Here is a 1,139,798-nt window from a genome sequence, read left to right on the forward strand (position 1 = left end):
AAAATTATTAAGCTATATTTTAGTTAGAAAAATCCATTTATAACAATATTAACTCAAAAAGCTGCTTCAACTTGACCTTTATTATGGTCTCAGCATATCTTCTCACTAGGTCCAGATCATCTTGAAATCAGAAAGTTCTTTCCTAATGCATTTATAATAACATACATTGAAACCAAGCAACATCTACTGTATGAAGTAGATGTCAGTGCAGACAAATAGCCCAAAACTTTGATTCTCTATAGAGATACTATGCTTATGTCACAGGATAAGTATAGTTTCATTTCCTTTTGATTTCACAGCTCTGGGAAATCGTAGCAGTCAAACTAGTAAGGTTTTGAACTGATATTGATCACCCTGAGCCCCTATCTTTTGTATTCTCCTGGAATGCAAGTTTCAGCCTTCAGTTTATACAAAGGGAGGATATATGTAAAGTAAACAACACACTCCTGAACAATTAAATCAGAAGGGAAATTTCTAAAATATATATCTTCAGGAAAAAAAAAAAATGGAAACGAGTATACCAAAACTTAATGGGACACAGCAAAAGCAGTTTTAAGAGGGAAGCCTATAGTGATAAGTATCTACATTTAACAAATAAATATCTCAAATTACACCTCAAGAAACTAGAAAAAGAAGAACAACCTAAGCTCAAAGTTAGCAGAAGAAAGGAAATAACAAAGATTGGAGCAGAAATATATGAAACAGAGAATATGAAAACAATAGAATAGATTAACAAAATTAAAAGTTGGTTCTTTGAAAAGATAAAATTGAAAATTCTCTAACTAGACTAGCCAAGAAAGGACAAAGGACTCAAGTAAATAAAATTATAAATGAAAGAGGAGATATTACAATAGATAAGACAGAAATACAATGAATCATAAGTGACTATTATGAACAATCATAAGCTTACAAATTGGACAACCTAGAAAAAAATGAATTCCCAGATACATACAACCTATCAAAACTAAATTCTGAAGAAACAGAAAATTAGAACAGACAACAAGTAAGGAGATTGAGTCAGTAGTTTAAAACCTCCCAACAAAGAAAAGCCAGGACCAGATGGTTTTACTGGTGAATTCTACCAAATATTCAAAAAAGAAATTTTTTTAAAAAATTAAAACCAGTCATTTTCAAACTCTTTCAAAAAATTAAAAAGGAGGGAGTACACTCAAGCTCATTTTATGAAGCCAGCATTATGAAAGCCAGATAACACTATAAAGAAAATTACATGTCAATATCCCCAGTGAATACAGATGCAAAAATTCTCAACAAAATACTAGGAAACCAAATTCAACAATTCACTAAAAGGATCATGCACCATCGAGTGGAAGTTTTCCTGGGATACAAGGATGGTTCTGTTAGGGGAAGCTCACTGACTGAACTGCCCACCCTGACAAGGCATCATAGTAACCATTTGTATGAGTTGTTTTACAACAGGAGGTCTTGGTAAGGAACACGGAACTAATAAGCCATCACCAACCTGAAGAGTTTGGGAAAGATCAAAAGGGGACACCATGTGTCTGATCACCTCCCAGAATCCTTCTTGCTGGCCAGGAAGGACCCTGAGTCAGAATGATTGGCCAAAGACAACCCAGAAACTAATCCTATCACCATAAAACCCGAGACTGAGAGCCACATGGCAGAGCAGTTCTCCTGGCTTCCCTTACCTTACTGCTTTCTGTTCAGGCACTCATTCCCAATAAAATGTCTTGCCTTGTCAACTCCTATGTCTCCTTGGACAATTCATTTCTGAGTGTTAGAAAAGACCCCTTTGGGGGCCCTGGAAGATGTCCCCTTTTTGCAACAGTTCAACATATGCTAATGGATGTTTGCGATAGAAAAAATTACACGATTATCTCAATAGATGCAGGAAAAGCATTTGACAAAAATCAACATCTATCCATGATAAAAAGGAAAACCTCTCAACACCACAGCATAATGTCATACATGACAAGTCCACAGCTAACATCATACTCAAGAGTGAAAGAGTAGAAGATTTCCCCCTAGAATTAGGAATAAGACAAAGGTGCCTACTCTCACCATTCCTATTCAACATAGAGTTCTAGCAGAGCAATCAGGCAAGAAAAAGAAATAAAAGCACCCAAATTGTCTATTTGCAAATGATATATTATCTACAGAAAGCTCTAAAGACTCCACCAAGGAACTGTTCAAACTAACAAACAAATCCAGGATGTTGAAGGATAAAAATCAACATCCCCAAATAAAGAAAATAATCCCATTCACAATAGTACTAAAAATAATAAAATTCTTAGAAATAAATTTAACCAAAGGGAAAGAGATATCCACTAAAAACTATTTGACACTGATTAAAAAAAAAAAAAAATGAAGTCACTACAAATGAAGGAAAAGCTATCCCATGATCATGTATCACAAAAATTAATAGTTAACATGTCTGTACTATTCAAAACCATCTACAGATTTGAAGCAATCCCCATCAGAATTTCAATTTCTATTTTTTACATAAATAGAAAAAAACAGTAATAAAATTGGTATAGAATTACAGAAGACTGCAAATAACCAAAGCAGCCTTGAGAAAGAACAAAAGGCATCACACTCCTTGGTTTAAAACTATACTACAAAGCTATAGTAATCAAAATAGTATAAATGGCAATTTTTAAAAGATACATAGAAAAATGGACCAGAATCAAGAGCCCTGAAATAAATGCACATGTATACATTTGATGCAGCTGTGTGGCACTGGATGTGTGGGGCTGCAGAGGCTGCAAAGAGATACCCCATGTCCAAGGGCAAAGGAGAAGCCCCAGCAAGACATTAGGTGCTGGAGCAGTGGCTGCATGGCACTGGAGTGATGGTCAGAGAAGCCCCAGCAAGATGGTAGGAAGGGCAAATTCGCATTTAGAATAAAACCCCATTCCCTCCAGAGATGCTCAGAGGGCTCAAAGAAACCTTCTGTGCACCAGGACCCAGAGACTCCACAGAGACTGAGACAGAACTGTGTTTGAGTGTCTCCTGTGGAGGTACGGGTCAGCAGTGGACTGCCACAGGGGCAGGGGCTCTGGGTGCAGCAGACTTGGGTATGGCATAGGCCCTCTTGGAGGAGGTTGCCATTAACCCCACCATAAAGCTGCCAGAACTTACACAGGACTGGGGAAACAGACTCTTGGAGGGCACAAAGAGAACCTTGTGCACCAGGACCCAGGAGAAAGGAGCAGTAACCCAACAAGAGGCTGACCCAGACTTTCCCAGGAGTATCCAGGAGTCTCCAGCAGAGGTGTGGGTCAGTGGTGGCCTGCTGCAGGATTGGGATCACTGAGTGTAATAGTACATGCATGGAAACTTTTGAAGGAGGTCGCCATTATCTTCATTACCTCCACCATAGTTTGGCCCCAGGTAAAAAACAGAGAGGGAACACAGCTCCACCCATCAACAGAAAATTGGATTGAAGATTTATTGAGCATGGCCCCACTCATCAGAACAAGACCCAGTTTCCCCCTCAGTCAGTCTATCCCATCAGGAAGCTTCCATAGCCTCTTATCCTTCTCCATCAGAGGGCAGACAGACTGAAAACCACAATCACAGAAAACTAACCAATCTGATCACATGAACCACAGCCTTGTCTAACTCAATCAAACTATGAGCCATGCCGTGTAGGAACACCCAAGATAGGCGGGTCATGGTGGAGAGTTCTGACAAAACGTGGTCCACTGGAGAAGGGAATGGCAAACCACTTCAGTATTCCTACCTTGAGAACCCCATGAACAGTATGAAAGGGCAAAAAGATAGGACACTGAAAGATGAACTCCCCAGGTCAGTAGGTGCCCACTATGCTACTGTAGATCAGTGGAGAAATAACTCCAAAAGAATGAAGAGATGGAGCCAAAGCAAAACCAATACCCAGTTGTGGATGTGTCTGGTGATAGAAGCAAGGTCCAATGCTGTAAAGAGCAGTGTTGCACAGGAACCTGGAATGTGAAGTTCATGAATCAGGGCAAATTGGAAGTGGTCAAACAGGAGATGGCAAGAGTGAACGTCGACATTTTAGTAATCAGTGAACTAAAATGGGCTAGAATGGGTGAATTTAATTCAGATGACCATTATATCGACTACTTGGGCAAGAATCCCTTAGAAGGAATGGAGTAGCCATCATAGTCAAGAAAAGAGTCCAAAATGCAGTACTTGGGTGCAATCTCAAAAACGACAGAATGATCTGTTTGTTTCCAAAGCAAATCATTCAATATCACAGCAATCTAAATCTATGTCCCAAACAGTAACACTGAAGAAGCTGAAGTTGAATGGTTCTGTGAAGACCTATAAGACCTTCTAGACCTAACAACCAAAAAAGATGTCCTTTTCCATATAGGGGACTGGAATGCAAAAGTAAGAAGTCAAGAAACACATGAAGTAACAGGCAAATTTGGCCTTGGACTACAGAATGAAGCAGGGCAAAGGCTAATAGAGTTTTGCCAAGAGAATGCACTGGTCATAGCAAATACCATCTTCCAACCACACAAGAGAAGACTCTACACATGGACATCACCAGATGGTCAACACTGAAATCAGATTGATTTTATTCTTTGCAGCCAAAGACGGAGAAATTCTATACAGTCAGCAAAAACAAGACCGGGAGCTGACTGTGGCTCAGATCATGAACTCCTTATTGCCAAATTCAGACTTAAATTGAAGAAAGTAGGGAAAACCACTAGACCATACAGGTATGACCTAAATCAAATTCCTTATGATTATACAGTGGAAGTGAGAAATAGATTCAAGAGATTAGCTCTGATAGACAGAGTGCCTGATGAACTATGCACGGAGGTTCATGACATTGTACAGGAGACAGGGAGCAAGACCATCCCCAAGAAAAAGAAATGCAAAAAAGCAAAATGGCTGTCTGAGGAGGCCTTACAAATAGCTATGAAATGAAGAAAAGTGAAAAGCAAAGGAGAAAAGGAAAGATATAAACATTTGAAAGCAGAGTTTCAAAGAATAGTAAGGAGAGATAAGAAAGCCTTCCTCAGTGATCAATGCAAAGAAATAGAGGAAAATAATAAAATGGGAAAGACTAGCTATCTCTTCAAGAAAATTAGAGATACCAAGGGAACATTTCATACAAAGATGGGCTCAATAAAGGACAGAAATGGTAGGGACCTAACAGAAGCAGACAATATTAAGAAGAGGTGGCAAGACTACACAGAAGAGCTATACAAAAAAGATCTTCATGACCCTGATAATCATAATGGTATGATCATTCACCTAGAGCCAGACATCCTGGAATGCGAAGTCAAGTGGGCCTTAGGAAGCATCACTACAAACAGAGCTAGTACAAGTGATGGAATTCCAGTTGAGCTATTTCAAATCCTAAAAGATAATGCTGTTAAAGTGCTGCACTCAATATGCCAGCAAATTTGGAAAACTCAGTAGTAGCCATAGGGCTGGAAAAGGTCAATTTTCATTCCAATCTTAAAGAAAGGCAATGCCAAAGAATGTGCAAACTACTGCACAATTGCACTCATCTCACATGCTAATAAAGTAATGCTCAAAATTCTCCAAGCCAGGCTTCAACAGTACACGAACTGTGAACTTCCAGATGTTGAAGCTGGATTTAGAAAATGCAGAGGAACCAGATATCAAATTGCCAACATCTGTTGGTTCATCAAAAAAGCAAGAGAGTTCCAGAAAAACATCTACTTCTGCTTTATTGACTACATCAAAGCCTTTGACCGTATGGATCATGACAAACTGTGGAAAATTCTGAAAGAGATGTGAATACCAGACCACCTGACCTGCCTCTTGAGAAATCTGTACGCAGGTCAGGAAGCAACAGTTAGAACTGGACATGGAACAACAGACTGGCTCCAAATTGGGAAAGGAGTACTGTATTTTGTATATCAAGGCTGTATATTGTTACCCTGCTTATTTAAACTTATATGCAGAGTACATCATGAGAAATGCTGGGCTGGATGAAGCACAAGCTGGAATCAATATTGTTGGGAGAAATACCAATAACCTCAGATATACAGATGACATCACCCTTATGGAAGAAACTCTACAATCACAGAAACATGCTTTTTTAATGGCCTGTTGTTTGAGATCTTGATTAAAAATAAAATGCAAAAAGGCCAGTAGCCCTGACAGAAGCAACAAATCAGCTGGGTTTCATTCATGGCTGCCTTATCTCTAAAGAATTAAACTAGGCAGACAACTGGAAGAGAACTATCAGGCTGGATTCAGTTCACATCAGTCCACACAAATGCTTGAGACTGTGTTTGCTGGTCACAGAGAGGGTAGGAATAGGCCAGCTAAAGTCGACAGACAGATCCAAGTGGAGTTACAGGCAGGAGGGAACAGGTTTAATGTGGTGGGGGGTGGGGGGGGCGGTGCGGGGCAGTCTTCCCAGAAAGTCACTTGAGCTTGCAAATCTTGGGATTTATTATTATTGTAGAAAGAAAATGTTTGTGAACTTCTGCATAAACTGTCACCCCACCCAGGATTCAGGTGGGGCTGGCTCTGATCAAGTATGGGTGGAGGGAAAGGGTATCTCAGAGACACTTCAGGCTTTGTGCTAAGCTGCCACCCTCCTGACAGAAACAGGATTCTTGTATAATTCACATCATGGGGAGCGTTTACAAGAAATCCTACAAGTGCTCTCGGGAATTGTGAGTCAATCAGGGCTCCCTTAGTCCTGGTTAACTTCCTCTCAGAAAACTGAGCACTAAGCTGGCTAATCTCCTGCAGCCCGCCTCCCCCACTTTCCCTTTCTTTTTAAAGACACCTTAAAGAACAATGAGCCCTTCAGGGCCCGAGGAGTGCTCTACTTTCAAATGCTTAACCAGCACACCAGGGTGATGAGGAAACAGAAGGCAGAAAACTGCTTGCCCAAGCAGAACTGCTCTGGGAATTCTCCTAGCTCCATGGCTCACTCCTTCACAGCTCTTAGCTAGTTTTTTAAAGATAAAGACTAAAAACAAATAGAAGATTCCTTAACATCTAATGCTCCAGAAAAACATCTAATTCTGCTTTCTTGACTATGCCAAAGCCTTTAACTGTGTGGATCACAATAAACTGTGGAAAATTCTGAAAGAGATGGGAATACCAGACCACCTGACCTGCCTTTTGAGAAACCTGTATGCAGGTCAGGAAGCAACAGTTAGAACTGGACATGGAACAACGGACTGGTTCCAAATAGGAAAAGGAGTACATCAAGGCTGTATATTGTCACCCTGCTTATTTAACTTAAATGCAGAGTATATCATGAGAAACGCTGGGCTGGAGGAAGCACAAGCTGGAATCAAGATTGCCGGGAGAAATCTCAATAACCTCAGATATGCAGATGACACCACCTTTATGGCAGAAAGTGAAGAAGAACTAAAGAGCCTCTTGATGAAAGTGAAAGAGGAGAGTGAAAAAATTGGCCTAAAGCTCAACATTCAGAAAACTAAGATCATGGCATCGGGTCCCATCACTTCATGGCAAATAGACGGGGAAACAGTGGAAACAGTGGCTGACTTTATTTTTGGGGCTCCAGAATCACTGCAGATGGTGATTGCAGCCATGAAATTAAAAGACGCTTACTCCTTGGAAGGAAAGTTATGACTAACCTAGACAGCATATTAAAAAGCAGAGACATTACTTTGCCAACAAAGTTCCGTCCAGTCAAGGCTATGGTTTTTCCAGTAGTCATGAATGGATGTGTGAGAGCTGGACTACAAAGAAAGCTGAGTGCAGAAGAATTGATCCTTTTGAACTGTGGTGTTGGAGAAGACTCTTGAGAGTTCCTTGGACTGCAAGGAGATCCAACCAGTCCTTCCTAAAGGAGATCAGTCTTGGGTGTTCTTTGGAAGGACTGATGTTGAAGCTGAAACTCCAATACTTTGGCCACCTGATACGAAGAGCTGACTCAATCTGAAGAGACCCTGATGCTGGGAAAGATTGAGGGCAGGAGGAAAAGGGGACGAGAGAGGATGACATGGTTGAATGGCATCACCAACTCAATGGACGTGGGTTTGGGTAGACTCCGGCAGTTGGTGATGGACAGGGAGGCCTGGCGTGCTGTGGTTCATGGGGTCACAAAGAGTCGGACACAACTGAGCGATTGAAGTGAACTAATGAATATGGGAATTTAGCATAGATAGTGAACTAAAGAGGCTTGAATTTGCAGTCTTTCATTGTTGTTTAGTTGCTCAGTCATGTCCAACTCTTTGTGACCCCATAGACTGTAGCCTGCCAGGCTCCTCTGTCCATGGGATTTTCCAGGCAAGAATACTGAAGTGGGTTGTATTTCATTTTCCAGGGGATCTTCCTGACCCAGGGACCAAACCCACATCTCCTTCATTGGTAGGTGATTTCTTTACCACTGAGCCACCAGGGAAGCCCAGTCATCTATTGAATAAATCGAATTTATGTTAAAAAACAGTGGGGATCACAAAAGAAAACGGGAGAGCTCCAAGACTCCAATAACATGTCTGTGCTCAAGATGTTCTAAAGAGAAATTTAAAATATGGGGTACTGACAAATTAGTAAAGATCCCTTAGCCTTTGTCTACAAAAGTTGCATCCACATTGCCACAGCCTCTCCCCAAAGGACCCATACACACCATGCATATCTTAGTGGAAGAAGGGATCACCCAAAGAAAGAGGTTAAAAAGATTTATGTGGAGATAAAAGATTATAAACAGTTTAGCAAGGATGACAGCTTCTCAACCACTAAGGCCCCTTCCCTCCCACTGTGTATCCTTCTATAAACTTGTTCTTGTCCTACTGTGTCCCTCCATCACTGAGGTTGTGGTCACCTGACAAAGAAAGCCCAAGCCCCTTTGTTTGATTTTCAAGTGCCTCCCTCCTTGAGCAGATCCTGCACTGACTTTTCTAGCCTTTTCTCACATGACTCCGGAACCATACTGCCTGGGGGTAAATCCTGCCTTCCAAGGCGATGACCTTGGAACGTTACCAGGGTTTCTCTGTGCCTCGGAATAATACAATATTTCACAAGTGCTAGCTTGACCCAGTTTTGAGATCATGGCTAAAAAGCTCTCAACTCTCTTTTGAAGACAGTTTGCTAAACCCACACTCCAATTGTTTCCTTTGTGGGGCTTTTAACATTCCTGGGCTACAACCTATTTACCCCAACTTGGATTTCTACAACTGAAGTCACCTGTCCCTCTATTTAACTCTCATAGCATCTAGTTCTTGGTTGCATAAAATTATGGAACTTGGAAGGTGAAGAAAGTCAAAGATGAGCACATTCCAATGGACGCTCTATTTACAACATCCCCAGCGTATGGCCTGCCAACCTCTGCTCAGGAACATCAGGCATTCAATTCAGTCTAGGAGCTCTGTTGGTGGAGGAAGGCTGACACTCCAGAACATCACCCAGTGGCTCTGAAACCTTAAAAGGTCTAATGCTTTTCTCATCTTACCCGCCGGGGACCAGCCCCGGTGGATCCAGGGAATTCAAAGGGGAGACAGTTTCAGTGATCAGGAAACAACAGCTTACTTAAATGTTAATTAAAGATATAAAGAGTGGTTAAATAAAGATAGCTCAGTGAGAAAATTTAGTGGAGAAAAGAGGCTGAATAATTCAGCCAGAAGGTGAGAGAAAGAAAGACATGGGGAGACCAAGCTTCGGTGAACAAGGCCCGCACTTTATTTTTCAAAGTAGTTTTTATACCTTAAGTTATGCATAGCGGATAATGGGGGAAGGGCTAGAGTCATGCAGTAAGCCAGGCTTTCTTCCTGCAAACTTATCATATGCAAAAGTTTAGGTGATTTGCATCATCTTCTGGCCCGGAAGCCTGTTAACATTTTAAGACCCTTTCTTCAGAAAACTTATTTTTCTCTAAAGGTGATTATTCTAAAGTCAGGCACCACCCTCCGAAAGCATTAGATAAAGTTGCATTCCTATAGGGCAAAGGTGTGGTGGGCTATAACAAGAAAAAGAACTAACTCAAGGGTCCAAGGTTACAAACATTAAAGCTACTACTTATATTCCTATACACCAATTATATCAATCAATACACTGCCAGGGACACAGCAGGTAAGGGATATGGAAACTTAGCAGCAAACATTGGCCCAACAAGTGAAAAACCCTTCACCAATACAATTTCTAATCAATCTTTTAACTGCTCAAAGGAATCTGTATTTAGACAGTTTAGAACATCTCATCCCTCTCACAGCTGGGAGGCTCTGAGCAATCACATGTGGCCAGAAAAACCTATTCAGGCAGGCTAGAGGACTTCCCAAAGGAGTTTGTAGGTTGAAACACTGTCACACCCAGGAACTTTATTAACTGGAGCTGTAAGTTAACTCTTTTTTTCAGAGAGAGGTAGTAGGGGACAGCCCCCCATAAAGTCAGAGGTGTAGGTGAGAGCACAAAGCAGAAAGTAGGCAGACTCTAGTTTTGGGGGTAGATGCTCAAGAATTTCCAGGGGGACTCCTGAGGCTCGATCCCGCCTTTGCATATGCCAAGCCTCCTTCCTCATGACCTTTGCCACGGGTGGAGCTCCTGCTCCCGGCACTTAACCACATCCTGGTTCTGCCTCCACAAAATAAAGTTCTAGAATAGAGATTTCAAAATGGCAGCTTACAGGGACAAGTCTGTGTTTCGTTTATCCCATCTAGTGATTTTTCTCTACATGGTAGCTTTCAATTGTAAAATTAATTACCAACATAAAAAACTGAGAAGTTTCATGTAAATTTTTGTATTTCTGATTCCTCTCTAAAAACTGAAAGATCTGGTTATGTTGACCCTGTAATTTCAAGAGACAATTATCACCTGGGCTGAGCAGGAACTGCCCCCAAGAAGGGCTGTGTGCTTCCATGGTCTCCATCCATCTCCAAAGTTTCCCTGACTCAGGGCACTTCTGATTGGCTGTCACCTAATTGTAATGAACACTTGAGTTTGAACCATTTGCCCTTGAGAGTCTGGCTGGTACACATCACATCTACTTGCACACTCAAATCCAAAACATAGCTCAGTGAATACATGTGAGGGGAGCACGTTTCTTCTTTCTCTGTTGCTAAAATAATTTCTATTCAAAAATGGAGAAAACCACAGAGACAAGTCTGTTGAAACTCCCAATTTCTAGGAACTGGGGAGAATATTTTGATGGCGCCATAACCAACAACCCAGGAATACCCACATCCTGCCCAGACAATCATCCTAACCCCTTCGTCCTGCCCTGCCCCTCCTGAGGGAGCTCTGCACAACCACACAGTGTTAAGCAGAAAACTAGGACAATGGGATTAGAGATGTAGGGTGGATGGGAATTGTAACAAAAATCTCATCCTCATGTTGTCTCCTATGTGGGTTACAATTAAACAAATATAATGAACTTTCTGCTTTAGCCAGAAACACTTGCAGATTTAGCTTTCTGGAACAGACACTAATTGCATTAGAAAGAAAGATGAGAATGTAATTTGGAGACGGAAAGAAAAAAGATTTGCATTCAAAGGGAAAAAAATGAACTATTCACAAACTTAAAGGGGGAATTGGGAGAAGCCAGTGACTTCACAGAGGCACCTGGAAGCTAATTCAACTGGCAAAGTGCCCCTCCCGAACCCGTGTATTTTTATGGAACTCCAGGTTTCTAGAAGAAATGTTTGTGAAATGCTGCACCCACAGTTAAAACAGCAATGGCAGCAGTTGTGCTGAGTGAGGCCAAAGCATCTGATAAGAATTAGAGACACCTAAGCAAAGCAGGTGAGAGCAGCGGAGAATAACTGCTCCTGGATCAGATGCAACGCTTCCAATATTCCATTGCTACAAATCCCACCTACAGATCTGAATGCAAATCCAGACACCTTGACTTACTCAATTGAGCAAATAACTTCTTTGAGCCTTGGTTTCTTCATTTATAATAGTATTACCTACCTGAGAGGGCAACTGTGATCATCAAATGTGGAAAGCATTTAAATGTTCTACCTAGCAACCAGCTGTCAATAAATCATGGCTAGTAATTATAATTATTATTGCTACGGTTGTCAGGAACTATAGCACTATTTGGGTCAAGGAGAGTAACTTTTTGCTTATCTTGCAGTTTAAAGACATATTTTCATCTGTTCTCTGCTTCAACAATGCACAATCATAACATCAGTGTCTCTCTTTTTGTCCACTGACATTTCCCTAAACCGGCCAACAATGTGGAAGTGTCTGCTCTTTAAGGTTCACGATTTCTGTGTCAGCTATGAGTCTGCTATCCAAGAGACAAGCCTCTGCTTTTAAATTTGAGGGGGTGGGGAATAAAAGGTAAGAGATGAAGCCCTTTATACTGTCTTATGTCTTTTGAAGTTTGCTGTCTGAAGTTGCTTTAGCTCTTTGCCTCTCTCTCTCCAAGGACACACAAGAAACACATGGGATATTCTAGTCTGGCTTAATAATAAAGACCTTTTGTGAGGCCAGATACAAAGCACTGCTACTCCTGAATGTGACGTTTGTGCTGCGTGTTCAATGCCTGTCCTGTTAAACATACCTTTTGAGCACCAGTCTTAAAAAGCATATCCTTGCTCCTCAGTGGGGTTCTGTTGGTATAATTCATTGAGAACAGAAACCCCTAGGATATTACAGAATCATGTTTTGGGAGCTGGAAATGATCTAGAAGACTGAAGATTGAATAATTTTTAAAAAGTAAGGCCCAGAGAGATCATGGAAAGTAAGATCACATATCTCCTCGGAGACAAAGCCAAGACTAGACCCGCATCTCCTTAGTTTGGGTTCAGGGATCTTTATATTACCCACGTTCAGAGAGAGGACGATCAGGAAATTTCCTATTATCCCCAAACACACATTTACTCCCAGTCTGCTCCTGAGTGCCTCAGAGGCAACCCTCAGCCAACACTCTCTGCCCCAGCTCTGTGCTGACAATAGCTGCCCAGGGACTTCTCCACTCAGCAACTCCTCTTTTCTCATAGCTACACTGGTGCTGACAGTTTTCAGAGAGCCACGGTTTTCCAACTTCACATTATTTGTCAAAATGGAAATGGAAATTTGTATTTTTGACCCCTATAAAAGAAGGTTAAAAGCCCTGTGGTTTATTTTCCCTGGTCTCTCTTTTGGGTGCTAATCAGCAGATAGATAGCCTTTGACCTGCAACGTTTGGATCCCTGCAGGCCTCTGTCACCACTTGTGGCCATAGACGTTTTGAAGTGAAAAAAAAAATTCCATTTTTGGAATTTCCAGATATGAGGAGTTTGTTTTGTGAGGACACTGTCCTCCTCGTTGCAGTCTGTGAGGAAATGAAGAGACTTTCTCACTGAGAGGAAGAAAAAGGACCAGAAAAGGGAGAGGAGCTAAAAAAAAAAAAAAACTGAGAAACTGATACTAAGACAAGAAAGGCATAGGAGAAAGGAGAGGATAAAAGCAGCCATATAAAAACAGGAGGAAATGAGACAGCTGAAAAGTAAAACTGGGAGCTGGTGAAGCTCACTTAGGAGGAGCATTAAGAACAAAGATGGCGGTTTTTCCATCGAGAAGACCATTCATAATATCATGAGTCTGAAGTAGAATGCTGTGTTATGCTGTCTTTAGTTGCTCACTTGTGTCAGACTCTGCAACCCCATGGACAGTGACTCGCCAGGCTCCTCTGGTCATGGGGATTCTCCAGGTAAGAATACTAGAGTGGGTTGCCAGCCCCTCCTCCAGGGAATCTTCCCAACCCAGGGATCAAACCCCAGTCTCCTACATTGCAGGTGGATTCTTTACCATCTGAGCCACCAGGGAAGCCAAAGAATACTGGAGTAGGAAGTCTATCCCTTCTCTAGGGGAACTTCCCAGCCCAGAAATCAAATGAAGGTCTCCTGCACTGCAGGTGGACTCTTTACCAGCTGAGCTACCAGGGAAGCCCCCGAAGAGAATACACAACCCATAAATATGTCACTTCAGCATAAGGATCATGTTGAGTGAAAGCAATTGAAAAGAAGCAGATACAAGAAAAGATTTTGGTCCTTCCACTATCTGTCTAAAAGCAGAACTTGAATCTGTAAAGGTGTCCTCTGACCCAGCAAAGAAGGACAAAAGTTAATTACCAGAGACAACTTTAGACCCTCATCAACACAGAGATGGCATCAAAGGAATCTACATGCAAACGATGCTAATGTCAGCCCTTATCATCAATTAGTTTCTCCTTATGTTTTGTTGTTGTTCAGTCACTTAGTCCTGTCCGACTCTTTATGACCCCATGGACTGCAGCATGCCAGGCTTCCCTGTCCTTTACCATCTCCTGGAGTTTGCTCAAACTCATGTCCACTGAGTCAGTGATGCCATCCAACCAACTTGTCCTCTGTCATCCCCTTCTTCTCCTGACTTCAATCTTTCCCAGCATCAGGGTCTTTCCCAATGAGTCGGCTCCTCACATCAGGTGACCAAAGTATTGAAACTTCAGCTTCAACATCAGTCCTTCAAATGAATATTCAGGGTTGATTTCCTTTAGGATTGACTGGTTGGATCTCCTGGCAGTCCAAGGGCCTCTCAAGAGTCTGCTCCAACACCACAGTTCAAAAGCATCAATTCTTTGGCACTCAGCCTTCTTTATGGTCCAACTCTCATATCCACAGATGACTACTAGAAAAATCATAGCTTCGATTAGACGGACCTCTGTTGGCAAAGTTACGTCTCTTCTTTTTGATATATTGTAGGTTTGTCATAGCTTTTCTTCCAAGGAGCAAGCATATTTTAATTTCACAGCTGCAGTCACCCAGTGATTTTGAAGCCCAAGAAAATAAAGTCTGTCAGTGTTTCCATTGTGGAAGGCAAATACTGTTTCCATGTATGCCTTCCCACAATTTGCCACCCTACAAACTCAGTCCTTTTCCTTTGCCTTGTCACTTGTTAAAAACTTACTGTTCTTTTGTTAAATGCTATATAAGCCCATGTCCTAACCGTATCTTTGAGTCACCCATTGCTAAGTGTCCCCTTGTATTCAATCAGTTCAGATGCTAGTAAATAATGTTTGTTTTCTCTTGTTAACCAGTCTTTTGTCAGCCTAATTTAACAAAGCCTCAGCCAATGAACCTAACATAGACTGAACATTTGTGGCCCCACAAAATTCATATGTTGAAACCTAGCCCCCAGTGTGATGGTATTAGGAGATGGGGCCATGGGGCGGTGATTAGAACATGAGAACAGAGTCCTCATGAATAGGATTAATGCCATGATAAAAAAGACCCTAGAAAGATCCCCTACCTCTTCTGCTAAATGAGGACAGGGCAAAAAGATGACCATCACCAGACCCTGAGTCAGTTAGTGCCATAATCTTGGACTTCCCAGCCTCCAGAACTATGAGAAATATATTTCTGTTGTTTACAATCCATCCAGTCTATGGTATTTTATTATAACAGCCTGAGTGAAATGAGACAGATGGGTAAAGAGAAAAAGAATTATTGTAGGTTACACCAGCCAGGGATGATGGTCCAGCCTTCAAGATAGAAGGGAATTGCACATCTAGATGTTCATGGTTTGACAATTCTTACTACTTCCCCAAGTGAAGTGGGATGGACAGTGTAAGATGTGGGGTTAGATATCCAGATAGCTAAATAATAACACTCAGTTAAATCATAGTTAATGTGTGTTCAGTCGCTCCGTCATGTCCAACTCTTTGAGACCCCATGGACTGTCGCCTGCCAAGCTCCTCTGTCCATGGGATTGTCCCAGCAAGAATACTGGAGTGGGTTGCCATTTCCTCCTCCAGGGGATCTTCCAGACCCAAGAATCGAACCCACAACTCCTGTGGCTTTTATACTGGCAGGTGGTTCTTCACCACTGTGCCACCGGGGAAGCCACAAATTCTAGTTAAAATCCCATCCAAACGTCAAATGTCATTTGAGACATTTTGGAGACATTTTGGAATGCAACCAAAACCAGTTCCCAAAGAGGATCTATCTGTACCCCTGATCCACTCATAGCAGGCAGAGGCAGGGTTACAGAATAGAGACGTGGGTGTAGACAGTGGTGGTGACACAAGTCAATGGGCGTGAGATCTTACATCCCCAAAGTGGAGGACAAAGTATCCCAGTGATAGATCAGGACGTCCAGAGCACTACCGATGCGCCTCACACATCCACGTCTGCCTCCTCGCAAAAAGAATGGAAAATCTAAGAGAAAAAGCACAGAAGAATAACCTTCTTGGATCAAACACAACACTTCAAATATTCCATGGCTACAAATGCCACCTACATCACAAAAGCCGCTAGCCGTCAGATTTTCAGATTCAATTTTCACTCCTAACAAAAATAAGAATGAAGGAAAAAAGTCAGGCTCAATTTCTTGGGCCTTTCTTTCTGAACATCGCTGCCTGCCTGAGGAATTTTTGGAACTTGGAGCTCTGGTTCATAAGCCTCCCAGGAGCGGGTTGAGGTTTTACATTTAAGCTCAGTGTTTTGTAGTCTTACCATTAGGTTTGTAATTAGCTGCATGTAACTAAGTAAATGTCTTTAAAGTTGTAAGTAAAAGTTTATGTATAGTAATAAGTAAAGAAACCCTTTTTAGGATCCCCATTTTAAACTATGAATAAGAGATTTGGTACAATACAGCAGATAGAGACTGGCTGCCCCCAAACCCACTGGGGGCCCCTTTCCCCTTGTTTTCTCAGGCTATAGGCTGCAAAAGTCAGAACACTTACCTCCACAGTCTCCCTTACAGCTAGGGGTAGCCATATGATCCCTGAGGAGGTCTCCCCTTTCCAAATATGCAGAGAAAGTCTCACAAGGAGAAGAATTAGAAGTCTTCTTTCTGCCTGAATTCAGAAAGTGCTGCCTGGAGGAATATCTGCCATCTTGAAACCACGGAGGTAAAACTAAGAATGAAAAGCAAGAGATAGGAGGAGACTGGTTCTAATGCCCTTAAAAACCACTGTACTAACCCAGGACTGCTTATCTCCAGGATTCTGCACACGTGAGACATACAAATGCCTCACTGATTTAAGCCACGGTCAGGTAAAGGCACAAATCTGAAACACTTTAAAATGGACCACTTGTCTTCTAAGTTAGGCATTGTCTAATGAATGTACTAAGAAGAGGTGGCAAGAATACACAGAAGAACTATACAAAAAAGATCTTAATGACACAGATAACCACGATGGTGTGATAACTCACCTAGAGCCAGACATCTCGGAGTGTGAAGTCAAGTGGGCCTTAGGAAGCATCACTACATATAAAGCTAGTGGAGCTGATACAATTTCAGCTGACCTGTTTCAAATTCTAAAAGATGATGCTGTTAAATTGCTGCACTCAATATGCCAGCAAATTTGTAAAACAGCAGTGGCCACAGGACTGGTAACGGTCAGTTTTCATTCCAGTCCCAAAGAAAGGCAGTGCCAAAGAATGTTCAAATTACCACACAATTGTACTCATCTCATATGCTAGCAAAATAATGCTCAAAATTCTCCAAGCTAGGCTTCAACAGTATGTGAACCGAGAACTTCCAGATGTTCAATCTGGATTTAGGAAAGGCAGAGAAACCAGAGATCAAACTGCCAACATCCCTTGGATCATAGAAAAAGCAAGAGAATTCCAGAAAAATATCTATTTCTGCTTCGTTGACTATGATAAAGCCCTTGACTGTGTGGATCACAACAAACTGTGGAAAATTCTTCAAGAGATATGAATACCAGACCACCTGACCTGCCTCCTGAGAAATCTGAATGCAGGTCAAGAAGCAACAGTTAGAACTGGACCTGGAACAATGGACTGGCTCCAAATCAGGAAAGGAGTACATCAAGGCTGTATATTGTTACCCTGTTTATTTAACTTATATGCAGAGTATATCATGTAAAATGCCTGGCTAGATGAAGCACAAGCTGGAATCAAGATTCCCAGGAGAAATATCAATAAACTCAGATATGTAGATGATACCACCCTTATGGCAGAAAGTGAAGAGGAACTAAAGAGCTTCTTGATGAAGGTGAAACAGGAGTGTGAAAAAGGTATCTTAAAACTCAGCATTCACAAAATGGTGATCATGGCATCTGGTCCCATCACTTCATGGCAAATAGATGTGGAAACAATAGAAACAGTGGCTGACTTTGTTTTTTTGGGCTCCAAAATCACTGTAGATGGTGACTGCAGCCATGAAATTAAAAGATGCTTGCTCCTTGGAAGAAAAGCTATGACAAACTTATTAAAAAAGTGGATATTACTTTGCCTACAAAGATCTGTATGTATAGTCAAAGCTATAGTTTTTCTAATAGTCATGTATGGATGTGAGAGTTGGATCATAAAGAAAGCTGAGCACTGAAGAATTGATGCTTTTGAACTGTGGTGTTGGAGAAGACTCTTGAGAGTCCCTTGGACTGCCAGGAGATCCAGCCAGTCCATCCTACATGAGATCAGTCCTGAATATTCATTGGATGCTGAAGCTGAAGCTCTGATACTTTGGCCACCTGATGCAAAGCACTGACTCATCTGAAAAGACCCTCATGCTGGGAAAGATTGAAGGCAGGAGGATAAGGGGATGACAGAGGATGAGATGGTTGGATGGCATCACTGATTCAGTGGACATGAGTTTGAGCAAACTCCAGGAAGTGGTGAAGGACAGGGAAGCCTGGCATGCTGCAGTCCATGGGGTCTCAAAAATCAGACACAACTGAACAACTGAACAACAAAAATATACTCTCCAGGTCGTCTGATTCTGTGGGGTCTCTGCATTTTTCAGTGTGGTTGAACTATTTTACAACTCTGTAAATTCGATGGAACTGTCAGCAAGGCACATGATTCTTGTCCATAAATATGCAAATTAATTTTGTCTGGCAGAGGAGCAACTGATCTCCCACATTTTTGCTCTACTAAGCAAATTCATTTTAGTATTCCAGATTACTTCTACCTGTTTCTGTTCTCTGAATTACTCTTTGAATTGGTTGTAATATCTTACTTGTGCCCTCTTTAATTAATGAGTTAAATAAAATCATTGGCATGTGTTCATTCTATATTTGTATGATCATAATTTTACCTTTTTAAAGAAGATATATTCTTTAACAAGGGTCCTCTATTCCTTGCAGTGAAGTACTCTTAACAGACACATATACCTGGCATAACTACATATTCAAGTAAACTGGTACCCAGGTGAGAGCTGAAGCCACCATCAATAGCACAGAAAAGCATAGCAGCCAAACAACTTATTCTAGCAGACTCAGATCAAATCAGTGCCATCGAGACTTACCACACATGGCCATCTTCCTCTTCATCAAAGAATGAGCAGGGACAATCGCTCAAAAAGAGCTGACTTCCCTTGCAAATTCCTGAAATAATTGGGCAGCAGAGGAAATTGGCTTTAAGAGTCTGGAAGAGCCTGAGTGGGTTTTACCCACCTTGTAAGTGTTGACAATTGAAGGTCTGATTTTGAGGTGAGTGTGTGCACACTAAGAGGAAGGAAGCATCACTCCTGCTCCGTCCTCTCTCTCTACCCATGGAAGGAGACTCTATAAAGGAGAAGAAAGGTCAATCAGGGTTCAGTCTTTTTCATCTCTGACATAGGGGGAAAAGCTCAAGCACCCTTCTCCTTCTCTGTTTCATTTCTCTGACCCTCTGTAGCCCAGAACATCTTTTCTTTCCTTGATGAAAATCCCTTGAGGGCTGGAGCAATTCTCCGTGATGGATCTTATAAAGCATACAGCATGCTGGTGACATTTTACTTGAATTAAAGAGCAGACTGGTAATTGAAATGAGAAATTAGCATGTTTTTCCTCCCAGGGATATCTCTGCAACTGTTCCTAGAGATAGACTAAGTTCTATCCTAGTAAACATGGGGACATTTTGCATGAGACTCTTAGACCTTGTCCTGTTCCATCTGCCCCCCTCCCCACTCTCATCTGTGAAAAACTGAATTCCATTGTCTGTGTTTGAAGATATATTGCCTTGTGTATTAACATGTTAAAGGTTGATGCCGGCCCAGAAGACACTTTCTGGAGACTTGGGTAAATGAGGGACCAAAGTTTGAAAGGGAATATCTTAACATTTGAAAGAGAATATTTTAACAATACTGCTATTTAAGCCATACTTGATCTAAAGGACAGCCAAAAAACTCCCTTGAGAGAAAGAATGCTTAAAAATTGTCTTTCCCCTAGAGATGTAGATTATAAGATAATCCTCTGCTGGCTGAACCTGAGGTATCTTTTTTTGGAAAGTAAATTAAGCTTTTAAGATACTAGTATCTGAGTGATGGTAAATGATCCAGGACAGGGCTGTGGACTCAGATAGACCCAAGTTATTACATTAAATTAGATACATAGGGAGTTTGACAGGATGCTTGGCATGTACCACCAGTAAATGGTCATTAATGATGAGGTCAGAAGTTTATCTGACTTATATGATTTTACCTTTGAGGGCTTGTGACCTAGAGTCAGCCAATGAGGTTATAGATGAAAGGCAATCTTTTAAAGAGAGGATAGTAAAACAAAAGTCACTGAAATCAATTTGAGAGAAATAAAATAAGACCAAGGACTTTGTCCTGTGAGCCCTATGTCTCTGGACAGGGCCTGGCACATAGAAAGCACTCAACAGATACTTGTTTGAGTCCATCAAAGTCCAAGCAACAGGAAGTCTAGCTCCCTCCTTAGTGCTTCTGAGCATCAAGGGGAGATGGGTGCTTCTGCTTACAAGAGGGTTGTTTTGTAAACTCCAAGGGTTTACAGAGGTGAGCTCCCTCTGACTTCCACTCCGGGCACATATGCTCCTTTATCCTGGGCCTTGGTCACCAGGTATGGACATATGAACACCAGTCCCTTTCTCTTTCCATCCGCCTAACATGAGTGGGGGAGCCTGGTGGGCTGCCGTCTATGGGGTCGCACAGAGTCAGACACGACTGAGGTGACTTAGCAGCAGTAGCAGCAGCAACATCTCTAACACAAGGCTGGTGTGTGAAGCTCACCTTTTCTCAACAGCTCATGAGGATCACAGCATGCCTAAGTCTAGAAAACATGCCCCCTGGAAGTCAGATGGATGGACATTACTGCTTCTCCAGCCTCTGGACCATTCCTGCCATAGGAGATCCATTTTAGACCAGCTTTCTCCCTCCCTCTCATTACAAGAGCTCACTGCCCCAGAGGCACAGAAGCCAATACTATGGTACCAGCTTTTGAGAAAAGAAAGACCTTTACCTTGAAGTCTACTGGCAAGGAGACAGGACTCAAATCGGTCTCTCCAATTTGGGGTTCTGTCAAACATTTATGGCTTTGGGAGGAGGGTAGGCATGCAAAAGAACTGGTGGGGCAGTTTTCTATCAGAGGGTTTTGGAACTTGGCCACTTATGGTAAAATGCGGTAATGCAGCCTTTAGCAAAAGATGCTCCTAGACTACGGGCCCTGTACTTCTGAAAGCGTTAGGCTTTCAGTTTCCGGTCTTGTCCCTGGCCTTTGATTCTGTGTGGAGGGTGGGGGACCTCCCAAGTGGCTCAGTGGTAAAAAATCCACCTGCAATGGAGGAGGCACAGTAGGAGATGCAAATTCGATCCCTAGATCATGAAGATTCCCTGGAGGAGGAAATGGCAACCCACTCCAATATTCTTGCCTGGGAAATCCCATGGGCAAAGGAACCTGGCAGGCTACAGTCCATGGGATCACAAAAAGTCCCACATGACTTAGACACTGAGCATGCACTCACAGAGAGGGGTGGGAAAGTTTGGCTCCGGTTGTTATTTGAAGTTCAAATTTTCTCCTCTGTACAACGCTTCGCCAGCATGACTGTTCTGTCTTGAAAAACAACTTGGCATCTTGTTCGAAATAGGATAGGGCCAGTTTGAACTGTTTCTACAGTTACACCCTGGTGGACCATCAGGTACTTGGAGCTGGTTCCCCCTCTCCTCTTTCCTGGAGAGACTGCTGTTCTTGGCTTTCACACTGACAGACTGAGAGTGGAAGAGTAGATGTGTGCTAAGTTGCTTAGTGGAGTCTGACTCTTCACAACCCCATGGGCTGTAGCCCTCCCGGCTCTCTATCCATGGGATTCTCCAGGCAAGAATACTAGAGCAGGTTGCCATCATCTTCTCCAGGGGATCTTCCTAACCTAGGGATTGAGCCCACATCTCTTATATCTCCTGCATTGGTAGACAGGTTCTTCACCACTATTAACACCTGGGAAGGGCCAGAAAAGTAGACGGAGAGGCTCAATAATCCTGCTTGTACAGAGTAGGTAAACCCCTTTTGTATAATCTCTGTCTTTCAAACTACAAAAAACCTTGTGTCTCAGAACCAGAGAGGTTATCCACCTGTTTCTAAAAATAGTCCTCCCCACTTCTTTGCCTGCCTGTTCAGTTGCTCAGTCATGTGGGACTCTTTAAGACATTTTGGACTGTAACCCGCCAGGCTCCTCTGTCCATGGGATTTTTTTTTTAGGCAAGAATACTGGAGTAGGTTGCCATTCTCTTCCTCCAAGGGATCTGTCCAGCCCAGGGATCAAAGCCACATTTCCAGTGTCTCCTGCATTGCAGGCAGATTCTTTATCCCACAGAGCCATCGGAGAAGCACTACCCCCCCCCCAACTTCTTTATCTCCCCTAAAATACTTCACTTACCCTTACCCACCCATGCCCAAGTGCACTGGTAAACATTTCAATTCTTTTGCTGATTTTTTGTTTTGACTTCCATATTTTTAACATGATGCTTACATTGCTATTTCTTGATTTATCAATTTTAGACATTATTAATTGACTTCTGCATCAGTCAGATTCCATGAACTTATGACAGATAACTTAATAAAGGGAAATTTAATACAGGATATTAGTTGGAAAGTGTTAGAATTGCTGAAAGAGCAAGCCGAGATCAGTAACTCCAGCTCCTGCCTCCCCTGGGGCTGGAGGGACCAGGAGAAGGGGGTGTTCTGGGCCACGTGACAGGAGGGGGAACCACTGGGGCCACCTCGCAGATTATGTAAATATTATTAACTGCTGAGTCAGTAATGTAATTACATTTTCTTCCTCAAACAATTTTTTTTTGTTTTTTTCCTGAAATAATTGCGTTTTTTGAGTGTGTGATATACTTATTGTATAACCAGTGCCAGTCTGTGAAAACTCAATCCTCTCCTCTGCCTGGTCCAACACACAGATGAAGCGATTCAGAACATGCCACCCCAGGATCTGCTGCTTTGGCATATTGATTATTTTGAGCTGAAAGTACTCGAGAAATAACAGATGTAGGAAAGTGTTCTTTCAGCTCTCCCTTTCTACGTAAAAGCAGGTCCTAGAAGTTCCCATGGGAAACGTGCTCTGCCTCAGCAGGAAGAGAACAATCTTACTACCAGGATGGACCCACGCAAACAAAATTACTAAGATAATCCTTAGCTTTCATCTGTTCCTCCCCCTCAGCCATATACCCCAGCCACTGTCCCATAGGTGACTGTCCCTTTGTCTCATCACATCCCCACAATTTATCTTGCTTTGTAAAGGTATATAAGCTTTAGGGCGCCTTGGCTTCTTTGGGTCTTCATTTTTCTTTTGAAGACTACCATGAACACATAAAAATATTAAATAAATTTGCATGCTTTTCTCCTGTTAAACTGCCTTATGTCAGTTTCATTCTTAGGCCAGCCACAGAACCTAGAGGGCAGAAGGAATTCTCTCCTCTGGCATAGACAAGCCATTGGTTCCCCGTACTTTGGAGACCCCTCCCCAGCCCGCGCCTTCTCACTCCTGCCTAGACTGGCTGCTGTTAGAGCCCTGGAACACGGCTGTCATGCTAGCATGTCCCCAAGGAAGGCCTCCATACTTTCCCCTTCCTTGGTTTACTCCCTTACTACGCTGAAGTATAAGCTCCACAGAAGACAAAAAATACAATTTTTGAGTCACGGCTGTCTGAAAACATCTTATCCTATCCTTATACTGGATTGAATTCCAGATTGGAATCTGTTTCTCCTGTAATATCTTGAAGTTATCACTCTGTCTTCTTGTAACCTTCACTGTAACTTTTGAGAAGTTCAATCCCATTCTGAGTTCTGATCCTTTGTCTGTGACCTTCTCTCTCTGGGGTCTTTTAGGATTGTCTCTTTATCTCTGATGTTCAGAAAATTCACAGTAACGTCCTTGATCTGGGTCTTTTTATGTTTGTTGTGTTGGCCAATGCAAGAATCTTTTCATCCAGAGCAGAAATTGGCCAACTCTTTCTGTAAGATAAGAGAGCAAATGAGATAGCAAATATTCTAGGCTTTGTTGGCCATTCAGGTTCTGTCACAGTTTCTCAACTCCATCATTTTAGCAAAGCAGCCATGGACAAATGTGTAAATATATGAATGTGGCTGTGTTTGAGTAAAATTCTATTTACAAAACAGGTAACAATGTGAACGTGACTGATGTGCTGTTTTTTGCCAAACCTGATCTGGACTCTAGATACGCATAACCCTCAGTTCAGGGACATTTTCTTGTGTTATTTATTTGATAATATCCTCCCCTCCATCTTCTCTAGTCTCCCTTTCTAAATCTTTTATTAGTCAGATGATGGCCTTCTTAGATTCTCTAATATTCTTATCTTTTCTTTCTGATTATGTGTCTTTCTGTTTTAGGGGAGATTTCTCCCACTATTGAATATTTCTACAACTCTATTTTTAAATTTCTTACATCTTTCTTGTTCTTGGATTCTTTTTAAAAACAGTAGCCTGCTTTTGTTTTGTAGGTAAAATATTTTTGTCTTTCTAAGAATATTATTGTGAAGAATTTATTTTTATGTTCTGTTTTTCTCTGGATGATATATCTGTTTCCTCTGAGCAACACCTTTCCAACCTTTCCTCTATTTCTGTGGTTTCATTTTGTTTCTCCATCTTTTATGCCAGATGCTTCCCTTAACCTCTCTTGATTCTTAGCTGTTAACTCATATTTAAAAGTGGGGCAGAGAAAAGTGATAGCAGAATAAAAATTAGCAAATATTAATAACCATCAAAAAGAACTTTCTGTGAGCTCTTATCAGAACAACCCTCCTCCAGAAAACCACTCATAAATCTTGAACAAAAGGCAACAGTTACCTGAAGACACTACAGGGTGACCAGAAGTAGCCAGATAGTAGAGAAGAGTTGACATTGGGAAGCACTGGGTCATTTCTCATTCTGTTACAACTTCTAAACTGAAAGCACATTCCAATCTGTACCTCACGGAGGGTCAAAATATTTAGAGAAATCCCTAGACTTGCTGACTTGAATAATCAAAGTCCTGCTGCTGCTAAGTCACTTCAGTCGTGTCCGACTCTGTGTGACCCCATAGATGGCAGCCCACCAGGCTTCCCCGTCCCTGGGATTCTCCAGGCAAGAACACTGGAGTGGGCTGCCATTTCCTTCTCCAATGCATGAAAACGAAAAGTGAAAGGGAAGTCGCTCAGTCATGTCCGACTCTTCGCAACCCCATGGACTGCAGCCCACCAGGCTCCTCCATCCATGGGATTTGCCAGGCAAGAGTACTAGAGTGGGGTGCCATCGCCTTCTCCGAATCAAAGTCCTGGGCAACAACAAAGTGTAGGACGATCCAAAGTGGAGAGAGTCAGAAAGAGAAAACCCTAAATTCTGTGTAGCAACTCCTACCTGTCTCTGGCTGCCCCCTGAGCCACGGTGTACCAAGTAGACTTCAAGCACAGCTAAGGCTAAAGTCTGGAACCACGGGGTCAGCTGCTGCCCACCACAGGGGAGATGGAGTTTACAGTTCAAGTTAAGACAAGTTAACTTCCTGGCTATTTGTTTAAATAAATAAAAATAATGAGAAGTCTGAATGCCTAGGACAGGCTTATCGACTTCTAAGGTTTAAGGGGGTCCTCAAACATCAGGATCTGTAAGCATTTCCTGTTCAGTTTCCCCAGAAAAGAAGCCACCTCTCCTGCAGGGGTTTCAGCCCTGATGCCAGCATCCGGAGGGCAGGGCAGGGGAAGGTAGCTAGAGAGAAGACGTGGAATCGATCCCCATAGTTCACTTAAGTGTTATCTCCACCATCTACAGTACATGCTCTCCTCATGGCCTGAGCCTCTCCAAATCCAATTTCTAAAGAGAGAAATTGAGAGTGTTAGAGGGGGAAAGTGTTGTACCCCCTCTCTGCAGGTGTATGGAGGGACCTGGGGCTGTAACTGAACCCAGAGAGATTTTTGACCCACAGCCTGGCTCAGCCCTTGCCCCCAGGCACCCTGCTGCACTCCTGGGGCCATCAGCCTGCTTGTCCTTGTACCATTCTCTGTGGGCACTGAGGCTGTAGCTTCCCCTTTCTGGTGAGCCTGTTGCAACTCTTTCAACTGCTTTCTATCCTCCAAGAATGTGTGGACATCTTTCCTGGTTTCCCTCATTTCCTCTATCCAGTGGCTTCATCACATTTACCCCCACTTTGGCAGTCACTTAAGTGAGGTTTCAGGAGGAAGAAGAGCTGATTTCTTGGGTTAAACTGCCATGTCTAACTGGAAGGAACGATGATTTGGGAATATGCCCAGCAACTAGCAGAAAATGGTCACGGCATTGGACAGTACAGGAGAGGCTGTGGCCAGAGTGTTGACAAGCTCAGCCAGTGGCTGTCCTGGGAAGGCAGGCACAGAGAGAGAGATTTAAAGAGCCACCGTTGGAGGTTCGTAACTGGCCTTTATTTCTGTTTGAAGGGGGTAGGAGCAGGGCCTGGGGTTTTCAGCTCAAAAGTGTCTGATTTGGAGGCAAAGGAAAAGGAAACACAACCCAGTTCCCTGGCAGGTCGTCAGTGGCTAAAAGCCAGGAGTTTCCTAATGTTCTGGTTAAACCTGCCCTCCTTTCCTGGCATCTGTGTGATTTACACCAGGGCTTCTCTCAGGCAACAGCTGCCCCTCTGTTCTCCTAGCAGAGCTTCTGGCTGCTCCCAGACTCCTTTTGAGGAAAGACAAAATAGTGCTTTTCACAGAACATGAGAGGCCGCCTTGGGTCCAAGTTTCTTTCCCAATTAAACTGCTCGCGAGGAAAGCCAGGCCGCCTGCCTCCCATCTGTACCTTTGGCAGGTCTCATACATCCAGAACCGAAACAGAGCCAAACCTGCTTCACAGGTATGGGAAGATGCAGAGATTTCCCAGGAACTGAGCCTGGTGTTCCCCGGGCAGCAACCCCAGACAGTGGGACTAGTGTTGGCTGGATTTTATAGCTAGGGGTGAGCTCTCAGGCTCACCACTCACCCCTGGGGCCCAGTGCAGTGTCTGGCGCATGTAGTAAGAACTCCAGCAACATTTTAGTGAATATAAAAACGAATGAGGAAACGTTAAGGACCCACCCAAGTCCACACAGCTAGTGCCTGAGGGAAGAGGGATTGGAAGCCAGGGCTATTGGCCTCCCTCACTGAAGTGGGAACCATGGAGTCGGGTGGACTCAGGAAGAAAGAGCCTTTTACTTGTGCTACTGAGGACCTGCAGGCTCCACCCATGTCTGACCGTATCCCAGCTTGAGGCCTGGCTGAGCCTCCTCTCTGCTCCCTCAGTTAGCCAATGGGGCAGAGTTTTTCTACAACTTGAGCAGATCGACTGCAGCAAATCGATACCTTGGATCAAGAGCTGCCACCTTCCATCTGCAGGAAGGCTGCCTTCCAGCAGTGAAAGAAATCAATCCTTCCTGTAGTTACTTTAGCCAGCCTTCAGGGACAGTAGCTAAGGCAGTGTTCCCTGACCAAACCCAGCAGGGCACAGCAAGGGCCTCTGACCAGGGCCCTTATGCCGGCTCTCGGGGGCACTTTCTGTAAGAAATAGACAATGAAACTGGAAGCTGCTGAAGGATAGACAACACCTCCAGTTACCAGCTGTGCCCACTGCAGCCTCTATGCCCACAGCTTGGGCAAGTCTTCTCATACTGACCAATGAAGCACTCCTCCACTGGTTCACACTTCCCTATCATGGATGTTTCTCATTCCATCCTCAAGCGCCAGAGAGAACCTTCCTTTCCTCAATAACACCATCTCTGTTTTCCCTGACAACAAGCAGAAAACCAACCAGTCCCAAATAGCCCAGCAGCTCTGGGAAGCTTCTGGAAATGAGGAGAAAAGCATTAATTAGGAGCATCCCTTTCAAAGGAAAATACTGGAAGTCAGCTTCTTTCCAGCATCGAGAAAGATTTGTCCACTTTTCTTATTTCTCTCCTTCCCAAACCTTTCTCCTGCTGACAGGCTACAGTCTGTCTGCTTCAGGGAAAAGATTTCTTTTTGTTATTCCTCATGAAGGAAGATTGTTCTTCTGCCATTGTTGAAGTCTGGAAAGCCTGAACCTCATTTTGAAAAAGACCCTAATTTCCAAGGAGCAAAAAGATCATGAGGGTCAGATAGAAAATAGGGTTTATAGGGGGAAAACATAAATAGAGAAGTGGCTGAGCACATGTAACCCCTGATGCTCTCACCATCCCCCAACTCAGGCCAAGTATGGACAGTCCACATGCTCTGTGGCAAGGTTCCCATCAAATGGGCCCATCCCTGGACCTTTGTGTCCATAAATGCACAATGTTATTTAATATAATCTAGCAGGTACCAAGCACTGCACTAAATGGATCAAAGCTCCTAGCATGACAGTATTTAAAAGTCACCCTGATATCTGCTACCTGTGAATTCGAAATTATCCAGCTTTTCTGGCTCATCCTTCCCTTCAAAAACAAAATGGATTGAGCATCACTCCTCCATTCCATTGAACTCCAAGATTTGTACATGTTTTCAAAAGGGCCCACGTCCTCATGTTTATCTCTCCACCTGGTTTCACCTCCCCCCTAAACACTCAGATAATCCTCTTTCAGCATTTCCTGCAGAAGCTCCTCCCTCAACTAGTGTTCCTTTACTGCTCCACTCCCTCAAGATTTTTGGCCATAGTTTTGCATTAGAATTAACTCCAAAAGACTGTCCACATTTTTATTTATGACAAAGTTTCCCCTCATTGAATGCTACTGATATAAACAGGCCATTGTGAATCACTGAGAAGTAGAGATTTTCATTGCAGGGATATTTGCTTTATGGGATTGTACTCATGTTTGAAACTTTCCATTGGTGTCGAATTGAATTCCCTTCTCTGACCTTCCAGAAAGTGAGATGCAATTGCACCAAAATGTCACTACGACGTTTAATGATATGCAGCCATCTCACTCCTCCACACAAAGAATCAACTTCCCTCAGTGCCCACGTGCTAAGTCGCTTCAGTCGTGTCTAACTCTTTGCAACGCTATGGACTGTGTCCATGGCATTCTCCAGGCAAGAATACTGGAGTGGGTTGCCATGTCCTTCTCCAGGGGCTCTTCCCAACCCAAGGATTGAACCCGTATCGCTTTTGTCTCTTGCATTGGCAGGAGGGTTCTTTACCACTAGCACCGCCTGAATCAAGTTCCCTTAGAGTTCCAGGAAAATCTGATGAAGATAGATATATAGTCATGCACAATGTTAGGAAAATTCACTGACCTCATATGCATATTAGCATCTCAGGAGTAGCCAATACAATGTCTCCAAGCCTATCTCAAAGTAGTAAAATTTGTCCCCATATATATACAGGTCAGCTTCTTCTCCATATTATATTTTTCGTAATGCCCACTCAGTTCAACATTCCTTGGCTTCCATAACATTATATTAAAAGCTTTGTAGCTTTGTTATTAAAAATAAAAAAGAAAGAAAGAGAAGTCTTCAGATGTAGTTTGTGTCTTGATTCAAAAGTGCTAGTTTCTAATGTTATTTGAGGAGTTCTTGGTCTCTTATTAGACTCTCTTGCTCACAGAAAAGGTCCTCAGACACTTACAAACATTCCCAACATGTTGGCTGTCAAGGCTATTGCTATATACTGTCCCAGCAGACACACACACACACACACACCTCCTCTCTAAAAACAATTGCCCAGCAAACACTAAGTTCACATAAATCCTAAGAATCATAGTTCAGACAACCTACTATACATATCCTAGACTCTAAAATGCTCTAAGTGCCTTGCAGGGCAATGCAGGAAGTCACTGGGGCAGGGAATTGCCTACCCCAAAAGCATTTTTGCAAAGGAAATAAAAGAAAAGTGGCGAAGAGGAAAATAAATAAAAGGAAATAAATAAGAGGAAAGTGGCAAAGAGGAAAGAGGACAGGCAAAGTACGTGTGAAATGTCTGCTCAACGCAGGACTTGCCTCTCAAGCTTGGTACTTTGTATTATTAACCTCAATTAAATATGAGCCTCTCACCTTTTAAGACTACAACCTATGTCACCTAGTTTTGAGACCACCAACCATCCCTGCGTTCAGCCATCATCAAGAACCTGCTCAGAAGAATCCTGCTGGTGCTGACAACGTGTGAACAGCTGCCAGTGCACAAGCCTGTGTACACGGGGAGCCTTCGAACCCATTTCAGTTGGGCAGCTGCTTATCAAGACTTTCCCCCAGAAACCGATTTAGCCTAATGATTGTGAGTAGCAATGACTTCTGCTTAATTAGTACAGTAATCAGTGCAAATTCCCCCTAAATACTAGAGACCCATTTGGCAGGTGCCAAGTGATGCTTAACCAGGTGCTAAATAGGTGTGAAAGCCTCACTTCTGGTCTTTCCTCGATAGTTGCCAAATACATAAAGATGGAATGGGGTTCTAAGGATGCCTGGATGGATGAGTTGTTTCAAATGTCCCTCTAATTGCTGTAACAGCCTCTCCCCACACTTCTTGTCGCAATGAGTCTTTGTGAAGGTAGAAACAGTACCAAGGACAGAAAAGAGCAAAAGTAAAATCGATAGCACTTTGAAGTTTCTGCTCCCGATTCCCAATTCCTACTCTTTCCCAGCCCACACTCCACATTCCTTTCCTGGTCACATGTCCTAATTTCTGCCTCCGCATAACCATGGAGCTGATTCTCATGTACCAAACAAGCCCAGGACTACCATCCCAGCACGTGTACTGCCTTGTCATCCATTCTGATGGGAAGAGAGATTGTGCCCCTGGGCCAAAGGAAGGGCTGAAGATAAACGTTAGAGAGGACATTTGACACACAGTCTGGTGTATAAGTGCAATTGACCCCAATAATACTCTCTTCATTATTAGGAAAAATAACTTTTACTGAGGGCTAGGTATGGGCTGGAAAGTGCCCAGAGGTTATACGATTAAATCCTTCCTGACACTGAGTCCACCACATGCTAGGCCAATCCATCATGGCATTTCACCCTGGCTTTTGGTTCATGGGTGGGCACATATTCTAAGAGGGTCCAAACAGATGGAAGGGAAGTGCATTCATTCAACTCTTGGGGCAGAGGTTTTGCTCTCTCCTTCATCAGACATGAAGGAGAAAGCATGTCACCCTGGTCGCTGCTGTTGACCCTCTTGCAAACACAAAGGGAGCCTGCCTGACCACAAAACTGAAATTCAGAAGAGGACAGTGACAACAGAAGGGGAGGAAACACTACTTGGGCCCCAGTTGCATTCTGCCTGGAGCTCTCTTTACCTCTGGACTTCTCCCTATATGAGCAAATACATTTCCACATTGTTTAAGTCCACGTGGGTTGACCTTTCTGTTATTTCCTGCTGAAAGCATCCTAATTAAAACTACAGCACTCTGGGGAAGGAATTGTAATATCCTGTTTCTAGCTTAAGGACCAGAGGTACAGTGGGCCTAAATTACTTGGCCAGGGAACTGGCTGAGGCCTGGTTGAAACTCAGGATTGCCGGGTGTCTGGGTTGTGTGAGCTGCCTCCCTAGGAGTATGAAGAGCCTGAGAATGTCCCTGAAAGTTGGCAGAACTTCTTCATCCCTGTAATGGCTGATTTTATGTCAACTTGACTGGTTCACGAAGTATCCAGATATATGGCTAAATTTTTTGGTGTGTTTATGAAGATGTTTCCAGCATTTGAACTGATAGATTCAGTGAAGCAGATTGCCCTCCCAGGATAGATGGGCATCATCCAATCCAACCTAGGACTAAATACAACAAAGGGCAGAAGAATAGAGAATCTATACAGTTCTGCCTGATATCCATCTGCTCCTGTCACTGAGCTGTGATTTTCACCATCACCTCTTCTGGTTCTCAGGCCTTCAGACTCAGGCTGAATAACACAATTGGTTTTCTTGGGATATATCCCTAGGCTATAAGATTTCCACTGATTCTGTTTCTCTGGAAAACCCTAATATAATCCATTACAGTTAATTTTTTTAATCAACTAAGTGATTTGGAACCAAGTTTGGAAAATCAGGTGGGTGCTCAAGCAGAGAAATGATACATTGGCTAAAGTTAGGAGATCTTCCTTTGTGGCTAAAAGCTGTCCTGAAGAAAGAGTTCCTAATAGTTTTTAGCAATGACAGAACTGTCAGAACAAGACCACAGCTCCCCAGTGTAACTGTGTTAAAGGATCTTGTTTTTCAGATGTACATCTTCTAGTATATTTAATAAGCCATGGAGTCTTGATTACCATCGTTCTATCTCACACACATTCTAATTCCAGGCTTGAATATCTGGACACATCTCTGAGTTCTCTCTCTCTTACTCAAACACTAAGTCCTAAACATTCTCGTTCCTTCATTGTGTCTCTGGAATTCATCTTTCCTCTTCCACGTTCACCTCAACTTTCATAATAAATCCCATTCTCATTTTTCTCCTCACACTGAGTCACCACTTCACTGTTTGGCCAGTTATAATGGTTCAGTTCAGTTCAGTTCAGTTCAGTCACTCAGTTGTGTCTGACTCTTTGTGACCCTATGGACTACAGCATGCTAGGCTTCCCTGTCAATAACCAACTCCTGGAGCTTACTCAAACTCATGTCTATTGAGTTGGTGATGCCATCTAACCATCTCATCCTCTGTCGTCCCCTTCTCCTCCTGCCTTCAATCTTTCCCAGCATCAGGGTCTTTTCAGATGAGTTAGTTCTTTGCATCAGGTGGCAAAGTATTGGAGTTTCATCTTCAACATCAGTCCTTCCAATGAATATTCAGGACTGATTTCCTTTAGGATGGACCAGTTGGATCTCCTTGCCGTCCAAGGGACTCTCAAGAGTCTTCTCCAGCACCACAGTTCAAAAGCATCATTTCTTCAGTGTTCAGCTTTCTTTATAGTCCAACTCTCACATCCACACATGACTACTGGAAAAACCATAGCTTTCACTAGACGGACCTTTGTTGGCAAAGTAATGTCTTTATGCTGTCTAGGTTGGTCATAACTTTGCTTCCAAGGAGCAAGCATCTTTTAATTTCATGGCTGTAGTCACCATCTGCAGTGATTTTGGAGCCCCCCAAAAATAAAGTCTGTCACTGTTTCCATTGTTTCCCCTTCTATTTGCCATGAAGAGATGGCATCAGATGCCATGATCTTAGATTTCTTAATGTTGAGTTTTAAGCCAACTTTTTCACTCTCCTCTTTCACTTTCATCAAGAGGCTCTTTAGTTCTTTTTTGCTTTCTTCCATAAGGGTGGTGTCATCTGCATTTCTGAGGTTATTTATATTTTCCCCAGCAATCTTGATTCCAGCTTGTGCTTCATTCAGTCCAGCATTTCTCATGATGTACTCTGCATATAAGTTAAATAAGCGGGGTGACAATATACAGCCTTGACATATTCCTTTCCTGATTTGGAACCAATCTGTTGTTCCATGTCCAATTCTAACTGTTGCTTCTTGACCTGCATACAGATTTCTCAAGAGGCAGGTCAGGTGGTCTGGTACTCCATTTCTTTAAGAATTTTTCACAGTTTGTTGTGATCATACAGGCAAAGACTTTGACATATAATGGTTACCCTACCTCAGACACTTCCTGCTCTGACCTCCTCACCTCCCCAAACAACTTCCGTTGTTCTCATCTCTAAAAAGACTGCAGTGTAGCACAGTACAAAAAAATAAAGGCTTTGGCAGGAGACATGGGGCCAAATCTTGGTCCTGTTGTTCATTAGCTGTGTGATTTTGCATAAGTTCCTGGGTCCTATTACACCTCAATTTTCTCATCTTTAAAATGGACATTATAATAAGTACTTTAATTATTGCAAGAATTATAGTGGACCATTATACTCCGTGATTTAAAGAGTGATTAAATGAGAAATCACATCAAATATCCTCTACAGGACCAGGTAAATATTAAACATTTAATGTTGGAACCAATCATCATTACTGTTGTATTTATGGCGTTGGTCAAAAAATTCATTTGGGATTTTCCATAACAGCTTACGGAGAAGGCAATGGCACCCCACTCCAGTACTTTTGCCTAGAAAATCCCATGGACAGAGGAGCCTGGTAGGCTGCAGTCCATGGGGTCGCTAGAGTAGGACACGACTGAGTGACTTCACTTTCACTTTTCACTTTCATGCATTGGAGAAGGAAATGGCAACCCACTCCAATGTTCTTGCCTGGAGAATCCCAGGGACAGGGGAGCGTGGTGGGCTGCTGTCTCTGGGGTCACACAGAGTCGGACATGACTGAAGTGACTTAGCAGTAGCAGCATAACAGCTTATGGAAAACCTCAAACGAAATTTTTGGCCAACCCAATACCATGTTTAATCACCATAAAGTATATGGAGGTTGTCAACAGTGATCTAACTTCTTGGTTTGGCCTTTAAGCTTTACCTGGATTCCTAGGCTTATATTTCTGCTGCTCTCTCTTTCAATAACATTTCACTCCAGTCATATTCTTCTGTTCATTGTCTTCTAAATAAAATTCCTACATCCCCAGGTCTAAACACCAGTTTATTCTACTATCCCTGCCTGCAACATTCTTCCTAAGCCCCTCCACTTATCTAAATATTATCCTTCACTTAAGATTTTTAAATCATCCTCTCTCCTAAGTCCTCTCTGACTGTACCAGTCCATCTACTAAGCTTTTTCTCCATACCAGGCATCTTCTACTCAGCCTAAGAGGGTCTTCCCAAACTGAGTATAAACTGCTTGAGGGCCTACACCTCTTAGACTCCATAGTACTTGGCAAACATGCTAGCTTAGCAAACATAGTAGGAACCCAATCAATCTTGACCATGATCATTATTATTCTTACAACTTAATTGCCCTCACTCACTTAGTTGTGTCCAACTCTTTGCAACCTCATGGACTATAGCCCACTAGGTTCCTCTGTCCATGGGATTCTCCAGGCAAGAGTACTGGAGTGGGTTGCCATTTCCTCCTCCAGAGGATCTTCCCAACCCAGGGATCAAACCCATGTCTTCTGTGTCTTCTGCATTTTCAGGCAGCTTCTTTACCACTGAGCTACCTGGGAAGCCCACAATTTAGTTAGGCCACAACAAATTTTTAAATTCATTATCTTACAGTATTGAGAGCAAAAGCCTTTCATCCTGATTTTTTGAGGTTCTGGGTATGAGTGTACGTTTCTGAAGCTGGAAATATTCTACTGTAAGATTATTCAAATAGACCTAAGAGAACTGATTCCCATAGAAGCTGTTTTAGGCTTTACTGACTCCAACCTCACATGTCTAAAGATAGATACAGATAGACTTTTTTTCATGTAATTTGAGGTTTGAGTCATTCACAGGTGACAGCACTGGAACCTTTGGCTAGATTAGTAGCAGAGCCAGCTTCTCTGTTTATTGATAATAAATCAGTATGGAGCAAAACAGCTGAGTTTCCACTCCAAAGAAAGGATTAAGGGATGAATGAGTTAATCCTCCGAGAAGGTAATTGGCACCCCACTCCAGTACTCTTGCCTGGAAAATCCCATGGATAGAGGAGCCTGGTAGACTGCAGTCCATGAGGTCGCTCAGAGTCAGACACGACTGAAGCGACTTAGCAGCAGCAGCAGCAGAGTTAATACTGGTGAAAATACTTTGTTGAGTATAAAACAGCGGTCCATGAATGAGTATTTCAATCATCACCACCATTATTCTCCCTGATAATTAAATCACAGAGATTCTTTTAAGGACAGGAGATGGGCTTTACTTCTTGGAATGACTCCTCTCATCCAAAGTGGGTTTATTCAAAAATAACTCAGACTCAAGCATCATCTCCCTCTTTATAGTGACCAAGTAGGAAAAAACTGTGAAGCTTTGCTTATTAATAACCCTTCCTCAGAGAAGGAATGTGAGAGCTTAGGTGTAAGTGAATGAATGTCTCTGTGTGTAATAAATGGCCTAGATTTCTCTAGAAATACCTGGAAGAGACCCCCCACTCCACCTTCTGACAGTGTAATTAACAGGCTGTGTCCATTTCTTGTCTCCATACTATATGCTCCCCACCATGAGCTGGAGTCTGTGATCTGGGACCAGCTGCTCCACCAAGCATAGATTCTAGTGAGGGACTCTGCAATGGGAAGCAATAAGCTGCCATCACTTTTTACACTACTAGTGGCTGGTGGCTGGCTCTAAGCAGGCATGCCAAGGTCTTGTATGTGGAAGGAGCAATAAGCTGTGTACAGATAGACTTTTTCCTTATTGTTGACAGCCAGTGAGAACAAGCTATACCAACACAGCTCTTGGCCACACGAAGCTTGCAAAATTAAACTTATCTGGATAGAAAAACAAAAATTCAAACTTAATTTCATTCAGCTGAATGCTACTGCATTTTAAGCAGAAAAAAGTTTGTTTTTTCCTGCAAACCTGTCTTCCCTCAAACCAAAATTCTTCTCAATAAAAACCATATCCAAGATTTGAAGTCAGAAGATCTGGATTTAATCCCAGCGCTGCACCTTATATTAGTTGTATGGACCTGGACTTAAACTCTAGGGATCTCGGTTTCTTCATCTATAAGTGAGAATCATGAAAGTAAATGTTTAAAAATTTAATTCTCACAGAACGGCTGTGAGAATTCAATGCAATTTTATTGTCCTGGGTCAGGTTTCCCAGAAGCAGAGACTGAGATGAGTGTTTGTGGGCAAGTGATTCAGTGTGAAATGCTCCCAGGAGAAGCAGGTAAGGCAATGAGAGAGCAGGATGGGAAGAGAAGGAAACTAAGACAGGCAGCAATTTCAGGCACAGGTCTGTGGAGAGGTACTCCAGTCTGATCCCACAAGAAACTCAGGAGCATAAATTATGCCTGAGTTTGTTTCAATCCAAGCAAAAAAGCTGGTTTTTCATACTCCACACCTGTCAATCACTGTCTGAGGGCTGCCCCAGGGACCTGAACTCCAGGCCCTGACACGTCTTTGTGGGGACAGAGGACTTTAGTGGCTGGGAGGGTCTCCAGAGAAGAATAGCAGGACTGGACTGATGGAAGCAAAAGTGCACCGAACCCAGAAAAGAAGCAGACGTTTATGATAAAAAGATGTCAACGGTAGACTGAGCCTGGCACCAGTAGGGGCTGAATCTGAATCTGTCAGTGGGCAAAAGAGTTGAGTCATCTACTTTAGGTCACAGGGTGGAAGATTCTATGCAACTAAATATCTAGATGCCTGCAAGATTTTCTGAACTATTAACCCTGGCCAAAAGCTGCATGTTCAATGCCCTGGAGACATTCTTAAAGCATCTTCTTGGGAAATGATCAATATTTTCTTCCTCATTGCTAGTCAGCCTGTGAGTGAGAAATCAAGATGAGGTTGACATTAAAATAATGAACAGGAAGGAATTCAAGGGAAATGAACTCAATTCTTCTTGAACCTTTGGAGATTTTTTGGCAAGAAGATGAAAAGGGGTCAGGAAATGGGTCCAGCCTTGTTAATAGACAGATCCCCAGAGTTGACCCTGGAGACAGATTTCACAAATCCTCAGTAAATATGTCTCTAACCACACCTCTGAAACTGAGCCAGCTTTAACCAACAATGCAAAGGGGTCATCAGGCAGCCCTCAGTGGACATCTCATTATACTGTCAGCAGCTTTGTGCAGGGCATTTAACCTTTAAGGGACAAGAGGAACCAAAACTCCAAACTAAGAGAAGTTTTAGACATAACTATTGATTTCATCAGTCTCTGAAATCAGGATGCCCAAATAACCCAGGATCTTTGCCCTTTATCTCTCATGAGATGTTCAATTGGGGGATTTAGTGGGCCAGTGAACATTTGACTCCTACTGTGTGAACAGATGACTCTCTAAGCACACTAGTTGTTTTCTTCTTCCAGGTAGAGAGATGACAATGCCAAAAATACTCAGTCTTTCCAGAGAAGAATAAAGAAAGAGAGCTGAAGAAACAGAACCCTGAAGTTCCACTACAGCCCCCACGTTTTCATCCCAATTAACAGATACTTATCATGCAGCCACTGTAGGCTGGACTCTGCTACACTGGGGGAGCACTGGCAAGCAGTGCATGACACGTACTTCTCAAGAAAGGAGACTGACTCTGGAGACAAAGACTAGAATCTCAAGAAGGAGGGGCAGTGATTGTCCCCTGATTGTCCAATGGTTAAGAATCCACCTTCCAATGCAGGGGACATGGGGAATATTCCTGGTTGGGGAACAAAGACCTCACACGCAGTGGAAAAACAAAGCCCATGCACAGCAACTACGGAGCCTGTGCGCCACAGCCAGAGTCCATGGGCAGCAACCAGAGATGCCACGTGACACGAGACCTGACGCAGCCAAATGAATTAACTCATGAATTACATTTAAGGGCTTCCCAGATGGCACAGTGGTAAAGAATCCACCTGCCAATGCAGGAGACACAGAGATGTGGGTTCGATCCCTGGGTCAGGAAGATCCCCTGGTGTAGGAAGTGGCAACCTGCTCCAGTATCCTTGCCTGGAAAATTCCATTGACAGAGAAGCTTGGTAGGCTTGCAAGGAGTCAGACACGATGGAACACAGCACACACACAATTAATTTAAAAAAAAAAAAAGAGGAGGAATGGCTGTGAGGGACAAGTTCCCAAGCAAAGAAGAGAGGGGATGAAGAAAGTCAGGGGGATTTTGAGCAAAGGTAGAAGCCAAGAAGCAAGAGTGAGTGGCTGGTGAAAGAGCAGCAAACATTGCTTATAGCAGAATGATTTCTCTCTCAACATTCTGACCTTGAACCTCCTTCACAGCTTTCCTACCAGAGAAATATCTGCCTTTGGGAAGCATCAGGGGAAAGAGTTCATGCCCTTCATTCCCTGCCCTCATCTCCTCTTTCCCAAGGCAGGAGGTAAATCTTCCTAAGGAGCAAAACCACAACCCAAGCCCTTAAAAATTATCGCAACAATGATTCACAGTGAAAGTGGACAAGGGATTTGATTTCTAAGCAGATGGAAAGAACAGATTGAAAAAGCGACTGAACAAGGGCTACTGAAAAATCAAAATTTGAAGGTGAGAAACAGGCAATAGAAATGGGGATAACCATTACGTATCTTGGCTTCATTATTAATAATGCTGCCTTTTACTTGCAATACTGTCCCAGTTTGGATTATAAGTTATATGGTGATAATAAAGGTAATGTTATCAAGCATAAGGAGGGAAGAGTAGTCAGTTGTGGTAGAAGAACATATACTCAGATGAAAGAATAAGGAAAAGATGAAAATTTAGAAGTCAGTTCAAGTAGCTTAAAGAGTAGATGATCATACCAAGCCGAAATGCTTGGTTAGGTAATTTCTAAGGCCCCTTCCAGCCCCTGAGATTCTATGTTCTTATGGTTTTTTCCAATAATAAGGGAAGAAAGTAATGTTGGGAGCTTCAACATGTTGGTAGCTTCAACATGTTGGTAGCTGAGCAAAGAGTTACCAAGGGATCATATTCTTCTGATTCTGTCTACCTCATGTCCCACCTGCAGGGCCTCTAAATCCCTACCCCCACCCTAAGAAAATCCTAACTGGAGGAGTTTTAATCTCTAAGAAACAACTTCAGTTCAGTTCAGTTCAGTCACTCAGTTGTGTCCGACTCTTTGCGACCCCATGAATCGCAGCACGCCAGGCCTCTTTGTCCATCACCAACTCCCGGAGTTCACTCAAACTCACATCCATCAAGTCAGTGATGCAATCCAGCCATCTCATCCTCTGTCGTCCCCTTTTCCTCCTGCCCCTAATCCCTCCCAGCATCAGAGTCTTTTCCAATGAGTCAACTCTTAGCATGAGGTGGCCAAAGTACTTGAGTTTCAGCTTTAGCATCATTCCTTCCAAAGAACACCCAGGGCTGATCTTTAGAATGGACTGGTTGGATCTCCTTGCAGTCCAAGGGACTCTCAAGAGTCTTCTCCAACACCACTGTTCAAAAGCATCAATTCTTTGACGCTCAGCTTTCTTCACAGTCCAACTCTCACATCCATACATGACCACTGGAAAAACCATAGCCTTGACTAAACGGACCTTTGTTGGCAAAGTAATGTCTCTGCTTTTGAATATGCTATCTAGGTGGGTCATAACTTTTCTTCCAAGGAGTAAGCGTCTTTTAATTTCATGGCTGCAGTCACCATCTGCAGTGATTTTGGAGCCCAAAAAGATAAAGTCTGACACTGTTTCCACTGTTTCCCATCTATTTCCCATGAAGTGATGGGACCAGATGCCATGATCTTTGTTTTCTGAATGTTGAGCTTTAAGCCAACTTTTTCACTCTCCTCTTTCACTTTCATCAAGAGGCTCTTTAGTTCCTCTTCACTTTCTGCCATAAGGGTGGTCTTAGAACCTAGTTAATTATACAGAAAGTTGGGTAAAAATAGAATGAGAGGAAATGGTTTTCAAAGAGTCTAGACAAATAGAGGCCAAACAATAATAATTTGCTGATAAATTTTCAGCACTGCCCAGAGGATGATGTGGCCTTTTGATGGGGCTGTACTTAACTTTTTAAATTATAACTTATGGATTTTCCTACAAAGAGAGAAGGCACAAATCAGCCAATTCAATATTTACACACATACACAAACACACACTCATCCCTGCTTTACTCCACAAAATTTTATATTCTCATTTTAAATAGATATCTGAGATTTTCTACTTACACATCAAGCTCACATGAGTTTGGTGAATGTGAGTCAATTCCTTGAGTTCAGTCTTATCAGAAAAGACAAATTCATATTTCTAAAACCACAAATCTGATCTTGAGCTGGGCAAGGTCCCATGAGGCCCTGACTGAGCTGCCAGCCCACTTCTCTTTCTGGTAACTCTGTGTATTCTTTCTTCAACATTCAAACCCAGGAACTCTAAGAAGCTCTGGAGCCTCTGGCATCCCTTTGTTGTGGGTAAAGATTGAGCAGCACAGGGAGGATCTGTGGTGGGACTGGAGCTCTGATTCCTCCTCTCTGCATCTTCTAAGCATCACTGGACCCATCTTTCCCAAGTGCCCAACTGAGTAATCTTCAGTCTCCACCTAATTTCTTTCTCCCTGGGACCAACTTCCCAGAGAGTATAGATTGGCAGTTCTTGCCCTCCCTGATGTTTTCTGATTTTGAGGAGCCTCTTCGGGCAAATAGAAGTTTTCCCTGAAACAGTGTGAATTTCTTTTCTTTGCCAACCCCACCTGACTTAGCAGATGTTATTTTCTGCTATCCTGCAAGTCAGGCAAACATGGTCGATGCCATGTTCCCACCATTACTTAAGTCCCTCCCCTGGAGTATGCTCTCCCTTCCTTCCAGGCACAGCAAGAGTGCCCCTGACTCCACGCAGCTTTCTCCATGAACCGGTTGCCTTTCTAACCTCCCAGAGTTCTCACTAATTGCTGAACCAAACATCTAGCACTTGCCCGCACCCCAGCAGCAAGAAAGAAGCTAGAATAAGAAAAATGAACTTGGTCAGGGAAGCCTGGAGCTCAGGGCATAATTTAGTAGGAGCTGTGTCACTGAATTAAGGTCACCTAGCCAGCCAACGACCATTTGACATTTTTAGACATCCTGAAAGCAATGCTTTATGAAGGAAAAGAACATTTTCAATAATACGCTGGCACAGGATGCTGTTCGTGCAGAAAGAGCGCAGGAAATGCCTACTCGTTTAGTATGCCTCTGAGTGGCTGCATCTTTCAAGCTTGATTAATACTTAATGTGATTGTCTTTAAAATCTGTCACTATTTGGCAGTGATCAAGACGAGTACCAGCGACAGAGCACAAATATTTGTATTAGGGCTATGCCTTCCGCTAGGGTTATATGATTAATTTTTGCCTGGTCACCCACAGAGATTTTGTTTTTTAATTTATCCAGCAGTAGTGTTAACCAAAATGCTGGAACCAGTGTGGGGAAAAAAAAAAAAGAGAGAGAGAGAGAGCGGAAGGGCAGGTTGTTAGTAGCTTTGGGGTTTTTTCCTTTAATTATTCAAAGGGTAGCCCTTTGCTTAAAGGGACTGGCTGACAAATTTAGAAGTTCTCAAAATCCTGCTGGAACCAGAGCATAGGATCTTAAAGCCTGAATTTCATCCAGACGGACACATTCTGAAGAGAGCAGAATATGCCAAAGAAATGTTTTAAAATTAAAAAGTGGGGAGGGGAGGTGGGCAGAGAGAGAGACAGAGATTTTGCTACAGGGAGAACAATAACACTTTGTTTTAACTTTCAGAGGAAATGCACACAAAATACCAGAAATGCACACAAAATGCCAGAAATGCACACAAAATGCCATAACTGCAACAATTCAAATAGAGGCACACTAAATATTTTTAAGCAAGAGAGAACATTCTGAGACAGAAAAAAAGGGGTGCCCAGGTGGCTGCTACTCCATGAACAGCTGTGAAGTGCTTACAGAAGGCTCTGTCTGCTCCGAGCAAATCCTTAAAGATCCAACTCTGCCTTCGGTGGTCACAAGGTGGTCACAGGGGGCACCGTGTTCCAGTTTTTCTCATTTCAGATGAGGAGAGAAGCCCATAGGTATCTTTCCAGGTCTTCCTGGCTATGTGTTCAAGGCAGCTACTCAGAATTGCTATGTTCTGGGGGTTTGGGAGTGGAATTGTGGGATCAGAGCACGAATTTCAGTCCCTCAAACCTAGGTTTGAACCCTACTTCTGTCACTTACTAAGTATGTGATCATGGACAAGTCACTTAACCTCTTTGAGCACCAGATATCTCATCTGTAAAATGAAGACAATACATGGGTTATTTTGAGGTTTAAATGACCTGGAAAATTAAAAAGTATTCATTACTCCAAGAGACTCATTCTTTGCAAGTTTCTCATTTGTATCTCTTCCCTTCCTCTCTCTCTGTCTCTCCCTCCCTCCTACTTGCTCATGCAGCATTAATTTCCAGCCATCCTACCAACACCAGCCCACCGGGTCTGCTGGCTTACCTGGATATTCATCTCCATGACACACACAGTAATCTTTCAAGTGCTAATCCAAAGACACTGATCCAAACAAAGGAAGACAGCAGTCCCTACAGGATGCATTACTAACAGAAAATGTCTAGTTCAATCATCACTATATTATTACCATCATCATCATTAATTAGGTGACTGCTGTGTGCTAGTTTTATAAAAGATGACTAACCACCTGTGTCCTAAAAGACCAATAAATTTCTAGCAAGGCCAAATTACTCTGTGCCAAAAGCCAAATATTGTACAGGGTGGTGAGGGTGGAGAACAAAGAAACCAGCAGAAAAGAGGGATTTGGGCTCAATGACCAACTCTGAAAGCTGACAATTGCTTGAAAGGAGGTTAACCAGTAATAAGGGGATAACTGCAAATTGTTTCCCCAGCTTCATTAAAATATAAATGACATATAACATTGTATAAATTTAAGGGGTACAAAATGATGATTTGATACATGTGTATATTGTGAAATGATTACCACAATAAGGTTAGTCAACTTCATCACCTCACATTTTTCTTTTCTTTTTTGTAGACGTTTTGAGAACTAACATCTGCTCTCTTAGAACATGCTAAGCATGCAATACAGTATTGTTAACCTTTATCACCTTGTTTTGCCTTATATCCCTTGGACTTAATTACCTTATAATTGGAAGTCTGTAGCATCTGACCATCTTCACTCATCCCCTACCTTCCTAAACCACAAATCTACTCTCTGAATCTATGAGTCAAGGGTTTTTAAGATTCCATGTATAAGTGGGATCATACACTAATTGTCTTTCTTTGTGTGACTTATTTTACTTGGCTTAATGCTCTTCAGTTTTGTCTGTTGTCAAAAATGGCAGAATTTTCTTTTTTATGACTGAATAATATCTCATTAAAAATATATATACCATATTTTCTTTATTTATTCTTCAATCGACAGACACTTAAGTTGTTTCCATGTCTTGACTCTTCCAGATAATGCTGAAATAGACATGAAAGTGCAGGTATGTGTCCAAGATGGTGACTTCATTTCCTTAGGATATATGACCGTAAGTGCAATTGCTGGATCATTCTGCAGCCTCGAAATAGTCCGTGACCGACACACAAAGGAATTGCACCCATAACCTAAACCTACATTCAAAACAAAAATTTTGTACAGGTAGTTTCAACATATATAAATGCAAATACAATTACACACACATAAATACATGGATATACATGTAATGTACCAATAATTGTATCTATGATAAAACATATTCAAAACAATCATTTAAGTGAAGGGGTAAAGAACAGTTATACCCTTTAATAGCAATTCTAATATTTCTTTGTTTCTCTGTGGAATCACCTTGAGCAACTTCTGAGATGTATGCACTCTTTGCAGATGGTTATTCTAGCCATCTGAGCCTTCAGCCCCTTCAGCAAGGAAAGTCTGTTTTCAATCTGTTCTGCTATGCTGAGCAAATCCTAAATATAAGCATCTATGAGATTCACTAATAGTGCTGCAGAGTCAAAGACGAACAAATATCAGAGTCAGTTCTAGCCCTCAAGGTGCTCACAGGTAATAATGGGAGAGAGCCACAGGAAACAGACTTTGACAGCAGAATGTTGAATGTTTGCTTATGGGCATCTAGCCCAACCTGGCTTCCTAGGTGGCTCAGTGGTAAAGAACCCACCTGCCAAAACAGGGGACTCAGGAGACACAGGTTCGATCCCTGGGCTGGAAAAATCTCTTGGAAGAGAAAAGGACAACCCACTCCAGTATTCTTACCTGGAATATCCCAGAGACAGAGGAGCCTGGTGGGTTGCAGTCCATAGGGTTGCCAAGAGTCAGACAAGACTGAGCAACTGAACACACACACACACACCCACCTAGCCCAACTTGGGGAGGAAGAATGAGTGATACTTCCAGGAGCACACCTGAGCCTGGTGGTGGAGCATGGGCGGAGTCAGGAACTGAAGCATGGTGATCACTTGATGAAGTGAAAATTTGTGTTTTCATGTAGCCTTTCAAAAAATACAACAGTGAAAAGGAGAGCATTGGCTAATTGAACCAGAGAATAAATTGAGAATTAAAACCCAGAAAAGAATATAAGAAGGCATATGTAACATGTTTTGACCTTTGAATAATTAATTTGGAACTACACAAAGTAACTTCTTAGCCTAATCCCTGAAAAATAGGAAGTAAACTCATTTTTAAACCTCTTGAACTCCATGACCCTATCTATAAAATGAGATGTCAACAAATCACTCATTAACTGTAGAAAATACTTGAATCACTAAACATACAGAAATCTCCTGTAAATGTATTTTGAAGCTTCTAAATCTAATCTAAGACCTTATCTAAGTATCAATCAATGGAGTTTTATCATCCCAATGAGACGGGACTAATTTTCAAAGGGGAAAACTGAGTCACAAGAATGGCAATAGCCTGTGTACACTGGCACTGCTGCAGCCCAGGCTTATTGTCAAGTTGTCTACCATCCATAGTCTATGGTCCCTATGGTTTCTCCCTTGGACGCTCTTCTCTTGCCTACCCTCTCACTGGTCCCCTCACCACTCCCATAAATGTGCCAAGAGCTCCCACATCTCTACCTGTAGCCTTGACCTTTTTTATGATCTCCATGCCCCTTTATCCAACTGCCTTCTGACCACTGCTCTATTGGATGTCCCAGTTGAAATGTCCAAACTGATACCATTGTTTTCCCTCAACAAACCTAACCATCTTCCTGCCTTCTTAGTTGGGAGAATGGTAGATTCCTCCAGCCAGAACTGAGGTGTTATCCTTCACTCCTCACATTTCTTACCCAGGGCAATGGGCTTCATTCTAACTAGCTCTCAACTCTCAAATCTCCCACACATCTCCATCCATGTGGCCACTACTAATATTTCACTGGTTTTGCCAAAATAGCCTTCTTTCATTCCAATTTCCCACTCCAGTACTCTTGCCTGGAAAATCCTGTGGATGGAGGAGTCTGGTAGGCTGCAGTCCATGGGGTCACTAAGAGTCAGACACGACTGAGCGAATTCACTTTCACTTTTCACTTTCATGTATTGGAGGAGGAATTGGCAACCCACTCCAGTGTTCTTGCCTGGAGAATCCCAGGGACAGCGGAGCCTGGTGGGCTGCTGTCTATGGGGTCGCACAGAGTCGGACATGACTGAAGCGACTTAGCAGCAGCAGCAGCATTCCAATTTAATTTATTTTACTGTATTTTTCCAATTTATTTTAAAACGTAAATTGTATCATGGCATTCTCTTGCCTAAAACCCTTCAAGGATTTCTATCACCCTTAGTACAAAGTCCAAATGCCTTAACACTGTTTATATGGACCTTTGGGACCTGGCCTCTCTGCATGTCCAGATTCATCTCTCATCTCTTCCCTCCTCAAACTCTAAGTCCTAGCCATGTTGAATTCTTTCTAATCCATGAATGCACTGTACTCTCACTACTAGGCTTTCATAGACATAGTTCCTCTACTAGAAATACTCCTCCTTCTTCACTTGATTAATTCCTACTTATTTTTCACATAATCTTCCTCGAGGAACTCTTCCCTCAACCACTAAACTAATTTATTAGCCGTGTAATGTATTCCCAAATGCATCCATACTAGTCAAGAAAGTATGAGCTGTTCTGTGGCAACAATAAACCCCAATTCCTTAGAGACTTAGTAACATTTTAATTTTGGAAATAATTTCAAACTTACAAAAAGTTACAAACCTAAAAATAGTACAAGGAACATCCATACAGGCTTTACCCAGATTTGCCTATAGTTAATATTTTACCTGCATTTGCTTCTTGTATTTGAGGGTGAGCTACATAGACCATGGCCCTTTGCTGCTGAATAATTCAGTGTGTATTTCCTAAGACTAGTAAGGTTCTTATATAACCATGGCACAACTGTCATCTTCACAGGTTGATAATACAATACAATACAATCTAATACAATACTTTAAAAAATCTAATCTAATATTCGCATCCAATTTTGTCTGCTGATCTAATTATGTCCTTTACAGCACTTTTCCCCTTTCAGTACATAATCTATTCTTAGGGCAGATATAGCATCTAGTTGGCTCCTTTAATCTGACATATTGTCACAGTATTTCTTTATCTTTTATGACATTGACAATAAAAGTTTGTTTCTCATTCACATCACAGTCTGAAGCAGCCTGGGCTACCCTGCTCCATTTGTAGTTATGCTCACTGGCATATGTGGCCTCCAAAGTCATCAAGGCTGGGTAAGAGTGAGCATGGAGAAAGTATGCCCCAGATGAATGTGACACATTGCTTCCACTCACATGCCTTTGGTGAAAATTAATCACACAACCCTACCAAATGCAAGGAGCTGAGAAATGTAGAAAAGCAGACAGATGAGTGAGTCTAACAATCTCTGCTATCCCTCCTACATTTCCTGTATCATGAAATATCATTGTTTATTGTAAATGCTCATGGAACTAGTTGTCACACATACAGATTTTTGACTGTGTCATAGCAGGGATTTCTTAGTCACTTAGTCAGCTCCTTAGAACCTAGTGTAACCCCTGGAACATATACAGGGCTCATTAAATACTTGTTGAATGAATGAATGAACAAGTTTGCGCAGTTTACATATTATTTCAAGTATGAAGCAACCTCAAGAACCTTAACGGGACTTCTCTGGTTAAGAATAGCCTTTTAATGCAGGAGATGCAGGTTCAATACTTGGTCAAGGAACAAAGATCCCACATGTCTCAGGGCAACTAAGCCCACATTCCACAACTACCGAAGCCCACGGGCTCTAGAGCCCATGCTCTGCAATAGGAGAGATCCACATACCACAACGAAAAACCCTCACACCACAGGGAGAAATAAACCCCTGCACCCCTCAGTGAAGACCCAGCACAGCCTAAATACAAGGCTCTTTGTGACCACCATGGACTATATAGTCCATGGAATTCTCCAGGCCAGAATACTGGAGTGGGTGGCCATGCCCTTCTCCCGGGGATCTTCCCAACCCAGGTCTCCCACATTGCAGGCAGATTCTTTACCAGCTGAGCCACCAGAGAAAGTGAAGTCACTCAGTCATGTCCGACTCTTTGTGACCCCATGGACTGTAGCCTACCAGGCTCCTCTGTCCATGGGATTGTCCAGGCAATAGTACTGGAGTGGATTGCCATTTCCTTCTCCAGGGCATCTTCCTCAACCCAGGGATCGAACCCGGGTCTCCTACATTGTAGACAGACGCTTAACTGTCTGAGCCACCAGGGAAGTCCCTGAGCCACCAGGAAGCCCTAAATAAATAACAAAGAGCCCTTAAAACAAGCAAACAAAAAGAACCCTAACAACATTATGGGCTCAGAATAGAGTCTACGCTTTGAGTTTGGTCAGAGAAGTTTCCTGAAATTCCCAAAGAGATGATCAGTTCTAGAAACAAGATGTAAGCCTTACTAATGACCATAAATAAAGCCAGGAAATAGTTAATAATCACCTAATTATGGCTTGAAAACTGTTTCTGGAATAGCCACAAGTTCTAAGATGCCCACTGACGTCTGGGTAAGATATGTGAAAAATTAGGGGGAAGCAAAGATTCCATTCAAGTCATATAAATATCACCAGCCAGTTTCTCTAGAGCCTTTAACAATTTGTTAGAGAAGATTCTCTATGTCTTCGTTAAAGTCCTTGGTTGGATTTTAACACTTATGTGGAGAGTACTAAGAATAATACGTATAAGACCTTAAAAACCTACAGTCCACAGCTATAGAGGCTCACAATATCATGAAACTGACAAAAGACGATGCCAACGTCAGAACTGAGACTTCTGCTTCCATTGTTCATGATATCCTCCCCTTTTACCTGGTAGCCTGGTCAAGTTCCAGTTCTGTTGAGCTGGTCGCTGCCTCTGTTTAACTGTTCCTATCTCACATCCAAATTCATTAATATGCTAGAGCTCTATCTTCAGGCGCAGGCTTAGAAATCTCTCATTGTGTTTGAGATCAGCTACTTCCATGTCTGTTTCTCACATGAATCTCTGGGAAATGGGTCCCTTTTTTCTTCACTTAAATTTACCCCCAGTGTGCATGCTAATTGACCAGAGTTGCTACAGATCTGATGGCCTAAGCTCCAAGGGTTTTGCACTGTTCTGTGGTTTCCTAGTCAGAAACCTCAGCTTTGAACTCACCCTGAAATTGCAGCTGGGGCATCTAAGCAGATGTGACATGGCAGGCAAAGGCTAAAGAAATATATATACATTATCCTGGCTCCGGTAATGGTGGCTTTCATCATATTTCTTCCCTTTAACACAGCACAGTTAGCTCTTTTGTAAAGACTTTACCTTGAACATCTCCTCCTAATTAAGCCCATTCCTTCCTGGCAGTCTCTTTGTACTGCAAATGGGATTCAGCACTGGCTGCTGGGTGATTTGCAGCCACAGGAGTTACAAAGAGCAGAGTGCCTAGAGAGCACTCTGGAAGGGATGGGAGAGGAGGAGGGGGTGAGAGGAGTGATAAATTGTTTATTTGTGCTAAGGAAAAATTACATATCCCACCCTGGACTTTCCCAATGGGCCCTGAATTGTTTTATTACCAAGTTCTAAAAAAGAGCCAGAAAATGAGTATTAGACATGTGGAAAACCTACTTTAAAGGAATAGTTCATCTGGCTAACAATTTGAAACTGCTTTTTTTCAAACTTGCTTTTTCTTAATAACCAACATACATATGGTGATCATTTTATGCCAGGCAGTTTTTAAGCTCTTAATGTATACTACTTATTTAAATCTTTATTTAAAACTTATGAAGTAGATGCTATTATTATGCCCGTTTTACAGATGGGAAAACTGAGGTACTAGGAGACTGAGTATAGTTAGCTCTTGTAATGTTAATAGGCAGAGATAGAATTTGACTTGGCAGTTTGAATTCCGTCAATATGCTTAACCACTATACCAAATTCTCTTAGGGAAAAAAATATATAACTGTGACTTAATTTCCTTACTTAGTACATGTTTTACTTTGAGCAAATTGTTTAATCTCACTTTCTGTCTCCTTGCCTGGATGAGGCTAATAGTTTCCACCTTGCAGTTTGGGTAGAAGAATTAGTGGCAAAGTCTATAAAGTACCTATTACTGGAACCCACACATTGACTCCATAATAGTAGCTATTAATCTTTGTCTTTCTTTATATATCAAGAGGGATCCCACAATAACTTCTATAAACAGACTCACCACACAAGATGTAATTGTTTAAATCCAAGCCCACAGGCACTGAATAAATATGAATATTTATAGATTCAGTATTGAAAACCTAACCTCAACTAGACAAATGTCATGGATCCAATCACCTGGGAGAAATTTCCTAAAATCTTCAAATGTCTCTTCCTGTAGCTCACTAGGTACCGGCCAGTTCCCAGCATCAGCCTCACCCTGGGGGACCCTTGGTCAAGTCCAGGCCCTCTGGGCCCATTCAAGACAGGCTTGAGTGTTGGCTCAAGGTCTCCCCAGAGTATGCCTCATTCCACACATACCACAGAATTCAGCCTAGAATCCTCCCCTAACCTCCCAAAAGCTCTTCAGATTGGATGTGGCCTCAGTTAACCACCTAGAGAAGATCAAGGTTTAAAAGAACTCCGCTGAGGAAGAGGAGGAAGAGGAGGGTAAGAAACAGAGCATCATTCCAAGGTCCTCAGTATTCTTGGGCCCAGGTGAAGCCTTGCACCAGGCAGGCTGTGCTGTGCTCAGTCGTTCAGTCGTGTCCAACTCTTTGCGACCCCATGGACTGTAGCCCGCCAGGCTTCTCTGTCCAGGGGATTCTCTAGGCAAGAATACTGGAGTGGGTTGCCATGCCTTTCTCCAGGGCATCTTTCCAATCCAGGGAGGCTCTAAAGTACCTTTCAGCCTTTATGCAAACTTCTTTCATGGAAGGAAAAAGCCATAAAACACACAGCTTCCAGCCAGGGCCTGCGACCACAACAGGCTTTTGTCTAGAGGATGAAAACTCAGAGGAAATGCAGGCAGAGGGAAGGGAGATTAATCGAAGTGGACGCCACTTTGCAAGCCCAGCCACATGAAGGATATCCCTGAAGAACACTGAGGAGGGTCAGATGGGGTGTCGGTCCTACCTGGGATCAGTTGGAGGCCTCAAAAGCTTCAGACAGCTCCTTCTTTCAACATGAGGCAGGCGATGAGCAACACTGGAGCTGATGCTTTGAGGGTGAAATTGAAAGGGGTAATCTTGATGTGTGGTTTTGTCAGAATAGAATAAAAACTGTCACTAGAAAAAGAAAATTGCTAATGAAAGGGCATGAGCCTTTCCCGTCTACTCAGAAGAGTGAAAGAAAGTGCATTTGCTCAGCTGCTGAACTTTGCTTGAAGAGCAAAGAAAGATCTATACACTGGGGGAACTCACTGTACCTCTGTGTAGGGTGAGGACTCGTGGTCAGATTACAACTTTAGCTTGAGGATATTGTTGTTAAAGTCCCTGGATATGAAATTAATATAATTAGGTAATAGCTCCTGAACTTAAATCTCTCATCCAACTGAGAGTAGGCAAAAGGTAGCTAGAGTGGACCTCATTAAAACTGAATTAATAAATGCCAGCTTCCAGAAGAATGTCAACAAGAAAAAAAAAAATACAGTACATTAAACTCAGAAAGGGGCAGAGGCAGAGCAATGGTGCCAGAGGAACTGGGCGCCAGGAAACCTGAGCTTGCGTCCTGCTGGCAGCTGTGTGAACACCATGTCCAGCACCTTGGACAAATAGCTCAAGCCAGTGTTTCTTAACATGAAAGCTTTAGTCACTCAGTTGTCTCCAACTCTTTGTGATCCCATGGACTGTAGCCCGCTAGGCTCCTCTGTCCATGGAATTCTCCAGGCAAGAATATTGGAGTAGGTAGCCATTCCCAACAACCCAGGGATCGAACCTGGGTCTCCCACATTGCAGGCATATTCTTTACTGTCTGAGCTGCCAGTGTTTCTTAAACCATAGCATTAATCAAATTCCCTGGAGGTCTGGTTAAAATGCTGGGCACTGCCCCAGAGTTAAAATGCAGATCGCTGGGCCCCATGCCAGAGTTTCAGGTTCCCCAGGTATGATATGGAGCATGAACATTTGCATTTCTAATAGGTTCCCAGGGGGAGGCTGATGCTACTGGTCCTAGGACCCCACCTTGGGATCCAGTAGGCCTTCCTGGGCCTCAGTTTCCATGTTAGTAAATGACGGTGCAAAGCAGGTCATCTCTTAGGTCCCCTCCTGTTCTAAAATTCTTTGAGATGAAAAACCTTGGGAAAATAAGAGTAGCAAAAGATTTTCTCTGAAATAATAGGCCAGAATCAGGCGCTTCCTCCCACCTGTGAGAAAAGGAAAATGTACAAGAGACATCAGAACTGTCGTCAGTCAAAAATGATGTTAATTTGGTTGGCGTCCCAGTCATCTGTGAGGAAGGGGCAGCCACAGGCAAGTGAGGAAGGATTGCCTCAGATCTGAAGATTCCAGGGACAAGGGAATCATTTGAAGAGATACATCTTATCCTGTTTTAACTGTAAATGCACAGTCAGTTGTTCATTTTGTCACTTTCGTATGCCTTTCTGTGAACGTGTTGGCTATGCTTGGCTTTTTGGTAAGAAAAATAAAACAATTACTGAAAAGGAAAAAAAACAAACTCCAGAGCCCACTCACAGTTTTGAGAACTGATTGCTAACCTTATACTTGTTAGTTTGTGTAAGTGAATAAGGTAATAAGATTTGAGTCTTTGATATTCCTTACCTCCTCAGTCTTTCCCCTCATATTTACTTATATATATATTAATTTTTTAATAAATATGTGTTTCTTATAATATATATGTAAAAGTATGTAAAATTGACATAGCTAAGGACTGGAGCAAATTTTACAGAAATATGAATTTTTATTCATATTTATAATTAGTTGAACTTATATATGCATAAATATATGCATTATATAATTAAACCTATATATTTCTTTTAAAAACTTATGTAACTTTTCATACAAACTCATATGAGATCTCTTCTACAATGTCTCCCCTGATCCTTCATGATGAGATTCATGTAGTAAAAACTTACTTTTAGATGAGAATACAAATATATATGCATATTCAATTATCTTATCTAATATAAATGTATATTCAATTACTCATAAGGTTAAAAAAATGACTTTAGAGTGAAGCCATGCAAAGTTCATATTTTGGCTCCACCATTTGGTTGCTAAGTGATGCTGGGCAAGTTACTCAATCCCTCTGAACCTCAGTTTCCCTCAGGGAAAATGGGGGTAAGGAGCACTTACCTCATAGGGTCATGGTGAGAATTAAATGGGGTAATATACAATAAAGCACCACATTTATAAAATGGTAGCTTTATTATAAAACAATGTGCTTTTCTCATTAAAATGCTTAATAAATTATGTATGGAGCTTTAATAAATATTAAATTAACATAATCATTTTCTGACTTAAAATATTAGGTCTCTATTTCCAAGGTTAACTTCAAAAATAATGTGGGACCTGTCAGATAGCTCCCAGGAGGGGAAATGTTGTAAACATGTTAACCTAACAAGCAATGACCATGACTGAGGGAAACAGGGTCATTTTATGAATTTGCTAGTTGGTCTTTCCTGTTGGATCTTTAGCCATGACTTGGAGCCAATGATTCATGTTTGAAATGGTCTTTTTAGGTACTTGCCTGGTGGTCCAGTGGTGACAAATCTGCCTTGCAATGTAGGGGCCCAGGTTTGATCCCTGGTTGGGGAACTAAGATCCCACATGCCAGGAAGTCACAAAGCCTGCACACCACACCTAGAGTCTGTGAGCAACAATGTAAGATCCCGCATGAGGCAACGAAGACCTGATGCAGCCAGTTAAAGAGAAAAAGAAAAAGAAATGGTCTTTCTGGACAATATCTCTGACCTCAACTACTTTGAAGTCTCTCACCACCACTTTATTTATGATGTTCAGCTGCCTATTTGCCATTTTCAAATACAGCCTTTTCCATATTATCACCTGGACAGAAATGCCTGCCATCATCCAGTCACATTTACAGACACTTCCAAGCTTTGGATTCACCTACTATGAGGAAAATATGCATAAAAACTCAGCCTTTGCCTTGAATTGCAATTTTTGTCTAAAGTCTTCAATTTTACATTTGGTTAAGAATTAACTACGTTGATTAAATTGTCAAGCATTTGGAAAACTTCTCCATGGACAAGGCTCTGGACTGAGCATTAAGGAGGACTACCTTTGGGGAAAAACATAATCTTAAAGTCTTAACAGGAGAAATAGTATCTAGACACATGTAAGTACCACAGATAAAGAGTAGAATGTAATGAGTATCACAAAAGATTGCTCCAAACTAAGATATGCCATTCAGAAAACAAAATCTTTCTCTAATAAGAGAGATCTAGGAAGGCAGGATATTGAACAGATTTAAAGTTCTGTATTTCTCTAAAACAGCATGGATTGAAAGAGGAAATTGCAGGATGAAGCAATATATTTACTAAGATATTGACATAAAAATGTGGGGTTTCTTTTAACCACAAGTAACATAGGAAATGTAAAGGAATGGACAATAGTTAATATTGACTCACATATGCTGAATGCCTGCCTTGTGCTTTATGTACTTTTGTCCATTATTTTATTTGATCTTCATAACAACCTTATGAAATAAATATTGACTGAAACCAACATACTTTCCCATCTCTGGAAACAATACTAGGAACAGGCAAAAATAGTTCAGCTGTTTGTTCCTGAAATACTCCTGGAAGATAAGACTGTGAAGTATATAAGATAGCTCACATCAAGGTCCTTGCCCTCTGGTGCCCACCAATCCAAAGCCACTGTCATAAACCACTCAATTCCAATCTCTCTTGCCTTTTCAGACCCACCTTAAAGTCATGCAGCCCTGGCCCTAAAGTCCTATAAAAATCCTCCCGTGACTTCCCCCTCTTGAGATACTATATTCTTTGCCAGTAGTAATCTTTCCCTAACTGCAGTAAGTCTATCAGCTTATGTTTGATCAACAGATTTTTTAGTTGTCTTCTGAGGACAACTACTAACATTACTACAAATATTGAGGACATATTACTATTTTATCTCCATTTCACAGATAAGGAAATGGAGGCACAGAAAGGTGAGCTAACTTGTCCAATGTTTTAACAGTCAGTGGCAGAGCTGGGACTGAAACCCTGATTTTCTGATCCTCAAGTCCAACCTCTTGACCAGACAGTGGAGGCTATAACTGGCAAGATGGAAGTCTGAATATTTTTGGTACTCAGAGAGATGTTCAAAGGTCCCTCCTCCTAAAGCCTTCTTGATTCCTGCTTTCTACCACAGGAGGAATTCCTCTACAATGACACTAGCAAGGGGCCACTGGAGCTTCTGTTTCAACATTTCAAGATATGGATCCATGCTGACTCAGAAGACAGCCCCTCGTATGATTCCACTGAACTAAGCATTCTTTAGCACTGGGAATTTACGAAAATAGAAGAAGACCACTTATTAGGAGCATGGATCCACCCCATATTCCTTCACCCTGGCCCAAGAGTAGAAGATGCTACAGTGTCTTCCTCCTTGGAATGGAGTCCGGCTTATGGTGTCATGATTCTAATCACTCCATCCAAACCATGGTTCAGTTTAACAGACCCCTTGAATTTCATTCTGGGGTATCCATGGAAATAGAGTTGGGTCTTCAGACACCACTTCATGCTTCCAATCACAGCACTTTCAGTTAATTCCTGGGGTCCAGATGTTTAGACTGAGTTTCCAAACTTCTGTTCATCAGGGCATAGCCAGCTTCTCACTGATTCTTTTCCCCAAAGCTATTACTTCAGAAGTAGGGAATACCAGGAAGGAGACATGGAGAAAGGTAACTCATTGACTTATTTTCTCTGAAACTCAGCCAGATGATTCAGGATCTAAGTTCTATTTGACCACTTCTCTTTTTTTTTAATTTAATAAGCAAGAACATCCTTCTGGCTGAATTGTGCTCACTGATACAAAGCTAACTTTGTGATCACTTCTGAGCCAAAATATAATTAGAAATGACTTCTATCATTTCTAAAAGGATAAACATACACAGGAGAATATTATCATATATGAGATAATATCTCATTTGTCTTTTTTCTTTCTAACCTCAAGTTTAGAATATTATCCAGAGAATTTCAAGAATTCATTACTTCAAAAATACTAGTTTAGCTCCCAAATTCACATCAACCATAAGCTTGAGAAGCAAGTCTTCCACCAAAATCATTCATTTTTATTAAAAGGAGGTGAGAGCAATGACAGCTTCCTGGAACACATCTCTCTCAGCCCCCTGAAATTAAATTCACCCAGGCCCAGAGAGTTGAGCTCAGTTTCAGAAATTACACTCTTATTACATCCTCCAGAGTTGTGTGCTTCACTTTCCTTAATAATTCTTAACTAGAATTGCTTTTCCTTTCTGAGAAATTGATATCTCCCTCCTCTATACACATATAGCAATTTATTGGCACCTCTATCCTAGCACTTACTCCTGTCCTGGGTCATCATTCATTTAAGCAGCTTAAATGCAGGGATCATTTTTTGTGTCCTTTCAGTACCTACCACTGTATGGATAGGAAGCCCAGTGCTGTTTGTTGAGTTTCTGGATGGAGCTAATGAAAATGGCATTTTGAAGGAGTAGCTCAGGATGATTAATCTGGCTGTGGTACATAGGAGACTTGGGAAAATGTGCAGAACAGAAGTAAGGGAATTACTTAAAGAGCAATCATGATATCTTAGTGGGAGATGAAAAGGGCCTGAAGTAGGGAGATGGCAACAGGAATAGAAATAGAGCACCAAAATGAGAGAAAATGCGGAGAGCATAGGCAGGGTTGATGAGTGCTTGAATCTGTGCGGAGAGTGAGCTTGCCCAAGATAACTAGCTGATGGCTAAACATTCATGCTTCTCTAGAGTATCACCAAGAAGGGACTGCCCTGCCAGGGACTACATTTCCCCACCACCCACCTTGTACCTAGGTTGAGCCACAGAACTAGCCTTTGCCATTGAAATGTAAAAGGAAGTGATAAGAGGTAATGTGAGTCACTTCCAGGTCAAAGTGGTTAAAAAGCAGATCAAATATCCACATGATTTTTTGTCTCATCTATCACTCAGAAGGAGAAAATGCCAAGGTCCTAGAGGAGGTTGAAGACACTTTGGGAAAAATGCCTGTGTCCTTGAGTGACCACATGGAAGGCTGCCTATGAACTGAGAACACCTATACTGTACTTTACATGAGTGAGGCATGAATGGCTATCTATCTAGTTTATCTATTACAGCAGCTAGTGTTATCTTAATTAAAATAGAAAGGGGCGGGAAAAGCCATGGATGTTTTTGGGTCCCTCGTGGCATCTTGGAGAAGGCAATGGCACTCCACTCCAGTACTCTTGTCTGGAAAATACCATGGACGGAGGAGCCTGGTGGGCTGCAGTCCATGGGGTCTCAAAGAGTCGGACACGACTGAGCAACTCCACTTTCACTTTTCACTTTCCTGCATTGGAGAAGGAAATGGCAACCCACTCCAGTGTTCTTGCCTGGAGAATCCCAGGGGCGGGGGCGCCTGGTGGGCTGCCATCTATGGGGTCGCACAGAATCAGACACAACTGAAGCGACTTAGCAGCAGCAGCAGCAGCAGTGGCATCTAGTACTTTGGAGAACAGTGGCACTATCTTAATATAATGAGGGGTATCAAGAGGAGGACCATTAAAGAGGGGAATGTCAATACGCAGCTGAATTGGATGATGACGTTAGGAAGATACCAGAAACTGGAAGTTCAAAGACTCAGCCCTAGACTCAGTTTCCCTGCTCAAAAGAGTATGTCCTTAAACAAATATCTTAACTTTTCAGCCTCAGTTTCTTCATCCAGAGTGTAATATATGAAGATAAGTCTTTCAAAAAATTTTTATTGGGGTGTCAACAATTAACAGTGTTGTGATAGTTTCACACAGACAGCAAAGGGGCTCAGCCATAGATAAACATGTATCCATTCTCTCCCAAACTCTCCTCCCATCCAGGCTGCCACGTAACATTGAGCAGAGTTGCCAGTGCTGTACAGTAGGTCCTCGTTGGTTATCCATTTAAAATATAGTAATGTGGACCCATTGATCCCAAACTCTCCAACTATCCCTTCCCCTCATCCTTCCCCTGTGGCAACCATAAGTTCCTTCTCTAAGTGAAGACAAGTCTTTTAAACAATAAACAGCTGTTCCAATGTAAAAATGGTATTATTTTAATTTTATCATCCCCTTTTGAAATGGCAGGGGTAATTACAGATCATCTGAGTGAGAAACTTGCTAAATCTCATATAGCAGTTACTATAAGTGGGTACTGTGTTAACTCATACCATTTTCATGACACAGATATTATCATTATAATCTCTAATTTATAGGTGAAACAATTGAAACAGATGGGTTAAGTAATTTTCTCAAGGTCACATCACTAGTAAGTGGAAAAGTAGGGATCAAATCCAGGCAGCTTGCTTCCCAAATCTGTGCTCTTTACCACCACAAAAAGATATCCTCTCTAGGTACAGCATCTTCATTTTAGATGTGGAAACACAGGTCATGTCACACAGGTGGTTATGCACTAAATATAGACTACAGTGACAGAGAAGGCAATTTTCTCCCCGGGAAAATTCTAGTTTCTCATAAAAGGCTGGTTCTGCAGAAAATCACGGAGCTAAGAATGCATAAATTACTAAAGAAACCAAACCAGATATTTGAGCAGAATTTACATTGATAGGAGAAAAAACAAAATGAGCCATACCCTTGCCATATCTTTCTAATATAAAACAGGAAGGCTAAGCAGATGGACTTATTTAAGTGTTTTTCCAGGAAAACTCTTCCTATGGTTCTAAGACATATTCTAAGACATACCAAGGTCCTGAAGGAAGTGAACGCCAGTCTCTTGAACCCTGTCCAGTCTGAAGCAGAAAAATGTCCCCAGGGTGACCATGAGGCCAAGTTCAACTCTCCTGAAAGCATTTAGCCAGGGTAAACCAAGTATGAGGAACTGCCTTTCCCTCCTTAAACTCCTAAGATACTCAACCCTAAGGAACCTGAATGTCCAAGCAGAATCCCTGACAGGTGAGTGATGCCAGCTGAAACTATATCTAGACAAAGCCCCCTGTGAACCAGACTCTGCCCTCCGGGTGCCATCTGAAGCTGCTGTGTGAAAGAGTGGCCTCTCTTCGTGTGAGACCCTTCACACTTGCTCACATTCAGGTCAGAGAAAATCTCATGTAAGCCCCAGGGCTAACATGGTTCTCCCCGGAACCAACTGATGGCAGGATCCACACGGCTTACTCATTTCTACTGTCCCTGTTTGTGGAACATCATCATTCTCTCGTGACATAGGTGGAACATCTTAGATGAATTTCCAGATAGCTAGTTTGCCCCTTTCTATTTCCCACCCTGAGGGAGACAGCTCCAGGGATGGGCACAGACCTGCACAGATGCTTTTGAATATATCTGTCACCCCATATGGACTACTTTATCTCTGACCATTTGTTGGCCTTGATTAACTCAAGAAAACTCAAAAATCAAAACACATTGACAAAGATCTTTGTTATAAAATGTGAAGAAATGGTAAGATAAAAATCAAGGAGGAAAAAATCATTCAAAATATAGAAGAGAGTTAAGTAGGGACATTGTGAATCTATGATGAAGAGAAAGAGACCAGTTACTGTATAGATTTTTTCCTTTTTGTCCCAATGCCAGGGGTTTAGAGATACAGATAATATCTGCCCCTGCCTCCCAGGCTATTGCAGAAAAGCAGGGAAAACAGTTGTTTTTTACCTTTGGACCACACCACTTACAAAGCTTCTCCAGTATCTTACCTAATTGGTTTGCCCAGCAGCCTATTTGGGGCTTCTCGTGTGGCTCAGTAAGTGAAGAATCCTCCTGCAGTGTAAGAGAGCAGGAGACTTGGGTTCAATCCCTGGGTCAGGAAGATCCCCTGAAGAAGGGAATGGCAACCCACTCCAGTATTCTTGTCTGGAGAATCCCATGGACAGAGGAGCCTGGCTGGCTACAGTCCATGGGGTCACAAAGAGTCAGACACGACTGAAGCAACTGAGCACAGCACACACAGCAGCCCTTTTTATAGGAAACTAGGGTCAAATTATTTAAGTGATTTGCTCTAAGTCAGAGTTCTAAATAGAACACATCTATGAATTCCAACCCCGGGCTCTTTGTCCTACACCACACTCCCTCTTGCATTACCAAGTAACTTTGTAGGAAAAAGCACAGTTCTGGCCATCAACCATCTGTGTGATCAAGGATGAATTACAGCTTCTTTAGGGCCTCAGTGTCTTCACTTGGAAAATGAGGTTACACTAGAAATGGATGATCTACAGTTCTGAAAGTCTATGACTCCAGAAGTCTGTCCTCCATGAAGTTTAACAACCAGTACTTTTTAAATTTCCAGTTATAATTTATTAGTGGATCATGAAATTAACTTAGTGGGTACCCACCATTGCCTTTTTTTTTTTTTTAAGTGACATAAAACAGAAAAGGTTTGAGTAGAATAAGGAAGGGTAAGATAGGAAAAAATGTTAGCATGCATCCCATGACATAAGGATGAACAATGTTTTATAAAACTGGGTATGTGCACTGAGTCATAATATGAAATTTATTTCTTACTATAGGACATGGTCAGAAATGATTGAAACTCAGGTTTAAATTATAGAGTCATATGGCACATTATAGCAGAGTTTTACTATATTCCAAAAATATACATACACTTGCTGGGAGGTGTCTTTGTCATCATTTTTTTGTTTTTTTGTGATTCACATGGCTCTGGCTTTACTTTCTCTTTCTAGTCATCTTTTCCCCCAACCAGGAGTTCTCATCCCCTTCTTCCCTTTCTCACTTGCTCATCATCTACCTTCTTTGGGGAGGCTTCTGGCTGCTGTCAGACAGAAGAGAAGGTATCAACGGTGTTAAATGACATTGCAGGTTCTGCTAAGCTCAGGACACCTGGTTTCCTGAAAGGGGAAACACACATGATATAGAAAGTCTAGTCTGAGCACTAGTACTGTGGTGTGGCAGGGAGGGGCTACAATCGACTACATCTCTTCCATCCTCTCCTTGTAGGAGGGCGATTAACATAACTGTGTCCCAACTCTTCAAACAAAGGTCTCTCAGAAGGGGTCTATGTTGAGGGAAGTGGGGGTTGTGTCTGCTTTCCCAAGGCTGGCAGCCTAAGAGAAATTGCTTAAATTTATGCAAGGAATGGAGGTTTGGGGAGGAAATTGAGGACTAGGACTTCCAATTTGTTGCTCAAAATCACTCTCTTTCTAAAAACGATTGCCCCTTCCAGTTCAAGTTTAAGCAGGTGAGGCAAGTAGTTCCATGGGACTGGATAGGAGTTCCATGACTTGGAGCCTCCCACAAAAGATTTCCAATTGTTACCCTTTCCTGGATCCTCTTAGGTACAAAAACCCTGACTTCCTGTGTGATTCAAGGTTTGAAGTCAAGGTCAGTGGCTAGAAAATGGAATCCATTCTGCCATCCGATTCTCAGCCATTCAATGTCTGAGATGAAGGTCAGTGAAAACATTTGACAGAGACCTTTCATTCTAAATCATCTAGCTGGAAACTTGAGACATGCATTCTCATTCTTCCTATCAGCTTGGTCTCAGGACAGCTTGGTTTGGAATAATGTCCAGGAAATTATTAGTAATGAGAATCTTCTGTTCCCAGCAGACCCAGTCTATTAATAGGGATGTGAAATGTAAGTGTGATCTCATGCGTTCTGCATAAATACTCTCTTTTGGCCCCTCAGTGGCAAAAATATCAGTGTTTCCTTTTAGGGGCTGCAGGTGGAGGTGAGACGGGCAGCCCCTGGCTCTAACTGGCTCCCTGAGCTGTGCATAAAATCATGGTGTCCACTTTGGATCTGCCTGGCAATGATGCCCTGTCAAGTGCTGCCGTGTTAAGCGGCTTCTATGGCTTTATAAAACAGCTGACCTGCTATTGACCTGTTCTGTGTCACTGCAGCTCAGGAGAAGTCTCTCTGGTTTAATTCTTATGGGCCCCATGATAGATTATAATGAAGATTACAAAGGCACAGCTAAACCTAATGTCTCCCAGTGGCCTCACAGTACAAGGAGCAGTTTCTATTAGAGGGGCACGGGTGAGCTCCTCCAGGGAGGTGAGGTCAGTAGCAGTGACTCCTTAACCACTCCGTAAAAACCCTCTCCCAACTCCTATTTCTCCAAGGAAAGTCAATGGTCCATCAGGGTCAGCCCCACATTTCTTCAGAACACAAATCTTTCCTTCATTTATTCCCAGATCCAAAGGTGGCTACACCAAATTTCCACAGGTAAAAACCTTATCTTGAGCATCAGAGGTGAGTTATCAGGAATTATCCTTCTATCAGGGATGTTTAGCATCATTCCTACCCTGGCCATAGTCAAATAAGATAAGCACTTGCAGATGAGAGAACCAAAGCATTAAAGAGGTACTTAGATTAGAGAAAATCAATGTTGACAATCAACTTCCTGTATCAGACAAGAAGTTCCTGTAGGTGCAGTAGTTGAACCTTGGTTTCCTGAGAATTGAGTTTCCTGAGTATCAACACAGAGAGGTCTTGATGAGTTTCCCCACTTTCTTTGTTCAAGAAGAAGGAAGTGTGTCAACTCCTGAGAGGTAGTAAAGTATGTCCTAAATTTTTCCCTAAGATAAATTTCTCCCATGAAGCTTCTTATTAGAGCCGGTGCATGAATAATGTCCTCAACAACAGGAAATGAAATCACTATTTCAATAGGTGAAAACTAGCAGAATAACAAAACACTGCTTAGTGAAAAGAGTCTGCCAGAGGCCAAGCAAGATGGCCTGACCAAATGTTTGCTATGGTCTGGATCGATCAAAGAATGAGGAATAGAATATCTGAAGAAGTGAACAGGCCTTTCAACAGTCCTCCATACACAGTACTTTCTTCTTGGAAAATAGAGTGGTCAGTCATGGTCTGCCCCACCTTCCAAGACTCCCTCCCCTAAGGAGTCAACTCCATGGCCAAGTCACCATGACCCCACCTGTACTGACACAGGTGTTTAGAGCAGGACAGGCATTTCATCAGATGGCCAGATTCCTGAGGCCTGATTTGAAAGATGAGCAGAGCTAATCAGATTATTCTCCAGCCATTTGAATCCAAAGCCCCACTTGGCATCAGGAATGATTCTAAAATCAGAGGTGGGGAAAGCTGTAATGGCCAAATACCAATGGTAAGGAAAATGGAAGAAGATGCCATATGATATTAGGTGGGGGAAATGGTGAAGAGTAAGAACAGAGAACGTCTACACAAGAGACAGAAACAATGCAAATCAGAAACCATGCAGCTCTTGAGAGCGATTGTGAGCACACACTCTGCCCAAAAGCTGCCATGGTTCCAAATCACCTCTCATTTCCAGACCTGGCTATGATGATCCCTGGGGGAGCTCTGCGTTTTTGTAATAAACTCTCACTTTCTCAGATTAGGTTGAGCGGGTCTTTATAATCTTTGCAAATAAAGAGCCTGGCCAAAACACAGGCTTTAATAAGAGACAAACCCATACAGTACACACGTCCTAGTCTCTACATGGCAGGCATCGTGTTGTTGAGTGAGGGCAGATCCAGTTCACAAAGGATCAACATCAGATGTATGACAACAACGTGGGCCAATCTCAAAGTCATTGTGTGGAGCGAAAGAAACCAGGCTTAAAATGTTTACACACTCTATGACTCCATTTATACGTCATTCTTGAAAAAGCACATAATAGTGATAGAGAACAGATCAGTGGCTCCCGAGGCAGGGGTGGGAGGAGCATGTGGCTGCAAGGGGGCAGCACAAACGGCTTTGGATGATGATGGTGCCAGTCCATATCTTAACTGTAGTGGTGGTTACACAGATCTATACTTGTCTTTAAAGACAGAACTGTAAAAAGAAATTTTAAAAAGAAAGGAAGGAAAGGAAGGAGGAGGTAGGGGTGATCACTCAGATAAGCAGCATTACTAAATGGATCATCAGCTGGACCAGAAGGAGAGCCAACTCTAGGCAAAACTCATCTTGGCATAGGCTCTTCTCAGTGCTCTTAGGCTTGTTTTTTTATCCCTCAATTCTTCATTCTCTTCTTTCTGCCTGACATTGCCTTCATGACAAAGTCACACCAAGGAAATGAGCAATAAGGTGGAATTTCAAGTATCAACCAAAGGATGAGGGAAGTTTTGAGTTGGGATCAGGTCTTGCCATCTCTCCTAAAATCACACTGTAAGTCAGAACTAGTCACATGATCAGCTCCAGCTATAAACTCTCCTGGGAAGTTATCTGGCTTTCATTTCTTGTGTGTGTGTGTGTGTGTGTGTGTGCGCGTGTGTGCACACGTGCCCAGTTGTCCTCTTTTCCTGCCATTGAAGTTAAGTGAAATGAAGTCACTCAGCTGTGTCTGACTCTTTGCTACCCTATGGACTGTAGCCTACCAGGCTCCTCTGTCCATGGGATTTTCCAGGCAAGAGTACTGGAGTGGGTTGCCATTTCCTTCTCCAGAGGATCTTTCTGACCCAGGGATTGAACCTGGGTCTCCCACATTGTAGGCAGATGCTTTACCATCTGAGCCACCAGGGAAGTCCTTCCTGCCATTATCAAATTCATTTTTCCCATTTTTTTATACCTAGGAATATCTCTTTTTCTATTCAGGAAGTCATTCTCTCAGCTTGCTAGAGAGATACTTCATGATTTTTTTCCCTGAACATGGAACCCAGAAGAAAGGCTTGGACTTGTAGTTCTCAGCTGTCTTTCAATTTTCTTTTTTTTTATTGGTAGATATTAGTATGTCCTGACCGACAGCAAAAGCTTGAGAAAAGTAATTGTGTGGGAAAAAAAGGGAGCCTCTGTTAACATATAAGGCAGCAGCAGTCACATCCTGGACGAACTTACTTGTAACTTGAACAGGATCCTCAGATAAGTAGCAACAAAAGATCATCACAATTTTTTAGAGAGGGTTGGAAGGTAACTCTGCAAGTTAGAAACAGTGGCAAAGGAGCATGAGAAGACCATATACACCAGGGCTGGCCACTCATTCGTCACCTGCCATCTTACATGGTCATTATCTTCTCAGTCACTGAAATGCATAGAAGGCAATGAGGCAGAAGAGCAGTGGCTCAGGAGTCACAGCCTAGCAACAGCATTTCCTAGAACCATGTTCTTTGGCAACTTCCTTGGGAAAATGTCCTCAGTTTCCTCATCTATAAACAGAAATAACAAGAGTACCTACCTCATAGAGCTGTGAATTTTAAATTAAATAAACATAAGATACCTCAACAATGTCTGGTGCAGTGTGCTGCTCCCCCTCCAACACACACACACACACACACACACTCACACACACTCACACACACTCACCATCACCACTACCACCACCACCACTGCAAAATTATGCAAGGGGATCTAGGTGGAGCACTGACATTGTCCACTACACAGACACTGTCAAAAATGTTACCTCTAGGGACTTCCCTGGTGGTCCAGTGATAAACAATCCACCCTGCAATGTGGAGGACACAGGTTCAATCCTTGGTTGGGGAACAAAGATCCCATATGAGGTGGGGCAGCTAAGCCTTAGTTGACATGCCACCACTAAGACCTGATGCAGCCAAATAAAATAGGTAAATAAATAAATCAATATTTTTTTAAATGTGACTTCTCATGATGAACCAGACAACAAGCCACCCCTGCTCCTCATGAGGAGACTCAAACTAAATGAACTAGTAGGCATTCGATGTGAGAAGATTTGCACCAGTAAGAGCAGTAAATAAAAGCAACAGATGAGAGCAATATTACTAAATCCCATCACTTAGGTTCCCACCTGGCATATTTAAGAAATGAGATCTATCTTTTCTTGGTGGATGCAGTGGCATAAGTACCATCTAAATCAGGTCTGCAGAGATTCAAGGGATCTGACAGATATCTATCTTTTAGTTCAATAGCAGTAATGCATGGAGGACTTGGAGGGATTTGTGCCAGGAATTAGAGAATGCAATGTTTGTCTTGAATTAACTAATTTTTATAATCAATGTACTGTGAGTGATATGCTCCTGCCAAAGTAGATTGGTGATCTGCCTGAAGTACCAATTATGTTCCCATTTATACAGTAAATCTATTTGGTAATATGAGGTGTTGCAGCAATTTTAATGCATCAGTAAAGATAGAAATCAATATTCTTTTCCTTTATTTACAAAGTAAGCTTTATAAATAAAAAGGAAAATATAGGGTTTCCAGGACCAAGTCAGCCTTTTGCTGCAGCTTTTCCTACTTCATGGCTGTGGGCTGAAGGTAGGGTCTGTCCCCCTACTAGAAATTTCACTCTGACACAAGACCAAGCTGGCACCCTGTGGGCAGTGAACCTCTTGAGTTTTGGGGAAGAATGAGTGTCTTGGAAGGAAAGTTATGACTAACCTAGACAGCATATTAAAAAGCAGAGACATTACTTTGCCAACAAAGGTCCGTCTAGTCAACGCCATGGTTTTCCCAGTGGTCATGTATGGATGTGAGAGTTGGACAATAAAGAAAGCTGAGCACAAAAGAATTGATGCCTTTGAACTGTGGTGTTGGAGATGAGTCCCTTGGACTGCAAGGAGATCCAACCAGTCCATCCTAAAGGAGATCAGTCCTGGGTGTTCATTGGAAGGGTTGATGTTGAAGCTGAAACGCCAATACTTTGGCCACCTGATCCAAAGAGCTGACACATTGGAAAAGACCCTGATGCTGGGAAAGATTGAGGGCAGGAGGAGAAAGGGACGACAGAGAATGAGATGGTTGGATGGCATCACCGACTCAATGGACATGGGTTTGGGTGGACTCCAGGAGTTGGTGATGGACAAGGAGGCCTGGTGTGCTGTGGTTCATGGGGTCGCAAAGAGTTGGACACGACTGAGTGACTGAACTCAACTGAACTGAGTGTCTTCTTCAGGACAGGCCTGATGCTGGGTTTATGGGCTGGAACTGAGTTTTAAATGGGTGTCAGACATTGTCACACATATTATCTCACCTGGCAAAGGAGGCTGGACAAATGCTATCATTCCTACTTTACAAAGAAGAAAACCAAGGTTCAAATTCAACAAAGGATTTCCTGAGGTTCAAGGTGAGACTCAAATGCTACATCATCAGATGGTAAAATCTAATTTTTGCCTGTGAATCCATGAAGTCATTTAATGGTCTCGTCTCTGTATATACACCCTTGTCTTCTGAGCAGACGAGAACAGGAGATCACTGAGACAAGTAGGAAGTTGCCAAGTGCAGCAAAGAGGAGGGAATCTCAGGCAGAACAAACAACATGTGCAAAAGCAGGAGGCTTACAAGCTCATGTGGGATGGAGAAAGTCAGGAAGAGCATCTGTCCTACACTTACAAAAAATTTTACAAAGATAAACAGCACATCCAAAACTATTCTTGAAACCACAAAAGAGTTGAGGTGACAGGACCACCAACTAACCCAAAATTTGAGGAAAGTCACCTGCAAGGGGAAATGAATTGTGAGCTCTTGCTTACTTGGGATGGATGCCATTGAGCATTGAAGAGTTTAGCTAAAATTGTCAGCGAATTGGTAAAGGACAAAGAGAATGTTTAGAATCCCTGGGGGAAGTGGATTTCCCTGAGGGGTAATTTATACCCACTTGTAGTTTCTTCTTCCTAGATCTCACTGGGAACTCACAGAAAAGTCTGGCAAAAGTTCTGAGAACATGTCCCTTGTCCCACAGGTTTGTGGGAAGGAAACAGATGGTCCTCCAGAAAGACAAGAAACCCCACCCAGACCCTGCTGTTCAATCTCCCCAACAGAAAAAAAGCTTTACACTGCTGGGGGGAGAATAACACACACTGTCACTCTTAAGGCACAGAAGGAAATCTACTGCACAGAGCGAAGGAAAGGGAAGAGAGCCATCTACTCCCGAGGGTGCGGCTGGAGTACCTGCTGGACCAGGACCACCTCTTGGAGGGGACAGAAGCACGGAGACCAGGGGCGTAGCCCTGTCAGAGACCTTCTAATGAGAACGACAGAGAATGCCTTGCCGCCGCCCAACCTTCCTATGATCAGTCTAACAAGCAGCAAGTGATAGCAGTCGAATATTGCTGAGAGACTTCAAAAAGTGTGGAAAGAGACTCTCCCAAAGGAAAACCCAAAGAGAAGATGGAAACCTGAGGGTGGAAAAGAAATTAAGAAAAGCCCTCTGACAAGCCGACCCCTACCCTCAACACACGGCAACGCCAGAGGAATTTTAAATCTGCAGGGTCTGTGGCTAACCACAGTGACGACAAACCCCAAACTGAGTTCACCAAAAGCCTAGCAGAAGGAAAGGTGTACTCATTTCCAGGTACAAAAACTATTTACGGTCTCTACTATTCTATATAAAATGTTCAGATTTTTTTTTTTAATTATAAGGAATATTAAGAAGAAAACAATACTGCCAAGAGATAAAGCCAAAAAACTAGGCATATCATATCAAACTGCTGAAAACAGAACAAAGTTTTAAAAAATATTTACTAGAGCTGGGGGAAAGATTCATTATGTACACAGGAACAAAGATGAGAATTATAGAAGACTTCCTGTCAGAAGCCAAGCAAGCTAGAAGCCCATGGAGTGACATACTTAAAGTACTAAAATAAAGACTATTAACCAGAGTTCTATAACTTGCAAAAATATGGAAGAAAAACTTCCTCAAAAACAAACAAACAAAAAATGGAGAGAATTCACTGCCAGCAGACCTGCACTATAAGAAATATTAAAGGAAAAATCTGAGGCAAAAGCAACATGATTCCAAGCAGAAAAGTAGATTCACACAAAGAAATGAAAAGCTCTAAAACTGGAAAAAATGAAAGGAAAAATAAAATTCTTTTTTTCCCCTTATTTTTAATGATTACAAAAAAATAAATGATTGCTTAAATTAAAATAGTAGCAATGTATTATATATTTATAGCATATGTAGAAGTGAACTATATAACAACTGCACAAAGGATAAAAGGAAAAAATTAGCAATATGTGTTGTAAAGTCCTGACATTATACACAAGGAAGCATAATAATATTTAAAGATAGACTCTAATTAATTACAGATGTGTAAAGTGGTTCATTGCAAACCAATTTGCGGTCACTAAAAAAAACAAAAAGAAAGGGTATAAATAATAAGCTAATGGTGGCAATAAAATGAAATCATAATATATGCTTAATTAATTCAACAAGGGAAATAAAGAGGAGAAAATTTTAAAACAGGCAGAAAAACAAAAAACAACTATCTAGACGGTTGATTTTAAGCAACCATATCAATAGCTATCGGAGAAGGCAATGGCACCCCACTCCAGTACTCTTGCCTGGAAAATCCATGGACAGAGGAGCCTGGTGGGCTGAGTCCATGGGGTCGATAAGAGTCGGACACGACTGAGCGACTTCACTTTCACTTTTCTCTTTCATGCATTGGAGAAGGAAATGGCAACCCACTCCAGTGTTCTTGCCTGGAGAATCCCAGGGACGACGGAGCCTGGTGGGCTGCCATCTATGGGGTCGCACAGAGTCGGGCACGACTGAAGCGACTTAGCATAGTGTAGCATATCAATAGCTATACTAATTATAAATCATCTAAACTCATCAATTAAAATGTAGAGATCATTCAATTGTACAAAAAATGCAAGACCAGCTACAACACAAATAGTCGAACTGAAAGGAGAAATAGACCAATTCACAATTATAATTAGAGGCATCAACACTCCTCCATTAGCAATGATAGAAGGACAGAAAATCAGTAAGGAATAGCTCTATCCACCAATTTGGGCTAATTGGCATTTACAGGATATTTCACCCAACAAAAGCAGAGAACACATTTTTTCAAATGAACATAGACTAGTCAGTATGACAGACTATTCTGGGCCAGGAAATAAACCTTAACAAATTTCATTAAATAGAAGTCATACAAAGCTCTCTAACCAGAGCAAAATTAAATTTTATAAAAGAAGGATAGAGTTTAATTAGAAACTTTACTTGCACTAGATTGGGAAGGGAACTCAGTGGACTTCTAGGACTATGCTAGTCTCAAAGCATGTGTTACACATGCAGATAAAGACAGGCAAAAGCTTTATAATTTACTGTGAAATTAACACACAAGTAGGAAAACTATTTTTGGTTATCACATTCCTCCCCATCTAGCAGCAAATATACCTATGCTTTGCTTTGACCTGAGAGATCTATGAGTCAGCCCTTTGTAATCGTAAATTCAACCAACTGTGGATCAAAATGTTTTTTTTTTAAATTCCAGAGAGTCCCAAAAAGCAAAATTGAACTTGTTGCATGCTGGCAAATATTTACATAGCATTTATATTGTATTTAAAACTATTTACATAGCATTTACACGGTATTAGGTATTAAAAGTAATCGAGAGATGATTTAAAGTATACAGGGGGATGTATGTAGGTTATATGTAAATCTATGCCATTTTATGTTTGAGCATCTAAGCATTTTGGTATCCACAGGGGTCCTGGTACCGATCCTCTACAGATACTAAGGAATAACTGTGCAGAGAAAGGCAATGAAAAATAGATTGATGTCTAGGGATCTAAATCCAAGGCCTCCTGCTGATCACACCCTGCTTTTTCCTTTCCTCTATCAGATCACACAGTGCAAGCAATACAGTATGATGATTCAGCCCTCAGGCCTCAAGGACTCAATCCTGGCTCCCTCTCTCCGGCTATGTGGTTGTGGGTATATTACTTAACCTCTCTAAACTTCATTTGCTCGTCTGTCAAGTGGAGATAGCAATTGGATCTATCTCAGAAGAGTTTTGTGAAAATTAAATGGAGATGATGTATGAAAGTATTTAGTACAGGGTATATAAACCAGAGTAAGCGCTCAGTAGAGATAGTTATCACCATTATCATCCATTATTATTATTCCTAGGGAAGAAATTCTTCTGGGAAGCTCTCCATAAGGCTAAAACACTTGCGCTGTTCAAAGACTTTTTTTTTTTCAATTTGGAACCTGAAAAGAGGCACACAGTCTAAAGGTAGGAAGAAATTAAATCTGCCATGGTTTCCCATCTCCTCTCTGGGAGGGTTTGGGGAATAAAATGGAGGCAAAAACATCAGGCTGCCCTATACAAACTCTCTCACAGGAAGACCCTGTCCCATCCCACATCCCCCACAAAGCTGTTTTCCCTATATGGTTGTCTGTGCTTTAATTCCTTTAACTGGAGCCAAACACGGTCATTCTTCAACAGAAATATGACTTCAAACCCATATAGTGCTGGGATGGATGACACAATGTGTTATAATCCTATTAAGATTTTTAAAATAAAACAGATTTCATATAAGGGGGAAGAGGCTTTGTTTATGTGAAGAGGATCCCTGGAGGAGGGCGTGGCAATCCACTCCAGTATTCTCGCCTGAGAATCCCATGGACAGAGGAGCCTCGAGGGCTGCAGTCCATAGGGTCACACGGAGTTGGACACGACTGAAGCAACTTAGCACACACACACTGAAACAGGACATAGTACATCCTAAAGACCACTTGAACCCAAAGAAAAAGGCAAACGAGTAAAACGAGAAGGATCCTGGAGGGCAGGTAGATCAGAGGTCTCCAAACACCGGCCCTCAGACCAATTTATATTCAGATTCCTAGGCTCCACTCTGGTGCTTAGTTGCGTCCAACTCTTTGTGACCTTATGGACTGTAGCCAGCAAGGCTCCTCTGTCCGTGGGATTCTCCAGGGAAGAATACTGGAGTGGGTAGCCATTCCCTTCTCCAGGTATCTTCCAGACCTGGCAACTGAACCTGGGTTTCCTGCATTGCAGGCAGATTCTTTACTGTCTGAGCCACCCGGGAGCCCACCCTAGGTTTATTGAATCTGAACAGGTTGGTGTGGGGTGATAAGATTTTAACAAGTGGGAGGAGCCAGATGTGGAATCCCATATTAATTCTAACTTTTCTCTTCATAGAGATCAAAACAGAGCCCAGGAGTGAAGTAAGGGTCATTGTCCAGGGTGATTTCAAAGCTGTCGTCAATACACTCGGCTCAGCTGTAGGAGTGAGAAAGTGGTGTGAGCAAACAACTCTAGTCACTTTCACATCCACCCCTAATGGTTCACTCAAGCATTTAACAAATGGACAGTGTCACCTTCCTGTGATCTCAGTCTCTCTGTGCTACCCATGGTGACAACGCTCTTAGGATGGCTGAGATAAGCCCACGCCGCTCTGTAAGTTCAATTCTTTGATTGCAACTCTTCTCCAAACAGAAAAACTGTCAGCACTGGAAATGTCACATTTGATCAGTAGCTGGCAGTTATGATTGGAACAGCATGCACTAACAAGAGGAAGTAGCAAGAGGCCAAAAATGAATCTAAAGGAAGCAAAGTGACCTCTAACCAACAAGAAAACACAAGCCAATCAACTGAGAAAATCGATGAGGTGAAAATGGGCTGCTCAGGAAAATCAATAGGGTGCAAATCGGCTGCACTCAGCCCCGTGGCCTTGCACCTGGTTCCAGCCCCAAAGTTGAAATGTATCATTCCCACTTTTCAAAGACAGCTCCTCACTCCCACCTCAATGCGTGCCCCCAGAATCTTCCTATTTACCCAATCTTCTCCCTGAAATATCCTAAACTTTATTGACACATGAAAACGTGTTTTCTGCATTCTCCCATTCTCTGGGCCACCAGTTTTGCCCAGAACCACATCATTTTATACACCGATTATTTCCAGAATCTGTTCCTTCTGCCTCCATCCTGTCCCTGGCATACCTGGCAAATTCAGAATAATCTGCCTCCTTTGTCTGCATGACTCCTTTATATGAACCCTCAGCCAACAAGGAAAATCTTTTCTTTGTCCTTACCTGAAGCTCAAAGTTTTTGTTCAGGACCTTCCCTGGTAGTCCAGTGGTTAAGAATCCACCTGCCAATGCAGGGGACATGGGTTCACTCTCTGGTCCAGGAAGACCCCACGTGCCACGAGGCAACTAAGCCCGTGCACCACAACTACCGAGCCCAAGCACCTAGAGCCTATTCTCCCCAACAAGAGAAGTCACTGCAATGAGAAGCCCATGTACCACAATGAAGGGTAGTCCCTGCTCACTGCAACTAGAGAAAGCCTGGGCAACTAGAAGACCCAGCACAGCCATAAATAAATAAATAAATATGTAAAAAGCTTTTGTTAGGACTGGTCCTGAGAATGCCTATTTTGCTTCTCTGAAAACAAGAAAACATAAGCCAATCAAATGAGAATATTCTCTCTGAATATTCAGTTCTTCCACCCACGTTGGGTTGAGCCAAAGCATCCCCTTCTCTACTAGGCCTTGCTGGAACACCAGCATCCCCCTAGGATCCCCTCCTCCTCTCTCCTTCACCTGCATCCCTCATGTCTACATTAAGTTCATCTCATGCCCAGTGTTACAGTGCTGGGGGTTGGGTGTGAGAGCTGGTGTCTCTATAGTGGTCTAAACTCCTGGAGGAAGGCAGAATAGGGTACAAAGTACACTGCGAAGAGACTCAGGAGTTCTCAATCTGGTCCTCCTTTGCCTTTAATTACTGTGGGTCCTTGAGCAAGTGATTGAATCTCTCAAGGCTCTTCTGTAAACTGGTATGGTCCTATGAGAGATCTCTAAGCTTCCTTCTCATTCAAACATTCTAGAATTCTAAGGCAAAAGTTGTCTTTTCTTCATATCCCCCATAACACTTACTAACTTTTTGCCCTTACTTTTTTTTAACCTCCTAAGAGTCTCCTTCCTTATTTATTAAATAGGATTGATAATAATACCTTTTCCATAGAATTTTGAGAGGTTCAAATAAGATATTGCTTGTGAGATACTCAGCACAGATCTGGCAAAGTAAGGGCTTTATGAATTTTTGTTATTGTTAGGAAAGAAATAGAGGAGTACATTAAACATCTGTTGAATAAATAAATAAAAACAACTATGCTTGAACCCCTCAAAAAATCTCAAGTAATTTAATTGCCATTTAAGCAGTAAGGTATGCTGCTGCTGCTAAGTCGATTCAGTAGTGTCCAACTCTGTGCGAACCCATAGATGGCAGCCCACCAGGCTCCCCCATCCCTGGGATTCTCCAGGCAAGAACACTGGAGTGGGTTGCCATTTCCTTCTCCAATGCATGAAAGTGAAAAGTGAAAGTGAAGTCACTCAGTCGTGTCCAACTCTTAGCAACCCCATGGACTGCAGCCTACCAGGCCTACCAGGCTCCTCTGTCCATGGGATTTTCCAGGCAAGAGTTCTGGAGTGGGTTGCTACATTTCCTTTAAAAACAAAATGTATTTTCCTTTCCTTTCTCTGAGCTAGAAATTCCCACTTATAACTGCTGTTATGTGTTCACATTGAAAGCATCAGCTCAGAGCTATTTCTGCAGGCCTCTGTGCTGGAGAGTGGATGCCAAGAAGGTTCAAGAAAGGTGTGCTCATCCCAGAAAGCACTCCTGAAGGTTAAAGCCACTGCACATCCCAAATAGGAAGACCAAACATTCCATTTAGAGAAGCCACAGTCGCTTTAACCTGAGACACAAAGATAATATTTATTTCCTGAGAATAGAAGCAGAAGGCTGCGGTTCAGAGGCCCCTCGTCTCTGGCTGGCAAGTTGTTAAATGTCAGTGAACTCACCAAGTGAGTCTTTTCCTTCTCAAAGCAGAGCCATTTGATGACGCTTCTCTCAGAAGACAGAGAAAACTCACCCACTTGGTGTTCATTTTCCCAGAACAACCATGTGCAAAGCAGAGGAAGTGTGTCTTGAGGCATGACCTCAGGGAACAGATCAGACCCTGAGCCAACCAGCCAGAAGGAAGAGTCTCAACTCAACAAATTAGAGAGCTCCAGGAGGAACCACGACAAGGCAGGCTGCCCTGTGACTAAAAGACACAATGGTCGTGCCAGAAAATAGAATTCACAGAAATGGAGTTAGGCTGCATGGAGTAGATTAGGAAACCAGAATCCATGGCCCTCCAGAATTCAAATAACTCAAACTCAACTTGGGGCAATGTCCTCCTCAGAAATATAACAGCTTAGTAAGTCCACAGGACAAAAAGCATCATACAATTAAAAAAAAAATTATTCACCACTGCTTATGATTCCCAACTTTTAAAGCATTGCTTCAAGTGCCAACAAAATAGATAAATAAATAAAAACCAAAATGTTTCCTGTCCTTTGATGGAATTCCACTGGGGTTGGGAGGCAGGTATGAGTATAAAATATACATGCCATACTAAGTTGCTTCAGTCGTGTCTGACTCTGTGTGACTGACCCCATGGACTGAAGCCCACCAGGCTCCTCTGTCCATGGGATTCTCCAGGCAAGAACACTGGAGTGCATTGCCATACCCTCCTCCAGGGGATCTTCCCGACCCAGGGAAACCTGCGCCTGTCTTTTCTCCTGCATTGGCAGTCAGATTCTTCACCACTAGGGCCACCAGCATGATGAAAAGAAATACTTTCAAAAATGTATTACTCAGTAACTAGGTTACAGATGAAAAACTGGTCAAAACCAATTTGAAAAGGAACTGCTACAGTATCTCTCTGATCTTACAAATGTTCCCTATGCATCCCTCTTACCATCGGACACACATCAATCCTGAAGTCTGATCCACCTCATGCGATGAGTTGACTCATTGGAAAACACTCTGATGCTGGGAGGGATTGGGGGCAGGAAGAGAAGGGGACAACAGAGGATGAGATGGCTGGATGGCATCACTGGCTCAATGGACATGAGTGTGAGTGAACTCTGGGAGTTGGTGATGGACAGGGAGGCCTGGCGTGCTGCGATTCATGGGGTCGCAAAGAGTCGGACACAACTGAGCGACTGAACTGAACTGAACTGAACTGAATCCATCCTGGACCCTTTGTGGGTTGATGGTTGAAATGACAGCCACAGTGCCTTCCTTCACGGCCTCAAGGTCACTGGGAGGTAGAACAAACACAGGTTCTTTGAAATCTCTCAACCAGAAGTTGGATGATGTGATGATATCGGGGATAAGGTTAACCACTGTTCAATTATTTTTAATTACCATGTGTTTACACAGGGTACACATATGATATCAAACATATAAAGTACATATGGAAACTTGACCAAAATTACTTGGTGATAAGGAAGGAAATGGTGAGTGTGTGTATAGTGTACCAAGGTGAAGTCTCAGGAGAACGCGTGGGGAAGAGAAGAAATTTGGGGGGGATGTCACTGAGCAAGTGTTAAAGTGAAAGAAAAAGTGAAGTTGCTTAGTTGTGTCCAATTCTTTGTGACCCCATGGGCTGTAGCCTGCCAGGCTCCTCCATCCATGGGATTTTCCAGGCAAGAACACTGGAGTGGGTTGCCATTTCCTTCTTCACAATGGAAACATGTCATTGCTCTGCCTCTGACAAATTTTAGGACCTTGAGTAAGTCCTTCACATTCTGTAAACCTCAGTATCATCTTTATAAAACAGAGAAAATAGTAACTGTCCTTTGTGAGATCAAAATATTACTTTTCTCATGCAGGATTTCAGAGAGCAAAGTATAAAGACAAATCAGTGATCGACCCAGATTTCTGATATTTACCAGATTTCTTGATCTGTTTGGAAGCTCTATTGCTCCTGGAGATAGTTTCTAGTCTCAGTGAGGCCTGCATGGTCCCAGCCATGAAATAAAGAGAAGCCCCTGAATCCCTAAGTCAAGAAGGCTCCACAATACAGTGAGAACTTGTGCTATGGAAGCGGGGACTGAACAAGGAATTACTCACATCTTTTCATCTCTTCTGGCTATTAAGATACAAAGATAAGAATTCATTTTTATTTTCATAAAGAAAGCCTTCTAGGGTGGACTTGTCTCCTGAATACTGATCACATCCCCAAAGGAGGAAGATTATTAGGTTAGTTCTGCTTTTGAAACAGAGTCACCCTCGACTCTACAATATTATGTTACTTCACGCTCTAAGGGCACACACACGAGAGAGAGTGTGTGTGCGTGTGTGCATGCATGTCAACCACAACAAAAGTGTCCTGGGTGTAGAAGACCACTGACTCTCTGAAAAATAGAAAGCCAAACTAGTAAGCTCAATCCTGGTGCCCGTGGGAATTCCATTCCTGACCAACAGTGACTGTCTCTGAGTCTGCCTCACAAGTGGTCTCAGCGAGCCTGGGAGCCCTGCCCTCCCTGCCGGAGTCCAGTCCCTCTGTTGTGCCAAGGCTGCCGGCAATTAGTACCAACGATGATGTCAATGTTGGCCTGGTGAGTCCTGCGTTCAGCACATCTTCCTAATGAATCTCTGAACCATTTAATTAGTAGCTGCTCTGACAATTCTGTCCTTGTAGCCTCAGCCATAGATTGGAACACAAGGGAGAAAATTTCCATTGAACCTATGCCATGGCATTTGCTCTTTACATTGAGATGAGGGAGATGCGCTCACCTTGCAAATGCATCAAAATAAGACGGAATACAGTTTCTCACCCTCTCAGCTGGGAAGGTACAGACAAACAGCCATGCATAAAACAAAGGACACTTGTTTTTCTCCCCATCTAAGCAGTTGTTTGCTCACCACCTCTCCTTTTTGAGACATATGTGCTCCGTCTTCTAGAACATTGTCCTTAGAGTCAGGGGGACTTGAGTTTTAATTCTGCTTGAATTGAGGCTAGATTCTTAATTTCTCTGAACCTCTGTATGCTCACCTTTTAAATGAGAATAATAATGCTTACCTCTAAGGTTGTTATGATTCAAACAATCAAACGAATATAGACCACTAAGCGTAAGTACTAAATATTCAAAAAGGAGCTTTTTATATTACTGTTACAGGACAGTTATTTATATTACATTATTTATGTAATATATTACATAAATTATATAAACAGTAATATATAAATTACTGTTATTTATATTACAGGACATCTCAATGTCCTGAGTTCTGAAATAAGAGATTAATTGCACTGTAGTGAGAGTATAGCATTGACTTTATTCATCTCTCTTCTGTTTTCCACTTCAGACCCTTTTTTTCCCAACCTAGTTACTTCACCACTCCTTATAGAAAATAGATTTCAGCCATCTTACTACCCCAACTGTCTTCCTGTATAAATTCCAGTTTGTAGGTAATTTTCAAAAAGTGTGACTCCCAAGTTTAACTCCAAGCTCACTTTCCCAAAGTACAATGGGACTTTTATTTCCCTTGAACTAGAAAACTTGATAACTGATTCAGTCTCAGATCCCATTAACTTTTCAGCAGCCATTCCGCTCAGGATGAGAAAGGGCCCTTCTAGCCCAAGGGCTAAGAAAAGGTAATTTATTTGGAAGAAACCACCAAACTCCACCCATTTAAGTTTTTATTAAACAGAGAGAAAATGAGATCTTGAGGGATACAATGCATTTGTGATTATCAGATTCTTTGAAAAGGTTATGGTGTTTACTATATGATGTAAAATAGTGATCTTCATCTTTGCCATTAAAATTTCAGAAAGGAGATTTAGAAACTTTGGAAGGCAACCATGCACTAGAGTCTCAGGAGACAAATTATTGGAATGGACTCTGACAATCAAGGAAAATGAAGATAAAGAATAAAATAGATCCATAATTCACTGGCTCCTCCCCTCCAGTTCAAAAAAAAAGAAGAAAACATAGGTTTTTTCCAAAGCTAAAATTATCAGTAAAAAACATAAGAAAGTAAAAGGGGTTTCTCTCTTTTTCTAAAGATGAACTTTTTAAACATTGCCCTTTTCTTTTGAAACCATCACTGAGAGAGGGTCAACCAGATCCTGTTGCCTGTCCATAAAGAAAGGGCAGTTGCAACCAAGAGAACTGCAAGGACCGTGTGATCATAGCCCAAGAGAAGATTTACTGGGAACAAAATCCATTTAGAATTCTTTATTCTTTACTCAGTTTGTACACAGGTTAATAACAGTATTTCTTTTAATCTGGCAGGGATTTCCACATGCCACGCCATTCTGATGTATGTGAAACATTTTGCATCTGGCATATCTGCGAAGCATTACATCCCTACAAAGCCAGGCAGAAAAAGAAGAAAGCGGCTTCACTAGGCTGAGTTTTGTGACAGCCACAACCTCTGGCAGAAACAGAAGCTGACAAGGGTGGGAAGTAGAACTCTTACCGGCTAACAAAAGGAGCACTTTCACTAATAGCAAAGAGGTGAGTAAGAGTTCCTGAGCTCTCCCATCCACAGGCAGAGCCAAGAGAGGAGGTAAAATCATTTGTCTTCTCAACCTGAACATGGAACCAGAACACAGAGGCCCAAGTGCTCTCAGCCAGGGACTCTCTTTGCAAAATGTAACAGGCAAGCAGAGAATGAATGACAGACAGAGAACCTGAGGGAGCCCAGACAGAGAAATGAGACAGAGAAGGTATGATTCAAAGAGATGAAGAGGAGGTGGTGGTGGTTTAGTCTCTAAGTTAGGTCCAACTCTTGCGACCCCATGGACTGTAGCCCACCAGGCTTCTCTGTCCATGGGATTTCCCAGGAGTGGGTTGCCATTTCCTTCTCCAGGGCATCTTCCTGACCCAGGAATCGTACCTGGGTCTCCTACACTGCAGGCGGATTCTTTACCGACTGAGCTACCAAGGAAGCAGGTGAGAAAGAGGTGGGGAGACAGAAACACATAACCCAAAGCAAGGGGAAAAAGAGCTGCAAAAAGGAAATCAGCATCAGAATGAAAGTTAGAGAAAAAGCATTTGATGGACAAGCCAAAGGAAACCAAAAAGCAAGGAAAAATAATAGGAGTCAAATGAAAGTGAAGGTGAGTAGGTTAAGGATTGCTGGGTGGGCTGAGAGCCACTGAGAAAATGATGAAGCACCCGATGTCTTCCACACATTTCTTCAGGGAGCCTAGCAATTGCAAAGCACACTCTAAGCAAAATGACAAACACTTGCTGTCCAAGAGCATGAACTTTGGGATCTCGCAGATCCAGATTCAGATCTTTGGACATGACACTTAACCTTTTCAGTTTTAGTTTAAGCAACTGCAAAATGGGGGCTAATAACTTGCTTCATAGGATTGTGGTGAAGATTAAATATGACCAAGTATGTAAAATGCCATCATGATATCTGATACCTAATGGATGCTCAGTGAGTGTTAGTTTCCCCTCTTTTTCTGTATTAGTCATTCTACACTGGCTTTATTATTATTATTATTATTATTATTATTATTACTTTCTCATCCTAACAAACCTTTGTGCTCAGTCATGTCTAACTCTTTGCAGCCCCATGAGCTGTAGCCCACCAGGATCCTCTGTCCATGGGATTTTCCAGGCAAGAATACTGGACTCAGTTGCCATTTCCTACTCCAGGGTATCTTCCTGACCCAGGGATCAAACCTGCGTCTCTTGCATCTACTGCATTGGCAGACAGATTCTTTATCATTAGTGCCACCTGGTCGGAGAAGGCAATGGCACCCCACTCCAGTACTCTTGCCTGGAAAATCCCATGGACAGAGGAGCCTGGTGGGCTGCAGTCCATGGGGTCACAAAGAGTCCGACACGACTGAGCGACTTCACTTTCACTTTTCACTTTCACGCATTGCAGAAGGAAATGGCAACCCACTCCAGTGTTCTTGCCTGGAGAATCCCAGGGACGGGGGAGACTGTTGGGCTGCTGTCTATGGGGTCGCACAGAGTCGGACACGACTGAAGAGACTTAGCAGCAGCAGTGCCACCTGGTAAGCCCTACACTGGCCTTTTTAATAACCAATAATTCTATGTACTGTCTCTCCACCCCACTGCAGACCCTGGAGTAAGTTCTTTAAGGCAAGAACTTGTGTCTTTCCCAGAGAATCCTCAGTGCCTTGCCTTGTCTGACACAAGCACAATAGTTAGTAACTGAATGGACAAGTATTATTGAATGAATGAATGAACAAACAAATGAACAAATGAGTTAATGAATAGCAATCTTCCTTTGGAGGGAGCTTAGTTACTATATAATCATGGTTGAGTGCAGAAAACTGGTCCAGATCATTCAAGCAAAGAGCTTAATATTGGGTAACAGGGACTTATAAAGATGTTGGCCAAACTGGAGGAGCATCAGTCAGTCAAAAAGCTTCCACTAGCTAGCGATTTCACGGTTATCCCCATGACAAGCCACAGATCAGGAAGCTGCTGCTTCAAACCTGGTCACAACTACCCTTCATACCCACAAATCTGCTGACTTCACAGGCATTCTGGGTCCATCACCACAACTCTCCCAACACTTGTGTGTCATGACCCAGCTTGCCAGCAACAACTGCTGCCTCCTTTCTTCCAAATCTCAGCCCAGGTACACCTAATTGGCAAAACAAAATTGGCATGCATGAGTCTGAGACATGTAGTTTTATTTTTCAATTGAAGTATAGCTGATATACAATGTTTTGTTAGCTTCTGGTGTACAGTAAAATGGTTCAGTTATATATATATATAATATATATAAAATATATCTGTACATATACACATATAGTTTTTCATAGTCTTTTCCTTTATGGTTTATCACAAGATATTGAATATTGTTCCCTGTGCTATACAGTAGGACTTTGTTGTCCATCCATTCTATATATAATAGTTTGCATCTTCTAGTCCCAAATGCCCAACCCAACCCTCCCCACCTCCCTGTTGGCAACTATAAGTCTGTTCTCTATGGGACATGAAGGTTTTTTATAACTTCCTAACATATTAAATGCTGAAGAATTGATGCTTTTGAACTTTGTTGTTGGAGAAGACTCTTCAGAGTCCCTTGGACTGCAAAGAAATCCAACCAGTCAATCCTAAAGGAAATCAGTCCAAATATTCATTGGAAGAACTGATGCTGAAGCTGAAACTCCAATACTTTGGCCACTTGATACGAAGAACTGACTCTTTAGAAAAGATCCTGATGCTGGGGAAAATTGAAGGCAGGAGGAGAAGGGGATGACAGAGGATGAGATGGTTGGATGGCATCACCGACTCAATGGACAGGAGTTTGAGTAAGCTTCAGGAGTTGGTGATAGACAGAGAAGCCTGACATGCTGCAGTCCATGGGGTCACAGAGTCAGGTATGACTGAGTGATTGAACTGAACTGAACATATCAAACCAAGAACAGAGTGGAGTGAAGGCCAAAAGAACCAATCCATGTTGGGAAGTTCTTTCAATCTAATGAGAAAACAAGTTTAGTCATGAGAGAGGACAAAGCAAAAGAAGAAACAGGAAGGGCTAAGAAATACACATAACTCCTCCATGGCCTTGATTTCTAGTATGTTCCAATTCATATGATTGAGTCTTTCATGAGACCTTGTATATATTTTGGAGTTTGTAAAATTTGCTCACATCAGATACAGAAGAACAAGATTCACCTCATTTCCTAAACATCATTACTTCTATGACTTCATCCATAGAGAAGACAGTATTCTGGAAAGAAATTACAGTAATTAAGACCAAGGTCTGTCCTGCCAAATGTCTCCTTGGAATCTTGAAAACCTTTCCATCTGTTGCCTAGAGGAGGCATGTTTTCCAAATCAACTCCTGAATGAGTCACGAGCTATCATGGCCATTAGAATAGACCTCATAAACTTCCAACTGCAGGGATGTAACTGCTCAAGGGCCCCAACCTGCTGCTGGGTCTGACACCCACTGAAATTCATCAGCACTGTGGCACCAAGGCTACTCTTCCCACAAGCTGCTCCCAGGCAATGACTAAGCACAGCAAGGAGTCTAAGACAGGCTCTTTCCTAGGAGAGATGGGGCTCCTTTAATGGGTGACTTTGGCTCAAGGACTCCCCCAGAGCCTTGCCAAACTTTCCTTGGAACTTCCCTTAGACTGCTCAGGATCTAGAGCACTCCCAGGCAACTTTTCTTTTCCTCTCTCTTTCACTCAAGGTCAGATTTCCTTTGATGGCTCTACCAGCCTCTTTCAGCTTCCTCCCATTTTCCCAGGCATTTCCCCTTGGCATCTGCTTTCTGAAGGATGAAAACTATTTCATGGGTCATGCTGGAGAAGCCTTATAGTTGATCTTTAGTATCCCAAGCCCAAGTATGTCCACAGGACAGGGGAAGAGATATGAAGGGGTTGGGGATAAGAGATCATTATGAGACCACCAAGGTACTCTTCTGTGTTTTTTTTGTTTTGTTTTTGACCACACTATGTGGCAGGCGGGATCTTAGTTGCCCGACCAGGGTTCAAACCTTCAAACTGAGCCCCTGTATTTGGAGTGCAGTCTTAACCCCTGGACCACCAGGGAAGTCGCCAAAGTAAGTCTCGTAAATAAGCAGTGGAACCATGGTTTATATGTACTTATATCTAATTATAGAACAGCTTTCAGTCATGACACAGGTGGAAATCAGAAAAGAAACAGGAAAAAGTAAGATATATATACATGGATACTCTATGACTGGGAGTTTCCAAGATTGTTCCAGTTCAAATACTCTGGCCCATCACTAGACCTCATGCACCTTTTTGAGCTTATAAAACATACTTATATAAGCTACGGAAGAACAAAATTTATCCCAGTCCCTGAATATCATGTATACATGATATATACACATCTATGTGTGTATGTATACATGGAGTAAATGAAGTGAAGTCACTCAGTCGTGTCTGACTCCTTGCGAACCCCTGGACTGTAGCCTACCAGGCTCCTCCATCCATGGAATTTTCCAGGCAAGAGTACTGGAGTGGGTTGCCATTTCCTTCTCCAGAGGATCTTTCCAACCCAGGAATCAAACCTGGCTCTCCTGCATTGCAGGCAGACACTTTACCATCTGAGCCACCAGGGAAGCATGTTTATATGGAAGCAACTATTAAAAGGAGGACATTTTATATTGTTAATCCTTGTCAAGAAAGATAATCTCCATTCTTGAATAGGTAAAATAATTTAAATGCTTTAAAGCTTTTTTCTCATGCCTATACTCTGGCAAAATTTTCTTTCCTTTTGATGACATTTTATTGTTAAATATTCAGTATTTTTGCTTAAACTGTCACTAAATCAGTTTCCCTTGATTGTTTTATTTCTGAGTACACTGACAGGTAAGCTGGTAGGTAGATAGATAAGCTAGATAGGCAGACAGACGGGTCTTTGTCACTATTTTAGAAATCCAGTCTACAAACTGCATGTCAGTCTACAGCAGCACTGCCACCTCAGCTTCTAGCACTACACTGGGCATAGAGTCAGCACTTGAAAAAAATTGTTACATCTCAGCCTTGATCCTTATGAAAGCTGACTTGACTCAAAACAACCCACAGAAGATTCTCTTTGTATTTATCTTCTATTATTTGCTAACCCCCTAAACAAGAACACATCCAGAAGGAACTAAATTTGGAGCTGACTGTCATGGCCCAGATCATGTAGAGAAAGGGATTGCCACAAGCCCGCATGGGAACTTCAGTGTTACCAACTAATTCTAAACACAGTCTGTCCAAAATAGAGTGATTCAAACCCCTGTTTAGCCAGTCTTGGAGGTCATTACAATGTGAAATGTTCAGGGATATCCCACATCCTCTGAGCAATTTAAGAGGGCCTGGAATTGCTTCTATACCATTGTTTTAGATCTGGAAGATAAGCCTGGAAGCAAAAACTGCTTATTGCCCAACTGAGATTCGGATTCACTGAGCCCACATACCCAAGGCTCCCTTGGTCAATAGAGTTTAAATGAAACAAGAACCAGAGCCTGGATAAGGTAATCCCATGACTTAATTATTATCATCTTTATAGGGTAGCTTTGATTATTAGGTCAGGAATCCCATTTTTTTAGTGGCCTAGACTTTGAAAAAGGAGAACAAAGATTTTTGAATGACAAAGTTAAGACTATTGATGTGATAAGTTTATGTCTATTGTTGTGATTTTTCTTTTCTTTATCCCTCCTACCATTTATTCTACCAGTCTGGGCCCTGCTCCTAATTAATCAAACACACTTACGAAGTAGGAAAATCCTGACTCTTAGAAACTCATTCAAAAATTATTTATTTCTGTCTTTGTGCCAGTACCATACTGTCTTGATAACTGTGGCTTTGTAGTAGAGACTGAAGTCAGGTAGGTTGATTCCTCCAGTTCCATTCTTCTTTCTCAAGATCGCTTTGGCTATTCGAGGTTTTTTGTATTTCCATACAAATTGTGAAATTATTTGTTCTAGCTCTGTGAAGAATACTGTTGGTAGCTTGATAGGGATTGCATTGAATCTATAAATTGCTTTGGGTAGTATAATCATTTTCACTATATTGATTCTTCCAATCCATGAACATGGTATATTTCTCCATCTATTAGTGTCCTCTTTGATTTCTTTCACCAGTGTTTTATAGTTTTCTATATACAGGTCTTTAGTTTCTTTAGGTAGATATATTCCTAAGTATTTTATTCTTTCCATTGCAATGGTGAATGGAATTGTTTCCTTAATTTCTCTTTCTGTTTTCTCATTATTAGTGTATAGGAATGCAAGGGATTTCTGTGTGTTGATTTTATATCCTGCAATTTTACTATAGTCATTGATTGGTTCTAGTAATTTTCTGGTGGAGTCTTTAGGGTTTTCTATGTAGAGAATCATGTCATCTGCAAATAGTGAGAGTTTTACTTCTTCTTTTCCAATTTGGATTCCTTTTATTTCTTTTTCTGCTCTGATTGCTGTGGCCAAAACTTCTAAAACTATGTTGAATAGTAATGGTGAAAGTGGGCACCCTTGTCTTGTTCCTGACTTTAGAGGAAATGCTTTCAATTTTTCACCATTGAGGATAATGTTTGCTGTGGGTTTGTCATATATAGCTTTTATTATGTTGAGGTATGTTCCTTCTATTCCTGCTTTCTGGAGAGTTTTTATCATAAATGGGTGTTGAATTTTGTCAAAGGCTTTCTCTGCATCTATTGAGATAATCATATGGTTTTTATTTTTCAATTTGTTAATGTGGTGTATTACATTGATTGATTTGCAGATATTGAAGGATCCTTGCATCCCTGGGATAAAGCCCACTTGGTCATGATGTATGGTCTTTTTAATGTGTTGTTGGATTCTGATTGCTAGAATTTTGTTAAGGATTTTTGCATCTATGTTCATCAGTGATATTGGCCTGTAGTTTTCTTTTTTTGTGGGATCTTTGTCAGGTTTTGGTATTAGGGTGATGGTGGCCTCATAGAATGAGTTTGGAAGTTTACCTTCCTCTGCAATTTTCTGGAAGAGTTTGATCAGGATAGGTGTTAGCTCTTCTCTAAATTTTTGGTAGAATTCAGCTGTGAAGCCGTCTGGACCTGGGCTTTTGTTTGCTGGAAGATTTTTGATTACAGTTTCAATTTCCATGCTTGTGATGGGTCTGTTAAGGTTTTCTATTTCTTCCTGGTCCAGTTTTGGAAAGTTGTACTTTTCTAAGAATTTGTCCATTTCTTCCACGTTGTCCATTTTATTGGCATATAATTGTTGATAGTAGTCTCTTATGATCCTTTGTATTTCTGTGTTGTCTGTTGTGATTTCTCCATTTTCGTTTCTAATTTTATTGATTTGATTTTTCTCCCTTTGTTTCTTGATGAGTCTGGCTAATGGTTTGTCAATTTTATTTATCCTTTCAAAGAACCAGCTTTTGGTTTTGTTGATTTTTGCTATGGTCTCTTTTGTTTCTTTTGCATTTATTTCTGCTCTAATTTTTAAGATCAATGGAACAAAATAGAAAGCCCAGAGATAAATCCACGCACATATGGACACCTTATCTTTGACAAAGGAAGCAAGAATATACAATGGATTAAAGACAATCTCTTTAACAAGTGGTGCTGGGAAATCTGGTCAACCACTTGTAAAAGAATGAAACTAGAACACTTTCTAACACCATACACAAAAATAAACTCAAAATGGATTAAAGACCTAAACGTAAGACCAGAAACTATAAAACTCCTAGAGGAGAACATAGGCAAAACACTCTCTGACATACATCACAGCAGGATCCTCTATGACTCACCTCCCAGAATATTGGAAATAAAAGCAAAAATAAATAAATGGGACCTAATTAACCTTAAAAGCTTCTGCACATCAAAGGAAACTATTAGCAAGGTGAAAAGACAGCCTTCAGAATGGGAGAAAATAATAGCAAATGTAGCAACTGACAAACAACTAATCTCAAAAATATACAAGCAACTCCTACAGCTCAATTCCAGAAAAATAAATGACTCAGTCAAAAAATGGGCCAAAGAACTAAATAGACATTTCTCCAAAGAAGACATACAGATGGCTAACAAACACATGAAAAGATGCTCAACATCACTCATTATCAGAGAAATGCAAATCAAAACCACTATGAGGTACCATTTCACACCAGTCAGAATGGCTGCGATCCAAAAGTCTACAAATAATAAATGCTGGAGAGGGTGTGGAGAAAAGGGAACCCTCTTACACTGTTGGTGGGAATGCAAACTAGTACAGCCACTATGGAGAACAGTGTGGAGATTCCTTAAAAAACTGGAAATAGAACTGCCTTATGATCCAGCAATCCCACTGCTGGGCATTCACACTGAGGAAACCAGAAGGGAAAGAGACACGTGTACCCCAATGTTCATCGCAACACTGTTTATAATAGCCAGGACATGGGAGCAACCTAGATGTGCATCAGCAGATGAATGGATAAGAAAGCAGTGGTACATATACACAATGGAGTATTACTCAGCCATTAAAAAGAATACATTGGAATCAGTTCTAATGAGGTGGATGAAACTGGAGCCTATTATACAGAGTGAAGTAAGCCAGAAAGAAAAACACCAATACAGTATACTAACGCATATATATGGAATTTAGAAAGATGGTAACAATAACCCTGTGTATGAGACAGCAAAAGAGACACTGATGTATAGATCAGTCTTATGGACTCTGTGGGAGAGGGTGAGGGTGGGAAGATTTGGGAGAATGGCATTGAAACATGTAAAATATCATGTATGAAATGAGATGCCAGTCCAGGTTCGATGCACGATACTGGATGCTTGGGGCTAGTGCACTGGGACGACCCAGAGGGATGGTATGGGGAGGGAGGAGGGAGGAGGGTTCAGGATGGGGAACACATGTATAACTGTGGTGGATTCATTTTGATATTTGGCAAAACTAATACAATTATGTAAAGTTTAAAAATAAAATAAAATTTAAAAAAAAATTATTTATTGACCACATACTACATTCCAAGCCTGAAGTTAGGTTCTGTGGAGACCTTGATGAGCCAAACTGATACACTTTCTACCATCATCAGAGCTCTAAGTCTGGGAGGGAGATTGCCAATAATAAAGTAGTCCCTCAAATCAATAGCCAATTATACACTAAGAAATGTGCTATGAAGAACAGGATGCTCTGAATCATCCCAGAGGAAGGACTAGATTGAACTAAAGTGTGACGCATGAGGAATAGTTAACTCAGAGGACTGGAGTAGATAAGAAAAGATGGGGTGAGGAAAGTGGCTCCAGGCAGGTGGATCAGCTTGTGACACAGCAGGAAGGTTTAAACACAATACCCAGGATGGTCCCTACAACAAAGAATTATTTAGCTGGAAATATTAATAATCTCAAGGTTGAAAAACCCTACAGTAAACTCCTCCACTTTGAAGTGACAATTCAAGGTTTATATCCCTCATCCCTGGTTAATATAATTATCATAATTCATATCATTTGTTGGCTAACCACTGTCCCAATGCATTCACCTAATCAATGCCTATATTTGTATGTATTTTTATTGATTACAGTTTTCCCCTTCTTGTGTCTCCAACTTGGACATTTAAGGTCTTCAAGGAGATGATGCTTCATCTACATTTAGTAACCCAGTAAGACCTGGTTGAGCAGTTGGCATCCAGCAGTCTTACCCAGTGTTGAGAGAGATTACTAGATTTCTGAGAAGTACTCAGTCTCCCTTCTGCTTTGCACATTCTCTTAAGACAGAGGATGGGACTGCTGCAGTGGACCCCAGAAGTGCCCTGTACAGAGGGAGACAGACATGTTTAATAGTCAAGATGACACTGAGCATGCTGTAGCAACAACCATCTCAACATCTCAGTGGTTTTAATACTTCAAGAGTTTATTCCTCACTCACCCTACATATCCATCACAGGACAGCCGGAGGTTCTGCTCACCTCAGCTGTTCAGGGGCCCAGACTTATGGACACTCTGCCATCTTAAGATGGGACTTCAGTGTTCATTTCAGAAGGAAAGAGATGCTAGAGAATCACACTTGAGCCCAGACTTGATACAATCACTTCTGCTCATGACTCAGAAATATTTCTGCTCAGACTAGAAATAACAGCAAGAGAACTAGGGAATGTGGGTGAAAAAAACAAATATTATCTGAGTTTGAATTCCAGCTCCATCACTTATAAGCTTGGGTAAATTATTTAATTTCTATAAGCCTCAGTTGCTTCACTTGTAAAGTGGCAATAATAATAAATACTTACTTCATAGTGTGGTTGTGAGAATTAGATGAGATGCTTTATATATAACCCATGGCATATTTCAGGCCTATAATATTGGCTCAATAAATGAAAACTACTATCTTTATTATGGCAATGACAATAATGATAAAGTTGTTTTTGTTCTTTGGGCCACGAGCTTGTATAGATCCAACAGATCATAATGTAAAGCAGACCTAAGAGGAGCCTGCTACCTGATTGGCTTTTTTGAATGGGATAACATGGTGATTTGTCAAATTTTCTTTTGTATTGCTGAGAATAAATAGTTTTATTCTTTGTTCATCCATCCAGGTATTCATTTTTGAATACCTACAAATATTCCAAACATTATGCAGATGCTGCAATTAGAAAGATAAATAAGACCTCAGTCCTGTCTTTAAGAGTTCACATCTGGAGAGAGGGAGCAGCCAAGGCTTTTGGAAGGTCTGTGACAGTACCCCACAGACTGGGAAGGCAAGAGTCAGATCACAAAAAGCAATTGGAAGTTATCAGGGAAGGGGGTGGTCTGGACAAGGGAGAACAACCCAGCTGAGGGAAGAATGTGGCAAAGGTATGGAGAGAGCTCAATGCGCCTGTCATTCAGCGAGTTCAGAGACCTGAGGAGGGGGTGGTGCAGGTCCACGGGGGTCTCTACACAAAGAAGAGTTCAAACAGGACAGCGATGTGATCAAATTTGTTTTTGAAAGAATCTATTCAAGCGGTTATATTGGTCTGCTCAGGCTACCATGACAGAGTGGTAGCCTGTCACAGTCTGGGTGGCTTAAACAACAGAAATTATTTTCTCACAGTCCTGCAGGCTGGAACCTGAGATGAAGGTCTGGGCAGGTTTGGTTTCTCCTGAGGCTTCTCTTCATTATGCAGATGGCCACCTACTTGCTGTGTCTTCACGTGGTATTTTGTTAGTGGTCTGTACATCCCTAATGTCTTTTCCTCTTCTTATGAGGACACTGGGTATATTAGATGAGGACCCCTCCCATTACGACCTTGTTTAGTCATAAATTAAATTAATCATAAATAAAATCATAAATCCTTAAAGTCCCTGTCTCCAAATACATTAACATGGCAGGGGTGTTAGGGCTTCAGCAGAGGTATTTGTTTGAGGGAGGGATATAATTCAGTCCATAATAGTGGGCAAGCTTTGTTGCAGGCAAGCTAGAGAAGTGAAGCTGCAGCAACAGTTCAAACAAAAAACTGCATTGAGTGAATGGATGTAGGGATGAAGAAAAAGAGAAGTATCTGAAAAATAAAAAGTTTGTAGGACTGATGAGACATGATGCTCATACGCTGTGGTATGACTTAGGAAACTGAGTATAGAATAATCATACCAGGTACTGAGATGGAGGGTGTGAAAATACATTAAGGAAACCTAACTCAAAACTGGATTGGGAAAGTCATGAAGTACAGGCTCTGACGCATGTGCTCCTGAGCAGCTTGCTTAGGACAGGAGGAAGAAGGAAGATTTCGTCTCTCAGCTGCAACAGTAAACTGTCCTCATCTGCAGCCAGTGAGAAGCTGCCACCACTTTGAACTCTCAAAGCTGCCACCAATTTTTTCCTCCAATGAACTTTTATTCAAAACAACCCCCCCAACTTCCTCCTTTCCTCCATGAAAGAATGCTCTCTTCATTTGTTGTCCAGGCTTGCCTATGGTTCACATAGTTTATTTGTTCAGTTCAGTTCAGTCACTCAGTCATGTCTGACTCTTTGTGACCCCATGGACTGCAGCACACCAGGCTTCCCTGTCCATCACCAACTCCTGGAGCCTACTCAAACTCATGTCTATCGAGTCAGTGATGCCATCCAACCATCTCATCCTCTGTCGTCCCCTTCTCCTCCTGCCTTCAATCTTTCCCACCATCAGGGTCTTTTCAAATGAGTCAGTTCTTTGCATCAGATGGCCAAAGTATTGGAGTTTCAGCTTCAGCATCAGTCTTTCCAATGAATGTTCAAGACTGATTTCCTTTATGATTGACTGGTTGGATCTCTTTACGGTCCAAGGGACTCTCAAGAGTCTTCTCCAACAACATAGTTCAAAAGCATCAATTCTTCGGCTCTCAGCTTTCTTTATGGTACACATTGTTTGCTTGTACCCAACTGCTGTAACTCCTCTGCTATTCCCAAGTAAACTCTTTTTTTTTTTTTTCCTTAAATAAATTGCTCTTCACCCTGTTTAAGTTTGGCAATGGAAACAGTATGTAGGGGAGAGACAAAGAGTTCATGTTTTAACTGTTGATTTTGAGGTGTTTTAGGGACACACCAGTGGAGAAATTAAATAGGTGGTATGTGGGCTGGCTCCAGAAAGAAATCTAGACTGGAAATACAGGTTTGGGGATTGTCAGCATAGATCAGGGCTGATTAAGGACCTAAGAGTGGATGAAATCACCCAAGGAAAGTAAATAGAGTGAAAAGAAGGGGTGGCCAATGGTCAAAAGCCAAACCTCAGGAAAAAAATTTTAAGAGTAGGTGGAATAAGAATTGCTTCTGAGGGGGCCTGAAAAGAAGAACTAGGAAGGTAATTGAGAAATCAAGAGCTTTTGAAGTCATGAAAGTCAGGTGAGGAGAGGGTTTCAGGAAAGGACTGGTCAGCAGAGTCAAATTGTCACTAAAACATTAACAATGTGGATTTAAAAGGGACTAAGCACACAGCACAAGTGACCCCCACTGGAACAGTTCTAGCACAGAAGCTACCCTGAGAGGGTCTGACCAAGAGAGATGAGGAAGGAGGGATCTGAGTAAACCAATCCTTTCAATTTGTTTGTGTGAAGGAAACGGCAAGCTAAGAATGGAAACTAAAGGGGATCATAAGAGCAAATTAAGGACTTGGTTTGCTCAGGTAAAAGACTTAAGCACATTTATATGCTAAGGGGATGTGCCTGTAAACAAGTAGATTGAAAATATAGCCAAGTGGAAAAAACTGATAGCATAAGACCCCAAGGAAGCAAAGGGAGGCAATCCAGGGTTCAAGTGAAAGGAACAGCATCAGGCATAAGACTGTTTTCCATGGGGAGCTCAAATCCTGTGCTCTGGGACAAACTACAGGGGTGAGATGGGGTGGGAGGTAGGAGGCAAGATCTAGAGGGAGGGGACATACATATACCTATGACTGACTCATGTTGATATATGGCAGAAACCAACACAATATTGTAAAGCAAATATCCTCCAATTAAAAATAATTTAAAAAAAAGAATCTTTTGCCTGGACTGATTGCATCCCTTGAAATCAAAAAAGAAAATCAGCAGTGCCCAGGCTCCAACCTCTCACTGTCCTGTCTACTCAGACCTCTCCTTCTCTCTCAACACAAACCCATTTTTCCAGGTTGGGCTATTGTTAGCTAGATATCTGGGACTTAACACAGTCCTCAGCACTACTGAACGTACTAGGTTCCATAAATATTTGCTGAATAAATGAATCTAGGAGCAGAATCTTAGCCTGTTTAGTGTGGACTTTGCACCTTCCCACGGAGAAGGCGATGGCACCCCACTCCAGTACTCTTGCCTGGAAAATCCCATGGACGAAGGAGCCTGGTAGGCTGCTGTCCATGGTGTTGCAAAGAGTCGGACATGACTGAGCGACTTCACTTTCATGCATTGGAGAAGGAAATGGCAACCCACTCCAGTGTTCTTGCCTGTTTAGTGTGGACTTTGCACCTTCCCACGGAGAAGGCGATGGCACCCCACTCCAGTACTCTTGCCTGGAAAATCCCATGGACGAAGGAGCCTGGTAGGCTGCTGTCCATGGTGTTGCAAAGAGTCGGACATGACTGAGCGACTTCACTTTCATGCATTGGAGAAGGAAATGGCAACCCACTCCAGTGTTCTTGCCTGGAGAATCCCAGGGACGGGGGAGCCTGGTGGGTTGCCATCTATGGGGTCACACAGAGTCGGACATGACTGAAGTGACTTAGCAGCAGCATGGTCACCAAAGAGTGGACCATATAGTGGTCAGGTGAAAAGAAACACTGGGCACACTGGCAGGGAAGGCCTCTAGGAAAGATTTATTATTCATTCCACAAACCTCTACTTAGTGCACGCCGCTGCCTTCAGCCACAGAACAGATGGCCCGAGGCAACGACTCATGAGGACTCTTCCAAACTGGAGGATTCCCTGCTCCCTGCAAATGACAAATCGGTGGCTTCTATACACACCCATCTGCCGTGATCTGGAGCCCAAATATTCCCTCTGAATCACCAGCTTGGGGAGCAAATCACTACCAATTTTTCTTTCTGTCAACAGGAGCTGCTGAATAATTATGCCCAATTGACACAGGCAGCTCCAATTGCCTTCAGAATTTGGCCTGAAGCCCAATTATATTTCTCTAACTTGTGCCACAGCACACGAACAGTACAATTTGTCTCACTTCTTTCTCTTCCTTTTTAGAATACTCAAAAAAATTTTTGGCTCAGTGAAACCAACCAAGCATGTTCTTCAAGAATAATTTTAAGCATGATCTGTAAGCCAAGTTAATATGATATATACTCTGGGAGAAATTCAGTTGAAAGCACCTAGATATATTATTTTTAAATTATATGCACATAAGTATAGTATACTGTACACAAATAATTTTAAAATGCTGTTGCTAGGTTGAGTACAAATCAGCCTTGTAAATATGCACACACACACACACACACACACACGGTCCCAAATTCACCAATGAGCTGTTTCATAAAAACTATTTCCTAAGCTGGTTGTTGGAAATTTAGACTGTATGTTTACAGAAATAATGTCAGAAATGGTGGGCAACTTCCCAGAGTTATCTCCAAAAACCTTTCTCCTAGAATTCAGATGAACTACGTAGGACTGATCAGGTTCCTGAGAAGCGTGGACAGACTATGTGTTCAGAAGGGAAGAAAAAGAGAATTAAGAGAGCAGATAATTAAAAAAAAAAAAAAAAACACAGAACAGTCAACTCCAACTAAAAATTGTTAGAGAGCAGTGGTCTGTGCACCCCTTCCTAAGATCCCTCGGTTGCCCAAATTCTCAGGTTCTATAAGCCTTTCTCCAAGCCAAAACCTCCACTGGATACCAGTCTTCATGTACCAACTGTGCTTATCAATGCTTATGATCAAAAACCACTTATGCCATCAGGCATAAGAATCTTTTGCTTGGGGAGCTCAAATCCTTCAGAAGCACAAACCTTGCCCTAAGAACAGAGCAGAACTGCCCACAGACTGGTCCTCAGGATAGGTCCCAGTCTGGAACTCCATGGTGAGACTCAGCTCAGGGTTTGTTTGGCTCATTCAGTGAAACCTTGTTCAGGAAATTCCCTGCATCCCAGTGGTTAGGACTCTGCACTTCCACAGCCAATCCTGGTCAGGGAACTAATATCCTACAAGTCATGCAACATGGCCAAAAAAAGAAGAAAAAAAAAATTAAACATCTTTCAGTCTCATTTTTCCTTTTTTTTCAAACTATAGTTGCTAACACTAAAATCAGGAGTAGAGAGTAGATTTTACTAAAATAATATCTATTCAGTTCAGTTCCGTCACTCAGTCGTGTCTGACTCTTTGCAACCCCGTGGACTGCAGCGTGTCAGGCTTCCCTGTCCATCACCAAGCCCTGGAGCTTGCTCAAACTCGTGTCCATCAAGTTGGTGATGCCATCCAACCATCTCATCCTCTGTCATCCCCTTCTCCTCCTGCCTTCAATCTTTCCCAGCATCCGGGTCTTTTCAAATGAGTCAGTTCTTCACATCAGGTGGCCAAAGGATTGGAGCTTTAGCTTCAGCATCAGTCCTTCCAATGAATATTCAACACTGATTTCCTTTAGGATTGACTGGTTTCATCTCCTGGCAGTCCAAGGGACTCTTGAGAGTCTTCTCCAACACCACAGTTCAAAAGCATCAATTCTTCAGCATTCAGCTTTCTTTATGGTCCAATTCTCATATCCATACACAACTACTGGGAAAACCATAGTTTTGACTAGACAGACCTTTCTTGGCAAAATAATGTCTGCTTTTTAATATGCTGTCTAGGTTTGTCATAGCTTTTCTTCCAAGGACCAAGCATCTTTTAATTTCGTGGCTGCAGTCACCATCCACAGTGATTTTGGAGCCCAAGAAAATAACACTAAAATCAGGAGTAGAAAGTAGATATTACTAACGTAATATCTATTACTAATGTAAATATCAAGATGTTGGCAGGACCATGCTCTCTCTGAAGGTGCAGAAGGATTTGTTCTAGACCACTCCCCTCTTTTCTGATAGTTCCTTGGCTTGTGGCAGCATAACTGCAAATATTCACTTGGCGTCCTCCCTGTATGCGTGTCTTGGTATCCAAAATTTCCCTATTTTAGAAATATACCAGTGATATTAATATAGGACCACCTACAGACCTCATTTTAGTGATTACCTCCAAGGACATGTCTGGTAGTCCAGTGGTTAAGAATCCACCTTCCAATGCAGAGGTGTGGGTTCTATCGCTGGTCAGAGAACTGAGATCCTACATGCCACACAGCACCTAATCCTGGGGGGCCACAGCTACTTGGGCCACTCAGGCTGAGAAGTCTGCATGCCACAACAAAGACCCAGCACAACCAATAAATAAATAAACACTAAAAATAAAGCGATGAACTCTGTAAAGACCTTATCTCTAGGTAAGGTCACCTTCTCAAGGTTCCAGGGATTAAACTTTCAACATATCTTTCTGGGGGGATGCAATTCAACCTGTAACACTTGGCCACTGGTTCCATAGAAACCTGATGTTGAGCTGGTGGAATCAGTTGATGGAAAAGAAGGTACTCTGGACACTTACGCAGATTCCCAGAGAACTTCACGTGAGGGAAGAAAAATGTTAAGCTGCTGGGACTTGGGAGCTGTTTATTATCACAGCATGGGCTAGCCTAATCAACTTTTAATACAAAATATTTCATGTAAAAATCCAGCTTTATTCCTTGGAAGATCTAGCCTGTTGGGCTTGCATCTCACACTGGCAACTGAAGATCAGCAGTTTCCCTTGCTGCTGCTGCTGCTAAGTCGCTTCAGTCGTGTCCAACTCTGTGTGACCCCATAGACGGTAGCCCACCAGGCTCCCCTGTCCAGGCAAGACAAGATTCTCCAGGCAAGAACACTGGAGTGGGTTGCCATTTCCTTCTCCAGTGCATGAAAGTGAGATGTGAAAGGGAAGTCGCTTAGTCCTGTCCGACTCTTCGAGACCCCATGGACTGCAGCCTACCAGGCTCCTCCATCCATGGGATTTTCCAGGCAAGAGTACTGGAGTGGGGTGCCATTGCCTTCTCTGCAGTTTCCCTTAGACTGCACCAAATACTGCTCCCTGGTTTCCAGTTCACTGTAGTCCCCACTGCTCCCATCATTGCCCTCAACCATTATTTCCATTACCATTTTTCATTACCTGTTACTGTTTTTCTTACTCCTGCCTTGCATTCTTTGTTTATATTTACCTGCCTGGCCTCTTTAAGCTTGTGAATCTGCCATCTCTGCTCTAAACTGGTCCTAGTATTCATAGCTGCCTCCTTACTGCCCTTTCTGAAACTTTAAATTATAATTCATGTGTGTGTTCTCAGTAGCTCTGTAGGTAGCTGCAGGCTAAAATGGAGGAGTAAATCCCTTCTAGCTCAGAGTTCATAACTATCTGTTTTTCCTGTTCTATTTTAATGGAGAGACATAAATACATTTCAAGGGCAAATTCAAATAAAGGTTGAAAAACCATCACAATATCACAAGAGAACTTTATACCTGTTTTCAAAGCATTGTTATAACATTTCTAACAAGTTAAAGGTAGAAGTATTATCATTTCATTATCAATGAAGGAACAAAAGAGTAAATAAATCAGGTGATGGAACCACAGTCTCAGACCTGGTGATTAGTGAAGATGGGATGAGGTCTGCCACCTTTAGGACTCAAAGGGAGTGTTCTTTTGATCTCTGGGTGTCCATGTCCTCAAAGAAAAATGAAGTTATTAGATAAGAAGTAGGTGTTTCCAATTACCTTTAGTTGTATAAGTTTATGGGCTTCCCTGGTGGCTCAATGGTAAAGAATCCGCCCGCCTATGCAGGAAACTCGGGTTCCATCTCTGGGTTGGGAAGATCGTCTGGAGAAGAAAAAGGCAGCCCACTCCAGTATTCTTGCCTGGAAAAACCCCATGGATAGAGCAGTCTGGTGGGCTACAGTCTATGGGGTCCCAAAGGGTTGGACATGACTTTGTGACTGAACAACAACTAATGTAAGTTTCATTCTAGTCAGAGTTCACATAGAACAGCCCAAAATACATTAAGTGGCTCTAGCTGAAGTCGAGGTGAACTCTAGCGTCAAAAAAGTGACATTTTGATACTGACAAATGTTTTGACCAAGGAACATTTTGACTCAGAAGAAAACACAACCTTTCAGCATTAAAAAAAATTACCAAATATAGGGGGTTACGTGCTGGCCCCACAAAGTTTTATCCACATCCTAATCCCCAGAACTAGTGAATATCACCTTATTTGAAAAAAAGAGTCTTTACAGATGTATCTAAGGACTTTGAGATGAGGAGATGATTCTGGAGTATCTGTGGGGGCTCTAAATCCAATGAAAGCGTATTTATAAGAGAAGAGGAGAAGACACAGGCACAGAGGAAAAGCTCACGTAGAAACAGAAGGAGAGACTGGGCTTGTGCAGCCACATGCCAAGGGACACCTGGATACACCAGAAGCTGGAAGACAGGGAAAGATGCTCCCCTAGAGCCTTCAGAAGCAGCACAGCCCACCGACACCTTGATTCTGGAATTACTGCTTCCAGAATTCTGAGAGAATGAATTTCTATTGTTTTAAGCCATCAAGAGTATGGTAATTTGTTATGGCAGCCACAGGAAATTAATACACCAAGTAGTGTGAAGCACTAGCAAACCCACCCTACACCTTAGCTTTACTACACTGCCAACACCATCCCAGGGTGAAGAAGTAGGGGCGAGGTAAAGAAGAAAGATGCGGTGAGGGTGGGTGAGGTTCAGAGATAGGGTGAGACCCAGGAATTCTTTAAGAGTTTACTTAGACCTTGACTGATCCATGTCTCAAATTCTATCATTCACCCATCAGAGTTGAAGACATGGTGCAATATTGATATTTAGCCCCTTATTCTCAGCTCCAGACTGCACAGGAAATTGCCAATTATATTTCTAGCCGTTCTCTCAGAACTTTGATAGTGTACATTTTCATTTCATAATATTCCTATGTAACTCTGGCTTGACGAGATAAGCCTGATGCTTCTAAGAACCTATCCCAGTTTAATCAGACTTCTAAGAAATATCTTTAATAATTTTTCTGAGTGAAAGCAATAAATATGCATACAAATTCAGACAAAAGATAAGTGAATAAAATAGAAAATGAAAATCCCCACAACAGGGGTAGGGTTTGGTGGAGTAAGGATCAAGGGTAGCCATGCATACTTTATTGATGGTAGGAACCTGGAGTTGTATGATTTTCCAGGATCATTTAGTGCAGCCATGCCATAACACAGTATCTGCTTCAAAAATGATTGAGCCAAGATGATTTTGCATCATGATAAGCAGGTCAGAATACCCTGCTTTGCCCATAGAGCTGTACACTGTCTGACCTTGAAACACCCAGAAAGTCCTTAAAGAGATTTCCAGAAACCTCTAAGAGATCTTCTGGCCACAGTTTGAAAAATGCTGGGTGAGACCTTCTTTAAATGCCTCTTAGCTATAACTTTCAATAAATGTGTGTAGATGTGAACGAGTTTAATAGACAGTCATAAAATAACACAATACAACAGAAAGCTATTGGAATGGATACCCATAAACCAGTTAATGCCTGTCAGCAATCAGAAAACTAGTAGCTTCAGCCTCTATTGATATTTATGATTACAACTTAATGATGTTTTTACTTAACTGATGGCAGCTGTCTCCAAGAGAAGCCATTAGCACATTAGGTCTTTATTAAGACTGGCAAAGTAATAAATAATGTTTGTGACTTCTCTTTTGTTCACAAGGTTAATTGTTGCTTAATAATATTCTTGTGATGTATTAAGAGCTCCTGAGAAATTATATATGCAGACCATTAGACTAAAAACAGAAGTCTCAACAATCTTCTAATTTACAGGTTATTGATGGACCCAAGACATACCTGGCAGTAAGATACTGGGTATTGTGATGATTACCCAGGATTTTGCATTCATTCTGATATTTTCATTTAAATTAACAGATACTTATTTAGCAAAATACTAAGTTAGAAACCCTGGGGGAATACGAAGATATATGCCACCAGAGCTCTCGAATACTGCTGAGGAGGAAAATATATATGTGTTAAGTGAATCATTAAGTGAGCTGTATTCAGAAGATGTAAAGAGATAACTGCTCTAGCATGGTTGTATATAAAATCTTACACATACCTGAGAATATGGTTTCCTTAAATTTACCTAGAATTTTTTTTTTTTAGTCTATGCCATTTGTCTAAGTCACTGCCAATTGGTTACTTAGTTACTTACTGCCAAATACACCCTAACTTACTTAAAGTGAAAGTGCTGGTCACTCAATCATGACTGACTCTTTGCGACCCCCAAGGACTGTAGCCCAGCAGGCTCCTCTGTCCATGAGATTTTCCAGGCGAGGATACTAGAGTGAGTTGCTAGTCCCTTCTCCACAGGATCTTCCCCACCCAGGGATTGAACTGGATCTCCTACATTGCAGGCAGATTCTTTACCGTGTGAGCCCCCAAGGAAGGCTTCCTGACCCAAGGGTTGAGCCCTCCTCTCCTATGTCTCCTTCATTGGCAGGCGGGTTCTTTACCACTAGCGATACCTGGGAAGCCCTAACTCCTTAACTGTGGTCCATTTAGATACTAGCCCCCCTTGGAGTGGAACTGAACCTAAGATATCATTAATTTCTATCTCTCCTGCCAAGGAGGAGGGTAAAGCCCAGAGAGATGAAGGGATTGGCTCAACTCATGTGACAGCAGCAAACCTGGACCAACCCAGGTCCAAGTCAATCAATTTCTTATCTCTTTGAGGTGATGGGTTCCGTTTTGCCCATACTGCCCTATATAGTTTGCATATAGGACCTCAAATTCCAACACACAGGTTAGGCATACAGGCAGAAAAGAAAAAAAAAAATGATGGTCATAGTGATGATGATGGTGGTGGTGGTGGTGATGAGGAAGGAGATGAGGAAAATGAGAAGAAGAAAATAGCTCTGTTTAGGGAGAGTTTATGATAAATCAGGTGCTTTACAAACACATCCATTATAAGCCTTATAGCATCTCTCTGAGGTCGGTACTAAAATTATTCTAACTTTACAGATAAGGATGCAGTGGCGTTAAATGCCTGAGGTTGCACAGTAAGTAGATGCTGCTGCTACTGCTGCTAAGTTGCTTCAGTCGTGTCCGACTCTGTGCGACCCCATAGATGGCAGCCCACCAGGCTCCCCCATCCCTGGGATTCTCCAGGCAAGAACACTGGACTGGGTTGCCATTTCCTTCCCCAATGCATGAAAGTGAAGTCGCTCAGTCATGTCCGACTCTTTGCAACACCATGGACTGCAGCCTACCAGGCTCCTCCGTCCATGGGATTTTCCAGGCAAGAGTATTGGAGTGGGGTGCCATTGCCTTCTCCAAAGTAGATGCTAGTAAATGTGAAATCCCAGACTGGTCTGACCTCAGAGCCTGGATTCTGAACTTCAACACATATGACACTATGGGCTCTGCAATTTCTGGAAAACCCTGCCCACTGAACAAATCTGAGAGAATGAGACAGAGACTTGGGCCAGTCCTTGCTGGTGGCTGAGAAGCCCCTAAGAAAGTCTCAGATTGTACCAGCAGCCCCAAATGGTATTTCTGATGTCCTCACTCTCTGTAGCGCTTTCAGTTACCAAGACAATCATCTCCAACAGGAATTCCAATGAAGCTCACAGCAAATTAATTAGCCGTGCTGCAGACACATTAAAACTCTGCAAGCAGTTACCATAGCAGGTAACCTTGCATGTTTTACAAAGTGTGGCGTTTTTATTTCATCTCATGTTGAATAATGAATAATTTTCCCTGCCCCCTGCTAAACAGTGAATGATGAGAAGCCCTTTGGTAATTCAGTGATGTTGAATTAATCTGATGGTAGAAAATCCACATAATTTCCCTAGGCCACCATCCCCTTATTCTATCCCTCTCCCTTTCCCTCCCTCACAAATTCCATCACAGACACTAAAAGGAGATGGCGCTCCATTCCTTGCTATGGAAGCAGCATCTGCTGGCAACACCTAGCTGGAAGCAGGCTTGTGTGGGAACTTGGAAACCACCAAGCACTCCAGGCACCCAAGATACAGTGGTACTGCCCAGTGACCTCACACCCACTTTGACTCAAATAACATCACCTCCGAGGTTGTCAATTCCAACATCTTCTGTTGCTTTCCAATCCCTGCCCTGCTTTAATTTGTCTTTGAGAAGTTATATATTTATTTTCTTTTAATTTTATTTTTCGCCCCTGGATGTGAACACCATGATAGCAGGGACTTCATTTTGTTCACTGCTGTGCTGGGGAGAAAGCACCGAAACCAGTGCCGAGGACGTGGAAGGAATGCAGATATATTTGCTGAACAGATGAATGACTGCCGAAAGCACTGGCGGGTGATGTCAATTTTACTGAGGATTTTCTAGGGGAGGAGAATGAAATCACATTCCATGTAGCAGGATTTCACCCAGTCCCCCACTAGACATCCGTCCTCTGATGTAACTTCTCTCCTTTTCTGACCCAACCTCCGCGAATGCCCTTCAATTGTCCCAACAATCTATGACTATCTACAAAGTATCAAAACAAAAGTTTAGAGCCCCTGCACATGTACCCCATCCCAACTCCCATCTCGGAAATCATCTCAACCAAAGATAAAACATCCCAAACATCAACAGGGAGTTGACTAGATAAATTATGATACATTCATAAGATGGACTACTATGCAGCCATTACAAGGAATTTGGCCAAGCATAGATAAGTAGGTAGGTAGGTAAGTAGGTAGGTAGGTAAAACAATGTCTAAGATACATTGTTTAATGAAAAAAGCAAGATGTAGTACCATATATATAGTAGGATTATATAGGTGAAAGACAGCAGTACACATATATTAATATTTACTTAGTAGATGTTTGGAAAGACACATAAGAAACTGCTAATGCTAGCTGTCTATAGGGAACAGAACTAGGGAACTGCATGTCAAGGGTGGAAAGAGACTGCTTTTCAGGGGTTTTATGGTACTGCTTGAAGTTTTAGGGTTTTGGGGGGTGGTTTAGAGTATTTGAATATTTTATACACACCAAATACAGGTAATTAGAAACCAAAGGATAGAAAGTGTGGGTGGCAGGCAGTTAGACAGTCAAGCAAACAGTAGATCAGTTTCACCATGCCCCTCAAAGACTTCATCCAACCAACCAGTTTATCAGCTCTTGTGGGTGTCTGCTAAAAAATTAGACTTGAATCTTCACCCTTCCATTCTCTGCCAAAGCAAAGCTTCAGAGCACGTCATGGCATCCATTGGATCCCAAGGCCAGAGAAACTCAGTAAGTCAACAACTTAAAAATGCATTTGCTCCAGAAAAGCTATTTAAGTGAAACTATGAGTTTCACTTAAAAACCAGAACTTTTAATTTGCCTAGTCATTCTTTTCATAGAAAATAATATTTAAAATCAAAGAAAATTAGCTTCTGTGATAACAGTAAAATCTAATGAGGTTTTGGAAAGTTCAATTTATCAAAGAAATATCCAATCATATCAGCTTGGTTTTCTGGAATGTACATCTCACCAAAGTACTGATTATCTGCTGGTCCTGTTGCCTGTATCTATCACTTGCTAATATGTCCTATAAAGTTGTCAACTCAGTGGATGAAATAAGAGAAAGAGCTCGAGCAGGGATTTTCTGGTTTAGTGTTAACCCCCTGGGAGGAATCCTGCCTGCCCCTCAGAAGGGTACTGTGAACTCTTCCGAGGGATGAGGGTGTTGACTGTCTGTCAGGGAGACCCCATGACACCTGATGACCACCTTCAGTGGCTGACCAAGCCATGGTCCAGGGCCACAGTCAGGGTACAAGAAACATCCAGTCCAGGCCATCCTCACCTCCCACAGGTTCTGCCAGGCCCTCATCTATGGCTATGGACTTCCTGGTGGCTCAGCAGGTAAAGAATCTGCCTGCAAAGCAGGACACAGGAGACCTGGGTTCGATCCCTGGGTCAGGAAGGTCCCTGGAGGAGGGCATGGCAACCCACTCCAGGATTCTTGCCTGGAGAATCCCCCAGACAGAGGAGCCTGGTGGGCTAGAGTCCATGGGGTCACAAAGAGTCAGACACACAGAGAGACTGATGGATGCACACGTGCATCTATGTCTACACCAATACCTACACCTACCAAAATGTCTAAACCCTTTCTCTTTGATTGAATTAGACAAAAAAAAAAAAAAAAACGAGGGTGAATGAGCAGAGACAAAGGAAACATAAGGCTGGTGATATTCATTCTTGAAAGAAGTAGGGGTAGCCCTTCTTTTAAAGTGATTCTGCACTATTTAGCACCATCAAGAAAACCATGACAGAAAGAACAGTACCTGTCTGATTGCCAAGAAAAAAAAATGACTGGATTTTATACTATAAGGCAGCTAAAAAGAGAGGAAGCTGTGATGAAACCAAAGAGCAAGTCCTGTGCTATCAAATTCCAAACAAATCAGGTGAGACTCAGCAAAATGTAGATGATTTAAGCAAGGCAAACATGTGTAGGTTCATATCTTTGTAATGTTCTATTTTGCATCTTCCTAGAATTTAAAAAAAAAATTGCTAATGTAATCAGCAAATTCCTAGATCACTGACAATTCTAAAGGATAAATGAACACTGGCATTTTAATTTAGGAGCTGATTAGCTAATAAAAGAGGTGCCATTTAGGACTGGATGATCCTATATTTCTAGACTTAGAGCTTCATTCCTCTAATCTAAGGCCTGGACAATCACTTCCAAATCGTTCAAGACAGAGCTCACTTTAAACTTTTATCAGTCAATTACATCTAAATGTGAATTAATATATTTTAAATATCCACTTAAGAACAGTTTGCTACAGAAGGAAGAGGGACAGAACATGGTTCTATGTGTTTTAGGAAGTTGGAAAGGAATTATCTCCATAGCTGGCTTCCCTGTTGGCTCAGACAGTAAAGAATATGCCTGCAATGCAGGAGACCTGGGTTTGATCCCGGGTTAGAAAGATCCCCTAGAGAAGGAAATGGCAATCCACTCTGGTATCTTTGCCTGAAGAATTCTATGGACAGAGGAGCCTGGCAGGCATGGGGTCTACAAAGGTAGGGTAACTGGGAAGAAAAGTGGGAAGCACAGAAAGAATACCAAACACAGAGGTCACTGCTTTTCTTGGGGAACAGGGCTCTCAGACAGCAGAGAGGCCCACCTCACATGCCTCTGTGTTCTGTTCAGTGGTTTCCAGGCAGCTCCTGGTTCATAGCTGTATCTTCAGATCTTTATGTATATAGGAACCTTGTCCACCGGTATCTGCCAGCTCCCTAAGCTGTGGTTGTCCTTGGTCTGTCCCTGTAACTAACAGCAGCATAGCATCACCTCACTCTGAAGTTTCATTCTCTGCTACATGCTATCAACTCCACCTTGCCACTCCCTCTCCTACTTAACCACAGTAACATGATCTTGAACATCTTCATGATACAATAAACATAGAATTCATAGAATTCATAATGGTTTATGAATTCATCTGCATGGTCTATTACTGACAACCTCTTGAAGAATCAACTCTATTGTTAAACGTGACTGCATTAAGAAAGCTTTTAGACTAAAATCAAGCTAGCTCCTATAGCCAGAGATCTGATACTTAGGGAAAACTGAAATTCACATTATCGGTTGAATTGTGTCCCTCAAACTCATAGGTTGAAGTCCTAACCCCTAGGAGAAGTTTTTGTAAATGATGAAGTTAAAATAAAGTTATTAGGATAGTCCCTAATCCAGTATATTGCATCCTTATAAAAGGGGGAATTTGCACACAGGGATAGCCACATGCACACAGAAAGAATGCCATGTGAACATGAAGGCAGAGATCAGGATGATGTGTCCACAAGCCAAGAAACAATGAAAATTGCCAGCAAACCACCAGAAGCTGCAGGTAGAGGGGGTAGGCGGGGGGCGGGGCGGGAAAGTATGGAACAGTTTCTCTCAAAGTCCTCAAAAGAAACCAACCTTGCTGACACCTTAAGCTCAGACTTCTAACCTCCAGAACTGTGAGACAATCAATTAAGCCGCACAGTCTGTGGTACTTCGTTACAGCTGCTCAAGCACACTAATACACTGAACTTCAAAGTTCAAATGGCTCAAGATACATTTACTTAAACCCTAAAGTCTAAAATTGTTCCTTTCTCTACTTTGCCCAACCATTCCAGGAATCAGTCTTCAGCTAAATAGCTCCAAACTGAGACAGGTCTTGAGTTTCCGACTAGGGAAAAATAAATTTAGATTTTAGATCTGGTCGACTCTTTGCATTAACTTAAACAAGTTATCTCATCAGTTTTCTGACTGTCAGATGAGAAGGTGAAGAAAACTCTGGTTGGCAAATAGATTGCATTTCTGGTGCCCATTCTAGCTGAGTTGTAGCTGCTACTTAGAGCACTATCTTGACCACTCTTTGAGGATCACATTCCTGCATCTCTGAGCCTGACCCACTGGCTCTGCTCGTCTCATTAGATGACATTCAGATAATTTAATGACTCATAGTACACTCACTATACATGGTCCCAAAGACTCTAGGTGAGGCCCTTCACCTTCCCACAGAGAAAGTAAATCACTCTGCCTTGCCACTCAGACGCCTTGACTGAATAGAGAGAGTACAGTGATTTATTAACAACATCTGCTGTGAATAAAAGATGGGAAATTTGCCCCACATGACTATGTACTTGCCATCCCTGGACTGAATCACAAAACTTTACAATTTCTTTCTGCACTGATCTGAGCTGCTTCTTATTGCCCTTTGTTATCACTTTCAACCATGGACTTTGGTGCTCGTGGTTCTTGGGCCTTTGGATTTCACCTAGGGCTTATACTATTGACTTCTTAGTTCTCAGGTTTTGGGATTCAAATTGAATTACACCACAAGCTTTCTTGGTTCTCCAGCTTACAGATGGCCTCTTGGCCTCCATAATCATGTAAACCAATTCCTATAGTAAGTAAATCTATCTATTAGAGTGAAGTGAAGTGAAGTGAAAGTCGCTCAGTCAATGTCTGACTCTTTGTGACCCCATGGACTATACAGTCCATGAAATTCTCCTGGCCAGAATACTGTAGTGGGTAGCCTTCTCCAGGGGATCTTCCCAACCCAGGGATCAAGCCCAGGTCTTCTGCATTGCAGGCGGATTCTCTACCAGCTGAGCTACCAGGAAAGCCCAAGAATACTGGAGTAGGTAGCCTATCCCTTCTCCAGTGGATCTTCCCAACCCAGGAGTCAAACTGGGGTCTCCTGCATTGCAGGTGGATTCTTTACCAGCTGAGCCACAAGAGAAGCCCCATTAGAACACACACATATATATTATTGGTTTTGTTTCTCTGAAGAACCCTTCTCCACTAGCCTTTTCCTACTCTCACCCTCCCTATGCTATATGGTGTTGGTGATGCCAGAATTGTCTATTTTAGCTATTACCAGCCAATGAAAATACACTTTTCCTTCTGGACTGGTAAAATGATCAATTACAGGACATTATCAATGACCTTTTCAGCTTAAGCTCTATTTTCCTCATTGTTTATATTATTCTTTTGTTGTTGTCATCGCTGTTAAGTCTCCTAAGAATCTGTGGTAGTCCTAGGGGGTTATGAGTGCTGGATGCTGATACACTGGGGCAGTGCAGTGATCCCACAAAAGAGCCTTCCCAACACAGTGATTGACAGGGGGCAAAGCCACATTTATGATTTCTGAAACAGAGGTGATTATATTTCAGCAAAGAGAGTTCTATCTTTATCTAAGCTTTCCATACATTATCCTGTTTGATCTTCACAACCTTGTGATATAGGCACAACAAATATTCTGTTATTCCCTCATTACATTTAGGGATCATAATCAGAAAAACTAAGTGACTCAATTACACAAAATTAAAAGATTTCACGTTGGGTCATCTTACCAATCACTCAGCAAAGCATTTGATTTCATTCACAAAGATAGTATCACACATGAGTAGATTTCTTTTACAGCCATCGAGACCCACTGAATGAGTAGTGGTAGTTTGAGCAGGATTGCATTGATTAAAGACCACATTTAATAGAGCTTTAAACTGTGTCCAAACAGCTTTTCCCCAAAGCAGCAGGATGGCTTCTCTCTGAAGTACTCTCACTTTGCCTGAACTAGTTTGCATATTTCATGCCTGATGCAGAGGCTCTGCTTGCCTCATCAGGTGTGAATCAGATAAATTAAAGAAATAACTAAATTCATTTTGCACATGGTTCCAAGTCAATAGGCTCAGAGTGAGGGCCTATATTTTACTCCATACTCATCCCACAAGGGTAATGGGCTTTGGGGTCAATGTTTTCCTTGCTAAACAAAGAAAACCATCTAGAAACCATCAGTGTGTCTAGTCATCAAACTCAGCATACATATACAAACACATTGCCAATGTTTAATGTTTCCTAGGAATATAAGGAGACCATAATGAGGTTTGTACTGTACGTAACTGTTACGATTCTGAAATACTGACAAATAGAAATAGGTTCTCCTTTAGCCTAAATTTTCTTCTGGACCAATAAAGTAAAGGCAGCTATCCTGAGAGTTCAAACAGTACAGGCTTGCTGTAAAAAAACACACATCTCTAGCATGAGAAATCGACATTTTCTCTGCCTCCTGATTCTGGAGAGACATCCAGTGTCAGAAGGAGTTCTGTGCGCTGAGCAAGGCAGGCTCGACTTAGGAGGTGCAGCTGTGCTCTGGTTGAGAACATGAACTACAGGTTTGCTCCCCCAAGAACTGATGAGTATTAGGAAGAAGCATAGGCACCACCATCCTTTCTTGCCCTTGACAGGTATTACCCAAGTTATTTGCCAAAAAGGACAGAGCTCAGGCTTCAAATAAGTCTTTCAGATTGAGATAGCACAGAGCTCATGATCAGATTAGAGATTGAAAGCCACCAGGGTGATGGCTGCCGGGCAGGCCTCCCACAGCCCTGCATCACTCTTTCTGAGGCTGTCCGCCCACTCTACTTCCCAAGTACCGCCATCCATCAAGTGTCTCCGGGATATTTGTGAGGCTCAAATGCCCAGGAACTTTTTAGGTCTTATATTGTCAGACTTTCCATTAAATAAATCATACTTGATCGTTCTCTACTTCTTTAAATTCTCTTTTTCCTCTGCGTCTCTGACACCATACTCTCTCATGGGCATTTGCCTACCCTTTCAACAACCTCTTCCCAGTATTTCACTCCTACCTCCTCCTCTAGCTAACTTCCAAACGCTACAGCTCCTAAAAGTGCATTCCCAGCCCCTCTTCTTTTCTCTATCTAGACTTTCTCCTGAGTGATCTCATTCATTTTGTCACTTGAAGTGTTATCTCTACACTACTGTGCCAAAAATATTTCTCCATGGAGATTCTTCTTCCTGAAGTCTAGATTTGTTTATCCAACCACTTTTCAATTATCTTACCGGAGAGATCTCCAAAGCTCCTCAAATTCGACAAAAGCAAACCTGAAGTCTTGACCCCAAAAAGATCTGAGACTTCCTGTGCTTCTGGTAATGTGGAACTAGGTGACTTCCCGCACAGATTTTGATCAAGGACAGTGAGCCAACTCTTCCAGGAGAATCACTTCTGGTAATGTGAATCATACCAACCTCTTTCACCGAGAACTGCTATGAAACCTGGGAAAAACAGTTCTACCTATGTTTGAGGGCTTCAGAGAAGGAACACAGCGGTGAATAAATATGAGGACAAGATCTAAGAAAAGAACCTCACAGAAATGAGCCTAGCTATTAGTGTCTTCACTTTCACTTTTCACTTTCATGCACTGGAGGAGGAAATGGCAACCCACTCCAGTGTTCTTGCCTGGAGAATCCCAGGGCGGGGGGAGCCTGGTGGGCTGCCATCTATGGGGTCACACAGAGTCGGACACGACTGAAGTGACTAAGCAGCAGCAGCAGCATGGGGACTACTTTTTCCCTGGGGAGATCTTCTGGTTCACAGAGAGGTGGATGAGAGGCAGAGAAACTGAGCCGAGTATTCAACAAAGTGATGGGGCAAGGGGACAAAAATGAGAGTTTGGGGCCTGCTGAGGAAGGATCCTCTTCAATTCCCCAAGCTTTGGGGTTTAATTTGGGACCCCAATTAGTCAGGGTTATCCAGAGAAACCAGCAGGATGAGGAGAGAAAGAGAAAGAGATTTTAAGGAACTGTTTCATGCAACTGTGGAGTTGGCAAGTATGAAACCTGCAGGGGAGGCTAGCGGGCAGGGGACTCAAAGAGGAGTTGATGCTGCAGCTCGAGTTGGAAGGCAGTCTGGAGACAGAACTCCCTCTTCCTCAGGGGACCTCAATCTTTTTCTCCTAAGGCCTTCAACTAATTGGACGAGGCCCACCCACATTGTGGAAGATAATTTGCTTTACTTAAGGTCTACTGACTGAACTGTAAATTTATCTTAAGAGTTCTTTTATAGTGGCATCTAGACTGGTGTTTCACCAAATATCTGGATGCAGAGTCCTCCCCAGTTTGGCACACAAAATCAACCATCACAGACCACAGGTCACTGCCAATTCAAGAACCATCCTCTGAGTAGCACTAGTCTAAGATTATTGCGTTACAGTTGACCCTTGGACAATGCGGGTTTGAACTGCAAGGGCCCACTTTAAAACAGCCTTTTTTCTATAACTATGTGCCACGATACTATACGGGTATGGAACTGCATATAAGGATGGCTGACTATATTATACTTGGATTGTTTGCTGCATAGAGGATTTATACCCCTAACCCCTATGTCTTTCAGGTGTCAATTGTATTTAGTATTAGGAAAAAGTATTAATTGGCATTAGGCTTTGATAAGTTAAGGATATATAATATACTCTCTAGAATAACCAATAAAAGAATAGTAAACTAATGTTTAACTTGGGATAATATAAAATAATCTAAAAACAAAAGAGAGATAAAAAAGATTTTAAAAAATATAAAATAGGTGAAACAAATAAAAAGCAAATACTAAGATGGTAAATTTAGCCTCACATATATCAGTAATTATCTTCAATGTAAATGAGCTAAATACTTCAATTAAAAGAAATTAGTAGGATGGATTCAAACATATATATACATATGTATATTGGCTTCCCTGGTGGCTCAATTGGTAAAGAAACTGCCTGCAATGCCGGAGACCTGGGTTCGATCCCTGGCTTGGGAAGATGGAGGCAACCCACTCCAGTATCCTTGTTTGGAGAATCTACATAGAGGAGTCTGGCGGGCTATAGTCCAAGGAGTCACAAAGAGTCAGACATGACCGAGTGACTAAGCACACACACATATGTATATATACACATGTATATGTATATACACACTACTTAAAGACACAAATATAATATAGATGGTCGAAAGTAAGAGGATAAGAAAGGTATACTATGAAAATACTAAACAAAAGAAAGTACAATAGCTATAGTACTATCAGAGAAGACTTCAGAACAAGAACCATTATTAGAGTTAAAGAAGGACATCGAATAATAATAAAGAGGCTAATACACTAGGAAGATACAACAATCTTACATTTGCTTATTCCTTGGATCATAGCTTCAAAACATATAAAGTAAAAAAGAGAAGTCTGCGAATCCACAATTACACTGAGAGAGATTAACACACCTGTCTCACAGCTAGAATAAGCAGTCAAAAAGTTCAGTAGGAACACAAAAGATGTAAACAATACAATCCAACTTTTCCCAGTGGACATACTTGTAGAACACTAAACCTAGTGACTGCAGAGTATACACTCTTTTCAAGGACACACAGAACACTTGTCAAAATTGCCTTAAAGTCATAAAGCAAATCTCAACGTATTTCAAAATCAAAATCATATCAGAATACTCTTTGGTTTCAGAGGAATTAAGCTGAAAAGTAGAAAAATCCCTCAATTTGGAAAATTAATTTTTTTTTATTTCAAATGATATTTTCTTTTTATTTATTTATTTATTTATTTTTAATTTTTTATTCCTTTATTTCTCATGTGTTCCCCATCCTGAACCCTCCTCCCTCCTCCCTCCCCATTAAAAAGTAAATTTCTAAATACTCATGGGCCAGAAAAAGAAGTCACAAAGGAAATTATATAACCAATACTAATCTGAGGATTTTTAATACATATTTAAATCATACTTAAATGAACATTTATAGCCCTATAGACAGATAACAGAAAAGGAGAAAGACTGAACATCAGTGCACTAAGTATCTACTTCAAAAAGTTAGGGGGAAAAAAAAAGAGATGAGGAAGATAAGAAAACTAATGAGAAAGGAGACAGAATAGTAGAGGGGATCAGCCAAGAAAACAGTCGGTTTGCTGAAAAACTTAATAATAAGGTGATAAACTCTTTCCCCAAAAAGGCACAACTAATTCACATCAGGAATGAAAAAGGGCATCACTATATATCCTACAAACAATGAAAGAACAATAATAAGATATTTTTAATTACATGCTGATACATTTGACAATTTAGATGAATTAGATGATATATTCCATAAAACACACACAATTCAGCAAAAATAAAAGTAATTTAAAATAAAATAATTCACTATTTAAAACTGTTTGCATAAAGAAACCTATAGACCTAGATGGCTTTGCTGTGAATTCTGCAAAATACGTCAAGAAGATCCAGTGCCAATTTTTCCACATATTTTTTCCAGAAAAGAGAAAAGGAAAGCTCACTCCTCAGTTCTTTTTTTTTGGAGAGGAATTTTTAAATCTCTCTCTCTTTTTTTCTATTGGAGTATACTTGCTTTACAATATTGTGTTAGCGTCTGCTATACAGCAAAGTGAATCAGCTATATGTTTGCATATATCTTCTCTCTCTTTTTTTGGATTTCTTCCCATTTAGTTTACCACTCAGTTCATTTTTTAAGGCCAGAATAATCCTGATACAAAATCTGGCAAGGATATTATTAAAAAAGAATATTAGAAGCCCGGCTTGCTTATGACCTTGATTTTTTTGAAAAAAAAAAAAAAATCTAAGCAAATTCTAGCAAATCAAATCTGGAAATGTGTGAGAAAGATTATACATCACAACCAAACTGGAAATGCAAAAACTGCAAAGTTGTTTCAACATTCAAGAAATCATTCCAGGCAATCTGCTCCGTTAATAAAAGAGAGAATCCTGTGACCATTTCAATAGATGCAGAAAAAAGTTCATAAAATTCAACACACATGATTAAAAATAAAACTGGTAGCAAACTAGAAAAAGAAATTAACATCCTTCATCTGATAAAGAGTATCTACAAAAACCTAAAATAAAACTTAAGTCCTTAATCATCTGCTCCAAAGTCAGTCTTGTTTGACTCTCCCCCATCTCAGTAAAAGGACATCTTCATTCATCCAACTGTTAAAGCCAAAGACTTGAAAGTTGTTATTTCGAGTTTCGTCTCTCTGTCTCCTCCCACCTCATACCCAATCCATTGTCAATCTATGGAATCTACTTCTAAATATTTGGAGTTCATGCTCGGTTTTTCATCTCTTTCTTTACCACTCTGAAATACTACCATCGCTCACCTGGATTACTACCATAGACTTACAGCTGCTCTCCCTGTTTTTATTCTTGCCCCATCTGAACCATTATCCAAATCTGCGTAGCAAATAGAATGATATTCCTATACCATTGAAATTACATCACTGCCTGTTTAACAACTCCCTAAGGTGGCTGAGTAAAAAAAAAAACAAGCAAACAAATTCTTACCAGAGTCTTCCTGCGTCCACGCCTCACCCTAGCATCACTTTCTCCTCACCTTTGCGTCGAGCTGGCCTCTTCGAGTTCCTTGCGTTGCTGAACTGGTCCCCTCTTCAGCTTTGCTTCCCTTGTGTTGTTTGTCTCCTCACTTCTCACTGTGCAACCTGACCACCCTATGGTTCCCTTTCTCAGAATTTTATACTTCCTTTCAGAATTCTCATCATAATTTGCAAGTCTATATTATTCTTTTAGTTTTTAAACGTCTATCTTCTTCACTATGCTGTAAATGTCTCAGAGGCAAGAATCAGAACTGTTTTGTTTTCTTCTGTTTCATCGCTAGTACCTACTACATTATAAGCATTCAATGAATCATTGTTGAAAAATGAGTGAATAAGTGAATGAATGAAATCTTCTTATATTCCAAGTGTATTAAAAATGGGTGCAGCTTTTTCAGCATGCATAGTGTGAGCCACCATTTTTAATAGCTTTGACTATAAGCAGTTTCAGGCATATAACCTTGAGCTTCCAGACAAATAGCAAATGAACACCATGTCTCACCTAGACCCCTGCAATTAATTCTAAGTCCTTAAAACCCTTATCTTCTGACACTAGGCTTGGCTATGCATGAATCTTAAGTGAAGTCATTGCAAACAGGCATAAAAGCAACCAAAGGCATCATATCAAGAGTTAAAAGGTTTTATTCAGCTACAAATACAGTTTACTGGCTGAGTAGACTTCAAAACCTTCATTTTCACGGTAAGCAAATAATGTTCCTAAAATTAAGTAAAACGTGCAGCCAGTGATATTTATTTACAAATGCCCTATGACTACCTTCTAAGAAATGTTAAATGATAGTAAAACTTCAAAAGACATCAGTGCAGCCAACACCATCTTTCTGTTAAATATATTTCTTCTGTACATGATAACCCCAGCAAAACAATCTTTATTAATCTCAAAACTAATCACTAATTCCAGAGTGATATGAAATTAATTTGGTTATGCCTTAGTACTTCATTTTTTCTATCTTTGTACCTTCAAAAGGTGGCTGCTAATGCTATGTGAAAATAGAATCTATTAATATAAAGGCCCCGTGTTCCTTTAATGATAGGGTCAACTCCCTCAGTATCCCAGAAAGAGAGGAAATAAATTTTTCATTTTTCTTCATAGATTGAAAGACATGGCCAGACTTTATACCATGACTGGAACCAGTTCTGTCTATTGTGTATTGTGTGTTAGTTGCTCAGTTGTGTCTTACTCTTTGTGATCCCATGGACCGTAGCCCACCAGGACGCCTCTGCCCATGCAATTCTCCAGGCAAGAATAATGGAGTGGGTTGCCATGCCCTTCTCCAGGGGGTTCTTTCTAGGATTAAGACCAAATCAAAATCACCAGGCTGATTATCTGATCCAAAAAGGTAATTAACTCAGTATTATAGACAGGGGGAAAGGAGAGGCATCTATCATTTATATACTTACTTGAAGGAAACAGAGAAGAGTCCAAATTATCAAGCTGTGGACTCAAGGACACTTACGGACTCTAGAAGCCCCAGTAACTGGTGAGGGTGATAAGGACTTTGTATTCTCATGGTGATGAGTTCAAATCCCAGCTCCTTTACTTGCAAGTTGCATGTCCCTAAGCAATTTACCAAACCTCACTCAGCTTCAACTTCATCTAATAACAATGCCCTTTCAAAAGTTTCCTTTGAGACATTAGAGATTATCTACGGAAAGTACAGGGAATCTCTGGTGGTTCAGTGGTAAAGAATCCACCTGCGATGCATGAGATGCACGTTCAATCCCTGAGTTGGGAAGATCCTCTGGAGAAGAAAATGGCAACCCATTCCAGTATTCTTGCTTGGGAAATCCCATGGACAGAGGAGACTGGTGGGCTATATGGTCCAGGTGGTAGCAAGAGTTGGACACGACTTAGGGACTAAACCACCACCACAAGCACAGAAAATACATGACACACAGTAGGAGTTCAAAAAATGGTAGTTATTCAGTGGGATAAATATTGACCTTTCTTTCTATATCTCCCTTGTTAAAAGTAAATGAAGACAAGGAGAATGGGAACTAGCAAAAGGTATTCTTAAATACTAACATTCCTCCTGGGGATGTTCGATACTGCCAGAAAACCTCAAACCTATCAAAAAAAGGAATGTGAATTAGATAGAAAACATAGCTGGCCCCCAGGACTTGGTTATCTCACACCCCAAATTAACATTATCTAAGAAACCGAATGATATCAAATCTGTCTTACATTGAGAATTACTTTCATGGGTAAGAGATAGAACCCCATGGGTAAGAGATAGAAAGGAAGCAAGGAGGTGGAGGAAATGGAAATTAAAAGTAGGGGAAGGGAAGACAGGAAAGAAAGAGAAAAAGCAACCAATTCCATCTGGATTAAAGTTTGCTCATAAACAGAACAATATGGGACTGCCATCTCCTTTCTGCTGCGTTCCCTGCGAAAGTAAAGACCGTAGCTGCTTTGTTCACTTCTATCTGCCCAGTAGCTAATACAGTGCCTGGAACACAACAGCTATTTAATAAATAATTGTGGAATGTACAAAAACATAAAGGAATGAGTGCCGTGTATGTCTCCAGAGTCATAAATATTCACTCTGCATCCAAAACTTGAAAACATAAAGGACTGATTCTATGCACTGACTGGGTACTTAGAACTGGAATCCCACATACAAGTGTCCCCAGGTTTGCACCTGTGGCTGTCACTTAACCATCTCTCTGGCCCTGCAAAATGGCCTTTTTCAAATAAAGATTTGAAGGTCCTGTGGGGTGACCTCAATTTCAGCTCTCACTCTGCCAGTGTTCTCAGTTGCCTTATAATACAGTTTCTGGTGCTAGATATTAAAATGCAGCAAGAACTGTTTAGAGACTCTGAGTTGTATACAAAAAAAAAATCAAAGATAGAGCTGAGCAGTTAGAAACCAGTCAATACAGTGTCTGCTCTCATTATTGAGAGATGCTTAAGCTCATTATTCAGTTTTGGGAGAGAACAGGAGGCATGTAGTGAAATTCAATAGAGGCTTAATATATAGTTTCAAGTTAGCAACAGATAGGGTAATATCAAAATGACCAATTTCAAAATAAACTTTAATGTCCTCAATTAAAACTATTTAATCAAAACACTGGAAGAATATTTTTTGGTATGCTGCATATTAACATTTTTCAATCTATTAAACACTGGTCAAATGCCTCAACAAATATAGAAAGGCAACAGAAATTTTACCTCATTGACATAAACCACTAGGTTTCCATTTGGGGACTTTTTCTAGAATAATTCATATAAACCCACAACTACCAAAACCCAGCTATGAGGATTAATTGTGTATATAAAAGCATTTTGCAACATTATGTCTTTTTTTCTCCTCAAAAAAGATATGAGGCATTTTTGTTTTTCTCAACCAGTTTGCATATAACACGCAATGAAATCACCTTCCATTTTTACCTGCCTTCCTATTAGAGGCAAGATTTTTCTCCTTTCCTTCTTAAACTAATGAGATTTTGACAAAGCAATCTCATTCCATCAGAAGCCACCATATTTCAGAAATGAAGTGATTTATGGGTGGTAATTACATTACAAAAAGTTTATACATCATTTGGGCATTATTCAGGGGAAAAGGTATGGCGTGTTGCTGCTGTTATTAAACCCCAAAGACCCATTGATCAAGAATATAAAGATCAACCACTTGTTTTGTTAAGTAATTAACTTAACTCTTTCCCATAGCTCCCATTCAGGCTTGGAACGATCCATTCCTCACTGGAATGAGAGTCCCCAGCAATGTATCGAAAGGGCTGCTTGCTAAAAGGTGATGCCAATTAATTGCCGAAAGTAACTGTCATTTTGTAATCACATTATTACTAGTTTGCTGCCACTAGATCATTAAAGTGCCAATTATGCATCTCTGCTTTAATGTATTAATAAAAAAGCAATCATGCATTTATTGCCTTTATAATTCCTGAGATAATTATACAGCAGGCTGAAGGTGTATCTCTTCTGTGATCCAGCAAATTTAGCAACCGCACTGGAGACTCCAATGATTAGGAAATTAATATATCAGAACTGACTATTTTTAGAGCTAAAACCAAATATTCTCAGCTTCTTCATTCAAAGGGCAGTAGGGATAGTCTATGGAATGTCTATGGATGGTCTATGGAAGTAAAAGTTTGCCTCTATAATATGGTCTAGACCCTCTTCATTCTTTGCCAGGGAGGAGTCAAATAGAAAGAAAACTCTTCAGGAACAAGAGAAAATGGTTTCCAGGGTGGTTTATAAGTTACGAGTTCTAAAACAGACTTGTGGTCCAGGGGAGGTTACCCTTCTCGGCTGTCCGATGAACCACCTTCATCTTGAGTCAGTACCATCCCCGCCTGAGGAGAAGTTAGGGGCTTCCCTGGTAGCTCAGCTGGTAAAGAATCTGCCTGCAATGCAGGAGACCCCGGTTCGATTCCTGTGTTGGGAAGATCCCCTAGGATAGGCTACCCACTCCAGTATTCTTGGGTTTCCCTGCTGGTTCAGATGGAAAAGAATCCGCCTGCAATGCGGGAGATCTGGGTTCTATCCCTGGGTTGGGAAGATCCCCTGGAGAAGGGCATGGCAACCCACTCCACTATTCCTGCTTGGAGAATCCCTATGGACAGGGGAACCTGGCGGGCTACAGTCCATAGGGTCGCACAGAATCGGACATGACTGAGCAACTAAGCACAGCACAGCAGGGAGAAGGAGTTGGAGGAGCTAAAGTGAAAGTCTGGAGACCTTTTCAAGTTTGGCTTCATTATTATTCTTGAAATTCTATGAATTCCCAGATCATATGTCTCCTCCTTAACATAGATATCAAATCCATTCTGCAGATAAAATGAAGTAAGTTAAGGAGTCTCTATTTTGGATTATCTGTTCTCTCTATCCTTAATATAAATGAGTTTCAATTCAGTTGAAGTGCCCTTTCTTATCAAAAGAAAATGTTATGGCATTGAATGTTTTCTGCCCACTCTTCTCTGTAATTGCCACATTTAAGACTTAAGTGGTCATATTAAGTGCTCCCTGTAGCTACATATAGGGCAGAAGTATTCCCCAGAATATCTCGGTGGCCATTCTCTTCTATCAGCAACAATTCTGTAAAGGTTGCCTCTCCAGCTGTCACAGTCCCACTGATAGTCCTTTATTCAATAATTCCTGACCTTGTTCTAGTGCAGAGGTCAACAGACTACAGCCCAGTGACCAGTCCAGTCCACCTTTTATTTTTGCAAATGAAGCTTTACTGGAATACAGCCCAGGCCCGTTGGTTTACATATTGTCTCTATCTGCTTCACTCTATAACAGCAGAGCTGAGCAGCGGCAACAGAGACTGCATGACCCTCAAAGCCTGAAATATTTGCTATCTGGCCCTTTACAGAAAAAGTTTGCCAATACCTATTCTAGTGAAACTTTTTTTCATCTGACTATTACAGAATCTCCTTCCCCTCAAATGAAGACATTTATTCTTACATTGCTTAATGTTTTTCTTTTTTCTCTGGATAAATCTTTCTAAATTACATCATCTTCTTTAACTTCTGAAATTTAAATCTCTGTGCCATTTCATCCACACACTCTCCCAAGTGAGAATATAGCCCACAAGAATGCTCACAAAGGTGCTTGATAACGTCTCCTTTTGATCAGTAGCCTATTAAGGGATTGCCCTCTGAGTGGATCTAAAATTTCATTGATTCCATCAAGTAACAGACATTTGATGAAGGACTTTGTCATGTGCCAGCCACTGATGCTAGATTCGAAATTCTGTAAGACACAGTCTCTTGTTGTTATTCAGTCGCTCAGTCATATCCAACTCTTTGCGACCCCATGGACTGCAGCACACCAGGCTTCCCTGTCCTTCACCATCTCCCAGACCTTGCTCAAACTCATGTCCATTGAGTCTGTGATGCCATCCAACCATCTCAACCTCTGTTGTCTCCTTCTCCCTTCTCCTCCTGCCCTCAATCTTTCCCAGCATCAGGGTCTTTCCCAATGAGCTGGCTCTTTGCATAAGGTAGCCTACCTAGACACAGTCTCTTCCTACCTTGAAACTCACAGTCTAGCAGAGAAGACCTCATACACATCACGGCATCATTGTTCTTGCAGCTGCTGTTTGTTTTAACACTTCCTTAGTTACAGGCCAAGAACGGTGTTAAGAACTTTAACATATATTAGCTCATTTAATTCTCATAACAATCCTGAGGAAGATGCTCCTATTATCCTCATTTTACAGATTAAAAAATTAAGTATGAATAAGAGAACTTAATATAAGATGGATTACAGCAAAGGTTTAGTAATTAGTAAGAGGCAGGGCTGGGATTTGAACCCAAGCAGTTAGGATCCAGAGTCCAAACTCCTAACTACTTTATTAGTATTAACTTTTACTTTCTCTGCCCAGGATCTGAGAGGAAAACCCCTGACATGGGACACTTCTGAATTCCCCATCTCATAACACTCAAAGGATGTGAGTTATGCTGTTGTTGACTGAAACCAAGTGCACGTGAAAGCTGTGACTTTCAGTTTTATTTGAGAACCTTACTGAGGACTCTAGCTCTCAGCTCTGAGGAACTGCTTCACAGAGCTAGGGGAGGAGCCAGGAAGTTTATATGAATTTGGCCGGGGGCGGGGGGTGGGGTGCAGGGGGTGCTGAGAATTACATGTAGTCAAGGATACATCTTGGTAAAAGATTACTGTTAATCACCAAAAATACAGATATTTCAAGTTAATGATTTTAGTGCTTATCTATATATGGGAAGATGCAAGAACCTGGCGTCATTGAAATTCTTCCTTAGATACACATTTTAATTGTCTAGGAGCTCACACATCCAAAACATGGAATGCTTCATCCTGTTTTTTTTTTTTTTCCCTTTCTGAATCCCTTTCAGGATGAACTGAATGTCAGTGATACAGTAGCCAATGAATTGATCCCTGTGGAACTGGGTGGTGGGTACACTCTTTGTTCTATAACCTTCAGACTCACACCACTCCCCCTCAGCCTGCTTCTTTGGAGATGGGCACCTTCAGATTCCCAGTGCAATCTAGGACTCCCTGGCAATCTAGGGATATTCTGATTTCCCAGACAATGATTCTGTTATCAAACTAGAGCCTCTCCAAACAGAAGAGCTGGAAATCATTCCTCTGGTAGTAAGAAGGGAAGGACTACTATCCATTAGCAAAACTGAGGGCAGCTACTTGTGACTTCTTGGGGAGAAACAAAATTTCCCATCCAGAGAGACAATCCTTTAGTTTAGGGAAAGCCTTCACTCAGATGCTCAGTCGTGTCCGACTCTTTCCAACCCCATGGACTATAGCCCACCAAGATCCTATGTTCATGGGATTGTCTTAGCAAGAATATTGGAGTGGGGTGCCATTTCCTCCTCCAGGAGATCTTCCCAACCCAGAGATCAAGCACGTGTCTTCTTCATTGGCAGGAGGATTCTTTACCACTGAGCCACTTGGGAAGCTCTATGCTTAGACATATTTTAATGGGGTGTTTTTATTTGGGGTTTGGTTTTAGTTGATTTTAAAATGTTTCTGCTGTTATTGTAGGCATCTGAGTAAGTGAATGGGAGTGTGTGAGATAATGAGAATTTAACTGTTCTGCATAATGAAGTGAAGATTTTAAGGGTATCTTAGAGAGAGAAGATAAGGGTCTTGAGATGATTAAAAATGGAAGAAATATGAGGGCAACCTAGAAAGAGAAGGAGGCTCAAGAAGATGCCTGGGTATTGGGGCCATTAGAAGAGAAAATTGGCCAGGGAGAAATCCCCATAGTGAGATGGTTAACAGTCTTTAGGACTATGATGCCTGATAGCAAATTTAAAGTTGTTTGCTTTGCTGAAAGTAAAAGTCGCTCAGTCATGTCCAACATTTTATGACCCCATGGACTATGCAGCCCACGGAATTCTCCAGGCCAGAATACTGGACTGTGGGTAGCCTTTCCCTTCTTCAGGGGATCTTCCCAACCCAGGGATCGAACCCAGGTCTCCGGCATTGCAGGCAGAATCTTTACCTGCTGAGCCACAAGAGAAGCCCAAGAAAACTGGAGTGGGTAGCCCATCCCTTCTCCAGCAGATATTCCTGACCCAGGAATCAAACCAGGGTCTCCTGCATTGCAGGCAGATTCTTTACCTGCTGAGCCACAAGGGAAGCCCAAGAAAACTGGAGTGGGTAGCCCATCCCTTCTCCAGCAGATATTCCTGACCCAGGAATCAAACAGGGTCTCCTGCATTGCAAATGGATTCTTTACCAACTGAGCTATCAGGGAATTTTGTTGTGCTAGGTGATCCTTAGAGAGGGCAACAGTTTCAGAGGAGACAGAGCAGTGATGGTGGAGGGCAGGATAGTGGGAGCAAGACTGGTTATAAAAATAGCCTCCTGGGACTTTCCTGGTGGTCCAGTGGCTGCTGCTGCTAAGTCACTTCAGTCGTGTCCAACTCTGTGTGACCCCAAAGACAGCAGCCCACCAGGCACCTCTGTTCCTGGGATTCTCCAGGCAAGAGTACTAGAGTGGGTTGCCATTTCCTTCTCCAGGTCCAGTGGCTAGGACTCCATGATCCCAATGCAGGGGGCTGGCGTTTGATTCCTGGTCTGGAAACTAGACCCCACATGCTGCAACTAAGACCCAATGCAGCCACATAAATACATAATTTAAAACATTTTTTAAAGCCTCCTAATAAAAGACATGATCAAGATTGAAAAGAAAGAAGTTAATCTATTTCTATTTACAGATGGCATGCTCTTAAACATAGAAAATCCTAAGGAATCCACAATAAAACTATCAGAACTAACAAAAAAAAATTCTACAAGGTTGCAAAATATAAGACCAATATAGAAAAAATCAATTGCATTTCTATGCAGTAGCAATGAACAGTCCAAAAATGAAATTAAAAAAATTATTCCATTTATAATAACATCAAAAGAAATAAAATACTTGAGAATAAATTTAACAAAAATATGCAAGATGTATAAACACATTACATTGTATGTAAACACATCATCACTGGAAAAAATTAAAGAAGATGTAAATGAAAAGACATTATATGTGCATAGATGGGAAGACACTATTATTAAGGTGACAATTTGCTCCAAATTAATCTACAGATTCAATGTAATACCTATAGAGCTTCATGCCTTGTTCACAGAAATTGACAAACTGATCCTAAAATTCATATAGAAATGCCAGGGACCCACAATAGACAAAACAATTTTTAGAAAACAACAAAGCAGATGGGACTTGAAATTCCTGACTTCTAAGCTTACTACAAAGCTTCAGTAATCAAGACAGTGTGCTGCTGACATAAGGATAGACATATAGAGCAAGAGAATAGAGTTAAGAGACCAGAAGTAATCTCATATGCCTACAGTCAATTGATTCTCAACAAGGGGAGAGAATTCAGTGGAGAAGAATAATCTTTTCAACAAATGGCACTACAACAAGCAACAGAATGAATTTGGAGCCTATTTCACACCATATACGAAAGTTAAGTCAAAATGGTGCAAAGGCCCAAATTTAATAGGCAAGACTATACAACTCTTTGAAGAAAACATAGACATAAAAATATTTGTGATTTGAGGTAAAGCAATGATTTCTTAAACATGACATCAAATGAACAAGCAACAAAAGGAAAAATAGATAAACTGGATTCCATGAAAATTTATAACTTCCACGTTTAAAATGATGGTATCAAGAAAGTAAAAGACAAGCCCACGGAATGGGAGAAAATGTTGACAAATCAGGTATCTAACATGGGACTTGTATAGAGAATAAAGAATTCATAACTTGGCGATAAAATCCAATCCAACTGAAAAATGGTCAAATCATTTTGCTATTAATGTTTCTCCAAAGAAGATAAACAAATGACCAAAATACATAGAAAAAATGCCCAATATCATGAATTATTAGGGGAATGAAAATCAAAAGCACAATGATACATTTTTTTCATCTGCTAGGGTAGTTATAATCAAAAAGCAAAACAAGTGCAAGGGAGGATGTGGAAAAGTTGAAACCCTCATATGTTGCTGGTGGAAATACAAAATTATGCAGCCACTTTGGAAAACAGTAAGACAGTTTCTCAAAAAGTTAAACATAAAGTATAATATGATCTTGCAATTTCACTCCTAGATAGATATCCAAGAGAACTGAAAACATACATCCACACCAAACATATACATTGAATGTTCATAGCATTATGAACATATTTGGCCAAAAAGTAGAAATAACTCAAATGTCCATCAGCTGATGAATGGATAAGAAAATGTGGTATATCCAAACAAGGCAATATTACTCATCAATGAGGAAGAATGAAGTACTGATGCACGCTACAGTATGGATGAACCTTAAATATATTAAAGAAGCCAGACACAAAAGGCCAAATACTGCATGATTCCATTTATGGGAAATGTCCAGAAGAGGCAAACCTATAGAAACAGAAAGTGGAATGGTGATTGCCAGGAGTTGAGGAAAGGTAATTAAAAAGAGGCTGCTGATGGATATCAAGTTTGTTTTTGGAATGATGAGATACTCTGGAATTAGATTGCAGTGGTGGATGAACAACTATGAAATATACTACAACCCACTAATGGTACAACTTCATGTGCATGCTGAGTTGCTTCAGTCGTGTCTGACTCTCTGTGACCTTATGAACTGTCACCCACCAGGCTCCTCTGTCCATGGGATTCTCCATAAAAGAGTACTGGAGTGGGTTACCATGCCCTTCTCCAGGGAATCTTCCTGACCCAGGGATCAAACTCATATCTCCTGCAGCTCCTACATTGGCAGGCAGGTTTCTTTACTATATATGATGTATGAATTATATATCCATTTAATAATATTCTTTAAAGCCTCCTTTTCACCAGATACAACCAAAAGACGGTGACCCTGCTGAAAAGAGAGGGAAACAGTTGGTAGGATAGGAAATCACCTCATTCCTAGAGAAAGACCCTAAAAAAGAGAGTTCTTTTCTCTAATTCAAAAGAATTAAAGGTGGCTTCTAAGGCATTCACACTTGAAGTACTGCACCAAATAGTGATTTCATCTAGAAAGTGGTTTTAGACAGTTTTGATAGAAAAGAAAGGGAAAAGAGACTTCCAAAATGATGTGTTGTGGGGATGTTTTTTACTTTTCAGAGTTGCAGGAGTTCAAAGGAGATGTGTGTAGAATTCTCTGGCTGCAGAAAAGCCTTTGATCTCATAAGACTAGGAATGTTCTCTTAAAGGAAGGCTGAGAGTGCATTTGGGACCTGAAAGCCAACCCCAGCCAGGAGTCACTCCAGCAAAGTGGGTGGGAACACAGCCCTGGGCAGACCCAAAGTCTGGGAAGAGGAATTCCTTGGGCAAGGCTGCCTCTCCCACCCTCAGCCCACTGCCCTCTGTGGACATGCGCTGGGGCTTGGGGCTGGTTCATGATCCTGCAAAAGACATGGTCCCTCAATGAAACTGGCAGAACCCATTTCTCTGACCTCTGAAGTGGTTCATCTGTAACTTGAGCAAATGAGGGAAAATGACTGCTCCTTCCAGTTCAGTCCCTCAGCTCCCCAGGTTACAGTTCTCTTTTCACTAGAACTAATTTTCCAGAATGCTTTGCTAAGGTTTACAATTCAGGGAACACCAAGTTAAGTAAAATGCATCTTCCCCGGTCTTTGTGTCAACACCAAGGACAGGCAACCTCACCCCTCCTGTGCTCACCCTTCCAATAAAGAAAATAAAACCCCACTGAGATGGTTTTTGCCCTCACAGGGAGGAACTGCATACAAGACGACTCCATGGCAGAGAAAAAGAATGAAGAACAAGCAAGTAGTCAGACTTGGCTGGAAGCAGGGCTCCCCCTGCTTAAGAATATTTCCCACATACTTTTGACCAGGCACAAATTCACTTTTCTACAGCTATTGAACGAGGGTCACGACTCCTGGCTACCCTCACCTCTGTGTCATTTGTTTTCATCTGATCACCCACTGACCGAACAGTCTCTAGGCTTGGGGCTGCAAAGGCAGAAAGTGAAGAAAAATAGACCCCTAGGAAGCAATAAGCACCTGCTCAGGTCAAAATTTGCTACTAACCTTATGCGGCCAGTTAGGGCTCAACAGGGCTTCATTCTTGTTCTTCCTGAGGTGAGTGTGGACTCGCAAGGAGGGAGGAGTTGAAGGGGGAGGGCAGTGGGATGGGAGTAAAAGATGCACAACATCCTCAGAAGACCTGGGAACATCTTGTGGGAACCCCCACCACTAACACACACACACACACACACACACACACACACACACACACACACACCGTATTCCTACACTCTGCCCAGGCTGGAGGCCTCTTTCTCACACAAGAAAAACTAAGAGTTAACTAGATCAAGGGCCCAGCACCAGAACACCAGCCTCTGAAAACTGAGCCATAGAAAAGAGGTTTTGTTGCCAGTGAATCTGAGGTTCTTTCTTCATAGCAAAAAAAATATTCAGAAATTAAGCAGAGAGGTTAAGAAAGTAAAGTGAAAGTTTATTTAAGCAAGGAGACACACTCAGAGGGCTTCCCTGGTAGCTCAGCTGGGAAAGAATAAGCAGAGCATAGCAGCACGCTCTCAGAGGGAGAGCAGGCAGACAGCTGAAGAGCTGCTGCCGCCCTGGGCTTCTTTTGCAAGCTGGTTATGTTCAGTCGCTCAGTCGTGTCCGACTCTTTGCAACCCCATGGACTGTAGCCTACCAGGCTCCTCCATCCATGTGGATTCTCCAGGCAAGAATACTGGAGTGGGTAGCCATGCCCTCCTCCAGGGGATTTTCCCAACCCAGGGATCGAACTCAGGTCTCCAGCACTGCAGGTAGATTCTTCACTGTCTGAGCCACCAAGGAAGTCCAAGAATACTGGAGTGGGTAGCCTATCCCTTCTCCAGGGGAACTTCCCCACCCAGGAATCGAACTGGCGTCTCCTGCATTATAGGTGGATTCTTTACCAGCTGAGCTACCAGGGAAGCCCTAAACTGGTTGGAGGCGGGGGGCATACAAATGAAGGGGTGGAATATTCACTGGGGGAGGAGGAGTTTGGGGAGGAGGAGAAGGGACCGACAGAGGATTAGATGGTTGGATGGTATCTCTGACTCAATGGATGTGGGTTTGAGCAAGCTCTGGGAGTTGGTGATGGACAGGGAGGCCTGGCGCGCTGCAGTCCATGGGGTTACAAAGAGTCAGACACGACTGAGCGACTAAACGGAACTCCCTGATTTTCATCCCAGATACATTTTCCCGAGAGGAGGAGGGATTTTTGTCCCTTTTTTATTTACATCAGAACTGTCAAGGCGTCGGTGCAGGAGGTGCAGGATGAGTACTTCTTACCTGTAAAGTTAATCTTATAATGAGAGCAGAGTGAGCAAAAGGTTACATTCGGATGCAGAGATTCCTGCCTTTGCTGCCCTTTGTCTGCTACTCTGACCCTTATTACCCAAAGTGTGTTCTTTCCTGTCAGTCTGACGGTTTCTTCTTTCCTTTGTCTGCCTGTGGAACCCTGCTGTGGACAAGACCTGTGATTTCCTGCCACCTGGCCCCTGCCCCCATTTCTCTCTTCCTACCTGGCTACCTGCCTGCTCTAACAGTATCACCTACTCCTGACTCTTCACCAGGGGGCAACAACACTCTCCAGAGATAGCGGGCAGCAGGGTCTCTCATCTGAAGTTCTGTCCTAGAAGTAGCAGCATCTGTGTCTCCAGCTTTCTTCTCCTCAGAGGACCCCACCCACCACTCCACTGTTAGGGAACTGTTGATTGAAACCACCTGCCTCCACCAGAATGTCCCAATCAGGAACATGGAATTGATGACAGTTCAGTTCAGTTCAGTCCCTCAGTTGTGTCCGACTCTTTGCGACCCCATGGACTACAGCACGTCAGGCCTCCCTGTCCATCACCAACTTCCGGAGTTTACCCACACTCATGTCCATTGAGTCAGTGATGCCATCCAACCATCTCATCCTCTGTCATCCCCAAGCTGCCACCAAAACCAACCAGAAGAATGCAGGAGGGGTCAAAAGGAAGGAGCCTCTGAGACATCCTTTCAACCTCCCAGAAAGGCTCGCATTAGAAACCATCTTAACTGAGAGATGCACACGCCACCAAGAAGGGCTCCTGGGTGGGATAAAATATGAGCACGAGCAAGATGATTGGCCAGAGACAAGGCAGAAGGCAAACCCCTCCACCATAAAACCTGAAACTGTGAGACAGGAAGCAGAGCAGTTCCCCTGGGTTCCCTTACCCCAAGTCTCTCCTCTCAAGAGTTGTTTCACAAAAGATCTTTTGCTTGGTTAGTATGTGAGTCTTGACAAGAGCCGACTCTTGGGCCCTGGAAGGGGGTCTCCCCAACCCAAACCACCACTACCATATGACAAAGACAGAAGGGCATCAACTGCCTAGGTTCCAGCTCCTTATATCAGGGCACTTACAAAACCACCTGCTGTTAATGTAGCAGGTTTCTAGCTCCAGTTCTGAAATATTAATAGAATAGCCCGAAGTCCTTCTAACAATAACTTTTTGGAAAAACTACTAGTTCAGTTCTTCTAACAAGCAAATAACCTTGGGAAATTACCTTCTCCAAAACATCCAAGAGGAGTCGTCAGGTAAGCACATGGATGTACGGGTTTGGAGCTGAGGGAACTAGAACAAAGATATGATCTCGAAAGTCGGCTGTTTCGTTGATGGAAGTAATTGAAGCTATGGGTTAGGTGAGATTGCCCAGAGAGAACAGAATGATTAGAGAGCTCAGGACTGTCAGGGAAAATTATCAAGACCTCATAAATGGGCCGCAGAGATCACTCACTCTGGACATTGTCCAGTGGACCTTCTGTGGATCATCTGATTCTATAGAGCTGTGCACCTTTGATGGTCTTCCCATTGGCCAGGCTGTTTTACAACTTTCTAGGAATACAGGGTTAATTTGTAAAAAAAAAAAAAAACAACAACAACACTTACAGTAATACAAATGATCATTGTCCATAGCATGGTGAAAATTTTGTCCCAATCGATACAATTAATTTTTACCCTGGAAAAAAATGCCCTCAAGAATTACATTTTACTGTTGTTCAGTTCAGTTCAGTCACTCAGGTGTGTCCAACACTGCGACCCCATAGACTACAGCGTGCCAAGCTTCCCTGTTCATCACCAACTCCCGGAGCCTACTCAAACTCATGTTCACACCATCAGTGATACCATCCAACCATCTCATCCTCTGTTGTCCCCTTCTCCTCCTACCTTCAATTCTTCCCAGCATCGGAATCTTTGCCAATGAGTCGGTTCTATGCATCAGGTGGCCAAAGGATTGGAGCTTCAGCTTCAGCATCAGTCCTTCCAATGAATATTCAGGACTGATTTCCTTTAGGATGAACTGGTTGGATCTCCTCACAGTCCAAGGGACTCTCAAGAGTCTTCTCCAACACCACAGTTCAAAAGCATCAATTCTTTGGCGCTCAGCTTTCTTTATGGTCCAACTCTCATGTTCACTGTTGTATATTAACCATTTTACATCTACTAGCAAAGTCATTTCAACATTCCTGAGAATGTTCGTGCGTCTGTGTGTGTCAGTCACTCGGTTGTGTCCGACTCTTTGCGACCCCAAGAACTGTAGCCCTCCAGTCTCCTCTGTCCATGGAATTCTCCAGGCAAGAACATTGGAGTGGGTTGCCATTTCTTTCTCCAGGGGATCTTCCCAATCCAGGGATTGAACACATGTCTCCTGCATTGCAGATGGGCTTTTCACTGTGTGAGCCACCAGGGAAGCCCATTCCTGAATATATATGTCTCTTTTTCAAATTCTCCCTGAATCTAACACCTTCTGGTTTCTTCATTAATCAATGGGTTACATAAAATCTTTGATGTGTTCCTTTTTGACTCTTGATTTTACTTTTTTGAAAATGCTTTTGCAGGACCAAACCCTTGATGAAGACCAGCAGATGATGGAGGAACATGATCTTATAAAGGAGGGAAGGAAAAAGCAGCCAGTGAAGAAGGGGAAAGAAACAAGAGGGTCTGGGCACAAAAGTCAAGGTAAGACAAGCATTTTGAAAACAGGGAGTGAGCAATTGAATCCAAAGGGCATTTAGTTAATTTTCATCTGACTTGACCACACTATTGCCTGCAGCTCACAGCCCTCCCGCTGCTCTTCTGTACCAACCTCCCACCAAATGTGAGGCAACCTTTTCTAAACCATTGAAAGCACAAGATGTCTTGTTACTCCCTTCTCCTGGGATGGGAGGCCTACTTGTCTGACATTTACATAACCAAGGGAACCTACTCAAGCATCCTTTGCAGAACAAGGAACGTGTACTTCAAGGTGATTTTCTGATTTCAACTTGACTGAATCAGGTGGAGCTATTAAAAAAGCAAAGGAAAAGCCATCATATTTAATCTGTCAGCACGTCTCTTTAAATAGAATATACATTTAACTGCTACTCTAACATCCTTAGAGGTTGTCCCACCACCTTAATATCATTGGAAGACAATCAGTAGGCAAATTTGCTCATTCCCTTCATTTCCAACTCACAGATGGAAAAACTGAAAAGAATTTTGCAGCTGCGTCTGAACACATGAAAATTACTCATCCCTTCAACCTTGTTCTTACTTCTTATGTGAATTTGGAATCTTAATAAGCCCAATTTTCCCCTTTTGTCCATGCTCTGACCTTTAGATAGACTGCATATATCATAGGAGCAATCTTCCCCTATCATTTTCCAACTCATACAACCTGTAGAAAGCAAGAGCAGGTTGTAATAAAAATCACTGAAATTCAACCAATAGATTTGGCTTTTTTTGTTTTTGTTTTAAGCAAACCCTTCCAGATGTTCTCTAACCTTTAAAAAGCAAGAAGCCACAGGGAACACTTAAAAAAGATGCTCTCATTTTTTTCATCCCCATTTGTCCAGGTTGAAGGGAAATCCCTCAGCCGCCAGCAGGCATCATTACTTTTCACGTGTCGAGCACCCAGTAGACAGATCAGCCTCCTGAACTGGGTGTTCTACCTCACCACCTGCTATCATCTTCCCAGGTGCACCCACAAACGGCACTTTAGCTAAAAAGCCTGAAGTTTGTCTGCTCGTCAGAAGGGCGCTTTAAGAAATCATCCATTTGTCTAGAACTGGAGGCGGCTGCAGTCACTGGCGTCCCAGATGGTCCCACTTTTCAGCATTATGGATTCTAGGGAAGGAATCTGACAGCACAGAACAGCTCCCTCTCCAGCACCCAGCTTCTCACCTGCTTCCTAACGGCAAAGATGCGCTGGTGGTCATTTCCAAGCTTTACCATTCTTGTTATCACAGAATAACCACAGCCCAAATTCAGATGGCGCTTGTGAGTTACGTGCTTGTAACCTCTGCTGCTAAGTCGCTTCAGTCGTGTCCGACTCTGTGCGACCCCATAGACGGCAGCCCACCAGGCCATGCCGTCCCCGGGATTCTCCAGGCAAGAACACTGGAGTGGGTTGCCATTTCCTTCTCCAATGCATGAAAGTGAAAAGTGAGAGTGAAGTCGCTCAGTCGTGTCCGACTCTTCGCGACCCCATGGACTGCAGCCTACCAGGCTCCTCCGTCCATGGGATTTCCCAGGCAAGAGTACTGGAATGGGGTGCCACTTCCTCTGGTAAACTCCAATTGTTGCCGTTCTTAAACTCAGTAACATGATGGGTAATTCTACAGAGTAGCCACTGGATGGCAGGCTTCAACCTTCAAAAGATCTCCAGTGCTTCAGGTCTGCTGCCTGCGAGGTTGGCGAGCAATGAAATGACAAGCTGTGGGCAGAGGCATCTCTTCCTTTTATGAATACTCCCAGGCACAGTTTGAGCAGCTTTCACTTCACATTAGGAAGCTGATCTGTTTGGGCATTTGGTTTAAGAAGAATAATTCCCTAATCTCTTGTCCGGTGACGTGCTTTTACATTTTAGCTTCTGCCTTTATAGGAAAAAAAGATGTCTACCCAGAAGATTCATGACAAGGGGATGTATATACAGGCAGGATAATCACCTGCATGTTAAGAGAAATGTTGTTTTCCAGGGGTTCCAGAGAGTATAGAGTTTACCCACTGGCAAAATAAATGTGGATATATATTACTGGAACACACACACTAACCAGAAAAAAAAAATCATGTTAACAATACTGTTTCAAATTTCAACCATAATTATAATGTTCACCATCAACCCTGCTTTTTCTTTCTGACTTCAAACAACTGTCGCCTACTCAAAAATGAGAAAATAAAGGTTCAAGAACATTTAGTTGAAGGTGTCCAAGTCACATCTTCAAAAAGCAGAAAATAAAAATCTCATCCAACTTGTTCGGAAAGAGAGTTGTGTACTTGTTCCCATGAGAAATCTACCAGCTGGGGAGGGGGCTGCCTCGGAGGGGAGGGGGCTGCTGCGGAGGGGAGGCAGGAACAAGTGAGGACAAGGATCTCCACTGGGGACAGTGGTTACACAAACAAATAATCTAGGTTCTCCTGAACAAAATGAGGAGGTAATTTAGTTGCAGCTGGATCAAGAAGATTTCAGAGCAATAAGAATCAGGTAAGGCAATGGAGAGAGTTAATAGAGGACAATTTAGACTCACAATAAAGATATAATTTCCTTAGGGCCTTCCAAATAACAATAACTTCCAGAAGGTCGTTAGCATACACTCTTGGAGATTGCTTCAGCTCATCCTGTTCATAAAGACACACAAATGGGTCCACGCACAAGAGCCAGTAATTAGATTCTGCCACTCCCTGTCCCGAGCAGTCCTGGACTGTGACCATTAACCCTCTGCTCCAGACGCAGGAGAAGTGATCTGGGAATGTCGTGTGCACAGGCCATGGTTATTCCCGACAGCAGCAATTACCCTCCCTCCCAGGATGTGTCTGCCTCAGGGGGACCCAGGGCACTTGGCACATTAAAGAGCATTTATAAACAGTAGGTTAGAAGAGCTCACAGGAAGATGAACCATGTAATGAGTGATGGTTATTAATGAACATTATTATCCTTGTCCTGACCCAAGAACTATTCCTCAGAGAATGTTTACTTAGCATGCAGAGCTGAGTCAAACACCAAGCGCTCTGAAACTCTGCTATTAATCCATGGGTTTTACAGAGAAAGGAAATTGCACCAGAAAGTGAAGTTCTCTTCTTAAAAATTAATATAGATATAAATGAAATTTTTTAGAGTTCCCATGTTCCACCAGAAGAGAAACAGATCGATTGTCTGTGGGGCGAATCACAGAATGGAGGGCGTTAGGGCAGGTTTAACATGAATAAGATATTGATTCCCCCTTGCTACTTGGTTCAACTCTATTCCTTTTGGATTGCCGAAGCCCTCTGTGACAGCACCGGCTGTGGTCTCCAGGGCAATTGGGATCTGTATTCCCTGTTCCTTTATTTATTCGTTCACGTTTTGTGCTGGCAATACCTGAGTGAAAGAGAAGTGCAGTTAAGCCAACAAGTATGCCTGAGCCTTTTCAGACTGAAAAAAGAGTGAAAGGGTTAATCATCGAGAAAAGGGACAGGTAGGCCAGTCGCAGAACAGTTCATGCTCTTTGGGAAGGGTTGGTTTGTTTATTTTTTACTTGTCAAAATGTTATTCTGTTAATATGTCATATCATACAAAAAGACATGGAGGAAAATGTAGCCTCCTCTCTCACATACCTGCTCTTCTCTCCCAATTCATGTCTCTTTTGGGCAACGCTCTTAACACTTTGTGTTAAGATTTGTGTCCATCCAGGGTTTTCTATGCTTTTGTATCCCTATACATGTATATAGTTTTTTGTTTTCACAAAAATGGAGCCATACCACACATGTTGTTCTAGAACACAGTATGTCTTGGAGTTCTTTTTGTTTCAGGGTAAAGAGAGATCCCTGGCACTTTTTAATGGCAGCATAGTATTCCATAATGCAAATAATCTTCACTTATTTAACCTTCATCCCACTGATAGTATTTCAGAATGTTTCCAGTTTTTACTGCAATGATACCACAAAGCTCAGACACCTTGGCCTCACAGAAGGTCCCCTGACACGTGGGTGGTCAAAGCAGTGGCAAAGTGGAAGTACGACAGGTCTGGGATGGCAGAGGTGTGTCCTGGGACCACCATCTCCTGCCCTGGTAGATTCCGGCCTCAGATATAGGTTCAGGACAACATCCAAAGTGTTCCCTTACCTTATCCCATCCTGCCCCTACATCACTCAAGACAGGTGCAGGTGAGGCTGACCCTAGCCAAGCCTCACATTTAAGATGAGGGTATTAAAGTTGAGTAAATGGGTTGGATCCAGTGACCCAATACAGGGAAAGCATGGGGAATAGACACTTCAGCAACAGACACAGAACATTTTACAGCCAATGTAACAAAGGGAAAAACAGACATAGCAGAATCCTGAGAGAACAGATGCCTCCATGTAGGGCCACGGCCTGGTGAGAAAGACAGGAGAGAAGAGAAGGAGAGGAAAATAGGAATTACTTGAGTATTTATTCAAAAAAGCCTAATTCACCTGAAGACTTCCAAGTTTGCTTTGAATCGGCAAGATCTAGTTTATCACCATCACTGAAAAAGATTTGAGTGTTGTATTGGTTTGCTAGGGCTGCCATAACAAAGCATCATAAACAGGGTAGCTTAAACAGCAGAAATATACTCACTCACAAATCTCTCAGGATCAAAATGATTCCTTCCTTCTGAGGTCCAAGAAAGAAATCGTTCTGTGCTGCTGCCCTGGCTTCTCTTGGCTTCTGGCAATGTTTAGCATCCCTTAGCTTTAGAAGCATCACTTTGATCTCTGCCTTCATTGTCACGTGGTATTTTTCCCTGGCTTCATGTCAGGAACCTCCCAAACTATTCCATTTGCATCAAGAAACAGGAAAACTAATGGAGATGTCTGTCCTTGAAGATGCTTGACCTGTAGCCTAGAATACATTTCACACTAGACTGCCTGTAAGTTTAGCATAATTCACAAACAGTCCCCTGAAAATCCACTGCCTCACCTCTACAGGGGTGTGACCCCCAAGGCTGCAAAAGGAAGCTCCTCAAGGAAAACCCCACTGGTCAGCAGGTCCACTACAGAATCAGCCCTAGGAGGCAACACAGTAAGTTACCATGTTTTGGATCTTGCCCTGAAAAGGGACCAGAGGAGATACCTCCGACCAGACAAGGGGGCCTCTCAAGTGGTCTGGGCAGAATAGAGATATCTGAGAGCAGGGAATAGGACCTAAGCCAGAAAGTTTGTGTGAAGGATCCATTTGACATGCAGCCTTCCTAGGGCTCTTCTTCCCTGTTCAGGTCCCTGTTCATCCCAGGAAAAGCCATAGAACGGCCTCAGGAGGTGGGTCCAGGCACCCACTCCAAGGGGCAGTCCCAGCCCATGCCAGCGTTTTGAACGGGCAAGTAGAAAGCAGGCAGGATCCATCCCAAACTCAGAGAAGAAGAAACTTGTCAAAAGCCAATTCACTTTCCAGTAGTCAATATCTGAAATGAAGTCAGCAGCTTGGCAGCAGCTGGCATTTCGTGGTGCTTCTAAAGGACTGTAGTACCTGCCAGTCTATCTTGACAATTTCTGTGTGACCTCGTCCAGTTAAGGAATTGGTTATGGAGCTTGGTGCAAAGCTGTCGTTTTCCTGTATGTCTCAGAGGTTGACAGTTCTTAGAGGGAGTGTTGTCAGCACAAGTGGTTGAGCTGTTGGAGGCTGCCGCAGTACATTCTACCCAAGAGTGGAGCTTAGACAGCCTCTTGTGAGAAAGGCAACAAAAAACACACAGACAAACCACCAGGGCTTGGTGAGAGGCTCACACCTGCCTGCTAGACAGGGCTTTCCTCAAAAAGCACAAATTACGTTTCACGTGCTGCACGCAGCCTGGGAGGGCTAGAGAAGCAGCCTCAAAGGATGGCCAATGGAGTGTGGTAAACAGACACCCAGCTCCCTCACTCCAACTGCGAGAACTCCAGAACTTTTGTACGCTGGCAGTAGAGTTCCTCAGGGGCGTAAACTCTAGTTGCCCAAGTGGGCGCTTGATAACACCTCTTTACTGACTGCCTCCCTTCCCTGTCTCACTTTCCTCTTCCTCCACTGGTGTTCCTGGATTCATTTCCCAAATAAACTTGTGGCCCCCGAATCCTTGTCTCAGGGAAGACCCAACCTAGGACAACCACCGGCAGAAGTGGATGGTTCCTGTTTCACCAAGATGTAACCCCAGATCTCAACATGGATTTGCTGAGAAACTTACCCTGTGTTTGGCACTGGGTGGGCTGGGGAAACAACCTGAGAGGAAGACAGCCCCCAGGACAACAGGTAAGAACCACAGTTGAAGGTACAGGGAGGTCATTTCACAAAGAAAGGAAAAAATGGATGTAGAGGAGCCATTTTCTCCTCCTCGTCCTGAACCAGATCTTAGAATAAGGATTTATGCCTTCTCTCTTCCCCATCTTCTCTGTTCCCTTTATGTCCCATCTGCCGATACAGGGAGGTGTCCTAGCATCTGAATAGCTGTCATTGGCTCCATTCAGATGGGGAAGACTATTCTCTTTGGATGGGAATAAGGCGGGTGCTCTGAGCCCTTTCGGACTCCTATGCCTAGGCCTCAACTGGTCCAGGATCCAGACTGCAGATGACATGAATAGTTGGCACCTTCAAGCACCACCAGGCACAGACACGCTACTTTTATGATTGAACAGTGGGAGGAAAACCCTTTCACTTACTCTGTTGGCAGAAGGAGTGTTTCACTGTCTCATTTCGTGGGCAGAAGGTCAGATGGTCGACCCAGGAACAAATTAGCAGCAGCAGGTGGCAGGAGTCACATAGCCAACTCCAGCTGCAAATATCTGGCTTCTCTCCTCTCATCTAATGAAGAGTAGTTCTCCTCACCCCCTCAAATCGGCTCTTCGAGAAAGCAGGTCTACCTGACGGGTGCACAGAAAAAAGAACTACCAATGTGTCCTTGGTCAAGCCACTTCATCTCTCAGGGCTACAGGGAACCCTCCCCATCTCTTCCTCTGCCTTCTCGCCCAGTTCCTAATTGAAAGGTCTCCACGAACACACGTGTTTTCCTCTGCCAAGTCTTTGCACGCTCACTGACCCTGTGCTGCAGCCAGATCCTGACGTTCTCACAGCAAAGCCATCTCCAGTGGCACAGGTCATCCTAATACCCTTCCAGCTTTAGGACTCCATGATTCTGCATGCCTAGAATCCCTCTTACATAGAACTTCTTAGCACTTCAGTTACTGGGAGTCACTGCCCAACCCCCACCTGGCATATAATTAACTATACATAACTCCCTGAAAATCTAACACAGGGCATGACCCTCAGGGCTCCAGGGAAGACTCCAGTAACCGCAAGTTCACAGAGAGGCCCGGGGAGCCAGCAGAATAAGTTTCTATGTGGTGCATTGTGCACTGCAGAGGACCAAGAGCCCTGTACTATGGTACCCAGGCCTGGAACAGAGAAGCAGAAGTAGAGACAGGGGCAAGCCATGACCTCAGGTAGACTCCACTCCCTCTGGACTATGAGTTTCTTATAGAAACTCATTTCTAGGGGACTTCCCTGGCAGTCCAGTGGTTAAGACTTCACCTTCCAAAGCAGACAGCGTGGGTTCAAACTCTGGTCAGGGTGCGAAGATCCCACATGCCTCCAGGGCAAAAAAACCAAAACATAAAACAGAAATGATATTGTAACAAATTCAATAAAGACTTTAAAAATGGTCCACATTAAAAAAATATCTTTAAAATTAAAAAAAAAAAAAGAAACTCATTTCTATGAAAAAGATCCAGAGAAGGAGGAATGTTCTATCTCAGTTAGGTCATGTAAAACAAGTATTTCTAAGCCCCAAGCATTGGCCTATGTAACTTAAGTGGAGCTGATTTGTATTAACACCAAGGGAGTTTGGCCAGGCATGGGGAGTTCAGTATCATGGGATGTGACCAGACATACGTTCTCCCTACTCCCAGGTACCCTTATTCTCCATAACCTGACACTCCAGAAAAGCCACCAAGCTTTCCACTAGAGCAGACCACGAGGACTTAAATCAGAGCAGAAAAGTCATAGTAACTGGAACATTCTGAGCTAGAAGAAAGGATGCCAACCAATTGTCTTTCCTCTGGGAAATAGGCACAGTTGGAATTCAACAGAACAGATGTTTGACCTCCAAGGTAGACATCTGAAGTGGCATCTATGACCTCCAACCAAAATGCAAAACGATGTCCCCTTGGCCTAGGGCCTTGGACTATTTGTCACCCTTACCATCAGTTTGGACTTTGAGGCCTAGTATTATGCTAGAATACCATTCTCTGACTCCATTGTAGTTATTCATGCTCGCATCTTATCTTTAGCCTAGCGGTGAGACCCTGAACTGGGAGTCAGGAACCCTGCATTTGACCTTGGCTCAGCACTGAAAAGCTAGAGATCAAGTGGAAATCTTTTACCTGTTCTAAATTCCACTTCCTTACTTCAAGAAATAAATGGATAAACCAGGAAACCTCTAAGATTTCTTCCATCTCCTAAAATATCTCTACTTTTATTCAATTTAAGGACACACAACGGTTTAATTGCTTGCACAGGCCGTAGTCAGGAGCAGGGGTAAGAGAGGCAGATGGTTGAGAATAACACCTTTTCAAGACACCATTAAAAAGTAATTTATATTTCAAGACTCCCATTCTGTCTTCTTGGAAAGCCTGAAAGAAATTTCTTCTTTTATCTGGTTGCCAGACAACCTTTCTATAGAGGTTTTCATTTCCCTTTTTTAAAAAGAAATATAAATCCGGCTTTGGAGATCTGGTTAGGAGTGAAAGCCGACTTCAAGTGTCCCTCAGCAAGAATGTGAATTATGGTTGCCAATCAGGGGTTTGACCAAAATTGAAAGAATTTAAGGAGAATGCTTTAAGGCAGCTGATGAAGCTAAAAATGGCTAGTAGATACTAGAGGCTAGAAAAAGCTATAGAAAGGATTGATAATCAAATGGTGCATTGTATTTAGTGACCCTCTATGTTGCAAAAATATCTTCCTAAATTGTATTTCATCCTCATATTAGCCTTTTGAATAAACAGAGCAGAGGGTCTCTTTTTAACTGATGAGCAAATGACACCCAAAAGGATAAATGGCTTGCCTTAATTTTCATTTCTAAATAATGGCAGAGCCCAGGCTTGCAGCCTCTCTAGTTTGGTGCTTCACATTTGGGTGAGCATCCACAGAAGACAAAGAAAGTTTATTTTCATCAATCAGCTTTCCTCGGACAAGCAGCCAAAGAAGGGTCAGGACAGAGAAAGAGGAGAAGCACCCATGCAGATTAGGCAATGTTCCTCTAGGCTGGAAAATCCAGGGCTACTTTTTCAGGGAACAAGACGAACCACATTTCCCTTGTTTCCAGTCCCTGCACAGCTTCTGGAAGAACTTTCCCTCCTTGGCAACCAGGGCACCTCCACTTGTCAGGACTCAGTGTGATGTTTTTAAGAGGAAACAGAAGTTCATCGGTTGGGACCCTAAAAGTAAGGCAAAGCCAAATTCAGCAAAGAAAATTATTTTCTTTCAGTTCTCTAGCACCACCCTGCCAGTCTATAGAAATAAGAACCATTTGCCAAGTACTTTCCCGGTAGTTCAGTGGTTAAAACTTGGTGCTTCCCCTGAAGAGGGTCTGGGTTCCATCCACGATTGGGAAACTAAGATCCCACACACTGCATGGTGGGGCCAAAAATAAATTAATTGAAAGTTACATAAAAAAAAAAAAAAACACTTGTCATATTGTGATGTATTTGTTCATATGTCTGTCTTCCTATTAGACTATAATTTCACTGAAAGCCAAAGACTGATGAAGCATACAGGGAGGTTTAAGTTTACAGAAACCACATTTACTTCATCTTCAAGGTTACATGCCTGATTTCTCTGGCCAAGAATGCCAGAGCAGTGGGGCAGCCACCCAGAGCAGAAGCAGATGAAGCTGTTTTTTAGCAGCTTCCCTTGGTGTCCCAAGCGCCTGAGGGGCTGAGGGGCATGATGTGGCCCAAGTCTAATCCTTTTATACCTGGGACTTGCATCACTATTCAAGAGCATATGCAAGTAATTCACGGCTTTGATAGGAAATTTTTCCAGATATCATCCATCCTTTTGGTTCTTGAGTCGAAACCAGCATCAGCAAGGCCATATCCAGAGGGAGAAGTAGGGTGAGACGAGAGGGAAGAAAACAAAGACAACTATCCAAGCTTCTCCTGGACAAGAAGATCCTTGCCTCCAGGTGCCCAGCAGTCTGGAAGGCCCATTTCCCTGCTATTTATTCTTCCTGCTCCTCAACGCCTATATAATGTCTGGCCCATGGCTGTACTTCACATGCATTTGTTATTTGACTACAGTAATTGTCTCTCAGCTGGATTTCCATCTAAATGCCTTTTTGCTCCCACCCTAACTACACAAACATGAGTTTTAGAGACATTAAGGGATCTGAATGATGACCCGGCTCAGTTCAGTTCAGTCGCTCAGTCATGTCTGACTCTTTGCCACCCCATGAATTGCAGCATGCCAAGCCTCCCTGTCCATCACCAACTCCCAGAGTTCACTCAAACTCACGTCCATCAAGTTGGTGATGCCATCCAGCCATCTCATCCTCTGTCGTCCCCTTCTCCTCCTGCCCCCAATCCCTCCTAGCATCAGAGTCTTTTCTAATGAGTCAACTCTTCGCATGAGGTGGCCAAAGTACTGGAGTTTCAGCTTTAGCATCATTCCTTCCAAAGAACACCCAGGACTGATCTCCTTTAGAATGGACTGGTTGGATCTCCTTACAGTCCAAGGGACTCTCAAGAGTCTTCTTCAACACCACAGCTCAAAAGCATCAGTTCTTCAGCACTCAGCTCTCTTCACAGTCCAACTCTCATATCCATACATGACCACAGGAAAAACCATAGCCTTGACTAGACGGACCTTTGTTGGCAAAGTAATGTCTCCGCTTTTGAATATGCTATCTAAGTTGGTCATAACTTTCCTTCCAAGGAGTAAGCATCTTTTAATTTCATGGCTGCAATCACCATCTGCAGTGATTTTGGAGCCCCAAAAAATAAAGTCTGACACTGTTTCCACTGTTTCCCCATTTATTTCCCATGAAGTGATGGGACCAGATGCCATGATCTTAGCTTTCTGAATGTTTAGTTTTAAGCCAACTTTTTCACTCTCCTCTAGTGGCAAAATCCAAATCTATAAGCATTAATTCCATCATTTTTTCTACTCTACCATACTCCTCTCCTCCTAAAAACCCACAGTAGTTCCCTGTGGGTTCTAAGGACCTAGAAGGGTACCCTGTGGTTACCACATCAAATTTAGGTGTTTCTGCTCTCTCTTCTCCCCCAAACGCTGCCTATCTCTCCACTTTTTTCTGCATTAAAAAAGACTCTCTAGGGACTTCTCTGGTTGTCCAGTGGTTAAGACTTGGCACTTCCAACGCAGGGGGTGTGTGTTTGATCCCTAGTCAGGGAACTAAGATCTCACATACTGCAAGGCACAGCAGGAAAAAAAAAAAAAAAAAAGACTCTCTTTGCTAGTCAAGCATACCTGATGGTCATCTCCTCATTCTTACATTCTTACAAGCCCCTTCACTGGGCAATAAAATGTTCCCCTGCCTCTTTCTATGAATTCATTTATCTTTTCCTTTTTGGGGAAGCTAGGTCAATGGCACCCCACTCCAGTACTCTTGCCTGGAAAATCCCATGGATGGAGGAGCCTGGTAGGCTGCAGTCTATGGGGTCGCTGAGTCGGACATGACTGAGCAACTTCACTTTCACCTTTCACTTTCATGCATTGGAGAAGGAAATGGCAACCCACTTCAGTGTTCTTGCCTGGAGAATCCCAGGGATGGTGGAGCCTGGCGGGCTGCCATCTATGGGGTCGCACAGGGTTGGACACGACTGAAGCGACTTGGCAGTAGCAGGTCAGACCACATTCTTTTAGGAAGTCCACTGTGATAGTACCACCTCTCTCTGCTCTACTCTGAACACTCCCCTGTCAGCATCAGCAGTGCTTATATTCTCTTCATGGTTCATACTGGCTGCCACATAGCACAGACTGAATACGTGTTGAGCGTATGAATAAGTAGATTCTGTTGATTCTGTCTCTGAGCCATCTCTCAAATATGTCCCCATCTCCCTGTTCCCCACTGTCATAGCCCCAGGTAAGGCTCTCATCACTGCTCCCATGGACCATCCAAATAATTCCCAAAAAGCTTCCCCTGCCTTCCATCTTCCCTCTACGCAGACTCCCCAGTGCCACTAAGTGAACTTTCTGAGAGAAATCTGATCATGTCTCCTATTTGTCATGGTTCTCCAGCACCTTTGGGATAAAGTCAAAAGTTCTTAGTGTGACTTTTAAAGCTCTTCACAATCAAGTTACAAACAATTATTCTTGTCTCTATTACTTTTCACTGCTGATATACGCGTATCTGAGTTAACCCTTCAAGCCCAGGACGTATGCCTTGTCAATACTACTCTGTTTGCCAGGGGCATCCTTCCTTCTTTTCTACCTGCTGAACTTCTGCTTATGTTTTGGGGTCTATCATACATACTACCACCAAAGCCTGCATGGTTCCCCCATGCAGTCCCAGAGATAAACCTGCCCTCCTGTGAACCCCCAGCAATTTAGGGGCTTGGGAACAGGGCACACTGAGCACAGGGCACTTTAATTACTAGCCGGTCAGTCTTGCTGCTGCTTTGTGACCCTCTTGAAAGCAGGCTGAAATGCCTCTTACATCCACAGCCCCAATAGAGCACTTAGCTCCAAGGATGCTCTCAGTGAATAAGTGAATGAAGCAGACTGTTCACACCATGTAACTTTTCATTCACTTGAAACCATACACTTTTAGAACTAAAAAAGATATTATAAAATGTTTTTTCTAACTTGCTCATTTTTCACATGAAGAAACTCTAGCCTACAGGGTTTTAAGGGACTTGCCCAAGATCATAAAGAGGCATCAGAGGCATTGGCCCTGGTCACCTGATTCATGCCACCTTCTACTTTATTGTATATATAAAGTTATGGTGCCAAAAGACAGAGTAAGCCCCACAAAGAAAAAGATTGAGTAGATTCTTTCGTTTGCATTTCTCTATACAGGGGACTCGGAGAAGGCAATGGCACCCCACTCCAGTACTTTTGCCTGGAAAATCCCATGGACAGAGGAGCCTGGTAGGCTGCAGTTCATGGGGTCGTGAAGAGTCGGACACGACTGAGCGACTTCACTTTCACTTTTCACTTTCATGCATTGGAGAAGGAAATGGCAACTCACTCCAGTGTTCCTGCCTAGAGAATCCCAGGGATGGGGGAGCCTGGTGGGCTGCCGTCTATGGGGTCGCACAGAGTTGGACACGACTAAAGCGACTTAGCAGCAGCAGCAGCATACGGGGAACTACAGACCTTCATTTGAATTCAACAAATGTGACTGAATTAAGGACATTTATAGACCTGCATCTCTGCTTTGCAACTGTGCAATTGCCCCTTGGTATCATTCTATATTTTAATGAGTCCATTAAGTTGACTTAAATATTTTTTAAAATTCTTCAAATATATTAAAATTCTGCAAAACTCCTCTTAGGATGTTGCATATTAAAACATTTAAGTTGAAGTGTTGGTGAGGATGTGGAGAAAAAGGAACCCCTGTGCACTGTGGAAATGTAAATTGGTACAGCCATTATGAAGAACATACACAGGTCCCTCAACAAACTAAAACTCTAACTACCATTTGATTCAGCATTTCCACTCATGGATACGTATCTGAAAAAAAAAGAAAGAAAGAGAATACTAACTGGAAAAGATATATGTGCCCTCATGTTTATTGCAACATTATTTAAAATAGCCAAGCTATGGAAACAACCTAAGTGTCCATAGATAGATGAATGGATAAAGAAGATGAGTGGGTGAAGAAGATATATATACACAGTGGAATATTACTCAGCCATAGAAAGAAGGAAACCTTGCCATTTACAACAACATGAATGGACCTTGAGAGTATTATGCTAAGTGAAATAAATCAGGCAGAGAAAGACGAATATCACGTGATCTTGTAGGTGAAATCTAAAAACAAAACAAACAAGAAATCAAGCTCATGGATACAGAGAATAGATTGGTGGTTACCAGAGGTAGGGGCGGGGGGTACAAAATAAGTGAAGGGGGTTTGAAAGTACAAACTTCCAGTTATAAAAAAAATGTCATAGGGATGTAAGGTACAGCATAGGGACCATAGTAAATAATACTGTGTTATGTTGCTAATTGAGTAAATCTCAAAAGTTTTCTGTATAGTCCATGGAGTCCCAAATAGTCGGACACAACTGAGCGACTTTCACAAAAGTTTTCATCACTAGAAAAAAATTTTGTAACTATGTATGCTGATGGATGTTAACTAGACTTATTGTGATGATCATTTCCCAGTATATACAAATACTGAATCATTAGGTTGTATAGCTGGAACTGTATAACATTATATGTCAACTTTATCCAATTTTTTTTTAAAGAAGAATGGTAAAGCAAGCAATATATGAACCTTAATTTTCCCATAAATTTCCTTTGGCCCTACTTTATACTTTCCTGTTTACAGCTTTAAAACTTTATATCTGCAGACAATTCCTTCAAATGTCCTGCTAATCCTTGAAAGGTATTTGCTTGCTACATAAACCGCGCCTGCAAGATACAGATGTCAAGTTTAATTTTAATTCTGTGTTGCTTAGATTTGATGCTCATCTTTAATTACTTGTTTTATGTAAAATTAAATAGAAATTAAATGGTCAAAGCACTGGCAAAAAAAAAAAGTTTACAGTAAACAATTATGGACACTGAATTATGCTATTCTTCAAATTTGTTGTTGTTTAATTAGTCGCTAAGTCATGTCCAACTCTTTGTTATCCCATGGACTGCAGTACGCCAGGCTTCCCTGTCCTTACTATTTCTCGGAGCATGTTCAAATTCATGTCCATTAAGTCAGTGATGCTATCTAACCATCTCATCCTCTGCTGACCTTTTTTCCTTTTGCCTTCAGTCTTTCCCAGCATCAGGGTCTTTTCCAATGAGATGGCCATCACATCAGGTGACCAAAGTATTGGAGCTTCAGCATCAGTCCTTCTAATGAATATTCAGGGTTGATTTCCTTTGGGACTGACTGATCTCCTTGCTGTCCAAGGGACTCTCAAGAGTCTTCTCCAGGACTGTAGTTTGAAAGCATCAATTCTTTGGCACTCAGCCTTCTTTATGGCCCAACTCTCACATCCATACATAACTATTGGAAAAGCCATAGCTTTGACTATATGGACCTTTGACAACAAATTTATGTTTTTTATTTTTAATATGCTGTCGAGGTTTGTCATAACTTTTCTTCCAAGGAGCGGCTTTTGATTTCATGGCTGCAGTCGCTGTCCACAGTGATTCTGGAGCCCAAGAATATAAAATCTGTCACAGATTCCACTATTTCCCTTTCTAATAATTAAATTATTAGATCAAATTAAATTTCCAATTTATGCCATTAATCTAGACAAACACTAATGTCTAGCTATTCCATTCTAACTTCCATCTCACAATACGATGCTGAAGATAATTTGCTCTTCTCAGATGGGAAAAGTCAAAGAAAGATGATCCTAATGATAATCATGTCTGATAATACCAGACATGGGGAGAAGCAAAGAAACTGACGCTGTTGGGCAATCAGATTCCTCAACCTTCTACAACACAAAGAGAAATGCTTCTTTTCAGGAAAAAAATATTAAATGAATTCCTACTTTACTCTTTTGAGCAATGCAAGGCAATGTGCCCTCCAATTCATCATGGCTTCTGGCCTGTTAACCCCGTCACTCTTGAGTTTGCATTCTTTTCACAACAGAGAGCAAGCATCTTAAAAGGCTCTAAGAATTTTGTTCAAGTAAATACACAACAAAGATTTTTCGATCATTTGCCATAGAAAGGGAAATGATCACTTTAGAGAGATTTCATAGCTTTTAACAGCATATCCGTGCACTAACATCTGCACAGCCTGTAAGCGAGGAGGTTATCTTTTACACTCCTGCTAATACACTTCATTTCCCCCTTTGTCCTGCTTACAGTTCAAACAGGCTTCAGTAGTCACATGGCTATCATTTGCTGCTATCGCAAACTTAAATCATAATGAGCTTTGAGGTTGTTCATTGTTTCTCTCTTGTTTCTGCAGAAATGCAGGCTCCTTTTCCATTTTGGAGGATCTGAGCCTCCAGGTTTCTATGATTGCCTCTCACGCCTTCTCTCTCCTATTATTCTCTCCTCTTCTTTGGCTGAAAAAGCAAACTCATTACCAAAGCAAATGTATAAGCCTCCCACACAGAATCTGGAGGAGAAAGTCATCCCATTTAGTTCAGATGAGCCATTTAAGAGGCTCTCCATGGTCCTCGGTCCTCGGCTTTGCGGGCTTGCAGGCCACCTCACATGTCACCCAACTAAATACAGGACTGTATCTTCAGAGCCTGTTCTGTTATCTTAACAAAGTCACTAATGTGGAAAAGTAACAACTTTTCTATAGAATCCCCTCACTCCCAAACAGTGTACAACCTAAAAATTAAAATTAGTGCAATAATAATTATAACAATAATAACAACAAATGTATAAGCATTTTGTGCCAGATTCTCATCAAAGCATTTCGCATTTATCGTCTCATTTAATCCTCACAACAACTCTATGAGGTAGATGCCCTCATCATCCTTATATTACAGATAAGGGAAGTGAGAGTCAGAAAGATTATTAACTTGCCCAAGATCACACAGCAGTGAATGGCAGATGCAGCCTAAATGTTCCCAGTCCATTATCGTTACCACTATACTGTGCTGCCTCAAAGGACAGATATATCGTTTTATAATAAAGATAATAATAAAAATAGTAAGAACAAATATTTATTGAGGGCTTACTATGTGCCAGATACATAACATAACAACCTTCTGGTGTTATTATTACCCTCATTTTCCAACTGAGAAGACTTAAGTAGCTAGCCAAAAATCACACACTACTAGCTGTCAACTGAATTCATGCACCCTGACTCCTAAGTCCTCTTGGTATACTTCTTCTCCACCTTACTGGGTAAACATGAGAAAAATGAGGCACACAAGGGCTTAGTATTTATATAATAACCTGATCCAATTATTTTCAAGGTAGTTTTTCAAAAACTCAGACCTAAACCGAGGTCTTCTGAGTCTCCATCATATGCTTTTTTCATTATAGCTGCCCTTCCATTGTCCCTTCTCAGAGGATGCTGCCCCAATCATCTAGGCGTCCATGTGAGATACCTGAAATCTCTCCTAGTTCCTCTGTAATGCTCAGCGCCCTATAACCAACTTATTTTTGTGTCTCATTGAATCTACCACCAAATACTTCTTGGATCTATACATTTTGCCTCTGGGATACAAAGTTCAAACTCCTTACTGTAGTCACTTAAGGTCTTTAACAATCTTATCTCAACTTTCCTTGCAAGTCTCATCACCACAGTGGGCTCCACCCCATACACACAAACATGCATTCACACACAATATACATTGCACAGTAGTCATGCAAAGCTACATGAAAGCCATGTTTCTTTATGTTCTTAAAACTCATGTTTTTGCAAACACTGTTTTGTTTGCAGGCAATATTCTTTCCCAACCTCTTCATTCTGTAAACGCCTACACAATCCTTAAAGACTTCTTTTGCTTACCCAGGCAGATCCAGTCTCTGGTCCTTGATAGTCCCGTGTCACTTTTATAGTATTTATCACGCTGTGTTGTCATTTCTTATCAGACTGTAAATTCTAGGAGGGCAATAATTTTGTTTTAAATTCATTTGCCTCTCTATCACCTAACACAATGCCTGCTTAAGGTTCAATAACTGAGAGTTCAGTTACGTTGAACTTCTCTTACACAACAGCTGCATTAACTGGTCTAGTTCCTTGCCACTCTAAGTGGGATCTAATAGTAAGGACCTATGGGACTAGTATTTGAATCTCCTTTGTATTTTACACATTCTGAAATGTATTTTCTTTTCTTACCTAACTGGTATGTAAGAGGAAGAGTATGGCAGGCTACTAGTATTTCTTTAGGCTTGGCCAACAATGGAGACATTATATTAAGATAACTTTCCCCTCTCAGTAAAAAAACAAAACCACTCATGAAAACTCAGAGTTATATTGAGGAGAATAAATTTTAAATATTGAAATTTCTCTTTCAACAACTACAATAGAAATATAAATACACCAAATTGAAAGTTTAAATTGGCCTTGGAATTCCAACTAAATTAATACATACATAAAAATATGCAGAGTAGATTTCCTTATCAGTTTTTAGATACAGAAGATGAACAGCAGAAGTTGATAGTGTTTCACAGTTAGAACAGCTAAGACCTAAAAACGTTTTTCTAATTAGTTTTTCTTTCCAATTCTGGGTGGCAAGACCATATGGCTACCCATTCATTTTAAAGATGAAGAGAATAAAGCATAGAGAGTTAAATGATTTGCTGAAATTACCCAAACTACCATCTTCTGGTAGTAAAATAGTAGTAGTAACTTATTAGGGCTTACTGTGTGACTGACAGGGCTTTCCAGGAGGTGCTGGTGGTAAAGAATTTGCCTGCCAATGCAGGAGATGTAAGAACCTTGGGTTCAATCCCTGGATCAGGAAGATCTCCTGGAGGAAGGCATGGCAAGCCACTCCAGTATTCTTGCCTGGAGAATCCCATGGACAGAGGAGCCTGGACGGGTTCAAAGAGGGCTTCATAGGGTTGCAAAGAGTCAGACACAATGGAAGTGACTTAGCAAGCAAGCATGCGTGATTGACAAAGTGCTAAGAATTTGTATGATCTTAGTCCTCACCTGAATACCATGAGGTAGGTGCTAGCTTACTTCCTCAGTTGTAATATTCTTTTATTTAAAAACCTTCTAACATCTCTAAAATGTTAGAGACACAATCAATGTTGTGTCATAGTCTGATTGGCAGTCACTTTTCTTTGTTAGTTGTATAAAAAAGTAATGTTAGCACACTAAATCTAAGAAAATAGAGTATCAGTTCAATTTTTACAGGCAAGGAAATGTAATTTTGGAGAAAAAAATTTAGCTTGTCCAAAGTCAAACAGCTTATAAGTGGTAGAGTCAGAATTTGAACCCAGGAATTTGACTCTAAGCCCACATGCCATGGTACCACCTTTGATAGGTAATTCACGTTCGTGGCATCTGAATGTTCATCATTACTACTACAGTGTAGTAAAGAATGCTCTATATTGGCCCTAGAAGACAGTCGTCTCTGGTTGCCAGGCTTATTGGGAAGAGTGATGATTGATGAATGAGTGAAAAATTGAGTTTCCCTTAGCAGATGGCCTTTGACTTCTTGTGGGTCCCCACAGTGAGTGATACAAAGCATCTGTTAGTAGGAAAGACCTGTGGAAAGTGCATGTTCTTCCCAGAGGTTAAAGTTGGGTTGCAGCACCTTCCAGTGGGTGCCCTAGGGTCACACCCCTGGCTTTCATTCCCCATCCCTGCTTCTCCCTCTTGCAAAGCTAGCCAGATAAGGACCCAGCTCTGATTAGATCACCATCCTCTATGAATTCTAGTCTACTTCCTAACATAAAACCTTACTTTTTTCTAAACTGTAAAAACCCTTCTAAGACCATAGTTAAGTTTCCAATATTGGTTGTATTTTAGAAAATAAAATTGGCAATAGCAAAATAGATTTGTATTTTTCATTAATGAGAGTTAGAATGCAGTTGTCTGCAGGAATTGGAATGTGTCAGCAGCTCAGAAAAAGAATACAGTTGATTTGGGCAGCAGGGTGATTAATTAGGTTTTCTTTTGTGAAGGAATTGTTTTGTATTGATTCATGTATGTCTGATATAACTCAGTCCTTCCCCTGCCATGGGAAGCCTGCCTGGACTGGTAAGTGATAAGAAGACTGGCTCACTGGGGCTATGTCTAACTCACTGCTAAATTCAGTTTTCAGGGCCATGGTGACCAGATCACCCTGCTTATACACAAGCCAGTCCTGTGAGCTATCCATGGTGACTGGATGTGGAAGCCCTAACACCAGGACCGCCTTGAAAAGTCATGGAGAGTGCTCAGACTCTAAGCTACAGAGCTTGAACTTTCCTACTTCAATAAACTAAATCAAAAGCGACTCATCCTATTTCCTATGTTGGGAAAAGCTCACACACTCTCTATATGCAGGTCTCTACCATCACTCCCATCACAGGTAGAAGAACTCTCCAGTGACAAAATTCAGCACTAGAATTAATATATCAAAAAACTATGCAGACAAAGCATTCATGGCAACTTTTAGCATCAATAGTGATTTTCAAAGAGAATTAGGAGGGGTGAATTTCAGATGTGGTTTCATAACTAATTAGCTGAACATCCTTGGTCAATTGACTGAACTTCCCTGGGTCTGTGTCTTCTTATTTGTAACATTTCATATGAAAGATGATGCCTGTAAATTTATCATCTCTAGAGCCTATGCAGGGTCATTTCTCCCAAGAGACTAGTGGGTTTACACTGAGTTATCCATACTCTTTTGCCCAGAGACTCTTGTCTTCAATAAACACCGGTAACAGTTCACAAAGAGCATTCCAAAGTTCTACAGCCATAAATAGCATTTATTTCAGTAAAAACAGGCTCCAAGAGATTAGATAAAGTCACCCCTAAGTAGTGAGAGTGAGGAGCTAATCCATGTCTGTCCTTATCCATGATGGCTAGTACATCACTGCCAGCGGGCCGTGGACCTAGGAGGAAGGAGTTCCTGAAGCGATGAATCTCCAGGAAAGGAGCATCCAAACCCTGCTTGGGCGTGCCATGGAGTTTATGGAGAAACTAGAAGCCTTTTAGAGAAACTACCAAAGACAGAAAGCATAAACTTTTTTAGTACCAAGTAGGTGGTAAAACACAGGCAGCTTCCTGGGAATGGAAATGTCCAAAGGCCAAGCTCAGGTCACAGCAACCAGCATGGCAGAGCACAGTAAATGCCACCAGGTCAGGTTCAAGTGAGGACAGAGAACAGTGTCACCCCCACACTCTGTAAGTAATCTTAGGACCCAAGCAGAGTTTGGTCCGCTTACTGATGACCACTCTGTGCTTGGTGGTTGGGATTTCAAATAAGTAATGATCTATATTGATTAAGGTTCTTTAGTTACAAACAACAGGAACTGCCTCTAGCTAATTTGAACAACAAATTACAAAGAAACCTTGGGAAGGACACGGAGCAGTTCACACATGTTAAAGAAAAGATAAACTTCAGATTTTAGAGCAGTCCAAAATAAGGGCAGCCTAGACGATCTCACTTCCCTGATGGCTCAGATGGGAAAAGCATTTGTCTACATTGCAGAAGACCCAGGTTCTATCCCTGGCTCGGGAAGGTCCCCTGGAAAAGGCAATGGCACCCCACTCCAGTACTCTTGTCTGGAAAATCCCATGGACGGAGGAGCCTGGTGGGCTACAGTCCATGGGGTCACAAAGAGTCAGACACAACTGAGTGATTTCACTTTGACAATCTCAATAGCAGGACTACTGAACAGTCACTTAAGGTTACTCTTCCAAACCCAACCTATCCTTGAGTCAATCTGTTTAAGATTTAAATTCCTATAGAAAGTATCTATCTGATTGGCCTGGCTTTTCATGTGTGTGTGTGTGTGTGTGTGTGTGTGTGTGTATGTGTGTGTGTGTGTGTTAGATTACAGTATCCCACTGTCTGGTGGCTCAGAAAGGAAAGAATCTGCCTGCAATGTGGGAGACCTGGGTTTGATCCCTGGGTTGGTTGGGAAAATGCCCTGGAGAAGGGAAAGGCTACCCATTCCAGTATCCCTACCTGGAGAATTCCAGAGACAGAGGAGCCTGGCGTGCCACAGTCCATGGTGTCTCAAAGAGTCAGACACAACTGAGAAACTGATCACAAGTACAACAGCAATAATTTATGTAAAATATTCCTCAGCTTCCAGGTTATATGAACGATTTTAACACAAACATTCAACAGGGCGTATTTCTCATTGCTTCCAAGATGTCATCTCTTTCTGTTGCTCTAGGCATAAATGGCTTCACTCCATTCTGTCTTCTCTGGACCATGACAGAATTTCAGGATTTCTCACATTTCTTGCACTTGGAAGAAAGTCATAGGTATTTTCTCAGTCATAGGTATTTTCATCCATACATCTGCAGAAGCATGAGCTTCTGATGAGCGCATGCACACACGCTAAGAAAGGACAGGCTTCAGATCGAAGTTTCACCCAGAGTGGCTTGCAGTGGTGGTGGTTGTGGTGCGGGGGGGAGCATAGGAGTTTTACCATAGGAGGGAAGGAATTAGAGAAGGCAGAAAGAATGTCCATTGACTGCAAGGTCCCTATCTGCAGTTCTACAACAGAACTAAGCGGACAGATGTGTGCCTTCCCAGGAGCTAGACCTAGAGAGTTCCAGGACTAGAGGCGATGCAGAGCTGGAAGGAAATCTGCACATGCAAGAAGTGCTGGGGTATAGGAGGGACTCAGAAGTCAGATATTCAGAGTAAAACTGGTGGACAACAGGCCTGGACAGTGTGACAAAATCTCACCTCAGCCAGCATCATCTTAAACATTTCTTGCCATGGTAGGTCCCATACAGAATCTGGGTGAGCAGAGAAAGAGAGACAGAGAGACAGAGAGACAGAAAGACAGAGAGAGAGGCTGGAAATGGAAAATAATCATAAGCCTTGCCAACGGCAAGATGGAGAAAGCTGAAACAATTTTCTACCCGTGGAGAGCAAGTGGACCCAAATCAAACAGAGCAGGAATCATATCTGAGAGTCGCTGGTTGTGCCCTGAGTGCTCACTAAGATACACAGACACACACATCACCACCGCCACCATCAGCAGCCTCTGGTAAAACCAGGAGATAGATGCTATTGTCTTCATTTTCTCCCTATCATTCTTCAAGAACTTAGAGTCCTTGACTTTCAAACTCTTCTCCTCCGTGTTTGCTGATATTAGCAAACTCATTCACAATATGTCATGCTTTTGCATTTTAAGACATTATCTTGTATTCCAACTATGGAATACAATATTTTATTGCTGAAACATAGTGGAAAGAGCATTTTATTTGGTGTCAGAGGACTTGGGTTGGTAAATCTAGGCTGGACACTCATCATTAGGCTCCATCACCACAGCGTAAAGAGCGAGCTGAGGAACCATGTTCACTCTTTTTGTCTCCTTGTCCCCTCCTCATGTTCTAAGCTTCATCATAAGCAGTTCTGCTGCTGCTGCTGCTAAGTCGTTTCAGTCGTGTCCGACTCTGTGCGACCCCATGGACTGCAGCCTACCAGGCTTCTCCATCCATGGGATTCTCCAGGCAAGAACACTGGAGTGGGTTGCCATTTCCTTCTCCAATGCATGAAAGTGGAAAGTGAAAGGGAAGTCACTCAGTCGTGTCTGACTCTTAGCGACCCCATGGACTGCAGCCTACCAGGCTCCTCCATCCATGGGATTTTCCGGGCAACAGTACTGGAGTGGGGTGCCATTGCCTTCTCCCATAAGCAGCTCTACTTATAACTAAATCTCGTTTTTCACACCCGGTCCAGGTGAAGACAGTGTGGTATATAGGAAAGTACCTATTTTCCTTGCTCAAGTCCTAGCTCCACCACTGATGAACTGGAAGGCTTTAGACAAACTACCTCACTAAGGTTCTGTGTCATAATCTGTGAAATCCTTTCTTTCAAGAAGTCCATGAAATAGTTTCTATAAAAAGAAATGCCTGCCATAGCACCCGATGGTGATTGTCATTGCTTCTCGCACAAAGCCTTCCCTGACTCACCTTTCTACCAGTCTTGCCACTCTCTCCACCTTTGAATGAATTCTCTGTATCATTTAGATAGTCATCAAGTGCTCTGGGTTCCTAAAATATTACCTTTCTTATAACACCTGTATCAAAAATTTCCCCAATGTATTGTTTTTAAAACCTATTTGACTATGTAGGATCTGGTATGTTCTTTTTCTAGGAAATGTCCTTTTAATTAAACTCTCCCATCAGCACGAAGTCTTTTGACTTAGCAGCATGAGTAAGATGTTCATAAAAGACCATTTTGAATTTAAATGGTTTAAAACTATATGCTGTGCTAAAATACCTAACTGTGTGTTCCTTTTCCTTTTTAATTTAACCCAGAAAGGTCCTTCATGAACCTTGGATAGCACGTATTTCCTTACTACCAGAGTCAGTCATTCTCTCCTCCTGCTGTTAATCCTATCCACAACATCCACAGCCGGGCAGTCCCATGTCCTACTTGTGTTTCCGTTGTGCTCAGCACTGGGATGTGTTAACCTAGGAAAAATGCAGAAGTGAGTGGAAATAAGAGCCAGGCTTTGTTCAAAACCCTGACTACTCCTTCCCTTTTACATCTCCCCAGGCACCCCAGCCCTCTAAAGAGTTATTGAATTTGAGTCTCATTTCATCAGCTTCATCAAAAGTCCAGAAACAGCTGCTTCATTTGAGTAAAAAGGTGACGAGTGAGGAAGTTGAGAGCCCTAATACAGATTCAGCAAATTCAAGTCTGAGACACAATCTGGCTTTTGGATTGTGCCTCAGACTTGAGATGAGATGAAAGGGCATGGTTGATGGCTTCCCTGGGTGGGAGGGAAATGAAGTCTGAAGGCTGTTTCTGCTGAGTGTGCTTATTGTCAGGGGTCTGGAAACAGATCCCTAAAAACTGAACAAGATCAAAGGACTCATCAAAGAACTAGTTATCAAAGCGGAATTCCACACAGTCTGTTAGAAACTATGTCCTTTCTCCAGGCCCAGGAAAATCTGTACAGGTGGAGGCAGTCTTCAATCCTGCTTATTGGTGTAAATCAATGATACCCGAAATGGGGAGAGAGGTGAAGAAAGACAAATGCCCAGGAAAATCATGGTCTCTTGAGACTTTTCTGGCCTTTTGAAACTCTTAAGAAAATCTCTACTTCCTTCCTTCCTGTCCTAGGAAGGCTCTCGCTTGCACCAAAAATAGGTTTATAATTCTTACTGTTTGCAAAAGGTAGCACTTTGAATGCCAGCACCCACATTGCACCGTGTACACTTAGGTTCGATCTCTATCCTGTGGGCTTGCATTCCCACTGAGATACAAATGAGAGAAAGGAACAAAGGCTCTCCAGAGCAAGAATGTGCATGCGTATTTTCTTCCTCCACCAAGGCAGGAGAGTGGTGAGTTCTGCATGCAAAAGAGTCCCTGGCCTCTAGGAGGTCCTCCAAGAATTGGAAGCAGAGAAGTTACCCTTTGTTTTAGCTACTTCTGAATGCTAGATGAAAATGGAGGGGGTCGCTCTGGTCACAGGCGATAGACAGAGAGGCAATGCCAGAGGCTACATCTGTCTATGATGAAGGACTAACTCATGTTCAGCAGACAAACGTCCCATCGAATTTTCTTGAGAAGCAGAATGTATGCTATGACAGATCAGGTTGGATATAGACTCATAACAGACTTAATATTGCAGTCAAAGTTCATGACTTTCTCCACACGATCTCTAAGCCCAAGATCAAGTGTTAAAGAACAGTGGGTGAACTGTTTTCCCCTAAAAGATCTTGGTGAGACAAAAATCGATGATTCAAGGTTATGAGGGCAGATGTGTTTTCCAGTAAGGACAGAAAAATAGGAGTTTGTGTTGTCCAATGTCTAATGTCTGGACATTGCCAAACACTGCAATGCCTTTGCCAGACAAATCTTGTCTTAACTTTAAAGGCATTTGAAATGGGATGTTTCCCTACAGTATGCCTTCGTGTTTTTCACAGAACAAAACCAAATGTTGCAGAATTTGAAGGAACCAGAAACCATATAGTTTAAGTTTTCAAGTGAAAACTGAGTTCCTTCAAACAAGATCTTTCCAAGAGGATTGGATCCTTATGTCCTTCAATATTTGGGGTATGGCTACAAGTTGCTCTCTCTTTCTTATGGTCTCTGACTCTCTTCCAGGAAGTAACAACTGAATGCAAAATTAGGATGAGATCTTACAGGGAGGGCAGTCACAACAGGAAGACTGTTCAAGGAGTAGTGCCTCCAGGAGATAAATCCACACACTTCAGTGACAACAATGGGAAATGCTCTCAACAGACCTGCTACCCAGCAGCCACTGGGGGTGGGAGGGGAATGTCACTGCCTGTCAGACACACAGCTTTTACTTTGGTTTCTTAGGAAAATAGTACATGCCCTTTCTGTTTCCCACTGAGAGTGAATTACTTTTGCCTGCGTTCAAGCAGAGAGCGGCTGATGGAGCTGGGAGCACTCAGCTACAGCCTATTAAACTGGGTTGCCTTTAAAGTTGGTTAATGATGAGAAAAAGTCTGTGTTTCCATCTATCTATGTATCCAAGCTCAGCTATAGAAGGAAAAATTTGGTGCACAAAAATGCCCTTCATTTGACAAATTTAAATATGTCACTGACTTGATATCTAAAGACTCTTCAAGTTGCTGAGATAAAAATTCAAGCTGAAAATGATAAAAATCTATATTTTCTGATGGTTCAAATGTATTGCACACTTGCTCATACACCCACAAAACAAAATGACTTTCTTGGAGGTCGAACTGTACACAGCTTCGTTTGGCAAAGGAAAACACACCTTCCCTCCCACACTGTATCATTCTCATTGGTGTTTAGCATTTACACAGTGCTGCACTTTTTAAACTGTTCCTTATAAGCATTCCTATCAGCTGGTCCTGAGCAGTAACCTTCTTTTAGGTGTCAGGTCAGAGAATACAATGAGACACATAGCAGCCAAGTTTTGAGTAGAATCTCAAATCAAGAAACAATATTTGAATTTATTTCTTTGAAACGAGAACTGAAAATAAGGTAGATAACCATCATACTCCCAAACCCACTGTTAATCAGTCAGGTCGTTTCTTTTAGAAAAATCTTCAAGCCAAATCCATAGCCATTTTATTACTCAATTCCTTACGTCTTTGTCTTTATTCACTATTACTATCAGCTGTAGGTACTTCTAAGATGAATTTCCTGTTATGAAATAACATTAATATAAAAAGCCTACATACTTGGAATTATCCTTCCATCAGTCTTACAAAGCCTGGTTTTATTTCTTTCACTATTCAAAGGCCATATTTGTATCTTAATTGTCCAAATCAACTGACCTAGTTATTGTTGACATATTTTTAACCAGTGCTTAATTAGATAAATAAGAGTTGGTAACTGCATATGTCCCTGTCACAATTTTAAAAGATCAGAGGCACAATTTCAATGTTCAATAATTTATAATTAGCCTTTAATGGAAGGTAGAAATGGTGAAGAAAAAGAGAAGCAAGCTCGAAATCATGTCGTGATTTGTCATCTGTAAAGCTCAGTACAAACGTTTGTTGTTGATGATAGTGAAGGGAGTGAGGAGGAGGAGAGAGAGGAAGACACAGTTGTCATTTCCACAGAAAAGTATTAGCAGCATTTCTGGTCCTTGGTTTCAATGACATAGACAATCAGCCTTGACTCATCTCAAACTGGTTTTGAAAATATTAGAGGTACAACTTGGTTGGTGGCCTGATCAGAGAGTCTAAGCTTCTGACTGGAGATAAGTTGACCACATAATGTAGGTATCTTGTTGGAGTGACAGAATCTCACTCATTTATCTAGTCTGTGATCTTGGAACTTCCCAAATGGCAGAAAGACTCAGAATGTCATAAAATCTAGCTGGAAATAGCCTGGGACTAACTTGTTCTTTTCTGAAGCAGAGAAGACTGAAAACAGCTGGTTTCTTTTCAGAATCAGAACATCCAATAACCCACAATGATTTTAGCCAGGTACAAAATGTGAACATTTTGAACTCAGATTGTAACCCATTAAAGAGTTCCTATCTGAAATTCTGCAGTAACCATGAAAACAAGCACTAACTCATGTACTTTGAGCCTATAGAAAATTAGAAAATCAGCTGCAAATAGCTAACACTGGTTACTTGCTTTGTGCTATTCCCATGACTATCTGTACAGACAACCTATAAACATCTTGTCAAAAGCACCTCCATTCCATTCAAATGCCCTCTCTTCTGAAACAACACCCATTCCCATCATTACCTCCAAGTATTTATTTTCTTAACTTATGTTACTGTCTCCCCACCTACACACCTCCCCCACTTTATCCTTAATCCTAGTAATCTATCTGAAGTCAGTGACCTGAATAACTAGACAACTGTCTTATCAACCAGCGACGGCTGAGACCTGAGTAGTAAGGCTGTGCCATGTGATGAAAGGGCCACAGACTGTGGAGTCAGACTGCCTGGGTCCAAAGCTCAGCTTTGCCGGTTTCTTGCTACTTGATGACCCTCTCTGTGTCTCAACTTCCTCCTCTGTAAAATGGGCATGAGAAAATTGCTGTCATGAAGATTGAATGAATCAATACATGTAAAGTGTGTGCAATAGTACCTAGAATATTGCAAGCATTATATATACAAGTCTAAGATACTTTTTTCCATTAAGGGCAAATGTGGGGACTTCCCTGGTGATACAGTGGTTAATAAACCACCTTCCAGTGCGGGGGACGTGGGTTTGATCCCTGGTCAGGGAATTAAGATCTCACATCCCTGAAGACAACTAAGCCCAAGCAAGTGCAGCAACTCCTGAGCCTGCATGCTACAACTAGAGAGAAGCCAGCATGCCACAACTAAGATGCCATGCAGTCAAATTAAAAAATACTTTTTAAAAAGGCTAATCTCACATAGTCTTTTTAAAAAAGTAGGGGCACATCAATATCCTGTTTCTGAAAAATACTCTGCCTCTCTCTGGACAATCAAGCAGCTCTCTGAACACCTTTTGGCCCCTGACACACCCTGGCCCTCCTTATACATGACAGATGGGACCACAGCTGCCAGCCTCTCTAGTGCAAGCATTCCCTGGACTTTCTTCATCTGGCTGTCATTCATACATCTCCTAACCAATCCCTCTAGCACCACTACTCACAAATGTCTCTAGAATGGGTAGAGATTCAAGTAAAGTTGTGTTGGGCAATGAAGGAGTAATATTTCTCGTATTAGTGAGAGAACTAAAGCAAGGCTACTTGTCTGTATTCTGTCTGAATTCTCCAGGGAGTAAAAACCCTAGAATTCCAACAAATCTTTGTGAAGATGCATGTTCCTTTCAGCATCATTCATCATATGGCTCTGCATAAACATTTTACTGTCTCCTCCTCCTTGGCAGAAATATCCATTCAGTTCTTCCCTGTCCAAACCCCTACTGCTTACTCAGAGGCTGGATCTCAACTCTGCCTCTTTAGGCTTTTTTACACTCTCTGAAAAGCCCTAAATAGGCCCACTTCTCCCCAACATTTCCTGCAGGTAGAAATTTAAAGGTATGCAGAAGGAAAGAGAAGCAGAGGCCAGTGGAGAAATGCTCTCAGGGGAGCTGGATTCTCATTTCACCTTACATTTTTGACCAGCCTGTTTCCAAGGATGCAAACATCATCACAGTTGCTCCTTGGGCCCTTTCCTTAGAAAGAGCCAGAAGGAAGAAAGTGACCAAGAATGGTAAACATGGCAAGTCCAATTTGAAAACTGACTTTAGAATCACTTTTTTTCCCAATAGCAAAGATTGTAGATACCAACATGCTGAATGCTAGCCACTCTCCACTTACAAAAAATTGAATGTGTGTGAGGGCTCAGTTGTTTCAGTAATGTCTGACTCTTTGTGACCCTAGGGACTGTAGCCCACTAGGCTCCTCTGTACATGGGATTCTCCAGGCAAAGATACTGGAGTGGGTTGCCATTCCCTTCTCCAGGGATCAAAACCATGTCTCCTGCTTGGCAGGTGGATTCCTTACCACTGAGCCTCTGGGGAAGCCCTAAAAACTTGATTAACAGGGTGTAAAGCTACCTATCCTAGAAGATATATTACATTCTGCCATGAGGAGGAAATAGTAAATAAGTATTTTTGAAAATAAGATCTTAGTGTCCTCCAGGATACACAAAGCACTTCAGTATAATTTTTTAATGTTGTGACTTTATGGCATTATGTCTTTAAAAAATAATGTAAGCATTGATAAAGACTAAATGTCTGTGCTGCCCCCCGCCTCTGAATTCATACACCGAAATCTAATCACCAGTGTGAACATGTCTGTAGTTGGGATCTTTGGGAGACGATGAAGCCATGAGTGTGAAACCCTCACAAATGGGACTGGTGCCCTTAAAAAGAGGCCCCGTAGTGTGTCTTTGCCCCTTCTGCCACATGAGGACATAGCACCGAGAAACCAGGCCCTCACCAGACATCTAATCTATCAGTGCTTTGATCTTGGACTCCCCAGTCTCCAGAAGTGTCAAAAATACATGTCTATTGTTTTTCAGCCAGTTAGTCTATTTTTGTTACAGCAGCCCAATCAGACTAAGACAAATATGTTCTGGATCTCAGGTTTCTAAAGTCTCAAAAGCCACTAAAGATTGAGAAATCCATTAAACAGCTCACTCTTGAAAGGAAAATGTGGAAAGAATGTGTAAAATAAACTCTAAGAGTTAATGCAGATAAGAACTGTGGCAACCAAAATAAAGGTATTTTTGAATTGGTTCTCTCAATCTTTTTATGACAATTCTGTTTTATTTCAGATAGTGTCGCTTCTGCACACTCACTCTATCCATAGTTTTTATGGGAAGGACGTTCTTCCTGACTCACAATCAACTCAGGTGATTCTAGTAACAGTTTCCAGGGCCCTATCTCTTGCCTAATTGGGCTGAAATGAAGCTGATAATCGGGTTCTAGGAGTATTTCCACCTCTGCTTTACCTTGTAACCTCTCTGAGATTGTTTCCACTTGTGAAATGGAGGTGGTGATTGGAAATGGAAGCTCTTTGTAAATTCTAAGTAATGTTTGTGTTCTAAGACAATGTATCATTGCAAGGGGCACAGTATACTTTCTGAAAAGGTTACAAGAGCAAATACTCAACTAACTTTTTGTACTTAATTTTGATTTGAGGTTTCTCAGTCCCTGCATGCGTGCCAATTCACATTAGTCATGTCCGACTCTGTGCAACCCTATCAACTGTAGCCTGCCAGGCTCTGTCCATGGGATTCTCCAAGCAAGAATACCGGAGTGGGTTGCTATGCCCTCCTCCAGGGGATCTTCTTAACTCAGGGATCGAACCTGTGTCTGTTATGTCTCCTGTACTGCCAGGTGGGTTCTTTTCCACTAGTGCCACCTGGGAAGTTCTCAGTCCTTGATCCTCTAAATTATTTTAGTGGAAGATGAACCCTTCTCTTCTTCTTGAATCCTTACGAATAATGAACGATTTTTACTGATCACTGGGGGAGGAGAACAGCTATTCCCACACAAAGATTTTACAGAACTGCAAAGTTAGGCCAACCAAAAGAGAGATTGCTAGGTTATTAACTGAATCAAGATACAGAACAGAAGGAAAGAAAGTAATTTCTTTCATCACAACCTCCATCATAAATCTCTTCTCTTCTAATCATTAATTGACTCACCCATTTGTTTAACGAATATTGATGGCAATCATGATGACAGTCACTTATTATTGGCCCCAGATATCCAGCAGTGACAAAACCAAAGCTCTGCTCTCATGAAGTTTACATTCTAGTTGTGGGAGCAGAAAGAAACAGACAAGAAATAAACATGCCAGGTGGTACTAAGTCCTAGGAAGAAAAATCAAGCAGGCTTAGGGAGCACAGTATGACGGAGGCAGGGGGTATTGTACAGGGTGGTTGTTATGCCTTTCTTGTTAGGTAAGACTGCAGCTGAGGCTTGAAGAAAGCAAGGCAGCAAGTCACCAGATATGTAGGGGCAGCATATCCCAAACAGAGGGAACAGTATGAAATCCTGAAAGCTAAAGAGTGGTTGGCATGTTCAAGGAAGAGTCAAGAGGTCAGTATGCCCAGAGCAGTAGGGGCAAGGGGACAGGGATGGTCCATGAGGTCAGGGAGATAGCAGAGGGACAGGTGGTATGGAATCTTACAATCCATGGTAAGGATTTTGCACTCTATTCAAAGTGATAAGAGCAGATTTATAGGTTTTAGTGCAGGGGAATGCCATGATCTGATTTGTAGTTGTGAAAGAGTCCTCTGGGGAATATAGACGGAGGAAGGGGAGAGGAGCACAGGTAGAAGCAGAGAAAACAGTCGGGAAGCTGCTGCAACAGTCTAAATGAGAAATGATCATGGCTGAGACGAGCATGTTAGCTGTGGAGGTGGAGGAAATGAGAATTCTGCTTTATTGTGAAGATTCCATCTCTGGGGGTTGCTAATAGGTATACAGCAAGTAAGAATGAGGAGTCAACTGGGAGAATGGTGACCTGGTTGCCCAAGCAGAGGGAAGCCTACAGGAGGAATAAATGTGGTAGGAGGAAAGAGAATCAAGATTTGTTCAGACATGGAAAGTTTGAGCTCCTGTTAGAAATCCAAGTGGAGGTGTTGAGGCTATGAAACATGCAGGGTTGTTTCCCCATCTGTAAAACGTTCAGGAGAGAGATTTAGGCTGGAGATAGGAATTTAGGAGTCATCAGGGCAAAGACTGGATGGGCAAGGTTGCCAGATTTAAAAAATAAAATTATAGGGCTAAAAAAAAAATAGTGGCTGTCTAAAATTCAAATTTAACTGGGAATCCTGTATTTTATGTCAGCTCTGTGGGTCAGGCTGGCTGAGATCATGTAGGAAGCTAGAATGGACAGAGGAGAGATAAGTGGCCCAAGGAGTAAGCCCTGAAGCACTGCAATGTAAAGAGATCAGAAAGGGGAGGGTGAGCCAGCAAAAGCTCTAGAAGGAAACCCAGTTAAAAAATAATAATAATAACAATGTTTTAGAAGCCAGACGTGGGTAGCCATTCCCTTCTCCAGGAGATCTTCCTGACCCAGGAATCAAACCCAGGTCTGCAGGATTGCAGGCAGATTCTTTACCATCTGAGCCACCACACAGCCACCAGGGAATCCCCAAAGAAAGACTTCTAAGAAGGAAAGAGTGATCAACTGTGTCAGTTGCAACTAACTGTACAAGGGGAAGAACGTCTAACTGGAGTGGATTCAAGAAAAAAATGGAGAAAAAGAACAAGAACATAGGCAATACTTTTCCCCCAGTGTAATGGGGAACATGTAAGTAGGCAGTAGTTAAATGGTGATTTGGGGTCAAAGGAAGTGTTTTTACAAGATGAAATTGTGGCCAGCAGCCAGGACAGGTGACTGAATTGGCATCCTGTCCCCGGAGAGGCCATGAACTTGACATAGAGAAGTTGATACTCTCCTGTACATGAATGCAGAGCTTTGGCAGCCAGGTTGGTGTGGAAGAACCACTCTGGGTCCCAGACCAGGAGTGTCCGAATGTGCACAGTGTAACACCAAATTTAATTTAAAGTACCATTGTCTCTGCGGCAGGAAGTACTTCTGCATATAAATCCCTTGTCCTGGGGGTTCTGGGTTTGGGTGGACGCTGTGTGGCTGAGCACCTACGGTGCTGCTACATCTGGCTACTGGAAAACCAGAGAGATCTGAAATGATAGTTTATCATCTTTTCAGCAACCAGAGGTCTTATTTCTGAATAGAAACAGGCATGATGGAGCTGAAATTACATAGATTTCTACTGCTCAGGTGCTTAGGGCTTCGAAGAGACAACACAAGATCTCAGGTTTGTTCCTGCAGTATCAAGTTCTGGAACAGAGGATGTGACCCAGAGGAAGGGGGAAGCTGGGAAAGACTCGAGGACCAGGAGAAGACAACGGCGGGGCTGGCAGCCGTTGCAGAGCAGCAGGGTGCTTCCATGACTCACAGGACAAGACATGAGAGGCACCAACAAGTCCAGTGACCTGGCTGACAGAGTGACCAGGCACCATACAGCTTCCCCCATATCCTCACAGGTGATGAATCTTATCAGTGCTGAGAAATACAATCCAAGGATTTCGAGAAACAAAGTTCTCACATTTCTTTGCCCTTAAGAATGTGCATTTTATCTTTATGGTACTTTCTTGGGAGTGGGAGAGTCTAAGCTATACCACTTCTAAACTTATTTTCACATTATGAAAGTCACTCAGTCATGTCCAGCTGTTTGCAACCCCATGGAAGTCCATGGGTTCCCCAGGCCAGAATACTGTAGTGGGTAGCCATTCCCTTCTCCAAGGGATGTTCCCAAGCCAAGTCTCCCGCATGCAGGCAGATTCTTTAACAGCTGAGACACCAGGGAAGACCATTTTCACATCACCTGCATCAAAGTTATATAATTTCCTAAATTTACTAGAAGTTTACGGTCTATCGTTGCTTTTAGTTTTTCCACAGAAATCTGGTAATAACACCCGTGTCTGCTTAATATTTGAGTCTATCCAGTTTTAGAAATAGCAACTAAGGTTTTCTTTAGCATATTTTACAGATTGTCTATTTATTGTATCACTAATTTTGAGCTTTGAAAAAATGTCTTGGGTTTCCCTAAGGGAAAGGAGCCAGCTTCATGTTTTATACTTTTTTGCATAATATTTTCCCTTATTAAAATGACTGTATAATTTTACAACAATAATCGTTTCTTCTCAAGGAGCAGTAGGTCAGCTGGGGCAGCTTTGCTTCCAGTCGCAGTGGCCAGGCTAGCTCTGTGTCATGAGTCCCTCCTATTTCTCCTGGGAGCACTGGGCCAAGCAGGGCACATTCTCCTCATGTGGCAGAGGGTCAGAGAGACAGCCCTGATGTGTCAGGTCTGTGACATCCCATTGGCCAGAGCAAGTCACATGGCTGAGCCAAGACAAAGAACTCCCGCCTTCCTGTGGGAGGGGCCCCTAGCTACGCATCAGCAGGAATGGGTCTAGGAGAGTGACATTAAGGCAATCTACCCCAGGCCCAATTTGGAATTCCTGCAAACATGGTGTTATTTATGTTCCTGGGAAGGTTCTGCAGATGAGGACTTTTTCAAAGAGGATGTGTTAACAGTTTGGTTGTTTTCAAGAAGTTAAACAGAATTACCATGCTGCTGCTAAGTCACTTCAGTTGTGTCGAACTCTATGCGACCCCATAGACGGCAGCCCACTAGGCTCCCCCGTCCCTGGGATTCTCCAGGCAAGAATACTGGAGTGGGTTGCCATTCCCTTCTCCAATGCATGCCTGCATGCTAAGTCGCTTCAGTCGTGTCCAACTCTGTGCAACCCTACAGACAGCAGCCCACCAGGCTCCTCTGTCCACAGGATTCTCTAGCCAAGAATACTGGAGTGGGTTGCCATTTCCTTATGATCCATTAATTTTACTACTAGGTAGACATCCAAAAGAATTGAAAGTAAACAGAAATAGACCCACAGATATAGAGAACAAATTTATGGTTACCAAAGGGGAGAGGGAAGGGAGGTATAAATTATGAGTTTGGGATTGACATATACACTTTATTATATATATTATATATATATAATGGGTAGCAAGTGACAACCTACTGTGTGACACAGGGGACTATACTCAATATTTTGTAATACTGAATAACCTATAAGGGAAAAGAATCTGAAAAAATATATATATGTGAATATATATATATGTAGTTCAATCACTCTGCTGTACATCTGAAACTAGCGCAATGTTGTAAGTCATCTATATTTTAATTTAAAAAAAGAATTAAAAGCAGAGACTTGAATAGGTACTTTGTACACCAACGTTCACAGCAGCCTCTTTCATAACACCCAAAGGTGGGAACAATACAGATGTCCATCAAGAAATAAATGGATAGACAAAATGTGCTATATATATATATACACTATGGAATGTTAGTCTTAAGAAAAAGGGATATTCTGGGGGGGAAAATGACTGTTCAGCAATTTGTTTATATAGCTTATAATGAGCACTGATACTGTGAATTTTTAAAAGATGGGTTACTACAACATGCATGTATGTTCATGGTAATGATCGAGTAAGGGGGAAGAAACTAATCTTAAGAGAAAGAATTTAAATGGCAGAAGTTTGTCCTTGAGTAACTGAGGGTGGGGAGTGTGCAGAATCCAGCCCACCAGTGCCAGGACTGCCCTTCAGAGGTGAAGGGACAGCTGACTCACTGCAGCAACAGCCAGAGCGGATGTGTGGATACACATGCAGCTAAGTGATGAGTTTGGGTGGTGAGCGCATGGGAAATTTCTCTTCAGAGTGCTTGTAACCCCTCAGGGAAATGAGAAATCAGGTCTTGAGCAGAGAGTGAGGAGTAGGGAGGGACACTGGAGGCTGGCAGGGAGAAGGTTTGAGATGATCTTCTGGCAGGGGTGGAGGGAATTGAGTAGGAAAATGTTGCAGGATTGGTTGGCTACACAATCCACTTGAGGTTGCAATAATAAGTTCAGAGTAGGATGATGGAGAAATAAGGGGGCAAGGGAACTGAAGATACATCCCAGGGAATTAAGAGGGAAGTAAAGACTTGAGGGCAGGTAACGATCAGTGCAAGGGTTTCCCAGTTGGCACTAGTGGTAAAGAATCCACTTGCCAGTGCTACAGACTGTAAGAGATGGGTTCAATCCCTGGGTTGGGAAGATCCCCTGAGGAAGAAATGGCACCCCATTCTAGTATTCTTGCCAGGAGAATCCCATTGACAGAGGAGCCTGGTGGGCTACAGTCCATGGGATCTCAAAGAGTCGGACATGACTGAGCGTCTGAGCACAGCAATGATCAATGCAAAGGGGATAAGGTCAAAGGATTGGAGGTGAGGTGGAAGAGCTATTGGAGTCCAAATACTGGAGGGAAGGAGCCTGACAAACAGGAGAGGGTGGTAGGATATAAAAATGCTTGAAGCTGAGATATGAAGGGAAAGCACTTCTATCAACATTCTCATTGCCTGACATCATTTCTAAGGTTCAGTAAAAGTCAGTTTGATATCGCCTAAGAAGACTACGCAAATGTCAAGGAACACCGTGCAGAAAAATACCCCCTTCCCATCCTCCTTCTTATCCCTTCTTCCCCTCTCTTTCCCCCCCTGCTTCCACCCACCCTCCTCATAAATCTGAAATGGAATAAAACTGCTCAAATTTAAATTTAACTGAAACAGACTAAAACCAATCCCAATGAAAGAGCATCTTTCCGTTGCTCTGAAGATGTAGAGAAAACATAAAAAGAGCATGTTGCTGATAGAAGCTGAGAGGATAAACACAAGAAATAGTTGTCTCTGGCATCTAAGCAAGCCGGATACTGCATGTTTTTAGATTTATGTGACTGATAAATAATACAAGATTCCCTGTAGAGGACAAATCCAAGTGAAAAACAACCAATTGAGAAGAGAGGTATGTGGTTAGTAATCTCAACAAGAAAGGATGAGCTGTTCTGAAATCCAAGATATCAAACGATGATTTTTCATTTGTAAAATTATACCCTTGGCAACTATCCAGCTGCCTTTTGCTTGCTCTATCTCTCTCTTTCTATCTCTCTCAAGCCCTAATGGATTTACATTTTTATTCAAGTAAACTGACCCACTCCAGTACTGCTGCCTGGAAAATTCCACGGGCGGGGAGCCTGGGAGGCTACAGTCCATGGGGTCGCAAAGAGTCGGACACAACTGAGCGATTTCACTTTCACTCCCTAAACTGAGATGCCGTCTATATTAGTAGCAATTAATCCTGGAATGTTCTTTTATTTAGAAAAGTCTTTATCTATTTTTTTAAACCTTTCTATTTTGCTTCTCATTCAAACATCTTAGCAAAATTCTTCTCTTTGTCTGGCATTTCCAAGCAGTGAGATAGCCGGGTGGGGCCGGCATTATTGTGCTTTTCCTTGGGAGTGATTTGATTTCAAAAATGAAAAAAAAAATCCATCCACTTTTTTACACTAAGAATTAAACAGTTGGACTTCATATTTAGCAGAAGAAATGCAAATGGTAAAATGAAAGTGTTATTTACTCAGTCGTATCCAACTCTTTGTGACCCCATGGACTGTGGCCCACCAGGCTCCTCTGTCCACAGAAGTCTCCAGGCAAGAATACAGGAATGCGTAACCATTGCCTTTTCCAGGGGATCTCCCAACCCAGAGATCAAACCTGGGTCTCCTGCACTGCAGGCAGATTCTTCACTATCCAAGCCACCAGGGAAGGCCAGATGATAAACCAATATATAAAAAGATGTTCAATATCCATTTATTTAACTCATATAGTATGTATTATGTGTCAGTCACTGCTCTAAGTACCAGACACCATTCAAAAACTTTACAAATATAATTAATCTTAATAATACTATTTTTCAGATACTATGATTTTTCCCATTTTTCATTGGGGACAATGAGACTGCGTCACAGAGAATCTCTGTAATTTGCTAAGGTCACACAGCTCATAAGCAGCACAGCCAAGCAGGTGGGTCCACAGCCCATGATTTTAGACACTATACTAAGCAGCCTTGCCAAGGAAATGTAAGTTCCAACAAGATACCATTTTCTATCCAACAGACTGGCAAAAAATTTTTAAATGTTGGTAACATCAAGTGCTATAAGGATAAGTCGCTTCAGTCATGTTCAACTCTTTGCAACCCCATGGACTGTAGCCCACCAAGCTTCTCTGTCCATGGGGTTCTCCAGGCAAGAATACTGGAGTGGGTTGCCATTTCCTTCTCCAGGGGGTCTTCCTGACCCAGGGATTGAACCCACGTCTCTTAGGTCTCCTGCACTGGCAGGCCGGTTCTTTACCACTAGCACCACTTGGGAAGGCTGCTGGAAGGACATAGGCAAATGAATAATCAAGTATTATTATGCCCTTTCAGAAGGCAACCTGGCCTTCTAAATTTGGTATTCTTGAAAATGTGCAGTACACAAAACCCTCTACATAGGATTCTACTTTGAGGATTGTGGCCTACAGAAATAGAAGCATCAGTTTGTTAACACTAGCAAGCGGGTACTCTTTCTGCCCCCTTCTGATGCCTATGTCAGAAGCTTTCTCTATCTCCTTTATACTTTAATAAAACTTTATTACACCAAAGCTCTGAGTGATCAAGCCTCGTCTCTGGCCCCGGATTGAATTCTTCTTATCCTCGGGCCAAGAATCCCGATGTCTTCGCGTGATTCAACAACAACCTTTCATCTTGGGGGCTCGTCCGGGATCCTTTAGGACAAGTGTCTCAGAAACCCAACCTGGAACCCACTGAAGGATTTAAGCAGAAGAATTTGTATGTTAGAGCAACCCACGCCCGAGGCCAGGGGCGGCGACGAGAGGAGTTACCTGGAGCCGTTGCTGCGCGGGCACAGGAGGGCCTAGAGGAGCTATCCCACATTGAAGGTCAGGAAGGGCGGCCGTGAGGAGATACCCCTCGTCCAAGATAAGGAGCAATGGCTGCGCTTTGCTGGAGCAGCCGTGAAGAGATAACCCACGCCCAAGGTAAGAGAAACCCAAGTAAGATGGTAGGGTTGCAAGAGGGCATCAGAGGGCAGACACACTGAAACCATACTCACAGAAAACTAGTCAATCGAATCACACTAGGACCACAGCCTTGTCTAACTCAATGAAACTAAGCCATGCCCGTGGGGCAACCCAAGATGGGCGGGTCATGGTGGAGAGATCTGACAGAATGTGGTCCACTGGAGAAGGGAATGGCAAACCACTTCAGTATTCTTGCCTTGAGAACCCCATAAACAGTATGAAAAGGCAAGATGATAGGATACTGAAAGAGGAACTCCCCAGGTCAGTAGGTGCCCAATATGCTACTGGGGATCAGTGGAGAAATAACTCCAGAAAGAATGAAGGGATGGAGCCAAAGCAAAAAGAATACCCAGCTGTGGATGTGACTGGTGATAGAAGCAAGGTCCGATGCTGTAAAGAGCAGTATTGCATAGGAACCTGGAATGTCAGGTCCATGAATCAAGGCAAATTGGAAGTGGTCAAACAAGAGATGGCAAGAGTGAATGTCAACATTCTAGGAATCAGCGAACTGAAATGGACTGGAATGGGTGAATTTAACTCAGATGACCATTATATCTACCACTGCAGGCAGGAGTCCCTCAGAAGAAATGGAGTGGCCATAATGGTCAACAAAAGAGTCCGAAATGCAGTATTTGGATGCAATCTCATAAACGACAGAATGATCTCTGTTCGTTTCCAAGGCAAACCATTCAATATCACAGTAATCCAAGTCTATGCCCCAACCAGTAATGCTGAAGAAGCTGAAGTTGAATGGTTCTATGAAGACCTACAAGACCTTTTAGAACTAACACCCCAAAAAGATGTCCTTTTCATTATAGGGGACTAGAATGCAAAAGTAGGAAGTCAAGAAACACCTGGAGTAACAGGCAAATTTGGCCTTGGAATACAGAATGAAGCAGGGCAAAGACTAATAGAGTTTTGCCAAGAAAATGCACTGGTCATAACAAACACCCTCTTCCAACAACACAAGAGAAGACTCTATACATGGACATCACCAGATGGTCAACACCGAAATCAGATTGATTATATTCTTTGCAGCCAAAGATGGAGAAGCTCTATACAGTCAGCAAAAAAAAGACCAGGAGCTGACTGTGGCTCAGACCATGAATTCTTTATTGCCAAATTCAGACTTAAATTGAAGAAAGTAGGGAAAACCACTAGACCATTCAGGTATGACTTAAATCAAATCCCTCATGATTATACAGTGGAAGTGAGAAATAGATTTAAGGGCCTAGATCTGATAGATAGAGTGCCTGATGAACTATGGAATGAGGTTCATGACTTTGTACAGGAGACAGGGATCAAGACAATTCCCATAGAAAAGAAATGCAAAAAAGCAAAATGGCTGTCTGCAGAGGCCTCACAAATAGCTGTGAAAAGAAGAGAAGCAAAAGCAAAGGAGAAAAGGAAAGATATAAACATCTGAATGCAGAGTTCCAAAGAATAGCAAGAAGAGATAAGAAAGGCTTCTTCAGCGATCAATGCAAAGAAATAGAGGAAAACAACAGAATGGGAAAGACTAGGGATCTCTTCAAGAAAATCAGAGATACCAAAGGAACATTTCATGCAAAGATGAGCTCGATAAAGGACAGAAATGGTATGGATCTAACAGAAGCAGAAGATATTGAGAAGAGATGGCAAGAATACACAGAAGAATAGTACAAAAGAGATCTTCACGACCCAGATAATCACGATGGTGTGATCACTGATCTAGAGCCAGACACCCTGGAATGTGAAGTCAAGTGGGCCTTAGAAAGCATCACTATGAACAAAGCTAGTGGAGGTGATGGAATTCCAGTTGAGCTATTCTAAATCCTGAAAGATGATGCTGTGAAAGTGCTGCACTCAATATGCCAGCAAATTTGGAAAACTCAGCAGTGGTCACAGGACTGGAAAAGGTCAGTTTCATTCCAATCCCAAAGAAAGGCAATGCCAAAGAATGCTCAAACTACTGCACAATTGCACTCATCTCACACGCTAGTAAAGTAATGCTCAAAAGTCTCCAAGCCAGGCTTCAGCAGTATGTGAACCGTGAACTTCCTAATGTTCAAGCTGGTTTTAGAAAAGGCAGAGGAACCAGAGATCAAATTGCCAACATCTGCTGGATCATGGAAAAAGCAAGAGAGTTCCAGAAAAACATCTATTTCTGCTTTATTGACTATGCCAAAGCCTTTGAGTGTGTGGATCACAACAAACTGTGGAAAATTCTTCAAGAGATGGGAATACCAGACCACCTGACCTGCCTCTTGAGAAATTTGTATGCAGGTTAGGAAGCAACAGTTAGAACTGGACATGGAACAACAGACTGGTTCCAAATAGGAAAAGGAGTTCGTCAAGGCTGTATATTGTCACCCTGCTTATTTAACTTCTATGCAGAGTACATCATGAGAAACACTGGACTGGAAGAAACACAAGCTGGAATCAAGATTGCTGGGAGAAATATCAATAACCTCAGATATGCAGATGACACCACCCTTATGGCAGAAAGTGAAGAGGAACTCAAAAGCCTTTGATGAAAGTGAAAGTGGAAAGTGAAAAAGTTGGCTTAAAGCTCAACATTCAGAAAACGAAAATCATGGCATCCGGTCCCATCACTTCATGGGAAATAGATGGGGTAACAGTGGAAACAGTGACAGACTTTATTTTTCTGGGCTCCAAAATCACTGCAGATGGTGATTGCAGCCATGAAATTAAAAGACGCTTACTCCTTGGAAGGAGGGTTATGACCAACCTAGATAGCATATTCAAAAGCAGAGACATTACTTTGCCAACAATGGTTCGTCTAGTCAAGGCTATGGTTTTTCCAGTGGTCATGTATGGATGTGAGAGTTGGACTGTGAAGAAGCCTGAGCGCCGAAGAATTGATGCTTTTGAACTGTGGTGTTGAAGAAGACTCTTGAGAGTCCCTTGGACTGCAAGGAGATCCAACCAGTCCATTCTGAAGGAGATCAGTCCTGGGATTTCTTTGGAAGGAATGATGCTAAAGCTGAAACTCCAGTACTTTGGCCACCTCATGCGAAGAGTTGACTCAATGGAAAAGACTCTGATGCTAGGAGGGATTGGGGGCAGGAGGAGAAGGGGATGACAGAGGATAAGATGGCTGGATGGAATCACTGACTCGATGGACGTGAGTCTGAGTGAACTCCGGGAGTTGTTGATGGACAGGGAGGCCTGGCGTGCTTCGATTCATGGGGTCGCAAAGAGTCGGACACGACTGAGCGACTGATCTGATCTGATCTGATACTCTGTACACAAAATTGCAGCATTATTTGTGGTGCTAACAAGACTGTAAAGAGCACAGATGTCCATCACAGGAGCTATGGTTGAATAAATTACGTTACATGCGTACCATGAAATATGCAGCTATTAAAGAATATGTCTATTATTTATATCTATTGATCCAGAGATAGTTCCATAATGTGTCCAGTAAAATCTCACTTTGGGGAGTATTTTTCAATCTATGTCTATTGATCCAGATAAAGTTTCAATAATGTGTACAGTACAATTCCACTTTGGGAGGTATTTTTCTCAGCATATTTAACAGTTACCTTAGGAAGTGGGATAGGACAGAGCAGACTGTTAATTTTCTCCATATTTATTTCTGAATTGGTTGACTTTTTATATAAGTTTGTATTGCCTCCACAATTTAAAAACCTAAGTTAAAAATAAGTATAAACTCAAATGTCATAATCAGCCTAGAAAATGCATTTTAGATCTTCAGCTCCATACAAAAAATTATATAAATAATACAGCTTTTCAGATCAAATGGGAAAGACTCAGATTTATATTTCTAGAGACCTCTTACATATACAGGCATTGTAATTTACAGTTTTCAGCAATTACAGGATAAACATTCATTTTCTTTATTGGGTGTTTCTGGCAATAGAGAACAGAAGGGATAGTTTGCTCATTCTTCGCTGAACGATATAACTTACTAGTGAAGCGTAATATTTTAAAATCAGGGTATGATCTACAATCTTCATTTCTAATCCTTCAGTTTCACCCTCAAGTAGAGAAAAAAGTCCACAACTCAGGAGGGAAATGGGGGGGCTGATGGTATTGACAAATTTAAAAATTCCTTTATTTTTTGATAGAGGATTAGGCAGACCTTCGTTGGGCTTCTCATCCCTCTTTCTATGCTCTAAGCTGTGTGGAGCTCAAAGAGGTAAAGCGGAAATCTGAAATAGTGGCTGGAAATGTTGGTGGGGGTGTGGGGGAAACAGTGAGGAGACTGCTGGCGTCATTTGATTTCTGGCTGTGGTAACCACAGGCCTTTCCTGGGTTGGTGAAATTTAAAGTGCTGCTGCCATCTTCAGGAGTTCGCCACAGTCATGTTCAAGTAAAGTTACAAGTAAGCTGGGTACGGCCTTGTAACCCTCTCCAGGAATCCTGAATTACAGCTACAAGAAATGGTAAGTTTCTCCCTCTGAGAGGCAATAGGGTTCAAATTAAAATTTAGGGTCTAAAAAAAATTATACAATGTGACTGAGAAGTAACCTAGGCTTGTGGCTCATGCTAAGTTGTATCTGACTGCAACCCTATTTACTGTAGCCTGCCAGGCTCCTCTGTCCATGGGATTTTCCAGGCAAGAATACCGGTTGTTGTTCAGTCACTAAGTCGTGTCCAACTCTTCGTGACCCCACGGACTGCAGCACACAAGGCTCCCCGTCCTTCACTGTCTCCCGGAGTGTGCTTAGATTCATGTGCGCTGAGTCAGTGTTCCTATCTAATCACCTCATCCTCAGCCCTTTGGGTTGCCGTTTCCTCTGTCAGGGGATCTTCCTGACCCAGGAATGGAACCTGTGTCTCCTTCATTGGAGGCAGATCGTGTACCGCTGAGCCACCTGGGAAACTCTGACTGAGAAGACAAGGCTTTAAAAATGGGAAGTGGGTCAAGTTTGGATGCACCTAGCAGCTCTGACGGAGAAGGCAATGGCACCCACTCCAGTACTCTTGCCTGGAAAATCCCACGGGCGGAAGAGCCTGGTGGGCTGCCATCCGTGGGGTCACACAGAGTCAGACACGACTGAAGTGACTTAGCAGCAGGAGCAGCTCTGAAGCCAGTCGAGTCAGTCTCTGGGAGGACCACCTGCTCAGTTTCCACAGCCAACATGAAGTTTAGGGAATATTTGATTAAAAAAGGAATCTGTGGCTTTCCATTTTTACCTGATTTCTTGAGTGGTTTATTCATTAATTCAAGCCTGTCTCTCTCCTCTGACTTCTTGAGTTATGGCTAATGGATAGGAAAGGCCAAATTGTCTAACAGTACTCTCAGGATGAATCTCCATTTCTTCCTTCCCAGAAATAATTTTATTTCACTGCATGGTAAAGAAAAATTAACTAAGCCCTAAAGTGAAAAAAAAAAAAATCCGTTACATTATCTTTCCCCGTGATGGTTAAAGGTGTCCACAATTGGTGCAGGAAGTCCGTGAGAACATGACTACTCCTAGTGACTCTCACTGGAGGCAGTGGTCCAATCTTCAGGTCATGATACCACAATATTCTCTGTAAATACTCTTTAGAGAAACCGAAGTTTTCATAGAACTCACTTTACACTGGTTTTTTGTTTGTTTATTCATCATTTTAACCAAACATAAGTTCTCACAGTAACTTGGAATGTACTGTATAGAGTACATTTTTTCTCCTGGTTTACATTATTAAAAGCAGAGAGTAGTTTCAATTCACCTTTAGAAAAATTTCACAATGTTTTGGATATCTAAGTTCCTTTCACCATAAATCTGGCAGTTTAAAAATGTATGCTGAAAGAAAGGATTACAGTTCATAGCTAGTACCACACTGGGTATGTCACCAGCATAACACTTCTGAAACTTTGCTGTGTTTAGAAGACTGTCCCTGTCTTCTGAAATTTTGTCTTGGAGCTATTCATTTATTTGGCAAATACTTTCTAAGGGCCTATTAATATGCTAGGTTATTCGGCTAGGTGTTTTTTATATGTTTTCTGTTCACTCTTGACAATGACTCTCTGAAGATCATACACTCCCATTTAGCAGATGAGCAAATGGGATACAGACAGTTTAAGTAACTTGCCTCTGGTGATTTAGGATTAAAATCTGAGTGTGCTTTACCCTTATGTCTACTCTGCTTGCACAACAGCATTGCCAAAGCCAGGAACATTCTGAGTTCTTTCCTGCCTACTATGATTACGATACAAGTCATTCAATGAACAGTTGACTCTTTGCTACATGCAAGACATTGTGAATTTGATTAATATAGCAGAGAGGGAAAGAATAATTTGGGCCTAAAATTAGACTCTAAAACAAGCAAAAGTGATAAAAATGGAAAGTATGACTCAAAGCCTATTGAGTTATTTGTGCTCACTGCCACTGGGGGCATTGCTGACTTACAAGTGGAAGGAGAGCAAGTGAACAGACTACACACCAGAGAAATCCCACACCCTTTAGATAATTTTGAACCTATCCACAATGCCACGCGGAAAGAAAATGTTTAGATAAAAACCTAAGACATACTGAAATGCATCTCACCACAAAGTGGCATCTGGACCAAAGTATAGATAACAATTTTTATTTCTGCTTTACTTCCTATCCCTATTTCATCTGACCACTCAAACCTTGAAATGGGAAAACAGATACTCCCTTGTAAAACATATCCCCATTTTGTTTTATGGGTGATCCTATTACTATTTCTAGATCTCAATCCTTACTTCCTGATTTCAATGTAAGGGCAAATTGGACCATGTGCAATTTCACCACACTCGCTGTTCTTCCTGCAGAGCTCTGGATGGGACAGATGCAGAAGTTAGACAGTGAAGCCACCATCCCAGCCCAGTGCCCTAAGAAGCCTCTAGTGCCGTACACAGCTGCTTACAGCTTAATGAATCACTACTCAGTGTGCTGCTAAATGAGGCTGCAAGAGCTAACCATTTCTAATGGCATCGGCCTTTCACTCGAGGAAAGGAGACCTTCTCATCACTTACTAGACTTCACCTGAAGGACAAGCCCTGCCTCTCCATCCTGCCACCCCCGTGCCAGACCTTCACATTTGGGCAAGCTAGAAACTCTGTAAGGAACAGATCTGACTCTGCCTGCTGATCTGACTTTCTGCTCTAGCAGCCAACATTAATATTAATGCTAAATTGGAAGGAGAGACATCGGGGTCCTCAGGCAGAAAGTCAGCACAAAAGGCTGAATATGAATTAGCCGGGATGGATTGGCCACACTTAATGCTAATAATGATGCAAACTTTATATTGCTCGAGTGCTTTTTGAGGAGCACAGACAAATGCTACCTTGATTCAGCCTAAAAACAGTGAAATCACTAGTCCTGTCTTGACATTACATATATAAAAATGAAGAGGTGAGGAAATCATTCAGATATCTGTCTAGAGATGTACTCCATGTTCAAGGGGACCCCTTACCCTAGAACTGCCAGGGACATTTATCTAAGCCCCTTAATGAAAACTGCTTCAGACATTAGGAGTGTTCATTCTTTCCTATCACCTCAACCTCAACATGTCTAGAATATCAGCTGCAACATCCCCAACCGGCTCCTAAGTTCCCTTGATACCTCTACTATTCCAGTGTCTCCAGCCTCAACAGTGGGCTCTTCCCCACCCTTGGCCTTGGCCCCGCATTCAACATCATCAAGTGTTCCTTAGTGAGGTTCATTTCAGCATCCTTCCATCTGCCTTTCCCCTTGTCCAGGTTCTCATCGTTGCAGTTCTGATTCTCAACTGAATCGACCCAGAGGGTAACAGAACATGCCGCCTCAAAACAGGCCACTTTGGTATAGAAATTATTTTGAGCTAAAGGCACCTGAAAAACAGCAAGTGCAGAGAGAGGCTTTCTCTGAACTCCCTGTTTATCTGCCAAAAGTCAGATCCTCCAAAAGGATCTCATTTGTCATAAATCCCTTCCCCAGGATATTCATCAACCAGGGAAGATGGACTCTTAGCACAGGAGAGGAGTGAAGAAATTGACACCACACCCGGACACATTTTGTCACAAACTATCACACCTCCCATCTGGTCTTCTCCCATTTGACCCATTCATTTTTTCCTGAAAACCATTTACTCTCTCCTTAAGAGGCCCATGTACCCCTCCTCTTTCTCTGTAAAGATGGCATCTAACCCTGAATTCTAAGCTACCTCGGAAAGTTACTTATTTCCCCCTGGGTATCTCCCATGTGTACATGAGGGCTGCAGGTTAACAACTTTCTGTTTGTTTTCTCTTGTTAATCTGTCTTTTAGTACAGAGGTCTCAGCTAAGAACTTAGCAGGGTGGGGGTAAAATTATTTTCCTCCCCTGTAACTCCTAACTAGCCTCTCAGAATCCTTCACCCTTCCATCACAGATTAAAAGTGCAAGACTAAGTTCTTTAATGTGCCATATTCCCCCATTCAAACCCCCTGTGTGGCTCCCACTTCAGAGTCAAGCTCTAACTGCTCAACCTGGTAGTCAAGGCCCCCCCGCCCCCACCATTCCAGCTACTTCTATGCTCACAAGGATCCAGGCAGACCAGCCTCTCTTCCCGCCCCCGTAACAGGCTCCATCATTTCCCTCCACTATTATTCAGGCCATTCTGCCTGCCTCTTTCCTCCTACAAATCCTACTTCTTTTCAAAGACTGAGCTTACATGAGAACCACCAGTAAGCCTCCCCAGTTCATCTTTCTGTGTTCTGTTCTTCTAACACAATTTCTTTATTTATAACACTGTTTCCCAAAAGGATTTACAGCTAACTCCTGCAGAGATTGCTGACTATGCCACTCATTTACCACTTTCCATAATAATAGTAGCTAACATAGAGTGCTTACTAATGCCTGCCTCAGAATAGCGCTTTACATATACTAACCTATTTAAAACTCACAATAAACCTAGGAGTCAGGTACTATTATTATCTCCCTTTTATAGATCAGACACTGAAAGCTCTCACAGCCTGCCCAAGGTCACCCAGCTAAACAACTATAGAGCCAAGATTTTGACCCTGGCAGTCAAACTCCAAAACTATGTTCTAATACTTAATCTTTTATTATCCATGAACTTTTTACTCCTGCTCCTATTTTTCCACATAGTAGTCACCATGTTTCATGCCTCATCTTATCCCTTCCCATAGCTAGTACAGAGTTTTGCATGTAATTAGTTCTTTACAGTTTGCAGATATTATCTGCCTTAAAGTAGCCTTAAATTCTTTCTGGGAAAAAAAAGATGGTTATAAGCAAGTGGTTATAAGTTATGAAATCTTCTTACACACCAGTTGCCCTGGAAATCTAGGATCAGACCTTATAAACACTTTTATCATCTTCTTTGAATCACAAATGAGAATCAGAGTCTGAAAAATCTGAATTTCCAAAATATATGAATTTTAGTAACAAGGGCTGTAAAGTGAAACCTTTCCTCACCTCCCATACACACCAATTTCCAATATGACATTAAAAAGTATTTCCACAGGGAAAACAGTTTCCAAGAAAATAATTCTCAAATGTATTAAATACAAAATTATTGTTGAAGAAGATTTAGGGAGGGTAGTCAGTCTTTTGCAATGTTATCCTAAAAGAAGTTTTTGCAGCATTTGGATCTTCAGAATTTATTATTCAAAATATATAATCACCTATGAGGTCAAGAACCTTGTCTGATATCATGTTTATACTGTCCAAGCACCTAGCTAGTGAAAGATACATATTCATTCCTTAAAAATCCTCTGAAATGATTTCTCCAACTTTGAAGTTTTCTTGCTATCACTGATTGTTTTTCCTGTCTTTCCCTGAAATATATTAATTTCTCCCTGGCCCATGGATTCCCCTCCTCAACCCCTCCAGCTCCTGGCAGCTTTATTCTCTTTGCTCATCTATTTCTGGGCCATTCCATTGCCTACTAGAGTTAGCCTGTAATACCATGCTTGCCAGCAGGGGCTGCCATTTGCCACAGGATTTGCTAATTTTCAACATTCCCTAAATCTGAGACTCCAGATTGTGTAAAATAGTACAGTGCCTAATTTATCAACTTGGCAGGTTTGAAATGCTATAAAATCAGTTACTTAAAATGAGTCAACTCGTAATGTGCTGCACAGTTTTAATGAGCAGAGTTCCACTGCTCCATTAAGACAACAGGAGACCACATTGAGAAAACAAGCAGCAAGATTGTGAGGTTAAGAGAATAGCAGGAAAACCTGCTTCTTGCCCACAAGATCCCAGTGGGGACAATATGTTCAACCAACAAATGACTTTCTCCTTGGCAAGTAAAAAAGACTCATCTTTCATATCTGTCCTTCCTCTCCATTTGCATACAAGATCAGCCCTTTATTACCTCCTATAAAAATTACTCCAGTTGTCTTAAGTCTTTGTTCCCTGCCCCTAGGCTCTGCCCACTCCAAACCATCCTGTGCATTTGTATAATAATTTTCCTAAAGTGATGCTTGCTTAAAAACCTTCAGTGATACCCACAACCAAGACAGCCCTCTTCAACAGGATACTCCAGGCCCTTATAATCCAGTATCAGGTTACGTTCCAACTTTACTTTCTATTATTCCCAGATTCTCCACTTTGACAAGGCAGGGGATTTTGTTCTTCACCACAGATTAAGCTCATTGTTGTCTTAGGAGCTTTGTGCTCATAATCTACACACCTGAAGTGCCTGCCTTCTTCTCTTAACTCCTTAGTCAATGCTATTGCTAGAGTAATTTCCCAGGAGTAATTAAATGCATGGAATATTGCTGGTTAACATAATTCCTTCTCCCAGCATCCCTGGAAACATCTGAAATGTAGGACAAGTACTGCCTGACAAAGCAATATTAATGAAATACAACACTGTGTTGCACTTACACAGAGCATCGAGTGAGCAGACAACACACACATAATCCCTGAGGGACCTCAGTCAGCACAAGCCCTTCTGCTTGTCTACTGTTGCATTCCCCCGTGAAATATGCTTTGGATGGAGCCTCCCCACATTCTCAGAACTTCCTTAGTTCTGCATTAGTAGAATCTTAAAGATAACAGTAAGAGCCCTCTGCTCCATTTAAGTTCCACCTTTCCTCTCTACCAGCCCAACCCACATTTTCTTACTCTTCTGACTTCCTGAGAGTCACAGGCCACACCATGTTACCTATCCCACTACTCTGCCTGAAGACACACAAATACCGGCATCCACCATGATCACCAGATAGAGGCTGGCTCCATCATGTTCCCCTTTTCAGTATATTCATAGGCTGACCACTGTCCCTTCCCAGCTCTAGCTAGCCCTCCAAGAGCCTCTCTGCCTACCAGCCTACCTAGTCAGCCAACTACTCTCTCTTCTATGATACATCCTTGATTTATTGTATCTGGATGAAATATAGTCTATTCAGAGTCAGAAATCAAAAGGCTTAGATTGAAGTTCTAGCTCTGCTACTTTCTAGCGATATATTTGAACCTCTGTTTCCTCAGAGGTAAAATCGAAATTATAATTTCCATAAATTCAAGAAATGAGCTCAAAGGGGATAATGCATATGAAGCTCACTGAAAACTGTAGAGCACCATAAAGAAGTACAATGTCAAGTATTTCTGCACCCACTTGGTAGCAGTCACAACCTTACAGTTCACCCCATGAAGACATGAACAAAGTTAAGACCCTGGCAGGAAAGAGGAACTCTCTAGGCATTTACTCTTAGCACTGTTATGCTGTAGAAACAAGAATTTGTCCACTGGCTCTATCTGAATGCCAACTAATGGGCACAAGGTTCTTGTGAGAACGAAAATACTACAAATATGAGTGATGGTTCCTAAGGCGTGAGCCTCTGTCAGTATTATGAGTATACAGCATAAGCTTCAACCTTGGCAGGAGACAAATTAGTGGCCACCTATGAGGTACAACATAAAAAATTCCAGATAAGTTCCTGTTTCTTAGTGATTCTCCCTCCATTCTCCAATACCCTCCACAGTTCATTATTAGAGCTTCATTTAGTCAAGCTTTGGAGGGTTTTTGGTCTTCAAATGCCCCTTATTTAAACCTGTGAGCCCTTAAATCGCTTCCATCTCATACCTTAGTGAGTTTAGCTGAAGGTGAAGAGGAGCAGAATCATACAGAATAGAAGTCAAGAGGGGAAGGGAAGAGTGGAGGGCCTTGGAGGTTCATGAGAGGGTCAAAGAGGGGACCAGGAGGACTGAAAACAAAGTCCACACTCAGCCTAGTTTTGCTTTAGCCAGACCTTGTTAATATATGTTGCTTGGCTGTCATTCTTTTTGTATCCAGCAGCTTACAATTAGCCTTGATGGCTGATGAAGCAAAAGTGAAAAGAACATGTGATTTTTTTTTTTTAACTTTTAAATGTTATCTCTGGACCTGTCTCAGCCCACACAGAGGTCAGAGAGGAAGGTGGGGGCTGCTGGCAAGAGGGGGACCTGCCTTGTGGTTTGAGCCCAAAGCCGATGGGGCTTCCCACCAGCAGCCCTAGCTTGGCAGCATGGCACTGGAGGCATGCCTCTTTGGAAACGTATCGGAGCCCTGCCTAACTGTGTCTGCTCCTCCTCAACATGCTTCCTTTTCCATCTACAGTATTTAGAAAGATGAGAGACAACGCTGCGAAGAACACAAAGGCTTTTGCAATTCCGTCTCTGGCTTCACATTCAAAGCTGTTGCTATCAGGGTTGGATTTAGCAACTTGGCATTCACTTCACAGGACCACCCCTGTTGGCGGCCATCTGGAGTCTTTTGGAGAATTTTTAAAGAGACAGTGCTTAGAGAGCATTTGGTAGTGGAGAAAGCTCTAGTATTCAATCCAGGAAGCCTGGTCTGCGCCCACGATGAGTAGCTAAGTGACCTTGGGCAATCCACTGCACTTCCTTGAACCTCTGTCTCTTCATCAGTTCAGTGATTTGTCAATTTCTTGCAAGATTTAATAGTCTAGGGCAAAGGTCCCCAAAGTGTGGTCTCTGGAGGTGCAGCAGTCAGTATCTAGCAGAGCCTAGTAGAAGGCACATTCTCAGCCCCCACCCAGGCCTCCTGAATCAAAAATCCTGGGAGGAGGGCCCAGCAATCTCTGTTTAAGAAACAGTCCAGGGGATTCTGACACACAGCCAAATTGGAGAACCACTGCTGTAGGGCTCCTTGTTCCCCTTCTGCTGTTGCCAGTGTGCCTGGGCAACACTGATTTGCTGTTGGTCAAAAGTTTCTGACTGGTGGCCCAAGGAAGCACTCACTTGCAAAAGATGGCTGAGCCCACAGCTGGAGAGGCCCAAATCAGAGAGGCAGGGAACCTGGAGGAAAGCCCTGCCTCACTTCCCCAGCCCCTCCCACTGCCAAAGTTTCAGAAAACTTGGAGGCTTGTCTATTGAACAGGTATCTTTTGGGTCATGTTCTGAACGCAGCACATTTTTACAACGTCAAAAGAAGCAAGAGCAAAAGGGGTTTTGTTAATGATGCCAACTTCTGTTCTGACTATTTTTGTCTCTAGTCCCCATAGATACATGTCATTTAGTGCTGGGCAAGGAAAATTACTTCTTCATTTCGGCTTTTTGTTTTTCCCCCTACTTTTTCTGACAGCTCTTGGCTTCCTCTAAGTTATCAGGAACAACTTGCAAGTGTTGTTCTGGGTTCCACCAGGGAACTGGGGTTTCCTAGCAACAGCCAGGGCCTGCTGGGCCATTCTCTGAGTCACCAGCTCCAGGCAGCTCCTGATAAGCAGTGCGAGGTGCAGAGGAACCCTCTGTGGACCCCACATGGGAGCCTGCCTCACAGGGTGATGGGATCTATAAAGAATAGACCATAGATAGGACCTAAAGAATGACATAAATAGAGGGCTCTTCATTCTAAACTAAATGGATCTTGCTTTCTGACTGTTCCATGCATATGGAAGAGGGAAAAGGAAGGAGGAAGGGAGGTAAGGGCAAACGGAGAAGGAAAGGAAGGGAGAAGGAAAGAAGAAATGTTTTCAACAAACGTCCCCTGAATGTCTGCATTCTCTACAATGTATACTGTATACTTTAGTTATATACTGGAGGTGCAAAATCAAATAAAATGTAGTCTTTGACCACAGGAAACATGTAGTCTAATAGGGAAGACAGTTCAGTAAACTTAATTTGCATTTCTTCCTAATGGATGTCGTATTCCAGTTTCCATGACAGAGTACAACTATAGGGCTTCATGAGACATAATAAGGCCTCTTTTAATTTTGTAATATTTTTATTTCCCTATAAAATCATCTTTACCATTGAGATTTTTAGATGTCTGAGGATTAAGTCATATACAATATTGCTCTTACAATGAATTTAACCTCTCTGTCTTTGGTTATATTCCCTTCCTTATTCTTAATGCTATGTATGTGGTCCTTTCTAACTTTTTTTTAAGGTTTTCCAAGAGTTTGTCTCTTCTACTGACCTTTTTGGAATAGGATCTTGGTAAATTTATCAACTTCACATTTATTTCAAATGTATTGATTTCTGTTTTTGTTTTTATTGATTCTTTTCTCTTCCTTTCCTAAAGTTATATTTGTTCTTTATGTCCTCTTGAGTTGAAGCCATAATTGAATCCATTTATCTTCATTTTCTTGTGTATTAATAAAAGCACTTAAATCCGTGACTATCTCTGATTTCAGGTTTGGCTGCTGCCATATGTCTTAATATGAGCTCTTGTTGAATGTTCTTATTTACTTTTGTCTGCTCGATCTATCACAGGGATTAAAGTCCCCCTCTATGATTATGGTTCTTGTGGATTTCTCATATTTCTAAGAAGTTTTGATATATATATTTGATGCATGCTACTTAGCACTTAAGGTTTCAATGATTCCTTCATCTTTGTTATGGATTGCACCTATTAGCAATAGAAAAAGACAGAAAAAGAAAAACCCTTTTTCATCTCATTTAATGGCCTAGGCCTGAATGCTACATCATCTGATATTAATTTTGTCGCTCATGATTTACTTTTATTGTCTGTACTATCCTTTACTTTAACATATTAATTTAGATGCATGGCTTGTATTTTGACCTAGTAGAGGTTGGTTCTGAACCTGTTGTCCCCCAATTTATTTTTTGTTTTTTTCTTACTCAGCTCTACATCATACCATGGTCCCTACAGATGGTCAGCTGACTTTCCACTGGGTTTGGCCAATAGAAGAAATCTGGTGAGAGAAAAGAGTAAGCAGAGGTCTTCCTCTCCCCCTAACTCTTATGTGATATTTCTTCAATAGCTGCAACTCCACTCTGGCTCTAGCTCCTTCTGAACAAGCCTGTTCTACCCTCTCCCTTGTCTTTCTAATATTGAGTGGATAATAGTTTTCTGAGGTTGCTAATCTCTGGGCTGCCTCGCGGTCCCCTGTTTAGCTTCCATACACTTCAATCCCCTGTGTAACTGACTTCCTATATTAAATTCCCTTAGTAGTAAATATTCAGAGTGGTTTTTGTTTTCCTGAGTTAACCTTGATATGTTCACCCATTTTATTTTACTTTATATGTGCCGGGAGCCAGCGTGAGGATCTCCGCCCATGGCAAAGGTCATGAGGAAGGAGGCTCGGCATATGCAAAGGCAGGATTGAGCCTCAGGAGTCCCCCTGGAATTTCTCGAGCATCTACCCCCAAAACCAGAGTCTGCCTACTTTACTGCTTTGTGCTCTCACCTACACCTCTGACTTTACGGGGGGCTGTCCCCCACCACCATCTCTCTCCTGAATAGGTTCTTCCGGCCACATGTGATTGTTCAGAGCCTCCCAAATGTGAAAGGCATAAGATGTTCTAAACTGTCTAAATACAGATTCCTTTGAGCAGTTAAAAGATTGATTAGAAATTGTATTAGTGAAGGGTTTTTCACTTGTTGGGCCAATGTTTGCTGCTAAGTTTCCATATCCCTTACCTGCTGTGTCCCTGGCAGTGTATTGATTAATATAATTGGTGTAAGTAGTAGCTTTAATGTTTGTAACCTTGGACCCTTGTGTTAATTCTTTTTCTTGTTATAGCCCACCACACCTTTGCCCTATAGGAATGCAACTTTATCTAATGCTTTTGGAGGGTGGCCCCTGACTAATCACCTTGAGAGAAAAGTAAGTTTTCTGAAGAAAGGGTCTTAAAATGTTAACAGGCCTCCGGGCCAGAAGATGATGCAAATCACCTAAACTTTTGCATATGATAAGTTTGCAGGAAGAAAGCCTGGCTTACTGCATGACTCTACCCCTTCCCCCATTATCCTCTATGCATAACTTAAGGTATAAAAACTCCTTTGGAAAATAAAGTGCAGGCCTTGTTCACCTAAACTTGGTCTCCCCATGTCGTTCTTTCTCTCACCTTCTGGCTGAATTATTCAGCCTCTTTTCTCCACTGAATTTTCTCACTGAGCTATCCTTATTTAACCACTCTTTATATCCTTAATTAATGTTTAATTAAGCAATTGTTTCCTGATCCTCGAGGACGCCATTCCCGCTTCGAATTCCCTGGATCCACCGAGGCTGGACCCCAGCTTATATGAATATTTAACCTATCCATTTTTGCAGCAAAGTCTGTGGGTTGATTGACTCAACATCCTTCTCAGACCCCCTTTTCCTTGCCTTCCTCTAGGATAAAAGCCACAAAACCAGAAACTAAACCCTTTCAGCAAGCAAAATCATGTGATACAATAAGACATATATAGAAGTCTATCAGGGATTTTTGCTTTACAAATAGGGATATTGACCTCTCTTTCCTTACCCTTTATTTTTCCTACCTGGACACTAGGTTTGATGGCTACAGCTTCAGCAGCCATTATGAGACTATGAGGAAAAGACAATTAGAAACACTGTGAACTGAGCCCTAAAACCCTTGAGCCACTCTTAAACCTATACCAGCTACCCCCTGACTTCCTGTTGCATAAGGAAAAGAAAATGATTATTTGCTTAACCTTCTAATAGGATTTTCTGTTAGCCTCAGCAGAATGCAATTTCTAACTCAGTATTTCCCAAAAGGACATAATTGGAACCAGGGCCTGGTCAATTAGTATCCTTGGCCTCAGCTACTAAATGCCAGTAACACCATTCAAGTATTGTGCCAGTCAAAATCTCTTCCCAAACATTTCCAAATGTCTTTGGAAGGGATAGAGTTGTGCCCTTCCAAAAAAAAAAAATAATAATGTGTATACACAGCAAACACAGTAAGTTTAATTTTTTTTAATATCATGTCAGAACTGCATAGACCCACTTTCTCCCTAGGAATTCATCAATCTTCTAACAAAATCATTGTTGTAAGGACATAAGGTGAGGTATTTGTTACACTTTTGGGGGAGTATGAAAGGTTTTAAAAATAAAGTACAAGAATAATATAACAACCATGTATCTACTGTTCAGAATTAACAAATGTTAACATTCTGTTTCTTTGCTTCAGATTTTTTTTTAATAAAAGGAGCAAAATATTATAAAGCTGAAGTTATTTATTTCAAACTATAATTTGAAAGCTCTCCTAGTCTTCTTCCTCCCCAGGGGTAATGACTATCATGAGTTTGGCACGTTTCCATTTAGTTCTTGTTTCTTACTGTTAACCACTGTCTTTGTAAACAATTCCTAGTAAAGTGGGTGTGATTTTGAGTACTTGTTAAATGTGTATGAATCCTAGCAGGCTATTCATACCATTCTGGAATTTGCTGTTTTTCAAATTAACTTTATGTTTTTTCATATTTAGTTAAAACACAAATGTAGTTCATTAATTTTAACTAATGTATATTATTCAATTGTGTGAATTAATCAAGTTCATTTCTCTGTTAATATTTCCCTTGTGATGGACATTTGGATTGTTTCCACTTTTTCACTATTACAAACAATGATGTCATTGGAGGAGTTCATGGGGAAGCACATTTAGAAGAGTTTCTTTAAGGTGTATACTTAGAAGTCAAATTGCTGAGTACTCACATTTTCAACTTTGCTTCATATTACAAAATTCTCCAAAGTATTAGAACTAATTTAAAGTTCACCAAAAGACTAAGAGAGTTTCTGTTTCCCTATATGCTCATCAACATGTGGTATCATCAGGTGATATTAATCTTTGGTAATCAGATTGATGGATAAGAATTAACAGGTCTTTGTTATTTTCTGTTTTCCTGAGTACTAGTTATATTGGGGGAGGGATGGGACGTTCGACTTTTATTTTCTTAAAATGGATGTAAATTGAAATTTTCCTTCATCTTTCTATCAGATAGTCTTTCTATTATTATTTTATGGGAGTTTTAAATTCTAATTGATTATAGAGATTTGGTAGACTTCATTCATTCATTAAGCACCTTCAATATGCCAGGCACTATTCTAAGCCTGGGTATAAAACAGCAAACAAAATAAACCAAACTTAAATGCTCACAGAGCCTCTATTTGTTCCCTCTTCCTTCACACTCTCAAGTGTTTATCTGAATAAGCTGCCTTTTTAGATCCAGGTTATTATCATTTTTAATATTTTTGCTAAATTCTATAACATTAACAGCAATCATTTATATACTAATATGAAATTTTATTGGTTTAATTTCTTGTAATAAGTTCTGTGATGCACTGGCTTCCTCCAGTTTGAATTATTTATTTTGATTTCTTCCTTGAATTGCTATAGGACTTTTTCAAGGAATTTTGCTCAGAAAAAGGAATATTTTATGAGTTCTTCAACATGTGAGAATAGATGTTTCTGTTGCCCTCTCACATAAACCATATAAGAAATTCTTAGGCAGTAACATTTCCTTCAAAGCTTTATATATGTTATTCCCTGACTGCCAGCAATTAGTATGGCTGATGCTCTTTTTTCCCTTTTCTAAATAGTGTGGGGGTTTTTTGTTGTTGTTGTTTTTCCCTGAGTGCAAGAAGGAAGTTGTATTGCATCTGTTTTAGTAGGAGTCTATACACTAAGTTTACCTGATTCCCAGTACTCTCGCCTGGAAAATCCCATGGACAGAGAAGCCTGGTAGGCTGCAGTCCATGGGGTCGCGAAAAATCGGACACGACTGAGTGACTTCACTTTCACTTTTCACTTTCATGCATCGGAGAAGGAAATGGCAACCCACTCCAGTGTTCTTGCCTGGAGAATCCCAGGGACGGGGGAGCCTGGTGGGCTGTGGTCTATGGGGTTGCACAGAGTCGGACACGACTGACGCGACTTAGCAGCAGCAGCAGCAGTAGGTCCTTTCAGTCTGAAGACTCAAATGTTTTTTGAGGTATGGATTTTTTTCCTATTATTTCTTTATTGTTACACTTCTGTAGCTGCTCTCTCTTTGGGGCATTTTCACCGTACCTAAATTGGATCTGTTGGATTTATTCCCTGCCCATGTTTCCTTTACATGCATTATGGTTCTTGGAGTAGGAAATGGCAACCCACTCCAGTAGTCTTGCCTGGAAAACACCAGGGACAGAGGAGCCTGGTGGACTATGGTCCTTGAGGTCACAAAGAGTTGGACATGATTCAGCATGTACCATTTCTGTAGTTGTTCTCTCTTTTTGGTGTTTTCATTACACCCAAGTTGGATCTGTTGGATTTATCCCCTGACCATGTTTCCTTTACATGCATTATGGTTAAGTTTATTTTCCTCTGCAATATAGGAGAATTTCTCAACATAATTGTCTAATTCACCAATTCAATTTACTGCGGGATTCAATTTTCTCTACATTGCCTTTATTTAGAATTTTAATTTAAGAATTATATTGCTGATATTATGGCAATATTTCCTGGCCTTAGATTGTTCTGTTTTCCTAAATACAGTGTCCTCTCTAATCCTGTATTGAAATATTAAAAGGAATTGGTGATTCAAAGATATCTACAAAGAAGTTTTTTCTTCTTCTGATTTCTTGGGATAAGTTCATTTCAGAGAGGTCATCTCCTTGGATTGCTCTGACTGGCCTCTCTTCTTTGAACAATTTAAATAGTATTGAATAATTTCTCAAGCCCAGCCCAGTGCTTTTTCCCTATTTACCCATCCTTGCAGCTCCTTAACTGCCCCATGTTTTCTTTTGGTTTGCCTTCAGATCTTTGCATAGGATGCAAAACCTCTGAATGAAACCCTCATTCTAGAATAATGCCTGGCACATAACAGTGCTCAACAAAAATTTGTTAACAAATAAATGTCTACATTTTTCCTGTTTGGGAATTTGAAAACTGGCTTATCAGAAACTGTACAGGTCTGTATTTAAACTGTTTCACTTCAGACAAAAGAGAAAGGGAAAACTTCATATTTTTATGGCTTTTTTTCCTAAGATTGACAGTCTAGTTTGTACTCAGAAGTTAGGAAAGAGTATATGCAAGAAAGTTTGCCTGCTTAGCCCATTGAACTTATGGGATGCCCTTCTGTGTTTGCCGTGGTCAGCCAAGCCAGCCTCTTCTCAGACTGGCACAGCTCTCCTTAGTACAAACCTGCTGGGATAATGCCTCCATTTGATTTGGCATGGCTGCTCATGGCAAGGATGGAGTCAAGGTCAACTTCCCAAGGTCATTGGTAGGGCTCACATGTGTCCCACATTTGTTTGAGCACCTATTGTCTGAGCTTGGAGATTACCTGAGGCTCTTCTAAGGGAATCTACCCACTTGTTTTTAAGTGAGTCTTTTCTTCATACGCACAGGAGTCAGTACTCCCCTAAATCCATTTTTTTAATCAAGTCTTCAATCAAGCTTGCGTTAGTTTCCTAAGGTTGTCATAGCAAACTGCCACAACCTGGATGACATAAAACAGTAGAAATTTATTCTCTTACAGTTCTGGAGGCTGGAAGTCCAAAATTAAGATTTTGGCAGGGCCATGCTCCCTCACAATGTTCTGGGGGAGAATCTCTCCTTGCTTCTCTCTAGCTTCTGGTGGTTGCCAGCAGTCCTTGGCACTCCTGCACCACTCCAATCTCTTCCTCTCTTGTTACATGGCCTTCATTTCGGTGTATCTCTTCCAAATATCCCTCTTCTTATAAGTATACCAACTGTTGGATTAGAGTCCACCCTAATCCAGTATGACCTCATCTTAGCTTGATTATATCTTCAAAGACCCTATTTTCAAATGCAATCACATCATAGGCACTGGGAGTTAGAACTTGAACATATTATTTGGGGGAGACACAACTCAAGTCACAACAAAGGTTTTAAAACAATTCATAAAATAACAATTTTGCATTACTAAATATTAAGACCTTAAATCTAGTTTCATTAGGGGAAACATTGCCCCAAACCACCTGCTCTGGCCAGACATGATAGTGACCACTTGCATGAGTTATCTTACAACAAGAAGTCCTGGTAAGAAATAAGGATCTAACAAGCTATCACCAACTGGAAGAATTCAGGAAAAGTCAAAAGGGGAGAAGAGACTCCAGTCCATATGCCCCACCAGCCTCCCAAGATCCTTCTCACTGGAATCCATCTTGGCTGGGCAACGTGTGCACCACCAGGAAGGACCCTGAGTTAGGGTGATTGGCCAGAGACACCCTATAAACTAAACCTAGCACCATAGAACCCAAGACTGCAAGCCACGTGGCAGAGCAGTCCTCCTGGTTTCCCTTACACTGCTGTTCTCCACCAGGGCACCCCTCCCAATAAAGTCTTTTTTTCCAGCACATGTGTCTCCTCAGACAATTCATTTCCAAGTATTAGACAGGAGCCCACTCTCCAGCCCTGGAAGGGATCTCCCTTCCTGCAACAGTTTTATGTGAAACTATATCTTACGGAAATGTCATTAAAATTTCTGGTTTCCAGTTGCACCATTTTTCTGTCTTCTAACTCTGCTGTACATGTTCTCCAACATTTATTGGACCATTTCAAATGGAATTGGGGTGAAAAGACAGAGAGTTAAATGTGTGGATCCAAATCTTAGAGAAATAATGTTTACAAACTTGATGAAGATTCACTTAATGACAGATATTAAAGTGGGATTAACAGTGGGCACTAGGAAAGAAAAATGGTGCCATCCAGTCATTAAGGAAACACAGATAAAATGATTGATGATGTCAAAAATCTCTGCCCGGAGATTTTCCTAAGCAACAGCTCAAGGCACACAGCTTCCCTCCACTGAAGAATAGTTTTCTTCAGACCTTGCTTGGGTGCCTAGCTTAGAAAGAATCTAAGGGTGTTTCTCAAAATTTTTCTAATGTCAATAAGAATGGAAAGATACTGTGCAGTGACATTTTCTCATTCTCCTGCCAAAGGGAGAGGGGAGGCCTCAAGCACAGGTTGAACTTTAGGAGCACCGTAGAGGGGACAGCATGGATGAAGTCAGCTGCCAGAGGTGAGGATAGACCAGGCGGCATCGTCTGTGTCCACACCTGACCGGCACTGTCCATGGACTAATACTTAGTCCTCATGAGCCTGCAAGACGAGTGGTATTAGTTCTGTTTTTTTTTTTTTTTTTTAACAGATAAGGGACCAGGTTCAAACAGATTAATTCCTCTCACATTTATATAACAGTTAAGTGGCAGAAGCAAGGGGGAAGGGGTGATTTGCTAAGACAGAAGGAAATGCTGGGCTGAAGAGTGGGACAGGGGTCCCATACCTTAGACACATATTTGAAATCAGACACATTTCCTCTGGTCTTGCTCTGCAAGTATCAACCAACGAACAACTCTGTAGTTACCTTCTCTGAGCCTTAGTCAAGTCATCTGCAAAATGGGAATAACACCCACATTGATGGGGATAAGTGAGATGAGATCAGTGATACCTGTTTCAGAATATTAGTTCTCTTCACCCACTTTTCCCAGCCTAGGAGGGAAAAAGTCCCCCAGGGAATCCTGACCTGCCAAGCCTTGTTGTATAATAATACTTTTTCCTTTCATCCTCAAAGTACTTTCGTATGCATTATCCTAGTTAGTTCTGGTTAGGAAAGTCTAACACCCACTCCACTGTTCTGGCAGATGAAGAAATAGTCTCAGAAGCATTGAGAAATCACCCCAAGGTCACAAGCTCTTGCTGGAACTGGGCTCCAGATCACCTGACGTCTGGTTACAGCTACACCCAACAGAGCAGTCCTGAAGCATCTCATTTGCTGAATTACAAAGTATTGTAGCTGTACATCAAAGCCAAAAGTTGTAACAAGCTGCTGTGACAGCAATTTCAGGTTGAGTTTCTATTGACCTGTTAGCTGTCCACCCTGACTGAGGCATCAGCTATCTCACCTATTCTGTGTACAATGTGAGACTTCAATAAAGAGCTGGGTGGGGACCATCCATCAGTGTCACCTGCTGGGTCTGGAGGCTCTCTAGGAGACAGGAGTGGCGGGGGAGCAACTCTGCCCACAAACTATGTGCTGGGAAGCAGGCTATTATAACATTTGAATTGCCACTCTACGGGGACTAGGCCACCTAACACCACCTCTCAGATAGAAGGAAATAGAAATGAAAACCCCTGTCCCCTTAATCCTGCAAGTAAAATGAAGAATTACCATAAATTAATATAACTAATGTGGAGTAAATCAATAATTATCTATCATTATTTACCTTCTACTGTCAGATTTCTTCATCAACTAAATCTCTCTCTCTCTCTCTCTCTCATACACACACACACACACACACACACACACACACAGTCTAACTCAGGTTCAAGTTTGCTGGTGTAAATTTATCTTGACTTTCACAGAAAACAAGGCAAATGTTAAATCCTTCTTTTCATTTGGATCCAAATCAATATTTTTTGAGAGCCTTAATACTTGGAGACAAGCTCCAGAGTAATGCTCAGTTAAAATGCTGCACAACCGGCCTCATTTCCATCGCAATATCTTAAGCTCCTGATTGTTAAACCTTCTGTGATGGGAATCCCTTCCTTACTATTCCCCACATGTGCAGGCTGCAAAATTAGCTACTCCAACATGAGCCACGCTTTATGCCAAGGTGATCTCAGGCTACTGCACACATTACACAGACTTTGCATATCGGGGGAATAAATCTCAATGACCCTAAAATCTTTCCCTCATAATCAGTTTTCTTTCCTATAACTGCATCTCTCTGAGGACTGTCTGGAGTTTTACTGCAACAAATAAGTTAATATAGGAGAGGAAACAGATGGGCTTGACTGCATTCTGGGATTTTTATAAAGCAACTCATTTTGGAAAGTGTAAGTAAGCTTTTGTCTACAAATCCCCCAAAGGCATGAATAAAGAATGGGAATTTGGGTCCCAAAATAACAAGAAGGGACAATACTTGTGGTACCAACCCACAAGTGGCCTGAGAATTCAGTCAGTAGCACTGAGGTTCCAAACACTAATCCCAGATGGGCACTATCTCACTTCATGGTCTTGAACACATCAGTGAAATCTCCACATTGGGTTGGAGTTTTCATTTGCGACACAGGTTTGATATTACAAACACCTATTCAAAGTGAACATGATACTTTTTACTAGCCACTAGAGAATTTTGTGCCATGTGTCAAAGAAAAGTTTGAGGCTCAGTTAATTTAAAAATAACAAATTGTCGTCAGTGGACTACTTCCATGACTCAGGATCATCATAAAGGTGGTACACTGGGGGTGAATTGTGGATTAGACAGGAGAGGAAAAATTCCAAAAATACCCAGACCACTCTGTGTTTTCTGAGAACTACTGAGCCCATGATGGGCCTCTACATGACCAGGTGACCATTCTACTGGTACCCCCCCATGTCACACAGACTTGGTATCTGACCAAAGGGAACCTACCCTGAGACTGAAATGGGGTAACTGCATTCTATCTCCTAGAAATTTGGAATTAAAAGTCAGTGGGCCCTGGGACTTACCTGGTGGTCCAGTGGTTAAGACTCTGAGCTTTCAATGCAGCAAGGCTGGGTTCAGTTACTGGTTGGGGAAATAAGATCCCACATGTGGCACAGGAAAAAAAAAAAAAGACAATTGGCCTCATCACACATTGCTAGTTGGGATGCAAAATGATGAAGCCACTGTGGAAAATAGTATGGCAGTCCTCAGAAAGTTAAACATAGAATTATCATAAGACCTAGCAATTCTGCTCCTTGGTGGAGAATTGAATATATGTACTTGCAAAAACTTGTACACTCATGTTCATAGCAGCATTATTGGTAATAGCTAAAAAGTGGTAACAACTCAAATGCCCATTGATTGATGGGTGGATAAACATGTGATATTTCCATATATTAGAACGCTATTTAGCCATAAAAGTAAGTGGCAGTACTCTTAAATGCTACAACAAGGATCAACATTAAAATCATTATGCTGAAATGAAAGTGAAAGAAGTCAGACACAAAAGTCATATGTTATATGATCGCATTTATATGAAATGTTCAGAATAGGCAAAGCCAAAGAGACAGAAAGTAAATTAGTGGTTACCAGAGAATAGGGGGAGGGGATATTTGGGACTAGGTGCTAAGAGAAACAGGGTCTCCTTTGGGTGAAGGAAATGTTCAGAAATTAGGTAGTGGTAATGACTGGACAACATAATGAATATACTGAAAACCACAGAAGTGAACACTTTAAATGATGACTCTTACATTATGTGATGTACATTTCAATTAAAAAATACTATATTAAAAATAAACATTGGGATTTAGTCAGGTAGGTATGGGCTGTGATCTGGAAACTTTCTATCACTCAGAAACTGAGGGTACCATTCATGGGGATTTATAGTGAGCCAAACATATTCAAAAGCAGAGACATTACTTTGCCAACAATGGTTCGTCTAGTCAAGGCTATAGTTTTTCCTGTGGTCATGTATGGATGTGAGAGTTGGACTGTGAAGAAAGCTGAGCACCGAAGAATTGATGCTTTTGAACTGTGCTGTTGGAGAAGACTCTTGAGAGTCCCTTGGACTTCAAGGAGATCCAACCAGTCCATTCTGAAGGCGATCAGCCCTGGGATTTCTTTGGAAGGAATGATGCTAAAGCTGAAACTCCAGTACTTTGGCCACCTCATGTGAAGAGTTGACTCATTGGAAAAGACTCTGATGCTGGGAGGGATTGGGGGCAGGAGGAGAAGGGGACAACAGAGGATGAGATGGCTGGATGGCATCACTGACTCGATGGACGTGAGTCTGAGTGAACTCCGGGAGTTGTTGATGGACAGGGAGGCCTGGCATGCTGCAATTCATGGGGTCGCAAAGAGTCGGACACCACTGAGCGACTGAGCTGAACTGAACTGAAACACAAGCTCAACAGAGAAAGCTAGTTTGCAAGGGAAACAGAGAAGGAGCAGATACTCCAACAGTGGTACAAATGAGGTGACTGGCAGCCGCTGGAGTGAGAGCTCTCCAAGTCCTAGTGTGGATCTGTGCAAGACCCAGATGAATAGCCTGACCTTGGGAGATACCCCTGTACCTATTTAATAGGCCCCCACTTTTTCTTCTTTAAATTGAAGAAAGTAGGGAAAACCACTAGGCCATTCAGGCATGACCTAAATCAAATCCCTTACAATTATACAGCGGAAGTGACAAAATAGATTCAAGGGATTAGATCTGATAGACACAGTGCCTGAAGAACTATGGACAGAGGTTCGTGACATTGTACAGGAGGCAGCGATCAAAACCATCCTCAAGAAAAATAATTGCAAAAAGACAAAACGGTTGTCTGAGAAGACCTTACAAATAGTTGAGAAAAGAAGAAAAGCGAAAGGCAAAGGAGTAAAGGGAAGATATGCCCATCCGAATGCAGAGTTCCAAAGAATAGCACAGAGAGGTAAGAAAGCCTTCCGAGGAGGTCAATGCAAAGAAATAGAGGAAAACAATAGAATGGGAAAGACTAGAGATCTCTTCAAGAAAATTAGAGATACCAAGGGAACATTTCATGCAAAGATGGGTTCAATAAAGGACAGAAATGGGATGGACCTAACAGAAGCAGAAGATATTAAGAAGAAGTGGCAAGTATACACAGAAGAACAGCACAAAAAAGATCTTCACGACCAAGATAATCACAATGGTGTGATCACTCACCTAGAGCCAGACATCCTGGAATGTGAAGTCAAGTGGGCCTTAGAAAGCATCACTACAAACAAAGCTAGTGGAGCTGATGCAATTCCAGCTGAGCTATTTTAAATCCTAAAAGATGATGCTGTGAAATTGCTGTACTCAATATGCCAGAAAATTTGGAAAACTAGCAGTGGCCACAGGACTGGAAAAGGTCAGTTTTCATTACAGTCCCAAGGAAGGACAATGCCAAAGAATGTTCAAACTACCGCACAATTGCACTCATTTCACAAGCTTGTAAAGTAATGCTCAACATTCTCCAAGCTAGGCTTCAACAGTATGTGAACTGAGAATTTCCAGACGTTCAAATTAGATTTAGAAAAGGCATAGGAACCAGAGATTAAATTGCCAACATCCACTGGATCATACAAAAAGCAAGAGAATTTCAGGAAAAACATCTACTTCTGCTTCGTTGACTATGCTAAAGCCTTTGACTGTGTAGACCACAATAAACTATTGAAAAGTCTTCAAGAGATGGGAATACCAGACCACCTGACCTGCCTCCTGAGAAATCTGTATGCAGGCAAGAAGCAACAGTTAAAACCAGACATGGAACAACAGACTGGTTCCACATTGGGAAAGGAGTATGTCAAGGCTGTGTATTGTCACCCTGCTTATTTAACTTATATGCAGAGTACATCATGCGAAACGCTGGGTTGGATGAAGCACAAGCTGGAATCAGGATTGTCAGGAGAAATATCAATAACCTCAGATATGGAGATGACATCAAACTTATGGCAGAAAGCAAAGAGGAACTAAAGGCCTACTGATGAAAGTGAAACAGGAGAGTGAAAAAGCTGGGTTAAAACTCAACATTCATAGATGTATGGATGCAAGAGTGGACCATAAAGAAGGCTGAGCACTAAAGAATTGATGCTTTTGAACTGTAGTGTTGGAGAAGATTCTTGGGAGTCCCTTGGACTGCAAGGAGATCAAACCAGTCCATTCTAAAGGAAATCAATCCTGAATATTCATTGGAAGAACTGATGCTGAAGCTAAAGCTCCAATATTTGCACCACCTGGTGCGAAGAGCTGACTCATTAGAAAAGACCCTGAAGCTGGGAAAGATTGAAGGCGGGAGGAGAAAGGGACAACAGAGGACAAGATGGTTGGATGGCATTACTGCCTCAATGGACATGAGTTTGAGCAAGGTCGGGGAGTTAGTGAAGGACAGGGAAGCCTGGAGTGCTGCAGTCCATGGAGTAGCAAAGAGCTGGATACGGCTGAATGACTGAACAACAGAACTTTACATCAAGCTTGTTTGAGAGGACTTCTGTTACTTGGAACCGAACAATCCTGTCCAAGACAAAGCAAACGGCATGCATGCTAAGTTGCTTAAGTTGTTCTGACTCTTTGCGACCCCATGGAGGGTAACATGCTAGACTCCTCTGTCCATGGGATTCTCCAGGCAAGAATACTGGAGTGGGTTGCCATTTCCTCCTCCAGGGGATCTTCTCCACCCAAGGATCGAACCCACATCTCTTATGTCTCCCGAATTGGCAGGCAGGTTCTTTACCACTAGCGCCACCTGGGAAGCCCAAGTAAATGGCAACACAGAACAGTATTCCCAAACTTTTTGGCACCAAGGCCCAACTTTGTGGAAGACAATTTTTCCACGCACCAGGGTGGGAAGATGTTGTTGAAATGATTAGAGTGCATTACATTTGCTGTGCACTTTATTTCTGTTACTATTATATCAGCTCTATCTCAGATCATCAGGCACTAGATTCTGGAGTTTGGGGGCCCCTGAGTGAAAGCATTCATCCCTCTCCCCACCCCACCAAGATGGTAAAAGCACTTCCGGTTTCTCAGACACCCACATGAAAACAGAAATACCGTGAAGTACAAAATACTCAATTCTACTTGAAGAAAGGAAAGCTCACTTTCACTTGGTCAGCTCACTTTCATTTAAAAAGCTCTGAGGCCCAAACATAGCAGGAGCTTAGAGGAACATACGTCTAACCCAAGGGGCAGGGGGTATGAAAGACACAGTGACTACTAGTCTCACCCGACTCCTCAGTCAGGGCTTGAAGGAAGTCTCACTTCAGGGCAACTACAAACTGCCCAGAGAACCCTTCTCAAGTTTTCTCCCTCTACCCCACTTTCCTGAGGGTATCCTTGTTTTCCACTGAAGGCCTAAGTGGTAAATGTTGGGAAGGACGTTGGTCAAATCTAGTAGAGAGGATTGCACCATTCCCATGTCTGTCTTTTTAAAAAATCTACCTATTTTAGCTTTTCTCCCAAAGTATAAAGTAATGTGATCTACAAGAGGAGGCAGGCTTGTTGAACACCCTTTCTAATAGCATCCATGAAAATTAACTTTCATTGATTTGCTATTAAAATTCTACATCCATAACTACTTTGTATAATGATTTACTCGGTAAGGCTGATTTTGAGTCATGAGCTGGCAGGTGCATATGTACCTTTATAACAGAGAATTCAATCTTTTTAAGGATGCCAGAGATGCCTAAACTCAACATTACTATTCACCTCAAGGCTCCTGAAGATTGGAATCTCAACATCTCCCAGAGATGCGGTTTACGGAAACTAGGCTTGCAAAATCAGAATGTTGCCTGTGAGGTCATTGGACCTTGGCCTAAATCTAATTTGAATAATTACATTTCGTTCCATCTTGAGTTAGTAGAGGCCCCTGATTAATAATCAGCATTTGCTACATGCCAGTGAAGTGTTTGCTGCTATATATAGACAGAGTTAACAATCTAATTAACTATAGGAACTGGCAAGATGAAAACTCCATTCAGGGAGAAAGATAGATGACAGTATTTTTAAGGTCTGTGAGCACTGAGCTGTCCCTGACCCTAATCCATTAGCAGTTATTGTCAAAGGTCACTCTGTTAGCCCTCATTTTTAAAACCTCCTTCCAAAAGCTGTCACCTTTTCTTCCTGAGGGCAGGCATTTCAGCAATAAATATTCCATAACGATCCTATAGAACCTTGAGGTGCCTAAGAATAAAACGTGACTGGAGAAGCATATGTCACTGTCCAACAGTTCTAGACACTGATAGTTCATAGCCCTTGGACTTGCTGTCCTCAGTATTGTTGTTCAGTCACTCAGTCATGTCCAGCTCTTTGCAGCCTCATGAACTACAGCACACTGGGCTTCCCTGGCCTTCTCTATCTTCCAGAGTTTGCTCAAACTCATGTCCATTAAGTCGGTGATGCCATCCAACATCTCATCCTCTGTCACCCCCTTCTCCTCCTGCCCTCAATCCTTCCTGGCATCAGGATCTTTTCCAATGAGTTGGCTCTTTGCATCAGGTGGCCAAAATATTGAAGCTTCAGGGCCCAACCTCTGGTGGCCAGGCAGAGACAATTCTGCCATTGCTTTTTTCATATCAGTGCTTGGCTCTCATGGATTTTCTTTCTTCTATCCAATTGTAATGAAGTAAAATCCAGCATAGGACAAACCTCCTGAAAAAAGTGCGTTCTGGGGCCTTTGCCTGGTGATCCAGTGGTTAAGACTCAGCCTTTCAATGCAGGGGACACAAATTGGTTCCCTGGTAGAGAAACTAAGATTCCCACATGCCTTGGGGCTACTGAGCCCATGAGCCAACTAGGGAGGCCGAGCAACACAAATAGAGAGAACCCCTATGCTGCAATTATAAAGCCCACGTGCTCCGGAGCCCTCTTACCACATGGAAGAGTCCCCAGAACACAATGAAAGATCCTGGGCGCTGCAACAAAGATATGACATAGCCACAAAAAAATAAATAACTTTTTAAAGAGTGTTTCTATTAAGTGATTTCTGATCTAAAGTTCACAATCCGATTTCCATCTGAGGGTATCTAAATTTGGCCTATTACATAATTAAAATGAGCATTTTGCCAAGAGTAGGATTCCCATCCTTTTTTTTTTTTTCTTTCATGTTTAATTTGCAATAATGTGCCTCCTTTTCCCCATCTTACTTCCCAACAAAGGATTCCTGAGCCCTGGGTACCAAGCCAATATGCTGTGGCTTCACAATTAAGCCAATCCCTGACCTTTATAGAATGTTTTAAAACTAGGGTCTTGGTTTTTCACAAAATAACTAAATGCATATATCACCCTAGTGGGCCCAGGGCCTGGGGTCCATCTTTACCTTTGACCTTAGACTATATTTCTCTCCTTTCTTATTATCAAACCTCTTTACTGAGAGGTACACGTGTGGTGCATTGCGCCCCTGCCTTCACTGCTGCGTCAAATGCCCCCAGTGGTGTCCTAATGACAAAATCTCATTTCCATGGCTTTATGGAGGCACCTGCTACCAGTGAGCACCTTTTGCAATCTTATAATTCTCTCCTCCCTTGGTTCAAGTAACATTCTTTTGATTTCCATTAACTTTGGTGATAGAGTTGCCAGATTTAGCAAATAAAACTACAGGATAGCCAGTTAACTTTGGTTTCAGATAAATATGCATGGGATGTATTTATACTGAACTGTTATTTGGTGGTTGACTGAAACTTGAACTTTACTGTGGGTCCTGTATTTTACCCGACAACACTACATGGTGATATTTCTTTGCTTTTTTCCATCCAGGCTTCAGTCTTTGTTCGTTTCATTTCTTTCATGTTTACTTGCCCCTCAGTGAAGGTACCTACTCTACCAGCCTCAACCATCATATCCCTTCTGGATTACCTCTCTCCTTCCTCTGAACTCCTTAAACATATTTAGCAATTTGCTATGCTTCCCTGTTACAGACATCTCTTCTGTTGTCTTAAACTATAATTTGAATCTTTCATGTGTTCATTATTTATTGCTTACATGATTTTAGATTCCTAGAGGTCAGAATTCTTCTTTGTATACCAAGGCCTGCAGCATAGCTTCCGTGGGTAGACTTATCAACAAATGTATAAAATTCCCAACCCTTGGCCTCTCCTCATCAAACTAACCCCTTCCTGGGGCCTCCCTAATGGTCCAGTGGTTAAGATGCCACACTTCCAATGCAAAGAGTGCAGCTTCAATCGCTGGTCAGGGAACTAAAATCCCACATGCTGATCAATGCAGCCAGGAAAATTAAAAAATAAAATAAATAACCCCTCTCCTTTCTATACAATGCTGCCCGGAAATCCTACCATTATGTTCCCTCAGGCCTTCTACTCCCCTGGGTGTTGCACCTCTTCATAATTCCAGCTCTTCCCCTACTTGCTCTGAGCTGACGGCCTTTCTTCCTACCTTGCTGGGATAATAGAAACATTCAGAGAATATTCACACAGGCTCTCACTTGTGTGACAAGCAACCTACCAGAGTCTGTCCCCACATATTCTGCCTTCCCCCTGTGACAATGACTCTGTTCTTTGCTCCTTTCAAAACAAACCTCTCCCTTTTTCAGTGGATCTCACCTCCCTCCTCCCCAACTCAAGGACATCACTGCAGCAATTCTCTCTTCTCTCCTTAATACAGCCAATGTTCTCCTTTCTGTATGACTGTTACCATTAACTTGCACTAGGATTTCACCTCTTCGTGTAATAAGTAAACAGACAAACCAACCTCCGCATCCCTTGACATCAAATTACTCTCCAGCTACCACACTAGTTTTTGCCTGCTGTACAGCAAAATTCCTCCAAAGGGCCTGTATTTTCTGTCTCCAGTTCCCCTCCTACTATTTTCCCCTAAAGCCACTGTAATCAGGATTTGGTCTCACCCACATCTAAACTGATTTTCTCAGGTGGCACTGTGCTATTCTTTGTCACTCAGTCATGTCCAACTCTTTATGACCCCATGGACTCTAGTCTGCCAGGCTCCTCTGTCCATGGGGATTCTCCAGGCAAGAATACTGGAGTGGGTTGCCATGCCCTCCTCTAGGGGACCTTCTCAACCCAGGGATCAAACCAAGATCTCCCGCATTGCAGGCAGATTCTTTACCATCTGAGCCACCAGGGAAGCCCAAGAATACTGGAGTGGGTAGCCTATCCCTTCTCCAGGGGAACTTCCTGACCCAGAAATCAAATTGGGGTCTCGTGCAATGGCAGGCAGATTCTTTACCAGCTGAGTTATCAGGGAAGCATGAGTGGTAAAGAATCTAACTGCCAGTGCAGGAGACGTAAGAGACATCATTTCTCCATCATTCAAATAGTAATGGCAGTCACTGTTCCCTTCTTGCCATCTCCCGCACACACAGTAGGGTGTTGCTCCAGGAACTTGCTTCAGGTATATGAGATTCCCTCCATCCAATGAACCAAAAGTGTCTCTGCCACTGACCCTGAGCTCTTTTCTCTGTCTCAAGGTTGGGCAACTGCAGTGCATACAGGCCTGTAGGGTGCAACACACAGGCTGCCATAAGTATTGCAAACTAGGTGTCTTCAAACAACAGAAGTGTGTTCTATAACAGTTCTGAAGACTAGAAGTTTGAAACCAAGGTGATAGCAGGGCCATGCTCCCTCTGAAGGCTCTAAGACTCTTTCCTTGCCTCCTACTAGCTTCTGGTGTTTTCCTGCAATCCTTAGCTTTCCTTGGCTTGTAGAAACATCACTCCAATCTCTGCCTCCATCAGCACATGGCGTTCTCCCTCCATGTCTGTGTGTTTGTGTTTAAATACTCTCTTCTAATAAGGACAGAAGTCACTGGGGTAGGGCTCACTCTATCTTTCAATGACTTCATCATAACTTGATTACCTCTGCAAAGACCCTATATCAAATTTAGACAATTTTTGCAGGTACCAAGGGTTAAGACTTGAACATCTTTTGCGGGATACAATTCAACCCACAGCAGTATTTAAAGGGCCTAGAAACATCTTTCAAAGAGCATGCCAGGGAGGTAGTTAACATCGTTGGAAAGTATGCATGCCCAAAGACAGTCCAGCTGCGCATGGATCAGACACCGGGCAGAGTGCCTCTTGCAACTGGCAAACAAAAAACCTAAAGGCATGAAATCGTCACCGCAGCAGAGAAGGCTTTGGCAAAATGCCCTCATTTCTCTGAGAGGCAGATTGATTCATAAAGTAATCTACCTTAATCAGCATTATATAATCCCGCAAAAGGACGTGCCATGAAAGCAATGATGCAAGCCGGGCGGCGCTCAAGGAGGACTCTTGCCCTACATTGTTATGCGGTGCCGCTGCGCAGCTGGCACACCTTTCAGCTCGCTCTGCCTCTAGCACCTCGCCCCGGCAACTAACCCAGTTTAGTCAGACCTTCCAATGTTAAGGAAGCTTCTATATTTAGACCGTGTTCCCTGCCTGAGGATGAACTGTACTGGCTGCAGTGTCACACCTTAACACAGCTCTGCTCCTGTCCTCTGTGCTCGCTGGGGGAATCAGCAGCCTGCCCTGGCATGTGGACTTAAGGTACTTTTAGAGTTAGAGAGACCCCCCAAAAAACTCATTTAATTCCACTCTTTATTTCAGCAGCATCCACATGCAGACTTTGGACCTGCTACCTGGGTTTGAATCAGAGTCCCAACAATCCCTAGCTGTGTGCCTTTGCCTCTATTCCTTAACCTCTCTGAGCCTTAATTTTTCTCATCTGTAAAAATGAAGACAGTAATAATAATATGCTAGATAGCATATTGAAAAGCAGAGACATTACTTTGCCAACAAAGGTCTGTCTAGTCAAGGCTATGGTTTTTCCAGTGGTCATGTATGGATGTGAAAGTTGGACTGTGAAGAAGGCTGAGCGCCGAAGAATTGATGCTTTTGAACTGTGGTGTTGGAGAGGACTCTTGAGAGTCCCTTGGACTGCAAGGAGATCCAACCAGTCCATTCTGAAGGAGATCAGCCCTGGGATTTCTTTGGAGGGAATGATGCTGAAGCTGAAACTCCAGTACTTTGGCCACCTCATGCAAAGACCTGACTCATTGGAAAGGACTCTGATGCTGGGAGGGATTGGGGGCAGGAGGAGAAGGGGACGCCAGAGGATGAGATGGCTGGATGGCATCACTGACTTGATGGACTTGAGTCTGAGTGAACTCCGGGAGTTTGTGATGGACAGGGAGGCCTGGTGTGCTGCGATTCATGGGGTCGTAGAGTCGGACACGACTGAGCGACTGAACTGAACTGAATAATAATATTTACCTGAAAACATTTTTAGAAGAGTGAATAGGTCCATGGCTACCCAGGTGGCTCAGTGGTAAAGAATCTGCTCACCAATGCAGGAGCCGTAGGAGACACGGGTTAGATCCCTGGGTCAGAAAGATCCCCCGGAGAAGGAAATGGCAACCCACTCCAGTATTCTTGCCTGGAGAATCCCATGGAGAGAGGACCCTGGAGGGCTGTAGTTCACTGGGTCACAAAAGAGCCGGACACAACTGAGCAACTAAACCACAAAGTACTTAAAGTAGTGCCTGGCACACAGTAAATACGAAAGAAAATGTAGCCATTACTATTTTCATCATGTCAGATGAGCACAATCAAGCCCAGAGACATGATGTGAGCTTCCCAGGTTACCCAGCCATCTAGTGCACAGTCACAGTCAGAGTTGGTCTGCTGGGGCAATACCCTCTCATTTGGTCCACAGTTAGCAGACTTAAATAGCCCTTTGAGATGGATAAGAAAGGTAGAAGCCATGCCTCACCAGCTCTACTGCTCTGTCTTTAATTTGTTTCCCAGGTTACTTGATTGTGAAAGTCAGGAGATGGGCCCTGGGGGGTGAAATAATAATAAAAACAGCAAGTTAGATTGGAGGGGTGTGAGATTAAAGGCTAGGGAACCACTTGGTGCCCATTACGGTAGGCCAGCTGGTAAATAATTAGATGGGAAGGGAAGAAAGAATGGGGAAATAGTTTATTTTAAAAAATCATAATAAACTAGGTGACTCATTACTACCAAAAGTATAAGGCGAGCAAGTGAAAGTGTAAACATCTTCCTGGACAAGACCATGATGAAGAACTCTAGGCAGATAAGATTGGTTTGGTAACAATGTGTGATTGCTTCAGCTTGTTAGAAGTTACATAGAGAAACTGAACTGCTGAGGTACCCAGGTAGAATCTTCTCAGATTTCAGCAACTATTTAAATCATATGAGGAATGAGCAGGAAGAGACTGTAGGAGGATTTATTCCTTCACTCTGCATCTAAACAAGCCCAAGAAAACACCCTGACCTTAGCACAGGAGAGCCTTATGGCACAAATGCATTTTTCTCAGGAAAAGAAAGAAGACTAATAATTTAAAATTTTCTCTGAGTTTCAGGCAAGTCAATTCATCTCATCACATTCTTGGGCCCTGCATGAGACCTCAAATGATAAAGGGGTTAAGGAAGTGTGTCCCCGCTTTACAGAGAGGAAGGAATGTTGACAGAACATTGTAAATTGTTGGATGTAGGGATAAAGGGAAATGAGGCCTTGAGGATGATGCCCAGATGGAGGACACCTCCCTGAGTTTGGAATAAATAAAGCACTTCCACATCTAGTTCTCATCTCCCCAAAGTACCTTTAAAGACATAATCACAATAACAAACGTTTGTTTCTCATACCTCCTTTCTTTAATCCTCAAAAGATCTCTACTTAAATAGACTAATTCTTTATTTTGCAAATGAAAGAATCAAGATCAAAGAGGTCACAGAATTGTTTATTTGATTTTTTTTTTTTTTTAATTTTTGGCCACATCACGTGGCATGTAGGATCCCAGTTCCCTGACCAGGGATCAAACCCACACCACTTGCAAAGGAAGCACGGGGCCTTAACCACTGAACCACCAGGGAAGTCCTAGGACCCTGGTTTTGTGATACCACATTTCCTGACTCTGGGTGATGCGATGCGTTTTGTGGGGAAGGAGAACCAAATGTGGCAGTAACTGAGGAAGCTACACTTGAAAACTTCAGCTTTGAAATGCCACACCTAGCTGTCAGGGCCAAGAGAACATTCTAGCTTTACACTCAGAAGGTGGGCGTCTGGAAAATCCTGACGCAAATTCATTCATTCATTTGTACATTCAGAGATACTTCTTGAGTGCCTGCTATTGCCGGGCTGGTCCTGCTCTAAATGCTAAAGATAATAGCCAAGGACAACACAGACAAGGCCCCAGTGCTTTGGTTCCTAGATGGAGAAACAAATAATAAACAAGTAAATAAGATCTTCAGACAGTGTTACAATGAAAGTAAATCTGAGGCAATTGTTACAGGGGCTTTAAGAGGGTGTTTAGGAATGTGACGGGAGTGGGCCAGTGAACACACCCTCCCTCATCTACATAGCACCAGAAAGTTTTGTGCAGGAAAGAAATCAGTCTGGCTGAGATCTGGGTAAAGCACTTGCCAGGCTAAGAGAAGGACAGATACAGAGACTGAGGCTCAGCCAAGTCAGAGCTGAGGAAGGACGGTAGCAGATGAGGCTGGAGAGGTGGGCAGGGGCCAGTCTACATAGGCAGACTACATCTGGTATGCTCAGAAGTTTAGATTTTATTCCAGATTAAAAAGAGAACCAGTGGAGAATTTCAAGTGAAAGAATGATGCTATCTGATTTGTTAAGAATGGATTCCTCTAGTTGCCATGTGGAGAATGGATTGTAGGGCAGCATAAATGACAGATGGGAGACCAGTTAGGGTTTTCTATAGCCTAAAATAAGACATGAAGTGGCTTGGATTAGGGTGAAAGCGGTGAAAATGGAAAGAAGTGGATGGATATGGCATATCCCTTTTTTGAGCAGAGTTAATGGACTAGATGTGGACAGTAGAAGAAAAAAGGGACTCGAGCAAAAATAATTCACAGAGCTAAGTCCTTGGTGTCTATTCTGGTAAAAGAGAACACCGTTAAGCCTAGGCAATGGATGTAGTAAATTGATGCAACCAAGGCAGTATAGAGGATTAGGAAGGATGCAGGCTTTGGAAATTTAAACTCAAGTTCTGGTTTCATCACAAATAATTAACTTTGGACAAATTTTCCTATGTCCCTGAGCATATACTTCCCTCATGTATAAAATGAAAACAATCATGCCTTGTCTTGTAGGATTGTTGCTAGATAATTGATGAAAATGGCACCCCACTCCAGTACTCTTGCCTGGAAAATCCCATGGATGGAGGAGCCTGGTGGGCTGCAGTCCATGGGGTTGCTGAAGGTAGGACACGACTGAGCGACTTCACTTTCACTTTTCACTTTCATGCATTGGAGAAGGAAATGGCAACCCACTCCAGTGTTCTTGCCTGGAGAATCCCAGGGATGGGGGAGCCTGGTGGGCTGCCGTCTATGGGGTCACACAGAGTCGGACACAACTGAAGTGACTTAGCATAGCATAGCATAGCAATTGATGAAAAATACTTAACATAGTTTTGTTTTAGTCTCTAAGGCATGTCCAACTCTTTGTGACCCCATAGAGAGCAGCCGTGGGATTTTCCAGACAAGACTACTGGAGTGCATTGCCATTTCCTCCTCCAGGGGATCTTCCCAGCCCAGGGATGGAACCTGCATCTCCTGCACTGGCAGGCAGATTCTTTACCACTGAGTGACCAGGGAAGCCCACTTAACACAGTAGTGACAAATAATGCTAGAGTACTATTATTCGTTTCATTAAGAATTACTGACAGGAAAGCAAACTGTCACCTTTTCTGCTTAGCTTCTTATTAAATACCTAATCACATCATCCTCTTAGATCTGAAAGCAGCGTCTCCTTGAGTTGGGTCCACAGAAGAAAGATCACCGCTCTCTGGGTATTCACCTTATGGCAATAGGCACAAGGTTTCTGGGTTTGCCCCAGGCATCCTTGCCAGGGGTATCTGGCAGGTAAGACATTTTCATAGGCCACCCCTGGCCAACACTGCTTAAGCCAACTAGGATTTCCTTGACTATACCTGACATACTCAGAAGCACTACTCAATGTTTATGCTATATAATACACAATAAAACTTGGTTATTCGTGGATGGAGTCATATTGTGATATAGTTGCACTAGTCATCTGCTGTATCAGCATCTTTGAAAAAAATTTTTAGCCATGACCTATAGTAAAAAATACATAATTCAGGAAACAGTGTGTAATGGGACAAACCAGCATGAAACAGCCTTTATTCTTACTACACGTGATGCACTCTGAATATTTCCTGTTCCCACCATGACTTTTGTTTCAACTTCTGGTCACAACACATTAAATTGATTTCATAACCTATTGATGGGTCATGACTCACAGTTTGAAAAGTTATGCCGGAGGGCTGCAGCAGATTGTTCTATAGCTGAGTATGTATTCATTTCTCTAAACCTCCTTTTCCAGAAAGTTTGTTTCTCTAGGCTGTGTGGTTTGCTATGATTTTCATGTATTTGAACTCTACATCTGTAAAAGGCATTTACTGCTTGTAATTTTTCAAAGAATGCATCTAACTGAAGAGTTAGGCCATCTGTTAAGACCTATCTATTGCTTTTTAAAAGAAAAAAAAGCAAATTAGGAATTCCAGGCTTACACTAACCAGGACTTTTTTTTTCCCTTTTGTAAAAACCTTCCATCTGTCTGCCCTCTTTTGGACATAACTCAAATAGGAGCATGCATCTCATCAAATCAAATGTGGGCACTGTCAAAAAGCTGTCAAAATATCACGCCAGTTGCTTTATTTTTTTTTAAGGCAAATTCAAATCGGATTTAACATAAAGAGTTGTTTGTTTTGTTGTTTTTCATTCCATCCATTATAGAACACGGACCTCAGTGTGTAGCTTGTAAGAATAAGCAGTAGCCTTCCAGGGGCAGTCCCAAGGTACACTAAGATAAATCAGGATGACACAGTTCTGCTGGGACGAAGATGAGTAGTGGAGAAACAAACCACTGGAGGAGATAGGGTAGACCAGAGCTCTAGCTCTGAGCCCCATTACACTGGGAATGCCAGAGAGGGGGAAATTATCCCATCTGACTTGCTTTACTCTCTCTCACAGAGCCTAGCTCAGAGGAATTCAATACCTCCAACTCCCATCCCCTGGCAAGTCGTTTAATCTTTGGCTAGTTCTCTTTCTTGATCTAACCTTAAAATTTAAATTAATAGCTGTCTATCCCCCAAAAGATCTTCTAAGAATAATCAGGAATTAAAGAGTGCAGTGTTAATAGATAGAGGGACCAAGAAGTTATGTCCAGTTATCAGATGACAGAGCCTGAAGCCCCTTGGAGCGATCTCCCTTTCTTCCTCCCCAAGATGGGTGTCTCAGGACTGTGTGCTCAGGACCGGCACCCTACCACCACCACAGATGCCACACCTGGATGGGAGGCTGGTGATCTGAAATAGTTAAGAGTGATGACACTGAAGTCAAGCAGACCCTTCTGTTCAAATTCTGACCTTACCATTAAGATCTGTATGACCTTGAAAATAATCACATAATCTCTCCTTGTTATAGGATTAAACGAGAATAAATTATATAGAGCAGGTAACACTCTAGCAAAAAGGAAACCCTCAAATAGCAGATGCTAATATTGTTTTTGTTATGGTTACAGTTATGAAAGGAAGAAACTTAAATATGAACAGATGACTCATTGGAAAAGACCCTGATGCTGGGAAAGATTGAAGGCAGAAAGAGAAGAAAGTGACAGAGGATGAGAGAGTCGGATGGCATCACCAATTCAATGGACATGAACTTGGGCAAACTCTGGGAGATGGTGAAGGACAAGGAAGCCTGTCGTGCTGCTATCCATGGGGTTGCAAAGAGTCAGACACGACTTGGTGACTGAACAACAACGACAATAGGTAAAGAGCAATCAAAATGTGGAGATATCTGTAAAAAGAAGAGAGAGAGCAAAGGCATGCTTATGATGAATATGATAAGACCAAATGCTTCAATTTGAAAAGCAATGACATAGTACAAGAGATTGAAGCTGAAAAAGTAAAGCTGGAAAATTATTTTGAATGGACTATTTAAGAAGAATTGCTTCCCTGAATCAGCCTAATTAATGTCTTGGGGGTTGGGCCTTATTTAATCGTGTATATATCTTGTTACCTGATCATAAGGGTTTATTAAAGCAGAAGTTTAGTTTTGAATTTCCCTTCACATCATTTTCATCTCTTTTTGCCACATTCTTTCTGAAGAGTCCTCCACTAGCAAGCTAATTTTCGTTTACTCAAAACACGCTTATGATGGACCCTAACACATCTTTCCCACTAATCCTTTATTATTCTGTGATGTTAACTCTTCTGTGGTTCTAATCAGTGTCCCTCTTCAGTAGAACTTGGGTGTCCTGTGTGTATATCTGAAATAAGAAGTAATTAAAGGGGGTTGGGGCAGGGGATCTTCAAGTTTGAAGACTTTGATAGAGTAAAAATAATTATGACAACATTTTGGTTGGGTTTTAACAGCATTTCTTTACTTTTAGCCTGTAGTATTACCTGTTTACTCGGTCTTCCACTTTCATAAATAAGAATCTTGTCTCCAGTTTTCAGTTCAGTTCAGTAACTCTACTAATGACATCTGACAGGGTTCTTTTCAATGAAGGGTTTCTAAAATATGTCTCTTAACTACCTAGGCAAGACTACCTTTCCATCCCAAATCAATCCACTTGTAGAATACATGTATTTATGGAAAATGAAATATATTCAGTTTACTTTTCCCGTGCTTTATTTTAGTATTCCAGAAATTCTTTATCCTCATTTCTCATTGGTCAGCATTTGGTCATGGTTCCCCAAACTATCCATCAAGTAACTAACTAATGACGAATAAGCAAAATGTGCCAAGGAAACTAATTTCAAGAAACCCTGCTATTTAAGATAATTTGTTTGTAAAATAAGTATTGCCTTGTAATGTAGATAAACTTCTAATTTATCTAGAACTTGTGTTTAGACTTCTGTAGAACACTGTTCTATCCCTGGGTTGGGAAGATCCCCTGGAGGAGGGCGTGGCAACCCACTCTAGTATTCTTGCCTGGAGAATCCCATGGACAGAGGAGCCTGGGGGGCTACAGTCCATGGGGTCACAAAGAGTCAGACATGACTAAAGCGACTGAGCATGAACACGAGAGCACTTTTCTTAAAGTGAAATCTCAAAGGTGCACCATAGAAGTAAAGCAAGCCCACATTAGAATTCCAGTTAAGGGGATTTCCTGGTGGTCCAGTGGCTAAGACTCTGAGTTTCCTATGGAGGGGGCATGGGCTTGATCCCTGGTCAGCGAACTAAAATCCCACATGCCATACAATATGGCCAAAAAAGGGAATATCAAAAAAAAAAAAAAAAACCAGTAGAAAAAATCCCAGTTAATGTCTCTTATGTGTAGTCTTGGGCAAGGTACTTAGCTTATCAAAACCTCAGTTTCCATATCTGTTAATGGCAGTGATAATGTGTACCTTGACTGTTGTAATGCAACATTGTAAACAAACTATGCTTCAATTTTTTAAAAATGTGATGATGTACCTGGCCCATAGTAGCCATTTAATAAAGGCTAGCTATTTTCTATTAGAAAGTCTGGTTATAATAATAAGAGACTGAGGAGCTGAAGAATTAGGCAAGCAGGAAAATGATTTTTAAATGGAATATTTAGGAAGAACTACTTCCATGAATCAGTCTCAGTGGTGCTAGGTCATCTTAGACTAAGCAACCAACCACTGGGTATCCACTGGTAGGGCGCTTTGGGGGAAAGCCTGAAAGCTTAGACTTCTGTCTCTTTGGAGAGCTTTGCCATCATGCTTATTTCCTTCTATGTCATTTAGTAACCTACCTTATTTGATTTATCTAAGTATTATCTGGGTCTGATTCCAGATTGCAAGCTAGTACTGACATTTGTTAATGTGATGGCTGTGTGTGTGTTGGTCACTCAGTCGTTGCCAACTCTTTGCAACCCTGTGGACTGTAGCCCACCAGGGTCGTCTGTCCATGGGATTCTCCAGACAACAATACTGGAGTGGGTTGCCATTCCCTTCTCCAGAGTATCTTCCTGACTCATGGATCGAACTCAGGTTTCCAGCATTGCAGGCAGATTCTTTACCATCTGAGCCACCAGGGTAGCAGATGGTTCCCTGATGGCTAAGCGGAATTAAATGAGATAATGCAAGGCTGGCATCTTAAATGCTTACTTAATATTGTTATTATTTCCTAGCGGGTAAAAATAGTTGGATAATATCATCCCTGAATTCTCTTCTATTTTTTTAATATTTCATGATTTCAACCCAAAAGACACTAGCATGACTTGCTGAAAACTACACAGTCTTTTATCTACAATTACAAAACACACCGTGCTCTTAAAACTGAAAGTTTTTCATAATTCATCTGTCTGCAAACTTGACCTGAATGACTAGGAAGCTATTTATAGTCCTTACATATTTTGCTGCAGAAATATTCATGTTTGCAGGATATTTACCCCAGACTCTGCTGGCTGTGTTATACAACACACACAGATTGCGTCATTCCTTTACAGTGGCCTGTAAACACGATAATCCAGGATCTGGAAATCCCGAGATTCACCTGTTACCAGCTCTTTTCCTGCAGAGCTCAGCACAGCGCCTTGCCTAAGGCAGTCTTCCCCATGTAACTGATCAGATTCTTGTGAAGTAGGTTCCTGCCTTGCAATTGTCCCGGCAACCCAGGTTTTAGCCACTTGACTCAACAAAGTAAAGATGGGGAAGAGAAAGAAACCAAAATTAAATCAGTAAGTTTGTATAATTATTAGAAAAAAAATTTTTAATATGAAATTTTTGATTAAAAATATGAGATTTAGGCAAAAGACTTCATACAAACACCCTTCTAAGACACTACCACTACTGTCACCAGATATTTTGCTAAGTTTTTTTCAAAGAACTTCTACACACTATTTTCCCCAAGCTGTAAACAGTATTTATTTGAGTAGGAAATGGCCACCTATTCAGTATTCTTACGTGGAAAATCCCATGGACAGAGGAGTCTGGTGGGCTATAGTCCATGGGGTTATAAAGAGTCACACATGACTGTGGGTCTTTTACATGTTTTACTGTCTCAGTTTGCCTGGCATGAGGAATTTCCCAAAATGGTGGGAATTTCAGTGCTTAAAGAGTAAAGGTGTGAGAAAACTGGGAGGAGTTATTCATGCTACTCTGAAGCTATTTTGGTCATGATTTTCTTCTACTCTTTTCCTGCTTGGAAAGATAGGCATATCACTTTTGAGCAAGTAGCTAACTTATGAATTATTCACAAGGAAGGGTCATCACAAAAACTGCTTTCAGATACCGCATGTCTGCAAATTTCATATTTAAACAGTATGCTCTGCCAAGTAAGAAGCACAGAAAAAGATTGGAGAAACAATTTTGCACTAATAGGCAGACTTTGCCCTTGTTGTCATTTTCTTCAAGCTTATCTCTATATGTTCATTCTTTTGTAACAGTGGTGCCTTAGTTATGCTTTCACAAAATCATTCTGTCACCGTATGATCCAGCAATTCCACTCCTAGGTATACACCCAAAGGAACTGAAAGTAGGGACTCAAACAGATATTTGAACACCAGTGCTCATTATAGCATTATTCACAATTAAGAGATAAATGAATCAACAAAACATAGTATAATGGAATATTTTTAAGCCTTAAAAAGGAATACAAGTTTTGATACATGCTATACCATAGATAAAGTCATTATGGTTTATGACTGAAATGAATGAAACGATAAATGAAATAAGCCAGAGATAAAAAGATAAATATTATATGATTCCACTTGTATAAAATACTTAGAAAAGGCAAATTCATAGAGACAGAAAGTAGACTGAAGTTACTAGTAGTTGCAGGGAGTGAGAATGGTTAGGGAGCTTCTGATGGGGTGATAAAGTTTTGAAAATAAATGGTGGTGACGGTTGCATAATATTGTGAGTGTAATTAATGCCACAGAATTGCACATTTTCAAATGGTAGGTTGGCCAAAAATTTCATTTGAGTTATTTTCCATAAGATGTTATGGAATGAATTCACTTTAAAAAGTGAATTAGGAAAATTTAGGCAAAGTATTACAATTTTAAGTCTATGGCTAATGCATTATTAGACCATTAAACAAGTTGGATGTCTAAACCCAGAATTATACCTGATAATATACTAAATATACCTTTCTCTGTGTCTTCAACACATCTCTCCTTTCTATGTACAGATCTCTAGCCAAAGGTTAAATATTTTTAAATACAGTCAGAGATTTCTTCTATATTTTTTATTAAAAATAAGTGCTTAAGCATTGCGGGTGAAGTTAACTGTTTAAACTACCAGAGGACAGGCAGCTTTTCAACTCAAACTAAGTAACACACTATGTACTTAAGAACAACAATCTTCAGAAATATGTCATCCCCAGAACTTGAGGGATCAAAAATGTACCTTAGAGATGTAATATGCCAGGAATACATCTTGTCCAGACATCATCCTCTGAAGCCCCAAACTCCCTGAATCTTGCTTCCAATTGTCCATTCACACAGTGAGTCTCTTCTAAATCACATCTGAAGGATTCTTTTTTGCATATAGATATTTTTTCCTAAGGCATCTGCTGTAAAGATTATATTTTCTGATTGAATTACTTTGGTACTTTGGTCAAGAATCAGTTGATAAAATACATTGAGATATATTTTAGATCCACTATTCTGTGTTTTTTAACTTTTTGCTTTGCATTGGAGTATAATCAATTAGCAATGTTCTGATAGTTCCAGGTGGACAGCAAAGGGACTCAGGCATACATATATATGTATCCATTCTCCCCTATTCTTTCTAATCCATCCATTCCTCCTAAAGGGAATCAGCCTTGAATAATCATTGAAAGGACTGGTGCTGAGGCTGATGCTCCAATGCTTTGGCCATCTGATGTGAAGAACCAACAGGAAAAGACCCTGATGCTGAGAAACATTGAGGGCAGGAGGAGAAGAGGATGACAGAGGGTGAAATGGTTGGTTGGAATCACTGACTCAATGGACATGAGTTTGAGCAAACTCCAGGAGATAGTGAAGGACAGAGAAGCCTGGCAGGCTGCAGTTTATGGAGTCGCCAAGAGTCAGACAAGGCTTAGCGACTGAACAACAACAGTTCTCCCCCAAACTCCCCTCCTATTCCAGCTGCCACATAACATTGAGCAGAATTCCCTGTGCTATACAGTAAGTCCTTGTTATCCATTTTAAATATAGCAGTGTGTACATGTCCCTCTCAAACTCGCTTACTATCCCATGCCCTACTTCTTCCCCACTGGCAACCATAAGTTCATTCTCTAGGGCTGTGAATCGGTATCTCTTTTGTAAATAAGTTCATTTGTATCATTTCTTTTTAGATTCTGCATCTAAGGGATGTCTTACGATATTTCTCCTTTTCTGTCTGCTTTACTTCACTCAGTATTACAATCTATAGGTCCATCTATGATACTGCAAATGACATTATTTCATTCTTTTTAATGGCTGAATAGCATTCCATTGTATTATATATATATATATATACCACATCTTTATCCGTTTATCTGGAAATGGACGTTTGTTTACACGCCTTTGCTACTGTAAATAGTGTTGCAGTGAGCATTGGGGTGCATGTATATTTATGTGCCCAGGAGCCAGGAGTGGGATTGCTGGATGATATGGTAGCTCTATTTTTAGTTTCTTAAAGAATCTCCATACTGTTCTCCATAGTGGCTGTACCAATTTACATTCTGAAGTAGATGGGGAAACAGTGGAAACAGTGTCAGATTTTATTTTTGGGGGCTCCAAAATCACTGCAGATGGTGATTGCAGCCATGAATATAAAGACGCTTACTCCTTGGAAGAAAAGTTATGACCAACCTAGATAGCATATTCAAAAGCAGAGACATCACTTTGCCAACAAAGGTCTGTCTAGTCAAGGCTATGGTGTGAGAGTTGGACTGTGAAGGAAGCTGATTGCTGAAGAATTGATGCTTTCAAACTGTGGTGTTGGAGAAGACTCTTGAGCATCCCTTGGACTGCAAGGAGATCCAACCAGTCTATTCTAAAGGAGATCAGTCCTGGGTGTTCTTTGGAAGGACTGATGCTAAAGCCAAAACTCCAGTACTTTGGCCACCTCATGCGGAAGAGTTGACTCATTAGAAAAGACTCTGATGCTGGGAGGGATTGGGGGCAGGAGGAGAAGGGGACGACAGAGGATGAGATGGCTGGATGGCATCACTGACTCGATGGACCTGAGTCTGAGTGAATTCCAGGAGTTGGTGATGGACAGGGAGGCCTGGAGTGCTGCAATTCATGGGGTCGCAAAGAGTCGGACATGACTGAGCAACTAAACTGAACTGAACTAAAACAGCAGTGTAGAAGGGTTCCCTTTTCTCAACACCCTCTCCAGCATTTATTGTTTGTAGATTTTTTGATGATGGCCATTCTGACCAGTGTGAGGTGATATCTGACTGTAATTTTGATACGAATTTCTCTAATAATTAATGATGTTGAGCACCTTTTCATGTGCTTTGGGGCCATCTGTATGTCTTCTTTGGAGAAATGCCTATTTAGATCTTCCATCCATTTTTTTTTTTCAGATTGATTTTATTCTTTTTTTTTATTGTAATCTTTTTTTTCTAAATTTTATTTTATTTTTAAACTTTACAATATTGTATTGGTTCTGCCATATATGGAAATGAATCCGCCACAGGCATACATGTGTTCCCCATCCTGAACCCTCCTCCCTCCTCCCTCCCCATACCATCCCTCTGGGTCGTCCCAGTGCACCAGCCCCAAGCATCCAGTATCGTGCATCGAATCTGGACTGGCGACTCGTTTCATATATGATATTATACATATTTCAATGCCATTCTCCCAAATCATCCCACCCTCTCCCTCTCCCACAGAGTCCAAAAGATTGTTCTATACATCTGTGTCTCTTTTGCTGTCTCTTATACAGGGTTATTGTTACCATCTTTCTAAATTCCATATATATGCATTAGTATACTGTATTGGTGTTTTTCTTTCTGGCTTACTTCACTCTGTATAATAGGCTCCAGTTTCATCCACCTCATTAGAACTGATTCAAATGTATTCTTTTTAATGGCTGAGTAATACTCCATTGTGTATATGTACCACTGCTTTCTTATCCATTCATCTGCTGATGGACATCTACGTTGCTTCCATGTCCTGGCTATTATAAACAGTGCTGCGATGAACATTGGGGTACACGTGTCTCTTTCAATTCTGGTTTCCTCAGTGTGTATGCCCAGCAGTGGGATTGCTGGATCATAAGGCAGTTCTATTTCCAGTTTTTTAAGGAATCTCCACACTGTTCTCCATAGTGGCTGTACTAGTTTGCATTCCCACCAACAGTGTAAGAGGGTTCCCTTTTCTCCACACCCTCTCCAGCATTTATTACTTGTAGACTTTTGGATCGCAGCCATTCTGACTGGCGTGAAATGGTACCTCATAGTGGTTTTGATTTGCATTTTCTGATAATGAGTGATGTTGAGCATCTTTTCATGTGTTTGTTAGTCATCTGTATGTCTTCTTTGGAGAAATGTCTATTTAGTTCTTTGGCCCATTTTTTGATTGGGTCATTTATTTTTCTGGAATTGAGCTGTAGGAGTTGCTTGTATATTTTTGAGATTAGTTGTTTGTCAGTTGCTTCATTTGCTATTATTTTCTCCCATTCTGAAGGCTGTCTTTTCACCTTGCTAATAGTTTCCTTTGATGTGCAGAAGCTTTTAAGGTTAATTAGGTCCCATTTGTTTATTTTTGCTTTTATTTCCAATATTCTGGGAGGTGGGTCATAGAGGATCCTGCTGTGATGTATGTCGGAGAGTGTTTTGCCTATGTTCTCCTCTAGTTTTATAGTTTCTGGTCCACCCATTTTTTGACTAGATTGTTTGTTTCTTGGTTATTGAGCTGCATGAGCTTTTGTATGTTTGGGAAATAAATCTATTGTTAGTTGCTTCACTTGCAAATAGTTTCTCCCATTCTGTGTGTTGCCTTTTCATTTCATTTATGCTTTCCTTTGCTGTGCAAAAAGAGGGTCAATGTATCGAGAAATGCAATTGGTTTTTCAAGCTGTATGCACAACAGATCTTTACCTTCAATCCTGTGACTTTACTACACTTATCTATAAGATCTAGCAGTTTTTCGGAGATTCCTTAGAGCTTTCCACATTGAGTATCAAGTAGTGTGCAAAGTCTCCATACCCTGATAATCTGCCATCTGCTGCTATCAACTCTGAGAGAGGACTATTGAAATCTCTGACTATGATTATTGGTTTCTATTTCTCTTATCATTTCTGTAAGTTTTGGTATCATGTATTTTGAATTTCTTATTATACATCGGCATGCTTAGGCTGTTACACTCTCTGGATGAATCAATCATTTGTCATTATCCATGATAATATTCCTTATTCTGAAAGTTACTTTATCTGATGTTAATAACAATCACTTCAGCTTTCTTTAAATTAGTATTTGCAAGATATGTTGTTATCTATCCTTTTATTTTTAATTTATCTGTATCTTTAGAGTTTAGACACTTTTAGATAGCACATCATTGGGACTTTATTTTTAATCCAATCTGATAACCTCTGCCTTTTAGTTGGATTGTATAGACTAGTATTTACATTAAGTACTATTAATGATTATTGACACTATTGTCTTTACATCTGTGTGTGTGTCTGTTAGTTGCTCAGTCTCTTTGAGACCCCATGGACTGTAGCCCATCAGTCTCCTCTGTCCATGGGATTTTCCAGGCCAGAATACTGGAGTGGGTTGCCATTTTCTTCTCCAAAATATTTTTTCTTCCAATTTTATTGAGATATCATTCACATGCTTTGCTTAGTGGCTCAGTCATATCTGACTCTTTGTGTCCCCATGGACTGTAGCCTGCCAAGTTTTTTTGTCCATGCGGATTCTCCAGGCAAGAATACTGGAGTGGGTTGCCATGTAGAAATCCAGGTCTCCTGCATTGAAGGTGGATTCTTTACCAGCTGAGTTACCAGGGAGACCTTTACATCTACTATCTTGCTGTATATTTTCTATTTGTCCCATCTCTTCTTTGTTTGTTTGTTTGTTTTTTTTCCTCTTTGCCTGTCTTCTTTTAGAATAATCAAATATATTCTATGATTCCATTTTATCTTCATTTTGTCTTATTAACTATACTTCTTTGCTTGGTGTGCTGCTCTAGATTTGTCAAGGGAAAATAAGACCACTATTCAATACCTGAAATAAAAGGATAATAGAAAGGAAGAGCTGTGTCAATCAGGCACAGTATGTCAATGCAAAACAGACTACTGATTTTATATTTGGTTTGGCGAAGTGTGGATTGGTGGACTTTGAGAGGTGGAAGTGGAAATGTGATTACTTAGGTGAAATTATTGTTGCTTGGTTGGCATTCAGTGTCATGTTTATGAAAGTGAGTTCATCCTGGATTAACCCACTTCAGTAATGAGGGGCTGACACTTATTGGTTGACTTGTGAAAGCATGATCACTGAGGTTGATCTCAGGTGGCCTTGGTCTGCAACAGCTTGGAGTGGGGTTTGGGTTCCCAGCCAGAGATTGGGCTGGGTCACCACAATGAAAGCACGGGATTCTAGCCACTGGACCGGGGGTCATTGACAAGGGCCCTGGCCCCTCAGCTTTGCAGAAAAGAATTTCCACAAAGACAAAAAGTAGTGAAGCAAGTAAAGTATTTATTAAGAGGAAAAGAGTACAGTATGTGAGGGTAGGGACACCGGGAAACTCAGAGGGAGAATCCCTGGTCACTCCCTCGTGGCAGTTTGAATTACTCTTATGGGGTATTTCTTTCAGGTTCCCTTTGGTTAGTCAATTTGATTTGCCTGGTTCACAGTCCATATTTGGTGTACCTCAGGACCCTTCCAAGTGTGTGGACACATCTCTTAGCCAAGATAGATTTCACCAGAAAGGAGTCTGGGTAGAACATCCCTTGACATTGCTCCCTCTTTGGCCTGCAAGGAGCCTTCTCTGCATATGTGTGGTTGGGGAGGTCTCCTGACTTTGAAAATAAGAAATATGTGGTCTGGACAGGGCCTTCTCCCTTAATTGTCCTGCTATTCTTATCTTGGAGTTTTAGTCAATAGAGGATGAATCTCCAATTGCTTTAGCCTGGGGGTGGGGACATCTGCCTTCTTTTTCGAAGTGAGTTGTTGATTGATTAAATAGGTTTAAAGCTAATTCTGATGACTGCTTTTCACCATGGCCAAAGCCTTTTCCTAAGTTGGTAGGAACTTTTTTTATTCTCACATTTAAACATGTATTTGTAACTTACAATACTGTACTTTCAAATAATATTATACCACTTCATATATAGTGTAAGAATCTTACCACATCATATTTCCATTTCTCCCCTATCTATTGTACTCAGTTCACTCCAGTTGCTAAGTCATGTCTAACTCTCTGGGACCCCATGGACTATAACAAACCAGACTTCCCTGTCCATCACCAACTCCCAGAGCTCACTCAAACTCATGTCCATTGAGTCAGTGATGCCATTCAACCATCTCATCCTCTGTTGTCTCATTCTCCTTCTGCCTTCAGTCTTTCCCAGCATCATGGTGTCTTCGAATGAGTCAGTTCTTTGTATCAGGTGGCCAAAGTATTGGAGCTTCAGCCTCAGCATCAGTCCTTTCAGCGAATATTCAGGACTGATTTCCTTTAGGATTGACTGGTTTGATCTTGCTGTCCAAAGGACTCTGAAGAGTCTTCTCCAGCACCACAGTTCAAAAGCATCAATTCTTCAGCACTCAGCTTTCTTTATGGTCCAACTCTCACATCCATACATGACTACTGGAAATGTGGTTCAATATCTTATTGCTTATGTGGTTCTATATTTTATTTCTACAAAATTATTAATCTCAAAATACATTGCTATTAATTTAAAATAATCATCATGTAGTATATTTAGTGAGAAAAAAGTTTTCTATATTTACTCATATATTTAGCTATTCCAGTTCTTTTCATTCCTTTGTGTATATCCAAATTTCCATTTTCCTTTTATTTGATGAAATTCCTTTTACATTTCTTGCAGTGTAATCTGCTGGTGATGAATTTGTTCTGTTTTTCTTTTTACGAATATGCCTTTTGGGGGCTTTATTTTTTGAAAACTATTTTTTGCAGGGTATAAAATCCTAGGTTAGTTTTTCTTCTTCCATACTATAAAGATATTCCATTGTTTTTTGGCTTGCATGGTTTTTAACAAGAAGTCTGTTATCATTTATTTTTCCCGTTTATATAATGATTTATTTATTTATCTCTAATTCATCTTTAATTTTTATCTCTAAGATTTTGTCTTCATCACCAGATTTCAGCAGTTTGATTGTGATATGTCTTGGGGGTTCTTCTGTTTCTATTACTTCAGGTACGTTGAACTTCTTGGATCTGTGGGACTTTAGTGTTTATTAAATTTGGAAATTTTGTAACTATTATTCAAATATTTTACTCCCATCCTTTCTTATTCCAATTACATGTACATTAGACCACTTGATAGAGTCCCTGAAATCACTGCCTTCTTGTTAGGTTTTTTTCCTCTGTATGCTTAAATTTGGATGGTTTATGCTTATGATAGCTTCACATTCATTGATCTTTTTTGCTGCAGAGTTCTAATTATCAATTCCTTTCGATCTTTTTTTAAAATTTCTGTTATTGTATTTTTCATTTCTAGAAGTTCAACTTGGATGTGTTTCATCTTTTTTCTCGTCATTTTCATGTTTTCCTCTCCCTTCTCAAATATACAGAGACAGGCATTTTAATGACTCTGTCAGATAAATCCACCATCTCTGTCATTTCTAGATATGCATCTATTGGTTTTTCTCCCAATTATGGATATTATTTACTGCTTCTTTGGATGTCTGGGAATTATTTTTGGATGTAGGCCCTTTGTATTAGGAATTCTTATCACACTGGCTAGTGAGAACACCAACTATTTCCCGTCCTAGGAAATCTACCTGCTCTCTTCCAGGGTTCTTTCTGTGATCTCATATAATTTTCTCAAAAGCAAGAGTAGGTAATTATTCAGCCAAAGACTCAAAGAATTCCTTCCACAGATATGTAAAGATCTCCTTCTATGAGGTTCTCACCTCGCCTGCATTTTCCGCTGAATATTCTGGCCACCTTCGTCTGCCTAAACTTCAAACTCTGTATTCTCATCTCAGCAGGACTGCTAGTTCCAGTTTGGGTTCCCCTTCCCTGTGCTGCAGTCTGGAAATGCTCTCCAGTAAAAAGCTGTCATAATAGTAGGACTCATCTCTTTTATTGCTCTGGTTTCAGGGATCACTGCCCAGTGCTACTTGTTGTCCAATGTCTAAAACCCATTGATTCATTTTGTCCAGTTTTATAGTTGTTTAAAGAAGGTGAGGGAATATGGTCTTCATTACTCGATCATGACCAGAAGTTTCCTGAATTATTTTTAATGTGCAACACTTTAGATATAAATAAAAATATTAATTGAAAATAATTGAACTGCCTTTTGAAGAGAGGTATTTGTTGTGTTGGTTTAATAAACAATTAGCTAGAATATAAGTTAATGTTTAATCATGCATAACAGTTCAGTGCATAGACTCTGGAATCAGATTGTCTCAGTGTCAGTGCTGCCATTTATAAACTGAATGAGACTGGTCCGTGTTCCCACTCCTTCATTGCCTCTGCTTCCCCACCTGTAAATGAGAGTGATAATGCTACCTACTTTATAGTGTTGTTGTGAAGCTTAAATGAGCCATATGTGCATAAGGTGCTATGTTATTATTGTTGTTCAGTCACCAAGTCATGTCTGACTCTTTGCAACCCCATGAACTGCAGCATGCCAGGCTTCCCTCTCCCTCAGCATCTCCTGGAGTTTGCCCAAGTTCATGTCCATTGCATTGGTAATGCCATCCAGCCATCTCATCCTCTGTTGCTCTCCTCTCCCTCTGCCCTCAGTTTTTTTCCAGAGGTGCAATAGTCATTATCTATTGATGCATAACAAACCTGGGTAACAGAATACTATAAAACTTAGTGGCCAAAAACACTATTTAGAACCTATTTAGCTCACAGATTGGAAGGTCACAGTTTTTAAAAATCTTATTGTATTGAAGTGTAATTGATTTACAATGTTGTGCTAATTTCTGCTGTACAGGAAAGTAATTTGGTTATCTATCTATCTATAGGGTTATATATATATATCCCTTTTCATATTTTTTTCCATTATGGTTTCTCACAGAATATTTACTTTATTTCCCTGTTCTATGCACTAGGACCTTGTTGTTTATCCATTCCACATATGATGACTTGCACCAGCTAATCCCAAACTCCCAGGCTAGCCCTCACCATCCGGTTCCCCCACAAGTCTGTTCTCTATGTCTGTAAGTCTGTTTCTGGTTTGTAAATAAGTTCATTTGTATCATTTTTTCAGTTCAGTTCAGTAGCTCCATCGTGTCCGACTCTTTGTGACCCCGTGAACCGCAGCACGCCAGGCCTCCCTGTCCATTACCAACTCCCGGAGTCTACCCAAACCCATGTCCATTGAGTCGGTGATGTTTCTGCATATAAGTGATATCACGTGGTATTTGTCTTTCTGTTTCTGACTTCTTGTTTCTTAGTATAATAATCTCTAAGTCCAACCACATTGCTGTAAATGGCATTGTTTCTTTTTTATGGCTGAATAGTTTTCCACATCTTCTTTATCCACTCACCTGTGGATGCACATTTAAGTTGTTTCCACATCTTGGCTATTGTGAATAGCTCTGCTATGAATGTAAGTGTGCCTGTATCCTTTTGTAATTATAGTTTTATCTAGATATATGCCCAGAAGTGGGATTACTGGATCATATGACGATTCTATTTTTGTTTTTTGAGGAACCTCCATGCTGTTTTCCATAGTGGCTATACCAATTTACATTCCCACCGACAGTGTAGAAGAGTTTCTTTTCTCTACATCCTTTCCAGCACTTGTTATTTGTAGACTTTTTTATGATGGCCATCTTGATGTGAACGGGTAACTCATTTTAGTTCTTACTTTCAATTCTGTAATAATTATGATGTTGAGCATCTTTTTATGTGTCTGTTGGTCATATGTATGTCTTCTTTGGAAAAATGTCTATTTAGGTGTTCTGCCTATTTTTCAATTGGGTTGTTTCATTGTTATTATTGAGTTGTAGGAAATATTTGTATATTTTGGAGATTAAGCCCTTTTTGGTCACATTATTTGCAAATATTTTTGCCCAGCCCATAGACTGCTTTTTCATTTTGTTTATGATTTCCTTTGCTATACAAAGAGGCTTCCCAGGTGGCACAGTGGTAAAGAATCTGTCTGTTAGTGAATGGAATGCAAGAGACACAGGTTCAATCCCCATATCATGAAGATTCCCTGGAGCAGGAAATGGCAACCCACTCCAGTATTCTTGCTTGGAAAGTTCCATGGACAGAGGAGCCTGGCAGGCTATAGTCCATAGGGTCACAAAGAGTCAGACATGACTGGGCAGACATGTATTCTTCTATTTTATTTGCTGTATTAAAACTTGTAAGTTTGATTAGGCCCCATTTGTTTGTTTTTGCTTTTGTTTGTATTGGATAGGTCACAATTTTAACTTCGCTTTTCTGAGTGATGCAGTCTCAGTGTGACTTACTCATGCATCTACAGTCAGTTGCCAATGAACTAGTTAACTCTGCATCTGGAGTTCAGTTCCTTCTTGGGTCTGATGATGGGGTAAATGAACCACATATCCCTTACCCTCCCACATGGTAGCCTGAGCTTGTTCATATGACTGTACGAGGTTCTAAGAGCAGCGACAGTGCCAGTTCCATTGCTCAAGTACTATTCAAGTCTCTGCCTCAGTCAGATTTTCGATTTTCCCCTTTACCAGTACAAGTTATATGGTGAGCTCAGAGTCAAAGAAGGAAGATACCATCAGAGGTGTGATTACAGAGAAGAAACAAATTTGTGGCCAATTTGCTATTGTATCCTCTTAGCAAAATTATAACTGTTTAACACATTTTTTAAAATTTTGTTGTAATCTATTTCAAATAAAACAAGCATGTAGTAGTTATTACTTATAAATGATTGACAATAATAAGAACCAGGTAGCTGTGATAGTGTTATCTCTATCTCATCAGTGTATGGTTAAAGCTAAAATAAATGGGCTTGTCTTGGCTCAGCTGATCTTTTCACTCTGCTTCTGTGCAATCATTACAACTTCAGGGGACATCTCTTGCCTCCAATACCACAATCATGTTCTGCTACAAAATTCCTTCTCTCTGCACTCTTCAGTGGGAACAGTTGTATAAATCACCAAGAATGTTTGCAAGAACAGGGAAACTTCTGAACTGAGTGCTTTTTTGGGGGAAAAAAAAAAAAAACTTCCCTGCTTACCCAGAAGTCATTTACATAGGTTAATTCCTAGGAGTTGAAATCCATAGCACCCTTTTGCTATAGCAAGTGTGGGAGAAACTTTTCTTTTGCCGTAACACATAAAATTCATCTTCTTAAGCACACATATGTGGGAACTCCTGGCAATAGAAATATTCAATATTATGTATTGTTCCTAAACATTTAGGATTGAACAGCTTTCCTTCCCTGGATACGTTACTCTTCTGATACCAAGTGCCACAGTTGCTGTCCCAGTAAAGCATTGCTTGAGTTTCCCAGGATTAAGCACTCATTTGCAGATTGTTGCTCAGTCATTCTCTGGTCCTACATTCCCAAACTTGATTCAGTCACTGTGTGTGTATCCCACAAGGCTTCACTAACCTCAGTCATATACAAGTCACCTTCATCTCTGTGGCAGGATGATTTACTGATCGAATTTTACCTTGTTCTTGCTCAACAGGAGAATACAAAGAATGAAAGGGAAATTTCCCTCTTCCTACCTCCCCTCCAAGCCTCCCTTCTTTGTGGGCATTCGTTTAGTCACTTCTTTGTGATTCAGAAGAGACCTTGAAAGCAACACTCCTCTCACACCCAGATCTCTGAGAAGAAGCTGTTGCTTGGAAAAGGGGAATTTATGTCCTGAATTCTGGAGAAAGAGAAGGATTCCTGTAGAGAGGGAGGCTTTTGGAGGGCAGAGAGAGTTGTTGTGTGTTTCAGGTGTAGACGGAAGACTTGGCCTTTACTCCTATGCAGTGGCCCGGCAATGGTCAGGCCTCTGATGTGGAAACACAGGGGTACCAGATATCATGGTTTTGCAGCTGTGATCAAGTTTGGTAAAAGGGAGTTTTCAGATTCAAATGGACCAGATAGGCTTGGGCAGTGAACATCTTAGCAGCAACTATGATAGAATAAAAACTGAAGGCCTTTTTCCAAGTTTCCCCAATGTATAAATCCTGGTAGGGGAAGAGCCCTGTCCCCCTTCCCTTGCCCTATGTGCCTGCAATTAGATTTTCTGCTGGCAGATCCCATGGAGGAGGACATGGCAACCCACTCCAGTGTTCTTGCCTGGAGAATCCCCATGGACAGAGGAGCCTGGTGGGCTACAGTCCATAGGGGTGCAAAGAGTCAGACATGACTGAGGCAATCTAGCATGCACACATGCTATCCCTAACATGACCAAGGCAGGAAACAAAGCGTGAATTACCTTTCTTACATCTTTGTCAAAATGTGAAATTACACTGACATATACTCATGAAAATAAAATCTTCATCAACAAGTTCCTAGGAGCTGGTGCTCTAAGGGGTTTCCCATTCTTGCACCTTTTGGTTTCCAGCTAGTCACCAGAAATCCCTGGGACAATATGATCCAGGAGTTGGTAGGAGTCAAGTGTGTCAGTGCTAACATTTCCTCTGGATCCAGTGACAGCTAACTGGCACCAATAGGCCTGTTAGCAGGTGTGAAATAAAAAAGATTCTGATGCTACCATGCCCACAAAAGAAATTACACAGAAATTTTGCTGCAGGACTTAACATTAAAAAGCTCCATCAGTTGTAGTTGGCTCTATCTACTAGTCCAAAAGCAATTTCTTTCCAAACCTTTAGCATTACAGATTCTCTTTTTCCCCTTGAACTTGAAAATCCAGCTGTGTTCTCTCGCCTCTGACATCAGCATTACTGGCTTTGATTCAGCCAACCATCTGGTTGATGAGGCATGAGGCAGAATGGGATCCAACTCACTGGTCCCTGCTGTTTCCACATGAACACTACCAAATCAACTGGCATCAACATGGATGGTGAGCTGTGACTCAGACTAACAAAGAATGAATGCATTAAATGACCCTAAGTCATAATTTCTGATGACCATCATTGACATTTTCAGGTTGAGAATAAGGCATCTCTTCTTGTCATATCATGGAACTTTTGGAGGATGTTTTTAGTTAGGTTGATTTCCCCAAGAAGTTCACCAGATGATGGGAAATCTTTAATGTAGATGATAGGATAAAGATCCAGAAAACTGAGAAAAAGAGTTAACATTTTTAGCTATTTCCAGTTAGACAGCATCACCAGTTCAATGGACATGAATTTGAGCAAACTCCAGGAGATAGTAAAAGACAGAGGAGCCTGGCATGCCACAGTCCATGGGGTTGCAAAGAGTCAGATACCACTTAACGACTGAACAACAACAATTTTTAAGTATGGAATGTAGCTGTTCACTTGTTGTTTGAATTCATATTCCTTCTAAAGCTGTTCTTTATTTTTCCCTACTATTTTTCAACGCCTTATCTGTAAGTAGGAAAGTTCTACCCATCAGCGTTAACCATTTTCTTCACCTCCCACCCACAATAACTCACTCCTCCAGCATTCCTGTCATTTATAATGTGGGGAATTGTAACGGGAAAAAAGAGACAACAACCACAAAAAAGGTGTAAGAGTGAGAAGAGGCAGCCTGCTGGTGGAGACAGATTTTGTAGTGGGAGAACCTGGATTTAGTCTTCATTCTGCTACTCACTAAATGGTGGTATCTTTTTGTAACATCATTTGAATTCTCTTCACCTCAGTTCCCTAATCTATAAATTAGGAAATAGTAAATGAGGTCACAGAGAAGGCAATGGCACCCCACTCCAGTACTCTTGCCTGGAAAATCCCATGGATGGAGGAGCCTGGTGGGCTACAGTCCATGGGGTCGTGAAGAGTCAGGCACGACTGAGCGACTTCACTTTCACTTTTCACTTTCATGCATTGGAGAAGGAAATGGCAACCTACTCCAGTGTTCTTGCCTGGAGAATCCCAGGGACCGGGGAGCCTGGTGGGCTGCCGTCTATGGGGTTGCACAGAGTCGGACGTGACTGAAGCGACTTAGCAGCAGCAGCAGCAGCAAATGAGGTCAGGTGTGGTCTGGGCAAGACTTTATTGACATTATTTATTAAAGAAAAATTGAGAAAAGAATTTTGAACTTCATATTAGATCATGAATAGAGGCAATAAAATGAAAGTTACCAAAGAAAACTAGTTTATCCTTCTTATTTTCCCCATGAGCACTGAAGTAGGGACTACACTTGTCCCTACTTTGCTTTCATTATGGAGATGAATTCCCTGAATAGATTTTTCCTGGTAGGGTGAGAACTTTGGTCTCTTCAGAGAATAGACACTTAGGATTCAGGAAAAAACACCAAGCTCTCTACTTATTTATCTGCCTGTGTCCCTGGACAGTCCTCTTGCCCTTCTCCAACTCTCCTTTGAAACTAAAATATTGAAGAGGAAAAAAAAAGGGCCATCCACAGCCTTGCTCTGTGTGACTGAGCAAACCTATTCCGTTCTTACTCTGTATTCAAGACATACACGCTCCTCCTCCTGTAGTATTTGCTGATGTACTTTGCACTCCAGCTGCTGCAATATTTAAATCAGTGATTCAGTACACAGACCACACGATGTGCCACTACACTCCAACAAGCAAGGTCTGTCTCTCGGTGGGGACAGAGGATCTAAGCATCTGTCATTCTCCTCCTGTCGCTTATAATTAACCACATACCCCTTTACACACACAAATATTTATATGCAAAAATAAAACTCTCTTGTGCTTTAAGCCAATCTCTCTTCTCCTCGGTGAGCTTTGAAAGTTGCCAAAATGGATGTTTTACTTAATTCAAGACTCTATAAGAAATTCTTTGGTGTGAAGAACTTACAGCACATAATTATATTTGCAGAAAATAATTTTAAAATCTTGGAGTTAGAAGTAGGATACATGAAAACTTCCAGAATGTAAGCTCCATGAGGGAGTGGTCTCTGTCTATCTCATTGACATACCCCGAGTGTTAGAAGAGTCCCTGGTATAAAGTGTGAGCTCAGTGAATATATTTTGAGTGTTGAATGAATGAATGTATAGAAACCCCAATTGTGAAACATGATCCTGCTATTTAGGATGAAGAATTTAAGACTAGAACTTCTAAGCAAACATTGTGGAACTTGAAAATACTTTGATATTAAGTGAGAGTAGGGCAGAGTGAAAAATAATCACCCACTTATTTATTAATTGACCCAATGAATTATTTAACTGTTGCCAAGCATGATAAAACTAAGTACTGAAACTTCTATAAAAAATAAAGAATGGTCCTTCCCCTCAGGGAACTCTTGGCTTGTGTGTGATTCTCAAAGGATGGCTCATGAATCTCCTATGTGTATGTGTTAAAAGTGCAGAGCCCCAGGTCCTACCCCAAACTATCTGAATCAGAATCAATGAGGATGATCCTAGGAATCTGTATTTTCAACTTGCTGGCCAGGCACTCACAAGCACTGTTTGAGACGCTGGTCTAGTGGAACTGGAGGCTTCCCAGGTGGCACGAGCGGTGAAGAACCCGCCTGTCAACTCAGGAGACATAAGAGACGCAGGTTTGATCCCTGGGTCAGGAAGGTCCCCTGGAGGTAGGCACAACAACCCACTGCAGGATTCTTGCCTGGAGAATCCCATGGACAGAGGAGCCTGGCGGGCTACAGTCCATAGGGTCACAAGGAGTCAGACACGATGGAAGTGACTTAGCTCACACACATGTGCACTAGTGGAACTTGTGCTATTTGCCTGTTTCTCAGCAATTACCATTTAGGTAATATAAATCATCACAGCCAAGCGTCTCTTAGTGAACCAATAGAATGTAATAATATTAAAATAAAATGACCACTTTAGATTAGTTGTTCAGTATCTTATTGATTGGGCTTCCCTGGTGGCTCAGGGGTAGGGAATCTGCCTGCCAAGCAAGAGATGTGAGTTCAGTCCCTGAGTTGGGAATATCCTCCAGAGAAGGAAATGGCAACCCATTCCAATATTCTTGCCTGGGAAATCCTATGGGCAGAGGAGCCTGGTGGGCTGCAGTCCTTGGGGTTGCAAAAGAGTCAGACACGACTGAGCGACTGAACAACAATCCTATTGATTGGAGCTTACAAAATTGTCCTCTGTAAAACTAATCTTTACTGGGACTGCAATTTGAGTTGTGCTAAAAAGGCAAGCAGGTAGCACTTATAGACTTTCAGAAACAGGCCTAAACTGAATTTCCTGCACATTCACTAAGTTTCTAAACTTCTGCAAATTGCGTTTGAAACTTGCCTCAGGCCTCATCAATTTCAAGTATTAGAGTGTCTCCATTAAACTGTCCTGCTCAGCACTGACTCCAGAATTGACTGACACCTGTACATCTTCTTGAAAAAACTAATTAGGTCCTCAGTGCCCAAGGTATAATCAGAATCAACTACCATTTGTCTAAGGGTGACAGAGCCTTAATATTCTGAATGTTTAGCTTTAATTATATGTTGTGTAATTTAGTGCAATTTTTATGACTACTGACATAGCACATCTTTAAACAACTTTGCTGACCTCGTGTGAGTTGTAAGATCTATTTCCCAGTTGTTCTTCCCCACTGGAACACTCTCTTCAACATGGCTTTAGCAGGCAGAGCCTGTCACATCTTTGATTGTCTAACGTCTTGTTCATGTCTACTCTTGCATATTTCTGCATTGTTCAATTCTGTGATTTCTCCTGGCTCATCAATTATTTCCTTTATAGATTCTGACATCTTTAATAACCACTTTCCCCATTTTAGGGCTTTCTAAGAGGCTTGGTGGTAAGGAATCTGCCTGCAAATGCAGGAGATGCAGGTTCAATCTTTGAGTCAGGAAGATCCCCTGGAGGAGGAAGTGGCAACCCATGCCAGTATTCTTGCTGGGAAAATCCCACGTGAGCTACAGTCTATGGGTCACAAAGAGTTGGACACAACTGAAAAGGGCATAGCAGCCCCACATTTTAACATTCATGCCAATCTTTCTCCAGTTCCTCACCAATTATTTTTTAAATGATTTGTATAAATTTAATATTAATTATTTTCCTAGTTCTGTGCCCCAGAACTGTGTTGTTTACCATTTCACTAAATAGAAAGTACAAACTAAGAGTTGATCACATAGTAATGTTGGTTATTATTTATATACTAGTATATTATACTCTTATCCTCTGTGGAAAAGGTATATATATTTATACTTAAGACCTTTATTGATTGAACTGTAGCAGCAACCTTTGGTGAGAATGTAATTTTTTTCCCTAATTTCCAAACTCTCACTGGTTTGGAAGGACAGTTAAGAAAACAAGAAACAAAAACCTGATTACAAAGCCACAGAGGATTGTCTTAGGACTGGATGGTGCCCTCTGCTCTTTGTCCACAATAGTGAAATGGACAGGAGGGGTTGGGGACAACCACATCAAGGGAGATGAAGGGTAAGACCAAGGAAAGTACTGGCAATCTATGCATTTTGTGGAAAAGGTATATTAAATTCAATCCCAGCCGAAGAAATGAAAGCGCTTTAGAAACTGCAAACATTGGTCACTGCGCTAGCTACAAACACCTCCTCAGCATTTTGAAAAAACAGATTAATGATAATTTGAGATAGAGTTTAATATATTAATGTAAAATTGTTCATATTTGCTGTTAATCAAAACAATTTTCTCAACTCAAAGGGATGGTACTTAATGTTCTGTTAATTATGCAAGGAGCTAATCAATTTGTCCCTTAAATGGATGTTCAACTGATTAAGAGAAGCTAATCATCAGTTATGAAATCCATACGACTCAAATGAGTCAGTGATAAAATGCTTTCTGCTAACTTGGGACCAGTAATTCTGTCTCCTTTAATTACCTCTTATTTCAATCGGAAGAAGTTATTCTTTTCTTAAATATGTAAGTGTTATATTATTACTTGTGGATAGGAAATTAAAGCCCAGGCTAGCCTATAGTTTAGGAATCAAACTAAGGATAATGAAATGATAGTTCAATTTCTTGTATAATCTCTAGATGACAATAACTAGGCACAGCAAATATAATTCAGTATTAAGAATTCAGTTCAGTTCAGTTGCTCAGTCGTGTCCGACTCTTTGCAACCCCATGAACTGCTATAAATAAGACTATAAGTTTAACTCTGCTCAATGCTATAAACAGGGACAAGGTAGGTTAATTGTTCAGTACTCTAAGAAGATCATTTTATTGATAATATCATCCATTTGACAAATTTTATTAAGCATCTATTAATGCTTATTAAATATCAGGTACTGTGCCAGACACCAAAAATGTAAGTAAGGGCATGTGAGGCACAGTTCCTGATCTTAAACGGCCAAAAAGAAACAAAAAGCAACTACCATGTAGACATTACGAGTCCTCATCATAAGAAAAAAATTCCATCTATGTATAGTGGCAAATGTTAACTAGATTTACTGTGGCGATCTTTTCATAATATATGCAAATATTGAGTCATTTTGTTGTACACCTGAAACTAATATAATGTTATATATCAATTATACCTTAATTAAAAAAATTTAAGCAACCAAAATGATAGATAATTAGGTACATTTTTACCTGTAAGAGTCACTCAAAAATAAACATAGCAAAAAAGAAAGAGAAGCAGAGTCACACTGCAATGTGCTAAAGCTTATACATCAGAGATTAACAGGTGGATAAAAGCTATTCAGGTCAGAAAAAAAGTATAGTTCAATGACTCCAAATTCAATTGACTGGCAGTCAGAATGCCTGGCTTCCAATCCTACCTCGTAGCTGTCACTGGTGTCCTTTTTGACTTTGGGAATATTTAAATTCTCTCTGTATTTCAACTTTCTCATCTGCAAAAAAAAAAAAAAAAACAGTGAACTTTCCACCATGCAGTAGAGGTCAATTTTAGATCTCTTGGAAGAAATCCAGCACATCCTCAAGGGCTTCTGTAGTGAGAATTCAAATGCAAAGTGCATTAGACGATCAATCATTCAGTCAGTCAGTATCTGTTGATTATCTAATGAGCGCTCTTCAAGATACCAGGCCCTGTGAGGGAAAAGGAAATAAAATGATCATTTTCTAAATTAGCTGCCAGCCTTGTTAGGAAGAAAACAATTAATATGCAACAATAGTGAAGAAGGAAATAAAGGAATATATATTGGGTGACTACTAAACAACAAGAAACCCAGGAGACATGGGTTCTATCCCTGGGTCTGAAAGATCCCCTGGAAAAGAAAATGGCAAACCCACTCCAATATACTTGCCTGGGAAATTTCATGGACAGAGCCTGGTGGGCTACAATCTGTGGGGTCACAAAGAGTCAGAATGCACACTGAATAGCAACAACTATATGCAGGCACTGTTATTTTAAACTGTAAGTCTCTTTCACATGTTACATTATTTAAGACTGAGCAAGTGAATAAAATCAAATACTAGACTGCAGTCTGTTAAGAGCTGTAGAAAGTTTGAGGAGAGAGAAATCAGTTTTCGTACATTCAAGGATGGCTGCATTGAAGTTAGAGGACTGAGCTGTGCCAAGATATTGAACAGTTTAGAGCAGGTGAAGTTGGATAGAAAGCAGCACATTTCAGAGGAAAGGGATAAAACCCACAGAGGCAAGGAACAGAAGCTGATTATGGTGGATTTGCGGGCATCTGCTTTTACTGAAGCCGGAGGTATTATAGACAGATGATGGGAAACCAGAGGTGGACTTTGAAAGCCTAATTTAAATTTTTGCAAGAATGTCAATCTAGGAGAAAGTGTGTAAAAAGAAAGAAAATACTTGAAATAGGGATAGGATGAAATTTCTAGAGTAAGGAACTCATGTGATAAAAGAGGTTTAAGGGAGATTGGTCTGGTCCTGGCATACTGACTAGATTCTAGGGCTCAGCAACTAGACCATCAGGAGATTGGCTTTTTCTGATCCCATATTTCCGATTTCTGCAACACCCAAATCACAGATTTTGTTCTTATCATTTGTAGAATAACATATCACAGAGAGATTTTTGATCTGCTATTTGATTTACTGAACCTGCCATGACAGATGGCTCATGCAATGTCAAGTGTTGATTCTGCTTTGTCCAATTTGAGATTTGTCATGCAAAGATTTTCTCAAAAAGAGAGCAGTTGTTTATATGTCCAATTTATATTTCTTCATGGTGTTTCTAACTATCTTTTGGTTTAGGGTTGAGCTAAAACAAAGTTAGCAAAATAATGCCATTAATCCTTTTCTTCCTTCAGTATCCAGGCACGGGTGAGTGCCTGGCCAAGGTGAAATGGGGTCATGACTCCCGAAGGGTCCTCAAATCTTTTCATGGGATGAAAAGTTGGAAGTCTAAGAATCAAAATGAAAGTGGCCACAGCAACTGCCCTCTCTTCAAGATGATTGAAGAGAGCTTGGAAAGAAGGGAGAAGCAGTGAAAAAGAAGAAAACAAGTAGAGATAAAATGCATGTTCTTTTCAAGTCTGGAAGAGGAGCTGTAGGGCCAATCCAAGACACAAGCTCAGTTCTGCAATTGCCTGGAGCATCTTAGGAAACTCCCGGGCAACACCCCTAGCAGAAGAATTTGCCTTCTGTCTTTCCTCTGCTGTTTCCCTCTCTCTATGTATTTCCAACCCACAAACCTCCTCCTCTGCCAGAAACCAGGTTTTTTTTTTTTTTTTATCCAGACCCACTGTTCAAAGGGGAAAGAAAAAGAGTTCTTCGGTTGCACATAGGCAAGGCTGGCATTCAGTTATTATGCAGAGTACCTTTTTTATAAGTTATGCTTCAACCTGTGTGGCTATCTATCTACCTATCTATCTAATACAGTTGTCTAAACGTATATTAACCCTATACCCTTTTATAAGAAGGACCATGAAGAATCAATTCCAGGCCTATCTGGAATCCTCAAAAATACTCCTTATTGCCCTACTTTGTCCCTTAATTTTTCCATCCTTTCCTTCCTGGCTTTTCTCTCCTCACTGTCTTCTCCTCTTCTCCATTCACGGCAGAAAACACACAAAGAAAAAGAAAATAAGGGGATTTCCAAGAATAAATATTGACTCTAATAGAGGAGGCTTGCTTTCTGGAAAAGGTGGACCGTGTAAAGGGACACCCAAACACCACACTCTAATTTTTTCATCGTTTTTGTCAATGGCCATAGGACTTCCCTCTTTCATGCATCAGTGGGTCTGAAATTGGGTCACTTTAACCACAGCGCTACTCATCAAGGTTTCAGGAATCATTGTGCTCCAACCCTCATGCTCCTTTGTTGCCTTTCACAGAACGCCAGTGGGAATAAGCTATTCTCACTTCTAACAGAAAAGCTCTATCACTAGGGCATGGGCTCATGGCCACTGAACACAACACAGAAATGCTGGGATGTCCCTCTGTGTTGGAGAGTTAAAACGGAAGATCATCTGGTCTAGAGTCTGGATGCAACTTTCTGAACCCTTTTAATATTCAGTTTTTTGATTTCTGAAATCAGCCATATTCCCATCAATTTTAATTTTTTTCTCCTCCCTCTCTTTCCCAACTGCCTCTTTTTTATACACACTTCTGTATTCTATTTTACAGCAAAGAACTCCTATCTAGTTCCCTGTATTCTCCTCCATTTCAGTTGCATGTAAAAACATCAGCAATGATTCTAAAACCATAAAGTTTATGTTTTGGAAATATTATATTCTAATTAGGTAATTGTGCATGGAGCATATGCATACTGCTTCAGACCAAGTTATGACTACATCATTTCCATAGTGCTGTTAGCCCACTCTGTGATCAATTTTATAATAGGAATGGGTCCGTTTTAATAAATATTCAAGTTTACCTGCTTTGAACTGGCCTTCAAGTTTCTTACTAGCCTCTAGCTTTTCAATCACATGTGTTCCTAAAGTAATAATTCTCCATTGGCTCAGTGGGTAAAGAATCTGCCTTCTGTGCACCAGATGCAGGAGATGTGGGTTGGATCCCTGTGTCAGAAAGATCCCCTAGAGGAGGAAATGGCAGCCCACTCTACTATTCTTGCCTGGGAAATCCCATGGACAGAGGAGCCTGGCAGGCTACAGTCCATGGGGTCACAAAAGAGTTGGATATGACTAAGTAACTGAATACACAATCAACAATAATTTTCCATTAGCTAATCAATGAGCTTCCTTCTAAGAATTTTGATAGACATCTGCATATTAAAATAGAGGAATGAGATGGAGTAGAAAAATCAATCTTGTTTTTTTTTAATTTTTAATTTTTTTATGATGTGACCAATGAGGGTTTAATCTCCAAAATATACAAACATCTCATGCAGCTCAATATCAAAAAAGCCAAGCAGCCGATTCAAAAATAAACATTTCTCCAAAGAAGACATACAGACGGCTAAAAAGCACATGAAAAGATTCTCTACCTCACTAATTGTTAGAGAAATGAAAATCAAAACTACAATGAGGTATCATCTCATACCAGTCAGAATGGCCATCGTCAGAAAGTTTACCATAAATAAATGCTGGCAAGGGTGTGGAGAAAAGGGAACCCTTCTGCATGGTTGGTGGGGCTACAAACTGGTACATCCACTATGAAGAACTACACAGAGTTTCCTTAAGAAATTAGAAATAAAACTACCATGAAAGTGAAAGTCACTCAGTCGTGTCTGACTCTTTGTGATCCCATGGACTATACAATCCATGAAATTCTCCAGGCCAGAATACTGGAGGGGGTAGCCGTTCCCTTCTCCCAGGAAATCTTCCCAGATTGAACCCAGGTTTCCCACATTGCAGGTGGATTCTTTACCAGTTGAGTCACCAGGGAAGCCCAAGAATACTGGAGTGGGTAGCCTATCCCTTCTCCAGTGGATTTTCCTGACTCAGGAATTGAACCAGGGTCTCCTGCATTGCAGGTGGATTCTTTACCAGCTGAGCTATGAGGGAAATACCCAAAACTACCATATGACCCAGTAATCCCACTACTGGACATATACCCCATGAAAACCATAATTCAAAGAGATACGTCTACTCTAATGTTCCTTGCAGCATTACTTACAATAGCTAAGACATGGAAGCAACCTAAATGTCCACTGACAAAGGAATGAATAAATGTAGTACATATGTACAATGGATTAGGCATAGTATCACGCGTGCATGCTCAGTTGCTTCAGTTGTAACTGACTCTTTGTGACCCTATGGACTATAGCCCACCAGACTCCTCTGTCCACAGGATTCTCCAGGCAAGAATCCTGGAGTGGGTTGCCATGCCCTCTTCCAGGGGATCTTCCCAACCCAGGGATGGAACCTGCTTCTGCTGTATCTGCTCATTGCAGGCAGATTCTTTACCACTGAAACACTGAAGAAACTTTTTCTTCTAATGCAGTAATCTAGTACCATCAGATCAGATCAGTCGCTCAGTCATGTCCGACTCTTTGCAACCCCATGAATCGCAGCATGCCAGGCCTCCCTGTCCATCACCAACTCCCGGAGTTCACTCAGACTCACGTACATCGAGTCGGTGATGCCATCCAGCCATCTCATCCTCTGGCGTCCCCTTCTCCTCCTACCCCCAATCCCCCCCAGCATCAGTCTTTTCCAATGAGTCAACTCTTCGCATGAGGTGGCCAAAGTACTGGAGTTTCAGCTTTAGTATCATTCCTTCCAAAGAAATCCCAGGGCTGATCTCCTTCAGAATGGACTGTTGGATCTCCTTGTGATCCAGGGGACTCTCGAGAGTCTTCTCCAACACCACAGTTCAAAAGCATCAATTCTTCGGCGCTCAGCCTTCTTCACAGTCCAACTCTCACATCCATACATGATCACAGGAAAAACCATAGCCTTGACTAGACGAACCTTTGTTGGCAAAGTAATTCTCTGCTTTTGAATATGCTATCTAGGTTGGTCATAACTTTCCTTCCAAGGAGTAAGCGTCTTTTAATTTCATGGCTGCAGTCACCATCTGTAGTGATTTTGGAGCCTAGGAAAATAAAGTCTGACACTGTTTCCACTGTTTCCCCATCTATTTCCCATGAAGTGATGGGACCGAATGCCATGATCTTTGTTTTCTGAATGTTGAGCTTTAAGCCAACTTTTTCGCTCTCCTCTTTCACCTTCATCAAGAGGCTTTTTAGTTCCTCTTCACTTTCTGCCACAAGGGTGGTATCATCTGCATATCTGAGGTTATTGATATTTCTCCCGGCAATCTTGATTCCAGCTTGTGTTTCTTCAAGCCCAGCGTTTCTCATGATGTACTCTGCATATAAGTTAAATAAGCAGGGTACAATATACAGCCTTGATGTACTCCTTTTCCTATTTAGAACCAGTCTGTTGTTCCATGTCCAGTTCTAACTGTTGCTTCCTGACCTGCATACAAATTTCTCAAGAGGCAGATCAGGTGGTCTGGTATTCCCATCTCTTTCAGAATTTTCCACAGTTTATTGTGATCCACACAGTCAAAGGCTTTGGCATAGTCAAGAAAGCAGAAATAGATGTTTTTCTGGAACTCTCTTGCTTTTTCCATGATCCAGCAGATGTTGGCAATTTGATCTCTGGTTCCTCTGCCTTTTCTAAAACCAGCTTGAACATCAGGAAGTTCATGGTTCACATATTGCTGAAGCCTGGCTTGGAGAATTTTGAGCATTACTTTACTAGCGTGTGAGATGAGTGCAATTGTGCAGTAGTTTGAGCATTCTTTGGCATTGCCTTTCTTTGGGATTGGAATGAAAACTGACCTTTTCCAGTCCTGTGGCCACTGCTAGTTTTCCAAATTTTCTGGCATATTGAGTGCAGCACTTTCACAGCATCATCTTTCAGGATTTGGAATAGCTCAACTGGAATTCCATCACCTCCACTAGCTTTGTTCGTAGTGATGCTTTCTAAGGCCCACTTGACTTCACATTCCAGGATATCTGGCTCTAGGTCAGTGATCACACCATCGTGATTATCTGGGTCGTGAAGATCTTTTTTGTACAGTTCTTCTGTGTATTCTTGCCATCTCTTCTTAATATCTTCTGCTTCTGTTAGGTCCATACCATTTCTGTCATTTATCGAGCTCATCTTTGCATGAAATGTTCCTTTGGTATCTCTGACTTTCTTGAAGAGATCCCTAGTTTTTCCCATTCTGTTGTTTTCCTCTATTTCTTTGCATTGATCACTGAAGAAGGCTTTCTTATCTCTTCTTGCTATTCTTTGGAACTCTGCATTCAGATGTTTATATCTTTCCTTTTCTCCTTTGCTTTTCACTTCTCTTCTTTTCACAGCTATTTGTAAGGCCTTCCTAGACAGCCATTTTGCCTTTTTGCATTTCTTTTCTATGGGAATGGTCTTGATCCCTGTCTCCTGTACAATGTCATGAACCTCATTCCATAGTTCATCAGGCACTCTATCTATCAGATCTAGGCCCTTAATCTATTTCTCACTTCCACTGTATAATCATAAGGGATTTGATTTAGGTCATACCTGAATGGTCTAGTGGGTTTCCCTACTTTCTTCAATTTAAGTCTGAATTTGGCAATAAGGAGTTCATAATCTGAGCCACAGTCAGCTCCTGGTCTTGTTTTTGCTGACTGTATAGAGCTTCTCCATCTTTGGCTGCAAAGAATATAATCAATCTCATTTCGGTGTTGACCATCTGGTGATGTCCATGTGTAGAGTCTTCTCTTGTGTTGTTGGAAGAGGTGTTTGTTATGACCAGTGCATTTTCTTGGCAAAACTCTACTAGTGTTTGCCCTGCTTCATTCCGTATTCCAAGGCCAAATTTGCCTGTTACTCCAGGTGTTTCTTGACTTCCTACTTTTGCATTCCAGTCCCCTATAATGAAAAGGACATTTTTTTTTGGGTGTTAGTTCTAAAAGGTCTTGTAGGTCTTCATAGAACCATTCAACTTCAGCTTCTTTAGCTGGTTACATTAAATAAAATTCCATCCTAACCTATTTAAAATTCATTTTCAAAATTAAAAATACTTTTTGACTCTTCTTATCTCAGAATGTTTCAGACACATGCTGTTACATTAGACATATTTCACACCCACATTAATCAAAGCTCAGAGACGTTATTACTAAAGATGTGAGATTGACAACACTGTTTTTTGAGACATCTCAAGTAGACACTCTACTGCATACAAGATAGTATTCAACCCAAACCTCCATCTGCCCTCCTTCCACTTCTCAACGAATCTCTACTAAAAGTTTTTATTTATAAGCCAAAGAGGCCACAACTCAAGATAAGAGAAATTGTTGAAATCTTTACAACCAGATTTATTTTTGACTTTATTAAGTAAACAAACAAACCAAAACTATAATCAATGGCAGATGTGGTTATAGAAATGCTGCATACCAATTGGAAAAGTCTAAGAGAAAGCAAGTTATTTTTCTCCAGAAAGCCATATTGCTCTCCAGTAGCAGTGATGCTGTCATTTACTTTCACAAAACTCATTGACAAAGGTCAGCCATATTTTTCTCGAAAGTAATTCACTCTTCATTCAAAAAATACTTGGCATTTATTATGCACACAAATTCAACATACTGGGGATACATCAAAGCAATCTTGAGAAGGAAGAACAGAGCTGAATGTATCACATTCTGATTTCAGGCTATACTACAAAGCTACATCAATCAAAACAATAGGGTACTGGAACAAAAATAGACACAAAGATCAATGGAACAGAAAAGAGCCCAGAAATAAACCTATGCACCTATAGTCAGTTAATTTACAACAGAAGAGGCAAGAATATACAGTGGGGAAAGACATACTTTTCAATAAGTGGTGCTGGGAAAACTGGACATCTACTTGTAAAAGAATGAAATCAGAACATTTTCTCACACCATATATAAAAATAAACTCAGAATGTGTTAAATACCCAAGTATAAGACATGGTACCACAAAACTACTAGAAGAAAACACAGGCAGCACGCTGTTTGACATAAACCACGCCAGGATGTTCTTTGGAACTGTCTCAGCCTAAGGAAAAACAAACAAAAGTAAAAAATAAACAAATGGGACTTAATTAAACTTAAAATCTTTCACACAGCAAAGGAAACCATCAACAAAATGAAAAGACAACCTGCTGAGTGGGAGAAAATATTTGCAGATGTTATGATGGTAAAGGATTAAAATCCAGAATATATAAACAACTCATACAACTCAATATAAAAAAGCCAAACAACTTGATTATAAAATGGGCAGAAAAAAGTAAATGGACAGAAGACCTGAATAGATATTTTTCCAGAGAAGATACACAGATGGCCAACAGACACATGAAAAGATGCTCAACACTGCTAATTATCAGAGAACTGTAACTTCAAACAACAATGAGATATCACCTCACACCTCAGAATGGCTATGCTATCATAAAAAAAAGGCCACAAAAAACAAGTATTGTCAAGGATGTGTGGAGAAGGCAATGGCAACCCACTCCAGTACTCTTGCCTGGGAAATCCCATGGACAGGGGAGCCTGGTGGGCTACAGTCCATGGGGTCGAAAAGAGTCAGACACGATTGAGCAACTTCACTTTCACTTTTCACTTTCATGCATTGGAGAAGGAAATGGCAACCCACTCCAGTGTTCTTGCCTAGAGAATCCCAGGGATGGGGGAGCCTGGTGGGCTGCTGTCTATGGGGTTGCACAGAGTCGGACACGACTGACGTGACTTAGCAGCAGCAGCAGCAATCAAGGATGTGACAAAAAAAGAACTCATATACTCTGTTGATGGGCATATAAATTGGTGCAGTCACTATGGAAAACAGTATGAAATTTCCTCAAAAAAAATAAAAATAGAATTACCATATGATCCAGCAATTCCATTCCTGGATATATCCAAAGAAAACAAAAACACTAATTCAAAAACCTATACACACACCAATGTTCACAGCAGCATTATTTACAATGTCAAAGATATGAAAGTAACCTAAGTGTCCATCAACAGATGAATGGATAAAGATGTGAGATACATACACATATACATACACACAATGGAATACTATGCAAACTATAAAAAGGATGAAATTTTGCCAGTTGCAACAACATGAATGGACCTGGAGGGTATTATTCTTAGTGAAATAATGGCGCAGAAAAAGACAAGTACTGCACGTTATCACTTATTTATGGAATCTAAAAAATAAAATGAACAAGACAGAAACAGACCTACAGACACAGAGAAAAAACTAGTGGTTACTGGGGGGAGAGGAAAGAAGGAAGAGGTAAGGTAGGGATAGGGGAGTAAGAAGCACAAAAATAAAATAATTTTTTTTATTTTTTTGTGATGTATAAAATAATAAAAGAACATATTGTACAATACAGGAAAACTAACCAATATTTTATAATAACTTAAAATATAATTTATATTTTAAGTTATAAATGTATATAACTTGAATATAATTTATAAAAATTAAGAATCATTGTGAAACTAATATATTGAAACTAATGAAACTAATATATTGATACTATATACTATACTATATATTAATTTTTAATTTATAAAAATTAAAACTTTTGTAATCTAAGAAAAAGGAAAACCTGTTTTTTTAAAAAAGGAGTAGGGATACAAGATTCCTCTTTTCCTGGAGTAGCATACCTTTCGGAAAAGGCAATGGCACCCCACTCCAGTACTCTTGCCTGGAAAATCCCATGGACAGAGGAGCCTGGTAGGCTGCAGTCCATGGGGTTGCTAAGAGTCGGACACAACTGAGCAACTTCACTTTCACTTTTCACTTTTCACTTTCATGCATTGGAGAAGGAAATGGCAACCCACTCCAGTGTTTTTGCCTGGAGAATCCCAGGGATGGGGGGCCTGGTGGGCTGCCGTCTCTGGGGTCTCACAGAGTCGGACACAACTGAAGCGACTTAGCAGCAGCAGCAGCAGTATAACTTTCTGCAATGGTAAAAATGTTCTATATTCCTACTATCCAATATGTTAGCCACTAGCTACATGTAGCTATTGAGAATTTGAAATATGACTAATGCAACTTGAAAACTGTATTTTTAAATTTAACTTTAAATGTATATTTAAGTAGCCATATGTGGCTAGTGGCTATATATTAGACAATGTGGTTTTGTGCACACATGGGTGTGGTGTGTGTGTGAGTGTGTGTATATTAAGAAGGTAGAAACAAATGCTATAAATATTTAACTGAATAAGAAACATCAAATTATACTAAGCACCAAGCAGACAATTAAAGTAGGGTAATGTGATAGTGCTTGGAAGGTTACTTTAGAATGAGTGGTTGAGGAAGGAATCTGACAGTGACATTTAAGCTGCCAACTAATGACAAGAATGTACATGCGTGCTAAGTTTCTTCAGTCATGTCCGACTCTTTGTGACCCCATGGACTGTAGGCCGCCAGGCTCCTCTCCAGGCAAGAATACTGGAGTGGGTTGCCATTTCCTTCTCCAGGGGATCTTCCTGACCCATGAATCGAACTCATGTCCTCTATGTCTCCTGCATTGGCAGGTGGGTTCTTTAACACTAGCACCACTTGGCAAGTATCAGAGCATCCCAAGGAGAAGTAACTAGTGACAAGCCCTGAGGTGGGAACCAGTTTGGTGTTCCAGCACCAAGGACAGCGGGGAGACCAGTGTGGCTGGATGGTAGAGGGCACAGGAAGGGCAACAGAGTTGAAGTTAGTGAGTTATAAATACACCTATATTTGTTTCCTAAGGCTGCTCTAACAAGATAATGAACTTGGTGACTTAAACAGCATAAATTATATTCTCTCACACTTCTGAAGGCCAGAAGTCTGAAATCAGGGTGTCAGCAGAACCTGCATCCACTAAAGGATCTAGGCTCTAGGGGAGAATCTTTCCTTGCCTCTTCCCAGCTTCCACTGGCTCTCAGCAATCATAGGTGCTCCTTGTCTTGTAACTGGATTGTTCCAATCTCTGCCCTTGTCTTTGCATGAACTTCTTCTCTGTTATCTCCAGTCTCTGTGTCCTCTCCTTTTCTTTTTAATAACCTAGAGCCTATTATACAGAGTGAAGAAAAGTCAGAAAGAGAAATATCATATACTAACGCATATAAATATGAAATCTAGAAAGATGGTACTGATGTAGTTTTCTGCAGGGCAACAATGGAGATACAGACAGAGAACAGACTTATGGACGCGGGGTGGGGGTGGGAAGGAGAGGGTGAGATGTGCGGAGAGAGTAACATGAAAACTTATATTACCATATGTAAAATAGATAGCCTCTGGAAATTTGCTGTATGATTCAGGGAACTCAAACAGGGGCTCTGTAACAACCTAGAGGGTGGGGTGGGGAGGGAGATGGGAGGGAGGTTCAAGAGGGAGGGGATATGTGTATACCTATGGCTGATTCATGTTGATGTTTGGCAGAAACCAACAAAATTCTGCACAGCGATTACCCTTCAACTCAAAAATAAATAAATTTTCTAAAAAGATTTTAAAAATTTATTTATTTATCTATTTTTGGCTGTGCTTGGTCTTCATTGCTGCACAGACTTTTCTGTAGTTGTGACGAGAAAAGGCTCCTCTCTAGTTGCAGTGCACGGGTTTCTCATTGTGGGGTCTCCTCTTGTTGCAGAGCACGGGCTGTGGAGCACATGGGCTTCAGTAGTTGTGTTCTCAGGTTCCAGAGCTCAGGCTCAATAGTTGTGGCACACAGACTTAGTTGCCCCACAGCATGTGGGATCTTCCTGGGGGATCAAACCCATGTCTCCTGCATTGGCAGGCAGATTCTGTACCACTGTCCACCAGGGAAGCCCCCTTGCCTCTTCTTATAGGGACACTAGTCATTGGATTTAGGGCCCATGCTACTTTAGTATGACTTATTTTAACTTAACTACATATTCAAAGCCCTATTTCCAAGTAAGATCACATTCTGAGGTTCCAAGTAGATATGAATTTGGGGTAGTATGCTATTTAACCCCCTATAGCATCAATTTTGGAGAAGGAAATGGCAACCCACTCCATTGTTCTTGCCTGGAGAATCCCAGGGATGGAGGAGCCTGGTGGGCTGCTATCTATGGGGTCACACAGGGTCGGATACGACTGAAGCAACTTAGCAGCAGCAGCAGCACCACCACCACCAATTCTGTAAGACTTTGAAAGTAAGATGAAGGAGTTCGACCTTTATCTTAAATGTGTAAGAAATTATTGGGAAATTCAGAGTAAGAGGTGAGTAATATGATTCACGCTTTAAAAAAATCATTTTGGTCATAGGTAGATTGGATGTTAGAGAAGTAAGAGTAGAAGAACGGACATGAATAAGGAAACTATTACAGGAGCCCAGACATGAGATGACAGTCGGGGCACGGATAAGGCAGTATTGGTGGGAATGGAAGAAGTAGGCAGATTTGAAGTACGTTTTAGAGGTAAAGAGGTTGGGATTCACTGATGGATTAGGTTTGAAAATGAGGGGGAAAGAAGAATCAAGGAGAATTCCAAGATTTGGACTTTGAGCAAAGAGCAAGTGGTGGTGCCACTTGGAGGTCAGGGCAGAGTAAGGACTAAGGCAGGTTCTATTGATGATGTTAAGTTTGAGATGCCTTTCAGATAGTCAAGTTGAGATACTGCTAGGCAATTTCAAATGCAAATCTATAATTCTGAGTAGTCAAATCTGGAAATGCAGATTTGAAGATTTAGAAGAAGAAACTAAGGCACAGAGAAGCTAGCAAAGTTTCCCTATTTCACACAGCTAGTAAATAAATGGCAGAGATGGAATTAGAACCTGAACATTTCAGCTCCAGCTTCCATTCATTTAACTGCTTTGCACTACTCATTAGCACAGAAAAGGAACTGAGCTATTTGGAACGTAAAGAATATATCCAGTGAGAATATATCCAATAAGAATTAAACAACGTCTTGATCAAGTATGGTCACACAAAAATAATTATTTAACCAACTATCAGAATTTAGTAATTAAACCATAGCAACAGGCGATGCCATACCTCGTAATTCAGTTCAGTTCAGTTCAGTCACTCAGTTGTGTCCGACTCTTTGCGACCCCATGGACTGCAGCATGCCAAGCCTCCCTGTCCATCACCAACTCCTGGAGTTTACCCAAACTCATGTCCATTGAGTCGGTGATGTCATCCAACCATCTCATCCTCTGTCATCCCCTTCTCCTCCTGACTTCAATCTTTCCCAGCATCAGGGTCTTTTCAAATGAGTCTTCTTTTCAAACTGAGTTCTTCAAATCAGGTGGCCAAAGTATTGGAGTTTCAGCTTCAACATCAGTCCTTCCAATGAACACTCAGGACTGATGTCCCTTAGGATGGACTGGTTGGATCTCTTTGCAGTCCAAGGGACTCTCAAGAGTCTTCTCCAACACCACAGTACAAAAGCATCAATTTTTCAGCCCTCAGCTTTCTTTATAGTCCAACTCTCACATCCATACATGACTACTGGAAAAACCATAGCTTTGACTAGATGGACTTTTGTTGGCAAAGTAATGTCTCTGCTTTTTCATATGCTGTCGAGGTAGGTCATAACTTTCCTTCCCAGGAGTAAGCATCTTTTAATTTCATGGCTGCAGTCACCATCTGCAGTGATTTTGGAGCCCCAAAAAATAAAGTCAGCCACTGTTTTCACTGTTTCCCCATCTATTTGCCATGAATTGATGGGACCAGATGCCATGATCTTCGTTTTCTGAATGTTGAGCTTTAAGCCAACTTTTTCACTCTCCCCTTTCACTTTCATCAAGGGGCTCTTTAGTTCTTCTTCACTTTCTGCCCTAAGGGTGGTGCCATCTGCATATCTGAGGTTACTGGAGTACAGGATGAAGCAGGACAAAGGCTGATAGAGTTCTGTCAAGAGAACACACTGATCATAGCAAACACCTTCTTCCAGCAACACAAGAGAAGACTCTACACATGGACATCACCAGATGGCCAACCACAAAATCAGATTGATTATATTCTTTGCAGCCAAAGATGGAGATGCTCTATACAGTCAGCAAAAACAAGACCGGGAGCTGACTGTGGCTCAGATTATGAACTCCTTATTGCCAAATTCAGACTTAAATTGAAGTAGGGAAAACCACTACACCATTCAAGTATGACTTAAATCAAATCCCTTACGATTATACAGTGGAAGTGAGAAATAGATTTAAGGGACTAGATCTGATGGACAGAATGCCTGATGAACTATGGATGGAGATTCATGACATTGTAGAGGAGATAGAGATCAAGACCATCCCCAAGAAAAAGAAATGTAAAAAAGCAAAATGGCTGTCTGAGGAGGCATTACAAATAGCTGCGAAAAGAAGAGAAGTGAAAAGCAAAGGAGAAAAGGAAAGATATACCCATTTGAATGCAGAGTTCCAAAGAATAGCAAGGACAGATAAGAAAGCCTTCCTCAGTGATCAGTGCAAAGAAATACAGAAAAACAATAAAATAGAAAAGACTAGAGATAGCTTCAAGAAAATTAGAGATACCAAGGGAACATTTCATGCAAAGATGGGCTCAATAAAGGGGACAGAAATGGTATGGACCTAACAGAAGCAGAAGATATTAAGAAGAGGTGGCAAGAATACACAGAACAAAAAAAGATCTTCACAACCCAGATAATCACAATGGTGTGATCACCTTGTAATTAACATAGATCAAATTTTTAAATGGCATCCATGCTTAGTGACAAATAGTAAAGTACTTAAGCTTAAAGTCACTTACTTACTGTCAAGAGAGAATGTGGCTTTGGAAAAAAATTCAAGCTTCCAAAAGTAGGAGATTTTAAAAAGATGTAATATGCACTTTGGGAAATGTCCTAGCGTGTCTACTTGAGCAGCCCAGTGTCTTGGACCGGAGGCAACAATGCACAGTGATTCAAAGCACAGACGGCTCCGTGTTCTGCCATGTCCTCAAAATGGGCACTGGGAAAGTTATTTAACCTCTCTTGCCTCCCTTCTTTATCTACCTCTTAAAATTATCATAAGAATAAAGTAACGTAATACACAAGAAATGCTTAGAGCACTACCCGACACATAATAAATACTCCAAAAGAGTGAACCACTTTCAGATTTCCTCACTCTGTCTTTCTGGCCTTAATCTAAAATAATTGCCTAAGTATGAGGGATAGGATGGGGTGAAAGGTGGAAGAGAGGTTCAAGACGGAAGGGACACATGTATACCTATGGCTGATTCATGTTGAGGTATGGCAGAAACCAACATAATATTATAAAGCAAGTATCCTCTAATTAAAAATAAACAAATTAAAAAGAAGAAGAAGAAGCTTCCCCAATGTGAAAGGGGCCACCTGATTATCTCATATCTCTTCCTTATTTCTGTTCTTGGGAGCTAAATGTTTTCTTCAGGAAATCATCCAAAATCTCCATTATCAACTATGAAATTCCACTTCTAGAATTTGCTAAATTTATCCCGAAAAAAATAATTAAGAATTTATGCTCAGATTTAGCTGTGATGTCAATAATAGTAAAGAAATAAATTCAGACAAAGTTAGTAACAACAACAGAGGATTGTTTGGATAAATTGTGGAGCACCACTCACGCAATAGAATCTTAATTCTAAAAAGAATGTTGTACAAGAACAATGAGTGATGGGGAGTGATGTTAATAATATATATTAATTTTTACAAAGCAAGCTACAGTGCACCATAGCATCCATGGTACTATTTTTTTTAGTGTATAAGAAAATATAAGCACTGAAGATGTCTTGAAGGTTTTCACCAAAATATAGCATATCAACCACTCACATTTCCCTAACATCACAAAGGTCTACTAGCTAGCCTAGAAAACCAGCTATTCTTGTGTAAACAGCCTAATCCTTTTCTTGCTAAGCAGAGAGTGGGAGACAAAAGGGGACACGCTGGTTACAACTAGAAGGAAGGAGCAGCAGTCTGTACCTTTATAATTCTTCCCTTTATACTTCTTTGCTTTGAAGGTTTTTCTGCTGGGGTTTCCTTGAATCAATGCCCACAAGTAGCTAAAGGAGTCAGGGATGACAACAGAAGCAAAAGTTATTATATTTCCTCCTTAGGACTTTGCCCATGATCTCTGTTGTGGTCCTAGGGCCATTGTCCTAGCCCAGACCTAAGCCTTTCAAATGATTTTATGAGTATTTGGAAATTTGAAATTGTTCAAATAGTGAAAGATCAAAATTAATCTCCTTGCCTTTTATCATTAATGACAGTATTTTTAAAAACAAACTATAGATTCAATTTGTTATTATGTTCTTAATTATGAAATACATGAAATCTTTTTTAATAATTGAGAGTGCTTGTTTCAATTTCAGAAAAGGAAGGGACTGCTACGTGTAAAGTAATCAATATTTAAGGACATTAAATCTTTTTACAATACATTCAGATGGTCATTCCACAGTCTCTAGTGGCAGATTTATGATTAGCCATAAAAGTTCATAGTAAAAATGTCAGCTTCACATATTTTAATGAAGATGCTATAATATTTGTTCTAATTTTTTAGATCACTTTCAGTCCCTGGCATTTGGAAGCAAAGAGCCCTCTTAATGAACATTAAAGTACATTTTCTTCAAGCTTCAGTGTCTTCATCACTTAGAACTATAGGCATAAATTAGCTGGTAATTTGTAAACTAAGATCACACCAAATGAAATTGCCATTTTTTTGACCTCTAAAAAATGACAATTACATATGGTTCACCCTAATATGGTAATCAAAGGTATATAAATGACTTCTAAAATAAAGCCTCCTAAAAAAATCTTAAACAATTGTTTTAACATTTGTTATATACAACAGAGTTTTTTGTTAACTTGTTTGTTTTTAATCTGAGATTTACCAGAAGTTTTATAATCACACTATGTTCAGGAACAGGGAGGGAAACAGAAACAGGAACAGGGAGACATTAAATATAAATTGTGTAACTTGCTCTAGGAAGTAAACAGGTTAAATGGGTATCCAAGGAAAGAGCCTCAAAGCTAAAACAACCTTTTTATCCATTCAACAAATATTTGTTGAATGTATACTATGTGTCAGACACTAAACCAAATGCTGAGAACATACCAATGAATAACTTCCTTATGGAAATTGTGTCCAACTTTTTACTTAATTTTATGAAAATATTCTCATGAGTTTATTTCTCATTTAGATTCTAAGGAACATTTTCATGTACCACTGTCATCCTTGATGCCTTTTTTTAAATGTAGTAAAATATGTATAGAATTTACTGTTCTAACCACTCAGGTAAAGTAATTTTGATAGGGACAGTGTAAAGGAACAAAGTAGGTGATTAAGTAATTAATCCCACTAGGGAATTGTAAGTAGAAAAAATATGGGGGACTCCTGTAAGTTGATGATTACTCAAGAAAGGTTTGCTTAACCACCAAACAAAGCAGGCTTGCTTAACCACGGAACAGAAGCACAAGACAAGACCCAAAACAATAAAACAATGGTAGAAAGAGACCCACACCTTGCCCAGTGAGCTCAGTAAGTTAGGGTACACTCTCTGCACACATAGAAAACAATAATCTGTGGACCTAACTTCACCGTGTAAAGACAACAAAACTCCCCTGGTCAACCTGGAGGAGGAACTGATGACAGAAGCATGATGTCTACTCAAGAAAGACAATGAAGGTCTTCTCCCCCTCCCCACTTTTCCTTTGATTATAAAATGGTAGACGAGTAAGTTCTCAGGGCATGGCACCCTCTCACCCACCCGCTTGTAAGTCTCACAAGTATACTATTCTAATAAGTCACTTCTTATCTATCACTCAGCCTCTTGCTGAATTCTTTCTGCGCTGAGACATAAGGGATTGCAGATCTTTGGAACCCCTGAAACAACGCCCAGCGGTTCCGGTTTTTGTCATCAAGTGTGTAAGGAAAGTGTTCAGACTATGTGCATTTAATACTATAGATCTATGTGCATTGGACCCTGTGGATCTGTCTGATAAAGTACCAAAAGTTCAAAAAGTTGGAAACTAAATCAAGACTAGAGTCTACCCTTTGGGAAACTGGCAATCAGGGTAAGGTAAGAACGTGGCAGCAAGTTCTAGATCAGTGTTTCCCATACATATTTGATCTCATATAATGTGGTGATGAAAAATCAACAGGACCTCATAAAATATAAGCATCTGGTCTAAAGTAGACAGTAAAAGATGGTCTCTAAGAAAATGTAACTGTTAGACATAATCAAAATTTTATCCATATCTCAAATATGCACAGTATAGGCTGAAAATCATGAGAAAATCAACATACACTACTGTTTATATTAAGCTGGTAAAATGGTCAAATCTGGCTCTGCATTAATTAACAAGTTGAGCACCAGTCAACTACTCTTTAGGTTACATATGCAACTCCCTTTGTTCTTAGAATTGCCCACCATTTCTTGCTAACAGACTTTTGCATAATAAGAGCAACAGAAATGTGCTTAGTATTTTTCTCACATATATTTTTGAAATGTACTTTTGAAGAAAATATTGCTAGCACCAGGTTTTGGGGTTTGTTTTTGGTTTTGCTGAACTTATTAATATCTTTGGACAGATTGGGAGCATTGTCTATATGCCACACAAAGCTATGAAGGTTTAATAAAAAAGGTTTTGGTCATGTGTGAAACCTCACCTTATTTTTTCAAAAGGTTTTATTAACACTGAGAGTATCTGCCAACTTACATGGCTATACATCATCTCCCCCACTTGTTTATCAGGTTGGGACATTATAAGACAATTGGTTAATCAATTCAAGGATTTCTTCTTAAGATTATGAACTCTGAGAGACAAGGAAAGAATCTGCTCCTGGTTTATATCCCTAATCATCTCCTTATTTAAAGCACCTAGCGTTGTACCTTTTATATAGTAGACACTTAATAAGTGTCCATGGAAAAAAGGCAGGGTGCCTAGTCAAACACCCTTGAATTCAAATTCTAACTCAGCTTCTTAATAGCTAAGTAGCCATGGGCAAATTTATTAATCTGAGGATTTGTTAATCCTATATTATATGATGGTGACAACTTGTTCCATAATTGCTATGAAAAGTAAGATAAATACAATGTGTCCAGTACAAAAGCTGGACACAATAGAGACTCAGTGAATGTTAAGATCTTTTCCCTTACTTAATATATCCTTCTTACCAGAATCAATCCTAGAAAAAATTATAAAGTGAAGCCCCCTTGCACTTTCCCGTTTGGTACCCAAAGATGTTTTCACTTGTGGTGGGTTGACTTGGGCTAAGGTACAGTTCCTGTATGTTCAAATTCCTTCTTTTGTTAGTACAGTTGATTTGTTGAAAAAGTTGATGACCTTTAAGTTTTCTTCCAGTGCAGGAATTCTTTCAGCTCATCATTCTTCTCCTCTCCTCCCTACCAAATTTCAACTTAACCTGATAAACTAGACATCAGGGAAAACCTACTGCATATTGCCCAAGGCTTCCAGAGGCAATTTTCTGGGCACAAGCAATTAGCTGCCCTAGGAAAAATTGCACAGTCGGCAGTTTGCCTCCTCCCTCTCCTGCTGTACCCACCCCCATTCCTGCAGGATTCCCCAGCTGCCTTCAGCCTGCCAGAGCACTCACACCCACCTATAAGTTTGACTTTCACCTGCGCCTCAAGCTCTAAACATTCCCCCTCTATTCCCTCTTATAATCTTTATTCTCTCTTTGGAGTTCATCTTAGCTAGGTTATACAAGGTAATCTGATTTAAACTTTTCTGATTGACACCTGCATTTTAAAGAAGAATGTGTTGGTATAAATAGTGAAATGTTTATGGGAAATGTTTCTGAACCCTTGAACCATTAATATGCTTTTTGTACATTCTGGGCTACTAGATGTTGCTCTATGACTTTTATCTCTTCAAAAGAACAGAGGACATGAAATACTTCCTATTATTATGGAAGTATTATGAAATACTTCCAATTATTTTGATATGATTTCTTTTGTGTTATGTGAAACTCACAGGATTTAAGCTATAGTAAGTAATTCAAGATGGAGTCACAGTGACCAAAGCAAACTTCTGTATTTGTTGCTTTCAAACATCTGGTTTAGGACTGCAAGTTTCTCAGTCTGATAAATGAAGAGTGTTACTTTAGATAAGGAATTTGTTTGGTAGCATCCAAGGAAAGATGTCGCTAGAACAGAAGGAGTAAATAGAGACAAGACTCCCCGGGGCATGACTGCCACATCCTATGGGCAGACTCCTTAAAAATGAGACCCCTGAGCCCAGTGACTCTTTGCTGCAGGACCTGACTCTTTGCTGCTGAGAAGTGATGCAAATGAAGGCTGTCAGAGGCTTTTCTTTGGAATGGGTCATTACCTCCTTTTCTGTTTTCACTACTTTGACTAACTTGTATTGTGTGCTAATTCTGTGCAATAGACCGAGTGATTCAGGAATTGAGTAATAGCTATTTCCTCCATCCTATCCTGTGATTCTTACCTGGCCTTACCACTGGGCCCTGCGTCAAAACACCAAATCCCTGTGATAAATTAACCAATGCCAGTAGAGTTCTTAGAGAATATACAAATCTCAGTGACTTCTTTTTCATATTACCCTTCAATCTGTAATACCTCACTATCCTTCCTCCATCTATATGAAACTATAAAATCAGGGATATTGAACTGGTGGCCTAGGATTTGTAGAGGCAACTTCACTTTTCACTGAATATGTTTTGTTTGACTATTATATTGGGCCTGCGACTTAGCAGCAGCAGCAGCAACAGGTAATGAATCACATATTATTCTAACCCAGCAACATAAACAGCTTAGCACCTATTGTATTGTATCTAGTCTACTTCATCTAATTACGCACAAGGCCTTTCAGTTTGTCAAACTTTACTCAACCTTCAAGATTTCTCATCCGAAAATCATCTATTCCATAAAGATTTGAGAATCAATCCTTTGTATATTTACAGCAAGTTAGGTGTTGCTGCTGCTGCTGCTAAGTCACTTCAGCCGTGTCTGACTCTGTGTGACCCTATAGATGGCAGCCCACCAGGCTCTTCCATCCCTGAGATTCTCCAGGCAAGAACACTGGAGTGGGTTGCCATTTCCTTCTCCAATGCATGACAGTGAAAAGTGAAAGGGAAGTCGCTCAGTCGTATCTGACTCTTAGCGACCCCATGGACTGTAGCCCACCAGGCTTCTCCATCCATGGGATTTTCCAGGCAAGAGTACTGGAGTGGGGTGCCATCGCCTTCTCCGTGCTAGTTTCATTAATTAAAAGTACCTAGCCTTACACAGACAATGGCACCCCACTCCAGTACTCTTGCCTGGAAAATCCCATGGATGGAGGAGCCTGGTAGGCTGCAGTCCATGGGGTCATGAAGAGTTAGACACGACTGAAAGATTTCACTTTCACTTTTCACTTTCATGTGTTGGAGAAGGAAATGGCAACCCACTCCAGTGTTCTTGCCTGGAGAATCCCAGAGACGGGCGAGCCTGGTGGGCTGCCGTCTATGGGGTCGCACAGAGTCGGACACGACTAAAGCGACTTAGCAGCAGCAGCAGCAGCCTTACACAGGGTCTCTAATAGAATGCATGGAAAAGGCAATGGCACCCCACTCCAGTACCCTTGCCTGGAAAATCCCAAGGAAGGAGGAGCCTGGAAGGCTGCAGTCCATGGGGTTGCTGAGGGTTGGACACGACTGAGCGACTTCACTTTCATTTTTCACTTTCATGCATTGGAGAAGGAAATGGCAACACACTCCAGTGTTCTTGCCTGGAGAATCCCAGGGATGGGGGAGCCTGGTGGGCTGCTGTCTATGGGGTTGCACAGAGTCAGACACGACTGAAGTGACTTAGCCGATTGCATGCTCAGTTGCTTCAGTCATGTCTGACTCTTTGCAACCCTATGAACTGTTGCCCGCCAGGCTCCTCTGTCCATGGGATTCTCCAGGCAAGGATACTGAAGTGGGTTGCCATTCCCTTCTCCAGGGGATCTCCCCAACCCAGGGATTGAACCTGGGTCTCTTATGTCTCCTGCATTAGCGGATGGGTTCTTTACAATTGCACCACCTGGGAAATCCAATGTGGGAGACCTAGGAGGTTGGGTCTAATGGAATAGTTCACTGCAAATGCAACCCAATGGAATAGGTATCATTGTGGAGATTTCAGGTATCCAGGGACCAAGAGGTATTTTGAGGCCTACTGAGCTTTTCTGTGCCCTTAAATTGCCCAATGTATGATGTTAGCTACTTTACATCTAGGAATGTCTAGTACAGCCTGTACCTTCCAGTGGCCCTGGAGGCAGTACTTACCCTTATATCTTATATGTTATTGGTGTTGTTCAGTCACTCAATCATGTCTGACTCTCTGCAACTGCATGGACTGCAGCACGCCAGGCCTCCCTGTCCGTCACCATCTCCCAGAATTTGCCCAAGCTGATGCTCATTGCATCAGTGATGCTGTCCAGCCATCTCATCCTCTGATGCCCTCTTCTCCTTCTGCCCTCAGTCTTTCCCAGCATCAGGGACTTTTCCAATGAGTCGTCTGTTCACATCAGATGACCAAAATCCTGGAGCTTCAGCTTCAGCATCAGTCCTTCAGCAGTAAGTATTCAGGGTTGATCTCCCTTAAGAGTGACTGGTTTGATCTTGCTGTCTGAGGGACTTTCGGGAGTCTTCTCCAGCACCACAGTTCAAAGGCATCAATTCTTTGGCACTCTGCCTTCTTTACTGTCCAACTCTCACAACCATACAGGACAGCTGGGAAGACCAAAGTCTTGACTATATGGACCTTTGTCGGAAGAGTGATGTCTCTGCTTTTCACCACACTGTCTAGGTTTGTCATCGCTTTCCTGCCAAGAAGCAATTGTCTTCTGATTTCATGGCTGCAGTCACCATCTGCAGTGATTTTGGAGCCCAAGAAGAGGAAATCTATCACTACTTCCGCCTTTCCCCTTCTATTTGCCATGCAGTAATGGGGCCAGATGCCATGATCTTAGTTTTTTTAATATTTAGTTTTAAGCTGGCTCTTTCACTCTCCTGCTTCACCCTCATCAAGAGGCTCTTTAGATCCTCTTTGCTTTCTGCCATTAGAGTGGTATCATCCCCATATCTGAGGTTTTTTATTTTTCCCCCACCTATCTTGATTCCAGCTTGTAACTCATCCAGCCCAGTATTTCTCATAATGTCCTCAGTGTATAGGTTAAACAAACAGGGTGACAGCAGATAGCCCTGTGATACTCCTTTCTTGATCTTGAACCAATCAATTGTTCCATACAGGGTTCTAACTGTTGCGTCTTGACCTGCATACAGGTTTCTCAGGAGACAGGTAAGATGGTCTGGCATTCCTATATACACTGTGTCAAAATTTATACAAATTTCACTTGCATTATGTAACATCATTTTCCCCCTCTCATGTGTGAGCTGAACTATTTGAACCATTTGGGCTGTAGCCAGGAGCCGCTCCTTTGTTACCTTCCCCCTCATCTAAGCAAAATAAGCAAGAACAGCACGCCTGTGCTCAGTTCCCTCCATTGCCATGACTCCCAAGAGAGTAAACAGAATAATAAAGCAGTCATCTTTTTTTTTTAAAGGCACAAATCTACTGTCTTGGAGATTTGCTATGGGCCTACCATATAAAAGGGCTTCCCTGGTAGCTGAGCTGGTAAAGAATCTGCCTGCAATGCAGAAGACACCAGTTCAATTCCTGGGTCAGGAAGATCCCCTGGAGAAGGGATAGGCTATCCACTTCAGTATTCTTGGGCTTCCCGGGTGGCTCAGACAGTAAAGGATTCGAAGAAGGCATGGCAACCCACTCCAGTAGTCTTGCCTGGAGAATCCCCATGGACAGAGGAGTCTGGCAGGTCCATGAGATCGAAAAGAGTTGGACACGACTGAGCAACTAAACACAGCACAACACAGCACCGCACCATACAGGAACCATTCTCCCGGTATTTTGGTAACTGAACCTCCTTGGACTGGAGATTGAAAGAACATAATATTATTCTAAACCTTATTCTTTTGCAAACAGAATAATGGCAAAATTCCAGCATAATAATACTGGACATTTACATAATGCCCTTTTTCACAGGCATTCATAGGGCTTTGCAAATTTTTTATGCATTTTTTTCAGTATTAAATAAGAAGACAGGCAAAGATGATTGATTTTAGATGGGGAAAGAGGGATAGGTAAAGCCTGGCGGTGGGGGGGAAAGTGTGAAACAGAAAGCTTAACAGTATATTCCTAACTCTAAACCTAGTGTTTGTTCTCTCCACTATCCTTCTAAAAGCAAAGGATTTTTTCTTTTCTTGAGTCTGCTATTCAATAGCACCATGTGAATACTGAAAAGCAAAGAACATTAAAATGGCCCTTAGTATTGGACACAGAAAATAGACATGTTTAAAAGGCAATGTTTATTAAAAATGGGTTCCAAAGAAGCCTGTTTTTATGAATTAAGAAGTCAATAGCAAGTCAAAATTAGGGGAAAATATTAAATACCAATGAAATGAACTGTACCTGTGTGTACCCTAATAATGGAAGGTACAGGAAACTTAGCTAAAAAACAGATGAGACTACCCTTAAATAACTTAGAGTAATAGATTATAATCCATCTGACAAATTTCTCAAAACAAAAATATATCCAGCTTGGACTCACTAGGGATTTTTCAGAATATTAGATTTAGAAGAGAAAAGAAAAGTACCTGAAATAGAAAAGTCAGGTGGAGAGGGGAGGCAAGGAATATATAGAGTGATTAAATTCTGAGCCTGACTTAAAAAAAAAAAAAAAAAAAAAAACAGTAAAAAGAACTAGTGACGTGATAATAGCCCCAAGGATTTAAAAAGAGTTTCCTCAAATATATCTGGAGGATAAGAAACACTGGAGAGAAAATAGACCCATTAATAAATGACAAATGAGATGAAATGAGATTTTGAAATAGTTGGGCTACTGAACTGCTTTCTTAAAAAATAGCTCTTTTAACAAGAAAAACAAAAAAGGGGGATAAAGACGGGGAAGGAACAAGGCTTGTCAGCAGAATGCTGATAAATAGCGAGCAAGGGAATTCAGTCCTTGCAAAAAAAAAGGATTTTCCAAATCAGCAAACTTGGGGGATATGCCTTCTACTGGGGATAAGAAAGAACTGAGTAATTTATATGCTGAAGCACATTTTCTCTTGCATCTTCTTCTAGCCAGGATGATCAAACCATATTATCAACCCCAGAAACTAACTTCATGCAAATCACCTGCATTGCGTTCTTACTTCTAATATCCTCAGATAATCTCACATGCTTTTAACAAACATTAATTATCTCCTAGTGCCAAGCACTGTATTAGGAACTGCAAATACAAAGGCTGAAACATTAACACATATTCTAATTCATCCAGCTTAGCTTGGGCCCCTCAGTTTTGTTCAGGACCTTGCTTTTTAACAGGCACACACACACACATACACGCAACCTCAACCTACAAGCATACAAGTTAATACCTTTTTTCCTTTATATGACATTTCCTTCTCTTCATTCCTAAACTGAAGATTCTGGAACTAAATACTCATGACCTTGAGCAAGCCAGTCATAGCCCTGAAGCTCTCAGAAAGCCAATCAACTTTCTTCTAAAGTGCAGCAGTTTTAACTGAAAAAGTGATTAATATATATGGTTTACATTTCAGACTCTCAAAAGGATCAATATACAATTAAAAGTAAGCATTCCTCTCAACCTAAATTACCGGACCTCCTTCCCCAGAAGTCATCACTATTGAATTATTTATATAATAATCGCTTATATACTTTTCATATACAAAAATAGGTATGTGAATACCTTTAAAAGAAAACTTAAACTAGCTGATTTTAAACCCTGTTCTTCATTTTTGCCCTTTCTTAATAAATTCCTCTATGTCTTGGATAGCTTTCTATAACAGCAACGTAGAGATTTTTTATAAGCTACATTAAAAAGTAGCTGCATAATATAGTATTTTATTGTACAGATTACTGTAATTTACTTAACATGTCTCCTATATTACATATATCGATTGCTTCCTCTCTTTACCATTACAGAGAACTATGTTATTTATGCATCTATAAAAAGGAGATAATAATGTACTTCTGTGCAGAGTTAATGTAAAAATTACATGAGATAATTTATGTGAAAGTATCTAGAATGCCTAGCACATGTTAGGCATTTTTGGTATGTGTTAGCTAAATGAATGAATTGAATGAGGGAGCAAATGAACCAACAATACTCCCTGTTTTATTCCTGTCCAGTGTCAGTCTCCATCCACTGCCGGGGTCCAGCCCCGGTGGATCCAGAGAAACTCGAAGTGGGGATGGCGTCAGCTTCTCTGCAAACAACTGCTTGATTAAATATTAACTAAAGACTTATAGAGTGGTTAAGTGAGGATAGCTCAGCAGGAAAATTCAGTGGAGAAAAGAGGCTGAATAACTTGGTTTATGTGGAAAGCCAATAAAATTTCAAGATAAGAAATTTACATCACCTACGTAGGCCGCAGATGTCCTTCCATTCTCCTGAAGGAGAGGAGACACTAAGGCCTCCCCGGTCAGATCTTAGAAGCCCAGGCAAAATTAGTAGGCTTGACAAGCCTCCACGCTCCAGATAGGAATTCAGCCAGAAGGTGAGAGAAAGAACAACATGGGGAGACCAGTCTTTCTAGGAACTGATCCCATTCTCTATTTTCCAGGGTTCGCTTTTATACACAGAGATGTAATACAAAAGTCACGTGGGGTCAGCAGTTCTGACTTTTATCAAAATCATGTGCTTCATACAAATGTATACAAAGGTCTTAGGGGTGTTACATCATCTTCTGGCCAGGGGGCCTGCTAACAATTTATGACCCTCTCCTTGTGACAGTGGTCAGTCACCCAGAACATTTATTTCTCCAGGTGTGATTATTCTTAAAACAGATGCCACCTTCCAAAGGCGCCAGATAAGGTTACATTCTTATAGGGTGAGGGTGCAGTAGGTTTTAATTAAGGAAAGAATTTGTTTAGCCTAAGGTTTAACGTGATTAATATCAAAGGTTAATACTTATTTCTTCTATATATTCATTAATGTGTATAAGGGCAGGGGATGTGGAGACTTAGCAGTAAACATCGGCTCAACAAACGAAAAACCCTTTACCAATACAATTTCTAATCAGCCCACTATACTACACTAATAATTTCCTAACTTTTCTAAAGAATCTGTTTTTAGAAGGTTTAAAGCTTCTCGTGCCTCTCACGGCTGGGAGGCTGTGAACAATCACATGTGGCCGAACAAACCTGTCAGGCAGGCTAGAGAACCTTCAGAGGAGTTTGTAGGTTGAAACATTCCTGTCACGCCCAGGAATTATTATTAACTGGAGCTGTAAGTTAACTCTTTCTCCGAAAAAGGTGGTAGGGGACAGCCCCCAGTAAAGTCAGAGGTGTAGGTGAGAGCACAAAGCAGTAAAGTAGTCAGACTCTGGTTTTGGGGGTAGATGCTCGAGAATTTCCAGGGGGACTCCTGAGGCTCGATCCCGCCTTTGCGTATGCCGAGCCTCCTTCCTCATGACCTTTGCCACGGGCAGAGTTCCTCATGCTGGCTCCCGGCAATCCACCAGAATAAAAACTATGAAAGTAGAAATCAACCTTGCTTGTCTTTGGTCACTGCTGAATCCTTACAGCTTAAAATAAGTGCCTTGTGTATAGTAAATGTTCAAATTGGTTAATGAATATCATTAGCCATCATTCTTACTTTCCTATGACTCAGTTTTAATTTCAAGATATAAAGGCCTATAGTGGTGGTGGTTTAATGACTAAGTCATGTCCAACTCTTGCAACCCCATGGACTATAGCCTGCCAGGCTCCTCTGTCCATGGGATTTCCCAAGCAAGAGTACTGGAGTGAGTTGCCATTTCCTTCTCCAATAAAAGAGCCTATTTAAGATGAAAAACAGAACTGCCTTCTTTCAAGTGAGATTATTTGTAATTTGATTCTGAGAAAAGTTAAAGATCAAGGCCACTCCCAGAGGAGTATAAGACCCTGGCAACTTAAACTATCCTGCCTGCCCACACTAATCTCTCACTCGGAAGCCAGTTACACCATCAGCAATTTTCATAAGCCTCTTGGGATATCATTATAGGCAGAAATTTTGAAAGTGACTTCAATTACATTAAAAAAAAAAAGAATAGGTGCAACACCTACACGGCCCTGCGTCCTCATCAGAGGCCCAGGGTGACAACTCTCGTTGCCCTACCCAAGGGATCAGCCTGTTAAAGACAGCCAGCATTTGTGAATTGATCACTGTTTTTGAATATAGATCAAAGTCCAGTCAAAGATTTCTTTATAAGAACATTATGCTCACTAGAATTGCTTTCTTAATTTGGAGAAATGTCTCAACTCTGGGTACACCATGCAAATATGTCTCCTATAGGAACAACGCTTGTCCCATGTGTTGCTAAAAGAAAGAAAAAGATAACCACTGGTCTAGAATAGGGCTTTTTAAGTCATGTGAGAAAAAGTTGGTCAGATTTCTGGGACTTCCCCGGTGGCTCAGAAGGTAAACAGTCTGCCCACAATGCAGGAGACCTGGGTTTGATCCCTGGGTTGGAAAGATCCCCTGGAGAAGAAAATGGAAACCCATTCCAGTATTCTTGTCTGGAAAACCCCATGGATGGAGAAGCCTTGTAATTGCATATCTGGGACAAGTTATCTGGGAATAATGTTAGAACTCAATAAATTGTGTCGAGCCTCACTTGGCTCATCCTCAACTTGTTTTCATGTTCAGACACAAACACCTGGAAAGTATTAGTATAATACTGTACGCTCTTCACTCTTTACTTCTAGTAGAGTGGAGAAACATGCATCCCAAAATGGAGAGTGCATTCTGAAGGCAGAGCAAGAATCTTTTAAGTCCTTTCTCCACGGCTGTCCCTTCCTATAACCTCCTACAGATAGCAGCTGCTGCCCCAAACATTCACTCACAATTCCCAGCGTCTCCAAGACTCTACCTTACACCTAGCCCATGAGTTTCTCTCTCTTCTTCCTCACCTCCCTACGGAAACCTGCCTCTCACATGGGGTAAGCTTTGGGTGTGTAGTTTTCCCTTCTTCAGTGCTGATTGAAACAGATACCCTTTATTGTCAGAATTATCTCCAAGTGACTTGAAAGGTTTTTGTTTGTTTCGGTTTTAAATCTTCTATTATTATTTCTAAATACAGATGTTTCCATGTTTTCTTCCTTCTTATTTTCCTAGATTTAAAATTAGAATATTTTGATTGTACAATAAGAAAAATGTTTTTAATTTTAAAAGTTTCCACGTGCTCATTAGAGAAATTTTGAAAGAGACACGTGTACCCCATTCATTGCAGCACTGTTTGTAATAGCCAGGACATGGAAACAACCTAGATGTCTATCAGCAGATGAATGGATAAGAAAGCTGTGGTACATATACACAATGGAATATTACTCAGCCATTAAAAAGAATACATTTGAATCAGTTCTAATGAGGTGGATGAAACTAGAGCCTATTATACAGAGTGAAGTAAGCCAGAAAGAAAAACACCAATACAGTATACTAATGCATATATATGGAATTTAGAAAGATGGTAATGATAACCCTGTATGCGAGACAGCAAAAGACACACAGATGTATAGAACAGTCTTTTGGACTCAGTGGGAGAGGGAGGAGGGGGATGATTTGGGAGAATGGCATTGAAACATGTATAATATCATATAAGAAGTGAATCGCCAGTTCAGGTTCAATGCAGGATACAGGAAGCTTGGGGCTGGTGCACTGGGATGACCCAGAGGGATAGTACGGGGAGGGAGGTGGGAGAGGGGTTCAGGATGGGGAACACGTGTACACCTGTGGCGGATTCATGTTGATGTATGGCAGAACCAATACAATATTGTAAAGTAATTAGCCTCTAATTAAAATAAATAAATTTAAATTATAAAATAAAATGTGCTAATATAAAAAAAAAACTTGGAAAGTCCAGAAAAACAGAGGAAAATATGATCACTGAGAGCACCTTGATTTTAGTGTATCTTCTTCAGTCTTCTAAGCAAACACACACATATACACACACACACATAGACTCTGCTGTTTTGTGTTTGTTTCTATTTCATATTGTGTTTTGAGTGTTTTCTCTTTTTAATAATAATCTTTCAGAGTAAGATTTGTATGGCTCAATGAATTCTATTGCATGGATATATCATAATTTATTCACCTATTCCCCTGTTGTTAGAAAGTTAGATTATTTTCAATTTTTCATGACTTTATAATGAATTTTCATTAATCTTTGAATCTATGATATTTCCTTAAAATAGATCACTAAAAATTAGAATTCCTAAACCAAAAAATGATAAACATTTCTTAAAAGTTTATGAAAATTTCAACTGTACCCCAAAGTAGAGAAACCAGTAAAATAAACTTCCCCATATATTAAGAATATCACTGCACAGTCAAACATTTATCAACAATTTTGCAACATCTTTATTTTTAAGGTTACGGATATGCAGTATATTGTCTAATCGCTTCCCTGAAGTGTGCCAATTGTCACTTTCACCAGAACTGTGAAGTTCCCACAAATACTCTAACCAGTATTGAGTATTTTCAATATCTAATCTCTGCTGGCTAGTTTGGTCAGTTATTTCAAATCTAACTTGTCAGAATATGGCATTATATTGTCCCAGAGTCCAGTTCAGATCCTTTGAGAATTCATTGCATCCCGCAGTGCAATTTCTGATTTTTAAGACTGCCTGCCTGTCTTCAGTTGAGCAGAGGAATTCAGACTTCATCTGACAGTCCCTCCACCTCTAGAGAGAATGGGCATAGCAGCAGCTCCTTCTCTATGAGACTGTCTTCGGTGTACTTGGGCAGTGCAATTGATCATCCTGTTACTCATCAGGAATCACTGTGAGTAATGATGATTGAAGGTTGTTGGCAGCTTTTAATCTCATACTAACAGTTTCCATGTGTCAGTCTTCTTCAAGTTCTGCATCTTTGCTGAATAGACTAAACTGTAGAATATATAATTAAACATGACATTATATGCATATCAGAACTAGGTTGGTCTATTTATAGAGAAATTGAATATCTCACAGGCTTAATACTTTTATTTGAGGCTAGATTTCATAGGCAAAGGATTATTATTGTTGCTATTATTATTATGCAAATAATATAATGGTTCTATGTTGTAGTAGAAAGATCACTAAGATGGGAATAGAGGCAAAGTGTAAACTTGACTTTGCTATTAATTAGTTATGTCATGTTAGGTTTGTTTTAAAATCACTTAAGATTTAATTTTTCTCTGCTTTACTAAAATCCTGTGCAGTTCTACCTACAGCCTGTCATACAGAGTGAAGTAAGTCAGAGAAAAACAAATGTTGTATATAAATGCATATATATGGACTCCAGGAAAATGGTACTGATGAACCCATTTGTAGGACAGTAATAGAGAGGCTAGCTCAAATAGTGAAGAATCTACCTACAACGTGGGAGACCTGGGTTCGATCCCTGGGTTGGGAAGATCTCCTGGAGAAGGGCATGGCAACCCACTCCAGTATTCTTGCCTGGAGAATCCCCATAGACAGAGGAGCCTGGCGGGCTACAGTCCATCGGGTCGCAAACAGCCAGACACAACTGAGCGGCTAACTTTCACTTTTTTTCAGTAGAGATGCAGACTTAGAGAAAAGACTTCTGGACACAGTGTGGGAAGGAGGGGGGAGAATGAATTGAGAGAGAAGCATTGTCATATATATATTGCCTTGTGTAAAATAGCTAGCTAGCAGGAAGCGACCATGTAGTACAGGGAGCTGAGCCCAGTGCTCTATATGACCTAGAGGGCTGGGATGTGGGGTGCAGGGTGGGAGGGAGGCTCAACAGGGAGAGCATATATGTATAGTCATAGCCAAGTCACACTGTACAGCAGAAACCAACATAACACAGTAAAGCAATTATCCTCCAATTAAAAAATATCTTTTACAGTTCTAAAATCCTACAACTTGAAAATGTCTTAGTATAATTCCTTATACATTTGCTGTTAAAAAATACAATTTAAAAGATGATAGGCAGTGGAACTTTCCTGGTGGTCCAGTGGTTAAGAATCTGACTGCCCGCTAATGCAGGGAACATGGGTTCCATCTCTGGTCCGTGAAAATTCCACGTCATGGGGCAACTAAGCCTGCCCCACAACTACTGAGTTCGTGCACCTAAGGCCTGAGCTCCACAAGAGAAGCCACCTCAATGAGAAGCTTGTGCAGCCCAACTCGAGAGTAGCCCCCACTCACCCCAATTAGAGAAAGCCTGCGCACAACAATGAGGACCAAGCACAGTCAAAATACAAACAAATAAATTTAAAAAAAAAATGTTTTTAAGATGATAGGTAGTATGTTGTATGCTGTGCTGAGTTGCTCAGTCGTGTCTGACTCTTTGCAACCCTATGGACTGCAGCCTGTCAGGCTCGTCTGTCCACTGGGATACTCCAGGCAAGAATACTGGAGTGGGTTGCCGTGCCCTCCTCCAGGAGATCTTCCCAGGTCTCCTGCACTGTGGGCAGATTCTTTACAAAGGTAGCATAGTAGGTATTATTATTTGTGAGGGTAATATAAATAACCCAGTAGTATGCTGCTGATAAATGCTTAACTATCTTTCTGGGAGGCATCGGGGGAGTCCTGATATGTATCATTGGCCTAGTCCCATAGTGTAAATAGTCCCATCATAGGTAATTTAAAACTACCAATTTGAAGTCACTGACGGCAGAATTGGAAAGAGATGGGCACAGTTGTCTCACCAGCCAGTGAATTGGCTCTGGAACACCACTGACCCTGCATATATAGTATTCCAATAGACTCCATTAAACAGTAAGCAACAGGGAATCTAGCTATCAGTGACTTAAAACAACAAAAGCTTTTTTTTTCAGGTCATAAGAAGTCTGGAGGTAAGTGGGTCAAAGGATGCTTTAGCACTTCCAGCTTGTTAGGGTGCTGACTTAGTTTCTTTATAATTCTCCTGGTCTTCTACCCTGTAAAATGGCTACAGTACCTTCAAGATTTCTCTCCTTTTAGGACAGTGTCCAAAGTAAGAAAGAGGTAGAGAGTAAATATGCATTTTTTTCTCTCTCTTCTTTTATTAAAAAGGACAAATTTTACCCAGAAACCCCAACAGTCTTCCCCTTGAGTTCTGTCAGCCAGGACTGAATCACATGTCTATACTTAAACCTGTCATCAGCAAAGAGGATCTGACCAGTTGTGATCCAACCCTGGAACTGGACACAAGGCCAGAAGAGGAAGTAGCCTTGACATAGGCAAACAACTGTGCCTGCTACACACAAAAAGGTTTCAAGCTGAAAAATGTTGATGATTTCAACTATCAATTTCAATTCAGTTTGATTATTATGGAATCTGTTCAATGAGCAAGATCAAAGACTACATCTGTCTCTCTTTTACCATGATCATAGGCTCATGAGTGGCTTTATAGAGACGACAGAGGGCTTCCCAGAAGAGCCATTAATATATTCACCCCTTTTAAACATTTTTATGTTCCTAGGGCAGTATTATTTTTAAACACTAAGCCATATCATAACTTCAGTTCCAAAAAACTTTTACTTAATGAATGTGAACCTCTTAAATTAAGCTTTGTGACCATTGTAAACAGTCTTTAATGAAAGAGAAAATTTAATGAATGAGAAAATTTCAGGACTTTTATTGTCATGATGCATTAATACATAATGCACTTCATTTTCTTTTTAGTAAATGCTGTTTGGCTTACAGATAAGTTTATAATACATGTACCCAAGTAATAATACTTTATTTAAAATGATTCTGTAGTTCAGAAATAATGTTTAATTTGATGCCTCATTTTGTAACATTCAGAAAGTTTGCTATAGTGCACCCAAACTGTAATTGGAAAAGGAGTCTGATTTAGTATAGTAAACAAGTCTCTGAATAAAATTTTCTGTGCATGGAAAATAGCAGCTTATAAAGTCAGAAGATTTTCAATTTTGTCACTTAGCACTATACAGCCTTTCAAAAATACAATCCCTGCTCAGACTTTGTTTTCTTATATTTTCTAATTATCATTTATAATCCTCTAATTACTTATTTGCAAGTACAAATAAAAAAAATGCTGCAATGCAGAAGAAATGCTTAATAACAGGATAAATCATCTTATTTTTAGTATTTGATTATTGAAGCAGTATAGGTTACAAGGGTACATAATTTTGTATTTATTTTTATTTTGTAGTGTCTAAAATTATACATGGTTATTACTAAATTTTTAAAACCTCAGTAGAGAGATACTTTACGCTGTTTGGTTTTTTCAGTTGATGTAGCATATAAACCTGTATAAATAGCTAAACCAGAATCAGAGAATTCTCTGCTCAGTCTAGACTACTGAGCCTACTTGTGATTCTGACTATACAGTATGACTATATTGCCTACTAATATTACATTTTATTTATATAATACTTTTTAATGTCCCCCATAAGGCCTAATAATAAATGTCAAAAATATCTGTGGTTTTGGGGGTTTGGTTTTCATTTTATTTTGGAGAGTGTTGCCTCTGTCATTCACTCTCTGATACACTCAATCTAAACCTGTCAAATTAGGAAATGAGATCAAATTGGCATTTCATATAATTTAAGCAAAACATTGTGTAAATTACCTGGATCTAAAAGGCTATTTGAAAGTGATCATTTCAATGCAAGAAAAAGAAAAACTCGGAAAGTACAGAAAAAATTGGTTTACCTTGAGTTTAGGTTTCAAAATGGCAGCCTGCAGGCCAAATGAATCCCATAAATATGTTGTTTGATTCATACAACACTTAAAAGTAAATAAGTGACATAAAAAGTCAACCATTTTCTTTTGAAAGTCACTAAGAACTGGCAGAGTTGGATCTGCATTTCAGCTGGAGCCAAGTGGTGACTCCCATCCCCATACATACATGCAGACAAAGCCTCTGCTGCCCTCTATCCCCACTCAGTCCCCACCATGTAATAAGCTAGTCCCCCAAGTCCATCTAGTTTATCCTACTCCCCATTTTTCCAGTTGTGCACCTGAAATCCCAGTATGACTTACCACTGAGTACACACAAAATGTAACAGTAAATTTCATTAATCCATTCTGTACTTCCGTAAGGAAAGCAAGCTTCCTTTACAGATGTATACACACACAGGTGAATAAAACTAGAAAATATTTTGGCTCCAATCTATTGTAACCATATATATTTAAATTAGATACAAAAGAATAATTTTTTCTATGGTTTACATATTTATACAATGGCACCCCACTCCAGTACTCTTGCCTGGAAAATCCCATGGATGGAGGAGCCTGGTAGGCTGCAGTCCATGGGATCGCTAAGAGTTGGGCACGACTGAGTGACTTCACTTTCACTTTTCACTTTCATGCATTGGAGAAGGAAATGGCAACCCACTCCAGTGTTCTTGCCTGGAGAATCCCAGGGACGGGGGAGCCTGGTGGGCTGCCATCTATGGGGTCGCACAGAGTCGGACACGACTGAAGCAACTTAGCAGTAGCAGAGAGGATCTGAGAGGATTTAGTAATAAAAAAGAGTAAGGTCATTTAAAAAATCAGGACCAAGAAAAATATTAATTGGAAGATCATAAACAAGAAAGAGCTAGGACCCAAATGTCCAAAGGCGCAAAATTATCTCTAAGATTCTCAGTAAACCAGAGGAAAAGAAAAACAAAACTAGTTTATTGATTTATCCCTAAGGCAAACTGCATACAAATAGTTTCCTGAAGAAGCAACACTTTCTTTAGTACCTAATTCTGAGTGAAATTTGTGAGATGTGATCACCTGTGGGCAGCACTGGTGGCCAGGAGAGTAGATAAGAGACTGATGTGTTGGATAATCTTCTTTACAAATTCAGGAAGGCTTCATAACAATTTCTCAAGGCACCCCAAGTGAACGGTGAAGGTGTGACACAAAATATGACTCAGAGGAGGCAGGAAGTTCTATAGATGACCCAGAAAAAAAATGATGCAAGTAAGCAGCCTTCTGCTGATGCATTGTGATCTGAGAAGAAACCTTGAAGTGGTATTTCTCAAAGGTCAGTCAGTCCACTGATCACGTATGAAAATCACCAGGGAGTGCTTGTTAAAACTGTACTTTCTCCAGATGTACAGAGTAGGATCTCTGGGGGATGAGCCTGGAAATCTGCAGCTTTTACTAGTTCCCCAGGGGATTCTTAAATACATCAGAGTCAAGAACCACTGCCCTGGAGCAATGGTCTTCAGCCTTGTTATTTTTTACTTTTCTATTCTAAAAGAATTTTGAAACACTAGGAAACTAGGTATCATTTCACATGTTTTTAGGTTGACATCTAATCTTTTTATTGTACATTTAAGAGGTTAAAAAATACAATTTCTGATGTAATACTGACATTCCAAATAAATCTTTTATATTACTTTAAAATGTATACAATTAATTTTAAAAACCCATATGCAATAAAATCTAAATAAAGCTCTTCTTTAACATTTTCTCCTTTTCCTCTTTGAACGCAAATTTCCATCCCATTTCCCCCACAGAATTTTATTCAAATGCAACATATTTTATGCTTGAAGTCTCTTTTTTATCACCCTATCATTCTTCTCTGCAAAATATGTATGTACATTGAAATTTTATTTTTTATTTCTTGTCACCTTATGTTGCTAAATGTTGAAATTTCTTCAGAATTGCATTGCTGCTGCTAAGTCACTTCAGTCGTGTCCAACTCTGTGCGACCCCAGAGACGGCAGCCCACCAGGCTCCCCCGTCCCTGGGATTCTCCAGGCAAGAACACTGGAGTGGGTTGCCATTTCCTTCTCCAATGCATGAAAGTGAAAAGTGAAAGGGAAGTCACTCAGTCGTGTCTGACTCTTAGCAACCCCATGGACTGCAGCCTACCAGGCTCCTCCGTCCATGGGATTTTCCAGGCAAGAGTACTGGAGTGGGGTGCATTAGCATTATAGTTATTAGTAGTACACACTGACAAAAAAGACATTTTCATATTAATTTTTAATTACAATGAATTATGTTGGAAATGCTTCTATTAATTTGGTTGGTAGACTGTTTCCCCCCTATTTAATTTTTGTATTCATAGGTGAATATTATTTATGGCTAGAATAAAACAGACCAGCACCAATTTTATTCACACTTTTTGCTTTACATACAATGTTCCCTGAGAGAACTTGTTTATACAAATAAGCAAATAAGAATGGAAGATGTTTTGTTATAGCAGGGTCACTCAGACCTTTGAACTCTCTCTGAATTAAAAGCCAAAACCCATATAGTAATTTATCATCAGAATTCATATTTAATAAAGTTAAGCTGACGATTTGATTATGTCATTCTTCAATTTTGTTGGAAGAATTGGAAACCACATGACCTGCAAAAGAATTTGTAATCTAGTCACTAATAATCATTCACTCTAACTCCAACACCAACACTGTGGTTAGTTTAAGGTCTTAGATGTTTATACACATCCACCAAAGCATACCACTGAAGTAGGATAAGTCATGGAAGATTTCAGATGGTTGAAAGGTTTTCATTTTAACAAGTGTAAAAGTGTAATTAGGAAAGAGGTGATAGGAGAAGTCATCAAGGGGCATTTTCAGGCAGATCCATTTTAATAAGTAAGTACTTATGGAAACCCAGAATCAAGAAAAATCACCTGAAAACAACCCTTGTTTTTGCGTTTCTTGAAAAATCTTTATGAACATTCACATACCTCGGTTTGAAGACCATTATACTAAGTATTTGGATATACTGAGAAAATACATTGCTTTCATAAAGACCTCAACAATAACACAGAGAATTCAAGAGTTCCAAAATTTAATCTTCCTCTTCTTAGCTACCTGGGTTCACTCCAAATGTAGGTGCACCCTAGCCTGGGACAGCTCTAGCACAGATTAAAGTGAAGCAGACCAAAAATGGTTATAACAAACAACACAGGGAGATGTGGGTGATCTTTAAGAGCCTACAAGCTTGTGCTATTATGATTTTGCCAGCACTTCTCTCCTTACTTTAGTTAATGGAATTCTTATCATCTCCTCAGGGGTTGAAGTGGCTCTGGGTCAGAAAGGACCAGAAGGTCCTCATGTTTCTTCCCTGAGGCATTCTGTAATTTTGTTGCTACAACCAAAGCTGAGGGAGAGAGGGTAGGGGAAAAAAAAAATTTTTTTTGCTTTAATATGAAAATAATTGCCTCTCCTCTTGGAGACGTGGCTTAATTAAACTAATCTGATTTTCTACTGGTAAAACTAACATGAAAATGCTACTGCTCTGAGTTCTCTAATTATAGAGCAATCACACTTTTTCTTAACAGATACTAAAATCAAATGCTATAATGTTGGATGAGGTCATTGTGAATAGCTTGTTATAAGGCCTATTTTGAGGTGTCACATGAATTTCAGTGAATATTGTGCAGTGACAGGAAGCAACAGAAAGCTTACTGCAGGAAAAAAAAATATGAATTTCTACTAGAATTTATCTAAAAAGTGATGAGGTTCTACAAATTATTTCCTAAGAAGTGTGTTCACTGACCATAATCTCCTGTTCTTCCATCCCCAACTCCTTAAATTCAACTCCTTGGTTTCCCCTCTTAGCTACCCCCTTTTTCATTTTTTTCCCTGCATCACCTGAATGATGATGGACCTTTTGCTGGTTACACTCAACAGCCCTCTCAGCCTCCCTACACCCTTGAACTTCTACATATCCCTTCTGCCAAGTCACAGCTCAGAATCAAACAACCATCTGCTCTCTCTACGACTGCTTCTAGTTTGCCAAGTACTGCTGGAGAAATTGTATTACTACCAATTCATGCCGTAACAGATCTGCAATTCCCAAACTGACCTTGACCCTTAGCACTACTTGGCAGTCCTTTCCCTCTTGCCTGGTTGACTTCCTTTTCCACTGCTCAGGTGCTATTTCATATCGCAAGTCATTACTCTTTCAAAGTTTCCTACCATGCTCCCTCAATCAACAGATGACCTAAATGTCTACTTTAGGAAAAACTAGCATTCACCTTCTTTTCTTTCCACTTCTAATGGTCCTCTATAGCTTCACCCTCCCTGCATCTGTCCCAGAGATAATTAATAAGTTGATTTTCTTCCATTCCATACTGTTGTTTGGGTTTGGGTTGATTTGTTTGTTTGTTTGCTTTAAGCTCTTAAAGTCTGTGTATGTTATTACAAGGAATTCTTCTTGGAAGTCATATTCCAAGTTGAAGAAAGGGCGTCAGAATGTTAGGAAATTAAAGGCGCTGATTGGCTATAGAAAAGAGCACATCAGAATAGCAAGTGTTCTACTTTCAATCATTCCTGACCAAGGACAGAAAGGAAGGTGAGTTGGGATGCTGTCTGTGCATTAAATGTTTTAAAATTCTAACATAATTCTGCCAACCAAATGTTACAACATGTAATTTAAAGAGGTCATGCTTTAGTGATCAATGCCATTTTTGTCCTCTATTTGTAATACCTGCCACATCTACAATCTAAAAAGCTACTACTAATAATTAGTCCACTTTGTTCCTTCTTTTAACTGTATGGAGTTTGCTCAGACTCATTCAACCCAAACTTTTCATGGGCACTCCTAGGGCAACCAATGTGAGTTACATTATGTTGCACCTGATACGGCATTTTAATTTGGTGTCACATTACACTAGCTATCATATAAAACTTACAAGTGACACATATATGTTTTATAAAAAATATTTGTAGAGACTGCCTAAAGAGAAGTTTTTGTATAGAAAATACTTTGTATACCCTTAAAGTGTATATAGTTTGGGGAGTTTTCTCCTTCCAAAAAAGAATACAAAATGAGATACAGAGTCTTTGGAAGAGGTCTATGAAAATGAAGGACTCTGAAGCTTAAGTTTCATTAGCATAATATAAATCATCTTTTTTGTATTTGACCTCTTAGGACATAAAACAATCCCTAAATCCAAACCATCCAAAAATTCACTAAAATGTAAATACCTGACATGAGCCAGAAGCTTCACATAACTACATCTCATTCTCACAACAAACCTTTTAGTTTACAACTTTCATTTTTATAAGAGTGGAAACTGAGACAGGGAATACAGTAACTCACTCACAGTCAGTGCACTGCTCACAGTGAAACTGAGATTCAAACCAAGATCTGACAAACTAAATCTTGTTTAATTTTCACTACATTTTCACTGCCTTTAAGGTTTCCCAAAAGACAGAAAGTCTAAGTTACTTTGGAGAATGCCCCTAGAACATCCTCGAAAAGGCTCACTTGAAATTAACAAGACAGTTCACACTTGAGAATGTCATTGAAAATATGGTCCTAAAACTGTGTTTAAAGAGCATAAAAGGGATTCCCCCAGTGGTCCAGTGGTTAGAACTCCATGCTTTCACTACATGGGCCCAAATTGAATCCCTGGTTAGGGTACTAAGATCCCACAAGCCAAGGCCACACACACACACACACACACAAGAACATAAAGAAACAAAACAAATGTATAACTCTTAAGAGTTATCCTCTGATCACTACGTGAATAGAAGAAAATGGAAGATCTTAAGGAAAAGGCAACCCACTCCAGTGTGCTTGCCTGGAGAATCCCAGGGACGGGGGAGCCTGGTGGGCTGCTGTCTATGGGGTCGCACAGAGTAGGACACGACTGAAGTGACTTAGCAGCAGCAGGGGCTAAGAGAAATGTGATTCTAGTAGGGCGAGGAAAGTGGAAGCAAATTCAGAATCTGAAAGGAAGTCTAGAATTACAGCCTCTCGGGAAGGAATTTGGCCATGGGGTGATCTTTTACTTGAGCTTGTACAAACTATATCCTCTTGTAACATGTCTAGTATAATTCTACCTTGCCATTGTGATATATCACATTTTAAAGATAAGAAAGTAATGACAATTGGCTCATGTATTACATTGCTCAATATTGTACCCATACTTTGCCTTTGCCAGTTTGGCCTCTATTTTTTTAGATGTATGCTAGAGATATGCCCTTCTCCTCTGAAGACTCCCGAAGGTAGATGCTCTGTCTTTATCTTTTCCTCACTCACAGAATCCAGTCAGTACTGTGCCCTACAGATAGCCGGCACTCTATTCCCTGGAGGTAAATTGCCATGGAAGATGGTGTTGATGTTATTTTTGACAAGCCATCATTCTCTAACACAGTAGGAATTCCATAATATAGATGTTTTATGATACTGTCCTATTCAGTCAAAGACTTCAGCATAAAACTGTTAGCATTGGCTAAAGCTAGGCAAGAACTGATCAGATGTCGTTAGTAGTATTTTCAGTCAACGATCTGTCACTGATGTTCAAGTTACTTAAAAGACCTGTTTAATCTGTGGTCTTAGCGCCATTGTGACCTCAACCTGTAGCTAAAATCAGTCCAGTGCAACAGGAGTTTCAAGAACAGCAGCACAAAAACGATGACTTAACTGAACAGAACAAGAAGGCACAAATTTTCAAGACGATCTTTTTTATTCTTGGAGAAGTTTTCCTTCAAGATGACAAGTGCTTCAAACTCTCCAGAATCTTACTTATCTTCCAAAACAAGGTAAGTCTATGATGGAAGATGCTGAGTGGTAACTATCCAGGAGAGAGAAGAGGGTCTCTGTGATTAGTCCAGGATAAGGGAAAATGTAGTGTTTTTTCCCACAGAAGTTCTAAATTAGATGACAACTACTTGAAGGAGTTAAATGAGGACTTAAAACTGAGGAAGCAGGAACTGCTAGAGATACTAAAACCTCTAGAAGACAAGAACAACCTGTTGTTCCAGAAGTTGATGTCTAACTTGGAGGAAAAACAAAGAAGGTATGTGTTCCCTTTTCAGGATTTCCTAGAAGGGGAAAGGCAGGAGAACTGGATTTAGTGATGATTATTTACATTTTTAAAAAGGTTTAGTAGCTATAGTAGATTAACAAGAAAGTAACCACAAAATCAGAGTGGCAAGGAATCCTTTTTTCTTTTAGTAGAATTAAATATGACTCAGCTCATCTCACAGGGCTACAGTTACAACATTTCTTCCCAAGGAAAAGATAAGAGGCTTCAGTATCCTCCGTGTATTAGGGTCACACAGACAGCTGCCCATTCATGTTTGTGGAATCACCTTAGGAGGCATGACTGTTCTTCAAATGCCAAGCAGGGGAATGGCAAATCGTTTCTGAGCATCAAACTCCTCTGGATTAGGGTCTGGCCTTACTCTTAATAAATGCACTAGGCAATCGAGGTCTTAACTCACTTACTGTTCTTGGAATCTACCAACTTTCTTTTTCCTTCCTAGTCCTAGGGAATCTCACTTTAATGTGTCTACCTTAGCAAAAACACCTCATGGAGCTTGGACTTTTGGAAAGCAAAAGTCAGGCAGAAAGCTGTGAGAACAACAGCCAGGCAGAAAATTGTGGTCAATCAACAGCTTCTTCCAACCCAGAAACTTAGCCCTCTCAGGGCAAGGGAACACAAAGGCTTGCTTCTCCACTTATAATTAGAGAGGGGAAAGTACAAAGAGGGAAAAGTACAAAGAATATAAGCACAAGTTAATTAATGCCTTTGAAGAATATCCTCTCTTATAGTCATAGACTTGATATTTATCAAAAACTTTTTGATGGCTTGATTCTCTAGAGGCTACCATAAGGATATAAGTGGGTTCCCCAGTTAATTCCAGTGTTTTTATATAGAGAAGCAAAGCAGGGGAGAAGACAGGGAATGATTCTGAGATTTCTCCTTAAGTTTCTCAACCTCCTTCTTCACAGAGGTGAAAAATGCCCCCTTTCTACTCCAAAAGTCATACAGCAAAACCTCATCTTAAAGGGTCAAGAGGAGTTTCACTAGCTCTTGGAGACCTAACTTTTGAGTGTTTTAGGGCACAGAATTCACTCCAGAGCACACACCTAAGGTAAATGTCAATTAGGAATGAAATTGGAGAACTTTTATGTCCAGAAAGACTTCCACAGCTCCTATGATTTCAGCCCCCATCTCCCTCTCATGGTAGAATAGTTTCTGGCTGGTCATGGAATATTAGTATTTCTCTTTAGGAAGTATTATGTTTATGCTATCTCTTTCTTCTTTCTAGTCTACAGATCATGAGGCAGATCATGGCAGGGAAGGGGAATGATGACTCCTCAGTCATTGAGCTCATTAAGGAAGCAGAAGAGATGAAGCAGAATCTGGTAAGAGGTTGGTGGGCACTCTAGGGGATGGCCTTCTGAACAGGGCTCTCAGTTCCACAGCTTCAGACAGAGTGCTCATCTGTAGCATTGGTGCTCCAACACTCATAGGTCCTTGATCTAGGAAGTCCTGGTTGAACCAAAGGGAGTCAGATGAAACATTGGAAAGAATAAGGACTGCTGCTGCTGCTAAGTCGTTTCAGTCGTATCCGACTCTGTGCGACCCCATAGATGACAGCCCACCAGGCTCCCCCATCCCTGGGATTCTCCAGGCAAGAACACTGGAGTGGGTTGCCATTTCCTTCTCCAATGCATGAAAGGAAAAGTGAAAGTGAAGTCGCTCAGTTGTGCCCTACTCTTAGCGACCCCATGGACTGCAGCCTACCAGGCTCCTCCGTCCGTGGGATTTTCCAGGCAAGAGTACTGGAGTGGGGTGCCATTGCCTTCTCCAAGAATAAGGACTAGCTAGTAAAAATTCTATTTCTTTGACTTTTAGAAAAACTTTCCATCTAAAGATTAATGAGTAGAAGCACTTTCAGTTCAGTTCAGTTCAGTTCAGTCACTCAGTCGTGTCGGACTCTTTGTGACCTCCATGAATCACAGCACAGCCAGCCTCCCTGTCCATCACCAACTCCCGGAGTTTACCCAAACTCATGTCCATCAAGTCGGTAATGCCATCCAGCCATCTCATCCTCTGTTGTCCCCTTTTCCTCCTGCCCCCAATCCTTCCCAGCATCAGGTCTTTTCCAATGAAAAGCACGTTGCTGCTGCTGCTGCTAAGTCGCTTCAGTCGTGTCCGACTCTGTGCAATCCCATAGACGTCAGCCTATGGGTGACGGGCAATGGGGTGCCATTGCCTTCTCCGGAGAAGCACATTAACCCCTCACATTTCAAAATAAATAGAACATACCAAAGTAAAAGGGAAGAGTGTGAGAGATTCTTTAAGATTTTTAAAAATCAACAATGAAGGATCTTAAAAATGAGAAATTAAGGGTCTGAGTCCCAGAGAAGCTGTCATATGATCAGGAAATGTGAAGTAGTGCAAGAGTGAGGAACTCATTACTATATTATTATACCACAATTACCATAATTAAAGTTATTATTCCAAATTGTTATTATTTTTTTATCATCATCATCAATCTCATCTCTCATGTTCCTGGGTTTGAGGCGAGGCTCATTTATTGCCTTCCTCTGTGGTTTATTATGCCGCTGCCCCCTGTTCACCCCATTAGTAATTTCTTCTAACTTTAATAAGACAAACAAATTTGTGTTTGTTTGGATTTTCCCCTCCAACAGGAAAGGAAAAACAAGATGCTTCGGAAGGAAATGGAGATGCTGTGGAACAAGGTATGTGTGTGTGCCTCTAAGGATCTCTTGGAAAAAGAGAAAATTCCCTTTTTTCTGGTTCACATCCTCACTTTTTCATGTCTCTGTTTCCACACATGCCTTATTCCAATTCATTCTTTAACCTTTATTTTTAAAACTATTACATCATGTCGCTCTTCTTATGAAAACCGTTTACAGTTATTCCTTATTATGGCATAGGCTGCCTCCTGCCATCTTTCTAGTCTCCTCTGAGAGAAGTGCCCCCCTCCCACACTGGCCTCCACATGTCAAGACCTTTCCCTGCTCAAAACTTTTGCCTTTGCTTTATCCCTGGGCTGTAATGCTGTTTTCTTATAGCTGATTCGTTCTCATCCTCCAGGTCTCTGCTTAACGTTACCTCCTCAGGGAAGCCCTCCTTATTTACTCCATCTGAAAAAGGGCATCACCCCACCCCTTACTTTCTATTATACAATTCTGTTCATGTCTTCCATAGCACTTTTTATAAGTCCATTATTATTTTTGTGTGTTATTATTATTTTATTTGCTTGTCTCCCTGCCTGCTCGGAAATACATGCTTCTCCACTATCTTGATTGCTTTGTTCTTCTTGGAATCCCTAGCATTGTAGCACAATGCTTGGCACGTAGTAGATGATCAACATATGGAAGTTGAATGAATAAATACCTAGTTCTAGTTCCCCTACAACTTTGCAACAATCAAGGCATGGTTTAATATAAAAATGTTATGGCCTTTTGATGGGAAACCAAGCAGGGATAGAAATCCCTTCATGCACTTAGCCTTTGGGATTCAAGAGCTTTTTCACATATTATGAGACGAAATAGCAGATTGTCTTGTGCTATACACAGGTGTGAGTGTGTCTCTGACAGCTTTTCCCATCTCACCTCTCCACAAATAACTGGAATACTATCAAGGCCTGTATCTTGTACTGAGATCTGCTCTTAGTGCTTAGTGGGAGCTACACATCAGTTCTATGAATTATGAGAAATTTTAGTTCCTGAGTTCTTGAATACTAGTAACAAGAAATATGCCAGCATTCTTCCTCTGTCAAAATCCAGTTTCTCCAGAGCTCCCGAAAGACTTTGTGTAAGGGATGTCCATATACCCAAGCTTACCCTACTGATATTTTTAGGCAATGAGAAATGGGGAGACAAGATCATCTGCCTAATGGTTAAGAACACAGATTTAAGGAGTCCAAGAGATCTGGTTCGAGTTCCAGCTCCGTACTTCCCTACTCGAGTGACCCTAAACAAATGTCTTAACCTCCCTAAGTCTTGGTTTTCTGATCTATAAAGTAGATCAGAGATAAAAACAGCCATGTTAGGATTAAATGAGAATGTTTGTAATGCGATAGTATAAATAAGTAAAGGAGTAATTAGCTTACTATAGTGATTGGCATATGATAAAGGTTCAGTTAATAGTTTTTATTATTATAAAGTACACTCAAGAGACCAGATAGAAAGGCTCACTTCATTCTGAACCTCCTTTGGTAGTACACTTTTCATGTCAGACCCTGAGAGGTTGCTTTGCTGGCTTTCCAGTTGACCCATACTGGCTTTCCACTTCCCTCACAAAGTCCCACTAATTTAAATGTTTGCCAAAATGCCTCTCTACAGACATTCAACACGGAAGAATTCAGTGATGAAGAAAAAGTACTGCAAATAAAGAACAAAACAGACTTACAGGATGGAAAGGCAAGTGGACAGCATAGTACTTAGAATTTCAGAGTTGTTGATGCTACACAGAGGGAAACAGCCTGTTGACAATCCAGGCTAATTTGGGTAGATAGACAGGTAGGAGCTGGGCCTTAAGGGTATATTGGATTTACTGTTGGCTGAGACATTATATTTTTTTCCTGGGACCTCCTAGTCCTTTAGCTCTCTTTTTTCCTCCCAGGCTCCCAAAACCCCCTCATCGTCTAGGAAGACCAAGAATGAACTGGAGACATTGTGTGCAGAGAAAGGGAAGGAAATAAGGAAGGTAGTATGATCTTTCTGGAAGTAGTGACTTTTAGAGCTGAGAGATTAGAAATCTTTAATGTAGCAATAGTCTGCCTAAACTATGGTGTGCTCCTGAACAGATACAAAATTTTATGGGAGATCTGGTTCCTTTGGGATGCTACATTTGAGTCAGAGTGGCATTGCAAGTTTCTTGTAAATTATAATAGCTAGGGCAAAGTAGGAAAAGCTATGCCAATAATGACAAATTTGAAATAGCTATGTGATGTCAAAATACTTGTTAATTTGTTTTGGAATGTATATTTAGAGATATCATGCTTCTTGCAACCATTCATTGATATAAAAGGATCCTATTCATTTAGCTTTCAGCTTTCAGAGAGTAGGTTTTACAGGTGGGGCCAATTAAGAGGACTAATGCAGTTGAAACCAATATATTAGTGAATCTACGACACCATAATTTTGCTATAAAGTCTTTGCAGCATACTGAGAGAACTGATTTCTGATCTCAATTTACTTTGTCACCAGAGGCTCTTTCTCCCACCAGGAAAAGAAACAGAGGAAAATGGAATGGGTCAGGTATCAGGAACAAGCCAACATCATTCAGGTACAAAGTCTTCCAAGGCTGGACATGGGGTACAGTTCCATCTATGCAATATAGAAGCTTTTAGTTACTTAATGTTAAACCTGATCCGCTCATCTGGATTACCAGCTGTCATGCTAAAAGAAATGTTTTGTGGGAAGATGGTTGGAGAGATCTATCTCCAGCTCCACCTTGGGTATAGCACTTTTCCCCTACGGTCTTGATTTTGTTCCATTTGAAATGGGAAAAGAATCACAAATACTTTCTCCCCATGTTTACAGACTGAGCGTGATAGGATCATTTTAAGACTTATGAGTAAAAAGGATTCAGGTAGTAGTGGGTTTAGAGAACAACTCTATATGAGTATTCTTGAAAAAATGTTCTCTTGTAGAATGACTTTAATGGCAAAGTGATTGAGCTGAGAATCGAAACCTTGAAGAACTACCAGAAGGCCAATGATCTGAAGTTATCTCTGTACATACAGCAGAATTTTGAGCCAAAGCAAGAATTTTTGAATCTTCCCAGATCCCAAGGTAAGTACAGTATCATAGGTGCATAATGTGAGGTTTGTGTTGTTTTCCACTGGAGAGTCCATTACTTATAAAGTGATAGCACAATGCCGGGCACACAGTAAGTCAGTCGGCAGTGTTTTAATAAAGATTATCACTATCATCATCATTATTATTACACTGAAGCTCTTATATCAACATAAAGATTCTGCTGGAGGAAATAAAATGTTCCTTTGTAAAGACTAAGTCATACATTGTGTACTTAGCATATGTAGAAGATACAGAATTGACACCTGAAAAAACATTAGTTTTCTCCTCCCCGCCTCTCCTTTCCTAGGAATTAGAGTAGTTTAATCTCACAAACCTTATTGGAATAGACTCTGCTACTTCAGAATGGAAGACCAAAGAGACATCGGACAATGGTTGTGAGTTTCACCAATGCAGATATTCCTCTGGGAGTTTCAGCATTTCCCCACCCCAAAGGATTTATGACATTGTTAGACGAAATCATATAGCTTACTATAAGAAAATGAAGAAGTGGGACTTCCCAGAAAGCCCACAGGTTTAGACTTCACTGTCCTGATGCAGGCTGTGCAGATTCAATCCCTGGTGGGGAAGCCAAGGATTTGGCCACAAGGATTTTGGTCCTTGTGACCAAAATCCCAAAACATAAAACAGAAGCAGTATTGTAACAAATTCAATAAAGACTTTTAAAATGGTCCACATTAAAAAAAAAATCTTTCCAAAAAAATGAAGGAATGGTCTCTGAGGTGCAGGAAGAAAGGATGCTTAAATTTTCATGGATCTATGAATCTGTGTAATTTTTTAAAAAGAGACATGCAATAAAAAAATCATGGCTAAGGGATGCCAATGTTTTAACAATATTAATGTGTATGTCTCTAATTTCTTCTCAATCTTATTCCCTAATGACTTGAATAGGTTATAAAATCATTTATAGCACAAAGATTAAATAAATGACTAAATCAAGGCAAACTAAAAATAAGTTGAAGCCAGGTAAATACATGAAAATGTGTAATGAAATACACAGTTGGTACAGGTAGGCTTCAAACTTGATTCTGAATTTCCCAGAAAAGGAAACATGGATTTATGGTGTCCATAAAATAAAAATAAACCAACCCCTCAGAAAAAATACAGCTTTTACTTTTACTGAAATGAGAGAAACTTCTCCTCCAATCCTCATCATGGGGAGAGGACACTCTAATATGTGTCACGTTAACGAACATCCTCAACAATATTTCTAAGGTAAATTCAGAATCTCAATTTCTAAGACTGGTTCTTATCTACTCCTTGGCACAGTGTGATAAGAGATTGTTGATTTGAATTTTTTTGTAAGTGATGGGTCAGTTCACAAGGATTTGGTCCATGCCCATAGCACTCTGTTGAACTGAACTGATCCATATTTAAAAGTTAGAAAATCTAGAGACTGGAGGAATCTACCTGTCTTTCAGCCCGTGTTCCATCCATATTTTTCTTTTAACTTTTGTTTTGATAAGAATTGGAAAGCAGAAAGCTTGAGGTTTTCCTCTCCAATAAGAATCTGGAATACAACCAGAAGCAGTATAAAGTCATTAAAATGTGAATTAAAAAGATAGAGGAGGGGGAGGGTGATGAGGGTGAGAGATCCATGTCTTATTTCATTTAAAATTAGCTGAAAGTCATCTCAAGTGATCCATAGAGTAAGGAGCCAAAAATCCTTTCATTCTGGATTCAAATCAAGTCAATAGTCAATAAATAGTGAAGGGTTCCATTCAACATGATCACCTCAGAAGATTTTTTCCCCCCTTGCTTTCAGAACCCTGAATCTTTGAACTCTGAACTAGAACAGCCTAGAGATCAACATCTCCTTTTCTCTTCTCTCCTCTTAAGCTTCTGGAGTACTAAGTGATAGGGCCCTAAACTGTTCAATTACCACAAGTGCATGTAGCCCCAGGTATGTGTAAATGTGTTACCCATTTCTTGTGTGTTATTGATTTATGGATTGCACATGCATGAGATACTGATTGCAGGCCAGTTTTATTTTCTAAAACACATGCATAGAAAAGCTTTGAGTTTGTTTGAGACCAAGTGGATCTGAAATCTAAGTCCTAAATTTTGGTTATATTGATCTATTTATAGCCTAGTGTTTAATTAATGAAAAGAAAACAAAAGAAATACTAATTTTCTTCAATGAGGGATTTTTAAAGTAATTATATTAAGATATGAGTACCAACCTGGAGAGGGAAATGGCAGCCCACTCAGGTATTCTTACCTGGGAAAGCCCATGGTAAGAGGAGCCTGGCAGATTAGAATCCATGGGGTCACAAAAGTCAGACACAACTTAGGAACTAAGCCACCATCACCATGATTACCAACAGTGATATGATAGGGAGGTGGTTTGGTGGGTGCTCAGTGTTTCCCAACTTCTGTCACTTGAACTATTTTTTATTGTTTATTCAGTATTTTTATTGTTTATTCAGTATTTTTCTGTTTACATTCACTTCAACTTCTTAAATACCTTCCTTGAAAATAAAATTGTATTGCTGTTTTACATGAAAAAAAAGCCTATAGTTTTCTATAATAAAAAGTAAACATCATAAGTGAAAGTGAAGTTGCTCAGTCGTGTCCGACTCTTTGCGACCCCATGGACTGTAGCCTACTAGGCTCCTCAGTCCGTGGAATTTTGCAGGCAAGAGTACTGGAGTGGGGTGCCATTTCCTTCTGCAGAGGATCTTCCCCACCCAGGGATGGAACCCGGGTCTCCTGCACTGCAGGCAGACGCCTTACCGTCTGAGTCACCAGGGAAGCCCAAACATCATAAGTATACAGAAAATAAAATTTTAGTATTCTAACAAGATACCGAAGCCTAAGGCCTCTTTTATCTTTATTAGGAAGTGAGATTGGAGAAGGCAATGGCACCCCACTCCAGTACTCTCGCCTGGAAAATCCCATGGATAGTGGAGCCTGGTAGGCTGCAGTCCATGGGATGGCTGAGTCGCACACGACTAAGCAACTTCACTTTCACTTTTCACTTTCATGCATTGGAGAAGGAAATGGCAACCCACTCCAGTGTTCTTGCCTGGAGAATCCTAGGGACGGGGGACCCTGGTGGGCTGCAGTCTATGGGGTCGCACAGAGTCGGACACGACTGAAGCGACTTAGCAGCTGCAGCAGCAGCAGCAGCAGGAAGTGAGATTCAGTTCAGTTCAGTCGCTCAGTCACGTCCAACTCTTTTCGACCTCCATGAATCACAGCACACCAGGCCTCCCTGTCCATCATCAACTCCGGGAGTTCACTCACACTCACTTCCATCGAGTCAGTGATGCCATCCAGCCATCTCATCCTCTGTTGTCCCCTTCTCCTCCTGCCCCCAATCCCTCCCAGCATCAGAGTCTTTTCCAATGAGTCAACTCTTCGCATCAGGTGGCCAAAGTACTGGAGCTTTAGCTTTAGCAAGATGAAAACAGTTTTAAAGAAAACCACCAGATTGAAACTTTTCTTCTTGATGCCATCAGGGTTTCAACTTTGAAAGAATCGTAAAGGGGGTAGTTATCTCACTATGATTTATAATATTTAATGCTGTGTTCCAGCACCTCCTAAATTTATTGCAGTTGCCTCATAAAATCATCTCATCATCAGATTTTGGGAAATAGTAATTTAATGGGTAAAAGCACTGGATTTGAATTCAGATACATGACTTACAGGCCTTACTCTTAGGCTCACCAGTGATATGACCTGGACCAGTCATTTTGTTTCAGTGTTTTTCTTTATCTAAAACAACCATAACACAGTATAGAGCAAGTTGAAAACATATAGTTTGTGTAATCCTCACGATGACTCTTTGAGGTAGGCATTATAGAACAAGAAGCTGGTTCAGAGAAGCCAGGTTTCTGACTCCATATCCAAAGCTCACCTCCTAAAATATTCTGTAATTGACAGTGTTCCAGTATATAATTTCTTATGACTCTTCCAGCTCTAAAGTCTGTGATTCGGATCCAGGCCAATCACCTGTTTGATATATAATCCTCCCAATAAAGAATCATACCCATAACATTCCTTTTTTCAGTAACAACAGAAATGCTAGTTTCAAGAGGTTGACAGATTTGTAATTCTACAATTATCCCAGTAGGTGGCACCAATCACATCCAGGCCTCTAGCCCATAAACAGTGGTAATTCAGGAAACTTTAGGGAGCCATTGGTCTTCTATGGCCCTTAGACAAAATGTACTACCCCTAAATATCAAATGAAAACATTTAAAAATCTGTTAGTGTTTCCCACCATGCTTCATGACACTGGGGTGTATTACTGGCAGCCTTGATTATACCATATTAAATTCAGTATTCTGCTACAACATCCGTAACTATCATTTCACTCTGTAAACTACAGGGGCCTCCATTCCAAAAACGGCCACTGTCCACTTCCTCCACAATCGCTGTCTAATTCTGTTTTTATTTTCTATCACAGATAAATCAGGTGATTAGAACAAGGAATTTAACAAGTCAGGCAATTGCACAAGGTGGTGCTTTTCTTGAAGTACTTAAAAGTGTTCCTGGATAATGTTCCTTTTCCTCTAGTTTCAAAAGAATTGAATGTCACAAACCTGTGGTAAAGAATGGATGGAATGTAATTTTGGACACACCTTCCAGCAAATCAGGGTACAGGCCCTTCTGTTACAAGCATTTCCAAGCAGAGGGAGGGTTTTATTTTCCCCCACTGCTCCTGGCCAAGAATTCCTCCTCCCACATCAATTGTCCTGTGTGCTGGTTGGCTGCGTCACAGTGGTGTGATCGACTTGGTTGGCAAAATACAATCCTCTGTTAATACTGACTTTGTTACACTTCAAGCAACCCCTCTTTGCAAATTCCCTTGAGGCCCAGGTTGCAGCATTAGCGTTGTCAGTCTCGTCTGCTTAGCATACTGCATCTCCTAGTCTTACAGAAGAGAAAAGCATTTTATAGCCTGGGTGAAGTTTTACCTTTTGGTCTCACCAGAGACGAGTCACATTTGAAGGGTTTTACTTCCAGACCAGTTGTAAAAAGACAGTTTGACCCAGAGTATACGGCAGCCCTGCCCGGGTTTCTGTAGAGTCAAGAGAGCAGGTCTTGGCCTTTGGCAGTCACCCATCTTAAGAGAGCTCAGGCATGTAGCCATCTTTAAATTCAGCTGAGTTTCCCATCACACCTGCTGGTGATCAAAAAAGAGGTTTAACAGAACTGGCGATAAACCACTTGATTCTGACACCCTTGCTTTTCTCTCCTCCCCTACCCCGTCCCCTAGCTCCCTCCCCAACTTTTCACATTTCCTTGAGGTATTTTAAGAAAGAAGTTTGCATGTGAATATTTTGCTCCACTTATAAATTCAGATGAAAGCCCAGTGCGGTGGGAAATGAATACTCTTGAGACTTTATTTATTCTATAACTCCCTCTGTTCTGAAAGCAAGTCTTTCTCCCCAGCTTTAACCTTTACTTCACTTTAGCATTACTCTTCCTGATGGCCAAAATACACTCCCGGAGGTGCTGCTGAAAGGAAAATAGTAGTGTTAAGCTAAAATTCTAAAAGGCAGAGGCGGAAACCCACAGCTAGCTCAAACCTGGGTCCTTGATAAATAGCATTGCTCTCAAATACAGGTTTTTTAAAGCTTTGCTGCAACTTGAGCCTTTTCAATGTCAGCGTTAGGTTCATGGTATTAGTAGGTCGTGAAGTTAATTTCTAAACTAGGTCATTCTTTCACTTCTTATAAAACCCCATAGAAGTCCAGGGGAGAATAGAAGTCATCTTTCCTAAACATAAATTTTGAAGGTTGAAAAAAATGTAAGCTGTACCTTTATTAATATTATTATTTCTTCAATGAATGACAATAGATTGTAAACTTTTTTTGCATCACACACTCAGGAGAACAACAGGTTGTCTAGAATAGGGTTGTCATATTTAGCTAATAGAAAGAAGATGCCCAGTTAAGTGTAAACTGCAGATAAACAATACCTGTTAATTTAAATATGTTCTGAGTGTTGCATGGGACATACTTATACTAAAAATTATTTGGTGTTTATCGAAATTTACATTTAACTGGGTATCCTGTATTTTAGTCTGGCAACCCTCACCTAGGACAGACTCACCACTGAGCCTGTTTAGCACCCCGCAATTCTCCCTTTTTCCCCTTTTCATTGTCTCCTGTGTCCGTTTCTTTCCGTCTGGGCCTGTCTTTTTTTCTGCCTCCTCTTTCTCATCCCCACCCCCACCTTTATCTTTTGTTTGTTCTCTGCTGTCCACCGTTGGCCATTTTTGAGGAATATGTATCTGGGTTATCAGAGGGTACACAGATATGTATGTGAGTTATCATCTCATTTCTTTATTTAAAGGGGGGTTTGGAGGAGATGGATACATGTATATGTAAGAGTGAGTCCCTTCACTGTTCGCCTGAAATTACCACAGCATTGTTAATCGACTATACCCCAATACAAAATAAAAAGTTAAAAAAAAAAAAAGTTGTATTGGAAGTATCCTTTTTAGGCTCTCAAAATAAAATTGTTTTTATTTGATGTAATCCTCAAATGATTTTTTTCCCTGTGGAACGTGAGCTTTCAAGAGAAAAAAAAAAAAGATTTGCCACTTCTACTTTAAAAATATTGCTTGATGAAGTTATTTTCTAAAACATCAATTAAAAAATCCGTATCAACGTTAATACCAGAGTCAGTCCTACAATGATATGATACTGGGCTGAATGCTAACAGACTTGCAACTAAAAATAAAACTAGGGTTTTTTTACTCAAAGAAAGCTCTCATTTTCCTAATTTTCCCCATCAGGTACCTTGGACACTACAACTATGAGCAGAGCAACTACCTGCAAAAATGAATCTAATGAGGTGAGAATTACTTTGGTTTTCGAGTCATTTTAAAGGCTTGAATAGACAGTAGGTATAGAATTTTGGAATGCATTTGTTAATGTACATTTTAATTTAATATTTGCATGGGATTTGCAAAGTGAGTGCCAGGAAACTTGGGGTTTTAGCTGTCTTTTTTTTTTCTTCTGTTTTTTCCTGTCTTAGAGAATTCTGGGATCAAAGACCTCCACAGAACAACAAAGAGCTAAAGGAAGTCAGTTTGATGATGCAAGAGGGAGGCTCTTTTTTCTGAGGTCAAGGCCAGATGAAGTGCTGAAGGATTAGAAGGCTTTCACTCCATTTGCTTTGGATAGATTTAAAGACTAGGCACAGCCATTTGTGTTAATTAAAATCTTTCCAACCTTTGTTTTAGTGCTGTTTTCACTCTCTTTCTCCTCCGAAATGGGTGGAAATGCTAGTTAGGTGCTTGGCCTTATGCATGTCAGAAATTTAGTCATTTAGAATAAGCAGCCTCTGATTATTTTGATAGCTTTTGATTTTTGAAATGACTAGATTCAAACCACATTGTATGTTGTTAAAAAGTCCATAAAAAGCTGCTGCTCTCCACCTCTCAGGGCTTCCTCTGGTGCCTCAGGGGCAAAGAATCTGCTTGCCAATGCAGAAGACACAGGTTTGATTCCTGGGTCGGCAAGATCCTCTGGAGAAGGAAATAAAGCCCAGTCCAGTATTCTTGCCTGAGAAATCTCATGGACAGAGGAGCCTGGTGGGCACAAAAGAATCGGACAAGATTTAGTAACTAAACAGGGACAACTCCGCCTCTGAAGTGTTTAATTTTGGGCAGATCCTCCACTGACAAATGAGCGAAAGTAGTTACAAACTGAAGAAATAATATTCCATAGACTCCTCTTACTCTCTCACCCATTACATCCATTTGCCCTGTTGATACTGCTTCCTAGCAACCTAGTCCTTGAATACCTTCTACCTTCCTGGTACCACTGTTTTTGTTCAGGTTCTTTTTCCTGCCTGGATTACCAGAGCCTCTTAATTGGTTTCCTTGCTTGGTTTCCAACCCTTCTAATTAACCTTCCACGGCACCACCAAAACTATCTTTTCTAAAAGAAACATGAGATCATGTCACTTTCCTACTGATTTCCCCTTGCTGCTGCTGCTGCTGCTGCTAAGTCACTTCAGTTGTGTCCGACTCTGTGCAACCTCATAGATGGCAGCCCACCAGGCTCCCCTGTCCCTGGGATTCTCCAGGCAAGAACACTGGAGTGGGTTGCCATTTCCTTCTCCAAAGCATGAGAGTGAAAAGTGAAAGTGAAGTCACTCAGTCGTGTCTGACTCTTAGCGACCCCATGGACTGCAGCCCACCAGGCTCCTCCATCCATGGGATTTTCCAGGCAAGAGTACTGGAGTGGGGTGCCATTGCCTTCTCCGGATTTCCCCTTGACATTAGTGTAAAGTTCAAAACTCCCTCACAAACCACACAATGATCTACCTTCTACCTACATCCCCAGCCTCGTCTTCTACTGTAACCCTCTGCCCTGATACATCTACACTGAGCAATACAGAACAGGTTGCAGTTCCCCTGCTGCTCCATGAGTTCTATTATCTCTATGCCTCTGCACAAAGTTGTTCCTCTGCCTGAAAGAGTCTTCTCTTCTTGTCCGCTTGACCATTGCCTACTGTTCCTAAGGGCCGAGTTTGGTACCCTTGTTCTATCCTAGTAATTCTCAGTCCTAGTTGTATTTCAGAAGATCCTTGGGAACTTTTAAAAACACCAATTCACCAAGCCCCTCTCCAGGTCACTTAAATTATGATCTCTGAGAGGGAGGGCAAAAAAGCACCTGCATTTTTTAAAAGCTCCCTAGGAAATTCTGAGGTGCAGTCAGGTTTGAGAATTATGGTTCAGGCTGTCTTACCTCTATAATAGCACTTACCAAACTATGTTGCAATTATTTGTTTACCTAGCCATTGATTTCCCTAACTAAATTGTGAGCTCTTTGAGGCCCTGGACTATGTCTTCTTCATCTTTTCATTTTGATCACATAACAGTACCTGGGATTTGATAGAGCCTCAGATATTGTAAAAGACCACAGAAAGTTAATTGTAAAGTCCCAGATCTCTTGACACTCTGTGTGTCAGTATAATACCAGTGGATCATACTGTAGTCCCTGAGATCTTCAGATCTTTTCTTTAATTAAATTGTCATTAATTTCTTTTCTCATGTCAGTACGAAGAAAGTTGACTTGTTACAAAACACTTCATGACCTGTAGGAATCCTCATAAGGTATAATGAGTAAAGTAAGCCAACCAACTAAAAATCTTCCCTCTCCCAAGGTCAATTTAAATTTTTAAAGGTCGCTTCAAAAGGTGGATTTTTAAAAAAATGTGTTTTCAGACTGGAAAACTTTTCACAAAATCATAGAATTTGGGCATTAGATGCAACCTAAAATAAGTATGGGCTTCCCTGATAACTCGGTTGGTAAAGAATCCACCTGCAACGCAGGAGACCCTGGTTCCATTCCTGGGTCAGGAAGATCTGCTGGAGAAGGGATAGGCTACTCACTCCGGTATTCTTGGTCTTCCCTGTGGCTCAGCTGGTAAAGAATCCACCTGCAATGCAGGAGACCTGGGTTGGGAAGATTCCCCAGAGAAGAGAAAGGCTACCCACTACAGTATTCTGGCCTGGAGAATTCCATGGACTGCATAGGAACTGCAGTGCTATGCAAATATGGACTGCATATTCACAACGAATAAAAGAAATATAAATCTCCATCACTTTTCAGAAGATACTGAAGTTCAGATATGTTGAAAGAGTGTCCAAGGCCCACGGTTAATTGAGGCTATTAACAGTTAAGCTAATTACCAGAGCCTGGTATTATTACTGCCAATTCACATTCCAACTTAACTCATATCTTTCCTGTCTTGACCACAAAATAAAAGGCTCTTCATTCTATCAACTGAAAGTGAAATTCGCTCAGTTCTGTCCGACTCTTTGCAACCCCATGGACTATATAGTCCATGGAATTCTCCAGGCCAGAATAATTGAGTGGGTTGCTTTTCCCTTCTCCAGGGGATCTTCCCGACCCAGGGATCAAACCTAGGTCTCCTGCATTGCAGGTGGATTCTTTACCAGCTGAGCCACAAAGGAAGCCCAGATAGCTCAATTGGTGAAGAATCCTCTTGCAATGCAGGAAACCCCGAGTCAACTCCTGGGTCTGGAAGATCCTCTGGAGAAAGGGATAGGCTACCCACTCCAGTACTCCTCATGGCTCAGCTAGTAAATTACCTTTACAGTCCATGGGGTCTATAGAGTCCATGGGGTTGCAAACGGTTGGACACGACTGAGCGACTTTCACTTTCACTTTTTCTGTCAACTGAGTTAGCTGAGTATATAATCTACATTCCGTTTCAAGAAAGCCACCTCTCTTCTCATTTGGACCCTCTGTACTTTAGCAGTCCTGAAAGATTTTCCAAGCCAATCGGGTTACACAGAGCAATAAGAACAAAAATCAGGAATATAAAATCTGACTGAACCACTGAGTACCTTTGATAAGTCATTTAATCTCAAGGTCTTAGATTCCCATTTTAAAAGTTGAATTAAAAGAACACAATTCAAATGTTTTAAAATCATGTTTTTGTCTGTTTGTTTTTACCGTGAAATGAGTTTGGATGAGTATATGACCTTTCCCCACCACCCACCTTTGTTTTCCTGTTAACCAAAGCATGAAATAAACAATTCACTTGCTAACAGAGATGTATAACTTCTTAACAAATGAACCATTTGCTATCTCTAAACTATTGAAATTGTATGTTCATTATTATTAGGCTTATCGCTTTCACCTCAAATGCTCCAAATCTTTCAGTTTCTTCAAAACTCAGAACTGAAATGTTATAGCCTTTTTTTCTACTGTCTTCAAGACTTCACATTGGATTTTGACTTTCACTTGTATGGCAATGCAGTGTTATCAATTAGATTAGCTGGCTATGCCTGGGTATTTGCATTTTGATAAGTTCAAAATATGGATCTCAGCTTTGTGGGTGCAAATTTATTTGGTCAACTTACCCAACAGATCAAAGACTCATTCAAGATACCCAACATCCCAAGAAAAACATTGATGAATCCAATATTGGACATTCATGGTGGCTCAGATGATAAAGAATCTGCTTGCAATGCAGGAGACCCAGGTTTGATCCCTGAGTTGGGAAGATCCACTGGAGAAGGGAATGGCTACCCACTCCAGTATTCTTGCCTGGAGAATTCCATGGACAGAAGAGCCTGGAGTACTATAGTGGGCTACAGTCCATGGGGTCACAAAGGGTCTGACAAAACTGAGCAACTTTCACTAGTTTAAATCACAAAGAGGGCTATACCTCCCAATATGGTTGAAATATGCCTGTATTTAGGGCGTTCCCATCTCCGAATCAAATTGTTTAGGGAAACTGAATTAGTAATCAGAAAATATTGATGGCACTGAAACATTAACACTTTTATTTATATTCATAATATTCCAGTTATGCTTCTCAGAGAATAAAACCCTTGATACTCTTGACTGTACTTAGGAGATATGTTTCCATTTTAAGTTCAACTGAGGAAAACTCTATCCCCATCAGCAAAATGTTTAATAACCATAATCTTGGGTAGTACTATTTTTGTGGCTTATCTCATTTCTTCTACCTTGACGATCTAGCTATTCAAAGAATATTTGCTAACATTTCACCCTCAAAAGTTGCCTTTTTGCAATGACCACAAAGTGATTAGTAATGTTTGTCACACTTCTTTCCTAAATGAAATAAGATCAACAACAGTCTGCAATTTTCATCTTTAGTCCAAAAGTGCAGTCACCAAAGAGGGTAAGTGACGGTATGCAACATTTCACCATACACTATTAGATCCAGGCAGAAAAATTCAGTTTTAGCATTGTTTGTGTGAACTCTGGCCACGTGGGTGTCATCTCCTTTTATAGACAGAGGCTTCTGCAAGCTGTCACAAGCCAAGGCAAATTTCTAACAGCCCCACTGGTACCTTGGGAGGAGCCTGCATTGCTAGCAATTCCAAGTCCCTACTGCTTCATGTGTTCTGTATTTAGTCATCAAATATTAGGAAATGGGAAGAAAACAAGATTCTGTGTTGAAAAGTGATACTTGCTCTGCACCCAATCAGTCCCACAGCAGGAGATACACAGGCAGATAAATATGAAATGTAATTATTACATGGTAAAATGAGATTTTTCAGGACAACTGAAAAATCCATCATTTCTGCTTCCTTCACCAATTCATTTATGCTTGCTAACATTTCAAATTCTACTTAAGGTTCATTTTAAGCTAAAATACTGTATAAACATTCCTATCAACCATATTTCCTCCAATTATTACTCAGCTTGGGAGAAAATGAGGCTTCTTAGGTTAACAAAATTATTTTTTGTTGCTTTATAGAGACAAAACTATTTTCCTAGGGCAGGTGGGCTCTGATTACATTGAAACAATTAATAATACTTTAAGAAATTCATGATAAATTTGATTTTCTTTTTAAAGCTCACTTAAACTCAATCCATGTTGGTGGTTACTTTGGGACTACTTTTTCTTTACTTATGTATTATTGTTGTTCAGTCACTAAGTCATGTCTGACTCTTTGCTACCCCATGGACTGCAGCATGCCAATCTTCCCTGTCCTTCATGGACAGCAAACTGTCTTTGAGTTTGCTCAAACTCATGTCCACTGAATGAGTGATGCCATCCAACCATCTTATTCTCCATCACCTCCTTCTCTTCCTGCCCTCAATCTTTTCCAGCATCAGGGTCTTTTCCAATGAGTCGACTCTTCACATCAGGTGACCAAAGAATTGGAGCTTCAGCTTCAGCACTAGTCCTTCTAATGAAAATTCAGGACTGATTTCCTTTAGGATTGATTGGTTTGATCTCCTTGCTTCCCAAGGGACTCTCAAGAGTCTTCTCCAGCACCACAGTTTGAAAGCATCAATTCTTCGGCATTCAGCCTTCTTTATGGTCCAACTCTCACATCCATACATGACTACTGGAAAAACCATAGCTTTGACTCTACAGATCTTTGTTGGCAAAGTTGTGTCTGCTTTTTAATATGCTGTCTAGGTTTGTTACAACTTTTCTTTCAGGGAGCAAGTGTCTTTTAATTTCATGGCTGCAGTCATCATCCACAGTGATTTTGAAGCCCAAGAAGAGAAAATCTGTCAGTGTTTCCACTTTTTTCCCACCTATTTGCCATGATTCACTTTTTGGAATGCTGAGTTTTAAGCCAGCTTTTTCACTCTCCTCTTTCATCTTCATTGAGAGGTTAATTCCTCTTCACTTTCTGCCATTACAGTGGTATCATCTGCATATCTGAGGTTGTTGATATTTTCCCTGGTAATCTTGATTCCAGCTTGTGCTTCATCCAGCCTGGCATTTTGCATGATGTACTCTGCATAAAAGTTAAGTAAGCAAGGTGACAATATACAGCCTTGACATACTCCCTTCCCAATTTTGAACCAGTCCGTTCTTACATGTCCAGTTCTAACTGTTGCTTCTTGACCTGCCTTCAGGTTTCTCAGGAGATAAGGTGGTTTGGTATTCCTATCTATTTAAGAATTTTCCATAGTTTGTTGTGATCCACACAGTCAAAGTCTTTAGCATAGTCAATGAAACTGAAGTAGATATTTTTCTGGGATTCCCTTGCTTTCTCGATGATCCAAGGGATGTTGGCAGTTTGATCTCTGGTTCCTCAGCTTTTTCTAAATCCACCTTGTACATCTGGGATTTCTTGGTTCATGTACTACTGAAGCCTCTATTAAAGGATTTTGAGCATTACCTTGCTAGCATGCGAAATGTGTACTTGTGTATACCAGATCCTAAAAACTGAAAGCCTTGTAGATAGAGCCCTTCTATGAAATCAAATAGTTTCTGGACACTTAATGTTACTTTTCCATTTAACAAATCCCATTCTCCGTTCCCTTATCTAATAATTCCTTCCTTTTCTAGCAAATACTGTCCTCCTTCCCTTTCATCTACACTTTCTTTGAATTGAGGCAGAAAAACCAGTGCTTTCTTTAGAAATAACGTGTTTCTGGTTTCCTCCTTTTATCAGGTAAGCAGCCATGTAAATAAGTAGTGACTTTGTACAGTTGTAAATTGGCAGGACACACAGGGAAGAGCTTCTCTATCTTCTGAATATTAACATGAAAAATTGTGGGTTGTATCAAAGGTATAAATTAGAGTCCTCATTAAAGATTAAAATCTATAGTAATGATAGAGAACAATAAGAGGTTTTGTGAGTGTGTGGTTATGCATTTACTTTCTTAACAGTTCTGCTAATTCAGATACTTAAATGGAAGTACAGAACTTTTCAAGTTTTTTACCAGAAATAATTTTAATTCTCAGCTGATATCTTAGTTTAAGTGCTTTCTGACTAACTAACCTATCAAGGCACTAACCCAACGTATGGTTTCCAGAGCCATCCTCCCTTGATCTTAGTCCTTCCGGTAGTGGTTCAACTGATGCTGACCCTCTGGGTGAGTACATCACTGAGGCCTAACTAATCAGAAAATGCTATTCCCTTTGCCTTAGTGTTTGGGGATGGAACCATGACCTAAACCTGTGGTTTCTAAGACTTTGACCTCAGGACCCCTTTACACTCTTAAAAATTATTGAGGACTCCAAAGAGCTTCTGTTTAAGTAGGTTATACCTACTGATATTTACTATATTAAAATTTTAACATATATGAATATACAGACATAGTTCATTATCTATCAGAGTGATGATGTCACTACACATCATGTAACCTCTGGAAAATTCTACTGCATCTAGTGAGAAAGAAAGAGGGGAAAGACACATAATGGCTTACTACTAGTATGAAAATACTTTTGACTTTGTAGACCCTCTGAAAAGGTCTTGGAATCTCCAGGTGTCCCCTGATATTGTCAATAACTGCTGATCTAGATTATAACCTACAGAACCAATGCATGTCTGAACTTGCTAAGCACATGAGCCAATGTTTTTTAGCTTAAACTATAGTCAGTCACTTGCAAGCAAAAACATTCTCCTACGTTTGAATTCCCAGTTAGGGACCTCAGAGGAAGAGAATAAGGTGGGGGAAAAGTACAAAGGACTGTGGCACAAAATTATTCATCTGGGCAGCAGAAATATACTATGAAGCCCAAGGAAGGGAAGGTTTCCAATTTATTTTAATAAACATGGCAGACTTTGGAAAACACTCTCCTAGTTGTTCCCAAATAAGTGTCATCAAACTCCATGAGAAATTGAGGTTTCTCAACTTCACTTCACTAAAAGATAACCAGGGCACCAGAACTGAAATCAAAATGTCAGTTTCATTAGTGTGTGTGTGCTCAGTCGAATCCAACTCTTTACAGCCCCATGGACTGTAGGCTACCAGGCTCCTCTGTCCATGGAATTTTCCAGGCAAGACTGTTGGAGCGGGTTGCCATTTCTTACTCCAGGGGATATTCCTGACCTATGGATCAAAACAGTGTCTTCTGCATTGGCAGGTGGATTCTTTACCACTGTGCCACATAGGACTGAATAAATTTTTCATTAGACTTTGGAAATTCCTAATTTAGAAAACTACTTCTGGGGAAAAAGCATTAAGCTATTTAGGTCAAATATTAAAAATTTCCCCTTTATTCTTTATTCTATAGAGCTGTATTTTCTCTAAAAATGTGTCTAATTTGTAAGTCTCAGCTTTGAAAGAAACTTTGGAATGTTCTTTTCTAATAGGCTGAATTTCTGATTTCTAGGATTACACAGTAATTTAATTTACCACTGCCTGTACTAGACTAAACAGTGTCCCCTCAAATTTCACATCTGCACAGAACCTTGGAATGTGACCTGTGTGGAAATAGGGTTTTTGGAGATGTGATTAGTTAAAATGAGGTCATACTGGATTTAATATGGGCCCTAAATCCAATGAGTAGTATCCTTATAAGAAGGGCAAATAAATACACATAGGGAAGAAGGCCATGCAAAGACAAAGGCAAAGACTGACTGATCCAACTATAAGCCAAGAAATGCCAAGGATTGTAGGTAACCACCGCAAAGTAGAAAGAGGCAAGGGAAGAATTCTCTAGAGCCTTTAGAGGGAGCATGGCTTGGCCAACACCCTGACTTTATATTTCTGGTCTCCAGAACCACACGAGAACAACTTTCTGTTGTTTTAAGGCACTGGGTTTGTGGTACTTAGTTATGGCAGCCCTAGGAACTAATACATTGCCTAATTCAGTCAGTCAAAAATTCATTTGAACTCCATCACACTTCCTTTGGGGAAAATACTATGTTAAAATGAACCAGAGTTTCACCTTACATTCATGCTTTTTTAAAAAATTGTGCTAAAAACACATAACAAAATTTACCGTTTTAATCATTTTAAAGTGTACAAAGCAGTGGAATTAAGTATATTCAAAATGTTGCTTGCACCCATTTGTAATCCACTCAGTTGTGGCTATTAGACAATCCGGAAAGAGGCAAGAGTAGAATAAGACTTAGCAGAAAAATAATCCATTACTAAATTTGTTCCATTAATCCATAATCCATTACTAAACAGTCCAGTACTAAATAATCCATTATTAAATTTCTTTGGAAGGAATGATGCTAAAGCTGAAACTCCAGTACTTTGGCCACCTCATGCGAAGAGTTGACTCATTGGAAAAGACTCTGAAGCTGGGAGGGATTGGGGGCAAGAGGAGAAGGGGACGACAGAGGATGAGATGGCTGGATGGCATCACTGACTCAATGGACGTGAGTCTGGGTGAACTCCGGGAGTTGGTGATGGACAGGGAGGCCTGGCCTGCTGCGATTCATGGGGTCTCAGAGTTGGACACAACTGAGCAACTGAACTGAACTGAACTGAAATTTGTTCCTGTTTACATCTAGTGCTAATGAGGAGAATCTAACCCCAGAAAAGCCAGGAAATTTTTGCCTTATTACATTGAAAGTGTGACTAACCAGAGGAAAACTAAAGTCCTAGGAGGGCTAAATGTAAATACACCATTACTAGAAAAACTCATCTTTTCTTCATTTAGTAATTCATTTCTACTGATAAACTTTCATAACTTTTATAATGAAAATCATTACGACAGCCAAATATTTACCCATCTTTTATGTTAATTCTCATTTTAAACTCTTAATTTTCATTATTAAAATATCAGGAATGGAGAGAATAAATCCCTGGGCATTTCTAATTCTTTAGGTACAAATCTTTAACTTTTTTACTTTCTCTCCTCTCCCACCCCCTGCCCCTGTATGTTCCTAAGACATTTATCAAGGTTTGGAAATACTACTCTATTTCTACTTTCCAGAAAGCCTTCTTTGTTGTAAACTTGATTCCAGGATGAATTCTAAAGAAATGTCACATGGAGTTAAGAAGCATGTGCATGCCCAATATTCATTCAGTGCTGCTGCTACTGCTACGTCGCTTCAGTCGTGTTGGACTCTGTGCGACCCCGTAGACGGAAGCCCACCAGGCTCCGCTGTCCCTGGGATTCTCCAGGCAAGAATATTGGAATGGGCCAGCAGTAAAAGAAAAAATCACATTAGACAGTAAAGTCCCTGGACTTTTCCTGTGTAAATTTTGTTGTGTGCATAAATTTTTTTTACAGATTCCTAAATTCAGCAGAGATGAATACACTTGAGGAAAATTGTTGAAAGACAAACATCTGTTATAACTGTCCATTTTATTCTAACATTACTTTTCAACAATTTTAGTAGTTTTAACAAACAAACCTCCATATACTTTAAAGGCTTAATTCATCTTCACCCTTCCCAATTAAATTTTAATGAATTTCACCATCACTGCTTTTATAGTCTCTTGTTTTCTGTTATTTGTGAAACAAAATTGCCAGCTTCTTTCCATGAATAATAACAGAATACTCTAAATTGAAAGGGTGCTTATCTACCAATTTATTTAAAGGATGTAGAAAAAGGCCCCAATTTATTTAAGGTTACAGAATCTATAGTGGGCAGAATTAGAATTTCTCTAAAAATACAAGACATTTTAAAATCATTTCAGACTATTGGCCCTTAGAGGGAATAAAGATAGAAAGGTAAAGTAACCAACATTTGCTTATCTTTGTTTGAAATAAAGTAAACATACTTCCCATATATACCTCTCATTTAAACTGGTTCAGAATCCACAAGCTCCCAGGCTCTATGGTGATAGATTATTATAGGAAGTGGGATCATGATCTGGCTTCATTTTTAAATCCTGTCAAAAATACTAGCAATACATACTCAAAAGTAATTTTGCTAGTTAATTTTATTCTACTTGAATTCCACCCATCATCTCCTATGTACTCCCATTATTTAAAATGAAATACGTAATATGAATCTTCAGTTAGAGATTAGCCCACGTTCTAGTTGGCATAATAAAACTCATATAACCATCAAATTGAGATGTTCATTGTGTACAAATGATAATTATACTTTTTGGGGACATATTTCATTTTTTTATGCTTCCCAGTTTTACTATTGTTGAGAAGAAAAATTATACATACACGGGTGTACATGTTTTATTCAGAAGTTGAAAGGGCTAGAAAGAACTAAGAAACCGATGTGAAATAGCCACAGGTGATTAATAACACTTCATGAAAGACACATGAAGATAAGTGTCAACAAAAGCTATTTTCATGGTAATTTCACATCCCACAAATACTGAAATGAAAATTGCCACCACCGGGGTTCTATTTCCAGCTTTGTGATTGTAGCTCAGGTGGGAAAAACATTCTCTAATCTCATTGTCTAAGATTGGTGTTTTTCAACTAAACGCAGAGCCTCTAGCGAAGAAGCCTGAAGCCACAAAACCCTGGGACAGCGCGAGGAGCAGAAGCCTGTTCTTTCTCAAGGGGCTCTGCCGCAGGCTCCTAAGCTTCGCTAGTGAGGATCCTTCTGTAGGTACAGCCTTGGAGTTGGGAAATCCTCCGGCAGGTCGAGTCGACTAAAAAAGCAAGCGGGAAGATGAGGCACGATAGGATACCTCCTCCCTCGCTCACCGCGGGCTGTCACAGTAATTGGCGGTTGTGCCACTCACGCAGCTTTCTAAGGCACCTCCAGGCTCCCTGGAGCCCTTTCTCTTTCTCCTTCGGGAAAGCGGGCTCGGTAGCCCCCAAAGCCTGCCGGAGTCGCTGACAAACGACCAGGAGCCGGGCTCGGCAGGGGATTGCTTCTGTCTGGGGCTCGGCGGAACCTGCGTTCGTGTCTCGCGCGCACTCGCTCCGCGTTCTCCTAGCCAATCCGGCGCTACTCGCGCGCCCAGGAGCGTTCCCCGGTCCAGTTTGGGCTGGGCCGGCTCCTTCCCGCTCCCAGCACTTCGCAACCGAGCGCTCACTCCTCCCCTCACTCTCCACGAGTTCCACGATTCGCGGTGTAGCTCCGCCCCTGGCCCGAGTCCACCCCCGCAATCTCGGGAGCTTGTGCTCTCCTTTCCCCTCAGTCTCCTGCCGGCTAGCCGCGCTGGGTCTGGCGCTCTGCAGAGCGGCACGAGTCTCTTCCGCCTCGCTCCTACGCCTCCGCGCGGTCTCCCTGGGCAGCCACCGCGTCCCCCACCCGCAGCTCTTCGCCTGCGACCCGAAGTCGGGGTCCCGCGCCCTGACTCCGCCCCCCATCCCCCAGCGGACTCGCGCGCTCGGGGCCCGGCCTCTCACTCTCGCAGGCCGCGGAGCACTCGGCCGCCTCCCCCTCCTTCCCTGCTCGGCTCGCGCTCCCCGGGCGCTCTCGCTCTCGAGCTCTCCAAAGCGAGCGCGCTCCCGGCCCGCGCGCTCCGGGCTCTGGTTTCTCCCGGCTCCTGTCAGTGCGGTGACTGCGCTGGGAAACATGGCGACCGAGGGAATGATCCTCACTAACCACGACCACCAAATCCGGGTTGGAGTCCTCACAGGTAACCGGGGGAGGAGGTCCAGGACCGCCGCGGCCGCTGTCCCCTGCTTGCCTCAGGCTTCTTGCCTGTGATGACCCTTCTCTGCGGCCTCGGGAGAAGGGAAGGCAGAAGAAGGGGACCGGGGGAGGGGGGCGGACGTTTTTACAACCGCCGAAAGGTGCTGGGAGGCTGGGGTGTTCCCGCGGGGTCCCCCGGGAGCTGGGCCGATCCCGTCGATGTCAGGCCCCAGTGCCTTCGCAGCCGAAGTCCTGGGCCCCTGGGGACCGAGGGGCCGGTGCGGCGGGCGCTGCGGGGCTCCTGGCAGGCGACGGGATCCCGGCTCCGCAGTCTGAAGCATGCCGCTCTCGGCTGGCCCGCGCGCTCCCTCGGCTACTGCTTGTCCCAGAGAGGGGGGAAATCCCTTTTCCACCCCCTCCCTCTTTTCCCTTCCCCCTACTTGGGCGGCCCCGCGCTGCCCTAGCAGTGCTTTCGCGGGGCACCAGCCACAGACGACATGGATGTTCTTTAGGCGAAACTCTGCTCGGTCTCAGGCTGCCCCTCGCGATCCGGGAATCCCCTTTGCCACCCATGGGACACTCTTCGTTCCCCACCCCGGGAGGTGGAGATCGGCTTCCACCCGGACCTCGGAAAGTGTTTGCATTCTGCCTTCCCAAGTGGAGGGCCCTCTGCCCACCTCTTCGTTTTCTTAGAGGGAAGGCTGTAGCCTGCGACTGGGGATCCAGCCTTTCTACTTGAGAGGGAAGGATTCCCCTACTCGGGCTCTTCTGTCCCCCTCCCTTCTGGGACCTCCCCCCACCCTCCCGAGGCTTGTGAGGAGCGCACTTTTCTCGGGTCGCGTTTCCCTCCCTCGCGGAAGCCGTGTGTGCTCTGCATGTCTGATTCCGTTGCGTTGTATTTGGGTAATATCCCTCCGTTCGGCTACAGGCAGTTGCTGCAGGGCATGACTTCTGAGATGAATAGCAAGCCGATTTGTAGGGGTTTCTGCTGTGGTTCTGTAGTTGGTAAGGTTTCTATGTAATTGAGTGGCGAGGTGGGGGTTAAAGAACTATATTTGGAACCTGAGAGCTTAGTTCGGAGGGAAGGAAATCCAAGACTTAACTGATTTTGGAAAAAGAAGCGATGTAGACGGGAATCCTCGTGTTCTCCCCCCTCTCCTTCCCTCCGCCCCACCACACACACACACACACACACACACACACGTCTTTTTTTTTTTTTTTTCCCCTTGTCAAATTCTGACAGGTTGAGACGGTGCTCGAGAAGGGACTAAATTGAATGAGACTTGCTTTATTATTATTATTAGGCAGAGAAAAATCTGTTGATAAGATAAAGAATGCAAAGCTTAATTGGCTGCTGAGTTTTATGAAGATATTCGTGGTACCCCTTGTTCTCTTTTAACTAACTGGGTCGTCTTTCTCTGGTATTGTTTCCAGATGTTAATGGTAATTTATTGAATTTTCCTAATTGAAAGCCCTTGCGATAGTAAGCGACTTCACTTTCACTTTTCACTTTCATGCATTGGAGAAGGAAATGGCAACCCACTCCAGTGTTCTTGCCTGGAGAATCCCAGGGACGGCGGAGCCTGGTGGGCTGCGGTGTATGGGGTCGCACAGAGTCGGACACGACTGAAGCGACTTAGCAGCAGCAGCGATAGTGAAACTAGTCTGAATCTGTTGCAGGGAAGGGAAACCACCCCCCACCCCCACTATTCGAAGATGCGCTGTTCGCTTCTTTTGGTGCTGAAGCTCTTGCTTTGTGTGAAGATTCAGTTGTAACTCAGAAATCTTGGCGTTGACATTGCTGATTTTTAGAGTCTTTTTGCGGGGTGTAAAATTGTATACCGTATATCAGCCCTCAACTCTCACTTTAGAATTTAAAATTAATAGAGTAGTGAGAGTAAAGCTTAATAGAAACCAAAGTGTGTCAGCTGTCCACGGAAATGAAAGGTCATAAATGCTTTCAAGTTAAACCATAGAGATTTTTTTAAAAACTTTTTTTTATTGTTTATTTAAGCTTTCTCTGATAGTTTTATTTAGTGAATCAGCTTACCTGAGTCAAGTGACATAGTAGATAGCTGTTGTACAGAATGCTTTGAAAGGTGCAGCCCTTATCTGTGTCTCTGCAGTCCAATAGGGATGACATTGATATACAAACAAATAAGCATTGTATGTAATTACTGTGCTGAAATTGTCTAAATAAATTACTTGTGTGATTGAAAACTAAATGTAAAAGGTATTCGTTACTCAGATGGATTAGGAGCAAATGTGATTACTTAAAGAGAGAATTTGTTACGTTTATCAGTGGTAAGAAGAAACTGACATTTTTAAGGGGAGTTGAAAGTCAGTTCAGTGGCAGCCTTATAAATGAATATGTTGCTGAGGTTGAGGCTCTTGAGCAGAATAAAAATGTAATGCAAAGGCCCTGGAATGCCTCGGTAGGATAGGTAGGTGGCACAAGCAGAATGTCAATGAGAGAAGATAACTTTGGCAGTGGAATTAAAGACAGTAGACTGTCAAACTATCTCATGAAAATGAAGTACAGTAGTTTAGGGGGAAAAGTGTAGGGTCAGGAATAAGGATATAGCTGAAGGAGTGAAAAGGAAGGTGCACATTTGGGAGAAATGGTAACAAGACAGTAGAATTTGGTGATAAAATGAGTATTTGAAGTCAGAAATAATTCGGAGAGATTTTTGCTTAAAATTATTGAAACAAATATTGTCTGCTATGTTAGAGCCTGGAAACATGGAGAAGAATCAGAGGAACAGCACCCGCTCTGTTTGTGAATAGTGGATTTTACTACAAATAGCTTAATATTTATGATCTTAACATGCCACACACAATGAAAACCTACAAAAATAAAACCATTTTGCACAATTTTGTCTTGTGTAACTTCCAAGTATTGGAATTTTACTATGTAAAATTATTCTTTACTGAACTTAAGCAGATACTATGATATCACACTTAAGAAAATTGAATTGAGGCCACACTTGAAACCATGTTTCTTGAGTTATAATTTGTGGCTCTCTTAAAGGTGGAGGGCTTGTTTTATAAAATGTCCTCTTCGTGTTTCATAATAGTGATTTTAAGTAATTTATCTAAGTCTGTTTTAGAGAGGTTTTACATATTTTAGAGGAAATACACACATTTTACAATATGTTAGTATTTTGGTGAATTGTGTTGTCATTTCTAAAACCTTTAATTGACTTCTTTGTGACATCTTTGATAATCTCTTGAAAGATAATTTTTGTACCATTTTGAAACTTTTCATTTTCTAGATGTTTTTGTAATCCTGTCCTGAGATTAAATTTGGGAAATATGGTACGCAGCTATTGAAACTATCAAATCGATTAACTGTTAGAATTTTGAAAGAATATAGTCGGAAAATATTTAGCAAAGGTATTTCTTTTTTGTATCACTATCTTGAATCATTCAGAACTTGGAAATCAGTATGATAATTAGTATAACATGGATACTTTAGTTACATTATTTTTTTGGTCAGGAAAAAGGGAACATTTACATAGGTTATCATGGAAACATTTTATGTTGAAGATTATTGTCCATCTGCGAAAACAGTATCTTTATTAGTAACTTTTTATGTTGATTTGTTAGAAATGAAAGTTATATGATCTTTAGTAATCTGAGATCTAGTATTTAATATATCAATTTCTGATGTTCTCTAAGACTAAAGGCAGTGTGATGATGAATAACATGAGGCAAGTAAACAAGTATCTGTTGCTTTGAGACCAGAAATGAGATGTAGGACAGATGTAAGAATTTTTCTTTTTTCTTTTTTTACAACTTCAGTAGTAATTATACTTTCAGTCTTAACAATTACACAGCAGGTTCACTATATCAAATGTGTCACTTTTCACCTTTCTCCCCCTATTTCTGAAGAAGCTGTTTATTAGGGAAGTAGACTACTTCTACCTCTATAAGCTCCATGGAAACGTCAGGAAAATAGAGTACATATATGTTTGTGATACAGGAATAGATTATGCTCCATTGGCTGTTTAATATCATATTAGCTAGCCACTGCTGATGTTTGGTATGCCAGAGCACTTAGCTAAAGATAATAATCCATTACTTAAATTTTCACTGATAGTGACATGGATGAGAAAAAGAGGCAAATACTTAGGAAAGGGGATTTTAAAATCATGGTTTTGCTCTAATAATATACATTTTATTGCACTAAGTTGTAGATTTGTAATCAGTAAGAGATATTAGACATATATAAGACTAGATAATAGAGATTAGATGAAAGACTAATTATAAACTAGAAACTAAAATATTAGTTACATTTAGGGAGTATTTCAGTCATTTATAACTAAAATCAACATATTAAGAAAACCAGTTCTAAGCCAAGGATTTAATAATCATATGACTCTGGAATTGTTCGTTCATTTATTTCATTCCTCATGCCTATCTTTGTATATTATGTATGTCATTATTATTTTCTGAAAAGCCCATTTATTGATAAAGATATATAAATATATCTTTTGAGAATAAATGCTGTCATTAAGTAAGGCAAATCACTAGCACAAACAAAATCTGTATCCTACAAAATGGAATTGTGTGTACTGTCAAGCATACCAATATTGATCTATATGACTTATTAAAAAGAAGCTTATTTCTCAAACTAGGTCATTCCTTCATGAATTTCTGATTGGAAGCAATGTATTAATGATTAAGAAATCATTACATTAGATACTGTTGAATACATTTAATACTATTACCTTTGATCAAAGACTTTATAAACTAGTAGTACACAAACTTAGTTAAGAGTTTTAACTGTATTAAAGATACTTATGATTATTTGACTTTAACTGGGGTATGTGGTGGAGAATCAGCAGCCTGTTATTGGGGAGAAAATGATGAATGAATCAGTTTTTCTCTTACTGGTGATAGATTCCTGGTTAAGGTGAATGGGGTGCTTTTTTGAAATAGTAAAATAGATAAAGTTTATACTTGGCAATTGTAAATAAGATTGAAAAACTAAGCTTATTTGGAATTTGAGATGTTAAAATAAGGAAATCCTGAGAAAGCAAATAATGAAACCACAAGGGATATCTTCCTTCACATCTAGGTAGAGAAGAAAAACAGATTATTTAACTTGTTTAAAAGTAATTGGATCTGTTGTTAATATGAATAGCATGCAACGTTACTTAATTTTTGAGTGACCTCTCAGAAGAGCAAATGTCTAATGAGTAATTGTGATGTAGAGATTCCATCCAGGTGGTTTAATGTGTTTATAAGTGAATTTGTACTTAATCAGTTTAAACTGAGTATGTAGAACTGCTTGAAGATGTTGTAATTAAACAACTGCAACAACTTTTACAACAGTTTTGCCAGTAAGTATACATTTTGAAAAAAATGGAGTTAAATTTACTATGCTTTAAAAAATGTCCTCATTTGAGAAATAAAGGAGCAAGGAAATGTGAAAGGAGCATTACACAATTTGTGGCCTGTTTCTCCAAGTTGGGACACATGACATTGAACACGGATACTCTAGTGATTCTAAGCCTTAGAATCTAAGCTATGGAAACAAACATAATTCCTGAAATATCGATTTCCTGAAATATAAATTTTTAGATCAAAATTCATCTAAAATATCAATTTTAGAATGTAATATTTAAACCATTTTAATACTACAGTAAGCATGAGTAAATCAGGCACGAATGTAGAATTTTGAAGGAGCTTTTAGATAAAATTAAACTTCAAAGAAATTTCAAGTGAACCTATTATATAATTCCAGACCTCATTGTTTTTCTGTTATTGGTGCCTTGGTGAGGAAAAATTAAGGAGCGTGGGGCCATAGCAAGAACTCTAGAAGACTCATTATCTAATGTTAGTCTGGCCAGTGAAGTTCTCTCAGCTTTTCTCACTATTAACATGAAAGAGGCTCTTATGGCAATATATGTTTCTATCCTTTAGTATCTTGACTAGCTGGAAAGAGAAATGTTGGATAGCAAGCTTAGTTTTTTTGTTTTTTGTCTTTTTAATTAGAATCATCATGGGGGAGGGGTAGATTATATATTGAAAATACAAGAGAATAAGAAATGGAAGAAAAGATGAAAAAAATTCAGTGATTGCATTGTCAGTATAAGCCTAAGGGAAAATATTTAGATTTTTTTTCTTTTAGAGGTTTTTGTGGTATCACTCACAAAATTAACAGTGGTTTCAGTTTTACATTTAATTTCAGACTCAGCTCACACTTCATTTCCTCAACAGAATCTTTCCTAGGAATTATTCTCTATGATGATGTCTTTGTTTTCTTGTAATGTTTATAAATGTTGCTATACCCTATAATCATGTACATGTGGGAGGCTGCAAGATGTAGTTTAAAGAAAAAAAAAAAAAAGACTTTGGAGTCAGACTTGTATTTCAAACTCTGATTTGCCCTTTATTTTGGGAAGCTCATTTTACCTCTCTGAATTTCAGTTTCCTTCTCCAGAATGAATGTAGTGATGCTTACTTCACAGGGTTGTTAAGAACTGAGATAATGTATGTGAAAATTCTACCATATATGTCTAACTTGGATTATACAGTCAACTCTTTAAAAATGTGGAAGGGGTGAGTAGGGATACCATCACTTGCCCCTACTTCCCCCACAGTCCACAACCGGTAAGCTTTGTAGTCTGTCTTCTCTGATTCTCCCCTATCCAAGGTTCTGTCGATTGAACCAACCTTGGATCTTGTAGTACTACAGTACTTACGCAAAAAAAAAAATCCTAGGTGTAAGTGGATTGGTGCAGTTCAAACTGTTATTTTTCAAGTGTTAATTGTATACTCAATAATCTTCTTTCCTCTTCATATGCTATTTTGGTGCAATTTGCTAATAGCTTCATGTATAAACATCTTATTTAAAGTAGATTTTACAGTTTTTGAAACAGGTGATTGTGTTCTTCACTTCTTTGCCCTTTTGTTATAGGATCTATTAATGAAGTATTTCATTAATATTAATGAAATATCAATGATATTAAAAAAAAAAAACTAGATGGTGTGACACTTAGTAGTTTAGGAAACAGTAGCTCAGCAACGTTTAGATAAACAAGAACTTCACTATGATTACTAAAAAGATAGTTCAGGGTAAGTGGAGTGGGGTTTAGTATTTTTCCATACATTTATTACTGTTGACAGGATGATATCAATGATGTGTATTTGAGATATTTCATACTATAAAATTTAATATATTATTTATATAGTTTTATTTTTTCTTATGTGTTAATACATTTTCTGATTTTTATATAATTAAGTTGATGGGCATAATCTGTGTAAGAGTTATTTTAGAGTGGTTTTTTAAACTGTTATTTTAAAAAATTAAAAATTGAAATTATAGATGAAAGATTCTGAAAATGCTGTTATTTTGAAAGTTAATTCTGATAGACAAAAAAGCATAAAATAGGAGTCAAAAGTTCTACATCTTTTACCACTTTCAAGACAACTGCATTTTACCTTAATTTCCTTAGCTTTGAATGGGAGAAATTATGCTTAGCTTATCCAGTTACTGTGAGGGAGACAGAAAACAATGTATCCAATACTCAGTACCTACTATGTGCTTGGCTCTGTGCTACAGTGAGGGATACCACAGTGAGTAAGACAGACATAGTCATCCTCTTGGAGATTATATTTTAGTACCAACAGGAACACACAATTTAGTCAAGTTAGATTCTGACAAATCATGTTGCATTTATGTTGCATTTCGAGGAATAAAGTGCTTCTGTATTTTATTTGATGTGGATAAGTATAAGCACCAAAACTGTTTCATGTTAAACCATTTTTGATACAAATTTTTAAACCATTACATATTTTCTGCTTTCTAAGGTCGAAAGTATTGAACATAATTTAATTATCTTATTTAATCAGGTTTAAGTAATTATAGCTAACACCTGTCGAGTTTATATATATATACACATACATAGTTATATGGCATAAATATGTCCTGTTTGTGCTTAGCACTTAGCACATGTTATTTACTCTTTATAGTCTTTATAAGGAAATACATTATTCCTTTTTATTCTGCCTGAGAAATAGAGGTGAGATAACGTGCTTAAGGTTGCACCTGTAGCCCTGCCAGAATTCAAGGACAGGCCCGACTATACTCTGAGCAACTATATTTCTGTATTCTATTCTGAATTCCTTTTATTGTGGTGTATGGTACTATAGTTCTCTATAGTGTTTTCTTTTCTGCTGTGACTTTACACACTTGCCCCCTTCCCTACTTCTAGCTTCTCATCTGCAGTCAGTGGTAGGCTATGGATCATAACTAACCAGTACAACGTTTCATTAGGCCGATACTGTGTCTTTACAAAAAATTATCTTGCTAATATTACAAAAGACATTTTATATTAACCTGTATTTTTAGTTTTTTAAGATCAGCAATGCTCTAATCTCTTCCCATAGGACAGTAGTAGAGTAGCTGTCCTCTTGAGATAGGGCATGTATTCTCCAGTTTCCCACAATTCCCACTTAACCTGTTTGTTACCTGCCTTGCCTGGTAAGTGTTTGAGTTTGTGATCTTTACTCGTATGTATTCTGTACCTTCCTCTTTTTTCATCATAGTTTGGACAACTTTTCATGTTACTGGAAACAATAATACAGGGTTAATTGAGAGTTACCAAGTATGAGATAATTTTCTAGAGCCTGCATAGAACCTATTAATTTATTTAATCCTCATCATAGTATCAATATCGCCGTTTTACATTAGAAGAAATTGTAGCAGAGAGAGATTAAGTAATTTGCTCAAATTACTGTAATAAGAGGCCACGTTGAGAAAAGGCCAAACTGAGTTGAACTGTTCCTAGGGCTTCCCTGGCAGCTCGGACAGTAAAGAATCTGTCTGCAGTGCAGGAGATCCGGGTTCGATCCCTGGATCAGGAAGATCTCTGGGGAAGCGAATGGCTACCCACTGCAGTATTCTTGCCTGGGAAACTCCGTGGACAGAGGAACCTGGTGGACTGTAGTCCATGGGGTCACAAAGAATCAGACGTGACTAAGTGACTAAGCACACACACACAGGCTGTTCCTAGAGTAAAGCTCTTAACCACTACAGTATATTCCTTGGCATTTAATAGTTCATAGAGATGCACATCTTTCTTTTTAATGTTTGTTATATATCATCATAGGTTTCACTATATTTAATCAGTCCTCAATTGATGGACATAGAGGTTTCTAATTTTTCATGTGTCAAATGCTGTAGATGGTAACATGGTACATTTATTATTGCATATTTGTGAGTTTTTTTTAATGTAAGATTCCTTACTGTAAATATGATTTTTGGGTAAACAGTATCTGCTTTTAAAAATTTTGATAAAAATTACACCCTTTTTGGAAGACAAATTTGTACTAATTGTAATGAATATTTTCACCTTCATGTGGTATTATCTTTTTAATCTTTATGAGTTCTTTTGAGATACAACTCTTTCTTGAATTATATACATGTATTAGGAGTCCCGAGTTGCTCAGCAGTAAAGAATCTGCCTGCAATGCAGGAGACACAGGAGATGAGGGTTTGATGTCTGGGTTGGGAAGATCTCCTGAGGGAGGAAATGTCAACCCACTCCAGTATTCTTGCCCAGAAAATCCCATGGACAAAGGAGCAAAGGGGCCATGAGGGCTACAGACAGTGGTGGATGGGGGGTTTGGGGGTGTTTGGGGGTGTCACAAAGAGTTAGGACTGAACGACTAAGCACAGCACATGCGTGTAATAGTAAGATCTTGCTAGTTTTTGCAACAGCTCTTTTATATTGCTTTATTTAAAGTTTTGTTCAGTTATGAGTCTTTAGTTTTCTTTTTCTTCAAATGATCCCTTCCAGTGTTTCCTAAGTTGTGTTCTAGTAGCACTTCTTTGGGAAATGTTATAATAGGTATGATATTAAGAGCTTTTATTGTGATTAAATAAATTTGAAAAGTGCTGTATAATATATCCCTCCTTATGGAGATTAACAGTATACTAGAGTGACTTCCCTTTCACTTTTCACTTTCATGCACTGGAGAAGGAAATGGCAACCCACTCCAGTGTTCTTGCCTGGAGAATCCCAGGGATGGCGGAGCCTGGTGGGCTGCTGTCTATGGGGTCGCACAGAGTTGGACACGACTGAAGCGACTTAGCAGCAGCAGCAGCAGAGCATATTAAAGATGTGAGGAATACTGCAGTTGTGGAGCCTGTTGAACATTATTTAGTTTAGTGTTGCCAAAACTTTTTGAAGATGGAATGCTGTTTCAAGACAAAGCAGAATTCTGTTTAACACTTCTTTGGGAAGTAATGGTCTTTGTCCTGAAAATGATCTTTTGGAAGTCTGTATAACACCTTTGTATTATTAATATTTTAGTTTTTTTGCTGTAGAAATAGTGGTTTCCAATAGTAATCGCTCCTATGAAAATTAATTCTTTTTTTCTGGATTTGCCTTAAAGTGTGTGTGTGTGTATTTCCCAGTTATCATCTCTTTTTTCTTCTTCTTTCAATATTAAAGGATTGGCTGAATGTATTATTTTATTCAGAAAATCTATGATAGCAGCAGCCAGTCTTGATTCTGTTACTACTGTATGGGGAAGGAACATTGGAATAAGTTCTATTTTGGATTTTTCCATTGAGTGTTTGGTATCATTATCTGTAAATATAAAGATGAAGAGATGCTTTCTAAAGTCTCCTTCAGCTCTAAAATCTTAATAATCTCAATCTCAGGAACATACCTCATGTTTACCATACTCTCACTGCTAGTGGTCACGTTATCTACAGTTTGTTACTGACAGCAAAATTATTTATTTGAAATGCCTTCCCTGCTTCAAACAGGAAAACTGCTGGAAAAAGACACTGACATTCATACCAACTGTAAATGGAAATAATGTCTGTTACTTCCATTGCAGAGTATATACAGTTTTATTTCATTCACTGTCGCATGCTACAGAGAGTTCATATTGCAAGACACTGAAGATTTAGAATACAAATTATATACATGTAAGTATAACAACTGATTCACACAGTCAAGCTTAGGCAGGTAATAGTGGTTAAGAGGTTTTGAAATAGTACCTTTTTCCTTTTAAATTTAAATTGTAGTGATATGCCAGAGACCTGGAAAGCAAAAATTAGCAAGCCCCACAAATACTATGATTATTTTGCTGTTAAATGTTTAAAATGAAGCTATATAAAAATAAGACATATAACTTCAATGAATAGTATTATGCTTTAGGTTCATGCCTGGGTTTATACCTGAGTTAAGTGAAGTTTTCAGAATTACTTCTGTAAGCTTCAATTTTCTCATCCCGTGAAATGAGGAATAATCCATTGCTTGCCTAAGAGGGTTGTTTTGGTAAGTGAAATAATAAGTGTAAATGTTGAGTGAGTGTGCCCACATAATAAATAATCATTACATGCTTGTTATATATTATAATAAATTTGAGTCTAATTACCATTACAAATATGATAATAGAAAGCAAACAGTGTAACATTTAGCTATATGATCCAATCATGATTAATTTTCATGCTGTTTTTCTGTTTTATCTTATTTAAGGAGCATCATTAAAGATCAATACTATACTGGGGATTTGCTTGATCTAGAGTCTTATTTTCTAGCTTAATTTTGGTGGTGTTAGAGTCAGAAGATGCTGTTTGTAGTGTGATAACTAAGGACAAATATTTGAGATTTTTGAGGCATAGGTTTAAAGTATATATGGGAATTTGCTTCTAATAGTCTCTAAGGCTTGTTAAGATCTGTAGAGAAAACTGCCTCTATATACAGATAGGTTCGTATTGTAGTTATGGGATACTATACTGTAGTTAAGAAGGTGGAAGAATTTTAAATGTTATACAGTGGTGTTAAATGTTAAGTGAGGCAGTAATATAGGATGATAAAGTGATAGCAAAATGAAACTATTTATATTAGATAATAGTTGATTTATAGAAGAGTTTTAATTGATATATAAGGAAAATAGTAAACCCCAGGGACAGTGAGCCAAACAAAGCCTAGACTTTGCTGTGTTTGGGTTGACTAGGGACATAAGACAAATGAATATTGTATATAAAAGGTGAAATATACTTTATAAAGTACTAGATACCAAAAGAAAATCTATAAAATTTAAAGCATTGTCAAAGATGATTTTAGGCAGGAAAGTTTGAGAATCATTATGTCGATACTGGACTTGGATTTTCCATTTTTTTTCCTACAGACACATCTATGAAGCATTATTAATTGAAAAATTGCCAATTATGCATCATAATGAAACATTCATTCCTTTCTGATTTTGAATGCAATTCAGAAGTGGGTCCTATCTAATACATGAGAAACTTGAAATAAGGACCCTCCTATCCCCATAAGTAGGAACTTTAGTTAAATAGTTACAGATTTGATTTTATTACTGTTGATTTCCTGGCCTGTCATTTCTTATTAATTAATCTGTTAGTTTGACCATAGCCTGACTTGTTAACAGGCAGTGCAGTCCAATTCAGTAACTGTCTTAAGTCTGCTTGGGTTGCCATAGCAAAGTGCTATAGACTGGGTAGCTTATAAACAACAGAAATTTATTTCTTACAGTTGTGGAGTCTGGGAAGTTTAAGATCAAGTTACCATCAGCTTCAGTGTCCAGCGAGGGCCTACTTCATGGTTCCTAGATAGCCATCTTCTCTCTGTTTCCTCACACTACAGAAATGGGGAGGGGACTCTCTGAGTCTCTCTTTAACGGTACTGATCTCAGTCATGAGGGCTAGGTCTTCATGACCTAATCACCTCCCAAAGGCCCCACATCCAGACACCACTAACTAGGGGAATTGTTTCAGCATGTGAATTTGGAAGGCTGGACACAAACATTCAGCCTTTGGCAAATACGTGCCATGTGTTTTGTTAAGCTAAAGCTACTGAATGTTTACAGTGTCATCTTTTAGGTATGAGGAGTGGGTTGTAAAGTAGGTTTACAGTTTTAGTCATTTATGTATTAAAACACTTACCAAGCAGTGCATGACAGGGTTTACTAAACTTTTTCTGTAAAGGGCCAGATAATAAATATTTTAGGCTCTGCCAGCTATATGATTTATGTCACAGCTACTTAGCTCTGCCCTCATAGTATAAAAGTAGCCATAGATAATATGTAAATAAATGAGCATGACCATGTTTCAGTAAAACTTTATTTACAAAAGCAGTCGGTTGTCCAGGGTTGGCCCAAAGGCGCTATAGCTTCCCAATCCATGCTGAAAGACATAGTCTCTGTTAGGAAAGTATAATTTTAAGTTACCTGCATGTGAGTCAAACTTTATTTGCCCTGTAAACCACCACAACTTTTGTGGTTTAAAACTACAATTTAATGTTTCTCACATTTCTGTGAATTAGCTCAGTAGTTCTGCTTTACGTGGCATTGGTCAGGGCTCTGGTCTGTCTGCAGTCATCTGGAGGCTTGATTGGGACTGTTGTCCAGGGTCTTGGTTCTCCTGCATGTGAATTTCTCCACATGTCTGATTCATTAGCCTCATGGTGTGACGGCTGAGTTCCAACAAGTATTCCAAGAGCAAGCGTTGTGAAAGGAAAGAAACAGAGCTGCCAGGACAATTAAGGGGTAGGCTTGAAATTGGCAGAGCCTCACTTCCAACCTTATTCTTTTGATCAGAATAGTCAGAGGCTCAGCCCGGAGTCACTGTAGAAAGAGACTAGGAAAACTAGGAAGCACGATAAATTTGGGATCATCAAAATAACAGTCTATTGCAGGATTGTTTTGGTTGCAAGTGACAATTCAAATGGACTAGCTTTAGTAAAGGGGAAATTTATTGTAAGAATAATGGAGTGTCTTATTTCACAGAGCCTAAACATGGGATGTGGTGCTAGAAATTTTGGACCCAGGGTTTGAAGGTCCTCACAACTGTTTTTTGTTTTTGCTTCACTCTGTAAAGTAAGCTCCATTTTGTCTTACCACAGCTCTACCTTTTTCATAATGGAAAAAAACACTACCATTGACTATTCTTGTGTTGTTTAGATCTTCCCATTTCAGTCATTCAGAGAAGGACTGACTTTATTTTCCTGGTTGTGTTTCTAAAATATTTCAGGAAGAACTTTGTTCTGGACCAATCATCTGTGATCAGAGCATAGAGGTTATGTTGTACCAAATATATGGACAGGAGTAGGGTCAATTAACAGAAAAGGGATATTAAATATTTAACCACTAAGTAGTTTGCTTGCTTTCTCCCTAATCAACTATTTCCTGACATAAGATAATTTGGGGATTATTTTAATAAATAATTTGTTTCCCCATTTCAGGCCTGATTTGCTATTTTATTCACCTATCCGCCTTTGTTTATTTCATTGTTCTATTGGAGAACAGGCTGAATTAGTTCAGTATTTGAATATTCATTGTAATTTCTTCTTGCACTGAGTAGGGGACAGCAGCATTTAGTATCTGTTGTTTCACTTTGCCACCATTAACATAGAATCAGATATGAAGGTGATCTTACTATACTGTTATTCATTGATTTCTGAGTTTGATTTGAATGATATAGTTAGCTGAGGAAGTATATACTTCTGGAAAGGGTGTAATTGTATACAAGAATGCAAGGAACAGAATGCAGTAATACAGAATGAAATAAGAGCTATAATAGAAGTTCAAGCAGCAAACTGGGTGCACAGAGGAAGGAACAATTACTTTTGACTGAGTGGCTGTAGGAGGGGATGGTATTTTAAAGGAGATAGTGTTTGAGTGAGGCCTGGAAGAATGAATAACCCATCCTTGGGAAAACAAGGAAAGGTAATCTGGCTGTCAGGTTTCTTGGGTGACACCAGAAGGGGTGGCTCCAGAACGTCTTGACTTAAGTAATGAGCTTAAATATAAGTATAGAGGATTCAGAATAAACAGCAGCATGTACTTCTTTTAACCTGCTTCAGTTAGAATTACAAGAGCTAATTAGGTTTTGCTACATTCGGGCTTTAGGTGACTCTGTAGTAGTTTGAAATTTGATTTTTAAATTAAACAATTTATCTTAAAGACTCAGATTTTTGGATTTAGAAAGAACTTTAAGGATTATCTGTACTAACCCACTGTAGTGTATAAAGAAACTAAGACGCAGTTAAATGACTTATTTAACGTTACACATCTGAATGATAGAGTTGGAGCTAAAATCCAGGCTACTTTACTCCTAGTCTTGGGTATTAAAATAAATTATATGGTGTATCCTTTGTAGTAAGATTTGTCCCAAATATTCTATTTGAATTATGTAGTGTAGAAGTTTTAGAATCTGAGATATATATACAGTAAAATGCACAAATGTTAATTACACAGTATCGTGAATTTTTCATATGTATAGATCCTTATAAGTATCACCCATGAACATTTCCAGCAGTCCAGAATTTTCCTTCATGCCTTTTATTATGCCCTTTCCAGGGGATCTTCCTGACCCAAGAATTGAACCGGGGTCTCCTGCATTACAGGTGAATTCTTTACCAGCTGAGCTATCAGTGAAGCCCAAAGAATACTGGAGTAGGTTGTCACTTCCTTCTCCAGGGCATCTTCCTGACCCAAGGATTGAACCCGAGTCTCCTGCATTGGCAGGTGGGTTCTTTACCACTGAGCCACCAGGGAAGCCCTATGCCTTTTACTAGTTAATATCTAATTCCTCTGCCACCCTCAAATAATCACTATTCTCATTTTTATTGTAAAGGATTAATTATGCCTGTTCTTGAACTTTATATAATGACTTCTGTCATTCATCATTATGTCTATGATACTATCCTCATTGTTGTGTGTAGCAGTTATTCATTCTTTTTATTAATATGTGGTATTCCACTGAATGAATTGGATTGTTATTTTTCTATTTATGGACATTTGAATTGTTTCTAGTTTTTTACTATTGTTAATAAAGCTGTCATGAATATTCTCATATAAATTTTTTGGATACATATATTGTCTCTATTCTCGGTGTAGAATTTCTGAGTTAACTGTTTTTCCAAAAGATGTACCATTTTTCTGTCCCTGCCAGTAATGGAGGAAAGTTTCATTGCTCTACATTCTTGTCAAAATTTCTTATTGTCAGTCTTTTCAGTTGTGACCATTCTGGGGTCAGTGTGTAGTGATTTCTAATTTATATTTCCCAAATAAAAAATGATGTTGAGCCCTTTTTAATATATTAATTTTAAAAATAAACATTTTTAATAGGGCTGTCTTTGTCTTACAGATTTGTAGGAATTCTTTGTAATTCTGAATATGGGAACTCTTGGTATATGTATAGTAATTATCTTCTCCCACTCTTTGGCTAGTCTTTTCACTGTCTTAATAGAGTCTTTTCGGAGAAGGCAATGGCACCCTACTCGAGTACCCTTGCCTGGAAAATCCCAAGGAAGGAGGAGCCTGGAAGGCTGCAGTCCATGGGGTCGCTGAGGGTTGGACACGACTGAGCGACTTCACTTTCACTTTTCACTTTCATGCCTTGGAGAAGGAAATGGCAACCCACTCCAGTGTTCTTGCCTGGAGAATCCCAGGGATGGGGGAGCCTGGTGGGCTGCCTTCTATGGGGTTGCACAGAGTTGGACACAACTGAAGCGACTTAGCAGCAGCAGCAGCAATAGAGTCTTTTAATAAATAAAAATTCTTATTATTAATGAAGTTTAATTTATTAAACTTTATCTTTAGTGGATTTTTGTGTCTTATTTAAAAAGTCTTTGCCTACTATAGGATCATCAAAATATTCTCCAAAATATTCTTGAGCTTTATTGCTTTCCCTTTCACTTGAAGTTCTGATACATTTCAAATTAATTTGTATGAATGACATGAGGCAGAGATCAAAATTTTCTTTTAAAACATATGATTATCCAGTTGATCTAGCACCATTTTTTGTAAAAAAAAAAAAAAAAAAATCCTTTTCCAACTAAATTATAGAGTACCTTTGATATAAATCAGACAGATTTGTTCCTAGAGTGTTTCTGTTCCATTGGTTTATTTGTGTGTCTTTGTACCAGTGTTACCATATCCTAATTACTATAGCTTTATACTAAGTCTTGATATCTAGTAGTATAAATTCTCTAAAGTTTTTCTTCAACTTTATTTTGGGGGGGAGGTTGTACTCCATTATTTGTATTATATGTATTTAGAAACATTACAATTCTAAAAATCTGTAGCTATTATGACTAGGATTGTATTGAAACTGTAGATCAGCTTTCAGAGAATTGGCATGTTACAATATAGAGTCTTTCATTCTTTTATTGCCTTTTTATACTCTTTTGTCAGAAAGTGGTCCACTGAAGAAGACAGTAGAAAACCACTCCAATCATCTTGCCTTGAGAACCCCATGAACACTATGAAAAGGCAAAAAAAGATATATGACACGGGAAGCACCGCAGTTAGTGTCCAATATGCTACTAGGGTAGAGTAGAGAAATAGCTCCAGAAAGAATGAAGAGGCTAAGCCAGAGTGGAAATTACAGTCAGTTGTGGCTGAGCCTGGTAGTGAAAGTAAAGTCTGATGCTGTAAAGAACAGTATCGCATAGAAATCTGGAATGTTAGGTCCAGGAATCAAGGTAAATAGGATGTGATCAAGCAGGAGATGGCAAGAGTGAACATTGACATTTTAGGAATCAGTGAACTAAAATGGATGGGAATGAGTGTATTTAATTCACATGACCATTGTATCTGCTATCTGTGGGCAAGAATCCCTTAGAAGAAATGGAGTAGCTCTCATAGTTAGCAGCAGAGTCTGAAATGCAGTACTTGAGTGCAGTCTCAAAAACAACAGAATGATTCTGTTTGTTTCCAAGGCAAATCATTCAGTACCACAGTAATCCAAGTCTATGTCTCAACCATTAATGCCAAAGAAGCTGAAGTTGAATGGTTCTGTGAAGACCTACAAGACCTTCTAGAACTAACACCAACAAAAGATATGCTTTTCATCACAGGGGATTGGAATGCAAAAGTAGGAGGTCAAGAGATACTTGGAGTAACAGGCGAATTTGGCCTTGAAATACAAAATGAAGCAGGACAAAGGCCAACAGGGGCTTTCCTGGTGGCTCAGATGGCAGAGCATCTGCCTACAATGCAGGAAACCTGGGTTTGATCCCTGGGTTGGAAAGATCCCCTGGAGAAGGGAAAGGCTACCCACTCCAGTATTACGGCCTGGAGAATTCCATGGACAGAGAAGCCTGGTGGGCTACAGTCCATGGGGTCGCAAAAGTCAGACATGACTGATGCAACTAACACTCACTCAGTCAAAGGCTAACAGAGTTTTGCCAAGAGAACACACTGGTCATAGCAAACACCCTGTTACAACAATGCAAGAGATGACGCTGCACATGGATGTCACCAGATGGTCGATACTGAAATCAGATTGATTATATTCTCTACAGCCGAAGATGGAGAAGCTCTATACAGTCAGCAAAAACAAGACCTGGAGCTGGCTGTGGCTCAGATCATGAACTCCTTATTGCCAAATTCAGACTTAAATTGAAGAAAGTAGGGGAAACCACTAGGCCATTCAGGTATGACCTGAATCAAATCCCTTATGGTTGTACGTTAGTGGTGACGAATCAATTCAAGGGGTTCGATCTGGTAGACTGAGTGTTTGAAGAACTGTAGGTGGAGGATTGTAATGCTGTACAGGAGGGGTGATTAAACCCATCCTAAAGAAAAAGAAATGCAAGAAGGCAAAGTGGTTGTCTGAGGAGGTCTTACAAATAGCTGAGGGAAAAAAAAGAGAAGCAGAAAGCAAAGGAGAAAGGGAAAAATATACCTGATAGAACGCGAAGTTCCAGAGAATATAAGTGAAGTGAGTGAAAATTGCTCAGTTGTGTCCGACTCTTTGCAACCCCAGGGACTATACAGTCCATGATTCTCCAGGCCAGATTACTGGAGTGGGTAGCCTTTTCCTTCTCCAGGGGATCTTTGCAACTCAGGGATTGAACCCAGGTCTTCTGCATTGTAGGTGGATTCTTGACCAGCTGAGCCACAAGGGAAGCCCAACAATACTGGAGTGGGTAGCCTATCCCTTCTCCAGCAGATCTTCCTGATCCAGGAATCAAACCAGGGTCTCCTGCATTGCAGGTGGGTTCTTTACCAACTGAGCTATCAGGGAAACCCAGAGACTATCAAGGAGAGAGAAGAAAGCCTTCTTAAGTGAACAATGCAAAGAAATAGAGGAAAACAATAGAATGGGAAAGACTAGAGATCTCTTTAAGAAAATTAGAGATACCAAGGGAACATTTCATGCAAAGATGGGCACAATAAAGGACAGAAACAGCAAGGACCTAACAAAAGCAGAAGAGATTAAGAAGAGGTGGCAAGAATATACAGAACTATACAAAAAAGGTCTTATTGACCCGGATAACCACGATGGTGTGGTCACTCACCTAAGCCAGACATCCTGTGATGTGAAGTCAACTGGGCCTTAGGAAGCATTACTACGAACAAAGTTAGTGGAAGTGATGGAATTCCAGCTGAGCCATTTCAAATCCTAAAAGATAATGCTGTGAAAGATGATGCATTCCATATGGCAACTAATTTGGAAAACTCATCAATGGCCACAGGACTGGAAAAGGTCAGTTTTTCATTCCAATCCCAAAGAAAGGCAGTGTTCCAACTACTGTACAATTGTGCTCATTTCACATGCTAGCAAAGTAATGCTGAAAATCCTTCAAGCTAGGCTTCAGTAGTACATGAACTGAGAACGTCCAGATGCACAAGATGGATATAGAAAAGGCAGAGAAACTAGAAATCAAATTGCCAGTATCTGTTGGATGATGGAGAAAGCAAGGGAATTCCAGGAAACATGTGCTTCACTGACTTCACTAAAACCTTTGTGTGGATCACAACAAACTGTGGAAAATTCTTAGAGATGGGAATTGCAGACCACCTTACCTGCCTCTTGCAAAACATGTATGCAGGTGAAGCAACAGTTAGTACTGGACATGGAACACTGACTGGTTCAAAATTGGGAAAGGAGTATGTCAAGACTGTATATTGTTATCCTGCTTTCTTAACTTATATGATGCATACATCATGTAAATATATGTACAGCTTGACCTGAGGAATCTCAAGCTGGAATCAAGGTTGCCAGAAGAAATATCAACAACCTCAGATATGCAGATGATACCATTGTAATGCCAAAAAGTGAGGAGGAACTAAAGAGTAATGTTTAAAAATATTGTTGTGGATAGTATTGTTTATTTAAATTTCATTTTCCAGTTGTTTTATATTCATAGAAGTACTATTGATTTTTGTATGTTGGTCTTTTAAACAGCAGCCTTGCTAAATTATTTATTTTGCTTTCTATTTTTTATTCATTAAATTTTTTTAAAATTTAATTTTTTAATTGAATGAAAGGTTCTTTAAATTCTGTAGCACTTTGTAGTTTTCAGAAGTTTTAGACACACATGTGATCACATAATAACCCTTTCTCTCCTGCTCACTTATGCCTCCGCCCACGACCCCGCCCAGGAACCACTAGTTGGTTCTCTATATCCGTGAGTCTGTTGTTTTTGTTTGTTTTATTTTATTCACTAGTTTTTTTATAATTAATTTTTATTGGAGTATAGTTGCTTTTTAATGTTGTGTTAGTTTCTGCTGTATGGCAAAGTGACTCAACAATACATAGACATCTGTTCAGTTCAGTCACTCAGTCATGTCTGACGCTTTGTGACCCCATGAATTGCAGCACGCCAGGCCTCCCTGTCCATCACCAACTCCGGGAGTTCATTCAAACTCATGTCCATTGAGTTGGTGATGACATCCAGCCATCTCATCCTCTGTCGTCCCCTTCTCCTCCTGCCCCCAATCCCTCCCAGCATCAGAGTCTTTTCCAATGAGTCAACTCTTCGCATGAGGTGGCCAAAGTATTGGAGTTTCAGCTTTAGCATCATTCCTTCCAAAGAACACCCAGGGCTGATCTCCTTTAGAATGGACTGGTTATATCTCCTTGCAGTCCAAGGGACTCTCAGGAGTCTTCTCCAACACCACAGTTCAAAAGCATCAATTTCTTCAGCCCTCAGCTTTCTTCACAGTCCAACTCTCACATCCATACATGACCACAGGAAAAACCATAGCCTTGACTAGACAGACCTTTGTTTGCAAAATAATGTCTCTGCTTTTGAATATGCTATCTAGGTTGGTCATAAGTTTCCTTCCAAAGAGTAAGCGTCTTTTAATTTCATGGCTGCAATCACCATCTGCAGTGATTTTGGAGCCCAAGAAAATAAAGTCAGCCAACTATTTCCACTGTTTCCCCATGTATTTCCCATGAAGTGGTGGGACCAGATGCCATGATCTTCGTTTTCTGAATGTTGAGCTTTAAGCCAACTTTTTCACTCTACTCTTTCACTTTCATCAAGAGGCTTTTTAGTTCCTCTTCATTTTCTGCCATAAGGGTGGTGTCATCTGCATATCTGAGGTTATTGAGATTTCTCCCGGCAATCTTGATTCCAGCTTGTGCTTCTTGCAGCCCAGCGTTTCTCATGATGTACTCTGCATAGAAGTTAAATAAGCAGGGTGACAATATTCAGCCTTGACGAACTCCTTTTTCTATTTGGAACCAGTCTGTTGTTCCATGTCCAGTTCTAACTGTTGTTTCCTGACCTGCATATAGGTTTCTCAAGAGGCAGGTCAGGTGGTCTGGTATTCCCATCTCTTTCAGAATTTTCCACAGTTTCTTGTGATCCACACAGTCAAAGGCTTTGGCATAGTCAATAAAGCAGAAATAGATGTTTTCCTGGAACTCTCTTGCTTTTTCGATGATCCAGCAGATGTTGGCAATTTGATCTCTGGTTCCTCTGCCTTTTCTAAAACCAGCTTGAACATCTGCAAGTTCATGGTTCACGTAGTGCTGAAGCCTGGCTTTGGAGAATTTTGAGCATTACTTTCCTAGTGTGTGAGATGAGTGCAATTGTGTGGTAGTTTGAGCATTCTTATATATCCTCTCTTTTTTGGCTTTCTTTCCCATTTAGGTCACCACAGAGCATTGGGATGGGTTCCCTTGCCAATCAGTAGATTCTCGTTAGTTATCTGTTTTATACATATTTCAGTTCAGTCGCTCAGTCGTGTCCGACTCTTTGCGACCCCATGAATTGCAGCACGCCAGGCCTCCCTGTCCATCACCAACTCCCAGAGTTCACTCAGACTCACATCCATAGAGTCGGTGATGCCATCCAGCCATCTCATCCTCTGTCGTCCCTTCTCCTCCTGCCCCCAGTCCCTCCCAGCATCAGAGTCTTTTCTAGTGAGTCAACTCTTTGCATGATGTGGCCAAAGTACTGCAGTTTCAGCTTTAGCATCACTCCTTCCAAAGAATACCCAGGATTCATCTCCTTTACAATGGACTGGTTGGATCACCTTGCAGTCCAAGGGACTCTCAAGAGTCTTCTCCAACACCACAGTTCAAAAGCATCAATTCTTCGGCCCTCAGCTTTCTTCACAGTCCAACTCTCACATCCATACATGACTACTGGAAAAACCATAGCCTTGACTAGACGGACTTTTGTTGGCAAAGTAATGTCTCTGCTTTTCAATGTGCTATCTGGGTGGGTCATAACTTTCCTTCCAAGGAGTAGGCATCTTTTAATTTCATGGCTGCAATCACCATCTGCAGGGATTTTGGAGCCCCCCAAAATAGTAGTGTATAAAATCTCTTAGTTTATCCCACTACACCTGCCCTTGCCACCCGGTATCAATCTGTTCTGTACATCTGTGTCTTTATTTCTGCTTTGCAGATAAGTTCATCTGTACCATTTTCCTGAGTCTACATATAAACAATATTATACACTGTTTTTCTGACTTACTTCACTCTAGGTCCATCCACGTTTCTACAAATGGAACAATTTCATTTTTCTTCATGGCTCAATAATATCCCATTGTATATATGTAACACATCTTCTATATCCATTCTTCTGTTGAGGGACATTTACGTTGTTTCCATGTCCTGACTATTGTAAATAGTGCTGCAGTGAACACTAGGGTTCATTTGTCTTTTTGAGTTATGTTTTTTTCCAGGTATATACCCAGGACTGGGATTGCTGGGTCATATAGTAGTCCTATTTTTAGTTTTTTAAAGAGTCTCCGTACTGTTCTCCACAGTGACTATATCAGTTTACCTTCCAATCAAATTTGTTGTGTTTTGAATTCCACATATAAGTGTTACTGAGTCCAAGCTCATACTACTTGCCACACAGCAGGCCAATAATTCAAGAGATGAGTTGTTGGGCAAGGAATAGAATTCATTTAGAAAGCCTGCAGACAAAGATGGTGGACTAGTCCCCCAAAGAACCATGTTGCCTGAGTGAGAATTCAGACTTCTTTTATAGTAAAAAGAGGAGAGGGTGTGGTTGGTTGTGCAAACTTCTTTGTGCTGGAATCCTTTGTTCTCGCAGGTGTCCACTAGGTCTGGTCACAGTGTTTGTGACCAGCAAGACAGATGTTATTCTCTGTTCTGCAACTTTTTGTATCTGTATGAATGGAAAAGTGCTGAAGGTCAGAGAGTTGAGAACTGACTGTCCTGTATATTTCAGGCTACAGGCAACAATCTTTAATTTATTGTAGCAAAAGCATTAGAATAAAAGGATAAAAGAAACAGATCCAGTATGGAGTCAGATGTGTTCTTTCCTGTTCCATAAGTAACATCAGACAGTGTTTGTCTTTCCGTGTCTGACTTATTTCACTTAACATAATGTCCTCCAAGTCCATCCATGTTGCTGCAAATGGCAAATACATTAGCTTATTTTTAATATTTAACAGTTTGCAGATTCTATTCTATTTCCTGTTTACAACTATATCATCTGAGGACAATAATACTATTACTTACTCCTTTCTTGTCTTTACACTTTTTTCCTTTTTCTTAATTGCAATAATCAAAACTTTCAAAAAAAAAAAAAAAAAAACTTTCAGAACAATGTTTAGTGGAAATAGTGATTGTTTTATTCCTGAACTTGGTGTGTGATGATGGATGTTCACTTTTTCATCATTATTATGTTAGTATAGGTTTTTGTAGGTACCCTTTATCAGATTAAAGAAGTTACTATCTATTCCTAGTTTTCTGAAGGTTTTCTAAATTAGTAATGGCTAACATTTATTTAGGCTTCCCTGGTGGCTCAGATGGTAAAGAATCTGCCTGCATGTGGGAGACCTGGGTTCGATCCCTGGGTTGGAAAAGTCCCCTGGAGAAGGGAATGACAACCCACTCCATTATTCTTGCCTGGAGAATTCCATGGACAGAGCCTGGTGAGCCACAGTCCGTGGGGGTCACTAAGGATTGGACACGACTGAGCGATTTTGCTTTCTTTTCAACTTTTATTTAAATATACTTATGTTTACTTTAAATATAATTAATTATTAATAGTTAAATTTTATGAAATGGTTTTCTGCTTTTACTGAGATAAATCATATGATTCATGTTCTTAATTCTGTAATATGGTGAATTACACTGATTTCGATGTTAAATTAACCCTGCACTCCTTGGATAAATCCCATTTGGTCACAGTGTATTGTATCACTGGATTCAATTTGTTAATATTTTGTTTAGGATTTTTATTTCTATTCATTAGCCTGTAATCTTTCTTTCTTGGGAAATTTTTGTTAGGTATTGTTATCAAGGTTTGCTGGCCTCGTAAAAAGTATTGGGAAGTCTCTGTCTGTCTAATTCTCTGAAGGAGTTAGTGTTAGATTGGTGCATTTCATCTGTGCTAGAAAAGAGTGTTTATATACAGTTTGTTGATCTTAGTCCTATGTGTCAACAGTATCAAGTGGTTAATCATGTTGATCAAATCTTTTAATGATTTTTAATGCTTTTCTTTCTTTTTTGTCAGGTATGACAGAAGAATCTTAAAATTACTACTGTGACTAGATATTTCCTTTCAGCTCTTTCAACTTTTCTTTTATGTTTTCCGGAGCTCTTGTTAGGTTATAAAAATTTAGGATTGTTATAATTTTCAGTTGAACCATTATATAATTATAAAATGTCCTCTTCTATCTCTATTAGTGTTTCTTGCCTTGAAGTCTGCTTTAGAATTTCTGTTAATATTGATTGCTCTTTCTTTTCATCTGTATTTCTATGGTTTATTTTTACTTTTATTTCAACCTATCTATATTCTTATGTTTAAGGTATTATCTTTTGGAAATAGCATATTATTGGGTCATGTTTATTTGATCTAGCTTGACAATCTTTGTGTTTTAATTAGAATGTTTATTTACATTTAATGTGAATACTAATGTAGTTGGGTAGAATTCTGTCATCTCACTAGCTCTTTCTTTCTGCCCCATCTGCTCCTTGTAATTTTTAAATTATTCCTTTCTTGCATTTTTGATTTGTCAACTTTTGTAAGTTTCATTTTTTTTCCTAATTAACTTTTGTTACGCATTCATCTATAATTATGTACTTTTTAGTTACCCTAGAGATTTTAATGGATATCATTGATTAGTGTATCTTAAATCAATACTCTTGCTACTTCCCAAACAGTGAAAAACTTAAGGCAGTTAAGTTTCATTTACTCCTGTCTGTCTTTTGTGGTGTTTTCATCAACATGTGTTATAAAACACATAGACATAATTTTTTCAAACAATATCTTTTTTATTTACCTATATACTCTGTCTAGTGCTCTTCATTCTTTTTTGCTGTTCTTTGCTATCATCCAGGATAATTTTCCTGTAGCTTGATGTCATTCCTTTAATATTTCTTATATTGCTCATCTGCTGGAGGTAGATTTTCTTAGCTGTAGTTTGTCTGCAGACATCTTCATTTCATGTTTTTAAAGGAAAATTTTTCTGTTAAGAGAATTCTAGGTTTGTGTCTTTTATTCTTTCTCCAGTACCAACATATCATTCCTTACCTGGCTGCCATAATTTCCTTTGAAAAGTCAGCTGTCAGACTTATTGTTGCTTGTTTAAAGGTAATGTGTGTTTCTTTGCTGCTTTTAGAATTTCTTTATGCTTTTAGTTTCTAATGGTTTGACTATGTGGTATCTAAGCATGATTTTATTTGCATTTATCCCGTTTGGGATTTGCTGGGTTTATTTTTGTTGTTCTTTTTGGGTTGATTTTTTAAAATAATTTTGGAAAAACTTGGCTTTTGTATCTTTGTTGCTGTGCTGTGCTCACTCGTGTCCTATTCTTCGTGACCCCATGGACTGTGGCCTGCCAGGCTCCCCTGTTCATGGAATTTTCCAAGCAAGTATACTGGAGTGGGTTGCCATTTCCTACTCCAGGGGATCTTCCTGACTCAGGGATTGAACTCGAGTCTCCTGTGGCTCCTGCATTTGGCAGTCAGATTCTTTCACCCCTGAGCCACCTGGGAAGCCCTTATATCTTTGTTACTTTTACTCTATTCTCTCTCCTCTCTCCTCAACCATGTTAGATGTTTTGGTTGTATACTATATATCTCTTGTGCTTCTCTTTACTCTTTTCTCTCTGTGGGTTAGTGGGTGTTTTCCATCGACTTGTTTCTTAAGTTTATTCTCTCTCGATGTGTCCAGCCTAATACTGAAATTACTTCAAATATCTTATTTTCTCAGTTCTAGGAATTAAAAAAAAGTAAAGTCCTGTTTTTAAAATAGTCTTTTAAAATAGATTCCCATTTTTATCAACTATCTCCATTCTTTCATAAACTTCTAAAGATTCTTTTCTTTCATGAAAATATTGACAATTGCTGTTTTAAAGTCTTTGTCTGCTTATTTCACTATCTGCATCTGTGACCTTGCTTCTATTTTCTTGTTTTTGTCTTGATTATAGGCCATATTTTCTTGTCTCCTCACATAAGTTGTTAAGGAAGGAAAAAAATAAACAATGAAAATAGAGATGAAAAGGATGGTTATTTTAATAGCAGTTCAAATTTTTTTTATTATACACTGAATATTATATTTTGATTCTATAAATTTGAAGAGAATATATACCTTTTTCCAACTGTTAGGCCAGTTGAGTGAGGTATTGACATTTCAATTTAATTAAGAATTGAGCTGGGTTTAATTAGGGTCAGTCTTGATTGTAGTTCTAGTAATATTTTAGTAAGATTTAATCATTTCTCATTTGTTATCATTGCGCTACTAGATTTTTGACTGAGAGACTGTCAGGCTTCTTCTCCACAGTCCTGAAAGACTACAGAAGTTTCAGTTCTGTTCTTTGGTGGTTTTGAGATTGGCCCTTTGATCTCTTGCTTCACACTGCTTCAGATTCAGGCAGTGTTGGAGACCTGCCACGTGTTTGCTTATGTGAGTCTCCTTTTTCTAGCAGGTTTTCTCCCAACTACCATGAAACTAAGGGAAATTTATCTCTGCAATTCAGTGTCCTTCACCCAGCCTCCTGGGAGAATTACTGTACAACTCGGCAGTTGTCCTTTTTTTGGCCTTATATTTGGAGCTTTCTGGTTAAGTCCATCTGCTTAAAAGGTCTGCTGCTTACTCTTTTCACCTGTCCTCTTGCCTGGGCCAATCTCAGTTCTCAGTCTATATCCAGAATCATTAAATGATCTTAGTAAAGAAATAGCATATGATTGTCACCTATCCTAAAGAGGGCTCTTCTCTTCCTGGAATTTCATTGTATGTAGTTCTTGTTACTTCTTAAGTTTTCTGATGTCTTAAAACTATCATCACACTTGCTTCATTTTTTTACCTCTAGTTGTTGTTGAATATTTATTACATACCTACTTTCCTTAAAGATTGAAGCAGTGGAATCTATTTTTTCAGATTTTAAAAATAATACCTGCTGTATTAACTTTTGCTGAATTATATTGTGTAACAAAAGACCCCAATATTTCACTGGCTTATAACAGCAAAGGTTTATTTTTCACTCTTGCTGCATGTTACCTGAAGCTTGGCAGTGGCTCTGCTCTTGCTCCATGTATCTTCTGAGATTTCTGAGATCCAGGCTGGGGAGCAACTCCTATTTGGGCCACTCTGTTCTTATAACAGGGGGAAAAAAAGAAAGAGATTTGGCAGAAGTATGTTCTGGCTCTTAAATCTGCTTGGATGTTTGTTTATATGCCATTGGCCAAAGCCAAAGTCAGTGGGGCAGAGATGTTTACTCCAGTAAAAGTACTGTGTTACATAGGAACAAGTAGAGATGATTATCCTTTTGACGAAAGGTAGACTGAATAATTGCAAATTTTAATAAAACTGATTAGCCGTGCTAACTGAACATAACTGCAGAGACATATAGCATTTGTAGTAGAATTCTGCCTTCTGCCTTCCAAGATCATCAGTGATGATATTTTGGTATATATCCAGGATTGAAGCCTTCTTGTTGTCCTGACTTTATGGTTTCTTTGAAAATAATAGTCCTGACTAAATTATAAATAAGATCTTTGTCTTTTTAGCCATTTACTCATAATAACAGAAGAGCCCTCGATCTGGCTACATTTAGTTCTTGCTTTGCCAGGTAGTTCTAGACTTACTATAATGTTCAATTTACATTTCTAAATATAAAATATCTTTAATACAAGTTTGGGTCTGATTTGTGGCTTATAATATTATCACTTTTTCACTCTGAGAGAAGGTAAAATTCTGTATTGTGGGATTTTATAAAGGATATAGTTAAGGGAGACAGTGCTAGAAATAATAAAAGTCAATAAAAAGTTCTTATGCAGCTGAATTATTTTACCTAATATGATTGACATTGGGGCGTAAAGAGGGTTAACCAGACTCCCTGTTAGAATGAGAATACCTGTGACGAGAGTTTATTTAGTCCTTTATAGATATTTTACATTCAGAGCGATTCTTAAGTGGTTCAGATTTTTATGAAGGGGATCTATTAGAAGGGAAAAATGGAGGCAATTTTGTATAAATTGAGGGAGGGCATGACTTATTTGTGAGTTTGGACACAGAAGGGTTCTTAGAAGAAGGAGGAGGTGAAAGAGGCCTGGGAAAAAATTGTGTAACTTGTAATATGCCTAGGTGCAACTTGGCAGAGGGTGGCATGCCAATGAAAATCAAATTTATAAGACAGCTTGGTGCTGTTGGTATCATGGAAGGAGTGACTGGAATGAAGCACATCTGAGTTCATTTTCTGTTCTTATTATGTAACTGAAATGATGCGTGCTTTGGACAACTTAAGTCTTTTTTACAAAATAGAGATAATTGATTTATTGCCTCTACCATGTTTTAATTTGTCCCTCTGTTCCTTGAGCTGTCACTTCCTCTTTTATCCAATGTAAATTTCATGGTCCTTCATTATCTGTAGCATGCATTCACAACTCCTTTCATAAACAGGTGACATAAACCTGTAACTTAATTATCTCACTTTAACGTGGTCATATTCACTTAAAAAACTATAACCCAGGTTAAATCCAGTCTTTCAAATTTAGTTTATATCTGTGGAGCTGTATGTGTCTAGAGGAAACTGCAAAATCATGCTGACTAGTTTTACTCTAAATTCATCACAGACATGAAATTAATCCTTAATATTACCATATTTTCCTAGATCATTTACTTTTCTCTTCTCTTAATGACTGATTTCATGTTTTCTCTCATCATACCTTCCAATAGTATCTCATCCCTGGTTTTGTCCTCCGCTGATGATTTTGCTTCTTGCCTCACTGAAAAAATTGTAGCAGTCAGAAGAGAACTTACATAGACTCCTTTTTACCACATTTACCTGCTACGAATATCTCCAATCCCTATGGTCTGTATTCTCACCTATTACTTTCTGCTGTTCTAAAGCCAAGTTCTCTCCATTGTGTTTTAGATTCTATCTCTTGATGCCTAATTAAGGACATCATTTCTCCACTCATTATGTCATAAAGTTTTCTCAGTACTGCATCACTGCCATAAGAAGACAAAATCGACTGCTCTTTTCTGTCTTCAAACCATATTTCTTTGCTGTTTTGTTTTTTGCTCTGCTTACTTACCAGGTAGCACTTAAACTCGCTCCCCATTTACAACAGACTCCTTGAAAGAGTTCTCTATGTTCACACTGTCCAATTCCCTTTTTCCTATTTCCCCTTAAATCTAGTACAATTAAACTTTTGCTGTTACAATTGCATTGAAACTACTTTTGCCAATATTTTAAATGACCTTCGTTTTGCTAAATCTTAAGTTAATTTCTTAATACTCATCTCCCTTGATTTAGCAGCAGTATTTGATACAACTATCTATTCCTTCTTACATATACCTTCTCCTTCTGCACTTGGCTTATAGGAAATTATAGTTTTTAAAAATCTTTCTTTCTTTGTCACTTGTTTTCCTCCTTTTCCCAGTCTCTTAAATATTGGAGCATTTGTTTTGGGTTCTCTTCTGTATCTGTACTTACTACCTTGAGGACAATGGCTCTAAATACCAACTGTATCCTGAAAATTCTTAAACTTATATACAGTTGGCCCTTGAAAAACATAGATTTGTGAACTGTGTGGGTCCACTTATACTCAGATTTTTTTTCAGTAGTAAATATTGTAAGTACTACACAAGCCATGGTTGGTTAAATCTGAAGATACAGAGCCTTGGATATAGAGGAACCTCAGATAAGGAGGGTAAATTATAAGTTATACTTGGATTTTCCACTGTATGGAGGGTTAGGTGGCCAAAAGCCTTGTGTTGTTTGAGAGTTAGCTGTGTATCCCCATTTAAGATCCCTCTCTTGAATTCCAGACTCATATATTCTGTATACATATCCTCTACTTAGCATCACTATTGGGATGTCTAATTAACATCTTATAATTAATATGTCTGAAACCAAATTACTCATTACCTGCTCAAAACTTGCTCTTTCTGCAGTATTTTTCAGTTCAATAAATGTTTACTGCGTTTTCCCAATTGCAGTCGCCCTTGATTCTTCTTTCTTACTCCCATGACCAATTGTAATCAAAATCTTGTCAAGCCCTACTTTCAAAATATGAAGGTTTATTCCAAATATGTCAGTTTCTCACTGCCTAAAGCTTCTTCCATCTTGGTCCAAACCACTGTTATTTCTCATCTGGGTTACTGCAGTAACTTTGTAATTTAACTCCGTTGCCCTCTTACATTCCCTCTAACAGTCTTCTCTTAACATAGCTGAGTGATCCCTTCAAAAAGTAAGTAAAATATTTCACTTCACTGTTTAGAACTCTTCAGTGGCTCCCAGGAACCACACAAACAACTTCTTTAAATGTCACCATCTCAAACCACTGTAATTAAAATCACATCCTTATCTCTTTTTACATACACTCCTCCGCTATATACCTCTAATCCCCCTTACCTGGTTTGTTTTTTCTATAGGGTTTTTTTTGCCATTTAACACATTTCTTAATTTACATATTGAATTCATTCTTTATTATCTACCTCTTTTGTTAAAATAAGCTTCACCAGGGCAGAGATCTTCACCTCTTAGTTTTGGTTACTGATGTATTCTGAGTATGCCAAACAGTGCCTAGCACATAGTACCCAGTAAATATTTGTTGAGTGAAAGAATTGCCTACCTCTCAAGACTGTGTACATAATAAATGTGATATTGAGTGTATATGAACCTCTCACAATAACTGACAAGTTGTACATGCTTATTAATTTTGTTCTCTTTCATCCCCTGTTTCTTAGTTACTGATGCTTTATGTAGGTTATCTGGAGGTATTAGGAGTGCTGTAGTCTTTTAGATACTGTATCTTACCCCTTTCTCCCTAGCCTTTGAAACTGAACCCAACTTTTTCTCATTTTTTTTTGCTCTCTTCCTTTATCCAACAGAGGAGAGAGGGAGTTAGAATTAGAGGAGAAAGAAAGAGGAGAAGGAGGTCTCTTCTCTTCTAGTAGATGAGTGAAAAATTCATCGGACTTCTTTTAATAATCTCTCATTTTAGCAGGTTTCTTTTTTTCTCTATATATGTTATTTTCTGGTTCATAGTTCCTAGCATGTACTTGATGCTCTACAATTTTTGAATGACCGTATTTCCTCTGTTCAATGGAATTGATCTTTCCAAACGTAGAAAATATCTTTTATGAATCAAAAGGGTCAGAAGATTCTGAGAACTACGGGCTTCAGAACAGTGAGTAAAAAGTTGATATAGTTCTATGCTACATAGGCCAAAGGGAGAAAATTTAGTTATGCAGTGAATTAGAGGTAGACAGGTTTTGGCATGAATAAGATGTTTGAAACAAGTGCAGCCTCTTAGGTTTTTTAAATCATTTTGTTGTTTCTTTATTCTTACAAAATATTTTGTTATCCCAGAATTATAAATGGGGAAACAGATTCAGAACTGTGATATATCCTATACAAGGTCATACAGTTAAGTATCAGAGTTGATTCTCAAAATTAGGTTCTCTTGATAGCTAATTTCATGTTCCTTCTAGTAAGACAAGGAAACAATGAGGAATAACAAAAAATAATATTCTAAGGCATTTATCCTAAGTTTATGTCCTGGTTCTGTAGATTATAGGTCAGATCACATTCTGTCTCTGAGCCTGATCACCTTTTTTACAGGGTGATGGTTTTGAGATTTAAATGGGAGAATGAATGTAAAAATACTATAAAAATGTTGTGTTGTTGGTGTTATTATTCTATCACAGGGTGGCAGACCATGGCTGTGTTGAGATTATAGGAAATGGTATGACTGAGTAGAGGCAAATAAAAAAACAGTTCTGTCAGTCTCCTAGGAAAATGTCACCAGAGGTGAGTAAGAAAAACAAGAGACTGGTGAATCTGAAGAAAAATTCAGTTCAGTTCAGTTCAGTTCAGTCGCTCAGTAGTGTCCGACTCTTTGCGACCCCATGAATTGCAGCACGCCATGCCTCCCTGTCCATCACCAACTCCCGGAGTTCACTCAAACTCATGTCCATCGAGTCGGTGATGCCATCCAGCCATCTCATCCTCTGTTGTCCCCTTCTCCTCCTGCCCCCAATCCCTCCCAGCATCAGAGTCTTTTCCAATGAGTCAACTCTTCGCATGAGGTGGCCAAAGTACTAGAAAAATTAGTAAGTATTAAAATGAATGAAAATAAGTGAGAAGTTAACAGGTCACAAAGAGTTGGACATGACTGAGTGACTGAGCACATATAGGAGAGAAAGAATTTCAGAATGAGCAGGTGAGAGAAATGATATGACCTCCTAATTTAATGAGAAGAGAGAATGTGAATTTTCTTAATGCGTTTTATCATAATGAGAAATTCTTAAACTGAAAGAGACCTTTTTGTTGTTCAGTTGCTCAGTCATGTCTGACTCTGCAACCCCATGGACTGCAGCATGCCAGGCTTCCCTGCCTTTCACAGTCTCCTGGAGTTTGTTCAAACTCATGTCCATTGAGTTAGTGATGCCATTTTATAGGTGAGGAAATGAATGAGTCACAGAGAAATCAAATTGCTCAAAGATGTAACAAGTGGTGAGATTAGGATTAAAGCTCCACTCCTGGGCTTTTTCTGTATAACAGGAGAAAAACTCTAATAATTATAGTTAACATTTGTATTGTTATGATTAGTATATATCAGGCTTTGTACTGAGCACTTTACATGTATTAACTAGGTTAAAAGTAATTGTAACCTAAAAAAATACAGCCTATTCCACTTTTTTGTTTGAGGAAAACTGCGGTACAGAGAAATGAAGTCATATGTCTTAAGCACATAGTTTACTGGTGGATAAACTGCTAACTTGGGTAGTTTGGGTTGTCTATATTCTTAACCCCACTGTATTATATTACAACTGTATTTCACTGAGATACATGAAATAAAGATAACATAATTAGCTCTTAGAATTAAATTAGTATTTTTGAAAGTGAGTAAGCGATAATCACAATAAACTGTGGAAAATTCTGAAAGAGATGGGAATACCAGACCACCTGCCTGTCTCTTGAGAAACCTATGTGCAAGTCAGGAAGCAACAGTTCGAACTGGACATGGAACAACAGACTGGTTCCACATAGGAAAAGGAGTTCGTCAAGGCTGTATATTGTCACCCTGCTTATTTAACTTATATGTAGAGTACATAATAAGAAATGCTGGGCTGGAAGAAGCACAAGCTGGAATGAAGATTGCCGGGAGAAATATCAATAACCTCAGATATGCAGATGATACCACCCTTATGGCAGAAAATGAAGAGGAACTAAAAAGCCTCTTGATGAAAGTGAAAGTGGACAGTGAAAAAGTTGGCTTAAAGCTCAACATTCAGAAAACGAAGATCATGGCATCTGGTCCCATCACTTCATGGGAAATAGATGGGGAAACAGTGGAAACAGTGTCAGACTTTATTTTTGGGGGCTCTAGAATCACTGCAGATGGTGATTGCAGCCATGAAATTAAAAGACGCTTACTCCTTGGAAGGAAAGTTATGACCAACTTGGATAGCATATTAAAAAGCAGAGACATTACTTTGCCAACAAAGGTCCGTCTGGTCAAGGTTGTGGTTTTTCCAGTGGTCATGTATGGATGAGAGTTGGACTGTGAAGAAAGCTGAGCGCCAAAGAATTGATGCTTTTGAACTGTGGTGTTGGAGAAGACTCTTGAGAGTCCCTTGGACTGCATGGAGATCCAACCTGTCCATCCTAAAGGAGACCAGTCCTGGGTGTTGGGAAAGACTGATGCTGAGGCTGAAACTCCAATACTTTGGCCACCTCATGTGAAGAGTTGACTCATTGGAAAAGACCCTGATGCTGGGAGGGATTGGGGGCAGAAGGAGAAGGGTATGACAGAGGATGAGATGGCTGTATGGCATCACTGACTTGATGCACACAAGTTTGGGTGAACTCCGGAAGTTGGTGATGGACAGGGAGGCCTGGCATGCTGCGATTCATGGGGTCGCAAAGAGTTGGACACGACTGAGCGACTGAACTGAACTGAAGCGGTAATCAATTTTAAATGTGTTGGTATAACTGAAATTAAACAGAAGATGACATTGAAATACATGCTTTTCCAGTGAACCTGGTAAACTTACTTGTACCTGTCTTTTCTAAAGTGCTACCAACTCAAATTAATAGAAATATCACTGAAATTTTATTCATACAAAATAATGCTAAGCTATTTCCAAGTAGGCTAATATTAATAAGTCATGCAGTCTACTTTGGTAGTATTTTGTGAAGTCCTTGAGTTATGTTAACATAGCTGAATGAAGACAGGTTTTATTTTTAAATGGCAATTTAAACAATCCCATTTAGGGTTTCTCATGATGATTGTTTCAGTAGTAAGGGCAGATGATATGCCATTTCCAAAGCCCTTGGTTTCCTCTAAAGAAATCCTCATCAGGTCTCAACTTCCAAGTTTCTCTGGTTGTTATTTGGTACCTAACTTATGGTTGTTCTTTGGGAATAAGAATGAGAATTCTTATAAGAATAAGAATGTTCTATCATTCTTATTTTATGTTCCAATGCGACTCTTTGCCTCCACTGTTAAGCTACCTCTTTTCTGTATCTTTTCTTTATTAAACATGCTGTAATAAATTGCAAAAATGGCCACAATTTTTTGCATCTCTTTCCATGGTGAGATGTAGGGCATTTTGTCTCACCCCTTGAATCTGGGCTTGTCTTATTACTTGCTTTGACCAGCTGAATATGGCTAAGAACTATTGTGCAAATCCTGAACCAAGACCTCCAGAGGTCTTGTAGATTCTACTTTTGCTGCTTTTCGGAGCCTCTTTTCTCCTTCTATGTATGAAAACCTGGATTACCTTTCAGCGTGATGAGATATATACATGACCCCTGTTACCCCAGGTTGCAGCCTCCCTGCTGACAGGTATGTCAGTGAGGCCATCATCCGTGTACCAACTGAGAATACCAATTGATATATGAGCAAGCCCAATAAGGATTTGCTGGTAACTTAAAAAAACAAACTTTCTTTATAGCTGATTAACAACATTGTGGTAGTTTCAGATGAACAGGGAAGGAACTCAGACATATGTATACATTGCTGGTAACTTTTTTTAATGTATAGTCTTATGGGTAACTTTTCTTATAATTTTGGCTTAAACTTTAATACTCAGTTGATGCACAGAGTTTTGAGCTAAAATTAAATGGCTATTTTTAATCTACTAAGCTTTAGAGTGGGCTTCACTAGTGGCTCAGTGGTAAAGAATCTGCTTGCCAATGCAGGAAATGTGGGTTCATTCCCTGGGTGGGGAAGATCCCCTAGAGAAGGAAATGGCAAGCCACTCTAGTGTTCTTGTCTGGGAAATCCCATGGACAGAGGTATCTGGTGGGCTACAGTCTATGGGATTGCAAAGAGTCGGGTACCACTTAGTAATACACTGGTATCAACAACTTTGATAAATAACAACAACAAAGCTTTAGAATGTTTTATTGTACATAAAGCAAAAGGTAAAAGATTCACATACTTTCCTCTCTTGTCCAAACTCTCCCTTGATTCCATACTCCATCTCTGTTTAATTTTAAGGTTGTCTCTTTCTTTACTCAAAGATGAGTCAGCACGTTTCCATGTCCTAGCCGAAGGCCAATGAGCAGTGTTTTCCAGTTCTTTTTCATCAAAGGACAGTTTCTTTCTGACTTTTAGCTTTGTGCAAGAATGTCAGTGCTAGCTATCATGTGATTTCCATTCTTTTAGGAGTAAGCATTAAAACTGTAGCCTTTAAAATGTATACATGGGATTTATACCTACTGTGGTTGCTGAATGTGAGTCCTGTTTACTGTTACGAGTTTGAGTTTCATTTTTACTTCTGGCACCTAGAGACTTTTCTTTTCATCTTTTCACATTCATCTACTTGTCTTGATTTAAAGTCTCCCAGTATTTGATCTGCTGATCAGTCAATTCTTTAAAACTCCTTTATCCCCTGTCAGTGAAGCTACTCTTTCCCTATTTCAGTTCAATTCAGTCGCTCAGTCATGTCCGACTCTTTGGACCCCATGGACTGCAGTACCCCTGGCCTCCCTGTCCATCACCAACTCCGGAGTTTACTCAAACTCATGTCCATTGAGTCAGTGACACCATCCAACCATCTCATCCTCTGTCCTCATCCCCTTCTCCTCCCACCCTCAATCTTTCCTAGCATCAAGGTCTTTTCAAAAGAGTCAGTTCTTCGCATCAGGAGGCCAAAGTATTGGAGCTTCAGCATCAGTCCTTCCAATAAATATTCAGGACTAATTTTGTTTAGAATGGACTGGTTTAATCTCCTTGCAGTCCAAGGGACTCTCAAGAGTCTTCTCCAACACTACAGTTGAAAAGCATCAATTCTTTGGTGCCCAGCTTTCTTTACAGTCCAACTCTCACATCCATACATGACCACTGGAAAAACCATAGCTTTGACTAGATGGACTTCTGTTGGCAGAGTAATGTCTCTGCTTTTTAATATGAAGTCTAGGTTGGTCATAACTTTTCTTCCAAGGAGCAAGTGTCTTTTAAAATTTCATGGCTGTAATCACCATCTGCAGTGATTTTAGAGCCCTCCAGAATTAAGTCTGTCACTGTTTCCACTGTTTCCCCACCTATTTGCCATGAGGTAATGGGACCAGATGCCATGATCTTAGTTTTCTGAATGTTGAGCTTTAAGCCAACTTTTTCACTCTCCTCTTTCAGTTTCATCAAGAGGCTCTTAAGTTTTTCACTTTCTACCATAAGGGTGGTGTCATCTGCATATCTGAGGTAATTAATATTTCTCCTGGCAATCTTGATTCCAGCTTGTGCTTCATCCATCCCAGTGTTTCTCATGATATACTCTGCTTATAAGTTAAATAAGCAGGGTGACAATATACAGCAGTAATGTACTCCTTTCCCTATTTGGAACCAGTCTGTTGTTCCATGTCTGGATCTAACTGTTGCTTCCTGACCTGCATACAGATTTCTCAAGAGACAGGTCAGGTGGTCTTGTATTCCCATCTCTTTCAGAATTTTCCAGAGTTTGTTGTGGTCCACACAGTCAAAGGCTTTGGCATAGTCAATAAATCAGAAGTAGATGTTTTTCTGGAACTCTTCTTGCTTTTTCAATGATCCAGTGGATGTTGGCAATTTGATCTCTGGTTCCTGTGCCTTTTCTAAATCTACCTTGAACATCTGAAAGTTCACAGTTCATGTACTGTTGAAGCTTGGCTTGGAAAATTTTGAGCATTACTTTCCTAGCGTGTGAGATGAGTGCAATTGTGTGGTAGTTTGAACATTCTTTGGCATTGCCTTACTTTGAGATGGGAATGAAAACTGACCTTTTCCAGTCCTGTGGCCACTGTGGACTGGCAAATTTGCTGGCATATTGAGTGCAGCGCTTTCACAGCATCATCTTTCAGGATTTGAAATAGCTCAACTGGAATTCCATCACCTCTACTAGCTTTGTTTGTAGTGATGCTTCCTAAAACCCACTTGACTTCGTATTCCAGGATGTCTGGCTCTAGGTTGGTGATCACCCCATCATGATTATCTGGGTCATGAAGATCTTTTTTTGTATAGTTCTTCTGTGTATTCTTGCCATTACTTCTTAACATCTTGTACTTCTTTTAGGTTCATACCATTTCTGTATGGGCAGAAATGTTTGCATGAAATGTTCCCTTAAAGTGAAGGTGCTCAGTTGTGTCCAACTCTGTGGGACCTCATGAACCGTAGCCTATCATGCTCCTCCATTCATGCGATTTTCTAGGCAAGAGTACTGGAGTGGGTTGCCATTTCCTCCTCCAGAGGATCTTCCTAACCCAGGGATCGAATCTGAGTCTCCCTCATTGTAGACAGATGCCTTACCGTCTGAGCCACCAGCGAAGCCACCAGTTAATGTTCCCTTGGTATCTCTAATTTTCTTGAAGAGATCTCTGCTGCTGTTAAGTCACTTCAGTTGTGTCCGACTCTGTGTGACCCCATAGACGGCAGCCCACCAGGCTCCCCCGTCCCTGGGATTCTCCAGGCAAGAACACTGGAGTGGGTTGCCATTTCCTTCTCCAATGCATGAAAGTGAAAAGTGAAAGTGAAGTCGCTCAGTCGTGTCCGACCCTCAGTGACCCCATGGATTGCAGCCTACCAGGCTCCTCCATCCATGGGATTTTCCAGGCAGGAGTACTGGAGTGGGGTGCCATTGCCTTCTCCATGAAGAGATCTCTAGACTTTCCCATTCTATTGTTTTCCTTTATTTCTTTGCATTGATCAGTGAGGAATGCTTTTTCATCTCTCCTTGCTGTTCTTTGGAACTCTGCATTCAAATGGATATATCTTTCCTTTTCTCTTTTGCCTTTTGCTTCTCTTCTTTTCTCAGCTATTTGTAAGGCCTCCTCAGACAACCATTTTGCCTTTTTGCATTTCTTTTTCTTGGGCATGGTCTTGATCGCTGCCTCTTGTACAATGTCATGAACCTCTGTCCATAGTTCTTCAGGCACTCTGTCTATCAGATCTAATCCCTTAAATCTATTTCTCACTTCCACTGTATAATTGAAAGGTGTTTGATTTAGGTCATATTTGAATGGTGTACTGGTTTTCCCTACTTTCTTCAGTTTACGTCTGAATTTGGCAATAAGGAGTTCATGGTCTGTGCCACCGTCAACTCCTGGTCTTGTTTTTTGCTGACTGTGTAGAGCTTCTCCATCTTTGGCTGCAAAGAATATAATCAATCTGATTTCAGTATTGAGCATCTGGTGATGTCTATGTGTAGAGTGTTCTCTTGTGTTGCCAGAAGAGGGTGTTTGCTATGACCAGTGCTTTCTCTTGACAGAACTCTATTAGCCATTGCCCTGCTTCATTCTGTACTTCAAGGCCAAATTTGCCTGTTACTCCGGGTATTTCTCGACTTCTTCTTTTGCATCCAGTCCCCTATAATGAAAAGGACATCTTTGTTGTGTGTTAGTCTAGAAGTTCTTTTAGGTCTTCAAAGAACTGTTCAGCTTCTTCAGCATTACTGATCAGGGCATAGACTTGGATTACTGTGGTATTGAATGGTTTGCCTTGGAAATGAGCAGATATTTTGTCGTTTTTGAGATTGCATCCAAGAACTGTATTTCGGACTCATTTGTTGACTATGATGGCTACTGTATTTCTTCTAAGGGATTCTTGCCCACAGCAGTGGATATAATGGTCATCTGAATTAAATTCACCCATTCCAGTCCATTTTAGTTCCCTGATTCCTAAAATATCGATGTTCGTTCTTGCCATTTCCTGTTTGACCACATCCAATTTGTCTTGATTCATGGACCTAACATTCCAGGTTCTTATGCAATATTGCTGTTTACAGCATCAGACTTTACTTCCATCACCAGTCACATCCACAGCTGGGTGTGGTTTCCCTTTTGGCTCAGCCTCTTCATTCCTTCTGGAGCTATTTTCCTGCTCTTCTCCAGTAGTATATTGGGCACCCACCGACCTAGGGAGTTTATCTTTAAGTGTCACATCTTTTTGCCTTTCTATACTGTTCATGGGGTTCTCAAGGCAAGAAAACTGAAGTGGTTTACCATTCCCGTCTCCCTTTTCCCTTCTTATCACCTATCTTCATGGCTACTTATCATTCTTTAAGGGGTTTTTCTTCCTTTGTATTGACTACTTGTGTTTACTGGAACTCTATCCCTGGTCCTTAGTCCATCTTGCTTTAGATACTACTTTTGGATAACATTTTCTATACTTAAGTATAACTACCAGTTTTATGTTCTTGCCTTGTATCTAAGCCTTGAGCTAGAAAGTTGTTCACCTCCACATTCTTGCATTCCATTTCCTATTATCTTTTCCACTCGATTGTCCTGTGAACAAGACTCACAGTATGCTTGAAAACTTCTTTAACCATATCCGCCAGTGTGGTTAAGGGAAACTGATAGCTTGTCATCCTAGATATCTCCCTTTCGTTCTTCTCGTTTATTTACTCATTAATGCCTGACTCACTAACATATCCGGACACTATTTGCTTTCCTAATTTCTTTCCATATAACTGCAAGCTAGATAAGAATACTTCCATCTTCTCAGAAGTTTCTCATATTTCATGTCTCACACTTCCTACACCACTGTCTCTTTCTCATTATCCACCTCACCCAGCCAGTTTCCTGTTTCCAGTTTTCCAGTGTAAGGCCTTACTACAAGATACAGTTATCTTTGGTATCCAAGGAAGGTTGGTTCCACGACCACCCCCATACTAACATATGTAATTGCTCAAGTTCCTTATGTAAAATGGTATAGGATTTGGGTATATCCTGGGAGCATCTTCCCAATACACACTTTAAGTCATTTCTAGATTACTTATAATAACCTATACAGTTTGAATGCTGTGTAAATAGTTGTAAAAATAATTTAAATCTTTGTAAATAATTACTGGCACATGGCAAACTTAAGCATTGATTTTTGGAACTCTCTGAACTTTTTCATTATACATTTTACTTCTATGTACTTTTTGAACCCCGCTTTACCCTATTCTGCTATATTTTACATTAAACAGTTATTTAACTTTTAAGTGCTAAGAAAGAAAACCTAGTCTTTGTTTTCCCACTTTTCTGGTACTCTGTGTTCCTTTCTTTAGATCCGAGTATCCACTTTGTATTCTTTCTTTTTGACCTGAGAGATATCCTTTGGCATTTGGTATAGTGCAGATCTAATGGCAAGTATTTATTTTCTCAGCTTTTGTTTAGTTGGAAATGTCTTTTTTCACCCTCATTTCTGAAGTATATTTTTTACTGAATATAAAATTTTAGGTTGTTACTACGTGCCCCCTCCAAGTACTTTAAAGATGTTATTCTGTTTCTTCTGACCTCCCTGAGAAGTTGGTAGCCACTCTTATCATTGTTTCTTTGTACATGATGTGTCTTCCCTCTCCTCTTTTTTTTTTTTTTTTTCTCCCTTCTCTGGTTGCATTCAAGATTTTTTCTTTATGTTTGGTTTTCATCAATTTGAGTATGACATGCCTCGATGTGATTCTATTTATGTTTATCCTGGTTTGGATTGGCTGTGAAAAAAGTGAAAGTGTTAATTGCTCAGTTGTGTCCGACTATTCGAAATCCTGTGGACTGTACCCTGCCAGGCTCCTCTGTCCGCAGAATTGTCAAGGCAAGAATACTGCAGTGGGTAAGCCATTCCCTTCTCCAGGGTATCTTCCTGACTCAGAGATCAAACCTAGATTTCCTACATTGCAGGCAGATTATGGTCTGAGCCATCAGGAATCAGCTATACTTGTTAAAATTGGTGTTTTCCCTCATATTTGGGAAGTTTTCAGCCATTTATTTTTCAAACATTTCTTTTCCCCCAGTCTCATTGTCTTCCCCAGTGAGACCACAATTATAAATATTTTAGATCATTTGATAATGTTCACAGTCCCTGAAGCTTAATAATTTTCTTCAATTTTTTTTCCTCTCTGCATGGGTAGTTTTAATAATTGGTCTTCAGCTTCTACCACCGCCAGTATATTGTTAAACCCCATCCAGTAGCATTGTAATTTCAATTACAGTACTTCTAAGTTCTAAAATTTCTATGTTTAATGTTTTCCATTTAGTTTCTCAATCTCAATTATTGAGTTTTATATGGATAATTCCTTTGCCCTCTTAAATCATTTCATCTTGATTACAAAATAGTGCTAGATATAACTTATTGCAAATTAAAATATTTGACTCCTTATCTGAAAGTTTATTATACATTTTGGGATATTTTTACTTTGCTGAATTTTCTGGGTTTTATTCTTTAAAAACCACATGGATTTACAATTTATGCCAGGATGGATGTGTGTAATCAAGGGCAAAGACAGGGACAGAAATGAGATTAAGGTTATGTTCTGTAGAATGGCCAGTGGGACAAATAGGGCTATCGCTTTAATGATGTTTTAAATTAGGTACACTTCCCAGTAATTTATTAGATTTCTCCTGTGTTTTGTTCTTATACTGTCAGTTGCACAGTTAGCAAATCATGGACTTTTAGTTCCTGAATAGACTTTAGAATTGATCCTAATAACTTCATTTTCATTCTTTGAAAGTAGGTATATAAGGATTTCATTCACACTGAGTTGAACAGATAGGTGAAAGATATTTCTAATGCAGATAGTTAAGCAAAAATACCTAGTAAAATACATACATGGTACAATACAAAGGTTTCAATAGTTTTCAGCCAATTCGTGGTAAATATTAATGTATAGATTTAAAATACTGGAAAAAAGGTAAATTCAGAATTTGAAGAATAAACAAGTCATTAGTTTAAAAACATGGGGCTTCCCTGGTGACTCAGACAGTAAAGAATCTGCCTGCAATTCAGGAGACCTGGGTTTGATACCTGGATCTGGAAGATCCCTAGGAGAAGGGAATGGCTACCCACTCCAGTATTCTTGCCTGGAGAATTCCATGGACACAGGAGCCTGGCGGGCAACAGTTCAAGGTTTACAAAGAGTCGGACACGACTGAGCGACCAACATTAAAACAAAACAAAACCAGAAGATAGTAGTAGCATAAGCACCTAATGTTTTTTTATTATGTCACAAAATAAAATCTCTGTAGCAGATTGTGAACATATGGTAGGCTACATAGAATAGTATATTACACTTTTAGTATATTGCATCAAATATATATATGTACATTTATCTATATACAAGCTGGAATCAAGATTGCTGGGAGAAATATCAATAACCTCAGATATGCAGATGACACCACCCTTATGGCAGAAAGTGAAGAGGAACTAAAAAGCCTCTTGATGAAAGTGAAAGTGGAGAGTGAAGAAGTTGGCTTAAAGCTCAACATTCAGAAAACAAAGATCATGGCATCCAGTCCCATCACTTCATGGGAAATAGATGGGGAAAGAACAGAAACAGTGTCAGACTTTATTTTTCTGGGCTCCAAAATCACTGCATATGGTGATTACAGCCGTGAAATTGAAAGACGCTTACTCCTTGGAAGGAAGGTTATGACCAACCTAGATAGCATATTCAAAAGCAGAGACATTACTTTGCCAACAAAGGTTCGTCTAGTCAAGGCTATGGTTTTTCCTGTGGTCATATATGGATATGAGAGTTGGACTGTGAAGAAGGCTGAGCACCAAAGAATTGATGCTTTTGAACTGTGGTATTGGAAAAGACTCTTGAGAGTCCCTTGGACTGCAAGGAGATCCAACCAGTCCATTCTGAAGGAGTTCAGCCCTGGGATTTCTTTGGAAGGAATGATGCTAAAGCTGAAACTCCAGTACTTTGGCCACCTCATGCGAAGAGTTGACTCATTGGAAAAGACTCTGATGCTGGGAGGGATTGGGGGCAGGAGGAGAAGGGGACAACAGAGGATGAGATGGCTGGATGGCATCACTGACTCGATGGACTTGAGTCTGAGTGAACTCCGGGAGTTGGTGATGGACAGGGAGGCCTGGTATGCTGCGATTCATGGGGTCACAAAGAGTCGGACACGACTGAGCGACTGATCTGATCTGATCTATATACACACATTTACTTAAATTGTATCAAGTTCTATAATATTACCAAATAGTTTTCATCTTCTTTCCTATATTGATATAAGATTCATAGGTGTTTAACAATAGGAAATGAAGTGACTTTCACAAATGTGTATGTTATCACTCTTATCTCCCTAGCATCTATTACAGTGTCTGGCATATGTTTAATAAATATTTATTGCGTGAATAAATGCATACAGTTTAAAAAGAATCATTCTTTGAAAAAGTGCTTAGAGAGATGGATTTATTTTTATACTGACTACTACCAAATAATTATCATTCTAATAGGCCCACATAACATACTCTGAAATAAAACTTTTATCCTCATTATTTGGGGTTTGTTGTAGTATTTGGGATTTCTCCTTAGTCTCCTTCATGAACATTAACTTTGTGTTAACCATCCTAAAGGAAATCAGTCCTGAATAGTCATTGGAAGGACTGATGTTGAAGCTGAAACTCCAATACTTTGGCCTCCTGATGTGAAGAACTGACTCATTTGAAAAGACCCTGATGCTGGGAAAGATGGAAGGCAGGAGGAGAAGGGGACGACAGAGGATAGGATGGTTGGATGGCATCACGGACTCAATGGACATGAGTTTGAGTAAACTCTGGGAGTTGGTGATGGACAGGGAGGCCTGGCTTGCTGCAGTCCATGAGGTTGCAGAGTCGGACACACTGAGTGACTGAACTGAATGGACAGGTAATAGCTAAAGCATTTTCATGTGATGTGTACCTAGAATTATTAGGTTGGTGCAAACGTAATTGCAGTTTTAGATTGTGAATTTTAAATCATAACTCGGCTCAAGCACATCTTTATTAATCAAAATAGGAACCATTACAATCAACACATTTTTGCCAATAAGAAATGTTTGTTTATTTCTGTAGCTTAAAAATCTGTGCTTCGGGATTCATCAAATGTTTGGAAACCTTTTTCTGCCTCCTGCTGATTGTGAAAGCATTTTCCCTGCAGAAAGTTGTCAAGAAGATTGTAGAAGTGAGGTTGGTGAGAGGTCAGATGAATATGGCACATGAGGCAAAACTTCATTGCCCAATTTGTTCAACATTTGAAGTGTTGGTTGTGCTACTTGCCACTGGGCATTTTTCATGGAGAATTGGGCCCATTCTGTTGACTAGCTGCAAGTGTTGCAGTATTCTGTGCATCTCACGGATTTGCTGAGTGTACTTCTCAGATGTGATGGTCTTGCCGGGATTCAGAAAACTGTTGTGGATTAGATGGGCAGCAGACTACCAAACAGTGACCATGACCTTTTTTTGGTCCAGGTTTGGCTTTGGGAAGTGCTTTGGAGTTTCTTGTGGCTCCACTAGTGACTCAGAAGGTCAAGAATCTGCCTGAAGTGCAGGAGACCTGGATTTGATCCTTGGGATGGGAAGATCCTCTGGAGAAGGGAATGGAAACCCACTCTAGTATTCTTGCCTGGAGAATTCCATAGACAGAGGAGCCTGGTGGGCTACAGTCCAGGGGGATGCAAAGAGTTGGACATGACTGAGGGACTAACACTTCACTTTAACTTTCGGAGCTTTTTCCTGTCCAACCGTGAGCTGGTCATCACTGGTTGTGGTTATACCACAACTTCTTGTCACATGTCACAATCCAATCGAGAAATGGTTCATTGTCATTATGTACAATAATAAAAGACAACACTTCAGAATGATGATTTTTGGTCAGCGCATGAGGCACCCAACTTAATCAAGCTTCTTTACCTTTGCAATTTGCTTCAAATGCCGAACCACCATAGAATGGTAGACGTTGAGCTCTTCAGCAGCTGCTCATGTAGTTTTAAGAGGATCAGCTTTGATCATCCTCTCAGTTGGTCCTTGTCCACTTCCAGTGGCTGGCCGCTTTGCTCGTCATCTTCAGGACTTTGGTCTCTTGCAAAACTTCTTGAACCACCACTGCACTGTACATTCTTTACCAGTTCCTATACCAATGGATTGTTGGTGCTGCAAGTTTTCTTGGCTGCTTTATGACCCATTTTGAACTCGAATAAGAAAATTGTTTGAATTTGGTTTTTGTCTAACATCATTTCTGTGGTCTAAAATAAATAGCAAGTAATAAGTCATTAGCAAAAAAACATTAAGTGAGAAATGTGCGTTAATATGATTTATAACATTACCACATTTGTTGAAGAATGTATTCCAATGTCAAATGGCAAAGTTCAACAGTGCAAAACTGTAGTTACTTTTGCACAAACCTAATACCATGTGACCTTTTTTACCCCCACTTTCAGTGGTTTCCATTCATCTTGGCATTTAATCAGCTTCTATCTTGTATTTATTATTTAAATGTTTTACATGTATAAATGTTGTTTAACCATGATGTTGTGTACTTCTTAAGTATGGAAACCCTCTTTTAAACAGTTATTTGCCATATAGCATAGTATTACTCATGTAGTTGATGGTCTTTGGAGCCAAAGATGGAGAAACTCTATATAGTCAGCAAAAACAAGATGGGGAGCTGACTGTGGCTCCGATCATGAACTCCTTATTGCCAAATTCAGACTTAAATTGAAGAAAGTAGGGAAACCACTACACCATTCAGGTGTGACCTAAATCAGACCCATTCTGATTATACAGTGGAAGTGAGAAATAGATTCAAGGGATTAGATCTGAAAGGCAAAATGCCTTATGAACTATGGATGGAGGTTCATGACATTGTACAGGAGACAGGGATCAAGACCATCCCGCAAAAAAAGCAAAATGGCTGTCTGAGGAGGCCTTACAAGCAGCTGTGAACAGAATCGAAGCAAAAAGCAAAGGAGAAAAGGAAAGATATACCCATTTGAATGGAGAGTTCCAAAGAATAGCAAGGCTAGATAAGAAAGCCTTCCTCAGTGATCAATGCAAAGAAATAGAGGAAAACAATAGAATGGGAAAGACTAGAGATCTCTTCAAGAAAATTAGAGATACCAAGGGAATATTTCATGCAAAGATGGGTTCAATGAAGGACAGAAATGGGATGGACCTAACAGAAGCAGAAGATATTAAGAAGAGGTGGCAAGAATACACAGAAGAACTATACAAAAAAGATCTTCACAACCCAGGTAATCATGATGGTGTGATCACCAACCTAGAGCCAGACATCCTGGAATACGAAGTCAAGTGGACCTTAGGAAGCATCACTACAACAAAGCTGGTGGAGGTGATGGAATTCCGTTGAGCTATTTCAAATGCTAAAAGATGCTGTGAAAGTGCCGCACTCAATATGCCAGCATATTTGGAAAGCTCTGCATTGGCCACAGGACTAGAAAAGGTCAGTTTTCATTCTAATCCCAAAACAAGGCAATGCCAAAGAATGCTCAAACTATCAGACAAAAGCATTCATCTCACACGCTAGTAAAGTAATGCTCAAAATTCTCCAAGCCAGGCTTCAACAGTATGTGAACTTTGAACTTCCAGATGTTCAAGCTGGATTTAGAAAAGGTAGAGGAACCAGAGATCAAATTGCCAATATCCACTGGATCATGGAAAAAGCAAGAGAGTTCCAGAAAAGCATCTATTTCTGCTTTCTTGACTAGGCCAAAGCCTTTGACTGTGTGGATCACGAAAAACTGGAAAATTCTTTAAGAGATGGGAATACCAGACCACCTGCCTGTCTCTTGAGAAATCTGTATGCAGGTCAGGAAGCAACAGTTAGAAATGGACATGGAACAACAGACTGGTTCCAGATAGGGAAAGGAGTACGTCAAGTCTGTATATTGTCACTCTGCTTCTTTAACTTCTATGCAGAGCACATTATGAGAAACTCTGGGCTGGATGAAGCACAAGTTGGAATCAAGATTGCTGGGAGAAATATCAGTAACTTCAGATATGCAGATGACACCACCCTTGTGGCAGAAAGTGAAGAAGAACTAAAGAGCCTCTTGATGAAATTGAAAGAGGAGAGTGAAAAAGTTAGCTTAAAACTTAACACTCAGAAAACTAAGATCATGGAGTCTGGTCCCATTACTTCATGGCAAATAGATGGGGAAACAGTGGAAACAGTGACAGACTTAATTTTGTGGGGGGCTCTAAAATCACTGCAAATGGTGACTGCAGCTATGAAATTAAGACACTTACTCCTCGCAAGAAAAGTTATGACCAACTTAGCATATTAAAAAGCAGAGACATTACTTTGGCAACAAAGGTCCATCTAGTCGAGGCTATGGTTTTTCCAGTAGTCATGTATGGATGTGAGAGTTGGACTGTAAAGAAGGCTGAGCCCCGAAGAATTGATGCTTTTGAACTGTGGTGTTGGAGAAGACTCTTGAGAGTCCCTTGGGCAGCAAGGGGATTAAACCAGTCCATCCTAAACAAAATCAGTCCTGAATAGTCATTGGAAAGACTGATGCTGAAACTGAAAACTCTAATACTTTGGCCATCTGATGCAAAGAACTGACTCAATGGAAAAGACCCTGATGCTGGGAAAGATTGAAGGCGGAGGAGAAGGGGACGACAGAGGATGAGATGGTTGGATGGCATCACCGACTCAATGGACATAAGTTGGAGTAAACTCCAGGAGTTGGTGTGCACAGGGAGACCTGGCGTGCTGCAGTCCATGGAGTCGCAAAGAGTTGGACACGACTGAACAACTGAACAGAGTTGGTGGTCAATACGTATTGAATAGTTTAGAGAGACGTCGTGAAGCACAAATATGTTTGAGTGTTGGGTGGTCATTAAACCTCGAGATGTTGTTAAGTGCCTTTCCCCCCATATCTTTCTAAAAGAAACAGCCTATGTACTGTTATATCCTCTGCCAAAATGGTATACTGAGGCAGGTGTGCATTTTCTATCTCTTAATACCAATCTTTCCAGCCATAGTCATTTGGACTTAAGAGAGGGTACCTGTTTCAAGAACGCTAAGTAAATAGACTGGCCTGTTATCTGTTTATCTTCTTGTGTCTGAGGTGATTTTATCTAATCTGATGGAAATTAGGAAAATGAATGGGTTAGCAAGGAAGCTAAACTAATGAAGTTTCATGAGGTTGACTTAATTTATGTTAAATTGAATCAAAGTTACCAGCTCATGTCATAGGAAGCAGAAAAGAGGATAGAAGGTAAAGTAGCTTGTTAGTAGAATGATCAGAGCAATAGCTATGTGAATACTTAGATATTATGACACATAAACTGGCTTAACTTGAATTACTGTTTTAAACTGTATACAGTAGGGTCTTAAGTATTTGAAGTTTTCTACTTAAGAAAACAGGAGTGACACTGCAATGTCAAATACTTTTATGCCTGTTCTGTGACTTATCTTTCATGATGTTTTTGAGGATTAGTTTTAGACTTTGTTAGGGCTAGTCTATTTCACTTTTGCTCTTGTTCCATGTAGTCCTAAATCCAGGCCATTTTGAGGTCTCAGCTTAAAGCCTGTGGGTTCTTATCAAGGTCTTTTAAAACTTAAATTGCAGTCTTACCAACATTATATGATTACTGAAACCTTTGCTCAGATCTTTAGTTTCCCACCTGCCATTTCTGCTGGCATTCTTGAAGTTAGTTTTGTTTTGTGTATGTGAAGTTCAGGAGTAAGTTAACAACTGGAGGAAATATCTTTACAGATTTTTAGGCTCCTACTCTGCAGTTTCTTTAAAGTCTTAGTTCCAGTGGTGGTTTAATAATAGTTTTATTTTTTCCTCCCAGCCTTCTTCTCAGAAGCTAGGGTTGTGGTGGCGTGGTAGTAGTTTGAGGCATAAGTTCAAGGCATACGTTCAAGCAGTGAGTCTAGGTGTGGTCTTTGCTAGAGCTAGAGAACTTTAGTTCCCATTACCCTATAGGAACTGACTGATTATCTGCCACTGCTTTCTTCTATACAAAGGAACTCAATAGGTCTGTAGCTTTAGCTCAGCTCACTTTACGTTTTTATTTTATTACAGATCCCAGGATAGGAGTGGGGGGAATATATAGAGATTAGGCCCTTGAACAGTACAGGTTTGAACAGTGTGAGTCCACTTAATATGCAGAGTTTTATTCAATAGTAAATAGTGTAGTACTACATGGTCTGAGGTTGGTTGAATTTGTGGATGTGGAATTGTGAATACAGAGGGCCAACCATGTGTTAAACATGGATTTCAACAGTGCAGAGGGTTGGCACCCCTAACTCTGTGTTGTTCAGGGGTCACCTATGTGTGTATACACACACATATGTATGTAAATGTAAATATAAAATACAAATATACAATATGTAAAGTAAAAGTCTTATGTAATTTTTATATAAATTATTTTTAAATGAATGTTGAGTAAAACTTTTTGGGCACTGTTCTATGAAATTTAATTCATATATAAATTCACATAGCCATGACCATAGTCAGCATACAGAACAATCTCATCATACCAAAAACCTCCCTTGTGTTGTCTCATTTTGGTCACACCTTCTTCCCACCTATAACTTTTGGCAACCTCTGATCTGTTCTTAGTCACTGTAGTTTTTATCTTTTCAGGAATGGTATTTCAAAGGAATTGCATGGTGTTTAATCTTTTCTAGACTAGTTTCATTCTGCAGAATGGCTTTTGAGATTCTTCTAAGTTGTTGCATTTATCAGTAGTTCATTCCTCTTTAATACCGAGTTGTATCTCATTGTACTGATGTGCCGTAGTTTGTTTATCCATTCACCAGTTGAAGAACATTTGGGTGTTTTGTTTTAACAGATCAACTCTAAAAATACATGTACAGGTTTTTTGTGAACATACGTTTTTGTTTCTCTAGGGTAAATACCTGGGAGTGGGATGATGGGACCTATGGTAAGTGTATGTTTAACTTTCTAAGAAACTGCCGAACTGTTTTCTATGTGGCTGTGCCATTTTTGTCCTCCCAGCAATGTATGAGAGTTCCAGTTTCTCTGCATCCTCATCAGTATTTGTTCTTGTCGATATTTTTCATCTTAGTCAGTCTTCTAGGTATGTAGTGGTATCTCATTGTGGTTTGCATTTCTCTGTTGACTAATGATGTTGAACATCTTTAAAAATGTGCTCATTTGCCATTCCTACACACTATTTGGTGAAATATCTTTTCAGGTCTTTTAAATCTTTTGTCTATTTTTCAAGTTTTTTTTTTTCTTTTAAGCCTAGCTGAATATCTGTTTTGTTTTTTCCCTTTCCAATTTTCTTTTCTCTTTTCTCTGTCACTACTGTGTGTTTGGAGCTGATGCAGTGAGTCTAAATTCACTAAACCTTTTTTTTTTTTTTTTGCCAGGGAGGCGGGGAGGGTCGTGCTGCGAGGCATGTGGAATCTTAGTTCCCCAACTAGAGATCAAACCCCTGCCCCTTGTATTGGAAGCACAGAGTCTTAATCACAGGTGTGCCAGGGGAGTCCCACTTACTATACCATTTTGATAGAAAGTTCAAGGCAGAATATTTTCAAAGGCAGAATTTTTCATATGAAGGGATTGCAAAAAAACTACAGGAATGGAAATGGAAGAACATAACCAGGAATATTTAGGTAATCCCACTAAATATGCCTTTGTAGGTATATCTAGTGATCTAGAAAACGAGATGCGCTTCCCAGGGTGGCACTAGTGGTACTGTCTGCCAATGCAGGAGATGCAAGTGACTTGGGTTCAATCCCTGGGTCAGGAAGACCCCTTGGAGAAGGAAATAGCAACCCACTCCAGTTTTGTTACCTGGAAAATCCCATGGATAGAGGAGCCTAGTGGGTTATAATCAAGGAGGTCACAGAGTTGGACATGACTGAGCTCTCGTGCATGCACACACACACATACACAGAGAATATGGAATGAAACGAGTTTTTATTCAAATCAATAGAAAATTTTGAGATATTAGTAAATGTCAAACTTTTGGTTCCAAAATTTTAGAAGCCTGCATTTAAAAACTAATTTTAAAAGTCTGTTTATATAGATTTATATTAAATATATTGAACATTTAACATTGACTTCATTGAAGAAAACAGAAGCACTGTTGTACTGTTAGATATGTCAGATTCCATTAACATATGTTTTCAGTTCAGTTCAGTCGCTCAGTCGTGTCCGACTCTTTGTGACCCCATGAATTGCAGCACGCCAGGCCTCCCTGTCCATCACCAACTCCCGGGGTTCACCCGCACTCATGTCCATCGAGTCAGTGATGCCATCCAGCCATCTCATCCTCTGTCGTCCCCTTCTCCTCCTGCCCCCAATCCCTCCCAGCATCAGAGTCTTTTCCAATGAGTCAGCTCTTCGCATGAGGTGGCCAAAGTATTGGAGTGTCAGCTTTAGCATCATTCCTTCCAAAGAAATCCCAGGGCTGGTGTCCTTTAGGATGGACTGGTTGGATCTCCTTGCAGTCCAAGGGACTCTCAAGAGTCTTCTCCAACACCACAGTTCAAAAGCATCAATTCTTTGGTGCTCAGCTTTCTTCACAGTCCAACTCTCACATCCATACATGACCACTGGAAAAACCATAGCCTTGACTAGACGGACCTTTGTTGGCAAAGTAATGTCTCTGCTTTGAAATATGCTATCTAGATTGGTCATAGCTTTCCTTCCAAGGAGTAAGCGTCCTTCAATTTCATGGCTGCATCACCATCTTCAGTGATTTTGGAGCCCCAAAAAATAAAGTCTGACACTGTTTCCACTGTTTCCCAATCCATTTCCCATGAAGTGATGGGACCAGATGCCATGATCTTCGTTTTCTGAATGTTGAGCTTTAAGCCAACTTTTTCACTGTCCACTTTCACTTTCATCAAGAGGCTTTTTAGTTCCTCTTCACTTTCTGCCATAAGGGTGGTGTCATCTGCATATCTGAGGTTATTGAGATTTTTCCCGGCAATCTTGATCCCAGCTTGTGCTTCTTCCAGCCCAGCGTTTCTCATAATGTACTCTGCATAGAAGTTAAATAAGCAGGATGACAACATACAGCCTTGACGTACTCCTTTTCCTATTTGGAACAGTCTGTTGTTCCATGTCCAGTTCGAACTGTTGCTTCCTGACCTGCATATAGGTTTCTCTCATTATAAATTGGGGTTCCTCATGGCACCTGTCATAGTATCATTGGGTGCCAGACTATACAAAGGCTTCTGTACACCTGCTTGTGTGTTTTTTTTGGCCATGCCAAAAGGCAAGTGGGATCTTAGTTCCCCAACCAGGGATGGATCTAACTCATGCCACCAGTGTTGGAAGCACGGAGTCTTAACCACTGGACTGCCGTGGAAGTTCCTACATATCTTAATTAAAAAAACAAACTGATAGTGTTTGATGAATACTGAGATAGTAAAATGTTTTCCCAAGCTTGAAAATATAATGGTAAAATGATGTTTTAATGCAAAGCTGTTGTCACAGTGAACAGAAACATGACCCAGTGTGTTTTCCTGGCTGATTTGAGGCTGCAGCTATCCAGCTTTCACAAGAGGAATATACTGATTTTGCCATAGTGCCTGGATTTCCAGCTTCAAGATAACACATTTCCCTGCACATTTAGAGCTGTGTAGAGACACTCCCTAGTGTACAGACACTACTGTTTGCTGAGCAAAGATATCAATGGAGAGTGCTCTGTGAATGTGGATGGCCAAGCCTGTTTTACCCTGATTAGGTGAAAGGTTTGTCGGATGATTAGATGGAAAGTACTGTCAGATGACCTTGCAGCAAGTAGTGGCAAGCTGCCTGATTCTTGAGAAGTGAAGTGGTTTAGTCGTGTGCGACTCTTTGTGATCCCATAGACAGTAGCCTACCAGGCTCCTCTGTCCGTGGAATTTTCCAGGCAAGATAACTGGAGTGGGTTGCCATTTCCTTCTCCAGGAGATCTTCCTGACCCAAGGATCGAACCGAGGTCTCTCACATTGCAGGCAGACACTTTACCCTCTGAGCCACCAGGGAAGCCCCCCAATTTTTTTTTTAATGCAAAAGCAACTTAAAATTACCATTTAAAATACAAGTCATCACTTGATTTAAGTGAACAATGATTGAGATATTTGACACCTGTAAATAAAATGACTGCTTACATAAAGTATGTCATATCTTTAGAAATTTGTTTTTAGGTGTATTGGCAGAATTATGATTTCTCAGGGAGAGAAGACACATTTTTTACATTAAATCATAAGATGGAACATACTGAAGGCATAGTTTTGAAGTTTTCAAAGCCTACATTTGTTTTTTTTAATTTATTTATTATGTGGCTGTGTTGGGTCTGTCTGAACTGTGGCATGTGGGATCTTCTTGTGTCATGGGGGATCTTTCATTATGGCACATGGATTCTCTACTTGCTGTGCAAGGGCTCAGTAGTTGTAGCACACAGGCTGAGTTGCTTTGTGACATGTGGGATCTTAGTTCCTTGACCAGGGATCAAATCCATGTCCTTTGCATCGCAAGGCAGATTCTTAACCATTGAACCATCAGGGAAGTCCCCATCTCACAAGTAAAACCAAAGTGTTAAATTGCAAGAAAAGTAAGGTTTCACGTTCTGATTATCTGTATGTTCCCATTTGAATCCACTAGATTCTGTGATTTAAGTGTGTTTAAACACGGCTATCATCAAAAGCCATCTTGACTTTTAAAAGTGTATTCTACCTAAGAATTATGTGTAAAATAATCTCTTAAAACTGAATTATTGGGACTTCTCTGGTGGTCCAGTGGTTAGGACTCTGTGCTTCTAATTCAGGGGGCATGAGTTGGATCCCTGGTTGGGGAACTAAAATCCCACATGCCATGCATTGCAACCAAAAAATAATAAAATAAATTTAAAAACCAAACAAAACTGAGGTTATTTTCCAGTTATGTGAGTTATTAATATATCTAATAGTTGTGAAATTGCAAATTGTGATAATCCTCTTGCCCTTCATTCTCATTTTGGTTTGAAAATAGTTCCTGAAAGTGTTAGTTGCTCAGTCACATCCAACTCTTTGCAACCACATGAACTGTAGCCCACTAGGCTCCTCTGTCCATGGAATTCTCCAGGCAAGAATAACAGAATAGGTAGCCATTCTCCAGGGAACCTTCCTGGCCCAGGCACTGAACCCCTGTCTCCCACATTGTAAGCAGATTCTTTATCGTCTGAGCCACCAGGGAAGCCCAGTTAGTATCCACTGGAGACATTTAACGGTCTTATCTAATCATTATTTTAGGAATAGTTTAATAATTTTTTTGAAAAATTACTAAAAAAACCCAAAAAACCTCACAATGAAGTGTTTCTCTTTAAAAACCTGAAAAAAATGGCTTTTCCCCCCTCTTAAAGGACATCTCACAAACTAATGTGGGGTAGGTTTCCAGTAGAAGAGTTTGGTAGTCTTTACAGCTGTGTGCTAGCAAGTGTCACTGTATAAAACTGAAGGTTTATAGATTCCTGAGGAGCTACAGCATCATAATAACATTTACTCCCACTCAGAATTTATTTTAAGAAATGACATAAATACTGTGTTATAATTGATCTGTTGTACCAAAAGTACTGAATAATACACAAACAAGACAACATCCAGTTTTGATGATCAAAAACAATTTTTTTCTGTGAAATTCTATACTTTGAATAATGAAAGAGAAGGTGTCAGGGTGAAAAAAATGATTCTACTGTCTGTGTCTTAGATAATGATATTCATCAGATCTATATATATTTTGTTATCATTTCCTTTCAAAACAATCTTTAAATGTTTGCTCAGCCCTGAAATTTGATTCTTCTGTTAAGGGCTTTGTTACATATTTTAAGTCATTCTTTTAATTTCTCATATCATTTAGTATAGAATTCATTGTTATATTAATTATGTAATGTTATTCTCATTAATATAATCTTAATAGCTATTTGTATATTCTGTTTAATATTCAGCTTTCTGGAGTTTAGGATAGTATTGACTATAATTGTGGTTTTATTTCATAACAAACAATTGCTCACGAGTTTCATGTTACTGATGAGGAAATAGTTGACCCAATGGTGAAGAAATAGTTTACCCAAGGTCACACAAATATTTAACTGTCAGACTGTGGCTAGAATTTAGGTTATCTTATTCTTAGTGTAGCATTTTGCTTTATATATGTTTGTGTGAGTATTATTTCTAAAAATAGGCTAAGTTGAAATATCTTAATTTATAAAGCTGAAGTTACTTATAGAATATATATTATGTTTCCAGTTGCTGCTGTAACAAATTATCACACACTGGCTTAAGAGTCCAAGATCGACCTCCCCACTAAAAGCTGTTGCTGCTGCTGCTGCTGCTAAGTGCCTTCAGTCGTGTCTGACTCTGTGCGACCCCGTAGATGGCAGCCCACCAGGCTCTGCCGTCCCTGGGATTCTCCAGGCAAGAACTCTGAAATGGGTTGCCATTTCCTTCTCCAATGCATGAAAGTGAAAAGTGAAAGTGAAGTCGCTCAGTCGTGTCCGACTCTTCGAGACCCCATGGACTACAGCCTTCTAGTAAGGCTCCTCCGTCCATGGGATTTTCCAGGCAAGAGTATTGGAGTGGGTTGCCATTGCCTTCTCATCACTAAAAGCTATAAACATCCTATCCCTAAAATCTAAGAATATTTTATCTCACATAGTAAAAGGGATTTTGCAAATGAAGATTACAGACCATAAGATGGGGAGATTATCCTGGATTATTGGGTTGATACAATCTAATTACTTGAGTCCTTGAAAGAGGGTACTCTTCTCAGTTGTTTTAAAAGGAAAGCAAACAGGTTGGATGGCAGTATGAGAAGGACACAATCCATTGTTGTTGGCTCTGAAAATGGAAGGAGGCCTGAGCTGGAAGCTGGAAAATGCAAGGAATCTCCCCTGTAGCCCCCGGGATAGAATGCTGCTGATACCTTGACTTTAGCCCAGTGAAAATTGTTATATTCTTATTTTACCTCCCAGTTCTAATATTTTTGTTTATGTCTTCTGACTAAACCTTTTTTTTTTAATACTTTGATTCCAGTAATAGGTATCATGTCTGATTCATCACAGGGCTTCCCACATAGCTCAGTGGTAATCTGCCTGCCAATGCAGGAGATGTGGATTCGATTCCTGGGTTGGGAAAATCCCCTGGTGGAGGAAATGGCAACCCACTTCAGTATTCTTGCCTGGAAAAACCCCATGGACAGAGGAGTCTGGCGGGCTGTAGTCCATAGGGTTGCAAAGAGTCAGACATGACTGAGCAACTGAGCTCACACACACTGGTTCATTACCACCTCTTTGGCCAGCTCATTTTGGTGATTCTGCTTGACTGCTTGCTTTTTTTTTTTTTTGACTGGACATTTGTATGTCTCTTTATAATCACAAATGCTAGTAATTTCCAGTCTGGTTTTTCTTATCCATTAACAGAACCTTGGTTCTGCTATTAGCAAGTTTTTTTTATTAATGTTCTATATTACTATCAACATAAGTGCATAGTAAGTATTTGATGAATAAAGTAAGTTCATGTTCCATTTGAAGCTTCCCTGGTGGCTCAGATGGTAAAGAATCAGCCTGCAATGCAGGAGACTCAGGTTCAGTTCCTGGGGTGAGAAGATTCCCCGGAGAAGGGAATGGCAACCCATTCCAGTATTCTTGCCCGGAGAATTCCATGGGCAGAGGAATCTGGAGGGCTTAACTCCTTGGGGTTGCAGAGTTGGACATAACTGAGCAACTAACATTTACCATTTGAAGCATTTAGAGGTTGTGAACATGTATTCTTAATAATTTCCTAGTGATTTCTCAAGTTCCTATTCCTTTTTGTACCTCTGGGGAAATAGGTAGCAATCACTGCATAATTGTAGTTCATTATTGAAATACAGGGAGATTTAAACCTTTCATTGGACTCAAAACATAAGTGTCCTTAGCATTTACTTTAGTGGTTTGTAAATTTCTGAATTTCATGTACTAGTAAAATATAGGAGAAGGCAATGGCACCCCACTCCAGTACTCTTGCCTGGAAAATCCCATGGATGGAGGAGCCTGGTAGGCTGCAGTCCATGGGGTCGCTAAGAGTCAGACACGACTGAGCAACTTCACTTTCACTTTTCACTTTCATGCACTGGAAAAGGAAATGGCAACCCACTCCAGTGTTCTTGCCTGGAGAATCCCAGGGATGGGGGAGCCTGGTAGGCTGCCGTCTCTGGGGTCGCACAGAGTCGGACATGACTGAAGTGACTTAGCAGCAGTAAAATGTATTGAAAAGTTCGGAGGATGAACAAAGAAGTGCTAACTTTTTATTTTGCTAAGAGCATGATAAAAAGCCATCACCAGCTATCACCATTGCATTGTAAAAGGATTTTTGAACGTCTAAAAAAGGAAAAAGTCACTGAATAAAAAACTTCTCTAAATTTAATAAAGTTAGCTTTATAGAAAAACTCAATACATCGTCATTTACTTTTCTAAGTTTACTGAGAATGACTAAAACTTGAAAGGAAAATTGGTCCTGAGCACCACTAGTGTAGTCATTCTCTTATTTAAGTGGAACTTCAGTTTCTGTGTATATGGCTTTCTTAAATCTTAAAGCAAGCCAATATTTGAAGGAAAAGGCAGAGAGGAATTAGAAGTACGTAGTAGTCTTTTTCTTAGAGTGACTTGCTTTGATCACACTTGCAACATTTTGATATAGTAAATAGTATTTTACCCTTTTTGCTTCCCCTACTCTCCATTTCCTACAAAAATATCCGTTCTCCCGCTTTGTATTCAATACTTGTAATCCTCTGTATTTTCCATATGCTTGAGCCTTAATCTTTTGTTTTGGTTGTCTAATGCTTCTTTTTTTCATGGTCTGCTTAATACTTTCTGATTATTTGTGTTTAATATACACACACATTCAGTATATCACAGAAATGTTGAAAATGAAAAAAAATTTGAATTTCAATCTCTTGTCCTTTCTTTAAAGGTAATCATTGTAAGTTTCTAGTATAACTTTTTAGAAAAAGCATTTTCTGCGTATACCAGTAGCTGGCTATACTAAAATATGTCTTCTAATATATACATCTATAAAAACGTACAGAAATGGGTTTTCACTTATGGTACATTCTTAGCTTTATTCCTGTCTCTACTTTGGCCGTACCCTTGTTTTTCTGTTTTCCAACCTGTCCAAATAATTTGGACTAAATTATTTTTTGACCTCTTAACTTGCTTTATTCTGTGGGCTAATGTTGAAATTTATTTGTTCTAGGGGTGACAGTTTTTAGGGTTGCTGGAAGTACATTTCTCTGGACTGGATATACTTTGATTCTTTTGATCACAGTGAGATTTAAATTTTAGTATACTAGGAAACAGAAACCTATGAAAAGGATTTCTCCAACCCTTTACTCTTATTGAGAGGAATGTAAACAATACCTCTACTTTTCTGTCTCCACCTGAAGGTGAGAATTGTCCAAAACTTCCTTGTACTGAGAACTAGTTTTGTTAGCTCAAAAATAGTAGGTTGACCCATATGGGAGTTTTGCATCTAATCTGTACCACTTTAGCAAGGGGAAGTGTTCTGACTTTTCTCTGTGACAGAAATTGCAGAAGTTTTTCATTTTCTCCTAGGGCAGGGACTTTATTTCGTATTTGGCAAGGGTTATGATTTGCTAGTCTTACTTGTTTCTACAGAGTTCAAAGTGTTGCATGATGGTACAAGGAATCACAGAACCCAAGTATTATTTCTTAATTAATATAAAGCTAGGGAGCTAAAATATTTTAAAAACAGAGAATATTTCTACCTAAATTATTGTGGTAATTAAGAGGTATTTAAGGTATTAAGAGGACCTAACAATTTGTTTCCCTTTTGTGCAGTTGGTAAAAAGAAAAAAAGTGTAGGAATGCGGAGTTGTTTCTCTCAAATTTTTAGCTAGAGTTATATAACTTCTGATTAACATAAGATTTTGTCCCAAACTGTGAAGGCACTTGAACACTGAGATGAGTTTTAAATAATCTTATGACTAATATGTTAAAACAAGAGTGTATGTCATGCTTCAAAGTATAAGGTGATATTTGCTTTACTACTGCAACACTGTCATATTCTTACCTATAATTCATTGGTGTTTAACTGTAGAGAATTAGACTTTGTTCCTTTGAAACATATGACCATTGAAGTAAGAGCCAAATATTTTGTTGGTTTGTGTTTGGTTTTGGTCCCCCCAGCCTCCTGTTTTTTGTTTTTGTTTTTCCTGTTTTGGTGATGAAAGTGAAAGAGGAGAGTTAAAAGTTTGCTTAAAGCTCAACATTTAGAAAACTAAGAGCATGGCATCACTTCCTGGCAAATAGATGGGGAAACAGTGGAAACAGTGGCTGACTTTATTTTTGGGGCCTCCAAAATCACTGCAGATGGTGATTGCAGCCATGAAATTAAAAGACATTTACTCCTTGGAAGGGAAGTTATGACCAACCCAGACAGCATATTAAAAAGCAGAGACATTACTTTGCCAACAAAAGTCCATCTAGTCAAAGCTATGGTTTTTCCAGTAGTCATGTATGGATATGAGAGTTGGACTATAAAGAAAGCTGAGTGCCAAAGAATTGATGTTTTTGAACTGTGGTGTTGGAGAAGACTCTTGAGATTGCCTTGGACAGCAAGGAGATCCAACCAGTCCATTCTAAGGGAGATCAGTCCTGGATGTTCATTGGAAGGATTGATGTTGAAGCTGAAACTCCAATATTTTGGCCACCTGATGCAAATAGCTGACTCATTTGAGAAGACCCTGATGCTGGGAAAGATTGAAGGTGGGAGGAGAAGGGGACGACAGGATGAGATGGTTGGATGGCATCCCTGACTCAATGGACATGAGTTTGAGTCAACTCCGGGAGTTGGTGATGGGCAGGGAGGCCTGGCATGCTGCAGTCCATGGGGTCACAAAGAGTCGGACATGACTGACTGACTGAACTGAACTGAACTGAACTGAACTGAACTTTTTGATCTGTTTTAATAGTTGCCAAATATTCACTCTAAGCACAAAATGAGCATTTCTAGTGTAAGAAAAATAGCATACCCTCTGACATACCATTTTTAGTACTGTCTGGCAAAAGCAAAGCAAGGGCTTGAGACACAGAGTATAGTTATAAAATATTAGGACTGAAAAGGGCTTTAGAGATTATTCACTCTAACTCCTTTCCTTTTAAAATTATCATTTTTAAATTGATGAATAACCTTTTTGAACCTTGGTTTACTTTTATATAATTTGACAAGAGACTTGGGGAGCCTTATGTGATTGTTAGAATTAAACTGATTAATAGGATGATTAAAACTGATTAAAAGGATGATGTTGTAAAATTCAATGATTATTGTTGTAAGCAAAGTTATTACTCTAATTTTTAAAAATTTAGAAAAAAATAGTAGCAAAAGATAGCATGTGTAAAACTGCAAAACACAAATAACACTTGAACTGAAAATTTTGACTTCAGACCCCTGATTTTGTGTGTGAACTAACCTATATTAACTTTTTTTTTTTCATCTTAGTTATTTTACTACCCTATTGTATGAATAATCTGAGACTTAAAGTAGGTAAGGAAATACCAAAAACTTAAAGCTAAAAGATAGTGTTAGATTTGAGAAATTCTTTCAAGACTTTCAGGAAAAAAAGGAGCAATATCAAAGAAGAATGAAACAAAAAACCAAAAAGCAGAAAACAAAAAGACTCGTCTTTCTACTTTCTATTTATTTTAGGATTTTCTGTTTTTTAATACCATCAGTTTATCAATCCTAAAGATTCTTCTTGTCTTCATTAGGAGTAATAAGGATTTTAACATCTGCTGAATTCATATCATCTTGTCATTTTTTTTTTTTTAAAGGCTACTGTCATTCCTCTACCTTTAAATTTTATATTACTGGGAATTTAGTTAATTCATCTTCTTGCCGTAAAGAACTTTAAAGTATTTTTGACATTTGTGTTAACTTTAGCATACTGGAGAAGGAAGTTCCACCATTTCACTGAAATCCATTCAAGTATTTAATAGCATGCATTCAAGATATATTTCCATTTAATCAAATAGGTGGGAATAAAACAGACATGAATCCTTGTATCTTTGGTATTTTCTTAATTCTACAACTGACTTTAGGAGACAGTTATGGAAATAGTGGGAGACTTTATTTTCTTGGGCTCCAAAATCACGGCAGATGGTGACTGCAGCCATGAAATTAAAAGACGCTTGTTCCTTGGAAGAAAACTATGACACAACTAGACAGTGTATTAAAAAGCAGAGACAGCATGTTGCTGACAAAGGTCCACATAGTTAAACCTATGGTTTTTCCTGTGGTCATGTATGGATGTGAGAGCTGGACCATGAAGAGGGCTGAGCATTGAAGAATTGATGCTTTTGAACTGTGGTGTTGGAGAAGACTCTCGAGAGTCCCCTGGACTGCAAGGAGATCCAACTAGTCCATTCTAAAGGAAATCAACCCTGAGTATTCATTGGAAGGACTGATGCTAAAGCTGAAACTCCAATACTTTGGCCACCTGATGGGAAGAACTGACTAATTGGAAAAGACCCCAATGCTAGAAAAGATTAAAGGCAGGAGGAGAAGGGGATGACAGAGGATGAGATGGTTGGATGGCATCACTGACTCAATGGACATGAGTTTGAGTAAACTCTGGGAGTTGGTGATAGGGAAGCCTGGCATGCTGCAGTCCATGGGGTTGCAATGAGTCAGACACTACTCAGCAACTGAGCTGAGGGTCTTTTATGAGGGAATAAAAATACTAAGGAACTGTAGCAACTATGTCTCTGATACATAGTAAGCAGATAGTATATTTTTTATTGTCCAGTTCTTTCCCAATCTATGTTTTATGGATTCCTGAACTATCCATACTGTTAACTTAATGGAAATCTTTTGACCCCACTGCTGGGCTTCTTGAAGAAAGGAAATTTCTTCTTCATCTATAAGATCTTTAATCAGGTCTAGCATTGGGGGGCGAGAATGCAATGGCAACCCACTCCAGTATTCTTGCCTGGAAAATCCCATGGGCAGAGGAGCCTGGTAGGCTGCAGTCCATGGGGTCGCTAAGAGTCGGACACGACTGAGCGACTTCACTTTCACTTTCACTTTCATGCATTGAAGAAGGAAATGGCAACCCACTCCAGTGTTCTTGCCTGGAGAATCCCAGGGACAGGGAAGCCTTGTGGGCTTCCGTCTATGGGGTCGCACAGAGTCGGACATGACTAAAGTGACTACCTGGCTGGCACTAGCTCCATTTGAAAATGCAGTGCCCGAAACATTGTTTTAAAGACAACCTAGCCTACCACACCTTTTGATTACTTTGATCTATTCAGTTTAATTGCTAAAGTTGGCATCTACAAGCAATCTATGCTATAAAGTTCCCAAGAGGCTAAGTCTCTGTTAAGACTCCTTAACTGTGAACAGCCCTGTGTTGCCAAGAGAAACCTTGTCATTGTCCCAAAATGTGATGTCCTCTACTTTATTCTGTGAACTATTTAGGAGTCTATAAACACTCTTGGGCTTCCCTGATATATCAGTTGGTAAAGAATCTGCCTGCAATGAAGGAGACCCTGGTTCGATTCCTGGGTTGGAAAGATCCTCTGGAGAAGGGAAAGGTTACCCACTCCAGTTTTCAGGCCTGGAGAATTCCATGGAGTGTATAGTTCATGGGGTCACAAAGAGTTGGACACAACTGAGTGACTTTCACTTTCATAAATACTTTTAACCCCCTAAAACTCAAAGTATCACCAGTTCAGAAAAAAAACTAATAAAAACTGACTGACTACCTTTCAATGCTGCTGCTGCTGCTGCTGCTAAGTCACTTTCCTCTTCCAGGAAATTCATAACAGGTAACAGTCATGAAGGGGTATAATTATCTTGGAGCCAGATTTTGCCAGTTAATAGAGTCCTGGATATGAATTCAGACCCTCAGATAAAGAACTGTAAGAAAACAGAAGCATGCATTAAAGCAAAATCCAGCTGAAATCTTGTACATACTGGGTTGAAGAAAGCTGAGACTCCAGAGCAGCATTGGAGCTTAGAGGTGGTATCTTTTTTTTTTTTTCTTTTTAGAGGTGGTATCTTATCTTTAGATTCGTTTAGCAGTCTAGGGGACACTTAGGATGGTGGTGCAGTTTTGCCAGCAGTGGCTCTTTATCATTACTTTGGTTTGGAAGGGTAACCGAGGCTAAATGCCAATGGATAAATAGCTAAGACTATTTAATGCTGAACTGCTTTCATCTGGAATCTTCCAGGGCCTTATTTTATCCAAATATAGAACAAGAAAATGAGAAAGTGGTGGGATGCAGAACTGATAAATCTAGGAGGACTGCCTTGAAGGCTTGTTTAAATCCATAGGATTTGTTTAGCTCTTGACTGTAAAGTTAGATCTTATTGATACGTTGTAGGTTCCCAGAAAATATTTTTTGAATGACTGAATCAAAATGGTCACTTTGGTGCCCTAAGGCCATTAATACAACCTAGTTTAAGTTATGTGGGTCATTTCCTTTATGTAACTATGGAAATAATCACATTGCCTCATAGCTCAGATATAAAAACTCCTAGTTAAATTCTTAATCTGGGTAATAGGTTTTTATTGGTATCACTTCTGTTGCATTTGTAAATTGATGTGTGTGTGTGTGTGTGTGTGTGTGTGTGTGTTCAGTCATGTCCGACTGTTTGTAACATCATGGGCCTTAGATCACTCAGTAAGGGCTTCCCTGATGGCTCAGAGGGTAAAGTGTCTGCCTGTAATGCGGGAGACCTGAGTTCAATCCCTGGGTCAGGAAGATCCCCTGGAGAAGGCAATGGCACCCCACTCCAGTACTCTTGCCTGGAAAATCCCATCGACGGAGAAGCCTGGTAGGCTCCAGTCCGTGGGATCGCAGAGTCGGACACGACTGAGCGCCTTCACTTTCACTTTCACCACTCAGTGAACATGGCCTGCATTTGTTGCTGAATAGTATGTTTAGGGATGTGTTTTGTGCCTTGGTTCAGTAGGCAGGGCCACTACGTGTATGCTCATGCACTAAGCACTGTGAAATCCATGTAAGGTGTAAGATGTGCTCTCTTGCAATAGGAAGCTTGAGTTTCAGTAGCTAACTCAGAGGAAGTTAGGTAAATTATGCCAGTCAGTAAACGAAGAGTGCAGTGAGTGATGTTTGAGAAGAAAATATTTGTAACTGTACATTCAAAACTTGATAAGGGCAGTCTAGTTGAAATTTTGAAAACATTGTTCTCTAATAATATTTTTAACTCACACTGTTAAAAGAAATAGAAAATACTATTATTTCACATTTTAATTATAAGAAAGACAGTCTGTTTTTCAGTAGAGGTGTTGTTAGATAACTCATTAACATTTACAAAGAAAATTTATAGAATTCTAGTTAAACTGCAGTAAAGAAAAAAGTGAAAGTGAAGTTGCTCAGTTAAGTCTGACCCTTTGTGACCCCATGGACTGTACCCTATCAGGCTCCTCTGTTGGAAATAAGTAAATGTTTTGTAAATAATCATTAACTATATTTAAGATTTGATAGGTTCAATGCATCAACTAATACAGACGTTCAGCATGCTGTTTTATATTTTTGGTTAAGGTACATTGGTGTTGGTTAAGTTTGTGTGCCCTGTTTTTTGTATTAGATCCATTTTGATTTAATGAGAACAGTACCATCTACGTGTCACTAGTATAACATAATATCTATTATTTACAAGGGAAAAGAGGAAAATATACATTTATTCAGTTGTTTTTCTTTCTTCTATTTTAAAATCTAATTGTTTAGTTTCAAAAGAAGTTTTAATGAAAGAATATGAGTAAGCAGGTGCTTTGATGCTAAAAAGTTCCTTGGTTGGAAATAGTAATTGAATTTGAACATTAAATGCATTACTTTCCTAGTACATTAAACAGATTGAATACTATCAAAAACCTCTAACTGCTTGTAAAATATATCACTTTATCCCTCATCATCCTTATGCCTTTCCTACGTTTATATTCCATATTCCACAAGCGTATTTTTTTGCTTCTCAAGTCAAACTGTTTTTAATAACAGATTGAATACTTACCTTTTCAATTCAGTGAGGTAATTCAGTGAATTGTGAAAATTATCCTGATATCCCATCATTACATAAATTCATGAATGTTTATATGTTAAATTCATAGCATGTTAGCAAGTTATTTGGCCTTGAAAAGATATTCTAGGAAATCTCTATTTCCAAGAAGAAAAAAGCATGTGGAAAAAGTACATTGTGCTGTATTGTTGTTCAGTCAGTCATGTCTGACTGCAACCCCATGGACTGCAGCACGCCAGGCTTCCCTGTCCTTCACCATCTCTGGAGCTTGCTCAAACTTATGTCCATTGAGTTGGTGATACCATCCAACTATCTCATCCTCTGTTGTCCCCTTCTCCTCCTGCCTTCAATCTTTCCCAGTGTCAGGTTCATTTCTGATGAGTTGGCTCTTCATATCAGGTGGCCAAAGTATTGGAGCTTCAGCTTCAGCATCAATCTTTCCAAAGAATATTCAGGATTGATTTCCTTTAGGATTGACTGGTTTCATCTCCTTGCAGTCTAAGGGACTCTCAAGAGTCTTCTATAGCACCACAGTTAAAAAGCATCAATTCTTCTGACCTCAATTTCAGCCCCACCCATTAGCAGGAAATTGGATTAAAGACTTACTGTGAGCATGGCCCTACCCACCAGAGCAAGACCCAGTTTTCCCCCTAGTGAGCCCCTCCCATCGGAAGCTTCCACAAGCCTCTTATCCTCATCCATTAGAGGTCAGACAGAATGAAAACCACAATCACAGAAAACTAACCAAACTGATCACATGGACCACAGCCTTGTCTAACTCAGTGAAACTATGAGCCATGCTGTGTAGGGCCACCCAAGACTGATGGGTCATGGTGGAAGTGAAGTGAAGTTGCTCAGTCATATCTGACTCTTTGCGACCCCATGTGACACCAGGCTCCTCCATCCGTGGAATTTTCCAGGCAAGAGTACTGGAGTGGGTTGCCATTTCCTTCTCCAGGAGATCTTCCTGACCCAGGAATCAAACCTTGTAGGCAGAGTCACCAGAGGAGAGTTCTGACAAAACATGGTCCACTGGGGAAGGGAATGGCAAATACTTCAACATTCTTGCCTTGAGAACCCCATGAACAGTATGAAAAGGCAAAAAGATGTGACACTGAAAGATAAACGCCCCAGGTCAGTAGGTGCCCAATATGCTACTGGAGAGGAGCGGAGAAATAGCTCCAGAAGGAAGGAAGAGGCTGAGCCAAAGTGGAAACAGCACCCTGTTGTGGATGTGTCTTGTGGTGCAAGTGAAATCCGATTCTGTAAAGAACAATATTGCATAGGAACCTGGAATGTTAGGTCCATGAATCAAGGCAAATTGAAAGTGGTCAAGCAGGAGATGGCAAGATTGACATTTTAGGAATCACTGAACTAAAATGGACTGGAATGGGTGAATTTAATTCAGATGACCATTATATCTACTACTGTGGGCAAGAATCCCTTAGTAGAAATGGAGCAGCCCTCATAGTCAACAAAGGAGTCCAAAATGCAGTACTTGGGTGTGATCCCAAAAACGACAGAATGATCTCTGTTCTTTTCCAAAACAAGCCATTCAATATCACAGTAATCCAAGTCTATGCCCCAACCACTAATGCCGAAGAAGCTTAAGTTGAATGGTTCTATGAAGACCTACAAGACCTTTTAGAACTAACACCAAAAAAAGATGTCCTTTTCATCATAGAGGACTGGAATGCAAAACTAGGAAGTCAAGAGATACCTGGAGTAACAGGCAAGTTTGGCCTTCGAGTACAAAATGAAGCAGGGCAAAGGCTAACAGAGTTTTGCCAAGAAAACTCACTGGTCATAGCCCACACCCTCTTCCAACAACACAAGACACGATTCTACACATAGAATTCAACAGATGGTCAGTACTGAAATTGGATTGATTCTAGTCTTTGCAGCAAAGGCGGAGCAGCTCTATACAGTCAGCAAAAACAAGACTGGGAGCTGACTATGGCTCAGATCATAAACTCCTTATTGCAAAAGTCAGACTTAAATTGAGCAAAGTGGGTATGCCACCCAGGTATGATCTAAATCAAGTCCCTTACAATTATACAGTGGAAGTGACATATAGATTAAAGGGATTAGATCTAATAGTTAAGAAAGCTTTCCTAAGTGATTAATGCAGAGAAATAGAGGAAAACAATAGGATAGGAAAGGCTAGAGATCTAGAAAATTAGAGATACTAAGGGAACATTTCATGCAAAAATGGGTGCAGTAAAGGACAGAAATGCTATGAACCTGACAGAAGCAGAAGATAGTAAGAAGCGATAGCAAGAATACACAGAAGAACCATTCAAAAGAGATCTTTATGACCCAGATAACCACGATGGTGTGATCAGTCACCTAGAGACAGACATCTTGGAATGTGAAGTCAAATGGGCCTTAGGAAGCATCACTACGAACAAAGCTAGTGGAGGTGATGGAATTCCAGCTGAGCTATTTCAAATCCTAGAAGATGCTGTGAAAGCGCTGCACTCAATGTCACAGCAAATGTGGAAAACGCAGCAGTGGCCACAGGACTGGAAAAGTTCAATTTTCATTCCCATCCCAAAGAAAGGCAATGCAAAGAATGTTCAAATTAAGGCACCATTGCACTCATTTCACATGCTGGCAAAGTAATGCTAAAAATTCTCCAAGTGAGGCTTCCACAGTATGTGAACCATGAACTTCCAGAACTTCCATGAACTTCAGGCTGGTTTTAGAAAAGGCAGAGGAACCAGAGATCAAATTGCCAACATCCATTGGAGCATAGAAAAAGCAAGAGAATTCCAGAAAAACATCTGCTTCATTGACTATGCCAAAGCCTTTGACTGTGTGGATCACCACAAATTGTGGAAAATTCTTAGGAATATCAGACCACCTGACCTGCCTCCTGAGAAATCTGTATGTAGGTCAAGAAGCAACAGTTAGAACAACTGTTGGAACAAGGGACTGGTTCAAAATTGGGGAAGGAGTGTGTCAAGGCTGTATGTTGTCATTCTGCTTATTTAATTTCTATACAGAGTACATCATTCGAAATGGCAGGCTGCATGAAACACAAACTGAAATCAAGATTTCCGGGAGAAATATCAATAACCTCAGATATACAGATAACATTACCGTTATGGCAGAAAGTGCAGAGGAACTAAGAGCCTCTTGATGAAATAAGCAGAGAATGAGAAAGCTGGCTTAAAACTCAACATTCAAAAAACTAAGATCATGGCATTGGGTCCCATCACTTCATGGCAAATAGATGGGGAAACAGTGGAAACAGTGACAGACTTAATATTCTTAGGCTCCAAAATCACTGCAGATGCTGACTGCAGCCGTGAAATTAAAAGATGCTTGCGTCTTGGAAGAAAAGTTATGACCAATCTAGACAGCATGTTAAAAAGCAGAAACATTACTTTGCCAACAAAGGTCCGTGTAGTCAAGGTATGGTTTTTCCCAGTAGTCATGTATGGTTGTGAGAGTTGGTCCGTAAAGATTGCTGAGCTCTGAAGAATTGATGCTTTTGAACTATGGTGTTGGAGAAGACTCTTGTGACTCTTTGGACAGCAAGGAGATCAAAAGAGTCAATTTCAGTCCTAAGGAAATCAGCCCTTAATAGTTATTGGAAGGACTGATGCTGAAGTCGAAACTCCAATGATTTGGCCACCTAAAGAACCAGCTCATTACAAAAGGCCATAATGCTGTGAAAAATTGAATGCAGGAGGAGAAGGGGATGACAGAGTTCGAGATTGTTGGATGGCATCACCGACTCAATGGACATGAGTTTGTACAAGCTCTGAGTGATGGTGAAGAACAGGGAGGTCTGTCATGCTGCAGTCCATGGGGTCTCAAAGAGTCAGAAACGACTGAGCGACAACAACAGCAGCTTTCTTTATGGTCCACATAACTACTGGAAGAACCGTAGCTTTGACTATGGTTGTGCTGTGTATTCGGAGAAGGCAATGGCACCCCACTCCAGTACTCTTGCCTGGAAAATCCCATGGATGGAGGAGCCTGGAAGGCTGCAGTCCATGGGGTCGCTAAGCGTTGGACACGATTGAGCGACTTCCCTTTCACTTTTCACTTTGATGCATTGGAGAAGGAAATGGCAACCCACTCCAGTGTTCTTGCCTGGAGAATCCCAGGGACGGGGGAGCCTGGTGGGCTGCCGTCTCTGGGGTTGCACAGAGTTGGACACGACTGAAGTGACTTAGCAGCAGCAGCAGTGCTGTGTATTATAGCTAAATTGAACTTATTCTAATAACTACAGGAAACTGTATAAAATATATATTTTTGATTGGTCATTCTTAAATTCGTGATACTGAATGATGGCTGTGTTTAAACACCTCTGTTGATAGTTATAAAACCATGACTGTTGAAAAAGGTGCTTTTCCTCAAGAACTGACCAAATCTGTTTTCCCCTGCTGAAGTAAGTGTATATGTCCTAAGGAACTGGTTATACACAGCTAGAAGAGAAAACTCACTATGATTGTGAAATTGAATTAAAATGCTATAGATATTATTTTTCTCTGTTCCAGATACTTCTCATTTCTGTTAACAGATTCCTTTCTCCCCAGCACACTCACCACTGTGCTTTTGTTGAGATTACCAAACATATTATTCTATTCTTGTTTATTGAGGTGGGGACTTAGTCCAGATGTAGTCAATTGTAATGCCCATCCTACTAGCCATGGTGGTATATCCCAGGATGAATAGGAGTTCTCAGCTGCCAAACGTCATGCTCACCCTTCCATCTCCCACACCATGTTGACAGACAGTCTAAGGTTTAGTTGGAGAGAATGAGATCCACTCACAGATGATTGAAGAGGCACAAATAATTCTGATTGCATGGTCAGTTCCCAGGTTCTACTTCTTCTTGTCCCTATAGTGGCCCTATATCTGGCCAATTTTTGATACTCTCTAGATATCCTGTAATAACACTACCCATGCAAAGATGGGCTCGATAAAGAACAGAAATGGTATGGACCTAACAGAAGCAGAAGATATTAAGAAGAGGTGGCAAGAATACACAGAAGAACTGTACAAAAGAGATCTTCATGACCAAGATAATCACAATGGTGTGATCACTCACCTAGAGCCAGACATCCTGGAATGTGAAGTCAAGTGGGCCTTAGAAAGCATCACTATGAACAAAGCTAGTGGAGGTGATGGAATTCCAGTTGAGCTATTTCAAATCCTGGAAGATGATGCTGTGAAAGTGCTGCACTCAATATGCCAGCAAATTTGGAAAACTCAGCAGTGGTCACACGACTGGAAAAGGTCAGTTTTCATTCCAATCCTAAAGAAAGGCAATGCCAAAGAATGCTCAAACTACCGCACAATTGCACTCATCTCACACGCTAGTAAAGTAATGCTCAAAATTCTCCAAGTGAGGCTTCCACAGTACATGAACCATGAACTTCCAGATGTTCAAGCTGGTTTTAGAAAAGGCAGAGGAACCAGAGATCAAATGGCCAACATCTGCTGGATCATCGAAAAAGCAAGAGAGTTCCAGAAAAACATCTATTTCTGCTTTCTTGACTATGCCAAAGCCTTTGACTGTGTGGATCACAATAAACTGTGGAAAATTCTGAAAGAGATGGGAATACCAGACCACCTGACCTGTTTCTTGAGAAACCTATATGCAGGTCAGGAAGCAAGAGTTAGAACTGGACATAGAACAACAGACTGGTTCCAAATAGGAAAAGGAGTATGTCAAGGCTGTATATTGTCACCCTGCTTATTTAACTTTTATGCATCTATGTTTCTATCATGAGAAACACTGGGCTCTGGAAGAAGCACAGGCTGGAATCAAGATTGCTGGGAGAAATCTCAGTAACCTCAGATATGCAGATGACAGAAAGTGAAGAGGAACTAAAAAGCCTGTTGATGAAATTGAAAGAAGAGAGTGAAAAAGTTGCTTAAAGCTCAACATGCCACTGCTGGGCATACACACCGAGGAAACCAGAATTGAAAGAGACACATGTACCCCAGTGTTCATCGCAGCACTGTTTATAATAGCCAGGACATGGAAGCAAGCTAGATGTCCATCAGCAGATGAATGGATAAGAAAGCTGTAGTACATATAAACAATGGAGTATTACTCAGCCATTAAAAAGAATACATTTGAATCAGTTCTAATGAGGTGGATGAAACTGGAACCTATTATACAGAGTGAAGTAAGCCAGAAAGAAAAATACCAATACAATATACTAACACATATATATGGAATTTAGAAAGATGGTAACGATAACCCTGTACGCGAGATAGCAAAAGAGACACAGATGTATAAAACAGTCTTTTGGACTCTTTGGGAGAGGAAGAGGTTGGGATGATTTGGGAGAATGGCACTGAAACATGTATAATATCATATAAGAAACAAATCACCAGTCCAGGTTCGATGCAGGATACAGGATGCTTGGGGCTGGTGCACTAGGATGACCCGAGAGGGATGGTACGGGGAGGGAGGTGCAAGGGAGGTTCAGGATGGGGAACACGTGTACACCCGTGGTGGTTTCATGTTGATGTATGGCAAAACCAATACAATATTGTAAAGTAATTAGCCTTCAATTAAAATAAATAAATTTAAATTAAAAAAATAAATAAAGTTCAACATTCAGAAAGCTAAGATCATGGCATCTGGTTCCATCACTTCATGGCAAATAGATGGGGAAGCAGTGGGAACAGCGTCAGACTTTATTTTTTGGGGCTCCAAAATCACTGCAGATGGTGATTGCAGCCATGAAATTGAAAGACACTTAATCCTTGGAAGGAAAGTTGTGACCAACCTATAGTACATATTAAAAGGCAGAGATTGCTTTGCCAACAAAGGTCCGCCTGGTCAAGGCTGTGGTTTTTCCAGTGGTCATGTATGGATGTGAGAGTTGGACTGTGAAGAAAGCTGAGTGCTGAAGAATTGATGCTTTTGAACTGTGCTGTTGGAGAAGACTCTTGAGAGTCCCTTGGACTGCACAGAGATCCAACCAGTCCATCTTAAAGGAGATCAGTCCTGGGTGTTCATTGGAAGGACTGATGCTAAAGCTGAAACTCCAATAGTTTAACCACCTCATGAAGAGTTGACTCATTGGAGAAAACCCTGATGCTGGGAGGGATTGGGGGCAGGAGGAGAGGGGGACAACAGAGGATGAGATGGCTGGATGGCATCACTGACTCGATGGACATGAGTTTGATTAAACTCCGGGAGTTGGTGATGTACAGGGAAGTCTGGCGTGCTGTGATTCACGGGGTCACAAAGAGTCAGACACGACTGAGGGACTGAACTGAACTGACCCCTCTCTTTAAAATGTAAGTTATATCATTTGCTATCAAAATAAATCTTTTTTTTCATACTTAATGTTGCCAGTTCATTTTTAAAGCACATTTGCTGAAAAAGCTGACTCTGCTTTAAACCTCAAATTTAATTCTTTTTCTGTAGACTAGAAAAGACCTCCATTTTATCATTAAGTCAAGAATTCAGAAATGAAATTTTTAGTTCAAGGTTATTTCTGTTTTATATTTTTATTGCCACTCTTCTTTCAGTCTCGGAACATGTAATTAGTTCAGGAATGAGGGTGGGGATTTGGAAGGAAACCAGGGGCTTCCCTGGTGACTCAGAGGTTAAAGAATCCACCTGCAATGCTGGAGACCTGGGTTCAATCCCTATGTTGGGAAGATCCCTTGGAGAAGGGAAAGGCTATCCACTCCAGTATCATGGCCTGGAGAATTCCATGGACAGAGGAGTCTGCAGTCGATGGGGTGATAAAGAGTCAGACACAACTTAGCGACTTTCACTTTCAGAGTAGTCAACAAATGTTTGTGAATTCAGGCTTGGGACAGTTTTTATAGTGATAAAAAGAAGTTTAGAAAATTCTCACTAACGAAGGTTCTGAACACAGCCACCTTCCTGAGAGGATTCTCTCCGTCTCTACACTTTAACCTGGGACATTCTTAGAAATATCAGTGAATTCTGGTTGGGTATCTTTGCCAGCCTAAGATTTCTCCTTCTACTTCTTGTGGAACATGTTTGAGCAAGGTATCTCCCTAAATGTGTATCACCCTTCCTTGTTCCCTCCCTACCAATACCAATCTCTTGTCCTTCTAACACTAAATAAAATGTCAAAAGGATTCCTTTGCCTTCAGCCATTCATTTGACATCTGCTTTCACAGATGTTAGATTGAGAACTAAGACATTGAGTCCCTAAAAACTTAAATTCTGAACATTAGACTAGTCACTTACTGTAACATTTACATCTTTAAATGAATAAGATAAACAAGTAGGTGAGTCTTTTCAGCTCTAAGAAGTGAACAATTCTAAAGAAATTGCTTGTTTTAATGACAACTTTTCAGTTTACTTAAACATTATCATTAAGTGCCTACTGTGTACCAGTTACTAGACTAGATACTCTGGGAAGTTAAATATAACATTCATTTCCTGCCAGTAGAATTTTAAGCTGTTTAGGGGATTAACACGGAGAGGGCAATGGCACCCCACTCCAGTACTCTTGCCTGGAAAATCCCATGGATGGAGGAGCCTGGAAGGCTGCAGTCCATGGGGTTGCTGAGGGTCGGACACGACTGAGCAACTTCCCTTTCACTTTTCACTTTGATGCATTGGAGAAGGAAATGGCAACCCACTCCAGTGTTCTTGCCTGGAGAATTCCAGGGATAGGGGAGCCTGGTGGGCTGCCGTCTGTGGGATCGCACAGAGTCGGACACGACTGAAATGACTTAGCAGGGGATTAACAAGAGAGAGGTATCCATTAAGAAACAATATGGTGTGGTGTGCTGCTGCTGCTAAGTCACTTCAGTCGTGTCCGACTTGTTTCTCAAAGTATGTTACATTCAGGTAATTGGGATGATGACAGGCATGTTCGGGACAGAGTATCAAAAATGTCAAATTGCATAAAAAGCTTTTCCCTTTTTCTCTCTCAGTCCTTTTCATTATATTTATAAACATAAGCCCTTAACACCTTTTGAACACTTAACCATTCTCCCTTTTTAACAAAGAGGGCTCAAAACATTGTGAGCAACTGTTCTCTAGTTGTATTTAAGATATATATAATATAATATATATTTGTATTATATTATATATAGTAATATTTAAGATATATACATAGTTATCTTTTAAAAAATTGTACTGAAGTATGGTATTTATCATGATGTGTTAGTTTCTGTACTACAGCTAAGTGAATCAGTTATGCATTTACATACTTCCACTCTTTTAAAAATTCTTTTACAAATTGGAAGATTGAGATTGACATATATACTACTATCTTTTGTTTATGTCAAGCCATACATTTTTTCATTTGTTGTAATGATATAAACTTTTACTTGGAAGTTTTTGTTTTAAAAAGTGAGATGCGATACTGGATGCTTGGGGCTAGTGCACTGGGACGACCCAGAGGGATGGTATGGGGAGGGAGGAGGGAGGAGGGTTCAAGATGGGGAACACATGTATACCTGTGGCGGATTCATTTTGATATTTGGCAAAACTAATACAATTATGTAAAGTTTAAAAATAAAATAAAATTAGAAAAAAAAAAAGTCAGGTGACAAAGTCTTGAGGAGATGGAACCACATGAAAAAAAAAAAAAGTGAGATGATTAAAGATGGCTAACATTGGGAAGCTGATATACTGTTTTAAGAACTGCCAAATTAGTATCTTTTTTGTTTTGCCTGGATTGTTTTAATTTTTTAAAAATTACAACAAAATAGAAATTTTAGAAGAGATATCTCAAAGATGCTCATTCTTTATTCCTTTTCAAATGTATGTCTCAATATTTATGTGCTCTACTTTCAGTCTTCTGTTTGAATGTAAAACTCTTCATTTGTCCAAAGGGTGTTGGTTCCAGATATGATATTTTTCCTTTAGTGATTAAGGGTAGAGCAGTACAGAAGGATTGTGCTTAACCTTTACTAGGATAGATACTGTGGGTCCTCTGGTGAAATTTAGTCATAAGTCTGTCCGTAGTGATAGCTCATTAGGCCTCTCCCCAGGCAAAATTCCTTTAGCTTTTTCTTTTGGTTTATTTGGTAATTAAATGGATAAATCTCTCTCTAAAATATCTTAGAAAGAGACTGGTTAAAACATCAGGGAGCAGAATTTCTTAATTTCAGAAGGAGAAGTTGCATGTGTTACTCGTTTTCCCTTAGTGTAGATGTGACTGATACCATTTAAACCTTGATTGCCAAATCTTGCCATAATTTAATAATACACTAGGTTACTTGAAGAGAGAACAATGGTAGCATGACACATTTGAAGGATTTCAGGTTTGCTGCATAGGTTTAATTGCCTTGTAATTGCGTATAAATAAATGAAGATTGAGAAGCACTGGTGTAGTGAAAAGTGGACAGAATTTGTTGTTAAGTTTGTTTTTCTATGGCTCTACTACTATTATAGTTACAGTGACCTTGTTCAGGATCCTTAAATTCTCCGTGTTTCTAGATGGATTTTAAATTTTGTAAAGACCTTTATAACTCTTAAAATTTTATAATAACCTACTGTATACCCTATTTTAAGTTCCTTGCTATTCTAGGTATAATCTGTGGACTAGTAACAATGTCATCTGGGAGTTAATTAGAAGCGCAAAATCTCAGGCCTCAATCCTAGACCTAATGAGTTAGAATCTGCATTTTTACAAGATTCCTGGGTGATTACATGGAAATGAAAATTTGAGAAGCACTGCTATAAATTGCTTATTTCTTTTAGTTGTTACTTGAATGTTCATTTGCTCATCAGAACAAAGGTAAAAGTAGAAGGCAAAGGGGTTTGGTTAGAGAAAAGGGAAATGTAGAGATTCATGTTCGTTGAGATATAGCATACCTGAAGCACAATAAACCTTAACAATACTGATTCAAAGTATGAATTAAATAGATATTTTAGAGGAAAAAAGATTTAAAAATAGTTCATCTCTTTAATACAGAAGAGAGAGCTGTATTTAGCATTTAATGCTAGCATTTATTAAGAATATACTAGTTTCAGGGATTCCCTGGTGGTCCTCTGGTTAGGACTCCTTGCTCTCACTGATGAGGGCCTAAGTTCAATTCCTGGTCAGGGAATTAAGATCCTATAAGCTGTGTGGCATGACTGGTAGGGGAGGGGAAAGAATATACTAGTTTTAATTACATAGATGTATTATTCTGTTGGTAACACCATGGGATTGACATGAGAGTATTTTAGCTCTTTTATTTTCACCAAAAATTGTCTCCCACCAAATCTCCCAAATAAATTTAGACTGCGTATAGAAAGTACGCTTGTTCTGAAAACTTAAGCCTTTCAGCCTTATACTCTCCCAGGAAGATTTCTGTCCTGGAATCCTTCTTCTATAGCTATCTCTGGCAACATTATACATATTTTTAAGATAAGGAGACAGGTTGCAGAAAGGTTTAGTAAATTGCCTGAGGTCTCTCAGCTAATAAATGGCTGAGCCAGGATTCATATCTTAGGCTGACTGAGTTCTGTCAGTTTTCCTACCATTATGCCATTCTGTTTCTCTTTTGGAAAAAAAAAATCAAATTTATTACAAAATAGCTAAAGACTGAACATTTACTTTGTAAAAGAATTATTGCTTCTTTTAAAAACCATCACAAGGCTTTCACAGTCCTTTGTAAAACAAAATGACTTGCTTGCAACTTTTTAATTTGTTTATAACTTTTAGAGATACAGGTAGTGGGATAAGTGAGGTAGGACTATATCAGTCAGAGTTCAGTCAGGGAAGCAGAACCCATCATGAGTGTTTTAGAATCAAGGACATACTACAGATATAAAACCTTGTATAATTGTGGGAGAAACTGGTAAGAATCCTACAAAGGGAATTGGAAGTGCAGAGGAAAGTCACTAATCAACTATTCTGAGACACTGATGTGGGTGTATTAATTGGAGCTTGCAAGGGAATATGGGAAACCAGGCATTTCAAACTATTAGAGTGGGATCACAAAGAATAGCTACTGGATAAGTCTTGTGGAAAGCTGTTGCTTGTGCTTCTGTCTTTCATCACATCTAACCATGATGATCTTTAGAAACTAATGGCTGCTGCTTCACTTCTGCCTTGTAGGTCTCATGCTCATTTCTATGGATTAGCCAAAAACTAATCAGAGAAGAGGATTCTGGGAAACATAGTTTTGGCTTATCCAAGTGGACACTATTAAATCACCACAATGTGTCTTATGTGTCTAAGATTGAAAAGAGATGCTAAGCTATTGGTTGATGTTATATACTATTAGTGAGAAATATATTTAAATATATTGATAAATTCATTTCATGAATAATTCAGTGTGAGATTTTGGATGAAGCAACAGTACTTTTGGTGACTTTGGATTTTAATCATATCTTAGATTTATGGCCAAATTGCTTAATTGTAGTCATGTTCTCTTCCATGCAAAGAAAGAGCCAGCTTCATTTGATAAATAATAGTTAAATAAATAAGTGGAAGCCTGTCTCCTCTCCTCTAACATTTTATTGTAAATGTTATTTTAGAATATTTATTTATTATAATATTTTATTTTAAATATTAAGTATCACCATAATATTTAAATATTGTTTAAATGCTTTGAATATTATTTAAAATATAATATTTTAAATATTATAAAATATTTATTTTATTGTATATTATTTTATGATATTGTATTATATGTTATGACATATAACAAAGGTAAAATAATTATACACCAAATATCTATATAGCACCACCTAGATTCTGCTATTCAGAGAAGGCAATGGCACCCCACTCCAGTACTCTTGCCTGGAAAATCCCATGGATGGAGGAGCCTGGAAGGCTGCAGTCCATGGGGTCGCGACTGAGCGACTTCACTGTCACTTTTCACTTTCATGCATTGAAGAAGGAAATGGCAACCCACTCCAGTGTTCTTGCCTGGAGAATCCCAGGGACGGCGGAGCCTGGTGGGCTGCCATCTATGGGGTCGCACAGAGTCAGACACAACTGAAGCGACTTAGCAGCAGCAGCAGCAGATTCTGCTATTAATATTTTATTTTTCTTTGTTTCATCAGGCATATCTAGCAATCTGTCTATCCCATGTTCCATCTGTTGGTGCATTTTATTTTTCGTGCATTCAAAGTAAATTTCAGATATCAGTATAGTTCTTCTTAAGTACTTCAGCATGTATATTTTAACCTAGATTCAGCATTAATATACAGGTTTCTTTTTTCTTGGTATGTAGAATTTACATGTAGTGAAATAAATCTCGTCTTATTTTCACTGAGTTTTGAGATGCATATATCTGTGTAATTGAAATCTGTATTACTATAGACTGAGTGTATCTCCCCTACCCCCAGATTCATAAATTGAAACCTTAATATTTCAGTGTGGGACCTTTGGGAAGTGGTTAGGTCATAGGATGGGACCCTCATGAATGAGATTCAGTTCAATTCAGTCACTCAGTCGTGTCCGACTCTTAGCGACCCCATGGACTGCAGCATACCAGGCTTCCCTGTCCACATCACCAACTCCCGGAGCTTGTTCAAACCCATGTCCATTGAGTTGGTGATGCCATCCAGCCATCTCATCCTCTGTAGTCCCCTTCTTCTCCTGCCTTCAATCTTTCCTGGCATCAGGGTCTTTTCCAGTGAGTCAGTTCTTCATATCAGGTGGCCAAAGTATTTGAGTTGCAGCTTCAGCATCAGTCCTTCTAGTGAATATTCAGGACTGATTTCCTTTAGGATTGATTGTGTATTAGTCACTCAGTCATGTCTGACTCTTTGCGACCCCATGGACTGTAACCCACCAGGCTCCTGTGTCCATGGGATTCTCCAGGCAAGAATACTGGAGCAGGTTGCCATTCCCTTCTCCAGGGGATCTTCCCGACCCAGGGATTGAACCCGGGTCTCCTGCATTGCAGGCAGATTCTTTACCACTAGGCCACCTGAGAAGCCCATAGGATTGATTAGTGCCCTTTTATTTATTTATTTATTTTTCTTTGTGAATTTTTTTAAATTAATTTTTTATTTTAGTTTTTAATATAAATTTATTTTAATTGGAGGCTAATTACAATATTGTATTGGTTTTGCCATACATCAACATGATCTGCCACGGGGGTACACGTGTTCCCCATCCTGAATCCTCCTCCCACCTCCCTCCCCATACCATCCCTCTGGGTCATCCCAGGGCACCAGCCCCGAGCATCCTGTATCATGCATGCCCTTTTAAAGGATTCCAGAGAGCTTCCTTATCTCTTCCACCATGTGAGGACATGGCAGTCTGTGAACTAAGAAGTCTTTGCCAGACACTGAATCTGACAATCCTTTGATCTTGGACTTCTCATCTGTGAGAAACATTTGCTCACAAGAAATAGTATATGTTTTACTCCACAAGCATTATAATTTTAGGCCTGTTTATCTCAAATTAATTTTTGTGTGTGATGTGAAGTAGAGGAAACCCCTATCCTTTCCTTGGACCAGTGAATGGAAATCACTATGGGTTATGTTTTACCCAAATACATTAGGTTTTATTTTGCCCCAAATATGATAAAACAGATGCTGTGGATTTTATTTGTTCAATGTGTTTTAGATTTAAAAAGTTCTGAGAGTGAAAATGATCACAAATTATATGATAGAGTCTTTATAGTTCTGTAAGTTGACATTAGAAAATCAAGACCACCCTGGGAACAGAAGCCTACATGTGGTAAATAATTGTGCTAGAGAAAGGAGCTGACTATGGTGGATGATCCAATGTAATTCTGGCATGAAAACCATTTTTTTTAAGGTTCTCAGTTGTGTCCAACTCTGTGACCCCATGGACTATACACAGTCCATGGAATTCTCTAGGCCAGAATACTGAGTGGATAGCCTTTCCCTTCTCCAGGGGATCTTCCCAACCCAGGGATCAAACCTCAGTATCCTGCATTGCAGGCAGATTCTTTACCAACTGAGCTATGAGGGAAGCCCATATGTGAACTTTATTCTAATTTAGTGTCAGAGATGAAATGATTGCTGTCACCAGTTATATATGTTTCGAGATATACTTTCTTATACAATGTTTTTACTTTTTTCAACAGGCAAAGCAAATGTAGACTAAAAAACTAAGAGTATTATCTGCTATTGTAATACCTACTAGGGCTTCCCTGGTGACTCAGTGGTAAAGAATTTACCTGTGAGGCAGGAGACGCAGGTTCTATCCCTGGGTCTAAAAGATTCTCTGGAGAAGGAAATGGCAACCCACTCCAGTATTCTTGCCTGGGAACTGCCATGGACAGAGGAGCTTGGCGGGCTAAAGTCCATGAAGTTGCAAAAGTGTCAGACACGACTTAGCGACTAAACAACAATACCTACTAGGTGATTCAATTTAGTTTACCTTTGGTGATGAATTTCTTAGCCAGCAAGCAGTGTCAATGTAGGGCTGTGTAAGGAAGTTGCTTTATTCTTGAAAAATTTATGTCAAGTTGTTTCTTAATCTGGCTCTGAAACCCATTTTATTTTCCTTATACCAGGGCCCAGAATATGAATTTTAGCTATTTTTAGGTCACAGTGTTATTTACAAGTGACAGGAAAGAAATATAAATGTAAGTGAATGAAAAACAGCATACCTATTTGCATACCTAGAATACATCCCATTTGGCCTTGGTGTGTAATTATTTTTATATGTTGTTACTAAGTTTGTAAATATTTTACTGAAGTTTTTTTGCATCTAAGTTCATGAGATATTGCTGTGTGATATTGCTATTTTTCATTCACTAAAATTACTCATTTAACTATAATATTTTTTTCAGTGTTTGGGTCATAGAAGTTATCAAATACCTATAATTGTAAAATCTTTTATATGTGTAAAAATTAAAGTTTATAGTACAAATTCTGGGGGACATAGTAAATGCTGTCATCACATTAGCAACATTGTCACTTTTCAGATGTCCCTAGAACACTGATACGACTTCTGTGACTTTTTTTTCTAGGTTAGTTGATACAATCATATCGATTTTCTTCCATTGATATGGCAAATTACATTGATTTTTTTTGAGTATTGGACAATTTTGCATAACTAAAATACATCCCATTTGGCCTTGGTGTATAATTATTCCTGTATGTTGTTATTCAGTTTTTCAGTATCTTACTGAAGATTTTTTTGAATCTAAGTTCATGAGATAATTGCTGTATGGTTTTCTTTGTATTATCTTTGTCTGTTTTTGGATTCAGAGTAATATCTGCTTCATAAAATGTGTTGGGAAGTGTTTGTTTCTCTGTGTCAGGAAGGATTTTGTAAAATGTTCTTTAAATATTTGGTAGAATCCTCCTGTGAAAACACCTGTGCCTGGAGTTTTTGTTTTTTTTTTTTAACTTTTATAGTTGTGAATTCAGTTTCTTTAATAAGAAACTAATCATGTGTGTGTGTGTGTGTGTGTGTGTGTGTATAGACCTACTAATCAGCTATTCAGGACTGTTTCATCTTGGTTGTATTTAATCGTTTGTGGTTTTGGAGGAATTGGTACGTTTTTTGTAGTTTGTTGAATTTGTGAGTGTAAAGTTATCTGTAGTATTCCTTTATTACCTTTTAATGTCTATGTGATCTTTACTGCTTTTCTGTTTTATTCCTTATTTTAATGACTTTTATCTTCCCGGTTCAGATTGGTATATCTTACCTTTTCTCCTTTGCCTTTTGCTTCTCTTCTTTTCTCAGCTGTTTGCAAGGCCTCCTCAGACAACCGTTTTGCTTTTTTGCATTTCTTTTTCTTGGGGATGGTCTTAATCACGGCCACCTGTACGGTGTCGTGAACCTCCATCCATAGTTCTTCAGGCACTGTGTCTATCAGATATAATCCCTTGAATCTGTTTGTCAAATCCACTGTATAATCATAAGGGATTTGATTTAGGTCATACCTGAATGGTCTAGTGGTTTTCCCTACTTTCTTCAATTTAAGTCTGAATTTAGCAATAAGGAGTTCATGATCTGAGCCACAGTCAGCTCCCAGTCTTGTTTTTGCTTACTGTATAGACCTTCTCCATCTTTGGCTGCAAAGAATATAATCAATCTGATTTTGGTATTGACCATCTGGTGATGTCCATGTGTAGAGTCTTCTCTTGTGTTGTTGGAAGAGAATGTTTGCCATTTCCAGTGTGTTCTCTTGGCAAAACTATTAAGCCTTTGCCCTGCTTTGTTTTGTACTCCAAGGCCAAATTTGCCTGTTACTCCAGGTAATATACTATGCTAACATTAATAAAAAAAAAAGCTGGAGTAGATATATTAATTTCAGATAGCACATACTTCTAAGCCAGGAATGTTATCATTACATAATGAAAAGGGGATCAATTCTCCAAGAAGTTATAGTGATCTTTAATGTGTGTGCACCCAACAACAGTGTCAAACTATGTAAGGCTAAACTCCAAAATTGCAAAGAGTAATATATGAGTCCACTATTTTAGTTGGACACCTCAAGCTCTGTCTGTCAGAAATAGACAGATACAACTAAGAGAAAATCAGTAAGGACGTGGTTGAACTCAACACCATCATCAATCAGTTGGGTATAACTGACACCTAAACAAACTTCATCCAACAACAGCAGAAGGCACATTCTTCTCAAACTCACATGGAGCATTTACCATGATAGATCACAATGTGGGCCATAAAATACATCTTAACAAATTTAAAGGAATAGATATTATACAGTGTCTACTTTCAGACAACAATGAAATTAAAGTAGAAATTAAACTTCTTCAATGACAAAAAAATAACTGAAAACCCCCAAATGTTTGCAGATTAAATAACACTCCTGTAACTAATAAGTGATTACAGCAAGACTAAAGGATAAAAAGTTAATATACAAAAAAACAAATTGCTTTCCTATATATTTGCCAGCAACAAACAACAGAAACTTGAAATTAAAAACAGAATACCATTTATATTAGCACCTCCCATAAAGAAATACTTAACTTAGGTATAAGTCTAACAAAATATGTATAAGTTTTATATGAGGAAAACTACAAAACCCTGAATGAAATAAAGAAGAAACAAATGACAGATATTCCATGTTCATGGACAGGAAATCCGAATATTGTCCATTCAGTGATTCAATGCAGATTCAATGCAATCCAAATAAAAACCCAGTAAGTCATTTTATGGATATCGATAAACTGATTCTGAAGTTTATATGGAGACACAAAAGTCTCTAAATAGCCAATACAATATTGAAGGAGAACAGAATTGGAGAGCTGATACTGTATTTTGACTTTGAGACTTACTGATACTATAAAGCCATGGTAATCAAGATGGTGTGGCATTGACAAAAGAACAAATAAATAGATTAATGGAATAGAATAGAAAAATGTAAATATAGTCAGTGAATCTTTGACAGAGGAGCAAAGGCAACACAATGGAGCCAAAAAAAAAAAAAGCTTTTCAGCAAATTGTACTAGACATCCATCCACATGCAAAAACTGAATTTAGACATAAGACACAGACTGTTCTTCCTTGTAAAAATTAGCTCAATATGGGTCACAGAACAAATTAGTAGCCACGAAACTATAAAACTAGAAGATGATATAGGAGAAAACATAGATGACTTGGGTGCGATGACGTTTTGGATATAACTTTTAGATACAAGGGCATAATCCATGGAAAAAATAATTGATAAGCTGGACTCATTAAAATTATTGCTTATCACAATGAGAAAGAATCAAATTTGTAATTTTAAGATGTAGAAACTCCACTTTAAAAAACTTTATTGAAGTAAAATTTACATACCATACCCAATTCATTTTTCTGTAATTCTAAATCTGTTTTTCTGTGGTATTTTACAGTGTTACTATGATATGAGTAGGTATAGATTACGTTTTATTCATCTTGCTAAAGATTTGTTTGGATTTCCACATGTGAAGATTGATGCCTTTCCAGAGTTTGAGATTATTATTTGTATTACATTTCAACCATTTATTTCCCTTCATTCTCTATTATCTTCTTCTGAACTCTAAGTATATTTTATATTTTCTTACTCTATCCTCCATTCAACCAGTCCATCCTAAAGGAGATCAGTCCTGGGTGTTCATTGGAAGGACTGATGTTGAAGCTGAAACTCCAATACTTTGGCCACCTGATGCCAAGAGCTAACTCATTTGAAAAGACCCTGATGCTGGGAAAGATTGAGGGCAGGAGGAGAAGGGGACGGCAGAGGATGAGATGGTTGGATGGCATCATGGACTAAATGGACATGGATTTGGGTGAACTCCGGGAGTTGGTGATGGACAGGGAGGCCTGGTGTGCTGCGGTTCATGGGGTCGCAAAGAGTCGGACATGACGTGCAACTGAACTGAACTTTATCCTCCATGTTTAACTTTTACTTCATTTTTATGTCTCTGTAAATATGAGCTGAATTATGGATAATTTCTTCAAATAGTTTTACCTGTTTCCCTAATTACCTCTTCAGCTGTATACAATCTGCAGTCTATTAAGTTTTAAAACTTTCATTATATTTTACATATTATTTATATTTATATTTGATATTTATAAATATATCTGATATTTATATCTGATATTTATATCTCCAATATTTCTGATGAGATATCTGCATATAATTTTATTGAGGATCCCTTGTATATGATGAGTATCTTTTCTCTTGATGCTTTCAAGATTCTCTGTTTTTGGCTTCTGACAGATTATTATATGGGTTTTTTTTTCCAGCTTTCGTAGTTGAAGTTTGCTGAGTATCTTGGATTTGCAGATTTGTATCTTGCCTCAAATTTGGAAAGTTTTCAGCTATTAATCTTCAAATATCCTTTGCCCTTTTCTCCCTTTTTTCTCCTTCTGAGACTCCCACAAAGCATGGTCTAGTGGTGTTAGACCAAGAACTTAATGGTGTTTCACAGGTCCCCTGGGCTCCATTCACTTTTCTTCAGTATTTTTTTCTTTTTTCTTTCTGTTCCTCAGACTTAACAATTTCCATTGCTCTATCTTGAAGTTCATTGACTCCTTTCTCTGGCTTCTGAAATCAGCTTCTGAATCCTTTTAATGAAATTTTTATGTCAGTTGTGTTTTTTCAATTCCAGAATATCTTTTTGCCTTCTTTTTTTTTAATCTCATTATTGATATTTACATTTGCTCATATCATTTTCTTTATTTTATTCACATCTTTATTTAGTAATTTGAGCATCTTTAAGACAATTGTTTTAAAAATCTCTGTCTAATAAGTTTACCATCTGGTTATCCTCATGAGTCTTTTCTGTCAATTTTTTTTCCTTTAAATGGGCCACATTTCTGATTTTTATTTTAAATACTTTGTGTTGTGTTATTGTTGCTGTTATTGTTGAAAACAACATCTGAATCTTATAATGTGGTAATTCTGGAAATCATATTCTCCTCCCCTCCCTTCAGATTTTGCTCTATTTTTGATTGTTGTAGAGTGTTTCTTTGTTGGGATCAGCCTGAGGTCTTTCTCTTTGGGCATGTGCAATGACTTCTTAAATTCCCTTATGTATGTGTTCCAGTCCCCTGTGATGGAAAGGACATCTTTTTTTGGTGTTAGTACTAGTCTTCATAGAACCATTCTACTTCAGCTGAAGAATTGATGCTTTTGAACTGTGGTGTTGGAGAAGACTCTTGAGAGTCACTTAGGCAGCAAGGAGATCCAACCAGTCTATCCTAAAGAAAATCAGTCCTGAATATTCATTGGAAGGACTGATGCTGAAGCTGAAACTCCAGTTCTTTGGCCACCTGATGTGAAGAACTGATTCATTTGAAAAGACCCTGATGCTGGGGAAGATTGAAGGCGAGAGCAGAAGGGGCTGACAGAGGATGTGATGGTTGGATGGCATCACCAACTCGATGGGCATGAGTTTGAGCAAGCTCTGGGAGTAGGTGATGGACAGGGAGGCCTGGCGTGCTGCAGTCCATGGGGTTGCAGAGTCAGACACGACTGAGCGACTGAACTGATGAACTGAACTGATCTTCCGTGTTTCTTTGTCAGTTTTGCTACAAGTGTTAAAATTTTTAAACCATTTCAAAGAACCAGCTCTTTACTTCATTGATTTTCTTTATTGTTTTCCAGATTTTAATTTTATTAATTTTTGCTTTTATAGTTTTCTTCCTTTTGCTTGCTTTGGGTACGCTTTATCTTTTTGGTTGTTTCTTTACATAGTACAGGCTTGCTTTACTGATTCAAGGTATGCTTTTTTATGATATAAGCATTTTAATGTTGTACACTTTCCTCTTGGTACTACTCTAACTGTACTGATTACTTGATAAGTTGTATCTTAATTTTTAGTTGTTCTATGTATTTTTTAATTCCTTTGAGAGTTCTTTCACTCCTGAGTTATTTAGGAGTATGTTCTTTAATTTTCAACAGTTTGGAGTTTTTATTGTTGTTATCATTGTTATGTTATCGATTTCTAGCTTGATTCAGTTATAGTCAGAAAACATACTGTGTATGATATCAGTCATTTTACTTTGTGAGATTTATAATCCAGAATATGGTTTATCTTGGTGATTATTCCCTGGGAACTTGAAAAATATGTTTATTCTGTTATTAGATTGAGTGGTCTATAAATATTATTTAGATACTATTTATTGGTCATGTAGTACAGTTCAGTTCCTTCATATTTTTGCTGATTTTTCTGTGTAGTAGTACTTTCATATGCTGCAAGTAAGATGTTGAAGTCCTCAACTAAAATGTGGCTGTGTCTGTCTGTCCTTTTAGTTCCCAGTTTTTGTTTTATGTACTTTGAAGCTCTGTCATTTGATTCGTGCACATTTAGGATTCCTGTGTCTTTTTGGTGGGTTGATCTGTTATCATAAGGTAAGATCCTGCTTTGTCTCTAGTAATTTTTATTGCTCTAAAGTTTATCTGATAATAATATATCCATCTTTGTTTTTTCTGTTTTTAATGTTTGCATGACATTTCCATCATTTTCTTTTAACCTTTTTATATTATGTTTGAAGTGAGTTTCTTGTATACAGTGTATAGTTTAGTTGTGTTTTTTAAATCCACTTTGCCAATTTCTGCCTTTGTATGTGTGTGTTTGAACTGTTTACATTTAAAGTAATTATTGATTTGTAAGGGCTCAAGTCTCCCATTTTATTATTTGTTTTCTGTTTGATCTTTTTTTCTCGTTGTCTTAGTTCTCTTTTCTTGACTTTCTTATGGATTACTTGAACACTTTTTATAATTTTATTTTAATTATAATATGTATATAGTTATACATATAGTCCCTCCAAAACCAAAACTATAGCTTTTGTATAGTTTTCATAGTGAGAAAGAAAGCTTAGTGAGCTGTTATAGTAGTAACATAAATGTACATAATTTATCATAGTCTAGTGGTAGGTATCACTATTTTACCATTTCAAGCAAAATGTGGGAAACTTTACTTCCATTTAGACCATGTTACCCTTTTATTTATATTTAAAATATAATTGTTATAACTATTTCCTTTACTTATATTAAGCACTTTAGATTGTGTCATAATTTTTGCCATCAAATATGATTTTATAAATATATCAGGAAGATAGTCTGTTAATATTTATTCCTGTCACTTTCCTTTCTAATCTTCTAAGACCTCTATTTAGAGAACTTAACTTTAATCATTCCTTAAAGGTATATATATATACTTAAAGGTATATATATATGCTAATGACAAGTTTGAAAATTTATTTCTCATTAATTTCTGAAGGATATTTTTGCTGAATACAGAATTTGTGGTTGATAGTTCTTTTCATTCCACATTTGAAAAATATTATGCCATTTCCTTTAGGTTTCCATGATGTCAGGTTAGAAATCCAGTGTCATTGGAATTGGTACTATTCTATATAACATTTTCAAGTGTGTAGAAAATTGATTCTGATATATATATATATTTCTTTCCTAGATTCTTTTCAATTTGGATTATTACAAGATATTGAATATAGTTCCTTGTGCTATACAGTAGGTCCTTTTTTGTCTGTGTTATATATAGTAGTATGTATATATTAACCCTGAACTCCTAATTTGTCTCTCATCCCCCTTTCCCCACTATCCCCGTTGATAACCATCAGTTTTATTTTTGTGTCTGTGAGTCTATTTCTGTTTTGTAAATAAGTTCATTTCTAACATTTTGTTTAGATTCCACATATAAGTAATATCATATGATTATATGTCTCTGTCTGCCTTACTTAGTATGATAATCTCTAGGTCCATCCATGATGCTGCAGATGGCATTATTTCATTATTTTTGTGTGGCTGAGTAATATTCCATTATGTGTATAATATTCCACCTTATATACACACACACATACCACACTGTCTTTATCCACTCATCTGTTGATGAACATTTACGTTGCTTCCATGTCTCAGTTATTGTACATAGTGCTGCTGTGAACATTGGGGTGCATGTTTCTTTTTGAGTTACAGTGTTTGTCTTTTCAAGATATATGCCCAGGGGTGGAATTGCTAGATCATATGGCAACTCTTATTTTTAGTTTTTTGAGGAACCTTTCTACTGTTCTCCTTAATGGCTGCATCCATACGCATTTCCACCAGCAGTGTAGGAGGGTTCCCCACATCCTCTCCAGTATTTAGTATTTGTCTTTCTGATTTTAAGACTTTGGCTTTTGTTTCTAGAAGTTTAATTATAACATGACTTGAAATGGATTTGGGGAAGTTATCCTGATGTGGCTTGACTTGGAATCTTTTGGGGGTTTGGCCGATAGGCTTATGTCTTTTGTCAAATGGAAAGTTTTCTCCCAGTATTTCTGTAAATTCTTCTCAGCCTTTTTCTTTTTTTTCCCCGAATGATATGAATTTAGGTCTTTTGATGTAGGTCCACAAGTTCTTCAGTCTCTGTGTATATGGTTTTTTAAATCTATTTTTGCTCTATTGGGAGAGCTTAATTTCTATTGTTTTAAGTTCACTGAGTCTTTCCACTCCCATGTTAATTTTATCAAATGTACCCAATGAGTTTTAAAATTTTGATCACTATATTTTTTGAGTTCTATAATTTACATTTGATTTTCCCCCCATATCTTATATTTGCTAAGATTTCAAAGAATGTTTGTGATTGTTGAAGAATTTTTATGATGGCTGATTTAAAATCCTTGTCTCATAATTCCAGCATCTGATTCCTGATGGTGTTTGTTGATTTTTATTCTCATGAATATTTTAATTTTCCCTTAATCTTGGTATCAGTTCAGTCGCTCAGTCGTGTCTGACTCTTTGTGACTGCTTGGACAGCAGCACGCCAGGCCTCCCTGTCCATCACCTACTCCCGGAGTTGACTCAAACTCATGTCCATTGAGTCGGTGATGCCATCCAACCATCTCATCCTCTGTCATCCCCTTCTCCTCCTGCCTGCAATCTTTCCCAGCATCAGGGTCTTTTCAAATGAGTCAATTCTTCGCATCAGGTGACCAAAGTATTGGAGCTTCAGCTTCAGTGTCAGTCCTTTCAACGAATATTCAGGACTGATTTCCTTTAGGATGGATTGGTTGGCTCTCCTTGCTGTCCAAAGGACTCTCAAGAGTCTTCTCCAACACCACAGTTCAAAAGCATCAGTCTTCGGTGCTCAGCTTTCTTCACAGTCCAAATTTCTTTCTTCTCACATCCATACATGACTACTGGAAAAACCATAGCTTTGACTAGACGGACCTTTGTTGGCAAAGTAATGTCTCTGCTTTTTAATAAGCTGTCTAGGTTGGTTATAACTTTTCTTCCAAGGAGCAGGCATCTTTTAATTTCATGGCTGCAGTCACCATTTGCAGTGATTTTGGAGCCCCCCAAAATAAAGTCTGCTACTGTTTCCCCATCTATTTGCCATGAAGTGATGGGACCAGATGCCATGATCTTAGTTTTCTGAATGTTGAGTTTTAAGCCAACTTTTTCACTCTCCTCTTTCACTTTCATCAAGAGGCTCTTTAGTTTTTCACTTTCTGCCATAAGGGTGGTGTCATCTGCATATCTGAGTTTATTGATATTTCTCCCGGAAATCTTGATTCCAGCTTGTGCTTCATTCAGTCCGGCATGTCTCATGATGTACTTTGCATGTAAGTTAAATAAGCAGGGTGACAATATACAGCCTTGACATACTCTTTTCCCAATTTGGAACCAGTCTGTCATTCCATGTCCAGTTCTAAGTGTTGCTTCTTGACCTGCATACAGATTTCTCAGGAGGCAGGTCAGGTGGTCTGGTGTTCTCATCTCTTGAAGAGTTTTCCACAGTTTGTTGTGATCCACACAGTCAAAGGCTTTGGTGTAGTCAATAAGCAGAAATAGAAATTTTTCTTGAACTCTTTGCTTTTTTGATGATCCGATGGATGTTGGCAATTTAATCTCTGGTTCCTCTCTGTTTTCTAAATCCAGCTTCAACATCTGGAAGTTCGTGGTTCATGTACTGTTGAAGTCTGGCCTGGAGGATTTTGATCATTACTTTGCTAGCGTGTGAGATGAGTGCATTTGTGTGGTAGTTTGAGCATTCCTTGGCATTGCCTTTTTTTGGAAGTGGAACAAAACTACAATATTGGTATGGGGAGTGTTTTTTGGTTATGTCCTACAAATGTTGGATGTTGATGTGGATTCTATTTAAATCTTCTAATTTAGTAAGCAGGCACACTGTGACAGTTTAATTGTGTAGGTCTTGGCCTACTTTTGGGAGCTGTGGTTTCAGTGACAATTTATGCTCAGAGTTTTTATAATGCTATTTTGATCTCTCCTTTTACCTGGTACTTCTGTGCATTCTGTTTGGTCCTTATTGGGGCCATCCTCAGGTGTGGAATGAATGTTCCTGGTCTGGATCTCCTAGGTCAGAGGTAGAGGTCAGGCCTATGGGGACAGAATACTCTTCCCCTGTCTGCCTGCTGCTGGCAAGACTCCCGCACCATCCCAGTTGGTGCTTTTGCTGGAGCTCAAGTCCCTTGGACAGCAGTCATAAAAGAAATCAACCCTGAATATTCATTTGAAAGACTGATGCTGAAGCTGAAGCTCCAGTACTTTGGCCACCTGATGCAAAGACCTGACTCACTGGAGAAGACCCTGATGCTGGGAAAGACTGAAGGCAAAAGGTGCAGAAGGTGGCAGAGGATGAGATGGTTAGATAGCATCACCGACTCAATGGACATGAGTTTCAGCAAACTCTGGGAGATGGTGAAGGACAGGGAAGCGTGGAGTGCTGTGGTCCATGAGGTCACAAAGAGTTGGCCAAGACTTAGAGACTGAACAATAACAAAGGTGTTTCTCAACCTACCTGGGCTGCTTTTTACCCCGAGTGTCGGTTTAGATAACATCAAGCCTTGGGTGCCTTTTTTAGTTAGGTGATAGATTGAGCAGTTCTTAACTGCTGGATTATTTCTTCAAGTTCTGGGATTCCTAGCCAGTTGCCTTTTTTTCCTCCCCACCATCTTTCAGACTTCTCTATGGCTGTCTCATATACTGTTTCCAGGTTTTTAAGTTGTTCTAAGCTTGGAGAAGCGTGGATAGATGAGTGCATGCAGTTGTGCCCAAACTGAAATCCTAAAGCTTAAAAAAGAATAATTTAAGAAGGTAGTAGTATTGTAAATGAAGATATGAGGTTTTTTTGTGATGGATTTATGTTTAGCAGTATTGGTCATTAGATTTATTTATTCTCCTTTGTTAAATTTGCTTCTATTTCTTTTTTTAAAATAGGAAGTACTAAAATTTTTTTTTAATAGCAAGAATATACAATAATTAAAAGCAAGCTTAATTTTCCTGTGACCATATTATTAAAACCATATTATTTTGGAGTGTGCCATTAGAGCAAACTATTCTGAAACCAGATAAATGTTTAGTTGTTAATTCATTTCTGTATCTTATAGCCTGAATCCCTTCAGGCATCTATGTATTTTTGTTGTATTTCATTATAGAGCTGAAGTGTGTGTGATACTCGATTAGCAAAAAAATTTCAGAGTGGACCTGATAAAACATATTGGTAATGTTTTAATTAAAGAACAAAACCTTTTGTTAGCATATTCCCTGGAAGTGAAATGCTGTTTCTTTCTGGGAAGCAAGAAAATTTGATAACTAGGGTAAAAGTAATTTGATGACATGGTAACCAGCTGCCTTTTTAGTATGCTTGTTAATTTTGTGGTTAGTGGATTCTGTCTTCTTTGAATAAGTATGTGGTATTTAGTATGTTGAGAGACTTGTATAGCTGCTGCCACTCTTCTTACTTCCAGAGCATTTTCATCACTCTATAAAGAAATCTTGTATTTCATTAGTAGTCACTCTGTTTTCTCCTCACGTCACTTCCTGGCCACCCATTAATCTGTTTTCTATATAGATTTGACTCTTCTAGACATTGCATGTAAATGGAATTGTATACAGTATGTGTTTTTCTGTCTGGCCTGTCCCCCTTAGCATATGCTTTTAGGGCTTATTCATGTTGTATCATATATGAATACTTTGTTTCAGTGCCAAATAACATCCCATTTTATGAATATACTACCTTTTGCTTATGCATTGATCCACTGATGGAGGGCTGTTTCCACTCTTAGAGTATTATAAATCATGTTGGTAAGAGGGTTGATATACAAGTTTTTCTATGGACTTGTTCTCATTTCTTGTGAGTAAATACTGATACCTAGTAGTAGAATTGCTATGTCATACTGTGAAAGTGAAGTCGCTCAGTCGTGTCCGACTCTTTGCTACCCCATGGACTGTAGCCTATAAGGCTCCTCCGTCCATGGGATTTTCCAGGCAAGAGTGCTGGAGTGGGTTGCTATTTCCTTCTCCAGGGGATCTTCCTGACCCAGGAATCAAACCCGGGTCTCCTGCATTGCAAGCAGATGCTTTACCGTCTGAGCCACCAGGGAAGCCCACTTTAAACTTTAATTTTTTAAGGAACTGCCAAACATTCTGAAGGGGCTGCATCATTTGACTGTCCCACTAGTAAATGTTTGAGGATTGCAGTTTCTCTACATCTTTGTCAAGACTTGCTTTATCTTTTTTACTTTAGTCATCCTCTGATATCTCATTGTTTTGATTTGTATTTCCCTAAGGACTAACAGTGTTGAGCGTCCTATCATGTACTTATTGGCCATTTTAATATCTTCTTTTGAGAACTGTATATTCAGGTCCTCTTGTGCACTTTTAACACTAGACTTTTTTAGAGCAGTTTTAAGTTTACAGCAAAATTGAGAAGAAGATGCAGAAATTCCTCATATGACTTCTATCCCTATATATATTTGTGTGTGTGTGTACACACACATATGGCCTTCCACGTTATCAAAACCCCATACCTGAGTAGTACATTGGTCAAAATTAATGAACCTATATTTACACATCATTATCACCTGAAGTCACAGTTGAGATTAGGCTTTATTATTCTTGGTGGTGTATGTTCTATGGATTTTGACAAATGTGTAATGCCGTGTTCACCGTTCTAAAATCACACAGAGTAGTATCACTGTGCCCCTCTGTGCTCTGCCTACTTGTTCCACTCTCCCCTAGTCTCTGGCAGCCACTTATCCTCTTACTGTCACTATCATTTTGCTTTTTCCAGAATGTCATAAAGTTGGAATCATATGTTGTCTGGCCATTTCAGATTGGCTCCTTTCACTTATTAATATGTATTTAAGTTTCCTCCATGTTTTTTTATGGCTTTGTGTCTCATTTATTTTTAGCACTAATATTCTAGTATCTGGATGTACCCGGTTTATTTATCTGTTCACTTACTGAAGGACATCTTGGTTGCATCACAGTTTTGGTAGTGATAAGTAAAGCTGCTTTAATCATTCATGTGCTGGTTTTTGTGTGGGTATAAGTTTTCAGCTTGGTTGGGTAAATACCAAGGAGTGCAGTTACTGGACTGTATGGTAAAAGTATGTTTAGCTAAGAAATCACTAAACTGCATTCCAAAGTGGCTGTACCATTTTGCATTCCCACCTGGAATGAATGAAAGTTCCTTTTGGTCCACATCCTTGCCAGTATTTGGAAGTATCACTGTTTTAGATTTTGGCCATTTTATTAGGTATATAGTGGTGTCTTTCTGTCATTTCATTTTTCAGATCCCTAAAGACATATGATGATGATATCTCTTCACATGATAATTTTGTACTTGTATATCTTCTTTGGTTAGGTGTGCATTAAGGTCTTCGTCTGTGCCATGTGCTCAGTCATGCACAACTCTGTGACCCCGTGGACTATAGCCCACCGGGCTCCTCTGTCCATGGAATTTTCCATGCAAGAATACTGGAGTGGGTTGCCATTTCTTCCTCCAAGGGATCTTCCTCACCAGGGGATTGAACCTTCATCTCCTATGTCTCCTGCATTGCAGGGAATTCTTTACCTGCTAAGCCATTGGGAAGCCCTATTTAATTGGGTTGTTTGTTTGTTTGTTTGTTTGTTTTTGAGTTGCAAGAGTTCCTCTCACGTAACTTCTAGGAGTTTTATATTTATACTTTTATGTTATTTAGATCTATGATGTACTTTTAGTTAGTCCTCTGACCATTTTTTGGCTTACTAGGTGGTGCTTTTTAGAACTAACACCCAAAAAAGATGTCCTTTTCATTACAGGGGACTGGATGCAAAAGTAGGAAGTCAAGAAACACCTGGGGTAACAGGCAAATTTGGCCTTAGAATACGGAATGAAGCAGGGCAAAGGCTAATGGAGTTTTGCCAAGAGAACACACTGCTCATAGCAAACACCCTCTTTCAACAACACAAGAGAAGACTCTACACATGGACATCACCAGATGGTCAATACCAAAATCAGATTGATTATATTCTTTGCAGCCAAAGATGGAGAAGCTCTATACAGTCAGCAAAAACAGGACCTGGAGCTGACTGTGGCTCAGATCATGAACTCCTTATTGCCAAATTCAGACTTAAATTGAAGAAAGTAGGGAAAACCACTAGACCATTCAAGTGTGACCTAAATCAAATCCCTTATGATTATACAGTGGAAGTGAGAAATAGATTTAAGGGCCTAGATCTGATAGATAGAGTGCCTGATGAACTATGGACTGAAGTTCGTGACATTGTCAGGAGACAGGGATCAAGACCATCCCCATGGAAAAGAAATGCAAAACTGCAAAATGGCTGTCTGGGGAGGCCTTACAAATAGCTGTGAAAAGAAGAGAAGCGAAAAGCAAAGGAGAAAAGGAAAGATATAAGCACCTGAATGCAGAGTTCCAAAGAATAGCAAGGAGAGATAAGAAAGCCTTCCTCAATGATCAATGCAAAGAAATAGAGGAAAACAACAGAATAGGAAAGACTAGAGATCTCTTCAAGAAAATTAGAGATACCAAGGGAACATTTCATGCAAAGATGGGTTCGATAAAGGACAGAAATGGTATGGACCTAACAGAAGCAGAAGATATTAAGAAGAAATGGCAAGACTACACAGAAGAACTGTACAAAAAAGATCTTCACGACCAAGATAATCACGATGGTGTGATCACTCACCTAGAGCCAGACATCCTAGAATTTGAAGTCAAGTGGGCCTTAGAAAGCATCACTATGAACAAAGCTAGTGGAGGTGATGAAATTCCAGTTGAGCTATTTCAAATCCTGGAAGATGATGCTGTGAAAGTGCTGCACTCAATATGCCATCAAATTTGGAAAACTCAGCAGTGGCCACAGGACAGGAAAAGGTCAGTTTTCATTCCAGTCTCAAAGAAAGGCAATGCCAAAGAATGCTCAAACTACCGCACAATTGCACTCATCTCACACGCTAGTAAAGTAATGCTCAAAATTCTCCAAGCCAGGCTTCAGCAATACGTGAACCATGAACTTCCGGATGTGCAAGCTGGTTTTAGAAAAGGCAGAGGAACCAGAGATCAAATGGCCAACATCTGCTGGATCATCGAAAAAGCAAGAGAGTTCCAGAAAAACATCTATTTCTGCATTATTAACTATGCCAAGGCCTTTGACTGTGTGGATCACAATAAACTGTGGAAAATTCTTTAAGAGATGGGAATACCAGACCACCTGACCTGTTTCTTGAGAAACCTGTATGCAAGTCAGGAAGCAACAGTTAGAACTGGACATAGAACAACAGACTGTTTCCAAATAGGAAAAGGAGTATGTCAAGGCTGTATATTGTCACTCTGCTTATTTAACTTCTATGCAGAGTACATCATGAGAAATGCTGGGCTCTAAGAAGCAGAAGCTGGAATCAAGATTGCTGGGAGAAATCTCAATAACCTCAGATATGCAGATGACACCACCCTTATGGCAGAAAATGAAGAGGAACTAAAAAGCCTCTTGATGAAAGTGAAAGAGGAGAGTGAAAAAATTGGCTTAATGCTCAACATTCAGAAAACTAAGATCATGGCATCTGGTCCCATCACTTCATGGGAAATAGATGGGGAAAGAGCAGAAACAGTGTCAGACTTTATTTTTCTGGGCTCCAAAATCACTGCATATGGTGATTACAGCCATGAAATTAAAAGATGCTTACTCCTTGGAAGGAAAGTTATGACCAACCTAGATAACATATTGAAAAGCAGAGACATTACTTTGCCAACAAAGGTCTGTCTAGTCAAGGCTATGGTTTTTCCAGTGGTCATGTATGGATGTGAGAGTTGGACTGTGAAGAAAGCTGAGTGCCGAAGAATTGATGCTTTTGAACTGTGGTGTTGGAGAAGACTCTTGAGAGTCCCTTGGACTGCAAGGAGATCCAGCCAGTCCATCCTAAAGGAGGTCCATCTTGGGTTTTCATTGGAAGGAATGATGCTAAAGCTGAAACTACAATACTTTGGCCACCTCATGTGAAGAGTTGACTAATTGAAGAAGACCCTGATGCTGGGATGGCTTGGGGGCAGGAGGAAAAGGGGACGACAGAGGATGAGATGGCTGGATTGCATCACTGACTCAATGGACATGAGTTTGAATGAACTCTGGGAGTTGTTGATGGACAGGGAGGGGGCCGTGCTGCAGTTCATGGGGTCACAAAGAGTCAGACACGACTGAGCAACTGAACTGAACTGAGGTGGTGCTAGTGGTACAGAACTTGCCTGCCAGTGTAGGAGACTTAAGTGATGCGGGTTCAGTCCCTGGGTTGGAAAGATTCCATGGAGGAGGACATGGCAGCCCACTCCAGTATTTTTGCCTGGAGAATCCCATGGACAGAGGAGCACGGAGGATTACAGTCCATAGGGTCACGAAGAGCAGGACTCCACTGAAGTGATTTAGCACGCATTGGGTTTTTTTTGTTGTTGCTGAATTTTAAGAGTTCATATTCCTCGTCATACATGTGATTTGTAATTTCTTTCTTTCATTCTATGGGTGGTCTTTTCATTTTCTTGATGTTATCCTTTGAAGTGTAACACATTAAAATTTTAATGATGTCCAATTTGTCTATTTTTTTCTTTTATAGCTTGTATTTGTGGTGTCCTATTTAAGTAACTGTTGCCTAATACAACTTCATGAAGATTTACTCCTGTGTTTCCTTCTAACAGTTTTAAAGGTTTATTTCTTAACAGTTTTGTCTATGATTCCTTTAGAGTTAATTTTTGAACATAAGATGAAGTAGGGATCCAACTTCATTATTTTAAATGTGAATATATAATTGTAATAGCACCATTTGTTGAAGACAGTATTCTTTCCCCATTGAATGGTTTGGCTTTGACCATAGATGTATATAGGCTTATTTCTGAACTCTCAATTCTGTTTCCTAGAAACTTATGTTTATCCTTATCCCAGTAACATATGATTTTGAGGTAGTGCTAGTGATAAAGAACCCACCAGCCAGTGCAGAAGACACGTAAGAGACACAGGTTCAGTCCCTGGGTCAGGAAGATCCTCTGGAGGAGGGCACAGCAACCCAGTCCAGTATTCTTGCCTGGAGAATCCCATGGACAGAGGAGCCGGGTGGGCTACAGTCCATAGGGTCACAACGAGCTGGACATGAATAAAGCGACTTAGCACCCACATAGCTTTCTAGTAAGCTTTGAAATCAGAAAATGTGAATCCTCCAAATTTGCTCATCTGTTTCAAGATTATTTTGATTATTCAGAGTTCCTTGCAGTTTCTGTGAATTTTAAGATAAGCTTTTACATTTTTGCAAAAACGGCCATTATGATTTTGATAAGGATTGTAGTGAATCTAGATTTGGATTATATTTCCCTGATGGTGCAAATGGTAACAATCTGCCTGCAGTGCAGGAGACACGTAAGCATGCCTCCTCTTTGGCATGCTTTATTGAGACCTGGGTTCGATCCCTGGGTTGGGAAGATCCCCTGGAGGAGGGCCTGGCAACCCACTCCAGTATTCTTGACTGGAGAATCCCCATGGCCAGAGGAGCCTGGAGGTTTACAGTCCATGGAGTCACAAAGAGTCGGACACAGCTGAGTGACACAGCTTAACACCTTCTTAAGAATAGTGAGTCTTTGAATTCATGATTGTGCAATGGCTTTTCATGTAGTTACATTTTAATTTCTTAAAAAAAATATTTTGTAGTTTTTAGTGTACAAGTCTTTACTTAAAAAACAACCTATTTTTTCTTTTTGATGACATTGTTAATAGAATTGTCTGCTAGATTCCACTTTTGGATTATTTATTGTTAGTATAGAAGTACAGTATATTTTGGTATATTGGTCTTTTATCTTTCTTAATTTATTAATTTCAGTAATTTTATTCTGGATTCCTATGTATTTTCTATGTGCACCATCATTTTTCCATAAATACAGATAGTATTTTAGTTCTTTCTGCTGAGATGCCTTTTATTTCTTTTTCTTGCCTAGTTGCTCTTGCTGAAACTTCTAGTACAGTGTTCAGTGTAAGTCATTAAAATAGACTTTCACGTTCCTGATCTGTAGGGAAAGTGTTTACTCTTTTACCATTGAGAAAGATATTAACTGTATTTCTTATAAATATGTTTTCCTGTTGTGTAAGTTCCTTTCCAATCCAGGTTTTTTGAGTGTGTTTGTCATGAAAAGGTGTTGGATTTTGTCAGATAGTTTTTTTGTATCAATTGTGATAATCATTCTTTTTTCCTTTATTAATGTAGCCTATTTATATTAAATCTGATTTTTATTACATTTCTTTATCCTTTTCAATTTCAGGTTTTTGTGGTATTTCATTCTTTAATTAAAATTTTTTGGAACATTTTTTAGCAGGCATTGTCTTAGGCATGTTCTTATTGTTTTTGAGCAGTTTTAAAATTCTTTTTTATATACTACTGTTTTGTGCTGTTTAGGTTTGCCTTTATATTAACCAAGTTTTTTTATCATCATTTTTATTCACTTATTATAGCTTTCTTTTAAAGACATATTTCCTCCTCTTTGGCATGCTTTATTGAGAAATTCTTTTTGAAAACTTGGAAACTCATTTATTATTTATCTGAAAATGTCTTTGTTCTGGCCTTGCTCTTAAGGAAAGATTTTCCTCTTTCATCAAAGTACACAATTAGCATTTTAGAATGGTGGTTATTTTCAAGTTATTATTACATTTATCTTCTAGCTTCATTTGAGCTATTAAGTCTTTTATAAATCTAATTGTCATTATTTCTAAGTGATCTGTCCTTTTACTTGGGCTGTTTAAAAGATTCTTGGTCTTTTTGTACTACAGTTTCTGTATAATGTATCTGGATTATGTTACATATAGTATGAATTTCTATTTGTTCATCATTTGTTCTTATTGTCTCTGTGGATTCAGTCCTTGATCTATTGTGGAAAACTCAGGCATATTCTTTTTGAGTATTATTGCTTTTTTTTTTTTATAGTGTCTTCTTACTGTGCCAAGTACTATGCCAAGTAATTTACTTGTATTGTCTCATTAAATCCTTTACAACTGCCCTTTTTTTTACATAAAATAATACTGAGACTCTGACAAAGGCATTAATTAACTCGCTCATGGTGGAGCTCAGATGGTAAAGAATCTGCCTGCAGTGCGGGAGACCCGGGTTCGATCCTGGGTTGGGAAGATCCCCTGGAGAAGGGAATGGCAACCCACTCTAGTATTCTTGCCTAGAGAATCCCATGGGCAGAGGAGCCTGGTGGGCTATGGAGCATGGGGTTGCAAAGAATTGATCACGCCTGAGACTGACACTTTCACTTTATGGTTCTATGTTATTGAACCCAACAGTCTTACTTTGGAAAATTTTCTCAGCCAGAAGATATGGTGCCCTTCTCCCAAACTTCCATTCCTAAAAGCCAAAAGCAAAAAAAAAGAAATGGGAAGAAACTCAGTGATCATTTTATCCAGCCCTATAGTTTATGTGGTCTTCAGCGAAACACTTTTAGTGGTTTGAGAGGGAAGGACATTAATATAGTTTTTTACATGTTGAGCTTAAGAAGCTTTTGAGGCATGAATCTTTGATGGTTGCATTACTTTTAAATATATTTCCTCAGCTCATTTTGTGCATTTTTCTTTCCTTAATTGAAGAAACTCCTTTAGTAGAAAGTAGTTTTAAGGAGTTTAATTTGTTAGGGACGTTCATTGCTTTTCTGTAACTGTTATTTTTAAGCCTTTCATTGGATGGAAGTCTTTTTTTTTTTAACTTTTTCTTCCTTGCTCTGAGTTCGCATATTTCTGTGCTGTATATATGCCTTTGTTTTTTATTTCATTGTTTTCATTGTAGGCAGAGTCTTCTCTTCATTTTTTATCTAAGTAGTTTTTTGGGAGAATATATATGAAATTATATACTTCCTATATGTTAATTTTACATTCTTCTTAGTTACTAGTTCTCTTGTGATTTGTTGCAGAGTTTTACTGATTATTTTTGCATTTTTATGATGTAATATACCACAAATATAGAATGCTGTAAATAGAGATTGCTTTACCTCTTTTTACTTTTTTTTGGGGGGGTCTCTGATATTTTTTCTTCTCTAATTCTGTTATTTAATACTACTAATAAATTAGTTGTATGTTTTTAATGCTAATACTAATTAAATACTATTAAATACTAATTAGTATTTAATGCTAAAGTGTTAATTAATAGAGTTGATAATAGACATCCTTGTCTTGTTCCTTTTTTGAATGAAAAAGTGTCTAGCATTTCACATGAAGTAAAATGTTGGCTCTTTATATCTACACACACACAATATATGCACATTGAGGTTAAGAACATATCTCTTAATTTCTATTTTAAACCTTTTTTTTATGAATCATGTTGAATTTTGTCACTAGAATTTTCAGCAATTACGAGGATGAATATATAAATTTTCTATTAATAATAATAATAATGATAATAATTTTCTATTATTTGTGTTAGTATGGATTTTGTGAATGGGTTTTTGAATATTGAAGTACATTTGAATCTGAACTATACCCCACGTTTTCATGATATTTTAAAGGGGTTTTGGATTTTTTTTACATAATATATTAAGATTTTTACATTGTTTTTCATATGTGTGATTGATCTATAATATTCTTTATATGGTTTTTGTTAAGTTTCAGCATCAGTGTTACAGTTGCTCTATAAAAATAATTTGGAAATTTTTTTCTATCTGGTGCTTATTTTAATTTTATTCAGGCAGTAATTCAACAAAGTTTTGAGTACCTACTGTGTGCTAAATTTACCTACTGTGTGCCAAATAGCAATAAAGATTTAATGGTAATACCTACTGAGCTCTCAATATGTAACTAACTTTCAGTAGTTCCTGACCTAACTTTCAGTAGTTTTGTGCTATAAAGAAGCTATATTTATTGACTTAGTAGGTACCATTGCTCCTAGAGGAATTACAGGGATAAGTTCCTGAGAGTCTCCAGTCACAACATTTTGGTCACCTGAGCAATACATAGTCTTCTTTTATATATGTTTCCATTTAAAGACACCTTGTTTAATATGTAATGGATTCATAAATGTTGAATTCACATCCAGCAGCATTATGGATCATACCTGAATGACGATTATCCAACACACACATTTTCTCCTTAAAGCATATCACAACCTTCTTGCTCTTGGACACTGTAAATAGCACTTCAGCACTGTGCAAGGGGTCTAGTCTAAATAACGAATCACCAACAGAAAGCGCAAAAATAGGCACTAAATAGACCATGTAAAGGATACTTGTTTACAGTGTGTGAACTGAAACAAGAATATCACCTTGTTTGACCTCAGCTGAGGTCATGTGAGTTGACTGACATTTTTCTCAATTCTGCATATTTCTGCAAAATCCCTAAGTACAAGTATTGATTTTAGGGTTACAAGAAATTCTAGTGAGTAGGCAAATTCACAAATACTGAGTCTATGAATAATGAGGAGTGACTATGCATCTATGCATTTAATATGTATATTCATTCATTTATTCATCACAGAAGTCCTATGAGGTAGATTCTGTTATTGTAGAGGATGTACTCTGCAATAAAGAAGATGTAGCTTTCTCGGTGTTACAGAATCAGTGAGTGATGGACTTAGTCCATCCACTGCTAAAATAAATAGGACTGATACCAAGACATGGGACCTGCCCTTAGGGTCCCTTTCTGTCAAAAGGGTTAATAAAGTGTTTTGCTAAAATAACTAAATTCAAGGTAATTTTTAAAGTAGTACAGGGGTAATGCCACCAAAATATAATTGATATCCAGCAGAAGAATTATTTCAGAGGTCTTGGACTGGTTTTATTTATTTATTTTTTTAATTTTTTTTTTTGATTTGGAATAGTTTTATACAAATAATAGTATCTAAACTTAGCCTTAAAAAATCAATAAAATATCACTAAGTGGGCTTGTGAGGATGGAAGAAATCACTTAAATTTAGAATGTTCTCACTTTCTACATGATGGCAGGTTCTAATATTGTCAAAATAGGGAATTGAGAGTAGAGGGTCTGCTCTGTATTTTTGGATTTGTATCATCACTTTGACCATTTTTCAATTACTGTCTCTCTTCCTTCTGTTCTTGTGATGTCAGAAAGTGAGACAGTAGCACCTTTAATTGTAAGAGGAACATGGCAGTGTTTTATTCTAAATGCATGAGTTTCTCATTATGGAAAAATGGAAAACATTAGCTAGATGGAGAAATACTAGCTGAAATTAATTGGGAATTTCTAAGTAGGACTGCATAGAGTGAGTGTTTTGTTGTAGAGTAAAATAAGCAAAAATTTTTTCAAATAATTATTAAAATTTGCTAAAATATAGAGATTTTCCCCCTCATATATTTTTAAATACTAGACTCATTGTCTCCTTTTAATTGCATCTTAAAACCCAGAAAATTAGAGAATTTTTAAGCTCTGTTTTAAACCAAAATATTTTAATAGGCAAAAGTGTGATGATCTTATAATTGGGTTCTTAAACTTGAGTTGCTTCATAGTTGGTGGTATATGTAGAAGTCTACTGGAGTATGAACAAGCTGATGCAAGAACTGTGGCTTTTCGTCTTCTACATTTCTAATTCCTAGCAAAGTTCTTATCTCATAGAAAGCCCTAAGGAAATGTTAACAATTAAATGAATACTTACAAACCCTTTGCGACTAATATAATTAGAAGTGACACGTATAATTAGAAATGTAAATGTTACTCTCGTTTGTATATTTTAAGGAATTCCATTTTACTTGTTACTTAAATCTTCATAAGATCTTTAGTGAAGGAACTTTAGAAGTTATTCCAATTTCATTTTAATGCCTATGGTAACAAACATTTATTTCTGACAAACTAGTTTAGTTAAGTAATAGGCGAGATTTAAGATTAGGAAGGCAAATTACTACTACCGAAATAAAGAAAAAAGGACATTTTAATATGATGTGCAAGCTTTTGGGGCTTATATTTTAGGAAGGAGAGGTGGAAGATGAAGTTTAAAGATCACAAAGACTTGAATCTAGGGCCAATAAAATTGACCATTTTCAACTAAGAGTTATAGATGACTTAATATTTGTTCCTGGTCAATTTTTTGTCCCCCAAGAAACTGTTTTTTGATCCGGTGTTCAGTTTGGTTCTGTTACTCCCAATGGATTATGAGGCTGAAATGAGGATCAGTGAGCATCTATATTGTATATTGTCACCCTGCTTATTTAACTTATATGCAGAGTACATCATGAGAAACGCTGGACTGGAAGAAACACAAGCTGGAATCAAGATTGCGGGGAGAAATATCAATAACCTCAGGGACGGGGAAGCCTGGTGGGCTGCCGTCTATGGGGTCGCACAGAGTCGGACACGACTGAAGTGACTTAGCAGCAGATATGCAGATGACACCATCCTTATGGCAGAAAGTGAAGAGGAACTAAAAAGCCTCTTGATGAAAGTCAAAGTGGAGAGTGAAAAAGTTGGCTTAAAGCTCAACATTCAGAAAACGAAGATCATGGCATCTGGTCCATCACTTCATGGGAAATAGATGGGGAAACAGTGTCAGACTTTATTTTTTTGGGCTCCAAAATCACTGCAGATGGTGATTGCAGCCATGAAATTAAAAGACGCTTACTCCTTGGAAGGAAAGTTATGACCAGCCTAGATAGCATATTCAAAAGCAGAGACATTACTTTGCCAACAAAGGTTCGTCTAGTCAAGGCTATGGTTTTTCCTGTGGTCATGTATGGATATGAGAGTTGGACTGTGAAGAAGGCTGAGCGCCGAAGAATTGATGCTTTTGAACTGTGGTGTTGGAGAAGACTCTTGAGAGTCCCTTGAACTGCAAGGAGATCCAACCAGTCCATTCTGAAGGAGATCAGCCCTGGGATTTCTTTGTAAGAAATGATGCTAAAGCTGAAACTCCAGTACTTTGGCCATCTCATGCAAAGAGTTGACTCATTGGAAAAGACTCTGATGCTGGGAAGGATTGGGGGCAGAAGGAGAAGGGGACGACAGAGGATGAGATGGCTGGATGGCATCACTGACTCGATGGACGTGAGTCTGAGTGAACTCCGGGAGTTGGTGATGGACAGGGAGGCCTGGCGTGCTGCGATTCATGGGGTCACAAAGAGTCGGACACTACTGAGCAACTGAACTGAACTGACCTGAACTGAGCATCTATCTCCCCCAAAATTGAAAACATTGTTTCTAAAGCATGGGATACCATTGTGAATCTCATAGACTATGAAATCTTTGTGGTAGGAAGTTTGTATACGGGTAGAAACTAAAAGAATAGGATTTCTAAAAATTCTAACTTTGAAGAAAATTTGAGGACCGTAAGATACAAAACAAAGAAAATTTAAAAAATCATAACATGATATTTTTCCTTCCAGTTCTCTTTTCTCTGTATATTATACTAACTTAGAATCAAACTGTAAGAACTCCTTTTTTTCTTGCTTTTTTAGCTTTATGAACATTTCCCATGCTATTAAAAATTTAGCACAAAATCATTTAACTGATTATATAGTTGTCTGTTGAATACCTATTTTATAGTATAAGCTAGTCTCCAACAATTGGACATTCAGTTCAATTCAGTCCCTCAGTCATGTCCGACTGTGGTCCCATGGACTGCAGAACACCAGGCCTCCCTGCCCATCACCCAACTCCCAGAGTTGACTCAAACTCATGTCCATCGAGTCGGTGATGCCATCCGACCATCTCATCCTCTGTCATCCCCTTCTCCTCCTGCCCTCAATCTTTCCCAGCATCAGGGTCTTTCCCAATGAGTCAGTTCTTTGCGTCAGGTGGCCAAAGTATTGGAGTTTCAGCTTCAGCATCAATCCTTCCAATGAATATTCAGGACTCATCTCCTTTAGGATGGACTGGTTGGATCTCCTTGCAGTCCAGGGGACTCTCAAAAGTCTTCTCCAACACAACAGTTGAAAAGCATCAATTCTTCAGGGCTCAGCTTTCTTTACAGTCCAACTCTCACATTCATACATGACTACTGGAAAAACCATAGCTTTGACTAGACAGACCTTTCTTGGCAAAGTAATGTCTCTGCTTTTTAATAAGCAGTCTAGTTTGGTCATAACTTTTCTTCCAAGGAGCAAGCATCTTTTAATTTCATGGCTGCAGTCACCATCATTCAGTGATTTTGGAGCCCAAGAAAATTAAGTCTGTCACTGTTTCCATTGTTTCCCCATCTGTGTGCCATGAAGTGATGGGACTGGATGCCATGATCTTAGTTTTCTGAATGTTGAGTTTTAAGCCAACTTTTTCACTCTCTTTCACTTTCATCAAGAGGCTCTTTACTTCTTGTTTGCTTTCTGCCATAAGGGTGGTGCCATCTACATATATGAGGTAATTGATAATTCTCTCAGCAATCTTGATTCCAGCTTGTGCTTCATCCAGCCTGGCATTTCTCAGGATGTACTCTGCATATAAGTTAAATAAGCAGGGTGATGATATACAGCCTTGACGTACTCCTTTCCCAATTTGGAACCAGTCTGTTGTTCCATGTCAGTTCTAACTGTTGTTTCTTGACCTGCATACAGATTTCTCAGGAGGCAGGTCAGGTGGTCTGATAGTCCCATCTCTTGAATAATTTTCCACAGTTCATTGTGATCCACATAGTCAAAGGCTTTGGCATAGTCAGTAAAGCAGAAGTAGATGTGTTTCTGGAACTCTCTTGCTTTTTTGATGGTCCGGTGGATGTTGGCCATTTGATCTCTGGTTCCTCTGCCTTTTCTAAATCTAGTTTGAACATTTGGAAGTTCACGTTTCACGAACTGTGGAAGCATCGCAGTTCCACAAACTGTGGGAGAATTTTGAGCATTACTTTGCTAGCATGTGAGATGAGGGCAGTTGTGCAGTAATTTGAATATTCTTTGGCATTGCCTTTCTTTGAGATTGGAATGAAAACTGACCTTTTCCAGTCCTGTGGCCACTGCTGAATTTCCAAATTTGCTGGCATATTGAGTGCAGCACTTTCATAGCATCCTCTTATAGGATATGAAACAGCTCAACTGGAATTCCATCACTTCCACTTGCTTTGTTTGTAGTGATGCTTCCTATGGCCCACTTGACTTCACATTCTAGGATGTCTGGCTTTAGGTGAGTGATCACACACCATCATGGTTATCTGGGTCATGAAGATCTCTTTTGCATAGTTCTTCTGAGTATTCTTGCCACCTCTTCTTAATATCTTCTGCTTCTATTAGGTCCACACCATTTCTGTCCTTTATTGAGCCCATCTTTGCATGAAATGTTCCCTTGGTATCTCTAATTTTCTTGAAGCTATCTCTAGTCTTTCCCTTTTTATTGTTTTCCTGTATTTGTTTGCACTGATCACTGAGGAAGGCTTTCTTATCTCTCCTTGCTAACCTTTGAACTCTGCATTCAAATGGGTGTATCTTTTCTTTTCTCCTTTGCCTTTCGCTTCTTTTCTTCCCCCTGATATTTGTAAGGCCTCCTCAGACAACCATTTTGCTTTTTTTCATATTTCTTTTTCTTGGGGATGGTCTTGATCCCTGTCTCTTGTACAATGTCATGAAGCTCCGTCCATAGTTCATCAGGTACTCTATCAGATCTAATCCTTTGACTCTATTTCTCACTTCCACTGTATAATCATGAGGGATTTGATTTAGGTCATACCTGAATGGTCTAGTGGTTTTTCCCTACTTTCTTCAATTTAAGTCTCAATTTAGCAATAGGGAGTTCATGATCTGAGCCACAGTCAGCTCCTGGTCTCGTTTTTGCTGACTGTATAGAGCGTCTCCATCGTTGGCTGCAGTGAATATAATCAATCTGATTTTGGTATTGACCATCTGGTGATGTCCATGTGTAGAGTTTTCTCCTGTGTTGTTGGAAGAGGGTGTTTGCTATGATCAGTGTGTTCTCTTGGCAAAACTCTATTGATCTTTGCCCTGCTTCATTATGTACTCCAAGGCCAAATTTGCCTGTTACTGCAGGTATTTCTTGACTTGCTACTTTTGCATTCCAGTCCCTTAATTTAAATGACATCTTTTTTGGGTGTTAGTTCTAAGGGTCTTGCAGCTATGCTTCTATTTTATCTTAAACATTTTCAAATTATAGCTTTAAGTATTGAACTTGGTGATATGTCGTCAGCTAATACTTGATAAATTAGATCACTTTTGTTAAAGGTAAAATACTTTTTATTTTCATTTTTCTACTTTTACCCAAGTCTGTTTTAGATATATGAAGGAATTTTATATTTTCTTAAATCTGTAACTTTTAAATATGAAAGATGAAGCTTGTATTTCTTCACATCTAACAATATGGTTATACATCTTAATGTTAATATTTCCTGAGAAGAATATTCCACTGTCCTTTATGTATAGTCAACTGCACAATGTCTACTTGTGATAAAATACGCCTCTGTGAAATCCTCTAAATTTATTAGTTGTCAAGGCCTTCGGGTATGAACTTTGTTTCAGTATTTGCCAGTATGTCAGACGAAGTACTTTAATTGGATTATCTCTTTTAATTCTTACAATATTACAGGAAGCTAAGGTAGTGTTTTATCCTATTTTATAGAAGATTTCTGATTCTTGGAGATTTTTGCTAAGTTTCTATAAGGTGTAAGTGGTAGAATCACTGTTAGATTATGGGAAGTCTGGCTCCAGCATCTGCATTTGCAAACATATATAACATGAATGTATGCCATTTACTACTTTTTTCTTCCTCTTACGAGTCTCATTTGGTTTTTTAATTCTCTCCATTACTGCAAATTAAAAATTTTTTTTGTATATGATATCTATACTTTTTATATAGTATGTATGTATTCAGGTGTAAATATATACCCACAAGCACAACTTAATATTAAAATAGTCACCTGAAACTATATCAATGTTCTTAATTAGCTATAAATGTAAAATAAAAAGTTTAAAAAATATTAAAATGGTTACTTTATAGACACTAGGTTATAGAGTAATATCTATTAAATGAAGTGTTTTTTCTAGCTGTCATTGGAATATAATTAAAATACAAATTAAAATGTCTCTCTTTAAAAATATATTTCAGAAAAAAAAGATTTTACTACTTTCTTCAGAAAATTATTCCAATTATGTAGCTATATTTTTACTCAGAAGTGTTTATGTCTAATTTAAAATTATTTAGTTGATTCTTTAGTTGTAAGGTAATATTTTTGTCATTAGGATGGACAATACTTATTTATCCTTATAAACCCCTTCAAATAATAAAATCAGTTTTAATGATTATGAATTTAACCTTGAATAGAAATTTTCCGGATTGGAAACTATATGGCTCAGGGATAGGTAGGGTGATTTTTTTATTTGCAATTTTGTTATGTGTTTCCCTTTTTTTTTTCCCTTAGAAGTTACATGAGAACAGTGTTTACTTCCGTTGACTAAGGTTTATCCCTTTGAATGTAAAGCATTATTTTCATGGCTAAATCCATAGGTGGTGGTAATAGGGGCTGTAAGAAAGAAATTTATTGTAAGATGCCTTTAATACTGATATAAAGTCTTCCTGTTTTAACATTATTTCCATAAAGACAGCACAGCATAGAAAGTATAATTATTGCTATTTGGAGTAATCTTTTGCAAATCTGAAATCCCTACTTGTGCTTTTATAGTAGTTCCATAACAGGGTTACTTTGGAAAACAATGTACAAAACAGAAATTCCAACATGAATTGGATTGACACTTTTAGTTGTAAAGTAACACTTCCAGTTGTAAATCTTGAGATAATTGGCATCAGACTTCAACATATTTAGTTTTCATTTGGTTAATATTCTCAGTATTGTATTGTGTTGAAGAGAAGACTCTCAATGCTTAAAGCTCTGTAAATATATCTAACTTGATATTTGTTCTTTAGAACATCTTAGCGATCAATCGCCAGTTCAGATGCCTGTGTCCTTGCTTCCCTATTCTCCTTGTCATTGCCCTTATCATTATCTCTCATAGGAGCATAGTAATGCTTCCACACTGTCCTTCAGTTTTGCAAGATTAAAGTTTCTAAAGTTTAGCTCTAATCTTGTCATTTCCAAACTTGAATGTGCAAAATGATTTCCTGTTGCCTGGTGTGTTTTCTGTGGCCTAGGATTTTATGCTGTTTTGATAATGTCATCTTCTACTTTTTCAAGTTTATTTCACATTATTGTTTTTTCTTGACCTTATATTTAAGCCAAACTATTTCCTAAATAGCCTAACTACAGTAATACTTCTGTGATTTTTGTTTACACAGTTTTCAGTGTCCACTTCATGGACTTTCCTTGCTTTTGCCTAAAATCTACCAAATATACCCAGTTCTAATGACTTTTCCATGAAAGCTTCAAATCAAATTATCACTTTAACTGTTTTATAAAGTTCGCTTTCTCTCCTGTAGTTTCTCAACATACTTGCATCTCCTCTTATTACTTTTTAAACTGTTCATTTAGGAAAACTTAGTGAATGTACAAAAAAATAGTGTGATATGCCCTGTGTACTACGCATCAGATATAGCAGTGTTTTGACATTCTTATTTCATTTATATATTCCTTTACTTTCACCTTCCACTCAATTATAGCTAATTATTTGAGATAATTTATATATTAAAATTCACAAATGTTAGCTGTATAATGTTGACAATTATGTTCATACATGAAACTCCTCGCCTTTCATAATACAGAATGTTTCCATCTTTCAGGAAGCTGCTCCTACCACTTTTCATTCAGTCCTCCCACACTGAAGCAGGCACTGTTTAATTTTTTTCACCATATATTTGTTATACCTTTCTTATACTTTCCATGTAAATGGAATTAACTCTTTGTGTAAGGCTTCTTTAGTTCAGCATAACTTTTCTGATCCTTTGTTATTCTGTTTTATTGCTGAGTAGTATACCTTTGTATGGCTGTTCCACAATTTATGTGTTTGGTTAATGGACATTTGGGTTAGTTTCAGTTTTTGGCTCTTGTGAGTACAACTGCTATGGATACTTGCATAAGTCTTTTTGTGGATATAGTTGATTCTTATTTGCAGTGGTTATGTTTTAAAATGTATGAACATTGAACTAGCTAATACTGAGCCATTTCTTCTAGGGGAAGCACAGAGCTAGGTTTCTGTGAGCTTCTGATGCAGTATTTTTGTTAACTGATTAACACAACTTTCTTTTATGTGTGTTTCTGTTTAAAAGACATTTGCCATTGGGAACTTTGAAGAAGAGGAGAGACTCAAATTTTTATGAGTTTTATGGTTCTGTTGAATAAAAGTGCTCAATTCACCATCCTTCCGGGTCCCATGTGAGGAGGAAAAGAGGCACAGGTTTTGCTAAAATTGCCAGACTGAAGGAAAGAGCTGCAGTAATATGATGGTTCCCTCAGCTGGGGTGTTTTCCAAATATTGGAAGTTACATGAGGGAGGAAGCAACCCTGGGGCTTGAACCCAACTGTGGAGGAAGCAGCTGTAGGAGAGAAAAAGTCTGCTGTTGCTTCCATGTCCCTGTCATCCCTTTTCTCAAGCTCTATTCTCTTCCCTGCAGTTACACCCGGGAGTGTCATCAGCATTTGTGGCTATTACTGTAGCCCCAGATGTGTGCTTATTAGAGAACTTGGTTGTGTTTTGGAAGGGGAAAAGATACTTGAATTCAACTGGTTGATGTGAACAAAGTTTATAGCTGGGAAATTAAATTGACCTTCTGGGTAAAGGCCTTGGACTGATTATGTATACAGAGATAACCTTAAATGTTTGTACCTGGTTCACTGATTATTCAGCTAAGTGAAAAGCTGATGGTATCCACTGGGTGGCAGCCATTCTCCAGCTCCAAGGACAGCTCTGGAAGACCGACTGTGGTAAGGACTGTTGAATAGGCTAATTTGAGTTATTTTCTTTGCCTTGGGCCAGGAGTTAGCAAACTTCAACCTGTGTGCCAAATCTGTCTTCAGCCTGTGTTTGTACTGCTCTTGAGCCTGGGAATGTTTTTTACATTTTTTAAATAAAGCATTAGGAATAAAATGAATATATACTAGAGATTGTGTGCAGCTTATAAAATCTAAAATATTTACTATATGTCCTTCTCAAAAATAGAAAAATTAGCCAACCCCTGCTTTAGAAAATACTCCCAGGGATCAATCAAGCATGTTCTATTTTTCCTGAGTGGTGGGCTGTTGACAATAATGGTCTCATTTGGGTAAGATTTCAGAATAGCAGACTAAAGGCACATTTCTCAATGAGACCACAAGCTATGGAAACAAATCACACTTGCATTTTTATGCTTAGACTAAGGACCTCTTTTTTCATGAGAGTGACTGGAATCAAACTGCTCATTAAGCCTGCACTGCCTGAGTCACCACTATAGCCACTTGGATCCATCATTGTTTTGGGTATGGCTCATGTATCCACCATCATAAACTGGGTCAAAAATGTAGCACTATATGCTTATGATATACAAGCCATCCCTGCCTGCCAAACTTGTCACCCCTAGCAGAGGCTGGCCTGTTTTTTTCATGGTAAAGGACCTTTGACTCCATCTTGGGTCAATTATTGGTGCTTCACATAACTTTTTTAGTAATGATTTTGTTGTCCAGTCAGGTCAACTGACTATTTCATTGTAACCCTTGAAATGAGTGTGTTACGTTTTTGGCCTTCTGAACTATTTACCTTCTGACATTGGTGTCCTTTTCATCACAAAGGCCAAATTTGGTGGGCCAATAGTCAAACTCTTTGATGGAAGTTCAGTGTTTCGTACCACCCAGAGACATCTGGTATTGCTGAGCACCGAGTTTGCTTTCTCCAACATCAGCTCAAAAAGATTTTTAAATGACTCTCTCTCAAATCTTTCTGGTGCAAATACCTTGGAAAACATGACCATCTTCAGAAAGTGATCATCTCTTGATTGTTTCCTTGCTAATAATGATCAAGGAGGGCTGAAGGGGTAGAGGATTATATAGAGCTATTTTGAAAATTCAGTGTTTTGCTTTAAGTATTTCTGAGCATAATGCTTCTCTGTTTCCTCTAATAGTTACTAGGTTACAATGGTTAGTACTCCCTCAGGTGTCAGCTTGCCAAAATGGGGAGAGTTGGCTGGCAGGTGCAAACTGTCTTTGTGGCTGGGGTTCTAGAGAGGCTAACCACCTTGTTGGCCCACACTTGTCCCTAAATATTTGTTAAGGTCTTTCTGGTTTCTTCTTGTCCCCATTTATAAGTAGCTCTTCTTAGTTTCTGTTTTCTGGATTTTAGTTCATTAGATTTCTTTGCCTCCTAAGCTCTATATACTGTTTTAATTATGGTTTTTTGGTTTAGTCAACATGTTCTTATTTTTAAAGTGAGAGTGATGTTCTCTTATAACTTATGCAGAAGTTTTATGGAATGGCTTTTAAATGATAGAAAACATAGAAACCACTCTATTTGATGTGACACAAATAGGAAACACTCAGTGCTAGTTTTTATTTGTGTCATTGCTTTGTTGTTACTGATGCTATCCTTATCTCAACGGAATGGATTATGCAGTCAAATTTCTTTTATTATAATCCCCTCTGTGATCCAAACTTTGTAGCTAGGCAGAATCAGGGAAATAGATATGGAACAATAAATATTTTTAATCAGAGAAAATGAGTATCATTTAAAAGTGAATATTTTTTGTGTGCTTTTATCTTTGGAATCAAGGAAATGCATTGATATTAAGTATTAAATGGAAATTTTTATCATGAAGATTCAAAAGCAAAAGAAGAAACACATTATGTTACTTAAAAAAATGCATTGTAGCTGTTGCTGGTAAGATGTGACAACTTTAATATAGTACCAGGTGACATGATAGGATGGAACTCAGCACACTTCCAAGTTGTTTCCCTTAAGAGAAAAGTCAGAGGCAGAAAAACGTGACTTTACATGGAATGCCAGCATATTAGAGTTAATTCCCTGGGCAGTATATCTAATCAGAACTTTGATAATTAATTGATATTCACATGGGTTCTTTCCTGAGGTATTTTCACAACTCATGCCAACCTATTTGGTTTTTATCCTTGTGGATATCAAATATTATACATACAGCCTTTTGGATCCAAAATTCATTAATCCCTTATGAAAAGCTAGTCTTTACATCACATCTCAAGGATTGTATTTTATCTAAAATCAGTGTTTGTCAGTTGAGGAGATTTTATGTTTAAAGTAAGCAGTGCTTATCCTATTTGTATTTAAAAGTATAGAGGTTCAGGATGGGGAACATGTGTATACCCGTGGCGGATTCATGTTGATGTATGGCAAAACCAATACAATACTGTAATTAGCCTCCAATTAAAATAAATAAATTTATATTAAAAAAAGTATAACTCTGAGTCTGTTGGTGGTTAAGTTTGTTGTTGTTGCTTAGTCGCTAAGTCATGTAAACTCTCTGTGACCCCCATGAACTGCAGCACTCTAGGCTCCCCTGTCCTCCACTATCTCCTGGGATTTGCTCAAATTCATGCCCTTTGAGTCGGTGATGGTATCTAACTTTCTCATCCTCTGTCTGATGGTGAAGTTATGGCCTCTTAGAAGAAAAGATTAAACGTTGGGGTTTACTAAGGAATTAGGGATGATATGGACTGAAAGAATGCGTTGGTTATAAGGACGTGGAAATGCATAGGTGGAATGGATCATATTATTTTCTTTATTCCTTAAGTGATGTGTGTGTGTATGTGTGTGTTTGATAATCTGTTTTTGGCACAAGTGGTTTTGAATGGTATCTACAATAGCTGTTTTCTTAGGTTACATTAAAAATTAAAAGTGGTATGACTTACTTTAAATAATTTTTATCCTTTGGAATTTTAAAAGTGTATTGCTACCATATTATTAAACTGTAAAATGTCAAAGGTGCTGCTAGAACTTGCTTATGGGGCAAAGATTATTCAGAGACTAAGTCTGACTTTGAACATCATTTTAGATTTAATATAGGCTTAAGTATTTGATGATGTGGAAAGCCGAGTTTTGAAACTGCTTTTGAGTGCAGTGGAGTTTTGTTGTTTGGGCTTCCCTGGTGGCTCAGCTGGTAAAAATTCTGCCTGCCCATACAGGAAACTTAAGAGATGCTGGTTCGATCCCTGGGTCAAGATCCCCTGGAGAAGAGCGTGGCAACCCACTCCACTATTCTTGCCTGGAGAATCCCGTGGACAGAGGAGCCAGGCAGGCTACAGTCCATGGGTTCATAAAAGAGTTGGAAAGTCCCTGTTGGTATTTGGTTTCTTGGTTTCCTGTAAAAACTAAAAGATCCTTAATACAAATGAAGGAGCATATATAACTGAAAGAAAGACATATACATTTATCGTACAGTTTTAAGTCTTTTCTTAAAAATTTAATTTTATTTAAAGTATACTGGGAGGTTTTGGAAGGCTGGCATGATCCAGTTTACATTTTTAAAAAATTTTATACAGTTCACTTTAAGATTTTTAATTGTGGTAAAGTACACAACCCCAAATAAACATCTTAACCATTTTTAAGTACATATTCATATTGCTGTGCAAACTATCTCAGGAACTTTTCATTTACAAAACTAAATCTCTGTACCCATTAAGCAACAATTCCCCATATTCTCCTACCCTTATCCTCTGGCAAACATGGTTCTACTTTCTGTTTCTATGTTTTTATACTATTTCTATACTCTAGGAATCTCATATAAGTGGAATCATACAGTATTTTCTTTTTGTGACTAACTTGTTTCATTTAGCCTAGTATCTTAAGGTTTATCTGTCTTGTAGCTTGCATTAGAATTTCATTTTTTTTCTAAGGCTGAATAATTTTCCATTCAATGCAGTACCACACTTTATTTATGCATTCAACTGCCAATGGACATTTGGGATGCGTCCACCTTTTGGCTAATGTTAATAATGCTGCTTTGAACACAGGTGTACAAATATTTCTTCAAGATCTTATTTTCAGTACTTGGATATATGCTCAGAAGTGGAGTTGCTATTATCATATAAGAGTTTGCATGGCAGATCTTTATCTATCCTTTTATTTCAACCTCCCTTGGTCTTTATATTTAAGATGTGATTTTTGTATGCAGGATATAATTGGGTTTTGTTCAGTTTTGTACAAACTGACAACTATAGTGTTTCAGTTGGAATTTTAGTCTATTTATATTTGATGTAACTGCCAGTATGATCAGGACAGAAGAGGTGGACTGAGACTTACCACAGATGAAACTGAGACTTAAAATATGCCCCCAACATAAATTCAGCTACTGATGATGGTGTGTATATTTTATCCTGTTTTTCTAGGTAGGCATGCTGATTGGCTGCCAGCTGTGCTGATGACTCAGCTGTAAAGAATCTGCCTGCCAATGCAGGAGACATGGGTGCAATGCCTGGGTCAGGAAGATCCCCTGGAGGAGATCTAACCTCCATTAGGTCTTTGATTTTCTTCACTCAGTTCAGTTCAGTCACTCACTCACGTCCGACTCTTTGTGACCCCATGAATTGCAGCACACCAGGCCTCCCTGTCCATCTCCAAATCCCAGAGTTCACTCAAACTCACGTCCATCGAGTCGGTGATGCCATCCAGCCATCTCATCCTCTGTCGTCCCCTTCTCCTCTTGCCCCCAATCCTTCCTACCATCAGAGTCTTTTCCAATGAGTCAACTCTTTGCATGAGGTGGCCAAAGTACTGAAGTTTCAGCTTTAGCATCAGTCCTTCCAAAGAAATCCCAGGGCTGATCTCCTTCAGAATGCACTGGTTGGATCTCCCTGCAGTCCAAGGGACTCTCAAGAGTCTTCTCCAATACCACAGTTCAAAAGCATCAAGTCTTTGGTGCTCAGCTTTCTTCACAGTCCAACTCTCACATCCATACATGACCACAGGAAAAACCATAGCCTTGACTAGACGGACCTTTGTTGGCAAAGTAATGTCTCTGCTTTTGAATATGCTATCTAGGTTTCTCATAACTTTCCTTCAATTTTCAGTATATAAGTCCTATACAAGATTGGTTAGATGTACTTATGAGTATTTCATTTTCTTTTGAACAGTTGTAAATGATATTATATTGTAACTTTAAGATAATGTTTTCACAGCTAGTATGTAGAAATACAGTTGATTTTTATATGTTGATCTTGATGAACTCACTTTTTAGTTTTAGGAGTTCTTGGTAGGTTTTCTGTGTTGATAATGTTATCTGTAATTAGGGATAGGATAGATTACTTCTATCTTTCTAATCTATATGGCTTTTGTTTCTTATTTGTGCCTCTTTCACTGGCCAAATCATCCACTACTTCATTAATTACGAGTGATGAAAGCAGACATCTTCATTTTGTTCCAGACCTTTAGAGAAAAGCATTCAGTCTTTTTGCCATTGAGAATGGTGTTAGCTGAAGATTTTTATAAATGCTGTTTATCAAGTTGATCAATTTCCCTTTTATTCCTATTTTTTTTCTTTAATCACGGAGGGATGCTAAATGTTGTAAAATGCTTTTTCAGCCTCAATTCAGTGATTGTGTGATTGTACTTTAACCTGTTACTCTATGGGATTACATTAATTGTTTTTCAAATTTTGAAACAGTCTTGCATCCTTGGAATAAATGCCATTTGATCATGGTATGTAATTTTTGTATATTGCTGAATGCTGTGTGCTAACATTTGGTTAGGGATCTTTTGAGTCTATATTCACATAGGAAACATTTGTAGAGTTTTTATTTATTTATTTTTTTGGTCTTTGGTTTCTACATCAGGTAATAATGTCTTTATAAAATCAGTTTGGAAGTTTTCCCTCTACTTGTTTTCTGGAAGAGATGATATAGAATTGGTATTAATTGTTCTATAGATATTTGGCAAATTTTCCACTGAAGTCTTCCCAGACTAGAGATTCTTGTTTGGGGAGATTTTAAATTGTAAGTTAAATTTTACTAATAGTTGTAGAATTATTCAAATTATATCATATTGAGTGAGTTGTAGTAGTCTGTGCTTTTTGAGAAATTGGTGTATTTTCTTTATGTTCTAAATTTAACGTCTTTAGAGTTGTTTGGAGGATTCCTTTATTATTATTTTGATTTCTATGAAGTCTGTAGTCATATATCTCCTGTTTTATTCGTGATATTGGTAATTTGTGTCTTCTATTTTTTTTTCTTTGTCATTCTTATAAGAGGTTTGTTAATTTATCTTTTCTTAGATCTAGCTCTTTAGGGTAAATGTGCTGCTCACAAATTTTCCTGATTTTACTTCATTTGAAAATGTTATGATTGCTTCTCCACCTCCTAAGGATATTTTCACTGGATATAGGATGCAAGTTCATAGTTCTTTTATTTGAGCATTTGAAAAAGTTCTTCCTTCTGGCCTCCCTTGTTGCTGATGCTGCCATTTGAATTTTTTTCTGCTGTTGGTAAGGTGTAGTTTCTCTCTCACTGTTTTTACAATGTTTTCCTTGTCTCTAGTTTTCAGAAGTTTGGCTATGCTTTCCTTTGTATACATTTTATTGTTTATCCTGTTTGAAGTTTGCTCAGCATGTTGCATCTGTATATTTCTGTCTTTTGCCAAGTTTGGAAAGTTTTCAAGCCATTATTATTTCTTCAAATACCTTTTCAGCCCTGCACATTTTCTCCTATCCTTTTAAGACTCAAATGATAGGAAGTTAGGTCTTTTGTTATTGTCCTATAGGGCCTTGAGGCTTTGTTTGTTTGTTTGTTTATTTGTTGGTCTGTTTTTCTCTGATTAAACATTTTTTCCATTTTGGTGTTGGCACCTATCAGTTGTCTTTCTTCATTTAGTTTTAGATCTTCTTGTTCTTTTTTGACAATTGACTTTTTGTCTGTTTTTGGTTTTTTTCTTAAAGTATAGTTGATGTACTGTGTTAGATTCTGGTGTACAGCAAAGTGATTCAGATGTATATATACTTCATATTCTTTTCCATTATGATTGATTACAGTGGATTAAATATGGCTCCCTGTACTATACAGGGGACCTTGCTGTTGTTTATATAGTTTATGTGCAGTAGTTTGTATCTGCTAATCCGAAGCTCCTAATTTATCCTTCCCCCACCCCTTTTAGTAACCATAAGTTTGTTTTCTATGAGTCTATTTCTGTTTTGTAAATAAGTTCATTTTTAGAGTCCACATATAAGTGATATATGCTATTTTTCTTTGATTTGCCTCACTTAATATGATACTCTCTAGGTCCATCTATGTTGCTGCAAATGGCATCATTTTCATTCTTTTTAGTGACTGATTAGCATTCCATTGCATGCACACGTGTGTGGTGTGTGTGTGTGTGTGTATGAATGACACCTTCTTTATGATTGATCTGTTGGTAGACATTTAGGTTGCTTCCATGTCTTGATTATTGTAAATAGTGCTGCTGTGAACACTGGGGTGCATGTATCTTTTCAGATTAGAGTTTTGTCCAAATATATGCCCAGATGTGGGATTCCTGGATCATACAGCAACTCTGGCAACTCTGTAGGAGGGCTTCCTCACGCCCTGTCCAGTATTTCTTACATGTAGCCTGTTTAACAATGGCCATTCTGACCAGAGTGAGATGATATATCATTGTAGTTTTGCATTTGCATCTCTCTAATAATTAGTAATATTGAACATCTTTTCATGTGCCTGTTGGCCATCTTATGTCTTTTCTAGAGAAATTTCTATTTAGGTCTTCTGCCCATTTTTTGGTTGGGTTGTTTGTTTTTTAAATATTGAGCTATATGAGCGTATTTAACTTATATGTAGAGTACATCATGAGAAACGCTGGGATGGAGGAAGCACAATCTGGAATCATGATTGCCGGGAGAAATATCAATAACCTCAGATATGCAGATGACACCACCCTTATGGCAGAAAGTGAAGAACTAAAGACCCTCTTGATGATAGTGAAAGAGAAGCATGCAAAAGTTGGCTTAAACTCAGCATTCAGAAAACTAAGATCATGGCATCCGGTCCCATCACTTCATGGGAAGTAGATGGGGAAACAGTGGAAACAGTGTCAGACTTTATTTTTGGGGGCTCCAAAATCACTGCAGATGGTGACTGCAGTCGTGCAATTAAAAGACACTTACTCCTTGGAAGGAAAGTTATGACCAACCTAGATAGCATATTCAAAAGCAGAGACATTACTTTGCCGACAAAGGTCCATCTAGTCAAGGCTATGGTTTTTCCAGTAGTCATGTATGGATGTGAGAGTTGGACTGTGAAGAAAGCTGAGCGCCGAAGAATTGATGCTTTTGAACTGTGGTGTTGGAGAAGACTCTTGAGAGTCCCATGGACTGCAAGGAGATCTAGCCAGTCCATTCTAAAGGAGACCAGCCCTGGGATTTCTTTGGAAGGAATGATGCTAAAGCTGAAACTCCAGTACTTTGGCCACCTCATGCGAAGAGTTGACTCATTGGAAAATACTCTGATGCTAGGAGGGATTGGGGGCAGGAGGAGAAGGGGACGACAGAGGATGAGATGGCTGGATAACATCACTGACTCAATGGACATGAGTTTGAGTGAACTCCGGGATTTAGTGATGGACAGGGAGGCCTGGCATGCTGTGATTCATGGAGTTGCAAAGAGTCAGACATGACTGAGTGACTGAACTGAACTGAACCCACTAATTTAAAAAGTCAGACAATAATGTCCGTGATTGTGGGCGAAAAGAATCCTTGTACCTTGTTGGTGGAATGTAAAATAGTGCAACTGCTATGGAAAACAATTTTGCAAAAAATTAAATATGAAATGTCCATATAATCCCACAATTCCATTTTTGGGGATATACTGTAAAGAATTGAAAACAGGCATTCAAAGAAATATTTGAACATGCATGCTCATTTAGCCTATTCACAATAACCAAAAGGTAGAAGCAGCTCAAATGGCCAACAAAGGATTAATGGATAAACAAAAGTGGTACATACATACAATGGAGTATTATTAAATGTAAAGAAGGATGATTTTTCTCTGTACATGGATGAACCTTGAAAACATTACGCTCAGTGAATGAATCCAGACACAAAAAGGCATGTATTTTGTGCTTCCATTTGTATGAAATATGTAGGATAATTAAATCCATAGGGACCAAAAAACGGATTGGTGGTTGTCAGGGGTTGGGGAAAGGGAAAGAAGAATGGGAACTTGCTGTTTAATGTGTAATAGGTTTTCTCTTGAGATAATGAAAATGTTTTGGAAATAGAGGTGGAGATGCACAACATTGTACATAAATAAATGTCCCAGAATTGTGCACTTCAAAATTGTTTTTATGTTCTATGACTTTCATCTAAATAACAAAAAATGTACATTAGAGATTTATTTTAAAATGAAACCAAGAATTATGGAGTTAATTTTTCTTATCAGTTATTAATTAAACTATATGATATATTTTCAAAATAAAATAAATTAAGTGTTCATATTTCTTGACATATTTTAAATTACAACATACTGACATTTTTCCACCAAACTTTCACACTGTGATTATAGAAAGTGACATTTTCTTGAAAAATATGTGTGTTCCCAAGACCCAGCTCTTAATTTTGTGGTGTTTATTAGTCATTGGTACAAAAAGCATAATTTTTTTGGTTGGCATATACTGGGGCAAAAAGCAACAGAAAAATGTGATGACCAAACTGATTGATTTGCGTGTAATGTATTTATGAAAGAAGCACATTCACTAGTTTCTGAAAGTGTACTATGTTCTTATTTATAATTCAGAACCAAAATTTGTTGCACTGTTGAAATATATCTTAAACTTAATACATGTATTAGGCGGGTAAAAGTTCAGAATATTTGTTGATAAAGTATTGATATTTAGATTCTTTATTCTGTTTTTAACTTAAAATTTGGATGTGATATGAACTTTAGAAAATATTTACCTCCTTTAGCAAAACTCTTTTCAATAGCTATCTAACAAGCCTTTGTAGGAGCGAAGGTTTATTCTATTTTAATTAAGTCTTCAAAACTTTCAGGTTCTTGAAGTTTGTAACTAAGCTCTCATATTTTCCAAATTGGGCAAGAACTTTATGAGAACAAATGTTTTGATAAAATATATTATTGCTTCAAGTTCAGCTCAACTGGAAACCAACTTTTCTTATCGTGTGGCAACATTTTATTTTTTTCCACTTGGCTCTAATTAGGAAATAATGTAATAATGAGTATTTGTGTTAAAATTAAGGAAAACAGAATTTGTCTCAAATCAACAGAAGTGTCTGTCAAATATGGAAAGAAAATTATATATTGATAATAATTACTTATCTCATTGTGAAAAAAAGGTGAGGATTATCTTTTTGCATTTAATAAAAAGAATACAAACTTGATTTCAACTTCAGATCCATCCTTTAAATGCATCATTTTCTGCATTTATCATTTGCATCAGAGGCAGATTTAGATTTAGAGATCTTATAACTTTGAGCTGTAAGAAAAGGGAATATAAAATCCAAGTAAAATAATAGGTAATGGATCTTTGAAAGGAGCAAGGCAAGTGTTATATTCTTCTTGCTCCTTAAGAAGATTTGAATTGGTTGAGATACATAATGAACCTGTTAAAATAGGAAATAGTTGCTTAATATTTATGCTAACATATGTTAGCATATGTTATATATGTAACATTTAACATATATATAACATATTTTAGCATAATATAGGAAATATTCACTTAATGTTTATCCTAAAATACGAGTAGAGTTTTAGTTCCTCTTTAATTTTAGGATGTATGTTTAATCAAGGTGTAGACTCACATTCTAGATTTTTCCCCCAGCATTTTAACTATATTGTTCTATTGTCTTCTCTATTCTATAGTTTATGTTTGATACTCAGCTGTAAGTTTTATTGTTTTTCCTTAGAAGGTGATGTGTTCTGCTGTTTTTAAGATTTTGTTGTTATCTTTGATTTTCAGCAGTTTGACTGCTAAGTGTGATTTTCTTTCACATTTTCCAGTACAGCCTTGGCTATATTTGCTGGGTCATTGAGTAATGTATTTATATCAGTTTTGGAATATTCTTAACTGTTTTTTCTGAAAATATTGCATCTTCCTCATTCTTCTCTTTTCAGCTATAGTCTCATTGGCTGTTGATTCCAGCATGTCTCATGTTTATTTTATTTTTTTTTCTTTTTGCTTCAGTTTGGATGTTTTCTGCTGATCTCTTCAAGTTCACTAATCCTGTGTTTTGCTGTGTTGAGTTGGCTATAAAATCCAGCCACAGATTTCTTAATTTCAGATAGTGTATTTCTCAGTTCTAAAATTACTGTTAGATTCTTTTGCGTAGATTTAATTTTCTTTGTTGAAATGTTCCTATTTCATCTACTGTGACTGTTTTTCTATTTTTTCAACTTATGGTTTTCTTTAGATTTTTCTTCAAGTCCTTGTCTTCGAATTCTGTATCATCTGTGGGTTAACATATACATTATTTTTTAAACTGGCTATTGGTCACATATTGTGCTCTTTACAGTATTTTGTATCAAATACTGTTTATTATATGATCATAGAAATTGATGTAAATATTACTTTCTGTCAATGTTATATTAGAAAGAAATGATTAAGTGTTAAACCATCTCAAGTCAACCACAAGTTGAACTGGGTGGTTTGAGTGACAGCTTTAAATATATTCAGTCTGCCTCTGGTTTTAAATGTCTTAAGGGCCAGACATATTGTGTTGCAGTCATTTCTCTCTGCTGTGGCTTTGTACTAATGTGCTGTGAGATTGTTGGAGATTTTACTCTGCCATGTGGTTCTTCACCCTTTTGCTCATCTTCCCTCTCAAGGTGGGATGCTTTTGATTGATAGCAAATATATTGAGGGGAGATCGATAGAAATTGTACACTGGGAATTGTACACTGGGCATGGTAGGCACAGTTTGTTGCAGAGTGACGTTAACTTTAACCACCACAGTACTACAGAGAACATTGTTTGCCCTATATCCTGTTCTCTTCTCCTTTCCCCAAATCCTCTTATGCAATCCTGCTGCTGCTAAGTCGCTTCAGTCGTGTCCGACTCTGTGCGACCCCAGAGACGGCAGCCCACCAGGCTCCCCTGTCCCTGGGATTCTCCAGGCAAGAACACTGGAGCGGGTTGCAATTTCCTTCTCCAGTGCATGAAAGTGAAAAGTGAAAGTTAAGTCACTCAGTCGTGTCCAACTCTTAGCGACCCCATGGACTGTAGTCTACCAGGCTCCTCCATCCATGGGATTTTCCAGGCAAGAGTACTGGAGTGGGGTGCCATTGCCTTCTCATTCTGGCCCTCAGCAAAACTCCCAGAAGAAAATTTTCATGTGTTTTGTGGGTCCCATGGGATTCCCATGAGCTATCAAAAACTATACTCGTTTCTCTTTTTCTTAGTAGTGTCCCTCTCTCTAATTCTTATGTTTAAATGGCAAATCCTTTCAGAAATGAAACAATCAGGGGGCTCAGCTTACCCAGAAACAGATTTCACTTTTCTCCTAGTTTACCTTTTTTTTTTTTAAATCCAAAGTTCTCTATTCCCTTTATTTTTTTTTAATTTTATTTTATTTTTAAACTTTACATAATTGTATTAGTTTTGCCAAATATCAAAATGAATCCATCACAGGTATACATGTGCTCCCCATCCTGAACCCTCCTCCCTCCTCCCTCCCCATACCATCCCTCTGGGTCGTCCCAGTGCACTAGCCCCAAGCATCCAGTATCGTGCATTGAACCTGGACTGGCATCTCGTTTCATACATGATATTTTACATGTTTCAATGCCATTCTCCCAAATCTTCCCACCCTCTCCCTCTCCCACAGAGTCCATAAGACTGTTCCATACATCAGTGTCTCTTTTGCTGTCTCGTACACAGGGTTATTGTTATCATCTTTCTAAATTCCATATATATGCGTTAGTATACTGTATTGGTGTTTTTCCTTCTGGCTTACTTCACTCTGTATAATAGGCTCCAGTTTCATCCACCTCATTAGAACTGATTCAAATGTATTCTTTTTAATGGCTGAGTCATACTCCATTGTGTATACGTACCACAGCTTTCTTATCCATTCATCTGCTGATGGACATCTAGGTTGCTTCCATGTCCTGGCTATTATAAACAGTGCTGCGATGAACATTGGGGTACACGTGTCTCTTTCCCTTCTGGTTTCCTCAGTGTGTAATATGATTATCTCAATAGATGCAGAGAAAGCCTTTGACAAAATTCAACATCCATTTATGATAAAAACTCTCCAGAAAGCAGGAATAGAAGGAACATACCTCAACATAATAAAAGCTATATATGACAAACCCACAGCAAACATTATCCTCAATGGTGAAAAATTGAAAGCATTTCCTCTACAGTCAGGAACAAGACAAGGGTGCCCACTTTCACCATTACTATTCAACATAGTTTTGGAAGTTTTGGCCACAGCAATCAGAGCAGAAAAAGAAATAAAAGGAATCCAAATTGGAAAAGAAGAAGTAAAACTCTCACTATTTGCAGATGACATGATCCTCTACATAGAAAACCCTAAAGACTCCACCAGAAAATTACTAGAACTAATCAATGACTATAGTAAAGTTGCAGGATATAAAATCAACACACAGAAATCCCTTGCATTCCTATACACTAATAATGAGAAAACAGAAAGAGAAATTAAGGAAACAATTCCATTCACCATTGCAACGGAAAGAATTAAATACTTAGGAATATATCTATCTATTCCCTTTAAAAATATGCTGTTGGGGCATAGTTTATCATTTTTTTTCTCTAGTTGTTGTGAAAGCAGTGACTTGCTACTAGAGTGGTAATTAATTTTGTAAAAGTAAGAATAAAATTTAGAACTATATATTCACTCTTTTATATATTGTATTTATATAAAGTCTGTGTGCTTAGATTATTGGCTTTTTTATTGAATATTAATAATTGCTACTTAATCTACCAGGCCCCCAAATTAATCATTCTTGATGTTTAGAAAAGAAAAGACCTATCCTGATAACCAATTTTAATTTCAAAATTCCTTTTGGATAGTAGTAAATTAACTGAAATGGAAACAAAAATTAATTTTCCTTTCTCCTTTTCCTGTTTAGTGAGTGATAGTTGCTTCAGAAATCTTGCAGAAGATCGCAGTGGGATAAATCTCAAAGATCTCGTACAAGATCCTTCTTTGTGAGTATTTGGTTTTCAGTCTTAAGTATAAATTAAAACTTGGTGTGACTTTTCTCAGAAGAGTTGTAACTCAGCACTAATTTCAGGTTGAGTAATTTCTTCTTTTCTAAAAATTTATGTTACATGTAATGAAGCACATAGAACAGTTTCAACAGAAGTGAAGTTATGGAACGCTTTCTGTGTAGAAATAGAAGAGATTTTAGAAGAAGAGATAATGAGAGTAATGATTGACTTTCAAAGAGTATCTACTAATGTTTGATGATATCTTACCAATGTGGCAGTAGATACTAGGCAGATGATTAGTAGTTTAGTTGCTTGGGAGGCAAGATTGAATTTGTTTACATTAGTTTTAAACATTGTTGAATAACTTGCAATAATAATTTGTAAGTATAATTTAAAATGTAAAATATTTATGATAACAATATACTTGAGTATATTGAATATATTTCTGATGTTTTAAATTTGAAAGTTGTATGTAGCACAAGATTTTTGAGGAGTTCAGTAGGTTTCAGTTTTTAATGTTCTTAATCATAAGTCAGTTCCTTTCTTTATCAGCACATATTTCATATCAGAGTATAATATCACTTTCTGTTTCTATTTCATGAATCAACTTTTTTGCACTTATATATTAAACTCCAAATCATACATGCATGCTGTCTTTTGTAGGAATATATCCTTCCAGTAAGATCATCTTTTATTAAAAAAAATAATCAATACTAGTTAAGCCGTAGGCAGCAGGGAAAGAAAATCAAGTGCTGGCAGATGCTTTCCTTAATGATATTTAATGTATTCAGTAAAATATATTACAACAAAAAATTGGTCTTCCACATTATGTGTAATCTATATTCATACAAGTTTTACTAGTAATTCATTTAAAATGTGAGGAATAAAATACAAGAGTGTGTTGAACCTGAAGGTTATTGATTCCTTAATAATGGTCCAAGTCATTTTAAAAAATGTAGTTACTAGACAGAATGGTGAAAATGATTGAATATTGAAGTTATTATAATGAACTCATTGTTATAATGAGTTCAGAAATGAGTTTTCAATCCCAACTTTCTAAATTTTTTTCTTTTTAAAACGTTCTCTTTTCTTCATTTAAAAGAATTGTCAGTACTCTTTCTACATGGTTTTTATTGAAATGAAGATTGACAAGTTGTCCTTTCAATTCTATAAGTATTTAATGAAGAATAGAATTATTCTATGTGGATATAAATATTCCTAGTGAATGAATATTAAATAACATGTTCATGAGTATATGGAAAGAAACTTTATAATATCACTGAAAGATTTCATCCACTTGAATGAATAAAATAAATTATTCCATTATTGTATTATTTATAAGGTATATTTTTGGTGCATTGGAATTATATATCTTTTTAATGCAGTCTTTGTGGGAAAAATGTGCTTATATGGATTTCAATGATATCAAAGCTGTGGAGAATTACATTTAAATAATGGATTATAGTAATGAGTTATAGTATTTTGAAATACCTTGGTACTTCTTCCTAGAATGTAGAATAGTATTCATCAGGTAATCTATCACTAAAATATGATTTTAATCTTAGTATTCTAAGAGAAATTTATCTCAGATCACTATTACATTGAGTGGACAAAATAATTCTGAGCCTATGTTTTAAAGTAGTCAGATATCTTAGCTTAACATCATTACCTTAAGTTGGCATTAGTCTCTTGGCATTAGTGTTGAATATAAGAATTCAGTGAGCAAGAATTTGTCTGCCCTTAACACCTGGATTGGGGAAGAACTTTTTTCTTAATAAGAATTGTCAAAATGTACTATTAGTGACTGATTCATTTTTTAGAAATAGATTTCTTGGTAAAAGTCTTTAGGGAAAGTAATGCCTGGTGTGGAAAAATAATTATTTGGGGGGTTGTTATAATGGGAAATATTTTATTCTGAGTTACTATTCTGTAGCAATATTTTATATCTCTTGGGTAAGGATTTTTTTTAAGCCAACTACCTTTTTTTGCCCCCCGGCCTAGACTCCCAAACTCTTGACATAATTCATTACTTTGTTCATTAATTACTTTGTTCATTAATTTGTGTGCACTACTATATGGTTCTATGTGAATTGCTTTGGTTGTAACATTAAGTAGGAAATATGTGAAAAATAACTTTTCTGAAAGAACTTTCTCAAAAAATCACTGGCATTTAATGAGTATTCTGCTAGGCTACAGTCCATGGGGTTGCAAAGAGTCAGACACTACTGAGAGACTTCACTTTCTTTCCTGACAAGTGTAAGGGTTGCTAAAATTGTATGTTATTTCAATACATGTTCTAAATAAAAAATATTAATAAAATAAGGTATGTATATTAAATGAATGCTCCATATGTAAATATGCCTGTCAGATTTGTATTATGCTTCACCTACTTGAGCGCCTGATGAAGAAAGGAGTTGATGTGTGAAGAAAACTGTACTTCAGTCACTAATGCTGTTAGAAAGAAGGAAAAAGTAGATCGAAGAGATCCCAGGCTACTTTGGTCAATGTGACACTCAGAGTGGTATTGTAGAGTGTTTTAATCAGATAAGTGAACAGGTATAAAATATCTGTAAAATCATTGTAGTAAAAGTAATTATTGGGCTTGAGTGAACTGAGTGAGCTATATTGTGTGAACATGATGAAGGAGGGATGGTATGGGAGGAGGAAAAAAATTGAGAAAGTTGTGAATCCTTAAGCAAGACTTTCTGGTCTTGCTACTAACTTTTTATCTGTTGTAATTGAGAGCAGAGTCTGACTTGTAGCAAGATTGCGATGACGGGAATACCTGAGAAGCTCTCTTCTTTGGGAAGTTACTCTAAGAATATTTGTTTCTAGTGTAGTCCTGTAGGTGTTACATATAAGACCAAGTAGAAGAACCTTTCACTTTTTTGCTAATAATGTGCAAAAATGTTTATTTGAATTATTAATTTATATGCATATTAAATTTTGAAATAATTAACTGTTTTAATATATCTTCTATTTATGATTTTAAATATTTTAAGAATGATTTCTTCTGTTGTATGCATAGTTTGTCAGTTAGAATTGTTTTATAAGACTTCTTGTTTTAGTTGTGGTCTTCAATGGCACACTGAAAAATGTCAAATTTAGCTTGATGTCATCACCCTATTAGAAAGATATCTGGGCTACAGTCTGTAAGATCACAAAGAGTTGGACATGACCAAAGCAACTTAGCATACCCACACATATCACCACATTAGAAACATATCTAATATGATATATAATTTTCATACATAAAAGGAATTATTCTTAGCATGATACAATTAATTTTTATTCTCTTTAAGTGGAGGGTTATATGCTATTTAAATCATACAAATTCATTTATACTTTTTCTTGTTATCTATGCAGGAGAGCTGACTACTATATGGAAAAGAGATACTTTATGTAACATACTTTTAAGTTATATCAGTTGTGTTCTCTATAGTTAAAATTCTCAAAAATGCTTTCAAGTTTCCATTGTTTGGTGAAGATGAAAGATAAAACATACTACCATATTTATGCTTTAAAGTTGTTTTTGCTTACTTATAAACCATTTAGCAGAGATAATTATTTGAACTCAGATTCATTTTATAGAAATTATTAAAAGCTGTTTAATAATCAAGAGAGGAAATATAAAAATGAAAAAGACCAATAGAAATTGAACACTTAATTTTACTATTCCTTGTGTTGATGCTAATTGTGTGTGTGTGTAGTTGGTTATGGATGGATATATCATGTTTAATTTGCAAAAACTCTTAAAAATTTACATCCGTTGTATATATGTGATATGTAAATCAGTTAGAGGAAGAACTGTTTAATTCATAGAAGAATTGGCCATCTCTGAATATTAGAAATATAATTCATAATGTAGGATATTAGTATTTTTTTTCATAGAGCAAATAGGGGAAGAATTTTGCAAAACATGACAATTATGCCAGTCTTTGTTATTTTTCTTTCTGTTGCTCAGAATATGTTTTCAGTTGTTCCAGTGATGTCAAGATTTTGAAAAGATTTTCCTGAGTTTACAGCCTCTTGTGATTTTTAAGAAAGGATGATTCAGTGAAATAGGAGAGATCTTAATTATAAATTCTGGATAAATTGTATTATGGATGAGGAATACTTCTTGTCAATATTCTTGGTATTTTTTTTAATTGTAAAATAAACATCACATGAAATTTACTGTCTTAACCAATTTTAAGTGTACAGTTCAGTCATGTTAAGGATATACATACCGTTGCAAGCTCTCCTAGAGTTTTTCATCTTGGAGAACTGTAACAAAAACTCATAAAACATTAACTCCCTATTTTCCTCTCTCCCCAGCCTCTGGCAACCACAGTTCTTTTTGTTTCAATGGTTTTGGAATACTGTAGGACTCTTATAAGTGGCATTATACAATATTTGTCTTTTTGTGACTTTTGTCTTTTAGTTAGCACAGTTGTCTCAAGTGAGTTCTATCATGTGTCAGAATCTCTTTCTTTTTTAAGGTTGAATAATATACCATTATGTGTGTGTGTGTGTATATGTATATATGTGTGTGTATATATATATATATATATATATATATATATATATATATATAAAACACAGTTTGTTTACTTATTCATACATTGAGGGGCACTGAGTTGCTTCTTCCTGTTAACTGTTGTGAATAATGCTGCTCTGAACATGAGTATGCAAATATCTCCTTGAGCCACTGATTTCAATTCTTTTGTATATATACCCAGAAGTGGAATTGCTATATCATACAGTAATTCTGTTTTTAGGGTTTTGAAGAACTGCTATAGTGTTTTCTGTAGTGACTGCAACAACTTACATTCCCTCCAGGAGTGCATATGTATTCCAGTTTCTCCAATTCCTCATCAATACATAATTTTCTGTTTTTTTTTGTGTGTTTTTTTTTTTTTTTCATTTTTTAACATAATAGCCGCCTTAATGGGTGTGAAAGAGATGTTCTTAGTATTTTTAATTGAACTTCACTTCTTTTGTCTTTAAATAATTTTGATGCAGATAATCTAGAGGGTAAAGAAAAATAAAAGGCACTCTCTATGATTATTACTATGATTAATATGATACTTGGTACCTTGTGAAGTAAACTGTGTTGCTTATTAGTGAAATAGAAATTCTTTTCACTGTCATTACAAAGATTATAAAGTACAAATACATCCAGGGTAATTTTGTAACAATAGCATTTTCCTCAATTAACCTTTCATGTAGTATATTGTATTACTTGTCTTGTATTACTACTGCTCTTGTTATACATAATCTGTAAAGGATTGCTTTTGCGTAAAATTTTTTTTCTTGTTTAATTAGAAGTTTCCAAATTGGAAGTGTCGCATACTAATTAAATAATAACAAAACCCTTCTGGCCGAAATGTATTTTGATAGTACAAATCATTAGCGTTTGATGACAGCATTTAATGTTTAAGAGCAAAGATAAAATTCTGCAAAATAGTATTGCATCTAGTTGTAAATTTTTTAGATGTAAAAATTTTATTTACATATATATGCTTCTTTAGAAATCATAGCACCTTTGTGCCGGGGACCAGCCCCGGCTGATCCAGGGTATTCGAAGGAGAGACGGCATAGGCGAGGATCAGGATACAATAGCTTCAATTAGATATTAATTAAAGATATAAAGAGTAATAGAATAAGGATAGCTCAGTAGGAAAATTCAGTGGAGAAAAGAGGCTGAGTAGCTTGGTTTACGCGGGGGACCAATAAAACTTCAAGACAAGAAGTTTGCACCACTTACGTAGGCCGCAGGCGTCCTTCCGTTCTCCCGAAGGAGAGGAGACACTGAGGCCTCCCCGGCCGGATCTTAGAAGCCCAGGCATAATTAGTAAGCGTGGTGGGTTCCGCGCTCCAGATGGAGACTCAGCCAGAGTGAGAGAGAGAGCGACATGGGGAGACCAGTATTTCGAGAAACTGATCCCAATTCTTTATTTTCCAGAGTCTGTTTTTATACACTGAGATGTTATACAAAAGTCACGTGGGGACAGCAGTCCTGACTTTTATTAAAGTCAGGTGCTTCACACAAATGTATACAGAGGTCTTAGGGGTATTACATCATCTTCTGGCCAGGGGGGCCTGCTGACAATTTACGACCCTCTCCTTGTGACAGCGGTCAGTCAATCAGGACACTTATTTCTCCAGGGCTGATTATTCTCAAAACAGACGCCACCCAAATAAAGTTACATTCCTACAGGGTGAGGGTGTAGTGGGTTTTAGTTAAGGAAAGAATTTACTTAGCCTAAGGTCTAACGTGATTAATATCAAAGGTTAATTCTATATATTCATTAATGTGTGTAAGGGCAGGGGATATGGAGACTTAGCAACAAACATTGGCTCAACAAATGAAAAACCCTTCACCAACACAATTTCTAGTTAGCCCATTATACTTATACTAATAGTTTTCTAACTTTTCTAAGGAACCTGTTTTTAGAAGGTTTAAAGCATCTTGTGCCTCTCACGGTTGGGAGGCTGTGAGCGATCACATGTGGCCGGACAAGCCTGTCAGGCAGGCCAGAGAACCTTCAGAGGAGTTTGTAGGTTAAAACACTCTTATCACTCCCAGGAATTATTATAAACTGGAGCTCTAAGTTAACTCCTTCTCCAAAAGAGGTGGTGGGGGACAGCCCCCCGTAAAGTCAGAGGTGTAGGTGAGCACAAAGTAGTAAAGTAGGCAGGCTCTGGTTATGGGGGTAGATGCTCGAGGAGTTCCAGGGGGACTCCTGAGGCTCGATCCCGCCTTTGCGTATGTCGAGCCTCCTTCCTCATGACCTTTGTCACGGGCGGAGTACCTCACTCTGGCTCCCAACACCTTTGGAAGCTGTTCTCGTCATAGTTCTGAAACACAGCCTCATCCCCTTGAGTATACTTGTCTTCACACTACAGTCTGATTGAATGATATTTTGGTCCCTTGGATCATAACATTAAATATGAAGGAAAGGCAGGATTGCCGTCTGGAAAGCAATCATATCTAAATATAGCCTGTACTTATCTGCTGGTGTTAAGACAGGTTGCTATGGTGAATTGAATTTCTTAAAAATGCCAGTCAGCAGAGGGTAAACAGTGGTTTTTGAACTGGTTATTTTCCATTGAGCTGTACATTCTTGTACTACAGGTAGATGATTTTAGTTAATTTTTTTTATGGCCTGTTTTTTAAATTTCAATTTTAGAGTATCTTGGAGACCTTTAATAATTATTAATCAAAACTGAAGAGTTTTTATATTGCTATCCTTTTTTTCTGAAGATAAATTTCCTTTGATATAGGAATGATTTTTCCAATGACAACATTTTAAGCATTATTGATTATTCATTTTGCTCTGCTGCCAGTAGTTCTGCTAAATCTGACAGACACCAAGCTGTCTTGTCTATAATAATATATCTAATTGAAAGTTTTTATCCTTTTTAACCAGGTTCCTTGTGGATTATATGATTATTGTACTATAAAGTGCATTTTTGGACAATATAGCTTAATCTAGGCTGGTGCTTGGTATTATGTACTCTATGTCAGAACTGCAAAGACTTTGGATTTTATCTACTTTTAGAAGATTTTCTCTCATTTCCATCGTTCCATACATTTCTAAGAATGTATGTGGCAGATTTTGTGGGCTCATTTCTAAAGAATTTATTTTAATCAAAGCGTTAGTATATGTTCATTTTACATTGTTCTTGAAATTAAGGAACATCTGATCGAAGATGGATAATATCTGTGTTTCTGCTTGAGGCATATAGATGACCTATCAGTGTTAGAATTTCTTAATGAAATAAATAACATTGTTTAATTACTTGATTCTTTGATTTTCAGAGTATATACATGTAAGTCAACTAGCTTAAAAAGTTAGTTTGTGGTTTATTGGCATATGTGCTGCTACTGCTAAGTCGCTTCAGTCGTGTCCGACTCTGTGCGACCCCATAGACGGCAGCTCACCAGGCTCCCCTGTCCCTGGGATTCTCCAGGCAAGAACACTGGAGTGGGTTGCCATTTCCTTCTCCAATATTGGCATATGTAATTAAAGAGTATTTCTCATGGAATCAAGAAAGAGCTTCAGAAACCAGGGCAAGAGTGGGAACCTCAATGAATAGATTTAGGGCATTTTTGCAACTGGGTTTGTTTCTCTCACCTTCTGTCATCAACTCTTGAGTTTTTTCTTGACTTTAGTCTCACTTATGACAATCAGGCTTTCTCCACGAAACTGATGACATTGTTGCTAACTTACTCTAATTCCATCCTTATAACTCGATGGTCTGTCTTCATTTCCACTCTAAAACATAAAATTTCATGGAATAATTCTGTGATTTTGTTAATCTGGTCATGTGCCCAAACCTCATCCAAGCACTGTGGCTAGAAGGAAATGGCAACCCACTCCAGTATTCTTGCCTGGAGAATCCCAGGGACAGAGGAGCCTGGTGGGCTGCCGTCTGTGGGGTCACAGAGTCAGACATGACTGATGCGACTTAGCAGCAGCAGAGAGGTAGACTATTTTGATTGACCTGTCATGGATAGATACCTATGGTCAGAATGGTGGGGTCCTCTGTGAGAGAGAAGATAGTCCCAGAAAAAGAGTGATCAAACTAAGAGATGACTACTGTATTGATTCTCAGCTGTTAATTTAAGGACAAATTTATACATCATCAAGAATTATTATTTTAAAATAGAACAGTTTGCTTGCCTACACATACCATCTCAATTAGATAGGTATTGGCAGTAATAGCTATAATAAGGACTGCCTAGTTTAATTAATTGACTTTAGTTGCTCCCTGCCTCCTGAGAAATCTGTATGCAGGTCAAGAAGCAACAGTTAGAACTGGACATGGAACAAAAGACTGTTTCCAAATTGGGAAAGGAATACGTGAAGGCTGTATATTGTCACCCTGCTTATTTAACTTATATGCAGAGTACATTGTGAGAAATGCTGGGCTGGATGAAGCACAAGCTGGAATCAAGACCGCCGGGAGGAATATCAATAACCTCAGATACACAGATGACACCACCATTATGGCAGAAAGTGAATAACTAAAGAACCTCTTGATGAAAGTGAAAGAGGAGAGTGAAAAAGATGGCTTAAAACTCAGCATTCAGAAAACTAAGATCTTGGCATTTGGTCCCATTACTTCATGGCAAATAGTTGGGGAAACAATGGAAACAGAGACAGACTTTATATTTTGGGCTCCAGAATCACTTCAGATGATGACTGCCATGAAATTAAAAGATGCTTGCTCCTTGGAAGAAAAGCTGTGACCAACCTAGACAACATATTAAAAAGCAGAGACATCACTTTGTCAACAAAGGTCCGTCTAGTCAAAGCTATGGTTCCTCCAGTAGTCATGTATGGATGTGAGAGTTGGACTATAAAGCTGAGTACTGAAGAATTGATGCTTTTGAACTGTGGTGTTGGAGAAGGTACTTGAGAGTCCCTTGGACAGCAAGGAGATCCAGTCAGTCAATCCTAAAGGAAATCAGTCCTGAATATTCACTGGAGGACTGATGTTGAAGCTAAAACTCCAATACTTTGGCCACCTGATGTGAAGAACTGACTCGTTGGAAAAGACCTTGATACTGAGAAAGATTGAAGGCAGAAAGAGAAGGGGCTGACAGAGGATGAGATGGTTGGATGGTATCACCGACTCCATGGACATGAGTTTGAGTAAGCTCTGGGAGTTGGTGTTGGACAGGGAAGCCTGGCGTGCTGCAGTCCATGGGGTCGCAAAGAGTCGGACATGACTGAGTGACTGAACTGACACATACCATCTCAATTAGATAGGTATTGGCGGTAATACCAATAATAAGGACTGCCTAGTTCAATTAATTGATGTTAGTTGCTTCCTACTTCTTAATATTATTGCCTGCTTATGTAGTACACACACAAAAATGTGAAATGACTCAGGTGAATTTATTGCTTTAATTACAGCTGATTAGACACCAGGTGGAATAACAGCACATTAATAACAGACATTATTTCTGTCTTTCCATGCTTCCTTCTTAAAAAGAGAGACTATTGCTGTCCGTTAAAAAGGGGAAAGAAAAAAAGGGGATGAGGAAGGGAAAAAGAGTCAAATATTCTCATTCCCCATTCCATTATGATACCTTAATAGAGGAATATTATTATAGAGGCATATGAAAGTTTAACGAAAGCACTGACAGAGATGATTTAAAAAGAGATGATCCTTGAAAAGAAGCTTTTATTAAGAAAAAAGAGAAGTAGAAGAAGTAAAGGAGGAAGGAAGTGAGGGAGGCGAGAAGGAATAACAGAGAGAGGAGAGACTGATTGATTATGAGAATGAATAGAAATTCGAGGGTGTGCTTTGCTTTTTAGAAACTCAGTTTGGCTGAAGATGAATCAGGGTCTAAGAGATTAAAACTAGTCATTAAAACAATGTTTTTATATCCATGTATTTTATTTATCAAGAACACAATGATACATGCGACACTGATGGTCAAAGTGAAAAAAACCCAAATGATTACATTGTCTACTTATAATAGCTTTATATTGCTGTGTAACAAATTACCACAGAGTTTTTTTAAAACAACACATATTTATTATTCACAGTTTGCATCAGTCAGGATTTTGGGTACAGTTTAACTGGATTTTCTTCTCAGGATCTCCCAAGAGTCTTATGTGTTAGCTGGTTGCATTTTGATCTAGAGGCTTGACTGGTGAGGGTGCACAAACCTAATTCAGGTTGTTGCCAGAGTTCATAACCTCATGTTTTACGACTGGATATCCTGATTTTTGCTCGTTGTTGGCTAGTTTGCGTCTACAGCTTCAATCATCTTAGCATCTATTACCTGCACTACTTTTGAAATTTTGTTTTCATATGACAGTCACACTTAATTAGTTTAGCTCTGTCAATTTAGGGATGTAAAAACTAGAGCTCAACTAAGTTGTAATTGATCTAAGGTCCTAAAATTACATAGATAGGGCTTCCTGACAACCAGGCATTGCATTCTTTCTACTTCTAGCCTTAGTTTTGACTTTCTTGGTTTTGTTATCACATTTTTAAAAATCTTTTCTCTAGTTTTATTGAGATATTATTGCCATTCAGCTCTCTGTAAGTTTAAGATCTACAGCATAATGGCTTCACTGAACTTGGCTTCAGTTTGTGTTCCTAAGTTTATTAAAAATATGATGGACTAACATCTTAGCACTGGTCTTCTAGGAACCGACATTAAAATGTTTGAAAATATTTTAAAATTTATGGCCTGTAGGTATTTGATTTTTGATCATTTAATTCTTCTCTCACCATGAGCTTTTATATATTTTTTTCTCAATGTTTGTTAGGAAGAGGAGGAAAAGAATTTTTCGGTTTGGTTTATGTTGATATCTGAAATATGAGACTGTGAAGACTCATGAGATTGAAAGTGAGATTTAACACCTGCAAAGGAAAAGCCTTAATGAAATAATGACAGTTTAGTCCTGTATATGAACTCCTCTCTGGGTTTTTCAGTGGAAGATTGTTGCCTATGGGTTGGGAAGACAAACCGGCAGGTAAAGAAGCTTCCTAATCAGAAATCTGCATAAGTATTCTTCCCTAATGAGTTTCCTAGGAAAAGCTTGCTTGTGACTCAGCCCAATTTAGGAAGAAAATAACAAGAGATAGGGGAGACCTATTTGTTTCTAGATGTTTTAAGAGTTCAAGCTTTTAAAATACTGTTTTTTGAGAGATTATGGGGAGTTATTATGGGGAATTAAATTACCTCTATCCACATGGGAAAATGTCCTTAATACTAGACTATTGGATAGCAGTTTTAAGGAGACCAGTCCTTGCTACTCCTTTCTAGTCCTCCCTGGTCATTGTGGTAAATAACTATCCTAGTCTTCTTTAACCCTCTGAGAAAAATTAAATGAAAATTTAGAAGGAAGCCTAAATTTTAAATTTAGGGTAATCTATTTAGGTGGGAAGGCTAATTGAGCTTGGGTTTTTTTCCTTCCTGGAGCCCTCTATGGTCTCCCATGTGCTCTTCCTATATGTTGCCTAAACTCCTGTCATAGATTTTTGTACTATATTATCATTGTCTGTGTATGTACTGTGTATTTCAGAATAGATTATAACTTTCTTAAGGCCAGAGTCTGTTCATGTTTAATTGCTGCCACCTACCATAGTAGACCCAGCCAGATATATTTCTTAAATAGATAAATGAATGTGTGATTTAGTGACTAAGCTGAAGAATGGGTGATAGAAAGAGTAAAAGAGTAACAGACTGAATGTGCAGTGAATACACATTGGCAAAACCTACTTTCCTCCCATTTTTCAGGCAGTTCTGATATCAACAGTCAGCCCTTTTTTGGTGTTCAATATGAAAGCTTATTTTCTGGTGACCTATTAATAGCTATGTTTAAACTTTGACCAATATTGGTTCCTTCTTCAGCTTCAGTATCTTTCTAAGTATGTGTTAGATAACGAGAAACCTAACTTCATGAGCAAAAGGATATGATGACCTTGCTAATCCCCATGGTTTTGATTTATAAGGTACTTGCTCTTCAGAATACTGAAAAGATACAGCCAAGAAAGGCTTCCATTCTTGATGAAATTGAGGAAGATCCCTGCAATCATTTTCAAAATTGAACCTATTTTCTGAAGTTCACTTTGAAGACAACTCTGATAGCATAATGTTGTAGAGGAAAAAAAATATTTTGAGTAATTCAGTCTAACTTTTAAATTGTTTATTTAAAAGACAATAATTTTAAAAGTAAGTTGTTCTTGTTTATGGTGTTAGAAAATATTCTACTTTCATTCTTTCACATGTAGCTTCTGGTTTTCTCAGCATCTCTTATTGAAGAGGCTATCTTTTCTCCATTTTATATTCTTGCCTCCTTTGTCAAAGATAAGGCGCCCATAGGTGCATGGGTTTATCTCTGGGCTTTTGTCTTGTTTTGTTGGTCTATATTACTGTTTTAGTGCCAATACCATACTGTTTTGATGACTATAGTTTTGTAGTATAGTCTGAAGTCAAGAAAGTTGATTCCTCCAGCTCCATTCTTCTTTTTCAAGATTGCTTTGGCTAGTTGGGGTCCTTTGTGTTTTCATACAAATTGTGAAAAAATTTTTCTAGTTCTATGAAAAATATCATTGGTAGTTTGATAGGGATCTCATTGAATCTGTAGATTGCTTTGTGTAGTATAGTCATTTTCACAATATTGATTCTTCCAATACAAAAACATGGTATAGCTTTCCATCTGTTTGTGTCCTCTTTAATTTCTTTCGTCAGTGTCTTATAGTTTTGAGCACAGAAGTCATTTGTCTCTTTAAGTAGGTTTATCCATAGGTGTTTTATTCTTTTTGTTGCAGTGGTGAATGGGATTGTTTCCTTCACTTCTCTTCCTGATTTTTCACTGTTATTGAATAGGAATGCAAGGAATAGTGAATAGAAATGCAAGGGATTTAAATGTAAGGACAGAAACTGTAACACTCTTAGAGGAAAACATAGGCAGTACACTCTGACATATTTTGCAGCAAGATCCTCTTTGACCCACCTCCTAGAGTAATGGAAATAAAAACAAAAGTAAACAAATGGGGCTTAATTAAACTTAAAAGCCTTTGTACAGCAAAGGAAGCAATAAATAAGCTTAAAAGACAACCCTTAGAATGGGAGAAATTAATTGCAAACAAAACAACTGACAAGGGATTAATCTCTAAAATATACAGGCAGCTCATGTAGCTCAATACCAAAAAACCAAACAACAGAATCAAAAAATGAGTGGAAGACCTAAACAGACATTTCTCTGAAGAAGACATACAGATGACCAACAAAGAGTTGAAAAGATGCTCAACATTACTCATTATTAGAGAAATGCAAGTCAAAACTACAATGAGGTATCACTGGTCAGAATAGCTATCATTAAAAAATCTACAAATAATAAATGCTGGAGAGGATATGGGAAAAGGGAACCCTCTTGCACTGTTGGCAGTAATGTAAATTGATACAGGCACTGTGGAGAACAGTATGGAGATTCCTTAAAAAACTAGGAATAAAACTACCATTTGACCCAACAATCTCACTACTGGGCAGATACCCTGAGCAAACCATAATGTGTTTGTCTCAGCACTTTTTACAATAGCAAGGACATGGAAGCAATTTACATGTCTATCAACAGATGAATGGTTACAGAAATTGTGGTATATATATACAGTGGAACATTACTCAACTATAAAAAATAATGCATTTGGGTCAATCTTGATGAGGTGGATGAACCTGGAGCCTATTGTATAGAGTGAAGTAAGTCAGAGAGAGAAAGACAAATATTGTATATTAATGCTTAGATCTGATAGAGTCCCTGAAGAACTATGGATGGAGGTTTGTGATATTGTACAGAAGGCAGTGATCAAGACCTGCCCCCAGGAAAAAGAAATGCAAAAAGGCAAAATGGTTGTCTGAGGAGGCCTTACAAATAGCTTAGAAAAGAAGAGAAGCAAAAGGCAAAGGAGAAAAGGAAAGATATACCCATCTGAATGCGAGTTCCAGAGAATAGCAAGGAGAGATAAGAAAGCCTTCCTCAGTAATCAGTGCAAAGAAATAGAGAAAAACAATAGAAAGGGAAAGACCAGAGATCTCTTCAAGAAAATTAGAGATACCAAGGGAATCTTGGGATAGCATCAAGCAAAGATGGGCACAATAAAGGACAGAAATGGTATGGACCTAACAGAAGAAGAAGATACTAAGAAAAGGTGGCAAGAATACACAGAAGAACTATACAAAAAAGATCTTCATGACTCAGATACAGTGGTATGATCACTCACCTAGAGCCAGACATCCTGGAAAGTGAAGTCAAGTGGGCCTTAGGAAACATCACTATGGACAAAGCTAGTGGAGTTGGTGGAATTCCAGTTGAGCTATTTCAAATCCTGGAAGATGATGCTGTGAAAGGGGTGCACTCAATATGCCAGCAAATTTGGAAAACTCAACAGTGGCCACAAGACCGGAAAAGGTCAGTTTTCATTCCAGTTCCAAAGAAAGGCAATGCCAAGAACGTTCAAACTACCGAACAATTGCACTCATCTCACACGCTAGCAAAGTAATGCTCATAATTCTCCAAGCCAGGTTTCAATAGTACATGAGCCATGTACTTCCAGATGTTCAAACTGGATTTAGAAAAGGCAGAGGAATTAGAGATCAAATTGTCAACATCCATTGTATCATCGAAAAAGCAAGAGAGTTCCAGAAAAAAACTTTATTGATTATGCCAAAACCTTTGACTGTTTGGATCACAATAAACCGTGGGAAATTATTCAAGAGATGGCAATACCAGACCACCTTACCTGTCTCCTGAGATATCATTATGCAGGTCAAGAAGCAACAGTTAGAAGTGGACATGGAACATCAGACTGGTTCCAAATCAGGAAAGGAGTACATTAAGGCTGTATATTGTCACCCTGCTTCTTTAACTTATATGCAGACTACATCATGCGAAACGCTGGGCTGGATGAAGCACAAGCTGGAATCAAGATTGCTGGGAGAAATATCAATAATCTCAGATATGCAGATGACACCACCCTTATGGCAGAAAGTGAAGAACTAAAGAGCCTCTTGATGAAAGTGAAAGAGGAGAGTGAAAAAGTTGGCTTAAAACTCAACATTCAGAAAACTAAGATCATGGCATCTGTTCCCATCACTTCATGGCAAATAGATGGAGAAACAAGGAAACAGTGAGAAACTATTTTCTTGGGCTCCAAAATCACTGCAGATGGTGATTGCAGCCATGAAATTAAGAGACACTTGATCCTTGGAAGGAAAAGCTATGACCAACCTAGACAGCATATTCAAAAGCAGAGACATTACTTTGCCAACAAAGGTCTGTTTTATCAAAGCTATGATTTTTCCAGTGGTCATGTATGGATGTGAGAGTTGGACTGTGAAGAAAGCTGAGCACCGAGGAATTGATGCTTTTGAACTGTGGTGCTGGAGAAGACTCTTGAGAGTCCCTTGGACTGCAGGAGATCCAATCCCTCCATCCTAAAGGAAATCAGTCCTGAATATTCATTGAAAGGACTGATGCTGAACCTGACACTCCCATACTTTGGCCCCCTGATGCAAAGAACTGACTCATTTGAAAAGACCCTGATGCTGGGAAAGATTGAAGGCGGGAGGAGAAGGGGATGACAGAGGATGAGATGGTTGGATGGCATCACCGACTCAATGGACATGAGTTTGAGCAAGCTCTGGGAGTTTTTGATGGACAGGGAGGTGTGGCATGCCGCAATTCATGGGGTAGGAAAGAATTGGACCTGACTGAGCAACTGAACTGAACTGAATGCCATGTATTTTACATATGTTCTTTTTGAACTGTAGGGGGTCTTTCCAGAAATATTCTTTTTTTATGTCAACCATTCTTGTAGTCTTTATTGACCTTGTTACAGTATTGCTTCTGTTTTATGTTTTGCTTTTTTGGCCATGAGGCATATGGGATCTTAGCCCCCTGTCCAGGGATGGAGCCCACATCCACTCCTTGCATTGTGAAGTAAAGTCTTAACCACTGGTCTGTCAGGGAAGTCCCTTGCAGAAGTAATTTTTAACTGAGAGAATATGTACTCAAAGTACATTTTGAAGTGTTAATATCATAATTGAATTCTTTATAAAATTTTCAGTTTTTCCTGTAGTCATCTTAGAAGGGTCATAAAGTCAATTCTTGGAATATAGTATTTCATTCAGTCTTATGCCAGTTTGGTTTGATATGATTACAGCAGTCAAGTTCTGGACTATCTGTCCAATTTGTTAGTGAATTGGGGTCAAATAGGTGTCAGTTTACCTGTAGGCTAAACACTGATTTATCATTCCTTGAGAGTCCCTTGGACTGCAAGGAGATCCAACCAGTCCATCCTAAAGGAAATCAGTCCTGGGTGTTCATTGGAAAGACTGATGCTGAAGCTGAAACTCCAGTATTTTGGCCACCTCATGCAAAGAGTTGACTCATTGGAAAAGACCCTGATGCTGGGAGGGATTGGGGCTAGGAGGAGAAGGGGACAACAGAGGATGAGATGGCTGGATGGCATCACCGACTCGATGGACATGAGTTTGGGTGACCTCCGGGAGTTGGTGCTGGACAGGGAGGCCTGGTGTCCTGCGATTCATGGGGTCGCAAGGAGTCGGACACGCCTGAGCGACTGAACTGAACTGAACTGAATAGTCTCATGTTTGAGAGAGATGAGAAACATTAAAACAAAGCAATATATGTTTTGAAATAATTATTGGCCAACAATTTGAACTTTATATTGGTGGATCCATACAAACTAATTCTACTGAAAAATTAGTTTCAGAAATAAACCACGTTTTAAAAAATAACAATGAGTCATGTACTTTAATGTGACAGTTCAAAATTTTATTTATTGTGATTATCATAACATAATAAAAAGTGACAGAATCAGAATATTTTATGTATATCCACATGCTTTTAGCATTTTTTAAAGCTATATCAATCTCTAATATTGTCACCAATATTTTATTTAAAAGTGTAATCTTCTTTGTTTAACTTTTTAAGTGGATTTCCTATAATCTTCCATGGGAAGTTTTGCAATGTTTATTTTAGCTCGAGTAATTATACAGGTGTTATGTTTTGTTACTTCATTCCAAATTCCTTCAGTTGACAAATATTTTTAGGACATTAAACTCCTTAAAATACCTTCTATCTGTGATTCTTTGTACAGTTTAACAATAGTAAGATGTTGCAAAATTGTAGACTTTCTCAGTTTTACTCAATTCTGTATAAAATGTGAATATATTAATTTCATTTGAAAATGAGAGCTCCATCAAAGACTCTTCTCACAACTATAAAATTTAAAATTAAATCTTTTATCCTCTCTAGGATTTCTTTCTTTGAGTTATCTAATTCCTCTTTTGCTTTTTAACTTCTTCTCTTTATAAACTTTGTTTTAAGTAATTTTGTTGTCTTTGTTGTTCAGTCGTGTACAACTCTTTGAGACCTCATGGACTGCTGCACACAGGCTTCCCTGTCCACGCCAGACTTTCCTGTCCTTTACCATCTCTCAGAATTTGCTCAAACCTGTGTCCATTGCGTCGGTGATGCCATCCACCACAGTTCAAAAGCATCAGTTCTTCGGCACTCAGCTTTCCTTATGGTCCAACTCTCACATCCATACATGACTACTGGAGAAACCATAGCTTTTACTAGACGGACCTTTGTCGGCAAAATAACGTCTCTGCTTTTTAATATGCTGTCTAGCCGTTTATAGCTTTTCTTCCAAGTAGCAAGCATCTCTCAATATCATGGCTGCAGTCACCGTCTACAGTGATTTTGGAGCCCAAGAAAATAAAGTCTCTCACTGTTTCCATTGTTTCCCCATCTATTTGCCATGAAGTGATGGGACTGGATGCCATGATCTTAGTTTTTAAATGTTGATTTTTAAGCCATCTTTTTCACGTTCCTCTTTCATCAAGAGGCTCTTTAGCTCTTCTCTTTCTGCCATAAGGTTGCTGTCATTTGCATATCTGAGATTATTGATGTTATTCCCGATAATCTTGTGTGTAGCTTGTGTTTCATCTGGGGCTTATATACTGTCTTAAAAAGGGAAGCGTAGGGGAAGAAGAGCACTTATGTGAAAAAATTTCTGTTAGAAGTGGAGGGGAAGAGTCACTAACAGGAAACAAATGACTTCCTTGAAGGACGTACATGCCCTTGGACAAATTGTTCCTTTCATAAGTCATGTCCAACTCTTTGAGACCCCGTGGACTGCTGGACACCAGGCTTCCCTGTCCTTTACTGTCTGCCGGAGTTTGCTTAAATTCATGTCTGTTGAGTTGGTGAGGCCATCCAACCAGCTCATCTTCTGCCACCCTCTTCTCCTTCTCTCAATCTTTTCCAGCAATCAAGGTCTTTTCCAGTGAGTCAGCTCTTCATATCAGGTGGCCAAAATACTGGAACTTCAGCTTCAGCATCAGTCCTTCCAATGAATATTCAGGGTTGATTTTCTTTAGGATTGACTGGTTTGATCACCTTGCAGTCCAGGGGACTCAAAAGAGTCTTCTCCAGCACTACAGTTCAAAACCATCAATTCTTTGGTGCTCATCCTTCTTTATGGTCCAACTCTTAGATCCATACATGACTACTGGAAAAACTATAGCTTTGACCATACTGACCTTTTTTGGAAAAGTGGTGTCTCTACTTTTTAATATGCTGTCTAGGTTTGTCTTAGGTTTCCTTCTAAGGAGGAAGCATCTTTAATTTCATGGCTGCAGTCACCATCTACAGTGATTTTGGGGCCCAAGAAAGTAAAATCTGTCACCGCTTCCACTGTTTCCCTATCTATTTGCTACTAAATGATGGGATCACATGCTGTGATCTTCATTTTTTGAAATGTTGAGTTTTAGCCAGCTTTTTCACTCTCTTTCACCTTCATCTAGAGGCTCTTTCAGTTCAGGTCAGTCACTCAGTCGTGTCCGAGACTGTTTAGTTCTTCTTTGTTTTCTACCATTAGTGTGGTATTAGAGGCACATCTGAGGTTTTTGATATTTCTTCCAGCAATCTCTATTCCACCTTGTGATTCAGTCAGCCTGGCGTTTAGCATGATGTATTCTGCATGTAGGTTAAATAAGCAGAGTGATAAAATACAGCCTTGACATACTCCTTTTCCAATTTTGAACCTGTCCATTGTTCCAGGTCCAGTTCTGTTGCTTCTTGACTTTTATACAGGTTTCTCAGGAGGTAGATAAGGTAGTCTGATACTGCCATCTCTTCAGAAATTTTCCACAGTTTGTTGTGATCCACACAGTCAAAGGCTTTTGTGTAATCAATGAAGCAAAGCTAGATATTTTTCTGGAATTTTGGAATTCCCTTGCTTTCTCTGTGATCCAGCAGATATTGGCAATTTGATCTCTGGTTCCACTGCTTTTTCTAAATCCAGCTTTTATATCTTAAGTTCTTGGTTCACATACCATTGAAGCCTAGGTTGAAGGATTTTTGAGCATATCCTTGTGGGATCTTAGTTCCTTGACCAGGGATCAAATCTGGGCCCCAGCAGTGTTAGTGCAAATTCCTGACCACTGGACTGCCAAGGAATTTCCTAGCAGGCTTTTCTTAACAGCCATATTATGAAATAGAATTAGAATTCCTTGCCAGGTTGAAAGCATTCTGAGGGGAGGAACCCCATCTTTCACACTCAGCCTGTTTCTTCATTGCTTGATAGTTTCTCACACTGTTCCTACTGTTCATACAAAATTCCTGGCTGGATAAATCACAAGCTTGAATCAAGATTGTCAGGAGAAATATCAACAACCTCAGGTATGTATATGACACCACCCTTATGGCAGAAAGTGAACAGCAGCTAAAGAGCCTCTTGCTGAAGGTGAAAGAGGAGATTGAAAAAGCTAGCTTAAAACTGAACATTCAAAATAGTATGATCTTGGCATCCGGTCCCATCATTTCATGGCAAATAGATGGTGAAACAATAGAAACAGCAACAGACTTTATTTTCTTGGGCTCCAAAATCACTGCAGATGATGACTGCAGCCATGACATTAAGAGACGCTTGCTCCTTGGAAGAAAAGCTATGACCAACCTAGACAGCGTATTAAAAAGCAGAGACACTACTTTGCCAACAAAGGTCCATCTAGTCAGAGCTGTGGTTTCTCAGTAACCATATACAGATGTGAGAGTTGGACCATAAAGAAGTCTGAGCACCAAAGAGTTGATGCTTTTGAACTGTGGTGTTGAGAAGATTCTTAAGAGTCCCTTGGACTGCAAGGAAAGCAAAGCAGACAGTCCTAAAGGAAATCAGTCCTGAATATTCAGTGGAAGGACTGATGCTGAAGCTGAAGCTCTAATACTTTGGGCACCTGATGCCAAGAGCCGACTCATTGGAAAAGACCCTGATGCTGAGAAAGATTCAAGGCAGGAAGAGAAGGGAACAACACAGGACGAGATGGTTGGATGGCATCACCAACTCAGTGGACATGAGTTTGAGCAAACTCCTGAAGATGGTGTGAAGGACAGAGAAGCCTAGCGTGCTGTAGTCCATGGGGTAGCAAAGAGTCTGACATGACTGAGCAACTGAACAACAACAGCCCTCATACTTAGTAAGAAATTTTCTTAATGAAGTAAGAATACCTAATTTTAAGTTTTAGCCCTCACTTAGAAGATATGTATCATAAAGAAGTATAGAGTGTTCCAAACGGAGAGTCTGTCTCCTTTTGGCTAGAAGCATCATTAAGGAAAAAGTGAAAAAACGTGAAAAGTGTTAGTTACTCAGTTATGACACAGTCTTTGCAACCTCATGGACATGAGAATTTGAATGATCAATTATCAAGAGAAGGTGGATTGCAGGAGCACAGTTGTGCCTATTAAAAAAAAAAAAAGAATAGAAATTGTTTGGGAAATAATGAATGCCCAGAGCATTAAGCGTGTGAACAACAGTAATGGGAAACTGCTAGAGGAAAGAACTTGAATGGCAAAGTAGGAAAGCTTTTGAGCAGGAAAGTCATGTTTGGAGTTGTCATAAAATGGATAATTAACTGGCAGTGACATGCATGAAATGGGCTCCCGAAAGGCATAGAGATTATTATTGCAATTGTACATACTTTACTATTCCCATAAATCACCCTGGGCTCTAAGTTATTCATGTTTCAAAAGTTAATAACTTTATATGTTAAGTTGTTAAAATATCAATATTAGAATTACTTTTACATACATTATATGGTTCTTAGATTGGACTCATTAGTCATATAATAATTTGGTCTTCCTTATTTATACATTCCAGGATATGTTCAGGATTTGGAATCTGAGAAGTCTCTTTTCCAAAATACTTTACGTATTATATGAGCTATGTTAAAGTGGATCTAAACTTAGTCTGTGCATCATCACGTTTCACAAGCTGCTAGTTAGCCAGGTCGTGATATGTCTTTTTCACATACACATGAATATAAAAATAGCGCTATATGTATATATTTTCTTTTTAAGGTGCTTTATAAATACTACTTTTCCCTCTAGTTTATACTCCCTATATTTTATGCTCCATATATTTTATTCACTCATCTTTTTTTATAATATTGCTCCCCCCACTCCCCACCATCTGTAACCACCTTAATCAGGTCTGCTTCCTTACTCTTAGGTAGAACATCTCTTTAAGTAGTACTTATGACAGAGTAGTATCTGGGAAAATGATTGACATGAGAGACAGTATAGCACAGAAGTTAAGAGCTAAGGTCCTGACTTTACAACCTGAATTGAAATAGTGTGTTTTCCACTCATGAATGCTTCTTAACCTGGGCCTCAGTTTCCATATCTGTAAAATTGGGATGATAATCTTACCTACCACATAGGATTGTTGTTAGGTTTAAATGAGGTAATACAAATAGAAGTTCTTAGAAAAGAGTCTGCTAAGTGGAAAGCACTCAACAGATGCTGTCAATCATTATTTTTATAATTTGAGTTATTTATATGATCTGCTTTTTAATATGCCATTTTGGTTTCTCATAGCTTACTTCTGAGGAGCAAAGGTCTTAATTTCATGGCTACAGTCACTATCTGCAGTGGTTTGGAGCCCAAGAAAATAGTCTCTCACTGTTTCCATTGATTCCCCATTTATTTACCATGAAGTGATGGGACCCAGTGCCACGATCTTAGTTTTTTTAATGTTGTTTTCAGCCAGCTTTTAAACTCTCCTCTTTCACCTTCATCAAAGGCTCTTTAGTTCCTCTTCACTTTCTGTCATAAAGGAGGTGTCATCTGCATATCTGAGGTTATTGATGTTTCTCCCGGCAATATTGATTCCAGCTTGTTCTTCCTCAAGTTCAGCGTTTCTCATGATGTACTCTGCATATAAGTTAAATAAGCAGGGTGACAATATACAGCTTTGATGTATTCCTTTCCTGATTTGGAACCAGTCTGTTGTTTCATGTCTGGTTCTAACTGTTTCCTCTTGACCTGCATACAGATATCTCAGGAGGCAGGTAAAGTGGTCTGGTATTTACATTTGTTGAATAATTTTCCATACTTTGTTGTGATCCACACAGTCAAAGACTTTGGCATATTCAATAAAACAGTAGTAGATGTTTTTCTTTAAGTCTCTTGCTTTTTTGTTTGTGTTAAACAGATAAAAGTAAAATTTTACTAGTTTCATTCTAGACACTTTTCTATAAATTCAGAGATTCTGTGTCCTCTCTAGGCTATTTGTTAGGTAGAGTCCTGCTGTCAGAGATCCTTCTTGACTCTCAAAGATGGAGAGAAGGTATTAATTATCAGCACAGTTCTCAAATGTTACAGTAAGGATTAATAATTGCTTTCCACTAATCTGCTGGCTTATCAAGGCAGCTGATGGGCATCATGGATATGATATTACAAACACACACACACACACACAGAAATTCCATAAATGCAAACATAGCCAGTTTGTATACATTTGGTGCTCACACCCCTGGCTGGTATCTTTAGGTTGATATATAATCAATTAGTTAAGTGACAGCTTTGATGGCAAGTGGCAAAGCAGAAAATAAAGTATGGCACGATACAAAAAAGGTTGTGTTTTAATCATGTAGGTTGTTTTTGTTTATTCTTGTGGGATAGTTTGAGTCTTAAGACTTTTCTGGATTATTATTCTAGGAAAAAGTTAATCTACTAAATTGTGTTTTTATCTATCATGAGACAACAGAAAATACAATTCAACTTGGTTTAAACAACAAAAGGAATATATTGGTTTATAAAATTCAACAAATGCATAGGTTTTAGGCTTCACGTATAGTTTAATCGAAGCTCGAGCTGTGTTTTTTGGTTCTGATTGATCAGTTGGTTGATTGACTTATTTTTTTGTACTTTTCTCAACTCTGCCCTCTCTTAGCCTGGCAAAGTAGACAGCAATTCTAGGTCATTGATATCGAGAGGAAAGCTTCTATGTCTCTGTATTCCCAGTGGAAGATCATAGACTTACTCTGATCGTACTGGCTGGCTTAGGGATTGTACTGAAGTACCACTTTGACAAGGGGTTGGAATGTGCTGACAGGTTTAACCTAGTTTACACTTCAGCGTTGAAGCTGGAAGTCTGAAATCAGGGTGCCCCTGTGTGAGGACAGCAAGAAGGTGGCCAGGCGAGCCTGGGAAGAGTGCTCTCACCAAACCTAACTATGCTGGAACCCTCATCTTGGAATTCCAGTTTCCTGAACTGTTAAAAAAATCAATTTCTGTTGTCTAAGCCATCTTACCACCTTATGTTAACTTGTTATGACAGCATGGTGACTAACATACCTGGCAAGCTTAAGTGTTTTGCATCTATCAAGCTTAAGGAATATATAGTTACAGTCGTGTATTTTGGTTTAGTTGAGCCTTTATTTAGTTCTAATGTTTTCCCCTCAGATTCTTTGTCTTTACTGGAAAATAACATGCTTCTTAGTATGGTAGTAGATCCTTGAAAATAATATTTTTAAGTGCAGAAAGGACAGATAGTTTTAATTGTCCCATTTCTACATTCTTCTGAAAATATAGAATATTTAATCTACTTTCTGTATATTAAACTACAATTTTCCTTTAGGTATTTTAAAAATAAAATATTTCAGTTTTTAAAGTTCAGCTTAGAAATACAGGATGGTCATACAGTTCATACATGGTACTAAATAGGTCAGTAAAGTCCTTCTGACAACTTACTGTTGAAATTCCTACTATGTCTTGACTTTTATAATATATATTTTGTATATAATATATATTATTGTATATAATATATAATATTTATAATATATAATAATTTATAATATTAAGATGATAAATCTGATCCTTAGCATCTTTGCTATTATTGTCATCATCTCTAAATCAGTTTCTTTTGGGTTCTTGGATCAAAAGAGATGAAATAGACTGATACTGTTTCAGCTGAAAGACATACAAATAACAGCTACTGCCAAAGATTTCTGCCAAAATTAGAAAACATGAAATTATCAAATAGTGCCACAAAGTAAACACTTCTTTGGAAGATAAGTTAAATACATCTTACTGTTCTCTGTTCAATCAGTACAAACACACTATTTTTAATCATGTACTTTCTTTGTAGCTTTGTTCCAGAAAAATATGGAATCATTGACACTCCAGACTCTCAGGATGGTGTCTGTCAGTAGAAGCATAACAGCAGAAGTAAAAGCATTTTGAAATTCATAAAATGCAGAACTTAATAAATTCACAATAAGTTCTAATTAGAAGATGGTGCTGTCATAGGATGAATTTTCATGAAGAGCTAGTAAATTTTTCCACCAGTCATGAACAGATCAACCCCAGTAATGAGTCCTTGCTTATATTTTTCTTTATTTACTTGTACTTGCTAGGTAATCTTCCTCTAGAGATATTTTGGAATTCCTCAATTATTATTGGCTCGAGAATGGATAGAGTGCAGGTTGATGAGATGATGACTTTATGTTATTACCAGTTTGCATGTATATAGCAGGTTTCTTTTGGGAGGTCAGGTATTTCATAGAAGTTGGTCATTAATATCAGAAAATCACTCTGAATTTGAGAGAAATATATATAGGTAAGAGAAAATCCCTACTTGCTCAGAACCTACCAGAAGTAATTTACTTGCCCATGTGTTAAAAATTATGAATGAATATCTGGTTTGTATGTAGTAAGTTGCAATCTTACCTCCAAAGCAAATTGAATAAATTATATACTACAATCTAAAGATAATATAACTTGTGATTATAGAAATCTGATATTAGAGGAGAGGAAGTTCACTGAAAAGAGTCATGTGGAAATATTCTGGGGTGATGAAAATATTCCTTTATCTTGTCTGAGTGGCAGTTTCACAAATCTATATTAATTGAACATAAATCATCAATCATAACACCTGATCTTTGCATTTTCTCATATGTTAACTTATGAGAATTTGAGTAGGGGTATAATATGATTAAGTTTGCATTTCAGATGGACAATATGGGAAAAATTATGTCTTTTATGGGCACTAATATTTTTTTGTATAAAACAGACTCTTGTAGAAAATGTGTATGTAGACTGTAATTCTGTTTTCTTACCGAGATTTTATAAAGCAGTGAAAAGTCTCTTTAGCTTTCTGCCAGTAATTTTATTTGTCAAAGTATGCCAGTTTTTGGTCACCAGGACTATCTTATCTTATATCCACTCCTGGTTAAGTTAATAAAAAAAAAAACACAAAACTTAAATTGATAAACATGTCAACATAATATTGACTGCTGCAGCATGGGAGGATGTATATCAGAATTTAATAGGGATTTACTGTAGGATTTAGGCTTATGCCTAGTATGGTTCCCTTAAATTCAGTCTCCTTAACCCAGTAAGTTTGCTGTGCTTCACATGGGTTCCAACTCCTGCACCAGCCACCTGGAAATTCTCTCAAAGCTTTAAAATGGGCATAAATTATAAGGCTCATCTATTTGTTTCCCATCCCTCTTAGATCACTGTCCTTCATGCTTAAGTTCCATTATTTGAATACTGTGGTTTTATGTATTTTGCCTGATTTTTTAATGCAGTGGGGATAATCCTGTCTCAGTTAGCCCTTCTTAGTCAGCAGTAGAAGTTCTGGTATTGTTTCTTTTAAAAAAGTATTGGAGGAGGAGGATGTGTGGGTAGACAAAAAAAACGTTAGTATGCCAGTGCTTGTTTCAAAGACATGAAAGGCCACAAAACGAATGACAATAGAAAATAATATAACAGTAACTGTAAGCAGTTTCTTAAAATTAATTTCAGGAATAGTTTTTGATCTGTGGAAAGAGATGCATTTAAGCTAAGTTGTACTAAATAATAAGCATGTATCAATTAATTAATTACAAGCACCTTGAAAAGAGTTATTTACTGATTTAAATTTGAATGTGTTCATGTATTGAATGCTCAATAAATAAATGTTGAATAAGTGTTTCCAGGATCAGAGAGCTAGCATTCATAGTATTTATCTTGTCCTTGAGCTTAATAAAGATCCATTTTTAGGTAAGATGAGAACTAATGCTTATTTGTACAAATCCAGTCAAATAGGTGATTTTATATTGCAAGTTTTAATGTTCAATTCAGTTTTTAAAATCTGTTGCTTATTCTAGTCTCTCTTCATGTGTTATTTTAAACTTACTGATTATCAACTTTTATTTTTCTCTAAATATTCACTCATGTACTCATTTTAGTAAATGAGTAAATTTTTACTTAAATTTTGAGCACTTTAGTGATCACACATTAATATGATTCTTGGTCTTCTGGAGCTTATAGGCTAATGGAGAAGGCACATGTTAGTCAAATAATCACTCTGGTTTCTGTATATGCAGACTGAGATTACTGTGTCAGAATTAACAAAAACCTTTGTTAAGACTCAGAGAATCTATTAATTCTCATATGTAGTAGAGAATGTATTTTGGATGGTATTACCAAACTTTATTTAGCATCATCCTTATAAAGAACAAAGAATATGTTTTAATAAACATAAAAGCATAGATTAGGTTGGTGCAAATGTAATTGCAGTTTCAAACTGTGAATTTTAAATCATTATAACTAGGCTCAAACATCTTTATCAATCAAAATAGGAACCGTTAACAATCAACACTTTTTGCCAAGGAGAAATAAGTTTGTTTATTCGTGTAGCATAAAAATCTGTGCTTTGGGATTTGACACTCTTGGAAGGCATTTTCTGCCTCCTCCTGGTTGTGGAAGCGTTTTCCCTGCAAAAAGTTGTCTTCGAGATGCTTGAAGAATTGGTAAGTCAATGGTAAGTCAAGGGTAGTCAGCTGGTGAGAGGTCAGGTGAATATGGCTGATGAGGCAAAACTTCATAGCCCAATTCATTCAACTTCTTAAGCATTGGTTGTGTGATCTGCCATCAGGCATTGCTGTAAACTGGGCCCATTCTGTTGACTAGTGCTGGCTTCAGGCGTTTTAGTTTTCCATGCATCTCATTGATTTGCTGAGCATACTTCTCAGGTGTATTGCTTCCACCAGGATTCAGAAGGCTGCAATGAATCAGATGGGTAGCAGACCACCAAACAGTGACCATGACCTCTTTTGGTGCAAGTTTGGCTTTGGGAAGTGCTTTGGAGCTTCTTCTTGGTCCAACCACTTTACTGAGCTGGTCGTCACTGGTTGTCATATAAAGCCCCCTTTTTTTTCCATGTCACAATCTGGTCAAGAAATGGTTCATCGTTGTTGAATAGAATTAGACAAGATGACACTTCAAAGGGCTATCCTGGTGGCTTAGGGGGACACTTCGAAATGACAATCTTTTTTTTTTTTGTTTGTAGTCAGCTCATGAGGCACCCACATATTGAGCTTTTTTACCTTTCTAATTTGCTTCAAATATCAAACAACCATAGAATGGTCAATGATGAGTTCTTCAGCAACTTCTCATGTAGTTGTGAGAGGATCAACTTCTTTGATCCCCTCAATTGGTCGTTGTCACTTCCAGTGCCCGACCACTATACTTCTCATCTTCAAGGCTCTTGTCTCCTTTGCAAAACTTCTTGAATCACCACTGCACTGTACATTCATTAATAGTTCCTGGGCCAGCTGTGTTGTCGATGCTGTGAGTTGTCTCCACTGCTTTAAATCCATTTTGAATTAGACTGAGAAAATCACTGGAATTTGCTGTTTGTCTAACATCACTTCCCTAGTCTAAAATAAATTAAAAATAAATAGCAACTAAGTCATTAGCAAAAAAACATAAAATGAGAAATCTGTATTAAATTGATGTATAACATAACCACATTTATTTAAGAATGTATCCAGTGTCAAGTGGCAGAGTTCAACAGTGGAAACCACGGTTACGTTTGCACCAATCTAATATTAAATAATTTTCAAGTAGACAGTTACAGTTTTGAATTGTTTTGATAGTAGGTTATTGAATGCCAGTTACATATTTAATCCTCCCTGGTTATTGTACAGATCTTTCCCCATCATTCTACTTAATTTCAGTAAATGGAACAACCATTTACATAGTTACTCAGTCCCCAAACCCAGGAAGCATTTTTGATTTTTGGTCCCTACGATTCTACTGCCATCACTACCACTCAGTCTAGTACATTGTCAAATCCTATCTGTTCTACCTCCAAAATAATATCAAATCTATTTATTTTATAAACATTTCTGCCACCATCCTGATTCAAGTGAATACTATCTCAAGCTTTATTGCACTATTTTCTAAATATCTGTTTTCATTCCTATCATCTTCTAATCCATTTTCCATACAGCAGCCAGAGAATCACTTGTAAATCAGATCATGACCAGCTTCTCTTCTTAAAATCTTTTAATGGATTTCTGTCAACATTCAGAATAAAATTCAGTCTGTTTAAGATTCACTACTATTACTTCTATGATCTGGTTCCTGACCTTTTCTCCATTCCTACCTCATAACCATTTTCTTTCACTGTCTTCACACAGGATATGCTGACTTCCTTTTTATTACAAGAACTTCCCTTTTCTTCTAAGCCCTTTTCTATCTTGGTGGCCTTCATTTAAATAGCTATCCATTGTTCTTTACATGGCTGCCTCATAGATGTTAACTGATGTCAGTTCCTCAGATAGACTTCCTCAAACTAACTACAGTGGTTTCTCACTGTAACTTTACATCATTGCCCTGAAGTTATCCTATTAATGTATTTGTTTTCTTATTTCGTTCTTATCTACATAAATCCCATAAGAACTGCAGTTTCATTCTGCTTATATTGGTTTCATCTAAAAGAATTTTGCACTTAATTTCTTAATAAATACATGTTTTGCAAGGATATTTCCCCTAACTTCTAAGTCTAAATTATAATGCAGGATCATAAGCACAGAAAACAGTAGCATAGCTTTCATATAAATTAATAGTGCTCGTGCTAGGTTGCTTCAGTCGTGTCTGACTCTTTGAGACCCTATGGACCATAGCCCGCCAGGCTCCTCTGTCCAAGGGATTCTCCAGGCAAGAATACTGGAGTGGGTTGCCATTTTCTTCTCAAGGGGATCTTGCTGACCCAGGGATTGAACCTGGGTCTCCTGTATTGCAGGCAGATTATTTACCATCTAAACCACCAGGGAAGCCCCATATAAACTAATAATATTGGTAACTGATAATTTCTGAAAATTATAATCCCTGTCAGCAGTTTAAGGTAGTAAGCATTTTGGATTATAGATGAAAGATCTTTAATTTTCAGAAGAATAAAGTGAAAGGTAAGAATTGATATACATTCACAAGTGTAATGTTATTTGCTAATTCAGTGCAACAGAGATTTTAATTCAATATTTATTGTGTTCACCATTGTGTTAGGCAGGCTGTCTAGTCTGATTGTTCTCAACATGTATTCTAAATGTGACAAGTAATTAATTTAGAATTTGGGCCAAACTCGTTATCTTCAAAATTCATGAACATCAACTATTTTTAGTTGTTATTTACTGTATGAAGCCATAAGATAGACCCATGTTTATCCAAGAAGCCATAAAATAGGCCCATGTTTATTAAGGTCTGCACCAGGATACCTCAGGTTCCTGCCATAGAAAATTCTTAGGGGCACTGTGTGGAATAGTTTAAAAATTTTAAGGGAAACTCAGCAACATTTGTCAGATATCATCCAAAGTACTGGCTCAAGGAAGTTCACGATTGCAGTGTTAGATTGCCCCTTTGATGATGTCACGTTTTTGTGATGATCCCTGCAGTTACTGTGATAAAAAGCAGATGCTGCAGGAAAATCAATTTGAAGCAAGTGTGGGCAATAGTTTCTAGTAAGATTCCAAAGATTTAGAATATGTGCAGGGCTCAACAGATGTATCCATCCCACTAGTAAGTAATTGTGGTTATATAGTAAGGAAATTAAAATGTTTTTCTTTTATTTTTTGTCTTTGTTTTTAGATAGCTACTAAATTGTTGCAACATAAAAATGTATTAAGTTGTTTGGACCTAACTATTTAATATACAAGACAATAGTAGTTCTTTTGACTTGGGAATGCCATGAAAAAATTATTAAGACTTGAAGGATACCTTGAACTGGGAAATTTTGAGACCATCTCTTGTTGACAAACTTAGATTTTTTTTTTTCCCCCCAAATATGGTTTTAGTCTTTTTTGATGGCATTTTTCTAGTAATCTTGTCTTTGGCATCCATTCTAGAAGACATTTCTGTTTATAATAACTAGTGTCTAGAGTATTATGGAAGCACAGAAAATGAGACATAACATTATCCACATGTTTATTACTCATGTTATAGACATCATTTTTAAATCTTGGTTAATACTCAGAGCAAACTTGAGACATGAATAAGCTTCCCATTTTATAGGCAAGGAACCAGAGATCAAAGAAATTAAATATTTTGCTCAAGATTATACAGCTAAATAGGTAAAACTAGTATTTAAGTCTAGTTCCAAAACTTGTTATATTTTCATGATAACAAGTAATTTACATGTTTATTTGAACCCTGTGATGATGACTTCTTGAAGTGATACTTCAGATGTTAATTTCAGATTAGGGAAGTGATTTGGGTGGGGGATCAAGGGAACAAGGATCTACTGTCTTAGGACTGGAAGTAAAGACTCAGTGTTAGATTTATATGTTAGTTCACCAATCAAAAATTGGGCAAGAGAACTAAACAAACACTTCTCTAAAGAAGACATGCAGATGGCTAATAAACACATGAAAAGATGCTCAATATCACTCATTATTAGAGAAGTGCAAATCAAAACCACAATGAGGTATCATCTCACGCTGGTCAGAATGGCCATCATCAAAAAGTCTACAAACAAAAATGCTGTAGAGGGTGTGGAGAAAACAGAACCCTCTTACACTGTTGGTGGGAATGCAAACTGGTAAAGCCCCTGTAGAGAACAGTGTGGAGATTCCTTAAAAAACTGGGAATAGAACTACCGTATGACCCAGCAATCCCACTTCTGGGCATACACACTGTGGAAACCAGAAGTGAGAGACACATGTACCCCAGTGTTCATTGCAGCACTGTTTACAATAGCTAGGGCATGGAAGCAAACTGGATGTCCATTGGCAGATGAATGGATAAGGAAGTTGTGATGCATATACACAGTGGAATATTTCTCAGCTATAAAAAGGAATGCATTTGAATCAGTTCTAATGAAGTGGATGAAACTGGATCCTATTAAACAGAGTGAAGTAAGTCATAAACAGAAACACAAATACTGTATATAGACACATATATGTGGAATTTAGAAAGACAGTAAAGAGGTAATGCAAGGCAGCAAAAGAGACACAGATGTAAAGAACAGACTTTTGGACTCTGTGGGAGAAGGCAAGGGTGGGATAATTTGAGAGAATAGCACTGAGACGTGTATATTAACATATGTAAAAAAAAGATGACCAGTGCAATTTCCATGCATGAAACAGGGCACTCAAAGCTAGTGTTCTGGGACAACCCAGAGGGATGGGGTGGGGAGGGAGGTGGAAGAGGGGTTAAGGATGGGGGGACACTTGTGTACCTGTGGCTGATTCATGCCAATGTATGGGAAAAACCATCATCTTATTGTAATTATTCTCCAATTGAAACAAATTAATTAAAAAACAAGATTCTTGTGTTACTTCTTAGTACTTTTTGCTTCATTTTCTGGATTATTAAACTTGTTAATGCATTTGGTAGTTTCATTTCTATGATAGACAATCAGTGAAGATTGTTTTAGTGTACACCTAGTTAAGTCTGGTCATCTACAATTTAATAGTCCATAAAAGTCAAGTACAGTGTTACCTTTTCATTGTGAATTTTATAGTTGAATGTATTCTTACCTTTGTGCTCCTAGAGTATAAAGACATTTCTGGAGCATATAAAATACATCTTTTATTTGTTGTCCATATCTCCTTCTGGAATTTCTATAGTATTTTAAATTAACTCAACCATTCTACATAGTCCTTAACCTTATTTTCCTCATATATTTTTGTCTCTTTCTGCTGCATTCTTTGTCATTTTTGAGACATGCCTTCCAGTATGTGAATTCTCTTTTTCATCTGTTTCTGATTTCTTGCAAATCTCTCTAGTTTCTTCCCCAGTCCTAAAATACTATTATATGTTTCATTCATGAATGGCCTGGTTGTTTTTTTTTTTTTAGATCTGCCTAGTCATTTTTATTACATTTTGTACTTTCTCTAGGCGTATTAAGTATATTAATGTTCTTTTATCTAATAATTCTAATACCGTATTTTCAAGTCAGATTCTATAGCTTTTTGTTTCTACATATACTTCCTGTAGTAATTTTTTGTTTACTTTTAATTTGTTTGATGAGTTTTGAATTGGTGTAGTTTGATTATTTTATGAGAAAGGTGATTCTCGCATGCAATTGGAATAGTACCAATCTGGAACCCCTTTAAATTTGGGAGCGATATGAATTCAGGCCATAAACTTGCATAATGGGAGTCCTTTTTTCCTTTTTATTCTGCTTGTTCCAAGGCAGACAGGCATGTATCTCTGGCAACTCACTGTTTGGGTTTTTGTTTGTTTTCATAGTCTATCATTTGTACTTTTGCCATAGTACAAAAGATTCTTGACTGTATGTTGATTTTTTATATGGCTCCCTATCCAAATTGAACTCTAAATTCCTAGCCTCAAAAATGGGGCTCTTTAATACCTACACTCCAGGTCACACATCAGCTGATGCCACAGAGTCCAGCAAATATTGGCTGAAGAACTCTGCCTAGCTTGATTCTTGCCTCCTTTTATCCTTATGTTCCTTTATAGATTCTTTAGGTTCCAATTGCTCAGCCATGTGTTTAAATAAGTATTTTTTTTAAATGTGTGTTTTATTCAACATTTTTAGATAGTGGTATCCCAGGAGGGCTGTTAACTTAATATCTTAGTCTGCCATAGTAAAAAAGACAACCCATTGGATTTTTTGGAGCCTTGACAATAATCAGTGCTCACTGGACTCAGAAGCAAGTTACAAACATGAGAACTCTTCATATATATGGATTTGCTATTATGTTACCCAGAGGTAGAATTAGAACTCTTTGACTGCCCTGGCCATAGATAACTAACTCCTACCACCAAAGGAAATTTAAAATAATGAAATTTGCCTCAAAAAATATATCTCACACTCAAAAGACTATATCAAATCTTGATAAAATGTAATAGGGTGGAAGTGGTGATAGGTAACCAGTTGTTAGATGTTCTATATTCATGCTTGATTCTTACACCAAAGCAGTAGAATAAAACTGAAGTTATAAATTGAAGCACAGTTAATTCAAAAATACCTTTTCTGTCTTATATTAAAGTGTTAGGCTAAGACAAATTTTCTTCCAACCCCAAAATAGTAACATGAGAGCAATCTGTTGTCACAGAAGTCATCCTATTATAAAGTTATTCTATTATAAAGGGTATAGTCTTTATTTAAAATGTTAAGCTACAAATATTTATCCTTTTGAGCCATCTGCTCTCCTAAATACCCAAGTATTTTAAACTAAAATCTGAAAAACAGAGATAGTTTAAAAGCTTTGCATTGTTGACTCGATTTTTTTTTATAGCATGTATCTTGCTTTGAGTAGAAATAGATTGATGCAGCAAGCTTACTTGCAAAACATTACATTACTCTTATGTAAAAAAAGAGTTTTAAATCCTCTCATAGAAAGGAACTCTATATCTGAGGGGAATTATTTTATCAAAAATACTTAATTTGTAATGTAAATAAAATAAAACTCTATTCAACATATTTATTCCCTCAAAATTTTTTTTGTCTATTCTTGTCATTTTGTATATATATTTAACTCTTAGTTTAAAAGTCAAAATTCTACTAGATGAATTTATGTCTAAAATCATTACATTAATTAACTAAGAAAGTTCCTGTTAGGATGTGTGGAGGAAAGTTTACTCCTCATTCTCTCCTGATGAAATAATTTTAATATTGTCTTTATAACTCCAGAAATACTATGCCTTTAGCTATTTTCATGAATACACGTTTTAGTGAATGTTTATTTCATAGTTCCTTTTTCGGTGTTGTTCCTCTAAACATTTGGATAGAGATGAGTCACTCTTGTACTACCTCTACTCATCCATCACTCACACATCTGTATGCATGTGTACACACATACACACAAACACACCATTCCCAGAGGACTGAAAACTGTAAAGAAATATGCATTAGAGCTGCACAAAATAGGGGTTTAAGAAACATCCTTGAGAAGTAGTAGCCATGATCTTAGAATGAATTTTCAATTCAAATTCATATCACCTGACTGTACAAAAAACCCAAATGTGTGAATTTAGTTCAGAGCAGTTTGTGACTGGTAATGCTTCTGAGGTCTTGACAGAAACGGGTGCAAATCCCTGGTGAACATAGTTTACCATAAAGTCCAGAGAGGTCTTCCCAGGTGGCACAGTAATGAAGAGTCTGCCTGCTAATGCAGGAGATGCAGGCTTGATCCGTGGATCAGGAAGATCCCCTGGAGAAGAATATGGCAACCCACTCCAGTATTCTTGCCTGGGAAATCTCATGAACAGAGGAGCCTGGAGGGCTACAGCCCATGGGGTTGCAAAAGCATCAGACACAATGTAGCGATTTACTATCAGCAACAGCAAATCCTCAACGAAATTAATTTGAGACTGGACTGAACATGTCCTAAGACTTTATCATTTTGACCCTTCTGATTTATTTTCCCATGTTACTATTACTTTTAACTGTGGTTAGTAGCTTTGGCTTAGATTCCAGTAAGCCAGGCAAACTGAAACAATTGTGCTGAAAATAAGGTTTTTGTTTGTTTTGCTGAGATATCATTTGACTGATTTTCTAATTTTTGTTTTGGATCAGAATTACTTATGTATTACTTTGATATCACTGGAAGATATGTATTTATAATATTTGTTTTTTCCATAGAAGTTGTAAAATTAAAAAGTAAATAAAAGAGCAGTAATTGATATTGAAAAATTTGTGGCACTCATATTTTGGTAATGATCTTCTTAAAGCTCCTTAAAGAAGCATATGCCAGCAAATTTGGAAAATGCAGCAGTGGCCACAGGACTGGAAACAGGTCAGTTTTCATCCCAGTCCCAAAGAAGGGAAATGTCAAAGAATGTTCAAACTGCCTCACGATTGCATTTATCTTACATGCTAGCAAAGTAATGCACAAATTTCTCCAAGCTAAGCTTCAACAGTACAAGAACCAAGAACTCCCAGATGTTCAAGCTGGATTTAGAAAAGGCAGAGAAACCAGAGATCAAATCACCAGTATCTGTTGGATCATAGAAAAAGCAAGAGAATTCCAGAAAAACATCTAATTTTGCCTTATTGATTATGCTAAAGACTTTGTGTAGATCACAACAAACTATGGAAAATTCTTGAAGAAATGGGAATACCAGACCATCTTACCTGCCTCCTGAAAAATCTGTGTGCAGATCAAGAATCATGAGTTAGAACCGGACATGAAACAATGGACTGGTTCAAAACTGGGAAAGAGTACGTCAAGGCTGTATATTGTCACCATGCTTATTTAACTTATATACAGAGTACATCTGGAGAGGAAAATGGCAACCCACTCTGTATTCTTGCCTGGAGAATCCCCATGGACAGAGGAGCCTGGTGGGTTACAGCCATAGGGTCACAAAGAGCCGGATGTGACTGAGCAACTAACACAACACACAGAGTATACCATGCAAGATGCCAGGCGTGATGAAGCACAAGCTGGAATCAAGATTGCTGGGAGAAATATCAATAACCTCAGATATGCAGGGACATCACCCTTATGGCAGAAAGTGAAGAGGAAATAAAGAGCCTTTGATGAAGATGAAGAGGAGATCAAAAAAGCTGGTTTAAAAGTCAACATTTAAAAAACAAAAATCATGGCATCTGGTCCCACCACTTCATGGCAAATAGATGGGGAAACAGTAGAGAAACAGTGGCAGGCTTTATTTTCTGGGGCTCCAAAATCACTGCAGATGGTGAGTGCAGCCATGAAATTAAGACCGTTGCTCCTTGGAAGAAAAGCTATGAGAAACCTAATTGGCATATAAAAAGCAGAGATATTACTTGGCTGACAAAGGTCTGCACAGTCAAAGCTATGGCTGTTCTAGTAGTCATGTACGTATGTGACAGTTGGACCGTAAAGAAGGCTGAGCCCCCCAGAATTGATGCTTTTGAACTGTGGTGTTGGAGAAGACTCTTGAGAGTCCCTTGGACTGCAAGGAGATCAAACCAGTCATACCTATAGAAATCAGTCCTGAATATTCATTGGAAGGACTGATGCTGAAGCTGAAGCTCCAATACTTTGGCCACCTGATGCAAAGAGCCAACTCATTGGAAAAAACCCTGGTATTTGGAAAGACTGAAGACAGGAGGAGAAGGAGATGACAGAGGATGAGATGGTTGGATGGTATCACCGATTCAGTGGACATGAGTTTGAGCAAGCTCCAGGACATGGTGAAGGACAGGGAAACCTGGCATGCTTCAGCCCATGTGGGTCCCAAAGAGTTGGACGTGACTGAACGACTGAAGAACAAAAAGAAGCATTGTTTTATAGTATATTGATCTTATAATACCTATGCTTGTTTTCTTTTTAAAATTTTTTCTCTAAATATTCATTTTTATTGAGTATAATTGTTGATTTACAGTGTTGTGCCAGTCTTTGTTGTATAACAAAGTGATTCAGTTGTACTGTGTGTGTGTGTATGTATCTCCTTGGTTTCTTTTTGTACTTTAAACTCTTGTTTGGAGGGGAGATTATGGCACCTTCCTCCTTTTGCAAGCTTGTAGGTGTTTATGAATTGCATAGTTACAGACAGAGATGCACAGCAATGTTTTTCCAACTCTGATCTTAGATCACTTACACTGGAATCACCTAGAGTGCTTGCTTAAAATGCTTATTTCTGGCCCTCAACCAAAGCCTGTTGAATCAGAATCTACAGGGATGATATTCAGGAATCTGGATTCTAACAAGCTCTCATGTGTTTCACAGGCCCGTTTGATCTAGAGTCATGTTCTCTGAAGTGGGTGAGACCATTGGGGTAATGACTGAAGCCTTTCCACCAATATCCATTCTCTCTTCCTTCCTTCCTAACCTTCTGTGCAGATAGGTACGGCCATGTGCTTACTGGGCAAGAATCCCTTAGAAGAAATGGAGTAGCATCATAGTCAACAGAAGAGTTCGAAATGCAGTATTTGGATGCAGTCTCAAAAATGGCAGAATGATATCTGTTCATTTCCAAGGCAAACCACTCAATATCATGGTGATCTAAGTCTCTGCCCTGACCAGTAAAGCTGAAGAAGCTGAAGTTGAACGATTCTATGAAGACCTACAAGATGTTCTAGAATTAACACCCCCAAAAGATATCCTTTTCATTACAGGGGACTGGAATGCAAAAGTAGGAAGTCAAGAAACACCTGGAGTAACAGGCAAATTTGGCCTTGGAGTACAGAATGAAGCAGGGCAAAGGCTAATAGAGTTCTGTCAAGAGAATGCACTGGTCATAGCAAACACCCTCTTCCAACAATGCAAGAGAAGACTCTAAACATGGATATCACCAGATGGTCAATACCGAAATCAGATTGATTATATTCTTTGCAGCCAAAGATGGAGAAGCTATATACAGTCAACAAAAACAAGACCGGGAGCGGACTGTGGCTCAGATCATGAACTTGTTATTGCCAAATTCAGACTGAAATTGAAGAAAGTAGGGGAAAACCACTAGACCATTCAGGTATGACCTAAATCAAATCCCTAACGATTATACAGTGGGGGTGAGAAATAGATTTAAGGGACTAGATCTGATAGACAGAATGCCTGAAGTCAGCTTGTACACCTGGAATTTCTTGGTTCACATGCTGCTGAAACCTAACCTGACGGATTTTGAGCATTACCTTGCTAGCATGTGAAATGAGTACAGTTGTAAGGTACTTTAAACATTCTTTGGCATTGCCGTTCTTTGGGATTGGAATGAAAACTGACCTTTTCCAGTCCTGTGGCCACTGCCGAGTTTTCCAAATTTGCTGGCATATTGAGTGCAGCACTTTCACAGCATCATCTTTTAGGATTTTAAATAGCTCAGCTGGAATTCCATCACCTCTACTATCTTTGTTTGTAGTAACGCTTCCTAAGGCCTGCTTGACCTCACACTCCAGGATGTCTGATTCTAGATGAGTGACCGTACCATCCTGGTTATCTTAATCATTAAGACCTTTTTTGTATAGTTCTTCTGTATATTCTTGCCACCTCTTCTTAATATCTTCTTCTGTTAGGTCCTTGCTGTTTCTGTCCTTTATTGTGCCCATCTTTGCATGAAGTCTTCTCTTGGTATCTCCAGTTTTCTTGAAGAGATCTCTAGTCTTTCCCATTCTTTTGTTTTCCTTTCATTCTTTGCGTTGTTCACTGAGGTGAACAGTCTCTGCTTACTCTTCTCTGGAACTTTGCATTCATTTGCATATATATTTCCCTTTCTCATTTGCCTCTCATTTCTCTTCTTTTCTCAGTTCTTTGTAAGGCTTCCTCAGACAACCACTTTGTCTTCTTGCCTTTCTTTTTGGGGGGATGGTTTTGGTCACTGCCTCCTGTACCGTGTTACAAACTTCAGTCCGTACTTCTTCAGGCATTGTGTGTACCATATCTAATCTCTTGAATCTGTTTGTCACCTGCACTGTGTAATCATAAGGGATTTAATTTTGGTCATACCTGAATGGGCTAGTGTTTTTCCCTAGTTTCTTCAATTTAAGCCTGAATTTTCCAGTAAGGAGCTTATGATCTGCATCAGAGTCACCTTCAGGTCTTGTTTTTGCTGACTATATAGAGCTTCTTCATCTTTTGGTCAAAGAAAATAATCAATCTGATTTTGGTGTTGACCATCCAGTGATGTCCATGTGTGGACTTGTGTGTTGTATTGTTGGAAGCAGGTATTTCCTATGACCAGTGTGTCTTGGGAAAACTCTATTAGCCTTTGCCCTGCTTCGTTTTGTATTCTAAGGCCAAACTTGCCTGTTATTCCAGATATCTGTTGATTTCCTACTTTTGTATTCCAGTCTCCTGTGATGAAAAGGACATCTTTTTTCATCATTAAAGTGTTAATTCTAGCAGGTCTTACAGGTCTTAATAGATCTGTTCAACTGCAGCTTTTTCAGCAATAGTCGTTGGGACTAGACTTGGATTACTCTGATATTGAATGGATTGCCTTGGAAACGAACCAAGACCATTCTGACATTTCCGAGATGGTACCCATGTACTGCATTTTGGACTGTTTTGTTGACAGAGGGATTCTTGCTGACAGTAACAGATACAAGGTCATCTGAGTTAAATTCACCCATTCCTATTAATTTTAGTTCACTGATTCTTAAGATGTCTGTGTTTACTCGTTCCATCTCCTGCTTGACCATGTCATATTTACCTCGATTCATGGACCTAATGTTCCAGATTCCTATGCAGCATTGTTCTTTACAGCATCGGACTTAACTTTCACCACCAGACACCTCCACACCTCAGTGTCATTTCTACTTATGCCGCTGGGCATAAGTAGCATCTTCATTCTTTCTGGGGCTATTTCTCTGCTCTTCCCCAGTAGCATATTGAATAAATTCTGACCGGAAGGGCTCATTTTCCAGTGTTATATCTTTTTGCCTTTTTATGCTGTTGATGGGGTTCTCCAGGCAAGAATACTAGAGTGGTTTGCTATTCCCTCCTCCAGTGGACCACACACATAGTGTACAATCCAGTGGTTTATGTCTTGGTCTCTTCTTTATCCCTAATCTCAGAAGATTGTCTAATACATGGTAAGTATTAATATTTGCTCAAAAATATTTGTTGAATATATTCATGAATTTGAATGTTTAACTTCTAAATTAACTTTAAAAGTACTTATGGGGAATTTGTAGGTTTAGTTGGAGTGTTCATTGCCTGTTTGCATGTCAGTATTTAACAGTTAACATTTAGTGCTTATTTAGAAATTATAAAAAAAAAGATGATGGTCTTTTTCTCTTTTACAAGCAAACTATGTGGAGTTTAGATAAAGCAAATGATTTGCTGCAAGGACATATAGATTTATACGTGACCAGATTCTGGATTGGAATCATTAGCTTTTAGTGTCTCTTGGATTCTTATATTAACTTTGTATCATATACCCATATGTTCATTAACTAAAGGATAGTTGCAAAATTAAAGTCTATATAATTATCATTAAGATACACAAATAAATAAATGAGTACTTTGGATTATTTCACATGTGCTGAAAATAATAGTCGTCTTTGATAATGAGCATGAATTTTCATAAATTTAGGTTATGTTCATTTAAATTTGAATTACTTAAAAGAAAACAGAGTGGACCTATTTCTAAATTAATTCTGAAAAGCAGAAATAGAATTACATGGCAGTTAATGAAGAAGGAGCACACAGTGGTCTTTGAATTACCTAAATTAGTTATTTTATTGCTTGTTCTACAAATACTTGAGTTCAGCTCATTAAATTTTCTAGTATTTCTTTACAACTAATGCAATCAGCAATAATACAAGGAGTGAAAGAAGATGAAAACCAAGTAGAGCAGGATGTTTTGTTGAGAGTGTGTGCATGTGAAATGAGGGTGAGAGATTTGGGAAAAGCCATGATAATATGAAAAGATAGAACTTACTGGTACTTTCTATTTGGACTGATAGAATCTCTGAGAACTGGAGAACTAGAGATATTCATTATAGAGGATCATCTTTTTTGAAAGAATATGTCAATCTTATCTTAATGAGTAAGACAGTATGCAAAACTATGTATGCAGGCTTATATAAAAAAGGGAATATTTATATTTATCTCTTCGTGTGCATTGCTTTAATATGCATATAGGGACATATAGGAAGCTGGTATATCAGGGTAGGGAGGAAGATTTTACTCTGTGCTTTTCTTTGATTTTTTAATGATTTGAATGTATTATTTATTCTAAATAAAATTTGAATGAAAAATAATTTTCTTAAAACAAATTTTTCTACACGATGAGAGAAAACTGTAATCAAATTAAATTTCTGATTTCATGATTTTCAGTTGAATCTTCTCTGAGAGTTCTGTTTTGAATTGGTTGTTAGCAGTTTTGATATCAGCCATTGTGGTCCTCTAAATCTACTGTACTGTACTTGATAATAATGAAAATGTTTAAAATTTGTTCTTTTTCTTTACCTTTTCTTAATAGCTGTTATTTTATTCAGTTCTGCCGGTGAACTAAATCCTTTATTCATCTTCATGTTAAGAATATGTTTAGTTCCTTTAATTGCATGAAGCCTATCATTTTATAGGTTTCATAATAAAATTATTCATTTTATTTCATATCAGAAATGAAGTTACTGGACTTTTTTAGCTTTATTGAGATATAATTGATATAATAAAAATTGCACACATTTAATATATGCATTTTGATTAGTTTGGGCAACCACCATAATCATGGTAGTAAATATATCCATTTCCCCAAACTTCTGTTTTCTGTTGTTGTTGTTGTTTGGTAAGAACACTTAATATGAAATCTGTCTTCTTAACACATTTTAATAAATGCCATATAGCTAACTGTCAGAGAAGGCAATGGCACCCCACTCCAGTACTCTTACCTGGAAAATCCCATGGATGGAGGAGCCTGGTGGGCTGCAGTCCATGGGGTCGCTAAGAGTCAGACACGACTGAGTGACTTTACTTTCACTTTTCACTTTCATGCATTGGAGAAGGAAATGGCAACCCACTCCAGTGTTCTTGCCTGGAGAATCCCAGGGACAGGGGAGCCTGGTGAGCTGCCGCCTATGGGGTCGCACAGAGTCGGACATGACTGAAGCGACTTAGCAGCAGCAGCAGCAGCTAACTGTAGATATATGATGTACAGTAGATCTCTAGAACTTATCCTGTATAAAGAGACTTTATATCCATTGGAAAATAGTTTCTCATTTCTTTTACTGCCAGCCCTTGGCAACCGCCATTCTATTTTCTGCTTCTGTAACATTGACTATGTCAGATACCTTATGTAAGTGGAATCATGTAGTATTTTCCTGGGATCATGTAGTATTTTCCTTTTGTGACTGCCTTATTTCATTTAGCATAATATCCTCTAGGCTTATTCATATTGTTTAAAATGTCAGGAATTCTTTGCTTGTTAAGGCTGAATAATATTTCCATGTATGTGTGTACCATGTTTTCCATTTATTAGTTGATTGATATTTGAATTGCTTCCATATCTTGGCTATTGTATGCAGCAGTGAACATGGTATAAATATATCTTCAAGATCCTGATTTCATTTCTTTAGGATATGTACCCAGAATTGTGATTGCTGGATCATATGGTAGTTTTGTTAATATTTTAAGGAACCTCCATACTGTTTTCCAGTGTGGGCACACTATTCTACATCCCCCCCCCCCAGCATAATATAAGGGTTATCTTTTCTCCAGACTCTGGCCAGCACTTGCTAGCTCTTGGTTTTTTAAAGTAGCCCTCCTAACAGGTATGAAATGGTATGTCATTGTGATTTTGATCTCCATTTCCCTGTTGGTTAGTGATGCTGAACATCATTAGTGATAATGAGTGATGTAAATGCCTAGTAGCCATGTGTATGTCTTGTTCTTTGGCAAGTCCTTTGCTTGCTTTTTAATTGGCTTATCATTATCATCATTACTATTATTTTGTTTTCTTGGGGGTTCTTAAATATCTTTTAATACTAACCTCTTATCAGATAGATGGTTTTCAGATAGAATACCTTTCACTCTACAGATTATTTCCTTTACTATGCAAAATATTTTTAGTAATATAGTCCCTCCCACTTGTCTATATTTTGTATTTGATGCCTGTGTTCCTGGTGTCAAATCCAAGAAATAGTGGCCAAGATACATGTCAGGAAGTATTCTCTTATGTTTTCTCCTTGGAGTTTCCAGTTTCAGATCTTACATTTAAGTTTAATTTTGAAGGTTTCTTTTTTGTATATGGTATAAGATAGAGATCCAGTTTCATTCCTTTGTATGTGGAAATCAAGTATTTCCAAAATCATTTATTGAAGATTCTATCCTTTGCCATTTAATGTTCTTAGCACTCTTGTAAAAGAATAGTTGAATGGATGTATGTTGATTTATTTCTGTAGTGTCTTTTCTGTTCCATAGATCTATGTGTCTGTTTTAATGCCAGTGTCATACTGCTTCAGTACTTTAGCCCTGTAATATATTTTGAAACCAGGAAGTGTGATATTAATACCTTTCTTTTTCTTTACTGAGATTGCTTTTGTTACTTGTGGGTTTTGATGAAAGTGAAAGTGGAGAGTGAAAAAGTTGGCTTAAAGCTCAACATTCAGAAAACGAAGATCATGGCATCCGGTCCCACCACTTCATGGGAAATAGATGGGGAAACAGTGGAAACAGTGTCAGACTTCATTTTTCTGGGCTCCAAAATTACTACAGATGGTGACTGCAGCCATGAAATTAAAAGACGCTTACTCCTTGGAAGGAAAGTTATGACCAACCTAGATAGCATATTCAAAAGCAGAGACATTACTTTGCCAACAAAGGTTCATCTAGTCAAGGCTATGGTTTTTCCTGTGGTCATGTATGGATGTGAGAGTTGGACTGTGAAGAAGGCTGAGCGCCGAAGAATTGATGCTTTTGAACTGTGGTGTTGGAGAAGACTCTCGAGAGTCCCTTGGACTGCAAGGAGATCCAACCAGTCCATTCTGAAGGAGATCAGCCCTGGGATCTCTTTGGAAGGAATGATGCTGAAGCTGAAACTCCAGTACTTTGGCCACCTAATGCGAAGAGTTGACTCATTGGAAAAGACTGATGCTGGGAAGGATTGGGGGCAGGAGGAGAAGGGGACGCCAGAGGATGAGATGGCTGGATGGCATTACTGACTCGATGGACATGAGTCTGAGTGAACTCTGGGAGTTGGTGATGGACAGGGAGGCCTGGCGTGCTGCGATTCATGGGGTCGCAAAGAGTCGGACGTGACTGAGCGACTGATCTGATCTGATCTGATTAATTTTAGCATTGTTTTTCTTTTCATGTAAAAAATGCCATTTGGATTTTTGTACAGTTCAGTTCAGTTGCTCAGTTGTGTCCGACTCTTTGTGACCCCATGATCTGCAGCATGCCAGGCTTCCCTGTCCATCACCAACAACCAGAGTCTACCCAAACCCATGTCTATTGAGTCAGTGATTCCATCCAACCATCTCATCCTCTGTCGTCCCCTTCTCCTCCTGCCCTCAGTCTTTCCCAACATCAGGGTCTTTTCAAATGAATCAGTTCTTCTCATCAGGTGGCCAAAGTATTGGAGTTTCAGCTTCAACATCAGTCCTTCCAATGAATATTCAGGACTGGTCTCCTTTAGGATGGACTGGTTGGATCTCCTTGCAGTCCCAGGGACTCTCACGAGTCTTCTCCAACACTACAGTTCAAAAGCATCAATTCTTTGGCACTCAGCTTTCTTCACAGTCCAACTCTCATATCCATACATGACTACTGGAAAAGCCATAGCCTTGACTAGACAGACCTTTGTTGACAAAGTAAAGTCTCTGCTTTTTAATATGCTGTCTAGGTTGGTCATAACTTTCCTTCCAAGGAGTAAGCATCTTTCAATTTCATGGCTGCAATCACCATCTGCAGTGATTTTGGAGCCCCCAAAAATAAAGTCAGGCACTGTTTCCCCATCTATTTGCCATGAAGTTGATGGGACTGGATGCCATGATAGGAATTGTATTTAATCTGTACATTGCTTTGGGTAGGATGGACATTTTAACAATGTTAAGTTTTCCCATCCATGATCACATAATTTCTTTTCATTTACTTGTGTCTTTTGAAATTTCTTTCAGCAAGATTTTGTATTTTTTACTGTATAAGTTAGTTACATTTTTGTAAGTTTATTTCTAGATATTTTGTGTTTTTTTAATACTATTGTAAGTGGAATTATTTTCTTAATTTCCTTTTCAGATAGTTCATTGTTAGTGGTTAGAAATGCAACTGAATTTTACTTGTTGATTTTGTTTGCTGCAACTTGACTGAACTCATTAATTGTTTCTAACAAGTGTGTGTGTGTGTATTTTTTAGAGTTTTTCATGTATAACTTTATGTTATGGACACACATAGTGTCATATTTCCTTTCCAGTTTGGATGTCTTTTATTTCTTTTTCTTGCCTAATTACTGCGGTTAGGATTTCCACTACTACATTTAATAGAAGTGGTGAGAGTAGATATCCTGTCTTGTTCCTGATCTTAGAGAAAAAGCTCTCAGTTTTTCACTACTGAGTATGACATTAGCTCTGGACTTTCACATATGGCTTTATTTTGTTTAGATATATTCCTTCTAAAAATAGTTTGTTAAATGTTTTATCATGAAAACATGATAAATTTTGTAAGTACTTTTTCTGTATCTATTGAGATGATCTGTGGTTTTTATCTTTTTATTCTGTTAAATGTAATGAATAATATTAATTGATTTGGATATGCTGAACCATGCTTGCATCCTAGGGGAACGTCTCACTAAATTATAACATGATCCTTTTATTGTGCGGGTGAATTCAGTTTGCTAGAATTTTATTGAAAATTTTTGCATTTCTGTTTTTAGATATCATTTTTTTTCTACTTATTTTGGCTTCCACTATCCTTGTACAGTCCCTTATCACATTTGGTTGGGAGTATTTTACTGTCTTACTTCTCTGTGTTTAATCTGTCACTAATTAGATCATTTTGCATGCTCCTCTTATAAAAGTTTTTTCCATACTAAAGACATTGCTGGAGAAGAAGGAATTTAGAGGGGAAAGAAACATTAGTTAGAGGTAAGTTTTGAGGAAATTCTAGGGAGAAAGAAGAGAGATTGCAGTTAAATGAGATATGACACTCTTCCTAAAAGACTGGCAAAAAGACCTTTTAAGAAATTTTGCTATGTGCAGGTAGTATTCTGTGTAACTCCTTCATTCACATATTTTAGATTTAAAGTAATTTTGCTCATATTTTGTCATATATGTGAATTTTTTCTCATATATGTAGGAAATATATAAAATATGTTAATATAAAGTAAAATATAGTAGCATTGTATGCATTATATAGTAAATATGCAAATATATCATATATACGTATATGATATCTAAGAATACATATATATCCATTATATATAATATACATAATTATACATGTTTGTGTCTCTATCAAGATTATAACGTTCATGGAATCAAAAACCATCACTTTGTATCTGACATATAACCCCGAATATTGCTAAAGTAAGTTTTTATTGTTTACTCTTCTAATCTTTGTGTTACAGAGTGCATCTTTCCATATGTTTGTGTCATCTTCCATTTATTTTATCAGTTTCTTAGAGTTTTCCAAGTGCAGGTCTTTTACCTCCTTAGGTGGGATTATTCCTAGGCATTTTATTCTTTTTGATGCAATTTTAAATAGGATGGTTTCCATAATTTCTGTTAGTTTATAGAAATGTAACTGATTTTTGTATGTTAATTTTATATCCTGCAACTTTACTAAATTCATTGATGACCTCTAGTGGTTTTTGGTGGCATCTTTTAAGATTTTCTTAGTAGAGTATCATGCCATCTGTAAACAGTGACAGTTTGACTTTTTTCTTTCCTGTTTGAATTTCTTTTCTTCCATTTGTCTGATTGTTGTGGCTAAGACTTCCATACTGTGTTGATTAAAAGTGGCAAGAGTGGTCATCCCTGTACCTCATCTTAGAGGAAATGCTTTCAGCTTTTCACCGTTGACTATGATGTTAGCTGTGGGCTTGTCATATATGGCCTTTATTACGTTGAGGTATGTCCCCTCTATGTCCACTTTCTCGAGTTTTTTATTATAAATGTATGTTGAATTTTATTGAATGCCTTTTTTTGCATCTATTGAGCTGATCATCTGGTATTTTTTCCCTTCAACTTGTTGATACCATGAGTCACATTGATTTGTGGGACTGAACCTTCTTTGCCTCTTTGGGGTAAATCCCACTTTATCATGATGTGCTCTTCTTCTTATGTGTTATTGGAGTTGGGTTTGCCTGTATTTGGTTAAGGATTTTTGCACCTGTATTCTTCAGTAATGTTGACCTATAATTTTTTTTCTGTGATATCTTTTTCTAGTTTTGGTATCAGGGTGCTGCTAGTCTTTACAGTTGGAAGCATTTCTTCTTTTGCAACTTTTTTGAAATACTTTGAGAAGTATAGGTATTAACTCTTCTCTAAATGTTTGGTGGAATTCACCTGTGAAACCATTGGGTCCTGCACTTTTGTTTGTTGAGAGTTTTAAATTACTGATTCAGTTTCATTAATGGTAAGTGCTCTGATCATATTTTTCATTTCTCCCTGGTTTAATCTATACAGTCCATTAAATTCTCCAAGCCAGAATACTGGAGTGGGTAACTATTCCCTTCTCCAGGAGATCTTCCCAACCCAGGGATCGAACCCAGGTCTCCTGCACTGCAGGCAGATTCTTGACTATCTGAGCCACCAGGAAACCTGGTTTAATCTTGGGAGATTATATATTTCTAGGAATTTGTCTATTTACTCTAGCTTGCCCATTTTATTGTCATATACTTGTTTATAGTCTTTTATGATCCTTTGTATTTCTAGGTGTTGGTTGTAACTTCTTTTTCATTTCTCATTTTATTGATTTGGTCTCCCCTTTTTTTATTGATGAGTCTGGCTAATGATTTATCAATTTTGTTTATCTTTTCAAAGATCTGGATCTTAGATTCATTCACCTTTTCTACTGTTTTTTAGTCTCTATTTCATTTATTTCTGTTCTGATCTTTTTGAAATCTTTTTTTCCACTAGCTTTGGATTTTGTTTGTTCTCCTTTTTCTAGTTCCTGGAGGTGTAAATTTAGGTTCTTTATTTGAGATTTTTCTTTTTTCCTGAGGTAAGCTTTGTAATTGCTATAAACGTTTCTCTTAAAACTACTTTTGCTGCATCATATAGATTTTGGATTTTTGTGTTTTCATTTTCATTTGTCTTTAGATATTTCTTTATTTTTCTTTTTGATTTCTTCAGTGATTCATTGATTGTTTAGTCACATATGTTTTAGTATCCATATATGTGTTTTGTAGGCTTGTTGTTGTTGTTAATTTGTAATCGCATAACATTGTTGGAACAGATAATTGATAGGATTGAAATTTTCTTAAATTTGCCTAGCTGTGATCTATCCTGGAGAAAGTTCCATGTGCACTTGAAAACCAGTATTCTCCTGCTTTTGAGTGAGATGTGTGTATATATATATATATGTATGTATGTATGTATGGTTGAACTCCATCTGGTCTAATGTGGCATTTAAGGCCAGTGTTTTGTTTTGTTTTCTTTTGTTCATTTATTGTCTGGGTGATCTTTCCATTGATCTCAGTGGGATGTCGAAGTTCCCTGCTATTATTGTATTACTTTCAGTTTTTCTTTTTATGTCTGTTAATATTTGCTTTATATATATAGGCGCTCCTATCTTGAGTGCATGTGTTACATCTGTTTCTTGGATTGGTCCCTTGATCATTAAATGTCTATCCCAGTGCAGAGTCTGACCTGCTGGTGTGTAGATTGCATCTTTAGGCTGCAGGGCTGTGCTTTTTTGTGGCTGGTGTCTACCCTTGGATGGGTCAGGCTGATACCAGTGCTAGAGCAGGCTTGCTGGAGGGTGGAGCCATCATATTCTGAGGCTAGTGCCTGCCCACTGGTAGACGAAACCAGGTCCTGGAGTTTTATTGGAGGGCCCTGTGCGTCCTGGTTCTAGTGTTTGTGCACTTGTTTGTGGGAATAGGCTCTGGGCTCTCTGGTGGGTAGGACTGTGTCCAGGGGAAACTGAAGGCTCAGAGGCCCTTAAGGCAGCCTGTCTGCTGGTGGACACGGCTGTGTCATTGCCTATTTAATTGCTTGGCCTGAAATGTCTTAGTGATGGCTCCTACAACTTATTGAGCCAGAGCACAGTCTAGATCCTGCTAGAGGGAGGATTTCAAAATGGTTCTTGCTAGCAGTAGTGTCTACGTGGTAGAATCAGCTACCAGTAATGGTTGCTGCCAGTGTCTGGGTCCCCGGGCTGGGCTATGGTTGCCTCCTACCTCTCAAGGAGACTCTTCAAGATAAATAAGTAGATCTGAACTGGGCTTCTTCCAAATTAGTGCTTCTGCCCTGGATCCGAGAGCTTATTAGATTTTGAGTGCTCCCTTAAGAGTGAAGTCTCTATTCACCCAGCCTTTTGGGACTTTTGAAAATAATCCCTACTGGCCTTCAGTGCCAAATGCTTTGGGGGCCTCTTCTTCCTGGTACAAGACCCATGGCCTGGAAAGCCCAACATGGGTCTTGGACCCTTCACTCCATTGGAAGAATGTTTGCATTTCTAATTGTTCTTCTGTTCGTAGGTCACTCACTGTGTTATTGGAATTGACTGTATTGTGACTCTGCCCCTCCTCCATGTCTCCTTGTCGTTCCTTCTTTATATCTTTGTTTTCAATCTTTTCTAGTAGGTTCTGGTCTTTTAAACCAATGGTTGTTGATTTTAGTTGTAATTTTGCTGTGCCTATTAGAGGAGGTGAGCTCAGTGTCTTTTTTACTCTGCCATATTTGCCAACATTAGAAATGAATTATATATGAGCATTTGAAATAGAAGTTTATTAGAATTCTTTACTTTAGCTGAGTTTTAGTTTTAACAAGGAAAATGTGTAACTAAATAAATCTGATCTAATAGATAAATTTTGAATTTTTATTTTTTAACCTACTATAAGGAAATGAAAAGATTTCTAATAACAAAAATAGTTTAGAGGAGAAACTTTATATTACTGGAATGCTCTCAGTTGACAACATCCATTTTTCCTTTCCAATTAGAATAGCTGGACATGGCAGAGCTGCTACAGGTTTATTTTTGAAATTGTAACAGATGGTTACCATTATTCTTCCTTAAAACAGTAAATGAAGAGACCAGACATTAGAAAGTAAATTTATTCAGTGATTTACTCACATGTTTTTGTTTCATGAATAGTGACAATATGAGACTTTAGCTTAATGGGGGAAATCAATTGCCATTATAAAAGTATATCTATTATCTTACATAAATGTTTTGGTCAGATACTTAAACACCATGCTTTTAAAATAGTTTTTGAAAGAATCTTCATAACTTCAGAGAAATCATATGGTTTAAACTGTAGAAATGTATTTTTCTTTGTTGTTTTCTTCATTAAACTTTCCTTTTTTTTCTCTCAGTGTGGTTTTCCCTTTTATTGCCTATTTCTTTCCCTTTATCACCTTGGATAAATTTAGCTTTGTGTCAGTTTTTCTAGCTTTTGAGTAGTTCATTGTATCAGTCAAAATTCAACCAGGAAAAAAGCAGGAAGTGATTTACTCGGATTAGCAGTTTACAGATGTGTTGAAAGGGTAGAATGAAAGGCAAGTAAGACCTTTGGAAGGAATGATGCTAAAGCTGAAACTCCAATACTTTGGCCACCTCATGCAAAGAGTTGACTCATTGGAAAAGACTCTGATGCTGGGAGGGATTGGGGGCAGGAGGAGAAGGGGACGACAGAGGATGAGATGGCTGGATGGCATCACTGACTCAATGGACCTGAGTCTGAGTGAACTTCGGGACTTGGTGATGGACAGGGAGGCCTGGCGTGCTGCAATTCATGGGGTCGCGAAGAGTTGGACACGACTGAGCGACTGAACTGAACTGAAGACCTTTGCTAGACCTTGGTTTCACTGCTAACATTTAAGGAGTCAGGAAAGTGAAGTAACTTCAGAAATTATATATAGATGGTTATGGTTGCCTCCATTTCCAAATGTGTGATTTGTACAAAAACACCTAGAAAGAAATGTTACTGAGTTAGCAAAAAATTTGACACTATAGTAAAATATAGAAGGGGGATATGCTTAATTTTTGAGAGGAAAGTTAGCTCTATAAATTCTGTTAATGGCCTGGGATGGCATTTTTTTTTTAATGCATCATATTCCATGTGGCTGTTTCTCACCTTTTTCTTAACGAGTCTATATATTGTATCTCTCTTTGAAGTCACCAAATTCTTACTGCCTCATGGCACTCAATCCCAGTCTTATTGTGCAGTGTTTTTCTTTTTTTTAAACCATGAAGTACTGAAGGAAAACTAAATAGGCCACATTTAGAGGATGGAATTATTGAATGTACATGAGAAAGAATAGGAAACATATTCAAGTACTGGGAAAAATAAAAAGTAAAGGAGAGTATCTTCAGATTCTTATATTACTTTCCAGATTACCATTTGTTGGTCACTTTTAAGTTCTCCACTGGAGGTTGAGAAGAAACAATAATAGTTTCATAGAAAGTGAAAAGGGCAAATACTCAAAATTTCAAAAAAATCACTAATCTGGAAGGCTGTGTGACTTGTCTGTTACAGTGTGCCAGTGATACATATATCTTTTCATAGAAATCCTAGAGTTCCCCTTTTAGGTACTTCCATCTTTGTCACTCTAACCTCATACAAGGTTCTCTTTAGGAGAAAAGATTTATTTCAGAATGAAATCCTTAGAATACTGATGATTCTAAGTATTCAAGTGCTATAGTTATAAGTGCTTGAAGAATGTTTATGTGCATGATTATGACCAGAAATTCATTAACCATGACAATGAGTGAAGAGAGAACAACAAGAAAAGGGTTGTACCTTTTTTGAGTGAGATTTTGAACATAAGCCAACATTCATAAAATCATTAGAACTGCAAAGTGAGAATTTTAAAGCCTAATACATTTTTTCTTTTAATTATCTAGAGATCAAACAGTTTAGTCTTTCCCCATTTATTTCCCCATAAAAAATCTCAAGTAAAGCTTTCTTTCCCTGAAGAAGTATGTGACCTGCTCCAAAGAGAGGGAAATATTCACATTGTACTATAACATGAAAAATAAATAAAACTTAAATCACTGAAATTTGGGGTTGATGTATATAGAATCTAGTGTTACTCTAGCTCTATGTTGTCCAGATACGGTAGCCATTAGCTACATGTGGTTATTTAAATATATTAATGTAAAATATTTTGGTTTCTCAGTCATATGCATTCATATTAAGTACTCAACAGTCACATATAATTGGTGGCTATAGTATTTGACTGTACAGATAGACTGTTTCCATCTTCACAGAAAGTTCTATTGCACAGAGCCACTCTAATACACTGTTATAAGCACCTGCGTTTGTGGTTCCTGATTTAGGACCCGAAACAAAGAGAAACATAATATTCTTGTCAATTATAAATGATTATACATGATTATTCGGTAGGGATAAAACACTATTAACATTTGTATGACAGTCATAAGTTAAGAAATACTTTCATATGTTATCTAATTTGATCTCCTAAACCAACTTTTTGAAGTTGGTAAGCACAAATTTCACCCTTCATCCTTAAGAGCACTTTTCATCAACAGACTTTTCTTATTGTGAAGGTGAAGCTTAATATAAAAAAACACACAGCACAGAAGTACCAATAAGTACCTTTTTTTTACTTCTTCATCTTATGGCTTCATTTTCCCTTAAGACCTTGGAGATTGTTGCTTCCACATAGTAGAGGAGAGAAAATTCTACTCTTTCCAGCCTGGAAGTCAAAAAAGATCACTCTGCTCACATTCAGTTATTGAAAACTTGTTACGTGGTCATATCTGGATCCAAGGAACTGGAAAATATAGTCTCTGGCTGGGCAACCACTATGCAGCAATATATTTGACGGTATGGTGAGAGGGACACACATTTTTGATGTTCGATTTTGTCACAAAAGACTAGGCAGGTAATACACAAGAGTGAAGTGGGCCAGATGTCAGTGCAGATGTGTTCACTCTGTGTATGTGTGGGCAGTGGGCAGAGCTGTGGCATGCCCTGTACATGGACAAGTGCTGTTCGTTATCAGCTAGCGTCGTCCTGTCCTAACGTGCCAGATCTTTTAGTTTTACGGTTTTCAATGAAAATCTGAAACTCCTGTTTTAATATCCCTAGTTTTGAAAGATTATAAATTAAACAGCTGTAAGCATTCATGTATAAATTTTTCTATAAAACAAGTATCATGTTTAACTTTTAAGAAATTGTGAAATTGTTTTCCTAAGCTGCTGTACCGCCTTACATTCCCACCAACAATATATGAGAGTTCTAATTGCTCTGTGTCTGACGTTTGCCCATCAGTATCTTTTATTTTAGCCATTCTGAGAGGTATGTAGTGGTATCTCTTAATGGTTTTCACTTCCCTCTCATATTGGCTAATGATTTTGAACATTTTTTCCTATACTTATTTGTCATATGTATATCAACTTTGGTCAAGTTTTCATTCAGATCTTTTACTTATTTTTGATTGAGTTGTTTGCTTTTTTCCTGTTGAATATTGAGAGTTCTTTATATATTCTTATATAAAGATATATATATATAAAGCTTATATATAGATATAAAGATATATATAAAGCTTATGTAAAGATATATATAAGCCCTTTGTTGGATTTGTGAGTTGCCAACATGTTTTCTCAATCTGTAGCTTTTCTTTTCATTTTCTTAAGTGTGTTCCATAGAGCAAAAATTCTCAATTTTGATGAACTCTTTGCCAAATTCAGTCACTAAGTTTTTTTTCCTGTATTTTCTTATAAAATTTTATAATTTTGCATTTAATTTTTTTATAAGGTGTGAAGTTGAAATCAGATTTCATTGACTTGCATATGGATATTCAGTTGTTCTAATACTATTTGTGGAGAAGAAAATAGAATTTTGTAGGCTGCCAGGAAGGAAGATATTTCTTAACTTCTATATTTTCACTAGGAAACTTCCTGTAATGGTTTCTCATTTCCATTGTTATAGCAAGTTCATTTGCTATAATGTGTTGAAAATTGCCTAATTTTAATCAAGATTGTGTATGTTTACTAATGCTTATCATAGTGATTTCTAGCTATACTATTCCTTTCCCATACCATTAGATTATGACTGTAAGCCTGTAACCAAATTCCTAGAATTCAGTGTGGTGGTGTTTACTTGCTCAGTCGTGTCTGACTCTGTGACCCCATGGACTGTAGCCTGCCAGGCTCCTCTGTCCATGGGGTTTCCCAAACAAGAATACTGGAGTGAGTTGCCATTTCCTTCTCCAGTGAGCTTCCTACCCAGGAATTGAACCAGGGTCTCCTGCATTGGCAGATGGATTCTTTACCACTGGGTCACCCAAAAAGGTTTTATCTGCTAGCAAACATTTCTAAAAGGCAATCAAAAAGAATTTAGAAGCAAATGTTTTAATGCTTGAAATGTGTAAACTGTATAGTTATTTCAGATATTATGTACAGAACTGTTCTAACACAAATCTTCCCCAAATCATTCAAAAATCAGTTACCAACAAATAATTATTGAGCATTCATTTTCTAGGAATTGGGTTCTGCAGAAGATAAAAAGACAATATATAGTTTTAATGTCCTCAGAAATTCTACACTCAAGTTGACATAGAGTAAAATCTGGACCTGCAAACTCAAATATCTTCAGTTTCCGGAGAAGTATTGTAAACTTTTTAAGTTCCAGATATAAGAAAATAGGGAAAGAGAGTTAGGAACTTTGTTAGCTTAGAGAGTTCATTCATGATAAAAGGCATTCACACAAACAGCCATACATGCAGATGTCCAAAGAAATCACCTTAAAAGATTGACTTCAGTCTAGGCTGTAAGTTTGCAACCCAGCCTCTGACTGTGAGGATCTGCCTTTAGGTGTCCGGAAGGACTCTGAATTCGAAAGGATTGCCCTTACAAACAGTTACGTGCATGTGTACATACACTTGGCTTTCTTTGGTTAAAAAGCAGATTTTTCAAATTTCTCATTGGCTTTATATGTAAGTAGTGTGTTTGTGTGTGTGAATGTGTGTTCATGTTCTTATGTATTTACTGTGGTGAATATCATAGTCCTTTTATTCTCTCCTACATTTTCTGATTGATCGTTATTGATATTTCAGTTTTGCTTGTTAACCTTCCAGCTCTCATTTATTCTACTAAGCTCTTATGTGTGAATTTAACTATAGCTGAAGATTGTATGCTTTCCTGACTTTTTAGTGAGAATGTTTCTGACGTCTCACCATTTAGTATAATGTTAATTTTGATTTATTGTATTAATATATCCCCTTTGGAAATTTCCTTCTATTCCTAATTTACTTGAATTTTTAGATTTTGCTTATTTAAATCAGGAGTTGATATAGAATTTTATCAAGTACTTTTCCAGTATCTGTTGAGATGGTTTTATGTTTTTTAATTTACATTGAACCCTACTCCAGAGATGAACCTTACTTGGACAAGTTATTCAGTGTGTTATTTATTTAATACACTGCTAGAGTCTATTTAAGATTTTTACCTCTAAACTACTTTGTGTTCTAAACTTTTTTTCGTATTCTAAACTTTTTGCTGTATTCTATTCAGTACACAGTATGGTGGCTTTGTGTATTTAGGTGCTCATTATTTTTTTTTAATAAATGAAACTTTGTTACTTTTTAAATTAGTATGTTGGAAAGACAGACTAGGGCGTAACTAATAGACCTTCATCTGTATCAGAATCCATGATAAATATGTTGTAGATACTTCTAAGAAAATGTTTTGTCATTTTCTGTTTGACTTCTCTATTCCTCTAGTGCAGAGTCTCTCAGTCTCAGCTTTATTGTCATTTTGGGCTAGCTAATTGCCATGGGCGGCTCTCTTGTGCCTGGTAGGATGTTAAGTAACACCTCTGGTCTCTCCCTGCTGGATGCCAGTACTACCGTCGAAGCTATAACTAATGAACATGTATCTAGACATTGCCAAGTGTCCCAGGGAGCAAAACCACTGCCAGTTGAGAGCCATTCTGGCGGTTTTGGCAGATTTTTTTTTTTTTCAACAGAGAATAAGAATGTAGATAAGGCAATTAAAATTATAATCTTGTTGAAAGTACCTTTGGTATTTTTTTTTTCTTTTAGTGTTTTACTGAATTTTACAAATGCATGTTGCTGGACTGAAAAATGCTATAGAGATATGCTCCTTCAGTGCTATAAATTTATAACTTCAATAGCTTATAATGTGTGAGGTAAGTTGTCAGAAAGTTGAATTAGCTTTGGCAGTATGCCTGGATGAACCACTTAGCAGGGAGCAGGGAAAACACAGAAATAAAAATAGAAAATGAACAAGTTCCATCCTTAATTGTTCATCTTTCTCAATGCAAAATATCTCCATATTATTTATTTAATTTATATATAAAATTGGCATACAAGAATGCTAAATACTGAATGTAGTACCTTTTTAAAAAATTAGAAATTTTCCTACTAAGTAATTTATAATGCGTGGTAAAAATAACATACATATTGGAAACATTAACAAAAATGATATATATGATTATATGACAAGTGAATTGGGATTACCAGTGAATATTTAAAGTCTGTAGAGGAAGGAGATCATCTTTTCTTGGAATGGTGTTTTTCCAAGTTTTCACTCAGAGCATTTTGCTTTTACTCTGCACTTTCTCTAAAAATCAGACTGTCTTTGTACAATTAGTCTCCTCATTCAAGTTATGACCAGAGTTTAGTTTAGTTTAGTTTCATGGACCTGAAGTTGGGGTATTCTCCAGCTACAGGTTCTTCTGTCTACAAGTTTCCAGTCAATAATATGGGTTAATACAGTACTATGAATTCTATTAACCCCACTGCAATTAACTTGCAAGTGAAATAAACTATTTTACTGTTGAAAACCATAATTTGTAGACAGACCTTTCTTCCTGGTAGTCCTGTTGTTTTTTTATAGTGTTGCTTGAGAAGGAAGAACAGATATGTTAGAGGTAAGAACAACAGAAAAGTTTGAAAGATAATTGCTAGTTAATGTGAAAAATAAAAACAGTGAAAAGAACAGCTGCAGCTCAGCTTAACTGAATCTTCTACTCTTACTCCTGGCAAACATTCAAAAAGAAATTGGATTTTTCCTTCATATACACAACGTTTTTTGTTTGTATTGTTGTTCTTTTTTATTTTTATTTTATTTTTAAACTTTACAAATTGTATTAGTTTTGCCAAATATCAAAATGAATAATTTTTATTTTTCATTGAAATAATACATTCACATGTTTTTAAAAAATCAAACAATGCTAAAATAACTTATAACAACAATGAAAACCAGCTACCTGCTTTTATCCTGCTGTTTCCAGAAGCAACCAGTTTCTTGCAGTTGTTTCTTCTGATATTTGCATACATATTTCATACAGTGCCCTTTGCTGTATCTATTTTAGACATTATATGTTTGTTTTCTGTGGCTGCCATAATAGATGATTGTAAATGGCTTGAAACAGCACATACTTGTTATCTTACAGTTCTATAATTTAGAAATCCCATACAGGATCTCGACCGCACAACAGTAGTACAGCATCTCACTTAGGCTGAGATCAACATGTGGGCAGGACTACATTCCTTTCTGGAGACTGAAGGGGAGAATTCTTTTCCTTGCTTTTTCCAGCTCTTGGTGGCCACCTTCTTACCAGGGCTCATCATCCCTTCCAGTTTAAAAGTAAGCAACATAAGGAATCCTAATCTTCACATTACTATCTCTACCGTGAACTTCCTGATGTTCAAGCTGGTTTTAGAAAAGGAAGAGGAACCAGATCAAATTGCCAACATCTGCTGGATCATGGAAAAAGCAAGAGAGTTCCAGAAAAACATCTATTTCTGCTTTCTTGACTATGCCAAAGCCTTTGACTGTGTGGATCACAATAAACTGTGGAAAATTCTGAAAGAGATGGGAATACCAGACCACATGACCTGCCTCTTGAGAAATCTGTATGCAGGTCAGGAAGCAACAGTTAGAACTGGACATGGAACAACAGACTGGTTCCAAATAGGAAAAGGAGTACATCAAGGCTGTATATTGTCAGCCTGTTTATTTAACTTCTATGCAGAGTACATCATGAGAAACGCTGGACTGGAAGTAACACAAGCTGGAATCAAGATTGCCGGGAGAGATATCAATCACCTCAGATATGCAGATGACACCACCCTTATGGCAGAAAGTGAAGAGGAACTCAAAAGCCTCTTGATGAAAGTGAAAGTGGAGAGTGAAAAAGTTGGCTTAAAGCTCAACATTCAGAAAACGAAGATCATGGCATCCGGTCCCACCACTTCATGGGAAATAGATGGGGAAACAGTGGAAACAGTGTCAGACTTTATTTTTCTGGGCTCCAAAATCACTAGAGATGATGACTGCAGCCATGAAATTAAAAGACGCTTACTCCTTGGAAGGAAAGTTATGACCAACCTAGATAGCATATTCAAAAGCAGAGACATTACTTTGCCAACAAAGGTCTGTCTAGTCAAGGCTATGGTTTTTCCTGTGGTCATGTATGGATGTGAGAGTTGGACTGTGAAGAAGGCTGAGCGCCGAAGAATTGATGCTTTTGAACTGTGGTGTTGGAGAAGACTCTTGAGAGTCCCTTGGACTGCAAGGAGATCCAACCAGTCCATTCTGAAGGAGATCAGCCCTGGGATTTCTTTGGAAGGAATGATGCTAAAGCTGAAACTCCAGTACTTTGGCCACCTCATGCGAAGAGTTGACTCATTGGAAAAGACTCTGATGCTGGGAAGGATTGGGGGCAGGAGGAGAAGGGGACGACAGAGGATGAGATGGCTGGATGGCATCACTGATTTGATGGACGTGAGTCTGAGTGAACTCCAGGAGTTGGTGATGGACAGGGAGGCCTGGCGTGCTGCGATTCATGGGGTTGCAAAGAGTTGGACACGACTGAGCGATTGATCTGATCTGATCTGTAATTTTACATTGAGAATCAACAAGATAATCCAGAATAAATTCCCTATTTTAAAGTCAGCTGATTAGCTTTATTCCATCTGCAGGTTTAATTTGACTCTGCCAGATACCCTGGGCTTCCTTGATGGCTCAGTGGTAAAGAATCCACCTGCTAGTGCAGGAGAATCAGGTTCAGTCCCTGGGTCAGGAAGATCGCTGGGAGGAGGAAATGGCAACTCACTCTAGTATTCTTGCCTGGAGAATTCCATGGACAGAGGAGCCTGGTGGGCTACAGTCCATGTAGTCGCAAAGAGTCAGACATTTCTTAGTGACTAAATAACAACAACAACCATACAGCCTAACATATTCACAGGGGCGTTATCCTGCCTACTCTACCTTCCCAGTATGATTTGTTGCTGTTCAGTCACTAAGTTGTGTCTGACTCTGCAACCCCATGGACTGCAGCACACTAGGCTCTCTGTCCTCCACTATCTCCCAGAGTTTGCTCAAATTTGTATCCTTTGAGTCATGATGTTATCCAACCATCTCATCCTCTATCACCCTCTTCTCCTCCTGCCCTCAATCTTTCCCAGCATAAGGGTCCTTTTAAGTGAGTTGGCTCTTCACATCAGGTAGCCAAAGTATTGAAGCTTCAGTTTCAACATCAGTCCTTCCAGTGAATAGTCAAGGTTGGTTTCCTTTAGGATTGACTGGTTTGATCACCCTACAGTCCAAGTGACTCTCAAGAGTCTTTTTCAGCACCATAATTCAAAAGCATCAATTGTTTGATGCTCAGCCTTCTTTATGGTCCAGACCTTGGCTACATTTTTTCAGTTCTTCCTACAGCTCAGTGAAGTCCCCTCAGTACTCTTTTCTACTTTTTCAAACTCATCAAATAACTTGACTTCTGCTTTTTACCTGGAGATCTTTCTCCTCTTCCTTCACCATCAGAGTAAGTTTGTTTACCTGTACTGAAGACTGAGAGTCTTCATATATAAGCCATCTGCTAGCTTAAAATTGTCCACCTTCTGTAGTACCTTGTACCTACAGTTCCTCAGTATTTGAGGATTTCTAATATGAATCACCTTGTTGTTGGTATTTCCTTCTGGAGGTACTTAGGTAATGCCTGCGTGCATGCTAAGTCGCTTCAGTCATGTCTGACTTTGCAACCCAGTGGACTATAGCCTGCCAGGCTTCTCTGTCCATGGGATTCTCCAGGCAAGAATACTGGAGTGGGTTGCCATGCCCTCTCCAGGGGATCTTCCTAACTTGGGGTCAAACCTGTGTCTCTTACGTCTTCTACATTGTCAAGCAGGTTCTTTACCACTAATGCTCCTTGGAAGCCCAGGTAATGCCTAGGGTAAAAGCATACAGTTGATCTTTATCTGAACCTGGGATAACATTGGAGTAGGAAAGAAAGGTAAAGGAAAGGCAAAGAAGGAAAGGAGGCAGGAGAGATAAAGTCAGGTTACTTTCAGCCTGGACCAAGTGATATAGAAATGTACAATCTCACTTATTTAAATTCAGTGTTGATAAAAATGGCATTAAATTAGAGAAAAATTTGAATTATAAGTTTTTGCTCATTTTTAGAATAGCTTTAGTACTTTGAATATATACAATTACTCAGAATTAATATCAGGCCTTAGTTTAAGTTATGACTTTCTCAGAGCTTAACTGGCACCACTCAATCTTGTGTATGCTAACACATCATCCTGGTATTTTGGTTTTCCTCATAGATCTCATTGGATTGAAATCTTCTTATTTATTTGTTTATTTATACCTGTATGCCTGGTAAAAGTAAGATCCATAAGTATAAATACCAGATTTGTTTTGTTCACTGCCTTTTCTCTCATACGTGGAACATGCCTAGCATATAATATGTACTCAGTAAGTATGTATTTTTTTTTCCCTTGTCTCTTTTGTCTTTTTTTTTTTCTAATTTTATTTTATTTTTAAACTTTACATAATTGTATTAGTTTTGCCAAATATCAAAATGAATCCGCCACAGGTATACATGTGTTCCCCATCCCGAACCCTCCTCCCTCCCCATACCATCCCTCTGGGCCGTCCCAGTGCACCAGCCCCAAGCATCCAGCATCGTGCATCGAACCTGGACTGGCAACTCGTTTCCTACATGATATTTTACATGTTTCAATGCCATTCTCCCAAATCTTCCCACCCTCTCCCTCTCCCACAGAATCCATAAGACTGTTCTATACATCAGTGTCTCTTTTGCTGTCTCGTACACTGGGTTATTGTTACCATCTTTCTAAATTCCATATATATGCGTTAGTATACTGTATTTATGTTTTTCCTTCTGGCTTACTTCACTCTGTATAATAGGCTCCAGTTTCATCCACCTCATTAGAACTGATTCAAATGTATTCTTTTTAATGGCTGAGTAATACTCCATTGTGTATATGTACCACAGCTTTCTTATCCATTCATCTGCTGATGGACATCTAGGTTGCTTCCATGTCTTGGCTATTATAAACAGTGCTGTGATGAACATTGGGGTACATGTGTAGTAAGTATGTATTGAATCAACGAACAAAAGTGTTTGGGCATTTTATTTTAGCAAATAGATTAACAGAATTTTAGTAGCATTATCAAAAGAATCTTTGTAAATAAGGCTTTAAGAGACTCACAGATGTTTCTGTTTTAGATAATTTAAATTCTGCTCTCCAGTCTCATTTAATTATGGATTATACACTTTGCATATCAGCAAGAGATTAATTTATGTTAGTCCTAGGCAAATTATCATATGATCTATGAGTTCTTTGTGTTTACTGTAACTGTATTATGTGAAATACATGCAATGAAATTTCACTTGTGTTTATTAAATATAAGATTATAAAACATTAAACTGCAAATAAGGGCAACAGCATTCTTATAAATAAAGGCTTGAACACATATACTAAGTACTACTGGTCAGGTCAAATTGTTAAAGATCTTAAAAGATTTTCTAAGTTCTTTCTAAATTTATTTATCTTTTAATTTGTAAGTCATTATAACAAAACTTGTTGTATCCCAGTGATCATCTGTATGAGTTGTTTGAATTTAAGAATACATTTAAGTTAATATTCTTAATGATAATTTAATTTTCTAATATTTACATGAACTGAAGTCTAAAGTACATTCTCTGTCTTTCAGTTTTAGTTCAGTTGCTCAATCGTGTCCAACTCTTTGTGACCTCATGGACTGCAGCACGCCAAGCTTCCCTGTCCATCACCAACTCCTGGAGCCTATTCAAACTCATGTCCATCCTGTCAGTGATGCCATCCAACCATCTCACCCTCTGTTGTCCCCTTCTCCTCCCACCTTCAATCTTTCCCAGCATCAGAGTCTTTTCCAATGAGTCGGTTCTTTGTATCAGATGGCCAAAGTATTGGAGTTTCAGCTTCAGCATCAGTCCTTCCAATGAATATTCAGGACTGATTTCCTTTAGGATGGACTGGTTGGATCTCCTTGCAGTCCAAGGGACTCTCAAGAGTCTTCTCTAACACCACAGTTCAAAGGCATAAATTCTTTAGCACTTAGCTTTCTTTATGGTCCAACTCTCACATCCATACATGACTACTGTCTTTAGAATAACATTTATATATGAAAACAATTCTAAGATACATATTATCTGACACAGACAAGTATGTGTGCTAAATCACTTCAGCTGTGTTTGACTCTGTGACACTATGGACTGTAGCCCGCCAGGCTCCTCTCTCCATGGGGGTTCTCCAGGCAAGAATACTGGAGAGAGTTGCCGTGCCCTCCTCCAAGGGGTCTTCCTGACAGGAATCAATCCCACGTCTCTTAAGTCTCCTGCATTGGCAAATGGTTTCTTTTACCACTAGCACCATCTGGGGGAAAAGGTCTGGGCATTGAAATGAGATAGATGTAGGTAAATGACACTTTTCTCCTTGTTAGCTGTCTGTAGTGTTAGTTGCTCAGTCTTGCCCGAGTCTTTGCAACCTCATGGACTGCAGCCTACCAGGCTCCTCTGTCCATGAGATTATATCCCTAAGCAAATTAACCTTCCTGAACCATACATGGAGACTGCACTGAGACAGTATATGTAAAAATGCCTAGTATAATGTTTATTATAAATTCTCTATAAATTCTAGTTTTTTTCCTTCCTTGATGAAGTTGGAACAGAAACTCTTCTCATTTACCAAAATAATGGAGAAGAATAATGAGATTAAAAAATATCCATTTAAGCCTAGTGAACTTGGCTGTTATTCATAAATATTAAAGAGGGGAGTTTCTAATCAAAGGCTTTTAGGCATCAAACTTTGAGCATCTTTTATAAAGGTACCTCATTTATTTTTAAGTCATTTTGGCCTAGTCTTTTCCCCCATAGCCTCATGCTCCTTCCCAGTATCCAGTAACCCTGTACTGTTGTAGGGCCATACCACAGGACAGGCAGAGCTCACATAGCCTCTTAATGTATATCGGGATGCAGGCAGTGATAGTCTGGCCACTGTCAGAGATCAGGGTTTCTTCTGATATCCATTCTCAGTAAATACTACCCACCATGCTATGCTCAGACACTCACCCAGGTCTGAATAAACTCTGCATCCACACCTCAGCTCTTTCCAGTTGCCACAACCCTCAATCCAGTGTGTGACTGTGACATAAAAGTAAGTGAAGCTGAAGCATTGGCTCAGCTCAGGCTGGAGTACATGCTGGGGCTATTGTGGGCAACTGGGTAGCCACTTGTGCAGTCCTAATTATCCCTCTCTGTTCTGCTGTGGGAGCAGTGAACCATGAGTGAGGTCCATGCTGAGTACAGCCTTCCTGTTAGTCCCAACAGAGCTCAAGATGCCAAGGAGTTACCTGTGTCAGATCCCAGGGCTGGGACACCCAATATGTGGCTGGAACCACTTCCTCTTCAGGAAGACTCTCCACTCCTGTAATCTCCCTTTTCCTCCAAGTCGCCTTCCAGGGACACAAGGCCTGATCTGATCACTTCTCCTGCTATGTGATTTCTTGTGGATCTGTCTTACAGCCTTGGTTGTATAGGAGTCTTTATAGCAGTTTTTATTAGTTTTTAGTGAAGATTGTTCCTTATGTAGAATTTTTTTTTTTGTTAATTGGAGTGTACAGTAAAGAATCTGCCTGCAGTACAGGACACGCAGGTTCAAACCCTGGTGAGGAAGCTCCCCTGAGGAAGGAAATAGCAACCTAATCCAATATTCTTGTCTGGGAAATCCCAGGTTGTTCCCAGAAGAACCTGGTGGGCCACAGTCCTTGAGAACAAAAGAGAGTCCAACATGACTTAGTGACTAAACAACAGTTGTTGATTTACAATGTTACTTTCTATTGTGCAGCAAAGTGAATCAGTTATATATATATATATACACACACACACATATATATATATATACACAGACACATATATACATGTATACACACATATACATATATATACACAGACACATATATATATGTATACACACATATACATATATATACACAGACACATATATATATGTATACACACACACACACACACACACACACACACATATATATCTCCACTCTTTCTTTGGCATCAGCTGGTTACATCTTTGGCCACCTGATGCAAAGAGCTGACTCATTAGAAAAGACCCTGATGCTGGGAAAGACCAAAGGCAAGTGGAGAAGGGGACAACAGAGGACAAGATGGTTGGATGGTATCACCGACTCAATGGACATGAGTTTCAGCAAACTCTGGGAGATGGTGAAGGACAGGGAAGCCTGGCGTGCTGCAGTCCATGGCATCGCAAAGAGTCAAACATGACTGAGCGACTGAACAACACATGCACTCTTTGAGATTCTTTTCCCATATAGGCTATTAAATGAGTATTGACTGAAAGTCCCTGTACTATACAGTAGGTCCTTATTAGTTATCTGTTTTATATATACTATTATGTGTATGTCCATCCAAATCTAGCAGTTAATCCTTCCCCCCAGCCATTTTACCCCAGTAACCATAAGATTGTTTTCTACATCTGTGGCTGTATTTCTGTTTTGTGGATGCATTTATTTGTGCCATGTTTTAGATTCTATATATAAGTGGTATCATACCATGTTTTCTTTCTGTCATACTTAACTCAGTATGACAGTCTCTGGGTCCAGCCATGTTGTTGCAAATGGCACTGTTTCATTCTTTTTTATGGCTGAATAATATAATATTCCATTGTATATGAAACACATCTTCTTTATTTTTCTGTTGATGGATATTTAAGTTGCTTCCATGTCCTGACTATTTAAAATAGTGTTGCGGTGAACACTGGGGTGTATGTACCTTTTAAAATTATGATTTTCTCCAGGTATATGCCCAGGAGTGGGATTGCTGCATCATATGGTTGCTCTCTTTTTATGTTTTAAGGAACCTCCATACTGTTCTCCATAGTGTTTGTGCCAGTTTACATTCTCATCAACAGTAAAGAAGGTAAAAGAGAAATTAAGGAAACAATACCATTTACCGTCACATGAAAAAGAATGAAATACCTAGGAATAAACCTACCTAAGGAGACAAAAGACCTGTACTTGGAAAGCTATAAGATACTGATGAAAACTTTAAGAACAAAATGGCACAGATGGGAGAAATATACCATTTTCTTGAACTGGGAGAATCAATATTGTGAAAACGACTGTACTACCCAAAGCAATCTACAGGCTTAATGCAATCCCTATCAAATTACCAGTGGCATTTTTCACAGATCTAGAACAAAAATATTTTACAATTTGTATGGAAACTCAAAAGACTGTGAATAGCCAAAGCAAAATAGAGTGGAAAGAATTAGATGCCTGACTTCAGTCTATACTACAAAACTACAGTAATCAAAACCATATGGTTTTGGCATAAAAACTAACTTATAGATCAATGGAACAGGATAGCAAGCCCAGAAATAACTCCCCACACTTATGATCTATTAATTTATCACAAAAGAAGCAAAGAATATACAGTGGAGAAAAGACAGCTTCTTTAATAAGTAATACTTGAAAAACTGGACAGCTCATATAAAAGAATGAAATTAGAAAACTCCCTAACACCACACACAAAAATAAACTCACAATAGATTAAAGACCTAAATATAAGGCTGGATACTATAAAACTCCTAGAGGAAAACATAGGCAGAACACTCTCTTCCATAAACCAAGATCTGTTTTAACACACCTCCTAGACTAATATAGATGTATTTTTGATGTGTTCATGCAAGATGTTGATTTCCACATCTTCCTACTTCACCATGTTGATCCAGAAGTCTGGAGATACTGCTTTGAAAAAAGATTTTTGCTGAGGATCTTGGTGAAATGTCATATGTCTGATTCCCCTGAACTAATTCATTCGTTCACCAAATGTATGCTGATTTTTCAAACTATAAGTACTCACTATTTGCCAAATATAGAAAGTAATTTAAATATAATCTATACCTTCATTATCTAGTGGAGAATATAGATCTCTAAGCAGATAATTACAATATAGCTATAATGCTGTGAGGAAGGCACTAGTCATAGTAGAGAAGGGGCCTATTTCTGCTTCCAGAGTTTGTATAAGTGTTCTGAAAGTGGTATTTGATTCCTGAATGGTGATTTGAAGTTTTGGGGATGGAGAAGAATATTCAAGATACAGGTAATTGAGAGACATAAAGCAAAGGGTTGCATAATGCATTTATGAAACTATTGACAGTTGGGCATGGCTGTAACAAACAGGTATTATGAAGGGGTGACAGGAAATGAAACAAGAAATAGACTTAAGGAGTCAAGTTTATAAAAGGAATTTTTGTCACACTTCTTAAGGTATTGCCCATTTATTAATTAGGATGTGACATGGCAAAAATTACATCGTGGAAAGATAAGGTTTGTACAGCTATGATGAGGATACTCCTAAAACCATGGTTAGAAATAATAAAATCTTAAAGTAATAAAGTAAAAATTGAGGAATGAATATTTTCCAGATAAATTATGGCAAATAGAAATATGACTCATTAAATTATGTGAAAGTGAAAGTGAAGTCACTCAGTTGTGTCCAACTCTTTGCGACCCCATGGACTGTAGCCTGCAAGGATCCTCTCTCCATGGGATTTTCCAGGCAAGAATATTGGAGTGGGTTGCCATTTCCTTCTCCATGAGATCTTCCCAACCCAGGGATCTAACCCAGGTCTCCCTCATTGTAGGCAGACAGACGCTTTACCATCTGAGCCACCATGGAATGTTATATAGGAGTTGAGAAAGACAGACATTTAGAAGATTTTTACACTTCTGACATGCACTACTGGGTCAATTAACATTTATCATAACAAAAATTGGGGAAAACTGTAGAAGAGGAAGATAAGACTTTGGGAGAAAAATCAAACTATTTTTGAGAAACTTTTTAATTACCTTTAAATATTTCTATTTCTAATGAATTTTAATTTAGATAACCACAGTGGTGTGGTCACTCACCTCGAGCCAGACATCTTTAAGTGTGAAGTCAAGTGGACCTTAGGAAGCATTACTACAAACAAAACTAGTGGAGGTGATAGAATTCCAGCTGAGCTATTTCAAATCCTAAAAGATGATGCTGTTAAAGTGTTGCACTCAATATGCCAGCAAATTTGAAAAACTCAGTGATGGCCACAGACAGGGAAAGGTCAGTTTTCATTCCAATCCCAAAGAAAGTTCAACATTTTCTTATATTGTACTACCCTTGAATTCCTGGGTTAATCTGATTTGGTCACCATGTATAATCCTGTTTTTTTTGAGGACTCAAGGAAATATTAAGGCACTGAATCCAACAATGTATTAAAAGGATTATACATGGTGACCAAGTCAGATTACCCCCAGGATTCAAGGGTAGTTCAACATAAGAAAATTAATTACTGTAATATACCACATTAATAGAAAGATTGAAAGGCAAAAAACCAGATGATCATCTCATTTGACACAGAGAAAACATTTAACAAAAATCCAGCATCTCTTCATGGTAAAAACACTCAGAAAACTAGAAATAGAAGGGGATCTACTTAACTTGATAAAAAGCATTTGTGAAAATCCCACAACTGACATCATATTCAATTGTGAAAAATGGAAAGCTTCACCACTGATACTGAACATTGGAAGTTCTAATCAGAGTATTTAGACAAAGGCAGGACATAAAAGGTATCCAGAGGGTTGAGTGAGAAGTAAATCTATCTTTATTCATAGATAACATGATCCTGTGTATAGAAAATCCTGGAGAATCCAAAAGAAAGTTACTAGAATCAATAATCAAGTTCATCAGAGTTGCAGAGTATAAGATCAACACAGGAAAACCGTTTGCTTCTACACATCAGCAGTGAACAATCTGAAGAACAAATTTAAAGCTGTTCCATTTAAAATAGCATCTAAAAATACAGACAGACCTGTAGACCAATAGTGTAAAATTAAGGATCCAGAAATAAACCTGTATCCATGGAAAACTGACTTTAGACAAGGGTGCTGAGTCAAAGCTGTGAGAACAGCTTTGGGAAAGAAATGGTGCTAAATGATTGGATTTCCACATGGAAAATAATTAACTTAAAATGGTATCTCATGCCATATACAAAGATTAACTCAAAATGGATCAGTACCCTAAATAGAAGCACTAAAATAATAAAACACTTTCAAGAAAATGTAGTAATAAACCTTCAAGACATTGGAGTTGGCAATTGATTCTTATGCATTACACCAGTAAGGTGAGCAATAAAAGAAAAAAGTACATAAACAGGACTTCACCAAAATTAAAAGTTTTTGTGCATCAAAGTCTATTATCAAGAAAATAAAAGACAACCTACAGAATGAGAGAAAATATCTGGAAATAATATCTTAGATATGGGTTTAATATCCAGAATACATAAAAAAAAAAAAACTCCTACAGCTCACCAGCAAAAAGAAAACCCAATTAAAAAATTGTCAGAGCACTTGAATTGTTATTTCTTTAGATAAGAGACACAAGTGGCCAATGAGAATACGAAAAGATACTTTATACCCATTGAAAGTGAAAGTGAAGTCGGCTCAGTCGTGTCTGACTCTTTGCGACCCCGTGGACTGTAGCCCACCAGGCTCCTCCGTCCATGGGATTCTCCAGGCAAGAATACTGGAGTGGGTTGCCATTTCCTTCTCCAGGGTATCTTCCCAACCCATGGATCAAACCCAGGTCTCCCACATTGCAGCCAGATGCTTTAACCTCTGAGCCACCAGGGAAGCCCTTATACGCATTGCTGCTGCTAAGTCGCTTCAGTCGTGTCCGACTCTGTGCGACCCCATGGACTGCAGCCTACCAGGCTCCTCCGTCCATGGGATTTTCCAGACAAGAGTACTGGAGTGGGTTGCCATTGCCTTCTCCTTTATACCCATTAGGGTAGCCATTAAAAAAAATAGAATAACAAATATTGATGAAGATGTGGATAAATTGGAACCCTCATGCATTCTTGGTGGTAATGTATGAATAAAATCTGTACAGCCACTTCAGAAAACTGTTTGGTGGTCTTTTCAAATGCTAAACTTGGAATTACTATATGATTGAGCAGTTCCACCTCCTAGGTAAATATCCAAAAGAACTGGAGAGAGAGATTCGGATATTGTATGCTAATGTTTATTGCAGTATTGTTTACAGTAGCCAAAAAATTGAAGCAATCTAAGTTTCCATTAACAGATGAACGGATAAATAAATATGGTATATACATACAGTGGAAATTATACGGTCATAAAAAAGGAATGAAGTTCTGATACGGTGCTGCAGTGTGGATGAAGCTTGAAAACAAGGCAGGGTAACATTTTCCAGACACAAAAGGACAAGTATTGTATGATTTCTCTTTGTGAGTTTCCTAGAGTAGTCAAATTCATAAAGACAAAGTTGGTTAGTAGTTACCAGGAAATGGGGGTAGGGGAAAATGAGAAGTTATTCCTTAATGATTATAGAGTTTCTGTTTTTTTGTTTTTTTTTTTTTTAAATAGAGTTTCTGTTTATGTAATGGGTAAGTTTTAGAAATAGATAGTACTGATGGTTGCCCATCATTTATCATTTAATTGTACACTTAAAAATGGTTAAAATTTCAAATTACAATATTTACAGTAAAATAAAATTTAATAAGCAAAAAGTAAATTACAATAAAATAAAAGGAAAACAAAAGCTAGTTGATCGTAAATGTGATATTTGTTTCCAGACTTTCAGTTGTACTCTGTTGCTTTGTATGTCTATTCTTATGCCAGCTCCACATTCTTGATTATTGTAGCTCTTTAGTAACTTGATATCAGAAAATATAAATCCTCCAACTTTCATCTTTTCAAGATTGATTATTCTGTGTCCCTTAAATTGCCATATGAATTTAAGAATCTGCTTATCAATTTTTGGAAGATAGGACTGCTTATCTTAAGCCCAGTCTGCCATTTCTAGCTGTGAGACTTTCAAAAATTGCTTGTCTCATTTTTTCATAATCCTTATTATAATTTATTAGAGTTAAATGAGAAAAAAAAAAAAACACGTAAAACCTGACAATTGAGTGTTTGGCATATAGTAAATACTCAGTATACTACTAACTGTAGTATTATTGCTATGACTACCACTGTTCTGCCAATGTAATACTTCCACATATTGACTAGAGTAAATTACTCTACTGCTACTTCTAGCATTGTCCTTTCTTGAGTCAGGAAAGCAGAATGTTGTAAGGAAAATAACATGAAATTTGGAATCAGTCTACCTGAGTGCAGTGCTGTAGAATACTGATGGTATAAGTATTTTAAACCTAGCTGTGTTTCATGATGCCATGAAAACAGAAATGTCAGATACTGTTCTTGATACATCTTAGTTGTGACAGAATCTATTAATCAAAGTGGCAGTTTGAGCATCATAAAAACCATCAATAAGAGAAGCTTAATTATGGTTAAAAATCTAACTTATGTTTCCTCCTTCAGTAGTCATTTATTATCTGTCTTTTTAAACTACTATATGGGAAACCTGAGCACAAAATGATTGTTTTTCTCCTCCATAGTTATTGGGGTGGGTAATGGGCAATTACTGGTGGCACTCGGCTGCTAATGGCAAAAATAGTCCATATTTTTAATACACTGTTGCTGGTTTTGAGAATATTTTTTTCTCCTAATTTCAGGTTGGGTGGGACTATATCAGCATACAAGATAGTACCAGATGAAATAGAAGAAATCAAGGTATAGTATGGCATTTTTCACCTCTACAAAAACTTAGTATCTTGGAGGGAAGGTGGGCAACAAATTGTCTTTTCTTTATACTATTGAATCTTTACTTGTGTTGGGATATCATTTAACTCCCAGTTATTCTGTTTGAATTAAAATATGCATATCAGATAATCATCATCAGATTTCATCTACCATCATCAATACATGGTAGGAAAATCAAAAAAGGAACCCTTTCTTGTAAAACTCATTGAAAATTTACTTAAGAAAGCACTGTATATAAGCATTATTGTGCATAAAGTATTTCTTTATCATTTTAATTTCTTTTTCTTACTGTCTCTCACCAGTTGTAAATAATATTAGTCTTCTAATAAATTTTTCTGGCTCCTTTGATAACACAGTAGGCCAATTTCAATTTAAAATTAACAGTACAATAACTGAAAAATTGACCTTACTCTTTGAATATTACAGCATAGTCACATTTTTCTGTCTTTACATCTTACTAAATTCTGTGGATTATTAATATTCTTGCATAACGTGTGGCCTTTCTCTAAAAGCAGTTTAAAATCTAATGAGAACTGAACTTACTATCTTTTCCATGAATAAAATTTAACAACTGGATAGCAGTAGTCAAGGATAAACAAGACTGAGTTACACTGTTAACAATGATATGTAAAGATCTTAACAAATTGTTAACTTTGATTTGATCACACTTTTCTAAATCAATTTCAATAAATTCAAGCTGTTAGTAAATAGTTCTTCAATTGATTACATTATTTTTAAATAAGTTAAATTCATTAATCTTTATGTTATATTCTGTTACTTTCAGTATCTCAGGTGTTTTGTATGGGCAACATCAGGAATTAATACCATGGTTACATTCTAGCAGAAAGTTGGGGAGAAAAGTCAGGCATGTCAAGAGACTCTTTCCAACTTGATATAAATTCATAAAATAGTTTAGCTGGGAAGAACCTTAAGTCTAATCCAGATCCCTCATTTTTCAAAAGATAAAATAGGAATTAATAAAACTGAGCTTGTTGAATTAATTTTTTGTGATGCTTAAAGGTGCTCTTATAATTGCTGCTGCTGCTGCTAAGTTGCTTCAGTCGTGTCCGACTCTGTGCAACCCCATAGACAGCAGCCCACCAGGCTCCTCTGTCCATGGGATTCTCCAGGCAAGAACACTGCAGTGGATTGCCATTTCCTCCTCCAGTGCATGAAAGTGAAAAGTCAAAGTGAAATCGCTCAGTCGTGTCTGACTCCTAGCGACCCCATGGACTGCAGCCTACCAGGCTCCTCCGTCCATGGGATTTTCCAGGCAAGAGTACTGGAGTAGGGTGCCATTGCTTTCTCCAGTTATAATTGCAATATGTGTTAAATGATAAAGGTGAAGAAAATATTCTATGGAATATATAGGTAGGACACTTGTTCAAAAAAGATAATCAGCAAAATCTTTCTAAGAGGTATACTGAGCAAATTGAAATTCTATATAGAAGCAGAGGCATTTGTGAAATCATAAAAAGGAGATAATATGACACCAGATCATAGGGTATAAAATAAAGACTGTTGAGATGTAGGACTGGCAATGAACCTTTATGCCATGTTAAGAAACTGAAAACTATCAAGTGCCATTATGTGATTTTAAGAAAGAAAGTGGCATAATCAGGGTGATGACTTTATTTTGATAAATGAGAGATCTTATTTCAGTGGAGAAGAAAGGTTCCATTTATAAGGAAGGAAACCAGGTTGCAGGAATATAGGCAGTGATTGAGACTTGAACTAAGGCATGGCCATGAGGTTGAAGAAAAACAACTCATATTCAAGAAATATTATTTAAGAAAATAGAATCAACTGTACTTGGTGATTTATTGAATATCTAAGGGAAAGTGGAAAGATTGACTCAGGTTTCTGGCTTGAGAATCTAAGTAGATTGTGTTGCTGTTAATCTAAAGAGGAGAGGAAAAAGGAATGTTTGAGAGCAAGTGGGATAAGTTTTGGACTTACTGAATTTGAGGTTCTTCGTAAATGACCTTATGTTAATCAGCCTGTAACTCAAAAGAAAGATAATTCCATCTTTCAGTTGATACTGAGATTTTGTCATTATACAAAAGTTAGTTGAGCCATGCTACTAAATGGAATTACCTAAAAGAGTTATATGAAATCTTAGTAGTGGACCAAAATTGTTGCTTTGGGGAAGGTCCATCCTAGAAACAGAGGATAAATATACTCTTTTATTAGTTTAATTAATAAGCAGAAATGTTGCCTATTTTTAGTAGTGACTTTTTCTCTAAAAGAGTAGTTTTTTATTATGATTTTTTTAAATTCTAGAATTATGACAGTTATTCCTGAAGAGATTCCTTGGGGAAAAAAAGCATGATTCATGGATGACATATAATAAGTGATTTTTTTTCCCATCAGTTCCTGTTATTACATCTAAAACAACTTCAGAGAATTTGAGGCCTGAGGCATAAAAAACTGTGAAACTGATTCTTCCTTTCAAAAGTGTTGGAAGAAAAATTGTCATAAAATATCTTGTCAGCATTCTTTGGCAGCATTAGTATTTTCCTTTTGTTTTGTTTAGAGGTAATGTGAAACATCTGGTAGTAGTGTTTATTTTACTTGGCTAATGTATGAGTAATTTAAATCTAAATAGTACAGTTATGTTCAAATTTGAACTATACTCTCCATAGTATACCATGTGTAAATCAATATGCATCTGTAGGAAAGTGAAATGTTACTTTCTTAGTTGTGTCCAGCTCTTTGCAAGGCCACGGACTGTGGCTCACCAGGCTCCTCTGTCCTTGGAATTTTTTAGGCAAGAATACTGGAATAATTACCCATTGCCTTCTCCAAGGGATCTTCCCATCCTAGATCTTCCCAACCCAGGGTTCGAAGTTGCGTCTCCCACATTGCAGGCAGATTCTTTACCATCTGAGCCACCATCTGTATATTTACTCTGAAAAGGATATGATTGGTTGATGAAGCATAATTCAATTTTTGTCAGATGTTGTAGACTTTTACAATGTTTCTAGTACTAGAAATCATTATTTAATTCATACATAGTTTGAATTAAGCATACATTTATTAATTATAGTAAATCACCTCAGAGTGAATAGATGCTTGGCCAAAGCCTTAAGGGATAAAGAGCAAACACATTCTTGGCCCAATCACAACTATCTCTTCCACCCAATATTCTGAATTTTTATCATTATCAGTTCCTTGCTTTTATTTAGTTTTACTATATATGTTATACATCCATAAATATTATAATTTATTTTTGTTTCTCTTTGAACTTCATATGAATTGAATACAATCTATTGTGCCTTGCTTCTCTTTCTCGATGCTGTGAGATTCATCCTGTTGTTGTCTATAGCTAAGGTTTTAGGGGGACTGTTTTGTTTTGTTTTATTTTTTGCTGTAAAATAGTACATTGTGCCACAAATTATTGAGACCTCCTTCTGTTGATGGACATTCAACTTATTTCCACTTGGAGCTATTAAGAAAACTGATGCTATAATAGTCTTATAAAAATATATGTAAGAGTTTCACTGAAGTATACACTGAGGAATGAAATTCCTGAGTTTCAGTAATATATATTTTCTGGATGAAATCACAGACTGTTTTCTAAGGTAGTTGTGCCAATTTATATTGCCACTTGGGTGAATTTATTTAAAATAGAGATATTTAAATATTAACTTTAATCCATTTGTAATTCATGTGTATAAATTTATTTGTATTTGCAAACGAAATCACTAAACTTTTATATTTTCCCAATGAATCTATTTTTGTTTGTAAAAGAACCGTATTGGTTATAGATGATTTATCATCCATCATAATGTCTTCAGTTCTGCCAACAGGCAGAATATAGGAGGAAGTGATCACTCCAATTCAGTCAGAAATTTCGCTGGGTTAGAGCTGGATGGAGAATATGGTGGGTTTTCATCCATTCCTTCCTGTCGCTGTAGGAGACTTACCTTTAATAGTCTTATATTCTAGCCTGTCTCTCTTGCCTCCAGCCTAACCAATATAAGCCTCAAACACTGGCAAATATCTTGAAGTGGCAAGTTTCATTGTTCTTTGGTCAGGCTTACTTCCCTAGCAGATCTTTGAAGAATGCAAAAGATTGTCCTCTGCCTTTCAATAGATTTTTGTCTAGCCTTACAGACTTGTGTACAGCACTGCAATCCACAATTGCTCCCAGGGAAAAAACAGCCATTTGTTTAAGTCTATTCAAGTTTCCAATTTCTAAATGTCTAATAGCTTTCTGGTTTCTTTAAATCCCAACAAAAGTTCTCTGCCTGGAAACGCTGATGGTCAGCCCTGTGACCAAAATCAGCAAATACCCTCAGTGGAAATGGGTGGGTGGAAAAGCCAGAGATTATATTTTAACTTAGAAAACTTTCCTCATAGAATTTTATTTTGTCTAGTTTATTGGTCTGAAGCTCCTTGCTGTCTATAAAAGTAGGATTTTGGTAATTATTTGATTGATTCTACTCATTATGGTATTAAGTATTGACCTGCTGTCATCTCCTGCACTCTACCCAAAAGCAGAATTCTTACATTGTATTTTTAAATGATTATTACTAGGTTATAGAAAATCTGTTTGTTTGCTGAATGAATCCTTTCACTACTTTTTATGCAACACTGTTATTGTATCTAGAAGTTTTTCAGTTTACTGATTTAAATGAACTTTAGTAACATGCTGGTTTTAGAAAAGGCAGAGGAAGCAGAGATCAAATTGCCAACATCCGCTGGATCATCGAAAAAGCAAGAGAGTTCCAGAAAAACATCTATTTCTGCTTTATTGACTATGCCAAAGCCTTTGACTGTGTGGATCACAATAAACTGTGGAAAATTCTGCAAGAGATGGGAATACCAGACCACCTGATCTGCCTCTTGAGAAATCTGTATGCAGGTCAGGAAGCAACAGTTAGAACTGGACATGCAACAACAGACTGGTTCCAAATAGGAAAAGGAGTTCGTCAAGGCTGTATATTGTCACCCTGCTTATTTAACTTCTATGCAGAGTACATCATGAGAAACGCTGGACTGGAAGAAACACAAGCTGGAATCAAGATTGCCGGGAATAATATCAATAACCTCAGATACGCAGATGACACCACCCTTATTGCAGAAAGTGAAGAGGAACTCAAAAGCCTCTTGATGAAAGTGAAAGTGGAGAGTGAAAAAGTTGGCTTAAAGCTCAACATTCAGAAAACGAAGACCATGGCATCCGGTCCCATCATTTCATGGGAAATAGATGGGGAAACAGTGGAAACAGTGTCAGACTTTATTTTTCTGGGCTCCAAAATCACTGCAGATGGTGACTGCAGCCATGAAATTAAAAGACGCTTACTCCTTGGAAGGAAAGTTATGACCAAGCTAAATAGCATATTCAAAAGCAGAGACATTACTTTGCCAGCAAAGGTTCGTCTAGTCAAGGCTAGGGTTTTTCCTGTGGTCATGTATGGATGTGAGAGTTGGACTGTGAAGAAGGCTGAGCGCCGAAGAATTGATGCTTTTGAACTGTGGTGTTGGAGAAGACTCTTGAGAGTCCCTTGGACTGCAAGGAGATCCAACCAGTCCATTCTGAAGGAGATCAGCCCTGGGATGTCTTTGGAAGGAATGATGCTGAAGCTGAAACTCCAGTACTTTGGCCACCTCATGCGAAGAATTGACTCATTGGAAAAGACTCTAATGCTGGGAGGGATTGGGGGCAGGAGGAGAAGGGGACGACAGAGGATGAGATGGCTGGATGGCATCACTGACTCGATGGACTTGAGTCGCAGTGAACTCCGGGAGTTGGTGATGGACAGGGAGGCCTGGTGTGCTGCGATTCATGGGGTCGCAAAGAGTCGGACACGACTGAGCAACTGATCTGATCTTAGTAACATGAACTCACAAAATCAAATCATTTTGCCATTATATCTACTACTGTGAGCAAGAATCCCTTAGAAGAAATGGAGTAGCCATCATAGTCAACAAGAGTCCAAAATGCAGTACTTGGATGCAATCTCAAATGACAGAATGATCTGTTTGTTCATTTCCAAGGCAAACCATTCAGTATCACAGTCATCCAAGTCTGTGCCCCAACCAGTAATGCTGAAGAAGCTGAAGTTGAATGACTTTATGAAGACCTACAAGACCGTCTAGAACTAACACCCAAAAAAGATGTCCTTTTCATTATAGGGGAGTGGAATGCAAAAGTAGGAAGTCAAGAAATACCTGAGGTAACAGGGAAAATTGGCCTTGGAGTACACAATGAAGCAGGGCAAAGGCTAATAGAGTTCTTCCAAGAGAATGCACTGGTCATAGCAAACACCCTCTTCCAACAACGCAAGAGAAGACTCTACACATGGACATCACCAGATGGTCAATACCGAAATCAAATTCATTATATGCTTTGCAGCCAAAGATGGAGACGCTCTATACAGTCAGCAAAAACAAGACCTGGAGCTGATAGTGGCTCAGATCATGAATTCCTTATTACCAAATTCAGACTTAAATTGAAGAAAGTAGGGAAAGCCACTAGATGGTTCAGGTATGACCTAAAGCAAATCCCTTACAATCATACAGTGGAAGTGACAAATACATTCAAGGGATTAGATTTGACAGACAGAGTGCCTGAAGAACAATGGACGGACGTTCCTGACATTGTACAGGAGGCAGGGATCAAAACCATCCCAAGAAAAAGAAAGGCAAAATGGTTGTCTGAGGAAGCCTTAGAAATAGCTGTGAAAAAAAAAAGAAGTGAAAGGCAAATGAGAAAAGAGAAGATACTCTGCATTTGAATGCAGAGTTCCAAAGAACAGAAAGGAGAGATAAGAAAGCCTTCCTCAGTGATCAATGCAGAGAAATAGAGGAAAACAATAGAATGGGAAAGACTAGAGATCTCTTCAAGAAAATTAGAGATACCAAGGGAACATTTCATGCAAAGATGAGCACAATAAAGGACAGAAATGGTATGGATCTAACAGAAGCAGAAGATATTAAGAAGAGGTGGCAAGAATACACAAAAGAACTATACAAAAAAGATTCATGACCCAGATAATAACGATGGTATAATCACTCACCTAGAGCCAGATATCCTGGAATGCAAAGTCAAGTGGGCCTTAGGAAGCATCACCACGAACAAAGCTAGTCGAGGTGATGGAATTCCAGTTGAGCTATTTCAAATCCTAGAAGATGATACTGTGAAAATGCTGCACTCATTATGCCAACAAATTTGGAAAACTCAGCATTGGCCACAGAACTGGAAAAGGTCAGTTTTCATTCCAATCCCAAAGAAAGGCAATGCCAAAGAATGTTCAAACTACGGCACAATTGCACTCATCTCACATTAGGAGAAGGCAATGTAGTACTCTTGCCTGGAAAATCCCATGAATGGAGGAGCCTGTTAGGCTGCAGTCCATGGGGTCGCTAGGAGTCGGACATGACTGAGTGACTCCACTTTCACTTTTCACTTTCATGCATTGGAGGAAGAAATGGCAACCCACTCCAGTGTTCTTGCCTGGAGAATCCCAGGGACGGGGGAGCCTAGTGGGCAGCCATCTCTGGGGTCGCGCAGAGTCGGATACGACTGAAGCGACTTAGCAGCAGCACACATTAGGAAACTAATGCTCAAAATTCTCCAAGTCAGGCTTCAACAGTACATGAACCATGAACTTCCAGATGTTTTCAAGCCAGATTTAGAAAAGGCAGAGGAATTAGAGATCAAATTGCCAACATCCATTATATCATTGAAAAAGCAAGAGAGTTCCAGAAAAGCATCTACTTTTGCTTTATTGACTGTGCCAAATTCTTTGACTATGTGCATCACAACAAACTGTGGAAAATACTGAAAGAGATGGGAATACTAGACCACCTTACCTGCCTCCTAAGAAATCTGTATGCAGGTCAGGAAGCAACAGTTCGAACTGGACATGGAACAACAGACAGGTTCCAAATCGGAAAAGGAGTATGTCAAGGGTGTATATTGTCACCCTGCTTATTTAACTTATATGCAGAGCACATCATGAGAAATGCTGGGCTGGATGAAGCACAAGCTGGAATCAAGATTGCTGGGAGAAATATCAATAACCTCAGATATGCAGATGACACCACCCTTATGGCAGAAAGTGAAGAACTAAAGAGCCTCTTGATGGAAGTGAAAGAGGAGAGTGAAAAAGTTAGCTTAAAACTCAACATTCAGAAAACTAAGATCATGGCGTCTGGTCCCATCATTTCATGGCAAATAGATGGAGAAACAGTGACAGACTTTATTTTCTTGGGCTCCAAAGTCACTGCAGATGGTGACTGCAGCCATGAAATTAAAAGACGCTTGCTCCTTGAAAGAAAAGTTATGACCAACCGAGACAGCATATTAAAAACCAGAGACATAACTTTTCCAACAAAGGTCTGTCTCGTCAAGGCTATGGTTTTTCCAGTAGTCATGTATGGATATGAGAGTTGGTCCATAAAAATTGCTGAGCTCTGAAGAATTGATACTTTGGAACTGTGGTGTTGGAGAAGACTCTGAGAGACGCTTGGACTGCAAAGAGATCATACCAGTCAATCCTAAAGGAAATAAGTCCTGAATATTCATTGGAAGGACTGATGCTGAAGCTCCAATATGCTGGCCACCTGATGCGACTCCTTAGAAGAGACCCTGATGCTGGGAAAGATTGAAGGTGGGAGGAAAAGGGGACACCAGAGGATGAGATAGTTGGATTGCATCAGTAACTTGATAGATATGAGTTTGAGTAAACTCCAGAAGTTGGTGATGGACATGGAGGCATAGCGTGCCTGCAGTCCATGGGGTTGCAAAGGGTCAGATGTGACTCAGCAACTGAACTGAACTGAACTGGTTTGTTTGTTTAACGATCAATGTCTCAAACACTGTGGCAGTTACTTTAAAACAACTAACTGGTTTTAATCCTCATAACAAACATATAAAGTGGGTATTCTTCTTGTTCCTATTCATAAGTGAGAAACGTGAGGCAAAAGCATTAAGAGTGTCCAAAGTCACACAGCAAATAGTGCAGAAGTTAGATTCAGACCCAGAGTCCAGATTCTTTTATGATAACGAGCATTAGTAGTAGTGTAGATACAACACAATATTTATCTGATCTACTTACGTGAATATATCAAACTGACTTAGGAAATGTTTACTTCAATATGTGTTACTTTCTGATATCCCTTTTCTTATTTGGATTGCTGTTCTTAAATTTCATTAAATCTCTGATTTACCCATTCATTTATTTAATAATAATTTATTTGACATTTGTTTCTTCTGTATTTAAACTTGGTTATCTCATCCAGTTTCATAGCTTTTGTTTGGGTTCTTTTTCCTAAAGTACACCTTTTAATGATGTATAGTATTTTATATGAGTTGTACACAAAAGACATAAAATCATAAGTGTAAAGCTTGTTTAATTATCACAGATAACACATCTGAATAACCACCACAGATAAAGAGAATATCATAACATCACAGAAATCTCCTGATACTCAGTTCCAATCATTACACCTTACCTCTTCTCAAATGTAATTACTGTCTGATTTCTATCACCGTGAATTATTTTTACCTGTATAGCAATGGTTAATTTTTGTGTTTTTGTTATATTGAATGTATAGTTTAGTTATCCATTCTTACGATGAAGGGTATTTGGGTAATTTCCAAGTAACAGCTCTTATAAATAATGCTGTAATAAACAATCTTGAATATGTCTTTTGACGTATATAGGTACACATAATCTCATTAGATATACACTTAATAGACAAGCTAGATGTGATCTAGAGGTACTGGATCATAGGGTATATAAATGAATGATTTTACTCGATTCTGCCATTTTCCCTAATACAGGATGAATTTATATTCTCTTCAGCATTTTAGGGGGCTTCCCTGGGGTCACAGGCATTAAAAAAAAATCCCCCTGCAATGTAGGAGACTACTGGAGAACTCCTAACTTCATATTCTCACTAACATTTAGTATTGTCAATCTTTTCATTTTAACCATTTCAGAGACTGACCCAAGATTATTCAAATATATGTATTACTCTGATTACTAATGTTGTTGAGCATATCTTCATATATTTATTGGCCATTTGGATATCCTCTTTTGTGAAGTGACTGTTCATGTGTTTCATGTTTTAAAACTTAGGGTAAATGTGTTTTCTTATCTATTAGTAGGCATTCCTTGTATATTCTGTATGAGTCCTTTGTTTGATATGTGTATTGCACATTTATTCTCATACTCTGTTGCTTCCCTTCTTACTCTCTTAAAAGTGTCTCTGATGAATAGATATTACTTTAATGTAAGTCAGTTATAATTAATGAGTAAATATTTGTGGATTAAGTGAATGATCCTGAAGACATTTAATGTCTGGTACAAGGGACAGTCTTATTCATTATAAAATGTAGTTTTTCTATTAAATATATATTAAAAATTCTTTAGAGCACAGAAAAAAAACAGTGACTAATTCTGGCTTAGAGGATAAAGAATTTCTTCAGGTCGAATAGGATGAGAAGGGCTTCTATAGCAAAAACAAACACAATGTTAGCAAAGACACTACTGAATAAACAGTGTTTTTGAGAAGAGCAAGTGTGTTTGAAGTCAAGGGATTATTAAAAATAACTTTAGGAGATGACTCTGGAATGTTCAGTTGTAGTCACATTGTAAATTATTTGTATGTCTTAGGGAGGGAAACTTTCAAAGATTCTGAAACAAAGACAGTTTCAGGTATATTTGAGAGAGTTTACTATCCTTACCAAAATGAACTGGAAGGAGGCACAGAGGCAGAACACTTCGGATGCTCTGTACCAATCTAGATGAATGGTGATAAAGGGAAGGCTCATGTTTTTGCAAGGGTCATGGAAAGCATGGGAGGTGCACCACAGTGTTTAATAAAACAGACTCTGTCTTAATTGGATTGTAACCATATCTTAACCATTCTGTGCTTTCCTTAAAATACGGATAAAACAAACCTACCTTTGTTGGATTAAAAAACCTGCTGTTGTTATTGTGAGGATAAAATATTTATAAAGTATACAGTGCCTGGTACATGGTAAACACATAGTAAATGACACCTATGTGACATGATCCATGTAGACTTGAGAAGTGAGGAGTACAAATAGATCGATTCAGGTTTTAAGCTTCGGCAACTTCATAGAAAATAATGCCAATCCCTGAGCTAAGGAATTAAATGGGAAAAAAATTATATTTAGGAGGAATAAAGAATGTTGAGGATCTTTAAGGCATATGGGTAAAGAACCCAAAACTGAAAATTTATTCATTTCCCAACCCGATCAGTTTAGTGTTTTTGTCTGGTTTGTTCACTGTTGATGATTTCTGTCTCTCCGTCTCAGTTTCTAACTGAGAAACTTTTCCTGTTACCTTCTCTTCAGGTGATAAGGGCATCCCAGAGAAATGATGGAAAAAAAACACATTTTAAAATATCAGAGATATCAAATTGCTGCAGGTTTTCTCTCTACCATATTTCTGATCATTTAGTCCCTTAAGAAAAAACAGACCTAGCCTTACCATTGTGCAGTGTGGAGTAGGTAATTTTCCTCTCAAGATCAGAACAATCTGCTCCAGTAAAAGGAACAGTTCTTGGCTCTCTTTGAAAAGATGGTTTAAGCCTACCTCTCTCTCTGCTATTTTTTGCAGCCTGTAGATAGATCAATGTTCTATTGTTTTTCTTACTAATTATTACATAATATCTTTACACAGACATTTGGCAAAAATTCCACCCAAATACTATACTTTATTTAACCTTACTAAAATGAATTTCCTCTGCTATTCTTTATTAATAGACATGTAAATTATATTGTAACATCTTTAAAATATTTTTTACCACTGATATCCTCGTTGAAAACTAAACCACAGTAATGGTTATTACTATTAAAGTCATTGAAAATCAAATGTTTTATATTCCAATATGGCTAAATATTAGTGAATAAAATTGTTTTGAGATACTTTTGTTAAGGAGACTTTTAAATAGAATTAAATAAATTATATAATATATGTTATCGATGTCCAATTATTTACCTACCCTGGCTATAGTCAGGCTAGAATAAAATAAAACCCAGATTTATAAAAGATGTTTTTCATGTTCTCATTTACTTTACTCCCCTTGACAGTGGTCCAGCTTTCAAAGAGTTTCAGTAACTTGCCTGTGGACTCAAAGCCAATAAATTGACAAAAACTGAAACAGGCACCCAGGTCTGTCTTGCCTGTAAGTCTGTTCCTTTCTATTACCTTTTCTTCTAACCCAATGACTTTCAGTTAGAAAATTCATAAATAGTGTTGTTAAGAGACATGAAAAACTAAAAGCAGCATAAATATTTATCCATAGAGTTTTAAAATTAAAATATATAGGCTATTTTATGTAGAACTTATTACTGATGGTGACCTTATTAATGATATATTGTCAAACTGAAAAAACAAGTAAATAGCACAAGTATCAGTGGGTTTTATGTATGGAGATTTGTAGAGAAGGATGCTTAACAAGTTGTAAATGGGTTATCTCTGGTAAAATGTTGGTGATTTTCAATCCTTTATACTTTTTTATTTTGATTGAATTATTTTTGTCTCTCTTTATTGTTAATAAGTATGTATTTTTAGAATCATAAAAATCACTAAGAATATTCTCATTTAGGGTCCTCAAATTAAAAGTGGTACAAAAATACGAACAGGTTAAAATGCAAAAGTTACTTTTTTCACCAACTGTCATTTCTAGAACCTAGTTTGTAATTGTATAGCAGATGATACAAGTAAAACTTCTCTCACATAGCCTTTTTTTTTTTTTTTGCATATTGCCTATTCCACAACGGAGTAGATGGCTTTAAATGCCAGACTCTCAGATCAGATCAGATCAGTCGCTCAGTCGTGTCCGACTCTTTGCGACCCCATGAATCACAGGACGCCAGGCCTTCCTGTCCATCACCAACTCCCGGAGTTCACTGAGACTCATGTCCATCGAGTCCGGGATGCCATCCAGCCATCTCATCCTCTGTCGTCCCCTTCTCCTCCTGCCCCCAATCCCTCCCAGCATCAGAGTCTTTTCCAATGAGTCAACTCTTCGCATGAGGTGGCCAAAGTACTGGAGTTTCAGCTTTAGCATCATTCCTTCCAAAGAAATCCCAGGGCTGATCTCCTTCAGAATGGACTGGTTGGATCTCCTTGCAGTCCAAGGGACTCTCAAGAGTCTTCTCCAACACCACAGTTCAAAAGCATCAATTCTTCGGCGCTCAGCCTTCTTCACAGTCCAACTCTCACATCCATACATGACCACAGGAAAAACCCTAGCCTTGACTAGACGAACCTTTGTTGGCAATGTCTCTGCTTTTCAATATGCTATCTAGCTTGGTCATAACTTTCCTTCCAAGGAGTAAGCGTCTTTTAATTTCATGGCTGCAGTCATCATCTCTAGTGATTTTGGAGCCCAGAAAAATAAAGTCTGACACTGTTTCCACTGTTTCCCCATCTATTTCCCATGAACTGGTGGGACCAGATGCCATGATCTTCATTTTCTGAATGTTGAGCTTTAAGCCAACTTTTTCACTCTCCACTTTCACTTTCTTCAAGAGGCTTTTGAGTTCCTCTTCACTTTCTGCCATAAGGGTGGTGTCATCTGCATATCTGAGGTTATTGATATTTCTCCCAGCAATCTTGATTCCAGCTTGTGTTTCTTCCAGTCCAGCGTTTCTCATGATGTACTCTGCATAGAAGTTAAATAAACAGGATGACAATATACAGCCTTGATGAACTCCTTTTCCTATTTGGAACCAGTTTGTTGTTCCATGTCCAGTTCTAACTGTTGCTTCCTGACCTGCATACAGATTTCTCAAGAGGCAGATCAGGTGGTCTGGTATTCCCATCTCTTGCAGAATTTTCCACAGTTTATTGTGATCCACACAGTCAAAGGCTTTGGCATAGTCAATAAAGCAGAACGTACTAAATTTTACTGATAAATAAAATAATAGCTGTTTAAACTTAAATTTGAGAGGAAGCTCTATTCCACTATACCATAATAGCTCCTATTAGAAGACTCTATCTATTTTCGCAAAAAACAATTATAAATGCTGGCCCATTAAATAAATAAATAACTACTTGAATGCACTGGAGAGTGGCCAAAAGCAAGTAGATTCTCACATTTGGAAGAAAGCCCTAGTTGAGTATTCCATTTTGTAATGCTTAGGCCCAGAATAGACCCCAGTTTGGCCTACTTGGCAGCTGAAATCTGCAGGCTTTCTTGCTAGAAAAACAGTTTGGGCAACCACAGCTGCGTTAATGTGAGGGGATACCACGGCACATCAATCAGAATGGCCATCATAAAAGTCTGAAAAGAACAAATGCTGGAGAGGATGTGGAAAAAGGGGAACCCTTCTATAATGTTCCTGGGAATGTAAATTGTTGCAGCCACTATGGAAAACAGCATGGCAGTTCCTCAAGAAACTAAAAATAGAGTTGCCATATAATCCCGCAATCCCACTCCTGGGCATATATCCAGAGAAAACTATAATTCAAAAGATGCATACACCCTTATGTTCATAGCAGCACTATTCACAAAAGCCAGTAATGGAAACAACCTAAATGTCCGTGGACAGATGAATGGGTAAAGAAGGTATTACGTGTATGTGTGTGTGTGTGTGTGTGTGTACGCACAGTCACTTAGTTGTGTCTGACTCTTTGTGACCCCTATGGGCTGGAGCCCATGAAGCTCCTCTGTCCATGGAATTTTCCTGGCAAGAATGCTAGAGTAGATTGCCATGCCCTCCTCCTGGGCATCTTCCCAACTCAGGGACTGAACCCTACGTCTCCTGCATCTCCTGCTTTGCAGGAAGATTCTTTACCACTGAGCCACAGGGAAGCCTGATACATGCATACATACATACACGTACATACAATGGAGTACTATTCAACCATAAAAAGAATGAAATAATGCCATCTGTAGCATTCCATGGGTAGACCTAGAGATTATCATACTAAATGAAGCCAGTCAGAAAGAGAAAGACAAATCCATATGATAGCACTTATATGGAATCTAGAACATGACACAAATGAACTTATTTATAAAATGGAGACAGACTCATGATATTGAAAACAAACTTACGATTACTAAAGAGGAAAGAGGGTGCTGGAGGGGTAAATGAGGAGTTTGGAATTACCAGATACAAACCACTATGTGTAAAATAAACAACAGGGTCCTACTGTATACTCAGGGAGCTATATTCAATATCCTGTAATAAACAATAAAGGAAAAGAATTAGGAAACTTAAAGTGAGCAGGGAAATCCTGGAAAAGATAAAGCCAAAGAGAAGAGCCTTACATTCTGTAAATAAGCTCCCTAGATCTCTGGCTGACCTCTGCACCATGAATGTACTGAGCAAACTACAAGCAACATAGCTAAGGCTCTAGGAAGTGAATTCAATTTTGGATTGCCATCACTACAGAGGAGACAGTTTTCAGTTATGTCTACCCAAGTTATCTGCTTAGGGAAATAGAAATAAATCACTATTCTTTGGAGTAATATAAAAAAAAACTAATATCTCTTCAAAATATTCACCATGTCCAGGATGCAATTCAAAATTATTTAACATATAAAAAAACAAGAAAATATGACCCATTTTCAAGCAAAAGACAATCAACTGATATTAACCCAAGATGACCCAGCTGTTGGAATTAACAGACAAAGGAGGCTAAATCAGCTACTATAACTAGGCTCAATGAGTAAAGGAAAACATGCTTGTAATTAATAAAGAGATAGGAAATCTTAGCAGTAAAATAAAGACTATTAGAAAGAACCCAATGAAAATTTTATAAGTATAAAATACAATAGCTAAAAAGTATTCCAAGAGTATCTTTTGATCTTTAATTCAAGGTCCCAAATGAGCTAATTTAGGATTGATGACAATAAGATTATGTAATAAATATATAGAGTTATTAAATATCAAATTAAATAAATCTGGCCTTGAAGTACGAAAAGAAGCAGGTCAAAAGCTAACAGTTTTGCCAAGAGAACACACTGGTCATAGCAAGCACCTTCTTCCAACACCACAAGAGAAGACTCTATGCATGGATATCACCAGATGGTCAGTACCGAGACTGATTATATTCTTTGCAGCCAAAGATGGAGAAGCTCTATACAGTCAGCAAAAACAGGACCTGGAGCTGACTGTGGCTCAGATCATGAACTCCTTATTACCAAATTCAGACTTAAATTGAAAAAAATAGGGAAAACCACTAGACCATTCAGGTATGACCCAAATCAAATCACTTACAGTTATACTGTGAAAGTGAGAAATAGATTCAAGGGATTAGATCTGATAATTCAGGCACTCTGACAAAGTGCCTGAAGAACTATGGACTGAGGTTCCTGACCTTGTGCAGGAGGCAGTGATCAAGACCATTTCCAAGAAAAAGAAATGCAAAAAGGCAAAATTGTTGTCTGAGGAGGCCTTACAAATAGCTTTGAAGAGATGTGAAAGGCAAACGAGAAAAGGAAAGATATACCCAATTAGATGCAGAGTTCCAAAGAATAGCAAGGATAGATAAGAAAGCCTTCCTCAGTGATCAATGCAAAGAAATAGAGGAAAACAATAGAATAGGAAAGACTAAAGATCTCTTTAAGAAAATTAGAAATACCAAGGGAACATTTCATGCAAAGATGGGCTCAATAAAGGACAGAAATGGTAGGGACCTAACAGAAGCAGAAGATATTAAGAAGAGGTGGCAAGAATACACAGAACTGTACAAAAAAGATCTTCACGAACCAGATAATCACGATGATGTGATCACTCACCTAGGGCCAGATATCCTGGAATGCAAAGTCAAGTCAGTCTTAGGAAGTATCACTACGAACAAAGCTAGTGGAGTTGATGGAGTTCCAGTTGAGCTATTTCAAATCCTAGAAGATGATGCTGTGAAAGTGCTGCACTCATTATGCCAACAAATTTGGAAAACTCAGCATTGGCCACAGGACTGGAAAAGGTCAGTTTTCATTCCAGTCCCAAAGAAAGGCAATGCCAAAGAATGTTCAAACTACCACACAATTGCACTCATCTCACACGCTAGCAAAGTATGCTCAAAATTCTCCAAACCAGGCTTCAACAGTACCCGAACCATGAAATTCCAGATATTCAAGCTGGATTTAGAAAAGGCAGAGGAATTAGAGATCAACTTGCCTACATCCGTTGTATCATCGAGAAAGCAAGAGAATTCCAGAAAAAACATCTACTTCTGCTTTATTGACTATGCCAAAGCCTTTGACTGTGTGGATCACAACAAACTCTGGAAAATTCTTCAAAAGATGGGAATACAAGATGACCTTACCACCTCCTGAGAAATTTGTATGCAGGTCAGGAAGTAACAGTTAGAACTGGACATGAAGCAACAGACTGGTTCCAAAATGGGAAAGGGGGAGGTCAATGCTGTATGTTGTCACCCTCCTTCTTTAACTTATATGCAGAGTACATCATGCAAAACACTGGGCTGAATGAAGCATAAGCTGGAATGAAGATTGCCCGGAGAAATATCAATAACCTCAGATATGCAGATGACACCACCCTTATGGCAGAAAGTGAAGAAGAACTAAAGAGCCTCTTGATGAAAGTGAAAGAGGAGAGTGAAAAAAGCTGGCTTAAAACTCAACATTCAGAAAACTAAGATCATGGCATCTGGTCCCATCACTTCATGGCAAATACATGGGGAAACAATGAAAACAGTGAAGACTTTTATTTTCTTGGGCTCCCAATTCAATGCAGATGGTAACTTTAGCTATGAAATTAAAAGATGCTTGCTTCTTGGAAGAAAAGCTATGACCAACCTAGACAGCATATTAAAAAGCAGAGATATTACTTTGCCAACAAAGGTCTGTCTAATCAAAGCTATGGTTTTTCCAGTATTCATGTATGGATGTGAGAGTTGGACTATAAAGAAAGCTGAGCGCCGAAGGATTGATGCTTTTGAACTGGGGTATTGGAGAAGACTCTTGAGAGTTCCTTGGACTGCAAGAAGATCTAACTAGTCAGTCCTAAAGGAAATATGTCCTGAATATTCATTGGAAGGACTGATGTTGAAGCTGAAACTCAATACTTTGGCCTCCTGATGTGAGGAACTGACTCATTTGAAAAGACCCTGATGCTGGGAAAGATTGAAGGCGGGAGGAGAAGGGGACAATAGAGGATGAGATGGTTGGATGGCATAACCGCCTAGATGGACATGAGTTTGAGTAAGCTCTGGGAGTTGGTGATGGATGGGAAGCCTGGCATGCTGCAGTCCATGGGCTCTCAAAGAGTCAGACACAACTGAGTGGCTGAACAAATTAAAATTGACAGCATGTTGGATTCCGTTACAAACCAATACCATTTGCCTAGTTGTTTGTGTTTGGAAAGTTTTGGTACTGTTTATTAATGAAATTATACTGTGGAAATGTAGAGGAAAAGGAAAACTGGAAAATATTTATAATTCTTACTCTGTAAAGTCGTCTTTGGTTGTTAGGTGGAGACCTCTCTAAAGATAGCTCACTGTTTTACCCTGGCAAATTTCTTATATAATATAGCATATCTATTTAGAATTCAAAGCAGATAGCAGAATAGCTAGTTTTATATCTTCAAGCTCCCACTGTTCCACAGAAACACTATGAAACAAATAGAAACTGATTGGAGAGGATCAAAATGGTTGAGTTGGAGAACATGGAGCTCAACTTCACCCACAAACACAGCAAAACTCCCATCTACGTGTGGAACAATTCTCATAGAAAACCAAGTAGAGACTGGCAGAAGAAATGAAGGCTTCAACAAACATAAGCACATAAATGAGTAAAAAGTGAAAACGAAGTCCCTCAGTCATGTCTGACTCTTTGCGACCCCATGGACTGTGGCCTACCACGCTCCTCCATCCAATGGATTTTCCAGGCAAGAGTACTGGAGTGAGTTGTGATATCCTTGTCTAGAGTATCCTCCCGACTCAGAGATCAAACCCAGGTCTCCCTCATTGTAGGGAGACGCTTTACCATTTGAGCTACCAGGGAAGATATAGGATGAGTTAAATAGGACATCAGGACAGGATCATCCACCCTGGAAGGGATCTGTGATGGAATGAAGGCCCTCATGGGCAGTTCCTTGTCCTGGGGGGCCCCACTGCCTGCTGGGAGGACTGCCAGGATACATAGAGGGGCTGAAGGGGTCACGACTCTGCTTGCAAAGAGCGTGCTGCTGCTGGTTTGCTGCCAATCAGGGTAGTGAGAGGTCTGCTCTGACAGCTGCCATCTTGGTGTACTTCTAAGCCCAAAACCTGCACCAGGCTGGGGTCGTACTATGCACAGAGGCTAGGGGCTAAATCTCAGAGGGAAGAGCCCTGGGAGAGGACTCAGTCTAGGGGCATGGATCTGGACTTGACTCAACCCTGGAGGGCTTAGGCACAGGCCAGGCCAAGTTCAGGGCCTGTTGTTACCATGTGCACAGGGACGGAGCGCTGGTCCAGCAGCAGAGCCGTCATGTGGTGGGGTGAGCTCAGCCACCTCAGAGCTCCTGGGCGCACACACCAGGAGCACCACAGACCTCAGAGCTCCTGCGCACACACAGCAGGAGCACCACAGACCTCAGAGCTCCTGCACTCACGCAGCAGGAGGCTCCACAGACCTCAGAGCTCCTGGGCGCACACACCTGGAGGCTCCACAGACCTCAAAGCTGCTGGGCGCACACACCAGGAGGCTCCACAAACCTCAGAGCTCCTGGGAGCACACACCAGCAGCACCACAGACCTCAGAGCTCCTGGGCGCACACACCTGGAGGCTCCACAGACCTCAGAGCTGCTGGGCGCACACACCAGGAGGCTCCACAGACCTCAGGGCTCCTGGGCGCACACACCAGGAGCACCACAGACCTCAGAGCTCCTGGGCGCACACACCAGGAGGCTCCACAGAAGCACACACCCCAGATGGAAAGACTCTAGCAATGGGTACACAAGGGAATAATTGTTCAGTGGAGCATACCTTCTGCCCATCCTACACCAATGCTTGCAGTCAGATCTGGGGTGACTGGTCCTGGGAGAAGTCTGCCGCAGATACAGCTCAGGTTCTAGGTTGCAGCACAACCAACTTGCTTCCTGCAGCAACAGTACCCTCGCCCTCGGCACCAGCCTCGCACTAGGTCTGGGATAAATACAGCAAAGAAAGGGATACACCCTAGGGCTGCTTTTGGGCAAAACCATAGTTTCCCTGTTTGCTATGACCACACAGTGCTCACTTCCTTCAGCATTCACCTCCTTTGGGATGAAGCATGAACTTGAAAGCAATAGAACCTTACTAAACCCAACCACAGAAGAGTCTGGAAGGCTGCCATCTCTGGGGTCGCACAGATTCGGACGCAACTGAAGTGACTTAGCAGCAGCAGCAGCAGCAAACCCAACGCTCAGAGCTTCTACTCCTGTAATTTGGAAGCAGACACAGCCCTGTACTGAGCTGTGAGCAAAGAGCAGGCCCTGCCTAACATCCAGTGCAGGCTCTGGAAATCATAACACCAGTCACAGCCCCTATCAAGGGGATGGCCAGCGCTCTCTGAGGAAAGATGTGACTGGCATCCATACCAAAAACGGCCTTTGCACCAAAAATACTGGACTCACATAGTCTTCCCAGGGATGCTGCCACAGAAAAACACCTCTTCATATCACAGTAGATAACGGCTTCTTCTAAATTCATAAAGACAGAGAACGTTAAGTAAAATGAAAAATCAGAGGAACTAATCCCAGTTAAAATAACAAGAGAAATCTTCTAAAAGAATGAATGTTGAAATGTCTCACCAGTCTACTAGATCCCAAGTTCAAAGCAGAGGTAATAAAAATACTAAAGAAATTAAGAAAGATTACCAATAGAAATACAGATTACTATAACAAGGAACTATTACTATAAACAGGAACCAATCAAAATTATAAAGCTGAATTGCCAAGATAAAAACCATAGAAGCAATGAATAGCAGAATAAATAATGCAGAAGAATAAGTGATTCTGGAAGATAGAATAATAGAAATCACCCATTCAAAAAAGCAGATAGAAGGACGCATAAAATGTAAACAACATGTGAAATCTATGGGATAATGTGAAGTGTGCCACCCTACCCATAATAGGAGTTCCAGAAGGAGAAGGGGGAATTAAAAATGTATTTGAAGAAGATGGCTGAAAACCTCCCAAGCCTGGAGAAGGAAACAGATGCCCAAGTACAGGACACAGAGGATGCCAAACAAGATGAATCCAAACAAACCCACACTAAGACATATCAAAAATTAAAGAGAGGATTCTAAAGGCAGCGAGGAAAAAAAGAGTCATTTACAAGGGAACTCCCATAAGGCTATTAGTTGATTTTTTTTTTTTTTTTTGGCAGAAGCTTTGCAGGCCAGAAGGGAGTGACGTGATATGTTTAAAGTCCTGAAAGGGAGAAGTCTGAAACCTAGGATACGCTACCCAGAAAGATTATCATTTACAATAGAAGAGGAAAGAGAATTTCCCAGACAAGGAAAAATTAAAAGAATATAGCAATAATAAACTTACCCTATAAGAAATATTGAATGGTCTTCTCTAAATAGAGAAAAAGCAAGATCTATAGGAAAGGGGAAATCACAGTTGGAAAGGCACATTTATAAAAAGAAATGAAGGTCACTTAAGTAACCTAGTACACAACAACAAACAACTCATTCAGAAAATGGGCAGGAAACTGAAATAGACGGTTCTCTGAAATAAGACATACAGATGGTTAACAGGCACATGAAAAGATGCTCGACGCTGGTTATTACAGAAATGAAGACAAAACCACAGTGAGGTGTAACTGCACATTGGTCAGAATGGTTACCATCAAAGTCTACAAATAATGAATGCTGGAGAGTGTGTGGAGACAAAGGAACCCTCATACACTGTTGATAGGAATGTAAATGAGTGCACTCAAAATGGAAAACAGTATGAAGTTTCCTTAAAAAACTACAACTAGACCTACCATATAGTCCACCAATTCCACTGCTGGGTGTATATCCAAAAAAGATGAAATTGTAATTTGAATATATGAACTCCAGTGTTTATAGCAGCACTATTTACAGTAGCCAAGACATAGAAACCACCCAAGTGTCCATCAACAAACAATTGATTTAAGATGTGGTGTATGTGTGTGTGTGTGTATATACACACACACACAATGAAATATTAATTAGCCATAAAAAATGGAATATTGCCATTTGCAGCAAAATGGAAGGACCTAGAGAATATCATACTCAGTAAGACAGAGATAAAGAAATATTACATGATTTTACTTATATGTGGAATTTTGAAAATAATACTAAGGAATGAATATGTGTAGAAAACAGGAACAAACCCACAGACATAGAAAACAAACTTATGGTTACCACAGGAGAAAGTAAAGGGGAAAGGAATAAATTAGGAGTATGGTATTAATGAATAAAAACTACTAAACATAAAATAGATAAGCAACAAAGATTTACTATATAGCACAAGGAACTATTTTCAATATCTTATAATAATGTATAATGAAAAATAACCTGAAAAACATTGTTTAGCTGAATCACTTTGCTGTATATCTGAAACTAACACGATATTTAAATCAACTGTACTTCAATTAAAAAATAGTATTAACCTTCTTTAAAAAAATAAAAACAAGCAGAAACTGTTACAATCAACTTTCTCAGAACTCTATTTCAGAAAATGGCCAAAGGTTTATAGAAACCAAGCAAATGCTGAATCAATAATTTTTGTTTGGGATGATGAAAAAGTTTTGAAAAGAGATAGTTGTAATAGTTGCACTGTATTGTGGATGACATTAATGCCACTGTGCCACTGAATTGTATAGTTTAAAATGGTTTAGATTCAGTTTTTATTATATAAATATTTTACCAGGGTAAAAAATTTTTTGAAAAAAGTAGAATTATATATTAGTAATTTGCTACAGCATGTATGAGTCCTGAAAACATTATGGTAAGTAAAAGAAGCCAGTCATAAAAGACCACATATTGTGTGATTCCAATTGTGTAAATTTCTAGAATAGAGCAGAAAGTAAATTGTGTTTGCTTGGGCCCTCCCAATCTGAGAAATAGTGACTGCTAATGTTTGCCAGGTTTCTTTTGGAGTTGGTAAATTGTAAAATTACATTAAGGTAATGTTTGCACAACTTTGTGAAGTTATTAGTAACCACTGAATTGTATACTTTAAATGTATGACTTTATGATATGTAAACTGTATCTTGATAAAGCTCTTTTTAAAAAAAAAAAAGATTATGAGTTCACACAAATGCACAGTTTTTTAAGTAAGACTAATCCATTGGATGGGCTAAATGGTGAGACATGGAAAAGGACTGGTAAGTAATAATTTAATATAGATCTTAAGTGTGTATAATTAGTTTTAACATTCCTGGTCTTAATGTATTTGAAGCCGATCAGAATGTACTGGGATCAGGAAATAAGAAGATAGCCAAGAAATACTAAATTATATAATCTGGATGCATATTCATCTTTAAACTGTTTGCTAAGTGATATATCATTACTGCCTGAATGTGTGAATATTCTGTGGCCTCCTCGAGCTGTTATATTTAATTTTTTGAAGGTTGTGGATACCCTGTCTCTACAGAAAATCCTCATAGATATATACTTTTAGATATGATTTTATAAGAAATGTAAATCATGAGCCATGGTAGGAACATGGAGCTTTCCGCTAATGAAATAGCCTGAATTGGATAAAAGAATCAGGAGTTTTTGAGTAAGTTGATATAAAGAAGTAGTCACAGAGAGAGGAATAATGTAAGACAAGAAAAGAGCTCTGTGAAACCACAGTAAACATGCATAAAAAACTGGGAATCTAGAGACCAGAGTTTTATTACTGCCATCTATCACTACTAATTGAACAAATCTTTCTGTAGAACAATGAAATACATTGGTAAAGCATATGAATAGAGGATAATAAATGGGAAGAGTACAAATAATGATAGGAAAAATAAAACCATATTTGAATAAACATCTATTTGCCTTCTTAGCATCCCAACTGTTCATTCTAATATTATTTCCATTGCTTCATTGAAGTATGGAAGGTATACTTTTTAGAAAAAATACAAAAAGTATAGAACACATATAATAAAAACTATAGAGGTTTTAATTCATAATTCAAAGATTAGCTTCTCTGAAGCAAGCGTTTATATTGATGGTTTTCCATTGAGATTTGAGAATCTTAAGGCTGAACGTCAAAGATGATGCCATCATCCCCTTTTCTCTTAGAACTTGTAATATCTTTAATATGTAAACAAATCCATACATATATAGTTATTCCAAGTGTTCAATCTTGGAAACAGCATGTTTCAATATTTCTATTGCCTACATTGATAGTGGAGTTAGAATCTTATTAAACTTTGATCATTATCAGACTAGTCATATAAATTTCTCTTAAAACTGATGTGATATCTATAAAATAGGATAAATATTCTTGCCGTTATCTCATGGAATAAACAGATTTTTTTCCTTACCCTGTTTAGTACTTTAGTCACGGGCTACAATATAGCCACTAGGTAGGTGCTGCTAAGTCACTTCAGTCGTGTCCGACTCTGTGCGATCCCATAGACGGCAGCCCACCAGGCTCCCCTGTCCCTGGGATTCTCCAGGCAAGAACACTGGAGTGGGTTGCCATTTCCTTCTCCAGTGCATGAAAGTGAAAAGTGAAAGTGAAGTCGCTCAGTCGTGTCCAACTCAGCAACCCCATGGACTGCAGCCTACCAGGCTCCTCCATCCATGGGATTTTCCAGGCAAGAGTACTGGAGTGGGTCGCCATTGCCTTCTCCTGTGACTGGAATGCAAAAGTAGGAAATCAGGAGATACCTGGAGTAACAAGCAAGTTTGGCTTTAGAGTACAAAATGAAGCAGGTACAGGCTAACAGACTTTTGCCAAGAGAACGCACTGGTCATAGCAAACACCCTCTTCCAACAACACAAGAGAAGACTGTACACATAGACATCACCATATGGTCAATACCAAAATCAGATTGATTATGTTCTTTGCAGCCGAGTATGGAGAAGCTCTATGTATCAGCAAAAGCAAGACTGGGAGCTGACTGTGGCTCACATCATGAACTCTCTGTTGCCAAATTCAGACTTAAATTGAAGAAAGTAGGGAAAACCACTGGATCATTCAGGTATGACCTAAATCAAATCCCTATGATTACACAGTGAAAGTGAGAAATAGATTCAAGGGATTAGATCTGATGGACAGAGTGCCTGATGAATTACGGACAGAGGTTCGTCGTGACATTGTACAAGAGGCCATGATCAAAACCATCCCCAAGAAAAAGAAATGCAAAAAGGCAAAATGGTAGTTTCTGAGGAAGCCTTGCAAATAGCTGAGAAAAGAAGAGAAATGGAGGACAAAGGAGAAAAGAAAAGATATATCCATCTGAATGCAGAGTTCCAAAGAATAGCAAGGAGAGAAAAGAAAGCCTTCCTAAGAGATCAATGCAAAGAAATAGAGGAAAACAATAGAATGGGAAAGACTAGAGATTGCTTTAAGAAAATTAGAGATACCAAGGGAACATTTCATGCAAAGATGGGTACAGTAAAGGACAGAAATGGTATGGGCCTAACAGAAGCAGAAGATACTAAGAAGAAGTGGCAAGAATATACAGAAGAACTATACATAAAAGATAGTAATGACTTAGATAACCATAAGTGTGATCACTTATGTAGAGCCAGTCATCCTGGAGTATGAAGTGAAGTGGGCCTTAAGAAGCATCACTATGAACAAAGCTGGTGGAGGTGATGGGATTCCAGCTGAGCTATTTAAAATCCTGAAAGATGATTCTGTGAAAGTGCTGCACACAATACATCATCAAATTTGGAAAGCTCAGCAATGGCCACAGGACTGGAAAAGGTCAGTTTTCATTCCAATCCCAAAGAAGGGCAATGCTAAAGAATATTCAAACTACTGCATAATTGCACTCATTTCACATGCTAGCAAAGTAATGCTGAAAATTCTCCAAGCTGGATAAGAAGCATATATGAACCAAGAACTTCCAGATGTTCAAGCTGAATTTAGAAAAGGCAGAGGAACCAGAGATCAAATGGCCAATATCTGTTGGATCATAGAAAAAACAAGAGAATTCCAGAAAATCATCTACTTCTTCATTGACTACACTGAAGCCTTTGGGTGGATCACAACGAACTGGAAAATTCTTTAAGAGATGGGAACATCAGACCACCTTACCTGCCTCTTGTGAAACCTGTATGCAGGTCAAGAGCAACAGTTAGAACCATACATGGAATAACAGGCTGGTTCAAAATTGGGAAAGGAGTACATCAAGCCTGTATATTGTTATCCTGCTTATTTAACTTCTTTGCAGAGTACATCATGTGAAATGCCAGCTGGATGAAGCACAAGCTGGAATCAAAATTGCCGGGTGAAATATCAATTACCTCAGATATGCAGATAACCCTTATGGCAGAAAGCAAAGAGGCACTAAAGAGCCTCTTGAAACTGAAAGAGAAGAGTGAAAAAGCTGGCTTAAAACTCAACATTCAAAAAACTAACATCATGGCATTCGGTCCCGTTACTTCATGGCAAATGGGTAGGGAAACAATGGAAACAGTGAGAGACTTTATTTTCTTGAACTCCAAAATCCCTGCAGATGGTGACTGCAGCCATGAGATTAAAAGACATGTACTCCTTGGAAGAAAAGCTATGACCAACTTAGCATATTAAAAAGCAGAGATATTACTTTGCCAACAAAGGTCCATCTATTCAAAGCTATGGTTTTTCCAGTGGTCATATATGGATGTGAGAGCTGGACCATAAAGAAGGCTGAGCGCTGAAGAACTGATGATTTTAAACTGTGGTGTTGGAGAAGGCTCTTGAGAGTCCATTGAACTGCATGGAGATCAAACCAGTCAGTTCTAAAGGAAATCAGTCCTGAATATTCATTGGAAGGACTGATGCTGAAGCTGAAGCTGCAATAATTTGGCCACCTGATGTGAAGACTAACTCATTAGAAAAGACCCTGATTCTGGGAAGTTTTGAAGGCAGGAGAAGGGACGACAGAGGATGAGATGGCGTCACCGACTCAATGGACACGAGTTTGAGCAGGCGCCTGAAGATAATGAAGCACAGGAAAGCTCAGCATGCTGCAGTCCATGGGGTCACAAAGAGTCAGACATGACCGAGCAACTGAACAATAACAAAATGTATCTATAGTATTAATAGAAAAGGAATGATAGTATCAGTGATGCATACACACAGACACAAATTGAGCAGAACTCCAGTACTGTAGCTGCGTGTTCTACAGGTGAATGTTGTTTCTCAGTTATTTTTAATAACCTTGGGGACCCAGTACACTAATGTGATATAAGGTCCTCAGTCCTGTTTTCAAAGCCATTTTAGTTTTGATTGAAATATACTGAATACCGAATACTCCGTCTGTTGGTGGCATATCTGTTTTGTTTTGACACCGGGCAGAGTAATCCTAGAATCAATCCTAAGAGAAATTTTGAGGGAGACTTTTGTGGTTTTTTTTCCATACTTCAGCCATTCTCTTCTCCTAGGTAGCAGATATTTGACTGATTGGAGAAAGCCTGTAATTGCATTTCTTATATTAGGTTGATTCCTAAGGATTCCTATTGAAGTCATCTTGAGTTAATATGTTTGATTTACTATTATTTAGTTTTAATTATTTCATTGTCCTTTCTGAGGTCCATTCAGTCTTAGGAAAAGCATTCCGTTGGCAGAATCATCTGCCATTTATTCAGGTCACCTATTAAGATCAATGAAGAGTACAAATATGCATAAGATATGGCTCTTAAACTCAGTTAAGGCCTTAGGGAAAATAGGAGAAATAGGTCAAAAGACTTCTTTCTTAAATCCACTTAGGTCCATAAATCATTTGATTATTCTCTTTTACTATTTATCTTCCTTTTAAAAAATGTCACTTCAATGTTTGACCTATAAGAGTTCGTGCTACAAAGATTACCATGAACCCTGAACTCTACTTAGATCTTCTAAGGTGATTAATGTTGTGGAAAAACTCCATACATAGACAGTGTAACTCGGACAAAAATAATAGCTTTGAAAAATAACAAAAAATAATCACTTCTTCAGCCCTTACTATGCCAAGTGCTTAACTTGCGTCAGTGTGATTCCTTTTTTAGGAGCAAATACTTGCTATTCTCTGAAGCGACTCAGGTTACTAATTTCTCATCATAATACAGTGTTCTGCACTATGGTGATGATTGCAGAATGTGGACCCAAGTTACCCTCATTCAGAACCGTACACTGGAGATACCCAAGCTCAAATTAATTACACTTGAATAATTTGGCACATGATGTGGTTGCATCTTCTCATTTATGTTTCTTTCATCAGTGAGAGGATTAACATACTGTTATCTCATTAAAGTTGGGAAAATCATGTTGATAAAAGACATTTAACAAAGTGCAAGAAAATGATTATCATAAATAATAGTAAGCCGCTTTCCATAGCAATTTAATACAGTCACTGCTGCTGCTGCTGCTAAGTCGCTTCAGTCGTGTCCGACTCTGTGCGACCCCATAGACGGAAGCCCACCAGGCTTCCCCGTCCCTGGGATTCTCTAGGCAAGAACACTGGAGTGGACCGCCATTTCCTTCTCCAGTGCTTGAAAAGGAAAAGTGAAAGTGAAGTCACTCAGTCGTGTCCGACTCTTAGCGACCCCATGGACTGCAGCCTACCAGGCTCTGCCGTCCATGGGATTATCTTATATTAATATCAACAATGGTTAGAACTGTAATCATTTGCATTCTTTAACATGTCTTTATAAGTAGTACATACAGTATTTGAAAACAATAGTATTTGGTATCTAAATGAATAGAAATAGACTGAAATTGGTCCAGGAGTTAAGAATTAGATGACTTGAATAAAAGAACAACCCTCACTTTCTTGTGAGCAAAAGATAAAATTAGCCTGAAATGGCACCTGGGTTGACTTTTTTTGTGGGTGTATGAAAAGAACAAGTTATAATTTAAAGTACAACAAAATATTAGTTTTCATACATATGCAAATGAAAAACAGGAATCTATGAAAAATAATGGATGAATATGCCTTGGATAAAGTCACCTGCTTGCTTTTTATCTCTACACCCCCCCACCCAAATATCCCAGGAACTTATACTTCTCATTTTAATCACTTGCTGTGCTGTTGCTATTGTTTGCATTTACTTTTTTAAAAACTTGGTGAAAGCTTCAGCTATCTTAACAGATATTTAGAAAATATGTTATTTTCTTCAATGAAGAAAAGTTACTTACAAAAGGTTTTAGGGAAATATATTTTAGAATATTAACTTTAAAATGGTTTGAAGTAGATGAGAAAGCCAAAAATGACCAGAGAAAGAGATATTAAGTCCAGATAATACATACATACAGATAAGAAGATATTGTGTGTGTTAGTCGCTCAGTAGTGTCTGACTCTTTGCAACCCCATGGATTGTAGCTTGCCAGGCTCCTCTGTCCATAGAATTCTCCAGGCAAGAATACTGGAGTATTCCTCCTGACGTAAGGATCAAACTCAGCTCTCCCGCGTTGCAGGCAGATTCTTTACCCTCTGAGCCACCAGGGAAGGTGATACTAATATACACATAATGGGAGAATCGGCTTGGAAAAATAAATGAGAAGTTATAGTAATTCAGAAAACAATTTGCGGAAAAAAAACATGAAAGAATATCTTAGGAAAAATTTCTTACAGTATTAAGACATGCTTAAGATACTTGGATAATTAAAATTGTTCACATTAAGCTCTTTGGTAATGGAAATGATACTGTATCACTTATATAAACTAGTAACTGCATACCTTAAAAAAAATCTAGGAAACAAAATTTTAACCCATTTAAAACTTTTCTATTTGAAGAGTTTTAGTGGGTTTTGAACCCATTTGTTAATATTTTAAAAGTAATATCTTCCAGTTACTTTGTAGAAAGAACTAATATCTTAAAAATTAGAAACTTATTAATCCATTTCAAAACTGTATTGCATTTTGATGGATGAGATTGAAAATAAATGTTGTGTGATGATTTAGTAAGTACTTCTTCCATTTCCCTCTACTTATCTTTTAAAATGATATTTTACTTTTTAATTATTATATCACAAAATATCAAACCAAGATTTTCTAATTTTCTAAAATAATGAATATTTAAGCACATTGCTTTCACAAAAAATTAGTGAGAAGAATATTTTGCACATTTAATTAGTACAGTAAAATGAAAAAATTTTAAATGTTGTATCCTCTTTATCTCATTTTTAAACATTTCTGTTTAAGTGTGATATGCTAAATGCTTTCATCCAGTAATATGAAAATAACATTCAGCAGTTGTTTACTGATAGAGATGCATGATCAAACTTTTGAAGATCACTGTCAGAGATGAGACAATTGAACATGTAAGTTTTAGTAAACTATGAAAGGTGCTTCCCAAAGGAATGAGTAGGAACACACATGGGGAACAAATTGCCTGGAGCAATTAGAGGAGACCTTACTGAGATGACCCTAAAACTGTGTCTCATTATGCACAGATAGGAATTTTTTAGTTGGTTATTTCATAGCTATTTAATAAACTGAAGAAAAATATGACATTTCTCAAATGTTTTATATTGGTGAGGTCTGCTTAATTCAGTGATTCATGTTTCCATTGATAAATGTAGAGAAAAGAAGAAAATCTATTATCTTAGATTTAGATCTAGTTAAGTATGCGACTTCAGGTGGATGTAGAGAATGGTGGCTTGTCAAATGTGTTTCCTCTTCTATTACTGTCCTATTTTTCTCTTTACTGGGATTTTTGCTCTTGGGCAAGAGAGAAATATTTCAAAACTTTTGTGGAGTGATGTTTTCATCCTAATTATGAAGAAAATGTTATATATTTAAAAATATATAATACTTTGAAAAAGTTTTCTTAACATGGGCATCCCTCTTTCATTGCACTCACCATGATAAATTGATGTACATTATATTAATTAGTTCATACTTCTGAGCTCTTTGATATCAAGGACATTTGTTATGCCCCCTTTTTGCCCCATACCTACATTTTCCTGGCCTATGCTAGGCATTGGATTGTTTCTCAAAGTGAATGATTAAACGATACAGTCACTTTCTTGAGACCTTATGCCAATTTATTTATATGTAACTCAGGTCAAGTCCACTTAAGGGTGTATAAACTTATGATTAGTAAGTTATAAATTGGAAATAGCCAGAGAAAGAGAAGGATGCAAAGATGCTAATTATGATAGTAATTTTATTGTTACATTAAAAACCACCACAAAACTTTATTGTTGCATTAAAAACCACCACAAAATCTTGTGACTTAGGACAACAATAACTTATTAATTCTAATGAATCTGTGGATTTGCCTGGTTCATGTAGTGTATCATCTTCTCTTACCTGGAATCACTCATATGGCTGAAATAATTAATCAGCTCACCTGTGGCTAGAGAATCTAAGATGGTCTCACTTAGGTTTCTAGGTCCTTACTGCTCTCTGTTCTGCTAGGCCTTTCTCTCCACAATATCTCTGACCTTTCCATTATTTAGCCTGGACTTCCGGTCATGGTAATAGAAATTTACCAAAGAGTGAAGGCAGAAACTGTGAAGTCCTTTTAGACATCAGGCTTCAGAATTCACACATCATGACTTCTGCCCCATTCTGTTGACCAAGGTCACAAGTCCAGCCGAGGTGCAAACCTCGGAGAAATAGATTCCACCTCTTGATAGGAGGACCTATAAAGAATATATGGTCATATTTAATCTTTCACAATAGCATATGAAGTGTTGTTGAGTATAAAATTTGTTTCTGAGCTGGCTAAAAGTGAAAGTGTTAAGTGCTCAGTCGTGTCTGACTTTTTGTGACCCCATGGACAGTAGCCCACCAAGCTCCTCTGTCCATGAAATTTCCCAGGCAGGAATACTGGAGTGGAGGCCATTTCCTACTCCAAGGGATCTTCCCAATCCAGGGATCCAACCCTGGTCTTCTGAATTACTTTGGAATGTTTAAATGTAATGATTAGCATTACATTTTTTGTAATGCTATCATCTGAGCTACCAGGGAAGCCCTGAAATGGTTAAAAATGAGGGGAAAATGAGACAATAAAGTACTAGCTATCAGAATGGCGAACTAATACCAGAAGAGTCCATTTTCCCCCCAATTTTATTGAGATATAATTGTCATACAGCACTGTATAAATTTAAAGTGTACAGCATAATAATATGACACATATTTATCATGAAACTATTACCACAATGAGTTTAGTGAATAGATACATTAAAGAAATAGAAAAAAATTTGCCTTGTGATAAGAAATCTTATGATTTACAGCTTTAATATATAATGTATAGCAGTGTTTGTTATAGTTATGTTGTGCATTTTATCTCTAGTATTTATTTTATGCCTAGAAACTTGTATCTTTTGACCACTTTCATCCAGTTCCCCTTCTAACCACCTCCTGCCTTTGTTAACCACAAATCTGATCTCTTTTTCTTTAAGTTTGTTTGATTTTGATGTATAATTGACCTACAACTCTATGTTAGTTCCTGATACACAACAGAAAATTCAATTTTAAAACTCTCTTTAATTTTTAAAAATACATGCAAATTATGAATTCCAAAAATACAAAAAATTAAAGTGGGAGTAAAAAATAAAATGCACGTCAAAATTCTAATTACCCAGAAATAACCATTATTAAGATTAATTATAAAAAATCCTGAAATCTTTGTCTGCCTGTATTATAGATCGAAGAATGGATGGATGAATGCTTAATTGAGTAAAAGATATAGCTATATGAATTTACAGTAATTCTCTAAAGCTAATACAGAATAGCATTTTATTTCATGTAAATAGAGGCAAAAGAAAGTATATTGAAAAGGCATATTACTAGAGATATTATTTGCTAAACTGAGATCTCTAAAGTTAAAAAATAAATAAGAAAATCATTAATAGCTTACAGTCATAGTTTTAACTTTTTAAACCTTAGACAAAGTTGAAAGATAAGGATGTTAGCACTGTTATATTTCCTTTTAACTACCTTCTACATGCCTTCAAATTTCTGTTTATTATATGGTTATCAAAAACAAAAACAAAAACAAACCTTCTTGAACAACACCCAGTCCTCAATATGAGCTTATTTCATAAACCATTGCTGTGACAAACCTAGAGACTATATCAGATCTGGACAGACTTGCACAAAGAAAAGTAGAGGAAGTGAGGAACCAGAGACTACATACCATCTTTGTTGGAATTGCCTTTTTTTCTCTGTGAGATTTTACTAAATGTCCAGTAATAGAGTTTTTGTACCTAAATAACAGTTTAATTTACCGTTATGTGAGGATATCATTAGGTTTCATACCATCCATGGGGTTTTTCAGGCAAAGATACTGGAGTGGGTTGCCATTTCCTTCTCCATTGGACCATGTTTTGTCAGAACTCATTATTACCCATCTGTCTTGGGTAACCCTTCATGGCGTGGCCAAGAGCTTCATTGAGTCATGCAAGCCCATTTACCACAACAAAGCTGTGATCCATGAAGGGGTATGAAACACCAGAGCCTTTGACTGTGTGGATCACTGTAGAAAATTCTTAAAGAGAGAGTACCAGACAACCCTACCTGTCTCCTGAGAAACCTACATGTGGGTCAAGAAGCAACAGTTAGAACCAGACATGAAAAAATGGACTGGTTCAAAATTGGGAAAGGAGTGCAACAAGGATTTATATTGTCACCTTGCTGTTTAACTTATATGCAGAGTACATCATGTGAAATGCCAGGCCGAATGAATCACAAACTGGAATCAAGATTTCTGGGAGAAATATCAACAAACTCAAATATGCAGATAATATCACTCTAATGGCCAAATGTGAAGAGAAACTAAAGAGTCTCTTGATGAGGGTGAAAGAGGAGAGTGAACAAGCTGGCTTGAAGCTCAACATTCAAAAAACCAAGATCATGGCATCTGGTCCCATCATTTCATGGCAAATAGAAGAGGAAAAAAATGGAAGCAGTGACAGATGCTCCAAAATTACTGTGTACAGTGGACAGTGACTGCAGCCATGAAATTAAAAGATGCTTGCTCCTTGGAAGAAAAGCTATGACAAACCTAGAGAGTGTATTATAAAGCAGAGACCACTTTTTCGACAAAGGTCTGTATAGACAAAGCTGTGGTTTTTCCAGTAATCATGTAAGGAGTGAGTTGGTCCATAATGAAGGCTGAGTGCCGAAGAATTGATGCTTTTGAACTGTGGTGCTGGAGAAGACTCTTGAGAGTCCTGCGGACTACAAGGAGATCAAACCAGTCAGTCCTTAAGGAAATCAACCCTGAATATTCACTGGAAGGATTGATGCTGAAGCCAACACTGCAATACTTTGGCCATCTGATGTGAAGAGCTGGCTAGTGGAAATGACCCTGATGTTGGGAAAGATTGGAAAGTCAAAGTGAAATTTGTTCAGTCATGTCTGACTCTTTGCAACCCATGGACTATGGAGTTCTCCAGGCCAGAATACTGGAGTGGGTATCCTTTCCCTTTTCCAGGGAATCTTCCCACCCCAGGGATCAAACCCAGGTCTCCTGCATCGCAGGCGTATTCTTTACCAGTGAGCCTCTAGGGAAGCCGATGTTGGGAAAGATTGGAGGCAAAAGGAAAACGGGGTGGCAGAGGATGAGATGGTTAGATGGTATTACCGACTCAGTGAACAGGAATTTGAGCAAATTGCAGGAGAGAGTGGAGAACAGAGGAGCCTGCATGCTACGGTTCATGGAGTCACAAAAAGCTGGACACCACTTAGTGACTGAACAATAGATTACCCAGATACAGATTAGTTACCTGATTCAGTGTGCATTTGTTCCTGGAACATTCAAACTGATCACAGAGATTTCACAGCTCATTTCATTTGTTTCTCTCAGCAGCTGCTTTTAAGATGAAAAAAATCATTTCTTTCAATTTACATCTCTCTTGATTTGAAGTTACTAGTGAGAATTTTTATGATTTTGATCGCCCTTATGACGTTTGGGAGCACGAATAGAATTAGGAGTCTCAGCCTGTCTGTCTCAAACACATTTTATTTCTGTCATTAACCACAACTTTTGAGATTTATAACATAGAGCTATATGTTTTTTCCCATGTGATCATTGCTGGTGGAAGTTTTTTTCCTCTAGTTTTTACTCTTTTTGTTCATTCTTGTTAGATATGGAGAGGCAGAAATTCTTTGATGCAGCTCGATTCTACTATGCTAACCTGTAAGTTCAAGGCAGTAAGTTTTTAAAGAAACACATTTCACGTAATGGAAAATAATCATTAAAAATAGAAAATGCCTTCAGCTTCAATTTTGCAGCAGCTGCAGAGGAATTTTTCATAATGATGGTTAATGTAGAAATCCTCAATGACTTTCTACCTGGTAGTAGCCAAATATTAAAGTATATTTCAAAATGAAAGGTATCTTTTAGGTGCCGAGAAAAATGTGATGAGATAAATCGCTTTTAGGTGATCTAACGTGATAGAAGAAAAGATTCATGATCTTCTGAGTAGTACATGGTTAGAAAGCATGGTTTAGTCCAGTTTAATGTGCAAATAGCATTTCGAGGAGTATTTCTAAAAATGCAGGTCTTAAATCAGTAGGTCTTGGATGGGATCTGCGATTCTATATTACTAGCAAGCTCTCAGTGAAACAGGTGATACTTTTAGTAGCAAAATTCTTCACAACTGCAGACTCAGAGCAACTCTAACTAATCCCTTTAGGCCAGGGATTATAGCTTATTCATCTTTGCAAACCTGTTATCTCATGAAGTGCCTGAATAAAAGTATGCCCTGAAATATTCTCTTATTAAATAAATGAATTGATATGATAAATAAATAAATCACTACTAGATGCCTGGAATATTCGTATTCTCTGTTAATGATTGACAAGGAATCCTTCTGTTTTGGAGACTAGTTGCATGAATGATAAGATTGCTGCTGCTGCTGCTAAGTGGCTTCAGTCCTGTCCGACTCTGTGCTACCCCATAGACGGCAGCCCACCAGGCTCCCCCGTCCCTGGGATTCTCCAGGCAAAAACACTGGAGTGGGTTGCCATTTTCTTCTCCAGTGCATGAAAGTGAAAAGTGATAGTGAAGTTGCTCACTCGTGTCCGACTCTTCGCGACCCACGGACTGCAGCCTACCAGGCTCCTCAGTCCATGGGATTTTCCAAGCAAGAGTACTGGAGTGCTAGTTTCTCTTAAAAAGTCCAAAGTCCTAATAAAATTTTTGTTTAGTTGAAACTGTTGTACATCACACAGCTACTTTGGACAACAAAATATTACTTTTCAAATATTTGAACATATTCTTAACTGGTTCTCAATTTTGGTTATGCACTGGAATGATGTGTATTTTTGCTTTTCTAATTCTTAAATATACACTTTTATTTATGAAAGTACTACATAATCACCTTTATTACAATAACCATTGATAATTTGTGTGTGAGCTTTCCTCAGAACAAAATTATAACTATATTCGGGGTGTGAGTGAGAATAGGAAAAAAATCATTTAAAAATCTTGAATTGTCGTTCTGAATAATTATCCTGCATTTTGGGTTACCAATGAATTTGAGAACTGAGAACATTGTATTTTACATAAAGTATCAGCCTTACTTATTTACATATATATATATATATATATATATATATATATATATATATATATGTATACCAGCCTGTTAGGGCTTCCCTAGTGGCTCAGACAGTAAAGAATCTGCCTGCAATGTAGGAAACTCGGCTTTGATCCCTGAGTCAGGAAGATTCCCTGGAGAAGAGAATGGCTACCCACTCCAGTATTCTTGCCTGGAGAATTCCATGGACAGAGGTCCCTGGGTGCTGCAGTCCATGGGGTCGGAGAGTCGGACACGACTGAGCGACTAACACTTTATCAGCCTGTTACTGGTGTTTCACATCTGATTATCAACACATAAATGATATAATTGTATTACTACATTTTGGACCTGGATTGTATAAAGGAAATGAAACAGTAAAATACCAAAGCAAGTATTTAATTACAATTTAAATGCGCAGTTCATAGTTAAAATGTAGGATGGATGAATAGAACTAGCAACAGAAAGAGAGATTCTCTGTAGCAGAAATCCTTGTCCTATTCTTTACAAAATTAACCAGGTAACTTTGAGTAAATTATTTAACTACATTGCACTTCAGTTGTCTTATCTGTAACTCGAAGAGTCAAATCTACCAAGGTCTCTACCAACTGCAAAATTTTGTGGTATGTAACACTAATCTCAACTAAGTGTCATAGTGTTGGTGTGGGGAAAAAAGTAACTTTAAGCAATCATTTACTCCTACACCTTTCCTTTAGGGCAACTATGTAAAATAAATTCTCAAAAATGTAAAACTTTCTTGAACAACTTGAAACTAACCAAAAGAAAAAAAAATATTGAGTCAATCACAGGCAGAATATAGAGGAACATGTTTTGATGGTCCAACAGATGTAAGTTTAAATTCTAAATATTTCCCCTTCTAGTTTGTGAGCCCATGAGCAAGTACATTTCTTGATCTCTCTGAGTCCATTAATTAAAAAAAAAAATGAATGCATCTGTTTCCTTAAATGTAAAATTGAAGTATGAATATTTACCTGACACGATTGCTATACTTATTAAATAGTGAGATCATTTAATTAACACACAGTGCTCAATTTTTTTAACCCAAATATATTTTGAATGGCTGAAAATATCTTCAGACATCCTATTTAAAGGCATAATGAGCATTAATTATAAAATATTTATGCTGTTCACTGTGTTTCATTTACTTTCAAGAATTCGATGATTGCATCTTCATTTTCTATGATCAATAAAATAAATACCCCAAACTGCAGTGTCTTTTGATTAATAGTGGGACTGTTCCATGAATTGTGCTTCAGATTTTTCTCATGAGTGTTGAATCTGTTTCCTCACTGAATACAAAGTATTCTAGTATGTGGATGTTTTGAGTAGGCAAGCAAACCCTTCTGCATGTGACAATATTATCATTTTCTTTCAGGAAACCCTGATAGATTGGTGTGATGAAAAGGAACTTAATTTGATATTAACAACTGGAGGAACAGGGTTTGCACCACGAGATGTCACTCCAGAGGTGAGATAGTATATACTTTTCTGATATTCAAGAAGTAGACTATTCTTGTGATTTTTAATCCTTTTAATTTTTTTGTATGATTTTTGTAATTTTGCTAGACATAAACAACTTCTGTGGTTCTAAGAATGTGAACATTTTGCAGTGGTTGAATATTTACACTTTTTAGAAAAAGTTTCTTGACTTCTTTTCTTTTGACTTAAACTAGATATTATCTAAAATGAGGAAGATTGAATTGGCCCAGAAGGTAATCTTGCATTTGCTCAGTGGTTTGTGGTATCGGCTGAATTTCAGGCATATATTGCCAAAGGAAGTGATAGAAGAACTCTGACTCAGCATGGCATCTGGTCTGATGTGCTGTGTTAATGTAATTCAAAATGTATTGGATTCCTTTTTTCTTTAGATACCCTTGTCATTGGTCTCAGGTAGAATGACTCTAATAGCATAGTTAGACCAATTTTATAGTATTTGATGAGAAAGTTACATATTATATAATTTTAAATGTGAATTTAAATGCAGAATTTAATAAGCCAAGAAGCAAAATTAGTATCTAGACTGTGCCTTAAGAATCACCTTCAACCTTGCACAGGAAAAAAAAAGGGGGGGAAAGAATGAAGAATAGACAGCACTTAGTGATACAAGGGGAAAAGTCTTTCTTTGTTTTTAAAGCAGCCATAAACTTCAGCTGTAACTTTAGAGTCACATGCAGACTTATGTTCATACTTAGACATTGTTTCACTCACTTTTCAAAAACTGTTTCTTGGCTGAATTTCAACTTACTGTTAGCTGTTTTGTTTTGTTTCTTTTTAAAAAATTTTCAAGTCAGTATCCCATTGTGTCTACTGTCTTATTCACAGAAGATATTTTTGCTCTGTGCCTATATGTCCTACTTACTCTAATATAGGAGTTTTCAAACTTTAGCCTGTACCCCCATCAAAGGTAAAACAGATTGCTGCATCCTACCCACAGTGTTTCTGATTCAGTAAATCTGCAGTGGGTACCAAGAATTTGTGTTTCTGGTAAGGCCCCAGGTAATGCACATGTTGCTGGCCCATAAACCATGCTTCCAGACTGTGGGTACCACTGCTCTAGTATGCGAAAATGTAAATTGTTTTAACAGATTGTAAAATAATTTCTATTTTTCTATGTAAAAATCACAAATTTTGTAAATATTATTATAACTAGGCTTATATATATAATGGTTTTGTTTTTAAAGCAATCAGAATAGAGTTGTATTAGAAGATTGTTAGCTTCCAGTACTTAAAAAAAAAGGTGGGAGGGGGGTTCAGAATGGGGGACACATGTACACCCATGGCTGATTGATGTCAGTGTATGGCAAAAACCACTACAAATATTGTAATTAGCCTCCAACTAAAATAAATAAATTAATTTTTTAAAAAAAGAAAAAAAAAGTCATTCTTACATAGCTCTTGAGTCCTTAGGGGAAATGATCCTTTGGCCAATTTTTTCATTTCTTTTAAACTGTGAGACTAACTAAAAAAAATAAAATTGGAGGTAAGCCATCTCCTCTAGAGGTATGTTTATGTTTTGTTTGTGAGAAAATCACCTACATATGTGAAGAACTTAATTTTTGTAGTTTGAGTGTTAAGTGTTTTAAGTAAATAACTTTGGTTTTATATATCCCTATTGTCTATGTAATGGTTTGATATTTTCATAATATTATTTTTATATCATAAAAGTAGAAAAAAGTTACCACAGAATTCATTCATAACCAGTTAACAATATTATTTTTAATTGTGAGAAAATAATTTGCATCGCAAAGTATTTTGTATTCCCTGGAGTTTCAAGTTTATTCCAGAACACTAGGTTGCAAATTCACACTTTTAAATTCTAGCTCTGCTACTTACAGCGCGGTGACCATACACTAGTCATTAAACCATTCTGTGCCTGTTTCCAGTAAAGTGAGGGAAATGAAAGTGCCTGTCTACCAGGGTAGCTGTGAGGATTCAATGAGAACTATTTCTGCTAAGAATACTAAAAGATATTTTTATCTTTTAGTTAATAAAGGGTTAATTTTTTAAATTAGTTATTGCATAACTACCAAAGTGGACAAATATGTGGTATTTTTTTATATATAAATATCAAATGGACAAAAACAGTCAAATACTGAAGTATTATCCATGCAGTCTTTGTGATCTTGTTAAATTTTTAAATATTTTGATGTAGTAAGCTTCATATTTTATCTTTTCTATCTCCATATAAACCAGAGGTTTTGAAATTCTATCATTCTAGTATCGATTTAGCCGCCAACGTTTTTTTTTTTTTTTTTTTTTTTTGCTGTTGACAAGAGTCTGTGTCTTTACATTACGTTGTATATGGCATTATATCAGAAATTGAGAGGTCCTTTATTATTCATTGAAGTTTTTCAGAAAACCCTAGAGATGCTTTTATATTTGTATATACCTATAGCAATTGCTGGTAAAATTTGTATTAGGGTTGTTTTTAATGAGTTTAAAATACATGTAATTATGTCTTCCCTAATATCTGTTTTTGAAAACAAGTGACTTAACTGATTGTAAATATCTTGATCTTTAATGAATTTACTTTATTTCATATTTTTATACACACATACACATACACAGAGAGTATGGTTATCTACAGCAAAAGTCCATAGCACTGTTAAGCCTTTGAAAAATAACTGTAAAAGCCATCTGACCACTCAAAAATAATTCTACTAATTTCTTCTAATCTTTAAATAGTTGCAATATCTAAAACATAGCACTGGGATGTCAGCAAGTAATCCTGAAATATAATTTTGTGCCTGTAATAATATAGTTACTTGTCTTTATCTTATTTGTCTTAGATAATTGTGCCTAAAAAGGGAAACATATTGATAAACCATATGTGCCTATATACAACTGTTTGCAAATCTTTTAAAATAAAATCAGAAGTTATTGACTGAAAACACAAATATTAGTGATGAGGGTAAAATAATATAAAATTTCTCCCTTAAGTCAGTAATTGTCAGTAATTAGTCTGATCTACAAACACAAAGTACAAATTGTGGGTTGTTCAAAAAAAGGGAAGGTGAAAAATACTAAATTGAATGATTAAAATAAAGCAATCTAAAGTTATTGTCACTGGATATGAACCTTAGAGAAAATGAAAAGTTTAATAGCCTTATCCAGATCTATTAACAGAAAAGTGGAATAGCAACTTCAGTAAAGTGTATCCTATTTATATATTTTATAGGAATAAGACAATCAGAATTGACTTTTCTAAATTATGAATTTGTTTCTGCTTTTTGGCACCATATCTTAGAATGTGGTTCATCTGATAGTCACATGCCTGCTGGTCCCCTTCCTTCCTCTAAACATGAGATATTATCAAAGCTTGCATATAGTAACATAATAATCCCTACTGTACAACTTTTTAGAGCTTTATTTGATATAAAAAGCTTACTTTTTAGTAATAGATTGTGTTTTCTGTGAACTGATAAAGGTTGGATAATCTGTTGACATTGGTGAAATGGCAGTAATAGAAATTTGTAGTTATATAGAACATAAGAACTCATTGGTATGCAAAGTATTATATCTTCATGTTCCACTATCACTTAAAAGTTTATATATCCAAATTAGGTATTATTACATGAGGAATCTTTCATTATTCTTAAAAAGTAAAAGTATAATTAGGATGTGTAAGTGAGGTAAAGTGAAGGTCTTTTAGAATTAAAGTCTAGAAGAAAATAAAAGATTAAGAAACATTTATTTTAAAAAGAACGTCTATATGATTACAAAGAAATGTTTGCTATTATGTTTTGGTAAATTAGAAAATATTACACTAATATTTGTTAGATAAAATTAAGTTTTAGCACTTTCATAGTGCTAAGCTATACCAGAGTAAAGGGTTGTATAGTAATATATTATTATGATTATGAATTAAAGAGTTAATTAAAATCCTAGCATGCATCTTAAGTCTCATTTATTTATTCATTTATCAGATTTTTTATTTTTAATCCTTGATATGTGTCTGATGCCATGCTGGATGCTGGGGTTAAAAAATGAATAAGACATGATCCCTATTCCCGACTCAGTCTATCGCATGGGTCAGCAAACTATGGCCCGAAGGCCAAATTCAGCCTGTTGTATTTTTTTTGTATGAGTCGTGAACTAAGAGCATATTTTGATTTCTTTCAGTTGTCTAATGACTAAAAGAAATCAAAAGGAAAATGACATTTTGTGACATATGAGAGCTGTTTGAAATTTGGATTTCAGTGTCCATAAGTGAAATTTTATTGGAACATAGTCATACTCCTTCATTGACCTATTGCCTATGGCTATGATAGAATAGAATAGTTGAATGAAAACCATATAAGCTTGCAAAGCCTAAAATGTTTACTGTCTGATCCTTTGCAGAAAAAATTTGCCAACCTCTGGTCTGTTAGATGAAAATTAGTCATCTTTATTAGCTGACTTTTTAAATTTATTTTTACCATTTCTTCTTTAGTAATTTGAAGTGATGTTGAGTTTCATTTCTTAAATGTTTAATCTTAGAAGGAGCAAGGAAAGTACACTTTTCTTCCACAGTAAAGTGTATTGCCCCATTGTCTCAGTAGACAATAAATAATATATAATATATAAAATAATATATAAAATTTTGAACTTTCAAAATTGATCAAATTATTGGATTTGTTAAACATTGTTTCAGTCTTAAATATCTTTCTTAGTGCTGCTGCTGCTAAGTCACTTCAGTCATGTCCAACTCTGTGCGACCCCATAGACGGCAGCCCACCACACTCCCCTGTCCCTGGGATTCTCCAGGCAAGAACACTGGAGTGGGTTGCCATTTCCTTCTCCAATGCATGAAAGTAAAAAGTGAAAGTGAAGTCACTCAGTCGTGTCCGACTCTCAGTGACCCCATGGACTGCCGCCTACCAGGCTCCTCCATCCATGGGATTTTCCAGGCAAGAATACTGGAGTGGGGTGCCATTGCCTTCTCTGATTTTTCTTAGTAGTACCTCCTAAAAAGTGTCCTGATCAAATTTGTCATTATGAAGTAATCAGACTAAAGGAATAATTACAAAATGTCAGGAAATTATAAATTTGATGTAAAAGATATTCATTTAAAAGGGTTTTTATGGTTCATTTTGGAAGTGAAGAGGCATCTGGCAAAATGACTGACAGCAATAAAATAATCTGGTACAAAGGATGAATTTTTAGAAAAAGATTATGAACTTCACAACACATGTTTTGTTTATAGCTTAAAATGTTTATGTTTATTTGGAACAGATTGCTATGTAAGCCTTTCTACAAATATTTATATATTTCATAACTTTAGGTGTGAGTATACTGTGATAGCTATCATTGTGTGTAGTCATTAATCATTTCTTACATTGTCATGCTTAAAAAACAAGAATACTGTGTAAATAAAAGGCAAGAGACACAATTGACCTGAGTTACGGAGTTAATTATACTTAATTTGTTACTCGTGAAAATTTACATTTAGAAGTACCACTTTATAGTTCATACTGAACATTTTAAAGATCAGAAGAACTCTTTCACATTATAGCAGAAGCATAGCAAAAAATCATGTCCAATAATTTCTGTTTTTGAAAGAAAATTTGATCACTATTGGAGGTCATTTAAATTATGCAGTTGCTTTGAAGTGCCTATCAATATTCTCTAGAAAAGATTATTTCCCTAAAATATCATATACTGATACTGTAGAACTGTATGAATATTTATTTTGTAATTCTAAAATTGTTATAACTAAAGTACCTATTATACATGGTAAAACTAAAAGTAACCATATTGCAATAAAATTTTGAGATTAAAATTTTCTGTATAAATAGGATCACTAAACAATATGAAATTGGTAAGAGAGCAGAATACTAGAAACTTATACTGGAAATTTTAAAAACCAGATTCAATAAAATATACTGTCCCTTTATGGTCAAATAAGGTTATATTTTATGGTTTTGAAGGATCTCTTTTTCTTATTTTTTTGAAATAGTTCTGGATGTGGGAAATATGTTTTCATGTCTTACCTTTGTCTAAATATGTTGTGATGTAATGTACCTTTCTCATATGATACATATATATATACATACATATGATACTAACACTGTAGAGTCAGACAGACCTGAATTTGAATCTTACTTCTACCCCTAACTAATTATGAAGTTAAAACAAATTAAACTGTTCAAACTTCAGTTTACTCATCCACTCAGCTAATGCACACCTCTCCAGGTTGTTTCTTCTAATAATTGAGATAATAAAAGTAGTCAGTGATGCCGCTGCTGCTGCTGCTAAGTTACTTCAGTCATGTCCGACTCTGTGCGACCCCATAGATGGCAGCCCACCAGGCTCCCCCATCCCTGGGATTCTCCAGGCAAGAACACTGGAGTGGGTTGCCATTTCCCTCTCCAATGCATGAAAGTGAAACATGAAAGTGAAGTTGCTCAGTCATGTCCCACTCTTCGAGACCCCATGGACTGCAGCCTTCCAGGCTCCTCCGTCCATGGGATTCTCCAGGAAAGAGTACTGGAGTGGGGTGCCATTGCCTTCTCCGAGTCAATGATAATAATTAGCAAATATATATAGCACTTACTATGTGTCAAGGAGCTATTTTAAACTCATTTAATTTTAATTCATTTAGTCCTCAGAACAATCATATGAGGCAGGTACTAACTAGAGTTGTATCTGTTTTAAATATGGAGAAACTGGGACAAATCAATTAATTGACTTGCCCAGGGTTATCCAAACTAGTAAGTGACAATAATGAATGTAAAAGGATCTCATGTAAAGCCTGGCATCTTTGTAGATCCTCATTAAATGTCCTTTTTTTCCTTTACCTTTTTCTTCCACATTTAATTAATAATTTTACTTATTACCTCTAATTTATTGTGATAATCCCAAGTATTTATGCTGCTAATCATTGTACTCTGATACCTGTTGTTAGCTATTAACATATCTGATGGATATATCTAAAAATTAAGAATGTTAGTCAACATTTTCTCACTACTAATTTAGGGCATGGGCAAATGACTGAGAATAAGAATGTCTATAGTTTATATTATATGTGGATTATGAGTGATTGTATTAAGTACCTCTCCTGATATCCTGTCTGAATCTACTTATTTTGTTCCTTTGTGAGTTTAAAATTTTTGGAATATGGCTTGAAATGGCCCAAATATGTAGCATTCAGGATATTTGTTAGTAATAGTCCTTTTTATCTGGAGTTTATACTTATTGTGTATTATCCAGTTTTGAGTGGTATATGTCTTACAGCTTGGGCACATTTATGACCTAACAGTTTGCTAAAAAACATTTAGAGTCTTTGTTCAATTTAACAAGTGTTTATCAAGCATCTTGGGCTTTATTGAATAAATGCTAAAAACTACGTGTATTCCTAAAATAGTCACCTGACAAATCAAAGCAATATAACTTAGTACTAGAAATGTTCAGCCAATTTAGACCAAAAAAATTCTTTAAAGGGAAAGATTAAGAGAGAAGTGAGCAATCAGTAAAATTTTTGTACAAGTAGAATTTAAGCTAAAATTTAAGGAGGGAAATAGAACTTAGATTCGGAGAGAAGACATTACGGATGGGGGAAAGAAAGAAAGGGAAATGTATGATCAAGCTATGAGAAAGATAAAATTAAGGAAATCTTCCTGGCTAGAGCAGAGGATTCACTTTACAAAGAAGGATGGATTAACTGGAACTATGTTATTTTAATCTCTTTCTTAGAACAGCTAGAATAGTACTATCTCTGGAGATGAAAAACAGCAACAGAGATTCCTTAGAAGCCAAAATTCATAGGACAACTATCAACAAAACATGCCATAAAATCATGTCATCAAGGCTTTCTAAATACTTTTGAAAACTGGCACACAAATGTACATTCCCCAGTAAGACTAACATCAGTATTTTTGAAGATTGTTTCTATGCCCTGGTTTTTGTTTTGTTTTTTGAAATCCCAATGTAAGCTACAAACCTAGTACCATTATTTGTATGTAAAATTTAAACTGCTGTGAAGCACCAAGTTCCAGTTTTGTAGTTCAGAAATCTTTTCAGTCAATACTTATAATCCAGGGTTTCCCAGGTGGTGCCAGTGATAAAGAACCCTCCTGCCAATGCAGGAGACCTAAGAGACTCAGGTTGAATCCCTGGGTCCAGAAGATCCCCTGGAGAAGGCAATGGTAACCCACTTTAGTATTCTCGCCTGGAAAATTCCATGGACAGAGGAGCTTGGCGAGCTAAGGTCCCGGGGGCTACAAGGAGTTGGATACGACTGAACAACTTAGCACATAGCATGTATCTGATAATCAAAACATCGAGAAATTTTTTTTATCATAGATTCTTGTCAGTGCTGTGCCTTATCCTTGAGTTGGCCTAAGGTTTTATATAAAATTACTATATAATAATAGAGAAATTACAGTATCTCAAGAGTTTGAGAATTCAAAAGCCACCGTGTTAAAAGTCCTAAATGACCCTTTTATCAATCCCAGCCCTTGTGTGAACGCCTCAATTGCATATTCTTTCATGTGAGAGTCCCTTGTTTGTATAATTCTAATTACTTGAAAGTCCAAATCTGCCCCCTTACCCAAGACATTTACCCTCTGTTTTATTTATACATTAAAAGAAAAAGCTCCTTAGTATAATTATCCCAGTTGAAAAGTAACTGGTATAACATTAAACCATTTAGGTGATTAGAGCAATAGATGATGTTGCATTTAAAAATCATGTTGTTAGGCCCTTATTCCACATAGCAACACTGCAGAGTGAAGCGAACATTGCTCTTTGAGGTGGGGATTTAGGAATTTCAACCATAAGGCAAAAAGAAATGTTTCATATATGAAGAACCCATAAATGAAATCCTATCTTCATTTTCCCCTTAAGTACATTTCTTAATTGCATGCTTACTCTGCATCAGAACGTTCTCAGCTTTTAGGGGGGTCCTGATGGGGATAAGAGATCAATCATATCAGTAAGCATACGAGTACAAATATACTTTTTATGGTAAATTCTATGTCTAATAAAAGCTTTCACTAGAAAAGTAGCGTAGCTCACATAACTGTTTGTGAGGCAGCATAACATGGTGGTTAAAAGCTCAGACTACTTGAATTTGAATCTTAGATTCACCTCTTACTAGCGTGTAACCTTTCACAACTTACTTTACTCAGTTTTCTTATGTGTAAAATGGAGAAAATAAGAGTACCTACCTCATAGGGTAGTTATATTATGTGGGTTAATGTAAGTAAAACACCAAAAGCAACATTTGTTTACTACACAAGTATTTCCTGTTATTACCAATAATCTAAATAGAAAGAACTTTAGCTTACAAAGGAAGAAGATAATGGTTGAGGAAGTACTGAAAGAATTTTTCTCTGGGGAAAAAATCGAGCAAGATAGGACCTAAGGTATACAATAGAATAGTTGTGGGAAAGGAAAAAGCAGCAGAGATGACAAGCTAAATGTTTATTTTTACCTTGAATTTATCAGAGAAATAAAACCTTGACATCAGTGTTCCAACTCACCCTTTTGCAATCTACTCCCATAAAATGAACAGATGCTGGCATACTAGGATAGTTCTGTAAAATATATGCTAAGACATTGACAAGAAAACATCATTAAATATTTTGCAAATATTAATATAAAATACTAAAAGTGCATTTATCTAGAGATATAGTTTCAGGAATGAAGATTTCAGAAATTTCCTTTCTTATAGTCTGAAATCAAGAATGGGAATTCATCTTCCTTTATTAGATCTTCATCCATGAAACAGACTTAATGTCGCTTTTCACACAAAATGTAATATGATGACTTATATCTGTCAAGTCCTCTGAGCTTCTTAGAATTCTATCACTGAATTAGAGCAGAATATCTGTGACTTCATGTTATTGCCATGCCTAAAAGGAAACTGATAGGGAGTAAGAAAATGGACTTAAGTAACGAAATAAATTTTTGCAATTATTCTCATAATTATATGAGTATTATTTCCTCATACTGGAACTTGGGAAGACCATGGCTGCTATTAAAGACTGGCAGGCGAATATCCAACAGAGGGAGTAACCATTTCAGAAAATCTTAATAACAGGCACAGAACTGAGAATTTACAAGAAGAATCCAGGTTCATTTAAAAGGTGCTGAGAAGATAGAAGCAGTAAAGTTGTTGGAAGTATGACATTTGAGAATGAACTGTTACCAGTTTCTCAGAGAGAGAGACACAGACATCAAATATCAAAGGCAACAATGCAGAAGAAGCAATTGATTATGCTGGAAGGGCCAATTAATAAGAGGCAATATATTATAATGTGTGAAGATAGTATTATAGTGATGATGTAATTGGGATAATTTAAGTGTTTGTCCCCCACCTCTTCATTCTTTCCTGTAAGTTTGATTGCAGCATATGATATATTACTCTTGCATGTAATAATCCTCAGGGTGAAACTTTATAAGAGGAGAAGAAAGGTCAGTTTTGATTAGGAGATGATTTTGAATAGTTTAAAAAATTTTTTAAATGCTTTTCTACAAATTTGAAGCAATGACAGAATAACTTAGTTTTGAATATTGTATAAAAATGGGACTTCCCTGGTGGTCCAGTGGTTAAGACTCCCCACTTCCAATGCAGGGGACACGGGTTAGATCCTTGTTCGGGGAACTAAGACCCCACATGCTGTGTGGCATGGCCATAAAAAAATGCGATCTTATCATATGTTTCTCACACTCTCAAAGATTCAACACTGTAATTTATAGGAGACCTAAATTATAAAAGAGGACACTTTAGTATAACCCTATTGATGAGATTCAAAGAGATTCACATTATAATAATTCCCCACTGTTGTTAAACATGATATTTAGAGGTTTGGCTAATTATGGGATATGCATGCTTTGATATGAGTTCTATTTGTGGGTCCTATTTACTTCCCTTTCTCATACATTTCCTTTTTAGTATTTTTCAAGGCTTACCTATACTGTATCCTGTCCCTTAAGATGGGACTGCTCTGTGGGGTGATGAATGAATATCACCATCAGTATTAGATATTAATAATTAGAGGAATGAGAGATCAGCTTTTATATAATACTGAAAGCCAATCCTAATATAAATGCACCTTCCCTCATGGGTGTATCTTGTGCAATAGTAGCAGCAATATTAAAAATAATGCTCTAGTTTCACATTGTTCAAACTTCAGTTGTTACTGTTTGCCTTCTAAATATAAGATACCTTAGAACAGGGATCAGCAAACTTATTCTCTAGAGGAAGTAAATATTTAGAAATAATAAATAGTTTAGGCTTTGTGGGCTTTATAGTCTCTATCGTAACTGCTTAACTATGCTAGCCTGTCACAGAAGCTGCTATATGATGATATCAATAAATGGGCGCTGCTCTGCCCCCAATAAAACTCTATTTATGGATGCTAAAATTGGCTTTCTCATAATTTTCACATGTCATGAAGTATTACTCTTCTTTTGAGTTTTTTTAAATCATCTAAACATTTGAAGATTAACATTAGATTGCCGGGCATGCAAAAAACAAGTGGCAGGCAAGATTTGTCTCATTGGCTATGGTTAGCCAACCTCTATTTTAGAACATTCCTACCACTGTGTACACGCATCTGCTCTGTTATTCAAAAGCTTATAGTATGTAAGAGTGTTCAGAGAATTTAAGTCAGAACATTTCAGAAGAATTTTCTGAGAATTTAATAAGAAAAAGGAGTTGCCTATAGAAATGAACACTTGTTAGAATCAAATGTGTTGAGTGCCTACTGTGTAGATACCAAGACTTTGACTTGGGCAGTTAGAAGAATGGACTTGCCATTTACTGAAATGGAGAAGACTGTGGAAAGAGTGGGTTTGAGGAGGAAGATCAGGAGTTTTACTTTGGTCATAGAAATTTCTAACTGCCTTTAGATATCCAAATGGAGACGTTAAGCTGGCAGTTAGATATGTGCATCTGGAGTTGAGAGAAATCTGAGCTTAGAGATACTATTTTTTTTAGAGTCATCAGCATCTTAATGGAATTAAAATTCATCACAACTGATGAGATCATCAAGGTATTTACTAATACTACTGTTTATTTTATTACTACCCCTGCCTCCTTTCTCATCCACTTTCAAAGAGGTAGGTAGTTTCTAGTAACCTGGCCCCTCTGCTCACTCACAAAGGGTGGAAGGGATCCCATTGAACAGGAACTTGGCCTGTACAGGAAGGACTATTTGTTGGCCATCCTGAAATGTTGCCATGGTGTAAAGATGAGAGTGAATTTTCCTAAGTACCTCCTTGCTGGAAACTGTTTGCACTGGAGGTAAGTGTGAAAGGGGAGGTTGTGGGGATTGATGGGGTGAGGGCTTCCTAAACCTTTCCCAAACCTCAGGAGTGGCTTGATTCTGAGGAAGGGAGAAGGTTCAGACTGGTTCCTATTTCCTGGAACCAGTTTGTACAGCCCTAAATTTGACCTGCTTTCCTCAAACTGGGAGTCAGAAATCCCTTTTCTCTTCTGTTTTTCTGCTGCAGAAATTCCCAACATTCCCATTTTGTGGGCTCCAGAAAGGGGTAAGCGAAGACTTCAATCCCAGCTGACCATTTCCAGATTAATAATTTTTAGTGTTTTGATTTATTTTATTATCATAAAAAATGCTTGGACCCATTTAACCCATTTGTTTAATTTCCTTGTGGATTGTTATGTATCTATGTTCTAGGGTCATTTCGTATCCCTGGGCAATAGAGTTCAGATCCATCTGCTCTCTCCATTTATGTGCTATTTCTCTTGTGGATTCTCATGTGCAGCTTATTGATGACTATTTCCTAGATGGAAGACACTCCATTCAGGAGACTGCTTCACTCTTAATCTCATCTTTTCCTGAATGGTGTTTTGTTCCCCTGCTGACAGCTTTTCACTACCCTACCCAACTGCTTCCGATGATCTGTCATCGCTTCTCGGCTGTTCTGTCTTCCTGTTTGACTGCCTTTGATTTTTTGTCTCTACTTTTTGCCCCCATTACTTATCTGCTGAATGATTTGCGTTCTTCACTCACTGGTGCTTTGTCCATCAGCAAATGGCCTGATACTACATATTCATCTGCTATTTTAGCATTTTTAGACTGCCCAACGTTGTTTATCTGCTCTCCTACCATTCTCCTCTACTGTGGCCTTCCAAGTGCTGTGCTGTCTGTCTGCCTGATCTTGCCCTACCCAGTCTATGCCTGTAATATTATAAGTAGGTTCAGATTGTTTAACACTTCTGTTACCTATCTCCACTTGCCTTGAGCCACTAAGTTGGACTGCTGACTGAATATGCTTGACTACTGTTCTTCTCTACCTATTTGCTGCACATGGCTGCCCAGTTAGTTGACTTGAGACATTGCATTTATCGCCTATGTACTCAGCCTTGCAACTTGCTGTTTGGTCCATATTGCCTCCTTTATACTTCTGTGCTAAATCTCTGGTGGTGTTCATCTGTTGTCTTGTAATCCTAATCAGATTTTATTTCCAAGAGAAGTGTTGCCTACTTATTGTCCAAACATATCTTAGCAATGTAAAATCCTTTACTATTCAAGTCCAGTCCAGTTTACTCCTAAACTGACTTAAATTCACTGCCACCATCCTTTCTGCTTTTTTATACAACTCTACATTCTTCCTTCTATTTAGGAATAGATTTTTCTTTCTAAATCATTTATCATCTTTGCTTCAGTTGCCTTTTCATATCACGTACTATGTGCTTTTTGTTCCTTGTATGTGGGATCTGTCAGTAATTTTCCATATATTAAATTTGTTTTCTAATTTGTTTTCCCTGATTTTTTCAGGGCTTCATGAGGATACATTGCTCCTATTACTTTTATCCTTTTTAGTTAAGACCAGAATGATTTTTTGAAACTTTCAAGTATCATCTCTAAAAATAATAAATTTAATTGTCTTATAGTTCTCTGTAGGTAAGATTAAAGTAACTTTCCACTCTGCTCCATTTTTTCCTGAGAATATCATTTCTCTGCCACTCCGTAATTTATGTACTATCATTTAGAGATCCTTTTGATGTATTTATCTTTTCCTCCTAAATTGTAGATTATCTTTCTTGTGTGTAGGTAAACTTTTAAATTGATATTAGTATTTGGCATCTAGAAAAAATTGAAATAAAAATTATCTGCATGTAAAGCTTATTGTCTTATTCCTTTATATTTAAATGAATGACAAGATCAGACAAGAAGTAGGGAAGAATTGTGAAATTTTCAGTTTCAGGAATCTAAGGAGATTTAAACTGGGGAGTGTTTACATGCGTGCATGTGTGTGTATGTAGACTTGAAGTGTTCTATGTGCATATGTATCCACATTACTGTGCATGAGTGCAGAAAATGCTGAGTATCCATATTAAATTTCATTTTATTTTCAAAAAATGAGAGGGAAAAGGAATAGGGGAAAGCTAAAAAGAGAGTGATAAACAGGGAATAGAGAAAAAGGTATGCATAGTTGGTTCTTTTCTCCTTTTTCTTTTCTTTTAGTAATAGAGGTAAAATTAATGTGAACCAAAGGACTGCTCTAGGAATATCAAGAAAATTATTTCAGTAGATTTTTTTAATGTATAAAATACACACAACATAAAATTTACTGTTTTAATCATTTTTAAGTGTACAATTCAGTGGCATTAAATACTTTCACTCTTCTGTATAGCCATCACCACTATAGATTTCTAGAACTTTTTCAAAATCCCAGATAGAAACTCTGTACATTAAACATTCCTTCTTTCCACATTCCTTCTTTCCACAACCCCTGGTAACCTCTATTTTACTTTCTGTCTCTGAATTTGCACATTCTAGGTACCTCATAAAAGTAGAATCATAAAATTTTTCTCTTTCTCTATATGACTTATTTCACTTAGCATAATATTTTCAGGTTCATTCATGTTGTAGCATATATCACACATTCATCCATTTTTAAAGAATATTCCATTGTGTATATATACAATAGTTTATCTCTTCATCTGCCGAGGGATACTTGAGTTGTTTTCATCTTTTGACTATTAATACTGCTATGACCATTGTTGTGCAAGTACCTTTTTTCTTTCCATCCTTTTGGGTATTTACTTAGAAGTGAATTCAGTAGCGTTTAATACTTTTGTCTAAGAAGAAATTAAATTAGTAGCAAAGACATCAGGGAAACTACATCATTTACATGATACAACATTAGTATGATAACAAGTCCAAGATACTTTTATTAGGAGTAGAAGAAATTATAAACTTTTAGAAAGGCGACAGAAGACCAAGTGAGATTTAGAAGACCCTCTATTGTAAGAATAAAAGGGAGAAAAAATTGAAATAACACAAATGTTGGAGGTTTGAGGAAAGCAAAAGTGATTCTGGAGAAGGTTGAAGTTAAAAAATATTTGAAATGAAATAGTGCAGACTTAAAAGAAGAGAAGAGATAAGTGTTTGAAAGGCAAGGTTTAAAGTTAATGGAACTGAGATGAGGCATCCAGGTTATGTTTATAGGAACCAGTAATAGGAACAGGAATTCAGTTCCATTCAGCCACTCAGTCATGTCCAGTTCTTTGTGACCCCATGGAGTGCAGCACGCCAGGCTTGCCTGTCCATCACCAACTCCCAGAGCTTGCTCAAACTCACGTCCATCAAGTCGGTGATGCCATGCAGCCATCTCATCCTCTGTCATCCCCTTCTCCTCCTGCCTTCAGTCTTTCCTAGCATCAGGGTCTTTTCAAATGAGTCAGTTCTTCGTATCAGGTGGCCAAAATATTGGTGCTTCAGCTTCAGCATCAGTCCTTCCAATGAATATTCAGGACTGATTTCCTTTAGGATGGACTGGTTGGATCTCCTTGCAGTCCAAGGGAATCTCAAGAGTCTTCTCCAAGACTACAGTTCAAAATCATCAATTAATTCTTCAGCACTCAGTTTCTTTACATCCAGCTCTAACATCCAAATATGACTACTGGAAAAACCATAGACAACTAGACAGACCTTTGTTGGCAAAGTAAAGTCTATGCTTCTTGATATGCTGTCTAGGTTTGTCATAGCTTTTCTTCCACGGAGCAAACGTCTTTTAATTTCATTTCAATTTATTGGTCTTCAATTTGAATACCTGGCTTTCTACCTAAATTGAACTCTGCATCATAGTGTCTTAGACCTTAATGGAGTTACAAAGATTGGAAAGGATTGTTCTTTGTCATCAAGGGGTTTAAAACTAGAGTAGTTAAAAATGCACTAATAATGTGTTTAAGAAAAAATACTTTCAGTCCTTTAAGTGATAATGTTTTCCCTTGTTAACTCAATAAATTTTGGGTGATTTTAGCCAAGGTTCCTCATCTAAATTATCAAACACAGAAAATGATTTGAGTGACTGTTGTCTCAGTTCTCTCAAGGGTGGTGTGTAAACTGTACTATTTTATATGAATAAAAGAGAAATTAATTCAGTACATCTAACAGTTCTCTCAGAATCTATTGAAAAAGGCTTAACTCTGTGCTACACAGCCAGTTAGGTGTCTGTAACACAAAATCCTTGCTCTCAAGGAACTTACTTTCCAAAAGAGGAAAAAAGGCATTTGGCAAAACATGCATTTCTAATATCATCCACAAATTTTTGTTATTTTCTTCTAATTATTCAGGGAAAATGTTCAAAGTCAGAGTGATTGCTTATGAGGGAATGCTTTTGCCTCTTACAAGCATTATTGATTCAGGATTAAGAATGTCTCTATTTAATATCTTGTCACATCTAAAGGATTCTGATAATAGTTTAAATGCCAATAAGAATCTCTTTAATTTTAAAACCTAGGGCCTTCAGTGACAGATTAGTGATTTGGTAGCTGTTAATATACAGGGTTACCTCAAACCAAGTTTATTGGTTTTATAGTGAAAGAATAGAGAATGACTAGATAAATAGATAATTAGTGTTCAAGAGGTTGTTCTTGAATTAATTGCAAGAACAATGAGGCATTACCCCCACACACTCCAAGATACAACTATATACTAACACAGAAAATGTTTGTTAATTTAATTTATTCTCACTGTCAATTAAAGCTCACTTGAATTCTGGGTGTCAGGAATTTCAGTTGATATTCATGATTTTCTTTATGGATTTGATTAGTCATTTGAACTTGGAATTTATTTGTCCTCCCTAACTTGATATGTGCCTTCAAACTTGAGAGCAATTACTTTCTTTCCTATTGGTCAGTACTTCAGTGATTCCTTTAAAGTAATCTCTTTAAAGTGCAACATTTAAGAAAAATTTTAGTAACCTGTTTTTTCTCCCAACACCTGATGTCCTACTAAAGTTATTTATTTTGACAATACGGCTATGGGAATATCAAAGTTTTGTCAGGGGAAAAGCAGTAAAATAGAAATAACATCCAGATTTAACTTTTTTTTTTTAACAATGATGAACAATTTTAAAAGATTCTGCTTTACTTGTATTCATTCTGAAAAATATATTTAGTGAAAAAAATAGATATTTTAAAGTATAAGATCTGGAATAAAGGAAAATATGACTAAATCATTTTATTCAGCTTGTTTTATTAGTCATAAATATACTTTTTTTGTGGCATCTGAAATTCTGTTTTTATTTTGAGAAAGCTTCAACTGGAAATAAAGTTGTATAATATATTTCTTTGGTAAAGGTTAACCTGAAAAGGCAATATTTCTGTCATACCTTTATTGGACTTCAAATTCTTTTTATATTTAATAAGAAGATCTAAATGTCTTTGCAATCAGGAGACTCTTTGTAGGCAACTACTCCTAACAAGCAAGTTGTCATATAATTTTTCTTTTTCTTATTTTTCCTTTCTCTCTCGAAGAATAGTAGATTATATTCAATACCTTGCAGAGGAAAATGTAGCTTCCTTATGCAAGCATTCTGTGGAGGAAGTTTCACTCCTTCAGTTTTGAATACCAGCAATGACAATAGCAGGTGCTAATAACCAGTCTCTGAAACCCTTTTTCTCTTTTTCTCCCCTTGTCTCCTACATCAAGTATTTCTTGTCTTGCTGACAAGCACTAACACAATACATGTGTAGCACAGAAGATCTAGTGAAGTGAAAGAGAACATTAAGCAAAGTCAGTTGCCTCAGATACAGAAACTGTTTGGTGCAAAGCTTCATCATGTATATTTCAGTTCAGTTCAGTTCAGTCGCTCAGTCATGTCCAACTCTTTGTGACTCCATGAATCGCAGCATGCCAGGCCTCCCTGTCCATCACCAGCTCCTGGAGTTCACCCAAACTCATGTGCATCAAGTCAGTGATGCCATCCAGCCATCTTATCCTCTGTCATCCCCTTCTCCTCCCACCCCCAATCCCTCCCAGCATTAGGGTCTTTGCCAATGAGTCAACTCTTCGCATGAGGTGGCCAAAGTATTGGAGTTTCAGCCTCAGCATCAGTCCTTCCAATGAACACCAGGACTGGTCTCCTTTAGGATGGACTGGTTGGATCTCTTTGCAGTCCAAGGGACTCGCAAGAGTCTTCTCAGCACCACAGTTCATGTATGTTTAATAGTATGTAATTCCATAAACATCAAAATCAATACCTGAAAAGTTCACTGGTTAGATATATCAGGTATATGGATATTTATAAAATACAAACCACTGAAGACTTTGTATTTCTCTCTGAATGCTTTTAGATTTCTTGTAATATTTAGTATTTATGAAGAAATAGAAATTATTTTCCATCAGCAGCATAAAAACATTTTAGATGTTCAGGAATCAATTTTTCTTTGGTTTATTCATAACCATATTACAATAATAGATGTTTTCTTACTGTGCATTCAGAGGTAATTACCGGGGTCCAGCCCCAGTAGGATCCAGGGATTCCCTCAGGAGAATGGCGTCGGTGATAAGGAAGGTAAAAGGGGAGAGAAAGAGGCTTGATCTTCCTTGGTTTACACAGAATGCTAATAAAGCTCCTGACTCGGAACTTGCTCTGTTCACAGAGGCCGCAGGTGCCCTCTTGGTGGGGTGAGGACGCAGGACGCCCTCTCCCTGGTGAAGACGCAGAGCACCTTCCCAATTGGGTCTTAGAAGCCCAGGCAAAAAAGTGTACTCAGAGAGCCCCTGTATTCCAAGTAGTCATCCTGAAAGAAGAACAGAGAGAGAAAAGGAGAGTAAAGGAAAAAAGAATGACACGGGGAGACCAAGCTCTGATGAAGCCGGGTCTGTAGCTTTATTTTCAAAAGGAGCTTTTATACCCTAAGTTGTACAGAGAGGATAATAGGGGGTGCAGAGTCATGCAAAGTCAGCAGTCCTTGACCCGTATCAAGACTAGGCATTCTTTTCTGCAAACTTATCGTATACAAAGGCTTTAGGTGATTTACATCATCTTCTGGCCAGGAGGCCTGTTAACATTTTATGACTCTTTGTTCTGATAAAGGTTAGTTAACCAGAAAACTTATTTTCTCTAAAAGTAATTTTTCTAGTTTGGCGCTACTCTCTGAAAGCACTAGATAAAGTTGCATTCCTATAGGGCAAAGGTGCAGTGGGCTGTAGCAAGGAAAGAATTTACTACCTCAAGGGTCTAAAGTTGTTAAAACCAAGGCCACTACTTATTTTTTCTATATATCAACTATATTAATTAATATACTCCCAGGGACACAGTGGGTAAGGGATATGGAAACTTGGCAGCAAGCATTGGCTCAACAATGAAATCCTTCACTAGTTCTATTCTAATAATTCTTAACGCCTCAAAAGGCTCTATATTATTTGAATATCTTAAGCTTCCCATGCCTCTCATGGTTGGGAGGCTGTAAACAATCATATGCATAGCTGTGGGAGTTCGGATATACCTGTCAGGCAAGTTAGAAAGCCATCTGAGGGGTTTGGATTGAAAGACTCCTATTGTGCCCAGGAGGCTTATTAACTAGAGCTCTAAGTTGATTTCCTTCAGAGAAAAGTGGTCAGGGATAGCCCCCCGTTAATTTCATAGGAGTTGGTGAAAGTCGTAAAATAGTAAAACAGACAGATTCTGTGTTTGGGGTAGATGCTCAAGCAGGTCCAGGGGGTCCCTTGAGTCCTGATTCGCCTTGCCCAACAGGCCTCTCCCACATGACCTTGTCGTGGGTGGGATCTCCCGTGCTGGCTCCTGGCATGTAATAATCTCATTATAGAGATTTTGCACAAATGTTCTAAAAGAAAATATTTCTTACAAGTTAAATTCTTTTCTCATTCCCCAACTGGATGCCCTCTGGTCAAAATTAAGATCAATCTTAAAAGAAGGGTAGAATGTAAAAGCCTTTTTAGATGTCCTATTTCTCATGATGATTAGTAACTGAAAAGAAAACTTAAGACCATCTGTAGAAAGCTCTTATTTTATTTACCAGAAAGCCTGTCTTCAAATTTCATAGTTCGTGGTTTGTGTTAGAATATTTAGGACCATAGCATTTTGCATATTCAGTTCAGTTCAGTTCAGTCACTCAGTCGTGTCCGACTCTTTGCGACCCCATGAATTACAGCACATCAGGCCTCCCTGTCCATCGCCAACTCCCGGAGTTAACTCAGACTCATGTCCATCAAGTCGGTGATGCCTTCCAGCCATCTCATCCTCTGTTGTCCCCTTCTCCTCCTACCCCCAATCCCTCCCAGCATCAAAAAGTCTTTTCCAATGAGTCAACTCTTCACATGAGGTGGCCAAACTATTGGAGTTTCAGCTTTAGCATCAGTCCTTCCAGTGAACACCCAGGACTGATCTCCTTTAGAATGGATATTTTGCATATTACAGGTGTTTAATAAGAGCATAAAATGGTGACTTTTTAATTAAGTTGTTGTTTAGTTGCTAAATCTTGTCTGACTCTTAGCAACCCCGTGGACTGTAGCCCACCAGGCTCTTTTGTCCATGAGACTTACCAGGCAAAAATACTGGAGTGGATTGCCATTTCCTTCTCCAGGGGATCATCCCGACCCCAGGATCACACCTGTGTCTCCTGGATTGCAGGCAGATCCAGGCTGAACCACCAAGGAAGCTTAATATAAAGATGAGATTTTAACTGAAAAAATATATGGTTATTTAAGATTAGGAAAAGGCAAATGTTTTTATGACTTAAATGCTTTTTATTAATAGCTTTAATTTTTTTCTGAATATAGATTTCTAAATATATTTTGATTTGGTACTTTGAAATACCTTCCCACTGTGGAAAAACTTGGCCCGGTAAAAAAGAACATACCTTCTGAGGCATATCCTATCAAAGGACATATAAACTCCCCAAGCACAAGTAAGGCAGCAAAACCATCAATGAATAGGTGGAGTTAAAAGATGACTGCTAGAACTGTCAAATACAAAATGTAAGAGAAGACTCAGGTAGCCATTCTTGTTTGTTGCTCATATTAGGGGAATTTGTTTAGGACGAATACTAAACCAGAAAGGACGCAGACACAGCAGAAGTATATCAAACTGTCCCTGGAGATCCAGGGTTCACTAGGGGATGATGAAATATCCGAAGAACAAAGACATACTTGCAAAGATAAAAATATAACAAGAGACCATCATTTATGAATTAGCAAATGGGGAGAAAATGGGATTCTTAGAAATAAGAAAATAAAAGTTAAAAATTTTACATATGAGGACAGATAAAACAGCAGATTGGAGCAGTAGAAGAGAGAATTAGCATACTGAAATATGTACCTGAGGAAATTATCTCATATCAGAACTATCACATAGAGAGATGATGTAATGGAAAAAATAGAGAAATAGGGCATGGAGAGTGAAATGAAAGGTCCAAAATATATCAAAACCCCCCAAAGGAGAGAATGGAGGAAAGACCATGATTTAAAGAGATGATGGCTGTAAATTTATAGAACTGATGAAAAAAACATGAATCTACAGATCCTGAAGATACAATGTATCTCAAGAAGAATAAATGAAATAAATTGATGCCTAACCACATAAAAGTAAAACTTTAGAAACAAAACAATCTTAAAACTAGCCAGAGAGAAAGGACAGATCACTTACATAGGAATGACAGCAGGCTTTTAAACAGCATTGGAATAAAGCAGATAATAGAATATATCTTAAATGTATTAATAAGTTGCCGGGGTCCAGCCCCGGTGGATCCAGGGAATTCGAAACGGGGACAGCGTCGGCGACCTATTTATTTAAATATTTTATCAAAGATATAAAGAGTAATAGGATGAGGATAGCTCAGTGAGGAAATTCAGTGGAGAAAAGAGGCTGAATAAACTTCCAAAGCAGGGAATTTACGTCACCTACGAAGGCCGCAGGCGTCCTCCCGTTCTCCCAAAGGAGAGGAGACACTAAGGCCTCCCCGGTCGGATCTTAGAAGCCCAGGCAAAATTAGTAGGCTTGACGAGCTTCCCCGCCTCAGAGGAAAAATTCAGCTAGAAGGTGAAAGAAAGAACGACATGGGGAGACCAAGTTTCGGTGAACAAGGCCCGCACTTTATTTTCCAAAGTAGTTTTTATACCTTAAGTTATGCATAGAGGATAATGGGGGAAGGGGTAGAGTCATGCAGCAAGCTAGGCTTTCTTCCTGCAAACTTATCATATGCAAAAGCTTAGGTGATTTGCATCATCTTCTGGCCCGGAGGCCTGTTAACATTTTAAGACCCTTTCTTCAGAAAACTTATTTTTCTCTAAAGGTGATAAGTCAAGCGCCACCCTCCAAAAACATTAGATAAAGTTGCATTCCTACAGAGCAAAGGTGTGGTGGGCTATAACAAGAAAAAGAATTAACTCAAGGGTCCCAGGTTACAAACATTAAAGCTACTATTTACACCAATGATATTAATCAATACACAGCCAGGGACACAGCAGGTAAGGGATATGGAAACTTAGCAGCAAACATTGGCCCGAAAAGTGAAAATCCTTCACCAATACAATTTCTAATCAATCTTTTAACTGCTCAAAGGAATCTGTATTTAGACAGTTTAGAACATCTCATGCCTCTCACAGTTGAGAGGCTCTGAGCAATCACATGTGGCTGGAAAAACCTTTTCAGGCAGGCTAGAGGATTTCCAAAGGAGTTTGTAGGTTGAAACACTGTCACACCCAGGAATTAACTGGAGCTGTAAGCTAACTCTTGTTTCAGAGAGAGGTAGTGGGGGACAGCCCCCGTAAAGTCTGAGGGTGTAGGTGAAAGCACAAAGCAGAAAGTAGGCAGACTCTGGTTTTGGGGGTAGATGCTCGAGAATTTCCAGGGAGACTCCTGAGGCTTGATCCCGCCTTTGCGTATGCCAAGCCTCCTTCCTCAAGACCTTTGCCAGGGGCGGAGCTCACTCCCCGCAATAAGTTATATTGGAAATTATTTTATACAGATTTTCATTTTGTGACATATATGTGTGAAGTGTCTATTTTGAGGTTCACTTGTTCTTAATAAACTTGTTCTAAAATTTGGATAGAGAATAGGTAGACACTTAATAAAGCATATATGTGGGCTAAAATGAACATCAAAGTAGCCTGAAAGAGGCACTGTTGTACTGGCCAACCCAATACATGAGCAGCTTCAGGAGTATATATGTGTATATTTTTGTGTATGTTGTCTACATGTTGGTAGAAATGGTTATATCTACTCGTTCTTGACTAGGTAATGGGATTTGCTTAGTGCCAGTCTCAGCTGGTAAAGAATCTGCCTGCAATGTGGGAGACCTGGGTTCGATCCCTGAGTTGGAAGATGGCCTGGAGAAGGGAAAGGTTACCCACTCCAGTATTCTGGCCTGGAGAAGGGAAAGGCTACCCACTCCAGTATTCTGGCCTGGAGAGTTCCATGGACTGTATAGTCCCTGAGGTTGTAAAGAGTCAGACACGACTGAGCGACTTTCACTTCACTTCATTTCAGTCGGTAGAACTAACTTCTTCCTTCCTATTCTGACCAGCTGCCCTAATTAAGTCAACTATTCAGTTGCCTATAACCCTAACCTTAAGAACTCAACTCCAGTCCTGAGACATGTACTTGTGTGTATACACGCATATACATTATCCTCAGTTTTATGAAGTGTTTTGTTTAAGGATAGACTCTATTTTGACTTCTAAATCTCAGACTTGAAGGAAATATAGGTGGTTTTTGGATAGTTAACTACGTTATTCTAAGTACCATAGTCTGGATGATCTGAAAAAATTTGGGGATCTTCACAGCTTAAATTAAAGATCCTGATTCTACGATGTCAGCCCAAAGGTCTATACCAAAAAAAAAAATGTATATGTGTGTATGTATATACCTGTGTGTGTACACAAGGGTACACTCACATGTAAATTATGATTCCTTGGGAGAATCTCATAATTACAGGATAAAATATTTTATCTTTCAAATTATGGGTGGATATAAGAGCTATTATTTACCTTTTTAAGAAGTTTTTATTTTTATGATCTTTCATTTGCATGGGGTAGCTGCACCTCTTTTTAGAACAGTTTTTCAAAATTGGGCCTCATTATTTTTAAGTGCTTTGTTAAGAGATTTTTTTCCCATTATAATAAAGGTAAATATTTTCTTCTAACATATCAATTTTACTTAATAAATAATGTCTTCCAGGTTGTAACTCACTGAATTATTTATTTCTCATTCTTTCTTTTTTGAGACTTTTGTAAATTTTTCTGCTATAAAGTATAATTGTTTGTTTTAAGTGATTATGATAAATATTAGAAGTAGAGCATTAATTTGAGTTTAGTCAAATGTTGCCTCTTTGTGTTCCATTATTTTACAGCATCCTGGATCTTAGTCCATCCTGACCTCTTGTCAGGCTGATGTTGCCTTTACAGCCTTAATTTTTAATTTATGGTTGTTAGGGAAATTTTAAAAAATTATATTTATTTGTTTGGCTTATCAGTTTGAACAATTTATTTACCACAAGTAGTTATGTATACTTACATTTTTCCATCTTTGCTTAAGTATATAATTACATTGCTGTTTTTTGTTGGCCTTTGGGTGAAAACATAAAGGCAGAAGGTTCTGTTAGTTCTTCTTTCTTCAAAATATATCTTAAATCTTCTCACATTCTTTTCCGAATTTACTTTGGAGGTTTTATGGTAATGTCCAAGGCTATATTCCCGGTAACTGGTATCTCTAAAACTGCTGTTTCTTGATAAATCTTCATTAAGTTTTCAAGATTATTGCTGGCATATTGCATTCTTCAGACATCTTCTGGTAATTCACACACATTTGAAAACAAACATGCCCATAACTTCTATTCTATACTGCTCTGAGAGAGCTGTTCAATTTTCACACTTTCTTTGACTATAGTGCATAATAGCAACTTGCACAACATAGGTGACCTTAGATTTGTGTTTTAGTACAAATCTCAGTATTTGACATTTGTTAAGCACTTGCTACATGTTAGGAATGGTGCTATGCATTTTTATGTTTTGTAGCATTTAAACAAAATACAGAGATCCTTCCTCTGTCTGTATAGGGTATAGTGCTTTTTAAACTGAAAGCACATAGCGATTAGATTTAATGGATTAATTTCAGAATTGGAGTCTACAAGCCTAAGTTTTATTGATTTACTGGCTTTGCATTATTCATTAAATTTATTAGTGAGTCTGTTTCTTCACTTATAAAAAGATAATAAAGTATCTCTTCTGTATTATGTAGTATAGGAATCTGTCAAGTATTTAAATAGAGAATATCTATAGATGTTTTGTAAGAAAGGCATCATAAATAAAACCTTCTGATGTGAATATTTCTCCTATTATTGAATTATGTTGCTTAGTAATAGTATTCCTTTTTATGTTTTCAGTGTAGTAAGAGAAATAAGAGCTTTTACATGGCATTATAAATTTACGTTGTATTAATATATAATGTTAACTATCATACTAGCATTAAAAATATTATGACACCCTTTTAGTTAACTAAAAACTGCTTTATTGTGTTAACACTTTAGTTTTATAAGAAGGATAACAAATATGATTGCTCCTTTTTACAAATGGAAAGCTGAGAAAGAGAGAAATTTCTGGAAGCATAGGAACAAAAGCTGGTATTTGTTTAATATGTGAATAACGAAAGACGATTAGGTTATAGAATGAATAAAAGGCCTGATCATAAAGTGAGAGGTTATTAGGTTTAAAATGAATCTTTAGATGAGCAAAGCTATAAGAGAACAAGTTATTTAATTCAAGCTACAGCATGTCCTGGGCTTCCCAGGTGGTGCTAGTGGTAAAGAACCCTCCTGCCAATGCATGAGGCATTAGGAGACTAGGGTTTGACCCCTAGGTCAGGAAGATCCCCTGGATGAGATCATGGCAATCCACTCCAGTATTCTTGCGTAGAGAATCCCATGGACAGAGAAGTTTAGCAGGGTACAGTCCATAAGGTCATAAAGATAGGACATAACTGATGAGACTTGGCATGCACGCATGCACACCATGTCATAGTCTCCAAATATATATGGATGTAGATTTTTCTCCCATCTTTACTATTGGACTTCTTCTAAGTTAAGGTTATCTCAGTACAGTAGCGGTATTGGGTTTCTTTGCTTTTAAGAAGCGCTGTACTCATTTTCGTATTTCCCAATTGGCCTGTAATTTTAAAACTGAGGGTGGTATAAGAAGACAAAATAGAACACCTTATAATAATATTTAAAATAAGAATGAGCTATTTTTTGATTTTTCTCTATTCTTAACAGTTCTTCCACTTATTCTGCTTCCTTTACCTCACTTATTTTTTTCTTTCGCTCCCTTTTTCACAAGTGCCTGTTTTGGTAAAAATCTAGTTTTGTTGAAAAAGAACTTTAGATGTGATAATTACATGTTTCTAATGTGGATACTTTCTAAAGAATCCACCAGTGAGAATTATTGTATCTTTAGGCAAAGAGCAAAGTTTTAATTTTTCTAAAATCAGTTGTCAGTGAGTCATTTGCAAATAGTACTTATGAGCCTAAAGTAAGAGCTTATTTCTTTTATTCTGACTTAAGATTTTTGAGCACAGCTTAACTTATATTGTTATATGAACATTAAAAACACTGCTGTGATGAAACTTAATAATTATGTATGATCATTAATAAAGTGGAAAACCAATCTGTAGACTTTTTAGGTAGCTTTTTTATGTAGCTTCTGTTATGTTTCTACTTATATTATATAACCACTAATAACATTAAAGATAACAGAATTCCAGAGGAGTTGGAATAAAGAGGCTGGGTTATGTATTCCCCAGTTAACTGACCAGACAACAGCCTTTCAGTGAAATTTCAAATTGGATCATCTTTCTACTTCGTCTTTCTTCACATTTGAGAAACAGGGTATTTTTCCATATCTGTATATCAACCTTTGAAGAGCACAAATTAATAATATTTTGTTCTCTATAGATTAAAAGATGTAACCAACAATTTACAATAAAGATGAACTTTATTGTTTTTCACATAATGCCAAAAATGAATAAATGTGTAATGCATATATAAAAATGTGAATAATCTGTAGAAATACCACTATTTTCTCACATTTTCCTGTAACGAGATAAAAAGTAGTACAATTTGTAGACTACTTATTAGACTATAAAGATAAATGCTATTCTTGTGAAAAATCTCTTACAAAAAATAGTTCACTCATTTGAGTTACCTTATTTGTTTGATAATTTGACTATCAAATTATTAATATTTAGGTAAATGAGACAAATAATATGAAAAAGTACTCACTGAGTAAGGAAAGTACTCAATAAGTACTCACTAAGGAGTACTTCGGAGAAGGCAATGGCAACCTACTCCAGTGCTCTTGCCTGGAAAGTCCCATGGACGGAGGAGCCTGGTAGGCTGCAGTCCATGGGGTCGCTGGGGGTCAGACATGACTGAGCGACTTCACTTTCACTTTTCACTTTCATGCATTGGAGAAGGAAATGGCAACCCACTCCAGTGTTCTTGCCTGGAGAATCCCAGCAACGGGAGAGCCTGGTGGGCTGCCGTCTATGGGGTCACACAGAGTTGGACACGATTGAAGCAACTTAGCAGCAGCAGCAGCAAGGAGTACTTACTTCTGTACATGTACTCAACTTGGTTCTTTAACAAGGGTTGGGATCTAAATGTTAACAAATGGGGTAAGATTTTTCATAAAGTACTTAGAAATCTTTTAATCACCCCCAATGTATTTGTACAGCTAACATTATAATAAATCCTATGGTTGAGCTAGATAAATTGGTTGGCTTGCTTTAGGGCCATGTTATACAAGAGATGTGTCCGATTGCTTAGGCATGTCTGACTCCTTGCGACCCCCTGGACTGTAGCCTGCCAGGCTCCTCTGCCCTGGGATTTCCCGTGCAAGAATACTCAAGTGGGTTACCATTTCATCCTCCAGGGGATTTTCCCAACCCAGGAATCAAACTTGCGTCTCCTCTACAGATTCTTTACCACAGCGCCACCTGGGATGCCATGTACAAAAATACTTATCTTTAAACACTAAAATCTTAACTAGCAGGTGTTATGTTAACTCAGTGGTGCTTATGGGAACTGAGGTGAACAATGGAAAACAAGAGACTCTTCACTCAGCATCTCATGCTTGTTGCAAAGTACATGTTCATTGAACGGACTGGAAGATAAATTTGCCTGTGGTACTTAGATTTTTATTTTACCGTCTCCTTTGATTTTTTTCAGTATAACCAGATCTTACTTAAGTATTATATAGCTTTAACTGAAAAACATAATGGAGTATCTCCATTTTGAAAAGTTTTCTGCTTCTTCTAGGAGTGGAAAAAGACTAAGAAATAGTCTTAGAATAGTAAATATCTAAGAAAGCTAAAGCTCCAAAAAGAAATACATTACAAATAGGTATGTATCTCCTAAGTAAAACTGGAATAACTATTAATATTTTCATTACTTTGTTGCAGCTTCTCCTTTGTGGCAATAGTCTTTAACCATTTGGTCACATTGTTGATTCACTGATATGTTGTGATTGGTTGAAAGATGTTTGTAATTAGCAATATAAAATTAATGAAATATGTAAATGAGTGTCTTCAGTTAATTAAAATAGAAATTGCCTTTATAATAATGTGACTCGTACTTCCACTGTGCTTCTTAATTGAGGGGAGAAAAGAGTAAATTTATATTTGTGTTCCTTGAACATCCCTAAGAGTCCTCTATGTAAATTTTATTCATCCCTTGTGGCTCAGACGGTAAAGCGTCTGCCTACAATGCAGGAGACCTGGGTTCCATCCCTGGGTCGGGATGGTCCCTGGAAAAGGAAATGGCAACCCACTCCAGTACTCTTGCCTGGAGAATCCCATGGATGGAGAAGCGTGGTATGCTACAGTCCATGGGGTTGCAAAGAGTCAGACACTACTGAACGACTTCACTTGGATATAGTCCTGAGGAAAAAATATATTAAAAATAACTTCTCTGTACCATGGAATACTTATAGGGACAAGATATGGATTGTTTATTATAACCATTTTTTAAAGTGTAAAATAAAATTTATGTAGTTGGCTGGCATTAGTGAATAGAGTCAGGAAAGTTTAATTAGTTGGCATTAAACTGCCTATTTTTACCTAATTTATCTCCTCACTAAGGTCTATATTTTGCTCTGATGAAGGATCATTAAATTTATTTCAGTCTGTTTTACAAAATTGAATATAAGATGAATATGAATATTACAGCAAGTTGTGCACATTATAATCAATCTATCTCATTTCTCCTATCTGCGGTGTGTTTTTCAAAGTATAGTCCTCTGACCAGGATCACAAACATAACCTGGAAACTTGTTAGAAATGAAAATTTTGAGACCCCAACTATATGTTCTGAATCAAAATCTCTGGGTATGGCCCAGCAATCATTGTTTAACAAGGTTTCTATAAGATCCTGATGCACACTAAAGTTTGAGAACCACTTCTGTAATCATATTCCACCTGGATAGCTTAGCAAGTTTACTAGTGTTTCAAAGATAGTCTTTGTTATTTAAAATTGTTTAATTAGCAGAAGACTCTGTAGTAATTGTTAGGAAATTGTATACTCAAGTAACAATTGTGTAAATATTTATGTACAAATTATACCTAATTAACTAAAGTATATCTGTAAAAATAAAAGCACTCTACTGTGTGATTTTTTTACTACCATCATACATACAAAGAATTTCTACACATTTACATTTACCTATTGTGTGTTCTGTGCATACTTGAACATCATTGCCTGTTGGCAATAACATTTTTCAAGGTGATTTTTTTCTATGAAGGTAAAAATGGACCCAAACTTCGTTGACAGGTTCCCTGGGCTATGGAATCATTATTTATGACACCCTTTTATTTTTTTTGCAACTTGAGCAGTCTTTGAAGCATCATTTTTACTTTAATGTTATCTTCAAAGTATCAAGGGTAAAAGAAAAAGATCACAATAAGTGATTTTCCATGGAAGTTGCAACCTTCAAAGTTTAGCAAGTATCTAAAAGTTAAAAATAAAATGTCTTATTTAAAGAGTGTAGGTAAAAGGTAAATGTAAGTAAACCTCATTGTTTCGGAATCTACTAGTACAAAAAGGGTTATATCTGAAGTAAGAATATAAATTTCTACTATTTATCAAGGATAAAAAGAATGTGGTAATCAAATTAATAATAAAGTGGGAAACAACTTAAGCTAAATATTAATAAGAAAAATGATTTCATACTTTTAATGGCATCTCTTTTGCCATTGATTGTGAATAGATAATGATTGCTTATTATCTACTTGTTAATAGATACTAATAACCTTCTTTTATCTACATGTATCATCCTAGTATATATGATCAAAGGAATAAAGCTACAATTGTTAGAACTACTATTCTATTTGGATTTTCTAATAACCTATACAGATATTTTTTTCTTATTTTATTCCAAATGAACTTTTATTTTCCTGCTCTTTGCCTTCTAGTTGAGCCTTCCCATTTACAGTTCACAAATGTTTCTACCCAGCTCATGCCCTCCTGTTCATTCTTCTAATCTCTACTTTGTTTGGCTGTTTGATCCTTTAGATACCGTGATTTCAGTATTCATCTTCCTGCCCGCCACTGCCAATGTTCTTATTTTTGGGTTCTTGCTCTCTCTTCTCTTTCCCCTCACCTTTGGTTCTCAACCACTGTTGCTAAGTTTGGTTTCTGGATTTTTGAATTGTATCTCTTTTCTAACTGGTATAATAAAAACTATGAAGATGTAAGATTGGAAATCAGAGGCCTAGAGAAAATTGACGAGTATTGAATACCTACTCTATGCTAGGTGATTTACTCATATAACTTAATCATAAAATGTAGGTATGCTTAATTATTAGCTCCATTTTGTTTGTAAGTATACCGAAGCTCAGAGAGGTAAAATATTTTGTTCTAATTACAAAGCAAGTAAGTGATAAGGCCAGATTTCAAAGCTATATGGGTTCATTTATTCATTCCTCTTATTCAACAAATATTGATTGAGTATGTATTCTATATGTTGGCCACTATGGTAGGGGCTTCACCAGATCCAGTCCTTACTCTCAGGACCTTAACAATGTGGTGATATTGTCTGACTTCACAGATATTGATCATTTTGCTACACCAAACAGGGAAAAGATACATTTGATGTAGATGTGAGAAAAACTATGTTTGTGCATTATTTAAGAAAATATAAGCAAAAGCGTTGGTTTGTGTCTAGTCCTAGAGTCTCCCTCCTCACTCAGCACCAGTGCCTTTCAGTGGCATCACTGCTGTACATGTATTTTCCTCCTATGTTCTCAGCTGTACAAGATTTATGTCTATAGGCCAACATTCTGTAGAAAGTCTTGGGAAAGAATTAGCGGTCTTTCCTAAATTACATTTGGAAAAGAGGAAGTCCTCTGTGTAAGAATACATACGTTCATCCATCTCTCATCCATATATTTACTAATACATTATAAAATATTTAAGATGACTTAGCCAAATACACAAAACACGGCAGAATTTTTAATAAGATAAATGTGGAAAAATAGGGCAAGGAAAAATAAGACGAAATTAGGTTGTGTTCAGTGAAAGTATTAGTTGCTCAGTCGTGTCTGACATTTTGCAATCCCATGGACTGTGCCCGCTAGGCTACTCTGTCCATGGAATTCGCCAGGCAAGAATACTGTTGTAGGTAGCCATTACCTTCTCCAAGGCATCTTCCCAACTCAGGGATGAGACTTGGATCTTCTGCATTGCAGGGAGATTCTTTACTGTCTAAGCTGCCAGGGAAGCCCCATGTATTCAGTAAGCCTACTTTAAAAAAAAATTCATAAATTTGTCTCTGTTCTCAAGGATAACTTGATTCACAATCATTATAATTTTAAAAACAAACTGGTATCATAAAAGAATGTCCATTTCTAGTTGTGATACTTAAAGAATTTCTTCTAAAGAAGACCTTGGTGTAGTGTTGTGAGCAATTGCCTCAAATACTTGCTAATAAATATGAGTTTTGCTGAGCCATTTAATTGTATCCCACTCCATACTACAAAAGCAAAGTCCAATAAAACAATTCTTTTAAAATTGGGACAAGCCTTTCCAAGTAGACCGTCATGGTCTAGCCAAATCCATGGTGTATCTTAGAGGATCTAGAAAAATGAATGAATTGCATATCCTTTAGGTAATTCTCATATGTAATTTGTCAATTTAATTTTTCACATACTAGATGACAGTGAGTTTACATACTCGTATAAGTTTGTTTTATTCACTGTTGCAGTATCAGTGCATAGAATTCTACCTAGTACATAGTATATGCTTAATAATATTTGTTGTATGGATGGATAAATGCTGTGCTTTGAAGTGTCTAAGTGAAAGAGTTCCTCTTAGCTATCTGTTGATATTTTCTTCCTTGTCTTTAAATAAAGCACGCTACTCTGCTTTGGATTACATCATCTTTATGTGGACCTACAAATTCATGAAATGTCAGACATTGCTTAGGTGACTTTTTCAAACAAATAATGAAATCAATATAAACTCTATGCAAAGAGCTCTTTTAAGATCGTTCTCAGTAACATGCCTTTCTTGATTTTTTAGGGCTTTAAGATTTTAAGGTTCCGAAGAAGTTGTAAACTTCAGTAAAGCAATTTTAACATGGAAATAGACTTTCTTCCCCGGAGACCTCAAAATCATACCAGATTTATTGAATTTGGAAAACATGGGGGTAGATTCTGTATACTAGCTGAACAAATTTTAGCTGTATATTTTAATGAAAGTGGTTAACTTCCAAACTTAAGAATTTAAGAATGTCCATTTTTCCTTCCTGCTGGCCCTTTATTTATAAAGCAGGTTTTGTTGAAAAGCATTATGTTAGTGTTAATTTTTCTTTAAAATTTCTGACACTATTAAATATTACATTATGCTGGGATTCAGTGAACCAGTAGATAATATCATCTGTCAATCCTTTATCCTATATAACTAAGTAATTTATATGCATCTTAAAAGCTTATTTATAGCATCAACTGGATGTAGCACATAGTGCCACATTTAAACTGCTCTTCCCAGATTTCTTACTCTGAAAGTCTATTGAACTGTTACAGCAACCTGCGCCGGCATTGTAAAATGTAGGCTATTAGGCTAGATGAGACACTTACCAGTGTAAAGTTTGCCTAGAGCGATGGCCTTATTTAGGATGATCACTCTACTTCTAATGAAATATTGAAATAGCAACCTTTCACTCTATTTTCCATAACTTGCTTTTTATTTTGTTTGCCTTTCTTCTTATTTACTATAATACTTTATTTTGCAAGCTTTCTTCCTGTGTTGCTCCCAATTATTATAGCATGCTACATATGTAAAAAGAGGATTAGAAATGAATTAAATCATGTACTTCACTCCCAACTTTAGCATAAAGCATATCTTTACCATCACATTATGATAATATATACATATTTCGGTTGACCTTTAGAAAATGAAATTTTCATGCCTTCAATACCTATTTCACATTTAACCATACTTGTCTTAAGAATGCCCTATCTTAAAACTTATATACTTAAAGCCTATCACTTTATTAATTCCTTTTTAAAACAGATATATAATTTATATTGAAGATTTGGAAAAGAATCTAGAGTTTTTCTTCTACCCAATTTATGGAGAAAATTGACTTGATGATTTGTTGAGTTCCCTGTATTATATCATAAAATCATCGAGCTAGGAGAGATACAAGGGGTTCTCAGATTTTTAGGGACTAATTATTTCAAGAGTAATAGACAAAGAAAAATACCCAGATTTCTTGTTCTGTGAAAATCTGTTGAGCCATTTTAACAATCTGAGGCTTAATTTTAAAATTAAGGTTAAGCAAGATGATATTGCTGTCAAACACTTCTGAGTTATAAGGGATAAGAAAGATCTACTAATATAAAAGTTCCCTCAATGTCCTGGTTTTCAGCTTTCATTCAGTGGTCCCAAAGAATTGAATCTTTAAGCCTTAAAAAAAAAATTGGAGCACTACAAAGTATGGTTTATATTAATAGATAGCATGATCTATAATTATTTTTTAAGTTAATTTTGCTACTCTGCCTTCCTTATTTTTGGTTAATTTCACTCAGTCTGCTATTTAATCTTTAATTACAGGCCACAAAAGAAGTAATAGAACGGGAAGCACCAGGGATGGCCCTGGCAATGCTGATGGGATCACTTAATGTTACACCTCTGGGCATGCTCTCTAGGTAAGAAAGTCACCAAAGTGGTGCAAAGAAAATTAATTCCACACCAGTAATCACTGCAATAGACTGAGAAACCTAAGAAACTTTATAGTCATACCACTTAATTCTGCCCCCACCTCCCAAAGTCTCAGCATCCTGTCTAAATCTTGGCCACAGTTTCTTTCAAGTTCTTTATCCTTTTTTATTTTATTTTTTTGCATATTATGTTGAAACTTAGAAAATATCATATTACTGCTGAAAGTAATCAATTATAACCCCAAGAAGAGTCCAGTTTTTTAAGATGCAGTATATTCTTTTTTTTTGAGATTATAGTCATCAATTAATTTTCCTTAGTTGTCATTAAATCCTAATTTAATAAAACTAAGCAATAGAGTCTTTTAATAGGTGTTTACAGGTTAGAAACTTAATTTCCATTTGTAAATAGGCATATTGATGTATGGTCATGAAAAGAAAATCAATAATATACGTTCAAAGTGTTAGTCACTCAGTTGTGTCAGAGTCTTTGCAACCACATGGACTGTAACCCGCCAGGCTCCTCTGTCCGTGGGCTTTCCAGGCAAGAATGCTGGAGTGGGTTACCATTTCCAGGGGATCTTCCAAATCCAGGGATGGAACCTGGACCTCCTCCATTGCAGGCAAATTCTTTACTGTTTGAGTCACCAGAGAAGGCTAGTATATTAAATTAGTATATTTAAAACTATGATTCATTGACCTACGTGGTGACATCCATCCTCAATTTGATAGTTTAGTTATTTTTTATTATTTTAGTAATTATTAGATTAAAATCCCCTTTAACAGGAACAACAGACATCATTTAAGGTAAAGACAGAACTGTCAACTTAGTGAGAATCTGTTGATTTAATGACCTTTGATTTACATAGTTGATCTCAGAGCAATCTAGAAAATACATAGTAACTTTATAATTGGAAGGATTTCTCTACCATTATTTACAGTTGTTTATTGATCCTGTTTGCAAAATGAATATAAAAGTAAATATTTTACTTTTTATTTAATGCATAGAATGAGTTATAATGCCCTTTCTGTAACTTAGACTAAGTTCGTATCCTATAAGTGGCAGCCACTTGAAGCGCAGCTACAGAGAAAAGTGAGCGGGTCATCAGTTACTGTACTTTCTTTCCTGTTACAAGTACTATATTATAACATTTCATATAATAAGACCAAGAAAAGAACTAAAGTAACTTGATATTTTTAATTTAAAAGTCCGTGCTAGTCTTTAACAAACTTACACTGATTCTCTTACGCTGTTCTTTTTTCACCCTTACTTATAGTACCTGCCCATAGGAGATCACAGGTCACCTCTGGTTCCTTTTCTCTATGGAATTAAGTAGTAGTCCTTGAATATAAGAACTCTTTCTTGGTATACAAGGAATATAGTCAAGATAGAATTAAACTTCATCTCTTGTTAATTACTTTATAATAAAAATCTAATTCAACAAACTCTTGAATTATTATTATTCAAAATAATCTATTTGTCAGGCCTTGTATTAGCCATTAGGAATACTAAGTGTGGAAAGAAAAGTAAGACATGGTCCTTACCTTAAAGATCCCCCATTTATCTGGAGAACTTTTTCCTTATAACTGTTAAGGTAACTTCTTAAACTGAATGTAGCTTTCCTGATCCAGTATAGAAACAGTGCTTTTGCCTTATTGAAAAATTTTCTGGATTAATGTCTCCTCTGCCTTCTAAATTCACATAATTACTGAGTACCGGCCTGCCCAGTGAATGAAAATAAATTAATAGGAGCTGATTTTAAGTATTTTGGAATGAGTTCATCATTCTTAGACTGAAGGCTTTGAAAATTAAAATGTATATACAGCATGGTAACAGATTCTTCTGACTTTTATTTCCATAACCTATTAACTGAGAGTTTATTTACAAAATTGAAACAGAGATAGTAGTCCACATGAGTTATGGAAAAGCAATTATGGGCTGTTTCCCTTAATATTTATTTTTTTGTGCTTTTCAAAGCATTAAAAAAATTTTTTTAATAGCCTTGATTAAATTGATGCCTCCTTTCTATAGAATTTTTGCCTTGTATGTACTTGAGGCTTTGTACATGCTATGTTATAATCATTTACTTTCTTGTCTGTTTTACCTAATTTGTATAAAATACAAATTTGTGTTAAGATCAGCTGCTTTATCTTATTCATTTTACATCCTCAGCTCCAAAACAATTTCTGACACATAGTAAGTACTCAAAAAAGGGTTTATTTTTATGATTACTATTGCTAACTCGATGTTTCATCCTAATTTTAATAGAATATTTTTCAGGGTAAAGTAATACATCAAGTTGGTGCCTTGCCTTCCTATTTAATACTTAACAATTTAATAATATAATAATTATTTAATTATTTACTTAAGTAAAGTTACTTAATCTGTTTAAATGGCTTCCATCTGTTTCGTTAACTTAATATTTTCCAGGTTTTTTTTTTTTTTTTTTTTTTAACAAGTTGGAAGATTGTAGTAAGTAATGGTTAAGAGCATGGTCTCTGAACTCAAGATTGCTTGGGTTCTATTCTGGCTCTGTTACTAGCTATATCACGTATTTCTTTTTCTCATCTCTACAATGAGGATGTTAATAGTACCAGCCTTCTTGAATTAAGTAAACAAGTCCGTTTAAGTGCTTAGAACAGTTGATTCAAAGTAAGTTTAAGTGTTGATCACCACTGTGTTGTTACTGGTTCAGAGTTCCAGTTCTTAGATCAAGTGTGCTAGCAAAACCTTTTAATACTTTCATTCATCTGGAAATGTCTTTATCTTACCTTTATTCCTGAAGGATATTTTCACTAGATATAGAATTCTGGATTAACAGTTCAGCATTTAAAAAAGTGTCATTCCACTCTCTTCTCGGTCCATAGTTCCTATGGAGAAATCCACAACCATTTGAATTGATATTTCCTTATATGTGTTATTTTTTATTCTCTGGATGCTTTGAAGATATTTTTTCTTTATCTTTGATTTCAACAATTTGATTATTATGTATCTGGATGTGGGTTGTTTTTTTTTTTTTTTTTTTTTTTGAGTTTATGCTTTTGGGTTAAAAGAGTTTCTTTTAAAACTATGTCTTTAACCAAATTTGGGAATTAGCCATTAAGTTTTCAGATTTTTTCTTTTTCTGTACGTATCTCTTTCTCATTTACTTCTGGTACTTTTGTGACATGAATTGCACATATTTTAATAATGTATCACAGGTCTCTGATGTTCACTTTTTTTAAAACTCATTTTTATCCTATTCTTCAGATTGTTTATGTTAATCTATCTTCAAGTTCATTGACATTTTTCCTCTTTCATCTTAATTTTGCCTGTGAGCCTAGGCAGTGAATTTTAAAATTACAGTTGCAGTATTTTCAGTTCTAAAATTTATATTCAGCTATTTTTTATGGCTCTATTTCTTTTCTAAGAACTTCTGTCTTTGCTTTTATTTCAGAAGGGTTGACCTTTATTTCATGGAAAATGGTTTTATAATTGCTGCTTAATGTTGTTTTTCTGACAACTCCAATATCTGAATCACCCTGAAGTTGACATCTGTTGATTTTCTTTTTCTGTAATAGGTGGTCAGATTTTCTTGATTTCTTTCTATGTTGAGTAATACTGGATTATATCCTGGACATTTTGAGTATTATCTTTTAAACCTTTGGCCTCTGTTAAAATTCTCTGGAGAGAGTTAGTTTGTTAGCTAGTTTTAGCAACCAATCTGATTGGATTCATGTTGAAAATTCTGTCTCACCTTATATGGATGGTGAGTCAGCCTTTGCTATTGTGTTTGGGTCTGCCAGCACATGAACGATTTAAGAATTAGCTTGAGAATTGGGCAGTGGAGTATATAAATATTTTTTAAACCTTTCTTATACTTCTTTGAGTCTGTCACACATGCTTAGCTCAGGAGTAAGCCTGGGACTTGTGTCAGTTCATTCTCAGAATTAAGAAATCCACCTTCACCAGCTGTCTCCTCTCTAAGCATTTCCCTGTACTCTGCAGTTCCCAGTTACTGCTCTACAAGAAATAGCTTCTAGGTAAGGAAACTGGGGATAGAAGATATTTCTTGTAGAGTATTAATCCCCTGTGCTATTATGCAGTTCCATACAATTGGACCACCTTCAGGGCAAAGGCAAAAGAAAAGGAAAAAATAAAAAATAACAGAGCTTCTTCTCACTCACACTTCTAGACTTTACCAGATAGATATGTCTTCTTACTGGGTTCTTCTGCTTATACCATCATGACCATAGTAGTGCAGCTCTGTAACTGGAATTAGCCCCAATCAGTGTTATTATTCAAGTTCTGACTTCTGTCCCCAGTCTATCTGCAATTATTTATGTTCAGAGTTCTCAGATAGTCAATCTTTGATATTTTCCCCACAATCAATAGGAGAGCCTTAGTTAAGGTTCTGCTATCTTGGTCAACACTCATGGAGAAAGAACTCTATTTTAAAAATCAGATCTTTTACTTTATAACTTAGCATTTACTCTCTAGGTGACCTTGGGAAATTTACTCAGCTAAGTTTAGCACTTCCAGTCCTAGTAGCTAATTGAATTGCCCACAAAATTATAGCATATAAGCTCACAAATCTATAATTTATGCCCTACTCACTTTTTAAAGAGATCAAATACTTTTGGTTCTAAATGTCGTTAACAGTAATAGAGCAACCACTGTGGTTACACATTGAGGCATAATTTATCCTTGTTTTATTCTCAGTTCAGTCATTAACTTGATTTGTAATCTCTACTTAGTTTTTTAGTGACTTCAAATAGCTCATGGAAATGTTATGAGGTCCTATATAGATTTCCTCACTAAGAAAAACTACTATATGAATATCTAAATTTGTAAAAGGAAAAAGTAATAAGCAGTTTTTCATTTTATAAAGAGATTTACTGTTGTAATACTTAATAACCCATCTTTCAATTGTTTTAAATATTCAGCTTATTTTTTATTATATGTAATTTTCCATAGTGTCTCTATCTTCTGAAGTAGGAGATGAAGTCTGTAGTTAGTTTTTAATGTGTGAAGTAGGACTAATCATTTTTCCCGTGATTTATTGCCAATTTAATCTCAGCCTCATCTAGTCCATGACTGAACATAAACACTCAGACACATGCACTGCTATTGGGGAGCAGTTAACTCTTTCCATTTGGTGCCAAAAATGGTTTCACACAACTATTGTTAAAAAGTTTTTTAAGGGAAAATATATTTAAGGAAAATACATTGGATTTAAATTTTTATAGCAGTGAATTCAGTTATCCTAAGTATTTTTTAAAACATGTTAAAATGGCATGGATCATTTAAAATAATAACTGTCAAAAACAGTATTGCCATTTTGAAGTGCTTCTGTTTTTTAACCTAAAATAAAATATACTTAGTTTATAAAAGGCTGTAGAAGGGAACTGGGAAGAAGACAATAGAAAGGAATCCATTTCTTGACCTAAACAACAGTTGGACTAACAGAATCTAATACAACAATTTTGGATATCTTGAGTATATTGAAAGGCTGGCAGCTTCCAGGGGTTGGTTTGGCTGGTAAATTGTGGTTAATTTTAATCAATTTTGCCCCCAATAGTAGTATCTATGTACTCCCCAACCCTCTAACTGCATGGCAGGCAGCCAACACTAGCATGCTTGTGGGAGACAGAGTGGGCAACTAGAACCTCATTTGTCAAATATTAGGGATCTAGGTTTTATTTGTAAATTATTGCTTTGCATTGTAGAGGTATAGACAAAGGCAGATTACCATTGTTGTAATTTCCACCAAATGAAATAACTTCAAGGAGAATTAAAGGGACAGTGCCTTTTTTTTTTTTTTTTTTAATGTCCCCTAGATTTTTCTCTTTTCCCCCTTTTGGAAGCCAGATATTTAAGGATTAGGATACCCAAGAGCAAACACAAAAGGATATTTAAAAAGTCATTGCACATGCCCAAAGAGAAATGCAGATTCAGAGAACACCTGGGATCACCTTAGGTTTACACCTCAGGCTGATCCCAACAAAGAAACACTCTACAACAATCAAAAATAGAGCAAGATCTGAAGGGATGGGAGGAGAATATGATTTCTAGAATTACCACATTACAAGATTCAGATGTTCAGTTTTCAACAATAACAACACAAGATATTAAAAAAAAAAAAACAGAAATGTGGCCCATTAAAAGAGAAAAAAAAAAAATTTGACAGAAAAGACTCATGAGGATGACCAGATGGTAAACTTATTAGACAGAGATTTTTAAAACAATTGTCTTAAAGATGTTCAAAATACTAAAGGAAGATGTGGATAAAATCAAGAAAATGATATGAGCAAAATGTAAATATCAATAACGAGATAATAATTTTTTAAAAGGCAAAAATATATTCTGGAGTTGAAAAACACAACTGACATAAAAATTTCACTAAAGGGATTCAGATGCCGATTTCAGAAGCCAGAGAAAGGAGTCAATAAACTTTAAGATAGAGCTACTGAAACTGTTAAGTCTGAGGAACAGAAAGAAAAAAAAAAAAAACTATTGAAGAAAAGTGAACGGAGCCCAGGGGACCTGTGAAACACCATTAAGTTCTTGGTCTAACACCACTAGACCATGCTTTGTGGGAGTCTCAGAAGGAGAAGAAAGGGAGAAAAGGGCAGAGGATTATTTGAAGATTAATAACTAAAAACTTCCCAAATTTGATGCAAGATACAAATCTGTAAATCCAAGATACTCAGCAGACACCAACTATGAAAGTGGAAAGAAATCCATATAATGATCTGTCAGAAGCCAAAAATAGAGAATCTTGAAAGCATCAAGAGAAAAGATACTCATCATATACAAGGGATCCTCAATAAGATCAGGAGCAGATTTCTCTTTAGAAATATTGGAGATGTCAATATTGGACATGTAAAATATAATAATGAAAGTTTTAAAACTTAATAGATGGGTTAGACTGCAGATTATATACAGTTGAAGAGGCAGTTAGGGAAACAGGTAAAACTATTGGAAGAAATTATCCATAATGTAGCTCATATTTACAGTGACATAAAAATGAAGTAAAAGTTAACCATGGATGATAGAGTAAGAAAATATAAAATATACTTAAAGTTCAGAAGAAGATAGTAGAGAATGAATAAAAAGATTGAAATATCATACAATACCAAAAAGAATCTCAAACTCCAGAAAAGCATCAATCTTCCAGATGTGGAAATCCAAACAAGTCTTTAGCAAATAATCTATACCTATTCACATCATAGTAACACTGTAAAATACCACAGAAAAGTAGATCTTATGGAATTATAGGCAAATGAATTGAGTATTATATGTAAATTATACTTCAGTAAAGTTTTTTAAAGTGGAGTTTGTACATCTTGAAATTACAAATTTGATTCTTTCTCATTGTGATAAGCAATTATTTTTATGAGTCCAGCTTATCAATTATTTTTTTCCCTTGTATCTAAAAGTTACATTCAAAAAGTTACTGCAGCCAAGTCATCTATGTTTTCTCCTATGTCATCTTCTAGGAGTTTTATAGTTTTTGTGGTTAGTAATTTGTTCTGTAACCCATATTGAGCTAATTTTTACAAGGAAGAACAGTCTATATCTGGTGTCTAAATTCAGTTTCTGCATGTGGCTGGATGTCTAGTACCATTTTCTGGAAAGCTGTTTTTTTTTCTCCATTGTGTTGCCTTTGCTCCTCTGTCAAAGATTCTTTGACTGTATTTAGGTTCTTCTGTTCTGTCCATTCATCTGTTTACCTGTTCTTTTGTCAATACCACACCATCTTAATTACTATGGCTTTATAGTATCTGTAAGTCTCAAAGTCAGTTAATATCAGCTCTCCAACTTTGTTCTCCTTAAGTATTGTGTTGGCTACTTAGAGACTTTTGTGTCTCCATATAAACTTCAGAATCAGTTTATTGATATCCATAAAATGACTTGCTGGGATTTTTATTTGGATTGCATTGAATTTGCATTGAATCACTGAACTGACAATATTCAGATTTCCTGTCCATGAATATGGAATATCTGACCATTTATTTGTTTCTTCTTTGATTCATTTATTTATTTCATTCAGGGTTTTGTAGTTTTCCTCATATAGAACTTATACATATTTTGTTAGACTTATACCTAAGTTAAGTATTTCTTTATGGGAGGTGCTAATATAAATGGTATTCTATTTTTAATTTCAAGTTTCTGTTGTTTGTTACTGGAAAATATATAGGAAAGCAATTTGCTTTTGTGTATTAACTTTTCATCCTGTAGTCTTGCTGTAATCACTTATTAGTTACAGGAGTGTTCTTTACTAACATTTGGGGATTTTCAGTTATCTTTTTGTTATTGAAGAAGTTTAATTTCTTGTTTAATTTCATTGTTGTCTGAAAGTAGACATTGTATAATTTCTATTCTTTTAAATCTATTAAGACGTATTTTATGGCCCAGATTGTGGTCTATCATGGTGAATGCTCCATGTGAGTTTGAGAGGAATGTGTTTTCTGCTGTTGTTGGATGAAGTTTGTTTAGGTGTCATTTATACCCAGCTGATAGATGATAGTGTTGAGTTGAACTGTGTCCTTACTGATTTTTTCTGAGTTGTATCTGTCCATTTCTGACAGAGCTTGAGGTGTCTAAGTAAAATAGTGGACTCATATATTTCTCTTTGCAATTTTGCAGTTTAGCCTTACATAGTTTGACACTATTGTTGGGTGCACACACGTTAAAGATCACTGTATCTTCCTGCAGAACTGATCCCCTTTTTATTATATAATGTCCTTTATCCCTGATAACATTCCTGGCTTTGAAGTATGCTCTATCTGAAATTAATATAGCTACTCCTGCTTTTTTTTATATTTAGCATAGTATATTTTTCTGTATCCATTTACTTTTAATCTATGTGTCTTTATATTTAAAATGGATTTCTTGTACACAACATATACTTGGGTCATATTTTTAATCCACTCTGACAATTTCTGTCTTTTAATTGATGCATTTAGGCCATTGATACTCAAAGTGATTCTGAGTATAATTGGAGTGATGTCTACAATATGTTACAGTTTTCTATCTTTTGTCCTTTTTTTCCCTGTTTTTATGTTCCAGTCTTTTTCTTCTCTGCCACTTGTGATTGTAACTGAGATTTTAATGTGATTCGTTTTTTCCTCCTTTCTTAGTATGTGGATTAAACTTCTTCCTTTTTACTTTTTTTTTAGTGATTGCCTTAGAGTTTGCAATATACATTTACAGCTAATCCAAGTCTACTTTCAAGTAACATCATACTACTTCACATATAAAGTTTTTATTTCCCTTAATTTATTCCTTCTTTTATGTTCTTCCTTCCTTTATGTAGAGTTCCTGATTCCCTCCTCGCTAAAGAACTGTTTTTTTTTTTTAATTGAAAGATAGTTGATTTACAAAGTTCTGCCAGTCTCTGCTGTATGGCAGATTGACTCAGTTATACAGACATGGACGTTTCTAAAGAACTTGTTTTAACAAGTCTTGTAATTCTTGCAAATCTACTGGCAGCAGATCCCTCAGTTTCTGTTTGACCTGCACTTTTTTGGCTGCGTCAGGTCTTAGTTGTAGCGTGGGATGTGGGCTCAGTAGTTGTAGTGCGCAAGCCTAGTTGTTTGAGGCCTTTGGGATGTTAACTCCCTGACAGTGAAAGTGTTAGTTCCTCAATTGTGTCTAACTCTTTGTGAGCCCACCAGGCTCCTCTGTCCATGAATATTTCCAGGCAAGAATACTGGACTGGATTGCCATTTCCTTCTCCAGGGGATCTTCCCAATCCAAGGATCAATCCTAGGTCTCCTGCATTGCAGGCAGATTCTTTACTGTCTGAGCCGCCAGTGATCAAATCTGTGTTCCCTGCATTGTAAGGTGTATTCCTAACCACTAGACCACCAGGAAAGTCCCTGTCCTGCAATTTTGAAGCATAATTTCACATAGTATTGTGAGTTGGTTTTCCTTTTCTCTCAACTCTTTAAATGTTTCACTCTACTTTCTTCTTGTTCGCATGATTTCTAAGGAGAAATAAAATGTAATCCTTTATTTTGTTTCTGTTTAGGTAAGTTTTTTTCCCCCCTTTGGCTTCTTTTAAAATTATTTTAAATCACTAATTTTCTGTAGTTTGAAATGTTATGCCTAAGTGTAGCTTTCTTGGCAAATATTCTACTTGATATTCTCTATTTCTAGATCTGTAGTTTGTATCTGACATTAGTTTGAGAAAATTTTGAGTCATTATTGTTACAAATATTTTTTGTTCCTTTCTTCCTTCTTCTTCAGTTCAGTTCTGTTTAGTTCAGTTGCTCAGTCGTGTCAGACTCTTTGCAACCCCATGGACTGCAGCATGCCAGGCTTTCCTAACCATCTCCAACTCCCAGAGGTTGCTCAAACTCATGTCCAGTGAGTCGGTGATGCCATCCAACCATCTCATCTTCTGTTATCCCCTTCTCCTCCTCCCTTCAGTCTTTTCCAGCATCATGATCTTTTCTAATGAGTCAGTTCTTCACACCAGGTGGCCAAAGTATTGGTGCTTCAGCATCAGTCCATCCAATGATTCAGGACTGATCTCCTTTAGGATGGACTGGTTGGATCTCCTTGCTGTCCAGGGGACTCTCAAGAGTCTTCTCCAACACCACAGTTCAAAAGCATCAATTCTTTGGCACACAGCTTTCTTTACAGTCCAAATCTCATATTCATACATGACTACTGAAAAAAACATAGCTTCGACTGGATGGACGTTTGTCAGCAAAGTAACATCTCTGCTTTTTAATATACTGTCTTGGTTTGTCATAGCTTTTTTTCCAAGGAGCAAGCATCTTTTAATTTCATGGCTGCAGTCACCATCTGCAGTGATTTTGGAGTCCAAGAAAATAAAGTCTGTCATTGTTTCCCCATCTGTTTGCCACGAAGTGATGGGACTGGATGACATGATCTTAGTTTTTTGAATGTTGAGTTTTAAGCTAGCTTTTTCTCTCTCCTCTTTAACTTTCATCAAGAGGCTCTTTAGTTCTTCTTCGCTTTCTGCCATAAGGGTAGTATCATCTGCATATCTGAGGTTATTGATATTTCACCTGGCAAACTTGATTCCAGCTTGTGTTTCATCCAGCCCAGCATTTCACAGGATGTACTCTGCATATAAGTTAAATAAGCAGGGTGAAAACATACAGCCTTGATGTACTCCTTTCCCGATTTGGATCCAGTCTATTGTTCCATGTCCAGTTCTAACTGTTGCTTCTTGACCTGCATACAGATTTCTCAGGAGGCGGGTAAGGTGATCTGGTATTCCTGTCTCTTTAAGAATTTTCCAAAGTTTGTTGTGATCCACGCCATGAACGGCTTTAGCATAGTCAATGAAACAGAAGTAGATGTTTTTCTGGAATTCTCTTGCTTTTTCTATGACCCAGCAGATCTTGGAAATTTTATATCTGGTTCCTCTGCCTTTTCTAATCCAGCTTGAACAACTGGAAGTTCTCAGTTCACATACTGTTGAAGCCTGGCTTGGACAGTTTTCAGCATTACTATGCTAGCATGTGAAATGAGTGCAGTTGTCCAGTAGGTTGAACATTCTTTGGCATGGCCTTTCTTTGGGAATGAAAACTGACCTTTTCCAGTCCAGTGGCCACTGCTGAGTTTTCCATCATTTGCTGGAATTTGAGTGGCATATTGAGTACAGCACTTTCATAGCATTATCTTTTAGGGCTGGAAATAGCTCAGCTGAAATTCCATATCCTCCACTAGCTTTGTTCATAATGATGCTTCCTAAGGTCCACTTGACTTCATACTCAAGGATGTCTGGCTCTAGGGGAGTGATCACACCATCATGGTTATCTGGGTCATGAAGATCTTTTTTGTATAGTTCTTCTGTGTGTTCTTGCCACTCCTTCTTAATATCTTCTGCTTCTGTTAGGTCCATACCATTTCTGTCTTTATTGTGCCCATCTCTGCATGAATTGTTCTCTTGGTATCTCTAATTTTCTTGAAGAGATCTCTAGTCTTTCCCATTCTGTTGTTTTCCTCTGTTTTTTGCATTGATCACTTAGGAAGTCTTTCTTTTCTCTCCTTGCTATTCTTTGTAATTCTGCTTTCTGATGCATATATCTTTGCTTTTCTCCTTTGCCTTTCACTTCTCTTCTTTTCTCAGCTATTTGTAAGGCCTCCTCAGACAACCATTTTGCCTTTTTACATTTCTTTTTCTTCAGGATGGTTTTGATCATGGCCTCCTGTACAATATTACAAACCTCCATCCATAGTTTTTCAGGCACTCTGTCTATCAGATCTAATCCCTTGAATGTATTTATCATTTTCACTGTATAATCCTAAGGGAGTTGTTTTTGGTCATACCTGAATGATCTAGTGGTTTTCCCTACTTTCTTCAATTTAAGTCTGAATTTGGCAATAAGGAGTTCATGATCTGAGCCACAGTCAGCTCCCAGTCTTATTTCTGCTGACTGTATAGAGCTTCTTCATCTTAGGCTGCAAAGGATGTAATCTGTCAGTTTTCAGTATTTCCTATCCATTGATGTCCATGTGTAGAGTTGTCTCTTTTGTTTTTGGAAGAGGGTATTTGCTATGACCACTGTGTATTCCAGTCTACTAAGGAGCCCATCATAAGCATTCTTTATTTCTATTTTTTTTATATCTAGCATTTCTTTTTGTTTCTTTCTCAGGATTTCAGTCTCTCTGCTTGCTTTGCCCATTTGGCCTGGCATGCTGTCTACTTTATTGGGCCCTCAGATACTTGTGTCAAATTTCTGTCTTATAGTTTAAACATCTCTGCTATGTCTGTTCTGTTAATGTTTGTTCTGTATCTTCAAATTGTGCTTTTTGTCTTTTAGTATACCTTGTAGTTTTTTCTAAATAGCTGGAAATGAAATACTGGGTAAAAAGAACTGCTGTAATAGCCCCTTATTTACTTGGTGGTGAGATTTGGGGGGATGTATATTGCTCTATATGGTTCCTAAGGTGGGATACTTTACCTCTTTTCTAATCTATTGTTTAGAAACACTGTTTAAGGTGAAATGCATTAGTTTTGACATATTGTCTTTTGCTTTCACTCACTTCAATATGTTTTTTTCATTTCTTTTGAGACTTCTCTTATCCACTGGTTATCAAGTTTATAATCTTGGTTTAGGGTTCCAGTATATTGGATTTTTCCTGTTATCTTCCTATTATTGGTTTCTAATTTTATCCTTTTGTGGTTAGAAAACACTGTATTTTTTAACTTGCTGGGGTTTATTTTTATGGTTCGGTATATGATATATCTTAGTGAATGTTCCATGGGCATTGGAGAAAACTGTAGATTATTTTTTCAGGTGGAGTATTCTGTAAATGTCAGTTAGATCCATTTATTAATGATGCTTTTGAGTTCTTCTATATCCTTGTTGATCTTCTGTCTAATTCTATTATAATGTCTGAAAATCAACCTAAATCAAAAACATACAAAGAGCTCCTAGTTATTTACCCAATTAATTTGAAATTTTATGTGCATGAAAAAATATCCATATGAATGTTAAGAACTTTATTCACAATTGCTAAAAGCTAAAATAAGCCAAGATATACTTTGGTAGATAAATGGGTAAGCAAACTATGGTGCATCAGTACAACAGATTATTATTCAGTGATTAAAAAGAAATGAGCTATCAAGCCACCAAAAAAAAAAAAAAACAAAAAAGAAAAGCACAGTCCATGGAGGATCCTTAAGTGCATATTGCTGAGTAGAAGAAGCCAGTCAAAAAGGCATGCCATATGATTCCAGTTTTATGACGTTCTTAAAAAAGTGAAATTATAGAGGCATAAAATGATTTGTGACTGCCAGGGATTTGTGCAAAGGGGGGATGCATGGATGAGTCACAGTAGATTTTTAGGACTATAACGCTATTCTGTATGATACTGTATTGATGAAACATGGAGACATGACATTTTGCATCTGTCAAAACACACAGAACTTTATATCAGAAAGAATGCTTGCTATATGCAAATTTTAAAAGCCATTATTTAGATATAAAATAATGCAGACTCTTGATAAGAGGATCTAAATATCTTACAAATAGAGGAAACAGTATTACTAAAGGGGATGGAAGGAAAAGACACTGACCTAAATAACTTTGGTGTCATGAGTGGTGTTTATAAGACTAAAGGTGAATGGAACTATACACACACACTTTTGTTGATAATGTTGTAATCCATGTTGGTATTTATGAACAATTCTGATACTACTGAATTTGTAGTTTGTCCTCAATTGGACATGGGGCTACCCATTCTATCATAAGTCAAAAATGCACTTAACATATCTAACCAACCAAATATCATAGCTTGGCCTATCTTAAATGGGCTCAGAACACGTACATTCGCCTACAGTTGGGAAAAGTTATCTAACAAAAAGCCTGTTTGGGGGCTTCTCTGGTGGCTCAGATCATAAAGAACCTGCCTGCAATGCAAGAGACCCAGGTTCAATCCCTGGGTCAGGAAGATCCCCTAGAGTAGGAAATGGCAACCTATTCCAGTATTCTTGCCTGAGAATTCCATGGACAGAGGAACCTGGCAGGCTATAGTCTATGTGGTCTCAAAGAGCCAGACCTGACTGAGCAACTAACACACAAAACCTATTTTAAGTGTTGAATATTTCAAGTAGTTTATTGATTCCTATAACTTAAAGTGAAAAACAGAATGGGTTATAGGGGTAAAGAATGTTGTAAGCTCACTGCTGCTACCCAGCATTAGGAAAGTATATCATACTGTATATTATAGCCCAGGAAAAGATCAAAAATCAAAATTTGAAGTATGGTTTCTGCTGAATATATATCATTATCACACCATCATAAAATCAGAAAATTGTTAAGTTGGGAATCATTAAGTTGGAGCCTTTACTGGAATTGAACAATTGTGTAAGTGGATGATGAGTGATGGGAACCACATTTCTCACTGATACAGTAGGAAATCACATAGTTACAAGAGGAGGCTAGCATGATCCATAAGATATAATGAATCAGAGTTAGAGAAATCAGTATGGACTCTTGTTTTGTTTAATATACATATAAATGAGATACATAAAAATATTTGTAGATATGTGTGTATGCACTGGAGAAGACAATGGCAACCCACTCCAGTACTCTTGCCTTGAAAATCCCATGGATGAAGGAGCCTGGTAGGCTGCAGTCCATGGGGTCACTAAAAGTCAGACACGACTGAGCGACTCCACTTTCACTTTTCACTTTCCTGCATTGGAGAAGGAAATGGCAACCCACTCCAGTGTTCTTGCCTGGAGAATCCCAGGGACGGGGGAGCCTCGTGGGCTGCCGTCTATGGGGTCACACAGAGTTGGACATGACTGAAGCGACTTAGCAGCAGTAGCAGCAGCAGTATATATGCACATTAGCATGCACACATATATTTCTTTGCTTTATTAGCAGAGAATATCTAAAAGAAATAACACTCCAGCAACCACAGCCATACCTAATGCTCAGTTCTTGATTTCTAATACCATTTGCCAGTAAATGGAATTTTTCCTCAGAAATGGCTGTTTCTAGGACCTGGGGAAGAAATACACAAAATGAGCCTAGTATCTTCTAGTGCTTGAAAGTAAGGAAATGCTCAAAAACAAAACAACCCCCCTCCCCTACATTATAGATGAATGTCACAAAAACATAGGAGCCAACTGACAAAGCTTCTAATGGCCAACGATAGAGCAGTTTGAGCAACAAAATAAAGTAGTATTTGATTATTATAACTTAAAATATAAAATAAGTTTTCATGAGTCCATCCTTATATCAAAGAATAATTGAATAAATTAATAGCGAAGAAAAGGAGACAGATCTCTTACCAAAGATTTCCAAATAATACATGTAAATATTCCACCCTTAAGGAGGGTGGCACATAACTGCCCACTCTTTGGCACAGGCTGCACACTGTTAACTTCCTAAACAATATGTTTCCTATGTGCAGAAGTATTTTTAAAGTAAGCGATGCCTGAAATATTACTCAACATGAATGAACCTTGAAAACATGCTAAGAAACCAACCTCAAAAGGCTATATATTCCTCCATATATGAAAGAATTCATATATGATTCCATTTATGTGGAATGTCCAGAATATATAGGTCTATAGAGACAAGAAGTAGATTAATGGTTGCTCAGGGCTAAGAGTAGGAGAAAATGTGGACTGCTGATAGGTATGTGATTTTTTTTTTTAGAGGAGATGATTAATATATTCTAAAGTTGATTGCATTGATGATTGCACAATTCTGTGAAACACACCAAAAATACAGTTTTTTTTTACTTTATGATTTAAGTTAGATAGTATGTGAATTACATCTTAATTAAGTTATTACAAAAATAAGTAAGAGAATGATTTTTAAATTCACTAAAATAGTTACCTAAGGAAAAATGGGACTTGAGATCATGATAAGGTACACAGTAGTTTTTGAAAATATAGTAATAACCTGTTTCTTAAACTAGATTGAAGTACCTAGGTAGCTTTTTTCCATTATTATCTACATTTTATATATACATTACAAGCTTCTATGTATTTAATACTTAATATTAATAAAAATTTCTTTTTAAGGGGAACAAAATTGTATTATTCATGTTAATTTATATCCATGGCTACTGTGACAGATTTTATTTTCTTGGACTCCAAAATCACTGCAGACGGTGACTGCAGTCATAAAATTAAAAGACGCTTGCTCCTTGGAAGGAAAGCCATGACAAACCTAGACAACATATTAAAAAGCTGAGATATCACTTTGCCAACAAAGGTCTGTCAAAGCTATGATTTTTCCAGTAGTCATGTACAGATGTGAGAGTTCAACCATAAAGAAGGCTAACACCTCGGAATTGGTGCTTTTGAATTGTGGTGCTGGAGAAGACTCTATGGAGAGTCCCATGGATTACAAGGAGATTAAACCAGTCAATCCTGAAGGAAATCAACCCTGAATATTCATTGGAAAGACTGTTGCTGAAGCTGATGCTCTAGTACTTTGGCTACCTGATGCGAAGAGCCGGCTACTTGGAAAAGACCCTGATGCTGGGAAAGGATGAAAAAAAAAGGAAAAGAAGGTGGCAGAGAATGAGATAGCTGGCTAGCATCACTGACTGCATGAATTTGAGCAAACTCCCGGAGACAGTAGAGGACAAAGGAGCCTGGCATGCTACAGTCCATGGGGTCACAATAAGTCAGACATGACTTAGTGACTGAACAACAACAGCTAGTGTGATCAAGTTTAACATGGAATATCAAAATTCTGGTATTAATTGAGACTCAGATTTTAGTTTTTAATCCAGTTATGTCCCATTTAAAAAAATTATTCTTTAGGTAATTAAATTTCCAGAAAATATATATATTTTAGTATTAAAAGGTTACTTCTTATTATATTCTCTGTAAGTCATTATATTTAAAGACTATAACCTGTCTATTTTTCATCATCATTGCAACCATCCTAACTCACCTCTCATATTCCAATATTCTAACCGGGTTCTTTGTACCTCTTCAGTTTTCCACATTGCAGCCCAGAGACATCTTTTGAAAACACAATGTTTAGTATGTTATTCCTCTGCTTAAACTTCAGTAGTATCTCATTTTTCCTCTGGATAAAGACTCAATTCTTTAATACACTTTTCCAGGGCCTAAATAAGCTGTCTCCACTGTCTATTTAGCAGCATCTCCCACTGTTCTAGTTTGGGCTGTTATAACAAAGTACCATACACTGAGTGACTTATAAACAACATAAATTTATTTCTCACAGTTCTAGAGGCTGGAAGTCTGAGAGTAGGGGACAGCCTGGTCAGGTACTGATGAGAGCACTCTTCCTGATTGTACAGCACTGAGTCCTTTCTGTATATTCACATAGTGACAGGTGGAGTCATTTTTTGTAAGGGCACTAAATCACATTCATGAGAACTCTTCCCTTATGGCCTAATTACTTTCCCAAGGCCCCAACTCCTAATACCATCATACTGAGGGTTAGGATTTCAATATATGAATTTGAGGAGGATACAAAGATTCACTCATTTCCACCACCACCCCTCCCCCCCAATTATTGTTATCACGCACATCCAGTTCTCTCACTAGCTTCTGAGTCCTTTGTTCATGCCATTTCCTCTGCCTAGAATGTTCTTCCCAGTCTAACTCTATAATACCTATTCTTCTGGTAGCAGCGTAGATTTTCTTCCTTCTAGAAGCCTTCTCTAATCATCCCTCACCCTTCCTAGCATAAGACTAAACTGCCCTTCCTGTCATTCCTATAACTAATAATATGCCTATAACTTAGTTAACTGTCTTAACACTTAATGATATTTTCCTGTAAATCTGTAAACTCCCTAGGGGGACACTGTTTGCTTATTGTTGTAGCCCCATTACCTAGGTAATACTACCTTGCTCCTGGAAGATACTCAGTGAATATTTGCTAAATGAATGAATTCTGATAACCATACTTTATATGTTAGGAAGATCTTTTTCAGTTCAGTTCAGTCTCTTAGTCATGTACGACTCTTTGCAATCCCATGAACCTCAGCACACCAGGCCTCCGTGTCCATCACCAACTCCCAGAGTCCATCCAAACTCATGTCCATTGAGTTGGTGATGCCATCCAACCATCTCATCTTCTGTCGTCCTCTTCTCCTCCTGCCCTCAATCTTTCCCAGGATCAGGGTCTTTTCAAATGAGTGAGCTCTTCGCATCAGGTGGCCAAAGTATTGAAGTTTCAGCTTCAACATCCGTCCTACCAATGAACACCCAGGACTGATCTTTTTAAATAACAAATTTATGTTCAGGATGGGGAACACGTGTACACCCGTGGCGGATTCATGTTGATATATGGCAAAACCAATACAATATTGTAAAGTAATTAACCTCCAATTAAAATAAATAAATTTATATTAAAAAAATAAATTTATGTTGAATTATCCCACAATTAATCAGCAAATAGATTGAGGATTTTTTTGTACTTGTTTTTGTTTTTTTTTTTCCCCTGAGAGCTCTCCATTAGATGAGTATATTTTGAAGTTAATGACAGTTCAGTCTATCATTTAGGTTTCTGTACTAGCTGAGCTTTCCTGATTTTTAAATATATTCTTTATTTTGTTTAAAAATTACTTTTACATTACCATTTAATATTGAATATGTCTGACTATTTATGCATCTCCTAATTTGATACCTTTAAAGAAGACAAAAACTAGAATATTCTTTCAAAGGAAACAAACAGAAATCCTTAATTCTGTTTCTGGTTAGAGTCATCTCTTGTGTTGTTGAAAGAGAGTTTGCTATGATCAGTGCATTCTCTTGGCAAAACTCTGTTAGCCTTTGCTCTGCTTCATTTTGTACCCCAAGGCCAAACTTGCCTGTTACTCCAGGAATCTTTTGACTTCCTACTTTTGCATTCCAGTGTCCCTTTCTATGATGAAAGGGACATCTTTTTTTGGTATTAGTTGTAGTAGGTCTTGTAAGTCTTAATAGGACCATTCAACTTCAGCTTCTTTGACATTAGTGGTTGGGGCATAGACTTGGATTACTGTGATATTGAATGGTTTTCCTTGGAAACGAACATATCATTCTGTCATTTTTGGATTGCATCCAGATACTACATTTTGGACTGTTTTGTTGACTATGAGGGCTAATCCATTTCTTCTAAGGGATTCTTGCCCCACAGTAGTAGATATAATGGTCATCTGAATTAAATTCACTCATTCCAGTCCATTTTAGTTCACTGATTCCTAAAATGTCTATGTTCACTCTTGCCATCTCCTGTTTGACCACGTCCAATTTACCTTGATTCATGGACCTAACATTCCAGGTTCCTATGCAGTATTGTTCTTTACAGCATCAGACTTTACTTTCACCACCAGACACATCCACAGCTGGACATTGTTTTCCCTTTGGCTCCTCCTCTTCATTCCTTCTGGAGCTATCTAATTCTCCACTCTTCTCCAGTAGCATATTGGGCACCTACTGACCTGTGGAGTTCATCTTTCAGTGTCATAGCTTTTTGCCTTTTCATATTGTTCATGGGGTTCTCAAGGCAAGAATACTGAAGTGGTTTTCCATTCCTTTCTCCAGTGGACCACGTTTTGTCAGAACTCTCCACCATTACCCATCCATCTTTGGTGGCCTTACATGGCTTGGCTCATAATTTCATTGAATTAGACAAGGTTGTAATCCATGTGATCAGCTTGGTTAGCTTTCTGTTATTGTGGTTTTCATTCTGTCTGCCCTTTGAAGGATGAGGATAAGAGGCTTGTGGAAGCTTCCTGGTGGGAGGGACTGGCTGTAGGTAAACTGGTCTTGTTCTGGTGGGCAGGGCCATGCTTAGTAAATCTTTAATCCAATTTTCTGCTGATGTATGGGGCTATGTTCCTTCCCTGTAGTTTGGCCTTAGGCCAAACCGTGGTAGGGGTAATGGCAGTAATGGCAACCTCCTTCAAAACTTATGCCAGCACGTCACAGCTCTCCCAGGACTATTGTAGTCAGTGCCTGTGACCCCGCAGCAGTCCGCTGTCAACCCACACCTCTGCCAGAGATTCCCAGACTCTCACAGTCTAGTCTGGCTCAGTCTCTTGTGGGGTCACTGCTTCTTTCTCCTGGGTCATCATGTGCACAATATTTTGTTGTTCCCTCCAAACATCTGTTTCCCTGGGGGTTCTCAATCCTTTTGCCAGATCCCCATGTTGGGAAATCTGTTGTGTGTCCTAGAATATTGTAAAGGCAAGTTTATACTGGTAATAAATAGCAGTACCAAAATTCAAGCATAGTTTATCGCAGTAGTTCTCAAGTGGAACAAAATCAACTAGAGAGCTTAGTAAGATACTAAGTGCTGAATCGCACCCCATAGTTTTTGATTTAGTGGTTCAATTACAGTGAGGAAAGGAGAAGGGCAGTGTGGAAGGTTTTACATTTCTAACAGATTACCAAATGATGCGTATATGTTGTTGGTGCAGACACCACACTTTGAGAACTACTGATCTTTCAGATTGTCCCATCTTTCCACGGTACTTATCTCACGTTACTCCTTTAAGTACAATGGACTCTGACTAGATGAAGGACTTAATATACACAAAAAGTACTTGGTGCTTTTTTTGTCTATGTTTTACTTTTTTCCCTCTCCACTTAAAGCTGTCCTCTTTTTCTTGCCTTTACCTCCCTTTTCTACCTATTAAAATATTTTCCTTTTTAAAATCATTCAAGTGCTGTCTCTTCCATAAAGACATACTTCACCACCATCGCGTAGAAATTTCCTGCTTTTATTTTGATCTCATGGTATTTTAGGATAATTTGTGTCATCACTTACTATCTTGTAGTTGTTTATGTGCTTTCATGATCTGTGTTACAGTTGTAAACTCCTTAAGGAATTGGGTTGCATTTATCCCATAATACTTACTACAGGTTTAGTGAGTTTAACTTAATTAAAATTAATAAGTTGTTTGATGCATTTGGCATATGCTAAGAATATGGTGCTTGTGGTTTTAAAAATTATTAAATAGTGTTTGTAAAAATAACTTCTTAACCTAAAAAGTCTAAATAAATAAAAAGGCTGTTCTTCTTACAATAACTCTGGATATTCCAGAGATGAAAAAACTAATTTTTAAACATTCAAAGAGAAGGAAACAAAGGACTTTTGTTAAGTGTAATCTAATTTTGAGGGGGACAAAATAAAATGCCAAAGAGCCAAATGGATTGAGGAGAAAAAACAGTTTCTCATGGCTGTATACTTAGTCTTTTAATTATATCAGACATATATACATAATACATACACAGAAGTAGTGGTCTGAGTATTATAACTATTATGTACATACAGTACAGATAGAAGTTTACATCCTTAGCTTTGTTAACACTGCTATTTGGGTATCAATCTAGAGAAGATGAAGTATTATTGAAGGCATAACAGGCCTGGGCTTGATGACCAAAATATTGGAATTAAATGTATTGACTGCATTTTAATTTGTCACTAACCTTGTGGTGGAGGGAGTTAAAACTTGGAGCATTCTTGGAAACATCCTTAGAAAATAGTTATATTCTTGGAAAATATATTCCAATTTTTGCAATAGTTGATAAATTAGAAATGTATATAGATCCAACATGATTCTTCATAAGGATAAATTTATGACTTCTATACTTAGAAATCAGAGAAGGCAATGGCACCCCACTCCAGTACTCTTGCCTGGAAAATCCCATGGACAGAAGAGCCTGGTGGGCTGCAGTCCATGGGGTCGCTAAGAGTCGGACACAACTGAGCGACTTCACTTTCACTTTTCACTTTCATGCATTGGAGAAGGAAATGGCAACCCACTCCAGTGTTCTTGCCTGGAGAATCCCAAGGATGGGGGAGCCTGGTGGGCTGCCGTCTCTGGGGTCACACAGATTCGGACACAACTAAAGCGACTTAGCAGCAGTAGCAGCAGCATACTTAGAAAAAGAAATGACGTGAATGCTGATAGAGTGAACTTACTTTGTAAAATAAAAAAGATCCCAGAGGCATGTATAAATCAAACTCTTTATACCTAAAAGGCAAAACTTAAAAAAAAAAGAAAAGAAAGAAAAAGAAACGTTAATGAAACAGTGATAAGTGGTTTGTCTGGAAAAAAATGTTCACAGTAATGGTCATAAAGGTGCTTACCAAGGTCAGGAGAACAATGCATGTCCAAAGTGAGACTTCAACAGAATATAAGAAAGTAGAATACAGTAACTAAATTGAAAATTTCATTAGAAACGGTCAACAGCAGTAGAAGAAAGGATGAGGGATAAGGCAATGGAACCCTTGAAGATAGGGCAAAGGAACCCATCCAAAAGAGGAACAGAAAGAAAAAGAGTACAGCTAGCTTAAGGGACTTACAGGACAACATCAAGCAGAATATTATTCATATTATAAGAATTCCAGAGAGAGAAAAAAGGAAAGAACAGAAACCTATCTGAAGAAATAATTAATGGCTGAAAATGTCCCAAACCAGGGAAACAGACATCCAGATCCAGTACATCCAGAGAATTCCAGTAAAGATGAATCCAAAGACACTCACCCACAAAAAACACATTAATTACATTGTCAAAAATTATTAAAAACAAGAAGGGAATCTGAAAAGCACAAAAAAACACCTTTTTATATATAAGGGAATTTCTGTAAGACCAACAGTAGATTTTTTAGTGGGCTTCCCTGGTGGCTCAGTGGCAAGGAATCCTCCTGCATTGCAGGAACCACAATGGGTTGGTTCACATTGTAGGAAACATGGGTTCAGTCCCTGGGTCAGGAAGATCCCCTGGAGGAGGGCATGGCAACCCACTCCAGTATTCTTGCCTGGAGAATCTCATGGACAAAGGAGCCTGGAGGACTACAGTCCATGGGGTTGCAAAGAGTCAGATACTACTGAAGAGACTTAACGTGCACACACAGATTTTTTAGCAGAAACTTTGCAGGCTTAAAAGGAGTGAAATGATGCATTTAAAGTTCTGAACAGAAAAAAACTGTTTACAGAGAATACTTACACAAGAGAGTTGTCCTTCAGGGTTATAAAGGAAAGATGAAGAATTTTCCAGTCACGCAAAAGCTGAAGGAGTTGAACACCACTAGACTGGCCTTACAAGAAAGCTTAAGGGCACTTCTTTAACCTGAAATGAAAGCATGCTAACAGGAAAGTATATGAAATTGTAAACCTACTGGTAAAGGTAAATAGTTAAATTTAGAATAATCTAATGTAGTAAAGGTGGTGGATTAACCACTTATAAATCTAGTGTGAAGGGTTAAAGTAGTAAAAATACCTGTAAGTACAGTAATTAATTAGTAAATATGCCAATTAAAAAGATACAAATTGCAACATCAGAAACAGTAAACATAGTGGAGTCAGAATGTAGAGCTTTGGAATGTGTTTGAACTTAAGTTGTTATCAGCTTAAAATAGACTTACAAATAAAAGATATTTTACATAAGCCTAATGGTAACCATATAGCAAAAAAAGGAAAGTTATGACCAACCTAGATAGCATGTTCAAAAGCAGAGTCATTACTTTGCCAACAAAGGTTCATCTAGTCAAGACTATGGTTTTTCCTGTGATCACGTATGGATGTGAGAGTTGGACTGTGAAGAAGGCTGAGCGCCGAAGAATTGATGCTTTTGAACTGTGGTGTTGGAGAAGACTCTTGAGAGTCCCTTGGACTGCAAGGAGATCCAACCAGTCCATTCTGAAGGAGATCAGCCCTGGGATTTCTTTGGAAGGAATGATGCTGAAGCTGAAACTCCAGTACTTGGGCCACCTCACGCGAAGAGTTGACTCATTGGAAAAGACTCTGATGCTGGGAGGGATTGGGGGCAGGAGGAGAAGGGGACGACAGAGGATGAGATGGCTGGATGGCATCACTGACTCAATGGACATGAGTCTGAGTGAACTCCGGGAGTTGGTGATGGACAGGGAGGCTTGGCGTGCTGCGATTCATGGGGTCGCAAAGAGTCAGACACGACTGAGCGACTGATCTGATCTGATCTGATGGTGAATAATGCAAAAGATACACAAAAAGAATCTAAGCATACTACTATCAAAAAAACATTAAATCCCAAAGAGGGAGTAAGAGAAAAAGAAGGTAACAGTGGAATTATGAAACAGCAAGAAAACAATTTTAAAAATGGCAGTAAGTCCATACTTATCAATAGTTACTTTAAATGTAAATAAATTCTCCAATCAAAATATAAAATAGCTGAATTAATTGAAAAACAAAAAACAAAAAACACCTCACTGTATGCTGCCTGACCAACTTCTCACATAAGGATACTGAAAATAAAGGATGGAAAAAGATATTCCATGCAAGTGAAAAACAAAAGAAAGATGAGATAGCTATAATTGTATCAGGCAAAATAAACTTCAAGCAAAAGACTATAGTAGGAGACAGATCACTGTATAGTAATAAAGGGGTCAATCCAACAAGAGGAGATAACATTTGTAAATATTTAGGCACCTAACTTAGGAGAACCTATATATATAAAGTATATAAAGCAGTATTAACAGACCTTAAGGGAGACACAGACAGCAAAAGAATAATTGGAGATTTCAGTACTCCACTTTGATCGCTGGAGAGATCATCCAGACAGAAAATCAGTAAAGAAACATTAGACTTAAATGACCCTCTAGATCAACAGAATACACATTCTTCTTAAGTGCACATAGAACATTCTCCAGAATAAATCATGTCTTAAGCCACAATACAAATCTTGAAATTTAAGATTAAAATCCTATCAAGCATCTTTGCTGAGCACAATAGTGTGAAACTAAAATCAATTATAAGAAGAAAATCGGAAATTCACAAATATATAGAGATTCAACAACATGCTACTAAACAACCAATGGAAAGAACCAGGTCTTCATTTTGCTGGGTTTTTTTATTATCTTCTAAGTCTCCATTTCATTTTTCTTTTGCACTCTGGTCTTTGTTATCACCTTCTTTCCACTACAGGCTTAGTTCTTTTTTTTTTTTAATTGAGGGATAATTGCTTTACTATAGTTTGTTAGTTTCTGCCATACATCAACATGAATCAGCCATAAGTATAGGTATGTACCCTCGCTCTTGAACCTCCACCCACCTCATCCTATCCCTCTAGGTTGTCACAGAGCCCCAGCTTGAGTTCCCTTAGTAGTACAGCAAATTCCCACCGGCTATCTGTTTTACGTATAGTAGTGTATATGTTTCCATAGTACTCTATCCATTCGTTCCACCCTCTTCTCCCCCTACCCCACACCATGTCCACAAGTCTGTTCTCTATGTCTGCATCTCCATTGCTGCCCTGCAGATAGATTCATCAGTACCATCTTTCTGTATTCCATATATATGCCTTACCATATGGTATTTATTTTTCTCTTTCTTACTTCACTCTATTTAATAGGCTCTGGGTTCATCCACCCTATTAGAACTGATTCAAATGCATTCCTTCTGATGGCTGAGTAATATTCCATTGTACATATGTACCACAGCTTCTTTATCCATTCATCTGTCGATGTACATGTAGGTTGCTTCCATGTCCGAGCTATTGTAAATAATGCTGCAGTGAACATTGGGATACATGTGTCTTTTTCAGTTATGATTTCCTCAGGGTATATGCCCAGTAGTGGGATTGTTGGGTCATATGGTAGTTTTATGCCTAGTTTTTTAAGGAATCTCCATGTTGTCTTTCATAGAGGCTGTATCAACTTACATTCCCACCAGTGCAGGAGGACTCACTTTTCTCCACACCCTCTCCAGCATTTATTGTTTGTAGATTTTTTGATGATGGCCATTCTGACCACTATTAAGGTGATATCTCATTGTAGTTTTGATTTTTTTTTTAAATTCTTTGAAGTGGTTGTTTCTTTAAGCTCTTTCTACTTTCTTAAAGTAGGGATTGAGCACTCTGAGCTTCCCTCTTAAAAGGAAGCTTGGGTTTATCTTTGAAAAGATAAACAAGATGGATAAACCTTTAGCTAGACTCATTAAGAAAAAGAGAATTTAAATAAATAAAATTTTAAATGAAAGAGGAGATGTTTTAATTGATACTACACAAATACAAAGAATCATGAGACTACTATGTACAATTAAACACAATAAACTGGACAATCCTGAAGATATGGAGAAATTGCTATCATCCACAAATCAGTCAGCATGACAAGACCACAGGTAACATACTCAATGGTGAAAAACTGAAAACTTTTCCTCTAAGATCAGGGACAAAACACAGACAGGCACCATTACCACTTGTATCCAACATAGTCATGGAAGTCCCAGCCAGAGCAATTAGACAAGAAAAAGAAATAAGTCACCCAAATCATAAAGGAATAAATGAAAATTGATATTCATCTTTAAGGCACATGGACTGTAGAACAGTCTTATGGACTCTGTGGGAGAGGGAGAGGGTAGGAAGATTTGGGAGAATGGCATTAAAACATGTAAAATATCATGTATGAAACGAGATGCCAGTCCAGGTTCAATGCACGATACTGGATGCTTGGGGCTAGTGCACTGGGACGACCCAGAGGGATGGTATGGGGAGGGAGGAGGGAGGAGGGTTCAGGATGGGGAACACATGTATACCTGTGGTGGATTCATTTTGATATTTGGCAAAACTAATACAATTATGTAAAGTTTAAAAATAAAATAAAATTAAAAAAAAAAAAGAATATACCATATGTTGAAACACAAAGCAAGTCTCAATAAATTTAAATATTGAAATCATATGAGGCATATTTTTCACCACTATGCCATGATCAACTATTGATACAAGAAGAAAACTGGAAAAATCACAAATACATGGAGACTAAACAACATGCTACTGAACAGCTGTGAGTCGATGAAAATATCAAAAGCAGAAATCAAAAAATATCTGACCACAAATAAAAATGAAAATACAACATATAAACATCTATGGGATATAGCAAAAGCCATACTTAGAAGGAGGTTTTTAGCAATAAGCCCTCCTTCAAGAAATAAGAAATATCTCAAATCAAAAGTCAAACCTTATACCTAAAGGAACTGGGTGGGGTCGGGGGAGAAAGTCTAACATCAATATAAGGGAGAAAATAAAAATCAGAGCAGAAATAAATGCAGCAGAGACTAAAAAGGCGATAGAAAAAGTTAATGAAACTAAGAAATAGTTCTTGGAAGATAAAACGAAATTGGCAAACCTTTAGCTAGACTGGCTTATAAAACCAGAAATAAGGAGAAATTGCAAATAATAGCACAGAAATATAAAGGATTGTAAGAGAAGACTGAACAGTTATAGATCAAAAAATTAGGCAACTTATAAGAAATGGATCGATTCTTAGAATCATACATTTTTTCAGGACTGAATCCATGCAAATGAATAGATCACTCACTAGTAGGGAGATGGAAACAGTAATCAAAAACCTCCTAAGAAACAGCATCCAGTACAAAACAACTTAATTGGTGAATTCTATCAAACATTTATGTTTTAGTTTTTATTTTTTGGGGGGCCCCGAGGCATGTAGAATCTTAACTCCCTGCCAGGGATTGAACCCTCGCCCCCTGCATTGGAAGGCGAAGTCTTAACCACTGGACGGCCAAGGAAGTCCCTATCAAACATTTAAAGAACTAGTACCAGTTCTTCTCAAACTCTTCCCAACACTAGAAGAAAAGGGAGCACTTCATAACTCTTTTTATGAGCCAACATTACTCTAATACCAAAATCAGACAAGGACAACAAAAAGAAAATTACAGGCCAGTATGTCTAATGAACTTAGATGCAAAACATCTAGACAAAACATTAGCAAATGAATATAACAATATGTTAAAAGGATCATACACCACGGTCAAATAGGATTTACTCCAGGGATATAAAGATAGTTTAATATACACAAATCAATCAACATAAATACAACACTTTAACAAAAATGAAGGATAAAAATCATGATCATTTTATCAATAGATGCAAGAAAAAAGGATTTGACAAGAGTCATCACCTATTTATCATTAAAGTAAAATACAATGAGCTGGAAGGAGCATACATCAGTATGATAAAGGCTGTATATGATAGACCCACAGCTAACATACTCAGTAGTGAAAAACTGAAAGATTTTCTTCTCAGATTGAGACCAAGACAAGGATACCCATTCTTGCCACTCTTACTCAACATGGTGGTGAAATTCTAGCTAGAGCAATTAAGTAAGAAAAAGAAATAAAAGTCCAGATTGGAAAGGAAGAAGTGAAACTGTCAGTATTTGTGGATGACATGATTTTATATATAGAAAACCCTAAAGATTCCATAGAAAAGCTATTAAAAATAATATTTTTATTTTTTATTATAACTTTATTTTTATTAGAGGCTAATTACTTTACAATATTGTATTGGTTTTGCCATACGTCAACATGAATCCGCCACGGGTGTACACATGTTCCCCATCCTGAACCCCCCCTCCCACCTCTCTCCCTGTACCATCCCTCTGGGTCATCCCAGTGCACCAGTCCCAGGCGTCCTGTATCATGCATTGAACCTGGATGTTTCAGTAATAATAAATGAATGAAATAAACTTGTAGGATAAAAATAAACATATAAAAATCTGTTGCATTTCTCTACACTAAGAATGAACTAGCATAATGAGAAATTAAGAAAACAATTCATTTTACAATTGCAACAAAGAATAAAATACCTAGGAAGATTTTAATCCAAGGAAGTGAAAACTACAAGACATGTTGAAAGAAACTGAATAAGACACAAACAAATGGAAAGATAGTCCATGTTCATGAGTTGCAAGAATTAGCATTGTTAAAATGTACGTATTACCTAAAGCAACCTGTAGATTCAGTGGAATCCCCATCAAAATACAATGATATTTTTCATAGAAATAGAACCAAAAAAATCCTATAATTTGTAAAAAATAGCAGAAGACCCTTGGATAGCCAAAGCAATCTTGAGAAAAATGATCAAACTGAAGATATTGCACTCCCTCATTTCAAATTATACTACAAATCTGTAACAATCAAAACAGCATAATATTGGAAGAAGAGCCCAGAATTTGAGAGCTCAGAAGTAAACCCATAGATATATAGACAATTAATTTGCAACCAAGGAGCAAAGCACATAAAATGGAGAAAGGAGTACTGGGAAAACCAGATAGCACATGCAAAAGAATGAAACTAGACCCTGTCTTACATTGTACACAGAAATTAATAAAAATGGATTAAAGACTTGAATGTAAGACTTGAAACCGTAAAACTCCAGAAAAAAATCATGGGCAGTATGCTTTTGACATTAGTTTTAGCAATATCTTTCTGGATATGTATTCTTAAGCAAAGGAAGCAAAACTAAAATTAACCACATGGGACTACATCAAACTAAAAAGCTCTGCACAGCAAAAGAAGCCATCAGCAAAATGAAAATACAGCCTACCAAACAGCAGAAGGTACTTGCACATCATGTGTCTATAAGTGGTTGATACTCAAAATTTATAAAGAACAACAATTTTTTTAAAAAATTAAAAATGGGCAGAGGTTCTGAATAGACACTCTTCCAAAGCAGGTATACAAATAGCCAACAGGCACATCAGAAAATTTTCCACATCACACTAGTTAGGGAAGTGCAACTCAAAACCACAAAGAGATACCACTTCACACCCATTAGAATATAACAAGTGTTTGAGAGGATATGCAAAAAAGGGAACCCTCATATACTGTTGGTGGCAGTGTAATTATGTGCAGCCACTGTGGAAAAACAGTATGGAAGTTCCTAAAGACATTAAAAATAGAACTATCATTTGATCCAGCAATTCACTTTTTGGATATTTATCCAAAGGAAGTAGAATCACTATCTCGAAAAAATATCTACATTTCCACCTTTACTGCAGCATTATTGCCAGGACCTGGAAGCAACCTAAGTGTCCATTGATGGATGAATAGAGAAAGAAAATGAGGTATATATATGCTATAGGACATTAGTCAGTCATAAAAAAAAATGAAATCTTGCTACTTGTAACAATATGAATGGACCTTGAGTCTATTGTGCCAAGTGAAATAGATCAGACAAAAACAAAGACTGTATGATTTCACTTGTATATGTATTCTAATAATAATCAACTCATAGATACAGAGAGTTGATTGGGCTTCCGTCGTAGCTCAGTCGGTAAAGAATCTGCCTGCGATGCACGAGACTGCAGTTCTATCCCTGGATTGGAAAGATCCCCTGGAGAAGGAAATGGCAGTCCACTCCAGTATTCTTGCCTGGAGAATCCCATGGACAAAGGAGCCTGGCAGGCTACAGTCAGTGGGGTCACAAGAGTTGGACACGACTTAGCGACTAAACCACCAGATACAGAGAAACAGATTGGTGGTTGCCAGAGGCAGGGGTTGGTGAGTGGGTTAAATGCGTGAAAGGAGTCAAAAGGCACAAACTTCTACTTATAAATTCTGGGGGTGTAATATACAGCATGTTGATTATAGTTAATAATATTGTTTGGCTGAAACTTTCTGAGAGTAGATTGTAAAATTTCTCATCACAAGAGAAAAATTGTACAATGTGTGGTGACAGATATTAGCTAAATTTATTGTACTAATCATTCCATAATATATATTTATATCAAATCATCATGTTGTACACCTAAAATTAACATAATGTTATTTGTCAGTTATATCTCAATTAAAAGGAGAGCTGTATGGACAGTTTTAAATAGCTATGAGCACTTTGTATGATAAGAAAAAACAATAAAACACAAGACAATTTTAGGTTATTTCAAAAAGTTAAATAAGAAACTCAATTAAAAGTTGTAGAAAAATATTCTTATGTGACTTAGAATCTGAGTTATAAAATTTTAGAAATAGACTAATTGAATCTAGTCCTTTTGTTTTCAAATAATGGAAATTATATGTTACCAGATCAGAGTCACATAGCCAGTTATTGGAAGAGCATGATTCGAACTTTCATTTGAAATCTAGGCCTTCAACTCTTTATTCCAGCTTTCATACTTCTCAACTGCTTATGTTTATTATCTAACCACTTGCTTTTAAAGTGACCTGAAAATTTACAGTGAACTCTGAAAGACGTTTATACTTTAAATTGACTTGTTTATCAATTTATCAGTTAATAGTTGTGGTCTCTAAATTCTCCCCAGTACTATTGATCTATGAGAGACCTGTCTCACTTTTTTTTTAAATTTATTTACTGATTTTAATTGAAGGATAATTACTTTACAATATTGTGATAGTTTTTGACATATATCAGTATGAATCGGCCGTAGGTATATATGTGTCCTCTCCATCCTGAACTCCTCTGCTACCTCCCTCCCGACCTTATCCCTCCAGGTTGACACAGAGCACCAGCTTTGGGTGCCCTATGTTATACATCAAACTTCCACTGGTTATCTATTTTACGTATGGTAATGTATATGTTTCGGTGCTATTCTCTCAAATCATCCCACCCTCTTCTTCTCCCACTGAGTCTAAAAGTCTATTCTTACTTTAAAACTTATAGACTTCCTGAGAAGCAAGAGTTTAAACATCTCACTCAATGCCAGAGTGCCTTATGTGTTAGACTTTGAACATAGACATTACTATATTAGTCATTTTTAGTATGCTATCTCATTGAATTCTTAGAACTGTAAGAGATATGAAAAAGCTGAAGTTAGAGAAAGAAGATAATATGGCCATTATTTCTTTAAAGTGGCTAATTTATTCTGATATCATGTTCAGTGCATTTTTCTAATCCACCACACTATCCATTGTTATAAAAACCTCAGCCAGAGAGAGTGCCCAATTTGTATAATACTTGGTAAATATTTAGCTGTAACAGTTTTACTCCTAAAAAAGTTGTTCACATATAAAAACAATGATTGGTCTTTGTTGTTGAAAGTATTTAAACCAACCATCATGCTAAGTTAGTATTCATCCAGTTTCTTTTTCCTTCCAGGCCTGTATGTGGAATCAGAGGGAAAACTCTCATAATTAACTTGCCAGGTAGCAAGAAAGGATCTCAGGTAAGCAGTCTTCATATTTATATGGTTTGTTTGAGAAATTTTGGCCAGCTGTGAGAGTTAGCCATACAAGAAGTTGGAGTCCTCCACAAGACCTCACTTCTGACACCAGTTGCAGTTCAGTGCATTCCCAAAACCACCCTCTGTTTCAATAATTCACTCGATAGATTCAGAGAACTCATTGAAAGGTGGTATACTCATGCTGCTGCTGCTGCTGCTAAGTTGCTTCAGTTGTGTCCGACTCTGTGCAACCCCATAGACGGCAGCCCATCAGGCACCCCCGTCCCTGGGATTCTCCAGGCAAGAACACTGGAGTGGGTTGCCATTTCCTTCTCCAATGCATGAAAGTGAAAAGTGAAAGTGAAGTCGCTCAGTCATGTTGGACTCCTAGCGACCCCATGGACTGCAGCCTACCAGGCTCCTCCATCCATGGGATTTTCCAGGCAAGAGTACTGGAGTGGGTTGCCATTGCCTTCTCTGGTATACTCATAGTTATGGTTTATTATATGGAAAGGATACAGATTAAAATGAACTGGGGAAAGAGGTGCATAAGACAGAATAAAGAAATACCAAATGAAGAAGAGCTTCTAATATCTTCTCCCTGTGGAGTCATGAACACATTACTCTCTGGGCATCAGTATGTAACGACACAAGGTTTATTGCTTATCAAGGAAGCTCTAAGTCCTTAACATCCGTAGTTTTTATTGAGGTACATCATATATTGCCCGTATGGCTGACCTTTAGTCTCTTGCATTTCCCAGAGCCTGGGCTAATACTTGTAGTCTCCAACACTTACCAGAGCCAAATATCACACTTCCCAAAGTCTCCATAATAAATCACACTGTTAGACTGCCTGGTAGCAAAAGTTTCCAGACAGAAAAAAGGCACTCCTTTCATTTCGCAGTAACTAAGGGCATAGGCCAGATTCTCTTTGGGTAAAGTTAAATTTTCTTTATACAAACTACTCCCTGGCCTCTGGCCAAGGCTTTCTTACAACTAAACAATAATATTTGTCTGGCTGAGCATCTATATTTACTATAGCATTTATATTATAGACACAACAACAGTAGTAGTGTGAATATACCTAAGATTTGGAGGAGCCAGAGAGAGATAGGATTAAAATCAGAGAAACGAGTAATTCATCCTCTAAAGCCATTATACAAATTTTCATATTTTTGTACTCATGTACTAATTTTCCACCTGATCTTCTGTTATTGTACCCTATGATACATTTCGCACAGAACTGTTTACCATAGAAATTAGCTCTCTTGCTCAGGCCAGTCATTACCCATTGAGAAGGCTTTAACTCAAATTCTTAGTACATGTGGCCATCAATATCAGCAGTTTAATCTTACTAACAATGCTTGTATTATATCGTAGTATAGTAGTAAATATAACCTGAAAAATAAGAGTCAAAAGATACTGAAACATTACTGAAGTCCTATACACACAGTAACAGTTAACCTAGTCGTCATCATATCATATGATCAAGATGTATCCCAGAGCGATGCTCCTCAGGTTTACAGACTTGTCAGGTTCCAAAAGCAATCTATGCCTTTTCCCTTTCTAGCATCTGCTACAGCTGAGCCAAGAAACAATTTCATCTCTTGTTTTAAGCTGCTTTTGAGGCACCAAAGTAATACTGGATTTCCCTGCTGCATAACCCCTTTAAACTCATTCCTTTACCTTCAACTACCATTTCTCCTTCTCTCCATTTATATTCAAGCATTTCCTTTGAACATCTTGAATGAGACACTTGATTTGGCCACTGGGCTGGTCCAGATGGCCATCAGTAATACTAGGTCAACAAGTACTTCCCTCTCAATCCATTCCATTTATTAAAGATAAGGTTACATAGTACAGAGTTAGTGGGGAGTCTGAAACCCCAGGCAATATAATTGCATTTACTCTTAAGCCCAATTTGGCCAGATGGAGTAAGACATAGTTTGTACCATCAAACCCTTAGGAATTCTGACATAAAGGTTTAAAAGTGTAGTTACGGTTTCAGCCTAAGAATCATCCCTGCCTCTGGCACCCACAGTTACAGCCCTGGTCCTCAGACCACTGCATCACATAGAAAAGAATAGTGTTCAGGTGATGTGGGAAAAAAAGAAAAAGAACAATTGTAAAGAGAAAAGTGTAGTTGTACAAACATCCTTTTCCATCCCCTCTTAGTAGAAAAGCAGACGAATCTGTCTGGAGAGAACACTCACTTAACCTCCCTAACGTTGAGTATGATCATACACTAATAAAAGCTCATGCATTTATCTCCTCCCATTTTAGACAACAAGTGTTTAAGTTTCAGTTTTCTATCATATTATTGCTCTGAAGAGGAAAGTGTGTTCCTTGGTCTAAAGATGTGTGCCTCCATGGTCACTGACACAATATCTTCTGTTCTGGTCCTTTTATAGTCCGTTGAGCATGTGTATCTACTCTGGAATAAACAAGGCTCATCCAGAGTAAGTGTCTATACCTAGTAGACCTCATTTGTAGCCTTGTACCCATTTGTAGTTAGTTGGACTAACAACATCAGCCCAGCTTGCCAGGTATACGTAGGACTTTTCCCTTGGGGAATTCGCTGCATAGCCCTCTGCCGTCTGTCTCTCCTTAGAGCAGACAAAACAGTTCTTATTGGCATTTGTGCCTCATAGTGTAAGAGGAATATATCTAGATGCAGCCCGTTTCTGCCTTCTATAGGCCCCTAGTGTCCACTCATCTCATGGGCCCAGGTGGCCGTGTCAAGAAAGTATACCAGGATATCTGCTCTCCAGTACCAGTCAACTTCCAATTCTGAAAGGGAGTTCTTCTGATGGGCATTAACAGTCTACTTTAATATACCCATTACATTCCCAGAGTGATTTCCATAGAGCCATACCCCATACAGGTATCCCTTTAATAGACCAGTTTTCCATTGCCCATCTGCCTGACCATATGACTAGGCCATTTGAACACTTCCCATGAGTCAGTAAAAACCCAAACATAGGGGCAAACAAGCAGTTCAGCCCATGGAGCTGATTTGTTTTTACCTTCTTCAATCAGAGTGGCGGCCTTCCAAACAGGATGCTGTCCCTTCACCTTGGAATTGCCATCCATAAACCAAGCAGCTCTTTGTTGATCAATAGAAAGCTGTTTATAGGGCACCGCCCAAATGGCCCAAGTGGCCATAGGATCCAGCAGCTCCTCAGGTGATTCCGAAGTCAGCCCTAGGTGAAAAGAGGCTGCCTGCTCGTGAGTACCTCCTTGCATTCTCCTGGTAGCATGATTCTATATGCAACATTTCCATTTTATTATGGAACTCTCCTGGGCATTGCCTTCCTTCCTCATTAGAGCTTTTCTCTGAAATTACCAAGACATTATAGATATTTCAGGTTTCAGAGTTATTGTGTGTCCTTTAGTCATAAGGACGGTCTCAGTTAAAGTCCAATAACAAGTAGTAATTGTCTCTCAAATGGAAATTTTTTGGTCCAAAATTCCAGCAGTTGTTGAGTGGCACTCACAGGTTTTTGCTATAAGCCCTCGTCTACATGCCACACAAGGCTTTTGTACAGCAAATTAATAATCTGTGTGGTCCCATTTAGCATGTCCAAGTAGAAGACTGGATTTACGTGCCTCCTGTTTTACAGTGTGAGATAGGGGATAAATTCTCCAGACAACATACATCCTCATAATACATTCAGGTAGAAATTCACCATTCACATAAAGTTCATAAAGTTCACATAAACATTGTAATTCTTACCTAAATGTTTACCTTAATCCCATCAACTGCTGCATTCCCATAGCGTCCCATTCTAACTACACTCCTCCCACCTCCCATTAGGATTTCAACAGGTTTTAGAATCACACTACATGGAGCCCCCATGTCAAGGAGTCCCAGAAAAGTCTCTTATCTGTCTCCTAATGAGTTTAGCCATTTGTGTGCACGTGGCCTTGGAATTCTAAGGCCTGGCTTGGGCCAAGGAATCCAGACCCTTTTGTCATACCTCATATTGATTATATTATGGGGCCATCACTTAAGGTGATTCAAGGTAAGGTTTCTTTGCCTTCTATCTTTCTAAATTCCACCAAACTAGTGTAAAAAGAAATTTGCTTAGGATCTCTTAATGTTAGGAGATCAGCAGATCTCCCATCTGTCCACTCAACACAACAGTGCTTCTTTAAGACATCTGTTTTGCCCCCATTAATATTCACTTCATTCATACACATCTTAATAACCATATAAGTGTTTCCACCCTGCTAGGACAAGTCCCTTGAATCTCTTGTTTCTCTTTCCCCATTTTCTTATGAATCAGTCCAACTTTATTTACTATTTATTACTTCAACGTGAATTTTTCCACGGCTACGTGGAATTTTTCTGAGGCTAGCAGCTACATGTCAGACCATCCAGAAGCCAAGCTTGACCCAGCCTCAGGATCTACCCCAACATTCTCCATTACTTTTGTTTTAGCTAGTACAGATACCATTTATTGTTTGTGTGTTGATGTGACTCCTTAGGAGTTAGATCTTTCATTTCCAAATTTAACTGCTAATTTTGTTTCCAGTAACTAATTGCAGTACAGCTGCAATGCCATTCTTTGGGTGACCCTGTATTCTTTGAGACTCTAAAGATTCGTTATCCCGCACATTCTCTTCCTTCCTCTTCCTGGGTCGCAAGTTTCAGTGAGTCAGGCTGTTTCTGTCAAATCTCACTTCTTAATACCAACTGTAAGGAGTTTTTACCAGCTGCAAAAGTTAGCCAGCTAACTTCTTGTGGAGCACTCCACAAGACTAACCTCACTTCTGTCATCAATTGCAATTGAGAGGATTTCTAAAATCACCCTCACTTTTAATAATTCACTAAAAGGACTCACAGAACTCACTGAAAGCTGTCATACTCATGAGTATGTTACATCACAGGGAAAGAATACAAGATGAAATCAGCCAAGGGAATGAGTATATATGGCTAAGTCTAAGTGAGGTAACAGTCAGGGAACTTGTGGTCATTCTCTTTAATGGAGTCATAGATAGCATCACCTCCTGTTAACATAAGATAGTTGTTGTTGCTGTTTAGTCTTTAAGTCATGTCCAACTCTTTGTGACCCCATTGACTGTAGCCCACCAGGCTCCTCTATCCCTGGAATTTCCCAGTCAAGAATACTGGAATGGGTTGTCATTTCCTTCTCCAGGAGATCTTTCCGACCCTAGGATCAAACCTGTTTCTCCTGCATTGCAGGCGGATTCTTTACTGCTGAGCCACTGGGGAAGCCCAGTATAAGACAACACACGTAGAGCATTGCTAACTGTGCACACTCTCCTTTTCCTATGCTAACTGGCTTTTACCTTTGGTGTTCAGAGTTTTTATTGGAACTTGATCACTTATTGCCCATGTGGTTGACCTTTAGTCAACCATTCCCAGTTCTTTCCAGAGGTAAAACTGATACCATGTTTCCCAAAGCCCTCATAATAAACCATGTTGTTAGACTGTCCAGTGGCTAAAGCCCCCAGGCAGAGACACTCTTATCAGGCATGATATAATAAGGAACTAGAGATCACCTCCTAAAAGCAGAGAATAAAGGCCAGACTTCTCTTTGATTAGAGTTAAATTCCTTATTATACAGTTTTTTCCAGGAGGGTAAAAGGTAGCTACCTTCCAGGTATTCCAGTAACCGATGTTTCTTTACATATTAAATTTTAAGGTAAGTTGCTTCACATGTGAAAGAGAAAGACTTCTGCTCAAATATACTCCCCAGATATATCTGGCCTTACTTTCTGATTTTAAAGTTCTCACCTGTTTTCTTTTGGTGATACATTATAGGTGATAATGGACATATTTTGGGCATTAGCTGCCTGTTGTCCTTACTTATTAGCACCCTACAATAAATGCTGTACTTTCCTTCACCCCCTTCAAAAAAAAAAAAAGAGAGAGAGACTGTTTTGACTTTTATGCTGCACAAACTTATATCTACTTTTACATATTGCACAATTTTGTCTATCTGTACTTTACAATTGTAATCAGAACCTAAGTTCTCTGAATAAAATAGTTGAATATTCAGTCAGTTTGTTAGTTCTAGTATCCTTCTTTTACCAGAAAGGTGAAAACTATTACCTGCTCTCTCATAATGTATCTTTAAATCCCAAAGTTGTATAGAAGTTTTACTTTAAAAAAAAAAAAAAATTGCTGTGTGTTTATATAGTGGAGTTCTTCAGCTTATGGAGAGTACTGTAATATTTACCAGTTTACTTCATATTTCACATTGCAAAGACAATGCATTAAATATGATTCATTCTTAAGACAGATGGAGAGAAAATCACAAGTAAATCCAAAATCACAAATAAATTTGATTGCTCCCATTTTACATGCCTATAAAAATACTTCATCTTCGTTTTTTTCCTTCCTCTTGCATACAGGAATGCTTTCAGTTCATACTACCAGCCCTACCTCATGCCATTGACCTTTTACGTGATGCCATTGTAAAAGTAAAGGAAGTTCATGATGAACTTGAAGATTTACCTTCCCCGCCACCACCTCTTTCCCCTCCTCCCACAACTAGCCCCCATAAACAGACAGAAGACAAAGGGGTTCAATGTGAGGAAGAGGAAGAAGAGAAGAAAGATAGTGGTGTTGCTTCAACAGAAGATAGTTCTTCATCACATATAACTGCAGCAGCCATTGCGGCCAAGGTAAGCCTGTTGAGAGAGACCCAGAGATCTAAAGGACCCATAGGTAAATGTATTGATTTCATCTCTCTTTCCATCCCATTCTTCCATAACTTAAATACAATTTTGTGGCATCCTTTAAAAAGAACTGGAATATTCATGACACTCTAAGCTGTATTCCCTCTATTATGTTGAGTTCTTGAAACATTTAAGTTTTGTTTTGAGTTCTGAGGCATTAAAAATTCTGCTGTTACCTATTGAAGTAGTAGCTCCCATGATAAACAATGTGACATTTAAGAACTCTGTGAAGATGTCAGTTTTGTGACCATATTAAATATATAATGTTTATGTATTCAGAACATCAAATATTCACAGATTCTTAAAGGAGCATCAAAAGAGGGTAAAAGACCTAAGATGGTTCAAGGAATTAGTTGAGAAAGATTAATATATTTTTTTTAAAAGACAAGACTTTTCATCAATTAACTACCATTTATTTAACTGTTGGACACAATTTACACCAGTCATATGGAGAAGAAATGGATGTAAGGTATTTGTATTTTTAATTTAATAAAGCAATAAATATTGTTAAAGCAGTATCAAAATATTGCAAGTTCTCTTCAAGCAATTCTGGGAGTAAATAGTACCATACAGTACTTAGTACAGTAAATAGTACCATACATTACTTCTGTAAATTTCATCATCATCTCAGAGTCACAGAACATGATTTACATTGTTAACCATATATCATATAACCCACCTTGTATACTTTAAAATCTTCAGAGAGTAGCATATCCCTTCTGGAAGTAATGTTTGTTCATTGATCGAGAATGTAAAGATTGGTGATCTAATCGTTTATGAAGTAATTCCTAAACTTTTATGGCTCGTCCAGAAATTTGGGCTATGAGCTTAGCATGAGAGGATTTTTGGACAACATTTATATTGGAAAGAATCATAGGGATCCTTTTGAAGTGTCCATTCAGACAACCATTAGATGGTTCCTTCACTGAAAACTGGATCATTCCATCTCCAGATCCATTCAGTGATCCATTAAGTCCTTACTTAGAGTAGTAAGTATTTAAGTTATGTGTGAGGTTTGTTTTATTTCATTTTGTTTTGTTTTTATGGAACTGATTGATTAAATAGGTACATTATTAAATCATCATATGTTCTCTTTCTTTTACTCTTAATTAAAAGAGTTAAAAGTACCATCAGTTTCAACCTTAAAAAAAGCGTATACCATCTTAATTCTTAAGCTGATTTTGTCATTATACATTTGCGAATTTTGGGCATTTCAGTGTTCCATTTGTTTTCAATTTTTTCCTTTCCAGTCATTTTGCTTGTATAGTTTCATGTTTTCCTGTCATTGTATTCATCATTGTTATGTGTTGTGCATTAGAAGCATCCATTCTACACCAGTCCTGCTGTTATCATGGCACACGGTGAGCAGCCCATCCCTGGTCTCATCAGTTATTCCCATGATGCAACAGGCAGTGCAGAGGAACCGGTAAGACAAGAGGCTTTTGCATTACTGATTTTGCAAGTATATAGCCTACCTCCTGTATGGAGGTAGGCTGTGACTTATTACAGAAGATGTGTTTTATTCTGAAGGACCTTCACTAGTGCTTTTTTGTTGAAAATATAAGTGCCACTGAGTATCTTCCATCAAGGAATTTAATAGTTTCTCCTGTACCTGAAGTACTCTAACATCATTAAGATTTTATAGTATGTGGCAATGAACTTTCATCACATGATTTCCAAGAAATTCATGACTCAGAAGTCTTTTTCTTTAGTAATTTCATTACATACTTTGAAATATATTGCCTGCCTTAATTAAGATAATCCCGTAAGAAGATCACATTAAGTTTTAAAAATCAAAACAGATTGGTCAGAATAATATTTAATTTATATCAACCTTGCTTTTTTTTTCTTATGATTTTGCATCTTTCTTTTCTATAACTGTGTTTGCATTACAACCATTTAGAGAGTTGAGGCTTTGTACAAAAGCTAATTACTAATCTTCAGATAGAAACTTTTAAGGATATGTATCACTTCTTTCCGACTTTCCTGGTGGCTCAGACAGTAAAGATTCCACCTGTAATGCAAGAAATCTCTGGGTCGGAAAGATCCCCTGGAGAAGGGAATGGCTACCCACTCCAGTATTCTTGCCTGAAGAATTCCATGGACAGAGGAACCTGGAGGGCTACAGTCCATGGGGTCACAAAGAGTCAGATTAATACTTTGACGTTTTTTTCCATCACTTCTTTCAGTCATTAGCTGTCAATGGTACTTTGTGAAAAGTGTCAGGCTAGAAAAGATTAAACTGGTAAGTATAACTGAATAAGCAGTGACAATTTAGACCACAGCTGCAAAAAAAAAAAAAAAAACTCAGTCCCTGATATGAACATAAAATAAGAAAAGTAATAAAGTATAATTTTGTTTATAATCCTTAGAAGAAAAATACCCAGAATTTCAGGGGGATGCTAGGAGGAAAAGTAGTATTGGTTATCTTTTGGTAGATAAGCTACCAAATGGTGACTTTAACTGTCTATTCAACAAGCCACGCCTGGTTAGAAATATGCTTAGCCAAGTCAAAGGCCAAGTAGAAAAAGGAAATATTGGTTAATAAAATGATTAAGAATTTCAGTCAACAGCTGAATTCTCCAGCTATAGCTTTGCTATAAATTATAAACATTCCAAAATATACCAAACTGTCTTTTGTGTTCTCATATTATAAAGCAACCATAGCAACTATAATAATTATCCTGGTTTTCAAACTGAAATATTTGGAAGTTTTCTATTCATAACCAAGCTTTCAAGTTGTCATTCTGAGTGTTATGTTATTATGTGAAAAATATTTGAATAACCAAAAAGATTTGAATAACTCTTCAATAGTTAGTTCCTAGTGATCTGAATACTTGCTATTGCCAAACTGACAAGTTGCTTTTTCAGGAAACAAAGAAGCTTGAGGAATGCCCTTTGTAGTGGTTATTTCTTAGTTGTCTCTTCAGCAGTCATTTGCAGTTCCCTCTTCCTAACATTTTACCCCATTCCCCAGTCATGTGATTTAGGTGAGATTGACTAACCCTCCGGCCTATGTATTTCACATAGCCACAGTTTTAGTTCAAGAAACACATAATTCAGGTCAATAAGAGCATCTATTAGGTTTTATTTGCACTGCTAGGAACATAGACTCTCTGTTTTCTATTGAATATGAATGAGGACATATATAACTCTAAAAGAATTGCTGTCTTGAACCATGAAAGTAATGCCTCCCAATAATGCAGCCAACTGTAAAGAAGCCATGCTAAGAAATGGGAGAGAAAACGAGATCCTGAGTCCTGGTCACATTGTTTGACCATTTACTCAAGCACTTATTGACTACTCAGTTACCTGAGCCAATAGAGTACTTTAAAAACGTTAGAGGTAGAGATGGGTGAGCTGTGGTTTGCAACCAAAAAGCACGTTAGCATATCTCAATATGCAGTCTCTAACCAAAGAGGTGGAAAATTTTCCATATAATAACTGAAAAATAGAAAATAGGAATCCCTGAAGTTTCATATTTGAGTAAGAAACCTCATTCAAGGGAATAGAGAGTAGGAGAGTGTGACACACAGGAGGTATCTTGTCCCATCACTTCATGGCAAATAGATGGGGAAAAAGTGGAAACAGTGACAGATTATATTTTCTTGAACTCCAGAATCACTGCAGATGGTGTCTGTGGCCATGCATTTAAAAGATGTTTGTTCCTTGGAAGGAAAGCCGTGACAAACCTAGACAGTATATTTTTAATAAAAAGCAGAGACATCACTTTGCTGACAAAGGTCTGTATAGTCAAAGTTACGGTTTTTCCAGTAGTCATGTATGGATGAGAGAGTTGGACCATAAAGAAGGCTAAGCAATGAAGAATTGATGCTTTTGAACTATGGTGCTGAAGAAGACTTTTGAAATCCCTTGGACTACTTGGAGATCAAATCAGTCAATCTTAAAGGGAATCAACCCTGAATATTCATTGGAAGAACTGATGCTGAAGATGAAGCTCCGATACTTTGGCCACCTGATGCTAAGAGCCACCTCATTGGAAAAGACCCTGATGCTGGGCAAGATTGAGGGCAGGAGGAGAAGGGGACCACAGAGGATAAGATGGTTGGATGGTATCATCAACACCTTGGACATAAGTTTGAACAAACTCTGGGAGATAGTGAAGGACAGGGAAGCCTGGTATGCTGCAATCCACAGGGTCACAAAGAGTCAGACATGACTCAGTGAGTGAACAACAACAACACACAGGAGGAAACAGGGATAAATAAATCTTGCCCCTCTGATTACTAAAAAAGTATAAAGGTCTTTTCAAGGAGACTGGATCCAAATGTGAAAAAATTACAGCTATACTTTTGATGATTGCAATATGCTTGCACAACTCCAAACATAGTGAGAGGCATTTAAGACAAAGAGGCAGGAGACCCATGGAGATACATAATAATAAATCTTATCCCACTGACAGAAATTAAATCTTCTGGAGAAGTCCCATATAATAATGGTGGCCCCCAAGATGCATTGATTACAAGAAAATCTGCTGCCTGCTATGAGAAGAAAAAGAGTTGCTGATTTCCCTTTGGGAAATAATGGGCTACCCTGGTGGCTCAGACGATAAAAAAATCTGCTTGCAACATGGGAAAACTGGGTTTCTATCCCTGGGTTGGGAAGATCCCTTGGAGGAGGGTATGGCAACCTACTCCAGTAGTCTTGCCTGGAGAATCTCCATAGACAGAGATGCGTGGTGGGCTACAGTCCATGGGGTCACAAAGAGTCAGACACAGCTGAGAGACTAAGCACAGCACACAGCATAGAGAAAACTGTGTTCGACTGATAGGACCAATCAGGAACAGTCTACTTCCCAGAGTATGTATTTGTAACTTAAGAGAGAAAATGCTGAGTTAGCAGCCTACCAATATTATTGATTTACCTGGAGATAAATCACACCATTACCACCAGAGACACTTGCAAAGTTTTGGTCAGAAAATTGAAGAATGTACATAGTGTGTGTGTGTGTGTGTGTGTGTGTGTGTGTGTGTATGTATGTATTTTTTTATATATGTAATATGCTTAATGGAGAAGGCAATGGCACCCCACTCTAGTACTCTTGCCTGGAAAATCCCATGGATGGAGAAGCCTGGTAGACTATTAGTCCATGGGGTCGCTAAGAGTCAGACACAACTGAGCGACTTCACTTTCACTTTTCACTTTCATGCATTGGAGAAGGAAATGGCAACCCATTCCAGGATTCTCTTGCCTGGAGAATCCCAGGGAAGTGGGGGGCCTGGTGGGCTGCCGTCTCTGGGGTCGCACAGAGTTGGAAACTAAATATTAAAAAAATTAAGATCATGGCAACTGGCCCCATTACTTCATGGCAAATAGAAAGGGAAAAGGTCGAAGTAGTGACAGATTTCCTCTTCTTGGGCTCTGAAATCACTGCGGATATGACTACAGCCATGAAATCAGAAGACAATTGCTTTGTGGCAGGAAAACTATGACAAACCTAGACAGTATGTTGAAAAGCACAGACATTACTCTGCCAACAAAGGTTTGTTTAGTGAAGGCTATGGTCTTCCCACTGGTCACGTATGATTGTGAGATCTGGACCGTAAAGAAGGCAAAGCGCCAAAGAATTGATGCCTTCAAACTGTTGTGCTGGAGAACACTCCTGAAAGTCCACTGGACAGCAGGGAGATCAAGCCAGTCAATCTTAAGGGAAATCAACCTGAATATTCACTGGAAGGACTGATGCTGAAGCTGAAGCTCTAGTATTCTGGTAATCTGATACAAATAGTCGACTCATTGGAAAAGACCCTGATGCTGGGAAAGTTGAGGGCAGAAAGAGAAGAGGGCATCAGAGGATGAGATGGCTAGATGGCATCACCGATGAAATGGACATGAACTTTGGCAAACTTTGGGAGGTAGTGAGAGACAGGGAGGCCTGGCGTGCTGCAGTCCATGGGGTTGCAAAGAGTCTGACACGACTGGGCGACTGAAGAACAACTATATATATATGTGTAATGTGTGTTATATATGTTTACATAATATATATATACACACATAATTTTATTGTTCCTATCTGTGCTGATTTTAGTATATTTACATAATATTAAATATTATTTATAATATATTTTAGTATATTAAACAATATTAAAATAATAGTCACTCTTCTAAACATTTTATATATACCAACACTTTACATACATTGTCATTTTACTTATCAGAAAATTGAAGCACTAATTGGTAAAGGACATATAACCAGCTAGAGATCTAACTGGTATTCAAGTCCAGGCAGTCTGGCTCCTGAATCATCACTCTTGACCTCTCTAATGTAACACCTCTCAGTGCAAGAGAGAGAGAAAAACAGAATGATGTTCTGGGAGATGACTAGCTAGTACAAATTTGTTTGAAGAATGAGAACTAGGATATTTAGACCTTAGTTTGAAATACTTGAATGATAAAATTCAATGCACAACCTAAGCACTGTGAGTTATAGGATATATTTACTCTGAAAGGTTGCTGATTCAAGCAGTAGAGCTTTAAGCCATGAGCACAATTGGAATCAGAACTGTATTTAGACAAATACATGAAATCAAATGCTTTGGAGAACATAGTACAATACATGTTAAAGGATAGTATTTTTAAAGGTTTAATCATAATGTTCATAGAAATATAAAATGTGTCAAATATTTTATTTAATTAATGACAGAGCAGTAAGCTGTTAAACACGTTCAAACATGTTCAAAGTAAACAAAGGACACAAATGACAAAAAGTAAACAAAGTTGACAAAAAGTAAACAAATGACATGTATCATCAGTCACAAAGATTGGCGTGAATTTATAAATAGACACAAAACTCAGTCAGTATACACAGGGTAATAATCAAATATTCCTTCTCGGGACAAAATGTATTTACATTGCTATAGACAATAATTTGCATTACTATTAGTTTTCTGTAACTTGCAAAGTTGTAAAATAGTGAAAGTAAAAAGTTCAGATAACCCAGAAGAGTATACAAATCAGGACATTTTAATAATCTTTCTTACCCATTTTCCGGACAACTCTCTACACCCCCGATCATAATAACCTCAAAGATGATTTTTGATGCAAAAAAATGGCTGGTCTCATTCATTAGTTTGGGCTTGATTGATTATTTAGCTGCAGCAAGATATTAAGATAGCCGGATAGCCTCTCTGAGTTTTTTTTGCAGTTACTGAGGCTGCAAAATTAGCTTTTATCTGGAAATTTTCAGAGAGAATCTCAGATTCTACTTTTTAAAGTTTCTATTTTTGCCATTCCGAGTTTAGGTAACAGAGCCCTAGACAATCCCTTCACTCTGTTTTACCTGCAGGTACCTGTTATGGGATGAATTCCTCTCTTTTCCAGGTCACCAAAATGTCGTTACCACTTATAAGTGACCTTCCTTACCACATGCAAAGCTGAGACCCTCTACTCCAGGTATCGGGTCATTTTTCCTAAGAGGGCTTTGTAGTTATTAGCTCTGTGAGTATAGCCAGTCTTTATTCTTCAGAAGTGGTAGTCATATCTGATTAAATGGTCACCATTCTCGAACATGATACAGATATGTCCTTAGTTCAGCCATCGATTTCTTCAGTTATATCCTGGTAGAGAGGAGGACATTCTTCATAAATCTATGAAAATCACTATATTGTCAAGAAAAGTTACCATACCTTGTAAGAGTTTCTGATTTCTGAGGGAATCAGTTAAATCAAATATTTTTAGTTTTAAGAAATCAGAATCTACGAAATTGTGTTGGTTATACATAGATTGAGAAGAAAGAAAAAGAATCTCCTCACATACACAGAGAAGAGAACATTTGAAACATCAGTAATATTCCAAACAGCCAGAAAAAAAATTATTTGGTTTACTTAGTCCTAAGTAATCAGTTCTCATTCCATTAGATTTTAGCTTAGCAGTCTGCTTTCATGAAACTTTCACCTTTTAGACTGATGAGCATTTTGGAAATACTAGCTCAGTCCACTGCTACAGTCTAAAAGTTACCTAAACAATAGTATGACTTAAGCAGTCTGTACCCAAGGGTATATTCTTTGAAGTGTCAGTAGCTGAAAGTATCTGGTACAGTTCTTTCCATGAGGCTTATAAAACTGTCCTTCTTTGGTAAATGTACAAGCTTTGGTCTGTAGCTTATAGCATAACTTTGAGGTAAGCCTCAAAATCCATCTGTAGATGACAAGAACTTAATAGCTGGAGTTATTAACTGTTACCAGTAATTTCAGAATGGAAGAGAGTAAAATTCTCTGTTGAGGGGTGGAATATATTTCTTTCAAGAGTCTTAAGCAGTATTTTCCCTTAGAGTAAAAATATTAGGGTCTGTGAGGAATTGACAATTATCTAAGGACTTTACACAAAGCATAAAATCAATGAAATGGTTACATTAAAAGCAGTTTGCTTATATAAACTTAACCTAGAGAAGGCTGGGCTTCTCTTTCGACACAACTTTCCATGAAATTTATAGTTGTAACCCATCAAACAAATCTAATTATATCTTTCATCACTTTATCTGTGCTAAAAGAACAAGTTTTTGTGACTTCTAGGAACCTTCCAGGAAATCTCAAAGATAGTTTTAAGTGAAAGATACTCTGAAAATTTTTTAATAGTTTGTTCTATACTTAAGATTTGACTTTGAGTTTTCAGAGGAAATTTAGACACTTGATTTAAGATAAGATCATGGATGCCTGAGGAATAATTTTTAGGCCTTTTTAAATTAAAATGACTATAAAATAAAAGCATAAAAGGCACACAGTTGTTAAGAATTGACTCTTTCATAACTGAGGAAGTTTTTGTTCTTTTTCCAATTAAGAAGCCAAGCATATAACAAAATTAACATATAGCAAAGAAAATTATTCTGGTAAGACACTGAATTTCTGCTGTCTAGACAGATTACATAGATAGTAGGTAAAAGCACTCATCAGTAAGCCCAGGAAATAAGCCCATCAAAACTAAGTGAACTTTGTTTCAGGTGAATATATATTTTAACACATTTTGTAACTTATTTTCAGGCATTACAAATCCAAGGAAATAACTTCATTTTCCAAGTTTTATCTTTTGTTATGTTTTTTCAAATATTCTGGAACGAATTGATACTTTGCTTTAGGACTGCAGTCCTTTTTCAGATGACCCACATGATGAAAACTGTCTTCACAATAATATGATAACATGCAACAGGTTGATCACTGCTTTTTTCAAATGAATTAATATTTGTAAAACTTTTGTTTCGATTTCTAATTCAGTAAATATTGATAATTATTGTAAAGGGGCTCAGAGACCAAAAAGTTTCAGGACTGCTGCTTTAGAGCAGTGTTTTTTTTTGTTTGTTGGTTGGTTGGTTTTGTTAAAAAAAATAAAAATACATGCTCAGTTGCTTATCTCTATCACGGTTGTTCAGCAACTCATTTTGGTATACTTTTAGTAAAAGTAAGGCATTTCTATTTCACAGAGAAAACTTGGGGTAAATAATTAAGAACTGTCTGACGTATGCATATTTTAACAGACAGCAAAGCTCATGAACATGTATAATTTTGTACAGCAGCATGACTTACTTATAACACTTACTGCTTGTTAAAGTGGCAAAAAGGAGCATGTTCATAAACATGACAAAAATGTTTACAATTTATATAGCAAATAAAAATAAACCAAGGTATATAAACTTAAAATTATGATTAATAATCAGTACAACAAAAGAAAAATATATAAATTGGACTTTATCAACTTAAGGACTTTTGTGCATCGAAGGATACAGTCAGAGGGAACACCATTAACAGAATGAAAGAAACACATTTGAGAAAGGATTAGTATCTAGAATATAAGAAGAATTCCTACAACTGAGTAGCAAAAAAAAAAAAGGGGGGGGGGAGACCCTATTGAAACATGGGTGAAGGATTTGAATAGTCATTTCTCCAAGGAATGTATACAAACAGAAACGTGCACAAAAAGATACTCATCATTAGGAAACTGTAATTCAAAACCGCAATGAGAGACCACTTTATATACATTTAGGTGTTTTAGTAACCACCACCACCACCCTTCTCCCACAAATAACCCAGAAAATAAGTAGAGGCAAGTATTTGTTTAATGCCATTTCATTGTACACTGATTAAAGTGGTAAATTTTGTTTTATTTATTATTAGTAATTGATGTCTCCTAATTCTTATTTAAAAATTATCCAGATTTCTAATGATTATCCATTAATTAATTTAATATCAATCCAAAGTTTAAATTACTTAAAGATCGTAGAAATTATATTCAAGCTGACATGTAATTTAGGAGTAATTTAAGCTTGTTCAGTCAGTAAACTTCTATGTGTTTAGGGAAAGCAGCCCACGTAAAACAAAATATATATTTATATTTAACATATGAAAAATTTCAAGACAGTCTTTAAGCTACAATTATTTAAGCTTATCCTATTTGCCAAAGATTTACCCTAATTATATGAACTTGGATTTTTAAAATACTTACAAATTACTTTCTAGTAGATTTTTTTAAGTCTAGCATATTTAAAGTATTAAAAATTCAGTTTCTTTATTTGGGGATATACTAAGGATATTCCCCTTCATGGATCACAGCTTTGTCATGGTGAAGGAGCTTGCATAATTCAGTCAAGCCATGAGCCATGCTGTGCAGGGCCACCCAAGACATACGAGTCATAGTGCAGAGTTCTGACAAAATGTGGTCCACTGGAGGAGGGAAATGGCAACCCACTCCAGTGTTCTTGCCACGAGAACCCCATGAACAGTATGAAAAGGCAAAAAGATGTGACCCCGGAAGGTAAGCCCCCAGGTTGAAAGGTGTCCAATATGCTACTGGGCAAGAGTGGAGGGCAACTGCTAATAGCTCCAGAATGAAGCAGCTGGGCCAAAGCAGAAATAACTCTCAGTTGTGGATGTGTCTGGTGGTGAAAGTAAAATCTGATGCCATAAAGAACAACATTGCATAGGAACATGGAATGTAAGGTCCATTTAGGTAAATTCGACGTGGCAGTACATTATACTTCCCTAGTGAAAAAGAATCACTTGGAGAAAACCTTTTTACATTACTCCCAGTTTTTTTACAACTTGGATTTGTAAAATATCTAAGAGACTGAAGAGTACAGAAAATTCAAAACAGTCCACTACACAAGACACCTAATAATATTTTTGCCCACTTCAGAGTCTTTCACAATTTTTTCTGGCATATGAAAGGAATTCAGTAATGCATGGATGTTTACAGAATTGAATAAAATTTCTGTTCAAGATGTCCATGGGCTTAGTGTGCTTTTTTATACTTATTTATTTGTTTCTATTCATATGGATGCCACATAGTGGGATTTTTTTGAAGATTATGTGATCTTTAGTAATAAATGTTTGAGTTTCTCAAAATTTGAATGGAAAAAACCAAAAAGTTTTTATATTCCTACTATAGATGTCAATATAGGGATTGATTTATTAGGATGCCAATTGTTTTTTTCCTAACATTGACCATTGAGTAATATTGTGGACTGATTGTGTATATATTTGTTATAAACTTGTAGTAATCATTACTTGGGTAAAAAAATGTATGTTCTTAACAGTTTTTCAAAAAGATTGCTATTACCAATAAGGTAAATAGGAAGTTATATTAAAAAGTTCATAGACTTTTTCAACCTGGGAAATAGTGTGCACTGTGCTTTAACAGCTAGAGCCTTGGCATTAGATAGTTTCTGTTCTGCTAGATTCTACATGATCTGTTTCTAGATCCTTCGGTTACCATCTCTCTCCCTCTCCCCATTGCTCACTGAATTTACATCCAGCTTTGTCTTGGCTCTGGGAACATGCTGTTACCACTACCGAGAAGCTCTTAACCCCACTCTTTGCCTGGCTAACTTCTGTTTATCCTTTCTGTTCCAGTTTCAGTGTCTCATTAATCACAGAAAGACTTTACTAATCTGCCTTCTCCTATCTAAATTTTTCTCGTTATTCTCTCTCATGACACCTTGTTATTTTCCTTTATAACACTTCCACAATTTACAACTATATATTATTCATGTGTTTGATTTCTATGGGACTTCCCTAGTAGCTCAGATGATAAAGAATCCACCTGCAATGCAGGAAACCTGGGTTCAAGTCCCTGGGTTGGGAAGATCCACTGGAGAAGGAAATAGCAACCCACTCCAGTATTCTTGCTTGGAGAAGCCCATGGACAGAAGCGTCTGGCAGCTGCAGTCCGTGGGGTCACAAAGAGTTGAACATGACTAAGCGACTAACACTTTCACTTTGATTTCTGTATATGTTATCTATAATATCCATGAGACGAGGATCACATCTCTTAGTTTATATGATTAATCCTGGAGGAAATCAGTGCTGAATATTCATTGGGAGGACTGATACTGAAGCTGAAACTCCAGTACTTTGGCCACATGATGTGAAGAACTGACTTATTTGAAAAGACCCTGATACTAGGAATGATTGAAGGCAGGAGGAGAAGGGGATGACAGAGGATGTGATGGTTGGATGGCATCACCGACTCAATGGACATGAGTTTGAATAAGCTCCAGGAGTTGGTGATGGACAGGGGACCCTGGAGTGCTGCAGTCCATGGGGTTGCAAAGAGTCAGACATGGCTGAGCAACTGAACTGAACCGACATCTGGCACAGTTTGACTCATAGTATATACCCTGTATGAATATTTGTTAACTATATTTTATGAAAAAAATATGAAACACCATCCAACTAAGTTCATAAGACATATAAAAAACCAAAATATATTTAGCATTCCCATGATTTATAAGAACTTTTACATGATATAAACAAATAATCAACATATTCTCTCCCTATACTAAGCAAATATATTAAGCAGCTATAGTAATAATGATAACAGACAGCTTTTAAATGCTGATTACGTAGCAGACATTTTTCTAAGAGTTTTAGACAAATACACAATCGGAAATTGATACTGGAATACAGGTGTTAGCAAGTTATAACTTTTTATTTTCCTGGAAGGCAAATTTATATGAAATAGCACATTATAATAAAAACTCTGATTAAGACCATTAAGAACAACAAAAATCCTAAATAATTTTAGTAAGTGTAAATAATTGTTAAGAAACAAACTCATGAATATTTAAATTTTTACAGTTATTTAAAAACGTCTGTTATAGACATACTTCATAAGATCTCTGTCTAGACAAAATCATAAAGTGTGGCTTTTCTTTATAAATATGAATCATAAATTCTTGTGGGTTTTTTTTTTATACCATTGATTTTAATCAAAATCCAGGTCCTCACATATATTCTTGTTGAGTTTCATTTTGCTACATTTAACTGATCAGTCCACCCCAAGGAGACTTTTTCAAAATCTGTATAAGACATCTGATATTTTATGCAAATAATGCAAATATGTTAATCATGTTGTCACTCAAGTCAGTTACAGAACATTTTTTTAGGATAGGCTATTTCACATGCTATTTCAGTTCAGTTCAATTCAGTCGCTCAGTCGTGTCCGACTCTGCGGCCCCATGAACTGCAGCACGCCAGGCCTCCCTGTCCATCACCAACTCCCAGAGAGTCAGTGATGCCATCCAGCCATCTCATCCTCTGTCGTCCCCTTCTCCTCCTGCCCCCAATCCCTCCCAGCATCAGTGTCTTTTCCAATGAGTCAGCTCTTCGCATGAGGTGGCCAAAGTACTGGAGTTTCAGCTTTAGCATCATTCCTTCCAAAGAATACCCAGGATTGATCTCCTTTAGACTGGACTGGTTGGATCTCCTTGCAGTCCGTGGGACACTCAAGAGTCTTCTCCAACACCACAGTTCAAAAGCATCAATTCTTCGGCGCTCAGCTTTCTCTCACAGTCCAACTCTCACATCCATACATGACTACTGGAAAAACCATAGCCTTGACTAGACGGACCTTTGTTGGCAAAGTAATCTCTCTGCTTTTGAATATGCTATCTAGGTTGGTCGTAACTTTCCTTCCAAGGAGTAAGCGTCTTTTAATTTCATGGCTGCAATCACCATCTGCAGTGATTTTGGAGCCCAAAAAAATAAAGTCTGACACTGTTTCCCCATGTATTTCCCATGAAGTGATGGGACCAAATGCCATGATCTTCGTTTTCTGAATGTTGAGTTTTAAGCCAAGTTTTTCACTCTCCTCTTTCACTTTCATCAAGAGGCTTTTTAGTTCCTCTTCACTTTCTGCCATAAGGGTGGTATCATCTGCATATCTGAGGTTATTGATATTTCTCCCGGCAATCTTGATTCCAGCTTGTGCTTCTTCCAGCCCAACGTTTCTCATGATGTACTCTGCATGAACTATGTACATGCTGTTTAGGATAGGCTATTTCACAGGCTACCAGAAAGCCTATTGGTTAATTGCTTAACCAGTTGACATATTTCTCTTACAGCCCATCAAAAGCCACTTTGTCTATCTTGTTCCAAGAACTTTTTGAATTCTTGTCAAATATATGGCTTGTCAAATATCGTACAGAATTCAAGATACTCTGGTTTGATAGTTTTGTTCTTTAGTAAAATTTTCATAGTGCTTAATCATATAACTTTAATTGGTATTCTGACCAGTATTAGAAACTCTGGAAAGACATGTGATTTTTTTTTTTTTTCTGAAAGAACATATTTAGGCATTCATATGTAATCTATTTTTATTATTAGTTCAGATCCTGTACTGTACACTTGGATGTGTAATAGGATTTTTAAGAGAGTTCAGCCTACCTTAAATATCTCTAAACAGAGACATTACTAGGAAAGGTTTTATATGATATAGCTAACCACCAGGCTAGACAAGGACTTCAAAAGCTTCACCATGGAGATTGACAAATTGTTGTTATGAAAGCCATGTTTCTTTATATATGGCTGTTTTGGGAGACTCACTTCAATTATTATAAGTTTGATCACTAGCTACCCAAAATTTAATCCAGATAACAGGTCTTCTATTGTATTAGTCTTGCAACTTTTCTGTTAGTTTAAATATTTTTTCAAAATAAAAATATTAGGTGGTAAAAACAGTGATTGAAAGGGAAAATGTCTGCTCACTTAAGAATTTCTCTAGCATCAAGATACAAAGTTGTGCGTTTGTTGATATTCTTATTAGCAATTCAAAAGACAGAGTTTATAAAGAAAGTGATATTTTGGCTAGGTACTCTAATTTTGATAATATAATTCTCCATTTCTTTTTTTAGAAGTGTTTACCCAATCAGTGAAAACAGCTTTAGAACAGAATACCTACATAACTAGAAATAATCAGATCCTAAGAAAATAGGTATTCCAATTATAATTTCCCTTCATGAGGAGAATTCTATTGTTTAGTAGTTCACAGTTGAAATTACAGTACATATCTACACAGGATTTGATATCAACTGAAGCAAATTGTTTTCCCTATGTTCTCAGTTGCATAAGATAATAGGAATGTAGACGAGTGCTCTTAAAAGTAGGAATGTTATTTCTTTTGGAAGTTACTTGACATTTCTGTTTATTTGTGCTGACTTACCATGCAAATTCTGCTTGCTCTAAGTGGAACCCCACTACTTTAGCAAGGCTTTCATTCATCTCTTACTAATTCCTTTTTTTTTTTTTTTTTTTAATTTTACCTGGAGGATAGTTGCTTTACAATGCTGTGTTGGTTTCTGCCATACATCAACATGAATTAGACACAGGTGGATATACCCCTCCCCTTGAAACTCCCTCTCGCCTCCCATCCCGTCCTACCCTCCTATGTTGTCACGGAGCACCTGCTTTGACCTCGCTGTATCATACAGAAAATGTCCACTGGCTCCCTATTTTACATATGATAATTTATATGTTTCCACACTACTCTCTCAGTTTGTCCTACCCTCTCCTTCCCCTACTATGCCCATAAGTCTGTCCTCTATGTCTGCTTCTCCAATTCTGCCCTGCTGATAGGTTCATCAGTACCGTCTTTCTAGATTCCTTATATATGCATTTATATATGATATTTGTTTTACTCTTTCTGACTTGCTTCACTCTGTATAACAGGCTCTAGGTTCATCCACCTCATTAGGACTGACTCAAATGTGTTCTTTTTATGGCTGAGTAATATGCTATTGGGTATGTGTAAGTATGTATGTATGTATGTATATATCACAACTTGTTTATCCATTCATCTGTTGATGGACATCTAGGTTGCTTCCATGTCCTAGCTGTTGTAAATAGTGCTGCCACGAACATTGGAGTACATGCGCCTCTTTCAGTTTTGGTTTTCTCGAGGTATGTGCCCAGTAGTGGAATTTTGGGGTCATATGGTAATTCTCTTGCTAGTTTTTTAAGAAATCTCCATACTGTTCTCTATTGTGGCTGTAACAATTGCAATTTTTAGAGCTTTACTTTTTTTTTATCTCCTCATTTCCCCTATTCTCTCTTGCGTATTATATTAAAATAAAGATCACCAAGGCTAAACTGTCCTTTCTGCTTAAACTATTTTTCTGAGTTAATGTTTTATTCTATTCTTTCTATCTCAAGAGAGCCTGTAATTCTGTTATTAGCTTCTTCAACTTCTTTATTATCAAAGAAAAAATTATTCACTATCAATTCTGTACAAGACATTATGCTCCTTTTTTTGAGTTCTCCCTAGCTGTTGAGCATATTTACCACTTCTTAATTTTTGAAACATCCCTCCCAGAAGTTTCATTACTAAAACTTTTTTTTTACTATACAGTAGTACATGAGTACATTCTTTTTATTAAAACATACAGATGAAATATAGGTAAGATTAGCATCCACCTGAATCATCCTCTCATCTCATTCTCATTTGCGTTCACACACCCCCAGAAGTAAATGCTTTTTAGTAAATTAGAGGGGTATCCTTTAAAACTTTATTGTCTTTTTCTGTACAAAGGTAGTAAATAAAATCCGAACAGTTTGTATGTGGTGTGTGTATGTGCGTGTGTGTATTTAATTAAGAGGAGAGAGAAAAGTGACAAGCTGTTTCTAAAATTTATATAGAACAGAAAGTGCAAAGGATCAAAAATAACCAAGATCCTCTTTGAATAAGAAAAGAATAAAGTGAGAGGATCTGCTCTATAAATAGCAAGACTTAAAATGATATAAAGTAGTACATTGCTGGTGCAAGAATTAACACTTTGATCAATGAAACAGAAGAGAAGCCTGAAAATACCAACACATGGACACTTGGTATATAACAGAATTTGTACCACACATTAATGAAGAAGCTCTTTTTTCAAAAAATGATGCTGGGACCACAAGCTGTCCTAATGGAAAAAGAAAAAGTGAAATCGATCTCTTATCCCATATAATATCCAAGAATCAATTCTAATTTTTTCAGAGACCTAAATATGAAAGGCAGAACTATAAAGCTTTCATAGATTTATATAGGACAAAATCTTCATTGTAACGGATCAGAGACTTCCCAGGTGGCACTAGTGGTAAAGAGTGAAAGTCGCTCAGTCGTGTCCGACTCTTTGCGAGTCCATGGACTATACAGTCCATGGAATTCTCAAGGCCAGAATACTGCAGTGGGTAGCCTTTCCCTTCTCCAGGGGGTCTTCCCAACCCAGGGATCGAACCCAGGTCTCCCACATTACAGGCAGATTCTTTACCGGTTGAGCCACAAGGAAGCCCTGCCTACAAATACAGGAGACATAAGAGATGCAGGTTTGATCCTTGGGTTGGGAAGATCTCCTGAAGAAGGAAATGGCAACCCACTCTAGTATTCTTGCCTGGGAAATCCCATGGACAGAGGAGCCTAGCAGGCTATAGGCCTTAGGGCTGCAAAGAGTCAGATACAACTGAAGTGACTTAGCTTAGCAATGGATTAGCAAGGATTTCTTTTTCAATATAATTGAAGTAAGATTCACCATTTTTAGGTGTACAATTCAATGGCTTTTGGTACATTTACAATGTGTGCAAGCATCACTGGAATCTAACTCCAGAATATTTTATCACCCTTCAAAAATACCACACCCAGTAAGTAGTCACTGCCCGTACCCCTGCCTCTCATCCCATCAGCCACTAATTTGCGTACTGGTTATGTATTTGCCCACTCTGAACATTACACTTGAGTGGAATCATGCAATATGTGACTGTTCATATCTAGCTTCTTTCACTTCACATCATGTTTTTAAGGTTCATCTGTGTTGTAGCAGTATCAGTACTCTGCTTTATAGCTGTAAAATATTCCATTGTATAGGTATACCGTCACATGTTGTGTAGCCATTGATGAGTTGATAAACATTTTAGTTGTTTCCACTTTTTGTTTAAAAATAATGCTGCTATTAACATCTGTGCAAGCATTTGTTTGAAAATCAATCTTTAATGCTTTTGGTTATACACCTTGAATAGAATCGTTGAATCATATGGTAATTCTGTGTTTAACCTTGTGAGGAACCATCAAATTGTTTTTCACAGAGCTGCAACATTTTGCAAATCTAATAGGAATGTTTGAGGTTTTCAATTTCTCCACATATTCAACAACGTTTTTTATTTTCCTTTTTTAAAGAGATCAGGGCCATTGAGTGGGTGTTAAGTATCTCATTGTGGTTTTTTGTTTTTAATTTTATTTTATTTTTAAGCTTTACAATATTGTATTAGTTTTGCCAAATATCGAAATGAATCCGCCACAGGTATACCCGTGTTCCCCATCCTGAACCCTCCTCCCTCCTCCCTCCCCTACCCTCCCTCTGGGTCATCCCAGTGCACCAGCCCCAAGCATCGAGTACCGTGCATCGAACCTGGACTGGCGACTCGTTTCATACATGATATTATACATGTTTCAATGCTATTCTCCCAAATCTCCCCACCCTCTCCCTCTCCCACAGAGTCCATAAGACTGATCTATACATCAGTGTCTCTTTTGCTGTCTCGTACACAGGGTTATTGTTACCATCTTTCTAAATTCCATATATATGCGTTAGTATACTGTACTGGTGTTTTTCTTTCTGGCTTACTTCACTCTGTATAATAGGTTCCAGTTTCATCCATCTCATTAGAACTGATTCAAATGTATTCTTTTTAATGGCTGAGTAATACTCCATTGTGTATATGTACCATAGCTTTCTTATCCATTCATCTGCTGATGGACATCTAGGTTGCTTCCATGTCCTGGCTATTATAAACAGTGCTGCGATGAACATTGGGGTACACGTGTCTCTTTCCCTTCTGGTTTCCTCAGTGTGTATGCCCAGCAGTGGGATTGCTGGATCATAAGGCAGTTCTGTTTCCAGTTTTTTAAGGAATCTCCACACTGTTCTCCATAGTGGCTGTACTAGTTTGCATTCCCACCAACAGTGTAAGAGAGTTCCCTTTTCTCCACACCCTCTCCAGCATTTATTGCTTGTAGACTCTTGGATCGCAGCCATTGTGGTTTTGATTTGCATTTCCCTAATTACTAATGATAATGAACATCTTTTCATGATCCTTGTTGGCCATTTCTATATCTTCTTCAGAGAAATGTCTATTCAAGTCATTTCACTCATTTCTGAAAATGAGGTATTTTATTAATGAGTTATATTTTGTTGTTCCAGTGTAGTTATTCTTTGTATATTCTGGATACTAAACTATTGTCAGATATATGGTTTGCAAATATTTTCTCCCGTTCTATTGACTGAGAAAAGAAGAGAAACGAAGGCAAAGGAGAAAAGGAAGGATATATCCATCTGAATGCAGAGTTCCAAAGAATAGCAAGGGGAGAAAAGAAAACCTTCCTCAGTGATCAATGCAAAGAAACAGAAGAAAACAATTGAAAGAGAAAGACTAGAGATCTCTTCAAGAAGATTAGAGATACCAAGGGAACATTTCATGCAAAGATGGGCTCAATAAAGGACAGAAACAGTATGGACCTAACAGAAGCAGAAGATATTAAGAAGAGGTGGCAAGAATACACAGAAGAACTATACAAAAAATATCTTAATTACTCACATAACCACAATGGTGTGATCACTCACCTAGAGCCAGACATCCTAGAGTCCAAAGTCAAGTGGGCCTTAAGAAGCATCACTATGAACAAAGCTAGTGGAGATGATGGAATTCCAGTTGAGTTATTTCAAATCTGAAAAGATGATGCTGTGAAGGTGCTGTGTCCAATATGCCAGCAAATTTGGAAAACTCAGCAGTGGCCACAAGACTGGAAAAAGGTCAGTTTCATGAAAATCCCAAGGAAAGGCCATGCCAAAGAATGTTCAAACTACCACACAATTGCACTCATTTCACACGCTAGCAAAGTAATGCTGAAAATTCTCCAAGCTAGGCTTGAATAGTACTTGAACTGAGAACTTCCAGATGTTCAGTGTGGATTTAGAAAAGGCAGAGGAACCAGAGATCAAATTGCCAACACCCACTGGATCCTAGAAAAAGCAAGAGAGTTCCAGAAAAACATCTACTTCTGTTTCATTGACTATGCTAAAGTTTTTGACTTTGTGGATCAAAATAAACTATAGAAAATTCTTAAGAGAGATGGAAATACCAGACTACCTTACCTGCCCCCAAAACCTATATGCAGATCAAGAAGCAACAGTTAAAACCGGACATGGAACTATGGACTGGTTCCAAATTGGGAAAAGAGTTTGTCAAGGCTATATATTGTCACCCTGCTTGTTTAACTTCTTTGCAGATTACATCATGTGAAATGCCAGGCTGGATGAAGCTTAACCTGGGATCAAAATTGCCGGGTGAAATATCAGTAACCTCAGATATGCAGATAACCTTTATGGCAGAAAGCAAAGAGGAACTAAAGAGCCTCTTGATGAAGGTGAAAGAGGAGAGTAAAAAGGCTGGCCTAAAACTCAACATTCAAAAAACGAAGACCATGACATCCAGTCCCATCATTTCATGGCAAATAGTTGGGGAAACAATGGAAACAGTGAGAGACTTTATTTTCTTGGGCTCCAAAATCACTGCAGATGGTGACTGCAGCTATGAAATTAAAAGACGCTTGCTCCTTGGAAGAAAAGACCTAGAGAGCATATTAAAAAGCAGAAAGATTACTTTGCCAACAGTGTTCCATCTAATCAAAGCTATGGTTTTTCCAGTAGTCATGAATAAATGTGAGAGTTGGATCATAAAAAAGGCTGAGCATCAAAGAATTGATGCTTTTGAAGTGTGGTGTTGGAGAAGACTCTTGAGAGTCCCATGGACTGCAAGGAGATCCAACCAGTCCATTCTGAAGGAGATCAGTCCTGGGTGTTCTTTGGAAGGACTGATGCTAAAGCTGAAACTCCAGTACTTTTGACCATCTCATGCAAAGAGTTGACTCATTGGAAAAGACTCTGATGCTGGGAGGGATTGGAGGTAGGAGGAAAAGGGGACGACAGAGGATGAGATGGCTGGATGGCATCACTGACTCGATGGACGTGGGTTTGAGTGAACTTCGGGAGTTGGTGATAGACAGGGAGGCCTGGCGTGCTGCAGTTCATGGAGTCACAAAGAGTTGGACACGACTGAGCGACTGAACTGAACTGAACTGAACTGAATAGCTAACTGTCTAACTATCAATAAAATGTAATAAAAATTAAAATATTCTGTTCATCAGAATACGTGATGAAATTGGAAGGCAAGCTGCATAGTAGGAATAGATATTTATACCATATAAAACTGATAAAGACTTGCTATCCAGAATAGATACAGAAATGTAATAATTAAGTAAAAAGAATGACTCATAAAGGGAAAATTGGGTGAAAGACTTGAACTTTACAAAAGAGAACATCTAAATGGCTGGTAAACAAATGAAAAAGTGTTTACTCTTATTAACAATGAGGGAAAAAGAAAGCCACTTTAGGATATTTTTACTGTCCATCACATCTGAAAAAATATTACTGACAATACTAGGTAGAGCTAAGTTGTGAAGTAAGACAAATTGTTACTATTTTCTTTTCATAGACTTTTAAATTGGCTTAATCAATTTGGGAATTTGTAAAAGAAGATATTCACAGCCAGCAACCAGCAATTCTGTTTCTGACTGTATGTATCCTGCTGCTGCTGCTAGAATTAATGCATATGGGAATTATGATACATGACCAAGAGTCATTGATAATGTCTCTAAAAAGGGAAATTACGAACACTCTGCAACAGAATAATGGGCTTCCATTATTGATTTTATTTATTATTTAAGAATTCACAATGATGGTTGAGAATTCCTTTGCCAGTGCCTTAGTTATCCTCCATGCTCATTCATCAGTGCATTTATTCCAGATGTTTATGACTCCCCTAGAGAGATCTTTCCCATTTGTATTTCCCCCTTGTCAAATAGACCTTTATTCCAAGCACCAAAGAAAAGAATATTAGTGAATGTCTTTCTCTCCCCACAAATTTCACTGCTTTATCATCCCCACTTGCTTCCTCATTTCTACTTTTTCCTGTTTACTTTAGTATCTTATATAATTGTGTATCTTATATAACTGCTAGTTCCAAGGGCATCTTTTCACCTCTCATCTTACTCCTGTTCTCTCCAATAATTGATATTTTGTAACATTTCAAAGTTTCTTCTCTTTTCTCTACCCTTATGTTTACTCTGTCTTGATTTTCCTCTTTTGTCTCTCACAATTTCTTAAAGATAGGTAGACCAATAATTTATCTTCCAAACTGAAATACTTTCATACCATCAACCTTTGGTCTTTTACATATTTTCCTTGGATGACCTGAAATATTTGCATGACTGAAACTACCACCTTCAATGATCATTCCCAAAGTATATGTCCAGTCTAACTTTTTCATCACTCCAGACTCATATTTCCAATAGTTTATTGTATATTTCCAAACTAGTAACCCAAAAGTATATACATGACAATATTTTTAATTTTTATTCATTTATTTATTTATATCTTTTGCTGTGCTAGATCTTCATTGCTGTGTGGGTGTTCTCTAATTGACATGAGTGGAGGCTAGTCTACCAGTTGTGGTGTGTGGGCTTATCATGGTGTCTTCTCTTGTAGGGCAAAGGCTTTGGGCATGCAGGCTTCAGTAGTTGTAGCACATGGGCTCCATAGCTGTGGCTCCTGGGTTCTAGAGTACAGGCTCAATAATTGCGGTGTACAGGTTCACTTGCTTTGTGGCATGTGGAATCTTCCTAGACCAGACATTATCCCCTTGTTATCAAACATGTATCCCCTGCATTGACAGGCAGCTTTTTATCCACTATACCACCAGGGAAGTACCTGTTCCTCACAGTTTACTTTTACCTTCTCCCTCAAATTTCCTACTGTTTTGTTTACTGAAGGGGTGGAGGTGAAGTGTGTGTGTGTGTGTGTGTAAGTCTGGAAATCACACATGTATACTACTTTGTACAGATGCTTCATTAGGCACTGGACATACAGTAGTAGCAAAACCTAGTTCCATCATCATGACAGTGCATTCTGGTATGAGAGATAGACACTGACCAAACTAGCACGCATATAAATGTAGTGTAAGTGTGGGTAATTTCCATGAAGGAAAGAAACATGGTACTATGTGAAATACAGTAGGGGCATTTGACCTTGTTCTTCCCAATACTTGGCCTTTTTTATTAGATGTAAGTGGCACTATATAGCTCTTCTAAATTGGAGAAGAGCTTCTACCTCTGTTTCTTAAAATATTTATTGAAATTCAGTATTTAAGTGTACTAGCAAATGGAGCCATTTTTCTTCTCAGAATTCCCACTGCTTTTCATCATATTCATATATTGTTCATAAATCACAAAAATTAAGCCCAGAAATTGTGGCAGTACCTTTAGTATTGAGGATGTAGGTATGGAAACTAAATGAAATAGCACCTGAGGAAGTAGTATTTCCTTTGTGAGAAAGAGATGATATGCAAAGATAAGGAGCACCTTTCTAGTCACAAAGTCTGGCTGCTGTTTTCTTTGTACATCCTAAGTAATATTTTGGTTGAATGTTAATTGCTTATTCTTTCATCATACATATTTCCCCTCTTGTGCATAAAACTTGGAAGTGGTCAGCTTGTCATTTTGAGATTAAAAGACTTATACTCACTAGTACTAGCCCAGAATATGAACTAAATTATACATAGCCCTAAATAACAAATTTTATAATCAACATAAATATTAATAATTTTAAAGACAAATAATCCACAGTATTTGTCCTACATTTGTATGTTTTTACAGTAGTGATGTTCACTTACATCAGTTAGTGTATAACATAATAATAACATAGCTAATATTTATGAAGTATTAACTACTTGTGCTAGATAATTTATATGCATTATCTTATTTAGCCCTCAGCAGTAATCTGGTGAGGTAAATGCTATCATTTATCCACATTTTTTAGATAAAGGAAATGACAGTTTAAAAATTATATCTATCAGTATCCCAGCAGAAGTCACAGCATACCTAAATGGATAATTGTGAAGAGTTTAATAAAGGACTATGATATTTATCAAAGCATGGGAAGATTTTAGAAAAGCAACAAGATATGATTCAGCACCCTGGAACTAGTAATAATTGGTATCATTAATACTCCTAGACCTAATGGGGCAAAAAAGAGAGCAGGTAATTGGAATCCAGAAAAGAGCTATAAGCACAGGTCATCTAACAGGGCCTCTAATCTTAGCCAGCCTACAGTGACCTGCTGGAGAGGAAGCCAAGGGAATAAATATCAGACCTTATTGTCCCCCAACTCTTCAGTTTCCTGATAGTACTTCTTACCTGAGCCAGCTAGAAATCAGAGAGCACAAAATAGCTTGTTGATTCTGTCTATACAGTTTAGCTTGGTGCAGAGAGAGTAAAGAAGGGTGGAGAATGAATCTGAAAGGGAAATGGAAGATATCTAAGAATTAAATAGGTGTTAAATGACAGAGCCAGTATATGAATGCCAAACACTTTACTCCTCTCTACAATTCTATACTGCCTCATAAAAAAGCTTTGATGAAATATTATTTGAAATTTTATTTGGCCAAGGAAAATATATTGAATCTGAAGATTTCTACCTTATCCCAAATTTTTGGATGCAGTCATACTTAATAAGTGAGACCAAATATCTGAGAGCTGAGCGGCAAAGGGTGTTCAGTCATTAAGTGTCTGACTCTGCATCTCCGTGGACTGCAGCATGCCAGGCTTCCCTGTCCTTCACCATCTCCTGGAATTCGCTCAGATTCATGTCCATTGAATCAGTGATGCCATTCAACCATCTCATCCTCTGCCACCCCTTTCTCTGGCTTTCAATCTTTCCCAGCATCAGGGTCTCTTCCAGTGAGTCAGCTCTTCACATCAGGTGGCCAAAGTATTGGAGCATCATCTTCAGCATCAGTCCTTCCAATGAATATTTGGGGTTTATTTCCTTTAGGATTGACTGGTTTGATCTCTTTGAAGTCCAGGGGACTCTCAGGAGTCTTCCCCACCACCACAATTTGAAAGCCTCAAGTCTTCAGCACTCAGCCTTCTTTATGGTTCAACTCTCACATCCGTACATGACTACTAGAAAAACCACAGCTTTGACTATATGTTGACTATATGCGCCACCTGCCCCCCCCACCCCACCAAAAAAAAAAAAAAATGTTTGCTATGGGTATTGATTTTGCATGTTATTGGTATTTTCAGCACATTAAACCATACTTGTTCCTCTTGTTCAGATTCCAGACTCCATCATTTCTCGTGGCGTTCAGGTGCTCCCACGAGACACAGCCTCCCTCAGTACTACTCCTTCGGAATCTCCTCGTGCTCAGGCTACATCTCGCCTTTCTACAGCTTCCTGCCCGACACCAAAAGTAAGTATAGTTCCTTGGCACCTTACACCTGCTCTGCTATGTACATCTGGGAAAACTAACCAGTATTTCCCTCTGCTTGTCAAGGTTGGATTGCATGCAAGATATTACAATGAAAAATTAATGGGCTGTAACATAGATATCACCTAATGTTTCACAAATTGTTGTATTAGGCCAACAAGAATAGAAATTTCATTCAAAATGCCTACTACCTCACAGCTATAGGTATCAGCTTCTGTAACTCCTGTTTCTTTGTTGTAGAATTCTTATTTTTTAGCATACTTATTTGTATAGATACGCAGTTATTTATTTATGCAGAGGGTGAATGTGTTTCTGGCCAATAAACAGCAAGATTAACAAAATAAAATGATGTCACCAAAAGGATTTTTTTTTTTTTTTTGGCTTGTCCAGGCAGGGGTAACTCCTTGCTCTAGTATCATTCCAAATTTTTTCAAACATATTCAACTTGGAATGTTGCTGCCTAATATTTGGAAACAAATCTAAATTGATAGAAAGTTTTAATGCCAACCTTTGGGGGAGGGAGGAAGTAGCTTAGTATTTATTTTTTATAATTTTTCCCAAGTACTGAAGCAGTGAGCCAGGGAGAGGATTAGATATTTATTTGCTGCCTGACATTTTCATGTGTGTGATAAACTGAGTAGCATACCTAATTATGACTATGATACTTTTTCTTAGAATATCTCTTCCCTGTAAAGTTATTCATTTCTAGTTTCAAGTTTCCATAGGATGGATCCACTTTTGGCATCAGAAGCAAACAGTGACATTCCTTCTTATTTAATAGGATATGATTTTAGCTATCAGGCTATATAGTAAATTTATTTCAGAAATCTGTAGGTAATTTTGCAAACTATGACTTTTTCACTGTCATCAGATTTAAGGATTTATATAACTACCTTCCTCATCCAGCTTTTCTATGAGTTTTACGAATGTTATTGTTGAATTTAACTGGAAGTGGTCTCAGTCAGTTCTTGAAATGTGTAGTGCAGTTGCTTTTACATTCCATGCTACATCCTTTTTAGCAGTCTTCAGAGTGTGAACTGTTGCATATCATTTTTAGACTTGTGTCAAAAGTCACTGATAATTGTATAGTTTAAAAAAATGAGGTCTTAAATCTTCATGAAGAAAAACTATAAAAACATTCTAGATATAAAATGTTTGTTATATGTTTATACATTGAATGCCAGCCAGCTGAATCTTTAACTGAAGGAAAATGGAGTTATCAAGACATAAATTGGGTAGAAGAATCTCATCCATATCTTACAAATTTTTAAAACAGAATGATTTATTGTTTGACTTCACTAAATTCCAGCTGTATAAGTTTACTCATTTATGAAGTCTGGGAAACAATTAAAGCTAAATGTTAAGTCCACTATAAAAGACTACTCATTCATCAAATATTAAGACCTTAATGATTGGAATGTGGAATTATCTAAGACAGTACATTTTTCTTAGTGTTTTACTGTGTACATAAATATTGAAAGCTAAGTATTATCTAAGTTCTTGGACCTTTTTAAAACTTTGGAATTACGTTTTAATTACTAGGAGAATATTAAATGCAGTTAATAAATGCAGTTATTAAATACAGTTTTAAAAATTGCTCCAAAATCCACATTTATTATTTTGCTTATTTCAAAACCTTAGGATAACAAGTGGCTTGTCTTGATATTTTTCCATAGATAACACTTAGCTGTTCAAATTGACAATGAATTCAAATAAAACTTTTATTTCAAAATCTTTTTTTTTTTTTTCAGAAATTTTTCTTCTGTATTTTTGCCTAGGAATATGATTCTGTTTCTTTTAAATAATTTTACCAACACGAAAATGTAACCTCAAAGATAAAATTATTGCTTTGGTGTTATTTAATTTTAAAATTGAACTTTTAAGGTTGAATCAGAGTAGTAATATAATAGAAAAACTAATTTGAATACTTTTTAAAACGAAGTGAAGACAATCAAATTACTCTTCCTATTGAAAATCTCAAATTATAAGACTGTTTAATTAATGTATGCTAGATGTTTTAACGGAGAAGGCAAGGCAACCCACTCCAGTACTCTTGCCTGGAAAATTCCATGGACAGAGGAGCCTGGTAGGCTACAGTCCATGGGGTCACTAAGAGTCGGACACGACTGAGTGACTACACTCTCACTTTTCACTTTCATGCATTGGAGAAGGAAATGGCAACCCACTCCAGTGTTCTTGCCTGGAGAATCCCAGGGACAGGGGAGCCTGGTGGGCTGCCGTCTAGGGGGGGTCACACAGAGTCGGATACGACTGAAGCAACTTAGCAGTAGCAGCAGCAGCAGCAGATGCTTTAACATGTATTTTTATATCAGTGATAGATGTAACCTCTTCCTCCATAGAGTTTACAGTTTAGTCAAGGTATGCTGAAACAAATAGGTATTTTTTAAATAAATTTATTTAAAATAACCTTTAAAAATTATATTAAATAAAAAATAAAACCTTTAAAATAACGTAAAAATAACCTTTCAAATTATAATAAATATACTTTTATAATAACAATAATGATACATTGAAATTCATGCTAAGAAGTGAAAAAATGTAGTAGAAAGTAAAAGTAGGGAAATCTCAGATTGGATGATCAGAGAAGGCAGCTCTAAGGAGTAGCATTTCACCAGGGACATGATAAATGATGAACACAAAATAACAGCTTTTTTGCCAGGTGGAGGTTTTGAGAATTACGTTCAGCACTAATGACCACTTTAATGGTAGTATTCACTAATCAGAAACTCTCTGTAAAACTTCATTAGTACACGAATAACCTAATTCAATGAGTTCAAAATCCAACTTCAGATCAGTTCTTTATTTTAAACAGTGATTTTTTCCCTTTTGCATACTAAGTAAAATTCAAGGCCATAGGTTTTAGCACATAAATATATTCTAGATAAATTAATTTTATAGCCTAAAAATGTAAGGCAGAGAAGAAATTAAAAATGAAGGTCAGGGTTCTAATTTAAATTTTGGGTAAATGATGTTAACTATACTAAGGAATGAAAAAGCAAAGGAAAATTGTTAATGCATTTTGGTTTTGAATGTTTTCAGTCTAAGATATGACACATCCAGGAATGTTATCTTGCACAAAATCAGAACACAAGTTGATTCTGACATCATTATTGTTACTACATCTTGGATGGAATGTTTATAATTTAGTACATATTACTGTTAGCCAAACGCCATAAAAATCCCCCTCCCATGTTTCAGATTAGGCACGCAATCTGTCATGTGCAGAAAAAAACGTGCAAATACGTTTTCCTTACATTGGAAATACAATACAGTCTTAAAAGACCAGCACTAGAAAGAGCACTTGACTTGATATTAGAAGTCCTGGTTTCAAATACTGGCTTCTCTACCTAATAACTACACTGCATTAAGCAAGTTGTTCAACTTCTCTGAGCTTTTTGTCTATAATAAAACTGGTAATCCTTGCCTGCCCAACAGGGTTATTAACTTTTAAATAAGTCTTTGCCTGGTGCTGGGAAAGCAGTGGTGGGCAAATAACACTATTCTTGGCTTTGCGACAGATAAAGCAGGCAACTATAAAGTATAATAAAGTCTAATAAATTTTATGATTTATCAGCAGAAATACAGAATACTCTGGTAATAACCATCAGAAACACTTATCCTAGTCTTTGTGAAAATACAGAAGGGTTAAATAACCAAATTATGATTAAAAACTAACAATTCCAACCTTTTCCTCTGTAACATTTTCTCACGGGCAGCATTTAAGCTGAAAACTTCCTGTCCATTTGTATGTATGCATCTATTCCTATTAGGTCAACAGCTATAATGTTGGTATTACAAATTATTTTGCATTCACATTTTATTTGCTCTCTGCAATATTTTATTCGATTGTGCTTTAATCCATTAAGATTCTCCACCTATAGTGAAAACATGATCTATCAAGCAAACCAAGTCTGGATTTCCTTTTCAGTACACTCGTCACAATCTCATAAAGACAGGGCATTAACTTTTCTAAAGTTCCATATAGAATGGCATTGTCTCCAGCAAAAATTTGTTTGTTGGGATGACATAATATTTTTCTGTATATGGGGAAATTCATTTCTCCTTAATATCAGATATTTTCTTTTCACGAAATCTGACTGAAATGAAAAGTGATTTTCACTCCTTTAGCTTGAGAACTCTGTGAAATGTATTTTAACAACAAACTTGAGATTTTAGTCTTACATTGCCCTAAGTAAAATAGTACCTAAGCCAAAAAGTCAAATAGTATATAGATTTTATGAATGGGCAATCTCTAGAGGACTCAAATTCTAAAATAGTAATCATCTCCCAAAAAATGTTTAGCTAAAAGAATAATTCTATAACAAATTCTGTTTTAAAGTGAGTATGATTCACAAATGAAATAAGTTCTGCTTTTCAGTTATGAAACTTCTTTCATTTGTGAATTTCAGTTATGAAAAGCAGCAGCATCTCTTTTAGAATCAAGAGGCTTGATGTAGAGAATAATGACCAAAACTAAAAAGAAAAAAAATCCAGACTTTCAATCAATTCACCACTCCCTATCAATGTCATTAAAAAGAGAATTTTTTACAAAGCCCAGTTCAATTTTCCTTTTATTCCCTAAGCATCTGAAGTTTGACTGAAATAAATAGATGAATAAAGATAATCTCTGCACATACTCCCTTGTACTTCAGAGTTTAGAATAGAACTTTGCGCACAGACTAATCATCATGTTATTTTTTTCTCTTCTTAGAAAGAAAATATAAATTAATTTTCCTAACTAAAGTTTATAAAATAATTTTTAAATATATATTAAAGTATCCTTATGGAGTATGTGTTCCTTTAATAATAATGTCTAATCTTATATTCAAACAAAATGCAGAATTATAACCTCTCTAGGCTTCTGTTATTGTCCTTTGAGCAAAAGAACTTAGATTACTCTGGATAAAGAATATTTTCTTAACTCACAATTTTTAATGTATATATCTGAAAGGAAGTGGATTCCCTTTACATATAAAAATGGCATTATTTGATCTAGTATCAAGGTAATATTTTCTCGTGAGTTTTTTTCCCTAGTGATATTGGTTTTTACCAACTAGTTTATATTATCAGTACTTTCCTTTGTGAATGCCAAGATGATTGTGTAATATGGCTAGTTCATTGTTTCCCAAGTCTTCGGAGACTCAAGAAGTTCTACAAATCTAGCCTGAATCAAGACACTAACTGAGGCCTGCAAATTATTTTCCACTGTTTTTGAGAGCCTAAAGATAGTTAGTAAAACTACACTGACCATTAGGTTTCTTTGCTTTTGTCTGAAGTCATATCAACATTGGCACATCAACAACTGTTCAGCTGTTAATGACATTATAGAAGTGTATGGGTTCTACATGTGGAGTCAACAAACACCAAAAAGGTTGGAAAACATTTTGAATTAATAGTTATTAATGTAATTAGTGTAATTAGTTATTAGTGTAATTAATAGTTACACTAATTATTAATTAGTGTAATAAAATGCATCTCTGGACATAAAAATATAAGTTTTGGTTAACTATCTCATGGAGATGAGGGTTGCTGAGCAATAATAGTCTCAACTTTGTTGGTCAGATCCATCAGTTCTCAAACTTAATGGTCTCAGGACCCCTTCACATGCTTAGGAATTATTGAGTACCTCAAAGGCATATTTATGTGAGTCATAGCTGGTGATATTTATTGCACTGATAATTAAAACTTAGAAATTTTTAAAAAGTTATTTATTTACTTTAAATTGAGAATAAGACCTCTCTATGTTACTTTAAATAATATTGCTAAGGGTAAAAATAATGTTTTCCAAAATTTTTAAAATCTACTAGAAAGGATGACGTTGTTTTACATTTTTTCCTATTCATTTCAATGTCTGGATTAATAGTCGACAGCTGGATTCTCACATCTGCTCCTGTACTCAGTCTGTTGGAATATGTTGTTTTGGTTGAAGGAAACAAATCCAGCCTCACACAGTTATGTGGTTAGAAAATAAAGGAATATCTCAATAACGTTTTCATATAATTGTGGATATTCTTTGACACTACAACAAAATTGTTCAGTTGATAATATATTGAAAGTTAGTTAAATTGTAGAATTTAGCATTGTCAAGGGCCATTTCATACTCCAATATATTAAAAATTTTTGGACATACTGCCATATATGAAATAGATAAACAGAGACCTACTATATAGCATAGGGAACTGTATTCAATATCTTATAATAACCTATAATGAAAAGGATCTGAAAAGGATATAGAGAGATATATGTATAAATGAATCACTTTGCTATACACCTGAAACTAGTGCAGCATTGTAAGTCAGCTATAGCTCAATAAAAAGTTTTCATTCTGGAAAAAAAAATTCATTGGTCGGTCCTGAATGTTTAATGGATCTTATATCCAGGTATGTTTTTTGTAATGTATTTTTTGATCATATGGAAAATGTAAGTTCTTCCAAATGTTTACTCTATCAAAATTCATTTTCATTAATCTAACCACCAACTCATTAAAAACTCCTTGGAAGCATTGGAAGCTCATGGTGATATCCATTGTCCATAATTTTAATTTTTGCTTAAAACATAGAGTTTTTTCTTTGGCCAAAAAAAAGCCAGCAAACCCTGTTTGTTTTCCCCAAAGTAACTGTCTCATTTCATTCATTTTCAAGAAAATGTCTATCAAACATCTAAGTCTGAATAGTCATAGTTTGTGAGACATTCTTTCAAGCAAAAATAGTGTTCTGTGCAAAACCTGGCTAGTTCAGCTTGCAACTATTGCCTAAGTTCTTTAACTTGAGACACCCGTCATTCTTTGTTATACAGCAGAAGTGTTTTATTTCATTCTTCCTATTTGTCACACTCAACAGACAAGTTTTAACTAAATTGAGTTAGTATTTACTGTTTCATTGAGAGGACAATGTTAATGAAACTGTTAGGACATAGGGGTGAATAATACAGTAACTATTCACACTATTTGTATCAACTGCCTAGATTTCTACTGTAGTACCAAACCACCATTGCTTTTGTACATCATTTCAAATGTCAGTATAGTGTTAGAGGCAAATAATGTCTTGGTATTATTATTAAAATCATTTGGCCTTGTGGACCCCTGAAACAATCTCAGGGACCCTCACAGGTCTGTGGAACAGACTTAAAGAACCACTGGTATAATCAAATGAGTGTAGTGCTTTATGTTTCTTACAAAGCATCCTGGGTCTCTTTTGTTTAGACCATGTTGCAATGGTATTCTCATTCCAGAGATCTTATCCTTTATGTCAATGACCATCAGTACCATGCTTAATATAAATGACTCACCCTGACTCTGATCCAGATTAATTCTAGGAAAGGGAACAGTTTCTCCTCCCTGACTCAAAACAATAGAAGACTTCACAACGTCTTTTGAAGATAACAACCAGAAAATACATCTCCAGCTAGCTTTACTCATTTCCAGTGTGAAACTACTTCTATATTTGTACAGCAACTAACGTTTCCCTAGAATCTCCTTTCTACTTATAGGTACAGAGAGAGTCCTCTTTTAAGCTATAACCTAGTTGATGGAAGATAATTTTATTAGGGATATCTTTGGGGATGACTTCCTTTTTTATAATTAGTTTGGAACATTTAAAATTGGTGAGATTTTTTTAAATAAAAATACAGTTTTCAGCTTTCTAAAAAATCATGTTAATATTACTGGGCGAGATGACATATATTAATACTCAACTGGCTTTATTTGTTCCCTCCAGGCTACTTTACTTGTTTGCATTAATTGCCTGGCTCCTAGAGACTTTTGAGTAACTTATTTCTACTCTCATTCATTATTGTCTAGTTTCTCCTCCTTTATAACAACATTTGTTTTGCTATTTATTCTAGTTTGATAGAAAAACAGATTTTTGAGACTTCAAATAAAGGGTTTTCATATCTTTTCTTATAGGAAAGGCAAGGCACTTTCCAATATGGTAAACTGTTTCATATTTTGAAGAAAACTAAAATCAGATAATAATAATGTATTTTAGCTGTGAATTTTGAGTCTACAAATTATTTTAAATGGTTGTTAGTATTCTTAACATTCTTAACATTCTGCTGAGTATACAAGATTTACCTTGATTTTTGTTTCTTCATTCATCTGATTAAACATCGCCTCTACCTTTATGTACAATGAAAATTGAAAATGGAATTCTCTCCATCCTTTTCTTAGCATTTAATGTTCACAGAATTAATTTATCATTGAAACTAAGTATAACTTAACTGTGAAATGTACAATCACCACATTGAAATCTGAGCTGCAAATGAAATTTGATTAGCTCGCCTGAGAATATATAGTTAACAAGAAAGTATTAGCTAATAGTTAACAGTTTTATAGGTTAGACAGTCTACAAGTGCCATGCTCTTTTTTATTATTATTATTTAAGAAAAGTAATATACATGATCATTTTAGAAAATTTTAAAAATTAATATAAGCAAAAACAAAGAGAATTCCTGTAAGACCACCTTTAATAACAGCTGTTAAAACTCTGCTTATATCATCCTGGGTTTATTTTCCTATGCATTCAAATATTTTATATAAATGGATCATGATAAGAAGGCAGTGATTAAGAGCTCAGGTTCTGGAATCTGACAGACTTAGCCTTGAATCTCAGCTTTTTCAGTTACTATATGTATGGCTTTCAGAACATTACTTCATCTCTATAACCTTAATTATCTCATCTGTAAAATGAAAAATAATAATACCATTTGCCTCAGGATTAATTTAAGGTTTAAATTTTAAAATACATATGAATCATGGACTACAGTGTTTGAAATATAGGAAATGATCACTAAATATTAGCTGTTGTTATTAAACTATAAATATTATAACCTATCTCATACATTTAGTAACATTCTTTCCTTTCTATGTCATGAACATATTTCCATGTTTTTAAATTATGTTTTACAACATTAATATCAATCTTTGTTCAGTATTCTAATTTGTGGGTATAGCATAGTTTTTTTCACCAGTCCCTATTTTGCATATTCTAGTTGTTACCTATTTCCTAGTCTTACAAATAATGCTGTGATAATCTTCTGGAAGTTAAATGTTTTAGAGTCTTCTCTTAATTAAACATAGCAACTTGTATTAATTCTACCTTTGTTGGAAGTATATGCTAGACTTTTAGGCCCATGGTTCCCATAATTCATATGGATCATTTTTGCATCTTCATGAATTCAATTTTAATATTCTGGAAGAAGCAGTTTCTAGCATTTGTATTTGATTGATCTACTGATGGATGTTTAGAAATTATAGATCCAAAGTTATTTGAAAAGTCAACAATATTGAGTATGTATAAGTACTGCTCTTTCAGGCACTAAATGTTGAGCCCTGGTCTGCCACTTTATAACTTTGTTAGAACTAGTAGACCTCAGTTTCTATATCTGTAACATCATGATAGTAAGTTCAGTAGCCTCTAAAACCCTTGTAGGCCTATAATTCTGTTCCTTTGAAATAAGTTTCTATACTGACTGAATAAATATTATCCTTTGCTTTAGCCCTTCTCTCTGATATTATGTTAATGTCCAATTAATGTAAAATAATTTACATTTATTTCAGCTTTTCCATTTCATGCTGCTACATAAAGATTATTAACTAAACTATTATAACTTTGTTTAAGATCCGTTTCATTTAGTTCAAGCTTTGTCTTTATTAAATGGAATATTGTTTTCTCTTGGTATTCACTAGCATTTTGTCTAAGTTTTGGATGATAGGGACTGAAAGCTCTAGAAATACAAGGAATAATTAAATTAAGAATACTGTCTTTCAGCTTAATTTAATATCTTTGATTCCTATAAACTTCTTTCTAAAAGTTTAGGATATGTTTTGTATAAAAGCAGTTCAACAAAATAATCTGTCCCATCATTATTTCAGTAGCAGAATTTATTAGATATAGCCATAATTCAAATCTATATAGTTATCTGGCCATGTCTCATTCATGACTTTACTAGAGAGCATATCCCAAACTAAACTATTTCTTAGATCTTTATATTTTTAAATGATACATATACCAAAATTTGCCAGGTATTTTCTTGCCCAAAACTTCAGGATTATCTACTCTCCCTTTTCATTCTACTTTCATTAAAGATACAACACACGTTAATTCAGAAATCCATTCAGTGAGTATTTTTAGTGTATGTTATGTCAAATACTGTGCTAGGTTTTAGAAGTATAGTAGTGGATAGACTAACTGAACCTGACCTCAAAGATCTTATAGTGGAGCAGATGTGGGGAAAAAAATTACAATGAATCTATCAAAGCTTTGATAGTCTAAAAGAGCTCGTCTCATCTTATAGGGTAAAAAATAAATAAAATGAATAAAGGGCTGTTTACTTAGCCCTTTATGAAACAATAAATAGATGTTTCATAAAAACAGAAAATCAGCAAAGAAATATGTGGGGGAAAATGTACTCTCACTAGAAATCTATTAAAATTTTTGTAGTCAAATTGATAACTTTTTAAATTATAATCACTGCTATAATGAGTAGCGACATGAATATTCCTAGTCACACTAGCAGAAATGTAAATTTGTATGACATTGCAAGCAAGCTATGTATTTTTTAAATATTTTGTTTAACCAATGGTATTATTTCCAGAAATTTTTTGGTGGAAATTATCAAACAGAGAATGAAAGATTTAATTATAAGATTATTTATCACAGCATTATTCATATTCACAAAACAGAATCAACCTTAACGTCTGTGGTTAAATAATTTACTATACATATGTATATATGAGTTATTTATATAATCTAAGAAGTCATATTTAAGAATATTTAATGGCACGGGAAAATGCTCAAAATAAAATATGTAGTTTAAAAAAGTAGTAAACAAAATTGCATAGAGATTAAATTATAGGTTATTTTATAATCTAAATTTTTTTACTAGAGCAGAAAAATATAAGTTTTTCTGGTTTTGCTATTTAGACAGGATCTGGGAATGACAAGGATGGGTGTCTTTTGCCTGCTTCATAAAGCCAACTATTTGCTTGTGTTTATAATTGTATTTATACCAGGGTATTTTTATATGCAGGCTAAACCATTCTATTCCTAATCTTATTGGATAGAAAATTACATTTCAGTTGAAGTTTGAATACAAACTTTTTTCTATCTGCTATATAAATAATAAATAATTCTTCAGAACATACACTATACTATTTAAAAGTTATCTGTTCCAAAGTACCTAATAACTCTTTTATACTGCACCTATAATGCGGTTCTTAATTTCTTTATAGACAGATAAGAAATTTGGGGAAAAAAGATCATGGATTGAATTATTCTCTAGATAGTGGGCAGGAAATAGCATGCTTAAAAGTCTAATTTTGTATAGATTGCATTATTTCAAAATCAAAGCTATCATAGAAACTTAGGGATCAAAATAATATGTGTAATAAATGTGTAATAAAATAAAAATATTTGAAATGATAATAAACCATTAGAAATCATAGCCTTTCAAATAAAGGATTCCCTAAGTATACAATTTTTTTGTAAGCCAGGGGGCAGTTGGTAGATCTGTGACTTGCTACCAAGATGCTTATTCAAAAATAAGAAGTCAAAACTTCTTATTTCTTCATTATTCTTTGCAGTATTTCCTTGATCTTCTCTATCCTTTTACTGGTTTGCCTTTCTCTAGAAATGCATTAGATTATTTTTCCTTGATGCACAGAATTACTGCTTCTCTTATTTTTGTTTCTTCCTTCTTTTATACTTTGCCTTAATAAATCGCAAGTGAAACAGAATTATTTTACAATGAAGCACCAGTTTTACTGAAAGTCCTAAAATATAGTGAATTGAAATATTAACCAGATCCCCAAAAGAACTTTTTTATTCACAAATTTGTTTAAATTTTGAATTCTCAAGTAAAACTTTTTAAAAACCTCTTTCTCCGATCATAACTATCAGAAGGAGTCTATAGCTGTATCAATATATATTAAGTGATATTGGTTAGAAGACAATTTCTAAGAAAAAAGTTTTATTTCCCGTCAGCGATACCCATACTTTTTTTTTTTAAGTGGCATATTAAAAATGTCTATTTCTCAAGGTAGTTCTAAACGTAAATTAGATAATTCTAAAAACAAAACAATTCAGTCCCTAGGACAAACAAACAGAACTGTTTTTTTAATCTATACAATCTTAATCTAAATCAATACAAAATATATTAAGGGAGAAAAAGGGGAAATCTACATAAATCATTCTGTAGATGAGAGGCCAAATTTAATGAAGAGATCTCAGAGCCAGAGAATTTAATACCAGCTATTTACTTTTTTTTAATTTATAGGTCTCCAGAAAGCTACTGATCCTAAGACCTGAGTTCTCTCATAAATAAAACAAATGTATAAAATATGTAACCTTTTCTCATAATTCTTCACCAAAATCTTGCCACTAAAAAGAAGTATTAATGCACACACCTAGTAATATGGGCACTTACCTTAACATGACTTTTACAATCCAGAAATTTCTTGAAGTTTCATGTTTTGTTTCAAATATTAATATAAAGATGATTTTATACTCCAAAATCTTGTATGTTTGCCTTTGAAAAAATATTGACATTTTGCTTACAACTACTTATTATTGGCAAGAGAGATAAGGGTGAGATGGGGTAATTTTCTGCTTTGTTAATAATGGAAATACTTTTACAGTATTTACAGAGCTCAGTTTTGGAGAACCAAGCTAAATCAAAGGGAATCAACAACTCATATTGTATGAACATCCAGGCATTTCCTTTTGTTGCATAATATATCTATAATTCAAGCTCTTATTTTAAAAAGATGAATACAAATAGCAGTCTTTTCACAACTTTAGAGGCCACATCCTCATAATTAATTCCTTAGGGTAGATTACCCAGTAATTAATCCCTAAAGAAATATTCCCAGAATGCTGCCAAAGAAGTGATACAGTGCAGTCTTCTCAGACAATTTTTAATGGATATCTTGTTAATGTATTCTAGCTGAGAGGCTGAAGAGAAGATTGAAATTATTTTGATCCTCTAATTTATTTCTTTTACAATCTCAGTAAAAAATATTTACAGCAAGATTTCTTCAGGCTACAGAAATCATTAGTGATAATGTGTTTTTGTTTTGCAGGTAACGTTTTAGTTTTCAATATGTGTAAATAAACTAATAATTTTAACCAACCTGTAATCCCTACAGTTCTTTACATCCAGTCTGCAAACTTCATTTATATTTCCATGATCTTATATGTAGTGTAAACATTTAAAGTTTAACCTCTTTTACTTATTGATAGAGAATGTTTAGTCTCACAGAAAAATATATATAACAAATTATCTATCATTGTGAGGCTTTTATAATTATCATAAAGAATGAATTTCATTTTATCCAAATGCTAATCTTTTATGATTTCTTTTATATTCTAATCAAAGTAAAAAAGTAATCAGGTATTTGGATTAGCTGTGAATTTCTTTTATTTATGCTACTCCATCATAACTGATGATTAAGTGTTGACTAGAATAAATGAGAGCATTATATTTTAAAATCTATGATTTGACTTCTCTCTACAACTCAAATTTTATATTTTCAAATTCTTTCTGAAGTTTTTCAATATTAGGAATTATTACCTGTGTCAGGAGCAAAAAAAAAAAAAAAAAGCACATGACACTTGAATTACAACACTTGTAGCGCTGATAACCACATTGGTTTCCTAAAGTCTTCCTCTTATGATAGTTAAGAATTTGCAAAATCAGATTTAAATACAGAAAATCAGTGTCAAGCATTGACAGATGAGTTCTCTACTCCTAAAAATCTTTGCTTAATTTGGTGTGTAGTCTATTTTTCACATCCAGAGTTCATGGTGATTGTCTTTTCTTATATTTCATTCTTTAAACTTCTGTACTAGCACTTGAATTTGGAATTGAAATGAGTTAGGAAAACTTTCTTCCATGTATTAGTATAGTAACAACATTTCTAACATAAATTGGATAGATAGACAAATAGACACACAGGGACATGTATACTTAATACAGCCTCTTATAAGCATCAGGTTTTTTTCCAACCTATTTATTTCCAGGCCTATTAAGGGTACAACTTTAAAGTAGAAATTAGGAATGGTGGATGTTGGTCTTGGCTTTGTCATTCACGTCCTATGTAACCTTGACCTCCTGTTGCTGGACTTGATATAATTTTAAGCCTTCCAGATATAAAAGATAATGTAGAAAACAGTGTTCATGTGTTACTATTAGTATACAATAATTCAGTTTCTAAACATTTTTAGAAAGCAACATGAGGTATTAGACTATTTTTATATAAAACTACATAGTTTATAGTCAAGATGTTGTGAATATCAATTTAAAATGGGAAATAGCTTTTGATATAAAAGTATTCTCTGAGATCAAATAAAATGAGAAAATGACTAGACATTATGAACGCACTGTCCATCAGAGGCCCTTTATTATAGAATGTTGCCATTCTAATTAGTATCCATTGTTTCTGAATTTGAGAATTTTTTTCAACTAAAAGTTGAGTAAGGATTAGTGATTATCTTTAGGATATAACATTTAATTAGTGTTGAAGAATTAATAAAAACTATATCAAGTAAAACCAAAAGTTGACTCAGTTCTTATGGACCAAGGTGCTCTTTTCAAGTGAAAATGCAATTTTCTCAGTAATTGGATTTTCTTCTCAGAAATTCTTAGTGTTTCACAGTATTCCTAAGCAATTTCTTTATGCTATCAAAGATATCATAAAAAATATAAAACAGTAGCCTGCCTCCAGAAATTATAATTTTGTAATATGGTCAGATTTCTTATTTTTCCTGAGGACTTTAACACTGGGAATTTGGAATCACATGGATACTTCATCTACTGTCTCCTAAAAGCAAGACCATCACAACTAACTTGAGCTATGATGGTCTGAATGGAGACCATCATCCTGCACATGAAGAAATCCATAATGTAAAAGCACTTGATCTGAAGCTTCCTTTCAGTCTCCCCTGACTCTTTTTTTCAGTTTGTGTTTGTCTTTAAACAAAATATTAGTTATTGTTACAGCTCTATTAAAATAAAGGCAAAGGGATTTCTTATTTATACCTCATCTAATAAAAACAGTTTGGGTTTAGAATCTTCCTTTTCTCATTTACACAGTAATTTGAAACAAATTTCTAAAATAGCAGTTTTATTTTCTTTTTTGTTGTCTTACCCAAGAGGAATATTCAGCTGAAATAACTGAAAGTTTTGAGGGAGTGAATGTATCTAACTTTGGTCTGGCATTAAAATTTTCTGGTTGGGCAGCACAATTGTTTAATTGGGAACCTCAGTGACAGCTGAATAACCTCAATGCTTGGGTCAGCAAGCAGAGGAACTTCACTCTGTCACCTATCAAGAATGATGCTTGTCAAGACTGATCTCTCCACTTATGGAATACTCACGCATCTAGTAATACCACTGTTGTCTTCTGATATTACAATGGAATAGACACTAAAAGAGACAAAGTTTTCTGCATAGGTTTATTTGTAATTCTTTGTTTTTTGTAAGCCAAATGCAAATGTAACACTATTCCAGATACTGCTTCATCAGAAGTCCCCAAGATAACCAAAAGTAAGTGCCCGTTTCCTCATCTTAGGAACAGAGTCATAACAAAGACTGAATTCTAGCAACCAGCCTATTTGCAGAGCATGTCATATAGCCTCTGGGTTAGTTACTTTACTCCTTGGCCTCCTAAGACATATCTCAGAGTCGATTGATGTTTTTGCATGTATTATTTACTAATGTTTAGAAAAATTTTTAAGTTCACTTTTTCTTTATTCTGTCTTTTTTACCCATCTTCCCTCATTGTAGCAAATTAGACGGCCGGATGAAAGCAAAGGAGTTGCTAGTAGAGTTGGATCCCTCAAAGTAAATATGTTTCTAACATTTTTTGGCAAGATTTCGTCTATAGCCTACACTTCTTCCTTTTTGGAGGGTGGAGGGAGGAAGGGGGCTTTTTCCATTTTTCACCATCCCATTTTGTTTTATTTTAGTATTTTTATTGGCTGTTGGGTCATATTTTTTTTGTTTGTTTCAGCTACACATAGAGCAACCAGCTGAAGGCAAGCTGTCAAATAACTAGCTTTGAGTGGCACCACAAACAAGAGAAAGGGCACCTGCCTCATTGCAGGAGCCTATAATTTGGGGTTCCAGAGTAAACCGTTCCTCTGATTGATGTCACTGACTATGTGTTAAGTTCCTGTTACACAGAGAACCAGCCTTTATTTTCAGATTATTATATCCCCCTTTTTTTTTGTTAAAAGTAATTAAGTGTATTTTAGTGCCATTACCATTTGTAGTTCATTCCAGAAAAATAATTATTATGAGTTAATAACATGTGTCACATATATGTAAAATCTTAAGAATTAGAAAAGGAATTTCATTTGATGCTATTATAGTGAGCTCACATATAGCTAATAGTAAGCACTCTTAATCCCCTGTTTTATTTGTCAAAAGTTAAAAATTGATATGATATTAAAAGAAACTGATATTTATCTAAATGTTTGCCCATTGTGTATGTGGCCTACTAATATAACACTTAAGATTTTTGATCTAATGGTACCATTTGGTAGTTGTTAAATATCCATTTGGTCAATATGTCTTGGGCACTTGGTACTCTAATATTTAATCACGATGAAAAGATAAATAAGTTATCATCCTTAAGAGACTTAGGCATAGCCAATTAATCACTTTTAATGCTGCCACCATAAATGCAAGTTGGAAATTTTGCTGAATTTTAAAAATACACAGTGAAACCTCCTTCAAAATTAGCCACTTCTTCTATCTCAATCCCGTGTGTCCTAACAGCAATGGTAACTGCTAAATTAATCAAAATGACATAAATCACTGTACTGGAATGTCCCAATATTCAGTAACTACTTTGAGGCTAATATTAAGTCATTTTAAAATTTTACACACCTCCAATTTATTTCTATTTAACAATATATGAAGCACTAATTTCTGCACTCTTTCCTTGCCTCTTCTGCCTTCTTAATTTTACTTTTTGTTGTTGTTTATTTATCTGTATGTGTGCACACATGAGTGCACATGGATGAGGGTGTGTCTGTATGTTTGTGTCTTTTATTCCAAACAAGCCATCTTCTTTGTTCTCTAACACTGCTATATACTGGGTAGCATTTTTTTGTTATTATTTCACTAAGAATAATCAGAGGGGCTTGGAAGTGTTGGTTATATGCCTATTTCAAAAGCAAGGCAAACTAAAATTATTTAGTCAGAAAAATATGACTTTATGTATCTTGATGATATATCAGTAGCATTCCTCACTGTCTACCTGTGAGGCATCATATTTTAATTTTGAAGGGGACATAGATCCATTATTGTTGAGACTGGACTATAACTCAGATTAAAGAGAAGGTGCAGTTAGACATAACTTTTTGGAAATGACTGATAGTGAAATAAAGATTAAATAGCGTTCATAACTGTAGCACCATCTGCTATAAACTGGATTATATGTGCAAGTACACCTGTGTTGATCTTGAAGTTAAGCTTTTGGATGTATAGAACTTCAAGTTGTAATTATATGTTTATTGTTTTTAAGTGTATATACAGTATGATTATGTATATATGCATAAATACATTTAAGAACAAAATATACATTTTAGGGTTCACCCCATTTACTTGGATATGAATAAAGCCTTAAATCATAAAGCGTGTTTGGGAAAGAAAGGCAAATTTCATAATTCTTAAGTATCTTTTTTCATATTTCTGCAAAATAGAAAGTTTTAAAGTGAATCTGTAGGGAATTATAAGAATAGTTATGGTATTTATTTTCTCTAACACTTTGGGGAGAAAAGATGCTTTAATTAAATATTCTCTTCCTAGTCACGGTTTATTGAGCGTGTATTCTTGCACTGTACAAAGATCTTTGATGTTTTGAGATGTTTGCCAAAGGCAGTGAGGAATGTATAATGCTATGATCTTATTTTTAAAAGGAAAAAGGAAAACTGAAAAGAGAACAAGTTGCTTTTTCAATTCATTTTCTGATGTTTACATGTAGCTCCATCGAAAGCTGGAGGAGCTCAGAGATCACCTAGAAGGCAATGTGAAAGGATACTCTCTCAGAGTAAATGTACGATTTCACTCGGTGATTTTTTTTTTTTTCCCTAAACTTCTGCTGACTGGTAATTCCAAATCAGATTGGTTTGTCCTCTCATCTCCATTTTTTTTACTTTCTGTCTCTTTCTCCCTATCTCTTTCTTTCTTTTTGAGCTGTAGCTTCATGCTCACATTTATGAAATAAAGATTAAACTGGCAGGGTAGATGACCTTTAAGCCACACTAACATTGCATTTGATTTAATAGCATTCTGGCTCCAATGCAAATTAAAAACTTTTTTTCCCCCAAAAATCTGTGTTTCTTGCACAATTGTATATTTTTCTGAGGATCTTTTCATGAGACTTCACTTGGAACTTTTCCATTGACTGTGTCTTCTGTCCCTTGTTAGATGTGTCAGCAGGATTCTAAATTATGTGCTGGCTTCAAGTGAGAGAACCTTGATGATTCCATTTCAGTTGTCAAGGAAAATATTCAATATTAGAGTCTCATTATGGATAATCTGGAAAGTAGATAGGTCTATTCTGAGTTAATAGTCTTCTCTTAACTCAGACTCTTTGGGAATAACTAAGATACTATTTTTTGTTTCTAAAAATAAAATTAGGCAGTAAGAATCTTCACTACGAACACTATTATGTAACATCTTACAAATACTTGAGACAATGGCTAATCTCATGACCCAGGACAACACTTTGAAGGAGAACAATACCTTATAGTCACTCAGTGCTGTCCATACATCGTATAGGCATACTAACAATAATATTTTTGTGACTGATTAGTTCAGACTCAGAATGCTTGGTCCTTCTCCTGAGTATATCTTTTTAAGGTAAATAGAATTAAAATCTCTGAAATGGTATAAGGTATAAATGCAATAGAAGAAAAACAAAAATACTGCAGTAAATAATTTCTGGCTCTATTTAACTTTGATCTCCTCTTTCTGGGGCTTTAAAAAGAAGTTCGTAAGAATCTTAGGTCTGATTTACTTCTCTCAAGATTATTGCCATACTTTTAATTCATATTGCTATTATAGTTATGAGGGATAGAATAAAAAATAATAGTGCTATGATAATTCTCCAGTTTCTCAGCTTTGTTTTTATGTACTCTATATATTATGTGTATCTCTTCATTAAATTTTTGATTACTAAAGTTCAGTTTTTAGTAATATCAATCATTAAATACTGATAGCTAAACAGAGGAGGAAATTAATATGTATCTCATTTTTCTACTTCTTTCTTTTGAGCCAGTCTTTCTTTTCAGTCATATTCTTAGAGAATTTGAAAAATCATCCACAGTCATCCCCAGATTCTATTCCACTGTTTTAAGAAATTAAAAGACTTTTATTAATTTTATAATTTAAAAAGTCTAGATACATCTGGATATCATTCTAGAAATTCCTAAAATGTGTCTCATAATATATGTATATAGTGCCATATTCTTCCCTAACCAGTCACAGGAAGTGATATTATTTTTCTTTCAGTGAAACCAAGACCAGAAGAAGGTTAGACTTGCTGAGGTCTATATGGTAGGGTGTTCATGTTAGATTCGGGTTAATGAAAGCTCTGTGCTTTGAAAATTGGGTTCTCATGCCACTCCAGTTTCTTCAGTACCTATACTGCAAGGAGGAGTACATAGTAACTAGTCTCAGTGTCCTCGCCTTTTGTTTAATTTCACTGTGTCACACTTTGTTCTACCTTTTTTCTGAAAAGACTGAATATAAAGTATATCATCCTAAGATTCCTGTTAACTGGAATAGTAGGAAAAATTTAAAAAAATTGTCAAAAGGCAAATAATAGAATCTTATCTACAGAGTTCAGCTAAGAAAAGATACAAATCAAATCTTGGCTGAATGTTCAGGTTTTCTCCTTTCCTGTTAATTCCCCCAGAATGCTTTAAAATAATGGCTTCCTAGGTGTCTCAGTGGTAAAGAATTCACCTGCCAATGTAGGAGCTGCAGGAGACACAGGTTCAATCCATGGGTCAGGAAGATGGAGGAGGTAATGGCAACCCACTCCAGTATTCTTGCTGGGTGAATCCCATGGACAGATGAACCTGATAGTCTATAGTCCATGGAGCTGCAAAAGAGTCAGCCATGTCTGAGCACGCCTTAAAATATGCCTTGTGTGTTAAAACTGTTACTTAGATGTAGAATAAAGTTATTCTCAGTATCATAGGCTGTATCAACAGATTTTGATTCTAAAATGAGATAAATTGGCATATAGTGACCATTTCATTTTGTGGAAATTTATTATTTCCACAGAAAAGCAAGTATATGAGTGCTTTTTAATTCATTGAAATATTGCTAAATATTTCAGAGAGGTGAAAGATTCAGAACCATGTTGCCACTTAAATATCTAATAGTTGAAGAAGGTAAGATCATTCAGAAGTTTGGGATAAGGATTTAATTAAATCAATGCTTCAACTGATATCATCTATATGATATATTATGTTTTTTAGAGGAAAGAACCTTGCATTTTTATTTATCACATATAATCAATGATATAAAGTTGAATATTATATTAAGCAATTATTTTTAGAATAGTGTTGTTTTTATTTCTCATGTGAAAACATACTTTTTTATTTTACATGGATTCTTCAATAGCAGAAAGTAGGATGCACTTGATTCTTATAAATTAAGAATGTATTATCTTTTTCTGTACTTTATACAGAGCTTAAGTATTCTGAACCCTAAATTGGTTTTTAGTAATTTTAATAATAATAAAATTATCATCTTGGTCCCTGGAAACAAGCTTAAATGTTAAAACATTTAGAAGAAAAATAGATAAGTGCTTATGAAATAAAGTAAAAAAAGAAATGAGAGGAATAAAAATACCTCAAAGCCACAAATTTTGAATTTAAATCAGTCTATATAATACCCTGGTAAATTTCCATTCATCTACAAATATTTACAGATAGGTTTGCAGTAATCAAATATGTTAATTTTTTGAAAGACTTTAACAAACAGTAAAGGGAAGATGACTTATGAAAACAGATTACTGGCACATCAGTGAACTAAGAAGAAAGGTGATGAAGTAGAAGGAATATGATGAATACTTGCTATGCTAACAACAACAAAAAAAGATGGTATTATTTGAAGTGGAAAAAGTTAAGGGAGTTATCACATAAAATAAGACTATTTTTATTAAGAAAAATGTTTGAATCAAGTCAGAAAGCAATGTCTTTTGAAGAATAGTTTTTCAATGTTTAGTAATTTCCTGAATACTGAAATAAGACTAGTATGAAATAGGATAACAAATAATGAATTAGATAATTGTGATTTTACAGGCCTTTAAGATCAGTGTTTTGATTCCAGCTTTAGTTCTAAACTAATACTTCTTTATATGTTGATGAATTGTCTTCAGGATATTTGCACTTTTCGGTTCATTAAATTAATGCTATAACTCAGGAGTCAACAAACTACAGCCCTTGGGCCAAATCCTGTTTCTCTTTTGTGGGTGCATGACCTAGGAATGATTTTTGTATTTTTAAATGGTAGGGGGGGAAATCAAAAGAATATTTCATTTTAGCATGTGGAACATTATATGAAACTAAAATTTCACTGTCCAGAAATAAAGTTTTACTGAAACATAGCCACACCCTTTCATTGTATGTAATCTGTGGTTGCTTTTGCACCACAACAGCAGAGTTGAATAATTGCAGCAAAGACGGTATGGCACAGAAAGCCTAAACTGTGTAGTACTGTCTCCCTGTTTGCCAAGACCTGCTAAAACTGGTTAGTGTGTCAAGATGACACTGACAAAGAGATTGTTATAATAGAAGCTCTGTGAAATTATTTTACAAGTTGAGAAAAGGAGAGTTGCTTGTTTTTTCTCAGGATGGTTACAGATCATTCTGCATGGAAGCATGCACTGAAAAGAGTTGATCCCCTGAAATTTCCTACCTTTACATTTTTATTCTTCCTTTTTATATTATTTTTTCCAGCTGCTCTCTCTTTACATACCAAACACACACACCTGCACACTAAGTAAACTCACCACGAAATTACATTAAACCCTTCAAATATAGAACTGTCTTATGCATAAAGTACAGATTATTAATTCCTCTTCTCCGGGCAGGGGCGCGGGTGTGGGGCAGGGTACCCTTACAGAGATTTAAAGATAAATTGCATTCTTGCTCTTTGAACTGTTTTAAAATGTATTTTTAGAGTATTTTTGCTGCACACATTGCATTTTTCTGTTTATTACTTCCTTGTATCTTAGTAAAGATATTTCCTCTGAAAACCATGATCAACTTTTGATTTCTGCTAAATTTCCTATTTGACCCCACATAAAATCGTAAGTTCTACAGGAAATTTCATACAACTAGGAAAGACACTCTAATGTGATCAAGTAATACATCATGTCTTAATATAGCATTTAAAAATGCTTAAGTGTTTACATTGAATTAACCTGCTTTGATTGAGATGAGGAAAAACAGCTGGACCATTAGTCCTTAGATGAATAATCTTTAAGTAGCTTTTACATGAGTAAACATCAATTTGTTTATGTACTCTTTCTTTGAGCAAATTTCAATGTTTTTTGGTTCTTGTATGTAGAACATTCTTTGGGCCTCCCAAGTCTTCCTTCTTTGACATTTACTCACATTAATAATAGGCATTTATTTACTATTTAATTTATAATATGTAACATCCTGAGCATCTTGGTAGGTAATGTTTTATAATATGACCAGGTTACAATAATGATAAAGATGGCAGTAAACAAATTTTAAGATTATCTCTTTAGAAAACAGGCTAATTTTGCTTTTGATTTATTAGCATTTGCTTAACATGTAAAGTGAATTAATTCAATCCTGAAGTTTCAGTTCTACTGAAAAATAGCAAAAACCTTTCTTGTGCTTTGAACCATCTAATACTTGTAAAATTGCCTACAGTGAAGTGGAAGTGACACATCTGTGAGGGATTTAATGCTTATTATGGAATTGCCCTTCTCAGAATTGACTTTAATACAAAAATATGGTATTAACAAAAGATCTCCTTGACAAGTAAATTTCCCTAGTAATTGAAAATGGAGCAGTGAGAAGGAAAAAAAGACAAGATTCAAACTATTTTGAAAAGATAAAGTTTTTCAGTCTTATGGGTATAGTTATAGGAACAGAACAAACATGCTGAGGAAGGGTTTCTTAGAACTAATATCCTGCTAAAGAAAATTAGATGTGTATATGGCCAAAAGAAAGGTTAAATTTCTTAATATGTATAGAATTGATCATATTTAGAAACTACCTCTTAGTAACTCATTAATTGCAGTGATACATTTTATCACAAATCTTTGTGATGATAAATGTAAAGCTTTCAGAATATTAATTCACACAATTCAGTTTTTTGAGGATAGGAAAAAAAGACTTTGTGTATTCACTCATTCAACAAACCATTGTTGAGTGCCTACTATTATATTCCACTGTGCTGGGTGCTAGAAATATACTAAAAGAACAAATCAGATAATGACATTTCTGATTTCTCCACTGTGCCGTCTTCTTCTGTTCTTTATTTTCTCACCCTAACTTTGTATTTTAGAACTTCATAAAGAGTATGTAGCTAGAAAATACATACTTAAGTATTTAACTCACATGGCATTGTGACAGGATTATGAAAGAAGCCACAATATTTAACATGGCATGTGACAACCTAGAAAGTAACAAGAGGGCAGAAAATTAGCAAGTTAATGTCATGAAAAAGTCACCAAAAAGGCAATGAAACATTCTGATAAAAGATGGGTCTAAAGAGTTTTATGTTCAGGTTTTTAAATGTCTTTTTGTTATTGCTATTGGCTTGTTTGTTTATTTCGATTCAGTACTCCAGAATGGATTCAGTAATGAGAATGGAATAGTAGGAAAAGGAAATCGGAATCAGAATACTGAGCTGGCTTTGACACCCTCTTTAAAGAGTGATATGAAAATGTACAGTAGAGACATTCTATAAATAATCTCACATGTCATCTGGCAATGTTATGACAGTGCGATCAGTGTAGTACCACAGGAAAAAAGTAACCAGTGTTCCACTTTCCTGTTAACCCTACCTGAGCATCTTCTCAGCAAGACCAGACCAGATTCTAACTGGGGTAGTCCTCTCCGTCATGGATATTTTTTTAAGCCAGGTATTTTTTTATCACAAGGTTCTCCTCAAATAGTATGAACCTTGAGATTTCAAGCCTAAGTGTCTGTTTTTAAGACTGTTTTATTATCTGGCAAATGTGTTGGTGATGAAGCCTCCTAAACTTCTGAGACACTTCCTGTGCTATAACTTCCTCTTTAACAGTGTTTTCTTTTCCCCACTGCAAAACCAGGCTCGGCTTCCCTCGTGCTCATCTACCTATAGTGTATCTGAGGTATACTTTGCACGTGTTTTCTTACATGGTCAACAACATGCTCGCCCTCACCATTCTTCTTATTTTATTTTCCTTTTGCCTTAATTTATTTTGCCTTGCACTTTGCACTTGGCTGAAAGGGATGACGATACCAAAGGGAAATAGCTAGCTGTTTTAAGGGGAAATTTGTATATTTTCATACAGTACTTTTTTCTGGCAGTCACTGTATCATATTGAAATGGTTAAAGCCTAAACAGCCAACTTGATTGTTGCCACCTTAATTCCATAAAGATTCCTTTGAACTGGGTAATTTGTTATTAAACCCTTATTGGCTCTGACAAAGATTCCAGTTTGCAGACTTGTATAGGTCTGTCTCTGGTAGCTGACGATTTACAATGAATTAGTGAAATCTTGTCCCATTAATCATAGAGGAAAGCATCCAAATTGATGATTAAATGAAAATTTCATATGATTCCCCTATTTTTATGTAAAATAGATTTTAAAAAACTGATTAGGTTATTCAGGAAAATAGTCTCCTTGATGCTTGTATAAGGTTCGTACAACCTACGGCTTCCCAGGTGCCTCAGTGGTAAAGAATCTGCCTGCCAGTGTGGAAGACTCAGAAGATGCAGGTTTGACCCCTGGGTTGGGAAGGTCTTCTAGAAGAGGAAATGGCAATCCACTCCAGTATTCTTGCCTGGAGAATCCCATCAACAGAGGAGCCTGGCACACCACAGTCCATGGTGTCACAAAGAGTCAGACACAACTGAGAACACACATATAGCATCTTAAAATCTAGAAAAGCTTATCACTCATGAGATCCATGTTCTTTTAACAGAGTACTTTATGTGAACTTTGACCTATGTTCTTTCCCTTTTTAGAGATTTAATTTCTTACTCTTATTGTGTTAAACCATAGCATAAATGGGTTTTTTAGTTATATAAGCCACAGTCACAGAAATATTAACAGACTTTGAATATCCTTTAAGCCTACTGTTCAAAGCAGGGGCACTGTTGAGTAGCTAAGAGAAAAGAGCATATGTACCTCAAAATATGATTAGTAAATAACAGGACTTTAATAGCCTGTGAATTTTTAAGATCTTAACTTTTTACTTTGCAGACATAACCTATTTCTACATATATTTACTTTGTGCAGGCTACTATAGTTAGTATATGCAGGCCAGTATTGTCAACTTAATTCTGATTGCAGAAATATTACGTCTGAATGTCATGCAAAAAACAGAAAGATGGCACTATCTAAAATACCAGGTAATGTATACAGAACCACAAGCAGAAAATCATCCTTTGACTTTAAAACTTTATAAATAGCCTTGCAAAGAATTGCATTGCTAAACCCGTAGCTTCACAAAGATTAATTTATTGAGTCAGTAGAATTACAGCCATCTTCTTTAATTTTTTCCTTTGCAAATTGCAGCTGTTACAGATTTTTTTTTCCTTCGTAACACTGATTTTTGGAGAATTGATTTTTTTCTTAAAATGTGTATTTGTAGAGAGAAAGTAATGAAAAGCAAATGAATTACTTGTGATATTAGTAAAGACTTTTGAAAGAGAAGATTGGTACCATCTCATCACCGCATTTCCCATAGGTCTTAATTCCCCAGGATTATGATTCCTAGTGTAAAAAATATATAACCCATTTCTTTCTGCCACTTCATCCAGGCAATTCTCCATTTCCCATGAGAGTATTTAAGAAGTCTACCATTGGCATCATCTCCAGTCACAGCCTACAGCATCCATCAGGGTATCACTTTCTCTGTGACAGCATGTGTGCAGGAGGGCTCTCAGGTTGGAATGCAAAACTGGTTTCTGGGGGGATGGGATTGTGTATGCTGTGGCCTTTGCTCCATAGCACTCAGCTCTTAAATGAGTTCTGGCTTCACTTGGATTTGTTTTTTCCATTATGACACATGAGATTTATTTACTTGCCATGAAGTGTGTTCCTCCTTTTGTCATTTGTGGCAGGGTTTCTACATTTCTGTACTCAGTGCCCCATCTCTGTGGACTCCATAGGTGGTTTTATGTTTCTCTTACTATGTGACAACCTGATAAATGTTCATCTCCTTTATCTCATCTCAATCTCCACTACAGTTCTGTTTGGAGAAGATATTATTGTCACCTCATTTTGCAGATAAGGAAACTGAGGCTCAAAGAGGTTAAATATCTTGCCCAAAGTCATAAAAGCTGCCAGATGAGTAGCAGAAAATTATTTCATCTTAAATACAGTGCTTTTCAATTTTCAGGATTATTAAAAGTCATCAACTCTCTGAATGGCATGCAGTAGTCTTGTATTTTCACAGTATATATTTACTTGGTTCAGGTTGATTATGTAGTTTTGGATTTTGTCTTATCAGAAGGTACAGGTATATCTATATAATATAAAACTTGAGTTTAAGGAAGTATTAGAAAGCCATTCCTTTCTGTAATTTCTTATTTTTCTTGTATTTATTCATTTAATAAATATTTGTTGAGCACCTACTATGCTCTGCATAAATACAATCTTCTAGCTATTTCTTGATCTTTGAAATTGGCTTGACACTTAAAATGCATAAAATATTATGAATGTAATGAGATTGGTGGCTTCAGTTGTACACTGTTATTCATCCCTTCAAGTCAAGTTAAAAAAAGGGGAGACGGAGCAGGGGGAATTCACTTCCAGATTTCTAACTAACATTCAATTTTGTTCCTGCAGTGTTCATTTTTTAAAAATCCTTTGAAAAAAAGTGCTTTAGAATTCCCTTAGCTTACACCAAAGCCAGAATTAGTACTGTTTCTTGGTAGAAATGGTATTCTTTCTGACCTATTTGGAAAACTGAAGTATATACTAGATATAACTCTTTTATCTAAACACCCCCCCCAAAAATTGAACCCTGTAAAATCTTATTTTTAGTATCTTAGATTTCCCAGTAGCGAGATTCATTTAGATATTTGAGATTTTGAAGCTAAATTGATTTTTCCCGTTCAGTGGACAGAGACTGAAGCTTAATTCTTTTTACTTAATGCTTAAGAACTTTTAAGGAACTTCCTTGGTGGTCCAGTGGTTAAGACTCCACACTGCCACTGCAGGAGGCACCAGTTCAATCCCATCCTTACGGAAGTAAGATCTCACACACTGTGCAGCAAAAAAAAAAAAGAACCTACCTAGAGAAAAGGTGACATTTTTAAGTTGTAACCTGCTAATATGCAAAACAGTTGCTGTTGGAACTCTTAACCCACTATTAGCATACTAATTCTGATCTAAACAAATCTTGATTGACAATTTGGAGTTCTGTTGGACAATGAAGCTCCACATACTTCTGGATCAATCTCATAATCAACCGTATTTATTATTATGATCGTCACCATCCATCATCATTATTATTACTTCTACTTATGATATTTTTCCAGTAGTCATGTATGGATGTGAGAGTTGGACTATAAAGAAAGCTGAGCACTGAAGAATTGATGTTTTTGATCTGTGGTGTTGGAGAAGACTCTTGAGAGTCCCTTGGACAGCAAGGAGTCCAACCAGTCCATCCTAAAGGAGATCAGTCCTGAATATTCATTGGAAGGACTGATGTTGAAGCTGAAACTCCAATACTTTGGCCACCTGATGCGAAGAACTGACTCATTTGAAAAGACCCTGATGCTGGGAAAGATTGAAGGCGGGAGGAGAAGGGGACGACAGAGGCTGAGATGGTTGGATGGCATCACCGACTCAATGGACATGAGTTTGAGTAAACTCTGGGAGTTGGTGATGGACAGGGAGGCCTGGCGTGCTGCAGTCCATGGGGTTACAAAGAGTCGGACACAACTGAGTGACTGAACTGACTGACTGACTGATGATGTAGTACTTACTTTGGTCAGGGATCATTCTAGGAGCTTCATGTATGTTACCATTACATCACTATATAGTAACTACCTTGGCACCAACTCCTGTTTACAGACCATATCTCTTTCTAGAGTTATAAGCACCTTATATACAACTCAACCCCCAAATCTGTACCTTTACCCACTAATCTAATATATGACACTACCTAATCACTCAAAAACTAGAAACCTGGGAGTTATATCCCTTATAACCAATCAGATCTAAGTCTTAAAGATTCTGCCTCTTTTGTTTCTTTAGAATTTATGCCCCTTCTCTCCAAAGCCACTTTCAATTATTTAGTTGAATTTTTTAATCTGGATTATTAGATCAATATCCAGACTAGTTCCTCTACCCTCATCATTTATTCCACAGATATCACTAATCCATCTTTGCACACATAACAGAATGAACTTTTTAAAATGTTAATGTAATAATGTTATTCCACTACTTGAAATCTTTCCGTGGCTCTCCATAACCCTTAGGAGGGCTTCCCTGGTGGCCCAGGTGGTAAAAAAAAATCTGCCTGCAGTGCAGGAGACCTGGGTTTGATCCCTGGGTTAGGCAGATCCCTGGGAGAAGGAAATGGCTCTCCTCTCCAGTACTCTTGCCTGAAGAATCCTATACACAGAGGAACCTGGTGGGCTACAGTCCATGGTGTCACAAAGAATACGACATGACTGAGGGAGTAACACTTGCAACCCTCATGAACTGGTCTCTTATCTACCTCATCAATGACTCTTACCACTCCCTGTCATGGTTAAAACTAGCTTCAGCCATGCTTTCTGCCGTTCCCTAGTTGGCAGGATCCCTCGCATCTATGAATTATGCTGACCTTTTTCTCTGACCTTCTTATCTTTTCTTCACCCAAATTATAATTGTCCCTTAAAACTGTGTTCCTACATCCCAGCTCCAAGAAATCATTCCTGATAACCTTCCCCTATCTCCCACCCCCAACTGAGTTAGGAGCATCTATTACATATTCCCATAGCAGTTTGTACTAAATTCTGTTATAGTACTTACCATGATATATTGTAACTGTTAAGTTTTACTTTGTGAACTCCTAGAGACCAGAGGCTGCTTTATTTTTAACCTATCATCCACAGGCTAGATTAGTTTGGGGCAAACAGTAAACAATAAATATAGGTTGAATGAATGACATTAATTATGCCCTAATTGCTATATCTATAATATTCACTTTGTTATTAGATTATTAAACTCAGTTGGGTAAAGACATTGATTTACCTTCTTTATCTAGCACACAATAAGCATTTAATAAACACATATTAACCAACTCATGAACTATAACCCATTATCGAGTATCTCATTATATGTGTATCAGATGTTCCTAAGATTTGTATGCATTTTTATAATTCCCTGAAGCATATATTAATTTAGGTCAATGCTTTTAAACTATTTTAATTCTATACCTCCTGAATGTTCCTACAGTCTACTCTTAATATTTCATTTTTAAATAAATCATAGGGGTTACTGGCAAAATTTTTCTTCAGTGTAGGCTCAAACAATATCAAACAATCATCTCCATCTCTCAACTTTAATTCCTTGTTGACCTTGAATGTAGGAGGACGAAAGAGTGTCATAAACTGCATTTGACTTTCTTGCCCTACTGTTGAAACTCGAAGTTTACATAGAGCAATGCAGCTTTGTTCTCTGTGACCCCAATCAGTCTCCTTGACATCCTGTTTGAAAAAAACTGTGAACTAAAAGTCTGAAAAATCACACTCTTATAAATTCAGATGGGAATCAGAATTGGTACACAAACAAAAAGAAAGCTGACGTTTATTGTTAAGTCAGTAAGTATTTCTTAGTTAACTTTCAACAAAATTGTAGTCAGAATCTAATGTTGTTGATTGATAAATAAGTTGTATTCAGGCCTCTGATTAAAGCTTCTTCATCTGTTACCAAGACACAAAGGGAATATGGGCAGGCAATTTAAATCGAAAGGAGGCTCAAAATCTAAATTCCCAATAACTTTTTTTTTACTCTGTATCTGATATTGAGGAAAATTGACATCAAAGTGATTTTTACTGCTCATTGGGTGAATGTCTATCGTTCTTTTCCTTCATGTGTCCTTATGCACCACAGGTCAGCATTGCATCTCCATTTTTCCTTTTCTTTATTAATCCAATTATCTGTTCTGCATAGGAGATAATACCAATGGATGCTTGCACCGCTTCTTGTACATTACAGAGATTTAATGAATATTAAACAGTTCGTGGCCATACTGTGATGTGGTTCAGAGCTTTACACACATTTGGTTTACTACGAATATTAAACAGTTCGTGGCAATACTGTGATGTGGTTCAGAGCTTTACACACATTTGGTTTACTACCAATCCTAGTCTAATTTTTAAAGGTTCAGATAAATATCTTCTTGACTACTAGCAATGTCAATTTTCTTTTATATGTTTACAAAAATATGCATTTGGATACAATGGAATATATAGCCTGGACTTTAGGATGAATAGAATTATCAGTTTTTTCTAGTCACCTTGTTTTTCCCCTTTGAAAAGCACATCCCTTTCTCAACCAGAGTTCCTCATCTAAACCAGTGCAAGAAGTGATTTGTTTGGCTGTTGTCTCAAGCTGCTCTGAAGATGGTGCTCTTCTAGATTCATAAAAGAGAAGTTAATTCATTATATACAGTGGGTGTACTAGTATATCAGGGCTTAATTCTCTGCCAGAATTGAAAAAGATATAGTAATTCTTTCTTTCATTCTTAAGTATTTCAGTGCTTCTTGAAGCCATTTGTTATTTAAAGCTGTACTTAAAATTTCTTCTTTGGGAATTCTCCCTATTGCCTTATTTTTTGAATACTGAAATCTCTATATAGCCTAATGTTTACCATGTGAACTTAAGAGCTGAGAGTATGAGGCATGTTTTTATCATAAAACATGTTTTTTTTGAAATAGACTTTTCATTTTTCTGAAAGAATCAAGAGCTTTAACCAGCTTCTTAACATATTCCAAAGACGGTCATGCTTTGGCGGAAATTAGTATTTTACTGGTTGTCTCACAGTGCTTAAAAGTGAGCTAAAAAGTGAGATTGGGCTAGATTTGAATCCCAGCCCTAGATGTGAATCACAGTCCTAGATTTGATACCCTGTGCTGCCTCTTACTAGCTTTGTAATCTTAAGCACTTGATTGTTAAGTACTTCGTATTTTTATAAAATGGGAATGATATCACCTTAAGGATTGAATTGGTTAAGTCTGCTTGGTGCAGTGCACGATATGCATAAGTACTCAGTAAATATAAGTTTTATTATTATCAATACCGATTATCATACTAAAGGCCCAAACATAAAGTTATTTTAGTTTGAACTAACTCTGTCAGACATATGCTACATCTGTCACAGAGTAAAATGTGTCTTGTTCTATTATGGTTATTAGCTACAATCTGACTGAAAAATCAAGTATTATTAGCTTCACTATCAATTTGATGCAAGTTAATGTCAACACTTGTACCATGCCTGCCTTCTTTTTCTTAGTCATTGTCAAGTATATTGAATATGATATATATGAACATATATCTATGAAATATATACTTTTTAATTCAATGAGTTGACTATCTTCTCCAATATTTATCTTTTTTTTTCCTCCAAAATCACTTTCGTATTTAGTGGCTGCATTATTTATGCACATAGACCTCACCTCACAGAAGAGTATCACTAGAAAGAATAATGCTTTTTTATTATAATTATTATTTTAGGGTAGGAAAAGTTTTCCTTGACCCTTTTAGGGCCCCTAATTGGATCTGAAAATTAGACTGATAAAGATTAACAGGAATAAGCATACAAATTTATTTAATATAAATTTCACAAGGAAATGAAGACCCAAAGAAATTGTTAAATCCGATGTTATGCTGGGGCATCCCAGGTGGCACTAGTGGTAAAGAATCTGCCTGCCAGTGCATGAGACATGAGAGACACAGGTTCAATCCCTAGGTCAGGAAGATCCCATGGAGGAGGGTATGGCAACCCACTCCAGTATTCATGCCTGGAGAATCTCATGGACAGTTGTTCTGCTAGGTTTGATGGAGAGGAACGGTCATGGAGAAATATGATGGGACACAAAGTATGTATGAACTGAGGATAGTAAACTGAAAGAAACTTAGTAAGACCTGTTCATTCTTATTCTTCTTGGTGTCCTTCTGTCTTGGAAAAAACAGCGCTTCTTTCTTCAGGGTATAAAGAGGACACCTCTCATTTGAGGGTCTTGTGACCTTTTTGAGGAGCAGGGAAAGGACAGGAGACCTTGCTTTCGCCATTTTCTCATCCTTCAGTTTATTCAAGGTGCCATATTTACAGGTAGCTCATCCTAAACACCATCATTGTATTGTCCTTGAATTTCATTAGAATGCCACTGTATGTCATACTCTAGAGATAGTCACCAACTTATAAGTGGGGCAAAGCAGTTTCCAGTGAAAACAGCTTTATAAGTGGTTACCACATGTTTAGGCTAGTTCTTAAAAGTTTAACCCTTAATAGGCTGAAATGTAGCTATGGTTTACTGAATTGAGGGTCAAGTAGATATATATGGATTAATGTAGGAATCTATATACTATTTGTAACATTATTGCTGAGAAAATGCTTTTTAACCTCTGACAGAATTCAGTTTACTCCAAAGTATTTTCACCCTGGCAAATTCTGAATGGCATCAGGATCTTACATTCTGTTTTCTTCTTGCAGCAGCTTAAAATAGAACATCTTCTTTAAAATACACATTGTTGTGGAAAGTAAAAGTGGGAGGGAGCTAGCAATTTTGGGCAAGGACGTTTCCGTAGCATCATAAATCAGTGTTTGCTGAATGAATTTATAAACTGAATGTTTATATCAGGAGTTTATGTCTATATAGTTACATTTCAATAAACTTTCTATGGCATGTATTATTATATCTGATTTCCCTTTCTAGTGAATGCTGATATTTCTGACTTAATAAAAACCTTCTGTGTCCTTAGTATCTTGTAAGTAAGAGACAGGTCTTTGAGCCAGCTGAGCAAAATAAAACAAATATGTGACTGTGAATGAAAAGCAGTGATTTCTGCTGCATAGTCTGTGCATGAGAGAACTAATTTGTTATGAATGTACCAAACAGTATTTTTAATCCTATTAGAATATTAATGGTATAATTTTAAAGGAGTTGAATTTTGATTATCCAAAATCAAAATACTTTATAAGAGTATATATTTTGCTTTCTACGTGAAAGTTTAGTCAGAGTGCCAAATGCAGATAAAAAAAATGTGTTGAGCTTGAAAGTATATAATGGATCTTAATACCCTGAATTAATGTAACAATTGGAATCAAAATAATAGTTATTTTTACTTGATTGTTTATAACTGCTAACCCTACCAGTAGATCATGATTGGGCTTTCCTGGTGACTCAGACGGTAAAGAATCTGCCTGCAATGCGGGAGACCTAGGTTCGATTCCTGGGTTGGGAAGATCCCCTGGAGAAGGGAATGGCAACCAATTCTGCCAGTATTCTTTCCTGGAGAATCCCCATGGACAGAGGAGCCTGGCAGGCTACAGTCCGTGGGGTCACAAAGAGTCTGACACGACTGAGTGACTAAGCACAGCACAGCACAAGTCATGATGAGTCATCAAGTATCTTTGAGCATCTATACTACAAAGTACATATTACCATATTAGGTATATAGAAAACAGCAAAAAAGTAAATGTGGGGCCTCACTTAAGGAGTTTACAAATTGGAATATTGTCTATCCTTTTCAATCATATTCTATGTATTCAGGCTGTGGTGTTTGGAAATATTTCTAGAAAAATGTCTTTGGCTTAAAAAGTGAAGCTATTTAGTGGTAGCATAAAAAAAGCTATAGGAAAATTACCATTTGGGGGATCTTGTATTCACAAAATAGTCATGGGAAGTTATTTTAAAATTTACCAATTTATTGGTAAGTTCTCAAGAAAGAACTTGCATAGGACAGATTTTCCTAGAATAGATTTGAGTCCTTAGGGTCTTAATTCGGAGAAGGTGATGGCACCCCACTCCAGTACTCTTGCCTGGAAACTCCCGTGGACGGAGGAGCCTAGTAGGCTTCAGTCCACGGGGTTGCTACAAGTCAGACATGACTGAGCAACTTCACTTTCACTTTTCACTTTCATGCATTGGAGAAATAAATGGCAACCCACTGCAGTGTTCTTGCCTGGAGAATCCCAGGGACAGAGGAGCCTGGTGGGCTGCCGTCTATGGGGTCGCACAGAGTCGGACATGACTGAAGTGACTTAGCAGCAGCAGCAGGGTCTTAATTTGTAACTTAAGAGATATGGTACTATTCCTTTAAGCCACATTTTTTCTATACAAAGATGGTATCAGTTATTCTAAGTTGGTGGTAAGGCTTATTTCATTTATTTGCCAAGTACACACCTCTTTGGAAAGGATAAATTAAAAAAAGCTTGATGTTACTCTTTATTTACATTGCTTATGAAGAAGAATGCAGATTTTCAGCCCTTAATGCTGTGCTCTGCCCTGCAATCATCTGACACATTGGAGCTGTGTGGGAAACCCTAGGAGAGAGAGGACTCTAGAAAACATTATAGTTCAAGATGGATAGCATATGCAAAGAAGATACAGTTTATGAAAAAGAATCTGATTTTTTTTTTAAGTCTACTCAGTTGATTTTAAGGGCATGTTTTGAATCCTGTGAAATCCGTTCTGATCATACTGATAGTCTTTCACACGTATTTCAGGTACTTACCTGTTTTATCTAATTACACCTCATTTTACAATTGCTGCTATCATTCTCCAAAGTAGATTAATCTGTAGTACTCACAGTTTTGTTAATCCTTTGTCTGTGTCTGTATCTACTATGTCTATTATTCAAGAGTTTTTTAAAATAGTATTATTTTGTCTTCTTACAGAATCTCTCTAAGGAGTTTTCATTTTATTCTCATTTTTAATAAGAGTTACATAATGTGGAATTATAAAGACCCATTGAGAGTTTTTCCACAAGGCACCCTACTAGCATCAATAGGCTAAGCTAGAAATAAAAGTGGATAATATATGGTAATATTCTTTGCATTAGCTTTGAGAAGTTCAACTTGTGTAATTACGTGTATATAACATCAGAGTTTTTCATAAGTATATAAATTTTATCGTATTGACTTTTCTTCAACTTAAATATTTTAGGAACCCAGATTCATATTTAGTTTTTCAGCGAGGTATTTTTTTATCCAGAAATAATTATCAATGCATTGGATGATAAATTAAAATCACACATAGCTTGTGAACTATATGTAGTTATATCATGTTTGAATCTACCTTTTCAAGTCCTTTTGATTTTTTTCAGTGTGAGTTTTGTTACTATAGAAAGCAGATTTATAAAACATAGTGATGTTATTACATAAACTAACATTATTTTTAATATAACAGCTAGATGTGTATTATGATTAGGAAACCTAAATTGCATCTATCCCTGGGAATTGAGAGGGGAGAAGAAAGAAGGTATGTTGGTATCAAATGTTTTGCATTAAAAGAAACTTTTTAAAATAAAGAAAAAGAGAAATTAGGGGGCAAGAGAAAATAAAGAAAGAGAGAGATGGAGAAAGAAAACAAGCCCTGGTTTTTCTTTCCCTTTTCTGCCTCGGTATTTTAGAAATTGGTCACTTATTCTGACTTTCCCATATTAAACAGTTGCAGAGCGAAAGCAACAACTTATAGAACACGGGTAAATTCAGAAAGACCTTAAGAATATTTTTAAATTCGTGTTCCGTGAAACTCTGAATGGAATTCAGATTCATGTGGACTTTTGTAGCCGGAGTTTTCAATTATATTAGCAATTTTCCTTGTTCTATTTCTAAGTCTGCCTTAGGATAAGAAAAGAAGGGTCTATTTTTGAAATTTGCCTGGCCATTCTGCAGTCAGTATTGCCTACAGTCATAAAAATCAGGCTTGCCGCTTTATTTTTTCCTTTTCTTTCCTCTTTGGCAACTTGCTGCTATCCCAGCACACAACAATTAAATCTAATTCTGTTTGGGCTGCCATGCCTAACTGTTCTTGTTGACAAGCATGGCATGAACTAATGCATGGCTCTTTGAGAACGCTGCTGTGTATATTTGCACTGAAAGAAAAGTTCTGTAGCAAAATGTAGCCCTTTATATTCAGTATTAAAACTACAGTAATTAATGATGAACATCTCTACAGTGCTTGACAGAGAAGGGAATTCCTCAGGAATGAAAGTGAAAACTGAGGGAGAAAAATGATCTTTCACAGTCAGATACTGCTAAATTGGGCTTCCCTGGTGGCTCAGACAGTAAAGAATCCACCTTCAATGCAGGAGACCCAAGTTCAACACTGCTAAATTAGTCATTAGTACTTCTAACTTGAGGAGGTAGGCATCCATTCAAAGAATGCACATGAATGAGAGTGTAGGAAAGAAAAAAATAGGATGCCATTGAGACCTGAAAGAGGTTATAAGAGAAAACGTCAGTTTTTAATCTCAGATATTTGGTTCAAGAGTCTGAAGTAGTTTGGGTGAAAATGAGATTGATTTTAATTGTCTTGCCATCAGATTCGCAGCCTAATCATCCAGTGTTAAATATACCGAATATGACTTAACTCCTTCGTATCCATGACAGTCTCAAACTGTTTTTGTAAACAACTCTTTAATTGCCTTCAGTATTTTAAATGTTTATTGGGAGCACTGGTTTAAGGATCATGTGATCAGCACCTTTTCTCAGTTCCATTAAGCATTCATCTGGTTTCATGTGTGCATTTTTTCTTCATAAGCAAGTGAATTAAACTAGATGCTATTTTTCCAAGTGAAAAAAATCTTCCTTTTTCCTTTTACATTACAGTTTCATCTTGAGAAGATGGGAAGCAAGTGAATGGTCCTAAAATTAGGCATTTCATCTTTAGATTCCCTAATGCCCAGTGTTTCTGTTTTCTGGATGTTTCCAGATAAATATAAGGACAGTAATTGAACCATACAACCGTCAGTTACTCCAACCTTGATGTATAGGTTAGTGAAGTTTGAACAAACAAAAAATGCTAGATGACCAGAAGTTCAGAATCCTGTAAACTGCCTCCTTTAGTTCATTTCCCTTTATACATAGCACATATACCTGTAATCTCTCCAGTTCATCTGCTTTAGAGCCATGTAGCACAGTTCAATAATTCAAAGGACAAGTCAAAATAACTGGCTTACTTGTTCAACCTTAAATGCCGCCATATAGCAAGGGTCTCATATAGCAAGGATCTCTGTAGCCATTCTCACTACAACAGGTCAGTGATAGTAGCATTTCTAAAGTGTTCATATAGGTACCACTCTTTGAGGCCACCTGTATCACTATCCTTTTAATTATCTATCTTTCAGACATAACTGACCTCTGTTTCAAGGCTTTGGTCTGAAATATTATCCCTATAGAGTTACCTCAGAGAAGGCAATGGCACCCCACTGCAGTGCTCTTGCCTGGAAAATCCCACGGACGGAGCAGCCTGGTGGGCTGCAGTCCATGGGGTTGCTAAGAGTCGGACACGACTGAGTGACTTCATTTTCACTTTTCACTTGCATGCATTGGAGAAGGAAATGGCAACCCACTCCAGTGTTCTTGCCTGGAGAATCCCAGGGACGGGGGAGCCTGGTGGGCTGCCGTCTATGGGGTCGCACAGAGTCAGACACAACTGAAGCAACTTAGCTGCAGCAGAGTTACCTACTTGGGCTTTGCTTTATTGAGTCATTTATCCTGGTAGATGTAGTCATATTATGTCATTGCTTTAATTTTTTTTTAAATCACTCTGTTAAAAATATACCACCCATAAAAGGAAATTTTGCTACTTGAGATTAGTCATGATGTAATTCAAAATATTTTCTTACATACACAGTCTTTAAAATTTTGTAAGCTATGCCTTTGACTTTAAAAGACAATTTCAGAACAGGGATGATACTGGTGTTTTTAGGTCTACAATGATATTTTAAAGGTTGGTGTAAGAAGTTTGAAGGGAGAAATAATCTGTAAGAATCCCCAGTCCATTATTTATTACCTTATTTACATTCACCCACCTTATTATTATATACAGTTTCCTATATTTCACCCTCTTAATAATTGCTGTTAAAATTAATAAGTGTATCTCATTTTACTGTAAAGGAACAAAATGGGATGAACATAGCTGCTCTTGTGTTTAATATAGTGACCCAAGCATATATTGTGCCTAAATTTTAGGCCTGTTAGTTCACAGCAGTATAAAAGAAGTAATCTGAATGAATGAATTAGCATAAATGAATTAGATACCTCTAATTTACAAGTAGCGTCTCTACCTGTAAAATTTCTAAGTCTAAAATACAGTGACCCTGTGAAAAGACTTAAGTATATGTGTGCCTTTTTTAGCTTAGATGAGTTAAAATGTAATGCTAATGCATCCAGGGTTGCAATTTATAAAGCCAGCTTAACAACTGTTCTATGATTATAGACTGTAAACTAATCCTGAGTATCTTATTGCAGATATGTATGCAGAGGAAGGACTGAGGAAGGATGTGTTGATGGTTCAAAATAAATCTATCAGCAGTTGACTGAGACTGAATTGAACAAATACTATAATGGTCAATCTATATTATACTAAAAGGTTTGAATTTTAGAATTTCTAAAAAAGTCAAATGTCTATCATTTTCAATGACACTTTCTATTTCATTTTTAACAACTTTTGTCTTGTTTTTCACATGTTCAGTAAAGAATATAGATAAGAAAAGAAAGGTGGCGGGAAAAATCACCCTGATCTCTCCCATGTTATTTGCTATTAACATTTAACAGAAGTAATATGGGTGGTGAATTTAAGAAAAGAGGAGAAAGTAGGCAGTTCTATAGAGAATGTAAATAAAGAATAAAGAAGCATGTATAGAAGGAAGAATTATTACTGAAGAATTCCCTATGTGGAAAAATTTTAAGAATAGCTAGTGTATAATAGATCTAAGAGTTGGAAAATTCTGTGCATGTGTTTCTGTGGAGTTTGACCTGGCTATATTCCTCATGTAACAACTGAGCAATGCAAGGCACTGCAAAGCTACTTGAAACAACCCTGAGAAGAGCTGAGGGAGTAAATTGGCTAATGGTGAAACTGTCAACATTAGTGGTTAAAATTTAACAGCATTCTCAGTCCACTATATATTTAGTGAAGAAAAAAAAAAAAAAGATGGAAAATACTTGGATTGAAACCTTGGCATTTGTATTCTTAAAATAAAGAGGGCAAAAGGATATACAGATGATCCCTAATTCTAAATGTAAAAAATCTAAGCCAAAATATTTGTGAGTATAGTCAGTGTTATACCAATGCCCTTCAGTAAATCAGTTCCCTCTTTTCTTTTTTTACAGTTCTCATGTTTTAATTAAATATATCAAATACATAGTAAAGAGTATATCTGACAAATATCCATACACTGACCAGCTCAATTTAATAAATATTAAGGTTGTTCTCTTTTCCTTAAGAATTTTTCATGACCTGAATCTTGACAAGATAAGGTTTATATTCCAACTGAGTTTTCACTGGACTTGGATGAAAAAGAAAACTACACATATGTATGTGTATTAAGATTTGGAAGTCACATTTTTAAAAGAATGAAAATTTCATAAGAATTTATGCCATTTTTTCAATATAGTAAACTTATTTTAATATTATGATAACACAAATGCTGAAGTCCACTTAAAAGTAGCTACAGTAGATATTTCATATAATCTTAGAAACCAAGGTTATACACTAGGAGAAAAACTCAAAAAAAAAAAAAAATACCCACAAAACTAGAACTCGATTTATGGACATAAATTCAATTAATAGGTATACCCTACCCATGTCAAAAATTTATCAGGTAAAATTGTGAAAGACTTTGAAATGAATGAAAAAGATTATTGGCTGTCTTATCTAGATCCTTCTGGGTCATCATCTCCTTTTATCATCTGACCTATTGTGTATTGAATTGTAGTATTTTAATCCGTAGAAATACATATTAAATCCAGTGGGAGATGCAACTAATTTTTGCTCAATTAATGTGTAAATTCATTTTGATATTACTGATATTCCATATATGTGTATTTTTTCTCTTTTGAACAAATTAGACCATCTTTTTGGTTCTCTCATTAATTAACACTAGATAAAATCTTTAACACAGGTTCATTTTATAATTGTATGAGAGTCATGAGTTTATCTTTTTAAAAAAATAACTTTTAATAGTTGTGTCTTCTCTGTAAGCTAAAAGTTCAGTTTTAATGGTAATGAATTTTCTGCCTTTCCTTTCCTTAAGCCTAGACATCCAAGCTTCCCTCATAGTTCATTTGGTAAAGAATCCGCCTGCAATGCGAGAGACCCGGTTCGATTCCTAGGTCAGGAAGATCCGCTGGAGAAGGGATAGGCTACCCACTCCAGTATTCTTGGGCTTCCCTTGTGGCTCAGCTGGTAAAGAATCTGCCTGCAATGCGGGAGACCTGGATTCGATCCCTGGGTTGGGAAGATCCCCCGGAGAAGGGAAAGGTCACCCACTCCAGTATTCTGGCCTGGAGAATTCCATCGAATATATAGTCCATGCAGTCGCAAAGCAATGGCAACCCACTCCAGTACTCTTGCCTGGAAAATCCCATGGACGGAGGAGCCTGGTAGGCTGCAGTCCATGGGGTTGCTAAGAGTCGGACATGACTGAGCGACTTCACTTTTCACTTTTCACTTTCATGCATTGGAGGAGGAAATGGCAATCCACTCCAGTGTTCTTGCCTGGAGAATCCCAGGGACAGTGGGGCCTGGTGGGCTGCTGTCTGTGGGGTCGCACACAGACAGAGTTGGACACAACTGAATTGACTTAGCAGCAGCAGCAGCAGTCACAAAGAGTCGGACACAACTGAGTGACTTTCATCATCATCATCATCATGACATCCAAAACTTGAAAATGGAAAGGACTGGTATACTGCAAACAAGAGTCTAACAATAGTATCAAGCTATATCTGTTAACTGTTTACTTGGTTAGGTAATGAGAGACTTGATACTTGAGTTGGTAGCCCTTCCCTTCTCCAGGGGATCTTCCTGATCCAGAGATGCAGGCAAATTCTTTACCATCTGAGCCACCAGGGAAGCCCAATATGCACTACATGTGGCTGCAGTATAAGGCTTCAGAATACTTAGCTCTTATTTCTAGGCCTCAGGGGAAATTTCTAAACATTTTCTAAATCATTACTGCTTATTAATATGTTTTAGAAATGTTTACTTACTTTTATATATCTTCCATATACCTTATGAATACTATTAATAATTAAGCATTTAGAGAAATAAAAGTCACAGCTTTTTAAACTGATGCTGTGTTTAAAAAGAAACAACAGGCCCAAAATGGAGTTTTGTGCTAAGCCCTACATCAGCAAATCAAGGATTAATACCTGAACATCCAGTTTCAGCCTCTCCCAGGAATGTAACCTTTAACTATTCAGTCTGGGATTTCCTGGCTAGCGGCACTGGTGAGGCAAACCACCTGATAGATAGCTGCCTTCCCCCACCCTTTCCCACCACCCCCAAGTAAGGTGGTTGTTGTTCAGTCATTCAGTCGTGTCCAGTGCTTTGCAACCCCATGGAGTGCAGCACGCCAGGCTTCCCTGTCCTCACCATCTCCCAGAGCTCACTCAAACTCATGTCCACTGCGTCAGTGATGCCATCCCACCATCCTGTCCTCTCTCGTCCCCTGTCCCCTTCACCTCCTACCTGCAATCTTTCCCAGCATCAGGGTCTTTTCTAATGAGTGGCTAAAGGATTGGAGCTTCAGCTTCAGCATCAGTCCTTCCGATGAATATTCAGGGTTGAATATACCAAGGAAGGTAGCCTAACAAAATATTTTTGTCTTGTCTTACCACCTTTCTGCCTCCAAAAACCTTCTATTTGTTCAGCTTCTCAGAGCTCCTTACTAATTACTGGTTGGGATGCCGCTCAATTCATGTAATGTTGAATAAAGCCAAGTAGATCCTCAAATTTTCTCAGTTGAATTTTTTTTTAACAACTACAATATAACAACCTTTGATTTAGAAAGGTAAACAGTGCAGCCATACTCTTACATGGTATATTATACTCAATAAAAATAGTAATTTGTTTTGTTTTAATGAATAAGTGATATGACATGACATTTAAGAATGTTAGAGGAGGCAAATAATTTTTCATGTATCTATTTGATATCTTTGCTGAGATATCTGTGATTCTAATTAACAAGAGGAAAATGAAAGTTTGTTAACATGTGTACCTCGTGTTTACTTGGGAGCTACCCAGGAAAAAATAAGTAACTCCCTAAGATAGCTTAAACTACCAGTTTAAATATTATCCTCAACTAAAGACAAATGGAAGATGGGAACAGGAAGGCCAGTTACAGACAGATTACTGGGAAAAGTTCAGTGAACAGGTATAAGGGTTGTTACACAGATTAAATCGGTGCCTTCTCCATTGACAAGAATACCTTGTGATTTCGAGTCATCCTTCTCTTCAGGTCCAGAAGACTGAGACTGTAGTATAAATGGAAATTTGTTTTATAAATGTAAATTTCCCTTGCAAAAGGGTAACTTGTACTCTGTGTCAGAGCTTCTTTTATGTCTACTCTTTCTCAAAATAATCTTTATGCCAAAGAGCCACATTTTGGGTCAGCATTTCTGGTACTACTCTAAGAATATCAAGGAGAATCTAGTTAAAAACTCAACATTTCAAAATTCATGGTTAATGAAAACTAATATGGTTTTCTGTCAAGTATTAGAAAATGGTAATAATTACAAGTGCTCAATAATTCAGGTTTTTATATTATTGACTGGACCTATCTTGTACAAGGGCCTTATTTCATGAGATTTATTAGTTCTTTTAAAATTTCTATTCAAATACTTACCTAAACTAATGTTACTTGATCTTATTTATGAGAGCTGTCAAAATCACAAAAGAAATTAGACAGCTTTCTTTATTACAGATCTAGAATACCATCCAAGCAAAAGAATGATAATAATAACAACAAACTTAGTAATAGCTAATACTTATACACTGTTGAGTCTGGGCCAGATATTCTTCTAAGCAAACACCTTATTTCATATTATCTCATTTTCTTCACAACAAACCTATGAGATATTTATTGCTATCATTCTCATTTTATACATAAGAAAACAAAGAGATTATGACCTGTCCAGTTTTAACAGCTAATAATGATAGAGCCAAAAGATTCAAATCCAGTTTGGTTCCAGAGTGCTACTCCCCAAACTGCCTTTACATCAGTTTTTCTTCACTCCTACATTCACATGCCTGTTCTAAATGGTTTTCATTGCTACCAGGAATAGTCAAGAGCAGAAAGTCAATGAAAATTCAGGTGTGATTAGGAATACAGTGATTGCTGTTGGTAAGTTAGAAACATAAGGTTTTCTACTAGTGTTAAGAGAAATGGATTTAGAAGTCAAGAGGGTTAAGTTCCGTTACTACTGTACTGTATTATCTAAAGCCAGTAACAATCCTGGCTTTTTCATCTCTAGAATGAAGATAAATTATTCTGTAAAATAATCATTTATTCATCTGAAGATTGAGATGAATAATATTTTGAATAATTCAAAATCCCTACTAGTCAAAAAATATTTAGGTTTGTTTTATTATATATATGTGTGTGTGTATGCATGTGTGTGTTTATAATTAGGTAGTATATTTTCCTCATAATTATCATGATCAACATTAAAATCCTCAGAACAAACATAAACTCACAAATATTTTTGGTACCAAGAGAAGACCAACCTGGGATTTCCAAATTTTCTAGAGGTCATTGAGAATGACTCAATTTAGAATTAAAGCTTTAAATGGGAAATACTTTAAGAATATTCACCATTGATGTTCAGATTAATTTTCTGTTGAGTTATGGTGTGATCAGTTCTATTCTTCTACATGTTCTTCCTGTTATATTATTCTTTGAGAATAAGGAACTTGCCATGTTTCCTATAAAGCAACATAAAGGCTTCTCATTTTACATGGTGATTATTCACTTCACCAGCTGTGTAACCTGCCACAGTTCAACTTCTTTTAGAAGAGGTTAATACTGAAAGAAGATAAATTCTTCACGTTTACCTCAGACTTTAGAAAGCTAGGTGGAATTTAATGAGACAGTAGTGATTTAAATGACAGTGGGGAAACATTTAAGACTGGTCCTCTGGAAAAGATTTGTAAAATTATGGTGCTTGTAAATATTGTCCACGTGCCTGCAAAGATATATGTTAGATAACAGCCTTGTTGCTCTCTGCCTGTGATCAACACATGGCTGAATTAAAAAGATAATTAATGAAACACATTCACACTTTGTGTGTGTGTGTGTGTGTGTGTGTGTGTGTATGAGTTCACCTTTAGTTAGAGAGTTTGAAATGTGATGAATGTTAAATAATTATTCCATTTAATTATCTAAACCAACGGGAAAATAACAAGTAAAGCAGAAATTTTTTTTTAAGTCTGAGGTTTTTGTAACTTCTTAATAGCCATGTTTCTTTTTTGTTTCTGAGATGGTCTTTTAAAGGGGCAGTTGCTTAATTCAGTGACCAATATTTAATTTTCTTAAAAAAAGAAAGACTTCCTTTATATGTAATTTGATAAAAGGCAGCAGATGGAGGTGGTTAAGGTTTCTTACAGTTACAAAATCCTGGAGATAAAAGGAAGCTTAGATGTTATCTGTTGTAGTTCAAGGTTTTTTTAACCTTTTTGCTTCCATAGACCCTTTTGGGAATCTGGCAAACCCTACAGACTTTGTTTCAGAAAAATACTTTAAACATACATGAAATAAAATACATGGGATTACAAAAAAAATTAAATTGAAATCATGAACAAAATATCTAATAAAAATTATGTAATAATAACACTGCCTTTAAAATGCATTAAATGACAAAATCTAGTATCAAGTCATTAGACACTACTGTAATTTGTAATCTTGGTGACATGAACAGTATTTTTAAATATGCATAATAATTTGATGATTATTATAATAGATTATGTTAATATTACTATAGTTTGTCACCTAATAATGAACTAAAGTAATAAAATTTAATTAGGTTGGTGAATAATTGTAATTTTTCCTCCATTCTAGTGAATGGAATACTCACTTTTATTCACAGGTTCTCCCAAAGGGCCTCAACCTCAGTTGAAACCCCTGGAAACATCTTCATTTTATAGGTGAAGAAACTAAGTCCCATAGAAGTGAGATAACTTGACTAAAATTATACAACACGATATTAGATTAATCCTTGCAGAGGTAACCTCACACTTTACCTCAGTCTTTTTTGACACTTTCGTCTAGAAATTGGCAGTGATAGTCTAATGATTTGTCACTGATTTATGGCATGATCTAAAGCAAATTCATTATTCTCATTATGTCTCAGATTCCACCTGTATAAAATATAGGTGACTTAAAATGTACATAAGGATAATAATGATGACTTAGATTTGTATTGCTCTTTTTCATTTTACAGTAGTCTTTACTTTTACATACATGATCCTACTTAATTTTCCTCATTTTGTGGATAAGAAAATTAAAATTTCATGATTTTTAAAATTGAATGTCATGTCTAAGTATCAGAAACCATATCACTGGACTCCAGAGGGCATTAAATAAACCAAAACTCTGAGTTCAGTTGCATATTTATTGTGATATCACAAACACAAATAAATAGTCATGAGGCTCAGATGAGCCAAATACTTATACCCTAACTTATCCAGATAAAGTGATGAATGAATAGAACTACAGAACAGAGCTTTTGTAGACCACATCTCCACTTTTGCAAAAGGAAGTGAGACAAGAAAGAAATAGATTTTAAAAGTCTAAGATTGTAGAGTTGTTGGCTTAATGTTGTTCAAATCAATCCTTTCTTTCCTTTCATTCATGGTAGGCTAAAGAGGCAAGTAATCTGAGGTCCTTTTTCTCTCTCCTCTTAAATTTTACTTTTATGAGTAAATGATATTCAGTGAAGTTTGTTCTTTCAAAGATAGATTACTCTTAAATAAGTTTAATAAGGTAGAGAAATTAATGTCTAAAGGACTGTGATACATCAAATATCTCTATCATTCTAGTGAGCTGACCTATGAGATACAAAACATCCTGTTCTCTTAGGAAATAAGAAATCTTCTTAACCTGACCTAAAACCTTTATTGGACTCCAAATGTCACTATTTGATTAAACTTAAGCAGTATTAATAGTAATCTGTTTTCCTAATTCTTACAGTCATTCTGTAGGTTACTTCTTTGCTATAATCCACATCTTTTTCATGTTATCTCTCTTAATATTGGCAGGTCCAAATAAACATTTTACAATACTACAGTAATAGCTATGATCGTACTTACACTGTAAATAATAAATTTGAATCTGCTGGGATTGAAAAAGTATATAATTACTACAAAATAAACATTCAGAGTTGACAAATATTTACTCTGTATAAAGCACCATATTTGATATAGTAAGAAATATAAAGAGAATTAAAGTCATGGTCCTTTTCCCTCCAAAAATGTACAGTATATTTGGGGGCCGACGTCAGTAATTGGAATGAAAGTAACTATGATAACTCTTACAATAGAAGTTTAGTTAAAAGGCTTTAAGAATTTAGGTAAACTTAAAACTAGATTATGGTAATGATTATACAGCCAGATAGATCTATTAAAAGCTATCAAATGTGTACTTAAGTGAACTTTATGATAGCTGAATTCTGTCTGAATAAGGCTGTTACAGAGTTCAAGGAAAAAAGAAATTCTTTCTAGTTGAGGAACTAAGGAATATTTTTTGCCCCAGATACAATTTAAACTGTATCTTAAAGAACAAATAGTATAGGAGGTCAGAGAAGGCAATGGCACCCCACTCCAGTACTCTTACCTAGAAAATCCCGTGGATGGAGGAGCCTGGTAGGCTGCAGTCCATGGGGTCGCTAGAGTCAGACATGACTGAGCGACTTCACTTTCACTTTTCACTTTCATACATTGGAGAAGGAAATGGCAACCCACTCCAGTGTTCTTGCCTGGAGAATCCCAGGGATGGCGGAGCCTGGTGGGCTGCCATCTATGGGGTCGCACAGAGTCGGACATGACTGAAGCGAAGCAGCAGCAGCAGTATAGGAAGTAGCTTGTCTAAGGACTAAAAGCTCAGGAGTACAAGAAATAATCTAGATGAGCTAGTTCAGACATTTCTCCATGCCTTAGATTGTATGGTTTTCATTCCTACCAGTATACATATAGCTATATGGCTATGTCATTTCCAAAAAGTTTTCCTCAATTCCTATTGAGAAAAGCATATAACTGTACGTTGAGGTCTTTTTTTCTTTCCATCAAAAATAAGAGTTTGCCTCCATGTTGAGCTGATGGGGAAGTTATAATGAAGAGGGTATATAATTCAGAATTATTTCACAGTTGTCAGTGGCTCCACTGATCATAACAACCACTGGTACTTGTTTCCACCTTTATAGTTTAAAATCACTGATACAGGTACTATCTCCTTTGAGTCCCATAACAGCCTTTATTTTTCCAGTGAAGAAAGTAAGATTAAAGGAGGGAGAGCCTAGAGCCTAAAATGATAAAGACGTGCTAAAGGAAAGATCAAGATATTCTGGACTGCTAAGAATAGGATGAGGAAGAGAAAATGGTAATATAAGTAAATGATCTTTAAAAAATAAAAATCTGCTAACTAAATTGTATACCACACATGAATTAAAACACGTCTCAGACAAAAAATAAAGCAGGTCAAGTTAACTACTCTCATCAATAAAAGAAAACCAAAGGTGAAATTTTTTGTAATAAGCCAATACAACCATATTATTGACAGGAACAGCTCATTGTAAAAAAAAAAAAAAGTCTAATTGACGGTAGAGAAAAGTACATAGGAGTCTTACAGTTTTTAAATAGGTAGTCATCCTTATTATTTGCTTTTTAAAATTTAAATATTAAAATTTAAAACAAACCATTGACATAGAATTTCTCAGATTGTATAAGTAAGCATATATACAGCAAAATTAAATGTAAATAAAGCCAAATTAAATACTGAAGCTTAATTTTTTAATTTAAAATGTAACTGCCAGCCAGTAAAATCGTGCTAAAAATAAAGAGGGCTTTCTTAATGTTCATCAAAGAAGATGATTTGTTTTATTCTTGGCTTTGCCCCCACCTGACCAACTGCTCAGAATCTTTAAATATGAGCTATATTGTGTAGATTTATTCCAAGTATTTTCAAGGAAAAAGAATGCAAATTAACCTGGTGAGCAGCAAAAGAGAGTCAGTTTTATGAAACCTGAGTTGATTAACCTGCAATCAAATGTAGTCTCCATTTTAATATTTATACATCTTTATATTGTTATGAACCTATTCTTAACATGGGTTTTATTTTGTTTCTCTCCTCCCTCACTTCTGTGAAATGCAGAAGGGAAAGGGTGTTTGTTATTCACACATTTGTACCCCACTAACTGGTATTGCACAACTGGCTTCCACTGGAGAGCCCCTGACATCGCAGGGAACGGTGATCAAAATTCCATACACTAGCTTCAAGCTGGGGGCTCGTAGCTACTGCAGCATTGAAGGGGGTCTTTTCCTGGCTTCTTTAAAATAAGCATGGTGATGGGATGGTTTAAGGGAAGAACACCTCTCAAATCACTTGACCACTGCTGCGCTTCCGTGTGTCCTGCTTCCTTCATAACAGCTTGGCACTACATTCTTTCCCTGTATCTTAGTGGGCCTGTGTGTGTACAAGTGGGTGGGGGTTGGGGGTGGGGGCTGTCAGTAGATGCTTATATATTATGCATGCATCTTTCAATGTTAGAGTGATGTGCCTTCCCTTATGTGTCACAGATTAAATCTTCTGTGTTCCTGAGAGATTGGGCTGTCTCTCTCTTATTGTTGTAAGATTCATGTGTTTTGATGTTTACACCCTCAAATGTTCTTCATGTTGCATTAAACATAAGTTGAAATGTTCTCCCATAAGAGTTAGCTTTTCATGTTGGGCTGAACAAGTCTTCATTTCTGTGTAGCAATTCATGTTATTATAACCTATGGCTTTCAATTGTACCTCCCATAATGAAGAGCTGACTTTAAACACTGTGCTATTCTTGTTATGACCTAAGCATAAGGTAAGTCACTTCTCTAACTGTATCTAAAGATTGTGGTTGGTTGTTAAAGTTTCCTCAGCTTTGTTTAAAGCATTTTCACTTTTTTTCCTTACCATTTATTATGTGCTCTTCCCCCTTTTGTTTTCTGTTTCATGGCTTAAGATTTCTTAATGGACAATGTGATCTTCAGCAAAAATTATATATGTAAACACATGTTTAAATGAATTAAATGAGTTATTTGATTTCTGAAAGCAGTCTTGATTAGTAAATTAATTGCCTAAATTTTCAGTAAGTCTCTTGTGTTTTTTATTTCCTCCGTTAACTTTAATGTATTATACTGTTTCTACACATGATTTTAGTTTTTATTTCAATTAAAAGGGGAATTGTCAATACCAAAAATGTTAATTTTAGTAAAATAACGAAATACAGTAGAATAAAGTAATAGATCATCCAAGGCCATACTTTTCATTTTTAATCCTTGACAAATTGGGTAAGATAAAGGAAAACAATAACAAAAAACCATAGAACTCAAGACAGACCTGTATTGCCTTCTTTATAGTCCATATTGTTCTTACAATATGAAAATGGCAACCCACTCTAGTATTCTTGCCTGGAGAATCCCATGGACAGAGGAGCCTGGCAAGCTTTAGTCCATAAGATTGCAAAGAGTCGGACATGACTAAAGCGACTTAACATTGTGAGAACAAAAACAGTAGTTGTTTTTCATCTTTATCCTTTTAAGTAAACCCCATTACATTGTGAGCTAAGCAAAGTCTTCCTGTTGGGATTTTATAAAATTAAGTCAATATTAAAAAAACAACCAGTTTCATGGTACAAAAATAAGGGGCATTTATTGCATGCACAAGTATTAAAATGTTTTAATTTAATTTCCTTAATTTTTTAATGTATACTCAAAATCACTAAGCTAATTTGAAAGTAATTTCCCTCAAATTTGAGTCGAATAGCCAATGTAATATAAATAAGAAAACATTGGTTATACAGATGTTGGCAATTTTTGAACCTAAATTCACAGATTTAAAAATTTGAATTTGTTTCATCATCCAAATTTCTCTTTCCAAAAGTGTTTGAAATGTATCATTCTAAACTTATGTGCCACAAAGCAAGACTTGAGTTTCTTTATTAAATTCATGTTATGAATGAATTTTTTGTTTTTTAAGCCACCTAAGGAAGGGAGAGGGTTTTTTTGTTTGTTTTGTTTTTTTATTGTGGTTTTGGTTTGGTTCGCTTTTTTGGTAAAAACAGCTAGTACTTCACCTCCATTTCCATTTACACAATATATAATCTGTTGAAACATTTGATGAGACAATTTGAACTACTCATCTGAACTGCTCTGTTCATTGTAAATCTCTTGTTTCTATCCATACACTAGCTCCACTCTAGATTGGAAGGGCTTAAAGATGAACTCTGGAGGAATAGAGGCTACGACTTAAGAGTAACTATTACTGATCAAAGGAGCTGCTTTCCATTCGCAAACATTGCTTTGCGCTATGGGTTTGGGCTCCTTCCGTTTCTACATCTTGTTGAAGACCTTCTTGACTTCCATTTGACTTCCTTGAACTGTTTTTGTCTTTTAACATTTCCCCCTTTCTTTTCCTTCTCTATCCCAGATTTTTCTCTCACTCTTTTAAGTATCTCTTGTGTTCTTTGAATGGCTTTTTAAAATGTAGTTTATCTCTTTATTAAGCTTATCTATTATTTGTCTATTAGTATTTGTTTCTTTTCTCCTTTAAGGCTGTAGTGATATAGTTAACACTTATTTTCATTCCATGGTATGCCAACTTGCTTTTTATTTTGAAGCAAGTTCATTAGTCATTCTTACTCTCTTGGTATAAATTTTCAATAAGAAATAGCAGAATATTCTGCACTTACATATTGTCCCTTTCTATAAGGCCATAGTTTCTTTTCTATCTTCTAGATTTACTCAAGCCTCTCTCTCTCCTTTTTCTTTTCCTTGCTCTCGTGTCTTCCTTCCTGTATTATTTTAAGTAGTCATTAATATTTTTCCCATTTGGTCCAGAATTGTTATTCAATAAAACTGTAAGTAAAGCATTTAAGAATGTTATCTTCCAGACTAGTTTCTTCATTCTAGTGTATTTAAAACTAATTAAACAATCTGGGCCAAAAGAGAATAACTTTAACATCTGGAATTATTTTTCCCCTTTTTTTCTTTCTTTTTTTTTGGTATGTGTGTGTGTGTGTTTCTTGTGTATGTTTGTGATTTTTTAATTAATGTTGTTCTTTCTTTAAACATTAACACTTGTTTTTTTCAGGGAAGGACAACCATAACCCACCCTAAGTTGCAACATTCCTTTCATAATTTGTTTCATTACAATAGTAGACTGTGTTAAGCAATAGAAGTTAATTTGTTGTGTATACCATTTGGGGCAAGCTGCTGTGGAGTGGGAAGAAGAGGTGTTTAAACTGCTTCCTCTGAAATTAACAAGTGTCAGTGTCATCAAACATGGCTCTTGAATTCATTAGTTTTGCAATATTTAAAAGAATGTTCCACTTTGAAATATTTGAATCAGCATTAGTTTCTGATTAATGTATCTACACACTTAAGAACTGGCAAATTAATGACTTTAATTTCATAATTTCTCTTTTCCCCTCATTAACATATGTAACTAAAAATGACTATCAAGGACTCTTTAATTACAACTTTATTACTTGAATTGCATTATTATTTTAGTCAAGAGATATGCACAGTGCCTTTACTATTAAGGAACTGAATTCACAATTGAATATGTGGTAATTTAAATTTTTCCCCATATACTAATTTCAAATACACATCAATTTTAAAATGCCTTTAGTTTTACCCTTGTCCCATTTACAGTATTGTGCCCCATTTTTTTTCTAGAAATCAGTCCTTTCTTTAAGTAAGAAAAGGATAAGTTAAAACTATATGGAAAAAACTAACATTTTTATTTACATGTTATGGTATGTGCGATACATAAAGCCTTTGCTCCTAGACCTCAGGAGTTTGCCCATTAAATATGCATACATATCTGTCTGTCTTTGTCATGAGCCCTAAATTACTGAGTTTATGCTCTCTCTGCAGGTCCAGTCCAGGTGCAGCAGCAAGGAGAACATTCTCAGAGCCAGTGAGTATATCATTATTTCAGATGGACTAATGGATTGGAACTTGTGGTTCAGCCAGAAGGAAAGCTAAAAATGACATTTTAGTGAAAGAATGAAGTAAAACAATGGGGAAAGTTAATGTCAAGAATACGAATTTTAGAGCTTTGCCTTCTAAAAATATCGTTATCAATATATTAATGAATATTTCCCTTATACCAGTTGTTTTTGCAAGCTGACATCAGAACTTCGATAACACTACTGGTTAGGATAGAAATGAGCTCCTCTGTGACTCAAACATGACAGCCTTCTTTAATTGCAGCACTGCCAAAAAGTTATTTGAGAACAGACTAAAATAATATAAACACACTAAATGAATCTAACTAAAAAAGAAACAAAGATTCCTAAGAGGATACATCATAATCATTTTGTAACTATGAATTTCTAAAAGATCTTATCTTCACAGGCAGCATGTTTTAGAACATAATGCCCTAAACCAAGGATGAAGAAACCATAATTTTATTTTTCTGTTTTGTCACCAATAACATTTGCATGGAAGTAATTTGACTTTGTGTATTATTTATTTTCCTATCTTATAAGAAGGAAATATAAATAGCTTTTCCTTACCTGTATCCTTGAAATGATTTGACATCAATGGTTATACTTTGAAAGCTTTGGGATTCTATGAGAAAAGTGCTGTGTAAATGCTAATTTTTTAGATATTGTTCTCTGTCACTTAATGATATCACTGTCTTCTTCCTGATCATTGTCAAGAAAAGAAGTACAGGAGGGCCATACTGAAATTGGTCCTTACTTATACCACTGGGAGTTTTAGTAAATGGAATGGTTTCTGTTTCCAGCAGAATGTCTGTATTATTTAATAATCAAAAAAAAAAGTCAATGGAAAACTTCAAATAGGTAAAATTTTGTTTTATTTTGTTTACTTTAACGTAAAATTTTCTGACTTCTGTGTTGTGAAATCTGCTACCTTAGCTTGAAAACCTTGAGCTATTAGGCAAACACACTGTTAGTTCTTTGCCCACAGACTTCATGTTAGAGTTATATAAAAATAAATGCAAACAGATTTGTTTAACTTTTATACTTTTGTGAGTTTTCATAATGTCTGACAGACATGTGAATCTGAGGGAGGCTTTTCAATTATAGAAAATGTAAAGTCCTGTAATTCCTTCTTAAGACCTAAGATTGAGAAAACTAAGAGTCAGAGAAGTGATGATTGAATATTTACTAAAATAAAACAATAGCAATAAATAACATTTTAAAGTGACATTTTTCATGATTGCTGTATAATTTCCATTCAGTGTTGATCCTGAGATGATTGTGGATCATTGACAGTGATAGTGATGATTCAGAACAAAAATAATTTTGTATTGAGAACAGATTTCTTTGAAATTTTTTTCACCTCTGTCATGGATCTTTGTGCTGTTAGAACTGCTTTCATTTCAGTTACGCTCTTACTGACTTGTTGGCTGTTAGTCAGATGGACATTATGATGGTCCATATTTTTCTGTTCATCTTTTCTTAGGATGAAATAGTCATGTAGATGCATGTAGAAAGTCCATCCTACATTGTAGCCTCTTAGTTCTGTGAGTTCTACAAGTTCAAGGTCTTTCCTCTCAATACTGCTTTAATAACTCATGCCTATAACCACACTCAGGACTTTTTCATCATAAGCTATTCTATTTCTGAACTTCTTAATCTCAGTACTTACTTGTGTGAAAGTTGCTCAGTCATGTCTGACTCTTTGCAATTGCGTTGACTATACAGTCCATGGAATTCTCCAGGCCAGAATACTGGAGTGGGTAGCCATTCCCTTCTCCAGGGGATCTTCCCAAGCCAAGGAGAAACAGCTTCACTGCTTATTTTTCGAATTATTTAAAGAAGAATTAACACCAATCTTTCTCAAACTCCTCCCAAAAATTGAAGAGGAAGGAACATTTCCAAACTCATTTCTTAAGGTCAGCATTACCCTGATAACAAAGCTAGAAAAAGATCCTGCAAGAAAAGAAAAATGCAGGTCAATATCCCTGATGAATGCAGATGCAAAAATCTCAATAAAATACTAGCAAACTAAATTTAACAGTACATTAAAAAGATCATTCACTATGATCAAGTAAGATTTATCCCTGGGATGCAATGACAACTCAATATATGCAAATAATAAATGTGGTGCATTAATTAACATTAATAAAGTCAAAGAAAAAATCATACAATCATCTCAGTAGACACAGAAAAAGCATTTGACAGAACTCAACATTTGTTCATGATAAAAACTCAACAAATTTATAGATATGGAAAGACTGAGTGAGTGAAAGTGGCTCAATCATATCCAACTCTTTGTGAACCCATAGGCAATAGCCTGCCAGCTCCTAGTCCATGGGATTTTCCAGGCAAGAATACTGGAGTGGGTTGCCATTTCCTTCTCCAGTAGAAGAAATAATAAAGGCCATATATGATAAGCTCACAGCTAACTTTATATGCAATGGTGAAAAATTAGAAGCTTTTCCACTAAGGTCAGGAGCAATACAGTGGTGCTCACTCTCATCATTCCTACTTAACATATTACTAGAAGTCTTAGAGCAGTTGGGCAAGAAAGAGAAATAAAAAGCATCAGAATTGTAAAGGAAGAAATAAAATAGTCCATATATGCAGAAGACATGATTTTATATGAAGACAATCCTAAAGACTCTATCAAAAAAAGAAAATGTATCAACAAATTCAGTAAGTTACAGAATACAAAATTGACATAAAAAATTCAGTAGCATTTCTATGCTCTAACAATCAGTTATCTGAAGAAGAAAGAAAATAGCTTCAAAAACAATAAAATACTTAGGAATAAGTGTGACCACGGAAGTGAAAGATCTCTACACTGAAAACTACAAGACATTGATGTATGAATTCAAAGACACAAATAAATGGGCAGGTATCCTTTGTTCATAGATTTGTTATTGTTTATTTGCTAAGTGTGTCTGACTCTTTGCAACCCTATGGACTGCAGCACACCAAGCTTCCCTGTCCTTCACTATCTCCCAGAGTTTGCTCAAGCTCATGTCCATTGAGTCATTGATACCATCCAACCATCTCGTCTTTTGTCTCCCCCTTCTCCTCCTGCCCTCAGTTTTTCCCAGCATCAGGGTCTTTTCCAGTGAGTCAGCTCTTTGCATCAGGTGGCCAAAGTATTAGAGCTTCAGCTTCAGCACCAGTCCTTTCAATGAATATTCAGGGTTGGTTTCCTTTAGGCTTCATTGGTTTGATCTCCCTGCTGTCCAAGCGACTCTCAAGAGTCTTCTCCAGCACCACAGTTTGAAAGCATCAATTCTTTGGTGCTCAGCCTTCTTTATGGTTCAGTTCTCACATCTGTACATCACTACTGGAAAAACCATAGTTTTGACTATATGGATTCATAGATTGGAAAAGTTAATATTGTTAAAATGTTCACACTGCCCAAAGCCACTTATAGACAGTAGACTGTACCTATCAAGAGTGCAATGGCATTTCTGTAATAGTCAAATCATATGGTTCTGGCCTAGAAACAGACAACAGACATAGACCAGTGAGACAGAATCAGGAGCCCATTCATAAATCCAGTCATATATGGTCAACCAATATTTGTCAGGGGAGCAAAGGGAGCAATATTCGGTGCAAAAAAGTCTGTTCCATAAATGGTGCTGGAAGACAATTTTTCCACATACCAAGGGACATGGGGATAGTTTCAGGATGATTTTAAGTGCATTACATTTATTGTGCACTTTGTTTCTGTTATTATTACATCAGCTTCACCTCAGATCATGAGGCATTAGATCTCAGAGATTGGGGTCCTGTGATATCAGTGATCCCAGAGAAGTATAAAAGCTTGTGAAAACAACACTTTTACTTAAAAGTAGCACATGTTTTTCCTTGAAAGGCAAATATTATATCTAAAGCAGTTGAGCCATTGCCCTTGTAATTTCATGAACATTTCAAGTGAGGAGTTCTTTAGTCTTGGTGGCATTATCTTTTGTTGTTCAGTCGCTAAATCATATCCAACTCTTTGCAACCCAGTGAACGACAGCATGCCAGGCTTCCGTATCCTTCACTATCTCCCAGAGCCTCTCAAACTCATGTTCATTGCATCAGTGATGCCATCCAACCATCTCATTCTCTATTGTCCCCTTCTCCTCTTGCCTCAATTTTTCCCAGCATCAGGGTCTTTTCCAGTGAGTCAGCTCTTTGCATCAGGTGGCCAAAGTAATGGAGCTTCAGTTTCAGCACCGGTCCTTCCAATGAATTCAGGGTTGATATCCTTTAGGACTGACTGATTTGATCTCCTTGCTGTCCAAGGTACTCTCAAGAGTCTTCTCCAGTACCGCAGTTTGAAAGCATCAGTTCTTCAGTGCTCAGCCTTCTTTAATGGTCCAACTCTCACATCCATACCTGACTACTGGGAAAACCATTGCTTTAACCATACAGACCTCAGGAACAGTATGAAAAAGCATTATCTTGCTCACCTGCTCACCTTTTAATCAGAGCAGGTAGCACACTCCATATTTTCTGGGCCTCTTGTAAAGCTTGAAGTAAAGACGCTTGAGAAAGGAAGAAAGAAAGCCAGAATTTCCCTGGAGTGATCAAGATTTCTATTCTTAAATCAACGTCCAATTTTCCTACTTTTATAAAAATTAAACTATCTGACAATCTTTTTCTTTCTTCAAAAAGAAAACAATGGCTTAAAATGGATCCTGGATGATGTTGGGGACTCTACTGAATGGCAGCATCAGTTCAGAAAGATCATATCCAGTCTGTGAGTAGTAGCTAGCAGGCTTTTGTACCACAAATCGAATACCAGTCATTGGAGAATACGCAGTGACCTATTTGGGGCCAATATACCCTTAAAGTAAAAGTGAAAGCGTCAGTCACTCAGTCATGTCCAACTCTTTGCGACCCCCTGGACTATAGCTTGCCAGGCTCCTCTGTCCATGGAATTCTTCAGTCAAGAGTACTGGAGTGGTAGCCATTCCCTCCTCCAGGGGATCTTCCCAGCAGGAATTAAACCCAGGTCTGATGCATTGCAGGCAGATTCTTTACTGTCTGAGCCACAGGGAAGCCCTAAAATACCCCTATGTGCTTATCAGATATGTTATAACATTTGGAGCCAGTCATCAAAAATAATTCTGCACCATATAATAAAAAATTTAAAGTGTTGAGACCATTTAGAAGATCTGAAATAAAGGAGAAATATCAATAATATCTTAACTTGTACGTTGTATAAAAGTATGACAGCTTCCAAATAATACATTGTTGTTTCTTAATTCCCTTACAAGTTCCATTTCTATTAAAGTTTGGTTACAAAAACTAATTCCCACCAAAAATCTTAAGAGAATTATTTTGGTGATGTCAAGAATCTTGTCTTCTAGGTGTGACCTAAGAGAACGTTTTAGATTTCCATCTGTTTGACCTGATATATAGTTTGTCATCAGAAAAATCACCTAATAGTTGAGTATAGTTCCATAGGAAACCAAGATTCATTATCAGGAACTGGAACCAAAGGAATCTGGGTGGCTACCAAAAAAAATAAGGTCGTGCAAAGCCAGTTTGGTTGTATGCGTTAGCTAGTTCACAGGTGAATAACAGCCAAGTATGAATGATTGAAGATGCAAATGAAGTGCTCTATAGAATAGGGTGATTTAGATAACATAGTTAAAAGGAGCATTAAACCATGGAGAGAAAAGGAGGAAAATAATAAAAATAAATAATACAATGCAGATGAAAATGTAGAAATCCACTGCCTTATTCTATGCATCTTGGGTACAATCTCTCTACAAACATGTGGTCAATGGTCTTGAATGGAAGATGTCTCTTTCAGAGAATTGTCTGTTTGTAGAGGATTTCTAAAAACTCCTCAGCTTAAAAATCCACAAATTCAGGTTAGATTATGCCTCCTTGAAAGCCATGAATCCAAAGATCAAACTTTTAGAGTTGTATTACTGTGCTCCTTACTGACAGTACTTGATAAGATTTAGTAGGGTTCTAGAGTTGTTTTTCTCTGATGTCTTTTCCAAAAGATGACTTATCTGGGCTTCAGGTCATGCAAGTGTTATTTAAAAGGGTATTGCGGAAAGGGTACTTGTACCTACTTATAAGACTTGGTGTATGGCATGAATAATTCCTTGCAATACTTAGCCATGTCTGATTGCACTAATGTGGAATTTGGAATGAAGATGATATTCCTCGGTGTATGTGGGAGAGTTGATGGAACCACAGAAAGATTTTATCTCATTGTTATTAAAGACAATACCTTAGGCCATGGAAGTTCAGGAATCTCTGAATTTAGCTGATCTGATATTTAGATCTATGTTTGTGCTCTCTTGCCTTTCCTGAAGATTGAGGGTAAAGTTGACAGTAAAGTATCTTAGTAAGTGTGAGGACTTTCCAAAAGTCTTTAGTAATAGGCCTAGTAAAATAGATGCCTCCATCACTAGAGAGAAAGGTCAGAATTGTCTGGATTGGGAACATGAAATCAAGAAACTTTTGCTATTACTAGAGTTGTAGCTCTCTATCAAGGAAAGGCTTTAAACCATCCCAGTTATAAGTGAACAATGACTACATCATATTCAAAACCCAGACAGTAGCTTTATGAAACCCATTTGGAGATGTTTAAGGGTGCCCTGAGGTTTGGGCTCTTTACCCATGTACTGCTTTTCTTACCAGGATTATATTGGTGACAGATGAGAGAGTAACACTTTCCCATCAATGTTAATTATGTACAGTGGCAAGTTTCTTCTTTCACTGGTGGATAACTTCATATAAAATATAACGAGATTCCATTTGGGGTCCTTCAGAGCTACTAAATAGCTAACAGTGCAATTTACACACAGCTTTCTCCTAGTACCTTTTTTTGTGACTCTGGAGCTGATCGCTGGCATTCTGTAATTCAGGCTTTGAACTCAATTTGCTGTTAAATCAAAGAGTTAGTTCTTTGGGGTATTATAAGGGCTATAATTTCAGTGAGGGCTGTCTTTCTGGCATGATGATTAGTCAAGACATTTTCTCTAGGCTCCATATTATCTCCTTTTGTTTGAGCCCCTACTTTTATAATAGCCACTTCCTCAGGAAGCATTAGAGCACTTAAAGATTCTATAAATTGCTAACTATTCTTAATTGAGATTCCTGCTGAGGTCAAGAATAGTTCCTTGTTTCCAAAGCATTTCAGAATCATAGAATAACCCAAAAGCATGTCCACTGCCAATAAATATATTAACTTTCTTATCTGTAGCTAACTGAAACTTCTGGTGTGCTCACAGAGTTCTGCCATCTGGGAAGATTTGCCTCTGGCAAGGGATCAGTCTAAGGATGAAGTGTTGTTCATTAGGTAGGCAGTAAGTGAGGAGCTAATCTTAACTCACAAAAGGCCTGTTCATGTTTAGGGCCCAGGGAAGAGGTTCCCTTTCCAAGTACTTGGTTAAGTCTTAAATTGGCATGGCAATCGCAGGAAAGTTGGGAACTCATTGCCTGCAATAGTCAGTGAAACTCACGAATCCTTTTAATTATCTCTTTGTTACTGACATGGAAAATTTTTTAAGAGATTTAGTTCCTTGAGATAAATCCTGTTCTGGGTAATGAATTTAGACAAAATTGTAACTTCTCTTTGGAAATTTTATCCTCTTTGTGAGTTGAAAAAGTAAGTGGATAGAAGGAATTAGTCTTAGAGCTCACTCTATCTTTAGAACACAACAAAAAGTTATCCCCATGTTGAATAAGAATAGAATCACAAGGAAATTCAAAATCTTGAAAGTCCTGATTGAGGACTTGTGAAAAATAATAGTGTTTCAGTAAATCTTTGCCATGTAAATGTCAAGATATATTTTGTGTTTTCTTAGGAGAAGGCAAGCAAATATTGACTATTTTGACCTAAAAAGTCATTAAAGAAAGCAGAATATAAATCACAGTCAAATGTGCAGCCTCAGGAGGCACTGAAGATAAAATAGTTTTGGGGATTAGTACTACATGGAAGTGGGAAGTGATTACTCTATTATGGCCCTATTTGCTGAACAAATCCATATCCCCACCTATTCAGCCTTTTGATTGGGAGGATAGAAGTGTTAACAGAAACACTGTAAAGCAATCATCCTCCAATTAAAATAAATAAATTAATTTAAAAAATAGTACAATATATGTTGAATCTTTTCTCTGTTTGCTTTTATCTCTTAGTTTTAGTGCCTCTTTAGCTTTGCTAGTGGAGAAGGCAATGGCACCCCACTCCAGTACTCTTGCCTGGAAAATCCCATGGGCGGAGGAGCCTGGTAGGCTGCAGTCCATGGGGTCGCTAAGAGTAGAAAACCACTGACTGACTTCACCTTCACTTTAAACTTTCATGCATTGGAGAAGGAAATGGCAACCCACTCCAGTGTTCTTGCCTGGAGAATCCCAGGGACGGCGGAGCCTGGTGGGCTGCCGTCTATGGGGTCGCACAGAGTCGGACACGAATGAAGCGACTTAGCAGCAGCAGGAGCTTTGCTAGTAAAAGTAATGCTCAAAATTCTCCAAGCCAGGCTTCAGCAATACGTGAACTGTGAACTTCCAGATGTTCAAGCTGGTTTTAGAAAAGGCAGAGGAACCAGAGATCAAATTGCCAACATCCGCTGGATCATGGAAAAAGGAAGAGAGTTCCAGGAAAACATCTATTTCTGCTTTATTGACTATCCCAAAGCCTTTGACTGTGTGGATCACAAGAAACTGTGGAAAATTCTGAAAGAGATGGAAATACCAGACCACCTGACCTGCCTCTTGAGAAACCTGTATGCAGGTCAGGAAGCAACAGTTAGAACTGGACATGGAACAACAAACTGGTTCCAAGAAGGAAAAGGAGTACGTCAAGGCTGTTTATTATCACCCTGCTTATTTAACTTATATGCAGAGTACATCATGAGAAACGCTGGGCTGGAAGAAACACAAGCTGGAATCAAGATTGCCGGGAGAAATATCAATAACCTCAGATATGCAGATGACACCACCCTTATGGCAGAAAGTGAAGAGGAACTAAAAAGCCTCTTGATGAAAGTGAAAGAGGAGAGTGAAAAAATTGGCTTAAGGCTCAACATTCAGAAAACGAAGATCATGGCATCTGGTCCCACCACTTCATGGGAAATACATGGGGAAACAGTGGAAATAGTTGGCTGACTTTATTTTCTTGGGCTCCAAAATCACTGCAGATGGTGATTGCAGCCATGAAATTAAAAGATGCTTACTCCTTGGAAGGAAAGTTATGACCAACCTAGATAGCATATTCAAAAGCAGAGACATTACTTTGCCAACAAAGGTCCGTCTAGTCAAGGCTATGGTTTTTTCCTGTGGTCATGTATGGATGTGAGAGTTGGACTGTGAAGAAAGCTGAGTGCCAAAGAATTGATGCTTTTGAACTGTGGTGTTGGAGAAAACTCTTCAGAGTCCCTTGGACTGCAAGGAGATCCAACCAATCCATTCTGAAGGAGATCAGCCCTGGATGTTCTTTGAAAGGACTGATGCTAAAGCTGAAACTCCAGTACTTTGGCCACCTCATGCGAAGAGTTGACTCATTGGAAAAGACTCTGATGCTGGGAGGGATTGGGGGCAGGAGGAGAAGGGGACAACAGAGGATGAGATGGCTGGATGGCATCACCAACTCGATGGACATGAGTTTGGGTGAACTCTGGGAGTTGTTGGTAGACAGGGAGGCCTGGCGTGCTGCAATTCATGGGGTCGCAAAGAGTCGGACACAACTGAGCGACTGAACTGAACTGAGCTTCTGGTTCAAGAGAGTATTTTACACTTTAGGGTATAGGTTTCAGTGGTTTATTTTGAACATTAATAGCTTCAGCCCCAGTAATCCTCCCTATTTTCATCAAATTTTTGCTCACAGAATGAAAAAGCCTGGGATCTCCTCTAGATCTTCATTTTAGGGTCAACTTAAGCACAAAAATACTGGTAAATCAATTTCCAATTAGCCATTATCTCTTTGCAAATAAGGGAGTCCTTTGGGACTTCAGGAAAGAAACCATCAGGAAAGTATTTAATCTAACAATTCCATTTATACAGTACAGCCTGCCTAGCAAGCTAGCAGGTACGATATCTCAGAAGAAGAAAGATTGTTCTTTTGTTTAATGTCCAAAGGTAACAGTTATGAATGAAGTAGAACTAACAAAAGGAGTATTTGTGAAACATTCTGAATTTTTTTCAGAGTGTTTTTTACCTGAAGGGAGAGATTTTTAAGATTAATAGTGGGGGCTTTCCTGGTGGCTCAGTGGTAAAGAATCTGCCTGCCAGTGCAGGAGACATGGGTTTGAATCTAATCCAGGAAGATTTCACGTGCCACGGAGACTAATCCTGTGCACCAAAACGCTGTAGAGCCCAGGAACCACAACTATTGAGCCCATGTGCAAGCACCTGCTGAAGCCCACATGTCCTAGAGCCTGTGCTCCCCAGCAACGGAAGCCACCTCAATGAGAAGCCTGCACACTGCAACTAGAGAGTAGTCCCTGCTCTCTGCAACCAGAGAAAGCCTGTACAGCAGTGAAAACCCAGCACAGCCAAAAATAAATACATAAATAAATTTTAAATTGTTCTTTTCAAAAAAAAAGAAAGACTAATAGTGTATGCCTCTATATCAATTAAAAAAACTTTTTGGCAAGGTTGTCCTTTAATATTTATATAAATTTCTCCCTGGAAATTTAAGGATAAAAGAAAAAATCTTCAAAACTCACTGTATTTTTTTTTCCTTTTAGCTTCTTAGCTAAAAGACAAGACAGTTAGCTAACACAAGACAGTTCATTTTTGATGTCCTTTTTTATATAGTATTGATAAGTGTCTTTATCAAGAGATTCCCTCTTTTGAGATTTACTGACCCTGGTAGGAACATCTGGTTGTTTTGTCTGTAGCACTAGCAATTTATTTATGAGTTTTATTTTGTTTTTATTCTAAGACTCAAAATATTCAGCAAGGTGCTTGAGCTCTAGCAAAGGAATTATTTCCCATATCATTTTTTGCTTGTATACTGTATCCCCCATGTTGCTTAAGACTGTTTACAAAAATCTAGGAGAGACTTAGGAGTCACATCTGCTTTAACATCTACTCCTGAGTGCTGTCTAAAACTATTAAACAGCCTGTCCCTAAAGTCTCCTGAGTTATCCTTTCCTTGCTTGTAAGACTAACTCAGAGCCCAGTGTACTTTCTCAGGAAGGACTTTGGGAATAGCCTCCTTTCCTCCAAAGGACTTTGACTAATTTCTATAGCTTTTCTAAACCTTTCTGGTTTACTGCACAATTTAGATTCTTCTGTGCTGTGCTTAGTTGCTTAGTCATGTCCAACTCTTTGCGATCTCATGGACTATAGCCCACCAGGCTCCTCTATCCGTGGGGATTCTCCAGGCAAGAATACTGGAGTAAGTTGCCATGCCCTCCTCCGGGGGATCTTCCCAACTCGGGATTGAACCCAAGTCTCCCACACTGTAGTCAGATTCTTTACCATCTGAGCCACCAGGGAAGCCCAGATTCTTCTGAGTTACCTTCAGATTCTTCCCATTCTGCTTTTCTCACAGAGTTTTTTGCATCTCAAGCTTCCACAAACATGAACTAACTGTTAGAGATCTGGAACCCCCGGGTATGTTCTTAAAATTATTCCAAATTGCTCTGCAAATTCACTGTGCCCTTTCTAGGCTTTGGAAAGTCATTGATGACTCTCAGCCAAGAGGAAGAAGAGAGCTTAAAATCAACCACAAGGGATTTTTTTCTGTTCTGAAGGAAGTTAAACTTTAAGAGGCAGCTGAGTTTTGAAAGTTTTTCACCAGCCGAAAGGAAAGAGGAGTGGAGCAGAGGGAGAGATGGGCAGAGGTAAATGGAGGCATATATGATGGCTAAAGACAAATAGATAAAACCCACTAGGTTCAAGACATGATTTTTGGAGAATCTAAACAAATATTAAGTTTTTCTTATTTTTATTTTGCCTTAACCGAGAAATTTCTTGAAGCAATTTTGGAAGCTGAATTTCTTATGGACGTTTCCTGACACCAATCAAAAATATCCAGCTACTAGATGTTTGGAATTTTGTTCCTTTTTTGTCCTGCAGCACCTATCAAACAATTTTGTCCATAACAGAATTTCCCCAAAGTGGCCACTATAATTCCAAATTATCCTTGGTGAGATTACAGATAAGTACAAAGATTTGGGGTACAACATAAATACATGTAAGGAGTAGGAGTCTGGTCTGGAAGAGGCATAGACTTAGGTTTAGACTAAGGAAAGTGAGAACCTGTGAATAGTCCATCCAAAATGTTGCTTGGATACCTCCTACATCAGACTCCCCAGCCTAATGAGTAGATGGTCCAACTACAAACTGACATATTTATAGTTCTAGAGCATCAAAAGTTTGAAGGGGAGCTCTCTTCTGTAACCAGACTCTCACTAACAAAATAAGACCAAGGAAATGGGTAACCCAAGGCATAAGGGAATCCTTGTTCAAAGGATACCACTTTGAAAATAAACCTGAACCTCTCGGTTCCCAGAACTAGTTTGTGAAGTAGACTTATTGGGGCCTACCCCCCATATTTTTCCACACGAATTTTCCCCTTATAGAGGTATAACAGAAAATGACAAGGATAGACAGAGATATATGGTAAAGTTCTTCGTAATAAGATGGGTTCCTTATTCCTACAAGACAAAATAAACTTAGCAGTTGGGGAGCTCAAAGAAAATAAATCAGTGTTTGGTCTAATATGAGACTCACTTATCTCACTGTAATGATTAGAGAGAGACACTCCCATTCCCCAGAGCAAAGGCTTAAGGGGTCTCAGAGGAGCTTGCTGTTGTCAAATCAAGGATCTTGGGCTTTGGTGGGAAGGGGTCTGTCTTGCCTGGGTCTCCCTGTACCCTCTAAGTTGGTTGAATGCTGGCTTCCTGCAAATAAGAGGTTGTTATAGCCAGGGGAAAATCTATCTTAACAGTATTAGTAGTTTCTCACTGTGGGTTCACCATTGAAATATTTATATTTGGAAGCAAGGTTTAAGTTGAGGTTTTCATTGTGACAGTTTGATTAGGATTGGGTAAAGTTCATGATATAAGAGTTAAGATTGGTGGACACAGCAAGACAAGGATTTTGTGTGTATGGTGTGTGGTAATGGTGGTTTAATCACTAAGTCGTGTCCGACTCTTGTGACCCCATGGACTGTAGCCTGCCGGGCTCCTCTGTCCATGGGATTTTCCAAGCAAAAATACTGAAGTGGGTTGCTATTTCCTTCTCCAGTGTATGGTGTGTGGCTTTGTTTTATTTTACTTTAATTTTGGCCTTTTTACTCTACAGAATAGTTTTGCATATAAGCAAAATTTGAATAAAAAAACAAAACTGAGCAAAGCTTAAGTTGAGCAAAAGGGCCAGTGCTAACTCCAGGAAATCCTGCAGCAATCCATAGGAGTAAAAACATGTTACAGTTGTGATTTGAACATATTGAATTTTTGATGTATTCAGTCAGTTAGCCTCAATCTTCAGGTGTCAGTCAGCATGAGTACCTAAGACACAGACGTTATGTTAATAACAACCTAACCAAACTAGATAGAGATAAAGAGCTATATTCTTTCAGAGAAACAAGCCATTCCAAATCTGAAATGACTAAAAAAGTTCATTTCATTTCGTTCATGGCTTAAATTCCACTGGAGTCAGAGATGAAGTGTCGTCAATTCCAAGAATGAAGTCTTTAGGTAATGTTTCAGATGCAGTCTTAACTAAATGTCATAGGAATACAGGGTCCAAAATTTCTCTCATTGATAGGCTCCTCTGGTTTCTAAACCATCAAATAAATCACCATGGCTTCCAAAGTCTACACAAAGCCAATCCTCTGTGTCCTTCCTTTTTTTTTAATTGAGGTGAAATTCATGTAATATAAAATTATTCATTTAAAGTGAATAATTCAGTGGTACTTAGTAAATTTATAATGTGGAATCACCACTTCTGTATAGCTGCAAAACATTTTCACCACCCCATAGGGAAACTCCATACCCTTTAAGCAGTTACTCTCCATCCCCCAACCACTGACAACCACCAGTCTGCTTTTTGTCTCTAAGGATTTGCCTATTCCGAATGTTTCATATAAATGGAATCATACAGTTCTGCTGTTGCTGCTAAGTCACTTCAGTCATGTCCAACTCTGTGTGACCCCATAGACAGCAGCCCACCAGGCTCCCCCGTCCCTGGGATTCTCCAGGCAAGAACGTTGGAGTGGGTTGCCATTTCCTTCTCCAATACATGAAAGTGATAAGTGAAGTTCTAGATGAATGTAAAATGTAATCATTTTTATCTAGCTTCTTTTACTTAGCTTAATGTTTTGGAGATTCCTCCATGTTATAACATGTATTAGTATTTCATCCCTGGTTATAGCTGCATAATATTCCATTGTATATTTATACCATGTTTTGTTTATGCATTGATCAGTTTATAGACAATTTGTGTTTTCACCTTTTGGCTATTGTGACTAGTGCTGCTTTGAACTTGCCTGTACCTATATTTGTTTTTGAGTACCTGTTTTCAGTTCTTTGGTGTATATACCTAAAAAGTAGAATTGCTGGGTCATATATTAATTTTATATTTAACTTTCTGAGAAGCTGACAAACTATTTTTCACAGTGACTGAACTTTTGTACATTCTCAACAGCAGTGTACAGGGATTCCAGTTTCTTCATATTCTTACCAAAACTTGTTACTTTCTTTTTTCTTTTTTTCATTTCAACCATTCTACTATGAGTGAAGTGGTATCTCATTTTGGTTTTGACTTGCACTTCCCTAATGAGCAATGATGTGGAGCATCTTTGCATGCCCTTCTTGGCCATTTTTGTATCTTCCTTGGAGAACTATCCATTCAAGTCCTTTGTTCAATTTTTAATTAGGTGGATTGTCTTTTTGTTCTAGGAGTTCTTTCCATATTTTGGATACTAGACTTTAACTTACATATCATTTGCAAATATTTTCTCCCATTCTCTAGGTTATCTCTTCACTTTTTTTATAATGTTCTTTGATGCACAAAAGTTTTTAATTTTGATAAAGTTTGATATGCCTAAGTTTTCTTTTGTTGTGTTGCTTTTTAAATTTTTTTTTTTTTTTTTTTAGGATTTACTTATTTACTTTTGACTGAGCTAGGTCTTTGTCACTTTGCACAGGCTTTTTCCAGTTGCATCAAATGGGGGCTACTCTAGTTGTGGTGTGTGGGCTTCTCACTGCAATGGCTTCACTTGTTGCAGACCACAGGCTCTCCAGCATTCAGGCATCGAGAGTTGAGCGTGTTGCCTCAGTAGTTGTGGCACTATTAAATTTTTCAGTCTTTCTTCCTTTGTATCTTAACGTGTAGTTCACTTTTATATCTCAGGTATTTTTGCATTTCACGGTGAACTAGGTAGGCCATGGCATGTTTTAATAAGTATCTCATGGAGATTCCATTCCCAATAATAAAGTAATTTGTATGTTTCATCTCTGGAAGAATTTTTATCACACAAATATATATTTCATTTTCTTGCCTTAAAATGAAAGCAGCATGTCAATGACAAATTTGGGATTAATATGATCTGTTGTACCAAACTCCAGGCACCCCTCCCCAGTTTTCCTCCCACCTGCTTTTCCAGCCAGGGTTTAGGGTCAGGCAGCCCTGACCCACTAGTCCTGTAGTGGGCCACCTCACAGCCAGCAATGGAGGCATGAACCCTGTGCCCACGGCATGCCTCACTCCATGGGAAGGGGCTCTGCATCACAGCAGTGCCCCGGCTGCCTCCAGTGCAAGGATCTGCACATGAGAGCTCAAAAGAGTCTTAGTGTTTAAACTGTCTTTGGTATTATCCATTTAAGAGTTAATGGGTCTTTCAGGAAATTCCTAGGTTAAATAATAAAGTTATTTGCAGTTTTGTCTCCCTGCTCAAGAAGTGTCTGGGTTAGTAAAGGTATGTTGATGAAGACAGTGGTACGTAGTAAGGTCATGTTTCTATTCTCACTCTAGTAGCCAACATTAGTTATCTAGGCAGAAATATCCCTAGAGTGCAAAATGATTTTTCTGCACCCTAATTTGGTGAAAAGGCATCCTTCTTCGTTTAACTATGTGAAAGATTCCATGCTAATTTCTGCAGACTCTTCTCTGAACAAACTGTAAAACAGGTAAAATAGAGGCTTTGGGGTTTCAGTTTTATAAAGACAGAACTGACTTCCTTCTTTGAATGAATTAAGAGATTTTACTACTTCAGTAGCAAAAACTGGAATAATGATTCAGTTGAGTCACTACTGAAGTAAGGGATTTCCCATAGCTCTATTTTGAACCTGACTCAGCACTGCCCTCCTGTTTAAGCAACTCTTTTCTTCCAAATTGTTTTGCCAGTTCTCAAAGACTAGCACATTCATGCCAGATTTCAAATAGGCTTTTACTTTCAAAGTAGTTTTATCTTGCAGACACGCTTACTTGACGACATTACTATTTTATGGGAGACATTAATTATATAATAGAACAGGGTTCCGTGGGATGCAGAGGAGATCAATGTCACTCATTGAAATTCTTACCAGAACTATTAAATGAAAATTTTGAGAGATATTAGTTTATCTGCAGCTCCTAACTTTCTATGAGGCTTTGCTTTTTCTGCTTTATGCATAAAAGTTTGCCTAGTCTTACTCTAAGCAACTGAATTTTACAATTTTTAGGGTTTCTCTCACTGATCTTAATACTTCAGGCCAAAGTTTCAGAAATTAGGTTTATTTCTGTTTTATTTTATAATTAATTATTTTCTATCTATGACCTCACTTATATCTCCTTCTTGGTCACATGCCTGTATGTTGATATCGCATACATAGTATTCATACATAATAGGTCATCTTTTTTAATGATGCATCATCATTTTAATGATGGTGATCTTAAATATTTGTAAGAAACCTGTCCACCATTCCACTACTGTTTGGTTTGATAAATATTTCCTCTAATGCTAAATCTAGTCCATTAAACCCTTTCGTATTTAAAGTATTATAAGTCCCAAATGTTAATTCTAATTTAAGTAATGAAAGACATTTCAATAAGCATGATTTGTGACGTAACCTGAACCCTCCAAATTGATATGCTGCTCAAATTCAGGCACACACATAAGCAGAGCAAGTGGTTGCCTTTTACATATATATAGTATATGTATATACTATATATTTTTTTTTAGATACAATGAAAAATCTGTAGATCTCAAACATGTGTCCTCACTGGCTCATTTTATACAAGAAAACACACTCTAGTATTAAACTGCTAAGCTAAGTCGCTTCAGTCATGTCCAATTGTTTGTGACCCCATAGACGGCAGCCCACCAGGCTTCCCCGTCCCTGGGATTCTCCAGGCAAGAACACTGGAGTGGGTTGCTATTTCCTTCTCCAGTGCGTGAAAGTGAAAAGTGAAAGTGAAGTCGCTCAGTCGTGTTCGACTCTTCGGGACCCCATGGACTGCAGCCCAGCAGGCTCCTCCATCCATGGGATTTTCCAGGCAAGAGTACTGGAGTGGGGTGCCATTGCCTTCTCCAAGTATTAAACTACTTATATTCAAATCTTGGTTTCTCTACTTACTAGCAAGTGCTCAGTATCTCTTGCCTTCATTCTCTCATCTGTAAAATGAGGATAATAAGAATATCTGCCTTATAAATTGTTGTGAAGATTGAACTGTGAAATGTTCAGTAGACAGTCACTCAATAAATGTTAGCTAGTATTATTATTACTGCTAGTACTACAGATATTACTGTTACTATTTTAATAAATATTCTTTAGAGTTAGGGCACTGTCTCAAAAAAGAAGCTACTACTTCAGTGAAAATGTGTAAACTGAATGGGGTAAGAAAGTAAGCCTTTAGAACCATTAATTTTAGATAAACTTATAAATCTGACCTCGACCTCTGGAGAATTGAGTTTTAAGAAAATGGGTGCATACAGAACTATTTCCAGGGTGTAAGAAAAAGGGAAAGGCTAAAGGAAGGCAGGTCAGCAATTATCATCCTTGGTATTGTTCTCTCCTTTTAAAATATCTGTTTCCTTTTTCTCCAGCTTCTCCGAAGTCTCCTACTTTGGGCCCAGTCATTAAGTATCAGTGTATTCAGAGTCTCCCTTAGACCTTACATTCCCATTCTGTATTCTGCATGTGCAAGATCACCCATTCACAAAGCTTCAGTAAACCTGTATTTCCCCCTAAACTTTAGTAAATCTCTTCTTGAATATTCTACAAGTATCTCATACTCGGCATGACTAAATTTATAATCCCAGTCTGCTCAAGAAGTGACATCAGTATCTACCTAGTTGTCCAAACCAGAAATCTTTACAGTGTTTATCTTTTATTCCTCTCCCTGCAACCGATTTCATCTTTCTCAAATGCAAATCTGAGCCTATCATACTCCTGTAGTGATTCATTCTTTAATAGCTTCTTGCTGTTCTCAGAGTCCCAAATCCTTGAAATTGTTTACAGTCTAGCTTCTGCTTACCTCTTGTTTTACCTCTACCACTCCCACCTTGAATTCAGTGCTCCAGCCAAATGACACTTTCAATTTGCAAATAGTACTCTCTTTTCTCTTTCCCTGGAAAACTTCTGCTTATCCTGTATTTCCTCCAAGAGGCGCTTCTCAAATCTGAGCGCTTCTCAAATCTCAACTACTGTGCCTTGTGGTTGCATACCTTATTGCATGCCTATTTGCAGTATGGTATTTTTTTGTCTTCACTTTTTTTCCATTCTATCCTAAGCTCCTTTCAATACCTCATCTATCTTGTTCACCGGTACTATTCCCAGGATCTAGCACAATTACTGTCTCTTGATAAATGAGTTGAGTTGGTAAGTGAATAGATAAATTAAAGGTAAACCTTGGGCAAGCGGAGGAGGCAAGGGACAGCAAAACATCCAGAGTAAGAAATCAGAAGGGAAGCAGAGAAGGAAAACAGTAGACGTTAGCAGAAATGCTAACCTCTTCTTACCAATACTGTTTTTCTTAAGTGCTTCTTTACTTTAAATTATTTTCTGTTTTTCTGGCTCTTATTCCTTCACTCATTCTTACTATTGTCACCTAGATTTGGGACCTATTACTACCCCTTACCTGGAGTATATTTTCATTACTTTATGGTTTTAGTCTTAATACCATTCAACCCTATTTTAGATAGATAAATCTTCTGGTTAATTTTCTGCCCCTTGCCAGAAAAAAACATGAAGCTTTCTTTTTTCTTCGTATTCCATAGGAAAGAGAATTATGAAGTAGTTCTTGAAGAAGTATGTTAATTTCTTGAAGTTCTTATTTTTAGAAAATTTTCTTAGTTCTCTCCTTCTGTAAACTAATTCCTTACCCCCATAGTTGGCACTTACTAGATCAGACACCAACTGCTTATCATCACTTATTCAATTTTTCTTTACATGGCTAAGCATAATTAGTAATTCTCTTCCATAAATATTTATTGAGGTACTATTTATAAGCACCTCCCTTCTCAACTTTCTCATCTTATTTCTAATTTATTTACCAATTTCTTAAATTGTTTATTTAACAATTTCTTGAATACTTTTTCATTTGTAAAGCCTAATAATTCCATAGGAAGTATTTACCTTCAATTTAAATTTGATATCATTTGTCTTGTTTTCCTAGATTATCATATTTTTATTTTGTATGAAAAATTATGACTCATTTATTACTTTTAGCCAATCTATTTTAGTCCCTTCATTGTCAATATGATATCTGGTATAGCTAAAAACATTTAGTTAATAGATTGCAGAATAGGAAGTCCTACCCTTGTTTCACCTAGACACCAGCTTAACAATATTTGGACCAAAATATCTTTATGAAAACTCCAGACACTACTTAAGATGTTGCAGTACCCACATATGGGCAAAACCAAGAACAAGCCAAGAGCAGGGCATTAAAATGGGTAAGAAGAGCCTTTTCACTTTACCTGTGATCTTTTCTGCCATGGCTTATAGTCTCTTGCTAGAGAGAGAAGGACAAAGAAGAGTATACCCAACTTTCCAGCTTTTCACAAGGTTGCCAAGGGAGCTGGTTTCTGTCTTGCTTGATGCAGTGTTAATGTAATCAGTATGGTTTTGGTGCATACAGGCCACTGAAAGCAAGGGAGAGCAGGAGCAACTTGCATCAACACCAGAGAGCCTGTAATGGCGAAGAGCCCAGCATGGCTCAGTGCAATGGAGAGAAGTCACCCAATTCACAGTTTCTCCATTGGGTAGAAGGGAGAAGAATAGAGCATATATCCTGCAATCTGGGTTTTTTGTGGGGTTCTGAAGGAGATCAGCCCTGGGATTTCTTTGGAAGGAATGATGGTAAAGCTGAAACTCCAGTACTTTGGCCACCTCATGCAAAGAGTTGAGTCATTGGAAAAGACTGATGCTGGGAGGGATTGGGGGCAGGAGGAGAAGGGGACGACAGAGGATGAGATGGCTGGATGGCATCACTGACTCAAAGGAAGTGAGTCTCAGTGAACTCCGGGAGTTGGTGATGGACAGGGAGGCCTGGCGTGCTGCAATTCATGGGGTCGCAAAGAGTCGGACACGACTGAGCGACTGATCTGATCTGATCTGATCTGATGAAGTAGTGATTTCTACCTGACTCAGAGCACATGAGCCAGCATACCTTGGATGCCTAAGAATAAAAGAGTAGGTTGGTTTGCCAGTGCAACACCAGAAAACCTGCAGCACTGAAGGCAGCACAGAAGGAATACGAGACTATGGACTTCTGAAAAAGAAACTGGCAAACCTCTGAGCAGGAAGTCGTATACACAGCCAAGAGAAGCTGCATCACCCCAAAAAGGTTTCAGAGGCCTCCAATCTCTAACCAGGCTGATTGGTGAAAATCTTTCCCTGTACAAAGCCCGTCCATAAAGAATGGGAGGTGTGGCTAGTTTTTCAAATGCATAAAGCTCAGCCCTATCCAGCAAAAAAAATCACAAGGCATTTGAAGAAACAGGGAAACATGGCCCAATCAAATGAATAAAACAAATCTCCAGAAACCAACCTCAAAGGCACAGAGATCTATAAATTTCCTGAGAAGGAATTCAAGGTTTTGTTTTGTTTTTCTTTTGAAGCAAAATGGTCTGCATGAGAATACAGATAGACAACTATGCAAAATCAGGAAAACAGTTCATGAACAAAGCGGAAGTATCAACAAAGAGAAACTTAAAAACAACCAAATAGAAATTCTGGAACTAAAGAATACAATAACTGGATTGAAAAGTTCGCTAGGTTCTTTCAATAGCAGACTTAATCAAAAGAACAAACTTGAAAGAAGATCATTTGAAATTATCAAGTCAGAAGAGCAAAAAAGTAAAGACAAGTAAACAAAGCCTATGGGACTTCTAGGACTACATCAAGCAGATTAATATATGCATCATGGGAGTCTCAGAAGAAGAGTGAGAAAAAGGGACATAGAGCTTATTTGACAAAATAATGGCTGAAAACTTCCCAAAGCTGAGAAAAGAAATGAACATTGAATTTCAAAGAGCTCAAAATACTCCAACTAGGAATAGGGAAGTTGGGAAATTCACAAATCTGTGGAAGTCACGCAAACTCATGAATAGCCATTGAGTCAAAGAAGAAACCACAAGGAAATTGGGAAATATCTTTAGACTAATGAAAATGAAACAAACCCCCAAAACTTATGAGATGCAGTAAAAGCAGTCATAATAGGGAAGTTTCTTGCAGCAAACCCTACATTAAAAAAGAAAAATCTCAAATCTGTAACCTAACTGTACATCTTAAAGGACTAGAAAAATAACAACAAACTAAAGCCTCACATATATGGTCAAATGATTTTTGACAAAAGTGGCAAAACTATTCAGTGGGAAAAAGATAATCTCTTCAACAAATGATATTGGGAAAACTTGATGCAAAGGAGTAAAGATTGACCCTTAACTTATACCATATACAAAAATTAATTCAAAGTGTATCAAAGACTGAAAGGTAAGACCTGAAACTATAAAACTAGAAGAAAACACAAGGGGAAAGTCTCAAGACTGAGTAATGATTTCCTGGATATATACTAAAACACTGACAACAAAACAAAAATAGACAAATGGCACTACATCAAACTTTTAAAACTGCAAAGGCCATAATCAGTAGAATGAAAAGGAAACCTATTGGATGGAATAAAATGTTTGCCTGCCATGTGTCAGATAAGGAGTTAATTTCTAGAATATGTAAAGAATTCCTGCAACTCAGTCACAACAATAAAAATTATTTTAAAATTGGTGAAGGACTGGTAGAGACATTTCACAAAAGAAGATATACAAACATATGAAAAGATGCTCAACACCACTAATTATAAGGAAAATGTAAATCAAAACTACATGTATTCAGTTCAGTTCAGTCGCTCAGTCATGTCCGACTCTTTGCGACCCCATGAATCACAGCACGCCAGGCCTCCCTGTCCATCACCAACTCTCAGAGTTCACTCAAACTCAGGTCCATCGAATTGGTGATGCCATCCAGCCGTCTCATCCTCTGTTGACCCCCCCTCCTCCTGCCCCCAATCCCTCCCAGCATCAGAGTCTTTTCCAATGAGTCAACTTTTCGCATGGGATGACCATTATCAAAACAACAGAAATAATAAGTGTTGGTGAGGATGTGAGAAATTGGAGTGCTTGTGTACTGCCAGTGGGATTGTAAAATGGTACAGCTACTATGGAAAACTGTAAGGAGATTCCTCAAAAATTAACATTAAAACTACCACATGATCCAACAATCCCACCTCTGAATAAATAATTGTAAACAAGGTCTCAAAGAGATATTTGTACATCCACGTTCAACACAGCATTATTCACAGTAGACAGGACATGGAAACAGGCTAAATGTTCATCAACAGATGGATGAGTATATACATACAGTGGAATATTGCTGCTGTTGCTAAGTCGCTTCAGTCGTGTCCGACTCTGTGCGACCCCACAGACGGCAGCCCACCAGGCTCCCCCGTCCCTGGGATTCTCCAGGCAAGAATACTGGAGTGGGTTGTCATTTCCTTCTCCAATGCGTGAAAGTGAAAAGTGAAAGTAAAGTCGCTCAGTCGTGTCCGACTCTTAGCAACCCCATGGACTGCATGCAGCTTACCAGGCTCCTCTGCCATGGGATTTTCCGGGCAAGAGTACTGGAGTGGGTTGCCATTGCCTTCTCTGACAATGGAATATTACTGAGCCTTTAAAGACAAGGAAATCTGTCATATGCTACAGCATGAATGAACCTTGAGTCATCATGTTAAATGAAATAAGTCAGTTACAAAAAGGCAGATACTGCATGATTAGACTTACCTGAGGTATCTACAGTAATCAACTAATAGAAACAAAGTACTGTGGTGGGTGCTGGGACTGGAGGAAGGAGGAAATATGAGAGGAACTCATTATTCCATTCACGCAGAATATCAGTTACACAGGATGAAAATGTTCTAGACATTCATTTTGTAACAATGTGCATACAGTTAACAAGACTATACTGTACACTTATAAATTGTTGAAAGTGAAAGTGAAGTCGCTCAGTCATGTCTGACTCTGCGTGGACTGTAGTCTACCAGGCTTCTCAGTCCATGGAATTTTCCAAGCAAGAGTACTGGAGTGGGTTGCCATTTCCTTCTCCAGGGGGTCTTCCCAACCCAGAGATCGAACCCTAGTCTTCCACATTGCAGGCAGATGCTTTACCATCTGAGCCACCAGAGAAGCCCTTATAAATTGTTGAGTGTAAAAGAAAAAAAGAAATGTATATAATTGGATTGACCAGCTGTATACTATTGATGCCTAAATATAGGCCTACCTTCTCTCCCAAACTCCACACACTCCTTGATGTTACATATTGAAATCACCCCATAATGTCCTGCTGACATCTCACATTTCCCTCATCAGTAACCAAAATTTAGTACCCTTCCATCCAAATTGTTTCTATATTGCTCTGTTAGTTAATGACACTCTTGCCGACCCTAATAAGCAAAGCTGAAATCTGACCACGGTATTTACCTTCTTCCCAAAGCACAGTCAGTCATGCCTAGAACGGTTTGTTGTGGCCCTTTCAAATATCCTTTCTCCAGTTTCTGATGCACTAGTTCTGGCCTTCATTGTGTTTTACCTTTAGGATTTAGGTAGCATACTAATTGCTCTGCCTGTCTACAGTCTCTCTTCCCTCCACTCTACATCAGTGAAGTATTGCAGTTTTATGTATCACTTCTCTGTAAAAAGTTTTGAATGGTTCTCCATTTACTGCAGTAATAAGCGTCTTCAAAATCTGTCCTTAACTGAATTGACAGTTTTATTTCTTAATATTTCATCCTTTCCATCCAATCCCTAACCATATTAGGCAGTTTCTCATTCTCTACAAGTTCTTTCTCTCTTTTTTTGTTCATTCTGTTTTGAATGTTCCTCCTTTTTTCTTATTGTTTAAAGCTCAAATCTGTTGTTACTTCCTCTGTGAGGTTTTGCAGTTTGTTCCATCAGAATCAGTTAGTCCCTCTTCTGTATTATCATACATAGTATTTTATTTTTACATTAAAGCATAAGTATTTACAGGGTTGGTTTTGTTTGTTTTTTACTTTTTCCTTAAAACACAGCCTGATTTGTGTGTTCATGAGACTGTGGGAAATAGGAATCTCATCTTGTTTACCTTAACATCACTCCCTAATGTTTAATAAAGGGCCTTATATAGAGAGAGTATTCAATTCATTTTTAGTAAATAAAGTTGAGCCAAAGAAAGTTCCCCTAGTGTAATATAGGAGGAAGCACACCATACTAAATATCTGGAAATTTGATCTGTTAAGACATCTGACTTTGAGCTAATCTTTTTAACCTCTCTGTGGCAGAGTTTGTTTTCTACAAGAAATCGTAATGGGCACTACACCCACGCTTAGAAACTTTAAAATATTGGCCTCCGTGGTAAAGTTATGTAAATAGTTTTGCATTGCCTTACATGCCTGCATTCAGAGGCCTCCAGTCTGGTTTTAGATGCTGTTCTAGTTTCAGCTTCCACCAACAGGCAGCCAAGGAAATAAATACCTTAGTTTCCTACTCTTCTGCTCACCAGCCTCCTGCCAGTACCTTCTATTGGCTGAGCTCAAGCAGGAGCCTCAAGGACATAGAGACCCTTGGTCCTCTTCATGAACACTCGCCCCTTGAAGGCACAGAGCACAGTAGGGAATAATGCGCATGATGAGGAACAAACACAGCTGCTTTCCTCAAACTGTTCCCTCTCCCTTCCTTATCTCAAGTGATGACTCTATAAAAATAATAATAATGCAGGTATTTAACATTTATGGAGAACTCATTATTGTCCAGGCAGTTTGACATGCAGATGGAGGAGGAGATAAAGTTTGAGGAGGAGAAAGAAGGTAATGAGGGGAAAAAGAGTCTTGAAGAAGCTACCAGATCATGACCTTCAATTGGCCATTTTATTTTTGCAGATGAATCTAATTGTCATGCTAATGGGTTTGGACGTTATTGTGAAGGCCGATGAAGGAATTTAAACATGAAATAGCAAGATCAAGTTTGGAGCTTTGAAATAATGTCTACTACTTGTGTGGATAATGAATTGAGTCAGGGTAAGAGCAGAACCAGAAATCTGATGAGAGCTTGAATGAAAGTTGAAGAAACAGTAATAGAAAAATAAAGCAAGATTTTGAAATATTAAGGAATCACAATTGACAGGATTAGACACTGGATGTAGAAGATAAGGAAGTCAAGAATGACTCCAAATTTATAACTTGGGCAGCATACTAATTACAATACCATATGTTGATATAACCTATACCTTATCTTCAGAGTCTTACAAGATAAACAGTTATTTGCTAGTTGGACTGGAAGGAGAAGGACACATGAGTCAGATGTGTGACAGAATCATGCTGTGTACTAGAAATTATTAAGAAGTAGAATAAGGGTATGTGTAAGAGCAGAGATGAAGTTGAATAGAAAGAACAGACCAAGAAAGACCGAGCACATTACTCTAGACAGTCTGAACTTTGTCCCTAGAACAATAGAAAGTTTTTAATGGTTAAAAGCACAATTAAATCAGATACTATTGAGAAATTTTTCTAGAGCCCTAGAATTTGGACCTTGAGTTTGGAAGATACTGACTAGAGTTGACTAAGAAAATAATAATTCCAAAATAAATAGCATTTATTGAATATTTTGAGTGTTGTTGTAGCAGTCAAGAATCTGAATAATAAAAGTAGGGAAAAATTCACTCTCATCCTATTGTGGAGAAGGCAATGGCACCCCACTCCAGTACTCTTGACTGGAAAACCCCATGGACAGAGGAGCCTGGTAGGCTGCAGTCCATGGGGTCGAGAAGAGTCGGACACGACTGAGCAACTTCCCTTTCACTTTTCACTTTCATGCATTGGAGAAGGAAATGGCAACCCACTCCAGTGTTCTTGCCTGGAAAATCCCAGGGACGGGGGAGCCTGGTGGGCTGTCGTCTGTGGGGTCGCACAGAGTTGGACATGACTGAAGCGACTTAGCAGCATCCTATTGTGCATGCATGCATAGCTCAGTCGCTTCAGGCATGTTCGACTGTTTGCAACCCCATGAACTGTAACCCCCCAGGCTTCTCTGTCCATGGGATTCTCCAGGCAAGAATACTAGAGTAGGTTGCCATGCCCTCCTCCACGGGATCTTCCTGACCCAGGATCAAACCCGCCTGTCCTGTGTCTTTGCATCGCAGGTGGATTCTTTACCGCTGAGCCACCAGCGAAGCCCCTCTCATCCTATTACTTAAAGATAACTACTACTAACATATATAATTATTTTATTCCAGCCTATACACTGGATTGTACTTTATTTCTAAGCTATAATCATATTATGATGTATACATTTTAAATCTACAGCATTCATATCAGCAGAATTAACGGTGAATTAACCCTACTCTTTAAGCCTATGGAAAGACCTGGATCATATCAAGTGCCCAATAAGTGTAAACTGCTTAGTTTCTATCTCCATATTGTGCAAAATACCTTAAAAACTAGATTTGTTTTCACCAATGACATTTGACTCAGTCTTTACATTTTCTTCATTCTCTGATTTCCTGTTCTAAGATTTCCTATCTCAGCCATACAAATTAGCATCTACTACTTGCCTAAAGACCATGTTTAACAGTGTTTACCTCTTACAAGATATGAACCAAAATCTACAGTCTGTTGTTGAAATTAACATGTAGGATAGGCATTCTGGAAGTTGACACTTTTGTGCTTATACCTAATAATATAAGAAACAGCACCATAAAGGAAAAATTAAGAGAATGAGACTTTTATGAGCTGATAAAATTTCTCTAATAGCAAAGATAACTTTAACTTCTCTTGGTCCTTTTTCTCAGGCCATTATAGAGACTAATTAGTTAATACTTTAAAAGAACTCTAAAAGGAACTTGTCAGATTCTACTTTTAAAGATTTAATAGCTTTTGATTTCTAAGGAAAAATTACTTTTTCTCTACCTTTGTCTAGGGAATGTTTAAAACAAGAACCTAATGAAGAAAATAAAATTCTAACTTTGCATTTCAGTACTGAAGAAAACAAAATTTTAACTTTGCATTTCAATACACTGACACAATGAAAACATTCCAAATGGAAGCTGACTAGCTGACTTTGTGTTTGTTCATTTGTGTGTGTGTGTGTGTGTGTGTGTCTACATCTGAAACTGTATCCTAACAGGCTCTTTGGGAAATAAGAGAATTCTTGGTCAGCTTTTTTGACTACTCAAGGTTAAAAAGGGGGTTTCTAGCCACCTCACAAAGGGAGCTAGTGTTTAGAAATGCAAAGTGCACCAAACCAGAAATCATATAGCAAGACAGGGATGAACCATCGGAAATATAAATCAAGCTCTGAGGTTTATGTTCCTGAACCAGAATTAAGAGCAAAGCAAAAAGTATTTACCAATAATGTAAGCAGATAAAAAGGTCTGATGAAAGATGGGGGCAGAAAAGGGGAAGATTGTGTCTAAAGCTGAAAGCTGCCATAATGGCTATAACCAGAACTCACAATTCTTAATGTACAGAAGCATCAGTGCCGCTGGAAGGGCAGGGACAAGGGATCTTGAATTGAGACCTTCCTTAAGAACCCTCAGTCCTTAAGAAACTTTGTTGTGAAATCCAGACCTATAAAGACAGTCATGAAGAACTCCTGTTGATCATCTAAAGCCGCCTCAACTCAAAACACTTGGCTTCCTTTGTTAGGAATATTGACACTTGATTCCTACATTTAAAGCTCTTTAAAGTAATTTTATCCTTTTTTCTAGTGTTACTTTAGCTACTCTTTTTAATCATTATGTCTGCTAAAACCATTTTCTTCACTTCCATCTCTACCCTGTTATGGCAGCTCTTCACTGGTTTACTTTTAATTTTGTATATTTTAACTTAACCCTGTATGTGACAAATTTGAAATAAAAGCCCAAGGAAGACAGTTCACACCTGATCATGGGAAATGAATTACTCTTCCTCCTTTTGGCCTTATAATTTTTCTATAGGTAACCCTCTTGATCTCAGAAATAACTGACAAGGATTTACTTACAGTGTTGTTGACAGTGTTCTCACTTTATCTTCTAGCTTGGTAGTACATGCATTAGCTTTTTTCCCATTTCCCTGATTACTTAACCTTAGCTAAAAGTGACAGTTACCATATTATTTTTATTCTACTTTTTCTTTTCCCTACCACAATAACTCACTATGCTATGCTATGCTATGCTATGCTATGCTATGCTAAGTCACATCAGTCGTGTCCGACTCTGTGTGACCCCATAGACGGCAGCCACCAGGCTCCCCCGTCCCTGGGATTCTCCAGGCAAGAACACTGGAGTGGGTCTGCATTTCCTTCTCCAATGCATGAAAGTGAAAAGTGAAAGGAAGTCGCTCAGTCGTGTCCGACTCTTAGCGACCCCATGGACTGCAGCCTACCAGGCTCCTCCATCCATGGGATTTTCCAGGCAAAAGTACTAGAGTAGGGTGCCATTGCCTTCTCCGCCATAACTCACTACTTTTTAACAAAAAGGTAAAGAGAGGAAAACCCAGTGTTCACTCCATTGCTAACAAATGTTTACTTTACATCTGTCTTTGAAAAAGGAGTCATTCTCGTAAGAAGAACATTGAATTAATGAACAGAATAGAGTTGGAAATTGTGTCTAGTATACATCTCTACAGCCCATCTTCTTTGGCAATCTATATATTCTAGGCTAATTGAAATCAAACATTTAGAAACTCATTCACCAAAATTTTCTGTGTGACCACATGTGCACAGTATCATTGGGCCTTGACTTAAAACATCTTTTCCTTTCTCAAAGAGCTGATAATCTAATTAAGAAAGCAGACAGGTATATAAAAAAGTGTAATTACTGTAAGATATGTAATGAATACAGTATGTAATGAAATGCTGAGATACAGTATTTAGAGTGCCTCAGTGCAGGAAAAAATGGAATGATCATGCATTGCTCCATAAAAGGCGGACCATTAAAAAACTTCTTTAATTTTTTAAATTTTAAAATAATTTCAAGCTTTAAAAAAGCTGCAAGAAATAGTACAAACAATTCCTGTATATCTTTCACCCAGTTTCCCACAAGTGTTAACCATTTTGCCACATTTACTTTGCCGTTTCTCTCTTCATATTAATATACATATTTTCCTGAACTGCTTATGAGTAAATTACAGACATGATGCCCCTTAATGCTTCAAATGTATATGTCCTTTTTTAAAAATGGAAGAAATTTAAAAAATAAATAATATTCTTACTTAAGCACAGTATAATTATCAAAATCAGGAAATGAACCTTGCCATAATACTATTATGTAATCTTATTCAAATTACATTTTGCCAGTTTTTCTAATAATATTCTTTGTAGCCAAAGGGAAAAAAACATTCTCTTCTTCTGATCTAGGATCCAATCCAGAATCATGCATTACTTTTAGTTATCATGTGTCTCTAGGCTATTCTATCTGGAACAGTTCCTCAGTTTTTCTTTGTCTTTCATGACCTTGACATTTTTAGAGTGTGGGAGAGTTATTTTGTAGCGTGTTCCTCAAATTTAGACTTTTCTGGTGTTTCCTGATAGTTTGGTTCAGGTTATGCATCTCTGACAGTAATACCTCATATGTGACTTCATGTCCTCCTTAGTACATCCTTAGGAATTTCATGAGGTCATTGCTGGTGCTTTTAACTTTGATCACTTGGTTAAGGTAATATCTGCCAGATTTCTCCACTATAAAATCACTATTGTGATTAATAAGAATCTTGTGGGGAGATATGTTGAGACTATATAAATATATTATTTTTCTTGAGGTTTTCATCTTCTAGTCTTAGTATCCATTGATGATTTTTACTCCAGTTATTACTATGAACCAATTATCGTACTGTGCTGTGTCACTCAGTCATGTCCGATTCTTTGCAACCCCCTGGACTATAGCCCGCCAGGCTGCTCTGTCCATGGGGATTCTCCAGGCAAGAACACTAGAGTGGGCTGCCATGCCCTCCTCCAGGGGATCTTCCTAACCCAGGGATTGAACCCAGGTCTCCCACATCGGAAGCGGATTCTTTACCATCTGGGCCACCAGGGAAGCCCGAACCAATTATTACTATTGAGCCAATTACTACTATGATAGTTGCCAAGTCTTGACTTTCTAATTCTTTCTCTTCATTGATCAGTTGTCATTCTGCTGTAATGAAGAATTTTATTTAATCGTTACTTTATACTATTAATACTCATGGATTTTAATTTTTTATGGATTGTTTTATTAAATAGATTATATTATCTGTTACTATCCTAATTTATTTTGATGCTTAAATTGTCCCAGGTTTGACTAATGGGAACCTTTTCATATTGACTCTAAGATCCTTTGATATATGTTCTCATCACTATTTGAATATTTGCTTACCAAAGAAAGTTGTGAAAGAAAAATAATTTCCCATGAAAGCAAAAAGATGAGAGAAAACTTACTCTGTGCAGAGAAAACATACAAGAGCAGGAAAATATGAAATAGTGCTGCTGCCGCTGCTGCTAAGTCGCTTCAGTCGTGTCCAACTCTGCGAGACCCCAGAGACGGCAGCCCACCAGGCTCCCCCGTCCCTGGGATTCTCCAGGCAAGAACACTGGAGTGGGTTGCCATTTCCTTCTCCAATGCATGAAAGTGAAAAGGGAAAGTGAAGTTGCTCAGTTGTGTCCGACCCTCAGCGACCCCATGGACTGCAGCCCTCCAGGCTCCTCCATCCATGGGATTTTCCAGGCAAGAGTACTGGAGTGGGGTGCCATTGCCTTCTCCATGAAATAGTGCAGTGTATTCCAATATCTACAATATTATTAATTTTCTGAATGATGGAGTAACGTGTGATGACTGAAAAGGAAGCAAGAAAGGTTTTGTATACTATTCTAATGGATTTGAATTTTATCCTGGCGATGATAGTGAACCATTGATAAAAATTTTAGAGTAAACATTTTGTGACAACAATGCCTTGTTTTGTATCTTGAGGGCCATAAATTCCAGGGGTACTTTATTTTAATATTTCCTATACAAATTAACACAGTCCTTTCCCTCATGATTTTTAGGTTTTATCAGAAATATTGGGTTGGCTAAAAAGTTCCATCGGGTTTTCATAACAGCAGTCAGAAAAGACAAACTTTTTGGCCAACCCAATATTCTGAGGCTCATTATCTTGAATAAACAGGTAGAAAAAGAGTATTAAACTGAAAGCAATATAAGAAATTTATTTTCAGATATACAGAGTTCCCTGTAGACCTGAGCCTGCAAACACTATCATTGCCAGTGTTTCCCTAGAGGTTTGGACCTGATTCCTCTTAATTTGAGATTTATATAAAAGACTAAATGCTTTTTGTATATCTGAGCCACACATTCTTTTGAATTACCAAATGCCCTAGTTATTTAACCTGAATAAATTACTATCATCTTTGCTTTTTAAGCTTCCTAGGAAAGTTATTCATTATCTTAGGTGGTTTGTGTTCAGAAAGAACCAGGAAATAGAAATACAAGAAACTGAAGCTGCAGATACCATGGGAAACAGAGGCAGTAATATTAATAGGGCAGACCAGGTCTCTCCCTTGAGATTTTCTGTATCTAAAGAATGAATAATGATTTACACTTTGGGTAGTTTGGGAACTCTTTTACTGATTGTTCTGAAGAATAAAGTTTCCTCTTGAGGTTCTGAATTTAATCAAGAAGAACTTGCATGAACATCTTGTTTCTATTATTTTCTGTTCTGTCACCTGAAAGCATCTTCTCTTCATTTACTTCTAATTTAAAAAATGGATTTTCAAGGCAAGGTGAAACATTGTATATTAAGAATTGGCAGATTAAAAAGGATGCATTTGAAATGGGAAAAAGTCATTCCACTGGTATAAGCAGTTTCATTTAATATGGCTATGCCATAAGAAAAATGTTACTGCTATTTAACAGAGACCTTAGTTTACTCAATAGAAAGGAATCCGTTTGTACTTTTTTGTCCCTTTAAAGGCCGTGTACAACATAGACATTGCCGTTAGTATTTAAACGTGTCTTTGATGATGGCAATCCTGAGTGAACACCATATATTGTCTTTTTAGTTATTATAAATGCTGCATGCAAGATAGAAAAATCTCAGTAATATTTTAAGTACTTTATCTGCAGATTCTGAACTCACATATGCTGCTGCTGCTGCTAAGTCACTTCAGTCGTGTCCGACTCTGTGCGACCCCATAGACGGCAGCCCACCAGGCTCCTCTGTCCCTGGGATTCTCCAGGCAAGAACACTGGAGTGGGTTGCCATTTCCTTCTCCAATGCATGAAAGTGAAAAGTGAAGTCGCTCAGTCGTGTCCGACTCCTAGCGACCCCATGGACTGCAGCCTACCAGTCTCCTCCATCCATGGGATTTTCCAGGCAAGAGTACTGGAGTGGGTTGCCATTGCCTTCTCCAATTCTGAACCTATACATGAGAAAAATATAAATGAGACAAGTTAAATTTTATTAATGGAAGCCTAAACTTACTAGAGAAACCTCTAGATCACCAATCTGTGCTAATTTAGAATTGCTTTAATCCCACAAATCTACTTCAGAAAATTAAACCCCTCATATAAGAATGCCATCAATGTAGGTGTTATAAAAATTCAGCTTGTTACTCTTTGCTTAGTTTGGACATCTACGAGTAGGGAAGATGTCTAGACTTCCTTTTCCCACCACCACCCCTACTCCCATATAAGGATCCCATATCCTAAACTACCTCATAGCTTATTTTTTGTCAGAGTAGTTAGTCTGCCTACATCATTACCATACATCACCATAAAATTTTACTATTATAAGTTTAAATAAATATTTCTTTGAATAAACTTAAATAAATATTTCTTTGGTATAATCTTCTCAGGACACATTTTCACATTTGTTAGTTTTGTTTCATTTTAGTTTACATAAATTGAATGGAGCTAAGTACCTTTACATTTTCTTTGTGACTATTAGTATTCATTTGTAAGGTAGCCATCAGAATATATTTATGGCTGTGAAATAGCTTTTGTTTTATAGGAAAAGTTCTATCCAAATTTTGGATATCTTCTCTGTCCAAAACCCAGACTTTCTTTTGTTATAGCCTTCTTACTTTTTAACAATTGTTCTTTCCTTCATTTCCTACTTCTAGGTAAATGGATTTTGTGGACCACTCAATGAAAACTGCCTGCTAGGCTGTATTAACTCATCTGGTGTAAGAGACAGAGACAAAAGTGCATACTGTTTCTCCCAATTTTTTTCTCTTCTATCAGATTTCTACTTGAGCTCAAAATCAAGAAGAGGGATAAGGTTTGGCGTAGAATAGTTCTTGATCCTTTTTCCTGTCTGACTGAGTTCTGCAATAGTCCTGGACAGGTAGAAGTACTTTGTGGTTGTAACTTGCGAAATAAGAAAAGTCAGAGATAATTATTCTTAAATTTTGTGAAGCTTTCAGTTTAAAGCTTCTTCTAAATCACTGGTATCATCATCAGAAAATAGTTGAAATTATGTTTTTTAATGGAAACCAAAAAAAAAAAAAGAAACAAGTATTTACTTACCAACTTTATTTTGGAAATGTATGCCTCCTAATAAATGAGCTTCCCCATGCCAGCCCATGAGAGGCCTTCATATGAGCCCCTGAGCTAACTGGTGATGCTGTGCTTCCTTCAGCCTGTACCTGCCACTGCCAGTTCCTCTGCGCGTGTGTCCCTGGGGCTGACCCTCAAGCATGGTTTGTCCACTTTCGATCTGAAAATGAGAATACTGAATCACCTAGATCGATAGTTTTCAAACTTATTTTAGCTACAGTTTTTTTGCTAAATGGAATCTTACATAACACATAGACTCCCTGCGTGTGATAAGGGATACAACAAAACTAAGAATGTTAATGTTATTTAGTAATTCCGTTTACGTAAAAAGAGCAGCCATTTAGAGAAATTCAAATCAAAACTACAGTGTCTCACCTCACACCAGTCAGAATGGCCATTATTAAAAAGTCTACAAATAACGCTGGAGAGGGTGAAAAAGGAACCCCCCCTACACTGTTCATAGGATTGTAAATGGTGCAGCCACTGTGGAGAACAGTATGGAGGTTACTTTAAAAACTAAAAATAAAAGTTACCATATGATCCTGCATTCCCACAGCTGTGCATATAGCTGGACAAAACTCTTAATTCAAAAAGATACATGCATCCCAATGTTCATTGCAGCATTATTTACAATAGCCAAGACATGAAAGCAATCTAAATGTCCATCTACATAGAAATGGATAAAGATGGGGTGTGTGTGTGTGTGTGTGTGTGTGTGTGTGTGTGTGTGTGTGTGTTACAATCAAATACTACTCAGCTATAAAAAAGAATGAAATCCCATTTGCAGCAACATGGATTGACCTAAAGATGATTATACTAAGTGAAGTAATCCAGAAAAAACAAATATCATATGATATCATTTATTTCTGGAATCTAATACAAATGAACTTTGTATAAATATTAATACAAATGAACTTATTTACAAAACAGAAATAGATTCACAGTCATGCTATGCTATGCTAATGCTAAGTCGCTTCAGTCGTGTCTGACTCTGTGCGACCCCATAGACGGCAGCCCACCAGGCTCCCCTGTCCCTGGGATTCTCCAGGCAAGAACACTGGAGTGGGTTGCCATTTCCTTCTCCAATGCATGAAAGTGAAAAGTGAAGTGAAGTCGCTCCGTCGTGTCCAGCTCTTAGCGACCCCATGGATTGCAGCCTAACAGGCTCCTCCGTCCATGGGATTTTCCAAGCAAGAGTACTGGAGTAGGGTGCCATTGCCTTTTCCGTCACAGTCATAGAAAACAAATTTGTGGTTACTAAAAGGAATAGTTGAGGCAGAACTAAATTGGAAGTTTGGGACTAACATATACACACACTATATATAAAATAGGTAGTTTTTACAAGGATCTGCTGTATAAAACAGGGAGCTATCCTCAGTATCTTGTAATAACCTATAATGGGAAAGAATCTTAAAAAGAACATATATATATATATATACATATACACACACACACACATATGCACACACACACGTATATATATTCTTTGCTGTATACTTGAAACTAACAAAACATTGTAAATTAACCACACTTCAAATTTTAAAAGCACAACTATTACTTACTTCATTAATTTTTTTTCTGTATGTAGACAGTATGCCACAAATACTACTTTTCTCATATTTATACAACCAAGTTAGCCCTTCTTTACTGGTGAAGTAGCTGATTATTTCCACTGTGTGATCTTGGGTGGGTCTTGAGTGGGAAGAAGCCTCTTGGCATATAGAAGTTGCTCAGTAAACACTTGCTGAGAACACATGCACACACTTGCTGATGTGCCAGAGAATTAAAGTCTCCTTTGAGACTTTTTTTTTAGTTATTTTATCAAGAAGTCTGCTCTGATGACACGCAAACAGTTTAGTGAGGGGCAAGTGTTAACTCATTAGCATCAAAGTTTGGATTATGTATCTAGTGACACAATCACTTTGTGAAAGAGAATTGACAAATACAGAAGGTCTTAGAGAAGCACAGGGCAGAAAAGGAAGCAACACTTTGTTTCTCCCTTCCCAGCTTTAGACTTTGTTTGAGGATGTGTTATTCATTCATTAAAAGTGTTAGATGCTCAGTCATGTCCAACTCTTTGCAGCCCCAAGGACTGTAGCCCACCAGGCTCCTCTGTCCATGGAATTATCTAAGCAAGAATACTGGAGTGGGTAACCATTCCCTTCTCCAAGGGATCTTCCCAACCCAGGGATCGAACCTGGGTCTTGTGCACTGCAGGAAGATTCTTTACTGAGCCACTAAGGAAGCCCCATTCATTCATACCTCAAGTATTTATTCAGTATCTACTATAAGGAAAGCATAACTCTAAAAGTGGCAAAAGATGCACAGATTAATGAGATACAGGTTCTGCCTTCAGGGAGTTTATTATAGGCTAACATAGGCAGGGCAAATACTTCAATGTCTATACCATAAGGTGGAAAATGGTACATGCCATAAGAAAAATAAAAGCAAGTACAAAATTATTATAAAGACAGGAAATATTTTTCCAGGTTGATGGAAATTGGTATGCAGTTTTTAATTTTAAAAAAAATACCAACCTCTAGAGGACAATCAGGTGGTTTAATATCCTCCTGCCTTTATTTTTTATTTACTTACATACCTTTCCTTTCTGTTGAACTGAAACGTTCTTCATTGCAGGTTGTATCTTAGTCTGTGTAGACTGAGTACATAACTGTGCCTAGCTCATAAAATACACTCAGTTAATATTTGTTGAATGGATGTGTGTATCACTGATAATCAAACTTGGTTTCTAATAAGAAAAATTCCATTACAAAGCACATTCAACGAATAGCCTCTGTACAGTTAAAAAGTGTAATTTTCCCCTCAGAAACCAAACTTTAAAAAAAAAAAAAAAGCTTTTATAAGATTATACATAATTTTCACCATAAAGAGAGTAAAGAATATCTTAGAAAAGACCAGATCTGAGATCTATAAATCTGAATAAAATGCAGAAGCATCTATCATGCTTTTCAATTGTACTGGTTGTGACAATATGTATTGATGATATTTAATGACAAAAAAAGGACTTCAGTGAAAGTTGTGAATAAATTTACAGTTCAATTACAGGTAAATGATGAATCACACAAAATCCTTCTCTAAGTGTTCACCTTGAAGTAGAAATTTTTTTCATATTTAGCACTAAATAATTTCTAAGGTCCTTAAGGTTTAAAAATTTTGTAAGTTCATGATTGCCCATGGATGAGAAATAAGTATAAATACATTGTATGTCTTTTCTTTGACTACTTATGACAATGTCATTTGTCTTAGAATGAAAAGTATGGGACAGTACCTGTAAGTTCAGTGAATATGTCTGAAGTAGCCTCTGGAGGTGGAATGGGAGGACTAAATTAAATAAATTACAGTGACCAGGAACTTACAGACTTCTGAGGGAGATATACAGTCATTGTTGTTCAGTCACTCAGTCGTTTCCAACTCTTTGTGACCCCATGAACTGCAGCATGCCAGCCTTCCCTCTCCTTCACTATGTCCCAGAATTTGCTCAAACTCATGTCCGTTAAGTCTGTGATGCCATCCAGCTGTCTCATCCTCTGTTGCCCCCTTAAGAAATAGGAGCTTATTTGTCTTAACATATCAAAAGCCTGGAGGCAGGCAGTCCAGGGTTTGTACAGTAGCTCAACACTGTCATCAGGGATTCCGGATCTTTTCCTTTCCTTGTTTCCCATACTTACTCTATGGGGTTCTAGTCTCTTAGTTGAAAATGACTATAGCACCTCCTAGTAGCTAGTCATGTTCTCCTCTTAAAGTTTTACCTCTTTATCTTTTTATTTGTAGTAGGAAGCCTGCCCCCAGGGACTACTTCCTACATCTTGCTGGCCAGAACTTAGGTGGCCATAAACATATTATATGGCCAGTCTTAGGTGAAAGGCAGCTGCAGAAGAAGTGAATTGTGGATATTAGTTAGGATAGCCAAGCAGCAGTGTTTGCAGTTACTCCTTTTATATTAACCCTTTGAGCTGTAGGCTTTTAAGATTTCAAAGAAAAGGCCAGGTATACTTATGCATGAAGATATTGTACTCTAAGAAGTCCCTTTCTGTCATTAAATGATACATTTATTAATTCAAAAACTATTGTCTAGTATGTACCAGATACAGTTCCAGGTATTGAGGATAACAACACTGACTAAAAAAGACAAAGTTGCTGCTGTCATGAAGCTGACATTAGAAGGTTATATAAGTATATAGATGTGAATATCCATACATGTATGTATATGTGTTTTTTTTTTTCACAAAGAAAAATAAAATAGGTAAAGAGAATAAAAAGTGATAGTAGGTAATATTCTTTATAGGATGTCTAGCAAAGGCCTCTGATGAAGTGATATTTTAGCAAAGACCTGAAAGAAATGAGGGATGAATGGAACCATAATATCTGGGGAAGAATGTCCAAGTAGAGGAAACGGCAAGTATACAGACCCTGAAGAGAAACATATTTGTCTTTCTCAGGCGAGGAACCAGTATGCCTAGAGCACATTGAACAATGGTGAAATGATAGGAGAATAGTGTATTATATGTTGGGCTTTGTAGACCATTGCAAAGACTTTACTCTGAGTGAATTGGAAAGTCATCAGAGGGTTGTGAGCAGAGACGAATACAATTCACCTTACAGTTTAAAAGGACTATTGTAACTGCTGTGTGGAGAATAAATTATAATGGGACAAGGATAGAAACAGGGCGACCAGTTAGGACCCTATTCAGTTTCCCAGGAAATAAATGATGGTTCCAACTATTGTAGTAATTATAGAGATGTTGAGTAATGATGGGATTTAGAGACATTTTAATGGTAGTTTAGATATGGTTCTGGTAATAATAGAAAGATCAATGATGTCACGAAGGTTTTGGATTAATAACTTAATGAATGGAGTTTCTATTTACTGAGATGGGAATTGCAAGAGAATAAGACATCGTATAGGTAGGTTAGGAGGATGGGGAATCAAAAGTTTGATTTTGAACATGCAAGGTTTGAGTTGCCTGTCGCACAGTCAGGTGCATGTTTGATGACGTATACATTTGTAGAGATACTCTTACCCTCCAACTGTTTGGGTGGCACATAGACCTAGAGGTGAAGGTGGAGGTTGGGGTTGAAGATATGAAATTAGAAGTTTTGGTATATGGGTAATGTTGATGCCATGATGCTAGATAGAGCTACATTGGGAGTACATAACTAATATTTTTCTATGACTTTTTTTTAGAAGAAAGAGAATTTCCTATGAAATTCTAAATAAATTTAAGCTTGTATATTTCTTTTCACTAACTGGCTCATTGAGTATTAAAAGTTCAGTATACTAACTAAGGACATGGACTCTAAAGCATGGCTACCTAGGTTTGAATCCTAGCTCTTTGTTTTCTGTCTTTGTGATTTAGGCCAAGATATGTAAACCTCATTTTCCTCATCTGTAAATAAGGATAATAATGATACCTCCCTTTAGGTTGTTGTGAAGCTTAATTAGATTAGTGCCATGACACGTAGTAAGCACTGAGAAAGAATTAGCCAGTATCATCATTAAACTTCACTAGCTTTTGCTACATGATATAAAATTACTAACAATTTAATGTTCTGCCAAAGCAGGCTATATTTGGGGAGCAGTAGAAAAATTTTCCCCCTGTAATCTTCATTTCTGGACATATGAAATGAAGACTGAGAATTACTGTTGTTTATAAGCCATTCCCACTTTTTAATCAGGTTTCAGCATCACATTCTTAGTTACTTGTCTTCCTGTTTAGGTCACAGTGCTGTCGATATCACCAAGGTGGCTAGAAGACACCGCATGTCTCCTTTTCCTCTAACATCTATGGACAAAGCCTTTATCACAGTCCTGGAGATGACTCCGGTGCTTGGGACAGAAATCATCAACTACCGAGGTACTGTTATATTTGCCCATTGCCTTTTATTTTCATTCTTTTCCAAACAAGATTACTCTAACACTAATACACAGTTTTCCTGAAAAAGAAATGTTATTAACCATTTATCACAGTTATTACCATCTTTCTTTTCACTTCTTATTTCTATTCAACTCTAAGATCAATCTAACAGTATACAGAATAAAATACTCATAAATCTTCCTTTACATTAAAAAAAAGGAAAAATTCAACTGTGTTTCTCCTATTCGTCAAAATATCAATATTCTCAAGAGAGGGCTGTCAGCACTGAGTGAGGAGAATAGTTGACTACGGTCTGCCTTATGTCCTTTCTGATAGAAGTGAGAGATAACTAATGTGTCTGGTAATGATTTTCATTTGTGAAAATCATGTTTCCAAATGTAAATACTACATTAATTATCTGTGGATCACTGAGCAGCCAGTCTGATCTCAGTTTTTCTGCTTCATCTATCCTCTCATTTTCTGCTCTTAGTTTAGTAGCACATTGAGACCAGCTTGTGGAAAGATAATGGAAAGGTAGTATTCCTCAGTGTTTCCAGTTTTTAACCAGCTACTTCCCTTTCTAAAAATCCAGTTCAGGTGCAGTCTGAATAAGATGTAGTTTCTAAATTGTTTTTGTGGTACAAATAAAAACAATGCAGAAGTATTGATTTTACAAATAAATGACTTTATTCATAGATTGTAAAATAGTCAAATTTCAGTGATATTAGAGAACATCTATACAAGCACTCTAATTTTTCTACAAGAAAACTCAAAACAGCAGAAAAGGAATGGAATTAAGACTCAAGACTTAACATTCTTGGGAATTCCCTGGCAGTTCAGTGGCTAGTGCTCAGCACTTTCACTCAGGTGACGCAGGCTCAGTCCCTGCCAGGGAGCTAAGGTCTTGTAAGTTGTGTGGCGCAGCCAAAAGAGAAAAAAGAAAAAACTCAACGTTCTTCTCTTTCTACATGATAATGCTCTTCTGCCAATATTAAAGTATAGAAAATAATAGTAGATAAAATTATGTTAAAAGGCCTAAAGCCAGTGAAATATTAAATGCCAAATGCTAGCTCTTTGGTCTCTGGCCCTGCTTAGGCAAAAATTGCTTTAATTTACACCTGCCCTACTTCTTTGACTTACATCCTTTTAGACATGTATGTCATTAGGTTTAAACCTATTCTTTTGTTCTGTTTTATTCCTCATTAAAGGAAGTAAAGATAGTAAAACTAAAGTGGGGAATTAGAAATTAACTGTGTGATTTCAGAAATCAATTTTAATGAAATGGTTTCTTTCTGTTATTATATGCAGATACTTAGATATTTTTATGTCAGTCAGTACTAAGACATCTTCAGAAAATATGAATGTAAAATTAAGTTGGAAAAAATTTAACAGTGCTTTACACTATATAAAAATAAGTTAACCATACCTGGCCTCTTGTAATATCAGGGTAGTTTCTCTTATCAGTCCTTAAAAGAATCTCACTGTGATGCCAGGTCACATTTAGACAGAAATTCCAGGACTTTTAAGGAAAAAAACAGAACTGGAAATGGCCGTTTCTATTTCTCCTCTAGGGAAAAAAAAATACTGTCAGATGGATTCTCTTTTCCTGTCATATGTTTGTTTCTCCTTCATTTGTTCATCAAATCAGTTGTCACTTATAAGTAAGCAAACCTCTTCATGCATGGTTAACTCTTGTCAAGTGTTTCCACCCATGATGATGAGAAATAATAGTTAGGTTTGCATTCAGCCTTTGAGCTGGATCACACTTGGTTTTTAATGCAAAAGAGCATTATAATTAATCCTCCTAGGCACTTTAGTTAGGTGTTTAGAAAACAGTACCATATATAGAAATATAATTTATTCAGCAAGTATCTATTAAAAATCTGCTAAATACCAGGCCCTGTGTTAAGTCCAGGTATGCCAAGATGTATAAGATGAAACCCCACCCTATGGCTCTCACTGTGTAGTGCAGGAGACAGACAGATACGAAACGTGGCACTTGTTTCCTGTACTGGCTGTTTCGTAAGCTTGCCTTCCTTTGTCAATTCCTTGAATATGAACTTTCTTTTCAGCTTGACTCTGGCCCTTTTCAAATCTTACACAGTATTTCAGATAACCTAACATATACCAGTTGTTTCAAGTACCACCTATTAAGTGATTGCTAAATCTATATCTTTCCTCAGACCTTGCCTGAGCTCCAAACTCATACAACAGATGGATACCTGCTGCTACTAAATTTAACATCACTGTTACTAAACTTATTTTCTTTACCACTACAATACTCATTTCCTCTACGTCCTCTTGAATCTATCCTTTATTTGCCATTCCCACTTCTCTCATTTTAATTTAGGTCTATATTATTAGCTTCCCGGATTATTCTAACAACCTTCGCTTCCCCAATTAGCATCTTCCCATCCATTTTCCAATTTGATTCCAAAGTAATCTGTTCAAATGGCGAGTTTAATATTAACATTCCTGCATATAGCTCTTCAGTAGTATTCCGCACAACTCCAGATAAAATTCAGAACTCCTTGATATGTCATATAAGGCCCTTTGTAATCTAGTTTCTTCCTACTTTTTCAGTTCCTTCTCATCAGAACTTGCCATGCTGTTCCTTACCTCTTATGCTCTTATCTCTAAGCCATTGTCTCTACTGTCTTTTGCTTATGACAGTTTTATCCTATTTCTCTGCTCGGTCACTATGTACTCTTTTTTTTTTTTTTTGGTCTGACTTAATTGAGGCATAATTAGTAAGTTAAAAGTGTATGTCTTTAGGGTATTCAACTGTGTTGAATATACATATACATATACGTTGTGAAATAATTACCACAATCAAGCTAATCAATACATTCATCACCTTATAGTTACCGACTGTGTATGAGTGTGTATGGTAAGAATGCTTAAGATTTACTCTTTGAGCAAATTTCAAGTATACAATACAGCATTATTAACCATGCTTTATGTGAGATCCCCAGATCTTATTCATCTTATAATTGAAAGTTTGAACCCTTTGGCCAACATCTCCCCATTTCCCCAGTACATGTTTTTTAAGAGTAAGTTTTAAGAAGCTCTCCTCCATGAAGGCATTCCTGGTGTCCATTCCTCCCTTTCACCAGCTGAGTTAAGTTTTCTTCCTCCACGTCCCCACAGCACTTTGTTCATGTGTTTTATAATAGAAATGACTGGCATATTTGATCATTCTCTGTTATAAATGCTCTAATAAACAACATGCATATAAAAAGTTGAGTGATCTAAATGTGAATCACTATAAATTGAATTGTGAGTCAGATATGGCCTATAATTCTCTTACTGAAGATAAGAGATTTCTCCCCAGAAAAAGATTAGAAACTCATTCTCACTGTAGCTGTTATCTTTTCCAGGGATGTTTGCATTTTAATGGACAAACCTTCTTGGTTCATTCTGATTTCAGCTGAATGCACCTCTAACTATCCAATTTCATCTATCAATCACTAAATAGGAAAAGTATGTGGATGGGGATTCCAAATATTTTGCCTCTGCAAATACACTGACACCTACAATTATAGAAGCCTATTGAGAGATGTGCACATTTCCTAAGAGAGATCCAGAATCCATGAATCTTTGAGGCCATTTGCCACTGTGAGATCTCTAAAATTACTTATTATATCTCTGTGAAGGTTCAGCAAGAATCCAAGAAAACTAAGAATAAATCATGTATACAGAAGTGCTTGGAAGTGATGCTCTCAAGGTCATATACATAGGGTAAATCTGTGTTACAGATTTAACACAGGAATGTTAACAGTATAATATATGAAATACTTATAATTTTACAAAAAGAAAGTGATTTGGAGATCAAGTAGTCTTTCTTACTTTAAAGGCAAAGAAATTTAGGACCAAAGAGGTTAATAATGTTCTTAGAAAATCTGTTATGATTAAAAACAGCTAGAACCTAAGATTCTTTACTCCTAGTCCGCTGTTCATTCCATTACAGTAGTTTATTTCAGTTCAGTTCACTCAGTCGTGTCCAGTTCTTTGCAACCGCATGGACTGCAGCTTGCCAAGCCTCCCTGTCCATCACCAGCTCCCAGAGTTTACTCAAACTCATGTCCATTGAGTCAGTGATGCCATCCAACCATCTCATCCTCTGTCGTCCCCTTCTCCTCCCGCCCTCAATCTTTCCCAGCATCAGAGTCTTTTCAAATGAGTCAGTTTGTCACATCAGGTGGCCAAAGTATTGGAGTTTCAGCTTCAACATCAGTCCTTCCAGTGAATATTCAAGACTGATTTCCTTTAGGATGGACTGGTTGGAACTCCTTGCAGTCCAATGGACTCTCAAGAGTCTTCTCCAACACCACAGTTCAAAAGCATCAATTCTTTGGTGCTCAGCTTTCTTTATAGTCCAACTCTCACATCCATATGTGACTACTGGAAAAACCATAGCCTTGAGTAGACAGACCTTTGTTGGCAAAGTTATGTCTCTGCTTTTTAATATGCTGTCTAGGTTGGTCATAACTTTTCTTCCAAAGAGTTAAGCGTCTTGTAATTTTTAATTACAGCAGAGTATGTCTCAAATCAGTATGAAAATTATCCTTCTAAAATAAGAACCTAGAAGTGCATGTATATGCAAAGTTTACTGTTTATTTTAATGTGTTTTGACTACAGGTGAATTTTCTTCTGTCTCTGAGCTGTCCTTTATTATATCTACTATTTTCAACTCCTGTCTGCAAGCAAGACCTTTAAGGAGCAAGTGCTCTACTAATTAAACATACTTTCCTTTGGTTTCTTGGAAGAGAAATACCAGTGGAGATAATATTTGTCACACTACCGCTTATGATTCATCTTTGCTTATAAAATACATGATGTGAATACATTATAAATTCATACTTAGTGCAGTACTAGCTGCTGTAAAGCAGATTAAAATATTCTAGAATTCCCTGTTATCCCTAATGTCTTTCAGTTAACAGTGAAAAAACTAAGGTTTGAATAGAAAGGCTTCTGCTTTCTTAGGAGCATTATTTTACAAGCTCTAGGGTTTTTTTTTTTAAGACTTTATAACCAAAGACTTTGGCATTTCTGACCTGAGTTCTTTGTATTTCCAAAAAGACTTAAGCAGTTCTAGAGATGGAATCTTTAAGTTTTACTGAACTCAGTTTAAGGCAGTGAAGTATCCTTCTTAGAATACTGATCACAGCAGACATACTTCTCCCTGTTTCTGACCTAAAATGAGATACATTTATAATAGTTTTTAAAAGAGAAAAGTATGTATGTGAAAATATATAATAATATTCATAGAAGAAGGTATGAAATAGGAAGCTTAGTCTACCTGTTTGTAACATAGGGATGATTTAGCCAGCGTTATAGGTCTGATTTTTTTCTAAGTGAGTTAATTTTACTCAATTGTGTAACTGTAAAAATAACTCCCCCACACAAGGGGTCTTCGTGAGTGCCTAACCAGTCATATTATTAATATCTAGTCTACTGCTGCCTGCTGCTTTTCTGAAACCACACGCCCAACGTTTATCAACAATAGTACTTCGGCTCCACCTATGGGCAAAGAGAAGAGATGGTTTAAGATCCATGACAGTATTTAAATGTAAGCAAGAGAGACACCTCCAAGTAATAAAGTATTTTGCAGCACTGCTACATACTCTGTAAGTTCCCAAATCAATCATCTGGTGAGACGTTGAATGAAATCTAATATTGACTGCTTGAAAGAGCTAGTCACTGCCTTATCCGTGAATGCTACTGATAGATATTGTTATACTTGCTGGTGTGTATTTACATTTATCCTTCAGTTCTGTTATATTTGCTGCTAACTGGAAGCCCTTACCATTTTCCAATCAATTGCATATTTCTCATCAAATCCTTTCCCTTGCCTTAGGCCTTTAGGGAAAAAAGAAACTTGGGCTAATACCTGTTTTTCTCTTTGAAGAGACTTAAATGCTGCTGGTAAGTTAACTTGATATCAACCCCAAAAGCAGAACTAATCTAATAGAGATCTAATTTACCTTAAAAATAGAATTCCTTATATTAAGCATGAGTACAAAATAAAAATTGGCCGATTTTCTGTCATTAGATTTATGCTGATAACCTTAAGCATGAAGCTGTTCTTTCTTTCCAGAGGAAATGTTTAATTTTTCTTTCTAAGATATTTCAAAGATCTATAAAGACCAGATGGTATATGTGTACTTCAAATATGACTTTTCTTAACTCTTCTAATATAATTATATATGTTAAAATGACAGAAATATTCTTCTTTTAAAAGTCTCTTATTCTTGCCCTTTAAAAAATAACAGCTTTATTGAAATACTATTCACATACCATATAATTCACCCACATAAATTATATAGTTCAAAGGTTTTTAGTTTATTCACAGATATGTATAGCCATCACCACGTCAGTTTTAGAACATATTATCACTTCAAAAAGAATCTCCACTGTCTTTAGCTATCATCCTCCTCCTATCTCCCTAGTCCACCATCCAGTCTTAAGCAACCAGTAAACTACTTCTGTCTCTATAGGTTTACCTATTCTGAACATTCACATAATGGGATTGTATAATATGTGGTCTTTTATTACTGGTGTTTTCCACGTAGCATAATATTTTCAAAGTTTATCCATGTTGTAACATGTATCCGTATCTCATTCCTTCTTTAAAAATTATTGTAGTAAAAAACATAAAATTTATCATCTTAACATCATTAATTAAATTAACAAATTATCATTGCAATTAAGTGGCATTAAGTACATTCACATTGTTGTGAACATATCTCCAAAATTTTCTCATACAGGATATCTGAAACTCTTTACCCATTAAACAATTCCCTTTTTCCTCCTCATCCCAGCCCCTGGTAACCACCATTTTACTTTCTATTTATAAGAATTTGACTACTTTAGATACGGTATATAAGTTGAGTCAGCAGTATTTGTCTTTTGATGGCTGGCTTATTTCACTTAGCTTAATGTCCTCAAGGTCTATCCACGTTGTGCCATGTGATGGTATTTAGATATACACACCACGTTTGTTAATCCATTCATCTGTTGATGGACATTTGGAACACTTCCAATCTTGACTATTATGAATCGCGCTACTGTGAACGTGGATGTGCGCATACCTCTTCAAGACCCTGCTTTCAGTTCTTGTGGATGTATACTGAGAAGTGAGATTGATGGATTAAATAGTACTTCTATTTTTAATTTTCTGAGGAAATTTTTTCTCTTTTCCATACTGGTTGCACTATTCTACAGTCCTACCAAGACTATGTCAGAATTCCAGTCTTTCTACATTCTCATTCTACATTCGCACTTGATTTTTTGATAGTAACCAATTAATGGGTGTGAAGTGATATCTCATTGTAGTTTTGATTTGCATTTTTCTGATAATTAGTGGTGTTGAGCATCTTTTCATATACTTATTAGCAGTTCATACATCATCTTTGGAGAAATATCTATTCAAATCCTTTCCCAGTTTTAAGCTTTTTTTACTTTTAGTTAATATGCAATGTTCTGTTAGTCTCAAGTGCACAGCACAGTGATTCTTTATACGTATACATATATATTCAGATATATGTGTGTGTGTGTTCTTCTTCAGATTCTTTTCCATTATAGCTTATTACAAGATATTGAGTAGCATTTTCTGAGCTATATAGTAACTCTTTGTTGATTACCTATTTTATATATAGTAGTTAGTGTATATATATATTAATCTCAAACTCCTAATTTATCTCTCCCCCGACCGGCTATCCTCTTTGGTAATCGTATATTTGTTTTCTATGTCTTTGAGTTTATTTCTGTTTTGTAAATAAGTTCATTTGTATCATTTTAGAGTAGTATTTTTATAAGTGATATTATATGGTATATCTCTTTCTCTGAATGACATACTTCACTTAAGTGATAATCTCTAGGTCCATTCATGTTGCAAATGATGCAGATGGCATCATCTCATTCTTTTTTAAGGCTGAGTACTGTTCCACTTTATACACACACACACACACACACACACACACACACACGCTATTTCTTTATCCATTTATCTGTGGATGAACATTTAGGTTGCTTCCATGTCTTGACTATGAACATTAGGGTGCATGTCTTTTCAAATTAGTTTTATGTGGATATATGCACAGGAGTGGAATTGCAGGATTATATAACTCTTACTTTAGCTTTTTAAGAAACCTCTGTACTGTTCTCCACAGTGGCTACACCAATTTACATTTCCACCAACAGTCTAGGAGGGTTCCTTTCTCTCCACATTCTTTACAGTATTTATTATTTGTAGATTTTTAATGATGGCCATTCTGACTGGCGTGAGGTGATGCCTCATTGTAGTTTTGCTATTCACTTCTCTAATAATTAGTGATATTGAGCATCATTTCATGTGCCTGTTGGCCATTTGTATGTCTTTGAAGAAATGTGTATTTAGGTCTTCTTCCCACTTTTTAATTGAGTTGTTCGGTTTATATATATTAAAGCTGTATGAGCCGTTTGTATGTTTTGGAAACTAATCCCTTGTCAGTAGCATTGTTTGCAAACATTTTCTCCCAGTCCATAAGTTGACTTTTTGTTTTGTTTATGATTTACCTTTACTGTGTAAAAGCTTTTAAATATAATTAGGTCCCATTTGTTTATTTTTCTTTTTATGTCCATTACTCTAGAAGACAGACCCCCCCCCCCACCAAATATTGTGACTTTTGACAAAGAGTGTTCTGCCTATGTTTTCCTCTAGGAGTTTTATGATATCCAGTCTTACATTTAGGTCTTTTATCTATTTTGAATTTATTTTTGTGTATGTGTGCTAGTCACTCAGTCATGTCTAACTCTTTATGACCCCATGGACTCTAATCCTCCAAGCTCCTCTGTCCATGGCATTCTCCAGGCAAGAATACTGGAGTGGGTTGCCAGTTCCTTCTCCAATTTTTGTATATGTATATGGTGTTAGAGAATATTCTAATTTTGTTATTTTATATGTGGCTGTCTAGTTTTCCCTATACCACTTATTGAAAAGACTGTCTTTTCTCCATTATATATCCTTGCCTCCTTTGTGGTAGATTAATAGACCATAAGTACATGGGTTTGGGGGCTTTCTGTCCTATTCCATTGGTCTGTAAGTCTGTTTTTGTGCCAGTACCATACTATTTTGATTATTGCCAGTTTGTAGTACAGTCTAAAGTAAGGGATTGTGGATTAAACTTTTAGCTTCATTCTTTCTCAAGATTGTTTTGGCTATTCAGAGTCTTTTGTGTTTACATACAAATTTTAAAATTTTTTGTTCTAGTTGTGTGAAAAATGTCATTGGGAAGGCAGTGGCACCCCACTCCAGTACTCTTGCCTGGAAAATCCCATGGACACAGGAGCCTGATAGGCTGCAGTCCGTGGGGTCGTGAAGAGTCAGACACGACTGAGCGACTTCCCTTTCACTTTTCACTTTCATGCATTGGAGAAGGAAATGGCAACCCACTCCAGTGTTCTTGCCTGGAGAATCCCAGGGACGGCAGAGCCTGGTGGGCTGCCGTCTATGGGGTCGCACAGAGTCGGACACGACTGAAGTGACTTAGCAGCATTGAATCCATAGATTGCTTGGGTAGTATGATAAGTTTAACAATATTGATTCTTCCGGTCCAAGAATACAGTATATTAATATCTTCCATTTGTTTGTATCATCTTTAATTTCTTTCTTAAGCTTCTTATAGTTTTCAGAATATAGATCTCTTGCCTGCTTAGCTAGGTTTATTCCTTGGCATTTTTTGTTGTTGTTGTTCTTTTTGATGTAGTGATAAATGAGATTGTTTCCTTAATTTCTTTTTCTGATCTTTTACTGTTAGCATATAGAAATGCAAAAAAATTCTGTTAATTAATTTTGTATCCAGCAGCTATACTAAATCTACTGATGAACTCTAATCGTTTTCTAGAAGCATCTTTCGGATTTCCTATGTATAGCATCATGTCATCTGCAAACAATGACAGTTTTACTTTTTTCCCAATTTGGATTTCTTCTATCTCTTTTTTTTTCTGAGTACTATAGCTCTGACTTCCAAGGCTGTGTTGAATAAAACTAGCCAGAATGGTCATCTTTGTCTTATTCCTGATTGTAGAGAAAATGCTTTCAATTTTTCACCATTGAATATGATGTTAGCTATGGGATTGTCATTGATGGCCTTTATCATGTTGAGGTATGTTCCCTCTATGCCCACTTTCTGGAGAGTTTTTATTATAAATGGATGGTGAAATTTATCAAAAGCTTTTTTCTGCATCTGTTGAGAGGATCATATGGTTTTTATTTTTCAATTTCTTAACTGATGTATCACATTGATATGCAGATAGTGAAAAGTCCTTGCATCCCTGGGGTAAATCCCACTTGATCATGGCATACAATTCCTTTTTTTACTATTTATTTATTTTTTTTTTGGCTGCTCTAGGTCTTCGTTGCTTTGCATGGGCTTTCTCTAGTTGCAGCAAGTGGGTGCTACTCTTCATTGCAGTGCTTGGGCTTCTCATTGTGGTAGCTGCTTTTGTTGCTCTAGGGACATGGGCTTCAGTATTTGCAGCACGTGGGCTCAGTAGTTGTGGTGCAAGGCCTTAGTTGCCCAACAGCGTGTGGAATCCTTCCAAACAGGGGAGCCTCCCAAACCTCACTCATAGTTACAGGTTTTACGTTTAGGTCTTTAATCCTTTTTGAGTTAAGTTTTGTATATGGTGGAAGATAAGAGTCCAGCTTCATTCTTTCAAATGGGGCTATCCAGTTTTCTGTTTCTGAAAAAAATGCTGTTTGCATTTTAATGAGATTACATTGAATCTATAAGTGACTTTAAGTAGCATGGGCTCTAAGAATATTATGTTTTTAAATTCCTGAACAAAGAATGTCTTTCCATTTATTTGTATCTTCTTTATAATTTCTTTCAGCAATGCTTTATGGTTTCTGTTAGTACCTCCCTCCTTCTTGTGGCCTAATAATATTTCGTTGTATGTATTGGGTTTTTATCCATTAACCCCCTTGGTTTGCAGGCCTTTGGACTTGGACTGGAATCATAACACTAGCTTTCCTGGGTTTTTCTGAATGAACTTTTTGGCTAATCCAGTATACATCACTTTTATTTATCCATTCATCAAGGGGTGGACTGTTGGATTGTTTCCATCTTTTGAGTATGAATGAATAATGCTGCAATTAATATTTGTTTACAAGTTTTTGCCTGGACATATGTTTTCATTGGGCTTCTCTGGTAGCTCAGCTGGTAAAGAATCCGCCTTCAATTGACTCTGGTTCAGTTCCTGGGTCAGGAAGATTCCCTGGAGAAGGGATTGGCTACCCACTCCATTATTCATGGGGTTTCCTGGTGGCTCATATGGTAAAGAATCCTCCTGCAATGCGGGAGACCTGGGTTTGATCCCTGGGTTGGGAAGATCCCCTGGAGGAGGGCATGGCAACCCACTCCAGAATTCTTGCCTAGAGAATCCCCATGGACAGAGGAGCCCAGCAAGCTACAGGCCATGGGTTTGCAAAGAGTTGTACACAAATGAGCAACTAAACACAGCACATGTTTTCATTTCTCTTGGGTTTATCCTTCCCTTTTAAGAAGAACAGAATTTTAATAATAGCAAAGACTCCTGGAAGTCTAGGCTGCTAAAAGTTATTTTGAATATAACCTGTATTTATTGTTTTGATTAGACATGAAGGAAAGAAAAAATACAGTTCTGTGTCTTCAGAAACTTAAGAAACCAAATGCACACTTTTCACACTCATCACCCTGAGAACTCTTACACACAATTTTGCAAGTACTTGCTGATATACTACTAACTGAATATACAGAGTCGTATTCAGAGGGGCATCAAGAAGAACCTATATCTTTAATGAAGTCTTGAAATAGATGATGGACATTTACTGATAACAAAAGGAAAATGTCCAGGTTTAGGGAAGTCATTGCTGTAATCATGGAGGTAAGCATCCATTATATAAAAAGATTTGCTTAAAGGAGTCTAAATGGGCAATAATGAAAGTAAAAGTTAGCAAGATGTCCTTCTCTATTATATGTATTCTTTGGGTGAAGTTGTTTGTATTAATATTTGATTGATATGATTCTCTTCTCTATTTATCCAACATTTCCCTCCTTAGTCCTAATCATTAATGTACTCATTCATTGACTCAGTCATTCAGCAAACACTCACTGAGTGCCTTTTAAGTACCAAGCACTGTGCTTGGTACTGGGGATACAATGATGGGTGAGTTATGCTGTGAAAACAAGGAATTAACAACTTAATGAAGAAGTCAAGATATAATAGCTTCACAAACAACCAATGTAATATGGAAAGTGTACCATAACAGATTTGTGTATAATCCCTCCAAACCATTCTATATCTTGTCACTAGGCACTTAAAAGTTCTATTAAAAAGTGCTATTCCTTAAAAGTTCCATTATCTCTGAAGAGATTTAAATGCTGCTGGGAGGTTAACTTGAAGTCATTACTTTGCTTAAAATCCTTCATTGGATTCCCATTTTCATAAGATTAAGTTTAAATTCCCTTGATATTGCTTCTGTTGTCGAAAATGCCCCCCACTCTTCTCCTACTTCGTTTGTACTTAAAACTTTAAAACTCAGTGTAGGTATCATCTCATCTAGGAATATTTTATTGATGTTCCACAAATTGTTGATTAGGTGGTTTTTTTCCCAATATTGTTGTCACTAAGTCATGTCAGACTCTGCAACCTCATGGACTGTATCATAACAGGCTCCTCTGTCCTCCACTATCTCCCAGAGTTTGCTCAAATTCATGTCTTTTGAGTTGGTAATGCTATCTAAGCATCTCATCCTCTGCTGCCCCCTTCTTTTGTCTTCAATCTTTCCCAGCATCAGGGTCTTTTCCAGTGAGTTGACTCTTCACATCAGGTGGCTAAAGTATTGGAGCCTCAGCAACAATCCTACCAGTGAATATTCAGGGTTAATTTCCTTTAAGAATGAGGGGTTTGATCTCTTTGCTACCCAAAGCACTCTCAAGAGTTTCTTGAGCACCACAATTTGAAAGTATCAATTCTTTGGCGCTCAGCCTTCTTAACAGACCAACTCTTAAATCTGTACATAACTACTGGAAAAGCCATAGGTTTGACTATATGGACCTTTGTTGGCAAAGTAATGTCTCTGCTTTTTAATACTCTGTCTAGGTTTGCCATAGCTTTTGTGTATTCTTGCCATCTCATCTTAGTCTCTTCTGCTTCTATTACATCTTTATCATTTCTGTCCTCTATCATGCCCATCTTTGCATGAAATGTTCCCTTGATATCCAACTTTCTTGAAGAAATCTCTAATCTTACCCATTTTATTGTTTTCTTCTATTTCTTTGCATTGTTCATTTAAGAAGGCCTTCTTATCTCTCCTTTGCTATTCTCTGAAACTCTGCATTCAGCTGAGTATATCTTTCCCTTTCTCCTTTGTCTTCTACTTCTCTTCCTTCCTCAGCTATTGGCAAAGCCTCCTCAGACAACCACTTTGCCTTCTTACATTTCTTTTTCTTTGGGATGGTTTTGGTCACTGCCTCCTGTATATTGTTATGGACCTCCATCCACTCTGTCTAGTCACCTCCAATCATAAGGGATTTGTTTTAGGTCATACCTGAATGGCCTAGTAGTTTTCCCTACTTTCTTCAATTTAAGCCTGAATTTTGCAGTAAGGAGCTCGTGATCTGAGTTGATGTTTTCTGTATACCTCCCATGTTACCCTGATGATATATTGTCACGGCCCATACTATCTTGTCATATTTTTATTTTTCCATATTCCCCTTTCTCACATATACTGTTACATGTGAATTCCTTGAGGAAATCAGCCAGGTCTTACTAGTATTTTTGTCCACAGTGTCTAGCATATAGTAGGTTCTCAGTGTTTGATGATGAATGAATAAATAAGTCAATGAATTTTGTTTTCTTGTTTAGAGGCAGAAGACCAAAGACATGATATATGAGCTGAAACTTAGGGGATACCTGAGATTCTCTAGGCACAGGAAAGGAGAAGGAAAAAAATATTTCTGTCCAAGGCAACATTATTTGCAAAGGCATAGAAATAAGAAAAAGCCCACCGTGTTTAAGATGCAGCAAATCATTCTTTATATCAGAAACTAGACACTTCTCAGAAATAAAACTCAATCTCAGTATAAACATTTTCCAAATGATGCTGGGCAAGCCTTACGCTAGCACTACAGAATTCTTAAAATAGGATCTGTGTATTATTTTGTAGCCTGGTGAATCTTGGGTAGATTTTGGCATTTAAATGACTCACTTATAGGATGTAGAGAACAGGGAACCTCCACCTACACCATTGGTGAGAATGTAAATTGGTACAGCCACTGCAGAAAGCAGTATGAAAGTTTCACAGAAAACTAAAGATAGGACTACCATATAACCCAGCAATTCCACTCCTGGGTATGTATCCAAAAAATAAAAAACAGTAATGAAAAAAGATAAATGCATCCCAGTGTTCATGGCAACATTATTTATAATTGCCAAAATATGGAACCAGTCTAAGTGTCCATCAACAGATGAATGGATAAAGACATTACACACACACACACACACACACACACACACACACACACAATGGGCTGCTACTCATCCATAAAAAAAAGTGTGAAGTTTTGCCTTTTGCAGCAATGTGGATGGACTTAGAGGATATTATGCTAAGTGAAGGGGCTTTCCCAGTGGCTCAGGCAGTAAAGAATCGGCCTACAATGCAGGAGACCCCTGGGTCAGGAAGATGCTATGGAGAAGGGAGTGGCTACCCGCTCCAGTATTCTTGGCCTGCAGAATTTCATGGGCAGAGGAGCCTGGGAGGCTACAGTCCATGCAAAGAGTTGGACATGACAGAGCTAACACACACTATATATGCTAAGTGAAATAAGTCAGACAAGAAAGATACTGTATGATACCATTTATACATGGAATCTAAAATAAACCAGTAAATATAACAAAAAAGCAGCAGACTCACAGATGTAGAGAACAAACTAGACGTTACTATGAGGGAGAGGAAGGAAGGAAGGGGCAATACAGGGGTAAGGAAGTACAAGCTATTAGATATAAAATAAGCTACAAGCATATGTTGTACAACACAGGGGATATAGCCAATATTTTATAGTAACTATAAATGGAGCATAATCTTTAAAAGTTGCAAACCACTATATTCTATGCTTGTAATTGATATAACATTTACAGCAACTATATTTCAATAAGTAATTAAATAAACACACTAATTCCTTGTCATATGTACATCTCAATCTGTCATTATTATTTGATTCTCCTCAAATTTGCAGGCTATTTTTTAGTGTTTATGTGTATGGTAAAATGGGAGTAAGGAGGGGCAATTATTACTGGAAACTTACATAACAGAATTTTTACTTTAGTTTCCAGAATCTAATTGCATCAAATTATGGTTGAGTAGACCCTATACCTTAGGAACCATCCAGAATGGAATTGCACAATAAGATATATGAGTAACTCAAGTATTAAAGGGAGAAATCAAGCCAGCTGATACGCTTTTCTCTAAATTGGCCATCAATGAGACCTTAGTTAACTTATGTTAAGCTGCTGCAGTAGCTAAGACTGTCAGTATCAACAGGCTTTCAAACTTAGCATACTAAGTGTTCAGAAGTAAAAAGAGTCTTGATGAGATTGTATCACTTCTCTTGAGCTACTGGCAAGGACCTAGGGAGGAAAAATACATGTGCTAACTGTTGATGACAGCTGTTCTTTATAGTTTTTTGTGGCGGTGGTAACACATTAGACTTGCCGTTTTAATCATGTTTAACTGTACAGTTCAGTGGCACTAAATACACTTACGTTGTTCTGCAACTGTCACTACCTTCCATCTCCAAAACTATTTCATCACCCAAAGCTGAAACTACATACTCGTTAAAAAAATAACTTCTTATTCTTCCCTTTTCCCAGCCCATGACAACCACCATTCTACTTTTTGATAACTATAGTTTTGAATACTCTAATTACCTCAAAAAAGTGAAATCATATGATGTTTGGCCTTTTGTGGCTGGCTTGTTTCAGCTATTTTCACTTATTTCATAATCCCTTCAAGTTTCATCCATATGTGTATGGATAACATATGTAAGAATTTCCTTCTTTTTAAGGCTGAATAATATTCCTATGTGTATGTGCCACATTTTGTTGACCCCTTCATCTGTCAGTGGATACTTGGGTTACTTCCACTTTTGACTATTATGAATAATGCCACTATAAAAATAGGCACACAAATACCTGTTCAAGTTTCTGCTACTACTTCTTTTGAATATGTACCTAGAAGTGAAATTGCTGGATTATATAGTAATTCTATCTTTAATTTTTTGAGGACTCACTTTGTCGCTTTTTTAAATGTTAGAACAGAGGAAGAGCAGTGTGTGAAGGGTATGTAGCTATTGCCATTGTAGTAATGATTGAAGTTCTAAGATCTAAATTTCGGCCCTGTCTTAGCCATCTGTAAAATATGTGATCATGGGTAGGTTACCCTGTTTAAACTTCTCTTAATTCACCTCTAAAATGAATATAATAATGCTTTACTAGATTTTTTTAAGAATTAATGAAATTATATATGTGATATTACTTGGTAATTTATAAAATGCTGTATAAACATTTACTAGATAAACTAGATCAGCTGCCAGGAAAACTCAGCCCTGGTGCTATCTTTGATTATTAAATACTATTACTGAGTTATTCAAATCCCAGAAAAGTTATTCTCTTGGGATCTGTACTGGTGTCACACTTCCATTTTCATTCACCACACTGGATAGAATAGTTTCAGATAAGGAGCTAACCCAAGTAATTTATTTTCACCCTAAGCAGATGCCACAGGGTCCACTACCAGAGGCTGCCTTATAGCTTCAGGTTCATTTGGGAGTTAATGTTGTATATGTGTATACAAACAAGGTCCTCTAGTCCCACCAGTCCCACCACTTCCCTGGGCTTACAAAGTATGGTCCATAGCTCAGGATAGCTCTAGAATAGTTTCAACCTCCTGAAGGTACCTACAGCTAGTTTTCCCAATTCAGGTGTCACTTCCTTAAAAAGGGTCAATATCACTATCACTGTGGATCAGAGTACAAAATTTAAATCTGTCTGTACTTACTTCTTTGTCCTAGGTTCCTTAAACCAGAGGACCCAAAGTAGCTAAGAATGACAAAGCTAAAAACAAAAGACAGACCAAAAAAAAACTCATCTATCCAGCTCTGGAAACAATAGAATTTTCTAAACCTATACAAACATGTGTAAATCAAGTTGTATATTACCTATAGTCTGTGGAGGGAAGTTTGATTTTTTCCCCTCCTCTTCTTCCTTCTCTGCTGCTAAGTCGCTTCAGTCGTGTCTGACTCTGTGCGACCCCATAGATGGCAGCCCACCAGGCTCCCCCGTCCCTGGGATTCTCCAGGCAAGAACACTGGAGTGGGTTGCCATTTCCTTCTCCAGTGCATGAAAGTGAAAAGTGAAAGCCAAGTCGCTCAGTCGTATCCGACTCTTAGCGACCTGCTGCTGCTGCTGCTGCTAAGTCGCTTCAGTCGTGTCCGACTCTGTGCGACTCCATAGACGGCAGCCCACCAGGCTCCTCCATCCATGGGATTTTCCAGGCGAGAGTACTGAAGTGGGGTGCCATCGTTATTATATTACTTATTGAATAGCAATAGTAATGATAATAATAAGGGCAGATTCTGACTAGAGGATTTAAGTAATTGTTCGTGACTCTTGAAACTTTTATTCTTATTGGCATGAAATCAAAGTCCTGGAAGCTCGCCAAAGATGCTTGTCATCCAGAGTATGAATAGTGGTTTGAATAGTCACTTCACACAATACATTACTGATGCTCTTCTTCTAGTCACTGCTTTTTTAAGTTAATAAAATCAAATTTTTGGCTAAAGTTAAATAGAATGTTAAGGAAGCTCCTTTCTTTACTTTTCTAAAAGAAAAAAATTATAAAAATTACATGTGATCATTGTAAAAATTTGGAAACTTTCAGAAAAGTATAGAATAGGGTATAAAAGTATACATAATTCTAACATATTACAGTAAACAAATACTTTCTATTTTCATGTATGTCCTTCCCATCTTTTTCTGTTGATCTATACACATATATCTTAACATAGTTAAGATTATACTTTACATGTATAGTTATACATGTTTTAAAATGCATATTATAAGAATTTTCTTGTGTCAGTGAATATTCTTTATAAAACACAAATATTGTATAATATTTTGTCATAAGGATGCATCACTGTTTAAATTTCTGTATTGTTAATCTTTTTCTTTCTTTCCATTTCTCACTAATGTAAGCAACTCTTAAATAAACACATACAGGAAGACTTGTCCATTTTCTTAGAAGTGAAATTACTGGGTCAATGACTATGACTATTTAAGAACTTTTTAAAGAAAATCATCTTTGAGTTGTTAAAGGGTTTATGACACATCAACTTGAACACATCTTTGATAACTGTGTAGCTACTCGTATTCAAATAACCCCCACAAGTGTTACTGTTCATTGATCTAATCTTTCATTTCAGACACTAGGATGCATCTCTTCCCTCTGTCGCCTATTCCTTGGGATAGAAATAAGGAGGTCTGACTGAGCCCTTATACAAGCCTTGTCAGACAAGTACTTATGTCCTTCTTGTTTAGGACCACCTATTTAACCCACTGCACTCAACATCCATATTTTCCTTTTTTTCTCTTACAGATGGAATGGGGCGAGTCCTTGCTCAAGATGTATATGCAAAAGACAACCTACCCCCTTTCCCAGCATCAGTAAAAGATGGCTATGCTGTCCGAGGTAAATATTTCAGTTTTCTTGAGTATCAACATACTCACATTGGTTTTGGGGGGTTTGTTGGCTTGTTTTGCTTTGTTTTTAGTGTTCTGTTTTTAGATTTTTGGCTCAGCCCAGGTACCTAATGACTGTTACATCTGTTTCCCCCTTTGTTGTCAAAATTCATACACAGATAACAATATTAACCTACACCTGTATATTTTCTGGCACAATCTTGAGTAAAACTTCAGAGAAAATACTGTAGTTACTTGAAAATTCTTACTCACAGATAACTATGTAGAGATTGATAAAGATACTGTGCCATAATTCTTTGGGCCTCTACATATACCTTAGTCTGAAGTTTTCCAAATGTTTTCTAGTGGAAAACATCTATAGGTTCAGGGAAGACAGGCAAACTCCCACCATGGGATAAAGTGGGCCAGTTTTTTTCTTTTGCTTTAAATTCAAACATCAGTAAGAGCTTCATAGAAAGCAAGTGTGAAGGAAACCTCTAAATCCCTAGAAGGTCCTATATTTCAGAGCTCCAAAGCTCCAGATTGTACCAGCAGTTCACGCCTTCAGAATTGCCTGGGATGGCATAAAGCTCAAAAGCAAAATCATTTGCCTCCCTAAAGTCCAGTTTAAGAAAACGCAAAATGAAAATGCAACTGAATTGCTTAGAAACTAATATCAGTTATATTATATTGGCTGACATCATTGAAGAAATGTTTAAAAACATTTGCCAGTTTATCAGAGCTGTTAAGAATGCCAGTTCCTTTCTAATGATCATTTATGGAGTCCCTTACTTGACTGTCTTCATTTTTAATTTTTTTTTATACTGTATCTAACCATTAAAATATTTTCCTCTTTCTTGTGATTAAATATATTCACTGATCCCCTCAATGTTGCATCACCAACTCTTAGGAGTATCTTTCTGTGTTGGAGACAGTAGAACAAATGGTTAAAGTTATGGACTTAAGCAAAGAAAGTGATCTGGGCTCTTGTACCAGTTCCATCTGTGTAACTTTAAGCACATCAGTTCAACTTTTTGAACCTTGGTTTTCTTGTCTATAAAACTGTGATAATTATAACCATACTTATCCCAACAGGTTATTGTGAGGACTAAGTGGGACTGTAGAAAGTCTTAAAGTATCTGACATTAAAAAAAAGCTCTCAATGTTTTTAATGTTTAATAATAGTACCTATTATTATCAATCATATTTACTTAAACCATCTCTGAAAAAAGGATAACATTATCTGAACTGTTATTCTCACAAAACAATGGAGAGGTTAATTCCTCCTAGTATATTCTTTCCGCGAAGCTGTCTTAAATGCACCTAACTTAGCTTGATCTCACTAAATTAGTTGTTTTCATTGTCCAGTCACTAAGTTGTGTATGACTCTACAACCGCATGGACTGCAACATGCCAGGCTTCCCTGTCCTCGACTATCTCCCGACTTTGTTCAAGTTCATGTGCATTGAGTCGATGATGTTATCTAAATTACAGCTGAAAACAAATAACAAATGCCCATTGCCTCCTTTGTTTTCTAAGTTCATTTCTTCTATAATGTTTATTAAGATGAATATTGTTCAGAAAGAAATTATTTTAGTATTCTGATAGCCTCATTGACTCTACTTTATTATTCCCTCTAAAACTTCTGTCTGAACTTTCAATTGGTAGCCATATTGGATTGTTCTGAAATGGAAAAGAATTCTTACTTCCAGAGTAGAACAAACAACTACACCAGATGAAACATCAAAGGGACAAGAAAGTCTTTTTTTTTTTTTTTTACATACTCAATAATATAAAGTAGGAGAAAGTGAGGAGGTAAATAATATGAGACAGAATTATTCCAAAACAGAATGTTGTTCTGTGATTTTTACATAAAGCTCAATATAAAACTATTGCTTTTAGTGTTTTTAGTTAGCCCACATGAACAATGAAAGAGCCTTTCTGCAACTGTAGAATCTTATCAAAGAAATGTGTATATAAAATTACCGTTTAGACTATCATAATCTATTGTTTTAAAGTGGTGGTGTTTTTAGTTATTTCACACATGTACACAAACACACAGAGACATTTAAAATGGCATCTCACAGTGTAAAAGGTTCAACAGACAGGCTGCCATGCAGCTAATTCACATTATTTCTTTCCTGCGAAGTATTGCTAGTTCTCTAAGATATGGAACATATAACAGAAAACCATCGTGGAAATGGTTACATTTCAAAGTTGGAATGGTTGGTTAATTATGATCAACATCACGATTAAGGCAGCAAAGGTTCTCAGTGGACGAAAAGGCATGGTCTAAGTCTTTTCTGTGCTGTAACCACCCTAGGCGGTGTTTTGGTGAAGAGCAGCCTTGAGGCTGCTGTTGTGGCTCTCTACCACTCTACTTCCTGTACCTCTTCTCTCCACCCTGTGTTCCTTTACTCCCATTCCTTCCTCCCCACTCCCTTTATTCTCCCTGTTTTTCTTCTCCTCTGCCTTTGCCTTAGGCCTTCCAGTAATAACCCGTGGCACCTGTGAACATTGCTAACCCTCTAGGTGTAAAGAGGTTCCTAACTTGCTCTGGATCACTAAGCATTAGCCAGTATCCTTCAGAAACATGTGGGATAAAACTCCAAACCAGTTGGAGGATCTCTTGCTTTAAGGTATGTGGGTTGAAAAATCAAGACAGTAACAAGTAGCTGAAGAAATAGGAACAGCTTTTAAAGAATAAGAAAGAATAGAGTATAAAGAAGACAGGAATTAAGTGATGATGATGTAAACTAATAAATCTAAAACTACATTCAGGAGAAGGAGGGAGTGAATTTGAAAGATATAAGCAGAGAAAATGAAAATAGCATTTACCAGCTAGAAACAATACAATAGTTTTATTCATATTTTTGAAGAGTTATTTCTCCCTTCACACTGATTAAGCTAATCATCTTCTTGATGCATTCACAGCCTCCTGTAGAGATGTGGGTGCCCATTGTCTCACAATTGCTTCTTAATTTGTTAATAAAGGCAAAGATATCTCAATACCAAGTTCACTCTCTTGAAAATGTTCAATTTGAAAGACTTAATGCTTCAGAATTAGTTTAGGTATCATTTAGGCAAAGGAAAAATTATAAACAAGCCAATAATTATTTTAAAAACCATGTGCAGCAAACAATTCTAGAAAATTAAGAGAAATCTTTGCACTTTATGTTAATAAAGTTTTTACATGCTGATTAAATACATGCTTATGCAAATATAGAAAATCAAAAAGAACATTTTAAAATTACCCATTATCTCACTGTCTAGCTGCTAGTAACATCTATGTACTTCCTCCCAGTAGGTTAAAGTACATACTAAAATTCCATATAACCTTTTTAATTTTGAGCTATTTCTTATTTTGTCACAAAAGTCATGTTTAAGTGTTTCTGTTTTGTCGAGTTGAGTCCTGTTTGTGAAAGGTTGTTGTTGAATCACGCGAATACACCGGGATTCTTGGCCCCCGGAGGAGAATTCAATCCAGGGCCAGAGACAAGGCTTGATCGCTCAGAGCTTTTGTGTAAAGTTTTATTAAAGTATAAAGGAGATAGAGAAAGCTTCTGACATAGGCATCAGAAGGGGGCAGAAAGAGTACCCCCCTTGCTAGTGTTAGCAATAAAGTTATATACTCTCCAATGAATCCAAAGAATGTCTGGAGGTTGTAAAGACCTCACCAGACCTACTCCCATAATTTACATTTTAAGATAACAGAATTAGCCAGAAGGTTTAATCCAAAGACTGGCCTTAATCCAGAGACTGTCCTCAGGCAGGATACATTATTGTTATATAACCCTAAGGAATGTAGAGAAAGAAAAAAAAGTTTGTCCTTTCTTCCTCCTTGAGAATTCCAGACCCCTCTCTCCTTGGGGACCCCTAGACTCCTTATCAACCTGCCTAGGAAATGACTCTCTCATTTGGCCGTAGCTGGTTCTCCAGTTCACTTGACAGCCTTTAGTCTTCCACCGTAGGACACTTTGGATGAAGAAGAGAGCCTTATGATATAGGAGCACTACTTAAGTGAGCCCAGAGATAATTTGAAATAATTAATTTTAGTTAATTCCAAAAAGCTTAAAATAATATATTTAAGGAAACAATATATCTTTTCCCAATACTAACAATATATGGGCATTTTTCTCCTGGAAGACAATGATAAAGAATATGAAATGCCTTCTAATTCATCTGTTCTACTCCTTGCCTGCTTTCCAGGCAGCAGATTTAAAATCCCAAACAATTCACCAGATTTAATCCCTCAGTATAAGTGCAGCAAGTACTGATCCTGTCGTGTTAGTCTCGTCATCTACCTTTGCCACCACTCCAAACTCTTTCTATAATGTTAATTTTAGTATACACAGAAATACTATTACCCTGTTGCCTATCCACCAGTCTTAGTTTGGTTCCATAGTTAGAGTAAACAAAATCTTAGTCCCTCTGCCTTATTCCTCCATTGAAGATACTTCCTAGGACCTCTGAAAGTTATGCTATCTCTCTGGCCTCCATTTATCCAACCCTAATGTGGAAACAATGAGACTTTTGTTACTGAAAATAAGTGAATAGCTATAAGAGATTCAAAGAGAGCTCCCACGTGACTAGAAAATTAAAATGAGGGATAATTCTAGGGTGAATAGCCTTAGGATGATCATTTTCTGTATATTGTCACGTTGAATAGTTATCTAATGCTATCAATTTTATATCAAATGATATAATCAGATATCTTCAAATAAAGAGGTGAACAAGACTAAAAGTGTTTCCACATTAAAAAGGTGGAAGCAGCTTCAGGGTCTAGCATTAAGCTTTATAAATTGCTTACACAGTGCATTTGCTGTAAGAATTTGGCTTATATTGCTTTTATCACTTCCTTCAAATTAAATTATACAGTTGCAAAACATAAAAGAAAAGCTATTAACCGAAATGCCAGAATTGAGGCTGGGGGGTGGCGGTGGAAAGAGTCTAAGCCTTTACAGAAATCCTTGCAATCCATCCATTGTTTCTAATGGCATACTGTGGCTTATTTAGTTTCTTTCTTTCCAAGCTTTAGGTTCATCTGCCACTGTACCTCCACTTCTGCCCCCTCCCACCCAAGCTGATAGAATTCATCTTGAAAGTGGCAACCTTTTTCTTTTTATTTTTTTACATATCTCTTTAATAGGTTTTTAAAATAAGTATCAACAAGTTAGGTAGATTGATCATTACTTTTCTGCCTTTATAGTAAATAATGAGCCTTGTTGGTATAAAATCAGAACTTCTGTTGTAGTTCGCTAATTTTTTTATTTAAGTTTTCTATTGGTCTGAATTTGTCTGGATTCCATCCAGTCTTACAGTGCTGTGCTTCTCAAAAAGGATAGTCCCTGAACCAGCTGCATAAACATCAGCTTGTTAGAAATGTAGAACCTCAGGACCTATCCCAGCCTACTGAATCAGAACCTGTATTTTAACAAGCTCTCTAAGTGATTTCTATGTACATTAAGAGTTGAGAAGCACTGTTAAAAGGGAAATGGTAAAAATGACTCCTCCATTGGTATCAGGGACTTTCTATAATGTTGGTTGACTAAACCTTCCTTAGCCAACAACAGAGAGGCATAGTTCCCAGGTGGAAATTTTCAGAGGAAAGTGAAGAACCTAGTTAAAGTGAGACATATTCTCTCCCCAGTTAGTGTACCATCCTTGGTAACAAAGCATCTTGCTTCTTTCACTTAAAGACTGCTTCAGATGTTGGCTTCCCTGACACTCTATACCATCTTGGCCCCACGTTATCTCTAGCCACTCATTATATAATGACATTTGCTTGGAGTGCTTGTGCAGAACATTGAGATGAGTGTTTTGAGTGTATGTGTATTAGAATGTGTGAAGAGGGAAACAGGAAAACAAGAGGAGGACTGAAGAGCAGACAATTTCAAAAAAGAAATATAGGAAGTGATCCCTACCTCAAAAGAGCTTATTATCTAGCTAAAGAGATAAAATACATGTTTATAAAATTATTTAAGAAAATTTACAAAGCACAATACTAATGCATACAAGACAGTTTACAAACTTCCTACCTAAGTATTAGGGAAACGCAAAGTTCAATTCTTTATTTTAACAAGTATTTACTGGGCATCAATGACAAGCTTAGCACTATGTTAGACATAACCTAAGTTATATGGAATTGATCAGAGCAATCTTTCTAAACATTCTAAAGATGGTAAATGTTGACTCACATTTTAAAGAAAATAATATACCATGAACCAGCAGGAAAAGGAAGGCATTCAAAATACAGCATTTTGTATTAGAAAATATTTATTGTTTCATTCATGGGTTCATTTTTCTAAAAAGATTCTTAGGAGCCACACTCATTCATTTCTTTCACTTGCGAATACTTCATATATTGAACACTTATTGAATACCTATTTTTCAGCAGGTACCAGGAATTTCCCTGAGACAAATAAGCAAATGATTACAAATACATTAAGAAACCATAATTAGAGTTACTTCAGGAATACACTGGGGAAACAAAAGAGAAGGGGGAAGGAAGTCAGATATGACTTCCTAGAGAAGGTGACACTTGAGCTGAGTCCTAAAAACTAAGAAGTTTTAACCAGAAGGCGGGGAGAAGGAAAGGACACTCCAAGCAGTGGGAGTAGCATATGTTGTGGAGCTGAAATATGAGTCATCTTGGTATTCTCGGTACTTGAGAGAGCAGCTAGACTATAAGATAGATTGGAGGACAAGAACCAGAGCCTTTACACATACTGTTTCCTTTAGGTGAGTATCTTCAGATGCAGCATGTCCACTTCCATCTCCTCTCTCTGTCCTCTTATCACCTCTCCTTCTCCCTCACACACACACACACACACACTTTTTGCCTACTTAGTTCTGATTTATCCTTCATATTCAAATCATAAATTCTGTATATCAAGGTGGCTTTCCCTGACCCTCCAGGGTAGCTCAGGTACTCTCAGTGTATGCTCTCATTAAATTGTGTTCCTTTCCTTTAGAGTGGTTTTCTTAATTTATATTTGTATATTCATTAATGTGACTATGATTAACATTAAAATCTATCTCGCTCACTATCTCAGTGGCTTTAAGAGTTTTGGTTTCACCACACCCATAAAAAGACAGGCACTAAATACATTATACATCACAAACCAAATACAATACATATAAATATACATGCATGCATATATATAAACAAAATAAGTTTCTTGAAATAATATTCATCTTTACCATATGTGATAAAATATATTTTCTATTTTTCATTTAAAAAATTGCTTACAAGATGATTTTAAAGCCCACCTCTATTTGTGTAAAACATTGCAACAAATTGATACTGCATTAAAATAGAAACAGTATCTAGTTTTACTTCATTTCCCTGGTGGCTCAGTCATAAAGAATTTGCCTACAATGTAGGAGACACAGGTTCAACCCCTGGGTCAGGAAGATCCCCTGTAGAAGGAAATGGCAACCCACTCCAGTCTTCTTACCTGGGAAATCCCATGGACAGGGGAGCCTGGGGGGCTACACTCCATGAGGTTGCGAAAGAGTTGGAGATAACTTAGCGACTACACAACAACAACTAGTTTTACTCTCTACTCTGTCCCAGCATCTAGTATGACACTTATGACATAGAAGACACTCAGTAGAAATTCAGTGAATAAATGAAAGAAATAAAAAGCCTTAAAAGGGGTATTTTAACGTATGGTTATTTGAAATATTTTAAAACCATATTTTAAAGTATGGTTATTCCCATTTTTATCAACAAGCAAACTGAAGTTTAGAGAAAAATTTAGTAATTTGCTGAAAATCCTAAAGCTAATAATAGTCACAACCAGGATTCAGATTCAACTTTTACTCTAAAACCATGCTAATTTCCCCTTGTTCAAGAGGCAAAAAAAGAAAGTGTCTAGGTTGCTATGGGGAGGCAGAAAGCTGATAATATCTCTAGCAGAAAAATAAAAATGTTTATTCAGATTGAGATGTAATTAGTGCAAAACTCTGAAAGATAATTGACTTCTTAATTTTCTAAAGTAAGAAAATTATGATTAGTTTTAAAATACTGAGTGTGGGTATAGATGAAACAAAATTGGTAAAATGCTGATAATTGTTGAAGCAGTGATTTCTCTATCTGTTTTAAATTGTTTCATTAAAAAGAAAAAGGAACCCATGAAAGCAGCATAATAAGAATGCCATTCAGGAAAACTGCAGTAGTCTCTTTTTTACAGGTAAACACTGAAAATATTAATATAGTAGGATTCCAAAAAACACCAGAAAGCCAAGAGTTTATTAACTGAGACAAAGTCTAAAAAGCACAAGATACAACATATAGTAAGTAGAAGACACCTAATGTTAATTTTTGTCCCTCTTCACATTAAGTTAACCAAAGCCAGTTATACAAAAAAAGTGACTTATAAACAGCATTCTATATATAAGCCTTTAGAAAAAATACGTCTTTGCAGTCACATAAAGAACAATGAATTTTATATCTCCTCTCTAAAAGAGAGAAAATGCTTTTTATTATTTATAAACATGGCTGCAAATATGATTAAAATATTCATATAAAGTGTTATCTTTGCTGTGTGTGTTCCCCCAGACCCTTGCTGTATGCCAGTTACAAGGAGGTAATGGTCATGATCATAAAACTCATTAGGTACATATTGCCTTGACAGTACTATTGGTCTGAAATCCGCGTTGTGTGTGAAGAAAACCCTTTTAAATACATTTATCTTCAGGAGTATTTTTTCATCCAGCCATTACTATACTGTATGTAGAAAAAAATTGGATAAGAAGTTTTCTCCATCTCAATTCTGAAAGTGTTTTCTTCCAGTTTAAAAATAAGCAGTCAGTGCAAATTGTGATGCAGCACTGCCTATGTATTTTGTTTTTTTAGCAGCATTTTGATCCTTCATAAAAAAATAATGTTGTATTGGAAATTCAGGGTGTGAGTTTTCAAATCCTAGCTCTATCACTATCACTTGTTAAAGGTACTGAACCTTTTCTACCTGAGTTACTTCATTACATAACTCATTTCCTTCAAGCATCAGTTTGGTTCAGTTTAGTCACTCAGTCGTGTCCAACTCTTTGCGACCCCATGAATTGCAGCACGCCAGGCCTCCCTGTCCATCACCAACTCCCGGAGTTCACCCAGACTCATGTCCGTCAAGTCAGTCATGCCATCCAGCCATCTCATCCTCAGTCGTCCCCTTCTCCTCCTGCCTCCAATCCCTCCCAGCATCAGTCTTTTCCAGTGAGTCAGCTCTTTGCATGAGGTGGCCAAAGTACTGGAGTTTCAGCTTTAGCATTAGTCCCTCCAAAGAACATCCAGGACTGATCTCCTTTAGAATGGACTGGTTGGATCTCCTTGCCCTACTTCGTGCTTCCCTCATAGCTCAGTCGGTAAAGAATCTGCCTGCAATGCAGGAGACCTGGGTTCAATTCCTGGGTCAGGAAGATCCCCTGGAGAAGGAAATGGCAATCCACTCCAGTATTCTTGCCTGGAAAATCCCATGGACAGAGGAGCCTGGCGGACTACAGTCCGTGGGATCTCAAGAGTCAGACATGACTTAGCGACTAAACCACTACCACTTCATGTATAAGTCTCCACGAGTGTGTACACACACATCACACATACATACCCTTTTATTTAGGAGGATAGACTAAAAGAACTTCCTATTTAAAAGTGCAAGAGTGGAAATTATGAAACAACAAGAAAACTGTCTCCAAGGCACCAGGAACGGGCACATTTAGAACCACTTCTACTGGTACTTGTAAGTTGTGGATACCAACGATCTAACTAGTATTATAGTAACAAAACTTTTTTCTAAGCTAGGCGATCAGAAAAGTGTTCCAATTTCCTGAAGCCTTACCTAATCATTTGAGTCAACTTTTAGAATTCCAAGACTAGGTTCTTACTCCTTGCGATAGGTGCATTCTGATGATTGTTCTTGGTTCTGTTCATCTTACAGCTGCTGATGGCCCAGGAGATCGTTTCATCATTGGAGAATCCCAAGCTGGTGAACAGGTGAGATTCATAGGCCTGAAAAAGGCCCTAAAGATTTTAGTTTCATGGACTTTCAGAGTCTAATCCTAAACTTCTGCCATTGTTTTTATGGAAATCTTAGAGAAGGATTAGATGGGTCATCAAAGAGATGAAATGATGATTTCCCTGAGAAAGAATCAAATGAATTTTTTCTTAACGGAAAGAACGTGCATCTAGTCATATGCAGCATGGACACAGTGTTATTAGTATATCTCACAGACATGCCCCACAAGGATTTTCCAGCCCTGTGATTGGATGAATCTTTCTTCTAGTATAAACATTAATGTTCTAAATAGAGCTATAATTTCTAAGTGGTTTTCTCAGACTTTTCCCCAACTCATGTTATAAACAGGAAAACTTAGAAGAAGCAAATTATTTAATCTTTCTTGCTAATCATTTTGATTAATTTTACTCATTAGGGAGCTAACCAGAGAACAGATATACATATATTTCTATTAAGAAATGAAGTACTAAAAAAAAAAAAAATGAAGTACTAATGGGCTATGGTGGATATTACAATAGAAGTCCTCTTACTGCTTTTGATACTACTAATTGGTCATTTGATTGGAAATAAGTTACAAATGGCAAATTATCTTTTAAAATAAATTTAAATAAATGAACATTTATTTGTCATTAATCTGATGGAGAGCCAAGGCTTTTCTTTTTTTTCTTTTTTTTTTTCCAAGGCTTTTCTTTTAATAAGTGTCTACTATTTGAGTTTCTATTATACCCACAAGGCATTATATGGGATTTCCAGTGTTGGTTTCTTTAAAGTTGAAGAAATTTTAAAGACCTTTGCACAGTGTCTAAGTATAGACTCCTTCTAGATTTTTATTATATTTTTACAGTACTTTTTACAGTTGTTTCACCTACACCTAATTTGACAGGAGTTCTTTTTTAGCAGACTTTTTTAAATGAGATGTTCCAAAGGTTTAGCTTAATTTTTTCAGGAAAAATAGAACTCTTTTTACCCTCATATATCATCGATTTATGGAATATTTACTTAAATAACGATTCAGTAGCAGCTATCACCACAAACTGGTACAAACAAGTTTGGGAACAAACAGTTTGCATCTTAGACCAGTAGTTTACAAGTGTCTAACAGTTTCAAACTTAGATTAGCTTAATTTTTTCAGGAAAAATAGAACTCTTTTTACCCTCATATATCATCAATTTATGGAATATTTACTTAAATAACGATTCAGTAGCAGCTATCACCACAAACTGGTACAAACAAGCTTGGGAACAAACAGTTTGCATCTTAGACCTGTAGTTTACAAGTGTCTAACAGTTTCAAACTTAGAGTGTACTGTAGGCATCATCTTGTTCAGTAGGAAGCGTATGTTAATCTAGTGAGCTGTGAAAGTTAATTAAAAGAGCTCTTTCCTTATTGACTAGAATCAGAAAAAGACCAGCACACCTTTCTGCTGTCACTAAGCACTCATAAGCATTGTATAAAAATAAAGGAGGAAATAATAAATAGAGCAGTTGAGCAAAAGCTATGTCCCACGCCTTAGCATGTCCTCCCATATGTACTAAAAATAGAGAGGGGTTGAGGAAGTATACAGGAGCATCATATGCTAATGGTGGCAACCCTAGCTCCCTCACCTCAACCAAGAAGTATATGTACTTCTTGAGCTCTGATGCTGAGCCTAATACTATAGTAATTAGATCCTTATCCATGCTATACATAGGCTGATTTCAGTCTTCATGACTGTTTTCCGAACAAAAAGAACAACTAGTCTTGGGTCCCTTTTTTTTTTTATAAATAACTTATATAACTTAGTAAGTGATCAAGTAAGTGATCTTATAACTTACTTGACCTCTTGGTATGTATATCCATCAACAGTGGACATCTAAAGCATCCATTTTTTAACAAAGCTCCAAAATATTAATTATTCAAGGAATACTTCTCTGATCTTCAGTTAAGTCTATCCAACATTTATCAAGCACACCTACAGTTTGTACCAAGCACTCTGCTAGGTAGGGATATAAAGTAGATTAATACATGATTAATATTCTGAACAGTTTATATCTAGTGGAGGAGACAGAGTATAAACAACTAAATATAATACAATATATTAAGTGTTAAACTAATGCTGTCAGTCATGTGCTGCGGAAAACAATAGAGAGGTTAAGCATTTCATCCTAGAAGGGTTAGGAAAATGACATTGGAGCTGGGCGTAAGAGAGTTTTTACAAAAACAGAAATGAAAAAGGACCATCCCAAGCAGAAAGTATAGTGTAAGTCAAGACCTAGTGGTGTGTGTGGTAGTCACAGCCTAGTATGCTTAGGCAATGGCAGTAGATTGTTCAGAACCTTATGGCCCCTTAAACTTTATTACTAGTTATGACTTCCAACTGAAAACTAGAAGCCCAAGGAAAGTTGTGAAATTTAAAAATTGCCAGCTTCTTGTAAGTTCTCATAAAAGTATGATAGGAAAAAAAGATCAACACTATACAGGAAAACAGGGTTTTTCCTCAAATTACCTGGGAGGTGTTTTATCTCTAACGGATGTATCACACACATACACACTTTAAAGCAATCTCAGAGATCTTGCAAAAAGCCAAATTGCTCATTTATTGAAAGTACATATGCTTGAGATCTAAGGTGCCACTGCATCCACTAAGACAGTTTTTTATTTTACAACATACTTTATTGGTGTATGAAATACTTGATCTTAGTCACTTACCATTTGGTCCTATTGATTAGCATCCAATATCAGTTCAGTCACTCAGTCGCGTCCAACTCTTTGCGACAACCATGAACCGCAGCACGCCAGGCTTCCTGTCCATCACCAACTCCCGGAGTTCACCCAAACCCATGTCCATTGAGTTGGTGGTGCCATCCAACTATCCCATCCTCTGTCGTCCCCTTCTCCTGCCGTCAATCTTTCCCAGCATCAGGGTCTTTTCAAATGAGTCAGTTCTTCACATCAGGTAGCCAAAGTATTGGAGCTTCAGCCTCAACATCAGTCCTTCCAATGAACACCCAGGACTGATCTCCTTTAGGATGAACTGGTTGGATTTCCTTGCAGTCCAAGGGACTCTCAAGAGTCTTCTCCAACACCACAGTCCAAAAGCATCAATTCTTCGGCACTCAGCTTTCTTCATAGTCCAACTCTCACATCCATACATGACCACTGGAGAAACCATAGCCTTGACTAGATGGACCTTTGTTGACAAAGTAATGTCTCTGCCTTTTAATATGCTGTCTAGGTTGGTCATAACTTTCCTTCCAAGGAGTAAGCATCTTTTAATTTCATGGCATTGGACACTTTCAGTTATGCAATTATGAAGTGCTATCTTTGGACAAAGTTCAAAAACTCCAACTCAATACCTCTATTAAGGAAAAATCAAGACTTTGATAGTTTTTACTTAATATAAAGTATATGAAGTATAAAAATTAAAAGGAGTATTCTTAGCAATCTATAGGAAGTACCTCATGTATTGCTAGAGTTTTTCCAGTTGATTCAGTTCAATTTATGTCTACTCTCAGTGGATATATAAATATCTTTGTATATCTGGGAATATGTTTTACATTGGGTTTAATATAAGTGAGCTGGTAGGAATCCTTCAGCTAGCACTTAGAATTACCATTTTGGGATAGGAGCCAAATTTTTTAATAGCTACCCAAAAAACACTTCTTAAGACTTAGTTTAAGCCAAGAAGTAGAGAAAATTACAGGTATAACCACATTAAAACTTAAAGTAAATTTGCATAGTAGGGTACGTTGATCCAGACTAAATTGAGGCAGCCTACAGGCTAACACACTTCAGCTTAAGAAGCAACTACCTGAAACTCACTTTGGGATTCACTTTCCCAAAAAGGCACTTGGAGTGGGAAAAAGTCTTTAAGTATGTATTAAATATTTTAATTGCACAAGCTTGTAAGATAGTTTTGACATTAATACCTCTACTAAAAAACAAATATATCAAAAAATTCATACTTTTCCTTAAAAAAATCACTACACTGCAAAATGGTCATGTTTAGTGAATTAAGAATTGTACCAGATAATAAGCAGTATCTGGCGCTGAAAAAACAAATTAATGCATTGGGCCCTAAGCTTTTTTTTTTTTTTTTTAATTCTATGTATTATCTTGGTAGAAAATTACAGTGTTGTTGTTGTTCAGTTGCTCAGTCGTGTCCGACTCTTTGCAACCCCATGGACTGCAGCACACCAGATTTCCCTGTCCTTCACCATCTCCAGGAGCTTGTTCAAATTCGTGTCAAGTCAGTGATGCCATCTAACCATCTCATCCTCTGTCATCCCCTTCTCCTCCTCTGTCGTCCCCTTCTCCTCCTGCCTTCAGTCTTTCCCAGCATCAGGGTCTTTTCTAATGAGTCAGCTCTTCGAATCAGGTGGCCAAAGTATTGGAGCTTCAACTTCAGCTTCAGTTCTTCCAATGAGCATTCAGGATTGATTTCCTTTAGGAGTGACTGGTTTGATCTCCTTGCAGTCCAAGGGTGTCTCAAGAGTCTTCTCCAAAACCACAGTTCAAAAGCATCAATTCTTCAGTGCTCAGCCTCCTTTATGGTCCACCTCTCACATCCATACGTGACTACTGGAAAAACCATACCTTTGACTATACAGACCTTTGTTAGCAAAATAATGTCTGCTTATTTAATATGCTGTCTAGGTTTGTCAGACAAATCCTGGTAGCTCAGCTGGTAAAGAATCCACCTGCAATGCAGGGTTCGATTCCTGGGTTGGGAAGATCTCCTAGAAAAGGGAACAGCCATCCAATCCAGTGTTCTGTCCTGGAGAATTCCATGGACTGTATAATCCATGGGGACTCAAAGAGTCGGACACAACTCGCAACTTTCAGGTTTGTCCTAGCTTTTCTTCCAAGGAGCAAGCATCTTTTAATTTCATGGCTGCAGTCACCATTTGCAGTGATTTTGGAGCCCAGGAAAATAAAGTCTGTCACTGTTTCCATTGTTTCCCCATCTATTTGCTGTTATGTGATGGGACCAGATCCCATGATCTTCGTTTTTTGAATGTTGAGTTTTAAACCAGCTTTTTCACTCTACTCTTTCACTTTCATCAAGAGGCTCTTCAGTTCCTCTTTGCTTTCTACCATAAGGGTACTGTTATCTCCATATCTGAGGTTATTGATATTGCTCCCGGCAATCTTGATTCCAGCTTGTGCTTCATCCATCCCAGCATTTCACAAGATGTACTCTGCATATAAGTTAAATAAGCAGGGTAACAATACACAGCCTTGATGTACTCCTTTCCCAATTTGGAACCAGTTCATTGTTTCATGTCCGTTTCTAACTGTTGCTTTTTGACCTGCATACAGGTTTCTCAGGAGGCAGGTAAGGTGGTATGGTATTCCCATTTCTTTAAGAATTTTCCACAGTTTTTTGTGATCCACACAGTCAAAGGCTTTAGCATAGTCAATGAAGCAGAAGTAGGTGTTTTTTTCTAACTCTTTTGCTTTTTTCTATGATCCAGCAGACATTAGCAATTTGATCTCTGGTTCTTCTGCCTTTTGTAAATCCAGCTTGAACATCTGGAAGTTTTCAGTTCACATACTGTTGAAGCCTAGCTTGGAGAATTTTGAGCATTACTTTGCTAGTGTGTGAGATGAGTGCAATTGTGTGGTAGTTTGAACATTTGTTTACATTAGAATATAATATTTCTGAATAAACCTGAAATGTCTCTTATTCAAATATCAGAATAAGAGGATATAAAGTATGTAGCTCAATGCCAGATCTGATCTTAAGAATCTTTCTCCAGTGACTTGTTGGAAAAAATTAATGAGCTCACTGGAGTTGTAAGCCAAGAAGTATCACATGCTTCACGTAGTTGTTGTGATAATGAGGTCATGCATGCTTACTCATTCATTCTGGAAATACTTATTGACTGCAGACTTTGTGCCAGATACTCTCTAGGCTTTGGGATGATAGAGCAATAAATATGTCTGCAAAGGGAGTGGTTAAAGATGAATGCAAGTACTCTACTGAAGATATAGACAGGATTGCTGCTGCTGCTGCTGCTAAGTCGCTTCAGTCGTGTCTGACTCTCTGTGACCCCATAGATGGCAGCCCACCAGGCTCCCCCGTCCCTGGGATTCTCCAGGCAAGAACACTGGAGTGGGTTGCCATTTCCTTCTCCAGTGCATGAAAGTGAAAAGTGAAAGTGAAGTCGCTCAGCCATGTCCGACTCCTAGGGACCCCATGGACTATAGCCCACCAGGCTCCTCCATCCATGGGATTTTCCAGGCCAGAGTACTGGAGTGGGGTGCCATTGCCTTCTCCATAGACAGGATTAAAGGAAACTAACAAAAGAATGTGAAACATTCAGGTGCTAGCAACAATAAGATTTCACTCCCACTTTTAAGTCTGAAGGGGCAAAGAGAGAAAGTGGTACCTGGACCTGGGCAGATTGATAGCTATGGGAGAGGGTCACCTAATAGGAAATGTGGCATCAATGCTATTAGATATGACATGGCCATCACCAAACTGCAACCCAGCAGGGAAACAGCACGGGGAATAAAAATTGTACTTCTCTCTCTCTCCCCTACCCTCTAGTCTCTTGTTGTTCAGTCACTAAGTCTGTCCATGTTTTTACAACCCCATGGACGGAAGCATGCCAGTCTTCCCTGTCTTTCTTTATCTCCCAGAATTTGCTCAAATTCATGTCCATTGAGTCAGTGATGCCATCCAACCATTTCGTCCTCTCTTACCCACTTGTCTTCCAGCCCTTGGTCTTTCCCAGCATCAGGGTTTTCTCCAGTGAGTCTCTTGTTAGCCCCTCCCACTGACTGAACTTAACCAGAAGCCAGAGTGATGGGAAACTGGTTGAAACAATCCGCAGAGATCAGCCTATAGGCCACAGCACAGGATAGAAAATAATGATGTGATCTAAAGAGGCAAACAGAAAATGAAACAAATTTCTGTCTTAATAGGGCTTATATTCTGAAACATAATAATGCACTTAACCCTAAGCCTAGCATAGACTGAGTATTCCACAAATATTAGCTATTGGTTGCATTATTTGCAGCAATAGCATTATAGAAATAAGCTTCTTAAGACTTTTCTAACAAATGAATTTCCAGTTTTACTTTGATTGTACATTTAGTGGAAGGATAGTTTTCCTTAATCATTCCTTTTTTTTTTTTAATGTGGTAAAAAATGTGTAACATAAAATGTACCATCTTAACCATTTTTAAATGTACAGTTTTTTTAGATTATATAAATATATTTGCTAGACTTTTATTATTAATTGTATGGTACACTAATATATTTTATAAAGATTTTCAAGAACAATAAATTTTCTGGTTTGCCTTTATTTAACCAAAATGTTGGTTAATAAAGTAATATTTCTCAAACATCAGAACTTCAGCAAATGATCAACATGCTGGTTTTTCATAATTGTCATTCATAAAAATCATATTGCATGGCATTTTTTTAAAGACTGTCATATCACTTTACATATATTAAGAAAATTCACACTGAGAGAGAGTAGTGGCAAATATAAGTGGCAGTTCTTCAAAAAGAAAGCAGGGCACCAAGAAAAACATCTGATAGTCATCACCTTAAGTCAAGTGAAAGCCTCTTTGGTGTAAGTGTACCTGTTTGACTTTTATTATATTTTCCCAAAATGAATAAGACTCTCCTTTTATGAAAGTGAAAAAAAAGAAAGTATTCATCATTCAGTCATGTCCGACTCTTCATGACCCCGTGGACTGCAGCCCACCAGGTTTCTCTGTCCATGGGATTCTCCAAGCGAGAACATTGCAGTGGGTGGCCATTTCCTTCTCCAGGGAATCTTCCTTTTATGGTTTGTTTCAAAAACTGTTACATCTGCAAGAGTTTCCTTTGCAGGAGCAAAGTAAATCATCTCTTTCTTGTGTGTTTCTATTTCCAGCCGACTCAGACAGTAATGCCAGGACAAGTCATGCGGGTTACAACAGGTGCTCCAATCCCCTGTGGTGCTGATGCAGTAGTACAAGTGGAAGATACTGAACTTATCAGGGAATCCGATGATGTACGTCATTACCAGGTCTTATGGCTTCATTCCTGTGGCAGTATTATAAGTCAGGTCCATTTTCTGCAATGTTTATGAGAGCCCAATTTTTTAACGTTAGGACCTTACATTGTACTGTATAGTGAATAAGGAATTGCCTTAGGCTTGAAAACCTTTTATTATAGAAATCGTTTTTATGACCATTACTGGGATTACAGCGGAATTTGAACTACATTTAAGCCAAGAAATTGCATTTGCAAACAAGGAAAGAAACTATCTCAAGATAAAAGAGCAATGATATTAACTGTTGTCCTACCATCTAGCTGAGAAATTTGCTCATCAAGACTAGCTTCTGATAAAATGTGGAGATTTTAATACAGAAGAATTTAACAAAGAACATTTGGGCAAGTTCTTGAATACTTCCCTAAGCCAAGCATTTAAACCAAATGACCCTTTCAGCTCTGGTTTTCTATAATTCAGGAAAATCTGCGCCACCAAATTGCAGTCTGGAAACATTAAATTTATGTCAATTCCCCCTCTATTTCCTAAAATAAAGGACTCTGTTCTTTTATAAATAAAGGCTTCTAAGTAGGCCTTTATTTCACTGAAGCTACTGGCAGTTATTGAATCCAGAGCATCAGTCAGGAATAAAAGTTTCAATGGAGGATTTACTGATTTTGTTTTGTGAAGAAGTTTAAGATATCTTGTATTTTTTAATACAAGAATAAATGACAAAATATATTCTCCCAGACTGAACATACAGTAAAATTTGGCCATGCTGAGATATGCCCTCTTTTCTTCATTTGAGGATTTTCCTTTTTATCACCCACAAGTACTTACTTACTTCCCACAAGTAAGGCTTATAAAATTCAACTCTGGACATACAGGTCACATTGTCCTGCTGTTAAAACTGCCCAACAAATTTATTGGCATCAAGGAAGTCAGCGGAGCATTGAAATCCAGAACACACTCTGCCAGATGACAAGACACAGTTCCAATATCACAATATTAGTCACAGTTCATAAATGTAAAAATTATGATCACCATTAATTTATAGAAATCTACTACCAGGCAAACTGTTAAGTCTTCACTGAAATTTCTACAGATATTTGGGAATCTTGGCATAGTACTGAACCCATGATTTATGGGAACAAAATAGTTACCTCCACACACATTCACTGTATCTATTAGGATAGCAATCTCTCTCTCTCTGTATATATGTATATGTTTTTCCTTGAGAATGCTATTTACAAAGTATGAGTCAATATTTGAATTGGTACATTTTTTAAAAGTATGAGAATCAGTGAAAATGTTTACTTATTCTTTGGGATCAAGCCTAATTTTTCAGGAACCTGTGGTAGAAATTCATGTTCAAAGGAGTTCACAAAGGATTTCCTGTTCCTCTGTATCTTTATATATTCTGAGCCTATCCGTTAATGAAAGCATCTGAATAGCTAAATTCTATTGATCGAAATTCAGTCAGATTGCTCTGTTTGAAATTACATGATTTGTTGTTACCATAGGGCACTGAGGAGCTTGAAGTACGAATTCTGGTGCAAGCTCGGCCAGGCCAAGATATCAGGTAAGTTCATAACACATAGAATGTATAGCCAACTTTTGTTTCTCCCATGATCATGAACTCAGGAGAGCATGGCTATTATAAATTCACAGCTCAGTCAATTAACCATTAGCTTTCAGGGATTTTAACCAGTAGCAAAATGATTTTTCTACATTATATATCCCATGTCTGCCCTACCTACTTTTTTATGACATTAGTAAAGGCAAATGATTTATTCAAAAGCAACATGAGAAGGAGGCAAAGTCATAAGCCTGCATAATCCATAGTTGATCCTATTTCTAGATAATCTAGAATTTCCCATCCTTACCCGTAGGTAATTGAGAATTTGATATTAACACAGATACTTTCAAAGTCGAGTATTTATATAATTAGCTGAAAGCCCCTCCTCAACTACCAATAATAATGGAATCATGTGCTACTCTTTATATACAAAGTTGAGACTACTGTCTTATTGTAAGTAGTGTATATCCTTCAGGTGATTTTTCTCATGATTGAATATGTTTGCCCTGATTCCATTAGTCCTAATTTATTCAACATTTTGTAACAAAGCTACACTTCTTCCACTCCTGTGGGGTCAAAGTAAATGGGGTGGCCACAGAACTGGACCAGTCTAAGTGGTCTAATGGAAATTATCTCCATGGCTGTAACCTCATTAGCATTATTCTCTTCACCACAATCCTAACAAGCTCTGGAATGGCATTAGATATTTTCATATAAATGCCTGCCTTACACCAAAGAGAGTTTGCAGTTGGTGTTTTTGGCTATAATGTGTTACAAAGCATTTCTAAAAGAATTTTCAAACATAAAGTAGCATATTCCTGTTTAACAGCAATAGATACAAATCTATTTCTGTCTTCCTTTGTGTGAATTAAATTTTTTTTAATTAAAAAAGCATAGTTTTAAAAATCTCTTCATTTTAGTACTCTGTTCCATGCCTCATTTCCCCTTTTCCCCCTTGAGTGTCCTCTTTCTGTGACACTAAAGTTTCCCTCTGAGTTGAGAAAATATTGTTCTTTGTCATACTGCTTATGGTTCTGCTTTGATTTTCAGACCCATTGGCCATGACATTAAAAGAGGGGAATGCGTTTTGGCCAAAGGAACCCACATGGGCCCCTCAGAGATTGGTCTTCTAGCAACTGTAGGTGTTACAGAGGTTGAAGTTAATAAGTTTCCAGTGGTTGCAGTCATGTCAACAGGGAATGAGGTAAAAAAGGCAGGGGGAGGGGCGGGTTGTGGCAAGGGAAGGAGGGTAGTGGGACTTTCAGAGAAAAGCATTTCTGACATTCTGTGTTCTATATTATAAATAGAATATTAAGGATTATAGATCTTACCACATTTCTATAACAAGGGAATAATAAATGGGCCTCGGGATGGTTCAAGTACAGAAGATGAAAAGGAAGAACTAGAAATTATATATTAATAAGCATTCCCTTCCATTTACTAGAATGAAATATTACAACCAATGGCCTTCCACACATTCAGTACATATAAACAGAGGATGTTGACTGCTGGCTGTAGATATTCAACTGTGCAAACCTAGCGCTTAGTCTGCTGGTATAGTGAGCCGTGCCTGCTCTGCTGCTGAGATGATGGGCCACCTCTGTGCAAGAAGTGATTCAATGAATTGGGAATTGAATTCTAGCCCTTTTTCTTGCTTAACATTCCATGTGATCTTTAGTCACCAGGAAGGATTTGAAAATCATTTTTCTCTCTAAAGATAGCATCTCTAGTGGCATGCTATTCAGAATATGTCAAAATGTCATTTCAGTCCTAATTTAGGAAGGGAAATGTAGTCAGTATTCTGAGAACTTTTGAAAAACTTTCTATTCCCTTTTGCTTAGGTTATACAGAACTTCAATTGGAGGCTATAAGGCCAAACTAGGAATATTGAAAAGTGAATCTGCTGGAAATTCAAAGCCTAAAAGCAGAATCAGAAACTACTGAGATTTTTTTCAAGTTATTCCTTAAGATCTTACACTATTTTTAAAAAGATTAACAGGATTTTTTTTCTATCTCTCTTTTAATCTCTAACTTTCTGAAAATAAGCCATTTGCTACCATTATTTTTCATTTCTTAGACTTGGAAATGAACATTTTCAAGGGTCTGTTGCCCTTATAGCTCTTTTGGAAAGGACAGAAGAAAAGAATATTTTGTTTTGATAATGGAGAGCTAAATCAGCATTCTACATCTGTTTACTTCCCAGTGTAGGTGTACTGGTCATTCCCTAAAACTATTGACTGACCCAAAAGAAACATTCTTTTCAGTTGATCTGCACAGTGATGATTTTCTGTCCTTAGAACCAACCAACACTATGTTTAGCATCAGAAAGAAATTTCTGTTCAACTGATTGACTTAATGACCTGTTCTTATTTGAGATTTATATATATGCTTTGTGCATCTAAGTGACTTCATGGGGCTTAGGAAACCTAGGTAGAATGAGCAAACTAATAGACAGCTATCTTATTAGGCACCTTTGTTTAAGCTACATTTTTTGTTTTCCTCCTAATGACTTTGTAGGTCTGGATTCTGTTACTCCCCCAGAGTACATTATTGGCAGTATTTTTTTAAGCTACCTTTTATACTCTTTATTAAAACTATTTACTAGTAGTAGGGAATAGTGACAGGATGAGACTAGAGATGGTACATACATGGTGGAACCTAAAGAAGATTCTGTAGTTCCCTGCCCCTGTAGACTTGATTATCTTTGAAGAGGCTTTGATAGATCCTGTGTGATTCTCTTTCCCTTCGTTTTCTGGCCTACTGTACTTACATGGTTTTCCAAAGGAATGATGCTTTTAAATTCCATGATGTCTAGTTCTGTGTAGTTTGACATTCCTCCCTGTGCTGTGCTGTGCTTAGTTGCTCAGTCATGTCCAACTCTTTGCAACGCCATGGACTAGCCCACCAGCTTCCTCTGTCCATGGGGATTCTCCCGGCAAGAATACTGGTGTGGGTTGCCATGCCCTCCTCCAGGGGATCTTCCCAACCTAGGAATCAAACTGGGGTCTCCTGCATTGCAGGCAGATTCTTTACCAGCTGAGCTGCCAGGGAAACTCCGACATTCCTCCCTACTCCCATCCAAAGTTAGCTGTTATTAAATTTATGATTCTCTGTCACCATATAGTTCAACAAATGTTTATTGAGTACTTCTATGCCAGACACTATACTGGAAACTAGAGATAAAAGAAATAAAGCATAGTATCGCTCCTGAAGGCTTGAGATCCTCAGATAGTCAGAAAACAATAAGAAAAAAAATTATTCATTTATTTCAAAGGGGCCAAAAGTAGTTATGTTTGTATATTAATGTGATAAGTCTATAATTTACTCACTCACAGCACAAGCTCCACTTAAGTATTAGTTCTGACTTCTGATATGTATGGCTTCACATATGCCACCTCTTAAATCCAGTGTGGTATATTGATAAGCCTTAGGCAGCCCAAAGAATCCCATAGAAGATGTCTATGTAGACTCACTCAAAACCTGCTTTGTATTTTGTGACTCCATGAGCTTATTCAGGATGAAGGACTCATTTTAAAATTGGGAAGCCAGAGTTGCAAACTATAACTCACACAGAATAGCTGGTGTAGACATTTGTTAATTTTGACAAACTGTGCAAGTTAAAATTTAAGTAATAGCATCCAGTAATTAAATAATTGTGATCATACATTTCCAACCTCATGCATTTGCTCAATAAATGTTTGATGAACATCTGTTACATGCTGAAATACCCACCAGAGGTTCTCTTAAGTAAACATCAGACTTAGAAGATATGAATAATCTATACCTTGAACCAGTTTCCTGATATTAAAAAGGAAACTCAGCATTCAGGAGGGGAGCATCAGGCTTTCTTCAGTGGGACCAGTCATCATAGTATTTCACACAGCCATCCAACAACTGGTCTCTTTGTTCTTCAAGTAACATTTAGGTGCAGGGAACAAGAGTTTTGCTAGGAGAGTATGAGAGCCATCAGCGTAAAAGCACCATGTCCTACATAGGAATCAGTATTTCTTATACCAATCTTAGGCAGTTTCCAGAGTCCCTACAAGGGAAATGCCCAGTTTCAAATGTTACCACATTCATGGAAGCCCAAAGCCTGGCTTTTTGTTATGGATTCATTTGTAATCCCTTCTATTCCATACGCAAGTTACTATTCAGAGACCATTTTTACCATAAGAAATGCTGTCTACTAACAAGTTCACCTTTTTTTTTTTTGGTCAAATTTCCAGAGAAACTGAGCTAGAAAGTTAACCCAAGTTCAAATGTGTCCTTAGAGATGGAGAAAGGATTTTGTTAACCTCACATAAAAGAACACACTGTCTGCCGAAAATTAGAAAACAGTAGTAAAACTAACTACAAGTCATTCTGTTCTTTATTATCAGCATGCACTGGCAATTCTAAACAATGTCAGTAATAAAATATTCCTTTCCACTGAGGCAGTCACTCTTACAACCCCTCCTCTCTCAGTATGCTATCACACTGATGCCAGATACTATTCTGAGTACTGGAGACAACAGCAACAAGCAAGACAGATAAAGCCCCTGCTCCTATAGAATTTATGTTCTGATGGGAGGAGGGGGATAGTCAATAAACAAATAGTAGTAAATTGTATGAATTTTTAAAGCAGAGTAAGATGATAAAGATTGCTAGTAAAAGAGGTATATGCCAGGTATATAATAATTGTATTCAATATAATGAATTATTCATTATATTCAATTCTGTTGAATAATGTAATTATATTCAATATAATCTATTGAAACTTATTCCATATCAACCCTTTTATTCTCTCTCTGATACAATAAAACTGGAAGCCTGAAAACACAATTTCTCAGGCTCTCTTTCCCTGTGGTCCAGGTAGGTTTTGCCACTGGGATGCATTAACATGATATTAGAAGGTGGAAAAAGGCAGCAGCAGTAGAATCTCCTCAACTCAGTAGCATCTCTCTCCTCCAGCAGCCCCGGGGACAGTGGTGACTTCTGGCAATTACTAATCTTTAGTGATACACTTTTCTTCTTTTGTTTCTCCAACTTGGCAACACACTTATAACCAATCCCATGCATTAAATCCTCCCTTTTCCTGCTCTCTCCTTTTGAAAAAGCTAAAGGAGTTTTCATTTTCATGTCTGGACCTGACTGGCAGACAGATAGAGTTTTACAAAGACTAATTAGGCCTCACTGATGGGGGAAATCAGAGTGGAAATCCGAAGACATTGAAGGTACATGGCATGTGACTAGAATTGTGTTCCAAGCAGAGGGGATGACAACCACAAAGGCCCTGGAGTATAGTGCATGCTTATCATGTTTGAGGAACAGCAATGAAGCCAATGTGGCTGAAGAATAGTGGGAAGGTAGCAAAGTGAAGGGAGAAGTTGGAGAGGTGACAGAAACAAGATCCTTTTATTCTAAATAGACAGTTTTGAGGAAGTGGAACATAAAATATCTTATATTTGCAAATGCTTACTCTGTCTTCTATATGAATGATTTGGCATATGGGAGGGAAAAGGAGAAAGACCAAGAGGCCCTTTGAAAGGCTGTGGAGTACTCCAGCAAGAGATTTGGACCAGAATGATAGTGGAGATGGTGAGAAGTAATCAGATCCAGAATGTATTTTGAAGGTAAAATCAGCAAACAAGATTTGCCAGAGAATTCAAAGTAGAAGGTAAGAGAAAGTTAAAAGTCAAGATGAACTCTAAGATTTTGACCTGAGCTTTGATAACTGACCTAAGGAGAGTTATCATTTACCCTGATAAGAAAGACTGGGCAGCAGAAGTCAAGGCTTCTTCTTTGGAAATGTTAAGTTTGAGATACTTATGAGAATTAAGAGTAGGCAATTAAATATATTAGTCTGGAGCTTAGGAGAAAGGTTAGAATTAAAGGTACATATTTGAAAGTTATCAGCATATATATATAGTATTTTAAAATAGTACATATATATAAATATAGTATTTAAAATCATGAGACTGCATAAGGTCACCTAGGAAATCAGTATAAATAGAAGATAGGAGGTGTAACTTTTACACTTAGACAGCTGTCCCTTCTTCCTCTTTCCCCAACCTTTATATTTCCAAGTTTTATTTTCTAATTTTGACTCTTGAAGACATCATCTCTCCATTCCATAAAATATATTGTTTCCCTTGAAACTGTAGATGGTAACTTACAGATCTTTAAACTGGATATCAGTCTGCCAGCTGCCATTAGCTTCAAGAAATCAAGATTATATGATTGTTACCTAGTTACCGAAGTACTAGCAATAAGTATTCCTTCCAGAGATGGTGAGTTTTCATCTAATTTCAGTCACCTTCAGCCATATTCCATAACTCATTCATTCATTTTTATTCATTCTGTCCCCCACCTCGTTCAGTTTCTCCCTCCCTCTCTGCAGCCCTCTCTCTCTTTCTCTCTCTCATGCACATACACACAGAACTAGGTGTATTTATGTCCACTATTTATTTTATTCCATCTTTTATAAATATCTTGGCCACTCTAATAACAGGTGTTTGTACAAACAAGTTTATACTTTAGACACATAAGGTCTGTCTAAAATCTCCCTATACTGATCTTTGGGGGCTGCCGCAAGCAGCTGTTATTATAAAAGTAGAATCTTTAAAATCTTTGTCCTTACTAATAAGAGAAAGAATAAGAAGTTGAGTGTCTACTGTGACCAGTACTGCCATGTGCTTCATGATTAAAGCAACACTATGAGGTTAATATAACTATCCTTCATTTTATGTAAGAGAAAATTGAAGCTCAAAAACAAAGCAACTTATCCAACATCATATATTTTGTCTAAGTGATTAAGCCTGGTTTCACACCTAAGTCATTTGCTGTAATGACCTTTTTCCACTATTCCACAATGCTTCCCAATTCCTTAAATTTCATTTCCCCAACATTTTAATGGAAGTCTCTGAAACCTATTAGGTTAGAGATTCCTCTATTTTCTTCTAGCCACACTTTATTTCTTGTCCAGATTTAAGACCATGACTCACCACTTTCAAGTTTCCCTCTCTAACACTTTAGATAGCTTCACTAAAATTTATTCCTTTGCTTACTATGGTGATACCCAAAGTGAATGACTCCTTTCTCCATTTTTGTTCCCAAGCAGAAAAATAGTACTGAATAAAATTCATAGAACTATGATTACCTGAACAACTACAAATTACTGGCATTTAGTGGCAACCTGGAACTTAAAGTTGTTCAGTAATTCTGATGTAACTGTCTTGTTGTCTTTCTAGCACATTCTTCCAGATCCAATATGATAGTTCATTCACACATTCTACCCCCTCTTCAAACCTCAGCAGAGCCCTGCTTTCAGCTCTTGGCAGATGATCTCACTACCTTTGCGGGGAAAAGTGAAGTTTAAAAATAAATATATCTGTGAAACTGAGCACTATGAGGGCTCCCTCTTCTTCCCATCTCATTACCTCAAAAATTTCCCCATTCCTTTACCTATATTCCTTTCTTTCAATCTAAAAGGAATTCTTTCAATCTAAAAGAAGAGGTACTTCTCCTTCCTAAGAACAATACTACTTTTAAGCCTACTTTTTCTCACCTTCCTCAGAACTTTGATTTATAAATTATTTCCTGTGTCTTCTGGGTTCTCTATTTTCTCTCTAGTGGCTCATCCTCCTGTATCCAAACAGACAAAGATTACCACTATCACAAGAGAACCTATATTTAAACACCACTTTTCCTCATTGAGCTACTACTTAGTCACCTCCTATCCACTACTAGATTTGTTGAAAGAGAAGTCAGAAATACTGCCTTTCCTTCCTTACTCTCCACTCTCTACTCAAACTCCCGAATCTCATTAGTGTCCCATTAGTACAAAAACTGCTTTCCTGAGTACACTCATCACCTTCTAACCTTCAAAACCTGCTCTGATATTCAACCTCCTTACCATGTATATATCATTTGACATCAGACACATTCCTTACCCACCACCTGGAAACTACTTCATTCCTAGTGCTCTATGACAGTTCTCTCTTGATGCCCTGACAACTACTCCTTTTTATCCTCATCATGCCTTTCTCCATTCCCTACTTGGAACATTCCCTTAAGATGCTGTTCTCTGCTGTGTCCTCCACTATCTCCAGATTCTCCCTTAGACTTTTCCTCTCATGCCAGATATATACAGGCAACTTCTCATATCTAAAGCCCTAATTTTAACCTCTTTTGTAAATGCAAGCCTTCATTTACAACTTCCCTTTGGATATTTCCACCTCATATTCCTTGGACAGCAAGGAGATCAAACTAGTCAATCCTCAAGGAAATCAACCCTGAATATTCATTGGAAGAACTGATGCCGAAGCTGAAGCTCCAATACTCTGGCCACCTGCTGTGAAGAGCCGACTCACTGGAAGAGACTCTGATACTGGGAAAGATTGGGAGCAGGAGGAGAAGGGGACAACAGAAGACGAGATGGTTGGATGGCATCATTGACTCAATGGATGAGTTTGAGTAGACTCCAGGAAATAATGAAGGACAAGGAAGCCTGGCATGCTGCAGTCCATGGGGTTAGAAAGAGTCAGACATGACTTAGTGAGTGAACAACAACAATCTCATCTTCCACCATTGCCTAATCTCACTCATCACTTTTCCCTTCCTACTATAAAGAATGGAATTCTTCCTTCCTGACTTACCCCTCCTTTTTTTAATGTGTTGTTGTTTAATTATTTTCTTAAATTTTTGTTGGGGTATAACTTGCTTTACAAAGTGGTATTAGTTTCTACTATTTTTTAAAGGCATCATTCTTCCCTGAAATGTTTATTACCAAGGTCATCAGTGACTTTTTTTTTTCATTTTTAATTATGATAAAATACACATAACAAAACGTTTACCATGTTAACTATTTTTTAATGTATTTTGTTGTTGTTCAGTCACTAAGTCATTGACTTTTGATAATTAATTTTTCCAAAAGAGGAAAAAAGGAAGAAATTATATGTAAGGGAGCTGTTTGCAATGGATGTGGAAATAGTTACTGACCTACATAAGTCTAATATCTTCTCTGTATTAAGATGAGAAAAGTCTTAGATGCAGACAACTCCATTTCAGTACATTAAAAAGAGAGAAAGTAAATCATTATAACAGTCTTGGGCCCCTTGACAGTTCCATCAAGACCACAGGGTTAAATCTCTGAAGAACAGAAACAAAGAGGGAGGTCTCTTAAAATAAATGATTTCTCTTTTAGACAAGACAGAGAACTTCCTCCTGAGGGTTTAACAAAAGAGATTTCAAATGTTTTGCTTTTTTACTTAAATTTAATTTTGAAGCAATGCATAACAATAAAAATGATAATCACTGAATATTCAGAATAATATTCATCCTCTGTTCTAAAAGTACCTTCAAACTGTCCACTTAAAAAATAGTCACAATTGAGCTACCTTTTATTGGGTGAGAATTTTTAGGACTTCAAGCCCAGGAGACAGTGTCTCAAGTAACCTTGAGAGAACTGCTCCAAGGAGGGCGGGCGGGTCAGGTTATATAGAAGTTTGCAACAAAGCTCAGGTACTCTGATCATCCAGAAAAACATCTACTTCTGCTTCATTGACTACACTAAAGCCTTTGACTATGTGGATCACAACAAACTTTGGAAAATTCTTAAAAAGATGGGAATACCAAACCACCTTACCTGCCTCCTGAGAAACCTATATGCAGGTCAAGAAGCAACAGTTAGAACCGGACAAAGAACAAAGGACTGATTCAAAATTGGGAAAGGAGTATGTCCAGGCTGTATATTGTCGTCCTGCTTATTTAACTTAAATACAGAGTACATCATGTGAAATGCCATGCTGGATGAATCCCAAACTGGAGTCAAGATTGTCAGGAGAAATATCAACCTCAGATACCACTCTAATGGAAGAAAGTAAAGAGGAGCTAAAGAGCCTCTGGATGAGAGTGAAAGAGGAGAGTGAAGAAGTTGGCTTAAAACTCTGCATTCAAAAAAATGAAGATCATGGCATCCTGTCTCATCACCTCATGGCAAATAGATGGGGAAACAATGGAAACAGTGACAGTCTTTATTTTCTTGGGCTCCAAAATCACTGCAGAGAGTGATTATAGCCATGAAATTAAAAGACGCTCCTTGAAAGAAAAGTTATGACAAACCTAGACAGCATATTAGAAAGGAGATTCATCACTTTGCTGACAAAGGTCCATCTAGTCAAAGTTATGGTTTTTCTAATAGTCGTGTACAGATGTGAGAGCTGAACTATAAAGTAGGCTGAGTGTCAAAAAATTGATGTTTTCAAATTGTGGCGCTGGAGAAGACTCTAGAGAGTCCCTTGGAGACTCAAGGAGCTCAAACTAGTCAATCCTAAAGGAAATCAACCCTGTGCTTTGGCCACCTGATATGAATAGGTGACTCATTGGAAAACACTCTGATTCTGGGAAAGATTGAGGGCAGGAGGAGAAGGGGGCGACAGAAGATGAGATGGTTGGATGGCATCACTGACTCAATGGACATGAGTTTGGGTACTCCAGGAGTTGGTGATGGACAGGGAAGCCTGGCATGCTGCAGTCCATGGGTTAACAAAGAGTAGGACCCAACTGAGCGACTGAACTGAATTGGAGCACAAAAACTTTCCATATATGGTTCTAGGTTCTTTGGCTGGTCTAATAATTAAATTGACAGATTACCGGAGAAAATATTAATCTTGTACATATAGGAATCCCATAAAAATATGAGACTCAAAAGCAGTCATGTGATTGAGGTTTGTATGCCAATCTGAGCTGAGAAAGGGAAAGACCCTGGAACTTCAAAGGGAGAGAAGGGCAGTTCACAGGAAGATGAGAAGAGCAGGTGTTTTGTAATCAGTCGTTTGCCCTGCCATACAGATATGTCTTTCAGGTGAAAAATCTCCTGGTAATGGCTCTTTTTCTGGGCCAGGTCCCCTATCTAAGTTCTTAGGCAGCCAAGGAATCATAAAAGTTTTTGTTGAGTCTGCTAGGGTTTGATTGCCTTCAGCTCAAAATAATCCATGTACCAAAGAGGTTCATTTGGAGGTGGCATATTCTGCTCCCCTTCTAAACAAAATAAATTTCAGCTAACTTTGAGAGCTCAACAAAAAAGGATCAGTGTGTGCTACGTCACTTCAGTCATGTCTGACTTTTTGTGACCTCATGGAACTGTAGCCCACAAGGCTACTCTGTCCATGGGATTCTCCAGGCAAGAATACTGTAGTGGGTTACCATTTCTTTCTTGGGGGGTCTTCCAGGCCCAGGGATTGAACCATGTCTCATGTCTCCTGCATTGGCAGGTGGGTTCTTTTCCACTAGCGCCACCTGGGAAGCCCTCTACTTGTAACTTCATCACTAAGGTATCTTGAACGTGCTGCTGCTCCTCTCTGGTATTTCTGCCACACTGTCTATAAAATGAGTCTTCCAGGCTGGACAGGCTCCCAGCTTTAACGCAGTGTCACTAATTCTAAACAGCCCCACCCAAATCTTACAATGAAATCTTCCAACCACCTTTATTTCCTGGAAACCATCATCTGTCAGAACTTTTCCATAGCTCAAAGTTTAACCATCTTCCTGTTTTTCCTGAGCTTTCTTGCTTTGTGAATGATCCTTTCAAGATCCCCAGAATAAAGCTGTCCCCAAAGCTTGAAGGAGATAAAAAGCAACAGCAGTGTAAGAGAGTAAGCTCCAGGAGTTGGTGATGAACAGGGAAGCCTGGAGTGCTGCAGTCCATGGGGTGTCAGAGTCAGACACAACTGAGCAACTGAGCTGACTGACTGACTGCCTGAGTACAAGAGAAGAAGAAATTTGTGGGTTCTTTCCCCTTCCTCTCCTTAATTTAACTTCTGACCGATTTAAACATTTGTTATACTTTTCCTGGAAACTTGAAAAGTTGAATTTGGAATCCAGTCAAGGAGAGAAAAAAGGATCAGAGCTTAATGTAAATGCTGGACTTACCATCATAGATAACAACTTCCCCAAACACAGAGACTCAGAAGACCTCAGTGAAGTACAATTCAACCACAATGAGAATACTGGTGGCATGGGTCTTGCCTAAGTGTGATGGGGACTTCAGTGACTATCATGATCGTAGTACAGAGACCACCTGGGAAACCTGCTGATCATACAAAGCTGGGTATGTTAAAGTTTCTGAACAAGGGAGAGCATCACCTTGACAGAGTGCTGAGTCTTCCAAATTTGCTGGCATATTGAGTGCAGCACTTTCACAGCATCATCTTTTAGGATTTGAAATAGCTCAGCTGGAATTCCATCACCTCCACTAGCTTTGTTCATAGTGATGCTGGATGTCTGGCTCTAGGTGAGCGATCACACCATCGTGATTACCTGGGTCATGAAGATCTTTTTTGTACAGTTCTTCTGTGTATTCTTGCCACCTCTTAATATCTTCTGCTTCTGTTAGGTCCATATGGTTTCTGTCCTTTATTGAGCCCATCTTTGCATGAAATGTTCCCTTGGTATCTCTAATTTTCTTGAAGAGATCTCTAGTCTTTCCCATTCTATTGTTTTCCTCTATTTCTTTGCATTGATCACTGAGGAAGGCTTTCTTATCTCTCCTTGCCATTCTTTGGAACTCTGCGTTCAGATGGGTATATCTTTCCTTTTCTCCTTTGCTTTTCACTTCTCTTCTGTTCACAGCTATTTGTAAGGCCTCCTCAGACAGCCATTTTGCTTTTTTGCATTTCTTTTCCATGGGGATGGTCTTGATCCCTGTCTCCTGTACAATGTCACGAACCTCCATCCATAGTTCATCGGCACTCTGTCTATCAGATCTAGTCCCTTAAATCTATTTCTCACTTCCACTGTATAATCATAAGGGATTTGATTTAGGTCATACCTGAATGGCCTAGTAGTTTTCCCTACTTTCTTCACTTCAATTTGGCAATAAGGAATTCATGATCTGAGTCACAGTCAGCTCCCAGTCTTCTTTTTTGCTGACTGTATAGAGCTTCTCCATCTTTGGCTGCAAAGAATATAATCAGTCTTATTTCAGTGTTGGCCATCTGGTGATGTCCATGTGTAGAGTCTTCTCTTGTGTTGTTGGAAAAGGGTGTTTGCTATGACCAGTGCATTCTCTTGGCAAAACTCTTAGCCTTTGCCCTGCTTCATTCTGTACTCCAAGGCCAAATTTACCTGTTACTACAGGTGTTTCTTGACTTCCTACTTTTGCATTCCAGTCCCTTATAATGAAAAGGACATCTTTTTTGGGTGTTAGTTCTAGAAAGTCTTGTAGATCTTCATAGAACCATTCAACTTCAGCTTCTTCAGTGTTACTGGTTGGGGCATAGACTTGGAATACTGTGATATTGAATGGTTGGCTTGGAAACAAACAGAAATCATTCTGTCATTTTTGAGATTACATCCAGGTACTGCATTTCGGACTCTTTTGTTGACTATAATGGCTACTCCATTTCTTCTAAGGGATTCCTGCCCACAGTAGTAGATATAATGGACATCTGAGTTAAATTCACCCATTCCAGTCCATTTTAGTTCACTGATTACTAGAATGTCGGCGTTCACTCTTGCCATCTCCTGTTTGACCACTCCCAACTTGCCTTGATTCATAGACATAACATTCCAGATTCCTGGGCAATATTGCTCTTTACAGCATCGGACCTTGCTTCTATCACCAGTCACATCCACAACTGGCTATTGTTTTTGTTTTAGCTCCATCCCTTCATTCTTTCTAGAATTATTTCTCCACTGATCTCCAATAGCACATTGGGCACCTACCGACCTAGGGAGTTCATCTTTCAGTGTCCTATCTTTTTGCCTTTTCACACTGTTCATGGGGTTCTCAAGGCAAGAATACTGAAGTGGTTTGCCATTCCCTTCTCCAGTGGACCACACTCTGTCAGACCTCTCCACCATGACCCGTCCATCTTGGTGGCCCCACATGGCATGGCTTAGTTTCATTGAGTTAGACAAGGCTGTGGTCCATGTGATCAGATTGGCTAGTTTTCTGTGATTGTGGTTTCAGTCTATCTGCCCTCTGATGCCCTCTCTCAGCACCTATGGTCTTACTTGGGTTTCTCTTACCTTGGACGTGGGGTATCTCTTCACGGCTGTTCCAGCAAAGCACAGAGCTGCTGCCTACCTTGGACGTGGGGTATCTCCTCTTGGCTACCGCTCCTGACCTTGGACATGAGGTATCTCCTCTCCGCCACTACTGCACCGCGCCCTCAAAAGAATACTTATAGGATTTTGAGGACTGGGATTGGTCATGGGGTGGTTTTAAGGTAGTTTGTAAATGTGGTCTAGGCAAAGACTGATCACATTTTATAAAGTAGGTAAGTTGCTGAAACAGCTTCATTTTTTCTTTGGAGTAACAGTCCATATGGAGTTACCATTGTCTCTATTTGTCCATGATATTATAGGAATATATAGGTCTGAATAAGCTTGTGTTGTAACAATTTGACTTAAGATAGTTTGTGTTAAATATCATGGTTTGGTATAGTTTGCCTGTTTTGGTATAGTTTGCCTGTTTTGCAAGTTGATGTATCTGTTTTCTCTCTCAGAAAGAAAGTTTGTTGGCAAGATAGCCAATTATAAGGCTTTTGAAAAAATTCAGATATATTGAATACCTGAAATTCAGACGAATGGGGAGTTGATAAGAGAGTGAATGGAAACCTAGGGTCATTGAGGAATGGAGTAAGGATTAAGGATTGAAACCTTTGGGAAGATAGTAGACTACAAAGGGAAAAAAAATCAAAGATTAAATGTTTGAAAGCTGGAAATACAATGGCACCATTGACGGTAACAGAAACAGGGAATTGAAATTTGGCATTTGGTAGATAAGAAAGCAATAAGATATGAAGATAATGCGTTTTTTTTTTTTTTACTTTGTATTGTAGTTTTTCTTTTGTATTTTAACTATAGTAAGTTTTAGGCATCATTCTAGAGATGACCAGAAGATGTTAGAAAATTAGATTTCATTTTAATGAGGAATATTGTGAATTTATTCTAGTGCATGCAACCTTATAATCTTTCATTCAATTCTGTGTATTTTCTTTGAAAATACTTAAAATGTGCTGGAAATCTCACACCCTCATTTAACTAGCTAATATTCCATTATGTCAGTTTTACAGACAAACAGCCAGTGATCTCTAATTGTTCTATTATTTCTGGAACTTTGTGCAGCAAAATAACAGAGAGGAATATGAATGGCAAAGAAAATGCCCTATGGACAGGGAAATCTTATTCCTTAGTTGGTGGTCAATATCCTTTGTGAAAAAAATCTTTTCTCTCTATTGCAACTTGTCTGATTAATGGCAGTTAAAAAGCTGTAAGTCTTGGCCTTTATAAAATTATAATAAGTTCAATAACTATGTGTTAATTAAGATCAGAAAATCAAGCTATATTAGCACTGCAATAGCAGTTTTCCCAGCTCTGCCAGTGATAAAGGATATGAGTGGGTTGCAGTGTCACATGGCATCTGATTAAGTCAGATTAGTACAGGATTTGAAGGGAAGTCTCCCAGGTGACAGTGAATAAGATGATCAAAGTTTTTCTCCAGATCTTTTAAGGGGACAGTTGGTTGAAAAGCTACTACTTTTCCAACATAAAGCCAAAAGTCCAGCCACATGGTATCACTAATGAGTCAGAAGGAAAGACTGAAGGGGCTTGAGGTTACTATTTGGCAGTACTGATATAGAAAACCCTAGGTGTTAACCATATTAACAGCCTAAGTGTCTGAAGTATGCAGGCTGGCCTTCAGCCTCCTAAGATAATATTCCAGTATAATTTTCCAATAATATTCCAGATAATTTTTTCACTTCAAAGATGTACTTTTTTTCATTTTCTAATTTTCTGAAATCAAAGTACATCTTAAAATTGTATAAAGTTGCATGTTGAGTGTGTGTATGTGTTAAGGACCTCCTATTCTTCAGTATTTTATAATCTAATGTAAATCTATGTTCACATTGTCAACTGATTCCATCTATACTAGCACGTAGAAGTAACAATATTAAGGACAATTGGAATTAGGTGCTTTTTCAATATTATATGTAATAAAGGACAGAGAATTGCATTTCTTTTCTATTTGTCTATATGAACTGAGTGTTCACTATCTCAATCCTAACAGCTGCCTTTCAAGGTAGTTATTACTGTGTATTATAAATGGAAATATTATGGAGTAACATATTTGGGCAACTTGAATTTGAACCTCATCTGAATAAGGTAGAATCTTGCTACTATGCAACACTGCCTCACTAGGACATCCTAACATAAAAGAAACTTCTTATAATTTTCTTTTTTGACATATAATTGTAGATATTAAATCTCTAAAGGGTGATTCAGTTCAAAGTCATGGAATTGTGAGTGTGTGCAGTTAAGTATTACTTGTGTAAGTTTGCTAATAGAGACAAAATATCTGGCTCCGTCTCTTTCAAATAAGTTTAACTTTTTCGATATTTCTGATCCCGCTTCAAAAAAGATATACAAAAGCTTGAAAGAAAAGATAAAATATCAGTCTCTTCAGACTTGAGAATATCATGTCAGAGTCTCTACCTTAAGTATTCTCAATGAAAGACAGATTAGAAAATAATAGTGAAAGAGAAAATAGAAAGTTTGTTGTTGTGTGTGTGTGTTTTTTTTTTTTTTTTTCAGTTTGACACAGTAAACAGCCAGTGGGAAGGCCACTATCTCCAGAGCACTGTTTTGTCAAATTACAACCAAAGCTGGTGTGATATTTGGCCTACTATTTAGTCACTTGAATTTCTGCATGTTTTTTAATTCTGGAGAAATATTTTCTCATTCTCCTGGCTTTCACTATTTACCAAAGATCCTTTGAGCATATATCTTTCTCATGCCAGATAATGTTGTAGGGGCTAGATATGCTAAACTCTGTTTATTAGATCTATTTTTTTTTCCATTAACAATAGGCTGTATTATCCTAAGAAAATAATTTGTGGTGGTTTTTTTGGCTTTGTAGTTGCTAAATCCTGAAGATGACCTCTTACCAGGAAAGATTCGAGACAGCAATCGTTCAACCCTCTTAGCGACAATTCAGGAACATGGTTACCCCACAATCAACTTGGGAATTGTGGGAGACAAGTAAGTATTGGATTTTATTTTGAAGTTGTTGTGGTACAAATACAAATTTGAGGGATACTAACTAGGTGAGATTGTTGCTAAAGAGAAAGGGATTTAATACCATAATTTCCACTTATTTCATTCTTCAAAAGCCAAAGATTTGTGGAGGTGTCTATTTCCTTTAGTGGTAGACATTTTTCTGGAAAGCCTTTTACAACCAGAGAAATACATTGCTCTGCTATGGGTGCTATTCCTATTCACACTTTTACTAGTTTCAAGAAAGATAAGGAAGATACAGGTGAGATGAGTAAGAGAGAAGTGTCAAAATTAGCACTAACTGATGCTTTAAAGTTTAAGTACAATTATTTTCTATGACTTTTGTGTTGATTTTTGTATTCTTATATAACTTGAGTTTCTCCAGGCTTCACCCACCTAGAAGTACAAACGGAGGAACATTGACTGTAATTGCCCATCTCCAAGAGCACATTACCCCCATTTACTCAATTAACTCAGCTGTCTGCTAAATTCCCCACGTATTTCTCTAAATCTCCAACTGCGTCTCACTTGTGATCAAAAACAAGTCTGCTCTTCCTGAGCAACCCCTTCCATGCAACATGCCATCTTTCACTAGGCACTGTTTCCAGTTCACAAGACGTGTGCCTGCCCTTAGTAACCCTCAGATATCAGCCTGCTAGCAACAAAGGTGGGAAACAGATCTGAGTGATGGATACCCTGATGTGAATGTATCTATCACCCATAACTGCCTCCTTTTGTCTTATCACCACCTTGTCACTAAGAAAAGCTCATTATGCCTGGCTTCTTCTTCTCTAACGATGAGTGCTTTCCCAAAACTCAAATGTGCTTTTGAAGAGGCTCTGCCCTACCATTCCACAAGGTATGTTCAGACACCTATAAACCGGACACAGTGTAGTCCAGACCTAAAACACAGCATCTTGCCAGTAACCTGAAAGGTAATAGTTTTTAATGTTAATCTCACCTTTTAAAGTTCTCTTCTTACCTCTTGATTTTTTCTTTCTCTGAGAACACTGGAGTAGAGGCTATTAGACATATCTTCAAACATTTTTTTTTTAATTCACCATTTATAATTACCTGAAAGTTTAGTGCTAGAGAAGTCCATAGGTAAGTAAACAGCCAACTTAGAACCCATGCTGGTAAAGTTGGTACTACAGGTCACCTAGTATTAACTTGACTCGGACTCCCTAGCCCTGGGAAGGGAAAGAAAGAACCCACTGAAAAGACAAGGAGCGGGTCAAATTTGGACCTGACCAGTAACTTGTCTTTTTTTTTTTTTTAAGATTTTTAAGATAACACTTATTTCTTAAAAGTTAACGTGCATAATAGGAAACCAAAAAAATGCAAAAAGCGAAGTCATTCATAATCACAGGCAGTTTACCATTTGATGTGTCGTCCTAGGTCAGTTTGTGCATTGCACAGCTAGCATCCATTTTTATGCAAATATGATCATACAGTTATGTATCATGCTGTTTCACACATCAGGAATGTTTGCTGTTTCAAAGTCTTAAAGCTATGAGTATTTTGATAACCAAGAATACACTGCACCAACTCAATCTGGAAAGGAAAAAATATATAATCCTGCCTTCTTGGTGACAAAAATTTCAGAAAAGACAAAAATGGCAACAGTCCTCTAGATAAAGATATTGGCAGAGTTATGATTAAAATACTACATTCCTTAATGTTCAATTAAAAGTGAGACATAAAGCAACAGCATACACCAAGGATAATACTTCTAAGAGGAGTCATCATTATCTGATCTAAACTATTAAAGAAATATGTTTCCTTTGAATACTTAACAATGCATTCTTATTGTACAATCAGGAGATGCACACACATGGATGGTTATCATCAAAATATAAATATACATACATCCCTTCCTTTATACTTCCTTCTGCCCCTCTGCTGCCACCCTAAGTGAGCAAGTCCTGACATAACATTTCTCAGAGACAGTCATATAAACTTCAGGCATCTAAAAATTATCCTGATGCAGATACACCTTTAAAGATGACAAAAATTAATTTCTGAAAAGAAATAGGATGAATCCAGGAGTTCCAGTAGGACAGAGCCTGAAGTTCTAAGGAACAAAGTCATCAGATTTTGAGTTTGTTTCCTACCCACTGTTGGCTCTGACCCTGCCACTAAGTATGTTCGTGAGCTCTAAGAACTATCATAAGGTAAAAGGTGCTTTTTGTTTGTGTGTATTATTTTTACCTTATGCTGTTCTAGACTATAATTCTGTTCATTCTCTCCTCCTAATGTTGTACTTTTGTATTAAAAAGGAAGTAACTTGATATATATACTACATGCTGCATTGTCTTACTATGGAAGCCAAAACACCATTAAAAGCTTACTGTGTTGATAAGCTAATATTTGATTGTCTGGGGCTAATTGTTGACTTGCTATAGACATTTCCCAATAATTAATGTACCTTGAAAACAGCATATAAAGAACAACAAAACTATAAGCAAGATATAGGCAATTCTGAGAATATGCAGATTTTTATTCCTTTCTTGGATTGTATACCTTACATAAAACTGAGAACAGTTTTTTAAAGTACAATTGATGCAAATCTAAACTTCCTCAGTCTTAGAGTGCTATATTGAAAAATCCCAGAGTAAATGGTTTAAAATGCAGAGGTGGAATGTGGGAGGAAAGAATTTATAACTGTTCAGATGGAAATCTTTGCTGGGAGTTTAGCAGAGGAGACAAGGTACATTTAATCTGTAGCCTGTTGATATTCTGTGAAGGTTGCCTCCCTCTTCATTCTTCTCTTTCCTGTGTAAGACATTTGCTTATGAAACAAAGGCTGTTATACAGAAGCCTTTGTGTGAAACTCTCCAGGGAAATAAGCAGGGTCTTGAGAGAAACTACCCTGTGTTTAAAGCAGGGAGAGAAATAACTGAAAATGTCAGCAAGCACAGAACGGTTACTCAGCTAGGCAGATAAGAGTAGGGAGTAAGAGTACTATTCTTATTACTTTCAAAAGGTTTCAGTCTGGGTTTAAATTCTACATGATTAGATTTCTCAGCTCTTATTCTTATCACCTTTCATAACTTTAACAGTAAATGTTAAAATTGAAGAATAAGACTCTATAAAACATTTGTTATTTGTGGTCTTTTTAATAATAGCCAGTGTGACAAGTGTGAAGCAACATTTCACTGTAACTCTGATGGATTAGTGATGTTGAGCATCTTCTCATGTGCCTATCGGCCACGTGTATGAAAAAGATGAATTTTTAAACCCAGAGATGTTAATTGAACTTTCCCAGCATTATACAAGTGAGTGGCAGAGGTGGAAATGAAATCTAAATTTCTTGAAATTAACTATCATTATGAAGACAAGAGAATAAATGTAAATATGTCAAAAGAAGCATCATATACGTTGGAATGGTCTGCGAGAGTTTTAAACAGGTGCATTTTTAGCTAGAACAGAAAGGATGAATAGGATTTGTGTAGTTAGGAAGAATGTATTAACCAAGTAGGAAACAGGGAATGAACAAAAATAGAGAAGTAGAAATGAACAACTTAGGTCAGGACCAACTGGTTAAAATAGGAGGTTTAGGAAGAAGGATACATGTAAATTTCATAGAAATTTGAGGCCAAATTTTGAAAGGATTTGCAATCCAGGCAAAACTACCCAAGTTGCTTAAATGTACAGCTTTTTTTAAAGCAGAATTGACATAATAAATCATTATTTTGGAAAGATAATTTGACCAGGTGTTATCACATGGACTAAAGTTGGAGACCTATTAGAAATAAGAACAACAGTTTATTTCTTGTTCAGTTCATAAGTACTGATTGTGAATCTTTGCAAATCATCTAGAGAGCTTATTAAAAATGCTGATTCTGATACAGCAAAACTGGAGTGTGCCAAGATTTAGCATTTCTAACAAGCTTCTAAGATATCAAGCCACTGGTCCATGGATCACAGGAAGTAATAAGAATGTAGTATATTTAATCATGTATCAGGGCTTCCTTGGTGGCTCCTGTAAAGAATCTGTTTGTAGTGCAGGGGACTGCCTCCAATGCAGGAGATGCAGGTTCAATCCCTGGGTTGGGAAGATCCCCTGGAGAAGGAAATAGCAACCCACTCCAGTCTTGCCTGGGAAATCGTATGGATAGAGGAGGAGCCTGGTGGACTACAGTCCATGGAGTTGTAAGAGTCAGATACAACTTAGTCAGTAAACCATCACCACCAGTACAAAGCCTCATTGAAATGGTATATGTCTATTCTATAAACACAAATAAAATGCTTGCAAAACCCAGTTATTAGGTCTCTCACAGTCTTACATCCCTCTCTAGCAATACCCCATTTCAGCTTCTTCATTCTCCATTAGTACTTTATCCTTTCTTGGTTTTGGCAGCATCTCTTCCTATGCTCATTTCCAAGTATAAGTGTCAACCAAGGCTCACCCTTGACTATCTTTCCTGCTAATTCTTTATGCTGACTCCCAAATCTGATCTCTGTCTTGAGCTCTATGCCTAGATCTACCTGGTTGCTGGGTGTATTTTCAAGTTCGTCAGGCAGAGCAAACTCAACATGTCCAAACTAAATTCATTATCGTTCCTTTCCTCTCTCACTGCCCACCCTTACTGCCATCTTATTCCATGTCCTTGAGTTCTTTAACTTATATGCAGAGTACATCATGAGAAATGCTGGGCTGCATGAAGCACAAGCTGGAATCAAGATTGCTGGGAGAAACATCAATAACCTCAGATATGCAGATGACACCACTTGTATGGCAGAAAGTGAAGAAAAACTAAAGAGCCTCCTGATGAAAGTGAAAGAGGAGAGTGAAAAGTTGGCTTAAAACTCAACATTCAGAAAACTAAGATCATGGCATCTGGTCCCAAAAGTTCAGTTCAGTTCAGTCGCTCAGTCGTGTCCGACTCTTTGCGACCACATGAATCACAGCACGCCAGGCCTCCCTGTCCATCACCAACTCCCGGAGTTCACTCAGACTCACATCCATCGAGTCAGTGATGCCATCCAGCCATCTCATCCTCTGTCGTCCCCTTCTCCTCCTGCCCCCAATCGCTCCCAGCATCAGTGTCTTTTCCAGTGAGTCAACTCTTCGCATGAGGTGGCCAAAGTACTGGAGTTTCAGCTTTAGCATCATTCTTTCCAAAGAAATCCCAGGGCTGATCTCCTTCAGAATGGACTGGTTGGATCTCCTTGCAATCCCGGGGACTCTCAAGAGTCTTCTCCAACACCACAGTTCAAAAGCATCAATTCTTTGGCACTCAGCCTTCTTCACAGTCCAACTCTCACATCCATACGTGACCACAGGAAAAACCATAGCCTTGACTAGACGGACTTGAGTTGGCAAAGTAATGTCTCTGCTTTTGAATATGCTATCTAGGTTGGTCATAACTTTCCTTCCAAGGAGTAAGCGTCTTTTAATTTCATGGCTGCAGTCACCATCTGCAGTGATTTTGGAACCCAAAAAAATAAAGTCTGACACTCTTTCCACTGTTTCCCCATCTATTTCCCACGAAGTGATGAGACCAGATGCCATGATCTTCATTTTCTGAATGTTGAGCTTTAAGCCAACTTTTTCACTCTCCACTTTCACTTTCATCAAGAGGCTTTTGAGTTCCTCTTCACTTTCTGCCATAAGGGTGGTGTCATCTGCATATCTGAGGTTATTGATATTTCTCCCGGCAGTCTTCATTCCAGCTTGTGCTTCTTCCAGTCCAGCGTTTCTCTTGATGTACTCTGCGTATAAGTTAAATAAACAGGGTGACAGTGTACAGCCTTAACGTACTCCTTTTCCTATTTGGAACCAGTCTGTTGTTCCATGTCCATGTCTAACTGTTGCTTCCTGACCTGCATACAGATTTCTCAAGAGGCAGGTCAGGTGGTCTGGTATTCTCATCTCTTTCATAATTTTCCACAGGTCCCATCACTTAATGGCAAATAGATGGGGAAACAGTGGAAACAGGGACACACTTTATTTTTGGGGCCCCAGAATCACTGCAGCTGGTGACTGCAGCCTTGAAATTAAAAGACGCTTGCTCCTTGGAAGAAAAGTTATGACAAACCTAGACAGCATATTAAAAAGCAGAGATATTACTTTGCCAACAAAGGTCCATCTAGTCAAGGCTATGGTTTTTACAGTAGTCATGTTATGGGTGTGAGAGTTGGACTATAAAGATATCTGAGCACTGAAGAATTGATGCTTTTGAACTGTGGTATTGGAGAAAACTCTTGCAAGTCCCTTGGACTGCAAGGAGATCCAACCAGTCCATCCTAAAGGAAATCAGCCCTAAGTGTTCATTGGAAGGACTAATGCTGAAGCTGAAACTCCAATACTTTGGCCACCTGATGCTAAGAGCTGACTCATTTGAAAATACCCTGATGCTGGGAAAGATTGAAGGCAGGAGGAGAAGGGGATGACAGAGGATGAGATGGCTGGATGGCATCACCAACTCAGTGGACATGAGTTTGAGTAAACTCTGGGAGTTGGTGATGGACAGGGAAGCCTGGCATGCTGCAATCCATAGGGTCGCAAACAGTCGGACCCAACTGAGCAACTGAACTGAACTAAACTGAGTTTTCTGGCTCAGCAGCTGCCCACACCAGCCACCCAGTCTCCCAACCCAGAAGAAACCTGAATGGAAAACTTCTAGCTTTCATTCATCCCTGCATTTAAATCCCTTACAGTTCCCCCCATCAGTATTTCTTATACATTCCTCTCTCTTCCTGTCTACCATCCTGGCTTAGTTTGGGTCTCCATTTACTTTTTGTTTAGACATGTGAGACTAGCCTCTTAACTGGCCTCCCTGCTTCAAGTCTTGTTCTCTTCCAACTCACCATCTATTCTGCTACGAATATGATCTTTCCATGGTGCAAATTATGTACTTATGGCAGAATTGGGGTTTTATTATATATACGTAAGCATACTCCCCAGTGTCTCAGGCGTTAAGAATCTGCCTGCAATGCAGGAGCCTTAGGAGATACAGGTTCGATTCCTGGGTCAGGAAGATCCCCTGGAGAAGGACATGGCAACCCACTCCAGTATTCTTGCCTGGAGAATCCCATGGACAGGGGAGCCAGGTGGGCTATAGTGTATGGGGTCCCAAAGAGTTGGACACAATAGTAGTGACTTAGCAAGAGTACTCTAATAATTCAAGTAACTTTCATGAAGTGTTATGCTATATCAGACATTGTCTCAGTCTTTGGTACTACAGGGAGAAGGAATTGGCAACCCACTCCAGTATTCTTGCCTGGAAAATTCCATGGACAGAGGAGCCTTTCACAAAGAGTCAGACATGACTGAACAACTTTCACTTCATTTGGTACTACAGAGATGAATAAGATAGTTATTAGTAAGAACTACAAGGAAGATTTCAATTCTATTTCACTCCTCTCTTTCCTCCCCAGCTAATCCATATCCTTTACCTCCAGCCTTTTCACTCCAAACGTGTCAGTCTTTACCTGGGAAGAGACACGAATCTTTACCTACTACCTACTATATATAACACTATACTGCACTTTTTTCACTTATCTTATTTAGGCCTCATAAAACAACAGATCCAGATAAGTGTCTTTTATCCTCATTTTGTAGATAATATTGGGTTAGCCAAAAAGTTCTTTTGGGTTTTTCCACAGGATGTTTTGGGAAAACCCATGAGACAAATGAAATTTTTGGCCAACCCAATACTACTGAAGCTCAAAAAAATTAAATAAGTTGTTCAGAGTCTTACCCTCTCCTATTATAATCTCTTCTTTTATCTTTCCTCCCACAACTACTGGAGCCACTTTTGCAGCATTTATTACCTTTGGGTAATTTATTATACCAAGTTCATTGTGTCTTCAGGAGTGGGAGAGAATGGAGAAGACAAAATAAGAAGTCCAACCTAGGCTTATCTAACTCCAGGATCTTTCTCCTTTTCCTTTACCATACTGTCCTCTTAATTAGGCTTAGCACCTGCAATTTACTAATATTAAGGTTAATAAACTAAATATTCTACATCCATTTTAATAGATAAAACCTCTAAGTAAATAGTAATTGTCAATATTTCAAAGGCCAGAGAGGAAAATTTAGTTTAACTTTAAAATTAAATACTGATTGTATATATGTATGAATGAAAAGGACTTGAGCTGCAAAATCCTAGATCTTTAGGTTTTATACAAGTGGATGGAAAAAAAAACAGGAGGATTTATTTTTTTTTCTGGACCCCTAAATAAATCTTATTTACTGTAAAATACACTCTTCCTTCCATACAAAGAAAAGCCCTTTCCTATTATAATCTCTTCTTTTATCTTTCCCCCCACAACTACTGGAGCCACTTTTGCAGCATTTATTACCTTTGGGTAATTTGTTATACCAAGTTCATAGTATCTTCGGGAGTGGGAGAGAATGGAGAGAAAAGGAGTATGGGAAAGAGAAAAGAGTGTGCATGCAATGTGAATGTGTAATAATTTCGTGTATTCAGACCTGCATTAATTCAATTTACAAATGACCCAGATTCACAGATGGCCTATTCTAACCTTTCCCTTACTCACCATCTGAGTACCTCTGTCAGTACTTTAAGAGAAGGGAAAGAGAAATAGCCCTTAGAGAAAGGAAAGGGGGAACACCGTGAATAGCAAACAACTGTCAGGGACAGTTAATCTCCTTGTTCCCTGACTCTCAAGACCCAGGCTGCTTAGGGGAGCCCAAGTCGTTGGCTCCATGTGTGTGTTCTGTTTACTTTGTGATACTCCCTGCTAATCTAATATTTAGAGTTCCATTTGTGTTTTAAAGTATTCTACCTGAGGATGAGTCATTTACATATTAATATTTATCAGTTCAAATCAGATATCCAACATGTGGGTAAGTCTGCTGTCCTGAAAAAACAGGAAATAACCACTTAAAACGAAGTTCTCTGACTTAGAGGAGCAAATTCTGAAAAGACCACATCAGAACCTTAGCACAGCAAGATATGTAGGCATCGCAAGAAGTACATTTTATCTATTTGGGTCCTCTCTCTTTTTTCTTGATGAGTTGCCTAAAAGTTCACCCATTTTGTTTATATTTTTGAAGAAACAGCTCTTAGTTTCATTTATCTTTGCCAGTATTACTCTTCATCTTGTCTTTAATTCTGTGTATGTATAGAGTTTATCTGTATGTGAATGTATGCAGGAAAAAACAAGAAATTGTACTTATTTTCAGCTTCACTGGTGGCTCAGATGGTAAAGAATCTGCCTGCAATGCAGGAGACCCAGGTTCAGTCTCTGGGTCAGGAAGATCTCCTGAAGAAGGGAATGGTAACCCACTCTAGTTTTCTTGCCTGGAAAATTCCAAGGACAGGGGAGCCTGACAGGGTACATCCCAGGGAGTTGCAAAGAGTCAGATAAGAATAAGACTGAGCGAGTAACACCCATACTTATTTTCACCTTCCATTTTCCTTCCATTTTTTTACTGAGTACATCATAAACATCTGTCCATATCATTACATAGTACTCCGCTATGTCATTTTAATACCTACATATTCAGTTCAGTTCAGTCTCTCAGTTGTGTCCAATTCTTTGCAATCCCGTGGACTACAGCATGCCAGGCCTCCCTGTCTATCACCAACTCCTAGAGTTTAGTCAAACTCATGTCCATTGAGTCGGTGATGCCATCCAACCATCTCATCCTCTGTCGTCCCCTTCTCCTCTCACCTTCAATCTTTCCCAGCATCAGAATCTTTTCAAATGAGTCAGTTCTTAGCATCAGGTGGCCAAAGTATTGGAGTTTCAGCTTCAGCATCAGTCCTTCTAATGAACATTCAGGTCTGATTTCCTTTAGGATGGACTGGTTGGATCTCCTTGCAGTCCAAGGGACTCTCAAGAGTCTTCTCCAACACCATGGTTCAAAAGCATCAAATCTTTGGCTCTCAGCTTTCTTTATAGTCCAACTCTCACATCCATAGATGACTACTGGAAAAACCGTAGCCTTGACTAGATGGACCTTTGTTGACAAAGTAATATCTCTGCTTTTTAATATGCTGTCTAGGTTGGTCATAATTTTTCTTCCAAGGAGTAAGCGTCTTTTTATTTCATGGCTGCAGTCACCATCTGCAGTGATTTTGGAGCCCCAGAAATAAAGTGTGCCCCTGTTTCCACTGTTTCCCCATCTATTTGCCATGAAGCCATGGGACCAGATGCCATGATCTTCGTTTTCTGAATGTTGAGCTTTAAGCCAACTTTTTCACTCTCCTATTTCATTTTCATCAGGAGGCTCTTTAGTTCTTCTTCACTTTCTGCCATAAGGGTGGTGTCATCTGCATATCTGAGGTTATTGATATTTCTCCCGGCAGTCTTCATTCCAGCTTGTGCTTCATCCAGCCCAGAGTTTCTCATAATGTACTCTGCATATAAGTTAAATAAGCAGGGTGACAATATACAGCCTTGACGTACTCCTTTTCCTATTTGGAACCAGTCTGTGTCCAGTTCTAACTGTTGCTTCCTGACCTGCATACATATTATTCTACAGTAAAAAGTATAATTTGACTGATGGATACGACCCTTTGTTGACAGACATTAGATTGTTCCCTAATCTTTCTCAATTGTGAGTAGTTGATGAACATCTTTATAACTAAACTTTACCATATACCCACAATTATTTGATAGCTTTTAAATTTCTATTTTATTCATTTTATGACCATTTATTGAGTGACTGATGTATGCAGAGCTATAGTGAAAGCAGGGGTAAAATGATAAGTAAAACAACTGCTGTCTTCAACTGCTTGGTGGTAGGCATGTGGAACAAATTGTTCATGGCTTTATCCTTAGCATTTAGAATATTGCCAGCACATGGTAGCTACTCAATAAATTCCAGGAAGTAATAGGAAAGGAAAGAGGGGAACACCGAATATAGCCTGAATATGAAACTAGTCAAACCTGGGAATGTCAAACAGGTACAAATTAGTGGGTGTTTACAGGGCTGAAGTACTTCTAAGCGCCATCCTATTTCTACTTTGAATATGGAACAGTAGATATCCAAGTCTTCTTTTCCCCATGACTGATTAAAAAACCTGTTAGCCCCTCTTTGTCCTCCTAGGCAGCATGAGCTATTGTTCCCTACTGTGGAGAAAGTCTTAGACAAATGAGGATGGTTGCATATGTACGTAAGTACAGAGTGCTGTGTGTGCCAGCCACGACAGGTGCAGCCAGACTTGGTTAAGATACGAGGCATTGGGCACATATGTGCTTCTCTATGTTCACATTTTCCTCTTTTCCCTCAGTGTCCTGATGTGGCCTAAACAGGGTAGGAAAAGGATTTGTTCCTATTGAGCCAGAGTTGTTTTCTTTCCTATCACACTAATAAACTCCATAAAAGCCAGGACAAGATCTGTCTTGGTAATCTTGTGTCTTCAGCCCTTAGTAGGAGTACCTCCTCTAGATTATACAACCCTGCCTTCTTTTCCTGTACCACCCTCCTTTTCCATGGTACCGAGAAACTTCCAACTGTGCAACTGTCCAGAAAAATCTTACAGGGTTCCCTCAAAGTGGGTACCTTAGCCATGGGAGCAGATCAGAAAATATGGCTCTGACAACAAAACTGAATTAGTAACTGAGGCACATCACAAAAAAAAAAAAAAGGAAAAGGAAAAGCTTTGTACCTAGGATGATTCATTTTATATTTCTGAAGAATGTGGGGTGGGATGGGGAAGCAGAATTCCAAATAGATTTAGGAAGCTTCTAATGTTAAAAGTTGGAGAGTTATCCCACTGGCTTTGGGTGAACTTACACATTTACCTCTTAAATATAACAAGCAGTGATCATGGTTCAAATACACAAAATCCACTTGGGGAAATTTTTTTAAATGAAGTTCAGCATTGATTGAATTTATATCATTCCTAAAACTGAGTTTAACTATTGAGCTGTTTGTATTTCTACATCAGTTTTGAAACAGCTTGGTAAATGTAGCTTTCAAACTGCTGACTTGTACTTTCTATTCTAGCCTTTCAGGGGCTGGAGGGCTGGGAAATTCCTTTAATTAAGAAAAGAATTCCCCCTTCTGGAAAATCGCCATCCCATAAGCCTATCCCATTCAAATCATGCTGGGCTTGCTTGGTTCTGTCATAAATTGATGTTTTGGATTTAAATTTCCTGATCCTACTGCTGCCAATTTGTGAAGCTGCCTCCTCGCATTAAAGCATGAAATAAGAGGAACAAGCAATAAGATAGCAAATTGGATTCTTTTAAAACTGGCACATTTAGCAGGAATTAACAAGCTAGACTTAACAGTACAGTGATTATTTGAGCAAAGCCCAGTGCTTTAACATCCTCCAATTTGTGAACCAAACATATCCTAACTTCCTAGTGCTTAATTTGTAGAACTAGAAATCTCATATTATCAGACAGAATTTAGATCTGGATTTAATTGGCTCATATCCTCTTTATAAACTACCAGCTTCCCTTATGGAATAAATACCCTTTTCTGCTCAAAATACAAAGTTTTAATTTGAAGTCAACGTAATAGATTTATTTTCTGATCACTTATTTTCTATTGGCTAACCAAAAATATTTTTTATTGTAACAAACTTTATGGTATTGACAAAAGGGTCTTCCTACTCTTAATGACAGACTTTTTCATGGGTACTGCATTTGCCTTTTTTAGTCCTTAAGAGTTGCTGTTACAGTTGACCTGACCGTTTGTTCCAAGAATTACCTCCAGGTAGTATTGTAATTTCAGAAATTTTTTTCTTATATGACCTGGCCCTCATAAAAAGCAATATGTCCAGAAAGCCTTTCCTAATTATTCCAGGCCAATTCTGATCATTCTCTTCTACTCAACATTTGTAACATTTCTTTTCATTTGTATTTTCATTTTAATTAATGTATTTAAATTCAATCAATCAATGTTAATTTAATTGCTCCTTTTATTCATTTTCTAAATTTTTTCATATGTTTTCTGCACTGATTTGTAAACATAAAGGTGGTGACCATACTTTGTTCTAGTTTTATACGATTCCATAGTACTTAAAAACCCAGTGGGAATGAAGGAGAACTAAATGATGACTATATGAATATACAGTTTGATCTTGTACCAGAAATAGACACCCAGGAAATATTCATTATTCAGGAATTTATCCTTCCTTGACTTCTGAAGAAATTAGTATATGATTAGTTTATCTTTATCTTTTTTGTAATCTCTGTATGATCAACAGCCGTTATTTTTTCATCTCCAAATCCTAGAATTTTTTCTCACCCTCCTACCGTCATCTTCACTCTTCTTAAAATGATACAGCTCACAGTTGGTATAACAGATGAAACAAGAAACTAATTAGCAGTTGTTGTCCATCTGTGTGTTTATATTAAATATTTTAAAATAAAACTGCATTTGCATTCTGAGTACTCTGTCTGAAATCCATAAAATCTAATCTTGGGTAAAGGTTCTGTCTTTGTTTTGACTTTGCAGTAGACTACATGGTAAAGCAAAAAAAAAATTTATGCCAGAATCAGGATTATAGTAAGTTAAGACAAATACAATTTTTTTCAGTTTTATTGAGATATAACTGACATACAGCACTGTATAATTTTAAGGCATACAGTATAATCATTTGACTTATGATAGGTCTATGTTTAGTTTTATAAGAAACCTCCTTACTGTTCTGCATAATGATTTACCAATTTGCATTCCCACCAACAGTGTAAGCGGGTTCCCTTTTCTCCACACCCTCTCCAGCGTTTATTGTTTGTAGATTTTTTGATGATGCCATTCTGACCAGTATGAGGTGATACATGCACTATTGTAAGTAGTTCATCACAGCACTATTGACAATAGCCAGGACATAGAAGCAACCTAAATGTCCATCAACAGAGGAGTGGATAAAGAAGATGTAGGATACACACACACACACACACACACATACATACATATATAATGAAATATTACTCAGCCATAAAAAAGAATGAAATAATGTCACTTGCAGCACCGTGGATAGACCTAGAAATTGTCATGCTGAGTAAAGGAAGTCAGACAGGGAAAGAGAAATATCATGTGATACTGCTTATATATGGAATCTAAAAAAATGGTGAACTTACTTACAAAATAGAAATAGAGTCACAAATGTAGAAAACAAGCTTTTAGGTATAAGGGGGAAAGGGGAGGAAGGATTAAATTGGGAGATTGGAATTGATCTACAAGGCTACTGTATATAAAATAGTTAACTACAAGGACCTACTGTATAGCACAGGGAAGTCTACTTAAAACTCTGTAATAATCTTTATGGGAAAAGAATCTAAAATAGAGTGGATTTATGAGTGATATAACTGAGTCATTTTACTGTACCACAGAAACTACCACAACATTGTAAATCTACTCCAATAAAAATGTTTTTAAAAAATCGTTTGACTTACATACATCATGAGATAATTGCCACAATGAGTTTAGTGACCATCATCTTGTATATATACAAAATGAAAAAAGTTTTTTCTTGTGATGAGAGGTCTAAGGATTTACTCTCTTAACAACTTGGATATATAACATACAGCAATGTTAATTAATCATGTGGAATGTTACATCCCTAGTACTTACTTATCTTTTAACTGGAACTTGGTACCTTTCCATTGCCTTACCCAATCCCTCTCCCCCCTTACCACCTGCCTCTGGTAATCACAAGTCTGACCTCTTATTTCATGGGTTATTTGGTTGGTTTATTGAACTGTAATTGATTTACAATACTCTGTTAGTTCCTAGTATACAACATGGTGACTCAATATTTCTATACATTACAAAATGATCACCACAATGTTAGTTACCATCTGTCACCATACAAATATATTACATTATTATTGACTGTATTCCCATACTGTACATTTCATCCCTGTGACTCATTTATTTTGTAAGTTTGTACTTCTTAATTTCCCTCACCTATATCATTCATTCCCCCATCTCCTCCCCTCTATCAATCACCTGTTTGTTCTCTGTATCTGTAACTCTGTTTCTATTCTTATGTGTTTGTTCATTTGTCTTGTTTTTTAGATTCCACATATAAGTGAAATCATACTGTATTTGTCTTTCTCTAACTACTTTCACTTAGCATAATCCCCTCTAGGTATATCCATGTTGTCACAAATGGCAAGATTTTATTCATTTTTATGGCTGAGTAGTATTCCACACACACTGTATACACACCACTTGTTCTATTTATCCAGTCATCTATCAGTGGACACTTCAGTTGCTTACCTATCTTCACTACTGTGGATAGTGCTACAGTGAACATAGCGGTACATATATATTTTCAAAATATTTGTTTTTTTTTCTTTGGAAATATACACAGAAGTGGAATTGGTGGATCATATAATAGTTGTATTTTTAATTTTTTAAGAAACCTCCAAGATGTCTTCCATAGTGGCTGCACCAATTTAAATCCCACTAGCAAAATGGCACCCCACTCCAGTACTTTTGCCTGGAGAATCCCATGGACGGAGGAGCCTGGTGGGCTGCAGTCCATGGGGTCGCTAGAGTCGGACACGACTAAGAGACTTCACTTTCACTTTTCACTTTCATGCATTGGAGAAGGAAATGGCAACCCACTCCAGTGTTCTTGCCTGGAGAATCCCAAGGACGGGGGAGCCTGGTGGGCTGCCGTCTATGGGGTCGCACAGAGTCGGACACGACTGAAGTGACTTAGCAGCAGCAGCACTGCAGAAGAGCCCCCTTTTCTCCATATTCTTGCCAACACTTGTTATTTTTTATGACAACCATTGTCTTTTTTATAATAGCCATTCTGACAGATGTGAGTTGATACCTCATTGTGGTTTTGACTTGCAATGCTGTGACAGTTAATTAGCCTGAGCTTCTTTTCATGTGCCTGTTGGTCATCTAAATGTCTTCTTTGGGAAAATATCTATGCAGGTTATCTGCCATTTTTAAATCAGGTTATTTGTTCTTTTTTTTGATTCTGAGTTGTATGAGTTGTTTATGTATATTGGCTATTAACCCCTTATTGGTCATATCACTTTGCAAATATTTTCTCCCATTCAATAGTCTGCTTTTTCATTTTGTTGCTAGTTTCCTTCTTTGTGCAAAAGCTTTTTAGTTTGATATAGTCCCCTTTGTTTATTTTTGTTTTTTGTTTCACTTGCCTGAGGAGACTTATTCAAAAAAATTATTGCTAAAATCAATGTAAAAGAGCATACTACCCATGTTTTATTCTAAGAGTTTTACAGTTTCTGAATTTTCACTTAGGTTTTTAACCCATCTTTAGTTTATTTTTGTATATGGTGTAAGAAATTGGACAAGTTTGATTCTTCTGCAAATAGCTGTCCAGTTTTACCAATATCATTCGTTGAAGAGACTATCTTTTCTTCATTGTATATTCTTGCCTCCTTTGTCATAGATTAATTGACCATAAGTTTGTGGGTTTATCTGGGCTCCCTGTGTTGTTCCATTGATCTGTGGGTCTGTTTTGGGTCTGGTTTTGATTGCTGTAGTTTTAGTATGGTTTGAAATTAGGGCGCTTGATACCTCCAACTTTGTTCTTCTTTCTCAAGATTGTTTTGGCTATTCATGGCCTTTTGTATTTTCATACAAATTTTAAAATTATTTATTCTAGTTCTGTGAAAACGGCCATTGTTATTTTGACAGGAATTATGTGAAATCTGTAGATTGCCCTGGGTAATACAGTAATTTTAACAATATTAATTCTCCAATCCGTGAACACAGTTGGTGTATCCTTCTGCTTGTGTCATCTTGAGTTTCTTTCAACAGTGTTTTATAGTCTTCCAAGGACAGGTCTTTTACCTCCTTAGGTTTATTGCTAGGTGTTCTATTCTTTTTGACGCAACTATAAATGGGATTATTTTCTTAATTCCTCTTTCTGATTGTTTGTTGTTAGTGTATAGAAACACAACAGACATATATATAACTTTGTATCCTGCAACTTTACTGAATTCATTTATTAGTTCTAATAGGCTTTTTTTGGCTGACATCTTAAGGATTTTCTATGTATAGTATCATATCATTTGCAAACAGTGACAGTTTTTCTTTTCCAGTTTGGATCCCTTTTATTTCTTTCTCTTGTCTGATTGCACAGCTAGGATGTTCAATGCTATGTTGAATTAAAATGGTGAGAGTGGACATCCTTGTTTCCTTCCTGATCTTCAAAGTGCTTTCAGCTTTCCACCATTGAGTATGATGTTGACTGTAAGTCTGTCATATATGGTCTTTATTATATTGAGGCACATAGCCTCTACCCACTTTATTGAGAGTTTTTATTGTACGTGGATATTGCATTTTGCCAGAAGCTCTTTCTATACCTATTGAGATGATCGTATGATTTTTATTCTTCTTGTTAATGTGGTATATTAATTGATTTGTGAATATTAGACCATCCTTTTCTCCCTGGAATAAATCCTACTTGATCATGATGTATATTGTTGAATTCTGTTTGCTTATATATCATTGAGGAGTTATGTGTCTATGTTCATCAGTGATTTTGGCTATAATCTTTTTTTGCGATATCTTTGACTGTTTTGCTATCAGATGATGCTGACCTTGAATATAAGTTCAGAATCATTCCTTGCATCTCAGTGTTTTGGAATAGTGTGAGAAATATAGGTATTAACTGTTCTTTTACTCAGTAGAAAATTTCTAACAGCTGGCCATCAGTTTTTATTTGATACTTTTACTGAGAAAGATATTATTTGTCTCATGAGATAGCACATTTATTCTTGGATGGCTGTTATGTATGGCAAGGATTTTTTTTCTTTTTATTACACTAAGCCAAAGTCTTTATCCCTGTTTCTCTCAGCTATTAGTTCTAATTCTGCCCTCATGAGCAACACCAAATAAATTAACTCCCTCATCTACTTGACAGCCTTTCAAAGGAAATACTATTTATGATTATATAAATTTTAAGTAGTATCTTCTCTTCCATCCACAGATAATATTATTTGCCCATAATATCATTAGAGTTGTAAATATTGTACACTGTTCATTCCCAAAGCTACTGTGGAGAGATTAAGTTGAGGCCAGGGTTCATTCAGTTCATTTATTGAGTGCCTACAACGTGCAAGGAGTTGGCAGGACAGTCAAGAAGCCTAGATAAAATGAGACTATGTCTTGTGAGACAGACATATATTATTGTATCAGCTTTATAAATTTGCCTTTCATCACAACTTGCTTCTTCTCTTTATTCTGTTTAGTTCTTTTGACTTTAAACTCCACTTTTACATCAAAATGCCATTCCTGATTTTTTGCATGTTTACATTAGCTTGGGGCCTTTTACCATAGCTTTTATTTTTATTCTTTCATATCTTTTAAGTGTATCACTTATAAATAAGATCCAAATGGGATTTGAGCTTTAAAAAACGAAATCTTGCATTTGCCTTAAGTTACTGTAACCCCGATTGTAGCTTGAAGTTCATTTTGCTTTACCATGAAGATTGCTATAAATATTCCCTTGATATTTTTTCCTTCCATCTTACATTATTTTTACTATTAATAAAATTTGTGTTATCATTGTCCTTTTCTCTGTTGTTGGTTTAATCCAGGTGCTATTTGTTCCCCTTCACTCATTATTTTGGAAAATATGGAATACTCTACCATCCCCTGCATACTTTCCTTCCAAATTCTGATACTAATAATCAAATATTTATTTCTCCACTGTTTTTTTTTTTTGCCTTTATTTTATTTATTTTTTTTTTTTACTTTACAATATTATATTGGTTTTGCCATACATCAACATGCATCTGCCACGGGTGTACATGTGTTCCCCATCCTGAACCCCCCTCCCACCTCCCTCCCCATACCATCCCTCTGGGTCATCCCAGTGCACCAGCCCCAAGCTTCCTGTATCCTGCATCGAACCTGGACTGGTGATTCGTTTCTTATATGATATTATACATGCCATTCTCCCAAATCATCCCCCCCACCTCTCCCACAGAGTCCAAAAGACTGTTCTGTACATCTGTGTCTCGCTGTCTCGCTTACAGGGTTGTCGTTACCATCTTTCTAAATTCCATATATATGCGTTAGTATACTGTATTGGGGTTTTTCTTTCTGGCTTACTTCACTCTGTATAATAGCCTCCAGTTTCATCCACCTCATTAGAACTGATTCAAATGTATTCTTTTTAATGGCTGAGTAATACTCCATTGTATATATGTACCACAGCTTTCTTATCCATTCATCTGCTGATGGACATCTAGGTTGCTTCCAATGTCCTGGCTATTATAAACAGTGCTGCAATGAACATTGGGGTACACGTGTCTCTTTCATTTCTGGTTTCCTCAGTGTGTATGCCCAGCAGTGCGATTGCTGGGTCATATGGCAGTTCTATTCCCAGTTTTTTAAGGAATCTCCACACTGTTCTCCATAGTGGCTGTACTAGTTTGCATTCCCACCAACAATGTAAGAGGGTTCCCTTTTCTCCATATCCTCTCCAGCATTTATTGCTTGTAGATTTTTGGATCGCAGCCATTCTGACTGGTGTGAAATGATACCTCATAGTGGTTTTGATTTGCATTTCTCTGATAATGAGTGATATTGAGCATCTTTTCATGTGTTTGTTAGCCATCTGTATGTCTTCTTTGGAGAAATGTCTATTTCTCCACTGTTACATTTTTAAAAGGTGCTCACTATACCCTTCCTGCACAGCCTTCCAATTTCCTCCCTGCACCTCCTACATCACTGAGACTTTGAGAATACTTTTACTTCTCCCAGCTACTTCCACTCCCCCCACTTTTAGGCATTGCTGAAATAATGCTTTTAAATCTAGACTGTTACTAAGTTTTCTTTTTAGTATACATCTGTACAACTTCTGAGGAATCCATGTTTAGCACATATATTATAATTTCCCTGTTTGATTGTTATTCATTTAGATTTAGTTATATATTTTCTAAATGCATGTATGTGTGTGTGTGTTTTACTAGTGTTTCCTCTTCATCTTCCCCTAACTTGAAGCCTCTGATCTGGTTAAATTTTTTTCATTTAGAGTAATTTTTCTGTAACATTACTTATTGATTTATTATCTAAATTTTTGCATTTTCACAAATATTCTTCTTTACTGATAGATGAAGAGTGTCTAGGTATAGGATTTGGATGTTGCAAGCCTTTTTTCTCAGAGTACATTGATGTTAATATACTGTTTCATAGTTTTTAGTGTTGTAGGTAAGAAATCCAAAGCCAATATTCTTTTTTTCTTTGTTAGTAAATCTAATCTTTCTGTCTGACAGTTTGTAAGATTTTTTCTTTATCCTTGAAATTTATTTACATTCTTAGGTTTATACTCTTTTGTCAGTCTTAAACTAGATCACAATCAGTTTCTAGTGCTTTAAATCAGTGAATGTTAGACATGGAAAGGACCTAGTCCAAATTTTCATTTTAAAAGTAAGGACAACGAGACTCGAAAAAAATGATGTTCATTTTTCAAAGTCATCTCAGCGGTAGAGACACCTTGATTCTAGGCCCTGACACACTCAAGCCTTCAATTAACACTTCTGTTTTCTGTCACTGAGTATTTAAATTTTTAGCATTTAACACTGAATCATTGCTTTTATATGTTTTTATGTAATATTGATACTCTCAAAGAACCATGGGTAGGTTACTTATTTCAAGTGAAAGTGGAAAGTGTTAGTAAATCAAGATTAATACTAGTGTTAGATTTATCTTTAAAAATGGTTAATCACTCTCCAAACCTAATTAAAACTGCAGTTTTTAATGACTTAGGAATTAAATGATATCACAGTATCCCTTTAAGACCTGCCGCTCTTTGAGGAAAGGGAAGCAACTGATATATATATATGTAAAGCTCAATCTGCTTAATTCCATATCCCTTCCAGTGGCAATGGCGAGACTATATTTCAAATGTAAAAAGTACAGTTTATTAGATATTGATCATCACTATTTGGCATACACAAGTTAGATATATATTCTTAGATAACAATGATAAATAGCTATTTTTCTAAAGATAATATAACAAAGTGTCTTTCACAATGTGAATAACTACTATAGTTTAAAAGAATAGTAAAATGAACATAGGTGACCTTGAATCTGTCACTGCCTTTGTGAATTTCATTGACCTCTCTTGTCCTGCCTACATCGTAGAATTGTAAAACTAACACATAAGTGTGAGAGTGTGTTGTTCTTTTAAAATGTGAGAATAACTGTCATTAATTTTATTTCTTAAATATCAACTGATCTTATATATGGAAGTAATGTCATATATAAGACATATAAGGCTGTATTGTGTTCTCATTTTACTCTCCTCTCTTTAAGAAAATTAATGTGCTATGCTCTCTGTTTAACAAAACATAAAATCATGAATTATTTTTAGCCTACTGTAATATCCATGATTATAATCTTTGCTGCCTATTTTTTTTTTATCATTATTCAGAGTAATCTCAGTCTTAGAAAGCAAACTCAATTTTTATTTTTTAAAAGTAAAAAGGTTGAGGTGAGTGAATAAAAAATAAATACAGGAAAATATCAGCATTTGTCAGATTTGAGAGATGGATACATGGGTGTTACACTATTATCTTATGTTAGAAATATTTCATCACTTAGAATATATTATGACTCACAAGAGAGCAAATTTATGACTTGTAAGCAGTCCTAAGTTATGTTTAATCAAATCTTACTTAGTTTTCATCTGAATATAGGATTCAGAATTATGTTGGTTTCATTCCCCAGAAATGTACTAACATGTCCACACACACATTTTTCTTGTCACCCTAGACAGATCTCACCTGTTGCCTTAGCATCCTCTGTTTGATGCTTTTGCACAATCGTCTATTCTGCTGAGATGTCATATGCCTGAAAAAAACTAGACAATTACTCTACTTAGGCACTTGACAAGGAGGCAGAGGTTCTAATCCTAGCTCTGCCCGTACTGCTCCACCTAGCCCTCAATATGCCACTTTGCCACTCCGAATAGCGTTCTCCTTTTCTGTAAACTAGGGATGATTCATACCTGTTCAATCTACCTCAGAGATTTATTGTGAAATAACAGGTGGAATTATATCATGCAATATAAGTGAAGGTACAGATCCTCTGACAGTTGCCACACTTTGCTGCCTATCCCTCTAAGCTATGATCTCTTACTAGATCAAACAGGTAGGCAGAGAAGACAGAGACGCACCAGTCCCAGAGTGCTCAGAGCTGTGCTACTGGACACAGTGACCCCCAAAGACCTTTCCAACTTTAAGATTCAGTGATCTTGTGAATCCACCAGCCTCAGAGTAGAAAGCAGCATTGAGCGTATTCTTTGAAACATAATAAATTACAGTAAGGACTTGCTTGGTATAAAAGTCCTTTCAGTTTATTTCTGCAAATTAGAAAATTTCCTGTGGAAAGTTGATGACTCTTCAGTTTTACAAAAATAGGAAAAAATCTTTCCCAGATAATATGAAAATAATAAATAAGGGAACAAATCACAGAAAAGTATGTTTATTTGCAGTCATCAGCTAGCCTGTCCCAGGAACTTTATCCATATACAAAGATGTCAGTGTGTATGTCACTGCTACTTTGTTTCCAGTGACTTTACAACCCTGTACAGTCAACATGCTACAAATACAATACGATAAAACTGGTGGAATTAGCTAATGTCTCTTTATACTAGCACAAAATTCTATATGTATTGATAATAGTCAGTGCCCACTCACCTGAACCACATCCCACATCACCCTGTGTTTGTAGCGCTTTACCATTTTCTCCATAGGCCAACCATTTGGCTCAACTTAATGGTTCCAGCAAGGCAAAGGCACCAGAGTGCTGGGCATACAGTAATCAAGAATCCATCACATTCATATCTTATAGTATTTCAATACAGGGGATAATTTGCTTTTTTTCCTTAAAGCAAAATGAAAAAGATTGATGAAAAATCTGTTCAAAATACACAGTCCAAGAATACTTTATTATTTTTTTAATTTAAATTTATTTATTTTAATTTGAGGCTATTATATATATTATATATATATTATATATGTTATATGTATATTATATATGTTATATATAATATATATAACAATATTATATTGGTTTTGCCATACATCAACATGAATCCACCATTTTGAATATATTTCTTCCAAGATGTTCACCTAACCAAGTTAACTTCAAAATCCATTTCAGGGATTTTTTTTAAGTTTTTTTTTTTTTAATGTTTACACATAAATCCTTCCTTCATTAAATGCCTGGGTATTTTTTGCTGCATAAGCGATTAACTGGATGAGTTCAAGGGATCTCTGCGTCATAGATTGAACTTCATGTCAGCCATTTTTCAACTTTTACCATTGTTTTGTCTTCTTGGGAGTTCCTTCACCAGAGCCAAGCAACCTCCAGTATACTCATGGACAGACTAGCGCTTGGGGTGCAAGAGAGTTCTGTCTAAATTCAGTAAGAGAACCTAATAGTAAATGGAACTATTTAGGCTGAAACCAGGCCTGGGTTACTGAGCCATTTGGACTTTTCAAATATAGTTCTGTGAATGTATTTGAGGTCCAGTCTGTGATATTCTTCTGTGTTAGTCACCGATATTCTCCTAAATAAAAACTGCCAAATATGCTAAAGTTGAACTCTGCCAGGTTGTTGGGTATGTTTGTGTGATAACTTCTCTCAGTACTTCCAGTAATATCAACAACAACAACCAAACTTCCTTGAAAACTTGTTTTGTACAAGGTTTTATTCCATAAACTTATATGTACTGTTACTTAATCCTTATAACAACCTTCTCGTATCCCCACTTTATAGATGGAAAACTAAGGCAAAGAACGGTTAAGCAACTAACTTACCACTTTTCCAAGGTTCTGCATCTCCCAGGTCGTAGCACCAGGGTTTAAACTCAGGCAGTCCAAGTTCAGAGCCCACACTCTTAATCTCTGTGCTGTGCACCTCCCAACTTGGTCTCTTGTAGAGCCTCTTGGGTAGATCTCAGGTTTCTTTTCTTACCTCTGTCACTCCTGGATAAAATATGAAATGATGCTCTACTTAAAAATCAGCCCATTTCTTAAGGCCTAACCAAATTAAGTCATATTCCCTCTAAAGGGTCCTAAGTCTCTAGCACCTAGAGTGATCAATTTTCCTGGTATGCCTGAAATTTCCTAGAACGTGTAACTTTCATGTTACATGAAACTAAATCCGGGATACTCGTAGGCAAACTGGAAGGGTGAGACAGCCCACTTACACTTCACTGTGTCCCCTCTTTATACCGCCTTGTTATATAGAGCAAAAAGCCCATCAAAGTACCAGTAACCACCACTTCTGCACTTACAAGTTTCTTTCTTCACAACAAGTTATGCTCCCACTGCAAAGAGACCTTTTTGATTCCCACTTCATACAGAATTTAGTGCTGTGCTCACGTTAATGCCTACTCACTGAATAGGTGGTTTAGTTTTCAGCAGGCACTGTATATAAGAATCTTTCCTTGTGTGTTAATTTGTCTTTATTTTTTTTTCCAGCCCAGATGACTTACTCAATGCCTTGAATGAGGGTATCAGTCGTGCTGATGTCATCATCACATCAGGGGGTGTGTCCATGGGGGAAAAGGTATGAAAAAATGGGGTTCTTGAAACATAAGATTGATTAACAGTGGTCTGGTAGACATCTTGTATCCATAACCAGACCCCTACGAAGCTGGAAATCCACAGGTGTTCAGAAATTCCTGAGCATTCTAAAAGGGATGCAGTACAATAGGTCAGGTCAGACAGCTTACCATCTCAAATTAAATCCAGCAGTGACGGTGTTAAAGTGTAGATATTAATCGGTATTCTCCATATAGCAGACAGATTGCTGGGATAGTCTTCCCTCAAATTTTCCTAGAGGTCTTGAGCAGATTGCTGCCATTTTCTCCCAAGATCACAAAACCTAGGGGCTGGGGCCTGCATTGTCACAAAGCTGTAAAAAATATTTTGCATGACCATCAAACTACCTGAGGAGCTCTCAGCGTCATAAGAGCAGACCCTGAGGTTAAGAGTACTTAAGAACTTATATTTCTTATATTTCTTATTTCTAGAGAGTGTTTTCATGTAAAAGTTTTCTTGGTTGCTAATGAACTAATTAAGGTACAGTAACCATTTGGCAGACCAAAAGTTTGTTTTTCTAGGACTTCTAAAGAGGCAGCAAGCTTGTAATTAACATAGGCTTGGCAGATGTGGCTCAGTTATGGTAAGAACAGAACACTCAGTCTTAACCTTCTTTATTGGTGCTAACAAAGATGTCATTTATCCTAGGGATTTGCTCACAGGTAAACAGCCAATATAGTAAAGCATATTGGTTTTCTTTATTTTACTCTCTGTGTAGTAAGATACTTACAATAATTCTTTAATTTACTAAGAAGGTGATTTTAAGAACTGGGCATCCCAGAGTATTCCATAGTGTTAGTTTCTCAGTCATGCCCGAATCTTTGTAACCCTATGGACTGTAGCTTGCCAGGCTCCTCTGTCTGTGGAATTCTCTAGGCAAGTATACTAGAGTAGGTTCCCATTCCCTTCTCCAGGGGATCTTCCTGACCTGGAATTTGAACCCGGGGCTCCTGCATTGGAGGCTGACTATTCACCATCTGAGCCACGAGGAGCTAATAATTGTCCTTCCTACCTCCTCGAGGCAGGAATGAGATGAGAGAAGAACCAGGAAGAAAGAGATAAAGTATCAATGCAGCGAACTCCTGCCAGCCTGAAAACTCTAGTCCTCAAAAGAATTCCCGTGTACTTCAGTAGCAGAAAGAAAGAAAAGTATAAGAGAGAGAACATCTGTTTTAGCCCAAGGGCTGAGTCTGAAAATCAATCACTGAAAACACAGGGAAGTAAGTCAAAGAAAGATCCAGAAGCATTATGTAGCAGACATGAATTTTAAGTACAGAAACTCAGGTATGCAAGAAATTTATTTACTTGTTTAAACTTAAATTCTACTATGAGCACCGATACTATGGAATTGGCAGGAAATTTACTTAAGCCACTGCCGAATTAATTGCCTCCAGGAATTATACCAAAGAACGGGCAGGGGCTTGAGAGGCAGCAGGGCATCAAGGAGATGCACATCTGGTCACCAGTGTTCACTGGATACATCTAGAGTGTCCTTGTCATGTTACCATATATCTCAGGTCTTTGCTCTTTGGGGGCCATACTAATAGCACTGAGATCAAGGGGGAGGCTGGAAGCCTTAGAGCAGAGGGAAGGGGTCCTTGCCGCATGTGGGACCCACAGACCCCAAACCTCGTCTCAGCCAAGGAGAAATGACTCTTCACAGTTGATTCCTTCAAAATATCTCCCCAGCCCCACCTCTTCGTGCTCCAAAAAAGCCTTTTCAAAAAGTTTTCATTTTTTATGTATCTGCTTTTTGCCCTAAAAACTAAGGAATTATATGCATTACTGTAAATTCTCCATCACCTACAGAATTGTACAATAGCTCAAAGACAATGAAAGGTATATAGATAACCATTAAGGATACCCTAGATTGAACAAGGCAATGGCAACCCACACCAGTACTCTTGCCTGGAAAATCCCATGGACGGAGGAGCCTGGTGGGCTGCAGTCCATGGGGTCCCAAAGAGTCGGACACAACTGAGCGACTTCACTTTCACTTTTCACTTTCATGTGTTGGAGAAGGAAATGGCAACCCACTCCAGTGTTCTTGCCTGGAGAATCCCAGGGACGGGGGAGCCTGATGGGCTGCCATCTATGGGGTCGCACAGAGTCGGACATGACTGAAGCGACGCAGCAGCAGCATTCTGGGGAGAAGGCAATGGCAACCCACTCCAGTACTCTTGCCTGGAAAATCCCATGGACAGAGGAGCCTGGTAGGCTGTAATCCATGGGGTCGTGAAGAGTCGGACAAGACTGAGCAACTTCATTTTTCACTTTAATGCATTGGAGAAGGAAATGGCAACCCACTCCAGTGTTCTTGCCTGGAGAATCCCAGGGACAGGGGAGCCTGATGGGCTGCCATCTATGGGGTTGCACAGAGTCAGACACGACTGAAGCGACTTAGCAGCAGTAGCAGCAGCAGATTGAACACCTAGCAATTGTTTCTTCCTATTTCAAAGTCTCTTAATTCTTCCTAGGGCTTCCCTTGTGGCTCAGCTGGTAAAGAATCCGCCTGCAATGCAGGAGACCTGGGTTCGATCACCGGGTTGGGAAGATCCCCTGGAGAAGGGAAAGGCAGCCCACTCCAGTATTCCAGCCTGGAGAATTCCATGGACTATATTGTCCATGGGGTTGCAAAGAGTCGGACATGACTGAGCAACTTTTACTTTCAGTTCTTCCTAACAATGTCTCCCTCACCCCACATGATTAGAAAAAAGGGCTGGTCTCATAGGTTTGCCCTGATTATTTAGCACCAAAGGTATTAATTAATCATATAGGTCACCTTGAGTATAGCTCCTAGAGCCATATAGTGGTAGAATATTAAAACTAATCAACAGTATTCCAAAGAAACAATTTGTTAAAATGTTTTTTTGTCTCCCTTATTTCATTTAGTCCTGTGTTTCTTGTTCTGCAAGATCTTGGCTTAGCAGTCGCTTTCTTAACACCTTCTGCTTCCATTCTAGAGAGTCCTGGGTTTCCTGACTCAGTCCACTGGTACTGTATAAAAGTGACCTGAGCTGTATCACCTCAGAGGTCTATACCCTAGAGACTATTCTTTGAAGCATCAGTTGTTCAAAATTCCTATGAAGGTCCTTTTTCCTAGTGCTCTGGATCTGTCTTTGTTGTAGACACAGACTATTTACTATAGCTTACAGCAGTGCCCTCAGGCCAGCATCAAAGTTAAACAGGAACTTTCCTTAGAAAATAGATATTAAAAGATATTAAAGTAAGACTCTGTATTTGGATACAGTATGTAACAATTTCATAAAAAATTTTGGTTAGTGTTGTCCCTGAAGGTGAAAACACATCATTGACAGTGTAAGCATTGTCAAATATCCAGACACTTCCCATAAAGCATATAATTTCTGAAATATTATATTAATGACATTTTACCTGCTTGAATCTAACCTAGCACACAGTGAGCCTCTTCTCAGATGTAACAGTAACTTCTTTCCATGAAATTCTTATAATGGTAACATCAAACAAACCTATTTCTAATGTCTCTTTTTATAAGATAAAAGAACAAACCTTCATGACTTTCTAGGAGACCTCTAGTACTCTTGCCTGGAAAATCCCATGGATGGAGGAGCCTGGTAGGCTGCAGTCCATGGGGTCGCTAAGAATTGGACACGACTGAGCGACTTCACTTTCACTTTTCTTTTTTTTTTTTTTTTCACTTTTCACTTTTATGCATTGGAGAAGGACATGGCAACCCACTCCAGTGTTCTTGCCTGGAGAATCCCAGCGACGGGGGAGCCTGGTGGGCTGCTGTCAGTGGGGTCATACAGAGTTGGACACGACTGAAGTGACTTAGCATAGCATAGCATAAGAGATGGACACAGCTGAACAATTCACTTTCACGCATTGGAGAAGTAAATGGCAACCCACTCCAGTGTTCTTGCCTGGAAAATCCCAGGGACGGGAGAGCCTGGTGAGCTGCCGTCTATGGGGTCGCACAGAGTCGGACACGACTGAGGCGACTTAGCAGCAGCAGCAGCAGCAGTAAATTTCAAACATAGTTTTAGGCTTAAAAAATATTCTGCAGTTTTTTTCTATATTTTGGTCTGATCTTTAGAAGGAAAAATCAAAAGAGTTGTCCAAATAAAATGGGCCCTTGATTAAGATCATGGATATCTAAGAAACAGTTCTTGGTTACCTAATTTTTCAAAGCAACAATAAAATATTTGAAAACAAGCATAGAGAACCTGCTTGCTATGCTTTTTTATTTCCTTAAACAATCAAAGACAAAATAAAGTAAACAAAAAGCACAAAAAGGCAGATTACACAAAAAGAAAAACACTACATATCACAGGGAAAGCATTGGTCAGTAAACCCAAGAAGTAAGCTCATGAAAACTTACTGAACTTACTAAAATTTTAATATATACTCAGCTTAATTTCAAACACAGGTATTATAAACCAAGGCAAATCAAAGTCACTTTCAGACTTTTATCCTTTATTATGCTTTTTTTTTAATGTTTTGGAACAACCTGACTCTTTAGAACTAAGAGTGGTCCGCAGATCCAAGAGTGTCCTTGAGATTCTTTAAGCAGGTCTGCAAGGTTAAAACTATCCTCATAATAAAACTAAGTCTTTATCTGACTTTTATATTATCCTTCTCTCATGAGTGAATAGCAAGTTTTCCAGTGTGGAAGATGTATGATCTCATCAGACTGAATACTGAAGCAAATAAGAGAATCTACCTGACTTCTCTTCAGCTGAACATTAAAGAGAGTTTTTAATTATAAAATGCATAAGCAATAAATTACTTATGTTAACATGAAGTAGTTCGTCATTGCTATTTCCAGATGAACTAACAAATAAATACTTTTAACTTCTTAGTTTTTATTTCTAACCCAGTAAACATTGATGGACATAAGCCACATAAACAAAAGCTCAAGGATCCTTAATGGATTTTAATTTAAGAGAATATAAAGGGTCCTGAGACCAAATATTTTGAATATTGGATGTCTTTAATTTTTTTCCTTGAAAAATGAAAGAACATGCATAATTATACTTGTCTGTCATTATTACTCCAACATTTAAGAAAATAACTCATGTCTATCTCATAGTGAGAACTAGGGGACATAGATAATTGACAAATCACATGTAACCATTTTAGCAGACTAGCCAAGTTCATATACACACAGAATACAGCTTTGTAGAGCAGACACCTCCCCTTTTTAACCTTCTTAATGGAGCAAAAATGAAAACATATTTATTAACATAACCCAAAGGTATATCCTCCCTATGGCATATTAAAATAATAGACAAAGTACATTAGCTTAAAGTTATGGTTAGTAAACAGTGATCCAGTGTTCTATCTTACTTAGAAATCATCTAGGTTTCCCATGATTGTTCATTAATTAACCAATTTAATAACTTCAAGATTTTAAATTACTTAAAGATCTTGAAAATTATTTTCAAGCTGATATTCTACAAACATAATTACTATTGAAATTAAAAGTTTGTCAGAATAATGATTCAATTTCATTGAACCAAATTTTAGGTTTTATATAAGAATTACATTAGCTTCTTTGATGAATTAATCTATATAATTTTAGGAAAAAACAAACCCGGACAAAATAAAATGCATTTGCCTACTTAATATTGATAAATAAGAGAAAGAGCATGGCTGGATTTACTTATTAACCAAAATAATAAGCTAGTCTCATTTGCCAAAGATTTACCTTAACTGCGTGAACTTTGATTCTTGAAATCGTAAGAAGAATATTTTTTTAGCATAGCATATTTAAAATATTATAAATTTTCTTATTATCTGAATAATTAGGAATTTTAGGAATATTCTATTTATATAAGTACTTAATCTCTCTAAATCAATTAGATTTGATTTAAGAGACAATAGAAGTGTTTTGGTGTGTTGGTTTTTCTCCCCTCTGGCAAAGCCAAGTTTATTGTGGGCCTGTGGTCAGGTCTCTTCTCTCCAAGTCCTAGTGAAACCAGAGTTGGGAATGAGAGGCTCTCGTGTTGCTCTTACCAGGGGCAGAGACAGGTAGGGGACACCCTGAATCTGCAGTGTGCCCTGAGAAAGGCCCACTTTGCATGGTGGTCTTACAGTCATATAATTTATGAATATCCTCCAGAAGTAGGAAAACATTTCACACTCTCAAAGCAAGATAAATGGCTTTCTGGATCAGACACATAGTCACACAACCACGTAAAGAATATATAGCTTCATCTCTACAATTTCAGTGCACAGTAAGAGTAAACACAGAGACAAACAAAAAACTACTCAGTCTACAAATAAAGAACTATTTTCCTTCCCAGAGGAAGGAAAAATTCTTCATTGATTTAGGTTCAAAATGACAGTAAGACAAATAAACTCACAAAACCAACAAACCAGATTTTCTGCCTCCTCTTACCCAACAGAGAATAGATTTCAATCATCCATTTATAGGAGTCACCAAATGGTGAGATCATAAAACCAAATTCTCAGTCACTGCTGCTATAAGGGGGACTACCTTAATGACCATGCACAGAAACACAAATAGAACCAAAATCAATAGAGGAGGCCAAAGTAGAGAAACCAGCATTTAGCAGTTTTCAAGTTTTATTGCTGCTTGGCATTCACTGCAGAAACCAGGGAAAAATGTATCCAGGTTTAAACCACCCATAAAGTACACTTTTCTGACAATCGACTTTACTTGGCTTTGTCAGATAAATCAATATGGCGTCTCTGTGGAGCCTTCAGAATCGTTAAGGTATAGTTTTTTTAAAGATAAAATCATGAATCTCATAAATATATATTTTATAAAATTAACATGTGTCAAAGATTTTATTTAACTCATTCATCAGTGAAGGAACTAGTAAGAGATTACAACTGGTTCTAAGAATTCAAAAAACACAGACACAGGTAGTCCAAAATGCTGAAATCAGTTTTCTAATAGATATAAAATTGTTCTATATCTGGAGGAGAATAGTCAATTACAACTCTACTGACAGAATTAATTTTTATTTCTTTGGATACTAATCATGTTCACTATTATTTTTCTGCAGATTAATTTTTGTAGAATAGCTCAAAGATAGCGAAAGGCACAAATAACCCAGAAGGTTATTTGGACACCAGATAATCTTTTTTACCCATTTCAAGTCTTTCACAATTTTTCTGACATTGTTTGTTCTTGCTTAAATTGAGTGAAAGACCAGTCTCCTTCATTCATTCGTGTTTCTTCTTCATATCTGGATCTAGCTTTCAGAACATCAGAGATCCTTGCTGTTTCTGGAGATAGAAAAAACAAGAGCAGTGATGATTCTCAGGCTTTATTGCTATGTCTGGTACAAGCTTTCTGTCACAAGAAACATGAAGCATTTCATGTTCAAAACAGAATTGAAAAGGGGCATTTTTTACAACAGAGATGATTTTTTTCAAGAAAAATAAAATACTTTCATTCATTTAGCAAATATGTAATGAGTGTATATGCTTTCCAAAGTCTGTATCATTATCCTTAGAGAGCCCTGCATGTATGGCCTCTGCCTGTCTCTTCAGCCTCCCCTTATGCCTTTCCCCTGCTCATTCACTACCTTCCATTATCTTTTCAGTTCTAGACACACTCTTTACTGCTCTAGAAGCTTTTGTATATACTTTTCTCTGCCTGGAATCTTGCCCCTCCATACTTCTCATGACTGAGTCCTCCTCATCCTCACCACCTGTTTTAAAGCGGTCTTTCCTTATTCTCCACTTCACACCACTGTTCTCTATCCTAGCACCTGCTTTTTTCCTTCAGAGTATATTCCTCACTGGTTTGCTTGTTTTAGGCTGTCTCCCCCACCAGTAAACTATAACAGGACATCTTTGTGCCAGGGACCTTGTCTGTTTGGTTCACCAGTGAGTCTCTAACACAAATAGAATTCCTGATACATAGTTCAGTTCAGTTGCTCAGTCGTGTCTGACTCTTTGCAACCCATGAACTGCAGCACACTAGGCCTTCCTGTCCATCACCAACTCCCAGAGTCCGCCCAAACCCATGTCCATCGAGTCCATGATGCCATCCAACCATCTCATCCTCTGTCGTCCCCTTCTCCTCCTGGCCTCAATCTTTCCCAGCATCAGGATCTTTTCAAATGAGTCAGCTCTCCGCATCAGGTGTCCAAAGTACTGGAGTTTCAGCTTCAACATCAGTCCTACCAATGGACACCCAGGACAGATCTCCATTAGGATGGACTGGTTGGATCTCCTTGCAGTCCAAGGGACTCTCAAGAGTCTTCTCCAACACCACAGTTCAAAAGCATCAATTCTTCAGCGCTCAGCTTTCTTTATAGTCCAACTCTCACATCCATACATAACTACTGGAAAAAACATAGCCTTAACTAGACGGACCTTTGATGACAAAGCAATGTCTCTGCTTTTTGATTTGAGGCAAGAAAGTGTGATAACTGACAGCAATATAGACTTGTAGGAATGTTGAAAGAGATTGAGGAAGAGGAATGGGGCTGGTAGGAAACAGATTGCCTGATAAGAGCAATGATTGGCAAAAGAAGGCTAGAAAATATCAATACAAGAATCCTAGCTATGATCATTTAAAAGATGAGATTTATTTCTGGAGACCATGGAGTTGTTGAAGTGTTATATGGTGATTTGATCAGATTTGTCTTTCTCACTACTGTCAAGAGAATGAATTGGAGAATTGGCAGAGAGGCCTGTTTCAGTAATTCAGGTGAGATGATGTTGGCTGAGAAGATGGAGAGAAGGAAAATAAAGTGTCTCATAACTTGTGAAATATTTAATATTTTAGTAGGATACTAGACTCTCTTGAATTAGTGAGCAGGAAACTCAGTAACAGAAGTTGTATTACTTTGGAGAAATTTTTTAAACTGCTATTTTTTTCTTTATATCTACAAAACCAACTACAAGACACTGTTGCCTTTCCTTTCCGAAGATCAGGTTTTGTCAGATTGCTCTGGGTTGATCATAACCTTAGGTTGGTTGTGTTTGTAGTCACAGAATATGAAGGTGGAGCAATTAAACTCCCTTGACTTTCTGTTTAGAGCTCCCTCCCTAAGTTTTTAGTTGACTTATTTAGACTCGGTAATCTTGGGACTGTGAAGAAAGCTGAGCGCCAAAGAATTGATGCTTTTGAACTGTGGTGTTGGAGAAGACTCTTGAGAGTCCCTTGGACTGCAAGGAGATCCAACCAGTCCATTCTGAAGGAGATCAGCCCTGGGATTTCTTTGGAAGGAATGATGCTAAAGCTGAAACTCCAGTACTTTGGCCACTTCATGCAAAGAGTTGACTCATTGGAAAAGACTCTGATGCTGGGAGCGATTGGGGGCAGGAGGAGAAGGGGACGACAGGGGATGAGATGGCTGGGTGGCATCACTGACTTGATGGACGTGAGTCTGAGTGAACTCTAGGAGTTGGTGATAGACAGGGAGGCCTGGCGTGCTGCGATTCATGGGATCGCAAAGAGTCGGACACGACTGAGCAGCTGACCTGAACTGAACTGAATCTTGGGTAAACTCCAATACTTTGGCCACCTCATGCGAAGAGTTAAATCATTGGAAAAGACCCTGATGCTGGGAGGGATTGGGGGCAGGAGGAGAAGGGGATGACAGAGGATGAGATGGCTGGATGGACATAAGTTTTAGTGAACTCCAGGGGTTGGTGATAGACAGGGAGGCCTGGCGTGCTGTGATTCATCGGGTTGCAAAGAGTCGGACACGACTGAACGACTGAACTGAACTGAACTGAACTGAATCTTGGGTGAATGTCCAAGTCTCTCCTCAAGGAATGCACATTAGTTCAAGCTCATTAAGCAGAGCAGCATGGGATGCATACACATAGCTTCCCTGCCCAAGCACAACTTCTTAAGCCATATTTATTAACATCCTTTCTCAGACAAAATTCTATCCTAAAAGAGAGACAATAGCCTATCAAGTAATACTTTGTATGTTAATGTGGTTCTTTGGTGTACTCTCTAACTACTCCTATTGGAATGTTCTTTCTATGAGGGAAGGAACATTGCCTCTTTTGTTTAAGGCTGCATCTCCCTGTATATTGATTGATATTCAGCATACATATATTATACTTGATAAATATTTACTGAATGAGGAATGAAGAAATAGTTGTCATAAATCAACTTCACTAAAATAGATGTTTCTTTTCATTTCAATCTTATACATTTTTTTTTCATTTAAAGTCTGAAAGTCTGATATTGAAATGTTTGAAAGTAAAGTGATTATTTTTCATATTTGCAGGACTATCTCAAGCAGGTGCTGGACATTGATCTTCATGCCCAGATCCATTTTGGCAGGGTTTTTATGAAACCAGGGTATGAAAATAATCTTGTTATCTAATATATGGGTTGGTTTGGCTTGCTTTGACTAACAAAGTTTTTAAATGCTTTCCTATTACATTTTCTATTATGGATTATTTATTCTAATAAAGGAATGTTACAGTATTAAAGTTCTTTGAAAAAGTATATATCCTATCTGAAATGGGAATTCATCTTCTTTATTAAACACTGAATCTGGTTTAAAAAGAAGCAAAGCAACTTTCCAAACCTTTTCTCCTTTTAATTCCCATGTCTAGTTCCTTCCTTCTCTTTTTCATCTCTTTCTCTCACTTAAAAACATTTTAGTATGAAAATTCTCAAACATACACAAAAGCAGAGAGTATAATGAAACCCCGTATACCCCATAACCCAGCTTCAGTAATTATCAACATTTCTCCTTAATTGTTTTATCAATCCCTTCCTTTACCTTTTTCAGAGAACAGAGGGTTAGATTGTTTTAAAACAAATTCTAGACATGGCATTTTAGTATACATCTCAAATATTAATAATAACAACAGCAGTATTATCTTATATAATCACAATGGTATTATCTCACCTAAAAAAATAAATAAGAACACCTGAATATCATCTAATTCCCCAATCATATTTGAAAAGTCGCCTGAATGTCAAGGAAGAGTATGCCTTCTTATGTATGTTTTATTTGAATTAGGATTTGAGTTAGGTCTACTCAGTGTATTGGGTTGTTGACTCTGTATTAAATAAGAACATTTAATACCCGCCCCGCTCCCGCATTTTTGGTATGCCATTGACTTGTTACAAAAACTGAATCCTTTGTCCTTGTGACTAGGTTTGGCTGATTACTTCCTTGTGGTGGTGGTTGACTTGTTTCTCTCTCTCTCCAGTATATTCTGTACACTAGAAGTTAGATCTAAAAGTTTGATTAGATTCAAATTCACTTTTTTTCTTTGCAAGAATACTTCATGAATAGTATTTCATAATGCTTACTACCTCCAAAGAGGAAAAAAAAGTAAACACATACCTAGATCTTGCATATCTCCTAAAAATTAATAACTCCCTGAGGAGTGGCTACAGGTTTTGTGATCCATTATAAGTCCTCAAAGAATGCAAACATTGGTGGTGATAAAATGTGTGTGGCCATGTATTTAAGCAATAGCCTGTCTGTTCAGACCACTGCTGCTCTCTAAGTCTGTGATACATAAACATAAAAACAGTGTTGAAACGCCTCAGTGTGTGCGTGAGCATTTCCACACATCTCCTTGCTATCTGGGACAACAGAGATGATGCTTTAGTTCAGGGTTATACTCTGATGGGTGTTCATGTGAACCCTGAGAGTAGAGGTGGGACCTACCAGTTATTACAAGTGAGCTGTGATAGCAGAAATAGCCAGGAAATGGCAGAAATTTCTAGAAAGAAGCCTTTTTTAAGTGTCAAGCCAGCCCTCCTGGTCTCCCTGATTTATTGGGCACCTCATGTCAGTTCTAAGACAGGGATTGGGCTTTATGTTTAAGTATCAAGTTAAGATAATCCCTAAAGCCTTTCCAAAATCTAACAGAATTCAGAATTCTTAGTGTTGTATTTCTGTAGTTGCTCCAATATGGCCACCACTGACAGGACCTTTTTACTATTGAAGCTGTTGGATTGGGATCATTCTTACTAAGAATATTTTGTCTTAAGCAAATATCTTTATGCTATGAGTACACACAGACTTTTTAAAATTCCTGTCCCCATGGGCAGTACTAATATGATTAGAATACAGAGAACATCCCATGAGTATGTCAATGTACTTCTCACTAACTGCAAAAATTGAATTGATTATTTCTCTACAGTGAGAAAGAAGCTGACATTACTTGCCCTCACCTCTAGGGGAGAAATTTTGTGTAATATCTGTTATTTAAATTAATCTCAGCACCTATGATATATAATAAATACTCATTTTATTTTTAATCTGTTATTACCATTCACTTCAGCTGTAGGAGTTCATCAGTTCCTACTATTTATTCTCTTGCCTTAAAGTTTAAAAGCTGTGACATTCCAATCTCAAGAGGGAAAAGAACAACAGGTGTTGAGTTTTAAGGCAATAGCTTTCCAGATCCTAAACAGAAACTTCATAGTCCAGCAATAAGACACGATAGCAGTGCACAATTACACAATGTTTTATTATAATGGAATCTTGTAAAAATGAATATCTTTAGAGAAATCACAGTACCTGTCTGCAGGATTCAAAAGATGATTTAAAGTAGCTTTAAATACATAGAGGGAAGGTGTCATGTGTTCCCTCCTCACTCTTGGTGTTTAGTTTGCTATAAAAAAGTGGTTTAGAACTTTAAATGGGCTTCCTTTAATTGGCCAGAATTTTATACTGTCTGAAGATAAGAATTTAAAGTAATTGCTACTTAATAGTAGAACAAGAAGAAATATAAAATGCTGAAGAACAATTTAGCTTTGCTCTTCCCACATATAGTGCATTCAGAATGCAATTAACCTCTTTCATTTTAGACAAAGAGATACTGAAAAAGCATTTGGAATATTATCAACCAGATCTACCAATCACGGTTTTTATGGGTCATCTGCAGTGAACATAGCTGTAGTCAAAATGTACCTTGGAAATTATTTTCATCACACAGTAACAATAATCGCCAAATAACGTATCTATAAATAGATAAGACAGTCTAATCTCTGTTTTCTAAAATACACCAAAGAATCAGGAAGTAAGCAAAAAAGGAAGGCCTCAGTAGCCAAAAATAGATGTTATGAAACCAATATAGTAACACTTAATAGCATACCCTATGAGAGCCTTATCTAATTATGAACCATAATGTTAGAAAAACCTTGGTTCAAATCTTTGTTTCTCCATTTTGTATCTGAGTGATTTTGGCTAAATCGCTTAACCTCTGAGTCTCATTTTCATCATCTATAATAGAATAATAATTGTCACCTCATAGGATTTTTTTAAGAATTAAATGAAATAATGGATATAGTGCTTAGATATCCAAAAGTGGTGGTTTCTATTATTATTATTATTGTTATCATTCTAACAATATAGCTATTACTACTCTCTGGTTCCCAAACCTAAGGCCAGCTTTAAGGGTCAAGATGATGGCAGTCTCATATGAAGGGGACCCCAGAAAAATAAAACACTAGGGGGAGAAAAAGCAGAAGCAAGAACTGTAGAAACATTGCAGTGTATGCTGTTGTGTTATGGTTTAATATTGTGGTATTAAACCCAATATCACTGTATCATAGCAGAGTAGAATTGGTTAATAATGATGGCTGCAATTCATCAAAAATGTTAATGTTCATCGTATTGCTGCAAAAGGTTGTGCGTGAGTGATCCTTTTCTCATTCAGCTCATCAGTGAAAATAGTAAAAAGGAAAACAGTTTGGGTAGTATTTTTAATAATGTGGAAATTTCAGCATTCCCTAAAATTTTGCATCATTCAAGTTTCATTTATATAATAAAAATTTTAGCTGAGAGTCTGTGTGAAGGGTAGTCTATAGGGAAAAAAAAAATCACTCTTATTTACTGCCCTCCGCCTTCATGCCACTGACACCCCTTCCCACACCCCTGTGATGAGGATTCCTGTCAGACCCTTAAGGAAACATAATTTGAGAATGTTTTAAAATTATTATTGTTTTAAGGGCACTCAAAGCTGATGCACTGGGACAACCCAGAGGGATGGGATGGGGAGGGAGGTGGGAAGGGTTTCAGGACAGGGGGACACACGTACACCCGTGGCTGATTCATGTCAATGTATGGAAAAAACCACCACAATATTGTAAAGTAATTAACCTCCAATTAAAATAAATTAATTAAAAAATAAACTTTAAAAATCATTATTGCTTTAATTTTGTTCTAGTCGTGATATTTTGTTTTGATGTTTCAAAAAATTCCCTTCATAGGGAAGCTTTTATGTTTATTGCTGAGTATAGTCTTAAAGGGCTGAGAAATACTCATCTTCAACAATAGGCGGTTATCTGATAGACATGTCTTACCAGATAGTCGTCTGATAAAAAGAATGATTGTTACTGGTCAGCAGGAAATAAACGCATTCGAAATTGTTAAACTAAAGGGCTAGAGAAACTGGGGTTGGGATACACTTGTTTGGCACTGGCAAGAAGGAAAGAAAGTAAACTACAGAAAACCAGGAAGCGTTGGTTAAAAACAGAAGATGCTAAAAACAAATTAATTTAATTGTGCTTCACTGCAGGTTATAAAGGTTTAAAGGAGAGTCAACAGAAAAGTATTTTTAGAGAGTAAGTGATCTGTGTGAAGGACCATATAACAAGAAAACTGCAGTATTTAATTTACTCATCAAAGTGCTTAGCAGTCACTAACAAATATCCTCTCTTTTTCTTCTAGCCTGCCAACGACATTTGCAACTTTAGATATTGATGGTGTAAGAAAAATAATCTTTGCACTACCAGGTAAGAATAACTTAAATACTTTCTTTTGCTTTTTCTGGAAAAATAACCAAAATCTTTTTGTGCCCCAGGTGACCAGTCCCCTATCAGAGCACATGATTTGGAATCTGAAAGACCTGGGCTCAAGCCCCAGCTTTGCATACTGTATGACCTTGAACAAATCACATAATCTCTCTGAAGCTATTTCTTCATGTATAAAATAGGGCAAATATATGCTTCATAGGGTTTGTGCAAAAGTCAAATTAGATAGTACCTTTCAAAGCACAATTCAGACCCTAAGATGATAAGTGTTACCTGTTACTACATCTTTCTGGGGCACTTACAGGACACTGGTCAAAGTTAGCAATATAATCATCTCCCACAACTAGAGTTTTGTGCTCAAAGGGCCTTGAATCACCCCTGCAGATACTAGAACAACAGCAACAACGGAAATACAACATTGCATCTACTTGTTATTTTTTCAACTTCTAATATTATCCTCTGATCTGTAAGCAATGTTCCATTCTCTATTTTTTGGCATAGATTCCTTCCAAAAATAACCTACTTATTCCTTTCAGATGTACAAGTCTGGTGGCTTTGGAATGCTTATTTGCTTTTTTATAGTTAATAAATCTCAGAGATAGAAAGAAAAGGCAGGCCAAAAATTTTAGAACTTTAAAAACATTTTTAAAGCCCCTTATCTATAAGCATAAAAGAGGTTTGATTGCTGTCATATTAAGAGAGAAGACATGTAAGTAAAGTTTTAATTCTCAAAATTTATCTGTGGTATAAAGCTCCTTAAGGCCTTTAATATAGCCCTAGATACTCTGAACACCATTATGTAGAGAAAGGATAACCTCTTTCTAGCTTCATTTTGCTTAGAAGAGACTGTTTATGTTGTCTACAGAAGATATGACTTGACCTACGAAGTATGTTGTAGTGGGAGCCTGTTTTGCCATTACAAAGTGTTGTTTATCTGCCAAAGAAGTTACAATTAAATAGCCTACGTTTCAGATTGCTCCTCTGACATTTTATATGCTCAGCCTGAAGGTACCAAAAGAGGGCAGCAACAATTCACATGTTCAGATTGTAAAACCAGCAAAGTGGTTCTTTTTACAAGGATTTGAAAACTCAGAATCGGATTTTTCAAGTCTTGTGTATCTACTTGTTCTTTTTTTAACTTTTTAAACTTACTCTAGTAACATGTGTTCACTGTAAAACATTAGAAAATACTTAGATAAACAATAAGAAATGTTATCCATAATCTCCCTTAACCCGAAATAACCACTATTTTCAGATTTTTGGTGTTGGTTCTTCCAGTCTCTTTTTTTTACATCGACCAATTTGTTTTTTATAGAGTAATTTTATCAAGCAGTAACATTACAGGAATACTGTAATCATTGTTGAGCTTTTTTTCTTTTTCCTTTTTTTTGCTTTCCCAGAAAACTTTCCATCTGTTTACATTTTGATTGAAGGTAAAGCAGTTAGTTGTCACTAAGAGTCTGCTATCCTGTGGAATAACTCAGAAAAACAACAATTTTGTCTACTGGAATAATTGTGTCACTCATCACTTTACAACTTTTAAAAAATCTCTTTTTAACTGCTTTTGTAGGTAGAACAAAATTAAAGGTATGGTTTTAGCTAGTAATAGGCTAAACCAGCCATTGCCTTTTATTTTGATGATGAAATTAGCATCACATAACCAGGCCAAGGGAATCTAAAAGCACAAGCCATTCCCTACCCCCACTACACACACACACACACACACACACACAGAGTCACATATCACTGTATGAAAGTATCAGTAAAATTATAATTTTAGAAACAACAGGGATATTGAGACTCATGCTGTCCAAACTTTTTATTTTGTGATTAAGTGAAGTTAGACCTAGAAAGGTTTGGAACTCTTGCCAGGGTCACACAGCTTTGTTAGTTAACAATACCACACAAGAAACTAAATCTGTTATTCTCCACTCAATCATTTTTTCATAGCTCACCTTACCTGACTTTGAAGTGCATGACACACCCAGATTTCTTCTTGGAGAGGTTCAATTGAATTCCTCAAATTTTTCTTTTAACTGTGAAAGAACTTGGCATTTGTATTATTCTGCTCAGGCTGCCAAAGCAGAATGTCACAGACTGGGTGGCTTAAACAACAGAAATATATTTTCTCACAGTTCTGGAGACTAGAAGTCTAAGCTCAAGGTGCCAGCTCAGTTGGTTTCTGTTGAGCTCTTTCTCCCTGCTTACAGATGGCCAATTTCTCCCAACACCTCCACATGACCTTTTCTTCTGTGTACACTCCTCATGTTTCTTTTTCTTTTTATGAGGACACGGTCCTATTGGATTAGAACCTCACCCTTACAAGCTCATTGAACTTCACATGAGTGCTAAGTTGCTTTAGTTGTGTCCGACTGTTTGCGACCCTATGGACTGTAGCCCGCCAGGCTCCATCTGTCCATGGGGTTCTCCAGGCAAGAATACTGGAGTGGGTTCCCAGGTCCTTCTCCAGGGGATCTTCCCTACCCAGGGATTGAACCTATGTCCCTACCCTCTCCTGCATTGACAGGCGGATTCTTTACCACTGGCGCCACCTGGGAAGCCCATTTAACCTCAGTTACTTCTTTAAGAGTCCTATCTCCAAATACAGTCACATTGGAGGGTTAAGACTTCAACATATGAATTTGAGGGAAACATAATTCAGTTCCTAACAGTATTCACCTTCAAATCCTTCACATTTTAAATCATTTCGTTTTATATTTTTTAATTTAAAGAAATTTCTGGGTAGGGAGGATTATGGATAAATTTCTTTATGCTTATCCCACTTGCTAATATTTTTTTGCACTGATTATGTATTACTGTGTAATTTTATGCCATTTTAAAAATAGCAAGTACAAACTGATTAGTAAGGGCTTCAATGTATGGCTCTCAGGAAAGCAAAAATAAATGGTGTTCAGCAGCTTCTGTGCATCAGAAGTCGCGTTTCACTGGTAAATCCGAATGTTTACACACAGCCAGCCATGTGGTTGACTGTAGCTCTATTCTGGCATCCTTTTGGATTCAAGGTGATTCAAAAGAGGAAGACTAGTGATTAGTCACTTCATTCCCTTTGATACCTGAACGTGTAGACATTCATGATTTTTTTGGCAAATTTCTAGTGTATACTATAAATAACTGCTTGGTTGACTTCCAGGGAATCCTGTGTCAGCCGTGGTCACCTGCAATCTCTTTGTTGTGCCTGCGCTGAGAAAGATGCAAGGCATCTTGGATCCTCGGCCAACCATCATCAAAGCCAGGGTAATGTTTGCTAATGACCAGAAACCAAAACTGAAGCCTAATAACAAATAAGGATATGATTTTTTAACTGCCCAAAACAAACATCTAGAATTTTATGTTGTTGTTGTTATTCAGTCACTCAGTCATCACCTACTCTGTGCGACCCTCTGTAGCATACCAGACTTCCCTGTCCTTCACCATCTCCTAGAGCTTGCTCAAACTCATGTTCATTGAGTCAATTTTGAGGGAAAATATGATTATATACCTCTCTTCATGATAGAAAACAAAGGGAAAGGAGTCCCCTTTATTCCCTTCCCACATTATTCCACGACTCCTAAAGGGAGTAATTTTCTTCAGCTAGAAGTCCATTTAGGAATGGATATGTAATGACAAAATGGTCAATAGAATACTAAACTAATACTAAACCCTATGGAAGGAGGGATAAAAATTCCCTTTTCCCTAGGTAAACATAACAGAGAATAGCAATTTATTTGATCACTTTTTCTGTGACCCCACTGATCAATTTTAAACAGTTCAGAAAAAGATAGTCAAAGGACTAGAAAGAGAAAAAGAAGGAGAGGGTGACCATATTGTTTGGAAAAGGACTACTAAGGCTGAGGAGTTATACCTGCAGTAAAAGTCAGTCAGAAATTACAGTCCCCTTCTCACCACACTAACTTCAACTTGATTTACTACTAGTCAACTAACTATGTAATATAGTTTCTGTGTAACTAATGAACAATTTTCCTGGCAATTTAAACTAATCCTAAGCCAGTGCTTTTCTTTCTTTTAAGATTTACTGAGGTATAATTTATATATACAAGTTGCACATATTTAATGTAGACATTTTGAAAAATTTGGACAAACACAAACATGCATGATACCATCACCACAGTCAAGATACTAAACAACGTCCATCGCCTCCAGAAATGCCCTTGTGTTCTTTGATTTGTTTCATGGTAAGAGAATTTAATGTGAAAACTATCCTCTTAAAGGACCTTAAAATGCACAGTACCACATAACTATAGATAATATACTGTACAGCAGATCCCTTAGAGCTAATTCACCTTGCATAACAGAAACTGTATATCCATTAAGCAACAGTTTCCCGTTTCCTCCATCCTTCAGCTCCTGACAACCACTGTTCTATCCTTCGCCTCTGAGAGTCTGTTTTAGATACTTCCTGTAAGTGGAATCTGGCAGTACTTTTGTAACTAGCTTATTTCACTTGGTATGATGTCCTCTAGGTATATCCATGTTGCCTCATGGCAAACAGTATGGAGTTTCCTCAAAAATTAAAAGTAAAACTACCATATGATCCAGCAGTCTCACTTTTGGATATATGTCCAAAAGAATGGAAATCAGGATCTCAAAGAGATATTTGCAGCCCACCATTCGTTGTAGCATTATCCTCTATAACAAACATAAGGAAGCAACCCAAATTTCCAACAACAGATGAACAGATAAGGAAAATGATGTATATGTGTACAATGGAACATTATTCAGCTTTTAAAAAAAGGTTAGTCATTGATCTTCACAAGATATAATTGAATGCCTGTTATGTGAGAATATTATGGCCTGTAGTTTGATTTAAAACAGATATTGAAAATGATAGAACTATCTATGATTTATAAGAAGTATAAGCCAGTTTTATTATTACTAGGAGATGAAAATTATAAGTAGGTTATAGAAACTTTGGGGAAATGAAGTTGAAACTGATCTGTACCAGCATGCATAAGAATTTTAATGTTACATGATAAATTTCAGATGATTTGTGGGGCAAACGAGCTCAAGCCCCTCTCTTTTAGACTAATGAAATCAGTGCTTATAACTTCTCTAGTACTTTTAAGAGTTAGTGTCAAGGTCCTTTAAAACCACTCTTTGGAAGCTTTGACAAGACTCAAGCAGAGTCCAGGCCCTCAGTATCAGCCAGGGCCTAGAGCATGTCACCTGGGGCCTCCACTCAAATAGAATCCCCTTTTGTCATCTGTTTTCTCACAAACTCTCTTCTCTAGTCTGTGCAGCAATTAGTCCAACCTCTCCCCCCTGAGTCTCCTGGAGCTTTCACCTTCCCATATTATCACCAGCAAACGTTCCAAACACATTCAGGTTTCGACAGTTGTCTAAACGTCTTCTTTTGCGCCTGACCTCTTATCATCAGTTGCTTTATTTCCATAATTCTTGATAATTTTAGTTTTGCTTCAGCCGCTCACATGCCTGTCCTTTTCAATGCCATGAAGTGCTCCATCTCAAAACTCACCAACTCTGGAATACAGTTCAAGAACAATGACAAGTTACCTACCAGTAGATATAAAAGAATTTAAACACCTCACCCTTTTTCCTCAGTCCATAAGCCCCTTCTGGCTTTAACCCTTTTCTCCAGCCTAAATCCTATGGTGTATCACTTCAACTTTTTCTAACACCCTCAGATTTTTGGGGTTTTTTTTTTTGCCTCTCCTTCCTTCTATTACAGTCACTCTAAGAATCCACAAAATTGAATCAGTTTTCCCTTTTTGTCCTTCACTTTTATTCCCAGGGCACTGAGTACAACTGGAGAAGAGTGTACATCTTTTCGAGTTATCACTTCCAATTTACAAATCTCAGGAGGGGCCAAAATTCCCCCTGAAGAACCTTTTATATCTTGTGGATCAGCTTTTTCCATTCCTTAGTCCAGCCTTCCAGATCTTCACCATTCTCCTAACGTCCCCTCCACCGTCCGCATCCCCTGTGTTTTGTAGCCAAATAAACCTGATTTGAATAATGGCACCAACATTTGATGTTTTCTCTTCCTCTAATCTTGCCTGCTTTTAAATCCCTTTTCTGTCTAACTAATCATTGTCAGCACCTCCAATTAAAATTCTTCAATGCTTCCCATGACCCCAGGGTTAAATTCAGACACTCAAGTGAGCATAGGAGGCCCTCCATCCCAAGGCTTGTTTTCCCTCCACTGTTATCTGCTTCCCATCCTGCATTCTCACCATACCAAGCTTTTTACTGTCTCCAGGATGAACATGAGATGGCCTTCCTACGACGGTCTCTCCCAACCACCACCTTCTCTTTTCTCAGCTTAGAAAATTCCTTAATCATAAGACTCAGGCATCATCATGCCCTCTGTGAATCCTTTCCCGGTGTCCCTAAGAAGGCTGATTATTTACTTCTTTGTGCCCTTTTATACCATATAAATGGATCCATAAAAACTTTATTATACTATATTTACATTAATTACTTACTATGCTAGATAATTCTTTGAGGTCACTTCTCTAAAAGATGGACAGGACAAAGAGGAAGGACAAAATATTCTCCCCTTTTTTAACTAACAAATTTTGTTTTTTATAGCACATCCAGGTTCACAGCAAAATTAAGCAGAAAGTTCAAAGAGTTCCTGTATTCTCCTCCCCACCCCATACATACACACACACACACATATATACACACACACACATACACACACACAATCTCCCCGACTGTTGACGTCCTGTACCACAGTGGTACGTTTGTTACAATCAGTGAACCTGTAGTGACACATTCATTATCCCCCAAAGTCCATAGTCTACATTAGGGTTCAGTCCTGCTGTTGTGTATTCCATGGGTCTTGATTAATGTACAATTACATGTATTGACCCCTGGGTTGGGAAGATCCCCTGGAGGAAGTTATAACAACCCACTCCAGTATTCTTGCCTGGAGAATCCTATGGACAGAGGAGCCTGGCAGGCTACAGTCCATGGGGTCACAGAGTCGGACACGACTGAGCGACTTGGCACATATCACGCACCATTGTAGTGTCGCACACTCTCACAACCCAGAAACCCTCTGCAGTCTGCCTGTTCATTCCTCCCTCCCTCCTAACCCTTGGTCTTTTTACTGTCTCCATAGTTTTGCCTTTTCCAGAATATCTTGTTGTTGGAATCATACAGTATGTAACCTTTTCAAATTACCTACTTTCACTTAGTAATATGAATTTAAGTTCCCTTCATGACTTTTCATGGCTAGATAGCTCATTTCTTTTTAGCACAGAATAATATTCCTTTCTCTGGATATGCCACCGTTTATCCACTCACCTACTGAAGGGCATCTTTGTTGCTTCCAGTTTTGGCAGTTATGAATAAAGCTGCTGAACATATTTGTGTGCAAGTTTTTGTATGAACATAAACTTTCAGTTCACTTGGGTAAATGCCAAGGAATATGATTGCTGGATTGTATGATAAGATATATTTAGTTTTGTAGGAAATGCCAAAATGTCTTCCAAAGTAGCTGTACCATTTTGCATTCCCGCCCCAGTGATGAGTCCCTGTTCTTCCACATTCTCAACAGGATTTGGTGTGCCCAGTGTTTTGGACTTTTGGCCTTTCCAGTAGCTATCTAGTGGTGTCTCATTGTTGTTTTAATTTGCAATTCCCTGTATGATGTTGAACATTTTTTCATATGCTTACTTCTCATATGTGTATCTTCATTGATATGGTGCTCAGTTCTTTTGCCCAGTTTATAATTGGATCGTTCATGTTCTTACTGAATTTTAAGAATTTTTTGTGTATTTTGGATAACAGGTCTTTATCAGGCATGCTTTGTACAAGTATTTTCTCCCAGTCTGTAGCTTTTCACTTCATTTCATTGACCTTTCTTTTTTTCCTTTTCTAATTCTCTCCATTAGATATTTACATGTAGAGCATACCATATAATACCACACCAAATAATACAGTTTTATCTCTTGGGTGACTACTGTGCACCAGAAAAATACTCAAAGGAAGCAGAGGACTCCTAGTCTATAGCTCACTGCCCAATTTCGAATGAATGGAAAAAAAAGTAAAACATCCACAATTTGCAATGTTCTTCCACCAAAATATATGTGTATATTTACTCATGATACATCATTATTTTAAGCACTGATGCTCATAGTAAATAGGTGCTTTCTTAAGCTGCAGCTAACTGATGTAAATATACCAGAACTATAATGTCAGTACAACTAAATATATTAGTGAATAAAGTATTCTGCATTTCAGTAAAATACCACAAAAACCTGATTAGCTTCATCTCTTGCTACAAAAGGAACAGCTGTTTGTGAGGCTGTGAAAAAAATTCATTCACTTCAAATTGATGCAGTTCTTATTTCTTAAATTAACATAAATATACTCCTTTAAAACAAACAATCCCATTTTGTAGATGAACAAACAGGTATGGGAAAGCAAAATAGCTTTCCAGTACAGCACACCAGTTAACACTAAGACTGGGAGTAGGTGCTGGTATCTTCACAGCCTCGTATTTGCTCCAGTGCACTGCCGTCCATGAGCCGGTCAGTCAGTGCCACTGGGGGGAGAAGCTTAAACATGTAGCAAATGACACAACCATGCGATAGTTCTTATGGTTTGGAACTGGAGAACACACACCCATGGGGAGAGGTTGAAAGACAGAGATTTTTGTCCTCAGGTAAGCACAGAATAAATTAGGAACAAGGGCAAGTTACCCTCTCAGTAGATATGAAGTAGCATATAAACATAAGGAATATCACATGAAAGAGTTGAGTGTGATTTAATTAAGAAGAAACACCCTTGAATTGAATTTTAGTCTAGATTCCAGAGAGAGAGTCTAATTAGAATAATTATTGTTGTTCAGTCACTCAGCCGTGTGCGACCCTTTGCGACCCCATGGACTGCAGCACGCCAGGCCTCCCTGTCCTTCACCATCTCCCAGAGCTTGCTCAAACTCATGTCCATCGAGTCAGTTTGCCATCCAATTATCTTGCCCTCTATTGTCCCCTTCTTCTCCTGCCTTCAATCTTTCCCAGCATCAGGGTCTTTTCTAATGAGTTGCATCAGGTAGCCAAAGTATTGGAGCTTCAGCTTCAGCATCAGTCCTTCCAGTGAATATTCAGGATTGATTTCCTTTAGGATTGACTAGTTTGATCTCCTTGCAGTTTAAGGGACTCTCAAGAGTCTCCTCCAACACCACAATTCAGAAGCATCAATTCTACACTCAGCCTTCTTTATGGTCCAAATCTCATATCCATATGTGACTACTGGAAAAACCATAGCTTTGACTGTATGGACCTTTGTTGGCAAAGTAATGTCTCTGCTTTTTAATACACTGTGAAATATTACTCTTTCATAAAAAGAATGGGATAACGCCATTTGTAGCAACATGGATAAACCTATAGATTATCATACTGAGTTAAGTAAGTCAGACAGAGAAAGACAAATACCATGGCATCACTTATATGTGGAACCTAAAAAAAGTACAAATGAACTTAACTACAAAACATAAATAGACTTACAGATGTAGAAAACAAACTTATCATTACCAGGGAGTAAGGAGGTTGTGTTGTTGTTGTTTAGTTGCTAAGTTGTAGCCACCTCTTTTGCGATCTCTATCTGTGGGATTTCCCAGGCAAAAATACTGGAGTGAGTTGCCATTTCCTTCTGCAAGGAATCTTCCCAACCCGGGGATCAAACCCATGTCTCCTGCATTGGCAAGAGGTTCTTTACCAGTGAACCACCAGGGAAGCTCACCAGAGAGTAAGGAGAGGGAAGGGATAAATTGGAAGATTGGGACGACCTATACACACTACTATGTATCTAGTATATATAAGATAGTAAGGACCTACTGTATAGCACAGGGAACTCTACTCCATACTCTGTAATGGCCTACATGGAAATGAGTCTAAAAATGAGGAGATATATGTGTAACTGATTTGTTTTGTTTTACACCTGAAACTAACACAACACTGTAAATTAGTTGCACTCCAGTGAAAATTTAAAAAATGAAAGTAACTATCCCTTTTATATTAAAGATAAGTATATGAATGAGTTGCTAAATTAGCACCTCAATAAATCTGTTTGATGGATGGATGGATAGATGGACAAATGGATGGATAGGCAGATAAATGTATATTGAGCTTGTTTGTTGAGGTCTACCTCCTTTATTTTCGATATTAAAATATCTGCCTTAATTTCTCAATTCATAGGGCAAATTAGACTTCAAAAATAGACTTTGTATTTTTCATCTACCCTTTTCCCTACTGCAAATACCAACTTCTTAGCCTTCTTTTCTCTTTTTACCAGAGCAACCCAACCTCTGGACTTCCTGTATTAAGAACATAAGGTGGCTGTGGTGGAGACCGCGGGATGCCAGGCTATTCCCAGTCCATTGCGCTCTTTGCATGACCACCACCACCCTGTAGTTTTAAGAAATGATCAAGTTTAAGAGTGATTGAGTTTGTTTTCCTTTCCTCTTTTTCCTGTAGTTATCATGTGATGTAAAACTGGATCCTCGCCCAGAATACCATCGGTGTATACTGACTTGGCATCACCAAGAACCACTGCCTTGGGCACAGAGCACAGGTTGGTCATTCATACCTTGCAGGCATCTCTTTGCACCCATTCTGTTAAAACACAAATTTATGTATAACCTCCTTCCTTGAGTATACCTAATTTTGTAATTATTGTATATTTTCCCTTTTGAGAGATTAGATGTTAAGTTATTCCTAAACAGTGCGGCATAACAGGACAAGAGTAGAAAAGACTAATAATTGTTCAGTTATTCCCTGGAACTGTATTTCTAGACAACCGTTTGAAATACAAATCTAGAATTACAGAAGATTTTTATCTGTTTGTTCAACCAGTAAATTCTAAGCACAACTTTGGTTTTAGGAAAAGGAGGGGACTATGGCTATGTCACGCTGAAATGTGACATTAAAGCCCAAATAGACTGTGATTCTCTGTAGCCTTTACTATACTCTAGATATTGGTAAGTTCTAAGGACTCAGAAATCAACTTTGCTAATTGAGTTCTATAGTTACCTGCTGTAGACTTTAAATTTTTATCCCCAACTCCTCTAGTCATATTTACCTGACTTTTGATGCAATTCCAGAAAAAATTTAAACAAAGATCCTATTAAGTGCAAACATCAGTTAGCACAGTGAGTAAGTACATGGGCTTTGTCATCAGAGATTGCTTGCAAATTGGCCACCATCTAGTTAGTAGGACCATAGGCAAGTTACCTAACCTCTTTTGAGGTGTCGAGAATTAAATAAAGTAGTTGAGGAAAATGCCTACCACCTTGTCTGGTACTTACGTAAATACAAAAGAAATGGTAGCCACTGCTGTTATTATCATAATTGTTTTAATAGGTTTTAAAAGCCTCTCTTTTAGACACACATCACACGTTAGCCTGAATTGAGAAATTCAGTGGCCTTTTCCACAGTGCTGTAAAATTTTGATTTCGGTCTCTTAAACAATAGTTTGTAATGTTTATTTTTTAAAGTTCAATGAGAAGGTAGTAGGATACAGTAGCTAGGTCACCTGAAAAAGAATCTGGGAAGTCGGATCATCTTTCTTCCTCTTGAAGACCTGTGTTTCTGTTCATCAGTTTTTATTTTGAGAAGAACTACAAGGGCTCCACGTGCATACACTGTGATGCTGCTGCCGCTGTAATAAGGTATTTCCTCCTAGGTAATCAGATGAGCAGCCGTCTGATGAGCATGCGCAGCGCCAACGGATTATTGATGCTTCCTCCAAAGACAGAGCAGTACGTGGAGCTCCACAAGGGCGAGGTGGTGGACGTCATGGTCATCGGACGGCTATGATGGTCACCAGTGGGAGAAAGCTTTGATGCATGTCCACATATCATTGACTGTATCCTGTAATATGCAACGGCACAGCTAGTTTTTCTGATTTGGATAAAAGTTAATCTGTATAGTCAACATCTTGAACTATATTTCAAAAGAATTTAAATACCTTTTAAAGAAAAAAACACCTAAAAATAAATCTTAACAGACAACTCTATTCTGATTATATCAAAGCAAATTTTTCCTTTCTTGCAAATTGCTTTGTGTGTTCAATGCTAGGTCTGATAGCGATAGCTTTTAGTAGACAGCGGTAGGTGCCTGCAGAACTTGTGTTTTTCTCATCTTTAAAATACAACTACTTATGCTCTTAAATCAAGGCTGTCTGCTTATTTATACTAGCGTAGGCAACACTTGAATTTCCCTTCTTAGTACGCTTCATAACTGCTTTACGGAGAGCTTCTGCTTGTTCTTTACCATGTATCTCGTGTTTATGTGCACAGTGCCAAACAAAGAGTGACTGGGTGGCGGCCCGCCCTGCCTCAAGGAGCGCCATCCCCACAGAGCGTCCGGGGAGGAGCGTCTCTCGTCCCAGTAGCCTCGTGGCACAGTACTCTTGGGCAGTAACTGGATACCTTTTATTTGAACAAACAAACTGGGGGAAAAAATGCTTCCTTAAGTGCTGACAGCCTTTTTAACCAATACATTTAAAATTGTACAGAACAAAAAATAAAATCAAAGACTGATCTTGTACAGATATTAGTGTTACCAGCATTCATGTGGAAATCAAGAGCAAAGAAAAAACAATGTTAAACAACTCTGTACCATAACATTTTCTGTAATGATACTGAAACTTAATGAATAAAAAAAATCCTTGGTCATTATTTAAAATCCATTGTGTTGGCCTTGTTATTTAGAAGAAGAGAGAGAAGATTATCATGCCATTCTGATGGGGTGCTGCTTGGATAAAAGCAGTAGTTAAGATGGCTTAGCAAGGTAAAGTGGTATAAAGGAGTTTTTTTTTAAACGACTGAGCGACTTCACTTTCACTTTTCACTCTCATGCATTGGAGAAGGAAATGGCAACCCACTCCAGTGTTCTTGGCTGGAGAATCCCAGAGATGGGGGAGCCTAGTGGGTTGCCGTCTATGGGGTCGCACAGAGTCGGACACGACTGAAGTGACTTAGCATCAGCAGTCTATATATTACTGTAGCATTGTACAAATATAGACTAAGAAAGTAGGGAAGAACCTGCAGTTGTTCTGGCCTTCTCAGCCATAGCTGGAGAAACTAAATTTTTCTTTCAGATGTCATAGAAACAAATCAAATATCTACAGTTTTTTGGAATAGGAGGGAAAATAAGTAATGAACCAAAAAATTTCCAATGAGTACCTGGACTTTTTTTTATCATGATCAGAAGTAAGAAATAGGGAAAATCTGTATGACCACAGAAAATACAACAATTAAAATATATGCTGTCCACAATGTCTTCTTTAACAAAAACTTAAGGGCACTTTTCAAACAGTGGTAACCTGGGACATTAACATGCTATAGAGTATAGTTAGTAAACCAAACAACAAACTTAGTTTACTAGTGAACCAGAAGCTAAGTGATGGTGATGAATAAAGTCAAGTTGTGAACAATAAATATTTGATAGTGATACTTGATATTTCCAAAGTTGAAAATAAAAGGTTCTGTATTTTAAATGTATATTTTCAATTTAAAAAGATAAGGTCAGTTGAGGTCAAATGAAAACCCATGCAAGGAGTTCTTTACCTCCATTCATCCAAGAAACATCTATGAACCATGTACTGTGTGCTTGAGTTTTACAAGGATGAATAGGGATAAAGCTGACATTATACTCTGTCAAGAAAGATTTAAAAAACATGTGCAAGTAAGCATAATATTTGATGTGTTTGATATTTCATGGTACATGATAGAATTGTAGAATGCGATAAATGCTGTTAATGTAATTCAGATTTAAAGAGTTGGAGGTGTTCGGATGGGAACCTTTTAAGATTTCAAGGGGTAAGAATAATGCAGAAAGAGGGTATTCCAAAAATAGAATTATGTATAATTAATAATAATTTTTATTTTTATTACAGAATGTAAGACCCACAAGGGCAATGATTTTTGTTTGTTTTGTTTACTGACATCCCCAAGTCCTTAGAGTTTCTGACATATGTACATAAGTGTAGGTGTATGTAACTATTTGTTCCATGAAACACATTATACAGAGCTCACTACGTGCCATTCACTTTTCTAAGTGTTCTTCATATGTTTCATTTTCACAGTGACGCTGTGTTACTCTTCCTATTATAAGGAGAAAACTGAGGCACAGAGAGGTTAAGGAACTTGTCCATGGTGACACAGCTAATAAGAGGAGGAGCCAGGATTCAGACTTAACAACCTGGCTTCAGAAACCATATTCCTAAAAACTCAGCCATAGAAACAGAAAACTGATATATTTGTAAGACCAAAAAGTACATGTTTGAGGCTCATACTATGAAGTTCTCAAATGCCAGGGTAAGGAGTCTAGATTATCTAGAGACAATTAGAGCATTAGAGATTCTTCATCAGGGAAGTATTAGGATCAGAGCCTTTTTGGGGGGGGGGGGGGGCGGGAATTTGCTCTGGCAGCATTGAATAGGATAGACTGGATTGGGGGAAAAACTGAAGAGAGACACCAATTAAGAACTGATCGTGATTGTGCAGGTGAGGAGTGATGACAGCCTTAACTATAGTGGTGGAGGTGATGGTGATGGGAAGGTCATGACAGCTGAAAGCACCTTTGAACAGGAAAAATCGAAAGAATTTTGTAAGTGATGGAAAGTTTAGGAAAGGAAGTTAGACAAAGAAGACATGATTCACAGTCTCTTGTCATGGCTGACTGGGAACATGTTCAACAATTAACCAAAAAATAAAGTCAGAGAAGTGGATTTTCTGCAGGAGCTGCTAAGTTTAGACATGTGTTTGAGATGCTAGAGGAGCACTAAGGTCGCCATGTCCTGTTGGCATTTGAAAATATAGGTTAGGATTTCACAAAAGAGATGCTGGCTGAATGTAATCTTGGGGATCACTCATGTAAAGGTGATATTTGAAATGTAAGAGTAAATAGGAAAGTTTATCAAAAAAGGACTTGCTAACAGGACAGGCTTGCGGAGCATCTTATTTTGGAGTGTTGCTGGAAAAAGCCATGAATGGAATGAAAGGAAAAACTGTAGAACAGATGAAACAGGGTGCTGTAATATCCCAAAACCAGGGAAGAGAGTTTCAAGAAGGAAGGATGTGTGTTAGTTGCTAGGTCATGTCCGACTCTTTGCAACCCCATTGACTGTAGCCTACCAGGCCACTCTGCCCATGGAATTCTGGAGTGGGTAACCATTTCCTTCTCCAGGAGATCTTCCCGACCCAGGGATGGAACCCAGGTCTCCTGCATTGCAGACAGATTCTTTACCTCTGAGTCACCAGGAAGAATAATCAACTGTCAAAAAGAAATGTCAAGAAGGATGAGGGCTCAAAAGAATCTACTGATCAGGCAATCATTTGTGAGCTACAAGAGTGCAATTTCAATCCTGAGTGAAAGGCAAAAACCAGATAGCAAAATAGAAATCATGACTGAATTATTTGAAACATGGGCATGAGAAAAGAAAGACAGGCACAGCATGGTGGCCTGAACCAGTAACAAGATGGGGAAAGATTTTTGTGAGTTCTGAGAAAGGAGAAACAATAGTAGTGGGCATATTAAAAATCTGAGAGTACGGTTCCAGGTGGAGAAAGAAGAGGAAGGAAGAGTTGCATTTAAGGATCCTGATGGCCCATTTAGGCTGGAGAAGGAAAGGAACATTCTTCCTTCTGAGTTAGAGAAGGTAAAAAAAATAATAAAATACACATTTGAAGTAGATTCAAGGCAAATTTAATTATAAAGTTAAAGATCGATTGTTCCACTTGGCACAGGGAAAGTCCATGTCATATAATCTATTTGCATTTATTTGAGCAAAATTAATTTAGAATGCCAAATGCCAGGCTGGATGAAGCACAGGTTGGAATCAACATTGCCAGGAGAAATATCAATAACCTCAGATATGCAGATGACATCACCCTTATGGCAGAAAGCGAAGAGGAAATGAAGAGCATCTTGATGAAGGTAAAAGAAGAGAATGAAAAAACTGGCTTAAAACTCAACATTCAAAAAACGAAGATCATGGCATTCAGTCCCATCACTTCATGGCAAATAGATGGGGAAACAATGGAAACAGTGACAGACTTTATTTTCTTGGGCTCTAAAATCAGTGCAGATGGTGACTGCAGCCATGAAGTTAAAAGACGCTTGCTCCTTGGAAGAAATACTATGACCAACCTAGACAGCACATTAAAAAGCAGAGACATTACTTTGCCAATAAATGTCCATCTAGTCAAGGCTATGGTTTTTCCAGTGGTCATGTATGGATGTGAGAGTTGGACCATCATGCTTTTGAATGTGGTGTTGCAGAAGACTCTTGAGAGTCCCTTGGACTGCAAGGAGATTAAACCAGTCCATCCTAAAGGAAATCAGTCCTCAATATTCATTAGGAAGACTGATGCTGAAACTGAAGCTTCAATACTTTGGCCACCTGATGTGAAGATACTGGGAAAGATTGAAGGCAGGACGACAAGGGGACGACAGAGGATGAGATGGTTGGATGGCATCACTGACTCGATGGACATGAGTTTGAGCAAGCTCTGGAAGATGGTGAAGGACCGGGAAGCCTGGTGTTCTGCAGTCCATGGGGTTGCAAACAGTTGGACACGATTGAGCAACTGAACATTTTAGAATTATGCATATATGGCATATTATGATTGATTGTCTTAGTATTATAGTTGATATTTAAATAAAAGATTGTAAAATAAATGCTATTAAGTGATGTTGCATGTTACAGCAAGTTGATTCTTTGGTTGGCTTTTATTTTTGAAGTTATTTTCTAACCAACAAAACTTTCTGGATCTAACCCATAACTAACTCCTGATCTTCATGAAACCCTAATAGGTAAGTTATTATCATTCCTAGTTATAGAAAGTGGGGATTTATGTAAGTATAAAATTCAAAGAAAATAAATTGTGTATCTTGTTATCCCAATGATGATGGATCTGTGTTAAATAATGCATTGTATTCTAACAGCCTTATAAGAAGCATGGACCTCCACTCTCTGTTATAGAGTTGCATTATTATAGAGTTCATTAATTTTTTAACCAAGAGGTTAAAAAATTGCTCAAGTATGGCTATTTTTTTACAGTCAGCAATATTTCTCCTGTAGTCTTTTGTAATAATTCAATAATTTCTTTAACAAGCATATATTAAGTTCCTACAGTATGCCAGACTCCATGATAGACTCCAGGGATACAATGATAAATGAGACAAAAACTCTAGTATCCAAAAGGAGACATGATGAAAAAGCAAAAAAAAATGTAAATACAGATTATGAGAAGTCTATGAAGAAAATCCTGTTATATGTTTAAAAGTAGCTGGATGGAGGCCTGAATCATCTTCAGTAGTGTCAGGGTCCAGCAGTTAAGAAAGGCAGAACTCACACTGAGACTTCAGTGTAGGAGCACCAAGTTAAATTTGTGTTGGACATCTGGAAAAGCACAAAGGAAACTGAGATGTCAGAGATAATAACTATGGGAAGCAGATAGCACAGCTAGGGCTGGGGAGATGGGAGGAAAAGGTTAGCATTATCAGAATCTGGAAGCTCATAGGTCAGATCCGTGGGAGGTAGGGCTCAACCCTCCAAGGAAAGGGCACTGCCCAGATGTTGAATAGCTAGAACCAGTTGCCATTGCCAGGGTGACACGCAGAGAATCAAAAAACAATCCAGAAGGAACATAAGTCCCTTCTTCCCACCCTCTGCTTTCCAAGTTCCCTGTAGTCTAATGCAGCCTATTGTTGAACCTAGCAGGAAGCCAGCTGGCAAAGAAAAAAGAGAAATGTAGTTAGCTGAGTTCCAGCCCCAGCTCTGTATTCAGCACTGTGGAATACAGTGGTGGATTTGGCGCTGGGAGGCAATCACTTGTCCAGGAACTGAGGAAAGGGTTCTCTAAGCAGGTGATATTTGAGCTCAGAGCAGAAAATAAGCACTTCATGTTAACTGAGAGAAAAGCATTCAGGCAGAGGAAAGGGCTTAAAGAATACAACTCCAGAAAGGAGACTGAAGCATGATGAGGGAGGGGGCGGGATATAAAATATAGCTGGAGACAACTGAAGCCAGGATGAAGCGAGATCATGCCCACACGTGTATAGGCTCTTGGGTGTTATGATATATGTCAAATAGCCTGATAGCATGGGAAGCCGCTGAAGGTTTAAAAAGAAAACAAGACTTATTTAGTAAACACCTGTTGAATACAAGGCCCCACTCTAGACAGGGGCTCCTGCACACACGGAACCCACCCTCCCTGCCTCCTACACCTGTTCCTCTGCCTGTATTTTATTTCCTGGTTAATGGCACCACCATTTACCCAAGTTTCCCAAACCAGAAACCTCTGAGTCATTCTTTCTTTTCACTTCCCACATCTGATTAGTCACTAAGTTCTGTCAACTCTACTAATAGTTCCTACATTAACCCACTCATTTCTAGTCCCACTGCTGCCATCTTCATCTGTACGCCTCTGGAATTGCCCTCCCTGAATTCACCCTTCACGCTGCTACCAAAGTGATTGATCCAGAGCATAAATCTCTCTGTACTAAAACTCCTTATGAGAAAACTGCTGCAACAAATGAAGTCCAAGCCCCAGTCGGGGCAGTTAAAGTCCTCCATGATCTAGCCCCTCCGTCATCCACATTCATTTTCCCCCTCCCGCTTCACTTAACACCAAACCATTTGCAGTTTCCCCTTCAAGCCGTGTCATTTTATGCCTCAGTGCCTTTGCTCAGGCTGCTAATCTTTCAAGATTAACCTTGGACACTAACTCTTCCAGAAACCCTTCCCTAAATCCCCAGATTGGACTCAGCGGCCCATCTCTGTGCTTCCACTTCTCACTGCACCCCGTTGGCACCACCCCTCCTCCACTTGATGGCAGAGACTGTTCACCTCTATAGCCCCAGCTTGATAGGGCGCCTAGGAAATAGTAGGTACTCGTCACTAAACTTACCGACAGAAGTGACCTTGGATAGTACTCAGCAGGGAGCCAGAGACAGAAGCTGAAAAGAAAACTTCATATCCCATGCTTAGAGCATGCAGCAGAGGGGACCCCACGCAGGCATGAGCAAGTGGGCACATCTCATGAGGGACAAGGGCAGAAGGCTAATTGGCACGGACCTCACTTCAGCAGAGTTCCTCGAACTCAGAACTATGGCATCATCTCCAAGGACAGTTGTAAGTATGATTTAGTACTCCGTGCATGTTAGAAAACATTAATTTTTAAAGAAGAATATTTAAAACATACCATGATTTTTATTTCCCTCCTTTGCTATTTCTTCACGTTTTTAAGATATTGGTAGGAAAAAAAAAAAGGAAGTGAGAAAGGAAGCATTTCATCAAGACATCAGAATTAGTAACAACAACATGGAAGAGGTGAGATCAGATTTATGCAAAAATGTTTCCTGGCCCTGATGCAGGAAGCACGGAAAATGGCCAGTGATCATGCAACAAATATGCTGAATGAAGAAATGAGTGACAAGAAATCTAGCCTATGATACTCATACAATTAGAAGAAGAGTTTGTCCATCCAGAAGAGGACATTCAGGATAGAAGCAGGAAAGGGAGTGTTTGAGGCAAAAATAACAGGAAATCCTTTGATCTCGCACATGAAGAGGCTGTCCTTGTTGGCAGACTGACCCAGTTATACATGGAAAGATATTACCAATAGACACCCCAATGATACATCCAGTCCTCAATTCTGGGAAAGCTGCCCCGATATATATCCTATGGGAGTAGATGCTGTAATCTCCCTGACCCCAGCACCTGGTCCCAAATGGAAGTTAAACAGTTCTTAAGGAAATAGGAACCCTATTATCCACTCAAAAACTCAGATGATGAGAGACTGAATGTTCTCTGTGCAAAGCAAGTGTTTGAGCCTGCAATATGGTGACCCAAGTGAAGCGAATTCACCGAGGTAACACCCTCCAGTCCTGAGTGATTGGTTACTATCCCACTTATGCTCTTCCATCCTCAGGAGCAGGTGAGCAGGTGGCTAGACGGGTGAGCACCTGCAGCCCTCAACCATAACGCAAAGGTGAAGAAGGACAGTCTGACAGGAAAGCCACACAGAAAAGCAAAGACAAATAATCACGTTTCTTCAAGAGGGAGGAGATCTTCAGAGAGAGATGCCGTGTGCTTCATTACATTCATTCGTTCATCCAACAAACAATTGCTGGGTTGGGTGCCTGCCACAGCCTGGGTCAGAATGTACTAGAAGCTGAGGTATAAAGATGCTTTATGAAAGTAAAAGATGCTTACTCCTTGGAAGAAAAGTTATGACCAACCTAGACAGCCTATTAAAAAGCGGAAACATTACTTTTCCAACAAAGGAAAAACACTGGTTTTTCCAGTGGTCATGTATGGATGTGAGAGTTGGACTATAAAGAAAGCTGAGTGCTAAAGAATTGATGCTTTTGAACTGTGGTGTTGGAGAAGACTCTTGAGAGTCCCTTGGACTGCAAGGAGATCCAACCAGTCCATCCTAAAGGAGATCAGTCCTGGGTGTTCATTGGAAGGACTGATGCTGAAGCTGAAACTCCAATACTTTGGCCACCTCATGCGAAGAGTTGACTCATTGGAAAAGACCCCCGATGCTGGGAAAGATTGAAGGCGGAAGGAAAAGGGGACGACAGAGGATGAGATGGCTGGATGGCATCACCAGCTCGATAGACATGAGTCTGAGTAAACTCTGGGAGTTGGTGATAGACAGGGAGGTCTGGCGTGCTGCAGTTCATGGGATCACAAAGAGTTGGACACAACTGAGAGACTAAACTGAACTGAGGTATAAAGAGGCTTCTGCCCTCTAAGAATATCACCTTCTTTTGAAGTTTTTCTTCACAGAAGCTCAAAGTGGCCTAAATATTAGTATGTTTAAGGTCTCTGAAAATTGGGATGTAGTTAGATCGAAGGACAAATTATCACTTGAATGATAAATGATAGTGTTTTCAACTCCTCCGTACAGTGTCTTTTCCATGGTGATCCTGTGACTAAATGGTCTTCTCTCTCCAGGAAGCCTCTGAAATCTTCACACAGCAACTAGAACTGCAGCTCCGGAGCTGTGCGGGCTCCCCAGGAGTGCTGGCCACATCTAAGCCCAGGGGCTACTTTCAGGGCTGCTCTGCTCTTACTTCAGAGACGATGTCAGCTGTTTATGATGCGGGAGCCTGAGAACAATGCCAGGGCAGCCTGGCCTCCTGTGTTCTTTACTAAGTGGTTAGTTGCCTGCCCAGTAGACTGAAAGCACCTTCTGCCAAAGAAATGTGAGAAGAGTTGAAAACGTGCTATTTGGAGACTATTCTCCTAGTAGACATCCAGGAGATCTCCAGAGATCTAATTCATCCTCACTTCTCCACAGTAAGTGACTGCCTGCTTCCGGCTACTTTAGTGTGAACCTGAGGGAGAACAAAATGTCTACCCTCTTTCCGTCTTTGCCTTTTCCTTTATAGTTTCATTTCCTTCTGGTTTCAACTGGAACAAACAAGAAATCTCAGATTCTTAATACCTGTTGAACTTCTTAAACATAATGTGAGACTTTGTTTAAAACAAGTTTTCTGGATGATTGTTAAATTCTGATTTTTCAAACTGTTACCCCGGTTTTCTCCCACAAGTGACTGAATTGAATGAGTTTATGGAGATAGTCGTTTTAGATCATTCAAATGGGAGAGATCTGGAACACAGGGTTTTTCTGTTCAAAGCTGAAAGGTTCGTTGGAGCCACATTGTCAGAAGAGAGGGGGCCCATAACAGTTAGATCATCTCAGATTCAACTACAATTGCAACCTAGGATTTTGATGGACCAATCTAAAAATGCGTTTATTACTGTGTTAAGAATCTTGGGGGGAAATCTAAGTAAATGCTTTGCTTCAAAGTGCTACAAGGAATGAATCTCCAAGCGCCGAGTAGTATTACAGAGACCAGCTCCAATATGTGACAGGTAAACCTGTCATTCAAGAGCTTTCACATAATTACAGAAACAACACTCACACAAGGAAAAGACAGGAGAATCTACATGTCAGTACCTGGGTGTTCACTGTGGAATTCTTTCAGCTTTGGTGCAGCTTTGAAAATGTTTTAGAATAAAATGCCAGTGAGGGTAGGGCAAAGCCTCCATGAAAGTAGTAAGCAGCCAACACATAGAACATTTTCAGGGACATTTATAGAAACCCTCTCTGATTTCAGTGGTCAGAAGAACTACCAAAACCACTTCTACATTGGCTCCCACTCTCTCCACTTCCCAATTTCCATTAAAACTCAAGCTGCCAAACGTCCAGAAATTTCCCAGTAACCAATAACCACATCATCATCACCATCACAGGGTGAAGAGACCTTATAGCTATACTATTTTTAGCACTAATAGGGCCTTGGTCTTTCTTGAAACATTACCCAGATGGGGGAGGTCCTAGTGACATCATGGAAGTCTAGAGCAAAGCTGAAGTAATTCCATCCCTGAAATGTTACAATTTCTCATTGCTTCTCTGTGCTTGGTTTCCCCATTAAAATCCTGGCATTGGTTTCTGGTCTGTAATCAGATTTAGTTTGGAATCTGTTTTGTTTTACTAAAAGTAGCCAACAATACTTTTCAGATGAAAATCTGTACTATAGTTCTGCAGAAAAGTACAATCTGATTTAACTATCTGCTGAATTAATCTCCACTTAACTGGAACTAAAAAGAGAAACAAGAAAAACTGAGGGGATAAAGCACTAATTATTTTTTTTATTCTTATTTTTTGCTTTACAATATCGGAGAAGGCAATGGCACCCCACTCCAGTACTCTTGCCTGGAAAATCCCATGGACCGAGGAGCCTGGTGGGCTGCAGTCCATGGGGTAGCTAAGAGTCGGACACGACTGAGCGACTTCACTTTCACTTTTCACTTTCATGCACTGGAGAAGGAAATGGCAACCCACTCCAGTGTTCTTGCCTGGAGAATCCCAGGGACGGGGGAGCCTGGTGGGCTGCCGTCTATGGGGTCTCACAGAGTCGGACACGACTGAAGTGACTTAGCAGCAGCAGCAGCAGCACTTTACAATATTATATTGGTTTTTTAAAAGAAATAAGGGATGCAAAGAATCTGCAAGTGGTAGGATAAAGTAGGGTTCATCTCAAATAGAACTCGATTCCTTTATGTTGTCCTCGCTCCACAACACACAAAACAACTTTCTCTGTAATATCATTCCGTATCTCACTTGCTTAATTAGATGTATAAGACATTTAATGGGCCTGGTGAAAGGCATAGATTATTGGAAAAAATATAAACTTAGATGGTGAAAACGAATGCACCATCCTTGTACAATATAATATAACAAAGCGTTCTGTGAATCTGTGAAATGACGCTAGTGTTTCCACGGTGGCCTATAGCAACCCTACTTTGTTTCTCTGCTTTAATTCACACATTAATTCAGCACATATTTATTGTAAAGCCATAATCCATACATTCATTGACCCTTTAATGTGATTAAGCTATTTTTAATACTAAAATTTATTTTTTGCTTGACTTCTATATTGTAGACAGACCTCTACTGCACATGTAATAGTAGTAAAGCAAAATAGTATCAACTTTCATAAAGAATTTGCATAAATAGTCTTCTTTTACTCTTAAAATATTTTCATAGAATCTATAAATGTTCAGCTTATTAATATTCAGCTTTTGCCAATTTCCCCCACAACAGCTCTGCTCTGACTTTTCATTATCAGGGCCATGTTCACATGATTCACTCTGACAATTCAACAGTCACAGCGTGATCCAAGAGAGAGATAAATGCATTATTCATGTTTTACATTTATCCTGACTAAAACGTTATCCATGGATGATGATGAAAATGTTCTAAAAGTAAGATTCGGAGATTATGGTGCCAACTGCACAACTCTGTAAACGCACCAAAAATCAGCGAATTTACTAACCCTTTAAATGAGTGAAGTTGATGGTACATAAATTATATCTCAATAAAACTATTTGGAAAACCTATCCATGGATAAAATTATTAGAAAGACAAAAACCACCTGTGAAAGCCCAGCCTACACAACTTAGAGTTATTGTGAATCACCAGAGTTAATCACATTATTTCTGAAAGGGTTGCTCTTTGGCTAAGACGCTGGGGTCTATGAGCGGCTGCTCGTCGTGATCCCCCCATGAGAAAGCGCAGCAGAGCACAGGGGCCCTTCAGAGGGTGAACCTAGAGTCATCTACTGCTCTTTGAGGGAAAATCTTTTCCCAAACACCAGTTGAACCATTGGGTGCAATTTGTTCTGGTAAATCTTACAGGAGATTGTGATGTTCCATACAGGTCCACACTATGATTAGTAACTACTGCTGTTTTTTTAAAAAAATACTGATATTTAATGTCATGGGAAAATATTAGTATATATTACATATATGAAGCAATTTTAAAACTTCTAGTTTTACAGATATAGGGTATATATGTCTATGGATATATATACAGAGAGAGAGAAATACATATATATTGATATAGACAGAGCTATACCAAAACTTTAATACTATCTTTAGGTATTAAGAGTAAGCCTAGTAAGCAGCTGACCCTGCTTTTGAAGCACTGACAAAATGTGTTGTGTGCGTGCACAGCCACACAACTGGTTTCACAGAAGAATTCATACACTTTAGGAATTGTTAAATACTGCTGTCCCGACTAATTAACCGAGGTAACTGAAGAGATTAGGGATGGGGGCTTTGGTGTACAAAGTGTTCATCTCAAACCACAGTTACAGCAAAACTAGTTAACCTTCACACACATTTACCAGCCATACGCACAATCCGAAAGTACCAAAGCATTTCCAGAACTTGCTTAGCAACAGACAATTGTCAAAAATCCCATCACATCAGAGAAGATAAAAGAGTCTATTTCATTTCCTGCTCCTTGGCTGATCCCACCCTTTGTTCCACGGTTCAAAGCGGATGCGAGAGGCCAGGCCTGCTCTTGGTGGCCAGTCCCCTGGAACCCTTCCTTCCTCTATTCTCTCCTCCCTCTCGGTGGCCCTGGATCCAAGCTGCTCTTGTTCCCCTGAGAGATCATTTGCCCTCTGGAGGCTTTTTTCTCATATCCAGGGATTCTGGGAGCCACATAAATGACTGCACTGGGAAAGGGCCACAGGGCCTATACAGAATAGTATGCGTTTGTGCACAGCAGGTACACCCTCCAACATGTGGATGTTGTCACTTTGTCAGAGTGATTTTTTTTAATGTGCACTTTATCACCCATTTCTGGATGAGCAAGAGTCAACTACTACATTTTATCAAATCTAAAATCCATTGTTTATAACATATTATTTTATGGGCCAATGAGAAAGAAAAATGCAGCTACTTATATAACTCAGTGCTTTCTTACAGCTTGGAATTTTCCACATGGTATTTATCTATCACCCTCTGTGCCCTCACCCTCTGTTTCTTAGAGGAGTGCTCCACTCTAGTCTCTGGGGCCTTCTTCCAAGCCTCTGATGTGCATTCTGCGAGTTTTACACTGAAACTTTCTTAATCTTACCAGAAAGGGTCAACAAGAGACTCCAAGATATTCATTAAGATCACATTTTAAATGGCAATTAAATGTAACCCAGGTAGTACAACCTTTGTATATAATTTAACATGAACAACCATGACATATGCAGCCAAGTGACAACCACCAGGAGATTCTTTCCCCCCTGCACACACACACACACACACCCTGTGAAGAGTGATCACAAGACATACTCCATTTCAGTTCTTAAGCTGAGGAAAAATGCATTCCGTAGAATGAATGAAACTTGGGAACTATGAAACTAATGGTGATCAAGAAGGAACCCAGTTCAGCAAACAATGGGGAGAGTGTACCTCTGGACGCGGGGTCAGGTGTGGTGCATCAGTGTGAGCACCATGCAGGTGCTCCCTGTGTGGTAGGCATGCTGGTCAGTGTTTTTTTAAGCATCATTGTGTCCGGTGGGCCCAACACTGAGTTGAGGCGGATGGTTTTATCCTCATTGTACAGATGAGGAAATTAATCTCAGAGATGTTAAGTAACATGCCAGGGTCACAAAGGAGCCGGTGACAGAGCCCAAATACGAACCTCGTGTCTGACTCCAGAATCCTTTATATCCCCACCACACCAGTTTCCACGCTGGTCTTACAGCACTTGAGTTCTGAGAGCAATTACACTTGTAGTTGGTCTGGTCCCAAGTATTCCTGAAGGGGGTTACTTCAGAATTTTATGGAGAGGAAAAAGGATTGTCTACAGTGATTCTCAATATATGGCATAAGAACTGCACACTAGTGATGAAGTGGTGAGATGAGCCTGTGTAAGTGTATGCATATACACAACTACCAGTTGGGAATCTAGAGGGTTGAATAGGGTGCTCTGGCTCTTTATAGGAAGAAATACCCAGGCTTCTCAGGACCCTACATTGCACAATGGTTATTTGAGTCTATATTACTAGCCACCTCATATTACCAAATATCCTCACTGACTATAGGAACCCACGATTTCACTTATTTGGCAGTTTCAGGCCTGCTGCAAGCTACATACTCATGATTGTCTGGCTCTACTCACCGAAAGCCATGATCAAGACCATCGAAAACAGCTCAGCTCAAATATAGACAGGAGCTCTCTGACCACTCATAGAGTTAATGAAACTCTTTCTAAGGCATGGATCTCATGTGTGAAATGAAAGTAAGGATTAGTGTTGACATTTTCTTCCTTTATATATGCCTTATTTTCCATTTTTGTTTCCTTCACAAAAGACTTCATCATGAAAAAGAGGAAGCCCAAACTGAAGTGAGTTAAAACTTTGCCTCCAAAAGGATTGTGGCTTGGCCCTGAGTTGAGGTAAGAGTTGATGGTGCATATGGGGGTTAGGAGGGGACCACATGGAACTACTTCTCTTGATCTCTCTGCCTTTAGCTCTCCTTCTCAGGCTTTTCTTTTTTGTTTTTAGCTGTACCAGGTCTTAGTTGCGGTATATGGGATACTTTGGTTGCAACATGCAGACTCTTACTTGCAGCGTGTGAGATCTAGTTCCTTGATTAGGGATCACATCTGGGCCCCCTGCATTGGGAACATGGAGTCTTAGCCACTGGACCACCAGGGAGTCCCTCCAGGCTTTCTTTTTCTCTTTTCCTCTTCTGGGAAAGATAAGACGCTGTACCAAAGACATTGCTTTTAGGGATCAACGCTTCTAGACCTCAGGCAGCGACATGGGAACTGGCAGAAGAGAGTCTGTCTGGGCTGAGAGGGATGAAAGTGACATGACACTTGCTCTGGGAAATGGAGGGTGAATAGCTGCTGTGATATTGCTGATGACCCTGACCTGAAAGCCTGCTGACCTTTGCTTTCCTTCCTCTGTCATCCTTTCTCTCATCTGAAAGTGTGCTTTTCTTATGATTTCTTGTCATATCCTAGGAGATCCCCATATATTTAGGCCCCCAATAATCCAATTGATGTTTTCATCCATCTTCCCTCCTCCAACCTCTCACTTCCTTCTTCCTTGTATTATTATTCCTGTCCATCTTTCCAAGCACTCAAGGCAGAACTGAACCGTAGGCAATGACATAAACTCCTCTCATCAGTCTGAGAGGTTCTGATTCGTGATGTGGGGACTTAAAAGCTCAGCTAAGTTACTTTCCCTCTCCAAGCCTCATGATGTATAAAATGAGCATCTTAATAATGCTGCTTCATATTGCTTTTAGAATCAAATGAGATAGCACACATAAAGCTGTTATAGCGTACCACAAAGCAAGAACTAAATAAATGTGGCTGATTATTGTTTTCCATCCTCTCTGTTATTTGTAAGCCCTCCCCAGACAGCCATTTTCCTTTTTTGCATTTCTTTTCCATGGGGATGGTCTTGATCCCTGTCTCCTGTACAATGTCATGAACCTCATTCCGTAGTTCATCAGGCACTCTATCTATCAGATCTAGGCCCTTAAATCTATTTCTCACTGCCACTGTATAATCATAAGGGATTTGATTTAGGTCATACCTGAATGGTCTAGTGGTTTTCCCTACTTTCTTCAATTTAAGTCTGAATTTGGCAATAAGGAGTTCATGGTCTGAGCCACAGTCAACTCCTGGTCTTGTTTTTGCTGACTGTATAGAGCTTCTCCATCTTTGGCTGCAAAGAATATAATCAATCTGATTTCGGTGTTGACCATCTGGTGATGTCCATGTATAGAGTCTTCTCTCGTGTTGTTAGAATAGGGTGTTTGTTATAACCAGTGCATTTTCTTGGCAAAACTCTATTAGTCTTTGCCGTGCTTCATTCCGTATTCCAAGGCCAAATTTGCCTGTTACTCCAGGTGTTTCTTGACTTCCTACTTTTCCATTCCAGTCTCCTATAATGAAAAGGACATCTTTTTTGGGTGTTAGTTATAAAAGGTCTTGTAGATCTTCATAGAACCGTTCAACTTCAGCTTCTTCAGAGTTACTGGTTGGGGCATAGACTTGGATTACCGTGATATTGAATGGTTTTTGGAAACGAACAGAGATCATTCTGTTGTTTTTGAGATCGCATCCAAGTACTGCATTTTGGACTCTCTTGTTGACCATGATGGCCACTCCATTTCTTCTGAGGGATTCCTGCCCGCAGTAGTAGATATAATGGTCATCTGAGTTAAATTCACCCATTCCAGTCCATTTCAGTTCGCTGATTCCTAGAATGTCAACATTCACTCTTGCCATCTCTTGTTTGACCACTTCCAATTTGCCTTGATTCATGGACCTGACATTCCACGTTCCTATGCAATATTGCTCTTTACAGCAGCCTTACAAATAGCTGTGAAAAGAAGAGAAGGGAAAAAAAGGAGAAAAGGAAAGATATAAACATCTGAATGCAGAGTTCCAAAGAATAGCAAGAAGAGATAAGAAAGCCTTCTTCAGCAATCAATGCAAAGAAATAGAGGAAAACAACAGAATGGGAAAGACTAGGGATCTCTTCAAGAAAATCAGAGATACCAAAGGAACATTTCATGCAAAGATGGGCTCGACAAAGGACAGAAATGGTAGGGACCTAACAGAAGCAGAAGACATTAAGAAGAGATGGCAAGAATACACAGAAGAACTGTACAAAAAAGATCTTCATGACCCAGATAATCACGATGGTGTGATCATTGACCTAGAGCCAGACATCCTGGAATGTGAAGTCAAGTGGGCCTTAGAAAGCATCACTACGAACAAAGCTAGTGGAGGTGATGGAATTCCAGTTGAGCTATTTCAAATCCTGAAAGATGATGCTGTGAAAGTGCTGCACTCAATATGCCAGCAAATTTGGAAAACTCAGCAGTGGCCACAGGACTGGAAAAGGTCAGTTTTCATTCCAATCCCAAAGAAAGACAATGCCAAAGAATGCTCAAACTACCACACATTGCCCCATCTCACATGCTAGTAAAGTAATGCTCAAAATTCTCCAAGCCAGGCTTCAGCAATATGTGAGCCGTGAACTTCCTGATGTTCAAGCTGGTTTTAGAAAAGGCAGAGGAACCAGAGATCAAATTGCCAACATCTGCTGGATCATGGAAAAAGCAAGAAAGTTCCAGAAAAACATCTATTTCTGCTTTCTTGACTATGCCAAAGCCTTTGACTATGTGGATCACAATAAACTGTGGAAAATTCTGAAAGAGATGGGAATACCAGACCACATGACCTGCCTCTTGAGAAATTTGTATGCAGGTCAAGAAGCAACAGTTAGAACTGGACATGGAACAACAGACTGGTTCCAAATAGGAAAAGGAGTTTGTCAAGGCTGTATATTGTCACCCTGCTTCTTTAACTTACATGCAGAGTACATCATGAGAAACGCTGGACTGGAAGAAACACAAGCTGGAGTCAAGATTGCTGGGAGAAATATGAATAACCTCAGATATGCAGATGACACCACCCTTATGGCAGAAAGTAAAGAGGAACTAAAAAGCCTCTTGATGAAAGTGAAAGAGGAGAGTGAAAAAGTTGGCTTAAAGCTCAACATTCAGAAAACAAAGATCATGGCATCCAGTCCCATCACTTCATGGGAAATAGATGGGGAAACAGTGGAAACAGTGTCAGACTTTATTTTTCTGGGCTCCAAAATCACTGCAGATGGTGACTGCAGCCATGAAATTAAAAGACGCTTACTCCTTGGAAGGAAAGTTATGACCAACCTAGATAGCATATTCAAAAGCAGAGACATTACTTTGCCAACAAAGGTTCGTCTAGTCAAGGCTATGGTTTTTCCTGTGGTCATGTATGGATGTGAGAGTCGGACTGTGAAGAAGGCTGAGCGCCAAAGAATTGATGCTTTTGAACTATGGTGTTGGAGAAGACTCTTGAGAGTCCCTTGGACTGCAAGGAGATCCAACCAGTCCATTCTGAAGGAGATCAGCCCTGGGATTTCTTTGGAAGGAATGATGCTGAAGCTGAAACTCCAGTACTTTGGCCACCTCATGCGAAGAGTTGACTCATTGGAAAAGACTCTGTTGCTGGGAGGGATTGTGGGCAAGAGGAGAAGGGGACGACAGAGGATGAGATGGCTGGATGGCATCACTGACTCTATGGACGTGAGTCTGAGTGAACTCCGGGAGTTGGTGATGGACAGGGAGGCCCGGAGTGCTGTGATTCATGGGGTTGCAAAGAGTCAGATACGACTGAGTGACTGATCTGATCTGATCTGATCCTCTCTGTTTCAGCTTGTCATTTTCTCTCTCTCTTTTATTCCTGAATGATCTTTCTTCTGTCTCATTCTATCTACGTTTTGGCTCCTCTGGACTCTCACTTCCTCTTGGCTAATTTTACTTCCCCTGTGTTCATGTAAGATGCACTGAAGTTGGGCTGGGAAGGGGACATTGTGTTGTCAACAGCAGAAGGTCTGATGGGAAATTCGCGGAGTCACATATTCATGGGCTATCAAGCAGCAGTGGTCTCTGTGCCCCCAAGCTTTGGCTGGGAAGGAGATGAGACACGTTCACTACCCTCTAGCTTGGCCAGGGAAAGGAAGAGAAGGATCTCTGAGAAAGGACTGAGGTGGAAATAAATATTCAGGGCTTACCACTTGCCAATTAAGGACCCTTCCTCTGAACTGCCATGGAGTTTGTGAAGGGGAATGAGTGATCTTTTGAAGACTTGAACAGAATTGCCTTCTGGGGCCTTGTTCCCTTGTTGGAATTCTGTGATTTCTGGCAGATGAAAGATCAAATCCAATGATGTAGAGCCACTGTGTTTGTTGAAGCAGTTGTGAAGAGAGAGCAGAGAGACAGCAGGAGATGCAGAGCTGTCAGTGACTAGACAGAATCCACTGTTCACTAAGCCTCAGTCATAGATGAATGTTTTAGGAAGAAATGGTCTCAGGTTAGTAAGCCCTTTACTTACAATAAAAGGGCTTGAGACCTATGCAATACAGGAAGGATAGTGGTAGTATTATTGGGAAGATAGAAAATAATGGTTTGGGTAGGGGGAAATATGCTGAGAGTCTTCCCCTCACCACCCTAATTCCTGTTGCTAGCACAACACCCCAGACACTTTTTTGTCATATGGATCTGATCCAGAGTCTTTGTAACCCTTATCATCCAACATTTTCTTTTTCACTTGCTTACTCTGTCTCTTCAGAGAGAGTGACCTACATGTGAGTGAAAGTGTTAGTCGCTCAGTCGTATCCGACTCTTTGCAACCCCGCCAAGCTCCTCTGTCCATGGGTTTCTCCAGGCAAGAATATTGGAGTGGGTTTCCACTGCCTTCTCCAGGGGATCTTCCCAACCTAGGTATCAAACCTGGGTCTCCTGAACTGCAGGCAGATTCTTTACCATCTAAGCCAATAGGAAGTATGTCTGAGGGCAGGCGTATTATGTCTGATTCAGATGGATCTCCAGCGCCCAGCACAGTGCCTGGAATACCCTCAATGTGGATAAAATATGTTGAATTAATGAATAAGTAAGGCAACTTAATTATTATGTTAAATGTTCTCTGTCTCTATTCATTGTACGTCCATTCCTTCATTTTCCTGAGGTTTATACGTAAGCACAATGAAGAAGAGTAACAGGAAATCTCCCACAAGGATCGATGAGAAAGATGACATCTGTGTCCCAGACTCCAAGGATCCAGGAGAGCTTCAAAATATGTTGAATGGAGGAGAATACGCCCCTTTTGTATCTCCTCCCATATTAGAAAGCAATTTTATCCAGGTAAATGATAATTAAACCCTGAATTAAGTTATGATAACCTCATAATTAATTTTCTCAAAGACAGTGGAAAAGGTTGGAAAAATTATTTTAATATTTTAAAAGGGACTGTGTGATAGAATTAAAGGGGATAGTTTGGGAACTTCAAACAATCTAAACTAATTAATGTAAAAGGAAAATTCACTTCAAATTTCCCCCAACAAACTCTAACCTAGAAATTCTGTCCCAACTCTACTGAAATTATTCTATAATCTTCCCAAAATCACACAAAGAAAGTATGGTCATTTTAAAATACTCTGCCATAGGAAAGCATTCAGATAACTCCTTTCTTAACTTAGGAGACATTTTAAAGAATAATATCTATGACACAACCAGGGATTAAAACGCATTTTCCTTCTTACTTCTGAAGGAAAATATATTTGTTAAATTGTATCAAGGAGCGAAGTTTCCTTCTCCTAAAAATTTACCTACATTATGAATGAAACTACACTTCAATGCATTTGGGAGCAGTTCTAAATTTCCTCTAAACATTCAATATTAAACTATTCAGACAGAGGGTTCCATAATGGTCCAGTGGTTATGATTCAGTGTTTCCGCTGCAGGGGCACATTTTCGACCCCTGGTCCTGGAAGTTTTGCATGCTATGAGATGCCAAAAAAGAAAAGAAAAAAAATTCAGACAGAGAAATGGAGAACTGAATTAAATTATGTAGGGCATACCCTTAAAGTTCTTCAAAGTGTCACAACCAAGTCAAACACAGAACACACCCATTTAAGCAGCTCCTCAGCTGATTCTACATAGAAATGACAACATACAAGAGTCCTCTGCACTGATGGGAGAGCTCTTCACCTCCAAGAAGTCATAGGGAGGGAGGTGACGCCTCTAAGAATACCAATGTTTAAGTCATACCCCAAAACGCACGTGATGTCATGTTTTGATGTAATTCACCTTCTGTGTGCTTCTTTCCTAATAATCTTTTTATTTTTCTTCTGCACCTTTCTCATATAATCATTTTCAAGCTTTAAAGAACACTGGGGGAGGCAGTCAGCTCTCGATAACTTAGATATGTCCTCATATCAGCCTTCCTCAGTGATCACTGCAGAGAAATAGAGGAAAACAATAGAATGGGAAAGACTAGAGATCTCTTCAAGAAAATTAGAGATACCAAGGGAACATTTCATGCAAAGATGGGCTCGATAAAGGACAGAAATGGTATGGACCTAACAGAAGCAGGAGATATTAAGAAGAGGTGGCAAGAATGCACAGAAGAACTGTACAAAAAAGATCGTCACGACCCAGATAATCACAATGGTGTGATCACTCACCTAGAGCCAGACATCCTGGAATGTGAAGTCAAGTGGGCCTTAGAAAGCATCACTACGAACAAAGCTAGTGGAGGTGATGGAATTCCAGTTGAGCTATTCCAAATCCTGAAAGATGATGCTGTGAAAGTGCTGCACTCAACATGCCAGCAAATTTGGAAAACTCAGCAGTGGCCACAGGACTGGAAAAGGTCAGTTTTCATTCCAATCCCAAAGAAAGACAATGCCAAAGAATGCTCAAACTACCACACAATTGTACTCATCTCACACGCTAGTAAAGTAATGATCAAAATTCTCCAAGCCAGGCTTCAGCAATACATGAACTGTGAACTTCCTGATGTTCAAGCTGGTTTTAGAAAAGGCAGAGGAACCAGAGATCAAATTGCCAACATCTGCTGGATCGTGGAAAAAGCAAGAGAGTTCCAGAAAAACATCTATTTCTGCTTTCTTGACTATGCCAAAGCCTTTGACTGTGTGGATCACAATAAACTGTGGAAAATTCTGAAAGAGATGGGAATACCAGCCCACATGACCTGCCTCTTGAGAAACCTATATGCAGGTCAGGAAGCAACAGTTAGAACTGGACATGGAACAACAGACTGGCTGCAAATAGGAAAAGGAGTACATCAAGGCTGTATATTGTCACCCTGCTTATTTAACTTCTATGCAGAGTACATCGTGAGAACGCTGGACTGGAAGAAGCACAAGCTGGAATCAAGATTGCCAGGAGAAATATCAATAACCTCAGATATGCAGATGACACCACCCTTATGGCAGAAAGTGAAGAGGAACTAAAAAGCCTCTTGATGAAAGTGAAAGAGGAGAGTGAAAAAGTTGGCTTAAAGCTCAACATTCAGAAAACAAAGATCATGGCATCTGGTCCCATCACTTCATGGGAAATGGATTGGGAAACAGTGTCAGACTTTATTTTTCTGGGCTCCAAAATCACTGCAGATGGTGATTGCAGCCATGAAATTAAAAGACTCTTACTCCTTGGAAGGAAAGTTATGACCAACCCAGATAGCATATTCAAAAGCAGAGACATTACTTTGCCAACAAAGGTCCATCTAGTCAAAGCCATGGTTTTTCCAGTGGTCATGTATGGATGTGAGAGTTGAACTGTCAAGAAAGCTGAGCGCCGAAGAATTGATGCTTTTGAACTGTGGTGCTGGAAAAGACTCTTGAGAGTCCCTTGGGCTGCAAGGAGATCCGACAAGTCCATTCTAAAGGAGATCAGCCCTGGGTGTTCATTGGAAGGACTGATGCTAAAGCTGAAACTCCAGTACTTTGGCCACCTCATGCGAAGAGTTGACTCACTGGAAAAGACACTGATGCTGGGAGCGATTGGGGGCAGGAGGAGAAGGGGATGACAGAGGATGAGATGGCTGGATGGCATCACCGACTCAATGGACATGAGTTTGAGTAAACTCCGGGAGTTGGTGATGGACAGGGAGGCCTGGCGTGCTGTGATTCATGGGGTCGCAAAGAGTCGGACACAACTGAGCGACTGAACTGAACATGTCATAACTAGATAAGTTATTCCCTTCAACACACACAACCTCTTGTGATTGCTATGTCTTTGGCAGCAAGTTATCAAGGTACCTGATTCAAGTGTGAGCGAAAAAGAACACTGATTATCTCAAGTAAATTGGTGGCTCAGATGTAAGGAGTCTGCCTGCAATGCAGGAGACACAGGTTTGATCCATGTGTCGGGAAGACACCCTGGAGAAAGGAATGGTTACCCACTCCAGTATTCTTACCTGGAGAATCTCATTGGCAGAGGAGCCTGGCGGGCTATGGTCCATGGGGTCGCAAAGAGTCGGACACAACTGAGCGACTAACACAGATACAGATTGAAAGAACCAAAGGGCTGCAACTCATTCGCAGGAACCATCAGGGTCCCGGCTTCTCTCTTTTTGTCCTGTTACCTACAAATTTCTCCCTTGAGGACATCACATGTGAGCAGGACATGACACCTGCCAGCAAGAGAGGGGGTACATCTCCTCTCTGCAACTGTGAGAGCTGAGACCCCTTTCCCAGAGCCACCAGGAGGCTCGGTCCCATTGGCCAGGCCTGAGTACATGCCCCTGCAGACAGCAATCACTGGCCAGGGGATGGGACCACCGTGACTAGTTTGGGTGGATGAGTTCACTCCTCAGCTGGGGGCACCATCCCTGAGGGGTGGATCCTGGACAAAACCAGAATTCTATTAATCAGGAAGAATAGGAGCACAGCTTTGGGTAGCTAATCAATAGTGTAGGCTACAATCTCCTTCTAAATATATTTGTTTTTTGGTAATTTACTTTTTTGCAGCAATTAATACACAGCTGGGAAACCAAGTGCTTTCCCTCTCTGGCTTCCTTCACATCCCTGTCCACCCACTTTCCAGTCTCATCCTCTTCCAGCCAGCAGAGACTCTGCTCTGTGCCCAGCCAGTCCATGTCCCACGTTGCTCAGGTCTGATTTAGAGGCCCTTCCTTGGGGGACCTTTTCTGACTCTATGGCCAGGGTGTACCGAGCTGGCTGATTGGTAAGAGTTCAGGAAGTTTACAAGTTGGTTGTTAAACACAGTCATCGTTAAGAATTAAATAGCATAACCTTATAAATAAAACTATATTCAGAACAAAGGCAACACATGCTCAAAATTCACCCTTCATTCTACTACATTTTACTATTATCTTGGGGTTATGGATACAAGAGATCCAACCAGTCCATTCTGAAGGAGATCAGCCCTGGGATTTCTTTGGCAGGAATGATGCTAAAGCTGAAACTCCAGTACTTTGGCCACCTCATGCGAAGAGTTGACTCATTGGAAAAGACTCTGATGCTGGGAGGGATTGGGGGCAGGAGGAGAAGAGGACGACAGAGGATGAGATGGCTGGGTGGCATCACTGACTCGATGGACGTGAGTCTGAGTGAACTCTGGGAGCTAGTGATGGACAGGGAGGCCTGGCGTGCTGCAGTTCATGGGGTCGTAAAGAGTCGGACACGACTGAGAGACTGAACTGAACTATGGATACAAGAGTTTGACTTCTGTGAGAACCACTTGGCTGTATGGACTATAACATAGAACAGTATATGACTGTAAATTGTCTGCTACAATTTATAATAAACATATCTTCTCTGAGAAAGGTAGTTACACACATACCTGCCTTCTTCCCCACTAAGTCAAGTTTTCTGTCATGCACCCCACAGCACAGTACCCTGAACTTGTGCTCAATAACACATAAGACACTTAGTGACATACTTGTTTAATGTTCATTTTCACCAGCAGACCCCAGAGATCAGGGACCACGTCTATTCACTGTGATATCTCCAAGAAGTCACATGAGCAAAAGCATCATAGTTCAGCTCAGTTCAGTTCAGTTGCTCAGTTGTATCCGACTCTTGGTGACTCCATGGACTGCAGCATGCCTGGCCTTCCTGTCCATCGCCAGCTCCTGGAGTTTTCTCAACTCATGTCCATTGAGTCAGTGATGCCATCCAACCATCTCATCCTCTGTCATCCCCTTCTCCTCCTGCCTTCAATCTTTCCCAGCATCTGGGTCTTTTCCAGTGAATCAGCTCTTTGCATCAGGTGGCCAAAGTATTGGAGTTTCAGCTTCAACACCAGTCCTTCCAATGTACACCCAGGTCTGATCTCCTTTAGGAGGGAATGGTTGGATCTCCTTGCAGTCCAAGGGACTCTCAAGAGTCTTCTCCAACACCACAGTTTTAAAGCATCAATTCTTCGGCATTCAGCTTTCTTTATAGCATCATGGTTCATCTCTCCTTTATTCCTACACTGTTTGGGTAAGTGAGGTTGTTGAGGCCACAGATCTTATCAGAACTTCCCTCTTCCTCTTCTCTGCCTCAGGTCAACAGGAGAGGGGAATCCATTTACCTTCATAACCGAGCCAACTGGGTGACCGTAGGCATCTGCTCTTCCAATCCCACCACCAAGACCCCTAACGTGATGTTGCTGGCTCATCTGACACCCACCGCCCAGAAAGATTCAGAACCCCTGTTTACAAGTCTCCTGACATCTCCTTCTCCAGAAAATCTGGTGCTTACCAGGTGAGTTACAAAGGAAAGAGGTTCACGACCTGTCAGAAAAAGACGCTTTTACCCCGGAGGAGATGAGACTAGAAACACAGATGATAAGTGCTCCTCACTTTGTTTCCTGCTACAGATGACAGAGTCATATCCTTAGAGTCTGGGGAGGTTGTCTGACAACCTGGCAGTCAAAACAAATGGTTCACCTTTAACTTCTCAAAAATTAAACCTAGGGGACTTCCTCGGTGGTCCGGTGGCTAAGACTCCACACTCCCAATGCAGAAGCTTAGGTTCGATCCCTGTTCAGGGAATGAAGGTCCCACGTGCTGCAGCTAAGACCTGGGACAACCAAATTAATTGACTAATTATATAAAATGAAGTCTGGAGTGCTGCAGTCCATGGGGTCGCAAAGGGTTGGACACGACTGAGCGACTGAACTGAACTGACTGAACAGGAACTTCCTCCCCCACCATCCCAACTTCCATCAGGATTAGTTCTGTTCTTGTCTCAATCCACCAACTTGCTGTAGGACCCACGGCAAATCACTCTCAGTCTCAACCTTGCAGGACTAACTAAATGGGACAACTTCTCCTAGATAAGTAATAAATAGCTGATATACCAGTTGATAGTCTTAGGAGTATGATTCAGGTGAGTTGGTCTTCAGGAGCCTGATTATATGTATGAAAAATCAAGGTTTTGAGCCTCAAAAACCATGAGCCAGACCTGGGAACATGTGGCCACAAGAAGGTCCTGCCGCATCCCACGCCGGCTCCTCCCCAAACCTGTTTGAGAGATGCACCTGGTGTCCTGTCTCACTCCACAAATGTCTATAACATGAAAGGCCTTGTGACAGTTTCCAATCAGGCCTCCAGATGATATTTGCATTTGTCTGCAGGTTTCTCCCTCTGCAGTTTGTGACTCTCTCTGTACATGATGCCGAGAATATGCGCATCAAAGTAAAGCTGGTGAGTGGCCGAGCCTACTACCTACAGCTCTGCGCCCCTGCATGCAAACAAGAAGCCCTGTTCTGTCAGTGGGTAGAGCTCATCTCCCTCTTGAATAAGGAGAAAGCCAAAGCTTCCAAAGTGTCGGAAGTCTCCAGCCTCTCGGAAATCACGAACAGCACAGACATCACAGGCTCAGTGGACATCATGGATATAGCAGCCTTCCCCGCCATACAGACCTCACACCTGTCCACATGTTCAGACCCCAACAACGATGTAGAAAGCGTTGATTTCTCGGAATTCACAGACATCACCGATGTCACCGACGTCACGGATATTCCAGAAAATGAGGTCACTGAGGCCCCAGATATAAATATTGTCACAGAAGTCACAGAAGTCACAGACATCTGTGGAGTCACAGCAAGCTCAGGGGTCAGAGTGGTGTTTGAAAATGATGACATACTCAAGGCCAAGCAGGAGGAAAAGGTATGTGACATAGAAGACTTTCATTCTCTAATAATTACTCTCTTTCACTCTCTTTGGTGAGCTTCATGACATTGATTATTGAAATAGTATGGAGTTTACTCTGATTAACCTAACACTAAGAATGAGATCTGATCCCTGAACCCCTGCTTAAAAGAGTTGTAAGATGTCCCCTGAAATAGGCAGTGACCATCCATACCATAAAACTTAACCCTGTATCAGGAGGCATGGTAGGATAAAAAGAACTTTGGTATCAGAGTCAGAAGTCCCGGGTTGGAATCCTGCCCTGCCTGCTTCATGTTAGTTTGGCCAAGTCACTGAACATGCAGCTCTCAAGTGAGAATATTAATATCATGTAAGGGTTATATTAAGGTTTAAATGTGCACAAATATATGAAGTACACTGAAGGATGGGGTGAAACTTCAATAAGTAAAAGTGAGGAATAAAAATAAGAAAATAAATTCCCCAAAGAAGTGAGCAGCTTTAGAAATAGCCAGAAAGTGGAAAAACACAGAGCCATATCCAACAATGTATCAGTTTGGCTGGAGCATAATATATGTGGAAAATATTAAGATATAGGATTGGAAAATTGCTTACAAATCTTAAATGCCAAAATAAGAAGTGTAGACTCAGGCTTTGAACAAACCTTAGCCACAAAAGCTCTGTATAAGGGAGTGAAGGGGCTGTGTTTTTAAAAGGTTATTCTGATGGCAGGACAGATTGTAGGTAAAGAGATTGGTGTGGAGACTGTAGCTGAGAACTCCCCGTGGGGCCCAGGACAGAAAGATGACAGAGGGAAAAGATGGACATTTCACAGAAGAAACCACTAGCTACTAAAATCAGTGGAAAAGGTTAACCTCACTAGTAATAAAAAAATGCAAACCAAAAAATATTTCATCCATAAAGCTGTTAAGAGATCAACACAGTCAGCATTAGTAAAGTTGGGGTCATCTGGGAGTTTCTAAAGATTCATGGCAGGGTGAGAATTAGAACAAACTTTCTTGAAATCATTATGAGTCAAGAACCTAGAAATGTTGACACCCTTTGACTCAGTGACTTCACTTTTAAGAATCTTTCTTAAGGAATTAGTGAAGTCGCTCAGTCGTACCCGACTCTTTGTGACCCCATGGATAGTAGCCTGCACCAAGCTCCTCCATCCATGGGATTTTCAAGGCAAGAGTACTGGAGTGGGTTGCCATTTCCTTCTCCAGGGAATCTTCCCAACCCAGGGATCAAACCCAGGCCTCTCACATTGTAAGATTAATCTTAAGGAATTAATCACCAATAAGAATGAGAATCTAACTATAAAGATGTTAATTGTACCACATCTATTCTATGTTTATAAAAATAAAATAATGATAATGAAGAAGTAACCTAAACATCCACCACAGAGGAAGGGCTAAATGAATTTAAACCACAAAGGGCATGTTCCATGTTTATATCATTCAGGAGCAACCAAAGTGACGGACAAGATTATATCCACTCAGTAAATATTGGTTAAATGAACAATTACTCCGTAGCGCTAATTCTGTTGGAGAATTTTTCTTTACTTGGAAAAATATTTATGATATAAAGCTGAATGAAAAATGAACTAAAGGGTTTTATAATCCTTATTACATAAAAATGCAAGTGTATACATAGATAATAGGAGGGGGAGAAAGTCATATTGTTAATAGTTATTTCCGGGCTTCCCTGAGCGCTCAGTTGGTAAAGAATCCGCCTGCAATGCAAGAGACCCCAGTTCAATTCCTGGGTTGGGAAGATCCTTTGGAGAAGGGATAGGCTACCCACTCCAGTATTCTGGCCTAGAGATATCCATGGACTGTATACTCCATGGGGTTTCAAAAGTCGGACACAACTGAGCAACTTTCACATCCTTATTACATAAAAAAGCAAGTGTATATACAGACAATAGGAGAGGGGGAAGTCATATTGTTAATAATAGTTTATTTCTAGGTTGTGGTCTTATAAGCAATTGATGTTTTATTCTTTACGGGTTTCTGAATGTTCTGCTTTTTATAATAATATTTTTTAATTAAAAAAATTCAAGTAGCTTTACAAAGTTTTTAATAACATAGGGAGATTTTTATAATAAATTTTGAAGTGAAAAAATATGGGCTACAGCACTGCAATATGATCACAAAACAGGCACATTCAAAATAAATAAATGGAGAAAAAGACCAGAATGAAATGTCCCATAGTAGTTATATCTGGCCTGTGGCATCAAAAAGCAATAATTTTCTCCCTTTCACTGTATATCTTTTAGGATTTTCTAAATATTCTATGAAAAATATATATTGCTTTCATTGTCAGAAAAAATGTTTAATTTTTACAGAAGATTACTGCATTATTTTCAAAGAACAGTACAGAGGTGGTGGAGTAGATAATGACAAAAGGGGGAAGAAGGCGCAGATGTCAGTGATGTTAGACAGACAGAATCTTTCAGACCAGCTGGCCTAGGGCTCTGAGGCCCGAGAGCGAGTCTGGGGGAGGCGAGGAACGACAGAGCAGTGGTGCTAATAACAGACGCCAGGGGCACTAGGAGAATGGCTGAGATACTAGAATGCTAAATTTTAGGTCTTTTGAAAAGCAAACTCTTTAGTATTTTTATGAACCTCCAACTCCTGTCACCTATTAGATGCTCTTAAGTCAAGAGCAACTTTGGATGGGAACAATTGGTGGCAAGACATTTCTAGAAAACCTTCCTTTCCCTGCCAGTTGAGGGAGAGGAAGCCCTGTGACTGAGTCCTAATTTTCCTTCTTGAGGTGATACTGGTGTGCATGACCACGTGAGGTTTCGAATGTGCTGTGCCGGGCCCCCACGCTGCCAGCCTCCAGGCCCACCTAGGCTCCTCTCAACGGCTGTGCAACACCAAGCCTCATCCCTTCATCACTGTACTTGTGCGCTTGAGGGCACTCAGTAAATATGAATGAAATGATTACTGCTTCATAAATAATCTGTTTCTGTGTGATGCTCTTCTGTCACCTGATTTGCTGCTGCTTGTTATTTTCAAAGGAAAAAATGGAAAACATTCTGAAGTCTGGGTGTTTACGAGATACAAAAAGTAAGAATGAGTTTAGAGAATCCCCAAAACGTGTCACCATCTCAAACCTAGCACTGACTTTCGAAGGTGAAAGATGTTTTCAAACTACCTTGACTCCAGAAGAAGATGAGACAGAGAAATCCAAAGAGATGAGCGACAGACCCCGTGAAATAAGGACAATGGACTCTGAAAGCACAACTCTCAAGGCTGAAGAACCCAGGTATGTGAAGCAGGGAGATGCCAAATGATGCTAAGACATGAAATATGTAAATAAGTGCATGCTTTAAAGTCCCTGCAGGACTTCCCTGGCAGTCCATTGGTTAAGACTATGCCCTTCCAATCTAGAGGGCATGGGTTCAATCCCTGGTCAGGGAAATAAGATCCCACATGCTGTGTGGTGAGACCAAAAATAAAGGAAAAATAAATAAAGTCCCTGCAACTCAGGCATTTGTCATGGAAGATTCTCAAACATACGAATGACATATGAATGATGACATAATCTCAGACATATGAATGATAACACAATCAACTCAATTATCCACATTTGGTTTCAGTTCAGTCCAGTCGCTCAGTCGTGTCCGACTCTTTGTGACCCCATGAATCGCAGCATGCAAGGCCTCCCTGTCCATCACCAACTCCCGGAGTTCACCCAAACCCACGTCCATCGAGTCAGTGATGCTATCCAGCCATCTCATCCTCTGTCGTCCCCTTTTCCTCCTGCCCCCAATTCCTCCCAGCATCAGTCTGTTCCAATGAGTCAACTCTTCACATGAGGTGACCAAAGTACTGGAGTTTCAGCCTTAGCATCATTCCTTCCAAATAACAGCCAGGGCTGATCTCCTTCAGAATGGACTGGTTGGATCTCCTTGCAGTCCATTTGGTTTAACCTTGTCTAATTTTTATTTTCACACCAACTTCTTAAACCAGTCAGCTGGCATTCTGCGCTATCTGCCTTGTATAGATGGTGTGTGCTGAAGGAAATAAAATAGAATGATGGTGTCCACATTTTGGAGTTAGGGCATTGATTGTCTGGAGTAATTATGGGTGCTTTTATCTTTACACTTCTATTTTCTTCTTTACATGTCCCTTACACTTTTCTACACTTCCAATGAATAACTTAATAATCTGAAAAAATGTTTTTATAATCATAAATACCCAATTACATGATGAATGTGAGAGACACTGTGGTATTATAAAAATAAAAGTTAATATGTTTATTCTGGAGTAACAGCTATCAAAAAACCAGAGAAAAACATAGAGATCTAAATGCTATATTAGCAAGAATGAAAATCAGGAATGTATTGAACTATGTCTAAGTTATTTTTAAATATAAAAAGGAACAGGGGAAAACAGGGAAACAAACTTTTTAAAGGTGTGAGTCATTCATTCAATATGTACTGAGCATCTTCTATGTGCTAGAGACAGGGCATACATCAGTGAAAACAAGTCATGCAGTGTTTCATTCTAGTGGAGGGTGTCGATAATCAAACAAAGTGTATTATACCAGCTGGAATGTGCTGTGAGAAAACAAAAAGTAACAGAAGCATTTGAGGAGGGAGGGAGTAGGTCTATCTTATATAAGTGGTCAGGGACTGCTTCTCTGAGGAAGGGCAGAGATCTGAAGAGAGGGTAGAGTGCTGGTGGAATGGTTTCAAGATGATTGACTGTGTAGCGATTATAAGAGGGCCATATTAGGTGTTCAGTAAATGGTCATGATTGTCACTATTAATTCATTTCCAACAGCAAGGATAAAAGAAAGTTAGCTATTCTGTCTGAAAAAAAACCTTAATCGACTGAGGGGTAATCGTTCAAAACTCTCTTTTTCACCTCCTTTCCAGCTAAGTAGGGATCCAGGGAAGCAAAGGAATATGGATGATCCTTGGAAGATTCATAAACCTTGAAGTCAGAGTAACATTTTTTTACTCTCTAGCTCCTGGGCAGCCACATTTCTCACAGTTCTAGAGCCTCTACATCCAAGTGTCAATACATTCCAGGTGTTGCTGGATCTCGATTATGATTTCAATGGTCAATTTCAATTCAATTTCAATATGATTTCAGTTTCAAATTATGATTTTGGTGGTCTGCTTAAGCAAAGTGTTGTGTCCTAGCGAGGGTTTCTATACCAGTGGTTCTTAATGTGTGGCTGGTCAGCAGCAGCACCTGGGAGCTGGTAAATGATGTAAATTCTTGAGCCCATTCCCACCCTGCTGAATCATAAACTCTTGAGATGGGCTCATCATTTTGTGTTGTAATAAGCCTCCAAGTGGTTCTAATGTACAACCATGTTTGAGGACTGTTGCCTTATGAGAAGCCAGTCCTAGAAACAAAGTCAGATCGAGCAAGGAGTCCTCTCTTTGTGAGCGCTTCTTCTAAGGCCCAAGAACCAAAATGAGGGTTTCTCTTCATAGCCATAGGAAGAACTATCAGTTCAAATTCAAGGAAGTCCACTTCAGAAAATTTTCCTATATGACCAGATGTTCTGAAATTTGCATTAAAAAGTATATTTAAAATCAATTAATTGCATTTTCTTCTCTGATAGCCACAGCTGCTGCTCCTGCTGCTAAGTCGCTTCAGTCATGTCCGACTCTATGCGACCCTATAGACAGCAGCCCACCACGCTCCCCCGTCCCTGGGATTCTCCAGGCAAGAACACTGGAGTGGGTTGCCATTTCCTTCTCCAATGCGTGAAAGTGAAAAGGGAAGTGAAGTCGCTCAGTCGTGTCCAACCCTCAGCAACCCCATGGACTGCAGCCTACCAGGCTCCTCCATCCATGAGAGTTTCCAGGCAAGAGTACTGGAGTGGGGTGCCATTGCCTTCTCCGATCGCCACAGCTAGGCCTTCCAAAATTATGTTGAATTAAAGTGGTGAGCTCACTGACTCGATGGACGTGAGTCTGAGTGAACTCCAGGAGTTGGTGATGGACAGGAAGGCCTGGCATGCTGCAGTTCATGGGGTCACAAAGAATCGGACACGACTGAGCGACTGAGCTGAACTGAACTGAACTGAAAGTGGTGAGAGTGGACATACTTGTCTAGTTTCCTGATCTTAGAGGAAATGCTTCCAGCTTTTCACCACTGAGAATAGTGTTAACTGGGGGTTTGTCATTTTTGTTGTTCAGTTACTCAGTTGTGTCCGACTCTTTGGGACCCCATGGACTGCAGCACAGGCTTCCCTGTCCATCACCATCTCCCAGAGCTTGCTCCAACTCATGTCCATTGAGTCAGTGATGCCATCCAACCATCTTACCCTCTGTCGTCCTCTTCTCCTTGTGCCTTCCCAGCCTCAGGGTCTTTTCTAATGAGTCAGCTCATCGCATCAGGTGGCCAAAATATTGGAACTTCAGCATCAGTCCTTCCAATGAATATTTAAGATTGATTTCCTTTAGGGTTGACTGGTTTGATCTCCTTGCAGTCTTGGCCTTTATTCAGTTCAGTTTAGTTCAGTCGCTCAGTTGTATCTGACTCTTTGCTACCCCATGGACTGCAGCAAAGCCTGCCCTCCCTGTCCATCGCCAACTCCCGGAGTTTACTCAACTAATGTCCATTAAGTCGGTGATGCCATCCAACCATCTCACCCTCTGATGTCCCCTTCTCCCGCCTTCAATCTTTCCCAGCATCTGGGTATTTTCCAGTGAGTCAACTCTTCGCATCAGGTGGCCAAACTATTGGAGTTTCAGCTTCAACCTCAGTCCTTCCAATGAACATTCAGGACTGATTTCCTTTAGGATGGACTGGTTGGATCTCCTTGCAGTCCAAGGGACTCTCAAGAGTCTTATCCAACACCACAATTCAAAAGCATCAATTCTTTGGCACTCAGCTTTCTTTATAGTCCAACAGTCACATCCATACATGACCACTGGAAAAACCATAGCCTTGACTAGACGGACCTTTGTTGGCAAAGTAATGGCCTTTATTAGGTTGAGGTAAATTCCCTCTATGCCCAGTTCCTGGAGTTTTATCATAAATGGGTGTTGAGTTTTGTCAAAAATTTTCTGCATCTATTGAGATGATCATATGGTTTTTATTCTTCAATCTTTTGATGTGGTATATCACACTGAATATTGGGAAAATCCTTGCATCCCTGGGATAAATCCCACTTACCTGTGATTTATGATCCTTTTAATGCACTGTTAGGTTTCATTGGCTAGTATTTTGTTGAGGATTTTTGTGTCTATGTTCATCAGTGATATTAGCCTGTAACTTTCTCTCTTTTTTGTGGTATCTTTGTCTGATTTTGGTATCAGGGTGTTGGTGGGCCTCATAAAATGAGTTTGAGGGTATTTCTTCTTCTAAAAATTTTGTAATAGCTTCAGAAGGATAGGTGTTAGTTCTTCTGTAAATGTTTGATAGAATTAATCTGTGAGGCCATCTGGTCCCAGACTTTTGTTTATTGGGAGTTTTCTAATCACAGATTCAGTTTCAGCATTTGTGTTTGGTCTGCTTATATTTTCTATTTCTTTCTAGTTCAGTCTTAGTACCTTTCTAAGAATTTGTCCATTTCTTCTAGGTTGTCCATTTTTTGGCATGCTTATAGTCTCTTATGATCTTTTGTATTTCTGTGAGGTCAGCTTTAACTTCTTTTTTCATTTCTAATTTTAATGATTTGAGCTCTCTCGCTTTTTTCTTGAGTCTGGCTAAAGGTTTATCAATTATGTTTATCCTTTCAAAGAACCAGCTTTTAGCCTCATTGATCTTTTATTTTGTTTTCTTCATCTCTCATTTATTTCTGCTCTGATCTTTATGATTTCTTTCCTTCTACTAACTTTTGATTTTGTTTGTTCTTCCTCTAGCTGCTTTAGATATAAGGTTAGGTTGTTCATTTGAAATTTTTCTTGTTTTTTGGGGAAGATTGTATTTCTATGAACTTTCCTCTTAGAATTGCTTTTGTTGCACCCTAGAGATTTTGGGTCATATTTTCGTTTTGATTTATCTCTAGGCATTCTTAAAATTTCCTCTGATTTTTTCAGTAATCCATTATTTGTTTAGTAGCATATTGTTCACTTTCCACATATTTGCATTTTTTGCAGGTTTTTTTTTTTTGTAGTTTCTAAGCTCATAGCACTGTGATCAAAAAAAAAAATACTTGATATGATTTCAATTTTCTTGGCTTCTCTGGTAGCTCAAATGGTAAAGATTCCACTTGCATGGAAGCATATACACTACCATATGTAAAAGAGATAGCCAGTGGGAATTTGCTATATGACTCAGGGAACTCAAACCAGGGCTCTGGTTTGACAGCCTAGAGGGGTGAGAGGTGGGAGGTGGGAGGGAGTTTTAAGAGAGAGGAAACATATGTATACCTATGGCTGATTCATGTTGATATATGGCAAAATCCAAGACTATTGTAAAGCAATTATCCTTCAATTAAAAATAAATAAAATTTTTAAAAAGTAATCATCAGTCAGAAGGAGTGAGGGAAAGACAAAGAATGTAAGAGACAAAGGTATAGCAGCAGGTGCCACTCAACAGGAAATGTACTTTTTGCTATGTACAAGTATGACTTTCACAGAAAAGCGTAAGATTTCTAAAAAACAAGTGAGATAAAAACGAATCCATCCAGTCTAGCAATTTTTCCTAAACAGTAATTAATCAGGTCTGATCATTCTGACATCTTCCTCTGCTTTATTTCATTCAATATATCTCAAATTCTGTCCTGCCCCTGTCTAAGCTTTCAGAAACACCCAATTCAAAAATCTTAACAAGGTTAACTGTTTAAATCATTTCAACTTCTTCTTTCCTCATCCTTTTGCAAATAATGGATGCCCTGAAGCACTGGATTAACTTTTAGTGCCTTAAAAAATCTTTAAAAAGTAATAAACATTTTTAAAGCATAGTTTTAGATTTACAGAATAATTGAGCACATAGCACATATAGCCCTACACCCACACCACTGCCACCTCCTCACCCTCCCTCATCCCCAGTTTCCCCTCTTAGTAACACTTGCCTTAGTGTGGTACCTTTGTTAACAGTTAATGAACAAAACATATATTATTATTAAGTATAGTCCCTAGTTTAAGGTTCACTCTCTCTCTTGTACAGTTTTATGGCTTTCGACATATGCACACTGACATGTATCCACTGTTACATACAGAAAAGCCTCACTTCCCTAAAAATTCTCTGAGCGTTAGACTGCTCGTAGTAGTTTCTTAAAATGTTACAAATTGTAAGGATAACTTGTTTCTAGATTGAAGTGAGCTGCAAGTGTGAAGTTTTGTTACTCTCACTGTTATGATTGGTATTAGAAATGAGAAAATGAATGCCTATATAAATAGCAAAAATCTTAGGATTTTAAGATTACAAAGGATCTTAGTTAGCAAATCCCCAAATCTTCCAGGCTCTGCCCTTCAGTCTCTCAGCTTCCTGTATCATTTATCTGCTGACTCTACTGTAAAGAAAGAAAAAAATAGATTTTAAAAACAAAGCAAAAAATAAATTTTGGTTCTAACTAATCCTCTTAGTCCAATTTAATCAAGTATAGATTATATTTTAGTGCCTATTTACATCAGGAACATAATTACTAGCTAGAACCTAATTTGAGAATGTTCATTATAATTGAAAGACGTAATAAAATCAAAGAACAGAATGGGATTCACTGATACTTAGTCCTGGGATATTTGTAGGATCAAGTCAGGATGCTGTGAGAGTGATAAATGAATTCTAGTGTATATTTTTCTTCTCCAAGACCATGGATTTCGGTGACACCTTTCTAACCGTGTACTTTGAAACAAACAAACAAACAAAATTAAACAATGACCTTGTTGAGTATTTTGCCCTCAAATTCATTGGCCTTTAAAATGTAAATTGAACAATTTAAATCTAGATAAGTGAAAGACTATGGAAAGTTCTATAATGTCACTTTGGGTACTTTAGAAATGAAGGATTTACTTTATAGAGCATTTATATTCCTTTTTATACCTTGGCAATAGTGTTACTGTGATTCTTCGCTTTGTTTTAAAGAGGATAATGGCAGGCTTCATTTTAGTTGGCACCTACTCTTTTAAAGTACATTTATTTGGTACCTCTCAGTATACTGAAAACTTTTATCATTAAACTCAACCTTATTTAAATCACCAGACCCATTTGGTAAAGGTTATGAGTATTTGCAAACTTCTCAGAAAATTACTAATTTAACCTTTACATTTGAAAGATTCACTAAAGAATTTGAACTGCATGAATTTGCCAGATCCTCTAAATGGATCAGAATTATTTCTTTGTACATTTATCTGAGAAGCTATTATATAAGGATAATTATTCTTCCCATAATTCTCTTACTCAAACAGCAAAACTTTCAAAATAGCTATTGCAGTATAGCCAAGAAACAAAGATTTGGTGAAAATTAACTGACTTAAGTTTATATTTTAGCATTCAGTAGGTTAAGAAAATAAGTATTTTAATTATTGATATTAATTTTAAAAGTCAGACACACAGGGACTTGCCAGGTGGTTCAGTGGTTAAGACTCCATGTTGCCAGTACAGGGGGCTGGATACCTGGTCTGGGAACTAAGATCCCACAGGCCATGTAGCATGGTCAAAAGATTAAAAATTTTAAAAAGGTATCAGGCATGCAGAAAACAGACTTTATTCAAAGATATCTCTGAAAGTAAAATAGTCCAAAAAACTGACAGCTAGTCCCCTACTTTATATCCACTAAGCTGTAAGAAATTGTAATAACTTGGATGAACGATTGAGGTTATTCACCTAGAAGACTCCCATCAAGGCCACCAAGATTGTGATGAAGAGCTAGCAGAGGTGGGCAACTGCAAACCCTGGCACCCATCCATTCCAGAATATATCCCACATGTCTACAAGAGCATATATTCCCAATGCAACTGACTCCATTTACAGAAACCCCTGAACAGCAGCAGTTAGCTTCTTTTAGTCTCAACCCCAAATGAGTTTTTAGGGTCTGGAGATGTAGCATGATAGGGATCCTTACAGCCTCACTGAGTGACAGATGATAGCCACAATAAAAATAGATTATATGTAATGACATACAACTCACTTTTATGGCTTTTGTAGGTTGGACAGCTTGCATGTTACATAAATTTAGGTAATTTTACTCTAAGATGCATTATAATGGATAATACCCTTGGCTGGGGCTTCTTCCCACATGGCACTAGTGGTAAACCCGCCTGCCATTGCAGGAGATATAAGAATCATGGGTCAGTCCCCGAGTTGGGAAGATCCCCTGGAGGAGGGCATGACAACCCTCTCCAGTATTCTTACCTGCAAAATCCCACGGACAGAGGAGCCTGGTGAGCTCCAGTTCACAGGGTCGCATAGAGTTGGACATGCTGAAACAACTTAGCACGCACATGTGCACCCATGGCTTACTAAATATATGTCATTATACCTACTAAGTACTTAGAGAATGGTTGTTTTCTCATACCTAGTAATTCTTTTCTAAATATCTGCAGTTATACTGGCCAAACTTTGAAATGTGCTATTTATTTTTACAGGAGCAGGAGAACTGATTCAGACACTTCAGGTATGGACCAAATTCCACCATATTTCTTTGTGATCCCTTGTATCAAGCTGTCACCTCAGGGCCCTGGAACAGACAGAGTAGCTAAAAACAAAGGAATCGAGCCAGACATTTTGAGGCATTCCCTTTCCTGTCTTTGCTTCCTTCTGAGAGTCTGTCCTACAGAAATGGCCTCAAAGACTACATTCATGCTATCTTTCAAGCAGTAGGCACCACTTGGCTTTTTTCTGCGCTGATAGAGTTCCCTAGTTCCCAGGATCTCTAACTCACAGGGCAGGAGCCACTCCCAAGCTAGCTCTGCGAGCAGAATCAAACATGATATGGCCTGTTACTCCTGCTGATTTGGAAGGGAAGTGATCACAGCTCAATTTCTTGGTAAATCTAAAATCTGCTAGCCCCTCTTTTCTTCCTGCTTGTGTCTTTGTCTTCTGCTCTGCGGTCAGGTGATAGAATTTAATGTTTTCTTCTGGCAGCTTTTTCTTTACGTATTCCCACATCTCGGGGTCATTAACTGGCAACAACTGTTTGAAGTAAAGGCTGTCATGTAAACACTAGTGGAGAGTTCTTCCCTTGCTTGCTGCTGACCCACTTCTGAGTGACTGTCTAACCTCTGGGGAGTAGAAGAGACCTCTGCTCCAGTCATGCACATAAAAGAACATCATGGAAGGAACACAAAATCACATTTCATTGAACTTAAAAAGGAGGGGGAAAAAACACAGAAATACTTGAAGGTGTTTTTTAGTCACATTTGCAGGAGTCCTACAAAAGAAAAGAAAAGAAAATGATTGGGGGGAGAACTAAATGGGAAAGGGGATCAACCTGTATTTTTGGGGGGGAGCACATGCAGAAATATGTAAAATTGTACACATGAAATTTATATAATGTTAAATAAGTAAATATTAGCTCAATAAAGTTTTTTTTAAGCCAATGATTATAGAAAAGCTATTTATACAAATGGGGTTCATCTTTGGGCCTTCCCACTGGACTTTAGTGTCCAAAAGTACCAGAGGAGCTTCACGATAATGTGGGTTTTACCTATATTCCAATCTATAGAACTGAACCTGAAAACAAATGCTATTATAGTTTATAAGAAAAATATAAAATTTCCCTCACAGTATATAGAATTTTCATCTATCAATTTCTATCCCAAATTTTATTTCAAAAAGAAATCAAATCTGTAAAAATTCCCAAGATATGCTATTACAGGCAAATATTTTCTTCTTATTTTCTAAAGACAATATTAAATCTAGCAAAAACCTTATAACTTAATATATAATTAGTAGCTGAGCATATAATTAGTACATTATTCATACATTCTGAAGTACTCCCTATTTAAGCCATGGAAATTTAAAATTAATATAGGACATTGATACTTCCATTTTAATCTTATATGAGACTGATTCACCTGCCTCCTGGCACAAACTCAATCTTGTTCAACTGAATAAACATTCAATGCTCATCTATTATATAGGAGGCACTGAGACAGACTCTGGGAGAGATTAAAAATAAATAACAGGACATATACCTGGCCTCAAGACACGTGCACAAATAATGTAAGTCAGAACGTTACAGGCCCTCTAAGAGAAAAGTAGAGAACATACTTTTTGCTCAAAAGAGAAAATCAGGAAGGAGTCTATGAAGATGGCAATCTTTGTGTTAGGAAAGAGGAAACAAAAATATCTGCCTCTGTGCCACCCCGTGGACTATACAGTCCATGGAATTCTCCAGGCCAGAATACTGGCATGGGTAGCCTTTCCCTTCTCCAAGCAGATCTTCCCAACCCATGAATCAAACAGGGATCTCCTGCATTGCAGGCAGATTCTTTACCAACTGAGCTATTAGGAAAGCCCAATATAAGCAACAGGGTGGGCAAAATCACAGGGCTGGGACAGTGGTGGGCATATTCAGTTTAGGAGCAGTGAGAGCAAGGCAGGAGCCAGTCTGGAGGAGTCTTAAACCACACTAAGGAGTTTGGATGATACTGCTTGGTAGGTAAGGAGGATCCACTGAAAAGCCAGGGAAATGACAAAATTAACATTACATTTTAGGTAGATTACTCTGACTGCAGTCCCTAAGAGAAGCTGAAACAGGTTAGAGGCAGAACGTCATTATAATAGTCTGGGTGAAAGGTACCCAAGTCTTGACCAGGTAAGAAGCAGTGAGATGAAAAAAGACCTGAACACACAGTCAACAAGCTTTAACACCTAACTACTTGTGAAAACAAGAGAAAGTAGAGGCAACATAACTAGGAGGTACTGAGTCCATGAAACAAGTTGGGAAAAGGAAGAAAATCTGGAAGGAAAAGGTGAAGAAATAAGCTATGAAACACTGAGCTTAGAACTGAAAGTCCTAGATTTGGGTTCCGTTTGTCCTGTTTCACGAATGTGTCATTTAATCTCTCTGGGTCTCAGTTTTCCTCAGCTGTCAGATGTGTGTGCATATGGGTGGGGAACAAAGGCGTGACTGGCTGTGTCAGGGCCCTTTCTGCTGCTATGGCTTATTAGCTCATGTTTGTGGTCCTGGTAGCCAATCTATGTAAATTTTAGCAAGCAGCTTGAAATGGGGCTCTGGCAATGAGGAGTTGAGGAAAGATACAGCAGACATGCAGTGAAATTCCACTCTGAGCTGTTAAATCATGAAGCTGGTACAATATACAAATTCGGCATGCAGTTTTCACCAAGTATTAATTATTTTCCCTGTTTGTTTTCTTTCCTGTACTTTCTCATTCTTTCCACTTTCCTTTCCTTTATCCTCTCACTTTTCCTTATTTAGGCTTGTACAGTTTTTCAATTTTCCCTCTGATTTGCATTTCTTTCCCCTTTGCCACACTCCTCTGAATCACTTTTTTCCCCTTTCACATTCCCTTACTCACACTTAACACTCTTCACCCCAAGGAAGCAAAGATTAGTAACCTTGTCCTATTGAATTTAGACTGAATGTAGACTGAAAATAAGTTTGTAAATCTGATTTCTATTTTAGGCAGAAGCCAGAATAATAACTGTTCCCACAAGAGTAAATCAAATCACTGTTTCTATTAACTTCCTCAGATTCACATTCAACAACTCTTGGGCAAGGCTAGCTGGGGACAGCAGTCTCCGATTCTCTCTAACCTCTGAACAGTTTGGAAGAATTACACTTTTCCTCCTTTTTGAGTAGGGTTTCAGGTAAAGCAGCACTTCAAATGTACTGTTCTGATGAAAAGTCTACAAGGTAGGGCCCAGGCTAAACCCATCTCTTTGGATCTGGGTCCATCTCTCTCCTTTTTTGACTTTCCATTTCTTACCTTTCTAAGCTTTATTCTCTTTACTTTTGCTGATTTTCTTTACAATGAGCCCAAACAGTAGGCTTAGCTATGATCCCCTGGCATTTTTCCAAGATGGAAAGAAATGAGACAAAGGACAGAGATTAAGAAAAGAAGAGAGAGGGAAATCATTTTTGAAATACTGGGCATGTCCTCCCCTCCCCCACCCATCTATCTTTTCCATTTTCTTCTTAATTATTGCAAATCAAACCCTTGGAATCCTAAGAAGTAATGGGAGAATTCTAAAAGGGAAACTGAAATTTAATAATGGGCTCCATTGGAAAGAATAAAGACATTTTTGATGAGGTTGGAAAATCATTTGAATTTAAGACTCAAGTTCTCTCTCTTTGTGTTACTTTCTTCTCTCTGGTTCTTGGCCTTTTTCTTTCTTTCTCGTCTCCTCTTTCTAATGATCTCACTTCCACTTTGCTGGACTGTTTCCTGGCTCTCCGCTCTCCTGTCAAATCCCCTCTAAATTCCTCACTCTCGTGCCTCATCTGTCGTCCCTTTCTCAGGGGAATGGATGTCAGGAAAGGAAAGTAAAACAGGAAAAGAAAAGGCCAGTGGAAAAAACGTATAAGACAACTAAGGTGAGGAGGGTTCAGGATGGGGAACACATGTATACCTGTGGCGGATTCATTTTGATATTTGGCAAAACTAATACAATTATGTAAAGTTTAAAAATAAAATAAAATTAGAAAAAAAAAAGACAACTAAGGTAATTTCTGCAGTTATAAGTCTCTATAGATGTAAATGACATGACATTTTCACAAAAAGTTGTCAGTAAACAGAATCTTTTAACAGTGAATCATATTACTTCTATTATAGTAATAATAGAGGTGGAATGGAATGTTGAGGGTTTTGCTGTGGTTTCTGCTCTAGAATCCACCAGGGGTCAAAATGTAACATCAGCAGGGGGAGAGGGCGCTTCAGGTGAGGCACTGGAAGAGAATTACTTGCTGCTGCTCCTAACGATGATTCCTTTCATTCTCATTGCTACTCTTGCTCTCTGCTCCCTTATCGTACTCTTTCCCAACCTGCTTTCTCAGATTAGCCAACACAGCCAAAGCCTCTTACTTTCACACCAAAAATTATACAAATTCCTCTAGAGTCTCTAGAGGGCTGCCATGTACATCTGCACAGATTGTACACTGCACAGAATTGGGGGCCCCATTCACAATTACTCTGTGCAATGAATAACTTGCCCGGCTGTGTGTGGTGGCCAACAGTGTACTAAGTTTCTCTGAGACACGCTTTACAGTGAGCTATTTATGAATGAAACTTCTCTCATTTGCCTGTCCTAATATAACTAATGCTGTGTGTGTATGTGTGAGAGAGAGACTGCATATGCACACACATACATTTAAGGCTAAATTCACACAATTAAACAGACAGTTGGTGAAGCAGGGCCGACTCCAGCAAGAAGCACATGCCCATCTTATTAGGGTTCTGATGATGGAATTGAGGTGCCTACCCTTTTTTTCTACCTTTCTGTCACTCTGCCAACTGAAGTCAGTTTAGCATTTGAGCATTCAGTTTATTAACAGGGCCCCACCCAGTGTACACCATCGGCCAGAGATAACGCACCAGAGAAAAACAAGTGTGGCCAAAAAACATCAAATGTTCACATACGTTAATCCCCTGGCCTCCACATACACTCCTCATCTGTGTTGTTCTTCTGTCACTTCTGTTTCCCCATTAAGTGTGCTCTTAATAATGTTCTATGGTGCTAGACACTGAAGGGGTGGCACCCAGGGTGACATGCTGGTTCCTACACCCACCTAGGGAGAGTTCCAAGCCTGGCTATTTCTCAGTATATTATAGCCTTTAGAGGGAGAAATTCCTTTTAAAAGTGAGCCCAATACACTACAGCAGTTTCATCCTTTGACTGATACATTCTATAATGAGAAATTTCAAATACTGTGGTCTCATTAAGAGAGAGCTACAGATGCAAAGAAGGGCAAAAATAATGGTATATATAACATATTTAGATCTTGACTTTGGAAATTTTAAAAGTGGCTCCCAAATAGTTAAATTGTGAATTACTAATATATGGGGAAAGGTAGATTTTTTTAACATGGCGAAAAAAGTTTGCTACTAATAAAGACTTCGTATTGATATTATTATTACAACTGAAATCATGTGAAAGTTACTAGGCCCCTTATTTACAATAAGCATAAACTATGTGTGTGTAAATCGCACATACATTTGACTAATTTCAGGACTCAGTTTAGCACAAATCAAGAACTTGCAAATAATTCAATGACAATGTCTACAAGCTCTAAAGAATAAAAGTCCATAATTTTAATCTTGACTTCTTGATTTACTAGGTAACTGCATGGTAGAAGTAATTTTTAAAAACAAAAATTTTAAGAAATTCCTTTAACATTGTATCAACTTCTAGATTTAAAAAATGATAACTTACCTGTCCAAAGGATATTTATTGTTATATTAAGAAGAAATACTGTATTATAAATGTAATTTTACTTATTTCAATCACTTATCTTACTCATATCTAGTTATTTTAAGTTTTACATATAACAGTAATAGCTTTACAAGATTCTGTATTTCAGACTTTCAAATTAACTGAACTAACTCCATCTTTTTTCTTTACCAGATAAATGTAAACTACTAAATTAAAAGCAAGCACAGCTCAAGAAATAACAATTGAAGGAAGGGAAAACAAAGCAGCATCTTTCATGTGGCAGAAATAAAGGCTACTACTAATCATTAAGCATTTGATCCATGTCAATCTTTCTTAAATCTTAATGATTGTTAATTGTGGATATTGATTTTAAAGTAAGTAGAGAGCTATATACTTCATAAACTCAATTTTTATCTGTAGGGCTTCTTTTCTGTCGGACTGTTGAATGAATATGTTGTTCTCTTTGGTTTTACTTTTCTCATTTGGATATTGCCCCACCACTGATAGCATATTGAAAAGCAGAGACATTACTTTGCCAACAAAGGTCCATCTAGTCAAGGTTATGGTTTTTCCAGTGGTCATGTATGGATGTGAGAGTTGGACTGTGAAGAAAGCTGAGCGCCGAAGAATTGATGCTTTTGAACTGTGGTGCTGGAAAAGACTCTTGAGAGTCCCTTGGGCTGCAAGGAGATCCAACCAGTCCATTCTAAAGGAGATCAGCCCTGGGTGTTCTTTGGAAGGAATGATGCTAAAGCTGAAACTCTAGGACTTTGGCCACCTCATGCAAAGAGTTGACTCATTGGAAAAGACTCTGATGCTGGGAGGGATTGGGGGCAGGAGGAGAAGGGGACGACAGAGGATGAGATGGCTGGATGGCATCACTGACTTGATGGACATGAATCTGAGTGAACTCCAGGAGTTGGTGGTGGATAGGGAGGCCTGGCGTGCTGCGATTCATGTGGTCGCCAAGAGTCGGACACGACTGAGAGACTAAACTGACTGACTGTGTGGTCTCTAACACGGGGTGCCCCAGGGTCCTCAAAGCCAGGACCATATTATTTCCATCTTGTGTTTCACTGAGCACCTGGCCTAAGAGGCAGTACTTATGGAATCAATGAATGCCATTTTCAAACAAGTTTTTTAAATTCTCTAACTTTTAAAAATAAAGGAAATACAGACAGTCCCCATCCAAAGAATCGTTTGGATTAAAAATAAAAAAATTTACTTATTTGTCTGTATCGGGTCTTGGTTGCAGCACATGGACCCTCTAGTTGTCTCCTGTGGGCTCAGTAGCCACAAGTAGGATCTTATTTCCCCCACCAGGGATCAAACTCACATTCCTTGCATTGTAAGGCAGATTTTTAACCACTGGATCACCAGGGAACTCCCTGTTTGGATTTTTAAAAGCCACCACTTACCTATTTTCAAAACTTTGCCAGTCATTCTACCATATGCTTTGCATAGATTCTCAGTCTTCACAGTAATCTGAGGGGTATGATTACTTTCCTGTTTTACAGACAGATGGTGAAAGTAAAGCTTGGACAATTAAGTTACTTGTTCAAAATCATACAGCTAAAAATATATGTGTGTGTGTATATATATATATTTTTTTAATTTTATACAAATAGTACTGGTATTTCCTACCAGTGACCTGAGTTGCAATAACAAATATGTCTCCCCTCTATCTTCCGTTTCCCGTCCCACAGACAATGCTCTAGAACTACATGGTCCAATATGGTAGCAAATGGGTATGTATGGCTCTACTGAGCACCTGAAATGTGGCTGTTGCAACTGAGAAACTGAATTTTAAATTTCTTTTCATTTTAATTAAAAAAAAAACTGAAGCAGTGTAGAATTCTTCTTCATTAAACATAAATATTGTTTGGGTGAGGTTATGTTTTTTCACTTCAACTCTTGGAAATTTAGCATCTGTACTGTGATAAAGTGTAAAATATGCGATTGATTTTTAGGCCTTAGTATGAAAAAGAATATAAAATACCTCAATAATTATTATATAGATTATATGTTTAAATTATAATATTTTAGCTATATTGGGTTAAAATTTAGAAATTAATTTCATGTGTTTCTTTTTACTTTTTAATTGGCTACTAAATAGTGTTTCACAAAGTTATATATGTGGCTTATTTTATATTTCTATTGGACAGTGCTATAGGGGAAAACCCTCTACCCAGCCCCCTTGGCCCACAGCCCGGTAGATTCTTCCCTTCTCTCCTTGCTGTTCCAAAAATGAAAGGGATTTCTTTCCCACTTCTACAATCAGAGATGAAACAGGGAGCAACCAAGAGAAGATTAATATTAGGGTCATTTTTAAGATATGAATATATGTAAACTAAAAATTTCTAATTTGGAGTTGACTGTCTCATATGGAGAAGGCAATGGCACCCCACTCCAGTACTCTTGCCTGGAGAATCCCAGGGATGGGGGAGCCTGGTGGCTGCCATCTATGGGGTCACACAGAGTCAGACATGACTGAAGTGACTTAGCAGCAGCAGCAGCAGTCTCATTACAGAAAAGGCTTTGTTGAGAGTGATTATCTGGAACAAACTGGTTCTTTAGGAAGAAAGTCACAACTAAGACTGAGTAATATTACCCAGTAACAGAGTCCTTCAAAAGGCAGTACCAGACCACACCAACCGTGGGTGACTATCTGGAACAACTAGATCCTTCATACATCATGGCCCCTGCACAACCACTTTGGAAAACAGGAAATGCCTTATGAAGTTAAGACACTGTTATCAGATGACTAAATGATCCTACTCCAGGTATTTACTCAAGAAAAATAAAAACATGTTCACAAGACATATGTTCAAAACAAGACTTGTACACAAATATTCAAAGGAGTTTTGCTCATAATAACCAAAATCTGAAAACAAACCAAATACCTGCCAACAGATAACTGGTTCAACGAACTGTGGTATATTCAGAGTGATACTACCTCATAACAACAACAAAAACATGCGACAACGAAGTCAGATACAAAAAGAACATACATATGAAGGACTTGCCTGGCAGTTCAGTGGTTAAGACTCTGAGCTTCCAATGAAGGGGGAGTTCAATCCCTGATCAGGGAACTAAGATCCCACATACTCCTGCAACACAGCCAAAAGGAAGGGAAAAAAAAAGAATACATACTATATGATTCAGTTGAATAGAATATTCACTGTTCAGTTCAGTTCAGTGGCTCAGTCATGTCCGACTCTCCCCGACCCCATGAATTGCAGCACGCCAGGCCTCCCTGTCCATCACCAACTCCTGGAGTTCACTCAGACTCATGTCTATCGAGTCCGTGATGCCATCCAGCCATCTCATCCTCTGTCGTCCCCTTCTCCTCCTGCCCCCAATCCCTCCCAGCATCAGAGTCTTTTCCAATGAGTCAACTCCACATGAGGTGGCCAAAGTACTGGAGTTTCAGCTTTAGAATCATTCCTTCCAAAGAAATCCCAGGGCTGATCTCCTTCAGAATGGACTGGTTGGATCTCCTTGCAGTCCAAGGGACTCTCAAGAGTCTTCTCCAACACCAAAGTTCAAAAGCATCAATTCTTCAGCACTCAGCCTTCTTCACAGTCCAACTCTCACATCCATACATGACCACAGGAAAAACCATAGCCTTGACTAGACGGACCTTTGTTGGCAAAGTAATGTCTCTGCTTTTGAATATGCTATCTAGGTTGGTCATAACCTTCCTTCCAAGGAGTAAGCGTCCTTTAATTTCATGGCTGCAGTCACCATCTTCAGTGATTTTGGAGCCCCCCAAAATAAAAGTCTGACACTGTTTCCACTATCCCCTCATCTATTTCCCATGAAGTAATGGGACCGGATGCCATGATCTTCGTTTTCTGAATGTTAAGCTTTAAGCCAACTTTTCACTCTCCACTTTCACTTTCATCAAGAGGCTCTTTAGTTCTTCCTCACTTTCTGCCATAAGGGTGGTGTCATCTGCATATCTAAGGTTATTGATATTTCTCCCCGCAATCTTGATTCCAACTTGTGTTTCTTCCAGAGTTTCCTTTACCATCTTGCTGTCAATATCCTGTGGCCCACCTCCACTCCATGAAATTGCTAATTTGTCTTTGTAAATTGATTCTGAAACAAGACAAAATCAATTTACAAAGACAAATTAGCAATTTCATGGAGTGGAGGTGGGCTACAGGATATTGACAGCAAGGTGGTAAAGGAAACTCTGAGGTGAAAAGAAGTTGTATATCTTAACTGGGGTGGTATTAATAGTTACATTGGTATTTGCATTTACCTAACTTACTACTTTAAAGTGGATGCATTTTATTGCATATAAATTATACCTCAACAAAATGATTTTTTAAGGCAGTACTATATTTTTATAGCAAAAAGAAACCCTAGGAAGTTCATCCTGAAGTTGCAAATTTTTATCAGGTTTACATGCACACATACCCAAACTTGATTGCTCTTAATAATGTACTGAATTTTTTTCTTAAAAATAGATTTTTGGTCAGAGAAAATTCATAAATATTCCATAATTGAGTTGTTTCAACTTCTGCAATACTCATTCTTTACTACGTAACACGTAAGACAGGTTTATAACATTTATCTAAGATTTTGGAATTTTGTACTAGTACTCCTTTATTTTCCACATGTATAAAAATAGTTCATCTGATAACACATTGATTCCTCAGTACAGCACTGTCCAGTGGAATTTCTATGAGTATGAAAAGCTCAATATCTGTGCTATCCAATATGGTAAGCATAGCCTTAGAACAAAACTTTAAAGACAATGTCTATTATAAGAAAAAATATTTTCATGATCCATTATACTTTAATACAAAAATGTTTTAAACTATACTTTGGAAATCTTTCAATAAAATGAAGATAATGTTCTATGTGAAAGGATAAATGAGTGGTACATATAAATACCAGGTATTAATCTTGAGCATATCTGGTTGTCAAGTTAGGTGGAATTGTCTGTTAATGTCAATATTTAAGGAAAATTCAACTAAAGACCTAAAAGCCAATTACATGGCTGATTTGAGTACCGTGTTACCTCTCTAGACAGCAGATGATCTCCGTAATTTAGATATGAAGGTCAGTCCTTGCTGCTGCTAAGTCGCTTCAGTCGTGTCCAACTCTGTGCAACCCCATAGATGGCAGCCCACCAAGCTCCCCCATCCCTGGGATTCTCCAGGCAAGAACACTGGAGTGGGTTGCCATTTCCTTCTCCAATGCATGAAAGTGAAAAGTGAAAGTAAATTCACTCAGTCGTGTCTGACTCTTCATAACCCCATGGACTGTAGCCCACCAGGCTCCTCCGTCCATGGGGTTTTCCAGGCAAGAGTCCTGGAGTGATGTGCCATTGCCTTCTCCAATAATATTTGTTAGAAGGGCCTTTAGACATAAATAGACTGAGGCATCAGAAGTGTACCCTTGTACTCTGTCACTGTTATCACCACAGGACTCTGAGCAACAGAGATGGCTATTACCTTTCTGGCTACTGGGAATGCTACTGGTACCACTTCATGGGACCAGGATAAAGTAGAGGAATCCCAGATATTCTGGCTGGACAACTAGCATGAGGGCTACAGGAAGCAATTTCCACAGTCATACATTTTACCTGGAAAACACATTTTCTGGTGCACTGGTGAAGTTTTGTAGGAGCAATTTTTAGATGAAATAAGATTTTATGGCTTTTGGAACTGATTTATAACCTCACCATAACTATAACTTGTCTGTTATTTGAGAGATCCTTGTATCATAGCTCAGTTGGTAAAGAATCTACCTGCCATGAAGGAGACCTGGGTTTGATCCCTGGGTTGGGAAGATTCCCTGGCAAAGGGAAAGGCTGTCCACTCCAGTATTCTGGCCTGGAGAATTCCATGGACTGTATAGTCCATGGGGTCACAAAGAGTTGGACATGACTGAGCAACTTTCAGTCACTCACTGTATCTTTAAATACATCAAGCAGGTCTAGAGTTTGCAGGGCAGGAATTCTCTGTGGATCACTGAACACCTAAGTAAAGGCATCTTACTAGGGCAAAAGCAACACGACTTCTGAAAGGGAAGACTCATGCCGCAGGAATCTATTAAAGTTCACTAAGGCTAAGTCTGAAGACAAGGGAGACTTTATAGAATTTTAGAGTATGAATTTATTTGAACTGTCCACACCTTTTGACAAAGTGCCATATCTAAAGTGTTTTGCTCTCTGTAGAAAGCAGCCCTGCTGTGGAAGTACGGCATTTCTTATGCTCATAAAAAAGAAAATAAGGGTTTTCTGCAAGGACTAGGGCAGGTCCTGGGTGGGTTTGGGAAAGAGTGATACAGCTATTGTTAGGGTGAATCGCAATAGATTGCGATAATGCTTTAAACATTATTTGATTTTATCTCAGTTCAGTTCAATGGCACCCCACTCCAGTACTCTTGCCTGGAAAATCCCATGGACGGAGGAGCCTGGTAGGCTGTAGTCCATGGGGCCACTAAGAGTTGGACATGACTGAGCGACTTCCCTTTCACTTTTCACTTTCATGCATTGGAGAAGGAAATGGAAACCCACTCCAGTGTTCTTGCCTGGAGAATCCCAAGGACGGGGGAGCCTGGTGGGCTGCCGTCTATGGGGTCCCACAGAGTCAGACACGACTGAAGTGACTTAGCAGCAGCAGCAGTTCAGTTCAGTCGCTCAATTGTGTCCCACTCTTTGTGACCCCATGGACTGTAGCATGCCAAGCTTCCCTGTCCATCACCAACCCCTGGAGCTTGCTCAGACTCATGTCCATCAAGTCGGTGATGCCATCCAACTGTCTCATCCTCTGTTGTCCCCTTTTCCTCCTGTCTTCAATCTTTGCAAGCATCATGGTCTTTTCTAATGAATCAGTCCTTTGCATCAGGTAGCCAAAGTATGAGTTTCAGCTTCAGCATCAGTCCTTGCAATGAACATTCAGGACTGATTTCCTTTAGGATTGACTGGTTTGATATCCTTGCAGTCCAAGGGACTCTCAAGAGTCTTCTGCAACACCACAGTTCAAAAGCATCAATTTTCAGTTCTCAGCCTTCTTTATGGTCCAACTCTCACATCCATACATGACTACTGGAAAAACCATAGCTTTGACTAGATGGACCTTTGTCGGCAAAGTGATGTCTCTGCTTTTTAATATGTTGTCTAGGTTGATCATAACTTTTCTTCCAAGGAGCAAGCGTCTTTTAATTTCATGGCTGCAGTCTCCATCTGCAGTGATTTTGGAGCCCAAGAAAATAATGTGTGTCACTGTTTCCATTGTTTCCCCATCTATTTGCCATGAAGTAATGGGACTGAATGCCATGATCTTCATTTTTTGAATGTTGAGTTTCAAGCCAGCTTGTTCACACTCCTCTTTCACTTTCAAGAGACTCTTAAGTTCCTCTTTGCTTTCTGCCATAAAGGTGGTATCATCTGCATATCTGAGGTTATTGATATTTCTCCTGGCAATCTTGATTCCAGTTTGTGCTTCATCCAGCCTGGCATTTCGCATGATGTACTCTATATATTTTTCCAGTGGTCATGTATGGATATGAGAGTTGGACAGTGAAGAAAGCTGAGCGCTAAAGAATTGATGCTTTTGAACTGTGGTGTTGGAGAAGACTCTTGAGAGTCCCTTGGACTGCAAGGAGATCCAACCAGTCCATTCTGAAGGAGATCAGCCCTGGGATTTCTTTGGAAGGAATGATGCTAAGGCTGAAACTCCAGTACTTTGGCTACCTCATGTGAAGAGTTGACTCATTGGAAAAGACTCTGATGCTGAGAGGGATTGGGGGCGGGAGGAGAAGGGGACAACAGAGGATGAGATGGCTGGATGGCATCACTGACTCGATGGACATGAGTCTGAGTGAACTCCAGGAGTTGGTGATGGACAGCGAGGCCTGGCATGCTGCAATTCATGGGGTTGCAAAGAGTTGGACACGACTGAGTGACTGAACTGAACTGAACTGAACTGAAAGTACTTATAACATGCTAGATTACCTGGTGGTTTTAAAAATATGTCCACAGATACCTGATGCTCCTCCCTTCAAGAAATGTGCCTTTGGGGCCCTTGCCTTGGATGTAGGCGGAACTTACTGGTTTGCTTCAGTGGATAAAGTGCACTGGGGGTGGTGTGGTTTTGAAGGCTAGGTCATTAAAAAGGCCCTGCAGTTTCTATGTTGGTTGTTCCTCTCTTGGATTGCTTATTCTGGGAGAGGTCAGCTGTCATGTCCTAAGGAAAAGTCCACATGGCCAGAAACTGAGGCCCCTAGCTGATAGCTACCTGAGGAATATTCCTGAAAGCACTTCCTCCTGTCCAACTCACTTCAGATGACTACAGGCCCAGATGACATCTTCTGGAGACCCCCATCCAGAGCCACCCAGCTGAGTGGAGCTCCTGCTTTCTTAACCCTCAGCAACGGGTATTAGGGGACTTCCCTGGTGGTCCAATGGCTAAGACTCTGAGTTACCAATGCAGGGGGCTCCGGTTCCATTCATGATCAGGAAACTAGATCTCACATACCACAACCAAGAGTTCCCATACTGCAACAAAAATCGAAGATCCCTTGGACTGAAACTAAGACCCCGTGAAATAAAATATTTTTTAAAAAAACATAAATTTACATTTGTGTGCAATTTTGCATCACAAAATCTCAATTACCCTAATTCTACTATAAGAAGAGCTTGTCCTTCTGGGTATATTTTATATAAGAACTTCTAGATGTTTTTTGAAATCTGTTAATATATTTTGGATACCCTTTGAAACAGCTCAATGTTCTCATTAAAGCTAATACAAATGTAAATGGAACAATAATTTTCCTAACATAGCATAAAGGAAAGGTAATTATTAATGTTCTGATGCTTTACAAGGAGCTGGCTCTTTTTACTGCTAAACACAATTGTGCTAAAAGATGATTTTCAAGGAATAATTGTTCAACTGTGTGTGTGTATGTTAGTCACTTAGTCGTATCCAACTCTCTGGACACCATGGACTGTAGTCCACCAGCTCCTCTGTCCATGGGATTCTCCAGGTAAGAATACTGGAGTGGATTGCAATTTCCTTCTCCAGCAGATCTTCCTGACCCAGGGATCAAACCCAGGTCTCCTGCACTGCAGGCAGATTCTTTACCATCTGAGCTATAGTTGAGTAATGGCTTTGACTTCTAGGTTACCAGATAAGAAGAAACAGGAAACCCTCAGTTTCCGCATACTTTCAAGAGCCTTTAAACTTTGGTTTGTGTATTACAAATTAAATTTAAGTACCAAAGAAAAAATCAACAGTTCACACATTTCACCATGATCCTAGGTGTATTCATCTCCTATTATAGACTTAAAAGAAAAAACAAAATCAGCACATTTGTATTCTTGTTACCAAAGTGTTCTCAGTTCTTCTGTGCCCCAAATCAATATCATAAGGCTTGGGACACTCCTGTTTGCTATTCCAGCCTCTTGCATTTGCTTCAAGTGTTATCCAGGGGCTGTGAGACCTGAAAGCTCTCAGTCTAAGTACTTGGTTAGTCAGGCCCTGGGACTAGCTTCACGCTGCTTACTTTTACTTGATTTAAAGCAGTTTATCTTCTCAATATGGTTTGAAATTTTCTTCTAAAAAATACTCTGGAAAGTGGCCCTAAAGTGTTCTCTGTGGTACTCCAGATCTCTTATTCAACCCAACACATTTTTAAAAATTTAGTTGAGGGCCAATGCATATTCTGTTTCCCCTGGAGTATACCACATGTGAAAGTTAGGACTTTTCCAGGAGAAAGAAGCTTATAGAGTCCCAGGTATCTGTTTCCACTGAGTTTTTGCAAAATCCTAATTAGAATTATCTCCTATATGTGATCTGCTATTTCCATCAGAAATCCCTTCCTCATGATAAGACTTCTCTACCCTATCTCATGGCACAGGTATGTTTGCTCTGAACTGACATATCCACTAAAGGGTCACACAAAATAAACCCTTATAATCTGTCAGGTGTTAGAAACAAGATATCTAAACTTGTCAGAGACATAAAAGTTCAGAAGTAAAAGTTAAGTGCAACAAAATAGTTATATTTGTTACTACTTTCAAAGGAACTTTTTGTTTTCTAATTCTCAGTCCTGTTAATCAGATGAGGATTTATTGCAGCAACTGGAATGACCCATGAAGCATAGGAAGGAGGTGGTGAAGAACAAATAGTTTTCTCTTTTGTGTTTGTTATACTATCTCCCTCCCTCAATACACAGTACTATCTAAGAGCAAAAACAATCATGTTTAGGCAGAAATTATTCTTAAGATGGGCTAGTCATAGGCCAAAATTAGACAAAGCTTAAGTTTTTCTTTGATCCTTTTATCATTCCTATTCCACATACTCACATCTGTTTCATTCATTCATTCATAAAATATCTGCCAAGTACTGTCTATGTATTCCCCTGGAGTAGGAAATGGCAACCCATTCCAGTATTCTTGTCTGGAGAATTCCATGGACAGTGGAGCCTGGAGGGCTATAGTCCAAGTGTCTATAGAGTCAGACATGACTGAGCGACTATGCACGCATGCACACGTCCACATCTTAGGTACTGTTTAAGATACTGAGGAATCTAAAAATAAGTAGTGGTGAATAAAATAAAGTCCTTGCCATTACATTAAAAATAACAAATATGCAACATATCAGATGGTGAATAAATACAGTGAAAAATAAAGTTGGGGAGAAGGGATAAGGAGTGATGGAAGGTGGGGCGTGAGAGATGTTCTAGATTTTATCTAGAATAAGACAGGCCTCCCTGATAACATTTGAAATGAGACCTAAAGGAAGTGAGGGGAGAGTAAGCATATGGATACTGGATGTTTCAGGCATAAGAAAAAGCAAAGGCAGAGGCTCTGAGGCAGAAGCTTTTGGACTCTGTCAGGAGCAACAAAGATGCTAGCATAGCTAGCTAGTGGGAAATGAGAAGGAAAAGAGTAGTAAAAGTTGAGGTCAGGGAGATCATGACAGGCTGCAAGAGACTGAGCAGAGCAGTGACTTGATCTCACTTTTATTTTAGCAGGATCCCTGTGGTTGCAGTAACCAAAAAAGAAATATGGGTGGGAAGAGCATACTGCAGTCATTCAGGCAACAGATGATGATGTCCTGGAGTAGGGTGGGAGCAGTGGAGTTGGTGAGAAGTGGTTAGAGAATGGAAACATTGTGAAGGCAGAAATAAAAGAATCTCCTGATGGATTGAATGTGCAGTGGGAAAGCAAGCCTCAACAACTGGAAGAGTGGCATTACCATATCCTGAAATGCATAAAACTGGACGAAAATGAAAAGTTTGACGTATTAAATTTGTAATGCTCCCTAGAAATTCAGGAGAAGGAGGTAGCAACCCACTCCAGTATTCTTGCCAGAGAATCCTGTGGTCAGAGGAGCCTGTTGGGCTACTGCTGTCCATGGGGTCGCACAGAGTCAGACACGACTGAAGCGACTTAGCATGCATGCATGCATTGGAGAAGGAAATGGCAACCCACTCTAGTATTCTTGCCTGGAGAATTCCGGGGACAGAGGAGCCTGGCGGGCTGCCATCTATGGGGTCACACAGAGTCGGACACGACTGAAGCGACTTAGCAGCAGCAGCTAGAAATTCAAATAGAGATGTTGAGTGAGCAGTTGAATAGATGATTCTAAAGTTTAGGATAGAAGTTCAGGCTAGAGATAAACTTTGGGTTTATAGTGTAAAGGTGGAATTTAAAGCCACTGAGACTAGAGGAAATCATGCTGGGATGAGTGATAAAGAACATGATGATAAGAATATTTCACTCTGTTAATGCACATAGTGGTGGACACTGTTCTAAGCACTTGACATAGACATTTCATTTAGTCTTTATAACCACTGGAAATAGCTACTTTTATTATCCTCAATTTATAGATGAGGAAACCGAATCTTGGCGACACTAAGTGACTTTCTTATGATCAAACACCTAGTAAGTGATAGGGCTGTCTGTTCAAACCTAGGCAGAAAGAAAAGTAAACTATTGTACGTGAGAGCCCTGAGACACTTCAGCTTTTAGCATTCAGGGGGATATAAAAAAGAACTAGCAGAGGAGACTGAGCAGGAGGATCCAGTGGGTAGGAAAAGAAGGTAGAATGGTACTTCTATTGCCCAAAGGACAAAAGGAGAAAATGCTCATGGGGGTCAAATGCTGCTGGTGGCTCCAGGAAGATGAGGACAGAACACTGACCTTGGCATTTACAAAAGTGGCTCTTTACAAGGCTGCTTTGAAACAGCGGTGGAGTTAAATCAGAGTGGTAGTGGGGGAGTTAAATCTCTCACAGTCAGAGAGGGTGTGAGAGAAGACATATGAGGCATTAGGGTTCAGCTCTTTGGAGTTCAGCACAGATACCACTCCAGATCCAGTCATAGGTATTCACACATGGATATGAATCAAAGTGACTGGTGAGATGAACACATTAAAAAAATAGAGATTTGATTGGGAGCTTGGTGAGAAAAAGATACGGGTAACATTATAGTCCTTTTCAAGGAGAACAAACTTGATTTCCTTTCGCTTGGCATTCAGTCTTGGACCTTCCTTTGTTAAATAAGCTCCAAATTTGCTTACATCCTCCCTCCAAAATAAAAACTCTCCTGGGTCATGTTTTATTTCCTCACATCCTCAGCCTGGTACAGAACCAGCAAAAAAGGGTACAAATAAAAGTGTGATAGATCCTAACATCCTAAATATTGAATATCCTACCCTGAAGTTATTGTAGACTACTTGCTGTTCCCATAAAAAGCCCATATTTGTCTCTGTGGACTGCACTCAGTCATTCAAATTGATTAAAATTTTATATCTATCTTTTAAAAGCCATATGTGAGATCTTTTCCTATTATTGTGGGTATTTTCATAGTAGTTTACTCTCCATCCCTATGGTCCCCTCACCCCCACCATTAGAAGTTAGTAAAGCTTCTCTTAGCATAAGACTACCTTTCTCAAAGTCCTCAGAGCACCTTATTTCCATACTTTCCCTTGTATTTTACCTATGCGAACGTGTCTTAGCTTGTCTGTTCTCTTACCTTTTTATAGTCCAGGACAGGGACTGTCACCTGTTTTGATTCCCTACAGCCCAGTGCTTAGCACAGAGGAAGTAAGTACTCAATGTATGTATCTTAATGAGTGAATATGAAAGTTGATTGAGTTGAATTAATACTGATCTATACTGAATAATACCAAAGCTAAATGCAGACAGTGAGACTGCCCATTTCACATGGCAACAACCTCATAGTGTTCCTAGCTTAAGGTCATAATATTTCTAGCTAAGTTTATGAAAGGTTAAGAAGTACAGGACTATAAAATATCAAAATTATAACAACTAAGCCCAATTAAATTAGAAGTCTATGGTTTGTTGGTTTGCTTTCTGGGGTTTTTTTGCACTTAAGATATTTTTAGATATTTGTTGAATAATTAATATGCCTACTAATTTGTTGTTTCATAACTTCTCACATCTGAATCAGTGAGTATTCTTTTAACTTACATTATTTCTGATCACCTGGTTCATACAATTATGAAGTGATCAGGCTATTAATTCAGTTATGAAAATTCAGATTTCACTGGTACACAGAGGTGATAAAACCAAAGGGATATAATAACCTTAGTTAAGAATTTCATATCTAATGGTTAATGGTAGAATCTTGAAAACTGAGATTTCAGACTTCTTGCAAATATCTGAAATGCAATATTAATATATTTCCCCAAAACCTTTAATGACATAAAATAGCACAATATTTTATTACATTAACATGTAATAGAAGCTGTTGTCAGATGATGGGTTGAGCAGATGCCAAAATGAGGAAGGAGGAAGGGTATTGACTATGATCACTCTCCATGTTACACTTGATTTTACAGTTTGGCTTTCATTACTCATCCAAAGGACTTAGTTACAAATTTGCCAGGGTGATTCAGGGGGTGAACTGCTTTGTGACAAGGATAGACAATTCTTCTGACTGGAGCTTAAACCACAAATTGCCCATTTTATTCTATTTTGGGATGAATATTATATTTTTTCAACTGCTGATGCTATCCATGTTAGATTCCATATAAGAAGGAGACTTCCGGAATCTTAAAACTAGAAAGATAAAAAAGTAGTTAACTTGTTGATTTACACACGAGAAAACTGAGGCCAGGGAAACTTGTCAGGCATCCAAATCACAGAACTAGTTAACATCAAAGCTGAAACTCAAATCCAGGCACCCTGCCTCCAGTTTCTATACTTCCCATTCTTCGAGCTGTCCTTCATTTGCACATAAGACAAGTAATTTGAGTGACTTGGGGATTCTGGGAATGGTTCTATTCACCAGAAAATAAACTTTTTATTTGCCATAGGTTCTACCCTCTTTGAAGATGAAAATACCTTTAGAAAGTAAAAATAATAATTAACGTTTATATAGCACTTCACAAAGGAATGTCCACATATTTTGAGGCCGGTAGCTGCTATCTCAAAGATAGTTGTCAGCATTTTACTGGGATAAGATCCTGTGACAGAGGAGTCTAAACATCTGTGGAAGCGAGGGTTCATTTGGGTGGGGTCTTTTGCAAAACTGCTTGAGGCCAAGCAACTGGAAGGGATGGGTAAAGAGAGACTACTTTATAAGGAGGCCATTTCTTTGAAAAGCTACATCAGTGATTCTAACTGGTGGTGAGTTTGTCCCCCAGAACATCTTTGACAACGTCTAGAGACATCTCTGATGGTCACAAATAGGGGTACTGGTGCTGTTGGTATCTAGGGGGTAAGAGACCAGGGGGGATGCTGCTACACATCCTAGATTGCACAGAAAGAAAGTGAAGTCACTCAATCGAGTCCGACTCTTTGCGACCCCATGGACTGTAGCCCACCAGGCTTCTCCGTCTATGGGATTTTCCAGGCAAGAATACTGGAGTGGGTTGCACAGGACAGCCCCCAAAGAATTATTTGGCCCAAACATCAATACCGCTAAAGTTGAGAAACCCCGAACTAAAAGGAAAACAAACAAAAACTCATCGAGGAACTAAAGGAAGTTTCTTGAATTATTACTTATTTCCGTATTTAACAACTTAGAAAAGGAAATCGATCTCTTCTCACACACATTTTTTCTTTCCTTTCCTTTCTGGATATGGCTAACAGTTTCCAGCGAATCTTGAAGACTGTTCATGTGTATTTCCTTGCACTGGATGTGGGTTGGCCCAGGTACTTGAGTTTTGTGCAACAGCTGTGGCCCTCTTCTGTGGCATCCTTCCTGTCTGGTTTTCAGAATTCGGTCCTAGCTGCTAGCTTTGTGAAGTCTTCCATGGTAGCAGAGAATTCTTTCGTGGGACACCACACGCATCCAGGTGTTCGGGTATGCCATGGTTTTTTTTTACACAAATGTTAGATTGTGTGACGTGCTTCACAGGACATGACGAGTAGCCTCAAGGGAAACCAGATTTTCTTCAGCAGCTGACGGACATTCGGGGAGATAAGAAAGGTCTGTAGACCGTGAGCCCGCCCACTGCGTCTTAGCGAAACCTCACGTCCTCACATAACCTGGCCAGTGAGCTCAAGCCAAAAGCGGTTCCCCAGCGCCTGAAAGCCCGAAACACTTCGCGTTTTCCACTTGAGGCGCGCGAGTGCGCGCGCGGCCGGCCCCTCGGGAGCTGCAGAGCGGACCAATGAGAGGGCCCGTTCTCCGCGCCGGCTCGGGATTGGGCGAATCGCGCGAGCCTCTCTGCCAAACAGCGGGCAGGCGTGCAGAGGAGCGGCTGGGATAGGCGCGGCCACTGCGCCAGAGTCCCGGGAGCGCGTGCGCGGTCTTGCGCGGTCTCGAGGTGGAGTCACTGGCGGCGACGGCGGCGACTGGGGGTGGGGCGGGGGCGGGGATTTAAGATTGTGAGGTAGGGAATCGCGAGTTTCTGGATTCTTTATCCGGTATTTTAAGTGCCGCTGGGAAGCTGTCGTTTCTGCAGTGTTTAGAGGAGGCCGGAGCGGGAGGAGCGGCGGCCGCCGTGGCGCGGAGGTAAGAGGCTGACCGGCGGCGGCTCGGTGTGGCGGTCTTAATCAACAGGTCCCCGCGAGCGGCTGGGGGAGGCACGGCCGCGCTCACCCCCTCCCCCACGCGCGGGCCAGGGCGGGACCCCGGGCTGCTTCGCGGGCTGCTCCAGGCAGCGGGAGCCCGGCCGGCAGCGGAGGGTGTTAGCTCAACCTTTGTCCCTCGGAGGAACGCTGCCTGGCGGTGCCCGCTCCCTCTGCCTTGGCTAATGACCCACCACGGCGGGTCTCCTGCCCGCCCGGCCCGAGGTGCAGGGAGGCGCCTGCCCTCTGCGCCCGCGCCTCGGGGTTCGCAACTCTCCGGACTCGCTCCAGGCCGGGTCCGGGATCTTGGCGGGGCGAAGAACACGGAACACTTACCTCTGGTAGACGGAATGTAGTCGTCGTTTCTCTGCCTGACTCAGCTGCTGGTATTCGGCTCCTCGCTGCAGTCTTGAAACAAACAGTTCTTACTTCCTCGCAACCATTTTTAAAGAAAAGCCTAATCCCGTTCATGGTTTCTGGTAATTTAAGTTTTCAGATTGAAGTTGGAAGCTTGTAAATTGTTGTCAGCTGCGTTTAACGAGAGAGTTTAAACAATCTTGGGTGCAAATTATGTAACTTCCTAATGATAATAACTCACCTTCTGTCTAGTTGATTGACATACTGTAAGATGTTCAGAATTTAGGTTTCCGTCGAAAGGTTTTTCTTGGCAGTTGACGTTCAAATTAAAATCTCATACCTAGGAGGTTTTTAGAAGTAGTACATAGTGTGTGTTTTTGTCTCCGTTCTCGTTTAGAATTGTGAAAATTTAGATTTGGCAAGCCCTTGGAACAAACGTTTTGAAATTTCGATTTTAATGACAAGGTGAAAGGTGTTAATATTTGTGTTTTTTTAAAGTGTTACGTGTTAATGATAGTGTTCTAGTTATGCTTTTGGATTATACCAGAAATTAATAACCTAATAAATTCTTCAATAGGAACAAGTGGCATGCTGGTTATTGGTGTCTTTGAAGTGTAAGTATTGGGATAATGAAATTGTTAAATAAGCTCTTTTGGATAGTAGACTACTTTTACTAGATTTCTGTAGATTTGCATGTTACAGGTTTTAAAAGGCTTTTTATACTGTTGTAGCAAGCAGAAGCTATTACAGTGTAGGAACTCTGTAGATGAAACAAGCAAAAAAAATACAGAAAGAAATTCATGATTTTATCTTTGTTAAAGTCAAGTAAACTTGCCATGTAGTTCAATGACTTCTGGCCACACAGACTTGAAGTTGAGAAGATTGACTCATTAATATTAACGTATTTTAGAATGATAAACTACAAAAGGATATGCAAATTTTACTTGAGGGTTGCCCAAGGTAGTAGTAGAACTTTCCCTCGTAGCTCTATCGGTAAAGAATCTGCCTGGAGTGCAGGAGACCTGGGTTTGATTCCTGGGTCGGGAAGATCCTCTACCCACTCCAGTATTCTTGCCTGGAGAATCCCGGGAACTCTGCCTGGCAGGCTACAGTCCATGGGATCCCAAGAGCTGGACACGACTTAGTGACTATACCACCACCACCAAGTTAGTAGGGTGAGTTTAGAAGTTTATATGCTCTTTCTGAATGATTATTATATGATTAAAAAGCTCATCACAGACATAGAAGAAATTTGGCCCTTTTTTGGTATCAGTATCCTTGTTGAGTTGGAAATAATCTTTAGTCTTTGTATAGTCTAACCTCTTCATTTTCCAAGAAAAAGAAAGTGAGGTATGTAGATAGATTAGTTAGCAGCAGAGTTGGAACTAAATGCTAAAATGCTTGCCTTATGATAAGTTAAACTCTTCTGAAAAATCATATATGGAGCCAGCAGAGTTGAATTTTTTCCCTCGTGCATTTTTTCTTTTTCTTTTTAAAATAACCACTAACCACAATTAATTCATTCCTTGACTGAAGGATTATTCTCAGTTTTTCAGTATTTCAGACAATGTTTAGTGAACATCCGTATGTGTATCTCCTTGAACACATTTGTAAAGTTTTCTCTGGAATGAATTCCTGGGCCATAGGTTGATGTGCATTTTCAACTTTGCCAGCTGCCAAATAATACTCTAAAGTTGTAACAATTTACAGACCTGCCAACAGTGTATGAGTCACCCTTATCCATTATCCACATTTAGAATTGCCAGATTGGCATCAGATTTTTTAATTTGTGCCAGTTTGATGGGTGAGAAATGATATAATTATTTTCCTTCTTTAACAAAGGTTTTAACTTTAATTTTGGTGAAGTGAAATTAACTCTTTTTGTTGTACAGTTATTTTGACAGATACATAGAGCTATGCAACTACCAAAATTGAGACACCCAGTAACAGTTCAGCCCCTGAAATTCCCTTGAGCTGCTCTTTTATAGTCTTTAACTGCTGGCAACTGATATTGATTATTGTCTTTCCTTGTAATTTGTCTTTTCTAGAATATCAGGTAATGGAATTATATAGTGTTTAGCCTTTTGAGTCTGGTTTCTTTAATTTAGTGTAATACTTTGGAGTGTTTCTTGATGTTGAGTGTGTTAGCAATTCTTTATGTTGCTGAATGTAGTATTCCAGTGTATGGATGCATCACGATTTATCCATCTACCAGTTGAAAGACATTTGAGTTTTTTGTTTGAACTATGAATAAAGCTGCTATAAATCTTTGTTAGCAAGTTTTTATGTGAACACAAGCCTTCATTTCTCTTGGATAAGCACCTCCAAGTGAAATTTCTGGGTCATGTGGGAAGTGTATGTTTAACTTTAAAAATATGTGTTAGGTAGAATAGTGGCCCAAGATGTTCTGCTCCTTGGAAACTGTGAATAAATTAGATTACATGACAAAAGTGAATTAAAGTTGTAGGTGGAATTAATCAACTGACTTTAAGATAGAGTTTATCCTGAGGTTATCCAGGTGCTGTGCCTAGAGTATCACAAAGGTTCTTAAAAGGGGAAGAGAAGGTAGAAAGATGTAACAGTGGGAGCAGGGACAGAGAGATGCAGAGTTCTCGGTTTTGAGGTTGGAGAATTTGGGGCATAAGCTAAGAAATATGGTCTCTTGATAAGGCCAGGAAATGGATTAATCTTTAGACCTCATGGAAAAGAATGGAGTTCTGCCAACAACTTGATTTTCACCCAGAGAGACCTGTGTCAGATATTTAACCTACAGAACTGTAAAATAATAAGTTTATGTTGTTTTAAGCCACTAAATCTGTGGCAACTTGTCACAGTAGTGTAGGAAACTATACACTCAAAAATACATTTTCCAAAGAGGCTGAATTATATTCTCAGTGGTGGTGTATGAGTATTCTAATTCCTTTATGTCCTCATCAACACTTGGTATGATCACTCTTTTTAATTTTAGTCATTGTAATAGGTATATATATATATATATAGCAGTATTTCATTGTGGTTTTTATTTGAATTTTTCTCGTGAATATTGATGAGGAGCATCACTTCAGTGCTTACTTGCCATCTGCATATCTTTGATGAAGTGTCCAAGTTTCAAATCTTTTTCCATTTTTAAATTGAATTTTCTTATTGTCTGATTTTTTTCTAGTCCTTTGTCAGATATGTGGTTTGCAGAGATTTTCTTCGAGTCTGTGGCCTGCCTTTTCCTTCCTTCTCAGCTGTGTCTTTTGAAGTACAGAAGTTTTAAATTTTGGTTAAGTGCAAAGTATCAATATTTTCTTTTATGAGTCTTAGTTTTGGTATAGTATATAAGAACTCTTTGCCAAACCAAGATCACAAAGATTTTCTCCTATGTCGTCTTCTATAAATTATATATTTTACCTTTCGATCTGTGTTATACTTTTGAGTTACTTGTTGTGTACAGCTGTAAGTTGAGTTTCACCTATTTGTCCAGTTGTTCCATGTCTGTTTGTTAAAAAGACTATTCTCCATTGAATTGTCTTTGTTTCTTGGTCAAAAACCATTTGACTACATTTGTGTGGGTTTCTTTCTAGCCTCCTCTGTGTTCCCTTGTTGTATTTGGCTTTTTTTTTTCCCCACCAGTATCACAGTGTCTTGATTAATATAGGTTTAAAATTAAGTCTTGAAATCAGGTAATGTGAATTCTCCAACTTTTTTTTTTTTTTTCCAAAATTGTTTTGGCTATTTTAGTACTTTTGCCTAAATTTTATAATCAGCTTATTGCTATAAATATATATAAATTCCATGAACTTCCAGATGTTCAAGCTGGGTTTTAGAAAAGGCAGAGGAACCAGAGATCAAATTGCCAACATTCGCTGGATCATGGAAAAAGCAAGAGAGTTCCAGAAAAACATCTATTTCTGCTTTCTTGACTATGCCAAAGCCTTTGACTGTGTGGATCACAAGAAACTGTGGAAAATTTGGAAAGAGATGGGAATACCAGACCACCTGACCTGCCTCTTGAGAAACCTGTATGCGGGTCAGGAAGCAACAGTTAAAACTGGACATGGAACAACAGACTGGTTCCAAATAGGGAAAGGAGTATGTCAAGGCTGTGTGTTGTCACTCTGCATATTTAACATATGTAGAGTACATCATGAGAAACGCTGGGCTGGATGAAGCACAAGCTGGAATGAAGATTGCTAGGAGAAACATCGATAACCTCAGATATGGAGATGATACCACTCTTACGGCAGAAAGTGAAGAAGAACTAAAGAGCCTCTTGATGAAAGAGAGGAGAGTGAAAAAGTTGGCTTAAAACTCAGCATTCACAAAACTAAGATCATGGCATCTGGTCCCATCATTTCATGGCAAATAGATGGGGAAACAGTGTCAGACTTTATTTTTGTGGGCACCAGAATCACTGCAGATGGTGATTGCAGCCATGAAATTAAAAGATGCTTGCTCCTTGGAAGGAAAGTTATGACCAACCTAGACAGCATATTAAAAAGCAGAGATACTGCTTTGCCAACAAGGGTCCATCTAGTCAAAGCTATGGTTTTTCCAGTAGTCATGTATGGATGTGAGAGTTGGATCATAAAGAAAATTGAGTGCCAGAGAGTTGATGCTTTGGAACTGTGGTGTTCGAAAAGACTCTTGAGAGCCCATTGGACTGCAAGGAGATCCAACCAATCCATCCTAAAGGAAATCAGTCCTGAATACTCATTGGAAGGACTGATGCTGAAGCTGAAACTCCGATTCCTTGGCCACCTGATGCGAAGAGCTCACTCATTTGAAAAGACCCTGATGCTGGGAAATACTGAAGGCGAGAGAAGGGGACAACAGAGGATGAGATGATTGGATGGCATCACTGACTCAATGGACATGAATCTGAGTAAACTCTGGGAGTTGGTGATGGACAGGGAGGCCTGGTGTGCTGCAGTCCATGGGGTCACAAAGAGTCGGACATGACTGAGTGACTGAACTGAACCGAGGATTTTGAAGTTGTTGTAGATTAATTTGATAATTGACGTCTTAACAAAATAGAGTTTTCCAATCTATGAACATGATGTTTCTCTCTATTTAGGTCTTTTATTTATTTCATGAATGTTTCATAGTTTTCAACATGTAGATCCTGCAAATGTTTTATTAGTTCTCTACCTAAGTATTTCAGTTTTTTAGTCCTAATGCAAATGTCATTTTTAAAACCTTGTCTTTCCAGTTGACCATTGCTAGTATGTGAAATGCAATCAATTTTTATATGTTGCTTTTGTATTTTGAGTTTTTATTAAACTCATTTATAATTTCTAGGAGCTTTTTCCTGTAGATATTTTGGAATTTGTCTAAGGAGGCAGTCATGTCATTTATGAATAGAGAAACCTACCTACCTTTCCTGTATGTCTTTTTTTTCTTGACTTTGTGCAGCGTCTAGGACTTCCAATAGGGTTGAAAGGGAACGTCCTTGCCTTGTTCACAATCTTAGAGCGTTCAGTCTCACCTTCAAAGTATAATGCTAGATGTAAGTCATTTTGTAGATTCTATAAATCATATTAAGGAAATTTCCTTCTGTTCTGAGGTTGCTGAGAGTTTGAGGGGGGTTGTTTGCGTTTTTAATCATGAATAGATGTTGAATTTTGTCATGCCTTTCTGCATCTATTGAGGTGACCATTTGAATTTTTTAAATCTGTTAATACAGTGAATTACACTGATTAATTTTTCAGTGTTGACGTGGCCTTGTGTGTTTCTGGGAATAACTCCAGAGTTGTTGCAAACTAAATAATTTTGGGTTATTTTCCTTTGATAGTGACATTTTTCTTAAAAAGGAAACTGAATATAGGATTTTTTGAAAGTGTTTATAAAGTCATCAAAGTCAAGGTATTCATTAACAGTTGTGTACGTTTCATATGTTGTAGGACTTCTTGATCTATCTATACTGGAGTTTATAGACTGTACTTTACCGCTATGGGACTCCTGTTTCAGATTGCTAAATGAAGAAAGAAAATTTTTGTAACACTGTAATCAAGCATTTCCTCACGCTGGCTTAATTTAAGCAAATTGTTTAAGTGATAGTGAAGTATATTTTGAATGAAGATAAAATGATTTAATTGGGAGATTTTTTACTTGGAATGAAAGCAATGGGAATGTCACATACCACGGGGGGTGGCGGGGGTGGAGAAAGCTCCTTCAACACAAGAAAATCAACTAGACCCTTGAGTAATCACATAAATGTTTGGTTTGATCCAAGTGTAAGGAATTCAGTGAATGTATTAAAAAGTGTGAAGTGAAGTATAAACTACTTGAAATGCCAGGCTCTGTTTTGCTATACTGAAGATGTTCTTCATGAAAAAATGTGGGTACATAGTAAAAAGGTACATGTTTATTAAATATGTTTTAATATGGTGAATTGTGAAGTTTTTCCTCCATCACTTTCTACTACAGAAGACACTTTAATTGTTAAGAATAAGGTTTCATGGGGAGTTCCCTGGCAGGCTAGGACTCTGCACTCCCCCTGCAGGAGCAGGCACAGGTTCCATCCCTGGTGGGAGTACTGAGATTCAAAACCTTACCACCTTCCCTTCAAAACAAATAACAAGGGTTCAGTAACTTCATAATCAAGCTATTTAATTTTATCACTTTTATAAATTTGAGCTTATTAGGCTTTAAACATAAAGTTTCAAGCAATTTCTCTCATGTAATTTTGAAGTTCTTCTTTCTTAATAGTTGTCTCAAAGAAGCTAAACATTGAAGTTTTGAGGCCTCTGAGGTTCTTTGCATTTTTGATACTTTAAGGCAGGGGTTGGCAAATTTCTATAAAAGGCCAGGTAGTAACTACTGTAAGCTTTGCAGATTGTCCCAGTTCTGTTGCAGGTGTCCAGCTCTGCTGTACAGTGCAAAGACGGCCAAATGAATCTGTGTTCCAGCAAAACTTTGTTTACAAAAACAAGGTATGCCTTATTTGGCCTGTGGACTTAGTTTGCCTATTTTGATTTTGGGCAAAAGTCAGCAGGAAAAATGAAAATAATTACAGTAATGTAGCAGAAAGACTTTAAGATCAGCTGAGTTGGAAGGTTATTCAGTGCTGTAATTCGCAGCCACGCCTTCATTTTCCTTATCTTTAACAGGTGGCCATCTAGGAAGATGACTGAAAAAGATAAGATAGGGTATGGAAGGTACTGAACAAAATATTCTGACATGTAGCAGATACTTAATAAGATTTGCTCCCACCACCACGCCATTTTATGTTATTTTACAGTGTGTAGTTGTCCAAATATTAGAAATTATGGTTGTATTTATATTTCTAGCTAAATTATCTTTTGAATTACGCTTATTGGACATGTAAGTTGTAACTGTTTGGCTTCACAGTAGTATCAGAAACTTCACATGAAAAAATTGAGAGTTTGTGTTAAAATATAATTTCTTGTTTTGAGAATTTTACATTGTCACAAAAAATGTTTGATAATGTCACTTAAAATGCCTTATTTTGATAGGACCTAAGAAGTAGGTTTTCTGTATTTTGAGTGCTTCAGAAGTGCCTGTAAGATTGTATATATTTAAATTAATTGACTGACTCCTGTGAGTGAACTGAACTGGGTGCTCTGCTAGGATTTGGTTGTACTTTAAAAGTACTTAAATTTAGGTGCTCATTTTTGTTTAATGTTTGGGACATAAGGGATGCTTCAGAAAGTTTTTCTTTCTTTCTGAATTTCTGTCCAGATAGAGCTGAATTTGAAATTTTAACTCCCCTCGCTCCTCCAAAAAAAAAAAATGTCAGTGCTTTTTGGCAGATCAGAGGCAGAGATGCCACATACCTGGCTGTTGGGTTAATTTTGCGCCAGTAGTTAGTGGCAGAACTGGGGTTGGATCTCACGTACCAGATGGGGTATCTTTTTAGTACTCATTTCATTGCTCTGTTGTGTGGCTTGTTAGCTCTGTTATTACCTGTCTCTGGACTCCCCAGAGATTGTTTTCTTGTCCCATGTTCTCCATTTTTCCCTTCAAGCTTAAGCAGAAGCTGTTGCAAAGTCTTATCAAATTTTACTAAGAAAATTTTATATTATTGTTTAATCACAGTTATAGCTTAGAATGCAATTGTATTATATTTAGTGTGAAAGAAAAGTTTGTTTTTAAGCAGATTTTTTAAATTTAGCTTTACATTGATTATATTATCTGTATGATACTTATGTATGAGTTGGTTTTTCTTTGGTTTACAAGTGATCATTATAACTAGTTTATTCAGAAGATTAAACGTAAATTCTGAATATTTATAATGTGGAGACTTTGGGTGGGATATAAGGAAGTATTAGATGAAGTCACTGCCCTCAAAGGCCTGGCTTTGAAGTAAGTATGGATGGTCCCTTAGAGACTAAGTTGGATTAAGAGAATTTATTAGTTGTTTGAAATGGACAGAATCACAGAATTGCTTAAATAATATGCAAATAAATTGTAAGGTTCCTTTTATAGTGTTGCAGACTTATAATTTTTAAAAATTATATATCAAGGTTTATTTAACTGTGTTACTGTTGGTGAGTTGTTTCTAACTTTTGGTTATTATGAGTAAACGTTACCATGAATGTTCCTGTAACTTTAGTTTATGAAAGTGCATGTGACCACATGTTTCTCTGGGGCTCTGTTCTCTAGTATAGTGGCCACCAGCCACATGTGACTGTTTAAATTTCGATTAACTAAAATTAAGAATTCAGTTCTTCAGTTACCCATGCCACATTTCAAGTGCTTGTTAGCTGTATATGGCCAGTGTGGCTGTGTTAGTACCGCACAATGCAGATACATAACATTTTCATTATTGTATATAACCATCAGGGCATTCAAGGAAATTGTATCGTGAATCCCAGAGTTAACCTCTGGCCAGGTGATTTATCTGAGGACTATACAAATAAGCAAATAAGCTACAGACGTTTTTCAAAATAATGATTCACTTACAAGTAATCAGTAGATACCTAAGAGTTTATGAAAGGAAATTTGGTGGTTCTTTGTAGGCATCTTAAAGGGACAGTGTTCTTTTTACATTTTAATCTTTTATACTTTATTTCTTACCCTTATACTTTCTGCCTTATCCTTTTATTTCAGTTTTATAGTGAGAATAGTATTTAATTTGGCTGAATCACAGTACTTTTTTCTTTTCCCTAACCCAACCCAGAACTGTATCCTCTGCCCCATCTCTTAGTTTGTCATCCTTTGTATGTAGTTCTAAACATTAACAACTTTGTGACCAAATAGAGGCTCAGAGAGATTATTTTATCCTGATTCCTGTTGTAACTGATAGCAGGTATTTGAACTCAGTTTATTTTTCTCCAAAGCCCTTGGGTTTTTCTACTTTGTATTTTAGCCTGCTTTTAGATTTACCAGGTTTAACACTGTCTTTTTGGTAAGAATCTTTTTTTAGGAAAGACATCTTTAATTTAGTATTTAAATTGTATTTGAATTAAAGTGAAGATCTTTGAACCTGTAAATTGTAAGCTCCTTAAGGGTAGGGGCTACGTCTTTTTATTTTAATATCTCTCTGCTTAATATGGCACATGGTAGATGGATTGGAGAAGGTGGTGGCACTCCACCCCAGCACTTTTGCCTGGAAAATCCCACGGACAGAGGAGCCTGGTGGGCTGCAGTCCGTGGGGTCGCGAAGAGTCGGACAGGACTGAGCAACTTCACTTTCACTTTTCACTTTGACGCATTGGAGAAGGAAATGGCAACCCACTCCAGTGTTCTTGCCTGGAGAATCCCAGGGACGGTGGAGCCTGGTGGGCTGCCGTCTATGGGGTCGCACAGAGTCGGACACGATTGAAGCGACTTAGCAGATGGATGTTATCAATTTGCACTTTTTAATCATTTACTTATTAAACCTTAGCCTTACTTGTAAGTTTCATCCCAGAGACTGTTCTAACCTAGTTACCTCCTGTAGCCTGAGAGAATTTGAGATGCCATTTATTTGGTGTTGACCATAAATGTGTTTATTGATGGATGGGGGGGATTGTCTAATTAGCTTTCTTTACAAATATTAAATGTGAATGGATGAATTATGGGCTTTTATGATAGAGATCATAGTTACAAACCTTGCACCAATTAAGTACTCATACTGTGGAATCAGATTGGTGCTTCTTGACTTGTGTGTGACTCTGGGCAGGTTAACCTGTGAAAATCTGATTGCTTCTCTGCAGAATGGGGCTTGTACTTGTGCCTGATTCAGAGGTTGTAGGGCTGTCTGAGGAGGCCTTACAAATAGCTGTAAAAAAAAGGGAAGCTAAAAGCTAAGGAGAAAAGGAAAGATATACCCATTTGAACACAGAGTTCCAAAGAATAGCAAGGAGAGATAAGAAAGCCTTCCTCAGCGATCAATGCAAAGAAACAGAATGGGAAAGAGTAGAGATCTCTTCAAGAAAATTAGAGATACCAAGGGAACATTTCATGCAAAGATGGGCTCGATAAAGGACAGAAATGGTAGGGACCTAACAGAAGCAGAAGATATTAAGAATAGGTGGCAAGAATACACAGAAGAACTGTACAAAAAAGAACTTCATGACCCAGATAATCACAATGGTATAATCACTCACCTAGAGCCAGACATCCTGGAATGTGAAGTCAAGTGGACCTTAGAAAGCTTCACTATGAACAAAGCTAGTGGAGGTGATGGAATTCCAGTTGAGCTATTTCAAATCCCGGAAGATGATGCTGTGAAAGTGCTGCGCTCGATATGCCAGCAAATTTGGAAAACTCAGCAGTGGCCATAGGACTGGAAAAGGTCAGTTTTCATTCCAGTCCCAAAGAAAGACAGTGCCAAAGAATGCTCAAACTACCGCACAATTGGACTCATCTCACACACTAGCAAAGTAATGCTCAAAATTCTCCAAGCCAGGCTTCAGCAATACGTGAGCCATGAACTTCCTGATGTTCAAGCTGGTTTTAGAAAAGGCAGAGGAACCAGAGATCAAATTGCCAACATCCGCTGGATCATGGAAAAAGCAAGAGAGTTCCAGAAAAACATCTATTTCTGCTTTCTTGACTATGCCAAAGCCTTTGACTGTGTGGATCACAAGAAACTGTGGAAAATTCGGAAAGAGATGGGAATACCAGACCACCTGACCTGCCTCTTGAGAGACCTGTATGTGGGTCAGGAAGCAACAGTTAGAACTGGACATGGAACAACAGACTGGCTGCAAATAGGAAAAGGAGTATGTCAAGGCTGTATATTGTCACCCTGCTTCTTTAACTTATGTGCAGAGTACATCATGAGAAATGCTGGGCTGGAAGAAGCACAAGCTGGAATGAAGATTGCTGGGAGAAATATCAAAAACCTCAGATATGCAGATGATAGCCCCCTTATGGCAGAAAGTGAAGAACAACTAAAAAGCCTCTTGATGAAAGTGAAAGAGGAGAGTGAAAAAGTTGGCTTAAAGCTCAACATTCAGAAAACGAAGATCATGGCATCTGGTCTCATCACTTCATGGCAAATAAATGGGGAAACAGTGGAAACAGTCTCAGACTTTATTTTTTTGGGCTCCAAAATCACTGAAGATGGTGATTGCAGCCATGGAATTAAAAGACACTTACTCCTTGGAAGGAAAGTTATGACCAACCTAGATAGCATATTCAAAAGCAGAGACATTACTTTGCCAACAAAGGTCTGTCTAATCAAGGCTATGGTTTTTCTAGTGGTCATGTATGGATGTGAGAACTGGACTATAAAGAAAGCTGAATGCCAAACAATTGATGCTTTTGAACTGTGGTGTTGAAGACTCTTAAGAGTCCCTTGGACCGCCAGGCGATCCAACCAGTCCATTCTAAGGGAGACCAGTCTGGGTGTTCGTTGGAAGGACTGATATTGAAGCTGAAACTCCAATACTTCGGCCACCTGATGCAAAGAGCTGACTCATTTGACAAGACCCCGATGCTGGGAAAAATTGAGGGCAGGAGGAGAAGGGGACGACAGAGGATGAGATGGCTGGATGGCATCACTGACTCGATCTACATGGGTTTGGGTGGACTCTGGGAGTTGGTGATGGACAGGGAGGCCTGGCGTGCTGTGGTTCATGGGATCAAAAAGAGTCGGACACGACTGAGCGACTGAAATGAACTGAGGGAAGGAAAAACCTTTTTCTCTTTCCTCCTAGGTTCTTTGTCTGGGGCTCTGCAAATTAAACTGACAAAAGACAGAGTAACAGAAGAAATGGTTTGTCACTTGTGCATATGGAGGGCTACAGAGGAAAGAATTGGAGACCATAGAAGCAGTGAATCTGAGCGATAAATTGTGGAATAGAGACAAGACAAAGGAAAGAGGCTTTTTAGGGCCTGCAAATTGTGGGAATAAATATGTGGGAGCAACTAGTGAATACAAAGATTATTTTAGTCAGGTTTGTTATACAGATTTATGTCTGTGTCATCTGCATTGATAAGAGTCAACTCTGAGGATTGAGTTCTCTTTCTGGTACTTTAGAAATGAAAATTCATGTTACCTTTAAAAAGGAAAATTTATGCCCTGCTTTTTAAGTCTGGTAGGGGAAGGCAGTTTTTTTCTGTTGTATGCTGTTTTTTAATTGCCTTATCTCAAAATAACCCTTTTGCCAAAATGTCAGCTTTTGAAGTGGAATATTCAGATTCCCTCAGAGTCTTATTTTGAGGATTAGTTGAAATGATGTATCAAGAATGATTAGCATAGTACCTGGTATATATATTAAGCACTTAATAAATTCTTATCCATAAATAAGAGAAAAAATACAAACCTGTTTTATGATACTTACATGGACTATCAATGAACTATTGTTTTCATAAATATATTTTGAATAGTTGGTGTGATTATCAATAATTTGATTAAGCAGTTTTGTAGGAATTTTGTGAATTGGTTATCATAGACTGAGTCAGTGATGGTTAATTGTAATTTTGTGTTGAAGTAAAGCTTCTGTCATCTCTGAAATAACAGTGAAAGTCAGTGGGGGGAAAACAGTTTGCTCTATTTATAAACAGCTTACGTAGTGAGATCAAGTTCTCCTCAGCATTACTAGTTTCTCTTACTGACTCTCAAACATCAATCCAAGGGTATTTTTCACTAGGTCATTTTTACTACACTTTAAAATAGGCTTAAAAAGCATAGTTTTTAGAGTTGAGCTTCATTATGGGGATTTAAAATTTTATGTTTAGAAACCATTTGTTTAATTTTACTCATGTTAGAGTGCTTGAATTAGTGTTTTGTTTACTCTTTTTCCTTTTGTGTAATGGAAGCCTTTCATATATGTCTTGGGTCTTACATTCTTTCCCATTTATACAAGTTTTCTTAGGATGCTCTTCCATAGGTAATTCCTGTAGCGTTTTCTGCAGTTGTAGTGCAGCACTTACCAAATAGCATTGAAGTTCTGTAGAGGTTTTGTTTGTTTGCTTGTATACTTATACTTGTTTTTCACACTAGAATTTAAGTTCCCTAAGAATTTGGACACTCTGCCTTAGCAATCTTCTTGCCAGTGACTATCCCAAGTTTTTGTACCAAATGAGTACTTACATTGTTGAATGGATGAATAGTTTAGTAACCTTTTATAACTAAGATTTCTGTACAGTAATCTTCCAGATTGACCTTTCATTCTTATTTCTTATAATGTCCTCATTATGTTTTACTGCCTTCTAAGACTGATCAAAATCAGAACATGACTCATATTCTCAGTCAGCAGTTCTGTAGTGCTAAAAGTTCAGTGGATTCTAAACTTGGTGACATTTGTATCCTCATCAGTCTTCTTCCTTCTCAAATTCGCCTTTCCTGTTTTGATAACATAACGTCTGGTCCTGAAAGTATTCTCTATGGATTATTAATTTTAGTCAGTTTTTTTGTTCTGATAATTCTGAACTGATTATTTGGTATTCCTTCAGTGACAATGCAGATTTTTTTTTAATTGCCTATTGAATTGCATACCAATAAACCGTCTAGGTAGGGATAATCATCTACTAATTTGCTGACCTTTGGAGTCTTTTTTTTCCCTCTAGTAAACTATAAATCACTTGAAGTCAAAAGTTGATGTATCTTAACAATGCACTTTTAGAGACCTGCAGCTTGTGATACATGGGTTTCAGGGAAGGAAACTGCCTAAAAGGATTGACAACCTAAGATTAAAGGGAAAGGAGAAAATCTTTATAAAATAGGGATACAAATAGGCATCTAGAAGGCAAAATATTAACCCTGTAAGTTTGGAAATTAGGATTCTTAGAGTTTGAGATTGTGTATTATTAACACGATGAAAGATGAACTTGACTTACTATATTATAAAGTGTTAGTAGTCTGTTTTGGAATTTTTCTTTAAACTAACGCTGTTGCTCCTTTGGTAAACTGGTTTCCTCTCATTTTTAAATTACAGATGTAATGTATTCCTTTTTGTGTGGTAGAAGACATCCTGACTTCTGAAGAGTTTTAATGATTGCTTAAGTGATTTATTTATAAATTCTTATTGTTGAATTGTTTATAAACTTGTTTAGGATCTTAGGGATAATATTTTGATTCCTTCTATTTGCCTAATTGTTCTAGAACTCTTGAAAGGGCTTTGGCGCTTCTGCTAATGTTTTGTACTTTAAGAAGGTAGTTGTAATTTTAAAAGTCACTACTTTTTCTTTCAAAAAGTATTATCTATGTGGTTTCCCCCCCTCAAATTATAAAAGTAACACATTTTTTGTCAGTTTTTTGTAAGGTGTCCAAATTGTGCAGGAAGTAAAACCTGATAAAAAAGTTATCCTTATTTTTCAGAGATACTAAGTGAAAACAATATTCCGTATATTTTTCTGGATTTTTTGTGAATAACTTTAAAAATGTTTTTATGTGCATTTATAAAAATGGGATGATACGTATGTGTGTGTGTTTGTCGCTCAGTCGTGCCTGACTCTTTGCAGCCCCACGGACTGTAGCCCCCTAGGCTCTTCTGTCTGTGGGATTTTCTAGGCAAAATACTGGAGTTGGTTGCCATTTCCTTCTCCAGGGGATCTTCCCAGCCCAGGGATCAAACCTGGGTCTCCTGCATTGCAGGCAGATTCATTGCAGGCAGATTCTTTACCATCTGAGCCACCAGGGAAGCCCCTGGGTAATATGCAAGTACCATTAATTAATTCACTTGCTTTTTTTGTTCCGTGTCAGTTCATATAGGGCTTTATGCTCTAGAAGGAGCCTAGTGGGTTGCCGTCTCTGGGGTCACACAGAGTCGGATACAACTGAAGTGACGCAGCAGCAGCAGCAGCAGCAGCAGCTACATTAAAAAAATTTGAAATAAGCAGGTGACATTCTTTTTTTCTTCCATTTTTTTTTCTTTTTTTCTTTTTCTTTTTTTGCCACACTGTGCAGCTTGCATGATCTCAGTTCCTTCACCAGCGATTGAACCTGGGCCAGGCAGTTAACACCTGGAATTCTAACCATTAGACCACCAGGGGACTCTCTTAATAGTATATTCTGTTTAACACAATGTCTAAAAAATTACCATTTCTGCATGTGTTAAATGCAAAAAATAATGAAATGTTTTGTATTCATTTTTCCCCCATGAAAGTGTGTGAAATTTGTGAGTCACTAGGTTGTGTCCAGCTCTTTGCTCCAGTGTCCAGCTCAGCCCACAAGGCTCCTCTGTCCGTGGAATTCTCCAGGCAAGAATATGGGAGTGGGTGGCCATTCCCTTCTCCAGGGGATCTTTCCAGCCCAGGGACCGAACCTGGGTCTTCCTGCCTTGCAGTCAGGTTCTTTACCATTTGAGCCACCAGGGATGCCCATTTTTCCCCCCGTGCTGAATCTTTAAAATCTAGTGTATATTTTATGCTGATGACACATCTCAATTGGAATGATAGACTTTCATTGGAAATACTTAAATATATATTTAGATTTTTAAAATTTTACAGTTGAAAAAGAGTAACATACCCAAATTGTTCCTAACATACTATATAGGATAAATTTCCAGAAAAGGAATTGTTAGTGAAGGTTTATTTAAAATTTTTGGTATTTGTTGTTTGTTCAGTTGCTCAATCATGTCTGACTCTTTGTGACCCCATAGACTGCAGCACGCCAGGCTTCCTTGTCCTTCACTATCTGCTGGAGCTTGCTCAAATTCATGTCCATTGAGTCAGTGATACCATCCAGCCATCTCATCCTCTGTCATCCCCTTCTCCTCCTGCCTTCAGTCTTTCCCAGAGTCAGGGTGTTTTCTAATGAGTCGACTCCTGGCATCAGGTGGCCAAAGTATTAAAGCTTCAGCTTCAGCATCAGTCCTTCCAATGAATACTCAGGGTTGATTTCCTTTAGAATTGACTCCTTGCAGTCCAAGGGACTCTGAAGAGTCTTCTCCAACACCACAGTTCAAAAGCATCAATTCTTCGGTGCTCAGCCTTCTTTATGGTCCAACTCTCACATCCGTACATGACAACTGGAAAAACTACAGCTTTGACTGTGTGGAGCTTTGTCGGCAAAGTGATTTGTCTCCTTGTTAATACACTGTCTAGGTGTGTCATAGTTTTCTTCCAAGGAGCAAGCGTCTTTTAATTTCATGGCTGCAGTCACCATCTGCAGTGATTTTGGAGCCCAAGAAAATAAAGTCTGTCACTGTTTACATTGTTTCCCCATCCATTTACCAAGAAGTGATGGTACCAGATGACATACAACAGTGAAGTTAAATGAAGCAGTCAAGTAAGAAAAGATGAATTTTTCATAATCATGTTTTAAAGGTAAAAGAACAATGTAAATGTGATTTTTTTTTTTTTTCAAAGGAAGCCTGTAGTCAGTATGGTATTGTTTTACAGAGACAATTAACCTAGCACTACGGAGCCACATGAAGGTTCACTTCTCTGGCTTTTAGTTCCTGTTCTGTAAGTTTTAGCCCTGAAACTTAGCTTACAGTGCTTGCATGTCTTCTGGAAAATGGGGATATCTGACCTGCTCACCTTTCAGGGCACCTGTTGAGATCAAATGAAATAATGTGCTTGAATTACTATAAAAACTGAAAAGCTCTACAAATTGTAAGATGTGAATATGTAAATCACTTACAAATTTTCATTTCTAGCCTTTGAATCCCTGTCTAGCAGTTAACAGCAAGACAGAATTCCCACTCTAAATGCAATACTTCTAAAATGCAATTTATTGTCTTTCCAGTTCTCCCCTCTCCTTTTTTTCCATGGGAGAAAAACCTTATTCTCTGAATTTTCCTATTTTAAGGTCCTGTAATTTCTGCCAGGTTCAGCTATCATGCTCAGTATTACAGAATTGTATTTAGTTCCTGGTCTCCAAAGCCAGTCAGATCATCCTTTATTATAAGCATTGTTTGAAATTATCCCTTTTCCTTCTGCTATTTCCTTTATCCTCCCATGCATAAAGTATTAAAACATTGTCTCTATTGACTGCTCTACTTACCTTTCTCTTAATCAGCTGGTTACAGTGTATAAAAAAGATTTTAACTTTCTGAAAACTTCTTTGTTTCCCATTCTTTTTAAATTCTGAAACCAATAGTTTCCCATTGCTTGCAGGAGAAAATTCCAGCTAAGTTTAGTTTGCATTTGGAGTCTATTCTGGCTTTATCTTCTATCTCTTACACTGGCTCTGTTCCTTATCAGAGACTGTTCTTGTTCTCCCAGCAAGGCCGTAAATATTCTTGATTGGTAGCAATATTACTAAAAAGCCACATTGCAAGTAATTTTATCCCACAAGTTTAAAAATCCATTCCTAGTCAGTTTGAAAATGTTATAAGTTATCTTTTGTTCTAGTTCCTTTTTTCAGATACTTTACTAACCTTTTGGATGCATTTAATCTTTCATTACCAAGTAGTTGAAGGTGATAATGGGGCAGTTCAAGTAACCAACCATTTGATATCTTTGATACTGTTTGGCTTTTAACCAGTTCTTTCTATGAGTCTGTGGTCTTAAATATCTCCTAAGACCTTCAATCTTATGTTTAATATAAGCAAATGGAGAATTTTCCCACTGGGGGGAAAAGTAAAAACTGTAATACTTTTCACTTAAGAATATTACATGATATATAGGGAGCTTAGTATTGTCTGGTTTAAAAAAAAATGATTTCTTATTCCTCCACCAGTTCTTAATATTGCAAGATATTAACGGGCTATGAATATGAAGTCTTGCCTCTTCCGCCATATTCACCTCTCGCCTACTAGACTACCACTTCTTCAAGCATCTCAACAACTTTTTCCAGTAAAAACTCTTCCACAACCAGCAGGAGGCAGAAAATGCTTTCCGAGAGCTCATCGAATCCCGAAGCATGGATTTTTACACTACAGGAATAAGCAAACTTAGTTCTTGTTGGCAAAAATGTGTTGATTTTAATGGCTCCTATTTTGATGAATAAAGATGAGTTTGAGCCTAGTTATGATTTAAAATTCACAGTGCTAAGTCGCTTCAGTCGTGTCCGACTCTGTGTGACCCCATAGATGGCAGCCCACCAGGCTTCCCTGTCCCTGGGATTCTCCAGGCAAGAACACTGGAGTGGGTTGCCATTTCCTTCTCCAGTGCATGAAAGTGAAAGTGAAGTTGCTCAGTCGTGTCCGACTCTTAGCGACCACATGGACTGCGGCCCACCAGGCTCCTCCGTCCATGGGATTTTCCAGGCAAGAGTACTGGAGTGGGGTGCCATTGCCTTCTCCGAAAATTCACAGTATGAAACTGCAATTACTTTTTTGCACCAACCTAATACCTACTATCACCATCACTGCTACTCAAATTCATTTAAGTAATAATTCTAGTTTTGTCCTCCATAAAATACCACCTGAGGATGTTGTAAGGAGTATATGATACGAAGAACTTGAAACCTTGATGTGTTCAAGAGTGCATGTTATAACTGTTGAATGTTTATTCTCCGTTTGGCTGCACTGGGTCTTCGTTGTTGCACACAGGCTTTCTCTACAGAGCAGGGCCTACTTGTTTGTTTTGGTGCAGAGGCTTCTTGTTGCTGACATGGGCACTCGGGCAGGTAGGCTCAGTAGTGGTGGCACACAGATTTAGCTGTGGCTCCGCAGCATGTGGGATCTTTTTGGACCAGGGATCAAACTCGTGTCCCCTGCATTGGTAGGTGGATTTTTAACCTCTGGACCACCAGGGATGTCCCATTGAATATTTATTTTGAGGTGCTCCTTGGGCAAAATACTTTGCTTCTTTAAACCTGTTTTCTCTTTTGTCATTGGGTGTAACACTAATACTTACACTTGTATACTTGTTTGAGGATTAACTGTATAAAGCATGGTAGCACAGTGTTCAGCACACAGAGTTAGTAAATACTAGCTTGACCATTAAATGTTTTGTCTATACATTTTTAAAAACAGTTCTAGTTTTTGTTTTTGATAACAGTTCACAGCATGTGGGATCTTAGTTTTCTGACCAGGGATCCCTAACCCACGTTGCTGGCTTTGAAAGCACAGTCTTAACCACCGGAATGCCAGGAAAGTCCCCATCTTTACATTTTTTTTAGTCTTGTTTGGGCCACTTTTAATGTAAATACTTATCATTTTGTATGCATGTGTAGTCTCTGGCCAGAGTGTAATCATGTGATGGTGGTGGAGGTGGTGGAATGTAGTATATGCTGGAATATATTATTAAAATTGTATTTGCACTGCCACTCAGGTTCCAGTATGCAATACAAGGCAATTTATTTGGCAGTAGTTTTTATTACATTTAATGAGCTCTTTCCATCCACTGCCAAGATGACCCTTGAAATAAATCTTCTCCTGAACATTTTGAAAAGCAGTACATTAGATGATACTAAGTATCTTTCAGCCTCCGTATTTATTTAGAAACTAACAGTACTGGAAAAAGAGTTTTATCTTGGAAGTCTGAGAAGCTTAATGAAAATTATTGAATGAGTGAATGCCTCAATTTTGGGTTAGTTTAATTCAGGGACTCTTAAAGTGAAAGTGTTAGTCACTTAGTTGTGTCCAACTCTTTGCGAACTTGTGGACTGTAGCCAGCCAGGCTCCTCTGTCTGTGAAATTCTCCAGGCAAAGATACTGGAGTGGGTAGCCATTCCCTTCTCCAGGAAATCTTTCCAACCCAGGGATTGCACCCTGGTCTTCCACATTGCAGGCAGATTCTCTACTCTCTGAGCCAGCAGGGAAGCCCCCAGGGTCTCTGAACTTTGGTATCATTGACATATTTTGTACTGGATCATTCTTGGCAGGGGGTGCTATCTCGTGCATATTTAGCAACATATCCCTAGCCTCTGCTACGTAGATGCCAGTAGCACCCCTCAACACAGGCCTGACAGTGAATATATCTAGACATTGTCAAGAATTCTCCTGGTGGGGATAGGTGGGAGGCAGAATCACCTGTGATGGAGAGCCACTGTGAAAATCTAGTCTTTTATTGTGGAGAAGCTCTATACAGTCAGCAAAAACAAGACCAGGAGCTGACTGTGGCTCAGACCATGAACTCCTTATTGCCAAATTCAGACTTAAATTGAAGAAAGTAGGGAAAACCACTAGACCATTCAGGTATACCTAAATCAAATCCCTTATGATTATACAGTGGAAGTGAGAAATAGATTTAAGGGCCTAGATCTGATAGATAGAGTGCCTGATGAACTATGGATGGAGGTTCGTGACATTGTACAGGAGACAAGGATCAAGACCATCCCCATGGAAAAGAAATGCAAATAAGCAAAATGGCTCTCTGGGGAAGCCTTACAAATAGCTGTGAAAAGAATTGAAAAGCAAAGGAGAAAAGGAAAGATATATCCATCTGAATGTAGAGTTCCAAAGAACAGCAAGGAGATATAGGAAAGCCTTCCTCAGCGATCAATGCAAAGAAATAGAGGAAAACAACAGAACGGGAAAGACTAGAGATCTCTTCAAGAAAATCAGAGATACCAAGGGAACATTTCATGCAAAGATGGGCTCGATAAAGGACAGAAATGGTAGGGACCTAACAGAAGCAGAAGATATTAAGAAGAGGTGGCAAGAATACACAGAAGAACTGTACAAAAAATATCTTCACAACCAGGATAATCATGATGGTATAATCACTCACCTAGAGCCAGACATCCTGGAATGTGAAGTCAAGTGGGCTTTAGAAAGCATCACTACTAACAAAGCTAGTGGAGGTGATGGAATTCCAGTTGAGCTATTTCAAATCCTGAAAGATGATGCTGTGAAAGTGCTGCTGCGCTCAATATGCCAGCAAATTTGGAAAACTCAGCAGTGGCCACAGGACTGGAAAAGGTCAGTTTTCATTCCAATCCCAAAGAGAGGCAATGCCAAAGAATGCTCAAACTACCACACAATTGCACTCATCTCACACTCTAGCAAAGTAATGCTCAAAATTCTCCAAGCCAGGCTTTAGCAATATGTGAGCCGTGAACTTCCAGATGTTCAAGCTGGTTTTAGAAAAGGCAGAGGAACCAGAGATCAAATTGCCAACATCCGCTGGATCATGGAAAAAGCAAGAGAGTTCCAGAAAAACATCTATTTCTGCTTTCTTGACTATGCCAAAGCCTTTGACTGTGTGGATCACAAGAAACTGTGTAAAATTCTGAAAGAGATGGGAATACCAGACCACCTACCCTGCCTCTTGAGAAACCTGTATGCAGGTCAGAAAAAACAGTTAGAACTGGACATGGAACAACAGACTGGTTCCAAATAGGAAAAGGAGCACATCAAGGCTGTATATTGTCACCCTGCTTATTTAACTTCTATGCAGAGTACATCATGAGAAATGCTGGGCTGGAAGAAGCACAAGCTGGAATCAAGATTGCCGGGAGAAGTATCAATAACCTCAGATATGCAGATGACACCACCCTTGTGGCAGAAAGTGAAGAAGAACTAAAAAGCCTCTTGATGAAAGTGAAAGAGGAGAGTGAGAAAGTTGGCTTAAAGCTCAACATTCAGAAAACTAAGATCATGGCATCTGGTCCCATCACTTCATGGCAAATAGATGGAGATACAGTGGAAACACTGTCAGACTTTATTTTTTGGGCTCCAAAATCACTGCAGATGGTGATTGCAGCCATGAAATTAAAAGACACTTACTCCTTGGAAGGAAAGTTATGACCAACCTAGATAGCATATTCAAAAGCAGAGACTTTGCCAACAAAGGTCCGTCTAGTCAAGGCTATGGTTTTTCCAATGGTCATATATGGATGTGAGAGTTGGACTGTAAAGAAAGCTGAGCACCAAAGAACTGATGCTTTTGAACTATGGTGTTGGAGAAGACTCTTGAGAGTCCCTTGGACTGCAAGGATATCCAACCAGTCTATTCTGAAGGAGATCAGCCCTGGGATTTCTTTGGAAGGAATGAGGCTAAGGCTGAAACTCCAGTACTTTGGCCACCTCATGCGAAGAGTTGACTCATTGGAAAAGACTCTGATGCTGGGAGGGATTGAGGGCAGGAGGAGAAGGGGAGGAGAGAGGATGAGATGGTTGAATGGCATCACCGGCTCAATGGACGTGGGTTTGGGTGAACTCCGGGAGTTGATGATGGACAGGGAGGCCTGGCGTGCTGCTATTCATGGGGTTGCAAAGAGTCGGACATGACTGAGTGACTGAACTGATTTATAAAAGAGGTATAAGTAAGTCTTTGATAAATTTTGGAAATCAATATTTAGGATACAGATATTTAACAAATTACAAATGCAGCAGTATTTTTTCCATGTTGTCTTTTTATTTTTAATCTCAAGGCAATTGTGTGGCCTAAAATTACTGGCTAAGAATAGGAGCTTGAAAACTAAGATCTTTCTGTTGCAGATATGTTTTATATGCAGCTTTTGCCAGGAATGTTCAAAGCTGCTAAGTCTTTGAAAGTTTTCATCTGAGAAAGATGTGTCTTCTAAGCTATTGACATTGTCCTGTTGATACCCCAGTTAAATTGAACAGGAATCCTACCTTCCTTTTTTTTTTTTTTTTTTTGGTCTGTGAAAGCAATTGGTTTTAAGTACCTTTAAATTATACTCCTACCTCCTCATTTGATATCTATTTTGAGGATATTTTTCAAATGAAGGAATTTTGCTTGCGTTCTGTCTGACAGTACATTCTAAATAAAGTAGTTTTAAAACTGAGGATAGCAATGGCTTCTTTGGAATGCAGTTATCTGGATGATAAATAAAGGTTCCTTAATTTGAAACCGAAACCATGAATTAGGTAGAATTTTAGAAGTTCCCTTATAGGACTTGTCAGAAGTTCCATTAAAAAATAAACCCAGGATATTTGGATTTGGTCTGTTTATTAAGGAACTTGGTTTGTCAGTTGTATAAATGTGTTTTGCTGCTTAAAAAAAATTTTTTTTACATTGTACTTTATGAATTAATCTTCAAATATATTATTTTTATTTTAAAAATATTTTAAAAGTATGTTTAGTTCTTCATAAAGAATAATTGGGAAAAGTAGTGTCTCAGTTAAATCTTTGGTGAGTTTATATATTTTTGCTTAAATTGTTGTCGGTAGTCATTTCTGAGCTAATGCTTTTCATGAGTAGCCTACATATAGTTGACCCTTGAACAACACAGGTTTGAACTGTGCATGTTCATGTGTAGGTGGATTTTTTTCAGTAAATACTACAGTACTACAGGATTCGTAGTTGGTTGAATCCATGAATGGAGAACTGTGGATATGGAGAAATCACCTATATGGAGAACCTCCTATAGGTTATACATTTCCACTGCACAGAAGGTTGGTGTCCCTGTATCCTGTGTCATTCAGGCATCAATTCTATTTGAGTTTTAAATTGTGTTTAGTTTTAGATATAGCTAAGTTTCTTCTCTGTGAAGATGGTGCACAGGCATTCATTGTTGGAAAGTAAAATCTGTGCGTTGAGCTAAACATTTATTGATGAAATAGGATTTTTTATGTGATGTCAATGTATGACTTGGTCTTTTTAAAAAATTGGTTTTGTTAAGATACCATTTGATGCAGTTTTAAATGTATTATTTAAAATCAGCTCAGTAAGTGTAATACATTAAAATTCATTAATTTTATGTGTTCAATCTGAATTTTGAAAACAACTTTTTTAAGGTATTATGTTCTATAAAATTCACATGTTTTATAAGTACAGTTTGAGTTAAATTTATATCATGTAGGTGTCACTGAAATCTAGTTTTATTACACTTCCATCCCATGAAAAAGTTGCCTCATCTCCTATCATAGCCAGTTTTTGTGGCCACCCTCAGCTGCAGGAATCCACCAAAATGCTTTTCTAACAGCACTAATTTTGCCTTTCCTAGAAATTTCATATGAGTGGAATCATCTAGAATGTACACTTTTATCTGGCATTATGTTTTTGAGGCCATCCACGTTATTAAGTAAGTAAAATCACTCAGTCATGTCCGACTCTGCGACCCCATGAATGGTAGCCTACCAGGCTCCTCTATCCATGGGATTTTCCAGGCAAGAGTACTGGAGTGGGTTGCTATACCCTTCTCCAGGGGATTACTGAATAGTATTCCATTTTTTATAATTGATCCTTTCATTAGCTGAAGGACATTTGAATTGTGTCCGGTTTAAAGCTATCATTATTAATAATGCCTTTATGAATATTCCATATAGATCTTTGTTTTTTACAAATAAAAATATGTATTTCTCATATGAGCTTACTGGATTATATATCATAAGTCTATGTTTAACTTTTTAAGAAATTGTCAAACTCATCACCAATTCATGTTCTTACCAGTATAGGGGTTTCAGTTTCTCCACATCCTCTCCAAAGCTTATTGTTGTCGGTCTTAAATTTTAGTGATTTTATTGTATTTGTAATGGTGCTTTAGTCACTAAATCGTGCCTGACTCTTGTGATCCATGGATCCATGGAGCCTGCTAGGCTCCTCTGTCCAAGGGATTTTCCAGGTAACAATACTGGAGTGGTTAGCCATTTCCTTCTCCAGGGGATCTTCCCAACCCAGGGATCAAACCTGGGTCTCCTGCACTGCAGGCAGATTCTTTACCAACTGAGCTACCAGGGAAGTCCTGTTGTAATGGTATTTCATTGTATTATTTAATAGCTCTGTTGAGTTATGATTCGGATACCATGTATGTATAATTCATCCAATTCAAATATATTCAGAATTCTGTGATCATTACTACAATCAGTTCTAGAACATGTTCATCACCCTGCAAAAGAAACCTGCATCCCTTAGCCATTCCCTCCCATCTCACACACACACACGCCAGCTCTTGGCAGTCACTAATCTACTTTGTGTCTCTAGATTTGCCTATTCTAGACATTTTATAAATGAAATCATATAGTACTTGGTCCTTCGTGACTGGCTTCTTTCACTTCTGTTCAGAGTTCATCAGTGTTGTAGCATGTATCAGTCCTTTTATTGCTCAGTAATATTTCATTTTGGATATACTATTTATCCGTTTATTGGTTGACAGACATTTGGATTTTTTCCCTCTCCTTTTTGGTGTTAATACTGCTGTAAACATTTTTGTACAAGGTTTTTTTCATTTCCCTTGGTTGTATACCTGGAAGTGGAGTTGCTCTATGTTTAGCCTTTTGAGGAATCGCCAGACTGTTTTACGGTGTAACTGTTCCCTATGACATTCCCAACAGAAGTGTGTGAGTTTCAGCACTTCTTTTTTTTTTAATCTTAGCAATCCTAGTGGGTGCTGTGGTGTGTCATGGTTTTGATTTCCTTTTCTTTGATGAGTTATAATAATGGAGAATATCTTTTTATGCATACATTTAGTAAAGCTATTTGTGTATCTTCTTTGGAGAACTGTCTGTTCAGGGGCTCTTCCCACTTAAAATCAGACTGTCTTTTTACTATAGACTAAAATCAGACTGTCTTTTTACTATAGAGTTGTGTTTGTTATATATTCCAGATAAAAGTCCTGAATCAAGTAAATGATTTGCAAATATTTTCTCCTTTTATGTACACATTGTTCACATTCTTTATGGTGTCCTTTGAAGCACAAGGTTTTAAAATTTGATCTTATCTAATTTATCTGTTTTCCTTTTGTTGCTTGTATTTTTGATGTGTCTTGAGAAACCATTGCCTAATTAAGGTCATGAAGATTTATGCCTAAATTAAGTTTTATAGAGTTCTTATGTGTGTGTTTTTGACCCGTTTGGAGTTAATTTTTGTATATGGTATAAGGTAAGAGTCCAGTTAATTCTTTTGCATGTGGATGTATGGATATCTAATTTTCCTAGTGTTATTAAGAGACCGTTTCTTTTTTATGTTTTTTCTCCCCATTTAATTTGTCTTGGTACTCTTGTTGATTTGCCTGTAAATGTTGGAGTTTATTCTGGTCTCTTAATTCTGTTCCATTGATTTCTGTCTATCCTGTGCCAGTATCTCATTGTGGTTTTATTAGCATACTTAATGATGTTGAATATTTTTCCATATGTTTGTTGTTTGTATATCTTTGGTGGTCAAATCTTTTGCCTCTTTTAAACAGTTATATCATTTGACTTACAGAGTTGTAAGAGTATTTATAGTGAATATAAATATTTTGCAAGTATTTCTCATTTTTTATAGCTTGCCTTTTCATTTTCTTTACAGTATCTTTTAGTGGCATATTTGGGGATGGCATATTCTGCCACTCTTCAGTGGATTCTAAAAACCTTGTGAAATCGACAGATCTTGGCAACTGATTAGAACATCTTGGAGATAGTAGTATAATTAACAATAGTAGGAAAGAAGTTGAGGTCAGTTTAGGATATATTTAAATTGAGGTTCCTGGTGACATCCATGTAAAAATGTACTTTCTGTTCCTTCAACTTGGAACCCTTTATTTCAGGATATTCCCACAGCTGACTTTTTTTTTTTTTTGTCATTCAAGTCTCAGCTCAGTTATCACTTCCTAAAATAGACCTTTCCTGACCATCTTATCTAATGTTGAACCTTCCAAACATCATTCCAAACATATCTATTTCATAACCCAATTCTACTTTCTCTTTACTCCTTTCTCTGAAGCCATCTTACTCTGTATTTGCTTTTTGTTCTATGTTATCCTATCAAAATATAATCTCTCATTAGGATAGAATCCTGTCTTGGTCTTCAGTGTCACATTAACATTTCCCCCTCTGAATTAACTGTAGTTCCTTTCTGTCAAATTCTTTTTGGATCCTAAACTTCTCATTTTCTTGGCCTTATGAAACCATTTATAAAGTTTAAAATTGATCTAGAAGTTGTAGTTAAAACAAAGAAATCCTTTAAACTGCATTTTTGTTTGAGCCTTACCTGGAGATAAAAAATGTCATTAAAAATAATACACAGAAGGGTCATGCCCTTTTTCTTTCTCATCATTGACTTTAGGTAATTTACATTGATTTTAATTGATGTTCATTAGTGATGGGTATGTGTGCATTTTTATTGCTTTATACTGAGAAATCCTAGTTATCTGGAAACAGAATTGGATATCATATTCAGTTAATTTTTCTGTCCTTTCCCTCGCTCTAAAAGATTCTGCAGATTTTTACACTTGATTGTCTCTTTTCTGTTTTACAGAATAAGAAAGTCTGAGTTTTGCGAAAAAATCAGAAAAGAACTAAGAAGAGAGTCAACAAGAACTTTCTGATTTGCATAATGTAAGTTCTTTTCACTATTCGCGGCCTGAATTTTGTTGTTAGCTGACAAAGCTGTCTCTATGGAAACAAATAGTGCAACTTCTGAGAATGTCAGAGGAATGCTGATCACTTAATATGAGACTTTCCAGCTGCTGGTCAAAGGGCATTACTCCTAGAAGGGGAGGAAGGATGACTTGAAAAAAGTATCTGGAGTTCTGGTTGCTAGTTTAGACCAAGTATGTTTATGCCCATGAAGTGTATGTTTTACATTTCCCTCTGCCTAAGACTTAGGATACTGATTATATCGGAACTCACCTTCTTATAGCAGTTCGTGTTTCCTGGCTCTCATATAAGTGGTTTTGTTTCTTGGTATGGAGTTTTCAGTGAGCCTGTATCCCTCAGGCTATTTCAGGCCCCCCATTCTCAATCATTTGTACTTATTGAAACTTACTTAGCTTCTTTTTACCCCCTTCTTCTTTATTCAATTCACATAAGCAGAGCCCTTTTTCTCTCGCTAGTTTGAAGTTAGCATTGAAATAGCTTTGGCCTGTGAGCCTGAAAATTCATTTTCTTCTTTTGTGGAATACATAAAGAGAGTTGTTTTATTTATTTATTTTTTTCTTTCCACACCCCCTCGCCACCCCCAGTCCCACGAGGTGGGATGTATAAGCTGGGGTTCTGATGAGGATTTGAAATATGGGCCTTCAGGGTGTTTTTGAAGCAGATAATTTATAATTAGAGGATAGAGAAGAGAGGGATACTCTTTAGGGCCAGCAGCTTGTAACTACTTTAGCTGCATAAGGCAGTCTTTTATTTACATATAAGGAGATAATTCTCTAGTTCAGTCATTTACCCGCCTCCAATTCCAAATCGTCAAACAAAGGAATTGTTTTTTGTTTTCTGAGAATGAGAATATAATTCCTTTGGATTGATACTCTTTCATTGTTTATTTTCAAGTGTTGGCTGCATAAATAAGCTAGAATATTCGTGGTTTGTCTGTTTAAAAATTATAATGATCTTTAATTTTAAAACTATGGGACACAGCATAATGTTTCTTTGATTGTGGAACAATCTGTCTTGTACTTCATGAATTAACTCATGAGCATTATTATTAAGTCTTGGAGTTTTGGTACTGTGAGATCATTATTTAATTGAGGTGATCTGGAAATTTTTCTTGAAATAGTGGCTTGTGGTAGATCTTGAAAGTAGAACATGAAAGGAGAAGCAGTTCTTATTTCTTAGTTTATAAGGCGTTTGGGCAGGAAGAGAAAGATGTGGGATAGGCAGGCACAAGTGAGGAAGCTAACTTAGAAGACTTGCTCAGGGAAGTAGTAAAAGATACAGTTAGAAAGTTGGGATTTTACCTAGTGAGTTTGGATTCTATTCTCTAGGTGATATGAAAGCCATCAGATGTTCTGAACATAGGAATAGTTTATTCATATGCCTAATTAGGTGTTTATCCCTTACTAGTTATCAGGGCTATGCAGATCAGTAAGATCCCTGCTGATTAGATCATTTATCTGTAGGACATATAGTCACCTTGAAATTGTGTTAAATCAAAACCTGTAGCACCCTTTAATTTTTCTCCTCCTCTCTCTCATTCCCTTCTCTGGAATTCTCCATCTTGGTTAATGACATTGCTGTCCACCTAATGACCCAAAGATAGTGTCCATGAAATCCTAGTGCCTGGGTCATATTCTGAAGCCTGCAGTTTGCTTGGTCCTATGCTAGGTAGGCAGTGTCACAGATCCAGAGATGAGTCAGCATAATTCCTGACTTCCAAAGGTTTCTAATCTGGTGGGGCAGGCAGACAGATACAGACTGCTGTAGTTGAATTTGATCAAAATTGTGATAGGGATTGAGAGGAGGCACATGTCCACTGTGGAAAATTACGAAAATCCAGAGGAGGATGTATGTGAGGTGAGACTTAAAAGTAGACAAGGATTAGGTTCTAGACAGTCTGGTTCTAGAGCCTATACTCTTAAATGCTGTGCTGCCTTGAGTAACTGGGGAGACATAGTGGCATTAATTAGAGTTGAGAATGGAGGAAAAGGATCGAGGAGTATAGAGGAGATTAAAGGGAAATATAAGTTTAGTTCTGGACACATTAGTTTCTAGATTCCTGTGGGAAATTGTGGTAGATAAACTAATGGGCAGGATCCTGTCTGTATAGCTTTAGTACCTCAGGAAGGGGTAAGTGCTCAATTAAATTTATGTTCAAATCACCCCTCTTTTTTCAATCTTTGATGGCTTTCTTACTGCCTTGACTTACATTAAGACTTTTTTTAAGTTGGACCCAGTCAAATTTTCCTGCCAGTATTCTTTTGTACAAACTGACCGCTATAATTCAACTAGCCTTGTTTATGCTTTCCCCAGACTTTATATTTTTCTGTCTTTGGTTCATATGGCCTCTTTTCTTACTCTTTCATCCTGTCCTCAAGGCCTACTTCAGTCCCTGTTCCTCATTTATAAAATAGGCATATTTGGACCTACTTTTAGAGTTGTAGCAAGGATTAAGTGATTGAATACTGTGTAAAGTGCTTTCAGTAGTATATGGCATAGAATTATGAGCTCAGTAAATGTATTTGTTAATACTACTACTACTGCTGCTATTACTACATCCTTCTTCTCTTCCTTTTGCCCTGCTGTATGTAATAGAAACCCCAAGTTTTAGTAATTCTGTAACCTATATAATCTCTTTAATGTGGCGTTTTTTTCATTCTAACCATCTTAGTTTAGGACCCCGTTTCTTACAGTTGCCCTCAAATTGGTCTCATTGCCGCCCTTCGGTCTGTCCTCTAGCCTTCTACCAGAGAGATATTTATCTAAAAGTGAGTGTAATCATGTTATCCCCTGCTTTAAATCTTAAAATAATTTCTTAACTACTTTCAGGGTAAAGGTTGGAGTCTTTAGCTGTTACCCTTTTCCATGTGGCCCCCTGCCTGCCTTTCTACTTTTATCATTGTTCATGTATGGCATATTCCCATTGTCCCATCCAGCCATTTTGCATTCTTTCCTACTTTTACAGCTGCCACATTCTCTTGCTCTTCCTTCCTTTTGGTCTTATGAGTCCCTCTGCCTGGAACAGATTGTTCTATCTGGTTTATCTTTAATTTTTTTTTTTTTTTAATGCTGCTGGAAGAGAGTATCCTTATGTTGTGAGATTTGCTGTGTCTCTTTATCACAGACTAAATTTGAGAGCCCATCATCTATGCATCATCTGTGAATTTACGACATTTCTAAGTTTAGTTGAACAGATACCTGATGGGCATCTTGTATATGACATGTATTGTGTTAAGCCCAAGGAATGTATAAAAATAAGACATGAATGACCCATTTTTAACAAATTGAAAATCTAATGAGAAATCGACTGGGAAGAATAATCATTCATTTTCTTTGCTGTCTCTCCAATGGACTATGAACACTCTAAGGGAAATGACCCAAATGGAGATTTAAGTGGATTACTATCAGGTTGCAGAAACTTTTCTGAGAGTAAAAGACTAGATCCAGGTAGACAAGCATGATCATAGTCCAAGCATTAGAACTTCAACTGAAATTACCTGGCCTAATTTCTCTTGTATAATTATGATTTCATATAGTGAATATGGATACAATCTTATAAAACTTAGTTTTTAAGCTAAGTTTTAATTGAAAATAATTTTTGTAGATAAGCATATGTATAAGTAAAATACTCTATTAAATTTGATTTTTAATATCCTATAAATGTTATAAATAAAGTTGAAAGTTTTAATTTTCTGAAAGTATATATGCTCCTAAATTTTTTAAATTAAAGTTAAATATAGCAATACAGTGGCTCCTACATAAATTTCTGTTTACTTGTAATGAAAATACTAAATAAGTTAAATTTGTATTTGTATCTGATCAGTATTACAGGGGTTCTCTAGTGGCTCAGCTATAAAGAATCCACCTGCTAATGCAGGAGACACGGGTTCAGTCCCTGGGTCCAGAAGATCTCCTGGAGAAGGAAATGGCAACCCACTCCAGGATTCTTGCCTGGAAAATCCCATGGACAGAGGAGCTTGTTGGACTACAGTCAGTGGAGCGCAGGAGTTGAACACGACTTAGCGACTGAATAACAACAGTAATCAATATTACAAAACTTAAGAATTATCTAACATTCTGATAGCTCTCATTTTTAATGAAAAAGAAGGCAAGTTAATGGTAAATAAGGTATTTGTATGTAGATCACATAAATAGAGAAACTAAAATTTGGATGGAAGACAGAAAAATCTACCAGAATTCTTGTGAAGATGTAATTTTTGTAGTCATGTAGCTTGCACCTATTAAATATTTTCCTGATTGCTGGTCTAGTGGTTTTTCCTGGTAGTCTAGGTGGGTTTGTGTTAAACCATCTGTGACAAGTGGTTTGCTTGAAAGGAGATTGGCTGGCATTAGGAATATTGTCTGAAAACTCGGCTTTTGCTTTGTTGGCATGTTCTCTGACATACCTATTAACTGAAGTTCAGCTCAACTCAAGGTTATTATTGTAAATATTTTTGAAAGTCTTGAGCAAGAGAAGACTAATTAGATTTAGTATGTGGGTTTATACTTATATAAACAATCTGCCTATTTATGCCCAAGAAATGGCTTGATGAAAAGCCATAGTCATCCAGTAAAATATTTTTCTTGTCTAAAATATGTTGGATTTTTAAAATAAATAGAATCAATACTAAAAGTATAAATACTTATAAGTTCTAAAACTTATATACATTATTTCATTTGAAACTCAGAAGAGTTCTGTGAATAAATTTTCCAAAGGAATCTGAGGTTCAGAGAAACTAGTCTTAAATCATAAAACTAGAGGAAGTAGCAGATCCAGAATTAAAATACAGTTTTCTGGTCTCCAAGCCCAATATATTCTTATTTGCTATACAGTATGACTTTAAAACATTTTTGAGTGGTAGCAGATAATACCATTTTTCTAAGTGAATTCTCATAAAGAATTAACCCTAATTCTTTTTTTAGTGTAACCAGTTATAAAGACTAATCACCAACATAGTCGTTTTCTCACTTTAATCTTTTAGGTGTGCTTTTATCTTATAGAGGTGGTTTTATCTTGTAGATGCCTTAGCTGCTAATTAAAATTTCTTTTTCATTTCTTTTTCATAAACTCTTAAAAAGTGAATTGTCCGCTACAATGCTGCCTTATCTCAAGTGAGTTGACAACATAACTTGCTGTATGCCAGCCAGGTTCTTTAGCAGTTAACTAGGAAGGGATTTCTGGGGAAGGAAATGGCAACCCACTCCAGTATTCTTGCCTGGAGAATCCTGTGGACAGGGGAATCTGGTGGGCTGCTGTCCATGGGGTCACACAGAGTCAGACACGACTAAAGCAACTTAGCATGCATGCATGCATGCATCGGAAAAGGAAATGGCAACCCACTTCAGTGTTCTTGCCTGGGGAATCCCAGGGACGGGGGAGCCTGGTGGGCTGCCGTCTATGGGGTTGCAGAGTCGGACACGACTGAAGCGACTTAGTAGCAGCAGCAGGAAGGGATTTCAGACTCGTGTATATTAACTGACTGTAGAATATTGTGTTGAGACAACTATAAAAGTGATTAAAATACGTTTATACCTTAAATTGCCTGGAGAATCCCAGGGACAGTGGAGCCTGGTGGGCTGCCGTCTGTGGGGTCACACAGAGTCGGACACGACTGAAGCGACTTAGCATTAGCATACCTTAAATATCTTATTCTCTACTAAACTAGTACCCAGAACTTTATTATTTTTCTGCTTTGCTAAACTTTCTAATATTTCATTTTTCTCAGCTGTAAAATTAAGCAACATGCTTCAAATACTTCTAGACAGCTTTTTTGTTGAAACATCTTGATTTCCTCAGTTCTGTAAAATGAAAGGAAAATATTTAATCTATATAGCAAAATAATATCATATAATTTTGAGTTATTTTCTGTATTGTTTAGCAATAGAGATTGGAAGTAGATGATGTAAATTCTACTTTTATGTTGTAATTCTTATACTTTTTCCCCCCCATCTTTCCCCTTAGATTTCCTTCATGGATACATTTTCATAGCATTATTATGTGATGTGAGAAGTTTTTTGTTTTGTTGTTTTTTTTTTGAAGTAACATGGATTTTATACTACAGAATCAAGAGATTGGCTTTATAGGAAAAATTGATTTATAAAGAGTGGTACAGGTTTTTATAGATAACCATGACAACATCCCATATGAATGGGCATGTTACTGAGGAATCAGACAACGAAGTAAAAAATGTTGATCTTGCATCACCAGAGGAACATCAGAAGCACCGAGAGATGGCTGTTGACTGCCCTGGAGATTTGGGCACCAGGATGATGCCAGTGCGGCGAAGTGCACAGCTGGAACGTATTCGGCAACAGCAGGAGGACATGAGGCGTAGGCGAGAGGAAGAAGGGAAAAAACAAGAACTTGACCTTAATTCTTCCATGAGACTTAAGAAACTAGCCCAGATTCCTCCAAAAACTGGAATAGATAACCCTATATTTGACACAGAGGAAGGAATTGTCTTAGAAAGTCCTCATTATGCTGTGAAAATATTAGGTAAGTAAAAACAGTAGAAGAATTAGAAAATGTTTTGCTGTTGTTTATCTTGCCTTAACATAAATGTGTATAGGAGGGAAGAGTTATATAAAGAATGTAAGTAGTAACAATTTGAATTCAGACCAGGATTAGTTTTTTTCTTAGAAAGGCCATATAACTTGTTTTCTGTTAGCCATGTAGAAGTGGAGCATGTATCCTAAATGTTCAGGATATATGCTACAACATGATTTTTATATTTAATCTTTGAAGTAAAAATTCCTATATAAGGCCTGATCTTTAAAGCCTTGAAATTCACATTTCATTTCAAACTCAAATTTTATATAAAAATTACTGAAAAAGAGTTTGCAGACTTTGAATTTCTGATTTCTTTAAGGTTTATGGAATAATTTAATAGTTATTAATGAGAAAAACTTGGTGTTATTTCTCTGGTGTAATACGCATAAAACATGGCTTTAAAGTCCCTATACTGCTGCTGCTAAGTCACTTCAGTCATGTCTGACTCTGTACGACCCCATAGAGGGCAGCCCACCAGGCTCCCCGGTCCCTGGGATTCTCCAGGCAAGAACACTGGAGTGGGTTGCCATTTCCTTCTCCAATGCATGAAAGTGAAAAGTGAAAGTGAAGTCACTCAGTCGTGTCCGACCCTCAGCGACCCCATAGACTGCAGCCTACCAGGCTCCTCCCGTGTCCGACCCTCAGCGACCCCATAGACTGCAGCCTACCAGGCTCCTCCATCCATGGGATTTTCCAGGCAAGAGTACTGGAGTGGGGTGCCATTGCCTTCTATTCCTAAATTTCATTTTGTGAGGAAAACCAAAAAACTACTGCTATGATATATTAATGGGCTTCCCAGGTGGCACTAGTGGTAAAGAACCTGGGCCTGCCAGTGCAGGAGACATAAGAGATGCAGGTTCGATGCCTGGGTCCAGAAGACGCCCTGGAGGAGGGCATGGCAACCCACTCCAGTATTCTTGTCTGGGGAATCCCATGGACAGAGGAGCCTGGCAGTCTATAGTCCGTAGGATTGCACAGAGTTGGACACGATTAAAGCAACTTAGCATGCATGCACAAATGTATATTTATAGATATAAAAGAATTCTGTGATCAAACTTTGAGAACAGGGTTTAAATAAGTTAAACAACTTCTTATTACAGTACTTCTTGTAGCCTTTAGAATACTAATAGGCATTGTGAATCTATAAGAGAGATTGATGTCAAACGGGTGTTTCCAAACTTAAGTATTTCATTGTTGAACTTACTGCTCTCTCTTCCTCTACACACAAAAGAGAGATCTCTGAACTAGTGTCAGTGGTGTACATAAACTTGTGTTCCGTTAAAACCAGGCTAACTCGAAGTATTTTTATTTCTTAATGATTTATAATTATAGATGCGAAAAGACAGAGACTTCACTTTGGAAGGAGAGGGTTTTCATTGTTGTTTTGCCATTTATTTAAGTGTTTATTGAATCCTTTACTTGATGCTATAGCAGATGCCTTTCTGTGTAATTTCTACAATAGCTCTAATAACAGGGCTCTGTAATACCTATTTTGGAGAAAAAGAAATTGAACTTCAGTTAAATCATTTGTGTAAGACTCCATGCTAAGTAGTAGGGCCAAGTTTTAATTTGCCTAATCTGGATATGCAGTTGTTATACTGCAAAGAGCAAAGGGTTTGAGTGGAAACTGACATCCGTCCCGTTCTTCACTCACTGGACCAGAGCTTTGGCTACCAAGAGTGCAACATCTTTTTCTTACTTACTCAAAGTTACCATCTATATAAATGTACCATATACTAGCTATCTGTATATAAAAGTACCTTATTTACTGTGTATATAAAAGTACCATATATACTATATATTTGTATATATGTTTACCATATATACTAACTGCAGTCTAGAACATTTTTCTTTGCTATACCTTTACAAAGGAATCATATCTCTTGACAGAAAACATTGTGTGTGTTTTTCTGTGATTTAAGAAATCATAGATATATTCAGTCATAATGAAGTGTGCAAAAAATGCCTAAATGGTAATAATGAAAGGCATTATAGTAAAAACAGAGAGATTACGTATTTTAAAAATGCATTTATATGAAGGAATTTTATGCTGTTTTTTCTTAAGAGTTTTGTTAGAGTAAAAATATTTCATTGCCTCTTATTGGCATCATCTCATACCACTTCATTATATTTTATTAAAATACTCTCTAAATATTCTCTATGACTTGGAGAAAACTTAGATTGTAATATATCCAACCCAAGCCTAGTTTGAGTTTTCTGGGTTTCTATTTAAATTTCTTTGAGATTAATGTATTTGCCCATTTACTTTAATTGAATTAGGCATAAATGTCCATGTAGTAGACAAGACTTATGTAATCTCCATGAAGAAACAGAATTCACTTGTGAAATTTTATTTATTTTCTTGCCTAACCACAGAAAACTGAAGACCTGTTGCTTGGTTTGTTTTTCTACAAGTGTAGTTAAAGGACAACTGTATTTTCTTCTGACTTGCAACCCACTGTGGTTTTAAAAATTATCTTTGGGTAATCCTTGAACTTCAGGATGTTTTACATAAGTTATTTTAAAGTAATTTGGAATTTAGTACCAGCTGTCTGTAAGTTATTTCTTGGATAAGGAGAATATTTCGTGTTTTGAGAAATGAATGATTTAATTTTAATGCACTCAACACAGATGTGTTATTTGTAGGAGGCATGAAAAGTTACCATAAGTTATAAAGTTGTTTTTGTCAGTCAAATCTTCAGTTTTGGGATGTACTCAGTTTTAAGTTTTCACTTTAAAATGAAGTATACTAGCTTTGTACCAGACATTTTTTTCCTGTTTGTAATTTGCTAACACATCAAACTACAACAGTACTCCCTAAAGTTGTATGAGTCTCTCTGCCAGTGTTTAGATTAATATGCACACGCCAGGAGACAGCTTCTCAGCTTTTTTCACAACCAGAAACAGCAACCTTGTTTTAAATGAGGCAAGGATGGGGCAACTGATTTATTTCTCTGAAAGGGAGCCTTCAGTTTCCAAATGATACATCGTCATTTATCTGTGAGTAGAGGAAATTCTCATTAAAGAATTGGAAGTGTGATTGGAAAAGATTGGATACTTTGTCTGGGTGGTGATTTTTTTAAACTATAAATTTGGCAGTGTATAATATTAAACATGGAGGGATGGATTGATAGAAAATATTTGGAAAGGATGAACTGAATTTTCTTGTGTAAAAGCACTTAGAATCTTATTGAAAATTAGAAAATAGTGATGTGGGAAATTTAAATGGATAATTAATATTACTAGCATAAATTATAAGAATTTTGATACATTAAGGAGCCTTCCTTAAAATTGGCATGAGTTGTTAGAACTTCCTATAAATGAAATATCATTGTCTTGTTCTCTTTCATAAGTAAAGATACAAACTACCTTGTGAGAAAAATCCTGAGAAGAGAGCAGAATGTAGGTAGAGTAGAATGAGGGAGAACAGGGTCATCCTCAGATGTCTTTGTAGCTTTTGCTGTTTCATTGATTTTTGTAATCACAGATAACTGATTTGGGTCAGGACTCTGGACAAGTAAATACAGTAGACAGACTGTTTAAAGGGAGTAACTAGGAAACATTGCTGTCTATCATAGACATGACTCTGATTCTCACATTTGTGAAGAGACCTTCGGAAACATGCACACACCCACTCAACACACACCCATAGCAGGCTATAGGTTTTATGGCTGATAAGGAGATTCTTGAAATCTGTGATTAAGGGCTTTCTAGTTTTCACCAGATGCTGTTAGTGATAAGAAAAAATTTAAACACACACACACACACACTGAGGGGAATAAAACTAGGATAAATAAAATATTTTTATATTAATAATACTGTCTTTCAGTCTTTAATAGTACCTACATATTTTTGCCAGGTGTCTCTGCATATTCTCTTAATGCTAAATCAATAGTATTCTTGTATTTGATGTTATAAAGTAAAATATTTCTTCACATTTCTCTCTGATGTTATTTGACTTTTGATTGATCATGGGATATACTAGAATTTTGCTGGATTGTGATGAACTTTTTTTTTATTGGCTTTTAAAATAAAGTTTATTTAAAGTCAACAGAAAAAAAACTCCAGTGCCAATAAACTTTGAGTTCATACTATTTCTGAGAAGTTAATTGCTATTAAATTTTTGCTCAACTTCTATAAATATTTCCAAACTTTATTAGCTGTTCCTTTGAGGGACTTTTTTTCTGAAAGTAAAATGGTTAAACCTATTGGTATTAAGCTTAATATTTAAAATGTGGGGACTGTTTGATGATTTTTTGATTTGTTCGTATTGCTAAGATTGGACATCTAGGTTGCTTCCATGTCCTTGCTATTGTAAATAGTGCTGCATTGAACACTGGGGTACATGTGTCTTTTTCAGTTCTAGTTTCCTCAGGCTATATGCCCAATAGTGGGATTGCTGGATTGTGTTGTAGTTTTATACCTAGTTTTTTAAAGAATTTCCATACTGTTCTCCATAGTGGTTATATTAGTTTGCATTCCCACCAACGGTGTAAGGGGGTTCCCTTTTCTTCACACCCTCTCCAGCATTTATTGTTTGTAGACTTTTTGATGATGGCCGTTCTAACCATGTGAGATGATGATACCTTATTGTCATTTTGATTTGCATTTCTCTAGTAATGTGTGATGTTGAGCATCTTTTGATGTGTTTATTAGCCATCTGTATGTCTTCTTTGGAGAAATGTCTCTTTAGGTCTTCTGCCCACTTTTTAATTGGGTTGTTCATTTTTCTGATATTGAGCTACGTGACCTTGTATATTTTGGAGATGAATTCTTTGTCAGTTGTTTGATTTGCTATTAAAGAATATACATTTTTAATGGATCGCTAACAGAAGTTTGTGAAATAATATCCAAGTCAAACCCAGTCATGTTATACAGATTGAAATAGATTTTCCAGTGACATACATTGCAGCTAATAAGTAATCTAAGCCATAACCAGGACCCAGATATTCTGACCTCAAATTTAGTTCTTTTTCTTGCTCACCAAATTCATTACAGTTTTGTCCAGAGAAAAATCATGAAATTTTTGTACCTGACTGAGCAGTAATCATTTCAGTGGTGTTTCTCCATTGTCCTATATTTGGAGCTAAGATGTTTGCTCTGTCTTCTTTCTCAACTGTCTTTGCTTGTATACTTGTCTAGAATTTGTTTTTAATTTGTAACCCAATGTGTTAATGATTAATTACTGTTTAGGGTCTTTCAGGAGCTTCTGATTATTTTTAATAAATGCATTTTAACCTAGTCCACTAAAAACCAAAGCTCAGTGATCTGAATTTTATTTCCTTAAATTTAAAAAGAAAAAGGAAAGACTACCCATCCCAACTTAAGCAAGGATTTCCTAAGTGGAAGTTCTAATTTCAATTCAGTGGATAGATGTACTGGAAACTGGTATAATTTCTTCATTTGTTGTTGTTTAGTAACTAAGTTGTATCTGGCTCTTTTCCAACCCTGTAGACTGTAGCCCACCAGGCTCCTCTGTCTGTGGGATTTCCCAGGCAAGAATACTGAAGTGGGTTTCATTTCCTTCTCCAGGAGATCTTCCCGACCCAGGGATGGACCTGTTGTCTCCTGTATTGGCAGGCAGATTCATTACCACTCAGCCACCAGGGAAGCTTCATAATTTCCTCATCCTCTATACTATTAAGTTCCTCACCTGAATAGTCAGTTTGACTATACAGTTTAGGAGAAAAGAAATCTTTAATAGAAGTTCTAAGGAAGAAGTCATGAAGTTGGTTGAACTGTAGAAGTTTCTGAGGATAGGTTAAAAGAATTGGTGGAAGAATCTTAATGCTTGAATAGGTCCCTAGAATCTATTTTCATGTGAGGTAAATGATAGCAATAAGTGAAGATAACAAAACTAATCCAGAGGAGATGGTTATCTCCACTGCTTTTAAAAGATCTTCAGAAACAGATGAGCTTCCTTGAGTTAATTTTATTGTTTACCCTTCAGTTCAGTTTAGTCACTCATTCGTGTCCAACTCTTTGCGACCCCATGAATAGCAGCACGCCAGGCCTCCCTGTCCATCATCAACTCCCGGAGTTCACCCAGACTCATGTCCATCAAGTCAGTGGTGCCATCCAGCCATCTCGTCCTCTGTTGTCCCCTTCTCCTCCTGCCCTCAATCCCTCCCAGCATCAGAGTCTTTTCCAATGAGTCAACTCTTCACATTAGGTGGCCAAAGTACTGGAGTTTCAGCCTTAGCATCATTCCTTCCAAAGAAATCCCAGGGCTGATCTCCTTCAGAATGGACTGGTTGGATCTCCTTGCAGTCCAAGGGACTCTCTAGAGTCTTCTCCAACACCACAGTTCAAAAGCATCAATTCTTTGGCGCCTGGCCTTCTTCACAGTCCAACTTTCACATCCATACATGACCACTGGAAAAACCATAGCCTTCACTAGACGGACCTTTGTTGGCAAAGTAATGTCTCTGCTTTTGAATATGCTATCTAGGTTGGTCATAATTTTCCTTCCAAGGAGTAAGCATCTTTTAATTTCATGGCTGTAGTCACCATCTGCAGTGATTTTGGAGCCCAAAAAAATGAAGTCTGACACTGTTTCCACTGTTTCCCCATCTGTTTCCCACGAAGTGATGGGACCAGATGCCATGATCTTCGTTTTCTGAATGTTGAGCTTTAAGCCAGCTTTTTCACTCTCCACTTTCACTTTCATCAAGAGGCTTTTTACTTCCTCTTCACTTTCTGCCATAAGGGTGGTGTCATCTGCATAATTCTCCAGAGTCTTGGGAATCTGAGGGTAGAATTTTCAGATAGAGCAACTCTTAGTGATTGCTTTCTGTTACCTATTTTAGAGTCTTCATTCTGTTTCATTTTAGGTGGCAGGAGAGGGCCAGGAGGAAAGGGAGCATTCAGGGGATGGATTTGTGGACTTCTGTGTGTATATTTAGCTGATTAATTATCCCCAAACCAAATGTCAGTGGTTTTTCTTAGTTTTAGATAATATACCTTTTCTTTCAACATAAATGATCAAGATTTAGCTATTGTATGAAATGTAGAGCAGATGATGCAAGCTTAATGTTTATGGAACATCAAATAAGAGGAATGGATCAGACTGCAGGACAAGGAATTTGAACTAGATATAAAGCACTTGCTTGTAGGGAAGTTGTTGCAAACTAGATTTTTATCAGCAAAGCCAGATCTGTTATGTGCACGTTTGTCTGCCCCTCTGTGCAGTGTCCCCGTTTCTGTCTGACCTCTCTCCTGCCTTGTTGTGAGTACTGCTCTGCCTCAGTGCTCCCTTCTTTGCTCACTCCCTACTCTACAGTTGTGTCGTTTTTTTCTCGGTAGCCCTGTAATTCTCCATTTATGTCTCTACTTCTCTGCGTAAAGAACCATGTGGTTCTTTTTCTGTGTGCTTATTGTGTGTGGGAATGAGGAAGGGAGCCTCTGATCTGTGTATGGGGAGATCTCCCTTCTCTGTATAGTCTGTACTCTGTTGTTTATCTTCACCATTATTGTAGAAGTAGGTACATATTTGACAGGATGGATTTAGCTGCATCTGATTAGATTTTTCATATTTCCTCTGGAATTGCACAGAATTTCAAATAACTTAAGTGGTTTTTGTTTAAGTATCATATAATCTAATTACTGCATCAGACAATGGAACATTTCTTAAAGTGTGTAGAAAATGTGCTGTTCTTGAGTAACATGAAGTGCTTCTAAAGATATACTGTATAAAAACAAAGATTTTTAAACCTACAACAAAATACCTTTCGAAATTAATAATTTTTTTATGAAACTAGAATGAATGTGTCAAAAATGAGAATCCCTGAGTAGATATTGCTAACAATTATTTTTCATTATGACATCGTACTTAATATCAAAGAAAAGACCCTTTATCAGAAGTCCGTTCAGAATTTTCTAATAAAATTCATTATAATCAATATTTTAAGACTAATGGTATAGATAGATATTTGTTGCTTGCTATGTGACTTTAAAACTTTATTGGACAGAAGCAGCATAATTTTTAATGTCTGTTAAATTTATAAACTGATGAAATGAATGTTTCTTTATAAATAAGTTTTTATCATTTACTGTTTCATATTTTCTCTTAGATATTTCTTTAACTACATATATGGTTTAGTTCATATCTTCTGTCAAGCTACTTATAATGAATTTTAAGAACTTTTGAGTGTTTGGTAACTTAATCTGTTCTGTTTATTCATTAAACATTTTTAATAGAAATTTATTTGAACCCAAAGCATGAGTGCACGTGAGGAAGCTTTCTTGCCTAAAAATATGATCTAAAAACTTTTCCAGCTAAATTGGCCATGAAAGCAGATATGGAATTTATCTGAAAACTGTCCACATAAATCACACTTATCAAATTTGCTGTCTAACTTAGTTACCCAGGCTGGTGCTACACAATCAAAGATGTTTTTACAATATTTCTCAAAAAGCTACGTGGCCTCTACATTCACAGATTGCAGTTTTGCTTTCTTTTGCTGAACCTTCACAGTGTACTATCTAGCATATTATTGTGATTATGTTAGAATTGAAATAAAATATTCTGAGAAAATACTTAAAGCACAAGACATTTGGTTAAAATAGCAGAAATAAATGCAACAGTACTGTAAAAGTAGCATTTGGAGGGCGCATTATATGTGTGAACATATACAAACACAGTTAACTAGAAGAAATTCTGTCTACAGATACATGGTAAAGTAGCATGTGTAAGCACCTCTGAATGCTAGTCAGCGTACATTACATGATTCTGTGCTGGGTGAGAAGACATCTCAGGTCAGCTTTTCTGAAGCAGATGAATGACATATCACAATTAAGTCCTAAAATCTAAACAATAATAATAATAGTGATGTTTATCTTTTTAAAATCCCTTGGTGTGGCAGGAAAAACATTTCCTTGGAAGTCAGAGAAAAAGATTTCTTCACCCAGGTGCCATTTTTGTGTGTGACTTCATTTTCTCCATCTGAAGAGATTTGGTCTGAACTATGTATGTCTCAGGTTTTGGTGGTTTTTCTAAATTGGGAAAAATTTGTCAGATTTTAAGAGGATTAAAAGATATGTATTTATGCCTATAATATAGTTATTGTTCTATATCCTTCTATTCAATATTGGCAGTGACCAGTGTGAAATTCAGGCCAAATTTGTATCAGGCCACCTGATGTAAAGAGCCAACTCACTGGAAAAGACCCTGATGCTGGAGAAGATTGAAGGCAGGAAGAGAAAGGGGTGGCAGAGGATCAGATGTTTAGATAGCATCACCAAATTAATGGACGTGAATTTGAGCAAATTCCAGGAGACAGTGGGGGACAGAAGAGACTGGTGTGCTACAGTCCATGAGGTTGTAAAGAGTCAGACATGACTTAGTAACTGAACAACAACAACAACACATATTTGTAGGTTTTCAATAATGGTTGGTGATATTTTATTGTAAAAGATGAGCTTAAGTGCAAGTGATCTCAATGTAGTCTGGCAAGATTGACTAATGTACTAAGTCTGAAGATAACTTCTAAAAAGGGATAATTTCAGTGAAAACAGTTTTTACTAATTAAACAACAAAAAATGTGAGTAGGACTTCGTAAAGGATAATGGAATTGTAAAGGATAATAATTAACAAAATTAAATTGGTCTTGATGACCTTCAAAATTTGAACCTGAAATCCAGTGAAATTTGTAATTTCTGGCTCATGGCATAGTCCTTAAGTTCTCCCAAAAGCCTTTACTTAAGTAAAGTAAGATCTGTCCTATCCCTATAGATCTTATGTTGATCCCTGATTTCCTGAAAGAAAGACATTTCCAGTTTGATCCTGAAATTTTTTTCCCTGCATTTTAAACTGTCGTGGATGGTCTTTATGTCTTTGAATTCCTCAGTATGAGCACAATTTGGACAGATTAACCAGATTTTATCTTTCTCTGGAACCGTAGTCCTTACCTGAGGTCCTATCAACATGAGAAGGCTACTCATTTCTTAGAACTTGAAAGCAATCATCCCTTTTGGACTAACCACAAAAATTGCCTATTTCCTGTCTGTGCATAATCTCAGCATCTCAACTATTATCTGATCTCCTGAAATAAGGTCAGTGATCTCTAGTTTTATCTCTCATTAAGCCATTCCTTTAGATTCAGAGAAGGCGATGGCACCCCACTCCAGTACTCTTACCTGGAAACTCCCGTGGACGGAGGAGCCTGGTAGGCTGCAGTCCATGGGGTCATGAAGAGTCAGACACAACTGAGCAACTTCACTTTCACTTTTCACTTTCATGCATTGGAGAAGGAAATGGCAACCCACTCCAGTGTTCTTGCCTGGAGAATCCCAGGGACAGGGGAGCCTGGTGGGCTGCCGTCTATGGGGTCGCACACAGTCGGACACGACTGAAGCGACTTAGCAGCAGCAGCAGCAGTTCAGATTATCCTACCTTACTGTTCCTATTTCCTTGGGATATTTACATATATTCAAAATATTCTAAAAATGAAAATTATATGCTTTGTTTACCACAGAAGTCAAAAACAATAAAAGAATTTGTCACAAAGGAGTAAGTAGAATAACTGTGATGCAGACACAAAAATTCAGTACAGCAATCAAGGTTATTTGATATAGAAGAAAATGGGTTTGGCTACCTTAGTTATTCCCAAGTATATCATGTCTTAAAATACTACAGCTACAACTGCTGTTAATAAAGCGTGTAAATCATTGGTTCTTGAGAGTACATAAGCAATTTAAATATATATAGGCATAGATATATAATTAAGGATGACAGGGGATTCTGATTGTGTTTAAGGTAGAATTCAGGACATAAATATTTTTGTAAATTTCCTTACTGATTCTCATAAATATCTTTGATTAAAAATTCATTGTTCTGATATAGCAAGAAAACTATATTCAGTATGTTCTACTTAAGCCTGCAGGGATATTTATAAAATCTGTGTAATTCTGGTTATTAAGGAAAAAAAGATCTAGCAGAAAAGTGGTCAAAAGATAAGCAGGAAATTGAGGAAAAAAGAAACATAAATGACTGTTCACCTTGTGAAAATATATTGAAAGTCACTACTGGATAAAGAAATACATGCTTTCCTAACCAGATCACCAAAAATGAAAAATCTGGTCTGTTTGTAGAAACATGCACTCAAATTTTTTGATGGTAAGAGTATGAGTTAGTACAAAACTATGGGGTCAGTTTGGCAACGTGTATAAAAGTTTTAAATATTTTTATTATCTGATAAGTGAAAGTTACTCAGTCGTATCCAACTCCTTGCAACCCTGTGGACTATACAGTCCATGGAATTCTCCAGGCCAGAATACTGGAGTGGGCAGCCTTTCCCTTCTCCAGGGAATCTTCCCAACCCAGGAATCAAACCCAGGTCTCCCACGATGCAGGTGGATTCTTTACCAGCTGAGCCACAAGAGAAGCCCTAAGAAGTAATTTTATGCTAAGAATTTATTCTGTAGACATTGGAAAATATCAGCTTGCAAAACCGCATTTAGAATGTGGTCTCTGTGGTTAAGACCAGCATTTTTTAAAAGTCTGAAAGGCTATATAGTATAACAAAATAGCACCAGTAGTTATAGCTGAAAGGTATGACTACAGATTAAAAAAATTTTTTTAATGTCCATATTTTAATGTCTTTGTTGGTGGGTTTGGTACATAGAGGTTATGCAGAAATACCTTTGCCTCTAAAAATTTAACTCTCCCTGGGCTTGAAGAGACACAGTAGGGAGATTGTTACCTTCTGGGCTGACTGAAGTTCTTATTGATTTGTCAGCAGTGAGATCTGAAGCTTCTGATTTTCTCATTGCCCTGACAACCAGGCTAAGCCCCTTTAAACAGTAAAATTTTAAACCGAAATCCCATAATCTACTCAGAAAGATTATAGTCTTCAGGAGAGTATAGTCAGCTACTTTGTTGATTTTATAATTCTTTTTCCTTTTAAGATATTTAAAATGTCTTTCTGTTTTACTCTAAAGATACTTTAAGGCTATTGAATTCTTCCTACTCTGAGAATTCTTTATATACTTAGGTAATTTCTGTGGTAACTTCTTTGAATTTGATGAAATCTGATGTTCATATTCTTCCCAGCACTGCTTTATTGATGTACAGTTGGCAAAAAAATTTTATGTATCTAAAGTGTACAATCAGATGTTGTAAAATACACCACAATTAAGTTGATTAACATATCCGTCACCTCACATATTTACCTTTTGTGTGTGCGGTGAGAATGCCTAAGATCTACTCTCAGTACATTTCAGGTATACAATATAGTATTATTGACTGTAATCACCGTGCTACCCGTTAGATCCTCAGAACTTATCCACCTTAAAACTGACAGTTCGTACTCTTTGATCAACATCTTTCACTTTCCCCTATCTATATTTTGTCTACTCTTGTAGATAAATCATTAACTTGATAAATCATTAACTTACAGCTAATTATTTAGTTCTGGATCACAACTTCTTAGGTTGTTCAGATGACTGTTTTGACTTTCTGATTTTTTTCCTGTCTTTTTTTGAGGAGGGCTACATTTTAAGTTACTAGAGAACTTTTTTTTTTTTTAAGAACTAAAGCAGTTTTGATTTGGGGAGAGGGGTGGAAGATGGGGAACTTCAGAAGAGCTGATTAGAAGAGCTATTCTAATCTGTAAAATATTAAACTACTATTTAGTAGTAGGATATAAGAATTAATAACCTTTCTGCAAGCCCTGTATGGAGAAAACTAACAAAGACTTAAACCAAGAGGTTTTTTTTTTTTTTTTTTTTTCCTCCCCCATGGGACTATATAAGACACAGATATACACAGACAGTACCTACTATTACGTTTTTTCCAGAATCATTTACAGTTTTAATTTTAGACAGCATCTTAGTAGGTTTTTTCTTTTTGGATACATAGGGGATAGTGAGGAGGCATCTTAAAAATGGTTTTGTAGCTCACTTGAAGTCAAAACATTTTTGAAAAAGTAATGAGCAAGTTTTTGTCATGTCAATATGAGTGTAGACTATAATGTTACTTAAAGATTTCAGTTCTGATAAACCAATGGACTAGAAACAGACCCTGATATAAGAATTTGGTTATATCATAAATCAGTGGGAAAAAAGAGATTATTCAATAAATGGTATTAGAATAATTGGTTAACCATTTGGAAGAAATGAAGTACAAATTTCCCCTCAAATCTATACCAAATTAATTCTAGATGGATGGAAGTTACCTGTGGAATAGAAACCATAATAAGTTTTAAATGTGGGTAAACATTGAATGACCTAGGAAAGTGAAAGTGAAAGTTGTGTTCAGCTCTTGTGACCCCATGGACTATATATATATACAGTCTGTGGAATTCTCCAGGCCAGAATACTGGTGTGAGTAGCCTTTCCCTTCTCCAGGGGATCCACCTATTCCTATGTGATTTCTCTCACTGTTTCTATGCTTATAAACTTAATGACCTAGGGGAAGAAGTTTATAAGCGTAGAGACAGTGAGAGAAATCACACAGGAATAGGTGGATTATTCTTAACACATAATAGCCAAAAATATCTACAGTAAAGTTACCACAAATAAAATTAACAGACAGAAAAATTAGAAAACTATTTCCCACAAGTGTGACAAAGTATATACATGAACATATATCTACCTGTTGAGGATCAGAGAAGAGGCAACATGTGGTTCTTATCCATTTTGGAATAACCTCCTTCAAGAAAAATGTATGTGCTACATATGGACACTAATAGGAACATGCAGACATACACATGCCCCAATTTTTCAGTATCATCTTAGGAGACTCATATGTTCATAAGAGTTCTGTGGACCACAGAAGAAATGCTTGGTAAATACAAGTAAGGTTCAACATCCCTGTTAAAAGAAATGGAAGGGTTTTAAAAATGATAATATTTGAATATTGGTAATGGGATGTGAATTAGTAAAACCTCCCTAGAAAACTCTTTGGCTTTTAAAATGTCAGAATGGTATTTTTAAATGCCATTTCTTGAAATTATTTTAAGGAACATCAGAATCTCAGACATATTTTTACACAGCAATGATCATTATGTACAGAAATGCTTATTACTTACACTGCAAAAAAAATTGGAAGCACCCTGAATGCTCGATTTAATGTAATGGTTATTGTAAGTTACAGTTTTAGACATGTAATGGAACATCAGGGAGCCATTGTATATGTTTTTGTAAAGACTGATGATGTGGGAAAACTAAATGTCCTTGTTAAATGAAAAAAGGAAATGCCATGAGATTTTTTTTAAAGTTGTTTGTAAGTGATGGGACTATTGGTGGTTTTAAATTTTTTATTCATTTATGTATTCTACCCCCTTATTTATTTTTATAGTGATATATATTTTACATAATTAAAACACTTGAAAAAATGTACTTGATTCTGTTGTATAATTTTTAAAGAGTTTTACTTAAAAATCAGTAAAATGACAGTGATTTGACACTCAAAAAATAGGTAAGTTTTTTTTTTTTCCAAAACTTATTGTTATTTGTTCAAGAAATTTTATCTTAAGACACTTGTGGAATTAAGACAGAAAATTAATTTTTGGATACCTTTTCCTTCTCCTACTAGAAGTGGAAGACTTGTTTGCTTCACTTAAACATATCCAACATACCTTGGTAGATTCTCAGAGCCAGGAGGATATTTCACTGCTTTTACAACTTGTACAAAATAAAGATTTCCAGAATGCGTTTAAGATACACAATGCTGTCACAGTACACATGAACAAGGCCAGTCCTCCATTTCCTCTTATCTCCAATGCACAAGATCTTGCACAGGAGGTATGTATTCTGAACGTCTCATTGACATATGCAAGGTAATAGTTAGTGGTAGTGAGGCAGTATTCTTGGAAAATACTGCTGTGACTCTAAGGTTCATTAGAATTAATTACTACTGATGACATGTTGATAATTTATGCGTTAGGAAAAATTCACTTATGTGTATTTTATCCTGAAAAAAAAGTATACTTAGTTCAAAAATAAGACTCTGTTCCATGAAAAGAAGAGCATTGGTTCTTATATTTGTATAGTAAGAGGAGTATTTATCTAAATTGCTAAAGGGGAAAATTTTTTAATACTTTTAGTATGGTTTTATTTTAAGCAATATACATTGTAAACTGAGATAAATCAGTACTGATGAGATTAAATTATGTTAGATAATCAGGTATTATAAATATATAACTTCTAAGATTTGTTACTTGTATTGAATACATATGGAACTCAATATATATTTAGAAACATCCTTTTCTAGGTGCCAAAACTAGAGAACAGGCTAGTTCTGATGCTGTCATTGCTATGATCTACTTGTGGTCAAATTGATTAATCTCAAAATTATTATCTCTTAGTTTTGATAGAGGAATTACTTTAAAAATTATTTAAAATAACCATAAGAATTGTTAGAGATTTACTGGATTCCTATTTTAATCATGAGCTAACTTTTATTAAAAATTTATATATTAATTTATTTCTATATGTTTTCATCAATGGTGATAATTTTGGTTTTGTTAATCTGCATTGTTACAAAGTGCTCTTTTTGGTACTGGAGTAAGGAAATAGAAAAAGGAGGAAAATCAGAGATGTTGATAATGAGAACATATATAATATTTGAGGAAAAATAGCCCACAGAGAAAATTTTAAATATTTATGGTAGAAGAAAAGATTGAACATAATTCAACTGAACATATACAGTTCATGTGATTAGAAATTAGAAAGGGAAGTAAATGAAAACAAAAAGGAATTACTTACATAAATGTAACATTAAAAGTTTCTTTTTTTTAGAGAACAGGAAAATAGAGAAACCATTGACAAGTTAGATGAAGAAAAAAACACTAATAATGTTAGCAAAGATAAAAGCATAAATTATAACAAATTATAAGTTTATATTATTAAGTATGAAAGTGCTATCACCTGGGTTGTTTTTGTAAGAAAATAAAAATTGCCAAAAGTGACTTACAGATACCTGAAAAAAGTAGTAACAGTAGGTAAAATTGAAAGTTAGAAATCTACTCCTCAGAAAACTGCCAGACCCAGATAATTTTACAAACTCCTTCAAAACATTAGGGAACATATAATCCTTATGTTAAATTAACTGTTTTCACACATAAATATTGACTATTTCCCATCTCACTGTACTTGGATAATATAATCTAGATACTAAAAACAATAATAAACCAGTATACTATACTGGTGACTATGTGTGTATACACACACACACACACACACACATAAACCAGTATACTATACTGGTGACTATGTGTGTATACACACACACACACACACACACATACATACATACATACATACATACATACATATATGACTTCCCTGGTGGCTCAGAGGTTAAAGCGTCTGCCTGCAATGTGGGAGACCTGGGTTCGATCCCTGGGTCAGGAAGATCCCCTGGAGAAGGAAATGGCAACTCACTCCAGTATTCTTGCCTGGAGAATCCCATGGACAGAGGAGCCTGGTGGGCTACAGTCCACGGGGTCACAAAGAGTTGGACACAACTGAGCGACTTCACTTTCACTTTTCATATATATACAAGTATATATATACTTGGTGACTATACTCACCAAGTAGAGGTCAATTCATTTGATGAACATTAATATAGAAATCTTAAAATATGAGTAACTCACATCTAGAAATATATTAAAATAACAGTTTACTGTGTGCTAGGTAATATGCTAAGCAGTTTATATGGATTTAAGAACCACGAGTAAGGAAACAGGCTAAAAAAATTCATTATCAAGTGGAGTTTATACTAAGTGGAAGAATTCTTGAGGAAAATTTTTAATATAATTCATTATAGTATAGTGGTTATTCTATCACTCTCATATACATTTGTCTTGTTAATCTAACTCTAAAATGTCCTCTCTGATTTAAAATGTAGTTACATAAACGTATGGTTAAAAATATAAAATAGCAGCATAACTGTTAGAATAGCTTTTCTCTCATATGGTCATTATTAGTCTGTTTTATAATGTATTTGCAGAAATTTTCAAGAAAGAAATGCCTCATTCATAGTCATAAATAAAAATGCTATCGTCAATCATGATAAGATTGAAAATTCTGAGAAAAAAAACATTTTAAAAATGATAATTCTCTTTAGTGCTTTTCTGTCTTACAAATAGCTTTTACAATTTTAAATCCTACCCTTTAAAAAAATCTGTACAAATGTCATATTATTTGTAACCTAGGAATAATCTTTGTTTCTTAGGTACAAACTGTTTTGAAGCCAGTTCACCAGAAGGAAGGACAAGAATTAACTGCTCTGCTGAGTGCTCCACATATTCAGGTAGAAAATGGACAGAGCATTATTTTTGTGTTTTTTCCAGCATTCAGTATCACTTTGAATCAGTCTCTTGAACTAACAAAGAGCTCAAATATTATGTAGACTATTTTGATTGTTGTTGTTCAGTCACTCAGTTGTGTCCAACTCTTTGCAACCCCATGGACTGCAGCACTCCAGGCTTCCCTGTCCTTCACTATCTCCCAGAGTTTTCTCAAACTTATGTCCATTGAGTCGGTGATGCCATCCAACCATCTCAGCTTCTGTCGTCCCCTTCTTCTCCTGCCTTCTGTCTTTCCCAGAAACAGGGTCTTTTCCAGTGAGTCACCTGTTTGTATCAGGTGGCCAAATATTGGAGCTTCAGCTTCAGCATCAGTCCTTCCAGTGAATATTCAGGACTGATTTCCTTTAGGGTTGACTGGTTTCATCTTGTTGCTGTCCAGGGGACTCTCAAGAGTCTTCTCTATCTAGCACCACAGTTTGAAGGCATCAGTTCTTCGGTGCTCAGCTTTTTTTTACTGTCCAGCTCTCACATCCATACATGACTACTGGAAAACTGTAGCTTTGACTAAAAAACCATAGCTTTGATTGTTTACATCACAAAGTAATTATTGTTGGATTATATACTTTTCTACTTAAAATTAACCACATTATTTTTGAAACAACTTATTTGCAAACTTCTCTTTTTTGGTTATGTTTTTCTGTAAATTTTAATTATAATCTTGGACCCTTAAAGTGATTCTGTTTTTATGAAGTTTAATAAGCATTTTAGACTTTCATAACTCATTCCGGAGTATTCCCTAGTGTAACTAACACATGTTAGTTGGCTAAAAAAGATACAGAGCTGCATCTGTACTTCAGTTGGAAAGTTTGGAAACAGATCTGAATATATAATTAATTATACCACTTTTAAATGTATAATGATCAGGATACTTTGTACATGATTAGGTTAAAATCTCTCTACAGAAATAAGTCATGTTGTTACTTTAAATGCTTTGGGTTTCTTTGAAACAGGCACTTTTACTGGCCCATGATAAGGTCGCTGAGCAGGAAATGCAGCTAGAGCCTATTACAGATGAGAGAGTTTATGAAAGCGTTGGCCAGTATGGAGGAGAAACTGTAAAAATAGTTCGTATAGAAAAGGCTCGAGATATTCCATTGGTAAGTGTTCCACACCTCTGATACGAGATCCTTTCTGAGATCTATATAATTGAAGACCCTTTACATTTCTGGCAGTTTCTGTCTTTTGAGGCTGATTTTTTGGAATTCTTTTACGTTCTTGCTCATACTCCTTATTAGGCTGAGAAGAATTTGTTCATCTTTTCTCACCCATAATTTGATGAAAAAATAGGTTTTGAAGTAATTGAGCAAAGAAGGGACAAGTAATCTGCTTCATTATTCTTCTAGCTTTTTAAAAAAAAAACAAGTTAGAAATTGTGATCATTTCATTCAATGTAATTACTAACATACTTCACATATATTTAGAAGTATGCATTGTTTAATGTTAATATTTTATAGTTCTTATATGTAAATGTTTTTTTCTCTTAGTCTGCTATTATTACCTTAATTTTGTTCCTTTTTATTTTTGGAGAAATATTCTTGAATCCTAAGGTCTTAAATTTTCTTGCATAACATGGTACATGAAATAGGGACTGTATTTTATTAAAAGGCAGTTTATGTAACAAGGTTTTATTCCCCACCAAAAACAAAAAGAAATTGGGAAAGTTATGACAAATTTTTAAAATAAAGATTCAGGAGAAAAGTATTACAAACTGTCTACTTTTAAGCTTTATTCAGATTTCCATTTTTTGACTATATATTTCAGTTGTGCTTCTGATTTGTATCATAAATATTTAATACATTTTAATGTGGATTGGATACAGCTATAGTATTTAATATTTGGATTATTAACCAGATTAGTATTCATCGCTTCATCATATTTTGAATTTAAAAAGATTTTCAGTTACAAGTCATGTTCACTAATTGTACCTAAATATAGTATAACTATTTGAATAGCATCTACCATATAAAGAACAAATTTGATTATAGGCTTTCGCTTTATTTTTGAGCAAGTGCATTTTTATGCTGTTGTATGCTTCAAAAGTCTGATTTTAGAATATTAACAAATAGAATGCTTCCGAAGCAGAAAATGTGGAGGAAATGATCAGCTTTCAGACTTATTGCCATGGTTACTGTATGTAAATAATTTTTTTTCTCCAGATAAATCTAAGGCTAATATTGTTAACTAGAAAAGTAAGAATTTTAAAATGAGGAAATAAAAAATGCATTAAAAAAAAAATTGACTTGAATTTTTTTTTTTTTTAGGGTGCTACAGTTCGTAATGAAATGGATTCTGTCATTATTAGTCGGATAGTTAAAGGGGGTGCTGCAGAAAAAAGTGGTCTATTACATGAAGGAGATGAAGTTCTGGAAATTAATGGCATTGAAATCCGGGGAAAAGATGTCAATGAGGTTTTTGACTTGTTGGTAAGTTGACATGGGTAGAAGAATAATTGATACAGTCTCAAAAATTGTTTCCTTTAGTAGACTTCAGAATAAAATATTTTAAAAGCATTTTAAAAATAACTTAAGATATCTATATAATTTCTAGCATAATTTTCACATATAATTATTTCCATAATATTTACTGCTGCTAAGTCGCTTCAGTCATGTCCGAGTCTGTGCGACTCAAGAGATGACAGCCCACCAGGCTCCTCTGTCCCTGGGATTCTCCAGGCAAGAACACTGGAGTGGGTTGCCATTTCCTTCTCCAATGCATGAAAGTGAAAAGTGAAAGTGAAGTCGCTCAGGCGTGTCCGACTCTTAGCAACCCCATGGACTGCAGCCTACCAGGCTCCTCCGCCCGTGGGATTTTCCAGGCAAGAGTACTGGAGTGGGGTGCCATTGCCTTCTCCGATAATATTTACTAGTAGCATTTTATTCTTACGAGGACACTACTAATTTTATTTATACTGTTAGGTACATTTTATTTGCCTCTGAAATCACTAATAATAACTCACTAAATCATTCAAAATATATGTATTAAGTGCCTCCTATGTGCTAGCTGCTAGGGAAACAGTAACAAAATGAAGTTCATACCCTCATGACTTTTTTGTTCATTTTCTTTATTATCTACAATTGATTGTTGTTTTTTTTTAACAGTATTAGATAATAACAATGGTATAGCTCTACACTGTTCACTATAATAGCCATTAGCTACATGTGCTAGTTATTTCTATTTAAATTAAGTAAAATTTAAAATTTAGTTCCTCATTCATGTGTGCATGCTAAGTTGCTTCAGTCATGTCCAACTCTTTGCAACCCTATGGGCCATAGCCTGCCAGGCTCCTCTGTCCATGGAATTCTCCAGGCAAAAATACTGGCGTGGGTTGCTGTGCCCCCCTCCAGAGATCTAACCCACATCTCTTACATCTACCTGCATTGGCAGGTGGGCTCTTAAACACACTAATGCCACCTGCGAAGCCCTCAGTAACTGCATTTCAGATGTTCAAGAGCAGTGTGTTACTAATGGTTATCATATTACGGTATAGATTAAGGAACATGGCATTCTGCAATTTCAGCCCACTGATCAGAATTCTGTCATCTCAGAAAGTTCTGTTAGACTGCTAGTATAATCAGGAAGCAATTTAGAGTCAACTTTTGAGGACAGTTTATGATCACCACATATATACTCATCAACCACATTTATAGTCTTACTTACTTAATGTCAGTTGTTACATTAGAATTTCTCCTATCTGCGGACATCTGTTGTCAGATTTAGAAAACATCCTCACATTCTTATTTTTACCCAGTCCCATTCATTGCTTTGGTAGCACAAAGTGCCATTGGTTATTGTTCTTAGATCTTGTTTTATTGGCTGCTATCTCTAGATTGAGTACTGTTTCAGTACCGTTCCCTACTATGTCAGGACCATAAGTGCGATTACTGTCTAGGCTGGAGGTATCTGAACAAGGCAGGCAGTGGTGTACAGTTGTCCCTTGATATCCAAGGGGGCTTGGTTCCAGGGCCCCCCATGGGTACCCAAACCCATGGACGCTCATGTCTCTTACATAAAATGGCATAGTATTTGAATGTAACCTACACACATCCTCTAGTATATTTTAAATAATCTCTGGATTATGTATAATACCTAATACAATATAAATGCTATATAAGTAGTTGTCTGCAGATGGCAAAAACAAGTTTTGCTTTTTAGAATTTTCTGGGATTTTTTTTCATCTGCAGTTGGTTGAATTCACAGATATGGAACTCATGAATATGGAGGGCCACTGTACTGGAAAATAATAAAGAACCTAGCAGTAAGACTATGTACAGTTAAAATATAGAATGAATGACAGAGACAAAGCATCTAGGAAGTAAGAATATTTGTATATTTGCATCACTTTTCTAATCCTAGTGACGATTACCATTTCAAATTCTACTGTACTAAAATCGATGTATGTCAGAGTAGATAAGCCAGAAGTGCTGTAATATCCAGCCCTTCATTGTGGAATCGTCCTAAACTTAAACTGAATGGAAAACAGAAACCCAAGACTTAAGGGCCAAGTGGCCTTCCCCAGTGATCCAGAGGACCAAAATTGTTGCATGCCATATGCCTGGGTAGCTCTAATATAATGGAGTCCACAAAAGGGGTAATTTGTGCTTCCTGATAAAATGGGATTCATCTTTACCAGTTTCTTTTTTAAGTTTCCTTGAGGTTCCAGTATAGTCCAGCTTAGGAACTGTTGATCATAAGATCATGAAATGATTTTCATAAATACAGCTTTTTAAAATAATGTGCTTTTTCTGTTGCAGTCTGATATGCATGGTACTTTGACATTTGTTCTGATTCCCAGTCAACAGATCAAGCCTCCTCCTGCCAAGGAAACAGTGGTAAGTGATTTTTTTTTTTTTAATGCTCCTTATTTTATGATGGCTACTGTTTACATTTTTCTTAATTAATAAACTTTATTTTTTGAGAGTAGTTTTAAGTTCACAGCAAAATTGAGCAGAAAATATAGAGTTCCCACATAATTTCTGCCCCCCCCCCCCCCCCCACACACAGCCTCCCTTGCTGTCAACATCCCACATCAGAATGGTGTATCTGTTACATTAGAGAATTTATGGTTTCATTGTTACCCAGATTCATAGTTTACTTTAGGATTCACTTTTGGTGTTGTACATTCTGTGAGTTTTGACAAATGTATAATTACATATATCTACCATCATAACCTACAGAATAGTTTCATTGCCCTAAAAATCCTCTATGTTCTGCTAATTCATCACTTCCTCCCCGCTTGACCCATGACAACCATACTGTCTTGACTGTCTGGTTATAACTGTTGCTTCTTGACTTGCATATGATTTCTTAGGAGGCAGGTAAAGTGGTCTGGTATTCTTTAAGAATTTTCCAGTTTGTTGTGATCCACACAATCAAAGGCTTTGGCATAGTCAATGAAGCAGAAGTAGATGTTCTTCTTGAATGCTCTTGCTTTTTCTATGATTCAGTACATGTTGGCAATTTGATCTCTGGTTCCTCTGCCTTTTCTAAATCCAGCTTGAACATCTGAAAGTTCACGGTTCACGAACTGTTGAAGCCTAGCTTGGAGAATTTTGAGCCTTACTTTGCTAAGTGTGTGAGATGAGTGCAATTGTGCGGTAGTTTGAACATTCTTTGGAATTACCTTTCTTTGTGGGATCTTAGCTCGCTGACCAGGGATTGAACCTACACCTACTGTATTGGAAGGCAAAGTCTTAACCACCAGACCACCAGGAAAATCCCCTCTTCTCCCTATAGGAGACTTAATAACTCTAAAGACTGGGAGCATGACTGAAGTCTCTTGATTTTGGGGGTCTGGGCTGGGAGGATAGAGATGTAGTTTTAGGGGAATTTAAAGACTTAGCAGAACACTAAAATCATAGTTCAGGGATACAAAGCATAGAATTATCCACTAGCCCAGTAGTATTAATAATTAAAATATTAAGGGTCCCAAATAGTTTTTTTCCTTACAATGAATATCTACTTGATCCCATTTGTGTACTAGGCACTGTGCAAATAAATGCTCATTTTATAGTAATGAACATGTTTGGGGTAAATATAGTTTGGTGTAAATGTTGAGATGGAAATCAGTGAATATAAACACTGAGAATAAAAAAAGAGGTGTGGGATTGATTATATAAGGTTGGCAGGAAAGGCCTCCAGGAGAAGGCAATGTGAAGCTGACACCTGGTAGGATGAGATGAAGCCAAGCCTGTTAACTTCCAGAAGAACTTTCAGGTATAATTTCCAAAGAACTTTGTGTTTGGAAAACCCGTGGGAGTGGAGCCAAGTGAGGGAGTAGAAAGGTGGGGAGACAATTCTAAGAGATGAGGCTTGAGAGATAAGTAGGGCCAGGTCAAGTAAGTCTTGGCCATGGTAGGGAGTTTGGATTTCAAATACAGTAACATCTGATTTGTGTTTAGAAACAAAACTACTCTGGCTGCTGGGTAGAAATTGGATTAGTAGAGCCAATAATGGAAGCAAGGAGATTTAGGAAAGTGTTGCTAAAGCCAATATAAACTATGATGATGGCTTAAATTTCTGTGATAGCAGTGGCAGTGGAGAAAATTATGCAGGCTGTGTTCTGGAAGTAGCAATGACAGGACCTTTTAATGAATGTGAAGAGTAATGGATAGGCAAGAAGCAAATATGCTTCAGCAACTGGATAAATAGTGGTGTTGCTTACTGAAGGGCGATGTGGAGGAAAAACTGGTTTGGGGAGAAAAATTGAGAGATACCTGAGAGGCATTCAGGTGTAGATACCAAATCCATAGAATTAAATACGTTGTTGAGTTGCTAAGTCATGTCTGATTCTTTTGTGACCCCATAGACTGTAGTGTGCCAGGCTCTTCTGTCCATGGGATTTCTCAGGCAAGAATACTAGAGTGGGTTGCCACTTCCTTCTCCAGGGAATCATCCTGACCCAGGGATTGAACCGGCATCTGCTGCGTTAGCAGAAGGATTCTTTACCACTGAGCCATCATTCTTGTATTCTACAGAGAGATCTAGGCTGTAGTTGTATTTATTGTGGGGAGATCAGGTCAAGGGAGCAGTCTGTTTATATATACTTCATGTGTTTGCAAAAAATTCTAAAGATTTTTAAAAATGATAGGTTAAGGATTGTTCACAGCCTATGAAGATAATTGGGTTGAAAGAAAAGATTGAGAACCACTACCATCCAATATACTTTTCTCTTAGAAGTACAGAATATATTATATAATTTTCACTTTAATTTTTTTCTCATTTGGAAGAAGATCTTAAGTTTTATAATGCAGTAAAATGTTTATAAATGTATATATTTTATCAGAAGATGAAAAAATATTAATAATTTCAGTGAACAGTATGGACAGTGAACAGATGGAATCTCTTTTGTCTGCCTACTACTAAACATCAATTGGATACCCACAGATACCCCAAATTTCTCCTGTTAAATATGGGAAAGAACAAGTAAAGATATTCCTTCTTGGGCTTCCCTGGTGGTCTGTCCAGTGGTGGGGAATCCACCTTGCAATGCAGGGATCACCGGTTTGATCTCTGGTCAGGGAAGATCCCACAGCTGCAAGGCAGCTGAGCCCACAAGCCCTAGAGCTTGTCCTCCAGAAAAAGAGAAGCCACCACCATGAGATGCCCTCGAGCTGCAGTAACCCCCATTTGCTGCAACTAGACAAAGGCCCAGTGCAGCCATAAATAATAAATTATTTTAAAAACTATTCTTTCTTGAATGGGCATCAGAGAGGAGAAATCTTAGAATGAAGAGGAGGAATTTAAAAACTGTTGCTTGACATTGCAAAGGCTCTTCTTCATGCTGCCCTTAGTATGTATTTATTTTTGACTTTGTTGGGTCTTTGTTGCTGCGTTGGCTTTTCTCTAGTTGCGATGTACAGGCTTCTCATTGTGGTGGCTTCTCTTGCTGTGGAGCACGGGCTTTAGGACAAGCAGGCTTCAGTAGCTGGGGGCTCTGGGGCTCTAGAGCACAGGCTCAATAGTTGTGGTGCTTGGGCTTAGTTGCTCCAAAGTATGTGGGGTCTTCCCAGACCAGGGATCAAACCTACATTGGCAGGTGGATTCTTAACCACTGTGAGCCACCAGCGAGGCAAAGAGAAAAATGTTGGGCTGGAAGATAATTATGTCTAAACAACCCTGTAATTTAAAATTTAAACAAATGATTTTGTTTGAATTAGAAACCAAGCATTGTTTTGGTCAGACTTTACTGATGCTACTGCATGGTGAAGCCCTGGAGCTTTCCTGTAGGGGTCACAGTCTCTTCTTCATTTAAAAAGGACTCTGTTTTCCTTTGTATGGGAAAGGAAAAAAAGTAGCCACTACCCTAAGATTACTGGACATAACTTGTAGAACTGATAAGAGTTGCAGTGGAATGCCTGTAGGTATACTTAAGGGATAGTGCAAGTTCTGAAATAAAATGAGTCATACAAAATTTTTGGTTTCCCATTGCATGTAAAAGTTATAATTGCATTGTTCTGTAGTTTGCGAAGAGCACAATTGCATTGTGTCTAAACAAACAACATATATACACTCATTTAAAAATACTTTATTGCTTAAAAATGCTAGCCTTCCTCTGACAACACAAGGTTGCCACACACCTTCAATTTAGGTATGTGTGTGTGTATGTGTGTGTGTGTGTGTATATATATGTGTGTGTGTATGTATATATATATATATATATGAAAAATGCAATAAAGTGAAACAGTAAAACAAATACATGCCTATATCTAGATAGAAGTCATAAAACAGTCACATAGTATGTGTTAAGGCAATACTCAGACTTTAACTCAGTCAGTTGGTTAATTTCTCTGATGTGAAATAAACTTTGCTCTCAGTTTTAGAGTACATTTTAAACAGCACTAAATAAACTTGTCACATTAACAAAGTATGTCCTCTCTTCTCCTCTTGGCCTCATTCCAAACCAAAAAAATCTGAATGGTCAAGGGGTGAGACCTAAGCAAGAGTAGAGAGAAAGACATCTCTGGGTGATTTTGTCTGCCTCTGGCAAAGGTCATAGACTTAGATATAGCATCTTCACTGGCCTATTTAGTTTCCCTCAGGATGGTAATTCCCTAAGATTTTAGGGTATATCTTAAATGACATGTATGTAGCAATTATCCAAGGAACTTAATTAAAACACAGAATCTGAAAGCTTGAGATGTGGTTTAAGAAGTCAGTATTTTAATAAACATCCTAGTAAGTGTTCTGAGCAAAACACTTTGAAAACAGCATGCTGGGTATTGATTTCAGAAAGTGATTTGATAAAATCATCCATCAGGCTGACAAGAAGTCTGATTTCATAGATCTCTGAAAACCTTGATAATAAAATGAACTCTCCACCACAATAAATGATGCCTGTAGTTTCATATTTAGATTTCCAAGGTTCATGTTGCTAAAGAGCAACAATTTAAACAGATGTGGAAGCATTATTGATTAATAGGAATAGTACAAGCAGAGATTTTATCATCCTATATATTATATGCTTCTCGTGCCAAGATTATAAAATTGTATATATAATCTTTTTACCCAGTCTCTCAGCTGTTTTGACTTACTACTACCCTGTATAACTCTAAAATTCAATTTTATCAGATTTCATATAATCTGCAGATTTTGGAAATGCCACATGCCACTTGACCAGGTTGGATAAAAATTACAGATAGAGGAATTAAGGAGAATATTGATTCCTTTATACCTTTTAAGAAGTAAGAATACTTTGTTATAACTTACAGAAGTATATTGGAGAAGATACTGTAGGAAATAATTGAGCTTTTAATAAGGTTCATGTGAATTCTTACCTATTTTTAGTTCTGAGAGCATAGCAGGTTTTAGATATGCAAAGCACAGTTAGCAAAAATTTTAGTTTGTAGCACTAACAATATTTCAATGCCTACATACAGAACGTGATAGGAATTGGTTATAAACTTGATTTAGATAATTTTAGCAGTTTGGGGTTGATTATATATGAACCTAGACATAGTCCTTTAGAATAGACTGAGCAGTCAAGGCACAGTCACACTGACAGTGTGGTCAAGAAGAGATGATGGCAGCAGGAAAGCTGACACTCACCTGCTTAGATGACAGATGTGGAGAGGTTTACAGTTTACCTTTCCTCGTAATAGTGGTTTAGAAATCACACACCTTACTGCAGTCATTGTTTTCACAAGTCAGGAATGGAGAGGGAGGGACTCTCTATTATATTCCTTCTGCTTCTGTCAAACTTTTAAGGCCTCTTGGCATCTCAGCTTGTTAGCAGTAACAGGGCAGTGTTTTGCCTTCTCTTGTACATGTTTGCAATCAACAGGACTGTCTTAATTGAAGAAAACAGATGAGTCTGAAAAAAATTCTGCCCTCAAATACAATTACTAAACTAACCTTGATCTGTTTTCCACTTGTAATATCTTTGTGCTGATGAAAAATTTTAACACTCACATTTATGCTAAACATTGTGTTGCCATTTCATTATTGTCCTTACTTTTACCCTTTTTATTGTTTAGATCCATGTAAAGGCTCATTTTGACTACGACCCATCAGATGACCCTTATGTTCCATGTCGAGAGTTAGGTCTATCTTTTCAAAAAGGAGATATACTTCATGTAATCAGTCAAGAAGATCCAAATTGGTGGCAAGCCTACAGGGAAGGAGATGAAGATAATCAGCCTCTAGCTGGTCTCGTTCCAGGTAAAAGACAATATGGTAGAAAGTACAAAGTTTAAAAACACATTTAAAATACAAATCTTCAAAGGGAAAAACTCACGTTTTTATGCCTTTTAAAAAAATGATGTAGTTACTTTTTCATTTTGTTGGGTTTTTATGTTGTATCTGTAATATAAGTATCTTGGGTGTAAGTCTGACCAGTTTGTTGGGCTTTAGAATGGGATTATCATATAATCTCATCAACCACCCCCATTTATCCTACTGTTCACTGTAGGTGCATTGAAATTAACCCTGTTTTCAAGGCAACAAAAACAGTATTGAACAATAAAAACATCAAGGCAACAAAACTTATACTGTAGCAGGAGATTATCATCAACTGGGGCAGCATACTTGGTATCTAGATAGGAATTTGTTAAAGATGTGTGACTTGATTCAGAATCAAAAGAGTAAGACTGCTGAATTTATCTCTTCTAAGATATCTTAGGATAGAAATAAGATGCAGCTATCTTTTGATTGAAGAAAACTCTCTAATTTAGACTATACTAAAATAAAACTAGCTCATATTGGACATTAAGATTATTATAGAAACATATTTCTTCTAAAATGTGAAGATGATACTTAATGGAATGAGATATGTAGATGTAACTTTTCCTACAGATTGTTACTACAGTACTCAGGAGGGTATGACAGAATGAGGGAAATAGAACCAAGGGAAGTATAATAAGATATTTAATATGTAAAATATTAAAATTATTTTGTTATTTTCTCTAGATCTGTTATAGTCACATACTTTTAAAAAATCTTAATGCTCTTAAAAATTTCCATATAGCCATAGTTACTTGTTTTAACTAGAAACACAGTCAGTCTGTACAGTTGCTGGAGATAACCTGATTTTCCTTAATACTTTTTATGTGTCTCAAACTCAATATTAACCTTTTTTGCTTGTGGTCTTATAAAATGCACTAAGTTCAACAGATTATTCCAACATAGATGGAATTTGCTTATTGATTTTTTTTAAGAATCTCTGGTCTGAATTGGAAAGAATTAGATATAAAAATTAAGTATAAAAGTAGAACTCTAATTCAGAATTTTCTAACTAAAACCACTTTTATCCTTCAGAAAACATATACTTGATTCTAAGGTAAATCTCTGAAAATAAGATGAAAATCAGAAACCTTGAAAGTGAAATCATAATCCTAAGAGGAAAAACATAATAGGTTTTTCATTTATTTCTATCATGGGTAGCTTAATGTAGAAATGAAAAATCTTTAAAACATATACATACATACAAAGAAAGAGAGGAATTGAACACAGTAAATGTAAGAGAATATATTGAATGGTGTCTTTGAATCAAAAACTGATGAATTTATGTAATTTTGGAAAGATAACTCTTAATTTGTTTGATTTGCAATAATTCAAATGATCAGAACCATTGTAAGATCCAGCACAGTACTTTCCACATCAGTTCAGTTCAGTTCAATCGCTCAGTCATGTCCAACTCTTCCCAGCCCCATGAATGGCAGCACGCCAGGCCTCCCTGACCATCTCCAACTCCTGGAGTTTACTCAACTCATGTGCATTGAGTTGGTGATGCCATTCAGCCATCTCATCCTCTGTCGTCCCCTTATCCTCCTGCCCCCAATCCCTCCCAGCATCAGGGTCTTTTCCAATGAGTCAACTCTTTGCATGAGGTGGCCAAAGTTTTGGAGTTTCAGCTTTAGCATAAATCCTTCCAATGAACACCCAGGACTGATCTCCTTTAGGATGGACTGGTTGGATCTCCTTGCAGTCCAAGGGACTCTCAAGAGTCTTCTCCAACACCACAGTTCAAAAACATCACATCTTTGGCGCTCAGATTTCTTCACAGTCCAACTCTCACATCCATACATGACCACTGGAAAAACCATAGCCTTGACTAGACGGACCTTTGTTGGCAAAGTAATGTCTCTGCTTTTGAATATGCTATCTAGGTTGGTCACAACTTTCCTTCCAAGAAGTAAGCATCTTTTAATTTCATGGCTGCAGTCACCATCTGCAGTGATTTTGGAGCCCCAAAAAATAAAGTCTGACACTGTTTCCACTCTTTCCTCTTCTATTTCGCATGAAGTGATGGGACCAGATGCCATGATCTTCGTTTTCTGAATGTTGAGCTTTAAGCCAATTTTTTCACTGTCCTTTTTCACTTTCATCAAGAGGCTTTTTAGTTCCTCTTCACTTTCTGCCATAGAGTGGTGTCATCTGCATATCTGAGGTTATTGAGATTTCTCCCAGCAATCTTGATTCCAGCTTGTCTTTCTTCCAGCCCAGCATTTCTCATGATGTACTCTGCATATAAGTTAAAGAAGCAGGGTGACAATATACAGCCTAGACGTACTCCTTTTCCTATTTGGAACCAGTCTGTTGTCCCATGTCCAGTTCTAACTGTTGCTTCCTGACCTGCATATAGGTTTCTCAAGAAGCAGGTTAGGTGGTCTGGTATTCCCATCTCTTTCAGAATTTTCCACAGTTTCTTATGATCCACACAGTCAAAGGCTTTGGCATAGTCAAGAAAGCAGAAATAGATGTTTTTCTGGAACTCTCTTGCTTTTTCGATGACCCAGCGGATGTTGGCAATTTGATCTCTGGTTCCTCTGCCTTTTCTAAAACCAGCTTGAACATCTGGAAGTTCACGGTTCACGTATTGCTGAAGCCTGGCTTGGAGAATTTTGAGCGTTACTTTACCAGTGTGTGAGACGAGTGCAATTGTGCGGTAGTTTGAACATTCTTTGGCATTGCCTTTCTTTGGGATTGGAATGAAAACTGACCTTTTCCAGTCCTGTGGCCACTGCTGAGTTTTCCAAATTTGCTGGCATATTGAGTGCAGCACTTTCACAGTGTCATCTTTCAGGATTTGAAATAGCTCAACTGGAATTCCATCACTTCCATTAGCTTTGTTTGTAGTGATGCTTTCTAAGGCTCACTTGACTTCACATTCCAGGATGTCTGGCTCTAGGTGAGTGATTATACCATCATGATTATCTAGGTCATGAAGATCTTTTTTGTACAGTTCTGTGTTTTCTTGCCACCTTTTCTTAATATCTTCTGGTTCTGTTAGGTCCCTACCATTTCTCTCCTTTATTGAGCCCATCTTTGCATGAAATGTCCCTTTGGTATCTCTAATTTTCATGAAGAGATCTCTAGTCTTTCCCATTCTATTGTTCTTCTCTATTTCTTTGCATTGATCTCTGAGGAATGCTTTCTTAGATGCTAAATGGAAAGCTTTGTAAATAACTGTTAAAACTTCTAGCCTTCGTTTATTATTTATCTTTTTAAATACATGATGTATAGTCTAGTAATACATTCCTAGGATTGAGTGAGAGCCAGGTTGGAACTTAACAACTTAAACATTTGGAGCTTATAATCATAGTTGACATTCTCTCGTGTAGTGGCAGGAGGATTCAGAAGGGACTGTAAATGAACAGTTACTTCTGGTGTCGTCCCTTAATTAAAGAAAAAAAAATTGATCTATTCTTTTGTCTAACTATTTCACTCTTTTTCTTCTCTATTTATTAGGGAAAAGCTTTCAGCAGCAAAGGGAAGCCATGAAGCAAACCATAGAAGAAGATAAGGAACCAGAAAAATCAGGTTGGACTCTTATATTTGACATTAATGAGAGGTTTCTTTGGTTTCCATCTGGAATCAGGTTTAAATTTGTATTTCAGAACTGTCAGGGAAGATGTATTCATGGCAAGATGGATGTGAGAAGCAAAGCTGCTTATCTTAGGACTGTTAAGAAAGGACAGGCTTTAAATATGAAAGAGTATCTGTCTATAATGTGAGATTAATGGAAAACTTTAACTTATTGCCCTGAAAAATAGTTATTCTGTGAACAATGTAATACATGTCTGTAAATTGAAATTTAAAACTAGAGTTCTTCAATTTGAAATACGTAGCTTTATTCAGGTAAACAAATACCCCATTTATACTTATGTTTCTAACTGTCAACAGGAAAACTATGGTGTGCAAAGAAGAATAAAAAGAAGAGGAAAAAGGTTTTATATAATGCCAATAAAAATGATGGTAAGTTCCACTCTCAGACATAGCCATATTTATATCCAAAAGAGGTCCATGTCTAACATTTGAATGAAATTAAATGATATTTTTAGGGAGTTTTATTTATGGTCCTGGCCTCTTAATGTAACATATGTGTGTATTTAATAAAGTCATTTAGCAGAAATTATTTTCTTCTAGAAAACTGTGAGTAATGCAGAATTTTGAAATCTGAGAAAAAGTAGTTTAAAAATTAAAAGTATGATGTGGCTGTATACTGTTGTATTGATAGTTTTCTCTTAAATTTTTTTCCTATGTAAACTCTTCATTTGCAAAGTTAATACTTGTTCCTAACAAATTCTAACAATATAGATGTATTTTCAGTGAAATTGCCTATCGTAACTCATCTCACCTAGGTAACCCATCCCATAGAGTCTGCTGGCTGAGTCAGGCACACAGGAGAGTATTTTGTTTTTATTTATTGTTAGTGTTAAAAGTTTTTCAAGTTTTAGCTTCTTTTAAAATCAAAAGTTCTGATAACATTGGGCTTATATTCCAGTGTGTCAGCAGCCTGCTGAACCTGAATGATGGCTGTTGCCTTTTTAGTGGGCCCCTATCTAGTTCAACAGTCTCCACCACATCCAATTTTTTATAAACCCAACCTGATACATTGCTTTCATTACCTTCTTGAGTGGTCTTTATGGGCTTTAGAATTTGCTACCCCTTCTTTAATTCACATTAGAAACAAGCCAAATAATAAAGCAAAGGAACTCTTGTAACTTCCTACACAGTTTATAAGGCTTATTTTTATTCTCTCAATACCTTAAAAATTTTTGGCAGCAAAATGAAACTAATGAAAATGTTACCAGATCAGATCAGATCAGTCGCTTAGTCGTGTCCGACTCTTTGCGACCCCATGAATCTCAGCACGCCAGGCCTCCCTGTCCATCACCAACTCCTGGAGTTCACTGAGACGCACGTCCAATGAGTCAGTGATGCCATCCAGCCATCTCATCCTCTGTTGTCCCCTTCTCCTCTTGCCCCCAATCCCTCCCAGTATCAGAGTCTTTTCCAATGAGTCAACTCTTCGCATGAGGTGGCCAAAGTTTTGGAGTTTCAGCTTTAGCATCATTCCTTCCAAAGAAATCCCAGGGCTGATCTCGTTTAGAATGGACTGGTTGGATCTCCTTACAGTCCAAGGGACTCTCAAGAGTCTTCTCCAACACCTTAGTTCAAAAACATCAAATCTTTGGCACTCAGCCTTCTTCACAGTCCAACTCTCACATCCATACGTGACCACAGGAAAAACCATAGCCTTGACTAGACGGACCTTTGTTGGCAAAGTAATGTCTCTGCTTTTCAATATGCTATCTAGGTTGGTCTTAACTTTCCTTCCAAGGAGTAAGCGTCTTTTAATTTCATGGCTGCAATCACCATCTGCAGTGATTATTGAAAATTTTGATACAAACTAAACCTGAGATTCTACCTACTATAATAATTTTTTTTTCAAATTAAACATCCTTAATGCTAATTGATAGATTATGTAACTAAGAATATTTATTGGATTTATAGTTCTTTTCTCTATACTTCAGTAAGTGATTAATATCTCTGTTTCTTTATCCTTTGAAACACACTGGAGTTAACTGGTTCAGCTCTAAAAGCTATTTTACTGTAGGAAATTTGCAAATCTAAGTCTGTGAATCAAAATATTTCCACAGTCTGATTGTACATGTTAGAAGAAGGAACTTAGTTTTTCAGAGGGAAAAGCATTTTGAGAAGGAAATGCTTCACATTTACATTTCTGCTCTTAATTTGTTATTAGAATTAATGTTTTTATTAATGATAATTATCATTTATAATGACTATTCCATTCAAGGGGAAATAGCCTTCATCCATTTAGTTCTCAAAATAAATTCCTTGAGATTACAGATTAGTAAGTTCAAATTCAGATATGAAAGTCACCTGTTTAAGTTCTTACAGCTAATACAGGAGAAGGCAATGGCACCCCACTCCAGTACTCTTGCCTGGAGAATCCCATGGGCGGAGGAGCCTGGTAGGCTGCAGTCCATGGGGTTGGGAAGAGTTGGACAGGACTGAGCGACTTCACTTTCACTTTTCACTTTCACGCACTGGAGAAGGAAATGGCAACCCACTCCAGTGTTCTTGCCTGGAGAATCCCAGGGACAGGGGAGCCTGGTGGGCTGCCTCCTATGGGGTCACACAGAGTTGGACATGACTGAAGTGACTTAGCATCAGCAGCTAATACATGGTTGAGTTGTAAACAAGTAAATTTAAACAAGTAAAGTTTGAGTTCCTACTCTGTGCTCTCTGTTAATCACTGACAAGCTTAAGGTGGTCCCCTCTCCCTGGGGACTTACAGCTGACAGTCTGACTACACATCTAATGCTCCTACCTAGTCAGGTGAAGTAATGAGAGAGAGAAGATGACAGGTCACTAGTTGTCTGCCTTTGTTCTTACCACATGACAACTCTTGATTTCATCTGGATTACAGCTTTAGGAATGTTAGTGTACCAGTTATAATTTATACCTCTTCTTGAATCATGATCACAGGTTAATATTAGTATTATAGAATAAGGTAAACATAAATGTAGGAAGTTGGATAGCATATGTTGGTATGCTGTGTTTTCAAGTTATATAATCAAAGAAAAGTATTCTAGCATTCTCTGTTAACACTAGGCACAGCACTGTTTGTAAATGTTTATCTGTGCCAGGTATTGTTTTCAGCATACACATTTTCTGCTCCTTAAACTAACCCTCAAATTAAAGTATTGGTATCCCCCGTTTTATAAAAATGACAGCTGTTATTCTCTTTAGTTTATACCTTAGTGCCTCACCCTGTCAAAATACTGTCTGCAAACTAGCTATTTCATATGAACCAGTACAGTTATATTGTAGTAAACATTCAAACACAGTGTGAAACAAGAGAAGCAGTAATCATTTCTAGAAGGAGTAATATACTATTTATTTTCATAATATCCTGCCAAGGATATAATGACATGAGAAAATACTTATGACATAATGCTACCCAGTTATTACTTTCTTGATCTCAATAGTTGTGTTTTTAACCATGATAACTCGTGCTGTTTTCCAATTTTTTGGAAGACTTATGAGTAATATAAATATACCTTTATATATTTATATAAATATGTTTATATATATCTTTATTATACATCAGTAATTCTGTCTGAAGGGCTTAATTTTTCCTTTTTTCAAAGATTATGACAATGAAGAGATCTTAACTTATGAGGAAATGTCACTTTATCATCAGCCAGCAAATAGGAAAAGACCTATCATTTTGATTGGTCCACAAAACTGTGGCCAGAATGAACTGCGTCAGAGGCTCATGAACAAGGAGAAAGACCGCTTTGCATCTGCAGTTCCCCGTAAGTTTGAATGTGTTCCTGTGTTCCTGTGCATTTCCGCGTACCTCTGCAGAACCTAACTGTGTAGGGAGTTTTCACCCATTTCCTCCAACAGTGATGTCCAAGAAATAGGAACTTTGTTTTTACCATATCTTTTGAGAATTTTCTACTAAAGATAGTCATTCTTGAGTACCATTTTTCTGAGAGTATGGTACTAATTACTTTCTATAAATGAATTTCAATTTTGGCTTCTTATAGTCCACTGTTCAGTATGGAATCAGCTCCTGGTTTTTTTAACTGATGCAGAAGACAGAACTTTAGACCTAATCTCTGAGCATAGACTTTCTGTTTAAACATTGTATAGTACCTGATCTTATGGAAAAATTGAGTGATAATGTTTTAAATGAAATGCAAAATGAAGTAATTTAAAGTGTATAAAACATACTAAATGTAACTGTTACTAAGATACTAACACCACAGTTTTGTTTATTTCTCAATCTAGAAATAAAACCAGTCAATGTTAAAACACACGGGGGTCTAACATTTCCTTAATTCATTATTTTTTAATTTGTATTACAAAATAAAAAAAATTTTTTTGACTAGCAGAATTATTCCTCACCCTTGCTCTGATCTGTGCTTACTAATTTTGCCTGATTTTGTTTGCCTAGATACAACTCGGAATCGGCGAGACCATGAAGTAGCTGGTAGAGATTACCACTTTGTTTCACGGCAGGCGTTTGAGGCAGACATAGCAGCCGGAAAGTTCATTGAGCATGGTGAATTTGAGAAAAATTTGTATGGAACCAGTATAGATTCTGTACGCCAAGTGATCAACTCGGGCAAAATATGTCTTTTAAGTCTTCGTACACAGGTAGAACTCTTTTGGTTTAGAGTGTTGAACTTGTATTTTGGTCCAAGAATCACAAGACCTAATTAACTTCTCATACAGATTTTTCACAATGATTCTCTACATGAACTCAGGTTGCTAAATCACTTTCAATTTCCTCAGAGTGGAAAATACATACATTACATACTTGCCTATATATAAATGTACATATTTTCGGAAACTTAAAATATAGTAACTGTTGTGCTGGTAGTACTTTAGTATTTTAAAGGTTATAAAAGAATTTTCCTTTCCCATATGAGAAAAATTAGAATAGTGAGAGGTCATTTTTATGGTTTTAAATGCCATCGTCCAAGTATTAGGACTGTAATGAGTGGTTGGTTGTAGCTAATGAAACAGCCATTGCTTTCCATTATCTGTCTTACAAAGCAAAACCTTCAAAAATTACTAACAGTTGCTTTTTAGATTTCTGTTAAAAATAATTTTAGAAATTTTGTATTTTTAAGATTGTGTTTTTGTGGGTTTTTTTCTTGATTGTACAGCTTTAGCATAAAACTTTCCTTAATGTAGTGGAATCTACTGTGTGTGTCAATTCAGGAGATATAGGCAGTGGTTATTAAAGAGATGTGTATGAGAAAAATTGACTCCAAAATGGCTTTCCTGAAATAGTAATTAGGTTTTCTTTATTTTAGTCTTTGCTATTCAGTTATAAACATTAGATTTAAGAAAAGCATCCATGTTTTTATTTTTACTAAATTCCTTAAGAATTCTTTATTTTGGCTAACAGAATTACCAAAGAACTTAAGAGTAGTTAAGCATATTGTCTTAATTACTGTTTTTAGATAGAAAAGGACATGTCCGTATAATCCCCATTTTTGTGGAATGCTTCACTTTAGGGACACACAGTCATGCAAAGGCAAGGTGAAAAACTAATCTTTTAATTCAGACAATCTGCTTTTTTTTTCTTGGATGTATTTTTCCAGAATTTTTTTTTTTTTGCATGTGTGTGTGAAGTTTTTCTATGATTCCTTTTGCATTTAGATTGTGGCATATGGTTAAGCTGACTGCTCATTTGTAATTCCTTCAAAATGGATTTTTAATGTTGTTATAATCTGTGTATGATCTTATTATTTTATCATGTTAAGTCTTCATTTCAGTTTTGGTACACAATATATTATGTTGAATGGTACGATCTTTTCTGTTGTTTTTTGTTTTTCTCTCTTTGATTTTTTAAATTATGAAAGAATGATAACATCTATAGACTTGGAAAATACATGACGAAATTACATATAGTTCTATATATTACAATTATTTTTTTTAATAGATAAATCAGGGTTTTTAGTTGGAGTTTCAGTATCAAACTCTCAGATCTGTCTTTGCTTTACAGTCCTTGAAGACTCTACGGAACTCAGACTTGAAACCATATATTATCTTCATTGCACCCCCTTCACAAGAAAGACTTCGGGCATTATTGGCCAAAGAGGGCAAGAATCCAAAGGTAAAGTTATTATACTGTTAGACTATTCCATTAAAAGTAAACATGAAAACACATGGCTTAATATGCCACAGTGCTTAAAAACCACGTCAGCTTAGGCTTTCAAACTGATTATTCTTTCTGCCATGTCACTTTCCCCAAAACTGCCACACTTGCCTCTGGTTGCATTTAGGTAATTCTCCAAAGCAAGGGGCTCCTCTTGTTCTGCATACAGTTCCTGTTGTTATTCCAAATGTATGGTAGCCTTTGACATTTCTTAAAACTTCTGTCATCTTCACACAGATCCATGTTATTTCTGATTTCTTAAAACTTCCATGTCCTCTTCACACAGATCCATGTTATTTCTAACAAGGATTAGATGACACCCGCTCCGCCACCAAATATTCTCAGCAGATCCTTAGGGATTACCCACATTTTCTGCAGATATTCCATATATGCCAGGATCCAAGTTGAGTGCTCTTGCCTTTCTCCTCTTTTTTCTGATTGAAATTTTATGTTCTGTTTGTCTTCTGCCTTTGATCTTTTCATATGATCTGAAATGGAAAATTTTTTTAAATTATCTTATATTAGATGCTGAGTGAGGTTGAGGTGGTCCATATTATACCAAATGGTACTAAAAATTAAATGATAATATAGTGATATATATTAATCAAAGCATTGATATTTTATTTGACATTTTAAACATATGATATGAAAACCATCAAGTGACATGCTATATCACAGCAACAAATACTCTTCCTTGTTCTTAGCAGATTTCCTAAGTGGTTCTGTTTTATAAAGGAATCACTTAGCGCTCATTTCATTTGCCTTTTCTTTCTCCATAAAAATTCATACTACTACTCCTCCCTCAAATCTCTTCAGAAGTCACAACATCACACCTCTCCTTTTCTTTGGTTTTTGACTATTGACCACATCCACCAGCCTTCTTTGTTCCTTCCCAGGATATCTTTTTCTACTCTAGAAAAAGATTTGTTATTCAGCCTATATTGTGTTTATTTTTCAATGTCTTAGACCTCAGGGACTTCCCATCCTTTATATTGAGCATAATTCGGTTGCTTTGTTATAGGCTAAGTAGGCCAGCTGGTTAAAGTAGTGTTTCACTCCGTTTTCATTTTTGAAGTCACAAAAGACCATATTTGACATGATTCCATTATTTGGAATATCCAGAATAAGCAAATCTATGGAGACCAAAAGTAGATTAGTGCTTGCCTAGGGCTGAGGGTTGGGAGAAAATGGGAGTGGCTGCTAATGACTATGAGGTTTTGGGGGAAGGAGAACAGGGCATGGAGAGTGGAGGGTGAGGAACATGTTCTAAAATGGATTGTGGTATTGATTGCACAACTTCTCTGTGACTACAAAAAACTGTTCAATTGTACATTTTAAGTGAGTGAACTGTATGAGTCCACCATTGAATTGGTTGCAGTTCACCATTAAATGGGTGAATTGTGAATGAACTGTATCTCAAGAAACCTGTTATTGGGGCAGGAAAAAAACCACAGTGGGCTTTTCCGTAGAAATTGAAGGTTGTTTTAGAATTTGTGTGGAAATTTTAAAGAATAACCAAAACACTTTAGAAGTTGGAAGCCTTTTTCTTTGTTAATGTTCTTGTTTTCCATTTCATTGAGTTACCTTATTTTTATTCTTTATACTTACTTTGGCTTTAATTTGCACTTGCTCTAGTTTCTGAAGAAAACATGATTTTTAAACCTTCTTTTCTAATAAGAAGTTACATAGTTTTAATTATCATTTTGTTAGAAATATTCCCTAATTTCCTGTCATTTTCTTTCTTTAATCCATGGGTTATTTAGAAGTATCTAATTTCCCCCTATTGGAGATTTTAGAATGTTTTATTGTTGTATAATTCCACCGTGGTAAGAGAACATATTCTGTAAGATGTCAGTCTTTCAAATTTTGTTGAGCCTTATTTTATGACCCAGTATCTGTTCTGTCTTGGCGCATATTCCTGCACACCAGTAAGAATGTATATTTTGCAGCTGTTGGGTAAAGGGTGATGTATCTGATTGCTTTTTATGTTTTATCTCCTTTGGTAATTAATAATGCTTATCACACAACAGAAGTGTTAAGTAAAAACTGATCCTAAATTTTAACTCTGTGAAATAGTGTTAGCTAAGAAAGTAATGGTGTTCTTCACTGAATGCACAACTTAATCTTGTTACATTCTGAATCTGGTTTTGCTATAATGGGGTCTTAAGAGTGGTAAACTAATAGTGTGAATTATTATGGTCAATTTTGCCTATAGATAATTTTTTCAGGCCAAAGATTTTATGAGCAAAATCATTTTGTTTCAATTTTGTCGTGAATTGTAAAATAATTATAAAGTACCAAATATATAAGTCATTTTTGGCAAAAGATAAAATACTTCAGTTTGATAAGGAAAAATTTAGGATTAGATACTCTTGTGAATCTATGTAAGATGTGCAGCTTAATAACATTTACATTTCAAATCTAGTAAGACAAAGTTTAGATTCTCTTTTGAGTTCTAGAATGTTCTTTCAGTAACCTTGAGCTTTGGGTAAACATAAGTTGTGACCAGAACATCACAGTGTGTTCAGTTACAATGGTGTAGTAGCTTCCTGCTGGGAAACAAAGGATTCTGTGTGCCAGAGCCAGCTGCACAACATTCCAGAATGAAAATTAGAGCCACACAAGAAACCAACTCAGGGCAAGCCAGAGCTATCATATTTTTAGTATGTTTTCCTACTGTTATAAAAGTTTGACTGGTTGAATGATATAAATTGCTTGATATTGTGGGTCCAATATATTTTTGATGTATGGCCTCTATGGCTGAGACATTGGGCATTTAATTAGTTCTCTTCATTGACGGGGCGCTCTGGGGGCAGTTTCACTTTCTTGGACACCTGTGCTTGATCATCAGAGGGGTTCGGGATAAGTTTTGCATATTACCTTGCCATCTGCTTGTCTGTGAAAACACTTGTTTCCTTTACATATTAAAGTAGCCTGCTTCTATTTGGCTTCCCAAACTCTCTTAGGATACTTGTTTTTGTATCTTAAAGACCTCCTTTGTGTATTGAAATTGTCTATCAACTTAAAGTATTAAACTATTGCCCCCAAAACCATAGATTATTAAAATCTTGGATTTCCAGCGTGTTTTCATAAAAAAAGATACCCATTCTATTGATCCTTTTCTCGTGGTTTTACTCTTTTAAACTCTACAACAGATATAAAAGGCAGGGGCTCTTTATAAGAGCCAGAATAGGTGATATTTAGGGTCCTGCCAGAAAAGTTCACTCTGTTACAGAAGACGTTTTAGGAAGAGGTTATGATGACCTACAATGTTTGAAAATGAGCGTCTGTAGAGAATTCAGAGAGTCTGTGCTCTTGAAGCCTCTTGTGGATAAGACAGAAACACATAAAACCTACAAAGCAGTATAAATAGGTTATGAAAAGAAAGTGAAAGTCACTCAGTTGTGTCCAACTCTTCACAACTGCATGGACTACATAGTCCATGGCATTCCCCAGGCCAGAATACTGGAGTGGGCAGCTTTTCCCTTCTCCAGGGAATCTTCCCAACCCAGGGATCAAACCCAGTTTCCCACATTGCAGGCGGATTCTTTGCCAGCTGAGCCACAAGGGAAGCCCATAATTAGGTTATATACATTATACTGAGTCACAGATGATTTGCAGTGAGTGTGCTGAAGAGGCCAGAGCAAAGGGAATCTCTGTGGCCATGACAGGGTTTGGGAGGAGCTCTGAAGTTGAGTATTTTGGGAGACAGAAGGAAAGCAGTATGTTAAGGCTTTTTTTTCACCCATCTTGTTTTTCACCCATCTCTGACTCATTGTGAAGTTTGGGGTGGTTTACCTCATGGTTTTTCATCTTTTCTTTGCAGCCTGAAGAGTTGAGAGAAATCATTGAGAAGACTAGAGAGATGGAGCAGAACAATGGCCACTACTTTGACACAGCAATTGTGAACTCAGATCTTGATAAAGCCTATCAGGAACTGCTTAGGTTGATTAACAAACTTGATACTGAACCTCAGTGGGTGCCATCCACTTGGCTGAGGTGAAGGAAAACATTCATTCTGTAGCAGGACTGGACTTGACCTGGCAGACTATCCATAGGAAGATAGCCCTGATACTTGAGCACATCTCTGAGGTGGCAGGCAGTGTAAACTGTAGACATGTTCTTAGATCATGAATTAGTGAGAAGAAAATCCCCTTAAGCAATTTGTTAACAGCAGTCTTTATTCTCTCTCTGTACCTGGCTTTAGAGGTTCTTGCCTCAGATGGGGATTTTAAATGGAAGTTTTCAACAGAGCCATTCTAGTTTATCCATGGTAAAAGCCTTTTAATTCTGTTTTCATCTAACCAAATCTTTTCTGCCTAGTCATATTTCCACAAAAACGTGTATATATACACAATGGTCCGTGTTTAACACTGCAGTAAATATTGATGTTATTTAACAGTTAATTTAAATGATTTCATGAGAATTTGGGAGTGAGGGGGAACTGTGCTGTGCACTGGGCAAGACGACAGGATTTGGTTAGAAGACTGGCTTAGTCATCAGAATGACTTTACTTTCTTAAAAAATGGAGCCACTTTGGTCTGGAGCTACTCTGTTAGCCTTGAATTCATTTATATGTCTTTTAATTCTTAAAAACATTCCATTAGAAGCACCAATTTTTTAGCTCAAACTTTGTGGATCAGGCTTCATTGCAGACTCTGATCTAAAACATAGACAATATATGCTGATCTTTTTAAAGGTATAATGAGTTTTTGAATTTTTATCTTAAATTGTCACAACTGATTTGGTAACTTCCTTTTCCTGATCTGCATAGTACAATAGAATGTATGTTATATTTTTATGAATGGCAGATATTCATATATAAACTGTTGATTATTAAAAGTTTCTTCAAGATGCAGGTTTTTACATACATGAGAGGACACAGCACATTTGACGGTTTTTGCATTTTATATATGAACACAGTATAATTTGATGACTTATATATGTAGGTAATAAACTGGAATTCTGTGATCAATATAGCTGCTGTACTGTATACTAATATTTAATAGATTGACAAATGGTCATTAATTACACTTGTTCAACATTGGAATAAAATATTTAATAGATTGACAAATGGTCATTAATTATACTTGTTCAACATTGGAATAAGATTATATGAGAGAAATGACATGACAATTGACTTTGAGATCAGAAGGAAAAGATGACCTGAAAGTCATTTGAACATTTTAGGAAAAGAACACTGCAGGGGAAAAGTTAAGCATATAGAAATAGGTTTTTATCGTTAAAAAAAAGTCTGCCTCTTATGACCAGAATGCAACAAGCTAAATCATAAAACATTTAAGCTAATGGGATTTTCATACTGTCTCTATAGCTTGAAGCTTTAAAAGTCAACTTCTGTAATCGGCATGGAAAGTTAATTTGTAGTCTCTTCCAGGTTTAGGGGATGGTGTGGTGTGTGACAAACAACCTCAAATGTGAATGTCTTGATTTTATTTTTATGATGAATACAGCTACAACAATTGTTTCCAAAGCTAAACACTGGAATAATATTGAATTGTCACTTATTAACATAAGCAACTGTTTTTAATGAGTAGTTTGTCTTGGTGTCATGTATGTATTTGAGTTTTTCTCTTTTGCATAATACTATTTGAACAAATGTAGACTGTTTATATGTAGCCTTTTTCTGTTCAACTTTGTGTGGCCTCAGAGTTGGCTGTAGAGTTATGTCTTATGCAGAAATAATGTTCCTTAGAAGAAAGTAATTCCTGGGTTGAGGGAAGGAATGCCATACATACTGTCTCTTCAGGTCTGAAACACTCCAGTTTATGGCAGGAAAATGCAAAGGTCACAGTGATTTTCAGCAATGAAAACAAAGGACTGTATTAAATCTTTTCACTTTGCCAATTTACTTTCTCCTTAGGAATGAAAGGTAGTCTGTGGAATTTTGTGAGCTGCTTAGCATAACTGACAACTGTTTTCAACCCTAAAGTCTAAAATGTTTGTAGTTTCAGTCAAGTTAGAATTGAGATTTTAGGTGGTGTCAGTAAGTGGCTACCATGCTAGTCTTCTAGTTAGCCTGCAGACCACAGGGCCACACAAGGGCCACGTGCTATGGACTCGGGCATGGCTTTAAGAAGCAGGTTCAAGGACCCTGCCGAGCGAGGCACATGCCATGCCATAGTGCACTCTTAAAAGTCTAAGGTGATGAGGTATTTTAGGGGTCAGTGAAATCTTATGTAATTCTCTCCTTCCTCATCAGCAGTGATAGAGGAATAGAAATGTTTATGTCCCACACTTTCTTCAGTCCCAGTGATATGGATGTGCTGGTACTCATCCCAGCCCCTCCAAAGTGAAAACTGAGTTGTTGCTGACTTCTTTGAAAGAAAATAGAAAAAACCTTGCTCCTTACCTAGCTGTGCTGTATACCACTCTGGCCAAGTCCATTTCCTGGCCTTCTGTGCTTCTGATTGGAGACCCCAATGTTGGGGAGGTCTTAACCACTTAATAGGAACCATACCAATAGCTAATGAAATGCACATTAGTTCAAATAAGAAAATAACCTTCCTTTACTAAATTTTCTTAAGTCAGAACAAATAGAAAGGAGAATAGTTTTTAGATTAATCCAGATTTGCTTTCTATGAAAACCTAATGTCTGGATTTTTTTTTTCCTTTTCTCATGGCCTAAGGAATAATTTGAATGTAATTTTGTGAATGTGTGTGGAAAATATAAACCAGGGATTTAGCCTTAATAAAGGTAACTTTTTTGACACCTGTTGTTAATCTTCCTTTGTACTTTACCTTGCCTTTATCTGCACTCTGTTATTTTGAGATGTAATACTGCACAAGATAATGTAAAAATAAAAAGTAAAATTATGTTTCAAATTTTAAAAGCCACTGACTACTTTCTCTTGTGTGCTTATATCCTCTGCCATTCAAGGTTTCAACACAACTAAAACCACCCACCTGTCTTCAGGTTCTGCTAGCAAGTCCATCGGAGCCTCTGGGTGAAACACAAAATATGTTTTATTTTTCACAGTGGAAGAGTGCCCCCTATTGGCACAAATGTAGGTTCTGTTTCCTATATTGTTTATTTAAACTATATTAAAGCTGGAAGCTCTAAAAGTTTTCTGGGGAAGAAGATATGTAAGACAGGCAAATTCCACTACATGCAACCATGGACTTGAGAACACTGAGGGTAGGATGAGTTGTTGACAAATACACATTTCTCAAATCTTTAGCCTTCCTCCTTTCCTATACCTATTCTGTATCTCCCAAAGGAGGCCAGTCATAGACCAAAAAGTGTCACACATACACACCTTGCTACCCCAGCCCCACTTTCCATTCCTATCCTGATCGCCTGCCTCCCTTTCCCAGGAGCTCAGATCACCAACCCTACACAACAAACCATCTGTCCACCGCTGTCAGAACGCTGAAGTGGGACTCCCTGGTGGTCCAGCAGTGAAGACCACCTTCAGTGCAGGCAGTGTGTAGGTTCATCCCTGGCTGGGAGCGAACATCCCACATGCCTGCTGGCCAAAACTCCAAAACATAAAACAGAAGCAACAGTGCAACAAATTCAATAAAAGATTTAAGAAAGATGGTCCACATAGAAAAAATATTTTTAAAAAATATGCTGAACCATAAAATCATCTGTACTTTTGTAAGGGAGGTTAGCCAAGGCCAGTAAGTAACAAAGGTTGATGAAGCCACAGGAAAAACCGAGGGTACTTCTCTAGCTCAGTGCTTTAAAGTTAATATAAGTTTACCTAAATGAAATCACTAAAATTGGCTCTCTGCATCAACTTTTCCACTAATTTTTGCCTCCCACAGAGCATACATACCACGAGATTCAAGGCTCTTAAAGTCAAGATACATTTGCTCTGCATTCTACCTGCAAGATGGAAATGATTGGTATTTATACTTCACTAGGGGCTTCGCCTGGAGAAGGCAATGGCAACCCACTCCAGTACTCTTGCCTGGAGAATCCCCGGGGCGGCAGAGCCTGGTGGGCTGGTGTCTGTGGGGTCGCACAGAGTCAGACACGACTGAAGCAACTCAGCAGCAGCAGGGGCTTTGCAAATGATGCTGGTGGTAAAGAACCTGTCTACCAGTGCTGGAGACTTAAACTAGGGTTTGATCCCTGGGTCGGGAAAATCCCCTGGAAGAGGGTTGGCAGCCCACTCCAGTATTCTTGCCTGGAGAATCCCACAGACAGAGCAGCCTGGTAAGTTACAGTCCGTAGGCTCAGAGAGTCGGACACGAATGAAGCAATTTAACTTGCATGCACTAGGGTATTGGGAAGATTACATATTAGGCAGTTCATCGTTAAACCTATTTTCAAGACTTACATACTTGATTGTTAGTTTCCCAATTTACATTGAGTCTGAGATTTTATTTTGTAAGTAACAGCAGGATTTCCTAAATATCAGCTCCTCCCGGACAGGCCTTATGTGTTACCTTTACCCCAAATTTTAAATGTAGGAGAGGCAAAAAAGAATATAAAAATTCTGAACTTAGATTACCTGGATTTAAATGGGACTCACCACTTTCTAGTTTTTTAATCTAGGACCACTCAAGCTCCTTATGTCTCAAAATTTTCTGTGAAACATGGGATTAAAATAATATGTACCTCTTATGGTGGCTGTGATGATATAAACAAGGTTCTAACTGGCACAACTAAGCTGCTTTGTAGCAGGTGTTAAATGTTCACAAAATTACTTGGTTAATTTAAAAGCCAACGGGGGCTTCATGGTAAAGAGTCCACCTGCAATGCAGGAAACCTGGATTCAACCCCTGGGTTGGGAAGATGCCCTGGAGAAGGGAATGGCTACTTAACCCCAGTAGAATTCCTGGAGAATTCTATGGATAGAGGAGCCTGGTCCATGGGGTCGCAAAGTCAGACATGACTGAGTGACTAACATGCTTTTAAAAGACTAGGCTGTGATACCAGTTGATTTAAACACAATACTATTAAGGCTAGTGTTGTAATTTCATTAACCAAAAATTGCTCCATGGCCAATCATGTCAAAAAACCCTTGGAACTGAGTGCAGGAAAGCCTGAATAATCATGGATGACTCACACCAAATCAAGCTACTAAAAATCTCCATTACCTGATACAGCCATATTACTCTCAAATGGGAATTATTTTTTTCTTAGATTAGCAATAGCAATATCAATAAGCTCTCCTAACTCTCTGGCAATCATGTATTTATCAGTACCCCAAAATTCAACAATCATTTCAGTAAGCTTGTAAGTAAAACACTGAAATCTGAAGGATGGAGGAAGGAGACTCCCACTTCATACATGTCTGTGGAGGAAGCTCTTTTTGAATGCCAATCCCATGTGCCAATCTGAGCATAAGAACACAACTTACTCTTAACAGTAAATTCATTAAAAAAGGAACAACTCATTTTTAAATCATTTTACTGTTTATACCGTAGTCACATTTGAATTGGCAGAACTGTTCCCATGACAGACCAGAGACCTGTTATTCAAGGAAAAATAAGTGAAGGTTTTCCTAAAGCTTAAGGAGAGACGTCCCATAGTAACTAACACAAGAATGGCTGTAGCAATCCCAGACAGTGGTGCCAAGGTGTGTGAGCAGGTAGGAACAAAGGGTGCTCTGGAGTAGCTGGCCAGTACTACTGCTTCCTAAAGGGGTTTCTTATTATGTTTGGGAAGCAAATGCCTTGTAACAGATGTATAACTGAAGTAGGGTGACACTTCTGCAGCATAAATTCTACAGGTTTTGGGACAGGTTCTACAAATTTCATTGGTGATTAATTGTTGCTTAATTATGATTCTGCAAACGTAGATCCCATAAACAGACATTCAGGGAAATTTTACAACTGGTGAAATTCTTAAGCCAAAAAATAAATACCCATACAACAAACCTACACACCATGAATTAAAATGGTGACATGTTAGGCCTTCTGAAAGAACCAGAGCAGGAAAGCTTATTCAAACAGAAGATCTTCATCCTTCTCTTCAGCCAGGAGATTAGCAGGCTCTATCACCTCTCCGGCTGCCCTCCGTTGCTCCAAGTCCTTATCAGACTTCTCCTTGAGAATCTTTTTCTTCTCCTGTATTTTCTTTAATCTGTAAGATAAAGGAGGGAATTTTCTGAACAATGTTTTGGTACTAAGTGGAACTGATTTCTTCTAGTTTTGTAACAAGGATAATAAACACCTCTACGAAGTCAAACAAAATTCTGCCTTTATTAATTTCAATTTTGTTAATATATTTATGACCCTTTTTTTTAAAAAAGACTTGATGTTGAACACATTCGTGGCTCAAATGGTTAAGAATCTGCCTGCACTGCAGTTGGCCTGGGTTCAATCCCTGGGTCGAGGAGATCCCCTGGAGAAGGGAACAGCAACCCACTCCAGTATTCTTACCTGGGGAATCCCATAGACAGAGAAGCCTGTGGGCTATAGTCCATGGGGTCTCAAGGAGTTGGAAATGATTGAGCGACTAACACTTTAACACACATTTTAAGCTAATAACTGATTGCAAAAGCTCCTATCTCAGGGTGAATAAACTTGAACATTCACGTGATGATATTGAGTATTCAGACATTAAAATTCTGGATCATTCAATTTGGATTACCACAACTCTGCATACCAACTGAAGAACTAAATTTTAATAATGATGATTATAAATCATAATCAAATGCTACTCAAGGTCCAAGACAGTCATGGCTTGCCTTCATTTATTTTGCACTTCTCTGAACCTGGCACACTGACCCCTGCATACCACCTATGTGGTATGTATTGTTCCATAAATCAAGGTAAACTGGAAGTGTTCAAATAGGAGATGGCAAGAGTGAACATCAACATTTTAGGAATCAGTAAACTAAAATGGACCAGAATGGGCAATTTTAATTCAGATGACCATTATATACACTACTGTGGGAAAGAATCCCTTAGAAGAAATGGGGTAGCCCTCACAGTCAACAAAAGAGTCTGAAATGCAGTACTTGGGTGCAACCTCAAAAATGACAGAATGATCTCTGTTCGTTTCCAAGGAAAACCATTCAGTATCACAGTAATCCAAGTCTATGCCCCAACCAGTAACACTGAAGAAGCTGAAGTTGAACGGTTCTATGAAGACCTACAAGACCTTCTAGAACTAACACCAAAAAAGATGTCCTCTTCATCATAGGGGACTGGAATGCAAAAGTAGGAAGTCAAGAGATACCTGGAGTAACAGGCAAGTTTGCTCTTTGAGTACAAAATGAAGCAGGGCAAAGGCTAATAGAATTTTGTCGAGAGAATGCACTGGTCATAGCAAACACCCTCTTCCAACACAGGAGAAGACTACACATGGACATCACTAGATAGTCAATACTGAAATCAGACTGATTGATTATATTCTTTGCAGCTGAAGATGGAGAAGCTCTATACAATCAGCAAAAATAAGACCGGAAGCTGACTGTGACTCAGATCACGAACTCCTTATTGCAAAATTCAGACTTACATTGAACAAAGTAGGGAAAACCACTAGGCCATTCGGGTATGACCTAAATCAAATCCCTTACGATTATACGGTGGAAGTAACAAACAGATTCGAGGGATTAGATCTGATAGAGTGCCTGAAGAACTATGGATGGAGGTTCATGACACTGTACAGGAGGCAATGATTGAAACCATCCACAGAAAAAGAAATCCAAAAAGCCAAAATGGTTGTCTGAAGAGGCCTTACCAACAGCTGAGAAAAGAAGAGAGTGAAGGCAAAGGAGAAAAGGAAAGATATACCCATCTGAATGCAGAGTTCCAAAGAATAGCAAGGAGCAATAAGAAAGCCTTCCTAAGTGATCAATGCAAAGAAATAGATGAAACCAACAGAATGGGAAAGACTAGAGATCTGTACAAGAAAATCAGTGATGCCAAGGGAACATTTCATGCAAAGATGGGAACAATAAAGGACAGAAACCGTATGGACCTAACAGAAGCAGAAAATACTAAGAACAGGTGGCAAGAATACACAGAAGAACTATACAAAAAAGATATTAATGACCCAGATAACCATGATGGTGTAATCACTCACCCAGAGCCAGACATCCTGGAATGTGAAGTCAAGTGGGCCTTAGGAAGCATCACTACAAACAAAGTTAGTGGAGGTCATAGAGTTCCAGTTGAGCTATTTCAAACCCCCAAAGATGATGTTGTTAAAGTGCTGCACTCAATATACCAGGAAATCTGGACACTACAGCAGCGGCTACAGGACTGGAAAAGGTCAGTTTTCATCCCAATCCCAAAGAAAGGCAATGCCAAAGAATGTTCAGACTACTGCACAATTTCACTCATATCACACGCTAGCAAAGTAATGCTCTAAATTCTCCAAGCTAGGCTTCAACAGTACATGAACTAAGAACTTCCAGATGTTCAAGCTAGATTTAGAAAAGGCAGAAGAATCAGAGATCAAATTGCCAACACATGCTGGATCACAGAAAAACCAAGAAAATTCCATCTCTTGCTTGAGACATCTACTTCTGCTTCATTGACTACAGTAAAGCCTTTGTGCAAATCACAACAAACTGTGGAAAATTCTTAAAGAGATGGGAATACCAGACCACCTTACCTGCCTCCTGAGAAATCTGTATGCAGGTCAAGAAGCAACAATTAGGACATGGAACAGAATGGTTCCAAATTGGGAAAGGAGTATGTCAAGGCTGTATATTGTCACCCTGCTTATTTAACTCATATGAAGAGTACATCATGCAAAATGCCAGACTGGATGAAGCACAAGCTGGAATCAAGATTGCAGGGAGAAATATTAATAACCTCAGATATGCAGATGAAACCACCCTTATGGCAGAAAGCAAAGAGGAACTAAAGAGCCTCTTGATGGAAGTGAAAGAGGAGATTTAAGAAACTGGCTTAAAAAAATCAACATTCAAAAAACAAAAATCATGGCATCCCCCCATCCCATCACTTCATGGCAAATAGACGGGGAAACAGTGGAAATAGTGAAAGACTTTTATTTTCTTGGGTTCCAAAATCACTGCAGATGGTGATTGCAGCCATGAAATTAAAAGACACTTGCTCCTTGGAAGAAAAGCTGTGACAAACCTAGACAATAGTATTAAAAAGCAGAGACATTACCTTGCCAACAAAGATCCATCTAATCAAAGCTATGGTTTTTCCTAGAGTCATGTATGGATGTGAGAGCTGGACTACAAAGAAGGCTGAGCACCGAAGAACTAATGCTTTTGAACAGTGGTGTTGGAAAAGATTCTTCTTGACAGTCCCTTGGACTGCAAGGAAATCAAACCAGTCAATCCTAAAGGAAACTGGTCCTGAATATTCACTTGAAGGATTGATATTGAAGCTGAAACTCCAATACTTTGGCCACTGATTCAAAGAATTGACTCACTGAAAAAGACCCGGATGCTTGAAAATATTTGAAGGTAGGAGGAGAGGAGGATGACTGAGGATGAGATGGCTGGATGGCATTTGTGACTCAATGGACATGTATTTGAGCAAGCTCTGGGAGATGGTGAAGGACAGGGAAGCCTGGTGTGCTGCAGTCCACGGGGTTGCAAAGAGTTGGACATGACTGAGTGACTGAACAACAACAGCAGCTTTAAATGTTAGCCTGCAGCCTGCCAGGCTTCTTGTCTATGGGATTTTCTCAGCAATACTGGAGTGGGTTGCCACACCCTCCTCCAGGGTCCCTTCCCAACTCAAGGATCTAACCCGAGTCTCCTGCATTGCAGGCAGATTCTTTACTGCTGAGCCACCAGGGAAGCCTCCCCTCATGAGACACCCACATAATCACTTCCATTTGAAAGAATTATCAACACTATTTCTAGTTTCTCTGAAAGGCCTATGTTTTCAGAGAAACCACATTTTAGTTATGTGCAAAACTTGGCACAGATTGGTCTCCACAGCCTTTGGCAATATCATCTCTTGCTTCTTACCAGAATAAAACACAAGTTGTGCTAATTCTAAAGAACATAAGCCAACAAGTTTCTCAGCAAATCAAGTCTTTGGAATATGGAAAAACAAAAAATGACCAATAACTTCCAAATCCAACAAACCTGTAGAACTCCTCTCGCTCTCTTTCATCCAGCTCTGTGATGATATAAGCAAGGGTACGTTCAATCCGGGGAATGATGACTAGAGTTTAAAAGTATATATGTAGTCAGAACTTCAAACCTCTTTTTAAATTGCCAGTGCTCATTTGTACAACAGTTACTTAACCATAAATGTACATTTAATGCAAAAAACAAAAACAGAAAAGTAAAACGCAGTGTAATCCCACCACCCTGGGTTAACTATTTAAATATTTTGGTATGTGTCCTGTACTGTCTTTCTATGCACAGGTAACACTGGGCCATGATATATACAACGCTGAATATACTGAATTTATATGAATATATAACACTGAACCACAAATTCTATTTTAAATATAACAGCAATCTAAACACTGAACAGAGGGAGTACAGTAAGTTGAATTTTGTGTCAGTCATAGGTTCAACTTTACACAGAATTTCTTTATTCTGCTTCTAGAATGTGAGCTCCTTGCGAATTGGAACTTAACCCATTTTGTGTTGCTTGCAATTCCAGGCATGAGGCTGGCACAAGCAAGCAGTCAGGAAATGTGTTTTGAGTTTTTAAAAAATGAGATAACTTCCTCTTTAACACTAACAGATCCCAAGCAAAATAATTTCCCTGTTGCTCAAAGTTTGCTACTTTCTTACCTTAAAATTAAATAGACGTTTCTTTAATGAAAACTGAGCCTTTTAAGGAAAAAGTACTTTGGCAACATTAAGGAGTCATAGTTTTAAAATAATGAAATAAGAGAGATGGAGGATAAAGGCATACAATAGGAAAACTTATTTTGAGAAATCAAGAATAAGAGATAAGGCCTAAGAAAGATTTAAAGTTAAATACAGTAAGTCCTCTACATAAGAACTTTCACATTGTGAACTTCCAAAGATACAAACGTGTGCTCACATGTCTAACGTACGTTGTCACATGCATGCGTGTGGTTGTGCTTTTGTGTACTTTACTGTACAGTACTTCAGAGTACAGTAGCACAGTGTATTTCAAGCCCAGGATTTCTGGAAGCCAGTGTAAAAGCAGTGATTGCTGTAGCTGGTACAGCACTCCCTAAACACCACTGGATCGTTTTTTCAAGAGTAGACGGAATTCAATCCAGCAAGGAACCTGTGCCATCAGCATCAGGCTTGAGTGAAATCAGCTTGTCCTCCGCCTGCTACTGCTGATGATCCATCTCCTACCTACCCTTTCTCCTCCAGTTAGTAACTCTTCCTGCCTGTTCACTCGATGCCAACTGTTGCACTATACTACTGTATTTTTCAAGGTACTATAAGATTTAAAATGTCTTATTTTTCTGTTTGATGAACACTTATCTGTACTGACCCTCTGCCCTTCTCACTGTGGACAGCGGCGACATCTTACTCAGCAGGCAGCCAGTGCCTGAGTCCTAGCAGGTCTGAGACAAGGATGGAGGCGGGGACAAAAGGGCAGCTTAAACTCACCATGTTCAATAGCGTTTACACGCCTGTTGGTTATCTTAATAGCTTCATCCAAAGTAACAAAGGACGTCTAAAATAAGAGGATAAATTAATAATGTAGGCTCAAAATTTTCTTCCTAATCATACCCTGGCCTTCACTCAGCACTTGTAGAAAACATTTGGAAACCAAGACTACTACTTCTCAACATACTTAGAAAACAGAAGTCTTATGAGGTTTCCACAGAGCTAACATGACTTCCATTCTATTAGAATTCATTTACTTCAGACTCACCTGAAGTTATAAAAATGGCAAGAGGAAGAGAATCATACACTAAGGACCTAGACACATATTAACTGACCACAAATGGGAAACAAAGGCTTTCATGCATAAATCCTATAACATATGCATTTAAATCCAGTGTTGACTGTTGCTGTTCTCACCTAGTCAAGAGTGAAGCTACACCACTGCACAAACATTGTGTTAGTGAGAAAAAGTAGGGACAATGGTGCAGAAGCCCCCATTTCAGAAATCAAGGCATTTCTGGCTTGTTTCACGCAGGCATGGCAACAGTTTAAAGTACTAAGTGCAATATGCTCCGATTCAGGATCTGAGTCTCCCCGACGTGACTGTTAGATATCAAACTGCAGGACTTACCTGCAGTGAAGCCAGTTCCACCAGTAGTTCCACTGCTTTGGCATAATTCCTCTTCAGTTTAGCCAACTGTTCCCCACCTCTGGCTAAACCAGTCAGTTCATAACCTAAAAGAACCAGTCAGACAACATTTGCATTTAGAGTACTCTTCCCCATAAACTTCCCAAAAGATGGTAAGTCAGAATTAATACTAACGACAGAAAAACAAATTTAGCGACCCTATTCAATGCACACACAAAGTGCCCATTTCACTCCCCCAAACCATCATGCCTGCTGCTATTTGCACGGGGGCACTATTCTAACTATAGGGGAAGCTGCTGACTAACCTTCACGTGCCCAGCTTGTAGACTATACTGCCTGATGCCCCAGTACAGTGACAGTCTATTAATAAGTGATGCTCTAGAATGCTTCTTCATTCAAGCTGTACTAAATATTCTATGTGAACCAATTAAATAGGAGGGCTAAAGAAAGAATATCTTTATTTCTATGAGAAAGAGCTGATTACTTTGGAAAGGCTCAACAAAGATGTGTTACCACCTAAAACATGCTGTCAAAGTAGGAAAAGTGGAAAGTTATAAAAAACTGAGGATGAGCTGGCTATAAAAGTTTAGGAAGATTCAGCATTCAGATTGTATCACAGTGTCTAAGAATTCAAAGATACCCAAACTGCAAATTACAAACAATGCATTATGGGTGTGGTATGCAGAAAGACAACATGGAAGTCTAATTAGTGGATTCATACTCAAAGAAAGGTCAAGGCTTTGTATTTTTAAAATTTGGAAATGACTAAATTTCTAGGTGGAAATAAAGTATTTTAAGCAATGTAAAATGTTTTACGACTCCACACAATAACACTTTTTTGATTAACTGATAAACTACTGTCTCAACTGTATCTGATAAGAAGGCTTACCAACACTGGAACTACTGAACTCTAATAAGATCTATCAATCATCATTGTTCAAAATAAGGTTCATTTAAAGAGAAACTAGAAGAATCCAGAGACACACATAAGAAGTTTCACACTTACTGTCAGTTCCTTCATGATAATGTTCAAATACTGGCAATGTAACACCTGTTAAACAGAAACATATATGGATTCACGAAAACATGTCCTTGAAGTATGGCTTCTTATCCATGGTTTCCTGTTCCTTTTTCAGGAAATATTCAAAAGTCAAGAGACTGCCTGGAATCATAACTAGTTTCAAGGAATGAATTTAGGAACCTGCCTTCTTAAGTGTTCATTCCTATTCCAAAGTCAAGTTATCCTTAGTAAGGGATCTGGTTGTTACAATGTTTGGTTTTTTTCCCCTTCAGCTTTGAAGTATACTTAAAATGTAAAAAGCTGCACATATTTAATGTGTACATTCTGATGAGTACAACATATGCATACACCCATGAATACCATCATCACAATCAAGGTGATAAACATATCCATCACTTCCAAAAGATGTGTCCCTTTTCCTATGTGTGTGTTAAGAATACTCAAAATGAGATCTACTTTAAGTTTCTAAGTGTAGAACACCAAATTATTAACTGTAACTACAGACTGTACAGCAGGTCTGTAGAGTATATTTATGTTTAATAACTTATTTTATATCCACTGAATGACCAGCTCCCCAGTTCCCCTACCCCCATCCCCAGGCAACCACCAGTTAACAACAGTTTCAACATGTAAAGCCAATCAACTTTGTCTAAGAAGAAAAGATTAACTGGGCCATTAAGATCTTGCTGTATACATGAAAGTGAAGTTGCTCAATCGTGCCCGACTCTTTGCGACCCCATGGATAGTAGCCCGCACCAAGCTCCTCTGTCCATGGGATTTTCAAGGCAAGAGTACTGGAGTGGGTTACCATTTCCTTCTCCAAGGAATCTTCCCAACCCAGGGATCGAACCCAGGTCTCTCCATTGCAGACAGACGCTTTACCATCTGAGCTATATAGCTATATAAATATGCTATGCTAAGTCACTTCAGTTGTGTCCGACTCTGTGCGACCCCATAGACGGCAGCCCAACAGGCTCCCCCGTCCCTGGGATTCTCCAGGCAGGAACACTGGAGTGGGTTGCCATTTCCTTCTCCAATTGCTACATAAATGGGTTGATTTAAAAATGTTATCTTTCTCTGCCAAGAGTTTTAAAGGGTTGAAAAGTTACCTGCTACATTATCTTTCTTTGCTCTAATCTTCACTTGGGCCTTATTTACATTTTGGATAACTGTGGTGCTGCAGAAAAAGAAAAGGCCTTGATTTAGTTGCGTCTTTACAGTGAGAAGTAAACCAGCAGGGACCTATAAAGTATTTCAACATAAGCAAGATTTCACAATTACGTTTTGATGATTGTCTTTTCAGAAAAGGAAACGATCACTACTACCAAAGGAGAGCCTCAGAGAGCAAAGTATGAACAACATTCAAACATTAACCATAAGAATACAAAGAATGGTTTCAATGTACATAGACTGCTTAAGTTTTCAATCAGAGATGTGGTGCGTGGATGTGACTTTAGGGATTTTCATTCCATTGATGTAATTAGGAGAAGATCTTCCTTCCTTTTGGGTGTGCTATCAAACCTTCCAGTATACTGGAAGACTAAACTGAACAGCAGCAGTTCAGTTCCTTTACCCTGGAACCTATCTAACTTCCATCTGGCTGCACCTGACTCCCCATTTGTTACCATCGCAAAATAAAGTGTCTTCCCCATAACCACCCTAAAACATTTTCACATACCACTCACACACTATTTATTCCCACCCTCTCATGAAAAAGGCAATGCAAATCGTTATCCTACTAATACTGGTGAATATTAAAGTCTACTACTTCAAAAGGACTCACGCCCTTCAAGCTGTAAGACTGTCCATAGGTAATGTTCCTAGAGAACACAAACTAAGAATGGAGGCACTGTGTTATTGGTAAAGAAGACTAAAATAAAAAACCCTGAAAATATCTTCCACTTCTGCCCCAAACAGTAATCTGACTTCAGGAAAGGACTGAACTTAAACTAAGAATTACAATGCTCACCTGGTCCACCTCACAGGCTTATAGGGAGAATCGAATGACGTTATCTAAACATATGTAAAGCAGTAACTAAGCCATTTTGTACACTTTGTAAGGCATACATTGATAAATGCCATAAAGTCCATGCTCTTTAAACAATCAATTCCATTCTTTAAAATTTTCCTAAGGAAATGATTCAATAGAAATAAGTATATAAAGATGTTCATGGCACCTTTTCTAATATTCTGAAAATCACCCCAAAGGCCCATCATTACAGGAAAACATTAACAAATTATCATACATCTAGAGAAAGATTATGCAGCTGTGTGAAAATGAGGAAACGTTTATGATACAATATCCTGTGTGTGTGCACACAGCATTTAGTTGCTCTGTCATGTCTGACTCTTCGAGACCCCATGGACTGTGGCCCTCCATGCTCCTCTGTCCATGGGATTTTTTTAGGCAAGAACACTGGAATGGGTTGCCATTTCCTCCTCCCAAGGGATCTTCTTGACCGAGGGATCAAACCCATGTCTCCTGTGTCTCCTGCCTTGCAGGCAGATTTTTTACCTGCTGAGCCATTGGGGAAGCCCTTATTTAGTTTAAAAAAATAAAAAGACTATAAGAAATAGACGAGAAGGGGGTGACATAGGATGAGATGGTTGGATGGCATCACTGACTCAATGGACATGAATCTGAGAAAACTCAGGGAGACAGTGATTGACAGAGAAGGTTGGTGTGCTGCAGTTCATAGGGTCACAGAGTCCGACATGACTTAAGAGACTGAATAACAACAACAACAATAAAATATTAAGTATCCTCTGCCTGAAGAACTATGTAACAGGTAATGTACATTAGGGTGGTGAAGTGTTCTTATTATATCACTTGTCCTTAAGGCTTTTATATGTACATTAATTAAAAGTGGTTTTAATGAAATTTTGAACATGAAGGCACTTTGTTTTTCAAAATACCCCACTTTACCTGAAGTCCCCTGCTGTGAACTTGGCCTCAGCAAGTGAAAAGGCAGCTTCTCTCATCACTTCACCCATCAACATTTTAGTCTGGAAAAGCATAAATCAACAGCCGATTCAACCCAAATTTTTATACAGGAAAAGGTGGTATCATAATCATGTCCCTTTAACAACCACCAGTGTTTCATACCAGGTGTACACGTAAATATTGATCTGGTAACAATAAAATAAACACATCTAATTTTGCTTGAAAGGTTTGATTATGGATACTAACAACATGGCAAAATTGTAAGTTTTATAATATATTACAATAGAGACACTAAAAAATTGAAAACTAGATCTTTACTGAAAGGCCTACCTTATTCCTGAATGGGTCCATGGCAATTTGTGCAAATTACTCTTTTAGATTCACTATACTGCTGTCAAAATCCTAATGGCACAGTGATTCTAAAATAAATCTGGAAGATGTAATGTTTGAGAATACCCAATAATTTTTTTGAAAGAGAAGACAAACTGGGACAGGGGGTTAGAAAGTTACCAGACAGGCCAGAGGAGCAATTATAAGAACACAAGAGAAAGAGCACTTTAGGCAGAAGGAAGAGCTAATGCAAAGGTCCCAGTACTGGATGTTAGAAAAAAGCTCCAAATGAGACCAGAGGGGCAGGCAAGGGCCAAAACAGATCAAGAGGGACTTGGGGGCAAGAGTAAAGAGTCTGAATTTGATTTCATGACCTTTCTGATACTGGTTACATTTATAACGGCATTTTTAGTTTTGAAAGAAAAATATTAACAGCCATGCTGGATTTTCCATAGATACTTCTAAAACACAGTTCTAAGCAAACTTCATTCTACCTCTATTATCTTCTTAAGGATCTGTCGAAATCGAAGAGTTAAGGCATCAGATTTTTTCTTCAGGAGGTTTCGACCTGTCTGTGCTCCTTTTAACCGAGCCTTCATGATGGTCTGTGCCCTATGTAAACAAAGTTAAAGAAATTTAAGATAAAAATACTTCCCTAATATGCTGTTAAAACCCTGCTTTATCTGTTGATGTCATGGGCTCAAGAATATACAGCATTTGTGGCTGACAGGCTTAACTGGTTTCTCAATATTGTAGATACCCACCCACAGTGTTCCAAAAGTGAGAAGTATTTTTTATATAAAATGTAACAATCCTTTAATAAGTATTTATTAAATAAATTAGTATTTAATTATTAAATAAATAAGTACTTATTAAATAAACATATAAAGGGCCCTATTTTATGATGTCAGCATTGTCTACTTACTTGATTTGTGAGTTGTAACAATATATGTATTTCCATTAAGGATTTTAAAATTCTGTCCATTAACAGCAAACTTTGAAATGCACTTATCTTCAGGGCCAACAACTGCACTTTAAGGGACTTATGCCACTGACTGACTCCCACATGTACACAAAAACATGTACAAGGTTAAGGATGAGTACTCCAGCCTTATTTGTAATAGCAAAAGGGTGGAAACAAATGTCCACAAATCATGGTTCATCATACAACAGAATAATATGCAGCCAGTAAAACAACAACAAAAAAACAGTAATGCAGATCCGCATGTATTCCCAATATTACACTGTCTTAGTCACACAAAGTAAGGGATACATGTGCTTATATAGATACAGAGAACAGTTCTAGAAAATTTCACAGAAACTGGTAACAGTTTCCTTTCAAAAATAAGGCATTTACTTTTTAAATGGAAAAAAACAGATTTACTCTTTACTACTACACTGTTTTACCTTCTGAATTTTATACCATAATCATTTCTCACTTTTTTCATTAAAAGTGTGGCATGGAAGTGTTTTGATATCACCAGTGAAGACTCTACTACCAATCACTTTATTAATTTGTAAATGACTCTACGTGACAAATGACACATAAGTAAACACTCCTGAGAAGTAACAAGCCACTGAAGTCTCCCTACCTCATTCCAATCTTTTCCCATCAGAAACCCCCAAACTGAAGGCAAGAAAGCAACAGCAAAAACCAACATTTCTGTTCTTGCTACCATATGCCAGATAAAATTCAATAATGAGGAAGAAAAAGTGGGTAGTCAGATTCAATAATAGTTTGCATGACATACTTAGAAAAATTTAAGGGGATATAGTTTCATATGACTGGTGTTATAATCAACTGCAAAATAGTTTTTACTAAACTTTTGGGTAAATTCTTAGATTATGAATCTTCTACCATAGGCCAAAGGTTACTAAGACTATTCTGTAGCTGGAAAGGCCTTTAGACATTATCTTGCAGGACAGGAAAATGAAGCCCAGAAAAGTAAAACAACTTTCCCACAGTTGCTCAGTGAAGAAAAGGCAGAGCAGGAACCTGATCAAGATTTCTGACTCTAGAGATTTAACCAAGGCTCAAACTAAGGCTCAAACCTAAGTCCTCTGTACTCCAACCTGTGCCACACTGCTTCAGCTACAGATTATAAACTGCCTCAGGCAAACAGTTCTGTCTCTGAAAAACTAGCTATTAGTGGCTGAAATTGCACTGACTAGCCTCATTGGAGGTCTACCCAAGTGAAGCTGGTTCAGTTTCCAGCCTGAGTAGGAGCTATGCACCCCACTGTGCACATTTAACATACCGCATTGTTGACACTAACCACCAGAATTTGGGTTCAAAGAGTTGAACCAAATTTAAGTCAAATCCTAGTATTTCATATTGCAGCAAGTACACAGTAAAAAGGTGAACTGTTTGTGAATTCATGTTAACTTTAATCTATATTTAACATCTTTTCTGGTGAAATAGACAAATTTTAATTCTTGAAACTCAGAGTGATTTGCCCGAGGGCCTACAGTTAGTATGTAGTAGAACCTTGATGTGACTGATTTCTGCAGACGCCAAATCCTTCATGCCTCTTTTGCGTCTACTCTGAACTTGTTTTTGCTTTCTGGTGCCTAAGTAGGTGACAGTGCCATCTTACAGCATAATACGATAAGGTGAAAGTGTCTGAAACAAATCACTAGTATATTTTCTAGCCTAGTTCTTAAAAAACTTCATTTATAAGGTACAAAGCTGCTCGGCCCTACAAAAAATGCTTGACCTTCAGCTAGGATGATGACTTTGCTTCCAGCTGAATCAAAGACATCTGACTACATGACAAAGTACCTGCTGATAGGCCTTGGGAAAATATTTAGAGGAGCAGCTACTTCCTGCACCTGACTTTCCTCTAAATCAGCAAGCTGGACACTCTCAAACAACAAATTGTCACCTCCCCAAACCTATCATTCATGTCTAAGCCCAAATAAGCGTATTCTCACCTCCTAGTCTTAAAGTAAAAACATCAACAACAAAATGTTAACATTCTGACTACTACCAAAGATAAACACAGCCAGACATTAATTAAAGTGGTGAAAAGACATTATTCCGTAACTGCTGACAGCAGGGGAAAGAGCTGAGCTCTTTTCCGATGGTGCACAGGTGATTAAGCATTTTAAAAGGAGTAAGTGGACACGATTTGGAGAAGAGAAAAATTTCAAAAGGTTGAGCAATGGAAATGCCATCAGGCCAACTGTGTCTGCCAGCAAGCAATTAAGGAAGGGGGGTCAGAGGCAGAGCCTATGGTGTTGCATATTTGGGTAGATATTTTACCGGGTGCTGGAATCATCTTAGGAACACAATCTTAGGCTACCAGAAACCAAGCTAGAGTCTGGTGGTCTCTCAGTGCAGGGCTTTGGATGGAGTCAAGGTCATAAGTGCTGGGAGTTCTACAGTCCTCACAACCCCAGGGTATTCCTGATCTTTATCTATTTCTGAAAGCACTGCCTTTCTCCACAACTGACTTGCTTCCCACCTAGGGCAAACAGCTATTAGAAAGTCAATAGATAAGGTAAAAACCAAACAAAAGCCCCTTCATTTCATTAAAACCCACGAAGAGACAGAAATCTAGGTTTGGGGTTTAAATAAACTCTTACTTTAACCGTCCTCAGATTCTCTGAGAAAAGTCAGGAAGAAGAAAAACAACACCGCATACCCAAAGAGTTAGGGCCAAAATCAAAAGACCCAACTGTCCAAAGCCAAAAGTGATTTCTGCTCCTCAGCGAAAAAAGAGTAAGAGGAAAATGAGAGGGCAAATAAGAGCAATCTTTATCTTCCACACGTTGTTAGGCACATTTGATAAAACGTCAAAATTTTCTCCTGCCGAAGAATTTAGACCAAAAGAGAAAGAAGACCACAACCGAACAGATTCCACGGCCATGGGTTCATTCAAGCAACATTTTCTGTGGACGATTAATAATCAAGACATCTCTCATCCTGGAGAGAGTTCCCAGTTCAGTGGTAAACGTACAATAATCTTCTATCCACTTTACAATGAGATGGACGATATTAATATAATGAACACTGAATAAGATGCAATGGTGATGGAACAAAATGAGCGCCTCAGAAATTCAGGGATAGCTTCCCACCACATGTGACATTTCAGGGGATCTTGCCAAGATGAACCTGACGCCCACGTTAGGGCGATTCAACCCCCCGATATGGCCTGCTTCACATCGCAGTCAACTTCCCTTCTCAAAGCATTTATCAAACTTCATCGCCTGGTCTATATCTTCACTGAACTGTGAGCTCTATTCTGGAAGCAGTAGCGACAACTCAGTTATATAAATCTACTGCCCGGATCAATAGGGAATGTGAAATGAATGGCTCGATTAATGACTGAGGTCAGCAGACCTCCACAAAAGTCAGCAGCTCGGGGTGGACTCTGTCCAGTCTGGTTCAACTCAGAGCCAAGGGACTCGTCAGGGAGCCTTGCCCTAGACTCAGGAAGAGGCCTGAGAGCTCAGGATCGGCCCAAGATACAAGGAGCCCCGCCGCTCCAGGGTAATGAAGGGACAGCGGCTCAGGCAGGTGTTCCTGAACACCTGCTCGTTCCATTCTTTTACTTACATTCGCGAGGGAAAGATTTCAATTCGGTCTTTGCCCGACATTCTGACGATGACTGTTCAGCTCGGGTCCCTGGCCGGGCAACCGTGGCTGCAACAACCCAGCCACTGAGTCTTTCTCTACCGGAGTCAGCTGGTGTATCACGTGACCCTCTCCCGTTGCTAAGAGGAAGCTAGGCTATACGGCCTTCACTTCCCCTTCCTGTCTGTACGCGTGAGGGCGGGGGTGTGGGGAGGGCGAAAACAAGAAGGCGATGCCCGGATGTTGAGGCGCGCGCACCCCGGAATCGCCCCCTCATTTCCGGGTCGCCTTCTAGCCCCTCCCCTTCCACCTCCCAGGCTGTTGCGCTCGGTTCTGCACGCGCCAAGCGAAAGAACAGGTAAGAGTATGCTCCTTCTCTTCCTCCAGTTTTAATCTTTGGTCACAGCGCCACCTCCTGATTGACTGAAGGTTCCAGCGAGGATTTATGCTTTAGGGACAAGGAATCAGTTTTCCCTTTTACCTGCGCCTTGACGATTACTTAGAGAAAGCTAAAGATAACGAGAAAACGTACTTTTCAGGTCCTCCTAAGGTCCATATTATTTGTCCTCGGAGGACCTGGACTCTATGGTCAGTGACGAAGAAAGGTCCCTCTCCCGTGGGCGCTTGCGTGCTGCGAGCTGGTTCCGCATGCGCAGTGTGGTCAAGCGAAGCGCACGCTGAGGAGAGTCGGCGGCTGCTGAGGGCTGATCGAACCTGATCTCTCCGACAGAGGAGCGTGGCGTGGGACCTTGTTGTGGGATTCACACACATACCTCAGGTGACTAGTCTCTCTGATCTGTTTCTCCAGGAATTCACTTTGATTGTGTCTAGGGACGTGGGTGGTCGGTAGAGTGTAGGCCCCGGGGCTAACACCCCCTCCTTTTCCCGTCCCCGCGCGGGAAGTGTCTGGACATGACTGCCGCCACCCGCCGGCTGCGTGTCGGCTCCCCGTGTAGCAGAGGTGTCGTGGTACTGACGGAGGAATCTCGCGAAGGCAAGTGGGCCAAGTGATGGGACAGCTTCGTCAACATGGTGATAGTGGGGGGTGTCTTGAGGTGGGACGGCCTGGGGAGAACGCCGTGACACCCCGCCCCAGGACGCTGAGCACTTTGCTGTCTCTAGGCTTGAGAATTCCATCCTTTTTTCTTTTCCCTTCTTCTTCCGCCCCGGCAAATACTACCTCTCAATGGTGACCAGACAGGACACTTCAAGGAACCTGTGGATTGGGCCACGATTTTGACAAGAGTTAAAAAAAAAAAGATCCAAGAAGAGTTTGTTAACCTGACCACTAATTAAAAAATCGAAGCTCTTGTTACCCTGTCGCTGGAGTTGGGCGTTTCTGTAGAATGAGTCAGTCCTTAAGACGAAACTAAAAGATACTACTGAAGAGTTTATTATTCGTCGTATCATTTTGCCGTATTTTCAGCACCGATGAGAATAGACTTGTAGAATTAAGCGCTGTGGTCTTACGGTTAAGCAGAACTGAAAAACACAAGATACGGAAATTTTAGGTCCCTTTTATTAACTACCCCAGACTTAGTCTACTTTAATTTTCATTAAACAAGAAACATTGTTTCTTGGGGAAAAGGTGTAGCAAAGAAGTCTTGGTTTTTCTTCCTATTGAAGTTGTTACTCAAGGGGGGAAAAAAATCTTGTAACTCCGTGTCTTTCAGCAGTTTGGAATTACATAAAGCTTTAGTGCCTGTTCTTAGTTGATCGGATGCCAAATGAGAGTTTCTGGTTCTCAAAAGATCTCAGGAAGATGCGCAGTTGTAGAGATTGTTGCTTCCTTTTTCAACTACAGTGAAATAATTGAAAAGCTTTGTTTGTTTAGCACTTCTGTACTAAAGGCGAGCATTCAGAGAGCATAACTGAGAAGTGTTAGAGCCGAATTAGTATTGCCACAGGAGTTGCCTCTGTCACATCATGCTTTGCTTCGGAAGGGAGTGTGGACTTCCTGTATCCACGATGGCGACTGGAGCACGCAGTGATTTAAGTACTCCTGCCTACCATTTGACCAGGCAAAATTACTGACGGTGCAGGGTGTTTGAAATTAACTTGGAGCTCAGTTGTATTTTGAAAGATTCTTTTCTGGAGAACACATACTGTATTGTAGTACTCTGACATATTGAGGCTTTGTGGGTTAAACTCTGAATTTAGTGTCATATGACCTGGTTTTAGCTCCTGTTGTACTTAGTAAGCATTTGTCTTTGAGGAAATCATTTAGTACTTATTTTAATAATAAAAATAATTGTTTAATGAATTAAGTTGCAAAATGGAAATGATATTTCCTTTGCCTTTTAATATCTTACATTTGTATAGCATTACACTTTCCAACTCTTTTCACCTGTATATTATTTCATTTGATGTCCTCCACAAACCTGTGAAGTACATGGCACACATTAGAAGCTACAGTTAATGGGAATACATCAGTATTCCTAAGCCACAGTTAGTAAGTAGGAGAGCAAAGTCGTAGACTATTTTTTGTGCTTATCTACTGTCTTTCACTGTGAATGACATAGCACCAGCAGTATTCCTTTATTTACATTATCTTTTGCAAAGAGATTTGCGCCTTCTGAAGCAGTGGCATTCATATCACTCTTCAGAATTCTTTTACACTATTGCCTGTGTTCTTTTACAATCAATTTAGGTCTTGCTTCTCCAAACGTATCGGCTTTACTATTTGAAGAAACTTGGTGCTTGTTAAATCTCTTAAAATGTTTCACACCTTTCCATGATGTTCATTTTTATACCCAGTATGAAACATTTTTAGCTCTCAAGTTTTAGTGCTTTACCTACAGATATTTGAGAACAGTTGTCCAAGAGAAAAAAAAGCCCTGTTTAAAAATGAACCAACCAGCTCAGCTCTTTTCTTGGTGGGTAATTCTGACCATTGTATGTCTACTTCCCTTTATTTGCTAAATCCCTATTTTGTCAAGCTTCAAAGAGAAATATTTCTCTACCACTGTTATATACAGTTTATTTTTTATTAAATAGGATAGGTTAATAATAAAAATTTTATGTGTGTGAGTCTGACAACTTGTTGTGTCAGACACAGTTGTGTCTGACACTTGGCGACCCCATGGACTGTAGCCTGCCAGGCTCCTCTGTCCATGGAATTTTCCAGGCAAGGATACTAGAGTGGGTTGCCATTCCCTTCTCCAGGGGATAATCCCGATCCATGGATTGAACCTGGTTTTCCTGCATTGCAGGCAGATTCTTTACCATCTGAGCCACCAGGGAAGCCCCGATATTAATACTAAAATTTATTATGTTCTAGCACTGAATGTGTACACTGATAGTGCTTTTTGTTTAAGGTATTTCTAATTGTCATGTATTTACCAATAATGTTGAGAGAAAATACAGCCTAATGAATAAGACACAAACTATGGATTCAAACGTTACAGGTTCAAATTCACTTGTTAACAGTATATGACAGAACAAGATGCTTAACCCATGCTTCATATTTTTCATCTATAAAATGGGGAAGACTATAAGGAAAGTGGTACTTCAGGAAGATAGGCAGTGGCCGGATTATATAGGACCCTGTGGGGAGCAGAAAAATGTATAAGTCAGTGGGTAAGCCACTAGGAAGATATATGTGGGTGCAGTTAGCAGTTCTGAAACTGCCCTGCAGCAGAACCCTGGGGTTCTATGAGCTGGATGTAGGTGTTTTATCTTTGAGACAGGTAATGTGGCCCTGTTACCCAATTAATAAGAAAAAAAGGTAAGTTAGTACATAAATTTTCACAAATTTTTCATAGGACTTGGGATCTTATTACTGCCTATATTCTGAGCTTTAACAATAGTAAATTAGTTAAGGTTACCAGAAAAACATGAAAATTACCAACAAAGATTAATTTGAGAGCTTCCTTTTAAAAATATATTTCTATTTATGGAATGATTTTAGGCTTGTGGGTCATAAAAGGAGCCGTGTTTAAAGTAGGTTGGGTGGATCAAAAGGAATAGTTCTAAATATATTTAGTGTGTGGAGATTAAGAGAAACTTGAACTTTATAGTAGTGGGGATATCTACTAAAGGATTCTCGGGGTTGAGTATACCTGTTCAACAAGAGAGAAGATTATTTGGAAGTAATGGGAAAAGTGGAAGCTAAAAATTATAGTAGTTGTGAATTCATGTTTAAGAGGAAAAAAATTCAGAAGGATACGTTTTAGTTAAATGTAGTATGTTTTGTGATTAATCTTTAGTTTTTGTTGTGACATGTATAATTCTGCCTAAAATAAATTATAGAGTTGTGTGTGTCAACAGCAGAGAATGAGATGGTTGGATGGCATCTCCGACTCAATGGATGTGAGTTTGAGCAGACTCCAGGAGATGGTGAAGGACAGGGAAGCCTGGCACGCTGCAGTTCATGGGGTTGCAGAGCCGGACATGACTTGGTGACTGAACAACAAATGATAGAGTATATCATTTGATGTGTGGTTAGGGTTAAGATTTAATTTGTTGGAAAACTCTTCCCTTTATATGGTGGTAATCAGTCTTAGCCGACTTGGAGGAAGAGTAGCTTTAGTTTTGCTGATAGGTTTATAACAGTAGGTTTCCCTTGTGGCTCAGCTGGTAAAGAACCCACCTGCAATGTGGGAGACCTGGATTTGATCCCTGGGTTGGGAGGATCCCCTGGAGAAGGGAAAGGCTACCCACTCCAGTATTCTGGCCTGGAGAATTCCACAGATTGTATAGTCCATGGGGTCACAAAGAGTCAGACACGACTGAGTGACTTTCACTTTCACTTATAACAGTAGTGATGCTTCCTATCATTTGTTATTAAGTATTAAAATAATATTTTACTCTTTATAAATGACCACTATTTTTTATGATTCCTTTGAAACTAATTGTAGAGAATCATGCAAGTCTTAGAAAAATGTGGAGCAAAATAAAAATTCAGGCTTGGTTCCCAAACATTCATCTGTTTTCTAGCACCATTTAAGAAGTTTAAAGAGATGAGAAGACTAAAAACTTCTTCCAGTGGCAAGACGTGAAAAATTGATATTTTTATGTTGACCTTAACTGAACACTGACTTGATTCTTTTGTTTAAATTGCAGAATGCCAGGTCTAAGTTGTAGATTTTATCAACACAAATTTCCTGAGGTGGAAGATGTAGTGATGGTGAATGTAAGGTCCATTGCTGAAATGGGCGCTTATGTCAGCTTGCTGGAATACAACAACATCGAAGGCATGATTCTTCTGAGTGAGTTGTCAAGAAGGCGTATCCGTTCTATAAACAAACTCATCCGAATTGGCAGGAATGAATGTGTGGTTGTTATTAGAGTGGACAAAGAAAAAGGTAAATGAGAAGAATATTTAATTTTTATTTTAATCATTTATATGTACTTATTAAATATAAATGTAATAATGAATAAATATTTTTTGTTAAATAATTTATATCTGAAATTTTTCTGAGTTAAACTTATTTTAAAATATATTTTTTGTGCATTGCCTGCTGCAGTAAAAAAACAAAACGCCTCTTTTTGTACTTAAACTCTTTTACATACAGTTGTTAGAGAAGGATGCCAATTAACCATCTAAACAAAACCTTTTAAGTTAGTAGTGGTTAATTAGTTTATCCAGAACTAGCTTTTGTAAAAGTAAATGAATTTTAGGAATATTTTATGTCTTTAAAAAAGACACATCTAGAACTGAATACTGTCTGTCTCTCTGGTAATCAGAATATCTGTGACCCCCAGATCCTATGGTCCTTCCGGATCTTTCAGGCAGAGGTGAATAGGTATTCCATTTATTTACTGTGCTGTTTATTCAGAGTGTGTGTGTGTGTATGCACGAGTGTGTGCATGTGTACACTGTGCTGAGTCACGACTCTTTGGGTGCCCCTTCTTTGGACCCCATGTAAGTCTTCACCTTTGTGAACACAGTTTCTAAATACATTGTACGATACCAATGAGTAGGTTTTGTCTTCAGTTAATATAGTTAAGATCATTGGTTTCAGCTGTCTCTATAATTTGTCAGGTGTTCGTTTCAGTCACGTAGTTACCGTCGTGCTTAAAAGACTAGTCAGTCATCCTGACTGAACTTGTCTTTCTGAATCTCCTCAGCCATCTAGTTAATTGATACTTTTGCAAACGAATGATTTTATACGTAACTGACTTTTTTTCTGATTATAATCTTAGATAATAAACTTTGGAGGCAGCTTGTATTACCTCTTAAAAGGTGCTACCATTAGCACATTGATTATTCTGAATGTTTTGATATGACTTGTAGCACTCTCCCTAGCCCCCATTTATTAAACTACTTGAAGACTGAGATTATTCCGTTTAATATTGTGTTTAATCACTGCCCTAGTAGGACCTCAGCTGGTGTCTTAGCTTATATTGCTTTCCTATTACATGAAATAGATAACACAAAACGGAATCAAATATATTTTCAACTGCAGTCAGAAAAAGTGAAAGGGTATACTTGTGTAAGTACAGTAGCTAGATGTAAAAATGTATTGTCATAACAACATTGTACAGTGTAAGTTAAAAACATGAAACAACAATCTAAAATGTGGTTAAATAAATCATGACACAGCCAGGCAAAGCAATTTTCTACAGAATGAAATCTGAATATTCTGATATGAAAAGATCTCCATGATAAGAAAAAAGCAAAGTGCAGAAGATCCTATAGAGGAGATCCATTTCTGATACTAGAATTTTAAGTCCTGTTGGATAAGCCATTCAACATAACTGCTGTCAACCCTAAGCAAGTATCTAAATGGGTGGTAAATTTTATCCAAAGACAATGGGAGCAACCAAAAGCAGGCTGAAACTGAAGGCAAGTTAACACTGGGAAGACAGGAACTGCACTGGATAAGATTTACAGCCTTTTGACTGAGTGCCATGATATACCAAGCAGGGCAGTGAAGATTCTAAAGGAAAACCCTCAGTCTTAATGACTTGAGAGCCAGAGATAAGAGTTCTGGACAGCCACAACAATTGGAAAGTAGTGATAGGGATTAGAGAAAGAGACACAGAGAGAGCCCCTAAGTTTATATATAAAAATTCTGCTCAAATCTCTAGCTGACTTCTGAACTACTTGTAGAGGTTACACTGCAAGCAGCCCTACAGGATAAAAATCTAAACAAATTTTGTTTGCTTTCCATCTGAGGAGACAGCTCTGTATAGTTTTGAATTCAGACAAGTTAACTGCTAAAACAAATTGAGTATCCTTGGGAGTTCCCTGGCAGTACAGTGGTTAAGACTTTGTACCTTTGCTGCCAGAAGTGGTGGTTCAGTCCCCGATTGGGGAACTCAGATCCCACAAGCCATGCAGAGTGAACAACAACAACAACAAAATCAGTATCCTTAAGAGGAACCTAAAGGAATTCAGAGCTCTGCCACATATCTTTTTTAATGTCCAGAATACAATTCAGAATTACTAAATATTTGAATGAACAGGAAAATATGACCCATTTGAAAAAGATAATCAGTGGAGACTATCCTAGAGATGACCCTGATGTTGCAATTAGCAGATAAGCATTTTAAATAATATGTTTTAACTGCTCAAGGATATCAGGAAAATGTACTTGTAGTGAGTGAGCAGAAATCTTAGTGGAGAAATTAGAAACTCACATAAAGAACTAAATACAATTTCTAGAAATGAAATTTTTTTTAGTATCTAAAAAATTCAATGCATAGGCTAACATCAGATAAAAGATAACAGAAGGCTTGAAATGTGAAGGTAGTTCATTTAAAAAGAACCAATCTGAAGAACTGAGAGGAAAAAAAGAGCAACCTATTAAGAATCAAAAGCTTTATTCCAAAAGAAGAGAAGAGAAAGAAAAAAGCAGAAAATACATTTGAAGAAACCATGGCCAGAAGTTTCCATATTTGCTGGGAGAAAAAATGTTTACAAATTAGAGAAGCTCAGCAAACCTGAAGCAGAATAAATACCAAGACCACATCTAGGAATACCAAACTATTGAAAAATAAAATCTTCAAAATAGCCAAGGAAAATGATGTTATTTACAGGGGAACAGTAATACAAATTACAGTGGCATTCTTTTATTGGAAATAATGAAGGTCAGAGCATTGAATGACATCTATAAAACACTGAAAGAAAACTATCAAACCAGAATTCTGTTTCTAAAGAAAATATTCAGCAATAAAAATCAAATGAAGACATTATCAGGTAAATAGAAACTAGGGGAATTTCTTACAAGACAGAACTGCATTATAAGAGATGGTAAAGAAAGTAGTTTAGCCTGAAAGATATTAGGTTGATGCAAAAGCATGGTTTCAGACCCTGAATTTTTAATCATTATAATTAGGCTCAAACACATCTTTATTAAGCAAAATAGGAACCATTACAATCAATACATTTTTGCAAAAGAGAAATAAGTTGGTTTTTTCCTGTAGCAAAAAAATCCATGCTTCAGGATTTGACGAACTCTTGGAAAGCATTTTCTGCCTCCTGCTGGTTGTCGACTGCAAAAAGTTGTCAAGGTCTTGAAGAACGGGTAGCCAGTTGGCAAAAAGGTCAGGTGAATATGACAGATGAGGCAAAACTTCGTAGCCCAATTCATTCAACTTTGGAAGCTTTGGTTGTGCAAACGTGTGGTCAGGCATTGCTGCAGAGAAGAATTGGGCCCTTTCTGTTGAACAGTGCCAGCTGCAGGGATGCAGCTTTCGGTGCAACTCATAGATTTGCTGAGCATAATTCTTAGATGTAATGGTTTCACTGGGATTCAGAAGGCTGTAGTGGATCAGACTGGCAGCAGACCACCAGACAGTGATGATGAGTTTTGGTGCAAGTTTGACTTTTAAGAAATGCTTTGGAGCTTCTCGGTCCAGCCACTGAGCTGGTCGTTGCTGGTTGTTGTATAAAATCTACTTTTTGCCACACAACAAAATCCAACTGAGAAATGGTTCGTTGTAGTTGTGTAGAATAAAAGAAGATGACACTTCAAAACGATTATTTTTTTGATTTGTGGTGAGTTCTTGAGGCACCCACTTACTGAGCTTTTTCGCCTTTCCAATTTGCTTCAAATGCCAAATAATCGTAGAATGGTCGACATTGAGTTCTTCAGCACCTTCTCGTGTAATTTTGAGAGGATCAGCTTCCGTGATACTCTCCGTTGTTCTCAACTTCCGATGGCCAGCCACTGCACTTCTCATCTTCAAGGCACTCGTCTCCTTTGCAAAACTTCTGAACCACCACTGCACTGTACGTTCATTAGCAGTTTCTGGGCCAAATGCGTTGTTGATGTTGCAGCTTGTTTCCTGTGCTTTACGACCCATTTTGAACTCAAATAAGAAAATCACTCAGATTTGTTTTTTGTCTAATATCATTTCCATAGACTATTTCCGTAGTCTAAAATACATAAATACATATGAAATAAACAGCAAGTAATAATTCATTAGCAAAAAACATAAAGCAATAATTGCACATTAAAATAATGTATAACAGCCACATTTAAGAATGTATTCCAGCAAATTTCTACAGTGCAAAACTGCAATTACTTTTGCAACCTAATATGTGGGTAAAGGTGAAAGACCATTTTCTCTTTAATTCTTTTTTTTTTTTTTTAATTTTTATTGAGGTATAGTTGATTTACAGTGTTGTGTCAGTTTCAGGTGTGCAGCAAAGTGAATTAGTTATACATACACATGTATCCAGTCTTTTTTAGATTCTTTTCCCGGGTAAGCCATTATAGAGCTTTGAGTATAGTTATATGTAGTAGTGTATATATGTCAGTCCTGGTCTTCCAGTTTATCTCCCCATCTTATCCCCTGATAGCCATGACTAATACTCCACTGTGTGTATGTACCACATCTTTATGCATTCCTCCATTGTTGGGCATTTAGGTTGATTTCATGTCCTGGCTGTTGTAAATAGTGTTCCAGTGAACTTTGGAACATTTAATTCTTTAAAATACATTTAACTTCTTGTCTCATTTTGTGCCCATGGGACTTTCATTTATGAAGGTGACTGGTGACATGGAGTGGCCATGCCATTGAAAGAAGATTTTTATTACTAAAGTTTCCCAGGAAATGGGGACCCAGCATGCTGTGCAAAGCCAGATGAGGAAGCACCAGTTTTGATCAGGAGGCAGGAAGAGCAAGGGGAAACCTTAGGCCAGAGCCTGTATTGAGGTTTCCATGAGAAAGGCAAGGCAGGTTGTTGTAAACAGTTTACACTTGGCTCATCTGAATAGTATGGGCAGTGCCTGGTGCACGGGCACTGTCTCTCGTTGTCTGGTATCTGGCCCTACGTGGGTTTAGGGCATGGGGGAGTATTGGCCTGATGTGTGGAACTTTGATGAGATGGCTGGGGACGTGGGCTCTGCGTTGGCTGATTTCCATGTGAAAGGCTCCCATTGAGCCCTTGGCTAGTGCTGGGCAGCAGAGGCTTCCCTGGTCAGCCAGGCCACAAATGTCAGAACATCAAGAATACAGAAAACATGATACAGTTGATCCTCTGATGCTTAATAGACATGGTTTTACCTCTCATATGGATAATTAAAATTATTAGTTCCCTCCACCAAGATAACATTACATGATGACAAAAATTTACTTTAAAACATAATACTCGTTCATAATACATGTACTTCTTATGCAGTTTTTTTTATTGATACAATTTAAGTAGGAAATAAGTGTAGGTATGCCAACCCAGCAATATGGTTGTGAAAATTGTCAGTAATTTGTTGATACCTGGACAGAGATAATGTTTTCAAATTTTTCTCATATAGGATATATTGATTTGTCAAAAAGAAGAGTTTCACCAGAGGAAGCAATCAAATGTGAAGATAAATTTACCAAATCCAAAACTGTAAGTTGATTATTTAGTCAAATTAGTCCACTGTTAAATGTGTTTAATAAATAATCTACATGGCATGTTGCTGGCAGAAACAAAAACCTAGATTTTCTGTATCTGTATTTCCATTTTCAGTTCTGTGCTTCATAGGAAAATAATTTGAACACTCCATTTTGAAAGAGTGTGACTTTAGTGAGACAACATCAGTTGTCTCATGATGTTACTACGTTAAAGCACTGAAGTCTAATAATGTTCTCAGATCAGTACCAGACCATTAGTGTTTTTAAGCTCTTTTATGTTAACTATGAGTGAGTTTAGCTGATTTGGCTGTCATAACATGTAAGTTTTGACTTTCAACTCTTCTGGGGTAAGGATCACAGAAACAACCAGCTTTTTTTTCTTATTTTTGCTGTTATTTGTTACTTATCCACAATAAGCACTAATAAGGCAGGAATTGTCATTTCTTCATTCTCATCTTCCTGTATTTTTCTGTTCTTTGGTCCTATTCAGATTTTCCTTTATTCCCTAGATCTTCAGTTCTTATTGGGAGTTTCCATTGCTTCTCTTTTCTTTATCCTTCTTTTGTGTCTTTCGTTCTCTTCTGCCCTGTATGTTTTTATCTTCAAGGTAAAATGCCAAGAACACTGTTTAAATGAAGAGAAGGTTTTTTAAATCTTGCTTAACCCTGGTAAAAGAGTAAAAATACAAAAGCTATGAGACCATTACCCAAATCTTTCAAGTCCCACCAAGTCCAAATTGGAGAAGCACGTCTCTAGGAAATTTCCATTTTGTTTGTTCCCCTAGGCTGTTATAAAATATTGTAAAATAAGTACGTGAGTAGATCTTATTGGGATGATGTTAGAATGAAATAGCCAATGATATTACCTTCCCTGGGTCAGTTTTTGTGTGTAATTAACATGAAACCTTTCTTAATACACTTTCTCTTCTTTGAGGCCTTTTATTTTTAGGAGATTAGAAAAAAAAAATTGGCAGCAGTGAGTAGGAGATGGGTAGGATTGAAGGATAATTGTTAAAAGATAACAGAGCAAAAGAATTACTAAAATCTCCATCCTGGTTGTATGCTCTCATGTTCGGGGGTGTGTGTGTGTGTGTGTTTTGTGTCTGACTCTGCAACCCCATGGACTGCAGCCCACCAGGCTCCTTTGTCCATGGAGTTTTCCAGGCAAGAATACTGGAGCAGATTGCCATTTCCACATCCAGAGAATCTTCCCAGTCCAGGGATCGAGCCCCCATCTCTCGTGGAATAGTAGTCCTAATGTCTTATATTTGATCCATGTAAGAACTCTCTACAATAAAAAGGAGAGATACTGGTATCTCCCTTTTCTAAATGAGGAAACATATTCAGAGAGGTTGGTTTGTCCCAGAATTGACTTGCTCTGGATCTTAGGCTATAAATGCTACACTGTTTGTGTGTGTTCACCCACTTGAGTTCATTGTTATGGAAAAGGAAATAATTATGGGAAAAAAAGTTTTCATATGGTAATCTTTTGTTGTTAAGGAGTTATTCTAATCAAAGTAACCAAAGGTTTGTTTTTATATGCTGTCTTCTAAAATGTAAAAATATCTTCTTAAAAAAAATGTATATCTCTTATCTTTGAATTGTTGTGCTCTTCATTTTTTTTTCTAGGTTTACAGCATTCTTCGTCATGTTGCTGAGGTCTTAGAATATACCAAGGATGAGCAGCTGGAAAGCCTATTCCAGAGGACTGCCTGGGTCTTCGATGACAAGTACAAGAGACCCGGATATGGTGCCTATGATGCATTTAAGCACGCAGTCTCGTAAGAACTCCTCCTTAGCTCTGCTTTTCCCTTGGTATTACAGCTGCTAGGCCTAGCACACAGGTTGAGAGCCTAACATTTAGTAACACAACATCCATGTAGTAAGTCCTTGTCAAATTTAGATTAAAATATTTCAGTATAAAAGGCCCATGATATGGGCCAGTCCTCTAAAGCTAAGCCTGTATGATTTGGTGTACCATAGTTGGGTAGTTCTTTAAACCATCCTGACGCTATTGCCTTAAATCTTTTCCTCTCCAAGTTTTGTGATTGTCCTCAGTGACTTCAGGGCCAGCATAGACATTTCATTTAAACTGTAATCTCTTGTTTTCTTTACCTCAGTTGCTTAGACCTTCAGCCCACGCCATGTTAGCCAGTTTCCCATATGACCTCACCCTGGGTCTTACTGTCACCAGGATTTGCTCCTCCAAAATCTTTAATTCACACACTCTGTTCTTTTACCACAGCCTCCTGTCCTTCCAGCTGCCACATTGTCCTACTCTGTTGTCTTAATTCTTACATCAGGCTCTGATTCCAGACCCTTTCTTTCCTCCCTGTCTGTTCACCTTTTCTTGCCTTCTCTTTCTTACTCAGCGTAGACCCATGGTCCATCATTTCAATAACTTTCTTGCCAATATCATGAGCTTTGCCCTGTTTTTCCTTCTGTTACATCCAGCCTTGGAGCGATGTTCCTGCCTTCTCTGCACTTACAGAATGCTGGGTGCTGCTAGGAACAACCACAGTCTTACAGGTTGGTGCCACGCATATTCATGGTCTCCAACCTCAGCTGGGCCTTAACTGCTGCCCCACACCCTCTTTGCTCTGGATCACTTCTTCCTCCCATTCTTAGATTGGCTGTTTCAGAACTTCTCCACACTTCCCCAGATACCCACTCTATCCCTCTTCCCTCCCTCTCACCTGCTGCGCTCACTGCCTGAAAAAGAAGCCATTGCACAGGATCACCTCCATTTCCTTCCACCATCTCATCCAACTTACCTCTTGCCCACCTGTCATTACCTCCTGTGCTCTTGTCACACTGGAATTGGGGTCCTTCCTGCTCTCAAACTAATCTTATCCCTGTGCCCAGCTATTCCTGAGAAATATCATCTCCATCTGTTATTCCCTCCCTTGAGTCTTCAGCCTTTTTCTTTATTGATTTTGCTTTATCAACATAAAAACATGCTCAGATTTTTCCCATTTATACTAAAAAACAGACTTTTCAACCGGCCCTCTACTTTTCTCCTGTAGGAAGCACTGTGTCCTCTCCTTTTAATAGTCAGACTTCTTAAGTTCTCTGTACTTACTGTCTCTACTTCTGCACCTCCCACTCCTAGATGTTAATACTTCATGAACAGCCTCACCACTGCATCGTTACTTGCCAACTCGTGTCCTGCCATGGGAGATTAGTCTCTTCAGCCCTCAGAATGGCCAAGTGGGACTTTGAACTGTTAGAGCCTCCATCATGCCTACTCACCTGAGGCTCCAGATCCCTTCCACCTTACCCCCTCCCCTCATGTGACTTAATTTTTTTTTATGTCAAATTGTGGGAAAGGTGAGAAGAGTAATAATTATGACAGCAAACATATATGTCATCCTCACAACCACCTGTGGTGTGAGTGCTATTATTCCTATCTTATAGATGAGGGAATTGAGGCAGAGGTTAAATTGTCCAAGTTCACACAGCTACCAAATGGTAGAGCCAGGATTCAAACACAAGCATTCTAGGTCCATCCAGAGTTTATGCTATTGGGCATCAAGCACTGCTTTATATTTCTGTCCTCCCTGCCTTTAGTCTTGGGCTCCTCAGTCAGTACATCTCTCACCTCGGTTTGCTGTCATCATTGGCCCTGCTTACAGCTTATGCCTCCTGCACCTTCTCCATTACTGCTCTGCATTAAAATTCTTAACAAATTAACATTCATCCTAGTGAATTAATCTTCATTTATCACCGTTAAAGTTCTTCTCTTTCATCAGCCATGTTGCAACTGTCCAGATTTAACTCAATCATAATTCGATGCCACATGTGCTTCTTTTTTTTTTTCCCTTTTAGTTAAAATTTCTGAGATAGTTGGAAACAATATTTTTTGCCTCCAAAGATATTTTGGTCACTCAACAATGGTAACCACTGTTGTGAAATTATGTGTACGTCATTATCATTTATGGTATTGATACATGTAAATGTGTGAATAGATTATTAAAAGTACATACAGAATCTTTTTTATGTTTTAAAATGTTTAAACAAAAAAACAAAATTTATTTTATCATTGTGACAGGTTTTCAGTACTTTATATTTTTACTTGTGATGCTGTTACTGTAAATTTCAGTAATCTATCAGTTACTGTAAATTTCATAAATCTATCAATTTCTCCAAATTGATACATGTATGCCTACTTCATATTCATTTCTATATGGTATTTACTTGTGAGAACATGCCCCCTTTTTTGTTCCTCTATTAAAAAATGTTTAGGTAATCCTCCCCTGTTTTTCAAATAGTGCTATGTGAATACATGTACATGTCTCTGTGTACACATTTGGAAATTTCTTAGATAGATACCTTGGAATAGAATTGTTGAGTCATGGGACTGATTATAGGCACCTTTAAATTTACTTAGTTTTGTTAAAGTTTCTCCAAATTGGTTCTATAGTTTATAGTCCTTTTAGCAATTATATGAGTGTTTCTATTTCTCTTCATCAACATTTGATATACATCTCAGATTTTTCTTTTCTTTTTGCAAAGCAGATTGATGTCCAATAGTGTCTTATTTGGGTTTGCGTTTTGCTGGTTGTTGGTGGAAGTTGACCACTTTTCATACGTTAATTGACCATTTGTCTTCTGTGAAACATCTGTTCATCTCATTTTCTTTTTTTTCTGTTGGTTTGTCTTTCAGTATCAGTATATCAGAATTTTCTTAAAATAGTCTTGTTAAAATCCTACCATTCTTTTAGTCATTATTTCTTTTTTTCCATTTTTTAATTTGTTCAACAAACATGCCAGTGAACAAGACTGGTCCCTGTTTGTGGCACTTAAAAGGGTCAGATGAAATGCCACCTCATTCATGAAGCCCTTCCTGACCCCACTGATACCTTCCTCACCTCACCCCAGAAGTGCAAAAATGCACTTCTATTTTTTTTTTTTTTTTAATTTTTTTCCATGTTTTTGTTCTTTTCGAGCTCCTTGAAGCAAGGACTGTTAATTACAGGGATATGCTTAATTATAGTGGGATGTGAGATATATAAGCAGAATTCATTTTACTGCACTTCGCAAGTACTGCATTTTTTACAGATTGAAGGTTTGTGGCATCCCTGCATCAAGCAAATCTGTTGGTGCCAGTTTTCCAACAGCCTTTGCTCACTTCATGTCTCTGTGTCACATTTTGAGAATTCTTGCAATATTTCAAACTTTTTCAATATTTTGTTGTGATCTGTGATCCCTCGATGTTACTATTGCAAGAAGATTACATCTCCCTGAAGACTCAGATGATGGTTACCATTTTTTAGGAATGAAGTATTTTTAACAGAAAACAACAGTATGGCATAGGCGTAACTTTTGTACGCACTGAGAAGCCAAACGTGTGACTCACTTTATTCCTAAACGTGCTTTATTGTAGTCTAGAACCGAACCCACAATATCTTCAAGTTATGCCTGTATAGGAAACATTAAATTGCTTGCTTTAGTCAGATCTCTAAAATTTTCCTTTTAATAATGATCATTTGGGTGTTTTCTTTTTGTCATACAAGCCTAAGCACTTCAGTTGCATTAGCTCATTTAATTCTGCAGTCCAGTGAGATACACAGTTTTTATTCCTGTTTTACAAATTTGGAAACAGATCTAGAAAGGCCCCCAAGCACAAAGCTATTAAATTGTCAAGCTAAGATTTGAACTCTTAATTCTGACACTAAATGCTGTGCTCTTAAACATTATTCTGTTATATTATGTTTGGTGTCCTAATTATCAGTAAAGTAACCTTGACATTTTGTTGTGTGTGTTTTCTTTCAGAGACCCATCTATTTTGGATAGCTTAGATTTGAATGAAGATGAACGTGAAGTACTCATTAACAATATTAATAGGCGTTTGACCCCCCAGGCTGTCAAAATTCGAGCAGGTAAATGATTTTTTAAATGCTGTTTAAAATATTTTGCATGTACCAGAAAAGCTATTAAATAATGACCCTCACCAAAGAATATGTTGCTACATCAACATCTACCTGTTTCTAAATGTTTATTTTTCACAGCAAGAAAAGCTAAAGAAATTAAGTAATTTTTGCTTCTACTGAGTTATCATAAAATGCATATATATTGACACAAGTAAATGAGCTCAGCTAACCTTAAGTTGGCCCTTTTTTTGGGTGGAGTGATTATTTTGTTTTAGTGCATGCTTTAAAATTCTGACAGTACAGTAATATCCTCCCATGCCTCTGGATTAACCACTGTTAATTTGGGATCTATTCTTTCAGACATTTTTTTGTATACCTATGCTGTATAGGAATGTGTGCTATTTATGTTCAGATATAAGTTTTTATGTTTTCGTAAGAATGGGATCATAGTGTGCACCATTTTCTCCAACTAGCTATTTCTATTTGGTGTCCTATGGCTGCCCTTCCCTGTAGAACTTGAGGATCATTCTCATTTTGAATGTTAGGTAATATTGCATAGAATAATAAACCTTGATATCAGCCAGTCTCCTCTTGATGAATGTTCAGGTTGGGCTAGTCTTTTTTTACTGTAGTTGACCCTTAAACAATGTATAAGAGGGTTGCCCACCCTCTGCACACTCAAAAATTCATATATAACCTCGTCAGTCCTGTGTGTCTGATTCTGTATCTGAGAATCAACTACCGTGGTTCATGTAGTATTGTAGTGTTTACGTTTGAAAAAAATCAACATGTTAAGGAGACCCTGCAGTTCAAGGCTGTATTGTTAAGAGTCAACTAACTACATTACAAAAAACACTGCATTTTAACACCTTTGTACACATAGACTTACCCATTTATACAGGTGTTCTGTAAGGCAAATTCTTAAAAGTAGGATTGCTGGGTCAGAGTATGCCGTTATTCTAGACAATTTGTAGTTACATTATTTTGGTTTTTTATAATTTTATTTATTTGGGGGGCTTTGCTGGGTCTTTGTTGCTGTGCAGGCTTTTCTCTAGTTGCCGTGTACGGACTTCTCATTGTGGTGGCTTCTCTTGTTGCAGGGCAAAGGCTCTAGGGTGCTTGGGCTTCAGTGGTTGCAGCTCCTGAGCACAGGCTCAGATGGCACATCAGTCTAGTTGCTCCATGGCATCCTAGATCTGGGATCGAACCCAGCTCCTGCATTGGCAGGCAGATCCTTGACCAGAGTTACCAGGGAAGCCCCCGTGGTTATTATTTCATTCAGATTTCATCACACTCCTAACCATTTCACAAATAAGGAACTGAAGCACAGAGGGGTTGGAATTATGATTTCAACCCAAATATAGCCCAAATTCAAGATGTTTGTTAAATTTCTCTTTTTTATGGTTTCATCATTCAGGGGCTTGATGTTGGTGAGAAGATATGATATCACTGCATGTTCAGATATTTTTAAATATGAAAGTTAATAGCTGGGGTTGATTTCTAGTTGAAAGGGTAATGAAAGCTTTCATAAGTATTTGAGTACTAATGTATTTGTCATATCTCTGATTTCTTTTTAAACTTAAAAAAAATTTGCATATTTTGAAGTAAGCTTTTGAATTTTTATAATTTTAGATATTGAAGTGGCTTGTTATGGTTATGAAGGCATCGATGCCGTAAAAGAAGCTCTGAGAGCGGGTTTGAATTGTTCTACAGAAACCATGCCCATCAAAGTGAGTAGCCTGTTTTCTCCCTCCCTACTGAAATATCCACTTAATCCAAGTTAAATCCAGATTTTTTAATGGTCATATTTCATATCAAGTGTTACTAAAAGTGGTTCTTGATACTTCTAGGGAATGTTTAAAATTATGTGTAGGCTTTTGTTGTAGCTACTGCTACTGTCACTATGGATAGAGATTCCTATTGGTATTTAGTGCCAAAGAACCAGCTATGCTAAACCTCCTTTACAGTAAGTAGCCACAGTGCCCATTATGCTCATAGAATCTTGAAAAGGACAATATATTCTCTTATATTCACACACAGTTTTAAGGAGGTTTGGCCTGACTCTTTGATTAGCAATAAAATTAACTGGATGGCTGTTAATCAGAATCACTTAGAAGAATTTCTTCCATCAGTTTAGTTTAGAACCAAATAGGAATCTTTTTTGTTTATTTTAGAGACAGATTATCCAAGCCCAGAGACGGGGGAGCCTGGTGGGCTGCCATCTATGGGGTCGCACAGAGTCGGACACGACTGAAGCGACTTAGCAGCAGCAGCAGCAGCAGACTGCTTCTACTACTGGGTTACATCATAGTATCAGTTAGCTTCAATTAGCTTCTGCTACATTAACAAACTACCTCAAATTGCTGTGCTGCAGAATTGGGAGTAAATTTTGGGATGATTTGTTTTTAAAGCAGCAGATTAGCAAAACGATTCTCAAACATCCTAATTGTTATGTGGTCTGTAGGTACATTCATAATTGAATTTTTGTCTTCCTTAGATTAATCTAATAGCTCCTCCTCGGTATGTAATGACTACAACCACCCTGGAGAGAACAGAAGGCCTCTCTGTCCTCAATCAAGCTATGGCTGTTATAAAAGAAAAAATTGAGGAAAAGAGGGGTGTCTTCAATGTTCAAATGGAGGTGAGGTCAATACTGGGATTTTTTGCCTTGTCATTAAAGTTTTAAAGACGTTTCAATCATGTAACTGGTTTGTCTTCTAAAATATCTGATCAGTGACTTATAAAACATGAGATAGGTTTAAAACTACAAGTCCTCTAAGTATAAAATAGTCATTGACTCGATTTCCTAAAAGGGTTTTAAAAGTAAATAAGAATTATCATGGGGTGGTTATTCAAGACTGTGGTCACTGATCCCCCAAAATGAAAAAAATAAAGACAATGAAAATAACTGAAAAAAGAAAGCAGTGATTGATTATTGTCAGAATTTAGAACGGAGAAGGCAATGGCACCCCACTCCAGTACTCTTGCCTGGAAAATCCCATGGATGGAGGAGCCTGGTAGGCTGTAGTCCATGGGGTCACTAAGAGTCAGACACGACTGAGCGACTTCATTTCACTTTTCACTTTCATGAATTGGAGAAGGCAGTGGCAACCCACTCCAGTGTTCTTGCCTTGAGAATCCCAGGGACGGGGGAGCCTGGTGGGCTGCCGTCTATGGGGTCGCACAGAGTTGGACACGACTGAAGCGACTTAGCAGCAGCAGCAGCAGAATTTAGAATGCTTGAAGTTTGATTTCAGAATGAGGAACTACAATAGTGTCCTATGTTTTTCTCATCTCAACAAGAACAAAACCAAATTTTCATATGTAATTTTCAAAATAAATTTCTTCTGTGGAAGAAATTTTGAAGCCAGAAGATGTATTTTTATAGGTCATCTTTTTGTGTGTTTGAAAGATACAGCCAATATATATTTTCAGTTTTATTATCTCATGGAATTTATTGGTAGTATTTCAGCGCTCAGAATAAGAGTTAAAATACCAGGCAGTAATAGTATTGAAACTGAATTTGTGTGTGTTTAACTACATTCACATTGAAATTGTGCCTCTGCTTCCACAGCCCAAAGTGGTCACAGATACAGATGAGACCGAACTTGCAAGGCAGCTGGAGAGGCTTGAGAGAGAAAATGCAGAAGTGGATGGAGATGATGATGCAGAAGAAATGGAAGCCAAAGCTGAAGATTAACTTTGTGGGAAACAGAGTCCAGTTTAAGGAACACAAAGCAGCCTTCCTGGCTGTAAACCCTAGACTTAAAAGTTTTCCAGTATTGAAAACTTCAAAGCTGAATATTTTTTATTTTAAGTATTTAAATGTTCCAACAGACCAAAACATGAAATGCCCTCCTAAATGTTAGCTGTTTTCACACAGTAGCTCCAACACCTTGAGCGTTTTTTAAGGGAGTGGCCTGATTTCACTAGAGACAGATCTTCAAGACGAGACATAAATTGGGCTTATGATTTCCATTTCTGATATCTCCAGATTGGCACCCCTTTGTAGATTAGTGCCTCCATGAGATTTACCAGAGGCACTCAAAGCGAATAGTTCCAACCTTTCTATATAAAATGTATCAAGCAAACATTAAATAAATTTCTGGGATATTTAACCATAGGTTTCTTCCTTATTATCACCAGTTAAAAGCATTATGATTCCTAAGAATTTCATTTTATTTGAAATGTAGTAATTTAAAGGCAGGTGACCAGAAGATAAGTATAGCAGATCCTTTCAAAAGGAAGGTTTACAGAGACTTTGCCAGTGGTCAGGACTCCATGCTTTAACAGCTGAGGGCCTGGGTTTGATCCCTGGTTAGGGAGCTGAGATCCCGTGAGCCGTGTGCTGTGTGCCAGGCACCCTCTCCCCCCACCCACCCCTCCTTTAATAAAGAGGATTTAGAGAGCATTTTAATTAGTGAAAGTTTACTCCTAGGGGAAAAAAGCCTTAAAATGTAACTAAAGAATTACATTAGTTGAGTGCCTTTTACCTATTTGAGACTGATGACAACATGTGGTCAGAAGGAGAATTTATCACACCGGTCCTTGGTGTACTAAGCTGCTTGTCCTGAGTTTGTAATTCAAGTTGGTAATGGGTGGGGGGTTGTTTTTGTTTTTGTTTTTTAACTTTAGTTTTCTGGGGTTTTTGTTTTTTAAGAAAAAAAATGCTGCTTTGTAAATTTAGTTATTTTGAGTATCATTGCCCAACTTTTAATTTTTTTTTCCAGTAAAATATTTGCTAGGTGCCACCTTAGAGTTTCACTTCTCTTCCTAACAGGTTAGGGGTCTGTTTGAACACAATTAACAATCGTTTTTCAAAATGTTTCCATCATTTTTTTTCTTTAAGAACTGATTGTTTTAAAGATAAATAATATATACAAAGGCAAATAAACTTCATAGATAACATGTGGTTTGCAGTTACAGCTACAGTGGCCAAGGTGTAGCAAGTCTTGAGTTAACTTTAGTTTACTTTATAAATTTAATCTCTTAGGATACTTGAGGTACTAGATAAATTAATTTTACTAATTATTCCCAAGAATAGCTATTTAAATACTTAGAAGATTAAATCTAACCCACCTTATTCAATCCAGGACTAGACTTAACTCACTGTTAAAAGGACTGGAAAATAGAAGAGTGTGTTGGTGAGACATTTAAGCTATTTGTGAAGGTTTGTCCCTTTGTTTAATTTAGCAGCCTCTACTAGCTCTTTAGATCCAGGTCTAACAATATAACTGTTTTCATGAGGGAACCATGACTGCTAGCTTGCATGCCATACTGGGAATATTTAGAGGAGAATCTGGATGTATTCAAATCAGCACATAATTTTCACTTCAGTTTTTTCCTGAGGAGTAAAGCTCACAGCATCACGAATGTTATCAAACTATATAACAGGTGCTGCTTAAATGTTTGTTGTAAGCAGAGGAATTGAATTTTCACTTTGTTCACTGGATTTTTTAATACTTCAAAAGCCATAACTGTTGAGAAATACTTGTGATATCCGTGGTGAGCGGTTTATATCCTATGCAGGCCTTTTGTTCAGTTCCACAACAATTCTGCAAATTTATGACCCTTGCCAGAGAAAAAGATCAATACCTCAGTGATGATGGAGAGAACTAAGTAAACTCCCTGCTGACCTAAAAGTATCACTTGCAAATATGAGAACAAGATCACACCCAGTTCTAAAAACTTGAAAGGATTGACAAAAGATCAGTGAACAGTTTACCCAAATTTTGAATCTCTCCGCGTAAAGACTCACTAGAAATTGACAGTTTCATCTACTCCCAGTTCTGTCTTTGAGGTCAAGTGGTTATCAACTCATAACTGAAAATTAACAATAGTTTGAGTCTCATTTAGGTATTAGTTGAAAATTTTAAATGGCCGGAAAAATACAAATATCCAAATGATCTTTCATGTTTTCTAGTAAAACAAGACAAGCCAGTACTTGAGGATAATGCTTAAAAACTTAGTGGAAACCCACAGACGGCCTTGCTTGACCTAGTTAACTTCCACAGTAAAAGCAATTTAAATGGTTAGGAATTTTAAAAATTCAAGTGCTAGTACCCTTGGCAAGAACTGTCCCATGATTTGCCTCAAAGTAATAGTCAGCTACTTTTCAACTCATGATACTGATACCTACCGTACAGAGTGGGGTGTAATTGTGCCAATTTACAATCAAGAAGCCATCAAACCAAATGCAGCTTAATTCAGATAAAAACCTATATTGATAGCAAAAAGCAATAAAAAAAAACTGAGGACACAGACCTTGGTGAGATGCCAAATGGAAAATGGTGCTTTAAAAGGCAGTCTCTTACAATGTAAGGAATAAAGTAAAACCTCATTAGCTTGGAATTCCTGATCTGAATGATCAGGTATTCTAGACAAGATCAAGAAAAGATAGTTCAAACTATTGAATGAACTTTTACTTAAGCACTTTGGAGGTGTTCACGCCCCTTAAATGTAAGTTACATATCTATTCATTGAAGGAAGTCTAAGCAGTTGTACTGGCAGATTACTGTATTAAGCTTGAAAGTAATAAAAATGTTTTTAAAGACACTGTATGATACAGACTTTTCACTACTTCAGATTAACCTAACTGATGAACCTTCTTGGTACCTATTTGTCTCCATTAATCTTCATTCTAAAACCAAAATTTCATGCTTTGATTTAATTCTCCCATTGACATCTTTATCTCCTTTAGAAAGCTCCTGCTCTGCATCTTTCCAAACAACTTTTTTCTTTTTTCACAGAAAAGCTGTAATTTTACTTTTATGTATGTGACTAATCCAACTGAGTCCATGATTTCTTTTCTGCAATGTGTAATACTTATGAAGGCTTCTTTTTCAAAACAAAACAATATTTCGTTCAAGATTTTGCCCCATCCATACTTTGAAGATGAGGCTTTAAGCTCACTTGAGATGTTTTTATAATCAGCTTGCCTAATAATTCTTACAGCCTTAAGCATGAAAAACCTTTGAAAACTGAAACTTTGTATAGGAATTCTAATAGCCAGTAACAAGTGTCAATTTTTATTCATTCCAAAGGCGTTAAGAGGTCCTGACAGCATTTCTGAGAGCTCCATCATGAGGGTATAGTGTTTTGTTCAGTATTACATGGCCAGTTAGTGTGACAAGGGAGACCTACTTTGGTACCCAAGGAATGGCTGGTTGTGATAATGGGCAAAAGTCAAGGTGCTGACAGGGCTGCTTCAGCACTTACAGGTTAAATGAAGGTGGGGGAGGCAATAGCACCACTGCCAACGTTAAGCAACTCCACCAGTCTCACTCCAAAGCAGTACAAAATATAAAAAGTTAAAAATCTTAACATACTCCCATTGTCCAGGAAATCCTGTGTCATCTGGTAAGAGGGAGGAATCTCAGCCCCATTCCCTCAGGTCCTTGTCACGTTAGCTTCTTGATAGCTTCAATCCACTCGGAACGCTCAGCCTTGCTGCTGGCCTGGATATAATAGTGGATGTCATCCTTAGTAATCACTTTGAAGAGGTTTCCCTGGACGTTCCCTTTAACCCCTAGGCAGGAAGAAAAAAAAGAAAAATCAGTGAGTGAATATCCATGTCTGCTTTCAGCTGGGAACAGCTGAAAGTCACTGAGACGGACAAAAACACATAATGAAGTATTTCTTAGTACAAGTGTGCATATATGGTTAGAAAATCCCACCAGAGGCATGCTTTCCTGTTTGCCTCCCATCCATCCCCTCTCCCTCATCTGTGCCTTAAGGCCTGCTAGTTTTATGTCTGAACGTTCTTGGAAGACCTCTTGGCCTGCCCTCCATGATAACCATAGGCCTGCAGTCTCACATCAAAAAAGTCTAGTAGGTTTATGTTAAAAGCATGGACAGATGTGGGATTTGACTGAAATTGTTTAATTTCTTTGAACCTCAATCTTCCCATCCATAAGTTGAGAATAATACTACCTTCCTTAGCTGTCTAGTGTGAAATTAGCACGATAACATATTAAACTGTGTTGTCAATCTTTAAACACTATTGTAAGCTATTGTTCTTAGGTGGAAGCTTATGGGCCAGTAAGCACAGAAAAGGAAGGGAAAGAATATTAAAGATGAGAATTATTTAGTTGTGTTGTTAAAACACTAAGAATACCCCACGTGCCCTTTCTCTGATTTTGAAATTGGCTTCAGAATTCACACCATTCACTGTCTCACTGAGAAAGCCCCTACTCAGTCCCCACAGCTTCGTCCATCATCAGCAGAGCATTACTGAGAAAGCAGGAGGGAGGACCCTGAGATGAGGATGGGGCCAAAGTTGCCCCTTACCAGTGGGAACGCCATTATCCTCCAGAGCTGACACCAGGGAGCCACGAAGAGAAAACCCACCCACTGGCCGGTTCTCTTCCTGCAAAGGAAAGGAGAGCTGATTAGGGACTGTGTGAAGGCACAGAACTCTTATTAAAGAGACAGAAATAACTGGGCCACATTACCTGTCTCCTGAGAAACCTGAATGCAAGTCAAGAGGCAACAGTTAGAACCTTACATGGAACAACTGGTGCAAACTTGGGAAGAGGAGGACGTCAAGGATGGATATTGTCACTCTGTTTATTTAACTTATATGCAGAAATGCCAGATTGGATGAATCACAAGCTGGAATCAAGATTGCCAGGAGAAATATCAACAACTTCAGATATGCAGATGACACTACTCTAATGGCAAAAAGCCATTTAGAGGAATTAAAGAACCTCTTAATGAGGCTGAAAGAGGAGAGTGGCTTAAAACTGAACATTCAAAAAACTAAGATCATGGCATCTGGTCCCATCACTTCATGGCAAATAGATAGGGGAAAAGTAGAACCTGGGACAGATTTTCTTTTCTTGGGCTCCAAAATCAGTGCAGACAGTGACTGCAGCCATGAAATTAAAAGATGCTTGCTCCTTGGAAGGAAAGCTATGACAAATCTAGACAGCATATTAAAAAACAGAGACATCACTTTGCAGGTCTGTATAGTCAAAGCTGTGGGCTTCCCTAGTGGCTCAGATGGTAAAGCATCTGTCTGCAATGCAGGAGACCCGGGTTCGATCCCTGGGTTGGGATGATCCCCTGGAGAAGGAAATAGCAGCCCACTCCAGTATTCTTGCCTGGAAAATTCCAAGGACCGTGGAACCTGGTAGGCTACCATCCATGGGGTCGCAAAGAGTCGGACACAACTGAGCGACGTCACTTTCACTTTCATAGTCAAAGCTATGGTTTTTCCAGTAGTCATGAACAGATGTGAGAGTTGGACCATAAATAAGGCTGAGCACTGAAGAACTGAATCTTTTGAACCGTGGTGCTGGAGAAGACTCTTGAGAGTACCTTGGACTGCAAGGAGATCAAACCAGTCAATCCTAAAGGAAATCAATCCTAAATAATTTATTGGAAGGACTAGGCTGAAGCTGGAGCTCCAATAATTTGGCCACCTGCTGTGAAGAACTGACTTATTGGAAAAGACCCTGATGCTGGGAAAGATTGAGGGCAGGAGACGAATCAGGAGACAGAGGATGAGATAGTTTGATAGCATCACCAACTCAACGGACATGAGTTTGAGCAAACTTTGGGAGATGATGAAGGACAGGGAAGGCTTGTGTGCTGCAGTCCACGGGGTCACAAAGAGTTGGACAGGACTGAGCGGCTGACCAAAAACAACAGAAGAATCATGCTCTCATCATACCACCCTCAGCCTACTAAAGTATTAGTCCGTGAGAGTCGTTTGTAACAGAAGATGAGGCTGCACTTGGACATCCCATGGCAAGTTATCTGCATGAGTGAGGAAGTTTGAGCTTCATTTCACAGCCAGTCACATCAGCACCACGCCCCTCCCTGCCCCTTAGCCCTCCCTGTGGTCTAGCAGGGTCCCCAGGGGCTCCTTCAAGCTCTCTCATGTTCTTGGCTTAGGGTTGGGTTCCTGACTGAATGCACACTCTTCATTATTTCAAAAAACAAATGAAAATCTACCAAGACAAGGCTGAACAGGCTGACTAAAAAGCCATGTTTCTGTTCTTTTGATTGGAATTAAATCAACTGAGCATGCAGTAATACTTATTATCTGAAACTCAGAATTATGGCTTAAATATTAAATGGTAAAAGAAACCTTTCAAAACATTGGTGGGGACAAGAGGATGAGGGGGCAGAATTCACGGCCTCTTTGGGTGGAAAGGGGTGAAAAGAGGCTGGAAAGCACCAGTCAGGAGTCTCTTCATCAGCTCAGCTCCCCCTTCGTAGGCACACAGCCAGCTTTGGAGGAACTGAAAGATGTGTTTCCTCCCAAAACAATGAAGATATCCACTGAGCAGGATCAACTGAGCAGGCGACGATGTGATGAAAGAAAAGAGAGGTCAGACTGGGAGGAGCAGTTTGCAACTTGTGGAAGGAAAGGCATTGTGGGTGGAAGTTATGGTAGGGAGGCTGGGAGGAAGGCTGGAGGTGGAACCACCCCAGCTCTGCTGGGGAGAGACATGTCTGGAAGCTCGACAAGGTACTCACTTTGGAAGGGTCGTAGTAATGCAGAAAAGCCGGGTCCTTCCTCAGAACAAAGCGCCGCACCTTCCAGTTTTTCCTCTTGTGCCCCTGAGGCAAAGAAAGGACGTATGGCTCGTGGGTGACAGCTTGTAGTCACATCCTCCTGCCTTCACGCCTCTAACGCCTTAGGCCTGCTTGTCTGGGACTCCTATGGGCACGGACATGTGCCGGCCCTTTGCTTTGGCTCCCTTGTGGCCACCACCGGACCCTGACTTAGCAGATGCTGCTGACAACTAGTGCCCTCTGGAGTCTCAGCCCTTCCCACCCTTTGTGGGGGTTCCTGCCTCCCCAGAGGTTCAGGACTGTCCACCTCCTCCCAGCTCCAAGGCGGGCTGTACCATACCTGCTTGGCCAGATAGCCTTGCTTCACCACAGTGCCACTTAACTCCATGGTGCTGAGACTGATTTCTTCCTTGGGACTTATCTTCTTCTTGCAGCTCTCAGCCTGGTAGGAAGGAGAGACAAGGACTCTTGTTACCAACACATCCCAGCTCCAGGCTGGGGAAGCTCCCACAGGGGAAAGGAAACTCCCACTCCACCTGGGGGTGAAGCTGTACCCCCTCCCCGAGCCCTAGGCCTCTCCCCGCTGACCGTGGACCCTTGGCCCACACTTTGTGGCCTCTTCCTCTCTGCTCCCATGCCAAGAGGAACCCAGGCCCTCACTTACGAATGTGTACAGGGCCGTGGAGTCATCCAGGAACTGCTCAGACAGATCCCCCGAGCGAATGGCTCCCATGCTTCGGGTGCCTACTGGCCGAAGGAAGTTCTCCTCCATGAGCACCGAGGCCAGCGTCACAGCCTCCAGACGGCTGGCTGCAAAGCCGTTAGAGAGGAGCCAGTCCACCAGGGAGGAGCCTGCAGTGGGGCAAGAGCAGCACCCGTCAAAACGACAGGCTCCAGACCAGCTTCCTCAGGGGTGCCTGGCTGTGACCTCATTGACCTTGACCCCTGGGGCAGCCTTGGAATAGCCTTGGGGCTCGGCCCTGGAGCAGACCAAACACCAACCCTGCTGCCCAGAGCTGTGGCCACACCTACCTCTCAGGCTGGCCCGTTGGCTGCCAAGCAACTCAGGGCTCACCACTGAGTCCCAGGTCACCAAGCCCCAGGTCTCCAGTCCCTGGCCCAGCCCCGGGGGTGGGGTAGGGGTCAGGGGCTCACCTATGAAGGTCTTTTTGTAGGTGCTTCCCTGCTCCATGTTGGGGCTTGGTCGGATTCCGCAGCTACTGTCGCGCATCTTGTCCACGATGCGACTACACGGAAAGAAGGCAAAAGAGAGGAGACCCTCGTCACATTGACAGGAATGAGGGTGGGTCCATGAGCCACTGCTGAGGGTATAAAGCCCGTGGCAAGTGGCATAATACACATTGCGGAGAAAGAGGGGTATTCTGTTATGCATCAGAATTTGAGAGGTGGGATTGGGGAACATTTCTTCTTGTTCATCTAAATGTCTAGCATAGAAGTATTAATTAAGTCACAGCTTAATTTAAAAACAAAAGAATTATCTATGATCTGCTGTATAAAGTCCAAACTCCTCCAGCTACTTCTCAAAAGTCACCCATCACTTGAACCCACTTTCATCTGCTGTTGGTCCTCCCTGCACTCACCATGGGTTAGCCACGCCCTGGGCACATATGATGCTTTCGAACTGTGGGGCTGGAGAAGACTCTTGAGAGTCCCTCGGACAGCAAGGAGACCAAACCAGGCAATTCTAAAGGAAATCAACCCTGAATATTCATTGGAAGGACTGATGCTGAAGCTCTAGCACTTTGGCCACCTGATACAAAGAGCTGACTCACTGGAAAAGACCTTGATGCTGGGAAATACTGAGGGGAAGGAGAAGAGGGCAACAGGGGATGAGATGGTTGGATGGCATCACTGATACAATGTACATGAACTAGGGCAAACTCTAGGAGATGGCGAGGAACAGGGCGGCCTGCAGTCCATGGGGTCGCAAAGAGTCAGATGCGACTTAGCGACTGAACAACAAAGATGAACAATCAAGATTCCAGAGCCGGGTATGGAGGTTTTTGGTAAGCCTGGGAAGTTCTGCTTCCTGCAAGGTTAGTGGGCATTTCCTGCAGATGCGTGGATATAACAATTTCCATGAAGGGAATTCCTTTCATCCTTCCCTACTTTATAGTATCACTGCCACCACTGACCTGCTTTCCTTCTGTTCTGTGGGACAATCCCTGCCACCAATGGCAGACCTTTTCTTATTGTCTATGTAGGTACTTGGGCTGGAAAGCCCCTGAGATGAGACTTTGTTTATGCCCATCTGCATGAGCACCTAGAGCGATGTACGGCATGCAGCAGGCACTCAGCAACTATTTCTTAAAAGAGTGAATGGATGGATGGATGAAGAATCCCACAGAATAAGAATGCAGCTCTTAACAGAACACATGTTCTTGCCACCAGGCTGCAAACAAGACTAATGACTTGGTGAGTGGAGATTCCTGGGGAGCTGTTTTTATAGCCCTGAGCATCCCGGTTGACACTGAAGGGAGGGGGTCAAGACACTGAGGTGGGCAGGAGCAGCAGGGACCCCAAGAAGTTACCAGAGCAGGCTGGCAGGGCCACTCCCACATAGGGAAAACAATGTAAGCAGGCCCTGGAGCACAGTTGCAGCACCAGCCAGGCCTATGTAGCAGCCACAGAGGTCCCCTCCCTGAGCCGAGCAGACAGCAGAGGCTGCAGCAAAGCCAGGGAGGGCGAGGGCAGGGCCGGGCACTCACTGCAAGCTGATGTGAGGGGGCAGCTTGAAGGAGTTCTTCAGCAGGTGAAGCTGTTGGACCTTCCCCGGCTGCCCCGCGTGGATGGCTCCTGTTATCTCGAAGGCCCAGGCGTCCCTCTCCTCTCGAGAACAGGCCTCCAGGAAGTACTCCGTGGATGTTTGAGTTTTCAGCTTAATGAGGAGCTGTGGGAAGAGACAGCCAGTCAGACCAGGCTGAGAGGGAGAGAGAAAGCTGGCTGGGCAGCAAAAATGACAGAACCGAAGCAGATCTGGGAGACCACGTGATCCAGTGACTGCCCAATGCCTCACCCCTCAACCGCGTCCCAGCTGCTGGGCGTTTAAAGATTCCCTTGTACACCATCAGTGACAGAGAGTTCACCACCTTGGCCCCTTTGGATAGACTAATTAGAGCAGAGTCTGCTTCCTGAGGCCTTGGTCTCTCTGCTCTCTGCTCTGCCTTCTCGATTAAGCTCACTTCTTATGAGAGTCCCTGTGCTAAAGAGGGAAACACACAGGCTTCCAGGTGAGACTGAGCTAGAGCCATAGCTACGGTCGCTTAGGCACATTATAGGACCCACTGAGCCTCTCAATGCCTTCCTCTGTCCTCTGAGGCTATTAACGCTTACCCTGAAGGAACTCAGTTCTGCTCCTTTTGATCATCTTCTTTTTTATTTATTTTTTTAAACGTATTTATTTTTAATTGAAGGATAATGGCTTTACAGTAGCTCAGTTGGTAAAGAATCTGCCTGCAATGCAGGAGACCCAGGTTCAATCCCTGGGTCACAAAGATCCCCTGGAGGAGGAGATGGCAACCCATTCCAGTATTCTTGCCTGGAGAATCCCATGGACAGAGGAGCCTGGCAGGCTACAGTCTATGGGATCGCAAGAGTCGGACATGACTTAGCAACTGAACTATTGTGTTGGTTTCTGCCAACATCTACATCAATCAGCCATAGTATACCTGTGTCCCCTCCCTCTTGAACCTCCCTCCTATCTCCCTCCCCATCCCACCCCTCTAGGTTGTTACAGAGCCCCAGTCTGAGCTCCCTGAGTCATACAGCAAATTCCCCTTGGCTATTTTACATATGGTAATGTAAGTTTCCATATCACTCTCTCCATACACCCCACCCTCTCCTTCCTCAACCCCCCGTCCCGCCCCCGTGTCTGTAAGTCAGTTCTCTATGTCTACGCCTGATCTTCTTCTTGGTTGGGTCTAATCATCCCAAGTCTTTCACACATTCTTCATATAATATGGTTTAAACTTTCTCAACCAGTTCATGCCCGAATCTCCATCCATCCCAAAGTTGTACCTGAGCCAGACAGCTTGTAAGGGCATCTTCCTCCTTTTCAGCAAGACAGTGTTCTCTGTGGCCAATAATATCTGTACCAACATTTGGAACTGTTTTTCAATTAACCACTTGCTTTCATAACAAGATCATTAACTGAAAGAACCAATCTTACAATTTTCTTCCTTGACTTCTCCAAGCCTAGCCAATTTCTTGGCACTTACTGAGCCCTCAGTAAATGATTAATTCCGATTCTTTTCTGATGGTAGATGGTAAATGATTAACTCAGGTTCCTTTTAGGGTTGAGCTGCTCCTGACTTTTGGAACACGTACCCCCTGGGGGATGAAAGCCATCCTATTGAACCTGAAGTAGCAGTAACTATTCACATCTGTGTGGTACCTCCTAGGCTACAAATGTTTTGACCCACCATTACCTTCATGATCTTCACCATAGCTGTGAGCAACAGTCAGGTGTCATTACATTATCCAAGTTTATAGACGAGGAACTCAGGCTCAGAGAGGTTCAATTACCTGCCCAAGGTCACGTGCCTGGTATGTGGTGCAGCCAGGATTTGAGTCTAGGTTTTTCAGTAACTCGGCTCTTACCATGACTCATACCACCTTTGGCTAAGAGGCCAGGGAAGGGGGTGGTCTGGGGAGTGGGAGGGAGGCGCTGGGAAGAAGGGCCTTCACTTACCGGTCGGTTTTCATACTCCAGGCAGGGGCAGGTGATGGTGCAGCCATCCAGAAGGATGCGGCCCTTGGGAGGGGTCACTTTCCGACCCCCCTCGAACTTGTAGTATAGCAGCGTGTTCTGCCGAAGAATGAACCACCGTGCTTTCCAGTTGTGGACAATGTGACCCTGAGGACAGACAGGAGAGCCCTGAGGTGAGGTGGCCGAGGGGACGACCTGGTCATAGGGAGAGGAGTCTCGTTGCACAGGTGGTCAGACTGTGCCATGGGATCAACTCTCCAATAAGGAGATAACGCTCTGTCTCTCTTGCTTAGCTTAATTTTATTTTTTAATTTTGAAATAATTTTAATTCAGAGAAAAGCTGAAGACAAGCATAAAACTTTTTTACAAAAAAAAACTTTTACAAAACCATTTAAGAATTAGTTTTTAACATGATGCTCCATATATTAATATTGATGCTTCTCAATATTTTATTGTCTCCTACCAAAAAATAAAAAGTATTTCCAACATAACCACAATACAATCATCAACATTAGGAAATTTACATTTCCTCTGTTCCATAAACTCCACTCAAGTTTCACCAATTATCCCAATAATGTCCTTAAGAGCCAAAAGATCCTGTTCCAAATTGTATGTTTATTTTCATTTTCATGAAGAAATTGTGAGCTTTGGATCTCTTTGTCATCTCTTTTGAGTATGTAACAATTGGCGTTGACTTGCTAGTTCCCATTTGTTCTTTTTTTCTATGGTTATAAGCCTTGAAAGAAACTGCAAAATACACAGAAGAAAAGATCCTAGGGACTTCCCTGATGGTCCAGTGGCTAAGACTCCGAGCTCTCAGTGTAGGAGGTGTGGGTTCCATCCCTGGTCTGGGAACTAGATCCCACACGCAGCAACTAAGAGTTCACCCACTGCAACTAAAGATCCTACATGCCTCAACGAGGACCCAGCACAGCCAAATACATAAACAAGAGAGAGATCCTATTAATACCTTGCATTTCCTTTGTCTTTTTCCCTTTTAGTTTTTTTTTAACCAAGAGCATATTACGAATAGTTTTATTTTCCAGTCTTTCTTTTGTTGACTTTGCCAAGCATCTTCTCACACCATTCAGTTCAGTTCAGTTCAGTTGCTCAGTCGTGTCCGACTCTTTTCGACCCCATGAACTGCAGCATGCCAGGCCTCCCTGTCCATCACCAACTCCCGGAGTTCACTCAGACTCAACATGTCTTTTAATGACCAACAAGTGGATCTTTGCGACCCCATGAATCGCAGCATGCCAGGCCTCCCTGTCCATCACCAACTCCCGGAGTTCACTCAGATTCAACACGTCTTTTAATGACCAACAAGTGTATGTATCATCTCCTTGCCCATCTCCTGTTGTTTGCAAGTGAGGTTTCTTTTTTTTTCTTTTAACTATTATAAACAACTTCATAATGAATATCCTTGCACATAAGTTTTGATCTGCATCTCTAATTTTTTCCCCTTAGGATATATCCCCCCTCCAAAATGTTACTAGTTGAGGGATATGGGGAATTTGTAAAGTGAAGCCACAAATTAAGAACTCTAACCATCTTACCTAACCTGGTGTGACAGACCTAAAAGGCAGGGGAGCCTGTGGGGCTCTCAGATGGGTCATGGAGCCAGTGGACAAAACAGGCAGGTGAAGACAGAGAGTCTGTTTCTAGAACAGACCAGTGGATGGGGGAATGTCTGCTGAAGAATCAGAATGGAATAGCTTTGTACACGCTCATGAAAGTGACTTTCTTGGCATATTTCCCAGAGCAGAGCCCAATTAGGGCTGGATTCTAACCAAGAGAGATGCACTTTATTTGAATCAGAGACTGTCTGCAATTACTGGTTTCCTGACCCAGCCCTGATTCATTTCCAAGGCCCCTTCAGTTGTCACATGTGTGATGCTGCAATTCTGTTTCATGCTCAGCAGGTATGCACTGAGTGTTAGAGAACTGGAAATTGTTGAAGGGGTTGACTGTGTGAGCACTGGTCTAAGCCAAACAGAACTTACTGTGGCAACTAAGGATGGCATATATATAGGCTTTCCTGGTGGCTCAAATGGTAAAGAATCTGCCTGCAATGCAGGAGACCTGGGTTCAGTCCCTGGGTAGGGAAGATCCTCTGGAGAAGAGAATAGTTACTCACTCCAGTATTCTTGCCTGGAGAATCCCATGGACAGAGGAGCATGGCAGGCTAGACTCCATGGGGTCACAAATAGTCAAATACAACTGAGTGACTAACTCTTTCACTTTTCCATATACATACATATTTAATTGGAATATTAAATATATATTTATACAAATATTTACACATCTATATATATTAAATATTTATATCTATATATATTTAATTGTCACCCTGCTTATTTAACTTATATGCAGAGTACATCATGAAAAATGCTGGGCTGGATGAAGCACAAGCTGGAATCAAGATTGCCAGGAGAAATATCAATAACCTCAGATATGCAGATGACACCATCCTTATGGCAGAAAGTGAAGAACTAAAGAGCCTCTTGATGAAAGTGAAAAAGTTGGCTTAAAACTCAACATTCAAAAAACTAAGATCATGGCATCTGGTCCCATCACTTCATGGCAAATAGATGGGGAAATAATGGAAACAGTGAGAGACTTTATTTTGGGGGTCTCCAAAACCACTGTGGATGGTGACTGCAGCCAAGAAATTAAAAGACACTTGCTCCTTGGAAGAAAAGCTATGACAAACCTAGACAACATATTAAAAGGCAGAGGCATCAATTTGCCAACAAAGTCCATCTAGTCAAAATGGTTTTTCCAGTAGTCATGTATGGATATGAGAGTTGGACTATACAGAAAGCTGAGTGCCAAGAATTGATGCTTTTAAACTGTGGTGTTGGAGAAGACTCTTGAGAGTCCCTTGGACTGGAGGAGATCAAACCAGTCAATCCTGAAGGAAATCAGTCCTGAATATTCATTGGAAGGACTGATGCTGAAGCTGAAGCTCCAAAACTTTGGCCACCTGATGCAAAGAGCTGACTCATTGGAAAAGACCCTGATGCTGGGAAAGACTAAAGGAAGGAGGAGAAGGGGACGACAGAGGATGAGATGGTTGGACGTTATCATCTACTCAATGGACGTGAGTTTGAGTAAGCTTTGGGAGTTGGTGGTGGACAGGGAAGCCTGGTGTGCTGAAAAGAGTCAGACACGACTGAGTGACTGAATTGGAATATAATTGCTTTACAAAGTTGTGCTAATTTCTGTTGTACAATGAAGTGAATCAGCCACATGCATACATATATCCCCTTCCTCTTGAGCCTCCCTCCTACCCTAAATATGACTTTTAACAGTTAATCTGACAAGAGTTTACTAATATGTCTAAGTGTCATTACATTATATGGTACGTGAGCTGGGCCCATGAGAGGACAGATATGTCAAGCTGAATTTTACAGTTTTGCTCTCTTCACTCTATCCTGTACCAAGAATCCACGTTACATGATGGCGGATGGCTTTTCTTGACACAAGCTGACATGTTTAAAGAAATGAAAAAGATTTGCTCTAACTCCTCAGCAATGAGGGTCCTGTACTGCTCTCCACATGGCCCAGACTCGGGTCTCCTTGCTCGATGAGCCCCTGCTGAGGGGGTTCAAGTGCAGCATTAGCAGTAAAGGCAGTGAACTGCCAGCACACAGGTGTAGCTGGTGCAGAGAGGAGACTGCCATCTAAGCTGACGGCATGGGGGCCAGTGTAAGGTGAAGGAGAGGAGGCGAAATAACCTTAAAACATAGGCATTCTGGGCTGCATTATGCCCTTCTCCCAAATTCATAGTTGATGCCCCAACCACTCCCCCACCTCTACCTTGTGCTGTGCTTAGTCACTGAGTCATGCCTGACTCTTTGCGACCGCATGGACTGTAGCCTGCCAGACTCCTCTGTCCATGAGGATTCTCCAGGCAAGAACACTGGAGTGCATTGCCAGGCCCTCCTCCAGGGGATCTTCCCAACCCAGGGATTGAATGCAGGTCTCCCACATTGCAGGCGGATTCTTTACCACCTAAGCCACCAAGGAAGCCCAACAATACTGGAGTGGGTAGCCTATCCCTTCTCCAGGGGATCTTCTTGACCCAAGAATCACCACTACCTTAGAATGTGACTGTATTTGAAGAGAAGGTCTTTAAGGTGATTAGGTTAAATGGGGCCATTGTGTGCGTGCTAAGTCACTTCAGTTCTTTCCAACTCTTTGCCATCCTATGGACTGTAGCCCACCAGGCTCCCCTGGGATTCTCCAGGCAAGAATACTGGAGTGGGTTGCCATACCCTCCTCCAGGGGAATCTTCCCCATCCAGGGATTGAACCTGCTTCTCCTATGTCTCCTGCATTGGCAGATGGGTTCTTTACCACTAGCACCTCCTGGGAAGCCCAGATGAGGCCATTACCTGGGTCTTAATCCAATCTGACTGGGGGCCTCATGAGAAGAGGAAATTTGGACATACAGATGTCAGGGAGGCCTGCACACAGAGCAAAGACCATGTGAGCACACAGCCAGAGGTGTCACGCATGGGCGAGCTGAGGAGATGGCCTAAGGAAACCAAACCTTCGACACTTTAAACCTTAGACTCCAGCCTCCAAAACTGTGAGAAAATAAATCTCTGTTGCTTAGGCGATCCCATCCGTGTCTTTTGTTACCGGAGCCCTCATAAACTAAAACAACAGAGAAGAAGAAAGGGGCCTGGAGACGTTAGGGAGAAATGTGAAACCAACAGATGTTGAGCAGAACAAACTAATACACAGATAAGGCTACATTTCCTGGACAAAATGCTACATTTCCCAGAATTTCTGGCATGAGGGGAACAGGGAGGTGGCTAGTGGCTGCCAGGCCTGCGCATGGGGCACTGATGCATGTTTGGCAGCCACCAAGGTGGTGGAAGGACGGGGTCTTCTGACGCCCAGTCCCCAGAGTTATCAGGAACACGTCACAAACAGCATCGGCAGGATGTTTCCACTAGAGACGCCTCCTGGTGCTGTGGGGTATTTCTGTCTGGCTGCATTGTCCCTGGCTGTATGGCACTTGGTCCTCCCAAATATATCCAACTTACCCTTCTGTTCAAACTTGCTAGAGAGCACTGCGTTATGAGCCACTAAGAATCCAGTCTGACAGCAAAGGAGAGCAGTCTGAGAAAGGCTGAGATGGCCTCACTTTGGAGGTAGAGCACTTGAAGCAGCTGGTGACCTCACTGTGGCCGGAGGGGAGTCCCTAAAGACTTTTAAGCAGAATGATGACAAGCTTAGGTGCTCATGTTAAAAAAAAATCACCTGACTGCACTACGGCAGAACCCCTGAATTAAGTTCGGCCAGACGGGAGTGGGCAGCTCAGCTAGAGGTTCCTGTTGCTGCTGTGTCACTTCAGTCATGTCTGACTCTGTGCGACCCCATAGACGGCAGCCCACCATGTTCTCCCGTCCCTGGGATTCTCCAGGCAAGAACACTGGAGTGGGTTGCCATTTCCTCCTCCAATGCATGAAAGTGAAAAGTGAAAGTGAAGTTGCTCAGTCGTGTCCAACTCTTAGTGACCCCATGGACTGCAGCCTACCAGGCTCCTCCGTCCATGGGATTTTCCAGGCAAGAGTACTGGAGTGGGTTGCCATTGCCTTCTCCAGAGGTTCCTGTAATAACCCACAAAACAGGAAATATCCCAGCTCTACGGATAAGCTACATCATACTGAGAGGGTATAAGAGACTGACCCAAAGTCAGCAGGTAAAGGGTGTTAAAAACCAAAAATACACTGGTTATAGTGGGAAAAGAACCCAGGCCTCCCTTCACCTGGGCATCTTCTACCTTCTCCAGGCTCCTTGTCTGTAAGCAGCTGGCGGGGATCAGAGGTCATTTGGACCATGAATGGCTTAGCACCCTGTTAGGTGGAAGGAAAGTCCATAAGATGGGATGTAACCCTAGGACTGGGCTTAGAAAGCACAGAGTTTTACAGCTGGAGGACCCTTTGAAAAAGTCTATATAATACTATGGGCTTCCCTGGTGGCTCAGATGGTAAAGAATCTAAACTCCCTAAGTCTCATAATGAGGAAACTGAGGCCTAGAAAGGTCTTGCCCAAGACCCTACAATCCTGAAGAAGCAGAGATGGTACTTACTATGGGTTGAATTATGTCCCTGCAAAAGACATGTTGAAGTCCTAAGCCGGGAGATCTGTGAGTGAGGTCTTATTTGGAAATCGGGTCTTTGCAGATGTAATCAGGTTAAGATGAAGTCATTCAGTTCAGTTCACTTCAGTTGCTCAGTCATGTCCCACTCTGTGACCCCATGGACTGCAGTACCCCAGGCTTCCCTGTCCATCACCAACTCCCAGAGCTTGCTCAAACTCATGTCCATCGAGTCGGTGATGCCATCCAACCGTCACATCCTCTGTCATCCCCTTCTCCTCCTGCCTTTGACTTTTCCCAGCATCAGGGTCTTTTCCAATGAGTCAGTTCTTCATATCAGGTGGCCAAAGTATTGGAGCTTCAGCATCAGTCCTTCCAATGAATATTCAGGACTGATTTCCTTTAGGATTGACTAGTTTGATCTCCTTGCAGTCCAAGGGACTCTCAAGAGTCTTCTCCAACACCACAGTTCAAAAGTATCAATTCTTCAGCGCTCATCTTTCTTTATGGTCCAACTCTTACATCCATAAATGACTACTGGAAAAACCACAGCTTTGACTAGGCAGACCTTTGTTGGCAAAGTAATATCTCTGTTTTTTGATATGCTGTCTAGGTTTGTCATAGCTTTTCTTCCAAGGAGCAAGTGTCTTTTAATTTCATGGCTGCAGTCACCATCTGCGGTGATTTTGGATCCCAAGAAAATAAAATCTGTCACTGTTTCCATTATTTCCCCATCTATTTGCCATGAAGTGATGGAACCAGATGCCATGATCTTCGTTGTTTGAATGTTGAGTTTTAAGCCAGTTTTTTCACTCTTCTTTTTCACTTTCATCAAGAGGCTTTTCAGTTCTTCTTCACTTTCTGCCATAAGGGTGGTGTCACCTGCATATCTGAGGTTACTGATATTTCTCCTGGCAATCTCGATTCCAGCTTGTGCTTTATCCAGCCTGGCATTTCGCATGATGTACTCTATATATAAGTTAAATAAGCAGGGTGTCAATATACAGTCTTGACGTACTCCTTTCCCAGTTTGGAACTAGTCCGTTGTTCCATGTCCGGTTCTGTTGCTTCTTGACCTGCAATCAGATTTCTCAGGAGGCAGGTAAAGTGGTCTGGTATTCCCATCTCTTGAAGAATTTTGCACAGTTTGTTGTGATCCACACAGTCAAAGGCCTTGGCATAGTCAATAAAGCAGATGTTTTTCTGGAACTCTCTTGCTTTTTCTATAATCCAATGGATTTTGGCAATTTGAGTACCAGCTGAGCCACCAGGGAAGCCCCATACTAGATTAGGATGGCCCTAAAAACACTTACATAATTGGTGTCCTTATATGAAGAGGAAATTTTGGACACTGAAAGACACATGGGGAGAAGATGGTCATGTGATGATGGAGGCAGAGATTAGAGTGAAGCATCTACAAGCCAAGGAACACAAAAGAGAGCCTGTGTGAGATAATGCATACATGCGTGTGCGCTCAATAGTGTCCAACTCTCTGCGACCCCGTGGACTGCAGCCCGCCAGGCTCCTCTGTCCAAGGGATTCTCCAGGCAAGAATACTGGAGTGGATTGCCATTTCCTATGTGAGATGACAGAAAATACATATATTTTTCTTTGCCCCCAGTTCTTGGTAGAGAGCTCCTGAACCCCTTGAAGTTTCTTGGGTGACAGGAGCATCTTTTGTGCTAATGAGGAAACTCTGGGTGGGCTTCTTGGTGAGGGCTGGCCACTGGAAAGACTGAGCCATGATTAGCAGCTTGGAATTTTTAGCCGCCCCCCCCCCCACCATTCTCTTGAGAAAAGAAAAGAGCTGAAAGTGGCTTTGACAATTTGTCATGCTTACATGTGCCTCTATAAAATCCCAAAAATATGGGATTTGAAGAGTTTCTAGAAATTCACCCCAAGCAGAAGGTCACTGGAACCTCTGATCTGTGGTTGGTTACACAGTCAGAGCACAGGTGATAACTTGGGCTTCGGACTGGCATCTGAAGTGTGTGTGTGGCGGGTGGGGGAAGGCTGGGGAAGCAGCCTTGTGAGACTGCGCTGTTAACCCATGGGACCGGAGACTGCCTCTGGGTAGATGCGTCAGAACTGAGTTAAACTGTAGGACACACACGGGTGGTCACAGAGAATTGCTTGGTGTGGGGGGAACCTCCACACATTTGGTGACTAGGAGAGTCAGAAGTGAAGTAGTCTGTGTGAAAGTAAATGAGAGTCACAGGTGGAGAAAAACACAGCAGGTAAGAACTAAATTTTTCCTTACCTAGGAAGGAAAAATTGGTTTTTCCTTTACAGCCTGCAAATACCAGAATCAAAAGAGGCAAGGAAGGGCTCTCCCCTGCAGGCTTCGGAGGGAGCACGGTCCTGCTGACACTTCAAACAGACTTCTAGCCTTCGGAACTCCTTCTAGTCTTTTTTTCACCCAAGTAATTTTTCTTTTTCCTTTCTCGTACCATTTCTATTTTTACTCTTTGGACTATAATATGAAAAACATTTTTAACATCTGCATGACCACGTGCTATGCTAAAGTCGCTTCGGTCATGTCTGACTCTTTTTGACCCCATGGACTGTAGCACACCAGGAGCCTCCGTCCATGGGATTCTCTAGGCAAGAATACTGGAGTGGGTTGCCACGGCCTCCTCCAGCGGATCTTCCTGACACAGGGATCGAACCCACGTCTCTTACATCTCCTGCATTGGCAGAAGGGTTCTTTACCACTAGCACCACCTGGGAAGCCCTATGCTGCTGCTAAGTCACTTCAGTCTCGTCCAACTCTGTGCGACCCCATAGACGGCAGCCCACCAGTCTCTGCTGTTCCCGGGATTCTCCAGGCAAGAACACTGGAGTGGGTTGCCATTTCCTTCTCCAATGCATGAAAGTGAAAAGTGAAAGTGAAGTTGCTCAGTTGTGTCCAACTCTTCGCAACCCCATGGACTGCAACCTACCAGGCTCCTCCGTCCATGGGATTTTCCAGGCGAGAGTACTGGAGTGGGTTGCCTTAGCTTCTCAGGGAAGCCCTATGCATAACCATAATTCACTTGTAATCATTTGTTTATTTGAGGGACATGTAGGTAGCCTCCAGTTTTTATTCTCTATCTAAATAACACTTTATTCCTAAAGCCTTTTTAAAAAAAAAATTATTATTTATTTATTTTTGGCTGTGGCGGGTCTTTGTTGTTCCATGACATGTGGGAACTTAGTTCCCCAATCAGGGATCAAACACACATTCCCTGCATTGGAGGGCAGATCTTTCACCACTGGAGAAGTCCCATTCCTAAAGCTTTTATGGCCTTTTCTGGAGATTGAGTCCTACAGATGAAAGATCTAGGTTACAGCATGTTGACATGGCCATGTCATTTTCTAAGAGTTGTAGGAGGTACAAGCCAGGCAGCCATGCCTGATGTGTTCCAGCCGCTTCTTTAAAGACAAGCAGCCCTACCCATGCAGACCTGCCCTCCTTCCTGGGCACCCTCCTTTAACACCAGGCTAAGTGAGCACCCTGCATTTTTGCCTGGAGCTTCGCTGTCTTTCTTGTCTGGGCTGGATTAAGAATCAAATCCATCTTGCCCCTGCCTGTCTCCTGCTTCACCCTCACCGGTGATGACTGTTCTGTACTCTGGGTTGCCAGCTTGGGCCCCGCCCCACTTCTGTACCGTAAACCCTCTTGAACCTGTGGAATCCCACAGTCACAGTCCTGCAACTTCCCTGGTGGACACAGGGGCTGCTGCTGCCACCCAGGAGGAAAGGGGAAATAATGGGGGATGCGGGAAAGCCTGAGTGATCAGGAGGGAGGGACTGTTGGCAGGGGCAAGGGGCCCCATTCCTCACTTTGCAGGAAAGGGTGTGGCTTCCGCTTGCCTCGGGGTCAGGCTTCCAGCTCCAACTGCTTGTCTTTGGGTTTGGCTGGACAGCTCTAGGGATTTCAGTCTAGCCTGTCTATGGGCTTTTGGGGTCAGACGAGTTGACTGTCCTCCCTTCTCTGTACCTTGGACTCCCTAAGGGGCCACGCTATACTGGCCTGTCTGGAAGAGAACTCACCTCCTCCCCTCCCTTCAACCCTCCCTTGACTCTGCATGGTGGTGGTGGTGGTGGGAAATCACGTAAGGCAAGCCCCAGTAACGGGGATGCCCACAGGGGCCCATCTGAGAGGGTTTGTCTTCAACAGGCGCCTAGCAGGCTCAGTTATTCTACCAACCAACACCTTCAAGGAACTTTTCCTGCAGCTTCTCAGGTGAGGGAGAGAGGGACAGGGAACTTGGTGGGCAAGCCCCTGACAATCAACAATGCCCATCAAACCCCCCACCCGTCTCCCTCACCTTAGAAGCCACAGGAAAAGTTCTCCAAAGGTGCTCTCTCTGGGGTGTGGCTGCCTCCACAAACCCTGAAGGACTAATCTATCATTTTAATCCCGGTGACACGAAACAGGCGTGGAATTCTGTACCTGCTTGTATCCAGTCTGACCCTTGATCCAGCACAGCCTCCTACACCTCCTCTGGCTCATAGTTTTGAGCAAACAACACACCTACCCTCCTATATCAAATAATGTGTAAAATAACATAACTATATTCCCTACTGACCTGAAAGAGACTTGGGACCTCAGAGTTGATCTGCTGGCCAGGGAAGGCCATGGGAGGGAGAGTCCCTTCACCCCTCTTCACCCATCCCCCTGCCAAAGCTGGAAACTCAGTAGAAGAGCCGGAAGGCTCATCCCCAGGTTTTATGCTCTGCTGTTAGGTTAGCATAGAATAGATGTTCAGTGTGAACATCAATGTTAAAAGAACTTTTCAAATCTAATTTCCCTCCTGTAGCTGCTTTTTCCTTCATTTTCTACCTTGGTCCCATATGCCTGGTTTTCCTCTGGACTCTTGCTTGCTGTGGGAAAAGCCGCATGTGGTGACGTGGAAGGAGTGAGGATGGAGACTGCTCAGAGACTGCTTGAATTTATGCTAGTGGGTATCTTCACCTCTCTCCTTTCCAGAATGGCTAAAACTTTTTATGCTTACCAAAGTGAAGGAAAAAACAAATTCTATTTATTTGCTATAAACTGTGATAGATTCAGGGTTTCCATGGTGGTTCTGTGGTAAAGAATCCACCTGCCAATGCAGGAGATTCAGGTTTGATCCCTGGGTCAGGAAAATCCCTTGGAGTAGGAAATGGCAACCCATTCTAATATTCTCGCCTGGTAAATCCCATGGACAGAGGTTCCCAGTGGGCTGCAGTCCAGAGGGTTGCAAAAAAGTCGAATACGACTTAGGACTAAACAGCAACAGCAATAACATGATAGATTCAACCACAAGTGAAACAGAATGATCTAAAGTACTTCAGCGTCAACTGTTCCATTTATATAATATTAATACTCATAAGGTAACCAGTCGTCCCCCAATATTTTCAACATGATCAGTAAAAACTATAGAATTTGGAAAGGCTGAACACCACATAGAAATGACATGTGACTGGATGGAAGTCTTGGAAAATAAAACTCCAGATTTGTGAAAAGAAACAATACAGCTGACCCCTAAACAACAGGGGATCCAGGGCAAAGACCCCTGAGCTGTTGAAAATTCACATGTAACTTTACAGCTGGCCCTCCGGGTTCTCTAAACAAGGGCTCAACCAACCACACAGCGACACGGGGCTCTGGGCAAGCGACCTCATCTTTCTGCCCCTCGGTTTCCTCATCTGTGATAGAGGGATAATAATACCCACCCTGCAGTGGGCAGCCTGAGTGGCTTCGATCCTGCTCCATCACCCACTGGTCCAGATCCTGAGCAAGCTACTTAGCCTCTTTGAACTTCTTTTTCCCCTTTCAGAAAGGGCGGTAAGATGGGACCACCGACCTGTCGGACTGTTGGGAGGATTAAAAGAGACAGCGTCCAAGACTGGTGCACAGCAGAGGCTTAACAAACAAAGGCTTTCTCCTTGCTCACGGGTTATTGTGAAGAATACAGGAGATGATGCATTAATCGGACGAGCTTGGGGGACTACAGAACACCCTTCTGTTGTTTTAAGACATCATAGTTAAATCCTAGGCACTTCGTATTTTAGTAAGTTGTTTTAAAGAAGCTGTCCTCCAAAGGGTAGCCGCCCGCCCGCACCCCACACGCGCTAGCCGAGCGGGATTCTCCTCCTTGCCCGTACCCCCAGCCCCTCTTTTCTAGCTAAAGCTCACCCCCAGCCACCGCCCACCCGGCTCTGTCCGCTACACGCGCGGCTCCGCCCAGAGGGTCCCCAGCCCGCCCGATCGCGGCTCAGGTAAGCCGGCGGCCGCCGCGCAGCCGCCCCGGGCCGTGTCCGGAGAGGCTCCGGCACGCTCACCCTCTTGACGAGGAAGCCCTCCTTGAGCACGCCGTCCTCCATGGCGCCGTCCCGCGCCGCCCGCTCCTCCGTTCCCGCGGCGCCCAGGAAGCGCCTCCGACCCGGCGCGGCGCCGCCCCCTGGCCCGCGCCCAGAGCCCGAGGCCGCGGGGCGTCCCGGGCAGGAAGTCAGTCCAGGTCGGGATTTCTAACGTGCTGCCCCCACCGAAGGTGCCCTGAGGTCCGTGGTTAGTCCTCCAGTTGCTGAGCCTGCCAGCCGTTCGCGTCCCGCCCCGGCTGCCGCCATCCAGGTGCCCCCTGCGCGCTGGGCGCCTCTTACCCTTCCGTCTCTGCCCATCTGCCGCCACTCCCAGCCTTAACCAGGTGCCTGCCTCGCACCCAGTACATTGCTCTCGACTAATACTTAGGGAATCAAGCTGATCGGAAAGGATTTCAAGAATCTGGAGTCATCCCTGAGCTCTATAGAAATAGGGGATGGGAGAGTGGATGAGGTGCGCCAGGTTGGGAACAGGATCCTGGCCTCTGGTAGGCGCAGAGAAATGTTCCCATTAGCGAGGTCAAGGATTTAAGGAAGCAGGCACCATCTGCAGGGGCCCTCTGGCCCCATAAAACCCCTCTCTGCCAAAAAGGCTGAAACTGAACTTTCCATGATTAGGGGGAAAATTTAAGGGAGAGCCAGGGAACCCAGTAATCTAGATAAATAAAAATTTAATGCAACATTCTAAAATATGTTAAGTGTTTTTGAAATTTTTAAAATAAAAATTAAGGCCAAAAAAATCCATGTTTAACAAAATGTCAAAAACAGGAAAGCATCCATAATACTGAACCCGTCCTTACGATGCTGTCCCTTTATCCATTGCTTGCCCCAGCATGAAGGGCCAGCCCTATTAGGACTGTTCATCAGGACAGGAAAAGACCCCAAATGCCTAAAAGGGAAGAGAAAGCTCTAGATTGGGAGAAGGTGCCCCTGGGTGCTTTTCAAAACTAACCAGGAGCCCACCCCCAAAGCACAGTGGGTGCCCCTGCCCTAGAAATGGCCCCCTTCAGCCTTCTGTACAGACTGACTTTGGGATCTCAGAGGAGTACAAAATGAAAGGGGCTTTCATTCCATTTCAGAATGAACATCAACTCCGCACCTACTGAAGCCAGACCTGTATTAAGTTCAGTTCAGTTTCTCAGTCATGTCCGACTCTCTGCAACCCCATGGACTGTGGCACACTAGGCTTCCCTGTCCATCACCAACTCCCAGAGTTTACTCAAACATGTCCACTGAGTCGGTAATGCCATCCAACCATCTCATCCTCTGTTGTTCCCTTCTCCTCCTGCCTTCAATCTTTCCCAGCATCAGGGTCTTTTCCAATGAGTCAGTTCTTGGCAACAGGTGGCCAAAGTTTTGGAGTTTCAGCTTTAGCATCAGTCCTTCCAAAGAAGATTCAGGACTGATTTCCTTTAGGATGGACTGGTTGGATCTTCTTGCTGTCCAAGTGACTCTCAAGAGTCTTCTCCAACACCACTGGGTTCTAATTAATGTCCAACACACCATAAGGTGAGTTTATTATCCCATTCTTTCCAGCCAAGGAAACTGAAACTTGAAGCAGTTAAATAACTTACCCAAGGTCACACAAGCTTGGATTTTAACCCCAGGACAGTGTGAATGCTCTTGTTTCTCACGTCAAGAGCTGGGAAGAGGAGGAAAGAATAATCTGAGCTATGAAAACTTGCTGGATTCAAATCCAGGACATGAGAGATTGGAATGGGAAATTCTTATTCTTTTTGGCTCTGAAAGTGAAAGTGAATGTCACTCAGTCATGTCTGACTCTTTTTTTTTTTTTTTTTTTTTCATGTCTGACTCTTTAGGATCCCCTGGAGTATACTGTCTATGGAATTCTCCAGGACAGAATACTGGAGTGGGTAGCCTTTCCCTTCTCCATGGGATCTTCCCAACCCAGGAATCAAACCAGGGTCTTCTGCATTGCAGGAGGATTCTTTACCAAATGAATTATGAGGGAAGCCCTTTTGGCTCTAGCTTTGGTCTATTACTCTCCTTCTTCCTCTCAGATGCTGGGGGGCAGCGAGTTGGCACAGAAGTTGTTTTGGCTTTACCCAGACACAACTTTCTGAGTCTTAGAAGAGTGGCATTTTCTTTGGCAAGAGGATTTCCTGAATGAGTTCACAAAAATGGGGAAGGGGGAAGGATTGGTTCTTTCTCCTGACAGTGTCCCTGCTAGGAGAGAGTTAAGGCCTCTGCATACTTAGAACCTGCTTCTTGTCCTAGAAAAGCCCCTGGTCCAGCCCACCCTGAGTCTGACTCACTGGACCCAGAGCCTGAGTCACACCGCTTCCTCCCCTGGCTGTGGTGGCTAAGCCACCAGTCTACCAAGGAACCACAGTGACATAAACCAGACTCAACCACAGGCAAGAGGAGGGAGACAGAAGAAGCAGACACACAGTGGCAAACAGCTGAGACTAGGGGAAGGAAGCAGGAAAGGGAAGGAAACTCAGGACAAAGGAACTTGTCTTATTGTTCCAAGGACTTTTCATTTCCCTCTCAGGTCCAGAGGCTGATGTGGAAGGGACCCTGACTCTCTTAAAAGGGCCAGCTAATGTTTGGAATGTGTAAGCTGTAGACAGCTCTAAGGTCAGTATTTGGGTGGAGGTTAATTCACAGTCTGATGCAAAATTCCACCATTAGAGACTCACTCATTTGGCTATAGCTAAGAATTCCACTGAAGGTCTTTCCTGGTGGCTAGGTGGTAAAGAATCCACCTGCCAATGCAGGAGACCTAGTTTTGATCCCCGGTCCCAGAAGATCCCACATGCCATGGAGCAAGTAAGCCCGTGCACCACAAATACTGAGCCTGTGCTCTAGAGCCCAGAAACCACAACTGCTGAGCCCACGTGCCGCAACTACTGAAGCCTGCACACTTAGAGCCCATGCTCTGCAACTGGAAAAGCCACCAAATTGAGAAGTTGCACACTGCAATGAAGACTAGGCCCCACTCACTGCAGCTAAAGAGAAGCCTGCACAGCAGTGAAGACCCAGAACAGCTGATAAATATTTTTTTAAAAAGAATTCCATTTAAGATACTTACAGTAGAAAAAGACAAATCATGGTGCTTATTCATGATGAATACCTTGACCCACTGAGTTTCTTAAAATCACAGAATCAGAATCTAAGCCTTAAATCATCTCATCCAGTACTTTATTTTATAAATTACTTGTCCACGGTCCCACAGCCAGTTAGTGGCAAAGCCAGGACCAGAAAACAAGCTAACAAGACTTCCTCCCGACGCAAATGCAGGGGCACTTTCTCCAGCAGTGTCCACATCAAAGCAGACTGCAGTGCGGGATTAACTGTCTGCAAAACCAGAAAAGACTTTAAACAATGTTTCCTAAGTTTATTTCTGATCATAAAAGTAATCTGTGCTCATTATAGAAAATGTAGAAAATACCAAAAAGAATAAAACCACTTAAATCCCATCACCTAAACAGGTGATGAGTATTTTTACATGCACGTATATATTTTATATAATTGATATAATTATGGGCTTCCCTCATAGCTCAGTTGGTAAAGAATCCACCTTCAATAAAGGAGACCCCGATTCGATTCCTGGGTTGGGAAGATCCACTGGAGAAGGGATAGGCTACCCACTCCAGTATTCTTGGGCTTCTACATACATACATTAATTTTATTTAAAAATTTAAACCCTTCCTTTTTTCATTTTTGATAGCTAATAAGCATCTTCTCAAATCATTAAAAACAATTCAAAAACATAACTTTAATGGCTGCATGATATTTCATCATGCCTGAGTTAGAATGGATTTAATCATTTCCATGTAGTTTGAAGTTCCTGTTTCACTGTGTAAATGATGCTATGTTAAATATCTCTGTACAAAAGATTTTGCTACATCCCTGATTCTTTCAGACAAATGTCTAGAGCTTAATTTTAAGTTAAAGGTATACATTCTTTTAATTCTTGATACATATCTCCAAGCTGCTTTCTAGCAACATCCAGATTTCTAGATGCCCTCACCAGCAGCACATACTAATGCTGGCCTCTGGTGTCTATACCAGCACCAAGTGCAATGTTTTTAGAAAGCTGCTGACTCTTTCAGACTCAATACAGACCATCCCCACTTGCCTATGCTCTGTTTTATCTCTGTTGGGGATAGACCCCTACTCCCCAGGGGCAGCCAACTGGAGGAGGGGTCCCCCTGGAAGAGACTCAGAACTGGAAAGTTGGTGGGGAGGGCAGTGAGAGGCCCAGAACAGGGCACCACTCACAGGAAAAGGAGGGCTTGCATTTAAGAGCTTAGGCAGAGACTAGAAAGCAGGAGGAGAGAGGAGCTAGAAATGCAGACAGCAGGAAAAGCTGGAAGTGAAATTTTGCCCAAATCTGGGCTTTGCTTAAGGTCATCAAATTGTCCTGTGAGAAACATATTCATTCGTTCACCCATCAGTTCATCCATTCACTGGAACAGGAGGCTCATATTGAGTATATCCTGTGTACAAGGCACAAACCAGTTGCCATGGGCAATACACAGACCCTCAGCCCAGGTCTCACATATTCAGTGTAAACAGGTACCATTTTGATTAACCACAAATATCTCCCTGGTCTGCTGCAGTTCACAGGGCTGGCCCACCAGCACATAGTGAATGCAGTGATCCAGAGCAAAGCCACTCATATCATCTGTGGTGACAGCCAGCGATTTCCATTGCCTCTGAGTCATAGACAAGATGTGGTCCTACTTTGCATGAAGAAAACAGCCTCCACAACATGCAACTTACCAGAGACTTCTACATCACCCAAACCGGTCTGTATCCTGTTCGTGAAATAAGGCCACCACTCCTGCACTTGAGCGTCATGGCCATGTCCAGCTCCCATAAGCTTCCAAACTTACTCTCAATTTCTTATCTATCAAACAAATCACTCTTGAAAAGCGTTGCTCTAGAGCTCAGGTCCTGGAATCTAAAGCATGGCTTTAAATCCTACTTCTGTCACTGTATGACCTTTGGTAAGTTACTTATCTTCTCTGGTCCTCATTTTCCTCATGGGTAAAATGGGGTAACAATAGTACTTACCTCACAGGGTTATTGGGCCAAATAAGTGAGATCATGAAGGTAAACTGTGTGGAGCCGTGCGCCTAGTAAGAACACAAAATCTCTCCGTTCCATTTGATCTCAACCCTGTGAGGTTAGTAGAAGGAATCTTGATAGTAAATACCTCCAGAGTCACGGGTAAAATACAAAACATGGGCAGAGAATAGAGTAGGAAGTTTATATTTACTGTATTCCTGTGCATGTGTACTAAGCAGCTTGTCATGTCTGACTCTCTGCAACCCCATGGACTGTAGCCCGCCAGGTTCCCCTGTCCATGGGATTCTCCAGGCATGAATACTGGAATGGGTTGCCATTTCCTCCTCTAGGCAATCTTCCCGACCCAGGGATCAAAGCCGCATCTCTTACATCTCCTGTGTTACTGTATTCCTGCCATGTGCCAAAGACTTAACATTAACTTAACATTTACTACTCATTTAATCCTCAAATTTCTCAGTGAACTAGGTATTATACCCATTCTGTAGATGAAAATGAAGATTCAGAGAGGTAGGTAAATAACTTGGACAACATCACACAACTTGTATGTGACTGAGTCCAGGTTAAAATATAGGCCTGTCTGATTCCAACTCTGTTTCTTTCCACCACTTCACACTGTCTCCTTTGCCCAAAGGATGTTCTTAGAAGGAATCCGCTTGGCCTAAATCAGGTCTACCACCGTGGTAGACTGCATTATTGTTCCCAAATTATTCACTGCCCTATCCCTGTGATAGAATTCGACATTCCTGTGCCAGGTCACATGCAAGTGACTTGGGACGGGTCACGTGACTTGCTTTGACCAATGAAACGTCAGCCGCATATCCCAGCAGGCCTTTAAGCACCATCACTCGATACCACTATCGGTCTTTCCCTGTACCACAGCCCCGCATGGCCCACGGAGAGGCTGCTCCTACAGCTTGAGTCCATTAATGAGGACAGCTGGGGAAGAAGGCTAGAGTCAAAGCGAGTCAGAAGCAAGCCTTTGTTGTTATACACTGAGGTTTGGGGAGCAGGGCTGTTTGCTCCAAAGGTATGACTTAGTGAAAGCTGACTGATACACCCACCTCTCTATCCCAGCTGCTGCCGGCTCTCACCATAATGGATGCTACAGGGCAATGCCAAAAGAAATACATGACTCGGAACATCTTGCTGACATGAAGGGGTGCTGTGCCCTCTCATGAACACTCTGAAGCTCACCTCCCTATTCCACTGGAAAAGCTGGAACACCTTGAGAGAACTGTCTGTCTCTCTAGGGTGCTCCATCAGCCTTTGGTGTGGGAGAGCCCAGACTTTCTGCTTTTCCACAGGACCACCAATCCTGCCTACCCCCCAGCACCCAGCCCTGAAGGAGAAATGCCCAGGCAGCTGTCTCCTGCCTGGGAGATGGGGGTGGAGCCGGATACAGAGCATGACTCAGCTGGGCACAGCAGACTGGGACCTGTTTAATGTAGATAAGGGCCCTCCCATCCTTCTCTTCCCCCTTCCTTCCTCTTCCCTCCTCACTCCCTTCCCTAAATGTTATTCCTGGAGGTTAGACTTGCTTTTGGTTTATTTCATGTGAGTAAAAGAGAAAGGGGGGGCTTCCCAAGTGGCTTACACGTGGTAAAGAACCTGCCTGCCAATGCAGGAGACTAAGAGTTGTGGGTTTGATCCCTGAGTTGGGAAGATCTCCTGGAGGAGGGCATGGCAACCCACTCCTGCCTGGAGAATCCCAAGGACAGAGGACCCTGGCGGGCTACAGTTCATGGGGTCGCAAAGAGACACGCACACAAGCAAGAGAAAGGGGCAGAACCTTGGCCTGGGAATATCTGAGAAACCCCAGCAGGAAGCGAGTGGCCTTGGTGCCTTGTGTGGGCCAAGATGTATCACACCTGGTCACATCCGCTCTCCAGGCCTCAGGCTCCCACCTGGCAGTTCATCAGAACCACCTGCAAGGCTGTGAGCAGCCCCACCCAGGGCCCTGGCTCAGGGCACTAAACGTTGTGTTCTGCATGACAAGGGCCTATTGTGGGGGCTGAAGGGCAGTCCCTGCCCCCCAGTCTTTGATCCCTGAGCCCCCAGGGTTCTTCACCTAAAGGCTTTGTCCACTTGACAAGCAGGGCTGCATCTGCATTTTCTACTTCATACAAAAGTGGCAGGGGCCGTGCCCATCCCCAGGAGATTCTGCTTCGTGGATTGGGGAATCCTCATTTTAGAAATCTCTGCAGGTGAGAAAAGACTCTCTGAAGGTAAGTGGCTCTGGGAACCTAACTCTGGAAAATCACTAGGCTTCGCAGCCCTCCTATGGTCAGGGGCCTCTCAGCTCCAGCCACCACGAGTGCCAGCTGAAGGTTAGTACCCTTTGCTGATTCGGAGCCCCAGCTAGGCACTGCCCCCAGGAGTCTCTGCCTCTCCCAGGTGATGTGAATGGTTTGAGATGGATTCAGGTGAGCCATCTTCAGCCTGGCCTCCCACCTGCACTCTTGCCTCCACAAAAGCCAAAATCCCGACACACTCAACTTTTCCCACGTCCGCGGTTCTTGGTTGCAGAGTGAAGCCAGTCCCAACAATTGTAGAGCTGTGACCTTAGAGGTATGTGAGGGGTTAAGGGTTGCTGTGAGCTTTCTAGGGTTAAACATGGCAAGAGGTGACCAAAAGACTGGATGGTGACTCTGAACAATCGTGCTCTTTTTTTGAATTACCCTGTACAGGAGTTACTCTAACCAGAAATCCCCAGGACTGGAGCCTGGCACTTTTCAGCGTCCCAGTGTGCAGCTTGGATGGCACCACCAGCTAATCAGACCTCTCACTTTCAACTTTCACTTTCCCCCACTTTCACTTTTCAATTTTTTTTTTTTTTTTTACTTTTAAAGGAGGGATGCATCTCAGAACCCTGCAGTTGTGGAGTCAGCACCCGAGAGCACGTGCCTCCTTAAATTTTTTGCCCTCAGCTTCTTAGTCTCAAGGAGTCTTTAGTCCGCTGAGTCTTAGTCCCAACCCAGGGTTGTAGTGTCCTCTGAATTAGCTAGTGCTTCTGACAGCCTGTGGGATGCCCAACCACGCTGTAGTAGAATTTAGGAGTCTTAGAAGCTCACTTCCCAGAAAAAGGATGAACTGCCTCTCACTTGAAGATCAGAAATTGAGGTCTTTTCTATGCAATCAGGGACTTTCCAGGTGGTTCAGTGGTAAAGAATCCATCTGCCAGTGCAGGAGACTAAGGAGACCCAGGTTCGATCCCTGGGTCAGGAAGATCCCCTGGAGGAGAAAATGGCAACTTGCTCTACTATTCTTGCATGGACAGAGGAGCCTGGTGGGCTACAGTCCATGGGGTTGCAAAGAGTCGGAACTGATTTAGAGTGACTGAGCACGTAAGCCTGTGAAATCAATGATACATTTCCCATAAATGCAGATGTGGAAGGAAATGGACGACAGTGACTGAGGTCGCAGGCTCTGGATGTGATCTGCCTCTGGAGGGCTGTGCCCAGCCCGGGGCTCTGAACGTCTAACTAGCTCTCAGGTGATGAGATTGTGGTTGGTCAGGGACCAGAAGTGTCAGTTGCTCAGCTACTCTCGAGGGGAGACCAGCAATGTAAGTTGCAGGGCCCAATAAAAAATGAAAAGGTAGGCTCCTGGTTCAAAGATTAAGAACTTCAAGACATTGACAGCAGAGTATTATAACAATTGCCAGGCCTTTTGCCACTTACCTGAGCCTCATAGGGTTGTTGGGAGGATTAAGGGTCAGCCATGGAAAGCACTTTGAAAGCACCTATGCCTGGTAAATCCTTGATAGTGTTCGTGATCATTATTGCCCAGTCCCCAAAAGCCTTGCCTATCAGACCATGTGTTGGTATGCAGACCAACCTTCAGCTTACAGAAGAGGAAATGGAGCCCCACAGCAGGAGTTTGAAGAATAAACATTGGGTGGATGGATGACAGGCCTCCAGACATGAAACTAGAGCCTTCCCTTCCGGTTGGCATTCTCGGTGGGGGGAGAATGTGATAACAGCACAAAGGTAACCCTGCATCTCAGAGATGCTGGGGAAAACCTGGACTGGATGCGGGAGGGTTGGCCCTATGTGAATACAAGGCTAACCATTGTATCGCTCACCTGTTGGACTTCTAGCCCAACCGGTAGGTTCTGAGCCCACTGGTAGGAACATGGAATTATGCAGAAACAGCAGAGATGCCGTCAAACATGGGCCCTGAAACAGATCCAGGCTGCTGTGCTATGTGCATTTGTGATCTGCTTTTCATAGTTTCTCTGTCTCCTCTCTTATTGCCAGTTGCCACTTCTCATGCTGTCAGGGTGCCCCATCTCCACTGGCTACTCTGTAAATTGCTTACAATCTGATTAGACTCAGACAACTAACCTGGGTTATTAGATGGTGCTTTCAAAAAAAGATAAGTGGTGTCTGAAAGCATTAGTGCTGTTATCATGTGATGTCAATTTCTCCGGGCTTTTCCTTTCTTCCCTGATTTCTGATGGCGTGCTTTGTTTTGCAGATGAGTGAGGTTGCCAGATATTGAATTCTAGATGAATGAGTTATCACTGTAGCAATAAGGAAATTGATAGCAGGTTTTTAAAAATTACTGCCATCGTTACTGTTTTGGTTGTCATTATTAGGATTTTAAAAACTGACAGTAAGTTTCTGAGGTCTCTCTGAGAACCAGAGCAGCTCTTCCTTTCTATTCTAAGTCAGGGTAATCCGTGCTAAGATGGCAGTTGTACTTCTAGGGCCACCAGCAGGCAACTTATGTTGAGGACAGCCGGGTGCTGAGATGCCCAGACCTCAGCTTTGTGTACACCCCAAACCAGGGCACAGATCATGGCCACCTCCCCCCTCCCTCCCTCCTGTCTCCCTCTGACACCGCTCAGGTGTCTTGTCATTGGCTTAGGACAGGAGAAGTGGGTGAGGCTGGGGTCAACTGAGTCAGGCAGCCCTGAAGACAGAGCAAGGCAGTTGTTTTCTCCCAGAATGGACCTCCCCACCACGCTCTCCAGCATGACCCTGCTGGTCTCAGGGACCCCTCTTCCAAAGCCCCCCAGCTACCCCCAGACATAGCTGTGGCTCAGCCCTGTGCCTCACTGCAGCTTACTAGTAACACTAATAGTAATAGCTGCCATATTTGGAGTTCCATGCTAAGTGGTCCATTAATCCTAACAGCCCTACGGGGTAGGTGCTGTTTTTCTTTGCATTTACAGGTAAAGAAACAGAAGTAACTTGCCAAGGTTGTCCAGGTCTTGGTCCAGGAGTGGGATGATGAGTAAAATAAACAGACCTCCTGTTTACATGTGGCCCTTTTCTCTAAGCCAGCATTAGCCAATAAAACCATCTTTGCTGATGGAAATGTTTTATATCTGCTCTGTCCGATACCACTAATGGTTATGGAGCACTTAAACTGTGGCTTAGTGTGAGGAACTGAAGTTTACATTTTATTATAATTACGATTTATATAGCCACAGGTGACCAGTGGCTAGCAAATTGGACCACGTAGATCTTGACCTACACAAATCATCTTGTTTTCCAAATTAAAACTCAGGACCCAGGGTCCAATATATGGGAGTGGACATGTTGGGTAAAATATTTGAAGTTTAGAATGGATGCTCGGCTTCCCTGGTGGCTCAGTGGGAAAGAATCCACATGCCAATGCTGGAGACATGGGTTTGATTCCTGGTTCAGGAAGATATCGCATGCTGCAGAGCACCTAAGCCCGTGTGCCACAAGTACTGAGCCTCTGCTCTAGAGCCCGTGTTCCGCAGCGAGAGAAGCCACCGCAATGAGCAGCCTGTGCACTTCAATGAAGAGTAGCCCCCTCTGGCCGCAACTAGAGAAAAGCCCACACAGCAACAAAGTCCCAGCACAGCCAAAAATAAATGAATAAAATGTTTCTAAAAGTTATTCAGAGACTAGATGCTAATTCCTGGACACTAGGTCTATGCTCAACCCCCTTGTTTTTCAGTCACTAAGTTGTGCCCAACTCTTTGCAATCCACGGACTGCAGCACACCAGCCTTCCCTGTCCTTCAGTATTCTCCGAGTTTGCTGAAATTCATGTCCATTGAGTCGGTGATGTAATCTAACCATTTTGTCTTCTGCCACCCCCTTCTCCTTTTGCCCTCAATCTTTCCCAGCATCAGGGTCTTTTTCAATGAGTTGGTTCTTCGCGTCAGGTGGCCAAAGTATTGGAGCTTCAGCTTCAGAATCAGTCCTTCCAATGACTATTCAGTACTGATTTCCTTTAGGACTGACTGATTTGATCTTGCAGTCCAAGGGCCTCTCAAGAGTCTTCTCCAGCACCACAGTTCAAAAGCACAGCCTTGTCATAGCGAACGGGCTTGCATAATTCAATAAAGCTATAAGCCATACTGGGCAGGGCCACCCAAGATGGATGGGTCACAGTGAAGAGTTCTGACAAAACGTGGTCCACTGGACGAGGAAATGGGAACCCGCTCCAGTAGCTTTGCCTCAAGAAGCCTATGAACAGTATAAAAAGGCTTGAGCCCCAGCTTAGGCTTAAAATTCTCCTCTTTGGGACTTCCCTGGTGGTCTAACGTTAAGTCTCTGTGCTTCCATTGCAGGGGGGTCCAGGTTCCAGCCCTGGTCAGGGAACTAGGATCCTGCATGTCATACAGCCAAAAAAAAAAAAAAGTAAAAATCTCCTCTTTCTCCTTCTTTCATGTATTTTTACTTCAAATCCTCACAGAAACTCTGTAAAGAAAATAATCTTACTCACTTTTTGCTGATGAGGCAACTGAGGCTCAGAAAGCTTAGTGGTGGCCAGGTCATGCCCCCACAGCTGTCTAGTCCCAAAGCCCGGCTCCACCCACTGGGCCACATTTCTGCTCCTTAGGCCTTTTGAAGTCAGTTCATCAGGACTCAAACCAGTCAATCCTAAGGAAATCGATTTTGAATACTCATTGGAAGGACTGATGCTGAAGCTCCAATACTTTGGACACCTGATGCAAAGAACTGACTCCTTAGAAAAGATCCTGATCCTGGGAAAGATTGAAGCCGGGAGGAAAAGGGGATGACAGAGGATGAGATGGTTGGATGGCATCACGGACTCAATAGACATGAGTTTGAGCCAGCTCTGGGAGATGGTGATGGACAGGGAAGCCTGGCGTGCTGCAGTCTATGGGGTCCCAAGGAGTTGGATACGACTGAGCAACTGAAGAATAACATCAAGGGTGGCCCAGCCCTCCCACAAAGCCTGGGGGCACAGCTGCTGTGAGAAACCCAGGTAAGGAAATCTCTGAGTTCAACGACTGAGAAGCTATTGGTATATCTAGGAGAGGAAGGGAGCAGCCGGCCCACCCACAGAGCCCAACCTGCATCGCTTCCCCCACCCCCGTACACCCCTACATCCCCAACTGCATCTCCCGCGCAGCACCCTCGGGTGTCTTGTGGAAGCAGCCAGGAGAGGGCATGTGGGAGGTGCCATGTCCGGGGCCTGCCTCCTGCCTAAAATCCTTTCCATGCTGTCCGAATTCTAGCAGTGACAGGTTGGTTTTCTCTCTCAAAATCTCATTCACTTGCTCTCTCTCTTTTCAAAAAGAAAATTCTTTGATAGATTGGTTTATGGGGAGGCAAAGGGGGTTTTGATAGGAAGGAGGGTCATTTGAAGGGTAGGGTTAGAGAGAAAGGCAGGTCTGGGTGGAGTTCCAGAATGGGCAAATGTTAGTCAAAAAGCTTGAAGACACAGCATTCCAGGGCAGGGGTCGGGGGTGGGGGTGGGAGTGTTCAGGGGTTGGGGCCCGCGGGGGAGGGGGGGAGGCGCTGGCATGGGCGAGTGGAATGAGCAAAGAAGCAGGAGGGAGGATGGAGAACGCTGGCAGGCAGATCCGGAGAGGCGCTGAAGGCGAACCCACTTAAGCTCCAGTTTGCTTCTCTCAGGCCTCTCCAGCCAGCCTGGCTCCCTCCTGCCCCAGGGCCCTTGCAGGTCCTGCTCCCAGTACCCCCAGGCCTCACGAGCTTCTGCCTGGTTCACCCCTCCTCTTCCTGCTTCAGTTTCCAGCTTATAGATCACTTTATCAGGTCGATTAATAGTTCCAGACTTTGCATTGTATACATTGTAGGTTCTCACAGCATCTCCATGTGCTTAGCTCAGCTTCTAATTATTTACTTGTTAGGATTACTCTTTGGTTAATGTCTTCCTCCCTCATTGGAGTCTCAGCCTCACGAGAGCAGGGCCTGTGTGTGGTTCTACTCTTGCTTTTAGCCTCTCACTGTGATGCCTGTGATGCCACTGCATAAATATTGGCTGAAAACATTAAGCAATACAGATGAAGTTAGTCACCATCTACACAGAATTTTCTGCCCCTTTTCACAAAGAACTTGGGTTTGCCCAGACTGGTCACTAGAACTGTGATTTATCCATTCTCAAATGCCACCTTAACTTTCTTCTCTCTTTTGCAGAAAATATATATATATATAGGTTATAATGCTTTGGGTTGCAAGTAACCAAAAAGTCAACCAATGTTAGCTTAAACCCTAGGGAGATGTTTTTATTACTTAACAACAAATCTTAGGACAGATGGTTTCAGAGTTGATTCAGTGGCTTAATGCTGCCATGGAAAGCCAGGCTAGTCCCACTTTTTCTGCCCTGTCATCATCAGTGTATTTGCAGCAACAAACATCACAGTCTCTCAAAACAGTGTCCCAAACTGGATGGAAAGGGGCAAAAAGGGGTTGGGAAGGTATTTGTTTCCAGGATTGAATTTACAAAACTAAGCAGCTGTCTATATAAACCTCTAGGATAGTACTTACAGCATGGCAATATAGTTCTTTCCTGACCCATGACCACCCCTTCCATTTCCTCCCCAACCCGCTTCTTCGAAACAGAGACTGTACTATAGGAATTTCCTCTACCAGCCCCGAGCGCAGTCCAGGCTCTCTTGGTGCTCATAGAATGGAGAGCCCTTAAGGGGGCCAAGAGAGAGGGGTGGGGAGGGGCCACAGAGCGGGGAAGGGCTGTGCCCATTGCCAGACTGGGGAACCCAGAGGGAAAGTGGGGTAGCACAGGAAAGAGGACTTAAGAAAAGGCTGGAGAGAGTTGTGGCAAATATTGGCACAGTCGGAGGGCTCTGCAAAAAAGGGAAGAGTGTGGATACTAAGGTTTGTGCCAACGCAGCTTTGCTCAGGTCCCAGCAGTTTCCTCCATCTCAGTGTGTGTTGTTCCTCCCAGGGAGCGAGTGTGAGGCCGTCAGTCTACTCAGAAGCATCCGAGTGCAAGGGAGCCCTTGGAGGCTGTTTCTGATGGCTCCAGCAATAGTTGGAGCAATTCCAGGATTTTAAATCCCCCTCTTCTCAGCTGTTATGCTCCAATGGAATTGAATGCTCAGCACCAGGCAGGGGAGACAAGCTGATATATTGGGGGTAATTAAGAGAGAAGGCAGTAGAACCAATCTCCCAGCCCCATCTTCCTTCCCATGTCCGTTCTCAGCATCCGGCACCCTCCTCAGTCTTGGGTCCCAAGCTGCTGAAGGGCATTGGGGGCAAAGCTGACAGGGTCAGGCTGGCTCTCAGGGCACCATCAGATCAGGAAGGCCGTGCCCACTGTTGTGACCCCATCGTGTGCTTGGGACTTGGTCCCCTGTGGTCCTAGCCCAGCTTCCCTCCGTTGCATCCCCCCTCCCATTGCCCTAATTCTTCCCAAGTCCCACTTTGGGAGGAGGGACATCATCCCAACTGTCTCAACTGCTTTGCCTTGCCTGGGGAGACAAAGTTTCATATTCAGATGAAACCATTTTAATGGTTGGCTTATGCTGCCCCAAACAAGATGTCTCTAAGTGGTTTCTCAAAATAACACATCCCAAACCAAAATACACTCCACATCAAACATCTAGAATGTTCAGTATGACTCAGATTACCTTTTCCTGTGGAAAGATCATCAGAGCAGTGGCCTCTAGGACATTCTTCACACAAGGGAGAAAATTGTTGGGTCTGAGAGCATCTCAGCCAAGCTCCTGAGGAGGGAAGAAGATTGAACTTTGCCCTTGGGGTTTTCAATGGTCTCAGCAGAGTTAGGAACCAAAGATGGGGGCCATGGCTGTGAGACCTTTGAAAGTACGAGAGGGGGCTTCTCTGGTGGTCCAGTGGTAAAGAATCATGTTGTAATGCAAGGGACACGGGTTTAGACCCTGGTCTGGGAAGATCCCATGAGCCGAGGGGCAGCTGAGCCCGAGTGCCACAACTACTGAAGCCCATGCACCCTAGAGCCGGTACTTTGCAATGAGAGAAGCCACCGCGATGAGAAGCCCATGCATTGCAACTAGAGTGGCCCCTGCACGCCACAACTAGAGAAAGCCCTCTTGCATCAACAAAGACCCAGCACAACCAAAAATAAATTAAAAAAAAAAAAAAAAAACCTCTGATGTGTAAAAAAAAAAAGTATGGGCTCTCATGTAACTAGCTTTGCCAAAGGTTTCATTATCTGCTGCCCCCTTCACTATGAGGGTAATCAGTCAGCCCCTCAAATGGCCAAGTGGGATTACCTTCAGCAGCAGCAGAGAAAGGGCAGGCTGGGTGCTGGTTTGGGTGGGGGAGTCCAGAGTAAAGAGGACTTGAAAGTCTGCAGACTCCCGAGGTTCATTCAATCTTGGAAGCAAAGACAACTCCGAGCAATTCTAGAATCCTAGGCCTGAGGTGTGTCTAGGGGGCCAGGACCACCATGAGAAGAGGGGAGGGGGCAGGCAAGCGGAGCGGAGAGGCCGTCATTTTCCAGCTGCGCTCTCCAGTCCTCTGGCTGGAGCAAAGACCCCAGGTCCTGGAGCAGTCGGAACTCTGCACGCTTCTCTGGGCGCCAGGAGCCTTTTTCACTTATAAGGAGAAACTAAATGAGTCAAAGGAATCGGAAAGATGGAGTATGGGAGGTGATGCATGATACAGGATGCTCGAGGCTGGTGCACTGGGATGACCCAGAGGGATGGTATGGGGAGGGAGGTGGGAGGGGGGGTTCAGGATGGGGAACACGTGTACACCCGTGGCGGATTCATGTCGATGTATGGCAAAACCAATACAATATTGTAATTAGCCTCCAATTTAAATAAATTTATATTTTAAAAAATGGCTGAAGACAATAGGAGGTAGGGGGCGTACTCAAGCAGAAAGCCTGCACTCTGATGTTTGTAATAGTGCCTTGTAACGAATGCACTATCCAAACGCTATTTAAAAATTGCGTTTTCTATTATGAGAAGAGCTTCTGCCTCGTGGCCGCTAGGGGGCAGCCGAGTCCCACGCGGTTGAGATGGTTTCCGCGCGGAAGGCACACCTTGGTGTGCCAAGATGAGGACAAGAGGGGCAGCCCTGCGGAGACGCCCCCAACCACGGACCTAGGGGCTCGGAGGCGAAGCTCAAGTAGGCCACTTTTGCTGGAGGCTTGCTTCCTTGCTCTCTGCAACCCCCACGCACGCCCCGAACTCACTCAGAGCTTCCTGTCTGCCCCCGCCAGCCCCACGCAGAGGCTGTCCCCCACAGAACGCCTGCTAGGACTGGCCCGCCCCATCCAATTTCAGTTCTTATTTTCTCGGGTTCTACTATAACACTGGCTCATCTGAGAAACTCATTTATGCTGAATGGCAGATGACTAAATGTACTGTTTAGCCCATTAAGGGATATCCAAGCTGAGAGTGCTGTGCAGTGCTGTGCTTAGTTGCTCAATCGTGTCTGACTCTTTGCGACCCCATGAACTGTAGCCCTCCAGGCTCCTCTGTCCATGGGGATTCTCCAGGCAAGGCTACTGGAGTGGGTTGCCATGCCCTCCTCCAGGGATCTTCCCAATCCAAGGATGGAACCCAGGTCTCCCCATTGCAGGTGGATTCTTTACTGTCTGAGCCACCAAGGAAGTCCAAGAATACTGGAGTGGGTAGCCTATCCCTTCTCCAGGGGAACTTCCCCACCCAATCCAACCGGGGTCTCCTGCATTGCAGGCTGATCCTTTACCAGCCGAGCCACCAGGGAAGCCCAAGCAGAGGGTGTTTGATCCCTAATATATTGTCACCCTGCTTATTTAACTTACATGCAGAGTACATCATGAGAAACGCTGGGCTGGAAGAAGCACAAGCTGGAATCAAGATTGCTGGGAGAAATATCAATAAACTCAGATATGCAGATGACACCACGCTTATGGCAGAAAGTGAAGAGGAACTAAAAAGCCTCTTGATGAAGGTGAAAGTGGAGAGTGAAAAAGTTGGCTTAAAGCTCAACATTCAGAAAATGAAGATCATGGCATCTGGTCCCATCACTTCATGGGAAATAGATGGGGAAACAGTGTCAGACTTTATTTTTTTGGGCTCCAAAATCACTGCAGATGGTGACTGCAGCCATGAAATTAAGATGCTTACTCCTTGGAAGGAAAGTTATGACCAACCTAGATAGCATATTGAAAAGCAGAGACATTACTTTGCCAACAAAGGTCCGTCTAGTCAAGGCTATGGTTTTTCCAGTGGTCATGTATGGATGTGAGAGTTGGACTGTGAAGAAAGCTGAGTGCCAAAGAATTGATGCTTTTGAACTGTGCTGTTGGAGAAGACTCTTGAGAGTTCCTTGGACTGCAAGGAGATCCAACCAGTCCATTCTAAAGGAGATCAGCCCTGGGATTTCTTTGGAAGGAATGATGCTAAAGCTGAAACTCCAATACTTTGGCCACCTCATGCGAAGAGTTGACTCATTGAAAAAGACTCTGATGCTGGGAGGGATTGGGGGCAGGAGGAGAAGGGGATGACAGAGGATGAGATGGCTGGATGGTATCACTGACTCAATGGACATGAGTCTCAGTGAACTCTGGGAGTTGGTGATGGACAGGGAGGCCTGGCGTGCTGCGATTCATGCGGTCATAAAGAGTCGGACACGACTGAGTGACTGAACTGAACTGAATTGAAAATAACCACTACCCTGGTGACTCAGTGGTAAAGAATCTGCCTGCCAATCAAAAGACACAGGTTCTATCCCTGGGTCAGGAAGATCCCCTGGAGAAGAGAATGGCAACCCACTCCAGTGTTCTTGCCCGGGAAATCCCATGGATAGAGGGATGGAGGAGCCTGGCCAGTCACTAAAGAGGCAGACATGACTTAGTGACTAAAGAACAACAAAATAACCAGACAGTCATTACTATATTCTACTGGGGTAAAGACAAGAGAAACTGCCCAGGGGAATGGAATAGACTTTACAGAAAGAGACTGAAGTTATTTAAGGACTTGATGTAAGGTGACTGGGTGTCAGCACAAGGCTATTAGAAAGAATCACTATTTTACAAGTATCATCTAAATCCTGGGACATCAGCATGGATCAGAATTAGCTTATATCCATATTTTTCACACCATGTACTACAATACATTTCAAATGGGCCATAAAAAGCCAGAGTAGGAAATGGAAAAGCAAATGTGTTTCAACTGTGATGAGGAGAAAACATTTTGACTATTGATGAAAGAGATATCAGGGACAGGATGGATGGATCCAAATGTGTTGTTAAAAGCCTTTTGTGCCACAGAATGTAATAAAGCCAACACAAAAACGAAAGCCACAGAAGAGGGGGAAATATACGTGGCAAATAAAGCTTTCTATCCAAAATAGCTAAGGAATTGATGTAACTATAAAAGGCCAGGATCCTGCTCCTTTTTTGAGAAGCAGTCAAAGGAAATGAGTGGATAGTTTACACACAAAGCCTTACATCGAAAAATGACCAGCTCCATTATAAATCTTGAACTTGCAATATGGACAACTTTTATATTGCTACAAAAATCAATTTAAAGGCTAAAAGTTAATGTTTAATTATTCAAATTCCCTTGAGACTAATTTGGGAAAAACTACAAAACAATGCCTAGCCTTTGATTCTGTATTCTTTCTTTTAAGAAAATGTCTAAAGAAAATTATGCAAAAGGAAAAACATTATTTCTACCAGATCTTCATTGCAGTATTATTTAAATAGAAAGCAATAGATAGCAATCACTTGCATAGTGATTTCTTAGTACTCCTTGAAGCGGGGTCTTAGGCTCCTCTACAGCAGAATCATCTAGGAGGCTTGTCCAAATGCAGATTTGGGGGCCACGTTTCAGACCTCCTTCATCAGAATCTCTGAAGGGCACCTGGGAATATTCATTTTATCAAGCAGGCCAGATGACTCATAACTACACTGAAATTTAAGAACCACCGAACGGAAAGCAAACTGCAGACCACGGGAACATTGAGAGGACGAGACAGCGTTTCAGGTGACAGACCCTGTGCCTGCATAAAGCTGGATAGAAGGCTCAGTGATGACTGCAGAGGACTCAAAGCCCATGGGCAGCCCACGCCCCACGTGAGACGCCCACAGAGCAGTGGCCACAACAGGGTAAAATCGCTGATGCCCTTGGCGCTCGTCATGTTGTGTTTTGTTTTAGACAGTGTTTACAAGATTCATCGTGGTCATACAAGTTTTTCACTGATTCGTCAAACTCCCATGAAGGGCACTCGAAAAGTTAAGTGCTGTGTCTCATAGGGAACTCAGCCTGGTGTTCTGTGATGACCTAGAAGGGTGGGATGAGGGGAGGCTGGGAGGGAGGCCCAAGAGGGAGCGGCTATATGTATGCACATAGCTGATTCATGTCGATGGACAGCAGAAGCAAACGCAGCACTGTAAGGCAACTGTACCCCAGTTGAAAAAAACAAACGTTGACCAAGAATCTCCATGGTTCCTGCCTCGAGCCATTCCTGCCTGGATGTCACCCCCTCTCCCTTTCTTCCCTTGGACCCCAGCCTCTGGGCAATAACAGGCCCTTTCTGCCTTGGATTCGATCCAAAGCCTCACATCCCACTGACTGTCACCCCACTGCTTCCTTGGCTGTGTCCAGTGTTTGCGGCTGCGGGGATGTAGTCCTCTCATTAAGACACATTTTTGCAACAAACTGGGGGTGGGGGCAGGGAGAGCTTAGCAGGCAGCTTGTTGGAGACTGTTAGATATTCCCTTTTCAGGGTGAGGAAGGGAGACAGGTCTGATGGGGTGAGTTGCTAATGCAGTTCTGAGCATCTGTGGCTCCCAGGGGGCTTACTTCCCAGCGGGCTGATCCCCGAGGTACAGAAATGCCACTAGAGATCTGCTTCCCACAGAAGCCGCCTTCCTGGAACCAACATATCCATTCTTGCCCGGAGCCTTGGGGCTTCTTGCCAAGATCTATGGATGGTCACAAGAAACTGCTGTCTGGTCAAGGTTGGCCAACCTCCCTTAAGAAGGTTGGGCAAATGCCCAGGACACCAGGCGCCTGCGTGGGACGGGGGAACCCGTTATGGAACAGCCAGGGAATAGTGGGAGCCAGACTTTGCTCAGCGACATACTTAAGATTCGAATCTTGATGTTCTGCAGCCCCGAGGGAGTACAAATTCCTCCTTTCATACTAGCGCATGTGTTCCCTGGCCCTGAAATACCAGTCCTCACCCGAATCTGGCTATCTCACAGCTGTGTCCTCTAGGTGGTACCCAGTCTTGGGCATCCGTGTATGGTTCAGCAGAGGAGCTCCTTTTCCATGAAGGAGACCAGGCTGGGGAAAGACACCTGACTCAGGACACCAGAGTCGGTACTGGGAGTTGTCACTTTGTTCCCAGCCTCCATCCAACACCCTATAACCTCTCTGTCACCTTCAGCCCTTTTGGAGGTCTTTCCCACAGGTTCAGAAACCAGCCCAGAGGGTAGATTCTGTACTTTGCCAGCCTCTTGTGCAGTGAGCCAGCCCCTCAAGGGAGAGAACAGAGGAGCAGAAGCCGGAGGGGCGAGAGAGACACTATTGTGACTTTCAGAATGGACTTTTCATCTTCCATCCAGAAGCAGTTGAGTACCAAATGCTGTGCCAGGAAGCTACAACCGAGAACAGACAGACCCCCTGCCTTCATGGAAATTATAGTCTGGTGGAGGCGGCAGAAGATAAACAAGTCAGCAAAGTCACGAAATGACATTTATATTGTAATGAGTGCTCAGAAGGAAATAAACAGGTGCTGTGGTAGAAAATAAAGTGGAATTCTGTTTCAGAAAGGAGGGTCAGGGACGCCCCTGCTGAGTTGAGCCTGGGTGACCCGAAGCTGTTGACTGGGAACAGAACCTGCCAAGGGATCAGAAGGCCCTGAGGAAGAAAAGGGCGTGGTGGGTTCCAGGAACTGCAGGTTCATCAGTGCTGGGGTTCGCTGAGTGAGGGTAAGACCTGTGGCTTAAGATGCTTGGATGGACAGGGGCCAGACCAGTCAGGCCAAGTTGAGGAATTTGTATTTTTGTCTATGTAAAATGGGAGATCATTGAAGGCTTTTAACCAAGTGACATGATCTGGTTTAAATGTTCAAGCCGCACTGTGGCTGTAGGTCTGAGAATAGGCTTCAGGGGCTACAGTGGAAAAAATGAGAGCACTTAGGAACCTCTGCAGTGTCCAGGTGAGAGAGGATGTTGCATAGACTCGCTGGTGGAGTGGAGGGGAAGGGGTGGAGCTTGTTGGACCCTGGAGTGAGGGGTGGGGAGGAATTGAGACTGAATCTCAGACTTGCAGCTTGAGCCACTTGACGGTGGGTGGTGCCAGTCACCAAGGTGGGGAGGACCTTAAGAGGGAGGGCGACAGGGAGTGGGGGTTGGGGACAGGACGAGGTCCTCAGGCTTGTCCTGACTCCAAAGTCAAGGAAGTCATTACCCCATGTTCCTTCCCAGCCTCTCCTGTGAGAGGCTGTGAACCTCACAGGCTATGAACGAGGTCTGTGAACGTCGTTTTCCAGGCTGAGAGAAGCAGACTGGGCCCAATGAGTCAAGAGTCGGTGCTGAGAGATGACAACAAGGAGCCAGTTTGGGTCCTTCTGCACCCAGCCTGGCTCTCTCTTTCCTAGTCCAGCTATGAAACCCCTTCCCAAACACCTCGCCAAGGCCACTTTGAGGCACCTTGGTAACCACTCCCAGGACAGGAGGCTCTGGCTCCAAGATATTTTGTCCCATCCCTAGTGCTTTTTCCAGTGCCCCTTCCTGGTCAGCATCTAAAGGGTGGGGTGCTCTTACGCTGGGGCAGGAACCTAGGAAGCAGAGACAGGGCTGGGTGTTGGTTTCAGCTCCTACCTGGCTGGGCCCATTACTTCCCTTCTCTGAGAAATTTACATTTCTGACTACAAAATGGAACACAATCCCCCCTTTATTTTGTGTGTTAGTTGCTCAGTCATGTCTGACTCTATGACATGGAGTGTAGCCTGCCAGGCTCCTCTGTCCATGGAATTCTCCAGACAAGAATACGGGAGTGGGTTGCCTTTCCCTTCTCCGGGGGGAGGGGGTTAGGAATGGGGGCTTTAGAGTCAGGAGGACCTCAGTTCCAATCCCAGCTAGCTGTGTGATGTTGGCAGGTCAGTCTCTAAGCTGCAGCCATGTCACCTTCAAAAGGGAAACATTAAACCCCTTTCCTATGGGACTCTTGAGAGGATAAAATAAGATTATGGAGGCCAAGGGCCTTACTTACCCTTAGCATCACTGTAAATGCTCGCTGGTGTTATTGTGTTGCTGTTGAACATTGACTGATGAAGAACATCCATAAAGGGACAAGGACAGGTGCCAGTTTCCCTAAGACAGGTGGGAAATTATAGGATCTGGACAATGAGTTTTCATCTACATACGTCAAGTTTTAGACACACACACACTTTTAATCTGACCTCTGCAGAGTTAGGCAAGTCCAAGGTCAACTGAATATTACTTTGTGACTTCATTTTTGGTCTGTGCCTTAGTGAACTTACCTGCAAAATGCAAATAAAAATCATTTCTATCTCATGGGGTTGCTGTGAAACTTAAGTGAGTTAGCTTGTTAAACACTAAGTATATAAAGTGTTTAAAATAGTGTCAGGAACAGGCTCTTGTTCATATTTTAGTAGCAGCAGCAGCAGTGATGGTAGTGGTAGCAGAGTAGTAGCAATAGTAGCAGTAATGGTAGTAGAGAAGGCGATGGCACCCCACTCCAGTACTCTTGCCTGGAGAGTCCCATGGGTGGAGGAGCCTTGTGGGCTGCAGTTCATGGGGTCACGAAGAGTCGGACACGACTGAGAGACTTCACTTTCACTTTTCATTTTCATGCATTGGAGAAGGGAATGGCACCCCACTCCAGTACTCTTGCCTGGAGAATCCCAGAGACGGGGGAGCCTGGTGGGCTGCCATCTATGGGGTCTCACAGAGTCGGACACGACTGAAGCGACTTAGCATCAGTAGCAGCGGCGGCAGCTACAGTAACAGAAGCAGCAGTGGTAGTACCAGCAGTAATAACAGAAGTAGTAAAAGTTGTTCAGTCACTGAGTTGTGTCTGACTCTTTGTGACCCCATTGACTGGAGCACACCAGACTCTTCTGTCCCCCATTATCTCCCAGAGTTTGCTCAAACTCATGTTTATTGACTCAGTGATGCTATCTAGCCATCTTATCCTCAGTCACCCCCTTCTCCTCCTGCCTTCAATCTTTTCCAGCATCAAGGTCTTTTCCAATGATTCAGATGTGAGGACATCAGATGGCCGAAGTTTGGAGCTTCAGCTTCAGCCTCAGTCCTTCCAAGGAGTACTCAGGATTGATTTCCTTTAGGATTGACTGGTTTGATCTCCTTGCAGTCCAAGGGACTCTCAAGAGCCTTCTCCAGAACCACAGTTCAAAAGCATAAATTCCTCAGTGCTCAGCCTTCTTTAGCAGCAGTGATAGCAATAATGGTAGTAGCAGTATTAATAGTAGGAGCAGTAGGTTTTCATCAGCATGACTTAGGGTGAAATGTCTCTTTACTGTGGTAGATGCTTCCATTTTCTCATCAAAAGAAGAAATGAATCACTATTCACAGAACTGATAATTCTGGACAAAGGTGCAAAGCTGAAAGATTCATCCATCCTACTACATAAGAGCTTGAAGATGGATCTGGGAGCATGTGAAATTCAATAGTCACCAAACTCTAGGCATCAGAGGTGGATGTCTACAATGCTGTTTTCTCCAGGATAGGGCAATATGGGGAAAAAAATAACAACTAGTTGGTTTTTCTTAAATCTAAATTTACTCCATTTTTCAACTTTGAGATTTTCATCCTTCAGACATTTGGTGTTGAAATAGTCTTTCTTTCATAAAATGTTGGTGATAGTTTTTGGTGATGTGACTGTTTGATGATCCATACTGGTGGATGTGACTGGTGATGATCCATACTGGTTCATGAAACCCCAAATCTGAAAACCACTGGTCTTTTTTACAAATGGGGAAACTGAGATAAGGGGAAGGAGTGACTTGCCCAAGGTCACAAGTTTTGTGGTTTGTGACAGAGCCAGGGCTGGAACCTGAGTGTCCTGACTCCCAGGCCAGTGCTTTTCTCACTGGACTCTTCCGTGGCTCATTTAGGACTCTTTCACTTTCTTTTGCCTTAAGCAAAAGAGAAATTCAAAAAGACTTCCAACTAGAAAAAAGGAGAAATAGACTCTTGACAGGAAAAAAAGCTTTGAATGTTCATGAAATCACTGGAAATAGACCCCCATCACAACCAGAGGAGAGGAGTACATCATGACAACCAGCCAAGAGGAGATACCCCTCGTCCAAGGTAAGGAGCAGTGGCTGTGCTTTGCTGGAGCAGCCGTGAAGAGATACCCCACGTCCAAGGTAAGAGAAACCCAAGTAAGATGGTAGGCACTGAGAGAGGGCATCAGAGGGCAGACAGACTGAAACCACAATCACAGACAACTAGCCAATCTGATCACATGGACCACAGCCTTTTCTAACTCAATGAAACTAAGCCATGCCGTGTGGGGCCACCCAAGACGGACGGGTCATGGTGGAGAGGTCTGACAGAATGTGGTCCACTGGAGAAGGGAATGGCAAACCACTTCAGTATTCTTGCCTTGAGAACCCCATGAACAGTATGAAAAGGCAAAAAGATTGGACACTGAAAGATTAACTCCCCAGGTCGGTAGGTGCCCAATATGCTACTGGAGATCAGTGGAGAAATAACTCCAGAAAGAATGAAGGGATGGAGCCAAAGCAAAAACAATACCCAGTTGTGGATGTGACTGGTGATAGGAGCAAGGTCCGATGCTGTAAAGAGCAATATTGCATAGGAACCTGGAATGTCAGGTCTATGAATCAAGGCAAATTGGAAGTGGTCAAACAGGAGATGGCAAGAGTGAACGTCGACATTCTAGGAATCAGCGAACTGAAATGGACTGGAGTGGGTGAATTTAACTCAGATGACCATTATATCTATATCTAAGGACAGAAATCCCTTAGAAGAAATGAAGTAGCCATCATGTCAACAAAAGAGTCTGAAATGCAGTACTTGGATGGAGTCTCAAAAACGACAGAATGATCTCTGTTGGTTTCCAAGGCAAACCATTTAATATCACGGTAATCTAAGTCTATGCCCCGAACAGTAACACTGAAGAAGCTGAAGCTGAACGGTTCTATGAAGACCTACAAGACCTTCTAGAACTAACACCCAAAAAAGATGTCCTTTTCATTATAGGGGACTGGAATGCAAAAGTAGGAAGTCAAGAAACACCTGGAGTAACAGGCAAATTTGGCCTTGGAGTACAGAATGAAGCAGGGTAAAGACTAATAGAGTTTTGCCAAGAGAATGCACTGGTCATAGCAAACACCCTTTTCCAACAACACAAGAGAAGACTCTACATATGGACAGTACATCATGTGTACTATGCAGAGTACATCATGAGAAACGCTGGGCTGAAAGAAGCATAAGCTGGAATCAAGATTTCTGGGAGAAATATCAATAACCTCAGATATGCAGATGACACCATTCTTATGGCAGAAAGTGAAAAACTAAAGAGCCTCTTGATGAAAGTGAAAGAGGAGAGTGAAAAAGTTGGCATAAAGCTCAACATTCAGAAAACTAAGATCATGGCATCTGGTCCCATCACTTCATGGGAAATAGATGGGGAAACAGTGGCTGACTTTATTTTGGGGGCTCCAAAATCACTGCAGATGGTGACTGCAGCTATGAAATTAAAAGATGCTTACTCCTTGGAAGGAAAGTTATGACCAACCTAGACAGCATATTAAAAAACAGAGACATTACTTTGTCAACAAAGGTCCATCTAGTCATGGCTATGGTTTTTCCAGTGGTCATGTATGAGTTGGACTATATTAAGAAAGCTGAGCACTGAAGAATTGATTCTTTTGAACTGTGGTGTTGGAGAAGACTCTTGAGAGTCCCTTGGACTGCAAGGAGATCCAACCTGTCCATCCTAAAGGAGATCAGTCCTGGGTGTTCATTGCAAGGACTGATGTTGAAGCTGAAACTCCAGTACTTTGGCCACCTCATGCGAAGAGCTGACTCATTTAAAAAGACCCTGACACTGGGAAAGATTGAGGGCAGGAGGATAAGGGGACGACAGAGGATGAGATGGTTGGATGGCATCACTGACTCAATGGACATGAGTTTGGATAAACTCTGGCAGTTGGTGATGGACAGGGAGGCCTGGCGTGCCGCGGTTCGTGGGGTCGCAAAGCGTCAGACACAACTGAGCAACTGAACTGAACTGAACACAACCAGAGTTTCCCCTCTCTGGTTCAAAACCCATCATTAGACTTGCCCAGATTCTTAGCCTCCATCCCGCCCCACCCCTCCAACATACACACCCCGTCCCCCCACACACAAACACACATACAACACATTCATCTGCACCCTCATATACACACACACAGAGACTCCTCATTCTGATCAGTCCCTGAGGACCCAGACTTTGCCTCACTCACCCTGACTCACGCCTTTTCTCAGGAGGCACCAGCCTGGAATGTCTAATCTACCCCACATTAAACCCATCTCACTTCTTCCTCAGGGACAGAGTTACCTCCCTAGCAAAGGTCATCATAACACACTGTCCCCAGGAGCCTTTGAGACAGGACTTATTGGCTGAGTAGTTATGCCTTTCTGCATTTTCTTTACTGTGTTGTTGACAATCTGCACACATCCAGAGAACTAAAAATAAATAGCAGGAGGGCTGACTTGTTTGAAGCTGGGTCAGTGTTTATTTTCTCAAAGATTGAACTTCCTTGATGTGGATGTAAAGCTACATGAAATGGGCCTTGGATGCATGGACTGTGGTCTGTGTTTTAAATGTACAGACAGGGAGGATTTGCCCTGAAAATCTTAACTGTGGAATCCCTGTCTCACTCACCTTGCCCCACTCCCAGGTTAGGTCTAGGGCATGGGAGACACACTCCACGAATCTTCTACTTTGTCCCGGTGCTGCGATTCTACTTCTCCCCCTGCCTTGACACACTGAGCCAATGGACACCCTTCTCGAGGCCTTACTGTCCCCATCTGGCAAGTGGGTCAGTGAAATAGAATGGGGGGAACAATGGCAGAATATTGATCTTAACTGTTTTAGTGTCTTAAGGATAGAAGTGGTTTGTGACAAAAGAGAGATGAAGTCCTTTCTGGTGGTGATGACCTCGCCACAAGAACATGCCTCTCGCCAAGGATCTCCTTCATCCCTCTCCAGAATAGAAAACACAGGAATAAATGCCTGGTTCTTATTTCGTGGATGTGAAATGCCCAGGATGCTATTCAATCACCACCACTTTTAGCCATGCATAAACAGTAGTTTTGTGTGTTGGCTGCTCTACTGTCCTCTGCCAGGCTATGAGGAAAAACAAGCTTCCAGAAGGATGCTCCTTCAGATGGAAGCACCACTGAAAGCACCCTATGCCAAGGTGAATGGAAAACCATCCCAATAAACACATTTTGCATATGAAAAAAGAGAAAAAGACAGATGAAAAGCCAGTCCTCCAAGACCTTGACTCCCTTTCTTTCTTATTCTGCCCAGCTAGAGATTAAAATGCCTGGGCTCCAGCCCCCAGGCTCAAGACCCCTGGCAGTGAGCCCAGGTAACCACCATATGCTCAGAGCTATCTCTTCTGTAGGTTCCATCTACAAAGCAGTAACGCCAAGGAAAGGGCCATGTGTAACTTACTCCCTAAATCCTCAGTGCCAGCTTCTCCAGTAGGCTCAATAGACAAGGTTCCTAAAGTCCTGGCTTGGTTAATTTTATGTGTCAGCTTGACTGAGCCATGAGATGCCCAGATATCTGGTTAAACATTATCCTGGGTATGTTTGTGTTTCTGGCTGAGATTTGAATCAGTGGACCCATCGAGCAGACTGCCCTGTCCAATGTGGGTGGGCCTCATCCAATTTGTTGGAGGCCTAAATAGGACAAAAGAAGGCAGAACAGGGAGGCTTTCAAGCTCTCTTAGCCTGGGACATTGACTTTCTGTCTTCAGTCTCACACTCAGATAAGAACTTACGCCATTGGCTCTCCTGGTTCTTCGGGTTGTCAGCTGAAGCCTGTAGGACTCCTTGGCCTCTGTTACCACATGAGCTAACTGCTTACAATAAATCTCTTTGTATATTTATATATCTATATATCTCCTACTGGTTCTCTTTCTGTGGCGAACCCAGACTAATACAGTTACCAGTACTTTTAGGGGTCCATGAAAATGTTGCATTTTTTTTTAATCAGAAAGAGAAGACAAATATAATAAAATTGAATATACGAAAAAACTAGTCAAGGCTGAATTGTACTTGTCTTTATGCCAGTGTAGTCACAAAGTATAATTTTAAATATATTTTTGTAGAAGAATAGGCCTATAAGGGGACAAGTGCCTAAAGCCCAGGAAAGCCATAACATGACCCCACTCACCCTCCATAGTGCTCCATCCTTGAGGATTGGGGTCTTTTTATCTGGGAACCAGCATCCACCCATTGGTTCAGTGGGTTGACCAGGATGGTGTCTCTATGGTCTTGAACTGACCTTGAAGATGAGGTTATTTTGGAGTTGCCCTCTTGAGTTGTATCTATTAATAGAACTGTGTGTGTGTGTGGATGTGTGTGTGTGTGTGTGTGTCTAATAGGGGTGGGTCTAGCTGTGCAAAAGGCAGAGTAAACCAGAGCTAGGAATTTGATAGCAATAGCTTCTCCTTCAGAAGAGGTTGGCTGTAAGGAGCACCATCCCTGCCTCAACCCCGACCGGTTTTCCTCTGTGTCCTGTCCTGGTTCTTGTCTAATTAGGTTGACCTCTCTCTCCTAGAGACCAGGACTCAATATTTAGTCTCCAAGATATGTCAGATACTGCTCGGGGCAGAGATCAACAACACCATGCCGGTAGCCTTTGCAAGCAGTTTTCCCTGGTGGCTCAGACAGTGTAGAATCTGCCTGCAGTGTAAGTGACTTGGGTTCGATCCCTGGGTTGGGAAGATCCCCTGGAGAAGGGAATGGCTACCCACTCCAGTATTCTTCCCTGGAGAGTCCCATGGATGCAGGAGACTGGTGGGCTACGATCCATGGGGTTGCAAAGAATCAGACACGACTGAGAGACACACACACACAAAAAAGCCTGTAAACAAGCTGATGAAATAGAGTACCAAGTGCTATGGGAAGACCTGTTGTAATTCTGCCTGGGTGAGCCATGAAGACATCCCACAGGTGGGAACACTTGAGCAAGGCTCGGAAGTATGGTTGCAATTTTGACCACGGATGTAGCCTCAGCGGAGAGGGGGAGAGGATGTGTATCCTTCCATCTGCTTGGAGGGAAGAATTTGTGTGTGATGATGAGAAATGTGATAGAACTGAGAGCAGTTAACGTGAAATGAGCTCTGTCAGTTGTGAGCCCCAGATTACAACTCTGTCCTGTGACAGTGTAAAATGATTTCTTCCAGCTAAAAAACAGAAGCAAACGTAAATTAAGAGCACTCTGTCAGGAGTTCCCTGAGAGTCCCGTGGTTGAGACCTCGCCTTCCCAATGCAGGGAGTCAGATTTGATCCCTGGTTTGGGAGCTAAGATCCCACACATCTCAGGGCTGAAAAACCAGAATATAAACAACTGAAGCAATATTGTAACAAATTCAATAAAGACTTTTAAATGGTCCAGATTAAAAAAAAAAAAAAAGAAACTAAAAAAAGAGTTCCCTGTCATAGAAGACCTTCCACCACCACAAAGCATTCTGGGCCCTACAGCCTTTGTGATCACCTGCACTTTGACAGGAAATGAAGGGAAAGAAGGTCATGCCAACAGACAGCATGGCTCAGGCAAAGGGGAGGAGGGCCCGTGCCTTGGGGATGGCAGGTAGTTCTGCCAACTCAGAAGTGGAGTATAAGAATGACATGGCCCCAACCAAGGCCCTTGCCCAGATAAGGAAACAGGTACCAAGAAAATGGGGCTTCCCTGGTGTCTCAGGCATAGAATCTGCCTGCAATGCAGGAGACCCGAGTTTGATCCCTAGGTAGGGAAGATCCTCTGGAGGAGGGCATGGAAATCCCCTCTAGTATTCTTGCCTGGAGAATCCCATGGACAGAGGAGCCTGGTGGGCTACAGTCTGTAGGGTCAAAAAGAGCTGGACATGATGGAGAAAAGGATCATCCTTGCCTTCCCTGGGAGGAGGGTGGCCTCTTAACAATGAACATGATAAAGTAAGTGTCCAGAGTGTGTTTCTGAGGCTCTTGCTATAAACATCCTAACTGATTTAGGCACTATACATATAATATATATATAGTATAGTGTACTATGTGTAACAGAAAAAGGTTAGTCTGTGTTCTGGCTTCCTGGCACAGAGATCCTAAAACCCTTGGAATTTCCTGATAGGAGTGTCTTTTGCTATTCACAATGGGCCCTTTTGAACACACTAGAGTTTATGCTAATGAGGTGACTTAGGATGAGACCTCTAGAGATAGCTTTATGGGGGCTGCTCACCCAAAAGACCAATTATTCTTGAGGGTGGGAATTTTCAGCCTACCTTTGGGAGCAATGAGATTTGGAATGTTGGGGTTGGTGAACATTTCGAGGTGCTAGGTGGGCAGTGCACCCTGAGAGGACCCAGAAGTGCCCCCCATACTTTTCCCTGTATGTCTCCTCCACTCCGCTCTTCCTGAGTTGTATCCTTTATAATAAAGTCATTAAAAGCAGAGCACTTTCCTGAGTTCTGAGTCATTTCAAGTGAATTGTAGAACTTGAAGAGGGGAGTCATGGAAGCCCCCAGATTCATAATTGGTCAGGTAGAGGCAAGGGTCACTGGGGAACTCCACTTGCAGCTGGCAAGTGCAGGGGCCGTGCTGTGGGACTGAGCTCTGTAACTGGCGGGATGTGACGCTGAGTCTAGGTAGGTAGTGTCAGCCAGGTGGTTCCCCGTCTGGCTCTTCTGTAGGTAGCCTCTGTGCCTTTGGGCAAGTTGCTCCCATCTCAGGCTTCAGTTTATTCATTTGTAAAATGAGAGGTCCTGGACTTGCTGAATACTCAGGTCTACTCTGCCCAAGGCAGGGTGCCCCAAGACACAGTAAAAGAGCAGGCAAGGGGTTTTATCACACTGAATAACGATGAGTGTTGAGTAAAGGAATTTTTCAGAAAAGCAAACAGACTCCAGGTGACTCCTGCCCCACCCCTGAGCCAGATGCCCTCCAGGAAATCAGAGAAACAGAGAGTTGGCCCCTGGGTCAGCAGAGGCTGTGTGATTAGAAGGCTGTCCAGCCATAAATAAGATGAAAGGACAACCCTCAGAATAGGAGAAAATATTTGCAAATGAAGCAACTGACAGAGGATTAAACTGCAAAATATACAAGCAGCTCATGCAGCTCAACATAAAAAAAAAAAAAAAAAACCAAACAACCCAATCAAAAATGAGCAAAAGACCTAAACAGACATTTCTCCAAAGACCTACAGGTAGTCAACAAACACATGAGAAGATGCTCAGGATCACTAATTATTGGAGAAATACAAATGAAAACCACAATGAAGGGTTACCTCACACCAATCAGAAAAAAAAGGGGAAAGTGAAGTCGCTCAGTCATGTCTGACTCTTTTCGACCCCATGGACTGTAGCCTACCAGGCTCCTTTGTCCATGGGATTTTCCAGGCAAGAGTACTGGAGTGGGTTGCCATTTCCTTCTTTAGGGGATCTTCCTGACCCAGGGATTGAACCCAGGTCTCCTGTGTTGTAGGCAGATGCTTTTACCATCTGAGCCATCAGGGAAGTCATATTTCACCAGTCAGAAAGCCTACCATCAAAAAAAAATCTACAGTATGGAGAAAAGGGAACCCTCTTGCACTGTTGTGGGAATGTAAATTGATACAGCCACTATAGAGAACAGTATGCAGGTTCCTTAAAAAACTAAAAACAGAACTACCATATGACCCAGCAATTCCACTATTGGGCATATACCCTGAGAAAACCATAATTCAAAAACATACATATACCCCAGTGTTCTGGAGGAGGAAACGGCAACCCGCTCCAGTATTCTTGCCTGGAGAATCCCGTGGACAGAGGAGCCTGGTGGGCTATAGTCCATGGAGTCACAAAGAGTCAGACACAACTGAAGTGAGTTAGCACAGCACCACAACATTCATTGCACCACTATTTACAATAGCTAGGACGTGGAAGCAGCCTAAATGTCCGTCAACAGATGAATGCATAGAGAAGATGTAGTACGTATATACATGGAATATTACTCAGTCATAAAAAGGAATGAAACTGAGCCATTTGTAGTGATATAGATGAACCTAGAGTCTGTCATACAGAGTGAAGTAAGTCAGAAAGAGAAAGACAAATATTATACATTAACATGCTGCTGCAGCTGCCGCTAAGTCACTTCAGTCGTGTCCGACTCTGTGCGACCCCATAGACAGCAGCCCACCAGGCTCTGCCATCCCTGGAATTCTCCAGGCAAGAACACTGGAGTGGGTTGCCATTTCCTTCTCCAATGCATGAAAGTGAAATGTGAAAGTGAAGTCGCTCAGTCGTGTCCGACTCTTAGCGACCCCATGGACTGCAGTCCACCAGGCTCCTCCATCCATGGGATTTTCCAGGCAAGAGTACTGGAGTGGGGTGCCATTTCCTTCTCCGTTATATTAACGTATATCATGGAATCTAGAAAAACAGTACAGATGAATCTATTTTCAGGGCAGGAAACAGATGTAGAAAACAGACTTGTAGACACAGTGGGGGAAGGAGAGGGTGGGTCAGATAGAGAGAGTAGTATTGGCATATATGCACTAACATGTGTAAAACACATGTGTGTATAGCACGGGGAAATCAGCTTCTTGCTCTGTGATGACTTGGAGGGTGGGAGGGAGGCCTTGGAGGGAGGGGATATATATGTATATATATGCATGTATATATAGCTGATTCACATTGTTGTACAGCAGAAACACAACATGGTACAGCAATTATACATCAATTAAAAGAAAAACAGAAGATTGTCAGGTCAAGCAATCTTTCCTTGGCAGTCCTGGCTTCTCCCTAGGGAGACCTTTCCCAGGATGGGCAGCATGCCACCACTTACCACCACAGGACATTTTCAAGAGCCTGCTGGTCTGATAACCATGAAGACCCTGAAAGTGCATTCAATATGCATGTGACACAGAGCAGGGAGGGAGAGCTGCTGTGCTTAGTGGTAGAATCAGGTTTCAAAACTACGCCCCCTGACTTGAAAGATGCATTGAAGTTAATGAGATTATGTTTAATAAGGAGAAATGAGACCAAGCTCAGATCCAAAAAGACCAAGTGGATCAGGGGTTGGCAAACTTTAGCCTGTGTGCTGAGTCCAGCCTGCAGCAGCTTTTGTAAAATTAGATTTTACTGGAACACAGCCACATTCATTTGCTCACATGCTTCTATGCCACAATGACAGAGTGAGTAGTGGCACCAGGATGCTATAGTCCACAAAGTCTAAAATAATTGCCATCTGTCTGTATGACTCCTGAAAACTAGACAAGGAAGTTTGGAGGAGATTTAAATTTATAGCAGCTCAAATGGAAATAGAGAGGAGGACAGAGAAAATGAAGGTGTGATTATTTAGTCTGCATTAGTAGTGGAAACTGGAAAAGATCCTGATGCTGGGAAAGATTGAGGGCAGGAAGAGAAGGGGGTGAGAGAGGATGAGATGATTGGATGGTATCACCGACTCATTGGACTTGAACTTCAGCAAGCTCTGGGTGATGGTGAAGGACAGGAAAGCCTGGTGTGCTTCAGTCCATGGGGTCGCAGAGTCAGACATGACAGAGTGGCTAAACAACAACAACAAAAGGGTGTTACAATATAAGACAGATTCCCTGGAGGCTCAGTAGTAGAGAATCCACCTGTCAGTGCAGGAGATGAGATCTGCCAGTGCAGGAGACGTGGGTTTGATTTCTGAGTTGGGAAGATCTGCTGGAGAAGGAAATAGCAACCCACTCCAGTATCCTTACCTGGAAAATTCCAGGTACAGAGGAGCCTGGAGGGCTACAGTCCATGAGATTGAAGCAAAGTTGGACATGACTGAGCAACTAAACAGCAACAGCAACAATATTAAGACAAGGAATGTATTAGATAGATAGGTCTCCTTTCGATGTTAAGTGACCAAAAGTAATGCAAAATTAGCTCAGCACCAGAGGACTGTATTGGAGGGACACAGTCAGATGACCCCGAAGGTCTGAGCTTTTGACTTGGCCCTAAGCCTTTATATCAAGGAGGCTGGGTTGGGTCCAATTGCCCCTTTCTCTGGTTTCAGGGGTGTATGAGCCTAACAGCCATTGCACCAAGGGAGCCCCTGACAGATGGAGCAGGAGGGCAGGGAGGGGCAGCACCAGGGAAAGCATCCTGGCACCTGAGAGACGGACAGTCTGCCGGAGGCCCAGGCCCTGCGGGGGTGTCACACAAGGACCGTGCATGTCCCCGGGACGCTGACTCGCTGAATCCTTAACCGTCCTCCATAGATTGGGCTGTCGCCTTCCTGCCTATCAGGGATGTATAAATAGATTTTAATTTTTTTCCCCAAAAGTTGCTGATGGATTTAACAGTTCCGAATCTCATGCCAGGTCGAGGTAGTATTCCTGTCTCGCTGGTGGTGGGTTTGAGGTTCAGAGCTGGGATAGGAAGTTGAGGAGTAAACAGGGCGCTGTTGAGTCAGGAATCCACACACAGGACACTGCATCTGCCAGGCCTTGGCTGGGCTTCCCTGATGCGGAGAGAGTGGGCACCCTCCCAGGTTCAGAGCTCAGCAGAGCGTATCAGGGGGGCATGGGAAAGAGCAAGGTGGCTGTAATCATAGATCCTGGCTCTGCCACATACCAGCTGGCTGATCTTCTGCAAGTTAGCCTCTCTAAGCCTCAGTTTTCTCACCTGCAAAATGGAGAAGAATCATATGTCCATCTCAGGATGTTAAGAAAGATACCAATTCCTTAGTTATACCAGCAGCAGAGCAAGGGCTGGCTTGAGGGCAGCATGGGGTGGTAATAAGAACCTGGCTTCCGGGCCAAAGTGCTTGGGTTAGGGCCTGGCTGCTCAGCTCTGTGGAATGTATTTAACCTCTCTGCCCTCCAGTTTCCTATTCTGCAATATAGACATAGTCATAGTTAAGTGCTTCAAGCAATTGTTATAGAATTTAAATATTAAATGCGTGCAAAGCATTTAGAACAGTGCTTGGCACATAACACATGGGGGTCTGCTAAATACCTAGCTGACATTCTTGTTTATCCTTGTAAATCCAGGCAACTTTACCTGTTGAAAATTCTTTTTTCGCATCTCATAAGCATCTCCTTGACATTGTCATCCCTCCTTCCTTTTAAGGATGACACTGTGTACCCTTTTTTCCTTCATGTGGTACTTGTTCAGTCACTCAGTCATGTCTGACTTTGCGACCCCATGGACTGCACACGCCAGGCTTCCCTGTCCATCACCATCTCTCAGAGCTTGTTCAAACTCATGTCCATTGAGTCAACGATACCATCCAACCATCTCATCCTCTGTCGTCCCCTTCTCCTCCTGCCCTCAATCTTTCCCAGCATCAGGGTCTTTTCCAATGAGTCAGTTCTTCGCATCAGGGGGCCAAAATATTGGAGCTTTAGCTTCAGCATCAGTCCTTCTAATGAATATTTGGGACTGATTTCCTTTAGGATTGACTAGTTTGATCTCCTTGCAGTCCAAGGGACTCTCAAGTGTCCTCTCCAACACCACAGTTCAAACACATCAATTCTTTAGCGCTCAGCCTTCTTTATGGTCCAACTCTCACACCCATACATAACTACTGGAAAAACTACAGCTTTGACTAGATGGACCATTGTTGGCAAAGTAATGTCTCTGCTTTTTAATACAGAGGTTTGCCATAACTTTTCCTCCAAGGAGCAAGTGTCTTTTAATTTCATAGCTGTAGTCACTGCGTTCAGTGATTTTGGAGCCCAAGAGAATAAAGTCTGCCACTGTTTCCATTGTTCCCCATCTCTGCCATCAAGTGATGAGACCAGATGCCATGATCTTCGTTTTCTGAATGTTGAGCTTTAAGCCAACTTTTTCACTTTCCTCTTTCACTTTCATCAAGAGGCTTTTCAGTTCCTCTTCGTTTTCTGCCATAAGGGTGATATCATCTGCATATCTGAGGTTATTGATATTTCTCCCAACAATCTTGATTCCAGCTTGTGCTTCATCCAGCCCAGCATTTCACATGATGTACTCTATATATGTTAAATAAGCAGGGTGACAATATGCAGCCTTGATGTACTCCTTTCCCAATTTTGAACCAGTCCGTTTTTCCATGTCTGATTCTAACCGTTGCTTTTTGACCTGCATACAGGTTTCGCAGGAGGCGTGTGCCACATGGTATTAATTGCACAGAATCTTCTGACCTTTCTTTTTTCCAATCTTTTGGCTCCCTTCTCCTCCAGAACTCAGCAGAGACCTCCCACCACATTCTCCTGTTAACAGCATAGGGCTCAGCTAGGGCTTCCTGAGTGTGTAGAGACCCACACACCTGTCCAGCACACGCCATGACCTGAGGGCTCTCCATTCATTCATTCATCAAACACTCAGGGGTCGTCTCTCATTCCCAGGCACTGTGTTAGGCACTGGTGGCACAGGATGAATAGCCAAGGTCTCTGCCCTCCAGGAGCTCACAAATCGAGAGACAGGGAGGCCAAAAATAAGAAAACAGATCATTAAAGTAGACTTTTATAAGTTGAATGATAAGATGAAGCCCTGGTCCCTTGGGAACACAAAAGAGGTGCCTAACCTAGGCTGAGGGGTTGGGACCAGTCTCCTGGAGGAGGTGACTCTCCTACAAAGGGCACCTGCCTTGGCCCAGGGCACCCTTTGAGCACATCTTGTTGCTGCTGGCCATCTGCTCTGCTTGGGCCTCAGGGGTGCCCAGGGTCATCAGGCCCTCCCCGCTCCCTGGCTGCCCTCAGTTTCTCCTCCTTGCAGGTTCCCTTCCCCCACCCCTAGGTCTTTTGCATATCATCCCCTCTTCTAATAGTTTCTGTCAGTCCCACCTTGGCTCCCAGTTAATGACTTTTTCCTTTCAGATCTTGGCTCATATGCGACTTCCCTTGACCTCCCTGACTAGGTCAAATCCCCTACCTCCGATTCTTCATAGGTGCTTGTAGAAGTTTGTACCCCTGTTTTTGTAGCCCTGAGACACACATTCTGTGACCAGTTAATTCAAGTCTCTCCAACAGATCAAATGTAAAATTGAATGAATAACTGAATGAATGAACAAGTGAAAAAATGGATAATAAATAAATAAGGCAGGAAAATGTGTATGTTAATCTTGAGAGACTATGGAAAGCATGCTTCCTTTTAAAGTAATTTATAATAATCATTTATAATAGCCATCACTTACCACATATAACAAACACTGCAATAGGAATTTATTTATTGTCCATGGGATTCTCCCAGCAAGAATACAGGAGTGGGTTGCCATTTCTTCCTCCAGGGGATCTTCCAACTCAGAGATCTGACGTCTCTGACATCTGCACTGGCAGGCGGTTTCTTTACCACAAGCATCACCTGGGAAGCCCATTCATTCATTCACAAATATTAATTAAGTGTCTGCTTTGGGTCAAGCACTCCTCTCAGCACTGGGATGAGAGAGCAGTGAAAGGGTTAAGCATGTGCCCTGCCCTCTGAACCCTACATTTGAGTGGAGAAGACAGAATAAAGAGATAAATGCATAAGCGTAGAAATCAGACTTTGGAAAGCTGTCACAATCCCACAGCTGCAGACCTTCACAGTTTGTCCTGTCCTTGAGGATATCGCAATGAGGAAGATGACATTGACTCAAGAAATACAGGAAACCTTATTGGGAAAGTTCCACCAGGGGTTCAGACTCGAGCCTCTTTGAGCTCCCTAGTGCAGGCCTGGCCAGGAGTTGTTGGTACCGAATGCCCCAGGAGCAGTGGGCAGGCTGGGTTAGGAGATGACGGAACACCTGAGGTTCTGGTTGGGGGTGCATCAGGTATGGCTGCTCTCTGGTGCCCGGTCTCCTTGTCAGCTGGCCAGAGAGCCGCTTGGCTGACTCCTATGGCCCAACGTTCCCCTGCCTCAGCAGATGGGAGCGGGAAACAAGGGCGGAGCTGCCCAGTTCCTTGTGACAGCAAGTGCTGCACCCTGAAACCCGAGGAAACGGGCTGAGATCAGTGCTGGCCTCTGCTCCCTGGCTGGGGGTGAACTTAAGGCTTCGAACCTTTGCTGCCGTGAATGAGGGACTCCTTATAGTGGATATGCGGTGCCAGAATCAGGATGGGGACCATTCTGAGGAGGATGGATACAGGGTTGAAGCTGGAATGGGGTGAGCCTCCTCAGGCTCGGAGTTGATGGAAGGATGTGTAGTTCTCTGTCCTTTATGGACTTGTGATTATACCTGCCTGTTCCATCATTCACTCCACAAATGTTTATTGAGCTCCTACTGTCTGCCAGACCCACACTGTACAGGTGCTTGGGATGCAGTAGAGAGTGAGATGTGGTCCCCAGTCTCCCCCAGATCATGTGGACAACATTTTGTTCTTTTTAATGCACTGTGAGGATCTCAAGTTATTCTTGTTACAATCCTGTGAGTCCCATGAGAACGTTACTATTGTTCCCATTTGATGGATGGGCAAACAGAGGCAGAGAGAGGTTAAGTAATTTTCTAGTTAGAACCAGCCACCAGGTCTTGCTTAGTCCTTTTGCTGACCCCCCACCAAGGGAATTCAGGGAGGTGGTCAGTCAGTTCAATTGCTCAGTCATGTCGGACTCTTTGCAACCCCATGGACTGCAGCACACCAGGCTGCTTATCTGTCCATCACCAACTCTTGGAGCTTGCTCAAACTCATGTCCATCGAGTCGATGATGCCATCCAACCATCTCATCCTCTGTCGTCTCCTTCTTCCTCCTGCCTTCAATCTTTCCCAGCATCAGGGTCTTTTCCAAAGAGTCAGTTCTTCGCATTGGGTGGCCAAAGTATTGGAGCTTCACTGGAGAAGGGAATGCCAAGCCACTTCAGTATTCTTGCCTTGAGAACCCCATGAACAGTATGAACAGGGAGGTGGTACTTTCTACTGATTTTTAATGATTCATCCTGATTGTTAGCATCTGAAAGTAAAACTTACTAAATCAGGGAAGGTTTCATGGAACACCTGACCTTGTTTTCCTCATTCACTATTTCATTTTTAGCACCTTCTTCCTGAATAGAACCAAAGCCCTTGACGGGCAAGGGGATACATCAGAGACCTATTTAAAGTTCTTGCTTTCACCACTCACGTCACACCCTGGTGCCCATCTTTACCAGCCCTGCTTAGAAGGCCTCACTGGATGGATGCAAACCTGGTTTGATTTGAAGCTGAAAGGCCTCCTGGGTTACACATCAGGCTCTTAAGGGTCAGAGACACAGCTTATGCTTCTGTGCCCCCTCACAGCAACAAAGAGCCCCCTGCTCCCCACATAGGCATTCAATAAACCCTAATTGATTAGCTGATTGGGAACAACAGATATATGGTGTAAATGCCTGGAAATACAATGTCCCAAAGGCTGCCAGCCAGCCAGGGGCTCAAGGGACAGGTGTTTTCAGATCAATGTGCTTGCTCATCCCCAAGGCAAAGTTTAAAGTGAGTGACTGAGCATTATTTTAGAGCAGTGCAAAATTGGAAAGAGGCAAATACCCAGTGACAGGGGGATAGCTAAGCTGACTGGGTTATATTAAGATGCTGGAAGACTGTATAGTTTTTAAAAATGACACTACAACACAACACCAAATAGAAAATTGTGTACCAAGTACCAAAGTGGGGAAAGCAGAGTATGTGGAGAATGTGGAAATATACACACAACCATTTAGAAAGACAAGAAGCAAACAGCTACTCAGTAGCTGCTTGGGAATGACGGTAGCAAAGGGAATGACGGTAGCAGGGTGGTGTCTGTCAGTGCGTGGTGTGATGGGAAGAGTCCTTGGACCAGTTGACCAGGTGACCCAGGGATCCTGGTGCTGCCAATTATAGTCCACACGCTCTCGAACCTTAGTTTGTTATCTGTCAAGTGAGAATTTTAATACTTGCCCTACTTGTCTCACAAGGTGAGAACTTATTTACCCCACTTAGTGTGATATTTATAGGTTTCCTGTGGAAACAATAATGTGTTTGACTACGGGGTGCCGACTCATACCTGGTTCAGGTGTTACAAAATATACAGCATTTAAATGTTATTATTTTTCTGAAATCCAGAAAGTCTCACAAAATCCCGTGGGTTTAGAGTAAGGAATCAGGGACCTGTACTAAGTGTTTAGACACATAATTTTATTTAACTTAATTTTCAGAATAATCCTTTAGAGTACGTTAGATCATTCCCACTTTACAAATGAGAAAACTTGTGTGTATAGAGGTTTATGTGCTTTTCCATTGATAATAAGTGACCCAGTTCAGATTGGGAGCATTCAAAGCCCATGATTTTGGCCACCATGACCAGATCAGCAGGAGTCCAGAAATATGTGGTGGAGTGACATCTGCTTGTATTTGACTTATGAGACCAACAAAGAATATTTCTTCTCATATGTGACATCAACTGCATGCCAAGCACTTGACAAATATTGTCTCATCTGATCCCCATGACTCTGGGAGGTGCAGACTAATATTAGCCCCATTTTCAGATGGGAGACTGAAGCATAGATAGGTTACATCACACATCCAAGTGAGTCAGGGCCCTGAGATTCAAACTCAGGTCTAATGACTCCAAAGCCTGGGATGTTGCATCTTCTGCTGAACAATTAGAAAGTTGCCAGGGTAACACAGAGTGCAGATGGTCACCTTCTGGAAAGAGTGAGAAAGGGCCTGGTTACAAATAGTATCATGAATGTAGAGTGATCTGGTCTTTCCATGTCCTGTTCTGAGCTTTCCCTCCCCTCTCCCTTACCTTCATCTTCCCTCCTCGTGGACAAAAAGGTCAGCAGGCATCTCAAGGACATGAAATGTAATCTGGGATTGGGTCCCAAGTGCCTTCAGCAGAGTCATAGGAAGGAAAAGTATGGATAGCTAGACAGGATCACAGATAGGTCAATCAGAAGGAGACGAGGATTTGTTTCTTAGGGTCGCCAAGGCCTGCACAGAAGCAGAAATGATGAGATATTCCTACAAAAGGTACCATCTGGTCCTGCTGGTCAACAGGCCTGAGACCCTAGGGGAACAGACCGAGTGAAAGTCAGCAAAATAACACCTAATGTCATTTTGTTCTCATTTCTCAAGTGATCCAAGGAAGAGACTTGTTCTTTGGTGTTGAAGTGGTCTAGACAAGGTTCTGTCTTCTGCCTTGACCCTTGACTTTGGTCCAGCAAGAGAGACTGTCCCAAGGAGCAGCCCATGGGGGACCCAGGTGGGTAATGGGCAGTAGATGTCCTTACCTGTCCACCCAGATGTGGCAGGCAGACTTGTGCCTATCTCTAAAGGATTTAGAGATCTTCAGTGTCCCCATCTGAAAATGGGGCTAATATCAATTCAGAGCCCTAAAGGTTTCCTAGAGACCCTACTGCAGATGAATCCCAATTGGAACAGGTCTGAACCCTGGAATATGCACAAAATTAGAAAGACTGTTATTTGCACTTCTTAGTTTATAAAAGAAGGGCCTAGTTTGGGGCACTCCCATGTTGGAGCTTCCTCAGCTTTCAGCAGTCAACCTAAGTCTCCCAGCAGGTGCAGAGCTGGCAGGCATAGATTGTCATGGGTGAGGTCTCCTGGAGGTGGGGTGCAGACTGGATAAGGGGGTATTAGCTCAAGGCATGAGTAACATCTCACGAATCAGGAAGGAGGAGTGTGAGGGCTAATGATACGATTACAGGTGACAGCTGATGCTTAAAAGAAGTCAGGTGTGTAGCAGGGTTCTTGACTGTCAACATAGAAGGTTCTCACTGCTTTGCAGAGAGTGGGAGAAGGGTTGGTTAAAAGCAACAGAACCAACTAACACAAACTAAGAAGGGATTAATCGGAAAATTGTGAGGGTCACCTACGGTGTCAAAGGAAAGGCCAAAGAACACTTGGAGAAAACAACAGGAACCCAAAGTCCTCTGGGGCTCCAGGGGACAGGAAGGGTTTATTGGACGGAGATGAGCATGTTTTGTTCACTGGTGTGTGTAGGCCTAGCACAGGACCTGGTGTGCTGCAGGGTGAACGAATGAATGAAGGTCTGCTGCGTGGACAGCTCTGGAAGAACTGAGCTACTGCTGCTGGCAGCTGTCACGCTGAGGGTTTCCAGGGAGACAGCTCCCATCCTGAGTCTGCCTGAACTAAATCGAGAGCTGGGGCCAGTGAGAGCATGAAGTAAACAGAGACCAACCATGCTGGCTATAACTGAGCTCATCTGTCATCTAGTTGGGCTAAGAGAAGGGGTAAGAACATTCCAGGAAGAGGAACACAGGGCTGAGGGCCCAGAGGCAGTGAGTGGGGACATGCCAGGGGAACCACAAGTCATTCTTCCTGGACTGTGCAAGACTGAGGTGAGAAATAAGGCCAAACCACAGAGGGTTGTGTAAGCCTCGCCGAGGCGGTGAACTGGATCCTAAAGGTAATGGGAAATCATTAAAGAGTCTGGAGTAGGGAGTGAAGTGGTCAGGTCTGCATCTGAACAGAAAACCCAATTGCAGCTACAGGCGGTCTTGGGATGGACAGCTCCAATCCCAACCTAAATGTCTGAGTTCTCTCCCAGGTTACCTACACTGCACTTCTAGCTCTTACTCTTAATGGAATTCCTCACATGGGTTTAGGATACAGGGCTTCAGAAGAAATCTCCCTCCTGAGCCCTTGGGTGGCTCCCCAAAAGACCGTGTTGTTGTTGATTTTTAGTCACTAAGGCCTGTCTGACTCTGTGACCCCAAGGACTGTGACCTTCCAAGCTTGTCTGTCTATGGGGTTCCCAGGCAAGAATATTGGGAGTGGGTTGCCATTTCCTTCTCCAGGGGGTCTTTAAGACCCAGGGATCGAACCCATGTCTCCTGCTTGGCAGGTGGATTTTTTACCACTGAGCCATCTGGAAAACCCCTTCCCCAAAAGAGAGAGCCACATTCAAATCCCTGGAACAAGTGAATGTGACCTTATTTGGAAAAGGGTCTTTGCAGATGTAATTAAGTTAAGGATCTTGGGATGAGATCATCCTGGATTACCTAGATGTGCCCTAAGTCCAGTGAAAAATGTCCTTAGAAGAGGAGAAGACACAGACGGTGAAGAGGCCATGTGACCATCGAGGCAAAAACTGGAGTGATGCTACCACAAGCCTAGGAAGCCAAGACGTGCCAACAGCCACCAGAAGCTGGAAGAGACAAAGAACGATACTCCCCTACAACCACCAGAAGAAAGTCCTGCTGACACCTTGATGTCAGACTTCTGACTTCCAGCGCTGTGAAAGAATAAATTTCATTATCTTCAGCTAGCTAGCTTGTGGTAATTTGCTGCAGTAGCCACAGGAACGAATACAACCTTATACTGTAACTAAGAAGAGTCGGCCTTCATCATCAGTGGACCCTTATAAACCAGAACATTTTCTTTCTGTTTGGAAAGTGTGATTGTGACAGAGGCAAGAAGCCAGACTAGACTAACAGTGTGGCACCGAAAGGACACCTCTGCCCACACCAAGAAAGCATATCACCAGAATGAAGCAATGGACAAGTTGGTGGAGCTGGGTCTTTGGCCAAGGACCAAAGACTCTGGGAGTGAAGCTGGAACGCTGGCAGGGCCCTGCAGGGACTGATGGTTTGGAAACAGAGAGGAGGGCAGTGAGCTGCTGTACGGCAGTGGGCACAGGTACGGCAGGGATGACTGTTACCCAAACAGGATTCCTAACTCCAGGTTCCCAAAGGGGCAGGGGGTGCCCTGGAACATCCAGCCTGGCCTTTAGGGTGGGCTTACTAGGTCTGACATCCTGGAAGACTTCATGCATCAAGAGTTCCTTAAAGCACCCACTGTGTGCTGGCTTTGTTCTACCCATCTAGGTGTCTCACAGAACACAATCAACATCCGTCTTTCTGGACAGTAAGAAGTCAGCCCACCGCTGAGAGCATCAGCACTTGGCCTTCAGGTCTGTGCTATGTGTCTCTTCCCTGGGGAGTCCTCGCCTATCCCTGTAGATGAGTCAGCTCCTCTGTCAGACAGGCTTCTCTTTTGGAGGCCTGATCAGCATTGTACTGATACAACTATCTGCATGAAGGAACATTGAACGCCTGTCTCTTGACAAGCTGTGAGGACCCCAGTAACTAGCCTGGTCCCCAGCTCATTGTAGGTGTCCAATAAGAAGTTGAAGAACTAACCAGGTCAATTCTCAGGCCAACTGAGTTTTCAAAAGGAAAAAGATTTCACCTGGTGGTGAAGACCTTGATGCTGGGAAAGACTGAAGGCAGGAGGAGTAGGGAACGACAGAGGATGAGATGGTTGGATAGCATCACTGACTCAGTGGACATGAGTTTGAGAAAGCTTTGGGAGTTCGTGATGGACAGGGAAGCCTGGAGTGCTGCAGTCCATGGGGTCACAAAGAGTCAGACACGACTGAGCGACTGAACTGAACTGGTGGTGTCAGACCCTCTGAGAGCAACTACAGCTAGGGACTCAGGCTTAATCTCAAGAGAAGGAAATAGGGTCAAAGGTGGAAGGCCCCGGGAATAAATAAAGCTGCATGTAGAAGGGAGAGATGGTGTCAGCCCTAAACCCAGGTTGCCAAAGGCCAAAATCTCACAACCCTCCTCCATGAGGAGCCATGAGCCAGTTGGTTTAAGTCTTGGCTGAGATGGTATCTCATACTTTCTTCTTTATAACCCCATCTTTCCCCCGAAATCTCTTCCTCCTGAACATTAATTTCTCTTCGTGGATGGCCTTTGGAGGGGCTGGGCTCTAACAACATCCAGAATCTCATTAAAGCACAAAAGAGCAGCTGAATCATCACAAATTCTTGCTAAAGAGAAGGGTCTTCTGCTCACATTGAAACAAAAAAGTGATGTGGTAAATCGCAACTGGAGACTGGTTGCCCCTAGACCTCCTCTGTAAGATAGGGAAACAGCAAAGCTCATCTAGGATGGGAGAAAATTCGAGAATGAGAGTGAGCATTCAGTGCGGTGCCTGAGTGGTCACAGCTGCAGCACCACCAGCAGCAGCAACCACAGCTGTTGTTCTTCTAACCTGTGATGTGATGAGCCAGAAGGTCCCTTTGAACTGGGTAAGGGTGGGGCAGAGGAGGTAAGGAAGGAAAGTTATCCAGAAAGGAAGGTATCCACTGAGTAGAGTACAGAAGGAACTGGCCAATGAAGAAGGGTCTCAAGTCCTTTCAGGCTCTTTGTTCTGGGTCTTACCTCTTGCCTCTTCTCTATCAAGTAGACCTTGTTCCATGAAGCTTGCCTCTTTCTTTTGAGAAACACCTGCTCTAATGAACTAGTCTTACAGGTTTGTTTGTACTAACATGTAAGTGACTGTTGGGGCTTTGCTCATTTGTATAAAGGGAGAAGCTTTCAGTTACAGCAATGAATACCAGCAAGTGAGGGGGGTGCGGGTGGAGGCTGAGGGCCCTCTCCATGATTCAGAAAGCTCACTGCCTGTTCCATCCGGAAAACCAACAGGTATTTTATAGCCTAGCTGCGGCAGTGGGGGGCGGGGTGGGGTGGGGTGGGGTTGGGTGGGGTGGGCAGGCGGGCCATCTTGGTTTGGTTAAACTGGCTGAGCAAATTCTGAATCCTCCCTCCTCTTCCCAGAAGTAAGAAAGTAGGCAGGAGCGTGGTGGGAGGAGAGGAGGACAAGGGGGGCTAGACAGAAGACAGGTACACAGAGCAGGAAGGGATGACTCCCTCCAAACGCACTTCTCAGGGAAAACAGCACTGCCGGGGGATGTGCAAAATTCTGTTTCTAAATAGCGTGACTCCCAAGGCAACGGGAAGTAAGGGAGTCTGGCCTTCCAGCTCTTTGGGGTACCCTCAGACTCTCTCCATGGGCCCTCCTGCCCCATGAGACATGGCAGGTTATGGCTGGCATTTTGAGAGGAGCTCATCTCATGGGCAGTAACCTACAGCCAACCTGGATACTGCCTGAGCGGCTCCATCTGCCTGGCAGTCTGGGCCCAAAGTCAGGACTGGACCAGACTGTGATGGGGAGTGGGAGGGGCTGGGTGGAGAATTCAGGTTACCAGAGCAGGTCAGCACAGAGATTGTGGATAAGACTGGTAGAGAGGGCCATCTGCCCTTCCTACAGCACGGCCCTGTCCAGCATGCTTCAGGACAGTGTGACGCCAGTGTGTGCAGGGCCAGCAGCCCCTAGGGATGGGGCTCCAAAATATAAGAAACAGAGATGGGCCAGAGTCAGTCCTGGAACACAAACACCAGTATATTTTATCTGCACAAATGTGAAAAGAAAAAGACAACGAGACCAATGGAGACAGAGCAGGCAATGGGCGCACAAACCAGTCATGTGTCCTTCGGAAGAGCTGCCATAGCTGGGAGACAGTCCCACCCATGAAAGGCCCTTTCGCAGAGCAGGGACCTGCAGGTCCTCCAGGCCTGGGGCAGCCTTGGAGTGGAAGCTGCTTTCCTTGCCTGAGGCATAACTCTCCCAGGCCTGGGCCTCCTATTTTTCTGCATCCCCTTGACGATGTCTGCATAGCCCAGAGTTTCATAAATACAGGTTCTCATGACCTCATCCACTCAATGGCTGCCTCCCCAGGAGACCCATGCAGAAGGCGAGGGACCAGGACAAAAGGACTTTGCGGGCACCCCCTAGGTATTATTGCTGTGAATAAGCATAGGCCATTGTGACTCACTGGCACATCAGAGGGGACATGGCACAAGGGACAGGATGCCTAGCAGATGTTGGAAGCGATTCAACCATGCAGGGCAGCACATGGCGACCCGTGACTCAGAGATGCTGCCATGGCCAGTGGGGAGAGGCCCAGGACATCAGAGTTTCATGAAGAGTGAGTAGATTCTCTCCTGCTTTGCAGGGCTGGATTACTCCAAACTTCTGAGTCCTTGGGCACTAATGGATTGGGGCCCTGAAGATACCCAAAAAAAACGCAAGAGTTGAGGTCTGGTTGACCTCTGGTGAGCTCTGAGCCTGCAGATCCCGGTCACCTGGAGTGAATGTGAGAGAGAACAGGAGCCTTGGGGCACCTGGAGGAAGCAGAAGCATAGTGCTCTGCATGCTGCCAGGCAGGCAGATTTACTCGGGGACCTTTCGCACTTGGGAGTTTATAGGGCCAAGAGAGATGGTACCAGGGAGCATGTGCAGGGCAACCTTCTGGAGCAGACAGACCCGGTGGGCCATCCAAGGGCTGGCTCTGGGAGAGAATCACAGAGGCCTTGGGCTGGGAGACATCAACAAGCTGTTGTCTGTTTCCACCAGATTTCCATCCTGGAGGAAAGAACAAAAGGTGAGTGGTGTGGTCTAAGGGCCCACTAGGGGGCTTGGAGGGGTCAGGGGTGGGTTTCCAGGAGACTGAGATAGCATGGAGCAAGGGGAAAAGACCAAGGAGATGACTACAGGGCAGAACGACTACAGGGCCGTGGTAGCAGATGACTACGGAACGGGGGACCAGGCAATACTCTTCCTCTAGAATCCCCTCCAATAGTAGATGGAAAGCAATTGGCCCCCACTGGAAAGTTGAGTCCCTGGGAGCCCCAAAGCCCTGCAACTGGAGCCACATAAAATCAAAGGGAGGGTTAATCCCTGCAGAATGTAGATCGTGCCTGGACTTGAGGAGCCTGCCCAGGACAGAGAAACTGGGGATCACCCTTTATCCTGTCCTGGACAGGGTCACTGCAGAACACAACCCTGCCAAAGGCAGAGTCTCCCAGCCTTTCTCCCAATCCAGGACACCACACTACCCACCCCCAGCACCCACACCCTGGCTTGCGCCCTGGCTGGTACTGTCTGCAGAGTATACTTGGAGTAGTACAGCAAGAAGAGGAACTTCTCTCCACAGGTGGTATTACTGCTTTTAATGTTCTATAAAAAGGGAAAGGCTAATTTCTACCTAAGAGTCCTAGGGTGGTCAAGAAGAGACCGTGTTCCGCAGGATAGGCTGCGTTCGCTGGAGCCCTCCCCTGGGGGAGGCGGCAGAGCTGGAAGTGGGCTGCAGTTAGGATCTCTCTGTCCACTGCCAGCAATGGACCTGTCAGTGGGGAAGGTGGGGCAACTGAGGTGACAACGCCCATGAGCATGGCAGGCTTAATCCTGTTTAAGGAGCAAGCTCCGTGGGCTCGTCTCTCCGGGAGGGGGAAGGAGAGGACAGATCTAAGGAGGTTTTGCTGCAGGGCTGGGGCTATGGCAGAACCAGAACTAACTCATTCCTGCTACGGATGCTTTGAGGACCCTCCCAAAGTCAAAGTGTTAGTCGATCAGTCGTGTCCGACTCTGCGACCCCACGAACTATGGCCTGCCAGGTTCATCTGTCTGTGGGATTCTCCAGGCAAGGATACTGGAGTGGGCTGCCGTTGCCAAAGCTGAAAAGCCCCCTTTTCCTCCCTTACTCAGTCTCCATGACTCTTCAGCACTGGATACCTGCTCCTCCACCCTCTGGAAAGCTGGACTGTCCCTAGCTGTTTTGAAAATAAACCAGCCGGGTGCCTTTACTGCCCACCTCCCCCTCCCCCTCCCCCTGCAACTGATTTGTCTCTCGGTCCCCATTGTGGATCCGTGGGGCACATCTTAGCCTGACTCTGCGTTGGGGGTGTCATTCAGTTTTTAGCCACTGCAGGGAGGTGAGCACCAGGGGCCCTGCCACTGTCCCCCAGATAAGGGGGAGGGGAGCCATAACAAGGAACTTCCCAGGGATCAGGCCAGTGGCAATAGGGGAGGGAAGGCTGCAAGAGGGTGGGACGGATCTGCTCAGGGCTCTATCTCTGGCAGCTGTTGTGTTGGCTAGGGAGATGGGGGTGGGGACAGGTGGGGTGGTTGACATGGATACAGGGGGCTGCTAGCGGTAAAGACTCTGAAAATAAGAGAAAAGGGGGAAACGCCACCGAACACACAGGGATTGAAACCTCCCAAAGCCCAAGGTTGGTGGGAATCCAGCACCAGGGGAGAGCCCCAGAAGGCCAAGGGAGCAGCGTGGGGCCCTGGGGGAGGGGAGAGGAACCAAGGGAAGGCCTCCCAGCCCTTGCAGACCAGCAGTCCTGCCCAGCAGCCTCCTAGCTGCCCAGTCTCTTCTTAGGCTGCAGATCAATAGGCCTTGGGGGGAGGTATTGGTTGCAAGCAAGCACCTGAATATTGCCTAATGGAACCAGCCCAAGCCCAACTGAACCAGGTGAGAGGGAGGGAGGCAGCGGCGGCTGTACCCGCCGACAGCTCCTGCAGGCCTTGCCTCCCACCTTCTGACTCCTTCTCAGAGTACCTTCGCCAAGACAGGGCCTGCTGCCTCCAAAGTCACCCACATAAATCCAGTTGCTGCGTAACCACAGGCCTCCCGCCTCCGGCCCCTGAGCTGGGCTGAGATCCACGCACTCTACCCCAGGTTCCTTTGCCGCCCCCAACACCTGACCATGCCTCCAACCCCGCCCACAGCGGAGGGTCCGGGGGTATTCCGTGTGCTCTCCCATTGGGCGGGGCTTGTGCTGTACAGAGGGGGCAACCCCACCAGCTTGGTACCCTTGTCCACAGGGTCCATGAGAGCCCCCGGGGGCCCCAACCCAGCAGCTCCCCCCGCAACTCAGTCAGTCTTGACGTGGCCATTGGCCAGGGCCAGGGCACCGCTGGGCTCCCCGGGCTCAGCATCCTTGTCGAAGCGGAGGCGGAGGGTGTTGCGGATGACGAACTGCTCCACGAGGAGGGCCCCGCAGAACCAGGGCACAGCGTACTCCAGGGTGATGAGGCCCATGAAGTCAAAGTCGAACTGGGAGTAGTCCCAGGGGCAGGCGTTGAACTGGCGCAGGATGAAGCCGGTGGTGAACTCCCACAGGTAGGTCCAGAGCGTGTAGATGAGGCAGCGCAGCAGCAGCGGGCAGCGGCCACGCAGGCGCAGGTACATGCGCTCCACGATGAGGATGGACGTGCCGTAGATGAAGAGCGCCCACACGCTCGTGACCCCCGGGAACTTCCAGTTAAAGTTCACCACGAACTCCCAGGCCGCCGTGAACATCACCTCGCAGAAGTAGCCGTGGATGGCGTACAGGTACCAGCGGGACAGCGCCGTCAGGGGCTCGGCGGAAGCCATGGTGCCGACTGGCCGCTGGGGAGCAAAGGACACACAGGTGAGGCAGGCGCGGAGGGGCTGCCACCGCCCGGCCCAAGGGTCTGCCGTGGCCAGCCGGAGGGATTTCAAGCCTGCTTCTGCCTTTCTCTTTAGTCAGCCATGGTTTTCCTAAGCCTGTTCCTTGTCCCTTACTTCAGTTCATATTCCTTACCTGAGCCAGGGAGGCAGGAGAAAGAAAAGAATACAAACAGCCCCCACTGGCTTCCTCTGAGCCAACTCTCCTCAAGTGCTGCTCAGAGGGAGGTGGCTAGCACACTCCCCGTCTTAACTTCTTAGGATTTATTCGTGGTCAGTGAAAGCGGCGGCTATCCTGGCCCAGAATCCCCCTCATTTCCAAGCTACTTGCTCATCTTTTGCCACTGGGGTTCCCATCTCTTCCTTCACTTCTCAAACATCTCCACATCATGTTTCTGAGATCTAAGGAGCCAGTAACGTTTGGGTGTGTGTGTGAACATATAAAAGTTACCACTGTACCTTGTGTTAAGTGTACACTGAGTGGAGTTCACCACCAGTCATCTCCAAAACATTTCCCCCATTCCAGACTGAAAGGGCACACTCATTAAACGCGGACTTCCATCCCCTCCCCAGTCCATGCAACCACTGTTCTACTTTCTCTTTAGGAATTTGACTTCCACAGGTATCTTATAATTTAAATGGAATCATGCAATATCTGTCCTACTGTGACTGGCTTATTTCACCGAGCAGAACATCTTCATGGTTCATCCATGTTGTGGCAAGGGTCAGAATTTCCTTCCCTTTTGAAGGCTAAATAATATTTGATGCTGATCTATCTAGATATATTTTTTTTAATCAATTCATCCATTAATGGGTGTTTGGTTACTGTGAATAATGCTGCTCTGAACTGTGCTTAGTCACTCAGTCGTGTCTGGCTCTTTGCAACCCCATGGTCGCAAGCTGTCAGGCTCCTCTGTCCATGGGGATTCTCCAGACAAGAATCCTGGAGTGGGTTGCCATGCCCTCCCCCAGGAGATCTTCCCAACTCAGAGGCACAACCCAGATCTCCGGCATTGCAGGCTGAGCCACCAGGGAAGCCCGCTGCTCTGAACATGGGTATACAAATATGTATTCCAGTCTCTGCTTTCAATTCTTTTGGGTACACACCCAGAAGTAGACTTGCTGCATCATATGGCAATTTTATTTTCATTTTCTGTTTTCCACAACAGCTATACTTACTATATTACATTCCCACCAGCAATGCACAAGAGTTCCAATTTCTCCATATCCCTGCCAGCACTTGCTAGTTTCTGGTTTTGTGATGATGGCCATTCTAATGAGTGTGAAGTGGTGGCTTGTTGTGGTCTCGTTTGTCTTTAAGTGCTCTGTTAAGTGGGGTTTTGATGTTTAGTTTGTTGAAAGGAAACCAGTGGGCTGACAGAGGAGAGAGTCCTCCCTTCTAGTTCTTATTCCCTTCCATTCCTCTCTTTTAAACCCCACTGATCTTCAAGGCCCCATCACATTTCCCCAAAGACTGGCCTGGCCCTGCGCTGGAGACTGTGTGGACCACTCATTTGGTCCTTTATTCAATGCTACCCCAATTTACTATTTTGAGGCACATGCCCTCTTGATCCCACCAGCCTGTGTACTCTTTGAGGGCAGCAACTACCTCCCAGGCCTCTGGCCTGAAGCCTTGGCACAGACCTCCCCTGAACAGGCATCTCTAAATGACGTGCAGTTTTTATGGAGGGTGGGATAAGAGAGTTCATGGTTAAACCGAGAATGGGAAGATAAAACACGAGAACATGAACCACAGCTCTGCCAGCTGCCAGTAGACTCAGGGCTGACACCTCTGGCAATCCTCTCTTCAAAGTGCTAGAGGGGACAGAGGTTAACAAGATGACATCTGTAGGGACTTCCCTGGTGGTCCAGTGGCTAAGTTTCCGTGCTCCCAATGCAGGCGGCCTGGCATTCAAGACTCTCCAGGATCTCACTCCAATCTATGTTTTCAGCCTAATTCTCACATTTCCAGCTCTCCCTGTCTTACCACCATCCGATTTATTGTTTTCTGTGTGTTTGTCTTCTTGCCTCCACAAGTACAAACCCAGCTTATAGGTTACCTCTGGTATAAAATCTTTTGCATCCTCCCAACCACAAATCCTTTCTTCCTCCTCTGAATATCCACACCAAGTATTTTGTCTCTCTTTGGTACAGATGATTTTGTTTCACTATGCTGATAATTTTCAATCTCCAGCCAAACATCTTTCCTGTGTTCTATACCTATTTATCCTATTCCTTTCTGACCACCTCCACCCAAGTGTCCTATGGGCACCTCATATTCCTTTCCTTAATTGAACTCATTATCTTCTCTCCAAAAGTCTGTTTTCCTCCTATGACCCCCATCTTGATTAATGGTACCACCACGCACCCAGTTAGCAGACAGAGGTCCTTCTTGCTTCTTCTGCCACATTGCCCCTTTAACCTGAACTCCCTGAAATTAAGGGTTTTGTCTGATTCAGCACTGCATCCCCAGATGCCAAGAATAGTGCCTCGAACATAGTAAACACTCAATTCAAGAATGAAGACATTTTTATCACTCAGCAAGTGCTGCATAACAAATCATCCCCAAACTTGGTGGCTTCAATAAACTCTCATTTATTATTACAACTCACATGCCTGTGGATTGGCAGATCTTGGCTGGCCTCAGTCACGAGACTGTGAGTCATCTAAGGGCTCTGTCTGTCCTATGCTTGGCCGGGATGGCTCTGCTCCACTTGCCTCTCGCCCCTTCCCTGGGCCCAGTGGACTAGCCTCAGCAAGTTCTCATGGCAAGAGGCAGAGGCCCAAGAGCAAGCAACCCAACTGCACCAGTGCTTTTCAATACTGGTTAAATGGTTAAGTCACGCCCCCTAACATCTTACTGGTCCAAGCAAGTCACATGGCAAAGCCACCAAGTCAGCCATTAACTCCTATCCATTCTACCTCTTAAATATCTTTGAAATCCATCTCCTCCTCTTCTTTCCTCTTTCTCATTCTTGCTCTAGTTCAAGCCTCATCATCTCTCACCTGGATGACTCCAATAGTCTCTCAGTGTCCCAGCCTTGCCTCGCTCATTTCAACTCACCCAGCACACTGTGAAAGAGTGTATAAAAACAAGTCTTTCTAAAATACAAACCCAATGGTTCTCTCCACTTAAAGCCCATTAGTGGATCTTCAATATCTGCAGAGTAAGGCTCAGCTCCTAGGCATGACTGGCAAAGCCCTTAGTGATACACTTCTGCTTTGGAGCCTCTCCTCCTGCTCCCTCCATTGCTGATTTTGTTACCTGGGGTGCCCTTCCCAACTGCTGCTGCCGCACAGGTCACCCCCCATCCCCGCCACCCACCTAACCCATGGCCCGAGAAGTCATAATCCTTCTTCAAGATCCACGTCCTCCTCTGTGAATGTTTTCCTAAACCCTTGCAGCTCCGGAGCTGTCCACTGCCCTGCCTTCCTCTGCACCCCATTTGCTTCTGTGACAATAGACAGCACTCAGCTTTGCCACAATTTGTTTGCAGGCCAGCACTAGTAGCCACTTGATGAATGTTTGTTTAATACAATATTAAGAGAAAAAAAGCAGGCTTCGAAACAGAATACTTAGTACAATTTTGATTTTGCAAAGGCATGCAGTGTGTGTGAGTCACTCAGTCATGTCCGACTCTTTGCGACCCCGTGGACCGTAGCTTTCAGGTTCCTCTGTTCATGGAACCCTCCAGGCAAGAATACTGGAGTGGGTAGCCATTCCCGTCTCCAGGGGATCTTCCTGACCCAGGGATTGAACTCGCATCTCTTGCATTGGCAGATAGATTCTTTACCACTGAGCCACCTGGGAAGCCCCAGTTTCCTTATATGTGAGAATAATGAGTAACTTGCTCCAAGGTTACAGGGCCAATGGATGAGCTAAGAGAAGTCCACTATTAAGGATATAGCGAATGCTCAAAAAAAGGTGGCTTTCATTTCTGGCACAGAGCCAAGCTTTGGGTCAGCTTCTCCCTCCCACCTGTAGCAGGGTCTTTCTGCCTGTCCTTGCTAGCAGCCGGGCAGCCTTCCATGCCAAGCAAGTCAGGTCTTTGCCCCCACCGAGAGCCCCAACCCAGGCAGCCAAGCTACTCGTGAAAATAAAAATCATACCACAGCCCACAGGAGGACAGAAACTCAGCTGAGGAGGGTCAACAGGAGCTGGAAGCTCCTGTGTGGCTGTGGAGGTTTGATGGAAGGGGAACGGTCCCAGAACCAGCCCTGTGAGGTCCAGGCTTTAAAAGAAATGTGAGTGAAAAGGCCAGCGTTCCTGTACAGTTCCTCAAGCTCTCATTTTATCCTGAACTCCCAACAGGTCCTAAGCTCTGCCCAGAACAGATTGGGACTCCAGTGAAACTCACTGAGGAGCGAGGAGGGGTCCGTGGTCTGAGGTGGGTGGACGGAGGTGGCCTGGAGACCACTCTGCCTCCCACCTGACTCAGGGTCCCCTGAACTCAGGTCTCTCCACCTGGCCAGAACTTGTACCCCTGGCCCCTCTGTCCCACAGGACCCCAAGGAAGGGGCTTCTTCAGATGTGTCCTTCAGCAGCCTCATGTAACTGGTGGAGACATCACTCAGCTCAGTCCCCATCTTGATGCTGATTTTAAGACCCTGCTCTCGTTGCCTCTTGGTCTCATCTTTTGTGGCAGCCAAGAATGGCTTCCTGGCCAGTTACACATCAGAGGCTGCAGCCCCCACCCCCACCCTGAAGCAGGTGACATGGAAGAGATGGACCCCCCCAAACCCTAGGGAGCAGAAGCAAGATTAAGGAGTAGCTGTCAAAGGGTAAGAGGATGGTGGTGGAGAGAGAACAGGGCGAGCCCAAGACCTGGATTCCATTTTTAGACTCTTCCATGCCTGGAAGAATACAGGTAGGTTGGGGGCGGGAGAAAAATGCATACCTAGGTGAGGTCAGGCCACGTCTGAGAGGTTGTGCCAAGATTGGTCCACGGAAGATGAATGGGGAAAGCTAGAAGTCCTGGCCGGGCCAGAAGGCAGGGGTGAGGACAGGGACGGGGATGTGAGGCAGTGTCGTCAGCCGGGATGGCAGCTCACACTGTGATGGGACAGATGCTAAAATTAGAGGCGGCCAGTGGCCGGGGAGGATTTTCAGAACTCCACTCCCCAAATCCATTTCTAATCATCACCGGAGCTATGCTTAAACTTTGAGCTAGTACAAGCTCTCCCTCCCTCTGCTAGGCCCAACAGCCCCCCATCCCTGCCTGGCCTCCCTCCACCTGAACCCTTTGCCCCAGGCCCTTCCAGTACCTCCTGTTCTGCCCCAGTCAGAATGGCATCAAGAGGAACCAGCAGCTCGTGAGATGTTGCTTCTTTCTCCTGCTGACAAACAGGACTGTGACACAAAGATGGGACAGCCCGGCAAAGAAAACTCGGGGCGGAGTACAGCAGAGAGCGTGGGCAAGACTGAGAAAACAATCTGGAGAGCAGTGGATGGTTTCACAAGCAGGATTTGGGGGAACAGCACACAAGTACAAGAGCCCTCGTGTATGATGAAAGAATCTGGGCACAAGGAGCTCCCGCAAAGGACCAGAGCCAAGAGTGTCCAAGGACAGGGCGCCACCCCTCCCAGGAAACAGGTGGGGCAGGGGGGAAGGCTGGCTTTCCGAGCCTGGCTCCCTAGGAGAATCTCACCTGCTATTCTCAGAACCTGCTGAGCTTTTCCTTAGGTGGCAGAGAGCAGAGTGAGTAGTTGAGAGAAGTGAAGAGTATACCATTCAAGTCCAAGATGGGCTGGAGGCAAAACCAGATGGGGTGACTGCTCTTGGTTTTGCCCAAAACTCCCATTTTGCCCAAAACTCCCATCTTGTTCCCAGAAGCTAAGGTACTACAACACAACGACTCTGGGAGTTTCGTCCAGTGGAGCATCGTGCTAGAAAACTGGGATTCCCCTTCCATGCAGACAGGCTCTTTCACTTCATTTACTTCCCAAATTTCACTCCCCATCCCCAGGCAACAAGGTAATTAATACCACTGCTCTGGGGAGATGCACAAGCCTTCCAGGGGCCCCTGTGGGCAAGGGATTTGGGGCATGGCTTGAGCAACCCTGAGTCTAGTCTCCTGGTAGGGGAGTGGAGTCAGTGAAGGGTGGGTGGGTGCCCTGACAGCTGGGTGCCAGATGCAAGTTCTCAAACAGTCCTGAGCTTCCCCTGTGGTCATCAGGTTGAAGGAGAGGAAAACTGTGGCAGGGAGGGCCTTCAGGGCCAGAAGGGAAGCAAGTGGGGGAAAATACCTGTGGTCACTGGCTGGCCAGAACGCTGTACAGTTCCACCCTCTCTTGCTGTGGGTGTCCCCCAGGAAAGCTCCCAGGGATGGTCCACCTGCCACTTCCCAAGTCACGTAATAATCAGGCACTCTTCACAGTACTTTCCATGTGTTAACTCAGATAATCTTCAAGCCCATTTCACAGATGGGGAATTTGAGGCAGAGAAAGGCTACAAAATTAGCCCAAGTTCTTACGGTTGTACAAGGTAGCCGTCCGCTGGGACTCAAACCCAGCTCCAGAGTCTTCCCTCCTGATCAGCGCACCTCACGGCCCTTAAGCCTGACTGCAGTCTCCTCTAAGGCACTACATTTTCTGAGTTTCTGCTTGTGGCAGGCTGAGATGGTATATGGAGAGACAACAGGAAAGCAAGAAGGACAGGAGCTTCTAGGTAGATCATCAGTGAAGCTCAGGTCTGGTGTCAGAGCTGCTGAAGGCGCTCAGCCTATCCTGAGAGGCCAGGTTCTATTCTGAAGCTGCATTCTGGCAGGAACTACGTGAAGGTCCTCCTGGGTCATAGCTGACCCTCCCAGGACCATCGCAGCAGCACGTGCCATTCAAAGACCTCTCACCAGGACATATATTACCCCGAGCTTCCCTGACTGCCAGCCTACCCCAGTGCTGCCGGGAATCTTAGATGCCCCAGCCCTGCCATGGCAGTGCCAGCCAAGAGCAGTGGAGGCTGCCCAGAGAAGCCTTGTGCCTGGAGCAGCAGCAGCCAGAGTATCAGAAACACCGATCCACACAGAGTGGCCGGCAGGGGAGGATTCAGATGGCCTCGGATGCTAAGCAAATCCCAGCTGGCAGGTGCGGGGGGGGTGGCAAGTGGGCCTGGGGCATAAAGTCAGGGTGGCACAGAGGCTCACCAGGGCTCAGGCAGCAATGGACAGCCTGCGGGTGGTGCCTGCAGGCTGCAGGACCCCCCTTCCCAGACCTCCTGAGGCTGCCTCTCTGTTGTCATTCAGATCTCAGCTCATCCATTACCCCTCAGAGGATTCTCTGATCTCTGATGCAAAGCAGCCTTCCCCTCACTCACGGCATGCCATTTTAGTCACAGCACTTTCAGTTTCTGCTATTTTGCTACTTGTTCACTGTCTGTCTCTCCCAATTAGAAGGAAAGTTCCACAAGGGCGGGGCTCTGCTTTGTTCATTCCTGGGTAACCAGTGCCTAGAACAGTGCCCGGCAGTGAGATCCACTGGCTTTATCTGTGAATGAATGAGTTGATGATGAGTGAATGGGCTCAAACAGGTTTAGGTCCTGTTTAGGAGCAGGTATAAAAAGTTAACCAGCTCAGCCTTTCTCTTCAACTCTTTCTTGGGAAATATAGCCTTTAAAATTTTTTTTTATTTCTAGCATTTTAAAGTCATTTTCCCAATTACAAAAATGACATGTGCTCACAGTTGAAATTTAAACATGACAGAAAGGAATGACGTAGAAAGCAGAAGTCCCCCATCTTCCCACGTCTTAGAGAAAATCACTTTTAAAGGTATGGTGTGTATGCATCCAGATTTAATTTCATTTTAAAAGAAACAAATTCATGCATCATAGAAAAGGCATTCATAATTCTAGCAACTAGCAGCCATTATCATCTCCCCTCTGCAATCTTTTCTCATGTGTTTATTTTACAAGTTACTGTAATGTACTTATCCTGTAACCTGACACTTCACTCATGACATCATAATCATTTTTTTCAAGTTGTTATATTTCCCATGTCCTCCTCATTATAATGGCTGCATAATATTCCACCAAGTGGGGAACTATAATTTACTTAACTGAGATGCTCAACAAAGGGAGAACAACTGTTTTCCATATCCACTCTGACAATGACACCACAAGAAACATCTCTTTTATGCCTGTGCCAGGAAAATTCAGCCCTTGTCTTTGCTGGGACTATTTCCTAACGAAAGAGTTCTCAACGATTCCAGAAGCGGGATCACTGGACGAAAGGGTATAACCATTTTGTTTTTGTTTTTGGCCACTCCACACGGCATGTGGGATCTTAGTTCCCCAACCAGGGATCGAACCCACACCCCCTGTAATGGAAGCACGAAGTCTTAACTACTGGACTGCCAGGGAAGTCCAGGGCACAGCCGTTTTAAGACTGATGAGTTAGGGTGTTCTGGGGAGTTCTGTGTAATGCAGGGAATAGGTCTCTGTCTGAGTGGCTGCATTTCCTATAGTGGCCTCTGCGACCATCCATCCACCCCAAACCCCCTCCCATGGCCCAGGCTTGCTCACACCACTTTGGCTATAAATCAACACAGTAACACCCTTCCTGAAAGACTGTCCAGTCACGAACTGATTTTGTAAGCCTCGGCTGACTGAACAGTAAATTCTAGCCTTGAATGTTAAACCATCAACTAGCAGTAGAGTCAAGAATTACCTAAAGCCGAGAAGTGCCCAGTTGCCCGTGCCCTCTCTCCTAAGTAGAATCTAAGGGCTCTGGGCTCACATGGACCAGTCCAACACCTCCTGGAAGCCTATCCAGTCAGGAGTGCAAAAGCACCGGCCCTCCCTGCCCTGCCTTCTTGGGGAGCTCTCGACCTGCTGGCCCCGAATCCCTCAGTGGAACTGACTGCCCTATTCAGACAGATGAGCCTTTAGGCTGGACAGCCTCTGGGTAAAGCAGCCAATTGTCATTTTTAAAAGTGTCATCAATGAAAAGCCAGAGGCTGAGGCTGGAAAGAAAGGCTGTGTGAGGACAGAGGAGACTCCACAGCCAGAGGACCCTCACCCTAGAGGCCGCTCCTCTGGACTAAGGAGGAGATGTGGCTGAAACACTGAGAAGCAGTGGAGGACTTGCTCCTCTTGATGAAATTTATGGCAGCCAAGACGCCACAAATCCCTCCCCATCTAGTGCCCGATGCCCTACCCAAGCCACATGATCCACTCATGGCTTCTGGGCAGAGTCTGGAAACCTAGGTAAGATCCAGTTCCCACTGCACAGAGGTGAAGCCCAGGGCCCAACGCATTCATGAGACTACAGATGAGAACGAGAATTGGAGGAGTTGCCATCTCCTGAGGGCTGGGTGTCTCCCATCACTTAGCTCAACTGGCTCTGGCCTGGCTTTTAGAAGCCATGTAGCTGTAAGATGGCTCGAGCATGTGATATGGCCTGAAACTGCTGGAAAACCCCCTCTCATTCCAAAACCATAACCCTGTGACAGGCCCTGGGATGGGAAGCAGGCTCAGAAGTGGAATCTCCAGACGTGTGCTCGTGCTGCTGAGGCAGGAAGGGCCAGTGATTCCCCTGGGAGCCAGTAACATACTCACTTATCACACCCTTGAGTGCGCGGCTCTGAATAGACATCAGGATCACTGGCCACGAGTGTCCCGGGTTAACCTTTGTCCCGGTGCCTGGCTGGGCCGCAGTGCCATTCTCAACAGTGTGAGCAAGCATTAGCCCCAGGGCTCAGCTGATCCTTGGCTACTGGGTGGGTGGCTTCCATTTATCCCTGGAATTAAAGAGGAGGAGTTCATCAGCTTAAACTGCTCCAGATCTGAGCTACCAGGCTGGTCAGAGAGGCGACCTCAAGGCAAACATGACAACTCCAGGCACTGGCTCAGCACCAGACGCGCATCACGCCCAGGCCTCGGGCCTTCTCCTGGAGCCACCTCCTCCCAGCCATCCTGCTCGCCCAGGTCTGGTTAATCCGGTGATGAGAACACGGCAAGGATCCCAGGCGACTCCCACGGGGGCTAGGACTCAGCGCTTCTTGCGCCATGAGTGAATGTGTGCACACTTGTAAATCTGAGCGGGGATATAATTTTAGAATCCAGTTCCCTTTTCAATTTAGCTTCAAATTACACTCTCACCTTCACCCTGTAGTGGGTACATCTGTTCTCAAGGGCAGTCAAGAACCTCACAGAAGACAGACAACATAGGACATTTGTTTTTAGCATTTGGGGAGCCAAGCACAATTACAACTGGAAAAACAAGCACACCAACACAATGTGTGCTAAGCACTCTCCCCGCACCCCACTCACTCAAATTTAATTCATTCTGTTGTTTTTATTATCATTGCCAGACTGTTCCCATTAACATCAGTAACTAACTACAAGCCAATGTAAATCTGACTTCATAACATCCCTTGCCACACACATATTTTTAATATAGCCCTAAGACTTGACCATTTGGTAGAGATTTCAACATTTATTTTTGTTTCCTGAAGGAAATCAACCCTGAATATTCATTGGAAGGACTGATGCTGAAGCTGAAGCTCCAATACTTTGGCCACCTGATTTGAAGAGCTGACTCATTGGAAAAGACCCTGATACTGGGAAAGAGTGAAGGCAGCAGGAGAAGGGGGAAGCAGAGGATGAGATGGTTGGATGGCGTCATCAGCTCAATGGACATGAGCTTGAACAAACTCTGGGAGATACTCAAGGACAGGGAAGCCTGGTGTGCTGCAGTCCATGGGGTCACAAAGAGTCGGACATGACTGAGCAACTGAACAACATTTTTGTTTTAATATGAAGGTGCTGAAGCTTCCACTGAAAATCCCTGGGACACTGCCCCTTCTGCACGAGCCCAAGGACAGAGCGCAGATCCAACCCAGCCCTACAGAAGGAGGGACCAGCTGCTCAGAAACTGAGACCAGTATGTGACTGGGGGAAGCTGTCACCATACCCAGTGGACATCAAGCAGGGTGAACACAGAAGCACCACCTGAGCTGCTGCCCATGGCCCCCCTCCTCCTTCCCTCTACTCACCCCCCAGGCTCTCTGAGCAGGGGTGACTTGGGCCTCTGCTTCCAAAGCTGACAACCTGCAAGGCAGCAGGGAGGGGAGCCAAGAGAAGTGAAAGGGCAGGGCTTGGGGAACTGAAATTCATTGTGTGCGCATGTACTTATGGGTAGGAAAGGTGTGCACCCCCAGATCTCTCCCCAGAGCCTCTCACTGAGAGAACTGAAGGATGAAGGACAGAGGGGGTGAGGGGCTGTGGGTTGCTATGCTCTCCTGGCCTCAGCCCCTCCCCATCTCCTCCACAAACAGGAGGGCCCCCCCCACTCCCTTCTCCCAGCCTGCCAGACCGTGAGCAGGGGTCACCCTGGCATGTACCTGTCATCAGCATGTCAGCACGCCCTCCACCCCCAGCATCACCATGGCCCAATGTCTGGGGAGTTTGAGTCCCCTTCACGGGCACTTCCCCTTCTCTGGGCCCTAAGGAGGCCCAGAGATAGCACAAGTCAAACCCAAACAGAAACAGAAACCAAAGCCCACATCCTGGCAGCACAGCCTGCATGCAGTCAGCCCTGGGAGCCTCTCACTGGCTGTGGGGCTGCCCCAGATGAAGTGCAGCAGTCAAAATGGGGTCCCTCTGGGGCCCCTCCTCAGGTTGGAGCCCCCCTCCTTCCTCATCTGCAGGCTCTCCCTCTGGGGAGCCAGGGGCAGGTGGGGGTGCTGCACAAGGACGTGATGGGCTCCCACCTCTGCCTGCAGCGCACCATCTGTCCCCAGACTCCTCCGACACTCCCTGGCCCTTCAACTGGGTTCCAGGGTATAGAGGGCATGCTCCCTTGTGGACAGCATGACCTGAACCAGAAGTTTCTGGAAGAGAGGAATGGGCGAAGAGCCCTTAGATAACTAACATGGGGGTAGAATTTAAACTTTTTCAAGTGTATCATCTCTCATGATTCTTCCCCAAACTCCTGCAGGGAAGGCAGGAATTAGTCTACCTCCCACCCTGTCCACAACCCTGCTGTGTTTTAAAGATGAAAATACTGAGTTTCAGGACATTAAGCGATTAAGCCAAATCCACACACTTGATTCAAACCCTGGTCCTAGGGCTCCAGAGTCACCCCTCTCTCCACACGGCATTCCTTCCAGTTGCTTCCCACCCCAGTCTCATTCTCAAGGCCCATGTCTGCACATGCTCCTCCTTCATTGAGTGTAATCTACTTAGTCTGTTCTGTAAGCCGCTTACTCGAAAACATACAGCTGAGTCTGTCTGTCTAGCTTCTCCTTCAACCCAACCAGATGCCCCAGAAGCTTGAAGGAGTAGAGACCACGTTCAAGTTCAAGCTCTCTCTAACTGCCCTCCTCCGCAGCCCATCACACCCACACCTCCTTTGAGATCCTGCCCCTCTTCATTCTTTTGACAACATCCGCCCACAGTCCCCCAGTTATTCTATCACGGATGTTTCTACAGGGCATTGAACATCCTCTCATTGAAACATATGGTCCCATCTTAAAACGATTCAGTGTCTGTTTCCCCCTTCACATGGTGAATCCCTTGAATCCATGGAACTTCTGTTGGATGGAGGGACAGGCAAGGTAGAGAAAGCTCCAGCTAAATTATTGGGTGATTGAAACATCCAGTGTTACTAATCAAACATAATGATGCCTGAAAGTGTTAAGTCACTCAGTCATTGTCTGACTCTTTGCAACCCCATGGACTGTATGTAGCCCTAGGCTCCTCTGTCCATGGAATTCTCCAGGCAAGAATACTGGAGTGGGTAGCCATTCCCTTCTCCAGGGGATCTTTCCAACCCAGGGATTGAAGCCGGGTCTCCTGCATTGCAAGCAGATTCTTTACCATCTGAGCCACCAGAGAAGCCCCGTATGTTCTCTAATCTTTAGGCCACCATCACAGAAGGGTTCTTTCCCACAACGCATGTAAATATTGGTTTACAATGGCCAGGGCTGTCTCTGCAGAGGAAAGAAAGAAGGGTACTTGCTATCCTTTCCCCTACCTCCAAAAGCCATCACCCAGCCTAAGGTGAGGAGAGATGGGGTGAGTGCCTGGGGTCTGGACCATACAGAAGATGTGAGAGGAGAGATGGAGCTGGAACAGCGCGTCCTAGGCATCCTGGGAGACACTGCAGGCTCTCACGTAGGTGAGAGGCCAAGCTCAGGTTCAAGTCAGAGAATACCAACGCCTATTCTGTTATTTCTACAATGTGCTGGCACTCTCAAAAGGCGCATCCAGTTTTCATATACGTAGGATTCATCTCCCAAAGAGGTTTAACCAGCAGCTGCTGGCAGGAAATTCCCACCGCAATGCTCTCTCTCCTCCCCTGTAACTATTTAGGGTAAGCTGGGCTTGCAGGATTGAATCTCTGCTTCTCCGACTAGAACCTCAAAATCCAATCTACCCTCCCCCACAACCCTTCTCCATGGCTCAGAACCTAAGACTGAAACCAGGAAGCGGCAAGCAAACACTATGCCTTTTTCTTTCCTATTCTCTTCCACAGATTCCCTCACTCAGGTGCCCATAAAGTAAAGAGAAGATGCCTCAGAGACCCACTGGAGTTTGCTCTGGTTATGCATATCCTCCCCAGTTCTTCCCTTTCGACCCAGAACAACTGCTTTTACTTGTCCTGTAGTAAGACCAACCCTGAACGCAAGTGGGTTTGGCAACTTCCCAAATCAAGGAGTGACCGCTCAGCTGCAAATGCAATAGGAACTCCAAATTCCCCTGGGATGGGGCAGGGAGGCTGAGTGTGGTCAGCTCTCTCTGGGGAGCAAGGAGCCCCAGGCCCTGGGGCCTGTCTGGCATGCGGAAGAAAGGGTGGAGATAGGGGATGGGTTCCCCACTCCACCTGGCCATGTCCTTCCACTCCATTCCCCTCACCCTGGGCTTGGAATTTGGGTTTCCCTGCCTGCCTGCTGGACATCTCACCACCACCACCCACCCCCCGCCCCATCTTCTGTCTCACCTGCAGACCACCCTGTCCTGATAACCTTTTCTTCTTCCTTCCTCCTCCCCACTCTCCAGCCCACTCTCCCTGAGTCCCCCCTCCCCTCCTCCCCCCAGAACCAACCCTGACGGCCTGCCCACATCCCCCTACACCTTAGAGAGTGGTCTCTGACCCTGCGCTCCTTGCCTTCCCTCCCATCCCGCCCCCTGGCACTGGGTGGCTGCTGCTCACTGCCTGAAAGGCTGGACAGCTGCTGGGCTCTCTAATTAGCTGCCTGGCCGCCGTCCCAGAGTGAGGTGTATGTTACTGTACAGAGCTGCCTCCCCTCCCCTCTGCCAATAATCCCCTATGCAGATCCCACCGGGTGGCAGCTGAGGGGCCTGGGATCCTCATCATGTGACCCCAGCAAGGTTCCTGCTGTCAGCTGGAGAGGAAGAGACGACAGTGGCCTCACAGCCTCCCCCACACACTGAGCAGGAATTCATCTCTCTGGTTTCTCCCTATTACTGCTCACATCCTTAGGAGTTCCCACAGGTAAATCCACCACACCCTACCTCTGGAGCAATGGAGACCCTGCCCCTTCATCACCTCCCCAGCGGAGGCAGAAGAAGCCCAGGGCAAGGACAAGTCTGGACGTTGTCAACAGCGTGACACCCAGTGCCCTACTTTTCACAGCCTTCTGCAGCCAAGCCACCCCCGGAGATTTCTAAACAACCAGGGGACTGGGTCCAAGAAGTCCTGTGGAGGCTGGTTTCTTCATCAGAGGTGTCGTATTCCAGCAGTCAACAAATATTGACCAAGCACCTGCTGAAGGCCAGGCACTGCACCCACTGTGAACAAGGCAAGGTTCCTGCCCCCTTGATGCTCGCGGCTCTGTGGGGAGACAGACAATAAAGAAGCCAGCCAGCACATGCTGTAATGTCTGATATCAGGCCATGAAGAAGGGAAAAGGCCTGGTAGGGGACAGAAAGAAACTAGATGCTGGAGGGTGAGTCTTAAGCTTCTCTAAGGAGCTAGCATCGGGCATAGGTCAGAAAGATGCAGAGAAGCTTTGCAAAGGGTGTCAGGAAAAGCATTCCAGGCAAAGGGAACAGAAGTGCAAAGATCCTGAGGCAGAAACAAGCTAAACAAGCTTCGTGTAATTAGGGGTCTGACGTTCCCTGCCCCCAGAGTCCTCTGGTGATCCCTACAAGGTCTACTAGGTCAGGGCAAAGTGCTCAGGTGCCAAGTAAATACAGCCAGCCCACTGAAGACTCTTTCTGTGGTCAGGGGCTGGAAATTGTGAAACCTTCTGCTGTTGCTTGGCAATTGTATTGAACAATAACGGGAAGACAAAATCCTTTGACTGATGGCCTAGAACTTCCTCTTGCCTCTGATCAAAAGAATTTAAGTAACTTTACCAAATCCTCTCTAGTCCAGGTGTTTCACCTTAACGAGAAAGTAGATATTCCTTTTTACTCCAGTTAGTTTGTTAGATTTTCTGTCATTTGTGATCAAGAAAATTCTGACCAGCACAGGTGGTTTTCCCTCATCTGGAACGTACCTAGCTGGCATGAGAATCACGTACCTGAGCACCACCTACCCAACTCTGCTGCTGTGAAAACCAGTGGCTTTGGCCCCTGCAGACTGTAAGGGGGCAGAACTGCGGAATAAGAAGGTCAGATGCCCAGCACAATCAGTGAATCTCAGCAGGATGGCTATAGCTCTGGGGGTTCCAAATTGCCCTTCTGGTCACTGATTTTTTCATTGCCCCTTGACTCACCTGGCCTTTGCCAACAGCACACTCAACAATCTTCTCCAAATGGGACATGTGAAAACTAGTAGCCTAGAGATGAGGCCCAAGCCAAGAAAAGGAAGTACTCAGAGATGAATTTTCTGAAAACTGCACAACTGCACTAGCCAGTCTGATAGCTACATATAGCTATTTAAATTTTAACTTTAATTAACTAAAAATGAATAGAATTTAAAAATCCAGTTCCTTAGTCACTGAAGCCACATTTCAAGTGCTCAGAGCTATATGTGGCAAGTGTCCACCATATTGGCCAGTGCAGAGGTAGAATGTTTCCATCATCACAGAAAGTTCCACTGGACATTGCTCTCGGAATTACCAAGGGTGACCAAAGGCTGGCAAACTTACAGACCTAAGGCTGAGCTTCACTTCCTTGCTCTTGGAAATCTTTGTTTTCTGAACAGACACCCTGCCCTCCTTCTCTCCCACAGACTCAGACCTAGTCAACCAAGGCTGCCATTGTGAGATTGGGGAGAATGAACCCTTGTTCCAAGAGAGTCACTGTCTACTGTCTGAAGAGTGACTTTTATCCAAGAGGCCAGGAGAGGGCCCTGGCCATTGGTGAATGAGACCCGTCCTTGCATCTTTGGCTGTAACTCAGTGTAGGGGCTGCTGCTTGGAGTGTTTTTTAAAAAATACTTCAAACCATTTATTGAGTACCCTCTACATGCTGGCCAGTTGCCACACAGGTTGTCTCGTGGGTCCCCTCCATAAGCCCATGACGTGGATTGACTCAGGAGGCAAGGGAGGCTCAGAGGTTTAATGACAGCTGGAAAATGGGAGGACCAAGGTTTTCATCAGCATTTCCCCTCCATCACTCATGAAAGATGCGGATGTGTGGACAGGAGTCAGGGCACTTAATTCTCCTATGGCAACAGGCCACCTACAGCTGCCCTTTCATTCTTACAGCAAACAATCTCATATGACCTGCCCCTTCCAGCCTACTCAAGCCCACCCAGGGGCTTGGGAGAGATGCCTTCCATGGATCTGCCCATGAAGGCCCAGTTATTGAAAGACACCTTAGAACACATCAGAACCAAAGGAAGGTCATGGTATAGAAGATAGACCCTGGAAGGGGGTAGGGGTCAGAATACAGACATGTGACATTGCTCCTGGGCAAAGAGGAGAAGGGTGTGATCAAATTTTTGGTTTTGGAAAGACATCTGGACCATGGGTTCCTTATCTTTGCATCCTCATGTCCTAGATAAAACTTGACATACAGTAGGAACTCAAAATCCAAGTACTGGATGGGAGAAAAGGCAGGGGGCAGGTCCCCCAAGAGTGAGAGGCTTGGCCAAGAGGATCCTGAAGGGCAGGTGCACTGGGGGGAAGACTGAGCAATGAGCTGTTCAGGAGGAGCTGTGGTGGGTGCTGTTTGCTCTGTACATGACCTGATCTGATCATCCCTTTAGGTAATGGCCCAGAGGAAAGGCCGTCATACACGAGGCTGGGCGCTGCCTGCAGCCAGGTGCTTCCTCTGTGGGCCTTCAGCCATGCAACCCTGGTCCCTCTGGACCAGCTTCTCCCAGACAGCTCCATCCACTGTGAAAGCACCGAGCCTTGCAACACGTTCAAATATGGTTCCAAACAGCACTTAGGCAAGAGTAATTAAAGGGAATGTTATCTCAGTCAGGCTCTCATTAGCCACGTAATTAGACTGCTGAAAATAATTAACATTCCTTTTGACAAAGGAAGCAGAGGACCCATTACATTCATTAGGACAGCCTCAAACCAGCCTGTGGAAGGCCCAGAAGAGGACTCATCGCCTCCCAGGCCCGCACAAGGCAGAGTCAGCATCCAGGATCCCAGACCAGGTGCAAGTCCTGCCCTGGGTCAGGCTCCTGGTGAGCAGAGAGAGATGGCAATGGATGCCTTCATGCACATATTACAGATGATCATAGTAAGACACTCACTGAAGAAGGTTTGAAGGAAATGTATCACTGTATCAAGATGGCAGACCAGGGGCAACTATGTACCTCCCACAAGGCCCTTGAAAATGACAGAAAAGACATTTTCCAAGAAGAATAAATCCATTAGAGCACCAAAAAACAAGAGGGAATTCTATCCTCGAAGATGGAAGCAAATGAGAATAAACTGATAGAGAAACCACAATCCCCCCCCAAATAAAACCATGAAAAATAATAACTGACATTCATACAGCACATATATATGCTGTATGAATATATCTCATTGAACCCTCACAAAAATCCTTTGAGACAGAGACTATTATTTTCCCCACTTTACAAATAAGACCCAGAGTTACATAGCTTTCCCAAGGTCATAGTGCTAGTAAGTCCCAGCACTAGGATTTGAACCCCAACAGGGTGGCTAAGGATTCTACATTTGGGGGAATGGCTCTGGGAGCTCCAAGTTTGGAGCAAGCAGATTAGGGGTCCAGGAGAGGCCCTGAGTGGTTGGTCATGGGATCTGGAGCGGCCAGGCAAGCAGCCCTTGCCCCACATCTCCACCCAGGTATCCCTCCACCAGGGACATTAGGGCACTGAGGCAAAGGGACACCTAGACAGCTCCTGCATCCCCAGCAGGTACATCCCACCCTCCTGTCCCCAAACAGTGGTGGCTGGCTGGAGAGCATGTAATTGGGATTCATACAGAGGTGACTGAAAACGTCAAAATACAGAGAGAGAAACACAGCCAAGACTCACCAAACGTTTGACAAAAACCCAAACATCCAAAGAAGCACCAAATTAGAGAACACAAGTTCTAGCTAGAAAACAAAATTAATAAAGTCAATAGACTGAAACATTTGTCACAGTGTGAGTAATATCCTCTGAGGGACAAGAAGGGCTCCTGAATCTATGAACCCAAATGAGCCATTGCCAGAAGAATGTCAAAGATCTCAGAAATGAAGGAACCACACCACGGTTAACTGGTTATCTCTGGATGAAAGAACAGAGTGACTTCATTAAAAATTTTCTTTGTATAGCTCTACTTTTCTAAGCTTCTTACACCACACATGTATCACCTGTAGAATCAGAAAAGTTTTTTTTTTTTAATGCCTGGTATGAGGTAGGTGGTCAGTAAGGGGTAGATCCTGCCACCTACAGCAACCCTTGGCCCCATCCAGGCTGGTGCATAACTTGCCATCCCCCAGTTGCTCCATCCACGCTCTCATCTCTGGGTCTTTGCGCACACGGTTCCCCTCCTGGAATGCTCTTATTTCTGTTTTCCCAGATTTGCCTGTCCTTCAGTGCCCACTCAGAGATGACCCTTGTAAATGAACAGTCCCCCCATCAATCTTACCTAAACCACTCTGATCCCTCTCCTCCCAAACCCCTAAGAGCCTCTAATTCTCCAGGGTCACAGGATAACTCTTGATGAGTTGTCCTGTGGGGTCACAGTACTGAAGACTTACATGTCCTTTATCTTTCAGTGACCAAGTCTTGTCTCCCCAACTCAATGGTAGGCTTCTTAAAGGCATCGAAGAAATGACCTTTCTTTTTATACCCTACCGTGCCCAAATAAAGCTGTGAAGCTTTCGTAAGAACATTGTTATGTGTCAGTTGAGTGAATGATGAATGAGCTTCTGTTTCTGGTGGGAGCAGGAAGAGGGAAATTATCATGGCGATGTGGTTACTCAACAGGGCTGGGTGGCACAACCAGGCCCTCCCTTGTGGGTGAGGCCCTCATAAATAGGTCACCTGGCCCCAGACAGCTCGACCTCCCATCCCTTGTGTGGGATCCTGAAATACCTGTAAACCCGGTGTGGATGATTGCTAAGTCTTGGGGCAAAATGTAGATGAGGAGTAAGACATTCATATGGTCTTGTCTCCCCACAGATGGCTTATTAGTAGTGAGGAAAAATCAGTAAACACACAGTGAAGAAACGGGACACCTTGGCCAAGTGATCAAACTTAACATCACACAAAAGTGGCGGAAGGACATCTGGTGCCTCTGGATGTAACGCTGAAAAAGACACAATATCATTCCTGTGCGTCCTAGCCGGGAAGGCGCAACTTGGCCTCTAAACATAAACCAACAACAGACCAATCCAAAGGGAAGAGCCTTCCATTTTTTTTTTAAGGTGAAAAGGAGGCTATCTTCTCTGAACATGTCAATGTCATGAAAGACAAAGAAAAACTGAGGAACTGTTCTGGATGAAAAGAGACTAAAGAGACATAACAAATGCCATGTTGGATCCTGAACTGGAGAAAAATGCTGCAAAGGATGTTATTAAGTTAATCAACAAATCTGCAATAAAATCAGCAGATTAGACAAAGTGTCATATTAAAGTTCAACATACTGCAGATATTATGAAACAGTATCCTTATTCTTAGGAATCCACACATGAATTATCCAGACAGAAAGGGCCACCATGTAGGCAACTGACTCTAAAAAGGTTCAGAAAAAAGAGAAAGAAGGAGAGAGAACATAAATGATAAAGCAAAATGTTAAAAAATATTGAATCTGGATAAAGAGTATATATGTATTCTGTGGGCTTCCCAGGTGGTACTAGTGGTAAAGAGCCCAATCCCTGGGTGGGGAAGACCCCCTGGAGGAGTGCATGACAACCCACTCTGGTATTCTTGCCTGGAGAATCCCATGGACAGAGGAGCCTGGGGTCTACAGCAAAGAGTCAGACACAACTGAAGTGACTTAGCATGCATGCATGTGTGTTCTGTACTATTCTGGCAACTTTTCTGAAGTTACTTCTGAAGTAAGTCTGAAATTACTTCCAAGTAAAAAGTTAGGAGAAAAATAATGACAATGACACAGGAACCCCTGCCATTAGGGGGTGGGATGGAGTAGAGCAGACATAGAGGGTGAATGCAGGGAGGACACTGGTCATCACCTGTCTACCTGGGCCCCAAATTCTAGCCCTGTCAATAGGTCCCTCATAGACACATTTCCTCTCCAGTAGGGCCTTCCCCTTCTCTTACTTCTCTACCCGTTTACTCCTCTCTCTCCCCAATATTAGCAATCTTCCAGGAGACCACCCTATCAGGACGAGAGGACAGGATTATTTAGATCTATTCTTGGACGTAGTTAATATTTGCTGGAGATGTTTTCACACTTGTTTTATCCACAAGCCCATACTAATGAGCCAGTGTATGTTTGTGAAACCACAGCCTCCGAAGTATTACCTGGTATTTCAAATAGCTGTGAAAAGAAGAGAAGCGAAAAGCGAAAGAAAAAAGGAAAAATATAAGCATCTGAATGCAGAGTTCCAAAGAATAGCAAGAAGAGATAAGAAAGCCTTCTTCAGCGATCAATGCAAAGAAATAGAGGAAAACAACAAAATGGGAAAGACTAGAGATCTCTTCAAGAAAATCAGAGATACCAAAGGAACATTTCATGCAAAGATGAGCTCGATAAAAGACAGAAATGGTATGGACCTAAAAGAAGCAGAAGATATTAAGAAGAGATGGAAAGAATACACAGAAGAACTGTACAAAAAAGATCTTCATGACCCAGATAATCACGATGGTGTGATCACTGACCTAGAGCCAGACATCCTGGAATGTGAAGTCAAGTGGGCCTTAGAAAGCATCACTACGAACAAAGCCAGTGGAGGTGATAGAATTCCAGTTGAGCTATTCCAAATCCTGAAAGATGATGCTGTGAAAGTGCTGCACTCAATATGCCAGCAAATTTGGAAAACTCAGCAGTGGCCACAGGACTGGAAAAGGCCAGTTTTCATTCTGATCCCAAAGAAAGGCAATGCCAAAGAATGCTCAAACTACCACACAATTGCACTCATCTCACACGCTAGTAAAGTAATACTTAAAATTCTCCAAGCCAGGCGTCAGCAATATGTGAACCGTGAACTTCCTGATGTTCAAGCTGGTTTTAGAAAAGGCAGAGGAAGCAGAGATCAAATTGCCAACATCCGCTGGATCATGGAAAAAGCAAGAGAGTTCCAGAAAAACATCTATTTCTGCTTTATTGACTATGCCAAAGCCTTTGACTGTGTGGATCACAATAAACTGTGGAAAATTCTTCAGGAGATGGGAATACCAGACCACCTGATCTGCCTCTTGAGAAATTTGTATGCAGGTCAGGAAGCAACAGTTAGAACTGGACATGGAACAACAGACTGGTTCCAAATAGGAAAAGGAGTTCGTCAAGGCTGTATATTGTCACCCTGTTTATTTAACTTACATGCAGAGTACATCATGAGAAATGCTGGGCTGGAAGAAGCACAAGCTGGAATCAAGATTGCCGGGAGAAATATCAATAACCTCAGATATGCAGATGACACCACCCTTATGGCAGAAAGTGAAGAGGAACTAAAAAGCCTCTTGATGAAGGTGAAAGTGGAGAGTGAAAAAGTTGGCTTAAAGCTCAACATTCAGAAAACAAAGATCATGGCATCCGGTCCCGTCACTTCATGGGAAATAGATGGGGAAACAGTGTCAGACTTTGTTTTTCTGGGCTCCAAAATCACTGCAGATGAAATTAAAGATGCAGCCATGAAATTAAAAGATGGTTACTCCTTGGAAGGAAAGTTATGACCAACCTAGATAGCATATTCAAAAGCAGAGACATTACTTTGCCAACAAAGGTCCGTCTAGTCAAGACTATGGTTTTTCCTGTGGTCATGTATGGATGTGAGAGTTGGACTGTGAAGAAGGCTGAGCGCCGAAGAATTGATGCTTTTGAACTGTGGTGTTGGAGAAGACTCTTGAGAGTCCCTTGGACTGCAAGGAGATCCAACCAGTCCATTCTAAAGGAGATCAGCCCTGGGATTTCTTTGGAAGGAATGATGCTGAAGCTGAAACTCCAGTACTTTGGCCACCTCATGCGAAGAGTTGACTCATTGGAAAAGACTCTGATGCTGGGAGGGATTGGGGGCAAGAGGAGCAGGGGACGACAGAGGATGAGATGGCTGGATGGCATCACTGACTCAATGGACGTGAGTCTGAGTGAACTCCGGGAGTTGGTGATGGACAGGGAGGCCTGGTGTGCTGAGATTCATGGGGTCGCAAAGAGTTGGACACGACTGAGGGACTGATGTGATCTGATGCTGCCCAGATTTGTGGTTAGGCCTATTCATACTGCCTGACTTTTGGTCTTTAGACCATGTTCATCCCTTTTGAGATCTCACGCAGGCACAGCCTCTCCCCCCCAAGTACCATGTCTGTCACAGCTGAGTGTGGCCACTTTATTTGTTTTTTTCTTCTCTTTTTTGGCCACACCGCATGGCAGTTCCCCTACCAGGGATCGAACCTGTGCCCCCTGCCGTGGAAGCATGGTCTTTTAACCACTGGACCACCAGGGAAGTCCCAGGGTATGGCCACTTTAAATAACACACCTCTTTAAATAAGGGGCAGGTGATGGAGTCTCTTTAAGCAGCCTCACTGCAGGAAAGGGAATCAAGCAAACCAGCATATTGTGCAACTTCATTTATTTATTAATTCAGAAATCCTCATATGCATCTTTTATGTACAGACTACTCAGTGCTAAGTGGGTTGAAGTAAGAAAGCTGAAGCACAACAGTGGCGCTGATTGTCTTTAGAACATTGTAAATATACAATCTTGGAAATTCTACTGTAGCACCAAATACGAGAAGCCTAGTAATGATAATAACTTCGACAGGGCCTTTTACTTAAATGAACCTACTTCAAGTTCATCTCATTATTCATGCACTCATTCACATGTTCCTTAAACAATTACTCAGTATCTATGTCATGCCACCGAGTACACAGAAACACCCAAGAGGCAAAGACCACAGGCAAAGACACCTCAGGCCACAGGTGGCTGACATTCTAAGTGATCCTGGAGTGTCCAAATGGCCCATGAGACACACACTTAGGGCCACCAGCCACATAGGGGCACCAGAAGAAATTATTTTAAAGGAGGGCAAATGAGAGAGATTAAAAAGGAAGCTATGAGAGAGAATAAAAAAGAAGCTGCAGTGACTTTGGTATACAAATAAGTTTTGTTGTTTCTGAAAACATTATTTTATATTATAATTTAGAATGAGGTTAATTTATTTTTAAGTACTTAGGAAACCCTAAGCCCTTCCGTGCCAAGAGCCTCTAGAGACCTTAATCCAGCCAAACAGTAAGTACAGGTTGCAATCCTAAATGTCAACAAGGGTTAGGCAGCCAACTCACATTAGCAAAGACTCCAGAACTATTAAGAAGGCAGGACTGGAAGGACTCAGTGAGAGATTTACTGCAGGTGGGGCAGGGGGCGGGAAGGAAGGAGGTGTGAGAGAGAGAGGAGAATGGCACCCATAGTTCTGACTTGGGCAATGGTAGGGTCATTCACTGAGAGAAGAGGATGCAGGCAAAGGTGTGCATCAGAGGTGATCCACAGTGAACTGTGTTTCGATGCTCTAATTTTGAGGCCCACAGGATTCTAGGCTGGAGGCAGGTCTCAGCCCCCACTGGCTGCAGTGGTAGAGAGGAGGGGCCTGCTGGGGAGGAGGTGCAATAGGTGACCTCCTGGGCCCACAGAGGGCAGACAGATGAAGCCTGTGGAGGGGCCAGGGAGGGAGCAGGATGCCCAGGAAGGGGTCCTCCCAGGGAAGTGGGGGCAGGAGAGTGTGAGGGGCCATGGCCAACCGCAGAGGCAGGCCAAACGGGGACTGAGGGGAGTCGGCAGCAAAGAGGCTCCTGGGGACCTTTGTGACTGGGACGGTGTGGACAGGCAACTCTCGAGAATTTTGCTTATGAAGGGAAGGGGAGAGAAAAGCTGCTGGAGAGTAGAAGGGATTTTGCTTATGAAGGGAAGGGGAGAGAAAAGCTGCTGGGGGCAGGGGGAGGTGTCCTTTCTCCCTTCCTCCTTCCTTCTTCCCACATAAGAGAGGTGTGTGTGTGTGTGTGTGTGTGAGTCACTCAGTCATGTCTGACTCTTTGCAACTCCATGGACTGTAGCCCATCAGGCTCCTTTGTCCATGGAATTCTCCAAGCAAGAATACTGGGTGGGTTGCCATTCCGTTCTCCAGAGGATCTTCCCTACCCAGGTATTAAACTTGGCTTTCCTGCATTGCGGGCAGATTCTTCATCATCTGAGCCACCAGGGAAGCCCTAAGAGAGACATAAGAAAACCACAGTGAGGGAGAGCTGTGTCTGGGACATACACCGTGGGATACATATGGATGCTCTGGGCTGACCTGAGGTCACGGAGGGAGCACCGTGAGCCACAGTCCCAAAGACCACGGACAAGTGTGTCATTATATTAATAACCCCTTTACAGAGAGGAGACCCAGGCAGCCAGAGTTAAGGTCATACAAGTACTAAGATGCCTCGACCCGAAAGCAGATCTCCCAGTTCCTGGTCCTCCTGCTCGTTCTTCCAGACCAGTAGTTCCCAGTGGGGCCGCCCCTGGAAATGCGGGGGATGTGGGGGCCCTGTGGGGAGCGCTGCAGGTACTTATTAGTGGGGACCTGGAATGCCGGACGCCCTGCAGTTCCCACAACAACCCACGAAAGAACCCTCCCACATAACTTAGAACATGTCACTGGGCATTCACAGAGGGGAAATGCCCATTCATAGTTATCAGCATCTAGAACCAAACTCCTTTCTGAAATAAACACAGGAGATTTTTGCACAGTTTTAACATATACTGAATTGACCAGGAATACCACTGGAGTGCAAACCAAGGGGATACTGTACTTTATGTTTGGAACTTTACTAAGAGAGGTTCACCGACTGGAAAAACCACATCAACTTCAGGGGCGCCTCTCCTGGTATCTGAGTCACCCACACGACACACTTGTATCTTGTGGGTATTTGTGGCTGAGAATGTAACATTCTCAGTGATTCTATGCACAGGTTCAAGCACCTGGCTCCTTCCTTCTGGTTTCTGTGTCGTTGTGCCCAAGCAATCCATATTGGAATATGTAGTATTGTATTATAATTAATTTTCCCTTTAGTTTTCTTTCAGTTTAGGCATATTGATTTTTAAATTTATGTATACAGGTATGTCATATTATCTATAAATTTTAATTGGGATAATCGGGAGGCATTACAAATAATTGTTCTAATAAAAAGGGACACCATCCTAGATTGTGCAGTGCAAGGGAAATTGCAGTGCTGAGGGAACTGGAGGTGAGTAGAATCAGGGTGGCTTCATGTGATCAACCCCAGACAGGAAGTTCAATGGTCTCTTACAGATACTGACATGAAGTTCCTGAATGATGGGTACACGGTGTGATCAAACCTTGGGGCCCTGAAGACAACTATACAATTGGGGGCCTTTGGGAAATTTCATCTCCACAAATAATTTAAATTATACTATACTGCAGCATTTTCCAGCACGTAATAATAGGTAGAAGATCGCATGTCATCTGCAGGGCCCAGGGAAATGACAAACAGTTGAATGTCTGGAGGCAGAGGTGTGTTTAGATGAAGTCAAAGAACGAGGTGCCAGGCTTGGTCTGGTGAATATCTTCCTAATGGATGAGAAGATGAGTAAACAGTAGGTAAGAGGATGCTTAAGGATATTTATGGAAATGCTATATCACGAGGAATCGTGAACAGAAATAGGGATAGAGAAATGATCTCGGAGCACCTCCAATGGGTTAGAAAAACAGGCCAGAAATACTTACAGCTCAGAATATAAGAGGGGCTGGTTACTTAATGGTAGGGGAAAGGTGACCTCAACTCCCATAGGCATGCCCATCACTTCCAAATAGGTACGAAGCGTTCAAAAAAAGTGTCTTTCTGTGTATACCTATGGCTGATTCATGTTGATGTATGGCAGAAACCAACACAATATTGTAAAGCAATCATCCTTCAATTAAAAATAAATAAAATTCTTTACAAGTGTCCTTCAATCAAGAGATAGCTAACTGATTCATGTATCCTCCCCATCTGAGGTCACCTGGGGATGGGAAAAAAGGAAAGTCACAGCCTGCTGGCTTGGATACTAATGGAGGGCCTGGAAACAGGGCTTTCTGAACTTTCCACAAACCCTCACAACTCTATTATCTCTCCTCTCGATTCCCTCATCCAAAAATGAAGAAAACACAATAAAACACTTTAGATTCCATCACCGTACATTTTCCTACTGTTCTGCTGTTCTTCCAGGAGCATTTGTGTAATATATATATTTTAATTTTAAAATGTCAGGTTGAAGCAGCTATAGGGATTAACAAGAAGAGTGATTCTCCCTTCTCAGAAGGTGGTAGAGGAACTTGGCTGACCTGGGCTCTGAAGAAACATCCAGGTGTAGGACTTGCATCCAGGAACCAGTTTATAAGTCTCTCTGCAGAGCTGACTTGGTCAAGGGCCAACAGCCTCTCCCCCACTCCCACACCCACCCCCAGGATTAGAGTGAAATGCAAGCACCCAGCAGGCACTCCCACCTGGAGGACACACCAGTTCATTGAGATGAACCAGGAAGCCTTCTTGGTTTCCTGGGTTGAGGCAAGACTGATGATGTACCTAAGGTGCAGAACTGAAGGAGGTGCCAAAAAGAATCTTAGCAATCAAGATAAAGGGTATTGTATGTAATACAATATTTTAAAAAACCAAATTGGTAACCCAAGGCGTGGGCTATTATACTGGAACCAGGACCGAGATTAGGACAATGTCAAGAAAGCAAGGTCGTGTGAGGGTCTGTGACGCTGGCATTGTCCTGCATCCAAAGGACCTCTCCACCTGTTACTGCCAATAGCACCTCTGGAGAAATACTGCCCAGAACCACAATCTCTGCTCCCAAACCCCTGACATTCAGAATTGTTTAGATTTTTTTTTTAAGGTAATGTACAGCGCATCCAGTAGATTACATAACCCCCCACAGCTGGGTCTGGGGGCAGCATCCCAAACACACGAACATCTCTACAGCCAAATCTATGAATATGCTAGCTCTGCGGATAAAAGAGACTGCCACTGGCCTCATGTTCGTCCAGGTCAGGCTTTGCCATCACATGAGTTTAAAAAATCTTTTTGGTTTTAGAATGTTTTGGATTTTGAAACTGCCGATAAAGGAGTGTGGGCCTGAATAGCATTACATTAGGTCTCTTAAAGAAAAAACATGGCAGATTGGACCCAAAACTTCTGTTACCAACTTGTACAAAAAAGAGAACTCCAAAGGTCCTCATCAGTGACCACCCCGAGGAAGGTGATTTCTAGAAGTTAGTCAATCCCAAAGCAGACTTACAGCCTTCCCTACCTACCAACCAACCAACACTTAAATACCATCTGCATGTAAAAGCTTGGGCAGAGTCCTGGGCTATACTGAGAAATCCAAGACACAGGTCCAGCCCTTGAGAGCTGAACAGTTAGATGAGGCTGAAAGGCAACTATAAACCACTGTATTTTGGAAATCAAAAGGAGCAAATCCGCACCCATACTTTAGGAATGATGAAACCAAAGTTCAGAGTGGGTGAAGGCCTTTCACGTATTAGCAACAGGAAGTGAGTGTCAGGGACAGTTCAGACTGGGGTGTGCTAACTGCCCTTCCCTACGCTCTGCATAAAGGCACATAATAACTGCCATTTTAGTGAGGAAATGGCAAGAGTTGTCAAAGATCCTAGCAGAAGTGGCTTTGGTCAAATACACCTTTGCAGCAAAGATGGGTTCCCTTAAAAGGACTGTAATGTAGGGAGGGAGCGAAGAGGTGAGGGGCCTCCTGGCAGGGAAATAATGAGGTATGGGGCGGGTGCCATGTGGCAGGTGAGCGGGCATGTGGATTAGGCTTTGGTGAAAGGCATAGACGGAGTTGCTGGGAAAACAGGTGGAGGCGATGAGTGGAGAGCTCAAATGCCAGGGTGAGGACTCTGCAATTAGGTCCTAAGGCAGGTCCTAACTCAATCATTTGAGTTCTGCCTTCATGACTATGGCTTTCTACTACCCTTGTAGGAAGAGGCAGATCAGATCAGATCAGATCAGTCGCTCAGTCGTGTCCGACTCTTTGTGACCCCATGAATCGCAGCACGCCAGGCCTCTCTGTCCATCACCAACTCCCGGAGTTCACTCAGACTCACGTCCGTCGAGTCAGTGATGCCATCCAGCCATCTCATCCTCTGTCGTCCCCTTCTCCTCCTGCCCCCAATCCCTCCCAGCATCAGAGTCTTTTCCAATAAGTCAACTCTTCGCATGAGGTGGCCAAAGTACTGGAGTTTCAGCTTTAGCATCATTCCTTCCAAGGAATCCCAGGGCTGATCTCCTTTAGAATGGACTGGTTGGATCTCCTTGCAGTCCAAGGGACTCTCAAGAGTCTTCTCCAAAGAGGCAGATAGAGCGTTTTAAAAGAGACCACTCTGGGACTTCCCCGGTGGTCCAGTGGTTAAGAATCCGCCTGCCAATGCAGGGGATACGGGTTCGGTCCCTGATCCAGTAAGATCTCAGACGCCTTGGGGCAACTAAGCCTGTGTGCCACGACTACTGAGCCTGGCCTGGGAGCCACGACTACTGAAGCCTGTGTGCCCTAGAGCCTGTGCTCTGCAACAAGAGAAGCCACTGCAATGAGAAGCCTGTGCACACAACTAGAGGGCAGCCCCTGCTCTCTGCAACTAGAGAAAGCCCACGGACAGCAACAGAGACACAGCACAGCCAGGGAAACAAAAGAGCCCACTCTGGGGTCACAGTCTTTCCATCTGAATCTGGGCTCTGATGCCAACTGTGACCTTAGAGAAGCTCTCTTTGCCTCTGCTTACTCATTTGTAAATTAAAAAATAATACAAGTACCTCCCTTGTAAGAGTTACATGAAAGAGTGTTTTTGGTTATTCAGTTGCTCAGTCGTGTCTGACTCTTTGTGACCCCATGGACTGCAGCATGCCAGGCTTCTCTGTCCTTCACCATGTTCCAGAACTTGCTCAAACACATGTCCACTCCCAAAACAGCACCTGGCATTCATTATAAGTATTCAATAAATGTTAGCTGTTGCTAACGTCTTGATTTAAGTTAAATTTGTAGTTACGTATGTATTGTAGCCTTATCCTAAGCAATAATATTCACGAAATCCTGGGTTTCTTTTGACGTTATAATTCTGATGACACACAAAACGAGAGGTTCAGTCAAAAGTCTTGCAAATCTTAACTAAAGCACTGAATACAGCAGGTCTGATGCTCCCCAGCTGGTGCGAGGGCCTCCAGCAGAACCATTCAGGAAATCTGATATCTGAGCCTGCAACTGAGAGGGCGAGGTGGACTGGCATCTGACTGTACCTGAGACACACAAGGTGTGAGACATGAGCTGCCCATCTGCTGTGGGTGGAGCTGAGGGGCCAGCTGAGCTGGGGGCGTGGGGGTGGGCCCGTGTCCTCAGGTTCGCTGCAGGAGAGGACAGTGTGATTGCTTCCAGGCTAATGTGGGCCACATGCAAGAGAGGCTGGCTCCAGATCAGAGCAGGTCTTATCCAAGAGGACCATTTGGACAGATGGAAAGACCTTAGCCAAAAGAGGCTAGAGGTGAATTGCTGAATTTTCAGGGGCTGAGGAAAGAACAGTGATCTAGAATAGAGGATAATTTGCTCTTTTCAAGACAATTGGAAGTAAACAGTCCCCACTTATGGAGGAAGAGTCTCTGAGAAACCCATGACCGTGGCCACAAGAAGAGACTCAGCATTAGGTACCTGCCAAGCCCAGGAAGCTGGGAGCTGGCCGACAACAGTGCTGGCCAAGCAAGCCCTTTCCTGTCCCTCTCAGCCCAGGGGGAAAGGACTGGATGTATTCAGTACTGAATTGAGACAGTTTGTGACTTAAAATGACCACAGGACCTTCTACTGCCTAAGATTGACCCGGATCATTCGTTATGAGGCCTGACGGAGTTTTCCTCCTGGGGCAGGGAAACAACCAATCCCACTGAATCAACATAAAGGGACAGCGGGAGACAAAATCAAGTCGTATTATGAGTGAATCCCAATGAGTCATGTTTCTTTACACTCATTAGAAACATAGCTATTAAAACAAAATGTTTGTCCCTGGACCAACTTAAATAATTTCTCAATATCCCCAGTGGTATGGTAACCACCATTCAAAATCACTGCAATAAGGCAATAAGGAACTCAGGAAGAAAGCAAGGTAGGCAGGGACAGAAAAGATTGGTTTGGTAGATTCAATGGCAACTCATTTGCTCCCCAACCTTGAATATGATGAAATTAAAAGATGTACCAATGGAGAGCAGAATCCTTGGATGAGTGGCTTGTTCAAAAGGAAATCGAGGCAGCCTGATTCCTTCAACAGAAAAGCTGTGACTCTCTGGATCCCTAGGCTGAGCTTACCATATGATCTTGTTCTTTTAGGAGGAGCTAGGGCTGCAGCATTGGAAAAGGCCCTGATGCAGGGAAAGATTGAGGGCAGGGGAAGAAGGGGGCAACAAAAGATGCAATGGTTGGATGGCATCACCGACTCAATGGACATGAGTTTGAGCAAATTCCAGGAGATGGTGAAGGACAGCGAAGACTGGCATGCTGCAGTCCATGGGGTTGCAAAGAGTTGGACACGACTGAGCGACTGAACAACAACAACAGCAAGGGCTGCAGCGGGGGATACATTCTCATTGACTCTGAGTCACTGGGAAAGCATCGGCCAGTCCCTAGGTCCTGGAGCTTTGGGAGGATACTGGGCTGAACCAGAACCTGTATCTGCCAAATCCAAGCACTGACTGTAAGACATACACCAGTGCACGACCTCTCTGCTGCCTTCACTTGGGGACAGTAGGAGGATGGGGGGTGAAGATTAAGTTTTAAGACAAGATAGGGGTGTACTTCATCATCAGGCGATGATAACAATAAGGGTGAACAGAAGCCACCTCTTGGCTCCCCATTTTAACAAGGAGAAGTGACCCAACCCAGGCCTCCTTCACAAGACTTAGCCCCCTAACTTGCAATGTGGCTTCTTTCTCCTTCAACCTTACCTCTATTCTCTCAGCTGTGACTTCCTCCTGCTCCAGACCAGCTTAGTTATGGCCTGAGAAAGAACCAAATTATCCAGATTGTAACATGTCTGTGTGCATTTAGTTCCCCAGTCGGATCTGACTCTTTGAGACCCCATGGACTGTAGCCTGCCAGGTTCCTCTGTCCATGGGATTTCCCAGGCAAGAATACATTCCCTTCTCCAGGCGATCTTCCCGACCCAGGGATCGAACCCACGTCTCTTGCGTTGGCAGGCAGATTCTTTACTGCTGAGCTACTAGGGAAGCCCCAGAAATCTACTAGATGACCCAAGCATTATTGCCGGGGGGAGATGTTAGAGAATATCTCTCCCGACACTCCTATTTTACAGATAAGGAGTCATTGAGTTGAGACAAGAACTGAAGTCCCATGACCTCAGCACAAGGCTCCATTATACACTGTCATGTCAACTCTCAAAAGGGGGTCAGCCCCCCTGCTGCAGGCCACCACCCAACCTCCATTCCTCTTCCACAAACATCTCAACAATGGTAGAAAAGCCCCAGAGTTAACTTTCCTGGAACAAACAAGAAAAAAAAAAAAAAGATGAGAACCATCTCAGTGAACTAGCTGGTCATCTTTGAATGGAGTAATCAGCGGCCACAAACACTTTCTCAGAAGGACAGGAGGATCCAATGCTTGCTGTACCCTAGAGAGTATACCTGAGATCCAGAGTCATAATCAGGGTCTCCACAGCTGGACTATAATGATGGGCAGGGGAAGGCCCAGAAACTAGGTTGGAAGATGAGGCCTGGAGTCCAGAATCTGCAAAGGACTTCCCTGGGGCTACAGTGGATGGGAATCCACCTGCCAATGCAGGGGACACGGGTTCAATCCCTGGTCCGGGAACTAAGATTCCGCAGGCCGCGGGCAACTGAGTTTGTGCACCACAACTACTCACCCCACGTGCCTCGAGCCTGTGCTCCACAAGAGGAGCCACTGCAATGAGAAGCCGTGCACGGCAACGAAGAGTAGACCCCACTCACTGCAACCGGAGAAAGCCAACACACAGCAACAAAGACCCAGCACCACCAAAAAGTTAGGATTAAAAAAGAATCTGCAAAGATACTACGATGACTAGAAGAGGTAGGGTGATAGAAGGAAAATGCTGCCCAAATAGCCGGTTAAGCAAGAGAAAAATTTGGCTTGTAAATGAAATGGGGTTTATGAGATACATTCTCACGCTAAGCAGAAAGTCTGTCCTCTTATAGTAACTCCCAGGCCATCTGGTCTGCTTCCCCAGTGCAGGGTACTGACCTCTCTCTTCCCGAACATTCGAACACTTGTCAGGATATTGTTTTTCAAAGGAGAATCTCAATTTCCATCTCCTTTTAGCTAGCTGTGTTTAACCCACCCCAGCTTTCCTACTTACACTTTAACTGCACTCCCTGCACTTGACTCTCTCCCCGACGTCTGTTCCACCATGCGATCCAAGGCTACAGAACACAGTGGAATCAGACAGATCTCAGCCCAAATCGCAGTTCGGACTCTTGCTAACTGTGTGGCATGTGCAGAGATTTTATCCTTTATCAAGTGCTCAGCCCAATGCCTGGCACCGACTGAGTATTCAATAAACAGTGGCTGTCGTCGTTATTATCGCTAGGTTCACAGAAGCCAGCTGGAGCTCCACGGGTGGAATGAAATCTCAGAGGGCTGAAGTGGGCTGTCCAAAGTCACACAGTGAGTCAGGGAGGGATCCCAGATTTCCTAATCCCAGAAGCCTTTGCCAGTCGTCAGCTCCTACACAAACAGCATTATCGCCCAACGACCTCGAAATCTGGGTATCTGATTATATCCAGGTACTACAGCTGATGATTAAATAGGTACTCACCATGTACTAGAAACTTGGCAGACTATATGAAAGCTCTAAGGCATCTACAGATTAGCACAGGAAGGCCATCTCCTTGTTTGTGACAGCCAAAAACACAATCGCAATACAAAAGTCCGGAGCCACTGTTGCGTTGCCCAGTGGTGATAATATTTCTCATCCATATTTGTTTTCAGAAGGTAGATGAAAGGAAGACCAATGCCCTGGCTGCCCCAATCCTGGCTTTTAGAAAGACTTTTTCAATTGAGAAAGAGAAAGGGAGAAGTCCTCAGGACTCAAAACTAAATGGGTCTGACCAAGGACGGCTATGAAAAACAAGATGGGGGCTGGAAGTGGGCTAAAAATAGGTCCCCACCATTGATTCAAGGAATTGCGGTTATTTTCTTCAAGGTGGGCTTCTTGTTGTACCAGGACCTGTCTCTCCACTGACTGTGCAAACGACAAGACCGGGGAGCCCCAGGAAGCACACTTCATCTTAAAGTATGAATCACCCTCTCAGAACTCCAGAAAAGAATCCTCTCTTTGTGGCCCCTCACTCTCCTTCTTGGCTGGCATCCCTCGCTCCTCGGGGCTAGTGTCAAGGCCTTAGGATAAGATAACCCAGGGCAAGTGACCTTTCTGATGGAGGCAGATCATTCCAGAAACTCACGAGACAGGAGTGCCTCTTAAAAACTGAAAGGAAACAATGAATGAATGAACCAGCTAGAAGGCCTTCATTATTCAAGTCCCACTGCAAAAGCAGTCCCGGTGCATCCTGAATGCAGGGCTTCTGAAGTGCAAAGCAGTGGCAGAAAGAGGCCTCTGCAATTATGCTCCCTGATCTAGTAGATCTCCCAATGGTAAGTTAGGATTTGACAATGCCATGTCTGATTTTTTTAAACTGCCATACATCTAGAGGGTGGAGCAGCAGAAAGGAGCAATCTGAGGATCCAAGTCCTGCCACGTAGACCGTCTGCCCTAATTCCAAGGATGCTGTCCCGTCTACAATAGCAGCCACATGGAGAGCCAAGAGCCCTGAAAGGATATCAAACTCCCCACTAGGGATTAAGCAGAGTAAAAGACAATGGGGACCTGAATGTTCAGAAACAGGAACTGGCAATGACTTTGGTTACTCTTCAAGCTGCCAGACTTGATTGTGACCGACCCAAAAGGCAGAAACACCAACATCAGTAGAGGGTGGAAAGTAACCTTTCAGAACCATCCTCTGAGGAAACAGGGAGCCAATATCACTCATTCTGTGGCTTTGACCTCACCAAATACCTAAAGGAACTGATGGATGTTAAAATGAACATTGGAGATAGCCTTAGGGTCTGGGGGTGGGAATCCACAGCTGCAGGATGGTGTGAGCAAAGGGAAGGGAGCAGGCTCTCCCTTTTGTCTGCGAATGGCATAGATTCCCTATCCAGCCTCAGTTCTGTCTATGGATGTCAGTTGCAAGGGTGAAAACCCCTTCCATTCTCTTGAAGCACAGCAGCATGGCACATCCCACAGCACAAAGTCTAAGACAAATGTATATCTGAAATCAAACATGTGGGTACCTAAATTTTATCAGTGCATGTCTATCTCATAACAAAAAAGTATAACCAGTGGATCTCCGGTACTAGATTCTAAACACTCTTAAATCCCAGGCAAGAAAAACTTCCCCAACACAGGCATTCACACATACCATGGCCAGCATGCTAACTCACAGTGTGACTCAGTTTCCCTCCACAGGAGCCACAGTCAAGAGTGCCACCTCCTAGCCCTTCCCCAGAAATCAGCTTGAACTTTACTTTTCAAATAGAAAGCCTCTATGATTTCTGAGAGGTGGTGGTGGAAGAAACAGAAGCCCTGGCCAGTCAGGCTGAGTTCCTTCCTGCTCGGAGCATCAGAGTCCCTCTGACATTCCCAGGTGTTGCCACAAAGGGAGTTGAGAGTTTGCCAAGTCAGAAGTTATCCACACCTTAAAAGGAAAGTTCCTTGAATAATTATAAAACAGAAAAACAAAAAAACCGAAACCACCTTGCCTGTAAACTGGGAATGGGGGAGGAGGGCGAAGGAAAGTAGAGAGACAAAAATTTGTAAACAGTCAGACAGGGCCAGGGTTAGATTTCCCTTCCCTCAAGGACAGCCAGATCTGATACGGCTACTGCTAAGGCCAAGCAGCTTCACTTTACTGCCCTTATCCAGGTCTCAATTTGTAACATCAGTGTTCCCAAACATCATCAGAGACCCTTCTGAGAGCATGGAGGGGGATTGTCACTGACATCCAGGCTGGACAACATCTACCAGAAAAAAATCCTACTAGGAAGGAGCTCAAAAGGCTTCCGGAGAGCAGAGGCAGACAGAATAGCACTTGCTGCCCGCAAGTACCTTTCTGATGAAAAAAACTACACTTTTGAAACCAACACTGAGCTTTCCCTATCACAGATGCTGTAATGTAGCCCTTTCCTGCAAAAGGACACCTTTCCCTTTAGAAACAATATGTGAATCTGATACAAGTGAAATAAACACAGTATAAGTATCCCTAGCTCATTAAACATCTTTCATTCAAGACTTCAAGGCACTTAAGTCATTTTATAAATGTAAAAATTCATGCTTCATCACTTTAAAAGGGGGAGTCGGAGGTAGTATCATTTCCCCATCTTACGTTCAGTACATTTGAGAAACAGTCCATGGAAAAGCCCCTCTCTCCCCACTGTAAGTGGGGAGGTCAAACCTCTATATCATTATCCTCAGTTCGGAAAAGCTTGGGATAAACCCAAAGGAGAACTGAGCCATAGCTAAGAGGGGAGAGGGCCCTAAAAGTGGGGTTGGTGGTGCTCTCCAGTCTCGCACCTGCATGTGACTTCAGCCACAGGTTCCAGGGCCATATAGAGCTATAGCTCAGGGGACTTCATTTTTCCTGATATCCTTTACTGCATCCTCCCTCCTGTACCTTTAAGTGGCCAAAGTTAACACTAAATCAGCTTGTTATTTCCCTCCAAGGACCAGATAAATAAGTTGACCCAGCATCGACTGTTTCCCCAGTTACTCAACTCTGTCCCCAAATATAAAGCCTTGGGGAGGAGGGCCAAGCCTTATCTCAGCCCACCCCTTCATGTGTCCGACCAGGCCCACCTCTGGCCCAACCACTTACAGCATTAGTAGTTCATTTACAGGAGCAGACAGAAGAGTCACCCGGCCAGCCTGCCCCCACCCCCGGCAACACCACCCCCAATCCCACCCAGCGCATTCTGTCTCCACAAGCAAGCAGATGTAGCTTTGCCTTGCAACCAGTGGATAACCCGATTCTCAAAGGGCTGTCCTTTCTAAGAAGGCAATGGGCAATCCTGCCACAGGATGGAGCCAGGGGTCACATGCAAGGGGCTCAGAGCTGGAGGCACCTTCTTCTTGGAGACACAAGGTCGGGGACTGGGGACCTGGAAACTGGCTCATTTGCTTTCTATAGCAAAAGAGAAAAAGACACTCTATCCACCCCCCCCCCCCAATCCCCAGAGGGTGTTCAGCCCTCCCCTTGACCCCTCTCCCTGCTTACAGCAAAGAGAAAACCCCAAGCCTCCCGACTCAAGTCCCAAGGCCAGAATAACGGCTCATTTGTTATTGGGTGCTGAGAAGGCAGGAGACTTGTGAGCAGAGCCCCCAAGGTTACACTGGCGCAGCTCCCCAGGGTCCTGTTCTTTTCCTTCTGGGAGGGCTCCCAGTGGCATCAGAACAACCTGTCACCCTAAGCAGGTTGTACCCGAGGCAACAAAACAAACATACCCCCGAGGAAACTGAAGAGAAAGAGGGAGACATAGTCCAGGGAAGGAAGGAAGGGGGTCAGTTTCGACTGGATATAGAAAGAGGGAAAGGAAGACACCTGGGAAAGAGGCCAACGTCTCCCTCCCCTTGCGGTAATGGTCCCCATCCCAGCCCCGCCTCTCCCACAGAAGACCGGAGATCAGGGTGGGCAGATGGAAAGCCAGCAACCCGGGGGCTGGGCTGGGCTGGGCCCCAGGGCCGGCCCGGGGGAGGGGAGGACTAGGTGTGCAGTCCACCATCGCCTAGTTTTCCCATGCACCCTGGAGACAGGGTTCATCTAGGCACAGCTTCCTCCCCTTCAGAAAAGTCCTCAAACTCAGGAGGGCCCGTGGTTCCCACTCCCAAGCCTCTCTAGCTTCCACCCAGACTGACGCCCCCTCCGCCCTCCCAGGGCTTCGGGGATGCTCTCCGCGCGGAGGAAGAGGGGGTGTCAACCTTGTGCTGCCGGAGATCCCCGGCTGGCCCCTCTCCTCGCATCTCCCAGATGCCCCCTTTGTTTCTGGCGGTGAAAGTTGCCAAGGTGCACCCCTTCCCAACACGCCCCCCTGTGCGCCCATCCCCCGCAGGGAATCCAAGCCCGGGCGCACCATCTAATCTGCGGCTCTCTCTCTAGCCTGGGCACCGCAACGAAATCGAAAGCAAAGAGCAGGCGGGATCCGGCAGCGCCTCCAGCCTGGTCCCCCGGTCGCAGGGTCTTCCCCATCACCGCACCATCGCCCGCGCCCCCCGCAACTCGGCGCTGCCCGCCCCGCGTGGCCACTTCTCCCGGCGGCAGAAAGGCCTCTCTGCGGGCATCGAGGGCACCTACCGGTGCGGGGCCGGGATCGCGAGCCGGGGCAGGGCAGGGCCGGACGCCTGCCGGGCGCAGGTGCGGCCAGGAGCGCCGTCTCCCGGGCTCGCTCCCGCTCCTCCTCCCGCGCCGGGACTCGGGGCGCTCTCCTGCGCCGCCTGCTCCCCGCCCCCACGCCCGGCGTTCGGGCTCCCCCCGCGCCGATTTGCCGCTGCCCGTGCCTCCCCCACGCCGCCGGCCCTCCGGCGCCGCGCCTAGTCCCGCATCGTGTGTCGGCGCCCGCCGCGGCGCGGGGGTCGGAGGGCTGCGGCCGCCGCTGCCCGGGCCGAGCGGAGCCCCCGGCGGCGGCGGCGGCGGCGGCGGCACTCACCCATAGTATGGATGCGGTGCAAACTGCACATGCTCGCGTCTGACAGGCGCTCTGCCTCCGGCCCCGCTTAACTCCTTGCTCGCCCGCTCACCCGCTCGCCCTCCGGGTTCGCGGCCCGGCCGACTCCCTCGCCCCTCCCCCGCCTCCGGGAGTCGGCTGCGCCCCGGGCGTCTGGAAATGCTCCCCCCGGTCCCGAGCGCGGTGCAGGGGGCTGCAGTGCAGAGCTCCTCTGCCTGCCGGGCCCCTGCCACCCCGCCTGCGTGTACGGTGTCTGAAGGAGCCCCGAGGAGAGCACCAGCCGGGACCCCTCACCTCCCTGCTTGTAGGAGTTGTGGGGGCACAACGTCCACTGTGGGTGTCCTGTGGGTCCCCGTTCCCCGAGGGCCACGGGCCACACGGCACTGCAGACCCACCAGATGTCAGCGCTGTGTTTTGTGCAGTCCATTCGTTGAAATAGGCCTGCAAGATGGGTTTTATTATCCCCATTTTCAAGATGGGAAAACTGAGGCCTGTGGAAGTTAAGGAATCTACCTAATGGAGAGCCTGAACTTCCAAGGTTGACAGTTTGGTTTATACCACAAAGATTAAACAGAACATGTTCTTTCTTAAGTCAGTTGGGATCCTTCTATTGGAAGATGTAAAATAATGGATGCCATCTAGAAAACCTGGAGATTCTGATACGTGGATCAGTGGGAAATCCCTGACAGGAGGGCCAAAACTTGAGACAGGCCCCTCAGGTGGGTCCTAGGTCGTGCAGCAAGGCTGGGAAGGGAGTAGGAAGGCAATGCAACTACGTCAAGCATTTGGGTTTGGTACTGGAGCTACAGCCAAGAGGAAAGGACATTTTTACAATTTAGGGGTATCTTTTTGTCAATTATCTGTCTGGAGGGGGCACCCTTTGCTAATTCTCACAGGGACCCTATGTGTGCCGAGGCCTGATCAGAGAGGTCTGATGGCTGCTTCTCTCCTAGCCCTCACTCCCTTTTTAATCACATGCCACAGCGACAGAGAGTTCTCAGGGGTCCAAAGCAGCACAGAATCTTCTAAGGAAAGAAACCATCCAGCCAGTCTCGCCCCACTCTGGATGAGAAGCTGAGCTGCTGTTCTAATCTGACCCGAAATTGTGGGTTTCTCAAACCTGCAGAGGAAGTGCACAGTCACGTGGTGCCAATGGCAAGAGCTCTTGGCTTCCCTGAGTTAGTTTCCTGCTCTGAGATGGAGGTAGTATGGCCTGGGTCATAAGTATATTGTGATGACCCAATAATGAAATGCATGTAGCATCCTCAGTACAGAAGGCCTTCCATAACAGGAGAGTATTTTCTGCTGAGGGCAAAGCAGGGCTGGGGAGAAGGGATCAGGGCTACATTGAAGCCATGGGCTGTCCTAGGACACTGTCAGAGAGGCAGAAGACAGGCCCCTCTCAGGAACACCTTGCAAGAAGATACTTCAGTCAATCTGGCAGCAAAGCCCACCTGCTGAAGATGGACCTCCCTGGCCGGCCCCTTGCCTTGGAGTCCCTTTCTGCTCTGGTTTTCGATCTCTGGCTGGTGGCTGATTCCACTCCCTTCTGGCTCTGGGAGGCAGCATTGCGCAGAAGAAAGCATAACAGGCTGTTAAGGCGGAGGATCTGAATTGGGGGTGATTTATCCCTTAGTGTGCAGGGCTGAGCATCCACAATATTTTTTTTTTCATCCACAATATTTTTAGGGCCCATAAAATTTTCTGAATTTCTTTTAAACTCAGAGGCAAAAAATAAACTTTGAGGTCAAAGAAAATGTTTTCCTATATAATTTTAGTTTAGAAGCCATAGTGTATGGAAGCCAATGGGCCAGTTATAGAAAATAAAAGAAGGAAGAGTTAGGAACTAAGGCCCAAGATTTGGCGTCAGTCAGTCTCTACTTTATCCAGCTCTCCCATGGACTTCACTCCATCATCATGAGGGTCTTCCTCATTCTGAAATTAGGAATCATCTCTTCCTAACAAAAACATATACAATACCTTACAGTTGACTTATCTTGTTTCTTGGATTGATCATTAATCCCCACTTTATAAATGAGGAAGTCAAGGCTCAAAGATATTATATGGCTTGGTCAAGGTTATGTTGCTAGTAAAAGCAGAATGTATTTCAAACGCAAGTCTTCTGGCACCCTATCCAAGATCCATTCCATCTGTACGCCAAGTAAAGATCAGATGTGTACAGGACAGAGCTGTCTGCTGCAGAAGCAGACCTAAAAATACCATCTGTAGCAGTGAGTGGGTCCCCGGGCTTTTCACCCAGAGAATGCTGAGACATGCATTCATTGTTGTGAGAATGAGTAGAGAGGGTGACCCTGGGTGAAGGGAGGCACTGTATAATGGTTCTAGTCATTCAAGTACAGATTCAAGGTGGAGGGCCGTGGGACAAACCAAGCCCCACTGCACCAACACACACACCAGAGGATGCCAGCCCCTTTTTTGACTTCTTGTCTTATCCGAGCAACCTGGACCTGAGTTCAGACTCCACATCCTACTCAGGTGTCTTAAGGCAGTTTATTTAACCTTTCTGAGCCTATTTCCTCATCTGCAAAATGGAAATGGCAATAAAACGCAACTCCATGGCTGTTGCAAGCATAAATAAAGATGATGAACACATACAGACTTTGAAGTCCCTGCCACCACAGGCATTTAACGATCGTTCTCTTCACATCTCTCTTCTACCACTGGGTAGGAAAAAAGAGAGTCTTTCAAATGTCTTTGTAGTCTCTAAAGTACCTTGAAAATGTTAGGTCCTTAACCATATTTTCTGAAAGACAAGAACTTTTCTGCCCTTCTACAAAGCAAACCATCCATAAAGTGGTAGCTCTTGTCTACCATAAGTCATTTTCTTGATGACTTTCAAGGGGAACCAGAAAAACTTCTGCATACTTGTTAGAAAGGGTTGGTTTCCTGGGGGTTGCCCTCTGACCACAAGTCAGGAGAGATGTTGCTCAAGAGGGTGATTTCAGTGAAGGGACTGGGCCAGCAGCCAGAGCAGGAAGGACTTGGGAGGGGACCGAGGCGTGGAAACTGGAGGCCAAGAGATAACTGTATATGGCGTGTCACAGAATGCTGTGATGAGAAAAAGAGAAGTGAGGTAGGACAGAGGAAGCGCTGAAGTCAAAGGCTATCTTGAGCTTAGAGTTATTTGGAGCAGCTTAAAGGAAAATGGGCTTCCCAGGTGGCACTGGTGATAAAGAACCTACCTGTCAATGCAGGAGACACAAGACACACAGGTCGGGAAATCCCTGGGTGGGGAAGATCCCCTGGAGGAGGGCATGGCAACCCATTCCAATATTCTTGCCTGGAGAATCCCATGGACAGAGGAGCCTGGAGGGCTACAGTTCATAGGGTCACAAAGAGTCGGACACAGCTGAAGTGACTTAGCAGGCACGCACAACAGGAAAATAATTTGGGTGAGAAAGAACTGGGGAACCTCCCCCCCAGGGAACCAGTCTTCCCTTACAAGCATACAGAAATCTTCCTGTTCTCTTTGAAAGTCATTATGAAAATTACTTATGGTAGACAGGAGCTACTGCTTTATGGATGGTATGCTTAGTGGAAGGGCAGAAAACTTCTTGTTTTCCAGAAGATACAGGCATGGTCTAGGCAGTAAGAGAGGAAGACAAGATCTGCTGGAGTCTGAAAATGGGGTGGGGGGAGGAGTCTGTTTGTAACAGCCTTTTTTTCAAATAGGAAGGAAAGAGGCATAAAATTTAGAGGCGTAAAGAGCCTAACTGGAAGAAATATGAACCTGGAACTTTTAGGATTCTTTGGTTGCAAGGAACAGAACCCAACTTTAGCTGTCTAAAAGGAATTTATTAGCAGGATATGATCAGATGGCCCACAGATTTGGAAGGAATGCTGGCTAAACAGACTTGAAAAGGCGAGGACCAGGACAGATTTGGGAGCCCAGGGAATTGGAAGTAACTGAGAGCCTCCTGGGGCTCAGCTGCCAGAACAATGGGACTTCAATTATTTTTATCACTTTTATCTGCTCAAGTGCAGGGTTAAGTTGGTGAAGTTTACCTAAGCTGAGTCTTGGATCCACCTCTCAGCCAGAGAAAGGCCAGAAGAATACCCTGATGTAAGCTCCACCAACGCCGCACATCACAATCCAGAGGAAGACAGGGAAATTGAAGTGTTATTATCCCAAGGGAGAGAAAGGCTGCTAGGCAGCCCCCGAAAAGAGGGTGTCCACGGTGTATGGGGGGGAGCAAGCAGCACAGGGGATGTGCACCTGACTCGGGGCCCCGTTACGTTCTCCGTTATGAGAGAAGGTGAAGGGAGAAACAGAGAGGCCTTCAGAAAGCAGCAGCAAACTCTGAAAAGTACCAGGACAGGCAGGCCTAGATTGCTGACTAAAATCACTGCTCGCTCTAGGGTGGGTATCGAGCTGGAGACAGGCCAACACTTTCGGGACTTTGCACAGCTACAAGCTGTGCTCAGAAATGGATGAACTGTAATAGGGAAGCAGGTGCAATGGGTTATTAAGGACGTCCTCGAATGTTTGTTAAATGCTTCTGAGGAGTGGAAAAGTGGTACCAGCGGAGGGCTAGGAGGCATCAGGCCCCAGGGAAATGGTCAAGTTGACTACAGGTTTATCAGAAGGTTTGCTATTCACATGTCCATGCGGGAGAGGGGTGTGTGTACTTTCACCGAGCTCTCAAAATAAGGTATGTTACTACTTTAGGGATCTTTAAACGTCATGTCCTCTCTCTCTCTCTTTTTTTTTTCCCCCCAGTCATCAAAAAAGAAAACACAGTGGATAAGAACTATGCAGTATTCATGAACACCTAGAGCCTGAAAATGAGGAACTCACTATATTCTGTGATAATGTGAATTCATCCATAAAGCATTAAGACATTAATATGTGGGCACTAAGATAGCCCAGAAAATGAGCACAGGTTCATGAGACCAGCAGTAGATTAAGAGGTGGGGGGAGGCCAACGCTCAAAGAAATCAAAGCGAGAATATGAACATACATGGGAACTACACAACTTCATAGTCGTTAAGTGCAAGTTTAACTGTGACGGTGGGAAACTGGAGGAGGGGGGAAGCTAGAGTTGATTATGAAACTTGGGAATCATGGGGAGAGCCGTCCCCATCCCCAGCTGCTCTCATTTCCGACTCAGCAGTCAGTCCAGGTGCTGGGCAAATTTGAAAGAATTTCTACCCTGGAGATTAGAAACCAAACTCCCAGCTAGTCACCTCCCCTCTGTGCCTCCCTCTGCCAGGATACAAGGAGCTCAGTCGTCTGAGGAGGGACAAAGGAGTATTGTTAAGGCGAGCTTGGTTAGGAGAAGGCTTTGCAACTAAAAGCTTTTATGCTGCTATCTAAGCCCTTCAGCCTGGGGGAGTGGGGGTGGGGGGGACTTTGTGTGCCTGTCCCAACTTCACTGGATCAGATCAAATAGAAATTTCAGCCTGAAATTTTTGATTGCAGAATAGCTTGGGATTCGGCAGCATTAATAGGTTAAGAATTTCTATCACAACATCTCATCCAAGACCCAATTCCTGGTCCCATTATGTCCTGAGATGGGTTAGAGTGGCAAAATCTTTTTTTTTTTTTTAAGATTTGCGTTAAAGAAGTTGTCCCATAGGAGCTGACTGAGAGGCAGCCCAGCTTGGGGGTGACAGTGTGGGTAGATGGGTGGGGGTGTTGGGACTGTACTACCTAAGGTAGGATGTAACCAGTATCCATTCTTTTTACGGTCTTTGTCCTGCCCCTTGTAGAACTCTGCCAACTTCAGGAAGGGCTGCACAAGCCTGAGGGGTGGATGATCTCAGGGATTCCATCTTGTCTGACACATGAGTTCAGGTGAGGTGTCCCATTAGTCTCAGATGCTCACTAATTAATAAGTTTTATATCTATTCTCTTCTCTGGTATTGTGCTGTCATGAGGACTGGACTCCTGATTTGAAGAAAATTGTTACTCAGTTCAACAACCATTAACACACATGTGCTGTGTTGAGGAGTAGGGTCATGGAGGTAAAAAGCTTGAGACCTAAGCGTTTGGATATGGGGACACTACACAAGGGTCTCTAACAGGGACCCCACACTCCTAGGGACTTAAATTTTCTCCCTCCCATGGAGTTTAGTTCAGTCCACTCAGTCATGTCCTACTCTGCGACCCCATGGACTGCAGCATGCCAGGCCTCCCTGTCCATCACCAACTCCCAGAGTCTTCTTAAACTCATGTCCATTGAATTGGTGGTGAAAGGCAGTGATTATTAGTGTTCTAAGATGGAATTGTTTTCTTGCCAGGCTTTATCCCTACAGCACTTGATTTGTAAAGCAACTTTCAGGCACTGGCTCAATATTGACTAGTATTTGCAAATTTGTACATTTCTTTCTGTCAAAGGACTCTTTGCCCTTCTTTCTTGCCCATGACTTAGGTCAAAGTTTGCTTTTGTTTAATGCCCTTCAGCAAGATACAGACTTGGGACAGGGCACTGACATCTTTAGTGGGATTTTCCATACATATGAGCCGTAATGATGTCAGGTATAGAGCTGTGACCTCCCTGGAGAATACAGCAGAGGGATCTAGGGGCAGGGAAGGAAGAATAGTGGGGTTCCCCAAGACTTAAAGGAAGACCACAGAGGACTGAGTGCTTCGTTATGGACCTCCGTGTGTGTTCTTAGCATCATCGAAGAAGGGAACTAGTTGCTCCAGGCCTCATCTTAACCTCGTAAGTGCCCTTATGGGCAGCTGTATGATGGGAGGTTAACACTACCCCGTATCCTAGCATTTTTACTATTGAAATCCAAATTCATGTTGTAGGAAGACACTGGACCCAGTGGATCCCACCCTCTAGCTTAACTGAATGGAGCTGGATGATGGCCCAATACTCTAAGAATGTTGAAGGAAGGGTCATGAGTGTCTCTGGTGCTGCAGTCAAGGAGCGTGGATGAGCGTAGGTGGGTGTGGAGGAACGAGAAGAGTAGAGGGAAGGAACAGGGGCTCCAGACTTTCTTCCTGAGATCATGCACCATGTTGCTCCCAGCCAGAGGCTCACAAAGTCTATCCTCTGGACCACACCCAACTAGCTTCACAGTCCTTCTTCCCTCAAGTGGACACCAGGGCTGAATGCATCATTTCCCTTGCAGGATGTAAAATGGGCTTGGGTTAGAATTAGACCCAACTTAACTCCGTCCCCAGACTTGTGTCTGCTCCTTCAAGACCTGGACAACTTCCAGACCACAAGAACACAGTGTATAAGAGGAATCCAGTAATGCTGTTGTGGGCATAGCTTAATTGCTCTGAAGAGGTAACAGGATCCGGGCAATATCAAAAGCATGTGAGTCCCCTCTGATCTCAGCATTGGTCCCCAGCTCCTCCCCTTGTCATACCCCTGCCCAGGATCTTCACCAACTGGAGACAGTGAGTTGACATTAAACGTGAAGGATGGGAGGTTATGAGGCAGGTTCTTTGACTGGTAGATTGTAGCTTTCTTGAGTTAGTTGTCAACTTCCCTCGACTTTATACTTTACTGATGAGATCCATATTTTTTAAACATTTTAATAGCTTTATTAGAAAAATTATCTATACTCCTTGTAAAACATTCACATAATATAAAAAGAACAAAAACTAAAAATATTACACCAGATTTCTACACCCAAATATAATCAGATAATCACCATTAATGTTTTGGGGGAAAAGCTGTCTACCCATATTTATTTATGTATAGTTTTATATACATATATATAACTATAGATATATATAAATATATACAACTATGTGTGTGTGTGTGTATTTACATATATATATATAGGCTTCCCAGGTGGCTCAGTGGTCAACAATCTGCCTGCCAACACAGGAGACACAGGAGGTTCAAGTTCTAACCCTGGGTCAGGAAGATCCCCTGGAGAAGGAATTGGCTACCCACTCCACAATCTTGCCTGGATAATTCCATGGGCAGAGGAGCCTGGCAGGCTATAGTTCATGGGGTCGCAAAGAGTCGGACATGACTGAGTGACTAATCACAGCACATATATAGTTTTACATAAAGTAAATTATATTAAACATACTTTTCTGGAAACTGTTTCACTTGACATTAATAATGAATTTGTTCCATGTCAATAAAAACAATTCTTCAACATAAATTTTAATGGCTGCATAGTATTTTATTTTCTAGACGAATTTTAATAATTTATTTACTGGGTTCCAACTGATGAACATTTAGGTTGTATCCTTTTTTCTTTACTCTGTTATTATTGCTGCTATAAATATTTGGGGCAACACAGTCCTTTGAAGCATCCTTCTCCTAATGACAAAAATACTAAATGATGTAGCTTGAGAAAGGGCTCAAGAATCATGAAACCCTGTCAGTGAGAACAGCAATTTGGAGTGGAGGAAAAGGTCTTAGAAAATATTTAGTGATCCTCACCTGTATAAATGGTTTCCAATCTTATGTATATTACTACATATGTACATGACTATCGCACTGGCTTAAGTGGCAAGTTTATTTAGAATTATTTCTCATTCTGAATATCCAGTGAATTTATTTCAACACTAAAACTTTGCTTCCCAAAAGAACTGTGTTCTTTCCAAGAGAGGCTTTGTTCCAGAGATCCTGCATCCACGTAAGTACAACTCCCTGTGCCCTGCAGGGAGATTCCTTCTTGCAGGGTCAGGCCATTCCAGAAGCCATCTGAATGTTTCCCCAGTGGCCAATGGGGCGATGCATAGTGTTTGGAAGGAGCAGCAGTCACATGTCACCCCTACAGCAATGCCTGTTGGTTTCCCATCATAGGAGCCTGTGTGTTCTGCTCCCTTGCTTCAGTTCAGTTCAGTCGCTCAGTCGTGTCCTACTCTTTGCGACCCCATGAACCGCAGCACGCCAGGCCTCCCTGTCCATCACCAATTCCCAGAGTCCACCCAAACCCATGTCCATCGAGTCGATGATGCCATCCAACCATCTTATCCTTTGTTGTCCCCTTCTATACCTGCCCTCAATCTTTCCCAGCATCAGGGTCTTTTCAAATGAGTCAGCTCTTCGAATCAGATGGCCAAAGGATTGGAGTTTCAGCCTCAACATCAGTCCTTCCAATGAACACTCAGGACTGATCTCCTTTAGGATGGACTTGTTGGATTTCCTTGCAGTCCAAGGGACTCTCAAGAGTCTTCTCCAACACCACAGTTCAAAAGCAGCAATTCTTCGGCGCTCAGCTTTCTTTATAGTCCAACTCTCACATCCATACATGACCACTGGAAAAACCAGAGCCTTGACTAGACAGATCTTTGTTAGCAAAGTAATGTCTCTGCTTTTTAATATGCTGTCTAGGTTGTTCATAACTTTCCTTCCAAGTAGTAAGTGTCTTTTAATTTCATTGCTGCAATTGCCATCTGCAGTGATTTTGGAGCCTAGAAAAATAAAGTCAGCCGCTGTTTCCACTGTTTCCCCATCTATTTGCCATGAAGTGATGGCACCGGATGCCATGATCTTAGTTTTCTGAATGTTAAGCTTTAAGCCAACTTTTTCACTCTCCTCTTTCACTTTCATCAAGAGGCTCTTTAGTTCTTCTTCACTTTCTGCCATAAGGGTGGTATCATCTGCATATCTGAGGTTATTGATATTTCTCCTGGCAATCTTGATTCCAGCTTGTGCTTCTTCCAGCCCAGCGTTTCTCATGATATACTCTGCATACAAGTTAAATAAGCAGGGTGACAATATACAGCCTTGACGTACTCCTTTTCCTATTTGGAAGCAGTCTGTTGTTCCGTGTCCAGTTCTAACTGTTGCTTCCTGACCCGCATACAGGTTTCTCAAGAGGCAGGTCAGGTGGTCTGGTATTCCCATCTCCTGAAGAATTTTCCACAGTTTCTTGTGATCCACACAGTCAAAGGCTTTGGCATAGTCAATAAAGCAGAAGTAGATGTTTTCTGGAACTCTCTTGCTTTTTCAATGATCCAGCGGATGTTGGCAATTTGATCTCTGGTTCCTCTGCCTTTTCTAAAACCAGCTTGAACATCAGGAAGTTCATATTGCTGAAGCCTGGCTTGGAGAACTTTAAGCATCAAAAAAAGATACCAAGGGAACATTTCATGCAAAGATGGGCTCGATAAAGGACAGAAATGGTAGGGACCTAACAGAAGCAAAAGATATTAAGAAGAGGTGGCAAGAATACACAGAAGAACTGTACAAAAAAGATCTTCATGACCCAGATAATCACAATGGTATGATCACTCACCTAGAGCCAGACATCCTGGAATGTGAAGTCAAGTGGGCCTTAGAAAGCATCACTACAAACAAAGCTAGTGGCGGTGATGGAATTCCAGTTGAGCTATTTCAAATCCTGAAAGATGATGCTGTAAAAGTGCTGCACTCAATATGCCAGCAAATATGGACAACTCAGCAGTGGCCACAGGACTGGAAAAGGTCAGTTTTCATTCCAATCCCAAAGAAAGGCAATGCCAGAGAACTCTCCGTTGCTTACCTCCCTTCAATATGTACAAGACCTGTCTGAGGTGCTACCTGATTCCTTAGGGTGGACTCGGTTCTGCAAGGGGAAAAGATTAGTGCTCCCTCTTCTGGGCCTGGATCAGGAAATTGAGAACCTGGAAATGTGGCTATTCCTCTTTGGAAAGGTACACTATCCTTAGGACCTCTCCAAGAACTCCAAAGCTCACTTTTACATGAGAAAAGCCCAGTTCATGCATAGATTCCATCAGTGTTCTGAGTCAAGCCATCTGATTCCAGCTCTGTGTCCCGTAACTTTATCTGTGGCACAGCAAAGATGATTCTTAATGCTCAATTTGCACTTTGTGCAGAAGAGACTCTTCCTGTGCCCTCCTCTTACGGCACAGTTGGGTGAGAGATGCTTGGAATAAGTGCCAAGCTGATGGTCTGTGTGTGCATGCTGGAGCCACCCAGCTGGGAGAAAGGAGAATGTTCTATCTATCTCTACTTCACCCTAGTCTTTTAATACCACTAAATTCTCCAATCCCCTTCCCTAAAAATATGTAAAACTGAACAAGGACAAAGGATACGGAATTTAAAGTTTCCACTTTAGGGAGAGCTTAAAGCCTCATGAATCACTTTTCAAAGTGTCCAAAGCCCACAGTGGTCTGATCAGAAGGGACACAGCCCTAGGTGTGGCTGGAAGCAGGAAGGCACCGGCTCAGGGTCTTTTCGGGAAATAAGCCATACCCACCACTAGATGGCGCTGAGAGATGGCCTCCAACGTCCTAGCAGGTAAGTGGCTCACACCCAGGACTTTGAGATGGAAGACAGGTTATGTTGCCTGGATTAACCCCTCTTCACAAAAAGGAGTTTGCAATAAGAGCTTCTGATAGGATATAAGCCCTGACACTTCTCATAAAAAAAAACCCCTGAGCCTAAGCCTGATGATCAGAAGCACAGAAGGCAAAGATGTGATTGATCAAGGGAGACCTGCTGGTTTCATGCTAAACCACCCGGGAATGGAGGAACTGCTGCAATGACTGTGTCTTCTCATCCGTTCAGGTATTTCTGGTCTTCCTTTCTCTGTGAATTTCCCCAGAATTCAGTGTGTTGGCCCGCTCTTAACAGCAACCACATCCTGGAAGGTGCCCTGCAGGGTAATGCTGTATTCCTGAAGCAGAGGGAACTCCCAGCCTTGTGTGGCGGTCCCCACCTCAGTCCATAGGCCTGTTCCAGTCAAGGCAGCTGCTTAGAAGGGAAGCCAAGCTGCCAGAGCACCTGTCACCTACTTGGACTTGGCCCCTGCCCAGGCCCTCCTGCCCACTGATGTGAGCAGCCATTGTTTTCATCTGGGATGAAAGTTGAAGGAGAAAAAAAGACAGCTGGTTTCAAACCACAGTGTTCCAAGTTCTGAAATGATCTATCAATAGAATCCTAGTTAGATGGCTGGATTTACCAGATGCTCATGCCCTGAGCTCCATCAGCTCCAAATTTAGCTTTTCTTTCCCCCTCCCTGCCATCTCCTCTCCCCGATTTCCTCCCTCATCCTACCTAGCCCCCCTCCTCCTGGCTCTTTCTTGCCTTGGGAGCCCTCAGCTACACTGGACAGATCATTCCGCATTGATAAATGTCGTCATTACGTCAGTTCTACCTTGTGTTCCCCTCTGGGGCTGTTGCTGCTCTCTAAGAAGATCATTGGAACGTGGGAATATGATGTATAACAAACCTGTCAGTACTGCGCAGGATCCAGGTCCTAAGCAGCAGAAAAATACACATCCCTGAGCCTGCTGATCCCAAAGGCCAGGGCCTGAATGCATATTTTGAATAAGTGCCCCCAGGATTTTGTGGCCAGAGGCTAGATGGAGAACCACTGCCTACCTTCTTGCTGGAATCCTCCTCTACACCCCCCCGTCACCTACTCCTCTTGATAGTTACCAGGTCTTTAGTTTTTGCATATCTTCCTAGTCCTCTACCCCTTTATATCCTCATGTTCACTCCTCATTTAACAACACTCGTTAGGTGTCTATCATATGCCAAGGATGGGGCTAGACCTTTACCTCCACCCCTCAGAGCAGGTAAGAATCCTGCCCCCTGCCCTCCAAATGCAGAACCCCGCCCCTCCCCATCCTCCACCCGGCTTCCTCTGGCTTCAGAGCCCACTGCTGCACTGGACGGATGGGTCATTTGCAGGGACACAAGCGGTAACTGCATCAGTTCTTCCCCATGTTCCCCACTGGGAAGAGCGTGGATTAACAGCAGGTATGTCTGCTTCTGAAGCCCGTGTCCCACGTTCACCACACTTGCCTGGAAAACAGGAAGTGCTCCATAAGTATTTGTTAGGGAGCAGCTGAATGAATAAATGAGAGAAGGATCCACATTCGATCTTAGGATACTCCCCCAACACACACACACACAGACACACACACACACACAGACACACACACACAGACACACACACACATTCTGCCTCTGGGCCGTCTCATGTCCTTCCTGCCCTGCACCTCTCTGCATGTCCCATCACTGCCTTCCCAGCCCCATTTGGATGATGACTGAGCCTCCATGACCCCAGCCCATCGTTGCTCTGGCTGCTCCCAGAGACTCAGCAGTAGAAATAGCCTCCTGATTTCTCTGTAACCCCAAAGCCACCAAGCTTTGCTCCTGAAGCAAAAGGCTGGACAGGGACTGGCCCCTGGGCTCCTGAGACTCCAAGGCCCCTCCCCCCTTCTCCTCTTTGCTCTCCTCTCCCCCCTTTACTCTCCTTCTTACAGCAAGTGAGAATCAAGCTGTGAAGGCAAAAGGGTTGCTTTGATTTGACAAGGTTTCTGTGAAGCAGGAGGGCTCTCTTTGGAGCCTAGAACCCTGCTCAGAGAAAACAAGTGGGGTTGGGAAGTGAGGTCTCTGGAAGGCCCAGGACATGCGGAGGACAAACTGCCAAGCATTTCACCAGCTCTCCTAGAGTTATTGCTGTCTCTAAAGCTATCTTGCTTAACTACTGTGCTGCAATCTTACAACAAAGAGAATTCTTTGGAAGCAGATAACACTTCTGGACCTAGTAGGGGAGGGATGTGGTAGGGTAACTAGTAAACATTAGACCTCCAGCAAGTATTTGTTCAAGAATGCATAATAAAAGCTATCATTTAGACAGCACTTGCTAAGTGCCAGACGTGTACTATCTCACTGAACCCTCTCAAAAAGCCTAAGCTTCAAGAATTGCCATCACCATTTTACAAATAAAAAATTAACTCAGAAAGCTTACCAATCGTCCCAAGGTTACATCAGCACATAGGTAGTGAAGCTGGGACTTGAACTGTGGCCTGGCTGGTTCCAAGGTTCCCATTCCCTTCCACAGTGCTGCCCAGGGAACCAGGCACAGCCTGGGATACTGTTGTATTGACTCTGGAGGAATTTCTTTTTTAACTCTTTCTGTCTATGTAAACATTGTGGTGTGTGTATATGAACAGACTCTCCTCTGACTCCTAAAGTGGTCAGTTACTCTGAAGAGCCCGAATAAGGAAGCTGCACTTACAGCACAGTTACATAAACACTTCAAATGCTACTAAACGCTACACAAGCGGGCTGGATGTGCTTGAGGGATGCTAGAAATAATCTCTCACTGGTAAGATGAGTGGCTTTCGAAATATGGAGGTAGTCAGAAAGATGATCTGGGCCCTCGTGTGACAGACATGTGAGAACAAAACCAGGCCAGCTCCCGAAGTCCCGTGAAGCAGGTTGTGGGGCTTTTGGTGCCTGCTTGCCAATAAATGTTTGTGCATTTGGTAGGTTCTGGCCTTGGCCACGTTTAATGCTCCACCTGCAGGAAGTAATGGAAAGGGGACACGTGGCCTCCACTCACCTCTCATTTCCAGTGGCTGCAATATTGGGTTGGCCAAAAAAGTCATTCAGGTTTTCTGTAAGATGATACAGAAAAACTCGAACAAACTTTTTCACCCAACCCAATAGGAGACCTTGACTATCGCCAAAGGACCAAATGGGTTCAGAGGTGTTCACAGTGGGTGCTTATCCAGGCCTCATCCTCCTCTCAAAAAGGTGAAAGGAGGCCTTCGGCTTCTGTGGCCCAGCTGAGCCTTCATCTCCGGGCACGTGATAGCTTTCTCCCCTCCTTTGTTCTGTCAGGCCACCTGTAATGATAAGCTAACATCAAGCAGAAACAAGCTTTAGGTGTGGAGGGTACCCTCTCTGTGGACCCTTCAGGGTGTCTGGAAGTTCAGAGCCTCTCTCTCAGTTCCATCCAGCGCTGCCTGCTGTCCTTCCTCTCCCACGATGGCACCGGCCCAACGCAGCTTGTTATTATTATTTTTTTGCCTCAGTTTTTCAAAGGTTCCCCTCTTCTGTAGGGACTCCCTCATAATCCAGCCTTTTCCTCCAGCTCTCAAATATCATGATCCAGAGGGTAGCTGTGCAGAGGAAATAATTACCCCACTTTGTTGTCGTTCAGCTGCTAAGTCGTGCACAGGATGAAGTGAGACAGGAAGCAAGGAGATAAGTTTATCCAAGCTTGTAGCTGGGCAGCTAATAGATTCCCTGGAACAACTTGAAAGTCAGCTACCACAAATGAACAAGTGAATGAATGAATGAAAGGGTGGGAAAGAGGGACAGGCATCAGCAGATACTGTCCACTGATTCAGTGATAGCCACGGTTTGACTTTGTCTCGGTCCACGGAGGGCTACATAAAAAGTGCTTTTCTTTTTTTTTTAAATATTTTCAATGCGGACCATTTTTAAAGTCTTTATTGAATCTGTTACATTATTGCTTCTGTTTTGGTTTCTTGGCCAAGAGACATGTAGGATCTCAGTTCCCCTCCCAAACCCCCTGCATTGGAAGGCCAAGTCTCAATCACCGGACCTCCAGGGAAGTCCCAGAAAGAGCTTTAAGACAAAAAGACTGTGGGAAAAAGACACTGTCTCAGACATTCCAACCCTGAATCTCAGAGTTGAGTTAGGTGTAGGCCAGCCTGAAGGTCCATAAGAATCCATCCTTGGGGAGGTGTGCCATGGGAGCTATGGCTGAGGGCTCCGCTGGGGAGCCAGCCTCACTGAAGCCTGAACAGTCTGCCTCTGATGATTGGGGACCAATGAGGGGGCCAGGGAGGAACCCATCCAGAGTTGGGGGACAGTGGGCAGGACCTCTCCAGGCTGCTAGCATGGGGGTGGCTGGGGTCAGGCAGAGGAGGCAACTGCAGCAAAGGCTGGTGGGACAACCTGTAGCATCAGATGGGAAACTGCTCTGCCTGTGCACATTCCTGCTGGCCTGGTTATTGATTACCTGCCAGGGTCTGAGGCTGTGGGAGTCACTTTTTCCCCTAGAGCAAAGGAGGGGACAGGCCCATTTCCTCCAGGCAACCATTCACCCTGGGGAGTACTAGGTAGGGATTAATAATAGTAAATAGAAGAGCTATAAAACTGAGGTAATATTGGGACAATTGGGGACATTTATGGCCTGTTCAGTCAATGATGGTATTGTGTTGATGCTAAATTTTATAAGTGTGATGATATTAGGAAAACATGCTTGTTCTTAGCAGGAATATCCTGAAGTATCCAGGGACAAAAGGTCATGATGTGTACAACTAAGTCTCAAATGGAAAATACACACACACACACACACACACACACACACACACACGCGGAGAGAGAGAAAGTAAATGCAGCAGTGTGTTAACAATTAGTAAGTATAAGTGAAGAGTATATCGGTGTTTAATATACTATTTTTTACAACTTCTCTAGGCTTGGAATTTTCATAAGAAAAAGTTGAGAGGGGAGCAGAGCTAAGAGAAGAAGAATAGCCATCACTTATCAAACAATGATTGGATTTCAAAATTTAGGTAACTCTAATATCTGATTTAATCCTCAAACCAACTCCAGAGGGAG

General features: G+C 39.4%; 8 protein-coding genes, 2 long non-coding RNA genes and 1 pseudogene across 39 annotated transcripts; 6 read left to right on the forward strand and 5 right to left on the reverse strand.

The window, feature by feature from the left end:
- Window positions 1-43,642: 43,642 nt before the first annotated feature.
- Window positions 43,643-108,809, reverse strand: LOC112448513 (uncharacterized). The gene is made up of 3 exons (XR_003036891.2): window positions 108,742-108,809; window positions 44,627-44,862; window positions 43,643-43,989 (listed from the first exon to the last, which is right to left on the reverse strand). It is a non-coding gene; the product is annotated as an uncharacterized lncRNA (long non-coding RNA).
- Window positions 108,810-270,866: 162,057 nt separating this feature from the next.
- CCDC196 (coiled-coil domain containing 196) lies at window positions 270,867-286,361 on the forward strand. Of its 4 annotated transcripts, none has more exons than XM_024997457.2 (11): window positions 270,867-270,920; window positions 272,916-273,118; window positions 273,223-273,375; window positions 274,634-274,730; window positions 276,024-276,074; window positions 277,686-277,763; window positions 277,966-278,049; window positions 278,572-278,631; window positions 278,999-279,140; window positions 285,919-285,977; window positions 286,161-286,361. In XM_024997457.2, the coding sequence occupies exons 2-11, from the start codon at window positions 273,069-273,071 to the stop codon at window positions 286,278-286,280; spliced, it is 894 nt and encodes a 297-aa protein (XP_024853225.1). In that variant the 5' UTR covers window positions 270,867-270,920; window positions 272,916-273,068; the 3' UTR covers window positions 286,281-286,361. The 4 variants fall into 4 exon arrangements, 2 of the variants coding, with proteins under 2 accessions (XP_024853225.1, NP_001069072.2); NR_045536.1 differs by having other exon boundaries at window positions 270,891-270,920; window positions 278,553-278,631; NM_001075604.2 differs by having other exon boundaries at window positions 270,891-270,920; window positions 273,057-273,118.
- Window positions 286,362-298,412: 12,051 nt separating this feature from the next.
- On the forward strand, window positions 298,413-833,777 carry GPHN (gephyrin). Of its 12 annotated transcripts, XM_059890892.1 has the most exons (26): window positions 298,413-298,858; window positions 425,251-425,329; window positions 496,889-496,946; window positions 534,951-535,043; window positions 547,517-547,555; window positions 569,388-569,482; window positions 601,795-601,861; window positions 608,243-608,515; window positions 609,888-609,995; window positions 634,057-634,191; window positions 650,014-650,070; window positions 652,220-652,291; window positions 686,587-686,629; window positions 726,373-726,510; window positions 745,190-745,282; window positions 755,211-755,266; window positions 763,163-763,282; window positions 764,785-764,843; window positions 765,891-766,044; window positions 781,744-781,865; window positions 806,259-806,346; window positions 816,596-816,669; window positions 821,015-821,079; window positions 824,249-824,352; window positions 831,567-831,663; window positions 832,774-833,777. In XM_059890892.1, the coding sequence occupies exons 1-26, from the start codon at window positions 298,795-298,797 to the stop codon at window positions 832,905-832,907; spliced, it is 2,487 nt and encodes an 828-aa protein (XP_059746875.1). In that variant the 5' UTR covers window positions 298,413-298,794; the 3' UTR covers window positions 832,908-833,777. The 12 variants fall into 12 exon arrangements, with proteins under 12 accessions (XP_059746875.1, XP_010807862.1, XP_059746877.1 ...); XM_010809560.4 differs by lacking the exon at window positions 652,220-652,291; XM_059890894.1 differs by lacking the exon at window positions 609,888-609,995.
- Window positions 833,778-842,229: 8,452 nt separating this feature from the next.
- GARIN2 (golgi associated RAB2 interactor family member 2) lies at window positions 842,230-877,527 on the forward strand. Of its 3 annotated transcripts, XM_024997868.1 has the most exons (9): window positions 842,230-842,412; window positions 847,780-847,864; window positions 853,007-853,182; window positions 858,358-858,557; window positions 859,432-859,966; window positions 862,980-863,227; window positions 871,467-871,495; window positions 875,309-875,383; window positions 877,411-877,527. In XM_024997868.1, exons 3-8 carry the CDS (start codon window positions 853,024-853,026, stop codon window positions 875,371-875,373), a joined length of 1,236 nt encoding a protein of 411 aa, XP_024853636.1. In that variant the 5' UTR covers window positions 842,230-842,412; window positions 847,780-847,864; window positions 853,007-853,023; the 3' UTR covers window positions 875,374-875,383; window positions 877,411-877,527.
- A 15,555-nt stretch (window positions 877,528-893,082) lies between these two features.
- On the forward strand, window positions 893,083-973,942 carry PALS1 (protein associated with LIN7 1, MAGUK p55 family member). Of its 3 annotated transcripts, none has more exons than XM_015473234.3 (15): window positions 893,083-893,175; window positions 920,955-921,034; window positions 927,039-927,572; window positions 942,163-942,371; window positions 944,806-944,883; window positions 945,892-946,038; window positions 947,203-947,364; window positions 949,693-949,770; window positions 955,414-955,597; window positions 959,126-959,197; window positions 959,561-959,632; window positions 962,839-963,006; window positions 963,654-963,856; window positions 965,217-965,327; window positions 969,196-972,097. In XM_015473234.3, the coding sequence occupies exons 3-15, from the start codon at window positions 927,206-927,208 to the stop codon at window positions 969,370-969,372; spliced, it is 2,028 nt and encodes a 675-aa protein (XP_015328720.1). In that variant the 5' UTR covers window positions 893,083-893,175; window positions 920,955-921,034; window positions 927,039-927,205; the 3' UTR covers window positions 969,373-972,097. The 3 variants fall into 3 exon arrangements, with proteins under 3 accessions (XP_015328720.1, XP_005212040.1, NP_001192880.1); XM_005211983.5 differs by having other exon boundaries at window positions 927,285-927,572; NM_001205951.1 differs by lacking the exons at window positions 893,083-893,175; window positions 920,955-921,034 and having other exon boundaries at window positions 927,206-927,572; window positions 969,196-973,942.
- A 795-nt stretch (window positions 973,943-974,737) lies between these two features.
- ATP6V1D (ATPase H+ transporting V1 subunit D) lies at window positions 974,738-990,525 on the reverse strand. 2 transcript variants are annotated; one of them, NM_001075141.2, is made up of 9 exons: window positions 990,348-990,525; window positions 986,281-986,398; window positions 985,439-985,518; window positions 983,622-983,689; window positions 982,498-982,542; window positions 981,474-981,577; window positions 980,843-980,909; window positions 979,376-979,454; window positions 974,738-975,429 (listed from the first exon to the last, which is right to left on the reverse strand). In NM_001075141.2, the coding sequence occupies exons 1-9, from the start codon at window positions 990,386-990,388 to the stop codon at window positions 975,288-975,290; spliced, it is 744 nt and encodes a 247-aa protein (NP_001068609.2). In that variant the 5' UTR covers window positions 990,389-990,525; the 3' UTR covers window positions 974,738-975,287. The 2 variants fall into 2 exon arrangements, with proteins under 2 accessions (NP_001068609.2, NP_001244017.1); NM_001257088.1 differs by lacking the exon at window positions 986,281-986,398.
- A 32-nt stretch (window positions 990,526-990,557) lies between these two features.
- EIF2S1 (eukaryotic translation initiation factor 2 subunit alpha) lies at window positions 990,558-1,013,583 on the forward strand. Of its 2 annotated transcripts, NM_175813.2 has the most exons (9): window positions 990,679-990,723; window positions 990,905-991,143; window positions 995,430-995,671; window positions 1,001,072-1,001,151; window positions 1,002,785-1,002,936; window positions 1,006,931-1,007,037; window positions 1,008,661-1,008,758; window positions 1,009,526-1,009,669; window positions 1,010,603-1,011,146. In NM_175813.2, the coding sequence occupies exons 3-9, from the start codon at window positions 995,431-995,433 to the stop codon at window positions 1,010,726-1,010,728; spliced, it is 948 nt and encodes a 315-aa protein (NP_787007.1). In that variant the 5' UTR covers window positions 990,679-990,723; window positions 990,905-991,143; window position 995,430; the 3' UTR covers window positions 1,010,729-1,011,146. The 2 variants fall into 2 exon arrangements, with proteins under 2 accessions (XP_005211998.1, NP_787007.1); XM_005211941.4 differs by lacking the exon at window positions 990,905-991,143 and having other exon boundaries at window positions 990,558-990,723; window positions 1,010,603-1,013,583.
- Window positions 1,013,584-1,014,042: 459 nt separating this feature from the next.
- Window positions 1,014,043-1,034,762, reverse strand: PLEK2 (pleckstrin 2). The gene is made up of 9 exons (NM_001102334.1): window positions 1,034,714-1,034,762; window positions 1,022,267-1,022,431; window positions 1,020,285-1,020,466; window positions 1,018,711-1,018,802; window positions 1,018,220-1,018,407; window positions 1,017,896-1,017,997; window positions 1,017,517-1,017,600; window positions 1,015,318-1,015,396; window positions 1,014,043-1,014,556 (listed from the first exon to the last, which is right to left on the reverse strand). The coding sequence occupies exons 1-9, from the start codon at window positions 1,034,753-1,034,755 to the stop codon at window positions 1,014,429-1,014,431; spliced, it is 1,062 nt and encodes a 353-aa protein (NP_001095804.1). The 5' UTR covers window positions 1,034,756-1,034,762; the 3' UTR covers window positions 1,014,043-1,014,428.
- Window positions 1,034,763-1,060,863: 26,101 nt separating this feature from the next.
- On the forward strand, window positions 1,060,864-1,065,042 carry LOC101905550 (small ribosomal subunit protein eS27-like; annotated as a pseudogene).
- Window positions 1,065,043-1,075,264: 10,222 nt separating this feature from the next.
- On the reverse strand, window positions 1,075,265-1,080,296 carry LOC104973218 (uncharacterized). Its single transcript, XR_809445.3, has 2 exons — window positions 1,075,899-1,080,296; window positions 1,075,265-1,075,795 (listed from the first exon to the last, which is right to left on the reverse strand). It is a non-coding gene; the product is annotated as an uncharacterized lncRNA (long non-coding RNA).
- Window positions 1,080,297-1,081,309: 1,013 nt separating this feature from the next.
- TMEM229B (transmembrane protein 229B) lies at window positions 1,081,310-1,123,579 on the reverse strand. Of its 10 annotated transcripts, XM_024997687.2 has the most exons (6): window positions 1,123,140-1,123,228; window positions 1,094,756-1,094,937; window positions 1,090,854-1,090,952; window positions 1,090,470-1,090,538; window positions 1,090,103-1,090,257; window positions 1,081,310-1,085,165 (listed from the first exon to the last, which is right to left on the reverse strand). In XM_024997687.2, the coding sequence occupies exon 6, from the start codon at window positions 1,085,148-1,085,150 to the stop codon at window positions 1,084,647-1,084,649; it is 504 nt and encodes a 167-aa protein (XP_024853455.1). In that variant the 5' UTR covers window positions 1,085,151-1,085,165; window positions 1,090,103-1,090,257; window positions 1,090,470-1,090,538; window positions 1,090,854-1,090,952; window positions 1,094,756-1,094,937; window positions 1,123,140-1,123,228; the 3' UTR covers window positions 1,081,310-1,084,646.
- Window positions 1,123,580-1,139,798: the final 16,219 nt, after the last annotated feature.

The sequence above is a fragment of the Bos taurus genome, chromosome 10 (genome assembly GCF_002263795.3).
Source record: "Bos taurus isolate L1 Dominette 01449 registration number 42190680 breed Hereford chromosome 10, ARS-UCD2.0, whole genome shotgun sequence".
Lineage (NCBI taxonomy): Eukaryota > Metazoa > Chordata > Mammalia > Artiodactyla > Bovidae > Bos > Bos taurus.

Excerpts from the sequence above, each read along its gene's own strand:
- CCDC196 (XM_024997457.2), top strand. The coding sequence starts at position 273,069 with ATGACAAGTGCTTCAAACTCTCCAGAATCTTACTTATCTTCCAAAACA. Across the intron at positions 278,632-278,998 it reads AACAAGCCAACATCATTCAG|AATGACTTTAATGGCAAAGT; the intron begins GTACAAAGTCTT and ends GTTCTCTTGTAG. Across the intron at positions 279,141-285,918 it reads GAATCTTCCCAGATCCCAAG|GTACCTTGGACACTACAACT; the intron begins GTAAGTACAGTA and ends TTTCCCCATCAG.
- GPHN (XM_059890892.1), top strand. The coding sequence starts at position 298,795 with ATGGCGACCGAGGGAATGATCCTCACTAACCACGACCACCAAATCCGG. Across the intron at positions 650,071-652,219 it reads GTAGAGTTGGATCCCTCAAA|CTCCATCGAAAGCTGGAGGA; the intron begins GTAAATATGTTT and ends GTTTACATGTAG. Across the intron at positions 763,283-764,784 it reads TTATCAGGGAATCCGATGAT|GGCACTGAGGAGCTTGAAGT; the intron begins GTACGTCATTAC and ends TTGTTACCATAG.
- GARIN2 (XM_024997868.1), top strand. The coding sequence starts at position 853,024 with ATGAAGAAGAGTAACAGGAAATCTCCCACAAGGATCGATGAGAAAGAT. Across the intron at positions 858,558-859,431 it reads GAAAATCTGGTGCTTACCAG|GTTTCTCCCTCTGCAGTTTG; the intron begins GTGAGTTACAAA and ends ATTTGTCTGCAG. Across the intron at positions 863,228-871,466 it reads CTCAAGGCTGAAGAACCCAG|GAGCAGGAGAACTGATTCAG; the intron begins GTATGTGAAGCA and ends TTATTTTTACAG.
- PALS1 (XM_015473234.3), top strand. The coding sequence starts at position 927,206 with ATGACAACATCCCATATGAATGGGCATGTTACTGAGGAATCAGACAAC. Across the intron at positions 944,884-945,891 it reads TGAGTGCTCCACATATTCAG|GCACTTTTACTGGCCCATGA; the intron begins GTAGAAAATGGA and ends TCTTTGAAACAG. Across the intron at positions 955,598-959,125 it reads TCTAGCTGGTCTCGTTCCAG|GGAAAAGCTTTCAGCAGCAA; the intron begins GTAAAAGACAAT and ends TCTATTTATTAG.
- ATP6V1D (NM_001075141.2), bottom strand. The coding sequence starts at position 990,388 with ATGTCGGGCAAAGACCGAATTGAAATCTTTCCCTCGCGAAT. Across the intron at positions 986,399-990,347 it reads GAAATCTTTCCCTCGCGAAT|GGCACAGACCATCATGAAGG; the intron begins GTAAGTAAAAGA and ends TTGTTTACATAG. Across the intron at positions 979,455-980,842 it reads TGTAAACGCTATTGAACATG|TCATCATTCCCCGGATTGAA; the intron begins GTGAGTTTAAGC and ends TTTAAACTCTAG.
- EIF2S1 (XM_005211941.4), top strand. The coding sequence starts at position 995,431 with ATGCCAGGTCTAAGTTGTAGATTTTATCAACACAAATTTCCTGAGGTG. Across the intron at positions 1,002,937-1,006,930 it reads GCATTTAAGCACGCAGTCTC|AGACCCATCTATTTTGGATA; the intron begins GTAAGAACTCCT and ends GTTTTCTTTCAG. Across the intron at positions 1,007,038-1,008,660 it reads GGCTGTCAAAATTCGAGCAG|ATATTGAAGTGGCTTGTTAT; the intron begins GTAAATGATTTT and ends TTATAATTTTAG.
- PLEK2 (NM_001102334.1), bottom strand. The coding sequence starts at position 1,034,755 with ATGGAGGACGGCGTGCTCAAGGAGGGCTTCCTCGTCAAGAGG. Across the intron at positions 1,020,467-1,022,266 it reads TGGAGTATGAAAACCGACCG|CTCCTCATTAAGCTGAAAAC; the intron begins GTAAGTGAAGGC and ends CTCTTCCCACAG. Across the intron at positions 1,018,408-1,018,710 it reads CTACAAAAAGACCTTCATAG|GCTCCTCCCTGGTGGACTGG; the intron begins GTGAGCCCCTGA and ends GCCCCACTGCAG.
- TMEM229B (XM_005212008.5), bottom strand. The coding sequence starts at position 1,085,150 with ATGGCTTCCGCCGAGCCCCTGACGGCGCTGTCCCGCTGGTACCTGTAC.